The sequence below is a fragment of the Oryzias latipes genome, chromosome 13 (genome assembly GCF_053564925.1).
Source record: "Oryzias latipes strain Hd-rR chromosome 13, Olatipes_Hd-rR_3.1".
In the NCBI taxonomy this organism is placed as follows: Eukaryota; Metazoa; Chordata; class Actinopteri; order Beloniformes; family Adrianichthyidae; genus Oryzias; species Oryzias latipes.
In genome coordinates, this window is record NC_136249.1 from 7,853,490 (window position 1) to 8,975,548 (window position 1,122,059).

At 40.1% G+C, this 1,122,059-nt stretch overlaps 12 protein-coding genes and 448 non-coding genes across 477 annotated transcripts; 455 read left to right on the forward strand and 5 right to left on the reverse strand.

The window, feature by feature from the left end:
• Positions 1 to 8,840: 8,840 nt before the first annotated feature.
• On the forward strand, positions 8,841 to 8,922 carry trnal-aag (transfer RNA leucine (anticodon AAG)). The gene has a single exon. It is a non-coding gene; the product is annotated as a tRNA-Leu (tRNA).
• A 1,326-nt stretch (positions 8,923 to 10,248) lies between these two features.
• Positions 10,249 to 10,330, forward strand: trnal-aag (transfer RNA leucine (anticodon AAG)). The gene has a single exon. It is a non-coding gene; the product is annotated as a tRNA-Leu (tRNA).
• A 1,330-nt stretch (positions 10,331 to 11,660) lies between these two features.
• On the forward strand, positions 11,661 to 11,742 carry trnal-aag (transfer RNA leucine (anticodon AAG)). Its single transcript has one exon. It is a non-coding gene; the product is annotated as a tRNA-Leu (tRNA).
• Positions 11,743 to 13,072: 1,330 nt separating this feature from the next.
• Positions 13,073 to 13,154, forward strand: trnal-aag (transfer RNA leucine (anticodon AAG)). Its single transcript has one exon. It is a non-coding gene; the product is annotated as a tRNA-Leu (tRNA).
• A 1,330-nt stretch (positions 13,155 to 14,484) lies between these two features.
• On the forward strand, positions 14,485 to 14,566 carry trnal-aag (transfer RNA leucine (anticodon AAG)). The gene has a single exon. It is a non-coding gene; the product is annotated as a tRNA-Leu (tRNA).
• Positions 14,567 to 15,893: 1,327 nt separating this feature from the next.
• trnal-aag (transfer RNA leucine (anticodon AAG)) lies at positions 15,894 to 15,975 on the forward strand. The gene has a single exon. It is a non-coding gene; the product is annotated as a tRNA-Leu (tRNA).
• Positions 15,976 to 17,301: 1,326 nt separating this feature from the next.
• Positions 17,302 to 17,383, forward strand: trnal-aag (transfer RNA leucine (anticodon AAG)). Its single transcript has one exon. It is a non-coding gene; the product is annotated as a tRNA-Leu (tRNA).
• Positions 17,384 to 28,108: 10,725 nt separating this feature from the next.
• trnal-aag (transfer RNA leucine (anticodon AAG)) lies at positions 28,109 to 28,190 on the forward strand. Its single transcript has one exon. It is a non-coding gene; the product is annotated as a tRNA-Leu (tRNA).
• Positions 28,191 to 32,336: 4,146 nt separating this feature from the next.
• trnal-aag (transfer RNA leucine (anticodon AAG)) lies at positions 32,337 to 32,418 on the forward strand. The gene has a single exon. It is a non-coding gene; the product is annotated as a tRNA-Leu (tRNA).
• Positions 32,419 to 33,752: 1,334 nt separating this feature from the next.
• On the forward strand, positions 33,753 to 33,834 carry trnal-aag (transfer RNA leucine (anticodon AAG)). Its single transcript has one exon. It is a non-coding gene; the product is annotated as a tRNA-Leu (tRNA).
• Positions 33,835 to 35,161: 1,327 nt separating this feature from the next.
• Positions 35,162 to 35,243, forward strand: trnal-aag (transfer RNA leucine (anticodon AAG)). The gene has a single exon. It is a non-coding gene; the product is annotated as a tRNA-Leu (tRNA).
• A 1,334-nt stretch (positions 35,244 to 36,577) lies between these two features.
• On the forward strand, positions 36,578 to 36,659 carry trnal-aag (transfer RNA leucine (anticodon AAG)). Its single transcript has one exon. It is a non-coding gene; the product is annotated as a tRNA-Leu (tRNA).
• A 1,330-nt stretch (positions 36,660 to 37,989) lies between these two features.
• trnal-aag (transfer RNA leucine (anticodon AAG)) lies at positions 37,990 to 38,071 on the forward strand. Its single transcript has one exon. It is a non-coding gene; the product is annotated as a tRNA-Leu (tRNA).
• Positions 38,072 to 39,397: 1,326 nt separating this feature from the next.
• On the forward strand, positions 39,398 to 39,479 carry trnal-aag (transfer RNA leucine (anticodon AAG)). The gene has a single exon. It is a non-coding gene; the product is annotated as a tRNA-Leu (tRNA).
• A 1,327-nt stretch (positions 39,480 to 40,806) lies between these two features.
• trnal-aag (transfer RNA leucine (anticodon AAG)) lies at positions 40,807 to 40,888 on the forward strand. Its single transcript has one exon. It is a non-coding gene; the product is annotated as a tRNA-Leu (tRNA).
• A 1,328-nt stretch (positions 40,889 to 42,216) lies between these two features.
• Positions 42,217 to 42,298, forward strand: trnal-aag (transfer RNA leucine (anticodon AAG)). Its single transcript has one exon. It is a non-coding gene; the product is annotated as a tRNA-Leu (tRNA).
• Positions 42,299 to 43,633: 1,335 nt separating this feature from the next.
• trnaf-aaa (transfer RNA phenylalanine (anticodon AAA)) lies at positions 43,634 to 43,715 on the forward strand. Its single transcript has one exon. It is a non-coding gene; the product is annotated as a tRNA-Phe (tRNA).
• A 1,327-nt stretch (positions 43,716 to 45,042) lies between these two features.
• On the forward strand, positions 45,043 to 45,124 carry trnal-aag (transfer RNA leucine (anticodon AAG)). Its single transcript has one exon. It is a non-coding gene; the product is annotated as a tRNA-Leu (tRNA).
• Positions 45,125 to 46,454: 1,330 nt separating this feature from the next.
• On the forward strand, positions 46,455 to 46,536 carry trnal-aag (transfer RNA leucine (anticodon AAG)). The gene has a single exon. It is a non-coding gene; the product is annotated as a tRNA-Leu (tRNA).
• A 1,326-nt stretch (positions 46,537 to 47,862) lies between these two features.
• On the forward strand, positions 47,863 to 47,944 carry trnal-aag (transfer RNA leucine (anticodon AAG)). The gene has a single exon. It is a non-coding gene; the product is annotated as a tRNA-Leu (tRNA).
• A 1,329-nt stretch (positions 47,945 to 49,273) lies between these two features.
• trnal-aag (transfer RNA leucine (anticodon AAG)) lies at positions 49,274 to 49,355 on the forward strand. Its single transcript has one exon. It is a non-coding gene; the product is annotated as a tRNA-Leu (tRNA).
• Positions 49,356 to 50,681: 1,326 nt separating this feature from the next.
• trnal-aag (transfer RNA leucine (anticodon AAG)) lies at positions 50,682 to 50,763 on the forward strand. Its single transcript has one exon. It is a non-coding gene; the product is annotated as a tRNA-Leu (tRNA).
• Positions 50,764 to 52,089: 1,326 nt separating this feature from the next.
• trnal-aag (transfer RNA leucine (anticodon AAG)) lies at positions 52,090 to 52,171 on the forward strand. The gene has a single exon. It is a non-coding gene; the product is annotated as a tRNA-Leu (tRNA).
• A 1,327-nt stretch (positions 52,172 to 53,498) lies between these two features.
• Positions 53,499 to 53,580, forward strand: trnal-aag (transfer RNA leucine (anticodon AAG)). The gene has a single exon. It is a non-coding gene; the product is annotated as a tRNA-Leu (tRNA).
• A 1,327-nt stretch (positions 53,581 to 54,907) lies between these two features.
• On the forward strand, positions 54,908 to 54,989 carry trnal-aag (transfer RNA leucine (anticodon AAG)). Its single transcript has one exon. It is a non-coding gene; the product is annotated as a tRNA-Leu (tRNA).
• Positions 54,990 to 56,316: 1,327 nt separating this feature from the next.
• trnal-aag (transfer RNA leucine (anticodon AAG)) lies at positions 56,317 to 56,398 on the forward strand. Its single transcript has one exon. It is a non-coding gene; the product is annotated as a tRNA-Leu (tRNA).
• A 1,323-nt stretch (positions 56,399 to 57,721) lies between these two features.
• On the forward strand, positions 57,722 to 57,803 carry trnal-aag (transfer RNA leucine (anticodon AAG)). Its single transcript has one exon. It is a non-coding gene; the product is annotated as a tRNA-Leu (tRNA).
• Positions 57,804 to 59,133: 1,330 nt separating this feature from the next.
• On the forward strand, positions 59,134 to 59,215 carry trnal-aag (transfer RNA leucine (anticodon AAG)). Its single transcript has one exon. It is a non-coding gene; the product is annotated as a tRNA-Leu (tRNA).
• A 1,331-nt stretch (positions 59,216 to 60,546) lies between these two features.
• trnal-aag (transfer RNA leucine (anticodon AAG)) lies at positions 60,547 to 60,628 on the forward strand. Its single transcript has one exon. It is a non-coding gene; the product is annotated as a tRNA-Leu (tRNA).
• A 1,326-nt stretch (positions 60,629 to 61,954) lies between these two features.
• trnal-aag (transfer RNA leucine (anticodon AAG)) lies at positions 61,955 to 62,036 on the forward strand. The gene has a single exon. It is a non-coding gene; the product is annotated as a tRNA-Leu (tRNA).
• Positions 62,037 to 63,362: 1,326 nt separating this feature from the next.
• On the forward strand, positions 63,363 to 63,444 carry trnal-aag (transfer RNA leucine (anticodon AAG)). Its single transcript has one exon. It is a non-coding gene; the product is annotated as a tRNA-Leu (tRNA).
• A 1,326-nt stretch (positions 63,445 to 64,770) lies between these two features.
• Positions 64,771 to 64,852, forward strand: trnal-aag (transfer RNA leucine (anticodon AAG)). Its single transcript has one exon. It is a non-coding gene; the product is annotated as a tRNA-Leu (tRNA).
• Positions 64,853 to 66,178: 1,326 nt separating this feature from the next.
• Positions 66,179 to 66,260, forward strand: trnal-aag (transfer RNA leucine (anticodon AAG)). Its single transcript has one exon. It is a non-coding gene; the product is annotated as a tRNA-Leu (tRNA).
• Positions 66,261 to 67,586: 1,326 nt separating this feature from the next.
• Positions 67,587 to 67,668, forward strand: trnal-aag (transfer RNA leucine (anticodon AAG)). Its single transcript has one exon. It is a non-coding gene; the product is annotated as a tRNA-Leu (tRNA).
• A 1,323-nt stretch (positions 67,669 to 68,991) lies between these two features.
• trnal-aag (transfer RNA leucine (anticodon AAG)) lies at positions 68,992 to 69,073 on the forward strand. Its single transcript has one exon. It is a non-coding gene; the product is annotated as a tRNA-Leu (tRNA).
• A 1,326-nt stretch (positions 69,074 to 70,399) lies between these two features.
• Positions 70,400 to 70,481, forward strand: trnal-aag (transfer RNA leucine (anticodon AAG)). Its single transcript has one exon. It is a non-coding gene; the product is annotated as a tRNA-Leu (tRNA).
• A 1,323-nt stretch (positions 70,482 to 71,804) lies between these two features.
• trnal-aag (transfer RNA leucine (anticodon AAG)) lies at positions 71,805 to 71,886 on the forward strand. The gene has a single exon. It is a non-coding gene; the product is annotated as a tRNA-Leu (tRNA).
• A 1,326-nt stretch (positions 71,887 to 73,212) lies between these two features.
• On the forward strand, positions 73,213 to 73,294 carry trnal-aag (transfer RNA leucine (anticodon AAG)). Its single transcript has one exon. It is a non-coding gene; the product is annotated as a tRNA-Leu (tRNA).
• A 1,323-nt stretch (positions 73,295 to 74,617) lies between these two features.
• trnal-aag (transfer RNA leucine (anticodon AAG)) lies at positions 74,618 to 74,699 on the forward strand. Its single transcript has one exon. It is a non-coding gene; the product is annotated as a tRNA-Leu (tRNA).
• A 1,330-nt stretch (positions 74,700 to 76,029) lies between these two features.
• trnal-aag (transfer RNA leucine (anticodon AAG)) lies at positions 76,030 to 76,111 on the forward strand. Its single transcript has one exon. It is a non-coding gene; the product is annotated as a tRNA-Leu (tRNA).
• A 1,330-nt stretch (positions 76,112 to 77,441) lies between these two features.
• On the forward strand, positions 77,442 to 77,523 carry trnal-aag (transfer RNA leucine (anticodon AAG)). The gene has a single exon. It is a non-coding gene; the product is annotated as a tRNA-Leu (tRNA).
• Positions 77,524 to 78,849: 1,326 nt separating this feature from the next.
• On the forward strand, positions 78,850 to 78,931 carry trnal-aag (transfer RNA leucine (anticodon AAG)). The gene has a single exon. It is a non-coding gene; the product is annotated as a tRNA-Leu (tRNA).
• Positions 78,932 to 80,261: 1,330 nt separating this feature from the next.
• On the forward strand, positions 80,262 to 80,343 carry trnal-aag (transfer RNA leucine (anticodon AAG)). The gene has a single exon. It is a non-coding gene; the product is annotated as a tRNA-Leu (tRNA).
• A 1,330-nt stretch (positions 80,344 to 81,673) lies between these two features.
• Positions 81,674 to 81,755, forward strand: trnal-aag (transfer RNA leucine (anticodon AAG)). Its single transcript has one exon. It is a non-coding gene; the product is annotated as a tRNA-Leu (tRNA).
• A 1,327-nt stretch (positions 81,756 to 83,082) lies between these two features.
• trnal-aag (transfer RNA leucine (anticodon AAG)) lies at positions 83,083 to 83,164 on the forward strand. The gene has a single exon. It is a non-coding gene; the product is annotated as a tRNA-Leu (tRNA).
• Positions 83,165 to 84,494: 1,330 nt separating this feature from the next.
• On the forward strand, positions 84,495 to 84,576 carry trnal-aag (transfer RNA leucine (anticodon AAG)). Its single transcript has one exon. It is a non-coding gene; the product is annotated as a tRNA-Leu (tRNA).
• Positions 84,577 to 85,899: 1,323 nt separating this feature from the next.
• trnal-aag (transfer RNA leucine (anticodon AAG)) lies at positions 85,900 to 85,981 on the forward strand. Its single transcript has one exon. It is a non-coding gene; the product is annotated as a tRNA-Leu (tRNA).
• A 1,330-nt stretch (positions 85,982 to 87,311) lies between these two features.
• Positions 87,312 to 87,393, forward strand: trnal-aag (transfer RNA leucine (anticodon AAG)). The gene has a single exon. It is a non-coding gene; the product is annotated as a tRNA-Leu (tRNA).
• Positions 87,394 to 88,719: 1,326 nt separating this feature from the next.
• On the forward strand, positions 88,720 to 88,801 carry trnal-aag (transfer RNA leucine (anticodon AAG)). The gene has a single exon. It is a non-coding gene; the product is annotated as a tRNA-Leu (tRNA).
• Positions 88,802 to 90,127: 1,326 nt separating this feature from the next.
• Positions 90,128 to 90,209, forward strand: trnal-aag (transfer RNA leucine (anticodon AAG)). The gene has a single exon. It is a non-coding gene; the product is annotated as a tRNA-Leu (tRNA).
• A 1,326-nt stretch (positions 90,210 to 91,535) lies between these two features.
• Positions 91,536 to 91,617, forward strand: trnal-aag (transfer RNA leucine (anticodon AAG)). The gene has a single exon. It is a non-coding gene; the product is annotated as a tRNA-Leu (tRNA).
• Positions 91,618 to 92,946: 1,329 nt separating this feature from the next.
• On the forward strand, positions 92,947 to 93,028 carry trnal-aag (transfer RNA leucine (anticodon AAG)). The gene has a single exon. It is a non-coding gene; the product is annotated as a tRNA-Leu (tRNA).
• Positions 93,029 to 94,344: 1,316 nt separating this feature from the next.
• On the forward strand, positions 94,345 to 94,426 carry trnal-aag (transfer RNA leucine (anticodon AAG)). The gene has a single exon. It is a non-coding gene; the product is annotated as a tRNA-Leu (tRNA).
• Positions 94,427 to 95,752: 1,326 nt separating this feature from the next.
• trnal-aag (transfer RNA leucine (anticodon AAG)) lies at positions 95,753 to 95,834 on the forward strand. The gene has a single exon. It is a non-coding gene; the product is annotated as a tRNA-Leu (tRNA).
• Positions 95,835 to 97,160: 1,326 nt separating this feature from the next.
• Positions 97,161 to 97,242, forward strand: trnal-aag (transfer RNA leucine (anticodon AAG)). The gene has a single exon. It is a non-coding gene; the product is annotated as a tRNA-Leu (tRNA).
• A 1,326-nt stretch (positions 97,243 to 98,568) lies between these two features.
• On the forward strand, positions 98,569 to 98,650 carry trnal-aag (transfer RNA leucine (anticodon AAG)). Its single transcript has one exon. It is a non-coding gene; the product is annotated as a tRNA-Leu (tRNA).
• A 1,326-nt stretch (positions 98,651 to 99,976) lies between these two features.
• Positions 99,977 to 100,058, forward strand: trnal-aag (transfer RNA leucine (anticodon AAG)). Its single transcript has one exon. It is a non-coding gene; the product is annotated as a tRNA-Leu (tRNA).
• A 1,326-nt stretch (positions 100,059 to 101,384) lies between these two features.
• Positions 101,385 to 101,466, forward strand: trnal-aag (transfer RNA leucine (anticodon AAG)). Its single transcript has one exon. It is a non-coding gene; the product is annotated as a tRNA-Leu (tRNA).
• A 1,327-nt stretch (positions 101,467 to 102,793) lies between these two features.
• trnal-aag (transfer RNA leucine (anticodon AAG)) lies at positions 102,794 to 102,875 on the forward strand. Its single transcript has one exon. It is a non-coding gene; the product is annotated as a tRNA-Leu (tRNA).
• A 1,333-nt stretch (positions 102,876 to 104,208) lies between these two features.
• Positions 104,209 to 104,290, forward strand: trnal-aag (transfer RNA leucine (anticodon AAG)). Its single transcript has one exon. It is a non-coding gene; the product is annotated as a tRNA-Leu (tRNA).
• A 1,322-nt stretch (positions 104,291 to 105,612) lies between these two features.
• On the forward strand, positions 105,613 to 105,694 carry trnal-aag (transfer RNA leucine (anticodon AAG)). The gene has a single exon. It is a non-coding gene; the product is annotated as a tRNA-Leu (tRNA).
• A 1,333-nt stretch (positions 105,695 to 107,027) lies between these two features.
• Positions 107,028 to 107,109, forward strand: trnal-aag (transfer RNA leucine (anticodon AAG)). The gene has a single exon. It is a non-coding gene; the product is annotated as a tRNA-Leu (tRNA).
• Positions 107,110 to 108,432: 1,323 nt separating this feature from the next.
• Positions 108,433 to 108,514, forward strand: trnal-aag (transfer RNA leucine (anticodon AAG)). The gene has a single exon. It is a non-coding gene; the product is annotated as a tRNA-Leu (tRNA).
• A 1,327-nt stretch (positions 108,515 to 109,841) lies between these two features.
• Positions 109,842 to 109,923, forward strand: trnal-aag (transfer RNA leucine (anticodon AAG)). The gene has a single exon. It is a non-coding gene; the product is annotated as a tRNA-Leu (tRNA).
• A 1,326-nt stretch (positions 109,924 to 111,249) lies between these two features.
• Positions 111,250 to 111,331, forward strand: trnal-aag (transfer RNA leucine (anticodon AAG)). The gene has a single exon. It is a non-coding gene; the product is annotated as a tRNA-Leu (tRNA).
• Positions 111,332 to 112,631: 1,300 nt separating this feature from the next.
• On the forward strand, positions 112,632 to 112,713 carry trnal-aag (transfer RNA leucine (anticodon AAG)). Its single transcript has one exon. It is a non-coding gene; the product is annotated as a tRNA-Leu (tRNA).
• A 1,323-nt stretch (positions 112,714 to 114,036) lies between these two features.
• On the forward strand, positions 114,037 to 114,118 carry trnal-aag (transfer RNA leucine (anticodon AAG)). The gene has a single exon. It is a non-coding gene; the product is annotated as a tRNA-Leu (tRNA).
• Positions 114,119 to 115,442: 1,324 nt separating this feature from the next.
• Positions 115,443 to 115,524, forward strand: trnal-aag (transfer RNA leucine (anticodon AAG)). Its single transcript has one exon. It is a non-coding gene; the product is annotated as a tRNA-Leu (tRNA).
• A 1,325-nt stretch (positions 115,525 to 116,849) lies between these two features.
• On the forward strand, positions 116,850 to 116,931 carry trnal-aag (transfer RNA leucine (anticodon AAG)). The gene has a single exon. It is a non-coding gene; the product is annotated as a tRNA-Leu (tRNA).
• A 1,323-nt stretch (positions 116,932 to 118,254) lies between these two features.
• trnal-aag (transfer RNA leucine (anticodon AAG)) lies at positions 118,255 to 118,336 on the forward strand. Its single transcript has one exon. It is a non-coding gene; the product is annotated as a tRNA-Leu (tRNA).
• Positions 118,337 to 119,660: 1,324 nt separating this feature from the next.
• On the forward strand, positions 119,661 to 119,742 carry trnal-aag (transfer RNA leucine (anticodon AAG)). Its single transcript has one exon. It is a non-coding gene; the product is annotated as a tRNA-Leu (tRNA).
• A 1,327-nt stretch (positions 119,743 to 121,069) lies between these two features.
• On the forward strand, positions 121,070 to 121,151 carry trnal-aag (transfer RNA leucine (anticodon AAG)). The gene has a single exon. It is a non-coding gene; the product is annotated as a tRNA-Leu (tRNA).
• A 1,325-nt stretch (positions 121,152 to 122,476) lies between these two features.
• Positions 122,477 to 122,558, forward strand: trnal-aag (transfer RNA leucine (anticodon AAG)). Its single transcript has one exon. It is a non-coding gene; the product is annotated as a tRNA-Leu (tRNA).
• A 1,325-nt stretch (positions 122,559 to 123,883) lies between these two features.
• trnal-aag (transfer RNA leucine (anticodon AAG)) lies at positions 123,884 to 123,965 on the forward strand. Its single transcript has one exon. It is a non-coding gene; the product is annotated as a tRNA-Leu (tRNA).
• Positions 123,966 to 125,292: 1,327 nt separating this feature from the next.
• trnal-aag (transfer RNA leucine (anticodon AAG)) lies at positions 125,293 to 125,374 on the forward strand. Its single transcript has one exon. It is a non-coding gene; the product is annotated as a tRNA-Leu (tRNA).
• Positions 125,375 to 126,701: 1,327 nt separating this feature from the next.
• On the forward strand, positions 126,702 to 126,783 carry trnal-aag (transfer RNA leucine (anticodon AAG)). Its single transcript has one exon. It is a non-coding gene; the product is annotated as a tRNA-Leu (tRNA).
• Positions 126,784 to 128,108: 1,325 nt separating this feature from the next.
• trnal-aag (transfer RNA leucine (anticodon AAG)) lies at positions 128,109 to 128,190 on the forward strand. Its single transcript has one exon. It is a non-coding gene; the product is annotated as a tRNA-Leu (tRNA).
• Positions 128,191 to 129,516: 1,326 nt separating this feature from the next.
• trnal-aag (transfer RNA leucine (anticodon AAG)) lies at positions 129,517 to 129,598 on the forward strand. Its single transcript has one exon. It is a non-coding gene; the product is annotated as a tRNA-Leu (tRNA).
• Positions 129,599 to 130,925: 1,327 nt separating this feature from the next.
• trnal-aag (transfer RNA leucine (anticodon AAG)) lies at positions 130,926 to 131,007 on the forward strand. Its single transcript has one exon. It is a non-coding gene; the product is annotated as a tRNA-Leu (tRNA).
• Positions 131,008 to 132,331: 1,324 nt separating this feature from the next.
• Positions 132,332 to 132,413, forward strand: trnal-aag (transfer RNA leucine (anticodon AAG)). The gene has a single exon. It is a non-coding gene; the product is annotated as a tRNA-Leu (tRNA).
• Positions 132,414 to 133,739: 1,326 nt separating this feature from the next.
• On the forward strand, positions 133,740 to 133,821 carry trnal-aag (transfer RNA leucine (anticodon AAG)). Its single transcript has one exon. It is a non-coding gene; the product is annotated as a tRNA-Leu (tRNA).
• A 1,326-nt stretch (positions 133,822 to 135,147) lies between these two features.
• On the forward strand, positions 135,148 to 135,229 carry trnal-aag (transfer RNA leucine (anticodon AAG)). Its single transcript has one exon. It is a non-coding gene; the product is annotated as a tRNA-Leu (tRNA).
• A 1,324-nt stretch (positions 135,230 to 136,553) lies between these two features.
• On the forward strand, positions 136,554 to 136,635 carry trnal-aag (transfer RNA leucine (anticodon AAG)). The gene has a single exon. It is a non-coding gene; the product is annotated as a tRNA-Leu (tRNA).
• A 1,326-nt stretch (positions 136,636 to 137,961) lies between these two features.
• Positions 137,962 to 138,043, forward strand: trnal-aag (transfer RNA leucine (anticodon AAG)). The gene has a single exon. It is a non-coding gene; the product is annotated as a tRNA-Leu (tRNA).
• A 1,568-nt stretch (positions 138,044 to 139,611) lies between these two features.
• trnal-aag (transfer RNA leucine (anticodon AAG)) lies at positions 139,612 to 139,693 on the forward strand. The gene has a single exon. It is a non-coding gene; the product is annotated as a tRNA-Leu (tRNA).
• A 1,327-nt stretch (positions 139,694 to 141,020) lies between these two features.
• On the forward strand, positions 141,021 to 141,102 carry trnal-aag (transfer RNA leucine (anticodon AAG)). The gene has a single exon. It is a non-coding gene; the product is annotated as a tRNA-Leu (tRNA).
• A 1,326-nt stretch (positions 141,103 to 142,428) lies between these two features.
• Positions 142,429 to 142,510, forward strand: trnal-aag (transfer RNA leucine (anticodon AAG)). Its single transcript has one exon. It is a non-coding gene; the product is annotated as a tRNA-Leu (tRNA).
• A 1,323-nt stretch (positions 142,511 to 143,833) lies between these two features.
• trnal-aag (transfer RNA leucine (anticodon AAG)) lies at positions 143,834 to 143,915 on the forward strand. The gene has a single exon. It is a non-coding gene; the product is annotated as a tRNA-Leu (tRNA).
• Positions 143,916 to 145,238: 1,323 nt separating this feature from the next.
• Positions 145,239 to 145,320, forward strand: trnal-aag (transfer RNA leucine (anticodon AAG)). Its single transcript has one exon. It is a non-coding gene; the product is annotated as a tRNA-Leu (tRNA).
• A 1,328-nt stretch (positions 145,321 to 146,648) lies between these two features.
• Positions 146,649 to 146,730, forward strand: trnal-aag (transfer RNA leucine (anticodon AAG)). Its single transcript has one exon. It is a non-coding gene; the product is annotated as a tRNA-Leu (tRNA).
• A 1,327-nt stretch (positions 146,731 to 148,057) lies between these two features.
• Positions 148,058 to 148,139, forward strand: trnal-aag (transfer RNA leucine (anticodon AAG)). The gene has a single exon. It is a non-coding gene; the product is annotated as a tRNA-Leu (tRNA).
• A 1,327-nt stretch (positions 148,140 to 149,466) lies between these two features.
• trnal-aag (transfer RNA leucine (anticodon AAG)) lies at positions 149,467 to 149,548 on the forward strand. Its single transcript has one exon. It is a non-coding gene; the product is annotated as a tRNA-Leu (tRNA).
• A 1,323-nt stretch (positions 149,549 to 150,871) lies between these two features.
• Positions 150,872 to 150,953, forward strand: trnal-aag (transfer RNA leucine (anticodon AAG)). The gene has a single exon. It is a non-coding gene; the product is annotated as a tRNA-Leu (tRNA).
• A 1,326-nt stretch (positions 150,954 to 152,279) lies between these two features.
• Positions 152,280 to 152,361, forward strand: trnal-aag (transfer RNA leucine (anticodon AAG)). The gene has a single exon. It is a non-coding gene; the product is annotated as a tRNA-Leu (tRNA).
• Positions 152,362 to 153,688: 1,327 nt separating this feature from the next.
• On the forward strand, positions 153,689 to 153,770 carry trnal-aag (transfer RNA leucine (anticodon AAG)). Its single transcript has one exon. It is a non-coding gene; the product is annotated as a tRNA-Leu (tRNA).
• Positions 153,771 to 155,096: 1,326 nt separating this feature from the next.
• trnal-aag (transfer RNA leucine (anticodon AAG)) lies at positions 155,097 to 155,178 on the forward strand. Its single transcript has one exon. It is a non-coding gene; the product is annotated as a tRNA-Leu (tRNA).
• Positions 155,179 to 156,505: 1,327 nt separating this feature from the next.
• On the forward strand, positions 156,506 to 156,587 carry trnal-aag (transfer RNA leucine (anticodon AAG)). The gene has a single exon. It is a non-coding gene; the product is annotated as a tRNA-Leu (tRNA).
• Positions 156,588 to 157,908: 1,321 nt separating this feature from the next.
• On the forward strand, positions 157,909 to 157,990 carry trnal-aag (transfer RNA leucine (anticodon AAG)). The gene has a single exon. It is a non-coding gene; the product is annotated as a tRNA-Leu (tRNA).
• A 1,327-nt stretch (positions 157,991 to 159,317) lies between these two features.
• trnal-aag (transfer RNA leucine (anticodon AAG)) lies at positions 159,318 to 159,399 on the forward strand. The gene has a single exon. It is a non-coding gene; the product is annotated as a tRNA-Leu (tRNA).
• A 1,327-nt stretch (positions 159,400 to 160,726) lies between these two features.
• On the forward strand, positions 160,727 to 160,808 carry trnal-aag (transfer RNA leucine (anticodon AAG)). The gene has a single exon. It is a non-coding gene; the product is annotated as a tRNA-Leu (tRNA).
• Positions 160,809 to 162,136: 1,328 nt separating this feature from the next.
• trnal-aag (transfer RNA leucine (anticodon AAG)) lies at positions 162,137 to 162,218 on the forward strand. The gene has a single exon. It is a non-coding gene; the product is annotated as a tRNA-Leu (tRNA).
• Positions 162,219 to 163,546: 1,328 nt separating this feature from the next.
• On the forward strand, positions 163,547 to 163,628 carry trnal-aag (transfer RNA leucine (anticodon AAG)). Its single transcript has one exon. It is a non-coding gene; the product is annotated as a tRNA-Leu (tRNA).
• A 1,327-nt stretch (positions 163,629 to 164,955) lies between these two features.
• On the forward strand, positions 164,956 to 165,037 carry trnal-aag (transfer RNA leucine (anticodon AAG)). The gene has a single exon. It is a non-coding gene; the product is annotated as a tRNA-Leu (tRNA).
• Positions 165,038 to 166,339: 1,302 nt separating this feature from the next.
• On the forward strand, positions 166,340 to 166,421 carry trnal-aag (transfer RNA leucine (anticodon AAG)). Its single transcript has one exon. It is a non-coding gene; the product is annotated as a tRNA-Leu (tRNA).
• A 1,327-nt stretch (positions 166,422 to 167,748) lies between these two features.
• On the forward strand, positions 167,749 to 167,830 carry trnal-aag (transfer RNA leucine (anticodon AAG)). Its single transcript has one exon. It is a non-coding gene; the product is annotated as a tRNA-Leu (tRNA).
• Positions 167,831 to 169,127: 1,297 nt separating this feature from the next.
• trnal-aag (transfer RNA leucine (anticodon AAG)) lies at positions 169,128 to 169,209 on the forward strand. The gene has a single exon. It is a non-coding gene; the product is annotated as a tRNA-Leu (tRNA).
• Positions 169,210 to 170,533: 1,324 nt separating this feature from the next.
• Positions 170,534 to 170,615, forward strand: trnal-aag (transfer RNA leucine (anticodon AAG)). Its single transcript has one exon. It is a non-coding gene; the product is annotated as a tRNA-Leu (tRNA).
• A 1,327-nt stretch (positions 170,616 to 171,942) lies between these two features.
• Positions 171,943 to 172,024, forward strand: trnal-aag (transfer RNA leucine (anticodon AAG)). Its single transcript has one exon. It is a non-coding gene; the product is annotated as a tRNA-Leu (tRNA).
• A 1,327-nt stretch (positions 172,025 to 173,351) lies between these two features.
• Positions 173,352 to 173,433, forward strand: trnal-aag (transfer RNA leucine (anticodon AAG)). Its single transcript has one exon. It is a non-coding gene; the product is annotated as a tRNA-Leu (tRNA).
• Positions 173,434 to 174,732: 1,299 nt separating this feature from the next.
• On the forward strand, positions 174,733 to 174,814 carry trnal-aag (transfer RNA leucine (anticodon AAG)). The gene has a single exon. It is a non-coding gene; the product is annotated as a tRNA-Leu (tRNA).
• A 1,327-nt stretch (positions 174,815 to 176,141) lies between these two features.
• trnal-aag (transfer RNA leucine (anticodon AAG)) lies at positions 176,142 to 176,223 on the forward strand. The gene has a single exon. It is a non-coding gene; the product is annotated as a tRNA-Leu (tRNA).
• Positions 176,224 to 177,551: 1,328 nt separating this feature from the next.
• Positions 177,552 to 177,633, forward strand: trnal-aag (transfer RNA leucine (anticodon AAG)). The gene has a single exon. It is a non-coding gene; the product is annotated as a tRNA-Leu (tRNA).
• A 1,327-nt stretch (positions 177,634 to 178,960) lies between these two features.
• On the forward strand, positions 178,961 to 179,042 carry trnal-aag (transfer RNA leucine (anticodon AAG)). Its single transcript has one exon. It is a non-coding gene; the product is annotated as a tRNA-Leu (tRNA).
• A 1,327-nt stretch (positions 179,043 to 180,369) lies between these two features.
• trnal-aag (transfer RNA leucine (anticodon AAG)) lies at positions 180,370 to 180,451 on the forward strand. Its single transcript has one exon. It is a non-coding gene; the product is annotated as a tRNA-Leu (tRNA).
• Positions 180,452 to 183,189: 2,738 nt separating this feature from the next.
• trnal-aag (transfer RNA leucine (anticodon AAG)) lies at positions 183,190 to 183,271 on the forward strand. Its single transcript has one exon. It is a non-coding gene; the product is annotated as a tRNA-Leu (tRNA).
• Positions 183,272 to 184,598: 1,327 nt separating this feature from the next.
• trnal-aag (transfer RNA leucine (anticodon AAG)) lies at positions 184,599 to 184,680 on the forward strand. The gene has a single exon. It is a non-coding gene; the product is annotated as a tRNA-Leu (tRNA).
• Positions 184,681 to 186,007: 1,327 nt separating this feature from the next.
• Positions 186,008 to 186,089, forward strand: trnal-aag (transfer RNA leucine (anticodon AAG)). Its single transcript has one exon. It is a non-coding gene; the product is annotated as a tRNA-Leu (tRNA).
• A 2,737-nt stretch (positions 186,090 to 188,826) lies between these two features.
• On the forward strand, positions 188,827 to 188,908 carry trnal-aag (transfer RNA leucine (anticodon AAG)). The gene has a single exon. It is a non-coding gene; the product is annotated as a tRNA-Leu (tRNA).
• Positions 188,909 to 190,235: 1,327 nt separating this feature from the next.
• Positions 190,236 to 190,317, forward strand: trnal-aag (transfer RNA leucine (anticodon AAG)). The gene has a single exon. It is a non-coding gene; the product is annotated as a tRNA-Leu (tRNA).
• Positions 190,318 to 191,643: 1,326 nt separating this feature from the next.
• trnal-aag (transfer RNA leucine (anticodon AAG)) lies at positions 191,644 to 191,725 on the forward strand. Its single transcript has one exon. It is a non-coding gene; the product is annotated as a tRNA-Leu (tRNA).
• A 1,327-nt stretch (positions 191,726 to 193,052) lies between these two features.
• Positions 193,053 to 193,134, forward strand: trnal-aag (transfer RNA leucine (anticodon AAG)). The gene has a single exon. It is a non-coding gene; the product is annotated as a tRNA-Leu (tRNA).
• Positions 193,135 to 194,461: 1,327 nt separating this feature from the next.
• On the forward strand, positions 194,462 to 194,543 carry trnal-aag (transfer RNA leucine (anticodon AAG)). The gene has a single exon. It is a non-coding gene; the product is annotated as a tRNA-Leu (tRNA).
• Positions 194,544 to 195,869: 1,326 nt separating this feature from the next.
• On the forward strand, positions 195,870 to 195,951 carry trnal-aag (transfer RNA leucine (anticodon AAG)). Its single transcript has one exon. It is a non-coding gene; the product is annotated as a tRNA-Leu (tRNA).
• A 1,326-nt stretch (positions 195,952 to 197,277) lies between these two features.
• trnal-aag (transfer RNA leucine (anticodon AAG)) lies at positions 197,278 to 197,359 on the forward strand. The gene has a single exon. It is a non-coding gene; the product is annotated as a tRNA-Leu (tRNA).
• Positions 197,360 to 198,686: 1,327 nt separating this feature from the next.
• trnal-aag (transfer RNA leucine (anticodon AAG)) lies at positions 198,687 to 198,768 on the forward strand. Its single transcript has one exon. It is a non-coding gene; the product is annotated as a tRNA-Leu (tRNA).
• Positions 198,769 to 200,095: 1,327 nt separating this feature from the next.
• Positions 200,096 to 200,177, forward strand: trnal-aag (transfer RNA leucine (anticodon AAG)). Its single transcript has one exon. It is a non-coding gene; the product is annotated as a tRNA-Leu (tRNA).
• Positions 200,178 to 201,503: 1,326 nt separating this feature from the next.
• trnal-aag (transfer RNA leucine (anticodon AAG)) lies at positions 201,504 to 201,585 on the forward strand. The gene has a single exon. It is a non-coding gene; the product is annotated as a tRNA-Leu (tRNA).
• Positions 201,586 to 202,912: 1,327 nt separating this feature from the next.
• Positions 202,913 to 202,994, forward strand: trnal-aag (transfer RNA leucine (anticodon AAG)). The gene has a single exon. It is a non-coding gene; the product is annotated as a tRNA-Leu (tRNA).
• Positions 202,995 to 204,317: 1,323 nt separating this feature from the next.
• On the forward strand, positions 204,318 to 204,399 carry trnal-aag (transfer RNA leucine (anticodon AAG)). Its single transcript has one exon. It is a non-coding gene; the product is annotated as a tRNA-Leu (tRNA).
• Positions 204,400 to 205,726: 1,327 nt separating this feature from the next.
• Positions 205,727 to 205,808, forward strand: trnal-aag (transfer RNA leucine (anticodon AAG)). The gene has a single exon. It is a non-coding gene; the product is annotated as a tRNA-Leu (tRNA).
• A 1,327-nt stretch (positions 205,809 to 207,135) lies between these two features.
• trnal-aag (transfer RNA leucine (anticodon AAG)) lies at positions 207,136 to 207,217 on the forward strand. The gene has a single exon. It is a non-coding gene; the product is annotated as a tRNA-Leu (tRNA).
• Positions 207,218 to 209,947: 2,730 nt separating this feature from the next.
• On the forward strand, positions 209,948 to 210,029 carry trnal-aag (transfer RNA leucine (anticodon AAG)). The gene has a single exon. It is a non-coding gene; the product is annotated as a tRNA-Leu (tRNA).
• A 1,324-nt stretch (positions 210,030 to 211,353) lies between these two features.
• On the forward strand, positions 211,354 to 211,435 carry trnal-aag (transfer RNA leucine (anticodon AAG)). The gene has a single exon. It is a non-coding gene; the product is annotated as a tRNA-Leu (tRNA).
• Positions 211,436 to 212,758: 1,323 nt separating this feature from the next.
• trnal-aag (transfer RNA leucine (anticodon AAG)) lies at positions 212,759 to 212,840 on the forward strand. Its single transcript has one exon. It is a non-coding gene; the product is annotated as a tRNA-Leu (tRNA).
• Positions 212,841 to 214,167: 1,327 nt separating this feature from the next.
• trnal-aag (transfer RNA leucine (anticodon AAG)) lies at positions 214,168 to 214,249 on the forward strand. The gene has a single exon. It is a non-coding gene; the product is annotated as a tRNA-Leu (tRNA).
• Positions 214,250 to 215,574: 1,325 nt separating this feature from the next.
• On the forward strand, positions 215,575 to 215,656 carry trnal-aag (transfer RNA leucine (anticodon AAG)). The gene has a single exon. It is a non-coding gene; the product is annotated as a tRNA-Leu (tRNA).
• A 1,324-nt stretch (positions 215,657 to 216,980) lies between these two features.
• trnal-aag (transfer RNA leucine (anticodon AAG)) lies at positions 216,981 to 217,062 on the forward strand. Its single transcript has one exon. It is a non-coding gene; the product is annotated as a tRNA-Leu (tRNA).
• A 1,323-nt stretch (positions 217,063 to 218,385) lies between these two features.
• Positions 218,386 to 218,467, forward strand: trnal-aag (transfer RNA leucine (anticodon AAG)). Its single transcript has one exon. It is a non-coding gene; the product is annotated as a tRNA-Leu (tRNA).
• Positions 218,468 to 219,794: 1,327 nt separating this feature from the next.
• Positions 219,795 to 219,876, forward strand: trnal-aag (transfer RNA leucine (anticodon AAG)). Its single transcript has one exon. It is a non-coding gene; the product is annotated as a tRNA-Leu (tRNA).
• A 1,324-nt stretch (positions 219,877 to 221,200) lies between these two features.
• trnal-aag (transfer RNA leucine (anticodon AAG)) lies at positions 221,201 to 221,282 on the forward strand. Its single transcript has one exon. It is a non-coding gene; the product is annotated as a tRNA-Leu (tRNA).
• Positions 221,283 to 222,610: 1,328 nt separating this feature from the next.
• On the forward strand, positions 222,611 to 222,692 carry trnal-aag (transfer RNA leucine (anticodon AAG)). The gene has a single exon. It is a non-coding gene; the product is annotated as a tRNA-Leu (tRNA).
• Positions 222,693 to 224,017: 1,325 nt separating this feature from the next.
• Positions 224,018 to 224,099, forward strand: trnal-aag (transfer RNA leucine (anticodon AAG)). The gene has a single exon. It is a non-coding gene; the product is annotated as a tRNA-Leu (tRNA).
• A 1,323-nt stretch (positions 224,100 to 225,422) lies between these two features.
• Positions 225,423 to 225,504, forward strand: trnal-aag (transfer RNA leucine (anticodon AAG)). The gene has a single exon. It is a non-coding gene; the product is annotated as a tRNA-Leu (tRNA).
• Positions 225,505 to 226,830: 1,326 nt separating this feature from the next.
• trnal-aag (transfer RNA leucine (anticodon AAG)) lies at positions 226,831 to 226,912 on the forward strand. The gene has a single exon. It is a non-coding gene; the product is annotated as a tRNA-Leu (tRNA).
• A 1,324-nt stretch (positions 226,913 to 228,236) lies between these two features.
• Positions 228,237 to 228,318, forward strand: trnal-aag (transfer RNA leucine (anticodon AAG)). The gene has a single exon. It is a non-coding gene; the product is annotated as a tRNA-Leu (tRNA).
• A 1,326-nt stretch (positions 228,319 to 229,644) lies between these two features.
• trnal-aag (transfer RNA leucine (anticodon AAG)) lies at positions 229,645 to 229,726 on the forward strand. The gene has a single exon. It is a non-coding gene; the product is annotated as a tRNA-Leu (tRNA).
• Positions 229,727 to 232,461: 2,735 nt separating this feature from the next.
• trnal-aag (transfer RNA leucine (anticodon AAG)) lies at positions 232,462 to 232,543 on the forward strand. The gene has a single exon. It is a non-coding gene; the product is annotated as a tRNA-Leu (tRNA).
• A 1,325-nt stretch (positions 232,544 to 233,868) lies between these two features.
• trnal-aag (transfer RNA leucine (anticodon AAG)) lies at positions 233,869 to 233,950 on the forward strand. Its single transcript has one exon. It is a non-coding gene; the product is annotated as a tRNA-Leu (tRNA).
• A 4,079-nt stretch (positions 233,951 to 238,029) lies between these two features.
• Positions 238,030 to 238,111, forward strand: trnal-aag (transfer RNA leucine (anticodon AAG)). Its single transcript has one exon. It is a non-coding gene; the product is annotated as a tRNA-Leu (tRNA).
• Positions 238,112 to 239,439: 1,328 nt separating this feature from the next.
• On the forward strand, positions 239,440 to 239,521 carry trnal-aag (transfer RNA leucine (anticodon AAG)). Its single transcript has one exon. It is a non-coding gene; the product is annotated as a tRNA-Leu (tRNA).
• A 1,327-nt stretch (positions 239,522 to 240,848) lies between these two features.
• On the forward strand, positions 240,849 to 240,930 carry trnal-aag (transfer RNA leucine (anticodon AAG)). The gene has a single exon. It is a non-coding gene; the product is annotated as a tRNA-Leu (tRNA).
• Positions 240,931 to 242,257: 1,327 nt separating this feature from the next.
• Positions 242,258 to 242,339, forward strand: trnal-aag (transfer RNA leucine (anticodon AAG)). The gene has a single exon. It is a non-coding gene; the product is annotated as a tRNA-Leu (tRNA).
• A 1,325-nt stretch (positions 242,340 to 243,664) lies between these two features.
• Positions 243,665 to 243,746, forward strand: trnal-aag (transfer RNA leucine (anticodon AAG)). Its single transcript has one exon. It is a non-coding gene; the product is annotated as a tRNA-Leu (tRNA).
• Positions 243,747 to 245,069: 1,323 nt separating this feature from the next.
• trnal-aag (transfer RNA leucine (anticodon AAG)) lies at positions 245,070 to 245,151 on the forward strand. Its single transcript has one exon. It is a non-coding gene; the product is annotated as a tRNA-Leu (tRNA).
• A 1,324-nt stretch (positions 245,152 to 246,475) lies between these two features.
• trnal-aag (transfer RNA leucine (anticodon AAG)) lies at positions 246,476 to 246,557 on the forward strand. The gene has a single exon. It is a non-coding gene; the product is annotated as a tRNA-Leu (tRNA).
• A 1,328-nt stretch (positions 246,558 to 247,885) lies between these two features.
• trnal-aag (transfer RNA leucine (anticodon AAG)) lies at positions 247,886 to 247,967 on the forward strand. Its single transcript has one exon. It is a non-coding gene; the product is annotated as a tRNA-Leu (tRNA).
• Positions 247,968 to 249,294: 1,327 nt separating this feature from the next.
• trnal-aag (transfer RNA leucine (anticodon AAG)) lies at positions 249,295 to 249,376 on the forward strand. Its single transcript has one exon. It is a non-coding gene; the product is annotated as a tRNA-Leu (tRNA).
• A 1,325-nt stretch (positions 249,377 to 250,701) lies between these two features.
• Positions 250,702 to 250,783, forward strand: trnal-aag (transfer RNA leucine (anticodon AAG)). The gene has a single exon. It is a non-coding gene; the product is annotated as a tRNA-Leu (tRNA).
• Positions 250,784 to 252,110: 1,327 nt separating this feature from the next.
• On the forward strand, positions 252,111 to 252,192 carry trnal-aag (transfer RNA leucine (anticodon AAG)). Its single transcript has one exon. It is a non-coding gene; the product is annotated as a tRNA-Leu (tRNA).
• A 1,325-nt stretch (positions 252,193 to 253,517) lies between these two features.
• trnal-aag (transfer RNA leucine (anticodon AAG)) lies at positions 253,518 to 253,599 on the forward strand. The gene has a single exon. It is a non-coding gene; the product is annotated as a tRNA-Leu (tRNA).
• Positions 253,600 to 254,924: 1,325 nt separating this feature from the next.
• On the forward strand, positions 254,925 to 255,006 carry trnal-aag (transfer RNA leucine (anticodon AAG)). The gene has a single exon. It is a non-coding gene; the product is annotated as a tRNA-Leu (tRNA).
• Positions 255,007 to 257,018: 2,012 nt separating this feature from the next.
• On the forward strand, positions 257,019 to 257,100 carry trnal-aag (transfer RNA leucine (anticodon AAG)). Its single transcript has one exon. It is a non-coding gene; the product is annotated as a tRNA-Leu (tRNA).
• Positions 257,101 to 258,422: 1,322 nt separating this feature from the next.
• Positions 258,423 to 258,504, forward strand: trnal-aag (transfer RNA leucine (anticodon AAG)). The gene has a single exon. It is a non-coding gene; the product is annotated as a tRNA-Leu (tRNA).
• A 2,733-nt stretch (positions 258,505 to 261,237) lies between these two features.
• On the forward strand, positions 261,238 to 261,319 carry trnal-aag (transfer RNA leucine (anticodon AAG)). The gene has a single exon. It is a non-coding gene; the product is annotated as a tRNA-Leu (tRNA).
• A 2,011-nt stretch (positions 261,320 to 263,330) lies between these two features.
• On the forward strand, positions 263,331 to 263,412 carry trnal-aag (transfer RNA leucine (anticodon AAG)). The gene has a single exon. It is a non-coding gene; the product is annotated as a tRNA-Leu (tRNA).
• A 1,325-nt stretch (positions 263,413 to 264,737) lies between these two features.
• trnal-aag (transfer RNA leucine (anticodon AAG)) lies at positions 264,738 to 264,819 on the forward strand. The gene has a single exon. It is a non-coding gene; the product is annotated as a tRNA-Leu (tRNA).
• A 2,733-nt stretch (positions 264,820 to 267,552) lies between these two features.
• Positions 267,553 to 267,634, forward strand: trnal-aag (transfer RNA leucine (anticodon AAG)). Its single transcript has one exon. It is a non-coding gene; the product is annotated as a tRNA-Leu (tRNA).
• A 2,015-nt stretch (positions 267,635 to 269,649) lies between these two features.
• Positions 269,650 to 269,731, forward strand: trnal-aag (transfer RNA leucine (anticodon AAG)). The gene has a single exon. It is a non-coding gene; the product is annotated as a tRNA-Leu (tRNA).
• Positions 269,732 to 271,057: 1,326 nt separating this feature from the next.
• trnal-aag (transfer RNA leucine (anticodon AAG)) lies at positions 271,058 to 271,139 on the forward strand. The gene has a single exon. It is a non-coding gene; the product is annotated as a tRNA-Leu (tRNA).
• Positions 271,140 to 272,464: 1,325 nt separating this feature from the next.
• trnal-aag (transfer RNA leucine (anticodon AAG)) lies at positions 272,465 to 272,546 on the forward strand. The gene has a single exon. It is a non-coding gene; the product is annotated as a tRNA-Leu (tRNA).
• A 1,327-nt stretch (positions 272,547 to 273,873) lies between these two features.
• Positions 273,874 to 273,955, forward strand: trnal-aag (transfer RNA leucine (anticodon AAG)). The gene has a single exon. It is a non-coding gene; the product is annotated as a tRNA-Leu (tRNA).
• Positions 273,956 to 275,280: 1,325 nt separating this feature from the next.
• On the forward strand, positions 275,281 to 275,362 carry trnal-aag (transfer RNA leucine (anticodon AAG)). Its single transcript has one exon. It is a non-coding gene; the product is annotated as a tRNA-Leu (tRNA).
• A 1,328-nt stretch (positions 275,363 to 276,690) lies between these two features.
• Positions 276,691 to 276,772, forward strand: trnaf-aaa (transfer RNA phenylalanine (anticodon AAA)). Its single transcript has one exon. It is a non-coding gene; the product is annotated as a tRNA-Phe (tRNA).
• A 1,325-nt stretch (positions 276,773 to 278,097) lies between these two features.
• trnal-aag (transfer RNA leucine (anticodon AAG)) lies at positions 278,098 to 278,179 on the forward strand. Its single transcript has one exon. It is a non-coding gene; the product is annotated as a tRNA-Leu (tRNA).
• A 1,324-nt stretch (positions 278,180 to 279,503) lies between these two features.
• trnal-aag (transfer RNA leucine (anticodon AAG)) lies at positions 279,504 to 279,585 on the forward strand. The gene has a single exon. It is a non-coding gene; the product is annotated as a tRNA-Leu (tRNA).
• A 1,323-nt stretch (positions 279,586 to 280,908) lies between these two features.
• On the forward strand, positions 280,909 to 280,990 carry trnal-aag (transfer RNA leucine (anticodon AAG)). Its single transcript has one exon. It is a non-coding gene; the product is annotated as a tRNA-Leu (tRNA).
• A 1,326-nt stretch (positions 280,991 to 282,316) lies between these two features.
• Positions 282,317 to 282,398, forward strand: trnal-aag (transfer RNA leucine (anticodon AAG)). The gene has a single exon. It is a non-coding gene; the product is annotated as a tRNA-Leu (tRNA).
• A 1,327-nt stretch (positions 282,399 to 283,725) lies between these two features.
• On the forward strand, positions 283,726 to 283,807 carry trnal-aag (transfer RNA leucine (anticodon AAG)). The gene has a single exon. It is a non-coding gene; the product is annotated as a tRNA-Leu (tRNA).
• Positions 283,808 to 285,134: 1,327 nt separating this feature from the next.
• trnal-aag (transfer RNA leucine (anticodon AAG)) lies at positions 285,135 to 285,216 on the forward strand. The gene has a single exon. It is a non-coding gene; the product is annotated as a tRNA-Leu (tRNA).
• A 2,018-nt stretch (positions 285,217 to 287,234) lies between these two features.
• trnal-aag (transfer RNA leucine (anticodon AAG)) lies at positions 287,235 to 287,316 on the forward strand. Its single transcript has one exon. It is a non-coding gene; the product is annotated as a tRNA-Leu (tRNA).
• Positions 287,317 to 288,636: 1,320 nt separating this feature from the next.
• trnal-aag (transfer RNA leucine (anticodon AAG)) lies at positions 288,637 to 288,718 on the forward strand. The gene has a single exon. It is a non-coding gene; the product is annotated as a tRNA-Leu (tRNA).
• A 2,735-nt stretch (positions 288,719 to 291,453) lies between these two features.
• On the forward strand, positions 291,454 to 291,535 carry trnal-aag (transfer RNA leucine (anticodon AAG)). The gene has a single exon. It is a non-coding gene; the product is annotated as a tRNA-Leu (tRNA).
• A 1,326-nt stretch (positions 291,536 to 292,861) lies between these two features.
• Positions 292,862 to 292,943, forward strand: trnal-aag (transfer RNA leucine (anticodon AAG)). Its single transcript has one exon. It is a non-coding gene; the product is annotated as a tRNA-Leu (tRNA).
• Positions 292,944 to 294,270: 1,327 nt separating this feature from the next.
• On the forward strand, positions 294,271 to 294,352 carry trnal-aag (transfer RNA leucine (anticodon AAG)). The gene has a single exon. It is a non-coding gene; the product is annotated as a tRNA-Leu (tRNA).
• A 1,326-nt stretch (positions 294,353 to 295,678) lies between these two features.
• Positions 295,679 to 295,760, forward strand: trnal-aag (transfer RNA leucine (anticodon AAG)). Its single transcript has one exon. It is a non-coding gene; the product is annotated as a tRNA-Leu (tRNA).
• A 1,327-nt stretch (positions 295,761 to 297,087) lies between these two features.
• trnal-aag (transfer RNA leucine (anticodon AAG)) lies at positions 297,088 to 297,169 on the forward strand. The gene has a single exon. It is a non-coding gene; the product is annotated as a tRNA-Leu (tRNA).
• A 4,153-nt stretch (positions 297,170 to 301,322) lies between these two features.
• On the forward strand, positions 301,323 to 301,404 carry trnal-aag (transfer RNA leucine (anticodon AAG)). Its single transcript has one exon. It is a non-coding gene; the product is annotated as a tRNA-Leu (tRNA).
• A 1,136-nt stretch (positions 301,405 to 302,540) lies between these two features.
• trnal-cag (transfer RNA leucine (anticodon CAG)) lies at positions 302,541 to 302,622 on the forward strand. Its single transcript has one exon. It is a non-coding gene; the product is annotated as a tRNA-Leu (tRNA).
• Positions 302,623 to 311,485: 8,863 nt separating this feature from the next.
• Positions 311,486 to 311,567, forward strand: trnal-uag (transfer RNA leucine (anticodon UAG)). Its single transcript has one exon. It is a non-coding gene; the product is annotated as a tRNA-Leu (tRNA).
• A 906-nt stretch (positions 311,568 to 312,473) lies between these two features.
• Positions 312,474 to 312,554, forward strand: trnal-uag (transfer RNA leucine (anticodon UAG)). Its single transcript has one exon. It is a non-coding gene; the product is annotated as a tRNA-Leu (tRNA).
• A 920-nt stretch (positions 312,555 to 313,474) lies between these two features.
• On the forward strand, positions 313,475 to 313,556 carry trnal-cag (transfer RNA leucine (anticodon CAG)). Its single transcript has one exon. It is a non-coding gene; the product is annotated as a tRNA-Leu (tRNA).
• A 909-nt stretch (positions 313,557 to 314,465) lies between these two features.
• trnal-cag (transfer RNA leucine (anticodon CAG)) lies at positions 314,466 to 314,547 on the forward strand. The gene has a single exon. It is a non-coding gene; the product is annotated as a tRNA-Leu (tRNA).
• Positions 314,548 to 315,456: 909 nt separating this feature from the next.
• On the forward strand, positions 315,457 to 315,538 carry trnal-cag (transfer RNA leucine (anticodon CAG)). The gene has a single exon. It is a non-coding gene; the product is annotated as a tRNA-Leu (tRNA).
• Positions 315,539 to 316,458: 920 nt separating this feature from the next.
• Positions 316,459 to 316,540, forward strand: trnal-cag (transfer RNA leucine (anticodon CAG)). The gene has a single exon. It is a non-coding gene; the product is annotated as a tRNA-Leu (tRNA).
• Positions 316,541 to 317,449: 909 nt separating this feature from the next.
• Positions 317,450 to 317,531, forward strand: trnal-cag (transfer RNA leucine (anticodon CAG)). Its single transcript has one exon. It is a non-coding gene; the product is annotated as a tRNA-Leu (tRNA).
• A 910-nt stretch (positions 317,532 to 318,441) lies between these two features.
• Positions 318,442 to 318,523, forward strand: trnal-cag (transfer RNA leucine (anticodon CAG)). The gene has a single exon. It is a non-coding gene; the product is annotated as a tRNA-Leu (tRNA).
• Positions 318,524 to 321,420: 2,897 nt separating this feature from the next.
• Positions 321,421 to 321,502, forward strand: trnal-cag (transfer RNA leucine (anticodon CAG)). The gene has a single exon. It is a non-coding gene; the product is annotated as a tRNA-Leu (tRNA).
• A 1,921-nt stretch (positions 321,503 to 323,423) lies between these two features.
• trnal-uag (transfer RNA leucine (anticodon UAG)) lies at positions 323,424 to 323,505 on the forward strand. Its single transcript has one exon. It is a non-coding gene; the product is annotated as a tRNA-Leu (tRNA).
• A 906-nt stretch (positions 323,506 to 324,411) lies between these two features.
• trnal-cag (transfer RNA leucine (anticodon CAG)) lies at positions 324,412 to 324,493 on the forward strand. Its single transcript has one exon. It is a non-coding gene; the product is annotated as a tRNA-Leu (tRNA).
• A 909-nt stretch (positions 324,494 to 325,402) lies between these two features.
• On the forward strand, positions 325,403 to 325,484 carry trnal-cag (transfer RNA leucine (anticodon CAG)). The gene has a single exon. It is a non-coding gene; the product is annotated as a tRNA-Leu (tRNA).
• Positions 325,485 to 326,393: 909 nt separating this feature from the next.
• trnal-cag (transfer RNA leucine (anticodon CAG)) lies at positions 326,394 to 326,475 on the forward strand. The gene has a single exon. It is a non-coding gene; the product is annotated as a tRNA-Leu (tRNA).
• A 910-nt stretch (positions 326,476 to 327,385) lies between these two features.
• trnal-cag (transfer RNA leucine (anticodon CAG)) lies at positions 327,386 to 327,467 on the forward strand. The gene has a single exon. It is a non-coding gene; the product is annotated as a tRNA-Leu (tRNA).
• Positions 327,468 to 328,387: 920 nt separating this feature from the next.
• trnal-cag (transfer RNA leucine (anticodon CAG)) lies at positions 328,388 to 328,469 on the forward strand. The gene has a single exon. It is a non-coding gene; the product is annotated as a tRNA-Leu (tRNA).
• A 909-nt stretch (positions 328,470 to 329,378) lies between these two features.
• On the forward strand, positions 329,379 to 329,460 carry trnal-cag (transfer RNA leucine (anticodon CAG)). The gene has a single exon. It is a non-coding gene; the product is annotated as a tRNA-Leu (tRNA).
• Positions 329,461 to 330,369: 909 nt separating this feature from the next.
• On the forward strand, positions 330,370 to 330,451 carry trnal-cag (transfer RNA leucine (anticodon CAG)). Its single transcript has one exon. It is a non-coding gene; the product is annotated as a tRNA-Leu (tRNA).
• Positions 330,452 to 331,360: 909 nt separating this feature from the next.
• Positions 331,361 to 331,442, forward strand: trnal-cag (transfer RNA leucine (anticodon CAG)). The gene has a single exon. It is a non-coding gene; the product is annotated as a tRNA-Leu (tRNA).
• Positions 331,443 to 332,361: 919 nt separating this feature from the next.
• trnal-cag (transfer RNA leucine (anticodon CAG)) lies at positions 332,362 to 332,443 on the forward strand. Its single transcript has one exon. It is a non-coding gene; the product is annotated as a tRNA-Leu (tRNA).
• Positions 332,444 to 333,353: 910 nt separating this feature from the next.
• trnal-cag (transfer RNA leucine (anticodon CAG)) lies at positions 333,354 to 333,435 on the forward strand. The gene has a single exon. It is a non-coding gene; the product is annotated as a tRNA-Leu (tRNA).
• Positions 333,436 to 334,355: 920 nt separating this feature from the next.
• Positions 334,356 to 334,437, forward strand: trnal-cag (transfer RNA leucine (anticodon CAG)). The gene has a single exon. It is a non-coding gene; the product is annotated as a tRNA-Leu (tRNA).
• Positions 334,438 to 335,344: 907 nt separating this feature from the next.
• trnal-cag (transfer RNA leucine (anticodon CAG)) lies at positions 335,345 to 335,426 on the forward strand. Its single transcript has one exon. It is a non-coding gene; the product is annotated as a tRNA-Leu (tRNA).
• A 1,921-nt stretch (positions 335,427 to 337,347) lies between these two features.
• Positions 337,348 to 337,429, forward strand: trnal-uag (transfer RNA leucine (anticodon UAG)). Its single transcript has one exon. It is a non-coding gene; the product is annotated as a tRNA-Leu (tRNA).
• Positions 337,430 to 338,335: 906 nt separating this feature from the next.
• Positions 338,336 to 338,417, forward strand: trnal-cag (transfer RNA leucine (anticodon CAG)). The gene has a single exon. It is a non-coding gene; the product is annotated as a tRNA-Leu (tRNA).
• Positions 338,418 to 339,326: 909 nt separating this feature from the next.
• trnal-cag (transfer RNA leucine (anticodon CAG)) lies at positions 339,327 to 339,408 on the forward strand. Its single transcript has one exon. It is a non-coding gene; the product is annotated as a tRNA-Leu (tRNA).
• Positions 339,409 to 340,318: 910 nt separating this feature from the next.
• Positions 340,319 to 340,400, forward strand: trnal-cag (transfer RNA leucine (anticodon CAG)). Its single transcript has one exon. It is a non-coding gene; the product is annotated as a tRNA-Leu (tRNA).
• A 920-nt stretch (positions 340,401 to 341,320) lies between these two features.
• trnal-cag (transfer RNA leucine (anticodon CAG)) lies at positions 341,321 to 341,402 on the forward strand. The gene has a single exon. It is a non-coding gene; the product is annotated as a tRNA-Leu (tRNA).
• Positions 341,403 to 342,308: 906 nt separating this feature from the next.
• Positions 342,309 to 342,390, forward strand: trnal-uag (transfer RNA leucine (anticodon UAG)). The gene has a single exon. It is a non-coding gene; the product is annotated as a tRNA-Leu (tRNA).
• Positions 342,391 to 343,298: 908 nt separating this feature from the next.
• trnal-cag (transfer RNA leucine (anticodon CAG)) lies at positions 343,299 to 343,380 on the forward strand. The gene has a single exon. It is a non-coding gene; the product is annotated as a tRNA-Leu (tRNA).
• Positions 343,381 to 344,289: 909 nt separating this feature from the next.
• Positions 344,290 to 344,371, forward strand: trnal-cag (transfer RNA leucine (anticodon CAG)). The gene has a single exon. It is a non-coding gene; the product is annotated as a tRNA-Leu (tRNA).
• Positions 344,372 to 345,281: 910 nt separating this feature from the next.
• On the forward strand, positions 345,282 to 345,363 carry trnal-cag (transfer RNA leucine (anticodon CAG)). The gene has a single exon. It is a non-coding gene; the product is annotated as a tRNA-Leu (tRNA).
• A 920-nt stretch (positions 345,364 to 346,283) lies between these two features.
• trnal-cag (transfer RNA leucine (anticodon CAG)) lies at positions 346,284 to 346,365 on the forward strand. The gene has a single exon. It is a non-coding gene; the product is annotated as a tRNA-Leu (tRNA).
• Positions 346,366 to 347,264: 899 nt separating this feature from the next.
• Positions 347,265 to 347,346, forward strand: trnal-cag (transfer RNA leucine (anticodon CAG)). The gene has a single exon. It is a non-coding gene; the product is annotated as a tRNA-Leu (tRNA).
• A 909-nt stretch (positions 347,347 to 348,255) lies between these two features.
• Positions 348,256 to 348,337, forward strand: trnal-cag (transfer RNA leucine (anticodon CAG)). Its single transcript has one exon. It is a non-coding gene; the product is annotated as a tRNA-Leu (tRNA).
• A 908-nt stretch (positions 348,338 to 349,245) lies between these two features.
• Positions 349,246 to 349,327, forward strand: trnal-cag (transfer RNA leucine (anticodon CAG)). Its single transcript has one exon. It is a non-coding gene; the product is annotated as a tRNA-Leu (tRNA).
• Positions 349,328 to 350,222: 895 nt separating this feature from the next.
• Positions 350,223 to 350,304, forward strand: trnal-cag (transfer RNA leucine (anticodon CAG)). Its single transcript has one exon. It is a non-coding gene; the product is annotated as a tRNA-Leu (tRNA).
• A 909-nt stretch (positions 350,305 to 351,213) lies between these two features.
• trnal-cag (transfer RNA leucine (anticodon CAG)) lies at positions 351,214 to 351,295 on the forward strand. The gene has a single exon. It is a non-coding gene; the product is annotated as a tRNA-Leu (tRNA).
• Positions 351,296 to 352,204: 909 nt separating this feature from the next.
• Positions 352,205 to 352,286, forward strand: trnal-cag (transfer RNA leucine (anticodon CAG)). The gene has a single exon. It is a non-coding gene; the product is annotated as a tRNA-Leu (tRNA).
• Positions 352,287 to 353,194: 908 nt separating this feature from the next.
• trnal-cag (transfer RNA leucine (anticodon CAG)) lies at positions 353,195 to 353,276 on the forward strand. The gene has a single exon. It is a non-coding gene; the product is annotated as a tRNA-Leu (tRNA).
• A 908-nt stretch (positions 353,277 to 354,184) lies between these two features.
• trnal-cag (transfer RNA leucine (anticodon CAG)) lies at positions 354,185 to 354,266 on the forward strand. The gene has a single exon. It is a non-coding gene; the product is annotated as a tRNA-Leu (tRNA).
• A 921-nt stretch (positions 354,267 to 355,187) lies between these two features.
• trnal-uag (transfer RNA leucine (anticodon UAG)) lies at positions 355,188 to 355,269 on the forward strand. The gene has a single exon. It is a non-coding gene; the product is annotated as a tRNA-Leu (tRNA).
• A 906-nt stretch (positions 355,270 to 356,175) lies between these two features.
• trnal-cag (transfer RNA leucine (anticodon CAG)) lies at positions 356,176 to 356,257 on the forward strand. The gene has a single exon. It is a non-coding gene; the product is annotated as a tRNA-Leu (tRNA).
• A 2,925-nt stretch (positions 356,258 to 359,182) lies between these two features.
• trnal-cag (transfer RNA leucine (anticodon CAG)) lies at positions 359,183 to 359,264 on the forward strand. Its single transcript has one exon. It is a non-coding gene; the product is annotated as a tRNA-Leu (tRNA).
• Positions 359,265 to 360,180: 916 nt separating this feature from the next.
• Positions 360,181 to 360,262, forward strand: trnal-uag (transfer RNA leucine (anticodon UAG)). The gene has a single exon. It is a non-coding gene; the product is annotated as a tRNA-Leu (tRNA).
• An 897-nt stretch (positions 360,263 to 361,159) lies between these two features.
• Positions 361,160 to 361,241, forward strand: trnal-cag (transfer RNA leucine (anticodon CAG)). The gene has a single exon. It is a non-coding gene; the product is annotated as a tRNA-Leu (tRNA).
• A 1,924-nt stretch (positions 361,242 to 363,165) lies between these two features.
• On the forward strand, positions 363,166 to 363,247 carry trnal-cag (transfer RNA leucine (anticodon CAG)). Its single transcript has one exon. It is a non-coding gene; the product is annotated as a tRNA-Leu (tRNA).
• A 916-nt stretch (positions 363,248 to 364,163) lies between these two features.
• On the forward strand, positions 364,164 to 364,245 carry trnal-uag (transfer RNA leucine (anticodon UAG)). Its single transcript has one exon. It is a non-coding gene; the product is annotated as a tRNA-Leu (tRNA).
• Positions 364,246 to 365,142: 897 nt separating this feature from the next.
• Positions 365,143 to 365,224, forward strand: trnal-cag (transfer RNA leucine (anticodon CAG)). Its single transcript has one exon. It is a non-coding gene; the product is annotated as a tRNA-Leu (tRNA).
• Positions 365,225 to 366,144: 920 nt separating this feature from the next.
• Positions 366,145 to 366,226, forward strand: trnal-cag (transfer RNA leucine (anticodon CAG)). The gene has a single exon. It is a non-coding gene; the product is annotated as a tRNA-Leu (tRNA).
• Positions 366,227 to 367,148: 922 nt separating this feature from the next.
• Positions 367,149 to 367,230, forward strand: trnal-uag (transfer RNA leucine (anticodon UAG)). Its single transcript has one exon. It is a non-coding gene; the product is annotated as a tRNA-Leu (tRNA).
• Positions 367,231 to 368,132: 902 nt separating this feature from the next.
• On the forward strand, positions 368,133 to 368,214 carry trnal-cag (transfer RNA leucine (anticodon CAG)). Its single transcript has one exon. It is a non-coding gene; the product is annotated as a tRNA-Leu (tRNA).
• Positions 368,215 to 369,134: 920 nt separating this feature from the next.
• Positions 369,135 to 369,216, forward strand: trnal-cag (transfer RNA leucine (anticodon CAG)). Its single transcript has one exon. It is a non-coding gene; the product is annotated as a tRNA-Leu (tRNA).
• Positions 369,217 to 370,111: 895 nt separating this feature from the next.
• On the forward strand, positions 370,112 to 370,193 carry trnal-cag (transfer RNA leucine (anticodon CAG)). Its single transcript has one exon. It is a non-coding gene; the product is annotated as a tRNA-Leu (tRNA).
• An 895-nt stretch (positions 370,194 to 371,088) lies between these two features.
• On the forward strand, positions 371,089 to 371,170 carry trnal-uag (transfer RNA leucine (anticodon UAG)). The gene has a single exon. It is a non-coding gene; the product is annotated as a tRNA-Leu (tRNA).
• A 916-nt stretch (positions 371,171 to 372,086) lies between these two features.
• Positions 372,087 to 372,168, forward strand: trnal-cag (transfer RNA leucine (anticodon CAG)). The gene has a single exon. It is a non-coding gene; the product is annotated as a tRNA-Leu (tRNA).
• A 920-nt stretch (positions 372,169 to 373,088) lies between these two features.
• trnal-cag (transfer RNA leucine (anticodon CAG)) lies at positions 373,089 to 373,170 on the forward strand. Its single transcript has one exon. It is a non-coding gene; the product is annotated as a tRNA-Leu (tRNA).
• A 921-nt stretch (positions 373,171 to 374,091) lies between these two features.
• trnal-cag (transfer RNA leucine (anticodon CAG)) lies at positions 374,092 to 374,173 on the forward strand. Its single transcript has one exon. It is a non-coding gene; the product is annotated as a tRNA-Leu (tRNA).
• Positions 374,174 to 375,081: 908 nt separating this feature from the next.
• On the forward strand, positions 375,082 to 375,163 carry trnal-cag (transfer RNA leucine (anticodon CAG)). Its single transcript has one exon. It is a non-coding gene; the product is annotated as a tRNA-Leu (tRNA).
• A 921-nt stretch (positions 375,164 to 376,084) lies between these two features.
• Positions 376,085 to 376,166, forward strand: trnal-cag (transfer RNA leucine (anticodon CAG)). The gene has a single exon. It is a non-coding gene; the product is annotated as a tRNA-Leu (tRNA).
• Positions 376,167 to 377,086: 920 nt separating this feature from the next.
• On the forward strand, positions 377,087 to 377,168 carry trnal-cag (transfer RNA leucine (anticodon CAG)). The gene has a single exon. It is a non-coding gene; the product is annotated as a tRNA-Leu (tRNA).
• Positions 377,169 to 378,076: 908 nt separating this feature from the next.
• On the forward strand, positions 378,077 to 378,158 carry trnal-cag (transfer RNA leucine (anticodon CAG)). The gene has a single exon. It is a non-coding gene; the product is annotated as a tRNA-Leu (tRNA).
• Positions 378,159 to 379,067: 909 nt separating this feature from the next.
• trnal-cag (transfer RNA leucine (anticodon CAG)) lies at positions 379,068 to 379,149 on the forward strand. Its single transcript has one exon. It is a non-coding gene; the product is annotated as a tRNA-Leu (tRNA).
• A 906-nt stretch (positions 379,150 to 380,055) lies between these two features.
• On the forward strand, positions 380,056 to 380,137 carry trnal-cag (transfer RNA leucine (anticodon CAG)). Its single transcript has one exon. It is a non-coding gene; the product is annotated as a tRNA-Leu (tRNA).
• Positions 380,138 to 381,054: 917 nt separating this feature from the next.
• On the forward strand, positions 381,055 to 381,136 carry trnal-cag (transfer RNA leucine (anticodon CAG)). Its single transcript has one exon. It is a non-coding gene; the product is annotated as a tRNA-Leu (tRNA).
• A 921-nt stretch (positions 381,137 to 382,057) lies between these two features.
• Positions 382,058 to 382,139, forward strand: trnal-cag (transfer RNA leucine (anticodon CAG)). Its single transcript has one exon. It is a non-coding gene; the product is annotated as a tRNA-Leu (tRNA).
• A 910-nt stretch (positions 382,140 to 383,049) lies between these two features.
• On the forward strand, positions 383,050 to 383,131 carry trnal-cag (transfer RNA leucine (anticodon CAG)). The gene has a single exon. It is a non-coding gene; the product is annotated as a tRNA-Leu (tRNA).
• Positions 383,132 to 383,919: 788 nt separating this feature from the next.
• trnal-cag (transfer RNA leucine (anticodon CAG)) lies at positions 383,920 to 384,001 on the forward strand. The gene has a single exon. It is a non-coding gene; the product is annotated as a tRNA-Leu (tRNA).
• Positions 384,002 to 384,921: 920 nt separating this feature from the next.
• Positions 384,922 to 385,003, forward strand: trnal-cag (transfer RNA leucine (anticodon CAG)). Its single transcript has one exon. It is a non-coding gene; the product is annotated as a tRNA-Leu (tRNA).
• Positions 385,004 to 385,913: 910 nt separating this feature from the next.
• Positions 385,914 to 385,995, forward strand: trnal-cag (transfer RNA leucine (anticodon CAG)). Its single transcript has one exon. It is a non-coding gene; the product is annotated as a tRNA-Leu (tRNA).
• A 906-nt stretch (positions 385,996 to 386,901) lies between these two features.
• Positions 386,902 to 386,983, forward strand: trnal-cag (transfer RNA leucine (anticodon CAG)). Its single transcript has one exon. It is a non-coding gene; the product is annotated as a tRNA-Leu (tRNA).
• Positions 386,984 to 387,900: 917 nt separating this feature from the next.
• trnal-cag (transfer RNA leucine (anticodon CAG)) lies at positions 387,901 to 387,982 on the forward strand. Its single transcript has one exon. It is a non-coding gene; the product is annotated as a tRNA-Leu (tRNA).
• Positions 387,983 to 388,903: 921 nt separating this feature from the next.
• On the forward strand, positions 388,904 to 388,985 carry trnal-cag (transfer RNA leucine (anticodon CAG)). Its single transcript has one exon. It is a non-coding gene; the product is annotated as a tRNA-Leu (tRNA).
• Positions 388,986 to 389,895: 910 nt separating this feature from the next.
• trnal-cag (transfer RNA leucine (anticodon CAG)) lies at positions 389,896 to 389,977 on the forward strand. The gene has a single exon. It is a non-coding gene; the product is annotated as a tRNA-Leu (tRNA).
• A 788-nt stretch (positions 389,978 to 390,765) lies between these two features.
• On the forward strand, positions 390,766 to 390,847 carry trnal-cag (transfer RNA leucine (anticodon CAG)). The gene has a single exon. It is a non-coding gene; the product is annotated as a tRNA-Leu (tRNA).
• Positions 390,848 to 391,767: 920 nt separating this feature from the next.
• Positions 391,768 to 391,849, forward strand: trnal-cag (transfer RNA leucine (anticodon CAG)). The gene has a single exon. It is a non-coding gene; the product is annotated as a tRNA-Leu (tRNA).
• A 905-nt stretch (positions 391,850 to 392,754) lies between these two features.
• On the forward strand, positions 392,755 to 392,836 carry trnal-uag (transfer RNA leucine (anticodon UAG)). Its single transcript has one exon. It is a non-coding gene; the product is annotated as a tRNA-Leu (tRNA).
• Positions 392,837 to 393,756: 920 nt separating this feature from the next.
• Positions 393,757 to 393,838, forward strand: trnal-uag (transfer RNA leucine (anticodon UAG)). The gene has a single exon. It is a non-coding gene; the product is annotated as a tRNA-Leu (tRNA).
• Positions 393,839 to 394,759: 921 nt separating this feature from the next.
• Positions 394,760 to 394,841, forward strand: trnal-cag (transfer RNA leucine (anticodon CAG)). Its single transcript has one exon. It is a non-coding gene; the product is annotated as a tRNA-Leu (tRNA).
• A 921-nt stretch (positions 394,842 to 395,762) lies between these two features.
• On the forward strand, positions 395,763 to 395,844 carry trnal-cag (transfer RNA leucine (anticodon CAG)). Its single transcript has one exon. It is a non-coding gene; the product is annotated as a tRNA-Leu (tRNA).
• A 920-nt stretch (positions 395,845 to 396,764) lies between these two features.
• Positions 396,765 to 396,846, forward strand: trnal-cag (transfer RNA leucine (anticodon CAG)). The gene has a single exon. It is a non-coding gene; the product is annotated as a tRNA-Leu (tRNA).
• A 905-nt stretch (positions 396,847 to 397,751) lies between these two features.
• Positions 397,752 to 397,833, forward strand: trnal-cag (transfer RNA leucine (anticodon CAG)). Its single transcript has one exon. It is a non-coding gene; the product is annotated as a tRNA-Leu (tRNA).
• A 920-nt stretch (positions 397,834 to 398,753) lies between these two features.
• On the forward strand, positions 398,754 to 398,835 carry trnal-cag (transfer RNA leucine (anticodon CAG)). The gene has a single exon. It is a non-coding gene; the product is annotated as a tRNA-Leu (tRNA).
• A 908-nt stretch (positions 398,836 to 399,743) lies between these two features.
• trnal-cag (transfer RNA leucine (anticodon CAG)) lies at positions 399,744 to 399,825 on the forward strand. Its single transcript has one exon. It is a non-coding gene; the product is annotated as a tRNA-Leu (tRNA).
• A 1,896-nt stretch (positions 399,826 to 401,721) lies between these two features.
• On the forward strand, positions 401,722 to 401,803 carry trnal-cag (transfer RNA leucine (anticodon CAG)). The gene has a single exon. It is a non-coding gene; the product is annotated as a tRNA-Leu (tRNA).
• A 909-nt stretch (positions 401,804 to 402,712) lies between these two features.
• Positions 402,713 to 402,794, forward strand: trnal-cag (transfer RNA leucine (anticodon CAG)). The gene has a single exon. It is a non-coding gene; the product is annotated as a tRNA-Leu (tRNA).
• A 911-nt stretch (positions 402,795 to 403,705) lies between these two features.
• Positions 403,706 to 403,787, forward strand: trnal-uag (transfer RNA leucine (anticodon UAG)). Its single transcript has one exon. It is a non-coding gene; the product is annotated as a tRNA-Leu (tRNA).
• Positions 403,788 to 404,707: 920 nt separating this feature from the next.
• trnal-cag (transfer RNA leucine (anticodon CAG)) lies at positions 404,708 to 404,789 on the forward strand. Its single transcript has one exon. It is a non-coding gene; the product is annotated as a tRNA-Leu (tRNA).
• A 919-nt stretch (positions 404,790 to 405,708) lies between these two features.
• trnal-cag (transfer RNA leucine (anticodon CAG)) lies at positions 405,709 to 405,790 on the forward strand. Its single transcript has one exon. It is a non-coding gene; the product is annotated as a tRNA-Leu (tRNA).
• Positions 405,791 to 406,700: 910 nt separating this feature from the next.
• Positions 406,701 to 406,782, forward strand: trnal-cag (transfer RNA leucine (anticodon CAG)). The gene has a single exon. It is a non-coding gene; the product is annotated as a tRNA-Leu (tRNA).
• Positions 406,783 to 407,702: 920 nt separating this feature from the next.
• trnal-cag (transfer RNA leucine (anticodon CAG)) lies at positions 407,703 to 407,784 on the forward strand. Its single transcript has one exon. It is a non-coding gene; the product is annotated as a tRNA-Leu (tRNA).
• A 908-nt stretch (positions 407,785 to 408,692) lies between these two features.
• Positions 408,693 to 408,774, forward strand: trnal-cag (transfer RNA leucine (anticodon CAG)). The gene has a single exon. It is a non-coding gene; the product is annotated as a tRNA-Leu (tRNA).
• A 1,896-nt stretch (positions 408,775 to 410,670) lies between these two features.
• trnal-cag (transfer RNA leucine (anticodon CAG)) lies at positions 410,671 to 410,752 on the forward strand. Its single transcript has one exon. It is a non-coding gene; the product is annotated as a tRNA-Leu (tRNA).
• Positions 410,753 to 411,661: 909 nt separating this feature from the next.
• trnal-cag (transfer RNA leucine (anticodon CAG)) lies at positions 411,662 to 411,743 on the forward strand. Its single transcript has one exon. It is a non-coding gene; the product is annotated as a tRNA-Leu (tRNA).
• Positions 411,744 to 412,654: 911 nt separating this feature from the next.
• Positions 412,655 to 412,736, forward strand: trnal-uag (transfer RNA leucine (anticodon UAG)). Its single transcript has one exon. It is a non-coding gene; the product is annotated as a tRNA-Leu (tRNA).
• Positions 412,737 to 413,656: 920 nt separating this feature from the next.
• Positions 413,657 to 413,738, forward strand: trnal-cag (transfer RNA leucine (anticodon CAG)). The gene has a single exon. It is a non-coding gene; the product is annotated as a tRNA-Leu (tRNA).
• A 919-nt stretch (positions 413,739 to 414,657) lies between these two features.
• On the forward strand, positions 414,658 to 414,739 carry trnal-cag (transfer RNA leucine (anticodon CAG)). The gene has a single exon. It is a non-coding gene; the product is annotated as a tRNA-Leu (tRNA).
• Positions 414,740 to 415,649: 910 nt separating this feature from the next.
• On the forward strand, positions 415,650 to 415,731 carry trnal-cag (transfer RNA leucine (anticodon CAG)). Its single transcript has one exon. It is a non-coding gene; the product is annotated as a tRNA-Leu (tRNA).
• Positions 415,732 to 416,651: 920 nt separating this feature from the next.
• On the forward strand, positions 416,652 to 416,733 carry trnal-cag (transfer RNA leucine (anticodon CAG)). Its single transcript has one exon. It is a non-coding gene; the product is annotated as a tRNA-Leu (tRNA).
• A 908-nt stretch (positions 416,734 to 417,641) lies between these two features.
• Positions 417,642 to 417,723, forward strand: trnal-cag (transfer RNA leucine (anticodon CAG)). Its single transcript has one exon. It is a non-coding gene; the product is annotated as a tRNA-Leu (tRNA).
• A 1,895-nt stretch (positions 417,724 to 419,618) lies between these two features.
• On the forward strand, positions 419,619 to 419,700 carry trnal-cag (transfer RNA leucine (anticodon CAG)). Its single transcript has one exon. It is a non-coding gene; the product is annotated as a tRNA-Leu (tRNA).
• A 910-nt stretch (positions 419,701 to 420,610) lies between these two features.
• Positions 420,611 to 420,692, forward strand: trnal-uag (transfer RNA leucine (anticodon UAG)). Its single transcript has one exon. It is a non-coding gene; the product is annotated as a tRNA-Leu (tRNA).
• A 921-nt stretch (positions 420,693 to 421,613) lies between these two features.
• Positions 421,614 to 421,695, forward strand: trnal-cag (transfer RNA leucine (anticodon CAG)). The gene has a single exon. It is a non-coding gene; the product is annotated as a tRNA-Leu (tRNA).
• A 910-nt stretch (positions 421,696 to 422,605) lies between these two features.
• trnal-cag (transfer RNA leucine (anticodon CAG)) lies at positions 422,606 to 422,687 on the forward strand. The gene has a single exon. It is a non-coding gene; the product is annotated as a tRNA-Leu (tRNA).
• A 921-nt stretch (positions 422,688 to 423,608) lies between these two features.
• Positions 423,609 to 423,690, forward strand: trnal-cag (transfer RNA leucine (anticodon CAG)). The gene has a single exon. It is a non-coding gene; the product is annotated as a tRNA-Leu (tRNA).
• Positions 423,691 to 424,598: 908 nt separating this feature from the next.
• Positions 424,599 to 424,680, forward strand: trnal-cag (transfer RNA leucine (anticodon CAG)). Its single transcript has one exon. It is a non-coding gene; the product is annotated as a tRNA-Leu (tRNA).
• Positions 424,681 to 426,576: 1,896 nt separating this feature from the next.
• On the forward strand, positions 426,577 to 426,658 carry trnal-cag (transfer RNA leucine (anticodon CAG)). Its single transcript has one exon. It is a non-coding gene; the product is annotated as a tRNA-Leu (tRNA).
• A 911-nt stretch (positions 426,659 to 427,569) lies between these two features.
• Positions 427,570 to 427,651, forward strand: trnal-uag (transfer RNA leucine (anticodon UAG)). The gene has a single exon. It is a non-coding gene; the product is annotated as a tRNA-Leu (tRNA).
• Positions 427,652 to 428,572: 921 nt separating this feature from the next.
• Positions 428,573 to 428,654, forward strand: trnal-cag (transfer RNA leucine (anticodon CAG)). The gene has a single exon. It is a non-coding gene; the product is annotated as a tRNA-Leu (tRNA).
• Positions 428,655 to 429,574: 920 nt separating this feature from the next.
• Positions 429,575 to 429,656, forward strand: trnal-cag (transfer RNA leucine (anticodon CAG)). The gene has a single exon. It is a non-coding gene; the product is annotated as a tRNA-Leu (tRNA).
• Positions 429,657 to 431,559: 1,903 nt separating this feature from the next.
• Positions 431,560 to 431,641, forward strand: trnal-cag (transfer RNA leucine (anticodon CAG)). Its single transcript has one exon. It is a non-coding gene; the product is annotated as a tRNA-Leu (tRNA).
• Positions 431,642 to 432,561: 920 nt separating this feature from the next.
• trnal-cag (transfer RNA leucine (anticodon CAG)) lies at positions 432,562 to 432,643 on the forward strand. The gene has a single exon. It is a non-coding gene; the product is annotated as a tRNA-Leu (tRNA).
• A 1,911-nt stretch (positions 432,644 to 434,554) lies between these two features.
• Positions 434,555 to 434,636, forward strand: trnal-cag (transfer RNA leucine (anticodon CAG)). Its single transcript has one exon. It is a non-coding gene; the product is annotated as a tRNA-Leu (tRNA).
• A 1,911-nt stretch (positions 434,637 to 436,547) lies between these two features.
• On the forward strand, positions 436,548 to 436,629 carry trnal-cag (transfer RNA leucine (anticodon CAG)). The gene has a single exon. It is a non-coding gene; the product is annotated as a tRNA-Leu (tRNA).
• Positions 436,630 to 437,549: 920 nt separating this feature from the next.
• trnal-cag (transfer RNA leucine (anticodon CAG)) lies at positions 437,550 to 437,631 on the forward strand. Its single transcript has one exon. It is a non-coding gene; the product is annotated as a tRNA-Leu (tRNA).
• A 908-nt stretch (positions 437,632 to 438,539) lies between these two features.
• trnal-cag (transfer RNA leucine (anticodon CAG)) lies at positions 438,540 to 438,621 on the forward strand. Its single transcript has one exon. It is a non-coding gene; the product is annotated as a tRNA-Leu (tRNA).
• Positions 438,622 to 439,526: 905 nt separating this feature from the next.
• trnal-uag (transfer RNA leucine (anticodon UAG)) lies at positions 439,527 to 439,608 on the forward strand. Its single transcript has one exon. It is a non-coding gene; the product is annotated as a tRNA-Leu (tRNA).
• A 919-nt stretch (positions 439,609 to 440,527) lies between these two features.
• On the forward strand, positions 440,528 to 440,609 carry trnal-cag (transfer RNA leucine (anticodon CAG)). Its single transcript has one exon. It is a non-coding gene; the product is annotated as a tRNA-Leu (tRNA).
• Positions 440,610 to 441,529: 920 nt separating this feature from the next.
• On the forward strand, positions 441,530 to 441,611 carry trnal-cag (transfer RNA leucine (anticodon CAG)). The gene has a single exon. It is a non-coding gene; the product is annotated as a tRNA-Leu (tRNA).
• A 909-nt stretch (positions 441,612 to 442,520) lies between these two features.
• On the forward strand, positions 442,521 to 442,602 carry trnal-cag (transfer RNA leucine (anticodon CAG)). Its single transcript has one exon. It is a non-coding gene; the product is annotated as a tRNA-Leu (tRNA).
• A 1,910-nt stretch (positions 442,603 to 444,512) lies between these two features.
• Positions 444,513 to 444,594, forward strand: trnal-cag (transfer RNA leucine (anticodon CAG)). Its single transcript has one exon. It is a non-coding gene; the product is annotated as a tRNA-Leu (tRNA).
• Positions 444,595 to 445,502: 908 nt separating this feature from the next.
• trnal-cag (transfer RNA leucine (anticodon CAG)) lies at positions 445,503 to 445,584 on the forward strand. Its single transcript has one exon. It is a non-coding gene; the product is annotated as a tRNA-Leu (tRNA).
• A 7,775-nt stretch (positions 445,585 to 453,359) lies between these two features.
• trnal-cag (transfer RNA leucine (anticodon CAG)) lies at positions 453,360 to 453,441 on the forward strand. Its single transcript has one exon. It is a non-coding gene; the product is annotated as a tRNA-Leu (tRNA).
• A 920-nt stretch (positions 453,442 to 454,361) lies between these two features.
• trnal-cag (transfer RNA leucine (anticodon CAG)) lies at positions 454,362 to 454,443 on the forward strand. The gene has a single exon. It is a non-coding gene; the product is annotated as a tRNA-Leu (tRNA).
• Positions 454,444 to 455,352: 909 nt separating this feature from the next.
• trnal-uag (transfer RNA leucine (anticodon UAG)) lies at positions 455,353 to 455,434 on the forward strand. The gene has a single exon. It is a non-coding gene; the product is annotated as a tRNA-Leu (tRNA).
• Positions 455,435 to 456,343: 909 nt separating this feature from the next.
• On the forward strand, positions 456,344 to 456,425 carry trnal-cag (transfer RNA leucine (anticodon CAG)). Its single transcript has one exon. It is a non-coding gene; the product is annotated as a tRNA-Leu (tRNA).
• Positions 456,426 to 457,345: 920 nt separating this feature from the next.
• Positions 457,346 to 457,427, forward strand: trnal-cag (transfer RNA leucine (anticodon CAG)). The gene has a single exon. It is a non-coding gene; the product is annotated as a tRNA-Leu (tRNA).
• A 920-nt stretch (positions 457,428 to 458,347) lies between these two features.
• Positions 458,348 to 458,429, forward strand: trnal-cag (transfer RNA leucine (anticodon CAG)). The gene has a single exon. It is a non-coding gene; the product is annotated as a tRNA-Leu (tRNA).
• Positions 458,430 to 459,349: 920 nt separating this feature from the next.
• On the forward strand, positions 459,350 to 459,431 carry trnal-cag (transfer RNA leucine (anticodon CAG)). Its single transcript has one exon. It is a non-coding gene; the product is annotated as a tRNA-Leu (tRNA).
• A 921-nt stretch (positions 459,432 to 460,352) lies between these two features.
• Positions 460,353 to 460,434, forward strand: trnal-uag (transfer RNA leucine (anticodon UAG)). Its single transcript has one exon. It is a non-coding gene; the product is annotated as a tRNA-Leu (tRNA).
• Positions 460,435 to 461,344: 910 nt separating this feature from the next.
• Positions 461,345 to 461,426, forward strand: trnal-uag (transfer RNA leucine (anticodon UAG)). The gene has a single exon. It is a non-coding gene; the product is annotated as a tRNA-Leu (tRNA).
• Positions 461,427 to 462,335: 909 nt separating this feature from the next.
• Positions 462,336 to 462,417, forward strand: trnal-cag (transfer RNA leucine (anticodon CAG)). Its single transcript has one exon. It is a non-coding gene; the product is annotated as a tRNA-Leu (tRNA).
• A 909-nt stretch (positions 462,418 to 463,326) lies between these two features.
• trnal-cag (transfer RNA leucine (anticodon CAG)) lies at positions 463,327 to 463,408 on the forward strand. The gene has a single exon. It is a non-coding gene; the product is annotated as a tRNA-Leu (tRNA).
• Positions 463,409 to 464,324: 916 nt separating this feature from the next.
• On the forward strand, positions 464,325 to 464,406 carry trnal-cag (transfer RNA leucine (anticodon CAG)). Its single transcript has one exon. It is a non-coding gene; the product is annotated as a tRNA-Leu (tRNA).
• Positions 464,407 to 465,326: 920 nt separating this feature from the next.
• trnal-cag (transfer RNA leucine (anticodon CAG)) lies at positions 465,327 to 465,408 on the forward strand. The gene has a single exon. It is a non-coding gene; the product is annotated as a tRNA-Leu (tRNA).
• A 921-nt stretch (positions 465,409 to 466,329) lies between these two features.
• On the forward strand, positions 466,330 to 466,411 carry trnal-uag (transfer RNA leucine (anticodon UAG)). The gene has a single exon. It is a non-coding gene; the product is annotated as a tRNA-Leu (tRNA).
• Positions 466,412 to 467,320: 909 nt separating this feature from the next.
• Positions 467,321 to 467,402, forward strand: trnal-cag (transfer RNA leucine (anticodon CAG)). The gene has a single exon. It is a non-coding gene; the product is annotated as a tRNA-Leu (tRNA).
• Positions 467,403 to 468,322: 920 nt separating this feature from the next.
• trnal-cag (transfer RNA leucine (anticodon CAG)) lies at positions 468,323 to 468,404 on the forward strand. Its single transcript has one exon. It is a non-coding gene; the product is annotated as a tRNA-Leu (tRNA).
• A 921-nt stretch (positions 468,405 to 469,325) lies between these two features.
• trnal-uag (transfer RNA leucine (anticodon UAG)) lies at positions 469,326 to 469,407 on the forward strand. Its single transcript has one exon. It is a non-coding gene; the product is annotated as a tRNA-Leu (tRNA).
• A 909-nt stretch (positions 469,408 to 470,316) lies between these two features.
• trnal-cag (transfer RNA leucine (anticodon CAG)) lies at positions 470,317 to 470,398 on the forward strand. Its single transcript has one exon. It is a non-coding gene; the product is annotated as a tRNA-Leu (tRNA).
• Positions 470,399 to 471,318: 920 nt separating this feature from the next.
• On the forward strand, positions 471,319 to 471,400 carry trnal-cag (transfer RNA leucine (anticodon CAG)). Its single transcript has one exon. It is a non-coding gene; the product is annotated as a tRNA-Leu (tRNA).
• A 919-nt stretch (positions 471,401 to 472,319) lies between these two features.
• Positions 472,320 to 472,401, forward strand: trnal-cag (transfer RNA leucine (anticodon CAG)). Its single transcript has one exon. It is a non-coding gene; the product is annotated as a tRNA-Leu (tRNA).
• An 895-nt stretch (positions 472,402 to 473,296) lies between these two features.
• Positions 473,297 to 473,378, forward strand: trnal-cag (transfer RNA leucine (anticodon CAG)). Its single transcript has one exon. It is a non-coding gene; the product is annotated as a tRNA-Leu (tRNA).
• A 920-nt stretch (positions 473,379 to 474,298) lies between these two features.
• On the forward strand, positions 474,299 to 474,380 carry trnal-cag (transfer RNA leucine (anticodon CAG)). Its single transcript has one exon. It is a non-coding gene; the product is annotated as a tRNA-Leu (tRNA).
• A 909-nt stretch (positions 474,381 to 475,289) lies between these two features.
• trnal-uag (transfer RNA leucine (anticodon UAG)) lies at positions 475,290 to 475,371 on the forward strand. The gene has a single exon. It is a non-coding gene; the product is annotated as a tRNA-Leu (tRNA).
• A 909-nt stretch (positions 475,372 to 476,280) lies between these two features.
• Positions 476,281 to 476,362, forward strand: trnal-cag (transfer RNA leucine (anticodon CAG)). Its single transcript has one exon. It is a non-coding gene; the product is annotated as a tRNA-Leu (tRNA).
• Positions 476,363 to 477,282: 920 nt separating this feature from the next.
• On the forward strand, positions 477,283 to 477,364 carry trnal-cag (transfer RNA leucine (anticodon CAG)). Its single transcript has one exon. It is a non-coding gene; the product is annotated as a tRNA-Leu (tRNA).
• A 921-nt stretch (positions 477,365 to 478,285) lies between these two features.
• Positions 478,286 to 478,367, forward strand: trnal-uag (transfer RNA leucine (anticodon UAG)). Its single transcript has one exon. It is a non-coding gene; the product is annotated as a tRNA-Leu (tRNA).
• Positions 478,368 to 480,268: 1,901 nt separating this feature from the next.
• Positions 480,269 to 480,350, forward strand: trnal-cag (transfer RNA leucine (anticodon CAG)). The gene has a single exon. It is a non-coding gene; the product is annotated as a tRNA-Leu (tRNA).
• A 909-nt stretch (positions 480,351 to 481,259) lies between these two features.
• On the forward strand, positions 481,260 to 481,341 carry trnal-cag (transfer RNA leucine (anticodon CAG)). Its single transcript has one exon. It is a non-coding gene; the product is annotated as a tRNA-Leu (tRNA).
• A 920-nt stretch (positions 481,342 to 482,261) lies between these two features.
• On the forward strand, positions 482,262 to 482,343 carry trnal-cag (transfer RNA leucine (anticodon CAG)). Its single transcript has one exon. It is a non-coding gene; the product is annotated as a tRNA-Leu (tRNA).
• Positions 482,344 to 483,263: 920 nt separating this feature from the next.
• trnal-cag (transfer RNA leucine (anticodon CAG)) lies at positions 483,264 to 483,345 on the forward strand. The gene has a single exon. It is a non-coding gene; the product is annotated as a tRNA-Leu (tRNA).
• A 921-nt stretch (positions 483,346 to 484,266) lies between these two features.
• On the forward strand, positions 484,267 to 484,348 carry trnal-uag (transfer RNA leucine (anticodon UAG)). Its single transcript has one exon. It is a non-coding gene; the product is annotated as a tRNA-Leu (tRNA).
• A 909-nt stretch (positions 484,349 to 485,257) lies between these two features.
• Positions 485,258 to 485,339, forward strand: trnal-cag (transfer RNA leucine (anticodon CAG)). The gene has a single exon. It is a non-coding gene; the product is annotated as a tRNA-Leu (tRNA).
• A 920-nt stretch (positions 485,340 to 486,259) lies between these two features.
• On the forward strand, positions 486,260 to 486,341 carry trnal-cag (transfer RNA leucine (anticodon CAG)). The gene has a single exon. It is a non-coding gene; the product is annotated as a tRNA-Leu (tRNA).
• A 921-nt stretch (positions 486,342 to 487,262) lies between these two features.
• On the forward strand, positions 487,263 to 487,344 carry trnal-uaa (transfer RNA leucine (anticodon UAA)). Its single transcript has one exon. It is a non-coding gene; the product is annotated as a tRNA-Leu (tRNA).
• A 909-nt stretch (positions 487,345 to 488,253) lies between these two features.
• trnal-cag (transfer RNA leucine (anticodon CAG)) lies at positions 488,254 to 488,335 on the forward strand. The gene has a single exon. It is a non-coding gene; the product is annotated as a tRNA-Leu (tRNA).
• Positions 488,336 to 489,251: 916 nt separating this feature from the next.
• Positions 489,252 to 489,333, forward strand: trnal-cag (transfer RNA leucine (anticodon CAG)). The gene has a single exon. It is a non-coding gene; the product is annotated as a tRNA-Leu (tRNA).
• A 920-nt stretch (positions 489,334 to 490,253) lies between these two features.
• Positions 490,254 to 490,335, forward strand: trnal-cag (transfer RNA leucine (anticodon CAG)). The gene has a single exon. It is a non-coding gene; the product is annotated as a tRNA-Leu (tRNA).
• Positions 490,336 to 491,256: 921 nt separating this feature from the next.
• On the forward strand, positions 491,257 to 491,338 carry trnal-uag (transfer RNA leucine (anticodon UAG)). Its single transcript has one exon. It is a non-coding gene; the product is annotated as a tRNA-Leu (tRNA).
• A 910-nt stretch (positions 491,339 to 492,248) lies between these two features.
• On the forward strand, positions 492,249 to 492,330 carry trnal-cag (transfer RNA leucine (anticodon CAG)). Its single transcript has one exon. It is a non-coding gene; the product is annotated as a tRNA-Leu (tRNA).
• Positions 492,331 to 494,242: 1,912 nt separating this feature from the next.
• On the forward strand, positions 494,243 to 494,324 carry trnal-cag (transfer RNA leucine (anticodon CAG)). The gene has a single exon. It is a non-coding gene; the product is annotated as a tRNA-Leu (tRNA).
• Positions 494,325 to 495,244: 920 nt separating this feature from the next.
• On the forward strand, positions 495,245 to 495,326 carry trnal-uag (transfer RNA leucine (anticodon UAG)). Its single transcript has one exon. It is a non-coding gene; the product is annotated as a tRNA-Leu (tRNA).
• Positions 495,327 to 496,235: 909 nt separating this feature from the next.
• Positions 496,236 to 496,317, forward strand: trnal-cag (transfer RNA leucine (anticodon CAG)). Its single transcript has one exon. It is a non-coding gene; the product is annotated as a tRNA-Leu (tRNA).
• Positions 496,318 to 497,238: 921 nt separating this feature from the next.
• Positions 497,239 to 497,320, forward strand: trnal-uag (transfer RNA leucine (anticodon UAG)). Its single transcript has one exon. It is a non-coding gene; the product is annotated as a tRNA-Leu (tRNA).
• A 910-nt stretch (positions 497,321 to 498,230) lies between these two features.
• Positions 498,231 to 498,312, forward strand: trnal-cag (transfer RNA leucine (anticodon CAG)). The gene has a single exon. It is a non-coding gene; the product is annotated as a tRNA-Leu (tRNA).
• Positions 498,313 to 500,224: 1,912 nt separating this feature from the next.
• Positions 500,225 to 500,306, forward strand: trnal-cag (transfer RNA leucine (anticodon CAG)). Its single transcript has one exon. It is a non-coding gene; the product is annotated as a tRNA-Leu (tRNA).
• Positions 500,307 to 501,226: 920 nt separating this feature from the next.
• Positions 501,227 to 501,308, forward strand: trnal-uag (transfer RNA leucine (anticodon UAG)). The gene has a single exon. It is a non-coding gene; the product is annotated as a tRNA-Leu (tRNA).
• A 909-nt stretch (positions 501,309 to 502,217) lies between these two features.
• On the forward strand, positions 502,218 to 502,299 carry trnal-cag (transfer RNA leucine (anticodon CAG)). Its single transcript has one exon. It is a non-coding gene; the product is annotated as a tRNA-Leu (tRNA).
• Positions 502,300 to 503,220: 921 nt separating this feature from the next.
• Positions 503,221 to 503,302, forward strand: trnal-uag (transfer RNA leucine (anticodon UAG)). Its single transcript has one exon. It is a non-coding gene; the product is annotated as a tRNA-Leu (tRNA).
• Positions 503,303 to 504,211: 909 nt separating this feature from the next.
• trnal-cag (transfer RNA leucine (anticodon CAG)) lies at positions 504,212 to 504,293 on the forward strand. The gene has a single exon. It is a non-coding gene; the product is annotated as a tRNA-Leu (tRNA).
• A 921-nt stretch (positions 504,294 to 505,214) lies between these two features.
• trnal-uag (transfer RNA leucine (anticodon UAG)) lies at positions 505,215 to 505,296 on the forward strand. The gene has a single exon. It is a non-coding gene; the product is annotated as a tRNA-Leu (tRNA).
• A 909-nt stretch (positions 505,297 to 506,205) lies between these two features.
• On the forward strand, positions 506,206 to 506,287 carry trnal-cag (transfer RNA leucine (anticodon CAG)). Its single transcript has one exon. It is a non-coding gene; the product is annotated as a tRNA-Leu (tRNA).
• A 909-nt stretch (positions 506,288 to 507,196) lies between these two features.
• Positions 507,197 to 507,278, forward strand: trnal-cag (transfer RNA leucine (anticodon CAG)). Its single transcript has one exon. It is a non-coding gene; the product is annotated as a tRNA-Leu (tRNA).
• Positions 507,279 to 508,199: 921 nt separating this feature from the next.
• trnal-uag (transfer RNA leucine (anticodon UAG)) lies at positions 508,200 to 508,281 on the forward strand. Its single transcript has one exon. It is a non-coding gene; the product is annotated as a tRNA-Leu (tRNA).
• Positions 508,282 to 509,191: 910 nt separating this feature from the next.
• On the forward strand, positions 509,192 to 509,273 carry trnal-uag (transfer RNA leucine (anticodon UAG)). Its single transcript has one exon. It is a non-coding gene; the product is annotated as a tRNA-Leu (tRNA).
• Positions 509,274 to 510,182: 909 nt separating this feature from the next.
• Positions 510,183 to 510,264, forward strand: trnal-cag (transfer RNA leucine (anticodon CAG)). Its single transcript has one exon. It is a non-coding gene; the product is annotated as a tRNA-Leu (tRNA).
• Positions 510,265 to 511,185: 921 nt separating this feature from the next.
• Positions 511,186 to 511,267, forward strand: trnal-uag (transfer RNA leucine (anticodon UAG)). The gene has a single exon. It is a non-coding gene; the product is annotated as a tRNA-Leu (tRNA).
• Positions 511,268 to 512,176: 909 nt separating this feature from the next.
• trnal-cag (transfer RNA leucine (anticodon CAG)) lies at positions 512,177 to 512,258 on the forward strand. Its single transcript has one exon. It is a non-coding gene; the product is annotated as a tRNA-Leu (tRNA).
• A 921-nt stretch (positions 512,259 to 513,179) lies between these two features.
• trnal-uag (transfer RNA leucine (anticodon UAG)) lies at positions 513,180 to 513,261 on the forward strand. The gene has a single exon. It is a non-coding gene; the product is annotated as a tRNA-Leu (tRNA).
• Positions 513,262 to 514,171: 910 nt separating this feature from the next.
• Positions 514,172 to 514,253, forward strand: trnal-uag (transfer RNA leucine (anticodon UAG)). The gene has a single exon. It is a non-coding gene; the product is annotated as a tRNA-Leu (tRNA).
• A 909-nt stretch (positions 514,254 to 515,162) lies between these two features.
• trnal-cag (transfer RNA leucine (anticodon CAG)) lies at positions 515,163 to 515,244 on the forward strand. The gene has a single exon. It is a non-coding gene; the product is annotated as a tRNA-Leu (tRNA).
• A 921-nt stretch (positions 515,245 to 516,165) lies between these two features.
• Positions 516,166 to 516,247, forward strand: trnal-uag (transfer RNA leucine (anticodon UAG)). The gene has a single exon. It is a non-coding gene; the product is annotated as a tRNA-Leu (tRNA).
• Positions 516,248 to 517,157: 910 nt separating this feature from the next.
• trnal-uag (transfer RNA leucine (anticodon UAG)) lies at positions 517,158 to 517,239 on the forward strand. Its single transcript has one exon. It is a non-coding gene; the product is annotated as a tRNA-Leu (tRNA).
• Positions 517,240 to 518,149: 910 nt separating this feature from the next.
• On the forward strand, positions 518,150 to 518,231 carry trnal-uag (transfer RNA leucine (anticodon UAG)). The gene has a single exon. It is a non-coding gene; the product is annotated as a tRNA-Leu (tRNA).
• A 910-nt stretch (positions 518,232 to 519,141) lies between these two features.
• trnal-uag (transfer RNA leucine (anticodon UAG)) lies at positions 519,142 to 519,223 on the forward strand. Its single transcript has one exon. It is a non-coding gene; the product is annotated as a tRNA-Leu (tRNA).
• Positions 519,224 to 520,132: 909 nt separating this feature from the next.
• Positions 520,133 to 520,214, forward strand: trnal-cag (transfer RNA leucine (anticodon CAG)). Its single transcript has one exon. It is a non-coding gene; the product is annotated as a tRNA-Leu (tRNA).
• A 920-nt stretch (positions 520,215 to 521,134) lies between these two features.
• trnal-cag (transfer RNA leucine (anticodon CAG)) lies at positions 521,135 to 521,216 on the forward strand. The gene has a single exon. It is a non-coding gene; the product is annotated as a tRNA-Leu (tRNA).
• A 921-nt stretch (positions 521,217 to 522,137) lies between these two features.
• Positions 522,138 to 522,219, forward strand: trnal-uag (transfer RNA leucine (anticodon UAG)). Its single transcript has one exon. It is a non-coding gene; the product is annotated as a tRNA-Leu (tRNA).
• A 909-nt stretch (positions 522,220 to 523,128) lies between these two features.
• Positions 523,129 to 523,210, forward strand: trnal-cag (transfer RNA leucine (anticodon CAG)). The gene has a single exon. It is a non-coding gene; the product is annotated as a tRNA-Leu (tRNA).
• Positions 523,211 to 524,131: 921 nt separating this feature from the next.
• Positions 524,132 to 524,213, forward strand: trnal-cag (transfer RNA leucine (anticodon CAG)). The gene has a single exon. It is a non-coding gene; the product is annotated as a tRNA-Leu (tRNA).
• A 921-nt stretch (positions 524,214 to 525,134) lies between these two features.
• On the forward strand, positions 525,135 to 525,216 carry trnal-uag (transfer RNA leucine (anticodon UAG)). The gene has a single exon. It is a non-coding gene; the product is annotated as a tRNA-Leu (tRNA).
• A 909-nt stretch (positions 525,217 to 526,125) lies between these two features.
• Positions 526,126 to 526,207, forward strand: trnal-cag (transfer RNA leucine (anticodon CAG)). The gene has a single exon. It is a non-coding gene; the product is annotated as a tRNA-Leu (tRNA).
• A 920-nt stretch (positions 526,208 to 527,127) lies between these two features.
• Positions 527,128 to 527,209, forward strand: trnal-cag (transfer RNA leucine (anticodon CAG)). Its single transcript has one exon. It is a non-coding gene; the product is annotated as a tRNA-Leu (tRNA).
• A 921-nt stretch (positions 527,210 to 528,130) lies between these two features.
• trnal-uag (transfer RNA leucine (anticodon UAG)) lies at positions 528,131 to 528,212 on the forward strand. The gene has a single exon. It is a non-coding gene; the product is annotated as a tRNA-Leu (tRNA).
• A 910-nt stretch (positions 528,213 to 529,122) lies between these two features.
• Positions 529,123 to 529,204, forward strand: trnal-uag (transfer RNA leucine (anticodon UAG)). The gene has a single exon. It is a non-coding gene; the product is annotated as a tRNA-Leu (tRNA).
• Positions 529,205 to 530,113: 909 nt separating this feature from the next.
• On the forward strand, positions 530,114 to 530,195 carry trnal-cag (transfer RNA leucine (anticodon CAG)). The gene has a single exon. It is a non-coding gene; the product is annotated as a tRNA-Leu (tRNA).
• Positions 530,196 to 531,115: 920 nt separating this feature from the next.
• trnal-uag (transfer RNA leucine (anticodon UAG)) lies at positions 531,116 to 531,197 on the forward strand. The gene has a single exon. It is a non-coding gene; the product is annotated as a tRNA-Leu (tRNA).
• Positions 531,198 to 532,106: 909 nt separating this feature from the next.
• trnal-cag (transfer RNA leucine (anticodon CAG)) lies at positions 532,107 to 532,188 on the forward strand. Its single transcript has one exon. It is a non-coding gene; the product is annotated as a tRNA-Leu (tRNA).
• A 921-nt stretch (positions 532,189 to 533,109) lies between these two features.
• On the forward strand, positions 533,110 to 533,191 carry trnal-cag (transfer RNA leucine (anticodon CAG)). Its single transcript has one exon. It is a non-coding gene; the product is annotated as a tRNA-Leu (tRNA).
• A 921-nt stretch (positions 533,192 to 534,112) lies between these two features.
• On the forward strand, positions 534,113 to 534,194 carry trnal-uag (transfer RNA leucine (anticodon UAG)). Its single transcript has one exon. It is a non-coding gene; the product is annotated as a tRNA-Leu (tRNA).
• A 909-nt stretch (positions 534,195 to 535,103) lies between these two features.
• trnal-cag (transfer RNA leucine (anticodon CAG)) lies at positions 535,104 to 535,185 on the forward strand. Its single transcript has one exon. It is a non-coding gene; the product is annotated as a tRNA-Leu (tRNA).
• A 922-nt stretch (positions 535,186 to 536,107) lies between these two features.
• trnal-uag (transfer RNA leucine (anticodon UAG)) lies at positions 536,108 to 536,189 on the forward strand. The gene has a single exon. It is a non-coding gene; the product is annotated as a tRNA-Leu (tRNA).
• A 909-nt stretch (positions 536,190 to 537,098) lies between these two features.
• Positions 537,099 to 537,180, forward strand: trnal-cag (transfer RNA leucine (anticodon CAG)). The gene has a single exon. It is a non-coding gene; the product is annotated as a tRNA-Leu (tRNA).
• Positions 537,181 to 538,102: 922 nt separating this feature from the next.
• trnal-uag (transfer RNA leucine (anticodon UAG)) lies at positions 538,103 to 538,184 on the forward strand. The gene has a single exon. It is a non-coding gene; the product is annotated as a tRNA-Leu (tRNA).
• Positions 538,185 to 539,093: 909 nt separating this feature from the next.
• On the forward strand, positions 539,094 to 539,175 carry trnal-cag (transfer RNA leucine (anticodon CAG)). Its single transcript has one exon. It is a non-coding gene; the product is annotated as a tRNA-Leu (tRNA).
• A 921-nt stretch (positions 539,176 to 540,096) lies between these two features.
• Positions 540,097 to 540,178, forward strand: trnal-uag (transfer RNA leucine (anticodon UAG)). The gene has a single exon. It is a non-coding gene; the product is annotated as a tRNA-Leu (tRNA).
• A 910-nt stretch (positions 540,179 to 541,088) lies between these two features.
• Positions 541,089 to 541,170, forward strand: trnal-uag (transfer RNA leucine (anticodon UAG)). Its single transcript has one exon. It is a non-coding gene; the product is annotated as a tRNA-Leu (tRNA).
• A 909-nt stretch (positions 541,171 to 542,079) lies between these two features.
• Positions 542,080 to 542,161, forward strand: trnal-cag (transfer RNA leucine (anticodon CAG)). The gene has a single exon. It is a non-coding gene; the product is annotated as a tRNA-Leu (tRNA).
• Positions 542,162 to 543,083: 922 nt separating this feature from the next.
• Positions 543,084 to 543,165, forward strand: trnal-uag (transfer RNA leucine (anticodon UAG)). The gene has a single exon. It is a non-coding gene; the product is annotated as a tRNA-Leu (tRNA).
• Positions 543,166 to 544,074: 909 nt separating this feature from the next.
• On the forward strand, positions 544,075 to 544,156 carry trnal-cag (transfer RNA leucine (anticodon CAG)). Its single transcript has one exon. It is a non-coding gene; the product is annotated as a tRNA-Leu (tRNA).
• Positions 544,157 to 545,077: 921 nt separating this feature from the next.
• trnal-uag (transfer RNA leucine (anticodon UAG)) lies at positions 545,078 to 545,159 on the forward strand. The gene has a single exon. It is a non-coding gene; the product is annotated as a tRNA-Leu (tRNA).
• Positions 545,160 to 546,068: 909 nt separating this feature from the next.
• trnal-cag (transfer RNA leucine (anticodon CAG)) lies at positions 546,069 to 546,150 on the forward strand. Its single transcript has one exon. It is a non-coding gene; the product is annotated as a tRNA-Leu (tRNA).
• A 920-nt stretch (positions 546,151 to 547,070) lies between these two features.
• On the forward strand, positions 547,071 to 547,152 carry trnal-cag (transfer RNA leucine (anticodon CAG)). Its single transcript has one exon. It is a non-coding gene; the product is annotated as a tRNA-Leu (tRNA).
• Positions 547,153 to 548,073: 921 nt separating this feature from the next.
• Positions 548,074 to 548,155, forward strand: trnal-uag (transfer RNA leucine (anticodon UAG)). Its single transcript has one exon. It is a non-coding gene; the product is annotated as a tRNA-Leu (tRNA).
• Positions 548,156 to 549,065: 910 nt separating this feature from the next.
• On the forward strand, positions 549,066 to 549,147 carry trnal-uag (transfer RNA leucine (anticodon UAG)). The gene has a single exon. It is a non-coding gene; the product is annotated as a tRNA-Leu (tRNA).
• A 910-nt stretch (positions 549,148 to 550,057) lies between these two features.
• On the forward strand, positions 550,058 to 550,139 carry trnal-uag (transfer RNA leucine (anticodon UAG)). The gene has a single exon. It is a non-coding gene; the product is annotated as a tRNA-Leu (tRNA).
• Positions 550,140 to 551,048: 909 nt separating this feature from the next.
• trnal-cag (transfer RNA leucine (anticodon CAG)) lies at positions 551,049 to 551,130 on the forward strand. The gene has a single exon. It is a non-coding gene; the product is annotated as a tRNA-Leu (tRNA).
• Positions 551,131 to 552,052: 922 nt separating this feature from the next.
• Positions 552,053 to 552,134, forward strand: trnal-uag (transfer RNA leucine (anticodon UAG)). Its single transcript has one exon. It is a non-coding gene; the product is annotated as a tRNA-Leu (tRNA).
• Positions 552,135 to 553,043: 909 nt separating this feature from the next.
• On the forward strand, positions 553,044 to 553,125 carry trnal-cag (transfer RNA leucine (anticodon CAG)). Its single transcript has one exon. It is a non-coding gene; the product is annotated as a tRNA-Leu (tRNA).
• A 920-nt stretch (positions 553,126 to 554,045) lies between these two features.
• On the forward strand, positions 554,046 to 554,127 carry trnal-cag (transfer RNA leucine (anticodon CAG)). Its single transcript has one exon. It is a non-coding gene; the product is annotated as a tRNA-Leu (tRNA).
• A 922-nt stretch (positions 554,128 to 555,049) lies between these two features.
• On the forward strand, positions 555,050 to 555,131 carry trnal-uag (transfer RNA leucine (anticodon UAG)). The gene has a single exon. It is a non-coding gene; the product is annotated as a tRNA-Leu (tRNA).
• A 910-nt stretch (positions 555,132 to 556,041) lies between these two features.
• On the forward strand, positions 556,042 to 556,123 carry trnal-uag (transfer RNA leucine (anticodon UAG)). Its single transcript has one exon. It is a non-coding gene; the product is annotated as a tRNA-Leu (tRNA).
• Positions 556,124 to 557,032: 909 nt separating this feature from the next.
• Positions 557,033 to 557,114, forward strand: trnal-cag (transfer RNA leucine (anticodon CAG)). The gene has a single exon. It is a non-coding gene; the product is annotated as a tRNA-Leu (tRNA).
• A 920-nt stretch (positions 557,115 to 558,034) lies between these two features.
• Positions 558,035 to 558,116, forward strand: trnal-cag (transfer RNA leucine (anticodon CAG)). Its single transcript has one exon. It is a non-coding gene; the product is annotated as a tRNA-Leu (tRNA).
• A 921-nt stretch (positions 558,117 to 559,037) lies between these two features.
• On the forward strand, positions 559,038 to 559,119 carry trnal-uag (transfer RNA leucine (anticodon UAG)). Its single transcript has one exon. It is a non-coding gene; the product is annotated as a tRNA-Leu (tRNA).
• Positions 559,120 to 560,029: 910 nt separating this feature from the next.
• trnal-uag (transfer RNA leucine (anticodon UAG)) lies at positions 560,030 to 560,111 on the forward strand. The gene has a single exon. It is a non-coding gene; the product is annotated as a tRNA-Leu (tRNA).
• A 910-nt stretch (positions 560,112 to 561,021) lies between these two features.
• trnal-uag (transfer RNA leucine (anticodon UAG)) lies at positions 561,022 to 561,103 on the forward strand. The gene has a single exon. It is a non-coding gene; the product is annotated as a tRNA-Leu (tRNA).
• A 909-nt stretch (positions 561,104 to 562,012) lies between these two features.
• On the forward strand, positions 562,013 to 562,094 carry trnal-cag (transfer RNA leucine (anticodon CAG)). Its single transcript has one exon. It is a non-coding gene; the product is annotated as a tRNA-Leu (tRNA).
• A 922-nt stretch (positions 562,095 to 563,016) lies between these two features.
• trnal-uag (transfer RNA leucine (anticodon UAG)) lies at positions 563,017 to 563,098 on the forward strand. Its single transcript has one exon. It is a non-coding gene; the product is annotated as a tRNA-Leu (tRNA).
• A 909-nt stretch (positions 563,099 to 564,007) lies between these two features.
• trnal-cag (transfer RNA leucine (anticodon CAG)) lies at positions 564,008 to 564,089 on the forward strand. The gene has a single exon. It is a non-coding gene; the product is annotated as a tRNA-Leu (tRNA).
• Positions 564,090 to 565,009: 920 nt separating this feature from the next.
• Positions 565,010 to 565,091, forward strand: trnal-cag (transfer RNA leucine (anticodon CAG)). The gene has a single exon. It is a non-coding gene; the product is annotated as a tRNA-Leu (tRNA).
• Positions 565,092 to 566,013: 922 nt separating this feature from the next.
• Positions 566,014 to 566,095, forward strand: trnal-uag (transfer RNA leucine (anticodon UAG)). Its single transcript has one exon. It is a non-coding gene; the product is annotated as a tRNA-Leu (tRNA).
• A 909-nt stretch (positions 566,096 to 567,004) lies between these two features.
• On the forward strand, positions 567,005 to 567,086 carry trnal-cag (transfer RNA leucine (anticodon CAG)). The gene has a single exon. It is a non-coding gene; the product is annotated as a tRNA-Leu (tRNA).
• Positions 567,087 to 568,007: 921 nt separating this feature from the next.
• trnal-uag (transfer RNA leucine (anticodon UAG)) lies at positions 568,008 to 568,089 on the forward strand. Its single transcript has one exon. It is a non-coding gene; the product is annotated as a tRNA-Leu (tRNA).
• Positions 568,090 to 568,998: 909 nt separating this feature from the next.
• Positions 568,999 to 569,080, forward strand: trnal-cag (transfer RNA leucine (anticodon CAG)). The gene has a single exon. It is a non-coding gene; the product is annotated as a tRNA-Leu (tRNA).
• Positions 569,081 to 570,000: 920 nt separating this feature from the next.
• trnal-cag (transfer RNA leucine (anticodon CAG)) lies at positions 570,001 to 570,082 on the forward strand. Its single transcript has one exon. It is a non-coding gene; the product is annotated as a tRNA-Leu (tRNA).
• Positions 570,083 to 572,006: 1,924 nt separating this feature from the next.
• Positions 572,007 to 572,088, forward strand: trnal-uag (transfer RNA leucine (anticodon UAG)). The gene has a single exon. It is a non-coding gene; the product is annotated as a tRNA-Leu (tRNA).
• Positions 572,089 to 572,997: 909 nt separating this feature from the next.
• On the forward strand, positions 572,998 to 573,079 carry trnal-cag (transfer RNA leucine (anticodon CAG)). Its single transcript has one exon. It is a non-coding gene; the product is annotated as a tRNA-Leu (tRNA).
• Positions 573,080 to 574,001: 922 nt separating this feature from the next.
• Positions 574,002 to 574,083, forward strand: trnal-uag (transfer RNA leucine (anticodon UAG)). The gene has a single exon. It is a non-coding gene; the product is annotated as a tRNA-Leu (tRNA).
• Positions 574,084 to 580,277: 6,194 nt separating this feature from the next.
• trnal-cag (transfer RNA leucine (anticodon CAG)) lies at positions 580,278 to 580,359 on the forward strand. Its single transcript has one exon. It is a non-coding gene; the product is annotated as a tRNA-Leu (tRNA).
• A 914-nt stretch (positions 580,360 to 581,273) lies between these two features.
• trnal-cag (transfer RNA leucine (anticodon CAG)) lies at positions 581,274 to 581,355 on the forward strand. Its single transcript has one exon. It is a non-coding gene; the product is annotated as a tRNA-Leu (tRNA).
• A 2,917-nt stretch (positions 581,356 to 584,272) lies between these two features.
• trnal-cag (transfer RNA leucine (anticodon CAG)) lies at positions 584,273 to 584,354 on the forward strand. Its single transcript has one exon. It is a non-coding gene; the product is annotated as a tRNA-Leu (tRNA).
• Positions 584,355 to 586,270: 1,916 nt separating this feature from the next.
• trnal-cag (transfer RNA leucine (anticodon CAG)) lies at positions 586,271 to 586,352 on the forward strand. Its single transcript has one exon. It is a non-coding gene; the product is annotated as a tRNA-Leu (tRNA).
• Positions 586,353 to 588,268: 1,916 nt separating this feature from the next.
• On the forward strand, positions 588,269 to 588,350 carry trnal-uag (transfer RNA leucine (anticodon UAG)). Its single transcript has one exon. It is a non-coding gene; the product is annotated as a tRNA-Leu (tRNA).
• A 1,911-nt stretch (positions 588,351 to 590,261) lies between these two features.
• On the forward strand, positions 590,262 to 590,343 carry trnal-uag (transfer RNA leucine (anticodon UAG)). Its single transcript has one exon. It is a non-coding gene; the product is annotated as a tRNA-Leu (tRNA).
• Positions 590,344 to 591,252: 909 nt separating this feature from the next.
• trnal-cag (transfer RNA leucine (anticodon CAG)) lies at positions 591,253 to 591,334 on the forward strand. The gene has a single exon. It is a non-coding gene; the product is annotated as a tRNA-Leu (tRNA).
• Positions 591,335 to 593,246: 1,912 nt separating this feature from the next.
• On the forward strand, positions 593,247 to 593,328 carry trnal-cag (transfer RNA leucine (anticodon CAG)). Its single transcript has one exon. It is a non-coding gene; the product is annotated as a tRNA-Leu (tRNA).
• Positions 593,329 to 594,248: 920 nt separating this feature from the next.
• Positions 594,249 to 594,330, forward strand: trnal-cag (transfer RNA leucine (anticodon CAG)). The gene has a single exon. It is a non-coding gene; the product is annotated as a tRNA-Leu (tRNA).
• A 920-nt stretch (positions 594,331 to 595,250) lies between these two features.
• Positions 595,251 to 595,332, forward strand: trnal-cag (transfer RNA leucine (anticodon CAG)). The gene has a single exon. It is a non-coding gene; the product is annotated as a tRNA-Leu (tRNA).
• A 920-nt stretch (positions 595,333 to 596,252) lies between these two features.
• trnal-uag (transfer RNA leucine (anticodon UAG)) lies at positions 596,253 to 596,334 on the forward strand. The gene has a single exon. It is a non-coding gene; the product is annotated as a tRNA-Leu (tRNA).
• Positions 596,335 to 597,255: 921 nt separating this feature from the next.
• On the forward strand, positions 597,256 to 597,337 carry trnal-uag (transfer RNA leucine (anticodon UAG)). Its single transcript has one exon. It is a non-coding gene; the product is annotated as a tRNA-Leu (tRNA).
• A 920-nt stretch (positions 597,338 to 598,257) lies between these two features.
• Positions 598,258 to 598,339, forward strand: trnal-uag (transfer RNA leucine (anticodon UAG)). The gene has a single exon. It is a non-coding gene; the product is annotated as a tRNA-Leu (tRNA).
• A 919-nt stretch (positions 598,340 to 599,258) lies between these two features.
• On the forward strand, positions 599,259 to 599,340 carry trnal-uag (transfer RNA leucine (anticodon UAG)). The gene has a single exon. It is a non-coding gene; the product is annotated as a tRNA-Leu (tRNA).
• A 920-nt stretch (positions 599,341 to 600,260) lies between these two features.
• On the forward strand, positions 600,261 to 600,342 carry trnal-cag (transfer RNA leucine (anticodon CAG)). Its single transcript has one exon. It is a non-coding gene; the product is annotated as a tRNA-Leu (tRNA).
• Positions 600,343 to 601,262: 920 nt separating this feature from the next.
• Positions 601,263 to 601,344, forward strand: trnal-cag (transfer RNA leucine (anticodon CAG)). The gene has a single exon. It is a non-coding gene; the product is annotated as a tRNA-Leu (tRNA).
• Positions 601,345 to 618,304: 16,960 nt separating this feature from the next.
• Positions 618,305 to 618,386, forward strand: trnal-cag (transfer RNA leucine (anticodon CAG)). The gene has a single exon. It is a non-coding gene; the product is annotated as a tRNA-Leu (tRNA).
• Positions 618,387 to 620,308: 1,922 nt separating this feature from the next.
• Positions 620,309 to 620,390, forward strand: trnal-cag (transfer RNA leucine (anticodon CAG)). Its single transcript has one exon. It is a non-coding gene; the product is annotated as a tRNA-Leu (tRNA).
• Positions 620,391 to 621,304: 914 nt separating this feature from the next.
• trnal-cag (transfer RNA leucine (anticodon CAG)) lies at positions 621,305 to 621,386 on the forward strand. Its single transcript has one exon. It is a non-coding gene; the product is annotated as a tRNA-Leu (tRNA).
• A 906-nt stretch (positions 621,387 to 622,292) lies between these two features.
• On the forward strand, positions 622,293 to 622,374 carry trnal-cag (transfer RNA leucine (anticodon CAG)). The gene has a single exon. It is a non-coding gene; the product is annotated as a tRNA-Leu (tRNA).
• Positions 622,375 to 625,571: 3,197 nt separating this feature from the next.
• trnal-cag (transfer RNA leucine (anticodon CAG)) lies at positions 625,572 to 625,653 on the forward strand. Its single transcript has one exon. It is a non-coding gene; the product is annotated as a tRNA-Leu (tRNA).
• Positions 625,654 to 642,620: 16,967 nt separating this feature from the next.
• On the forward strand, positions 642,621 to 673,219 carry ssh2a (slingshot protein phosphatase 2a). 3 transcript variants are annotated; one of them, XM_078929534.1, is made up of 16 exons: positions 642,913 to 643,062; positions 643,744 to 643,944; positions 647,242 to 647,285; positions 664,156 to 664,268; positions 664,847 to 664,911; positions 665,388 to 665,509; positions 665,806 to 665,871; positions 665,976 to 666,041; positions 666,327 to 666,521; positions 668,306 to 668,399; positions 668,550 to 668,678; positions 669,238 to 669,284; positions 669,407 to 669,553; positions 669,642 to 669,842; positions 669,926 to 670,841; positions 671,224 to 673,219. In XM_078929534.1, the coding sequence occupies exons 5-16, from the start codon at positions 664,873 to 664,875 to the stop codon at positions 672,733 to 672,735; spliced, it is 3,534 nt and encodes a 1,177-aa protein (XP_078785660.1). In that variant the 5' UTR covers positions 642,913 to 643,062; positions 643,744 to 643,944; positions 647,242 to 647,285; positions 664,156 to 664,268; positions 664,847 to 664,872; the 3' UTR covers positions 672,736 to 673,219. The 3 variants fall into 3 exon arrangements, with proteins under 3 accessions (XP_004075962.1, XP_078785660.1, XP_011481224.1); XM_004075914.5 differs by lacking the exon at positions 643,744 to 643,944 and having other exon boundaries at positions 642,621 to 643,062; XM_011482922.4 differs by lacking the exons at positions 642,913 to 643,062; positions 643,744 to 643,944; positions 647,242 to 647,285 and adding an exon at positions 654,882 to 659,037.
• A 1,569-nt stretch (positions 673,220 to 674,788) lies between these two features.
• Positions 674,789 to 737,666, reverse strand: ankrd13b (ankyrin repeat domain 13B). Its single transcript, XM_011482923.4, has 15 exons — positions 737,241 to 737,666; positions 709,066 to 709,201; positions 702,522 to 702,646; positions 699,893 to 699,938; positions 699,582 to 699,725; positions 698,338 to 698,578; positions 695,917 to 695,983; positions 694,433 to 694,508; positions 684,577 to 684,641; positions 683,378 to 683,514; positions 682,592 to 682,749; positions 682,314 to 682,502; positions 680,562 to 680,725; positions 677,413 to 677,489; positions 674,789 to 676,104 (listed from the first exon to the last, which is right to left on the reverse strand). Exons 1-15 carry the CDS (start codon positions 737,346 to 737,348, stop codon positions 675,903 to 675,905), a joined length of 1,935 nt encoding a protein of 644 aa, XP_011481225.3. The 5' UTR covers positions 737,349 to 737,666; the 3' UTR covers positions 674,789 to 675,902.
• Positions 718,329 to 773,199, forward strand: git1 (G protein-coupled receptor kinase interacting ArfGAP 1). 7 transcript variants are annotated; one of them, XM_078929535.1, is made up of 22 exons: positions 718,329 to 718,449; positions 720,522 to 720,627; positions 748,821 to 748,954; positions 749,081 to 749,193; positions 749,867 to 749,972; positions 753,392 to 753,478; positions 753,584 to 753,714; positions 753,817 to 753,911; positions 754,027 to 754,069; positions 756,867 to 756,893; positions 758,314 to 758,362; positions 759,668 to 759,740; positions 760,237 to 760,334; positions 760,884 to 760,992; positions 761,907 to 762,031; positions 764,381 to 764,533; positions 766,027 to 766,374; positions 767,336 to 767,416; positions 769,262 to 769,338; positions 770,150 to 770,326; positions 770,427 to 770,490; positions 770,600 to 773,199. In XM_078929535.1, exons 4-22 carry the CDS (start codon positions 749,081 to 749,083, stop codon positions 770,813 to 770,815), a joined length of 2,172 nt encoding a protein of 723 aa, XP_078785661.1. In that variant the 5' UTR covers positions 718,329 to 718,449; positions 720,522 to 720,627; positions 748,821 to 748,954; the 3' UTR covers positions 770,816 to 773,199. The 7 variants fall into 7 exon arrangements, with proteins under 7 accessions (XP_078785661.1, XP_078785663.1, XP_004075960.1 ...); XM_078929537.1 differs by lacking the exon at positions 756,867 to 756,893 and having other exon boundaries at positions 718,336 to 718,449; XM_023961594.2 differs by lacking the exons at positions 718,329 to 718,449; positions 720,522 to 720,627 and adding an exon at positions 738,227 to 738,676.
• Positions 773,200 to 775,631: 2,432 nt separating this feature from the next.
• Positions 775,632 to 783,188, reverse strand: tp53i13 (tumor protein p53 inducible protein 13). 2 transcript variants are annotated; one of them, XM_011482925.4, is made up of 9 exons: positions 782,740 to 783,188; positions 782,583 to 782,660; positions 781,486 to 781,521; positions 780,044 to 780,102; positions 779,892 to 779,970; positions 777,500 to 777,628; positions 777,235 to 777,423; positions 776,199 to 777,159; positions 775,632 to 776,118 (listed from the first exon to the last, which is right to left on the reverse strand). In XM_011482925.4, exons 1-9 carry the CDS (start codon positions 782,842 to 782,844, stop codon positions 776,012 to 776,014), a joined length of 1,743 nt encoding a protein of 580 aa, XP_011481227.1. In that variant the 5' UTR covers positions 782,845 to 783,188; the 3' UTR covers positions 775,632 to 776,011. The 2 variants fall into 2 exon arrangements, with proteins under 2 accessions (XP_011481227.1, XP_023817370.1); XM_023961602.2 differs by having other exon boundaries at positions 780,044 to 780,098; positions 782,740 to 783,150.
• Positions 783,189 to 788,109: 4,921 nt separating this feature from the next.
• LOC105353542 (uncharacterized) lies at positions 788,110 to 803,680 on the forward strand. Of its 4 annotated transcripts, none has more exons than XM_078929539.1 (24): positions 788,110 to 789,234; positions 789,772 to 789,896; positions 789,986 to 790,084; positions 790,592 to 790,660; positions 791,474 to 791,569; positions 791,650 to 791,745; positions 791,829 to 791,927; positions 792,891 to 792,992; positions 794,748 to 794,825; positions 794,905 to 794,950; positions 795,038 to 795,096; positions 795,179 to 795,221; positions 797,899 to 798,026; positions 798,126 to 798,191; positions 798,281 to 798,364; positions 798,449 to 798,538; positions 798,633 to 798,722; positions 798,817 to 798,903; positions 799,475 to 799,540; positions 799,623 to 799,676; positions 799,759 to 799,851; positions 799,971 to 800,063; positions 800,214 to 800,282; positions 803,082 to 803,680. In XM_078929539.1, the coding sequence occupies exons 1-24, from the start codon at positions 789,213 to 789,215 to the stop codon at positions 803,424 to 803,426; spliced, it is 2,199 nt and encodes a 732-aa protein (XP_078785665.1). In that variant the 5' UTR covers positions 788,110 to 789,212; the 3' UTR covers positions 803,427 to 803,680. The 4 variants fall into 4 exon arrangements, with proteins under 4 accessions (XP_078785665.1, XP_078785666.1, XP_078785667.1 ...); XM_078929540.1 differs by having other exon boundaries at positions 798,126 to 798,186; positions 798,279 to 798,364; XM_078929541.1 differs by having other exon boundaries at positions 797,902 to 798,026.
• Positions 803,681 to 808,003: 4,323 nt separating this feature from the next.
• On the forward strand, positions 808,004 to 812,013 carry LOC105355509 (uncharacterized). Of its 2 annotated transcripts, XM_011482930.4 has the most exons (5): positions 808,004 to 808,165; positions 808,279 to 808,423; positions 808,576 to 808,685; positions 810,929 to 811,093; positions 811,864 to 812,013. In XM_011482930.4, exons 2-5 carry the CDS (start codon positions 808,408 to 808,410, stop codon positions 811,867 to 811,869), a joined length of 297 nt encoding a protein of 98 aa, XP_011481232.1. In that variant the 5' UTR covers positions 808,004 to 808,165; positions 808,279 to 808,407; the 3' UTR covers positions 811,870 to 812,013. The 2 variants fall into 2 exon arrangements, with proteins under 2 accessions (XP_011481232.1, XP_078785669.1); XM_078929543.1 differs by lacking the exon at positions 808,004 to 808,165 and having other exon boundaries at positions 808,267 to 808,423; positions 810,947 to 811,093.
• A 21,938-nt stretch (positions 812,014 to 833,951) lies between these two features.
• On the forward strand, positions 833,952 to 978,841 carry igsf11 (immunoglobulin superfamily member 11). Of its 2 annotated transcripts, XM_011482931.4 has the most exons (8): positions 833,952 to 834,531; positions 879,612 to 879,641; positions 954,499 to 954,662; positions 970,503 to 970,710; positions 970,965 to 971,120; positions 974,431 to 974,553; positions 975,796 to 975,943; positions 977,231 to 978,841. In XM_011482931.4, the coding sequence occupies exons 1-8, from the start codon at positions 834,471 to 834,473 to the stop codon at positions 977,784 to 977,786; spliced, it is 1,446 nt and encodes a 481-aa protein (XP_011481233.1). In that variant the 5' UTR covers positions 833,952 to 834,470; the 3' UTR covers positions 977,787 to 978,841. The 2 variants fall into 2 exon arrangements, with proteins under 2 accessions (XP_011481233.1, XP_078785670.1); XM_078929544.1 differs by lacking the exon at positions 879,612 to 879,641 and having other exon boundaries at positions 833,996 to 834,531.
• A 10,616-nt stretch (positions 978,842 to 989,457) lies between these two features.
• On the reverse strand, positions 989,458 to 1,011,783 carry wsb1 (WD repeat and SOCS box containing 1). The gene is made up of 9 exons (XM_004075868.5): positions 1,011,380 to 1,011,783; positions 1,007,322 to 1,007,490; positions 1,006,286 to 1,006,569; positions 1,006,046 to 1,006,177; positions 1,003,940 to 1,004,040; positions 995,097 to 995,269; positions 992,677 to 992,790; positions 992,445 to 992,552; positions 989,458 to 992,354 (listed from the first exon to the last, which is right to left on the reverse strand). The coding sequence occupies exons 1-9, from the start codon at positions 1,011,417 to 1,011,419 to the stop codon at positions 992,192 to 992,194; spliced, it is 1,284 nt and encodes a 427-aa protein (XP_004075916.1). The 5' UTR covers positions 1,011,420 to 1,011,783; the 3' UTR covers positions 989,458 to 992,191.
• A 3,767-nt stretch (positions 1,011,784 to 1,015,550) lies between these two features.
• Positions 1,015,551 to 1,032,639, reverse strand: pipox (pipecolic acid oxidase). Its single transcript, XM_004075867.4, has 8 exons — positions 1,032,475 to 1,032,639; positions 1,031,117 to 1,031,265; positions 1,030,400 to 1,030,613; positions 1,026,624 to 1,026,806; positions 1,025,507 to 1,025,659; positions 1,021,877 to 1,022,026; positions 1,019,946 to 1,020,021; positions 1,015,551 to 1,016,865 (listed from the first exon to the last, which is right to left on the reverse strand). The coding sequence occupies exons 1-8, from the start codon at positions 1,032,583 to 1,032,585 to the stop codon at positions 1,016,735 to 1,016,737; spliced, it is 1,167 nt and encodes a 388-aa protein (XP_004075915.1). The 5' UTR covers positions 1,032,586 to 1,032,639; the 3' UTR covers positions 1,015,551 to 1,016,734.
• An 8,452-nt stretch (positions 1,032,640 to 1,041,091) lies between these two features.
• On the forward strand, positions 1,041,092 to 1,059,558 carry phf12b (PHD finger protein 12b). 2 transcript variants are annotated; one of them, XM_023961693.2, is made up of 15 exons: positions 1,041,092 to 1,041,853; positions 1,042,128 to 1,042,309; positions 1,044,051 to 1,044,123; positions 1,047,494 to 1,047,938; positions 1,049,042 to 1,049,162; positions 1,049,238 to 1,049,370; positions 1,049,905 to 1,050,069; positions 1,050,938 to 1,051,081; positions 1,051,189 to 1,051,885; positions 1,055,875 to 1,055,976; positions 1,056,087 to 1,056,218; positions 1,056,969 to 1,057,064; positions 1,057,677 to 1,057,759; positions 1,057,835 to 1,057,973; positions 1,058,335 to 1,059,558. In XM_023961693.2, exons 1-15 carry the CDS (start codon positions 1,041,788 to 1,041,790, stop codon positions 1,058,772 to 1,058,774), a joined length of 3,018 nt encoding a protein of 1,005 aa, XP_023817461.1. In that variant the 5' UTR covers positions 1,041,092 to 1,041,787; the 3' UTR covers positions 1,058,775 to 1,059,558. The 2 variants fall into 2 exon arrangements, with proteins under 2 accessions (XP_023817461.1, XP_078785671.1); XM_078929545.1 differs by having other exon boundaries at positions 1,058,195 to 1,058,335.
• A 5,315-nt stretch (positions 1,059,559 to 1,064,873) lies between these two features.
• dhrs13b.1 (dehydrogenase/reductase (SDR family) member 13b.1) lies at positions 1,064,874 to 1,068,903 on the forward strand. The gene is made up of 5 exons (XM_004075866.4): positions 1,064,874 to 1,065,187; positions 1,065,277 to 1,065,395; positions 1,065,517 to 1,065,640; positions 1,067,370 to 1,067,696; positions 1,067,840 to 1,068,903. Exons 1-5 carry the CDS (start codon positions 1,065,061 to 1,065,063, stop codon positions 1,068,097 to 1,068,099), a joined length of 957 nt encoding a protein of 318 aa, XP_004075914.1. The 5' UTR covers positions 1,064,874 to 1,065,060; the 3' UTR covers positions 1,068,100 to 1,068,903.
• A 21,958-nt stretch (positions 1,068,904 to 1,090,861) lies between these two features.
• piwil2 (piwi-like RNA-mediated gene silencing 2) lies at positions 1,090,862 to 1,115,806 on the reverse strand. Of its 3 annotated transcripts, none has more exons than XM_023961208.2 (24): positions 1,115,668 to 1,115,806; positions 1,114,145 to 1,114,579; positions 1,110,478 to 1,110,580; positions 1,110,275 to 1,110,338; positions 1,110,036 to 1,110,175; positions 1,109,631 to 1,109,721; positions 1,108,602 to 1,108,712; positions 1,108,382 to 1,108,499; positions 1,107,740 to 1,107,864; positions 1,107,520 to 1,107,600; positions 1,107,321 to 1,107,434; positions 1,106,456 to 1,106,644; positions 1,106,230 to 1,106,314; positions 1,103,296 to 1,103,385; positions 1,100,979 to 1,101,119; positions 1,099,620 to 1,099,733; positions 1,099,317 to 1,099,505; positions 1,098,352 to 1,098,453; positions 1,098,157 to 1,098,273; positions 1,094,832 to 1,094,920; positions 1,093,219 to 1,093,324; positions 1,092,732 to 1,092,985; positions 1,091,621 to 1,091,728; positions 1,090,862 to 1,091,239 (listed from the first exon to the last, which is right to left on the reverse strand). In XM_023961208.2, the coding sequence occupies exons 2-24, from the start codon at positions 1,114,556 to 1,114,558 to the stop codon at positions 1,091,083 to 1,091,085; spliced, it is 3,102 nt and encodes a 1,033-aa protein (XP_023816976.1). In that variant the 5' UTR covers positions 1,114,559 to 1,114,579; positions 1,115,668 to 1,115,806; the 3' UTR covers positions 1,090,862 to 1,091,082.
• Positions 1,115,807 to 1,122,059: the final 6,253 nt, after the last annotated feature.

Consider the following 1,122,059-nt stretch of genomic DNA (forward strand, 5'->3'; position numbering starts at 1 on the left):
CAGAGCTGAGAGAAACAGGAACATGTGGTTCTACTGAGCTCTGACTGCGTGTTAATTTAGCAATAGTGCTAAAAAGAAATCTTGGATTATTTCCATTCTCTGATATTAAGGTTGAATAGTACTGGCTTCTAGCTCTACGCAGGGCTTTTTTATAATTTAAAAGGCTATGTTTCCAGATATCCAGAGACTGCTCTGAACCGGAGCGGCGCCATTCTCTTTCCAACTTACGGGTTTCTTGTTTAAGAGAACGTGTTTCAGCGTTAAACCACGGTGCTACTCGGTTTTGTCTAACGAACTTAAGTTTCAGGGGGGCAACAGCATCGATAGTACTCCTGAGGGCTTGTAAGGCATCATTAACAAAGTGGTCATTTATTCTAGGACTGATGCTATGGGAGCTGGTCTCAGAGTATTTTCTCAGAATGTCACTAAGTACTGGCTGAACTGTGTGTTTAAACTCAGACACAGAACAGTCAGTTAAGGTTCTTCTAGGCTGTTTCCTATTCACTGGGGCAGTAGCATGTTCTAAAGTAAACTGGAAGGTAATCATAAAGTGATCAGAAATGATGGGGTTAAGAGGAAGGACACTCAGCTGGCTGATCTCTATCCCATGGGTTAGAACAAGATCCAGGGTGTGCTAATGACAGTGAGTGGGTTCATTCACACTTTGGGTGAAACCAACATCATCTAATAAAGCTGCAAAAGCATTTCCTAGACAGTCACTGGGGTCATCAACATGAACAGTAGTGTACTTGGGCTGGGCTTGGCCTTGTGACCCAGAGGGGCTTTTCTTTTCGCCTCGGTCACCAGCTCCATTTCCTCCCAGTGGCCCTCGTACCAGTCAGCGTTCTTCCGCATCTTCTTCACGTAGGCAGTGATGGCAGAGTTGTACACAGCATCGTGCAGACAGGGCCACTTGGAGTCCATGGCGTCATCTGCTGTCACTCCCTTGCTGAGGGCATCTTCCAGCCTGCTGATGAATTGCTGAGTTTTCACAAGGTTGCTGGCACAACTGATGTTGATGCGCGGGCGACCTGTAATCTTTGACTGGTGCATCCTCTTCGGCGTCATGTGCACCTTGCTTACCACAAGGGCGGATCCGTGTCACAATCTGCGCTATGGTAACTGCAGTTGAGGAGGACGCTCCGAATGTCTGCTCTTCTGGTGAAAAAATTCAGTTTTTATAATCGTAAATCTGACTTCAGATTCAGACTCACCAGCCATTAACCTCACTGAACGTCACTAAGTAGTTGTGTGTGTCAGAGAGAGGCAGAGAAAAGAGTGAGATAGAGAGAGAGTGTGTATGTGTATGAGATGAGAGAGAGATGCCTGTGTGTGGAGGGGGAATCTGACCTCCAGGGTTAAACTCTGGAGTTTAACCCAGTCTGTTGAGACTGCGTTGTGGTCTCTTTCTATCAAGTACCTTTATGGTACTCTTGGCATTCCTAAAAGTTAGGTCAGGTAGATCCAGTCCAGAGAGCTCAATACTGGGATGAGTCCTCGTGATGCTATCATCGGGTGAAGATGGTTCCAGCTCTTTAGCTCTTTAACTCAGGCAAAGCTGCATTTGATGTGTGTATTGAGGGTGGACACTTTCCTTGAAATAAACACAAGTACAGTACTTGCTGTTGTATTGTAGGGGGAGGTGTGTTTTATGGAAAATAATACAGCTTCAATTGCGTGTTTTTGTGTGCACATCTTGGCAGGTCAGTGTGTGGGGTGGCTCTTTGACTCTCACAGGGAGATAATTCGGCTCTTGGTGTCAAACTTGTTCGCCACCCCTGGACTGGAGACTTCCCCTGCAAATAGAAGGTGCAGTTTGCTTCTCTGATGGTGCCGTTGTCAACCAGCTTGGTCTCCTATAAGGCGGCAATATTGACGTTTAGTCGTGTGAGTTCTCTCTCAATGACAGCCATCTTCCTTGCGTCGCCGAACTGCTGGGGGTCTGCGGCAAGTCCAGGACACATGGTCCTGTCATTCCAGCTAGATGAAGAGCTGGGGTTTCTTTCTAATTGTTTTTTTGGAATTGCCTGGTGTGAGTGTTTATGTGTGTGTCGATTCTTCGAGAGGCACCTGTAACCCCTTGCCATCAGACTAAGTGTGAACACCTGGCCCCGCCCTTATTGTGAAAGGGCCAATGGGCATATAACTTCTGGGTCAGCGGGTGCACTTTCTGTTTCCTCCTCTCAGATGTTGCTGTTGCCACACCAGGACGGCAAAAAATCTTTTTTACACAACCATATTTAGGAACCTCAATGTTTCCATTGGGTTTATGTGACTAACGACAAAAAGACCTGCTCATCCTTGAGTCTTCGCGGCCGTGACACTAAAAACAATTGGCACAAAGCTATTTCACAGTCACAGAGCAGCAGGGCTAAGCCAATGATGCACATTAATGGCTTTGTTTTATTTAATTGTTCTTGTTTAACTGTCTTAATGTGGTCGGTCGAATTCAAGCCAAAGCAATTTTGTTTAAGTCGTTTTCTTTTTTTTTCTCTGTTCTTTTCTTTTTTTAACTTGTTCTGTCCAACAACTGAGCAAACAGATTATAGCTGAAGGCCTTTTGTGTTGGACAAGTTTTACTATCACAAAAAGAGGTTATATAACTTCGAAAAACCAGAGTGTAAATTTGTATAAACCCCTTTTTGTTACTTTATTATTTTGTATTTCTTTGTTATATTTAGTGTGTGTGGGGAGGGAGAGGGGAAGAATGTGAGGGGGTGGAAGAGAATAAAAGGAAGAAAGGTGGAGAATGTGGGGGACACAAGCGCTGATTTGAATACGTTATTATTTTAAGCTGTGTAACAATTATACCAGATCTGCTGGTAAGACGAATATTACATCCGAAGGTGACGGGACCCAAGCAGCCTGGGAGAGGGGAGGAGGGGACCGCCCACCCACCCAGCCAGGCGCAAAGGCGCTGAGAAGCATAGGCGAACCTGGCGTCTGGGCCCCCAGGCCATAGGACGGGCGTGCTTGGCCGTACCAGGCAGCAGCCATGGGGGCCACTGGGCGCTGGATACCGAGACGCGGGCCATGGACGAAGCCAGGGCCCCGAGAACCCATGAGCCACCCAGCACCCAGCCAGAGCCCCATCTGCGCAAGCCAGCCTGACCCCAGCAACCCAGAGATCTCTGTGCAACCACAGCTTCACCCCCCCCCCCCCCCCCCACTACTCTATCCACTACAACCCTCCTCACCCGCCATGTTTTCCGACCCTTTCTCCCATACCCCCCCAATGCCCTCCCCACTCTGTGATGGGGAGGGAGAGCCCCAGAGGAACCCGGTGAGCCAGCCCCAAGGTCTGGCCCACCCATGCACTCTTGCACAAATGCTCACAATCTTCTGGATGCCCCCCACCCCCTGTCGCCACGCAGTAACCCCTTCGGGAAGATCAACCCCCCAGTGTCGCACGCCCGACCACCACTGCAGCCGACAGGATACCCAGAAGCCCCGCCGCCCTGAGAGGACCAGGCAGGTGGAGACCGGCCGGCCATCCCCGACCCCACCGATGTATGGTGGTGTGGGTGAACTGTGTGTGTGCTGCAGGTAAAATAGGGGGTCTCCGGTGTGGCGGGCCCCACCGCTTCCGAGCAGTAGAGCCCCCCCACTCCGGGGTCCCTCTGTGATTGGTGTGTATTTGCTGTGTGTGTGCTGCTAACATGCAGTGTGTGTGTCTAAAGTGGAAGTTAAAATTGTGGGGTGGACCAGTGAAAGATGAGCATGGCTGTTTCCCCATGCCCCCCTCCAACAGACCATCCCCTAGATCAGGGGTCACCAACCTTTTTGAGACCGAGGGCTATTTCATTCGCAGTAAGTGGTACGAAGGGCGCCACTAAAAACCTCCTAGCCCCCCCCCCCCCCCCCCCCCAAAAAAAAACAAAAACAAAAACAAAACACAATTTGAGGATTTCCTTTTGTGTGCCCTATTTTTATTTGCTCATTTTACACACAAAAACATGCATGAATTTTTTAGACTCGTATTACAGGGGGGTCAAAGTCAGTTGCAGAGGGGGCCTAAATCCAAAACAGACTTTAAGTTGCAGCCACACAAGATAAATATTTATTGAACACACTAAAGCTAAAGTTTTAAACCTTTAAAAACGTTAACTTAATTTTAACTTTTTAAACATAAATGTGAATAAAAACAGACAGGAATATTAATCCAGAATAATAAATATATTCTGTCAAATTATGCAAATATGAACAAACAAAGCCAGGATATAATAATAATTAGAAATAATAAATCAAATTATTCCGTTTTCTTTGCGCTTTTGTCATTTTCTTAGAGCTCAACTCCTGACATCATTTTTTAGCAATAAGTTCATTTCTGCTTGGTGTATGATAATCTGTGTGTGCCTCTGGTCCTGTGTGTGTGTTTTTGGTCCTGTGTGTGTCTTTGTGAAATGTATCAGAGGGATTTGATTATTTAAAAACCTGTTATTGTGAAAATCATGTTTAGGTCTCATAAAACATTAAAAACTACATCATAGAGCTCATCACTGGGATTACTCCAAAAATTTTTGGCATTTTTCTAATTTTGTGCAACACCAACATTAAAAATCCTCCAAAATCCTCAATACTTTCATAAACAAATTATTTATTGTTTATTCATGGTCTGAAAAAATGCAGCTGTTTTCCAGCCTGCATTACCTGCTGTCTTTATTTATAAGTAACTATCACCAACTAAACAACCGTAAAAATAAATTTATATGGAAAATACAGACAAGTATTGAAAATGTCCGCAATAATTAGTAAAGAATGACATTATTAAAATGAGCTGAGTCATAAGCTACCCCATGATCGAGGTGTAGCGCAATGGTCTCCATGCGACGTTTCACCTCGCAAGCTGCGCCCACTACCCCTCCCCTTCTCCTCCTCACACACACACACGCGCCTTTTTCTCAAAGGCGGGAACGCCGATTCGTAAGTTTCAGGCCGTTCCATACTCTGCCATATATTTCACAATAGCAGAACTAAAGTGCATCAATTACCAATAGCAAGCACTGAATCACTACCCTCTAATATCCAGGCCGGTACCGTTGCGCTCAAGTCTTGATTCACTATCTTCTTACTTAAAAGCAGCTCCACTGGACATGTCCGAATCAGCTACCTGTGCCTCATGCAAAGCACAACCCCCGTTTGTCAAAAATGACACTCACATAAGTTAGCGGACAATCATATCTGTCTGTTTATTTTGAACACCCCCACCACCAGCCAAACAGCATTAACCTCAATTCTGCTCACAGCTCCCTCACTTATGGTGAGAGATTTAACACACCAAGATTCCCCACTTCCCATGAGTCAAGCTGAAGGCGGTGCTAACCCCCAGATCACCACAATATATTGATTTGCTATATGAGCAGTGCTATTTTTGGAGCATTCCCGTTAAATTATATTTAGCCTTCCAATCATTTTTTTACATTCTCGCTTTAACTGGGACAGTGATCTTTGTGTCTTTTGTGGAAATGATCTAGAAACGGTGAAATGGTTGTCTTTTCTTCGAATGTTTGCATGTAAAAAAGTTTTGGTCTTCTTTTCATAATTGGCTTTAAGCCAAAGATATCATCATTAACCCTTTAAATTGGAATATAATTAAAATTTGATTACAATTAATTGACAAAAATCTGGACTTTCTGATTAATGTACTGATTGTAATTTCAAAGCATTTTATTCATACTTGTAAATTCTTAAAGGTAAAACCTCACATTAATGGATGTCTCAACCTAATCTCTAAATCTTTACATTACATGAATCACAAGAACGCCCAGATATTGTGTAATTTATTTGATCTATTTAAACTTTTGTAATAGACCCTTACTTCATTATTTTTTAAGTTATATTTGTTTTTTTTGTCTACCTTTATCTCAGAATTGATATTGTTGTCATTGATAGACATGCCGTGGTTGTTTGTTGAATATTTGCTTCAATTAAAAAAAAAAAAAAAAAAAAAAAAAAATTGGGGTGCATTCCCTGCGGGCGCCACAAGGGGTGCTCGCGGGCGCACTGGCGCCCGCGGGCACAGGGTTGGTGACCCCTGCCCTAGATGAATCAGGGTGTCTAATATGTGAGTAAGCGGACTGAGGGCGGGCACCGACGCTACCCCAGAGAGAGACACCCCCAGTGAGCCCCGCCAGCATAACCCTACCATCTAGTTCCTGGAGCCCTATGTGCCTGTGTGCAACGTTTGTTCGTTTGTTTGGGTGGGAGCGGGGAGGAGCTGGCGAATGGGCACGACTGGGGGAACAAGGTTCCCCAGAGCGACCGCCCCCCAAGCCGGCCGCGGTAAGCACCCCCCCCCCTCCCAGAGCAGCCAGGCAGTAAAGAGACGGCAAGCCAGCCACAGATAGAGCCGCGCGGAGAGACAGTCAGCAAGGAAGGGGCCCGGTGCCAACCCCGATGGGCAGGAGGTCCAGCCCCACCAGTCATGCCCTGAGTTCCCTAATGGAGTAGCACACCGCCCCCCCCCAGGGCGCCCTCCTCCCTCCTAAAAATAAAATAAATAAATGGACAACCAAAAATGGATAAAAATAAATGAATAATAATAATACTAAGTCATTTTCTTTATTTTGTGTTGATTGAACACTTTGAACTGTTTTGGTCAGTTCAATTTTCATGATGCCAAAATGTCCACTGTTTTTGAATTGGCTTGAATTAACATGTTGCGCAACATTTTAAAGTTTGAATGTTTTTTTTTATATAAATATACTGCTTTTGATTATTGATGGGATAAAGTTAATTTGTTTCTTTAGAGTGCATTTTGAATTAAAACTTGTGTCCACTTAGAAACCTTGACGCATTGAATTATTTGACTTGTGTACACCATTTGAATTCTACTTGTAACAGCTGTTTGATTTTGATCAGAATGTTGTTTCTCCTGTTTTTGTTTTCTAAATTGATGATAGCTAATCTGAACTGTTTCAGTACACCCAGTGAAATGACTGTTGTTTGCTTTTGTTCAATTCTGATTTATGCTTTTCTTTTTATGACCCTTTCTAGATCAGATTTTTTCCAGTTTTTTTTTGTGTAATGTCTTTGATCTGCAACTCTATGGTGAGCTACCCAACTAACTACATGATCCTGAGGTCCTGATACTACCACCTTTAATAACGACTCATCAGCTGCAGCAAACATTAACTACATCTCCACCAATAGACCTTTGAATACTACTCAATAGGACTCAGACATCCAACCTCGTTTCTTGTTTTGTAATGTTTAAAAGTATTATTTTGTCAATACAATCTATTGAATTTTACTTTCATCGCTGTCTTGTTTTTTATTTACATACCTTGAGCTCCCTGAGACGAATTCTGAGTATTTCAACTAGCGCCGAGTTCAACACCATTCAATCATTGCCTTCTAAAAAGACAAGCAGTTGTTAAGCACATAAGTCTTTTTTGTATAGCAGTTTCCAAACGATTTGCCTGGAGGATGTCAGGATTGCCGAGCAGTCCAAGGCACTGCGTTAAGGTCGCAGTCTCGAAAGAGGCGTGGGTTCAAATCCCACTTCTGACATTGAGGCACCAGTGATGACTCACTTCCACTGCCTACTGCTGTCCTGTCCATGGAACTCTACTGTTTATCTGCTCTCCAGTAACATCACAAACTTATTTCATTTACTCACAAGGTTCTTGTCACATGTGCTACAAATGAACCAAATGCTAATCCATCCTTTCTCATTATTTGTTAAAAACTTCTTTTGATATTTTGTATTTTTTTCCATAAGCATTCATGAAGGTTGCTGTTTTCAACGTAAAACGATATGGGTAAGATGGCATTTCAAATCATTGACAATTTATCTCAATACCATGGTCATAAATTATCATGTCCATGTGAAACAAATACATTGTATTTGTCCTCAAAAAAACACAGGGAAGTTTAAGGGTTCCCTGCTTCATATTGGATGCTAATGAGAAACGTGTCGAGTCATTGCATTTGAACAAACCACTCTGACAACTAAGCCCTAATGCACAGTCCGGCATCTCGGTCCACTTACAAAATCCTTTCTTGAAACTATATCAAAATGTAGTCTGTCATGCATTCCTTCAAATGCTCAAACTAAAAAGAAGCAGAAATGTTAGTGGTGCCATATAAGACGGAAATACTAATGCTTTAGATCTGCACAAGTGTTGGAAAACAGACAGTCCATTTAACATAAATAAATCAGTCATGAACAAATCTGGTATTTATGAAGTCATTGTTGATTATTGCAAATATGGCTGACGTATTTATGATTACAACACCGAGTAAAGGCAAAAGTGCTTGACTGTTTCGCTAAATCATTAGGAGTTAATAAAGGTTTTCTAGAGGTGACCATTACTCCCATCTTTCATTCAATCAAAGTCTGGATCTCCTATCCAGGCTGCATTATACTTCATTTGCCAACTTGCCAATTACTCTATGCTGTCCTCTGTACTTTGTTCTTTTTATATTCAAATCCAAATCTTTTAACCAAGTCATAAATATGTGAGAATGGACACAAAGAGTGAGACACATGCTTTGGCATTTCAAAGTAAACAAAGAAGTCAAAGAAGCAGCATTTAAGGTGGTATTGAAACACAGCATCCGTACATTTCTATCAAGGCCCAAGTTTTCCTCAATGCCGTAGACTGCAGAACACCCTGGTGCTGCCACCAGATAGAATTCCACAACATTGTAACTGTTGGGTATCATGGTTACTCAACAAAAACAAACAAAAAAAAAACACATCAGTAGTCTAAATTTAGTTAAAAAAAGAACAGGCCGTTTTCACCATTCAATCATTGCCTTCTAAAAAGACAAGCAGTTGTTAAGCACATAAGTCTTTTTTGTATAGCAGTTTTCAAATGACTTGCTTGGAGGATGTCAGGATGGCCGAGCGGTCCAAGGCGCTGCGTTAAGGTCGCAGTCTCGAAAGAGGTGTGGGTTCAAATCCCACTTCTGACATTCAGGCACCAGTGATGACTCTCTTCCACTGCTTACTGCTGTCTTGTCCATGGAACTCTACTGTTTATCTGCTCTCCAGTAACATCACAAACTTATTTCATTTACTCACAAGGTTCTTGTCACATGTGCTACAAATGAACCAAATGCTAATCCATCCTTTCTCATTATTTGTTAAAAACTTATTTTGATATTTTGTATTTTTTTCCATAAGCATTCATGAAGGTTGCTGTTTTCAACGTAAAACGATATGGGTAAGATGGCATTTCAAGTCATTGACAATTTATCTCAATACCATGGTCATAAATGATCATGTCCATGTAAAACAAATACATTGTATTTGTCCTCAAAAAACACAGGGAAGTTTAAGGGTTCCCTGCTTCATATTGGATGCTAATGAGAAACGTGTCAAGTCATTGCATTTGAACAAACCACTCTGACAACTAAGCCCTAATGCACAGTCCGGCATCTCGGTCCACTTACAAAAGCCTTTCTTGAAACTATATCAAACTGTAGTCTGTCATGCATTCCTTCAAATGCTCAAACTAAAAAGAAGCAGAAATGTTAGTGGTGCCATATAAGACGGAAATACTAATGCTTTAGATCTGCACAAACGTTGTAAAACAGACAGTCCATTTAACATAAATAAATCAGTCATGAACAAATCTGGTATTCGTGAAGTCATTGTTGATTATTGCAAATATGGCTGACGTATTTATGATTACAACACCGAGCGAAGGCAAAAGTGCTTGACTGTTTCACTAAATCATTAGGAGTTAATAAAGGTTTTCCAGAGGTGACCATTACTCCCATCTTTCATTCAATCAAAGTCTGGATATCCTATCCAGGCTGCATTATACCTCATTTGCCAACTTGCCAATTACTCTATGCTGTCCTCTGTACTTTGTTCTTTTTATATTCAAATCCAAATCTTTTAACCAAGTCATAAATATGTGAGAATGGACACAAAGAGTGAGACACATGCTTTGGCATTTCAAAGTAAACAAAGAAGTCAAAGAAGCAGCATTTAAGGTGGTATCGAAACACAGCGGCCGTACATTTCTATCAAGGCCCAAGTTTTCCTCAATGCCGTAGACTGCAGAACACCCTGGTGCTGCCACCAGATATAATTCCACAACATTGTAACTGTTGGGTATCATGGCTACTCAACAAAAACAAACAAAAAAAAACACCTCAGTAGTCTAAATTTAGTCAAAAAAAGAACAGGCCGTTTTCACCATTCAATCATTGCCTTCCAAAAAGACAAGCAGTTGTTAAGCACATAAGTCTTTTTTGTATAGCAGTTTCCAAATACTTGTCCTGGAGGATGTCAGGATGGCCGAGCGGTCCAAGTCGCTGCGTTAAGGTTGCAGTCTCGAAAGAGGCGTGGGTTCGAATCCCACTTCTGACATTCATGCACCAGTGATGACTCACTTCCACTGCCTACAGCTGTCCTGTCCTTGGAACTCTACTGTTTATCTGCTCTCCAGTAACATCACAAACCTATTTCATTTACTCACGAGGTTCTTGTCACATGTGCTACAAATGAACCAAATGCTAATCCATCCTTTTTCATTATTTATTAAAAACTTCTTTTGATATTTTGTATTTTTTTTCCATAAGCATTCATGAAGGTTGCTGTTTTCAACGTAAAACGATATGGGTAAGATGGCATTTCAAGTCATTGACAATTTATCTCAATACTATGGTCATAAATGATCATGTCCATGTAAAACAAATACATTGTATTTGTCCTCAAAAAAACACAGGGAAGTTTAAGGGTTCCCTGCTTCATATTGGATGCTAATGAGAAACGTGTCAAGTCATTGCATTTGAACAAATCACTCTGACAGCTAAGCCCTAATGCACAGTCCGGCATCTCGGTCCACTTACAAAATCCTTTCTTGAAACTTCATCAAAATGTAGTCTGTCATGCATTCCTTCAAATGCTCAAACTAAAAAGAAGCAGAAATGTTAGTGGTGCCATATAAGACGGAAATACTAATGCTTTAGATCTGCACAAACGTTGTAAAACAGACAGTCCATTTAACATAAATAAATCAGTCATGAACAAATCTGGTATTCGTGAAGTCATTGTTGATTATTGCAAATATGGCTGACTTATTTATGATTACAACACCGAGCGAAGGCAAAAGTGCTTGAGTGTTTCACTAAATCATTAGGAGTTAATAAAGGTTTTCCAGAGGTGACCATTACTCCCATCTTTCATTCAATCAAAGTCTGGATCTCCTATCCAGGCTGCATTATACCTCATTTGCCAACTTGCCAATTACTCTATGCTGTCCTCTGTACTTTGTTCTTTTTATATTCAAATCCAAATCTTTTAATCAAGTCATAAATATGTGAGAATGGACACAAAGAGTGAGACACATTCTTTGGCATTTCAAAGTAAACAAAGAAGTCAAAGAAGCAGCATTTAAGGTGGTATCGAAACACAGCGGCCGTACATTTCTATCAAGGCCCAAGTTTTCCTCAATGCCGTAGACTGCAGAACACCCTGGTGCTGCCACCAGATATAATTCCACAACATTGTAACTCTTGGGTATCATGGCTACTCAACAAAAACAAAAACAAAAAAAACACCTCAGTAGTCTAAATTTAGTTAAAAAAAAGAACAGGCCGTTTTCACCATTCAATCATTGCCTTCCAAAAAGACAAGCAGTTGTTAAGCACATAAGTCTTTTTTGTATAGCAGTTTCCAAATACTTGGCCTGGAGGATGTCAGGATGGCCGAGCGGTCCAAGGTGCTGCGTTAAGGTCGCAGTCTCGAAAGAGGCGTGGGTTCGAATCCCACTTCTGACATTCATGCACCAGTGATGACTCTCTTCCACTGCCTACAGCTGTCCTGTCCATGGAACTCTACTGTTTATCTGCTCTCCAGTAACATCACAAACCTATTTCATTTACTCACGAGGTTCTTGTCACATGTGCTACAAATGAACCAAATGCTAATCCATCCTTTTTCATTATTTATTAAAAACTTCTTTTGATATTTTGTATTTTTTTTCCATAAGCATTCATGAAGGTTGCTGTTTTCAACGTAAAACGATATGGGTAAGATGGCATTTCAAGTCATTGACAATTTATCTCAATACTATGGTCATAAATGATCATGTCCATGTAAAACAAATACATTGTATTTGTCCTCAAAAAAACACAGGGAAGTTTAAGGGTTCCCTGCTTCATATTGGATGCTAATGAGAAACGTGTCAAGTCATTGCATTTGAACAAATCACTCTGACAGCTAAGCCCTAATGCACAGTCCGGCATCTCGGTCCACTTACAAAATCCTTTCTTGAAACTTCATCAAAATGTAGTCTGTCATGCATTCCTTCAAATGCTCAAACTAAAAAGAAGCAGAAATGTTAGTGGTGCCATATAAGACGGAAATACTAATGCTTTAGATCTGCACAAACGTTGTAAAACAGACAGTCCATTTAACATAAATAAATCAGTCATGAACAAATCTGGTATTCGTGAAGTCATTGTTGATTATTGCAAATATGGCTGACTTATTTATGATTACAACACCGAGCGAAGGCAAAAGTGCTTGAGTGTTTCACTAAATCATTAGGAGTTAATAAAGGTTTTCCAGAGGTGACCATTACTCCCATCTTTCATTCAATCAAAGTCTGGATCTCCTATCCAGGCTGCATTATACCTCATTTGCCAACTTGCCAATTACTCTATGCTGTCCTCTGTACTTTGTTCTTTTTATATTCAAATCCAAATCTTTTAATCAAGTCATAAATATGTGAGAATGGACACAAAGAGTGAGACACATTCTTTGGCATTTCAAAGTAAACAAAGAAGTCAAAGAAGCAGCATTTAAGGTGGTATCGAAACACAGCGGCCGTACATTTCTATCAAGGCCCAAGTTTTCCTCAATGCCGTAGACTGCAGAACACCCTGGTGCTGCCACCAGATATAATTCCACAACATTGTAACTCTTGGGTATCATGGCTACTCAACAAAAACAAAAACAAAAAAAACACCTCAGTAGTCTAAATTTAGTTAAAAAAAAGAACAGGCCGTTTTCACCATTCAATCATTGCCTTCCAAAAAGACAAGCAGTTGTTAAGCACATAAGTCTTTTTTGTATAGCAGTTTCCAAATACTTGGCCTGGAGGATGTCAGGATGGCCGAGCGGTCCAAGGTGCTGCGTTAAGGTCGCAGTCTCGAAAGAGGCGTGGGTTCGAATCCCACTTCTGACATTCATGCACCAGTGATGACTCTCTTCCACTGCCTACAGCTGTCCTGTCCATGGAACTCTACTGTTTATCTGCTCTCCAGTAACATCACAAACTTATTTCATTTACTCACGAGGTTCTTGTCACATGTGCTACTAATGAACCAAATGCTAATCCATCCTTTTTCATTATTTATTAAAAACTTCTTTTGATATTTTGTATTTTTTTTCCATAAGCATTCATGAAGGTTGCTGTTTTCAACGTAAAACGATATGGGTAAGATGGCATTTCAAGTCATTGACAATTTATCTCAATACTATGGTCATAAATTATCATGTCCATGTAAAACAAATACATTGTATTTGTCCTCAAAAAAACACAGGGAAGTTTAAGGGTTCCCTGCTTCATATTGGATGCTAATGAGAAACGTGTCGAGTCATTGCATTTGAACAAATCACTCTGACAGCTAAGCCCTAATGCACAGTCCGGCATCTCGGTCCACTTACAAAAGCCTTTCTTGAAACTATATCAAACTGTAGTCTGTCATGCATTCCTTCAAATGCTCAAACTAAAAAGAAGCAGAAATGTTAGTGGTGCCATATAAGACGGAAATACTAATGCTTTAGATCTGCACAAACGTTGTAAAACAGACAGTCCATTTAACATAAATAAATCAGTCATGAACAAATCTGGTATTCGTGAAGTCATTGTTGATTTTTACAAATATGGCTGACGTATTTATGATTACAACACCGAGCGAAGGCAAAAGTGTTTGACTGTTTCACTAAATCATTAGGAGTTAATAAAGGTTTTCCAGAGGTGACCATTACTCCCATCTTTCATTCAATCAAAGTCTGGATATCCTATCCAGGCTGCATTATACTACATTTGCCAACTTGCCAATTACTCTATGCTGTCCTCTGTACTTTGTTCTTTTTATATTCAAATCCAAATCTTTTAACCAAGTCATAAATATGTGAGAATGGACACAAAGAGTGAGACACATGCTTTGGCATTTCAAAGTAAACAAAGAAGTCAAAGAAGCAGCATTTAAGGTGGTATCGAAACACAGCGGCCGTACATTTCTATCAAGGCCCAAGTTTTCCTCAATGCCGTAGACTGCAGAACACCCTGGTGCTGCCACCAGATAGAATTCCACAACATTGTAACTGTTGGGTATCATGGCTACTCAACAAAAACAAAAACAAAAAAAACACCTCAGTAGTCTAAATTTAGTTAAAAAAAAGAACAGGCCGTTTTCACCATTCAATCATTGCCTTCCAAAAAGACAAGCAGTTGTTAAGCACATAAGTCTTTTTTGTATAGCAGTTTCCAAATACTTGGCCTGGAGGATGTCAGGATGGCCGAGCGGTCCAAGGCGCTGCGTTAAGGTCGCAGTCTCGCAAGAGGCGTGGGTTCAAATCCCACTTCTGACATTCATGCACCAGTGATGACTCTCTTCCACTGCCTAGAGCTGTCCTGTCCATGGAACACTACTGTTTATCTGCTCTCCAGTAACATCACTAACTTATTTCATTTACTCACGAGGTTCTTGTCACATGTGCTACAAATGAACCAAATGCTAATCCATCCTTTCTCATTATTTATTAAAAACTTCTTTTGATATTTTGTATTTTTTTTCCATAAGCATTCATGAAGGTTGCTGTTTTCAACGTAAAACGATATGGGTAAGATGGCATTTCAAGTCATTGACAATTTATCTCAATACTATGGTCATAAATGATCATGTCCATGTAAAACAAATACATTGTATTTGTCCTCAAAAAAACACAGGGAAGTTTAAGGGTTCCCTGCTTCATATTGGATGCTAATGAGAAACGTGTCAAGTCATTGCATTTGAACAAATCACTCTGACAGCTAAGCCCTAATGCACAGTCCGGCATCTCGGTCCACTTACAAAATCCTTTCTTGAAACTTCATCAAAATGTAGTCTGTCATGCATTCCTTCAAATGCTCAAACTAAAAAGAAGCAGAAATGTTAGTGGTGCCATATAAGACGGAAATACTAATGCTTTAGATCTGCACAAACGTTGTAAAACAGACAGTCCATTTAACATAAATAAATCAGTCATGAACAAATCTGGTATTCGTGAAGTCATTGTTGATTATTGCAAATATGGCTGACGTATTTATGATTACAACACCGAGCGAAGGCAAAAGTGCTTGACTGTTTCACTAAATCATTAGGAGTTAATAAAGGTTTTCCAGAGGTGACCATTACTCCCATCTTTCATTCAATCAAAGTCTGGATCTCCTATCCAGGCTGCATTATACCTCATTTGCCAACTTGCCAATTACTCTATGCTGTCCTCTGTACTTTGTTCTTTTTATATTCAAATCCAAATCTTTTAACCAAGTCATAAATATGTGAGAATGGACACAAAGAGTGAGACACATGCTTTGGCATTTCAAAGTAAACAAAGAAGTCAAAGAAGCAGCATTTAAGGTGGTATCGAAACACAGCGGCCGTACATTTCTATCAAGGCCCAAGTTTTCCTCAATGCCGTAGACTGCAGAACACCCTGGTGCTGCCACCAGATATAATTCCACAACATTGTAACTGTTGGGTATCATGGCTACTCAACAAAAACAAACAAAAAAAAACACCTCAGTAGTCTAAATTTAGTCAAAAAAAGAACAGGCCGTTTTCACCATTCAATCATTGCCTTCTAAAAAGACAAGCAGTTGTTAAGCACATAAGTCTTTTTTGTATAGCAGTTTCCAATGATTTGCCTGGAGGATGTCAGGATGGCCGAGCGGTCCAAGGCGCTGCGTTAAGGTCGCAGTCTCGAAAGAGGCGTGGGTTCAAATCCCACTTCTGACATTCAGGCACCAGTGATGACTCACCTCCACTGCCTACTGCTGTCCTGTCCATGGAACTCTACTGTTTATCTGCTCTCCAGTAACATCACAAACTTATTTCATTTACTCACAAGGTTCTTGTCACATGTGCTACAAATGAACCAAATGCTAATCCATCCTTTCTCATTATTTATTAAAAACTTTTGATATTTTGTATTTTTTTTCCATAAGCATTCATGAAGGTTGCTGTTTTCAACGTAAAACGATATGGGTAAGATGGCATTTCAAGTCATTGACAATTTATCTCAATAACATGGTCATAAATTATCATGTCCATGTAAAACAAATACATTGTATTTGTCCTCAAAAAAACACAGGGAAGTTTAAGGGTTCCCTGCTTCATATTGGATGCTAATGAGAAACGTGTCAAGTCATTGCATTTGAACAAACCACTCTGACAACTAAGCCCTAATGCACAGTCCGGCATCTCGGTCCACTTACAAAAGCCTTTCTTGAAACTATATCAAACTGTAGTCTGTCATGCATTCCTTCAAATGCTCAAACTAAAAAGAAGCAGAAATGTTAGTGGTGCCATATAAGACGGAAATACTAATGCTTTAGATCTGCACAAATGTTGGAAAACAGACAGTCCATTTAACATAAATAAATCAGTCATGAACAAATCTGGTATTTATGAAGTCATTGTTGATTATTGCAAATATGGCTGACGTATTTATGATTACAATACCGAGTAAAGGCAAAAGTGTTTGACTGTTTCACTAAATCAATAGGAGTTAATAAAGGTTTTCTAGAGGTGACCATTACTCCCATCTTTCATTCAATCAAAGTCTGGATCTCCTATCCAGGCTGCATTATACTTCATTTGCCAACTTGCCAATTACTCTACGCTGTCCTCTGTACTTTGTTCTTTTTATATTCAAATCCAAATCTTTTAACCAAGTCATAAATATGTGAGAATGGACACAAAGAGTGAGACACATGCCTTGGCATTTCAAAGTAAACAAAGAAGTCAAAGAAGCAGCATTTTAGTTGGTATTGAAACACATCGGCCGTACATTTCTATCAAGGCCCAAGTTTTCCTCAATGCCGTAGACTGCAGAACACCCTGGTGCTGCCACCAGATATAATTCCACAACATTGTAACTGTTGGGTATCATGGCTACTCAATAAAAACCACAAAAAAAAAAACACCTCAGTAGTCTAAATTTAGTTAAAAAAAGAACAGGCCGTTTTCACCATTCAATCATTGCTTTCCAGAAAGACAAGCAGTTGTTAAGCAGATAAGTCTTTTTTGTATAGCAGTTTCCAAATGATCTGCCTGGAAGATGTCAGGATGGCCGAGCGGTCCAAGGTGCTGCGTTAAGGTCGCAGTCTCAATAGAGGCGTGGGTTTGAATCCCACTTCTGACATTCATGCACCAGTGATGACTCACTTCCACTGCCTACAGCTGTCCTGTCCATGGAACTCTACTGTTTATCTGCTCTCCAGTAACATCACAAACTTATTTCATTTACTCACGAGGTTCTTGTCACATGTGCTACAAATGAACCAAATGCTAATGTCAGATAAATGCATCTAAACATTAAAGAAAAACACAATTAGAAATAATAGACCACAGCAAGAATCAAGTTTCTCATGCACGAGGGAGAAGAAGCCAGTGTGACAGAAGACAACCAACACGCTGCTCTTCTCAAAGGTTCTGCCTCTCCCTGTGCACCTTTTATTAAGAACACAAGAAGGAGGTAACAGTTTCAAAACAAAGAGGAAAAGTTCATTAGGGGGTGTTGTATAATGACCCATTTGGTGGATTCTAACTTCAAACAGTATCCCTTATCAGCTCAGGACAGTGTGTCGTAAACCCCCCTCTCTTCCTTGCTGGGATGAGAAGCAGATGAACAAACACACAACTGTTTTGAGAAGAGGTAAAAAGGTCAATCTAAGTTAACATTTAAAGAAATACATTTAAACAATGATAATAATAAAACAAATTCCTTCACATACTCCCACCTGTTTATCATTGATAAATGTCAAAATCTCACATCCAATATCACATCTCTTTTCAGTTTTCTGTGACATCTTCATTTTCATAACACTTTCAATTTACACTCAGATGAGAAGTTTTTTTTTTTTTTTTTCTCAAGTCATTTCAATTTCAAAATCATTACAGTCATCTTGTTCTCCCTTTAATAACAAGTTGTATTCTTGAATCAGAAGAACACTCTGTACTCCACCATTCACTGCTCTGGAAATCATAGATTGAATACAAGGAAAAATGCACATAGTGAACACACAACATATGATCAGTACCATAAGAATAGGTGTCACTATTTTTAACAAAAGTTGCCACCAGGAACCAAAAGCAAACCAGGAGAAGAAATCCCAAGATTGGGGTTTCCTGTCATCCTGCATTGCCTGCTGAACCTTTTCAAGTTGATGTAATGCTTCAGTTACGCTGTGACCTTCATCGGTGTTGTCAGGAATAAATGTACAACAGGTATCATTTAACATTTTACAAACACCTCCCTCCTGAGCAACCAATAAGTCCAAAACCAATCTGTTCTGTAGAACCATAAGTCTCATGCTTGACATTTCTTCACTATAGCCTTTAAATGCTTTAATTGTAGCGTTCAAAAATAAACCTAATCGATAATCAATGGTCTCAATTCTGAGAGCGTTTTTAGCAGTTCCTACCCAGGGAAACAATGCCATAGTTACCTTTTGCCCCGTATTCCAGAGTTTATGGTCTTCAGGTACATCTGATCCCCAAATGGAATCATGTGGCTTGACATCAATAAGGTTATGTCTGTGGCGGAGGTGAGGCTCATGGACTGCAGAAACTATGAAAGTGTGATCTGTGACCTTTACGGGAGCACAAATCCCACTCCAGTCTCTAGGCAGACTGAGGTAGAGGGCCTGCCCACATAACCAAAACATTTGATCAACCACATAAGTACCATTGTTACCTGGCATCAAATCTGGATTAGATCCAACACAACGTCCTCCAGGGCAGGGAACTGCATAACCATGGGAAACTCTGTCATTGATTATCTGGACTGTGAAGGGAACAAGAAGTTCATGACACATCTTTGTCGGCAAAGTTCCTAAAAATTCTGTGCCGTTGTTAGTTACACAATGTGGAAACACAGTTCCTGGTTCCACACTAGCATATGGAGCTAATGATTTTGTCAATTTCAGTTTTTTAAACTGATACAAACTCTTGCAACTCGGTCTTACAAGCGTACCATTTGAAGTGGTGACGGCTCCAGTACTAATATACCCTCTGGTACTATATTCAATAACACAGTCGCTTTTCCACTCAGAAAATTGCTTTGCCTGCAAATTAGGATGTAGGGATGAAGCTGGAATTACAGAACAAACATAGCAATCAGATCTATTCCTTTCTTTAGCCAGTAACATAACATACCTATACCAAGAATTTGTCATATACAGGTGAGTTATGTTCATTTTTGGACTATTCAAAACATCATGTTCATCAATACTCAGCCATCGTCGAGAAACATTTAGTCTTTCCTCGTTGGTGGTTCTTCTTGCAGGTGGATAATGATTCCAAAAGAACCAAATCCATGTGGTTGCTCCTGTCAGGAATGGCAGGAACAGTAAACAAAATAAACTGTCTCTTAGCCCAGTTGGACACGCCATGGTGGATATGTACCTATCTTCGGGAGGGAGAGGTTACTAGCACATCACCTCCTCAAGTCCTCTAACAGTGTAGGATCCGTGTAGTGCAAAAGAGTTCTGGTGTGCTTTCTTCCCTAAGACTAGGTGGATTCCCCTGCTTCGCTGACGTTGAGACAAGCAGCTTCTATACAGCTGCCTCCCTTTGTAGTCAGACTTCCCCACCTAGCAGTTGGAATTAGCCTCACCCAGATGCTTTTTTTTGCAGTGTGACAGGTGGATCCAAGACGTCCTTTCAGCAATCTTGACAGCTGTTGGTGTAGTCAGCAGGACTTGGAATGGCCCTTCCCACCGTGGGCTGGACCAACACTTCCTTTTTATGGCCTTCACAAACACCCAGTCACCAACCTGCACTGGTGAAGTGTCCTGTGGAGATAAAAAGGAATCTGGCACTTGATTTGTCCTTTGCACATCTTTAGTGGTAAACATTTTTCTCAAATAATCCACTAAATTTGCATCATCATCTGGAGAATGTTGCTGTGTAGGATCAAGGTCTGGTAACCTATAAGAACGTCCATACAACATTTCAAAAGGCGTTAAAGGTTGACCTGCTGTGCGTGTGATACGCATGCTTAGTTGAACTAAGTCTATGCAGTCAGGCCACTGTCTGTTTGTCTCTTCCATGCATTTCTTTAACTTTGATTTGATAGTGCCATTAGTTCTCTCAACTAATCCTGCACTCTGTGGGTGATAACTACAATGTCTCTTTAAATCAATACAAAGATGTTGAGCCATTTTGTCTATCACTTGATTTACAAAATGTGTACCATTATCACTTCTTATCACTTGTGGTATGCCAAAAGTTGGGATTATTCTTTTACAAATAGCTTTAGCTACTGTAATAGCATCTTGTGTTGCACATGGAAAAATTTCAACCCATTTGGAAAATGCATCAATAATCACTAAACAATATTTCAATCCCTTGCTTTTATTCAATTCAATAAAATCCATATGGATTGTATGGAAAGGAAAAGGTGGTTCAGGAAATTTTCCTCTCTTAGGTCTAACATTGCCTTGGGGATTATGACGCATACATGTTACACATTGTTTACAAAAATTTTTTGAATAGAGAATAAATCCATAAGTTGTATAATATTTCTCTAATAAGTTCATCATCCCCCCTGTTGAGACATGGCAAGGCCCATGACTCATAATTGCTTCCCATTTGTACATGGATTTTGGTAAAATAGGTTTACCTTCTGTGCTGATATAAAGACCTTGTTCCAACTTTGCTCCCTTTTTCAACCAAAAATCTTTTTCTTGTTTCGGTGCGCTGTGTTGCATTTCCTTTAAAACATCAGCGGTTGCATCTGCAGTCACATCCTCATTTGTGCATATTTCTACATCTTTTGTTGCAGCTTGCTTTGCTGTTGCATCTGCAAAGGCATTTCCTTTAGAAATATCATCTGTTCTTCGTGTGTGTCCCTCGCATTTACATATTGCCACTTTAGATGGTAACATTACAGCAGTCAATAATTCTTTCAGTAAGTCTACATGCGTTACTGGTTTTCCTGTTGACGTTTTAAACCCTCTGTTCTTCCACTGTTGACAAAACAAATGCACTGTAGCAAACGCATATTGGCTATAAGTATAGATCGTAACTGGCTTATCTTTAAACAGTTTGCATGCTTCAGTTAAGGCTGTCAACTCTGCTGATTGTGCTGAGTAATTTCCGGGCAGGGGTCCTGCCTTCAAAACCTTATCTTGAGTTACAACAGCAAAACCCACTTTGTTCCTGCCTGTCTCATCTTTCTTTGCTGACCCATCAACAAAAACTATTTCCCCCTCAGTTAGTGGTACATCTGATAAGTCTGGTCTCGGCTTGTAAACTAAAGTTGTTTCTTGTAAGCAATTGTGAGGTTCTCCATCTTCTGGTGTAGGCATCAGCGTAGCTGGATTCAATGTAGTACACCTTTCAACAGTCAGGTGAGGCTGTGAAACTAATGTAGCTAAACATGATAAGTGTCTTGCTGGTGATAAAAATGTCATTTTAGTTTGTAATAGTAAAACTGAAACTGCATGCGGCACATACAGAGTAAGCTTGTGGAAAAGCACTACTTCAGCTGAGCTTTCCACTGCCATTGCTGCTGCTATCACTGCTTGAACACAAGGAGGTGTTGCTCTTGCTACAGGATCTAATTTTGAAGAATAAAATGCCACAGGTCTCTGTTTATCTCCATATTTTTGTAACAAAACAGACGTCATAAATCCATCTCTACAGTCTACAGTTTGACTGAAAGGTTTACTGTAATCTGGAAGAGCTAACACTGTTGTTCTGGCTAATGCTTGTTTTAATTCACAAAATGCTTTTACACCTTGTTCTGTCCATTTAATTTTATCATAAGCTGCCATAGGTGCTTCATAAATCAATTCTTGTAGTGGGGCTGCTATTTCAGCATAGTTTGGAATCCACATGCGACAGTAATTACATAACCCTAAAAATGACATCATTTGTTTCTTTGTTAAGGGTTGTGGTGCTGATAAAATCGCCACTTTTCTGTCTTCATTTAATTTTCTACCCTGAGATGTTAAAGTATGGCCTAAATATTTAACTTGTGGGGTCCATAGCTGTAATTTATCTTTGTTTACTTTGTTTCCAGTCTCTGCCAAATAAGTCAATAAAGCTATGGTGTCTTTTTTACAAAACTCCTGTGAGGTTGATGCTATGAGAATGTCATCTACATAAGTTATGATTTGACTTTTCATAGGTGGCTCAAATCCCGCTAAACAGTTTGAAATAGCATCAGAAAAAATGGTAGGACTTTCTGCATAGCCCTGAGGTAGTCTTGTATAAGTGTACTTCTTTCCTTCAAAAGTAAATGCAAACCAATATTGACTATCTGGGTGTAAGGGCACTGAGAAAAATGCATTGCTTAGATCGATTACTGAGAACCATTCTGCTCTTGGATCTAAGGTATTTAACAAAGTGTGTGGATCTGGTACATTAGGTGCTCTTTGTACAACTGCATCATTTACTGGTCTCAGATCTTGAACCATCCTCCAAGATGTAGAAGGAGGAGCCTTTTTAACTGGGAAAATTGGTGTGTTACAAGGTGACTCTGGGCACTGTACTAACACTCCTGCTTTGTACAGTTCATCTATCACAGGCCTTATTCCCTCTTTTGCATCATCCTTTAAAGGATATTGTTTTTTCCGTGGAGTATATTCTGTCTTCCCTCTAATGACCACTGGTGGGCATCCTTTAATTAACCCTACATCTGCTGGCCCTTTAGTCCAAAGTGACTGTGGAAGATCTTTAAGAGAATCTTCCTCTTCCTCTGTCAACATAATTTTCACTCAGCTTCTTCTGTCAGTCAGATGCACATTAGCCTGTGTAATCACTACCCAGTTTAATGCAATCCTTTTAAACTTAGTTTCAGGATTGGTAGAGATTCCAGTTTCCGGATCAGTCTGCCAGTCCAAAGTAGAGGTCACTTCCTGCACATGTTCTTTCATTTCTTCCCATTTTTCTCGTGAACCTTTAGTACAAGAAATAAATGGAACTGCATCTGCCATTTGTTTCCAACTTGTCACTCTTTCTGTATACATTAAATTTTTTGCTTCTGGTGTAACCGTCACAGTACAGAAACTAGTTTCATCTTTCCAATAAAAATCATTTATTGTACATTTTTGATAACCTAGTTTACTCACTGCTTCATCATATCTCCTGTCAGGGCCAGGAGACTTTTTGCATCTTAACATGACATACAGATTTTCTGGAGACATAAAATCTGCATGGGGTGACACTCTGGCTTTTGCTTTTTCCATTAAGTTTTTTGCAGTCTGTCCAAGATCAATTTTCGGTAGATCTAAAGTCCAATAAAAGTGTGGTTCACCTCTGCCTTCTAGCACACAGATGTCTGTATCTGGGCAACGTCGTGCTTGCATCCCCCCTTCTCTGGTGGGGTAAATTCCTAACTTTAATCTTATCATGACATCTCTCCCTAAAAGATTAAAAGGACAGTTTGGTGCTAAAACCACAGGAATGCTTGTTGTTTCATTAGTGTCAGGATTTTCAAAACAAACTGGTTTACTCAAATGTTTAGTTTCAATTTGACCATCTGCAGATCTCATTTGTATTGTTTTATTTGACTTAGGAAAATCATTGTAATGACTTTTTATCACAGTTCTACAAGCCCCTGAGTCACAAAGAAAAACAAACGGTTGTCCCTGAACATAAAGAGTTATTTCTGGCTTTTCCATAAGACAAACTTCAGTGAGATCTAAAAATTCATCACAAATTGGTTGAATTTCTGGTTCAGATTCATTGTTAATCTTGACATTACTTCTACCATCTAGTCAATCTGATTTCTTTCTTTCAGGACAATCTCTCAGCCAATGATCTCTCTGTCCACAAATCCAACATCTATCATCAACCTGCTCTGACCCTCTGTTGCTACTTTCTCTAAACCTTCCTCTAAAACTTCCTTTAAAATTTCCTTTTCCACGACCACGCCCTTGGCCACGTCCACGATTTCTTCCTCTGTTCATGTTCCTTCCAAAAAACACATCACTACTTTCCTCCTGCCAAAAGGTATCTACACTTTGATTTCTAAATTTCTTCTTATTCACCATCACTTTTTCTGCATGAACAGCAAAATTCAAAAACTGTTGTAGTGCTCCTGTAGGTAGATCAATGTAATGCTTCCTTATCCAGTCTGCAATCTCTGGTCTCATAGCTTGCAGTAAGGCTTGTTTCAGCTGCTGTCTATAGGCACCATCATCATTATCATCATCTCTGAGTCCACTGTTAGCTTTAAAAACTTCTTCAAATCTGACTCTAAAATCAGACACTAACTCTCCATCTTTTTGTTTAGTTTGACCAATCTTTCCATAGTCAGGTCTCATTGGAAAGGCTTCTCTAATTCTTTGTCCTAAAAGTGTAAGACTTTGAATTAACTCTTGACTGTTATGTGGAAGAGGTCTGGGTGGATCGTCATCATTCATAGGATTCCAATTTCCCTTTACTTTTGCCCAGTCTGCTTTCATAGCAGTCATCCATGCTTGTTGACATTCAATGCCATTCAGATGATAAGCTCTCTGAACTTCCATCATTTGCTCATGAAAATCATGTGGATTTTCCCTGTGAGAGATAACTCCCTCTACTGCCTTCTTAACATCCTCCACTGTCCAGGTCCTAAACACAAGAAGTGTAGGTCTCTGGCCATCTTCTCCAGCTCTAGGATTGGGCACTTCAATCATTGGAAATGTCTCAGCAATTTCAGATGACCCTCCAGCTTCTTCCAAACCAACCCCCATAGTTTTACTCCATTCAAGTTTTTTCCCTTTTCCTCTTAACGTCATTTTTTCTTTTTCTGGTTTATTTAAATCAGTCAGTGGTGGGTAAAGACCCGTCAAGGAAGGAGCAGTTGGCCCCTCATAGGGAGGGGGTGAGAAAACAGCTGGATTCTGTTCCCCCCCTTCTTCATCACGTCCCTGCTCACCCTGCAGCTCAGCTGCAGCCTGCTGCAGGGGTCTTGGTCTTATCACAACTGATTCATCATCCTCTTTTTTAGCAATCAGACATGCTTCCCTAGTGTTACTTTTCTGAATGCCATTCTTTCTTTTTGTTGCTTCATTTAACCACAGTTTAGCACAAATTAATTCTTCACTACTTTTTGTTTCTTTTGTATTTTTTATATTGTTTTTAATTTGTAACCTTTGAACTAATTCAGTACATGCCTGTACTCCAAGATTCCCCTTAAAATTGTAGTTTTTATCCCATTTTCTCAAGAACGTAGTTGAGCCTGGATGAGCTCTTTCCATGTATTTTGAATCCCCTGTTAATTCTACTTTTCTATTTGAATTCCCCATTTGTTTTTTGTTATTTTTATTTTTCTATTATTTACGTTAGTCACAGAGTGTGATCAGAACCAACAGAGAATTTCTCTCAGGACCGAATTTCACTCCCCGTGCAACAAGCTTCTAGGTCAGACCTATTGTCTGATCCGGTCACACGTTTAGGGTCCTCCCAGGAGCAAAACACGTTTTAGACTCTGGGTTCCTTTCACCTAAAGCCAAATGAGATGAAATCTTGTTCTACTTCAACAAGCAGCCTTGTGTTAACACCGCAAGGTTTCCAGCTGCCCACTGTTTCGAACAAGTTCACTCCTTTCACACAGGCACACACATTCACACCAAAAAAAAGTTTTTATTTTTATTTATTTTTAAATTTTAATAGGCCTTTTAGGGACTTGAACCCTCTAACGCGTTTTAGGCTGCAGGACTCGAACCTACACCTTTATACAGAATTCTGGACCTTTAGGGACTTCAAACCCACACGTGTTTCAGGCAACAGGACTTGAACCTGTCCCTCAGAATTCTGGGCCACTTCGGGGACTCGAACCCCTGTAAAAGCGCTTTACTTGCCTTGTTGTTGTGGTCTGACTGGTTTACGGATAACGTCAATCCGGACCCAGGGATCAGACCAGTCGATTGGCCGGCGTAGAATTCACTACGACGGACTTTCCTCCGCAGACCTAGTCTCACGGGCTGTCGACAGACTTCAATCGGCGTGGTCCTCCCCCCAAGGACGCAGATATGTTGTCATCCGGCTCGAATGGACCAAAGAATGTCAGATAAATGCATCTAAACATTAAAGAAAAACACAATTAGAAATAATAGACCACAGCAAGAATCAAGTTTCTCATGCACGAGGGAGAAGAAGCCAGTGTGACAGAAGACAACCAACACGCTGCTCTTCTCAAAGGTTCTGCCTCTCCCTGTGCACCTTTTATTAAGAACACAAGAAGGAGGTAACAGTTTCAAAACAAAGAGGAAAAGTTCATTAGGGGGTGTTGTATAATGACCCATTTGGTGGATTCTAACTTCAAACAGTATCCCTTATCAGCTCAGGACAGTGTGTCGTAAACCCCCCTCTCTTCCTTGCTGGGATGAGAAGCAGATGAACAAACACACAACTGTTTTGAGAAGAGGTAAAAAGGTCTATCTAAGTTAACATTTAAAGAAATACATTTAAACAATAATAATAATAAAACAAATTCCTTCACAGCTAATCCATCCTTTTTCATTCTTCTTCTTCCACTTTCGGCTTCTCCCATCAGGGGTCGCCACAGCGAACAAGTCGCATGGTAAATTTGGCAATATTTTACGCCGGATGCCCTTCCTGACGCAACCTTCTCTAACCGGGCTTGGAACCGGCAGAGGTAGAGAAGGGAACAGGGAGCAGCCTGGAGTCGAACCCGGGTTTCACGAACGGAAGGCGCCGCAAACCAGCACGAGCTAAACTGGCTCCCTAATCCATCCTTTTTCATTATTTATTAAAAACTTCTTTTGATATTTTGTATTTTTTCCCATAAGCATTCATGAAGGTTGCTGTTTTCAACGTAAAACGATATGGGTAAGATGGCATTTCAAGTCATTGACAATTTATCTCAATACTATGGTCATAAATGATCATGTCCATGTAAAACAAATACATTGTATTTGTCCTCAAGAAAACACAGGGAAGTTTAAGGGTTCCCTGCTTCATATTGGATGCTAATGAGAAACGTGTCGAGTCATTGCATTTGAACAAATCACTCTGACAGCTAAGCCCTAATGCACAGTCCGGCATCTCGGTCCACTTACAAAATCCTTTCTTGAAACTTCATCAAAATGTAGTCTGTCATGCATTCCTTCAAATGCTCAAACTAAAAAGAAGCAGAAATGTTAGTGGTGCCATATAAGACGGAAATACTAATGCTTTAGATCTGCACAAACGTTGCAAAACAGACAGTCCATTTAACATAAATAAATCAGTCATGAACAAATCTGGTATTCGTGAAGTCATTGTTGATTATTACAAATATGGCTGACTTATTTATGATTACAACACCGAGCGAAGGCAAAAGTGTTTGACTGTTTCACTAAATCATTAGGAGTTAATAAAGGTTTTCCAGAGGTGACCATTACTCCCATCTTTCATTCAATCAAAGTCTGGATCTCCTATCCAGGCTGCATTATACTACATTTGCCAACTTGCCAATTACTCTATGCTGTCCTCTGTACTTTGTTCTTTTTATATTCAAATCCAAATCTTTTAACCAAGTCATAAATATGTGAGAATGGACACAAAGAGTGAGACACATGCTTTGGCATTTCAAAGTAAACAAAGAAGTCAAAGAAGCAGCATTTAAGGTGGTATCGAAACACAGCGGCCGTACATTTCTATCAAGGCCCAAGTTTTCCTCAATGCCGTAGACTGCAGAACACCCTGGTGCTGCCACCAGATATAATTCCACAACATTGTAACTGTTGGGTATCATGGCTACTCAACAAAAACAAACAAAAAAAACCCACCTCAGTAGTCTAAATTTAGTTAAAAAAAAGAACAGGCCGTTTTCACCATTCAATCATTGCCTTCCAAAAAGACAAGCAGTTGTTAAGCACATAAGTCTTTTTTGTATAGCAGTTTCCAAATACTTGGCCTGGAGGATGTCAGGATGGCCGAGCGGTCCAAGGCGCTGCGTTAAGGTCGCAGTCTTGCAAGAGGTGTGGGTTCAAATCCCACTTCTGACATTCAGGCACCAGTGATGACTCTCTTCCACTGCCTAGAGCTGTCCTGTCCATGGAACACTACTGTTTATCTGCTCTCCAGTAACATCACTAACTTATTTCATTTACTCACGAGGTTCTTGTCACATGTGCTACAAATGAACCAAATGCTAATCCATCCTTTTTCATTATTTATTAAAAACTTCTTTTGATATTTTGTATTTTTTTCCATAAGCATTCATGAAGGTTGCTCTTTTCAACGTAAAACGATATGGGTAAGATGGCATTTCAAGTCATTGACAATTTATCTCAATACTATGGTCATAAATGATCATGTCCATGTAAAACAAATACATTGTATTTGTCCTCAAAAAAACACAGGGAAGTTTAAGGGTTCCCTGCTTCATATTGGATGCTAATGAGAAACGTGTCGAGTCATTGCATTTGAACAAATCACTCTGACAGCTAAGCCCTAATGCACAGTCCGGCATCTCGGTCCACTTACAAAATCCTTTCTTGAAACTTCATCAAAATGTAGTCTGTCATGCATTCCTTCAAATGCTCAAACTAAAAAGAAGCAGAAATGTTAGTGGTGCCATATAAGACGGAAATACTAATGCTTTAGATCTGCACAAACGTTGTAAAACAGACAGTCCATTTAACATAAATAAATCAGTCATGAACAAATCTGGTATTCGTGAAGTCATTGTTGATTATTGCAAATATGGCTGACGTATTTATGATTACAACACCGAGCGAAGGCAAAAGTGCTTGACTGTTTCACTAAATCATTAGGAGTTAATAAAGGTTTTCCAGAGGTGACCATTACTCCCATCTTTCATTCAATCAAAGTCTGGATCTCCTATCCAGGCTGCATTATACCTCATTTGCCAACTTGCCAATTACTCTATGCTGTCCTCTGTACTTAGTTCTTTTTATATTCAAATCCAAATCTTTTAACCAAGTCATAAATATGTGAGAATGGACACAAAGAGTGAGACACATGCCTTGGCATTTCAAAGTAAACAAAGAAGTCAAAGAAGCAGCATTTAAGGTGGTATCGAAACACAGCGGCCGTACATTTCTATCAAGGCCCAAGTTTTCCTCAATGCCGTAGACTGCAGAACACCCTGGTGCTGCCACCAGATAGAATTCCACAACATTGTAACTGTTGGGTATCATGGCTACTCAACAAAAACAAACAAAAAAAAACACCTCAGTAGTCTAAATTTAGTCAAAAAAAGAACAGGCAGTTTTCACCATTCAATCATTGCCTTCCAAAAAGACAAGCAGTTGTTAAGCACATAAGTCTTTTTTGTATAGCAGTTTCCAAATACTTGGCCTGGAGGATGTCAGGATGGCCGAGCGGTCCAAGTCGCTGCGTTAAGTTTGCAGTCTCCAAAGAGGCGTGGGTTCGAATCCCACTTCTGACATTCATGCACCAGTGATGACTCACTTCCACTGCCTACAGCTGTCCTATCCATGGAACTCTACTGTTTATCTGCTCTCCAGTAACATCACAAACCTATTCCATTTACTCACGAGGTTTTTGTCACATGTGCTACAAATGAACCAAATGCTAATCCATCCTTTCTCATTATTTCTTAAAAACTTCTTTTGATATTTTGTATTTTTTTTCCATAAGCATTCATGAAGGTTGCTGTTTTCAACGTAAAACGATATGGGTAAGATGGCATTTCAAGTCATTGACAATTTATCTCAATACTATGGTCATAAATGATCATGTCCATGTAAAACAAATACATTGTATTTGTCCTCAAAAAAACACAGGGAAGTTTAAGGGTTCCCTGCTTCATATTGGATGCTAATGAGAAACGTGTCGAGTCATTGCATTTGAACAAATCACTCTGACAGCTAAGCCCTAATGCACAGTCCGGCATCTCGGTCCACTTACAAAATCCTTTCTTGAAACTTCATCAAAATGTAGTCTGTCATGCATTCCTTCAAATGCTCAAACTAAAAAGAAGCAGAAATTTGAGTGGTGCCATATAAGACGGAAATACTAATGCTTTAGATCTGCACAAACGTTGTAAAACAGACAGTCCATTTAACATAAATAAATCAGTCATGAACAAATCTGGTATTCGTGAAGTCATTGTTGATTATTGCAAATATGGCTGACTTATTTATGATTACAACACCGAGCGAAGGCAAAAGTGCTTGACTGTTTCACTAAATCATTAGGAGTTAATAAAGGTTTTCCAGAGGTGACCATTACTCCCATCTTTCATTCAATCAAAGTCTGGATCTCCTATCCAGGCTGCATTATACCTCATTTACCAACTTGCCAATTACTCTTTGCTGTCCTCTGTACTTTGTTCTTTTTATATTCAAATCCAAATCTTTTAACCAAGTCATAAATATGTGAGAATGGACACAAAGAGTGAGACACATGCTTTGGCATTTCAAAGTAAACAAAGAAGTCAAAGAAGCAGCATTTAAGGTGGTATCGAAACACAGCGGCCGTACATTTCTATCAAGGCCCAAGTTTTCCTCAATGCCGTAGACTGCAGAACACCCTGGTGCTGCCACCAGATAGAATTCCACAACATTGTAACTGTTGGGTATCATGGCTCCTCAACAAAAACAAACAAAAAAAAACACCTCAGTAGTCTAAATTTAGTCAAAAAAAGAACAGGCCGTTTTCACCATTCAATCATTGCCTTCCAAAAAGACAAGCAGTTGTTAAGCACATACGTCTTTTTTGTATAGCAGTTTCCAAATACTTGGCCTGGAGGATGTCAGGATGGCTGAGCGGTCCAAGGCGCTGCGTTAAGGTCGCAGTCTCGCAAGAGGCGTGGGTTTAAATCCGACTTCTGACATTCAGGCACCAGTGATGACTCACTTCCACTGCCTACAGCTGTCCTGTCCATGGAACTCTACTGTTTATCTGCTCTCCAGTAACATCACAAACTTATTTCATTTACTCACGAGGTTCTTGTCACATGTGCTACTAATGAACCAAATGCTAATCCATCCTTTTTCATTATTTATTAAAAACTTCTTTTGATATTTTGTATTTTTTTCCATAAGCATTCATGAAGGTTGCTGTTTTCAACGTAAAACGATATGGGTAAGATGGCATTTCAAGTCATTGACAATTTATCTCAATACTATGGTCATAAATGATCATGTCCATGTAAAACAAATACATTGTATTTGTCCTCAAAAAAACACAGGGAAGTTTAAGGGTTCCCTGCTTTATATTGCATGCTAATGAGAAACGTGTCGAGTCATTGCATTTGAACAAATCACTCTGACAGCTAAGCCCTAATGCACAGTCCGGCATCTCGGTCCACTTACAAAATCCTTTTTTGAAACTTCATCAAAATGTAGTCTGTCATGCATTCCTTCAAATGCTCAAACTAAAAAGAAGCAGAAATGTGAGTGGTGCCATATAAGACGGAAATACTAATGCTTTAGATCTGGACAAACGTTGTAAAACAGACAGTCCATTTAACATAAATAAATCAGTCATGAACAAATCTGGTATTCGTGAAGTCATTGTTGATTATTGCAAATATGGCTGACTTATTTATGATTACAACACCGAGCGAAGGCAAAAGTGCTTGACTGTTTCACTAAATCATTAGGAGTTAATAAAGGTTTTCCAGAGGTGACCATTACTCCCATCTTTCATTCAATCAAAGTCTGGATCTCCTATCCAGGCTGCATTATACCTCATTTGCCAACTTGCCAATTACTCTTTGCTGTCCTCTGTACTTTGTTCTTTTTATATTCAAATCCAAATCTTTTAACCAAGTCATAAATATGTGAGAATTGACACAAAGAGTGAGACACATGCTTTGGCATTTCAAAGTAAACAAAGAAGTCAAAGAAGCTGCATTTAAGGTGTTATCGAAACACAGCGGCCGTACATTTCTATCAAGGCCCAAGTTTTCCTCAATGCCGTAGACTGCAGAACACCCTGGTGCTGCCACCAGATAGAATTCCACAACATTGTAACTGTTGGGTATCATGGCTACTCAACAAAAAATAACAAAAAAAAACACCTCAGTAGTCTAAATTTAGTCAAAAAAAGAACAGGCCGTTTTCACCATTCAATCATTGCCTTGCAAAAAGACAAGCAGTTGTTAAGCACATAAGTCTTTTTTGTATAGCAGTTTCCAAATACTTGGCCTGGAGGATGTCAGGATGGCCGAGCGGTCCAAGGCGCTGCGTCAAGGTCGCAGTCTCGAAAGAGGCGTGGGTTCAAATCCCACTTCTGACATTCATGCACCAGTGATGACTCACTTCCACTGCCTACAGCTGTCCTTTCCATGGAACTCTACTGTTTATCTGCTCTCCAGAAACATCACAAACTTATTTCATTTACTCACGAGGTTCTTGTCACATGTGCTACTAATGAACCAAATGCTAATCCATCCTTTTTCATTATTTGTAAAAAAATTCTTAGGATATTTTGTATTTTTTCCCATAAGCATTCATGAAGGTTGCTGTTTTCAACGTAAAACGATATGGGTAAGATGGCATTTCAAGTCATTGACAATTTATCTCAATACTAAGGTCATAAATTATCATGTCCATGTAAAACAAATACATTGTATTTGTCCTCAAAAAAACACAGGGAAGTTTAAGGGTTCCCTGCTTCATATTGGATGCTAATGAGAAACGTGTCGAGTCATTGCATTTGAACAAATCACTCTGACAGCTAAGCCCTAATGCACAGTCCGGCATCTCGGTCCACTTACAAAATCCTTTCTTGAAACTTCATCAAAATGTAATCTGTCATGCATTCCTTCAAATGCTCAAACTAAAAAGAAGCAGAAATGTTAGTGGTGCCATATAAGACGGAAATACTAATGCTTTAGATCTGCACAAATGTTGTAAAACAGACAGTCCATTTAACATAAATAAATCAGTCATGAACAAATCTGGTATTCGTGAAGTCATTGTTGATTATTGCAAATATGGCTGACTTATTTATGATTACAACACCGAGCGAAGGCAAAAGTGCTTGACTGTTTCACTAAATCATTAGGAGTTAATAAAGGTTTTCCAGAGGTGACCATTACTCCCATCTTTCATTCAATCAAAGTCTGGATCTCCTATCCAGGCTGCATTATACCTCATTTGCCAACTTGCCAATTACTCTATGCTGTCCTCTGTACTTTGTTCTTTTTATATTCAAATCCAAATCTTTTAACCAAGTCATAAATATGTGAGAATGGACACAAAGAGTGAGACACGAGACACATGCTTTGGGATTTCAAAGTAAACAAAGAAGTCAAAGAAGCAGCATTTAAGGTGGTATTGAAACACAGCGGCCGTACATTTCTATCAAGGCCCAAGTTTTCCTCAATGCCGTAGACTGCAGAACACCCTGGTGCTGCCACCAGATATAATTCCACAACATTGTAACTGTTGGGTATCATGGCTACTCAACAAAAACAAACAAAAAAAAACACCTCAGTAGTCTAAATTTAGTCAAAAAAAGAACAGGCCGTTTTCATCATTCAATCATTGCCTTCCAAAAAGACAAGCAGTTGTTAAGCACATAAGTCTTTTTTGTATAGCAGTTTCCAAATACTTGGCCTGGAGGATGTCAGGATGGCCGAGCGGTCCAAGGCGCTGCGTTAAGGTTGCAGTCTCGAAGGAGGCGTGGGTTCGAATCCCACTTCTGACATTCATGCACCAGTGATGACTCACTTCCACTGCCTACAGCTGTCCTGTCCATGGATCTGTACTGTTTATCTGCTCTCCAGTAACATCACTAACTTATTTCATTTACTCACGAGGTTCTTGTCACATGTGCTACTAATGAACCAAATGCTAATCCATCCTTTTTCATTATTTATTAAAAACTTCTTTTGATATTTTGTATTTTTTTAAATAAGCATTCATGAAGGTTGCTGTTTTCAACGTAAAACGATATGGGTAAGATGGCATTTCAAGTCATTGACAATTTATCTCAATACTAAGGTCATAAATTATCATGTCCATGTAAAACAAATACATTGTATTTGTCCTCAAGAAAACACAGGGAAGTTTAAGGGTTCCCTGCTTCATATTGGATGCTAATGAGAAACGTGTCGAGTCATTGCATTTGAACAAATCACTCTGACAGCTAAGCCCTAATGCACAGTCCGGCATCTCGGTCCACTTACAAAATCCTTTCTTGAAACTTCATCAAAATGTAGTCTGTCATGCATTCCTTCAAATGCTCAAACTAAAAAGAAGCAGAAATGTGAGTGGTGCCATATAAGATGGAAATACTAATGCTTTAGATCTGCACAAATGTTGTAAAACAGACAGTCCATTTAACATAAATAAATCAGTCATGAACAAATCTGGTATTCGTGAAGTCATTGTTGATTATTGCAAATATGGCTGACTTATTTATGATTACAACACCGAGCGAAGGCAAAAGTGCTTGACTGTTTCACTAAATCATTAGGAGTTAATAAAGGTTTTCCAGAGGTGACCATTACTCCCATCTTTCATTCAATCAAAGTCTGGATCTCCTATCCAGGCTGCATTATACCTCATTTGCCAACTTGCCAATTACTCTATGCTGTCCTCTGTACTTTGTTCTTTTTATATTCAAATCCAAATCTTTTAACCAAGTCATAAATATGTGAGAATGGACACAAAGAGTGAGACACATGCTTTGGCATTTCAAAGTAAACAAAGAAGTCAAAGAAGCAGCATTTAAGGTGGTATTGAAACACAGCGGCCGTACATTTCTATCAAGGCCCAAGTTTTCCTCAATGCCGTAGACTGCAGAACACCCTGGTGCTGCCACCAGATAGAATTCCACAACATTGTAACTGTTGGGTATCATGGCTACTCAACAAAAACAAACAAAAAAAAACACCTCAGTAGTTTAAATTTAGTCAAAAAAAGAACAGGCCGTTTTCACCATTCAATCATTGCCTTCCAAAAAGACAAGCAGTTGTTAAGCACATAAGTCTTTTTTGTATAGCAGTTTCCAAATACTTGGCCTGGAGGATGTCAGGATGGCCGAGCGGTCCAAGGCGCTGCATTAAGGTCACAGTCTCGAAAGAGGCGTGGGTTCGAATCCCACTTCTGACATTCATGCACCAGTGATGACTCACTTCCACTGCCTACAGCTGTCCTGTCCATGGAACTCTACTGTTTATCTGCTCTCCAGTAACATCACAAACTTATTTCATTTACTCACGAGGTTCTTGTCACATGTGCTACTAATGAACCAAATGCTAATCCATCCTTTTTCATTATTTATTAAAAACTTCTTTTGATATTTTGTATTTTTTTTCCATAAGCATTCATGAAGGTTTCTGTTTTCAACGTAAAACGATATGGGTAAGATGGCATTTCAAGTCATTGACAATTTATCTCAATACTATGGTCATAAATGATCATGTCCATGTAAAACAAATACATTGTATTTGTCATCAAAAAAACACAGGGAAGTTTAAGGATTCCCTGCTTCATATTGGATGCTAATGAGAAACGTGTCGAGTCATTGCATTTGAACAAATCACTCTGACAGCTAAGCCCTAATGCACAGTCCGGCATCTCGGTCCACTTACAAAATCCTTTCTTGAAACTTCATCAAAATGTAGTCTGTCATGCATTCCTTCAAATGCTCAAACTAAAAAGAAGCAGAAATGTTAGTGGTGCCATATAAGACGGAAATACTAATGCTTTAGATCTGCACAAATGTTGTAAAACAGACAGTCCATTTAACATAAATAAATCAGTCATGAACAAATCTGGTATTCGTGAAGTCATTGTTGATTATTGCAAATATGGCTGACTTATTTATGATTACAACACCGAGCGAAGGCAAAAGTGCTTGACTGTTTCACTAAATCATTAGGAGTTAATAAAGGTTTTCCAGAGGTGACCATTACTCCCATCTTTCATTCAATCAAAGTCTGGATCTCCTATCCAGGCTGCATTATACTTCATTTGCCAACTTGCCAATTACTCTATGCTGTCCTCTGTACTTTGTTCTTTTTATATTCAAATCCAAACCTTTTAACCAAGTCATAAATATGTGAGAATGGACACAAAGAGTGAGACACATGCTTTGGCATTTCAAAGTAAACAAAGAGGTCAAAGAAGCAGCATTTAAGGTGGTATTGAAACACAGCGGCCGTACATTTCTATCAAGGCCCAAGTTTTCCTCAATGCCGTAGACTGCAGAACACCCTGGTGCTGCCACCAGATATAATTCCACAACATTGTAACTGATGGGTATCATGGCTACTCAACAAAAACAAACAAAAAAAAAACACAACACCTCAGTAGTCTAAATTTGGTTAAAAAAAGAACAGGCCGTTTTCACCATTCAATCATTGCCTTCCAAAAAGACAAGCAGTTGTTAAGCACATAAGTCTTTTTTGTATAGCAGTTTCCAAATACTTGGCCTGGAGGATGTCAGGATGGCCGAGCGGTCCAAGGCGCTGCGTTAAGGTTGCAGTCTCGAAAGAGGCGTGGGTTCGAATCCCATTTCTGACATTCATGCACCAGTGATGACTCACTTCCACTGCCTACAGCTGTCCTGTCCATGGAACTCTACAGTTTATCTGCTCTCCAGTAACATCACAAACTTATTTCATTTACTCACGAGGTTCTTGTCACATGTGCTACTAATGAACCAAATGCTAATCCATCCTTTTTCATTATTTATTAAAAACTTCTTTTGATATTTTGTATTTTTTTCCATAAGCATTCATGAAGGTTGCTGTTTTCAACGTAAAACGATATGGGTAAGATGGCATTTCAAGTCATTGACAATTTGTCTCAATACTAAGGTCATAAATTATCATGTCCATGTAAAACAAATACATTGTATTTGTCCTCAAAAAAACACAGGGAAGTTTAAGGGTTCCCTGCTTCATATTGGATGCTAATGAGAAACGTGTCGAGTCATTGCATTTGAACAAATCACTCTGACAGCTAAGCCCTAATGCACAGTCCGGCATCTCGGTCCACTTACAAAATCCTTTTTTGAAACTTCATCAAAATGTAGTCTGTCATGCATTCCTTCAAATGCTCAAACTAAAAAGAAGCAGAAATGTTAGTGGTGCCATATAAGACGGAAATACTAATGCTTTAGATCTGCACAAATGTTGTAAAACAGACAGTCCATTTAACATAAATAAATCAGTCATGAACAAATCTGGTATTCGTGAAGTCATTGTTGATTATTGCAAATATGGCTGACTTATTTATGATTACAACACCGAGCGAAGGCAAAAGTGCTTGACTGTTTCACTAAATCATTAGGAGTTAATAAAGGTTTTCCAGAGGTGACCATTACTCCCATCTTTCATTCAATCAAAGTCTGGATCTCCTATCCAGGCTGCATTATACCTCATTTGCCAACTTGCCAATTACTCTATGCTGTCCTCTGTACTTTGTTCTTTTTATATTCAAATCCAAATCTTTTAACCAAGTCATAAATATGTGAGAATGGACACAAAGAGTGAGACACATGCTTTGGCATTTCAAAGTAAACAAAGAGGTCAAAGAAGCAGCATTTAAGGTGGTATTGAAACACAGCGGCCGTACATTTCTATCAAGGCCCAAGTTTTCCTCAATGCTGTAGACTGCAGAACACCCTGGTGCTGCCACCAGATAGAATTCCACAACATTGTAACTGTTGGGTATCATGGCTACTCAACAAAAACAAACAAACAAAAAAAACACCTCAGTAGTCTAAATTTAGTCAAAAAAAGAACAGGCCGTTTTCACCATTCAATCATTGCCTTCCAAAAAGACAAGCAGTTGTTAAGCACATAAGTCTTTTTTGTATAGCAGTTTCCAAATACTTGGCCTGGAGTATGTCAGGATGGCCGAGCGGTCCAAGGCGCTGCGCTAAGGTCGCAGTCTCGAAAGAGGCGTGGGTTCGAATCCCACTTCTGGCTTTCATGCACCAGTGATGACTCTCTTCCACTGCCTACAGCTGTCCTGTCCATGGAACTCTACTGTTTATCTGCTCTCCAGAAACATCACAAACTTATTTCATTTACTCACGAGGTTCTTGTCACATGTGCTACTAATGAACCAAATGCTAATCCATCCTTTTTCATTATTTATTAAAAACTTCTTTTGATATTTTGTATTTTTTTCCATAAGCATTCATGAAGGTTGCTGTTTTCAACGTAAAACGATATGGGTAAGATGGCATTTCAAGTCATTGACAATTTGTCTCAATACTAAGGTCATAAATTATCATGTCCATGTAAAACAAATACATTGTATTTGTCCTCAAAAAAACACAGGGAAGTTTAAGGGTTCCCTGCTTCATATTGGATGCTAATGAGAAACGTGTCGAGTCATTGCATTTGAACAAATCACTCTGACAGCTAAGCCCTAATGCACAGTCCGGCATCTCGGTCCACTTACAAAATCCTTTTTTGAAACTTCATCAAAATGTAGTCTGTCATGCATTCCTTCAAATGCTCAAACTAAAAAGAAGCAGAAATGTTAGTGGTGCCATATAAGACGGAAATACTAATGCTTTAGATCTGGACAAACGTTGTAAAACAGACAGTCCATTTAACATAAATAAATCAGTCATGAACAAATCTGGTATTCGTGAAGTCATTGTTGATTATTGCAAATATGGCTGACTTTTTTATGATTACAACACCGAGCGAAGGCAAAAGTGCTTGACTGTTTCACTAAATCATTAGGAGTTAATAAAGGTTTTCCAGAGGTGACCATTACTCCCATCTTTCATTCAATCAAAGTCTGGATCTCCTATCCAGGCTGCATTATACCTCATTTGCCAACTTGCCAATTACTCTATGCTGTCCTCTGTACTTTGTTCTTTTTATATTCAAATCCAAATCTTTTAACCAAGTCATAAATATGTGAGAATGGACACAAAGAGTGAGACACATGCTTTGGCATTTCAAAGTAAACAAAGAAGTCAAAGAAGCAGCATTTAAGGTGGTATTGAAACACAGCGGCCGTACATTTCTATCAAGGCCCAAGTTTTCCTCAATGCCTTAGACTGCAGAACACCCTGGTGCTGCCACCATATATAATTCCACAACATTGTAACTGTTGGGTATCATGGCTACTCAACAAAAACAAACAAAAAAAACACATCAGTAGTCTAAATTTGGTTAAAAAAAGAACAGGCCGTTTTCACCATTCAATCATTGCCTTCCAAAAAGACAAGCAGTTGTTAAGCACATAAGTCTTTTTTGTATAGCAGTTTCCAAATACTTGGCCTGGAGTATGTCAGGATGGCCGAGCGGTCCAAGGCGCTGCGTTAAGGTCGCAGTCTCGAAAGAGGCGTGGGTTCGAATCCCACTTCTGGCATTCATGCACCAGTGATGACTCTCTTCCACTGCCTACAGCTGTCCTGTCCATGGAACTCTACTGTTTATCTGCTCTCCAGAAACATCACAAACTTATTTCATTTACTCACGAGGTTCTTGTCACATGTGCTACTAATGAACCAAATGCTAATCCATCCTTTTTCATTATTTATTAAAAACTTCTTTTGATATTTTGTATTTTTTTCCATAAGCATTCATGAAGGTTGCTGTTTTCAACGTAAAACGATATGGGTAAGATGGCATTTCAAGTCATTGACAATTTATCTCAATACTAAGGTCATAAATTATCATGTCCATGTAAAACAAATACATTGTATTTGTCCTCAAAAAAACACAGGGAAGTTTAAGAGTTCCCTGCTTCATATTGGATGCTAATGAGAAACGTGTCAAGTCATTGCATTTGAACAAATCACTCTGACAGCTAAGCCCTAATGCACAGTCCGGCATCTCGGTCCACTTACAAAATCCTTTCTTGAAACTTCATCAAAATGTAATCTGTCATGCATTCCTTCAAATGCTCAAACTAAAAAGAAGCAAAAATGTGAGAGGTGCCATATAAGACGGAAATACTAATGCTTTAGATCTGCACAAACGTTGTAAAACAGACAGTCCATTTAACATAAATAAATCAGTCATGAACAAATCTGGTATTCGTGAAGTCATTGTTGATTATTGCAAATATGGCTGACTTATTTATGATTACAACACCGAGCGAAGGCAAAAGTGCTTGACTGTTTCACTAAATCATTAGGAGTTAATAAAGGTTTTCCAGAGGTGACCATTACTCCCATCTTTCATTCAATCAAAGTCTGGATCTCCTATCCAGGCTGCATTATACCTCATTTGCCAACTTGCCAATTACTCTATGCTGTCCTCTGTACTTTGTTCTTTTTATATTCAAATCCAAATCTTTTAACCAAGTCATAAATATGTGAGAATGGACACAAAGAGTGAGACACATGCTTTGGCATTTCAAAGTAAACAAAGAAGTCAAAGAAGCTGCATTTAAGGTGTTATCGAAACACAGCGGCCGTACATTTCTATCAAGGCCCAAGTTTTCCTCAATGCCGTAGACTGCAGAACACCCTGGTGCTGCCACCAGATATAATTCCACAACATTGTAACTGTTGGGTATCATGGCTACTCAACAAAAACAAACAAAAAAAAACACCTCAGTAGTCTAAATTTAGTCAAAAAAAGAACAGGCCGTTTTCACCATTCAATCATTGCCTTGCAAAAAGACAAGCAGTTGTTAAGCACATAAGTCTTTTTTGTATAGCAGTTTCCAAATACTTGGCCTGGAGGATGTCAGGATGGCCGAGCGGTCCAAGGCGCTGCGTCAAGGTCGCAGTCTCGAAAGAGGCGTGGGTTCAAATCCCACTTCTGACATTCATGCACCAGTGATGACTCACTTCCACTGCCTACAGCTGTCCTGTCCATGGAACTCTACTGTTTATCTGCTCTCCAGAAACATCACAAACTTATTTCATTTACTCACGAGGTTCTTGTCACATGTGCTACTAATGAACCAAATGCTAATCCATCCTTTTTCATTATTTGTAAAAAAATTCTTAGGATATTTTGTATTTTTTCCCATAAGCATTCATGAAGGTTGCTGTTTTCAACGTAAAACGATATGGGTAAGATGGCATTTCAAGTCATTGACAATTTATCTCAATACTATGGTCATAAATGATCATGTCCATGTAAAACAAATACATTGTATTTGTCCTCAAAAAAACACAGGGAAGTTTAAGTGGTTCCCTGCTTCATATTGCATGCTAATGAGAAACGTGTCGAGTCATTGCATTTGAACAAATCACTCTGACAGCTAAGCCCTAATGCACAGTCCGGCATCTCGGTCCACTTACAAAATCCTTTTTTGAAACTTCATCAAAATGTAGTCTGTCATGCATTCCTTCAAATGCTCAAACTAAAAAGAAGCAGAAATGTGAGTGGTGCCATATAAGACGGAAATACTAATGCTTTAGATCTGCACAAATGTTGTAAAACAGACAGTCCATTTAACATAAATAAATCAGTCATGAACAAATCTGGTATTCGTGAAGTCATTGTTGATTATTGCAAATATGGCTGACTTATTTATGATTACAACACCGAGCGAAGGCAAAAGTGCTTGACTGTTTCACTAAATCATTAGGAGTTAATAAAAGTTTTCCAGAGGTGACCATTACTCCCATCTTTCATTCAATCAAAGTCTGGATCTCCTATCCAGGCTGCATTATACCTCATTTGCCAACTTGCCAATTACTCTATGCTGTCCTCTGTACTTTGTTCTTTTTATATTCAAATCCAACTCTTTTAACCAAGTCATAAATATGTGAGAATGGACACAAAGAGTGAGACACATGCTTTGGCATTTCAAAGTAAACAAAGAAGTCAAAGAAGCAGCATTTAAGGTGGTATTGAAACACAGCGGCCGTACATTTCTATCAAGGCCCAAGTTTTCCTCAATGCCGTAGACTGCAGAACACCCTGGTGCTGCCACCAGATATAATTCCACAACATTGTAACTGTTGGGTATCATGGCTCCTCAAAAAAAAAAACAAAAAAAAAACACCTCAGTAGTCTAAATTTGGTTAAAAAAAGAACAGGCCGTTTTCACCATTCAATCATTGCCTTCCATAAAGACAAGCAGTTGTTAAGCACATAAGTCTTTTTTGTATAACAGTTTCCAAATACTTGGACTGGAGGATGTCAGGATGGCCGAGCGGTCCAAGGCGCTGCGTTAAGGTCGCAGTCTCGAAGGAGGTGTCGGTTCGAATCCCACTTCTGACATTCTGACATTCAAGTGATGACTCTTTTCCACTGCCTACAGCTGTCCTGTCCATGAATACTACTGTTTATCTGCTCTCCAGTAACATCACAAACTTATTTCATTTACTCACGAGGTTCTTGTCACATGTGCTACTAATGAACCAAATGCTAATCCATCCTTTTTCATTATTTATTAAAAACTTCTTTTGATATTTTGTATTTTTTTCCATAAGCATTCATGAAGGTTGCTGTTTTCAACGTAAAACGATATGGGTAAGATGGCATTTCAAGTCATTGACAATATATCTCAATACTATGGTCATAAATTATCATGTCCATGTAAAACAAATACATTGTATTTGTCCTCAAAAAAACACAGGGAAGTTTAAGGGTTCCCTGCTTCATATTGGATGCTAATGAGAAACGTGTCGAGTCATTGCATTTGAACAAATCACTCTGACAGCTAAGCCCTAATGCACAGTCCGGCATCTCGGTCCACTTACAAAATCCTTTCTTGAAACTTCATCAAAATGTAATCTGTCATGCATTCCTTCAAATGCTCAAACTAAAAAGAAGCAGAAATGTTAGTGGTGCCATATAAGACGGAAATACTAATGCTTTAGATCTGCACAAATGTTGTAAAACAGACAGTCCATTTAACATAAATAAATCAGTCATGAACAAATCTGGTATTCGTGAAGTCATTGTTGATTATTGCAAATATGGCTGACTTATTTATGATTACAACACCGAGCGAAGGCAAAAGTGCTTGACTGTTTCACTAAATCATTAGGAGTTAATAAAGGTTTTCCAGAGGTGACCATTACTCCCATCTTTCATTCAATCAAAGTCTGGATCTCCTATCCAGGCTGCATTATACCTCATTTGCCAACTTGCCAATTACTCTATGCTGTCCTCTGTACTTTGTTCTTTTTATATTCAAATCCAAATCTTTTAACCAAGTCATAAATATGTGAGAATGGACACAAAGAGTGAGACACGAGACACATGCTTTGGGATTTCAAAGTAAACAAAGAAGTCAAAGAAGCAGCATTTAAGGTGGTATTGAAACACAGCGGCCGTACATTTCTATCAAGGGCCAAGTTTTCCTCAATGCCGTAGACTGCAGAACACCCTGGTGCTGCCACCAGATATAATTCCACAACATTGTAACTGTTGGGTATCATGGCTACTCAACAAAAAAATACAAAAAAAAACACCTCAGTAGTCTAAATTTAGTCAAAAAAAGAACAGGCCGTTTTCACCATTCAATCATTGCCTTCCAAAAAGACAAGCAGTTGTTAAGCACATAAGTCTTTTTTGTATAGCAGTTTCCAAATACTTGGCCTGGATGATGTCAGGATGGCCGAGCGGTCCAAGGCGCTGCGTTAAAGTTGCAGTCTCGAAGGAGGCGTGGGTTCGAATCCCACTTCTGACATTCATGCACCAGTGATGACTCAATTCCACTGCCTACAGCTGTCCTGTCCATGGATCTGTACTGTTTATCTGCTCTCCAGTAACATCACTAACTTATTTCATTTACTCACGAGGTTCTTGTCACATGTGCTACTAATGAACCAAATGCTAATCCATCCTTTTTCATTATTTATTAAAAACTTCTTTTGATATTTTGTATTTTTTTAAATAAGCATTCATGAAGGTTGCTGTTTTCAACGTAAAACGATATGGGTAAGATGGCATTTCAAGTCATTGACAATTTATCTCAATACTAAGGTCATAAATTATCATGTCCATGTAAAACAAATACATTGTATTTGTCCTCAAGAAAACACAGGGAAGTTTAAGGGTTCCCTGCTTCATATTGGATGCTAATGAGAAACGTGTCGAGTCATTGCATTTGAACAAATCACTCTGACAGCTAAGCCCTAATGCACAGTCCGGCATCTCGGTCCACTTACAAAATCCTTTCTTGAAACTTCATCAAAATGTAGTCTGTCATGCATTCCTTCAAATGCTCAAACTAAAAAGAAGCAGAAATGTGAGTGGTGCCATATAAGATGGAAATACTAATGCTTTAGATCTGCACAAATGTTGTAAAACAGACAGTCCATTTAACATAAATAAATCAGTCATGAACAAATCTGGTATTCGTGAAGTCATTGTTGATTATTGCAAATATGGCTGACTTATTTATGATTACAACACCGAGCGAAGGCAAAAGTGCTTGACTGTTTCACTAAATCATTAGGAGTTAATAAAGGTTTTCCAGAGGTGACCATTACTCCCATCTTTCATTCAATCAAAGTCTGGATCTCCTATCCAGGCTGCATTATACCTCATTTGCCAACTTGCCAATTACTCTATGCTGTCCTCTGTACTTTGTTCTTTTATATTCAAATCCAAATCTTTTAACCAAGTCATAAATATGTGAGAATGGACACAAAGAGTGAGACACATGCTTTGGCATTTCAAAGTAAACAAAGAAGTCAAAGAAGCAGCATTTAAGGTGGTATTGAAACACAGCGGCCGTACATTTCTATCAAGGCCCAAGTTTTCCTCAATGCCGTAGACTGCAGAACACCCTGGTGCTGCCACCAGATATAATTCCACAACATTGTAACTGTTGGGTATAATGGCTACTCAACAAAAACAAACAAAAAAAAAACACCTCAGTAGTCTAAATTTAGTCAAAAAAAGAACAGGCCGTTTTCACCATTCAATCATTGCCTTCTAAAAAGACAAGCAGTTGTTAAGCACATAAGTCTTTTTTGTATAGCAGTTTCCAAATGATTTTCCTGGAGGATGTCAGGATGGCCGAGCGGTCCAAGGCGCTGCGTTAAGGTCGCAGTCTCGAAAGAGGCGTGGGTTCAAATCCCACTTCTGACATTCATGCACCAGTGATGACTCACTTCCACTGCCTACAGCTGTCCTGTCCATGGAACTCTACTGTTTATCTGCTCTCCAGTAACATCACAAACTTATTTCATTTACTCACGAGGTTCTTGTCACATGTGCTACTAATGAACCAAATGCAAATCCATCCTTTTTCATTATTTATTAAAAACTTCTTTTGATATTTTGTATTTTTTTCCATAAGCATTCATGAAGCTTTCTGTTTTCAACGTAAAACGATATGGGTAAGATGGCATTTCAAGTCATTGACAATTTATCTCAATACTATGGTCATAAATTATCATGTCCATGTAAAACAAATACATTGTATTTGTCATCAAAAAAACACAGGGAAGTTTAAGGGTTCCCTGCTTCATATTGGATGCTAATGAGAAACGTGTCGAGTCATTGCATTTGAACAAATCACTCTGACAGCTAAGCCCTAATGCACAGTCCGGCATCTCGGTCCACTTACAAAATCCTTTTTTGAAACTTCATCAAAATGTAGTCTGTCATGCATTCCTTCAAATGCTCAAACTAAAAAGAAGCAGAAATGTTAGTGGTGCCATATAAGACGGAAATACTAATGCTTTAGATCTGCACAAACGTTGTAAAACAGACAGTCCATTTAACATAAATAAATCAGTCATGAACAAATCTGGTATTCGTGAAGTCATTGTTGATTATTGCAAATATGGCTGACTTATTTATGATTACAACACCGAGCGAAGGCAAAAGTGCTTGACTGTTTCACTAAATCATTAGGAGTTAATAAAGGTTTTCCAGAGGTGACCATTACTCCCATCTTTCATTCAATCAAAGTCTGGATCTCCTATCCAGGCTGCATTATACCTCATTTGCCAACTTGCCAATTACTCTATGCTGTCCTCTGTACTTTGTTCTTTTTATATTCAAATCCAAATCTTTTAACCAAGTCATAAATATGTGAGAATGGACACAAAGAGTGAGACACATGCTTTGGCATTTCAAAGTAAACAAAGAGGTCAAAGAAGCAGCATTTAAGGTGGTATTGAAACACAGCGGCCGTACATTTCTATCAAGGCCCAAGTTTTCCTCAATGCTGTAGACTGCAGAACACCCTGGTGCTGCCACCAGATAGAATTCCACAACATTGTAACTGTTGGGTATCATGGCTACTCAACAAAAACAAACAAACAAAAAAAACACCTCAGTAGTCTAAATTTAGTCAAAAAAAGAACAGGCCGTTTTCACCATTCAATCATTGCCTTCCAAAAAGACAAGCAGTTGTTAAGCACATAAGTCTTTTTTGTATAGCAGTTTCCAAATACTTGGCCTGGAGTATGTCAGGATAGCCGAGCGGTCCGAGGCGCTGCGCTAAGGTCGCAGTCTCGAAAGAGGCGTGGGTTCGAATCCCACTTCTGGCTTTCATGCACCAGTGATGACTCTCTTCCACTGCCTACAGCTGTCCTGTCCATGGAACTCTACTGTTTATCTGCTCTCCAGAAACATCACAAACTTATTTCATTTACTCACGAGGTTCTTGTCACATGTGCTACTAATGAACCAAATGCTAATCCATCCTTTTTCATTATTTATTAAAAACTTCTTTTGATATTTTGTATTTTTTTCCATAAGCATTCATGAAGGTTGCTGTTTTCAACGTAAAACGATATGGGTAAGATGGCATTTCAAGTCATTGACAATTTGTCTCAATACTAAGGTCATAAATTATCATGTCCATGTAAAACAAATACATTGTATTTGTCCTCAAAAAAACACAGGGAAGTTTAAGGGTTCCCTGCTTCATATTGGATGCTAATGAGAAACGTGTCGAGTCATTGCATTTGAACAAATCACTCTGACAGCTAAGCCCTAATGCACAGTCCGGCATCTCGGTCCACTTACAAAATCCTTTTTTGAAACTTCATCAAAATGTAGTCTGTCATGCATTCCTTCAAATGCTCAAACTAAAAAGAAGCAGAAATGTTAGTGGTGCCATATAAGACGGAAATACTAATGCTTTAGATCTGGACAAACGTTGTAAAACAGACAGTCCATTTAACATAAATAAATCAGTCATGAACAAATCTGGTATTCGTGAAGTCATTGTTGATTATTGCAAATATGGCTGACTTATTTATGATTACAACACCGAGCGAAGGCAAAAGTGCTTGACTGTTTCACTAAATCATTAGGAGTTAATAAAGGTTTTCCAGAGGTGACCATTACTCCCATCTTTCATTCAATCAAAGTCTGGATCTCCTATCCAGGCTGCATTATACCTCATTTGCCAACTTGCCAATTACTCTATGCTGTCCTCTGTACTTTGTTCTTTTTATATTCAAATCCAAATCTTTTAACCAAGTCATAAATATGTGAGAATGGACACAAAGAGTGAGACACATGCTTTGGCATTTCAAAGTAAACAAAGAAGTCAAAGAAGCAGCATTTAAGGTGGTATTGAAACACAGCGGCCGTACATTTCTATCAAGGCCCAAGTTTTCCTCAATGCCTTAGACTGCAGAACACCCTGGTGCTGCCACCATATATAATTCCACAACATTGTAACTGTTGGGTATCATGGCTACTCAACAAAAACAAACAAAAAAAACACATCAGTAGTCTAAATTTGGTTAAAAAAAGAACAGGCCGTTTTCACCATTCAATCATTGCCTTCCAAAAAGACAAGCAGTTGTTAAGCACATAAGTCTTTTTTGTATAGCAGTTTCCAAATACTTGGCCTGGAGTATGTCAGGATGGCCGAGCGGTCCAAGGCGCTGCGTTAAGGTCGCAGTCTCGAAAGAGGCGTGGGTTCGAATCCCACTTCTGGCATTCATGCACCAGTGATGACTCTCTTCCACTGCCTACAGCTGTCCTGTCCATGGAACTCTACTGTTTATCTGCTCTCCAGAAACATCACAAACTTATTTCATTTACTCACGAGGTTCTTGTCACATGTGCTACTAATGAACCAAATGCTAATCCATCCTTTTTCATTATTTATTAAAAACTTCTTTTGATATTTTGTATTTTTTTCCATAAGCATTCATGAAGGTTGCTGTTTTCAACGTAAAACGATATGGGTAAGATGGCATTTCAAGTCATTGACAATTTGTCTCAATACTAAGGTCATAAATTATCATGTCCATGTAAAACAAATACATTGTATTTGTCCTCAAAAAAACACAGGGAAGTTTAAGGGTTCCCTGCTTCATATTGGATGCTAATGAGAAACGTGTCGAGTCATTGCATTTGAACAAATCACTCTGACAGCTAAGCCCTAATGCACAGTCCGGCATCTCGGTCCACTTACAAAATCCTTTTTTGAAACTTCATCAAAATGTAGTCTGTCATGCATTCCTTCAAATGCTCAAACTAAAAAGAAGCAGAAATGTTAGTGGTGCCATATAAGACGGAAATACTAATGCTTTAGATCTGCACAAATGTTGTAAAACAGACAGTCCATTTAACATAAATAAATCAGTCATGAACAAATCTGGTATTCGTGAAGTCATTGTTGATTATTGCAAATATGGCTGACTTATTTATGATTACAACACCGAGCGAAGGCAAAAGTGCTTGACTGTTTCACTAAATCATTAGGAGTTAATAAAGGTTTTCCAGAGGTGACCATTACTCCCATCTTTCATTCAATCAAAGTCTGGATCTCCTATCCAGGCTGCATTATACCTCATTTGCCAACTTGCCAATTACTCTATGCTGTCCTCTGTACTTTGTTCTTTTTATATTCAAATCCAAATCTTTTAACCAAGTCATAAATATGTGAGAATGGACACAAAGAGTGAGACACATGCTTTGGCATTTCAAAGTAAACAAAGAGGTCAAAGAAGCAGCATTTAAGGTGGTATTGAAACACAGCGGCCGTACATTTCTATCAAGGCCCAAGTTTTCCTCAATGCTGTAGACTGCAGAACACCCTGGTGCTGCCACCAGATATAATTCCACAACATTGTAACTGTTGGGTATCATGGCTACTCAACAAAAACAAACAAAAAAAAAAACACCTCAGTAGTCTAAATTTGGTTAAAAAAAGAACAGGCCGTTTTCACCATTCAATCATTGCCTTCCAAAAAGACAAGCAGTTGTTAAGCACATAAGTCTTTTTTGTATAGCAGTTTCCAAATACTTGGCCTGGAGTATGTCAGGATGGCCTAGCGGTCCAAGGCGCTGCGCTAAGGTCGCAGTCTCGAAAGAGGCGTGGGTTCGAATCCCACTTCTGGCTTTCATGCACCAGTGATGACTCTCTTCCACTGCCTACAGCTGTCCTGTCCATGGAACTCTACTGTTTATCTGCTCTCCAGAAACATCACAAACTTATTTCATTTACTCACGAGGTTCTTGTCACATGTGCTACTAATGAACCAAATGCTAATCCATCCTTTTTCATTATTTATTAAAAACTTCTTTTGATATTTTGTATTTTTTTCCATAAGCATTCATGAAGGTTGCTGTTTTCAACGTAAAACGATATGGGTAAGATGGCATTTCAAGTCATTGACAATTTGTCTCAATACTAAGGTCATAAATTATCATGTCCATGTAAAACAAATACATTGTATTTGTCCTCAAAAAAACACAGGGAAGTTTAAGGGTTCCCTGCTTCATATTGGATGCTAATGAGAAACGTGTCGAGTCATTGCATTTGAACAAATCACTCTGACAGCTAAGCCCTAATGCACAGTCCGGCATCTCGGTCCACTTACAAAATCCTTTTTTGAAACTTCATCAAAATGTAGTCTGTCATGCATTCCTTCAAATGCTCAAACTAAAAAGAAGCAGAAATGTTAGTGGTGCCATATAAGACGGAAATACTAATGCTTTAGATCTGGACAAACGTTGTAAAACAGACAGTCCATTTAACATAAATAAATCAGTCATGAACAAATCTGGTATTCGTAAAGTCATTGTTGATTATTGCAAATATGGCTGACTTATTTATGATTACAACACCGAGCGAAGGCAAAAGTGCTTGACTGTTTCACTAAATCATTAGGAGTTAATAAAGGTTTTCCAGAGGTGACCATTACTCCCATCTTTCATTCAATCAAAGTCTGGATCTCCTATCCAGGCTGCATTATACCTCATTTGCCAACTTGCCAATTACTCTATGCTGTCCTCTGTACTTTGTTCTTTTTATATTCAAATCCAAATCTTTTAACCAAGTCATAAATATGTGAGAATGGACACAAAGAGTGAGACACATGCTTTGGCATTTCAAAGTAAACAAAGAGGTCAAAGAAGCAGCATTTAAGGTGGTATTGAAACACAGCGGCCGTACATTTCTATCAAGGCCCAAGTTTTCCTCAATGCTGTAGACTGCAGAACACCCTGGTGCTGCCACCAGATATAATTCCACAACATTGTAACTGTTGGGTATCATGGCTACTCAACAAAAACAAACAAAAAAAACACCTCAGTAGTCTAAATTTGGTTAAAAAAAGAACAGGCCGTTTTCACCATTCAATCATTGCCTTCCAAAAAGACAAGCAGTTGTTAAGCACATAAGTCTTTTTTGTATAGCAGTTTCCAAATAATTGGCCTGGAGGATGTCAGGATGGCCGAGCGGTCCAAGGCGCTGCGTTAAGGTCGCAGTCTTGAAAGAGGCGTGGGTTCGAATCCCACTTCTGACATTCATGCACCAGTGATGACTCACTTCCACTGCCTACAGCTGTCCTGTCCATGGAACTCTACTGTTTAACTGATCTCCAGTAACATCACAAACTTATTTCATTTACTCACGAGGTTCTTGTCACATGTGCTACTAATGAACCAAATGCTAATCCATCCTTTTTCATTATTTATTAAAAACTTCTTTTGATATTTTGTATTTTTTTCCATAAGCATTCATGAAAGTTGCTGTTTTCAACGTAAAACGATATGGGTAAGATGGCATTTCAAGTCATTGACAATTTATCTCAATACTATGGTCATAAATTATCATGTCCATGTAAAACAAATACATTGTATTTGTCCTCAAAAAAACACAGGGAAGTTTAAGGGTTCCCTGCTTCATATTGGATGCTAATGAGAAACGTGTCGAGTCATTGCATTTGAACAAATCACTCTGACAGCTAAGCCCTAATGCACAGTCCGGCATCTCGGTCCACTTACAAAATCCTTTCTTGAAACTTCATCAAAATGTAGTCTGTCATGCATTCCTTCAAATGCTCAAACTAAAAAGAAGCAGAAATGTTAGTGGTGCCATATAAGACGGAAATACTAATGCTTTAGATCTGCACAAATGTTGTAAAACAGACAGTCCATTTAACGTAAAAAAATCAGTCATGAACAAATCTGGTATTCGTGAAGTCATTGTTGATTATTGCAAATATGGCTGACTTATTTATGATTACAACACCGAGCGAAGGCAAAAGTGCTTGACTGTTTCACTAAATCATTAGGAGTTAATAAAGGTTTTCCAGAGGTGACCATTACTCCCATCTTTCATTCAATCAAAGTCTGGATCTCCTATCCAGGCTGCATTATACCTCATTTGCCAACTTGCCAATTACTCTATGCTGTCCTCTGTACTTTGTTCTTTTTATATTCAAATCCAAATCTTTTAACCAAGTCATAAATATGTGAGAATGGACACAAAGAGTGAGACACATGCTTTGGCATTTCAAAGTAAACAAAGAAGTCAAAGAAGCAGCATTTAAGGTGGTATTGAAACACAGCGGCCGTACATTTCTATCAAGGCCCAAGTTTTCCTCAATGCTGTAGACTGCAGAACACCCTGGTGCTGCCACCATATATAATTCCACAACATTGTAACTGTTGGGTATCATGGCTACTCAACAAAAACAAACAAAAAAAACACATCAGTAGTCTAAATTTGGTTAAAAAAAGAACAGGCCGTTTTCACCATTCAATCATTGCCTTCCAAAAAGACAAGCAGTTGTTAAGCACATAAGTCTTTTTTGTATAGCAGTTTCCAAATACTTGGCCTGGAGTATGTCAGGATGGCCGAGCGGTCCAAGGCGCTGCGTTAAGGTCGCAGTCTCGAAAGAGGCGTGGGTTCGAATCCCACTTCTGGCATTCATGCACCAGTGATGACTCTCTTCCACTGCCTACAGCTGTCCTGTCCATGGAACTCTACTGTTTATCTGCTCTCCAGAAACATCACAAACTTATTTCATTTACTCACGAGGTTCTTGTCACATGTGCTACTAATGAACCAAATGCTAATCCATCCTTTTTCATTATTTATTAAAAACTTCTTTTGATATTTTGTATTTTTTTCCATAAGCATTCATGAAGGTTGCTGTTTTCAACGTAAAACGATATGGGTAAGATGGCATTTCAAGTCATTGACAATTTATCTCAATACTAAGGTCATAAATTATCATGTCCATGTAAAACAAATACATTGTATTTGTCTTCAAAAAAACACAGGGAAGTTTAAGAGTTCCCTGCTTCATATTGGATGCTAATGAGAAACGTGTCAAGTCATTGCATTTGAACAAATCACTCTGACAGCTAAGCCCTAATGCACAGTCCGGCATCTCGGTCCACTTACAAAATCCTTTCTTGAAACTTCATCAAAATGTAATCTGTCATGCATTCCTTCAAATGCTCAAACTAAAAAGAAGCAGAAATGTGAGAGGTGCCATATAAGACGGAAATACTAATGCTTTAGATCTGCACAAACGTTGTAAAACAGACAGTCCATTTAACATAAATAAATCAGTCATGAACAAATCTGGTATTCGTGAAGTCATTGTTGATTATTGCAAATATGGCTGACTTATTTATGATTACAACACCGAGCGAAGGCAAAAGTGCTTGACTGTTTCACTAAATCATTAGGAGTTAATAAAGGTTTTCCAGAGGTGACCATTACTCCCATCTTTCATTCAATCAAAGTCTGGATCTCCTATCCAGGCTGCATTATACCTCATTTGCCAACTTGCCAATTACTCTATGCTGTCCTCTGTACTTTGTTCTTTTTATATTCAAATCCAAATCTTTTAACCAAGTCATAAATATGTGAGAATGGACACAAAGAGTGAGACACATGCTTTGGCATTTCAAAGTAAACAAAGAAGTCAAAGAAGCAGCATTTAAGGTGGTATTGAAACACAGCGGCCGTACATTTCTATCAAGGCCCAAGTTTTCCTCAATGCCTTAGACTGCAGAACACCCTGGTGCTGCCACCAGATATAATTCCACAACATTGTAACTGTTGGGTATCATGGCTACTCAACAAAAACAAACAAAAAAAAACACCTCAGTAGTTTAAATTTAGTCAAAAAAAGAACAGGCCGTTTTCACCATTCAATCATTGCCTTCCAAAAAGACAAGCAGTTGTTAAGCACATAAGTTTTTTTTGTATAGCAGTTTCCAAATACTTGGCCTGGAGTATGTCAGGATGGCCGAGCGGTCCAAGGCGCTGCGTTAAGGTCGCAGTCTCGAAAGAGGCGTGGGTTCGAATCCCACTTCTGGCATTCATGCACCAGTGATGACTCTCTTCCACTGCCTACAGCTGTCCTGTCCATGGAACTCTACTGTTTATCTGCTCTCCAGAAACATCACAAACTTATTTCATTTACTCACGAGGTTCTTGTCACATGTGCTACTAATGAACCAAATGCTAATCCATCCTTTTTCATTATTTATTAAAAACTTCTTTTGATATTTTGTATTTTTTTCCATAAGCATTCATGAAGGTTGCTGTTTTCAACGTAAAACGATATGGGTAAGATGGCATTTCAAGTCATTGACAATTTATCTCAATACTAAGGTCATAAATTATCATGTCCATGTAAAACAAATACATTGTATTTGTCCTCAAAAAAACACAGGGAAGTTTAAGAGTTCCCTGCTTCATATTGGATGCTAATGAGAAACGTGTCAAGTCATTGCATTTGAACAAATCACTCTGACAGCTAAGCCCTAATGCACAGTCCGGCATCTCGGTCCACTTACAAAATCCTTTCTTGAAACTTCATCAAAATGTAATCTGTCATGCATTCCTTCAAATGCTCAAACTAAAAAGAAGCAGAAGTGTTAGTGGTGCCATATAAGACGGAAATACTAATGCTTTAGATCTGCACAAACGTTGTAAAACAGACAGTCCATTTAACATAAATAAATCAGTCATGAACAAATCTGGTATTCGTGAAGTCATTGTTGATTATTGCAAATATGGCTGACTTATTTATGATTACAACACCGAGCGAAGGCAAAAGTGCTTGACTGTTTCACTAAATCATTAGGAGTTAATAAAGGTTTTCCAGAGGTGACCATTACTCCCATCTTTCATTCAATCAAAGTCTGGATCTCCTATCCAGGCTGCATTATACCTCATTTGCCAACTTGCCAATTACTCTATGCTGTCCTCTGTACTTTGTTCTTTTTATATTCAAATCCAAATCTTTTAACCAAGTCATAAATATGTGAGAATGGACACAAAGAGTGAGACACATGCTTTGGCATTTCAAAGTAAACAAAGAAGTCAAAGAAGCAGCATTTAAGGTGATATTGAAACACAGCGGCCGTACATTTCTATCAAGGCCCAAGTTTTCCTCAATGCCTTAGACTGCAGAACACCCTGGTGCTGCCACCAGATATAATTCCACAACATTGTAACTGTTGGGTATCATGGCTACTCAACAAAAACAAACAAAAAAAAACACCTCAGTAGTCTAAATTTAGTCAAAAAAAGAACAGGCCGTTTTCACCATTCAATCATTGCCTTCCAAAAAGACAAACAGTTGTTAAGCACATAAGTCTTTTTTGTATAGCAGTTTCCAAATAGTTGGCCTGGATGATGTCAGGATGGCCGAGCGGTCCAAGGCGCTGCGTTAAGGTTGCAGTCTCGAAGGAGGCGTGGGTTCGAATCCCACTTCTGACATTCATGCACCAGTGATGACTCAATTCCACTGCCTACAGCTGTCCTGTCCATGGATCTGTACTGTTTATCTGCTCTCCAGTAACATCACTAACTTATTTCATTTACTCACGAGGTTCTTGTCACATGTGCTACTAATGAACCAAATGCTAATCCATCCTTTTTCATTATTTATTAAAAACTTCTTTTGATATTTTGTATTTTTTTAAATAAGCATTCATGAAGGTTGCTGTTTTCAACGTAAAACGATATGGGTAAGATGGCATTTCAAGTCATTGACAATTTATCTCAATACTAAGGTCATAAATTATCATGTCCATGTAAAACAAATACATTGTATTTGTCCTCAAGAAAACACAGGGAAGTTTAAGGGTTCCCTGCTTCATATTGGATGCTAATGAGAAACGTGTCGAGTCATTGCATTTGAACAAATCACTCTGACAGCTAAGCCCTAATGCACAGTCCGGCATCTCGGTCCACTTACAAAATCCTTTCTTGAAACTTCATCAAAATGTAGTCTGTCATGCATTCCTTCAAATGCTCAAACTAAAAAGAAGCAGAAATGTGAGTGGTGCCATATAAGATGGAAATACTAATGCTTTAGATCTGCACAAATGTTGTAAAACAGACAGTCCATTTAACATAAATAAATCAGTCATGAACAAATCTGGTATTCGTGAAGTCATTGTTGATTATTGCAAATATGGCTGACTTATTTATGATTACAACACCGAGCGAAGGCAAAAGTGCTTGACTGTTTCACTAAATCATTAGGAGTTAATAAAGGTTTTCCAGAGGTGACCATTACTCCCATCTTTCATTCAATCAAAGTCTGGATCTCCTATCCAGGCTGCATTATACCTCATTTGCCAACTTGCCAATTACTCTATGCTGTCCTCTGTACTTTGTTCTTTTTATATTCAAATCCAAATCTTTTAACCAAGTCATAAATATGTGAGAATGGACACAAAGAGTGAGACACATGCTTTGGCATTTCAAAGTAAACAAAGAAGTCAAAGAAGCAGCATTTAAGGTGGTATTGAAACACAGCGGCCGTACATTTCTATCAAGGCCCAAGTTTTCCTCAATGCCTTAGACTGCAGAACACCCTGGTGCTGCCACCAGATAGAATTCCACAACATTGTAACTGTTGGGTATCATGGCTACTCAACAAAAACAAACAAAAAAAAACACCTCAGTAGTTTAAATTTAGTCAAAAAAAGAACAGGCCGTTTTCACCATTCAATCATTGCCTTCCAAAAAGACAAGCAGTTGTTAAGCACATAAGTCTTTTTTGTATAGCAGTTTCCAAATACTTGCCCTGGAGGATGTCAGGATGGCCGAGCGGTCCAAGGCGCTGCATTAAGGTCGCAGTCTCGAAAGAGGCGTGGGTTCGAATCCCACTTCTGACATTCATGCACCAGTGATGACTCACTTCCACTGCCTACAGCTGTCCTGTCCATGGAACTCTACTGTTTATCTGCTCTCCAGTAACATCACAAACTTATTTCATTTACTCACGAGGTTCTTGTCACATGTGCTACTAATGAACCAAATGCTAATCCATCCTTTTTCATTATTTATTAAAAACTTCTTTTGATATTTTGTATTTTTTTTCCATAAGCATTCATGAAGGTTTCTGTTTTCAACGTAAAACGATATGGGTAAGATGGCATTTCAAGTCATTGACAATTTATCTCAATACTATGGTCATAAATGATCATGTCCATGTAAAACAAATACATTGTATTTGTCATCAAAAAAACACAGGGAAGTTTAAGGATTCCCTGCTTCATATTGGATGCTAATGAGAAACGTGTCGAGTCATTGCATTTGAACAAATCACTCTGACAGCTAAGCCCTAATGCACAGTCCGGCATCTCGGTCCACTTACAAAATCCTTTCTTGAAACTTCATCAAAATGTAGTCTGTCATGCATTCCTTCAAATGCTCAAACTAAAAAGAAGCAGAAATGTGAGTGGTGCCATATAAGATGGAAATACTAATGCTTTAGATCTGCACAAATGTTGTAAAACAGACAGTCCATTTAACATAAATAAATCAGTCATGAACAAATCTGGTATTCGTGAAGTCATTGTTGATTATTGCAAATATGGCTGACTTATTTATGATTACAACACCGAGCGAAGGCAAAAGTGCTTGACTGTTTCACTAAATCATTAGGAGTTAATAAAGGTTTTCCAGAGGTGACCATTACTCCCATCTTTCATTCAATCAAAGTCTGGATCTCCTATCCAGGCTGCATTATACTTCATTTGCCAACTTGCCAATTACTCTATGCTGTCCTCTGTACTTTGTTCTTTTTATATTCAAATCCAAATCTTTTAACCAAGTCATAAATATGTGAGAATGGACACAAAGAGTGAGACACATGCTTTGGCATTTCAAAGTAAACAAAGAAGTCAAAGAAGCAGCATTTAAGGTGATATTGAAACACAGCGGCCGTACATTTCTATCAAGGCCCAAGTTTTCCTCAATGCCTTAGACTGCAGAACACCCTGGTGCTGCCACCAGATATAATTCCACAACATTGTAACTGTTGGGTATCATGGCTACTCAACAAAAACAAACAAAAAAAACACATCAGTAGTCTAAATTTGGTTAAAAAAAGAACAGGCCGTTTTCACCATTCAATCATTGCCTTCCAAAAAGACAGTTGTTAAGCACATAAGTCTTTTTTGTATAGCAGTTTCCAAATACTTGGCCTGGAGGATGTCAGGATGGCCGAGCGGTCCAAGGCGCTGCGTTAAGGTCGCAGTCTCGAAAGAGGCGTGGGTTCGAATCCCACTTCTGACATTCATGCACCAGTGATGACTCACTTCCACTGCCTACAGCTGTCCTGTCCATGGAACTCTACTGTTTATCTGCTCTCCAGAAACATCACAAACTTATTTCATTTACTCACGAGGTTCTTGTCACATGTGCTACTAATGAACCAAATGCTAATCCATCCTTTTTCATTATTTATTAAAAACTTCTTTTGATATTTTGTATTTTTTTCCATAAGCATTCATGAAGGTTGCTGTTTTCAACGTAAAACGATATGGGTAAGATGGCATTTCAAGTCATTGACAATTTGTCTCAATACTAAGGTCATAAATTATCATGTCCATGTAAAACAAATACATTGTATTTGTCCTCAAAAAAACACAGGGAAGTTTAAGGGTTCCCTGCTTCATATTGGATGCTAATGAGAAACGTGTCGAGTCATTGCATTTGAACAAATCACTCTGACAGCTAAGCCCTAATGCACAGTCCGGCATCTCGGTCCACTTACAAAATCCTTTCTTGAAACTTCATCAAAATGTAGTCTGTCATGCATTCCTTCAAATGCTCAAACTAAAAAGAAGCAGAAATGTTAGTGGTGCCATATAAGACGGAAATACTAATGCTTTAGATCTGCACAAACGTTGTAAAACAGACAGTCCATTTAACATAAATAAATCAGTCATGAACAAATCTGGTATTCGTGAAGTCATTGTTGATTATTGCAAATATGGCTGACTTATTTATGATTACAACACCGAGCGAAGGCAAAAGTGCTTGACTGTTTCACTAAATCATTAGGAGTTAATAAAGGTTTTCCAGAGGTGACCATTACTCCCATCTTTCATTCAATCAAAGTCTGGATCTCCTATCCAGGCTGCATTATACCTCATTTGCCAACTTGCCAATTACTCTATGCTGTCCTCTGTACTTTGTTCTTTTTATATTCAAATCCAAATCTTTTAACCAAGTCATAAATATGTGAGAATGGACACAAAGAGTGAGACACATGCTTTGGCATTTCAAAGTAAACAAAGAGGTCAAAGAAGCAGCATTTAAGGTGGTATTGAAACACAGCGGCCGTACATTTCTATCAAGGCCCAAGTTTTCCTCAATGCTGTAGACTGCAGAACACCCTGGTGCTGCCACCAGATATAATTCCACAACATTGTAACTGTTGGGTATCATGGCTACTCAACAAAAACAAACAAACAAAAAAAACACCTCAGTAGTCTAAATTTAGTCAAAAAAAGAACAGGCCGTTTTCACCATTCAATCATTGCCTTCCAAAAAGACAAGCAGTTGTTAAGCACATAAGTCTTTTTTGTATAGCAGTTTCCAAATACTTGGCCTGGAGTATGTCAGGATGGCCGAGCGGTCCAAGGCGCTGCGTTAAGGTCGCAGTCTCGAAAGAGGCGTGGGTTCAAATCCCACTTCTGGCATTCATGCACCAGTGATGACTCTCTTCCACTGCTTACAGCTGTCCTGTCCATGGAACTCTACTGTTTATCTGCTCTCCAGAAACATCACAAACTTATTTCATTTACTCACGAGGTTCTTGTCACATGTGCTACTAATGAACCAAATGCTAATCCATCCTTTTTCATTATTTATTAAAAACTTCTTTTGATATTTTGTATTTTTTTCCATAAGCATTCATGAAGGTTGCTGTTTTCAACGTAAAACGATATGGGTAAGATGGCATTTCAAGTCATTGACAATTTATCTCAATACTAAGGTCATAAATTATCATGTCCATGTAAAACAAATACATTGTATTTGTCCTCAAAAAAAACACAGGGAAGTTTAAGAGTTCCCTGCTTCATATTGGATGCTAATGAGAAACGTGTCAAGTCATTGCATTTGAACAAATCACTCTGACAGCTAAGCCCTAATGCACAGTCCGGCATCTCGGTCCACTTACAAAATCCTTTTTTGAAACTTCATCAAAATGTAGTCTGTCATGCATTCCTTCAAATGCTCAAACTAAAAAGAAGCAGAAATGTTAGTGGTGCCATATAAGACGGAAATACTAATGCTTTAGATCTGGACAAACGTTGTAAAACAGACAGTCCATTTAACATAAATAAATCAGTCATGAACAAATCTGGTATTCGTGAAGTCATTGTTGATTATTGCAAATATGGCTGACTTATTTATGATTACAACACCGAGCGAAGGCAAAAGTGCTTGACTGTTTCACTAAATCATTAGGAGTTAATAAAGGTTTTCCAGAGGTGACCATTACTCCCATCTTTCATTCAATCAAAGTCTGGATCTCCTATCCAGGCTGCATTATACCTCATTTGCCAACTTGCCAATTACTCTATGCTGTCCTCTGTACTTTGTTCTTTTTATATTCAAATCCAAATCTTTTAACCAAGTCATAAATATGTGAGAATGGACACAAAGAGTGAGACACATGCTTTGGCATTTCAAAGTAAACAAAGAGGTCAAAGAAGCAGCATTTAAGGTGGTATTGAAACACAGCGGCCGTACATTTCTATCAAGGCCCAAGTTTTCCTCAATGCTGTAGACTGCAGAACACCCTGGTGCTGCCACCAGATAGAATTCCACAACATTGTAACTGTTGGGTATCATGGCTACTCAACAAAAACAAACAAACAAAAAAAACACCTCAGTAGTCTAAATTTAGTCAAAAAAAGAACAGGCCGTTTTCACCATTCAATCATTGCCTTCCAAAAAGACAAGCAGTTGTTAAGCACATAAGTCTTTTTTGTATAGCAGTTTCCAAATACTTGGCCTGGAGTATGTCAGGATGGCCGAGCGGTCCAAGGCGCTGCGCTAAGGTCGCAGTCTCGAAAGAGGCGTGGGTTCGAATCCCACTTCTGGCATTCATGCACCAGTGATGACTCTCTTCCACTGCCTACAGTTGTCCTGTCCATGGAACTCTACTGTTTATCTGCTCTCCAGAAACATCACAAACTTATTTCATTTACTCACGAGGTTCTTGTCACATGTGCTACTAATGAACCAAATGCTAATCCATCCTTTTTCATTATTTATTAAAAACTTCTTTTGATATTTTGTATTTTTTTCCATAAGCATTCATGAAGGTTGCTGTTTTCAACGTAAAACGATATGGGTAAGATGGCATTTCAAGTCATTGACAATTTGTCTCAATACTAAGGTCATAAATTATCATGTCCATGTAAAACAAATACATTGTATTTGTCCTCAAAAAAACACAGGGAAGTTTAAGGGTTCCCTGCTTCATATTGGATGCTAATGAGAAACGTGTCGAGTCATTGCATTTGAACAAATCACTCTGACAGCTAAGCCCTAATGCACAGTCCGGCATCTCGGTCCACTTACAAAATCCTTTTTTGAAACTTCATCAAAATGTAGTCTGTCATGCATTCCTTCAAATGCTCAAACTAAAAAGAAGCAGAAATGTTAGTGGTGCCATATAAGACGGAAATACTAATGCTTTAGATCTGGACAAACGTTGTAAAACAGACAGTCCATTTAACATAAATAAATCAGTCATGAACAAATCTGGTATTCGTGAAGTCATTGTTGATTATTGCAAATATGGCTGACTTATTTATGATTACAACACCGAGCGAAGGCAAAAGTGCTTGACTGTTTCACTAAATCATTAGGAGTTAATAAAGGTTTTCCAGAGGTGACCATTACTCCCATCTTTCATTCAATCAAAGTCTGGATCTCCTATCCAGGCTGCATTATACCTCATTTGCCAACTTGCCAATTACTCTATGCTGTCCTCTGTACTTTGTTCTTTTTATATTCAAATCCAAATCTTTTAACCAAGTCATAAATATGTGAGAATGGACACAAAGAGTGAGACACATGCTTTGGCATTTCAAAGTAAACAAAGAGGTCAAAGAAGCAGCATTTAAGGTGGTATTGAAACACAGCGGCCGTACATTTCTATCAAGGCCCAAGTTTTCCTCAATGCTGTAGACTGCAGAACACCCTGGTGCTGCCACCAGATAGAATTCCACAACATTGTAACTGTTGGGTATCATGGCTACTCAACAAAAACAAACAAAAAAAACACCTCAGTAGTCTAAATTTGGTTAAAAAAAGAACAGGCCGTTTTCACCATTCAATCATTGCCTTCCAAAAAGACAAGCAGTTGTTAAGCACATAAGTCTTTTTTGTATAGCAGTTTCCAAATAATTGGCCTGGAGGATGTCAGGATGGCCGAGCGGTCCAAGGCGCTGCGTTAAGGTCGCAGTCTTGAAAGAGGCGTGGGTTCGAATCCCACTTCTGACATTCATGCACCAGTGATGACTCACTTCCACTGCCTACAGCTGTCCTGTCCATGGAACTCTACTGTTTAACTGATCTCCAGTAACATCACAAACTTATTTCATTTACTCACGAGGTTCTTGTCACATGTGCTACTAATGAACCAAATGCTAATCCATCCTTTTTCATTATTTATTAAAAACTTCTTTTGATATTTTGTATTTTTTTCCATAAGCATTCATGAAAGTTGCTGTTTTCAACGTAAAACGATATGGGTAAGATGGCATTTCAAGTCATTGACAATTTATCTCAATACTATGGTCATAAATTATCATGTCCATGTAAAACAAATACATTGTATTTGTCCTCAAAAAAACACAGGGAAGTTTAAGGGTTCCCTGCTTCATATTGGATGCTAATGAGAAACGTGTCGAGTCATTGCATTTGAACAAATCACTCTGACAGCTAAGCCCTAATGCACAGTCCGGCATCTCGGTCCACTTACAAAATCCTTTTTTGAAACTTCATCAAAATGTAGTCTGTCATGCATTCCTTCAAATGCTCAAACTAAAAAGAAGCAGAAATGTTAGTGGTGCCATATAAGACGGAAATACTAATGCTTTAGATCTGCACAAATGTTGTAAAACAGACAGTCCATTTAACGTAAAAAAATCAGTCATGAACAAATCTGGTATTCGTGAAGTCATTGTTGATTATTGCAAATATGGCTGACTTATTTATGATTACAACACCGAGCGAAGGCAAAAGTGCTTGACTGTTTCACTAAATCATTAGGAGTTAATAAAGGTTTTCCAGAGGTGACCATTACTCCCATCTTTCATTCAATCAAAGTCTGGATCTCCTATCCAGGCTGCATTATACCTCATTTGCCAACTTGCCAATTACTCTATGCTGTCCTCTGTACTTTGTTCTTTTTATATTCAAATCCAAATCTTTTAACCAAGTCATAAATATGTGAGAATGGACACAAAGAGTGAGACACATGCTTTGGCATTTCAAAGTAAACAAAGAAGTCAAAGAAGCAGCATTTAAGGTGGTATTGAAACACAGCGGCCGTACATTTCTATCAAGGCCCAAGTTTTCCTCAATGCCTTAGACTGCAGAACACCCTGGTGCTGCCACCAGATATAATTCCACAACATTGTAACTGTTGGGTATCATGGCTACTCAACAAAAACAAACAAAAAAAACACATCAGTAGTCTAAATTTGGTTAAAAAAAGAACAGGCCGTTTTCACCATTCAATCATTGCCTTCCAAAAAGACAAGCAGTTGTTAAGCACATAAGTCTTTTTTGTATAGCAGTTTCCAAATACTTGGCCTGGAGGATGTCAGGATGGCCGAGCGGTCCAAGGCGCTGCGTTAAGGTCGCAGTCTCAAAAGAGGCGTGGGTTCGAATCCCACTTCTGACATTCATGCACCAGTGATGACTCACTTCCACTGCCTACAGCTGTCCTGTCCATGGAACTCTACTGTTTATCTGCTCTCCAGAAACATCACAAACTTATTTCATTTACTCACGAGGTTCTTGTCACATGTGCTACTAATGAACCAAATGCTAATCCATCCTTTTTCATTATTTATTAAAAACTTCTTTTGATATTTTGTATTTTTTTCCATAAGCATTCATGAAGGTTGCTGTTTTCAACGTAAAACGATATGGGTAAGATGGCATTTCAAGTCATTGACAATTTATCTCAATACTAAGGTCATAAATTATCATGTCCATGTAAAACAAATACATTGTATTTGTCCTCAAAAAAACACAGGGAAGTTTAAGGGTTCCCTGCTTCATATTGGATGCTAATGAGAAACGTGTCGAGTCATTGCATTTGAACAAATCACTCTGACAGCTAAGCCCTAATGCACAGTCCGGCATCTCGGTCCACTTACAAAATCCTTTTTTGAAACTTCATCAAAATGTAGTCTGTCATGCATTCCTTCAAATGCTCAAACTAAAAAGAAGCAGAAATGTTAGTGGTGCCATATAAGACGGAAATACTAATGCTTTAGATCTGGACAAACGTTGTAAAACAGACAGTCCATTTAACATAAATAAATCAGTCATGAACAAATCTGGTATTCGTGAAGTCATTGTTGATTATTGCAAATATGGCTGACTTATTTATGATTACAACACCGAGCGAAGGCAAAAGTGCTTGACTGTTTCACTAAATCATTAGGAGTTAATAAAGGTTTTCCAGAGGTGACCATTACTCCCATCTTTCATTCAATCAAAGTCTGGATCTCCTATCCAGGCTGCATTATACCTCATTTGCCAACTTGCCAATTACTCTATGCTGTCCTCTGTACTTTGTTCTTTTTATATTCAAATCCAAATCTTTTAACCAAGTCATAAATATGTGAGAATGGACACAAAGAGTGAGACACATGCTTTGGCATTTCAAAGTAAACAAAGAGGTCAAAGAAGCAGCATTTAAGGTGGTATTGAAACACAGCGGCCGTACATTTCTATCAAGGCCCAAGTTTTCCTCAATGCTGTAGACTGCAGAACACCCTGGTGCTGCCACCAGATAGAATTCCACAACATAGTAACTGTTTGGTATCATGGCTACTCAACAAAAACAAACAAAAAAAACACCTCAGTAGTCTAAATTTGGTTAAAAAAAGAACAGGCCGTTTTCACCATTCAATCATTGCCTTCCAAAAAGACAAGCAGTTGTTAAGCACATAAGTCTTTTTTGTATAGCAGTTTCCAAATAATTGGCCTGGAGGATGTCAGGATGGCCGAGCGGTCCAAGGCGCTGCGTTAAGGTCGCAGTCTTGAAAGAGGCGTGGGTTCGAATCCCACTTCTGACATTCATGCACCAGTGATGACTCACTTCCACTGCCTACAGCTGTCCTGTCCATGGAACTCTACTGTTTAACTGATCTCCAGTAACATCACAAACTTATTTCATTTACTCACGAGGTTCTTGTCACATGTGCTACTAATGAACCAAATGCTAATCCATCCTTTTTCATTATTTATTAAAAACTTCTTTTGATATTTTGTATTTTTTTCCATAAGCATTCATGAAAGTTGCTGTTTTCAACGTAAAACGATATGGGTAAGATGGCATTTCAAGTCATTGACAATTTATCTCAATACTATGGTCATAAATTATCATGTCCATGTAAAACAAATACATTGTATTTGTCCTCAAAAAAACACAGGGAAGTTTAAGGGTTCCCTGCTTCATATTGGATGCTAATGAGAAACGTGTCGAGTCATTGCATTTGAACAAATCACTCTGACAGCTAAGCCCTAATGCACAGTCCGGCATCTCGGTCCACTTACAAAATCCTTTCTTGAAACTTCATCAAAATGTAGTCTGTCATGCATTCCTTCAAATGCTCAAACTAAAAAGAAGCAGAAATGTTAGTGGTGCCATATAAGACGGAAATACTAATGCTTTAGATCTGCACAAATGTTGTAAAACAGACAGTCCATTTAACGTAAAAAAATCAGTCATGAACAAATCTGGTATTCGTGAAGTCATTGTTGATTATTGCAAATATGGCTGACTTATTTATGATTACAACACCGAGCGAAGGCAAAAGTGCTTGACTGTTTCACTAAATCATTAGGAGTTAATAAAGGTTTTCCAGAGGTGACCATTACTCCCATCTTTCATTCAATCAAAGTCTGGATCTCCTATCCAGGCTGCATTATACCTCATTTGCCAACTTGCCAATTACTCTATGCTGTCCTCTGTACTTTGTTCTTTTTATATTCAAATCCAAATCTTTTAACCAAGTCATAAATATGTGAGAATGGACACAAAGAGTGAGACACATGCTTTGGCATTTCAAAGTAAACAAAGAAGTCAAAGAAGCAGCATTTAAGGTGGTATTGAAACATAGCGGCCGTACATTTCTATCAAGGCCCAAGTTTTCCTCAATGCCTTAGACTGCAGAACACCCTGGTGCTGCCACCAGATATAATTCCACAACATTGTAACTGTTGGGTATCATGGCTACTCAACAAAAACAAACAAAAAAAACACATCAGTAGTCTAAATTTGGTTAAAAAAAGAACAGGCCGTTTTCACCATTCAATCATTGCCTTCCAAAAAGACAAGCAGTTGTTAAGCACATAAGTCTTTTTTGTATAGCAGTTTCCAAATACTTGGCCTGGAGGATGTCAGGATGGCCGAGCGGTCCAAGGCGCTGCGTTAAGGTCGCAGTCTCAAAAGAGGCGTGGGTTCGAATCCCACTTCTGACATTCATGCACCAGTGATGACTCACTTCCACTGCCTACAGCTGTCCTGTCCATGGAACTCTACTGTTTATCTGCTCTCCAGAAACATCACAAACTTATTTCATTTACTCACGAAGTTCTTGTCACATGTGCTACTAATGAACCAAATGCTAATCCATCCTTTTTCATTATTTATTAAAAACTTCTTTTGATATTTTGTATTTTTTTCCATAAGCATTCATGAAGGTTGCTGTTTTCAACGTAAAACGATATGGGTAAGATGGCATTTCAAGTCATTGACAATTTGTTTCAATACTAAGGTCATAAATTATCATGTCCATGTAAAACAAATACATTGTATTTGTCCTCAAAAAAACACAGGGAAGTTTAAGGGTTCCCTGCTTCATATTGGATGCTAATGAGAAACGTGTCAAGTCATTGCATTTGAACAAATCACTCTGACAGCTAAGCCCTAATGCACAGTCCGGCATCTCGGTCCACTTACAAAATCCTTTTTTGAAACTTCATCAAAATGTAGTCTGTCATGCATTCCTTCAAATGCTCAAACTAAAAAGAAGCAGAAATGTTAGTGGTGCCATATAAGACGGAAATACTAATGCTTTAGATCTGCACAAACGTTGTAAAACAGACAGTCCATTTAACATAAATAAATCAGTCATGAACAAATCTGGTATTCGTGAAGTCATTGTTGATTATTGCAAATATGGCTGACTTATTTATGATTACAACACCGAGCGAAGGCAAAAGTGCTTGACTGTTTCACTAAATCATTAGGAGTTAATAAAGGTTTTCCAGAGGTGACCATTACTCCCATCTTTCATTCAATCAAAGTCTGGATCTCCTATCCAGGCTGCATTATACCTCATTTGCCAACTTGCCAATTACTCTATGCTGTCCTCTGTACTTTGTTCTTTTTATATTCAAATCCAAATCTTTTAACCAAGTCATAAATATGTGAGAATGGACACAAAGAGTGAGACACATGCTTTGGCATTTCAAAGTAAACAAAGAAGTCAAAGAAGCAGCATTTAAGGTGGTATCGAAACACAGCGGCCGTACATTTCTATCAAGGCCCAAGTTTTCCTCAATGCTGTAGACTGCAGAACACCCTGGTGCTGCCACCAGATAGAATTCCACAACATTGTAACTGTTGGGTATCATGGCTACTCAACAAAAACAAACAAAAAAAACACATCAGTAGTCTAAATTTGGTTAAAAAAAGAACAGGCCGTTTTCACCATTCAATCATTGCCTTCCAAAAAGACAAGCAGTTGTTAAGCACATAAGTCTTTTTTGTATAGCAGTTTCCAAATACTTGGCCTGGAGGATGTCAGGATGGCCGAGCGGTCCAAGGCGCTGCGTTAAGGTCGCAGTCTCGAAAGAGGCGTGGGTTCGAATCCCACTTCTGACATTCATGCACCAGTGATGACTCACTTCCACTGCCTACAGCTGTCCTGTCCATGGAACTCTACTGTTTATCTGCTCTCCAGAAACATCACAAACTTATTTCATTTACTCACGAGGTTCTTGTCACATGTGCTACTAATGAACCAAATGCTAATCCATCCTTTTTCATTATTTATTAAAAACTTCTTTTGATATTTTGTATTTTTTTCCATAAGCATTCATGAAGGTTGCTGTTTTCAACGTAAAACGATATGGGTAAGATGGCATTTCAAGTCATTGACAATTTATCTCAATACTAAGGTCATAAATTATCATGTCCATGTAAAACAAATACATTGTATTTGTCCTCAAAAAAACACAGGGAAGTTTAAGGGTTCCCTGCTTCATATTGGATGCTAATGAGAAACGTGTCGAGTCATTGCATTTGAACAAATCACTCTGACAGCTAAGCCCTAATGCACAGTCCGGCATCTCGGTCCACTTACAAAATCCTTTCTTGAAACTTCATCAAAATGTAATCTGTCATGCATTCCTTCAAATGCTCAAACTAAAAAGAAGCAGAAATGTGAGAGGTGCCATATAAGACGGAAATACTAATGCTTTAGATCTGCACAAATGTTGTAAAACAGACAGTCCATTTCACATAAATAAATCAGTCATGAACAAATCTGGTATTCGTGAAGTCATTGTTGATTATTGCAAATATGGCTGACTTATTTATGATTACAACACCGAGCGAAGGCAAAAGTGCTTGACTGTTTCACTAAATCATTAGGAGTTAATAAAGGTTTTCCAGAGGTGACCATTACTCCCATCTTTCATTCAATCAAAGTCTGGATCTCCTATCCAGGCTGCATTATACCTCATTTGCCAACTTGCCAATTACTCTATGCTGTCCTCTGTACTTTGTTCTTTTTATATTCAAATCCAAATCTTTTAACCAAGTCATAAATATGTGAGAATGGACACAAAGAGTGAGACACATGCTTTGGCATTTCAAAGTAAACAAAGAAGTCAAAGAAGCAGCATTTAAGGTGATATTGAAACACAGCGGCCGTACATTTCTATCAAGGCCCAAGTTTTCCTCAATGCCTTAGACTGCAGAACACCCTGGTGCTGCCACCAGATATAATTCCACAACATTGTAACTGTTGGGTATCATGGCTACTCAACAAAAACAAACAAAAAAAACACATCAGTAGTCTAAATTTGGTTAAAAAAAGAACAGGCCGTTTTCACCATTCAATCATTGCCTTCCAAAAAGACAAGCAGTTAAGCACATAAGTCTTTTTTGTATAGCAGTTTCCAAATACTTGGCCTGGAGGATGTCAGGATGGCCGAGCGGTCCAAGGCGCTGCGTTAAGGTCGCAGTCTCGAAAGAGGCGTGGGTTCGAATCCCACTTCTGACATTCATGCACCAGTGATGACTCACTTCCACTGCCTACAGCTGTCCTGTCCATGGAACTCTACTGTTTATCTGCTCTCCAGAAACATCACAAACTTATTTCATTTACTCACGAGGTTCTTGTCACATGTGCTACTAATGAACCAAATGCTAATCCATCCTTTTTCATTATTTATTAAAAACTTCTTTTGATATTTTGTATTTTTTTCCATAAGCATTCATGAAGGTTGCTGTTTTCAACGTAAAACGATATGGGTAAGATGGCATTTCAAGTCATTGACAATTTGTCTCAATACTAAGGTCATAAATTATCATGTCCATGTAAAACAAATACATTGTATTTGTCCTCAAAAAAACACAGGGAAGTTTAAGGGTTCCCTGCTTCATATTTGATGCTAATGAGAAACGTGTCGAGTCATTGCATTTGAACAAATCACTCTGACAGCTAAGCCCTAATGCACAGTCCGGCATCCCGGTCCACTTACAAAATCCTTTTTTGAAACTTCATCAAAATGTAGTCTGTCATGCATTCCTTCAAATGCTCAAACTAAAAAGAAGCAGAAATGTTAGTGGTGCCATATAAGACGGAAATACTAATGCTTTAGATCTGGACAAACGTTGTAAAACAGACAGTCCATTTAACATAAATAAATCAGTCATGAACAAATCTGGTATTCGTGAAGTCATTGTTGATTATTGCAAATATGGCTGACTTATTTATGATTACAACACCGAGCGAAGGCAAAAGTGCTTGACTGTTTCACTAAATCATTAGGAGTTAATAAAGGTTTTCCAGAGGTGACCATTACTCCCATCTTTCATTCAATCAAAGTCTGGATCTCCTATCCAGGCTGCATTATACCTCATTTGCCAACTTGCCAATTACTCTATGCTGTCCTCTGTACTTTGTTCTTTTTATATTCAAATCCAAATCTTTTAACCAAGTCATAAATATGTGAGAATGGACACAAAGAGTGAGACACATGCTTTGGCATTTCAAAGTAAACAAAGAAGTCAAAGAAGCAGCATTTAAGGTGGTATCGAAACACAGCGGCCGTACATTTCTATCAAGGCCCAAGTTTTCCTCAATGCTGTAGACTGCAGAACACCCTGGTGCTGCCACCAGATATAATTCCACAACATTGTAACTGTTGGGTATCATGGCTACTCAACAAAAACAAACAAAAAAAACACATCAGTAGTCTAAATTTGGTTAAAAAAAGAACAGGCCGTTTTCACCATTCAATCATTGCCTTCCAAAAAGACAAGCAGTTGTTAAGCACATAAGTCTTTTTTGTATAGCAGTTTCCAAATACTTGGCCTGGAGGATGTCAGGATGGCCGAGCGGTCCAAGGCGCTGCGTTAAGGTCGCAGTCTCGAAAGAGGCGTGGGTTCGAATCCCACTTCTGACATTCATGCACCAGTGATGACTCACTTCCACTGCCTACAGCTGTCCTGTCCATGGAACTCTACTGTTTATCTGCTCTCCAGAAACATCACAAACTTATTTCATTTACTCACGAGGTTCTTGTCACATGTGCTACTAATGAACCAAATGCTAATCCATCCTTTTTCATTATTTATTAAAAACTTCTTTTGATATTTTGTATTTTTTTCCATAAGCATTCATGAAGGTTGCTGTTTTCAACGTAAAACGATATGGGTAAGATGGCATTTCAAGTCATTGACAATTTATCTCAATACTAAGGTCATAAATTATCATGTCCATGTAAAACAAATACATTGTATTTGTCCTCAAAAAAACACAGGGAAGTTTAAGGGTTCCCTGCTTCATATTGGATGCTAATGAGAAACGTGTCGAGTCATTGCATTTGAACAAATCACTCTGACAGCTAAGCCCTAATGCACAGTCCGGCATCTCGGTCCACTTACAAAATCCTTTCTTGAAACTTCATCAAAATGTAATCTGTCATGCATTCCTTCAAATGCTCAAACTAAAAAGAAGCAGAAATGTGAGAGGTGCCATATAAGACGGAAATACTAATGCTTTAGATCTGCACAAATGTTGTAAAACAGACAGTCCATTTCACATAAATAAATCAGTCATGAACAAATCTGGTATTCGTGAAGTCATTGTTGATTATTGCAAATATGGCTGACTTATTTATGATTACAACACCGAGCGAAGGCAAAAGTGCTTGACTGTTTCACTAAATCATTAGGAGTTAATAAAGGTTTTCCAGAGGTGACCATTACTCCCATCTTTCATTCAATCAAAGTCTGGATCTCCTATCCAGGCTGCATTATACCTCATTTGCCAACTTGCCAATTACTCTATGCTGTCCTCTGTACTTTGTTCTTTTTATATTCAAATCCAAATCTTTTAACCAAGTCATAAATATGTGAGAATGGACACAAAGAGTGAGACACATGCTTTGGCATTTCAAAGTAAACAAAGAAGTCAAAGAAGCAGCATTTAAGGTGATATTGAAACACAGCGGCCGTACATTTCTATCAAGGCCCAAGTTTTCCTCAATGCCTTAGACTGCAGAACACCCTGGTGCTGCCACCAGATATAATTCCACAACATTGTAACTGTTGGGTATCATGGCTACTCAACAAAAACAAACAAAAAAAACACATCAGTAGTCTAAATTTGGTTAAAAAAAGAACAGGCCGTTTTCACCATTCAATCATTGCCTTCCAAAAAGACAAGCAGTTAAGCACATAAGTCTTTTTTGTATAGCAGTTTCCAAATACTTGGCCTGGAGGATGTCAGGATGGCCGAGCGGTCCAAGGCGCTGCGTTAAGGTCGCAGTCTTGAAAGAGGCGTGGGTTCGAATCCCACTTCTGACATTCATGCACCAGTGATGACTCACTTCCACTGCCTACAGCTGTCCTGTCCATGGAACTCTACTGTTTATCTGCTCTCCAGAAACATCACAAACTTATTTCATTTACTCACGAGGTTCTTGTCACATGTGCTACTAATGAACCAAATGCTAATCCATCCTTTTTCATTATTTATTAAAAACTTCTTTTGATATTTTGTATTTTTTTCCATAAGCATTCATGAAGGTTGCTGTTTTCAACGTAAAACGATATGGGTAAGATGGCATTTCAAGTCATTGACAATTTGTCTCAATACTAAGGTCATAAATTATCATGTCCATGTAAAACAAATACATTGTATTTGTCCTCAAAAAAACACAGGGAAGTTTAAGGGTTCCCTGCTTCATATTTGATGCTAATGAGAAACGTGTCGAGTCATTGCATTTGAACAAATCACTCTGACAGCTAAGCCCTAATGCACAGTCCGGCATCTCGGTCCACTTACAAAATCCTTTTTTGAAACTTCATCAAAATGTAGTCTGTCATGCATTCCTTCAAATGCTCAAACTAAAAAGAAGCAGAAATGTTAGTGGTGCCATATAAGACGGAAATACTAATGCTTTAGATCTGGACAAACGTTGTAAAACAGACAGTCCATTTAACATAAATAAATCAGTCATGAACAAATCTGGTATTCGTGAAGTCATTGTTGATTATTGCAAATATGGCTGACTTATTTATGATTACAACACCGAGCGAAGGCAAAAGTGCTTGACTGTTTCACTAAATCATTAGGAGTTAATAAAGGTTTTCCAGAGGTGACCATTACTCCCATCTTTCATTCAATCAAAGTCTGGATCTCCTATCCAGGCTGCATTATACCTCATTTGCCAACTTGCCAATTACTCTATGCTGTCCTCTGTACTTTGTTCTTTTTATATTCAAATCCAAATCTTTTAACCAAGTCATAAATATGTGAGAATGGACACAAAGAGTGAGACACATGCTTTGGCATTTCAAAGTAAACAAAGAAGTCAAAGAAGCAGCATTTAAGGTGGTATCGAAACACAGCGGCCGTACATTTCTATCAAGGCCCAAGTTTTCCTCAATGCTGTAGACTGCAGAACACCCTGGTGCTGCCACCAGATAGAATTCCACAACATTGTAACTGTTGGGTATCATGGCTACTCAACAAAAACAAACAAAAAAAACACATCAGTAGTCTAAATTTGGTTAAAAAAAGAACAGGCCGTTTTCACCATTCAATCATTGCCTTCCAAAAAGACAAGCAGTTGTTAAGCACATAAGTCTTTTTTGTATAGCAGTTTCCAAATACTTGGCCTGGAGGATGTCAGGATGGCCGAGCGGTCCAAGGCGCTGCGTTAAGGTCGCAGTCTCGAAAGAGGCGTGGGTTCGAATCCCACTTCTGACATTCATGCACCAGTGATGACTCACTTCCACTGCCTACAGCTGTCCTGTCCATGGAACTCTACTGTTTATCTGCTCTCCAGAAACATCACAAACTTATTTCATTTACTCACGAGGTTCTTGTCACATGTGCTACTAATGAACCAAATGCTAATCCATCCTTTTTCATTATTTATTAAAAACTTCTTTTGATATTTTGTATTTTTTTCCATAAGCATTCATGAAGGTTGCTGTTTTCAACGTAAAACGATATGGGTAAGATGGCATTTCAAGTCATTGACAATTTATCTCAATACTAAGGTCATAAATTATCATGTCCATGTAAAACAAATACATTGTATTTGTCCTCAAAAAAACACAGGGAAGTTTAAGGGTTCCCTGCTTCATATTGGATGCTAATGAGAAACGTGTCAAGTCATTGCATTTGAACAAATCACTCTGACAGCTAAGCCCTAATGCACAGTCCGGCATCTCGGTCCACTTACAAAATCCTTTCTTGAAACTTCATCAAAATGTAATCTGTCATGCATTCCTTCAAATGCTCAAACTAAAAAGAAGCAGAAATGTGAGAGGTGCCATATAAGACGGAAATACTAATGCTTTAGATCTGCACAAATGTTGTAAAACAGACAGTCCATTTCACATAAATAAATCAGTCATGAACAAATCTGGTATTCGTGAAGTCATTGTTGATTATTGCAAATATGGCTGACTTATTTATGATTACAACACCGAGCGAAGGCAAAAGTGCTTGACTGTTTCACTAAATCATTAGGAGTTAATAAAGGTTTTCCAGAGGTGACCATTACTCCCATCTTTCATTCAATCAAAGTCTGGATCTCCTATCCAGGCTGCATTATACCTCATTTGCCAACTTGCCAATTACTCTATGCTGTCCTCTGTACTTTGTTCTTTTTATATTCAAATCCAAATCTTTTAACCAAGTCATAAATATGTGAGAATGGACACAAAGAGTGAGACACATGCTTTGGCATTTCAAAGTAAACAAAGAAGTCAAAGAAGCAGCATTTAAGGTGATATTGAAACACAGCGGCCGTACATTTCTATCAAGGCCCAAGTTTTCCTCAATGCCTTAGACTGCAGAACACCCTGGTGCTGCCACCAGATATAATTCCACAACATTGTAACTGTTGGGTATCATGGCTACTCAACAAAAACAAACAAAAAAAACACATCAGTAGTCTAAATTTGGTTAAAAAAAGAACAGGCCGTTTTCACCATTCAATCATTGCCTTCCAAAAAGACAAGCAGTTAAGCACATAAGTCTTTTTTGTATAGCAGTTTCCAAATACTTGGCCTGGAGGATGTCAGGATGGCCGAGCGGTCCAAGGCGCTGCGTTAAGGTCGCAGTCTCGAAAGAGTCGTGAGTTCGAATCCCACTTCTGACATTCATGCACCAGTGATGACTCACTTCCACTGCCTACAGCTGTCCTGTCCATGGAACTCTACTGTTTATCTGCTCTCCAGAAACATCACAAACTTATTTCATTTACTCACGAGGTTCTTGTCACATGTGCTACTAATGAACCAAATGCTAATCCATCCTTTTTCATTATTTATTAAAAACTTCTTTTGATATTTTGTATTTTTTTCCATAAGCATTCATGAAGGTTGCTGTTTTCAACGTAAAACGATATGGGTAAGATGGCATTTCAAGTCATTGACAATTTGTCTCAATACTAAGGTCATAAATTATCATGTCCATGTAAAACAAATACATTGTATTTGTCCTCAAAAAAACACAGGGAAGTTTAAGGGTTCCCTGCTTCATATTGGATGCTAATGAGAAACGTGTCGAGTCATTGCATTTGAACAAATCACTCTGACAGCTAAGCCCTAATGCACAGTCCGGCATCTCGGTCCACTTACAAAATCCTTTTTTGAAACTTCATCAAAATGTAGTCTGTCATGCATTCCTTCAAATGCTCAAACTAAAAAGAAGCAGAAATGTTAGTGGTGCCATATAAGACGGAAATACTAATGCTTTAGATCTGCACAAACGTTGTAAAACAGACAGTCCATTTAACATAAATAAATCAGTCATGAACAAATCTGGTATTCGTGAAGTCATTGTTGATTATTGCAAATATGGCTGACTTATTTATGATTACAACACCGAGCGAAGGCAAAAGTGCTTGACTGTTTCACTAAATCATTAGGAGTTAATAAAGGTTTTCCAGAGGTGACCATTACTCCCATCTTTCATTCAATCAAAGTCTGGATCTCCTATCCAGGCTGCATTATACCTCATTTGCCAACTTGCCAATTACTCTATGCTGTCCTCTGTACTTTGTTCTTTTTATATTCAAATCCAAATCTTTTAACCAAGTCATAAATATGTGAGAATGGACACAAAGAGTGAGACACATGCTTTGGCATTTCAAAGTAAACAAAGAGGTCAAAGAAGCAGCATTTAAGGTGGTATTGAAACACAGCGGCCGTACATTTCTATCAAGGCCCAAGTTTTCCTCAATGCTGTAGACTGCAGAACACCCTGGTGCTGCCACCAGATAGAATTCCACAACATTGTAACTGTTGGGTATCATGGCTACTCAACAAAAACAAACAAACAAAAAAAACACCTCAGTAGTCTAAATTTAGTCAAAAAAAGAACAGGCCGTTTTCACCATTCAATCATTGCCTTCCAAAAAGACAAGCAGTTGTTAAGCACATAAGTCTTTTTTGTATAGCAGTTTCCAAATACTTGGCCTGGAGTATGTCAGGATGGCGGAGCGGTCCAAGGCGCTGCGTTAAGGTCGCAGTCTCGAAAGAGGCGTGGGTTCGAATCCCACTTCTGGCATTCATGCACCAGTGATGACTCTCTTCCACTGCCTACAGCTGTCCTGTCCATGGAACTCTACTGTTTATCTGCTCTCCAGAAACATCACAAACTTATTTCATTTACTCACGAGGTTCTTGTCACATGTGCTACTAATGAACCAAATGCTAATCCATCCTTTTTCATTATTTATTAAAAACTTCTTTTGATATTTTGTATTTTTTTCCATAAGCATTCATGAAGGTTGCTGTTTTCAACGTAAAACGATATGGGTAAGATGGCATTTCAAGTCATTGACAATTTATCTCAATACTAAGGTCATAAATTATCATGTCCATGTAAAACAAATACATTGTATTTGTCCTCAAAAAAACACAGGGAAGTTTAAGGGTTCCCTGCTTCATATTGGATGCTAATGAGAAACGTGTCAAGTCATTGCATTTGAACAAATCACTCTGACAGCTAAGCCCTAATGCACAGTCCGGCATCTCGGTCCACTTACAAAATCCTTTCTTGAAACTTCATCAAAATGTAATCTGTCATGCATTCCTTCAAATGCTCAAACTAAAAAGAAGCAGAAATGTGAGAGGTGCCATATAAGACGGAAATACTAATGCTTTAGATCTGCACAAATGTTGTAAAACAGACAGTCCATTTAACATAAATAAATCAGTCATGAACAAATCTGGTATTCGTGAAGTCATTGTTGATTATTGCAAATATGGCTGACTTATTTATGATTACAACACCGAGCGAAGGCAAAAGTGCTTGACTGTTTCACTAAATCATTAGGAGTTAATAAAGGTTTCCCAGAGGTGACCGTTACTCCCATCTTTCATTCAATCAAAGTCTGGATCTCCTATCCAGGCTGCATTATACCTCATTTGCCAACTTGCCAATTACTCTATGCTGTCCTCTGTACTTTGTTCTTTTTATATTCAAATCCAAATCTTTTAACCAAGTCATAAATATGTGAGAATGGACACAAAGAGTGAGACACATGCTTTGGCATTTCAAAGTAAACAAAGAGGTCAAAGAAGCAGCATTTAAGGTGGTATTGAAACACAGCGGCCGTACATTTCTATCAAGGCCCAAGTTTTCCTCAATGCTGTAGACTGCAGAACACCCTGGTGCTGCCACCAGATAGAATTCCACAACATTGTAACTGTTGGGTATCATGGCTACTCAACAAAAACAAACAAACAAAAAAAACACCTCAGTAGTCTAAATTTAGTCAAAAAAAGAACAGGCCGTTTTCACCATTCAATCATTGCCTTCCAAAAAGACAAGCAGTTGTTAAGCACATAAGTCTTTTTTGTATAGCAGTTTCCAAATACTTGGCCTGGAGTATGTCAGGATGGCCGAGCGGTCCAAGGCGCTGCGTTAAGGTCGCAGTCTCGAAAGAGGCGTGGGTTCAAATCCCACTTCTGGCATTCATGCACCAGTGATGACTCTCTTCCACTGCCTACAGCTGTCCTGTCCATGGAACTCTACTGTTTATCTGCTCTCCAGAAACATCACAAACTTATTTCATTTACTCACGAGGTTCTTGTCACATGTGCTACTAATGAACCAAATGCTAATCCATCCTTTTTCATTATTTATTAAAAACTTCTTTTGATATTTTGTATTTTTTTCCATAAGCATTCATGAAGGTTGCTGTTTTCAACGTAAAACGATATGGGTAAGATGGCATTTCAAGTCATTGACAATTTATCTCAATACTATGGTCATAAATTATCATGTCCATGTAAAACAAATACATTGTATTTGTCCTCAAAAAAACACAGGGAAGTTTAAGGGTTCCCTGCTTCATATTGGATGCTAATGAGAAACGTGTCGAGTCATTGCATTTGAACAAATCACTCTGACAGCTAAGCCCTAATGCACAGTCCGGCATCTCGGTCCACTTACAAAATCCTTTCTTGAAACTTCATCAAAATGTAGTCTGTCATGCATTCCTTCAAATGCTCAAACTAAAAAGAAGCAGAAATGTTAGTGGTGCCATATAAGACGGAAATACTAATGCTTTAGATCTGCACAAATGTTGTAAAACAGACAGTCCATTTAACGTAAAAAAATCAGTCATGAACAAATCTGGTATTCGTGAAGTCATTGTTGATTATTGCAAATATGGCTGACTTATTTATGATTACAACACCGAGCGAAGGCAAAAGTGCTTGACTGTTTCACTAAATCATTAGGAGTTAATAAAGGTTTTCCAGAGGTGACCATTACTCCCATCTTTCATTCAATCAAAGTCTGGATCTCCTATCCAGGCTGCATTATACCTCATTTGCCAACTTGCCAATTACTCTATGCTGTCCTCTGTACTTTGTTCTTTTTATATTCAAATCCAAATCTTTTAACCAAGTCATAAATATGTGAGAATGGACACAAAGAGTGAGACACATGCTTTGGCATTTCAAAGTAAACAAAGAAGTCAAAGAAGCAGCATTTAAGGTGGTATTGAAACACAGCGGCCGTACATTTCTATCAAGGCCCAAGTTTTCCTCAATGCCTTAGACTGCAGAACACCCTGGTGCTGCCACCAGATATAATTCCACAACATTGTAACTGTTGGGTATCATGGCTACTCAACAAAAACAAACAAAAAAAACACATCAGTAGTCTAAATTTGGTTAAAAAAAGAACAGGCCGTTTTCACCATTCAATCATTGCCTTCCAAAAAGACAAGCAGTTGTTAAGCACATAAGTCTTTTTTGTATAGCAGTTTCCAAATACTTGGCCTGGAGGATGTCAGGATGGCCGAGCGGTCCAAGGCGCTGCGTTAAGGTCGCAGTCTCGAAAGAGGCGTGGGTTCGAATCCCACTTCTGACATTCATGCACCAGTGATGACTCACTTCCACTGCCTACAGCTGTCCTGTCCATGGAACTCTACTGTTTATCTGCTCTCCAGAAACATCACAAACTTATTTCATTTACTCACGAGGTTCTTGTCACATGTGCTACTAATGAACCAAATGCTAATCCATCCTTTTTCATTATTTATTAAAAACTTCTTTTGATATTTTGTATTTTTTTCCATAAGCATTCATGAAGGTTGCTGTTTTCAACGTAAAACGATATGGGTAAGATGGCATTTCAAGTCATTGACAATTTGTCTCAATACTAAGGTCATAAATTATCATGTCCATGTAAAACAAATACATTGTATTTGTCCTCAAAAAAACACAGGGAAGTTTAAGGGTTCCCTGCTTCATATTGGATGCTAATGAGAAACGTGTCGAGTCATTGCATTTGAACAAATCACTCTGACAGCTAAGCCCTAATGCACAGTCCGGCATCTCGGTCCACTTACAAAATCCTTTTTTGAAACTTCATCAAAATGTAGTCTGTCATGCATTCCTTCAAATGCTCAAACTAAAAAGAAGCAGAAATGTTAGTGGTGCCATATAAGACGGAAATACTAATGCTTTAGATCTGCACAAATGTTGTAAAACAGACAGTCCATTTAACGTAAAAAAATCAGTCATGAACAAATCTGGTATTCGTGAAGTCATTGTTGATTATTGCAAATATGGCTGACTTATTTATGATTACAACACCGAGCGAAGGCAAAAGTGCTTGACTGTTTCACTAAATCATTAGGAGTTAATAAAGGTTTTCCAGAGGTGACCATTACTCCCATCTTTCATTCAATCAAAGTCTGGATCTCCTATCCAGGCTGCATTATACCTCATTTGCCAACTTGCCAATTACTCTATGCTGTCCTCTGTACTTTGTTCTTTTTATATTCAAATCCAAATCTTTTAACCAAGTCATAAATATGTGAGAATGGACACAAAGAGTGAGACACATGCTTTGGCATTTCAAAGTAAACAAAGAGGTCAAAGAAGCAGCATTTAAGGTGGTATTGAAACACAGCGGCCGTACATTTCTATCAAGGCCCAAGTTTTCCTCAATGCTGTAGACTGCAGAACACCCTGGTGCTGCCACCAGATAGAATTCCACAACATTGTAACTGTTGGGTATCATGGCTACTCAACAAAAACAAACAAACAAAAAAAACACCTCAGTAGTCTAAATTTAGTCAAAAAAAGAACAGGCCGTTTTCACCATTCAATCATTGCCTTCCAAAAAGACAAGCAGTTGTTAAGCACATAAGTCTTTTTTGTATAGCAGTTTCCAAATACTTGGCCTGGAGTATGTCAGGATGGCCGAGCGGTCCAAGGCGCTGCGTTAAGGTCGCAGTCTCGAAAGAGGCGTGGGTTCAAATCCCACTTCTGGCATTCATGCACCAGTGATGACTCTCTTCCACTGCCTACAGCTGTCCTGTCCATGGAACTCTACTGTTTATCTGCTCTCCAGAAACATCACAAACTTATTTCATTTACTCACGAGGTTCTTGTCACATGTGCTACTAATGAACCAAATGCTAATCCATCCTTTTTCATTATTTATTAAAAACTTCTTTTGATATTTTGTATTTTTTTCCATAAGCATTCATGAAGGTTGCTGTTTTCAACGTAAAACGATATGGGTAAGATGGCATTTCAAGTCATTGACAATTTATCTCAATACTAAGGTCATAAATTATCATGTCCATGTAAAACAAATACATTGTATTTGTCCTCAAAAAAACACAGGGAAGTTTAAGGGTTCCCTGCTTCATATTTGATGCTAATGAGAAACGTGTCGAGTCATTGCATTTGAACAAATCACTCTGACAGCTAAGCCCTAATGCACAGTCCGGCATCTCGGTCCACTTACAAAATCCTTTTTTGAAACTTCATCAAAATGTAGTCTGTCATGCATTCCTTCAAATGCTCAAACTAAAAAGAAGCAGAAATGTTAGTGGTGCCATATAAGACGGAAATACTAATGCTTTAGATCTGCACAAACGTTGTAAAACAGACAGTCCATTTAACATAAATAAATCAGTCATGAACAAATCTGGTATTCGTGAAGTCATTGTTGATTATTGCAAATATGGCTGACTTATTTATGATTACAACACCGAGCGAAGGCAAAAGTGCTTGACTGTTTCACTAAATCATTAGGAGTTAATAAAGGTTTTCCAGAGGTGACCATTACTCCCATCTTTCATTCAATCAAAGTCTGGATCTCCTATCCAGGCTGCATTATACCTCATTTGCCAACTTGCCAATTACTCTATGCTGTCCTCTGTACTTTGTTCTTTTTATATTCAAATCCAAATCTTTTAACCAAGTCATAAATATGTGAGAATGGACACAAAGAGTGAGACACATGCTTTGGCATTTCAAAGTAAACAAAGAGGTCAAAGAAGCAGCATTTAAGGTGGTATTGAAACACAGCGGCCGTACATTTCTATCAAGGCCCAAGTTTTCCTCAATGCTGTAGACTGCAGAACACCCTGGTGCTGCCACCAGATAGAATTCCACAACATTGTAACTGTTGGGTATCATGGCTACTCAACAAAAACAAACAAACAAAAAAAACACCTCAGTATTCTAAATTTAGTCAAAAAAAGAACAGGCCGTTTTCACCATTCAATCATTGCCTTCCAAAAAGACAAGCAGTTGTTAAGCACATAAGTCTTTTTTGTATAGCAGTTTCCAAATACTTGGCCTGGAGTATGTCAGGATGGCCGAGCGGTCCAAGGCGCTGCGTTAAGGTCGCAGTCTCGAAAGAGGCGTGGGTTCAAATCCCACTTCTGGCATTCATGCACCAGTGATGACTCTCTTCCACTGCCTACAGCTGTCCTGTCCATGGAACTCTACTGTTTATCTGCTCTCCAGAAACATCACAAACTTATTTCATTTACTCACGAGGTTCTTGTCACATGTGCTACTAATGAACCAAATGCTAATCCATCCTTTTTCATTATTTATTAAAAACTTCTTTTGATATTTTGTATTTTTTTCCATAAGCATTCATGAAGGTTGCTGTTTTCAACGTAAAACGATATGGGTAAGATGGCATTTCAAGTCATTGACAATTTATCTCAATACTAAGGTCATAAATTATCATGTCCATGTAAAACAAATACATTGTATTTGTCCTCAAAAAAACACAGGGAAGTTTAAGGGTTCCCTGCTTCATATTGGATGCTAATGAGAAACGTGTCGAGTCATTGCATTTGAACAAATCACTCTGACAGCTAAGCCCTAATGCACAGTCCGGCATCTCGGTCCACTTACAAAATCTTTTCTTGAAACTTCATCAAAATGTAATCTGTCATGCATTCCTTCAAATGCTCAAACTAAAAAGAAGCAGAAATGTGAGAGGTGCCATATAAGACGGAAATACTAATGCTTTAGATCTGCACAAATGTTGTAAAACAGACAGTCCATTTCACATAAATAAATCAGTCATGAACAAATCTGGTATTCGTGAAGTCATTGTTGATTATTGCAAATATGGCTGACTTATTTATGATTACAACACCGAGCGAAGGCAAAAGTGCTTGACTGTTTCACTAAATCATTAGGAGTTAATAAAGGTTTTCCAGAGGTGACCATTACTCCCATCTTTCATTCAATCAAAGTCTGGATCTCCTATCCAGGCTGCATTATACCTCATTTGCCAACTTGCCAATTACTCTATGCTGTCCTCTGTACTTTGTTCTTTTTATATTCAAATCCAAATCTTTTAACCAAGTCATAAATATGTGAGAATGGACACAAAGAGTGAGACACATGCTTTGGCATTTCAAAGTAAACAAAGAGGTCAAAGAAGCAGCATTTAAGGTGGTATTGAAACACAGCGGCCGTACATTTCTATCAAGGCCCAAGTTTTCCTCAATGCTGTAGACTGCAGAACACCCTGGTGCTGCCACCAGATAGAATTCCACAACATTGTAACTGTTGGGTATCATGGCTACTCAACAAAAACAAACAAACAAAAAAAACACATCAGTAGTATAAATTTGGTTAAAAAAAGAACAGGCCGTTTTCACCATTCAATCATTGCCTTCCAAAAAGACAAGCAGTTAAGCACATAAGTCTTTTTTGTATAGCAGTTTCCAAATACTTGGCCTGGAGGATGTCAGGATGGCCGAGCGGTCCAAGGCGCTGCGTTAAGGTCGCAGTCTCGAAAGAGGCGTGGGTTCGAATCCCACTTCTGACATTCATGCACCAGTGATGACTCACTTCCACTGCCTACAGCTGTCCTGTCCATGGAACTCTACTGTTTATCTGCTCTCCAGAAACATCACAAACTTATTTCATTTACTCACGAGGTTCTTGTCACATGTGCTACTAATGAACCAAATGCTAATCCATCCTTTTTCATTATTTATTAAAAACTTCTTTTGATATTTTGTATTTTTTTCCATAAGCATTCATGAAGGTTGCTGTTTTCAACGTAAAACGATATGGGTAAGATGGCATTTCAAGTCATTGACAATTTGTCTCAATACTAAGGTCATAAATTATCATGTCCATGTAAAACAAATACATTGTATTTGTCCTCAAAAAAACACAGGGAAGTTTAAGGGTTCCCTGCTTCATATTGGATGCTAATGAGAAACGTGTCGAGTCATTGCATTTGAACAAATCACTCTGACAGCTAAGCCCTAATGCACAGTCCGGCATCTCGGTCCACTTACAAAATCCTTTTTTGAAACTTCATCGAAATGTAGTCTGTCATGCATTCCTTCAAATGCTCAAACTAAAAAGAAGCAGAAATGTTAGTGGTGCCATATAAGACGGAAATACTAATGCTTTAGATCTGCACAAACGTTGTAAAACAGACAGTCCATTTAACATAAATAAATCAGTCATGAACAAATCTGGTATTCGTGAAGTCATTGTTGATTATTGCAAATATGGCTGACTTATTTATGATTACAACACCGAGCGAAGGCAAAAGTGCTTGACTGTTTCACTAAATCATTAGGAGTTAATAAAGGTTTTCCAGAGGTGACCATTACTCCCATCTTTCATTCAATCAAAGTCTGGATCTCCTATCCAGGCTGCATTATACCTCATTTGCCAACTTGCCAATTACTCTATGCTGTCCTCTGTACTTTGTTCTTTTTATATTCAAATCCAAATCTTTTAACCAAGTCATAAATATGTGAGAATGGACACAAAGAGTGAGACACATGCTTTGGCATTTCAAAGTAAACAAAGAGGTCAAAGAAGCAGCATTTATGGTGGTATTGAAACACAGCGGCCGTACATTTCTATCAAGGCCCAAGTTTTCCTCAATGCTGTAGACTGCAGAACACCCTGGTGCTGCCACCAGATAGAATTCCACAACATTGTAACTGTTGGGTATCATGGCTACTCAACAAAAACAAACAAACAAAAAAAACACCTCAGTAGTCTAAATTTAGTCAAAAAAAGAACAGGCCGTTTTCACCATTCAATCATTGCCTTCCAAAAAGACAAGCAGTTGTTAAGCACATAAGTCTTTTTTGTATAGCAGTTTCCAAATAATTGGCCTGGAGGATGTCAGGATGGCCGAGCGGTCCAAGGCGCTGCGTTAAGGTCGCAGTCTTGAAAGAGGCGTGGGTTCGAATCCCACTTCTGACATTCATGCACCAGTGATGACTCACTTCCACTGCCTACAGCTGTCCTGTCCATGGAACTCTACTGTTTAACTGATCTCCAGTAACATCACAAACTTATTTCATTTACTCACGAGGTTCTTGTCACATGTGCTACTAATGAACCAAATGCTAATCCATCCTTTTTCATTATTTATTAAAAACTTCTTTTGATATTTTGTATTTTTTTCCATAAGCATTCATGAAGGTTGCTGTTTTCAACGTAAAACGATATGGGTAAGATGGCATTTCAAGTCATTGACAATTTATCTCAATACTAAGGTCATAAATTATCATGTCCATGTAAAACAAATACATTGTATTTGTCCTCAAAAAAACACAGGGAAGTTTAAGGGTTCCCTGCTTCATATTGGATGCTAATGAGAAACGTGTCAAGTCATTGCATTTGAACAAATCACTCTGACAGCTAAGCCCTAATGCACAGTCCGGCATCTCGGTCCACTTACAAAATCCTTTCTTGAAACTTCATCAAAATGTAATCTGTCATGCATTCCTTCAAATGCTCAAACTAAAAAGAAGCAGAAATGTGAGAGGTGCCATATAAGACGGAAATACTAATGCTTTAGATCTGCACAAATGTTGTAAAACAGACAGTCCATTTCACATAAATAAATCAGTCATGAACAAATCTGGTATTCGTGAAGTCATTGTTGATTATTGCAAATATGGCTGACTTATTTATGATTACAACACCGAGCGAAGGCAAAAGTGCTTGACTGTTTCACTAAATCATTAGGAGTTAATAAAGGTTTTCCAGAGGTGACCATTACTCCCATCTTTCATTCAATCAAAGTCTGGATCTCCTATCCAGGCTGCATTATACCTCATTTGCCAACTTGCCAATTACTCTATGCTGTCCTCTGTACTTTGTTCTTTTTATATTCAAATCCAAATCTTTTAACCAAGTCATAAATATGTGAGAATGGACACAAAGAGTGAGACACATGCTTTGGCATTTCAAAGTAAACAAAGAAGTCAAAGAAGCAGCATTTAAGGTGATATTGAAACACAGCGGCCGTACATTTCTATCAAGGCCCAAGTTTTCCTCAATGCCTTAGACTGCAGAACACCCTGGTGCTGCCACCAGATATAATTCCACAACATTGTAACTGTTGGGTATCATGGCTACTCAACAAAAACAAACAAAAAAAACACATCAGTAGTCTAAATTTGGTTAAAAAAAGAACAGGCCGTTTTCACCATTCAATCATTGCCTTCCAAAAAGACAAGCAGTTAAGCACATAAGTCTTTTTTGTATAGCAGTTTCCAAATACTTGGCCTGGAGGATGTCAGGATGGCCGAGCGGTCCAAGGCGCTGCGTTAAGGTCGCAGTCTCGAAAGAGGCGTGGGTTCGAATCCCACTTCTGACATTCATGCACCAGTGATGACTCACTTCCACTGCCTACAGCTGTCCTGTCCATGGAACTCTACTGTTTATCTGCTCTCCAGAAACATCACAAACTTATTTCATTTACTCACGAGGTTCTTGTCACATGTGCTACTAATGAACCAAATGCTAATCCATCCTTTTTCATTATTTATTAAAAACTTCTTTTGATATTTTGTATTTTTTCCCATAAGCATTCATGAAGGTTGCTGTTTTCAACGTAAAACGATATGGGTAAGATGGCATTTCAAGTCATTGACAATTTGTCTCAATACTAAGGTCATAAATTATCATGTCCATGTAAAACAAATACATTGTATTTGTCCTCAAAAAAACACAGGGAAGTTTAAGGGTTCCCTGCTTCATATTGGATGCTAATGAGAAACGTGTCGAGTCATTGCATTTGAACAAATCACTCTGACAGCTAAGCCCTAATGCACAGTCCGGCATCTCGGTCCACTTACAAAATCCTTTTTTGAAACTTCATCAAAATGTAGTCTGTCATGCATTCCTTCAAATGCTCAAACTAAAAAGAAGCAGAAATGTTAGTGGTGCCATATAAGACGGAAATACTAATGCTTTAGATCTGCACAAACGTTGTAAAACAGACAGTCCATTTAACATAAATAAATCAGTCATGAACAAATCTGGTATTCGTGAAGTCATTGTTGATTATTGCAAATATGGCTGACTTATTTATGATTACAACACCGAGCGAAGGCAAAAGTGCTTGACTGTTTCACTAAATCATTAGGAGTTAATAAAGGTTTTCCAGAGGTGACCATTACTCCCATCTTTCATTCAATCAAAGTCTGGATCTCCTATCCAGGCTGCATTATACCTCATTTGCCAACTTGCCAATTACTCTATGCTGTCCTCTGTACTTTGTTCTTTTTATATTCAAATCCAAATCTTTTAACCAAGTCATAAATATGTGAGAATGGACACAAAGAGTGAGACACATGCTTTGGCATTTCAAAGTAAACAAAGAGGTCAAAGAAGCAGCATTTAAGGTGGTATTGAAACACAGCGGCCGTACATTTCTATCAAGGCCCAAGTTTTCCTCAATGCTGTAGACTGCAGAACACCCTGGTGCTGCCACCAGATAGAATTCCACAACATTGTAACTGTTGGGTATCATGGCTACTCAACAAAAACAAACAAACAAAAAAAACACCTCAGTAGTCTAAATTTAGTCAAAAAAAGAACAGGCCGTTTTCACCATTCAATCATTGCCTTCCAAAAAGACAAGCAGTTGTTAAGCACATAAGTCTTTTTTGTATAGCAGTTTCCAAATACTTGGCCTGGAGTATGTCAGGATGGCCGAGCGGTCCAAGGCGCTGCGTTAAGGTCGCAGTCTCGAAAGAGGCGTGGGTTCAAATCCCACTTCTGGCATTCATGCACCAGTGATGACTCTCTTCCACTGCCTACAGCTGTCCTGTCCATGGAACTCTACTGTTTATCTGCTCTCCAGAAACATCACAAACTTATTTCATTTACTCACGAGGTTCTTGTCACATGTGCTACTAATGAACCAAATGCTAATCCATCCTTTTTCATTATTTATTAAAAACTTCTTTTGATATTTTGTATTTTTTTCCATAAGCATTCATGAAGGTTTCTGTTTTCAACGTAAAACGATATGGGTAAGATGGCATTTCAAGTCATTGACAATTTATCTCAATACTAAGGTCATAAATTATCATGTCCATGTAAAACAAATACATTGTATTTGTCCTCAAAAAAACACAGGGAAGTTTAAGGGTTCCCTGCTTCATATTGGATGCTAATGAGAAACGTGTCAAGTCATTGCATTTGAACAAATCACTCTGACAGCTAAGCCCTAATGCACAGTCCGGCATCTCGGTCCACTTACAAAATCCTTTCTTGAAACTTCATCAAAATGTAATCTGTCATGCATTCCTTCAAATGCTCAAACTAAAAAGAAGCAGAAATGTGAGAGGTGCCATATAAGACGGAAATACTAATGCTTTAGATCTGCACAAATGTTGTAAAACAGACAGTCCATTTCACATAAATAAATCAGTCATGAACAAATCTGGTATTCGTGAAGTCATTGTTGATTATTGCAAATATGGCTGACTTATTTATGATTACAACACCGAGCGAAGGCAAAAGTGCTTGACTGTTTCACTAAATCATTAGGAGTTAATAAAGGTTTCCCAGAGGTGACCGTTACTCCCATCTTTCATTCAATCAAAGTCTGGATCTCCTATCCAGGCTGCATTATACCTCATTTGCCAACTTGCCAATTACTCTATGCTGTCCTCTGTACTTTGTTCTTTTTATATTCAAATCCAAATCTTTTAACCAAGTCATAAATATGTGAGAATGGACACAAAGAGTGAGACACATGCTTTGGCATTTCAAAGTAAACAAAGAAGTCAAAGAAGCAGCATTTAAGGTGGTATTGAAACACAGCGGCCGTACATTTCTATCAAGGCCCAAGTTTTCCTCAATGCCTTAGACTGCAGAACACCCTGGTGCTGCCACCAGATATAATTCCACAACATTGTAACTGTTGGGTATCATGGCTACTCAACAAAAACAAACAAAAAAAACACATCAGTAGTCTAAATTTGGTTAAAAAAAGAACAGGCCGTTTTCACCATTCAATCATTGCCTTCCAAAAAGACAAGCAGTTGTTAAGCACATAAGTCTTTTTTGTATAGCAGTTTCCAAATACTTGGCCTGGAGGATGTCAGGATGGCCGAGCGGTCCAAGGCGCTGCGTTAAGGTCGCAGTCTTGAAAGAGGCGTGGGTTCGAATCCCACTTCTGACATTCATGCACCAGTGATGACTCACTTCCACTGCCTACAGCTGTCCTGTCCATGGAACTCTACTGTTTAACTGATCTCCAGTAACATCACAAACTTATTTCATTTACTCACGAGGTTCTTGTCACATGTGCTACTAATGAACCAAATGCTAATCCATCCTTTTTCATTATTTATTAAAAACTTCTTTTGATATTTTGTATTTTTTTCCATAAGCATTCATGAAGGTTGCTGTTTTCAACGTAAAACGATATGGGTAAGATGGCATTTCAAGTCATTGACAATTTGTCTCAATACTAAGGTCATAAATTATCATGTCCATGTAAAACAAATACATTGTATTTGTCCTCAAAAAAACACAGGGAAGTTTAAGGGTTCCCTGCTTCATATTGGATGCTAATGAGAAACGTGTCGAGTCATTGCATTTGAACAAATCACTCTGACAGCTAAGCCCTAATGCACAGTCCGGCATCTCGGTCCACTTACAAAATCCTTTTTTGAAACTTCATCAAAATGTAGTCTGTCATGCATTCCTTCAAATGCTCAAACTAAAAAGAAGCAGAAATGTTAGTGGTGCCATATAAGACGGAAATACTAATGCTTTAGATCTGCACAAACGTTGTAAAACAGACAGTCCATTTAACATAAATAAATCAGTCATGAACAAATCTGGTATTCGTGAAGTCATTGTTGATTATTGCAAATATGGCTGACTTATTTATGATTACAACACCGAGCGAAGGCAAAAGTGCTTGACTGTTTCACTAAATCATTAGGAGTTAATAAAGGTTTTCCAGAGGTGACCATTACTCCCATCTTTCATTCAATCAAAGTCTGGATCTCCTATCCAGGCTGCATTATACTTCATTTGCCAACTTGCCAATTACTCTATGCTGTCCTCTGTACTTTGTTCTTTTTATATTCAAATCCAAATCTTTTAACCAAGTCATAAATATGTGAGAATGGACACAAAGAGTGAGACACATGCTTTGGCATTTCAAAGTAAACAAAGAGGTCAAAGAAGCAGCATTTAAGGTGGTATTGAAACACAGCGGCCGTACATTTCTATCAAGGCCCAAGTTTTCCTCAATGCTGTAGACTGCAGAACACCCTGGTGCTGCCACCAGATAGAATTCCACAACATTGTAACTGTTGGGTATCATGGCTACTCAACAAAAACAAACAAAAAAAACACCTCAGTAGTCTAAATTTGGTTAAAAAAAGAACAGGCCGTTTTCACCATTCAATCATTGCCTTCCAAAAAGACAAGCAGTTGTTAAGCACATAAGTCTTTTTTGTATAGCAGTTTCCAAATAATTGGCCTGGAGGATGTCAGGATGGCCGAGCGGTCCAAGGCGCTGCGTTAAGGTCGCAGTCTTGAAAGAGGCGTGGGTTCGAATCCCACTTCTGACATTCATGCACCAGTGATGACTCACTTCCACTGCCTACAGCTGTCCTGTCCATGGAACTCTACTGTTTAACTGATCTCCAGTAACATCACAAACTTATTTCATTTACTCACGAGGTTCTTGTCACATGTGCTACTAATGAACCAAATGCTAATCCATCCTTTTTCATTATTTATTAAAAACTTCTTTTGATATTTTGTATTTTTTTCCATAAGCATTCATGAAAGTTGCTGTTTTCAACGTAAAACGATATGGGTAAGATGGCATTTCAAGTCATTGACAATTTATCTCAATACTATGGTCATAAATTATCATGTCCATGTAAAACAAATACATTGTATTTGTCCTCAAAAAAACACAGGGAAGTTTAAGGGTTCCCTGCTTCATATTGGATGCTAATGAGAAACGTGTCGAGTCATTGCATTTGAACAAATCACTCTGACAGCTAAGCCCTAATGCACAGTCCGGCATCTCGGTCCACTTACAAAATCCTTTTTTGAAACTTCATCAAAATGTAGTCTGTCATGCATTCCTTCAAATGCTCAAACTAAAAAGAAGCAGAAATGTTAGTGGTGCCATATAAGACGGAAATACTAATGCTTTAGATCTGGACAAACGTTGTAAAACAGACAGTCCATTTAACATAAATAAATCAGTCATGAACAAATCTGGTATTCGTGAAGTCATTGTTGATTATTGCAAATATGGCTGACTTATTTATGATTACAACACCGAGCGAAGGCAAAAGTGCTTGACTGTTTCACTAAATCATTAGGAGTTAATAAAGGTTTTCCAGAGGTGACCATTACTCCCATCTTTCATTCAATCAAAGTCTGGATCTCCTATCCAGGCTGCATTATACCTCATTTGCCAACTTGCCAATTACTCTATGCTGTCCTCTGTACTTTGTTCTTTTTATATTCAAATCCAAATCTTTTAACCAAGTCATAAATATGTGAGAATGGACACAAAGAGTGAGACACATGCTTTGGCATTTCAAAGTAAACAAAGAAGTCAAAGAAGCAGCATTTAAGGTGGTATTGAAACACAGCGGCCGTACATTTCTATCAAGGCCCAAGTTTTCCTCAATGCCTTAGACTGCAGAACACCCTGGTGCTGCCACCAGATATAATTCCACAACATTGTAACTGTTGGGTATCATGGCTACTCAACAAAAACAAACAAAAAAAACACATCAGTAGTCTAAATTTGGTTAAAAAAAGAACAGGCCGTTTTCACCATTCAATCATTGCCTTCCAAAAAGACAAGCAGTTGTTAAGCACATAAGTCTTTTTTGTATAGCAGTTTCCAAATACTTGGCCTGGAGGATGTCAGGATGGCCGAGCGGTCCAAGGCGCTGCGTTAAGGTCGCAGTCTCGAAAGAGGCGTGGGTTCGAATCCCACTTCTGGCATTCATGCACCAGTGATGACTCTCTTCCACTGCCTACAGCTGTCCTGTCCATGGAACTCTACTGTTTATCTGCTCTCCAGAAACATCACAAACTTATTTCATTTACTCACGAGGTTCTTGTCACATGTGCTACTAATGAACCAAATGCTAATCCATCCTTTTTCATTATTTATTAAAAACTTCTTTTGATATTTTGTATTTTTTTCCATAAGCATTCATGAAGGTTGCTGTTTTCAACGTAAAACGATATGGGTAAGATGGCATTTCAAGTCATTGACAATTTATCTCAATACTAAGGTCATAAATTATCATGTCCATGTAAAACAAATACATTGTATTTGTCCTCAAAAAAACACAGGGAAGTTTAAGAGTTCCCTGCTTCATATTGGATGCTAATGAGAAACGTGTCAAGTCATTGCATTTGAACAAATCACTCTGACAGCTAAGCCCTAATGCACAGTCCGGCATCTCGGTCCACTTACAAAATCCTTTCTTGAAACTTCATCAAAATGTAATCTGTCATGCATTCCTTCAAATGCTCAAACTAAAAAGAAGCAGAAATGTTAGTGGTGCCATATAAGACGGAAATACTAATGCTTTAGATCTGGACAAACGTTGTAAAACAGACAGTCCATTTAACATAAATAAATCAGTCATGAACAAATCTGGTATTCGTGAAGTCATTGTTGATTATTGCAAATATGGCTGACTTATTTATGATTACAACACCGAGCGAAGGCAAAAGTGCTTGACTGTTTCACTAAATCATTAGGAGTTAATAAAGGTTTTCCAGAGGTGACCATTACTCCCATCTTTCATTCAATCAAAGTCTGGATCTCCTATCCAGGCTGCATTATACCTCATTTGCCAACTTGCCAATTACTCTATGCTGTCCTCTGTACTTTGTTCTTTTTATATTCAAATCCAAATCTTTTAACCAAGTCATAAATATGTGAGAATGGACACAAAGAGTGAGACACATGCTTTGGCATTTCAAAGTAAACAAAGAGGTCAAAGAAGCAGCATTTAAGGTGGTATTGAAACACAGCGGCCGTACATTTCTATCAAGGCCCAAGTTTTCCTCAATGCTGTAGACTGCAGAACACCCTGGTGCTGCCACCAGATAGAATTCCACAACATTGTAACTGTTGGGTATCATGGCTACTCAACAAAAACAAACAAACAAAAAAACAACTCAGTAGTCTAAATTTAGTCAAAAAAAGAACAGGCCGTTTTCACCATTCAATCATTGCCTTCCAAAAAGACAAGCAGTTGTTAAGCACATAAGTCTTTTTTGTATAGCAGTTTCCAAATACTTGGCCTGGAGTATGTCAGGATGGCCGAGCGGTCCAAGGCGCTGCGTTAAGGTCGCAGTCTCGAAAGAGGCGTGGGTTCGAATCCCACTTCTGACATTCATGCACCAGTGATGACTCACTTCCACTGCCTACAGTTGTCCTGTCCATGGAACTCTACTGTTTAACTGATCTCCAGTAACATCACAAACTTATTTCATTTACTCACGAGGTTCTTGTCACATGTGCTACTAATGAACCAAATGCTAATCCATCCTTTTTCATTATTTATTAAAAACTTCTTTTGATATTTTGTATTTTTTTCCATAAGCATTCATGAAGGTTGCTGTTTTCAACGTAAAACGATATGGGTAAGATGGCATTTCAGGTCATTGACAATTTATCTCAATACTATGGTCATAAATTATCATGTCCATGTAAAACAAATACATTGTATTTGTCCTCAAAAAAACACAGGGAAGTTTAAGGGTTCCCTGCTTCATATTGGATGCTAATGAGAAACGTGTCGAGTCATTGCATTTGAACAAATCACTCTGACAGCTAAGCCCTAATGCACAGTCCGGCATCTCGGTCCACTTACAAAATCCTTTCTTGAAACTTCATCAAAATGTAGTCTGTCATGCATTCCTTCAAATGCTCAAACTAAAAAGAAGCAGAAATGTTAGTGGTGCCATATAAGACGGAAATACTAATGCTTTAGATCTGCACAAATGTTGTAAAACAGACAGTCCATTTAACGTAAAAAAATCAGTCATGAACAAATCTGGTATTCGTGAAGTCATTGTTGATTATTGCAAATATGGCTGACTTATTTATGATTACAACACCGAGCGAAGGCAAAAGTGCTTGACTGTTTCACTAAATCATTAGGAGTTAATAAAGGTTTTCCAGAGGTGACCATTACTCCCATCTTTCATTCAATCAAAGTCTGGATCTCCTATCCAGGCTGCATTATACCTCATTTGCCAACTTGCCAATTACTCTATGCTGTCCTCTGTACTTTGTTCTTTTTATATTCAAATCCAAATCTTTTAACCAAGTCATAAATATGTGAGAATGGACACAAAGAGTGAGACACATGCTTTGGCATTTCAAAGTAAACAAAGAAGTCAAAGAAGCAGCATTTAAGGTGGTATTGAAACACAGCGGCCGTACATTTCTATCAAGGCCCAAGTTTTCCTCAATGCCTTAGACTGCAGAACACCCTGGTGCTGCCACCAGATAGAATTCCACAACATTGTAACTGTTGGGTATCATGGCTACTCAACAAAAAAAACACCTCAGTAGTATAAATTTGGTTAAAAAAAGAACAGGCCGTTTTCACCATTCAATCATTGCCTTCCAAAAAGACAAGCAGTTGTTAAGCACATAAGTCTTTTTTGTATAGCAGTTTCCAAATACTTGGCCTGGAGGATGTCAGGATGGCCGAGCGGTCCAAGGCGCTGCGTTAAGGTCGCAGTCTCGAAAGAGGCGTGGGTTCGAATCCCACTTCTGACATTCATGCACCAGTGATGACTCACTTCCACTGCCTACAGCTGTCCTGTCCATGGAACTCTACTGTTTATCTGCTCTCCAGAAACATCACAAACTTATTTCATTTACTCACGAGGTTCTTGTCACATGTGCTACTAATGAACCAAATGCTAATCCATCCTTTTTCATTATTTATTAAAAACTTCTTTTGATATTTTGTATTTTTTTCCATAAGCATTCATGAAGGTTGCTGTTTTCAACGTAAAACGATATGGGTAAGATGGCATTTCAAGTCATTGACAATTTGTCTCAATACTAAGGTCATAAATTATCATGTCCATGTAAAACAAATACATTGTATTTGTCCTCAAAAAAACACAGGGAAGTTTAAGGGTTCCCTGCTTCATATTGGATGCTAATGAGAAACGTGTCGAGTCATTGCATTTGAACAAATCACTCTGACAGCTAAGCCCTAATGCACAGTCCGGCATCTCGGTCCACTTACAAAATCCTTTTTTGAAACTTCATCAAAATGTAGTCTGTCATGCATTCCTTCAAATGCTCAAACTAAAAAGAAGCAGAAATGTTAGTGGTGCCATATAAGACGGAAATACTAATGCTTTAGATCTGCACAAACGTTGTAAAACAGACAGTCCATTTAACATAAATAAATCAGTCATGAACAAATCTGGTATTCGTGAAGTCATTGTTGATTATTGCAAATATGGCTGACTTATTTATGATTACAACACCGAGCGAAGGCAAAAGTGCTTGACTGTTTCACTAAATCATTAGGAGTTAATAAAGGTTTTCCAGAGGTGACCATTACTCCCATCTTTCATTCAATCAAAGTCTGGATCTCCTATCCAGGCTGCATTATACCTCATTTGCCAACTTGCCAATTACTCTATGCTGTCCTCTGTACTTTGTTCTTTTTATATTCAAATCCAAATCTTTTAACCAAGTCATAAATATGTGAGAATGGACACAAAGAGTGAGACACATGCTTTGGCATTTCAAAGTAAACAAAGAAGTCAAAGAAGCAGCATTTAAGGTGGTATTGAAACACAGCGGCCGTACATTTCTATCAAGGCCCAAGTTTTCCTCAATGCCTTAGACTGCAGAACACCCTGGTGCTGCCACCAGATAGAATTCCACAACATTGTAACTGTTGGGTATCATGGCTACTCAACAAAAACAAACAAAAAAAACACCTCAGTAGTATAAATTTGGTTAAAAAAAGAACAGGCCGTTTTCACCATTCAATCATTGCCTTCCAAAAAGACAAGCAGTTGTTAAGCACATAAGTCTTTTTTGTATAGCAGTTTCCAAATACTTGGCCTGGAGGATGTCAGGATGGCCGAGCGGTCCAAGGCGCTGCGTTAAGGTCGCAGTCTCGAAAGAGGCGTGGGTTCGAATCCCACTTCTGACATTCATGCACCAGTGATGACTCACTTCCACTGCCTACAGCTGTCCTGTCCATGGAACTCTACTGTTTATCTGCTCTCCAGAAACATCACAAACTTATTTCATTTACTCACGAGGTTCTTGTCACATGTGCTACTAATGAACCAAATGCTAATCCATCCTTTTTCATTATTTATTAAAAACTTCTTTTGATATTTTGTATTTTTTTCCATAAGCATTCATGAAGGTTGCTGTTTTCAACGTAAAACGATATGGGTAAGATGGCATTTCAAGTCATTGACAATTTGTCTCAATACTAAGGTCATAAATTATCATGTCCATGTAAAACAAATACATTGTATTTGTCCTCAAAAAAACACAGGGAAGTTTAAGGGTTCCCTGCTTCATATTGGATGCTAATGAGAAACGTGTCGAGTCATTGCATTTGAACAAATCACTCTGACAGCTAAGCCCTAATGCACAGTCCGGCATCTCGGTCCACTTACAAAATCCTTTTTTGAAACTTCATCAAAATGTAGTCTGTCATGCATTCCTTCAAATGCTCAAACTAAAAAGAAGCAGAAATGTTAGTGGTGCCATATAAGACGGAAATACTAATGCTTTAGATCTGCACAAACGTTGTAAAACAGACAGTCCATTTAACATAAATAAATCAGTCATGAACAAATCTGGTATTCGTGAAGTCATTGTTGATTATTGCAAATATGGCTGACTTATTTATGATTACAACACCGAGCGAAGGCAAAAGTGCTTGACTGTTTCACTAAATCATTAGGAGTTAATAAAGGTTTTCCAGAGGTGACCATTACTCCCATCTTTCATTCAATCAAAGTCTGGATCTCCTATCCAGGCTGCATTATACCTCATTTGCCAACTTGCCAATTACTCTATGCTGTCCTCTGTACTTTGTTCTTTTTATATTCAAATCCAAATCTTTTAACCAAGTCATAAATATGTGAGTATGGACACAAAGAGTGAGACACATGCTTTGGCATTTCAAAGTAAACAAAGAAGTCAAAGAAGCAGCATTTAAGGTGGTATTGAAACACAGCGGCCGTACATTTCTATCAAGGCCCAAGTTTTCCTCAATGCCGTAGACTGCAGAACACCCTGGTGCTGCCACCAGATATAATTCCACAACATTGTAACTGTTGGGTATCATGGCTACTCAACAAAAACAAACAAAAAAAACACCTCAGTAGTCTAAATTTGGTTAAAAAAAGAACAGGCCGTTTTCACCATTCAATCATTGCCTTCCAAAAAGACAAGCAGTTGTTAAGCACATAAGTCTTTTTTGTATAGCAGTTTCCAAATACTTGGCCTGGAGGATGTCAGGATGGCCGAGCGGTCCAAGGCGCTGCGTTAAGGTCGCAGTCTCGAAAGAGGCGTGGGTTCAAATCCCACTTCTGACATTCATGCACCAGTGATGACTCACTTCCACTGCCCACAGCTGTCCTGTCCATGGAACTCTACTGTTTATCTGCTCTCCAGTAACATCACAAACTTATTTCATTTACTCAGGAGGTTCTTGTCACATGTGCTACTAATGAACCAAATGCTAATCCATCCTTTTTCATTATTTATTAAAATCTTCTTTTGATATTTTGTATTTTTTTCCATAAGTATTCATGAAGGTTTCTGTTTTCAACGTAAAACGATATGGGTAAGATGGCATTTCAAGTCATTGAAGATTTATCTCAATACCAAGGTCATAAATGATCATGTCCATGTAAAACAAATACATTGTATTTGTCCTCAAAAAAACACAGGGAAGTTTAAGGGTTCCCTGCTTCATATTGGATGCTAATGAGAAACGTGTCGAGTCATTGCATTTGAACAAATCACTCTGACAGCTAAGCCCTAATGCACAGTCCGGCATCTCGGTCCACTTACAAAATCCTTTTTTGAAACTTCATCAAAATGTAGTCTGTCATGCCTTCCTTCAAATGTTCAAACTAAAAAGAAGCAGAAATGTTAGTGGTGCCATATAAGACGGAAATACTAATGCTTTAGATCTGCACAAATGTTGTAAAACAGACAGTCCATTTAACATAAATAAATCAGTCATGAACAAATCTGGTATTCGTGAAGTCATTGTTGATTATTACAAATATGGCTGACGTATTTATGATTACAACACCGAGCGAAGGCAAAAGTGCTTGACTGTTTCACTAAATCATTAGGAGTTAATAAAGGTTTTCCAGAGGTGACCATTACTCCCATCTTTCATTCAATCAAAGTCTGGATCTCCTATCCAGGCTGCATTATACTACATTTGCCAACTTGCCAATTACTCTATGCTGTCCTCTGTACTTTGTTCTTTTTATATTCAAATCCAAATCTTTTAACCAAGTCATAAATATGTGAGAATGGACACAAAGAGTGAGACACATGCTTTGGCATTTCAAAGTAAACAAAGAAGTCAAAGAAGCAGCATTTAAGGTGGTATCGAAACACAGCGGCCGTACATTTCTATCAAGGCCCAAGTTTTCCTCAATGCCGTAGACTGCAGAACACCCTGGTGCTGCCACCAGATATAATTCCACAACATTGTAACTGTTGGGTATCATGGCTACTCAACAAAAACAAACAAAAAAAACACCTCAGTAGTCTAAATTTGGTTAAAAAAAGAACAGGCCGTTTTCACCATTCAATCATTGCCTTCCAAAAAGACAAGCAGTTGTTAAGCACATAAGTCTTTTTTGTATAGCAGTTTCCAAATACTTGGCCTGGAGGATGTCAGGATGGCCGAGCGGTCCAAGGCGCTGCGTTAAGGTCGCAGTCTCGAAAGAGGCGTGGGTTCGAATCCCACTTCTGACATTCATGCACCAGTGATGACTCACTTCCACTGCCTACAGCTGTCCTGTCCATGGAACTCTACTGTTTATCTGCTCTCCAGTAACATCACAAACTTATTTCATTTACTCACGAGGTTCTTGTCACATGTGCTACTAATGAACCAAATGCTAATCCATCCTTTTTCATTATTTATTAAAAACTTCTTTTGATATTTTGTATTTTTTTCCATAAGTATTCATGAAGGTTTCTGTTTTCAACGTAAAACGATATGGGTAAGATGGCATTTCAAGTCATTGACAATTTATCTTAATACCAAGGTCATAAATTATCATGTCCATGTAAAACAAATACATTGTATTTGTCCTCAAAAAAACACAGGGAAGTTTAAGGGTTCCCTGCTTCATATTGCATGCTAATGAGAAACGTGTCGAGTCATTGCATTTGAACAAATCACTCTGACAGCTAAGCCCTAATGCACAGTCCGGCATCTCGGTCCACTTACAAAATCCTTTTTTGAAACTTCATCAAAATGTAGTCTGTCATGCCTTCCTTCAAATGCTCAAACTAAAAAGAAGCAGAAATGTGAGTGGTGCCATATAAGACGGAAATACTAATGCTTTAGATCTGCACAAATGTTGTAAAAATGACAGTCCATTTAACATAAATAAATCAGTCTTGAACAAACCTGGAATTCATGAAGTCATTGTTGATTATTACAAATATGGCTGACGTATTTATGATTACAACACCGAGCGAAGGCAAAAGTGCTTGACTGTTTCACTAAATCATTAGGAGTTAATAAAGGTTTTCCAGAGGTGACCATTACTCCCATCTTTCATTCAATCAAAGTCTGGATCTCCTATCCAGGCTGCATTATACCTCATTTGCCAACTTGCCAATTACTCTATGCTGTCCTCTGTACTTTGTTCTTTTTATATTCAAATCCAAATCTTTTAACCAAGTCATAAATATGTGAGAATGGACACAAAGAGTGAGACACATGCTTTGGCATTTCAAAGTAAACAAAGAAGTCAAAGAAGCAGCATTTAAGGTGGTATTGAAACACAGCGGCCGTACATATCTATCAAGGCCCAAGTTTTCCTCAATGGAGTAGACTGCAGAACACCCTGGTGCTGCCACCAGATATAATTCCACAACATTGTAACTGTTGGGTATCATGGCTACTCAACAAAAACAAACAAAAAAAACACCTCAGTAGTATAAATTTGGTTAAAAAAAGAACAGGCCGTTTTCACCATTCAATCATTGCCTTCCAAAAAGACAAGCAGTTGTTAAGCACATAAGTCTTTTTTGTATAGCAGTTTCCAAATACTTGGCCTGGAGGATGTCAGGATGGCCGAGCGGTCCAAGGCGCTGCGTTAAGGTCGCAGTCTCAAAAGAGGCGTGGGTTCGAATCCCACTTTTGACATTCAGGCACCAGTGATGACTCTCTTCCACTGCCTACAGCTGACCTGTCCATGGAACTCTACTGTTTATCTGCTCTCCAGAAACATCACAAACTTATTTCATTTACTCACGAGGTTCTTGTCACATGTGCTACTAATGAACCAAATGCTAATCCATCCTTTTTCATTATTTATTAAAAACTTCTTTTGATATTTTGTATTTTTTTCCATAAGCATTCATGAAGGTTGCTGTTTTCAACGTAAAACGATATGGGTAAGATGGCATTTCAAGTCATTGACAATTTGTCTCAATACTAAGGTCATAAATTATCATGTCCATGTAAAACAAATACATTGTATTTGTCCTCAAAAAAACACAGGGAAGTTTAAGGGTTCCCTGCTTCATATTGGATGCTAATGAGAAACGTGTCGAGTCATTGCATTTGAACAAATCACTCTGACAGCTAAGCCCTAATGCACAGTCCGGCATCTCGGTCCACTTACAAAATCCTTTCTTGAAACTTCATCAAAATGTAGTCTGTCATGCATTCCTTCAAATGCTCAAACTAAAAAGAAGCAGAAATGTGAGTGGTGCCATATAAGACGGAAATACTAATGCTTTAGATCTGCACAAACGTTGTAAAACAGACAGTCCATTTAACATCAATAAATCAGTCATGAACAAATCTGGTATTCGTGAAGTCATTGTTGATTATTGCAAATATGGCTGACTTATTTATGATTACAACACCGAGCGAAGGCAAAAGTGCTTGACTGTTTCACTAAATCATTAGGAGTTAATAAAGGTTTTCCAGAGGTGACCATTACTCCCATCTTTCATTCAATCAAAGTCTGGATCTCCTATCCAGGCTGCATTATACCTCATTTGCCAACTTGCCAATTACTCTATGCTGTCCTCTGTACTTTGTTCTTTTTATATTCAAATCCAAATCTTTTAACCAAGTCATAAATATGTGAGAATGGACACAAAGAGTGAGACACATGCTTTGGCATTTCAAAGTAAACAAAGAAGTCAAAGAAGCAGCATTTAAGGTGGTATTGAAACACAGCGGCCGTACATTTCTATCAAGGCCCAAGTTTTCCTCAATGGAGTAGACTGCAGAACACCCTGGTGCTGCCACCAGATATAATTCCACAACATTGTAACTGTTGGGTATCATGGCTACTCAACAAAAACAAACAAAAAAAACACCTCAGTAGTCTAAATTTAGTCAAAAAAAGAACAGGCCGTTTTCACCATTCAATCATTGCCTTCCAAAAAGACAAGCAGTTGTTAAGCACATAAGTCTTTTTTGTATAGCAGTTTCCAAATACTTGGCCTGGAGGATGTCAGGATGGCCGAGCGGTCCAAGGCACTGCATTAAGGTCGCAGTCTCGAAACAGGCGTGGGTTCGAATCCCACTTCTGACATTCATGCACCAGTGATGACTCACTTCCACTGCCTACAGCTGTCCTGTCCATGGAACTCTACTGTTTATCTGCTCTCCAGTAACATCACAAACTTATTTCATTTACTCACGAGGTTCTTGTCACATGTGCTACTAATGAACCAAATGCTAATCCATCCTTTTTCATTATTTATTAAAAACTTCTTTTGATATTTTGTATTTTTTTTCCATAAGCATTCATGAAGGTTTCTGTTTTCAACGTAAAACGATATGGGTAAGATGGCATTTCAAGTCATTGACAATTTATCTCAATACTATGGTCATAAATTATCATGTCCATGTAAAACAAATACATTGTATTTGTCATCAAAAAAACACAGGGAAGTTTAAGGATTCCCTGCTTCATATTGGATGCTAATGAGAAACGTGTCGAGTCATTGCATTTGAACAAATCACTCTGACAGCTAAGCCCTAATGCACAGTCCGGCATCTCGGTCCACTTACAAAATCCTTTCTTGAAACTTCATCAAAATGTAGTCTGTCATGCATTCCTTCAAATGCTCAAACTAAAAAGAAGCAGAAATGTTAGTGGTGCCATATAAGACGGAAATACTAATGCTTTAGATCTGCACAAACGTTGTAAAACAGACAGTCCATTTAACATCAATAAATCAGTCATGAACAAATCTGGTATTCGTGAAGTCATTGTTGATTATTGCAAATATGGCTGACTTATTTATGATTACAACACCGAGCGAAGGCAAAAGTGCTTGACTGTTTCACTAAATCATTAGGAGTTAATAAAGGTTTTCCAGAGGTGACCATTACTCCCATCTTTCATTCAATCAAAGTCTGGATCTCCTATCCAGGCTGCATTATACCTCATTTGCCAACTTGCCAATTACTCTATGCTGTCCTCTGTACTTTGTTCTTTTTATATTCAAATCCAAATCTTTTAACCAAGTCATAAATATGTGAGAATGGACACAAAGAGTGAGACACATGCTTTGGCATTTCAAAGTAAACAAAGAAGTCAAAGAATCAGCATTTAAGGTGGTATTGAAACACAGCGGCCGTACATTTCTATCAAGGCCCAAGTTTTCCTCAATGCCTTAGACTGCAGAACACCCTGGTGCTGCCACCAGATAGAATTCCACAACATTGTAACTGTTGGGTATCATGGCTACTCAACAAAAACAAACAAAAAAAACACCTCAGTAGTCTAAATTTGGTTAAAAAAAGAACAGGCCGTTTTCACCATTCAATCATTGCCTTCCAAAAAGACAAGCAGTTGTTAAGCACATAAGTCTTTTTTGTATAGCAGTTTCCAAATACTTGGCCTGGAGGATGTCAGGATGGCCAAGCGGTCCAAGGCGCTGCGTTAAGGTCGCAGTCTCGAAAGAGGCGTGGGTTCGAATCCCACTTCTGACATTCATGCACCAGTGATGACTCACTTCCACTGCCTACAGCTGTCCTGTCCATGGAACTCTACTGTTTATCTGCTCTCCAGTAACATCACAAACTTATTTCATTTACTCACGAGGTTCTTGTCACATGTGCTACTAATGAACCAAATGCTAATCCATCCTTTTTCATTATTTATTAAAAACTTCTTTTGATATTTTGTATTTTTTTCCATAAGCATTCATGAAGGTTGCTGTTTTCAACGTAAAACGATATGGGTAAGATGGCATTTCAAGTCTTGACAATTTATCTCAATACTATGGTCATAAATTATCATGTCCATGTAAAACAAATACATTGTATTTGTCCTCAAAAAAACACAGGGAAGTTTAAGGGTTCCCTGCTTCATATTGGATGCTAATGAGAAACGTGTCGAGTCATTGCATTTGAACAAATCACTCTGACAGCTAAGCCCTAATGCACAGTCCGGCATCTCGGTCCACTTACAAAATCCTTTCTTGAAACTTCATCAAAATGTAGTCTGTCATGCATTCCTTCAAATGCTCAAACTAAAAAGAAGCAGAAATGTGAGTGGTGCCATATAAGACGGAAATACTAATGCTTTAGATCTGCACAAACGTTGTAAAACAGACAGTCCATTTAACATAAATAAATCAGTCATGAACAAATCTGGTATTCGTGAAGTCATTGTTGATTATTGCAAATATGGCTGACTTATTTATGATTACAACACCGAGCGAAGGCAAAAGTGCTTGACTGTTTCACTAAATCATTAGGAGTTAATAAAGGTTTCCCAGAGGTGACCGTTACTCCCATCTTTCATTCAATCAAAGTCTGGATCTCCTATCCAGGCTGCATTATACCTCATTTGCCAACTTGCCAATTACTCTATGCTGTCCTCTGTACTTTGTTCTTTTTATATTCAAATCCAAATCTTTTAACCAAGTCATAAATATGTGAGAATGGACACAAAGAGTGAGACACATGCTTTGGCATTTCAAAGTAAACAAAGAAGTCAAAGAAGCAGCATTTAAGGTGGTATTGAAACACAGCGGCCGTACATTTCTATCAAGGCCCAAGTTTTCCTCAATGTCTTAGACTGCAGAACACCCTGGTGCTGCCACCAGATAGAATTCCACAACATTGTAACTGTTGGGTATCATGGCTACTCAACAAAAACAAACAAAAAAAAAAACACAACACCTCAGTAGTCTAAATTTGGTTAAAAAAAGAACAGGCCGTTTTCACCATTCAATCATTGCCTTCCAAAAAGACAAGCAGTTGTTAAGCACATAAGTCTTTTTTGTATAGCAGTTTCCAAATACTTGGCCTGTAGGATGTCAGGATGGCCGAGCGGTCCAAGCCGCTGCGTTAAGGTCGCAGTCTCGAAAGAGGCGTGGGTTCGAATCCCACTCCTGACATTCATGCACCAGTGATGACTCACTTCCACTGCCTACAGCTGTCCTGTCCATGGAACTCTACTGTTTATCTGCTCTCCAGTAACATCACAAACTTATTTCATTTACTCACGAGGTTCTTGTCACATGTGCTACTAATGAACCAAATGCTAATCCATCCTTTTTCATTATTTATTAAAAACTTCTTTTGATATTTTGTATTTTTTTCCATAAGCATTCATGAAGGTTGCTGTTTTCAACGTAAAACGATATGGGTAAGATGGCATTTCAAGTCTTGACAATTTATCTCAATACTATGGTCATAAATTATCATGTCCATGTAAAACAAATACATTGTATTTGTCCTCAAAAAAACACAGGGAAGTTTAAGGGTTCCCTGCTTCATATTGGATGCTAATGAGAAACGTGTCGAGTCATTGCATTTGAACAAATCACTCTGACAGCTAAGCCCTAATGCACAGTCCGGCATCTCGGTCCACTTACAAAATCCTTTCTTGAAACTTCATCAAAATGTAGTCTGTCATGCATTCCTTCAAATGCTCAAACTAATAAGAAGCAGAAATGTGAATGGTGCCATATAAGACGGAAATACTAATGCTTTAGATCTGCACAAACGTTGTAAAACAGACAGTCCATTTAACATCAATAAATCAGTCATGAACAAATCTGGTATTCGTGAAGTCATTGTTGATTATTGCAAATATGGCTGACTTATTTATGATTACAACACCGAGCGAAGGCAAAAGTGCTTGACTGTTTCACTAAATCATTAGGAGTTAATAAAGGTTTTCCAGAGGTGACCATTACTCCCATCTTTCATTCAATCAAAGTCTGGATCTCCTATCCAGGCTGCATTATACCTCATTTGCCAACTTGCCAATTACTCTATGCTGTCCTCTGTACTTTGTTCTTTTTATATTCAAATCCAAATCTTTTAACCAAGTCATAAATATGTGAGAATGGACACAAAGAGTGAGACACATGCTTTGGCATTTCAAAGTAAACAAAGAAGTCAAAGAATCAGCATTTAAGGTGGTATTGAAACACAGCGGCCGTACATTTCTATCAAGGCCCAAGTTTTCCTCAATGCCGTAGACTGCAGAACACCCTGGTGCTGCCACCAGATATAATTCCACAACATTGTAACTGTTGGGTATCATGGCTACTCAACAAAAACAAACAAAAAAAACACCTCAGTAGTCTAAATTTGGTTAAAAAAAGAACAGGCCGTTTTCACCATTCAATCATTGCCTTCCAAAAAGACAAGCAGTTAAGCCCATAAGTCTTTTTTGTATAGCAGTTTCCAAATACTTGGCCTGGTGGATGTCAGGATGGCCGAGCGGTCCAAGGTGCTGCGTTAAGGTCGCAGTCTCGAAAGAGGCGTGGGTTCGAATCCCACTTCTGACATTCATGCACCAGTGATGACTCACTTCCACTGCCTACAGCTGTCCTGTCCATGGAACTCTACTGTTTAACTGATCTCCAGTAACATCACAAACTTATTTCATTTACTCACGAGGTTCTTGTCACATGTGCTACTAATGAACCAAATGCTAATCCATCCTTTTTCATTATTTATTAAAAACTTCTTTTGATATTTTGTATTTTTTTCCATAAGCATTCATGAAGGTTGCTGTTTTCAACGTAAAACGATATGGGTAAGATGGCATTTCAAGTCATTGACAATTTATCTCAATACTAAGGTCATAAATTATCATGTCCATGTAAAACAAATACATTGTATTTGTCCTCAAAAAAACACAGGGAAGTTTAAGGGTTCCCTGCTTCATATTGGATGCTAATGAGAAACGTGTCGAGTCATTGCATTTGAATAAATCACTCTGACAGCTAAGCCCTAATGCACAGTCCGGCATCTCGGTCCACTTACAAAATCCTTTTTTGAAACTTCATCAAAATGTAGTCTGTCATGCATTCCTTCAAATGCTCAAACTAAAAAGAAGCAGAAATGTGAGTGGTGCCATATAAGACGGAAATACTAATGCTTTAGATCTGCACAAACGTTGTAAAACAGACAGTCCATTTAACATAAATAAATCAGTCATGAACAAATCTGGTATTCGTGAAGTCATTGTTGATTATTGCAAATATGGCTGACTTATTTATGATTACAACACCGAGCGAAGGCAAAAGTGCTTGACTGTTTCACTAAATCATTAGGAGTTAATAAAGGTTTCCCAGAGGTGACCATTACTCCCATCTTTCATTCAATCAAAGTCTGGATGTCCTATCCAGGCTGCATTATACCTCATTTGCCAACTTGCCAATTACTCTATGCTGTCCTCTGTACTTTGTTCTTTTTATATTCAAATCCAAATCTTTTAACCAAGTCATAAATATGTGAGAATGGACACAAAGAGTGAGACACATGCTTTGGCATTTCAAAGTAAACAAAGAGGTCAAAGAAGCAGCATTTAAGGTGGTATTGAAACACAGCGGCCATACATTTCTATCAAGGCCCAAGTTTTCCTCAATGCCTTAGACTGCAGAACACCCTGGTGCTGCCACCAGATATAATTCCACAACATTGTAACTGTTGGGTATCATGGCTACTCAACAAAAACAAACAAAAAAAAAACACAACACCTCAGTAGTCTAAATTTGGTTAAAAAAAGAACAGGCCGTTTTCACCATTCAATCATTGCCTTCCAAAAAGACAAGCAGTTGTTAAGCACATAAGTCTTTTTTGTATAGCAGTTTCCAAATACCTGGCCTGTAGGATGTCAGGATGGCCGAGCGGTCCAAGCCGCTGCGTTAAGGTCGCAGTCTTGAAAGAGGCGTGGGTTCGAATCCCACTCCTGACATTCATGCACCAGTGATGACTCACTTCCACTGCCTACAGCTGTCCTGTCCATGGAACTCTACTGTTTATCTGCTCTCCAGTAACATCACAAACTTATTTCATTTACTCACGAGGTTCTTGTCACATGTGCTACTAATGAACCAAATGCTAATCCATCCTTTTTCATTATTTATTAAAAACTTCTTTTGATATTTTGTATTTTTTTTCCATAAGCATTCATGAAGGTTTCTGTTTTCAACGTAAAACGATATGGGTAAGATGGCATTTCAAGTCTTGACAATTTATCTCAATACTATGGTCATAAATTATCATGTCCATGTAAAACAAATACATTGTATTTGTCCTCAAAAAAACACAGGGAAGTTTAAGGGTTCCCTGCTTCATATTGGATGCTAATGAGAAACGTGTCGAGTCATTGCATTTGAACAAATCACTCTGACAGCTAAGCCCTAATGCACAGTCCGGCATCTCGGTCCACTTACAAAATCCTTTCTTGAAACTTCATCAAAATGTAGTCTGTCATGCATTCCTTCAAATGCTCAAACTAAAAAGAAGCAGAAATGTGAATGGTGCCATATAAGACGGAAATACTAATGCTTTAGATCTGCACAAACGTTGTAAAACAGACAGTCCATTTAACATCAATAAATCAGTCATGAACAAATCTGGTATTCGTGAAGTCATTGTTGATTATTGCAAATATGGCTGACTTATTTATGATTACAACACCGAGCGAAGGCAAAAGTGCTTGACTGTTTCACTAAATCATTAGGAGTTAATAAAGGTTTTCCAGAGGTGACCATTACTCCCATCTTTCATTCAATCAAAGTCTGGATCTCCTATCCAGGCTGCATTATACCTCATTTGCCAACTTGCCAATTACTCTATGCTGTCCTCTGTACTTTGTTCTTTTTATATTGAAATCCAAATCTTTTAACCAAGTCATAAATATGTGAGAATGGACACAAAGAGTGAGACACATGCTTTGGCATTTCAAAGTAAACAAAGAAGTCAAAGAATCAGCATTTAAGGTGGTATTGAAACACAGCGGCCGTACATTTCTATCAAGGCCCAAGTTTTCCTCAATGCCGTAGACTGCAGAACACCCTGGTGCTGCCACCAGATATAATTCCACAACATTGTAACTGTTGGGTATCATGGCTACTCAACAAAAACAAACAAAAAAAACACCTCAGTAGTCTAAATTTGGTTAAAAAAAGAACAGGCCGTTTTCACCATTCAATCATTGCCTTCCAAAAAGACAAGCAGTTAAGCCCATAAGTCTTTTTTGTATAGCAGTTTCCAAATACTTGGCCTGGTGGATGTCAGGATGGCCGAGCGGTCCAAGCCGCTGCGTTAAGGTCGCAGTCTCGAAAGAGGCGTGGGTTCAAATCCCACTTCTGACATTCATGCACCAGTGATGACTCACTTCCACTCCCTACAGCTGTCCTGTCCATGGAACTCTACTGTTTATCTGCTCTCCAGTAACATCACAAACTTATTTCATTTACTCACGAGGTTCTTGTCACATGTGCTACTAATGAACCAAATGCTAATCCATCCTTTTTCATTATTTATTAAAAACTTCTTTTGATATTTTGTATTTTTTTCCATAAGCATTCATGAAGGTTGCTGTTTTCAACGTAAAACGATATGGGTAAGATGGCATTTCAAGTCATTGACAATTTATCTCAATACTAAGGTCATAAATTATCATGTCCATGTAAAACAAATACATTGTATTTGTCCTCAAAAAAACACAGGGAAGTTTAAGGGTTCCCTGCTTCATATTGGATGCTAATGAGAAACGTGTCGAGTCATTGCATTTAAATAAATCACTCTGACAGCTAAGCCCTAATGCACAGTCCGGCATCTCGGTCCACTTACAAAATCCTTTTTTGAAACTTCATCAAAATGTAGTCTGTCATGCATTCCTTCAAATGCTCAAACTAAAAAGAAGCAGAAATGTGAGTGGTGCCATATAAGACGGAAATACTAATGCTTTAGATCTGCACAAACGTTGTAAAACAGACAGTCCATTTAACATAAATAAATCAGTCATGAACAAATCTGGTATTCGTGAAGTCATTGTTGATTATTGCAAATATGGCTGACTTATTTATGATTACAACACCGAGCGAAGGCAAAAGTGCTTGACTGTTTCACTAAATCATTAGGAGTTAATAAAGGTTTTCCAGAGGTGACCATTACTCCCATCTTTCATTCAATCAAAGTCTGGATCTCCTATCCAGGCTGCATTATACCTCATTTGCCAACTTGCCAATTACTCTATGCTGTCCTCTGTACTTTGTTCTTTTTATATTGAAATCCAAATCTTTTAACCAAGTCATAAATATGTGAGAATGGACACAAAGAGTGAGACACATGCTTTGGCATTTCAAAGTAAACAAAGAAGTCAAAGAAGCAGCATTTAAGGTGGTATTGAAACACAGCGGCCGTACATTTCTATCAAAGCCCAGGTTTTCCTCAATGCCGTAGACTGCAAAACACCCTGGTGCTGCCACCAGATATAATTCCACCACATTGTAACTGTTGGGTATCATGGCTACTCAACAAAAACAAACAAAAAAAAACACCTCAGTGGTCTAAATTTGGTTAAAAAAAGAACAGGCCGTTTTCACCAATCAATCATTGCCTTCCAAAAAGACAAGCAGTTGTTAAGCACATAAGTCTTTTTTGTATAGCAGTTTCCAATTACTTGGCCTCGTGGATGTCAGGATGGCCGAGCGGTCCAAGGCGCTGCGTTAAGGTCGCAGTCTCGAAAGAGGCGTGGGTTCGTATCCCACTTCTGACATTCATGCACCAGTGATGACTCACTTCCACTGCCTACAGCTGTCCTGTCCATGGAACTCTACTGTTTATCTGCTCTCCAGAAACATCACAAACTTATTTCATTTACTCACGAGGTTCTTGTCACATGTGCTACTAATGAACCAAATGCTAATCCATCCTTTTTTATTATTTATTAAAAACTTCTTTTGATATTTTGTATTTTTTTCCATAAGCATTCATGAAGGTTGCTGTTTTCAACGTAAAACGATATGGGTAAGATGGCATTTCAAGTCATTGACAATTTATCTCAATACTATGGTCATAAATTATCATGTCCATGTAAAACAAAAACATTGTATTTGTCCTCAAAAAAACACAGGGAATTTTAAGGGTTCCCTGCTTCATATTAGATGCTAATGAGAAACGTGTCAAGTCATTGCATTTGAACAAATCACTCTGACAGCTAAGCCCTAATGCACAGTCCGGCATCTCGGTCCACTTACAAAATCCTTTTTTGAAACTTCATCAAAATGTAGTCTGTCATGCATTCCTTCAAATGCTCAAACTAAAAAGAAGCAGAAATGTGAGTGGTGCCATATAAGACGGAAATACTAATGCTTTAGATCTGCACAAATGTTGTAAAACAGACAGTCCATTTAACATAAATAAATCAGTCATGAACAAATCTGGTATTCATGAAGTCATTGTTGATTATTGCAAATATGGCTGACTTATTTATGATTACAACACCGAGCGAAGGCAAAAGTGCTTGACTGTTTCACTAAATCATTAGGAGTTAATAAAGGTTTTCCAGAGGTGACCATTACTCCCATCTTTCATTCAATCAAAGTCTGGATCTTCTATCCAGGCTGCATTATACTACATTTGCCAACTTGCCAATTACTCTATGCTGTCCTCTGTAATTTGTTCTTTTTATATTCAAATCCAAATCTTTTAACCAAGTCATAAATATGTGAGAATGGACACAAAGAGTGAGACACATGCTTTGGCATTTCAAAGTAAACAAAGAAGTCAAAGAAGCAGCATTTAAGGTGGTATTGAAACACAGCGGCCGTACATTTCTATCAAGGCCCAAGTTTTCCTCAATGCCGTAGACTGCAGAACACCCTGGTGCTGCCACCAGATATAATTCCACAACATTGTAACTGTTGGGTATTATGGCTACTCAACAAAAACAAACAAAAAAAACACCTCAGTAGTCTAAATTTGGTTAAAAAAAGAACAGGCCGTTTTCACCATTCAATCATTGCCTTCCAAAAAGACAAGCAGTTGTTAAGCACATAAGTCTTTTTTGTATAGCAGTTTCCAAATACTTGGCCTGGTGGAAGTCAGGATGGCCGAGCGGTCCAAGCCGCTGCGTTAAGGTCGCAGTCTCGAAAAAGGCGTGGGTTCAAATCCCACTTCTGACATTCATGCACCAGTGATGACTCACTTCCACTGCCTACAGCTGTCCTGTCCATGGAACTCTACTGTTTATCTGCTCTCCAGTAACATCACAAACTTATTTCATTTACTCACGAGGTTCTTGTCACATGTGCTACTAATGAACCAAATGCTAATCCATCCTTTTTCATTATTTATTAAAAACTTCTTTTGATATTTTGTATTTTTTTCCATAAGCATTCATGAAGGTTGCTGTTTTAAACGTAAAACGATATGGGTAAGATGGCATTTCAAGTCATTGACAATTTATCTCAATACTAAGGTCATAAATTATCATGTCCATGTAAAACAAATACATTGTATTTGTCCTCAAAAAAACACAGGGAAGTTTAAGGGTTCCCTGCTTCATATTGGATGCTAATGAGAAACGTGTCGAGTCATTGCATTTGAACAAGTCACTCTGACAGCTAAGCCCTAATGCACAGTCCGGCATCTCGGTCCACTTACAAAATCCTTTTTTGAAACTTCATCAAAATGTAGTCTGTCATGCATTCCTTCAAATGCTCAAACTAAAAAGAAGCAGAAATGTGAGTGGTGCCATATAAGACGGAAATACTAATGCTTTAGATCTGCACAAACGTTGTAAAACAGACATGAACAAATCTGGTATTCGTGAAGTCATTGTTGATTATTGCAAATATGGCTGACTTATTTATGATTACAACACCGAGCGAAGGCAAAAGTGCTTGACTGTTTCACTAAATCATTAGGAGTTAATAAAGGTTTTCCAGAGGTGACCATTACTCCCATCTTTCATTCAATCAAAGTCTGGATCTCCTATCCAGGCTGCATTATACCTCATTTGCCAACTTGCCAATTACTCTATGCTGTCCTCTGTACTTTGTTCTTGTTATATTCAAATCCAAATCTTTTAACCAAGTCATAAATATGTGAGAATGGACACAAAGAGTGAGACACAGGCTTTGGCATTTCAAAGTAAACAAAGAAGTCAAAGAAACAGCATTTAAGGTGGTATTGAAACACAGCGGCCGTACATTTCTATCAAGGCCCAAGTTTTCCTCAATGCCGTAGACTGCAGAACACCCTGGTGCTGCCACCAGATATAATTCCACAACATTGTAACTGTTGGGTATCATGGCTCCTCAACAAAAACAAACAAAAAAAAACACCTCAGTAATCTAAATTTAGTCAAAAAAAGAACAGGCCGTTTTCACCATTCAATCATTGCCTTCCAAAAAGACAAGCAGTTGTTAAGCACATAAGTCTTTTTTGTATAGAGGTTCCCAAATACTTGGCCTGGAGGATGTCAGGATGGCCGAGCGGTCCAAGGCGCTGCGTTAAGGTCGCAGTCTCGAAAGAGGCGTGGGTTCGAATCCCACTTCTGACATTCATGCACCAGTGATGACTCACTTCCACTGCCTACAGCTGTCCTGTCCATGGAACTCTACTGTTTATCTGCTCTCCAGAAACATCACAAACTTATTTCATTTACTCACGAGGTTCTTGTCACATGTGCTACTAATGAACCAAATGCTAATCCATCCTTTTTCATTATTTATTAAAAACTTCTTTTGATATTTTGTATTTTTTTCCATAAGCATTCATGAAGGTTGCTGTTTTCAACGTAAAACGATATGGGTAAGATGGCATTTCAAGTCATTGACAATTTATCTCAATACTATGGTCATAAATTATCATGTCCATGTAAAACAAATACATTGTATTTGTCCTCAAAAAAACACAGGGAAGTTTAAGGGTTCCCTGCTTTATATTGGATGCTAATGAGAAACGTGTCGAGTCATTGCATTTGAACAAATCACTCTGACAGCTAAGCCCTAATGCACAGTCCGGCATCTCGGTCCACTTACAAAATCCTTTTTTGAAACTTCATCAAAATGTAGTCTTTCATGCATTCCTTCAAATGCTCAAACTAAAAAGAAGCAGAAATGTGAGTGGTGCCATATAAGACGGAAATACTAATGCTTTAGATCTGCACAAACGTTGTAAAACAGACAGTCCATTTAACATAAATAAATCAGTCATGAACAAATCTGGTATTCGTGAAGTCATTGTTGATTATTGCAAATATGGCTGACTTATTTATGATTACAACACCGAGCGAAGGCAAAAGTGCTTGACTGTTTCACTAAATCATTAGGAGTTAATAAAGGTTTTCCAGAGGTGACCATTACTCCCATCTTTCATTCAATCAAAGTCTGGATCTCCTATCCAGGTTGCATTATACCTCATTTGCCAACTTGCCAATTACTCTATGCTGTCCTCTGTACTTTGTTCTTTTTATATTGAAATCCAAATCTTTTAACCAAGTCATAAATATGTGAGAATGGACACAAAGAGTAAAACACATGCTTTGGCATTTCAAAGTAAACAAAGAAGTCAAAGAAGCAGCATTTAAGGTGGTATTGAAACACAGCGGCCGTACATTTCTATCAAGGCCCAAGTTTTCCTCAATGCCGTAGACTGCAGAACACCCTGGTGCTGCCACCAGATATAATTCCACAACATTGTAACTGTTGGGTATCATGGCTACTCAACAAAAACAAACAAAAAAAACACCTCAGTAGTCTAAATTTGGTTAAAAAAAGAACAGGCCGTTTTCACCATTCAATCATTGCCTTCCAAAAAGACAAGCAGTTAAGCACATAAGTCTTTTTTGTATAGCAGTTTCCAAATACTTGGCCTGGAGGATGTCAGGATGGCCGAGCGGTCCAAGGCGCTGCGTTAAGGGCGCAGTCTCGAAAGAGGCGTGGGTTCGAATCCCACTTCTGACATTCATGCACCAGTGATGACTCACTTCCACTGCCTACAGCTGTCTTGTCCATGGAGCTCTACTGTTCATCTGCTCTCCAGTAACATCACAAACTTATTTCATTTACTCACGAGGTTCTTGTCACATGTGCTACTAATGAACCAAATGCTAATCCATCATTTTTCATTATTTATTAAAAACTTCTTTTGATATTTTGTATTTTTTTCCATAAGCATTCATGAAGCTTTCTGTTTTCAACGTAAAACGATATGGGTAAGATGGCATTTCAAGTCATTGACAATTTATCTCAATACTATGGTCATAAATTATCATGTCCATGTAAAACAAATACATTGTATTTGTCCTCAAAAAAACACAGGGAAGTTTAAGGGTTCCCTGCTTCATATTGGATGCTAATGAGAAACGTGTCGAGTCATTGCATTTGAACAAATCACTCTGACAGCTAAGCCCTAATGCACAGTCCGGCATCTCGGTCCACTTAAAAAATCCTTTTTTGAAACTTCATCAAAATGTAGTCTGTCATGCATTCCTTCAAATGCTCAAACTAAAAAGAAGCAGAAATGTGAGTGGTGCCATATAAGACGGAAATACTAATGCTTTAGATCTGCACAAACTTTGTAAAACAGACAGTCCATTTAACATAAATAAATCAGTCATGAACAAATCTGGTATTCGTGAAGTCATTGTTGATTATTGCAAATATGGCTGACTTATTTATGATTACAACACCGAGCGAAGGCAAAAGTGCTTGACTGTTTCACTAAATCATTAGGAGTTAATAAAGGTTTTCCAGAGGTGACCATTACTCCCATCTTTCATTCAATCAAAGTCTGGATCTCCTATCCAGGCTGCATTATACCTCATTTGCCAACTTGCCAATTACTCTATGCTGTCCTCTGTACTTTGTTCTTCTTATATTCAAATCCAAATCTTTTAACCAAGTCATAAATATGTGAGAATGGACACAAAGAGTGAGACACATGCTTTGGCATTTCAAAGTAAACAAAGAAGTCAAAGAAGCAGCATTTAAGGTGGTATTGAAACACAGCGGCCGTACATTTCTATCAAAGCCCAGGTTTTCCTCAATGCCGTAGACTGCAGAACACCCTGGTGCTGCCACCAGATATAATTCCACAACATTGTAACTGTTGGGTATCATGGCTACTCAACAAAAACAAACAAAAAAAAACACCTCAGTGGTCTAAATTTGGTTAAAAAAAGAACAGGCCGTTTTCACCATTCAATCATTGCCTTCCAAAAAGACAAGCAGTTAAGCACATAAGTCTTTTTTGTATAGCAGTTTCCAAATACTTGGCCTGGAGGATGTCAGGATGGCCGAGCAGTCCAAGGCGCTGCGTTAAGGTCGCAGTCTCGAAAGAGGCGTGGGTTCGAATCCCACTTCTGACATTCATGCACCAGTGATGTCTCACTTCCACTGCCTACAGCTGTCCTGTCCATGGAACTCTACTGTTTATCTGCTCTCCAGAAACATCACAAACTTATTTCATTTACTCACGAGGTTCTTGTCACATGTGCTACTAATGAACCAAATGCTAATCCATCCATTTTCATTATTTATTAAAAACTTCTTTTGATATTTTGTATTTTTTTCCATAAGCATTCATGAAGGTTTCTGTTTTCAACGTAAAACGATATGGGTAAGATGGCATTTCAAGTCATTGACAATTTATCTCAATACTATGGTCATAAATTATCATGTCCATGTAAAACAAATACATTGTATTTGTCCTCAAAAAAACACAGGGAAGTTTAAGGGTTCCCTGCTTCATATTGGATGCTAATGAGAAACGTGTCGAGTCATTGCATTTGAACAAATCACTCTGACAGCTAAGCCCTAATGCACAGTCCGGCATCTCGGTCCACTTACAAAATCCTTTTTTGAAACTTCATCAAAATGTAGTCTGTCATGCATTCCTTCAAATGCTCAAACTAAAAAGAAGCAGAAATGTGAGTGGTGCCATATAAGACGGAAATACTAATGCTTTAGATCTGCACAAACTTTGTAAAACAGACAGTCCATTTAACATAAATAAATCAGTCATGAACAAATCTGGTATTTGTGAAGTCATTGTTGATTATTGCAAATATGGCTGACTTATTTATGATTACAACACCGAGCGAAGGCAAAAGTGCTTGACTGTTTCACTAAATCATTAGGAGTTAATAAAGGTTTTCCAGAGGTGACCATTACTCCCATCTTTCATTCAATCAAAGTCTGGATCTCCTATCCAGGCTGCATTATACCTCATTTGCCAACTTGCCAATTACTCTATGCTGTCCTCTGTACTTTGTTCTTTTTATATTCAAATCCAAATCTTTTAACCAAGTCATAAATATGTGAGAATGGACACAAAGAGTGAGACACATGCTTTGGCATTTCAAAGTAAACAAAGAAGTCAAAGAAGCAGCATTTAAGGTGGTATTGAAACACAGCGGCCGTACATTTCTATCAAGGCCCAAGTTTTCCTCAATGCCGTAGACTGCAGAACACCCTGGTGCTGCCACCAGATATAATTCCACAACATTGTAACTGTTGGGTATCATGGCTACTCAACAAAGACAAACAAAAAAAAAATACCTCAGTGGTCTAAATTTAGTCAGAAAAAGAACAGGCCGTTTTCACCATTCAATCATTGCCTTCCAAAAAGACAAGCAGTTAAGCACATAAGTCTTTTTTGTATAGCAGTTTCCAAATACTTGGCCTCGTGGATGTCAGGATGGCCGAGCGGTCCAAGGCGCTGCGTTAAGGTCGCAGTCTCGAAAGAGGCGTGGGTTTGAATCCCACTTCTGACATTCATGCACCAGTGATGACTCACTTCCACTGCCTACAGCTGTCCTGTCCATGGAACTCTACTGTTTATCTGCACTCCAGAAACATCACAAACTTATTTCATTTACTCACGAGGTTCTTGTCACATGTGCTACTAATGAACCAAATGCTAATCCATCCTTTTTCATTATTTATTAAAAACTTCTTTTGATATTTTGTATTTTTTTCCATAAGCATTCATGAAGGTTTCTGTTTTCAACGTAAAACGATATGGGTAAGATGGCATTTCAAGTCATTGACAATTTATCTCAATACTATGGTCATAAATTATCATGTCCATGTAAAACAAATACATTGTATTTGTCCTCAAAAAAACACAGGGAAGTTTAAGGGTTCCCTGCTTCATATTGGATGCTAAGAGAAACGTGTCGAGTCATTGCATTTGAACAAATCACTCTGACAGCTAAGCCCTAATGCACAGTCCGGCATCTCGGTCCACTTACAAAATCCTTTTTTGAAACTTCATCAAAATGTAGTCTGTCATGCCTTCCTTCAAATGCTCAAACTAAAAAGAAGCAGAAATGTGAGTGGTGCCATATAAGACGGAAATACTAATGCTTTAGATCTGCACAAACGTTGTAAAACAGACAGTCCATTTAACATAAATAAATCAGTCATGAACAAATCTGGTATTCGTGAAGTCATTGTTGATTATTGCAAATATGGCTGACTTATTTATGATTACAACACCGAGCGAAGGCAAAAGTGCTTGACTGTTTCACTAAATCATTAGGAGTTAATAAAGGTTTTCCAGAGGTGACCATTACTCCCATCTTTCATTCAATCAAAGTCTGGATCTTCTATCCAGGCTGCATTATACCTCATTTGCCAACTTGCCAATTACTCTATGCTGTCCTCTGTACTTTGTTCTTTTTATATTCAAATCCAAATCTTTTAACCAAGTCATAAATATGTGAGAATGGACACAAAGAGTGAGACACATGCTTTGGCATTTCAAAGTAAACAAAGAAGTCAAAGAAGCAGCATTTAAGGTGGTATTGAAACACAGCGGCCGTACATTTCTATCAAAGCCCAGGTTTTCCTCAATGCCGTAGACTGCAGAACACCCTGGTGCTGCCACCAGATATAATTCCACAACATTGTAACTGTTGGGTATCATGGCTACTCAACAAAAACAAACAAAAAAAAACACCTCAGTGGTCTAAATTTGGTTAAAAAAAGAACAGGCCGTTTTCACCATTCAATCATTGCCTTCCAAAAAGACAAGCAGTTAAGCACATAAGTCTTTTTTGTATAGCAGTTTCCAAATACTTGGCCTGGAGGATGTCAGGATGGCCGAGCGGTCCAAGGCACTGCGTTAAGGTCGCAGTCTCGAAAGAGGCGTGGGTTTGAATCCCACTTCTGACATTCATGCACCAGTGATGACTCACTTCCACTGCCTACAGCTGTCCTGTCCATGGAACTCTACTGTTTATCTGCTCTCCAGAAACATCACAAACTTATTTCATTTACTCACGAGGTTCTTGTCACATGTGCTACTAATGAACCAAATGCTAATCCATCCTTTTTCATTATTTATTAAAAACTTCTTTTGATATTTTGTATTTTTTTCCATAAGCATTCATGAAGGTTGCTGTTTTCAACGTAAAACGATATGGGTAAGATGGCATTTCAAGTCATTGACAATTTATCTCAATACTATGGTCATAAATTATCATGTCCATGTAAAACAAAAACATTGTATTTGTCCTCAAAAAAACACAGGGAAGTTTAAGGGTTTCCCTGCTTCATATTAGATGCTAATGAAAAACGTGTCAAGTCATTGCATTTGAACAAATCACTCTGACAGCTAAGCCCTAATGCACAGTCCGGCATCTCGGTCCACTTACAAAATCCTTTTTTGAAACTTCATCAAAATGTAGTCTGTCATGCATTCCTTCAAATGCTCAAACTAAAAAGAAGCAGAAATGTGAGTGGTGCCATATAAGACGGAAATACTAATGCTTTAGATCTGCACAAATGTTGTAAAACAGACAGTCCATTTAACATAAATAAATCAGTCATGAACAAATCTGGTATTCGTGAAGTCATTGTTGATTATTGCAAATATGGCTGACTTATTTATGATTACAACACCGAGCGAAGGCAAAAGTGCTTGACTGTTTCACTAAATCATTAGGAGTTAATAAAGGTTTTCCAGAGGTGACCATTACTCCCATCTTTCATTCAATCAAAGTCTGGATCTCCTATCCAGGCTGCATTATACCTCATTTGCCAACTTGCCAATTACTCTATGCTGTCCTCTGTACTTTGTTCTTTTTATATTCAAATCCAAATCTTTTAACCAAGTCATAAATATGTGAGAATGGACACAAAGAGTGAGACAAATGCTTTGGCATTTCAAAGTAAACAAAGAAGTCAAAGAAGCAGCATTTAAGGTGGTATTGAAACACAGCGGCCGTACATTTCTATCAAGGCCCAAGTTTTCCTCAATGCCGTAGACTGCAGAACACCCTGGTGCTGCCACCAGATATAATTCCACAACATTGTAACTGTTGGGTATCATGGCTACTCAACAAAAACAAACAAAAAAAACACCTCAGTAGTCTAAATTTGGTTAAAAAAAGAACAGGCCGTTTTCACCATTCAATCATTGCCTTCCAAAAAGACAAGCAGTTAAGCACATAAGTCTTTTTTGTATAGCAGTTTCCAAATACTTGGCCTGGTGGATGTCAGGATGGCCGAGCGGTCCAAGGCGCTGCGTTAAGGTCGCAGTCTCGAAAGAGGCATGGGTTCGAATCCCACTTCTGACATTCATGCACCAGTGATGACTCACTTCCACTGCCTACAGCTGTCCTGTCCATGGAACTCTACTGTTTATCTGCTCTCCAGTAACATCACAAACTTATTTCATTTACTCACGAGGTTCTTGTCACATGTGCTACTAATGAACCAAATGCTAATCCATCCTTTTTCATTATTTATTAAAAACTTCTTTTGATATTTTGTATTTTTTTCCATAAGCATTCATGAAGGTTTCTGTTTTCAACGTAAAACGATATGGGTAAGATGGCATTTCAAGTCATTGACAATTTATCTCAATACTATGGTCATAAATTATCATGTCCATGTAAAACAAAAACATTGTATTTGTCCTCAAAAAAACACAGGGAAGTTTAAGGGTTCCCTGCTTCATATTGGATGCTAATGAGAAACGTGTCAAGTCATTGCATTTGAACAAATCACTCTGACAGCTAAGCCCTAATGCACAGTCCGGCATCTCGGTCCACTTACAAAATCCTTTTTTGAAACTTCATCAAAATGTAGTCTGTCATGCATTCCTTCAAATGCTCAAACTAAAAAGAAGCAGAAATGTGAGTGGTGCCATATAAGACGGAAATACTAATGCTTTAGATCTGCACAAACGTTGTAAAACAGACAGTCCATTTAACATAAATAAATCAGTCATGAACAAATCTGGTATTCGTGAAGTCATTGTTGATTATTGCAAATATGGCTGACTTATTTATGATTACAACACCGAGCGAAGGCAAAAGTGCTTGACTGTTTCACTAAATCATTAGGAGTTAATAAAGGTTTTCCAGAGGTGACCATTACTCCCATCTTTAATTCAATCAAAGTCTGGATCTCCTATCCAGGCTGCATTATACCTCATTTGCCAACTTGCCAATTACTCTATGCTGTCCTCTGTACTTTGTTCTTTTTATATTCAAATCCAAATCTTTTAACCAAGTCATAAATATGTGAAAATGGACACAAAGAGTGAGACACATGCTTTGGCTTTTCAAAGTAAACAAAGAGGTCAAAGAAGCAGCATTTAAGGTGGTATTGAAACACAGCGGCCATACATTTCTATCAAGGCCCAAGTTTTCCTCAATGCCTTAGACTGCAGAACACCCTGGTGCTGCCACCAGATATAATTCCACAACATTGTAACTGTTGGGTATCATGGCTACTCAACAAAAACAAACAAAAAAAAACACCTCAGTAGTTTAAATTTAGTCAAAAAAAGAACAGGCCGTTTTCATCATTCAATCATTGCCTTCCAAAAAGACAAGCAGTTGTTAAGCACATAAGTCTTTTTTGTATAGCAGTTTCCAAATACTTGGCCTGGAGGGTGTCAGGATGGCCGAGCGGTCCAAGGCACTGCGTTAAGGTCGCAGTCTCGAAAGAGGCGTGGGTTCGAATCCCACTTCTGACATTCATGCACCAGTGATGACTCACTTCCACTGCCTACAGCTGTCCTGTCCATGGAACTCTACTGTTTATCTGCTCTCCAGTAACATCACAAACTTATTTCATTTACTCACGAGGTTCTTGTCACATGTGCTGCTAATGAACCAAATGTTAATCCATCCTTTTTCATTATTTATTAAAAACTTCTTTTGATATTTTGTATTTTTTTCCATAAGCATTCATGAAGGTTTCTGTTTTCAACGTAAAACGATATGGGTAAGATGGCATTTCAAGTCATTGACAATTTATCTCAATACTATGGTCATAAATTATCATGTCCATGTAAAACAAATAGATTGTATTTGTCCTCAAAAAAACACAGGGAAGTTTAAGGGTTCCCTGCTTCATATTGGCTGCTAATGAGAAACGTGTCGAGTCATTGCATTTGAACAAGTCACTCTGACAGCTAAGCCCTAATGCACAGTCCGGCATCTCGGTCCACTTACAAAATCCTTTTTTGAAACTTCATCAAAATGTAGTCTGTCATGCATTCCTTCAAATGCTCAAACTAAAAAGAAGCAGAAATGTGAGTGGTGCCATATAAGACGGAAATACTAATGCTTTAGATCTGCACAAACGTTGTAAAACAGACAGTCCATTTAACATAAATAAATCAGTCATGAACAAATCTGGTATTCGTGAAGTCATTGTTGATTATTGCAAATATGGCTGACTTATTTATGATTACAACACCGAGCGAAGGCAAAAGTGCTTAACTGTTTCACTAAATCATTAGGAGTTAATAAAGGTTTTCCAGAGGTGACCATTACTCCCATCTTTCATTCACCAAAGTCTGGATCTCCTATCCAGGCTGCATTATACCTCATTTGCCAACTTGCCAATTACTCTATGCTGTCCTCTGTACTTTGTTCTTTTTATATTCAAATCCAAATCTTTTAACCAAGTCATAAATATGTGAGAATGGACACAAAGAGTGAGACACATGCTTTGGCATTTCAAAGTAAACAAAGAAGTCAAAGAAGCAGCATTTAAGGTGGTATTGAAACACAGCGGCCGTACATTTCTATCAAGGCCCAAGTTTTCCTCAATGCCGTAGACTGCAGAACACCCTGGTGCTGCCACCAGATATAATTCCACAACATTGTAACTGTTGGGTATTATGGCTACTCAACAAAAACAAACAAAAAAAACACCTCAGTAGTCTAAATTTGGTTAAAAAAAGAACAGGCCGTTTTCACCATTCAATCATTGCCTTCCAAAAAGACAAGCAGTTGTTAAGCACATAAGTCTTTTTTGTATAGCAGTTTCCAAATACTTGGCCTGGTGGATGTCAGGATGGCCGAGCGGTCCAAGCCGCTGCGTTAAGGTCGCAGTCTCGAAAGAGGCGTGGGTTCAAATCCCACTTCTGACATTCATGCACCAGTGATGACTCACTTCCACTCCCTACAGCTGTCCTGTCCATGGAACTCTACTGTTTATCTGCTCTCCAGTAACATCACAAACTTATTTCATTTACTCACGAGGTTCTTGTCACATGTGCTACTAATGAACCAAATGCTAATCCATCCTTTTTCATTATTTATTAAAAACTTCTTTTGATATTTTGTATTTTTTCCATAAGCATTCATGAAGGTTGCTGTTTTAAACGTAAAACGATATGGGTAAGATGGCATTTCAAGTCATTGACAATTTATCTCAATACTAAGGTCATAAATTATCATGTCCATGTAAAACAAATACATTGTATTTGTCCTCAAAAAAACAAAGGGAAGTTTAAGGGTTCCCTGCTTCATATTGGATGCTAATGAGAAACGTGTCGAGTCATTGCATTTGAACAAGTCACTCTGACAGCTAAGCCCTAATGCACAGTCCGGCATCTCGGTCCACTTACAAAATCCTTTTTTGAAACTTCATCAAAATGTAGTCTGTCATGCATTCCTTCAAATGCTCAAACTAAAAAGAAGCAGAAATGTGAGTGGTGCCATATAAGACGGAAATACTAATGCTTTAGATCTGCACAAACGTTGTAAAACAGACAGTCCATTTAACATAAATAAATCAGTCATGAACAAATCTGGTATTCGTGAAGTCATTGTTGATTATTGCAAATATGGCTGACTTATTTATGATTACAACACAGAGCGAAGGCAAAAGTGCTTGACTGTTTCACTAAATCATTAGGAGTTAATAAAGGTTTTCCAGAGGTGACCATTACTCCCATCTTTCATTCAATCAAAGTCTGGATCTCCTATCCAGGCTGCATTATACCTCATTTGCCAACTTGCCAATTACTCTATGCTGTCCTCTGTACTTTGTTCTTTTTATATTCAAATCCAAATCTTTTAACCAAGTCATAAATATGTGAGAATGGACACAAAGAGTGAGACACATGCTTTGGCATTTCAAAATAAACAAAGAAGTCAAAGAAGCAGCATTTAAGGTGGTATTGAAACACAGCGGCCGTACATTTCTATCAAGGCCCAAGTTTTCCTCAATGCCGTAGACTGGAGAATACCCTGGTGCTGCCACCAGATATAATTCCACAACATTGTAACTGTTGGGTATCATGGCTACTCAACAAAAACAAACAAAAAAAACACCTCAGTAGTCTAAATTTGGTTAAAAAAAGAACAGGCCGTTTTCACCATTCAATCATTGCCTTCCAAAAAGACAAGCAGTTGTTAAGCACATAAGTCTTTTTTGTATAGCAGTTTCCAAATACTTGGCCTGGAGGATGTCAGGATGGCCGAGCGGTCCAAGGCGCTGCGTTAAGGTCGCAGTCTCGAAAGAGGCGTGGGTTCGAATCCCACTTCTGACATTCATGCACCAGTGATGACTCACTTCCACTGCCTACAGCTGTCCTGTCCATGGAACTCTACTGTTTATCTGCTCTCCAGTAACATCACAAACTTATTTCATTTACTCAAGAGGTTCTTGTCACATGTGCTACTAATGAACCAAATGCTAATCCATCCTTTTTCATTATTTATTAAAAACTTCTTTTGATATTTTGTATTTTTTTCCATAAGCATTCATGAAGGTTTCTGTTTTCAACGTAAAACGATATGGGTAAGATGGCATTTCAAGTCATTGACAATTTATCTCAATACTATGGTCATAAATTATCATGTCCATGTAAAACAAATACATTGTATTTGTCCTCAAAAAAACACAGGGAAGTTTAAGGGTTCCCTGCTTCATATTGGATGCTAATGAGAAACGTGTCGAGTCATTGCATTTGAACAAATCACTCTGACAGCTAAGCCCTAATGCACAGTCCGGCATCTCGGTCCACTTACAAAATCCTTTTTTGAAACTTCATCAAAATGTAGTCTGTCATGCATTCCTTCAAATGCTCAAACTAAAAAGAAGCAGAAATGTTAGTGGTGCCATATAAGACGGAAATACTAATGCTTTAGATCTGCACAAACGTTGTAAAACAGACAGTCCATTTAACATAAATAAATCAGTCATGAACAAATCTGGTATTCGTGAAGTCATTGTTGATTATTGCAAATATGGCTGATTTATTTATGATTACAACACCGAGCGAAGGCAAAAGTGCTTGACTGTTTCACTAAATCATTAGGAGTTAATAAAGGTTTTCCAGAGGTGACCATTACTCCCATCTTTCTTTCAATCAAAGTCTGGATCTCCTATCCAGGCTGCATTATACCTCATTTGCCAACTTGCCAATTACTCTATGCTGTCCTCTGTACTTTGTTCTTGTTATATTCAAATCCAAATCTTTTAACCAAGTCATAAATATGTGAGAATGGACACAAAGAGTGAGACACATGCTTTGGCATTTCAAAGTAAACAAAGAAGTCAAAGAAGCAGCATTTAAGGTGGTATTGAAACACAGCGGCCATACATTTCTATCAAGGCCCAAGTTTTCCTCAATGCCGTAGACTGCAGAACACCCTGGTGCTGCCACCAGATATAATTCCACAACATTGTAACTGTTGGGTATCATGGCTACTCAACAAAAACAAACAAAAAAAAACACCTCAGTAGTCTAAATTTAGTCAAAAAAAGAACAGGTCGTTTTCACCATTCAATCATTGCCTTCCAAAAAGACAAGCAGTTGTTAAGCACATAAGTCTTTTTTGTATAACAGTTTCCAAATACTTGGCCTGGAGGATGTCAGGATGGCCGAGCGGTCCAAGGCGCTGCGTTAAGGTCGCAGTCTCGAAAGAGGCGTGGGTTCAAATCCCACTTCTGACATTCATGCACCAGTGATGACTCACTTCCACTGCCTACAGCTGTCCTGTCCATGGAACTCTACTGTTTATCTGCTCTCCAGTAACATCACAAACTTATTTCATTTACTCACGAGGTTCTTGTCACATGTGCTACTAATGAACCAAATGCTAATCCATCCTTTTTCATTATTTATTAAAAACTTCTTTTGATATTTTGTATTTTTTTCCATAAGCATTCATGAAGCTTTCTGTTTTCAACGTAAAACGATATGGGTAAGATGGCATTTCAAGTCATTGACAATTTATCTCAATACTATGGTCATAAATTATCATGTCCATGTAAAACAAAAACATTGTATTTGTCCTCAAAAAAACACAGGGAATTATAAGGGTTCCCTGCTTCATATTGGATGCTAATGAGAAACGTGTCAAGTCATTGCATTTGAACAAATCACTCTGACAGCTAAGCCCTAATGCACAGTCCGGCATCTCGGTCCACTTACAAAATCCTTTTTTGAAACTTCATCAAAATGTAGTCTGTCATGCATTCCTTCAAATGCTCAAACTAAAAAGAAGCAGAAATGTGAGTGGTGCCATATAAGACGGAAATACTAATGCTTTAGATCTGCACAAACGTTGTAAAACAGACAGTCCATTTAACATAAATAAATCAGTCATGAACAAATCTGGTATTCGTGAAGTCATTGTTGATTATTGCAAATATGGCTGACTTATTTATGATTACAACACCGAGCGAAGGCAAAAGTGCTTGACTGTTTCACTAAATCATTAGGAGTTAATAAAGGTTTTCCAGAGGTGACCATTACTCCCATCTTTAATTCAATCAAAGTCTGGATCTCCTATCCAGGCTGCATTATACCTCATTTGCCAACTTGCCAATTACTCTATGCTGTCCTCTGTACTTTGTTCTTTTTATATTCAAATCCAAATCTTTTAACCAAGTCATAAATATGTGAAAATGGACACAAAGAGTGAGACACATGCTTTGGCTTTTCAAAGTAAACAAAGAGGTCAAAGAAGCAGCATTTAAGGTGGTATTGAAACACAGCGGCCATACATTTCTATCAAGGCCCAAGTTTTCCTCAATGCCTTAGACTGCAGAACACCCTGGTGCTGCCACCAGATATAATTCCACAACATTGTAACTGTTGGGTATCATGGCTACTCAACAAAAACAAACAAAAAAAAACACCTCAGTAGTTTAAATTTAGTCAAAAAAAGAACAGGCCGTTTTCATCATTCAATCATTGCCTTCCAAAAAGACAAGCAGTTGTTAAGCACATAAGTCTTTTTTGTATAGCAGTTTCCAAATACTTGGCCTGGAGGGTGTCAGGATGGCCGAGCGGTCCAAGGCACTGCGTTAAGGTCGCAGTCTCGAAAGAGGCGTGGGTTCGAATCCCACTTCTGACATTCATGCACCAGTGATGACTCACTTCCACTGCCTACAGCTGTCCTGTCCATGGAACTCTACTGTTTATCTGCTCTCCAGTAACATCACAAACTTATTTCATTTACTCACGAGGTTCTTGTCACATGTGCTACTAATGAACCAAATGTTAATCCATCCTTTTTCATTATTTATTAAAAACTTCTTTTGATATTTTGTATTTTTTTCCATAAGCATTCATGAAGGTTTCTGTTTTCAACGTAAAACGATATGGGTAAGATGGCATTTCAAGTCATTGACAATTTATCTCAATACTATGGTCATAAATTATCATGTCCATGTAAAACAAATAGATTGTATTTGTCCTCAAAAAAACACAGGGAAGTTTAAGGGTTCCCTGCTTCATATTGGATGCTAATGAGAAACGTGTCGAGTCATTGCATTTGAACAAGTCACTCTGACAGCTAAGCCCTAATGCACAGTCCGGCATCTCGGTCCACTTACAAAATCCTTTTTTGAAACTTCATCAAAATGTAGTCTGTCATGCATTCCTTCAAATGCTCAAACTAAAAAGAAGCAGAAATGTGAGTGGTGCCATATAAGACGGAAATACTAATGCTTTAGATCTGCACAAACGTTGTAAAACAGACAGTCCATTTAACATAAATAAATCAGTCATGAACAAATCTGGTATTCGTGAAGTCATTGTTGATTATTGCAAATATGGCTGACTTATTTATGATTACAACACCGAGCGAAGGCAAAAGTGCTTAACTGTTTCACTAAATCATTAGGAGTTAATAAAGGTTTTCCAGAGGTGACCATTACTCCCATCTTTCATTCACCAAAGTCTGGATCTCCTATCCAGGCTGCATTATACCTCATTTGCCAACTTGCCAATTACTCTATGCTGTCCTCTGTACTTTGTTCTTTTTATATTCAAATCCAAATCTTTTAACCAAGTCATAAATATGTGAGAATGGACACAAAGAGTGAGACACATGCTTTGGCATTTCAAAGTAAACAAAGAAGTCAAAGAAGCAGCATTTAAGGTGGTATTGAAACACAGCGGCCGTACATTTCTATCAAGGCCCAAGTTTTCCTCAATGCCGTAGACTGCAGAACACCCTGGTGCTGCCACCAGATATAATTCCACAACATTGTAACTGTTGGGTATTATGGCTACTCAACAAAAACAAACAAAAAAAACACCTCAGTAGTCTAAATTTGGTTAAAAAAAGAACAGGCTGTTTTCACCATTCAATCATTGCCTTCCAAAAAGACAAGCAGTTGTTAAGCACATAAGTCTTTTTTGTATAGCAGTTTCCAAATACTTGGCCTGGTGGATGTCAGGATGGCCGAGCGGTCCAAGCCGCTGCGTTAAGGTCGCAGTCTCGAAAGAGGCGTGGGTTCAAATCCCACTTCTGACATTCATGCACCAGTGATGACTCACTTCCACTCCCTACAGCTGTCCTGTCCATGGAACTCTACTGTTTATCTGCTCTCCAGTAACATCACAAACTTATTTCATTTACTCACGAGGTTCTTGTCACATGTGCTACTAATGAACCAAATGCTAATCCATCCTTTTTCATTATTTATTAAAAACTTCTTTTGATATTTTGTATTTTTTTCCATAAGCATTCATGAAGGTTGCTGTTTTAAACGTAAAACGATATGGGTAAGATGGCATTTCAAGTCATTGACAATTTATCTCAATACTAAGGTCATAAATTATCATGTCCATGTAAAACAAATACATTGTATTTGTCCTCAAAAAAACACAGGGAAGTTTAAGGGTTCCCTGCTTCATATTGGATGCTAATGAGAAACGTGTCGAGTCATTGCATTTGAACAAGTCACTCTGACAGCTAAGCCCTAATGCACAGTCCGGCATCTCGGTCCACTTACAAAATCCTTTTTTGAAACTTCATCAAAATGTAGTCTGTCATGCATTCCTTCAAATGCTCAAACTAAAAAGAAGCAGAAATGTGAGTGGTGCCATATAAGACGGAAATACTAATGCTTTAGATCTGCACAAACGTTGTAAAACAGACAGTCCATTTAACATAAATAAATCAGTCATGAACAAATCTGGTATTCGTGAAGTCATTGTTGATTATTGCAAATATGGCTGACTTATTTATGATTACAACACAGAGCGAAGGCAAAAGTGCTTGACTGTTTCACTAAATCATTAGGAGTTAATAAAGGTTTTCCAGAGGTGACCATTACTCCCATCTTTCATTCAATCAAAGTCTGGATCTCCTATCCAGGCTGCATTATACCTCATTTGCCAACTTGCCAATTACTCTATGCTGTCCTCTGTACTTTGTTCTTTTTATATTCAAATCCAAATCTTTTAACCAAGTCATAAATATGTGAGAATGGACACAAAGAGTGAGACACATGCTTTGGCATTTCAAAATAAACAAAGAAGTCAAAGAAGCAGCATTTAAGGTGGTATTGAAACACAGCGGCCGTACATTTCTATCAAGGCCCAAGTTTTCCTCAATGCCGTAGACTGGAGAATACCCTGGTGCTGCCACCAGATATAATTCCACAACATTGTAACTGTTGGGTATCATGGCTACTCAACAAAAACAAACAAAAAAAACACCTCAGTAGTCTAAATTTGGTTAAAAAAAGAACAGGCCGTTTTCACCATTCAATCATTGCCTTCCAAAAAGACAAGCAGTTGTTAAGCACATAAGTCTTTTTTGTATAGCAGTTTCCAAATACTTGGCCTGGAGGATGTCAGGATGGCCGAGCGGTCCAAGGCGCTGCGTTAAGGTCGCAGTCTCGAAAGAGGCGTGGGTTCGAATCCCACTTCTGACATTCATGCACCAGTGATGACTCACTTCCACTGCCTACAGCTGTCCTGTCCATGGAACTCTACTGTTTATCTGCTCTCCAGTAACATCACAAACTTATTTCATTTACTCAAGAGGTTCTTGTCACATGTGCTACTAATGAACCAAATGCTAATCCATCCTTTTTCATTATTTATTAAAAACTTCTTTTGATATTTTGTATTTTTTTCCATAAGCATTCATGAAGGTTTCTGTTTTCAACGTAAAACGATATGGGTAAGATGGCATTTCAAGTCATTGACAATTTATCTCAATACTATGGTCATAAATTATCATGTCCATGTAAAACAAATACATTGTATTTGTCCTCAAAAAAACACAGGGAAGTTTAAGGGTTCCCTGCTTCATATTGGATGCTAATGAGAAACGTGTCGAGTCATTGCATTTGAACAAATCACTCTGACAGCTAAGCCCTAATGCACAGTCCGGCATCTCGGTCCACTTACAAAATCCTTTTTTGAAACTTCATCAAAATGTAGTCTGTCATGCATTCCTTCAAATGCTCAAACTAAAAAGAAGCAGAAATGTGAGTGGTGCCATATAAGACGGAAATACTAATGCTTTAGATCTGCACAAACGTTGTAAAACAGACAGTCCATTTAACATAAATAAATCAGTCATGAACAAATCTGGTATTCGTGAAGTCATTGTTGATTATTGCAAATATGGCTGATTTATTTATGATTACAACACCGAGCGAAGGCAAAAGTGCTTGACTGTTTCACTAAATCATTAGGAGTTAATAAAGGTTTTCCAGAGGTGACCATTACTCCCATCTTTCATTCAATCAAAGTCTGGATCTCCTATCCAGGCTGCATTATACCTCATTTGCCAACTTGCCAATTACTCTATGCTGTCCTCTGTACTTTGTTCTTCTTATATTCAAATCCAAATCTTTTAACCAAGTCATAAATATGTGAGAATGGACACAAAGAGTGAGACACATGCTTTGGCATTTCAAAGTAAACAAAGAAGTCAAAGAAGCAGCATTTAAGGTGGTATTGAAACACAGCGGCCATACATTTATATCAAGGCCCAAGTTTTCCTCAATGCCGTAGACTGCAGAACACCCTGGTGCTGCCACCAGATATAATTCCACAACATTGTAACTGTTGGGTATCATGGCTACTCAACAAAAACAAACAAAAAAAAACACCTCAGTAGTCTAAATTTAGTCAAAAAAAGAACAGGTCGTTTTCACCATTCAATCATTGCCTTCCAAAAAGACAAGCAGTTGTTAAGCACATAAGTCTTTTTTGTATAACAGTTTCCAAATACTTGGCCTGGAGGATGTCAGGATGGCCGAGCGGTCCAAGGCGCTGCGTTAAGGTCGCAGTCTCGAAAGAGGCGTGGGTTCAAATCCCACTTCTGACATTCATGCACCAGTGATGACTCACTTCCACTGCCTACAGCTGTCCTGTCCATGGAACTCTACTGTTTATCTGCTCTCCAGTAACATCACAAACTTATTTCATTTACTCACGAGGTTCTTGTCACATGTGCTACTAATGAACCAAATGCTAATCCATCCTTTTTCATTATTTATTAAAAACTTCTTTTGATATTTTGTATTTTTTTCCATAAGCATTCATGAAGCTTTCTGTTTTCAACGTAAAACGATATGGGTAAGATGGCATTTCAAGTCATTGACAATTTATCTCAATACTATGGTCATAAATTATCATGTCCATGTAAAACAAATACATTGTATTTGTCCTCAAAAAAACACAGGGAAGTTTAAGGGTTCCCTGCTTCATATTGGATGCTAATGAGAAACGTGTCGAGTCATTGCATTTGAACAAATCACTCTGACAGCTAAGCCCTAATGCACAGTCCGGCATCTCGGTCCACTTACAAAATCCTTTTTTGAAACTTCATCAAAATGTAGTCTGTCATGCATTCCTTCAAATGCTCAAACTAAAAAGAAGCAGAAATGTGAGTGGTGCCATATAAGACGGAAATACTAATGTTTTAGATCTGCACAAACGTTGTAATACAGACAGTCCATTTAACATAAATCAGTCATGAACAAATCTGGTATTCGTGAAGTCATTGTTGATTATTGCAAATATGGCTGACTTATTTATGATTACAACACCGAGCGAAGGCAAAAGTGCTTGACTGTTTCACTAAATCATTAGGAGTTAATAAAGGTTTTCCAGAGGTGACCATTACTCCCATCTTTCATTCAATCAAAGTCTGGATCTCCTATCCAGGCTGCATTATACCTCATTTGCCAACTTGCCAATTACTCTAAGCTGTCCTCTGTACTTTGTTCTTTTTATATTCAAATCCAAATCTTTTAACCAAGTCATAAATATGTGAGAATGGACACAAAGAGTGAGACACATGCTTTGGCATTTCAAAGTAAACAAAGAAGTCAAAGAAGCAGCATTTAAGGTGGTATTGAAACACAGCGGCCGTACATTTCTATCAAGGCCCAAGTTTTCCTCAATGCCGTAGACTGCAGAACACCCTGGTGCTGCCACCAGATATAATTCCACAACATTGTAACTGTTGGGTATCATGGCTACTCAACAAAAACAAACAAAAAAAAAACACCTCAGTAGTCTAAATTTAGTCAAAAAAAGAACAGGCCGTTTTCACCATTCAATCATTGCCTTCCAAAAAGACAAGCAGTTGTTAAGCACATAAGTCTTTTTTGTATAGCAGTTTCCAAATACTTGGCTTGGAGGATGTCAGGATGGCCGAGCGGTCCAAGGCGCTGCGTTAAGGTCGCAGTCTCGAAAGAGGCGTGGGTTCGAATCCCACTTTTGACATTCAGGCACCAGTGATGACTCTCTTCCACTGCCTAGAGCTGTCCTGTCCATGGAATACTACTGTTTATCTGCTCTCCAGTAACATCACTAACTTATTTCATTTACTCACGAGGTTCTTGTCACATGTGCTACTAATGAACCAAATGCTAATCCATCCTTTTTCATTATTTATAAAAAATTTCTTAGGATATTTTGTATTTTTTCCCATAAGCATTCATGAAGGTTGCCTTTTTCAACGTAAAACGATATGGGTAAGATGGCATTTCAAGTCATTGACAATTTATCTCAATACTATGGTCATAAATTATCATGTCCATGTAAAACAAAGACATTGTATTTGTCCTCAAAAAAACACAGGGAATTTTAAGGGTTCCCTGCTTCATATTAGATGCTAATGAGAAACGTGTCAAGTCATTGCATTTGAACAAATCACTCTGACAGCTAAGCCCTAATGCACAGTCCGGCATCTCGGTCCACTTACAAAATCCTTTTTTGAAACTTCATCAAAATATAGTCTGTCATGCATTCCTTCAAATGCTCAAACTAAAAAGAAGCAGAAATGTGAGTGGTGCCATATAAGACGGAAATACTAATGCTTTAGATCTGCACAAATGTTGTAAAACAGACAGTCCATTTAACATAAATAAATCAGTCATGAACAAATCTGGTATTCGTGAAGTCATTGTTGATTATTGCAAATATGGCTGACTTATTTATGATTACAACACCGAGCGAAGGCAAAAGTGCTTGACTGTTTCACTAAATCATTAGGAGTTAATAAAGGTTTTCCAGAGGTGACCATTACTCCCATCTTTCATTCAATCAAAGTCTGGATCTCCTATCCAGGCTGCATTATACCTCATTTGCCAACTTGCCAATTACTCTATGCTGTCCTCTGTACTTTGTTCTTTTTATATTCAAATCCAAATCTTTTAACCAAGTCATAAATATGTGAGAATGGACACAAAGAGTGAGACACATGCTTTGGCATTTCAAAGTAAACAAAGAAGTCAAAGAAGCAGCATTTAAGGTGGTATTGAAACACAGCGGCTGTACATTTCTATCAAGGCCCAAGTTTTCCTCAATGCCGTAGACTGCAGAACACCCTGGTGCTGCCACCAGATATAATTCCACAACATTGTAACTGTTGGGTATCATGGCTACTCAACAAAAACAAACAAAAAAAAACACCTCAGTAGTCTAAATTTAGTCAAAAAAGAACAGGCCGTTTTCATCATTCAATCATTGCCTTCCAAAAAGACAAGCAGTTGTTAAGCACATAAGTCTTTTTTGTATAGCAGTTTCCAAATACTTGGCCTGGAGGGTGTCAGGATAGCCGAGCGGTCCAAGGCACTGCGTTAAGGTCGCAGTCTCGAAAGAGGCGTGGGTTCAAATCCCACTTCTGACATTCATGCACCAGTGATGACTCACTTCCACTGCCTACAGCTGTCCTGTCCATGGAACTCTACTGTTTATCTGCTCTCCAGTAACATCACAAACTTATTTCATTTACTCACGAGGTTCTTGTCACATGTGCTACTAATGAACCAAATGTTAATCCATCCTTTTTCATTATTTATTAAAAACTTCTTTTGATATTTTGTATTTTTTTCCATAAGCATTCATGAAGGTTTCTGTTTTCAACGTAAAACGATATGGGTAAGATGGCATTTCAAGTCATTGACAATTTATCTCAATACTATGGTCATAAATTATCATGTCCATGTAAAACAAATAGATTGTATTTGTCCTCAAAAAAACACAGGGAAGTTTAAGGGTTCCCTGCTTCATATTGGATGCTAATGAGAAACGTGTCGAGTCATTGCATTTGAACAAGTCACTCTGACAGCTAAGCCCTAATGCACAGTCCGGCATCTCGGTCCACTTACAAAATCCTTTTTTGAAACTTCATCAAAATGTAGTCTGTCATGCATTCCTTCAAATGCTCAAACTAAAAAGAAGCAGAAATGTGAGTGGTGCCATATAAGACGGAAATACTAATGCTTTAGATCTGCACAAACGTTGTAAAACAGACAGTCCATTTAACATAAATAAATCAGTCATGAACAAATCTGGTATTCGTGAAGTCATTGTTGATTATTGCAAATATGGCTGACTTATTTATGATTACAACACCGAGCGAAGGCAAAAGTGCTTGACTGTTTCACTAAATCATTAGGAGTTAATAAAGGTTTTCCAGAGGTGACCATTACTCCCATCTTTCATTCAATCAAAGTCTGGATCTCCTATCCAGGCTGCATTATACCTCATTTGCCAACTTGCCAATTACTCTATGCTGTCCTCTGTACTTTGTTCTTTTTATATTCAAATCCAAATCTTTTAACCAAGTCATAAATATGTGAGAATGGACACAAAGAGTGAGACACATGCTTTGGCATTTCAAAGTAAACAAAGAAGTCAAAGAAGCAGCATTTAAGGTGGTATTGAAACACAGCGGCCGTACATTTCTATCAAGGCCCAAGTTTTCCTCAATGCCGTAGACTGCAGAACACCCTGGTGCTGCCACCAGATATAATTCCACAACATTGTAACTGTTGGGTATCATGGCTACTCAACAAAAAGAAACAAAAAAAACACCTCAGTAGTCTAAATTTGGTTAAAAAAAGAACAGGCCGTTTTCACCATTCAATCATTGCCTTCCAAAAAGACAAGCAGTTGTTAAGCACATAAGTCTTTTTTGTATAGCAGTTTCCAAATACTTGGCCTGGAGGATGTCAGGATGGCCGAGCGGTCCAAGGCGCTGCGTTAAGGTCGCAGTCTCGAAAGAGGCGTGGGTTCGAATCCCACTTCTGACATTCATGCACCAGTGATGACTCACTTCCACTGCCTACAGCTGTCCTGTCCATGGAACTCTACTGTTTATCTGCTCTCCAGTAACATCACAAACTTATTTCATTTACTCACGAGGTTCTTGTCACATGTGCTACTAATGAACCAAATGCTAATCCATCCTTTTTCATTATTTATTAAAAACTTCTTTTGATATTTTGTATTTTTTTCCATAAGCATTCATGAAGGTTGCTGTTTTCAACGTAAAACGATATGGGTAAGATGGCATTTCAAGTCATTGACAATTTATCTCAATACTATGGTCATAAATTATCATGTCCATGTAAAACAAATACATTGTATTTGTCCTCAAAAAAACACAGGGAAGTTTAAGGGTTCCCTGCTTCATATTGGATGCTAATGAGAAACTTGTCGAGTCATTGCATTTGAACAAATCACTCTGACAGCTAAGCCCTAATGCACAGTCCGGCATCTCGGTCCACTTACAAAATCCTTTTTTGAAACTTCATCAAAATGTAGTCTGTCATGCATTCCTTCAAATGCTCAAACTAAAAAGAAGCAGAAATGTGAGTGGTGCCATATAAGACGGAAATACTAATGCTTTAGATCTGCACAAATGTTGTAAAACAGACAGTCCATTTAACATAAATAAATCAGTCATGAACAAATCTGGTATTAGTGAAGTCATTGTTGATTATTGCAAATATGGCTGACTTATTTATGATTACAACACCGAGCGAAGGCAAAAGTGCTTGACTGTTTCACTAAATCATTAGGAGTTAATAAAGGTTTTCCAGAGGTGACCATTACTCCCATCTTTCATTCAATCAAAGTCTGGATCTTCTATCCAGGCTGCATTATACCTCATTTGCCAACTTGCCAATTACTCTATGCTGTCCTCTGTACTTTGTTCTTTTTATATTCAAATCCAAATCTTTTAACCAAGTCATAAATATGTGAGAATGGACACAAAGAGTGAGACACATGCTTTGGCATTTCAAAGTGAACAAAGAAGTCAAAGAAGCAGCATTTAAGGTGGTATTGAAACACAGCGGCCGTACATTTCTATCAAAGCCCAGGTTTTCCTCAATGCCGTAGACTGCAGAACACCCTGGTGCTGCCACCAGATATAATTCCACAACATTGTAACTGTTGGGTATCATGGCTACTCAACAAAAACAAACAAAAAAAAACACCTCAGTGGTCTAAATTTGGTTAAAAAAAGAACAGGCCGTTTTCACCATTCAATCATTGCCTTCCAAAAAGACAAGCAGTTAAGCACATAAGTCTTTTTTGTATAGCAGTTTCCAAATACTTGGCCTGGAGGATGTCAGGATGGCCGAGCGGTCCAAGGCACTGCGTTAAGGTCGCAGTCTCGAAAGAGGCGTGGGTTCGAATCCCACTTCAGACATTCATGCACCAGTGATGACTCACTTCCACTGCCTACAGCTGTCCTGTCCATGGAACTCTACTGTTTATCTGCTCTCCAGAAACATCACAAACTTATTTCATTTACTCACGAGGTTCTTGTCACATGTGCTACTAATGAACCAAATGCTAATCCATCCTTTTTCATTATTTATTAAAAACTTCTTTTGATATTTTGTATTTTTTTCCATAAGCATTCATGAAGGTTGCTGTTTTCAACGTAAAACGATATGGGTAAGATGGCATTTCAAGTCATTGACAATTTATCTCAATACTATGGTCATAAATTATCATGTCCATGTAAAACAAAGACATTGTATTTGTCCTCAAAAAAACACAGGGAAGTTTAAGGGTTCCCTGCTTCATATTAGATGCTAATGAGAAACGTGTCAAGTCATTGCATTTGAACAAATCACTCTGACAGCTAAGCCCTAATGCACAGTCCGGCATCTCGGTCCACTTACAAAATCCTTTTTTGAAACTTCATCAAAATGTAGTCTGTCATGCATTCCTTCAAATGCTCAAACTAAAAAGAAGCAGAAATGTGAGTGGTGCCATATAAGACGGAAATACTAATGCTTTAGATCTGCACAAATGTTGTAAAACAGACAGTCCATTTAACATAAATAAATCAGTCATGAACAAATCTGGTATTCGTGAAGTCATTGTTGATTATTGCAAATATGGCTGACTTATTTATGATTACAACACCGAGCGAAGGCAAAAGTGCTTGACTGTTTCACTAAATCATTAGGAGTTAATAAAGGTTTTCCAGAGGTGACCATTACTCCCATCTTTCATTCAATCAAAGTCTGGATCTCCTATCCAGGCTGCATTATACCTCATTTGCCAACTTGCCAATTACTCTATGCTGTCCTCTGTACTTTGTTCTTTTTATATTCAAATCCAAATCTTTTAACCAAGTCATAAATATGTGAGAATGGACACAAAGAGTGAGACACATGCTTTGGCATTTCAAAGTAAACAAAGAAGTCAAAGAAGCAGCATTTAAGGTGGTATTGAAACACAGCGGCTGTACATTTCTATCAAGGCCCAAGTTTTCCTCAATGCCGTAGACTGCAGAACACCCTGGTGCTGCCACCAGATATAATTCCACAACATTGTAACTGTTGGGTATCATGGCTACTCAACAAAAACAAACAAAAAAAACACCTCAGTAGTCTAAATTTGGTTAAAAAAAGAACAGGCCGTTTTCACCATTCAATCATTGCCTTCCAAAAAGACAAGCAGTTGTTAAGCACATAAGTCTTTTTTGTATAGCAGTTTCCAAATACTTGGCCTGGTGGATGTCAGGATGGCCGAGCGGTCCAAGGCGCTGCGTTAAGGTCGCAGTCTCGAAAGAGGCGTGGGTTCAAATCCCACTTCTGACATTCATGCACCAGTGATGACTCACTTCCACTGCCTACAGCTGTCCTGTCCATGGAACTCTACTGTTTATCTGCTCTCCAGTAACATCACAAACTTATTTCATTTACTCACGAGGTTCTTGTCACATGTGCTACTAATGAACCAAATGCTAATCCATCCTTTTTCATTATTTATTAAAAACTTCTTTTGATATTTTGTATTTTTTTCCATAAGCATTCATGAAGGTTGCTGTCGGGAGCCAGTTTAGCTCGTGCTGGTTTGCGGCGCCTTCCGTCCGTGAAACCCGGGTTCGACTCCGGGCTGCTCCCTGTTCCCTTCTCTACCTCTGCCGGCTCCAAGCCCGGCTTGAGAAGGTTGCGTCAGGAAGGGCATCCGGCCTAAAACATTGCCAAATTTACCATGCGACTTGTTCACTGTGGCAACCCCTGATGGGAGAAGCCGAAAGTGGAAGAAGAATTCATGAAGGTTGCTGTTTTCAACGTAAAACGATATGGGTAAGATGGCATTTCAAGTCATTGACAATTTATCTCAATACTATGGTCATAAATTATCATGTCCATGTAAAACAAAAACATTGTATTTGTCCTCAAAAAAACACAGGGAATTTTAAGGGTTCCCTGCTTCATATTGGATGCTAATGAGAAACGTGTCAAGTCATTGCATTTGAACAAGTCACTCTGACAGCTAAGCCCTAATGCACAGTCCGGCATCTCGGTCCACTTACAAAATCCTTTTTTGAAACTTCATCAAAATGTAGTCTGTCATGCATTCCTTCAAATGCTCAAACTAAAAAGAAGCAGAAATGTGAGTGGTGCCATATAAGACGGAAATACTAATGCTTTAGATCTGCACAAACGTTGTAAAACAGACAGTCCATTTAACATAAATAAATCAGTCATGAACAAATCTGGTATTAGTGAAGTCATTGTTGATTATTGCAAATATGGCTGACTTATTTATGATTACAACACCGAGCGAAGGCAAAAGTGCTTGACTGTTTCACTAAATCATTAGGAGTTAATAAAGGTTTTCCAGAGGTGACCATTACTCCCATCTTTCATTCAATCAAAGTCTGGATCTCCTATCCAGGCTGCATTATACCTCATTTGCCAACTTGCCAATTACTCTATGCTGTCCTCTGTACTTTGTTCTTTTTATATTCAAATCCAAATCTTTTAACCAAGTCATAAATATGTGAAAATGGACACAAAGAGTGAGACACATGCTTTGGCTTTTCAAAGTAAACAAAGAGGTCAAAGAAGCAGCATTTAAGGTGGTATTGAAACACAGCGGCCATACATTTCTATCAAGGCCCAAGTTTTCCTCAATGCCGTAGACTGCAGAACACCCTGGTGCTGCCACCAGATATAATTCCACAACATTGTAACTGTTGGGTATCATGGCTACTCAACAAAAACAAACAAAAAAAAACACCTCAGTAGTCTAAATTTAGTCAAAAAAAGAACAGGCCGTTTTCATCATTCAATCATTGCCTTCCAAAAAGACAAGCAGTTGTTAAGCACATAAGTCTTTTTTGTATAGCAGTTTCCAAATACTTGGCCTGGAGGGTGTCAGGATGGCCGAGCGGTCCAAGGCACTGCGTTAAGTTCGCAGTCTCAAAAGAGGCGTGGGTTCAAATCCCACTTCTGACATTCATGCACCAGTGATGACTCACTTCCACTGCCTACAGCTGTCCTGTCCATGGAACTCTACTGTTTATCTGCTATTCAGAAACATCACAAACTTATTTCATTTACTCACGAGGTTCTTGTCACATGTGCTACTAATGAACCAAATGCTAATCCATCCTTTTTCATTATTTATTAAAAACTTCTTTTGATATTTTGTATTTTTTTCCATAAGCATTCATGAAGGTTTCTGTTTTCAACGTAAAACGATATGGGTAAGATGGCATTTCAAGTCATTGACAATTTATCTCAATACTAAGGTCATAAATTATCATGTCCATGTAAAACAAATACATTGTATTTGTCCTCAAAAAAACACAGGGAAGTTTAAGGGTTCCCTGCTTCATATTGGATGCTAATGAGAAACGTGTCGAGTCATTGCATTTGAACAAATCACTCTGACAGCTAAGCCCTAATGCACAGTCCGGCATCTCGGTCCACTTACAAAATCCTTTTTTGAAACTTCATCAAAATGTAGTCTGTCATGCATTCCTTCAAATGCTCAAACTAAAAAGAAGCAGAAATGTGAGTGGTGCCATATAAGACGGAAATACTAATGCTTTAGATCTGCACAAACGTTGTAAAACACACAGTCCATTTAACATAAATAAATCAGTCATGAACAAATCTGGTATTCGTGAAGTCATTGTTGATTATTGCAAATATGGCTGACTTATTTATGATTACAACACCGAGCGAAGGCAAAAGTGCTTGACTGTTTCACTAAATCATTAGGAGTTAATAAAGGTTTTCCAGAGGTGACCATTACTCCCATCTTTAATTCAATCAAAGTCTGGATCTCCTATCCAGGCTGCATTATACCTCATTTGCCAACTTGCCAATTACTCTATGCTGTCCTCTGTACTTTGTTCTTTTTATATTCAAATCCAAATCTTTTAACCAAGTCATAAATATGTGAGAATGGACACAAAGAGTGAGACACATGCTTTGGCATTTCAAAGTAAACAAAGAAGTCAAAGAAGCAGCATTTAAGGTGGTATTGAAACACAGCGGCCGTACATTTCTATCATCGCCCAAGTTTTCCTCAATGCCGTAGACTGCAGAACACCCTGGTGCTGCCACCAGATATAATTCCACAACATTGTAACTGTTGGGTATCATGGCTCCTCAACAAAAACAAACAAAAAAAAACACCTCAGTAGTCTAAATTTAGTCAAAAAAAGAACAGGCCGTTTTCACCATTCAATCATTGCCTTCCAAAAAGACAAGCAGTTGTTAAGCACATAAGTCTTTTTTGTATAGCAGTTTCCAAATACTTGGCCTGGAGGATGTCAGGATGGCCGAGCGGTCCAAGGCACTGCGTTAAGGTCGCAGTCTCGAAAGAGGCGTGGGTTCGAATCCCACTTCTGACATTCATGCACCAGTGATGACTCTCTTCCACTGCCTACAGCTGTCCTGTCCATGGAACTCTTCTGTTTATCTGCTCTCCAGAAACATCACAAACTTATTTCATTTACTCACGAGGTTCTTGTCACATGTGCTACTAATGAACCAAATGCTAATCCATCCTTTTTCATTATTTATTAAAAACTTCTTTTGATATTTTGTATTTTTTTCCATAAGCATTCATGAAGGTTGCTGTTTTCAACGTAAAACGATATGGGTAAGATGGCATTTCAAGTCATTGACAATTTATCTCAATACTATGGTCATAAATTATCATGTCCATGTAAAACAAAAACATTGTATTTGTCCTCAAAAAAACACAGGGAATTTTAAGGGTTCCCTGCTTCATATTAGATGCTAATGAGAAACGTGTCAAGTCATTGCATTTGAACAAATCACTCTGACAGCTAAGCCCTAATGCACAGTCCGGCATCTCGGTCCACTTACAAAATCCTTTTTTGAAACTTCATCAAAATGTAGTCTGTCATGCATTCCTTCAAATGCTCAAACTAAAAAGAAGCAGAAATGTGAGTGGTGCCATATAAGACGGAAATACTAATGCTTTAGATCTGCACAAATGTTGTAAAACAGACAGTCCATTTAACATAAATAAATCAGTCATGAACAAATCTGGTATTCGTGAAGTCATTGTTGATTATTGCAAATATGGCTGACTTATTTATGATTACAACACCGAGCGAAGGCAAAAGTGCTTGACTGTTTCACTAAATCATTAGGAGTTAATAAAGGTTTTCCAGAGGTGACCATTACTCCCATCTTTCATTCAATCAAAGTCTGGATCTCCTATCCAGGCTGCATTATACCTCATTTGCCAACTTGCCAATTACTCTATGCTGTCCTCTGTACTTTGTTCTTTTTATATTCAAATCCAAATCTTTTAACCAAGTCATAAATATGTGAGAATGGACACAAAGAGTGAGACACATGCTTTGGCATTTCAAAGTAAACAAAGAAGTCAAAGAAGCAGCATTTAAGGTGGTATTGAAACACAGCGGCCGTACATTTCTATCAAGGCCCAAGTTTTCCTCAATGCCGTAGACTGCAGAACACCCTGGTGCTGCCACCAGATATAATTCCACAACATTGTAACTGTTGGGTATCATGGCTACTCAACAAAAACAAACAAAAAAAACACCTCAGTAGTCTAAATTTGGTTAAAAAAAGAACAGGCCGTTTTCACCATTCAATCATTGCCTTCCAAAAAGACAAGCAGTTGTTAAGCACATAAGTCTTTTTTGTATAGCAGTTTCCAAATACTTGGCCTGGAGTATATCAGGATGGCCGAGCGGTCCAAGGCGCTGCGTTAAGGTCGCAGTCTCGAAAGAGGCGTGGGTTCGAATCCCACTTCTGACATTCATGCACCAGTGATGACTCACTTCCACTGCCTACAGCTGTCCTGTCCATGGAACTCTACTGTTTATCTGCTCTCCAGTAACATCACTAACTTATTTCATTTACTCACGAGGTTCTTGTCACATGTGCTACTAATGAACCAAATGCTAATCCATCCTTTTTCATTATTTATTAAAAACTTCTTTTGATATTTTGTATTTTTTTCCATAAGCATTCATGAAGGTTTCTGTTTTCAACGTAAAACGATATGGGTAAGATGGCATTTCAAGTCATTGACAATTTATCTCAATACTATGGTCATAAATTATCATGTCCATGTAAAACAAATACATTGTATTTGTCCTCAAAAAAACACAGGGAAGTTTAAGGGTTCCCTGCTTCATATTGGATGCTAATGAGAAACGTGTCGAGTCATTGCATTTGAACAAATCACTCTGACAGCTAAGCCCTAATGCACAGTCAGGCATCTCGGTCCACTTACAAAATCCTTTTTTGAAACTTCATCAAAATGTAGTCTGTCATGCATTCCTTCAAATGCTCAAACTAAAAAGAAGCAGAAATGTGAGTGGTGCCATATAAGACGGAAATACTAATGCTTTAGATCTGCACAAATGTTGTAAAACAGACAGTCCATTTAACATAAATAAATCAGTCATGAACAAATCTGGTATTAGTGAAGTCATTGTTGATTATTGCAAATATGGCTGACTTATTTATGATTTCAACACCGAGCGAAGGCAAAAGTGCTTGACTGTTTCACTAAATCATTAGGAGTTAATAAAGGTTTTCCAGAGGTGACCATTACTCCCATTTTTCATTCAATCAAAGTCTGGATCTCCTATCCAGGCTGCATTATACCTCATTTGCCAACTTGCCAATTACTCTATGCTGTCCTCTGTACTTTGTTCTTTTTATATTCAAATCCAAATCTTTTAACCAAGTCATAAATATGTGAGAATGGACACAAAGAGTGAGACACATGCTTTGGCATTTCAAAGTAAACAAAGAAGTCAAAGAAGCAGCATTTAAGGTGGTATTGAAACACAGCGGCCGTACATTTCTATCAAAGCCCAGGTTTTCCTCAATGCCGTAGACTGCAGAACACCCTGGTGCTGCCACCAGATATAATTCCACAACATTGTAACTGTTGGGTATCATGGCTACTCAACAAAAACAAACAAAAAAAACACCTCAGTAGTCTAAATTTGGTTAAAAAAAGAACAGGCCGTTTTCACCATTCAATCATTGCCTTCCAAAAAGACAAGCAGTTAAGCACATAAGTCTTTTTTGTATAGCAGTTTCCAAATACTTGGCCTGGAGGATGTCAGGATGGCCGAGCGGTCCAAGGCGCTGCGTTAAGGTCGCAGTCTCGAAAGAGGCGTGGGTTCGAATCCCACTTCTGACATTCATGCACCAGTGATGACTCACTTCCACTGCCTACAGCTGTCCTGTCCATGGAACTCTACTGTTTATCTGCTCTCCAGAAACATCACAAACTTATTTCATTTACTCACGAAGTTCTTGTCACATGTGCTACTAATGAACCAAATGCTAATCCATCCTTTTTCATTATTTATTAAAAACTTCTTTTGATATTTTGTATTTTTTTCCATAAGCATTCATGAAGGTTGCTGTTTTCAACGTAAAACGATATGGGTAAGATGGCATTTCAAGTCATTGACAATTTATCTCAATACTAAGGTCATAAATTATCATGTCCATGTAAAACAAATACATTGTATTTGTCCTCAAAAAAACACAGGGAAGTTTAAGGGTTCCCTGCTTCATATTGGATGCTAATGAGAAACGTGTCGAGTCATTGCATTTGAACAAATCACTCTGACAGCTAAGCCCTAATGCACAGTCCGGCATCTCGGTCCACTTACAAAATCCTTTTTTGAAACTTCATCAAAATGTAGTCTGTCATGCATTCCTTCAAATGCTCAAACTAAAAAGAAGCAGAAATGTGAGTGGTGCCATATAAGACGGAAATACTAATGCTTTAGATCTGCACAAACGTTGTAAAACAGACAGTCCATTTAACATAAATAAATCAGTCATGAACAAATCTGGTATTCGTGAAGTCATTGTTGATTATTGCAAATATGGCTGACTTATTTATGATTACAACACCGAGCGAAGGCAAAAGTGCTTGACTGTTTCACTAAATCATTAGGAGTTAATAAAGGTTTTCCAGAGGTGACCATTACTCCCATCTTTCATTCAATCAAAGTCTGGATCTCCTATCCAGGTTGCATTATACCTCATTTGCCAACTTGCCAATTACTCTATGCTGTCCTCTGTACTTTGTTCTTTTTATATTGAAATCCAAATCTTTTAACCAAGTCATAAATATGTGAGAATGGACACAAAGAGTGAGACACATGCTTTGGCTTTTCAAAGTAAACAAAGAGGTCAAAGAAGCAGCATTTAAGGTGGTATTGAAACACAGCGGCCATACATTTCTATCAAGGCCCAAGTTTTCCTCAATGCCTTAGACTGCAGAACACCCTGGTGCTGCCACCAGATATAATTCCACAACATTGTAACTGTTGGGTATCATGGCTACTCAACAAAAACAAACAAAAAAAACACCTCAGTAGTCTAAATTTGGTTAAAAAAAGAACAGGCCGTTTTCACCATTCAATCATTGCCTTCCAAAAAGACAAGCAGTTAAGCACATAAGTCTTTTTTGTATAGCAGTTTCCAAATACTTGGCCTGGAGGATGTCAGGATGGCCGAGCGGTCCAAGGCGCTGCGTTAAGGTCGCAGTCTCGAAAGAGGTGTGGGTTCGAATCCCACTTCTGACATTCATGCACCAGTGATGACTCACTTCCACTGCCTACAGCTGTCCTGTCCATGGAACTCTACTGTTTATCTGCTCTCCAGAAACATCACAAACTTATTTCATTTACTCACGAAGTTCTTGTCACATGTGCTACTAATGAACCAAATGCTAATCCAGCCTTTTTCATTATTTATTAAAAACTTCTTTTGATATTTTGTATTTTTTTCCATAAGCATTCATGAAGGTTGCTGTTTTCAACGTAAAACGATATGGGTAAGATGGCATTTCAAGTCATTGACAATTTATCTCAATACTAAGGTCATAAATTATCATGTCCATGTAAAACAAATACATTGTATTTGTCCTCAAAAAAACACAGGGAAGTTTAAGGGTTCCCTGCTTCATATTGGATGCTAATGAGAAACGTGTCGAGTCATTGCATTTGAACAAATCACTCTGACAGCTAAGCCCTAATGCACAGTCCGGCATCTCGGTCCACTTACAAAATCCTTTTTTGAAACTTCATCAAAATGTAGTCTGTCATGCATTCCTTCAAATGCTCAAACTAAAAAGAAGCAGAAATGTGAGTGGTGCCATATAAGACGGAAATACTAATGCTTTAGATCTGCACAAACGTTGTAAAACAGACAGTCCATTTAACATAAATAAATCAGTCATGAACAAATCTGGTATTCGTGAAGTCATTGTTGATTATTGCAAATATGGCTGACTTATTTATGATTACAACACCGAGCGAAGGCAAAAGTGTTTGACTGTTTCACTAAATCATTAGGAGTTAATAAAGGTTTTCCAGAGGTGACCATTACTCCCATCTTTCATTCAATCAAAGTCTGGATCTCCTATCCAGGTTGCATTATACCTCATTTGCCAACTTGCCAATTACTCTATGCTGTCCTCTGTACTTTGTTCTTTTTATATTGAAATCCAAATCTTTTAACCAAGTCATAAATATGTGAGAATGGACACAAAGAGTGAGACACATGCTTTGGCTTTTCAAAGTAAACAAAGAGGTCAAAGAAGCAGCATTTAAGGTGGTATTGAAACACAGCGGCCATACATTTCTATCAAGGCCCAAGTTTTCCTCAATGCCTTAGACTGCAGAACACCCTGGTGCTGCCACCAGATATAATTCCACAACATTGTAACTGTTGGGTATCATGGCTACTCAACAAAAACAAACAAAAAAAAAACACTTCAGTAGTCTAAATTTAGTCAAAAAAAGAACAGGCCGTTTTCATCATTCAATCATTGCCTTCCAAAAAGACAAGCAGTTGTTAAGCACATAAGTCTTTTTTGTATAGCAGTTTCCAAATACTTGGCCTGGAGGATGTCAGGATGGCCGAGCGGTCCAAGGCGCTGCATTAAGGTCGCAGTCTCGAAAGAGGCGTGGGTTCAAAACCCACTTCTGACATTCATGCACCAGTGATGACTCACTTCCACTGCCTACAGCTGTCCTGTCCATGGAACTCTACTGTTTATCTGCTCTCCAGAAACATCACAAACTTATTTCATTTACTCACGAAGTTCTTGTCACATGTGCTACTAATGAACCAAATGCTAATCCATCCTTTTTCATTATTTATTAAAAACTTCTTTTGATATTTTGTATTTTTTTCCATAAGCATTCATGAAGGTTGCTGTTTTCAACGTAAAACGATATGGGTAAGATGGCATTTCAAGTCATTGACAATTTATCTCAATACTAAGGTCATAAATTATCATGTCCATGTAAAACAAATACATTGTATTTGTCCTCAAAAAAACACAGGGAAGTTTAAGGGTTCCCTGCTTCATATTGGATGCTAATGAGAAACGTGTCGAGTCATTGCATTTGAACAAATCACTCTGACAGCTAAGCCCTAATGCACAGTCCGGCATCTCGGTCCACTTACAAAATCCTTTTTTGAAACTTCATCAAAATGTAGTCTGTCATGCATTCCTTCAAATGCTCAAACTAAAAAGAAGCAGAAATGTGAGTGGTGCCATATAAGACGGAAATACTAATGCTTTAGATCTGCACAAACGTTGTAAAACAGACAGTCCATTTAACATAAATAAATCAGTCATGAACAAATCTGGTATTCGTGAAGTCATTGTTGATTATTGCAAATATGGCTGACTTATTTATGATTACAACACCGAGCGAAGGCAAAAGTGCTTGACTGTTTCACTAAATCATTAGGAGTTAATAAAGGTTTTCCAGAGGTGACCATTACTCCCATCTTTCATTCAATCAAAGTCTGGATCTCCTATCCAGGTTGCATTATACCTCATTTGCCAACTTGCCAATTACTCTATGCTGTCCTCTGTACTTTGTTCTTTTTATATTCAAATCCAAATCTTTTAACCAAGTCATAAATATGTGAGAATGGACACAAAGAGTGAGACACATGCTTTGGCATTTCAAAGTAAACAAAGAAGTCAAAGCAGCAGCATTTAAGGTGGTATTGAAACACAGCGGCCGTACATTTCTATCAAGGCCCAGGTTTTCCTCAATGCCGTAGACTGCAGAACACCCTGGTGCTGCCACCAGATATAATTCCACAACATTGTAACTGTTGGGTATCATGGCTACTCAACAAAAACAAACAAAAAAAAACACCTCAGTAGTCTAAATTTAGTCAAAAAAAGAACAGGCCGTTTTCATCATTCAATCATTGCCTTCCAAAAAGACAAGCAGTTGTTAAGCACATAAGTCTTTTTTGTATAGCAGTTTCCAAATACTTGGCCTGGAGGATGTCAGGATGGCCGAGCGGTCCAAGGCGCTGCGTTAAGGTCGCAGTCTCGAAAGAGGCGTGGGTTCAAATCCCACTTCTGACATTCATGCACCAGTGATGACTCACTTCCACTGCCTACAGCTGTCCTGTCCATGGAACTCTACTGTTTATTTGCTATTCAGAAACATCACAAACTTATTTCATTTACTCACGAGGTTCTTGTCACATGTGCTACTAATGAACCAAATGCTAATCCATCCTTTTTCATTATTTATTAAAAACTTCTTTTGATATTTTGTATTTTTTTCCATAAGCATTCATGAAGGTTTCTGTTTTCAACGTAAAACGATATGGGTAAGATGGCATTTCAAGTCATTGACAATTTATCTCAATACTAAGGTCATAAATTATCATGTCCATGTAAAACAAATACATTGTATTTGTCCTCAAAAAAACACAGGGAAGTTTAAGGGTTCCCTGCTTCATATTGGATGCTAATGAGAAACGTGTCGAGTCATTGCATTTGAACAAATCACTCTGACAGCTAATCCCTAATGCACAGTCCGGCATCTCGGTCCACTTACAAAATCCTTTTTTGAAACTTCATCAAAATATAGTCTGTCATGCATTCCTTCAAATGCTCAAACTAAAAAGAAGCAGAAATGTGAGTGGTGCCATATAAGACGGAAATACTAATGCTTTAGATCTGCACAAACGTTGTAAAACAGACAGTCCATTTAACATAAATAAATCAGTCATGAACAAATCTGGTATTCGTGAAGTCATTGTTGATTATTGCAAATATGGCTGACTTATTTATGATTACAACACCGAGCGAAGGCAAAAGTGCTTGACTGTTTCACTAAATCATTAGGAGTTAATAAAGGTTTTCCAGAGGTGACCATTACTCCCATCTTTCATTCAATCAAAGTCTGGATCTCCTATCCAGGCTGCATTATACCTCATTTGCCAACTTGCCAATTACTCTATGCTGTCCTCTGTACTTTGTTCTTTTTATATTCAAATCCAAATCTTTTAACCAAGTCATAAATATGTGAGAATGGACACAAAGAGTGAGACACATGCTTTGGCATTTCAAAGTAAACAAAGAAGTCAAAGAAGCAGCATTTAAGGTGGTATTGAAACACAGCGGCCGTACATTTCTATCATCGCCCAAGTTTTCCTCAATGCCGTAGACTGCAGAACACCCTGGTGCTGCCACCAGATATAATTCCACAACATTGTAACTGTTGGGTATCATGGCTCCTCAACAAAAACAAACAAAAAAAAACACCTCAGTAGTCTAAATTTAGTCAAAAAAAGAACAGGCCGTTTTCACCATTCAATCATTGCCTTCCAAAAAGACAAGCAGTTGTTAAGCACATAAGTCTTTTTTGTATAGCAATTTCCAAATACTTGGCCTGGAGGATGTCAGGATGGCCGAGCGGTCCAAGGCGCTGCGTTAAGGTCGCAGTCTCGAAAGAGGCGTGGGTTCGAATCCCACTTCTGACATTCATGCACCAGTGATGACTCACTTCCACTGCCTACAGCTGTCCTGTCCATGGAACTCTACTGTTTATCTGCTCTCCAGAAACATCACAAACTTATTTCATTTACTCACGAGGTTCTTGTCACATGTGCTACTAATGAACCAAATGCTAATCCATCCTTTTTCATTATTTATTAAAAACTTCTTTTGATATTTTGTATTTTTTCCCATAAGCATTCATGAAGGTTGCTGTTTTCAACGTAAAACGATATGGGTAAGATGGCATTTCAAGTCATTGACAATTTGTCTCAATACTAAGGTCATAAATTATCATGTCCATGTAAAACAAATACATTGTATTTGTCCTCAAAAAAACACAGGGAAGTTTAAGGGTTCCCTGCTTCATATTGGATGCTAATGAGAAACGTGTCGAGTCATTGCATTTGAACAAATCACTCTGACAGCTAAGCCCTAATGCACAGTCCGGCATCTCGGTCCACTTACAAAATCCTTTTTTGAAACTTCATCAAAATGTAGTCTGTCATGCATTCCTTCAAATGCTCAAACTAAAAAGAAGCAGAAATGTGAGTGGTGCCATATAAGACGGAAATACTAATGCTTTAGATCTGCACAAACGTTGTAAAACAGACAGTCCATTTAACATAAATAAATCAGTCATGAACAAATCTGGTATTAGTGAAGTCATTGTTGATTATTGCAAATATGGCTGACTTATTTATGATTACAACACCGAGCGAAGGCAAAAGTGCTTGACTGTTTCACTAAATCATTAGGAGTTAATAAAGGTTTTCCAGAGGTGACCATTACTCCCATCTTTCATTCAATCAAAGTCTGGATCTCCTATCCAGGCTGCATTATACCTCATTTGCCAACTTGCCAATTACTCTATGCTGTCCTCTGTACTTTGTTCTTTTTATATTCAAATCCAAATCTTTTAACCAAGTCATAAATATGTGAGAATGGACACAAAGAGTGAGACACATGCTTTGGCATTTCAAAGTAAACAAAGAAGTCAAAGAAGCAGCATTTAAGGTGGTATTGAAACACAGCGGCCGTACATTTCTATCAAGGCCCAAGTTTTCCTCAATGCTGTAGACTGCAGAACACCCTGGTGCTGCCACCAGATATAATTCCACAACATTGTAACTGTTGGGTATCATGGCTACTCAACAAAAACAAACAAAAGAAAACACCTCAGTAGTTTAAATTTAGTCAAAAAAAGAACAGGCCGTTTTCACCATTCAATCATTGCCTTCCAAAAAGACAGTTGTTAAGCACATAAGTATTTTTTGTATAGCAGTTTCCAAATACTTGGCCTGGAGGATGTCAGGATGGCCGAGCGGTCCAAGGCGCTGCGTTAAGGTCGCAGTCTCGAAAGAGGCGTGGGTTCGAATCCCACTTCTGACATTCATGCACCAGTGATGACTCACTTCCACTGCCTACAGCTGTCCTGTCCATGGAACTCTACTGTTTATCTGCTCTCCAGAAACATCACAAACTTATTTCATTTACTCACGAGGTTCTTGTCACATGTGCTACTAATGAACCAAATGCTAATCCATCCTTTTTCATTATTTATTAAAAACTTCTTTTGATATTTTGTATTTTTTTCCATAAGCATTCATGAAGGTTGCTGTTTTCAACGTAAAACGATATGGGTAAGATGGCATTTCAAGTCATTGACAATTTATCTCAATACTATGGTCATAAATTATCATGTCCATGTAAAACAAAAACATTGTATTTGTCCTCAAAAAAACACAGGGAATTTTAAGGGTTCCCTGCTTCATATTAGATGCTAATGAGAAACGTGTCAAGTCATTGCATTTGAACAAATCACTCTGACAGCTAAGCCCTAATGCACAGTCCGGCATCTCGGTCCACTTACAAAATCCTTTTTTGAAACTTCATCAAAATGTAGTCTGTCATGCATTCCTTCAAATGCTCAAACTAAAAAGAAGCAGAAATGTGAGTGGTGCCATATAAGACGGAAATACTAATGCTTTAGATCTGCACAAATGTTGTAAAACAGACAGTCCATTTAACATAAATAAATCAGTCATGAACAAATCTGGTATTCGTGAAGTCATTGTTGATTATTGCAAATATGGCTGACTTATTTATGATTACAACACCGAGCGAAGATAAAAGTGCTTGACTGTTTCACTAAATCATTAGGAGTTAATAAAGGTTTTCCAGAGGTGACCATTACTCCCATCTTTCATTCAATCAAAGTCTGGATCTCCTATCCAGGCTGCATTATACCTCATTTGCCAACTTGCCAATTACTCTATGCTGTCCTCTGTACTTTGTTCTTTTTATATTCAAATCCAAATCTTTTAACCAAGTCATAAATATGTGAGAATGGACACAAAGAGTGAGACACATGCTTTGGCATTTCAAAGTAAACAAAGAAGTCAAAGAAGCAGCATTTAAGGTGGTATTGAAACACAGCGGCCGTACATTTCTATCAAGGCCCAAGTTTTCCTCAATGCCGTAGACTGCAGAACACCCTGGTGCTGCCACCAGATATAATTCCACAACATTGTAACTGTTGGGTATCATGGCTACTCAACAAAAACAAACAAAAAAAACACCTCAGTAGTCTAAATTTGGTTAAAAAAAGAACAGGCCGTTTTCACCATTCAATCATTGCCTTCCAAAAAGACAAGCAGTTGTTAAGCACATAAGTCTTTTTTGTATAGCAGTTTCCAAATACTTGGCCTGGAGGATGTCAGGATGGCCGAGCGGTCCAAGGCACTGCGTTAAGGTCGCAGTGTCGAAAGAGGCGTGGGTTCGAATCCCACTTCTGACATTCATGCACCAGTGATGACTCACTTCCACTGCCTACAGCTGTCCTGTCCATGGAACTCTACTGTTTATCTGCTCTCCAGAAACATCACAAACTTATTTCATTTACTCACGAGGTTCTTGTCACATGTGCTACTAATGAACCAAATGCTAATCCATCCTTTTTCATTATTTATTAAAAACTTCTTTTGATATTTTGTATTTTTTTCCATAAGCATTCATGAAGGTTTCTGTTTTCAACGTAAAACGATATGGGTAAGATGGCATTTCAAGTCATTGACAATTTATCTCGATACTATGGTCATAAATTATCATGTCCATGTAAAACAAATACATTGTATTTGTCCTCAAAAAAACACAGGGAAGTTTAAGGGTTCCCTGCTTCATATTGGATGCTAATGAGAAACGTGTCAAGTCATTGCATTTGAACAAATCACTCTGACAGCTAAGCCCTAATGCACAGTCCGGCATCTCGGTCCACTAACAAAATCCTTTCTTGAAACTTCATCAAAATGTAGTCTGTCATGCATTCCTTCAAATGCTCAAACTAAAAAGAAGCAGAAATGTGAGTGGTGCCATATAAGACGGAAATACTAATGCTTTAGATCTGCACAAACGTTGTAAAACAGACAGTCCATTTAACATAAATAAATCAGTCATGAACAAATCTGGTATTCGTGAAGTCATTGTTGATTATTGCAAATATGGCTGACTTATTTATGATTACAACACCGAGCGAAGGCAAAAGTGCTTGACTGTTTCACTAAATCATTAGGAGTTAATAAAGGTTTTCCAGAGGTGACCATTACTCCCATCTTTCATTCAATCAAAGTCTGGATCTTCTATCCAGGCTGCATTATACCTCATTTGCCAACTTGCCAATTACTCTATGCTGTCCTCTGTACTTTGTTCTTTTTATATTCAAATCCAAATCTTTTAACCAAGTCATAAATATGTGAGAATGGACACAAAGAGTGAGACACATGCTTTGGCATTTCAAAGTAAACAAAGAAGTCAAAGAAGCAGCATTTAAGGTGGTATTGAAACACAGCGGCCGTACATTTCTATCAAAGCCCAGGTTTTCCTCAATGCCGTAGACTGCAGAACACCCTGGTGCTGCCACCAGATATAATTCCACAACATTGTAACTGTTGGGTATCATGGCTACTCAACAAAAACAAACAAAAAAAAACACCTCAGTGGTCTAAATTTGGTTAAAAAAAGAACAGGCCGTTTTCACCATTCAATCATTGCCTTCCAAAAAGACAAGCAGTTGTTAAGCACATAAGTCTTTTTTGTATAGCAGTTTCCAAATACTTGGCCTGTAGGATGTCAGGATGGCCGAGCGGTCCAAGGCGCTGTGTTAAGGTCGCAGTCTCGAAAGAGGCGTGGGTTTGAATCCCACTTCTGACATTCATGCACCAGTGATGACTCACTTCCACTGCCTACAGCTGTCCTGTCCATGGAACTCTACTGTTTATCTGCTCTCCAGAAACATCACAAACTTATTTCATTTACTCACGAGGTTCTTGTCACATGTGCTACTAATGAACCAAATGCTAATCCATCCTTTTTCATTATTTATTAAAAACTTCTTTTGATATTTTGTATTTTTTTCCATAAGCATTCATGAAGGTTGCTGTTTTCAACGTAAAACGATATGGGTAAGATGGCATTTCAAGTCATTGACAATTTATCTCAATACTATGGTCATAAATTATCATGTCCATGTAAAACAAAAACATTGTATTTGTCCTCAAAAAAACACAGGGAATTTTAAGGGTTCCCTGCTTCATATTAGATGCTAATGAGAAACGTGTCAAGTCATTGCATTTGAACAAATCACTCTGACAGCTAAGCCCTAATGCACAGTCCGGCATCTCGGTCCACTTACAAAATCCTTTTTTGAAACTTCATCAAAATGTAGTCTGTCATGCATTCCTTCAAATGCTCAAACTAAAAAGAAGCAGAAATGTGAGTGGTGCCATATAAGACGGAAATACTAATGCTTTAGATCTGCACAAACGTTGTAAAACAGACAGTCCATTTAACATAAATAAATCAGTCATGAACAAATCTGGTATTCGTGAAGTCATTGTTGATTATTGCAAATATGGCTGACTTATTTATGATTACAACACCGAGCGAAGGCAAAAGTGCTTGACTGTTTCACTAAATCATTAGGAGTTAATAAAGGTTTTCCAGAGGTGACCATTACTCCCATCTTTCATTCAATCAAAGTCTGGATCTCCTATCCAGGCTGCATTATACCTCATTTGCCAACTTGCCAATTACTCTATGCTGTCCTCTGTACTTTGTTCTTTTTATATTCAAATCCAAATCTTTTAACCAAGTCATAAATATGTGAGAATGGACACAAAGAGTGAGACACATGCTTTGGCATTTCAAAGTAAACAAAAAGTCAAAGAAGCAGCATTTAAGGTGGTATTGAAACACAGCGGCCGTACATTTCTATCATCGCCCAAGTTTTCCTCAATGCCGTAGACTGCAGAACACCCTGGTGCTGCCACCAGATATAATTCCACAACATTGTAACTGTTGGGTATCATGGCTCCTCAACAAAAACAAACAAAAAAAAACACCTCAGTAGTCTAAATTTAGTCAAAAAAAGAACAGGCCGTTTTCACCATTCAATCATTGCCTTCCAAAAAGACAAGCAGTTGTTAAGCACATAAGTCTTTTTTGTATAGCAGTTTCCAAATACTTGGCCTGGAGGATGTCAGGATGGCCGAGCGGTCCAAGGCGCTGCGTTAAGGTCGCAGTCTCGAAAGAGGCGTGGGTTCGAATCCCACTTCTGACATTCATGCACCAGTGATGACTCGCTTCCACTGCCTACAGCTGTCCTGTCCATGGAACTCTACTGTTTATCTGCTCTCCAGAAACATCACAAACTTATTTAATTTACTCACGAAGTTCTTGTCACATGTGCTACTAATTAACCAAATGCTAATCCATCCTTTTTCATTTTTTATTAAAAACTTCTTTTGATATTTTGTATTTTTTTCCATAAGCATTCATGAAGGTTGCTGTTTTCAACGTAAAACGATATGGGTAAGATGGCATTTCAAGTCATTGACAATTTATCTCAATACTAAGGTCATAAATTATCATGTCCATGTAAAACAAATACATTGTATTTGTCTTCAAAAAAACACAGGGAAGTTTAAGGGTTCCCTGCTTCATATTGGATGCTAATGAGAAACGTGTCGAGTCATTGCATTTGAACAAATCACTCTGACAGCTAAGCCCTAATGCACAGTCCGGCATCTCGGTCCACTTACAAAATCCTTTTTTGAAACTTCATCAAAATGTAGTCTGTCATGCATTCCTTCAAATGCTCAAACTAAAAAGAAGCAGAAATGTGAGTGGTGCCATATAAGACGGAAATACTAATGCTTTAGATCTGCACAAACGTTGTAAAACAGACAGTCCATTTAACATAAATAAATCAGTCATGAACAAATCTGGTATTCGTGAAGTCATTGTTGATTATTGCAAATATGGCTGACTTATTTATGATTACAACACCGAGCGAAGGCAAAAGTGCTTGACTGTTTCACTAAATCATTAGGAGTTAATAAAGGTTTTCCAGAGGTGACCATTACTCCCATCTTTCATTCAATCAAAGTCTGGATCTCCTATCCAGGCTGCATTATACCTCATTTGCCAACTTGCCAATTACTCTATGCTGTCCTCTGTACTTTGTTCTTTTTATATTCAAATCCAAATCTTTTAACCAAGTCATAAATATGTGAGAATGGACACAAAGAGTGAGACACATGCTTTGGCATTTCAAAGTAAACAAAGAAGTCAAAGAAGCAGCATTTAAGGTGGTATTGAAACACAGCGGCCGTACATTTCTATCATCGCCCAAGTTTTCCTCAATGCCGTAGACTGCAGAACACCCTGGTGCTGCCACCAGATATAATTCCACAACATTGTAACTGTTGGGTATCATGGCTCCTCAACAAAAACAAACAAAAAAAAACACCTCAGTAGTCTAAATTTAGTCAAAAAAAGAACAGGCCGTTTTCACCATTCAATCATTGCCTTCCAAAAAGACAAGCAGTTGTTAAGCACATAAGTCTTTTTTGTATAGCAGTTTCCAAATACTTGGCCTGGAGGATGTCAGGATGGCCGAGCGGTCCAAGGCACTGCGTTAAGGTCGCAGTCTCGAAAGAGGCGTGGGTTCGAATCCCACTTCTGACATTCATGCACCAGTGATGACTCACTGCCTACAGCTGTCCTGTCCATGGAACTCTACTGTTTATCTGCTCTCCAGTAACATCACAAACTTATTTCATTTACTCACGAGGTTCTTGTCACATGTGCTACTAATGAACCAAATGCTAATCCATCCTTTTTCATTATTTATTAAAAACTTCTTTTGATATTTTGTATTTTTTTCCATAAGCATTCATGAAGGTTTCTGTTTTCAACGTAAAACGATATGGGTAAGATGGCATTTCAAGTCATTGACAATTTATCTCAATACTATGGTCATAAATTATCATGTCCATGTAAAACAAATACATTGTATTTGTCCTCAAAAAAACACAGGGAAGTTTAATAGTTCCCTGCTTCATATTGGATGCTAATGAGAAACGTGTCGAGTCATTGCATTTGAACAAGTCACTCTGACAGCTAAGCCCTAATGCACAGTCCGGCATCTCGGTCCACTTACAAAATCCTTTTTTGAAACTTCATCAAAATGTAGTCTGTCATGCATTCCTTCAAATGCTCAAACTAAAAAGAAGCAGAAATGTGAGTGGTGCCATATAAGACGGAAATACTAATGCTTTAGATCTGCACAAACGTTGTAAAACAGACAGTCCATTTAACATAAATAAATCAGTCATGAACAAATCTGGTATTAGTGAAGTCATTGTTGATTATTGCAAATATGGCTGACTTATTTATGATTACAACACCGAGCGAAGGCAAAAGTGCTTGACTGTTTCACTAAATCATTAGGAGTTAATAAAGGTTTTCCAGAGGTGACCATTACTCCCATCTTTCATTCAATCAAAGTCTGGATCTCCTATCCAGGCTGCATTATACCTCATTTGCCAACTTGCCAATTACTCTATGCTGTCCTCTGTACTTTGTTCTTTTTATATTCAAATCCAAATCTTTTAACCAAGTCATAAATATGTGAGAATGGACACAAAGAGTGAGACACATGCTTTGGCATTTCAAAGTAAACAAAGAAGTCAAAGAAGCAGCATTTAAGGTGGTATTGAAACACAGCGGCCGTACATTTCTATCAAGGCCCAGGTTTTCCTCAATGCCGTAGACTGCAGAACACCCTGGTGCTGCCACCAGATATAATTCCACAACATTGTAACTGTTGGGTATCATGGCTACTCAACAAAAACAAACAAAAAAAAACACCTCAGTAGTTTAAATTTAGTCAAAAAAAGAACAGGCCGTTTTCACCATTCAATCATTGCCTTCCAAAAAGACAAGCAGTTGTTAAGCACATAAGTCTTTTTTGTATAGCAGTTTCCAAATACTTGCCCTGGAGGATGTCAGGATGGCCGAGCGGTCCAAGGCACTGCGTTAAGGTCGCAGTCTCGAAAGAGGCGTGGGTTCGAATCCCACTTCTGACATTCATGCACCAGTGATGACTCACTTCCACTGCCTACAGCTGTCCTGTCCATGGAACTCTACTGTTTATCTGCTCTCCAGTAACATCACAAACTTATTTCATTTACTCACGAGGTTCTTGTCACATGTGCTACTAATGAACCAAATGCTAATCCATCCTTTTTCATTATTTATTAAAAACTTCTTTTGATATTTTGTATTTTTTTCCATAAGCATTCATGAAGGTTTCTGTTTTCAACGTAAAACGATATGGGTAAGATGGCATTTCAAGTCATTGACAATTTATCTCAATACTATGGTCATAAATTATCATGTCCATGTAAAACAAATACATTGTATTTGTCCTCAAAAAAACACAGGGAAGTTTAATAGTTCCCTGCTTCATATTGGATGCTAATGAGAAACGTGTCGAGTCATTGCATTTGAACAAGTCACTCTGACAGCTAAGCCCTAATGCACAGTCCGGCATCTCGGTCCACTTACAAAATCCTTTTTTGAAACTTCATCAAAATGTAGTCTGTCATGCATTCCTTCAAATGCTCAAACTAAAAAGAAGCAGAAATGTGAGTGGTGCCATATAAGACGGAAATACTAATGCTTTAGATCTGCACAAACGTTGTAAAACAGACAGTCCATTTAACATAAATAAATCAGTCATGAACAAATCTGGTATTAGTGAAGTCATTGTTGATTATTGCAAATATGGCTGACTTATTTATGATTACAACACCGAGCGAAGGCAAAAGTGCTTGACTGTTTCACTAAATCATTAGGAGTTAATAAAGGTTTTCCAGAGGTGACCATTACTCCCATCTTTCATTCAATCAAAGTCTGGATCTCCTATCCAGGCTGCATTATACCTCATTTGCCAACTTGCCAATTACTCTATGCTGTCCTCTGTACTTTGTTCTTTTTATATTCAAATCCAAATCTTTTAACCAAGTCATAAATATGTGAGAATGGACACAAAGAGTGAGACACATGCTTTGGCATTTCAAAGTAAACAAAGAAGTCAAAGAAGCAGCATTTAAGGTGGTATTGAAACACAGCGGCCGTACATTTCTATCAAGGCCCAGGTTTTCCTCAATGCCGTAGACTGCAGAACACCCTGGTGCTGCCACCAGATATAATTCCACAACATTGTAACTGTTGGGTATCATGGCTACTCAACAAAAACAAACAAAAAAAAACACCTCAGTAGTTTAAATTTAGTCAAAAAAAGAACAGGCCGTTTTCACCATTCAATCATTGCCTTCCAAAAAGACAAGCAGTTGTTAAGCACATAAGTCTTTTTTGTATAGCAGTTTCCAAATACTTGCCCTGGAGGATGTCAGGATGGCCGAGCGGTCCAAGGCACTGCGTTAAGGTCGCAGTCTCGAAAGAGGCGTGGGTTCGAATCCCACTTCTGACATTCATGCACCAGTGATGACTCACTTCCACTGCCTACAGCTGTCCTGTCCATGGAACTCTACTGTTTATCTGCTCTCCAGTAACATCACAAACTTATTTCATTTACTCACGAGGTTCTTGTCACATGTGCTACTAATGAACCAAATGCTAATCCATCCTTTTTCATTATTTATTAAAAACTTCTTTTGATATTTTGTATTTTTTTCCATAAGCATTCATGAAGGTTGCTGTTTTCAACGTAAAACGATATGGGTAAGATGGCATTTCAAGTCATTGACAATTTATCTCAATACTATGGTCATAAATTATCATGTCCATGTAAAACAAAAACATTGTATTTGTCCTCAAAAAAACACAGGGAATTTTAAGGGTTCCCTGCTTCATATTGGATGCTAATGAGAAACGTGTCGAGTCATTGCATTTGAACAAATCACTCTGACAGCTAAGCCCTAATGCACAGTCCGGCATCTCGGTCCACTTACAAAATCCTTTTTTGAAACTTCATCAAAATGTAGTCTGTCATGCATTCCTTCAAATGCTCAAACTAAAAAGAAGCAGAAATGTGAGTGGTGCCATATAAGACGGAAATACTAATGCTTTAGATCTGCACAAACGTTGTAAAACAGACAGTCCATTTAACATAAATAAATCAGTCATGAACAAATCTGGTATTCGTGAAGTCATTGTTGATTATTGCAAATATGGCTGATTTATTTATGATTACAACACCGAGCGAAGGCAAAAGTGCTTGACTGTTTCACTAAATCATTAGGAGTTAATAAAGGTTTTCCAGAGGTGACCATTACTCCCATCTTTCATTCAATCAAAGTCTGGATCTCCTATCCAGGCTGCATTATACCTCATTTGCCAACTTGCCAATTACTCTATGCTGTCCTCTGTACTTTGTTCTTTTTATATTCAAATCCAAATCTTTTAACCAAGTCATAAATATGTGAGAATGGACACAAAGAGTGAGACACATGCTTTGGCATTTCAAAGTAAACAAAGAAGTCAAAGAAGCAGCATTTAAGGTGGTATTGAAACACAGCGGCCGTACATTTCTATCAAGGCCCAGGTTTTCCTCAATGCCGTAGACTGCAGAACACCCTGGTGCTGCCACCAGATATAATTCCACAACATTGTAACTGTTGGGTATCATGGCTACTCAACAAAAACAAACAAAAAAAAACACCTCAGTAGTTTAAATTTAGTCAAAAAAAGAACAGGCCGTTTTCACCATTCAATCATTGCCTTCCAAAAAGACAAGCAGTTGTTAAGCACATAAGTCTTTTTTGTATAGCAGTTTCCAAATACTTGCCCTGGAGGATGTCAGGATGGCCGAGCGGTCCAAGGCACTGCGTTAAGGTCGCAGTCTCGAAAGAGGCGTGGGTTCGAATCCCACTTCTGACATTCATGCACCAGTGATGACTCACTTCCACTGCCTACAGCTGTCCTGTCCATGGAACTCTACTGTTTATCTGCTCTCCAGTAACATCACAAACTTATTTCATTTACTCACGAGGTTCTTGTCACATGTGCTACTAATGAACCAAATGCTAATCCATCCTTTTTCATTATTTATTAAAAACTTCTTTTGATATTTTGTATTTTTTTCCATAAGCATTCATGAAGGTTGCTGTTTTCAACGTAAAACGATATGGGTAAGATGGCATTTCAAGTCATTGACAATTTATCTCAATACTATGGTCATAAATTATCATGTCCATGTAAAACAAAAACATTGTATTTGTCCTCAAAAAAACACAGGGAATTTTAAGGGCTCCCTGCTTCATATTGGATGCTAATGAGAAACGTGTCGAGTCATTGCATTTGAACAAATCACTCTGACAGCTAAGCCCTAATGCACAGTCCGGCATCTCGGTCCACTTACAAAATCCTTTTTTGAAACTTCATCAAAATGTAGTCTGTCATGCATTCCTTCAAATGCTCAAACTAAAAAGAAGCAGAAATGTGAGTGGTGCCATATAAGACGGAAATACTAATGCTTTAGATCTGCACAAACGTTGTAAAACAGACAGTCCATTTAACATAAATAAATCAGTCATGAACAAATCTGGTATTCGTGAAGTCATTGTTGATTATTGCAAATATGGCTGATTTATTTATGATTACAACACCGAGCGAAGGCAAAAGTGCTTGACTGTTTCACTAAATCATTAGGAGTTAATAAAGGTTTTCCAGAGGTGACCATTACTCCCATCTTTCATTCAATCAAAGTCTGGATCTCCTATCCAGGCTGCATTATACCTCATTTGCCAACTTGCCAATTACTCTATGCTGTCCTCTGTACTTTGTTCTTTTTATATTCAAATCCAAATCTTTTAACCAAGTCATAAATATGTGAGAATGGACACAAAGAGTGAGACACATGCTTTGGCATTTCAAAGTAAACAAAGAAGTCAAAGAAGCAGCATTTAAGGTGGTATTGAAACACAGCGGCCGTACATTTCTATCAAGGCCCAAGTTTTCCTCAATGCCGTAGACTGCAGAACACCCTGGTGCTGCCACCAGATATAATTCCACAACATTGTAACTGTTGGGTATAATGGCTACTCAACAAAAACAAACAAAAAAAAAACACCTCAGTAGTCTAAATTTAGTCAAAAAAAGAACAGGCCGTTTTCACCATTCAATCATTGCCTTCTAAAAAGACAAGCAGTTGTTAAGCACATAAGTCTTTTTTGTATAGCAGTTTCCAAATGATTTTCCTGGAGGATGTCAGGATGGCCGAGCGGTCCAAGGCGCTGCGTTAAGGTCGCAGTCTCGAAAGAGGCGTGGGTTCAAATCCCACTTCTGACATTCATGCACCAGTGATGACTCACTTCCACTGCCTACAGCTGTCCTGTCCATGGAACTCTACTGTTTATCTGCTCTCCAGTAACATCACAAACTTATTTCATTTACTCACGAGGTTCTTGTCACATGTGCTACTAATGAACCAAATGCAAATCCATCCTTTTTCATTATTTATTAAAAACTTCTTTTGATATTTTGTATTTTTTTCCATAAGCATTCATGAAGCTTTCTGTTTTCAACGTAAAACGATATGGGTAAGATGGCATTTCAAGTCATTGACAATTTATCTCAATACTATGGTCATAAATTATCATGTCCATGTAAAACAAATACATTGTATTTGTCCTCAAAAAAACACAGGGAAGTTTAAGGGTTCCCTGCTTCATATTGGATGCTAATGAGAAACGTGTCGAGTCATTGCATTTGAACAAATCACTCTGACAGCTAAGCCCTAATGCACAGTCCGGCATCTCGGTCCACTTACAAAATCCTTTTTTGAAACTTCATCAAAATGTAGTCTGTCATGCATTCCTTCAAATGCTCAAACTAAAAAGAAGCAGAAATGTTAGTGGTGCCATATAAGACGGAAATACTAATGCTTTAGATCTGCACAAACGTTGTAAAACAGACAGTCCATTTAACATAAATAAATCAGTCATGAACAAATCTGGTATTCGTGAAGTCATTGTTGATTATTGCAAATATGGCTGACTTATTTATGATTACAACACCGAGCGAAGGCAAAAGTGCTTGACTGTTTCACTAAATCATTAGGAGTTAATAAAGGTTTTCCAGAGGTGACCATTACTCCCATCTTTCATTCAATCAAAGTCTGGATCTCCTATCCAGGCTGCATTATACCTCATTTGCCAACTTGCCAATTACTCTATGCTGTCCTCTGTACTTTGTTCTTTTTATATTCAAATCCAAATCTTTTAACCAAGTCATAAATATGTGAGAATGGACACAAAGAGTGAGACACATGCTTTGGCATTTCAAAGTAAACAAAGAAGTCAAAGAAGCAGCATTTAAGGTGGTATTGAAACACAGCGGCCATACATTTCTATAAAGGCCCAAGTTTTCCTCAATGCCTTAGACTGCAGAACACCCTGGTGCTGCCACCAGATATAATTCCACAACATTGTAACTGTTGGGTATCATGGCTACTCAACAAAAACAAACAAAAAAAAAACACCTCAGTAGTCTAAATTTAGTCAAAAAAAGAACAGGCCGTTTTCACCATTCAATCATTGCCTTCCAAAAAGACAAGCAGTTGTTAAGCACATAAGTCTTTTTTGTATAGCAGTTTCCAAATACTTGGCCTGGAGGATGTCAGGATGGCCGAGCGGTCCAAGGCGCTGCGTTAAGGTCGCAGTCTCGAAAGAGGCGTGGGTTCGAATCCCACTTCTGACATTCATGCACCAGTGATGACTCACTTCCACTGCCTACAGCTGTCCTGTCCATGGAACTCTACTGTTTATCTGCTCTCCAGTAACATCACAAACTTATTTCATTTACTCACGAGGTTCTTGTCACATGTGCTACTAATGAACCAAATGCTAATCCATCCTTTTTCATTATTTATTAAAAACTTCTTTTGATATTTTGTATTTTTTTCCATAAGCATTCATGAAGGTTGCTGTTTTCAACGTAAAACGATATGGGTAAGATGGCATTTCAAGTCATTGACAATTTATCTCAATACTATGGTCATAAATTATCATGTCCATGTAAAACAAATACATTGTATTTGTCCTCAAAAAAACACAGGGAATTTTAAGGGTTCCCTGCTTCATATTAGATGCTAATGAGAAACGTGTCGAGTCATTGCATTTGAACAAATCACTCTGACAGCTAAGCCCTAATGCACAGTCCGGCATCTCGGTCCACTTACAAAATCCTTTTTTGAAACTTCATCAAAATGTAGTCTGTCATGCATTCCTTCAAATGCTCAAACTAAAAAGAAGCAGAAATGTTAGTGGTGCCATATAAGACGGAAATACTAATGCTTTAGATCTGCACAAACGTTGTAAAACAGACAGTCCATTTAACATAAATAAATCAGTCATGAACAAATCTGGTATTCGTGAAGTCATTGTTGATTATTGCAAATATGGCTGACTTATTTATGATTACAACACCGAGCGAAGGCAAAAGTGCTTGACTGTTTCACTAAATCATTAGGAGTTAATAAATGTTTTCCAGAGGTGACCATTACTCCCATCTTTCATTCAATCAAAGTCTGGATCTCCTATCCAGGCTGCATTATACCTCATTTGCCAACTTGCCAATTACTCTATGCTGTCCTCTGTACTTTGTTCTTTTTATATTCAAATCCAAATCTTTTAACCAAGTCATAAATATGTGAAAATGGACACAAAGAGTGAGACACATGCTTTGGCATTTCAAAGTAAACAAAAAAGTCAAAGAAGCAGCATTTAAGGTGGTATTGAAACACAGCGGCCGTACATTTCTATCAAGGCCCAAGTTTTCCTCAATGCCTTAGACTGCAGAACACCCTGGTGCTGCCACCAGATATAATTCCACAACATTGTAACTGTTGGGTATCATGGCTACTCAACAAAAACAAACAAAAAAAAACACCTCAGTAGTCTAAATTTAGTCAAAAAAAGAACAGGCCGTTTTCATCATTCAATCATTGCCATCCAAAAAGACAAGCAGTTGTTAAGCACATAAGTCTTTTTTGTATAGCAGTTTCCAAATACTTGGCCTGGAGGATGTCAGGATGGCCGAGCGGTCCAAGGCGCTGCGTTAAGGTCGCAGTCTCGAAAGAGGCGTGGGTTCGAATCCCACTTCTGACATTCATGCACCAGTGATGACTCACTTCCACTGCCTACAGCTGTCTTGTCCATGGAACTCTACTGTTTATCTGCTCTCCAGAAACATCACAAACTTATTTCATTTACTCACGAGGTTCTTGTCACATGTGCTACTAATGAACTAAATGCTAATCCATCCTTTTTCATTATTTATTAAAAACTTCTTTTGATATTTTGTATTTTTTCCCATAAGCATTCATGAAGGTTGCTGTTTTCAACGTAAAACGATATGGGTAAGATGGCATTTCAACTCATTGACAATTTATCTCAATACTATGGTCATAAATTATCATGTCCATGTAAAACAAATACATTGTATTTGTCCTCAAAAAAACACAGGGAAGTTTAAGGGTTCCCTGCTTCATATTGGATGCTAATGAGAAACGTGTCGAGTCATTGCATTTGAACAAATCACTCTGACAGCTAAGCCCTAATGCACAGTCCGGCATCTCGGTCCACTTACAAAATCCTTTTTTGAAACTTCATCAAAATGTAGTCTGTCATGCATTCCTTCAAATGCTCAAACTAAAAAGAAGCAGAAATGTGAGTGGTGCCATATAAGACGGAAATACTAATGTTTTAGATCTGCACAAACGTTGTAAAACAGACATGAACAAATCTGGTATTCGTGAAGTCATTGTTGATTATTGCAAATATGGCTGACTTATTTATGATTACAACACCGAGCGAAGGCAAAAGTGCTTGACTGTTTCACTAAATCATTAGGAGTTAATAAAGGTTTTCCAGAGGTGACCATTACTCCCATCTTTCATTCACCAAAGTCTGGATCTTCTATCCAGGCTGCATTATACCTCATTTGCCAACTTGCCAATTACTCTATGCTGTCCTCTGTTCTTTGTTCTTTTTATATTCAAATCCAAATCCAAATCTTTTAACCAAGTCATAAATATGTGAAAATGGACACAAAGAGTGAGACACATGCTTTGGCTTTTCAAAGTAAACAAAGAGGTCAAAGAAGCAGCATTTAAGGTGGTATTGAAACACAGCGGCCATACATTTCTATCAAGGCCCAAGTTTTCCTCAATGCCTTAGACTGCAGAACACCCTGGTGCCACCAGATATAATTCCACAACATTGTAACTGTTGGGTATCATGGCTACTCAACAAAAACAAACAAAAAAAAACACCTCAGTAGTCTAAATTTAGTCAAAAAAAGAACAGGCCGTTTTCACCATTCAATCATTGCCTTCCAAAAAGACAAGCAGTTGTTAAGCACATAAGTCTTTTTTGTATAGCAGTTTCCAAATACTTGGCCTGGAGGATGTCAGGATGGCCGAGTGGTCCAAGGCGCTGCGTTAAGGTCGCAGTCTCGAAAGAGGCGTGGGTTCGAATCCCACTTCTGACATTCATGCACCAGTGATGACTCACTTCCACTGCCTACAGCTGTCCTGTCCATGGAACTCTACTGTTTATCTGCTCTCCAGAAACATCACAAACTTATTTCATTTACTCACGAGGTTCTTGTCACATGTGCTACTAATGAACCAAATGCTAATCCATCCTTTTTCATTATTTATTAAAAACTTCTTTTGATATTTTGTATTTTTTTCCATAAGCATTCATGAAGGTTGCTGTTTTCAACGTAAAACGATATGGGTAAGATGGCATTTCAAGTCATTGACAATTTATCTCAATACTAAGGTCATAAATTATCATGTCCATGTAAAACAAATGCATTGTATTTGTCCTCAAAAAAACACAGGGAAGTTTAAGGGTTCCCTGCTTCATATTGGATGCTAATGAGAAACGTGTCGAGTCATTGCATTTGAACAAATCACTCTGACAGCTAAGCCCTAATGCACAGTCCGGCATCTCGGTCCACTTACAAAATCCTTTTTTGAAACTTCATCAAAATGTAGTCTGTCATGCATTCCTTCAAATGCTCAAACTAAAAAGAAGCAGAAATGTGAGTGGTGCCATATAAGACGGAAATACTAATGCTTTAGATCTGCACAAACGTTGTAAAACAGACAGTCCATTTAACATAAATAAATCAGTCATAAACAAATCTGGTATTCGTGAAGTCATTGTTGATTATTGCAAATATGGCTGACTTATTTATGATTACAACACCGAGCGAAGGCAAAAGTGCTTGACTGTTTCACTAAATCATTAGGAGTTAATAAAGGTTTTCCAGAGGTGACCATTACTCCCATCTTTCATTCAATCAAAGTCTGGATCTCCTATCCAGGCTGCATTATACCTCATTTGCCAACTTGCCAATTACTCTATGCTGTCCTCTGTACTTTGTTCTTTTTATATTCAAATCCAAATCTTTTAACCAAGTCATAAATATGTGAGAATGGACACAAAGAGTGAGACACATGCTTTGGCATTTCAAAGTAAACAAAGAAGTCAAAGAAGCAGCATTTAAGGTGGTATTGAAACACAGCGGCCATACATTTCTATCAAGGCCCAAGTTTTCCTCAATGCCGTAGACTGCAGAACACCCTGGTGCTGCCACCAAATATAATTCCACAACATTGTAACTGTTGGGTATCATGGCTACTCAACAAAAACAAACAAAAAAAAACACCTCAGTAGTCTAAATTTAGTCAAAAAAAGAACAGGCCGTTTTCACCATTCAATCATTGCCTTCCAAAAAGACAAGCAGTTGTTAAGCACATAAGTCTTTTTTGTATAGCAGTTTCCAAATACTTGGCCTGGAGGATGTCAGGATGGCCGAGCGGTCCAAGGCGCTGCGTTAAGGTCACAGTCTCGAAAGAGGCATGGGTTCGAATCCCACTTCTGACATTCATGCACCAGTGATGACTCACTTCCACTGCCTACAGCTGTCCTGTCCATGGAACTCTACTGTTTATCTGCTCTCCAGAAACATCACAAACTTATTTCATTTACTCACGAGGTTCTTGTCACATGTGCTACTAATGAACCAAATGCCAATCCATCCTTTTTCATTATTTATTAAAAACTTCTTTTGATATTTTGTATTTTTTTCCATAAGCATTCATGAAGGTTGCTGTTTTCAACGTAAAACGATATGGGTAAGATGGCATTTCAAGTCATTGACAATTTATCTCAATACTATGGTCATAAATTATCATGTCCATGTAAAACAAAAACATTGTATTTGTCCTCAAAAAAACACAGGGAATTTTAAGGGTTCCCTGCTTCATATTGGATGCTAATGAGAAACGTGTCAAGTCATTGCATTTGAACAAATCACTCTGACAGCTAAGCCCTAATGCACAGTCCGGCATCTCGGTCCACTTACAAAATCCTTTTTTGAAACTTCATCAAAATGTAGTCTGTCATGCATTCCTTCAAATGCTCAAACTAAAAAGAAGCAGAAATGTGAGTGGTGCCATATAAGACGGAAATACTAATGCTTTAGATCTGCACAAACGTTGTAAAACAGACATGAACAAATCTGGTATTCGTGAAGTCATTGTTGATTATTGCAAATATGGCTGACTTATTTATGATTACAACACCGAGCGAAGGCAAAAGTGCTTGACTGTTTCACTAAATCATTAGGAGTTAATAAAGGTTTTCCAGAGGTGACCATTCCTCCCATCTTTCTTTCAATCAAAGTCTGGATCTCCTATCCAGGCTGCATTATACCTCATTTGCCAACTTGCCAATTACTCTATGCTGTCCTCTGTACTTTGTTCTTTTTATATTCAAATCCAAATCTTTTAACCAAGTCATAAATATGTGAGAATGGACACAAAGAGTGAGACACATGCTATGGCATTTCAAAGTAAACAAAGAAGTCAAAGAAGCAGCATTTAAGGTGGTATTGAAACACAGCGGCCATACATTTCTATCAAGGCCCAAGTTTTCCTCAATGCCTTAGACTGCAGAACACCCTGGTGCCACCAGATATAATTCCACAACATTGTAACTGTTGGGTATCATGGCTACTCAACAAAAACAAAAAAAAAAAAAACACCTCAGTAGTCTAAATTTAGTCAAAAAAGAACAGGCCGTTTTCATCATTCAATCATTGCCTTCCAAAAAGACAAGCAGTTGTTAAGCACATAAGTCTTTTTTGTATAGCAGTTTCCAAATACTTGGCCTGGAGGGTGTCAGGATGGCCGAGCGGTCCAAGGCGCTGCGTTAAGGTCGCAGTCTCGAAAGAGGCGTGGGTTCAAATCCCACTTCTGACATTCATGCACCAGTGATGACTCACTTCCACTGCCTACAGCTGTCCTGTCCATGGAACTCTACTGTTTATCTGCTCTCCAGAAACATCACAAACTTATTTCATTTACTCACGAGGTTCTTGTCACATGTGCTACTAATGAACCAAATGCTAATCCATCCTTTTTCATTATTTATTAAAAACTTCTTTTGATATTTTGTATTTTTTTCCATAAGCATTCATGAAGGTTTCTGTTTTCAACGTAAAACGATATGGGTAAGATGGCATTTCAAGTCATTGACAATTTATCTCAATACTAAGGTCATAAATTATCATGTCCATGTAAAACAAATACATTGTATTTGTCCTCAAAAAAACACAGGGAAGTTTAAGGGTTCCCTGCTTCATATTGGATGCTAATGAGAAACGTGTCGAGTCATTGCATTTGAACAAATCACTCTGACAGCTAAGCCCTAATGCACAGTTCGGCATCTCGGTCCACTTACAAAATCCTTTTTTGAAACTTCATCAAAATGTAGTCTGTCATGCATTCCTTCAAATGCTCAAACTAAAAAGAAGCAGAAATGTGAGTGGTGCCATATAAGACGGAAATACTAATGCTTTAGATCTGCACAAACGTTGTAAAACAGACAGTCCATTTAACATAAATAAATCAGTCATGAACAAATCTGGTATTCGTGAAGTCATTGTTGATTATTGCAAATATGGCTGACTTATTTATGATTACAACACCGAGCGAAGGCAAAAGTGCTTGACTGTTTCACTAAATCATTAGGAGTTAATAAAGGTTTTCCAGAGGTGACCATTCCTCCCATCTTTCTTTCAATCAAAGTCTGGATCTCCTATCCAGGCTGCATTATACCTCATTTGCCAACTTGCCAATTACTCTATGCTGTCCTCTGTACTTTGTTCTTTTTATATTCAAATCCAAATCTTTTAACCAAGTCATAAATATGTGAGAATGGACACAAAGAGTGAGACACATGCTTTGGCATTTCAAAGTAAACAAAGAAGTCAAAGAAGCAGCATTTAAGGTGGTATTGAAACACAGCGGCCATACATTTCTATCAAGGCCCAAGTTTTCCTCAATGCCTTAGACTGCAGAACACCCTGGTGCCACCAGATATAATTCCACAACATTGTAACTGTTGGGTATCATGGCTACTCAACAAAAACAAACAAAAAAAAACACCTCAGTAGTCTAAATTTAGTCAAAAAAAGAACAGGCCGTTTTCACCATTCAATCATTGCCTTCCAAAAAGACAAGCAGTTGTTAAGCACATAAGTCTTTTTTGTATAGCAGTTTCCAAATACTTGGCCTGGAGGATGTCAGGATGGCCGAGCGGTCCAAGGCGCTGCGTTAAGGTCACAGTCTCGAAAGAGGCGTGGGTTCGAATCCCACTTCTGACATTCATGCACCAGTGATGACTCACTTCCACTGCCTACAGCTGTCCTGTCCACGGAACTCTACTGTTTATCTGCTCTCCAGTAACATCACAAACTTATTTCATTTACTCACGAGGTTCTTGTCACATGTGCTACTAATGAACCAAATGCCAATCCATCCTTTTTCATTATTTATTAAAAACTTCTTTTGATATTTTGTATTTTTTTCCATAAGCATTCATGAAGGTTGCTGTTTTCAACGTAAAACGATATGGGTAAGATGGCATTTCAAGTCATTGACAATTTATCTCAATACTATGGTCATAAATTATCATGTCCATGTAAAACAAAAACATTGTATTTGTCCTCAAAAAAACACAGGGAATTTTAAGGGTTCCCTGCTTCATATTGGATGCTAATGAGAAACGTGTCAAGTCATTGCATTTGAACAAATCACTCTGACAGCTAAGCCCTAATGCACAGTCCGGCATCTCGGTCCACTTACAAAATCCTTTTTTGAAACTTCATCAAAATGTAGTCTGTCATGCATTCCTTCAAATGCTCAAACTAAAAAGAAGCAGAAATGTGAGTGGTGCCATATAAGACGGAAATACTAATGCTTTAGATCTGCACAAACGTTGTAAAACAGACAGTCCATTTAACATAAATAAATCAGTCATGAACAAATCTGGTATTCGTGAAGTCATTGTTGATTATTGCAAATATGGCTGACTTATTTATGATTACAACACCGAGCGAAGGCAAAAGTGCTTGACTGTTTCACTAAATCATTAGGAGTTAATAAAGGTTTTCCAGAGGTGACCATTACTCCCATCTTTCATTCAATCAAAGTCTGGATCTCCTATCCAGGCTGCATTATACCTCATTTGCCAACTTGCCAATTACTCTATGCTGTCCTCTGTACTTTGTTCTTTTTATATTCAAATCCAAATCTTTTAACCAAGTCATAAATATGTGAGAATGGACACAAAGAGTGAGACACATGCTTTGGCATTTCAAAGTAAACAAAGAAGTCAAAGAAGCAGCATTTAAGGTGGTATTGAAACACAGCGGCCATACATTTCTATCAAGGCCCAAGTTTTCCTCAATGCCGTAGACTGCAGAACACCCTGGTGCTGCCACCAGATATAATTCCACAACATTGTAACTGTTGGGTATCATGGCTACTCAACAAAAACAAACAAAAAAAAACACCTCAGTAGTCTAAATTTAGTCAAAAAAAGAACAGGCCGTTTTCACCATTCAATCATTGCCTTCCAAAAAGACAAGCAGTTGTTAAGCACATAAGTCTTTTTTGTATAGCAGTTTCCAAATACTTGGCCTGGAGGATGTCAGGATGGCCGAGCGGTCCAAGGCGCTGCGTTAAGGTCACAGTCTCGAAAGAGGCGTGGGTTCGAATCCCACTTCTGACATTCATGCACCAGTGATGACTCACTTCCACTGCCTACAGCTGTCCTGTCCATGGAACTCTACTGTTTATCTGCTCTCCAGTAACATCACAAACTTATTTCATTTACTCACGAGGTTCTTGTCACATGTGCTACTAATGAACCAAATGCTAATCCATCCTTTTTCATTATTTATTAAAAACTTCTTTTGATATTTTGTATTTTTTTCCATAAGCATTCATGAAGGTTTCTGTTTTCAACGTAAAACGATATGGGTAAGATGGCATTTCAAGTCATTGACAATTTATCTCAATACTAAGGTCATAAATTATCATGTCCATGTAAAACAAATGCATTGTATTTGTCCTCAAAAAAACACAGGGAAGTTTAAGGGTTCCCTGCTTCATATTGGATGCTAATGAGAAACGTGTCAAGTCATTGCATTTGAACAAATCACTCTGACAGCTAAGCCCTAATGCACAGTCCGGCATCTCGGTCCACTTACAAAATCCTTTTTTGAAACTTCATCAAAATGTAGTCTGTCATGCATTCCTTCAAATGCTCAAACTAAAAAGAAGCAGAAATGTGAGTGGTGCCATATAAGACGGAAATACTAATGCTTTAGATCTGCACAAACGTTGTAAAACAGACAGTCCATTTAACATAAATAAATCAGTCATGAACAAATCTGGTATTCGTGAAGTCATTGTTGATTATTGCAAATATGGCTGACTTATTTATGATTACAACACCGAGCGAAGGCAAAAGTGCTTGACTGTTTCACTAAATCATTAGGAGTTAATAAAGGTTTTCCAGAGGTGACCATTACTCCCATCTTTCATTCAATCAAAGTCTGGATCTCCTATCCAGGCTGCATTATACCTCATTTGCCAACTTGCCAATTACTCTATGCTGTCCTCTGTACTTTGTTCTTTTTATATTCAAATCCAAATCTTTTAACCAAGTCATTAATATGTGAGAATGGACACAAAGAGTGAGACACATGCTTTGGCATTTCAAAGTAAACAAAGAAGTCAAAGAAGCAGCATTTAAGGTGGTATTGAAACACAGCGGCCATACATTTCTATCAAGGCCCAAGTTTTCCTCAATGCCGTAGACTGCAGAACACCCTGGTGCTGCCACCAGATATAATTCCACAACATTGTAACTGTTGGGTATCATGGCTACTCAACAAAAACAAACAAAAAAAAACACCTCAGTAGTCTAAATTTAGTCAAAAAAAGAACAGGCCGTTTTCACCATTCAATCATTGCCTTCCAAAAAGACAAGCAGTTGTTAAGCACATAAGTCTTTTTTGTATAGCAGTTTCCAAATACTTGGCCTGGAGGATGTCAGGATGGCCGAGCGGTCCAAGGCACTGCGTTAAGTTCACAGTCTCGAAAGAGGCGTGGGTTCGAATCCCACTTCTGACATTCATGCACCAGTGATGACTCACTTCCACTGCCTACAGCTGTCCTGTCCATGGAACTCTACTGTTTATCTGCTCTCCAGTAACATCACAAACTTATTTCATTTACTCACGAGGTTCTTGTCACATGTGCTACTAATGAACCAAATGCCAATCCATCCTTTTTCATTATTTATTAAAAACTTCTTTTGATATTTTGTATTTTTTTCCATAAGCATTCATGAAGGTTGCTGTTTTCAACGTAAAACGATATGGGTAAGATGGCATTTCAAGTCATTGACAATTTATCTCAATACTATGGTCATAAATTATCATGTCCATGTAAAACAAAAACATTGTATTTGTCCTCAAAAAACACAGGGAATTTTAAGGGTTCCCTGCTTCATATTGGATGCTAATGAGAAACGTGTCAAGTCATTGCATTTGAACAAATCACTCTGACAGCTAAGCCCTAATGCACAGTCCGGCATCTCGGTCCACTTACAAAATCCTTTTTTGAAACTTCATCAAAATGTAGTCTGTCATGCATTCCTTCAAATGCTCAAACTAAAAAGAAGCAGAAATGTGAGTGGTGCCATATAAGACGGAAATACTAATGCTTTAGATCTGCACAAACGTTGTAAAACAGACATGAACAAATCTGGTATTCGTGAAGTCATTGTTGATTATTGCAAATATGGCTGACTTATTTATGATTACAACACCGAGCGAAGGCAAAAGTGCTTGACTGTTTCACTAAATCATTAGGAGTTAATAAAGGTTTTCCAGAGGTGACCATTCCTCCCATCTTTCTTTCAATCAAAGTCTGGATCTCCTATCCAGGCTGCATTATACCTCATTTGCCAACTTGCCAATTACTCTATGCTGTCCTCTGTACTTTGTTCTTTTTATATTCAAATCCAAATCTTTTAACCAAGTCATAAATATGTGAGAATGGACACAAAGAGTGAGACACATGCTTTGGCATTTCAAAGTAAACAAAGAAGTCAAAGAAGCAGCTTTTAAGGTGGTATTGAAACACAGCGGCCGTACATTTCTATCAAGGCCCAAGTTTTCCTCAATGCCGTAGACTGCAGAACACCCTGGTGCTGCCACCAGATATAATTCCACAACATTGTAACTGTTGGGTATCATGGCTACTCAACAGAAACAAACAAAAAAAAACACCTCAGTAGTCTAAATTTAGTCAAAAAAAGAACAGGCCGTTTTCATCATTCAATCATTGCCTTCCAAAAAGACAAGCAGTTGTTAAGCACATAAGTCTTTTTTGTATAGCAGTTTCCAAATACTTGGCCTGGAGGGTGTCAGGATGGCCGAGCGGTCCAAGGCGCTGCGTTAAGGTCGCAGTCTCGAAAGAGGCGTGGGTTCAAATCCCACTTCTGACATTCATGCACCAGTGATGACTCACTTCCACTGCCTACAGCTGTCCTGTCCATGGAACTCTACTGTTTATCTGCTCTTCAGAAACATCACAAACTTATTTCATTTACTCACGAGGTTCTTGTCACATGTGCTACTAATGAACCAAATGCTAATCCATCCTTTTTCATTATTTATTAAAAACTTCTTTTGATATTTTGTATTTTTTTCCATAAGCATTCATGAAGGTTTCTGTTTTCAACGTAAAACGATATGGGTAAGATGGCATTTCAGGTCATTGACAATTTATCTCAATACTAAGGTCATAAATTATCATGTCTATGTAAAACAAATACATTGTATTTGTCCTCAAAAAAACACAGGGAAGTTTAAGGGTTCCCTGCTTCATATTGGATGCTAATGAGAAACGTGTCGAGTCATTGCATTTGAACAAATCACTCTGACAGCTAAGCCCTAATGCACAGTCCGGCATCTCGGTCCACTTACAAAATCCTTTTTTGAAACTTCATCAAAATGTAGTCTGTCATGCATTCCTTCAAATGCTCAAACTAAAAAGAAGCAGAAATGTGAGTGGTGCCATATAAGACGGAAATACTAATGCTTTAGATCTGCACAAACGTTGTAAAACAGACAGTCCATTTAACATAAATAAATCAGTCATAAACAAATCTGGTATTAGTGAAGTCATTGTTGATTATTGCAAATATGGCTGACTTATTTATGATTACAACACCGAGCGAAGGCAAAAGTGCTTGACTGTTTCACTAAATCATTAGGAGTTAATAAAGGTTTTCCAGAGGTGACCATTACTCCCATCTTTCATTCAATCAAAGTCTGGATCTCCTATCCAGGCTGCATTATACCTCATTTGCCAACTTGCCAATTACTCTATGCTGTCCTCTGTACTTTGTTCTTTTTATATTCAAATCCAAATCTTTTAACCAAGTCATAAATATGTGAGAATGGACACAAAGAGTGAGACACATGCTTTGGCATTTCAAAGTAAACAAAGAAGTCAAAGAAGCAGCATTTAAGGTGGTATTGAAACACAGCGGCCGTACATTTCTATCAAGGCCCGAGTTTTCCTCAATGCCGTAGACTGCAGAACACCCTGGTGCTGCCACCAGATATAATTCCACAACATTGTAACTGTTGGGTATCATGGCTACTCAACAAAAACAAACAAAAAAAAACACCTCAGTAGTCTAAATTTAGTCAAAAAAAGAACAGGCCGTTTTCATCATTCAATCATTGCCATCCAAAAAGACAAGCAGTTGTTAAGCACATAAGTCTTTTTTGTATAGCAGTTTCCAAATACTTGGCCTGGAGGGTGTCAGGATGGCCGAGCGGTCCAAGGCGCTGCGTTAAGGTCGCAGTCTCGAAAGAGGTGTGGGTTCAAATCCCACTTCTGACATTCATGCACCAGTGATGACTCACTTCCACTGCCTACAGCTGTCCTGTCCATGGAACTCTACTGTTTATCTGCTCTCCAGTAACATCACAAACCTATTTCATTTACTCACGAGGTTCTTGTCACATGTGCTACTAATGAACCAAATGCTAATCCATCCTTTTTCGTTATTTATTAAAAACTTCTTTTGATATTTTGTATTTTTTCCCATAAGCATTCATGAAGGTTGCTGTTTTCAACGTAAAACGATATGGGTAAGATGGCATTTCAAGTCATTGACAATTTGTCTCAATACTAAGGTCATAAATTATCATGTCCATGTAAAACAAATACATTGTATTTGTCCTCAAAAAAACACAGGGAAGTTTAAGGGTTCCCTGCTTCATATTGGATGCTAATGAGAAACGTGTCGAGTCATTGCATTTGAACAAATCACTCTGACAGCTAAGCCCTAATGCACAGTCCGGCATCTCGGTCCACTTACAAAATCCTTTTTTGAAACTTCATCAAAATGTAGTCTGTCATGCATTCCTTCAAATGCTCAAACTAAAAAGAAGCAGAAATGTGAGTGGTGCCATATAAGACGGAAATACTAATGCTTTAGATCTGCACAAACGTTGTAAAACAGACAGTCCATTTAACATAAATAAATCAGTCATGAACAAATCTGGTATTCGTGAAGTCATTGTTGATTATTGCAAATATGGCTGATTTATTTATGATTACAACACCGAGCGAAGGCAAAAGTGCTTGACTGTTTCACTAAATCATTAGGAGTTAATAAAGGTTTTCCAGAGGTGACCATTACTCCCATCTTTCATTCAATCAAAGTCTGGATCTCCTATCCAGGCTGCATTATACCTCATTTGCCAACTTGCCAATTACTCTATGCTGTCCTCTGTACTTTGTTCTTTTTATATTCAAATCCAAATCTTTTAACCAAGTCATAAATATGTGAGAATGGACACAAAGAGTGAGACACATGCTTTGGCATTTCAAAGTAAACAAATAAGTCAAAGAAGCAGCATTTAAGGTGGTATTGAAACACAGCGGCCGTACATTTCTATCAAGGCCCAAGTTTTCCTCAATGCCGTAGACTGCAGAACACCCTGGTGCTGCCACCAGATATAATTCCACAACATTGTAACTGTTGGGTATCATGGCTACTCAACAAAAACAAACAAAAAAAAAACACCTCAGTAGTCTAAATTTAGTCAAAAAAAGAACAGGCCGTTTTCACCATTCAATCATTGCCTTCTAAAAAGACAAGCAGTTGTTAAGCACATAAGTCTTTTTTGTATAGCAGTTTCCAAATGATTTGCCTGGAGGATGTCAGGATGGCCGAGCGGTCCAAGGCACTGCGTTAAGGTCGCAGTCTCGAAAGAGGCGTGGGTTCAAATCCCACTTCTGAAATTCATGCACCAGTGATGACTCACTTCCACTGCCTACAGCTGTCCTGTCCATGGAACTCTACTGTTTATCTGCTCTCCAGTAACATCACAAACTTATTTCATTTACTCACGAGGTTCTTGTCACATGTGCTACTAATGAACCAAATGCAAATCCATCCTTTTTCATTATTTATTAAAAACTTCTTTTGATATTTTGTATTTTTTTCCATAAGCATTCATGAAGCTTTCTGTTTTCAACGTAAAACGATATGGGTAAGATGGCATTTCAAGTCATTGACAATTTATCTCAATACTATGGTCATAAATGATCATGTCCATGTAAAACAAATACATTGTATTTGTCCTCAAAAAAACACAGGGAAGTTTAAGGGTTCCCTGCTTCATATTGGATGCTAATGAGAAACGTGTCGAGTCATTGCATTTGAACAAATCACTCTGACAGCTAAGCCCTAATGCACAGTCCGGCATCTCGGTCCACTTACAAAATCCTTTTTTGAAACTTCATCAAAATGTAGTCTGACATGCATTCCTTCAAATGCTCAAACTAAAAAGAAGCAGAAATGTGAGTGGTGCCATATAAGACGGAAATACTAATGCTTTAGATCTGCACAAACGTTGTAAAACAGACAGTCCATTTAACTTAAATAAATCAGTCATGAACAAATCTGGTATTCGTGAAGTCATTGTTGATTATTGCAAATATGGCTGATTTATTTATGATTACAACACCGAGCGAAGGCAAAAGTGCTTGACTGTTTCACTAAATCATTAGGAGTTAATAAAGGTTTTCCAGAGGTGACCATTACTCCCATCTTTCATTCAATCAAAGTCTGGATCTCCTATCCAGGCTGCATTATACCTCATTTGCCAACTTGCCAATTACTCTATGCTGTCCTCTGTACTTTGTTCTTTTTATATTCAAATCCAAATCTTTTAACCAAGTCATAAATATGTGAGAATGGACACAAAGAGTGAGACACATGCTTTGGCATTTCAAAGTAAACAAAGAAGTCAAAGAAGCAGCATTTAAGGTGGTATTGAAACACAGCGGCCGTACATTTCTATCAAGGCCCGAGTTTTCCTCAATGCCGTAGACTGCAGAACACCCTGGTGCTGCCACCAGATATAATTCCACAACATTGTAACTGTTGGGTATCATGGCTACTCAACAAAAACAAACAAAAAAAAACACCTCAGTAGTCTAAATTTAGTCAAAAAAAGAACAGGCCGTTTTCACCATTCAATCATTGCCTTCCAAAAAGACAAGCAGTTGTTAAGCACATAAGTCTTTTTTGTATAGAGGTTTCCAAATACTTGGCCTGGAGGGTGTCAGGATGGCCGAGCGGTCCAAGGCGCTGCGTTAAGGTCGCAGTCTCGAAAGAGGTGTGGGTTCAAATCCCACTTCTGACATTCATGCACCAGTGATGACTCACTTCCACTGCCTACAGCTGTCCTGTCCATGGAACTCTACTGTTTATCTGCTCTCCAGAAACATCACAAACTTATTTCATTTACTCACGAGGTTCTTGTCACATGTGCTACTAATGAACCAAATGCTAATCCATCCTTTTTCATTATTTATTAAAAACTTCTTTTGATATTTTGTATTTTTTTCCATAAGCATTCATGAAGCTTTCTGTTTTCAACGTAAAACGATATGGGTAAGATGGCATTTCAAGTCATTGACAATTTATCTCAATACTATGGTCATAAATGATCATGTCCATGTAAAACAAATACATTGTATTTGTCCTCAAAAAAACACAGGGAAGTTTAAGGGTTCCCTGCTTCATATTGGATGCTAATGAGAAACGTGTCGAGTCATTGCATTTGAACAAATCACTCTGACAGCTAAGCCCTAATGCACAGTCCGGCATCTCGGTCCACTTACAAAATCCTTTTTTGAAACTTCATCAAAATGTAGTCTGACATGCATTCCTTCAAATGCTCAAACTAAAAAGAAGCAGAAATGTGAGTGGTGCCATATAAGACGGAAATACTAATGCTTTAGATCTGCACAAACGTTGTAAAACAGACAGTCCATTTAACTTAAATAAATCAGTCATGAACAAATCTGGTATTCGTGAAGTCATTGTTGATTATTGCAAATATGGCTGATTTATTTATGATTACAACACCGAGCGAAGGCAAAAGTGCTTGACTGTTTCACTAAATCATTAGGAGTTAATAAAGGTTTTCCAGAGGTGACCATTACTCCCATCTTTCATTCAATCAAAGTCTGGATCTCCTATCCAGGCTGCATTATACCTCATTTGCCAACTTGCCAATTACTCTATGCTGTCCTCTGTACTTTGTTCTTTTTATATTCAAATCCAAATCTTTTAACCAAGTCATAAATATGTGAGAATGGACACAAAGAGTGAGACACATGCTTTGGCATTTCAAAGTAAACAAAGAAGTCAAAGAAGCAGCATTTAAGGTGGTATTGAAACACAGCGGCCGTACATTTCTATCAAGGCCCGAGTTTTCCTCAATGCCGTAGACTGCAGAACACCCTGGTGCTGCCACCAGATATAATTCCACAACATTGTAACTGTTGGGTATCATGGCTACTCAACAAAAACAAACAAAAAAAAACACCTCAGTAGTCTAAATTTAGTCAAAAAAAGAACAGGCCGTTTTCACCATTCAATCATTGCCTTCCAAAAAGACAAGCAGTTGTTAAGCACATAAGTCTTTTTTGTATAGAGGTTTCCAAATACTTGGCCTGGAGGGTGTCAGGATGGCCGAGCGGTCCAAGGCGCTGCGTTAAGGTCGCAGTCTCGAAAGAGGTGTGGGTTCAAATCCCACTTCTGACATTCATGCACCAGTGATGACTCACTTCCACTGCCTACAGCTGTCCTGTCCATGGAACTCTACTGTTTATCTGCTCTCCAGAAACATCACAAACTTATTTCATTTACTCACGAGGTTCTTGTCACATGTGCTACTAATGAACCAAATGCTAATCCATCCTTTTTCATTATTTATTAAAAACTTCTTTTGATATTTTGTATTTTTTCCCATAAGCATTCATGAAGGTTGCTGTTTTCAACGTAAAACGATATGGGTAAGATGGCATTTCAAGTCATTGACAATTTGTCTCAATACTAAGGTCATAAATGATCATGTCCATGTAAAACAAATACATTGTATTTGTCCTCAAAAAAACACAGGGAAGTTTAAGGGTTCCCTGCTTCATATTGGATGCTAATGAGAAACGTGTCGAGTCATTGCATTTGAACAAATCATTCTGACAGCTAAGCCCTAATGCACAGTCCGGCATCTCGGTCCACTTACAAAATCCTTTTTTGAAACTTCATCAAAATGTAGTCTGTCATGCATTCCTTCAAATGCTCAAACTAAAAAGAAGCAGAAATGTGAGTGGTGCCATATAAGACGGAAATACTAATGCTTTAGATCTGCACAAACGTTGTAAAACAGACAGTCCATTTAACATAAATAAATCAGTCATGAACAAATCTGGTATTCGTGAAGTCATTGTTGATTATTGCAAATATGGCTGACTTATTTATGATTACAACACCGAGCGAAGGCAAAAGTGCTTGACTGTTTCACTAAATCATTAGGAGTTAATAAAGGTTTTCCAGAGGTGACCATTACTCCCATCTTTCATTCAATCAAAGTCTGGATCTCCTATCCAGGCTGCATTATACCTCATTTGCCAACTTGCCAATTACTCTATGCTGTCCTCTGTACTTTGTTCTTTTTATATTCAAATCCAAATCTTTTAACCAAGTCATAAATATGTGAGAATGGACACAAAGAGTGAGACACATGCTTTGGCATTTCAAAGTAAACAAAGAAGTCAAAGAAGCAGCATTTAAGGTGGTATTGAAACACAGCGGCCGTACATTTCTATCAAGGCCCAAGTTTTCCTCAATGCCATAGACTGCAGAACACCCTGGTGCTGCCACCAGATATAATTCCACAACATTGTAACTGTTGGGTATCATGGCTACTCAACAAAAACAAACAAAAAAAAAACACCTCAGTAGTCTAAATTTAGTCAAAAAAAGAACAGGCCGTTTTCACCATTCAATCATTGCCTTCTAAAAAGACAAGCAGTTGTTAAGCACATAAGTCTTTTTTGTATAGCAGTTTCCAAATGATTTGCCTGGAGGATGTCAGGATGGCCGAGCGGTCCAAGCCGCTGCGTTAAGGTCGCAGTCTCGAAAGAGGCGTGGGTTCAAATCCCACTTCTGAAATTCATGCACCAGTGATGACTCACTTCCACTGCCTACAGCTGTCCTGTCCATGGAACTCTACTGTTTATCTGCTCTCCAGTAACATCACAAACTTATTTCATTTACTCACGAGGTTCTTGTCACATGTGCTACTAATGAACCAAATGCAAATCCATCCTTTTTCATTATTTATTAAAAACTTCTTTTGATATTTTGTATTATTTTCCATAAGCATTCATGAAGCTTTCTGTTTTCAACGTAAAACGATATGGGTAAGATGGCATTTCAAGTCATTGACAATTTATCTCAATACTATGGTCATAAATGATCATGTCCATGTAAAACAAATACATTGTATTTGTCCTCAAAAAAACACAGGGAAGTTTAAGGGTTCCCTGCTTCATATTGGATGCTAATGAGAAACGTGTCGAGTCATTGCATTTGAACAAATCACTCTGACAGCTAAGCCCTAATGCACAGTCCGGCATCTCGGTCCACTTACAAAATCCTTTTTTGAAACTTCATCAAAATGTAGTCTGTCATGCATTCCTTCAAATGCTCAAACTAAAAAGAAGCAGAAATGTGAGTGGTGCCATATAAGACGGAAATACTAATGCTTTAGATCTGCACAAACGTTGTAAAACAGACAGTCCATTTAACATAAATAAATCAGTCATGAACAAATCTGGTATTCGTGAAGTCATTGTTGATTATTGCAAATATGGCTGATTTATTTATGATTACAACACCGAGCGAAGGCAAAAGTGCTTGACTGTTTCACTAAATCATTAGGAGTTAATAAAGGTTTTCCAGAGGTGACCATTACTCCCATCTTTCATTCAATCAAAGTCTGGATCTCCTATCCAGGCTGCATTATACCTCATTTGCCAACTTGCCAATTACTCTATGCTGTCCTCTGTACTTTGTTCTTTTTATATTCAAATCCAAATCTTTTAACCAAGTCATAAATATGTGAGAATGGACACAAAGAGTGAGACACATGCTTTGGCATTTCAAAGTAAACAAATAAGTCAAAGAAGCAGCATTTAAGGTGGTATTGAAACACAGCGGCCGTACATTTCTATCAAGGCCCAAGTTTTCCTCAATGCCGTAGACTGCAGAACACCCTGGTGCTGCCACCAGATATAATTCCACAACATTGTAACTGTTGGGTATCATGGCTACTCAACAAAAACAAACAAAAAAAAAACACCTCAGTAGTCTAAATTTAGTCAAAAAAAGAACAGGCCGTTTTCACCATTCAATCATTGCCTTCTAAAAAGACAAGCAGTTGTTAAGCACATAAGTCTTTTTTGTATAGCAGTTTCCAAATGATTTGCCTGGAGGATGTCAGGATGGCCGAGCGGTCCAAGGCACTGCGTTAAGGTCGCAGTCTCGAAAGAGGCGTGGGTTCAAATCCCACTTCTGAAATTCATGCACCAGTGATGACTCACTTCCACTGCCTACAGCTGTCCTGTCCATGGAACTCTACTGTTTATCTGCTCTCCAGTAACATCACAAACTTATTTCATTTACTCACGAGGTTCTTGTCACATGTGCTACTAATGAACCAAATGCAAATCCATCCTTTTTCATTATTTATTAAAAACTTCTTTTGATATTTTGTATTTTTTTCCATAAGCATTCATGAAGCTTTCTGTTTTCAACGTAAAACGATATGGGTAAGATGGCATTTCAAGTCATTGACAATTTATCTCAATACTATGGTCATAAATGATCATGTCCATGTAAAACAAATACATTGTATTTGTCCTCAAAAAAACACAGGGAAGTTTAAGGGTTCCCTGCTTCATATTGGATGCTAATGAGAAACGTGTCGAGTCATTGCATTTGAACAAATCACTCTGACAGCTAAGCCCTAATGCACAGTCCGGCATCTCGGTCCACTTACAAAATCCTTTTTTGAAACTTCATCAAAATGTAGTCTGACATGCATTCCTTCAAATGCTCAAACTAAAAAGAAGCAGAAATGTGAGTGGTGCCATATAAGACGGAAATACTAATGCTTTAGATCTGCACAAACGTTGTAAAACAGACAGTCCATTTAACTTAAATAAATCAGTCATGAACAAATCTGGTATTCGTGAAGTCATTGTTGATTATTGCAAATATGGCTGATTTATTTATGATTACAACACCGAGCGAAGGCAAAAGTGCTTGACTGTTTCACTAAATCATTAGGAGTTAATAAAGGTTTTCCAGAGGTGACCATTACTCCCATCTTTCATTCAATCAAAGTCTGGATCTCCTATCCAGGCTGCATTATACCTCATTTGCCAACTTGCCAATTACTCTATGCTGTCCTCTGTACTTTGTTCTTTTTATATTCAAATCCAAATCTTTTAACCAAGTCATAAATATGTGAGAATGGACACAAAGAGTGAGACACATGCTTTGGCATTTCAAAGTAAACAAAGAAGTCAAAGAAGCAGCATTTAAGGTGGTATTGAAACACAGCGGCCGTACATTTCTATCAAGGCCCGAGTTTTCCTCAATGCCGTAGACTGCAGAACACCCTGGTGCTGCCACCAGATATAATTCCACAACATTGTAACTGTTGGGTATCATGGCTACTCAACAAAAACAAACAAAAAAAAACACCTCAGTAGTCTAAATTTAGTCAAAAAAAGAACAGGCCGTTTTCACCATTCAATCATTGCCTTCCAAAAAGACAAGCAGTTGTTAAGCACATAAGTCTTTTTTGTATAGAGGTTTCCAAATACTTGGCCTGGAGGGTGTCAGGATGGCCGAGCGGTCCAAGGCGCTGCGTTAAGGTCGCAGTCTCGAAAGAGGTGTGGGTTCAAATCCCACTTCTGACATTCATGCACCAGTGATGACTCACTTCCACTGCCTACAGCTGTCCTGTCCATGGAACTCTACTGTTTATCTGCTCTCCAGAAACATCACAAACTTATTTCATTTACTCACGAGGTTCTTGTCACATGTGCTACTAATGAACCAAATGCTAATCCATCCTTTTTCATTATTTATTAAAAACTTCTTTTGATATTTTGTATTTTTTTCCATAAGCATTCATGAAGCTTTCTGTTTTCAACGTAAAACGATATGGGTAAGATGGCATTTCAAGTCATTGACAATTTATCTCAATACTATGGTCATAAATGATCATGTCCATGTAAAACAAATACATTGTATTTGTCCTCAAAAAAACACAGGGAAGTTTAAGGGTTCCCTGCTTCATATTGGATGCTAATGAGAAACGTGTCGAGTCATTGCATTTGAACAAATCACTCTGACAGCTAAGCCCTAATGCACAGTCCGGCATCTCGGTCCACTTACAAAATCCTTTTTTGAAACTTCATCAAAATGTAGTCTGACATGCATTCCTTCAAATGCTCAAACTAAAAAGAAGCAGAAATGTGAGTGGTGCCATATAAGACGGAAATACTAATGCTTTAGATCTGCACAAACGTTGTAAAACAGACAGTCCATTTAACTTAAATAAATCAGTCATGAACAAATCTGGTATTCGTGAAGTCATTGTTGATTATTGCAAATATGGCTGATTTATTTATGATTACAACACCGAGCGAAGGCAAAAGTGCTTGACTGTTTCACTAAATCATTAGGAGTTAATAAAGGTTTTCCAGAGGTGACCATTACTCCCATCTTTCATTCAATCAAAGTCTGGATCTCCTATCCAGGCTGCATTATACCTCATTTGCCAACTTGCCAATTACTCTATGCTGTCCTCTGTACTTTGTTCTTTTTATATTCAAATCCAAATCTTTTAACCAAGTCATAAATATGTGAGAATGGACACAAAGAGTGAGACACATGCTTTGGCATTTCAAAGTAAACAAAGAAGTCAAAGAAGCAGCATTTAAGGTGGTATTGAAACACAGCGGCCGTACATTTCTATCAAGGCCCGAGTTTTCCTCAATGCCGTAGACTGCAGAACACCCTGGTGCTGCCACCAGATATAATTCCACAACATTGTAACTGTTGGGTATCATGGCTACTCAACAAAAACAAACAAAAAAAAACACCTCAGTAGTCTAAATTTAGTCAAAAAAAGAACAGGCCGTTTTCACCATTCAATCATTGCCTTCCAAAAAGACAAGCAGTTGTTAAGCACATAAGTCTTTTTTGTATAGAGGTTTCCAAATACTTGGCCTGGAGGGTGTCAGGATGGCCGAGCGGTCCAAGGCGCTGCGTTAAGGTCGCAGTCTCGAAAGAGGTGTGGGTTCAAATCCCACTTCTGACATTCATGCACCAGTGATGACTCACTTCCACTGCCTACAGCTGTCCTGTCCATGGAACTCTACTGTTTATCTGCTCTCCAGAAACATCACAAACTTATTTCATTTACTCACGAGGTTCTTGTCACATGTGCTACTAATGAACCAAATGCTAATCCATCCTTTTTCATTATTTATTAAAAACTTCTTTTGATATTTTGTATTTTTTCCCATAAGCATTCATGAAGGTTGCTGTTTTCAACGTAAAACGATATGGGTAAGATGGCATTTCAAGTCATTGACAATTTGTCTCAATACTAAGGTCATAAATGATCATGTCCATGTAAAACAAATACATTGTATTTGTCCTCAAAAAAACACAGGGAAGTTTAAGGGTTCCCTGCTTCATATTGGATGCTAATGAGAAACGTGTCGAGTCATTGCATTTGAACAAATCATTCTGACAGCTAAGCCCTAATGCACAGTCCGGCATCTCGGTCCACTTACAAAATCCTTTTTTGAAACTTCATCAAAATGTAGTCTGTCATGCATTCCTTCAAATGCTCAAACTAAAAAGAAGCAGAAATGTGAGTGGTGCCATATAAGACGGAAATACTAATGCTTTAGATCTGCACAAACGTTGTAAAACAGACAGTCCATTTAACATAAATAAATCAGTCATGAACAAATCTGGTATTCGTGAAGTCATTGTTGATTATTGCAAATATGGCTGACTTATTTATGATTACAACACCGAGCGAAGGCAAAAGTGCTTGACTGTTTCACTAAATCATTAGGAGTTAATAAAGGTTTTCCAGAGGTGACCATTACTCCCATCTTTCATTCAATCAAAGTCTGGATCTCCTATCCAGGCTGCATTATACCTCATTTGCCAACTTGCCAATTACTCTATGCTGTCCTCTGTACTTTGTTCTTTTTATATTCAAATCCAAATCTTTTAACCAAGTCATAAATATGTGAGAATGGACACAAAGAGTGAGACACATGCTTTGGCATTTCAAAGTAAACAAAGAAGTCAAAGAAGCAGCATTTAAGGTGGTATTGAAACACAGCGGCCGTACATTTCTATCAAGGCCCAAGTTTTCCTCAATGCCATAGACTGCAGAACACCCTGGTGCTGCCACCAGATATAATTCCACAACATTGTAACTGTTGGGTATCATGGCTACTCAACAAAAACAAACAAAAAAAAAACACCTCAGTAGTCTAAATTTAGTCAAAAAAAGAACAGGCCGTTTTCACCATTCAATCATTGCCTTCTAAAAAGACAAGCAGTTGTTAAGCACATAAGTCTTTTTTGTATAGCAGTTTCCAAATGATTTGCCTGGAGGATGTCAGGATGGCCGAGCGGTCCAAGCCGCTGCGTTAAGGTCGCAGTCTCGAAAGAGGCGTGGGTTCAAATCCCACTTCTGAAATTCATGCACCAGTGATGACTCACTTCCACTGCCTACAGCTGTCCTGTCCATGGAACTCTACTGTTTATCTGCTCTCCAGTAACATCACAAACTTATTTCATTTACTCACGAGGTTCTTGTCACATGTGCTACTAATGAACCAAATGCAAATCCATCCTTTTTCATTATTTATTAAAAACTTCTTTTGATATTTTGTATTATTTTCCATAAGCATTCATGAAGCTTTCTGTTTTCAACGTAAAACGATATGGGTAAGATGGCATTTCAAGTCATTGACAATTTATCTCAATACTATGGTCATAAATGATCATGTCCATGTAAAACAAATACATTGTATTTGTCCTCAAAAAAACACAGGGAAGTTTAAGGGTTCCCTGCTTCATATTGGATGCTAATGAGAAACGTGTCGAGTCATTGCATTTGAACAAATCACTCTGACAGCTAAGCCCTAATGCACAGTCCGGCATCTCGGTCCACTTAAAAAATCATTTTTTGTAACTTCATCAAAATGTAGTCTGTCATGCATTCCTTCAAATGCTCAAACTAAAAAGAAGCAGAAATGTGAGTGGTGCCATATAAGACGGAAATACTAATGCTTTAGATCTGCACAAACGTTGTAAAACAGACAGTCCATTTAACATAAATAAATCAGTCATGAACAAATCTGGTATTCGTGAAGTCATTGTTGATTATTGCAAATATGGCTGACTTATTTATGATTACAACACCGAGCGAAGGCAAAAGTGCTTGACTGTTTCACTAAATCATTAGGAGTTAATAAAGGTTTTCCAGAGGTGACCATTACTCCCATCTTTCATTCAATCAAAGTCTGGATCTCCTATCCAGGCTGCATTATACCTCATTTGCCAACTTGCCAATTACTCTATGCTGTCCTCTGTACTTTGTTCTTTTTATATTCAAATCCAAATCTTTTAACCAAGTCATAAATATGTGAGAATGGACACATAGAGTGAGACACATGCTTTGGCATTTCAAAGTAAACAAAGAAGTCAAAGAAGCAGCATTTAAGGTGGTATTGAAACACAGCGGCCGTACATTTCTATCAAGGCCCAAGTTTTCCTCAATGCCTTAGACTGCAGAACACCCTGGTGCTGCCACCAGATATAATTCCACAACATTGTAACTGTTGGGTATCATGGCTACTCAACAAAAACAAACAAAAAAAAACACCTCAGTAGTCTAAATTTAGTCAAAAAAAGAACAGGCCGTTTTCATCATTCAATCATTGCCATCCAAAAAGACAAGCAGTTGTTAAGCACATAAGTCTTTTTTGTATAGCAGTTTCCAAATAATTGCCCTGGAGGATGTCAGGATGGCCGAGCGGTCCAAGGCGCTGCGTTAAGGTCGCAGTCTCGAAAGAGGCGTGGGTTCAAATCCCACTTCTGACATTCATGCACCAGTGATGACTCACTTCCACTGCCTACAGCTGTCCTGTCCATGGAACTCTACTGTTTATCTGCTCTCCAGAAACATCACAAACTTATTTCATTTACTCACGAGGTTCTTGTCACATGTGCTACTAATGAACCAAATGCTAATCCATCCTTTTTCATTATTTATTAAAAACTTCTTTTGATATTTTGTATTTTTTTCCATAAGCATTCATGAAGGTTGCTGTTTTCAACGTAAAACGATATGGGTAAGATGGCATTTCAAGTCATTGACAATTTATCTCAATACTAAGGTCATAAATGATCATGTCCATGTAAAACAAATACATTGTATTTGTCCTCAAAAAAACACAGGGAAGTTTAAGGGTTCCCTGCTTCATATTGGATGCTAATGAGAAACGTGTCGAGTCATTGCATTTGAACAAATCACTCTGACAGCTAAGCCCTAATGCACAGTCCGGCATCTCGGTCCACTTACAAAATCCTTTCTTGAAACTTCATCAAAATGTAGTCTGTCATGCATTCCTTCAAATGCTCAAACTAAAAAGAAGCAGAAATGTGAGTGGTGCCATATAAGACGGAAATACTAATGCTTTAGATCTGCACAAATGTTGTAAAACAGACAGTCCATTTGACATAAATAAATCAGTCATGAACAAATCTGGTATTCGTGAAGTCATTGTTGATTATTGCAAATATGGCTGACTTATTTATGATTACAACACCGAGCGAAGGCAAAAGTGCTTGACTGTTTCACTAAATCATTAGGAGTTAATAAAGGTTTTCCAGAGGTGACCATTACTCCCATCTTTCATTCAATCAAAGTCTGGATCTCCTATCCAGGCTGCATTATACCTCATTTGCCAACTTGCCAATTACTCTATGCTGTCCTCTGTACTTTGTTCTTTTTATATTCAAATCCAAATCTTTTAACCAAGTCATAAATATGTGAGAATGGACACAAAGAGTGAGACACATGCTTTGGCATTTCAAAGTAAACAAAGAAGTCAAAGAAGCAGCATTTAAGGTGGTATTGAAACACAGCGGCCGTACATTTCTATCAAGGCCCGAGTTTTCCTCAATGCCGTAGACTGCAGAACACCCTGGTGCTGCCACCAGATATAATTCCACAACATTGTAACTGTTGGGTATCATGGCTACTCAACAAAAACAAACAAAAAAAAACACCTCAGTAGTCTAAATTTAGTCAAAAAAAGAACAGGCCGTTTTCATCATTCAATCATTGCCATCCAAAAAGACAAGCAGTTGTTAAGCACATAAGTCTTTTTTGTATAGCAGTTTCCAAATACTTGGCCTGGAGGGTGTCAGGATGGCCGAGCGGTCCAAGGCGCTGCGTTAAGGTCGCAGTCTCGAAAGAGGTGTGGGTTCAAATCCCACTTCTGACATTCATGCACCAGTGATGACTCACTTCCACTGCCTACAGCTGTCTTGTCCATGGAACTCTACTGTTTATCTGCTCTCCAGAAACATCACAAACTTATTTCATTTACTCATGAGGTTCTTGTCACATGTGCTACTAATGAACCAAATGCTAATCCATCCTTTTTCATTATTTATTAAAAACTTCTTTTGATATTTTGTATTTTTTCCCATAAGCATTCATGAAGGTTGCTGTTTTCAACGTAAAACGATATGGGTAAGATGGCATTTCAAGTCATTGACAATTTGTCTCAATACTAAGGTCATAAATTATCATGTCCATGTAAAACAAATACATTGTATTTGTCCTCAAAAAAACACAGGGAAGTTTAAGGGTTCCCTGCTTCATATTGGATGCTAATGAGAAACGTGTCGAGTCATTGCATTTGAACAAATCACTCTGACAGCTAAGCCCTAATGCACAGTCCGGCATCTCGGTCCACTTACAAAATCCTTTTTTGTAACTTCATCAAAATGTAGTCTGTCATGCATTCCTTCAAATGCTCAAACTAAAAAGAAGCAGAAATGTGAGTGGTGCCATATAAGACGGAAATACTAATGCTTTAGATCTGCACAAACGTTGTAAAACAGACAGTCCATTTAACATAAATAAATCAGTCATGAACAAATCTGGTATTCGTGAAGTCATTGTTGATTATTGCAAATATGGCTGATTTATTTATGATTACAACACCGAGCGAAAGCAAAAGTGCTTGACTGTTTCACTAAATCATTAGGAGTTAATAAAGGTTTTCCAGAGGTGACCATTACTCCCATCTTTCATTCAATCAAAGTCTGGATCTCCTATCCAGGCTGCATTATACCTCATTTGCCAACTTGCCAATTACTCTATGCTGTCCTCTGTACTTTGTTCTTTTTATATTCAAATCCAAATCTTTTAACCAAGTCATAAATATGTGAGAATGGACACATAGAGTGAGACACATGCTTTGGCATTTCAAAGTAAACAAAGAAGTCAAAGAAGCAGCATTTAAGGTGGTATTGAAACACAGCGGCCGTACATTTCTATCAAGGCCCAAGTTTTCCTCAATGCCGTAGACTGCAGAACACCCTGGTGCTGCCACCAGATATAATTCCACAACATTGTAACTGTTGGGTATCATGGCTACTCAACAAAAACAAACAAAAAAAACACCTCAGTAGTCTAAATTTAGTCAAAAAAAGAACAGGCCGTTTTCATCATTCAATCATTGCCATCCAAAAAGACAAGCAGTTGTTAAGCACATAAGTCTTTTTTGTATAGCAGTTTCCAATTAATTGCCCTGGAGGATGTCAGGATGGCCGAGCGGTCCAAGGCGCTGCGTTAAGGTCGCAGTCTCGAAAGAGGCGTGGGTTCAAATCCCACTTCTGACATTCATGCACCAGTGATGACTCACTTCCACTGCCTACAGCTGTCCTGTCCATGGAACTCTACTGTTTATCTGCTCTCCAGTAACATCACAAACTTATTTCATTTACTTACGAGGTTCTTGTCACATGTGCTACTAACGAACCAAATGCTAATCCATCCTTTTTCATTATTTATTAAAAACTTCTTTTGATATTTTGTATTTTTTTCCATAAGCATTCATGAAGGTTGCTGTTTTCAACGTAAAACGATATGGGTAAGATGGCATTTCAAGTCATTGACAATTTGTCTCAATACTAAGGTCATAAATGATCATGTCCATGTAAAACAAATACATTGTATTTGTCCTCAAAAAAACACAGGGAAGTTTAAGGGTTCCCTGCTTCATATTGGATGCTAATGAGAAACGTGTCAAGTCATTGCATTTGAACAAATCACTCTGACAGCTAAGCCCTAATGCACAGTCCGGCATCTCGGTCCACTTACAAAATCCTTTCTTGAAACTTCATCAAAATGTAGTCTGTCATGCATTCCTTCAAATGCTCAAACTAAAAAGAAGCAGAAATGTGAGTGGTGCCATATAAGACGGAAATACTAATGCTTTAGATCTGCACAAATGTTGTAAAACAGACAGTCCATTTGACATAAATAATTCAGTCATGAACAAATCTGGTATTCGTGAAGTCATTGTTGATTATTGCAAATATGGCTGACTTATTTATGATTACAACACCGAGCGAAGGCAAAAGTGCTTGACTGTTTCACTAAATCATTAGGAGTTAATAAAGGTTTTCCAGAGGTGACCATTACTCCCATCTTTCATTCAATCAAAGTCTGGATCTCCTATCCAGGCTGCATTATACCTCATTTGCCAACTTGCCAATTACTCTATGCTGTCCTCTGTACTTTGTTCTTTTTATATTCAAATCCAAATCTTTTAACCAAGTCATAAATATGTGAGAATGGACACAAAGAGTGAGACACATGCTTTGGCATTTCAAAGTAAACAAAGAAGTCAAAGAAGCAGCATTTAAGGTGGTATTGAAACACAGCGGCCGTACATTTCTATCAAGGCCCGAGTTTTCCTCAATGCCTTAGACTGCAGAACACCCTGGTGCTGCCACCAGATATAATTCCACAACATTGTAACTGTTGGGTATCATGGCTACTCAACAAAAACAAACAAAAAAAAACACCTCAGTAGTCTAAATTTAGTCAAAAAAAGAACAGGCCGTTTTCATCATTCAATCATTGCCATCCAAAAAGACAAGCAGTTGTTAAGCACATAAGTCTTTTTTGTATAGCAGTTTCCAAATACTTGGCCTGGAGGGTGTCAGGATGGCCGAGCGGTCCAAGGCGCTGCGTTAAGGTCGCAGTCTCGAAAGAGGTGTGGGTTCAAATCCCACTTCTGACATTCATGCACCAGTGATGACTCACTTCCACTGCCTACAGCTGTCTTGTCCATGGAACTCTACTGTTTATCTGCTCTCCAGAAACATCACAAACTTATTTCATTTACTCACGAGGTTCTTGTCACATGTGCTACTAATGAACCAAATGCTAATCCATCCTTTATCATTATTTATTAAAAACTTCTTTTGATATTTTGTATTTTTTCCCATAAGCATTCATGAAGGTTGCTGTTTTCAACGTAAAACGATATGGGTAAGATGGCATTTCAAGTCATTGACAATTTGTCTCAATACTAAGGTCATAAATTATCATGTCCATGTAAAACAAATACATTGTATTTGTCCTCAAAAAAACACAGGGAAGTTTAAGGGTTCCCTGCTTCATATTGGATGCTAATGAGAAACGTGTCGAGTCATTGCATTTGAACAAATCACTCTGACAGCTAAGCCCTAATGCACAGTCCGGCATCTCGGTCCACTTACAAAATCCTTTTTTGAAACTTCATCAAAATGTAGTCTGTCATGCATTCCTTCAAATGCTCAAACTAAAAAGAAGCAGAAATGTGAGTGGTGCCATATAAGACGGAAATACTAATGCTTTAGATCTGCACAAACGTTGTAAAACAGACAGTCCATTTTAGATAAATAAATCAGTCATGAACAAATCTGGAATTCGTGAAGTCATTGTTGATTATTGCAAATATGGCTGATTTATTTATGATTACAACACCGAGCGAAGGCAAAAGTGCTTGACTGTTTCACTAAATCATTAGGAGTTAATAAAGGTTTTCCAGAGGTGACCATTACTCCCATCTTTCATTCAATCAAAGTCTGGATCTCCTATCCAGGCTGCATTATACCTCATTTGCCAACTTGCCAATTACTCTATGCTGTCCTCTGTACTTTGTTCTTTTTATATTCAAATCCAAATCTTTTAACCAAGTCATAAATATGTGAGAATGGACACAAAGAGTGAGACACATGCTTTGGCATTTCAAAGTAAACAAAGAAGTCAAAGAAGCAGCATTTAAGGTGGTATTGAAACACAGCGGCCGTACATTTCTATCAAGGCCCAAGTTTTCCTCAATGCCGTAGACTGCAGAACACCCTGGTGCTGCCACCAGATAGAATTCCACAACATTGTAACTGTTGGGTATCATGGCTACTCAACAAAAACAAACAAAAAAAAACACCTCAGTAGTCTAAATTTAGTCAAAAAAAGAACAGGCCGTTTTCACCATTCAATCATTGCCTTCTAAAAAGACAAGCAGTTGTTAAGCACATAAGTCTTTTTTGTATAGCAGTTTCCAAATGATTTGCCTGGAGGATGTCAGGATGGCCGAGCGGTCCAAGGCGCTGCGTTAAGGTCGCAGTCTCGAAAGAGGCGTGGGTTCAAATCCCACTTCTGACATTCATGCACCAGTGATGACTCACTTCCACTGCCTACAGTTGTCCTGTCCATGGAACTCTACTGTTTATCTGCTCTCCAGTAACATCACAAACTTATTTCATTTACTCACGAGGTTCTTGTCACATGTGCTACTAATGAACCAAATGCAAATCCATCCTTTTTCATTATTTATTAAAAACTTCTTTTGATATTTTGTATTTTTTTCCATAAGCATTCATGAAGCTTTCTGTTTTCAACGTAAAACGATATGGGTAAGATGGCATTTCAAGTCATTGACAATTTGTCTCAATACTAAGGTCATAAATTATCATGTCCATGTAAAACAAATACATTGTATTTGTCCTCAAAAAAACACAGGGAAGTTTAAGGGTTCCCTGCTTCATATTGGATGCTAATGAGAAACGTGTCGAGTCATTGCATTTGAACAAATCACTCTGACAGCTAAGCCCTAATGCACAGTCCGGCATCTCGGTCCACTTACAAAATCCTTTTTTGTAACTTCATCAAAATGTAGTCTGTCATGCATTCCTTCAAATGCTCAAACTAAAAAGAAGCAGGAATGTGAGTGGTGCCATATAAGACGGAAATACTAATGCTTTAGATCTGCACAAACGTTGTAAAACAGACAGTCCATTTAACATAAATAAATCAGTCATGAACAAATCTGGTATTCGTGAAGTCATTGTTGATTATTGCAAATATGGCTGATTTATTTATGATTACAACACCGAGCGAAAGCAAAAGTGCTTGACTGTTTCACTAAATCATTAGGAGTTAATAAAGGTTTTCCAGAGGTGACCATTACTCCCATCTTTCATTCAATCAAAGTCTGGATCTCCTATCCAGGCTGCATTATACCTCATTTGCCAACTTGCCAATTACTCTATGCTGTCCTCTGTACTTTGTTCTTTTTATATTCAAATCCAAATCTTTTAACCAAGTCATAAATATGTGAGAATGGACACATAGAGTGAGACACATGCTTTGGCATTTCAAAGTAAACAAAGAAGTCAAAGAAGCAGCATTTAAGGTGGTATTGAAACACAGCGGCCGTACATTTCTATCAAGGCCCAAGTTTTCCTCAATGCCGTAGACTGCAGAACACCCTGGTGCTGCCACCAGATATAATTCCACAACATTGTAACTGTTGGGTATCATGGCTACTCAACAAAAACAAACAAAAAAAACACCTCAGTAGTCTAAATTTAGTCAAAAAAAGAACAGGCCGTTTTCATCATTCAATCATTGCCATCCAAAAAGACAAGCAGTTGTTAAGCACATAAGTCTTTTTTGTATAGCAGTTTCCAAATACTTGGCCTGGAGGGTGTCAGGATGGCCGAGCGGTCCAAGGCGCTGCGTTAAGGTCGCAGTCTCGAAAGAGGTGTGGGTTCAAATCCCACTTCTGACATTCATGCACCAGTGATGACTCACTTCCACTGCCTACAGCTGTCTTGTCCATGGAACTCTACTGTTTATCTGCTCTCCAGAAACATCACAAACTTATTTCATTTACTCATGAGGTTCTTGTCACATGTGCTACTAATGAACCAAATGCTAATCCATCCTTTTTCATTATTTATTAAAAACTTCTTTTGATATTTTGTATTTTTTCCCATAAGCATTCATGAAGGTTGCTGTTTTCAACGTAAAACGATATGGGTAAGATGGCATTTCAAGTCATTGACAATTTGTCTCAATACTAAGGTCATAAATTATCATGTCCATGTAAAACAAATACATTGTATTTGTCCTCAAAAAAACACAGGGAAGTTTAAGGGTTCCCTGCTTCATATTGGATGCTAATGAGAAACGTGTCGAGTCATTGCATTTGAACAAATCACTCTGACAGCTAAGCCCTAATGCACAGTCCGGCATCTCGGTCCACTTACAAAATCCTTTTTTGTAACTTCATCAAAATGTAGTCTGTCATGCATTCCTTCAAATGCTCAAACTAAAAAGAAGCAGAAATGTGAGTGGTGCCATATAAGACGGAAATACTAATGCTTTAGATCTGCACAAACGTTGTAAAACAGACAGTCCATTTAACATAAATAAATCAGTCATGAACAAATCTGGTATTCGTGAAGTCATTGTTGATTATTGCAAATATGGCTGATTTATTTATGATTACAACACCGAGCGAAAGCAAAAGTGCTTGACTGTTTCACTAAATCATTAGGAGTTAATAAAGGTTTTCCAGAGGTGACCATTACTCCCATCTTTCATTCAATCAAAGTCTGGATCTCCTATCCAGGCTGCATTATACCTCATTTGCCAACTTGCCAATTACTCTATGCTGTCCTCTGTACTTTGTTCTTTTTATATTCAAATCCAAATCTTTTAACCAAGTCATAAATATGTGAGAATGGACACATAGAGTGAGACACATGCTTTGGCATTTCAAAGTAAACAAAGAAGTCAAAGAAGCAGCATTTAAGGTGGTATTGAAACACAGCGGCCGTACATTTCTATCAAGGCCCAAGTTTTCCTCAATGCCGTAGACTGCAGAACACCCTGGTGCTGCCACCAGATATAATTCCACAACATTGTAACTGTTGGGTATCATGGCTACTCAACAAAAACAAACAAAAAAAACACCTCAGTAGTCTAAATTTAGTCAAAAAAAGAACAGGCCGTTTTCATCATTCAATCATTGCCATCCAAAAAGACAAGCAGTTGTTAAGCACATAAGTCTTTTTTGTATAGCAGTTTCCAATTAATTGCCCTGGAGGATGTCAGGATGGCCGAGCGGTCCAAGGCGCTGCGTTAAGGTCGCAGTCTCGAAAGAGGCGTGGGTTCAAATCCCACTTCTGACATTCATGCACCAGTGATGACTCACTTCCACTGCCTACAGCTGTCCTGTCCATGGAACTCTACTGTTTATCTGCTCTCCAGTAACATCACAAACTTATTTCATTTACTTACGAGGTTCTTGTCACATGTGCTACTAACGAACCAAATGCTAATCCATCCTTTTTCATTATTTATTAAAAACTTCTTTTGATATTTTGTATTTTTTTCCATAAGCATTCATGAAGGTTGCTGTTTTCAACGTAAAACGATATGGGTAAGATGGCATTTCAAGTCATTGACAATTTGTCTCAATACTAAGGTCATAAATGATCATGTCCATGTAAAACAAATACATTGTATTTGTCCTCAAAAAAACACAGGGAAGTTTAAGGGTTCCCTGCTTCATATTGGATGCTAATGAGAAACGTGTCAAGTCATTGCATTTGAACAAATCACTCTGACAGCTAAGCCCTAATGCACAGTCCGGCATCTCGGTCCACTTACAAAATCCTTTCTTGAAACTTCATCAAAATGTAGTCTGTCATGCATTCCTTCAAATGCTCAAACTAAAAAGAAGCAGAAATGTGAGTGGTGCCATATAAGACGGAAATACTAATGCTTTAGATCTGCACAAATGTTGTAAAACAGACAGTCCATTTGACATAAATAATTCAGTCATGAACAAATCTGGTATTCGTGAAGTCATTGTTGATTATTGCAAATATGGCTGACTTATTTATGATTACAACACCGAGCGAAGGCAAAAGTGCTTGACTGTTTCACTAAATCATTAGGAGTTAATAAAGGTTTTCCAGAGGTGACCATTACTCCCATCTTTCATTCAATCAAAGTCTGGATCTCCTATCCAGGCTGCATTATACCTCATTTGCCAACTTGCCAATTACTCTATGCTGTCCTCTGTACTTTGTTCTTTTTATATTCAAATCCAAATCTTTTAACCAAGTCATAAATATGTGAGAATGGACACAAAGAGTGAGACACATGCTTTGGCATTTCAAAGTAAACAAAGAAGTCAAAGAAGCAGCATTTAAGGTGGTATTGAAACACAGCGGCCGTACATTTCTATCAAGGCCCGAGTTTTCCTCAATGCCTTAGACTGCAGAACACCCTGGTGCTGCCACCAGATATAATTCCACAACATTGTAACTGTTGGGTATCATGGCTACTCAACAAAAACAAACAAAAAAAAACACCTCAGTAGTCTAAATTTAGTCAAAAAAAGAACAGGCCGTTTTCATCATTCAATCATTGCCATCCAAAAAGACAAGCAGTTGTTAAGCACATAAGTCTTTTTTGTATAGCAGTTTCCAAATACTTGGCCTGGAGGGTGTCAGGATGGCCGAGCGGTCCAAGGCGCTGCGTTAAGGTCGCAGTCTCGAAAGAGGTGTGGGTTCAAATCCCACTTCTGACATTCATGCACCAGTGATGACTCACTTCCACTGCCTACAGCTGTCTTGTCCATGGAACTCTACTGTTTATCTGCTCTCCAGAAACATCACAAACTTATTTCATTTACTCACGAGGTTCTTGTCACATGTGCTACTAATGAACCAAATGCTAATCCATCCTTTATCATTATTTATTAAAAACTTCTTTTGATATTTTGTATTTTTTCCCATAAGCATTCATGAAGGTTGCTGTTTTCAACGTAAAACGATATGGGTAAGATGGCATTTCAAGTCATTGACAATTTGTCTCAATACTAAGGTCATAAATTATCATGTCCATGTAAAACAAATACATTGTATTTGTCCTCAAAAAAACACAGGGAAGTTTAAGGGTTCCCTGCTTCATATTGGATGCTAATGAGAAACGTGTCGAGTCATTGCATTTGAACAAATCACTCTGACAGCTAAGCCCTAATGCACAGTCCGGCATCTCGGTCCACTTACAAAATCCTTTTTTGAAACTTCATCAAAATGTAGTCTGTCATGCATTCCTTCAAATGCTCAAACTAAAAAGAAGCAGAAATGTGAGTGGTGCCATATAAGACGGAAATACTAATGCTTTAGATCTGCACAAACGTTGTAAAACAGACAGTCCATTTTAGATAAATAAATCAGTCATGAACAAATCTGGAATTCGTGAAGTCATTGTTGATTATTGCAAATATGGCTGATTTATTTATGATTACAACACCGAGCGAAGGCAAAAGTGCTTGACTGTTTCACTAAATCATTAGGAGTTAATAAAGGTTTTCCAGAGGTGACCATTACTCCCATCTTTCATTCAATCAAAGTCTGGATCTCCTATCCAGGCTGCATTATACCTCATTTGCCAACTTGCCAATTACTCTATGCTGTCCTCTGTACTTTGTTCTTTTTATATTCAAATCCAAATCTTTTAACCAAGTCATAAATATGTGAGAATGGACACAAAGAGTGAGACACATGCTTTGGCATTTCAAAGTAAACAAAGAAGTCAAAGAAGCAGCATTTAAGGTGGTATTGAAACACAGCGGCCGTACATTTCTATCAAGGCCCAAGTTTTCCTCAATGCCGTAGACTGCAGAACACCCTGGTGCTGCCACCAGATAGAATTCCACAACATTGTAACTGTTGGGTATCATGGCTACTCAACAAAAACAAACAAAAAAAAACACCTCAGTAGTCTAAATTTAGTCAAAAAAAGAACAGGCCGTTTTCACCATTCAATCATTGCCTTCTAAAAAGACAAGCAGTTGTTAAGCACATAAGTCTTTTTTGTATAGCAGTTTCCAAATGATTTGCCTGGAGGATGTCAGGATGGCCGAGCGGTCCAAGGCGCTGCGTTAAGGTCGCAGTCTCGAAAGAGGCGTGGGTTCAAATCCCACTTCTGACATTCATGCACCAGTGATGACTCACTTCCACTGCCTACAGTTGTCCTGTCCATGGAACTCTACTGTTTATCTGCTCTCCAGTAACATCACAAACTTATTTCATTTACTCACGAGGTTCTTGTCACATGTGCTACTAATGAACCAAATGCAAATCCATCCTTTTTCATTATTTATTAAAAACTTCTTTTGATATTTTGTATTTTTTTCCATAAGCATTCATGAAGCTTTCTGTTTTCAACGTAAAACGATATGGGTAAGATGGCATTTCAAGTCATTGACAATTTGTCTCAATACTAAGGTCATAAATTATCATGTCCATGTAAAACAAATACATTGTATTTGTCCTCAAAAAAACACAGGGAAGTTTAAGGGTTCCCTGCTTCATATTGGATGCTAATGAGAAACGTGTCGAGTCATTGCATTTGAACAAATCACTCTGACAGCTAAGCCCTAATGCACAGTCCGGCATCTCGGTCCACTTACAAAATCCTTTTTTGTAACTTCATCAAAATGTAGTCTGTCATGCATTCCTTCAAATGCTCAAACTAAAAAGAAGCAGGAATGTGAGTGGTGCCATATAAGACGGAAATACTAATGCTTTAGATCTGCACAAACGTTGTAAAACAGACAGTCCATTTAACATAAATAAATCAGTCATGAACAAATCTGGTATTCGTGAAGTCATTGTTGATTATTGCAAATATGGCTGATTTATTTATGATTACAACACCGAGCGAAAGCAAAAGTGCTTGACTGTTTCACTAAATCATTAGGAGTTAATAAAGGTTTTCCAGAGGTGACCATTACTCCCATCTTTCATTCAATCAAAGTCTGGATCTCCTATCCAGGCTGCATTATACCTCATTTGCCAACTTGCCAATTACTCTATGCTGTCCTCTGTACTTTGTTCTTTTTATATTCAAATCCAAATCTTTTAACCAAGTCATAAATATGTGAGAATGGACACATAGAGTGAGACACATGCTTTGGCATTTCAAAGTAAACAAAGAAGTCAAAGAAGCAGCATTTAAGGTGGTATTGAAACACAGCGGCCGTACATTTCTATCAAGGCCCAAGTTTTCCTCAATGCCGTAGACTGCAGAACACCCTGGTGCTGCCACCAGATATAATTCCACAACATTGTAACTGTTGGGTATCATGGCTACTCAACAAAAACAAACAAAAAAAACACCTCAGTAGTCTAAATTTAGTCAAAAAAAGAACAGGCCGTTTTCATCATTCAATCATTGCCATCCAAAAAGACAAGCAGTTGTTAAGCACATAAGTCTTTTTTGTATAGCAGTTTCCAAATAATTGCCCTGGAGGATGTCAGGATGGCCGAGCGGTCCAAGGCGCTGCGTTAAGGTCGCAGTCTCGAAAGAGGCGTGGGTTCAAATCCCACTTCTGACATTCATGCACCAGTGATGACTCACTTCCACTGCCTACAGCTGTCCTGTCCATGGAACTCTACTGTTTATCTGCTCTCCAGAAACATCACAAACTTATTTCATTTACTTACGAGGTTCTTGTCACATGTGCTACTAATGAACCAAATGCTAATCCATCCTTTTTCATTATTTATTAAAAACTTCTTTTGATATTTTGTATTTTTTTCCATAAGCATTCATGAAGGTTGCTGTTTTCAACGTAAAACGATATGGGTAAGATGGCATTTCAAGTCATTGACAATTTATCTCAATACTAAGGTCATAAATGATCATGTCCATGTAAAACAAATACATTGTATTTGTCCTCAAAAAAACACAGGGAAGTTTAAGGGTTCCCTGCTTCATATTGGATGCTAATGAGAAACGTGTCAAGTCATTGCATTTGAACAAATCACTCTGACAGCTAAGCCCTAATGCACAGTCCGGCATCTCGGTCCACTTACAAAATCCTTTCTTGAAACTTCATCAAAATGTAGTCTGTCATGCATTCCTTCAAATGCTCAAACTAAAAAGAAGCAGAAATGTGAGTGGTGCCATATAAGACGGAAATACTAATGCTTTAGATCTGCACAAATGTTGTAAAACAGACAGTCCATTTGACATAAATAAATCAGTCATGAACAAATCTGGTATTCGTGAAGTCATTGTTGATTATTGCAAATATGGCTGACTTATTTATGATTACAACACCGAGCGAAGGCAAAAGTGCTTGACTGTTTCACTAAATCATTAGGAGTTAATAAAGGTTTTCCAGAGGTGACCATTACTCCCATCTTTCATTCAATCAAAGTCTGGATCTCCTATCCAGGCTGCATTATACCTCATTTGCCAACTTGCCAATTACTCTATGCTGTCCTCTGTACTTTGTTCTTTTTATATTCAAATCCAAATCTTTTAACCAAGTCATAAATATGTGAGAATGGACACAAAGAGTGAGACACATGCTTTGGCATTTCAAAGTAAACAAAGAAGTCAAAGAAGCAGCATTTAAGGTGGTATTGAAACACAGCGGCCGTACATTTCTATCAAGGCCCGAGTTTTCCTCAATGCCTTAGACTGCAGAACACCCTGGTGCTGCCACCAGATATAATTCCACAACATTGTAACTGTTGGGTATCATGGCTACTCAACAAAAACAAACAAAAAAAAACACCTCAGTAGTCTAAATTTAGTCAAAAAAAGAACAGGCCGTTTTCATCATTCAATCATTGCCATCCAAAAAGACAAGCAGTTGTTAAGCACATAAGTCTTTTTTGTATAGCAGTTTCCAAATACTTGGCCTGGAGGGTGTCAGGATGGCCGAGCGGTCCAAGGCGCTGCGTTAAGGTCGCAGTCTCGAAAGAGGTGTGGGTTCAAATCCCACTTCTGACATTCATGCACCAGTGATGACTCACTTCCACTGCCTACAGCTGTCTTGTCCATGGAATTCTACTGTTTATCTGCTCTCCAGAAACATCACAAACTTATTTCATTTACTCACGAGGTTCTTGTCACATGTGCTACTAATGAACCAAATGCTAATCCATCCTTTATCATTATTTATTAAAAACTTCTTTTGATATTTTGTATTTTTTCCCATAAGCATTCATGAAGGTTGCTGTTTTCAACGTAAAACGATATGGGTAAGATGGCATTTCAAGTCATTGACAATTTGTCTCAATACTAAGGTCATAAATTATCATGTCCATGTAAAACAAATACATTGTATTTGTCCTCAAAAAAACACAGGGAAGTTTAAGGGTTCCCTGCTTCATATTGGATGCTAATGAGAAACGTGTCGAGTCATTGCATTTGAACAAATCACTCTGACAGCTAAGCCCTAATGCACAGTCCGGCATCTCGGTCCACTTACAAAATCCTTTTTTGAAACTTCATCAAAATGTAGTCTGTCATGCATTCCTTCAAATGCTCAAACTAAAAAGAAGCAGAAATGTGAGTGGTGCCATATAAGACGGAAATACTAATGCTTTAGATCTGCACAAACGTTGTAAAACAGACAGTCCATTTTAGATAAATAAATCAGTCATGAACAAATCTGGAATTCGTGAAGTCATTGTTGATTATTGCAAATATGGCTGATTTATTTATGATTACAACACCGAGCGAAGGCAAAAGTGCTTGACTGTTTCACTAAATCATTAGGAGTTAATAAAGGTTTTCCAGAGGTGACCATTACTCCCATCTTTCATTCAATCAAAGTCTGGATCTCCTATCCAGGCTGCATTATACCTCATTTGCCAACTTGCCAATTACTCTATGCTGTCCTCTGTACTTTGTTCTTTTTATATTCAAATCCAAATCTTTTAACCAAGTCATAAATATGTGAGAATGGAAACAAAGAGTGAGACACATGCTTTGGCATTTCAAAGTAAACAAAGAAGTCAAAGAAGCAGCATTTAAGGTGGTATTGAAACACAGCGGCCATACATTTCTATCAAGGCCCAAGTTTTCCTCAATGCCGTAGACTGCAGAACACCCTGGTGCTGCCACCAGATATAATTCCACAACATTGTAACTGTTGGGTATCATGGCTACTCAACAAAAACAAACAAAAAAAACACCTCAGTAGTCTAAATTTAGTCAAAAAAAGAACAGGCCGTTTTCACCATTCAATCATTGCCTTCCAAAAAGACAAGCAGTTAAGCACATAAGTCTTTTTTGTATAGCAGTTTCCAAACATTTGGCCGGGAGGATGTCAGGATGGCCGAGCGGTCCAAGGCGCTGCGTTAAGGTCGCAGTCTCGAAAGAGGCGTGGGTTCGAATCCCACTTTTGACATTCAGGCACCAGTGATGACTCACTTCCACTGCTTAGAGCTGTCCTGTCCATGGAATACTACTGTTTATCTGCTCTCCAGTAACATCACTAACTTATTTCATTTACTCACGAGGTTCTTGTCACATGTGCTACTAATGAACCAAATGCTAATCCATCCTTTTTCATTATTTATAAAAAATTTCTTAGGATATTTTGTATTTTTTCCCATAAGCATTCATGAAGGTTGCCTTTTTCAACGTAAAACGATATGGGTAAGATGGCATTTCAAGTCATTGACAATTTATCTCAATACTATGGTCATAAATGATCATGTCCATGTAAAACAAATACATTGTATTTGTCCTCAAAAAAACACAGGGAAGTTTAAGGGTTCCCTGCTTCATATTGGATGCTAATGAGAAACGTGTCGAGTCATTGCATTTGAACAAATCACTCTGACAGCTAAGCCCTAATGCACAGTCCGGCATCTCGGTCCACTTACAAAATCCTTTTTTGAAACTTCATCAAAATGTAGTCTGTCATGCATTCCTTCAAATGCTCAAACTAAAAAGAAGCAGAAATGTGAGTGGTGCCATATAAGACGGAAATACTAATGCTTTAGATCTGCACAAACGTTGTAAAACAGACAGTCCATTTAACATAAATAAATCAGTCATGAACAAATCTGGTATTCGTGAAGTCATTGTTGATTATTGCAAATATGGCTGATTTATTTATGATTACAACACCGAGCGAAGGCAAAAGTGCTTGACTGTTTCACTAAATCATTAGGAGTTAATAAAGGTTTTCCAGAGGTGACCATTACTCCCATCTTTCATTCAATCAAAGTCTGGATCTCCTATCCAGGCTGCATTATACCTCATTTGCCAACTTGCCAATTACTCTATGCTGTCCTCTGTACTTTGTTCTTTTTATATTCAAATCCAAATCTTTTAACCAAGTCATAAATATGTGAGAATGGACACATAGAGTGAGACACATGCTTTGGCATTTCAAAGTAAACAAAGAAGTCAAAGAAGCAGCATTTAAGGTGGTATTGAAACACAGCGGCCGTACATTTCTATCAAGGCCCAAGTTTTCCTCAATGCCGTAGACTGCAGAACACCCTGGTGCTGCCACCAGATATAATTCCACAACATTGTAACTGTTGGGTATCATGGCTACTCAACAAAAACAAACAAAAAAAAACACCTCAGTAGTCTAAATTTAGTCAAAAAAAGAACAGGCCGTTTTCATCATTCAATCATTGCCATCCAAAAAGACAAGCAGTTGTTAAGCACATAAGTCTTTTTTGTATAGCAGTTTCCAAATACTTGGCCTGGAGGATGTCAGGATGGCCGAGCGGTCCAAGGCGCTGCGTTAAGGTCGCAGTCTCGAAAGAGGCGTGGGTTCGAATCCCACTTCTGACATTCATGCACCAGTGATGACTCACTTCCACTGCCTACAGCTGTCCTGTCCATGGAACTCTACTGTTTATCTGCTCTCCAGAAACATCACAAACTTATTTCATTTACTCACGAGGTTCTTGTCACATGTGCTACTAATGAACCAAATGCTAATCCATCCTTTTTCATTATTTATTAAAAACTTCTTTTAATATTTTGTATTTTTTTCCATAAGCATTCATGAAAGTTGCTGTTTTCAACGTAAAACGATATGGGTAAGATGGCATTTCAAGTCATTGACAATTTGTCTCAATACTAAGGTCATAAATTATCATGTCCATGTAAAACAAATACATTGTATTTGTCCTCAAAAAAACACAGGGAAGTTTAAGGGTTCCCTGCTTTATATTGGATGCTAATGAGAAACGTGTCGAGTCATTGCATTTGAACAAATCACTCTGACAGCTAAGCCCTAATGCACAGTCCGGCATCTCGGTCCACTTACAAAATCCTTTTTTGAAACTTCATCAAAATGTAGTCTGTCATGCATTCCTTCAAATGCTCAAACTAAAAAGAAGCAGAAATGTGAGTGGTGCCATATAAGACGGAAATACTAATGCTTTAGATCTGCACAAACGTTGTAAAACAGACAGTCCATTTAACATAAATAAATCAGTCATGAACAAATCTGGTATTCGTGAAGTCATTGTTGATTATTGCAAATATGGCTGACTTATTTATGATTACAACACCGAGCGAAGGCAAAAGTGCTTGACTGTTTCACTAAATCATTAGGAGTTAATAAAGGTTTTCCAGAGGTGACCATTACTCCCATCTTTCATTCAATCAAAGTCTGGATCTCCTATCCAGGCTGCATTATACCTCATTTGCCAACTTGCCAATTACTCTATGCTGTCCTCTGTACTTTGTTCTTTTTATATTCAAATCCAAATCTTTTAACCAAGTCATAAATATGTGAGAATGGACACAAAGAGTGAGACACATGCTTTGGCATTTCAAAGTAAACAAAGAAGTCAAAGAAGCAGCATTTAAGGTGGTATTGAAACACAGCGGCCGTACATTTCTATCAAGGCCCGAGTTTTCCTCAATGCCGTAGACTGCAGAACACCCTGGTGCTGCCACCAGATATAATTCCACAACATTGTAACTGTTGGGTATCATGGCTACTCAACAAAAACAAACAAAAAAAAACACCTCAGTAGTCTAAATTTAGTCAAAAAAAGAACAGGCCGTTTTCATCATTCAATCATTGCCATCCAAAAAGACAAGCAGTTGTTAAGCACATAAGTCTTTTTTGTATAGCAGTTTCCAAATACTTGGCCTGGAGGATGTCAGGATGGCCGAGCGGTCCAAGGCGCTGCGTTAAGGTCGCAGTCTCGAAAGAGGCGTGGGTTCAAATCCCACTTCTGACATTCATGCACCAGTGATGACTCACTTCCACTGCCTACAGCTGTCCTGTCCATGGAACTCTACTGTTTATCTGCTCTCCAGAAACATCACAAACTTATTTCATTTACTCACGAGGTTCTTGTCACATGTGCTACTAATGAACCAAATGCTAATCCATCCTTTTTCATTATTTATTAAAAACTTCTTTTGATATTTTGTATTTTTTTCCACAAGCATTCATGAAGGTTGCTGTTTTCAACGTAAAACGATATGGGTAAGATGGCATTTCAAGTCATTGACAATTTATCTCAATACTATGGTCATAAATGATCATGTCCATGTAAAACAAATACATTGTATTTGTCCTCAAAAAAACACAGGGAAGTTTAAGGGTTCCCTGCTTCATATTGGATGCTAATGAGAAACGTGTCGAGTCATTGCATTTGAACAAATCACTCTGACAGCTAAGCCCTAATGCACAGTCCGGCATCTCGGTCCACTTACAAAATCCTTTTTTGAAACTTCATCAAAATGTAGTCTGTCATGCATTCCTTCAAATGCTCAAACTAAAAAGAAGCAGAAATGTGAGTGGTGCCATATAAGACGGAAATACTAATGCTTTAGATCTGCACAAACGTTGTAAAACAGACAGTCCATTTAACATAAATAAATCAGTCATGAACAAATCTGGTATTCGTGAAGTCATTGTTGATTATTGCAAATATGGCTGACTTATTTATGATTACAACACCGAGCGAAGGCAAAAGTGCTTGACTGTTTCACTAAATCATTAGGAGTTAATAAAGGTTTTCCAGAGGTGACCATTACTCCCATCTTTCATTCAATCAAAGTCTGGATCTCCTATCCAGGCTGCATTATACCTCATTTGCCAACTTGCCAATTACTCTATGCTGTCCTCTGTACTTTGTTCTTCTTATATTCAAATCCAAATCTTTTAACCAAGTCATAAATATGTGAGAATGGACACAAAGAGTGAGACACATGCTTTGGCATTTCAAAGTAAACAAAGAAGTCAAAGAAGCAGCATTTAAGGTGGTATTGAAACACAGCGGCCGTACATTTCTATCAAGGCCCGAGTTTTCCTCAATGCCGTAGACTGCAGAACACCCTGGTGCTGCCACCAGATATAATTCCACAACATTGTAACTGTTGGGTATCATGGCTACTCAACAAAAACAAACAAAAAAAACACCTCAGTAGTCTAAATTTAGTCAAAAAAAGAACAGGCCGTTTTCACCATTCAATCATTGCCTTCCAAAAAGACAAGCAGTTAAGCACATAAGTCTTTTTTGTATAGCAGTTTCCAAATATTTGGCCGGGAGGATGTCAGGATGGCCGAGCAGTCCAATGCGCTGCATTAAGGTCGCAGTCTCGAAAGAGGCGTGGGTTCGAATCCCACTTCTGACATTCATGCACCAGTGATGACTCACTTCCACTGCCTACAGCTGTCCTGTCCATGGAACTCTACTGTTTATCTGCTCTCCAGAAACATCACAAACTTATTTCATTTACTCACGAGGTTCTTGTCACATGTGCTACTAATGAACCAAATGCTAATCCATCCTTTTTCATTATTTATTAAAAACTTCTTTTAATATTTTGTATTTTTTTCCATAAGCATTCATGAAGGTTGCTGTTTTCAACGTAAAACGATATGGGTAAGATGGCATTTCAAGTCATTGACAATTTGTCTCAATACTAAGGTCATAAATTATCATGTCCATGTAAAACAAATACATTGTATTTGTCCTCAAAAAAACACAGGGAAGTTTAAGGGTTCCCTGCTTCATATTGGATGCTAATGAGAAACGTGTCGAGTCATTGCATTTGAACAAATCACTCTGACAGCTAAGCCCTAATGCACAGTCCGGCATCTCGGTCCACTTACAAAATCCTTTTTTGAAACTTCATCAAAATGTAGTCTGTCATGCATTCCTTCAAATGCTCAAACTAAAAAGAAGCAGAAATGTGAGTGGTGCCATATAAGACGGAAATACTAATGCTTTAGATCTGCACAAACGTTGTAAAACAGACAGTCCATTTAACATAAATAAATCAGTCATGAACAAATCTGGTATTCGTGAAGTCATTGTTGATTATTGCAAATATGGCTGACTTATTTATGATTACAACACCGAGCGAAGGCAAAAGTGCTTGACTGTTTCACTAAATCATTAGGAGTTAATAAAGGTTTTCCAGAGGTGACCATTACTCCCATCTTTCATTCAATCAAAGTCTGGATCTCCTATCCAGGCTGCATTATACCTCATTTGCCAACTTGCCAATTACTCTATGCTGTCCTCTGTACTTTGTTCTTCTTATATTCAAATCCAAATCTTTTAACCAAGTCATAAATATGTGAGAATGGACACAAAGAGTGAGACACATGCTTTGGCATTTCAAAGTAAACAAAGAAGTCAAAGAAGCAGCATTTAAGGTGGTATTGAAACACAGCGGCCGTACATTTCTATCAAGGCCCGAGTTTTCCTCAATGCCGTAGACTCCAGAACACCCTGGTGCTGCCACCAGATATAATTCCACAACATTGTAACTGTTGGGTATCATGGCTACTCAACAAAAACAAAACAAAAAACACCTCAGTAGTCTAAATTTAGTCAAAAAAAAAACAGGCCGTTTTCACCATTCAATCATTGCCTTCCAAAAAGACAAGCAGTTGTTAAGCACATAAGTCTTTTTTGTATAACAGTTTCCAAATACTTGGCCTGGAGGATGTCAGGATGGCCGAGCAGTCCAAGGCACTGCGTTAAGGTCGCAGTCTCGAAAGAGGCGTGGGTTCAAATCCCACTTCTGACATTCATGCACCAGTGATGACTCACTTCCACTGCCTACAGCTGTCCTGTCCATGGAACTCTACTGTTTATCTGCTCTCCAGTAACATCACAAACTTATTTCATTTACTCACGAGGTTCTTGTCACATGTGCTACTAATGAACCAAATGCTAATCCATCCTTTTTCATTATTTATTAAAAACTTCTTTTGATATTTTGTATTTTTTTCCATAAGCATTCATGAAGGTTTCTGTTTTCAATGTTTAAAACGATATGGGTAAGATGGCATTTCAAGTCATTGACAATTTATCTCAATACTAAGGTCATAAATTATCATGTCCATGTAAAACAAATACATTGTATTTGTCCTCAAAAAAACACAGGGAAGTTTAAGGGTTCCCTGCTTCATATTGGATGCTAATGAGAAACGTGTCGAGTCATTGCATTTGAACAAATCACTCTGACAGCTAAGCCCTAATGCACAGTCCGGCATCTCGGTCCACTTACAAAATCCTTTTTTGAAACTTCATCAAAATGTTGTCTGTCATGCATTCCTTCAAATGCTCAAACTAAAAAGAAGCAGAAATGTGAGTGGTGCCATATAAGACGGAAATACTAATGCTTTAGATCTGCACAAACGTTGTAAAACAGACAGTCCATTTAACATAAATCAGTCATGAACAAATCTGGTATTCGTGAAGTCATTGTTGATTATTGCAAATATGGCTGACTTATTTATGATTACAACACCGAGCGAAGGCAAAAGTGCTTGACTGTTTCACTAAATCATAAGGAGTTAATAAAGGTTTTCCAGAGGTGACCATTACTCCCATCTTTCATTCAATCAAAGTCTGGATCTCCTATCCAGGCTGCATTATACCTCATTTGCCAACTTGCCAATTACTCTATGCTGTCCTCTGTACTTTGTTCTTTTTATATTCAAATCCAAATCTTTTAACCAAGTCATAAATATGTGAGAATGGACACAAAGAGTGAGACACATGCTTTGGCATTTCAAAGTAAACAAAGAAGTCAAAGAAGCAGCATTTAAGGTGGTATTGAAACACAGCGGCCGTACATTTCTATCAAGGCCCGAGTTTTCCTCAATGCCGTAGACTGCAGAACACCCTGGTGCTGCCACCAGATATAATTCCACAACATTGTAACTGTTGGGTATCATGGCTACTCAACAAAAACAAACAAAAAAAACACCTCAGTAGTCTAAATTTAGTCAAAAAAAAAACAGGCCGTTTTCACCATTCAATCATTGCCTTCCAAAAAGACAAGCAGTTGTTAAGCACATAAGTCTTTTTTGTATAACAGTTTCCAAATACTTGGCCTGGAGGATGTCAGGATGGCCGAGCGGTCCAAGGCGCTGCGTTAAGGTCGCAGTCTCGAAAGAGGCGTGGGTTCAAATCCCACTTCTGACATTCATGCACCAGTGATGACTCACTTCCACTGCCTACAGCTGTCCTGTCCATGGAACTCTACTGTTTATCTGCTCTCCAGAAACATCACAAACTTATTTCATTTACTCACGAGGTTCTTGTCACATGTGCTACTAATGAACCAAATGCTAATCCATCCTTTTTCATTATTTATTAAAAACTTCTTTTGATATTTTGTATTTTTTTCCATAAGCATTCATGAAGGTTTCTGTTTTCAACGTAAAACGATATGGGTAAGATGGCATTTCAAGTCATTGACAATTTATCTCAATACTAAGGTCATAAATTATCATGTCCATGTAAAACAAATACATTGTATTTGTCCTCAAAAAAACACAGGGAAGTTTAAGGGTTCCCTGCTTCATATTGGATGCTAATGAGAAACGTGTCGAGTCATTGCATTTGAACAAATCACTCTGACAGCTAAGCCCTAATGCACAGTCCGGCATCTCGGTCCACTTACAAAATCCTTTTTTGAAACTTCATCAAAATGTAGTCTGTCATGCATTCCTTCAAATGCTCAAACTAAAAAGAAGCAGAAATGTGAGTGGTGCCATATAAGACGGAAATACTAATGCTTTAGATCTGCACAAACGTTGTAAAACAGACAGTCCATTTAACATAAATCAGTCATGAACAATTCTGGTATTCGTGAAGTCATTGTTGATTATTGCAAATATGGCTGACTTATTTATGATTACAACACCGAGCGAAGGCAAAAGTGCTTGACTGTTTCACTAAATCATTAGGAGTTAATAAAGGTTTTCCAGAGGTGACCATTACTCCCATCTTTCATTCAATCAAAGTCTGGATCTCCTATCCAGGCTGCATTATACCTCATTTGCCAACTTGCCAATTACTCTATGCTGTCCTCTGTACTTTGTTCTTTTTATATTCAAATCCAAATCTTTTAACCAAGTCATAAATATGTGAGAATGGACACAAAGAGTGAGACACATGCTTTGGCATTTCAAAGTAAACAAAGAAGTCAAAGAAGCAGCATTTAAGGTGGTATGGAAACACAGCGGCCGTACATTTCTATCAAGGCCCGAGTTTTCCTCAATGCCGTAGACTGCAGAACACCCTGGTGCTGCCACCAGATATAATTCCACAACATTGTAACTGTTGGGTATCATGGCTACTCAACAAAAACAAACAAAAAAAAACACCTCAGTAGTCTAAATTTAGTCAAAAAAAGAACAGGCCGTTTTCACCATTCAATCATTGCCTTCTAAAAAGACAAGCAGTTGTTAAGCACATAAGTCTTTTTTGTATAGCAGTTTCCAAATGATTTGCCTGGAGGATGTCAGGATGGCCGAGCGGTCCAAGGCGCTGCGTTAAGGTTGCAGTCTCGAAAGAGGCGTGGGTTCAAATCCCACTTCTGACATTCATGCACCAGTGATGACTCACTTCCACTGCCTACAGCTGTCCTGTCCATGGAACTCTACTGTTTATCTGCTCTCCAGTAACATCACAAACTTATTTCATTTACTCACGAGGTTCTTGTCACATGTGCTACTAATGAACCAAATGCAAATCCATCCTTTTTCATTATTTATTAAAAACTTCTTTTGATATTTTGTATTTTTTTCCATAAGCATTCATGAAGGTTGCTGTTTTCAACGTAAAACGATATGGGTAAGATGGCATTTCAAGTCATTGACAATTTATCTCAATACTATGGTCATAAATTATCATGTCCATGTAAAACAAATGCATTGTATTTGTCCTCAAAAAAACACAGGGAAGTTTAAGGGTTCCCTGCTTCATATTGGATGCTAATGAGAAACGTGTCGAGTCATTGCATTTGAACAAATCACTCTGACAGCTAAGCCCTAATGCACAGTCCGGCATCTCGGTCCACTTACAAAATCCTTTTTTGAAACTTCATCAAAATGTTGTCTGTCATGCATTCCTTCAAATGCTCAAACTAAAAAGAAGCAGAAATGTGAGTGGTGCCATATAAGACGGAAATACTAATGCTTTAGATCTGCACAAACGTTGTAAAACAGACAGTCCATTTAACATAAATAAATCAGTCATGAACAAATCTGGTATTCGTGAAGTCATTGTTGATTATTGCAAATATGGCTGACTTATTTATGATTACAACACCGAGCGAAGGCAAAAGTGCTTGACTGTTTCACTAAATCATTAGGAGTTAATAAAGGTTTTCCAGAGGTGACCATTACTCCCATCTTTCATTCAATCAAAGTCTGGATCTCCTATCCAGGCTGCATTATACTTCATTTGCCAACTTGCCAATTACTCTATGCTGTCCTCTGTACTTTGTTCTTTTTATATTCAAATCCAAATCTTTTAACCAAGTCATAAATATGTGAGAATGGACACAAAGAGTGAGACACATGCTTTGGCATTTCAAAGTAAACAAAGAAGTCAAAGAAGCAGCATTTAAGGTGGTATTGAAACACAGCGGCCGTACATTTCTATAAAGGCCCAAGTTTTCCTCAATGCCTTAGACTGCAGAACACCCTGGTGCTGCCACCAGATAGAATTCCACAACATTGTAACTGTTGGGTATCATGGCTACTCAACAAAAACAAACAAAAAAAAACACCTCAGTAGTCTAAATTTAGTCAAAAAAAGAACAGGCCGTTTTCACCATTCAATCATTGCCTTCCAAAAAGACAAGCAGTTGTTAAGCACATAAGTCTTTTTTGTATAGCAGTTTCCAAATACTTGGCCTGGAGGATGTCAGGATGGCCGAGCGGTCCAAGGTGCTGCGTTAAGGTCGCAGTCTCGAAAGAGGCGTGGGTTCGAATCCCTCTTTTGACATTCAGGCACCAGTGATGACTCTCTTCCACTGCCTAGAGCTGTCCTGTCCATGGAATACTACTGTTTATCTGCTCTCCAGTAACATCACTAACTTATTTCATTTACTCACGAGGTTCTTGTCACATGTGCTACTAATGAACCAAATGCTAATCCATCCTTTTTCATTATTTATAAAAAATTTCTTAGGATATTTTGTATTTTTTCCCATAAGCATTCATGAAGGTTGCTGTTTTCAACGTAAAACGATATGGGTAAGATGGCATTTCAAGTCATTGACAATTTATCTCAATACTATGGTCATAAATGATCATGTCCATGTAAAACAAATACATTGTATTTGTCCTCAAAAAAACACAGGGAAGTTTAAGGGTTCCCTGCTTCATATTGGATGCTAATGAGAAACGTGTCGAGTCATTGCATTTGAACAAATCACTCTGACAGCTAAGCCCTAATGCACAGTCCGGCATCTCGGTCCACTTACAAAATCCTTTTTTGTAACTTCATCAAAATGTAGTCTGTCATGCATTCCTTCAAATGCTCAAACTAAAAAGAAGCAGAAATGTGAGTGGTGCCATATAAGACGGAAATACTAATGCTTTAGATCTGCACAAACGTTGTAAAACAGACAGTCCATTTAACATAAATAAATCAGTCATGAACAAATCTGGTATTCGTGAAGTCATTGTTGATTATTGCAAATATGGCTGATTTATTTATGATTACAACACCGAGCGAAGGCAAAAGTGCTTGACTGTTTCACTAAATCATTAGGAGTTAATAAAGGTTTTCCAGAGGTGACCATTACTCCCATCTTTCATTCAATCAAAGTCTGGATCTCCTATCCAGGCTGCATTATACCTCATTTGCCAACTTGCCAATTACTCTATGCTGTCCTCTGTACTTTGTTCTTCTTATATTCAAATCCAAATCTTTTAACCAAGTCATAAATATGTGAGAATGGACACAAAGAGTGAGACACATGCTTTGGCATTTCAAAGTAAACAAAGAAGTCAAAGAAGCAGCATTTAAGGTGGTATTGAAACACAGCGGCCGTACATTTCTATCAAGGCCCGAGTTTTCCTCAATGCCGTAGACTCCAGAACACCCTGGTGCTGCCACCAGATATAATTCCACAACATTGTAACTGTTGGGTATCATGGCTACTCAACAAAAACAAAACAAAAAACACCTCAGTAGTCTAAATTTAGTCAAAAAAAAAACAGGCCGTTTTCACCATTCAATCATTGCCTTCCAAAAAGACAAGCAGTTGTTAAGCACATAAGTCTTTTTTGTATAACAGTTTCCAAATACTTGGCCTGGAGGATGTCAGGATGGCCGAGCAGTCCAAGGCACTGCGTTAAGGTCGCAGTCTCGAAAGAGGCGTGGGTTCAAATCCCACTTCTGACATTCATGCACCAGTGATGACTCACTTCCACTGCCTACAGCTGTCCTGTCCATGGAACTCTACTGTTTATCTGCTCTCCAGTAACATCACAAACTTATTTCATTTACTCACGAGGTTCTTGTCACATGTGCTACTAATGAACCAAATGCTAATCCATCCTTTTTCATTATTTATTAAAAACTTCTTTTGATATTTTGTATTTTTTTCCATAAGCATTCATGAAGGTTTCTGTTTTCAATGTTTAAAACGATATGGGTAAGATGGCATTTCAAGTCATTGACAATTTATCTCAATACTAAGGTCATAAATTATCATGTCCATGTAAAACAAATACATTGTATTTGTCCTCAAAAAAACACAGGGAAGTTTAAGGGTTCCCTGCTTCATATTGGATGCTAATGAGAAACGTGTCGAGTCATTGCATTTGAACAAATCACTCTGACAGCTAAGCCCTAATGCACAGTCCGGCATCTCGGTCCACTTACAAAATCCTTTTTTGAAACTTCATCAAAATGTTGTCTGTCATGCATTCCTTCAAATGCTCAAACTAAAAAGAAGCAGAAATGTGAGTGGTGCCATATAAGACGGAAATACTAATGCTTTAGATCTGCACAAACGTTGTAAAACAGACAGTCCATTTAACATAAATCAGTCATGAACAAATCTGGTATTCGTGAAGTCATTGTTGATTATTGCAAATATGGCTGACTTATTTATGATTACAACACCGAGCGAAGGCAAAAGTGCTTGACTGTTTCACTAAATCATAAGGAGTTAATAAAGGTTTTCCAGAGGTGACCATTACTCCCATCTTTCATTCAATCAAAGTCTGGATCTCCTATCCAGGCTGCATTATACCTCATTTGCCAACTTGCCAATTACTCTATGCTGTCCTCTGTACTTTGTTCTTTTTATATTCAAATCCAAATCTTTTAACCAAGTCATAAATATGTGAGAATGGACACAAAGAGTGAGACACATGCTTTGGCATTTCAAAGTAAACAAAGAAGTCAAAGAAGCAGCATTTAAGGTGGTATTGAAACACAGCGGCCGTACATTTCTATCAAGGCCCGAGTTTTCCTCAATGCCGTAGACTGCAGAACACCCTGGTGCTGCCACCAGATATAATTCCACAACATTGTAACTGTTGGGTATCATGGCTACTCAACAAAAACAAACAAAAAAAACACCTCAGTAGTCTAAATTTAGTCAAAAAAAAAACAGGCCGTTTTCACCATTCAATCATTGCCTTCCAAAAAGACAAGCAGTTGTTAAGCACATAAGTCTTTTTTGTATAACAGTTTCCAAATACTTGGCCTGGAGGATGTCAGGATGGCCGAGCGGTCCAAGGCGCTGCGTTAAGGTCGCAGTCTCGAAAGAGGCGTGGGTTCAAATCCCACTTCTGACATTCATGCACCAGTGATGACTCACTTCCACTGCCTACAGCTGTCCTGTCCATGGAACTCTACTGTTTATCTGCTCTCCAGAAACATCACAAACTTATTTCATTTACTCACGAGGTTCTTGTCACATGTGCTACTAATGAACCAAATGCTAATCCATCCTTTTTCATTATTTATTAAAAACTTCTTTTGATATTTTGTATTTTTTTCCATAAGCATTCATGAAGGTTTCTGTTTTCAACGTAAAACGATATGGGTAAGATGGCATTTCAAGTCATTGACAATTTATCTCAATACTAAGGTCATAAATTATCATGTCCATGTAAAACAAATACATTGTATTTGTCCTCAAAAAAACACAGGGAAGTTTAAGGGTTCCCTGCTTCATATTGGATGCTAATGAGAAACGTGTCGAGTCATTGCATTTGAACAAATCACTCTGACAGCTAAGCCCTAATGCACAGTCCGGCATCTCGGTCCACTTACAAAATCCTTTTTTGAAACTTCATCAAAATGTAGTCTGTCATGCATTCCTTCAAATGCTCAAACTAAAAAGAAGCAGAAATGTGAGTGGTGCCATATAAGACGGAAATACTAATGCTTTAGATCTGCACAAACGTTGTAAAACAGACAGTCCATTTAACATAAATCAGTCATGAACAATTCTGGTATTCGTGAAGTCATTGTTGATTATTGCAAATATGGCTGACTTATTTATGATTACAACACCGAGCGAAGGCAAAAGTGCTTGACTGTTTCACTAAATCATTAGGAGTTAATAAAGGTTTTCCAGAGGTGACCATTACTCCCATCTTTCATTCAATCAAAGTCTGGATCTCCTATCCAGGCTGCATTATACCTCATTTGCCAACTTGCCAATTACTCTATGCTGTCCTCTGTACTTTGTTCTTTTTATATTCAAATCCAAATCTTTTAACCAAGTCATAAATATGTGAGAATGGACACAAAGAGTGAGACACATGCTTTGGCATTTCAAAGTAAACAAAGAAGTCAAAGAAGCAGCATTTAAGGTGGTATGGAAACACAGCGGCCGTACATTTCTATCAAGGCCCGAGTTTTCCTCAATGCCGTAGACTGCAGAACACCCTGGTGCTGCCACCAGATATAATTCCACAACATTGTAACTGTTGGGTATCATGGCTACTCAACAAAAACAAACAAAAAAAAACACCTCAGTAGTCTAAATTTAGTCAAAAAAAGAACAGGCCGTTTTCACCATTCAATCATTGCCTTCTAAAAAGACAAGCAGTTGTTAAGCACATAAGTCTTTTTTGTATAGCAGTTTCCAAATGATTTGCCTGGAGGATGTCAGGATGGCCGAGCGGTCCAAGGCGCTGCGTTAAGGTTGCAGTCTCGAAAGAGGCGTGGGTTCAAATCCCACTTCTGACATTCATGCACCAGTGATGACTCACTTCCACTGCCTACAGCTGTCCTGTCCATGGAACTCTACTGTTTATCTGCTCTCCAGTAACATCACAAACTTATTTCATTTACTCACGAGGTTCTTGTCACATGTGCTACTAATGAACCAAATGCAAATCCATCCTTTTTCATTATTTATTAAAAACTTCTTTTGATATTTTGTATTTTTTTCCATAAGCATTCATGAAGGTTGCTGTTTTCAACGTAAAACGATATGGGTAAGATGGCATTTCAAGTCATTGACAATTTATCTCAATACTATGGTCATAAATTATCATGTCCATGTAAAACAAATGCATTGTATTTGTCCTCAAAAAAACACAGGGAAGTTTAAGGGTTCCCTGCTTCATATTGGATGCTAATGAGAAACGTGTCGAGTCATTGCATTTGAACAAATCACTCTGACAGCTAAGCCCTAATGCACAGTCCGGCATCTCGGTCCACTTACAAAATCCTTTTTTGAAACTTCATCAAAATGTTGTCTGTCATGCATTCCTTCAAATGCTCAAACTAAAAAGAAGCAGAAATGTGAGTGGTGCCATATAAGACGGAAATACTAATGCTTTAGATCTGCACAAACGTTGTAAAACAGACAGTCCATTTAACATAAATAAATCAGTCATGAACAAATCTGGTATTCGTGAAGTCATTGTTGATTATTGCAAATATGGCTGACTTATTTATGATTACAACACCGAGCGAAGGCAAAAGTGCTTGACTGTTTCACTAAATCATTAGGAGTTAATAAAGGTTTTCCAGAGGTGACCATTACTCCCATCTTTCATTCAATCAAAGTCTGGATCTCCTATCCAGGCTGCATTATACTTCATTTGCCAACTTGCCAATTACTCTATGCTGTCCTCTGTACTTTGTTCTTTTTATATTCAAATCCAAATCTTTTAACCAAGTCATAAATATGTGAGAATGGACACAAAGAGTGAGACACATGCTTTGGCATTTCAAAGTAAACAAAGAAGTCAAAGAAGCAGCATTTAAGGTGGTATTGAAACACAGCGGCCGTACATTTCTATAAAGGCCCAAGTTTTCCTCAATGCCTTAGACTGCAGAACACCCTGGTGCTGCCACCAGATAGAATTCCACAACATTGTAACTGTTGGGTATCATGGCTACTCAACAAAAACAAACAAAAAAAAACACCTCAGTAGTCTAAATTTAGTCAAAAAAAGAACAGGCCGTTTTCACCATTCAATCATTGCCTTCCAAAAAGACAAGCAGTTGTTAAGCACATAAGTCTTTTTTGTATAGCAGTTTCCAAATACTTGGCCTGGAGGATGTCAGGATGGCCGAGCGGTCCAAGGTGCTGCGTTAAGGTCGCAGTCTCGAAAGAGGCGTGGGTTCGAATCCCTCTTTTGACATTCAGGCACCAGTGATGACTCTCTTCCACTGCCTAGAGCTGTCCTGTCCATGGAATACTACTGTTTATCTGCTCTCCAGTAACATCACTAACTTATTTCATTTACTCACGAGGTTCTTGTCACATGTGCTACTAATGAACCAAATGCTAATCCATCCTTTTTCATTATTTATAAAAAATTTCTTAGGATATTTTGTATTTTTTCCCATAAGCATTCATGAAGGTTGCTGTTTTCAACGTAAAACGATATGGGTAAGATGGCATTTCAAGTCATTGACAATTTATCTCAATACTATGGTCATAAATGATCATGTCCATGTAAAACAAATACATTGTATTTGTCCTCAAAAAAACACAGGGAAGTTTAAGGGTTCCCTGCTTCATATTGGATGCTAATGAGAAACGTGTCGAGTCATTGCATTTGAACAAATCACTCTGACAGCTAAGCCCTAATGCACAGTCCGGCATCTCGGTCCACTTACAAAATCCTTTTTTGTAACTTCATCAAAATGTAGTCTGTCATGCATTCCTTCAAATGCTCAAACTAAAAAGAAGCAGAAATGTGAGTGGTGCCATATAAGACGGAAATACTAATGCTTTAGATCTGCACAAACGTTGTAAAACAGACAGTCCATTTAACATAAATAAATCAGTCATGAACAAATCTGGTATTCGTGAAGTCATTGTTGATTATTGCAAATATGGCTGATTTATTTATGATTACAACACCGAGCGAAGGCAAAAGTGCTTGACTGTTTCACTAAATCATTAGGAGTTAATAAAGGTTTTCCAGAGGTGACCATTACTCCCATCTTTCATTCAATCAAAGTCTGGATCTCCTATCCCGGCTGCATTATACCTCATTTGCCAACTTGCCAATTACTCTATGCTGTCCTCTGTACTTTGTTCTTTTTATATTCAAATCCAAATCTTTTAACCAAGTCATAAATATGTGAGAATGGACACAAAGAGTGAGACACATGCTTTGGCATTTCAAAGTAAACAAAGAAGTCAAAGAAGCAGCATTTAAGGTGGTATTGAAACACAGCGGCCATACATTTCTATCAAGGCCCAAGTTTTCCTCAATGCCGTAGACTGCAGAACACCCTCGTGCTGCCACCAGATATAATTCCACAACATTGTAACTGTTGGGTATCATGGCTACTCAACAAAAACAAACAAAAAAAAACACCTCAGTAGTCTAAATTTAGTCAAAAAAAGAACAGGCCGTTTTCACCATTCAATCATTGCCTTCCAAAAAGACAAGCAGTTAAGCACATAAGTCTTTTTTGTATAGCAGTTTCCAAATATTTGGCCGGGAGGATGTCAGGATGGCCGAGCGGTCCAAGGCGCTGCGTTAAGGTCGCAGTCTCGAAAGAGGCGTGGGTTCGAATCCCACTTCTGACATTCATGCACCAGTGATGACTCACTTCCACTGCCTACAGCTGTCCTGTCCATGGAACTCTACTGTTTATCTGCTCTCCAGAAACATCACAAACTTATTTCATTTACTCACGAGGTTCTTGTCACATGTGCTACTAATGAACCAAATGCTAATCCATCCTTTTTCATTATTTATTAAAAACTTATTTTGATATTTTGTATTTTTTTCCATAAGCATTCATGAAGGTTGCTGTTTTCAACGTAAAACGATATGGGTAAGATGGCATTTCAAGTCATTGACAATTTATCTCAATACTAAGGTCATAAATTATCATGTCCATGTAAAACAAATACATTGTATTTGTCCTCAAAAAAACACAGGGAAGTTTAAGGGTTCCCTGCTTCATATTGGATGCTAATGAGAAACGTGTCGAGTCATTTCATTTGAACAAATCACTCTGACAGCTAAGCCCTAATGCACAGTCCGGCATCTCGGTCCACTTACAAAATCCTTTTTTGAAACTTTATCAAAATGTAGTCTGTCATGCATTCCTTCAAATGCTCAAACTAAAAAGAAGCAGAAATGTGAGTGGTGCCATATAAGACGGAAATACTAATGCTTTAGATGTGCACAAACGTTGTAAAACAGACAGTCCATTTAACATAAATAAATCAGTCATGAACAAATCTGGTATTCGTGAAGTCATTGTTGATTATTGCAAATATGGCTGATTTATTTATGATTACAACACCGAGCGAAGGCAAAAGTGCTTGACTGTTTCACTAAATCATTAGGAGTTAATAAAGGTTTTCCAGAGGTGACCATTACTCCCATCTTTCATTCAATCAAAGTCTGGATCTCCTATCCAGGCTGCATTATACCTCATTTGCCAACTTGCCAATTACTCTATGCTGTCCTCTGTACTTTGTTCTTTTTATATTCAAATCCAAATCTTTTAACCAAGTCATAAATATGTGAGAATGGACACAAAGAGTGAGACACATGCTTTGGCATTTCAAAGTAAACAAAGAAGTCAAAGAAGCAGCATTTAAGGTGGTATTGAAACACAGCGGCCGTACATTTCTATCAAGGCCCAAGTTTTCCTCAATGCCGTAGACTGCAGAACACCCTGGTGCTGCCACCAGATATAATTCCACAACATTGTAACTGTTGGGTATCATGGCTACTCAACAAAAACAAACAAAAAAAAAACACCTCAGTAGTCTAAATTTAGTCAAAAAAAGAACAGGCCGTTTTCACCATTCAATCATTGCCTTCTAAAAAGACAAGCAGTTGTTAAGCACATAAGTCTTTTTTGTATAGCAGTTTCCAAATGATTTGCCTGGAGGATGTCAGGATGGCCGAGCGGTCCAAGGCGCTGCGTTAAGGTCGCAGTCTCGAAAGAGGCTTGGGTTCAAATCCCACTTCTGACATTCATGCACCAGTGATGACTCACTTCCACTGCCTACAGCTGTCCTGTCCATGGAACTCTACTGTTTATCTGCTCTCCAGTAACATCACAAACTTATTTCATTTACTCACGAGGTTCTTGTCACATGTGCTACTAATGAACCAAATGCAAATCCATCCTTTTTCATTATTTATTAAAAACTTCTTTTGATATTTTGTATTTTTTTCCATAAGCATTCATGAAGCTTTCTGTTTTCAACGTAAAACGATATGGGTAAGATGGCATTTCAAGTCATTGACAATTTATCTCAATACTATGGTCATAAATTATCATGTCCATGTAAAACAAATGCATTGTATTTGTCCTCAAAAAAACACAGGGAAGTTTAAGGGTTCCCTGCTTCATATTGGATGCTAATGAGAAACGTGTCGAGTCATTTCATTTGAACAAATCACTCTGACAGCTAAGCCCTAATGCACAGTCCGGCATCTCGGTCCACTTACAAAATCCTTTTTTGAAACTTCATCAAAATGTTGTCTGTCATGCATTCCTTCAAATGCTCAAACTAAAAAGAAGCAGAAATGTGAGTGGTGCCATATAAGACGGAAATACTAATGCTTTAGATCTGCACAAACAAGTGTAAAACAGACAGTCCATTTAACATAAATCAGTCATGAACAAATCTGGTATTCGTGAAGTCATTGTTGATTATTGCAAATATGGCTGACTTATTTATGATTACAACACCGAGCGAAGGCAAAAGTGCTTGACTGTTTCACTAAATCATTAGGAGTTAATAAAGGTTTTCCAGAGGTGACCATTACTCCCATCTTTCATTCAATCAAAGTCTGGATCTCCTATCCAGGCTGCATTATACCTCATTTGCCAACTTGCCAATTACTCTATGCTGTCCTCTGTACTTTGTTCTTTTTATATTCAAATCCAAATCTTTTAACCAAGTCATAAATATGTGAGAATGGACACAAAGAGTGAGACACATGCTTTGGCATTTCAAAGTAAACAAAGAAGTCAAAGAAGCAGCATTTAAGGTGGTATTGAAACACAGCGGCCGTACATTTCTATAAAGGCCCAAGTTTTCCTCAATGCCTTAGACTGCAGAACACCCTGGTGCTGCCACCAGATAGAATTCCACAACATTGTAACTGTTGGGTATCATGGCTACTCAACAAAAACAAACAAAACAAAAACACCTCAGTAGTCTAAATTTAGTCAAAAAAAGAACAGGCCGTTTTCACCATTCAATCATTGCCTTCCAAAAAGACAAGCAGTTGTTAAGCACATAAGTCTTTTTTGTATAGCAGTTTCCAAATACTTGGCCTGGAGGATGTCAGGATGGCCGAGCGGTCCAAGGTGCTGCGTTAAGGTCACAGTCTCGAAAGAGGCGTGGGTTCGAATCTCACTTCTGACATTCATGCACCAGTGATGACTCTCTTCCACTGCCTAGAGCTGTCCTGTCCATGGAATACTACTGTTTATCTGCTCTCCAGTAACATCACTAACTTATTTCATTTACTCACGAGGTTCTTGTCACATGTGCTACTAATGAACCAAATGCTAATCCATCCATTTTCATTATTTATAAAAAATTTCTTAGGATATTTTGTATTTTTTCCCATAAGCATTCATGAAGGTTGCTGTTTTCAACGTAAAACGATATGGGTAAGATGGCATTTCAAGTCATTGACAATTTGTCTCAATACTAAGGTCATAAATGATCATGTCCATGTAAAACAAATACATTGTATTTGTCCTCAAAAAAACACAGGGAAGTTTAAGGGTTCCCTGCTTCATATTGGATGCTAATGAGAAACGTGTCGAGTCATTGCATTTGAACAAATCACTCTGACAGCTAAGCCCTAATGCACAGTCCGGCATCTCGGTCCACTTACAAAATCCTTTTTTGTAACTTCATCAAAATGTAGTCTGTCATGCATTCCTTCAAATGCTCAAACTAAAAAGAAGCAGAAATGTGAGTGGTGCCATATAAGACGGAAATACTAATGCTTTAGATCTGCACAAACGTTGTAAAACAGACAGTCCATTTAACATAAATAAATCAGTCATGAACAAATCTGGTATTCGTGAAGTCATTGTTGATTATTGCAAATATGGCTGATTTATTTATGATTACAACACCGAGCGAAGGCAAAAGTGCTTGACTGTTTCACTAAATCATTAGGAGTTAATAAAGGTTTTCCAGAGGTGACCATTACTCCCATCTTTCATTCAATCAAAGTCTGGATCTCCTATCCCGGCTGCATTATACCTCATTTGCCAACTTGCCAATTACTCTATGCTGTCCTCTGTACTTTGTTCTTTTTATATTCAAATCCAAATCTTTTAACCAAGTCATAAATATGTGAGAATGGACACAAAGAGTGAGACACATGCTTTGGCATTTCAAAGTAAACAAAGAAGTCAAAGAAGCAGCATTTAAGGTGGTATTGAAACACAGCGGCCGTACATTTCTATCAAGGCCCAAGTTTTCCTCAATGCTGTAGACTGCAGAACACCCTGGTGCCACCAGATATAATTCCACAACATTGTAACTGTTGGGTATCATGGCTACTCAACAAAAACAAACAAAAAAAACACCTCAGTAGTCTAAATTTAGTCAAAAAAAGAACAGGCCGTTTTCATCATTCAATCATTGCCATCCAAAAAGACAAGCAGTTGTTAAGCACATAAGTCTTTTTTGTATAGCAGTTTCCAAATACTTGGCCCGGAGAATGTCAGGATGGCCGAGCGGTCCAAGGCGCTGCGTTAAGGTCGCAGTCTCGAAAGAGGCGTGGGTTCGAATCCCACTTCTGACATTCATGCACCAGTGATGACTCACTTCCACTGCCTACAGCTGTCCTGTCCATGGAACTCTACTGTTTATCTGCTCTCCAGTAACATCACTAACTTATTTCATTTACTCACGAGGTTCTTGTCACATGTGCTACTAATGAACCAAATGCTAATCCATCCTTTTTCATTATTTATTAAAAACTTATTTTGATATTTTGTATTTTTTTCCATAAGCATTCATGAAGGTTGCTGTTTTCAACGTAAAACGATATGGGTAAGATGGCATTTCAAGTCATTGACAATTTATCTCAATACTAAGGTCATAAATTATCATGTCCATGTAAAACAAATACATTGTATTTGTCCTCAAAAAAACACAGGGAAGTTTAAGGGTTCCCTGCTTCATATTGGATGCTAATGAGAAACGTGTCGAGTCATTGCATTTGAACAAATCACTCTGACAGCTAAGCCCTAATGCACAGTCCGGCATCTCGGTCCACTTACAAAATCCTTTTTTGAAACTTTATCAAAATGTAGTCTGTCATGCATTCCTTCAAATGCTCAAACTAAAAAGAAGCAGAAATGTGAGTGGTGCCATATAAGACGGAAATACTAATGCTTTAGATGTGCACAAACGTTGTAAAACAGACAGTCCATTTAACATAAATAAATCAGTCATGAACAAATCTGGTATTCGTGAAGTCATTGTTGATTATTGCAAATATGGCTGATTTATTTATGATTACAACACCGAGCGAAGGCAAAAGTGCTTGACTGTTTCACTAAATCATTAGGAGTTAATAAAGGTTTTCCAGAGGTGACCATTACTCCCATCTTTCATTCAATCAAAGTCTGGATCTCCTATCCAGGCTGCATTATACCTCATTTGCCAACTTGCCAATTACTCTATGCTGTCCTCTGTACTTTGTTCTTTTTATATTCAAATCCAAATCTTTTAACCAAGTCATAAATATGTGAGAATGGACACAAAGAGTGAGACACATGCTTTGGCATTTCAAAGTAAACAAAGAAGTCAAAGAAGCAGCATTTAAGGTGGTATTGAAACACAGCGGCCGTACATTTCTATCAAGGCCCAAGTTTTCCTCAATGCCGTAGACTGCAGAACACCCTGGTGCTGCCACCAGATATAATTCCACAACATTGTAACTGTTGGGTATCATGGCTACTCAACAAAAACAAACAAAAAAAACACCTCAGTAGTCTAAATTTAGTCAAAAAAAGAACAGGCTGTTTTCATCATTCAATCATTGCCATCCAAAAAGACAAGCAGTTGTTAAGCACATAAGTCTTTTTTGTATAGCAGTTTCCAAATAATTGCCCTGGAGGATGTCAGGATGGCCGAGCGGTCCAAGGCACTGCGTTAAGGTCGCAGTCTCGAAAGAGGCGTGGGTTCGAATCCCACTTCTGACATTCATGCACCAGTGATGACTCACTTCCACTGCCTACAGCTGTCCTGTCCATGGAACTCTACTGTTTATCTGCTCTCCAGAAACATCACAAACTTATTTCATTTACTCACGAGGTTCTTGTCACATGTGCTACTAATGAACCAAATGCTAATCCATCCTTTTTCATTATTTATTAAAAACTTCTTTTGATATTTTGTATTTTTTTCCATAAGCATTCATGAAGGTTGCTGTTTTCAACGTAAAACGATATGGGTAAGATGGCATTTCAACTCATTGACAATTTATCTCAATACTAAGGTCATAAATTATCATGTCCATGTAAAAAAAATACATTGTATTTGTCCTCAAAAAAACACAGGGAAGTTTAAAGGTTCCCTGCTTCATATTGGATGCTAATGAGAAACGTGTCAAGTCATTGCATTTGAACAAATCACTCTGACAGCTAAGCCCTAATGCACAGTCCGGCATCTCGGTCCACTTACAAAATCCTTTCTTGAAACTTCATCAAAATGTAGTCTGTCATGCATTCCTTCAAATGCTCAAACTAAAAAGAAGCAGAAATGTGAGTGGTGCCATATAAGACGGAAATACTAATGCTTTAGATCTGCACAAATGTTGTAAAACAGACAGTCCATTTGACATAAATAAATCAGTCATGAACAAATCTGGTATTCGTGAAGTCATTGTTGATTATTGCAAATATGGCTGACTTATTTATGATTACAACACCGAGCGAAGGCAAAAGTGCTTGACTGTTTCACTAAATCATTAGGAGTTAATAAAGGTTTTCCAGAGGTGACCATTACTCCCATCTTTCATTCAATCAAAGTCTGGATCTCCTATCCAGGCTGCATTATACCTCATTTGCCAACTTGCCAATTACTCTATGCTGTCCTCTGTACTTTGTTCTTTTTATATTCAAATCCAAATCTTTTAACCAAGTCATAAATATGTGAGAATGGACACAAAGAGTGAGACACATGCTTTGGCATTTCAAAGTAAACAAAGAAGTCAAAGAAGCAGCATTTAAGGTGGTATTGAAACACAGCGGCCATACATTTCTATCAAGGCCCAAGTTTTCCTCAATGCCGTAGACTGCAGAACACCCTGGTGCTGCCACCAGATATAATTCCACAACATTGTAACTGTTGGGTATCATGGCTACTCAACAAAAACAAACAAAAAAAAACACCTCAGTAGTCTAAATTTAGTCAAAAAAAGAACAGGCCGTTTTCACCATTCAATCATTGCCTTCCAAAAAGACAAGCAGTTAAGCACATAAGTCTTTTTTGTATAGCAGTTTCCAAATACTTGGCCCGGAGAATGTCAGGATGGCCGAGCGGTCCAAGGCGCTGCGTTAAGGTCGCAGTCTCGAAAGAAGCGTGGGTTCGAATCCCACTTCTGACATTCATGCACCAGTGATGACTCACTTCCACTGCCTACAGATGTCCTGTCCATGGATCTCTACTGTTTATCTGCTCTCCAGAAACATCACAAACTTATTTCATTTACTCACGAGGTTCTTGTCACATGTGCTACTAATGAACCAAATGCAAATCCATCCTTTTTCATTATTTATTAAAAACTTCTTTTGATATTTTGTATTTTTTTCCATAAGCATTCATGAAGGTTGCTGTTTTCAACGTAAAACGATATGGGTAAGATGGCATTTCAAGTCATTGACAATTTATCTCAATACTAAGGTCATAAATGATCATGTACATGTAAAACAAATACATTGTATTTGTCCTCAAAAAAACACACGGAAGTTTAAGGGTTCCCTGCTTCATATTGGATGCTAATGAGAAACGTGTCAAGTCATTGCATTTGAACAAATCACTCTGACAGCTAAGCCCTAATGCACAGTCCGGCATCTCGGTCCACTTACAAAATCCTTTCTTGAAACTTCATCAAAATGTAGTCTGTCATGCATTCCTTCAAATGCTCAAACTAAAAAGAAGCAGAAATGTGAGTGGTGCCATATAAGACGGAAATACTAATGCTTTAGATCTGCACAAATGTTGTAAAACAGACAGTCCATTTAACATAAATAAATCAGTCATGAACAAATCTGGTATTCGTGAAGTCATTGTTGATTATTGCAAATATGGCTGACTTATTTATGATTACAACACCGAGCGAAGGCAAAAGTGCTTGACTGTTTCACTAAATCATTAGGAGTTAATAAAGGTTTTCCAGAGGTGACCATTACTCCCATCTTTCATTCAATCAAAGTCTGGATCTCCTATCCAGGCTGCATTATACCTCATTTGCCAACTTGCCAATTACTCTATGCTGTCCTCTGTACTTTGTTCTTTTTATATTCAAATCCAAATCTTTTAACCAAGTCATAAATATGTGAGAATGGACACAAAGAGTGAGACACATGCTTTGGCATTTCAAAGTAAACAAAGAAGTCAAAGAAGCAGCATTTAAGGTGGTATTGAAACACAACGGCCGTACATTTCTATCAAGGCCCAAGTTTTCCTCAATGCCGTAGACTGCAGAACACCCTGGTGCTGCCACCAGATATAATTCCACAACATTGTAACTGTTGGGTATCATGGCTACTCAACAAAAACAAACAAAAAAAACACCTCAGTAGTCTAAATTTAGTCAAAAAAAGAACAGGCCGTTTTCATCATTCAATCATTGCCATCCAAAAAGACAAGCAGTTGTTAAGCACATAAGTCTTTTTTGTATAGCAGTTTCCAAATATTTGGCCGGGAGGATGTCAGGATGGCCGAGCGGTCCAAGGCGCTGCGTTAAGGTCGCAGTCTCGAAAGAGGCGTGGGTTCGAATCCCACTTTTGACATTCAGGCACCAGTGATGACTCTCTTCCACTGCCTAGAGCTGTCCTGTCCATGGAATACTACTGTTTATCTGCTCTCCAGTAACATCACTAACTTATTTCATTTACTCACGAGGTTCTTGTCACATGTGCTACTAATGAACCAAATGCTAATCCATCCTTTTTCATTATTTATAAAAAATTTCTAAGGATATTTTGTATTTTTTTCCATAAGCATTCATGAAGGTTGCTGTTTTCAACGTAAAACGATATGGGTAAGATGGCATTTCAAGTCATTGACAATTTATCTCAATACTAAGGTCATAAATGATCATGTCCATGTAAAACAAATACATTGTATTTGTCCTCAAAAAAACACAGGGAAGTTTAAGGGTTCCCTGCTTCATATTGGATGCTAATGAGAAATGTGTCGAGTCATTGCATTTGAACAAATCACTCTGACAGCTAAGCCCTAATGCACAGTCCGGCATCTCGGTCCACTTACAAAATCCTTTCTTGAAATTTCATCAAAATGTAGTCTGTCATGCATTCCTTCAAATGCTCAAACTAAAAAGAAGCAGAAATGTGAGTGGTGCCATATAAGACGGAAATACTAATGCTTTAGATCTGCACAAATGTTGTAAAACAGACAGTCCATTTAACATAAATAAATCAGTCATGAACAAATCTGGTATTCCTGAAGTCATTGTTGATTATTGCAAATATGGCTGACTTATTTATGATTACAACACCGAGCGAAGGCAAAAGTGCTTGACTGTTTCACTAAATCATTAGGAGTTAATAAAGGTTTTCCAAAGGTGACAATTACTCCCATCTTTCATTCAATCAAAGTCTGGATCTCCTATCCAGGCTGCATTATACCTCATGTGCCAACTTGCCAATTACTCTATGGTGTCATCTGTACTTTGTTCTTTTTATATTCAAATCCAAATCTTTTAACCAAGTCATAAATATGTGAGAATGGACACAAAGAGTGAGACACATGCTTTGGCATTTCAAAGTAAACAAATAAGTCAAAGAAGCAGCATTTAAGGTGGTATCGAAACACAGCGGCCGTACATTTCTATCAAGGCCCAAGTTTTCCTCAATGCCGTAGACTGCAGAACACCCTGGTGCTGCCACCAGATATAATTCCACAACATTGTAACTGTTGGGTATCATGGCTACTCAACAAAAACAAACAAAAAAAACACCTCAGTAGTCTAAATTTAGTCAAAAAAAGAACAGGCCGTTTTCACCATTCAATCATTGCCTTCCAAAAAGACAAGCAGTTGTTAAGCACATAAGTCTTTTTTGTATAGCAGTTTCCAAATACTTGGCCTGGAGGATGTCAGGATGGCCGAGCGGTCCAAGGCGCTGCTTTAAGGTCGCAGTCTCGAAAGAGGCGTGGGTTCGAATCTCACTTCTGACATTCATGCACCAGTGATGACTCACTTCCACTGCCTACAGCTGTCCTGTCCATGGAACTCTACTCTTTATCTGCTCTCCAGTAACATCACAAACTTATTTCATTTACTCACGAGGTTCTTGTAACATGTGCTACTAATGAACCAAATGCTAATCCATCCTTTTTCATTATTTATTAAAAACTTCTTTTGATATTTTGTATTTTTTTCCATAAGCATTCATGAAGGTTTCTGTTTTCAACGTAAAACGAAATGGGTAAGATGGCATTTCAAGTCATTGACAATTTATCTCAATACTAAGGTCATAAATTATCATGTCCATGTAAAACAAATACATTGTATTTGTCCTCAAAAAAACAAAGGGAAGTTTAAGGGTTCCCTGCTTCATATTGGATGCTAATGAGAAACGTGTCAAGTCATTGCATTTGAACAAACCACTCTGACAGCTAAGCCCTAATGCACAGTCCGGCATCTCGGTCCACTTACAAAATCCTTTCTTGAAACTATATCAAACTGTAGTCTGTCATGCATTCCTTCAAATGCTCAAACTAAAAAGAAGCAAAAATGTTAGTGGTGCCATATAAGACGGAAATGCTAATGCTTTAGATCTGCACAAATGTTGTAAAAGAGACAGGCCATTTAACATAAATAAATCAGTCATGAACAAATCTGGAAATCATGAAGTCATTGTTGATTATTGCAAATATGGCTGACTTATTTATGATTACAACACCGAGCGAAGGCAAAAGTGCTTGACTGTTTCACTAAATCATTAGGAGTTAATAAAGGTTTTCCAGAGGTGACCATTACTCCCATCTTTAATTCAATCAAAGTCTGGATCTCCTATCCAGGCTGCATTATACCTCATTTGCCAACTTGCCAATTACTCTATGCTGTCCTCTGTACTTTGTTCTTCTTATATTCAAATCCAAATCTTTTAACCAAGTCATAAATATGTGAGAATGGACACAAAGAGTGAGACACATGCTTTGGCATTTCAAAGTAAACAAAGAAGTCAAAGAAGCAGCATTTAAGGTGGTATTGAAACACAGCGGCCGTACATTTCTATCAAGGCCCGAGTTTTCCTCAATGCCGTAGACTCCAGAACACCCTGGTGCTGCCACCAGATATAATTCCACAACATTGTAACTGTTGGGTATCATGGCTACTCAACAAAAACAAACAAAAAAAAACACCTCAGTAGTCTAAATTTAGTCAAAAAAAAAACAGGCCGTTTTCACCATTCAATCATTGCCTTCCAAAAAGACAAGCAGTTGTTAAGCACATAAGTCTTTTTTGTATAACAGTTTCCAAATACTTGGCCTGGAGGATGTCAGGATGGCCGAGCGGTCCAAGGCACTGCGTTAAGGTCGCAGTCTCGAAAGAGGCGTGGGTTCAAATCCCACTTCTGACATTCATGCACCAGTGATGACTCACTTCCACTGCCTACAGCTGTCCTGTCCATGGAACTCTACTGTTTATCTGCTCTCCAGTAACATCACAAACTTATTTCATTTACTCACGAGGTTCTTGTCACATGTGCTACTAATGAACCAAATGCTAATCCATCCTTTTTCATTATTTATTAAAAACTTCTTTTGATATTTTGTATTTTTTTCCATAAGCATTCATGAAGGTTTCTGTTTTCAATGTTTAAAACGATATGGGTAAGATGGCATTTCAAGTCATTGACAATTTATCTCAATACTAAGGTCATAAATTATCATGTCCATGTAAAACAAATACATTGTATTTGTCCTCAAAAAAACACAGGGAAGTTTAAGGGTTCCCTGCTTCATATTGGATGCTAATGAGAAACGTGTCGAGTCATTGCATTTGAACAAATCACTCTGACAGCTAAGCCCTAATGCACAGTCCGGCATCTCGGTCCACTTACAAAATCCTTTTTTGAAACTTCATCAAAATGAAGTCTGTCATGCATTCCTTCAAATGCTCAAACTAAAAAGAAGCAGAAATGTGAGTGGTGCCATATAAGACGGAAATACTAATGCTTTAGATCTGCACAAACGTTGTAAAACAGACAGTCCATTTAACATAAATCAGTCATGAACAAATCTGGAAATCATGAAGTCATTGTTGATTATTGCAAATATGGCTGACTTATTTATGATTACAACACCGAGCGAAGGCAAAAGTGCTTGACTGTTTCACTAAATCATTAGGAGTTAATAAAGGTTTTCCAGAGGTGACCATTAATCCCATCTTTCATTCAATCAAAGTCTGGATCTCCTATCCAGGCTGCATTATACCTCATTTGCCAACTTGCCAATTACTCTATGCTGTCCTCTGTACTTTGTTCTTTTTATATTCAAATCCAAATCTTTTAACCAAGTCATAAATATGTGAGAATGGACACAAAGAGTGAGACACATGCTTTGGCATTTCAAAGTAAACAAAGAAGTCAAAGAAGCAGCATTTAAGGTGGTATTGAAACACAGCGGCCGTACATTTCTATCAAGGCCCGAGTTTTCCTCAATGCCGTAGACTGCAGAACACCCTGGTGCTGCCACCAGATATAATTCCACAACATTGTAACTGTTGGGTATCATGGCTACTCAACAAAAACAAACAAAAAAAACACCTCAGTAGTCTAAATTTAGTCAAAAAAAAAAACAGGCCGTTTTCACCATTCAATCATTGCCTTCCAAAAAGACAAGCAGTTGTTAAGCACATAAGTCTTTTTTGTATAACAGTTTCCAAATACTTGGCCTGGAGGATGTCAGGATGGCCGAGCGGTCCAAGGCGCTGCGTTAAGGTCGCAGTCTCGAAAGAGGCGTGGGTTCAAATCCCACTTCTGACATTCATGCACCAGTGATGACTCACTTCCACTGCCTACAGCTGTCCTGTCCATGGAACTCTACTGTTTATCTGCTCTCCAGAAACATCACAAACTTATTTCATTTACTCACGAGGTTCTTGTCACATGTGCTACTAATGAACCAAATGCTAATCCATCCTTTTTCATTATTTATTAAAAACTTCTTTTGATATTTTGTATTTTTTTCCATAAGCATTCATGAAGGTTTCTGTTTTCAACGTAAAACGATATGGGTAAGATGGCATTTCAAGTCATTGACAATTTATCTCAATACTAAGGTCATAAATTATCATGTCCATGTAAAACAAATACATTGTATTTGTCCTCAAAAAAACACAGGGAAGTTTAAGGGTTCCCTGCTTCATATTGGATGCTAATGAGAAACGTGTCGAGTCATTGCATTTGAACAAATCACTCTGACAGCTAAGCCCTAATGCACAGTCCGGCATCTCGGTCCACTTACAAAATCCTTTTTTGAAACTTCATCAAAATGTAGTCTGTCATGCATTCCTTCAAAGTCAAAGTCAACTTTATTGTCAATTCTTCACATGTGCATCACATACAATGAATCGAAAATCCGTTTCTTACTCTTTCGTGTCTGTTCAGTAGAAGAAAAATAAAAACAAAGTATACGTTTAGAATAAAATAAATAAGTAAAAAGAAAGAAGAAGATACAATTTACAATATACAACATAGGCAATTTGCCATAAAAGTGCGAGTGCACTTAAGGCAGTGTCTCAAGGCAGCGGGGGGGGGGTTCGTTTGAGCACTGTTCATGGGGGGATATGGGTGGTGGGTAGGTGGAGAGGGGAGAGCGTGTTTAGCATCCTGATGGCCTGGTGTGTGAAACTGTTTCTGAGTCTAGTGGTCCGGGAGCAGAGGCTCCTGTACCTCCTCCCTGAGGGCAGAAGGCTGAACAGGTTGTGTGCAGGGTGGTGTGCATCCTTGATTATTGTTAGTGTTTTTCGGGTGAGGCGGGTGATGTATAAGTCCTGCAGGGAGAGGAGTGGTGTTCCAATGATTCTCCTGGCTGTGTTGACTATGCGCTGCAGGGCTTTCCTGTTGCTGTGTGTACAGCTGCCCCCCCACACAGTGATGCAGCTGGAGAGGATGCTCTCGATGGTTCCTCTGTAGAATGTGGTCATGATGGCTGGTGAAGCACCTGATCTTTTTAGTTTCCGCAGTAAGTAGAGACGTTGTTGTCCTTTCTTTGCCAATGATGTGGTGTGGGCGGTCCAGGAGAGGTCCTCACTGATGTGAACCCCCAGGAATTTTGTGCTGCTCACTCTCTCCACAGCAGTACCATCAATGATCAGTGGCAGGTGTTGAGTGTGGCCCCTCTGAAAGTTGACAACAATCTCCTTTGTCTTGCCGACATTTAGCAGGAGGTTATTGTCTCTGCACCATTTTGTCAGCAGATCCACCTCTTCCCTGTAGTTGGTCTCATCGCCCTTGGTGATGAGACCCACCAGGGTTGTGTCGTCTGCAAATTTCACAAGGTGGTTTGTGCTGTGGGTTGTTGTGCAGTCATGTGTCAGCAGGGTGAAGAGCAGCGGACTAAGCACACAGCCTTGGGGTGCCCCGGTGTTGAGAATGATTGTGTTTGAGGTGTTGTTGCCGGCTCGTACTGTTTGTGGTCTTTGGCTGAGGAAGTCCAGTAGCCAGTTGCAGATGGGGGTGTTAACACCCAGCTTGTCCAGTTTGCAAATGAGTTGCTGTGGTATTATTGTGTTAAATGCGGAGCTGAAGTCTATGAACAGCATTCTCACATATGCGTCCTTTTTGTCTAAGTGGGTGAGAGCTGGATGGAGAGCAGAACAAATGGCGTCCTCTGTCGATCGTTTGGGTCGGTATGCAAACTGGAAGGGGTCCAGGGTGGGGGGAAGAGTGGACTTGATGTGTGACATGACTAGCCTTTCAAAGCACTTCATGATGATGGGCGTTAGTGCTATGGGGCGGTAGTCATTGAAGCAGGATGGTGATGGTTTCTTTGGCACAGGGATGATAGTTGTAGCCTTGAAGCATTATGGGACGATGGCTTGCTCCAAGGAGATGTTAAAGATGTCTGTGAAGACATCCTTAAGCTCTTCTGCGCATTCCTTCAGCACACGGCCTGGGATATTGTCTGGACCCGCTGCTTTCCGTGGGTTGATGGTGGAGAGTGTCCTCTTCACGCTGGTAGTTGTCAGGTGCAGAGTTTGATCCTGGGGGGAGGGGGGCGTTTTCTGTGGGTGTGTGCTGTTTAGTCCTTCAAAGCGTGAAAAGAAGCTGTTCAGGTTGTTGAGAAGGGGGGTATTGTTCTCACAGCTCTGCGGTGCAGGCTTGTAGTCTGTGATGGCCTGGATGCCCTGCCACAGGCTCCGTGCATCTCTGCTGTCGTTGAAGTTGGAAGAGACTTTTTGCATATAGTCCTTTTTTGCTTTCCTGATGCCCCGGGACAGGTTGGCTCTTGCTGTTCTTAGGCCAGCTTCATCCCCTGCTCTGAAGGCATTGTCTCTGGCTCTCAGTAGCCCTTTGACTTCCCCTGTCAGCCAGGGCTTCTGGTTGGCTCGAATGATGATGCTTTTTGTGTGTGTCACATCATCGATGCACTTTGTGATGTAGGAGGTTACTGTGTCTGTGTACTCCTCGATGTCTGTCAGGTTGTTGTAGGTGGCAGTTTGTTTAAACATGTCCCAGTCTGTTGTTGCAAAGCAGTCCTGAAGGGCAGAGGATGCTCCCTCTGGCCACACTCTTATTTTCTTCAAGACTGGTTTGGCAAGTTTCACCCTTTGTCTGTATGCAGGCGTTAGCATAACACTGAGGTGGTCTGATGTTCCGATGTGGGGGAGGGGGGTTGCTCTGTAAGCTTTTTTGTGAGGAGTGTAAACAAGGTCCAGTATGTTGTTTCCTCTTGTTGGAAAGTGCACATGCTGATGAAATTTTGGAAGGACTGTTTTGAGATCAGCGTGGTTGAAGTCTCCGGCAAGAATGATGAAGCCATCTGGATGTGCTGTTTGTTGTTCACCAATGGCCTGGAATAGTTCATTTAGCGCTGCATTCCTGTCACTGTTGTTGGTTGTCGGGGGGATGTATACTGCCACTAATAAAATCGCAGTAAACTCCCTCGGCAGGTAGAAAGGACGGCACTTCAGGATCATGAACTCCGCCCGCGGGGAACAGTGTTTGCTCACCAGCTGAGCGTCCCGGCACCACGCGTCACGAATGTAAACACAGACCCCGCCGCCGCGTGTTTTTCCTCCGTTTACGATGTCTCTGTCCGCCCGATTCAAATGCTCAAACTAAAAAGAAGCAGAAATGTGAGTGGTGCCATATAAGACGGAAATACTAATGCTTTAGATCTGCACAAACGTTGTAAAACAGACAGTCCATTTAACATAAATCAGTCATGAACAATTCTGGTATTCGTGAAGTCATTGTTGATTATTGCAAATATGGCTGATTTATTTATGATTACAACACCGAGCGAAGGCAAAAGTGCTTGACTGTTTCACTAAATCATTAGGAGTTAATAAAGGTTTTCCAGAGGTGACCATTACTCCCATCTTTCATTCAATCAAAGTCTGGATCTCCTATCCAGGCTGCATTATACCTCATTTGCCAACTTGCCAATTACTCTATGCTGTCCTCTGTACTTTGTTCTTTTTATATTCAAATCCAAATCTTTTAACCAAGTCATAAATATGTGAGAATGGACACAAAGAGTGAGACACATGCTTTGGCATTTCAAAGTAAACAAAGAAGTCAAAGAAGCAGCATTTAAGGTGGTATGGAAACACAGCGGCCGTACATTTCTATCAAGGCCCGAGTTTTCCTCAATGCCGTAGACTGCAGAACACCCTGGTGCTGCCACCAGATATAATTCCACAACATTGTAACTGTTGGGTATCATGGCTACTCAACAAAAACAAACAAAAAAAAACACCTCAGTAGTCTAAATTTAGTCAAAAAAAGAACAGGCCGTTTTCACCATTCAATCATTGCCTTCTAAAAAGACAAGCAGTTGTTAAGCACATAAGTCTTTTTTGTATAGCAGTTTCCAAATGATTTGCCTGGAGGATGTCAGGATGGCCGAGCGGTCCAAGGCGCTGCGTTAAGGTCGCAGTCTCGAAAGAGGCGTGGGTTCAAATCCCACTTCTGACATTCATGCACCAGTGATGACTCACTTCCACTGCCTACAGCTGTCCTGTCCATGGAACTCTACTGTTTATCTGCTCTCCAGAAACATCACAAACTTATTTCATTTACTCACGAGGTTCTTGTCACATGTGCTACTAATGAACCAAATGCAAATCCATCCTTTTTCATTATTTATTAAAAACTTCTTTTGATATTTTGTATTTTTTTCCATAAGCATTCATGAAGCTTTCTGTTTTCAACGTAAAACGATATGGGTAAGATGGCATTTCAAGTCATTGACAATTTATCTCAATACTAAGGTCATAAATTATCATGTCCATGTAAAACAAATACATTGTATTTGTCCTCAAAAAAACACAGGGAAGTTTAAGGGTTCCCTGCTTCATATTGGATGCTAATGAGAAACGTGTCGAGTCATTGCATTTGAACAAATCACTCTGACAGCTAAGCCCTAATGCACAGTCCGGCATCTCGGTCCACTTACAAAATCCTTTTTTGAAACTTTATCAAAATGTAGTCTGTCATGCATTCCTTCAAATGCTCAAACTAAAAAGAAGCAGAAATGTGAGTGGTGCCATATAAGACGGAAATACTAATGCTTTAGATGTGCACAAACGTTGTAAAACAGACAGTCCATTTAACATAAATAAATCAGTCATGAACAAATCTGGTATTCGTGAAGTCATTGTTGATTATTGCAAATATGGCTGATTTATTTATGATTACAACACCGAGCGAAGGCAAAAGTGCTTGACTGTTTCACTAAATCATTAGGAGTTAATAAAGGTTTTCCAGAGGTGACCATTACTCCCATCTTTCATTCAATCAAAGTCTGGATCTCCTATACAGGCTGCATTATACCTCATTTGCCAACTTGCCAATTACTCTATGCTGTCCTCTGTACTTTGTTCTTTTTATATTCAAATCCAAATCTTTTAACCAAGTCATAAATATGTGAGAATGGACACAAAGAGTGAGACACATGCTTTGGCATTTCAAAGTAAACAAAGAAGTCAAAGAAGCAGCATTTAAGGTGGTATTGAAACACAGCGGCCGTACATTTCTATCAAGGCCCAAGTTTTCCTCAATGCCGTAGACTGCAGAACACCCTGGTGCTGCCACCAGATATAATTCCACAACATTGTAACTGTTGGGTATCATGGCTACTCAACAAAAACAAACAAAAAAAAAACACCTCAGTAGTCTAAATTTAGTCAAAAAAAGAACAGGCCGTTTTCACCATTCAATCATTGCCTTCTAAAAAGACAAGCAGTTGTTAAGCACATAAGTCTTTTTTGTATAGCAGTTTCCAAATGATTTGCCTGGAGGATGTCAGGATGGCCGAGCGGTCCAAGGCGCTGCGTTAAGGTCGCAGTCTCGAAAGAGGCGTGGGTTCAAATCCCACTTCTGACATTCATGCACCAGTGATGACTCACTTCCACTGCCTACAGCTGTCCTGTCCATGGAACTCTACTGTTTATCTGCTCTCCAGTAACATCACAAACTTATTTCATTTACTCACGAGGTTCTTGTCACATGTGCTACTAATGAACCAAATGCTAATCCATCCTTTTTCATTATTTATAAAAAATTTCTTAGGATATTTTGTATTTTTTCCCATAAGCATTCATGAAGGTTGCTGTTTTCAACGTAAAACGATATGGGTAAGATGGCATTTCAAGTCATTGACAATTTATCTCAATACTATGGTCATAAATGATCATGTCCATGTAAAACAAATACATTGTATTTGTCCTCAAAAAAACACAGGGAAGTTTAAGGGTTCCCTGCTTCATATTGGATGCTAATGAGAAACGTGTCGAGTCATTGCATTTGAACAAATCACTCTGACAGCTAAGCCCTAATGCACAGTCCGGCATCTCGGTCCACTTACAAAATCCTTTTTTGTAACTTCATCAAAATGTAGTCTGTCATGCATTCCTTCAAATGCTCAAACTAAAAAGAAGCAGAAATGTGAGTGGTGCCATATAAGACGGAAATACTAATGCTTTAGATCTGCACAAACGTTGTAAAACAGACAGTCCATTTAACATAAATAAATCAGTCATGAACAAATCTGGTATTCGTGAAGTCATTGTTGATTATTGCAAATATGGCTGATTTATTTATGATTACAACACCGAGCGAAGGCAAAAGTGCTTGACTGTTTCACTAAATCATTAGGAGTTAATAAAGGTTTTCCAGAGGTGACCATTACTCCCATCTTTCATTCAATCAAAGTCTGGATCTCCTATCCAGGCTGCATTATACCTCATTTGCCAACTTGCCAATTACTCTATGCTGTCCTCTGTACTTTGTTCTTTTTATATTCAAATCCAAATCTTTTAACCAAGTCATAAATATGTGAGAATGGACACAAAGAGTGAGACACATGCTTTGGCATTTCAAAGTAAACAAAGAAGTCAAAGAAGCAGCATTTAAGGTGGTATTGAAACACAGCGGCCGTACATTTCTATCAAGGCCCAAGTTTTCCTCAATGCCGTAGACTGCAGAACACCCTGGTGCTGCCACCAGATATAATTCCACAACATTGTAACTGTTGGGTATCATGGCTACTCAACAAAAACAAACAAAAAAAAACACCTCAGTAGTCTAAATTTAGTCAAAAAAAGAACAGGCCGTTTTCACCATTCAATCATTGCCTTCTAAAAAGACAAGCAGTTGTTAAGCACATAAGTCTTTTTTGTATAGCAGTTTCCAAATGATTTGCCTGGAGGATGTCAGGATGGCCGAGCGGTCCAAGGCGCTGCGTTAAGGTCGCAGTCTCGAAAGAGGCTTGGGTTCAAATCCCACTTCTGACATTCATGCACCAGTGATGACTCACTTCCACTGCCTACAGCTGTCCTGTCCATGGAACTCTACTGTTTATCTGCTCTCCAGTAACATCACAAACTTATTTCATTTACTCACGAGGTTCTTGTCACATGTGCTACTAATGAACCAAATGCAAATCCATCCTTTTTCATTATTTATTAAAAACTTCTTTTGATATTTTGTATTTTTTTCCATAAGCATTCATGAAGCTTTCTGTTTTCAACGTAAAACGATATGGGTAAGATGGCATTTCAAGTCATTGACAATTTATCTCAATACTATGGTCATAAATTATCATGTCCATGTAAAACAAATGCATTGTATTTGTCCTCAAAAAAACACAGGGAAGTTTAAGGGTTCCCTGCTTCATATTGGATGCTAATGAGAAACGTGTCGAGTCATTTCATTTGAACAAATCACTCTGACAGCTAAGCCCTAATGCACAGTCCGGCATCTCGGTCCACTTACAAAATCCTTTTTTGAAACTTCATCAAAATGTTGTCTGTCATGCATTCCTTCAAATGCTCAAACTAAAAAGAAGCAAAAATGTTAGTGGTGCCATATAAGACGGAAATGCTAATGCTTTAGATCTGCACAAATGTTGTAAAAGAGACAGGCCATTTAACATAAATAAATCAGTCATGAACAAATCTGGAAATCATGAAGTCATTGTTGATTATTGCAAATATGGCTGACTTATTTATGATTACAACACCGAGCGAAGGCAAAAGTGCTTGACTGTTTCACTAAATCATTAGGAGTTAATAAAGGTTTTCCAGAGGTGACCATTACTCCCATCTTTAATTCAATCAAAGTCTGGATCTCCTATCCAGGCTGCATTATACCTCATTTGCCAACTTGCCAATTACTCTATGCTGTCCTCTGTACTTTGTTCTTCTTATATTCAAATCCAAATCTTTTAACCAAGTCATAAATATGTGAGAATGGACACAAAGAGTGAGACACATGCTTTGGCATTTCAAAGTAAACAAAGAAGTCAAAGAAGCAGCATTTAAGGTGGTATTGAAACACAGCGGCCGTACATTTCTATCAAGGCCCGAGTTTTCCTCAATGCCGTAGACTCCAGAACACCCTGGTGCTGCCACCAGATATAATTCCACAACATTGTAACTGTTGGGTATCATGGCTACTCAACAAAAACAAACAAAAAAAAACACCTCAGTAGTCTAAATTTAGTCAAAAAAAAAACAGGCCGTTTTCACCATTCAATCATTGCCTTCCAAAAAGACAAGCAGTTGTTAAGCACATAAGTCTTTTTTGTATAACAGTTTCCAAATACTTGGCCTGGAGGATGTCAGGATGGCCGAGCGGTCCAAGGCACTGCGTTAAGGTCGCAGTCTCGAAAGAGGCGTGGGTTCAAATCCCACTTCTGACATTCATGCACCAGTGATGACTCACTTCCACTGCCTACAGCTGTCCTGTCCATGGAACTCTACTGTTTATCTGCTCTCCAGTAACATCACAAACTTATTTCATTTACTCACGAGGTTCTTGTCACATGTGCTACTAATGAACCAAATGCTAATCCATCCTTTTTCATTATTTATTAAAAACTTCTTTTGATATTTTGTATTTTTTTCCATAAGCATTCATGAAGGTTTCTGTTTTCAATGTTTAAAACGATATGGGTAAGATGGCATTTCAAGTCATTGACAATTTATCTCAATACTAAGGTCATAAATTATCATGTCCATGTAAAACAAATACATTGTATTTGTCCTCAAAAAAACACAGGGAAGTTTAAGGGTTCCCTGCTTCATATTGGATGCTAATGAGAAACGTGTCGAGTCATTGCATTTGAACAAATCACTCTGACAGCTAAGCCCTAATGCACAGTCCGGCATCTCGGTCCACTTACAAAATCCTTTTTTGAAACTTCATCAAAATGAAGTCTGTCATGCATTCCTTCAAATGCTCAAACTAAAAAGAAGCAGAAATGTGAGTGGTGCCATATAAGACGGAAATACTAATGCTTTAGATCTGCACAAACGTTGTAAAACAGACAGTCCATTTAACATAAATCAGTCATGAACAAATCTGGTATTCGTGAAGTCATTGTTGATTATTGCAAATATGGCTGACTTATTTATGATTACAACACCGAGCGAAGGCAAAAGTGCTTGACTGTTTCACTAAATCATTAGGAGTTAATAAAGGTTTTCCAGAGGTGACCATTAATCCCATCTTTCATTCAATCAAAGTCTGGATCTCCTATCCAGGCTGCATTATACCTCATTTGCCAACTTGCCAATTACTCTATGCTGTCCTCTGTACTTTGTTCTTTTTATATTCAAATCCAAATCTTTTAACCAAGTCATAAATATGTGAGAATGGACACAAAGAGTGAGACACATGCTTTGGCATTTCAAAGTAAACAAAGAAGTCAAAGAAGCAGCATTTAAGGTGGTATTGAAACACAGCGGCCGTACATTTCTATCAAGGCCCGAGTTTTCCTCAATGCCGTAGACTGCAGAACACCCTGGTGCTGCCACCAGATATAATTCCACAACATTGTAACTGTTGGGTATCATGGCTACTCAACAAAAACAAACAAAAAAAACACCTCAGTAGTCTAAATTTAGTCAAAAAAAAAAACAGGCCGTTTTCACCATTCAATCATTGCCTTCCAAAAAGACAAGCAGTTGTTAAGCACATAAGTCTTTTTTGTATAACAGTTTCCAAATACTTGGCCTGGAGGATGTCAGGATGGCCGAGCGGTCCAAGGCGCTGCGTTAAGGTCGCAGTCTCGAAAGAGGCGTGGGTTCAAATCCCACTTCTGACATTCATGCACCAGTGATGACTCACTTCCACTGCCTACAGCTGTCCTGTCCATGGAACTCTACTGTTTATCTGCTCTCCAGAAACATCACAAACTTATTTCATTTACTCACGAGGTTCTTGTCACATGTGCTACTAATGAACCAAATGCTAATCCATCCTTTTTCATTATTTATTAAAAACTTCTTTTGATATTTTGTATTTTTTTCCATAAGCATTCATGAAGGTTTCTGTTTTCAACGTAAAACGATATGGGTAAGATGGCATTTCAAGTCATTGACAATTTATCTCAATACTAAGGTCATAAATTATCATGTCCATGTAAAACAAATACATTGTATTTGTCCTCAAAAAAACACAGGGAAGTTTAAGGGTTCCCTGCTTCATATTGGATGCTAATGAGAAACGTGTCGAGTCATTGCATTTGAACAAATCACTCTGACAGCTAAGCCCTAATGCACAGTCCGGCATCTCGGTCCACTTACAAAATCCTTTTTTGAAACTTCATCAAAATGTAGTCTGTCATGCATTCCTTCAAATGCTCAAACTAAAAAGAAGCAGAAATGTGAGTGGTGCCATATAAGACGGAAATACTAATGCTTTAGATCTGCACAAACGTTGTAAAACAGACAGTCCATTTAACATAAATCAGTCATGAACAATTCTGGTATTCGTGAAGTCATTGTTGATTATTGCAAATATGGCTGACTTATTTATGATTAAGACACCGAGCGAAGGCAAAAGTGCTTGACTGTTTCACTAAATCATTAGGAGTTAATAAAGGTTTTCCAGAGGTGACCATTACTCCCATCTTTCATTCAATCAAAGTCTGGATCTCCTATCCAGGCTGCATTATACCTCATTTGCCAACTTGCCAATTACTCTATGCTGTCCTCTGTACTTTGTTCTTTTTATATTCAAATCCAAATCTTTTAACCAAGTCATAAATATGTGAGAATGGACACAAAGAGTGAGACACATGCTTTGGCATTTCAAAGTAAACAAAGAAGTCAAAGAAGCAGCATTTAAGGTGGTATGGAAACACAGCGGCCGTACATTTCTATCAAGGCCCGAGTTTTCCTCAATGCCGTAGACTGCAGAACACCCTGGTGCTGCCACCAGATATAATTCCACAACATTGTAACTGTTGGGTATCATGGCTACTCAACAAAAACAAACAAAAAAAAACACCTCAGTAGTCTAAATTTAGTCAAAAAAAGAACAGGCCGTTTTCACCATTCAATCATTGCCTTCTAAAAAGACAAGCAGTTGTTAAGCACATAAGTCTTTTTTGTATAGCAGTTTCCAAATGATTTGCCTGGAGGATGTCAGGATGGCCGAGCGGTCCAAGGCGCTGCGTTAAGGTCGCAGTCTCGAAAGAGGCGTGGGTTCAAATCCCACTTCTGACATTCATGCACCAGTGATGACTCACTTCCACTGCCTACAGCTGTCCTGTCCATGGAACTCTACTGTTTATCTGCTCTCCAGTAACATCACAAACTTATTTCATTTACTCACGAGGTTCTTGTCACATGTGCTACTAATGAACCAAATGCAAATCCATCCTTTTTCATTATTTATTAAAAACTTCTTTTGATATTTTGTATTTTTTTCCATAAGCATTCATGAAGCTTTCTGTTTTCAACGTAAAACGATATGGGTAAGATGGCATTTCAAGTCATTGACAATTTATCTCAATACTATGGTCATAAATTATCATGTCCATGTAAAACAAATGCATTGTATTTGTCCTCAAAAAAACACAGGGAATTTTAAGGGTTCCCTGCTTCATATTGGATGCTAATGAGAAACGTGTCGAGTCATTGCATTTGAACAAATCACTCTGACAGCTAAGCCCTAATGCACAGTCCGGCATCTCGGTCCACTTACAAAATCCTTTTTTGAAACTTCATCAAAATGTTGTCTGTCATGCATTCCTTCAAATGCTCAAACTAAAAAGAAGCAGAAATGTGAGTGGTGCCATATAAGACGGAAATACTAATGCTTTAGATCTGCACAAATGTTGTAAAACAGACAGTCCATTTGACATAAATAAATCAGTCATGAACAAATCTGGTATTCGTGAAGTCATTGTTGATTATTGCAAATATGGCTGACTTATTTATGATTACAACACCGAGCGAAGGCAAAAGTGCTTGACTGTTTCACTAAATCATTAGGAGTTAATAAAGGTTTTCCAGAGGTGACCATTACTCCCATCTTTCATTCAATCAAAGTCTGGATCTCCTATCCAGGCTGCATTATACCTCATTTGCCAACTTGCCAATTACTCTGTGCTGTCCTCTGTACTTTGTTCTTTTTATATTCAAATCCAAATCTTTTAACCAAGTCATAAATATGTGAGAATGGACACAAAGAGTGAGACACATGCTTTGGCATTTCAAAGTAAACAAAGAAGTCAAAGAAGCAGCATTTAAGGTGGTATTGAAACACAGCGGCCATACATTTCTATCAAGGCCCAAGTTTTCCTCAATGCCGTAGACTGCAGAACACCCTCGTGCTGCCACCAGATATAATTCCACAACATTGTAACTGTTGGGTATCATGGCTACTCAACAAAAACAAACAAAAAAAAACACCTCAGTAGTCTAAATTTAGTCAAAAAAAGAACAGGCCGTTTTCACCATTCAATCATTGCCTTCCAAAAAGACAAGCAGTTAAGCACATAAGTCTTTTTTGTATAGCAGTTTCCAAATATTTGGCCGGGAGGATGTCAGGATGGCCGAGCGGTCCAAGGCGCTGCGTTAAGGTCGCAGTCTCGAAAGAGGCGTGGGTTCGAATCCCACTTCTGACATTCATGCACCAGTGATGACTCACTTCCACTGCCTACAGCTGTCCTGTCCATGGAACTCTACTGTTTATCTGCTCTCCAGAAACATCACAAACTTATTTCATTTACTCACGAGGTTCTTGTCACATGTGCTACTAATGAACCAAATGCTAATCCATCCTTTTTCATTATTTATTAAAAACTTCTTTTGATATTTTGTATTTTTTTCCATAAGCATTCATGAAGGTTGCTGTTTTCAACGTAAAACGATATGGGTAAGATGGCATTTCAAGTCATTGACAATTTATCTCAATACTAAGGTCATAAATTATCATGTCCATGTAAAACAAATACATTGTATTTGTCCTCAAAAAAACACAGGGAAGTTTAAGGGTTCCCTGCTTCATATTGGATGCTAATGAGAAACGTGTCGAGTCATTGCATTTGAACAAATCACTCTGACAGCTAAGCCCTAATGCACAGTCCGGCATCTCGGTCCACTTACAAAATCCTTTTTTGAAACTTTATCAAAATGTAGTCTGTCATGCATTCCTTCAAATGCTCAAACTAAAAAGAAGCAGAAATGTGAGTGGTGCCATATAAGACGGAAATACTAATGCTTTAGATGTGCACAAACGTTGTAAAACAGACAGTCCATTTAACATAAATAAATCAGTCATGAACAAATCTGGTATTCGTGAAGTCATTGTTGATTATTGCAAATATGGCTGATTTATTTATGATTACAACACCGAGCGAAGGCAAAAGTGCTTGACTGTTTCACTAAATCATTAGGAGTTAATAAAGGTTTTCCAGAGGTGACCATTACTCCCATCTTTCATTCAATCAAAGTCTGGATCTCCTATACAGGCTGCATTATACCTCATTTGCCAACTTGCCAATTACTCTATGCTGTCCTCTGTACTTTGTTCTTTTTATATTCAAATCCAAATCTTTTAACCAAGTCATAAATATGTGAGAATGGACACAAAGAGTGAGACACATGCTTTGGCATTTCAAAGTAAACAAAGAAGTCAAAGAAGCAGCATTTAAGGTGGTATTGAAACACAGCGGCCGTACATTTCTATCAAGGCCCAAGTTTTCCTCAATGCCGTAGACTGCAGAACACCCTGGTGCTGCCACCAGATATAATTCCACAACATTGTAACTGTTGGGTATCATGGCTACTCAACAAAAACAAACAAAAAAAAAACACCTCAGTAGTCTAAATTTAGTCAAAAAAAGAACAGGCCGTTTTCACCATTCAATCATTGCCTTCTAAAAAGACAAGCAGTTGTTAAGCACATAAGTCTTTTTTGTATAGCAGTTTCCAAATGATTTGCCTGGAGGATGTCAGGATGGCCGAGCGGTCCAAGGCGCTGCGTTAAGGTCGCAGTCTCGAAAGAGGCGTGGGTTCAAATCCCACTTCTGACATTCATGCACCAGTGATGACTCACTTCCACTGCCTACAGCTGTCCTGTCCATGGAACTCTACTGTTTATCTGCTCTCCAGTAACATCACAAACTTATTTCATTTACTCACGAGGTTCTTGTCACATGTGCTACTAATGAACCAAATGCAAATCCATCCTTTTTCATTATTTATAAAAAATTTCTTAGGATATTTTGTATTTTTTCCCATAAGCATTCATGAAGGTTGCTGTTTTCAACGTAAAACGATATGGGTAAGATGGCATTTCAAGTCATTGACAATTTATCTCAATACTATGGTCATAAATGATCATGTCCATGTAAAACAAATACATTGTATTTGTCCTCAAAAAAACACAGGGAAGTTTAAGGGTTCCCTGCTTCATATTGGATGCTAATGAGAAACGTGTCGAGTCATTGCATTTGAACAAATCACTCTGACAGCTAAGCCCTAATGCACAGTCCGGCATCTCGGTCCACTTACAAAATCCTTTTTTGTAACTTCATCAAAATGTAGTCTGTCATGCATTCCTTCAAATGCTCAAACTAAAAAGAAGCAGAAATGTGAGTGGTGCCATATAAGACGGAAATACTAATGCTTTAGATCTGCACAAACGTTGTAAAACAGACAGTCCATTTAACATAAATAAATCAGTCATGAACAAATCTGGTATTCGTGAAGTCATTGTTGATTATTGCAAATATGGCTGATTTATTTATGATTACAACACCGAGCGAAGGCAAAAGTGCTTGACTGTTTCACTAAATCATTAGGAGTTAATAAAGGTTTTCCAGAGGTGACCATTACTCCCATCTTTCATTCAATCAAAGTCTGGATCTCCTATCCAGGCTGCATTATACCTCATTTGCCAACTTGCCAATTACTCTATGCTGTCCTCTGTACTTTGTTCTTTTTATATTCAAATCCAAATCTTTTAACCAAGTCATAAATATGTGAGAATGGACACAAAGAGTGAGACACATGCTTTGGCATTTCAAAGTAAACAAAGAAGTCAAAGAAGCAGCATTTAAGGTGGTATTGAAACACAGCGGCCGTACATTTCTATCAAGGCCCAAGTTTTCCTCAATGCCGTAGACTGCAGAACACCCTGGTGCTGCCACCAGATATAATTCCACAACATTGTAACTGTTGGGTATCATGGCTACTCAACAAAAACAAACAAAAAAAAACACCTCAGTAGTCTAAATTTAGTCAAAAAAAGAACAGGCCGTTTTCACCATTCAATCATTGCCTTCTAAAAAGACAAGCAGTTGTTAAGCACATAAGTCTTTTTTGTATAGCAGTTTCCAAATGATTTGCCTGGAGGATGTCAGGATGGCCGAGCGGTCCAAGGCGCTGCGTTAAGGTCGCAGTCTCGAAAGAGGCTTGGGTTCAAATCCCACTTCTGACATTCATGCACCAGTGATGACTCACTTCCACTGCCTACAGCTGTCCTGTCCATGGAACTCTACTGTTTATCTGCTCTCCAGTAACATCACAAACTTATTTCATTTACTCACGAGGTTCTTGTCACATGTGCTACTAATGAACCAAATGCAAATCCATCCTTTTTCATTATTTATTAAAAACTTCTTTTGATATTTTGTATTTTTTTCCATAAGCATTCATGAAGCTTTCTGTTTTCAACGTAAAACGATATGGGTAAGATGGCATTTCAAGTCATTGACAATTTATCTCAATACTATGGTCATAAATTATCATGTCCATGTAAAACAAATGCATTGTATTTGTCCTCAAAAAAACACAGGGAAGTTTAAGGGTTCCCTGCTTCATATTGGATGCTAATGAGAAACGTGTCGAGTCATTTCATTTGAACAAATCACTCTGACAGCTAAGCCCTAATGCACAGTCCGGCATCTCGGTCCACTTACAAAATCCTTTTTTGAAACTTCATCAAAATGTTGTCTGTCATGCATTCCTTCAAATGCTCAAACTAAAAAGAAGCAGAAATGTGAGTGGTGCCATATAAGACGGAAATACTAATGCTTTAGATCTGCACAAACAAGTGTAAAACAGACAGTCCATTTAACATAAATCAGTCATGAATAAATCTGGTATTCGTGAAGTCATTGTTGATTATTGCAAATATGGCTGACTTATTTATGATTACAACACCGAGCGAAGGCAAAAGTGCTTGACTGTTTCACTAAATCATTAGGAGTTAATAAAGGTTTTCCAGAGGTGACCATTACTCCCATCTTTCATTCAATCAAAGTCTGGATCTCCTATCCAGGCTGCATTATACCTCATTTGCCAACTTGCCAATTACTCTATGCTGTCCTCTGTACTTTGTTCTTTTTATATTCAAATCCAAATCTTTTAACCAAGTCATAAATATGTGAGAATGGACACAAAGAGTGAGACACATGCTTTGGCATTTCAAAGTAAACAAAGAAGTCAAAGAAGCAGCATTTAAGGTGGTATTGAAACACAGCGGCCGTACATTTCTATAAAGGCCCAAGTTTTCCTCAATGCCTTAGACTGCAGAACACCCTGGTGCTGCCACCAGATAGAATTCCACAACATTGTAACTGTTGGGTATCATGGCTACTCAACAAAAACAAACAAAACAAAAACACCTCAGTAGTCTAAATTTAGTCAAAAAAAGAACAGGCCGTTTTCACCATTCAATCATTGCCTTCTAAAAAGACAAGCAGTTGTTAAGCACATAAGTCTTTTTTGTATAGCAGTTTCCAAATGATTTGCTTGGAGGATGTCAGGATGGCCGAGCGGTCCAAGGCGCTGCGTTAAGGTCGCAGTCTCGAAAGAGGCGTGGGTTCAAATCCCACTTCTGACATTCATGCACCAGTGATGACTCACTTCCACTGCCTACAGCTGTCCTGTCCATGGAACTCTACTGTTTATCTGCTCTCCAGTAACATCACAAACTTATTTCATTTACTCACGAGGTTCTTGTCACATGTGCTACTAATGAACCAAATGCAAATCCATCCTTTTTCATTATTTATAAAAAATTTCTTAGGATATTTTGTATTTTTTCCCATAAGCATTCATGAAGGTTGCTGTTTTCAACGTAAAACGATATGGGTAAGATGGCATTTCAAGTCATTGACAATTTATCTCAATACTATGGTCATAAATGATCATGTCCATGTAAAACAAATACATTGTATTTGTCCTCAAAAAAACACAGGGAAGTTTAAGGGTTCCCTGCTTCATATTGGATGCTAATGAGAAACGTGTCGAGTCATTGCATTTGAACAAATCACTCTGACAGCTAAGCCCTAATGCACAGTCCGGCATCTCGGTCCACTTACAAAATCCTTTTTTGTAACTTCATCAAAATGTAGTCTGTCATGCATTCCTTCAAATGCTCAAACTAAAAAGAAGCAGAAATGTGAGTGGTGCCATATAAGACGGAAATACTAATGCTTTAGATCTGCACAAACGTTGTAAAACAGACAGTCCATTTAACATAAATAAATCAGTCATGAACAAATCTGGTATTCGTGAAGTCATTGTTGATTATTGCAAATATGGCTGATTTATTTATGATTACAACACCGAGCGAAGGCAAAAGTGCTTGACTGTTTCACTAAATCATTAGGAGTTAATAAAGGTTTTCCAGAGGTGACCATTACTCCCATCTTTCATTCAATCAAAGTCTGGATCTCCTATCCAGGCTGCATTATACCTCATTTGCCAACTTGCCAATTACTCTATGCTGTCCTCTGTACTTTGTTCTTTTTATATTCAAATCCAAATCTTTTAACCAAGTCATAAATATGTGAGAATGGACACAAAGAGTGAGACACATGCTTTGGCATTTCAAAGTAAACAAAGAAGTCAAAGAAGCAGCATTTAAGGTGGTATTGAAACACAGCGGCCGTACATTTCTATCAAGGCCCAAGTTTTCCTCAATGCCGTAGACTGCAGAACACCCTGGTGCTGCCACCAGATATAATTCCACAACATTGTAACTGTTGGGTATCATGGCTACTCAACAAAAACAAACAAAAAAAAACACCTCAGTAGTCTAAATTTAGTCAAAAAAAGAACAGGCCGTTTTCACCATTCAATCATTGCCTTCTAAAAAGACAAGCAGTTGTTAAGCACATAAGTCTTTTTTGTATAGCAGTTTCCAAATGATTTGCCTGGAGGATGTCAGGATGGCCGAGCGGTCCAAGGCGCTGCGTTAAGGTCGCAGTCTCGAAAGAGGCTTGGGTTCAAATCCCACTTCTGACATTCATGCACCAGTGATGACTCACTTCCACTGCCTACAGCTGTCCTGTCCATGGAACTCTACTGTTTATCTGCTCTCCAGTAACATCACAAACTTATTTCATTTACTCACGAGGTTCTTGTCACATGTGCTACTAATGAACCAAATGCAAATCCATCCTTTTTCATTATTTATTAAAAACTTCTTTTGATATTTTGTATTTTTTTCCATAAGCATTCATGAAGCTTTCTGTTTTCAACGTAAAACGATATGGGTAAGATGGCATTTCAAGTCATTGACAATTTATCTCAATACTATGGTCATAAATGATCATGTCCATGTAAAACAAATACATTGTATTTGTCCTCAAAAAAACACAGGGAAGTTTAAGGGTTCCCTGCCTCATATTGGATGCTAATGAGAAATGTGTCGAGTCATTGCATTTGAACAAATCACTCTGACAGCTAAGCCCTAATGCACAGTCCGGCATCTCGGTCCACTTACAAAATCCTTTCTTGAAACTTCATCAAAATGTAGTCTGTCATGCATTCCTTCAAATGCTCAAACTAAAAAGAAGCAGAAATGTTAGTGGTGCCATATAAGACGGAAATGCTAATGCTTTAGATCTGCACAAATGTTGTAAAAGAGACAGTCCATTTAACATAAATAAATCAGTCATGAACAAATCTGGAAATCATGAAGTCATTGTTGATTATTACAAATATGGCTGACGTATTTATGATTACAACACCGAGCGAAGGCAAAAGAGCTTGACTGTTTCACTAAATCATTAGGAGTTAATAAAGGTTTTCCAGAGGTGACCATTACTCCCATCTTTCATTCAATCAAAGTCTGGATCTCCTATCCAGGCTGCATTATACCTCATTTGCCAACTTGCCAATTACTCTATGGTGTCATCTGTACTTTGTTCTTTTTATATTCAAATCCAAATCTTTTAACCAAGTCATAAATATGTGAGAATGGACACAAAGAGTGAGACACATGCTTTGGCATTTCAAAGTAAACAAAGAAGTCAAAGAAGCAGCATTTAAGGTGGTATTGAAACACAGCGGCCGTACATTTCTATCAAGGCCCAATTTTTCTTCAATGCCGTAGACTGCAGAACACCCTGGTGCTGCCACCAGATATAATTCCACAACATTGTAACTGTTGGGTATCATGGCTACTCAACAAAAACAAAACAAAAAACACCTCAGTAGTCTAAATTTAGTTAAAAAAAGAACAGGCCGTTTTCACCATTCAATCATTGCCTTCTAAAAAGACAAGCAGTTGTTAAGCACATAAGTCTTTTTTGTATAGCAGTTTCCAAATACTTGGCCTGCAGGATGTCAGGATGGCCAAGTGGTCCAAGGCGCTGCGTTAAGGTCGCAGTCTCGAAAGAGGCGTGGGTTCAAATCCCACTTCTGACATTCATGCACCAGTGATGACTCACTTCCACTGCCTACTGCTGTCCTGTCCATGGAACTCTACTGTTTATCTGCTCTCCAGTAACATCACAAACTTATTTCATTTACTCACGAGGTTCTTGTCACATGTGCTACAAATGAACCAAATGCTAATCCATCCTTTCTCATTATTTATTAAAAACTTCTTTTGATATTTTGTATTTTTTTCCACAAGCATTCATGAAGGTTGCTGTTTTCAACGTAAAACGATATGGGTAAGATGGGATTCCAAGTCATTGACAATTTAACTCAATACTATGGTCATAAATGATCATGTCCATGTAAAACAAATACATTGTATTTGTCCTCAAAAAAACACAGGGAAGTTTAAGGGTTCCCTGCCTCATATTGGATGCTAATGAGAAATGTGTCGAGTCATTGCATTTGAACAAATCACTCTGACAGCTAAGCCCTAATGCACAGTCCGGCATCTCGGTCCACTTACAAAATCCTTTCTTGAAACTTCATCAAAATGTAGTCTGTCATGCATTCCTTCAAATGCTCAAACTAAAAAGAAGCAGAAATGTTAGTGGTGCCATATAAGACGGAAATGCTAATGCTTTAGATCTGCACAAATGTTGTAAAAGAGACAGTCCATTTAACATAAATAAATCAGTCATGAACAAATCTGGAAATCATGAAGTCATTGTTGATTATTACAAATATGGCTGACGTATTTATGATTACAACACCGAGCGAAGGCAAAAGAGCTTGACTGTTTCACTAAATCATTAGGAGTTAATAAAGGTTTTCCAGAGGTGACCATTACTCCCATCTTTCATTCAATCAAAGTCTGGATCTCCTATCCAGGCTGCATTATACCTCATTTGCCAACTTGCCAATTACTCTATGGTGTCATCTGTACTTTGTTCTTTTTATATTCAAATCCAAATCTTTTAACCAAGTCATAAATATGTGAGAATGGACACAAAGAGTGAGACACATGCTTTGGCATTTCAAAGTAAACAAAGAAGTCAAAGAAGCAGCATTTAAGGTGGTATTGAAACACAGCGGCCGTACATTTCTATCAAGGCCCAATTTTTCTTCAATGCCGTAGACTGCAGAACACCCTGGTGCTGCCACCAGATATAATTCCACAACATTGTAACTGTTGGGTATCATGGCTACTCAACAAAAACAAAACAAAAAACACCTCAGTAGTCTAAATTTAGTTAAAAAAAGAACAGGCCGTTTTCACCATTCAATCATTGCCTTCTAAAAAGACAAGCAGTTGTTAAGCACATAAGTCTTTTTTGTATAGCAGTTTCCAAATACTTGGCCTGCAGGATGTCAGGATGGCCAAGTGGTCCAAGGCGCTGCGTTAAGGTCGCAGTCTCGAAAGAGGCGTGGGTTCAAATCCCACTTCTGACATTCATGCACCAGTGATGACTCACTTCCACTGCCTACTGCTGTCCTGTCCATGGAACTCTACTGTTTATCTGCTCTCCAGTAACATCACAAACTTATTTCATTTACTCACGAGGTTCTTGTCACATGTGCTACAAATGAACCAAATGCTAATCCATCCTTTCTCATTATTTATTAAAAACTTCTTTTGATATTTTGTATTTTTTTCCACAAGCATTCATGAAGGTTGCTGTTTTCAACGTAAAACGATATGGGTAAGATGGGATTCCAAGTCATTGACAATTTAACTCAATATCATGGTCATAAATGATTATGTCCATGTAAAACAAATACATTGTATTTGTCCTCAAGAAAACACAGGGAAGTTTAAGGGTTCCCTGCTTCATATTGGATGCTATTGAGAAACGTGTCGAGTCATTGCATTTGAACAAACCACTCTGACAACTAAGCCCTAATGCACAGTCCGGCATCTCGGTCCACTTACAAAATCCTTTCTTGAAACTTCATCAAAATGTAGTCTGTCATGCCTTCCTTTAAATGCTCAAACTGAAAAGAAGCAGTAATGTTAGTGGTGCCATATAAGATGGAAATTCTAATGCTTTAGATCTGCACAAACGTTGTAAAACAGACAGTCCATTTAACATAAATAAATCAGTCTTGAACAAATCTGGTATTCATGAATTAATTGTTGATCATTACAAATATGGCTGACGTATTTATGATTACAACACCGAGCGAAGGCAAAAGTGCTTGATTGTTTCACTAAATCATCAATGCCCGTTCACACCGGGACGAATTTCGCTGGCGATTTTCGCCGACGTTTAGCGCCGCGTGACTAAACAAAGGGCACCAATGAGAGTGTGAACACCGACGCGAAAAAACGCCACGCGTCAAAGCGTCAAAAAAAAAAAAACCGCCTCTGGGTCGTTTTTTTTTTCGACGCGTTGCGTCGAAATCTATTCGACCAATGAGAATGGCGCTTTTGCACGCGTGTCTGGAGCTTCTGAAGTTACAGTAAAACACAACTTGGGGGCGCTCAAACACAAAACTGCCTTGCTGAGCACACATACCAGCGAAGAAGATAGACGCCAAGTAGCGTCTACACTGCCGCAAAGAAATAATGACGGACATTCTAAAATATCCCCGAACCAAGTACCAGTTGGAGCTACTGGTGCTTGAAATATTCATGTTTTCTTTGTATTGTTCTGACAAGCGCGTAAATACTTGCTCTCTTCTTCTGAGTAAAAAGCGACTTTAAGAAGCGTAAAGTTGCGCAGCGCCACCTTGTGTACAGGAGTATTTCTGTTTACATTAAGCGCCATCTAATGCCAGGGAAGGAAATTGCATGTTCGCTCGGCTCATCGTCAGCGAAAATCGCCTGGGTGTGAACACAAAAAACGTGGCGAAAAACGCTGGTGAATAACGCCTGGCGAATATTCGTCCCGGTGTGTACGGGCCTTTAGGAGTTAATAAAGGTTTTCCAGAGGTGACCATTACTCCCATCTTTCATTCAATCAAAGTCTGGATCTCCTATCCAGGCTGCATTATACCTCATTTGCCAACTTGCCAATTACTCTATGCTGTCCTCTGTACTTTGTTCTTTTTATATTCAAATCCAAATCTTTTAACCAAGTCATAAATATGTGAGAATGGACACAAAGAGTGAGACACATGCTTTGGCATTTCAAAGTAAACAAAGAAGTCAAAGAAGCAGCATTTAAGGTGGTATTGAAACACAGCGGCCGTACATTTCTATCAAGGCCCAAGTTTTCCTCAATGCCGTAGACTGCAGAACACCCTGGTGCTGCCACCAGATATAATTCCACAACATTGTAACTGTTGGGTATCATGGCTACTCAACAAAAACAAACAAAAAAAACACCTCAGTAGTCTAAATTTAGTCAAAAAAAGAACAGGCCGTTTTCACCATTCAATCATTGCCTTCCAAAAAGACAAGCAGTTAAGCACATAAGTCTTTTTTGTATAGCAGTTTCCAAATATTTGGCCGGGAGGATGTCAGGATGGCCGAGCGGTCCAAGGCGCTGCGTTAAGGTCGCAGTCTCAAAAGAGGCGTGGGTTCGAATCCCACTTCTGACATTCATGCACCAGTGATGACTCACTTCCACTGCCTACAGCTGTCCTGTCCATGGATCTCTACTGTTTATCTGCTCTCCAGAAACATCACAAACTTATTTCATTTACTCACGAGGTTCTTGTCACATGTGCTACTAATGAACCAAATGCAAATCCATCCTTTTTCATTATTTATTAAAAACTTCTTTTGATATTTTGTATTTTTTTCCATAAGCATTCATGAAGGTTGCTGTTTTCAACGTAAAACGATATGGGTAAGATGGCATTTCAAGTCATTGACAATTTATCTCAATACTAAGGTCATAAATGATCATGTCCATGTAAAACAAATACATTGTATTTGTCCTCAAAAAAAAAAAGGGAAGTTTAAGGGTTCCCTGCTTCATATTGGATGCTAATGAGAAACGTGTCAAGTCATTGCATTTGAACAAATCACTCTGACAGCTAAGCCCTAATGCACAGTCCGGCATCTCGGTCCACTTACAAAATCCTTTCTTGAAACTTCATCAAAATGTAGTCTGTCATGCATTCCTTCAAATGCTCAAACTAAAAAGAAGCAGAAATGTGAGTGGTGCCATATAAGACGGAAATACTAATGCTTTAGATCTGCACAAACAAGTGTAAAATAGACAGTCCATTTAACATAAATCAGTCATGAACAAATCTGGAAATCATGAAGTCATTGTTGATTATTACAAATATGGCTGACGTATTTATGATTACAACACCGAGCGAAGGCAAAAGAGCTTGACTGTTTCACTAAATCATTAGGAGTTAATAAAGGTTTTCCAGAGGTGACCATTACTCCCATCTTTCATTCAATCAAAGTCTGGATCTCCTATCCAGGCTGCATTATACCTCATTTGCCAACTTGCCAATTACTCTATGCTGTCCTCTGTACTTTGTTCTTTTTATATTCAAATCCAAATCTTTTAACCAAGTCATAAATATGTGAGAATGGACACAAAGAGTGAGACACATGCTTTGGCATTTCAAAGTAAACAAAGAAGTCAAAGAAGCAGCATTTAAGGTGGTATTGAAACACAGCGGCCGTACATTTCTATCAAGGCCCAAGTTTTCCTCAATGCCGTAGACTGCAGAACACCCTGGTGCTGCCACCAGATATAATTCCACAACATTGTAACTGTTGGGTATCATGGCTACTCAACAAAAACAAAACAAAAAACACCTCAGTAGTCTAAATTTAGTTAAAAAAAGAACAGGCCGTTTTCACCATTCAATCATTGCCTTCTAAAAAGACAAGCAGTTGTTAAGCACATAAGTCTTTTTTGTATAGCAGTTTCCAAATACTTGGCCTGCAGGATGTCAGGATGGCCAAGTGGTCCAAGGCGCTGCGTTAAGGTCGCAGTCTCGAAAGAGGCGTGGGTTCAAATCCCACTTCTGACATTCATGCACCAGTGATGACTCACTTCCACTGCCTACTGCTGTCCTGTCCATGGAACTCTACTGTTTATCTGCTCTCCAGTAACATCACAAACTTATTTCATTTACTCACGAGGTTCTTGTCACATGTGCTACAAATGAACCAAATGCTAATCCATCCTTTCTCATTATTTATTAAAAACTTCTTTTGATATTTTGTATTTTTTTCCACAAGCATTCATGAAGGTTGCTGTTTTCAACGTAAAACGATATGGGTAAGATGGGATTCCAAGTCATTGACAATTTAACTCAATACTATGGTCATAAATGATCATGTCCATGTAAAACAAATACATTGTATTTGTCCTCAAAAAAACACAGGGAAGTTTAAGGGTTCCCTGCCTCATATTGGATGCTAATGAGAAATGTGTCGAGTCATTGCATTTGAACAAATCACTCTGACAGCTAAGCCCTAATGCACAGTCCGGCATCTCGGTCCACTTACAAAATCCTTTCTTGAAACTTCATCAAAATGTAGTCTGTCATGCATTCCTTCAAATGCTCAAACTAAAAAGAAGCAGAAATGTTAGTGGTGACATATAAGACTGAAATACTAATGCTTTAGATCTGCACAAACGTTGTAAAACAGACAGTCCATTTAACATAAATAAATCAGTCATGAACAAATCTGGTATTCCTGAAGTCATTGTTGATTATTGCAAATATGGCTGACTTATTTATGATTACAACACCGAGCGAAGGCAAAAGTGCTTGACTGTTTCACTAAATCATTAGGAGTTAATAAAGGTTTTCCAAAGGTGACAATTACTCCCATCTTTCATTCAATCAAAGTCTGGATCTCCTATCCAGGCTGCATTATACCTCATTTGCCAACTTGCCAATTACTCTATGGTGTCATCTGTACTTTGTTCTTTTTATATTCAAATCCAAATCTTTTAACCAAGTCATAAATATGTGAGAATGGACACAAAGAGTGAGACACATGCTTTGGCATTTCAAAGTAAACAAATAAGTCAAAGAAGCAGCATTTAAGGTGGTATCGAAACACAGCGGCCGTACATTTCTATCAAGGCCCAAGTTTTCCTCAATGCCGTAGACTGCAGAACACCCTGGTGCTGCCACCAGATATAATTCCACAACATTGTAACTGTTGGGTATCATGGCTACTCAACAAAAACAAACAAAAAAAACACCTCAGTAGTCTAAATTTAGTCAAAAAAAGAACAGGCCGTTTTCACCATTCAATCATTGCCTTCCAAAAAGACAAGCAGTTGTTAAGCACATAAGTCTTTTTTGTATAGCAGTTTCCAAATACTTGGCCTGGAGGATGTCAGGATGGCCGAGCGGTCCAAGGTGCTGCTTTAAGGTCGCAGTCTCGAAAGAGGCGTGGGTTCGAATCTCACTTCTGACATTCATGCACCAGTGATGACTCACTTCCACTGCCTACAGCTGTCCTGTCCATGGAACTCTACTCTTTATCTGCTCTCCAGTAACATCACAAACTTATTTCATTTACTCACGAGGTTCTTGTCACATGTGCTACTAATGAACCAAATGCTAATCCATCCTTTTTCATTATTTATTAAAAACTTCTTTTGATATTTTGTATTTTTTTCCATAAGCATTCATGAAGGTTTCTGTTTTCAACGTAAAACGAAATGGGTAAGATGGCATTTCAAGTCATTGACAATTTATCTCAATACTAAGGTCATAAATTATCATGTCCATGTAAAACAAATACATTGTATTTGTCCTCAAAAAAACAAAGGGAAGTTTAAGGGTTCCCTGCTTCATATTGGATGCTAATGAGAAACGTGTCGAGTCATTGCATTTGAACAAACCACTCTGACAGCTAAGCCCTAATGCACAGTCCGGCATCTCGGTCCACTTACAAAATCCTTTCTTGAAACTATATCAAACTGTAGTCTGTCATGCATTCCTTCAAATGCTCAAACTAAAAAGAAGCAGAAATGTTAGTGGTGCCATATAAGACGGAAATGCTAATGCTTTAGATCTGCACAAATGTTGTAAAAGAGACAGTCCATTTAACATAAATAAATCAGTCATGAACAAATCTGGAAATCATGAAGTCATTGTTGATTATTACAAATATGGCTGACGTATTTATGATTACAACACCGAGCGAAGGCAAAAGAGCTTGACTGTTTCACTAAATCATTAGGAGTTAATAAAGGTTTTCCAGAGGTGACCATTACTCCCATCTTTCATTCAATCAAAGTCTGGATCTCCTATCCAGGCTGCATTATACCTCATTTGCCAACTTGCCAATTACTCTATGCTGTCCTCTGTACTTTGTTCTTTTTATATTCAAATCCAAATCTTTTAACCAAGTCATAAATATGTGAGAATGGACACAAAGAGTGAGACACATGCTTTGGCATTTCAAAGTAAACAAAGAAGTCAAAGAAGCAGCATTTAAGGTGGTATTGAAACACAGCGGCCGTACATTTCTATCAAGGCCCAATTTTTCTTCAATGCCGTAGACTGCAGAACACCCTGGTGCTGCCACCAGATATAATTCCACAACATTGTAACTGTTGGGTATCATGGCTACTCAACAAAAACAAAACAAAAAACACCTCAGTAGTCTAAATTTAGTTAAAAAAAGAACAGGCCGTTTTCACCATTCAATCATTGCCTTCTAAAAAGACAAGCAGTTGTTAAGCACATAAGTCTTTTTTGTATAGCAGTTTCCAAATACTTGGCCTGCAGGATGTCAGGATGGCCAAGTGGTCCAAGGCGCTGCGTTAAGGTCGCAGTCTCGAAAGAGGCGTGGGTTCAAATCCCACTTCTGACATTCATGCACCAGTGATGACTCACTTCCACTGCCTACTGCTGTCCTGTCCATGGAACTCTACTGTTTATCTGCTCTCCAGTAACATCACAAACTTATTTCATTTACTCACGAGGTTCTTGTCACATGTGCTACTAATGAACCAAATGCTAATCCATCCTTTCTCATTATTTATTAAAAACTTCTTTTGATATTTTGTATTTTTTTCCACAAGCATTCATGAAGGTTGCTGTTTTCAACGTAAAACGATATGGGTAAGATGGGATTCCAAGTCATTGACAATTTAACTCAATATCATGGTCATAAATGATTATGTCCATGTAAAACAAATACATTGTATTTGTCCTCAAGAAAACACAGGGAAGTTTAAGGGTTCCCTGCTTCATATTGGATGCTATTGAGAAACGTGTCGAGTCATTGCATTTGAACAAACCACTCTGACAACTAAGCCCTAATGCACAGTCCGGCATCTCGGTCCACTTACAAAATCCTTTCTTGAAACTTCATCAAAATGTAGTCTGTCATGCCTTCCTTTAAATGCTCAAACTGAAAAGAAGCAGTAATGTTAGTGGTGCCATATAAGATGGAAATTCTAATGCTTTAGATCTGCACAAACGTTGTAAAACAGACAGTCCATTTAACATAAATAAATCAGTCTTGAACAAATCTGGTATTCATGAATTAATTGTTGATCATTACAAATATGGCTGACGTATTTATGATTACAACACCGAGCGAAGGCAAAAGTGCTTGATTGTTTCACTAAATCATCAATGCCCGTTCACACCGGGACGAATTTCGCTGGCGATTTTCGCCGACGTTTAGCGCCGCGTGACTAAACAAAGGGCACCAATGAGAGTGTGAACACCGACGCGAAAAAACGCCACGCGTCAAAGCGTCAAAAAAAAAAAAACGCCTCTGGGTCGTTTTTTTTTTCGACGCGTTGCGTCGAAATCTATTCGACCAATGAGAATGGCGCTTTTGCACGCGTGTCTGGAGCTTCTGAAGTTACAGTAAAACACAACTTGGGGGCGCTCAAACACAAAACTGCCTTGCTGAGCACACATACCAGCGAAGAAGATAGACGCCAAGTAGCGTCTACACTGCCGCAAAGAAATAATGACGGACATTCTAAAATATCCCCGAACCAAGTACCAGTTGGAGCTACTGGTGCTTGAAATATTCATGTTTTCTTTGTATTGTTCTGACAAGCGCGTAAATACTTGCTCTCTTCTTCTGAGTAAAAAGCGACTTTAAGAAGCGTAAAGTTGCGCAGCGCCACCTTGTGTACAGGAGTATTTCTGTTTACATTAAGCGCCATCTAATGCCAGGGAAGGAAATTGCATGTTCGCTCGGCTCATCGTCAGCGAAAATCGCCTGGGTGTGAACACAAAAAACGTGGCGAAAAACGCTGGTGAATAACGCCTGGCGAATATTCGTCCCGGTGTGTACGGGCCTTTAGGAGTTAATAAAGGTTTTCCAGAGGTGACCATTACTCCCATCTTTCATTCAATCAAAGTCTGGATCTCCTATCCAGGCTGCATTATACCTCATTTGCCAACTTGCCAATTACTCTATGCTGTCCTCTGTACTTTGTTCTTTTTATATTCAAATCCAAATCTTTTAACCAAGTCATAAATATGTGAGAATGGACACAAAGAGTGAGACACATGCTTTGGCATTTCAAAGTAAACAAAGAAGTCAAAGAAGCAGCATTTAAGGTGGTATTGAAACACAGCGGCCGTACATTTCTATCAAGGCCCAAGTTTTCCTCAATGCCGTAGACTGCAGAACACCCTGGTGCTGCCACCAGATATAATTCCACAACATTGTAACTGTTGGGTATCATGGCTACTCAACAAAAACAAACAAAAAAAACACCTCAGTAGTCTAAATTTAGTCAAAAAAAGAACAGGCCGTTTTCACCATTCAATCATTGCCTTCCAAAAAGACAAGCAGTTAAGCACATAAGTCTTTTTTGTATAGCAGTTTCCAAATATTTGGCCGGGAGGATGTCAGGATGGCCGAGCGGTCCAAGGCGCTGCGTTAAGGTCGCAGTCTCAAAAGAGGCGTGGGTTCGAATCCCACTTCTGACATTCATGCACCAGTGATGACTCACTTCCACTGCCTACAGCTGTCCTGTCCATGGATCTCTACTGTTTATCTGCTCTCCAGAAACATCACAAACTTATTTCATTTACTCACGAGGTTCTTGTCACATGTGCTACTAATGAACCAAATGCAAATCCATCCTTTTTCATTATTTATTAAAAACTTCTTTTGATATTTTGTATTTTTTTCCATAAGCATTCATGAAGGTTGCTGTTTTCAACGTAAAACGATATGGGTAAGATGGCATTTCAAGTCATTGACAATTTATCTCAATACTAAGGTCATAAATGATCATGTCCATGTAAAACAAATACATTGTATTTGTCCTCAAAAAAACACAGGGAAGTTTAAGGGTTCCCTGCTTCATATTGGATGCTAATGAGAAACGTGTCAAGTCATTGCATTTGAACAAATCACTCTGACAGCTAAGCCCTAATGCACAGTCCGGCATCTCGGTCCACTTACAAAATCCTTTCTTGAAACTTCATCAAAATGTAGTCTGTCATGCATTCCTTCAAATGCTCAAACTAAAAAGAAGCAGAAATGTGAGTGGTGCCATATAAGACGGAAATACTAATGCTTTAGATCTGCACAAACAAGTGTAAAATAGACAGTCCATTTAACATAAATCAGTCATGAACAAATCTGGTATTCGTGAAGTCATTGTTGATTATTGCAAATATGGCTGACTTATTTATGATTACAACACCGAGCGAAGGCAAAAGTGCTTGACTGTTTCACTAAATCATTAGGAGTTAATAAAGGTTTTCCAGAGGTGACCATTACTCCCATCTTTCATTCAATCAAAGTCTGGATCTCCTATCCAGGCTGCATTATACCTCATTTGCCAACTTGCCAATTACTCTATGCTGTCCTCTGTACTTTGTTCTTTTTATATTCAAATCCAAATCTTTTAACCAAGTCATAAATATGTGAGAATGGACACAAAGAGTGAGACACATGCTTTGGCATTTCAAAGTAAACAAAGAAGTCAAAGAAGCAGCATTTAAGGTGGTATTGAAACACAGCGGCCGTACATTTCTATAAAGGCCCAAGTTTTCCTCAATGCCTTAGACTGCAGAACACCCTGGTGCTGCCACCAGATAGAATTCCACAACATTGTAACTGTTGGGTATCATGGCTACTCAACAAAAACAAACAAAACAAAAACACCTCAGTAGTCTAAATTTAGTCAAAAAAAGAACAGGCCGTTTTCACCAGTCAATCATTGCCTTCCAAAAAGACAAGCAGTTGTTAAGCACATAAGTCTTTTTTGTATAGCAGTTTCCAAATACTTGGCCTGGAGGATGTCAGGATGGCCGAGCGGTCCAAGGTGCTGCGTTAAGGTCGCAGTCTCGAAAGAGGCGTGGGTTCGAATCCCTCTTTTGACATTCAGGCACCAGTGATGACTCTCTTCCACTGCCTAGAGCTGTCCTGTCCATGGAATACTACTGTTTATCTGCTCTCCAGTAACATCACTAACTTATTTCATTTACTCACGAGGTTCTTGTCACATGTGCTACTAATGAACCAAATGCTAATCCATCCTTTTTCATTATTTATAAAAAATTTCTTAGGATATTTTGTATTTTTTCCCATAAGCATTCATGAAGGTTGCTGTTTTCAACGTAAAACGATATGGGTAAGATGGCATTTCAAGTCATTGACAATTTATCTCAATACTATGGTCATAAATGATCATGTCCATGTAAAACAAATACATTGTATTTGTCCTCAAAAAAACACAGGGAAGTTTAAGGGTTCCCTGCCTCATATTGGATGCTAATGAGAAATGTGTCGAGTCATTGCATTTGAACAAATCACTCTGACAGCTAAGCCCTAATGCACAGTCCGGCATCTCGGTCCACTTACAAAATCATTTCTTGAAACTTCATCAAAATGTAGTCTGTCATGCATTCCTTCAAATGCTCAAACTAAAAAGAAGCAGAAATGTTAGTGGTGACATATAAGACTGAAATACTAATGCTTTAGATCTGCACAAACGTTGTAAAACAGACAGTCCATTTAACATAAATAAATCAGTCATGAACAAATCTGGTATTCCTGAAGTCATTGTTGATTATTGCAAATATGGCTGACTTATTTATGATTACAACACCGAGCGAAGGCAAAAGTGCTTGACTGTTTCACTAAATCATTAGGAGTTAATAAAGGTTTTCCAAAGGTGACAATTACTCCCATCTTTCATTCAATCAAAGTCTGGATCTCCTATCCAGGCTGCATTATACCTCATTTGCCAACTTGCCAATTACTCTATGGTGTCATCTGTACTTTGTTCTTTTTATATTCAAATCCAAATCTTTTAACCAAGTCATAAATATGTGAGAATGGACACAAAGAGTGAGACACATGCTTTGGCATTTCAAAGTAAACAAATAAGTCAAAGAAGCAGCATTTAAGGTGGTATCGAAACACAGCGGCCGTACATTTCTATCAAGGCCCAAGTTTTCCTCAATGCCGTAGACTGCAGAACACCCTGGTGCTGCCACCAGATATAATTCCACAACATTGTAACTGTTGGGTATCATGGCTACTCAACAAAAACAAACAAAAAAAACACCTCAGTAGTCTAAATTTAGTCAAAAAAAGAACAGGCCGTTTTCACCATTCAATCATTGCCTTCCAAAAAGACAAGCAGTTGTTAAGCACATAAGTCTTTTTTGTATAGCAGTTTCCAAATACTTGGCCTGGAGGATGTCAGGATGGCCGAGCGGTCCAAGGCGCTGCTTTAAGGTCGCAGTCTCGAAAGAGGCGTGGGTTCGAATCTCACTTCTGACATTCATGCACCAGTGATGACTCACTTCCACTGCCTACAGCTGTCCTGTCCATGGAACTCTACTCTTTATCTGCTCTCCAGTAACATCACAAACTTATTTCATTTACTCACGAGGTTCTTGTCACATGTGCTACTAATGAACCAAATGCTAATCCATCCTTTTTCATTATTTATTAAAAACTTCTTTTGATATTTTGTATTTTTTTCCATAAGCATTCATGAAGGTTTCTGTTTTCAACGTAAAACGAAATGGGTAAGATGGCATTTCAAGTCATTGACAATTTATCTCAATACTAAGGTCATAAATTATCATGTCCATGTAAAACAAATACATTGTATTTGTCCTCAAAAAAACAAAGGGAAGTTTAAGGGTTCCCTGCTTCATATTGGATGCTAATGAGAAACGTGTCGAGTCATTGCATTTGAACAAACCACTCTGACAGCTAAGCCCTAATGCACAGTCCGGCATCTCGGTCCACTTACAAAATCCTTTCTTGAAACTATATCAAACTGTAGTCTGTCATGCATTCCTTCAAATGCTCAAACTAAAAAGAAGCAGAAATGTTAGTGGTGCCATATAAGACGGAAATGCTAATGCTTTAGATCTGCACAAATGTTGTAAAAGAGACAGTCCATTTAACATAAATAAATCAGTCATGAACAAATCTGGAAATCATGAAGTCATTGTTGATTATTACAAATATGGCTGACGTATTTATGATTACAACACCGAGCGAAGGCAAAAGAGCTTGACTGTTTCACTAAATCATTAGGAGTTAATAAAGGTTTTCCAGAGGTGACCATTACTCCCATCTTTCATTCAATCAAAGTCTGGATCTCCTATCCAGGCTGCATTATACCTCATTTGCCAACTTGCCAATTACTCTATGCTGTCCTCTGTACTTTGTTCTTTTTATATTCAAATCCAAATCTTTTAACCAAGTCATAAATATGTGAGAATGGACACAAAGAGTGAGACACATGCTTTGGCATTTCAAAGTAAACAAAGAAGTCAAAGAAGCAGCATTTAAGGTGGTATTGAAACACAGCGGCCGTACATTTCTATCAAGGCCCAAGTTTTCCTCAATGCCGTAGACTGCAGAACACCCTGGTGCTGCCACCAGATATAATTCCACAACATTGTAACTGTTGGGTATCATGGTTACTCAACAAAAACAAAACAAAAAACACCTCAGTAGTCTAAATTTAGTTAAAAAAAGAACAGGCCGTTTTCACCATTCAATCATTGCCTTCTAAAAAGACAAGCAGTTGTTAAGCACATAAGTCTTTTTTGTATAGCAGTTTCCAAATACTTGGCCTGCAGGATGTCAGGATGGCCAAGTGGTCCAAGGCGCTGCGTTAAGGTCGCAGTCTCGAAAGAGGCGTGGGTTCAAATCCCACTTCTGACATTCATGCACCAGTGATGACTCACTTCCACTGCCTACTGCTGTCCTGTCCATGGAACTCTACTGTTTATCTGCTCTCCAGTAACATCACAAACTTATTTCATTTACTCACGAGGTTCTTGTCACATGTGCTACAAATGAACCAAATGCTAATCCATCCTTTCTCATTATTTATTAAAAACTTCTTTTGATATTTTGTATTTTTTTCCACAAGCATTCATGAAGGTTGCTGTTTTCAACGTAAAACGATATGGGTAAGATGGGATTCCAAGTCATTGACAATTTAACTCAATATCATGGTCATAAATGATTATGTCCATGTAAAACAAATACATTGTATTTGTCCTCAAGAAAACACAGGGAAGTTTAAGGGTTCCCTGCTTCATATTGGATGCTATTGAGAAACGTGTCGAGTCATTGCATTTGAACAAACCACTCTGACAACTAAGCCCTAATGCACAGTCCGGCATCTCGGTCCACTTACAAAATCCTTTCTTGAAACTTCATCAAAATGTAGTCTGTCATGCCTTCCTTTAAATGCTCAAACTGAAAAGAAGCAGTAATGTTAGTGGTGCCATATAAGATGGAAATTCTAATGCTTTAGATCTGCACAAACGTTGTAAAACAGACAGTCCATTTAACATAAATAAATCAGTCTTGAACAAATCTGGTATTCATGAATTAATTGTTGATCATTACAAATATGGCTGACGTATTTATGATTACAACACCGAGCGAAGGCAAAAGTGCTTGATTGTTTCACTAAATCATCAATGCCCGTTCACACCGGGACGAATTTCGCTGGCGATTTTCGCCGACGTTTAGCGCCGCGTGACTAAACAAAGGGCACCAATGAGAGTGTGAACACCGACGCGAAAAAACGCCACGCGTCAAAGCGTCAAAAAAAAAAAAAACGCCTCTGGGTCGTTTTTTTTTTCGACGCGTCGCGTCGAAATCTATTCGACCAATGAGAATGGCGCTTTTGCACGCGTGTCTGGAGCTTCTGAAGTTACAGTAAAACACAACTTGGGGGCGCTCAAACACAAAACTGCCTTGCTGAGCACACATACCAGCGAAGAAGATAGACGCCAAGTAGCGTCTACACTGCCGCAAAGAAATAATGACGGACATTCTAAAATATCCCCGAACCAAGTACCAGTTGGAGCTACTGGTGCTTGAAATATTCATGTTTTCTTTGTATTGTTCTGACAAGCGCGTAAATACTTGCTCTCTTCTTCTGAGTAAAAAGCGACTTTAAGAAGCGTAAAGTTGCGCAGCGCCACCTTGTGTACAGGAGTATTTCTGTTTACATTAAGCGCCATCTAATGCCAGGGAAGGAAATTGCATGTTCGCTCGGCTCATCGTCAGCGAAAATCGCCTGGGTGTGAACACAAAAAACGTGGCGAAAAACGCTGGTGAATAACGCCTGGCGAATATTCGTCCCGGTGTGTACGGGCCTTTAGGAGTTAATAAAGGTTTTCCAGAGGTGACCATTACTCCCATCTTTCATTCAATCAAAGTCTGGATCTCCTATCCAGGCTGCATTATACCTCATTTGCCAACTTGCCAATTACTCTATGCTGTCCTCTGTACTTTGTTCTTTTTATATTCAAATCCAAATCTTTTAACCAAGTCATAAATATGTGAGAATGGACACAAAGAGTGAGACACATGCTTTGGCATTTCAAAGTAAACAAAGAGGTCAAAGAAGCAGCATTTAAGGTGGTATTGAAACACAGCGGCCGTACATTTCTATCAAGGCCCAAGTTTTCCTCAATGCCGTAGACTGCAGAACACCCTGGTGCTGCCACCAGATAGAATTCCACAACATTGTAACTGTTGGGTATCATGGCTACTCAACAAAAACAAACAAAAAAAACACCTCAGTAGTCTAAATTTAGTCAAAAAAAGAACAGGCCGTTTTCATCATTCAATCATTGCCATCCAAAAAGACAAGCAGTTGTTAAGCACATAAGTCTTTTTTGTATAGCAGTTTCCAAATATTTGGCCGGGAGGATGTCAGGATGGCCGAGCGGTCCAAGGCGCTGCGTTAAGGTCGCAGTCTCGAAAGAGGCGTGGGTTCGAATCCCACTTTTGACATTCAGGCACCAGTGATGACTCTCTTCCACTGCCTAGAGCTGTCCTGTCCATGGAATACTACTGTTTATCTGCTCTCCAGTAACATCACTAACTTATTTCATTTACTCACGAGCTTCTTGTCACATGTGCTACTAATGAACCAAATGCAAATCCATCCTTTTTCATTATTTATAAAAAATTTCTAAGGATATTTTGTATTTTTTCCCATAAGCATTCATGAAGGTTGCTGTTTTCAACGTAAAACGATATGGGTAAGATGGCATTTCAAGTCATTGACAATTTATCTCAATACTATGGTCATAAATGATCATGTCCATGTAAAACAAATACATTGTATTTGTCCTCAAAAAAACACAGGGAAGTTTAAGGGTTCCCTGCTTCATATTGGATGCTAATGAGAAACGTGTCGAGTCATTGCATTTGAACAAATCACTCTGACAGCTAAGCCCTAATGCACAGTCCGGCATCTCGGTCCACTTACAAAATCCTTTCTTGAAACTTCATCAAAATGTAGTCTGTCATGCATTCCTTCAAATGCTCAAACTAAAAAGAAGCAGAAATGTTAGTGGTGCCATATAAGACTGAAATACTAATGCTTTAGATCTGCACAAACGTTGTAAAACAGACAGTCCATTTAACATAAATAAATCAGTCATGAACAAATCTGGTATTCCTGAAGTCATTGTTGATTATTGCAAATATGGCTGACTTATTTATGATTACAACACCGAGCGAAGGCAAAAGTGCTTGACTGTTTCACTAAATCATTAGGAGTTAATAAAGGTTTTCCAAAGGTGACAATTACTCCCATCTTTCATTCAATCAAAGTCTGGATCTCCTATCCAGGCTGCATTATACCTCATTTGCCAACTTGCCAATTACTCTATGGTGTCATCTGTACTTTGTTCTTTTTATATTCAAATCCAAATCTTTTAACCAAGTCATAAATATGTGAGAATGGACACAAAGAGTGAGACACATGCTTTGGCATTTCAAAGTAAACAAATAAGTCAAAGAAGCAGCATTTAAGGTGGTATCGAAACACAGCGGCCGTACATTTCTATCAAGGCCCAAGTTTTCCTCAATGCCGTAGACTGCAGAACACCCTGGTGCTGCCACCAGATATAATTCCACAACATTGTAACTGTTGGGTATCATGGCTACTCAACAAAAACAAACAAAAAAAACACCTCAGTAGTCTAAATTTAGTCAAAAAAAGAACAGGCCGTTTTCACCATTCAATCATTGCCTTCCAAAAAGACAAGCAGTTGTTAAGCACATAAGTCTTTTTTGTATAGCAGTTTCCAAATACTTGGCCTGGAGGATGTCAGGATGGCCGAGCGGTCCAAGGCGCTGCGTTAAGGTCGCAGTCTCGAAAGAGGCGTGGGTTCGAATCTCACTTCTGACATTCATGCACCAGTGATGACTCACTTCCACTGCCTACAGCTGTCCTGTCCATGGAACTCTACTCTTCATCTGCTCTCCAGTAACATCACAAACTTATTTCATTTACTCACGAGGTTCTTGTCACATGTGCTACTAATGAACCAAATGCTAATCCATCCTTTTTCATTATTTATTAAAAACTTCTTTTGATATTTTGTATTTTTTTCCATAAGCATTCATGAAGGTTTCTGTTTTCAACGTAAAACGAAATGGGTAAGATGGCATTTCAAGTCATTGACAATTTATCTCAATACTAAGGTCATAAATTATCATGTCCATGTAAAACAAATACATTGTATTTGTCCTCAAAAAAACACAGGGAAGTTTAAGGGTTCCCAGCTTCATATTGGATGCTAATGAGAAACGTGTCGAGTCATTGCATTTGAACAAACCACTCTGACAGCTAAGCCCTAATGCACAGTCCGGCATCTCGGTCCACTTACAAAATCCTTTCTTGAAACTATATCAAACTGTAGTCTGTCATGCATTCCTTCAAATGCTCAACTCAAAAAGAAGCAGAAATGTTAGTGGTGCCATATAAGACGGAAATGCTAATGCTTTAGATCTGCACAAATGTTGTAAAAGAGACAGTCCATTTAACATAAATAAATCAGTCATGAACAAATCTGGAAATCATGAAGTCATTGTTGATTATTACAAATATGGCTGACGTATTTATGATTACAACACCGAGCGAAGGCAAAAGAGCTTGACTGTTTCACTAAATCATTAGGAGTTAATAAAGGTTTTCCAGAGGTGACCATTACTCCCATCTTTCATTCAATCAAAGTCTGGATCTCCTATCCAGGCTGCATTATACCTCATTTGCCAACTTGCCAATTACTCTATGCTGTCCTCTGTACTTTGTTCTTTTTATATTCAAATCCAAATCTTTTAACCAAGTCATAAATATGTGAGAATGGACACAAAGAGTGAGACACATGCTTTGGCATTTCAAAGTAAACAAAGAAGTCAAAGAAGCAGCATTTAAGGTGGTATCGAAACACAGCGGCCGTACATTTCTATCAAGGCCCAAGTTTTCCTCAATGCCGTAGACTGCAGAACACCCTGGTGCTGCCACCAGATATAATTCCACAACATTGTAACTGTTGGGTATCATGGCTACTCAACAAAAACAAAACAAAAAACACCTCAGTAGTCTAAATTTAGTCAAAAAAAGAACAGGCCGTTTTCACCATTCAATCATTGCCTTCCAAAAAGACAAGCAGTTGTTAAGCACATAAGTCTTTTTTGTATAGCAGTTTCCAAATACTTGGCCTGGAGGATGTCAGGATGGCCGAGCGGTCCAAGGCGCTGCGTTAAGGTCGCAGTTTCGAAAGAGGCGTGGGTTCGAATCCAACTTCTGACATTCATGCACCAGTGATGACTCACTTCCACTGCCTACAGCTGTCCTGTCCATGGAACTCTACTGTTTATCTGCTCTCCAGTAACATCACAAACCTATTTCATTTACTCACAAGGTTCTTGTCACATGTGCTACAAATGAACCAAATGCTAATCCATCCTTTCTTATTATTTATTAAAAACTTCTTTTGATATTTTGTATTTTTTTCCCATAAGCAATCATGAAGGTTGCTGTTTTCAACGTAAAATGATATGGGTAAGATGGCATTTCAAGTCATTGACAATTTATCTCAATACTATGGTCATAAATTATCATGTCCATGTAAAACAAATACATTGTATTTGTCCTCAAGAAAACACAGGGAAGTTTAAGGGTTCCCTGCTTCATATTGGATGCTAATGAGAAACGTGTCAAGTCATTGCATTTGAACAAATCACTCTGACAGCTAAGCCCTAATGCACAGTCCGGCATCTCGGTCAACTTACAAAATCCTTTCTTGAAAACTTCATCAAAATGTAGTCTGTCATGCATTCCTTCAAATGCTCAAACTAAATAGAAGCAAAAATGTTAGTGGTGCCATATAAGACGGAAATACTAATGCTTTAGATCTGCACAAACGTTGTAAAACAGACAGTCCATTTAACATAAATAAATCAGTCATGAACAAATCTGGTATTCGTGAAGTCATTGTTGATTATTGCAAATATGGCTGACTTATTTATGATTACAACACCGAGCGAAGGCAAAAGTGCTTGACTGTTTCACTAAATCATTAGGAGTTAATAAAGGTTTTCCAGAGGTGACCATTACTCCCATCTTTCATTCAATCAATGTCTGGATCTCCTATCCAGGCTGCATTATACCTCATTTGCCAACTTGCCAATTACTCTATGCTGTCCTCTGTACTTTGTTCTTTTTATATTCAAATCCAAATCTTTTAACCAAGTCATAAATATGTGAGAATGGACACAAAGAGTGAGACACATTCTTTGGCATTTCAAAGTAAACAAAGAAGTCAAAGAAGCAGCATTTAAGGTGGTATCGAAACACAGCGGCCGTACATTTCTATCAAGGCCCAAGTTTTCCTCAATGCCGTAGACTGCAGAACAAACTGGTGCTGCCACCAGATATAATTCCACAACATTGTAACTGTTGGGTATCATGGCTACTCAACAAAAACAAAACAAAAAACACCTCAGTAGTCTAAATTTAGTTAAAAAAAGAACAGGCCGTTTTCACCATTCAATCATTGCCTTCTAAAAAGACAAGCAGTTGTTAAGCACATAAGTCTTTTTTGTATAGCAGTTTCCAAATACTTGGCCTGCAGGATGTCAGGATGGCCAAGTGGTCCAAGGCGCTGCGTTAAGGTCGCAGTCTCGAAAGAGGCGTGGGTTCAAATCCCACTTCTGACATTCATGCACCAGTGATGACTCACTTCCACTGCCTACTGCTGACCTGTCCATGGAACTCTACTGTTTATCTGCTCTCCAGTAACATAACAAACTTATTTCATTTACTCACGAGGTTCTTGTCACATGTGCTACAAATGAACCAAATGCTAATCCATCCTTTCTCATTATTTATTAAAAACTTCTTTTGATATTTTGTATTTTTTTCCACAAGCATTCATGAAGGTTGCTGTTTTCAACGTAAAACGATATGGGTAAGATGGGATTCCAAGTCATTGACAATTTAACTCAATATCATGGTCATAAATGATTATGTCCATGTAAAACAAATACATTGTATTTGTCCTCAAAAAAACAAAGGGAAGTTTAAGGGTTCCCTGCTTCATATTGGATGCTAATGAGAAACGTGTCGAGTCATTGCATTTGAACAAACCACTCTGACAGCTAAGCCCTAATGCACAGTCCGGCATCTCGGTCCACTTACAAAATCCTTTCTTGAAACTATATCAAACTGTAGTCTGTCATGCATTCCTTCAAATGCTCAAACTAAAAAGAAGCAGAAATGTTAGTGGTGCCATATAAGACGGAAATGCTAATGCTTTAGATCTGCACAAATGTTGTAAAAGAGACAGTCCATTTAACATAAATAAATCAGTCATGAACAAATCTGGAAATCATGAAGTCATTGTTGATTATTACAAATATGGCTGACGTATTTATGATTACAACACCGAGCGAAGGCAAAAGAGCTTGACTGTTTCACTAAATCATTAGGAGTTAATAAAGGTTTTCCAGAGGTGACCATTACTCCCATCTTTCATTCAATCAAAGTCTGGATCTCCTATCCAGGCTGCATTATACCTCATTTGCCAACTTGCCAATTACTCTATGCTGTCCTCTGTACTTTGTTCTTTTTATATTCAAATCCAAATCTTTTAACCAAGTCATAAATATGTGAGAATGGACACAAAGAGTGAGACACATGCTTTGGCATTTCAAAGTAAACAAAGAAGTCAAAGAAGCAGCATTTAAGGTGGTATTGAAACACAGCGGCCGTACATTTCTATCAAGGCCCAAGTTTTCCTCAATGCCGTAGACTGCAGAACACCCTGGTGCTGCCACCAGATATAATTCCACAACATTGTAACTGTTGGGTATCATGGCTACTCAACAAAAACAAAACAAAAAACACCTCAGTAGTCTAAATTTAGTTAAAAAAAGAACAGGCCGTTTTCACCATTCAATCATTGCCTTCTAAAAAGACAAGCAGTTGTTAAGCACATAAGTCTTTTTTGTATAGCAGTTTCCAAATACTTGGCCTGCAGGATGTCAGGATGGCCAAGTGGTCCAAGGCGCTGCGTTAAGGTCGCAGTCTCGAAAGAGGTGTGGGTTCAAATCCCACTTCTGACATTCATGCACCAGTGATGACTCACTTCCACTGCCTACTGCTGTCCTGTCCATGGAACTCTACTGTTTATCTGCTCTCCAGTAACATCACAAACTTATTTCATTTACTCACGAGGTTCTTGTCACATGTGCTACAAATGAACCAAATGCTAATCCATCCTTTCTCATTATTTATTAAAAACTTCTTTTGATATTTTGTATTTTTTTCCACAAGCATTCATGAAGGTTGCTGTTTTCAACGTAAAACGATATGGGTAAGATGGGATTCCAAGTCATTGACAATTTAACTCAATACCAAGGTCATAAATGATCATGTCCATGTAAAACAAATACATTGTATTTGTCCTCAAGAAAACACAGGGAAGTTTAAGGGTTCCCTGCTTCATATTGGATGCTATTGAGAAACGTGTCGAGTCATTGCATTTGAACAAACCACTCTGACAGCTAAGCCCTAATGCACAGTCCGGCATCTCGGTCCACTTACAAAATCCTTTCTTGAAACTTCATCAAATTGTAGTCTGTCATGCCTTCCTTTAAATGCTCAAACTGAAAAGAAGCAGTAATGTTAGTGGTGCCATATAAGATGGAAATTCTAATGCTTTAGATCTGCACAAACGTTGTAAAACAGACAGTCCATTTAACATAAATAAATCAGTCTTGAACAAATCTGGTATTCATGAATTAATTGTTGATCATTACAAATATGGCTGACTTATTTATGATTACAACACCGAGCGAAGGAAAAAGTGCTTGACTGTTTCACTAAATCATTAGGAGTTAATAAAGGTTTTCCAGAGGTGACAATTACTCCAATCTTTCATTCAATCAAAGTCTGGATCTCCTATCCAGGCTGCATTATACCTCATTTGCCAACTTGCCAATTACTCTATGGTGTCATCTGTACTTTGTTCTTTTTATATTCAAATCCAAATCTTTTAACCAAGTCATAAATATGTGAGAATGGACACAAAGAGTGAGACACATGCTTTGGCATTTCAAAGTAAACAAAGAAGTCAAAGAAGCAGCATTTAAGGTGGTATTGAAACACAGCGGCCGTACATTTCTATCAAGGCCCAAGTTTTCCTCAATGCCGTAGACTGCAGAACACCCTGGTGCTGCCACCAGATAGAATTCCACAACATTGTAACTGTTGGGTATCATGGCTACTCAACAAAAACAAACAAAAAAAAAACACCTCAGTAGTCTAAATTTAGTCAAAAAAAGAACAGGCCGTTTTCACCATTCAATCATTGCCTTCCAAAAAGACAAGCAGTTGTTAAGCACATAAGTCTTTTTTGTATAGCAGTTTCCAAATACTTGGCCTGGAGAATGTCAGGATGGCCGAGCGGTCCAAGGCGCTGCGTTAAAGTCACAGTCTCGAAAGAGGCGTGGGTTTGAATCCCACTTCTGACATTCATGCACCAGTGATGACTCACTTCCACTGCCTACAGCTGTCCTGTCCATGGAACTCTACTGTTTATCTGCTCTCCAGTAACATCACAAACTTATTTCATTTACTCACGAGGTTCTTGTCACATGTGCTACTAATGAACCAAATGCTAATCCATCCTTTTTCATTATTTATTAAAAACTTCTTTTGATATTTTGTATTTTTTTCCATAAGCATTCATGAAGGTTGCTGTTTTCAACGTAAAACGATATGGGTAAGATGGCATTTCAAGTCATTGACAATTTATCTCAATACTAAGGTCATAAATTATCATGTCCATGTAAAACAAATACATTGTATTTGTCCTCAAAAAAACACAGGGAAGTTTAAGGGTTCCCTGCTTCATATTGGATGCTAATGAGAAACGTGTCGAGTCATTGCATTTGAACAAATCACTCTGACAGCTAAGCCCTAATGCACAGTCCGGCATCTCGGTCCACTTACAAAATCCTTTTTTGAAACTTCATCAAAATGTAGTCTGTCATGCATTCCTTCAAATGCTCAAACTAAAAAGAAGCAGAAATGTTAGTGGTGCCATATAAGACGGAAATACTAATGCTTTAGATCTGCACAAACGTTGTAAAACAGACAGTCCATTTAACATAAATAAATCAGTCATGAACAAATCTGGTATTCGTGAAGTCATTGTTGATTATTGCAAATATGGCTGACTTATTTATGATTACAACACCGAGCGAAGGCAAAAGTGCTTGACTGTTTCACTAAATCATTAGGAGTTAATAAAGGTTTTCCAGAGGTGACCATTACTCCCATCTTTCATTCAATCAAAGTCTGGATCTCCTATACAGGCTGCATTATACCTCATTTGCCAACTTGCCAATTACTCTATGCTGTCCTCTGTACTTTGTTCTTTTTATATTCAAATCCAAATCTTTTAACCAAGTCATAAATATGTGAGAATGGACACAAAGAGTGAGACACATGCTTTGGCATTTCAAAGTAAACAAAGAAGTCAAAGAAGCAGCATTTAAGGTGGTATTGAAACACAGCGGCCGTACATTTCTATCAAGGCCCAAGTTTTCCTCAATGCCGTAGACTGCAGAACACCCTGGTGCTGCCACCAGATAGAATTCCACAACATTGTAACTGTTGGGTATCATGGCTACTCAACAAAAACAAAAACAAAAAAAACACCTCAGTAGTTTAAATTTAGTTAAAAAAAGAACAGGCCGTTTTCACCATTCAATCATTGCCTTCCAAAAAGACAAGCAGTTAAGCACATAAGTCTTTTTTGTATAGCAGTTTCCAAATATTTGGCCGGGAGGATGTCAGGATGGCCGAGCGGTCCAAGGCGCTGCGTTAAGGTCGCAGTCTCGAAAGAGGCGTGGGTTCGAATCCCACTTCTGACATTCATGCACCAGTGATGACTCACTTCCACTGCCTACAGCTGTCCTGTCCATGGAACTCTACTGTTTATCTGCTCTCCAGAAACATCACAAACTTATTTCATTTACTCACGAGGTTCTTGTCACATGTGCTACTAATGAACCAAATGCTAATCCATCCTTTTTCATTATTTATTAAAAACTTCTTTTGATATTTTGTATTTTTTTCCATAAGCATTCATGAAGGTTGCTGTTTTCAACGTAAAACGATATGGGTAAGATGGCATTTCAAGTCATTGACAATTTATCTCAATACTAAGGTCATAAATGATCATGTCCATGTAAAACAAATACATTGTATTTGTCCTCAAAAAAACACAGGGAAGTTTAAGGGTTCCCTGCTTCATATTGGATGCTAATGAGAAACGTGTCGAGTCATTGCATTTGAACAAATCACTCTGACAGCTAAGCCCTAATGCACAGTCCGGCATCTCGGTCCACTTACAAAATCCTTTCTTGAAACTTCATCAAAATGTAGTCTGTCATGCATTCCTTCAAATGCTCAAACTAAAAAGAAGCAGAAATGTGAGTGGTGCCATATAAGACGGAAATACTAATGCTTTAGATCTGCACAAATGTTGTAAAACAGACAGTCCATTTGACATAAATAAATCAGTCATGAACAAATCTGGTATTCGTGAAGTCATTGTTGATTATTGCAAATATGGCTGACTTATTTATGATTACAACACCGAGCGAAGGCAAAAGTGCTTGACTGTTTCACTAAATCATTAGGAGTTAATAAAGGTTTTCCAGAGGTGACCATTACTCCCATCTTTCATTCAATCAAAGTCTGGATCTCCTATCCAGGCTGCATTATACCTCATTTGCCAACTTGCCAATTACTCTATGCTGTCCTCTGTACTTTGTTCTTTTTATATTCAAATCCAAATCTTTTAACCAAGTCATAAATATGTGAGAATGGACACAAAGAGTGAGACACATGCTTTGGCATTTCAAAGTAAACAAAGAAGTCAAAGAAGCAGCATTTAAGGTGGTATTGAAACACAGCGGCCATACATTTCTATCAAGGCCCAAGTTTTCCTCAATGCCGTAGACTGCAGAACACCCTGGTGCTGCCACCAGATAGAATTCCACAACATTGTAACTGTTGGGTATCATGGCTACTCAACAAAAACAAACAAAAAAAAACACCTCAGTAGTCTAAATTTAGTCAAAAAAAGAACAGGCCGTTTTCACCATTCAATCATTGCCTTCCAAAAAGACAAGCAGTTAAGCACATAAGTCTTTTTTGTATAGCAGTTTCCAAATATTTGGCCGGGAGGATGTCAGGATGGCCGAGCGGTCCAAGGCGCTGCGTTAAGGTCGCAGTCTCGAAAGAAGCGTGGGTTCAAATCCCACTTTTGACATTCATGCACCAGTGATGACTCACTTCCACTGCCTACAGCTGTCCTGTCCATGGAACTCTACTGTTTATCTGCTCTCCAGAAACATCACAAACTTATTTCATTTACTCACGAGGTTCTTGTCACATGTGCTACTAATGAACCAAATGCTAATCCATCCTTTTTCATTATTTATTAAAAACTTCTTTTGATATTTTGTATTTTTTTCCATAAGCATTCATGAAGGTTGCTGTTTTCAACGTAAAACGATATGGGTAAGATGGCATTTCAAGTCATTGACAATTTATCTCAATACTAAGGTCATAAATGATCATGTCCATGTAAAACAAATACATTGTATTTGTCCTCAAAAAAACACAGGGAAGTTTAAGGGTTCCCTGCTTCATATTGGATGCTAATGAGAAACGTGTCAAGTCATTGCATTTGAACAAATCACTCTGACAGCTAAGCCCTAATGCACAGTCCGGGATCTCGGTCCACTTACAAAATCCTTTCTTGAAACTTCATCAAAATGTAGTCTGTCATGCATTCCTTCAAATGCTCAAACTAAAAAGAAGCAGAAATGTGAGTGGTGCCATATAAGACGGAAATACTAATGCTTTAGATCTGCACAAATGTTGTAAAACAGACAGTCCATTTGACATAAATAAATCAGTCATGAACAAATCTGGTATTCGTGAAGTCATTGTTGATTATTGCAAATATGGCTGACTTATTTATGATTACAACACCGAGCGAAGGCAAAAGTGCTTGACTGTTTCACTAAATCATTAGGAGTTAATAAAGGTTTTCCAGAGGTGACCATTACTCCCATCTTTCATTCAATCAAAGTCTGGATCTCCTATCCAGGCTGCATTATACCTCATTTGCCAACTTGCCAATTACTCTATGCTGTCCTCTGTACTTTGTTCTTTTTATATTCAAATCCAAATCTTTTAACCAAGTCATAAATATGTGAGAATGGACACAAAGAGTGAGACACATGCTTTGGCATTTCAAAGTAAACAAAGAAGTCAAAGAAGCAGCATTTAAGGTGGTATTGAAACACAGCGGCCGTACATTTCTATCAAGGCCCAAGTTTTCCTCAATGCCGTAGACTGCAGAACACCCTGGTGCTGCCACCAGATATAATTCCACAACATTGTAACTGTTGGGTATCATGGCTACTCAACAAAAACAAACAAAAAAAACACCTCAGTAGTCTAAATTTAGTCAAAAAAAGAACAGGCCGTTTTCACCATTCAATCATTGCCTTCCAAAAAGACAAGCAGTTAAGCACATAAGTCTTTTTTGTATAGCAGTTTCCAAATATTTGGCCGGGAGGATGTCAGGATGGCCGAGCGGTCCAAGGCGCTGCGTTAAGGTCGCAGTCTCGAAAGAGGCATGGGTTCGAATCCCACTTCTGACATTCATGCACCAGTGATGACTCACTTCCACTGCCTACAGCTGTCCTGTCCATGGATCTCTACTGTTTATCTGCTCTCCAGAAACATCACAAACTTATTTCATTTACTCACGAGGTTCTTGTCACATGTGCTACTAATGAACCAAATGCAAATCCATCCTTTTTCATTATTTATTAAAAACTTCTTTTGATATTTTGTATTTTTTTCCATAAGCATTCATGAAGGTTGCTGTTTTCAACGTAAAACGATATGGGTAAGATGGCATTTCAAGTCATTGACAATTTATCTCAATACTAAGGTCATAAATGATCATGTCCATGTAAAACAAATACATTGTATTTGTCCTCAAAAAAACACAGGGAAGTTTAAGGGTTCCCTGCTTCATATTGGATGCTAATGAGAAACGTGTCAAGTCATTGCATTTGAACAAATCACTCTGACAACTAAGCCCTAATGCACAGTCCGGCATCTCGGTCCACTTACAAAATCCTTTCTTGAAACTTCATCAAAATGTAGTCTGTCATGCATTCCTTCAAATGCTCAAACTAAAAAGAAGCAGAAATGTGAGTGGTGCCATATAAGACGGAAATACTAATGCTTTAGATCTGCACAAATGTTGTAAAACAGACAGTCCATTTGACATAAATAAATCAGTCATGAACAAATCTGGTATTCGTGAAGTCATTGTTGATTATTGCAAATATGGCTGACTTATTTATGATTACAACACCGAGCGAAGGCAAAAGTGCTTGACTGTTTCACTAAATCATTAGGAGTTAATAAAGGTTTTCCAGAGGTGACCATTACTCCCATCTTTCATTCAATCAAAGTCTGGATCTCCTATCCAGGCTGCATTATACCTCATTTGCCAACTTGCCAATTACTCTATGCTGTCCTCTGTACTTTGTTCTTTTTATATTCATATCCAAATCTTTTAACCAAGTCATAAATATGTGAGAATGGACACAAAGAGTGAGACACATGCTTTGGCATTTCAAAGTAAACAAAGAAGTCAAAGAAGCAGCATTTAAGGTGGTATTGAAACACAGCGGCCGTACATTTCTATCAAGGCCCAAGTTTTCCTCAATGCCGTAGACTGCAGAACACCCTGGTGCTGCCACCAGATATAATTCCACAACATTGTAACTGTTGGGTATCATGGCTACTCAACAAAAACAAACAAAAAAAACACCTCAGTAGTCTAAATTTAGTCAAAAAAAGAACAGGCCGTTTTCATCATTCAATCATTGCCATCCAAAAAGACAAGCAGTTGTTAAGCACATAAGTATTTTTTGTATAGCAGTTTCCAAATATTTGGCCGGGAGGATGTCAGGATGGCCGAGCGGTCCAAGGCGCTGCGTTAAGGTCGCAGTCTCGAAAGAGGCGTGGGTTCGAATCCCACTTCTGACATTCATGCACCAGTGATGACTCACTTCCACTGCCTACAGCTGTCCTGTCCATGGAACTCTACTGTTTATCTGCTCTCCAGAAACATCACAAACTTATTTCATTTACTCACGAGGTTCTTGTCACATGTGCTACTAATGAACCAAATGCTAATCCATCCTTTTTCATTATTTATTAAAAACTTCTTTTGATATTTTGTATTTTTTTCCATAAGCATTCATGAAGGTTGCTGTTTTCAACGTAAAACGAAATGGGTAAGATGGCATTTCAAGTCATTGACAATTTATCTCAATACTAAGGTCATAAATTATCATGTCCATGTAAAACAAATACATTGTATTTGTCCTCAAAAAAACACAGGGAAGTTTAAGGGTTCCCTGCTTCATATTGGATGCTAATGAGAAACGTGTCGAGTCATTGCATTTGAACAAACCACTCTGACAGCTAAGCCCTAATGCACAGTCCGGCATCTCGGTCCACTTACAAAATCCTTTCTTGAAACTATATCAAACTGTAGTCTGTCATGCATTCCTTCAAATGCTCGAACTAAAAAGAAGCAGAAATGTTAGTGGTGCCATATAAGACGGAAATACTAATGCTTTAGATCTGCACAAATGTTGTAAAAGAGACAGTCCATTTAACATAAATAAATCAGTCATGAACAAATCTGGAAATCATGAAGTCATTGTTGATTATTACAAATATGGCTGACGTATTTATGATTACAACACCGAGCGAAGGCAAAAGAGCTTGACTGTTTCACTAAATCATTAGGAGTTAATAAAGGTTTTCCAGAGGTGACCATTACTCCCATCTTTCATTCAATCAAAGTCTGGATCTCCTATCCAGGCTGCATTATACCTCATTTGCCAACTTGCCAATTACTCTATGCTGTCCTCTGTACTTTGTTCTTTTTATATTCAAATCCAAATCTTTTAACCAAGTCATAAATATGTGAGAATGGACACAAAGAGTGAGACACATGCTTTGGCATTTCAAAGTAAACAAAGAAGTCAAAAAAGCAGCATTTAAGGTGGTATCGAAACACAGCGGCCGTACATTTCTATCAAGGCCCAAGTTTTCCTCAATGCCGTAGACTGCAGAACACCCTGGTGCTGCCACCAGATATAATTCCACAACATTGTAACTGTTGGGTATCATGGCTACTCAACAAAAACAAACAAAAAAAAACACCTCAGTAGTCTAAATTTAGTCAAAAAAAGAACAGGCCGTTTTCACCATTCAATCATTGCCTTCCAAAAAGACAAGCAGTTGTTAAGCACATAAGTCTTTTTTGTATAGCAGTTTCCAAATACTTGGCCTGGAGGATGTCAGGATGGCCGAGCGGTCCAAGGTGCTGCGTTAAGGTCGCAGTTTCGAAAGAGGCGTGGGTTCGAATCCAACTTCTGACATTCATGCACCAGTGATGACTCACTTCCACTGCCTACAGCTGTCCTGTCCATGGAACTCTACTGTTTATCTGCTCTCCAGTAACATCACAAACCTATTTCATTTACTCACGAGGTTCTTGTCACATGTGCTACAAATGAACCAAATGCTAATCCATCCTTTCTTATTATTTATTAAAAACTTCTTTTGATATTTTGTATTTTTTTCCCATAAGCAATCATGAAGGTTGCTGTTTTCAACGTAAAATGATATGGGTAAGATGGCATTTCAAGTCATTGACAATTTATCTCAATACTATGGTCATAAATTATCATGTCCATGTAAAACAAATACATTGTATTTGTCCTCAAGAAAACACAGGGAAGTTTAAGGGTTCCCTGCTTCATATTGGATGCTAATGAGAAACGTGTCAAGTCATTGCATTTGAACAAATCACTCTGACAGCTAAGCCCTAATGCACAGTCCGGCATCTCGGTCAACTTACAAAATCCTTTCTTGAAAACTTCATCAAAATGTAGTCTGTCATGCATTCCTTCAAATGCTCAAACTAAATAGAAGCAAAAATGTTAGTGGTGCCATAAAAGACGGAAATACTAATGCTTTAGATCTGCACAAACGTTGTAAAACAGACAGTCCATTTAACATAAATAAATCAGTCATGAACAAATCTGGTATTCGTGAAGTCATTCTTGATTATTGCAAATATGGCTGACTTATTTATGATTACAACACCGAGCGAAGGCAAAAGTGCTTGACTGTTTCACTAAATCATTAAGAGTTAATAAAGGTTTTCCAGAGGTGACCATTACTCCCATCTTTCATTCAATCAATGTCTGGATCTCCTATCCAGGCTGCATTATACCTCATTTGCCAACTTGCCAATTACTCTATGCTGTCCTCTGTACTTTGTTCTTTTTATATTCAAATCCAAATCTTTTAACCAAGTCATAAATATGTGAGAATGGACACAAAGAGTGAGACACATTCTTTGGCATTTCAAAGTAAACAAAGAAGTCAAAGAAGCAGCATTTAAGGTGGTATCGAAACACAGCGGCCGTACATTTCTATCAAGGCCCAAGTTTTCCTCAATGCCAGAGACTGCAGAACAAACTGGTGCTGCCACCAGATATAATTCCACAACATTGTAACTGTTGGGTATCATGGCTACTCAACAAAAACAAAACAAAAAACACCTCAGTAGTCTAAATTTAGTTAAAAAAAGAACAGGCCGTTTTCACCATTCAATCATTGCCTTCTAAAAAGACAAGCAGTTGTTAAGCACATAAGTCTTTTTTGTATAGCAGTTTCCAAATACTTGGCCTGCAGGATGTCAGGATGGCCAAGTGGTCCAAGGCGCTGCGTTAAGGTCGCAGTCTCGAAAGAGGCGTGGGTTCGAATCCCACTTCTGACATTCAGGCACCAGTGATGACTCACTTCCACTGCCTACTGCTGTCCTGTCCATGGAACTCTACTGTTTATCTGCTCTCCAGTAACATCACAAACTTATTTCATTTACTCACGAGGTTCTTGTCACATGTGCTACTAATGAACCAAATGCTAATCCATCCTTTCTCATTATTTATTAAAAACTTCTTTTGATATTTTGTATTTTTTTCCACAAGCATTCATGAAGGTTGCTGTTTTCAACGTAAAACGATATGGGTAAGATGGGATTCCAAGTCATTGACAATTTAACTCAATATCATGGTCATAAATGATGATGTCCATGTAAAACAAATACATTGTATTTGTCCTCAAGAAAACACAGGGAAGTTTAAGGGTTCCCTGCTTCATATTGGATGCTATTGAGAAACGTGTCGAGTCATTGCATTTGAACAAATCACTCTGACAGCTAAGCCCTAATGCACAGTCCGGCATCTCGGTCCACTTACAAAATCCTTTCTTGAAACTTCATCAAAATGTAGTCTGTCATGCCTTCCTTTAAATGCTCAAACTGAAAAGAAGCAGTAATGTTAGTGGTGCCATATAAGATGGAAATTCTAATGCTTTAGATCTGCACAAACGTTGTAAAACAGACAGTCCATTTAACATAAATAAATCAGTCTTGAACAAATCTGGTATTCATGAATTAATTGTTGATCATTACAAATATGGCTGACGTATTTATGATTACAACACCGAGCGAAGGCAAAAGTGCTTGATTGTTTCACTAAATCATCAATGCCCGTTCACACCGGGACGAATTTCGCTGGCGATTTTCGCCGACGTTTAGCGCCGCGTGACTAAACAAAGGGCACCAATGAGAGTGTGAACACCGACGCGAAAAAACGCCACGCGTCAAAGCGTCAAAAAAAAAAAAAAAACGCCTCTGGGTCGTTTTTTTTTTTCGACGCGTCGCGTCGAAATCTATTCGACCAATGAGAATGGCGCTTTTGCACGCGTGTCTGGAGCTTCTGAAGTTACAGTAAAACACAACTTGGGGGCGCTCAAACACAAAACTGCCTTGCTGAGCACACATACCAGCGAAGAAGATAGACGCCAAGTAGCGTCTACACTGCCGCAAAGAAATAATGACGGACATTCTAAAATATCCCCGAACCAAGTACCAGTTGGAGCTACTGGTGCTTGAAATATTCATGTTTTCTTTGTATTGTTCTGACAAGCGCGTAAATACTTGCTCTCTTCTTCTGAGTAAAAAGCGACTTTAAGAAGCGTAAAGTTGCGCAGCGCCACCTTGTGTACAGGAGTATTTCTGTTTACATTAAGCGCCATCTAATGCCAGGGAAGGAAATTGCATGTTCGCTCGGCTCATCGTCAGCGAAAATCGCCTGGGTGTGAACACAAAAAACGTGGCGAAAAACGCTAGTGAATAACGCCTGGCGAATATTCGTCCCGGTGTGTACGGGCCTTTAGGAGTTAATAAAGGTTTTCCAGAGGTGACCATTACTCCCATCTTTCATTCAATCAAAGTCTGGATCTCCTATCCAGGCTGCATTATACCTCATTTGCCAACTTGCCAATTACTCTATGCTGTCCTCTGTACTTTGATCTTTTTATATTCAAATCCAAATCTTTTAACCAAGTCATAAATATGTGAGAATGGACACAAAAAGTGAGACACATGCTTTGGCATTTCAAAGTAAACAAAGAAGTCAAAGAAGCAGCATTTAAGGTGGTATTGAAACACAGCGGCCGTACATTTCTATCAAGGCCCAAGTTTTCCTCAATGCCGTAGACTGCAGAACACCCTGGTGCTGCCACCAGATAGAATTCCACAACATTGTAACTGTTGGGTATCATGGATACTCAACAAAAACAAACAAAAAAAACACCTCAGTAGTCTAAATTTAGTCAAAAAAAGAACAGGCCGTTTTCACCATTCAATCATTGCCTTCTAAAAAGACAAGCAGTTGTTAAGCACATAAGTCTTTTTTGTATAGCAGTTTCCAAATGACTTGCTTGGAGGATGTCATGATGGCCGAGCGGTCCAAGGCCCTGCGTTAAGGTCGCAGTCTCGAAAGAGGCGTGGGTTCGAATCCCACTTCTGACATTCAGGCACCAGTGATGACTCTCTTCCACTGCTGTCTTGTCCATGGAACTCTACTGTTTATCTGCTCTCCAGTAACATCACAAACTCCTTTCATTTACTCACAAGGTTCTTGTCACATGTGCTACAAATGAACCAAATGCTAATCCATCCTTTCTCATTATTTATTAAAAACTTCTTTTGATATTTTGTATTTTTTTCCATAAGCATTCATGAAGGTTGCTGTTTTCAACGTAAAACGATATGGGTAAGATGGCATTTCAAGTCATTGACAATTTATCTCAATACTAAGGTCATAAATTATCATGTCCATGTAAAACAAATACATTGTATTTGTCCTCAAAAAAACACAGGGAAGTTTAAGGGTTCCCTGCTTCATATTGGATGCTAATGAGAAACGTGTCGAGTCATTGCATTTGAACAAATCACTCTGACAGCTAAGCCCTAATGCACAGTCCGGCATCTCGGTCCACTTACAAAATCCTTTTTTGAAACTTCATCAAAATGTAGTCTGTCATGCATTCCTTCAAATGCTCAAACTAAAAAGAAGCAGAAATGTTAGTGGTGCCATATAAGACGGAAATACTAATGCTTTAGATCTGCACAAACGTTGTAAAACAGACAGTCCATTTAACATAAATAAATCAGTCATGAACAAATCTGGTATTCGTGAAGTCATTGTTGATTATTGCAAATATGGCTGACTTATTTATGATTACAACACCGAGCGAAGGCAAAAGAGCTTGACTGTTTCACTAAATCATTAGGAGTTAATAAAGGTTTTCCAGAGGTGACCATTACTCCCATCTTTCATTCAATCAAAGTCTGGATCTCCTATACAGGCTGCATTATACCTCATTTGCCAACTTGCCAATTACTCTATGCTGTCCTCTGTACTTTGTTCTTTTTATATTCAAATCCAAATCTTTTAACCAAGTCATAAATATGTGAGAATGGACACAAAGAGTGAGACACATGCTTTGGCATTTCAAAGTAAACAAAGAAGTCAAAGAAGCATCATTTAAGGTGGTATTGAAACACAGTGGCCGTACATTTCTATCAAGGCCCAAGTTTTCCTCAATGCCGTAGACTGCAGAACACCCTGGTGCTGCCACCAGATATAATTCCACAACATTGTAACTGTTGGGTATCATGGCTACTCAACAAAAACAAACAAAAAAAAACACCTCAGTAGTCTAAATTTAGTCAAAAAAAGAAAAGGCCGTTTTCACCATTCAATCATTGCCTTCCAAAAAGACAAGCAGTTGTTAAGCACATAAGTCTTTTTTGTATAGCAGTTTCCAAATACTTGGCCCGGAGGATGTCAGGATGGCCGAGCGGTCCAAGGCGCTGCATTAAGGTCGCAGTCTCGAAAGAGGCGTGGGTTCGAATCCCACTTCTGATATTCATGCACCATTGATGACTCACTTCCGCTGCCTACAGCTGTCCTGTCCATGGAACTCTACTGTTTATCTGCTCTCCAGTAACATCACAAACTTATTTCATTTACTCACGAGGTTCTTGTCACATGTGCTACTAATGAACCAAATGCTAATCCATCCTTTTTCATTATTTATTAAAAACTTCTTTTGATATTTTGTATTTTTTTCCATAAGCATTCATGAAGGTTGCTGTTTTCAACGTAAAACGATATGGGTAAGATGGCATTTCAAGTCATTGACAATTTATCTCAATACTAAGGTCATAAATTATCATGTCCATGTAAAACAAATACATTGTATTTGTCCTCAAAAAAACACCGGGAAGTTTAAGGGTTCCCTGCTTCATATAGGATGCTAATGAGAAACGTGTCGAGTCATTGCATTTGAACAAATCACTCTGACAGCTAAGCCCTGATGCACAGTCCGGCATCTCGGTCCACTTACAAAATCCTTTTTTGAAACTTCATCAAAATGTAGTCTGTCATGCATTCCTTCAAATGCTCAAACTAAAAAGAAGCAGAAATGTTAGTGATGCCATATAAGACGGAAATACTAATGCTTTAGATCTGCACAAACGTTGTAAAACAGACAGTCCATTTAACATAAATAAATCAGTCATGAACAAATCTGGTATTCGTGAAGTCATTGTTGATTATTGCAAATATGGCTGACTTATTTATGATTACAACACCGAGAGAAGGCAAAAGTGCTTGACTGTTTCACTAAATCATTAGGAGTTAATAAAGGTTTTCCAGAGGTGACCATTACTCCCATCTTTCATTCAATCAAAGTCTGGATCTCCTATCCAGGCTGCATTATACCTCATTTGCCAACTTGCCAATTACTCTATGCTGTCCTCTGTACTTTGTTCTTTTTATATTCAAATCCAAATCTTTTAACCAAGTCATAAATATGTGAGAATGGACACAAAGAGTGAGACACATGCTTTGGCATTTCAAAGTAAACAAAGAAGTCAAAGAAGCAGCATTCAAGGTGGTATTGAAACACAGCGGCCGTACATTTCTATCAAGGCCCAAGTTTTCCTCAATGCCGTAGACTGCAGAACACCCTGGTGCTGCCACCAGATATAATTCCACAACATTGTAACTGTTGGGTATCATGGCTACATAACAAAAACAAACAAAAAAAAACACCTCAGTAGTCTAAATTTAGTCAAAAAAAGAACAGGCCGTTTTCACCATTCAATCATTGCCTTCCAAAAAGACAAGCAGTTGTTAAGCACATAAGTCTTTTTTGTATAGCAGTTTCCAAATACTTGGCCCAGAGGATGTCAGGATGGCCGAGCGGTCCAAGGCGCTGCGTTAAGGTCGCAGTGTCGAAAGAGGCGTCGGTTCGAATCCCCCTTCTGACATTCATGCACCAGTGATGACTCACTTCCACTGCCTTCAGCTGTCCTGTCCATGGAACTCTACTGTTTATCTGCTCTCCAGGAACATCACAAACTTATTTCATTTACTCACGAGGTTCTTGTCACATGTGCTACTAATGAACCAAATGCTAATCCATCCTTTTTCATTATTTATTAAAAACTTCTTTTGATATTTTGTATTTTTTTCCATAAGCATTCATGAAGGTTGCTGTTTTCAACGTAAAACGATATGGGTAAGATGGCATTTCAAGTCATTGACAATTTATCTCAATACTAAGGTCATAAATTATCATGTCCATGTAAAACAAATACATTGTATTTGTCCTCAAAAAAACACCGGGAAGTTTAAGGGTTCCCTGCTTCATATTGGATGCTAATGAGAAACGTGTCGAGTCATTGCATTTGAACAAATCACTCTGACAGCTAAGCCCTAATGCACAGTCCGGCATCTCGGTCCACTTACAAAATCCTTTTTTGAAACTTCATCAAAATGTAGTCTGTCATGCATTCCTTCAAATGCTCAAACTAAAAAGAAGCAGAAATGTTAGTGGTGCCATATAAGACGGAAATACTAATGCTTTAGATCTGCACAAACGTTGTAAAACAGACAGTCCATTTAACATAAATAAATCAGTCATGAACAAATCTGGTATTCGTGAAGTCATTGTTGATTATTGCAAATATGGCTGACTTATTTATGATTACAACACCGAGCGAAGGCAAAGGTGCTTGACTGTTTCACTAAATCATTAGGAGTTAATAAAGGTTTTCCAGAGGTGACCATTACTCCCATCTTTCATTCAATCAAAGTCTGGATCTCCTATCCAGGCTGCATTATACCTCATTTGCCAACTTGCCAATTACTCTATGCTGTCCTCTGTACTTTGTTCTTTTTATATTCAAATCCAAATCTTGTAACCAAGTCATAAATATGTGAGAATGGACACAAAGAGTGAGACACATGCTTTGGCATTTCAAAGTAAACAAAGAAGTCAAAGAAGCAGCATTTAAGGTGGTATTGAAACACAGCGGCCGTACATTTCTATCAAGGCCCAAGTTTTCCTCAATGCCGTAGACTGCAGAACACCCTGGTGCTGCCACCAGATATAATTCCACAACATTGTAACTGTTGGGTATCATGGCTACATAACAAAAACAAACAAAAAAAACACCTCAGTAGTCTAAATTTAGTCAAAAAAAGAACAGGCCGTTTTCACCATTCAATCATTGCCTTCCAAAAAGACAAGCAGTTGTTAAGCACATAAGTCTTTTGTGTATAGCAGTTTCCAAATACTTGGCCCGGAGGATGTCAGGATGGCCGAGCGGTCCAAGGCGCTGCGTTAAGGTCGCAGTCTCGAAAGAGGCGTGGGTTCGAATCCCACTTCTGACATTCATGCACCAGTGATGACTCACTTCCACTGCCTACAGCTGTCCTGTCCATGGAACTCTACTGTTTATCTGCTCTCCAGTAACATCACAAACTTATTTCATTTACTCACGAGGTTCTTGTCACATGTGCTACTAATGAACCAAATGCTAATCCATCCTTTTTCATTATTTATTACAAACTTCTTTTGATATTTTGTATTTTTTTCCATAAGCATTCATGAAGGTTGCTGTTTTCAACGTAAAACGATATGGGTAAGATGGCATTTCAAGTCATTGACAATTTATCTCAATACTATGGTCATAAATTATCATGTCCATGTAAAACAAATACATTGTATTTGTCCTCAAAAAAACACAGGGAAGTTTAAGGGTTCCCTGCTTCATATTGGATGCTAATGAGAAACGTGTCGAGTCATTGCATTTGAACAAATCACTCTGACAGCTAAGCCCTAATGCACAGTCCGGCATCTCGGTCCACTTACAAAATCCTTTTTTGAAACTTCATCAAAATGTAGTCTGTCATGCATTCCTTCAAATGCTCAAACTAAAAAGAAGCAGAAATGTTAGTGGTGCCATATAAGACGGAAATACTAATGCTTTAGATCTGCACAAACGTTGTAAAACAGACAGTCCATTTAACATAAATAAATCAGTCATGAACAAATCTGGTATTCGTGAAGTCATTGTTGATTATTGCAAATATGGCTGACTTATTTATGATTACAACACCGAGCGAAGGCAAAAGTGCTTGACTGTTTCATTAAATCATTAGGAGTTAATAAAGGTTTTCCAGAGGTGACCATTACTCCCATCTTTCATTCAATCAAAGTCTGGATCTCCTATACAGGCTGCATTATACCTCATTTGCCAACTTGCCAATTACTCTATGCTGTCCTCTGTACTTTGTTCTTTTTATATTCAAATCCAAATCTTTTAACCAAGTCATAAATATGTGAGAATGGACACAAAGAGTGAGACACATGCTTTGGCATTTCAAAGTAAACAAAGAAGTCAAAGAAGCAGCATTTAAGGTGGTATTGAAACACAGCGGCCGTACATTTCTATCAAGGCCCAAGTTTTCCTCAATGCCGTAGACTGCAGAACACCCTGGTGCTGCCACCAGATATAATTCCACAACATTGTAACTGTTGGGTATCATGGCTACATAACAAAAACAAACAAAAAAAACACCTCAGTAGTCTAAATTTAGTCAAAAAAAGAACAGGCCGTTTTCACCATTCAATCATTGCCTTCCAAAAAGACAAGCAGTTGTTAAGCACATAAGTCTTTTTTGTATAGCAGTTTCCAAATACTTGGCCCGGAGGATGTCAGGATGGCCGAGCGGTCCAAGGCGCTGCGTTAAGGTCGCAGTCTCAAAAGAGGCGTGGGTTCGAATCCCACTTCTGACATTCATGCACCAGTGATGACTCACTTCCACTGCCTACAGCTGTCCTGTCCATGGAACTCTACTGTTTATCTGCTCTCCAGTAACATCACAAACTTATTTCATTTACTCACGAGGTTCTTGTCACATGTGCTACTAATGAACCAAATGCAAATCCATCCTTTTTCATTATTTATTAAAAACTTCTTTTGATATTTTGTATTTTTTTCCATAAGCATTCATGAAGGTTGCTGTTTTCAACGTAAAACGATATGGGTAAGATGGCATTTCAAGTCATTGACAATTTATCTCAATACTAAGGTCATAAATTATCATGTCCATGTAAAACAAATACATTGTATTTGTCCTCAAAAAAACACCGGGAAGTTTAAGGGTTCCCTGCTTCATATTGGATGCTAATGAGAAACGTGTCGAGTCATTGCATTTGAACAAATCACTCTGACAGCTAAGCCCTAATGCACAGTCCGGCATCTCGGTCCACTTACAAAATCCTTTTTTGAAACTTCATCAAAATGTAGTCTGTCATGCATTCCTTCAAATGCTCAAACTAAAAAGAAGCAGAAATGTTAGTGATGCCATATAAGACGGAAATACTAATGCTTTAGATCTGCACAAACGTTGTAAAACAGACAGTCCATTTAACATAAATAAATCAGTCATGAACAAATCTGGTATTCGTGAAGTCATTGTTGATTATTGCAAATATGGCTGACTTATTTATGATTACAACACCGAGAGAAGGCAAAAGTGCTTGACTGTTTCACTAAATCATTAGGAGTTAATAAAGGTTTTCCAGAGGTGACCATTACTCCCATCTTTCATTCAATCAAAGTCTGGATCTCCTATCCAGGCTGCATTATACCTCATTTGCCAACTTGCCAATTACTCTATGCTGTCCTCTGTACTTTGTTCTTTTTATATTCAAATCCAAATCTTTTAACCAAGTCATAAATATGTGAGAATGGACACAAAGAGTGAGACACATGCTTTGGCATTTCAAAGTAAACAAAGAAGTCAAAGAAGCAGCATTCAAGGTGGTATTGAAACACAGCGGCCGTACATTTCTATCAAGGCCCAAGTTTTCCTCAATGCCGTAGACTGCAGAACACCCTGGTGCTGCCACCAGATATAATTCCACAACATTGTAACTGTTGGGTATCATGGCTACATAACAAAAACAAACAAAAAAAAACACCTCAGTAGTCTAAATTTAGTCAAAAAAAGAACAGGCCGTTTTCACCATTCAATCATTGCCTTCCAAAAAGACAAGCAGTTGTTAAGCACATAAGTCTTTTTTGTATAGCAGTTTCCAAATACTTGGCCTGGAGGATGTCAGGATGGCCGAGCGGTCCAAGGCGCTGCGTTAAGGTCGCAGTGTCGAAAGAGGCGTCGGTTCGAATCCCACTTCTGACATTCATGCACCAGTGATGACTCACTTCCACTGCCTACAGCTGTCCTGTCCATGGAACTCTACTGTTTATCTGCTCTCCAGGAACATCACAAACTTATTTCATTTACTCACGAGGTTCTTGTCACATGTGCTACTAATGAACCAAATGCTAATCCATCCTTTTTCATTATTTATTAAAAACTTCTTTTGATATTTTGTATTTTTTTCCATAAGCATTCATGAAGGTTGCTGTTTTCAACGTAAAACGATATGGGTAAGATGGCATTTCAAGTCATTGACAATTTATCTCAATACTAAGGTCATAAATTATCATGTCCATGTAAAACAAATACATTGTATTTGTCCTCAAAAAAACACCGGGAAGTTTAAGGGTTCCCTGCTTCATATTGGATGCTAATGAGAAACGTGTCGAGTCATTGCATTTGAACAAATCACTCTGACAGCTAAGCCCTAATGCACAGTCCGGCATCTCGGTCCACTTACAAAATCCTTTTTTGAAACTTCATCAAAATGTAGTCTGTCATGCATTCCTTCAAATGCTCAAACTAAAAAGAAGCAGAAATGTTAGTGGTGCCATATAAGATGGAAATACTAATGCTTTAGATCTGCACAAACGTTGTAAAACAGATAGTCCATTTAACATAAATAAATCAGTCATGAACAAATCTGGTATTCGTGAAGTCATTGTTGATTATTGCAAATATGGCTGACTTATTTATGATTACAACACCGAGCGAAGGCAAAGGTGCTTGACTGTTTCACTAAATCATTAGGAGTTAATAAAGGTTTTCCAGAGGTGACCATTACTCCCATCTTTCATTCAATCAAAGTCTGGATCTCCTATCCAGGCTGCATTATACCTCATTTGCCAACTTGCCAATTACTCTATGCTGTCCTCTGTACTTTGTTCTTTTTATATTCAAATCCAAATCTTGTAACCAAGTCATAAATATGTGAGAATGGACACAAAGAGTGAGACACATGCTTTGGCATTTCAAAGTAAACAAAGAAGTCAAAGAAGCAGCATTTAAGGTGGTATTGAAACACAGCGGCCGTACATTTCTATCAAGGCCCAAGTTTTCCTCAATGCTGTAGACTGCAGAACACCCTGGTGCTGCCACCAGATATAATTCCACAACATTGTAACTGTTGGGTATCATGGCTACACAACAAAAACAAACAAAAAAAACACCTCAGTAGTCTAAATTTAGTCAAAAAAAGAACAGGCCGTTTTCACCATTCAATCATTGCCTTCCAAAAAGACAAGCAGTTGTTAAGCACATAAGTCTTTTTTGTAAAGCAGTTTCCAAATACTTGGCCGGGAGGATGTCAGGATGGCCGAGCGGTCCAAAGCGCTGCGTTAAGATCACAGTCTCGAAAGAGGCGTGGGTTCGAATCCCACTTCTGACATTCATGCACCAGTGATGACTCACTTCCACTGCCTACAGCTGTCCTGTCCATGGAACTCTACTGTTTATCTGCTCTCCAGAAACATCACAAACTTATTTCATTTACTCACGAGGTTCTTGTCACATGTGCTACTAATGAACCAAATGCTAATCCATCCTTTTTCATTATTTATTAAAAACTTCTTTTGATATTTTGTATTTTTTCCCATAAGCATTCATGAAGGTTGCTGTTTTCAACGTAAAACGATATGGGTAAGATGGCATTTCAAGTCATTGACAATTTATCTCAATACTAAGGTCATAAATTATCATGTCCATGTAAAACAAATACATTGTATTTGTCCTCAAAAAAACACATGGAAGTTTAAGGGTTCCCTGCTTCATATTGGATGCTAATGAGAAACGTGTCGAGTCATTGCATTTGAACAAATCACTCTGACAGCTAAGCCCTAATGCACAGTCCGGCATCTCGGTCCACTTACAAAATCCTTTTTTGAAACTTCATCAAAATGTAGTCTGTCATGCATTCCTTCAAATGCTCAAACTAAAAAGAAGCAGAAATGTTAGTGGTGCCATATAAGACGGAAATACTAATGCTTTAGATCTGCACAAACGTTGTAAAACAGACAGTCCATTTAACATAAATAAATCAGTCATGAACAAATCTGGTATTCGTGAAGTCATTGTTGATTATTGCAAATATGGCTGACTTATTTATGATTACAACACCGAGCGAAGGCAAAAGTGCTTGACTGTTTCACTAAATCATTAGGAGTTAATAAAGGTTTTCCAGAGGTGACCATTACTCCCATCTTTCATTCAATCAAAGTCTGGATCTCCTATCCAGGCTGCATTATACCTCATTTGCCAACTTGCCAATTACTCTATGCTGTCCTCTGTACTTTGTTCTTTTTATATTCAAATCCAAATCTTTTAACCAAGTCATAAATATGTGAGAATGGACACAAAGAGTGAGACACATGCTTTGGCATTTCAAAGTAAACAAAGAAGTCAAAGAAGCAGCATTTAAGGTGGTATTGAAACACAGCGGCCGTACATTTCTATCAAGGCCCAAGTTTTCCTCAATGCCGTAGACTGCAGAACACCCTGGTGCTGCCACCAGATATAATTCCACAACATTGTAACTGTTGGGTATCATGGCTACTCAACAAAAACAAACAAAAAAAAACACCTCAGTAGTCTAAATTTAGTCAAAAAAAGAACAGGCCGTTTTCACCGTTCAATCATTGCCTTCCAAAAAGACAAGCAGTTGTTAAGCACATAAGTCTTTTTTGTATAGCAGTTTCCAAATACTTGGCTGGGAGGATGTCAGGATGGCCGAGCGGTCCAAGGCGCTGCGTTAAGATCACAGTCTCGAAAGAGGCGTGGGTTCGAATCCCACTTCTGACATTCATGCACCAGTGATGACTCACTTCCACTGCCTACAGCTGTCCTGTCCATGGAACTCTACTGTTTATCTGCTCTCCAGAAACATCACAAACTTATTTCATTTACTCACGAGGTTCTTGTCACATGTGCTACTAATGAACCAAATGCTAATCCATCCTTTTTCATTATTTATTAAAAACTTCTTTTGATATTTTGTATTTTTTCCATAAGCATTCATGAAGGTTTCTGTTTTCAACGTAAAACGATATGGGTAAGATGGCATTTCAAGTCATTGACAATTTATCTCAATACTAAGGTCATAAATTATCATGTCCATGTAAAACAAATACATTGTATTTGTCCTCAAAAAAACACAGGGAAGTTTAAGGGTTCCCTGCTTCATATTGGATGCTAATGAGAAACGTGTCGAGTCATTGCATTTGAACAAATCACTCTGACAGCTAAGCCCTAATGCACAGTCCGGCATCTCGGTCCACTTACAAAATCCTTTTTTGAAACTTCATCAAAATGTAGTCTGTCATGCATTCCTTCAAATGCTCAAACTAAAAAGAAGCAGAAATGTGAGTGGTGCCATATAAGACGGAAATACTAATGCTTTAGATCTGCACAAACGTTGTAAAACAGACAGTCCATTTAACATAAATAAATCAGTCATGAACAAATCTGGTATTCGTGAAGTCATTGTTGATTATTGCAAATATGGCTGACTTATTTATGATTACAACACCGAGCGAAGGCAAAAGTGCTTGACTGTTTCACTAAATCATTAGGAGTTAATAAAGGTTTTCCAGAGGTGACCATTACTCCCATCTTTCATTCAATCAAAGTCTGGATCTCCTATCCAGGCTGCATTATACCTCATTTGCCAACTTGCCAATTACTCTATGCTGTCCTCTGTACTTTGTTCTTTTTATATTCAAATCCAAATCTTTTAACCAAGTCATAAATATGTGAGAATGGACACAAAGAGTGAGACACATGCTTTGGCATTTCAAAGTAAACAAAGAAGTCAAAGAAGCAGCATTCAAGGTGGTATTGAAACACAGCGGCCGTACATTTCTATCAAGGCCCAAGTTTTCCTCAATGCCGTAGACTGCAGAACACCCTGGTGCTGCCACCAGATATAATTCCACAACATTGTAACTGTTGGGTATCATGGCTACTCAACAAAAACAAACAAAAAAAAAAAACACCTCAGTAGTCTAAATTTAGTCAAAAAAAGAACAGGACGTTTTCACCATTCAATCATTGCCTTCCAAAAAGACAAGCAGTTGTTAAGCACATAAGTCTTTTTTGTATAGCAGTTTCCAAATACTTGGCCTGGAGGATGTCAGGATGGCCGAGCGGTCCAAGGAGCTGCGTTAAGGGCGCAGTCTCGAAAGAGGCGTGCGTTCAAATCCCACTTCTGACATTCATGCACCAGTGATGACTCACTTCCACTGCCTACAGCTGTCCTGTCCATGGAACTCTACTGTTTATCTGCTCTCCAGTAACATCACAAACTTATTTCATTTACTCACGAGGTTCTTGTTACATGTGCTACTAATGAACCAAATGCTAATCCATCCTTTTTCATTATTTATTAAAAACTTCTTTTGATATTTTGTATTTTTTTCCATAAGCATTCATGAAGGTTTCTGTTTTCAACGTAAAACGATATGGGTAAGATGGCATTTCAAGTCATTGACAATTTATCTCAATACTATGGTCATAAATTATCATGTCCATGTAAAACAAATACATTGTATTTGTCCTCAAAAAAACACAGGGAAGTTTAAGGGTTCCCTGCTTCATATTGGATGCTAATGAGAAACGTGTCAAGTCATTGCATTTGAACAAATCACTCTGACAGCTAAGCCCTAATGCAAAGTCCGGCATCTCGGTCCACTTACAAAATCCTTTCTTGAAACTTCATCAAAATGTAGTCTGTCATGCATTCCTTCAAATGCTCAAACTAAAAAGAAGCAGAAATGTGAGTGGTGCCATATAAGACGGAAATACTAATGCTTTAGATCTGCACAAACGTTGTAAAACAGACAGTCCATTTAACATAAATAAATCAGTCATGAACAAATCTGGTATTCGTGAAGTCATTGTTGATTATTGCAAATATGGCTGACTTATTTATGATTACAACACCGAGCGAAGGCAAAAGTGCTTGACTGTTTCACTAAATCATTAGGAGTTAATAAAGGTTTTCCAGAGGTGACCATTACTCCCATATTTCATTCAATCAAAGTCTGGATCTCCTATCCAGGCTGCATTATACCTCATTTGCCAACTTGCCAATTACTCTATGCTGTCCTCTGTACTTTGTTCTTTTTATATTCAAATCCAAATCTTTTAACCAAGTCATAAATATGTGAGAATGGACACAAAGAGTGAGACACATGCTTTGGCATTTCAAAGTAAACAAAGAAGTCAAAGAAGCAGCATTCAAGGTGGTATTGAAACACAGCGGCCGTACATTTTTATCAAGGCCCAAGTTTTCCTCAATGCCGTAGACTGCAGAACACCCTGGTGCTGCCACCAGATATAATTCCACAACATTGTAACTGTTGGGTATCATGGCTACTCAACAAAAACAAACAAAAAAAAAAAACACCTCAGTAGTCTAAATTTAGTCAAAAAAAGAACAGGACGTTTTCACCATTCAATCATTGCCTTCCAAAAAGACAAGCAGTTGTTAAGCACATAAGTCTTTTTTGTATAGCAGTTTCCAAATACTTGGCCTGGAGGATGTCAGGATGGCCGAGCGGTCCAAGGAGCTGCGTTAAGGGCGAAGTCTCGAAAGAGGCGTGCGTTCAAATCCCACTTCTGACATTCATGCACCAGTGATGACTCACTTCCACTGCCTACAGCTGTACTGTCCATGGAACTCTACTGTTTATCTGCTCTCCAGTAACATCACAAACTTATTTCATTTACTCACGAGGTTCTTGTCACATGTGTTACTAATGAACCAAATGCTAATCCATCCTTTTTCATTATTTATTAAAAACTTCTTTTGATATTTTGTATTTTTTCCCATAAGCATTCATGAAGGTTGTTGTTTTCAACGTAAAACGATATGGGTAAGATGGCATTTCAAGTCATTGACAATTTATCTCAATACTATGGTCATAAATTATCATGTCCATGTAAAACAAATACATTGTATTTGTCCTCAAAAAAACACAGGGAAGTTTAAGGGTTCCCTGCTTCATATTGGATGCTAATGAGAAACGTGTCAAGTCATTCCTTTTGAACAAATCACTCTGACAGCTAAGCCCTAATGCACAGTCCGGCATCTCGGTCCACTTACAAAATCCTTTCTTGAAACTTCATCAAAATGTAGTCTGTCATGCATTCCTTCAAATGCTCAAACTAAAAAGAAACAGAAATGTGAGTGGTGCCATATAAGACGGAAATACTAATGCTTTAGATCTGCACAAACGTTGTAAAACAGACAGTCAATTAAACATAAATAAATCAGTCATGAACAAATCTGGTATTCGTGAAGTCATTGTTGATTATTGCAAATATGGCTGACTTATTTATGATTACAACACCGAGCGAAGGCAAAAGTGCTTGACTGTTTCACTAAATCATTAGGAGTTAATAAAGGTTTTCCAGAGGTGACCATTACTCCCATTTTTTATTCAATCAAAGTCTGGATCTCCTATCCAGGCTGCATTATACCTCATTTGCCAACTTGCCAATTACTCTATGCTGTCCTCTGTACTTTGTTCTTTTTATATTCAAATCCAAATCTTTAAACAAAGTCATAAATATGTGAGAATGGACACAAAGAGTGAGACACATGCTTTGGCATTTCAAAGTAAACAAAGAGGTCAAAGAAGCAGCATTTAAGGTGGTATTGAAACACAACGGCCGTACATTTCTATCAAGGCCCGGGTTTTCCTCAATGCCGTAGACTGCAGAACACCCTGGTGCTGCCACCAGATATAATTCCACAACATTGTAACTGTTGGGTATCATGGCTACTCAACAAAAACAAACAAAAAAAAAAACACCTCAGTAGTCTAAATTTAGTCAAAAAAAGAACAGGCTGTTTTCACCAGTCAATCATTGCCTTCCAAAAAGACAAGCAGTTGTTAAGCACATAAGTCTTCTTTGTTATCGCAGTTTCCAAATACTTGGCCTGCAGGATGTCAGGATGGCTGAGCGGTCCAAGGCACTGCGTTAAGGTCGCAGTCTCGAAAGAGGCGTGGATTCGAATCCCACTTCTGACATTCATGCACCAGTGATGACTCACTTCCACTGCCTACAGCTGTCCTGTCCATGGAACTCTACTGTTTATCTGCTCTCCAGAAACATCACAAACTTATTTCATTTACTCACGAGGTTCTTGTCACATGTGCTACTAATGAACCAAATGCTAATCCATCCTTTTTCATTATTTATTAAAAACTTCTTTTGATATTTTGATATTAAATCCCACTTCTGACATTCAGCCAACAGTCAGGCTACTTCTACACTGGCTATTGGTGTTCTCATCAATGGAACTCTGCTCTGCATTTATTCTCTATTAACATCAACTAATAGCTTGCTTCATTTTAACTTATTCAGACAAAACTTACTTTATTTGCTCTCAACATTGTTGTCACACATGCTACAAATTAACCAAATGCAGATCAATATTTTATCAATCTATTCATTAAAAACTCCTCCTGATATTTTTTCTGTTTTTTTCCATAAGCATTTATGGAAGTTGTTTTCTTCAAATCTGGTATTGCTAAAGTCATTGTTGTCTATTGCATATATGGCTGACATATTTCTGATTACAACACTGAGCGAAGGCTACGAGTTCTTGACTGTTTCACTAAGTCATTAGGAGTTGAAACTGGTTGCCAGATGTGACAATTACTCCCATCTTTCATTCAATCAAAGTCTGGATCTCCCATCCAGGCTGCCTTACACCTCATGTGCCAACTTGCCACTTACTCTATATGTTTCCCTGTACTTTGTTCTATTTACAATCAAATCCAAATCTTCTACCAGAGTCATAAAAATGTAAGAATGGACACAAAGAAGGAGATATGTGCTTTGAAATTGCAAAGCAAACAAAGAAGCAGCATTTAATGTGGAGCTGAAACACAGTGGCTATTCATTTCTATCAACATTCAAGGTTTCCTCAATACCGTAGACTGCGGAACATCCTGGTGCTACCACCAGACAAGAGTTCCACGACATTGTAACTGTTGAGTATCATGGGTCCTTACCAACACAAACATCTCAGTAGTGTAAATTCAGTTAAAAAAGGAAAGGCCGTTTTCACCAATCATTCTTTGCCTTCTGAACAGACAAGCAGTTGTTAAGCACATAGGTCTTCTTTGTATTGCACTCGGCATTGGTTTTTGTAGAGGATGTCAGGATGGCCGAGCGGTCCAAGGCGCTGCGTTCAGGTCGCAGCCTCGTAAGAGACGTGGGTTCAATTCCCACTTCTAACATTCAGCCAACAGTCATGCTACTTCTATACTGGCTCTTGGTGTCCTCATCAATGGAACTCTGCTCTGCATTTATTCTCTATTAACATCAACTAATAGCTTGCTTCATTTTTTTTTTTTTTTTTTTTTTTTTTTTTAACTTGTCCTGTCCAACAGCTAGGCAAACAGATGAGAGCTGAGGGCCTCTTGTGTTGGACATATTTTATTTTAACAAGAGGGGTTATTCATCTTCAGACAAACCAAAGGTATGTCTGAATAAACCCCTTTTGTAATTGAGGCCAAAATTTATTAATTTCAATCATGTTTGAAAATCATTGGTGTTGGACCGGACGGAAAAGGAAAGAGGGGAAGAAGAGAGAGGGACGTTAGAGAGAGGGGGGGGGGTAGGAGGGTGATAATAGGAGGAGAAGGGGGGTAAGACCATGAAGCAGCATAGAGCAGACAGGTTTACTGGTTGTTTATCGTTACGGTACGGTTCAAATGTAGTACAAAAAGGGCGGGGCCTGTTCACACACACTCAAAAATTATCAACACACCTGCTAACCGCAAAAATGTCCACATGTCAACATGCACACAAAACAGATAGTGTTCACGAACGCATACCTATGCCTTTAAACCAACTAGTGTGAAATCTTTCATTCATTCAATCATGCAAACTATTAGTGCAAAGGTGAGCTAACACCTGTGCTCAGGTGAGTGTTTATGTTCTTCTAAAATGGATGGTGGAATGTGAAAAGAAGGAGGAGGAGCGCCCAGCCACCCCCACACCCATACCCCCGCCGCAGCAGCAGCGGCAGCCGGAATTCCCCCAACGCCACACGGGAACAGGCAGGGAACAACCGCCCCCCGGGCGACCAAGACCGCCACCCAGGCCAGGGCCAGCCGGACCGCCGCGAGGCCCCCAGAGCCAGAGAGCAGGGAGGCGCAGAGGGAAAGAGAGCGCCGCCCCAGCCCAGCCAGGAAAGCAGCCCCCCGCCGCGCCGGAAGAGCCCAACGCAGGGCCCCACCGGAGAGGGACGCCCACAGCCCCAGACGAGCACCCCACCACCACCCAGGAGTTCCGGGCATCCCCCCGCCCCGACCCCAGGTACGAGCCAGGACCCCCCAAGGGAGACCCGCTCCGCACTCCAGGCCGCCACCCACCCGGCCCACGGTTGGTCCAGGTAGGAGCAAGGCAGGGGCCCGCCGCCCCCGCCCAGGAGGGGGGAACCCCGGGGAAAAAAGGGCGGCCCACAAGGGATGTTATAAATATGGCCCGACCAGGCTCGGCCATGTTGGAAGTTTGGCGGGGCCCAGCGCCCAGGGGCAAGGACCAGGACCCACCCCCCAGGGACACGAACACCCCCGGCTCAGGTGTAATATGAACCCCCCCACCGTGCGGAGAGAGCACCGCCGGGCCCAGGGAGCCGGCACCCAAGGGACACGGCCGCCATCGCCAAGGGGCCCGCACCCCCCACCAGGGAAGGGGTAGGGGACAGATGGACCCAGGTCCCACCTTCCTTGTAAAATGTGTGTGCGTGTATGGGTGTTTGAGAGGGTGTTTGTGTGCATGTGTGTGTGTTTATGTTTGAATGTATATATTGAAGGGGGAAGGGTGTGTGTACTAAGGGGGGTGCAGTTAAAATTGGCGAGTAGGGCACTAAGGGGACATCTCCTGATTACTCACAGTGATGTCCCCTTACCCTCCACACCAAGGGGCCCTAAATGTCTAAGGTGCGGTTAAAATTGGCGGGTAGGGTGCCAGGAAGACATCTGCTGCTTGCTTGCAGTGATGTCCAAGCACCCCCCCTACCAAGGACCCTACATGTCTAAGGTGCAAATAAAACCGAAAGAGGGGGGGCCCACTCCATACGGCAACCATAGGAGGGGGGCCACTCCCAAGTAGCCCCCCCCCAAGGCGCATCGCAGGCTAGACCCCCCACCCCCTCACCCTAATATGAGGTTATATAAGGAAGGGGGTAAGTTGGGAACAGCTGGTAGACTGTCCCCCGGTGGTCAAACAGCCGTCCCCCAGCCCACCCCCAGCAAAGGGGCCAGGGCCACCCAGCCCAGGGGCCCACCCCCGGAGGCGCCGACACCCCAGGCCCGGCACCACCCACCCCACACAGAGAGAGAAGAGCCAGAAAGCGTCGCCCCCCCCCGGAGCAAGCCCAGGCCCCCACCCCCAGACGCCGGCCCTAGAAGAGCTCTGGTCAGGCCTCGACGGGACCGAGGAGGCCAACCGGCCGAGGCAACCACTGATTGCCTCAGCGGAGACCCCGACCCGCTAGCCCCCCCGACCCGTACTAATAATGGGCCCCCCCTCCCCCCCAGAACGCCCCCCCACAGGACAGGGCCGACAAGCCCCCCACCCCACCCCACCCCAGACCCCGCAGCCGAAGCGGGTGACGCCCAGAGCGACCGGGGGCCCCGAGAGGGTTGTCCCGTCCCGTCCCAGAACCAGGGAAGGGCCGATCCCAGCCCCAGGTACAGATGGGCAGCCCATCCGGCGCCGCTGGGCCCCCCCCACCCGAGCAGGGCCCCCCGCCAACCCCCCCCAGCACAGGCAAAGGGATCACCCCCCCAAGCCAAGCCAGACCACCACCCCACCCCCCCACCACGCACCCCCACACCCAAGCCCAGAGGACCACGCAGCGCCCCAGCCCGCCCCACCCAGGCACCGGACCCGACCCCCCGACCAACGGAGCCCCCCACCGCCCCCGCCAGGCACCGGAAGCCCCGACCCCCACCCCAAACCACGGCAGAAGGGCAAGGAGCAGCGACGACCAAGCCCCCCACCCCCTAAGTCATGGAGTCAACCACAGGAGACCAGAGAGACTGAATTCTTTCAAAGTTACTTGAGCTTTGGGCTGACATTTTTTCCAAGCTGATATGATCAAACAGCAGATTTCTGTGTTGACTTATGTTTATATTTTTCTTGTTTTTCCAATTTATTAAAATAGTTTTTTTGGCAATACAAAGAGTTATGAAAATGATAGATGCTAATCCTTCTTCTATATCGATGGCACTCATGTCACCAAGCACACAAAGTGACGGTGAGGCAGTGATTGAAACCTTAAGCCAGACTGATAAATCGGCACATACCTGCTGCCAGAGAGCCTGGACAGGAGTGCAGAACCACAGTGCGTGCATGTAGCTGTCGGGTAGATTATTATCACAGTGCTCGCAAATGTCTGAGTTACTGAGACCCATCTTGAACATCCTCTGTCCAGTGTAGTAAATTCTGTGAAGAGTTTTGAGATGGATTAGCTGCAGATTTGGACTTTTTGTCAGTTTAAAGGTGTTTAGACAAAGTTTTGACCAGAAGCTTTCATCTGTGCTGATGCTCAAATCTGCATCCCATTTTTTTGTTGGAAGGGCAATATTGTTATCTAAATTACATAAAAGTTTGTATATTTTGGAGAGAGTTCTATTCATTGAAAAATTAATCAGAGTGGTAACTACATCTGGTAGCTTTAAATCGTCGTCTTTAATTTTATACTTTTTAGTAATACTTGATTTAAGTTGCTGATATTCCAAGAAGTTATTTATTCCATGTTTGTCTTGAAGTTCCTGGGGGGTTATGAATCTTCTATCAATAATTACGTGCTCTAGTTGTTTTATGCCCCCTGCTTGCCAAGCTGGGAAGTGAATCATTTTTTTGTTAATAAGGATGTCCGGGTTGTTCCAGATGGGTGTCATTTTGCACGGTTGAATTGATGATTTTGATATTTTGAGAAATTCCCACCAGGCTGTTAAGGTGGCATTTATATTAATGCTTTTGAAACAATCCTGTTTTTTAACTGTTTGGCTAATAAATGGTAGCTGTGACAGGTTGATCTTTCCACATAACGCCTGTTCCAAGTCTAACCATGAGTTGGTTTCTGGATTATTTTTTAACCATTTTAAGATGTATTGTAATCTATTTGCAAGAAAGTATTTGTGGAAGTTAGGTAATTCTAATCCTCCACAGTTTTTTGCAGATTTTAAAGTTTTTAGACTAATTCTTGCAGGTTTGTTGTTCCATAGAAAGCTTGATATGGATGAGTCTAATGTTTTGAACCATTTTAATGGCGGTTGTGTGGGAATCATTGAGAAGAGATAATTAACCTTGGGTAAGATTTTCATTTTAACCGTGGCTACCTTGCCCATAAGGGACAAAGGCAGGTTGGTCCAGCGTGTTAGATCGTCCTGTATGCTTTTCAGTAATGGGGTGTGGTTTAGCTGCACCAGTTCTGATAGTTTGGGGGAAAAGTAGATACCCAGATATTTGATATTTCCTGTTTTAACTGGAATTGTGAGTCTTTGTTCCATATTCCTGTTGAGTGGTAATAAAACAGACTTATTCCAATTAATGGAATAGTCTGATATGGAGGAGAATTCATTTATGATCATTGCTGTTTCATTTACAGAATGTAAATTCCTTAAAAACAGTAATATGTCATCCGCATAAAGACTAATTTTATGATGGCTGTGTTTGGTTTTTATTCCTATAATGCTCTCATTCTGTCTTATTGCTGCAGCTAAAGGCTCAATGAATATAGCAAAAAGAGAAGGAGAGAGTGGGCAGCCCTGTCTGGTTCCTTTTCCAAGAAAAAACCTGTTTGAGGTCTGTTTATTAGTTCTAACTGATGCATTGGGGTTGTGATATAATATTTTGATCCAATTGATGAATGCTTCTCCAAAACCAAACTTCTGGAGGGCAGCAATAAGGAACTTCCAATTAACTCTGTCAAAGGCTTTTTCAGCATCCAGCGATAGTACCGTCATTTCCTGGTTTTTAATGGTGGCAAAGTCTATTATATTAACTAGTCTACGGACATTATCATCCGAGTGTCTGCCTTTGATGAATCCAGTCTGGTCGAAGTGAATTATGTGAGGAGTGATTTTTTCTATTCTCTGTGCTAGTGCTTTGCAGATAATTTTTACATCTGCATTGATTAGAGAAATAGGGCGATAGCTTGAAGGACTAGTGGGATCTTTGTCTGGTTTTAGAAGAAGAATTATGTTGGCTGAGTTCATGTTAGGTGGCATTGATTGGCTCTCATTAATAGATGTGACAGTTTTATAAAATGTTGGTGCCAGTTGTTCCCAGAATTCTTTATAAAACTCAGCAGGAAAGCCGTCAGGCCCTGGTGCTTTACCATTGGGCATAAGTAACAGAGCTTCATGAAGTTCAGACGGCGAGAGCGGAGAATCTAAGTTTGTGATTTGATCCTCATTTAGCCTGGGTAGGTTTACATTATTAAGAAATGAGTCAATACTTTGCTCTGACGGATTGATCTGCGGTGTGTACAGGTTTTTATAAAAGTTTTCAAATGCGTTATTAATTTTGACCGGGTCATGGGTGACATTTCCTGTTTGGTCCATAATAGAGGTGATTGATGATTTTTCTCTGTTAATTTTAAGCTGATTAGCCAGAAATTTGCCAGATTTATTAGAGTTTTCAAATCTTTCAAGTCGTAGCCTTTGTATTTGAAATTGTGTTTGTTTATTAATGATGTCATTTAACTGCAGCTTTAAATTTTTCAGATCTCTCAGAATGTGTTCCTGTGCAGAAGCAGCATAAGCAGTCTCCAGGGTTTTGATTTTATTTTTTAATTCTAATAAATCTGCTTTCTCTTTGCGTTTTTTGTGCGTTGAATAAGAAATGATTTTCCCTCTCATGACTGCCTTTGCTGTTTCCCAAAGAACGCACGGTGGGATGTCTGGAGTATTGTTGAAGTCTAAGAAGGTTGCCCACTCTTTTTTAAAGAAATCAAGAAATTCCTGGTCCTTTAACAGAGACGTATTAAACCTCCAGGTTGTACCAGAGGGTGTGGATTTTTCCCTAGAAATGTTTACAGAGACTGGTGCATGATCACTGATAATAATTGGATGGATATTGGAGCTTTGAATATTTTTTAAAAGAGAGTTACTGATTAATAAATAGTCTAAACGGGAGTGTGAATAGTGAACTGGAGAAAAAAAGGTGAACCCTTTAGTGTTTGGGTGACATGAGCGCCACGCGTCGCAGAGACCCAGATCATTCATGTACTGCTTTAGAATACTTGCAGATCGCCATGTACGCTGATTTGCTGCTGTGCTGAGTCTGTCAAGTTCAGGGTCCAAAACAAGGTTGAAGTCTCCTCCTATAATGATTGTGGAGTCAGAGTGAACTGAGAGTGAGGTGAAGAATCTGTGAAAGAAGGAAGAGTCGTCAACATTAGGACCATAAATACTCACTATACAAAAGTCCTTATTCTGAATGGATATATTAATGATTACAAATCTGCCTTCTGGGTCAGTAACTGTATCCTTATGAGTAAAATTAAGATTTTTATTAATTAAAACAGCAACTCCTCGTTGTTTGGAGTTGTAACTGGCAGAGTATATAACTGGAAATTGTAAGCAGCACATAAGGTGATCCAAAGAATTTGATAAATGGGTCTCCTGCAGTAGAGCTATATCTGCTTTTAGACCATCCAGGTGATTTAACACTTTCAGTCTCTTTGGCTCAGAGCCAAGTCCACGCACATTCCAGCTAACGATGTTAAGACTGTTCATAACTGCTCTGACTGAAAAGGTGTAAAGCTAAGTAGTGCTTGTGTACCAGTCCGTGTGCGCGTGCCCGCATTGAGAAGCGCTGTGCGCGTGAACGTTTTCTGGCTATGTGAGCTGCGTGTCGCGTGCGTCCTATGAGAGCCTGTGTGAGGTGATTGCAGTATGTCGGCGTGTGTGTGCGGGATCGCATGTGCACGCCCCTGTGTGCGCTTGTGTGTGCGCGCGCCCGTTCCGTGCATAAATAAATACTTACCGAGGATGAGTTGCTTCCAGGTGATTTACATATAATGAGGGGGGAGAGGGGGGGGGGAGAGTAAAGGAAAGAAAAAAAGAGATAGAAGGGAAAACGAAAACAACAACAAAACAACAATAGAAACATCAGTGGGACTGAGGTGACGAAGAAAAAAAAAAGACTGTTTTCCTGCGATCGAGGTGTGGATTATTGATGATCCGGTTTTCCATTCATTGAAGTAAGTTTAGCGGGTTTCTTCTGGGCAGCGCAGATGTTCTCAGCGCGGATCTGAAAGCCTTCAGCACAGCCAGGGGGTGATCTCCGGGTCCCGGAACAGCCGGCCGTCCACGTAAAGTTTGTCAACGGCCACAATCGCTCTCGAACCAGCAGCAAGATGCTTCCTCCTCAGCGGGAACAGGATCTTCCTTCTACGGAGGATTTCTGCCGGGAACTGGTCATTCACGCTGTAATGCGTGCCTCTCAGTTCCCGTCCGCGGCCCTTCACCAACTCCTTCTGTTTGAAATGTTCGAATTTAGCCACAATAGGACGCGGGCGCTGGTGGTCGGACCTTCTTCCTCCGAGGCGGTGAACCCTGTGGAAGGAGATCTTCTGCACCTCCTCCTTGGGGAGCTTCAGGTGGACCTGTAAAAAGGATCTGACGGTGGCCTCGGGGTCTTCTCCTACCTCCTCTGGAACCCCCGCGACCACTAGATTGTCCCTCATGCTCCTCGACTGAAGATCCAGGAGGGTTTCCTTTATGGATCGGTTCTCCTCGGAGAGACGGGCGGTGTCATTGCTCAGGGTCTTCACGGTCTCTCTGAGGGCCTGGTTCTCCGCTGCGAGCTCCCGCACCTGCTGCTGGCTGAATTCCAGAGACTCCCGCAGACCTTGAAATTCTTTATGGAGGATCACAAGCAAATTTAGGCGGCCATCAAAGCTGGAGAGCTTTTTGTCAATCGAATCCAGGATATCGCTCATTCCGCTGCCCGGAGAGGACACAGCCCCGGGAGAGTCCTCAGGCCGTTCACGCTTGGCGGAGGGGGTGGTGGTGGCGGTTCTGGGCTTCACCATGTTGCAGGTATTAAAACACTCGTCAATGAAATTCTCCAGGTCCTCCAGGCTGACAGAAGCTTAATACTCTTAACAGGTTGTGTTAGTTAGCAGGAAATATTTTAATATGGCGGAAAAATGAAACAAGATCGAAAATGTTTGTTCAAATGCTTACGCGCCGCCAAGTCGACTCACCACACTCGTCTCGCTGGGTCTCGCGATACTACAGCATCACCCCTAGCTTGCTTCATTTTAACTTATTCAGACAAAACTTACTTTATTTGCTCTCAACATTGTTGTCACACATGCTACAAATTAACCAAAGGCAAATCAATATGTTATCAATCTATTCATTAAAAACTCCTCCTGATATTTTGTCTGTTTTTTTCCATAAGCATTGATGGAAGTTGTTTTCAACAAATCTGGTATTCATAAAGTCATTGTTGATTATTGCAAATATGGCTGACATATTTGTGATTACAACACTGAGCGAAGGCTACGAGTTCTTGACTGTTTCACTTAGTCATTAGGAGTTGAAACTGGTTACCAGAGGTGACAATTACTCCCATCTTTCATTCAATCAAAGTCTGGATCTCCTATCCAGGCTGCCTTACACCTCATGTGCCAACTTGACACTTACTCTATATGTTCCTCTGTACTTTGTTCTATTTACAATCAAATCCAAATCTTCTACCAGAGTCATAAAAATGTAAGAATGGACACAAAGAAGGAGATACGTGCTTTGAAATTGCAAAGCAAACAAAGAAGCAGCAGTTAATGTGGAGCTGAAACACAGTGGCTATTCATTTCTATCAACATTCAAGGTTTCCTCAATACCGTAGACTGCGGAACATCCTGGTGCTACCACCAGACAAGAGTTCCACGACATTGTAACTGTTGAGTATCATGGGTCCTTACCAAGAAATACTTCTCAGTAGTGTAAATTCAGTTTAAAAAGGAAAGGCCGTTTTCACCAATCATTCTTTGCCTTCTGAGCAGACAAGCAGTTAAGCACATAGGTCTTCTTTGTATTGCACTCGGCATTGGTTTTTGTAGAGGATGTCAGGATGGCCGAGCGGTCCAAGGCGCTGCGTTTAGGTCGCAGTCTCGTAAGAGGCGTGGGTTCAAATCCCACTTCTGACATTCAGCCAACAGTCAGGCTACTTCTATACTGGCTATTGGTGTCCTCATCAATGGAACTCTGCTCTGCATTTGTTCTCTATTAACATCACCTACAAGCTTGCTTCATTTTAACTTATTCAGACAAAACTTACTTTATTTGCTCTCAACATTGTTGTCACACATGCTACATATTAACCAAAGGCAAATCAATATGTTATCAGTCTATTCATTAAAAACTCCTCCTGATATTTTGTCTGTTTTTTTCCATAAGCATTTATGGAAGTTGTTTTCAACAAATCTGGTATTCATAAAGTCATTGTTGATTATTGCAAATATGGCTGACATATTTGTGATTACAACACTGAGCGAATGTCTGTTTCACTTAGTCATTAGGAGTTGAAACTGGTTGCCAGAGGTGACAATTACTCCCATCTTTCATTCAATCAAAGTCTGGATCTCATTTCCAGGCTGCCTTACACCTCATGTGCCAACTTGCCACTTACTCTATATGTTCCTCTGTACTTTGTTCTATTTACAATCAAATCCAAATCTTCTACCAGAGTCATAAAAATGTAAGAATGGACACAAAGAAGGAGATACGTGCTTTGAAATTGCAAAGCAAACAAAGAAACAGCATTTAATGTGGAGCTGAAACACAGTGGCTATTCATTTCTATCAACATTCAAGGTTTCCTCAATACCGTAGACTGCGGAACATCCTGGTGCTACCACCAGACAAGAGTTCCACGACATTGTAACTGTTGAGTATCATGGGTCCTTACCAACACAAACATCTCAGTAGTGTAAATTCAGTTAAAAAAGGAAAGGCCGTTTTCACCAATCATTCTTTGCCTTCTGAGCAGACAAGCAGTTGTTAAGCACATAGGTCTTCTTTGTATTGCACTCGGCATTGGTTTTTGTAGAGGATGTCAGGATGGCCGAGCGTCCAAGGTGCTGCGTTTAGGTCGCAGTCTCGTAAGAGGCGTGGGTTCAAATCCCACTTCTGACATTCAGCCAACAGTCAGGCTACTTCTATACTGGCTCTTGGTGTCCTTATCAATGGAACTCTGCTCTGCATTTATTCTCTATTAAAATCAACTAATAGCTTGCTTCATTTTAACTTATTCAGACAAAACTTACTTTATTTGCTCTCAACATTGTTGTCACACATGCTACATATTAACCAAAGGCAAATCAATATGTTATCAATCTATTCATTAAAAACTCCTCCTGATATTTTGTCTGTTTTTTTCCATAAGCATTTATGGAAGTTGTTTTCAACAAATCTGGTATTCATAAAGTCATTGTTGTCTATTGCAGATATGGCTGACATATTTGTGATTACAACACTGAGCGAAGGCTACAAGTTCTTGACTGTTTCACTAAGTCATCAAGAGTTGAAACTGGTTGCCAGAGGTGACAATTACTCCCATCTTTCATTCAATCAAAGTCTGGATCTCCTATCCAGGCTGCCTTACACCTCATGTGCCAACTTGCCACTTACTCTATATGTTCCTCTGTACTTTGTTCTATTTACAATCAAATCCAAATCTTCTACCAGAGTCATAAAAATGTAAGAATGGACACAAAGAAGAGAGAAAGGTGCTTTGAAATTGCAAAGCAAACAAAGAAGCAACATTTAATGTGGAGCTGAAACACAGTGGCTATTCATTTCTATCAACATTCAAGGTTTCCTCAATACCGTAGACTGCGGAACATCCTGGTGCTACCACCAGACAAGAGTTCCACGACATTGTAACTGTTGAGTATCATGGGTCCTTACCAACACAAACATCTCAGTAGTGTAAATTCAGTTAAAAAAAGAAAGGCCGTTTTCACCAATCATTCTTTGCCTTCTGAACAGACAAGCAGTTGTTAAGCACATAGGTCTTCTTTGTATTGCACTCGCCATTGGCTTTTGTAGAGGATGTCAGGATGGCCGAGCGGTCCAAGGCGGTGCGTTCAGGTCGCAGTCTCGTAAGAGGCGTGGGTTCAAATCCCACTTCTGACAGTCAGGCTACTTCTATACTGGCTATTGGTGTCCTCATCAATGGAACTCTGCTCTGCATTTGTTCTCTATTAACATCACCTAAAAGCTTGCTTCCTTTTAACTTATTCAGACAAAACTTACTTTATTTGCTCTCAACGTTGTTGTCACACATGCTACATATTAACCAAAGGCAAATCAATATGTTATCAATCTATTCATTAAAAACTCCTCCTGATATTTTGTCTGTTTTTTTCCATAAGCATTTATGGAAGTTGTTTTCAACAAATCTGGTATTCATAAAGTCATTGTTGTCTATTGCAGATATGGCTGACATATTTGTGATTACAACACTGAGCGAAGGCTACGAGTTCTTGACTGTTTCACTAAGTCATCAAGAGTTGAAACTGGTTGCCAGAGGTGACAATTACTCCCATCTTTCATTCAATCAAAGTCTGGATCTCCTATCCAGGCTGCCTTACACCTCATGTGCCAACTTGCCACTTACTCTATATGTTCCTCTGTACTTTGTTCTATTTACAATCAAATCCAAATCTTCTACCAGAGTCTTAAAAATGTAAGAATGGACACAAAGAAGGAGATACGTGCTTTGAAATTGCAAAGCAAACAAAGAAGCAGCACTTAATGTGGAGCTGAAACACAGTGGCTATTCATTTCTATCAACATTCAAGGTTTCCTCAATACCGTAGACTGCGGAACATCCTGGGGCTACCACCAGACAAGAGTTCCACGACATTGTAACTGTTGAGTATCATGGGTCCTTACCAACACAAACATCTCAGTAGTGTAAATTCAGTTAAAAAAGGCTTTGGCCGTTTTCACCAATCATTCTTTGCCTTCTGAGCAGACAAGCAGTTGTTAAGCACATAGGTCTTCTTTGTATTGCACTCGGCATTGGATTTTGTTGAGGATGTCAGGATGGCCGAGCGGTCCAAGGCGCTGTGTTCAGGTCGCAGTCTCGTAAGAGGCGTGGGTTCAAATCCCACTTCTGACATTCAGCCAACAGTCTGGCTACTTCTATACTGGCTATTGGTGTCTTCATCAATGGAACTCTGCTCTGCATTTATTCTCTATTAACATCAACTAATAGCTTGCTTCATTTTAACTTATTCAGATAAAACTTACTTTATTTGCTCTCAACATTGTTGTCACACATGCTACAAATTAACCAAAGGCAAATCAATATGTTATCAATCTATTCATTAAAAACTCCTCCTGATATTTTGTCTGTTTTTTTTCCATAAGCATTTATGGAAGTTGTTTTCAACAAATCTGGTATTCATAAAGTCATTGTTGATTATTGCAAATATGGCTGACATATTTGTGATTACAACACTGAGCGAATGACTGTTTCACTTAGTCATTAGGAGTTGAAACTGGTTGCCAGAGGTGACAATTACTCCCATCTTTCATTCAATCAAAGTCTGGATCTCCTATCCAGGCTGCCTTACACCTCATGTGCCAACTTGCCACTTACTCTATATGTTCCTCTGTACTTTGTTCTATTTACAATCAAATCCAAATCTTCTACCAGAGTCATAAAAATGTAAGAATGGACACAAAGAAGAGAGAAAAGTGCTTTGAAATTGCAAAACAAACAAAGAAGCAGCACTTAATGTGGAGCTGAAACACAGTGGCTATTCATTTCTATCAACATTCAAGGTTTCCTCAATACCGTAGACTGCGGAACATCCTGGTGCTACCACCAGACAAGAGTTCCACGACATTGTAACTGTTGAGTATCATGGGTCCTTACCAAGAAATACTTCTCAGTAGTGTAAATTCAGTTTAAAAAGGAAAGGCCGTTTTCACCAATCATTCTTTGCCTTCTGAGCAGACAAGCAGTTGTTAAGCACATAGGTCTTCTTTGTATTGCACTCGGCATTGGTTTTTTGTAGAGGATGTCAGGATGGCCGAGCGGTCCAAGGCGCTGCGTTCAGGTCGCAGTCTCGTAAGAGGCGTGGGTTCAAATCCCACTTCTGACATTCAGCCAACAGTCAGGCTACTTCTATACTGGCTCTTGGTGTCCTCATCAATGGAACTCTGCTCTGCATTTATTCTCTATTAACATCAACTAATAGCTTGCTTCATTTTAACTTATTCAGACAAAACTTACTTTATTTGCTCTCAACATTGTTGTCACACATGCTACAAATTAACCAAAGGCAAATCAATATGTTATCAATCTAATCATTAAAAACTCCTCCTGATATTTTGTCTGTTTTTTTCCATAAGCATTTATGGAAGTTGTTTTCAACAAATCTGGTATTCATAAAGTCATTGTTGATTATTGCAAATATGGCTGACATATTTGTGATTACAACACTGAGCGAAGGCTACAAGTTCTTGACTGTTTCACTTAGTCATTAGGAGTTGAAACTGGTTACCAGAGGTGACAATTACTCCCATCCTTCATTCAATCAAAGTCTGGATCTCCTATCCAGGCTTCCTTACACCTCATGTGCCAACTTGCCACTTACTCTATATGTTCCTCTGTACTTTGTTCTATTTACAATCAAATCCAAATCTTCTACCAGAGTCATAAAAATGTAACAATGGACACAAAGAAGAGAGAAAGGTTCTTTGAAATTGCAAAGCAAACAAAGAAGCAGCATTTAATGTGGAGCTGAAACACAGTGGCTATTCATTTCTATCAACATTCAAGGTTTTCTCAATACCGTAGACTGCGAAACATCCTGGTGCTACCACCAGACAAGAGTTCCACGACATTGTAACAGTTGAGTATCATGGGTCCTTACCAACACAAACATCTCAGTAGTGTAAATTCAGTTAAAAAAGGAGAGGCCGTTTTCACCAATCATTCTTTGCCTTCTGAACAGACAAGCAGTTGTTAAGCACATAGGTCTTCTTTGTATTGCACTCGCCATTGGCTTTTGTAGAGGATGTCAGGATGGCCGAGCGGTCCAAGGCGCTGCGTTCAGGTCGCAGTCTCGTAAGAGGCGTGGGTTCAAATCCCACTTCTGACAGTCAGGCTACTTCTACACTGGCTATTGGTGTCCTCATCAATGGAACTCTGCTCTGCATTTGTTGTATATTAACATCACCTAATAGCTTTCTTGATTTGAACTTATTCAGAAAAAACTTACTTTATTTGCTCTCAACATTGTTGTCACACATGCTACAAATTAACCAAAGGCAAATCAATATGTTATCAATCTATTCATTAAAAACTCCTCCTGATATTTTGTCTGTTTTTTTCCATAAGCATTGATGGAAGTTGTTTTCAACAAATCTGGTATTCATAAAGTCATTGTTGATTATTGCAAATATGGCTGACATATTTGTGATTACAACACTGAGCGAAGGCTACAAGTTCTTGACTGTTTCACTTAGTCATTAGGAGTTGAAACTGGTTACCAGAGGTGACAATTACTCCCATCCTTCATTCAATCAAAGTCTGGATCTCCTATCCAGGCTGCCTTACACCTCATGTGCCAACTTGCCACTTACTCTATATGTTCCTCTGTACTTTGTTCTATTTACAATCAAATCCAAATCTTCTACCAGAGTCATAAAAATGTAAGAATGGACACAAAGAAGAGAGAAACGTGCTTTGAAATTGCAAAGCAAACAAAGAAGCAGCATTTAATGTGGAGCTGAAACACAGTGGCTATTCATTTCTATCAACATTCAAAGTTTCCTCAATACCGTAGACTGCGGAACATCCTGGTGCTACCACCAGACAAGAGTTCCACGACATTGTAACTGTTGAGTATCATAGGCCCTTACCAACACAAACATCTCAGTAGTGTAAATTCAGTTAAAAAAGGAAAGGCCGTTTTCACCAATCATTCTTTGCTTTCTGAACAGACAAGCAGTTGTTAAGCACATAGGTCTTCTTTGTATTGCACTCGCCATTGGCTTTTGTAGAGGATGTCAGGATGGCCGAGCGGTCCAAGGCGCTGCGTTCAGGTCGCAGTCTCGTAAGAGGCGTGGGTTCAAATCCCACTTCTGACAGTCAGGCTACTTCTACACTGGCTATTGGTGTCCTCATCAATGGAACTCTGCTCTGCATTTGTTCTCTATTAACATCACCTAATAGCTTGCTTGATTTGAACTTATTCAGACAAAACTTACTTTATTTGCTCTCAACATTGTTGTCACACATGCTACAAATTAACCAAAGGCAAATCAATATGTTATCAATCTATTCATTAAAAACTCCTCCTGATAATTTGTCTGTTTTTTTCCATAAGCATTTATGGAAGTTGTTTTCAACAAATCTGGTATTCATAAAGTCATTTTTGTCTATTGCAGATATGGCTGACATATTTGTGATTACAACACTGAGCGAAGGCTACGAGTTCTTGACTGTTTCACTAAGTCATCAAGAGTTGAAACTGGTTGCCAGAGGTGACAATTACTCCCATCTTTCATTCAATCAAAGTCTGGATCTCCTATCCAGGCTGCCTTACACCTCATGTGCCAACTTGCCACTTACTCTATATGTTCCTCTGTACTTTGTTCTATTTACAATCAAATCCAAATCTTCTACCAGAGTCTTAAAAATGTAAGAATGGACACAAAGAAGGAGATACGTGCTTTGAAATTGCAAAGCAAACAAAGAAGCAGCACTTAATGTGGAGCTGAAACACAGTGGCTATTCATTTCTATCAACATTCAAGGTTTCCTCAATACCGTAGACTGCGGAACATCCTGGTGCTACCACCAGACAAGAGTTCCACGACATTGTAACTGTTGAGTATCATGGGTCCTTACCAAGAAAAACTTCTCAGTAGTGTAAATTCAGTTAAAAAAGGCTTTGGCCGTTTTCACCAATCATTCTTTGCCTTCTGAGCAGACAAGCAGTTGTTAAGCACATAGGTCTTCTTTGTATTGCACTCGGCATTGGTTTTTTGTAGAGGATGTCAGGATGGCCGAGCGGTCCAAGGCGCTGCGTTCAGGTCGCAGTCTCGTAAGAGGCGTGGGTTCAAATCCCACTTCTGACATTCAGCCAACAGTCAGGCTACTTCTATACTGGCTCTTGGTGTCCTCATCAATGGAACTCTGCTCTGCATTTGTTCTCCATTAACATCACCTAAAAGCTTGCTTGATTTGAACTTATTCAGACAAAACTTACTTTATTTGCTCTCAACATTGTTGTCACACATGCTACATATTAACCAAAGGCAAATCAATATGTTATCAATCTATTCATTAAAAACTCCTCCTGATATTTTGTCTGTTTTTTTCCATAAGCATTGATGGAAGTTGTTTTCAACAAATCTGGTATTCATAAAGTCATTGTTGATTATTGCAAATATGGCTGACATATTTGTGATAACAACACTGAGCGAATGACTGTTTCACTTAGTCATTAGGAGTTGAAACTGGTTGCCAGAGGTGAAAATTACTCCCATCTTTCATTCAATCAAAGTCTGGATCTCCTATCCAGGCTGCCTTACACCTCATGTGCCAACTTGCCACTTACTCTATATGTTCCTCTGTACTTTGTTCTATTTACAATCAAATCCAAATCTTCTACCAGAGTCATAAAAATGTAAGAATGGACACAAAGAAGGAGATACGTGCTTTGAAATTGCAAAGCAAACAAAGAAGCAGCATTTAATGTGGAGCTTAAACACAGTGGCTATTCATTTCTATCAACATTCAAGGTTTCCTCAATACCGTAGACTGCGGAACATCCTGGTGCTACCACCAGACAAGAGTTCCACGACATTGTAACTGTTGAGTATCATGGGTCCTTACCAAGAAAAAACTTCTCAGTAGTGTAAATTCAGTTAAAAAAGGAAAGGCCGTTTTCACCAATCAATCTTTGCCTTCTGAACAGACAAGCAGTTGGTAAGCACATAGGTCTTCTTTGTATTGCACTCGCCATTGGCATTTGTAGAGCATGTCAGCATGGCCGAGCGGTCCAAGGCGCTGCGTTCAGGTCGCAGTCTTGTAAGAGGCGTGAGTTCAATTCCCACTTCTAACATTCAGCCAACAGTCAGGCTACTTCTATACTGGCTCTTGGTGTCCTCATCAATGGAACTCTGCTCTGCATTTATTCTCTATTAACATCAACTAATAGCTTGCTTCATTTTAACTTATTCAGACAAAACCTACTTTATTTGCTCTCAACATTGTTGTCACACATGCTACAAATTAACCAAAGGCAAATCAATATGTTATCAATCTTTTCATTAAAAACTCCTCCTGATATTTTGTCTGTTTTTTTCCATAAGCATTGATGGAAGTTGTTTTCAACAAATCTGGTATTCATAAAGTCATTGTTGATTATTGCAAATATGGCTGACATATTTGTGATTACAACACTGAGCGAAGGCTACAAGTTCTTGACTGTTTCACTTAGTCATTAGGAGTTGAAACTGGTTGCCAGAGGTGAAAATTACTCCCATCTTTCATTCAATCAAAGTCTGGATCTCCTATCCAGGCTGCCTTACACCTCATGTGCCAACTTGCCACTTACTCTATATGTTCCTCTGTACTTTGTTCTATTTACAATCAAATCCAAATCTTCTACCAGAGTCATAAAAATGTAAGAATGGACACAAAGAAGGAGATACGTGCTTTGAAATTGCAAAGCAAACAAAGAAGCAGCATTTAATGTGGAGCTGAAACACAGTGGCTATTCATTTCTATCAACATTCAAGGTTTCCTCAATACCGTAGACTGCGGAACATCCTGGTGCTACCACCAGACAAGAGTTCCACGACATTGTAACTGTTGAGTATCATGGGTCCTTACCAAGAAAAAACTTCTCAGTAGTGTAAATTCAGTTAAAAAAGGAAAGGCCGTTTTCACCAATCAATCTTTGCCTTCTGAACAGACAAGCAGTTGGTAAGCACATAGGTCTTCTTTGTATTGCACTCGCCATTGGCATTTGTAGAGCATGTCAGCATGGCCGAGCGGTCCAAGGCGCTGCGTTCAGGTCGCAGTCTTGTAAGAGGCGTGAGTTCAATTCCCACTTCTAACATTCAGCCAACAGTCAGGCTACTTCTATACTGGCTCTTGGTGTCCTCATCAATGGAACTCTGCTCTGCATTTATTCTCTATTAACATCAACTAATAGCTTGCTTCATTTTAACTTATTCAAACAAAACCTACTTTATTTGCTCTCAACATTGTTGTCACACATGCTACAAATTAACCAAAGGCAAATCAATATGTTATCAATCTTTTCATTAAAAACTCCTCCTGATATTTTGTCTGTTTTTTTCCATAAGCATTGATGGAAGTTGTTTTCAACAAATCTGGTATTCATAAAGTCATTGTTGATTATTGCAAATATGGCTGACATATTTGTGATTACAACACTGAGCGAATGTCTGTTTCACTTAGTCATTAGGAGTTGAAACTGGTTGCCAGAGGTGACAATTACTCCCATCTTTCATTCAATCCAAGTTTGGATCTCCTATCCAGGCTGCCTTACACCTCATGTGCCAACTTGCCACTTACTCTATATGTTCCTCTGTACTTTGTTCTATTTACAATCAAATCCAAATCTTCTACCAGAGTCATAAAAATGTAAGAATGGACACAAAGAAGGAGATACGTGCTTTGAAATTGCAAAGCAAACAAAGAAGCAGCAGTTAATGTGGAGCTGAAACACAGTGGCTATTCATTTCTATCAACATTCAAGGTTTCCTCAATACCGTAGACTGCGGAACATCCTGGTGCTACCACCAGACAAGAGTTCCACGACATTGTAACTGTTGAGTATCATGGGTCCTTACCAACACAAACATCTCAGTAGTGTAAATTCAGTTAAAAAAGGAAAGGCCGTTTTCACCAATCATTCTTTGCCTTCTGAACAGACAAGCAGTTGTTAAGCACATAGGTCTTCTTTGTATTGCACTCGGCATTGGTTTTTGTAGAGGATGTCAGGATGGCCGAGCGGTCCAAGGCGCTGCGTTCAGGTCGCAGCCTCGTAAGAGACGTGGGTTCAATTCCCACTTCTAACATTCAGCCAACAGTCAGGCTACTTCTATACTGGCTCTTGGTGTCCTCATCAATGGAACTCTGCTCTGCATTTATTCTCTATTAACATCAACTAATAGCTTGCTTCATTTTAACTTATTCAGACAAAACTTACTTTATTTGCTCTCAACATTGTTGTCACACATGCTACAAATTAACCAAAGGCAAATCAATATGTTATCAATCTATTCATTAAAAACTCCTCCTGATATTTTGTCTGTTTTTTTCCATAAGCATTGATGGAAGTTGTTTTCAACAAATCTGGTATTCATAAAGTCATTGTTGATTATTGCAAATATGGCTGACAAATTTGTGATTACAACACTGAGCGAAGGCTACGAGTTCTTGACTGTTTCACTTAGTCATTAGGAGTTGAAACTGGTTACCAGAGGTGAAAATTACTCCCATCTTTCATTCAATCAAAGTCTGGATCTCCTATCCAGGCTGCCTTACACCTCATGTGCCAACTTGCCACTTACTCTATATGTTCCTCTGTACTTTGTTCTATTTACAATCAAATCCAAATCTTCTACCAGAGTCATAAAAATGTAAGAATGGACACAAAGAAGAGAGAAAGGTGCTTTGAAATTGCAAAGCAAACAAAGAAGCAGCATTTAATGTGGAGCTGAAACACAGTGGCTATTCATTTCTATCAACATTCATGGTTTCCTCAATACCGTAGACTGCGGAACATCCTGGTGCTACCACCAGACAAGAGTTCCACGACATTGTAACTGTTGAGTATCATGGGTCCTTACCAAGAAAAAACTTCTCAGTAGTGTAAATTCAGTTAAAAAAGGAAAGGCCGTTTTCACCAATCAATCTTTGCCTTCTGAACAGACAAGCAGTTGGTAAGCACATAGGTCTTCTTTGTATTGCACTCGCCATTGGCGTTTGTAGAGCATGTCAGCATGGCCGAGCGGTCCAAGGCGCTGCGTTCAGGTCGCAGTCTTGTAAGAGGCGTGAGTTCAATTCCCACTTCTAACATTCAGCCAAGAGTCAGGCTACTTCTATACTGGCTCTTGGTGTCCTCATCAATGGAACTCTGCTCTGCATTTATTCTCTATTAACATCAACTAATAGCTTGCTTGATTTGAACTTATTCAGACAAAACCTACTTTATTTGCTCTCAACATTGTTGTCACACATGCTACAAATTAACCAAAGGCAAATCAATATGTTATCAATCTTTTCATTAAAAACTCCTCCTGATATGTTGTCTGTTTTTTTTCCATAAGCATTGATGGAAGTTGTTTTCAACAAATCTGGTATTCATAAAGTCATTGTTGATTATTGCAAATATGGCTGACATATTTGTGATTACAACACTGAGCGAAGGCTACAAGTTCTTGACTGTTTCACTTAGTCATTAGGAGTTGAAACTGGTTGCCAGAGGTGAAAATTACTCCCATCTTTCATTCAATCAAAGTCTGGATCTCCTATCCAGGCTGCCTTACACCTCATGTGCCAACTTGCCACTTACTCTATATGTTCCTCTGTACTTTGTTCTATTTACAATCAAATCCAAATCTTCTACCAGAGTCATAAAAATGTAAGAATGGACACAAAGAAGGAGATACGTGCTTTGAAATTGCAAAGCAAACAAAGAAGCAGCATTTAATGTGGAGCTGAAACACAGTGGCTATTCATTTCTATCAACATTCAAGGTTTCTTCAATACCGTAGACTGCGGAACATCCTGGTGCTACCACCAGACAAGAGTTCCACGACATTGTAACTGTTGAGTATCATGGGTCCTTACCAAGAAAAAACTTCTCAGTAGTGTAAATTCAGTTTAAAAAGGAAAGGCCGTTTTCACCAATCATTCTTTGCCTTCTGAGCAGACAAGCAGTTAAGCACATAGGTCTTCTTTGTATTGCACTCGGCATTGGTTTTTGTAGAGGATGTCAGGATGGCCGAGCGGTCCAAGGCGCTGCGTTTAGGTCGCAGTCTCGTAAGAGGCGTGGGTTCAAATCCCACTTCTGACATTCAGCCAACAGTCAGGCTACTTCTATACTGGCTATTGGTGTCCTCATCAATGGAACTCTGCTCTGCATTTGTTCTCTATTAACATCACCTAAAAGCTTGCTTCCTTTTAACTTATTCAGACAAAACTTACTTTATTTGCTCTCAACGTTGTTGTCACACATGCTACATATTAACCAAAGGCAAATCAATATGTTATCAATCTATTCATTAAAAACTCCTCCTGATATTTTGTCTGTTTTTTTCCATAAGCATTTATGGAAGTTGTTTTCAACAAATCTGGTATTCATAAAGTCATTGTTGATTATTGCAAATATGGCTGACATATTTGTGATTACAACACTGAGCGAATGTCTGTTTCACTTAGTCATTAGGAGTTGAAACTGGTTGCCAGAGGTGACAATTACTCCCATCTTTCATTCAATCAAAGTCTGGATCTCCTATCCAGGCTGCCTTACACCTCATGTGCCAACTTGCCACTTACTCTATATGTTCCTCTGTACTTTGTTCTATTTACAATCAAATCCAAATCTTCTACCAGAGTCATAAAAATGTAAGAATGGACACAAAGAAGGAGATACGTGCTTTGAAATTGCAAAGCAAACAAAGAAGCAACATTTAATGTGGAGCTGAAACACAATGGCTATTCATTTCTATCAACATTCAAGGTTTCCTCAATACCGTAGACTGCGGAACATCCTGGTGCTACCACCAGACAAGAGTTCCACGACATTGTAACTGTTGAGTATCATGGGTCCTTACCAACACAAACATCTCAGTAGTGTAAATTCAGTTAAAAAAGGAAAGGCCGTTTTCACCAATCATTCTTTGCCTTCTGAGCAGACAAGCAGTTGTTAAGCACATAGGTCTTCTTTGTATTGCACTCGGCATTGGTTTTTGTAGAGGATGTCAGGATGGCCGAGCGGTCCAAGGCGCTGCGTTCAGGTCGCAGCCTCGTAAGAGACGTGGGTTCAATTCCCACTTTTGACAGTCAGGCTACTTCTACACTCGCTATTGGTGTCCTCATCAATGGAACTCTGCTCTGCATTTGTTGTATATTAACATCACCTAATAGCTTGCTTGATTTGAACTTATTCAGACAAAACTTACTTTATTTGCTCTCAACATTGTTGTCACACATGCTACAAATTAACCAAAGGCAAATCAATATGTTATCAATCTATTCATTAAAAACTCCTCCTGATATTTTGTCTGTTTTTTTCCATAAGCATTGATGGAAGTTGTTTTCAACAAATCTGGTATTCATAAAGTCATTGTTGATTATTGCAAATATGGCTGACATATTTGTGATTACAACACTGAGCGAAGGCTACAAGTTCTTGACTGTTTCACTTAGTCATTAGGAGTTGAAACTGGTTACCAGAGGTGACAATTACTCCCATCCTTCATTCAATCAAAGTCTGGATCTCCTATCCAGGCTGCCTTACACCTCATGTGCCAACTTGCCACTTACTCTATATGTTCCTCTGTACTTTGTTCTATTTACAATCAAATCCAAATCTTCTACCAGAGTCATAAAAATGTAAGAATGGACACAAAGAAGAGAGAAACGTGCTTTGAAATTGCAAAGCAAACAAAGAAGCAGCATTTAATGTGGAGCTGAAACACAGTGGCTATTCATTTCTATCAACATTCAAGGTTTCCTCAATACCGTAGACTGCGGAACATCCTGGTGCTACCACCAGACAAGAGTTCCACAATATTGTAACTGTTGAGTATCATAGGCCCTTACCAACACAAACATCTCAGTAGTGTAAATTCAGTTAAAAAAGGAAAGGCCGTTTTCACCAATCATTCTTTGCCTTCTGAACAGACAAGCAGTTGTTAAGCACATAGGTCTTCTTTGTATTGCACTCGCCATTGGCTTTTGTAGAGGATGTCAGGATGGCCGAGCGGTCCAAGGCGCTGCTTTCAGGTCGCAGTCTCGTAAGAGGCGTGGGTTCAAATCCCACTTCTGACAGTCAGGCTACTTCTACACTGGCTATTGGTGTCCTCATCAATGGAACTCTCCTCTGCATTTGTTCTCTATTAACATCACCTAATAGCTTGCTTGATTTGAACTTATTCAGACAAAACTTACTTTATTTGCTCTCAACATTGTTGTCACACATGCTACAAATTAACCAAAGGCAAATCAATATGTTATCAATCTATTCATTAAAAACTCCTCCTGATAATTTGTCTGTTTTTTTCCATAAGCATTTATGGAAGTTGTTTTCAACAAATCTGGTATTCATAAAGTCATTTTTGTCTATTGCAGATATGGCTGACATATTTGTGATTACAACACTGAGCGAAGGCTACGAGTTCTTGACTGTTTCACTAAGTCATCAAGAGTTGAAACTGGTTGCCAGAGGTGACAATTACTCCCATCTTTCATTCAATCAAAGTCTGGATCTCCTATCCAGGCTGCCTTACACCTCATGTGCCAACTTGCCACTTACTCTATATGTTCCTCTGTACTTTGTTCTATTTACAATCAAATCCAAATCTTCTACCAGAGTCTTAAAAATGTAAGAATGGACACAAAGAAGGAGATACGTGCTTTGAAATTGCAAAGCAAACAAAGAAGCAGCACTTAATGTGGAGCTGAAACACAGTGGCTATTCATTTCTATCAACATTCAAGGTTTCCTCAATACCGTAGACTGCGGAACATCCTGGTGCTACCACCAGACAAGAGTTCCACGACATTGTAACTGTTGAGTATCATGGGTCCTTACCAAGAAAAACTTCTCAGTAGTGTAAATTCAGTTAAAAAAGGCTTTGGCCGTTTTCACCAATCATTTTTTGCCTTCTGAGCAGACAAGCAGTTGTTAAGCACATAGGTCTTCTTTGTATTGCACTCGGCATTGGATTTTGTAGAGGATGTCAGGATGGCCGAGCGGTCCAAGGCGCTGTGTTCAGGTCGCAGTCTCGTAAGAGGCGTGGGTTCAAATCCCACTTCTGACATTCAGCCAACAGTCTGGCTACTTCTATACTGGCTATTGGTGTCTTCATCAATGGAACTCTGCTCTGCATTTATTCTCTATTAACATCACCTAATAGCTTGCTTCATTTTAACTTATTCAGACAAAACTTACTTTATTTGCTCTCAACATTGTTGTCACACATGCTACAAATTAACCAAAGGCAAATCAATATGTTATCAATCTATTCATTAAAAACTCCTCCTGATATTTTGTCTGTTTTTTTTCCATAAGCATTTATGGAAGTTGTTTTCAACAAATCTGGTATTCATAAAGTCATTGTTGATTATTGCAAATATGGCTGACATATTTGTGATTACAACACTGAGCGAATGACTGTTTCACTTAGTCATTAGGAGTTGAAACTGGTTGCCAGAGGTGACAATTACTCCCATCTTTCATTCAATCAAAGTCTGGATCTCCTATCCAGGCTGCCTTACACCTCATGTGCCAACTTGCCACTTACTCTATATGTTCCTCTGTACTTTGTTCTATTTACAATCAAATCCAAATCTTCTACCAGAGTCATAAAAATGTAAGAATGGACACAAAGAAGAGAGAAACGTGCTTTGAAATTGCAAAGCAAACAAAGAAGCAGCAGTTAATGTGGAGCTGAAACACAGTGGCTATTCATTTCTATCAACATTCAAGGTTTCCTCAATACCGTAGACTGCGGAACATCCTGGTGCTACCACCAGACAAGAGTTCCACGACATTGTAACTCTTGAGTATCATGGGTCCTTACCAAGAAAAAACTTCTCAGTAGTGTAAATTCAGTTAAAAAAGGGTTTGGCCGTTTTCACCAATCATTCTTTGCCTTCTGAGCAGACAAGCAGTTGTTAAGCACATAGGTCTTCTTTGTATTGCACTCGGCATTGGTTTTTGTAGAGGATGTCAGGATGGCCGAGCGGTCCAAGGCGCTGCGTTCAGGTCGCAGTCTCGTAAGAGGCGTGGGTTCAAATCCCACTTCTGACATTCAGCCAACAGTCAGGCTACTTCTATACCGGCTATTGGTGTCCTCATCAATGGAACTCTGCTCTGCATTTATTCTCTATTAACATCAACTAATAGCTTGCTTCATTTTAACTTATTCAGACAAAACTTACTTTATTTGCTCTCAACATTGTTGTCACACATGCTACAAATTAACCAAAGGCAAATCAATATGTTATCAATCTATTCATTAAAAACTCCTCCTGATATTTTGTCTGTTTTTTTCCATAAGCATTGATGGAAGTTGTTTTCAACAAATCTGGTATTCATAAAGTCATTGTTGATCATTGCAAATATGGCTGACATATTTGTGATTACAACACTGAGCGAAGGCTACAAGTTCTTGACTGTTTCACTTAGTCATTAGGAGTTGAAACTGGTTACCAGAGGTGACAATTACTCCCATCCTTCATTCAATCAAAGTCTGGATCTCCTATCCAGGCTGCCTTACACCTCATGTGCCAACTTGCCACTTACTCTATATGTTCCTCTGTACTTTGTTCTATTTACAATCAAATCCAAATCTTCTACCAGAGTCATAAAAATGTAAGAATGGACACAAAGAAGAGAGAAAGGTGCTTTGAAATTGCAAAGCAAACAAAGAAGCAGCATTTAATGTGGAGCTGAAACACAGTGGCTATTCATTTCTATCAACATTCAAGGTTTCCTCAATACCGTAGACTGCGGAAAATCCTGGTGCTACCACCAGACAAGAGTTCCACGACATTGTAACTGTTGAGTATCATGGGTCCTTACCAACACAAACATCTCAGTAGTGTAAATTCAGTTAAAAAAGGAAAGGCCGTTTTCACCAATCATTCTTTGCCTTCTGAGCAGACAAGCAGTTGTTAAGCACATAGGTCTTCTTTGTATTGCACTCGGCATTGGTTTTTGTAGAGGATGTCAGGATGGCCGAGCGGTCCAAGGCGCTGCGTTCAGGTCGCAGCCTCGTAAGAGACGTGGGTTCAATTCCCACTTTTGACAGTCAGGCTACTTCTACACTGGCTATTGGTGTCCTCATCAATGGAACTCTGCTCTGCATTTATTCTCTATTAACATCAACTAATAGCTTGCTTCATTTTAACTTATTCAGACAAAACTTACTTTATTTGCTCTCAACATTGTTGTCACACATGCTACAAATTAACCAAAGGCAAATCAATATGTTATCAATCTATTCATTAAAAACTCCTCCTGATATTTTGTCTGTTTTTTTCCATAAGCATTGATGGAAGTTGTTTTCAACAAATCTGGTATTCATAAAGTCATTGTTGATTATTGCAAATATGGCTGACATATTTGTGATTACAACACTGAGCGAAGGCTACAAGTTCTTGACTGTTTCACTTAGTCATTAGGAGTTGAAACTGGTTACCAGAGGTGACAATTACTCCCATCCTTCATTCAATCAAAGTCTGGATCTCCTATCCAGGCTGCCTTACACCTCATGTGCCAACTTGCCACTTACTCTATATGTTCCTCTGTACTTTGTTCTATTTACAATCAAATCCAAATCTTCTACCAGAGTCATAAAAATGTAAGAATGGACACAAAGAAGAGAGAAACGTGCTTTGAAATTGCAAAGCAAACAAAGAAGCAGCATTTAATGTGGAGCTGAAACACAGTGGCTATTCATTTCTATCAACATTCAAGGTTTCCTCAATACCGTAGACTGCGGAACATCCTGGTGCTACCACCAGACAAGAGTTCCACGACATTGTAACTGTTGAGTATCATAGGCCCTTACCAACACAAACATCTCAGTAGTGTAAATTCAGTTAAAAAAGGAAAGGCCGTTTTCACCAATCATTCTTTGCCTTCTGAACAGACAAGCAGTTGTTAAGCACATAGGTCTTCTTTGTATTGCACTCGCCATTGGCTTTTGTAGAGGATGTCAGGATGGCCGAGCGGTCCAAGGCGCTGCGTTCAGGTCGCAGTCTCGTAAGAGGCGTGGGTTCAAATCCCACTTCTGACAGTCAGGCTACTTCTACACTGGCTATTGGTGTCCTCATCAATGGAACTCTGCTCTGCATTTGTTCTCTATTAACATCACCTAATAGCTTGCTTGATTTGAACTTATTCAGACAAAACTTACTTTATTTGCTCTCAACATTGTTGTCACACATGCTACAAATTAACCAAAGGCAAATCAATATGTTATCAATCTATTCATTAAAAACTCCTCCTGATAATTTGTCTGTTTTTTTCCATAAGCATTTATGGAAGTTGTTTTCAACAAATCTGGTATTCATAAAGTCATTTTTGTCTATTGCAGATATGGCTGACATATTTGTGATTACAACACTGAGCGAAGGCTACGAGTTCTTGACTGTTTCACTAAGTCATCAAGAGTTGAAACTGGTTGCCAGAGCTGACAATTACTCCCATCTTTCATTCAATCAAAGTCTGGATCTCCTATCCAGGCTGCCTTACACCTCATGTGCCAACTTGCCACTTACTCTATATGTTCCTCTGTACTTTGTTCTATTTACAATCAAATCCAAATCTTCTACCAGAGTCTTAAAAATGTAAGAATGGACACAAAGAAGGAGATACGTGCTTTGAAATTGCAAAGCAAACAAAGAAGCAGCACTTAATGTGGAGCTGAAACACAGTGGCTATTCATTTCTATCAACATTCAAGGTTTCCTCAATACCGTAGACTGCGGAACATCCTGGTGCTACCACCAGACAAGAGTTCCACGACATTGTAACTGTTGAGTATCATGGGTCCTTACCAAGAAAAACTTCTCAGTAGTGTAAATTCAGTTAAAAAAGGCTTTGGCCGTTTTCACCAATCATTCTTTGCCTTCTGAGCAGACAAGCAGTTGTTAAGCACATAGGTCTTCTTTGTATTGCACTCGGCATTGGATTTTGTAGAGGATGTCAGGATGGCCGAGCGGTCCAAGGCGCTGTGTTCAGGTCGCAGTCTCGTAAGAGGCGTGGGTTCAAATCCCACTTCTGACATTCAGCCAACAGTCTGGCTACTTCTATACTGGCTATTGGTGTCTTCATCAATGGAACTCTGCTCTGCATTTATTCTCTATTAACAACAACTAATAGCTTGCTTCATTTTAACTTATTCAGACAAAACTTACTTTATTTGCTCTCAACATTGTTGTCACACATGCTACAAATTAACCAAAGGCAAATCAATATGTTATCAATCTATTCATTAAAAACTCCTCCTGATATTTTGTCTGTTTTTTTTCCATAAGCATTTATGGAAGTTGTTTTCAACAAATCTGGTATTCATAAAGTCATTGTTGATTATTGCAAATATGGCTGACATATTTGTGATTACAACACTGAGCGAATGACTGTTTCACTTAGTCATTAGGAGTTGAAACTGGTTGCCAGAGGTGACAATTACTCCCATCTTTCATTCAATCAAAGTCTGGATCTCCTATCCAGGCTGCCTTACACCTCATGTGCCAACTTGCCACTTACTCTATATGTTCCTCTGTACTTTGTTCTATTTACAATCAAATCCAAATCTTCTACCAGAGTCATAAAAATGTAAGAATGGACACAAAGAAGGAGATACGTGCTTTGAAATTGCAAAGCAAACAAAGAAGCAGCAGTTAATGTGGAGCTGAAACACAGTGGCTATTCATTTCTATCAACATTCAAGGTTTCCTCAATACCGTAGACTGCGGAACATCCTGGTGCTACCACCAGACAAGAGTTCCACGACATTGTAACTGTTGAGTATCATGGGTCCTTACCAAGAAAAAACTTCTCAGTAGTGTAAATTCAGTTAAAAAAGGGTTTGGCCGTTTTCACCAATCATTCTTTGCCTTCTGAGCAGACAAGCAGTTGTTAAGCACATAGGTCTTCTTTGTATTGCACTCGGCATTGGTTTTTGTAGAGGATGTCAGGATGGCCGAGCGGTCCAAGGCGCTGCGTTCAGGTCGCAGTCTCGTAAGAGGCGTGGGTTCAAATCCCACTTCTGACATTCAGCCAACAGTCAGGCTACTTCTATACTGGCTCTTGGTGTCCTCATCAATGGAACTCTGCTCTGCATTTATTCTCTATTAACATCAACTAATAGCTTGCTTCATTTTAACTTATTCAGACAAAACTTACTTTATTTGCTCTCAACATTGTTGTCACACATGCTACAAATTAATCAAAGGCAAATCAATATGCTATCAATCTATTCATTAAAAACTCCTCCTGATATTTTGTCTGTTTTTTTCCATAAGCATTGATGGAAGTTGTTTTCAACAAATCTGGTAATCATAAAGTCATTGTTGATTATTGCAAATATGGCTGACATATTTGTGATTACAACACTGAGTGAAGGCTACAAGTTCTTGACTGTTTCACTTAGTCATTAGGAGTTGAAACTGGTTACCAGAGGTGACAATTACTCCCATCCTTCATTCAATCAAAGTCTGGATCTCCTATCCAGGCTGCCTTACACCTCATGTGCCAACTTGCCACTTACTCTATATGTTCCTCTGTACTTTGTTCTATTTACAATCAAATCCAAATCTTCTACCAGAGTCATAAAAATGTAAGAATGGACACAAAGCAGGAGATACGTGCTTTGAAATTGCAAAGCAAACAAAGAAGCAACATTTAATGTGGAGCTGAAACACAGTGGCTATTCATTTCTATCAACATTCAAGGTTTCCTCAATACCGTAGACTGCGGAACATCCTGGTGCTACCACCAGACAAGAGTTCCACGACATTGTAACTGTTGAGTATCATGGGTCCTTACCAACACAAACATCTCAGTAGTGTAAATTCAGTTAAAAAAGGAAAGGCCGTTTTCACCAATCATTCTTTGCCTTCTGAACAGACAAGCAGTTGTTAAGCACATAGGTCTTCTTTGTATTGCACTCGGCATTGGTTTTTGTAGAGGATGTCAGGATGGCCGAGCGGTCCAAGGCGCTGCGTTCAGGTCGCAGCCTCGTAAGAGGCGTGGGTTCAATTCCCACTTTTGACAGTCAGGCTACTTCTACACTGGCTATTGGTGTCCTCATCAATGGAACTCTGCTCTGCATTTGTTCTCTATTAACATCACCTAATAGCTTGCTTGATTTGAACTTATTCAGACAAAACTTACTTTATTTGCTCCCAACATTGTTGTCACACATGCTACATATTAACCAAAGGCAAATCAATATGTTATCAATCTATTCATTAAAAACTCCTCCTGATATTTTGTCTGTTTTTTTCCATAAGCATTTATGGAAGTTGTTTTCAACAAATCTGGTATCATAAAGTCATTGTTGTCTATTGCAGATATGGCTGACATATTTGTGATTACAACACTGAGCGAAGGCTACGAGTTCTTGACTGTTTCACTAAGTCATCAAGAGTTGAAACTGGTTGCCAGAGGTGACAATTACTCCCATCTTTCATTCAATCAAAGTCTGGATCTCCTATCCAGGCTGCCTTACACCTCATGTGCCAACTTGCCACTTACTCTATATGTTCCTCTGTACTTTGTTCTATTTACAATCAAATCCAAATCTTCTACCAGAGTCTTAAAAATGTAAGAATGGACACAAAGAAGAGAGAAGCGTGCTTTGAAATTGCAAAGCAAACAAAGAAGCAGCAGTTAATGTGGAGCTGAAACACAGTGGCTATTCATTTCTATCAACATTCAAGGTTTCCTCAATACCGTAGACTGCGGAACATCCTGGTGCTACCACCAGACAAGAGTTCCACGACATTGTAACTCTTGAGTATCATGGGTCCTTACCAAGAAAAAACTTCTCAGTAGTGTAAATTCAGTTAAAAAAGGGTTTGGCCGTTTTCACCAATCATTCTTTGCCTTCTGAGCAGACAAGCAGTTGTTAAGCACATAGGTCTTCTTTGTATTGCACTCGGCATTGGTTTTTGTAGAGGATGTCAGGATGGCCGAGCGGTCCAAGGCGCTGCGTTCAGGTCGCAGTCTCGTAAGAGGCATGGGTTCAAATCCCACTTCTGACATTCAGCCAACAGTCAGGCTACTTCTATACCGGCTATTGGTGTCCTCATCAATGGAACTCTGCTCTGCATTTATTCTCTATTAACATCAACTAATAGCTTGCTTCATTTTAACTTATTCAGACAAAACTTACTTTATTTGCTCTCAACATTGTTGTCACACATGCTACAAATTAACCAAAGGCAAATCAATATGTTATCAATCTATTCATTAAAAACTCCTCCTGATATTTTGTCTGTTTTTTTCCATAAGCATTGATGGAAGTTGTTTTCAACAAATCTGGTATTCATAAAGTCATTGTTGATCATTGCAAATATGGCTGACATATTTGTGATTACAACACTGAGCGAAGGCTACAAGTTCTTGACTGTTTCACTTAGTCATTAGGAGTTGAAACTGGTTACCAGAGGTGACAATTACTCCCATCCTTCATTCAATCAAAGTCTGGATCTCCTATCCAGGCTGCCTTACACCTCATGTGCCAACTTGCCACTTACTCTATATGTTCCTCTGTACTTTGTTCTATTTACAATCAAATCCAAATCTTCTACCAGAGTCATAAAAATGTAAGAATGGACACAAAGAAGAGAGAAAGGTGCTTTGAAATTGCAAAGCAAACAAAGAAGCAGCATTTAATGTGGAGCTGAAACACAGTGGCTATTCATTTCTATCAACATTCAAGGTTTCCTCAATACCGTAGACTGCGGAAAATCCTGGTGCTACCACCAGACAAGAGTTCCACGACATTGTAACTGTTGAGTATCATGGGTCCTTACCAACACAAACATCTCAGTAGTGTAAATTCAGTTAAAAAAGGAAAGGCCGTTTTCACCAATCATTCTTTGCCTTCTGAACAGACAAGCAGTTGTTAAGCACATAGGTCTTCTTTGTATTGCACTTGCCATTGGCTTTTGTAGAGGATGTCAGGATGGCCGAGCGGTCCAAGGCGCTGCGTTCAGGTCGCAGTCTCGTAAGAGGCGTGGGTTCAAATCCCACTTTTGACAGTCAGGCTACTTCTGCACTGGCTATTGGTGTCCTCATCAATGGAACTCTGCTCTGCATTTGTTCTCTATTAACATCACCTAATAGCTTGCTTGATTTGAACTTATTCAGACAAAACTTACTTTATTTGCTCCCAACATTGTTGTCACACATGCTACATATTAACCAAAGGCAAATCAATATGTTATCAATCTATTCATTAAAAACTCCTCCTGATATTTTGTCTGTTTTTTTCCATAAGCATTTATGGAAGTTGTTTTCAACAAATCTGGTATCATAAAGTCATTGTTGTCTATTGCAGATATGGCTGACATATTTGTGATTACAACACTGAGCGAAGGCTACGAGTTCTTGACTGTTTCACTAAGTCATCAAGAGTTGAAACTGGTTGCCAGAGGTGACAATTACTCCCATCTTTCATTCAATCAAAGTCTGGATCTCCTATCCAGGCTGCCTTACACCTCATGTGCCAACTTGCCACTTACTCTATATGTTCCTCTGTACTTTGTTCTATTTACAATCAAATCCAAATCTTCTACCAGAGTCATAAAAATGTAAGAATGGACACAAAGAAGGAGATACGTGCTTTGAAATTGCAAAGCAAACAAAGAAGCAGCAGTTAATGTGGAGCTGAAACACAGTGGCTATTCATTTCTATCAACATTCAAGGTTTCCTCAATACCGTAGACTGCGGAACATCCTGGTGCTACCACCAGACAAGAGTTCCACGACATTGTAACTGTTGAGTATCATGGGTCCTTACCAACACAAACATCTCAGTAGTGTAAATTCAGTTAAAAAAGGAAAGGCCGTTTTCACCAATCATTCTTTGCCTTCTGAACAGACAAGCAGTTGTTAAGCACATAGGTCTTCTTTGTATTGCACTCGGCATTGGTTTTTGTAGAGGATGTCAGGATGGCCGAGCGGTCCAAGGCGCTGCGTTCAGGTCGCAGCCTCGTAAGAGACGTGGGTTCAATTCCCACTTCTAACATTCAGCCAACAGTCAGGCTACTTCTATACTGGCTCTTGGTGTCCTCATCAATGGAACTCTGCTCTGCATTTATTCTCTATTAACATCAACTAATAGCTTGCTTCATTTTAACTTATTCAGACAAAACTTACTTTATTTGCTCTCAACATTGTTGTCACACATGCTACAAATTAACCAAAGGCAAATCAATATGTTATCAATCTATTCATTAAAAACTCCTCCTGATATTTTGTCTGTTTTTTTCCATAAGCATTGATGGAAGTTGTTTTCAACAAATCTGGTATTCATAAAGTCATTGTTGATTATTGCAAATATGGCTGACAAATTTGTGATTACAACACTGAGCGAAGGCTACGAGTTCTTGACTGTTTCACTTAGTCATTAGGAGTTGAAACTGGTTACCAGAGGTGAAAATTACTCCCATCTTTCATTCAATCAAAGTCTGGATCTCCTATCCAGGCTGCCTTACACCTCATGTGCCAACTTGCCACTTACTCTATATGTTCCTCTGTACTTTGTTCTATTTACAATCAAATCCAAATCTTCTACCAGAGTCATAAAAATGTAAGAATGGACACAAAGAAGAGAGAAACGTGCTTTGAAATTGCAAAGCAAACAAAGAAGCAGCAGTTAATGTGGAGCTGAAACACAGTGGCTATTCATTTCTATCAACATTCATGGTTTCCTCAATACCGTAGACTGCGGAACATCCTGGTGCTACCACCAGACAAGAGTTCCACGACATTGTAACTGTTGAGTATCATGGGTCCTTACCAAGAAAAAACTTCTCAGTAGTGTAAATTCAGTTAAAAAAGGAAAGGCCGTTTTCACCAATCAATCTTTGCCTTCTGAACAGACAAGCAGTTGGTAAGCACATAGGTCTTCTTTGTATTGCACTCGCCATTGGCGTTTGTAGAGCATGTCAGCATGGCCGAGCGGTCCAAGGCGCTGCGTTCAGGTCGCAGTCTTGTAAGAGGCGTGAGTTCAATTCCCACTTCTAACATTCAGCCAAGAGTCAGGCTACTTCTATACTGGCTCTTGGTGTCCTCATCAATGGAACTCTGCTCTGCATTTATTCTCTATTAACATCAACTAATAGCTTGCTTGATTTGAACTTATTCAGACAAAACCTACTTTATTTGCTCTCAACATTGTTGTCACACATGCTACAAATTAACCAAAGGCAAATCAATATGTTATCAATCTTTTCATTAAAAACTCCTCCTGATATTTTGTCTGTTTTTTTTCCATAAGCATTGATGGAAGTTGTTTTCAACAAATCTGGTATTCATAAAGTCATTGTTGATTATTGCAAATATGGCTGACATATTTGTGATTACAACACTGAGCGAAGGCTACAAGTTCTTGACTGTTTCACTTAGTCATTAGGAGTTGAAACTGGTTGCCAGAGGTGAAAATTACTCCCATCTTTCATTCAATCAAAGTCTGGATCTCCTATCCAGGCTGCCTTACACCTCATGTGCCAACTTGCCACTTACTCTATATGTTCCTCTGTACTTTGTTCTATTTACAATCAAATCCAAATCTTCTACCAGAGTCATAAAAATGTAAGAATGGACACAAAGAAGGAGATACGTGCTTTGAAATTGCAAAGCAAACAAAGAAGCAGCATTTAATGTGGAGCTGAAACACAGTGGCTATTCATTTCTATCAACATTCAAGGTTTCTTCAATACCGTAGACTGCGGAACATCCTGGTGCTACCACCAGACAAGAGTTCCACGACATTGTAACTGTTGAGTATCATGGGTCCTTACCAAGAAAAAACTTCTCAGTAGTGTAAATTCAGTTTAAAAAGGAAAGGCCGTTTTCACCAATCATTCTTTGCCTTCTGAGCAGACAAGCAGTTAAGCACATAGGTCTTCTTTGTATTGCACTCGGCATTGGTTTTTGTAGAGGATGTCAGGATGGCCGAGCGGTCCAAGGCGCTGCGTTTAGGTCGCAGTCTCGTAAGAGGCGTGGGTTCAAATCCCACTTCTGACATTCAGCCAACAGTCAGGCTACTTCTATACTGGCTATTGGTGTCCTCATCAATGGAACTCTGCTCTGCATTTGTTCTCTATTAACATCACCTAAAAGCTTGCTTCCTTTTAACTTATTCAGACAAAACTTACTTTATTTGCTCTCAACGTTGTTGTCACACATGCTACATATTAACCAAAGGCAAATCAATATGTTATCAATCTATTCATTAAAAACTCCTCCTGATATTTTGTCTGTTTTTTTCCATAAGCATTTATGGAAGTTGTTTTCAACAAATCTGGTATTCATAAAGTCATTGTTGATTATTGCAAATATGGCTGACATATTTGTGATTACAACACTGAGCGAATGTCTGTTTCACTTAGTCATTAGGAGTTGAAACTGGTTGCCAGAGGTGACAATTACTCCCATCTTTCATTCAATCAAAGTCTGGATCTCCTATCCAGGCTGCCTTACACCTCATGTGCCAACTTGCCACTTACTCTATATGTTCCTCTGTACTTTGTTCTATTTACAATCAAATCCAAATCTTCTACCAGAGTCATAAAAATGTAAGAATGGACACAAAGAAGGAGATACGTGCTTTGAAATTGCAAAGCAAACAAAGAAGCAACATTTAATGTGGAGCTGAAACACAATGGCTATTCATTTCTATCAACATTCAAGGTTTCCTCAATACCGTAGACTGCGGAACATCCTGGTGCTACCACCAGACAAGAGTTCCACGACATTGTAACTGTTGAGTATCATGGGTCCTTACCAACACAAACATCTCAGTAGTGTAAATTCAGTTAAAAAAGGAAAGGCCGTTTTCACCAATCATTCTTTGCCTTCTGAGCAGACAAGCAGTTGTTAAGCACATAGGTCTTCTTTGTATTGCACTCGGCATTGGTTTTTGTAGAGGATGTCAGGATGGCCGAGCGGTCCAAGGCGCTGCGTTCAGGTCGCAGCCTCGTAAGAGACGTGGGTTCAATTCCCACTTTTGACAGTCAGGCTACTTCTACACTGGCTATTGGTGTCCTCATCAATGGAACTCTGCTCTGCATTTATTCTCTATTAACATCAACTAATAGCTTGCTTCATTTTAACTTATTCAGACAAAACTTACTTTATTTGCTCTCAACATTGTTGTCACACATGCTACAAATTAACCAAAGGCAAATCAATATGTTATCAATCTATTCATTAAAAACTCCTCCTGATATTTTGTCTGTTTTTTTCCATAAGCATTGATGGAAGTTGTTTTCAACAAATCTGGTATTCATAAAGTCATTGTTGATTATTGCAAATATGGCTGACATATTTGTGATTACAACACTGAGCGAAGGCTACAAGTTCTTGACTGTTTCACTTAGTCATTAGGAGTTGAAACTGGTTACCAGAGGTGACAATTACTCCCATCCTTCATTCAATCAAAGTCTGGATCTCCTATCCAGGCTGCCTTACACCTCATGTGCCAACTTGCCACTTACTCTATATGTTCCTCTGTACTTTGTTCTATTTACAATCAAATCCAAATCTTCTACCAGAGTCTTAAAAATGTAAGAATGGACACAAAGAAGGAGATACGTGCTTTGAAATTGCAAAGCAAACAAAGAAGCAGCATTTAATGTGGAGCTGAAACACAGTGGCTATTCATTTCTATCAACATTCAAGGTTTCCTCAATACCGTAGACTGCGGAACATCCTGGTGCTACCACCAGACAAGAGTTCCACGACATTGTAACTGTTGAGTATCATGGGTCCTTACCAAGAAAAACTTCTCAGTAGTGTAAATTCAGTTAAAAAAGGCTTTGGCCGTTTTCACCAATCATTTTTTGCCTTCTGAGCAGACAAGCAGTTGTTAAGCACATAGGTCTTCTTTGTATTGCACTCGGCATTGGATTTTGTAGAGGATGTCAGGATGGCCGAGCGGTCCAAGGCGCTGTGTTCAGGTCGCAGTCTCGTAAGAGGCGTGGGTTCAAATCCCACTTCTGACATTCAGCCAACAGTCTGGCTACTTCTATACTGGCTATTGGTGTCTTCATCAATGGAACTCTGCTCTGCATTTATTCTCTATTAACATCACCTAATAGCTTGCTTCATTTTAACTTATTCAGACAAAACTTACTTTATTTGCTCTCAACATTGTTGTCACACATGCTACAAATTAACCAAAGGCAAATCAATATGTTATCAATCTATTCATTAAAAACTCCTCCTGATATTTTGTCTGTTTTTTTTCCATAAGCATTTATGGAAGTTGTTTTCAACAAATCTGGTATTCATAAAGTCATTGTTGATTATTGCAAATATGGCTGACATATTTGTGATTACAACACTGAGCGAATGACTGTTTCACTTAGTCATTAGGAGTTGAAACTGGTTGCCAGAGGTGACAATTACTCCCATCTTTCATTCAATCAAAGTCTGGATCTCCTATCCAGGCTGCCTTACACCTCATGTGCCAACTTGCCACTTACTCTATATGTTCCTCTGTACTTTGTTCTATTTACAATCAAATCCAAATCTTCTACCAGAGTCATAAAAATGTAAGAATGGACACAAAGAAGAGAGAAACGTGCTTTGAAATTGCAAAGCAAACAAAGAAGCAGCAGTTAATGTGGAGCTGAAACACAGTGGCTATTCATTTCTATCAACATTCAAGGTTTCCTCAATACCGTAGACTGCGGAACATCCTGGTGCTACCACCAGACAAGAGTTCCACGACATTGTAACTCTTGAGTATCATGGGTCCTTACCAAGAAAAAACTTCTCAGTAGTGTAAATTCAGTTAAAAAAGGGTTTGGCCGTTTTCACCAATCATTCTTTGCCTTCTGAGCAGACAAGCAGTTGTTAAGCACATAGGTCTTCTTTGTATTGCACTCGGCATTGGTTTTTGTAGAGGATGTCAGGATGGCCGAGCGGTCCAAGGCGCTGCGTTCAGGTCGCAGTCTCGTAAGAGGCGTGGGTTCAAATCCCACTTCTGACATTCAGCCAACAGTCAGGCTACTTCTATACCGGCTATTGGTGTCCTCATCAATGGAACTCTGCTCTGCATTTATTCTCTATTAACATCAACTAATAGCTTGCTTCATTTTAACTTATTCAGACAAAACTTACTTTATTTGCTCTCAACATTGTTGTCACACATGCTACAAATTAACCAAAGGCAAATCAATATGTTATCAATCTATTCATTAAAAACTCCTCCTGATATTTTGTCTGTTTTTTTCCATAAGCATTGATGGAAGTTGTTTTCAACAAATCTGGTATTCATAAAGTCATTGTTGATCATTGCAAATATGGCTGACATATTTGTGATTACAACACTGAGCGAAGGCTACAAGTTCTTGACTGTTTCACTTAGTCATTAGGAGTTGAAACTGGTTACCAGAGGTGACAATTACTCCCATCCTTCATTCAATCAAAGTCTGGATCTCCTATCCAGGCTGCCTTACACCTCATGTGCCAACTTGCCACTTACTCTATATGTTCCTCTGTACTTTGTTCTATTTACAATCAAATCCAAATCTTCTACCAGAGTCATAAAAATGTAAGAATGGACACAAAGAAGAGAGAAAGGTGCTTTGAAATTGCAAAGCAAACAAAGAAGCAGCATTTAATGTGGAGCTGAAACACAGTGGCTATTCATTTCTATCAACATTCAAGGTTTCCTCAATACCGTAGACTGCGGAAAATCCTGGTGCTACCACCAGACAAGAGTTCCACGACATTGTAACTGTTGAGTATCATGGGTCCTTACCAACACAAACATCTCAGTAGTGTAAATTCAGTTAAAAAAGGAAAGGCCGTTTTCACCAATCATTCTTTGCCTTCTGAGCAGACAAGCAGTTGTTAAGCACATAGGTCTTCTTTGTATTGCACTCGGCATTGGTTTTTGTAGAGGATGTCAGGATGGCCGAGCGGTCCAAGGCGCTGCGTTCAGGTCGCAGCCTCGTAAGAGACGTGGGTTCAATTCCCACTTTTGACAGTCAGGCTACTTCTACACTGGCTATTGGTGTCCTCATCAATGGAACTCTGCTCTGCATTTATTCTCTATTAACATCAACTAATAGCTTGCTTCATTTTAACTTATTCAGACAAAACTTACTTTATTTGCTCTCAACATTGTTGTCACACATGCTACAAATTAACCAAAGGCAAATCAATATGTTATCAATCTATTCATTAAAAACTCCTCCTGATATTTTGTCTGTTTTTTTCCATAAGCATTGATGGAAGTTGTTTTCAACAAATCTGGTATTCATAAAGTCATTGTTGATTATTGCAAATATGGCTGACATATTTGTGATTACAACACTGAGCGAAGGCTACAAGTTCTTGACTGTTTCACTTAGTCATTAGGAGTTGAAACTGGTTGCCAGAGGTGAAAATTACTCCCATCTTTCATTCAATCAAAGTCTGGATCTCCTATCCAGGCTGCCTTACACCTCATGTGCCAACTTGCCACTTACTCTATATGTTCCTCTGTACTTTGTTCTATTTACAATCAAATCCAAATCTTCTACCAGAGTCATAAAAATGTAAGAATGGACACAAAGAAGGAGATACGTGCTTTGAAATTGCAAAGCAAACAAAGAAGCAGCATTTAATGTGGAGCTGAAACACAGTGGCTATTCATTTCTATCAACATTCAAGGTTTCTTCAATACCGTAGACTGCGGAACATCCTGGTGCTACCACCAGACAAGAGTTCCACGACATTGTAACTGTTGAGTATCATGGGTCCTTACCAAGAAAAAACTTCTCAGTAGTGTAAATTCAGTTTAAAAAGGAAAGGCCGTTTTCACCAATCATTCTTTGCCTTCTGAGCAGACAAGCAGTTAAGCACATAGGTCTTCTTTGTATTGCACTCGGCATTGGTTTTTGTAGAGGATGTCAGGATGGCCGAGCGGTCCAAGGCGCTGCGTTTAGGTCGCAGTCTCGTAAGAGGCGTGGGTTCAAATCCCACTTCTGACATTCAGCCAACAGTCAGGCTACTTCTATACTGGCTATTGGTGTCCTCATCAATGGAACTCTGCTCTGCATTTGTTCTCTATTAACATCACCTAAAAGCTTGCTTCCTTTTAACTTATTCAGACAAAACTTACTTTATTTGCTCTCAACGTTGTTGTCACACATGCTACATATTAACCAAAGGCAAATCAATATGTTATCAATCTATTCATTAAAAACTCCTCCTGATATTTTGTCTGTTTTTTTCCATAAGCATTTATGGAAGTTGTTTTCAACAAATCTGGTATTCATAAAGTCATTGTTGATTATTGCAAATATGGCTGACATATTTGTGATTACAACACTGAGCGAATGTCTGTTTCACTTAGTCATTAGGAGTTGAAACTGGTTGCCAGAGGTGACAATTACTCCCATCTTTCATTCAATCAAAGTCTGGATCTCCTATCCAGGCTGCCTTACACCTCATGTGCCAACTTGCCACTTACTCTATATGTTCCTCTGTACTTTGTTCTATTTACAATCAAATCCAAATCTTCTACCAGAGTCATAAAAATGTAAGAATGGACACAAAGAAGGAGATACGTGCTTTGAAATTGCAAAGCAAACAAAGAAGCAACATTTAATGTGGAGCTGAAACACAATGGCTATTCATTTCTATCAACATTCAAGGTTTCCTCAATACCGTAGACTGCGGAACATCCTGGTGCTACCACCAGACAAGAGTTCCACGACATTGTAACTCTTGAGTATCATGGGTCCTTACCAAGAAAAAACTTCTCAGTAGTGTAAATTCAGTTAAAAAAGGGTTTGGCCGTTTTCACCAATCATTCTTTGCCTTCTGAGCAGACAAGCAGTTGTTAAGCACATAGGTCTTCTTTGTATTGCACTCGGCATTGGTTTTTGTAGAGGATGTCAGGATGGCCGAGCGGTCCAAGGCGCTGCGTTCAGGTCGCAGTCTCGTAAGAGGCGTGGGTTCAAATCCCACTTCTGACAGTCAGGCTACTTCTACACTGGCTATTGGTGTCCTCATCAATGGAACTCTGCTCTGCATTTGTTCTCTATTAACATCACCTAATAGCTTGCTTGATTTGAACTTATTCAGACAAAACTTACTTTATTTGCTCTCAACATTGTTGTCACACATGCTACAAATTAACCAAAGGCAAATCAATATGTTATCAATCTATTCATTAAAAACTCCTCCTGATAATTTGTCTGTTTTTTTCCATAAGCATTTATGGAAGTTGTTTTCAACAAATCTGGTATTCATAAAGTCATTTTTGTCTATTGCAGATATGGCTGACATATTTGTGATTACAACACTGAGCGAAGGCTACGAGTTCTTGACTGTTTCACTAAGTCATCAAGAGTTGAAACTGGTTGCCAGAGCTGACAATTACTCCCATCTTTCATTCAATCAAAGTCTGGATCTCCTATCCAGGCTGCCTTACACCTCATGTGCCAACTTGCCACTTACTCTATATGTTCCTCTGTACTTTGTTCTATTTACAATCAAATCCAAATCTTCTACCAGAGTCTTAAAAATGTAAGAATGGACACAAAGAAGGAGATACGTGCTTTGAAATTGCAAAGCAAACAAAGAAGCAGCACTTAATGTGGAGCTGAAACACAGTGGCTATTCATTTCTATCAACATTCAAGGTTTCCTCAATACCGTAGACTGCGGAACATCCTGGTGCTACCACCAGACAAGAGTTCCACGACATTGTAACTGTTGAGTATCATGGGTCCTTACCAAGAAAAACTTCTCAGTAGTGTAAATTCAGTTAAAAAAGGCTTTGGCCGTTTTCACCAATCATTCTTTGCCTTCTGAGCAGACAAGCAGTTGTTAAGCACATAGGTCTTCTTTGTATTGCACTCGGCATTGGATTTTGTAGAGGATGTCAGGATGGCCGAGCGGTCCAAGGCGCTGTGTTCAGGTCGCAGTCTCGTAAGAGGCGTGGGTTCAAATCCCACTTCTGACATTCAGCCAACAGTCTGGCTACTTCTATACTGGCTATTGGTGTCTTCATCAATGGAACTCTGCTCTGCATTTATTCTCTATTAACATCACCTAATAGCTTGCTTCATTTTAACTTATTCAGACAAAACTTACTTTATTTGCTCTCAACATTGTTGTCACACATGCTACAAATTAACCAAAGGCAAATCAATATGTTATCAATCTATTCATTAAAAACTCCTCCTGATATTTTGTCTGTTTTTTTTCCATAAGCATTTATGGAAGTTGTTTTCAACAAATCTGGTATTCATAAAGTCATTGTTGATTATTGCAAATATGGCTGACATATTTGTGATTACAACACTGAGCGAATGACTGTTTCACTTAGTCATTAGGAGTTGAAACTGGTTGCCAGAGGTGACAATTACTCCCATCTTTCATTCAATCAAAGTCTGGATCTCCTATCCAGGCTGCCTTACACCTCATGTGCCAACTTGCCACTTACTCTATATGTTCCTCTGTACTTTGTTCTATTTACAATCAAATCCAAATCTTCTACCAGAGTCATAAAAATGTAAGAATGGACACAAAGAAGAGAGAAACGTGCTTTGAAATTGCAAAGCAAACAAAGAAGCAGCAGTTAATGTGGAGCTGAAACACAGTGGCTATTCATTTCTATCAACATTCAAGGTTTCCTCAATACCGTAGACTGCGGAACATCCTGGTGCTACCACCAGACAAGAGTTCCACGACATTGTAACTCTTGAGTATCATGGGTCCTTACCAAGAAAAAACTTCTCAGTAGTGTAAATTCAGTTAAAAAAGGGTTTGGCCGTTTTCACCAATCATTCTTTGCCTTCTGAGCAGACAAGCAGTTGTTAAGCACATAGGTCTTCTTTGTATTGCACTCGGCATTGGTTTTTGTAGAGGATGTCAGGATGGCCGAGCGGTCCAAGGCGCTGCGTTCAGGTCGCAGTCTCGTAAGAGGCGTGGGTTCAAATCCCACTTCTGACATTCAGCCAACAGTCAGGCTATTTCTATACCGGCTATTGGTGTCCTCATCAATGGAACTCTGCTCTGCATTTATTCTCTATTAACATCAACTAATAGCTTGCTTCATTTTAACTTATTCAGACAAAACTTACTTTATTTGCTCTCAACATTGTTGTCACACATGCTACAAATTAACCAAAGGCAAATCAATATGTTATCAATCTATTCATTAAAAACTCCTCCTGATATTTTGTCTGTTTTTTTCCATAAGCATTGATGGAAGTTGTTTTCAACAAATCTGGTATTCATAAAGTCATTGTTGATCATTGCAAATATGGCTGACATATTTGTGATTACAACACTGAGCGAAGGCTACAAGTTCTTGACTGTTTCACTTAGTCATTAGGAGTTGAAACTGGTTACCAGAGGTGACAATTACTCCCATCCTTCATTCAATCAAAGTCTGGATCTCCTATCCAGGCTGCCTTACACCTCATGTGCCAACTTGCCACTTACTCTATATGTTCCTCTGTACTTTGTTCTATTTACAATCAAATCCAAATCTTCTACCAGAGTCATAAAAATGTAAGAATGGACACAAAGAAGAGAGAAAGGTGCTTTGAAATTGCAAAGCAAACAAAGAAGCAGCATTTAATGTGGAGCTGAAACACAGTGGCTATTCATTTCTATCAACATTCAAGGTTTCCTCAATACCGTAGACTGCGGAAAATCCTGGTGCTACCACCAGACAAGAGTTCCACGACATTGTAACTGTTGAGTATCATGGGTCCTTACCAACACAAACATCTCAGTAGTGTAAATTCAGTTAAAAAAGGAAAGGCCGTTTTCACCAATCATTCTTTGCCTTCTGAGCAGACAAGCAGTTGTTAAGCACATAGGTCTTCTTTGTATTGCACTCGGCATTGGTTTTTGTAGAGGATGTCAGGATGGCCGAGCGGTCCAAGGCGCTGCGTTCAGGTCGCAGCCTCGTAAGAGACGTGGGTTCAATTCCCACTTTTGACAGTCAGGCTACTTCTACACTGGCTATTGGTGTCCTCATCAATGGAACTCTGCTCTGCATTTATTCTCTATTAACATCAACTAATAGCTTGCTTCATTTTAACTTATTCAGACAAAACTTACTTTATTTGCTCTCAACATTGTTGTCACACATGCTACAAATTAACCAAAGGCAAATCAATATGTTATCAATCTATTCATTAAAAACTCCTCCTGATATTTTGTCTGTTTTTTTTCCATAAGCATTTATGGAAGTTGTTTTCAACAAATCTGGTATTCATAAAGTCATTGTTGATTATTGCAAATATGGCTGACATATTTGTGATTACAACACTGAGCGAATGACTGTTTCACTTAGTCATTAGGAGTTGAAACTGGTTGCCAGAGGTGACAATTACTCCCATCTTTCATTCAATCAAAGTCTGGATCTCCTATCCAGGCTGCCTTACACCTCATGTGCCAACTTGCCACTTACTCTATATGTTCCTCTGTACTTTGTTCTATTTACAATCAAATCCAAATCTTCTACCAGAGTCATAAAAATGTAAGAATGGACACAAAGAAGAGAGAAACGTGCTTTGAAATTGCAAAGCAAACAAAGAAGCAGCAGTTAATGTGGAGCTGAAACACAGTGGCTATTCATTTCTATCAACATTCAAGGTTTCCTCAATACCGTAGACTGCGGAACATCCTGGTGCTACCACCAGACAAGAGTTCCACGACATTGTAACTCTTGAGTATCATGGGTCCTTACCAAGAAAAAACTTCTCAGTAGTGTAAATTCAGTTAAAAAAGGGTTTGGCCGTTTTCACCAATCATTCTTTGCCTTCTGAGCAGACAAGCAGTTGTTAAGCACATAGGTCTTCTTTGTATTGCACTCGGCATTGGTTTTTGTAGAGGATGTCAGGATGGCCGAGCGGTCCAAGGCGCTGCGTTCAGGTCGCAGTCTCGTAAGAGGCGTGGGTTCAAATCCCACTTCTGACAGTCAGGCTACTTCTACACTGGCTATTGGTGTCCTCATCAATGGAACTCTGCTCTGCATTTGTTCTCTATTAACATCACCTAATAGCTTGCTTGATTTGAACTTATTCAGACAAAACTTACTTTATTTGCTCTCAACATTGTTGTCACACATGCTACAAATTAACCAAAGGCAAATCAATATGTTATCAATCTATTCATTAAAAACTCCTCCTGATAATTTGTCTGTTTTTTTCCATAAGCATTTATGGAAGTTGTTTTCAACAAATCTGGTATTCATAAAGTCATTTTTGTCTATTGCAGATATGGCTGACATATTTGTGATTACAACACTGAGCGAAGGCTACGAGTTCTTGACTGTTTCACTAAGTCATCAAGAGTTGAAACTGGTTGCCAGAGCTGACAATTACTCCCATCTTTCATTCAATCAAAGTCTGGATCTCCTATCCAGGCTGCCTTACACCTCATGTGCCAACTTGCCACTTACTCTATATGTTCCTCTGTACTTTGTTCTATTTACAATCAAATCCAAATCTTCTACCAGAGTCTTAAAAATGTAAGAATGGACACAAAGAAGGAGATACGTGCTTTGAAATTGCAAAGCAAACAAAGAAGCAGCACTTAATGTGGAGCTGAAACACAGTGGCTATTCATTTCTATCAACATTCAAGGTTTCCTCAATACCGTAGACTGCGGAACATCCTGGTGCTACCACCAGACAAGAGTTCCACGACATTGTAACTGTTGAGTATCATGGGTCCTTACCAAGAAAAACTTCTCAGTAGTGTAAATTCAGTTAAAAAAGGCTTTGGCCGTTTTCACCAATCATTCTTTGCCTTCTGAGCAGACAAGCAGTTGTTAAGCACATAGGTCTTCTTTGTATTGCACTCGGCATTGGATTTTGTAGAGGATGTCAGGATGGCCGAGCGGTCCAAGGCGCTGTGTTCAGGTCGCAGTCTCGTAAGAGGCGTGGGTTCAAATCCCACTTCTGACATTCAGCCAACAGTCTGGCTACTTCTATACTGGCTATTGGTGTCTTCATCAATGGAACTCTGCTCTGCATTTATTCTCTATTAACATCAACTAATAGCTTGCTTCATTTTAACTTATTCAGACAAAACTTACTTTATTTGCTCTCAACATTGTTGTCACACATGCTACAAATTAACCAAAGGCAAATCAATATGTTATCAATCTATTCATTAAAAACTCCTCCTGATATTTTGTCTGTTTTTTTTCCATAAGCATTTATGGAAGTTGTTTTCAACAAATCTGGTATTCATAAAGTCATTGTTGATTATTGCAAATATGGCTGACATATTTGTGATTACAACACTGAGCGAATGACTGTTTCACTTAGTCATTAGGAGTTGAAACTGGTTGCCAGAGGTGACAATTACTCCCATCTTTCATTCAATCAAAGTCTGGATCTCCTATCCAGGCTGCCTTACACCTCATGTGCCAACTTGCCACTTACTCTATATGTTCCTCTGTACTTTGTTCTATTTACAATCAAATCCAAATCTTCTACCAGAGTCATAAAAATGTAAGAATGGACACAAAGAAGAGAGAAAGGTGCTTTGAAATTGCAAAGCAAACAAAGAAGCAGCATTTAATGTGGAGCTGAAACACAGTGGCTATTCATTTCTATCAACATTCAAGGTTTCCTCAATACCATAGACTGCGGAACATCCTGGTGCTACCACCAGACAAGAGTTCCACGACATTGTAACTGTTGAGTATCATGGGTCCTTACCAACACAAACATCTCAGTAGTGTAAATTCAGTTAAAAAAGGAAAGGCCGTTTTCACCAATCATTCTTTGCCTTCTGAACAGACAGGCAGTTGTTAAGCACATAGGTCTTCTTTGTATTGCACTTGCCATTGGCTTTTGTAGAGGATGTCAGGATGGCCGAGCGGTCCAAGGCGCTGCGTTCAGGTCGCAGTCTCGTAAGAGGCGTGGGTTCAAATCCGACTTTTGACAGTCAGGCTACTTCTACACTGGCTATTGGTGTCCTCATCAATGGAACTCTGCTCTGCATTTGTTCTCCATTAACATCACCTAAAAGCTTGCTTCATTTTAACTTATTCAGACAAAACTTACTTTATTTGCTCTCAACATTGTTGTCACACATGCTACATATTAACCAAAGGCAAATCAATATGTTATCAATCTATTCATTAAAAACTCCTCCTGATATTTTGTCTGTTTTTTTCCATAAGCATTTATGGAAGTTGTTTTCAACAAATCTGGTATTCATAAAGTCATTGTTGATTATTGCAAATATGGCTGACATATTTGTGATTACAACACTGAGCGAATGTCTGTTTCACTTAGTCATTAGGAGTTGAAACTGGTTGCCAGAGGTGACAATTACTCCCATCTTTCATTCAATCAAAGTCTGGATCTCCTATCCAGGCTGCCTTACACCTCATGTGCCAACTTGCCACTTACTCTATATGTTCCTCTGTACTTTGTTCTATTTACAATCAAATCCAAATCTTCTACCAGAGTCATAAAAATGTAAGAATGGACACAAAGAAGGAGATACGTGCTTTGAAATTGCAAAGCAAACAAAGAAGCAACATTTAATGTGGAGCTGAAACACAATGGCTATTCATTTCTATCAACATTCAAGGTTTCCTCAATACCGTAGACTGCGGAACATCCTGGTGCTACCACCAGACAAGAGTTCCACGACATTGTAACTGTTGAGTATCATGGGTCCTTACCAACACAAACATCTCAGTAGTGTAAATTCAGTTAAAAAAGGAAAGGCCGTTTTCACCAATCATTCTTTGCCTTCTGAGCAGACAAGCAGTTGTTAAGCACATAGGTCTTCTTTGTATTGCACTCGGCATTGGTTTTTGTAGAGGATGTCAGGATGGCCGAGCGGTCCAAGGCGCTGCGTTCAGGTCGCAGCCTCGTAAGAGACGTGGGTTCAATTCCCACTTTTGACAGTCAGGCTACTTCTACACTGGCTATTGGTGTCCTCATCAATGGAACTCTGCTCTGCATTTATTCTCTATTAACATCAACTAATAGCTTGCTTCATTTTAACTTATTCAGACAAAACTTACTTTATTTGCTCTCAACATTGTTGTCACACATGCTACAAATTAACCAAAGGCAAATCAATATGTTATCAATCTATTCATTAAAAACTCCTCCTGATATTTTGTCTGTTTTTTTCCATAAGCATTGATGGAAGTTGTTTTCAACAAATCTGGTATTCATAAAGTCATTGTTGATTATTGCAAATATGGCTGACATATTTGTGATTACAACACTGAGCGAAGGCTACAAGTTCTTGACTGTTTCACTTAGTCATTAGGAGTTGAAACTGGTTACCAGAGGTGACAATTACTCCCATCCTTCATTCAATCAAAGTCTGGATCTCCTATCCAGGCTGCCTTACACCTCATGTGCCAACTTGCCACTTACTCTATATGTTCCTCTGTACTTTGTTCTATTTACAATCAAATCCAAATCTTCTACCAGAGTCATAAAAATGTAAGAATGGACACAAAGAAGAGAGAAACGTGCTTTGAAATTGCAAAGCAAACAAAGAAGCAGCATTTAATGTGGAGCTGAAACACAGTGGCTATTCATTTCTATCAACATTCAAGGTTTCCTCAATACCGTAGACTGCGGAACATCCTGGTGCTACCACCAGACAAGAGTTCCACGACATTGTAACTGTTGAGTATCATAGGCCCTTACCAACACAAACATCTCAGTAGTGTAAATTCAGTTAAAAAAGGAAAGGCCGTTTTCACCAATCATTCTTTGCCTTCTGAACAGACAAGCAGTTGTTAAGCACATAGGTCTTCTTTGTATTGCACTCGCCATTGGCTTTTGTAGAGGATGTCAGGATGGCCGAGCGGTCCAAGGCGCTGCGTTCAGGTCGCAGTCTCGTAAGAGGCGTGGGTTCAAATCCCACTTCTGACAGTCAGGCTACTTCTACACTGGCTATTGGTGTCCTCATCAATGGAACTCTGCTCTGCATTTGTTCTCTATTAACATCACCTAATAGCTTGCTTGATTTGAACTTATTCAGACAAAACTTACTTTATTTGCTCTCAACATTGTTGTCACACATGCTACAAATTAACCAAAGGCAAATCAATATGTTATCAATCTATTCATTAAAAACTCCTCCTGATAATTTGTCTGTTTTTTTCCATAAGCATTTATGGAAGTTGTTTTCAACAAATCTGGTATTCATAAAGTCATTTTTGTCTATTGCAGATATGGCTGACATATTTGTGATTACAACACTGAGCGAAGGCTACGAGTTCTTGACTGTTTCACTAAGTCATCAAGAGTTGAAACTGGTTGCCAGAGGTGACAATTACTCCCATCTTTCATTCAATCAAAGTCTGGATCTCCTATCCAGGCTGCCTTACACCTCATGTGCCAACTTGCCACTTACTCTATATGTTCCTCTGTACTTTGTTCTATTTACAATCAAATCCAAATCTTCTACCAGAGTCTTAAAAATGTAAGAATGGACACAAAGAAGGAGATACGTGCTTTGAAATTGCAAAGCAAACAAAGAAGCAGCACTTAATGTGGAGCTGAAACACAGTGGCTATTCATTTCTATCAACATTCAAGGTTTCCTCAATACCGTAGACTGCGGAACATCCTGGTGCTACCACCAGACAAGAGTTCCACGACATTGTAACTGTTGAGTATCATGGGTCCTTACCAAGAAAAACTTCTCAGTAGTGTAAATTCAGTTAAAAAAGGGTTTGGCCGTTTTCACCAATCATTCTTTGCCTTCTGAGCAGACAAGCAGTTGTTAAGCACATAGGTCTTCTTTGTATTGCACTCGGCATTGGATTTTGTAGAGGATGTCAGGATGGCCCAGCGGTCCAAGGCGCTGTGTTCAGGTCGCAGTCTCGTAAGAGGCGTGGGTTCAAATCCCACTTCTGACATTCAGCCAACAGTCTGGCTACTTCTATAATCGCTATTGGTGTCCTCATCAATGGAACTCTGCTCTGCATTTATTCTCTATTAACATCAACTAATAGCTTGCTTCATTTTAACTTATTCAGACAAAACTTACTTTATTTGCTCTCAACATTGTTGTCACACATGCTACAAATTAACCAAAGGCAAATCAATATGTTATCAATCTATTCATTAAAAACTCCTCCTGATATTTTGTCTGTTTTTTTTCCATAAGCATTTATGGAAGTTGTTTTCAACAAATCTGGTATTCATAAAGTCATTGTTGATTATTGCAAATATGGCTGACATATTTGTGATTACAACACTGAGGGAATGACTGTTTCACTTAGTCATTAGGAGTTGAAACTGGTTGCCAGAGGTGACAATTACTCCCATCTTTCATTCAATCAAAGTCTGGATCTCCTATCCAGGCTGCCTTACACCTCATGTGCCAACTTGCCACTTACTCTATATGTTCCTCTGTACTTTGTTCTATTTACAATCAAATCCAAATCTTCTACCAGAGTCATAAAAATGTAAGAATGGACACAAAGAAGGAGATACGTGCTTTGAAATTGCAAAGCAAACAAAGAAGCAGCATTTAATGTGGAGCTGAAACACAGTGGCTATTCATTTCTATCAACATTCAAGGTTTCCTCAATACCGTAGACTGCGGAACATCCTGGTGCTACCACCAGACAAGAGTTCCACGACATTGTAACTGTTGAGTATCATGGGTCCTTACCAAGAAATACTTCTCAGTAGTGTAAATTCAGTTAAAAAAGGAAAGGCCGTTTTCACCAATCATTCTTTGCCTTCTGAGCAGACAAGCAGTTGTTAAGCACATAGGTCTTCTTTGTATTGCACTCGGCATTGGTTTTTTGTAGAGGATGTCAGGATGGCCGAGCGGTCCAAGGCGCTGCGTTCAGGTCGCAGTCTCGTAAGAGGCGTGGGTTCAAATCCCACTTCTGACATTCAGCCAACAGTCAGGCTACTTCTATACTGGCTCTTGGTGTCCTCATCAATGGAACTCTGCTCTGCATTTGTTCTCTATTAACATCACCTAAAAGCTTGCTTGATTTGAACTTATTCAGACAAAACTTACTTTATTTGCTCTCAACATTGTTGTCACACATGCTACATATTAACCAAAGGCAAATCAATATGTTATCAATCTATTCATTAAAAACTCCTCCTGATATTTTGTCTGTTTTTTTCCATAAGCATTGATGGAAGTTGTTTTCAACAAATCTGGTATTCATAAAGTCATTGTTGATTATTGCAAATATGGCTGACATATTTGTGATAACAACACTGAGCGAATGACTGTTTCACTTAGTCATTAGGAGTTGAAACTGGTTGCCAGAGGTGACAATTACTCCCATCTTTCATTCAATCAAAGTCTTGATCTCCTATCCAGGCTGCCTTACACCTCATGTGCCAACTTGCCACTTACTCTATATGTTCCTCTGTACTTTGTTCTATTTACAATCAAATCCAAATCTTCTACCAGAGTCATAAAAATGTAAGAATGGACACAAAGAAGGAGATACGTGCTTTGAAATTTCAAAGCAAACAAAGAAGCAGCAGTTAATGTGGAGCTGAAACACAGTGGCTATTCATTTCTATCAACATTCAAGGTTTCCTCAATACCGTAGACTGCGAAACATCCTGGTGCTACCACCAGACAAGAGTTCCACGACATTGTAACTGTTGAGTATCATGGGTCCTTACCAAGAAAAAACTTCTCAGTAGTGTAAATTCAGTTAAAAAAGGAAAGGCCGTTTTCACCAATCATTCTTTGCCTTCTGAACAGACAAGCAGTTGTTAAGCACATAGGTCTTTTTTTGTATTGCACTCGGCATTGGTTTTTGCAGAGGATGTCAGGATGGCCGAGCGGTCCAAGGCGCTGCGTTCAGGTCGCAGTCTCGTAAGAGGCGTGGGTTCAAATCCCACTTCTGACATTCAGCCAACAGTCAGGCTACTTCTATACTGGCTCTTGGTGTCCTCATCAATGGAACTCTGCTCTGCATTTATTCTCTATTAACATCAACTAATAGCTTGCTTCATTTTAACTTATTCAGAAAAAAACTACTTTATTTCCTCTCAACATTGTTGTCACACATGCTACAAATTAACCAAAGGCAAATCAATATGTTATCAATCTATTCATTAAAAACTCCTCCTGATATTTTGTCTGTTTTTTTCCATAAGCATTGATGGAAGTTGTTTTCAACAAATCTGGTATTCATAAAGTCATTGTTGATTATTGCAAATATGGCTGACATATTTGTGATTACAACACTGAGCGAAGGCTACAAGTTCTTGACTGTTTCACTTAGTCATTAGGAGTTGAAACTGGTTACCAGAGGTGACAATTACTCCCATCTTTCATTCAATCAAAGTCTGGATCTCTTATCCAGGCTGCCTTACACCTCATGTGCCAACTTGCCACTTACTCTATATGTTCCTCTGTACTTTGTTCTATTTACAATCAAATCCAAATCTTCTACCAGAGTCATAAAAATGTAAGAATGGACACAAAGAAGGAGATACGTGCTCTGAAATTGCAAAGCAAACAAAGAAGCAGCATTTAATGTGGAGCTGAAACACAGTGGCTATTCATTTCTATCAACATTCAAGGTTTCCTTAATACGTAGACTGCGGAACATCCTGGTGCTACCACCAGACAAGAGTTCCACGACATTGTAACTGTTCAGTATCATGGGTCCTTACCAAAAAAAAACTTCTCAGTAGTGTAAATTCAGTTAAAAAAGGGTTTGGCCGTTTTCACCAATCATTCTTTGCCTATTGAAGCAGACAAGCAGTTGTTAAGCACATAGGTCTTCTTTGTATTGCACTCGGCATTGGTTTTTGTAGAGGATGTCAGGATGTCCGAGCGGTCCAAGGCGCTGCGTTTAGGTCGCAGTCTCGTAAGAGGCGTGGGTTCAAATCCCACTTCTGACATTCAGCCAACAGTCAGGCTACTTCTATACTGGCTATTGGTGTCCTCATCAATGGAACTCTGCTCTGCATTTATTCTCTATTAACATCAACTAATAGCTTGCTTCATTTTAACTTATTCAGACAAAACTTACTTTATTTGCTCTCAACATTGTTGTCACACATCTTACAAATTAACCAAAGGCAAATCAATATGTTATCAATCTATTCATTAAAAACTCCTCCTGATATTTTGTCTGTTTTTTTCCATAAGCATTTATGGAAGTTGTTTTCAACAAATCTGGTATTCATAAAGTCATTGTTGATTATTGCAAATATGGCTGACATATTTGTGATTACAACACTGAGCGAATGACTGTTTCACTTAGTCATTAGGAGTTGAAACTGGTTGCCAGAGGTGACAATTACTCCCATCTTTCATTCAATCAAAGTCTGGATCTCCTATCCAGGCTGCCTTACACCTCATGTGCCAACTTGCCACTTACTCTATATGTTCCTCTGTACTTTGTTCTATTTACAATCAAATCCAAATCTTCTACCAGAGTCATAAAAATGTAAGAATGGACACAAAGAAGGAGATACGTGCTTTGAAATTGCAAAGCAAACAAAGAAGCAGCATTTATTGTGGAGCTGAAACACAGTGGCTATTCATTTCTATCAACATTCAAGGTTTCCTCAATACCGTAGACTGCGGAACATCCTGGTGCTACCACCAGACAAGAGTTCCACGACATTGTAACTGTTGAGTATCATGGGTCCTTACCAACACAAACATTTTAGTAGTGTAAATTCAGTAACAAAAGGAAAGGCCGTTTTCACCAATCATTCTTTGCTTTCTGAACAGACAAGCAGTTGTTAAGCACATAGGTCTTCTTTGTATTGCACTCGCCTTTGGCTTTTGTAGAGCATGTCAGGATGGCCGAGCGGTCCAAGGCGCTGCGTTCAGGTCGCAGTCTTGTAAGAGGCGTGAGTTCAATTCCCACTTCTAACATTCAGCCAACAGTCAGGCTACTTCTATACTGGCTCTTGGTGTCCTCATCAATGGAACTCTGCTCTGCATTTATTCTCTATTAACATCAACTAATAGCTTGCTTGATTTGAACTTATTCAGACAAAACCTACTTTATTTGCTCTCAACATTGTTGTCACACATGCTACAAATTAACCAAAGGCAAATCAATATGTTATCAATCTTTTCATTAAAAACTCCTCCTGATATTTTGTCTGTTTTTTTCCATAAGCATTGATGGAAGTTGTTTTCAACAAATCTGGTATTCATAAAGTCATTGTTGATTATTGCAAATATGGCTGACATATTTGTGATTACAACACTGAGCGAAGGCTACAAGTTCTTGACTGTTTCACTTAGTCATTAGGAGTTGAAACTGGTTGCCAGAGGTGAAAATTACTCCCATCTTTCATTCAATCAAAGTCTGGATCTCCTATCCAGGCTGCCTTACACCTCATGTGCCAACTTGCCACTTACTCTATATGTTCCTCTGTACTTTGTTCTATTTACAATCAAATCCAAATCTTCTACCAGAGTCATAAAAATGTAAGAATGGACACAAAGAAGGAGATACGTGCTTTGAAATTGCAAAGCAAACAAAGAAGCAGCATTTAATGTGGAGCTTAAACACAGTGGCTATTCATTTCTATCAACATTCAAGGTTTCCTCAATACCGTAGACTGCGGAACATCCTGGTGCTACCACCAGACAAGAGTTCCACGACATTGTAACTGTTGAGTATCATGGGTCCTTACCAAGAAAAAACTTCTCAGTAGTGTAAATTCAGTTAAAAAAGGAAAGGCCGTTTTCACCAATCAATCTTTGCCTTCTGAACAGACAAGCAGTTGGTAAGCACATAGGTCTTCTTTGTATTGCACTCGCCATTGGCGTTTGTAGAGCATGTCAGCATGGCCGAGCGGTCCAAGGCGCTGCGTTCAGGTCGCAGTCTTGTAAGAGGCGTGAGTTCAATTCCCACTTCTAACATTCAGCCAACAGTCAGGCTACTTCTATACTGGCTCTTGGTGTCCTCATCAATGGAACTCTGCTCTGCATTTATTCTCTATTAACATCAACTAATAGCTTGCTTGATTTGAACTTATTCAGACAAAACCTACTTTATTTGCTCTCAACATTGTTGTCACACATGCTACAAATTAACCAAAGGCAAATCAATATGTTATCAATCTTTTCATTAAAAACTCCTCCTGATATTTTGTTTGTTTTTTTCCATAAGCATTGATGGAAGTTGTTTTCAACAAATCTGGTATTCATAAAGTCATTGTTGATTATTGTAAATATGGCTGACATATTTGTGATTACAACACTGAGCGAAGGCTACAAGTTCTTGACTGTTTCACTTAGTCATTAGGAGTTGAAACTGGTTGCCAGAGGTGAAAATTACTCCCATCTTTCATTCAATCAAAGTCTGGATCTCCTATCCAGGCTGCCTTACACCTCATGTGCCAACTTGCCACTTACTCTATATGTTCCTCTGTACTTTGTTCTATTTACAATCAAATCCAAATCTTCTACCAGAGTCATAAAAATGTAAGAATGGACACAAAGAAGGAGATACGTGCTTTGAAATTGCAAAGCAAACAAAGAAGCAGCATTTAATGTGGAGCTGAAACACAGTGGCTATTCATTTCTATCAACATTCAAGGTTTCCTCAATACCGTAGACTGCGGAACATCCTGGTGCTACCACCAGACAAGAGTTCCACGACATTGTAACTGTTGAGTATCATGGGTCCTTACCAAGAAAAAACTTCTCAGTAGTGTAAATTCAGTTAAAAAAGGAAAGGCCGTTTTCACCAATCAATCTTTGCCTTCTGAACAGACAAGCAGTTGGTAAGCACATAGGTCTTCTTTGTATTGCACTCGCCATTGGCGTTTGTAGAGCATGTCAGCATGGCCGAGCGGTCCAAGGCGCTGCGTTCAGGTCGCAGTCTTGTAAGAGGCGTGAGTTCAATTCCCACTTCTAACATTCAGCCAACAGTCAGGCTACTTCTATACTGGCTCTTGGTGTCCTCATCAATGGAACTCTGCTCTGCATTTATTCTCTATTAACATCAACTAATAGCTTGCTTGATTTGAACTTATTCAGACAAAACCTACTTTATTTGCTCTCAACATTGTTGTCACACATGCTACAAATTAACCAAAGGCAAATCAATATGTTATCAATCTTTTCATTAAAAACTCCTCCTGATATTTTGTCTGTTTTTTTTCCATAAGCATTGATGGAAGTTGTTTCTAACAAATCTGGTATTCATAAAGTCATTGTTGATTATTGCAAATATGGCTGACATATTTGTGATTACAACACTGAGCGAAGGCTACAAGTTCTTGACTGTTTCACTTAGTCATTAGGAGTTGAAACTGGTTGCCAGAGGTGAAAATTACTCCCATCTTTCATTCAATCAAAGTCTGGATCTCCTATCCAGGCTGCCTTACACCTCATGTGCCAACTTGCCACTTACTCTATATGTTCCTCTGTACTTTGTTCTATTTACAATCAAATCCAAATCTTCTACCAGAGTCATAAAAATGTAAGAATGGACACAAAGAAGGAGATACGTGCTTTGAAATTGCAAAGCAAACAAAGAAGCAGCATTTAATGTGGAGCTGAAACACAGTGGCTATTCATTTCTATCAACATTCAAGGTTTCCTCAATACCGTAGACTGCGGAACATCCTGGTGCTACCACCAGACAAGAGTTCCACGACATTGTAACTGTTGAGTATCATGGGTCCTTACCAAGAAAAAACTTCTCAGTAGTGTAAATTCAGTTAAAAAAGGAAAGGCCGTTTTCACCAATCAATCTTTGCCTTCTGAACAGACAAGCAGTTGGTAAGCACATAGGTCTTCTTTGTATTGCACTCGCCATTGGCGTTTGTAGAGCATGTCAGCATGGCCGAGCGGTCCAAGGCGCTGCGTTCAGGTCGCAGTCTCGTAAGAGGCGTGGGTTCAAATCCCACTTCTGACATTCAGCCAAAAGTCAGGCTACTTCTATACTGGCTCTTGGTGTCCTCATCAATGGAACTCTGCTCTGCATTTGTTCTCCATTAACATCACCTAAAAGCTTGCTTGATTTGAACTTATTCAGACAAAACTTACTTTATTTGCTCTCAACATTGTTGTCACACATGCTACATATTAACCAAAGGCAAATCAATATGTTATCAATCTATTCATTAAAAACTCCTCCTGATATTTTGTCTGTTTTTTTCCATAAGCATTTATGGAAGTGGTTTTCAACAAATCTGGTATTCATAAAGTCATTGTTGATTATTGCAAATATGGCTGACATATTTGTGATTACAACACTGAGCGAAAGCTACGAGTTCTTGACTGTTTCACTTAGTCATTAGGAGTTGAAACTGGTTACCAGAGGTGACAATTACTCCCATCTTTCATTCAATCAAAGTCTGGATCTCCTATCCAGGCTGCCTTACACCTCATGTGCCAACTTGCCACTTACTCTATATGTTCCTCTGTACTTTGTTCTATTTACAATCAAATCCAAATCTTCTACCAGAGTCATAAAAATGTAAGAATGGACACAAAGAAGGAGTTACGTGCTTTGAAATTGCAAAGCAAACAAAGAAGCAGCAGTTAATGTGGAGCTGAAACACAGTGGCTATTCATTTCTATCAACATTCAAGGTTTCCTCAATACCGTAGACTGCGGAACATCCTGGTGCTACCACCAGACAAGAGTTCCACGACATTGTAACTGTTGAGTATCATGGGTCCTTACCAAGAAAAACTTCTCAGTAGTGTAAATTCAGTTTAAAAAGGAAAGGCCGTTTTCACCAATCATTCTTTGCCTTCTGAGCAGACAAGCAGTTAAGCACATAGGTCTTCTTTGTATTGCACTCGGCATTGGTTTTTGTAGAGGATGTCAGGATGGCCGAGCGGTCCAAGGAGCTGCGTTTAGGTCGCAGTCTCGTAAGAGGCGTGGGTTCAAATCCCACTTCTGACAGTCAGGCTACTTCTATACTGGCTATTGGTGTCCTCATCAATGGAACTCTGCTCTGCATTTGTTCTCTATTAACATCACCTAAAAGCTTGCTTCCTTTTAACTTATTCAGACAAAACTTACTTTATTTGCTCTCAACATTGTTGTCACACATGCTACATATTAACCAAAGGCAAATCAATATGTTATCAATCTATTCATTAAAAACTCCTCCTGATATTTTGTCTGTTTTTTTCCATAAGCATTTATGGAAGTTGTTTTCAACAAATTTGGTATTCATAAATTCATTGTTGATTATTGCAAATATGGCAGACATATTTGTGATTACAACACTGAGCGAATGTCTGTTTCACTTAGTCATTAGGAGTTGAACCTGGTTGCCAGAGGTGACAATTACTCCCATCTTTCATTCAATCAAAGTCTGGATCTCCTATCCAGGCTGCCTTACACCTCATGTGCCAACTTGCCACTTACTCTATATGTTCCTCTGTACTTTGTTTTATTTACAATCAAATCCAAATCTTCTACCAGAGTCATAAAAATGTAAGAATGAACACAAAGAAGGAGATACGTGCTTTGAAATTGCAAAGCAAACAAAGAAGCAGCAGTTAATGTGGATCTGAAACACAGTGGCTATTCATTTCTATCAACATTCAAGGTTTCCTCAATACCGTAGACTGCGGAACATCCTGGTGCTACCACCAGACAAGAGTTCCACGACATTGTAACTGTTGAGTATCATGGGTCCTTACCAAGAAAAAACTTCTCAGTAGTGTAAATTCAGTTAAAAAAGGGTTTGGCCGTTTTCACCAATCATTCTTTGCCTTCTGAGCAGACAAGCAGTTGTTAAGCACATAGGTCTTCTTTGTATTGCACTCGGCATTGGTTTTTGTAGAGGATGTCAGGATGGCCGAGCGGTCCAAGGCGCTGCGTTCAGGTCGCAGTCTCGTAAGAGGCGTGGGTTCAAATCCCACTTCTGACATTCAGCCAACAGTCAGGCTACTTCTATACTGGCTCTTGGTGTCCTCATCAATGGAACTCTGCTCTGCATTTATTCTCTATTAACATCAACTAATAGCTTGCTTCATTTTAACTTATTCAGACAAAACTTACTTTATTTGCTCTCAACATTGTTGTCACACATGCTACAAATTAACCAAAGGCAAATCAATATGTTATCAATCTTTTCATTAAAAACTCCTCCTGATATTTTGTCTGTTTTTTTTCCATAAGCATTGATGGAAGTTGTTTCTAACAAATCTGGTATTCATAAAGTCATTGTTGATTATTGTAAATATGGCTGACATATTTGTGATTACAACACTGAGCGAAGGCTACAAGTTCTTGACTGTTTCACTTAGTCATTAGGAGTTGAAACTGGTTGCCAGAGGTGAAAATTACTCCCATCTTTCATTCAATCAAAGTCTGGATCTCCTATCCAGGCTGCCTTACACCTCATGTGCCAACTTGCCACTTACTCTATATGTTCCTCTGTACTTTGTTCTATTTACAATCAAATCCAAATCTTCTACCAGAGTCATAAAAATGTAAGAATGGACACAAAGAAGGAGATACGTGCTTTGAAATTGCAAAGCAAACAAAGAAGCAGCATTTAATGTGGAGCTGAAACACAGTGGCTATTCATTTCTATCAACATTCAAGGTTTCCTCAATACCGTAGACTGCGGAACATCCTGGTGCTACCACCAGACAAGAGTTCCACGACATTGTAACTGTTGAGTATCATGGGTCCTTACCAAGAAAAAACTTCTCAGTAGTGTAAATTCAGTTAAAAAAGGAAAGGCCGTTTTCACCAATCAATCTTTGCCTTCTGAACAGACAAGCAGTTGGTAAGCACATAGGTCTTCTTTGTATTGCACTCGCCATTGGCGTTTGTAGAGCATGTCAGCATGGCCGAGCGGTCCAAGGCGCTGCGTTCAGGTCGCAGTCTTGTAAGAGGCGTGAGTTCAATTCCCACTTCTAACATTCAGCCAACAGTCAGGCTACTTCTATACTGGCTCTTGGTGTCCTCATCAATGGAACTCTGCTCTGCATTTATTCTCTATTAACATCAACTAATAGCTTGCTTGATTTGAACTTATTCAGACAAAACCTACTTTATTTGCTCTCAACATTGTTGTCACACATGCTACAAATTAACCAAAGGCAAATCAATATGTTATCAATCTTTTCATTAAAAACTCCTCCTGATATTTTGTCTGTTTTTTTTCCATAAGCATTGATGGAAGTTGTTTCTAACAAATCTGGTATTCATAAAGTCATTGTTGATTATTGCAAATATGGCTGACATATTTGTGATTACAACACTGAGCGAAGGCTACAAGTTCTTGACTGTTTCACTTAGTCATTAGGAGTTGAAACTGGTTGCCAGAGGTGAAAATTACTCCCATCTTTCATTCAATCAAAGTCTGGATCTCCTATCCAGGCTGCCTTACACCTCATGTGCCAACTTGCCACTTACTCTATATGTTCCTCTGTACTTTGTTCTATTTACAATCAAATCCAAATCTTCTACCAGAGTCATAAAAATGTAAGAATGGACACAAAGAAGGAGATACGTGCTTTGAAATTGCAAAGCAAACAAAGAAGCAGCATTTAATGTGGAGCTGAAACACAGTGGCTATTCATTTCTATCAACATTCAAGGTTTCCTCAATACCGTAGACTGCGGAACATCCTGGTGCTACCACCAGACAAGAGTTCCACGACATTGTAACTGTTGAGTATCATGGGTCCTTACCAAGAAAAAACTTCTCAGTAGTGTAAATTCAGTTAAAAAAGGAAAGGCCGTTTTCACCAATCAATCTTTGCCTTCTGAACAGACAAGCAGTTGGTAAGCACATAGGTCTTCTTTGTATTGCACTCGCCATTGGCGTTTGTAGAGCATGTCAGCATGGCCGAGCGGTCCAAGGCGCTGCGTTCAGGTTGCAGTCTCGTAAGAGGCGTGGGTTCAAATCCCACTTCTGACATTCAGCCAAAAGTCAGGCTACTTCTATACTGGCTCTTGGTGTCCTCATCAATGGAACTCTGCTCTGCATTTGTTCTCCATTAACATCACCTAAAAGCTTGCTTGATTTGAACTTATTCAGACAAAACTTACTTTATTTGCTCTCAACATTGTTGTCACACATGCTACATATTAACCAAAGGCAAATCAATATGTTATCAATCTATTCATTAAAAACTCCTCCTGATATTTTGTCTGTTTTTTTCCATAAGCATTTATGGAAGTGGTTTTCAACAAATCTGGTATTCATAAAGTCATTGTTGATTATTGCAAATATGGCTGACATATTTGTGATTACAACACTGAGCGAAAGCTACGAGTTCTTGACTGTTTCACTTAGTCATTAGGAGTTGAAACTGGTTACCAGAGGTGACAATTACTCCCATCTTTCATTCAATCAAAGTCTGGATCTCCTATCCAGGCTGCCTTACACCTCATGTGCCAACTTGCCACTTACTCTATATGTTCCTCTGTACTTTGTTCTATTTACAATCAAATCCAAATCTTCTACCAGAGTCATAAAAATGTAAGAATGGACACAAAGAAGGAGTTACGTGCTTTGAAATTGCAAAGCAAACAAAGAAGCAGCAGTTAATGTGGAGCTGAAACACAGTGGCTATTCATTTCTATCAACATTCAAGGTTTCCTCAATACCGTAGACTGCGGAACATCCTGGTGCTACCACCAGACAAGAGTTCCACGACATTGTAACTGTTGAGTATCATGGGTCCTTACCAAGAAAAACTTCTCAGTAGTGTAAATTCAGTTTAAAAAGGAAAGGCCGTTTTCACCAATCATTCTTTGCCTTCTGAGCAGACAAGCAGTTAAGCACATAGGTCTTCTTTGTATTGCACTCGGCATTGGTTTTTGTAGAGGATGTCAGGATGGCCGAGCGGTCCAAGGAGCTGCGTTTAGGTCGCAGTCTCGTAAGAGGCGTGGGTTCAAATCCCACTTCTGACAGTCAGGCTACTTCTATACTGGCTATTGGTGTCCTCATCAATGGAACTCTGCTCTGCATTTGTTCTCTATTAACATCACCTAAAAGCTTGCTTCCTTTTAACTTATTCAGACAAAACTTACTTTATTTGCTCTCAACATTGTTGTCACACATGCTACATATTAACCAAAGGCAAATCAATATGTTATCAATCTATTCATTAAAAACTCCTCCTGATATTTTGTCTGTTTTTTTCCATAAGCATTTATGGAAGTTGTTTTCAACAAATTTGGTATTCATAAATTCATTGTTGATTATTGCAAATATGGCAGACATATTTGTGATTACAACACTGAGCGAATGTCTGTTTCACTTAGTCATTAGGAGTTGAACCTGGTTGCCAGAGGTGACAATTACTCCCATCTTTCATTCAATCAAAGTCTGGATCTCCTATCCAGGCTGCCTTACACCTCATGTGCCAACTTGCCACTTACTCTATATGTTCCTCTGTACTTTGTTTTATTTACAATCAAATCCAAATCTTCTACCACAGTCATAAAAATGTAAGAATGAACACAAAGAAGGAGATACGTGCTTTGAAATTGCAAAGCAAACAAAGAAGCAGCAGTTAATGTGGATCTGAAACACAGTGGCTATTCATTTCTATCAACATTCAAGGTTTCCTCAATACCGTAGACTGCGGAACATCCTGGTGCTACCACCAGACAAGAGTTCCACGACATTGTAACTGTTGAGTATCATGGGTCCTTACCAAGAAAAAACTTCTCAGTAGTGTAAATTCAGTTAAAAAAGGGTTTGGCCGTTTTCACCAATCATTCTTTGCCTTCTGAGCAGACAAGCAGTTGTTAAGCACATAGGTCTTCTTTGTATTGCACTCGGCATTGGTTTTTGTAGAGGATGTCAGGATGGCCGAGCGGTCCAAGGCGCTGTGTTCAGGTCGCAGTCTCGTAAGAGGCGTGGGTTCAAATCCCACTTCTGACATTCAGCCAACAGTCAGGCTACTTCTATACTGGCTCTTGGTGTCCTCATCAATGGAACTCTGCTCTGCATTTATTCTCTATTAACATCAACTAATAGCTTGCTTCATTTTAACTTATTCAGACAAAACTTACTTTATTTGCTCTCAACATTGTTGTCACACATGCTACAAATTAACCAAAGGCAAATCAATATGTTATCAATCTATTCATTAAAAACTCCTCCTGATATTTTGTCTGTTTTTTTCCATAAGCATTGATGGAAGTTGTTTTCAACAAATCTGGTATTCATAAAGTCATTGTTGATTATTGCAAATATGGCTGACAAATTTGTGATTACAACACTGAGCGAAGGCTACGAGTTCTTGACTGTTTCACTTAGTCATTAGGAGTTGAAACTGGTTACCAGAGGTGAAAATTACTCCCATCTTTCATTCAATCAAAGTCTGGATCTCCTATCCAGGCTGCCTTACACCTCATGTGCCAACTTGCCACTTACTCTATATGTTCCTCTGTACTTTGTTCTATTTACAATCAAATCCAAATCTTCTACCAGAGTCATAAAAATGTAAGAATGGACACAAAGAAGGAGATACGTGCTTTGAAATTGCAAAGCAAACAAAGAAGCAGCAGTTAATGTGGAGCTGAAACACAGTGGCTATTCATTTCTATCAACATTCAAGGTTTCCTCAATACCGTAGACTGCGGAACATCCTGGTGCTACCACCAGACAAGAGTTCCACGACATTGTAACTGTTGAGTATCATGGGTCCTTACCAAAAAAAAACTTCTCAGTAGTGTAAATTCAGTTAAAAAAGGAAAGGCCGTTTTCACCAATCAATCTTTGCCTTCTGAACAGACAAGCAGTTGGTAAGCACATAGGTCTTCTTTGTATTGCACTCGCCATTGGCTTTTGTAGAGCATGTCAGGATGGCCGAGCGGTCCAAGGCGCTGCGTTCAGGTCGTAGTCTCGTAAGAGGCGTGGGTTCAAATCCCACTTCTGACATTCAGCCAACAGTCAGGCTACTTCTATACTGGCTATTGGTGTCCTCATCAATGGAACTCTGCTCTGCATTTATTCTCTATTAACATCAACTAATAGCTTGCTTCATTTTAACTTATTCAGACAAAACTTACTTTATTTGCTCTCAACATTGTTGTCACACATGCTACAAATTAACCAAAGGCAAATCAATATGTTATCAATCTATTCATTAAAACCTCCTCCTGATATTTTGTCTGTTTTTTTTCCATAAGCATTGATGGAAGTTGTTTTCAACAAATCTGGTATTCATAAAGTCATTGTTGATTATTGCAAATATGGCTGACATATTTGTGATTACAACACTGAGCGAAGGCTACAAGTTCTTGACTGTTTCACTTAGTCATTAGGAGTTGAAACTGGTTACCAGAGGTGACAATTACTCCCATCTTTCATTCAATCAAAGTCTGGATCTCCTATCCAGGCTGCCTTACACCTCATGTGCCAACTTGCCACTTACTCTATATGTTCCTCTGTACTTTGTTCTATTTACAATCAAATCCAAATCTTCTACCAGAGTCATAAAAATGTAAGAATGGACACAAAGAAGAGAGAAAGGTGCTTTGAAATTGCAAAACAAACAAAGAAGCAGCATTTAATGTGGAGCTGAAACACAGTGGCTATTCATTTCTATCAACATTCAAGGTTTCCTCAATACCTTAGACTGCGGAACATCCTGGTGCTACCACCAGACAAGAGTTCCACGACATTGTAACTGTTGAGTATCATGGGTCCTTACCAAAAAAAAACTTCTCAGTAGTGTAAATTCAGTTAAAAAAGGAAAGGCCGTTTTCACCAATCATTCTTTGCCTTCTGAGCAGACAAGCAGTTGTTAAGCACATAGGTCTTCTTTGTATTGCACTCGGCATTGGTTTTTGTAGAGGATGTCAGGATGGCCGAGCGGTCCAAGGCGCTGCGTTTAGGTCGCAGTCTCGTAAGAGGCGTGGGTTCAAATCCCACTTCTGACAGTCAGGCTACTTCTATACTGGCTATTGGTGTCCTCAACAATGGAACTCTGCTCTGCATTTGTTCTCTATTAACATCACCTAATAGCTTGCTTGATTTGAACTTATTCAGACAAAACTTACTTTATTTCCTCTCAACATTGTTGTCACACATGCTACATATTAACCAAAGGCAAATCAATATGTTATCAATCTATTCATTAAAAACTCCTCCTGATATTTTGTCTGTTTTTTCCATAAGCATTTATGGAAGTTGTTTTCAACAAATCTGGTATTCATAAAGTCATTGTTGATTATTGCAAATATGGCTGACATATTTGTGATTACAACACTGAGCGAAGGCTACGAGTTCTTGACTGTTTCACTTAGTCATTAGGAGTTGAAACTGGTTACCAGAGGTGACAATTACTCCCATCTTTCATTCAATCAAAGTCTGGATCTCCTATCCAGGCTGCCTTACACCTCATGTGCCAACTTGCCACTTACTCTATATGTTCCTCTGTACTTTGTTCTATTTACAATCAAATCCAAATCTTCTACCAGAGTCATAAAAATGTAAGAATGGACACAAAGGAGATACGTGCTTTGAAATTGCAAAGCAAACAAAGAAGCAGCAGTTAATGTGGAGCTGAAACACAGTGGCTATTCATTTCTATCAACATTCAAGGTTTCCTCAATACCGTAGACTGCGGAACATCCTGGTGCTACCACCAGACAAGAGTTCCACGACATTGTAACTGTTGAGTATCATGGGTCCTTACCAAGAAAAAACTTCTCAGTAGTGTAAATTCAGTTAAAAAAGGGTTTGGCCGTTTTCACCAATCATTCTTTGCCTTCTGAGCAGACAGTTGTTAAGCACATAGGTCTTCTTTGTATTGCACTCGGCATTGGTTTTTGTAGAGGATGTCAGGATGGCCGAGCGGTCCAAGGCGCTGCGATCAGGTCGCAGTCTCGTAAGAGGCGTGGGTTCAAATCCCACTTCTGACATTCAGCCAACAGTCAGGCTACTTCTATACTGGCTCTTGGTGTCCTCATCAATGGAACTCTGCTCTGCATTTATTCTCTATTAACATCAACTAATAGCTTGCTTCATTTTAACTTATTCAGACAAAACTTACTTTATTTGCTCTCAACATTGTTGTCACACATGCTACAAATTAACCAAAGGCAAATCAATATGTTATCAATCTATTCATTAAAAACTCCTCCTGATATTTTGTCTGTTTTTTTCCATAAGCATTGATGGAAGTTGTTTTCAACAAATCTGGTAATCATAAAGTCATTGTTGATTATTGCAAATATGGCTGACATATTTGTGATTACAACACTGAGTGAAGGCTACAAGTTCTTGACTGTTTCACTTAGTCATTAGGAGTTGAAACTGGTTACCAGAGGTGACAATTACTCCCATCCTTCATTCAATCAAAGTCTGGATCTCCTATCCAGGCTGCCTTACACCTCATGTGCCAACTTGCCACTTACTCTATATGTTCCTCTGTACTTTGTTCTATTTACAATCAAATCCAAATTTTCTACCAGAGTCATAAAAATGTAAGAATGGACACAAAGAAGAGAGAAAGGTGCTTTGAAATTACAAAGCAAACAAAGAAGCAGCATTTAATGTGGAGCTGAAACACAGTGGCTATTCATTTCTATCAACATTCAAGGTTTCCTCAATACCGTAGACTGCGGAACATCCTGGTGCTACCACCAGACAAGAGTTCCACGACATTGTAACTGTTGAGTATCATGGGTCCTTACCAACACAAACATCTCAGTAGTGTAAATTCAGTTAAAAAAGGAAAGGCCGTTTTCACCAATCATTCTTTGCCTTCTGAACAGACAAGCAGTTGTTAAGCACATAGGTCTTCTTTGTATTGCAATTGCCATTGGTTTTTGTAGAGGATGTCAGGATGGCCGAGCGGTCCAAGGCGCTGCGTTCAGGTCGCAGTCTCGTAAGAGGCGTGGGTTCAAATCCCACTTCTGACAGTCAGGCTACTTCTACACTGGCTATTGGTGTCCTCATCAATGGAACTCTGCTCTGCATTTGTTCTCTATTAACATCACCTAATAGCTTGCTTGATTTGAACTTATTCAGACAAAACTTACTTTATTTGCTCTCAACATTGTTGTCACACATGCTACATATTAACCAAAGGCAAATCAATATGTTATCAATCTATTCATTAAAAACTCCTCCTGATATTTTGTCTGTTTTTTTCCATAAGCATTTATGGAAGTTGTTTTCAACAAATCTGGTATTCATAAAGTCATTGTTGTCTATTGCAGATATGGCTGACATATTTGTGATTACAACACTGAGCGAATGTCTGTTTCACTTAGTCATTAGGAGTTGAAACTGGTTGCCAGAGGTGACAATTACTCCCATCTTTCATTCAATCAAAGTCTGGATCTCCTATCCAGGCTGCCTTACACCTCATGTGCCAACTTGCCACTTACTCTATATGTTCCTCTGTACTTTGTTCTATTTACAATCAAATCCAAATCTTCTACCAGAGTCATAAAAATGTAAGAATGGACACAAAGAAGGAGATACGTGCTTTGAAATTGCAAAGCAAAGAAAGGAGCAACATTTAATGTGGAGCTGAAACACAGTGGCTATTCATTTCTATCAACATTCAAGGTTTCCTCAATACCGTAGACTGCGGAACATCCTGGTGCTACCACCAGACAAGAGTTCCACGACATTGTAACTGTTGAGTATCATGGGTCCTTACCAACACAAACATCTCAGTAGTGTAAATTCAGTTAAAAAAGGAAAGGCCGTTTTCACCAATCATTCTTTGCCTTCTGAACAGACAAGCAGTTGTTAAGCACATAGGTCTTCTTTGTATTGCAATTGCCATTGGTTTTTGTAGAGGATGTCAGGATGGCCGAGCGGTCCAAGGCGCTGCGTTCAGGTCGCAGTCTCGTAAGAGGCGTGGGTTCAAATCCCACTTCTGACAGTCAGGCTACTTCTACACTGGCTATTGGTGTCCTCATCAATGGAACTCTGCTCTGCATTTGTTCTCTATTAACATCACCTAATAGCTTGCTTGATTTGAACTTATTCAGACAAAACTTACTTTATTTGCTCTCAACATTGTTGTCACACATGCTACATATTAACCAAAGGCAAATCAATATGTTATCAATCTATTCATTAAAAACTCCTCCTGATATTTTGTCTGTTTTTTTCCATAAGCATTTATGGAAGTTGTTTTCAACAAATCTGGTATTCATAAAGTCATTGTTGTCTATTGCAGATATGGCTGACATATTTGTGATTACAACACTGAGCGAATGTCTGTTTCACTTAGTCATTAGGAGTTGAAACTGGTTGCCAGAGGTGACAATTACTCCCATCTTTCATTCAATCAAAGTCTGGATCTCCTATCCAGGCTGCCTTACACCTCATGTGCCAACTTGCCACTTACTCTATATGTTCCTCTGTACTTTGTTCTATTTACAATCAAATCCAAATCTTCTACCAGAGTCATAAAAATGTAAGAATGGACACAAAGAAGGAGATACGTGCTTTGAAATTGCAAAGCAAAGAAAGGAGCAACATTTAATGTGGAGCTGAAACACAGTGGCTATTCATTTCTATCAACATTCAAGGTTTCCTCAATACCGTAGACTGCGGAACATCCTGGTGCTACCACCAGACAAGAGTTCCACGACATTGTAACTGTTGAGTATCATGGGTCCTTACCAACACAAACATCTCAGTAGTGTAAATTCAGTTAAAAAAGGAAAGGCCGTTTTCACCAATCATTCTTTGCCTTCTGAACAGACAAGCAGTTGTTAAGCACATAGGTCTTCTTTGTATTGCACTCGGCATTGGTTTTTGTAGAGGATGTCAGGATGGCCGAGCGGTCCAAGGCGCTGCGTTTAGGTCGCAGCCTCGTAAGAGACGTGGGTTCAATTCCCACTTCTAACATTCAGCCAACAGTCAGGCTACTTCTATACTGGCTCTTGGTGTCCTCATCAATGGAACTCTGCTCTGCATTTATTCTCTATTAACATCAACTAATAGCTTGCTTCATTTTAACTTATTCAGACAAAACTTACTTTATTTGCTCTCAACATTGTTGTCACACATGCTACAAATTAACCAAAGGCAAATCAATATGTTATCAATCTATTCATTAAAAACTCCTCCTGATATTTTGTCTGTTTTTTTCCATAAGCATTTATGGAAGTTGTTTTCAACAAATCTGGTATTCATAAAGTCATTGTTGATTATTGCATATATGGCTGACATATTTGTGATTACAACACTGAGCGAAGGCTACGAGTTCTTGACTGTTTCACTTAGTCATTAGGAGTTGAAACTGGTTACCAGAGGTGACAATTACTCCCATCTTTCATTCAATCAAAGTCTGGATCTCCTATCCAGGCTGCCTTACACCTCATGTGCCAACTTGCCACTTACTCTATATGTTCCTCTGTACTTTGTTCTATTTACAATCAAATCCAAATCTTCTACCAGAGTCTTAAAAATGTAAGAATGGACACAAAGAAGGAGATACGTGCTTTGAAATTGCAAAGCAAACAAAGAAGCAGCACTTAATGTGGAGCTGAAACACAGTGGCTATTCATTTCTATCTACATTCAAGGTTTCCTCAATACCGTAGACTGCGGAACATCCTGGTGCTACCACCAGACAAGAGTTCCACGACATTGTAACTGTTGAGTATCATGGGTCCTTACCAAGAAATACTTCTCAGTAGTGTAAATTCAGTTTAAAAAGGAAAGGCCGTTTTCACCAATCATTCTTTGCCTTCTGAGCAGATAAGCAGTTAAGCACATAGGTCTTCTTTGTATTGCACTCGGCATTGGTTTTTGTAGAGGATGTCAGGATGGCCGAGCGGTCCATGGCGCTGCGTTCAGGTCGCAGTCTCGTAAGAGGTGTGGGTTCAAATCCCACTTCTGACATTCAGCCAACAGTCAGGTTACTTCTATACTGGCTTTTGGTGTCTTCATCAATGGAACTCTGTTCTGCATTTGTTTTCTATTAACATCATCTAATAGCTTGCTTCATTTTAACTTATTCAGACAAAACTTACTTTATTTGCTCTCAACATTGTTGTCACACATGCTACATATTAACCAAAGGCAAATCAACATGTTATCAATCTATTCATTAAAAACTCCTCCTGATATTTTGTCTGTTTTTTTCCATAAGCATTTATGGAAGTTGTTTTCAACAAATCTGGTATTCATAAAGTCATTGTTTATTATTGCAAATATGGCTGACATATTTGTGATTACAACACTGAGCGAAGGCTACGAGTTCTTGACTGTTTCACTTAGTCATTAGGAGTTGAAACTGGTTACCAGAGGTGACAATTACTCCCATCTTTCATTCAATCAAAGTCTGGATCTCCTATCCAGGCTGCCTTACACCTCATGTGCCAACTTGCCACTTACTCTATATGTTCCTCTGTACTTTGTTCTATTTACAATCAAATCCAAATCTTCTACCAGAGTCATAAAAATGTAAGAATGGACACAAAGAAGGAGATACGTGCTTTGAAATTGCAAAGCAAACAAAGAAGCAGCAGTTAATGTGGAGCTGAAACACAGTGGCTATTCATTTCTATCAACATTCAAGGTTTCCTCAATACCGTAGACTGCGGAACATCCTGGTGCTACCACCAGACAAGAGTTCCACGACATTGTAACTGTTGAGTATCATGGATCCTTACCAAGAAAAAACTTCTCAGTAGTGTAAATTCAGTTAAAAAGGGTTTGGCCGTTTTCACCAATCATTCTTTGCCTTCTGAGCAGACAAGCAGTTGTTAAGCACATAGGTCTTCTTTGTATTGCACTCGGCATTGGTTTTTGTAGAGGATGTCAGGATGGCCGAGCGGTCCAAGGCGCTGCGTTCAGGTCGCAGTCTCGTAAGAGGCGTGGGTTCAAATCCCACTTCTGACATTCAGCCAACAGTCTCTTCTACTTCTATACTGGCTATTGGTGTCTTCATCAATGGAACTCTGTTCTGCATTTGTTCCCTATTAACATCACCTAATAGCTTGCTTCATTTTAACTTATTCAGACAAAACTTACTTTATTTGCTCTCAACATTGTTGTCACACATGCTACATATTAACCAAAGGCAAATCAATATGTTATCAATCTATTCATTAAAAACTCCTCCTGATATTTTGTCTGTTTTTTTCCATAAGCATTTATGGAAGTTGTTTTCAACAAATCTGGTATTCATAAAGTCATTGTTGTCTATTGCAGATATGGCTGACATATTTGTGATTACAACACTGAGCGAAGGCTACGAGTTCTTGACTGTTTCACTAAGTCATCAAGAGTTGAAACTGGTTGCCAGAGGTGACAATTACTCCCATCTTTCATTCAATCAAAGTCTGGATCTCCTATCCAGGCTGCCTTACACCTCATGTGCCAACTTGCCACTTACTCTATATGTTCCTCTGTACTTTGTTCTATTTACAATCAAATCCAAATCTTCTACCAGAGTCATAAAAATGTAAGAATGGACACAAAGAAGAGAGAAAGGTGCTTTGAAATTGCAAAGCAAACAAAGAAGCAGCATTTAATGTGGAGCTGAAACACAGTGGCTATTCATTTCTATCAACATTCAAGGTTTCCTCAATACCGTAGACTGCGGAACATCCTGGTGCTACCACCAGACAAGAGTTCCACGACATTGTAACTGTTGAGTATCATGGGTCCTTACCAACACAAACATCTCAGTAGTGTAAATTCAGTTAAAAAAGGAAAGGCCGTTTTCACCAATCATTCTTTGCCTTCTGAACAGACAAGCAGTTGTTAAGCACATAGGTCTTCTTTGTATTGCACTCGCCATAGGCTTTTGTAGAGGATGTCAGGATGGCCGAGCGGTCCAAGGCGCTGCGTTCAGGTCGCAGTCTCGTAAGAGGCGTGGGTTCAAATCCCACTTCTGACAGTCAGGCTACTTCTATACTGGCTATTGGTGTCCTCATCAATGGAACTCTGCTCTGCATTTGTTTTCTATTAACATCACCTAATAGCTTGCTTGATTTGAACTTATTCAGACAAAACTTACTTTATTTGCTCTCAACATTGTTGTCACACATGCTACATATTAACCAAAGGCAAATCAATATGTTATCAATCTATTCATTAAAAACTCCTCCTGATATTTTGTCTGTTTTTTTCCATAAGCATTTATGGAAGTTGTTTTCAACAAATCTGGTATTCATAAAGTCATTGTTGTCTATTGCAGATATGGCTGACATATTTGTGATTACAACACTGAGCTAAGGCTACGAGTTCTTGACTGTTTCACTAAGTCATCAAGAGTTGAAACTGGTTGCCAGAGGTGACAATTACTCCCATCTTTCATTCAATCAAAGTCTGGATCTCCTATCCAGGCTGCCTTACACCTCGTGTGCCAACTTGCCACTTACTCTATATGTTCCTCTGTACTTTGTTCTATTTACAATCAAATCCAAATCTTCTACCAGAGTCTTAAAAATGTAAGAATGGACACAAAGAAGGAGATACGTGCTTTGAAATTGCAAAGCAAACAAAGAAGCAGCACTTAATGTGGAGCTGAAACACAGTGGCTATTCATTTCTATCTACATTCAAGGTTTCCTCAATACCGTAGACTGCGGAACATCCTGGTGCTACCACCAGACAAGAGTTCCACGACATTGTAACTGTTGAGTATCATGGGTCCTTACCAAGAAATACTTCTCAGTAGTGTAAATTCAGTTTAAAAAGGAAAGGCCGTTTTCACCAATCATTCTTTGCCTTCTGAACAGACAAGCAGTTGTTAAGCACATAGGTCTTCTTTGTATTGCACTCGCCATAGGCTTTTGTAGAGGATGTCAGGATGGCCGAGCGGTCCAAGGCGCTGCGTTCAGGTCGCAGTCTCGTAAGAGGCGTGGGTTCAAATCCCACTTCTGACATTCAGTTAACAGTCAGGCTACTACTATACTGGCTATTGGTGTCTTCATCAATGGAACTCTGTTCTGCATTTGTTCTCTATTAACATCAACTAATAGCTTTCTTGATTTGAACTTATTCAGACAAAACTTACTTTATTTGCTCTCAACATTGTTGTCACACATGCTACATATTAACCAAAGGCAAATCAACATGTTATCAATCTATTCATTAAAAACTCCTCCTGATATTTTGTCTGTTTTTTTCCATAAGCATTTATGGAAGTTGTTTTCAACAAATCTGGTATTCATAAAGTCATTGTTTATTATTGCAAATATGGCTGACATATTTGTGATTACAACACTGAGCGAAGGCTACGAGTTCTTGACTGTTTCACTTAGTCATTAGGAGTTGAAACTGGTTACCAGAGGTGACAATTACTCCCATCTTTCATTCAATCAAAGTCTGGATCTCCTATCCAGGCTGCCTTACACCTCATGTGCCAACTTGCCACTTACTCTATATGTTCCTCTGTACTTTGTTCTATTTACAATCAAATCCAAATCTTCTACCAGAGTCATAAAAATGTAAGAATGGACACAAAGAAGGAGATACGTGCTTTGAAATTGCAAAGCAAACAAAGAAGCAGCAGTTAATGTGGAGCTGAAACACAGTGGCTATTCATTTCTATCAACATTCAAGGTTTCCTCAATACCGTAGACTGCGGAACATCCTGGTGCTACCACCAGACAAGAGTTCCACGACATTGTAACTGTTGAGTATCATGGGTCCTTACCAAGAAAAAACTTCTCAGTAGTGTAAATTCAGTTAAAAAAGGGTTTGGCCGTTTTCACCAATCAATCTTTGCCTTCTCAACAGACAAGCAGTTGTTAAGCACATAGGTCTTCTTTGTATTGCACTCGGCATTGGTTTTTGTAGAGGATGTCAGGATGGCCGAGCGGTCCAAGGCGCTGCGTTCAGGTCGCAGTCTCGTAAGAGGCGTGGGTTCAAATCCCACTTCTGACATTCAGCCAGCAGTTAGGCCACTTCTATACTGGCTCTTGGTGTCCTCATCAATGGAACTCTGCTCTGCATTTATTCTCTATTAACATCAACTAATAGTTTGCTTCATTTTAACTTATTCAGACAAAACTAACTTTATTTGCTCTCAACATTGTTGTCACACATGCTACAAATTAACCAAAGCCAAATCAATATGTTATCAATCTATTCATTAAAAACTCCTCCTGATATTTTGTCTGTTTTTTTCCATAAGCATTGATGGAAGTTGTTTTCAACAAATCTGGTAATCATAAAGTCATTGTTGATTATTGCAAATATGGCTGACATATTTGTGATTACAACACTGAGTGAAGGCTACAAGTTCTTGACTGTTTCACTTAGTCATTAGGAGTTGAAACTGGTTACCAGAGGTGACAATTACTCCCATCCTTCATTCAATCAAAGTCTGGATCTCCTATCCAGGCTGCCTTACACCTCATGTGCCAACTTGCCACTTACTCTATATGTTCCTCTGTACTTTGTTCTATTTACAATCAAATCCAAATCTTCTACCAGAGTCATAAAAATGTAAGAATGGACACAAAGAAGAGAGAAAGGTGCTTTGAAATTACAAAGCAAACAAAGAAGCAGCATTTAATGTGGAGCTGAAACACAGTGGCTATTCATTTCTATCAACATTCAAGGTTTCCTCAATACCGTAGACTGCGGAACATCCTGGTGCTACCACCAGACAAGAGTTCCACGACATTGTAACTGTTGAGTATCATGGGTCCTTACCAACACAAACATCTCAGTAGTGTAAATTCAGTTAAAAAAGGAAAGGCCGTTTTCACCAATCATTCTTTGCCTTTTGAACAGACAAGCAGTTGTTAAGCACATAGGTCTTCTTTGTATTGCACTCGCCATTGGTTTTTGTAGAGGATGTCAGGATGGCCGAGCGGTCCAAGGCGCTGTGTTCAGGTCGCAGTCTCGTAAGAGGCGTGGGTTCAAATCCCACTTCTGACAGTCAGGCTACTTCTACACTGGCTATTGGTGTCCTCATCAATGGAACTCTGCTCTGCATTTGTTCTCTATTAACATCACCTAATAGCTTGCTTGATTTGAACTTATTCAGACAAAACTTACTTTATTTGCTCTCAACATTGTTGTCACACATGCTACAAATTAACCAAAGGCAAATCAATATGTTATCAATCTATTCATTAAAAACTCCTCCTGATATTTTGTCTGTTTTTTTCCATAAGCATTGATGGAAGTTGTTTTCAACAAATCTGGTAATCATAAAGTCATTGTTGATTATTGCAAATATGGCTGACATATTTGTGATTACAACACTGAGTGAAGGCTACAAGTTCTTGACTGTTTCACTTAGTCATTAGGAGTTGAAACTGGTTACCAGAGGTGACAATTACTCCCATCCTTCATTCAATCAAAGTCTGGATCTCCTATCCAGGCTGCCTTACACCTCATGTGCCAACTTGCCACTTACTCTATATGTTCCTCTGTACTTTGTTCTATTTACAATCAAATCCAAATCTTCTACCAGAGTCATAAAAATGTAAGAATGGACACAAAGAAGGAGATACGTGCTTTGAAATTGCAAAGCAAACAAAGAAGCAACATTTAATGTGGAGCTGAAACACAGTGGCTATTCATTTCTATCAACATTCAAGGTTTCCTCAATACCGTAGACTGCGGAACATCCTGGTGCTACCACCAGACAAGAGTTCCACGACATTGTAACTGTTGAGTATCATGGGTCCTTACCAACACAAACATCTCAGTAGTGTAAATTCAGTTAAAAAAGGAAAGGCCGTTTTCACCAATCATTCTTTGCCTTCTGAACAGACAAGCAGTTGTTAAGCACATAGGTCTTCTTTGTATTGCACTCGGCATTGGTTTTTGTAGAGGATGTCAGGATGGCCGAGCGGTCCAAGGCGCTGCGTTCAGGTCGCAGCCTCGTAAGAGACGTGGGTTCAATTCCCACTTTTGACAGTCAGGCTACTTCTACACTGGCTATTGGTGTCCTCATCAATGGAACTCTGCTTTGCATTTGTTCTCTATTAACATCACCTAATAGCTTGCTTGATTTGAACTTATTCAGACAAAACTTACTTTATTTGCTCCCAACATTGTTGTCACACATGCTACATATTAACCAAAGGCAAATCAATATGTTATCAATCTATTCATTAAAAACTCCTCCTGATATTTTGTCTGTTTTTTTCCATAAGCATTTATGGAAGTTGTTTTCAACAAATCTGGTATCATAAAGTCATTGTTGTCTATTGCAGATATGGTTGACATATTTGTGATTACAACACTGAGCGAAGGCTACAAGTTATTGACTGTTTCACTTAGTCATTAGGAGTTGAAACTGGTTACCAGAGGTGACAATTACTCCCATCTTTCATTCAATCAAAGTCTGGATCTCCTATCCAGGCTGCCTTACACCTCATGTGCCAACTTGCCACTTACTCTATATGTTCCTCTGTACTTTGTTCTATTTACAATCAAATCCAAATCTTCTACCAGAGTCATAAAAATGTAAGAATGGACACAAAGAAGGAGATACGTGCTTTGAAATTGCAAAGCAAACAAAGAAGCAGCAGTTAATGTGGAGCTGAAACACAGTGGCTATTCATTTCTATCAACATTCAAGGTTTCCTCAATACCGTAGACTGCGGAACATCCTGGTGCTACCACCAGACAAGAGTTCCACGACATTGTAACTGTTGAGTATCATGGGTCCTTACCAAGAAAAAACTTCTCAGTAGTGTAAATTCAGTTAAAAAAGGGTTTGGCCGTTTTCACCAATCATTCTTTGCCTTCTGAGCAGACAAGCAGTTGTTAAGCACATAGGTCTTCTTTGTATTGCACTCGGCATTGGTTTTTGTAGAGGATGTCAGGATGGCCGAGCGGTCCAAGGCGCTGCGTTCAGGTCGCAGTCTCGTAAGAGGCGTGGGTTCAAATCCCACTTCTGACATTCAGCCAACAGTCAGGCTACTTCTATACTGGCTCTTGGTGTCCTCATCAATGGAACTCTGCTCTGCATTTATTCTCTATTAACATCAACTAATAGCTTGCTTCATTTTAACTTATTCAGACAAAACTTACTTTATTTGCTCTCAACATTGTTGTCACACATGCTACAAATTAACCAAAGGCAAATCAATATGTTATCAATCTATTCATTAAAAACTCCTCCTGATATTTTGTCTGTTTTTTTCCATAAGCATTGATGGAAGTTGTTTTCAACAAATCTGGTATTCATAAAGTCATTGTTTATTATTGCAGATATGGCTGACATATTTGTGATTACAACACTGAGCGAATGTCTGTTTCACTTAGTCATTAGGAGTTGAAACTGGTTGCCAGAGGTGACAATTACTCCCATCTTTCATTCAATCAAAGTCTGGATCTCCTATCCAGGCTGCCTTACACCTCATGTGCCAACTTGCCACTTACTCTATATGTTCCTCTGTACTTTGTTCTATTTACAATCAAATCCAAATCTTCTACCAGAGTCATAAAAATGTAAGAATGGACACAAAGAAGGAGATACGTGCTTTGAAATTGCAAAGCAAACAAAGAAGCAGCATTTAATGTGGAGCTGAAACACAGTGGCTATTCATTTCTATCAACATTCAAGGTTTCCTCAATACCGTAGACTGCGGAACATCCTGGTGCTACCACCAGACAAGAGTTCCACGACATTGTAACTGTTGAGTATCATGGGTCCTTACCAACACAAACATCTCAGTAGTGTAAATTCAGTTAAAAAAGGAAAGGCCGTTTTCACCAATCATTCTTTGCCTTCTGAACAGACAAGCAGTTGTTAAGCACATAGGTCTTCTTTGTATTGCACTCGGCATTGGTTTTTGTAGAGGATGTCAGGATGGCCGAGCGGTCCAAGGCGCTGCGTTCAGGTGGCAGCCTCGTAAGAGACGTGGGTTCAATTCCCACTTCTGACATTCAGCCAACAGTCAGGCTACTTCTATACTGGCTCTTGGTGTCCTCATCAATGGAACTCTGCTCTGCATTTATTCTCTATTAACATCAACTAATAGCTTGCTTCATTTTAACTTATTCAGACAAAACTTACTTTATTTGCTCTCAACATTGTTGTCACACATGCTACAAATTAACCAAAGGCAAATCAATATGTTATCAATCTATTCATTAAAAACTCCTCCTGATATTTTGTCTGTTTTTTTCCATAAGCATTGATGGAAGTTGTTTTCAACAAATCTGGTATTCATAAAGTCATTGTTGATTATTGCAAATATGGCTGACATATTTGTGATTACAACACTGAGCGAAGGCTACGAGTTCTTGACTGTTTCACTTAGTCATTAGGAGTTGAAACTGGTTACCAGAGGTGACAATTACTCCCATCTTTCATTCAATCAAAGTCTGGATCTCCTATCCAGGCTGCCTTACACCTCATGTGCCAACTTGCCACTTACTCTATATGTTCCTCTGTACTTTGTTCTATTTACAATCAAATCCAAATCTTCTACCAGAGTCATAAAAATGTAAGAATGGACACAAAGAAGGAGATACGTGCTTTGAAATTGCAAAGCAAACAAAGAAGCAGCAGTTAATGTGGAGCTGAAACACAGTGGCTATTCATTTCTATCAACATTCAAGGTTTCCTCAATACCGTAGACTGCGGAACATCCTGGTGCTACCACCAGACAAGAGTTCCACGACATTGTAACTGTTGAGTATCATGGGTCCTTACCAAGAAAAAACTTCTCAGTAGTGTAAATTCAGTTAAAAAAGGGTTTGGCCGTTTTCACCAATCATTCTTTGCCTTCTGAGCAGACAGTTGTTAAGCACATAGGTCTTCTTTGTATTGCACTCGGCATTGGTTTTTGTAGAGGATGTCAGGATGGCCGAGCGGTCCAAGGCGCTGCGATCAGGTCGCAGTCTCGTAAGAGGCGTGGGTTCAAATCCCACTTCTGACATTCAGCCAACAGTCAGGCTATTTCTATACTGGCTCTTGGTGTCCTCATCAATGGAACTCTGCTCTGCATTTATTCTCTATTAACATCAACTAATAGCTTGCTTCATTTTAACTTATTCAGACAAAACTTACTTTATTTGCTCTCAACATTGTTGTCACACATGCTACAAATTAACCAAAGGCAAATCAAAATGTTATCAATCTATTCATTAAAAACTCCTCCTGATATTTTGTCTGTTTTTTTCCATAAGCATTGATGGAAGTTGTTTTCAACAAATCTGGTAATCATAAAGTCATTGTTGATTATTGCAAATATGGCTGACATATTTGTGATTACAACACTGAGTGAAGGCTACAAGTTCTTGACTGTTTCACTTAGTCATTAGGAGTTGAAACTGGTTACCAGAGGTGACAATTACTCCCATCCTTCATTCAATCAAAGTCTGGATCTCCTATCCAGGCTGCCTTACACCTCATGTGCCAACTTGCCACTTACTCTATATGTTCCTCTGTACTTTGTTCTATTTACAATCAAATCCAAATCTTCTACCAGAGTCATAAAAATGTAAGAATGGACACAAAGAAGAGAGAAAGGTGCTTTGAAATTACAAAGCAAACAAAGAAGCAGCATTTAATGTGGAGCTGAAACACAGTGGCTATTCATTTCTATCAACATTCAAGGTTTCCTCAATACCGTAGACTGCGGAACATCCTGGTGCTACCACCAGACAAGAGTTCCACGACATTGTAACTGTTGAGTATCATGGGTCCTTACCAACACAAACATCTCAGTAGTGTAAATTCAGTTAAAAAAGGCTTTGGCCGTTTTCACCAATCATTCTTTGCCTTCTGAACAGACAAGCAGTTGTTAAGCACATAGGTCTTCTTTGTATTGCAATTGCCATTGGTTTTTGTAGAGGATGTCAGGATGGCCGAGCGGTCCAAGGCGCTGCGTTCAGGTCGCAGTCTCGTAAGAGGCGTGGGTTCAAATCCCACTTCTGACAGTCAGGCTACTTCTACACTGGCTATTGGTGTCCTCATCAATGGAACTCTGCTCTGCATTTGTTCTCTATTAACATCACCTAATAGCTTGCTTCATTTTAACTTATTCAGACAAAACTTACTTTATTTGCTCTCAACATTGTTGTCACACATGCTACAAATTAACCAAAGGCAAATCAATATGTTATCAATCTATTCATTAAAAACTCCTCCTGATATTTTGTCTGTTTTTTTCCATAAGCATTTATGGAAGTTGTTTTCAACAAATCTGGTATTCATAAAGTCATTGTTGATTATTGCAAATATGGCTGACATATTTGTGATTACAACACTGAGCGAAGGCTACGAGTTCTTGACTGTTTCACTTAGTCATTAGGAGTTGAAACTGGTTACCAGAGGTGACAATTACTCCCATCTTTCATTCAATCAAAGTCTGGATCTCCTATCCAGGCTGCCTTACACCTCATGTGCCAACTTGCCACTTACTCTATATGTTCCTCTGTACTTTGTTCTATTTACAATCAAATCCAAATCTTCTACCAGAGTCATAAAAATGTAAGAATGGACACAAAGAAGGAGATAAGTGCTTTGAAATTGCAAAGCAAACAAAGAAGCAGCAGTTAATGTGGAGCTGAAACACAGTGGCTATTCATTTCTATAAACATTCAAGGTTTCCTCAATACCGTAGACTGCGGAACATCCTGGTGCTACCACCAGACAAGAGTTCCACGACATTGTAACTGTTGAGTATCATGGGTCCTTACCAAGAAAAAACTTCTCAGTAGTGTAAATTCAGTTAAAAAAGGGTTTGGCCGTTTTCACCAATCATTCTTTGCCTTCTGAGCAGACAAGCAGTTGTTAAGCACATAGGTCTTCTTTGTATTGCACTCGGCATTGGTTTTTGTAGAGGATGTCAGGATGGCCGAGCGGTCCAAGGCGCTGCGTTCAGGTCGCAGTCTCGTAAGAGGCGTGGGTTCAAATCCCACTTTTGACAGTCAGGCTACTTCTACACTGGCTATTGGTGTCCTCATCAATGGAACTCTGCTCTGCATTTGTTCTCTATTAACATCACCTAATAGCTTGCTTGATTTGAACTTATTCAGACAAAACTTACTTTATTTGCTCTCAACATTGTTGTCACACATGCTACATATTAACCAAAGGCGAATCAATATGTTATCAATCTATTCATTAAAAACTCCTCCTGATATTTTGTCTGTTTTTTTCCATAAGCATTTATGGAAGTTGTTTTCAACAAATCTGGTATTCATAAAGTCATTGTTGTCTATTGCAGATATGGCTGACATATTTGTGATTACAACACTGAGCGAAGGCTACGAGTTCTTGACTGTTTCACTAAGTCATCAAGAGTTGAAACTGGTTGCCAGAGGTGACAATTACTCCCATCTTTCATTCAATCAAAGTCTGGATCTCCTATCCAGGCTGCCTTACACCTCGTGTGCCAACTTGCCACTTACTCTATATGTTCCTCTGTACTTTGTTCTATTTACAATCAAATCCAAATCTTCTACCAGAGTCTTAAAAATGTAAGAATGGACACAAAGAAGGAGATACGTGCTTTGAAATTGCAAAGCAAACAAAGAAGCAGCACTTAATGTGGAGCTGAAACTTACCAAGAAAAAACTTCTCAGTAGTGTAAATTCAGTTAAAAAAGGGTTTGGCCGTTTTCACCAATCATTCTTTGCCTTCTGAGCAGACAAGCAGTTGTTAAGCACATAGGTCTTCTTTGTATTGCACTCGGCATTGGTTTTTGTAGAGGATGTCAGGATGGCCGAGCGGTCCAAGGCGCTGCGTTCAGGTCGCAGTCTCGTAAGAGGCGTGGGTTCAAATCCCACTTCTGACATTCAGCCAACAGTCAGGCTACTTCTATACTGGCTATTGGTGTCTTCATCAATGGAACTCTGTTCTGCATTTGTTCTCTATTAACATCAACTAATAGCTTGCTTCATTTTAACTTATTCAGACAAAACTTACTTTATTTGCTCTCAACATTGTTGTCACACATGCTACATATTAACCAAAGGCAAATCAACATGTTATCAATCTATTCATTAAAAACTCCTCCTGATATTTTGTCTGTTTTTTTCCATAAGCATTGATGGAAGTTGTTTTCAACAAATCTGGTATTCATAAAGTCATTGTTGATTATTGCAAATATGGCTGACATATTTGTGATTACAACACTGAGCGAAGGCTACAAGTTCTTGACTGTTTCACTTAGTCATTAGGAGTTGAAACTGGTTACCAGAGGTGACAATTACTCCCATCCTTCATTCAATCAAAGTCTGGATCTCCTATCCAGGCTGCCTTACACCTCATGTGCCAACTTGCCACTTACTCTATATGTTCCTCTGTACTTTGTTCTATTTACAATCAAATCCAAATCTTCTACCAGAGTCATAAAAATGTAAGAATGGACACAAAGAAGAAAGAAAGGTGCTTTGAAATTGCAAAGCAAACAAAGAACCAGCATTTAATGTGGAGCTGAAACACAGTGGCTATTCATTTCTATCAACATTCAAGGTTTCCTCAATACCGTAGACTGCGGAACATCCTGGTGCTACCACCAGACAAGAGTTCCACGACATTGTAACTGTTGAGTATCATGGGTCCTTACCAACACAAACATCTCAGTAGTGTAAATTCAGTTAAAAAAGGAAAGGCCGTTTTCACCAATCATTCTTTGCCTTCTGAACAGACAAGCAGTTGTTAAGCACATAGGTCTTCTTTGTATTGCACTCGCCATTGGCTTTTGTAGAGGATGTCAGGATGGCCGAGCGGTCCAAGGCGCTGCGTTCAGGTCGCAGTCTCGTAAGAGGCGTGGGTTCAAATCCCCCTTTTGACAGTCAGGCTACTTCTACACTGGCTATTGGTGTCCTCATCAATGGAACTCTGCTCTGCATTTGTTCTCTATTAACATCACCTAATAGCTTGCTTGATTTGAACTTATTCAGACAAAACTTACTTTATTTGCTCTCAACATTGTTGTCACACATGCTACATATTAACCAAAGGCAAATCAATATGTTATCAATCTATTCATTAAAAACTCCTCCTGATATTTTGTCTGTTTTTTTCCATAAGCATTTATGGAAGTTGTTTTCAACAAATCTGGTATTCATAAAGTCATTGTTTATTATTGCAAATATGGCTGACATATTTGTGATTACAACACTGAGCGAAGGCTACGAGTTCTTGACTGTTTCACTAAGTCATCAAGAGTTGAAACTGGTTGCCAGAGGTGACAATTACTCCCATCTTTCATTCAATCAAAGTCTGGATCTCCTATCCAGGCTGCCTTACACCTCGTGTGCCAACTTGCCACTTACTCTATATGTTCCTCTGTACTTTGTTCTATTTACAATCAAATCCAAATCTTCTACCAGAGTCTTAAAAATGTAAGAATGGACACAAAGAAGGAGATACGTGCTTTGAAATTGCAAAGCAAACAAAGAAGCAGCACTTAATGTGGAGCTGAAACACAGTGGCTATTCATTTCTATCTACATTCAAGGTTTCCTCAATACCGTAGACTGCGGAACATCCTGGTGCTACCACCAGACAAGAGTTCCACGACATTGTAACTGTTGAGTATCATGGGTCCTTACCAAGAAAAAACTTCTCAGTAGTGTAAATTCAGTTAAAAAAGGGTTTGGCCGTTTTCACCAATCATTCTTTGCCTTCTGAGCAGACAAGCAGTTGTTAAGCACATAGGTCTTCTTTGTATTGCACTCGGCATTGGTTTTTGTAGAGGATGTCAGGATGGCCGAGCGGTCCAAGGCGCTGCGTTCAGGTCGCAGTCTCGTAAGAGGCGTGGGTTCAAATCCCACTTCTGACATTCAGCCAACAGTCAGGCTACTTCTATACTGGCTCTTGGTGTCCTCATCAATGGAACTCTGCTCTGCATTTATTCTCTATTAACATCAACTAATAGCTTGCTTCATTTTAACTTATTCAGACAAAACTTACTTTATTTGCTCTCAACATTGTTGTCACACATGCTACAAATTAACCAAAGGCAAATCAATATGTTATCAATCTATTCATTAAAAACTCCTCCTGATATTTTGTCTGTTTTTTTCCATAAGCATTGATGGAAGTTGTTTTCAACAAATCTGGTATTCATAAAGTCATTGTTTATTATTGCAGATATGGCTGACATATTTGTGATTACAACACTGAGCGAATGTCTGTTTCACTTAGTCATTAGGAGTTGAAACTGGTTGCCAGAGGTGACAATTACTCCCATCTTTCATTCAATCAAAGTCTGGATCTCCTATCCAGGCTGCCTTACACCTCATGTGCCAACTTGCCACTTACTCTATATGTTCCTCTGTACTTTGTTCTATTTACAATCAAATCCAAATCTTCTACCAGAGTCATAAAAATGTAAGAATGGACACAAAGAAGGAGATACGTGCTTTGAAATTGCAAAGCAAACAAAGAAGCAGCATTTAATGTGGAGCTGAAACACAGTGGCTATTCATTTCTATCAACATTCAAGGTTTCCTCAATACCGTAGACTGCGGAACATCCTGGTGCTACCACCAGACAAGAGTTCCACGACATTGTAACTGTTGAGTATCATGGGTCCTTACCAACACAAACATCTCAGTAGTGTAAATTCAGTTAAAAAAGGAAAGGCCGTTTTCACCAATCATTCTTTGCCTTCTGAACAGACAAGCAGTTGTTAAGCACATAGGTCTTCTTTGTATTGCACTCGGCATTGGTTTTTGTAGAGGATGTCAGGATGGCCGAGCGGTCCAAGGCGCTGCGTTCAGGTGGCAGCCTCGTAAGAGACGTGGGTTCAATTCCCACTTCTGACATTCAGCCAACAGTCAGGCTACTTCTATACTGGCTCTTGGTGTCCTCATCAATGGAACTCTGCTCTGCATTTATTCTCTATTAACATCAACTAATAGCTTGCTTCATTTTAACTTATTCAGACAAAACTTACTTTATTTGCTCTCAACATTGTTGTCACACATGCTACAAATTAACCAAAGGCAAATCAATATGTTATCAATCTATTCATTAAAAACTCCTCCTGATATTTTGTCTGTTTTTTTCCATAAGCATTGATGGAAGTTGTTTTCAACAAATCTGGTATTCATAAAGTCATTGTTGATTATTGCAAATATGGCTGACATATTTGTGATTACAACACTGAGCGAAGGCTACGAGTTCTTGACTGTTTCACTTAGTCATTAGGAGTTGAAACTGGTTACCAGAGGTGACAATTACTCCCATCTTTCATTCAATCAAAGTCTGGATCTCCTATCCAGGCTGCCTTACACCTCATGTGCCAACTTGCCACTTACTCTATATGTTCCTCTGTACTTTGTTCTATTTACAATCAAATCCAAATCTTCTACCAGAGTCATAAAAATGTAAGAATGGACACAAAGAAGGAGATACGTGCTTTGAAATTGCAAAGCAAACAAAGAAGCAGCAGTTAATGTGGAGCTGAAACACAGTGGCTATTCATTTCTATCAACATTCAAGGTTTCCTCAATACCGTAGACTGCGGAACATCCTGGTGCTACCACCAGACAAGAGTTCCACGACATTGTAACTGTTGAGTATCATGGGTCCTTACCAAGAAAAAACTTCTCAGTAGTGTAAATTCAGTTAAAAAAGGGTTTGGCCGTTTTCACCAATCATTCTTTGCCTTCTGAGCAGACAGTTGTTAAGCACATAGGTCTTCTTTGTATTGCACTCGGCATTGGTTTTTGTAGAGGATGTCAGGATGGCCGAGCGGTCCAAGGCGCTGCGATCAGGTCGCAGTCTCGTAAGAGGCGTGGGTTCAAATCCCACTTCTGACATTCAGCCAACAGTCAGGCTATTTCTATACTGGCTCTTGGTGTCCTCATCAATGGAACTCTGCTCTGCATTTATTCTCTATTAACATCAACTAATAGCTTGCTTCATTTTAACTTATTCAGACAAAACTTACTTTATTTGCTCTCAACATTGTTGTCACACATGCTACAAATTAACCAAAGGCAAATCAAAATGTTATCAATCTATTCATTAAAAACTCCTCCTGATATTTTGTCTGTTTTTTTCCATAAGCATTGATGGAAGTTGTTTTCAACAAATCTGGTAATCATAAAGTCATTGTTGATTATTGCAAATATGGCTGACATATTTGTGATTACAACACTGAGTGAAGGCTACAAGTTCTTGACTGTTTCACTTAGTCATTAGGAGTTGAAACTGGTTACCAGAGGTGACAATTACTCCCATCCTTCATTCAATCAAAGTCTGGATCTCCTATCCAGGCTGCCTTACACCTCATGTGCCAACTTGCCACTTACTCTATATGTTCCTCTGTACTTTGTTCTATTTACAATCAAATCCAAATCTTCTACCAGAGTCATAAAAATGTAAGAATGGACACAAAGAAGAGAGAAAGGTGCTTTGAAATTACAAAGCAAACAAAGAAGCAGCATTTAATGTGGAGCTGAAACACAGTGGCTATTCATTTCTATCAACATTCAAGGTTTCCTCAATACCGTAGACTGCGGAACATCCTGGTGCTACCACCAGACAAGAGTTCCACGACATTGTAACTGTTGAGTATCATGGGTCCTTACCAACACAAACATCTCAGTAGTGTAAATTCAGTTAAAAAAGGCTTTGGCCGTTTTCACCAATCATTCTTTGCCTTCTGAACAGACAAGCAGTTGTTAAGCACATAGGTCTTCTTTGTATTGCAATTGCCATTGGTTTTTGTAGAGGATGTCAGGATGGCCGAGCGGTCCAAGGCGCTGCGTTCAGGTCGCAGTCTCGTAAGAGGCGTGGGTTCAAATCCCACTTCTGACAGTCAGGCTACTTCTACACTGGCTATTGGTGTCCTCATCAATGGAACTCTGCTCTGCATTTGTTCTCTATTAACATCACCTAATAGCTTGCTTCATTTTAACTTATTCAGACAAAACTTACTTTATTTGCTCTCAACATTGTTGTCACACATGCTACAAATTAACCAAAGGCAAATCAATATGTTATCAATCTATTCATTAAAAACTCCTCCTGATATTTTGTCTGTTTTTTTCCATAAGCATTTATGGAAGTTGTTTTCAACAAATCTGGTATTCATAAAGTCATTGTTGATTATTGCAAATATGGCTGACATATTTGTGATTACAACACTGAGCGAAGGCTACGAGTTCTTGACTGTTTCACTTAGTCATTAGGAGTTGAAACTGGTTACCAGAGGTGACAATTACTCCCATCTTTCATTCAATCAAAGTCTGGATCTCCTATCCAGGCTGCCTTACACCTCATGTGCCAACTTGCCACTTACTCTATATGTTCCTCTGTACTTTGTTCTATTTACAATCAAATCCAAATCTTCTACCAGAGTCATAAAAATGTAAGAATGGACACAAAGAAGGAGATAAGTGCTTTGAAATTGCAAAGCAAACAAAGAAGCAGCAGTTAATGTGGAGCTGAAACACAGTGGCTATTCATTTCTATAAACATTCAAGGTTTCCTCAATACCGTAGACTGCGGAACATCCTGGTGCTACCACCAGACAAGAGTTCCACGACATTGTAACTGTTGAGTATCATGGGTCCTTACCAAGAAAAAACTTCTCAGTAGTGTAAATTCAGTTAAAAAAGGGTTTGGCCGTTTTCACCAATCATTCTTTGCCTTCTGAGCAGACAAGCAGTTGTTAAGCACATAGGTCTTCTTTGTATTGCACTCGGCATTGGTTTTTGTAGAGGATGTCAGGATGGCCGAGCGGTCCAAGGCGCTGCGTTCAGGTCGCAGTCTCGTAAGAGGCGTGGGTTCAAATCCCACTTTTGACAGTCAGGCTACTTCTACACTGGCTATTGGTGTCCTCATCAATGGAACTCTGCTCTGCATTTGTTCTCTATTAACATCACCTAATAGCTTGCTTGATTTGAACTTATTCAGACAAAACTTACTTTATTTGCTCTCAACATTGTTGTCACACATGCTACATATTAACCAAAGGCGAATCAATATGTTATCAATCTATTCATTAAAAACTCCTCCTGATATTTTGTCTGTTTTTTTCCATAAGCATTTATGGAAGTTGTTTTCAACAAATCTGGTATTCATAAAGTCATTGTTGTCTATTGCAGATATGGCTGACATATTTGTGATTACAACACTGAGCGAAGGCTACGAGTTCTTGACTGTTTCACTAAGTCATCAAGAGTTGAAACTGGTTGCCAGAGGTGACAATTACTCCCATCTTTCATTCAATCAAAGTCTGGATCTCCTATCCAGGCTGCCTTACACCTCGTGTGCCAACTTGCCACTTACTCTATATGTTCCTCTGTACTTTGTTCTATTTACAATCAAATCCAAATCTTCTACCAGAGTCTTAAAAATGTAAGAATGGACACAAAGAAGGAGATACGTGCTTTGAAATTGCAAAGCAAACAAAGAAGCAGCACTTAATGTGGAGCTGAAACTTACCAAGAAAAAACTTCTCAGTAGTGTAAATTCAGTTAAAAAAGGGTTTGGCCGTTTTCACCAATCATTCTTTGCCTTCTGAGCAGACAAGCAGTTGTTAAGCACATAGGTCTTCTTTGTATTGCACTCGGCATTGGTTTTTGTAGAGGATGTCAGGATGGCCGAGCGGTCCAAGGCGCTGCGTTCAGGTCGCAGTCTCGTAAGAGGCGTGGGTTCAAATCCCACTTCTGACATTCAGCCAACAGTCAGGCTACTTCTATACTGGCTATTGGTGTCTTCATCAATGGAACTCTGTTCTGCATTTGTTCTCTATTAACATCAACTAATAGCTTGCTTCATTTTAACTTATTCAGACAAAACTTACTTTATTTGCTCTCAACATTGTTGTCACACATGCTACATATTAACCAAAGGCAAATCAACATGTTATCAATCTATTCATTAAAAACTCCTCCTGATATTTTGTCTGTTTTTTTCCATAAGCATTGATGGAAGTTGTTTTCAACAAATCTGGTATTCATAAAGTCATTGTTGATTATTGCAAATATGGCTGACATATTTGTGATTACAACACTGAGCGAAGGCTACAAGTTCTTGACTGTTTCACTTAGTCATTAGGAGTTGAAACTGGTTACCAGAGGTGACAATTACTCCCATCCTTCATTCAATCAAAGTCTGGATCTCCTATCCAGGCTGCCTTACACCTCATGTGCCAACTTGCCACTTACTCTATATGTTCCTCTGTACTTTGTTCTATTTACAATCAAATCCAAATCTTCTACCAGAGTCATAAAAATGTAAGAATGGACACAAAGAAGAAAGAAAGGTGCTTTGAAATTGCAAAGCAAACAAAGAACCAGCATTTAATGTGGAGCTGAAACACAGTGGCTATTCATTTCTATCAACATTCAAGGTTTCCTCAATACCGTAGACTGCGGAACATCCTGGTGCTACCACCAGACAAGAGTTCCACGACATTGTAACTGTTGAGTATCATGGGTCCTTACCAACACAAACATCTCAGTAGTGTAAATTCAGTTAAAAAAGGAAAGGCCGTTTTCACCAATCATTCTTTGCCTTCTGAACAGACAAGCAGTTGTTAAGCACATAGGTCTTCTTTGTATTGCACTCGCCATTGGCTTTTGTAGAGGATGTCAGGATGGCCGAGCGGTCCAAGGCGCTGCGTTCAGGTCGCAGTCTCGTAAGAGGCGTGGGTTCAAATCCCCCTTTTGACAGTCAGGCTACTTCTACACTGGCTATTGGTGTCCTCATCAATGGAACTCTGCTCTGCATTTGTTCTCTATTAACATCACCTAATAGCTTGCTTGATTTGAACTTATTCAGACAAAACTTACTTTATTTGCTCTCAACATTGTTGTCACACATGCTACATATTAACCAAAGGCAAATCAATATGTTATCAATCTATTCATTAAAAACTCCTCCTGATATTTTGTCTGTTTTTTTCCATAAGCATTTATGGAAGTTGTTTTCAACAAATCTGGTATTCATAAAGTCATTGTTTATTATTGCAAATATGGCTGACATATTTGTGATTACAACACTGAGCGAAGGCTACGAGTTCTTGACTGTTTCACTAAGTCATCAAGAGTTGAAACTGGTTGCCAGAGGTGACAATTACTCCCATCTTTCATTCAATCAAAGTCTGGATCTCCTATCCAGGCTGCCTTACACCTCGTGTGCCAACTTGCCACTTACTCTATATGTTCCTCTGTACTTTGTTCTATTTACAATCAAATCCAAATCTTCTACCAGAGTCTTAAAAATGTAAGAATGGACACAAAGAAGGAGATACGTGCTTTGAAATTGCAAAGCAAACAAAGAAGCAGCACTTAATGTGGAGCTGAAACACAGTGGCTATTCATTTCTATCTACATTCAAGGTTTCCTCAATACCGTAGACTGCGGAACATCCTGGTGCTACCACCAGACAAGAGTTCCACGACATTGTAACTGTTGAGTATCATGGGTCCTTACCAAGAAATACTTCTCAGTAGTGTAAATTCAGTTTAAAAAGGAAAGGCCGTTTTCACCAATCATTCTTTGCCTTCTGAGCAGACAAGCAGTTAAGCACATAGGTCTTCTTTGTATTGCACTCGGCATTGGTTTTTGTAGAGGATGTCAGGATGGCCGAGCGGTCCATGGCGCTGCGTTTAGGTCGCAGTCTCGTAAGAGGTGTGGGTTCAAATCCCACTTCTGACATTCAGCCAACAGTCAGGCTGCTTCTATACTGGCTATTGGTGTCCTCATCAATGGAACTCTGCTCTGCATTTGTTCTCTATTAACATTACCTAATAGCTTGCTTGATTTGAACTTATTCAGACAAAACTTACTTTATTTCCTCTCAACATTGTTGTCACACATGCTACATATTAACCAAAGTCAAATCAATATGTTATCAATCTATTCATTAAAAACTCCTCCTGATATTTTGTCTGTTTTTTCCATAAGCATTTATGGAAGTTGTTTTCAACAAATCTGGTATTCATAAAGTCATTGTTGATTATTGCAAATATGGCTGACATATTTGTGATTACAACACTGAGCGAAGGCTACGAGTTCTTGACTGTTTCACTTAGTCATTAGGAGTTGAAACTGGTTACCAGAGGTGACAATTACTCCCATCTTTCATTCAATCAAAGTCTGGATCTCCTATCCAGGCTGCCTTACACCTCATGTGCCAACTTGCCACTTACTCTATATGTTCCTCTGTACTTTGTTCTATTTACAAACAAATCAAAATCTTCTACCAGAGTCATAAAAATGTAAGAATGGACACAAAGAAGGAGATACGTGCTTTGAAATTGCAAAGCAAAGAAAGAAGCAGCATTTAATGTGGAGCTGAAACACAGTGGCTTTTCATTTCTATCAACATTCAAGGTTTCCTCAATACCTTAGACTGCGGAACATCCTGGTGCTACCACCAGACAAGAGTTCCACGACATTGTAACTGTTGAGTATCATGGGTCCTTACCAAAAAAAAACTTCTCAGTAGTGTGAATTCAGTTAAAAAAGGCTTTGGCCGTTTTCACCAATCATTCTTTGCCTTCTGAGCAGACAAGCAGTTGTTACGCACATAGGTCTTCTTTGTATTGCACTCGCCATTGGCTTTTGTAGAGGATGTCAGGATGGCCGAGCGGTCCAAGGCGCTGCGTTTAGGTCGCAGTCTCGTAAGAGGCGTGGGTTCAAATCCCACTTCTGACATTCAGCCAACAGTCAGGCTACTTCTATACTGGCTTTTGGTGTCTTCATCAATGGAACTCTGTTCTGCATTTGTTCTCTATTAACATCAACTAATAGCTTGCTTCATTTTAACTTATTCAGACAAAACTTACTTTATTTGCTCTCAACATTGTTGTCACACATGCTACATATTAACCAAAGGCAAATCAACATGTTATCAATCTATTCATTAAAAACTCCTCCTGATATTTTGTCTGTTTTTTTCCATAAGCATTTATGGAAGTTGTTTTCAACAAATCTGGTATTCATAAAGTCATTGTTTATTATTGCAAATATGGCTGACATATTTGTGATTACAACACTGAGCGAAGGCTACGAGTTCTTGACTGTTTCACTTAGTCATTAGGAGTTGAAACTGGTTACCAGAGGTGACAATTACTCCCATCTTTCATTCAATCAAAGTCTGGATCTCCTATCCAGGCTGCCTTACACCTCATGTGCCAACTTGCCACTTACTCTATATGTTCCTCTGTACTTTGTTCTATTTACAATCAAATCCAAATCTTCTACCAGAGTCATAAAAATGTAAGAATGGACACAAAGAAGGAGATACGTGCTTTGAAATTGCAAAGCAAACAAAGAAGCAGCAGTTAATGTGGAGCTGAAACACAGTGGCTATTCATTTCTATCAACATTCAAGGTTTCCTCAATACCGTAGACTGCGGAACATCCTGGTGCTACCACCAGACAAGAGTTCCACGACATTGTAACTGTTGAGTATCATGGGTCCTTACCAAGAAAAAACTTCTCAGTAGTGTAAATTCAGTTAAAAAAGGGTTTGGCCGTTTTCACCAATCATTCTTTGCCTTCTGAGCAGACAAGCAGTTGTTAAGCACATAGGTCTTCTTTGTATTGCACTCGGCATTGGTTTTTATAGAGGATGTCAGGATGGCCGAGCGGTCCAAGGCGCTGCGTTCAGGTCGCAGTCTCGTAAGAGGCGTGGGTTCAAATCCCACTTCTGACATTCAGCCAACAGTCAGGCTACTTCTATACTGTCTATTGGTGTCTTCATCAATGGAACTCTGTTCTGCATTTGTTCTCTATTAACATCAACTAATAGCTTGCTTCATTTTAACTTATTCAGACAAAACTTACTTTATTTGCTCTCAACATTGTTGTCACACATGCTACATATTAACCAAAGGCAAATCAACATGTTATCAATCTATTCATTAAAAACTCCTCCTGATATTTTGTCTGTTTTTTTCCATAAGCATTTATGGAAGTTGTTTTCAACAAATCTGGTATTCATAAAGTCATTGTTTATTATTGCAAATATGGCTGACATATTTGTGATTACAACACTGAGCGAAGGCTACGAGTTCTTGACTGTTTCACTTAGTCATTAGGAGTTGAAACTGGTTACCAGAGGTGACAATTACTCCCATCTTTCATTCAATCAAAGTCTGGATCTCCTATCCAGGCTGCCTTACACCTCATGTGCCAACTTGCCACTTACTCTATATGTTCCTCTGTACTTTGTTCTATTTACAATCAAATCCAAATCTTCTACCAGAGTCATAAAAATGTAAGAATGGACACAAAGAAGGAGATACGTGCTTTGAAATTGCAAAGCAAACAAAGAAGCAGCAGTTAATGTGGAGCTGAAACACAGTGGCTATTCATTTCTATCAACATTCAAGGTTTCCTCAATACCGTAGACTGCGGAACATCCTGGTGCTACCACCAGACAAGAGTTCCACGACATTGTAACTGTTGAGTATCATGGGTCCTTACCAAGAAAAAACTTCTCAGTAGTGTAAATTCAGTTAAAAAAGGGTTTGGCCGTTTTCACCAATCATTCTTTGCCTTCTGAGCAGACAAGCAGTTGTTAAGCACATAGGTCTTCTTTGTATTGCACTCGGCATTGGTTTTTGTAGAGGATGTCAGGATGGCCGAGCGGTCCAAGGCGCTGCATTCAGGTCGCAGTCTCGTAAGAGGCGTGGGTTCAAATCCCACTTCTGACATTCAGCCAACAGTCAGGCTACTTCTATACTGGCTCTTGGTGTCCTCATCAATGGAACTCTGCTCTGCATTTATTCTCTATTAACATCAACTAATAGCTTGCTTCATTTTAACTTATTCAGACAAAACTTACTTTATTTGCTCTCAACATTGTTGTCACACATGCTACAAATTAACCAAAGGCAAATCAATATGTTATCAATCTATTCATTAAAAACTCCTCCTGATATTTTGTCTGTTTTTTTCCATAAGCATTGATGGAAGTTGTTTTCAACAAATCTGGTAATCATAAAGTCATTGTTGATTATTGCAAATATGGCTGACATATTTGTGATTACAACACTGAGTGAAGGCTACAAGTTCTTGACTGTTTCACTTAGTCATTAGGAGTTGAAACTGGTTACCAGAGGTGACAATTACTCCCATCCTTCATTCAATCAAAGTCTGGATCTCCTATCCAGGCTGCCTTACACCTCATGTGCCAACTTGCCACTTACTCTATATGTTCCTCTGTACTTTGTTCTATTTACAATCAAATCCAAATCTTCTACCAGAGTCATAAAAATGTAAGAATGGACACAAAGAAGAAAGAAAGGTGCTTTGAAATTGCAAAGCAAACAAAGAACCAGCATTTAATGTGGAGCTGAAACACAGTGGCTATTCATTTCTATCAACATTCAAGGTTTCCTCAATACCGTAGACTGCGGAACATCCTGGTGCTACCACCAGACAAGAGTTCCACGACATTGTAACTGTTGAGTATCATGGGTCCTTACCAACACAAACATCTCAGTAGTGTAAATTCAGTTAAAAAAGGAAAGGCCGTTTTCACCAATCATTCTTTGCCTTCTGAACAGACAAGCAGTTGTTAAGCACATAGGTCTTCTTTGTATTGCACTCGGCATTGGTTTTTGTAGAGGATGTCAGGATGGCCGAGCGGTCCAAGGCGCTGCGTTCAGGTCGCAGCCTCGTAAGAGACGTGGGTTCAATTCCCACTTTTGACAGTCAGGCTACTTCTACACTGGCTATCGGTGTCCTCATCAATGGAACTCTGCTTTGCATTTGTTCTCTATTAACATCACCTAATAGCTTGCTTGATTTGAACTTATTCAGACAAAACTTACTTTATTTGCTCCCAACATTGTTGTCACACATGCTACATATTAACCAAAGGCAAATCAATATGTTATCAATCTATTCATTAAAAACTCCTCCTGATATTTTGTCTGTTTTTTTCCATAAGCATTTATGGAAGTTGTTTTCAACAAATCTGGTATCATAAAGTCATTGTTGTCTATTGCAGATATGGTTGACATATTTGTGATTACAACACTGAGCGAAGGCTACGAGTTCTTGACTGTTTCACTAAGTCATCAAGAGTTGAAACTGGTTGCCAGAGGTGACAAATACTCCCATCTTTCATTCAATCAAAGTCTGGATCTCCTATCCAGGCTGCCTTACACCTCATGTGCCAACTTGCCACTTTATATGTTCCTCTGTACTTTGTTCTATTTACAATCAAATCCAAATCTTCTACCAGAGTCTTAAAAATGTAAGAATGGACACAAAGAAGGAGATAAGTGCTTTGAAATTGCAAAGCAAACAAAGAAGCAGCAGTTAATGTGGAGCTGAAACACAGTGGCTATTCATTTCTATCAACATTCAAGGTTTCCTCAATACCGTAGACTGCGGAACATCCTGGTGCTACCACCAGACAAGAGTTCCACGACATTGTAACTCTTGAGTATCATGGGTCCTTACCAAGAAAAAACTTCTCAGTAGTGTAAATTCAGTTAAAAAAGGGTTTGGCCGTTTTCACCAATCATTCTTTGCCTTCTGAGCAGACAAGCAGTTGTTAAGCACATAGGTCTTCTTTGTATTGCACTCGGCATTGGTTTTTGTAGAGGATGTCAGGATGGCCGAGCGGTCCAAGGCGCTGCGTTCAGGTCGCAGTCTCGTAAGAGGCGTGGGTTCAAATCCCACTTCTGACATTCAGCCAACAGTCAGGCTACTTCTATACCGGCTATTGGTGTCCTCATCAATGGAACTCTGCTCTGCATTTATTCTCTATTAACATCAACTAATAGCTTGCTTCATTTTAACTTATTCAGACAAAACTTACTTTATTTGCTCTCAACATTGTTGTCACACATGCTACAAATTAACCAAAGGCAAATCAATATGTTATCAATCTATTCATTAAAAACTCCTCCTGATATTTTGTCTGTTTTTTTCCATAAGCATTGATGGAAGTTGTTTTCAACAAATCTGGTATTCATAAAGTCATTGTTGATTATTGCAAATATGGCTGACATATTTGTGATTACAACACTGAGCGAAGGCTACAAGTTCTTGACTGTTTCACTTAGTCATTAGGAGTTGAAACTGGTTACCAGAGGTGACAATTACTCCCATCCTTCATTCAATCAAAGTCTGGATCTCCTATCCAGGCTGCCTTACACCTCATGTGCCAACTTGCCACTTACTCTATATGTTCCTCTGTACTTTGTTCTATTTACAATCAAATCCAAATCTTCTACCAGAGTCATAAAAATGTAAGAATGGACACAAAGAAGAGAGAAAGGTGCTTTGAAATTGCAAAGCAAACAAAGAAGCAGCATTTAATGTGGAGCTGAAACACAGTGGCTATTCATTTCTATCAACATTCAAGGTTTCCTCAATACCGTAGACTGCGGAACATCCTGGTGCTACCACCAGACAAGAGTTCCACGACATTGTAACTGTTGAGTATCATGGGTCCTTACCAACACAAACATCTCAGTAGTGTAAATTCAGTTAAAAAAGGAAAGGCCGTTTTCACCAATCATTCTTTGCCTTCTGAACAGACAAGCAGTTGTTAAGCACATAGGTCTTCTTTGTATTGCACTTGCCATTGGCTTTTGTAGAGGATGTCAGGATGGCCGAGCGGTCCAAGGCGCTGCGTTCAGGTCGCAGTCTCGTAAGAGGCGTGGGTTCAAATCCCACTTTTGACAGTCAGGCTACTTCTGCACTGGCTATTGGTGTCCTCATCAATGGAACTCTGCTCTGCATTTGTTCTCTATTAACAACACCTAATAGCTTGCTTGATTTGAACTTATTCAGACAAAACTTACTTTATTTGCTCCCAACATTGTTGTCACACATGCTACATATTAACCAAAGGCAAATCAATATGTTATCAATCTATTCATTAAAAACTCCTCCTGATATTTTGTCTGTTTTTTTCCATAAGCATTTATGGAAGTTGTTTTCAACAAATCTGGTATCATAAAGTCATTGTTGTCTATTGCAGATATGGCTGACATATTTGTGATTACAACACTGAGCGAAGGCTACGAGTTCTTGACTGTTTCACTAAGTCATCAAGAGTTGAAACTGGTTGCCAGAGGTGACAATTACTCCCATCTTTCATTCAATCAAAGTCTGGATCTCCTATCCAGGCTGCCTTACACCTCATGTGCCAACTTGCCACTTACTCTATATGTTCCTCTGTACTTTGTTCTATTTACAATCAAATCCAAATCTTCTACCAGAGTCATAAAAATGTAAGAATGGACACAAAGAAGAGAGAAAGGTGCTTTGAAATTGCAAAGCAAACAAAGAAGCAGCATTTAATGTGGAGCTGAAACACAGTGGCTATTCATTTCTATCAACATTCAAGGTTTCCTCAATACCATAGACTGCGGAACATCCTGGTGCTACCACCAGACAAGAGTTCCACGACATTGTAACTGTTGAGTATCATGGGTCCTTACCAACACAAACATCTCAGTAGTGTAAATTCAGTTAAAAAAGGAAAGGCCGTTTTCACCAATCATTCTTTGCCTTCTGAACAGACAAGCAGTTGTTAAGCACATAGGTCTTCTTTGTATTGTACTTGCCATTGGCTTTTGTAGAGGATGTCAGGATGGCCGAGCGGTCCAAGGCGCTGCGTTCAGGTCGCAGTCTCGTAAGAGGCCTGGGTTCAAATCCCACTTTTGACAGTCAGGCTACTTCTACACTGGCTATTAGTGTCCTCATCAATGGAACTCTGCTCTGCATTTGTTCTCCATTAACATCACCTAAAAGCTTGCTTCATTTTAACTTATTCAGACAAAACTTACTTTATTTGCTCTCAACATTGTTGTCACACATGCTACATATTAACCAAAGGCAAATCAATATGTTATCAATCTATTCATTAAAAACTCCTCCTGATATTTTGTCTGTTTTTTTCCATAAGCATTTATGGAAGTTGTTTTCAACAAATCTGGTATTCATAAAGTCATTGTTGATTATTGCAAATATGGCTGACATATTTGTGATTACAACACTGAGCGAATGTCTGTTTCACTTAGTCATTAGGAGTTGAAACTGGTTGCCAGAGGTGACAATTACTCCCATCTTTCATTCAATCAAAGTCTGGATCTCCTATCCAGGCTGCCTTACACCTCATGTGCCAACTTGCCACTTACTCTATATGTTCCTCTGTACTTTGTTCTATTTACAATCAAATCCAAATCTTCTACCAGAGTCATAAAAATGTAAGAATGGACACAAAGAAGGAGATACGTGCTTTGAAATTGCAAAGCAAAATAAGAAGCAACATTTAATGTGGAGCTGAAACACAATGGCTATTCATTTCTATCAACATTCAAGGTTTCCTCAATACCGTAGACTGCGGAACATCCTGGTGCTACCACCAGACAAGAGTTCCACGACATTGTAACTGTTGAGTATCATGGGTCCTTACCAACACAAACATCTCAGTAGTGTAAATTCAGTTAAAAAAGGAAAGGCCGTTTTCACCAATCATTCTTTGCCTTCTGAGCAGACAAGCAGTTGTTAAGCACATAGGTCTTCTTTGTATTGCACTCGGCATTGGTTTTTGTAGAGGATGTCAGAATGGCCGAGCGTCCAAGGCGCTGCGTTTAGGTCACAGTCTCGTAAGAGGCGTGGGTTCAAATCCCACTTCTGACATTCAGCCAACAGTCAGGCTACTTCTATACTGGCTCTTGGTGTCCTCATCAATGGAACTCTGCTCTGCATTTATGCTCTATTAACATGAACTAATAGCTTGCTTCATTTTAACTTATTCAGACAAAACTTACTTTATTTGCTCTCAACATTGTTGTCACACATGCTACATATTAACCAAAGGCAAATCAATATGTTATCAATCTATTCATTAAAAACTCCTCCTGATATTTTGTCTGTTTTTTTCCATAAGCATTTATGGAAGTTGTTTTCAACAAATCTGGTATTCATAAAGTCATTGTTGTCTATTGCAGATATGGCTGACATATTTGTGATTACAACACTGAGCGAAGGCTACGAGTTCTTGACTGTTTCACTAAGTCATCAAGAGTTGAAACTGGTTGCCAGAGGTGACAATTACTCCCATCTTTCATTCAATCAAAGTCTGGATCTCCTATCCAGGCTGCCTTACACCTCATGTGCCAACTTGCCACTTACTCTATATGTTCCTCTGTACTTTGTTCTATTTACAATCAAATCCAAATCTTCTACCAGAGTCATAAAAATGTAAGAATGGACACAAAGAAGAGAGAAAGGTGCTTTGAAATTGCAAAGCAAACAAAGAAACAGCATTTAATGTGGAGCTGAAACACAGTGGCTATTCATTTCTATCAACATTCAAGGTTTCCTCAAAACCGTAGACTGCGGAACATCCTGGTGCTACCACCAGACAAGAGTTCCACGACATTGTAACTGTTGAGTATCATGGGTCCTTACCAACACAAACATCTCAGTAGTGTAAATTCAGTTAAAAAAGGAAAGGCCGTTTTCACCAATCATTCTTTGCATTCTGAACAGACAAGCAGTTGTTAAGCACATAGGTCTTCTTTGTATTGCACTCGCCATTGGCTTTTGTAGAGGATGGCAGGATGGCCGAGCGGTCCAAGGCGCTGCGTTCAGGTCGCAGTTTCGTAAGAGGCGTGGGTTCAAATCCCACTTCTGACAGTCAGGCTACTTCTATACTGGCTATTGGTGTCCTCATCAATGGAACTCTGCTCTGCATTTGTTCTCTATTAACATCACCTAATAGCTTGCTTGATTTGAACTTATTCATACAAAACTTACTTTATTTGCTCTCAACATTGTTGTCACACATGCTACATATTAACCAAAGGCAAATCAATATGTTATCAATCTATTCATTAAAAACTCCTCCTGATATTTTGTCTGTTTTTTTCCATAAGCATTTATGGAAGTTGTTTTCAACAAATCTGGTATTCATAAAGTCATTGTTGTCTATTGCAGATATGGCTGACATATTTGTGATTACAACACTGAGCGAAGGCTACGAGTTCTTGACTGTTTCACTAAGTCATCAAGAGTTGAAACTGGTTGCCAGAGGTGACAATTACTCCCATCTTTCATTCAATCAAAGTCTGGATCTCCTATCCAGGCTGCCTTACACCTCGTGTGCCAACTTGCCACTTACTCTATATGTTCCTCTGTACTTTGTTCTATTTACAATCAAATCCAAATCTTCTACCAGAGTCATAAAAATGTAAGAATGGACACAAAGAAGAGAGAAAGGTGCTTTGAAATTGCAAAGCAAACAAAGAAACAGCATTTAATGTGGAGCTGAAACACAGTGGCTATTCATTTCTATCAACATTCAAGGTTTCCTCAATACCGTAGACTGCGGAACATCCTGGTGCTACCACCAGACAAGAGTTCCACGACATTGTAACTGTTGAGTATCATGGGTCCTTACCAACACAAACATCTCAGTAGTGTAAATTCAGTTAAAAAAGGAAAGGCCGTTTTCACCAATCATTCTTTGCATTCTGAACAGACAAGCAGTTGTTAAGCACATAGGTCTTCTTTGTATTGCACTCGCCATTGGCTTTTGTAGAGGATGGCAGGATGGCCGAGCGGTCCAAGGCGCTGCGTTCAGGTCGCAGTTTCGTAAGAGGCGTGGGTTCAAATCCCACTTCTGACAGTCAGGCTACTTCTATACTGGCTATTGGTGTCCTCATCAATGGAACTCTGCTCTGCATTTGTTCTCTATTAACATCACCTAATAGCTTGCTTGATTTGAACTTATTCATACAAAACTTACTTTATTTGCTCTCAACATTGTTGTCACACATGCTACATATTAACCAAAGGCAAATCAATATGTTATCAATCTATTCATTAAAAACTCCTCCTGATATTTTGTCTGTTTTTTTCCATAAGCATTTATGGAAGTTGTTTTCAACAAATCTGGTATTCATAAAGTCATTGTTGTCTATTGCAGATATGGCTGACATATTTGTGATTACAACACTGAGCGAAGGCTACGAGTTCTTGACTGTTTCACTAAGTCATCAAGAGTTGAAACTGGTTGCAAGAGGTGACAATTACTCCCATCTTTCATTCAATCAAAGTCTGGATCTCCTATCCAGGCTGCCTTACACCTCGTGTGCCAACTTGCCACTTACTCTATATGTTCCTCTGTACTTTGTTCTATTTACAATCAAATCCAAATCTTCTACCAGAGTCTTAAAAATGTAAGAATGGACACAAAGAAGGAGATACGTGCTTTGAAATTGCAAAGCAAACAAAGAAGCAGCACTTAATGTGGAGCTGAAACACAGAGACTATTCATTTCTATCAACATTCAAGGTTTCCTCAATACCGTAGACTGCGGAACATCCCTGGTGCTACCACCAGACAAGAGTTCCACGACATTGTAACTGTTGAGTATCATGGGTCCTTACCAAGAAATAACTTCTCAGTAGTGTAAATTCAGTTAAAAAAGGCTTTGGCCGTTTTCACCAATCATTCTTTGCCTTCTGAGCAGACAAGCAGTTGTTAAGCACATAGGTCTTCTTTGTATTGCACTCGCCATTGGCTTTTGTAGAGGATGTCAGGATGGCCGAGCGGTCCAAGGCGCTGCGTTTAGGTCGCAATCTCGTAAGAGGCGTGGGTTCAAATCCCACTTCTGACATTCAGCCAACAGTCAGGCTACTTCTATACTGGCTATTGGTGTCTTCATCAATGGAACTCTGTTCTGCATTTGTTCTCTATTAACATCAACTAATAGCTTGCTTCATTTTAACTTATTCAGACAAAACTTACTTTATTTGCTCTCAACATTGTTGTCACACATGCTACATATTAACCAAAGGCAAATCAACATGTTATCAATCTATTCATTAAAAACTCCTCCTGATATTTTGTCTGTTTTTTTCCATAAGCATTTATGGAAGTTGTTTTCAACAAATCTGGTATTCATAAAGTCATTGTTTATTATTGCAAATATGGCTGACATATTTGTGATTACAACACTGAGCGAAGGCTACAAGTTCTTGACTGTTTCACTTAGTCATTAGGAGTTGAAACTGGTTACCAGAGGTGACAATTACTCCCATCTTTCATTCAATCAAAGTTTGGATCTCCTATCCAGGCTGCCTTACACCTCATGTGCCAACTTGCCACTTACTCTATATGTTCCTCTGTACTTTGTTCTATTTACAATCAAATCCAAATCTTCTACCAGAGTCATAAAAATGTAAGAATGGACACAAAGAAGGAGATACGTGCTTTGAAATTGCAAAGCAAACAAAGAAGCAGCAGTTAATGTGGAGCTGAAACACAGTGGCTATTCATTTCTATCAACATTCAAGGTTTCCTCAATACCGTAGACTGCGGAACATCCTGGTGCTACCACCAGACAAGAGTTCCACGACATTGTAACTGTTGAGTATCATGGGTCCTTACCAACACAAACATCTCAGTAGTGTAAATTCAGTTAAAAAAGGGTTTGGCCGTTTTCACCAATCATTCTTTGCCTTCTGAGCAGACAAGCAGTTGTTAAGCACATAGGTCTTCTTTGTATTGCACTCGGCATTGGTTTTTGTAGAGGATGTCAGGATGGCCGAGCGGTCCAAGGCGCTGCGTTCAGGTCGCAGTCTCGTAAGAGGCGTGGGTTCAAATCCCACTTCTGACATTCAGCCAACAGTCAGGCTACTTCTATACTGGCTAATAGTGTCCTCATCAATGGAACTCTGCTCTGTATTTATTCTCTATTAACATCAACTAATAGCTTGCTTCATTTTAACTTATTCAGACAAAACTTACTTTATTTGCTCTCAACATTGTTGTCACACATGCTACAAATTAACCAAAGGCAAATAAATATGTTATCAATCTATTCATTAAAAACTCTTCCTGATATTTTGTCTGTTTTTTTCCATAAGCATTTATGGAAGTTGTTTTCAACAAATCTGGTATTCATAAAGTCATTGTTGATTATTGCAAATATGGCTGACATATTTGTGATTACAACACTGAGTGAAGGCTACAAGTTCTTGACTGTTTCACTTAGTCATTAGGAGTTGAAACTGGTTACCAGAGGTGACAATTACTCCCATCCTTCATTCAATCAAAGTCTGGATCTCCTATCCAGGCTGCCTTACACCTCATGTGCCAACTTGCCACTTACTCTATATGTTCCTCTGTACTTTGTTCTATTTACAATCAAATCCAAATCTTCTACCAGAGTCATAAAAATGTAAGAAAGGACACAAAGAAGGAGATACGTGCTTTGAAATTGCAAAGCAAACAAAGAAGCAACATTTAATGTGGAGCTGAAACACAGTGGCTATTCATTTCTATCAACATTCAAGGTTTCCTCAATACCGTAGACTGCGGAACATCCTGGTGCTACCACCAGACAAGAGTTCCACGACATTGTAACTGTTGAGTATCATGGGTCCTTACCAACACAAACATCTCAGTAGTGTAAATTCAGTTAAAAAAGGAAAGGCCGTTTTCACCAATCATTCTTTGCCTTCTGAACAGACAAGCAGTTGTTAAGCACATAGGTCTTTTTTGTATTGCACTCGGCATTGGTTTTTGTAGAGGATGTCAGGATGGCCGAGCGGTCCAAGGCGCTGCGTTCAGGTCGCAGCCTCGTAAGAGACGTGGGTTCAATTCCCACTTTTGACAGTCAGGCTACTTCTACACTGGCTATTGGTGTCCTCATCAATGGAACTCTGCTCTGCATTTGTTCTCTATTAACATCACCTAATAGCTTGCTTGATTTGAACTTATTCAGACAAAACTTACTTTATTTGCTCCCAACATTGTTGTCACACATGCTACATATTAACCAAAGGCAAATCAATATGTTATCAATCTATTCATTAAAAACTCCTCCTGATATTTTGTCTGTTTTTTTCCATAAGCATTTATGGAAGTTGTTTTCAACAAATCTGGTATTCATAAAGTCATTGTTGTCTATTGCAGATATGGCTGACATATTTGTGATTACAACACTGAGCGAAGGCTACGAGTTCTTGACTGTTTCACTAAGTCATCAAGAGTTGAAACTGGTTGCCAGAGGTGACAATTACTCCCATCTTTCATTCAATCAAAGTCTGGATCTCCTATCCAGGCTGCCTTACACCTCATGTGCCAACTTGCCACTTACTCTATATGTTCCTCTGTACTTTGTTCTATTTACAATCAAATCCAAATCTTCTACCAGAGTCTTAAAAATGTAAGAATGGACACAAAGAAGGAGATAAGTGCTTTGAAATTGCAAAGCAAACAAAGAAGCAGCAGTTAATGTGGAGCTGAAACACAGTGGCTATTCATTTCTATCAACATTCAAGGTTTCCTCAATACCGTAGACTGCGGAACATCCTGGTGCTACCACCAGACAAGAGTTCCACGACATTGTAACTCTTGAGTATCATGGGTCCTTACCAAGAAAAAACTTCTCAGTAGTGTAAATTCAGTTAAAAAAGGGTTTGGCCGTTTTCACCAATCATTCTTTGCCTTCTGAGCAGACAAGCAGTTGTTAAGCACATAGGTCTTCTTTGTATTGCACTCGGCATTGGTTTTTGTAGAGGATGTCAGGATGGCCGAGCGGTCCAAGGTGCTGCGTTCAGGTCGCAGTCTCGTAAGAGGCGTGGGTTCAAATCCCACTTCTGACATTCAGCCAACAGTCAGGCTACTTCTATACCGGCTATTGGTGTCCTCATCAATGGAACTCTGCTCTGCATTTATTCTCTATTAACATCAACTAATAGCTTGCTTCATTTTAACTTATTCAGACAAAACTTACTTTATTTGCTCTCAACATTGTTGTCACACATGCTACAAATTAACCAAAGGCAAATCAATATGTTATCAATCTATTCATTAAAAACTCCTCCTGATATTTTGTCTGTTTTTTTCCATAAGCATTGATGGAAGTTGTTTTCAACAAATCTGGTATTCATAAAGTCATTGTTGATTATTGCAAATATGGCTGACATATTTGTGATTACAACACTGAGCGAAGGCTACAAGTTCTTGACTGTTTCACTTAGTCATTAGGAGTTGAAACTGGTTACCAGAGGTGACAATTACTCCCATCCTTCATTCAATCAAAGTCTGGATCTCCTATCCAGGCTGCCTTACACCTCATGTGCCAACTTGCCACTTACTCTATATGTTCCTCTGTACTTTGTTCTATTTACAATCAAATCCAAATCTTCTACCAGAGTCATAAAAATGTAAGAATGGACACAAAGAAGAGAGAAAGGTGCTTTGAAATTGCAAAGCAAACAAAGAAGCAGCATTTAATGTGGAGCTGAAACACAGTGGCTATTCATTTCTATCAACATTCAAGGTTTCCTCAATACCGTAGACTGCGGAACATCCTGGTGCTACCACCAGACAAGAGTTCCACGACATTGTAACTGTTGAGTATCATGGGTCCTTACCAACACAAACATCTCAGTAGTGTAAATTCAGTTAAAAAAGGAAAGGCCGTTTTCACCAATCATTCTTTGCCTTCTGAACAGACAAGCAGTTGTTAAGCACATAGGTCTTCTTTGTATTGCACTTGCCATTGGCTTTTGTAGAGGATGTCAGGATGGCCGAGCGGTCCAAGGCGCTGCGTTCAGGTCGCAGTCTCGTAAGAGGCGTGGGTTCAAATCCCACTTTTGACAGTCAGGCTACTTCTGCACTGGCTATTGGTGTCCTCATCAATGGAACTCTGCTCTGCATTTGTTCTCTATTAACATCACCTAATAGCTTGCTTGATTTGAACTTATTCAGACAAAACTTACTTTATTTGCTCCCAACATTGTTGTCACACATGCTACATATTAACCAACGGCAAATCAATATGTTATCAATCTATTCATTAAAAACTCCTCCTGATATTTTGTCTGTTTTTTTCCATAAGCATTTATGGAAGTTGTTTTTAACAAATCTGGTATCATAAAGTCATTGTTGTCTATTGCAGATATGGCTGACATATTTGTGATTACAACACTGAGCGAAGGCTACGAGTTCTTGACTGTTTCACTAAGTCATCAAGAGTTGAAACTGGTTGCCAGAGGTGACAATTACTCCCATCTTTCATTCAATCAAAGTCTGGATCTCCTATCCAGGCTGCCTTACACCTCATGTGCCAACTTGCCACTTACTCTATATGTTCCTCTGTACTTTGTTCTATTTACAATCAAATCCAAATCTTCTACCAGAGTCATAAAAATGTAAGAATGGACACAAAGAAGAGAGAAAGGTGCTTTGAAATTGCAAAGCAAACAAAGAAGCAGCATTTAATGTGGAGCTGAAACACAGTGGCTATTCATTTCTATCAACATTCAAGGTTTCCTCAATACCATAGACTGCGGAACATCCTGGTGCTACCACCAGACAAGAGTTCCACGACATTGTAACTGTTGAGTATCATGGGTCCTTACCAACACAAACATCTCAGTAGTGTAAATTCAGTTAAAAAAGGAAAGGCCGTTTTCACCAATCATTCTTTGCCTTCTGAACAGACAAGCAGTTGTTAAGCACATAGGTCTTCTTTGTATTGCACTTGCCATTGGCTTTTGTAGAGGATGTCAGGATGGCCGAGCGGTCCAAGGCGCTGCGTTCAGGTCGCAGTCTCGTAAGAGGCCTGGGTTCAAATCCCACTTTTGACAGTCAGGCTACTTCTACACTGGCTATTAGTGTCCTCATCAATGGAACTCTGCTCTGCATTTGTTCTCCATTAACATCACCTAAAAGCTTGCTTCATTTTAACTTATTCAGACAAAACTTACTTTATTTGCTCTCAACATTGTTGTCACACATGCTACATATTAACCAAAGGCAAATCAATATGTTATCAATCTATTCATTAAAAACTCCTCCTGATATTTTGTCTGTTTTTTTCCATAAGCATTTATGGAAGTTGTTTTCAACAAATCTGGTATTCATAAAGTCATTGTTGATTATTGCAAATATGGCTGACATATTTGTGATTACAACACTGAGCGAATGTCTGTTTCACTTAGTCATTAGGAGTTGAAACTGGTTGCCAGAGGTGACAATTACTCCCATCTTTCATTCAATCAAAGTCTGGATCTCCTATCCAGGCTGCCTTACACCTCATGTGCCAACTTGCCACTTACTCTATATGTTCCTCTGTACTTTGTTCTATTTACAATCAAATCCAAATCTTCTACCAGAGTCATAAAAATGTAAGAATGGACACAAAGAAGGAGATACGTGCTTTGAAATTGCAAAGCAAAATAAGAAGCAACATTTAATGTGGAGCTGAAACACAATGGCTATTCATTTCTATCAACATTCAAGGTTTCCTCAATACCGTAGACTGCGGAACATCCTGGTGCTACCACCAGACAAGAGTTCCACGACATTGTAACTGTTGAGTATCATGGGTCCTTACCAACACAAACATCTCAGTAGTGTAAATTCAGTTAAAAAAGGAAAGGCCGTTTTCACCAATCATTCTTTGCCTTCTGAGCAGACAAGCAGTTGTTAAGCACATAGGTCTTCTTTGTATTGCACTCGGCATTGGTTTTTGTAGAGGATGTCAGGATGGCCGAGCGTCCAAGGCGCTGCGTTTAGGTCACAGTCTCGTAAGAGGCGTGGGTTCAAATCCCACTTCTGACATTCAGCCAACAGTCAGGCTACTTCTATACTGGCTCTTGGTGTCCTCATCAATGGAACTCTGCTCTGCATTTATGCTCTATTAACATGAACTAATAGCTTGCTTCATTTTAACTTATTCAGACAAAACTTACTTTATTTGCTCTCAACATTGTTGTCACACATGCTACATATTAACCAAAGGCAAATCAATATGTTATCAATCTATTCATTAAAAACTCCTCCTGATATTTTGTCTGTTTTTTTCCATAAGCATTTATGGAAGTTGTTTTCAACAAATCTGGTATTCATAAAGTCATTGTTGTCTATTGCAGATATGGCTGACATATTTGTGATTACAACACTGAGCGAAGGCTACGAGTTCTTGACTGTTTCACTAAGTCATCAAGAGTTGAAACTGGTTGCCAGAGGTGACAATTACTCCCATCTTTCATTCAATCAAAGTCTGGATCTCCTATCCAGGCTGCCTTACACCTCGTGTGCCAACTTGCCACTTACTCTATATGTTCCTCTGTACTTTGTTCTATTTACAATCAAATCCAAATCTTCTACCAGAGTCATAAAAATGTAAGAATGGACACAAAGAAGAGAGAAAGGTGCTTTGAAATTGCAAAGCAAACAAAGAAACAGCATTTAATGTGGAGCTGAAACACAGTGGCTATTCATTTCTATCAACATTCAAGGTTTCCTCAATACCGTAGACTGCGGAACATCCTGGTGCTACCACCAGACAAGAGTTCCACGACATTGTAACTGTTGAGTATCATGGGTCCTTACCAACACAAACATCTCAGTAGTGTAAATTCAGTTAAAAAAGGAAAGGCCGTTTTCACCAATCATTCTTTGCATTCTGAACAGACAAGCAGTTGTTAAGCACATAGGTCTTCTTTGTATTGCACTCGCCATTGGCTTTTGTAGAGGATGGCAGGATGGCCGAGCGGTCCAAGGCGCTGCGTTCAGGTCGCAGTTTCGTAAGAGGCGTGGGTTCAAATCCCACTTCTGACAGTCAGGCTACTTCTATACTGGCTATTGGTGTCCTCATCAATGGAACTCTGCTCTGCATTTGTTCTCTATTAACATCACCTAATAGCTTGCTTGATTTGAACTTATTCATACAAAACTTACTTTATTTGCTCTCAACATTGTTGTCACACATGCTACATATTAACCAAAGGCAAATCAATATGTTATCAATCTATTCATTAAAAACTCCTCCTGATATTTTGTCTGTTTTTTTCCATAAGCATTTATGGAAGTTGTTTTCAACAAATCTGGTATTCATAAAGTCATTGTTGTCTATTGCAGATATGGCTGACATATTTGTGATTACAACACTGAGCGAAGGCTACGAGTTCTTGACTGTTTCACTAAGTCATCAAGAGTTGAAACTGGTTGCCAGAGGTGACAATTACTCCCATCTTTCATTCAATCAAAGTCTGGATCTCCTATCCAGGCTGCCTTACACCTCGTGTGCCAACTTGCCACTTACTCTATATGTTCCTCTGTACTTTGTTCTATTTACAATCAAATCCAAATCTTCTACCAGAGTCATAAAAATGTAAGAATGGACACAAAGAAGAGAGAAAGGTGCTTTGAAATTGCAAAGCAAACAAAGAAACAGCATTTAATGTGGAGCTGAAACACAGTGGCTATTCATTTCTATCAACATTCAAGGTTTCCTCAATACCGTAGACTGCGGAACATCCTGGTGCTACCACCAGACAAGAGTTCCACGACATTGTAACTGTTGAGTATCATGGGTCCTTACCAACACAAACATCTCAGTAGTGTAAATTCAGTTAGAAAAGGAAAGGCCGTTTTCACCAATCATTCTTTGCATTCTGAACAGACAAGCAGTTGTTAAGCACATAGGTCTTCTTTGTATTGCACTCGCCATTGGCTTTTGTAGAGGATGGCAGGATGGCCGAGCGGTCCAAGGCGCTGCGTTCAGGTCGCAGTTTCGTAAGAGGCGTGGGTTCAAATCCCACTTCTGACAGTCAGGCTACTTCTATACTGGCTATTGGTGTCCTCATCAATGGAACTCTGCTCTGCATTTGTTCTCTATTAACATCACCTAATAGCTTGCTTGATTTGAACTTATTCATACAAAACTTACTTTATTTGCTCTCAACATTGTTGTCACACATGCTACATATTAACCAAAGGCAAATCAATATGTTATCAATCTATTCATTAAAAACTCCTCCTGATATTTTGTCTGTTTTTTTCCATAAGCATTTATGGAAGTTGTTTTCAACAAATCTGGTATTCATAAAGTCATTGTTGTCTATTGCAGATATGGCTGACATATTTGTGATTACAACACTGAGCGAAGGCTACGAGTTCTTGACTGTTTCACTAAGTCATCAAGAGTTGAAACTGGTTGCAAGAGGTGACAATTACTCCCATCTTTCATTCAATCAAAGTCTGGATCTCCTATCCAGGCTGCCTTACACCTCGTGTGCCAACTTGCCACTTACTCTATATGTTCCTCTGTACTTTGTTCTATTTACAATCAAATCCAAATCTTCTACCAGAGTCTTAAAAATGTAAGAATGGACACAAAGAAGGAGATACGTGCTTTGAAATTGCAAAGCAAACAAAGAAGCAGCACTTAATGTGGAGCTGAAACACAGAGACTATTCATTTCTATCAACATTCAAGGTTTCCTCAATACCGTAGACTGCGGAACATCCCTGGTGCTACCACCAGACAAGAGTTCCACGACATTGTAACTGTTGAGTATCATGGGTCCTTACCAAGAAATAACTTCTCAGTAGTGTAAATTCAGTTAAAAAAGGCTTTGGCCGTTTTCACCAATCATTCTTTGCCTTCTGAGCAGACAAGCAGTTGTTAAGCACATAGGTCTTCTTTGTATTGCACTCGCCATTGGCTTTTGTAGAGGATGTCAGGATGGCCGAGCGGTCCAAGGCGCTGCGTTTAGGTCGCAATCTCGTAAGAGGCGTGGGTTCAAATCCCACTTCTGACATTCAGCCAACAGTCAGGCTACTTCTATACTGGCTATTGGTGTCTTCATCAATGGAACTCTGTTCTGCATTTGTTCTCTATTAACATCAACTAATAGCTTGCTTCATTTTAACTTATTCAGACAAAACTTACTTTATTTGCTCTCAACATTGTTGTCACACATGCTACATATTAACCAAAGGCAAATCAACATGTTATCAATCTATTCATTAAAAACTCCTCCTGATATTTTGTCTGTTTTTTTCCATAAGCATTTATGGAAGTTGTTTTCAACAAATCTGGTATTCATAAAGTCATTGTTTATTATTGCAAATATGGCTGACATATTTGTGATTACAACACTGAGCGAAGGCTACAAGTTCTTGACTGTTTCACTTAGTCATTAGGAGTTGAAACTGGTTACCAGAGGTGACAATTACTCCCATCTTTCATTCAATCAAAGTTTGGATCTCCTATCCAGGCTGCCTTACACCTCATGTGCCAACTTGCCACTTACTCTATATGTTCCTCTGTACTTTGTTCTATTTACAATCAAATCCAAATCTTCTACCAGAGTCATAAAAATGTAAGAATGGACACAAAGAAGGAGATACGTGCTTTGAAATTGCAAAGCAAACAAAGAAGCAGCAGTTAATGTGGAGCTGAAACACAGTGGCTATTCATTTCTATCAACATTCAAGGTTTCCTCAATACCGTAGACTGCGGAACATCCTGGTGCTACCACCAGACAAGAGTTCCACGACATTGTAACTGTTGAGTATCATGGGTCCTTACCAACACAAACATCTCAGTAGTGTAAATTCAGTTAAAAAAGGGTTTGGCCGTTTTCACCAATCATTCTTTGCCTTCTGAGCAGACAAGCAGTTGTTAAGCACATAGGTCTTCTTTGTATTGCACTCGGCATTGGTTTTTGTAGAGGATGTCAGGGTGGCCGAGCGGTCCAAGGCGCTGCGTTCAGGTCGCAGTCTCGTAAGAGGCGTGGGTTCAAATCCCACTTCTGACATTCAGCCAACAGTCAGGCTACTTCTATACTGGCTAATAGTGTCCTCATCAATGGAACTCTGCTCTGCATTTATTCTCTATTAACATCAACTAATAGCTTGCTTCATTTTAACTTATTCAGACAAAACTTACTTTATTTGCTCTCAACATTGTTGTCACACATGCTACAAATTAACCAAAGGCAAATAAATATGTTATCAATCTATTCATTAAAAACTCTTCCTGATATTTTGTCTGTTTTTTTCCATAAGCATTTATGGAAGTTGTTTTCAACAAATCTGGTATTCATAAAGTCATTGTTGATTATTGCAAATATGGCTGACATATTTGTGATTACAACACTGAGTGAAGGCTACAAGTTCTTGACTGTTTCACTTAGTCATTAGGAGTTGAAACTGGTTACCAGAGGTGACAATTACTCCCATCCTTCATTCAATCAAAGTCTGGATCTCCTATCCAGGCTGCCTTACACCTCATGTGCCAACTTGCCACTTACTCTATATGTTCCTCTGTACTTTGTTCTATTTACAATCAAATCCAAATCTTCTACCAGAGTCATAAAAATGTAAGAAAGGACACAAAGAAGGAGATACGTGCTTTGAAATTGCAAAGCAAACAAAGAAGCAACATTTAATGTGGAGCTGAAACACAGTGGCTATTCATTTCTATCAACATTCAAGGTTTCCTCAATACCGTAGACTGCGGAACATCCTGGTGCTACCACCAGACAAGAGTTCCACGACATTGTAACTGTTGAGTATCATGGGTCCTTACCAACACAAACATCTCAGTAGTGTAAATTCAGTTAAAAAAGGAAAGGCCGTTTTCACCAATCATTCTTTGCCTTCTGAACAGACAAGCAGTTGTTAAGCACATAGGTCTTTTTTGTATTGCACTCGGCATTGGTTTTTGTAGAGGATGTCAGGATGGCCGAGCGGTCCAAGGCGCTGCGTTCAGGTCGCAGCCTCGTAAGAGACGTGGGTTCAATTCCCACTTTTGACAGTCAGGCTACTTCTACACTGGCTATTGGTGTCCTCATCAATGGAACTCTGCTCTGCATTTGTTCTCTATTAACATCACCTAATAGCTTGCTTGATTTGAACTTATTCAGACAAAACTTACTTTATTTGCTCCCAACATTGTTGTCACACATGCTACATATTAACCAAAGGCAAATCAATATGTTATCAATCTATTCATTAAAAACTCCTCCTGATATTTTGTCTGTTTTTTTCCATAAGCATTTATGGAAGTTGTTTTCAACAAATCTGGTATTCATAAAGTCATTGTTGTCTATTGCAGATATGGCTGACATATTTGTGATTACAACACTGAGCGAAGGCTACGAGTTCTTGACTGTTTCACTAAGTCATCAAGAGTTGAAACTGGTTGCCAGAGGTGACAATTACTCCCATCTTTCATTCAATCAAAGTCTGGATCTCCTATCCAGGCTGCCTTACACCTCATGTGCCAACTTGCCACTTACTCTATATGTTCCTCTGTACTTTGTTCTATTTACAATCAAATCCAAATCTTCTACCAGAGTCTTAAAAATGTAAGAATGGACACAAAGAAGGAGATAAGTGCTTTGAAATTGCAAAGCAAACAAAGAAGCAGCAGTTAATGTGGAGCTGAAACACAGTGGCTATTCATTTCTATCAACATTCAAGGTTTCCTCAATACCGTAGACTGCGGAACATCCTGGTGCTACCACCAGACAAGAGTTCCACGACATTGTAACTCTTGAGTATCATGGGTCCTTACCAAGAAAAAACTTCTCAGTAGTGTAAATTCAGTTAAAAAAGGGTTTGGCCGTTTTCACCAATCATTCTTTGCCTTCTGAGCAGACAAGCAGTTGTTAAGCACATAGGTCTTCTTTGTATTGCACTCGGCATTGATTTTTGTAGAGGATGTCAGGATGGCCGAGCGGTCCAAGGTGCTGCGTTCAGGTCGCAGTCTCGTAAGAGGCGTGGGTTCAAATCCCACTTCTGACATTCAGCCAACAGTCAGGCTACTTCTATACCGGCTATTGGTGTCCTCATCAATGGAACTCTGCTCTGCATTTATTCTCTATTAACATCAACTAATAGCTTGCTTCATTTTAACTTATTCAGACAAAACTTACTTTATTTGCTCTCAACATTGTTGTCACACATGCTACAAATTAACCAAAGGCAAATCAATATGTTATCAATCTATTCATTAAAAACTCCTCCTGATATTTTGTCTGTTTTTTTCCATAAGCATTGATGGAAGTTGTTTTCAACAAATCTGGTATTCATAAAGTCATTGTTGATTATTGCAAATATGGCTGACATATTTGTGATTACAACACTGAGCGAAGGCTACAAGTTCTTGACTGTTTCACTTAGTCATTAGGAGTTGAAACTGGTTACCAGAGGTGACAATTACTCCCATCCTTCATTCAATCAAAGTCTGGATCTCCTATCCAGGCTGCCTTACACCTCATGTGCCAACTTGCCACTTACTCTATATGTTCCTCTGTACTTTGTTCTATTTACAATCAAATCCAAATCTTCTACCAGAGTCATAAAAATGTAAGAATGGACACAAAGAAGAGAGAAAGGTGCTTTGAAATTGCAAAGCAAACAAAGAAGCAGCATTTAATGTGGAGCTGAAACACAGTGGCTATTCATTTCTATCAACATTCAAGGTTTCCTCAATACCGTAGACTGCGGAACATCCTGGTGCTACCACCAGACAAGAGTTCCACGACATTGTAACTGTTGAGTATCATGGGTCCTTACCAACACAAACATCTCAGTAGTGTAAATTCAGTTAAAAAAGGAAAGGCCGTTTTCACCAATCATTCTTTGCCTTCTGAACAGACAAGCAGTTGTTAAGCACATAGGTCTTCTTTGTATTGCACTTGCCATTGGCTTTTGTAGAGGATGTCAGGATGGCCGAGCGGTCCAAGGCGCTGCGTCCAGGTCGCAGTCTCGTAAGAGGCGTGGGTTCAAATCCCACTTTTGACAGTCAGGCTACTTCTGCACTGGCTATTGGTGTCCTCATCAATGGAACTCTGCTCTGCATTTGTTCTCTATTAACATCACCTAATAGCTTGCTTGATTTGAACTTATTCAGACAAAACTTACTTTATTTGCTCCCAACATTGTTGTCACACATGCTACATATTAACCAACGGCAAATCAATATGTTATCAATCTATTCATTAAAAACTCCTCCTGATATTTTGTCTGTTTTTTTCCATAAGCATTTATGGAAGTTGTTTTCAACAAATCTGGTATCATAAAGTCATTGTTGTCTATTGCAGATATGGCTGACATATTTGTGATTACAACACTGAGCGAAGGCTACGAGTTCTTGACTGTTTCACTAAGTCATCAAGAGTTGAAACTGGTTGCCAGAGGTGACAATTACTCCCATCTTTCATTCAATCAAAGTCTGGATCTCCTATCCAGGCTGCCTTACACCTCATGTGCCAACTTGCCACTTACTCTATATGTTCCTCTGTACTTTGTTCTATTTACAATCAAATCCAAATCTTCTACCAGAGTCATAAAAATGTAAGAATGGACACAAAGAAGAGAGAAAGGTGCTTTGAAATTGCAAAGCAAACAAAGAAGCAGCATTTAATGTGGAGCTGAAACACAGTGGCTATTCATTTCTATCAACATTCAAGGTTTCCTCAATACCATAGACTGCGGAACATCCTGGTGCTACCACCAGACAAGAGTTCCACGACATTGTAACTGTTGAGTATCATGGGTCCTTACCAACACAAACATCTCAGTAGTGTAAATTCAGTTAAAAAAGGAAAGGCCGTTTTCACCAATCATTCTTTGCCTTCTGAACAGACAAGCAGTTGTTAAGCACATAGGTCTTCTTTGTATTGCACTTGCCATTGGCTTTTGTAGAGGATGTCAGGATGGCCGAGCGGTCCAAGGCGCTGCGTTCAGGTCGCAGTCTCGTAAGAGGCGTGGGTTCAAATCCCACTTTTGACAGTCAGGCTACTTCTATACTGGCTCTTGGTGTCCTCATCAATGGAACTCTGCTCTGCATTTGTTCTCCATTAACATCACCTAAAAGCTTGCTTCATTTTAACTTATTCAGACAAAACTTACTTTATTTGCTCTCAACATTGTTGTCACACATGCTACATATTAACCAAAGGCAAATCAATATGTTATCAATCTATTCATTAAAAACTCCTCCTGATATTTTGTCTGTTTTTTTCCATAAGCATTTATGGAAGTTGTTTTCAACAAATCTGGTATTCATAAAGTCATTGTTGATTATTGCAAATATGGCTGACATATTTATGATTACAACACTGAGCGAATGTCTGTTTCACTTAGTCATTAGGAGTTGAAACTGGTTGCCAGAGGTGACAATTACTCCCATCTTTCATTCAATCAAAGTCTGGATCTCCTATCCAGGCTGCCTTACACCTCATGTGCCAACTTGCCACTTACTCTATATGTTCCTCTGTACTTTGTTCTATTTACAATCAAATCCAAATCTTCTACCAGAGTCATAAAAATGTAAGAATGGACACAAAGAAGGAGATACGTGCTTTGAAATTGCAAAGCAAAATAAGAAGCAACATTTAATGTGGAGCTGAAACACAATGGCTATTCATTTCTATCAACATTCAAGGTTTCCTCAATACCGTAGACTGCGGAACATCCTGGTGCTACCACCAGACAAGAGTTCCACGACATTGTAACTGTTGAGTATCATGGGTCCTTACCAACACAAACATCTCAGTAGTGTAAATTCAGTTAAAAAAGGAAAGGCCGTTTTCACCAATCATTCTTTGCCTTCTGAGCAGACAAGCAGTTGTTAAGCACATAGGTCTTCTTTGTATTGCACTCGGCATTGGTTTTTGTAGAGGATGTCAGGATGGCCGAGCGTCCAAGGCGCTGCGTTTAGGTCACAGTCTCGTAAGAGGCGTGGGTTCAAATCCCACTTCTGACATTCAGCCAACAGTCAGGCTACTTCTATACTGGCTCTTGGTGTCCTCATCAATGGAACTCTGCTCTGCATTTATTCTCTATTAACATGAACTAATAGCTTGCTTCATTTTAACTTATTCAGACAAAACTTACTTTATTTGCTCTCAACATTGTTGTCACACATGCTACATATTAACCAAAGGCAAATCAATATGTTATCAATCTATTCATTAAAAACTCCTCCTGATATTTTGTCTGTTTTTTTCCATAAGCATTTATGGAAGTTGTTTTCAACAAATCTGGTATTCATAAAGTCATTGTTGTCTATTGCAGATATGGCTGACATATTTGTGATTACAACACTGAGCGAAGGCTACGAGTTCTTGACTGTTTCACTAAGTCATCAAGAGTTGAAACTGGTTGCCAGAGGTGACAATTACTCCCATCTTTCATTCAATCAAAGTCTGGATCTCCTATCCAGGCTGCCTTACACCTCATGTGCCAACTTGCCACTTACTCCATATGTTCCTCTGTACTTTGTTCTATTTAAATCAAATCCAAATCTTCTACCAGAGTCATAAAAATGTAAGAATGGACACAAAGAAGAGAGAAAGGTGCTTTGAAATTGCAAAGCAAACAAAGAAACAGCATTTAATGTGGAGCTGAAACACAGTGGCTATTCATTTCTATCAACATTCAAGGTTTCCTCAATACCGTAGACTGCGGAACATCCTGGTGCTACCACCAGACAAGAGTTCCACGACATTGTAACTGTTGAGTATCATGGGTCCTTACCAACACAAACATCTCAGTAGTGTAAATTCAGTTAAAAAAGGAAAGGCCGTTTTCACCAATCATTCTTTGCCTTCTGAACAGACAAGCAGTTGTTAAGCACATAGGTCTTCTTTGTATTGCACTCGCCATTGGCTTTTGTAGAGGGTGGCAGGATGGCCGAGCGGTCCAAGGCGCTGCGTTCAGGTCGCAGTTTCGTAAGAGGCGTGGGTTCAATTCCCACTTTTGACAGTCAGGCTACTTCTATACTGGCTATTGGTGTCCTCATCAATGGAATCTGCTCTGCATTTGTTCTCTATTAACATCACCTAATAGCTTGCTTGATTTGAACTTATTCATACAAAACTTACTTTATTTGCTCTCAACATTGTTGTCACACATGCTACATATTAACCAAAGGCAAATCAATATGTTATCAATCTATTCATTAAAAACTCCTCCTGATATTTTGTCTGTTTTTTTCCATAAGCATTTATGGAAGTTGTTTTCAACAAATCTGGTATTCATAAAGTCATTGTTGTCTATTGCAGATATGGCTGACATATTTGTGATTACAACACTGAGCGAAGGCTACGAGTTCTTGACTGTTTCACTAAGTCATCAAGAGTTGAAACTGGTTGCCAGAGGTGACAATTACTCCCATCTTTCATTCAATCAAAGTCTGGATCTCCTATCCAGGCTGCCTTACACCTCGTGTGCCAACTTGCCACTTACTCTATATGTTCCTCTGTACTTTGTTCTATTTACAATCAAATCCAAATCTTCTACCAGAGTCTTAAAAATGTAAGAATGGACACAAAGAAGGAGATACGTGCTTTGAAATTGCAAAGCAAACAAAGAAGCAGCACTTAATGTGGAGCTGAAACACAGAGACTATTCATTTCTATCAACATTCAAGGTTTCCTCAATACCGTAGACTGCGGAACATCCCTGGTGCTACCACCAGACAAGAGTTCCACGACATTGTAACTGTTGAGTATCATGGGTCCTTACCAAGAAATAACTTCTCAGTAGTGTAAATTCAGTTAAAAAAGGCTTTGGCCGTTTTCACCAATCATTCTTTGCCTTCTGAGCAGACAAGCAGTTGTTAAGCACATAGGTCTTCTTTGTATTGCACTCGCCATTGGCTTTTGTAGAGGATGTCAGGATGGCCGAGCGGTCCAAGGCGCTGCGTTTAGGTCGCAGTCTCGTAAGAGGCGTGGGTTCAAATCCCACTTCTGACATTCAGCCAACAGTCAGGCTACTTCTATACTGGCTATTGGTGTCTTCATCAATGGAACTCTGTTCTGCATTTGTTCTCTATTAACATCAACTAATAGCTTGCTTCATTTTATCTTATTCAGACAAAACTTACTTTATTTGCTCTCAACATTGTTGTCACACATGCTACATATTAACCAAAGGCAAATCAACATGTTATCAATCTATTCATTAAAAACTCCTCCTGATATTTTGTCTGTTTTTTTCCATAAGCATTTATGGAAGTTGTTTTCAACAAATCTGGTATTCATAAAGTCATTGTTTATTATTGCAAATATGGCTGACATATTTGTGATTACAACACTGAGCGAAGGCTACAAGTTCTTGACTGTTTCACTTAGTCATTAGGAGTTGAAACTGGTTACCAGAGGTGACAATTACTCCCATCTTTCATTCAATCAAAGTTTGGATCTCCTATCCAGGCTGCCTTACACCTCATGTGCCAACTTGCCACTTACTCTATATGTTCCTCTGTACTTTGTTCTATTTACAATCAAATCCAAATCTTCTACCAGAGTCATAAAAATGTAAGAATGGACACAAAGAAGGAGATACGTGCTTTGAAATTGCAAAGCAAACAAAGAAGCAGCAGTTAATGTGGAGCTGAAACACAGTGGCTATTCATTTCTATCAACATTCAAGGTTTCCTCAATACCGTAGACTGCGGAACATCCTGGTGCTACCACCAGACAAGAGTTCCACGACATTGTAACTGTTGAGTATCATGGGTCCTTACCAAGAAAAAACTTCTCAGTAGTGTAAATTCAGTTAAAAAAGGGTTTGGCCGTTTTCACCAATCATTCTTTGCCTTCTGAGCAGACAAGCAGTTGTTAAGCACATAGGTCTTCTTTGTATTGCACTCGGCATTGGTTTTTGTAGAGGATGTCAGGATGGCCGAGCGGTCCAAGGCGCTGCGTTCAGGTCGCAGCCTCGTAAGAGACGTGGGTTCAATTCCCACTTTTGACAGTCAGGCTACTTCTACACTGGCTATTGGTGTCCTCATCAATGGAACTCTGCTCTGCATTTGTTCTCTATTAACATCACCTAATAGCTTGCTTGATTTGAACTTATTCAGACAAAACTTACTTTATTTGCTCCCAACATTGTTGTCACACATGCTACATATTAACCAAAGGCAAATCAATATGTTATCAATCTATTCATTAAAAACTCCTCCTGATATTTTGTCTGTTTTTTTCCATAAGCATTTATGGAAGTTGTTTTCAACAAATCTGGTATTCATAAAGTCATTGTTGTCTATTGCAGATATGGCTGACATATTTGTGATTACAACACTGAGCGAAGGCTACGAGTTCTTGACTGTTTCACTAAGTCATCAAGAGTTGAAACTGGTTGCCAGAGGTGACAATTACTCCCATCTTTCATTCAATCAAAGTTTGGATCTCCTATCCAGGCTGCCTTACACCTCATGTGCCAACTTGCCAATTACTCTATATGTTCCTGTGTACTTTGTTCTATTTACAATCAAATCCAAATCTTCTACCAGAGTCTTAAAAATGTAAGAATGGACACAAAGAAGGAGATAAGTGCTTTGAAATTGCAAAGCAAACAAAGAAGCAGTAGTTAATGTGGAGCTGAAACACAGTGGCTATTCATTTCTATCAACATTCAAGGTTTCCTCAATACCGTAGACTGCGGAACATCCTGGTGCTACCACCAGACAAGAGTTCCACTACATTGTAACTCTTGAGTATCATGGGTCCTTACCAAGAAAAAACTTCTCAGTAGTGTAAATTCAGTTAAAAAAGGGTTTGGCCGTTTTCACCAATCATTCTTTGCCTTCTGAGCAGACAAGCAGTTGTTAAGCACATAGGTCTTCTTTGTATTGCACTCGGCATTGGTTTTTGTAGAGGATGTCAGGATGGCCGAGCGGTCCAAGGCGCTGCGTTCAGGTCGCAGTCTCGTAAGAGGCGTGGGTTCAAATCCCACTTCTGACATTCAGCCAACAGTCAGGCTACTTCTATACCGGCTATTGGTGTCCTCATCAATGGAACTCTGCTCTGCATTTATTCTCTATTAACATCAACTAATAGCTTGCTTCATTTTAACTTATTCAGACAAAACTTACTTTATTTGCTCTCAACATTGTTGTCACACATGCTACAAATTAACCAAAGGCAAATCAATATGTTATCAATCTATTCATTAAAAAACTCCTCCTGATATTTTGTCTGTTTTTTTCCATAAGCATTGATGGAAGTTGTTTTCAACAAATCTGGTATTCATAAAGTCATTGTTGATTATTGCAAATATGGCTGACATATTTGTGATTACAACACTGAGCGAAGGCTACAAGTTCTTGACTGTTTCACTTAGTCATTAGGAGTTGAAACTGGTTACCAGAGGTGACAATTACTCCCATCCTTCATTCAATCAAAGTCTGGATCTCCTATCCAGGCTGCCTTACACCTCATGTGCCAACTTGCCACTTACTCTATATGTTCCTCTGTACTTTGTTCTATTTACAATCAAATCCAAATCTTCTACCAGAGTCATAAAAATGTAAGAATGGACACAAAGAAGAGAGAAAGGTGCTTTGAAATTGCAAAGCAAACAAAGAAACAGCATTTAATGTGGAGCTGAAACACAGTGGCTATTCATTTCTATCAACATTCAAGGTTTCCTCAATACCGTAGACTGCGGAACATCCTGGTGCTACCACCAGACAAGAGTTCCACGACATTGTAACTGTTGAGTATCATGGGTCCTTACCAACACAAACATCTCAGTAGTGTAAATTCAGTTAAAAAAGGAAAGGCCGTTTTCACCAATCATTCTTTGCCTTCTGAACAGACAAGCAGTTGTTAAGCACATAGGTCTTCTCTGTATTGCACTTGCCATTGTCTTTTGTAGAGGATGTCAGGATGGCCGAGCGGTCCAAGGCGCTGCGTTCAGGTCGCAGTCTCGTAAGAGGCGTGGGTTCAAATCCCACTTTTGACAGTCAGGCTACTTCTGCACTGGCTATTGGTGTCCTCATCAATGGAACTCTGCTCTGCATTTGTTCTCTATTAACATCACCTAATAGCTTGCTTGATTTGAACTTATTCAGACAAAACTTACTTTATTTGCTCCCAACATTGTTGTCACACATGCTACATATTAACCAACGGCAAATCAATATGTTATCAATCTATTCATTAAAAACTCCTCCTGATATTTTGTCTGTTTTTTTCCATAAGCATTTATGGAAGTTGTTTTCAACAAATCTGGTATCATAAAGTCATTGTTGTCTATTGCAGATATGGCTGACATATTTGTGATTACAACACTGAGCGAAGGCTACGAGTTCTTGACTGTTTCACTAAGTCATCAAGAGTTGAAACTGGTTGCCAGAGGTGACAATTACTCCCATCTTTCATTCAATCAAAGTCTGGATCTCCTATCCAGGCTGCCTTACACCTCATGTGCCAACTTGCCACTTACTCTATATGTTCCTCTGTACTTTGTTCTATTTACAATCAAATCCAAATCTTCTACCAGAGTCATAAAAATGTAAGAATGGACACAAAGAAGAGAGAAAGGTGCTTTGAAATTGCAAAGCAAACAAAGAAGCAGCATTTAATGTGGAGCTGAAACACAGTGGCTATTCATTTCTATCAACATTCAAGGTTTCCTCAATACCATAGACTGCGGAACATCCTGGTGCTACCACCAGACAAGAGTTCCACGACATTGTAACTGTTGAGTATCATGGGTCCTTACCAACACAAACATCTCAGTAGTGTAAATTCAGTTAAAAAAGGAAAGGCCGTTTTCACCAATCATTCTTTGCCTTCTGAACAGACAAGCAGTTGGTAAGCACATAGGTCTTCTTTGTATTGCACTTGCCATTGGCTTTTGTAGAGGATGTCAGGATGGCCGAGCGGTCCAAGGCGCTGCGTTCAGGTCGCAGTCTCGTAAGAGGCGTGGGTTCAACTCCCACTTTTGACAGTCAGGCTACTTCTACACTGGCTATTGGTGTCCTCATCAATGGAACTCTGCTCTGCATTTGTTCTCCATTAACATCACCTAAAAGCTTGCTTCATTTTAACTTATTCAGACAAAACTTACTTTATTTGCTCTCAACATTGTTGTCACACATGCTACATATTAACCAAAGGCAAATCAATATGTTATCAATCTATTCATTAAAAACTCCTCCTGATATTTTGTCTGTTTTTTTCCATAAGCATTTATGGAAGTTGTTTTCAACAAATCTGGTATTCATAAAGTCATTGTTGATTATTGCAAATATGGCTGACATATTTGTGATTACAACACTGAGCGAATGTCTGTTTCACTTAGTCATTAGGAGTTGAAACTGGTTGCCAGAGGTGACAATTACTCCCATCTTTCATTCAATCAAAGTCTGGATCTCCTATCCAGGCTGCCTTACACCTCATGTGCCAACTTGCCACTTACTCTATATGTTCCTCTGTACTTTGTTCTATTTACAATCAAATCCAAATCTTCTACCAGAGTCATAAAAATGTAAGAATGGACACAAAGAAGGAGATACGTGCTTTGAAATTGCAAAGCAAACAAAGAAGCAACATTTAATGTGGAGCTGAAACACAATGGCTATTCATTTCTATCAACATTCAAGGTTTCCTCAATACCGTAGACTGCGGAACATCCTGGTGCTACCACCAGACAAGAGTTCCACGACATTGTAACTGTTGAGTATCATGGGTCCTTACCAACACAAACATCTCAGTAGTGTAAATTCAGTTAAAAAAGGAAAGGCCGTTTTCACCAATCATTCTTTGCCTTCTGAGCAGACAAGCAGTTGTTAAGCACATAGGTCTTCTTTGTATTGCACTCGGCATTGGTTTTTGAAGAGGATGTCAGGATGGCCGAGCGTCCAAGGCGCTGCGTTTAGGTCACAGTCTCGTAAGAGGCGTGGGTTCAAATCCCACTTCTGACATTCAGCCAACAGTCAGGCTACTTCTATACTGGCTCTTGGTGTCCTCATCAATGGAACTCTGCTCTGCATTTATTCTCTATTAACATGAACTAATAGCTTGCTTCATTTTAACTTATTCAGACAAAACTTACTTTATTTGCTCTCAACATTGTTGTCACACATGCTACATATTAACCAAAGGCAAATCAATATGTTATCAATCTATTCATTAAAAACTCCTCCTGATATTTTGTCTGTTTTTTTCCATAAGCATTTATGGAAGTTGTTTTCAACAAATCTGGTATTCATAAAGTCATTGTTGTCTATTGCAGATATGGCTGACATATTTGTGATTACAACACTGAGCGAAGGCTACGAGTTCTTGACTGTTTCACTAAGTCATCAAGAGTTGAAACTGGTTGCCAGAGGTGACAATTACTCCCATCTTTCATTCAATCAAAGTCTGGATCTCCTATCCAGGCTGCCTTACACCTCATGTGCCAACTTGCCACTTACTCTATATGTTCCTCTGTACTTTGTTCTATTTACAATCAAATCCAAATCTTCTACCAGAGTCATAAAAATGTAAGAATGGACACAAAGAAGAGAGAAAGGTGCTTTGAAATTGCAAAGCAAACAAAGAAACAGCATTTAATGTGGAGCTGAAACACAGTGGCTATTCATTTCTATCAACATTCAAGGTTTCCTCAATACCGTAGACTGCGGAACATCCTGGTGCTACCACCAGACAAGAGTTCCACGACATTGTAACTGTTGAGTATCATGGGTCCTTACCAACACAAACATCTCAGTAGTGTAAATTCAGCTAAAAAAGGAAAGGCCGTTTTCACCAATCATTCTTTGCCTTCTGAACAGACAAGCAGTTGTTAAGCACATAGGTCTTCTTTGTATTGCACTCGCCATTGGCTTTTGTAGAGGATGGCAGGATGGCCGAGCGGTCCAAGGCGCTGCGTTCAGGTCGCAGTTTCGTAAGAGGCGTGGGTTCAAATCCCACTTCTGACAGTCAGGCTACTTCTATACTGGCTATTGGTGTCCTCATCAATGGAACTCTGCTCTGCATTTGTTCTCTATTAACATCACCTAATAGCTTGCTTGATTTGAACTTATTCATACAAAACTTACTTTATTTGCTCTCAACATTGTTGTCACACATGCTACATATTAACCAAAGGCAAATCAATATGTTATCAATCTATTCATTAAAAACTCCTCCTGATATTTTGTCTGTTTTTTTCCATAAGCATTTATGGAAGTTGTTTTCAACAAATCTGGTATTCATAAAGTCATTGTTGTCTATTGCAGATATGGCTGACATATTTGTGATTACAACACTGAGCGAAGGCTACGAGTTCTTGACTGTTTCACTAAGTCATCAAGAGTTGAAACTGGTTGCCAGAGGTGACAATTACTCCCATCTTTCATTCAATCAAAGTCTGGATCTCCTATCCAGGCTGCCTTACACCTCGTGTGCCAACTTGCCACTTACTCTATATGTTCCTCTGTACTTTGTTCTATTTACAATCAAATCCAAATCTTCTACCAGAGTCTTAAAAATGTAAGAATGGACACAAAGAAGGAGATACGTGCTTTGAAATTGCAAAGCAAACAAAGAAGCAGCACTTAATGTGGAGCTGAAACACAGAGACTATTCATTTCTATCAACATTCAAGGTTTCCTCAATACCGTAGACTGCGGAACATCCCTGGTGCTACCACCAGACAAGAGTTCCACGACATTGTAACTGTTGAGTATCATGGGTCCTTACCAAGAAATAACTTCTCAGTAGTGTAAATTCAGTTAAAAAAGGCTTTGGCCGTTTTCACCAATCATTCTTTGCCTTCTGAGCAGACAAGCAGTTGTTAAGCACATAGGTCTTCTTTGTATTGCACTCGCCATTGGCTTTTGTAGAGGATGTCAGGATGGCCGAGCGGTCCAAGGCGCTGCGTTTAGGTCGCAGTCTCGTAAGAGGCGTGGGTTCAAATCCCACTTCTGACATTCAGCCAACAGTCAGGCTACTTCTATACTGGCTATTGGTGTCTTCATCAATGGAACTCTGTTCTGCATTTGTTCTCTATTAACATCAACTAATAGCTTGCTTAATTTGAACTTATTCAGACAAAACTTACTTTATTTGCTCTCAACATTGTTGTCACACATGCTACATATTAACCAAAGGCAAATCAACATGTTATCAATCTATTCATTAAAAACTCCTCCTGATATTTTGTCTGTTTTTTTCCATAAGCATTTATGGAAGTTGTTTTCAACAAATCTGGTATTCATAAAGTCATTGTTTATTATTGCAAATATGGCTGACATATTTGTGATTACAACACTGAGCGAAGGCTACGAGTTCTTGACTGTTTCACTTAGTCATTAGGAGTTGAAACTGGTTACCAGAGGTGACAATTACTCCCATCTTTCATTCAATCAAAGTCTGGATCTCCTATCCAGGCTGCCTTACACCTCATGTGCCAACTTGCCACTTACTCTATATGTTCCTCTGTACTTTGTTCTATTTACAATCAAATCCAAATCTTCTACCAGAGTCATAAAAATGTAAGAATGGACACAAAGAAGGAGATACGTGCTTTGAAATTGCAAAGCAAACAAAGAAGCAGCAGTTAATGTGGAGCTGAAACACAGTGGCTATTCATTTCTATCAACATTCAAGGTTTCCTCAATACCGTAGACTGCGGAACATCCTGGTGCTACCACCAGACAAGAGTTCCACGACATTGTAACTGTTGAGTATCATGGGTCCTTACCAAGAAAAAACTTCTCAGTAGTGTAAATTCAGTTAAAAAAGGGTTTGGCCGTTTTCACCAATCATTCTTTGCCTTCTGAGCAGACAAGCAGTTGTTAAGCACATAGGTCTTCTTTGTATTGCACTCGGCATTGGTTTTTGTAGAGGATGTCAGGATGGCCGAGCGGTCCAAGGCGCTGCGTTCAGGTCGCAGTCTCGTAAGAGGTGTGGGTTCAAATCCCACTTCTGACATTCAGCCAACAGTCAGGCTACTTCTATACTGGCTAATAGTGTCCTCATCAATGGAACTCTGCTCTGCATTTGTTCTCTATTAACATCACCTAATAGCTTGCTTAATTTGAACTTATTCAGACAAAACTTACTTTATTTGCTCTCAACATTGTTGTCACACATGCTACAAATTAACCAAAGGCAAATAAATATGTTATCAATCTATTCATTAAAAACTCTTCCTGATATTTTGTCTGTTTTTTTCCATAAGCATTTATGGAAGTTGTTTTCAACAAATCTGGTATTCATAAAGTCATTGTTGTCTATTGCAGATATGGCTGACATATTGGTGATTACAACACTGAGCGAAGGCTACGAGTTCTTGACTGTTTCACTAAGTCATCAAGAGTTGAAACTGGTTGCCAGAGGTGACAATTACTCCCATCTTTCATTCAATCAAAGTCTGGATCTCCTATCCAGGCTACCTTACACCTCATGTGCCAACTTGCCACTTACTCTATATGTTCCTCTGTACTTTATTCTATTTACAATCAAATCCAAATCTTCTACCAGAGTCATAAAAATGTAAGAATGGACACAAAGAAGAGAGAAAGGTGCTTTGAAATTGCAAAGCAAACAAAGAAGCAGCATTTAATGTGGAGCTGAAACACAGTGGCTATTCATTTCTATCAACATTCAAGATTTCCTCAATACCGTAGACTGCGGAACATCCTGGTGCTACCACCAGACAAGAGTTCCACGACATTGTAACTGTTGAGTATCATGGGTCCTTACCAACACAAACATCTCAGTAGTGTAAATTCAGTTAAAAAAGGAAAGGCCGTTTTCACCAATCATTCTTTGCCTTCTGAACAGACAAGCAGTTGTTAAGCACATAGGTCTTCTTTGTATTGCACTCGCCATTGGCTTTTGTAGAGGATGTCAGGATGGCCGAGCGGTCCAAGGCGCTGCGTTCAGGTCGCAGTCTCGTAAGAGGCGTGGGTTCAAATCCCACTTCTGACAGTCAGGCTACTTCTACACTGGCTATTGGTGTCCTCATCAATGGAACTCTGCTCTGCATTTGTTCTCTATTAACATCACCTAATAGCTTGCTTAATTTGAACTTATTCAGACAAAACTTACTTTATTTGCTCTCAACATTGTTGTCACACATGCTACATATTAACCAAAGGCAAATCAATATGTTATCAATCTATTCATTAAAAACTCCTCCTGATATTTTGTCTGTTTTTTTTCCATAAGCATTTATGGAAGTTGTTTTCAACAAATCTGGTATTCATAAAGTCATTGTTGTCTATTGCAGATATGGCTGACATATTTGTGATTACAACACTGAGCGAAGGCTACGAGTTCTTGACTGTTTCACTAAGTCATCAAGAGTTGAAACTGGTTGCCAGAGGTGACAATTACTCCCATCTTTCATTCAATCAAAGTCTGGATCTCCTATCCAGGCTACCTTACACCTCATGTGCCAACTTGCCACTTACTCTATATGTTCCTCTGTACTTTATTCTATTTACAATCAAATCCAAATCTTCTACCAGAGTCATAAAAATGTAAGAATGGACACAAAGAAGAGAGAAAGGTGCTTTGAAATTGCAAAGCAAACAAAGAAGCAGCATTTAATGTGGAGCTGAAACACAGTGGCTATTCATTTCTATCAACATTCAAGATTTCCTCAATACCGTAGACTGCGGAACATCCTGGTGCTACCACCAGACAAGAGTTCCACGACATTGTAACTGTTGAGTATCATGGGTCCTTACCAACACAAACATCTCAGTAGTGTAAATTCAGTTAAAAAAGGAAAGGCCGTTTTCACCAATCATTCTTTGCCTTCTGAACAGACAAGCAGTTGTTAAGCACATAGGTCTTCTTTGTATTGCACTCGGCATTGGCTTTTGTAGAGGATGGCAGGATGGCCGAGCGGTCCAAGGCGCTGCGTTCAGTTCGCAGTCTCGTAAGAGGCGTGGGTTCAAATCCTACTTCTGACAGTCAGGCTACTTCTACACTGGCTATTGGTGTCCTCATCAATGGAACTCTGCTCTGCATTTGTTCTCTATTAACATCACCTAATAGCTTGCTTGATTTGAACTTATTCAGACAAAACTTACTTTATTTGCTCTCAACATTGTTGTCACACATGCTACATATTAACCAAAGGCAAATCAATATGTTATCAATCTATTCATTAAAAACTCCTCCTGATATTTTGTCTGTTTTTTTCCATAAGCATTTATGGAAGTTGTTTTCAACAAATCTGGTATTCATAAAGTCATTGTTGTCTATTGCAGATATGGCTGACATATTTGTGATTACAACACTGAGCGAAGGCTACGAGTTCTTGACTGTTTCACTAAGTCATCAAGAGTTGAAACTGGTTGCCAGAGGTGACAATTACTCCCATCTTTCATTCAATCAAAGTCTGGATCTCCTATCCAGGCTGCCTTACACCTCGTGTGCCAACTTGCCACTTACTCTATATGTTCCTCTGTACTTTGTTCTATTTACAATCAAATCCAAATCTTCTACCAGAGTCTTAAAAATGTAAGAATGGACACAAAGAAGGAGATACGTGCTTTGAAATTGCAAAGCAAACAAAGAAGCAGCACTTAATGTGGAGCTGAAACACAGAGACTATTCATTTCTATCAACATTCAAGGTTTCCTCAATACCGTAGACTGCGGAACATCCCTGGTGCTACCACCAGACAAGAGTTCCACGACATTGTAACTGTTGAGTATCATGGGTCCTTACCAAGAAAAAACTTCTCAGTAGTGTAAATTCAGTTAAAAAAGGGTTTGGCCGTTTTCACCAATCATTCTTTGCCTTCTGAGCAGACAAGCAGTTGTTAAGCACATAGGTCTTCTTTGTATTGCACTCGGCATTGGTTTTTGTAGAGGATGTCAGGATGGCCGAGCGGTCCAAGGCGCTGCGTTCAGGTCGCAGTCTCGTAAGAGGCGTGGGTTCAAATCCCACTTCTGACATTCAGCCAACAGTCAGGCTACTTCTATACTGGCTAATAGTGTCCTCGTCAATGGAACTCTGCTCTGCATTTATTCTCTATTAACATCAACTAATAGCTTGCTTCATTTTAACTTATTCAGACAAAACTTACTTTATTTGCTCTCAACATTGTTGTCACACATGCTACAAATTAACCAAAGGCAAATAAATATGTTATCAATCTATTCATTAAAAACTCTTCCTGATATTTTGTCTGTTTTTTTCCATAAGCATTTATGGAAGTTGTTTTCAACAAATCTGGTATTCATAAAGTCATTGTTGATTATTGCAAATATGGCTGACATATTTGTGATTACAACGCTGAGTGAAGGCTACAAGTTCTTGACTGTTTCACTTAGTCATTAGGAGTTGAAACTGGTTACCAGAGGTGACAATTACTCCCATCCTTCATTCAATCAAAGTCTGGATCTCCTATCCAGGCTGCCTTACACCTCATGTGCCAACTTGCCACTTACTCTATATGTTCCTCTGTACTTTGTTCTATTTACAATCAAATCCAAATCTTCTACCAGAGTCATAAAAATGTAAGAATGGACACAAAGAAGAGAGAAAGGTGCTTTGAAATTACAAAGCAAACAAAGAAGCAGCATTTAATGTGGAGCTGAAACACAGTGGCTATTCATTTCTATCAACATTCAAGGTTTCCTCAATACCGTAGACTGCGGAACATCCTGGTGCTACCACCAGACAAGAGTTCCACGACATTGTAACTGTTGAGTATCATGGGTCCTTACCAACACAAACATCTCAGTAGTGTAAATTCAGTTAAAAAAGGAAAGGCCGTTTTCACCAATCATTCTTTGCCTTCTGAACAGACAAGCAGTTGTTAAGCACATAGGTCTTCTTTGTATTGCACTCGCCATTGGCTTTTGTAGAGGATGTCAGGATGGCCGAGCGGTCCAAGGCGCTGCGTTCAGGTCGCAGTATCGTAAGCGGCGTGGGTTCAAATCCCACTTCTGACAGTCAGGCTACTTCTACACTGGCTATTGGTGTCCTCATCAATGGAACTCTGCTCTGCATTTGTTCTCTATTAACATCACCTAATAGCTTGCTTAATTTGAACTTATTCAGACAAAACTTACTTTATTTGCTCTCAACATTGTTGTCACACATGTTACATATTAACCAAAGGCAAATCAATATGTTATCAATCTATTCATTAAAAACTCCTCCTGATATTTTGTCTGTTTTTTTCCATAAGCATTTATGGAAGTTGTTTTCAACAAATCTGGTATTCATAAAGTCATTGTTGTCTATTGCAGATATGGCTGACATATTTGTGATTACAACACTGAGCGAAAGCTACGAGTTCTTGACTGTTTCACTTAGTCATTAGGAGTTGAAACTGGTTACCAGAGGTGACAATTACTCCCATCTTTCATTCAATCAAAGTCTGGATCTCCTATCCAGGCTGCCTTACACCTCATGTGCCAACTTGCCACTTACTCTATATGTTCCTCTGTACTTTTTTCTATTTACAATCAAATCCAAATCTTCTACCAGAGTCATAAAAATGTAAGAATGGACACAAAGAAGGAGATACGTGCTTTGAAATTGCAAAGCAAACAAAGAAGCAGCAGTTAATGTGGAGCTGAAACACAGTGGCTATTCATTTCTATCAACATTCAAGGTTTCCTCAATACCGTAGACTGCGGAACATCCTGGTGCTACCACCAGACAAGAGTTCCACGACATTGTAACTTTTGAGTATCATGGGTCCTTACCAAGAAATACTTCTCAGTAGTGTAAATTCAGTTTAAAAAGTAAAGGCCGTTTTCACCAATCATTCTTTGCCTTCTGAGCAGACAAGCAGTTTGTTAAGCACATAGGTCTTCTTTGTATTGCACTCGGCATTGGTTTTTGTAAAGGATGTCAGGATGGCCGAGCGGTCCAAGGCATTGCGTTTAGTTCGCAGTCTCGTAAGCGGCGTGAGTTCAAATCCCACTTCTGACATTCAGCCAACAGTCAGGCTACTTCTATACTGGCTATTGGTGTCCTCATCAATGGAACTCTGCTCTGCATTGATTCTCTATTAACATCACCTAATAGCTTGCTTGATTTGAACTTATTCAGACAAAACTTACTTTATTTGCTCTCAACATTGTAGTCACACATGCTACAAATTAACCAAAGGCAAATCAATATGTTATCAATCTATTCATTAAAAACTCCTCCTGATATTTTGTCTGTTTTTTTCCATAAGCATTTATGGAAGTTGTTTTCAACAAATCTGGTATTCATAAAGTCATTGTTGTCTATTGCAGATATGGCTGACATATTTGTGATTACAACACTGAGCGAAGGCTACGAGTTCTTGACTGTTTCACTTAGTCATTAGGAGTTGAAACTGGTTACCAGAGGTGACAATTACTCCCATCTTTCATTCAATCAAAGTCTGGATCTCCTATCCAGGCTGCCTTACACCTCATGTGCCAACTTGCCACTTACTCTATATGTTCCTCTGTACTTTTTTCTATTTACAATCAAATCCAAATCTTCTACCAGAGTCATAAAAATGTAAGAATGGACACAAAGAAGGAGATACGTGCTTTGAAATTGCAAAGCAAACAAAGAAGCAGCAGTTAATGTGGAGCTGAAACACAGTGGCTATTCATTTCTATCAACATTCAAGATTTCCTCAATACCGTAGACTGCGGAACATCCTGGTGCTACCACCAGACAAGAGTTCCACGACATTGTAACTGTTGAGTATCATGGGTCCTTACCAAGAAAAAACTTCTCAGTAGTGTAAATTCAGTTAAAAAAGGAAAGGCCGTTTTCACCAATCAATCTTTGCCTTCTGAACAGACAAGCAGTTGGTAAGCACATAGGTCTTCTTTGTATTGCACTCGCCATTGGCTTTTGTAGAGGATGTCAGGATGGCCGAGCGGTCCAAGGCGCTGCGTTCAGGTCGCAGTCTCATAAGAGGCGTGGGTTCAAATCCCACTTCTGACAGTCAGGCTTCTTCTACACTGGCTGTTGGTGTCCTCATCAATGGAACTCTGCTCTGCATTGGTTCTCTATTGACATCACCTAATAGCTTGCTTGATTTGAACTTATTCATACAAAACTTACTTTATTTACTCTCAACATTGTTGTCACACATGCTACATATTAACCAAAGGCAAATCAATATGTTATCAATCTATTCATTAAAAACTCCTCCTGATATTTTGTCTGTTTTTTTCCATAAGCATTTATGGAAGTTGTTTTCAACAAATCTGGTATTCATAAAGTCATTGTTGTCTATTGCAGATATGGCTGACATATTTGTGATTACAACACTGAGCGAAGGCTACGAGTTCTTGACTGTTTCACTTAGTCATTAGGAGTTGAAACTGGTTACCAGAGGTGACAATTACTCCCATCTTTCATTCAATCAAAGTCTGGATCTCCTATCCAGGCTGCCTTACACCTCATGTGCCAACTTGCCACTTACTCTATATGTTCCTCTGTACTTTTTTCTATTTACAATCAAATCCAAATCTTCTACCAGAGTCATAAAAATGTAAGAATGGACACAAAGAAGGAGATACGTGCTTTGAAATTGCAAAGCAAACAAAGAAGCAGCAGTTAATGTGGAGCTGAAACACAGTGGCTATTCATTTCTATCAACATTCAAGGTTTCCTCAATACCGTAGACTGCGGAACATCCTGGTGCTACCACCAGACAAGAGTTCCACGACATTGTAACTTTTGAGTATCATGGGTCCTTACCAAGAAATACTTCTCAGTAGTGTAAATTCAGTTTAAAAAGTAAAGGCCGTTTTCACCAATCATTCTTTGCCTTCTGAGCAGACAAGCAGTTTGTTAAGCACATAGGTCTTCTTTGTATTGCACTCGGCATTGGTTTTTGTAAAGGATGTCAGGATGGCCTAGCGGTCCAAGGCATTGCGTTTAGTTCGCAGTCTCGTAAGCGGCGTGAGTTCAAATCCCACTTCTGACATTCAGCCAACAGTCAGGCTACTTCTATACTGGCTATTGGTGTCCTCATCAATGGAACTCTGCTCTGCATTGATTCTCTATTAACATCACCTAATAGCTTGCTTGATTTGAACTTATTCAGACAAAACTTACTTTATTTGCTCTCAACATTGTAGTCACACATGCTACAAATTAACCAAAGGCAAATCAATATGTTATCAATCTATTCATTAAAAACTCCTCCTGATATTTTGTCTGTTTTTTTCCATAAGCATTTATGGAAGTTGTTTTCAACAAATCTGGTATTCATAAAGTCATTGTTGTCTATTGCAGATATGGCTGACATATTTGTGATTACAACACTGAGCGAAGGCTACGAGTTCTTGACTGTTTCACTTAGTCATTAGGAGTTGAAACTGGTTACCAGAGGTGACAATTACTCCCATCTTTCATTCAATCAAAGTCTGGATCTCCTATCCAGGCTGCCTTACACCTCATGTGCCAACTTGCCACTTACTCTATATGTTCCTCTGTACTTTTTTCTATTTACAATCAAATCCAAATCTTCTACCAGAGTCATAAAAATGTAAGAATGGACACAAAGAAGGAGATACGTGCTTTGAAATTGCAAAGCAAACAAAGAAGCAGCAGTTAATGTGGAGCTGAAACACAGTGGCTATTCATTTCTATCAACATTCAAGATTTCCTCAATACCGTAGACTGCGGAACATCCTGGTGCTACCACCAGACAAGAGTTCCACGACATTGTAACTGTTGAGTATCATGGGTCCTTACCAAGAAAAAACTTCTCAGTAGTGTAAATTCAGTTAAAAAAGGAAAGGCCGTTTTCACCAATCAATCTTTGCCTTCTGAGCAGACAAGCAGTTGTTAAGCACATAGGTCTTCTTTGTATTGCACTCGGCATTAGTTTTTGTAGAGGATGTCAGGATGGCCGAGCGTTCCAAGGCGCTGTGTTCAGGTCGCAGTCTCGTAAGAGGCGTGGGTTCAAATCCCACTTCTGACATTCAGCCAACAGTCAGGCTACTTCTATACTGGCTATTGGTGTCCTCATCAATGGAACTCTGCTCTGCATTTGTTCTCTATTAACATCACCTAATAGCTTGCTTGATTTGAACTTATTCAGACAAAACTTACTTTATTTGCTCTCAACATTGTTGTCACACATGCTACATATTAACCAAAGGCAAATCAATATGTTATCAATCTATTCATTAAAAACTCTTCCTGATATTTTGTCTGTTTTTTTCCATAAGCATTTATGGAAGTTGTTTTCAACAAATCTGGTATTCATAAAGTCATTGTTGATTATTGCAAATATGGCTGACATATTTGTGATTACAACGCTGAGTGAAGGCTACAAGTTCTTGACTGTTTCACTTAGTCATTAGGAGTTGAAACTGGTTACCAGAGGTGACAATTACTCCCATCCTTCATTCAATCAAAGTCTGGATCTCCTATCCAGGCTTCCTTACACCTCATGTGCCAACTTGCCACTTACTCTATATGTTCCTCTGTACTTTGTTCTATTTACAATCAAATCCAAATCTTCTACCAGAGTCATAAAAATGTAAGAATGGACACAAAGAAGAGAGAAAGGTGCTTTGAAATTACAAAGCAAACAAAGAAGCAGCATTTAATGTGGAGCTGAAACACAGTGGCTATTCATTTCTATCAACATTCAAGGTTTCCTCAATACCGTAGACTGCGGAACATCCTGGTGCTACCACCAGACAAGAGTTCCACGACATTGTAACTGTTGAGTATCATGGGTCCTTACCAAGAAAAACTTCTCAGTAGTGTAAATTCAGTTAAAAAAGGAAAGGCCGTTTTCACCAATCAATCTTTGCCTTCTGAACAGACAAGCAGTTGGTAAGCACATAGGTCTTCTTTGTATTGCACTCGCCATTGGCTTTTGTAGAGGATGTCAGGATGGCCGAGCGGTCCAAGGCACTGCGTTCAGGTCGCAGTCTCATAAGAGGCGTGGGTTCAAATCCCACTTCTGACAGTCAGGCTACTTCTACACTGGCTGTTGGTGTCCTCATCAATGGAACTCTGCTCTGCATTGGTTCTCTATTGACATCACCTAATAGCTTGCTTGATTTGAACTTATTCATACAAAACTTACTTTATTTACTCTCAACATTGTTGTCACACATGCTACATATTAACCAAAGGCAAATCAATATGTTATCAATCTATTCATTAAAAACTCCTCCTGATATTTTGTCTGTTTTTTTCCATAAGCATTTATGGAAGTTGTTTTCAACAAATCTGGTATTCATAAAGTCATTGTTGTCTATTGCAGATATGGCTGACATATTTGTGATTACAACACTGAGCGAAGGCTACGAGTTCTTGACTGTTTCACTTAGTCATTAGGAGTTGAAACTGGTTACCAGAGGTGACAATTACTCCCATCTTTCATTCAATCAAAGTCTGGATCTCCTATCCAGGCTGCCTTACACCTCATGTGCCAACTTGCCACTTACTCTATATGTTCCTCTGTACTTTTTTCTATTTACAATCAAATCCAAATCTTCTACCAGAGTCATAAAAATGTAAGAATGGACACAAAGAAGGAGATACGTGCTTTGAAATTGCAAAGCAAACAAAGAAGCAGCAGTTAATGTGGAGCTGAAACACAGTGGCTATTCATTTCTATCAACATTCAAGCGTTCCTCAATACCGTAGACTGCGGAACATCCTGGTGCTACCACCAGACAAGAGTTCCACGACATTTTAACTGTTGAGTATCATGGGTCCTTACCAAGAAATACTTCTCAGTAGTGTAAATTCAGTTAAAAAAGGAAAGGCCGTTTTCACCAATCAATCTTTGCCTTCTGAACAGACAAGCAGTTGTTAAGCACATAGGTCTTCTTTGTATTGCACTCGCCATTGGCTTTTGTAGAGGATGTCAGGATGGCCGAGCGGTCCAAGGCGCTGCGTTCAGGTCGCAGTCTAGTAAGAGGCGTGGGTTCAAATCCCACTTCTGACAGTCAGGCTACTTCTACACTGGCTGTTGGTGTCCTCATCAATGGAACTCTGCTCTGCATTGGTTCTCTATTAACATCACCTAATAGCTTGCTTGATTTGAACTTATTCATACAAAACTTACTTTATTTGCTCTCAACATTGTTGTCACACATGCTACATATTAACCAAAGGCAAATCAATATGTTATCAATCTATTCATTAAAAACTCCTCCTGATATTTTGTCTGTTTTTTTCCATAAGCATTTATGGAAGTTGTTTTCAACAAATCTGGTATTCATAAAGTCATTGTTGTCTATTGCAGATATGGCTGACATATTTGTGATTACAACACTGAGCGAAGGCTACGAGTTCTTGACTGTTTCACTAAGTCATCAAGAGTTGAAACTGGTTGCCAGAGGTGACAATTACTCCCATCTTTCATTCAAAGTCTGGATCTCCTATCCAGGCTGCCTTACACCTCATGTGCCAACTTGCCACTTACTCTATATGTTCCTCTGTACTTTGTTCTATTTACAATCAAATCCAAATCTTCTACCAGAGTCTTAAAAATGTAAGAATGGACACAAAGAAGGAGATACGTGCTTTGAAATTGCAAAGCAAACAAAGAAGCAGCAGTTAATGTGGAGCTGAAACACAGTGGCTATTCATTTCTATCAACATTCAAGGTTTCCTCAATACCGTAGACTGCGGAACATCCTGGTGCTACCACCAGACAAGAGTTCCACGACATTGTAACTTTTGAGTATCATGGGTCCTTACCAAGAAATACTTCTCAGTAGTGTAAATTCAGTTTAAAAAGTAAAGGCCGTTTTCACCAATCATTCTTTGCCTTCTGAGCAGACAAGCAGTTTGTTAAGCACATAGGTCTTCTTTGTATTGCACTCGGCATTGGTTTTTGTAGAGGATGTCAGGATGGCCGAGCGGTCCAAGGCGCTGTGTTTAGGTCGCAGTCTCGTAAGAGGCGTGGGATCAAATCCCACTTCTGACATTCAGCCAACAGTCAGGCTACTTCTATACTGGCTCTTGGTGTCCTCATTAATGGAACTCTGCTCTGCATTTATTCTCTATTAACATCAACTAATAGCTTGCTTGATTTGAACTTATTCAGACAAAACTTACTTTATTTGCTCTCAACATTGTTGTCACACATGCTACATATTAACCAAAGGCGAATCAATATCTTATCAATCTATTCATTAAAAACTCCTCCTGATATTTTGTCTGTTTTTTTCCATAAGCATTTATGGAAGTTGTTTTCAACAAATCTGGTATTCATAAAGTCATTGTTGATTATTGCAAATATGGCTGACATATTTGTGATTACAACACTGAGCGAAGGCTACGAGTTCTTGACTGTTTCACTTAGTCATTAGGAGTTGAAACTGGTTACCAGAGGTGACAATTACTCCCATCTTTCATTCAATCAAAGTCTGGATCTCCTATCCAGGCTTCCTTACACCTCATGTGCCAACTTGCCACTTACTCTATATGTTCCTCTGTACTTTGTTCTATTTACAATCAAATCCAAACCTTTACCAGAGTCATAAAAATGTAAGAATGGAGACCAAGAAGGAGATACGTGCTTTGAAATTGCAAAGCAAACAAAGAAGCAGCAGTTAATGTGGAGCTGAAACACAGTGGCTATTCATTTCTATCAACATTCAAGGTTTCCTCAATACCGTAGACTGCGGAACATCCTGGTGCTACCACCAGACAAGAGTTCCACGACATTGTAACTGTTGAGTATCATGGGTCCTTACCAACACAAACATATCAGTAGTGTAAATTCAGTTAAAAAAGGGTTTGGCCGTTTTCACCAATCATTCTTTGCCTTCTGAGCAGACAAGCAGTTGTTAAGCACATAGGTCTTCTTTGTATTGCACTCGGCATTGGTTTTTGTAGAGCATGTCAGGATGGCCGAGCGGTCCAAGGCGCTGCGTTCAGGTCGCAGTCTCGTAAGAGGCGTGGGTTCAAATCCCACTTCTCACATTCAGCCAACAGTCAGGCTACTTCTATACTGGCTCTTGGTGTCCTCATCAATGGAACTCTGCTCTGCATTTATTCTCTATTAACATCAACTTATAGCTTGCTTCATTTTAACTTATTCAGACAAAACTTACTTTATTTGCTCTCAACATTGTTGTCACACATGCTACAAATTAACCAAAGGGAAATCAATATGTTATCAATCTATTCATTAAAAACTCCTCCTGATATTTTGTCTGTTTTTTTCCATAAGCATTGATGGAAGTTGTTTTCAACAAATCTGGTATTCATAAAGTCATTGTTGATTATTGCAAATATGGCTGACATATTTGTGATTACAACACTGAGCGAAGGCTACAAGTTATTGACTGTTTCACTTAGTCATTTGGAGTTGAAACTGGTTACCAGAGGTGACAATTACTCCCATCTTTCATTCAATCAAAGTCTGGATCTCATATCCAGGCTTCCTTACACCTCATGTGCCAACTTGCCACTTACTCTATATGTTCCTCTGTACTTTGTTCTATTTACAATCAAATCCAAATCTTCTACCAGAGTCATAAAAATGTAAGAATGGACACAAAGAAGAGAGAAAGGTGCTTTGAAATTGCAAAGCAAACAAAGAAGCAGCATTTAATGTGGAGCTGAAACACAGTGGCTATTCATTTCTATCAACATTCAAGGTTTCCTCAATACCGTAGACTGCGAAACATCCTGGTGCTACCACCAGACAAGAGTTCCACGACATTGTAACTGTTGAGTATCATGGGTCCTTACCAACACAAACATCTCAGTAGTGTAAATTCAGTTAAAAAAGGAAAGGCCGTTTTCACCAATCATTCTTTGCCTTCTGAACAGACAAGCAGTTGTTAAGCACATAGGTCTTCTTTGTATTGCACTCGCCATTGGCTTTTGTAGAGGATGTCAGGATGGCCGAGCGGTCCAAGGCGCTGCGTTCAGGTCGCAGTCTCGTAAGAGGCGTGGGTTCAAATCCCACTTCTGACAGTCAGGCTACTTCTACACTGGCTATTGGTGTCCTCATCAATGGAACTCTGCTTTGCATTTGTTCTCTATTAACATCACCTAATAGCTTGCTTGATTTGAACTTATTCAGACAAAACGTACTTTATTTGCTCTCAACATTGTTGTCACACATGCTACATATTAACCAAAGGCAAATCAATATGTTATCAATCTATTCATTAAAAACTCCTCCTGATATTTTGTCTGTTTTTTTCCATAAGCATTTTTGGAAGTTGTTTTCAACAAATCTGGTATTCATAAAGTCATTGCTGATTATTGCAGATATGGCTGACATATTTGTGATTACAACACTGAGCGAAGGCTACAAGTTCTTGACTGTTTCACTTAGTCATTAGGAGTTGAAACTGGTTACCAGAGGTGACAATTACTCCCATCCTTCATTCAATCAAAGTCTGGATCTCCTATCCAGGCTGCCTTACACCTCATGTGCCAACTTGCCACTTACTCTATATGTTCCTCTGTACTTTGTTCTATTTACAATCAAATCCAAATCTTCTACCAGAGTCTTAAAAATGTAAGAATGGACACAAAGAAGGAGATACGTGCTTTGAAATTGCAAAGCAAACAAAGAAGCAGCACTTAATGTGGAGCTGAAACACAGTGGCTATTCATTTCTATCAACATTCAAGGTTTCCTCAATACCGTAGACTGCGGAACATCCTGGTGCTACCACCAGACAAGAGTTCCACGACATTGTAACTGTTGAGTATCATGGGTCCTTACCAAGAAAAAACTTCTCAGTAGTGTAAATTAAGTTAAAAAAGGAAAGGCCGTTTTCACCAATCAATCTTTGCCTTCTGAACAGACAAGCAGTTGTTAAGCACATAGGTCTTCTTTGTATTGCACTCGGCATTGGATTTTGTAGAGGATGTCAGGATGGCCGAGCGGTCCAAGGCGCTGTGTTCAGGTCGCAGTCTCGTAAGAGGCGTGGGTTCAAATCCCACTTCTGACATTCAGCCAACAGTCTGGCTACTTCTATACTGGCTATTGGTGTCTTCATCAATGGAACTCTGCTCTGCATTTATTCTCTATTAACATCAACTAATAGCTTGCTTCATTTTAACTTATTCAGACAAAACTTACTTTATTTGCTCTCAACATTGTTGTCACACATGCTACAAATTAACCAAAGGCAAATCAATATGTTATCAATCTATTCATTAAAAACTCCTCCTGATATTTTGTCTGTTTTTTTTCCATAAGCATTTATGGAAGTTGTTTTCAACAAATCTGGTATTCATAAAGTCATTGTTGATTATTGCAAATATGTCTGACATATTTGTGATTACAACACTGAGCGAATGACTGTTTCACTTAGTCATTAGGAGTTGAAACTGGTTGCCAGAGGTGACAATTACTCCCATCTTTCATTCAATCAAAGTCTGGATCTCCTATCCAGGCTGCCTTACACCTCATGTGCCAACTTGCCACTTACTCTATATGTTCCTCTGTACTTTGTTCTATTTACAATCAAATCCAAATCTTCTACCAGAGTCATAAAAATGTAAGAATGGACACAAAGAAGGAGATACGTGCTTTAAAATTGCAAAGCAAACAAAGAAGCAACATTTAATGTGGAGCTGAAACACAGTGGCTATTCATTTCTATCAACATTCAAGGTTTCCTCAATACCGTAGACTGCGGAACATCCTGGTGCTACCACCAGACAAGAGTTCCACGACATTGTAACTGTTGAGTATCATGGGTCCTTACCAAGAAATACTTCTCAGTAGTGTAAATTCAGTTTAAAAAGGAAAGGCCGTTTTCACCAATCATTCTTTGCCTTCTGAGCAGACAAGTAGTTGTTAAGCACATAGGTCTTCTTTGTATTGCACTCGGCATTGGTTCTTTGTAGAGGATGTCAGGATGGCCGAGCGGTCCAAGGCGCTGCGTTCAGGTTGCAGTCTTGTAAGAGGTGTGGGTTCAAATGCCACTTCTGACATTCAGCCAACAGTCAGGCTACTACTATACTGGCTCTTGGTGTCCTCATCAATGGAACTCTGCTCTGCATTTATTCTCTATTAACATCAACTAATAGCTTGCTTCATTTTAACTTATTCAGACAAAACTTACTTTATTTGCTCTCAACATTGTTGTCACACATGCTACATATTAACCAAAGGCAAATCAATATGTTATCAATCTATTCATTAAAAACCCCTCCTGATATTTTGTCTGTTTTTTTCCATAAGCATTTTTGGAAGTTGTTTTCAACAAATCTGGTATTCATAAAGTCATTGCTGATTATTGCAGATATGGCTGACATATTTGTGATTACAACACTGAGCGAAGGCTACGAGTTCTTGACTGTTTCACTTAGTCATTAGGAGTTGAAACTGGTTACCAGAGGTGACAATTACTCCCATCTTTCATTCAATCAAAGTCTGGATCTCCTATTCAGGCTGCCTTACACCTCTTGTTCCAACTTGCCATTTACTTTATATGTTCCTCTGTACTTTGTTCTATTTACAATCAAATCCAAATATTCTACCAGAGTCATAAAAATATAAGAATGGACACAAAGAAGGAAATACGTGCTTTGAAATTGCAAAGCAAACAAAGAAGCACCATTTAATGTGGAGCTGAAACACAGTGGCTATTCATTTCTATCAACATTCAAGGTTTCCTCAATACCGTAGACTGCGGAACATCCTGGTGCTACCACCAGACAAGAGTTCCACGACATTGTAACTGTTGAGTATCATGGGTCCTTACCAAGAAATACTTCTCAGTAGTGTAAATTCAGTTTAAAAAGGAAAGGCCGTTTTCACCAATCATTCTTTGCCTTCTGAGCAGACAAGCAGTTGTTAAGCACATAGGTCTTCTTTGTATTGCACTCGGCATTGGTTTTTTGTAGAGGATGTCAGGATGGCCGAGCAGTCCAAGGCGCTGCGTTCAGGTCACAGTCTCGTAAGAGGCGTGGGTTCAAATCCCACTTCTGACAGTCAGGCTACTATTACACTGGCTATTGGTGTCCTCATCAATAGAACTCTGCTTTGCATTTGTTCTCTATTAACATCACCTAATAGCTTGCTTGATTTGAACTTATTCAGACAAAACGTACTTTATTTGCTCTCAACATTGTTGTCACACATGCTACATATTAACCAAAGGCAAATCAATATGTTTTCAATCTATTCATTAAAAACTCCTCCTGATATTTTGTCTGTTTTTTTCCATAAGCATTTATGGAAGTTGTTTTCAACAAATCTGATATTCATAAAGTCATTCTTTTCTATTGCAGATATGGCTGACATATTTGTGATTACAACGTTGAGCGAAGGCTACGAGTTCTTGACTGTTTCACTAAGTCATCAAGAGTTGAAACTGGTTGCCAGAGGTGACAATTACTCCCATCTTTCATTCAATAAAAGTCTGGATCTCCTATCCAGGCTGCCTTACACCTCATGTGCCAACTTGCCACTTACTCTATATGTTCCTCTGTACTTTGTTCTATTTACAATCAAATCCAAATCTTCTACCAGAGTCTTAAAAATGTAAGAATGGACACAAAGAAGGAGATACGTGCTTTGAAATTGCAAAGCAAACAAAGAAGCAGCACTTAATGTGGAGCTGAAACACAGTGGCTATTCATTTCTATCAACATTCAAGGTTTCCTCAATACCGTAGACTGCGGAACATCCTGGTGCTACCACCAGACAAGAGTTCCACGACATTGTAACTGTTGAGTATCATGGGTCCTTACCAAGAAATACTTCTCAGTAGTGTAAATTCAGTTTAAAAAGGAAAGGCCGTTTTCACCAATCATTCTTTGCCTTCTGAGCAGACAAGCAGTTGTTAAGCACATAGGTCTTCTTTGTATTGCACTCGCCATTGGCTTTTGTAGAGGATGTCAGGATGGCCGAGCGGTCCAAGGCGCTGCGTTCAGGTTGCAGTGTCGTAAGAGGCGTGGGTTCAAATCCCACTTCTGACAGTCAGTCTACTTCTATACTGGCTATTGGCGTCCTCATCAATGGAACTCTGCTCTGCATTTATTCTCTGTTAACATTGTTGGAAAAGTATAATCTGTCGCTTTGAGATTACTTTTCCTTGTTGCATGTTCAATAAAGTCGAGAAGGAGAAACCACGGAACTCGGCCGGATTAAAGATTAACACATTTATTTCCCTAACAATATTTCTAAAACAGAGTAAAACAAAATAAAACAGATATCCGGTTTCCCAAAGTTTCAGAGCTTGCACAGCGCCAAATTACAAACGTCTTAACGTGTCAGCCTGTTGGGAACAAAGGAAAGTTCCTCCGTCCAGCTGTTTTAACATCTCGGTTTCAGCCGCCTCCTTCGTAGCACAGCATGGTGTCCAGACTCCTCCTCTGGACGCTCGGATTGGCTGGCAGGGAGCCTGCCTACCTCGTCCGTCCATATTAGGAGTTACAGCATTTGGTCCTGGCTTCCTGCTTCAAACGTCCAGGGGGGTTATTTCAAAGACGGACCACTGTCCGACCACCAACAGTGTCCCCATGGGGGTCCAGCACCGTCGCCCGGATCCTTCTCCGCAGGCAATCAGTCCCAACTCTTTGTCCTTTTCATGTGAGTTGACACCTTCAGGGGGTTCCCATGAATTGAATTGAATCCTGGAGACAATTTAATTCTGGTCCATGTCAGATCTACAGTTAAGGCTTCCAGATGGTCTTAGAAGATCAAAGACTGTTTTCTCCTGAAGGGGGTTGGAGGTTGGAGCTGCATTCCTGAAGCCTCTCACATATGCAACTTAAAGAAACTTCTTCAAGGTTCAAATGATGTTAAAGCACACACTTCAGCAAATGACTTATCTTCAATGTAATAAAATTTAAGACTGAAAACCCTAATGAATTTACCAAAAAATATAAATTCCTTCAGCTTCCCTCTCTTGACCTCACGAAGTGAGGTCACACAAAAAATAAAAACACATCATCACATCATGCAATCTAAACAGCTGTGGTCTCGAGCCCTCACAATCTATTAGCAGAACCAATGTGCCCTTCAAAGGTGTGAATGATTTGTTCATAAGTGTAGGAGCGAAAACCTGTCAGAGCTTGCATTAACCATCTTTAAGAAACGTTCAGTTGGACAGGGAAAATTCTCGCTACGGTCCTGTGCCCCATCAGCGACCATCCCTAAGGATACTTATGTTTGACTGGATCTTTGGCACATTGGCGTTTACAAAGAACAAGACAAAAAATAGTAAATAAAGAAAATGCACAAATAAAAATTCAAATTATTCTAAAAAGTAAAAGATACTAAGACAATAAAATAGCACTTCCTGTAAGGAAAAGGAACACCTGGAATTAAGGGGGGGAATTGAGAAATGTTAAAGCAGAACAAAATTACACAGACGATGAAAAGGAAAAAGAAAATTGTCAAACATAACAGTAAGCAATTTTATAAAATGCAACAAAGTCTAAAAAAGGTCATTCCGGGCCTCGAACACTCGCGTCCTCCTTCTGCATGTCCCACAAGCTCTGGCAAGCTTGGACCTGGCCTCCTATGGACTTCTCAAAAAACCTGTTATTAGAGATGTGACACATGGTGATACAACAGAACGGCTGCAAAAGGACTTGGGGTGTCCACTGCTGTGGTACTGTTCTGCCAAGATGATTCTGCTGTGGGTCTAAGTTTTTGTTAGTGTTAGGGTCAGGAAATTAAATAAAAAACAATAAAACACAAAAGACAATGAGACAAGAATCAATTTACGCATGCGCACTAAGAGAAAATATGATGGAAAATGTCCACCACATTTCTCTTCTCAAAGGTCTGCTTCCCCTCGTGCTGTTTTATGAAGAACACAAGTGGGGAAAATACAAATTCAAGAAAAAGAAAAAAGTTTATTATGGGCTGTTGTCCAATGACCCAGTCGTAGAACCTACTCATCCTTGCTGTGGATGAGAGAAAATCAGATGAACAGACACACAAAGCTTTAAAATTTTAAAAATGGTCAATCTGTGTTACTATTTAAACATTCTTTCTAGACAAATACATTTAAATGATAATGATAAAATAATGTCCTTTTAATCATTAAGACCTCTTTTGTCTACCTCCCTCTCTTGGCCTGGGGCTAAGCTCCAGGACAAACACATAAAACGAATTAAATGTAAAGCAAGAACATAAAAACAATAAACTGTTTGGTGCACCGATAAGGTGAACAGGCGTCCTGTCCACGCTCCTGTAAAAGGCAAGGTCACAAGAAGAAATAATACAACTGCAACAGAAGATCTTTCATTAATTGCAGGCAGATGTCATCAACCTGTATTAGCAAAACACAAACCTCTTATAGCATAATGTTCTGTCAGAGAGACTTTGAACAGTGATCAAAAATGCAAGAAGGATTTTATGAACCCCTCTGTACTATAATGCGAACAATGGTCTGCTATTATTATGTAATGATTCCATTAAAAGAAAACGTGTGCTAAGACAATAGCAACAAACAACACACCTTGTGAGGTTAAAGGTGACAGAATGCAATATGGATCAGGGACGTATAGGTTTTATAATAATGGTGACGTCATCAACTCAAATTAACATTAGCTTAAATCATATGCAATCCATTTACTTTAAAAACCGGTTTCAAAGAAGTACACCATGAAGAATACGAATATTCAATGACACTATAGTTCTACAGCCCAGACTGAGTTTCCTTCCTCCCTTCATCTGCATCAGTCACTCAGCTGCACTGAGATCTAAAAACCTGTGCTCCTGTAGTTACCTGGATCACCACCGGGGGGACGATGAAGAATGAACCAACATCAACTGAACCTGTGGACCATGAAGCATCAGAGAGCGTTTTAACATCACCTCTGCATCTCCATGAGCCGTCTCCTCTCTGCTCAGTTGTTGAACGGCAAAATTAACCTGTACATTTTTATTGAGGGAGGAAAGTGAACACCTGAAAAAACACAACCTAACCAATGTGTTGTTAATGTCCTGTTTAGTCTAATCCTGTGTGAGATACAGCTGTGTCTGACAGCTAGTATCATTGCATTTGTGAGTGTATGAATGCACAATAAGCCGCTCGCCCTCAGGGTTAATATATGTCAGTATAGTTCAAATGCCACGTGTGGTCTTCTACCTGCTGAAATACTTCTTACTGTTAATCATGCTCTCTGTCATAATGGAGTGTACAGGTCAGACCATTCGGAGGCTTCAAACACAGGAGTCCAGGCTTCAAACCTGAAATTAACGAAACCACCTGGCGTGTCAGGGCCCTTTACATGTCTGCAGTGGGGGTCGGCTGTGGTGTCCAGCATGGCATCCAGTCTGCTGTCTCCTGTTTTGACAAGACTGTCCCATCCCAACAGATTCACAGGCGTGTTTGGTGAATGCACGCATGAATGTTCCACCATCTGGTCAAAAGTCAGTCGGATGGTCTTTTGCAGGTTTTGAGGAGTCATCTGTTCATTTGTCAGAGCAGGTAGAGTGTCCAGTAGACTCATCAGTGGTTACCTTTGAGCTTGAAAAAGACAATGGCTCCTGCATCAAGTGGTGTTGTCCGACTTGCCCTGTGGTCCTCGCCACGGTGGAGGAGGGCTTGGAGTGGTCATGGGTACTGTTCATTTTTCCTCCAGACCCTCTGCCTCTTGGTCTGTACATTCTGCTGTTGGGCACCTCGTTGTGGGCTGTCAGGGTTCAGAGCGCCATAGATGCCATTTCCAACTGCTGCTGGGGTCCCCTGGGTGGCCTGCTTCTCCCAGGATTTTTTCCACCCGTCCTCCTGTTTTGGTCTCCGAATGGCTGAGCATGACACGTCACTACTGCTGTCTCTGAGGGCATCAAAAGTCAAAATTCATGTTAGTTTCCTTTTCTTTTTTTAAAACACCTTTTATCCTGTGTGAATTATTTCAGCAAGGTAAAGAATTGTTTTTCTTCAGTTGCTCAACCTCCCCCTCTCTCCTGTCCTGTTTCTTCAAATGTGCTCTGGGGGTCAGTCACTGCTGACTCGGCTCCCTCCTGTGAAGTTAGAGCTGCGGAGGATGGTAAACTTATGCGCCTTTGTCACTCACCCACGTAGCAGAGGGGGGGTTTGAAGCAGAGGGTGGTTTTCTGCGTAAAGATTTATGAGGTCTGCTCTTCATTAAGGACTGTTGTTGCCCTACAAAAATAATTTGGAGAAGTGCTAAAAGCAACAAAATCCCACAATTTAAGCTTTTCCTTATTTAACCAAAAACACAATTCACACTCTAAAACACAGACAATCGATACAAAGACAAGAACTTTTAACCGTTTTTGCAAAAGACATAACACAACAAATTATGTACCTTACACAAACAAAATTAAACCATTTCACTGAAATGAATCGTTCATAACTAGCGTTTTAACATTCATGTTCCCTCTTCTCCTGTTCTACCAGACCCTGCACTTTCATACCACACTTTTCCATGCCCACAGACCCTCCATTTTACTTACAATGCCTTTTAGTTTCTCCTGCTTTTCACCTCACATTTCTTGTCTCTACATTGCCACATCCTTCCAAATCCTCAAAAACCATGTTTCCCTTTCCTTTACCTCGTCCTTTTCCCCATTCTGATAACAATTTTCAAATACTATTGATTATGATTCAAACAAACAAAACCGCCACTCATTCGCTTCTCATTCAAACAGCAGTGCACAAGATCAAAACAAACAGAAAAACGAAATTAAACAAATTAAAAATGTCAATAATACTTCTTCAAACAAAGCTGAACTTAATCGCGGTTATTAGGACATACAAACACAATAAGAAAACGGAAATAATTACAAAATTATTTTACCCCAAATGTATTAGACCCTGCAACCATGCACGTTGATCTCGCCGTTGCGGCAGAGGCTCCCGTCGGAGGCGCTGTGCAACATAAAAACCTTTTTCGGCGAACCGAAAACCCACTGGAAGTTGTTTTTCAACGCTGTCTTACAACCGAGGTCATTACCACGCTCGATAACGACGATCCCCACCATGATTTTACCGCAAATTACATCCCAAACTCTTCAAATGTTCCTCAGGAAAAAGTTCAGCACGTTCCGTCATACTTGGTCGTCAGGGACGCGTCTCGCCGACCACATGGTACAAACAAAGCCAATCACAGCCACCGTCGCCATTTTGGCTAGGACTCCGTCACGCTTACCACGTGGTACAGACAAAACCAATCACAGTCGTCTACACATTCGAAAACAAGTAAAACGTCCCGTCATTGGTCCGTTCGATGTAAACACGATGAACAAGATGGCTGCGTCCGTAGAGCAGACAATACACAGGGAAATGTGGAAAATACAGTTAAAATGCACAAATTTCAAACACTCTCTCATTCCATTCTTTCCAAAATCGCATACATTTCATTCCATTTATCCTCATTCAAGCCATTTTCACCGCTGTTGTCAAGTCAAGTCATTAGCGTCATGTTGTCTGTCGTCAAAACAAAATACACCGGTTTCCTCATATTTTCTTTCTAGTGCACCTTTCATTTTTACTGTGAATCCCTCTGTGGTTTCTCTACGCATTAAAAATAATTTGTGAAGGTTCGCTGCCTTCCTGGTTTTTCCGAAAATCCTAAAACGCGCAAAATTAGTTCCTATATTAACACTGTTTTTCGTGAACGGGTTTCTTCACAGGCTCAATAACAGACGCAAACCTAGTTAATTTTAACGTAATCCAAATATCACACGCTCCCAATTTACTATTTATTCAATTTTGACAGGTTAAACAGACACAAAACTTGCACAATTTGCTCAGCTCTAATTAATTTTCATGAATTTCCTTAGTCCAATTTGCTGTTTCAGGAGGGTGAACCACAAAACTTATACAGGTGCGCTATGCCGTCCACATACTTCACTTCCCCACAATTTGAGTTATTCACTAAAAGAATAACGTAAACAATATGCAGAATTTACGAACAGGTTCCTGCTTTACCTTTTGTTTGTGAGGCCTCGAGGGAAGTCAAGCACGTGGGGGGGAGCGTCACCGACTTTTCGCCGAAAGTCTCAGAAATCTCATAATAAACCACTATCGGTCCTCTTACCCGCGTTGCGCTTCCGCGTTTCTTCCCCACTTTTCACGTTCAGGGGTCACCAATTAATGTTGGAAAAGTATAATCTGTCGCTTTGAGATTACTTTTCCTTGTTGCATGTTCAATAAAGTCGAGAAGGAGAAACCACGGAACTCGGCCGGATTAAAGATTAACACATTTATTTCCCTAACAATATTTCTAAAACAGAGTAAAACAAAATAAAACAGATATCCGGTTTCCCAAAGTTTCAGAGCTTGCACAGCGCCAAATTACAAACGTCTTAACGTGTCAGCCTGTTGGGAACAAAGGAAAGTTCCTCCGTCCAGCTGTTTTAACATCTCGGTTTCAGCCGCCTCCTTCGTAGCACAGCATGGTGTCCAGACTCCTCCTCTGGACGCTCGGATTGGCTGGCAGGGAGCCTGCCTACCTCGTCCGTCCATATTAGGAGTTACAGCATTTGGTCCTGGCTTCCTGCTTCAAACGTCCAGGGGGGTTATTTCAAAGACGGACCACTGTCCGACCACCAACAGTGTCCCCATGGGGGTCCAGCACCGTCGCCCGGATCCTTCTCCGCAGGCAATCAGTCCCAACTCTTTGTCCTTTTCATGTGAGTTGACACCTTCAGGGGGTTCCCATGAATTGAATTGAATCCTGGAGACAATTTAATTCTGGTCCATGTCAGATCTACAGTTAAGGCTTCCAGATGGTCTTAGAAGATCAAAGACTGTTTTCTCCTGAAGGGGGTTGGAGGTTGGAGCTGCATTCCTGAAGCCTCTCACATATGCAACTTAAAGAAACTTCTTCAAGGTTCAAATGATGTTAAAGCACACACTTCAGCAAATGACTTATCTTCAATGTAATAAAATTTAAGACTGAAAACCCTAATGAATTTACCAAAAAATATAAATTCCTTCAACATCAACTAATAGCTTGCTTCATTTTAACTTATTCAGAAAAAACTTACTTTATTTGCTCTCAACATTGTTGTCACACATGCTACAAATTAACCAAAGGCAAATCAATATGTTATCAATCTATTCATTAAAAACTCCTCCTGATATTTTGTCTGTTTTTTTCCATAAGCATTTATGGAAGTTGTTTTCAACAAATCTGGTATTCATAAAGTCATTGTTGATTATTGCAAATATGGCTGACATATTTGTGATTACAACACTGAGCGAATGACTGTTTCACTTAGTCATTAGGAGTTGAAACTGGTTGCCAGAGGTGACAATTACTCCCATCTTTCATTCAATCAAAGTCTGGATCTCCTATCCAGGCTGCCTTACACCTCATGAGCCAACTTGCCACTTACTCTATATGTTCCTCTGTACTTTGTTCTATTTACAATCAAATCCAAATCTTCTACCAGAGTCATAAAAATGTAAGAATGGACACAAAGAAGGAGATACGTGCTTTGAAATTGCAAAGCAAACAAAGAAGCAGCATTTAATGTGGAGCTGAAACACAGTGGCTATTCATTTCTATCAACATTCAAGGTTTCCTCAATACCGTAGACTGCGGAACATCCTGGTGCTACCACCAGACAAGAGTTCCACGACATTGTAACTGTTGAGTATCATGGGTCCTTACCAAGAAATACTTCTCAGTAGTGTAAATTCAGTTTAAAAAGGAAAGGCCGTTTTCACCAATCATTTTTTGCCTTCTGAGCAGACAAGCAGTTGTTAAGCACATAGGTCTTCTTTGTATTGCACTCGCCATTGGCTTTTGTAGAGCATGTCAGGATGGCCGAGCGGTCCAAGGCGCTGCGTTCAGGTCGCAGTCTCGAAAGAGGCGTGGGTTCAAATCCCACTTCTCACATTCAGCCAACAGTCAGGCTACTTCTATACTGGCTCTTGGTGTCCTCATCAATGGAACTCTGCTCTGCATTTATTCTCTATTAACATCAACTAATAGCTTGCTTCATTTTAACTTATTCAGACAAAACTTACTTTATTTGCTCTCAACATTGTTGTCACACATGCTACAAATTAACCAAAGGCAAATCAATATGTTATCAATCTATTCATTAAAAACTCCTCCTGATATTTTGTCTGTTTTTTTCCATAAGCATTGATGGAAGTTGTTTTCAACAAATCTGGTATTCATAAAGTCATTGTTGATTATTGCAAATATGGCTGACATATTTGTGATTACAACACTGAGCGAAGGCTACAAGTTCTTGACTGTTTCACTTAGTCATTAGGAGTTGAAACTGGTTACCAGAGGTGACAATTACTCCCATCCTTCATTCAATCAAAGTATGGATCTCCTATCCAGGCTGCCTTACACCTCATGTGCCAACTTGCCACTTACTCTATATGTTCCTCTGTACTTTGTTCTATTTACAATCAAATCCAAATCTTCTACCAGAGTCATAAAAATGTAAGAATGGACACAAAGAAGAGAGAAAGGTGCTTTGAAATTGCAAAGCAAACAAAGAAGCAGCATTTAATGTGGAGCTGAAACACAGTGGCTATTCATTTCTATCAACATTCAAGGTTTCCTCAATACCGTAGACTGCGGAAAATCCTGGTGCTACCACCAGACAAGAGTTCCACGACATTGTAACTGTTGAGTATCATGGGTCCTTACCAACACAAACATCTCAGTAGTGTAAATTCAGTTAAAAAAGGAAAGGCCGTTTTCACCAATCATTCTTTGCCTTCTGAACAGACAAGCAGTTGTTAAGCACATAGGTCTTGTTTGTATTGCACTCGCCATTGGCTTTTGTAGAGGATGTCAGGATGGCCGAGCTGTCCAAGGCGCTGCGTTCAGGTCGCAGTCTCGTAAGAGGCGTGGGTTCAAATCCCACTTCTGACAGTCAGGCTACTATTACACTGGCTATTGGTGTCCTCATCAATGGAACTCTGCTTTGCATTTGTTCTCTATTAACATCACCTAATAGCTTGCTTGATTTGAACTTATTCAGACAAAACGTACTTTATTTGCTCTCAACATTGTTGTCACACATGCTACATATTAACCAAAGGCAAATCAATATGTTATCAATCTATTCATTAAAAACTCCTCCTGATATTTTGTCTGTTTTTTTCCATAAGCATTTATGGAAGTTGTTTTCAACAAATCTGATATTCATAAAGTCATTCTTGTCTATTGCAGATATGGCTGACATATTTGTGATTACAACACTGAGCGAAGGCTACGAGTTCTTGACTGTTTCACTAAGTCATCAAGAGTTGAAACTGGTTGCCAGAGGTGACAATTACTCCCATCTTTCATTCAATCAAAGTCTGGATCTCCTATCCAGGCTGCCTTACACCTCATGTGCCAACTTGCCACTTACTCTATATGTTCCTCTGTACTTTGTTCTATTTACAATCAAATCCAAATCTTCTACCAGAGTCTTAAAAATGTAAGAATGGACACAAAGAAGGAGATACGTGCTTTGAAATTGCAAAGCAAACAAAGAAGCAGCACTTAATGTGGAGCTGAAACACAGTGGCTATTCATTTCTATCAACATTCAAGGTTTCCTCAATACCGTAGACTGCGGAACATCCTGGTGCTACCACCAGACAAGAGTTCCACGACATTGTAACTGTTGAGTATCATGGGTCCTTACCAAGAAAAACTTCTCAGTAGTGTAAATTCAGTTAAAAAAGGAAAGGCCGTTTTCACCAATCAATCTTTGCCTTCTGAACAGACAAGCAGTTGTTAAGCGCATAGGTCTTCTTTGTATTGCACTCACCATTGGGTTTTTGTAGAGGATGTCAGGATGGCCGAGCGGTCCAAGGCGCTGCGTTTAGGTTGCAGTCTCGTAAGAGGCGTGGGTTCAAATCCCACTTCTGACAGTCAGGTTACTTCTATGCTGGCTATTGGTGTCCTCATCAATGGAACTCTGCGCTGCATTTATTCTCTGTTAACATCAACTAATAGCTTGCTTCATTTTAACTTATTCAGACAAAACTTACTTTACTTGCTCTCAACATTGTTGTCACACATGCTACAAATTAACCAAAGGCAAATCAATATGTTATCAATCTATTCATTAAAAACTCCTCCTGATATTTTGTCGTTTTTTTTCCATAAGCATTTATGGAAGTTGTTTTCAACAAATCTGGTATTCATAAAGTCATTGTTGTCTATTGCAGATATGGCTGACATATTTGTGATTACAACACTGAGCGAAGGCTACGAGTTCTTGGCTTTTTCAATTAGTCATTAGGAGTTGAAACTGGTTACCAGAGGTGACAATTACTCCCATCTTTCATTCAATCAAAGTCTGGATCTCCTATCCAGGCTGCCTTACACCTCATGTGCCAACTTGCCACTTACTTTATATGTTCCTCTGTACTTTGTTCTATTTACAATCAAATCCAAATCTTCTACCAGAGTCATAAAAATGTAAGAATGGACACAAAGAAGGAGATACGTGCTTTGAAATTGCAAAGCAAACAAAGAAGCAGCATTTAATGTGGAGCTGAAACACAGTGGCTATTCATTTCTATCAACATTCAAAGTTTCCTCAATACCGTAGACTGCGGAACATCCTGGTGCTACCACCAGACAAGAGTTCCACGACATTGTAACTGTTGAGTATCATGGGTCCTTACCAAGAAAAAACTTTTCAGTAGTGTAAATTCAGTTAAAAAAGGAAAGGCCGTTTTCACCAATCAATCTTTGCCTTCTGAACAGACAAGCAGTTGGTAAGAACATAGGTCTTCTTTGTATTGCTCTCGCCATTGGCTTTTGTAGAGCATGTCAGGATGGCCGAGCGGTCCAAGGCGCTGCGTTCAGGTCGCAGTCTCGTAAGAGGCGTGGGTTCAAATCCCACTTCTGACATTCAGCCAACAGTCAGGCTACTTCTATACTGGCTAATAGTGTCCTCATCAATGGAACTCTGCTCTGCATTTGTTCTCTATTAACATCACCTAATAGCTTGCTTGATTTGAACTTATTCAGACAAAACTTACTTTATTTGCTCTCAACATTGTTGTCACACATGCTACATATTAACCAAAGGCGAATCAATATCTTATCAATCTATTCATTAAAAACTCCTCCTGATATTTTGTCTGTTTTTTTCCATAAGCATTTATGGAAGTTGTTTTCAACAAATCTGGTATTCATAAAGTCATTGTTGATTATTGCAAATATGGCTGACATATTTGTGATTACAACACTGAGCGAAGGCTACAAGTCCTTGACTGTTTCACTTAGTCATTAGGAGTTGAAACTGGTTACCAGAGGTGACAATTACTCCCATCTTTCATTCAATCAAAGTCTGGATCTCCTATCCAGGCTGCCTTACACCTCATGTGCCAACTTGCCACTTACTTTATATGTTCCTCTGTACTTTGTTCTATTTACAATCAAATCCAAATCTTCTACCAGAGTCATAAAAATGTAAGAATGGACACAAAGAAGGAGATACGTGCTTTGAAATTGCAAAGCAAACAAAGAAGCAGCATTTAATGTGGAGCTGAAACACAGTGGCTATTCATTTCTATCAACATTCAAGGTTTCTTCAATACCGTAGACTGCGGAACATCCTGGTGCTACCACCAGACAAGAGTTCCACGACATTGTAACTGTTGAGTATCATGGGTCCTTACCAAGAAAAAACTTCTCAGTAGTGTAAATTCAGTTAAAAAAGGAAAGGCCGTTTTCACCAATCAATCTTTGCCTTCTGAACAGACAAGCAGTTGGTAAGAACATAGGTCTTCTTTGTATTGCACTCGCCATTGGCTTTTGTAGAGCATGTCAGGATGGCCGAGCGGTCCAAGGCGCTGCGTTCAGGTCGCAGTCTCGTAAGAGGCGTGGGTTCAAATCCCACTTCTGACATTCAGCCAACAGTCAGGCTACTTCTATACTGGCTAATAGTGTCCTGATCAATGGAACTCTGCTCTGCATTTGTTCTCTATTAACATCACCTAATAGCTTGCTTGATTTGAACTTATTCAGACAAAACTTACTTTATTTGCTCTCAACATTGTTATCACACATGCTACATATTAACCAAAGGCGAATCAATATCTTATCAATCTATTCATTAAAAACTCCTCCTGATATTTTGTCTGTTTTTTTCCATAAGCATTTATGGAAGTTGTTTTCAACAAATCTGGTATTCATAAAGTCATTGTTGATTATTGCAAATATGGCTGACATATTTGTGATTACAACACTGAGCGAAGGCTACAAGTCCTTGACTGTTTCACTTAGTCATTAGGAGTTGAAACTGGTTACCAGAGGTGACAATTACTCCCATCTTTCATTCAATCAAAGTCTGGATCTCCTATCCAGGCTGCCTTACACCTCATGTGCCAACTTGCCACTTACTTTATATGTTCCTCTGTACTTTGTTCTATTTACAATCAAATCCAAATCTTCTACCAGAGTCATAAAAATGTAAGAATGGACACAAAGAAGGAGATACGTGCTTTGAAATTGCAAAGCAAACAAAGAAGCAGCATTTAATGTGGAGCTGAAACACAGTGGCTATTCATTTCTATCAACATTCAAGGTTTCTTCAATACCGTAGACTGCGGAACATCCTGGTGCTACCACCAGACAAGAGTTCCACGACATTGTAACTGTTGAGTATCATGGGTCCTTACCAAGAAAAAACTTCTCAGTAGTGTAAATTCAGTTAAAAAAGGAAAGGCCGTTTTCACCAATCAATCTTTGCCTTCTGAACAGACAAGCAGTTGGTAAGAACATAGGTCTTCTTTGTATTGCACTCGCCATTGGCTTTTGTAGAGCATGTCAGGATGGCCGAGCGGTCCAAGGCGCTGCGTTCAGGTCGCAGTCTCGTAAGAGGCGTGGGTTCAAATCCCACTTCTGACATTCAGCCAACAGTCAGGCTACTTCTATACTGGCTAATAGTGTCCTGATCAATGGAACTCTGCTCTGCATTTGTTCTCTATTAACATCACCTAATAGCTTGCTTGATTTGAACTTATTCAGACAAAACTTACTTTATTTGCTCTCAACATTGTTATCACACATGCTACATATTAACCAAAGGCGAATCAATATCTTATCAATCTATTCATTAAAAACTCCTCCTGATATTTTGTCTGTTTTTTTCCATAAGCATTTATGGAAGTTGTTTTCAACAAATCTGGTATTCATAAAGTCATTGTTGATTATTGCAAATATGGCTGACATATTTGTGATTACAACACTGAGCGAAGGCTACAAGTCCTTGACTGTTTCACTTAGTCATTAGGAGTTGAAACTGGTTACCAGAGGTGACAATTACTCCCATCTTTCATTCAATCAAAGTCTGGATCTCCTATCCAGGCTGCCTTACACCTCATGTGCCAACTTGCCACTTACTTTATATGTTCCTCTGTACTTTGTTCTATTTACAATCAAATCCAAATCTTCTACCAGAGTCATAAAAATGTAAGAATGGACACAAAGAAGGAGATACGTGCTTTGAAATTGCAAAGCAAACAAAGAAGCAGCATTTAATGTGGAGCTGAAACACAGTGGCTATTCATTTCTATCAACATTCAAGGTTTCTTCAATACCGTAGACTGCGGAACATCCTGGTGCTACCACCAGACAAGAGTTCCACGACATTGTAACTGTTGAGTATCATGGGTCCTTACCAAGAAAAAACTTCTCAGTAGTGTAAATTCAGTTAAAAAAGGAAAGGCCGTTTTCACCAATCAATCTTTGCCTTCTGAACAGACAAGCAGTTGGTAAGAACATAGGTCTTCTTTGTATTGCACTCGCCATTGGCTTTTGTAGAGCATGTCAGGATGGCCGAGCGGTCCAAGGCGCTGCGTTCAGGTCGCAGTCTCGTAAGAGGCGTGGGTTCAAATCCCACTTCTGACATTCAGCCAACAGTCAGGCTACTTCTATACTGGCTAATAGTGTCCTGATCAATGGAACTCTGCTCTGCATTTGTTCTCTATTAACATCACCTAATAGCTTGCTTGATTTGAACTTATTCAGACAAAACTTACTTTATTTGCTCTCAACATTGTTATCACACATGCTACATATTAACCAAAGGCGAATCAATATCTTATCAATCTATTCATTAAAAACTCCTCCTGATATTTTGTCTGTTTTTTTCCATAAGCATTTATGGAAGTTGTTTTCAACAAATCTGGTATTCATAAAGTCATTGTTGATTATTGCAAATATGGCTGACATATTTGTGATTACAACACTGAGCAAAGGCTACAAGTTCTTGACTGTTTCACTTAGTCATTAGGAGTTGAAACTGGTTACCAGAGGTGACAATTACTCCCATCTTTCATTCAATCAAAGTCTGGATCTCCTATCCAGGCTGCCTTACACCTCATGTGCCAACTTGCCACTTACTTTATATGTTCCTCTGTACTTTGTTCTATTTACAATCAAATCCAAATCTTCTACCAGAGTCATAAAAATGTAAGCATGGACACAAAGAAGGAGATACGTGCTTTGAAATTGCAAAGCAAACAAAGAAGCAGCATTTAATGTGGAGCTGAAATACAGTGGCTATTCATTTCTATCAACATTCAAGGTTTCTTCAATACCGTAGACTGCGGAACATCCTGGTGCTACCACCAGACAAGAGTTCCACGACATTGTAACTGTTGAGTATCATGGGTCCTTACCAAGAAAAAACTTCTCAGTAGTGTAAATTCAGTTAAAAAAGGAAAGGCCGTTTTCAACAATCAATCTTTGCCTTCTGAACAGACAAGCAGTTGTTAAGCGCATAGGTCTTCTTTGTATTGCACTCACCATTGGGTTTTTGTAGAGGATGTCAGGATGGCCGAGCGGTCCAAGGCGCTGCGTTTAGGTCGCAGTCTCGTAAGAGGCGTGGGTTCAAATCCCACTTCTGACAGTCAGGCTACTTCTAAGCTGGCTATTGGTGTCCTCATCAATGGAACTCTGCGCTGCATTTATTCTCTGTTAACATCAACTAATAGCTTGCTTCATTTTAACTTATTCAGACAAAACTTACTTTACTTGCTCTCAACATTGTTGTCACACATGCTACAAATTAACCAAAGGCAAATCAATATGTTATCAATCTATTCATTAAAAACTCCTCCTGATATTTTGTCTGTTTTTTTCCATAAGCATTTATGGAAGTTGTTTTCAACAAATCTGGTATTCATAAAGTCATTGTTGATTATTGCAAATATGGCTGACATATTTGTGATTACAACACTGAGCGAAGGCTACAAGTTCTTGACTGTTTCACTTAGTCATTAGGAGTTGAAACTGGTTACCAGAGGTGACAATTACTCCCATCTTTCATTCAATCAAAGTCTGGATCTCCTATCCAGGCTGCCTTACACCTCATGTGCCAACTTGCCACTTTCTTTATATGTTCCTCTGTACTTTGTTCTATTTACAATCAAATCCAAATCTTCTACCAGAGTCATAAAAATGTAAGAATGGACACAAAGAAGGAGATACGTGCTTTGAAATTGCAAAGCAAACAAAGAAGCAGCATTTAATGTGGAGCTGAAACACAGTGGCTATTCATTTCTATCAACATTCAAGGTTTCTTCAATACCGTAGACTGCGGAACATCCTGGTGCTACCACCAGACAAGAGTTCCACGACATTGTAACTGTTGAGTATCATGGGTCCTTACCAAGAAAAAACTTCTCAGTAGTGTAAATTCAGTTAAAAAAGGAAAGGCCGTTTTCACCAATCAATCTTTGCCTTCTGAACAGACAAGCAGTTGTTAAGCGCATAGGTCTTCTTTGTATTGCACTCACCATTGGGTTTTTGTAGAGGATGTCAGGATGGCCGAGCGGTCCAAGGCGCTGCGTTTAGGTTGCAGTCTCGTAAGAGGCGTGGGTTCAAATCCCACTTCTGACAGTCAGGCTACTTCTATGCTGGCTATTGGTGTCCTCATCAATGGAACTCTGCGCTGCATTTATTCTCTGTTAACATCAACTAATAGCTTTCTTCATTTTAACTTATTCAGACAAAACTTACTTTACTTGCTCTCAACATTGTTGTCACACATGCTACAAATTAACCAAAGGCAAATCAATATGTTATCAATCTATTCATTAAAAACTCCTCCTGATATTTTGTCTGTTTTTTTCCATAAGCATTTATGGAAGTTGTTTTCAACAAATCTGGTATTCATAAAGTCATTGTTGTCTATTGCAGATATGGCTGACATATTTGTGATTACAACACTGAGCGAAGGCTACAATTTCTTGACTGTTTCACTTAGTCATTAGGAGTTGAAACTGGTTACCAGAGGTGACAATTACTCCCATCTTTCATTCAATCAAAGTCTGGATCTCCTGTCCAGGCTGCCTTACACCTCATGTGCCAACTTGACACTAACTTTATATGTTCCTCTGTACTTTGTTCTATTTACAATCAAATCCAAATCTTCTACCAGAGTCATAAAAATGTAAGAATGGACACAAAGAAGGAGATACGTGCTTTGAAATTGCAAAGCAAACAAAGAAGCAGCATTTAATGTGGAGCTGAAACACAGTGGCTATTCATTTCTATCAACATTCAAAGTTTCCTCAATACCGTAGACTGCGGAACATCCTGGTGCTACCACCAGACAAGAGTTCCACGACATTGTAACTGTTGAGTATCATGGGTCCTTACCAAGAAAAAACTTCTCAGTAGTGTAAATTCAGTTAAAAAAGGAAAGGCCGTTTTCACCAATCAATCTTTGCCTTCTGAACAGACAAGCAGTTGGTAAGAACATAGGTCTTCTTTGTATTGCACTCGCCATTGGCTTTTGTAGAGCATGTCAGGATGGCCGAGCGGTCCAAGGCGCTGCGTTCAGGTCGCAGTCTCGTAAGAGGCGTGGGTTCAAATCCCACTTCTGACAGTCAGGCTACTTCTATGCTGGCTATTGGTGTCCTCATCAATGGAACTCTGCGCTGCATTTATTCTCTGTTAACATCAACTAATAGCTTGCTTCATTTTAACTTATTCAGACAAAACTTACTTTACTTGCTCTTAACATTGTTGTCACACATGCTACAAATTAACCAAAGGCAAATCAATATGTTATCAATCTATTCATTAAAAACTCCTCCTGATATTTTGTCTGTTTTTTTCCATAAGCATTTATGGAAGTTGTTTTCAACAAATCTGGTATTCATAAAGTCATTGTTGTCTATTGCAGATATGGCTGACATATTTGTGATTACAACACTGAGCGAAGGCTACAATTTCTTGACTGTTTCACTTAGTCATTAGGAGTTGAAACTGGTTACCAGAGGTGACAATTACTCCCATCTTTCATTCAATCAAAGTCTGGATCTCCTATCCAGGCTGCCTTACACCTCATGTGCCAACTTGCCACTTACTTTATATGTTCCTCTGTACTTTGTTCTATTTACAATCAAATCCAAATCTTCTACCAGAGTCATAAAAATGTAAGAATGGACACAAAGAAGGAGATACGTGCTTTGAAATTGCAAAGCAAACAAAGAAGCAGCATTTAATGTGGAGCTGAAACACAGTGGCTATTCATTTCTATCAACATTCAAAGTTTCCTCAATACCGTAGACTGCGGAACATCCTGGTGCTACCACCAGACAAGAGTTCCACGACATTGTAACTGTTGAGTATCATGGGTCCTTACCAAGAAAAAACTTCTCAGTAGTGTAAATTCAGTTAAAAAAGGAAAGGCCGTTTTCACCAATCAATCTTAGCCTTCTGAACAGACAAGCAGTTGGTAAGAACATAGGTCTTCTTTGTATTGCACTCGCCATTGGCTTTTGTAGAGCATGTCAGGATGGCCGAGCGGTCCAAGGCGCTGCGTTCAGGTCGCAGTCTCGTAAGAGGCGTGGGTTCAAATCCCACTTCTGACATTCAGCCAACAGTCAGGCTACTTCTATACTGGCTATTGGTGTCCTCATCAATGGAACTCTGCTCTGCATTTATTCTCTGTTAACATCAACTAATAGCTTGCTTCATTTTAACTTATTCAGACAAAACTTACTTTACTTGCTCTCAACATTGTTGTCACACATACTACATATTAACCAAAGGCAAATCAATATGTTATCAATCTATTCATTAAAAACTCCTCCTGATATTTTGTCGTTTTTTTTCCATAAGCATTTATGGAAGTTGTTTTCAACAAATCTGGTATTCATAAAGTCATTGTTGTCTATTGCAGATATGGCTGACATATTTGTGATTACAACACTGAGCGAAGGCTACGAGTTCTTGGCTTTTTCAATTAGTCATTAGGAGTTGAAACTGGTTACCAGAGGTGACAATTACTCCCATCTTTCATTCAAAGTCTGGATCTCCTATCCAGGCTGCCTCACACCTCATGTGCCAACTTGCCACTTACTTTATATGTTCCTCTGTACTTTGTTCTATTTACAATCAAATCCAAATCTTCTACCAGAGTCATAAAAATGTAAGAATGGACACAAAGAAGGAGATACGTGCTTTGAAATTGCAAAGCAAACAAAGAAGCAGCATTTAATGTGGAGCTGAAACACAGTGGCTATTCATTTCTATCAACATTCAAAGTTTCCTCAATACCGTAGACTGCGGAACATCCTGGTGCTTCCAACAGACAAGAGTTCCACGACATTGTAACTGTTGAGTATCATGGGTCCTTACCAAGAAAAAACTTCTCAGTAGTGTAAATTCAGTTAAAAAAGGAAAGGCCGTTTTCACCAATCAATCTTTGCCTTCTGAACAGACAAGCAGTTGGTAAGAACATAGGTCTTCTTTGTATTGCTCTCGCCATTGGCTTTTGTAGAGCATGTCAGGATGGCCGAGCGGTCCAAGGCGCTGCGTTCAGGTCGCAGTCTCGTAAGAGGCGTGGGTTCAAATCCCACTTCTGACATTCAGCCAACAGTCAGGCTACTTCTATACTGGCTAATAGTGTCCTCATCAATGGAACTCTGCTCTGCATTTGTTCTCTATTAACATCACCTAATAGCTTGCTTGATTTGAACTTATTCAGACAAAACTTACTTTATTTGCTCTCAACATTGTTGTCACACATGCTACATATTAACCAAAGGCAAATCAATATGTTATCAATCTATTCATTAAAAACTCCTCCTGATATTTTGTCGTTTTTTTTCCATAAGCATTTATGGAAGTTGTTTTCAACAAATCTGGTATTCATAAAGTCATTGTTGTCTATTGCAGATATGGCTGACATATTTGTGATTACAACACTGAGCGAAGGCTACGAGTTCTTGGCTTTTTCAATTAGTCATTAGGAGTTGAAACTGGTTACCAGAGGTGACAATTACTCCCATCTTTCATTCAATCAAAGTCTGGATCTCCTATCCAGGCTGCCTTACACCTCATGTGCCAACTTGCCACTTACTTTATATGTTCCTCTGTACTTTGTTCTATTTACAATCAAATCCAAATCTTCTACCAGAGTCATAAAAATGTAAGAATGGACACAAAGAAGGAGATACGTGCTTTGAAATTGCAAAGCAAACAAAGAAGCAGCATTTAATGTGGAGCTGAAACACAGTGGCTATTCATTTCTATCAACATTCAAAGTTTCCTCAATACCGTAGACTGCGGAACATCCTGGTGCTACCACCAGACAAGAGTTCCACGACATTGTAACTGTTGAGTATCATGGGTCCTTACCAAGAAAAAACTTCTCAGTAGTGTAAATTCAGTTAAAAAAGGAAAGGCCGTTTTCACCAATCAATCTTTGCCTTCTGAACAGACAAGCAGTTGGTAAGAACATAGGTCTTCTTTGTATTGCACTCGCCATTGGCTTTTTTAGAGCATGTCAGGATGGCCGAGCGGTCCAAGGCGCTGCGTTCAGGTCGCAGTCTCGTAAGAGGCGTGGGTTCAAATCCCACTTCTGACATTCAGCCAACAGTCAGGCTACTTCTATACTGGCTAATAGTGTCCTCATCAATGGAACTCTGCTCTGCATTTGTTCTCTATTAACATCACCTAATAGCTTGCTTGATTTGAACTTATTCAGACAAAACTTACTTTATTTGCTCTCAACATTGTTGTCACACATGCTACATATTAACCAAAGGCGAATCAATATCTTATCAATCTATTCATTAAAAACTCCTCCTGATATTTTGTCTGTTTTTTTCCATAAGCATTTATGGAAGTTGTTTTCAACAAATCTGTTATTCATAAAGTCATTGTTGATTATTGCAAATATGGCTGACATATTTGTGATTACAACACTGAGCGAAGGCTACAAGTTCTTGACTGTTTCACTTAGTCATTAGGAGTTGAAACTGGTTACCAGAGGTGACAATTACTCCCATCTTTCATTCAATCAAAGTCTGGATCTCCTATCCAGGCTGCCTTACACCTCATGTGCCAACTTGCCACTTACTTTATATGTTCCTCTGTACTTTGTTCTATTTACAATCAAATCCAAATCTTCTACCAGAGTCATAAAAATGTAAGAATGGACACAAAGAAGGAGATACGTGCTTTGAAATTGCAAAGCAAACAAAGAAGCAGCATTTAATGTGGAGCTGAAACACAGTGGCTATTCATTTCTATCAACATTCAAAGTTTCCTCAATACCGTAGACTGCGGAACATCCTGGTGCTACCACCAGACAAGAGTTCCACGACATTGTAACTGTTGAGTATCATGGGTCCTTACCAAGAAAAAACTTCTCAGTAGTGTAAATTCAGTTAAAAAAGGAAAGGCCGTTTTCACCAATCAATCTTTGCCTTCTGAACAGACAAGCAGTTGTTAAGCGCATAGGTCTTCTTTGTATTGCACTCACCATTGGGTTTTTGTAGAGGATGTCAGGATGGCCGAGCGGTCCAAGGCGCTGCGTTTAGGTCGCAGTCTCGTAAGAGGCGTGTGTTCAAATCCCACTTCTGACAGTCAGGCTACTTCTATGCTGGCTATTGGTGTCCTCATCAATGGAACTCTGCGCTGCATTTATTCTCTGTTAACATCAACTAATAGCTTGCTTCATTTTAACTTATTCAGACAAAACTTACTTTACTTGCTCTCAACATTGTTGTCAGACATGCTACAAATTAACCAAAGGCAAATCAATATGTTATCAATCTATTCATTAAAAACTCCTCCTGATATTTTGTCTGTTTTTTTCCATAAGCATTTATGGAAGTTGTTTTCAACAAATCTGGTATTCATAAAGTCATTGTTGTCTATTGCAGATATGGCTGACATATTTGTGATTACAACACTGAGCGAAGGCTACGAGTTCTTGACTGTTTCACTTAGTCATTAGGAGTTGAAACTGGTTACCAGAGGTGACAATTACTCCCATCTTTCATTCAATCAAAGTCTGGATCTCCTATCCAGGCTGCCTTACACCTCATGTGCCAACTTGCCACTTACTTTATATGTTCCTCTGTACTTTGTTCTATTTACAATCAAATCCAAATCTTCTACCAGAGTCATAAAAATGTAAGAATGGACACAAAGAAGGAGATTCGTGCTTTGAAATTGCAAAGCAAACAAAGAAGCAGCATTTAATGTGGAGCTGAAACACAGTGGCTATTCATTTCTATCAACATTCAAAGTTTCCTCAATACCGTAGACTGCGGAACATCCTGGTGCTACCACCAGACAAGAGTTCCACGACATTGTAACGGTTGAGTATCATGGGTCCTTACCAAGAAAAAACTTCTCAGTAGTGTAAATTCAGTTAAAAAAGGAAAGGCCGTTTTCACCAATCAATCTTTGCCTTCTGAACAGACAAGCAGTTGGTAAGAACATAGGTCTTCTTTGTATTGCTCTCGCCATTGGCTTTTGTAGAGCATGTCAGGATGGCCGAGCGGTCCAAGGCGCTGCGTTCAGGTCGCAGTCTCGTAAGAGGCGTGGGTTCAAATCCCACTTCTGACATTCAGCCAACAGTCAGGCTACTTCTATACTGGCTAATAGTGTCCTCATCAATGGAACTCTGCTCTGCATTTGTTCTCTATTAACATCACCTAATAGCTTGCTTGATTTGAACTTATTCAGACAAAACTTACTTTATTTGCTCTCAACATTGTTGTCACACATGCTACATATTAACCAAAGGCGAATCAATATCTTATCAATCTATTCATTAAAAACTCCTCCTGATATTTTGTCTGTTTTTTTCCATAAGCATTTATGGAAGTTGTTTTCAACAAATCTGTTATTCATAAAGTCATTGTTGATTATTGCAAATATGGCTGACATATTTGTGATTACAACACTGAGCGAAGGCTACAAGTTCTTGACTGTTTCACTTAGTCATTAGGAGTTGAAACTGGTTACCAGAGGTGACAATTACTCCCATCTTTCATTCAATCAAAGTCTGGATCTCCTATCCAGGCTGCCTTACACCTCATGTGCCAACTTGCCACTTACTTTATATGTTCCTCTGTACTTTGTTCTATTTACAATCAAATCCAAATCTTCTACCAGAGTCATAAAAATGTAAGAATGGACACAAAGAAGGAGATACGTGCTTTGAAATTGCAAAGCAAACAAAGAAGCAGCATTTAATGTGGAGCTGAAACACAGTGGCTATTCATTTCTATCAACATTCAAAGTTTCCTCAATACCGTAGACTGCGGAACATCCTGGTGCTACCACCAGACAAGAGTTCCACGACATTGTAACTGTTGAGTATCATGGGTCTTTACCAAGAAAAAACTTCTCAGTAGTGTAAATTCAGTTAAAAAAGGAAAGGCCGTTTTCACCAATCAATCTTTGCCTTCTGAGCAGACAAGCAGTTGTTAAGCACATAGGTCTTCTTTGTATTGCACTCGCCATTGGCTTTTGTAGAGCATGTCAGGATGGCCGAGCGGTCCAAGGCGCTGCGTTCAGGTCGCAGTCTCGTAAGAGCCGTGGGTTCAAATCCCACTTCTGACATTCAGCCAACAGTCAGGCTACTTCTATACTGGCTAATAGTGTCCTCATCAATGGAACTCTGCTCTGCATTTGTTCTCTATTAACATCACCTAATAGCTTGCTTGATTTGAACTTATTCAGACAAAACTTACTTTATTTGCTCTCAACATTGTTGTCACACATGCTACATATTAACCAAAGGCGAATCAATATCTTATCAATCTATTCATTAAAAACTCCTCCTGATATTTTGTCTGTTTTTTTCCATAAGCATTTATGGAAGTTGTTTTCAACAAATCTGTTATTCATAAAGTCATTGTTGATTATTGCAAATATGGCTGACATATTTGTGATTACAACACTGAGCGAAGGCTACAAGTTCTTGACTGTTTCACTTAGTCATTAGGAGTTGAAACTGGTTACCAGAGGTGACAATTACTCCCATCTTTCATTCAATCAAAGTCTGGATCTCCTATCCAGGCTGCCTTACACCTCATGTGCCAACTTGCCACTTACTTTATATGTTCCTCTGTACTTTGTTCTATTTACAATCAAATCCAAATCTTCTACCAGAGTCATAAAAATGTAAGAATGGACACAAAGAAGGAGATACGTGCTTTGAAATTGCAAAGCAAACAAAGAAGCAGCATTTAATGTGGAGCTGAAACACAGTGGCTATTCATTTCTATCAACATTCAAAGTTTCCTCAATACCGTAGACTGCGGAACATCCTGGTGCTACCACCAGACAAGAGTTCCACGACATTGTAACTGTTGAGTATCATGGGTCCTTACCAAGAAAAAACTTCTCAGTAGTGTAAATTCAGTTAAAAAAGGAAAGGCCGTTTTCACCAATCAATCTTTGCCTTCTGAACAGACAAGCTGTTGTTAAGCGCATAGGTCTTCTTTGTATTGCACTCACCATTGGGTTTTTGTAGAGGATGTCAGGATGGCCGAGCGGTCCAAGGCGCTGCGTTTAGGTCGCAGTCTCGTAAGAGGCGTGTGTTCAAATCCCACTTCTGACAGTCAGGCTACTTCTATGCTGGCTATTGGTGTCCTCATCAATGGAACTCTGCGCTGCATTTATTCTCTGTTAACATCAACTAATAGCTTGCTTCATTTTAACTTATTCAGACAAAACTTACTTTACTTGCTCTCAACATTGTTGTCAGACATGCTACAAATTAACCAAAGGCAAATCAATATGTTATCAATCTATTCATTAAAAACTCCTCCTGATATTTTGTCTGTTTTTTTCCATAAGCATTTATGGAAGTTGTTTTCAACAAATCTGGTATTCATAAAGTCATTGTTGTCTATTGCAGATATGGCTGACATATTTGTGATTACAACACTGAGCGAAGGCTACGAGTTCTTGACTGTTTCACTTAGTCATTAGGAGTTGAAACTGGTTACCAGAGGTGACAATTACTCCCATCTTTCATTCAATCAAAGTCTGGATCTCCTATCCAGGCTGCCTTACACCTCATGTGCCAACTTGCCACTTACTTTATATGTTCCTCTGTACTTTGTTCTATTTACAATCAAATCCAAATCTTCTACCAGAGTCATAAAAATGTAAGAATGGACACAAAGAAGGAGATTCGTGCTTTGAAATTGCAAAGCAAACAAAGAAGCAGCATTTAATGTGGAGCTGAAACACAGTGGCTATTCATTTCTATCAACATTCAAAGTTTCCTCAATACCGTAGACTGCGGAACATCCTGGTGCTACCACCAGACAAGAGTTCCACGACATTGTAACTGTTGAGTATCATGGGTCCTTACCAAGAAAAAACTTCTCAGTAGTGTAAATTCAGTTAAAAAAGGAAAGGCCGTTTTCACCAATCAATCTTTGCCTTCTGAACAGACAAGCAGTTGGTAAGAACATAGGTCTTCTTTGTATTGCTCTCGCCATTGGCTTTTGTAGAGCATGTCAGGATGGCCGAGCGGTCCAAGGCGCTGCGTTCAGGTCGCAGTCTCGTAATAGGCGTGGGTTCAAATCCCACTTCTGACATTCAGCCAACAGTCAGGCTACTTCTATACTGGCTAATAGTGTCCTCATCAATGGAACTCTGCTCTGCATTTGTTATCTATTAACATCACCTAATAGCTTGCTTGATTTGAACTTATTCAGACAAAACTTACTTTATTTGCTCTCAACATTGTTGTCACACATGCTACATATTAACCAAAGGCGAATCAATATCTTATCAATCTATTCATTAAAAACTCCTCCTGATATTTTGTCTGTTTTTTTCCATAAGCATTTATGGAAGTTGTTTTCAACAAATCTGTTATTCATAAAGTCATTGTTGATTATTGCAAATATGGCTGACATATTTGTGATTACAACACTGAGCGAAGGCTACAAGTTCTTGACTGTTTCACTTAGTCATTAGGAGTTGAAACTGGTTACCAGAGGTGACAATTACTCCCATCTTTCATTCAATCAAAGTCTGGATCTCCTATCCAGGCTGCCTTACACCTCATGTGCCAACTTGCCACTTACTTTATATGTTCCTCTGTACTTTGTTCTATTTACAATCAAATCCAAATCTTCTACCAGAGTCATAAAAATGTAAGAATGGACACAAAGAAGGAGATACGTGCTTTGAAATTGCAAAGCAAACAAAGAAGCAGCATTTAATGTGGAGCTGAAACACAGTGGCTATTCATTTCTATCAACATTCAAAGTTTCCTCAATACCGTAGACTGCGGAACATCCTGGTGCTACCACCAGACAAGAGTTCCACGACATTGTAACTGTTGAGTATCATGGGTCTTTACCAAGAAAAAACTTCTCAGTAGTGTAAATTCAGTTAAAAAAGGAAAGGCCGTTTTCACCAATCAATCTTTGCCTTCTGAGCAGACAAGCAGTTGTTAAGCACATAGGTCTTCTTTGTATTGCACTCGCCATTGGCTTTTGTAGAGCATGTCAGGATGGCCGAGCGGTCCAAGGCGCTGCGTTCAGGTCGCAGTCTCGTAAGAGGCGTGGGTTCAAATCCCACTTCTGACATTCAGCCAACAGTCAGGCTACTTCTATACTGGCTAATAGTGTCCTCATCAATGGAACTCTGCTCTGCATTTGTTCTCTATTAACATCACCTAATAGCTTGCTTGATTTGAACTTATTCAGACAAAACTTACTTTATTTGCTCTCAACATTGTTGTCACACATGCTACATATTAACCAAAGGCGAATCAATATCTTATCAATCTATTCATTAAAAACTCCTCCTGATATTTTGTCTGTTTTTTTCCATAAGCATTTATGGAAGTTGTTTTCAACAAATCTGGTATTCATAAAGTCATTGTTGATTATTGCAAATATGGCTGACATATTTGTGATTACAACACTGAGCGAAGGCTACAAGTTCTTGACTGTTTCACTTAGTCATTAGGAGTTGAAACTGGTTACCAGAGGTGACAATTACTCCCATCTTTCATTCAATCAAAGTCTGGATCTCCTATCCAGGCTGCCTTACACCTCATGTGCCAACTTGCCACTTACTCTATATGTTCCTCTGTACTTTGTTCTATTTACAATCAAATCCAAATCTTCTACCAGAGTCATAAAAATGTAAGAATGGACACAAAGAAGGAGATACGTGCTTTGAAATTGCAAAGCAAACAAAGAAGCAGCACTTAATGTGGAGCTGAAACACAGTGGCTATTCATTTCTATCAACATTCAAGGTTTCCTCAATACCGTAGACTGCGGAACATCCTGGTGCTACCACCAGACAAGAGTTCCACGACATTGTAACTGTTGAGTATCATGGGTCCTTACCAAGAAATACTTCTCAGTAGTGTAAATTCAGTTTAAAAAGGAAAGGCCGTTTTCACCAATCATTCTTTGCCTTCTGAGCAGACAAGCAGTTGTTAAGCACATAGGTCTTCTTTGTATTGCACTCGCCATTGGCTTTTGTAGAGGATGTCAGGATGGCCGAGCGGTCCAAGGCGCTGCGTTCAGGTTGCAGTGTCGTAAGAGGCGTGGGTTCAAATCCCACTTCTGACAGTCAGTCTACTTCTATACTGGCTATTGGCGTCCTCATCAATGGAACTCTGCTCTGCATTTATTCTCTGTTAACATCAACTAATAGCTTGCTTCATTTTAACTTATTCAGAAAAAACTTACTTTATTTGCTCTCAACATTGTTGTCACACATGCTACAAATTAACCAAAGGCAAATCAATATGTTATCAATCTATTCATTAAAAACTCCTCCTGATATTTTGTCTGTTTTTTTCCATAAGCATTTATGGAAGTTGTTTTCAACAAATCTGGTATTCATAAAGTCATTGTTGATTATTGCAAATATGGCTGACATATTTGTGATTACAACACTGAGCGAATGACTGTTTCACTTAGTCATTAGGAGTTGAAACTGGTTGCCAGAGGTGACAATTACTCCCATCTTTCATTCAATCAAAGTCTGGATCTCCTATCCAGGCTGCCTTACACCTCATGAGCCAACTTGCCACTTACTCTATATGTTCCTCTGTACTTTGTTCTATTTACAATCAAATCCAAATCTTCTACCAGAGTCATAAAAATGTAAGAATGGACACAAAGAAGGAGATACGTGCTTTGAAATTGCAAAGCAAACAAAGAAGCAGCATTTAATGTGGAGCTGAAACACAGTGGCTATTCATTTCTATCAACATTCAAGGTTTCCTCAATACCGTAGACTGCGGAACATCCTGGTGCTACCACCAGACAAGAGTTCCACGACATTGTAACTGTTGAGTATCATGGGTCCTTACCAAGAAATACTTCTCAGTAGTGTAAATTCAGTTTAAAAAGGAAAGGCCGTTTTCACCAATCATTTTTTGCCTTCTGAGCAGACAAGCAGTTGTTAAGCACATAGGTCTTCTTTGTATTGCACTCGCCATTGGCTTTTGTAGAGCATGTCAGGATGGCCGAGCGGTCCAAGGCGCTGCGTTCAGGTCGCAGTCTCGAAAGAGGCGTGGGTTCAAATCCCACTTCTCACATTCAGCCAACAGTCAGGCTACTTCTATACTGGCTCTTGGTGTCCTCATCAATGGAACTCTGCTCTGCATTTATTCTCTATTAACATCAACTAATAGCTTGCTTCATTTTAACTTATTCAGACAAAACTTACTTTATTTGCTCTCAACATTGTTGTCACACATGCTACAAATTAACCAAAGGCAAATCAATATGTTATCAATCTATTCATTAAAAACTCCTCCTGATATTTTGTCTGTTTTTTTCCATAAGCATTGATGGAAGTTGTTTTCAACAAATCTGGTATTCATAAAGTCATTGTTGATTATTGCAAATATGGCTGACATATTTGTGATTACAACACTGAGCGAAGGCTACAAGTTCTTGACTGTTTCACTTAGTCATTAGGAGTTGAAACTGGTTACCAGAGGTGACAATTACTCCCATCCTTCATTCAATCAAAGTATGGATCTCCTATCCAGGCTGCCTTACACCTCATGTGCCAACTTGCCACTTACTCTATATGTTCCTCTGTACTTTGTTCTATTTACAATCAAATCCAAATCTTCTACCAGAGTCATAAAAATGTAAGAATGGACACAAAGAAGAGAGAAAGGTGCTTTGAAATTGCAAAGCAAACAAAGAAGCAGCATTTAATGTGGAGCTGAAACACAGTGGCTATTCATTTCTATCAACATTCAAGGTTTCCTCAATACCGTAGACTGCGGAAAATCCTGGTGCTACCACCAGACAAGAGTTCCACGACATTGTAACTGTTGAGTATCATGGGTCCTTACCAACACAAACATCTCAGTAGTGTAAATTCAGTTAAAAAAGGAAAGGCCGTTTTCACCAATCATTCTTTGCCTTCTGAACAGACAAGCAGTTGTTAAGCACATAGGTCTTGTTTGTATTGCACTCGCCATTGGCTTTTGTAGAGGATGTCAGGATGGCCGAGCTGTCCAAGGCGCTGCGTTCAGGTCGCAGTCTCGTAAGAGGCGTGGGTTCAAATCCCACTTCTGACAGTCAGGCTACTATTACACTGGCTATTGGTGTCCTCATCAATGGAACTCTGCTTTGCATTTGTTCTCTATTAACATCACCTAATAGCTTGCTTGATTTGAACTTATTCAGACAAAACGTACTTTATTTGCTCTCAACATTGTTGTCACACATGCTACATATTAACCAAAGGCAAATCAATATGTTATCAATCTATTCATTAAAAACTCCTCCTGATATTTTGTCTGTTTTTTTCCATAAGCATTTATGGAAGTTGTTTTCAACAAATCTGATATTCATAAAGTCATTCTTGTCTATTGCAGATATGGCTGACATATTTGTGATTACAACACTGAGCGAAGGCTACGAGTTCTTGACTGTTTCACTAAGTCATCAAGAGTTGAAACTGGTTGCCAGAGGTGACAATTACTCCCATCTTTCATTCAATCAAAGTCTGGATCTCCTATCCAGGCTGCCTTACACCTCATGTGCCAACTTGCCACTTACTCTATATGTTCCTCTGTACTTTGTTCTATTTACAATCAAATCCAAATCTTCTACCAGAGTCTTAAAAATGTAAGAATGGACACAAAGAAGGAGATACGTGCTTTGAAATTGCAAAGCAAACAAAGAAGCAGCACTTAATGTGGAGCTGAAACACAGTGGCTATTCATTTCTATCAACATTCAAGGTTTCCTCAATACCGTAGACTGCGGAACATCCTGGTGCTACCACCAGACAAGAGTTCCACGACATTGTAACTGTTGAGTATCATGGGTCCTTACCAAGAAAAACTTCTCAGTAGTGTAAATTCAGTTAAAAAAGGAAAGGCCGTTTTCACCAATCAATCTTTGCCTTCTGAACAGACAAGCAGTTGTTAAGCGCATAGGTCTTCTTTGTATTGCACTCACCATTGGGTTTTTGTAGAGGATGTCAGGATGGCCGAGCGGTCCAAGGCGCTGCGTTTAGGTTGCAGTCTCGTAAGAGGCGTGGGTTCAAATCCCACTTCTGACAGTCAGGTTACTTCTATGCTGGCTATTGGTGTCCTCATCAATGGAACTCTGCGCTGCATTTATTCTCTGTTAACATCAACTAATAGCTTGCTTCATTTTAACTTATTCAGACAAAACTTACTTTACTTGCTCTCAACATTGTTGTCACACATGCTACAAATTAACCAAAGGCAAATCAATATGTTATCAATCTATTCATTAAAAACTCCTCCTGATATTTTGTCGTTTTTTTTCCATAAGCATTTATGGAAGTTGTTTTCAACAAATCTGGTATTCATAAAGTCATTGTTGTCTATTGCAGATATGGCTGACATATTTGTGATTACAACACTGAGCGAAGGCTACGAGTTCTTGGCTTTTTCAATTAGTCATTAGGAGTTGAAACTGGTTACCAGAGGTGACAATTACTCCCATCTTTCATTCAATCAAAGTCTGGATCTCCTATCCAGGCTGCCTTACACCTCATGTGCCAACTTGCCACTTACTTTATATGTTCCTCTGTACTTTGTTCTATTTACAATCAAATCCAAATCTTCTACCAGAGTCATAAAAATGTAAGAATGGACACAAAGAAGGAGATACGTGCTTTGAAATTGCAAAGCAAACAAAGAAGCAGCATTTAATGTGGAGCTGAAACACAGTGGCTATTCATTTCTATCAACATTCAAAGTTTCCTCAATACCGTAGACTGCGGAACATCCTGGTGCTACCACCAGACAAGAGTTCCACGACATTGTAACTGTTGAGTATCATGGGTCCTTACCAAGAAAAAACTTTTCAGTAGTGTAAATTCAGTTAAAAAAGGAAAGGCCGTTTTCACCAATCAATCTTTGCCTTCTGAACAGACAAGCAGTTGGTAAGAACATAGGTCTTCTTTGTATTGCTCTCGCCATTGGCTTTTGTAGAGCATGTCAGGATGGCCGAGCGGTCCAAGGCGCTGCGTTCAGGTCGCAGTCTCGTAAGAGGCGTGGGTTCAAATCCCACTTCTGACATTCAGCCAACAGTCAGGCTACTTCTATACTGGCTAATAGTGTCCTCATCAATGGAACTCTGCTCTGCATTTGTTCTCTATTAACATCACCTAATAGCTTGCTTGATTTGAACTTATTCAGACAAAACTTACTTTATTTGCTCTCAACATTGTTGTCACACATGCTACATATTAACCAAAGGCGAATCAATATCTTATCAATCTATTCATTAAAAACTCCTCCTGATATTTTGTCTGTTTTTTTCCATAAGCATTTATGGAAGTTGTTTTCAACAAATCTGGTATTCATAAAGTCATTGTTGATTATTGCAAATATGGCTGACATATTTGTGATTACAACACTGAGCGAAGGCTACAAGTCCTTGACTGTTTCACTTAGTCATTAGGAGTTGAAACTGGTTACCAGAGGTGACAATTACTCCCATCTTTCATTCAATCAAAGTCTGGATCTCCTATCCAGGCTGCCTTACACCTCATGTGCCAACTTGCCACTTACTTTATATGTTCCTCTGTACTTTGTTCTATTTACAATCAAATCCAAATCTTCTACCAGAGTCATAAAAATGTAAGAATGGACACAAAGAAGGAGATACGTGCTTTGAAATTGCAAAGCAAACAAAGAAGCAGCATTTAATGTGGAGCTGAAACACAGTGGCTATTCATTTCTATCAACATTCAAGGTTTCTTCAATACCGTAGACTGCGGAACATCCTGGTGCTACCACCAGACAAGAGTTCCACGACATTGTAACTGTTGAGTATCATGGGTCCTTACCAAGAAAAAACTTCTCAGTAGTGTAAATTCAGTTAAAAAAGGAAAGGCCGTTTTCACCAATCAATCTTTGCCTTCTGAACAGACAAGCAGTTGGTAAGAACATAGGTCTTCTTTGTATTGCACTCGCCATTGGCTTTTGTAGAGCATGTCAGGATGGCCGAGCGGTCCAAGGCGCTGCGTTCAGGTCGCAGTCTCGTAAGAGGCGTGGGTTCAAATCCCACTTCTGACATTCAGCCAACAGTCAGGCTACTTCTATACTGGCTAATAGTGTCCTGATCAATGGAACTCTGCTCTGCATTTGTTCTCTATTAACATCACCTAATAGCTTGCTTGATTTGAACTTATTCAGACAAAACTTACTTTATTTGCTCTCAACATTGTTATCACACATGCTACATATTAACCAAAGGCGAATCAATATCTTATCAATCTATTCATTAAAAACTCCTCCTGATATTTTGTCTGTTTTTTTCCATAAGCATTTATGGAAGTTGTTTTCAACAAATCTGGTATTCATAAAGTCATTGTTGATTATTGCAAATATGGCTGACATATTTGTGATTACAACACTGAGCGAAGGCTACAAGTTCTTGACTGTTTCACTTAGTCATTAGGAGTTGAAACTGGTTACCAGAGGTGACAATTACTCCCATCTTTCATTCAATCAAAGTCTGGATCTCCTATCCAGGCTGCCTTACACCTCATGTGCCAACTTGCCACTTACTTTATATGTTCCTCTGTACTTTGTTCTATTTACAATCAAATCCAAATCTTCTACCAGAGTCATAAAAATGTAAGCATGGACACAAAGAAGGAGATACGTGCTTTGAAATTGCAAAGCAAACAAAGAAGCAGCATTTAATGTGGAGCTGAAACACAGTGGCTATTCATTTCTATCAACATTCAAGGTTTCTTCAATACCGTAGACTGCGGAACATCCTGGTGCTACCACCAGACAAGAGTTCCACGACATTGTAACTGTTGAGTATCATGGGTCCTTACCAAGAAAAAACTTCTCAGTAGTGTAAATTCAGTTAAAAAAGGAAAGGCCGTTTTCAACAATCAATCTTTGCCTTCTGAACAGACAAGCAGTTGTTAAGCGCATAGGTCTTCTTTGTATTGCACTCACCATTGGGTTTTTGTAGAGGATGTCAGGATGGCCGAGCGGTCCAAGGCGCTGCGTTTAGGTCGCAGTCTCGTAAGAGGCGTGGGTTCAAATCCCACTTCTGACAGTCAGGCTACTTCTAAGCTGGCTATTGGTGTCCTCATCAATGGAACTCTGCGCTGCATTTATTCTCTGTTAACATCAACTAATAGCTTGCTTCATTTTAACTTATTCAGACAAAACTTACTTTACTTGCTCTCAACATTGTTGTCACACATGCTACAAATTAACCAAAGGCAAATCAATATGTTATCAATCTATTCATTAAAAACTCCTCCTGATATTTTGTCTGTTTTTTTCCATAAGCATTTATGGAAGTTGTTTTCAACAAATCTGGTATTCATAAAGTCATTGTTGATTATTGCAAATATGGCTGACATATTTGTGATTACAACACTGAGCGAAGGCTACAAGTTCTTGACTGTTTCACTTAGTCATTAGGAGTTGAAACTGGTTACCAGAGGTGACAATTACTCCCATCTTTCATTCAATCAAAGTCTGGATCTCCTATCCAGGCTGCCTTACACCTCATGTGCCAACTTGCCACTTTCTTTATATGTTCCTCTGTACTTTGTTCTATTTACAATCAAATCCAAATCTTCTACCAGAGTCATAAAAATGTAAGAATGGACACAAAGAAGGAGATACGTGCTTTGAAATTGCAAAGCAAACAAAGAAGCAGCATTTAATGTGGAGCTGAAACACAGTGGCTATTCATTTCTATCAACATTCAAGGTTTCTTCAATACCGTAGACTGCGGAACATCCTGGTGCTACCACCAGACAAGAGTTCCACGACATTGTAACTGTTGAGTATCATGGGTCCTTACCAAGAAAAAACTTCTCAGTAGTGTAAATTCAGTTAAAAAAGGAAAGGCCGTTTTCACCAATCAATCTTTGCCTTCTGAACAGACAAGCAGTTGTTAAGCGCATAGGTCTTCTTTGTATTGCACTCACCATTGGGTTTTTGTAGAGGATGTCAGGATGGCCGAGCGGTCCAAGGCGCTGCGTTTAGGTCGCAGTCTCGTAAGAGGCGTGGGTTCAAATATTACTTCTGACAGTCAGGCTACTTCTATGCTAGCTATTGGTGTCCTCATCAATGGAACTCTGCGCTGCATTTATTCTCTGTTAACATCAACTAATAGCTTGCTTCATTTTAACTTATTCAGACAAAACTTACTTTACTTGCTCTCAACATTGTTGTCACACATGCTACAAATTAACCAAAGGCAAATCAATATGTTATCAATCTATTCATTAAAAACTCCTCCTGATATTTTGTCTGTTTTTTTCCATAAGCATTTATGGAAGTTGTTTTCAACAAATCTGGTATTCATAAAGTCATTGTTGTCTATTGCAGATATGGCTGACATATTTGTGATTACAACACTGAGCGAAGGCTACAATTTCTTGACTGTTTCACTTAGTCATTAGGAGTTGAAACTGGTTACCAGAGGTGACAATTACTCCCATCTTTCATTCAATCAAAGTCTGGATCTCCTGTCCAGGCTGCCTTACACCTCATGTGCCAACTTGACACTAACTTTATATGTTCCTCTGTACTTTGTTCTATTTACAATCAAATCCAAATCTTCTACCAGAGTCATAAAAATGTAAGAATGGACACAAAGAAGGAGATACGTGCTTTGAAATTGCAAAGCAAACAAAGAAGCAGCATTTAATGTGGAGCTGAAACACAGTGGCTATTCATTTCTATCAACATTCAAAGTTTCCTCAATACCGTAGACTGCGGAACATCCTGGTGCTACCACCAGACAAGAGTTCCACGACATTGTAACTGTTGAGTATCATGGGTCCTTACCAAGAAAAAACTTCTCAGTAGTGTAAATTCAGTTAAAAAAGGAAAGGCCGTTTTCACCAATCAATCTTTGCCTTCTGAACAGACAAGCAGTTGGTAAGAACATAGGTCTTCTTTGTATTGCACTCGCCATTGGCTTTTGTAGAGCATGTCAGGATGGCCGAGCGGTCCAAGGCGCTGCGTTCAGGTCGCAGTCTCGTAAGAGGCGTGGGTTCAAATCCCACTTCTGACAGTCAGGCTACTTCTATGCTGGCTATTGGTGTCCTCATCAATGGAACTCTGCGCTGCATTTATTCTCTGTTAACATCAACTAATAGCTTGCTTCATTTTAACTTATTCAGACAAAACTTACTTTACTTGCTCTTAACATTGTTGTCACACATGCTACAAATTAACCAAAGGCAAATCAATATGTTATCAATCTATTCATTAAAAACTCCTCCTGATATTTTGTCTGTTTTTTTCCATAAGCATTTATGGAAGTTGTTTTCAACAAATCTGGTATTCATAAAGTCATTGTTGTCTATTGCAGATATGGCTGACATATTTGTGATTACAACACTGAGCGAAGGCTACAATTTCTTGACTGTTTCACTTAGTCATTAGGAGTTGAAACTGGTTACCAGAGGTGACAATTACTCCCATCTTTCATTCAATCAAAGTCTGGATCTCCTATCCAGGCTGCCTTACACCTCATGTGCCAACTTGCCACTTACTTTATATGTTCCTCTGTACTTTGTTCTATTTACAATCAAATCCAAATCTTCTACCAGAGTCATAAAAATGTAAGAATGGACACAAAGAAGGAGATACGTGCTTTGAAATTGCAAAGCAAACAAAGAAGCAGCATTTAATGTGGAGCTGAAACACAGTGGCTATTCATTTCTATCAACATTCAAAGTTTCCTCAATACCGTAGACTGCGGAACATCCTGGTGCTACCACCAGACAAGAGTTCCACGACATTGTAACTGTTGAGTATCATGGGTCCTTACCAAGAAAAAACTTCTCAGTAGTGTAAATTCAGTTAAAAAAGGAAAGGCCGTTTTCACCAATCAATCTTTGCCTTCTGAACAGACAAGCAGTTGGTAAGAACATAGGTCTTCTTTGTATTGCACTCGCCATTGGCTTTTGTAGAGCATGTCAGGATGGCCGAGCGGTCCAAGGCGCTGCGTTCAGGTCGCAGTCTCGTAAGAGGCGTGGGTTCAAATCCCACTTCTGACATTCAGCCAACAGTCAGGCTACTTCTATACTGGCTATTGGTGTCCTCATCAATGGAACTCTGCTCTGCATTTATTCTCTGTTAACATCAACTAATAGCTTGCTTCATTTTAACTTATTCAGACAAAACTTACTTTACTTGCTCTCAACATTGTTGTCAGACATGCTACAAATTAACCAAAGGCAAATCAATATGTTATCAATCTATTCATTAAAAACTCCTCCTGATATTTTGTCTGTTTTTTTCCATAAGCATTTATGGAAGTTGTTTTCAACAAATCTGGTATTCATAAAGTCATTGTTGTCTATTGCAGATATGGCTGACATATTTGTGATTACAACACTGAGCGAAGGCTACGAGTTCTTGACTGTTTCACTTAGTCATTAGGAGTTGAAACTGGTTACCAGAGGTGACAATTACTCCCATCTTTCATTCAATCAAAGTCTGGATCTCCTATCCAGGCTGCCTTACACCTCATGTGCCAACTTGCCACTTACTTTATATGTTCCTCTGTACTTTGTTCTATTTACAATCAAATCCAAATCTTCTACCAGAGTCATAAAAATGTAAGAATGGACACAAAGAAGGAGATTCGTGCTTTGAAATTGCAAAGCAAACAAAGAAGCAGCATTTAATGTGGAGCTGAAACACAGTGGCTATTCATTTCTATCAACATTCAAAGTTTCCTCAATACCGTAGACTGCGGAACATCCTGGTGCTACCACCAGACAAGAGTTCCACGACATTGTAACTGTTGAGTATCATGGGTCCTTACCAAGAAAAAACTTCTCAGTAGTGTAAATTCAGTTAAAAAAGGAAAGGCCGTTTTCACCAATCAATCTTTGCCTTCTGAACAGACAAGCAGTTGGTAAGAACATAGGTCTTCTTTGTATTGCTCTCGCCATTGGCTTTTGTAGAGCATGTCAGGATGGCCGAGCGGTCCAAGGCGCTGCGTTCAGGTCGCAGTCTCGTAAGAGGCGTGGGTTCAAATCCCACTTCTGACATTCAGCCAACAGTCAGGCTACTTCTATACTGGCTAATAGTGTCCTCATCAATGGAACTCTGCTCTGCATTTGTTCTCTATTAACATCACCTAATAGCTTGCTTGATTTGAACTTATTCAGACAAAACTTACTTTATTTGCTCTCAACATTGTTGTCACACATGCTACATATTAACCAAAGGCGAATCAATATCTTATCAATCTATTCATTAAAAACTCCTCCTGATATTTTGTCTGTTTTTTTCCATAAGCATTTATGGAAGTTGTTTTCAACAAATCTGTTATTCATAAAGTCATTGTTGATTATTGCAAATATGGCTGACATATTTGTGATTACAACACTGAGCGAAGGCTACAAGTTCTTGACTGTTTCACTTAGTCATTAGGAGTTGAAACTGGTTACCAGAGGTGACAATTACTCCCATCTTTCATTCAATCAAAGTCTGGATCTCCTATCCAGGCTGCCTTACACCTCATGTGCCAACTTGCCACTTACTTTATATGTTCCTCTGTACTTTGTTCTATTTACAATCAAATCCAAATCTTCTACCAGAGTCATAAAAATGTAAGAATGGACACAAAGAAGGAGATACGTGCTTTGAAATTGCAAAGCAAACAAAGAAGCAGCATTTAATGTGGAGCTGAAACACAGTGGCTATTCATTTCTATCAACATTCAAAGTTTCCTCAATACCGTAGACTGCGGAACATCCTGGTGCTACCACCAGACAAGAGTTCCACGACATTGTAACTGTTGAGTATCATGGGTCTTTACCAAGAAAAAACTTCTCAGTAGTGTAAATTCAGTTAAAAAAGGAAAGGCCGTTTTCACCAATCAATCTTTGCCTTCTGAGCAGACAAGCAGTTGTTAAGCACATAGGTCTTCTTTGTATTGCACTCGCCATTGGCTTTTGTAGAGCATGTCAGGATGGCCGAGCGGTCCAAGGCGCTGCGTTCAGGTCGCAGTCTCGTAAGAGGCGTGGGTTCAAATCCCACTTCTGACATTCAGCCAACAGTCAGGCTACTTCTATACTGGCTAATAGTGTCCTCATCAATGGAACTCTGCTCTGCATTTGTTCTCTATTAACATCACCTAATAGCTTGCTTGATTTGAACTTATTCAGACAAAACTTACTTTATTTGCTCTCAACATTGTTGTCACACATGCTACATATTAACCAAAGGCGAATCAATATCTTATCAATCTATTCATTAAAAACTCCTCCTGATATTTTGTCTGTTTTTTTCCATAAGCATTTATGGAAGTTGTTTTCAACAAATCTGTTATTCATAAAGTCATTGTTGATTATTGCAAATATGGCTGACATATTTGTGATTACAACACTGAGCGAAGGCTACAAGTTCTTGACTGTTTCACTTAGTCATTAGGAGTTGAAACTGGTTACCAGAGGTGACAATTACTCCCATCTTTCATTCAATCAAAGTCTGGATCTCCTATCCAGGCTGCCTTACACCTCATGTGCCAACTTGCCACTTACTTTATATGTTCCTCTGTACTTTGTTCTATTTACAATCAAATCCAAATCTTCTACCAGAGTCATAAAAATGTAAGAATGGACACAAAGAAGGAGATACGTGCTTTGAAATTGCAAAGCAAACAAAGAAGCAGCATTTAATGTGGAGCTGAAACACAGTGGCTATTCATTTCTATCAACATTCAAAGTTTCCTCAATACCGTAGACTGCGGAACATCCTGGTGCTACCACCAGACAAGAGTTCCACGACATTGTAACTGTTGAGTATCATGGGTCCTTACCAAGAAAAAACTTCTCAGTAGTGTAAATTCAGTTAAAAAAGGAAAGGCCGTTTTCACCAATCAATCTTTGCCTTCTGAACAGACAAGCAGTTGTTAAGCGCATAGGTCTTCTTTGTATTGCACTCACCATTGGGTTTTTGTAGAGGATGTCAGGATGGCCGAGCGGTCCAAGGCGCTGCGTTTAGGTCGCAGTCTCGTAAGAGGCGTGTGTTCAAATCCCACTTCTGACAGTCAGGCTACTTCTATGCTGGCTATTGGTGTCCTCATCAATGGAACTCTGCGCTGCATTTATTCTCTGTTAACATCAACTAATAGCTTGCTTCATTTTAACTTATTCAGACAAAACTTACTTTACTTGCTCTCAACATTGTTGTCAGACATGCTACAAATTAACCAAAGGCAAATAAATATGTTATCAATCTATTCATTAAAAACTCCTCCTGATATTTTGTCTGTTTTTTTCCATAAGCATTTATGGAAGTTGTTTTCAACAAATCTGGTATTCATAAAGTCATTGTTGTCTATTGCAGATATGGCTGACATATTTGTGATTACAACACTGAGCGAAGGCTACGAGTTCTTGACTGTTTCACTTAGTCATTAGGAGTTGAAACTGGTTACCAGAGGTGACAATTACTCCCATCTTTCATTCAATCAAAGTCTGGATCTCCTATCCAGGCTGCCTTACACCTCATGTGCCAACTTGCCACTTACTTTATATGTTCCTCTGTACTTTGTTCTATTTACAATCAAATCCAAATCTTCTACCAGAGTCATAAAAATGTAAGAATGGACACAAAGAAGGAGATTCGTGCTTTGAAATTGCAAAGCAAACAAAGAAGCAGCATTTAATGTGGAGCTGAAACACAGTGGCTATTCATTTCTATCAACATTCAAAGTTTCCTCAATACCGTAGACTGCGGAACATCCTGGTGCTACCACCAGACAAGAGTTCCACGACATTGTAACTGTTGAGTATCATGGGTCCTTACCAAGAAAAAACTTCTCAGTAGTGTAAATTCAGTTAAAAAAGGAAAGGCCGTTTTCACCAATCAATCTTTGCCTTCTGAACAGACAAGCAGTTGGTAAGAACATAGGTCTTCTTTGTATTGCTCTCGCCATTGGCTTTTGTAGAGCATGTCAGGATGGCCGAGCGGTCCAAGGCGCTGCGTTCAGGTCGCAGTCTCGTAAGAGGCGTGGGTTCAAATCCCACTTCTGACATTCAGCCAACAGTCAGGCTACTTCTATACTGGCTAATAGTGTCCTCATCAATGGAACTCTGCTCTGCATTTGTTCTCTATTAACATCACCTAATAGCTTGCTTGATTTGAACTTATTCAGACAAAACTTACTTTATTTGCTCTCAACATTGTTGTCACACATGCTACATATTAACCAAAGGCGAATCAATATCTTATCAATCTATTCATTAAAAACTCCTCCTGATATTTTGTCTGTTTTTTTCCATAAGCATTTATGGAAGTTGTTTTCAACAAATCTGTTATTCATAAAGTCATTGTTGATTATTGCAAATATGGCTGACATATTTGTGATTACAACACTGAGCGAAGGCTACAAGTTCTTGACTGTTTCACTTAGTCATTAGGAGTTGAAACTGGTTACCAGAGGTGACAATTACTCCCATCTTTCATTCAATCAAAGTCTGGATCTCCTATCCAGGCTGCCTTACACCTCATGTGCCAACTTGCCACTTACTTTATATGTTCCTCTGTACTTTGTTCTATTTACAATCAAATCCAAATCTTCTACCAGAGTCATAAAAATGTAAGAATGGACACAAAGAAGGAGATACGTGCTTTGAAATTGCAAAGCAAACAAAGAAGCAGCATTTAATGTGGAGCTGAAACACAGTGGCTATTCATTTCTATCAACATTCAAAGTTTCCTCAATACCGTAGACTGCGGAACATCCTGGTGCTACCACCAGACAAGAGTTCCACGACATTGTAACTGTTGAGTATCATGGGTCTTTACCAAGAAAAAACTTCTCAGTAGTGTAAATTCAGTTAAAAAAGGAAAGGCCGTTTTCACCAATCAATCTTTGCCTTCTGAGCAGACAAGCAGTTGTTAAGCACATAGGTCTTCTTTGTATTGCACTCGCCATTGGCTTTTGTAGAGCATGTCAGGATGGCCGAGCGGTCCAAGGCGCTGCGTTCAGGTCGCAGTCTCGTAAGAGGCGTGGGTTCAAATCCCACTTCTGACATTCAGCCAACAGTCAGGCTACTTCTATACTGGCTAATAGTGTCCTCATCAATGGAACTCTGCTCTGCATTTGTTCTCTATTAACATCACCTAATAGCTTGCTTGATTTGAACTTATTCAGACAAAACTTACTTTATTTGCTCTCAACATTGTTGTCACACATGCTACATATTAACCAAAGGCGAATCAATATCTTATCAATCTATTCATTAAAAACTCCTCCTGATATTTTGTCTGTTTTTTTCCATAAGCATTTATGGAAGTTGTTTTCAACAAATCTGGTATTCATAAAGTCATTGTTGATTATTGCAAATATGGCTGACATATTTGTGATTACAACACTGAGCGAAGGCTACAAGTTCTTGACTGTTTCACTTAGTCATTAGGAGTTGAAACTGGTTACCAGAGGTGACAATTACTCCCATCTTTCATTCAATCAAAGTCTGGATCTCCTATCCAGGCTGCCTTACACCTCATGTGCCAACTTGCCACTTTCTTTATATGTTCCTCTGTACTTTGTTCTATTTACAATCAAATCCAAATCTTCTACCAGAGTCATAAAAATGTAAGAATGGACACAAAGAAGGAGATACGTGCTTTGAAATTGCAAAGCAAACAAAGAAGCAGCATTTAATGTGGAGCTGAAACACAGTGGCTATTCATTTCTATCAACATTCAAGGTTTCTTCAATACCGTAGACTGCGGAACATCCTGGTGCTACCACCAGACAAGAGTTCCACGACATTGTAACTGTTGAGTATCATGGGTCCTTACCAAGAAAAAACTTCTCAGTAGTGTAAATTCAGTTAAAAAAGGAAAGGCCGTTTTCACCAATCAATCTTTGCCTTCTGAACAGACAAGCAGTTGTTAAGCGCATAAGTCTTCTTTGTATTGCACTCACCATTGGGTTTTTGTAGAGGATGTCAGGATGGCCGAGCGGTCCAAGGCGCTGCGTTTAAGTTGCAGTCTCGTAAGAGGCGTGGGTTCAAATCCCACTTCTGACAGTCAGGCTACTTCTATGCTGGCTATTGGTGTCCTCATCAATGGAACTCTGCGCTGCATTTATTCTCTGTTAACATCAACTAATAGCTTGCTTCATTTTAACTTATTCAGACAAAACTTACTTTACTTGCTCTCAACATTGTTGTCACACATGCTACAAATTAACCAAAGGCAAATCAATATGTTATCAATCTATTCATTAAAAACTCCTCCTGATATTTTGTCTGTTTTTTTCCATAAGCATTTATGGAAGTTGTTTTCAACAAATCTGGTCTTCATAAAGTAATTGTTGTCTATTGCAGATATGGCTGACATATTTGTGATTACAACACTGAGCGAAGGCTACAATTTCTTGACAGTTTCACTTAGTCATTAGGAGTTGAAACTGGTTACCAGAGGTGACAATTACTCCCATCTTTCATTCAATCAAAGTCTGGATCTCCTATCCAGGCTGCCTTACACCTCATGTGCCAACTTGCCACTTACTTTATATGTTCCTCTGTACTTTGTTCTATTTACAATCAAATCCAAATCTTCTACCAGAGTCATAAAAATGTAAGAATGGACACAAAGAAGGAGATACGTGCTTTGAAATTGCAAAGCAAACAAAGAAGCAGCATTTAATGTGGAGCTGAAACACAGTGGCTATTCATTTCTATCAACATTCAAAGTTTCCTCAATACCGTAGACTGCGGAACATCCTGGTGCTACCACCAGACAAGAGTTCCACGACATTGTAACTGTTGAGTATCATGGGTCCTTACCAAGAAAAAACTTCTCAGTAGTGTAAATTCAGTTAAAAAAGGAAAGGCCGTTTTCACCAATCAATCTTAGCCTTCTGAACAGACAAGCAGTTGGTAAGAACATAGGTCTTCTTTGTATTGCACTCGCCATTGGCTTTTGTAGAGCATGTCAGGATGGCCGAGCGGTCCAAGGCGCTGCGTTCAGGTCGCAGTCTCGTAAGAGGCGTGGGTTCAAATCCCACTTCTGACATTCAGCCAACAGTCAGGCTACTTCTATACTGGCTATTGGTGTCCTCATCAATGGAACTCTGCTCTGCATTTATTCTCTGTTAACATCAACTAATAGCTTGCTTCATTTTAACTTATTCAGACAAAACTTACTTTACTTGCTCTCAACATTGTTGTCACACATACTACATATTAACCAAAGGCAAATCAATATGTTATCAATCTATTCATTAAAAACTCCTCCTGATATTTTGTCGTTTTTTTTCCATAAGCATTTATGGAAGTTGTTTTCAACAAATCTGGTATTCATAAAGTCATTGTTGTCTATTGCAGATATGGCTGACATATTTGTGATTACAACACTGAGCGAAGGCTACGAGTTCTTGGCTTTTTCAATTAGTCATTAGGAGTTGAAACTGGTTACCAGAGGTGACAATTACTCCCATCTTTCATTCAAAGTCTGGATCTCCTATCCAGGCTGCCTTACACCTCATGTGCCAACTTGCCACTTACTTTATATGTTCCTCTGTACTTTGTTCTATTTACAATCAAATCCAAATCTTCTACCAGAGTCATAAAAATGTAAGAATGGACACAAAGAAGGAGATACGTGCTTTGAAATTGCAAAGCAAACAAAGAAGCAGCATTTAATGTGGAGCTGAAACACAGTGGCTATTCATTTCTATCAACATTCAAAGTTTCCTCAATACCGTAGACTGCGGAACATCCTGGTGCTACCACCAGACAAGAGTTCCACGACATTGTAACTGTTGAGTATCATGGGTCCTTACCAAGAAAAAACTTCTCAGTAGTGTAAATTCAGTTAAAAAAGGAAAGGCCGTTTTCACCAATCAATCTTTGCCTTCTGAACAGACAAGCAGTTGGTAAGAACATAGGTCTTCTTTGTATTGCTCTCGCCATTGGCTTTTGTAGAGCATGTCAGGATGGCCGAGCGTTCCAAGGCGCTGCGTTCAGGTCGCAGTCTCGTAAGAGGCGTGGGTTCAAATCCCACTTCTGACATTCAGCCAACAGTCAGGCTACTTCTATACTGGCTAATAGTGTCCTCATCAATGGAACTCTGCTCTGCGTTTGTTCTCTATTAACATCACCTAATAGCTTGCTTGATTTGAACTTATTCAGACAAAACTTACTTTATTTGCTCTCAACATTGTTGTCACACATGCTACATATTAACCAAAGGCAAATCAATATGTTATCAATCTATTCATTAAAAACTCCTCCTGATATTTTGTCGTTTTTTTTCCATAAGCATTTATGGAAGTTGTTTTCAACAAATCTGGTATTCATAAAGTCATTGTTGTCTATTGCAGATATGGCTGACATATTTGTGATTACAACACTGAGCGAAGGCTACGAGTTCTTGGCTTTTTCAATTAGTCATTAGGAGTTGAAACTGGTTACCAGAGGTGACAATTACTCCCATCTTTCATTCAATCAAAGTCTGGATCTCCTATCCAGGCTGCCTTACACCTCATGTGCCAACTTGCCACTTACTTTATATGTTCCTCTGTACTTTGTTCTATTTACAATCAAATCCAAATCTTCTACCAGAGTCATAAAAATGTAAGAATGGACACAAAGAAGGAGATACGTGCTTTGAAATTGCAAAGCAAACAAAGAAGCAGCATTTAATGTGGAGCTGAAACACAGTGGCTATTCATTTCTATCAACATTCAAAGTTTCCTCAATACCGTAGACTGCGGAACATCCTGGTGCTACCACCAGACAAGAGTTCCACGACATTGTAACTGTTGAGTATCATGGGTCCTTACCAAGAAAAAACTTCTCAGTAGTGTAAATTCAGTTAAAAAAGGAAAGGCCGTTTTCACCAATCAATCTTTGCCTTCTGAACAGACAAGCAGTTGGTAAGAACATAGGTCTTCTTTGTATTGCACTCGCCATTGGCTTTTTTAGAGCATGTCAGGATGGCCGAGCGGTCCAAGGCGCTGCGTTCAGGTCGCAGTCTCGTAAGAGGCGTGGGTTCAAATCCCACTTCTGACATTCAGCCAACAGTCAGGCTACTTCTATACTGGCTAATAGTGTCCTCATCAATGGAACTCTGCTCTGCATTTGTTCTCTATTAACATCACCTAATAGCTTGCTTGATTTGAACTTATTCAGACAAAACTTACTTTATTTGCTCTCAACATTGTTGTCACACATGCTACATATTAACCAAAGGCGAATCAATATCTTATCAATCTATTCATTAAAAACTCCTCCTGATATTTTGTCTGTTTTTTTCCATAAGCATTTATGGAAGTTGTTTTCAACAAATCTGTTATTCATAAAGTCATTGTTGATTATTGCAAATATGGCTGACATATTTGTGATTACAACACTGAGCGAAGGCTACAAGTTCTTGACTGTTTCACTTAGTCATTAGGAGTTGAAACTGGTTACCAGAGGTGACAATTACTCCCATCTTTCATTCAATCAAAGTCTGGATTTCCTATCCAGGCTGCCTTACACCTCATGTGCCAACTTGCCACTTACTTTATATGTTCCTCTGTACTTTGTTCTATTTACAATCAAATCCAAATCTTCTACCAGAGTCATAAAAATGTAAGAATGGACACAAAGAAGGAGATACGTGCTTTGAAATTGCAAAGCAAACAAAGAAGCAGCATTTAATGTGGAGCTGAAACACAGTGGCTATTCATTTCTATCAACATTCAAAGTTTCCTCAATACCGTAGACTGCGGAACATCCTGGTGCTACCACCAGACAAGAGTTCCACGACATTGTAACTGTTGAGTATCATGGGTCCTTACCAAGAAAAAACTTCTCAGTAGTGTAAATTCAGTTAAAAAAGGAAAGGCCGTTTTCACCAATCAATCTTTGCCTTCTGAACAGACAAGCAGTTGTTAAGCGCATAGGTCTTCTTTGTATTGCACTCACCATTGGGTTTTTGTAGAGGATGTCAGGATGGCCGAGCGGTCCAAGGCGCTGCGTTTAGGTCGCAGTCTCGTAAGAGGCGTGGGTTCAAATCCCACTTCTGACAGTCAGGCTACTTCTAAGCTGGCTATTGGTGTCCTCATCAATGGAACTCTGCGCTGCATTTATTCTCTGTTAACATCAACTAATAGCTTGCTTCATTTTAACTTATTCAGACAAAACTTACTTTACTTGCTCTCAACATTGTTGTCAGACATGCTACAAATTAACCAAAGGCAAATCAATATGTTATCAATCTATTCATTAAAAACTCATCCTGATATTTTGTCTGTTTTTTTCCATAAGCATTTATGGAAGTTGTTTTCAACAAATCTGGTATTCATAAAGTCATTGTTGTCTATTGCAGATATGGCTGACATATTTGTGATTACAACACTGAGCGAAGGCTACGAGTTCTTGACTGTTTCACTTAGTCATTAGGAGTTGAAACTGGTTACCAGAGGTGACAATTACTCCCATCTTTCATTCAATCAAAGTCTGGATCTCCTATCCAGGCTGCCTTACACCTCATGTGCCAACTTGCCACTTACTTTATATGTTCCTCTGTACTTTGTTCTATTTACAATCAAATCCAAATCTTCTACCAGAGTCATAAAAATGTAAGAATGGACACAAAGAAGGAGATTCGTGCTTTGAAATTGCAAAGCAAACAAAGAAGCAGCATTTAATGTGGAGCTGAAACACAGTGGCTATTCATTTCTATCAACATTCAAAGTTTCCTCAATACCGTAGACTGCGGAACATCCTGGTGCTACCACCAGACAAGAGTTCCACGACATTGTAACTGTTGAGTATCATGGGTCCTTACCAAGAAAAAACTTCTCAGTAGTGTAAATTCAGTTAAAAAAGGAAAGGCCGTTTTCACCAATCAATCTTTGCCTTCTGAACAGACAAGCAGTTGTTAAGGGCATAGGTCTACTTTGTATTGCACTCACGATTGGGTTTTTGTAGAGGATGTCAGGATGGCCGAGCGGTCCAAGGCGCTGCGTTCAGGTCGCAGTCTCGTAAGAGGCGTGGGTTCAAATCCCACTTCTGACATTCAGCCAACAGTCAGGCTACTTCTATACTGGCTAATAGTGTCCTCATCAATGGAACTCTGCTCTGCATTTGTTCTCTATTAACATCACCTAATAGCTTGCTTGATTTGAACTTATTCAGACAAAACTTACTTTATTTGCTCTCAACATTGTTGTCACACATGCTACATATTAACCAAAGGCGAATCAATATCTTATCAATCTATTCATTAAAAACTCCTCCTGATATTTTATCTGTTTTTTTCCATAAGCATTTATGGAAGTTGTTTTCAACAAATCTGGTATTCATAAAGTCATTGTTGATTATTGCAAATATGGCTGACATATTTGTGATTACAACACTGAGCAAAGGCTACAAGTTCTTGACTGTTTCACTTAGTCATTAGGAGTTGAAACTGGTTACCAGAGGTGACAATTACTCCCATCTTTCATTCAATCAAAGTCTGGATCTCCTATCCAGGCTGCCTTACACCTCATGTGCCAACTTGCCACTTACTTTATATGTTCCTCTGTACTTTGTTCTATTTACAATCAAATCCAAATCTTCTACCAGAGTCATAAAAATGTAAGAATGGACACAAAGAAGGAGATACGTGCTTTGAAATTGCAAAGCAAACAAAGAAGCAGCATTTAATGTGGAGCTGAAACACAGTGGCTATTCATTTCTATCAACATTCAAGGTTTCTTCAATACCGTAGACTGCGGAACATCCTGGTGCTACCACCAGACAAGAGTTCCACGACATTGTAACTGTTGAGTATCATGGGTCCTTACCAAGAAAAAACTTCTCAGTAGTGTAAATTCAGTTAAAAAAGGAAAGGCCGTTTTCACCAATCAATCTTTGCCTTCTGAACAGACAAGCAGTTGTTAAGGGCATAGGTCTACTTTGTATTGCACTCACCATTGGGTTTTTGTAGAGGATGTCAGGATGGCCGAGCGGTCCAAGGCGCTGCGTTTAGGTCGCAGTCTCGTAAGAGGCGTGGGTTCAAATATTACTTCTGACAGTCAGGCTACTTCTATGCTAGCTATTGGTGTCCTCATCAATGGAACTCTGCGCTGCATTTATTCTCTGTTAACATCAACTAATAGCTTGCTTCATTTTAACTTATTCAGACAAAACTTACTTTACTTGCTCTCAACATTGTTGTCACACATGCTACAAATTAACCAAAGGCAAATCAATATGTTATCAATCTATTCATTAAAAACTCCTCCTGATATTTTGTCGTTTTTTTTCCATAAGCATTTATGGAAGTTGTTTTCAACAAATCTGGTATTCATAAAGTCATTGTTGTCTATTGCAGATATGGCTGACATATTTGTGATTACAACACTGAGCGAAGGCTACGAGTTCTTGGCTTTTTCAATTAGTCATTAGGAGTTGAAACTGGTTACCAGAGGTGACAATTACTCCCATCTTTCATTCAATCAAAGTCTGGATCTCCTATCCAGGCTGCCTTACACCTCATGTGCCAACTTGCCACTTACTTTATATGTTCCTCTGTACTTTGTTCTATTTACAATCAAATCCAAATCTTCTACCAGAGTCATAAAAATGTAAGAATGGACACAAAGAAGGAGATACGTGCTTTGAAATTGCAAAGCAAACAAAGAAGCAGCATTTAATGTGGAGCTGAAACACAGTGGCTATTCATTTCTATCAACGTTCAAAGTTTCCTCAATACCGTAGACTGCGGAACATCCTGGTGCTACCACCAGACAAGAGTTCCACGACATTGTAACTGTTGAGTATCATGGGTCCTTACCAAGAAAAAACTTCTCAGTAGTGTAAATTCAGTTAAAAAAGGAAAGGCCGTTTTCACCAATCAATCTTTGCCTTCTGAACAGACAAGCAGTTGGTAAGAAGATAGGTCTTCTTTGTATTGCACTCGCCATTGGCTTTTGTAGAGCATGTCAGGATGGCCGAGCGGTCCAAGGCGCTGCGTTCAGGTCGCAGTCTCGTAAGAGGCGTGGGTTCAAATCCCACTTCTGACATTCAGCCAACAGTCAGGCTACTTCTATACTGGCTAATAGTGTCCTCATCAACGGAACTCTGCTCTGCATTTGTTCTCTATTAACATCACCTAATAGCTTGCTTGATTTGAACTTATTCAGACAAAACTTACTTTATTTGCTCTCAACATTGTTGTCACACATGCTACATATTAACCAAAGGCGAATCAATATCTTATCAATCTATTCATTAAAAACTCCTCGTGATATTTTGTCGTTTTTTTTCCATAAGCATTTATGGAAGTCGTTTTCAACAAATCTGGTATTCATAAAGTCATTGTTGTCTATTGCAGATATGGCTGACATATTTGTGATTACAACACTGAGCGAAGGCTACGAGTTCTTGGCTTTTTCAATTAGTCATTAGGAGTTGAAACTGGTTACCAGAGGTGACAATTACTCCCATCTTTCATTCAATCAAAGTCTGGATCTCCTATCCAGGCTGCCTTACACCTCATGTGCCAACTTGCCACTTACTTTATATGTTCCTCTGTACTTTGTTCTATTTACAATCAAATCCAAATCTTCTACCAGAGTCATAAAAATGTAAGAATGGACACAAAGAAGGAGATACGTGCTTTGAAATTGCAAAGCAAACAAAGAAGCAGCATTTAATGGGGAGCTGAAACACAGTGGCTATTCATTTCTATCAACATTCAAAGTTTCCTCAATACCGTAGACTGCGGAACATCCTGGTGCTACCACCAGACAAGAGTTCCACGACATTGTAACTGTTGAGTATCATGGGTCCTTACCAAGAAAAAACTTCTCAGTAGTGTAAATTCAGTTAAAAAAGGAAAGGCCGTTTTCACCAATCAATCTTTGCCTTCTGAACAGACAAGCAGTTGGTAAGAACATAGGTCTTCTTTGTATTGCACTCGCCATTGGCTTTTGTAGAGCATGTCAGGATGGCCGAGCGGTCCAAGGCGCTGCGTTTAGGTTGCAGTCTCGTAAGAGGCGTGGGTTCAAATCCCACTTCTGACAGTCAGGCTACTTCTATGCTGGCTATTGGTGTCCTCATCAATGGAACTCTGCGCTGCATTTATTCTCTGTTAACATCAACTAATAGCTTGCTTCATTTTAACTTATTCAGACAAAACTTACTTTACTTGCTCTCAACATTGTTGTCACACATGCTACAAATTAACCAAAGGCAAATCAATATGTTATCAATCTATTCATTAAAAACTCCTCCTGATATTTTGTCGTTTTTTTTCCATAAGCATTTATGGAAGTCGTTTTCAACAAATCTGGTATTCATAAAGTCATTGTTGTCTATTGCAGATATGGCTGACATATTTGTGATTACAACACTGAGCGAAGGCTACGAGTTCTTGGCTTTTTCAATTAGTCATTAGGAGTTGAAACTGGTTACCAGAGGTGACAATTACTCCCATCTTTCATTCAATCAAAGTCTGGATCTCCTATCCAGGCTGCCTTACACCTCATGTGCCAACTTGCCACTTACTTTATATGTTCCTCTGTACTTTGTTCTATTTACAATCAAATCCAAATCTTCTACCAGAGTCATAAAAATGTAAGAATGGACACAAAGAAGGAGATACGTGCTTTGAAATTGCAAAGCAAACAAAGAAGCAGCATTTAATGGGGAGCTGAAACACAGTGGCTATTCATTTCTATCAACATTCAAAGTTTCCTCAATACCGTAGACTGCGGAACATCCTGGTGCTACCACCAGACAATAGTTCCACGACATTGTAACTGTTGAGTATCATGGGTCCTTACCAAGAAAAAACTTCTCAGTAGTGTAAATTCAGTTAAAAAAGGAAAGGCCGTTTTCACCAATCAATCTTTGCCTTCTGAACAGACAAGCAGTTGGTAAGAACATAGGTCTTCTTTGTATTGCACTCGCCATTGGCTTTTGTAGAGCATGTCAGGATGGCCGAGCGGTCCAAGGCGCTGCGTTCAGGTCGCAGTCTCGTAAGAGGCGTGGGTTCAAATCCCACTTCTGACATTCAGCCAACAGTCAGGCTACTTCTATACTGGCTAATAGTGTCCTCATCAATGGAACTCTGCTCTGCATTTGTTCTCTATTAACATCACCTAATAGCTTGCTTGATTTGAACTTATTCAGACAAAACTTACTTTATTTGCTCTCAACATTGTTGTCACACATGCTACATATTAACCAAAGGCGAATCAATATCTTATCAATCTATTCATTAAAAACTCCTCCTGATATTTTGTCTGTTTTTTTCCATAAGCATTTATGGAAGTTGTTTTCAACAAATCTGGTATTCATAAAGTCATTGTTGATTATTGCAAATATGGCTGACATATTTGTGATTACAACACTGAGCGAAGGCTACAAGTTCTTGACTGTTTCACTTAGTCATTAGGAGTTGAAACTGGTTACCAGAGGTGACAATTACTCCCATCTTTCATTCAATCAAAGTCTGGATCTCCTATCCAGGCTGCCTTACACCTCATGTGCCAACTTGCCACTTTCTTTATATGTTCCTCTGTACTTTGTTCTATTTACAATCAAATCCAAATCTTCTACCAGAGTCATAAAAATGTAAGAATGGACACAAAGAAGGAGATACAGGCTTTGAAATTGCAAAGCAAACAAAGAAGCAGCATTTAATGTGGAGCTGAAACACAGTGGCTATTCATTTCTATCAACATTCAAGGTTTCTTCAATACCGTAGACTGCGGAACATCCTGGTGCTACCACCAGACAAGAGTTCCACGACATTGTAACTGTTGAGTATCATGGGTCCTTACCAAGAAAAAACTTCTCAGTAGTGTAAATTCAGTTAAAAAAGGAAAGGCCGTTTTCACCAATCAATCTTTGCCTTCTGAACAGACAAGCAGTTGTTAAGCGCATAAGTCTTCTTTGTATTGCACTCACCATTGGGTTTTTGTAGAGGATGTCAGGATGGCCGAGCGGTCCAAGGCGCTGCGTTTAGGTTGCAGTCTCGTAAGAGGCGTGGGTTCAAATCCCACTTCTGACAGTCAGGCTACTTCTATGCTGGCTATTGGTGTCCTCATCAATGGAATTCTGCGCTGCATTTATTCTCTGTTAACATCAACTAATAGCTTGCTTCATTTTAACTTATTCAGACAAAACTTACTTTACTTGCTCTCAACATTGTTGTCACACATGCTACAAATTAACCAAAGGCAAATCAATATGTTATCAATCTATTCATTAAAAACTCCTCCTGATATTTTGTCTGTTTTTTTCCATAAGCATTTATGGAAGTTGTTTTCAACAAATCTGGTATTCATAAAGTCATTGTTGTCTATTGCAGATATGGCTGACATATTTGTGATTACAACACTGAGCGAAGGCTACAATTTCTTGACTGTTTCACTTAGTCATTAGGAGTTGAAACTGGTTACCAGAGGTGACAATTACTCCCATCTTTCATTCAATCAAAGTCTGGATCTCCTATCCAGGCTGCCTTACACCTCATGTGCCAACTTGCCACTTACTTTATATGTTCCTCTGTACTTTGTTCTATTTACAATCAAATCCAAATCTTCTACCAGAGTCATAAAAATGTAAGAATGGACACAAAGAAGGAGATTCGTGCTTTGAAATTGCAAAGCAAACAAAGAAGCAGCATTTAATGTGGAGCTGAAACACAGTGGCTATTCATTTCTATCAACATTCAAAGTTTCCTCAATACCGTAGACTGCGGAACATCCTGGTGCTACCACCAGACAAGAGTTCCACGACATTGTAACTGTTGAGTATCATGGGTCCTTACCAAGAAAAAACTTCTCAGTAGTGTAAATTCAGTTAAAAAAGGAAAGGCCGTTTTCACCAATCAATCTTTGCCTTCTGAACAGACAAGCAGTTGTTAAGGGCATAGGTCTACTTTGTATTGCACTCACGATTGGGTTTTTGTAGAGGATGTCAGGATGGCCGAGCGGTCCAAGGCGCTGCGTTCAGGTCGCAGTCTCGTAAGAGGCGTGGGTTCAAATCCCACTTCTGACATTCAGCCAACAGTCAGGCTACTTCTATACTGGCTAATAGTGTCCTCATCAATGGAACTCTGCTCTGCATTTGTTCTCTATTAACATCACCTAATAGCTTGCTTGATTTGAACTTATTCAGACAAAACTTACTTTATTTGCTCTCAACATTGTTGTCACACATGCTACATATTAACCAAAGGCGAATCAATATCTTATCAATCTATTCATTAAAAACTCCTCCTGATATTTTATCTGTTTTTTTCCATAAGCATTTATGGAAGTTGTTTTCAACAAATCTGGTATTCATAAAGTCATTGTTGATTATTGCAAATATGGCTGACATATTTGTGATTACAACACTGAGCAAAGGCTACAAGTTCTTGACTGTTTCACTTAGTCATTAGGAGTTGAAACTGGTTACCAGAGGTGACAATTACTCCCATCTTTCATTCAATCAAAGTCTGGATCTCCTATCCAGGCTGCCTTACACCTCATGTGCCAACTTGCCACTTACTTTATATGTTCCTCTGTACTTTGTTCTATTTACAATCAAATCCAAATCTTCTACCAGAGTCATAAAAATGTAAGAATGGACACAAAGAAGGAGATACGTGCTTTGAAATTGCAAAGCAAACAAAGAAGCAGCATTTAATGTGGAGCTGAAACACAGTGGCTATTCATTTCTATCAACATTCAAGGTTTCTTCAATACCGTAGACTGCGGAACATCCTGGTGCTACCACCAGACAAGAGTTCCACGACATTGTAACTGTTGAGTATCATGGGTCCTTACCAAGAAAAAACTTCTCAGTAGTGTAAATTCAGTTAAAAAAGGAAAGGCCGTTTTCACCAATCAATCTTTGCCTTCTGAACAGACAAGCAGTTGTTAAGGGCATAGGTCTACTTTGTATTGCACTCACCATTGGGTTTTTGTAGAGGATGTCAGGATGGCCGAGCGGTCCAAGGCGCTGCGTTTAGGTCGCAGTCTCGTAAGAGGCGTGGGTTCAAATATTACTTCTGACAGTCAGGCTACTTCTATGCTAGCTATTGGTGTCCTCATCAATGGAACTCTGCGCTGCATTTATTCTCTGTTAACATCAACTAATAGCTTGCTTCATTTTAACTTATTCAGACAAAACTTACTTTACTTGCTCTCAACATTGTTGTCACACATGCTACAAATTAACCAAAGGCAAATCAATATGTTATCAATCTATTCATTAAAAACTCCTCCTGATATTTTGTCGTTTTTTTTCCATAAGCATTTATGGAAGTTGTTTTCAACAAATCTGGTATTCATAAAGTCATTGTTGTCTATTGCAGATATGGCTGACATATTTGTGATTACAACACTGAGCGAAGGCTACGAGTTCTTGGCTTTTTCAATTAGTCATTAGGAGTTGAAACTGGTTACCAGAGGTGACAATTACTCCCATCTTTCATTCAATCAAAGTCTGGATCTCCTATCCAGGCTGCCTTACACCTCATGTGCCAACTTGCCACTTACTTTATATGTTCCTCTGTACTTTGTTCTATTTACAATCAAATCCAAATCTTCTACCAGAGTCATAAAAATGTAAGAATGGACACAAAGAAGGAGATACGTGCTTTGAAATTGCAAAGCAAACAAAGAAGCAGCATTTAATGTGGAGCTGAAACACAGTGGCTATTCATTTCTATCAACGTTCAAAGTTTCCTCAATACCGTAGACTGCGGAACATCCTGGTGCTACCACCAGACAAGAGTTCCACGACATTGTAACTGTTGAGTATCATGGGTCCTTACCAAGAAAAAACTTCTCAGTAGTGTAAATTCAGTTAAAAAAGGAAAGGCCGTTTTCACCAATCAATCTTTGCCTTCTGAACAGACAAGCAGTTGGTAAGAAGATAGGTCTTCTTTGTATTGCACTCGCCATTGGCTTTTGTAGAGCATGTCAGGATGGCCGAGCGGTCCAAGGCGCTGCGTTCAGGTCGCAGTCTCGTAAGAGGCGTGGGTTCAAATCCCACTTCTGACATTCAGCCAACAGTCAGGCTACTTCTATACTGGCTAATAGTGTCCTCATCAATGGAACTCTGCTCTGCATTTGTTCTCTATTAACATCACCTAATAGCTTGCTTGATTTGAACTTATTCAGACAAAACTTACTTTATTTGCTCTCAACATTGTTGTCACACATGCTACATATTAACCAAAGGCGAATCAATATCTTATCAATCTATTCATTAAAAACTCCTCCTGATATTTTGTCGTTTTTTTTCCATAAGCATTTATGGAAGTCGTTTTCAACAAATCTGGTATTCATAAAGTCATTGTTGTCTATTGCAGATATGGCTGACATATTTGTGATTACAACACTGAGCGAAGGCTACGAGTTCTTGGCTTTTTCAATTAGTCATTAGGAGTTGAAACTGGTTACCAGAGGTGACAATTACTCCCATCTTTCATTCAATCAAAGTCTGGATCTCCTATCCAGGCTGCCTTACACCTCATGTGCCAACTTGCCACTTACTTTATATGTTCCTCTGTACTTTGTTCTATTTACAATCAAATCCAAATCTTCTACCAGAGTCATAAAAATGTAAGAATGGACACAAAGAAGGAGATACGTGCTTTGAAATTGCAAAGCAAACAAAGAAGCAGCATTTAATGGGGAGCTGAAACACAGTGGCTATTCATTTCTATCAACATTCAAAGTTTCCTCAATACCGTAGACTGCGGAACATCCTGGTGCTACCACCAGACAAGAGTTCCACGACATTGTAACTGTTGAGTATCATGGGTCCTTACCAAGAAAAAACTTCTCAGTAGTGTAAATTCAGTTAAAAAAGGAAAGGCCGTTTTCACCAATCAATCTTTGCCTTCTGAACAGACAAGCAGTTGGTAAGAACATAGGTCTTCTTTGTATTGCACTCGCCATTGGCTTTTGTAGAGCATGTCAGGATGGCCGAGCGGTCCAAGGCGCTGCGTTTAGGTTGCAGTCTCGTAAGAGGCGTGGGTTCAAATCCCACTTCTGACAGTCAGGCTACTTCTATGCTGGCTATTGGTGTCCTCATCAATGGAACTCTGCGCTGCATTTATTCTCTGTTAACATCAACTAATAGCTTGCTTCATTTTAACTTATTCAGACAAAACTTACTTTACTTGCTCTCAACATTGTTGTCACACATGCTACAAATTAACCAAAGGCAAATCAATATGTTATCAATCTATTCATTAAAAACTCCTCCTGATATTTTGTCGTTTTTTTTCCATAAGCATTTATGGAAGTCGTTTTCAACAAATCTGGTATTCATAAAGTCATTGTTGTCTATTGCAGATATGGCTGACATATTTGTGATTACAACACTGAGCGAAGGCTACGAGTTCTTGGCTTTTTCAATTAGTCATTAGGAGTTGAAACTGGTTACCAGAGGTGACAATTACTCCCATCTTTCATTCAATCAAAGTCTGGATCTCCTATCCAGGCTGCCTTACACCTCATGTGCCAACTTGCCACTTACTTTATATGTTCCTCTGTACTTTGTTCTATTTACAATCAAATCCAAATCTTCTACCAGAGTCATAAAAATGTAAGAATGGACACAAAGAAGGAGATACGTGCTTTGAAATTGCAAAGCAAACAAAGAAGCAGCATTTAATGGGGAGCTGAAACACAGTGGCTATTCATTTCTATCAACATTCAAAGTTTCCTCAATACCGTAGACTGCGGAACATCCTGGTGCTACCACCAGACAATAGTTCCACGACATTGTAACTGTTGAGTATCATGGGTCCTTACCAAGAAAAAACTTCTCAGTAGTGTAAATTCAGTTAAAAAAGGAAAGGCCGTTTTCACCAATCAATCTTTGCCTTCTGAACAGACAAGCAGTTGGTAAGAACATAGGTCTTCTTTGTATTGCACTCGCCATTGGCTTTTGTAGAGCATGTCAGGATGGCCGAGCGGTCCAAGGCGCTGCGTTCAGGTCGCAGTCTCGTAAGAGGCGTGGGTTCAAATCCCACTTCTGACATTCAGCCAACAGTCAGGCTACTTCTATACTGGCTAATAGTGTCCTCATCAATGGAACTCTGCTCTGCATTTGTTCTCTATTAACATCACCTAATAGCTTGCTTGATTTGAACTTATTCAGACAAAACTTACTTTATTTGCTCTCAACATTGTTGTCACACATGCTACATATTAACCAAAGGCGAATCAATATCTTATCAATCTATTCATTAAAAACTCCTCCTGATATTTTGTCTGTTTTTTTCCATAAGCATTTATGGAAGTTGTTTTCAACAAATCTGGTATTCATAAAGTCATTGTTGATTATTGCAAATATGGCTGACATATTTGTGATTACAACACTGAGCGAAGGCTACAAGTTCTTGACTGTTTCACTTAGTCATTAGGAGTTGAAACTGGTTACCAGAGGTGACAATTACTCCCATCTTTCATTCAATCAAAGTCTGGATCTCCTATCCAGGCTGCCTTACACCTCATGTGCCAACTTGCCACTTTCTTTATATGTTCCTCTGTACTTTGTTCTATTTACAATCAAATCCAAATCTTCTACCAGAGTCATAAAAATGTAAGAATGGACACAAAGAAGGAGATACAGGCTTTGAAATTGCAAAGCAAACAAAGAAGCAGCATTTAATGTGGAGCTGAAACACAGTGGCTATTCATTTCTATCAACATTCAAGGTTTCTTCAATACCGTAGACTGCGGAACATCCTGGTGCTACCACCAGACAAGAGTTCCACGACATTGTAACTGTTGAGTATCATGGGTCCTTACCAAGAAAAAACTTCTCAGTAGTGTAAATTCAGTTAAAAAAGGAAAGGCCGTTTTCACCAATCAATCTTTGCCTTCTGAACAGACAAGCAGTTGTTAAGCGCATAAGTCTTCTTTGTATTGCACTCACCATTGGGTTTTTGTAGAGGATGTCAGGATGGCCGAGCGGTCCAAGGCGCTGCGTTTAGGTTGCAGTCTCGTAAGAGGCGTGGGTTCAAATCCCACTTCTGACAGTCAGGCTACTTCTATGCTGGCTATTGGTGTCCTCATCAATGGAATTCTGCGCTGCATTTATTCTCTGTTAACATCAACTAATAGCTTGCTTCATTTTAACTTATTCAGACAAAACTTACTTTACTTGCTCTCAACATTGTTGTCACACATGCTACAAATTAACCAAAGGCAAATCAATATGTTATCAATCTATTCATTAAAAACTCCTCCTGATATTTTGTCTGTTTTTTTCCATAAGCATTTATGGAAGTTGTTTTCAACAAATCTGGTATTCATAAAGTCATTGTTGTCTATTGCAGATATGGCTGACATATTTGTGATTACAACACTGAGCGAAGGCTACAATTTCTTGACTGTTTCACTTAGTCATTAGGAGTTGAAACTGGTTACCAGAGGTGACAATTACTCCCATCTTTCATTCAATCAAAGTCTGGATCTCCTATCCAGGCTGCCTTACACCTCATGTGCCAACTTGCCACTTACTTTATATGTTCCTCTGTACTTTGTTCTATTTACAATCAAATCCAAATCTTCTACCAGAGTCATAAAAATGTAAGAATGGACACAAAGAAGGAGATACGTGCTTTGAAATTGCAAAGCAAACAAAGAAGCAGCATTTAATGTGGAGCTGAAACACAGTGGCTATTCATTTCTATCAACATTCAAAGTTTCCTCAATACCGTAGACTGCGGAACATCCTGGTGCTACCACCAGACAAGAGTTCCACGACATTGTAACTGTTGAGTATCATGGGTCCTTACCAAGAAAAAACTTCTCAGTAGTGTAAATTCAGTTAAAAAAGGAAAGGCCGTTTTCACCAATCAATCTTTGCCTTCTGAACAGACAAGCAGTTGGTAAGAACATAGGTCTTCTTTGTATTGCACTCGCCATTGGCTTTTGTAGAGCATGTCAGGATGGCCGAGCGGTCCAAGGCGCTGCGTTCAGGTCGCAGTCTCGTAAGAAGCGTGGGTTCAAATCCCACTTCTGACATTCAGCCAACAGTCAGGCTACTTCTATACTGGCTATTGGTGTCCTCATCAATGGAACTCTGCTCTGCATTTATTCTCTGTTAACATCAACTAATAGCTTGCTTCATTTTAACTTATTCAGACAAAACTTACTTTACTTGCTCTCAACATTGTTGTCACACATACTACATATTAACCAAAGGCAAATCAATATGTTATCAATCTATTCATTAAAAACTCCTCCTGATATTTTGTCGTTTTTTTTCCATAAGCATTTATGGAAGTTGTTTTCAACAAATCTGGTATTCATAAAGTCATTGTTGTCTATTGCAGATATGGCTGACATATTTGTGATTACAACACTGAGCGAAGGCTACGAGTTCTTGGCTTTTTCAATTAGTCATTAGGAGTTGAAACTGGTTACCAGAGGTGACAATTACTCCCATCTTTCATTCAATCAAAGTCTGGATCTCCTATCCAGGCTGCCTTACACCTCATGTGCCAACTTGCCACTTACTTTATATGTTCCTCTGTACTTTGTTCTATTTACAATCAAATCCAAATCTTCTACCAGAGTCATAAAAATGTAAGAATGGACACAAAGAAGGAGATACGTGCTTTGAAATTGCAAAGCAAACAAAGAAGCAGCATTTAATGTGGAGCTGAAACACAGTGGCTATTCATTTCTATCAACATTCAAAGTTTCCTCAATACCGTAGACTGCGGAACATCCTGGTGCTACCACCAGACAAGAGTTCCACGACATTGTAACTGTTGAGTATCATGGGTCCTTACCAAGAAAAAACTTCTCAGTAGTGTAAATTCAGTTAAAAAAGGAAAGGCCGTTTTCACCAATCAATCTTTGCCTTCTGAACAGACAAGCAGTTGTTAAGCGCATAGGTCTTCTTTGTATTGCACTCACCATTGGGTTTTTGTAGAGGATGTCAGGATGGCCGAGCGGTCCAAGGCGCTGCGTTTAGGTCGCAGTCTCGTAAGAGGCGTGGGTTCAAATCCCACTTCTGACAGTCAGGCTACTTCTATGCTGGTTATTGGTGTCCTCATCAATGGAACTCTGCGCTGCATTTATTCTCTGTTAACATCAACTAATAGCTTGCTTCATTTTAACTTATTCAGACAAAACTTACTTTACTTGCTCTCAACATTGTTGTCACACATGCTACTAATTAACCAAAGGCAAATCAATATGTTATCAATCTATTCATTAAAAACTCCTCCTGATATTTTGTCTGTTTTTTTCCATAAGCATTTATGGAAGTTGTTTTCAACAAATCTGGTATTCATAAAGTCATTGTTGTCTATTGCAGATATGGCTGACATATTTGTGATTACAACACTGAGCGAAGGCTACGAGTTCTTGACTGTTTCACTTAGTCATTAGGAGTTGAAACTGGTTACCAGAGGTGACAATTACTCCCATCTTTCATTCAATCAAAGTCTGGATCTCCTATCCAGGCTGCCTTACACCTCATGTGCCAACTTGCCACTTACTTTATATGTTCCTCTGTACTTTGTTCTATTTACAATCAAATCCAAATCTTCTACCAGAGTCATAAAAATGTAAGAATGGACACAAAGAAGGAGATACGTGCTTTGAAATTGCAAAGCAAACAAAGAAGCAGCATTTAATGTGGAGCTGAAACACAGTGGCTATTCATTTCTATCAACATTCAAAGTTTCCTCAATACCGTAGATTGCGGAACATCCTGGTGCTACCACCAGACAAGAGTTCCACGACATTGTAACTGTTGAGTATCATGGGTCCTTACCAAGAAAAAACTTCTCAGTAGTGTAAATTCAGTTAAAAAAGGAAAGGCCGTTTTCACCAATCAATCTTTGCCTTCTGAACAGACAAGCAGTTGGTAAGAACATAGGTCTTCTTTGTATTGCACTCGCCATTGGCTTTTGTAGAGCATGTCAGGATGGCCGAGCGGTCCAAGGCGCTGCGTTCAGGTCGCAGTCTCGTAAGAGGCGTGGGTTCAAATCCCACTTCTGACAGACAGGCTACTTCTATGCTGGCTATTGGTGTCCTCATCAATGGAACTCTGCGCTGCATTTATTCTCTGTTAACATCAACTAATAGCTTGCTTCATTTTAACTTATTCAGACAAAACTTACTTTACTTGCTCTCAACATTGTTGTCACACATGCTACAAATTAACCAAAGGCAAATCATTATGTTATCAATCTATTCATTAAAAACTCCTCCTGATATTTTGTCGTTTTTTTTCCATAAGCATTTATGGAAGTTGTTTTCAACAAATCTGGTATTCATAAAGTCATTGTTGTCTATTGCAGATATGGCTGACATATTTGTGATTACAACACTGAGCGAAGGCTACGAGTTCTTGGCTTTTTCAATTAGTCATTAGGAGTTGAAACTGGTTACCAGAGGTGACAATTACTCCCATCTTTCATTCAATCAAAGTCTGGATCTCCTATCCAGGCTGCCTTACACCTCATGTGCCAACTTGCCACTTACTTTATATGTTCCTCTGTACTTTGTTCTATTTACAATCAAATCCAAATCTTCTACCAGAGTCATAAAAATGTAAGAATGGACACAAAGAAGGAGATACGTGCTTTGAAATTGCAAAGCAAACAAAGAAGCAGCATTTAATGGGGAGCTGAAACACAGTGGCTATTCATTTCTATCAACATTCAAAGTTTCCTCAATACCGTAGACTGCGGAACATCCTGGTGCTACCACCAGACAAGAGTTCCACGACATTGTAACTGTTGAGTATCATGGGTCCTTACCAAGAAAAAACTTCTCAGTAGTGTAAATTCAGTTAAAAAAGGAAAGGCCGTTTTCACCAATCAATCTTTGCCTTCTGAACAGACAAGCAGTTGGTAAGAACATAGGTCTTCTTTGTATTGCACTCGCCATTGGCTTTTGTAGAGCATGTCAGGATGGCCGAGCGGTCCAAGGCGCTGCGTTCAGGTCGCAGTCTCGTAAGAGGCGTGGGTTCAAATCCCACTTCTGACATTCAGCCAACAGTCAGGCTACTTCTATACTGGCTATTGGTGTCCTCATCAATGGAACTCTGCTCTGCATTTATTCTCTGTTAACATCAACTAATAGCTTGCTTCATTTTAACTTATTCAGACAAAACTTACTTTACTTGCTCTCAACATTGTTGTCACACATACTACATATTAACCAAAGGCAAATCAATATGTTATCAATCTATTCATTAAAAACTCCTCCTGATATTTTGTCGTTTTTTTTCCATAAGCATTTATGGAAGTTGTTTTCAACAAATCTGTTATTCATAAAGTCATTGTTGATTATTGCAAATATGGCTGACATATTTGTGATTACAACACTGAGCGAAGGCTACAAGTTCTTGACTGTTTCACTTAGTCATTAGGAGTTGAAACTGGTTACCAGAGGTGACAATTACTCCCATCTTTCATTCAATCAAAGTCTGGATCTCCTATCCAGGCTGCCTTACACCTCATGTGCCAACTTGCCACTTACTTTATATGTTCCTCTGTACTTTTTTCTATTTACAATCAAATCCAAATCTTCTACCAGAGTCATAAAAATGTAAGAATGGACACAAAGAAGGAGATACGTGCTTTGAAATTGCAAAGCAAACAAAGAAGCAGCATTTAATGTGGAGCTGAAACACAGTGGCTATTCATTTCTATCAACATTCAAAGTTTCCTCAATACCGTAGACTGCGGAACATCCTGGTGCTACCACCAGACAAGAGTTCCACGACATTGTAACTGTTGAGTATCATGGGTCCTTACCAAGAAAAAACTTCTCAGTAGTGTAAATTCAGTTAAAAAAGGAAAGGCCGTTTTCACCAATCAATCTTTGCCTTCTGAACAGACAAGCAGTTGTTAAGCGCATAGGTCTTCTTTGTATTGCACTCACCATTGGGTTTTTGTAGAGGATGTCAGGATGGCCGAGCGGTCCAAGGCGCTGCGTTTAGGTCGCAGTCTCGTAAGAGGCGTGGGTTCAAATCCCACTTCTGACAGTCAGGCTACTTCTATGCTGGCTATTGGTGTCCTCATCAATGGAACTCTGCGCTGCATTTATTCTCTGTTAACATCAACTAATAGCTTGCTTCATTTTAACTTATTCAGACAAAACTTACTTTACTTGCTCTCAACATTGTTGTCACACATGCTACAAATTAACCAAAGGCAAATCAATATGTTATCAATCTATTCATTAAAAACTCCTCCTGATATTTTGTCTGTTATTTTCCATAAGCATTTATGGAAGTTGTTTTCAACAAATCTGGTATTCATAAAGTCATTGTTGTCTATTGCAGATATGGCTGACATATTTGTGATTACAACACTGAGCGAAGGCTACGAGTTCTTGACTGTTTCACTTAGTCATTAGGAGTTGAAACTGGTTACCAGAGGTGACAATTACTCCCATCTTTCATTCAATCAAAGTCTGGATCTCCTATCCAGGCTGCCTTACACCTCATGTGCCAACTTGCCACTTATTTTATATGTTCCTCTGTACTTTGTTCTATTTACAATCAAATCCAAATCTTCTACCAGAGTCATAAAAATGTAAGAATGGACACAAAGAAGGAGATACGTGCTTTGAAATTGCAAAGCAAACAAAGAAGCAGCATTTAATGTGGAGCTGAAACACAGTGGCTATTCATTTCTATCAACATTCAAGGTTTCTTCAATACCGTAGACTGCGGAACATCCTGGTGCTACCACCAGACAAGAGTTCCACGACATTGTAACTGTTGAGTATCATGGGTCCTTACCAAGAAAAAACTTCTCAGTAGTGTAAATTCAGTTAAAAAAGGAAAGGCCGTTTTCACCAATCAATCTTTGCCTTCTGAACAGACAAGCAGTTGTTAAGCGCATAGGTCTTCTTTGTATTGCACTCACCATTGGGTTTTTGTAGAGGATGTCAAGATGGCCGAGCGGTCCAAGGCGCTGCGTTTAGGTTGCAGTCTCGTAAGAGGCGTGGGTTCAAATCCCACTTCTGACAGTCAGGCTACTTCTATGCTGGCTATTGGTGTCCTCATCAATGGAACTCTGCGCTGCATTTATTCTCTGCTAACATCAACTAATAGCTTGCTTCATTTTAACTTATTCAGACAAAACTTACTTTACTTGCTCTCAACATTGTTGTCACACATGCTACAAATTAACCAAAGGCAAATCAATATGTTATCAATCTATTCATTAAAAACTCCTCCTGATATTTTGTCGTTTTTTTTCCATAAGCATTTATGGAAGTTGTTTTCAACAAATCTGGTATTCATAAAGTCATTGTTGTCTATTGCAGATATGGCTGACATATTTGTGATTACAACACTGAGCGAAGGCTACGAGTTCTTGGCTTTTTCAATTAGTCATTAGGAGTTGAAACTGGTTACCAGAGGTGACAATTACTCCCATCTTTCATTCAATCAAAGTCTGGATCTCCTATCCAGGCTGCCTTACACCTCATGTGCCAACTTGCCACTTACTTTATATGTTCCTCTGTACTTTGTTCTATTTACAATCAAATCCAAATCTTCTACCAGAGTCATAAAAATGTAAGAATGGACACAAAGAAGGAGATACGTGCTTTGAAATTGCAAAGCAAACAAAGAAGCAGCATTTAATGTGGAGCTGAAACACAGTGGCTATTCATTTCTATCAACATTCAAAGTTTCCTCAATACCGTAGACTGCGGAACATCCTGGTGCTACCACCAGACAAGAGTTCCACGACATTGTAACTGTTGAGTATCATGGGTCCTTACCAAGAAAAAACTTCTCAGTAGTGTAAATTCAGTTAAAAAAGGAAAGGCCGTTTTCACCAATCAATCTTTGCCTTCTGAACAGACAAGCAGTTGGTAAGAACATAGGTCTTCTTTGTATTGCACTCGCCATTGGCTTTTGTAGAGCATGTCAGGATGGCCGAGCGGTCCAAGGCGCTGCGTTCAGGTCGCAGTCTCGTAAGAGGCGTGGGTTCAAATCCCACTTCTGACATTCAGCCAACAGTCAGGCTACTTCTATACTGGCTATTGGTGTCCTCATCAATGGAACTCTGCTCTGCATTTATTCTCTGTTAACATCAACTAATAGCTTGCTTCATTTTAACTTATTCAGACAAAACTTACTTTACTTGCTCTCAACATTGTTGTCACACATACTACATATTAACCAAAGGCAAATCAATATGTTATCAATCTATTCATTAAAAACTCCTCCTGATATTTTGTCGTTTTTTTTCCATAAGCATTTATGGAAGTTGTTTTCAACAAATCTGTTATTCATAAAGTCATTGTTGATTATTGCAAATATGGCTGACATATTTGTGATTACAACACTGAGCGAAGGCTACAAGTTCTTGACTGTTTCACTTAGTCATTAGGAGTTGAAACTGGTTACCAGAGGTGACAATTACTCCCATCTTTCATTCAATCAAAGTCTGGATCTCCTATCCAGGCTGCCTTACACCTCATGTGCCAACTTGCCACTTACTTTATATGTTCCTCTGTACTTTTTTCTATTTACAATCAAATCCAAATCTTCTACCAGAGTCATAAAAATGTAAGAATGGACACAAAGAAGGAGATACGTGCTTTGAAATTGCAAAGCAAACAAAGAAGCAGCATTTAATGTGGAGCTGAAACACAGTGGCTATTCATTTCTATCAACATTCAAGGTTTCTTCAATACCGTAGACTGCGGAACATCCTGGTGCTACCACCAGACAAGAGTTCCACGACATTGTAACTGTTGAGTATCATGGGTCCTTACCAAGAAAAAACTTCTCAGTAGTGTAAATTCAGTTAAAAAAGGAAAGGCCGTTTTCACCAATCAATCTTTGCCTTCTGAACAGACAAGCAGTTGTTAAGCGCATAGGTCTTCTTTGTATTGCACTCACCATTGGGTTTTTGTAGAGGATGTCAAGATGGCCGAGCGGTCCAAGGCGCTGCGTTTAGGTTGCAGTCTCGTAAGAGGCGTGGGTTCAAATCCCACTTCTGACAGTCAGGCTACTTCTATGCTGGCTATTGGTGTCCTCATCAATGGAACTCTGCGCTGCATTTATTCTCTGCTAACATCAACTAATAGCTTGCTTCATTTTAACTTATTCAGACAAAACTTACTTTACTTGCTCTCAACATTGTTGTCACACATGCTACAAATTAACCAAAGGCAAATCAATATGTTATCAATCTATTCATTAAAAACTCCTCCTGATATTTTGTCGTTTTTTTTCCATAAGCATTTATGGAAGTTGTTTTCAACAAATCTGGTATTCATAAAGTCATTGTTGTCTATTGCAGATATGGCTGACATATTTGTGATTACAACACTGAGCGAAGGCTACGAGTTCTTGGCTTTTTCAATTAGTCATTAGGAGTTGAAACTGGTTACCAGAGGTGACAATTACTCCCATCTTTCATTCAATCAAAGTCTGGATCTCCTATCCAGGCTGCCTTACACCTCATGTGCCAACTTGCCACTTACTTTATATGTTCCTCTGTACTTTGTTCTATTTACAATCAAATCCAAATCTTCTACCAGAGTCATAAAAATGTAAGAATGGACACAAAGAAGGAGATACGTGCTTTGAAATTGCAAAGCAAACAAAGAAGCAGCATTTAATGTGGAGCTGAAACACAGTGGCTATTCATTTCTATCAACATTCAAAGTTTCCTCAATACCGTAGACTGCGGAACATCCTGGTGCTACCACCAGACAAGAGTTCCACGACATTGTAACTGTTGAGTATCATGGGTCCTTACCAAGAAAAAACTTCTCAGTAGTGTAAATTCAGTTAAAAAAGGAAAGGCCGTTTTCACCAATCAATCTTTGCCTTCTGAACAGACAAGCAGTTGGTAAGAACATAGGTCTTCTTTGTATTGCACTCGCCATTGGCTTTTGTAGAGCATGTCAGGATGGCCGAGCGGTCCAAGGCGCTGCGTTCAGGTCGCAGTCTCGTAAGAGGCGTGGGTTCAAATCCCACTTCTGACATTCAGCCAACAGTCAGGCTACTTCTATACTGGCTATTGGTGTCCTCATCAATGGAACTCTGCTCTGCATTTATTCTCTGTTAACATCAACTAATAGCTTGCTTCATTTTAACTTATTCAGACAAAACTTACTTTACTTGCTCTCAACATTGTTGTCACACATACTACATATTAACCAAAGGCAAATCAATATGTTATCAATCTATTCATTAAAAACTCCTCCTGATATTTTGTCGTTTTTTTTCCATAAGCATTTATGGAAGTTGTTTTCAACAAATCTGTTATTCATAAAGTCATTGTTGATTATTGCAAATATGGCTGACATATTTGTGATTACAACACTGAGCGAAGGCTACAAGTTCTTGACTGTTTCACTTAGTCATTAGGAGTTGAAACTGGTTACCAGAGGTGACAATTACTCCCATCTTTCATTCAATCAAAGTCTGGATCTCCTATCCAGGCTGCCTTACACCTCATGTGCCAACTTGCCACTTACTTTATATGTTCCTCTGTACTTTTTTCTATTTACAATCAAATCCAAATCTTCTACCAGAGTCATAAAAATGTAAGAATGGACACAAAGAAGGAGATACGTGCTTTGAAATTGCAAAGCAAACAAAGAAGCAGCATTTAATGTGGAGCTGAAACACAGTGGCTATTCATTTCTATCAACATTCAAAGTTTCCTCAATACCGTAGACTGCGGAACATCCTGGTGCTACCACCAGACAAGAGTTCCACGACATTGTAACTGTTGAGTATCATGGGTCCTTACCAAGAAAAAACTTCTCAGTAGTGTAAATTCAGTTAAAAAAGGAAAGGCCGTTTTCACCAATCAATCTTTGCCTTCTGAACAGACAAGCAGTTGTTAAGCGCATAGGTCTTCTTTGTATTGCACTCACCATTGGGTTTTTGTAGAGGATGTCAGGATGGCCGAGCGGTCCAAGGCGCTGCGTTTAGGTCGCAGTCTCGTAAGAGGCGTGGGTTCAAATCCCACTTCTGACAGTCAGGCTACTTCTATGCTGGCTATTGGTGTCCTCATCAATGGAACTCTGCGCTGCATTTATTCTCTGTTAACATCAACTAATAGCTTGCTTCATTTTAACTTATTCAGACAAAACTTACTTTACTTGCTCTCAACATTGTTGTCACACATGCTACAAATTAACCAAAGGCAAATCAATATGTTATCAATCTATTCATTAAAAACTCCTCCTGATATTTTGTCTGTTATTTTCCATAAGCATTTATGGAAGTTGTTTTCAACAAATCTGGTATTCATAAAGTCATTGTTGTCTATTGCAGATATGGCTGACATATTTGTGATTACAACACTGAGCGAAGGCTACGAGTTCTTGACTGTTTCACTTAGTCATTAGGAGTTGAAACTGGTTACCAGAGGTGACAATTACTCCCATCTTTCATTCAATCAAAGTCTGGATCTCCTATCCAGGCTGCCTTACACCTCATGTGCCAACTTGCCACTTACTTTATATGTTCCTCTGTACTTTGTTCTATTTACAATCAAATCCAAATCTTCTACCAGAGTCATAAAAATGTAAGAATGGACACAAAGAAGGAGATACGTGCTTTGAAATTGCAAAGCAAACAAAGAAGCAGCATTTAATGTGGAGCTGAAACACAGTGGCTATTCATTTCTATCAACATTCAAGGTTTCCTCAATACCGTAGATTGCGGAACATCCTGGTGCTACCACCAGACAAGAGTTCCACGACATTGTAACTGTTGAGTATCATGGGTCCTTACCAAGAAAAAACTTCTCAGTAGTGTAAATTCAGTTAAAAAAGGAAAGGCCGTTTTCACCAATCAATCTTTGCCTTCTGAACAGACAAGCAGTTGTTAAGCGCATAGGTCTTCTTTGTATTGCACTCACCATTGGGTTTTTGTAGAGGATGTCAGGATGGCCGAGCGGTCCAAGGCGCTGCGTTTAGGTCGCAGTCTCGTAAGAGGCGTGGGTTCAAATCCCACTTCTGACAGTCAAGCTACTTCTATACTGGCTAATAGTGTCCTCATCAATGGAACTCTGCTCTGCATTTGTTCTCTATTAACATCACCTAATAGCTTGCTTGATTTGAACTTATTCAGACAAAACTTACTTTACTTGCTCTCAACATTGTTGTCACACATGCTACATATTAACTAAAGGCAAATCAATATGTTATCAATCTATTCATTAAAAACTCCTCCTGATATTTTGTCGTTTTTTTTCCATAAGCATTTATGGAAGTTGTTTTCAACAAATCTGGTATTCATAAAGTCATTGTTGATTATTGCAGATATGGCTGACATATTTGTGATTACAACACTGAGCGAAGGCTACGAGTTCTTGGCTTTTTCAATTAGTCATTAGGAGTTGAAACTGGTTACCAGAGGTGACAATTACTCCCATCTTTCATTCAATCAAAGTCTGGATCTCCTATCCAGGCTGCCTTACACCTCATGTGCCAACTTGCCACTTACTTTATATGTTCCTCTGTACTTTGTTCTATTTACAATCAAATCCAAATCTTCTACCAGAGTCATAAAAATGTAAGAATGGACACAAAGAAGGAGATACGTGCTTTGAAATTGCAAAGCAAACAAAGAAGCAGCATTTAATGTGGAGCTGAAACACAGTGGCTATTCATTTCTATCAACATTCAAAGTTTCCTCAATACCGTAGACTGCGGAACATCCTGGTGCTACCACCAGACAAGAGTTCCACGACATTGTAACTGTTGAGTATCATGGGTCCTTACCAAGAAAAAACTTCTCAGTAGTGTAAATTCAGTTAAAAAAGGAAAGGCCGTTTTCACCAATCAATCTTTGCCTTCTGAACAGACAAGCAGTTGGTAAGAACATAGGTCTTCTTTGTATTGCACTCGCCATTGGCTTTTTGAGAGCATGTCAGGATGGCCGAGCGGTCCAAGGCGCTGCGTTCAGGTCGCAGTCTCGTAAGAGGCGTGGGTTCAAATCCCACTTCTGACATTCAGCCAACAGTCAGGCTACTTCTATACTGGCTAATAGTGTCCTCATCAATGGAACTCTGCTCTGCATTTGTTCTCTATTAACATCACCTAATAGCTTGCTTGATTTGAACTTATTCAGACAAAACTTACTTTATTTGCTCTCAACATTGTTGTCACACATGCTACATATTAACCAAAGGCGAATCAATATCTTATCAATCTATTCATTAAAAACTCCTCCTGATATTTTGTCTGTTTTTTTCCATAAGCATTTATGGAAGTTGTTTTCAACAAATCTGTTATTCATAAAGTCATTGTTGATTATTGCAAATATGGCTGACATATTTGTGATTACAACACTGGGGGAAGGCTACAAGTTCTTGACTGTTTCACTTAGTCATTAGGAGTTGAAACTGGTTACCAGAGGTGACAATTACTCCCATCTTTCATTCAATCAAAGTCTGGATCTCCTATCCAGGCTGCCTTACACCTCATGTGCCAACTTGCCACTTACTTTATATGTTCCTCTGTACTTTGTTCTATTTACAATCAAATCCAAATCTTCTACCAGAGTCATAAAAATGTAAGAATGGACACAAAGAAGGAGATACGTGCTTTGAAATTGCAAAGCAAACAAAGAAGCAGCATTTAATGTGGAGCTGAAACACAGTGGCTATTCATTTCTATCAACATTCAAAGTTTCCTCAATACCGTAGACTGCGGAACATCCTGGTGCTACCACCAGACAAGAGTTCCACGACATTGTAACTGTTGAGTATCATGGGTCCTTACCAAGAAAAAACTTCTCAGTAGTGTAAATTCAGTTAAAAAAGGAAAGGCCGTTTTCACCAATCAATCTTTGCCTTCTGAACAGACAAGCAGTTGTTAAGCGCATAGGTCTTCTTTGTATTGCACTCACCATTGGGTTTTTGTAGAGGATGTCAGGATGGCCGAGCGGTCCAAGGCGCTGCGTTTAGGTCGCAGTCTCGTAAGAGGCGTGGGTTCAAATCCCACTTCTGACAGTCAGGCTACTTCTATGCTGGCTATTGGTGTCCTCATCAATGGAACTCTGCGCTGCATTTATTCTCTGTTAACATCAACTAATAGCTTGCTTCATTTTAACTTATTCAGACAAAACTTACTTTACTTGCTCTCAACATTGTTGTCACACATGCTACAAATTAACCAAAGGCAAATCAATATGTTATCAATCTATTCATTAAAAACTCCTCCTGATATTTTGTCTGTTTTTTTCCATAAGCATTTATGGAAGTTGTTTTCAACAAATCTGGTATTCATAAAGTCATTGTTGTCTATTGCAGATATGGCTGACATATTTGTGATTACAACACTGAGCGAAGGCTACGAGTTCTTGACTGTTTCACTTAGTCATTAGGAGTTGAAACTGGTTACCAGAGGTGACAATTACTCCCATTTTTCATTCAATCAAAGTCTGGATCTCCTATCCAGGCTGCCTTACACCTCATGTGCCAACTTGCCACTTACTTTATATGTTCCTCTGTACTTTGTTCTATTTACAATCAAATCCAAATCTTCTACCAGAGTCATAAAAATGTAAGAATGGACACAAAGAAGGAGATACGTGCTTTGAAATTGCAAAGCAAACAAAGAAGCAGCATTTAATGTGGAGCTGAAACACAGTGGCTATTCATTTCTATCAACATTCAAAGTTTCCTCAATACCGTAGATTGCGGAACATCCTGGTGCTACCACCAGACAAGAGTTCCACGACATTGTAACTGTTGAGTATCATGGGTCCTTACCAAGAAAAAACTTCTCAGTAGTGTAAATTCAGTTAAAAAAGGAAAGGCCGTTTTCACCAATCAATCTTTGCCTTCTGAACAGACAAGCAGTTGTTAAGCGCATAGGTCTTCTTTGTATTGCACTCACCATTGGGTTTTTGTAGAGGATGTCAGGATGGCCGAGCGGTCCAGGGCGCTGCGTTTAGGTCGCAGTCTCGTAAGAGGCGTGGGTTCAAATCCCACTTCTGACAGTCAGGCTACTTCTATGCTGGCTATTGGTGTCCTCATCAATGGAACTCTGCGCTGCATTTATTCTTTGTTAACATCAACTAATAGCTTGCTTCATTTTAACTTATTCAGACAAAACTTACTTTACTTGCTCTCAACATTGTTGTCACACATGCTACAAATTAACCAAAGGCAAATCAATATGTTATCAATCTATTCATTAAAAACTCCTCCTGATATTTTGTCTGTTTTTTTCCATAAGCATTTATGGAAGTTGTTTTCAACAAATCTGGTATTCATAAAGTCATTGTTGTCTATTGCAGATATGGCTGACATATTTGTGATTACAACACTGAGCGAAGGCTACGAGTTCTTGACTGTTTCACTTAGTCATTAGGAGTTGAAACTGGTTACCAGAGGTGACAATTACTCCCATCTTTCATTCAATCAAAGTCTGGATCTCCTATCCAGGCTGCCTTACACCTCATGTGCCAACTTGCCACTTACTTTATATGTTCCTCTGTACTTTGTTCTATTTACAATCAAATCCAAATCTTCTACCAGAGTCATAAAAATGTAAGAATGGACACAAAGAAGGAGATACGTGCTTTGAAATTGCAAAGCAAACAAAGAAGCAGCATTTAATGTGGAGCTGAAACACAGTGGCTATTCATTTCTATCAACATTCAAAGTTTCCTCAATACCGTAGATTGCGGAACATCCTGGTGCTACCACCACACAAGAGTTCCACGACATTGTAACTGTTGAGTATCATGGGTCCTTACCAAGAAAAAACTTCTCAGTAGTGTAAATTCAGTTAAAAAAGGAAAGGCCGTTTTCACCAATCAATCTTTGCCTTCTGAACAGACAAGCAGTTGTTAAGCGCATAGGTCTTCTTTGTATTGCACTCACCATTGGGTTTTTGTAGAGGATGTCAGGATGGCCGAGCGGTCCAAGGCGCTGCGTTTAGGTCGCAGTCTCGTAAGAGGCGTGGGTTCAAATCCCACTTCTGACAGTCAGGCTACTTCTATGCTGGCTATTGGTGTCCTCATCAATGGAACTCTGCGCTGCATTTATTCTCTGTTAACATCAACTAATAGCTTGCTTCATTTTAACTTATTCAGACAAAACTTACTTTACTTGCTCTCAACATTGTTGTCACACATGCTACAAATTAACCAAAGGCAAATCAATATGTTATCAATCTATTCATTAAAAACTCCTCCTGATATTTTGTCTGTTTTTTTCCATAAGCATTTATGGAAGTTGTTTTCAACAAATCTGGTATTCATAAAGTCATTGTTGTCTATTGCAGATATGGCTGACATATTTGTGATTACAACACTGAGCGAAGGCTACGAGTTCTTGACTGTTTCACTTAGTCATTAGGAGTTGAAACTGGTTACCAGAGGTGACAATTACTCCCATTTTTCATTCAATCAAAGTCTGGATCTCCTATCCAGGCTGCCTTACACCTCATGTGCCAACTTGCCACTTACTTTATATGTTCCTCTGTACTTTGTTCTATTTACAATCAAATCCAAATCTTCTACCAGAGTCATAAAAATGTAAGAATGGACACAAAGAAGGAGATACGTGCTTTGAAATTGCAAAGCAAACAAAGAAGCAGCATTTAATGTGGAGCTGAAACACAGTGGCTATTCATTTCTATCAACATTCAAAGTTTCCTCAATACCGTAGATTGCGGAACATCCTGGTGCTACCACCAGACAAGAGTTCCACGACATTGTAACTGTTGAGTATCATGGGTCCTTACCAAGAAAAAACTTCTCAGTAGTGTAAATTCAGTTAAAAAAGGAAAGGCCGTTTTCACCAATCAATCTTTGCCTTCTGAACAGACAAGCAGTTGTTAAGCGCATAGGTCTTCTTTGTATTGCACTCACCATTGGGTTTTTGTAGAGGATGTCAGGATGGCCGAGCGGTCCAGGGCGCTGCGTTTAGGTCGCAGTCTCGTAAGAGGCGTGGGTTCAAATCCCACTTCTGACAGTCAGGCTACTTCTATGCTGGCTATTGGTGTCCTCATCAATGGAACTCTGCGCTGCATTTATTCTTTGTTAACATCAACTAATAGCTTGCTTCATTTTAACTTATTCAGACAAAACTTACTTTACTTGCTCTCAACATTGTTGTCACACATGCTACAAATTAACCAAAGGCAAATCAATATGTTATCAATCTATTCATTAAAAACTCCTCCTGATATTTTGTCTGTTTTTTTCCATAAGCATTTATGGAAGTTGTTTTCAACAAATCTGGTATTCATAAAGTCATTGTTGTCTATTGCAGATATGGCTGACATATTTGTGATTACAACACTGAGCGAAGGCTACGAGTTCTTGACTGTTTCACTTAGTCATTAGGAGTTGAAACTGGTTACCAGAGGTGACAATTACTCCCATCTTTCATTCAATCAAAGTCTGGATCTCCTATCCAGGCTGCCTTACACCTCATGTGCCAACTTGCCACTTACTTTATATGTTCCTCTGTACTTTGTTCTATTTACAATCAAATCCAAATCTTCTACCAGAGTCATAAAAATGTAAGAATGGACACAAAGAAGGAGATACGTGCTTTGAAATTGCAAAGCAAACAAAGAAGCAGCATTTAATGTGGAGCTGAAACACAGTGGCTATTCATTTCTATCAACATTCAAAGTTTCCTCAATACCGTAGATTGCGGAACATCCTGGTGCTACCACCAGACAAGAGTTCCACGACATTGTAACTGTTGAGTATCATGGGTCCTTACCAAGAAAAAACTTCTCAGTAGTGTAAATTCAGTTAAAAAAGGAAAGGCCGTTTTCACCAATCAATCTTTGCCTTCTGAACAGACAAGCAGTTGGTAAGAACATAGGTCTTCTTTGTATTGCTCTCGCCATTGGCTTTTGTAGAGCATGTCAGGATGGCCGAGCGGTCCAAGGCGCTGCGTTCAGGTCGCAGTCTCGTAAGAGGCGTGGGTTCAAATCCCACTTCTGACATTCAGCCAACAGTCAGGCTACTTCTATACTGGCTAATAGTGTCCTCATCAATGGAACTCTGCTCTGCATTTGTTCTCTATTAACATCACCTAATAGCTTGCTTGATTTGAACTTATTCAGACAAAACTTACTTTATTTGCTCTCAACATTGTTGTCACACATGCTACATATTAACCAAAGGCGAATCAATATCTTATCAATCTATTCATTAAAAACTCCTCCTGATATTTTGTCTGTTTTTTTCCATAAGCATTTATGGAAGTTGTTTTCAACAAATCTGGTATTCATAAAGTCATTGTTGATTATTGCAAATATGGCTGACATATTTGTGATTACAACACTGAGCGAAGGCTACAAGATCTTGACTGTTTCACTTAGTCATTAGGAGTTGAAACTGGTTACCAGAGGTGACAATTACTCCCATCTTTCATTCAATCAAAGTCTGGATCTCCTATCCAGGCTGCCTTACACCTCATGTGCCAACTTGCCACTTACTTTATATGTTCCTCTGTACTTTGTTCTATTTACAATCAAATCCAAATCTTCTACCAGAGTCATAAAAATGTAAGAATGGACACAAAGAAGGAGATACGTGCTTTGAAATTGCAAAGCAAACAAAGAAGCAGCATTTAATGTGGAGCTGAAACACAGTGGCTATTCATTTCTATCAACATTCAAGGTTTCTTCAATACCGTAGACTGCGGAACATCCTGGTGCTACCACCAGACAAGAGTTCCACGACATTGTAACTGTTGAGTATCATGGGTCCTTACCAAGAAAAAACTTCTCAGTAGTGTAAATTCAGTTAAAAAAGGAAAGGCCGTTTTCACCAATCAATCTTTGCCTTCTGAACAGACAAGCAGTTGGTAAGAACATAGGTCTTCTTTGTATTGCACTCGCCATTGGCTTTTGTAGAGCATGTCAGGATGGCCGAGCGGTCCAAGGCGCTGCGTTCAGGTCGCAGTCTCGTAAGAGGCGTGGGTTCAAATCCCACTTCTGACATTCAGCCAACAGTCAGGCTACTTCTATACTGGCTAATAGTGTCCTCATCAATGGAACTCTGCTCTGCATTTGTTCTCTATTAACATCACCTAATAGCTTGCTTGATTTGAACTTATTCAGACAAAACTTACTTTATTTGCTCTCAACATTGTTGTCACACATGCTACATATTAACCAAAGGCGAATCAATATCTTATCAATCTATTCATTAAAAACTCCTCCTGATATTTTGTCTGTTTTTTTCCATAAGCATTTATGGAAGTTGTTTTCAACAAATCTGGTATTCATAAAGTCATTGTTGATTATTGCAAATATGGCTGACATATTTGTGATTACAACACTGAGCGAAGGCTACAAGTTCTTGACTGTTTCACTTAGTCATTAGGAGTTGAAACTGGTTACCAGAGGTGACAATTACTCCCATCTTTCATTCAATCAAAGTCTGGATCTCCTATCCAGGCTGCCTTACACCTCATGTGCCAACTTGCCACTTACTTTATATGTTCCTCTGTACTTTGTTCTATTTACAATCAAATCCAAATCTTCTACCAGAGTCATAAAAATGTAAGAATGGACACAAAGAAGGAGATACATGCTTTGAAATTGCAAAGCAAACAAAGAAGCAGCATTTAATGTGGAGCTGAAACACAGTGGCTATTCATTTCTATCAACATTCAAGGTTTCTTCAATACCGTAGACTGCGGAACATCCTGGTGCTACCACCAGACAAGAGTTCCACGACATTGTAACTGTTGAGTATCATGGGTCCTTACCAAGAAAAAACTTCTCAGTAGTGTAAATTCAGTTAAAAAAGGAAAGGCCGTTTTCACCAATCAATCTTTGCCTTCTGAACAGACAAGCAGTTGTTAAGCGCATAGGTCTTCTTTGTATTGCACTCACCATTGGGTTTTTGTAGAGGATGTCAGGATGGCCGAGCGGTCCAAGGCGCTGCGTTTAGGTTGCAGTCTCGTAAGAGGCGTGGGTTCAAATCCCACTTCTGACAGTCAGGCTACTTCTATGCTGGCTATTGGTGTCCTCATCAATGGAACTCTGCGCTGCATTTATTCTCTGTTAACATCAACTAATAGTTTGCTTCATCTTAACTTATTCAGACAAAACTTACTTTACTTGCTCTCAACATTGTTGTCACACATGCTACAAATTAACCAAAGGAAAATCAATATGTTATCAATCTATTCATTAAAAACTCCTCCTGATATTTTGTCTGTTTTTTTCCATAAGCATTTATGGAAGTTGTTTTCAACAAATCTGGTATTCATAAAGTCATTGTTGTCTATTGCAGATATGGCTGACATATTTGTGATTACAACACTGAGCGAAGGCTACGAGTTCTTGACTGTTTCACTTAGTCATTAGGAGTTGAAACTGGTTACCAGAGGTGACAATTACTCCCATCTTTCATTCAATCAAAGTCTGGATCTCCTATCCAGGCTGCCTTACACCTCATGTGCCAACTTGCCACTTACTTTATATGTTCCTCTGTACTTTGTTCTATTTACAATCAAATCCAAATCTTCTACCAGAGTCATAAAAATGTAAGAATGGACACAAAGAAGGAGATACGTGCTTTGAAATTGCAAAGCAAACAAAGAAGCAGCATTTAATGTGGAGCTGAAACACAGTGGCTATTCATTTCTATCAACATTCAAGGTTTCTTCAATACCGTAGACTGCGGAACATCCTGGTGCTACCACCAGACAAGAGTTCCACGACATTGTAACTGTTGAGTATCATGGGTCCTTACCAAGAAAAAACTTCTCAGTAGTGTAAATTCAGTTAAAAAAGGAAAGGCCGTTTTCACCAATCAATCTTTGCCTTCTGAACAGACAAGCAGTTGGTAAGAACATAGGTCTTCTTTGTATTGCACTCGCCATTGGCTTTTGTAGAGCATGTCAGGATGGCCGAGCGGTCTAAGGCGCTGCGTTCAGGTCGCAGTCTCGTAAGAGGCGTGGGTTCAAATCCCACTTCTGACATTCAGCCAACAGTCAGGCTACTTCTATACTGGCTAATAGTGTCCTCATCAATGGAACTCTGCTCTGCATTTGTTCTCTATTAACATCACCTAATAGCTTGCTTGATTTGAACTTATTCAGACAAAACTTACTTTATTTGCTCTCAACATTGTTGTCACACATGCTACATATTAACCAAAGGCGAATCAATATCTTATCAATCTATTCATTAAAAACTCCTCCTGATATTTTGTCTGTTTTTTTCCATAAGCATTTATGGAAGTTGTTTTCAACAAATCTGTTATTCATAAAGTCATTGTTGATTATTGCAAATATGGCTGACATATTTGTGATTACAACACTGGGGGAAGGCTACAAGTTCTTGACTGTTTCACTTAGTCATTAGGAGTTGAAACTGGTTACCAGAGGTGACAATTACTCCCATCTTTCATTCAATCAAAGTCTGGATCTCCTATCCAGGCTGCCTTACACCTCATGTGCCAACTTGCCACTTACTTTATATGTTCCTCTGTACTTTGTTCTATTTACAATCAAATCCAAATCTTCTACCAGAGTCATAAAAATGTAAGAATGGACACAAAGAAGGAGATACGTGCTTTGAAATTGCAAAGCAAACAAAGAAGCAGCATTTAATGTGGAGCTGAAACACAGTGGCTATTCATTTCTATCAACATTCAAAGTTTCCTCAAATACCGTAGATTGCGGAACATCCTGGTGCTACCACCAGACAAGAGTTCCACGACATTGTAACTGTTGAGTATCATGGGTCCTTACCAAGAAAAAACTTCTCAGTAGTGTAAATTCAGTTAAAAAAGGAAAGGCCGTTTTCACCAATCAATCTTTGCCTTCTGAACAGACAAGCAGTTGGTAAGAACATAGGTCTTCTTTGTATTGCACTCGCCATTGGCTTTTGTAGAGCATGTCAGGATGGCTGAGCGGTCCAAGGCGCTGCGTTCAGGTCGCAGTCTCGTAAGAGGCGTGGGTTCAAATCCCACTTCTGACATTCAGCCAACAGTCAGGCTACTTCTATACTGGATAATAGTGTCCTCATCAATGGAACTCTGCTCTGCATTTGTTCTCTATTAACATCACCTAATAGCTTGCTTGATTTGAACTTATTCAGACAAAACTTACTTTATTTGCTCTCAACATTGTTGTCACACATGCTACATATTAACCAAAGGCAAATCAATATGTTATCAATCTATTCATTAAAAACTCCTCCTGATATTTTGTCTGTTTTTTTCCATAAGCATTTATGGAAGTTGTTTTCAACAAATCTGGTATTCATAAAGTCATTGTTGATTATTGCAAATATGGCTGACATATTTGTGATTACAACACTGAGCGAAGGCTACAAGTTCTTGACTGTTTCACTTAGTCATTAGGAGTTGAAACTGGTTACCAGAGGTGACAATTACTCCCATCTTTCATTCAATCAAAGTCTGGATCTCCTATCCAGGCTGCCTTACACCTCATGTGCCAACTTGCCACTTTCTTTATATGTTCCTCTGTACTTTGTTCTATTTACAATCAAATCCAAATCTTCTACCAGAGTCATAAAAATGTAAGAATGGACACAAAGAAGGAGATACGTGCTTTGAAATTGCAAAGCAAACAAAGAAGCAGCATTTAATGTGGAGCTGAAACACAGTGGCTATTCATTTCTATCAACATTCAAGGTTTCTTCAATACCGTAGACTGCGGAACATCCTGGTGCTACCACCAGACAAGAGTTCCACGACATTGTAACTGTTGAGTATCATGGGTCCTTACCAAGAAAAAACTTCTCAGTAGTGTAAATTCAGTTAAAAAAGGAAAGGCCGTTTTCACCAATCAATCTTTGCCTTCTGAACAGACAAGCAGTTGTTAAGCGCATAAGTCTTCTTTGTATTGCACTCACCATTGGGTTTTTGTAGAGGATGTCAGGATGGCCGAGCGGTCCAAGGCGCTGCGTTTAGGTTGCAGTCTCGTAAGAGGCGTGGGTTCAAATCCCACTTCTGACAGTCAGGCTACTTCTATGCTGGCTATTGGTGTCCTCATCAATGGAACTCTGCGCTGCATTTATTCTCTGTTAACATCAACTAATAGCTTGCTTCATTTTAACTTATTCAGACAAAACTTACTTTACTTGCTCTCAACATTGTTGTCACACATGCTACAAATTAACCAAAGGCAAATCAATATGTTATCAATCTATTCATTAAAAACTCCTCCTGATATTTTGTCTGTTTTTTTCCATAAGCATTTATGGAAGTTGTTTTCAACAAATCTGGTATTCATAAAGTCATTGTTGTCTATTGCAGATATGGCTGACATATTTGTGATTACAACACTGAGCGAAGGCTACAATTTCTTGACTGTTTCACTTAGTCATTAGGAGTTGAAACTGGTTACCAGAGGTGACAATTACTCCCATCTTTCATTCAATCAAAGTCTGGATCTCCTATCCAGGCTGCCTTACACCTCATGTGCCAACTTGCCACTTACTTTATATGTTCCTCTGTACTTTGTTCTATTTACAATCAAATCCAAATCTTCTACCAGAGTCATAAAAATGTAAGAATGGACACAAAGAAGGAGATACGTGCTTTGAAATTGCAAAGCAAACAAAGAAGCAGCATTTAATGTGGAGCTGAAACACAGTGGCTATTCATTTCTATCAACATTCAAAGTTTCCTCAATACCGTAGACTGCGGAACATCCTGGTGCTACCACCAGACAAGAGTTCCACGACATTGTAACTGTTGAGTATCATGGGTCCTTACCAAGAAAAAACTTCTCAGTAGTGTAAATTCAGTTAAAAAAGGAAAGGCCGTTTTCACCAATCAATCTTTGCCTTCTGAACAGACAAGCAGTTGGTAAGAACATAGGTCTTCTTTGTATTGCACTCGCCATTGGCTTTTGTAGAGCATGTCAGGATGGCCGAGCGGTCCAAGGCGCTGCGTTCAGGTCGCAGTCTTGTAAGAGGCGTGGGTTCAAATCCCACTTCTGACATTCAGCCAACAGTCAGGCTACTTCTATACTGGCTAATAGTGTCCTCATCAATGGAACTCTGCTCTGCATTTGTTCTCTATTAACATCACCTAATAGCTTGCTTGATTTGAACTTATTCAGACAAAACTTACTTTACTTGCTCTCAACATTGTTGTCACACATGCTACATATTAACCAAAGGCAAATCAATATGTTATCAATCTATTCATTAAAAACTCCTCCTGATATTTTGTCGTTTTTTTTCCATAAGCATTTATGGAAGTTGTTTTCAACAAATCTGGTATTCATAAAGTCATTGTTGTATATTGCAGATATGGCTGACATATTTGTGATTACAACACTGAGCGAAGGCTACGAGTTCTTGGCTTTTTCAATTAGTCATTAGGAGTTGAAACTGGTTACCAGAGGTGACAATTACTCCCATCTTTCATTCAATCAAAGTCTGGATCTCCTATCCAGGCTGCCTTACACCTCATGTGCCAACTTGCCACTTACTTTATATGTTCCTCTGTACTTTGTTCTATTTACAATCAAATCCAAATCTTCTACCAGAGTCATAAAAATGTAAGAATGGACACAAAGAAGGAGATACGTGCTTTGAAATTGCAAAGCAAACAAAGAAGCAGCATTTAATGTGGAGCTGAAACACAGTGGCTATTCATTTCTATCAACATTCAAAGTTTCCTCAATACCGTAGACTGCGGAACATCCTGGTGCTACCACCAGACAAGAGTTCCACGACATTGTAACTGTTGAGTATCATGGGTCCTTACCAAGAAAAAACTTCTCAGTAGTGTAAATTCAGTTAAAAAAGGAAAGGCCGTTTTCACCAATCAATCTTTGCCTTCTGAACAGACAAGCAGTTGGTAAGAACATAGGTCTTCTTTGTATTGCACTCGCCATTGGCTTTTTTAGAGCATGTCAGGATGGCCGAGCGGTCCAAGGCGCTGCGTTCAGGTCGCAGTCTCGTAAGAGGCGTGGGTTCAAATCCCACTTCTGACATTCAGCCAACAGTCAGGCTACTTCTATACTGGCTAATAGTGTCCTCATCAATGGAACTCTGCTCTGCATTTGTTCTCTATTAACATCACCTAATAGCTTGCTTGATTTGAACTTATTCAGACAAAACTTACTTTATTTGCTCTCAACATTGTTGTCACACATGCTACATATTAACCAAAGGCGAATCAATATCTTATCAATCTATTCATTAAAAACTCCTCCTGATATTTTGTCTGTTTTTTTCCATAAGCATTTATGGAAGTTGTTTTCAACAAATCTGTTATTCATAAAGTCATTGTTGATTATTGCAAATATGGCTGACATATTTGTGATTACAACACTGAGCGAAGGCTACAAGTTCTTGACTGTTTCACTTAGTCATTAGGAGTTGAAACTGGTTACCAGAGGTGACAATTACTCCCATCTTTCATTCAATCAAAGTCTGGATCTCCTATCCAGGCTGCCTTACACCTCATGTGCCAACTTGCCACTTACTTTATATGTTCCTCTGTACTTTGTTCTATTTACAATCAAATCCAAATCTTCTACCAGAGTCATAAAAATGTAAGAATGGACACAAAGAAGGAGATACGTGCTTTGAAATTGCAAAGCAAACAAAGAAGCAGCATTTAATGTGGAGCTGAAACACAGTGGCTATTCATTTCTATCAACATTCAAAGTTTCCTCAATACCGTAGACTGCGGAACATCCTGGTGCTACCACCAGACAAGAGTTCCACGACATTGTAACTGTTGAGTATCATGGGTCCTTACCAAGAAAAAACTTCTCAGTAGTGTAAATTCAGTTAAAAAAGGAAAGGCCGTTTTCACCAATCAATCTTTGCCTTCTGAACAGACAAGCAGTTGTTAAGCGCATAGGTCTTCTTTGTATTGCACTCACCATTGGGTTTTTGTAGAGGATGTCAGGATGGCCGAGCGGTCCAAGGCGCTGCGTTTAGGTCGCAGTCTCGTAAGAGGCGTGGGTTCAAATCCCACTTCTGACAGTCAGGCTACTTCTATGCTGGCTATTGGTGTCCTCATCAATGGAACTCTGCGCTGCATTTATTCTCTGTTAACATCAACTAATAGCTTGCTTCATTTTAACTTATTCAGACAAAACTTACTTTACTTGCTCTCAACATTGTTGTCACACATGCTACAAATTAACCAAAGGCAAATCAATATGTTATCAATCTATTCATTAAAAACTCCTCCTGATATTTTGTCTGTTTTTTTCCATAAGCATTTATGGAAGTTGTTTTCAACAAATCTGGTATTCATAAAGTCATTGTTGTCTATTGCAGATATGGCTGACATATTTGTGATTACAACACTGAGCGAAGGCTACGAGTTCTTGACTGTTTCACTTAGTCATTAGGAGTTGAAACTGGTTACCAGAGGTGACAATTACTCCCATCTTTCATTCAATCAAAGTCTGGATCTCCTATCCAGGCTGCCTTACACCTCATGTGCCAACTTGCCACTTACTTTATATGTTCCTCTGTACTTTGTTCTATTTACAATCAAATCCAAATCTTCTACCAGAGTCATAAAAATGTAAGAATGGACACAAAGAAGGAGATACGTGCTTTGAAATTGCAAAGCAAACAAAGAAGCAGCATTTAATGTGGAGCTGAAACACAGTGGCTATTCATTTCTATCAACATTCAAAGTTTCCTCAATACCGTAGATTGCGGAACATCCTGGTGCTACCACCAGACAAGAGTTCCACGACATTGTAACTGTTGAGTATCATGGGTCCTTACCAAGAAAAAACTTCTCAGTAGTGTAAATTCAGTTAAAAAAGGAAAGGCCGTTTTCACCAATCAATCTTTGCCTTCTGAACAGACAAGCAGTTGTTAAGCGCATAGGTCTTCTTTGTATTGCACTCACCATTGGGTTTTTGTAGAGGATGTCAGGATGGCCGAGCGGTCCAAGGCGCTGCGTTTAGGTCGCAGTCTCGTAAGAGGCGTGGGTTCAAATCCCACTTCTGACAGTCAGGCTACTTCTATACTGGCTAATAGTGTCCTCATCAATGGAACTCTGCTCTGCATTTGTTCTCTATTAACATCACCTAATAGCTTGCTTGATTTGAACTTATTCAGACAAAACTTACTTTACTTGCTCTCAACATTGTTGTCACACATGCTACATATTAACCAAAGGCAAATCAATATGTTATCAATCTATTCATTAAAAACTCCTCCTGATATTTTGTCGTTTTTTTTCCATAAGCATTTATGGAAGTTGTTTTCAACAAATCTGGTATTCATAAAGTCATTGTTGTCTATTGCAGATATGGCTGACATATTTGTGATTACAACACTGAGCGAAGGCTACGAGTTCTTGGCTTTTTCAATTAGTCATTAGGAGTTGAAACTGGTTACCAGAGGTGACAATTACTCCCATCTTTCATTCAATCAAAGTCTGGATCTCCTATCCAGGCTGCCTTACACCTCATGTGCCAACTTGCCACTTACTTTATATGTTCCTCTGTACTTTGTTCTATTTACAATCAAATCCAAATCTTCTACCAGAGTCATAAAAATGTAAGAATGGACACAAAGAAGGAGATACGTGCTTTGAAATTGCAAAGCAAACAAAGAAGCAGCATTTAATGTGGAGCTGAAACACAGTGGCTATTCATTTCTATCAACATTCAAAGTTTCCTCAATACCGTAGACTGCGGAACATCCTGGTGCTACCACCAGACAAGAGTTCCACGACATTGTAACTGTTGAGTATCATGGGTCCTTACCAAGAAAAAACTTCTCAGTAGTGTAAATTCAGTTAAAAAAGGAAAGGCCGTTTTCACCAATCAATCTTTGCCTTCTGAACAGACAAGCAGTTGGTAAGAACATAGGTCTTCTTTGTATTGCACTCGCCATTGGCTTTTTGAGAGCATGTCAGGATGGCCGAGAGGTCCAAGGCGCTGCGTTCAGGTCGCAGTCTCGTAAGAGGCGTGGGTTCAAATCCCACTTCTGACATTCAGCCAACAGTCAGGCTACTTCTATACTGGCTAATAGTGTCCTCATCAATGGAACTCTGCTCTGCATTTGTTCTCTATTAACATCACCTAATAGCTTGCTTGATTTGAACTTATTCAGACAAAACTTACTTTATTTGCTCTCAACATTGTTGTCACACATGCTACATATTAACCAAAGGCGAATCAATATCTTATCAATCTATTCATTAAAAACTCCTCCTGATATTTTGTCTGTTTTTTTCCATAAGCATTTATGGAAGTTGTTTTCAACAAATCTGTTATTCATAAAGTCATTGTTGATTATTGCAAATATGGCTGACATATTTGTGATTACAACACTGGGGGAAGGCTACAAGTTCTTGACTGTTTCACTTAGTCATTAGGAGTTGAAACTGGTTACCAGAGGTGACAATTACTCCCATCTTTCATTCAATCAAAGTCTGGATCTCCTATCCAGGCTGCCTTACACCTCATGTGCCAACTTGCCACTTACTTTATATGTTCCTCTGTACTTTGTTCTATTTACAATCAAATCCAAATCTTCTACCAGAGTCATAAAAATGTAAGAATGGACACAAAGAAGGAGATACGTGCTTTGAAATTGCAAAGCAAACAAAGAAGCAGCATTTAATGTGGAGCTGAAACACAGTGGCTATTCATTTCTATCAACATTCAAAGTTTCCTCAATACCGTAGACTGCGGAACATCCTGGTGCTACCACCAGACAAGAGTTCCACGACATTGTAACTGTTGAGTATCATGGGTCCTTACCAAGAAAAAACTTCTCAGTAGTGTAAATTCAGTTAAAAAAGGAAAGGCCGTTTTCACCAATCAATCTTTGCCTTCTGAACAGACAAGCAGTTGTTAAGCACATAGGTCTTCTTTGTATTGCACTCGCCATTGGCTTTTGTAGAGGATGTCAGGATGGCCGAGCGGTCCAAGGCGCTGCGTTTAGGTCGCAGTCTCGTAAGAGGCGTGGGTTCAAATCCCACTTCTGACAGTCAGGCTACTTCTATGCTGGCTATTGGTGTCCTCATCAATGGAACTCTGCGCTGCATTTATTCTCTGTTAACATCAACTAATAGCTTGCTTCATTTTAACTTATTCAGACAAAACTTACTTTACTTGCTCTCAACATTGTTGTCACACATGCTACAAATTAACCAAAGGCAAATCAATATGTTATCAATCTATTCATTAAAAACTCCTCCTGATATTTTGTCTGTTTTTTTCCATAAGCATTTATGGAAGTTGTTTTCAACAAATCTGGTATTCATAAAGTCATTGTTGTCTATTGCAGATATGGCTGACATATTTGTGATTACAACACTGAGCGAAGGCTACGAGTTCTTGACTGTTTCACTTAGTCATTAGGAGTTGAAACTGGTTACCAGAGGTGACAATTACTCCCATCTTTCATTCAATCAAAGTCTGGATCTCCTATCCAGGCTGCCTTACACCTCATGTGCCAACTTGCCACTTACTTTATATGTTCCTCTGTACTTTGTTCTATTTACAATCAAATCCAAATCTTCTACCAGAGTCATAAAAATGTAAGAATGGACACAAAGAAGGAGATACGTGCTTTGAAATTGCAAAGCAAACAAAGAAGCAGCATTTAATGTGGAGCTGAAACACAGTGGCTATTCATTTCTATCAACATTCAAAGTTTCCTCAATACCGTAGATTGCGGAACATCCTGGTGCTACCACCAGACAAGAGTTCCACGACATTGTAACTGTTGAGTATCATGGGTCCTTACCAAGAAAAAACTTCTCAGTAGTGTAAATTCAGTTAAAAAAGGAAAGGCCGTTTTCACCAATCAATCTTTGCCTTCTGAACAGACAAGCAGTTGGTAAGAACATAGGTCTTCTTTGTATTGCTCTCGCCATTGGCTTTTGTAGAGCATGTCAGGATGGCCGAGCGGTCCAAGGCGCTGCGTTCAGGTCGCAGTCTCGTAAGAGGCGTGGGTTCAAATCCCACTTCTGACATTCAGCCAACAGTCAGGCTACTTCTATACTGGCTAATAGTGTCCTCATCAATGGAACTCTGCTCTGCATTTGTTCTCTATTAACATCACCTAATAGCTTGCTTGATTTGAACTTATTCAGACAAAACTTACTTTATTTGCTCTCAACATTGTTGTCACACATGCTACATATTAACCAAAGGCGAATCAATATCTTATCAATCTATTCATTAAAAACTCCTCCTGATATTTTGTCTGTTTTTTTCCATAAGCATTTATGGAAGTTGTTTTCAACAAATCTGGTATTCATAAAGTCATTGTTGATTATTGCAAATATGGCTGACATATTTGTGATTACAACACTGAGCGAAGGCTACAAGTTCTTGACTGTTTCACTTAGTCATTAGGAGTTGAAACTGGTTACCAGAGGTGACAATTACTCCCATCTTTCATTCAATCAAAGTCTGGATCTCCTATCCAGGCTGCCTTACACCTCATGTGCCAACTTGCCACTTACTTTATATGTTCCTCTGTACTTTGTTCTATTTACAATCAAATCCAAATCTTCTACCAGAGTCATAAAAATGTAAGAATGGACACAAAGAAGGAGATACGTGCTTTGAAATTGCAAAGCAAACAAAGAAGCAGCATTTAATGTGGAGCTGAAACACAGTGGCTATTCATTTCTATCAACATTCAAAGTTTCCTCAATACCGTAGATTGCGGAACATCCTGGTGCTACCACCAGACAAGAGTTCCACGACATTGTAACTGTTGAGTATCATGGGTCCTTACCAAGAAAAAACTTCTCAGTAGTGTAAATTCAGTTAAAAAAGGAAAGGCCGTTTTCACCAATCAATCTTTGCCTTCTGAACAGACAAGCAGTTGTTAAGCGCATAGGTCTTCTTTGTATTGCACTCACCATTGGGTTTTTGTAGAGGATGTCAGGATGGCCGAGCGGTCCAAGGCGCTGCGTTCAGGTCGCAGTCTCGTAAGAGGCTTGGGTTCAAATCCCACTTCTGACATTCAGCCAACAGTCAGGCTACTTCTATACTGGCTATTGGTGTCCTCATCAATGGAACTCTGCGCTGCATTTATTCTCTGTTAACATCAAGTAATAGCTTGCTTCATTTTAACTTATTCAGACAAAACTTACTTTACTTGCTCTCAACATTGTTGTCACACATGCTACAAATTAACCAAAGGCAAATCAATATGTTATCAATCTATTCATTAAAAACTCCTCCTGATATTTTGTCTGTTTTTTTCCATAAGCATTTATGGAAGTTGTTTTCAACAAATCTGGTATTCATAAAGTCATTGTTGATTATTGCAAATATGGCTGACATATTTGTGATTACAACACTGAGCGAAGGCTACAAGTTCTTGACTGTTTCACTTAGTCATTAGGAGTTGAAACTGGTTACCAGAGGTGACAATTACTCCCATCTTTCATTCAATCAAAGTCTGGATCTCCTATCCAGGCTGCCTTACACCTCATGTGCCAACTTGCCACTTTCTTTATATGTTCCTCTGTACTTTGTTCTATTCACAATCAAATCCAAATCTTCTACCAGAGTCATAAAAATGTAAGAATGGACACAAAGAAGGAGATACGTGCTTTGAAATTTCAAAGCAAACAAAGAAGCAGCATTTAATGTGGAGCTGAAACACAGTGGCTATTCATTTCTATCAACATTCAAGGTTTCTTCAATACCGTAGACTGCGGAACATCCTGGTGCTACCACCACACAAGAGTTCCACGACATTGTAACTGTTGAGTATCATGGGTCCTTACCAAGAAAAAACTTCTCAGTAGTGTAAATTCAGTTAAAAAAGGAAAGGCCGTTTTCACCAATCAATCTTTGCCTTCTGAACAGACAAGCAGTTGTTAAGCGCATAGGTCTTCTTTGTATTGCACTCACCATTGGGTTTTTGTAGAGGATGTCAGGATGGCCGAGCGGTCCGAGGCGCTGCGTTTAGGTCGCAGTCTCGTAAGAGGCGTGGGTTCAAATCCCACTTCTGACAGTCAGGCTACTTCTATGCTGGCTATTGGTGTCCTCATCAATGGAACTCTGCGCTGCATTTATTCTCTGTTAACATCAACTAATAGCTTGCTTCATTTTAACTTATTCAGACAAAACTTACTTTACTTGCTCTCAACATTGTTGTCACACATGCTACAAATTAACCAAAGGCAAATCAATATGTTATCAATCTATTCATTAAAAACTCCTCCTGATATTTTGTCTGTTTTTTTCCATAAGCATTTATGGAAGTTGTTTTCAACAAATCTGGTATTCATAAAGTCATTGTTGTCTATTGCAGATATGGCTGACATATTTGTGATTACAACACTGAGCGAAGGCTACGAGTTCTTGACTGTTTCACTTAGTCATTAGGAGTTGAAACTGGTTACCAGAGGTGACAATTACTCCCATCTTTCATTCAATCAAAGTCTGGATCTCCTATCCAGGCTGCCTTACACCTCATGTGCCAACTTGCCACTTACTTTATATGTTCCTCTGTACTTTGTTCTATTTACAATCAAATCCAAATCTTCTACCAGAGTCATAAAAATGTAAGAATGGACACAAAGAAGGAGATACGTGCTTTGAAATTGCAAAGCAAACAAAGAAGCAGCATTTAATGTGGAGCTGAAACACAGTGGCTATTCATTTCTATCAACATTCAAAGTTTCCTCAATACCGTAGACTGTGGAACATCCTGGTGCTACCACCAGACAAGAGTTCCACGACATTGTAACTGTTGAGTATCATGGGTCCTTACCAAGAAAAAACTTCTCAGTAGTGTAAATTCAGTTAAAAAAGGAAAGGCCGTTTTCACCAATCAATCTTTGCCTTCTGAACAGACAAGCAGTTGGTAAGAACATAGGTCTTCTTTGTATTGCACTCGCCATTGGCTTTTGTAGAGCATGTCAGGATGGCCGAGCGGTCCAAGGCGCTGCGTTCAGGTCGCAGTCTCGTAAGAGGCGTGGGTTCAAATCCCACTTCTGACATTCAGCCAACAGTCAGGCTACTTCTATACTGGCTATTGGTGTCCTCATCAATGGAACTCTGCGCTGCATTTATTCTCTGTTAACATCAACTAATAGCTTGCTTCATTTTAACTTATTCAGACAAAACTTACTTTACTTGCTCTCAACATTGTTGTCACACATGCTACAAATTAACCAAAGGCAAATCAATATGTTATCAATCTATTCATTAAAAACTCCTCCTGATATTTTGTCTGTTTTTTTCCATAAGCATTTATGGAAGTTGTTTTCAACAAATCTGGTATTCATAAAGTCATTGTTGATTATTGCAAATATGGCTGACATATTTGTGATTACAACACTGAGCGAAGGCTACAAGTTCTTGACTGTTTCACTTAGTCATTAGGAGTTGAAACTGGTTACCAGAGGTGACAATTACTCCCATCTTTCATTCAATCAAAGTCTGGATCTCCTATCCAGGCTGCCTTACACCTCATGTGCCAACTTGCCACTTTCTTTATATGTTCCTCTGTACTTTGTTCTATTCACAATCAAATCCAAATCTTCTACCAGAGTCATAAAAATGTAAGAATGGACACAAAGAAGAGAGAAAGGTGCTTTGAAATTGCAAAGCAAACAAAGAAGCAGCATTTAATGTGGAGCTGAAACACAGTGGCTATTCATTTCTATCAACATTCAAGGTTTCTTCAATACCGTAGACTGCGGAACATCCTGGTGCTACCACCAGACAAGAGTTCCACGACATTGTAACTGTTGAGTATCATGGGTCCTTACCAAGAAAAAACTTCTCAGTAGTGTAAATTCAGTTAAAAAAGGAAAGGCCGTTTTCACCAATCAATCTTTGCCTTCTGAACAGACAAGCAGTTGTTAAGCGCATAGGTCTTCTTTATATTGCACTCACCATTGGGTTTTTGTAGAGGATGTCAGGATGGCCGAGCGGTCCAAGGCGCTGCGTTTAGGTTGCAGTCTCGTAAGAGGCGTGGGTTCAAATCCCACTTCTGACAGTCAGGCTACTTCTATGCTGGCTATTGGTGTCCTCATCAATGGAACTCTGCGCTGCATTTATTCTCTGTTAACATCAACTAATAGCTTGCTTCATTTTAACTTATTCAGACAAAACTTACTTTACTTGCTCTCAACATTGTTGTCACACATGCTACAAATTAACCAAAGGCAAATCAATATGTTATCAATCTATTCATTAAAAACTCCTCCTGATATTTTGTCGTTTTTTTTCCATAAGCATTTATGGAAGTTGTTTTCAACAAATCTGGTATTCATAAAGTCATTGTTGTCTATTGCAGATATGGCTGACATATTTGTGATTACAACACTGAGCGAAGGCTACGAGTTCTTGGCTTTTTCAATTAGTCATTAGGAGTTGAAACTGGTTACCAGAGGTGACAATTACTCCCATCTTTCATTCAATCAAAGTCTGGATCTCCTATCCAGGCTGCCTTACACCTCATGTGCCAACTTGCCACTTACTTTATATGTTCCTCTGTACTTTGTTCTATTTACAATCAAATCCAAATCTTCTACCAGAGTCATAAAAATGTAAGAATGGACACAAAGAAGGAGATACGTGCTTTGAAATTGCAAAGCAAACAAAGAAGCAGCATTTAATGTGGAGCTGAAACACAGTGGCTATTCATTTCTATCAACATTCAAAGTTTCCTCAATACCGTAGACTGCGGAACATCCTGGTGCTACCACCAGACAAGAGTTCCACGACATTGTGACTGTTGAGTATCATGGGTCCTTACCAAGAAAAAACTTCTCAGTAGTGTAAATTCAGTTAAAAAAGGAAAGGCCGTTTTCACCAATCAATCTTTGCCTTCTGAGCAGACAAGCAGTTGTTAAGCACATAGGTCTTCTTTGTATTGCACTCGCCATTGGCTTTTGTAGAGCATGTCAGGATGGCCGAGCGGTCCAAGGCGCTGCGTTCAGGTCGCAGTCTCGTAAGAGGCGTGGGTTCAAATCCCACTTCTGACATTCAGCCAACAGTCAGGCTACTTCTATACTGGCTAATAGTGTCCTCATCAATGGAACTCTGCTCTGCATTTGTTCTCTATTAACATCACCTAATAGCTTGCTTGATTTGAACTTATTCAGACAAAACTTACTTTATTTGCTCTCAACATTGTTGTCACACATGCTACATATTAACCAAAGGCGAATCAATATCTTATCAATCTATTCATTAAAAACTCCTCCTGATATTTTGTCTGTTTTTTTCCATAAGCATTTATGGAAGTTGTTTTCAACAAATCTGGTATTCATAAAGTCATTGTTGATTATTGCAAATATGGCTGACATATTTGTGATTTCAACACTGAGCGAAGGCTACAAGTTCTTGACTGTTTCACTTAGTCATTAGGAGTTGAAACTGGTTACCAGAGGTGACAATTACTCCCATCTTTCATTCAATCAAAGTCTGGATCTCCTATCCAGGCTGCCTTACACCTCATGTGCCAACTTGCCACTTTCTTTATATGTTCCTCTGTACTTTGTTCTATTCACAATCAAATCCAAATCTTCTACCAGAGTCATAAAAATGTAAGAATGGACACAAAGAAGAGAGAAAGGTGCTTTGAAATTGCAAAGCAAACAAAGAAGCAGCATTTAATGTGGAGCTGAAACACAGTGGCTATTCATTTCTATCAACATTCAAGGTTTCTTCAATACCGTAGACTGCGGAACATCCTGGTGCTACCACCAGACAAGAGTTCCACGACATTGTGACTGTTGAGTATCATGGGTCCTTACCAAGAAAAAACTTCTCAGTAGTGTAAATTCAGTTAAAAAAGGAAAGGCCGTTTTCACCAATCAATCTTTGCCTTCTGAACAGACAAGCAGTTGTTAAGCGCATAGGTCTTCTTTATATTGCACTCACCATTGGGTTTTTTTAGAGGATGTCAGGATGGCCGAGCGGTCCAAGGCGCTGCGTTTAGGTTGCAGTCTCGTAAGAGGCGTGGGTTCAAATCCCACTTCTGACAGTCAGGCTACTTCTATGCTGGCTATTGGTGTCCTCATCAATGGAACTCTGCGCTGCATTTATTCTCTGTTAACATCAACTAATAGCTTGCTTCATTTTAACTTATTCAGACAAAACTTACTTTACTTGCTCTCAACATTGTTGTCACACATGCTACAAATTAACCAAAGGCAAATCAATATGTTATCAATCTATTCATTAAAAACTCCTCCTGATATTTTGTCGTTTTTTTTCCATAAGCATTTATGGAAGTTGTTTTCAACAAATCTGGTATTCATAAAGTCATTGTTGTCTATTGCAAATATGGCTGACATATTTGTGATTACAACACTGAGCGAAGGCTACGAGTTCTTGGCTTTTTCAATTAGTCATTAGGAGTTGAAACTGGTTACCAGAGGTGACAATTACTCCCATCTTTCATTCAATCAAAGTCTGGATCTCCTATCCAGGCTGCCTTACACCTCATGTGCCAACTTGCCACTTACTTTATATGTTCCTCTGTACTTTGTTCTATTTACAATCAAATCCAAATCTTCTACCAGAGTCATAAAAATGTAAGAATGGACACAAAGAAGGAGATACGTGCTTTGAAATTGCAAAGCAAACAAAGAAGCAGCATTTAATGGGGAGCTGAAACACAGTGGCTATTCATTTCTATCAACATTCAAAGTTTCCTCAATACCGTAGACTGCGGAACATCCTGGTGCTACCACCAGACAAGAGTTCCACGACATTGTAACTGTTGAGTATCATGGGTCCTTACCAAGAAAAAACTTCTCAGTAGTGTAAATTCAGTTAAAAAAGGAAAGGCCGTTTTCACCAATCAATCTTTGCCTTCTGAACAGACAAGCAGTTGGTAAGAACATAGGTCTTCTTTGTATTGCACTCGCCATTGGCTTTTGCAGAGCATGTCAGGATGGCCGAGCGGTCCAAGGCGCTGCGTTCAGGTCGCAGTCTCGTAAGAGGCGTGGGTTCAAATCCCACTTCTGACATTCAGCCAACAGTCAGGCTACTTCTATACTGGATAATAGTGTCCTCATCAATGGAACTCTGCTCTGCATTTGTTCTCTATTAACATCACCTAATAGCTTGCTTGATTTGAACTTATTCAGACAAAACTTACTTTATTTGCTCTCAACATTGTTGTCACACATGCTACATATTAACCAAAGGCGAATCAATATCTTATCAATCTATTCATTAAAAACTCCTCCTGATATTTTGTCTGTTTTTTTCCATAAGCATTTATGGAAGTTGTTTTCAACAAATCTGGTATTCATAAAGTCATTGTTGATTATTGCAAATATGGCTGACATATTTGTGATTACAACACTGAGCGAAGGCTACAAGTTCTTGACTGTTTCACTTAGTCATTAGGAGTTGAAACTGGTTACCAGAGGTGACAATTACTCCCATCTTTCATTCAATCAAAGTCTGGATCTCCTATCCAGGGTGCCTTACACCTCATGTGCCAACTTGCCACTTTCTTTATATGTTCCTCTGTACTTTGTTCTATTTACAATCAAATCCAAATCTTCTACCAGAGTCATAAAACTGTAAGAATGGACACAAAGAAGGAGATACGTGCTTTGAAATTGCAAAGCAAACAAAGAAGCAGCATTTAATGTGGAGCTGAAACACAGTGGCTATTCATTTCTATCAACATTCAAGGTTTCTTCAATACCGTAGACTGCGGAACATCCTGGTGCTACCACCAGACAAGAGTTCCACGACATTGTAACTGTTGAGTATCATGGGTCCTTACCAAGAAAAAACTTCTCTGTAGTGTAAATTCAGTTAAAAAAGGAAAGGCCGTTTTCACCAATCAATCTTTGCCTTCTGAACAGACAAGCAGTTGTTAAGCGCATAGGTCTTCTTTGTATTGCACTCACCATTGGGTTTTTGTAGAGGATGTCAGGATGGCCGAGCGGTCCGAGGCGCTGCGTTTAGTTCGCAGTCTCGTAAGAGGCGTGGGTTCAAATCCCACTTCTGACAGTCAGGCTACTTCTATGCTGGCTATTGGTGTCCTCATCAATGGAACTCTGCGCTGCATTTATTCTCTGTTAACATCAACTAATAGCTTGCTTCATTTTAACTTATTCAGACAAAACTTACTTTACTTGCTCTCAACATTGTTGTCACACATGCTACAAATTAACCAAAGCCAAATCAATATGTTATCAATCTATTCATTAAAAACTCCTCCTGATATTTTGTCTGTTTTTTTCCATAAGCATTTATGGAAGTTGTTTTCAACAAATCTGGTATTCATAAAGTCATTGTTGTCTATTGCAGATATGGCTGACATATTTGTGATTACAACACTGAGCGAAGGCTACGAGTTCTTGACTGTTTCACTTAGTCATTAGGAGTTGAAACTGGTTACCAGAGGTGACAATTACTCCCATCTTTCATTCAATCAAAGTCTGGATCTCCTATCCAGGCTGCCTTACACCTCATGTGCCAACTTGCCACTTACTTTATATGTTCCTCTGTACTTTGTTCTATTTACAATCAAATCCAAATCTTCTACCAGAGTCATAAAAATGTAAGAATGGACACAAAGAAGGAGATACGTGCTTTGAAATTGCAAAGCAAACAAAGAAGCAGCATTTAATGTGGAGCTGAAACACAGTGGCTATTCATTTCTATCAACATTCAAAGTTTCCTCAATACCGTAGACTGCGGAACATCCTGGTGCTACCACCAGACAAGAGTTCCACGACATTGTAACTGTTGAGTATCATGGGTCCTTACCAAGAAAAAACTTCTCAGTAGTGTAAATTCAGTTAAAAAAGGAAAGGCCGTTTTCACCAATCAATCTTTGCCTTCTGAACAGACAAGCAGTTGTTAAGCGCATAGGTCTTCTTTGTATTGCACTCACCATTGGGTTTTTGTAGAGGATGTCAAGATGGCCGAGCGGTCCAAGGCGCTGCGTTTAGGTTGCAGTCTCGTAAGAGGCGTGGGTTCAAATCCCACTTCTGACAGTCAGGCTACTGCTATGCTGGCTATTGGTGTCCTCATCAATGGAACTCTGCGCTGCATTTATTCTCTGTTAACATCAACTAATAGCTTGCTTCATTTTAACTTATTCAGACAAAACTTACTTTACTTGCTCTCAACATTGTTGTCACACATGCTACAAATTAACCAAAGGCAAATCAATATGTTATCAATCTATTCATTAAAAACTCCTCCTGATATTTTGTCTGTTTTTTTCCATAAGCATTTATGGAAGTTGTTTTCAACAAATCTGGTATTCATAAAGTCATTGTTGTCTATTGCAGATATGGCTGACATATTTGTGATTACAACACTGAGCGAAGGCTACGAGTTCTTGACTGTTTCACTTAGTCATTAGGAGTTGAAACTGGTTACCAGAGGTGACAATTACTCCCATCTTTCATTCAATCAAAGTCTGGATCTCCTATCCAGGCTGCCTTACACCTCATGTGCCAACTTGCCACTTACTTTATATGTTCCTCTGTACTTTGTTCTATTTACAATCAAATCCAAATCTTCTACCAGAGTCATAAAAATGTAAGAATGGACACAAAGAAGGAGATACGTGCTTTGAAATTGCAAAGCAAACAAAGAAGCAGCATTTAATGTGGAGCTGAAACACAGTGGCTATTCATTTCTATCAACATTCAAAGTTTCCTCAATACCGTAGACTGCGGAACATCCTGGTGCTACCACCAGACAAGAGTTCCACGACATTGTAACTGTTGAGTATCATGGGTCCTTACCAAGAAAAAACTTCTCAGTAGTGTAAATTCAGTTAAAAAAGGAAAGGCCGTTTTCACCAATCAATCTTTGCCTTCTGAACAGACAAGCAGTTGGTAAGAACATAGGTCTTCTTTGTATTGCACTCGCCATTGGCTTTTGTAGAGCATGTCAGGATGGCCGAGCGGTCCAAGGCGCTGCGTTCAGGTCGCAGTCTCGTAAGAGGCGTGGGTTCAAATCCCACTTCTGACATTCAGCCAACAGTCAGGCTACTTCTATACTGGCTATTGGTGTCCTCATCAATGGAACTCTGCGCTGCATTTATTCTCTGTTAACATCAACTAATAGCTTGCTTCATTTTAACTTATTCAGACAAAACTTACTTTACTTGCTCTCAACATTGTTGTCACACATGCTACAAATTAACCAAAGGCAAATCAATATGTTATCAATCTATTCATTAAAAACTCCTCCTGATATTTTGTCTGTTTTTTTCCATAAGCATTTATGGAAGTTGTTTTCAACAAATCTGGTATTCATAAAGTCATTGTTGATTATTGCAAATATGGCTGACATATTTGTGATTACAACACTGAGCGAAGGCTACAAGTTCTTGACTGTTTCACTTAGTCATTAGGAGTTGAAACTGGTTACCAGAGGTGACAATTACTCCCATCTTTCATTCAATCAAAGTCTGGATCTCCTATCCAGGCTGCCTTACACCTCATGTGCCAACTTGCCACTTTCTTTATATGTTCCTCTGTACTTTGTTCTATTCAAAATCAAATCCAAATCTTCTACCAGAGTCATAAAAATGTAAGAATGGACACAAAGAAGAGAGAAAGGTGCTTTGAAATTGCAAAGCAAACAAAGAAGCAGCATTTAATGTGGAGCTGAAACACAGTGGCTATTCATTTCTATCAACATTCAAGGTTTCTTCAATACCGTAGACTGCGGAACATCCTGGTGCTACCACCAGACAAGAGTTCCACGACATTGTAACTGTTGAGTATCATGGGTCCTTACCAAGAAAAAACTTCTCAGTAGTGTAAATTCAGTTAAAAAAGGAAAGGCCGTTTTCACCAATCAATCTTTGCCTTCTGAACAGACAAGCAGTTGTTAAGCGCATAGGTCTTTTTTATATTGCACTCACCATTGGGTTTTTGTAGAGGATGTCAGGATGGCCGAGCGGTCCAAGGCGCTGCGTTTAGGTTGCAGTCTCGTAAGAGGCGTGGGTTCAAATCCCACTTCTGACAGTCAGGCTACTTCTATGCTGGCTATTGGTGTCCTCATCAATGGAACTCTGCGCTGCATTTATTCTCTGTTAACATCAACTAATAGCTTGCTTCATTTTAACTTATTCAGACAAAACTTACTTTACTTGCTCTCAACATTGTTGTCACACATGCTACAAATTAACCAAAGGCAAATCAATATGTTATCAATCTATTCATTAAAAACTCCTCCTGATATTTTGTCGTTTTTTTTCCATAAGCATTTATGGAAGTTGTTTTCAACAAATCTGGTATTCATAAAGTCATTGTTGTCTATTGCAGATATGGCTGACATATTTGTGATTACAACACTGAGCGAAGGCTACGAGTTCTTGGCTTTTTCAATTAGTCATTAGGAGTTGAAACTGGTTACCAGAGGTGACAATTACTCCCATCTTTCATTCAATCAAAGTCTGGATCTCCTATCCAGGCTGCCTTACACCTCATGTGCCAACTTGCCACTTACTTTATATGTTCCTCTGTACTTTGTTCTATTTACAATCAAATCCAAATCTTCTACCAGAGTCATAAAAATGTAAGAATGGACACAAAGAAGGAGATACGTGCTTTGAAATTGCAAAGCAAACAAAGAAGCAGCATTTAATGGGGAGCTGAAACACAGTGGCTATTCATTTCTATCAACATTCAAAGTTTCCTCAATACCGTAGACTGCGGAACATCCTGGTGCTACCACCAGACAAGAGTTCCACGACATTGTAACTGTTGAGTATCATGGGTCCTTACCAAGAAAAAACTTCTCAGTAGTGTAAATTCAGTTAAAAAAGGAAAGGCCGTTTTCACCAATCAATCTTTGCCTTCTGAACAGACAAGCAGTTGGTAAGAACATAGGTCTTCTTTGTATTGCACTCGCCATTGGCTTTTGTAGAGCATGTCAGGATGGCCGAGCGGTCCAAGGCGCTGCGTTCAGGTCGCAGTCTCGTAAGAGGCGTGGGTTCAAATCCCACTTCTGACATTCAGCCAACAGTCAGGCTACTTCTATACTGGCTATTGGTGTCCTCATCAATGGAACTCTGCGCTGCATTTATTCTCTGTTAACATCAACTAATAGCTTGCTTCATTTTAACTTATTCAGACAAAACTTACTTTACTTGCTCTCAACATTGTTGTCACACATGCTACAAATTAACCAAAGGCAAATCAATATGTTATCAATCTATTCATTAAAAACTCCTCCTGATATTTTGTCTGTTTTTTTCCATAAGCATTTATGGAAGTTGTTTTCAACAAATCTGGTATTCATAAAGTCATTGTTGATTATTGCAAATATGGCTGACATATTTGTGATTACAACACTGAGCGAAGGCTACAAGTTCTTGACTGTTTCACTTAGTCATTAGGAGTTGAAACTGGTTACCAGAGGTGACAATTACTCCCATCTTTCATTCAATCAAAGTCTGGATCTCCTATCCAGGCTGCCTTACACCTCATGTGCCAACTTGCCACTTTCTTTATATGTTCCTCTGTACTTTGTTCTATTCACAATCAAATCCAAATCTTCTACCAGAGTCATAAAAATGTAAGAATGGACACAAAGAAGGAGATACGTGCTTTGAAATTTCAAAGCAAACAAAGAAGCAGCATTTAATGTGGAGCTGAAACACAGTGGCTATTCATTTCTATCAACATTCAAGGTTTCTTCAATACCGTAGACTGCGGAACATCCTGGTGCTACCACCACACAAGAGTTCCACGACATTGTAACTGTTGAGTATCATGGGTCCTTACCAAGAAAAAACTTCTCAGTAGTGTAAATTCAGTTAAAAAAGGAAAGGCCGTTTTCACCAATCAATCTTTGCCTTCTGAACAGACAAGCAGTTGTTAAGCGCATAGGTCTTCTTTGTATTGCACTCACCATTGGGTTTTTGTAGAGGATGTCAGGATGGCCGAGCGGTCCGAGGCGCTGCGTTTAGGTCGCAGTCTCGTAAGAGGCGTGGGTTCAAATCCCACTTCTGACAGTCAGGCTACTTCTATGCTGGCTATTGGTGTCCTCATCAATGGAACTCTGCGCTGCATTTATTCTCTGTTAACATCAACTAATAGCTTGCTTCATTTTAACTTATTCAGACAAAACTTACTTTACTTGCTCTTAACATTGTTGTCACACATGCTACAAATTAACCAAAGGCAAATCAATATGTTATCAATCTATTCATTAAAAACTCCTCCTGATATTTTGTCTGTTTTTTTCCATAAGCATTTATGGAAGTTGTTTTCAACAAATCTGGTATTCATAAAGTCATTGTTGTCTATTGCAGATATGGCTGACATATTTGTGATTACAACACTGAGCGAAGGCTACGAGTTCTTGACTGTTTCACTTAGTCATTAGGAGTTGAAACTGGTTACCAGAGGTGACAATTACTCCCATCTTTCATTCAATCAAAGTCTGGATCTCCTATCCAGGCTGCCTTACACCTCATGTGCCAACTTGCCACTTACTTTATATGTTCCTCTGTACTTTGTTCTATTTACAATCAAATCCAAATCTTCTACCAGAGTCATAAAAATGTAAGAATGGACACAAAGAAGGAGATACGTGCTTTGAAATTGCAAAGCAAACAAAGAAGCAGCATTTAATGTGGAGCTGAAACACAGTGGCTATTCATTTCTATCAACATTCAAAGTTTCCTCAATACCGTAGACTGCGGAACATCCTGGTGCTACCACCAGACAAGAGTTCCACGACATTGTAACTGTTGAGTATCATGGGTCCTTACCAAGAAAAAACTTCTCAGTAGTGTAAATTCAGTTAAAAAAGGAAAGGCCGTTTTCACCAATCAATCTTTGCCTTCTGAACAGACAAGCAGTTGGTAAGAACATAGGTCTTCTTTGTATTGCACTCGCCATTGGCTTTTGTAGAGCATGTCAGGATGGCCGAGCGGTCCAAGGCGCTGCGTTCAGGTCGCAGTCTCGTAAGAGGCGTGGGTTCAAATCCCACTTCTGACATTCAGCCAACAGTCAGGCTACTTCTATACTGGCTATTGGTGTCCTCATCAATGGAACTCTGCGCTGCATTTATTCTCTGTTAACATCAACTAATAGCTTGCTTCATTTTAACTTATTCAGACAAAACTTACTTTACTTGCTCTCAACATTGTTGTCACACATGCTACAAATTAACCAAAGGCAAATCAATATGTTATCAATCTATTCATTAAAAACTCCTCCTGATATTTTGTCTGTTTTTTTCCATAAGCATTTATGGAAGTTGTTTTCAACAAATCTGGTATTCATAAAGTCATTGTTGATTATTGCAAATATGGCTGACATATTTGTGATTACAACACTGAGCGAAGGCTACAAGTTCTTGACTGTTTCACTTAGTCATTAGGAGTTGAAACTGGTTACCAGAGGTGACAATTACTCCCATCTTTCATTCAATCAAAGTCTGGATCTCCTATCCAGGCTGCCTTACACCTCATGTGCCAACTTGCCACTTTCTTTATATGTTCCTCTGTACTTTGTTCTATTCACAATCAAATCCAAATCTTCTACCAGAGTCATAAAAATGTAAGAATGGACACAAAGAAGGAGATACGTGCTTTGAAATTGCAAAGCAAACAAAGAAGCAGCATTTAATGTGGAGCTGAAACACAGTGGCTATTCATTTCTATCAACATTCAAGGTTTCTTCAATACCGTAGACTGCGGAACATCCTGGTGCTACCACCAGACAAGAGTTCCACGACATTGTAACTGTTGAGTATCATGGGTCCTTACCAAGAAAAAACTTCTCTGTAGTGTAAATTCAGTTAAAAAAGGAAAGGCCGTTTTCACCAATCAATCTTTGCCTTCTGAACAGACAAGCAGTTGGTAAGAACATAGGTCTTCTTTGTATTGCACTCGCCATTGGCTTTTGCAGAGCATGTCAGGATGGCCGAGCGGTCCAAGGCGCTGCGTTCAGGTCGCAGTCTCGTAAGAGGCGTGGGTTCAAATCCCACTTCTGACATTCAGCCAACAGTCAGGCTACTTCTATACTGGATAATAGTGTCCTCATCAATGGAACTCTGCTCTGCATTTGTTCTCTATTAACATCACCTAATAGCTTGCTTGATTTGAACTTATTCAGACAAAACTTACTTTATTTGCTCTCAACATTGTTGTCACACATGCTACATATTAACCAAAGGCGAATCAATATCTTATCAATCTATTCATTAAAAACTCCTCCTGATATTTTGTCTGTTTTTTTCCATAAGCATTTATGGAAGTTGTTTTCAAAAAATCTGGTATTCATAAAGTCATTGTTGATTATTGCAAATATGGCTGACATATTTGTGATTACAACACTGAGCGAAGGCTACAAGTTCTTGACTGTTTCACTTAGTCATTAGGAGTTGAAACTGGTTACCAGAGGTGACAATTACTCCCATCTTTCATTCAATCAAAGTCTGGATCTCCTATCCAGGGTGCCTTACACCTCATGTGCCAACTTGCCACTTTCTTTATATGTTCCTCTGTACTTTGTTCTATTTACAATCAAATCCAAATCTTCTACCAGAGTCATAAAACTGTAAGAATGGACACAAAGAAGGAGATACGTGCTTTGAAATTGCAAAGCAAACAAAGAAGCAGCATTTAATGTGGAGCTGAAACACAGTGGCTATTCATTTCTATCAACATTCAAGGTTTCTTCAATACCGTAGACTGCGGAACATCCTGGTGCTACCACCAGACAAGAGTTCCACGACATTGTAACTGTTGAGTATCATGGGTCCTTACCAAGAAAAAACTTCTCTGTAGTGTAAATTCAGTTAAAAAAGGAAAGGCCGTTTTCACCAATCAATCTTTGCCTTCTGAACAGACAAGCAGTTGTTAAGCGCATAGGTCTTCTTTGTATTGCACTCACCATTGGGTTTTTGTAGAGGATGTCAGGATGGCCGAGCGGTCCAAGGCGCTGCGTTTAGGTTGCAGTCTCGTAAGAGGCGTGGGTTCAAATCCCACTTCTGACAGTCAGGCTACTTCTATGCTGGCTATTGGTGTCCTCATCAATGGAACTCTGCGCTGCATTTATTCTCTGTTAACATCAACTAATAGCTTGCTTCATTTTAACTTATTCAGACAAAACTTACTTTACTTGCTCTCAACATTGTTGTCACACATGCTACAAATTAACCAAAGGCAAATCAATATGTTATCAATCTATTCATTAAAAACTCCTCCTGATATTTTGTCTGTTTTTTTCCATAAGCATTTATGGAAGTTGTTTTCAACAAATCTGGTATTCATAAAGTCATTGTTGTCTATTGCAGATATGGCTGACATATTTGTGATTACAACACTGAGCGAAGGCTACAATTTCTTGACTGTTTCACTTAGTCATTAGGAGTTGAAACTGGTTACCAGAGGTGACAATTACTCCCATCTTTCATTCAATCAAAGTCTGGATCTCCTATCCAGGCTGCCTTACACCTCATGTGCCAACTTGCCACTTACTTTATATGTTCCTCTGTACTTTGTTCTATTTACAATCAAATCCAAATCTTCTACCAGAGTCATAAAAATGTAAGAATGGACACAAAGAAGGAGATACGTGCTTTGAAATTGCAAAGCAAACAAAGAAGCAGCATTTAATGTGGAGCTGAAACACAGTGGCTATTCATTTCTATCAACATTCAAGGTTTCTTCAATACCGTAGACTGCGGAACATCCTGGTGCTACCACCACACAAGAGTTCCACGACATTGTAACTGTTAAGTATCATGGGTCCTTACCAAGAAAAAACTTCTCAGTAGTGTAAATTCAGTTAAAAAAGGAAAGGCCGTTTTCACCAATCAATCTTTGCCTTCTGAACAGACAAGCAGTTGTTAAGCGCATAGGTCTTCTTTGTATTGCACTCACCATTGGGTTTTTGTAGAGGATGTCAGGATGGCCGAGCGGTCCGAGGCGCTGCGTTTAGTTCGCAGTCTCGTAAGAGACGTGGGTTCAAATCCCACTTCTGACAGTCAGGCTACTTCTATGCTGGCTATTGGTGTCCTCATCAATGGAACTCTGCGCTGCATTTATTCTCTGTTAACATCAACTAATAGCTTGCTTCATTTTAACTTATTCAGACAAAACTTACTTTACTTGCTCTCAACATTGTTGTCACACATGCTACAAATTAACCAAAGCCAAATCAATATGTTATCAATCTATTCATTAAAAACTCCTCCTGATATTTTGTCTGTTTTTTTCCATAAGCATTTATGGAAGTTGTTTTCAACAAATCTGGTATTCATAAAGTCATTGTTGTCTATTGCAGATATGGCTGACATATTTGTGATTACAACACTGAGCGAAGGCTACGAGTTCTTGACTGTTTCACTTAGTCATTAGGAGTTGAAACTGGTTACCAGAGGTGACAATTACTCCCATCTTTCATTCAATCAAAGTCTGGATCTCCTATCCAGGCTGCCTTACACCTCATGTGCCATCTTGCCACTTACTTTATATGTTCCTCTGTACTTTGTTCTATTTACAATCAAATCCAAATCTTCTACCAGAGTCATAAAAATGTAAGAATGGACACAAAGAAGGAGATACGTGCTTTGAAATTGCAAAGCAAACAAAGAAGCAGCATTTAATGTGGAGCTGAAACACAGTGGCTATTCATTTCTATCAACATTCAAAGTTTCCTCAATACCGTAGACTGCGGAACATCCTGGTGCTACCACCAGACAAGAGTTCCACGACATTGTAACTGTTGAGTATCATGGGTCCTTACCAAGAAAAAACTTCTCAGTAGTGTAAATTCAGTTAAAAAAGGAAAGGCCGTTTTCACCAATCAATCTTTGCCTTCTGAACAGACAAGCAGTTGTTAAGCGCATAGGTCTTCTTTGTATTGCACTCACCATTGGGTTTTTGTAGAGGATGTCAAGATGGCCGAGCGGTCCAAGGCGCTGCGTTTAGGTTGCAGTCTCGTAAGAGGCGTGGGTTCAAATCCCACTTCTGACAGTCAGGCTACTTCTATGCTGGCTATTGGTGTCCTCATCAATGGAACTCTGCGCTGCATTTATTCTCTGTTAACATCAACTAATAGCTTGCTTCATTTTAACTTATTCAGACAAAACTTACTTTACTTGCTCTCAACATTGTTGTCACACATGCTACAAATTAACCAAAGGCAAATCAATATGTTATCAATCTATTCATTAAAAACTCCTCCTGATATTTTGTCGTTTTTTTTCCATAAGCATTTATGGAAGTTGTTTTCAACAAATCTGGTATTCATAAAGTCATTGTTGTCTATTGCAGATATGGCTGACATATTTGTGATTACAACACTGAGCGAAGGCTACGAGTTCTTGGCTTTTTCAATTAGTCATTAGGAGTTGAAACTGGTTACCAGAGGTGACAATTACTCCCATCTTTCATTCAATCAAAGTCTGGATCTCCTATCCAGGCTGCCTTACACCTCATGTGCCAACTTGCCACTTACTTTATATGTTCCTCTGTACTTTGTTCTATTTACAATCAAATCCAAATCTTCTACCAGAGTCATAAAAATGTAAGAATGGACACAAAGAAGGAGATACGTGCTTTGAAATTGCAAAGCAAACAAAGAAGCAGCATTTAATGGGGAGCTGAAACACAGTGGCTATTCATTTCTATCAACATTCAAAGTTTCCTCAATACCGTAGACTGCGGAACATCCTGGTGCTACCCCCAGACAAGAGTTCCACGACATTGTAACTGTTGAGTATCATGGGTCCTTACCAAGAAAAAACTTCTCAGTAGTGTAAATTCAGTTAAAAAAGGAAAGGCCGTTTTCACCAATCAATCTTTGCCTTCTGAACAGACAAGCAGTTGGTAAAAACATAGGTCTTCTTTGTATTGCACTCGCCATTGGCTTTTGTAGAGCATGTCAGGATGGCCGAGCGGTCCAAGGCGCTGCGTTCAGGTCGCAGTCTCGTAAGAGGCGTGGGTTCAAATCCCACTTCTGACATTCAGCCAACAGTCAGGCTACTTCTATACTGGCTATTGGTGTCCTCATCAATGGAACTATGCTCTGCATTTATTCTCTGTTAACATCAACTAATAGCTTGCTTCATTTTAACTTATTCAGACAAAACTTACTTTACTTGCTCTCAACATTGTTGTCACACATACTACATATTAACCAAAGGCAAATCAATATGTTATCAATCTATTCATTAAAAACTCCTCCTGATATTTTGTCGTTTTTTTTCCATAAGCATTTATGGAAGTTGTTTTCAACAAATCTGGTATTCATAAAGTCATTGTTGTCTATTGCAGATATGGCTGACATATTTGTGATTACAACACTGAGCGAAGGCTACGAGTTCTTGACTGTTTCACTTAGTCATTAGGAGTTGAAACTGGTTACCAGAGGTGACAATTACTCCCATCTTTCATTCAATCAAAGTCTGGATCTCCTATCCAGGCTGCCTTACACCTCATGTGCCAACTTGCCACTTTCTTTATATGTTCCTCTGTACTTTGTTCTATTCACAATCAAATCCAAATCTTCTACCAGAGTCATAAAAATGTAAGAATGGACACAAAGAAGAGAGAAAGGTGCTTTGAAATTGCAAAGCAAACAAAGAAGCAGCATTTAATGTGGAGCTGAAACACAGTGGCTATTCATTTCTATCAACATTCAAGGTTTCTTCAATACCGTAGACTGCGGAACATCCTGGTGCTACCACCAGACAAGAGTTCCACGACATTGTAACTGTTGAGTATCATGGGTCCTTACCAAGAAAAAACTTCTCAGTAGTGTAAATTCAGTTAAAAAAGGAAAGGCCGTTTTCACCAATCAATCTTTGCCTTCTGAACAGACAAGCAGTTGTTAAGCGCATAGGTCTTTTTTGTATTGCACTCACCATTGGGTTTTTGTAGAGGATGTCAGGATGGCCGAGCGGTCCAAGGCGCTGCGTTTAGGTCGCAGTCTCGTAAGAGGCGTGGGTTCAAATTCCACTTCTGACAGTCAGGTTACTTCTATGCTGGCTATTGGTGTCCTCATCAATGGAACTCTGCGCTGTTTTTATACTCTGTTAACATCAACTAATAGCTTGCTTCATTTTAACTTATTCAGACAAAACTTACTTTACTTGCTCTCAACATTGTTGTCACACATGCTACAAATTAACCAAAGGCAAATCAATATGTTATCAATCTATTCATTAAAAACTCCTCCTGATATTTTGTCTGTTTTTTTCCATAAGCATTTATGGAAGTTGTTTTCAACAAATCTGGTATTCATAAAGTCATTGTTGATTATTGCAAATATGGCTGACATATTTGTGATTACAACACTGAGCGAAGGCTACGAGTTCTTGACTGTTTCACTTAGTCATTAGGAGTTGAAACTGGTTACCAGAGGTGACAATTACTCCCATCTTTCATTCAATCAAAGTCTGGATCTCCTATCCAGGCTGCCTTACACCTCATGTGCCAACTTGCCACTTACTTTATATGTTCCTCTGTACTTTGTTCTATTTACAATCAAATCCAAATCTTCTACCAGAGTCATAAAAATGTAAGAATGGACACAAAGAAGGAGATACGTGCTTTGAAATTGCAAAGCAAACAAAGAAGCAGCATTTAATGTGGAGCTGAAACACAGTGGCTATTCATTTCTATCAACATTCAAAGTTTCCTCAATACCGTAGACTGCGGAACATCCTGGTGCTACCACCAGACAAGAGTTCCACGACATTGTAACTGTTGAGTATCATGGGTCCTTACCAAGAAAAAACTTCTCAGTAGTGTAAATTCAGTTAAAAAAGGAAAGGCCGTTTTCACCAATCAATCTTTGCCTTCTGAACAGACAAGCAGTTGGTAAGAACATAGGTCTTCTTTGTATTGCACTCGCCATTGGCTTTTGTAGAGCATGTCAGGATGGCCGAGCGGTCCAAGGCGCTGCGTTCAGGTCGCAGTCTCGTAAGAGGCGTGGGTTCAAATCCCACTTCTGACATTCAGCCAACAGTCAGGCTACTTCTATGCTGGCTATTGGTGTCCTCATCAATGGAACTCTGCGCTGCATTTATTCTCTGTTAACATCAACTAATAGCTTGCTTCATTTTAACTTATTCAGACAAAACTTACTTTACTTGCTCTCAACATTGTTGTCACACATGCTACAAATTAACCAAAGGCAAATCAATATGTTATCAATCTATTCATTAAAAACTCCTCCTGATATTTTGTCGTTTTTTTTCCATAAGCATTTATGGAAGTTGTTTTCAACAAATCTGGTATTCATAAAGTCATTGTTGTCTATTGCAGATATGGCTGACATATTTGTGATTACAACACTGAGCGAAGGCTACGAGTTCTTGGCTTTTTCAATTAGTCATTAGGAGTTGAAACTGGTTACCAGAGGTGACAATTACTCCCATCTTTCATTCAATCAAAGTCTGGATCTCCTATCCAGGCTGCCTTACACCTCATGTGCCAACTTGCCACTTACTTTATATGTTCCTCTGTACTTTGTTCTATTTACAATCAAATCCAAATCTTCTACCAGAGTCATAAAAATGTAAGAATGGACACAAAGAAGGAGATACGTGCTTTGAAATTGCAAAGCAAACAAAGAAGCAGCATTTAATGGGGAGCTGAAACACAGTGGCTATTCATTTCTATCAACATTCAAAGTTTCCTCAATACCGTAGACTGCGGAACATCCTGGTGCTACCCCCAGACAAGAGTTCCACGACATTGTAACTGTTGAGTATCATGGGTCCTTACCAAGAAAAAACTTCTCAGTAGTGTAAATTCAGTTAAAAAAGGAAAGGCCGTTTTCACCAATCAATCTTTGCCTTCTGAACAGACAAGCAGTTGGTAAAAACATAGGTCTTCTTTGTATTGCACTCGCCATTGGCTTTTGTAGAGCATGTCAGGATGGCCGAGCGGTCCAAGGCGCTGCGTTCAGGTCGCAGTCTCGTAAGAGGCGTGGGTTCAAATCCCACTTCTGACATTCAGCCAACAGTCAGGCTACTTCTATACTGGCTATTGGTGTCCTCATCAATGGAACTATGCTCTGCATTTATTCTCTGTTAACATCAACTAATAGCTTGCTTCATTTTAACTTATTCAGACAAAACTTACTTTACTTGCTCTCAACATTGTTGTCACACATACTACATATTAACCAAAGGCAAATCAATATGTTATCAATCTATTCATTAAAAACTCCTCCTGATATTTTGTCGTTTTTTTTCCATAAGCATTTATGGAAGTTGTTTTCAACAAATCTGGTATTCATAAAGTCATTGTTGTCTATTGCAGATATGGCTGACATATTTGTGATTACAACACTGAGCGAAGGCTACGAGTTCTTGACTGTTTCACTTAGTCATTAGGAGTTGAAACTGGTTACCAGAGGTGACAATTACTCCCATCTTTCATTCAATCAAAGTCTGGATCTCCTATCCAGGCTGCCTTACACCTCATGTGCCAACTTGCCACTTTCTTTATATGTTCCTCTGTACTTTGTTCTATTCACAATCAAATCCAAATCTTCTACCAGAGTCATAAAAATGTAAGAATGGACACAAAGAAGAGAGAAAGGTGCTTTGAAATTGCAAAGCAAACAAAGAAGCAGCATTTAATGTGGAGCTGAAACACAGTGGCTATTCATTTCTATCAACATTCAAGGTTTCTTCAATACCGTAGACTGCGGAACATCCTGGTGCTACCACCAGACAAGAGTTCCACGACATTGTAACTGTTGAGTATCATGGGTCCTTACCAAGAAAAAACTTCTCAGTAGTGTAAATTCAGTTAAAAAAGGAAAGGCCGTTTTCACCAATCAATCTTTGCCTTCTGAACAGACAAGCAGTTGTTAAGCGCATAGGTCTTTTTTGTATTGCACTCACCATTGGGTTTTTGTAGAGGATGTCAGGATGGCCGAGCGGTCCAAGGCGCTGCGTTTAGGTCGCAGTCTCGTAAGAGGCGTGGGTTCAAATTCCACTTCTGACAGTCAGGTTACTTCTATGCTGGCTATTGGTGTCCTCATCAATGGAACTCTGCACTGTTTTTATACTCTGTTAACATCAACTAATAGCTTGCTTCATTTTAACTTATTCAGACAAAACTTACTTTACTTGCTCTCAACATTGTTGTCACACATGCTACAAATTAACCAAAGGCAAATCAATATGTTATCAATCTATTCATTAAAAACTCCTCCTGATATTTTGTCTGTTTTTTTCCATAAGCATTTATGGAAGTTGTTTTCAACAAATCTGGTATTCATAAAGTCATTGTTGATTATTGCAAATATGGCTGACATATTTGTGATTACAACACTGAGCGAAGGCTACGAGTTCTTGACTGTTTCACTTAGTCATTAGGAGTTGAAACTGGTTACCAGAGGTGACAATTACTCCCATCTTTCATTCAATCAAAGTCTGGATCTCCTATCCAGGCTGCCTTACACCTCATGTGCCAACTTGCCACTTACTTTATATGTTCCTCTGTACTTTGTTCTATTTACAATCAAATCCAAATCTTCTACCAGAGTCATAAAAATGTAAGAATGGACACAAAGAAGGAGATACGTGCTTTGAAATTGCAAAGCAAACAAAGAAGCAGCATTTAATGTGGAGCTGAAACACAGTGGCTATTCATTTCTATCAACATTCAAAGTTTCCTCAATACCGTAGACTGCGGAACATCCTGGTGCTACCACCAGACAAGAGTTCCACGACATTGTAACTGTTGAGTATCATGGGTCCTTACCAAGAAAAAACTTCTCAGTAGTGTAAATTCAGTTAAAAAAGGAAAGGCCGTTTTCACCAATCAATCTTTGCCTTCTGAACAGACAAGCAGTTGTTAAGCGCATAGGTCTTCTTTGTATTGCACTCACCATTGGGTTTTTGTAGAGGATGTCAAGATGGCCGAGCGGTCCAAGGCGCTGCGTTTAGGTTGCAGTCTCGTAAGAGGCGTGGGTTCAAATCCCACTTCTGACAGTCAGGCTACTTCTATGCTGGCTATTGGTGTCCTCATCAATGGAACTCTGCGCTGCATTTATTCTCTGTTAACATCAACTAATAGCTTGCTTCATTTTAACTTATTCAGACAAAACTTACTTTACTTGCTCTCAACATTGTTGTCACACATGCTACAAATTAACCAAAGGCAAATCAATATGTTATCAATCTATTCATTAAAAACTCCTCCTGATATTTTGTCGTTTTTTTTCCATAAGCATTTATGGAAGTTGTTTTCAACAAATCTGGTATTCATAAAGTCATTGTTGTCTATTGCAGATATGGCTGACATATTTGTGATTACAACACTGAGCGAAGGCTACGAGTTCTTGGCTTTTTCAATTAGTCATTAGGAGTTGAAACTGGTTACCAGAGGTGACAATTACTCCCATCTTTCATTCAATCAAAGTCTGGATCTCCTATCCAGGCTGCCTTACACCTCATGTGCCAACTTGCCACTTACTTTATATGTTCCTCTGTACTTTGTTCTATTTACAATCAAATCCAAATCTTCTACCAGAGTCATAAAAATGTAAGAATGGACACAAAGAAGGAGATACGTGCTTTGAAATTGCAAAGCAAACAAAGAAGCAGCATTTAATGGGGAGCTGAAACACAGTGGCTATTCATTTCTATCAACATTCAAAGTTTCCTCAATACCGTAGACTGCGGAACATCCTGGTGCTACCCCCAGACAAGAGTTCCACGACATTGTAACTGTTGAGTATCATGGGTCCTTACCAAGAAAAAACTTCTCAGTAGTGTAAATTCAGTTAAAAAAGGAAAGGCCGTTTTCACCAATCAATCTTTGCCTTCTGAACAGACAAGCAGTTGGTAAGAACATAGGTCTTCTTTGTATTGCACTCGCCATTGGCTTTTGTAGAGCATGTCAGGATGGCCGAGCGGTCCAAGGCGCTGCGTTCAGGTCGCAGTCTCGTAAGAGGCGTGGGTTCAAATCCCACTTCTGACATTCAGCCAACAGTCAGGCTACTTCTATACTGGCTATTGGTGTCCTCATCAATGGAACTCTGCTCTGCATTTATTCTCTGTTAACATCAACTAATAGCTTGCTTCATTTTAACTTATTCAGACAAAACTTACTTTACTTGCTCTCAACATTGTTGTCACACATACTACATATTAACCAAAGGCAAATCAATATGTTATCAATCTATTCATTAAAAACTCCTCCTGATATTTTGTCGTTTTTTTTCCATAAGCATTTATGGAAGTTGTTTTCAACAAATCTGGTATTCATAAAGTCATTGTTGTCTATTGCAGATATGGCTGACATATTTGTGATTACAACACTGAGCGAAGGCTACGAGTTCTTGGCTTTTTCAATTAGTCATTAGGAGTTGAAACTGGTTACCAGAGGTGACAATTACTCCCATCTTTCATTCAATCAAAGTCTGGATCTCCTATCCAGGCTGCCTTACACCTCATGTGCCAACTTGCCACTTACTTTATATGTTCCTCTGTACTTTGTTCTATTTACAATCAAATCCAAATCTTCTACCAGAGTCATAAAAATGTAAGAATGGACACAAAGAAGGAGATACGTGCTTTGAAATTGCAAAGCAAACAAAGAAGCAGCATTTAATGGGGAGCTGAAACACAGTGGCTATTCATTTCTATCAACATTCAAAGTTTCCTCAATACCGTAGACTGCGGAACATCCTGGTGCTACCACCAGACAAGAGTTCCACGACATTGTAACTGTTGAGTATCATGGGTCCTTACCAAGAAAAAACTTCTCAGTAGTGTAAATTCAGTTAAAAAAGGAAAGGCCGTTTTCACCAATCAATCTTTGCCTTCTGAACAGACAAGCAGTTGGTAAGAACATAGGTCTTCTTTGTATTGCACTCGCCATTGGCTTTTGTAGAGCATGTCAGGATGGCCGAGCGGTCCAAGGCGCTGCGTTCAGGTCGCAGTCTCGTAAGAGGCGTGGGTTCAAATCCCACTTCTGACATTAAGCCAACAGTCAGGCTACATCTATACTGGCTATTGGTGTCCTCATCAATGGAACTCTGCTCTGCATTTATTCTCTGTTAACATCAACTAATAGCTTGCTTCATTTTAACTTATTCAGACAAAACTTACTTTACTTGCTCTCAACATTGTTGTCACACATACTACATATTAACCAAAGGCAAATCAATATGTTATCAATCTATTCATTAAAAACTCCTCCTGATATTTTGTCGTTTTTTTTCCATAAGCATTTATGGAAGTTGTTTTCAACAAATCTGGTATTCATAAAGTCATTGTTGTCTATTGCAGATATGGCTGACATATTTGTGATAACAACACTGAGCGAAGGCTACAAGTTCTTGGCTTTTTCACTTAGTCATTAGGAGTTGAAACTGGTTACCAGAGGTGACAATTACTCCCATCTTTCATTCAATCAAAGTCTGGATCTCCTATCCAGGCTGCCTTACACCTCATGTGCCAACTTGCCACTTACTCTATATGTTCGTCTGTACTTTGTTCTATTTACAATCAAATCCAAATCTTCTACCAGAGTCATAAAAATGTAAGAATGGACACAAAGAAGGAGATACGTGCTTTGAAATTGCAAAGCAAACAAAGAAGCAGCATTTAATGTGGAGCTGAAACACAGTGGCTATTCATTTCTATCAACATTCAAGGTTTCCTCAATACCGTAGACTGCGGAACATCCTGGTGCTACCACCAGACAAGAGTTCCACGACATTGTAACTGTTGAGTATCATGGGTCCTTACCAAGAAAAAACTTCTCTGTAGTGTAAATTCAGTTAAAAAAGGAAAGGCCGTTTTCACCAATCAATCTTTGCCTTCTGAACAGACAAGCAGTTGTTAAGCGCATAGGTCTTCTTTGTATTGCACTCACCATTGGGTTTTTGTAGAGGATGTCAGGATGGCCGAGCGGTCCAAGGCGCTGCGTTTAGGTTGCAGTCTCGTAAGAGGCGTGGGTTCAAATCCCACTTCTGACAGTCAGGCTACTTCTATGCTGGCTATTGGTGTCCTCATCAATGGAACTCTGCGCTGCATTTATTCTCTGTTAACATCAACTAATAGCTTGCTTCATTTTAACTTATTCAGACAAAACTTACTTTACTTGCTCTCAACATTGTTGTCACACATGCTACAAATTAACCAAAGGCAAATCAATATGTTATCAATCTATTCATTAAAAACTCCTCCTGATATTTTGTCTGTTTTTTTCCATAAGCATTTATGGAAGTTGTTTTCAACAAATCTGGTATTCATAAAGTCATTGTTGTCTATTGCAGATATGGCTGACATATTTGTGATTACAACACTGAGCGAAGGCTACAATTTCTTGACTGTTTCACTTAGTCATTAGGAGTTGAAACTGGTTACCAGAGGTGACAATTACTCCCATCTTTCATTCAATCAAAGTCTGGATCTCCTATCCAGGCTGCCTTACACCTCATGTGCCAACTTGCCACTTACTTTATATGTTCCTCTGTACTTTGTTCTATTTACAATCAAATCCAAATCTTCTACCAGAGTCATAAAAATGTAAGAATGGACACAAAGAAGGAGATACGTGCTTTGAAATTGCAAAGCAAACAAAGAAGCAGCATTTAATGTGGAGCTGAAACACAGTGGCTATTCATTTCTATCAACATTCAAGGTTTCTTCAATACCGTAGACTGCGGAACATCCTGGTGCTACCACCACACAAGAGTTCCACGACATTGTAACTGTTAAGTATCATGGGTCCTTACCAAGAAAAAACTTCTCAGTAGTGTAAATTCAGTTAAAAAAGGAAAGGCCGTTTTCACCAATCAATCTTTGCCTTCTGAACAGACAAGCAGTTGTTAAGCGCATAGGTCTTCTTTGTATTGCACTCACCATTGGGTTTTTGTAGAGGATGTCAGGATGGCCGAGCGGTCCGAGGCGCTGCGTTTAGTTCGCAGTCTCGTAAGAGGCGTGGGTTCAAATCCCACTTCTGACAGTCAGGCTACTTCTATGCTGGCTATTGGTGTCCTCATCAATGGAACTCTGCGCTGCATTTATTCTCTGTTAACATCAACTAATAGCTTGCTTCATTTTAACTTATTCAGACAAAACTTACTTTACTTGCTCTCAACATTGTTGTCACACATGCTACAAATTAACCAAAGCCAAATCAATATGTTATCAATCTATTCATTAAAAACTCCTCCTGATATTTTGTCTGTTTTTTTCCATAAGCATTTATGGAAGTTGTTTTCAACAAATCTGGTATTCATAAAGTCATTGTTGTCTATTGCAGATATGGCTGACATATTTGTGATTACAACACTGAGCGAAGGCTACGAGTTCTTGACTGTTTCACTTAGTCATTAGGAGTTGAAACTGGTTACCAGAGGTGACAATTACTCCCATCTTTCATTCAATCAAAGTCTGGATCTCCTATCCAGGCTGCCTTACACCTCATGTGCCAACTTGCCACTTACTTTATATGTTCCTCTGTACTTTGTTCTATTTACAATCAAATCCAAATCTTCTACCAGAGTCATAAAAATGTAAGAATGGACACAAAGAAGGAGATACGTGCTTTGAAATTGCAAAGCAAACAAAGAAGCAGCATTTAATGTGGAGCTGAAACACAGTGGCTATTCATTTCTATCAACATTCAAAGTTTCCTCAATACCGTAGACTGCGGAACATCCTGGTGCTACCACCAGACAAGAGTTCCACGACATTGTAACTGTTGAGTATCATGGGTCCTTACCAAGAAAAAACTTCTCAGTAGTGTAAATTCAGTTAAAAAAGGAAAGGCCGTTTTCACCAATCAATCTTTGCCTTCTGAACAGACAAGCAGTTGTTAAGCGCATAGGTCTTCTTTGTATTGCACTCACCATTGGGTTTTTGTAGAGGATGTCAAGATGGCCGAGCGGTCCAAGGCGCTGCGTTTAGGTTGCAGTCTCGTAAGAGGCGTGGGTTCAAATCCCACTTCTGACAGTCAGGCTACTTCTATGCTGGCTATTGGTGTCCTCATCAATGGAACTCTGCGCTGCATTTATTCTCTGTTAACATCAACTAATAGCTTGCTTCATTTTAACTTATTCAGACAAAACTTACTTTACTTGCTCTCAACATTGTTGTCACACATGCTACAAATTAACCAAAGGCAAATCAATATGTTATCAATCTATTCATTAAAAACTCCTCCTGATATTTTGTCGTTTTTTTTCCATAAGCATTTATGGAAGTTGTTTTCAACAAATCTGGTATTCATAAAGTCATTGTTGTCTATTGCAGATATGGCTGACATATTTGTGATTACAACACTGAGCGAAGGCTACGAGTTCTTGACTGTTTCACTTAGTCATTAGGAGTTGAAACTGGTTACCAGAGGTGACAATTACTCCCATCTTTCATTCAATCAAAGTCTGGATCTCCTATCCAGGCTGCCTTACACCTCATGTGCCAACTTGCCACTTACTTTATATGTTCCTCTGTACTTTGTTCTATTTACAATCAAATCCAAATCTTCTACCAGAGTCATAAAAATGTAAGAATGGACACAAAGAAGGAGATACGTGCTTTGAAATTGCAAAGCAAACAAAGAAGCAGCATTTAATGGGGAGCTGAAACACAGTGGCTATTCATTTCTATCAACATTCAAAGTTTCCTCAATACCGTAGACTGCGGAACATCCTGGTGCTACCCCCAGACAAGAGTTCCACGACATTGTAACTGTTGAGTATCATGGGTCCTTACCAAGAAAAAACTTCTCAGTAGTGTAAATTCAGTTAAAAAAGGAAAGGCCGTTTTCACCAATCAATCTTTGCCTTCTGAACAGACAAGCAGTTGGTAAGAACATAGGTCTTCTTTGTATTGCACTCGCCATTGGCTTTTGTAGAGCATGTCAGGATGGCCGAGCGGTCCAAGGCGCTGCGTTCAGGTCGCAGTCTCGTAAGAGGCGTGGGTTCAAATCCCACTTCTGACATTCAGCCAACAGTCAGGCTACTTCTATACTGGCTATTGGTGTCCTCATCAATGGAACTATGCTCTGCATTTATTCTCTGTTAACATCAATTAATAGCTTGCTTCATTTTAACTTATTCAGACAAAACTTACTTTACTTGCTCTCAACATTGTTGTCACACATACTACATATTAACCAAAGGCAAATCAATATGTTATCAATCTATTCATTAAAAACTCCTCCTGATATTTTGTCGTTTTTTTTCCATAAGCATTTATGGAAGTTGTTTTCAACAAATCTGGTATTCATAAAGTCATTGTTGTCTATTGCAGATATGGCTGACATATTTGTGATTACAACACTGAGCGAAGGCTACGAGTTCTTGACTGTTTCACTTAGTCATTAGGAGTTGAAACTGGTTACCAGAGGTGACAATTACTCCCATCTTTCATTCAATCAAAGTCTGGATCTCCTATCCAGGCTGCCTTACACCTCATGTGCCAACTTGCCACTTTCTTTATATGTTCCTCTGTACTTTGTTCTATTCACAATCAAATCCAAATCTTCTACCAGAGTCATAAAAATGTAAGAATGGACACAAAGAAGAGAGAAAGGTGCTTTGAAATTGCAAAGCAAACAAAGAAGCAGCATTTAATGTGGAGCTGAAACACAGTGGCTATTCATTTCTATCAACATTCAAGGTTTCTTCAATACCGTAGACTGCGGAACATCCTGGTGCTACCACCAGACAAGAGTTCCACGACATTGTAACTGTTGAGTATCATGGGTCCTTACCAAGAAAAAACTTCTCAGTAGTGTAAATTCAGTTAAAAAAGGAAAGGCCGTTTTCACCAATCAATCTTTGCCTTCTGAACAGACAAGCAGTTGTTAAGCGCATAGGTCTTTTTTGTATTGCACTCACCATTGGGTTTTTGTAGAGGATGTCAGGATGGCCGAGCGGTCCAAGGCGCTGCGTTTAGGTCGCAGTCTCGTAAGAGGCGTGGGTTCAAATTCCACTTCTGACAGTCAGGTTACTTCTATGCTGGCTATTGGTGTCCTCATCAATGGAACTCTGCGCTGTTTTTATACTCTGTTAACATCAACTAATAGCTTGCTTCATTTTAACTTATTCAGACAAAACTTACTTTACTTGCTCTCAACATTGTTGTCACACATGCTACAAATTAACCAAAGGCAAATCAATATGTTATCAATCTATTCATTAAAAACTCCTCCTGATATTTTGTCTGTTTTTTTCCATAAGCATTTATGGAAGTTGTTTTCAACAAATCTGGTATTCATAAAGTCATTGTTGATTATTGCAAATATGGCTGACATATTTGTGATTACAACACTGAGCGAAGGCTACGAGTTCTTGACTGTTTCACTTAGTCATTAGGAGTTGAAACTGGTTACCAGAGGTGACAATTACTCCCATCTTTCATTCAATCAAAGTCTGGATCTCCTATCCAGGCTGCCTTACACCTCATGTGCCAACTTGCCACTTACTTTATATGTTCCTCTGTACTTTGTTCTATTTACAATCAAATCCAAATCTTCTACCAGAGTCATAAAAATGTAAGAATGGACACAAAGAAGGAGATACGTGCTTTGAAATTGCAAAGCAAACAAAGAAGCAGCATTTAATGTGGAGCTGAAACACAGTGGCTATTCATTTCTATCAACATTCAAAGTTTCCTCAATACCGTAGACTGCGGAACATCCTGGTGCTACCACCAGACAAGAGTTCCACGACATTGTAACTGTTGAGTATCATGGGTCCTTACCAAGAAAAAACTTCTCAGTAGTGTAAATTCAGTTAAAAAAGGAAAGGCCGTTTTCACCAATCAATCTTTGCCTTCTGAACAGACAAGCAGTTGGTAAGAACATAGGTCTTCTTTGTATTGCACTCGCCATTGGCTTTTGTAGAGCATGTCAGGATGGCCGAGCGGTCCAAGGCGCTGCGTTCAGGTCGCAGTCTCGTAAGAGGCGTGGGTTCAAATCCCACTTCTGACATTCAGCCAACAGTCAGGCTACTTCTATACTGGCTATTGGTGTCCTCATCAATGGAACTCTGCGCTGCATTTATTCTCTATTAACATCAACTAATAGCTTGCTTCATTTTAACTTATTCAGACAAAACTTACTTTACTTGCTCTCAACATTGTTGTCACACATGCTACAAATTAACCAAAGGCAAATCAATATGTTATCAATCTATTCATTAAAAACTCCTCCTGATATTTTGTCGTTTTTTTTCCATAAGCATTTATGGAAGTTGTTTTCAACAAATCTGGTATTCATAAAGTCATTGTTGTCTATTGCAGATATGGCTGACATATTTGTGATTACAACACTGAGCGAAGGCTACGAGTTCTTGGCTTTTTCAATTAGTCATTAGGAGTTGAAACTGGTTACCAGAGGTGACAATTACTCCCATCTTTCATTCAATCAAAGTCTGGATCTCCTATCCAGGCTGCCTTACACCTCATGTGCCAACTTGCCACTTACTTTATATGTTCCTCTGTACTTTGTTCTATTTACAATCAAATCCAAATCTTCTACCAGAGTCATAAAAATGTAAGAATGGACACAAAGAAGGAGATACGTGCTTTGAAATTGCAAAGCAAACAAAGAAGCAGCATTTAATGTGGAGCTGAAACACAGTGGCTATTCATTTCTATCAACATTCAAAGTTTCCTCAATACCGTAGACTGCGGAACATCCTGGTGCTACCACCAGACAAGAGTTCCACGACATTGTAACTGTTGAGTATCATGGGTCCTTACCAAGAAAAAACTTCTCAGTAGTGTAAATTCAGTTAAAAAAGGAAAGGCCGTTTTCACCAATCAATCTTTGCCTTCTGAACAGACAAGCAGTTGGTAAGAACATAGGTCTTCTTTGTATTGCACTCGCCATTGGCTTTTGTAGAGCATGTCAGGATGGCCGAGCGGTCCAAGGCGCTGCGTTCAGGTCGCAGTCTCGTAAGAGGCGTGGGTTCAAATCCCACTTCTGACATTCAGCCAACAGTCAGGCTACTTCTATACTGGCTATTGGTGTCCTCATCAATGGAACTCTGCGCTGCATTTATTCTCTATTAACATCAACTAATAGCTTGCTTCATTTTAACTTATTCAGACAAAACTTACTTTACTTGCTCTCAACATTGTTGTCACACATGCTACAAATTAACCAAAGCCAAATCAATATGTTATCAATCTATTCATTAAAAACTCCTCCTGATATTTTGTCTGTTTTTTTCCATAAGCATTTATGGAAGTTGTTTTCAACAAATCTGGTATTCATAAAGTCATTGTTGTCTATTGCAGATATGGCTGACATATTTGTGATTACAACACTGAGCGAAGGCTACGAGTTCTTGACTGTTTCACTTAGTCATTAGGAGTTGAAACTGGTTACCAGAGGTGACAATTACTCCCATCTTTCATTCAATCAAAGTCTGGATCTCCTATCCAGGCTGCCTTACACCTCATGTGCCAACTTGCCACTTTCTTTATATGTTCCTCTGTACTTTGTTCTATTCACAATCAAATCCAAATCTTCTACCAGAGTCATAAAAATGTAAGAATGGACACAAAGAAGAGAGAAAGGTGCTTTGAAATTGCAAAGCAAACAAAGAAGCAGCATTTAATGTGGAGCTGAAACACAGTGGCTATTCATTTCTATCAACATTCAAGGTTTCTTCAATACCGTAGACTGCGGAACATCCTGGTGCTACCACCAGACAAGAGTTCCACGACATTGTAACTGTTGAGTATCATGGGTCCTTACCAAGAAAAAACTTCTCAGTAGTGTAAATTCAGTTAAAAAAGGAAAGGCCGTTTTCACCAATCAATCTTTGCCTTCTGAACAGACAAGCAGTTGTTAAGCGCATAGGTCTTTTTTGTATTGCACTCACCATTGGGTTTTTGTAGAGGATGTCAGGATGGCCGAGCGGTCCAAGGCGCTGCGTTTAGGTCGCAGTCTCGTAAGAGGCGTGGGTTCAAATTCCACTTCTGACAGTCAGGTTACTTCTATGCTGGCTATTGGTGTCCTCATCAATGGAACTCTGCGCTGTTTTTATACTCTGTTAACATCAACTAATAGCTTGCTTCATTTTAACTTATTCAGACAAAACTTACTTTACTTGCTCTCAACATTGTTGTCACACATGCTACAAATTAACCAAAGGCAAATCAATATGTTATCAATCTATTCATTAAAAACTCCTCCTGATATTTTGTCTGTTTTTTTCCATAAGCATTTATGGAAGTTGTTTTCAACAAATCTGGTATTCATAAAGTCATTGTTGATTATTGCAAATATGGCTGACATATTTGTGATTACAACACTGAGCGAAGGCTACGAGTTCTTGACTGTTTCACTTAGTCATTAGGAGTTGAAACTGGTTACCAGAGGTGACAATTACTCCCATCTTTCATTCAATCAAAGTCTGGATCTCCTATCCAGGCTGCCTTACACCTCATGTGCCAACTTGCCACTTACTTTATATGTTCCTCTGTACTTTGTTCTATTTACAATCAAATCCAAATCTTCTACCAGAGTCATAAAAATGTAAGAATGGACACAAAGAAGGAGATACGTGCTTTGAAATTGCAAAGCAAACAAAGAAGCAGCATTTAATGTGGAGCTGAAACACAGTGGCTATTCATTTCTATCAACATTCAAAGTTTCCTCAATACCGTAGACTGCGGAACATCCTGGTGCTACCACCAGACAAGAGTTCCACGACATTGTAACTGTTGAGTATCATGGGTCCTTACCAAGAAAAAACTTCTCAGTAGTGTAAATTCAGTTAAAAAAGGAAAGGCCGTTTTCACCAATCAATCTTTGCCTTCTGAACAGACAAGCAGTTGGTAAGAAGATAGGTCTTCTTTGTATTGCACTCGCCATTGGCTTTTGTAGAGCATGTCAGGATGGCCGAGCGGTCCAAGGCGCTGCGTTCAGGTCGCAGTCTCGTAAGAGGCGTGGGTTCAAATCCCACTTCTCACATTCAGCCAACAGTCAGGCTACTTCTATACTGGCTAATAGTGTCCTCATCAATGGAACTCTGCTCTGCATTTGTTCTCTATTGACATCACCTAATAGCTTGCTTGATTTGAACTTATTCAGACAAAACTTACTTTATTTGCTCTCAACATTGTTGTCACACATGCTACATATTAACCAAAGGCGAATCAATATCTTATCAATCTATTCATTAAAAACTCCTCCTGATATTTTGTCTGTTTTTTTCCATAAGCATTTATGGAAGTTGTTTTCAAAAAATCTGGTATTCATAAAGTCATTGTTGATTATTGCAAATATGGCTGACATATTTGTGATTACAACACTGAGCGAAGGCTACAAGTTCTTGACTGTTTCACTTAGTCATTAGGAGTTGAAACTGGTTACCAGAGGTGACAATTACTCCCATCTTTCATTCAATCAAAGTCTGGATCTCCTATCCAGGCTGCCTTACACCTCATGTGCCAACTTGCCACTTACTTTATATGTTCTTCTGTACTTTGTTCTATTTACAATCAAATCCAAATCTTCTACCAGAGTCATAAAAATGTAAGAATGGACACAAAGAAGGAGATACGTGCTTTGAAATTGCAAAGCAAACAAAGAAGCAGCATTTAATGTGGAGCTGAAACACAGTGGCTATTCATTTCTATCAACATTCAAGGTTTCTTCAATACCGTAGACTGCGGAACATCCTGGTGCTACCACCAGACAAGAGTTCCACGACATTGTAACTGTTGAGTATCATGGGTCCTTACCAAGAAAAAACTTCTCAGTAGTGTAAATTCAGTTAAAAAAGGAAAGGCCGTTTTCACCAATCAATCTTTGCCTTCTGAACAGACAAGCAGTTGTTAAGCGCATAGGTCTTCTTTGTATTGCACTCACCATTGGGTTTTTGTAGAGGATGTCAAGATGGCCGAGCGGTCCAAGGCGCTGCGTTTAGGTTGCAGTCTCGTAAGAGGCGTGGGTTCAAATCCCACTTCTGACAGTCAGGCTACTTCTATGCTGGCTATTGGTGTCCTCATCAATGGAACTCTGCGCTGCATTTATTCTCTGTTAACATCAACTAATAGCTTGCTTCATTTTAACTTATTCAGACAAAACTTACTTTACTTGCTCTCAACATTGTTGTCACACATGCTACAAATTAACCAAAGGCAAATCAATATGTTATCAATCTATTCATTAAAAACTCCTCCTGATATTTTGTCGTTTTTTTTCCATAAGCATTTATGGAAGTTGTTTTCAACAAATCTGGTATTCATAAAGTCATTGTTGTCTATTGCAGATATGGCTGACATATTTGTGATTACAACACTGAGCGAAAGCTACGAGTTCTTGGCTTTTTCAATTAGTCATTAGGAGTTGAAACTGGTTACCAGAGGTGACAATTACTCCCATCTTTCATTCAATCAAAGTCTGGATCTCCTATCCAGGCTGCCTTACACCTCATGTGCCAACTTGCCACTTACTTTATATGTTCCTCTGTACTTTGTTCTATTTACAATCAAATCCAAATCTTCTACCAGAGTCATAAAAATGTAAGAATGGACACAAAGAAGGAGATACGTGCTTTGAAATTGCAAAGCAAACAAAGAAGCAGCATTTAATGGGGAGCTGAAACACAGTGGCTATTCATTTCTATCAACATTCAAAGTTTCCTCAATACCGTAGACTGCGGAACATCCTGGTGCTACCCCCAGACAAGAGTTCCACGACATTGTAACTGTTGAGTATCATGGGTCCTTACCAAGAAAAAACTTCTCAGTAGTGTAAATTCAGTTAAAAAAGGAAAGGCCGTTTTCACCAATCAATCTTTGCCTTCTGAACAGACAAGCAGTTGGTAAGAACATAGGTCTTCTTTGTATTGCACTCGCCATTGGCTTTTGTAGAGCATGTCAGGATGGCCGAGCGGTCCAAGGCGCTGCGTTCAGGTCGCAGTCTCGTAAGAGGCGTGGGTTCAAATCCCACTTCTGACATTCAGCCAACAGTCAGGCTACTTCTATACTGGCTATTGGTGTCCTCATCAATGGAACTCTGCTCTGCATTTATTCTCTGTTAACATCAACTAATAGCTTGCTTCATTTTAACTTATTCAGACAAAACTTACTTTACTTGCTCTCAACATTGTTGTCACACATACTACATATTAACCAAAGGCAAATCAATATGTTATCAATCTATTCATTAAAAACTCCTCCTGATATTTTGTCTGTTTTTTTCCATAAGCATTTATGGAAGTTGTTTTCAACAAATCTGGTATTCATAAAGTCATTGTTGTCTATTGCAGATATGGCTGACATATTTGTGATTACAACACTGAGCGAAGGCTACGAGTTCTTGGCTTTTTCAATTAGTCATTAGGAGTTGAAACTGGTTACCAGATGTGACAATTACTCCCATCTTTCATTCAATCAAAGTCTGGATCTCCTATCCAGGCTGCCTTACACCTCATGTGCCAACTTGCCACTTACTTTATATGTTCCTCTGTACTTTGTTCTATTTACAATCAAATCCAAATCTTCTACCAGAGTCATAAAAATGTAAGAATGGACACAAAGAAGGAGATACGTGCTTTGAAATTGCAAAGCAAACAAAGAAGCAGCATTTAATGGGGAGCTGAAACACAGTGGCTATTCATTTCTATCAACATTCAAAGTTTCCTCAATACCGTAGACTGCGGAACATCCTGGTGCTACCACCAGACAAGAGTTCCACGACATTGTAACTGTTGAGTATCATGGGTCCTTACCAAGAAAAAACTTCTCAGTAGTGTAAATTCAGTTAAAAAAGGAAAGGCCGTTTTCACCAATCAATCTTTGCCTTCTGAACAGACAAGCAGTTGGTAAGAACATAGGTCTTCTTTGTATTGCACTCGCCATTGGCTTTTGTAGAGCATGTCAGGATGGCCGAGCGGTCCAAGGCGCTGCATTCAGGTCGCAGTCTCGTAAGAGGCGTGGGTTCAAATCCCACTTCTGACATTAAGCCAACAGTCAGGCTACATCTATACTGGCTATTGGTGTCCTCATCAATGGAACTCTGCTCTGCATTTATTCTCTGTTAACATCAACTAATAGCTTGCTTCATTTTAACTTATTCAGACAAAACTTACTTTACTTGCTCTCAACATTGTTGTCACACATACTACATATTAACCAAAGGCAAATCAATATGTTATCAATCTATTCATTAAAAACTCCTCCTGATATTTTGTCGTTTTTTTTCCATAAGCATTTATGGAAGTTGTTTTCAACAAATCTGGTATTCATAAAGTCATTGTTGTCTATTGCAGATATGGCTGACATATTTGTGATAACAACACTGAGCGAAGGCTACAAGTTCTTGGCTTTTTCACTTAGTCATTAGGAGTTGAAACTGGTTACCAGAGGTGACAATTACTCCCATCTTTCATTCAATCAAAGTCTGGATCTCCTATCCAGGCTGCCTTACACCTCATGTGCCAACTTGCCACTTACTCTATATGTTCGTCTGTACTTTGTTCTATTTACAATCAAATCCAAATCTTCTACCAGAGTCATAAAAATGTAAGAATGGACACAAAGAAGGAGATACGTGCTTTGAAATTGCAAAGCAAACAAAGAAGCAGCATTTAATGTGGAGCTGAAACACAGTGGCTATTCATTTCTATCAACATTCAAGGTTTCCTCAATACCGTAGACTGCGGAACATCCTGGTGCTACCACCAGACAAGAGTTCCACGACATTGTAACTGTTGAGTATCATGGGTCCTTACCAAGAAAAAACTTCTCAGTAGTGTAAATTCAGTTAAAAAAGGAAAGGCCGTTTTCACCAATCAATCTTTGCCTTCTGAACAGACAAGCAGTTGTTAAGCACATAGGTCTTCTTTGTATTGCACTCGGCATTGGTTTTTGTAAAGGATGTCAGGATGGCCGTGCGGTCCAAGGCGGTGCGTTTAGGTCGCAGTCTCGTAAGAGGCGTGGGTTCAAATCCCACTTCTGACATTCAGCCAACAGTCAGGCTACTTCTATACTGGCTATTGGTGTCCTCATCAATGGAACTCTGCGCTGCATTTATTCTCTGTTAACATCAACTAATAGCTTGCTTCATTTTAACTTATTCAGACAAAACTTACTTTACTTGCTCTCAACATTGTTGTCACACATGCTACAAATTAACCAAAGGCAAATCAATATGTTATCAATCTATTCATTAAAAACTCCTCCTGATATTTTGTCTGTTTTTTTCCATAAGCATTTATGGAAGTTGTTTTCAACAAATCTGGTATTCATAAAGTCATTGTTGATTATTGCAAATATGGCTGACATATTTGTGATTACAACACTGAGCGAAGGCTACAAGTTCTTGACTGTTTCACTTAGTCATTAGGAGTTGAAACTGGTTACCAGAGGTGACAATTACTCCCATCTTTCATTCAATCAAAGTCTGGATCTCCTATCCAGGCTGCCTTACACCTCATGTGCCAACTTGCCACTTTCTTTATATGTTCCTCTGTACTTTGTTCTATTCACAATCAAATCCAAATCTTCTACCAGAGTCATAAAAATGTAAGAATGGACACAAAGAAGAGAAAAAGGTGCTTTGAAATTGCAAAGCAAACAAAGAAGCAGCATTTAATGTGGAGCTGAAACACAGTGGCTATTCATTTCTATCAACATTCAAGGTTTCTTCAATACCGTAGACTGCGGAACATCCTGGTGCTACCACCACACAAGAGTTCCACGACATTGTAACTGTTGAGTATCATGGGTCCTTACCAAGAAAAAACTTCTCAGTAGTGTAAATTCAGTTAAAAAAGGAAAGGCCGTTTTCACCAATCAATCTTTGCCTTCTGAACAGACAAGCAGTTGTTAAGCGCATAGGTCTTCTTTGTATTGCACTCACCATTGGGTTTTTGTAGAGGATGTCAGGATGGCCGAGCGGTCCGAGGCGCTGCGTTTAGGTCGCAGTCTCGTAAGAGGCGTGGGTTCAAATCCCACTTCTGACAGTCAGGCTACTTCTATGCTGGCTATTGGTGTCCTCATCAATGGAACTCTGCGCTGCATTTATTCTCTGTTAACATCAACTAATAGCTTGCTTCATTTTAACTTATTCAGACAAAACTTACTTTACTTGCTCTCAACATTGTTGTCACACATGCTACAAATTAACCAAAGGCAAATCAATATGTTATCAATCTATTCATTAAAAACTCCTCCTGATATTTTGTCTGTTTTTTTCCATAAGCATTTATGGAAGTTGTTTTCAACAAATCTGGTATTCATAAAGTCATTGTTGTCTATTGCAGATATGGCTGACATATTTGTGATTACAACACTGAGCGAAGGCTACGAGTTCTTGACTGTTTCACTTAGTCATTAGGAGTTGAAACTGGTTACCAGAGGTGACAATTACTCCCATCTTTCATTCAATCAAAGTCTGGATCTCCTATCCAGGCTGCCTTACACCTCATGTGCCAACTTGCCACTTACTTTATATGTTCCTCTGTACTTTGTTCTATTTACAATCAAATCCAAATCTTCTACCAGAGTCATAAAAATGTAAGAATGGACACAAAGAAGGAGATACGTGCTTTGAAATTGCAAAGCAAACAAAGAAGCAGCATTTAATGGGGAGCTGAAACACAGTGGCTATTCATTTCTATCAACATTCAAAGTTTCCTCAATACCGTAGACTGCGGAACATCCTGGTGCTACCACCAGACAAGAGTTCCACGACATTGTAACTGTTGAGTATCATGGGTCCTTACCAAGAAAAAACTTCTCAGTAGTGTAAATTCAGTTAAAAAAGGAAAGGCCGTTTTCACCAATCAATCTTTGCCTTCTGAACAGACAAGCAGTTGGTAAGAACATAGGTCTTCTTTGTATTGCACTCGCCATTGGCTTTTGTAGAGCATGTCAGGATGGCCGAGCGGTCCAAGGCGCTGCTTTCAGGTCGCAGTCTCGTAAGAGGCGTGGGTTCAAATCCCACTTCTGACATTCAGCCAACAGTCAGGCTACTTCTATACTGGCTAATAGTGTCCTCATCAATGGAACTCTGCGCTGCATTTATTCTCTGTTAACATCAACTAATAGCTTGCTTCATTTTAACTTATTCAGACAAAACTTACTTTACTTGCTCTCAACATTGTTGTCACACATGCTACATATTAACCAAAGGCAAATCAATATGTTATCAATCTATTCATTAAAAACTCCTCCTGATATTTTGTCGTTTTTTTTCCATAAGCATTTATGGAAGTTGTTTTCAACAAATCTGGTATTCATAAAGTCATTGTTGATTATTGCAAATATGGCTGACATATTTGTGATTACAACACTGAGCGAAGGCTACAAGTTCTTGACTGTTTCACTTAGTCATTAGGAGTTGAAACTGGTTACCAGAGGTGACAATTACTCCCATCTTTCATTCAATCAAAGTCTGGATCTCCTATCCAGGCTGCCTTACACCTCATGTGCCAACTTGCCACTTTCTTTATATGTTCCTCTGTACTTTGTTCTATTCACAATCAAATCCAAATCTTCTACCAGAGTCATAAAAATGTAAGAATGGACACAAAGAAGAGAAAAAGGTGCTTTGAAATTGCAAAGCAAACAAAGAAGCAGCATTTAATGTGGAGCTGAAACACAGTGGCTATTCATTTCTATCAACATTCAAGGTTTCTTCAATACCGTAGACTGCGGAACATCCTGGTGCTACCACCAGACAAGAGTTCCACGACATTGTAACTGTTGAGTATCATGGGTCCTTACCAAGAAAAAACTTCTCAGTAGTGTAAATTCAGTTAAAAAAGGAAAGGCCGTTTTCACCAATCAATCTTTGCCTTCTGAACAGACAAGCAGTTGTTAAGCGCATAGGTCTTCTTTATATTGCACTCACCATTGGGTTTTTGTAGAGGATGTCAGGATGGCCGAGCGGTCCAAGGCGCTGCGTTTAGGTTGCAGTCTCGTAAGAGGCGTGGGTTCAAATCCCACTTCTGACAGTCAGGCTACTTCTATGCTGGCTATTGGTGTCCTCATCAATGGAACTCTGCTCTGCATTTGTTCTCTATTAACATCACCTAATAGCTTGCTTGATTTGAACTTATTCAGACAAAACTTTCTTTATTTGCTCTCAACATTGGGGAAAATACAAATTCAAGAAAAAGAAAAAAGTTTATTATGGGCTGTTGTCTAATGACCCAGTCGTAGAACCTACTCATCCTTGCTGTGGATGAGAGAAAATCAGATGAACAGACACACAAAGCTTTAAAATTTTAAAAATGGTCAATCTGTGTTACTATTAAAACATTCTTTCTAGACAAATACATTTAAACGATAATAAAATAATGTCCTTTTCATAATCATTAAGACCTCTTTTGTCTACCTCCCTCTCTTGGCCTGGGGCTAAGCTCCAGGACAAACACATAAAACAAATTAAATGTAAAGCAAGAACATAAAAACAATAAAAAGTTTGGTGCATCGATAAGGTGAACAGGCGTCCTGTCCACGCTCCTGTAAAAGGCAAGGTCACAAGAAGAAATAATACAACTGCAACAGAAGATCTTTCATTAATTCCAGGCAGATGTCATCAACCTGTATTAGCAAAACACAAACCTCTTATAGCATAATGTTCTGTCAGAGAGACTTTGAACAGTGATCAAAAATGCAAGAAGGATTTTATGAACCCCTCTGTACTATAATGCGAACAATGGTCTGCTATTATTATGTAATGATTCCATTAAAAGAAAACGTGTGCTAAGACAATAGCAACAAACAACACACCTTGTGAGGTTAAAGGTGACAGCATGCAATATGGATCAGGGACGTATAGGTTTTATAATAATGGTGACGTCATCAACTCAAATTAACATTAGCTTAAATCATATGCAATCCATCTACTTTTAAAACCGGTTTCAAAGAAGTACACCATGAAGAATACGAATATTCAATGACACCATAGTTCCACAGCCCAGACTGAGTTTCCTTCATCTGCATCTTTCACTCAGCTGCACTGAGATCTAAAAACCTGTGCTCCTGCAGTTACCTGGATCACCACCGGGGGGACGATGAAGAATGAACCAACATCAACTGAACCTGTGGACCATGAAGCATCAGAGAGCGTTTTAACATCACCTCTGCATCTTCATGAGCCGTCTCCTCTCTGCTCAGTTGTTGAACGGCAAAATTAACCTGTACATTTTTATTGAGGGAGGAAAGTGAACACCTGAAAAAACACAACCTAACCAATGTGTTGTTAATGTCCTGTTTAGTCTAATCCTGTGTGAGATACAGCTGTGTCTGACAGCTAGTATCATTGCATTTGTGAGTGTATGAATGCACAATAAGCCGCTCGCCCTCAGGGTTAATATATGTCAGTATAGTTCAAATGCCACGTGTGGTCTTCTACCTGCTGAAATACTTCTTACTGTTAATCATGCTCTCTGTCATAATGGAGTGTACAGGTCAGACCATTCGGAGGCTTCAAACACAGGAGTCCAGGCTTCAAACCTGAAATTAACGAAACCACCTGGCGTTTCAGGGCCCTTTACATGTCTGCAGTGGGGGTCGGCTGTGGTGTCCGGCATGGCATCCAGTCTGTTGTCTCCTGTTTTGACAAGACTGTCTCATCCCAACAGATTCACAGGCGTGTTTGGTGAACGCACGCATGAATCTTCCACCATCTGGTCAAAAGTCAGTCGGATGGTCTTTTGCAGGTTTTGAGGAGTCATCTGTTCATTTGTCAGAGCAGGTAGAGTGTCCAGTAGACTCATCAGTGGTTACCTTTGAGCTTGAAAAAGACAATGGCTCCTGCATCAAGTGGTGTTGTCCGACTTGCCCTGTGGTCCTCGCCACGGTGGAGGAGGGCTTGGAGTGGTCATGGGTACTGTTCATTTTTCCTCCAGACCCTCTGCCTCTTGGTCTGTACATTCTGCTGTTGGGCACCTCGTTGTGGGCTGTCAGGGTTCAGAGCGCCATAGATGCCATTTCCAACTGCTGCTGGGTTCCCCTGGGTGGCCTGCTTCTCCCAGGATTTTTTCCACCCGTCCTCCTGTTTTGGTCTCCGAATGGCTGAGCATGACACGTCATTACTGCTGTCTCTGAGGGCATCAAAAGTCAAAATTCATGTTAGTTTCCTTTTCTTTTTTAAAACACCTTTTATCCTGTGTGAATTATTTCATCAAGGTAAAGAATTGTTTTTCTTCAGTTGCTCAACCTCCCCCTCTCTCCTGTCCTGTTTCTTCAAATGTGCTCTGGGGGTCAGTCACTGCTGACTCGGCTCCCTCCTGTGAAGGTATAGAGCTGCGGAGGATGGTAAACTTATGCGCCTTTGTCACTCACCCACGTAGCAGAGGGGGGGTTTGAAGCAGAGGGTGGTTTTCTGCGTAAAGATTTATGAGGTCTGCTCTTCTGCTTGGAAAGAGATTTAGAAATGTATTAGTCATGTTCAGTCTTCACCGTCTCCAACACCGTCAGTTGATCAGTAATGAAAACCAGCAAAGGGAAAAATCCCTAAAATTTTCTTTGTCCGATATGACGGACCTGGAGCAAAGTCTTTGGAAAATATATTGTATTACATGCATTCTGGCCGCTAATCATTCACTCTTAATCAAAAAATAAAGACAAATTGTTTTGACTTACCCTTAAGGACTGTTTTTGCCCTACAAAAAGAATTTGGAGAAGTACTAAAAGCAACAAAATCCCACAATTTAAGGTTTTCCTTATTTAACCAAAAACACAATTCACACTCTAAAACACAGACAATCAATACAAAGACAAGAACTTTTAACCGTTTTTGCAAAAGACATAACACAACAAATTAGGTACCTTACACAAACAAAATTAAACCATTTCACTGAAATGAATCGTTCATAACTAGCGTTTTAACATTCATGTTCCCTCTTCTCCTGTTCTACCAGACCCTGCACTTTCATACCACACCTTTCCATGCCCACAGACCCTCCATTTTACTTACAATGCCTTTTAATTTCTCCTGCTTGTCACCTTACATTTCTTGTCTCTGCATTGCAACATCCTTCCAAATCCTCAAAAACCATGTTTCCCTTTCCTTTACCTCGTCCTTTTCCCCATTCTGATAACAATTTTCAAATACTATTGATTATGATTCAAACAAACAAAACCGCCACTCATTCGCTTCTCATTCAGTGCACAAGATCAAAACAAACAGAAAAACGAACTTAAACAAATTAAAAATGTCAATAATACTTCTTCGAACAAAGCTGAACTTAATCGCGGTTATTAGGACATACAAACAAATTAGAGACACGTATTCACAATAAGAAAACCGAAATAATTACAAAATTATTTTACCCCAAATGTATTAGACCCTGCAACCATGCACGTTGATCTCGCCGTTGCGGCAGAGGCTCCCGTCGGAGGCGCATTGCAACATAAAAAACCTTTTTCGGCGAACCGAAAACCCACTGAAATTTGTTTTTAAACTACAACCGAGGTCATTACCAAGCTCGATAACGACGATCATGATTTTACCGCAAATTACATCCCAAACTCTTCAAATTTTCATCGTGAAAAAGTTCAGCACGTTCCGTCATATTTGGTCGTCAGGGACGCGTTTCGCCGACCACATGGTACAAACAAAGCCAATCACAGCCACACGTCGCCATTTTGGCTAGGACTCCGTCACGCTTACCACGTGGTACAGACAAACCCAATCACAGTCGTCTACACATTCGAAAACAAGTAAAACGTCCCGTCATTGGTCCGTTCGATGTAAACATGATGAACAAGATGGCTGCGTCCATGGAGCAGACAATACACAGGGAAATGTGGAAAATACAGTTAAAATACACAGATTTTAAACATTTTCATCCCATTCTTTCCAAAATCGCATACATTTCATTCCATTCATTCTCATTCAAGCAATTTTCACCGCTGTTGTCAAGTCAAGTCGTCAGCGTCGTCTGTCGTCAAAAGAAAATTCACCGGTTTCCTCATTTCTTCTGCCTAGTGCACCTTTCATTTTTATTGTGAATCTCTCTGTGGTTTCTCTACGCATTAAAAATAATTTGTGAAGGTTCGCTGCCTTCCTGGTTTTTCCGAAAATCCTAAAACGCGCAAAATTAGTTCCTATAGTAACACTGTTGTTTTCGTACGGGATTTCGTACAGGCTCAAACAGACGCAAAACCTCCTAAATTTTAACGTAATCCAAATATCACCCGCTCCCAATTTAGTGTTTATTCAATTTTTGACAGGCTGAACAGACACAAAACCTGCACAATTTTCTTAGATTCAATTTCATAAATTTCCTAAATCCAATCTGCTGTTTCAGGAGGGTGAACCACAAAACTTATACAGGTGCGCTATGCCGTCCACATACTTCACTTCCCCACAATTTGAGTTATTCACTAAAAGAATAACGTAAACAATATGCAGAATTTACGAACAGGTTCCTGCTTTACCTTTTGTTTGTGAGGCCTCGAGGGAAGTCAAGCACGTGGGGGGAGCGTCACCGACTTTTCGCCGAAAGTCCCAGAAATCTCATCTCATAATAAACCACTATCGGTCCTCTTACCCGCGTTGCGCTTCCGCGTTTCTTCCCCACTTTTCACGTTCAGGGGTCACCAATTAATGTTGGAAAATATAATCTGTCGCTTTGAGATTACTTTCCTTGTTGCATGTTCAATAAAGTCGAGAAGAAGAAAACCACGGGATTCGTCCGGATTAAAGATTAACAAATTTATTCCCTAACAATATTTCTAAAAAACAGAGTAAAAACAGAGCAAAATAAAAACAGATCGATCTGGGTGTCCAAAATCAAGGCCTGCAATACGCAAGAGGTTACATTCCGAATTCACATGCAGCTTGTCTGGAGACACAGGAAAATTCCTTGAGTTCAGACTTTTAAGCATGTGGGCAGAACATCCTCCCCCGGGAGCAAGATGGCCGCCGAATCTCCGCCTCTGGTCGCTAGAGATTGGCTGGCAGGGGAGCCCGCCTACTTCCTTCAGCCCATGTTAGGAGTTACAGCATTTGGTCCTAGCTTCCTGCTTCAAACGTCCAGGGGGGTTATTTCAAAGACGGACCACTGTCCGACCACCAACAGTGTCCCCATGGGGGTCCAGCACCGTCGCCCGTATCCTTCTCCGCAGGCAATCAGTCCCAACTCTTTGTCCTTTTCATGTGAGTTGACACCTCCAGGGTTTCCCAGGATTTAAATTGAATCCTGGAGACAATTTAATTCTGGTCCATGACAGATCTACAGTTAAGGCTTCCAGATGGTCTTAGAAGATCAAAGACTGTTTTCTCCTGAAGGGGGTTGGAGGTTGGAGCTGCATTCCTGAAGCCCCTCACATATGCAACTTAAAGAAACTTCTTCAAGGTTCAAATGATGTTAAAGCACACACTTCAGCAAATGACTTATCTTCAATGTAATAAAATTTAAGACTGAAAACCCTAATGAATTTACCAAAAAATATAAATTCCTTCAGTTATCAATCTATTCATTAAAAACTCCTCCTGATATTTTGTCTGTTTTTTTCCATAAGCATTTATGGAAGTTGTTTTCAACAAATCTGGTATTCATAAAGTCATTGTTGTCTATTGCAGATATGGCTGACATATTTGTGATAACAACACTGAGCGAAGGCTACAAGTTCTTGGCTTTTTCACTTAGTCATTAGGAGTTGAAACTGGTTACCAGAGGTGACAATTACTCCCATCTTTCATTCAATCAAAGTCTGGATCTCCTATCCAGGCTGCCTTACACCTCATGTGCCAACTTGCCACTTACTCTATATGTTCGTCTGTACTTTGTTCTATTTACAATCAAATCCAAATCTTCTACCAGAGTCATAAAAATGTAAGAATGGACACAAAGAAGGAGATACGTGCTTTGAAATTGCAAAGCAAACAAAGAAGCAGCATTTAATGTGGAGCTGAAACACAGTGGCTATTCATTTCTATCAACATTCAAGGTTTCCTCAATACCGTAGACTGCGGAACATCCTGGTGCTACCACCAGACAAGAGTTCCACGACATTGTAACTGTTGAGTATCATGGGTCCTTACCAAGAAAAGACTTCTCAGTAGTGTAAATTCAGTAACAAAAGGAAAGGCCGTTTTCACCAATCAATCTTTGCCTTCTGAACAGACAAGCAGTTGGTAAGCACATAGGTCTTCTTTGTATTGCACTCGCCATTGGCTTTTGTAGAGCATGTCAGGATGGCCGAGCGGTCCAAGGCGCTGCGTTCAGGTCGCAGTCTCGTAAGAGGCGTGGGTTCAAATCCCACTTCTGACATTCAGCCAACAGGCAGGCTACTTCTATACTGGCTATTGGTGTCCTCATCAATGGAACTCTGCTCTGCATTTATTCTCTATTAACATCACTTAATAGCTTGCTTGATTTGAACTTATTCAGACAAAACTTACTTTATTTGCTCCCAACATTGTTGTCACACATGCTACATATTAACCGAAGGCAAATCAATATGTTAGCAATCTATTCATTAAAAACTCCTCCTGATATTTTTTTTTTCCATAAGCATTTATGGAAGTTGTTTTCAACAAATCTGGTATTCATAAAGTCATTGTTGTCTATTGCAGATATGGCTGACATATTTGTGATTACAACACTGAGCGAAGGCTACGAGTTCTTGACTGTTTCACTAAGTCATAAAGAGTTGAAACTGGTTGCCAGAGGTGACAATTACTCCCATCTTTCATTCAATCAAAGTCTGGATCTCCTATCCAGGCTGCCTTACACCTCATGTGCCAACTTGCCACTTACTTTATATGTTCCTCTGTACTTTGTTCTATTTACAATCAAATCCAAATCTTCTACCAGAGTCATAAAAATGTAAGAATGGACACAAAGAAGGAGATACGTGCTTTGAAATTGCAAAGCAAACAAAGAAGCAGCATTTAATGTGGAGCTGAAACACAGTGGCTATTCATTTCTATCAACATTCAAAGTTTCCTCAATACCGTAGACTGCGGAACATCCTGGTGCTACCACCAGACAAGAGTTCCACGACATTGTAACTGTTAAGTTTCATGGGTCCTTACCAAGAAAAAACTTCTCAGTAGTCTAAATTCAGCTAAAAAAGGAAAGGCCGTTTTCACCAATCAATCTTTGCCTTCTGAACAGACAAGCAGTTGGTAAGCACATAGGTCTTCTTTGTATTGCACTCGCCATTGGCTTTTGTAGAGCATGTCAGGATGGCCGAGCGGTCCAAGGCGCTGCGTTCAGGTCGCAGTCTCGTAAGAGGCGTGGGTTCAAATCCCACTTCTGACATTCAGCCAACAGGCAGGCTACTTCTATACTGGCTTTGGTGTCCTCATCAATGGAACTCTGCTCTGCATTTATTCTCTATTAACATCACTTAATAGCTTGCTTGATTTGAACTTATTCAGACAAAACTTACTTTATTTGCTCCCAACATTGTTGTCACACATGCTACATATTAACCGAAGGCAAATCAATATGTTAGCAATCTATTCATTAAAAACTCCTCCTGATATTTTTTTTTTCCATAAGCATTTATGGAAGTTGTTTTCAACAAATCTGGTATTCATAAAGTCATTGTTGTCTATTGCAGATATGGCTGACATATTTGTGATTACAACACTGAGCGAAGGCTACGAGTTCTTGGCTTTTTCACTTAGTCATTAGGAGTTGAAACTGGTTACCAGAGGTGACAATTACTCCCATCTTTCATTCAATCAAAGTCTGGATCTCCTATCCAGGCTGCCTTACACCTCATGTGCCAACTTGCCACTTACTCTATATGTTCCTCTGTACTTTGTTCTATTTACAATCAAATCCAAATCTTCTACCAGAGTCATAAAAATGTAAGAATGGACACAAAGAGGGAGACAAGTGCTTTGAAATTGCAAAGCAAACAAAGAAGCAGCATTTAATGTGGAGCTGAAACACAGTGGCTGTTCATTTCTATCAACACTCAAGGTTTGTTCAATACCGTAGACTGCGGAACATCCTGGTGCTACCACCAGACAAGAGTTCCATGACATTGTAACTGTTAAGTTTCATGGGTCCTTACCAAGAAAAAACTTCTCAGTAGTCTAAATTCAGTTAAAAAAGGAAAGGCCGTTTTCACCAATCAATCTTTGCCTTCTGAACAGACAAGCAGTTGGTAAGCACATAGGTCTTCTTTGTATTGCACTCGCCATTGGCTTTTGCAAAGGATGTCAGGATGGCCGACCGGTCCAAGGCGCTGCGTTCAGGTCGCAGTCTTGAAAGAGGCGTGTGTTCAAATCCCACTTCTGACATTCAGCCAACAGGCAGGCTACTTCTATACTGGCTATTGGTGTCCTCATCAATGGAACTCTGCTCTGCATTTGTTCTCTATTAACATCACCTAATAGCTTGCTTGATTTGAACTTATTCAGACAAAACTTTCTTTATTTGCTCTCAACATTGTTGTCACACATGCTACCAATTAACCAAAGGCAAATCAATATGTTATCAATCTATTCATTAAAAACTCCTCCTGATATTTTGTCTGTTTTTTTCCATAAGCATTTATGGAAGTTGTTTTCAACAAATCTGGTATTCATAAAGTCATTGTTGTCTATTGCAGATATGGCTGACATATTTGTGATAACAACACTGAGCGAAGGCTACAAGTTCTTGGCTTTTTCACTTAGTCATTAGGAGTTGAAACTGGTTACCAGAGGTGACAATTACTCCCATCTTTCATTCAATCAAAGTCTGGATCTCCTATCCAGGCTGCCTTACACCTCATGTGCCAACTTGCCACTTACTCTATATGTTCGTCTGTACTTTGTTCTATTTACAATCAAATCCAAATCTTCTACCAGAGTCATAAAAATGTAAGAATGGACACAAAGAAGGAGATACGTGCTTTGAAATTGCAAAGCAAACAAAGAAGCAGCATTTAATGTGGAGCTGAAACACAGTGGCTATTCATTTCTATCAACATTCAAGGTTTCCTCAATACCGTAGACTGCGGAACATCCTGGTGCTACCACCAGACAAGAGTTCCACGACATTGTAACTGTTGAGTATCATGGGTCCTTACCAAGAAAAAACTTCTCAGTAGTGTAAATTCAGTTAAAAAAGGAAAGGCCGTTTTCACCAATCAATCTTTGCCTTCTGAACAGACAAGCAGTTGTTAAGCACATAGGTCTTCTTTGTATTGCACTCGGCATTGGTTTTTGTAAAGGATGTCAGGATGGCCGTGCGGTCCAAGGCGGTGCGTTTAGGTCGCAGTCTCGTAAGAGGCGTGGGTTCAAATCCCACTTCTGACATTCAGCCAACAGTCAGGCTACTTCTATACTGGCTATTGGTGTTCTCATCAATGGAACTCTGCTCCGCATTTATTCTCTGTTAACATCAACTAATAGCTTGCTTCATTTTAACTTATTCAGACAAAACTTACTTTACTTGCTCTCAACATTGTTGTCACACATGCTACAAATTAACCAAAGGCAAATCAATATGTTATCAATCTATTCATTAAAAACTCCTCCTGATATTTTGTCTGTTTTTTTCCATAAGCATTTATGGAAGTTGTTTTCAACAAATCTGGTATTCTTAAAGTCATTGTTGTCTATTGCAGATATGGCTGACATATTTGTGATTACAACACTGAGCGAAGGCTACCAGTTCTTGGCTTTTTCACTTAGTCATTAGGAGTTGAAACTGGTTACCAGAGGTGACAATTACTCCCATCTTTCATTCAATCAAAGTCTGGATCTCCTATCCAGGCTGCCTTACACCTCATGTGCCAACTTGCCACTTACTCTATATGTTCGTCTGTACTTTGTTCTATTTACAATCAAATCCAAATCTTCTACCAGAGTCATAAAAATGTAAGAATGGACACAAAGAAGGAGATACGTGCTTTGAAATTGCAAAGCAAACAAAGAAGCAGCATTTAATGTGGAGCTGAAACACAGTGGCTATTCATTTCTATCAACATTCAAGGTTTCCTCAATACCGTAGACTGCGGAACATCCTGGTGCTACCACCAGACAAGAGTTCCACGACATTGTAACTGTTGAGTATCATGGGTCCTTACCAAGAAAAGACTTCTCAGTAGTGTAAATTCAGTAACAAAAGGAAAGGCCGTTTTCACCAATCAATCTTTGCCTTCTGAACAGACAAGCAGTTGGTAAGCACATAGGTCTTCTTTGTATTGCACTCGCCATTGGCTTTTGTAGAGCATGTCAGGATGGCCGAGCGGTCCAAGGTGCTGCGTTCAGGTCGCAGTCTCGTAAGAGGCGTGGGTTCAAATCCCACTTCTGACATTCAGCCAACATGCAGGATACTTCTATACTGGCTATTGGTGTCCTCATCAATGGAACTCTGCTCTGCATTTATTCTCTATTAACATCACTTAATAGCTTGCTTGATTTGAACTTATTCAGACAAAACTTACTTTATTTGCTCCCAACATTGTTGTCACACATGCTACATATTAACCGAAGGCAAATCAATATGTTAGCAATCTATTCATTAAAAACTCCTCCTGATATTTTTTTTTTCCATAAGCATTTATGGAAGTTGTTTTCAACAAATCTGGTATTCATAAAGTCATTGTTGTCTATTGCAGATATGGCTGACATATTTGTGATTACAACACTGAGCGAAGGCTACGAGTTCTTGACTGTTTCACTAAGTCATAAAGAGTTGAAACTGGTTGCCAGAGGTGACAATTACTCCCATTTTTCATTCAATCAAAGTCTGGATCTCCTATCCAGGCTGCCTTACACCTCATGTGCCAACTTGCCACTTACTCTATATGTTCCTCTGTACTTTGTTCTATTTACAATCAAATCCAAATCTTCTACCAGAGTCATAAAAATGTAAGAATGGACACAAAGAGGGAGACAAGTGCTTTGAAATTGCAAAGCAAACAAAGAAGCAGCATTTAATGTGGAGCTGAAACACAGTGGCTGTTCATTTCTATCAACACTCAAGGTTTGTTCAATACCGTAGACTGCGGAACATCCTGGTGCTACCACCAGACAAGAGTTCCACGACATTGTAACTGTTAAGTTTCATGGGTCCTTACCAAGAAAAAACTTCTCAGTAGTCTAAATTCAGCTAAAAAAGGAAAGGCCGTTTTCACCAATCAATCTTTGCCTTCTGAACAGACAAGCAGTTGGTAAGCACATAGGTCTTCTTTGTATTGCACTCGCCATTGGCTTTTGTAAAGGATGTCAGGATGGCCGACCGGTCCAAGGCGCTGCGTTCAGGTCGCAGTCTTGAAAGAGGCGTGTGTTCAAATCCCACTTCTGACATTCAGCCAACAGGCAGGCTACTTCTATACTGGCTATTGGTGTCCTCATCAATGGAACTCTGCTCTGCATTTGTTCTCTATTAACATCACCTAATAGCTTGCTTGATTTGAACTTATTCAGACAAAACTTCCTTTATTTGCTCTCAACATTGTTGTCACACATGCTACAAATTAACCAAAGGCAAATCATTATGTTATCAATCTATTCATTAAAAACTCCTCCTGATATTTTGTCTGTTTTTTTCCATAAGCATTTATGGAAGTTGTTTTCAACAAATCTGGTATTCATAAAGTCATTGTTGTCTATTGCAGATATGGCTGACATATTTGTGATTACAACACTGAGCGAAGGCTACGAGTTCTTGGCTTTTTCACTTAGTCATTAGGAGTTGAAACTGGTTACCAGAGGTGACAATTACTCCCATCTTTCATTCAATCAAAGTCTGGATCTCCTATCCAGGCTGCCTTACACCTCATGTGCCAACTTGCCACTTACTCTATATGTTCCTCTGTACTTTGTTCTATTTACAATCAAATCCAAATCTTCTACCAGAGTCATAAAAATGTAAGAATGGACACAAAGAAGGAGATACGTGCTTTGAAATTGCAAAGCAAACAAATAAGCAGCATTTAATGTGGAGCTGAAACACAGTGGCTATTCATTTCTATCAACATTCAAAGTTTCCTCAATACCGTAGACTGCGGAACATCCTGGTGCTACCACCAGACAAGAGTTCCACGACATTGTAACTGTTGAGTATCATGGGTCCTTACCAAGAAAAGACTTCTCAGTAGTGTAAATTCAGTTAAAAAAGGAAAGGCCGTTTTCACCAATCAATCTTTGCCTTCTGAACAGACAAGCAGTTGGTAAGCACATAGGTCTTCTTTGTATTGCACTCGCCATTGGCTTTTGTAGAGCATGTCAGGATGGCCGAGCGGTCCAAGGCGCTGCGTTCAGGTCGCAGTCTCGTAAGAGGCGTGGGTTCAAATCCCACTTCTGACATTCAGCCAACAGGCAGGCTACTTCTATACTGGCTATTGGTGTCCTCATCAATGGAACTCTGCTCTGCATTTATTCTCTATTAACATCACTTAATAGCTTGCTTGATTTGAACTTATTCAGACAAAACTTACTTTATTTGCTCCCAACATTGTTGTCACACATGCTACATATTAACCAAAGGCAAATCAATATGTTAGCAATCTATTCATTAAAAACTCCTCCTGATATTTTTTTTTTCCATAAGCATTTATGGAAGTTGTTTTCAACAAATCTGGTATTCATAAAGTCATTGTTGTCTATTGCAGATATGGCTGACATATTTGTGATTACAACACTGAGCGAAGGCTACGAGTTCTTGACTGTTTCACTAAGTCATAAAGAGTTGAAACTGGTTGCCAGAGGTGACAATTACTCCCATTTTTCATTCAATCAAAGTCTGGATCTCCTATCCAGGCTGCCTTACACCTCATGTGCCAACTTGCCACTTACTCTATATGTTCCTCTGTACTTTGTTCTATTTACAATCAAATCCAAATCTTCTACCAGAGTCATAAAAATGTAAGAATGGACACAAAGAGGGAGACAAGTGCTGTGAAATTGCAAAGCAAACAAAGAAGCAGCATTTAATGTGGAGCTGAAACACAGTGGCTGTTCATTTCTATCAACACTCAAGGTTTGTTCAATACCGTAGACTGCGGAACATCCTGGTGCTACCACCAGACAAGAGTTCCACGACATTGTAACTGTTAAGTTTCATGGGTCCTTACCAAGAAAAAACTTCTCAGTAGTCTAAATTCAGTTAAAAAAGGAAAGGCCGTTTTCACCAATCAATCTTTGCCTTCTGAACAGACAAGCAGTTGGTAAGCACATAGGTCTTCTTTGTATTGCACTCGCCATTGGCTTTTGTAAAGGATGTCAGGATGGCCGACCGGTCCAAGGCGCTGCGTTCAGGTCGCAGTCTTGAAAGAGGCGTTTGTTCAAATCCCACTTCTGACATTCAGCCAACAGGCAGGCTACTTCTATACTGGCTATTGGTGTCCTCATCAATGGAACTCTGCTCTGCATTTGTTCTCTATTAACATCACCTAATAGCTTGCTTGATTTGAACTTATTCAGACAAAACTTCCTTTATTTGCTCTCAACATTGTTGTCACACATGCTACAAATTAACCAAAGGCAAATCAATATCTTATCAATCTATTCATTAAAAACTCCTCCTGATATTTTGTCTGTTTTTTTCCATAAGCATTTATGGAAGTTGTTTTCAACAAATCTGTTATTCATAAAGTCATTGTTGATTATTGCAAATATGGCTGACATATTTGTGATTACAACACTGGGGGAAGGCTACAAGTTCTTGACTGTTTCACTTAGTCATTAGGAGTTGAAACTGGTTACCAGAGGTGACAATTACTCCCATCTTTCATTCAATCAAAGTCTGGATCTCCTATCCAGGCTGCCTTACACCTCATGTGCCAACTTGCCACTTACTTTATATGTTCCTCTGTACTTTGTTCTATTTACAATCAAATCCAAATCTTCTACCAGAGTCATAAAAATGTAAGAATGGACACAAAGAAGGAGATACGTGCTTTGAAATTGCAAAGCAAACAAAGAAGCAGCATTTAATGTGGAGCTGAAACACAGTGGCTATTCATTTCTATCAACATTCAAAGTTTCCTCAATACCGTAGACTGCGGAACATCCTGGTGCTACCACCAGACAAGAGTTCCACGACATTGTAACTGTTGAGTATCATGGGTCCTTACCAAGAAAAAACTTCTCAGTAGTGTAAATTCAGTTAAAAAAGGAAAGGCCGTTTTCACCAATCAATCTTTGCCTTCTGAACAGACAAGCAGTTGTTAAGCACATAGGTCTTCTTTGTATTGCACTCGCCATTGGCTTTTGTAGAGGATGTCAGGATGGCCGAGCGGTCCAAGGCGCTGCGTTTAGGTCGCAGTCTCGTAAGAGGCGTGGGTTCAAATCCCACTTCTGACAGTCAGGCTACTTCTATGCTGGCTATTGGTGTCCTCATCAATGGAACTCTGCGCTGCATTTATTCTCTGTTAACATCAACTAATAGCTTGCTTCATTTTAACTTATTCAGACAAAACTTACTTTACTTGCTCTCAACATTGTTGTCACACATGCTACAAATTAACCAAAGGCAAATCAATATGTTATCAATCTATTCATTAAAAACTCCTCCTGATATTTTGTCTGTTTTTTTCCATAAGCATTTATGGAAGTTGTTTTCAACAAATCTGGTATTCATAAAGTCATTGTTGTCTATTGCAGATATGGCTGACATATTTGTGATTACAACACTGAGCGAAGGCTACGAGTTCTTGACTGTTTCACTAAGTCATAAAGAGTTGAAACTGGTTGCCAGAGGTGACAATTACTCCCATTTTTCATTCAATCAAAGTCTGGATCTCCTATCCAGGCTGCCTTACACCTCATGTGCCAACTTGCCACTTACTCTATATGTTCCTCTGTACTTTGTTCTATTTACAATCAAATCCAAATCTTCTACCAGAGTCATAAAAATGTAAGAATGGACACAAAGAGGGAGACAAGTGCTTTGAAATTGCAAAGCAAACAAAGAAGCAGCATTTAATGTGGAGCTGAAACACAGTGGCTGTTCATTTCTATCAACACTCAAGGTTTGTTCAATACCGTAGACTGCGGAACATCCTGGTGCTACCACCAGACAAGAGTTCCACGACATTGTAACTGTTAAGTTTCATGGGTCCTTACCAAGAAAAAACTTCTCAGTAGTCTAAATTCAGCTAAAAAAGGAAAGGCCGTTTTCACCAATCAATCTTTGCCTTCTGAACAGACAAGCAGTTGGTAAGCACATAGGTCTTCTTTGTATTGCACTCGCCATTGGCTTTTGTAAAGGATGTCAGGATGGCCGACCGGTCCAAGGCGCTGCGTTCAGGTCGCAGTCTTGAAAGAGGCGTGTGTTCAAATCCCACTTCTGACATTCAGCCAACAGGCAGGCTACTTCTATACTGGCTATTGGTGTCCTCATCAATGGAACTCTGCTCTGCATTTGTTCTCTATTAACATCACCTAATAGCTTGCTTGATTTGAACTTATTCAGACAAAACTTCCTTTATTTGCTCTCAACATTGTTGTCACACATGCTACAAATTAACCAAAGGCAAATCATTATGTTATCAATCTATTCATTAAAAACTCCTCCTGATATTTTGTCTGTTTTTTTCCATAAGCATTTATGGAAGTTGTTTTCAACAAATCTGGTATTCATAAAGTCATTGTTGTCTATTGCAGATATGGCTGACATATTTGTGATTACAACACTGAGCGAAGGCTACGAGTTCTTGGCTTTTTCACTTAGTCATTAGGAGTTGAAACTGGTTACCAGAGGTGACAATTACTCCCATCTTTCATTCAATCAAAGTCTGGATCTCCTATCCAGGCTGCCTTACACCTCATGTGCCAACTTGCCACTTACTCTATATGTTCCTCTGTACTTTGTTCTATTTACAATCAAATCCAAATCTTCTACCAGAGTCATAAAAATGTAAGAATGGACACAAAGAAGGAGATACGTGCTTTGAAATTGCAAAGCAAACAAAGAAGCAGCATTTAATGTGGAGCTGAAACACAGTGGCTATTCATTTCTATCAACATTCAAAGTTTCCTCAATACCGTAGACTGCGGAACATCCTGGTGCTACCACCAGACAAGAGTTCCACGACATTGTAACTGTTGAGTATCATGGGTCCTTACCAAGAAAAGACTTCTCAGTAGTGTAAATTCAGTTAAAAAAGGAAAGGCCGTTTTCACCAATCAATCTTTGCCTTCTGAACAGACAAGCAGTTGTTAAGCACATAGGTCTTCTTTGTATTGCACTCGCCATTGGCTTTTGTAGAGGATGTCAGGATGGCCGAGCGGTCCAAGGCGCTGCGTTTAGGTCGCAGTCTCGTAAGAGGCGTGGGTTCAAATCCCACTTCTGACAGTCAGGCTACTTCTATGCTGGCTATTGGTGTCCTCATCAATGGAACTCTGCGCTGCATTTATTCTCTGTTAACATCAACTAATAGCTTGCTTCATTTTAACTTATTCAGACAAAACTTACTTTACTTGCTCTCAACATTGTTGTCACACATGCTACAAATTAACCAAAGGCAAATCAATATGTTATCAATCTATTCATTAAAAACTCCTCCTGATATTTTGTCTGTTTTTTTCCATAAGCATTTATGGAAGTTGTTTTCAACAAATCTGGTATTCATAAAGTCATTGTTGTCTATTGCAGATATGGCTGACATATTTGTGATTACAACACTGAGCGAAGGCTACGAGTTCTTGACTGTTTCACTAAGTCATAAAGAGTTGAAACTGGTTGCCAGAGGTGACAATTACTCCCATTTTTCATTCAATCAAAGTCTGGATCTCCTATCCAGGCTGCCTTACACCTCATGTGCCAACTTGCCACTTACTCTATATGTTCCTCTGTACTTTGTTCTATTTACAATCAAATCCAAATCTTCTACCAGAGTCATAAAAATGTAAGAATGGACACAAAGAGGGAGACAAGTGCTTTGAAATTGCAAAGCAAACAAAGAAGCAGCATTTAATGTGGAGCTGAAACACAGTGGCTGTTCATTTCTATCAACACTCAAGGTTTGTTCAATACCGTAGACTGCGGAACATCCTGGTGCTACCACCAGACAAGAGTTCCACGACATTGTAACTGTTAAGTTTCATGGGTCCTTACCAAGAAAAAACTTCTCAGTAGTCTAAATTCAGCTAAAAAAGGAAAGGCCGTTTTCACCAATCAATCTTTGCCTTCTGAACAGACAAGCAGTTGGTAAGCACATAGGTCTTCTTTGTATTGCACTCGCCATTGGCTTTTGTAGAGCATGTCAGGATGGCCGAGCGGTCCAAGGCGCTGCGTTCAGGTCGCAGTCTCGTAAGAGGCGTGGGTTCAAATCCCACTTCTGACATTCAGCCAACAGGCAGGCTACTTCTATACTGGCTATTGGTGTCCTCATCAATGGAACTCTGCTCTGCATTTATTCTCTATTAACATCACTTAATAGCTTGCTTGATTTGAACTTATTCAGACAAAACTTACTTTATTTGCTCCCAACATTGTTGTCACACATGCTACATATTAACCAAAGGCAAATCAATATGTTAGCAATCTATTCATTAAAAACTCCTCCTGATATTTTTTTTTTCCATAAGCATTTATGGAAGTTGTTTTCAACAAATCTGGTATTCATAAAGTCATTGTTGTCTATTGCAGATATGGCTGACATATTTGTGATTACAACACTGACCGAAGGCTACGAGTTCTTGACTGTTTCACTAAGTCATAAAGAGTTGAAACTGGTTGCCAGAGGTGACAATTACTCCCATTTTTCATTCAATCAAAGTCTGGATCTCCTATCCAGGCTGCCTTACACCTCATGTGCCAACTTGCCACTTACTCTATATGTTCCTCTGTACTTTGTTCTATTTACAATCAAATCCAAATCTTCTACCAGAGTCATAAAAATGTAAGAATGGACACAAAGAGGGAGACAAGTGCTGTGAAATTGCAAAGCAAACAAAGAAGCAGCATTTAATGTGGAGCTGAAACACAGTGGCTGTTCATTTCTATCAACACTCAAGGTTTGTTCAATACCGTAGACTGCGGAACATCCTGGTGCTACCACCAGACAAGAGTTCCACGACATTGTAACTGTTAAGTTTCATGGGTCCTTACCAAGAAAAAACTTCTCAGTAGTCTAAATTCAGTTAAAAAAGGAAAGGCTGTTTTCACCAATCAATCTTTGCCTTCTGAACAGACAGTTGGTAAGCACATAGGTCTTCTTTGTATTGCACTCGCCATTGGCTTTTGTAAAGGATGTCAGGATGGCCGACCGGTCCAAGGCGCTGCGTTCAGGTCGCAGTCTTGAAAGAGGCGTTTGTTCAAATCCCACTTCTGACATTCAGCCAACAGGCAGGCTACTTCTATACTGGCTATTGGTGTCCTCATCAATGGAACTCTGCTCTGCATTTGTTCTCTATTAACATCACCTAATAGCTTGCTTGATTTGAACTTATTCAGACAAAACTTCCTTTATTTGCTCTCAACATTGTTGTCACACATGCTACAAATTAACCAAAGGCAAATCATTATGTTATCAATCTATTCATTAAAAACTCCTCCTGATATTTTGTCTGTTTTTTTCCATAAGCATTTATGGAAGTTGTTTTCAACAAATCTGGTATTCATAAAGTCATTGTTGTCTATTGCAGATATGGCTGACATATTTGTGATTACAACACTGAGCGAAGGCTACAAGTTCTTGGCTTTTTCACTTAGTCATTAGGAGTTGAATCTGGTTACCAGAGGTGACAATTACTCCCATCTTTCATTCAATCAAAGTCTGGATCTCCTATCCAGGCTGCCTTACACCTCATGTGCCAACTTGCCACTTACTCTATATGTTCCTCTGTACTTTGTTCTATTTACAATCAAATCCAAATCTTCTACCAGAGTCATAAAAATGTAAGAATGGACACAAAGAAGGAGATACGTGCTTTGAAATTGCAAAGCAAACAAAGAAGCAGCATTTAATGTGGAGCTGAAACACAGTGGCTATTCATTTCTATCAACATTCAAGGTTTCCTCAATACCGTAGACTGCGGAACATCCTGGTGCTACCACCAGACAAGAGTTCCACAACATTGTAACTGTTGAGTATCATGGGTCCTTACCAAGAAAAGACTTCTCAGTAGTGTAAATTCAGTTAAAAAAGGAAAGGCCGTTTTCACCAATCAATCTTTGCCTTCTGAACAGACAAGCAGTTGTTAAGCACATAGGTCTTCTTTGTATTGCACTCGCCATTGGCTTTTGTAGAGCATGTCAGGATGGCCGAGTGGTCCAAGGCGCTGCGTTCAGGTCGCAGTCTCGTAAGAGGCGTGGGTTCAAATCCCACTTCTGACATTCAGCCAACAGTCAGGCTTCTTCTATACTGGCTATTGGTGTCCTCATCAATGGAACTCTGCTCTGCATTTATTCTCTATTAACATCACTTAATAGCTTGCTTGATTTGAACTTATTCAGACAAAACTTACTTTATTTGCTCCCAACATTGTTGTCACACATGCTACATATTAACCAAAGGCAAATCAATATGTTATCAATCTATTCATTAAAAACTCCTCCTGATATTTTGTCTGTTTTTTTCCATAAGCATTTATGGAAGTTGTTTTCAACAAATCTGGTATTCATAAAGTCATTGTTGTCTATTGCAGATATGGCTGACATATTTGTGATTACAACACTGAGCGAAGGCTACGAGTTCTTGGCTTTTTCAATTAGTCATTAGGAGTTGAAACTGGTTACCAGAGGTGACAATTACTCCCATCTTTCATTCAATCAAAGTCTGGATCTCCTATCCAGGCTGCCTTACACCTCATGTGCCAACTTGCCACTTACTCTATATGTTCCTCTGTACTTTGTTCTATTTACAATCAAATCCAAATCTTCTACCAGAGTCATAAAAATGTAAGAATGGACACAAAGAAGGAGATACGTGCTTTGAAATTGCAAAGCAAACAAAGAAGCAGCATTTAATGTGGAGCTGAAACACAGTGGCTATTCATTTCTATCAACATTCAAGGTTTCCTCAATACCGTAGACTGCGGAACATCCTGGTGCTACCACCAGACAAGAGTTCCACGACATTGTAACTGTTGAGTATCATGGGTCCTTACCAAGAAAAGACTTCTCAGTAGTGTAAATTCAGTAACAAAAGGAAAGGCCGTTTTCACCAATCAATCTTTGCCTTCTGAACAGACAAGCAGTTGGTAAGCACATAGGTCTTCTTTGTATTGCACTCGCCATTGGCTTTTGTAGAGCATGTCAGGATGGCCGAGTGGTCCAAGGCGCTGCGTTCAGGTCGCAGTCTCGTAAGAGGCGTGGGTTCAAATCCCACTTCTGACATTCAGCCAACAGTCAGGCTACTTCTATACTGGCTATTGGTGTCCTCATCAATGGAACTCTGCTCTGCATTTATTCTCTATTAACATCACTTAATAGCTTGCTTGATTTGAACTTATTCAGACAAAACTTACTTTATTTGCTCCCAACATTGTTGTCACACATGCTACATATTAACCAAAGGCAAATCAATATGTTATCAATCTATTCATTAAAAACTCCTCCTGATATTTTGTCTGTTTTTTTCCATAAGCATTTATGGAAGTTGTTTTCAACAAATCTGGTATTCATAAAGTCATTGTTGTCTATTGCAGATATGGCTGACATATTTGTGATTACAACACTGAGCGAAGGCTACGAGTTCTTGGCTTTTTCAATTAGTCATTAGGAGTTGAAACTGGTTACCAGAGGTGACAATTACTCCCATCTTTCATTCAATCAAAGTCTGGATCTCCTATCCAGGCTGCCTTACACCTCATGTGCCAACTTGCCACTTACTCTATATGTTCCTCTGTACTTTGTTCTATTTACAATCAAATCCAAATCTTCTACCAGAGTCATAAAAATGTAAGAATGGACACAAAGAAGGAGATACGTGCTTTGAAATTGCAAAACAAACAAAGAAGCAGCATTTAATGTGGAGCTGAAACACAGTGGCTATTCATTTCTATCAACATTCAAGGTTTCCTCAATACCGTAGACTGCGGAACATCCTGGTGCTACCACCAGACAAGAGTTCCACGACATTGTAACTGTTGAGTATCATGGGTCCTTACCAAGAAAAGACTTCTCAGTAGTTTAAATTCAGTTAAAAAAGGAAAGGCCGTGTTCACCAATCAATCTTTGCCTTCTGAACAGACAAGCAGTTGGTAAGCGCATAGGTCTTCTTTGTATTGCACTCGCCATTGGCTTTTGTAGAGCATGTCAGGATGGCCGAGCGGTCCAAGGCGCTGCGTTCAGGTCGCAGTCTCGTAAGAGGCGTGGGTTCAAATCCCACTTCTGACATTCAGCCAACAGTCAGGCTACTTCTATACTGGCTATTGGTGTCCTCAACAATGGAACTCTGCTCTGCATTTATTCTCTATTAACATCACTTAATAGCTTGCTTGATTTGAACTTATTCAGACAAAACTTACTTTATTTGCTCCCAACATTGTTGTCACACATGCTACATATTAACCAAAGGCAAATCAATATGTTATCAATCTATTCATTAAAAACTCCTCCTGATATTTTGTCTGTTTTTTTCCATAAGCATTTATGGAAGTTGTTTTCAACAAATCTGGTATTCATAAAGTCATTGTTGTCTATTGCAGATATGGCTGACATATTTGTGATTACAACACTGAGCGAAGGCTACAAGTTCTTGGCTTTTTCAATTAGTCATTAGGAGTTGAAACTGGTTACCAGAGGTGACAATTACTCCCATCTTTCATTCAATCAAAGTCTGGATCTCCTATCCAGGCTGCCTTACACCTCATGTGCCAACTTGCCACTTACTCTATATGTTCCTCTGTACTTTGTTCTATTTACAATCAAATCCAAATCTTCTACCAGAGTCATAAAAATGTAAGAATGGACACAAAGAAGGAGATACGTGCTTTGAAATTGCAAAGCAAACAAAGAAGCAGCATTTAATGTGGAGCTGAAACACAGTGGCTATTCATTTCTATCAACATTCAAGGTTTCCTCAATACCGTAAACTGCGGAACATCCTGGTGCTACCACCAGACAAGAGTTCCACGACATTGTAACTGTTGAGTATCATGGGTCCTTACCAAAAAAAAACTTCTCAGTAGTGTAAATTCAGTTAAAAAAGGAAAGGCCGTTTTCACCAATCATTCTTTGCCTTCTGAGCAGACAAGCAGTTGGTAAGCGCATAGGTCTTCTTTGTATTGCACTCGCCATTGGCTTTTGTAGAGGATGTCAGGATGGCCGAGCGGTCCAAGGCGCTGTGTTTAGGTCGCAGTCTCGTAAGAGGCGTGGGTTCAAATCCCACTTCTGACATTCAGCCAACAGTCAGGCTACTTCTATACTGGCTATTGGTGTCCTCATCAATGGAACTCTGCTCTGCATTTGTTCTCTATTAACATCACCTAAAAGCTTGCTTGATTTGAACTTATTCAGACAAAACTTACTTTATTTGCTCTCAACATTGTTGTCACACATGCTACATATTAACCAAAGGCAAATCAATATGTTATCAATCTATTCATTAAAAACTCCTCCTGATATTTTGTCTGTTTTTTTCCATAAGCATTTATGGAAGTTGTTTTCAACAAATCTGGTATTCATAAAGTCATTGTTGTCTATTGCAGATATGGCTGACATATTTGTGATTACAACACTGAGCGATGGCTACGAGTTCTTGACTGTTTCACTTAGTCATTAGGAGTTGAAACTGGTTACCAGAGGTGACAATTACTCCCATCTTTCATTCAATCAAAGTCTGGATCTCCTATCCAGGCTGCCTTACACCTCATGTGCCAACTTGCCACTTACTCTATATGTTCCTCTGTACTTTGTTCTATTTACAATCAAATCCAAATCTTCTACCAGAGTCATAAAAATGTAAGAATGGACACAAAGAAGAGAGAAAGGTGCTTTGAAATTGCAAAGCAAACAAAGAAGCAGCATTTAATGTGGAGCTGAAACACAGTGGCTGTTCATTTCTATCAACACTCAAAGTTTCCTCAATACCGTAGACTGCAGAACATCCTGGTGCTACCACCAGACAAGAGTTCCACGACATTGTAACTGTTGAGTATCATGGGTCCTTACCAAGAAAAGACTTCTCAGTAGTGTAAATTCAGTTAAAAAAGGAAAGGCCGTTTTCACCAATCAATCTTTGCCTTCTGAACAGACAAGCAGTTGGTAAGCGCATAGGTCTTCTTTGTATTGCACTCGCCATTGGCTTTTGTAGAGGATGTCAGGATGGCCGAGCGTTCCAAGGCGCTGTGTTTAGGTCGCAGTCTCGTAAGAGGCGTGGGTTCAAATCCCACTTCTGACATTCAGCCAACAGTCAGGCTACTTCTATACTGGCTCTTGGTGTCCTCATCAATGGAACTCTGCTCTGCATTTATTCTCTGTTAACATCAACTAATAGCTTGCTTCATTTTAACTTATTCAGACAAAACTTACTTTATTTGCTCTCAACATTGTTGTCACACATGCTACAAATTAACCAAAGGCAAATCAATATGTTATCAATCTATTCATTAAAAACTCCTCCTGATATTTTGTCTGTTTTTTTCCATAAGCATTTATGGAAGTTGTATTCAACAAATCTGGTATTCATAAAGTCATTGTTGATTATTGCAAATATGGCTGACATATTTGTGATTACAACACTGAGCGAAGGCTACGAGTTCTTGACTGTTTCACTAAGTCATCAAGAGTTGAAACTGGTTGCCAGAGGTGACAATTACTCCCATCTTTCATTCAATCAAAGTCTGGATCTCCTATCCAGGCTGCCTTACACCTCATGTGCCAACTTGCCACTTACTCTATATGTTCCTCTGTACTTTGTTCTATTTACAATCAAATCCAAATCTTCTACCAGAGTCTTAAAAATGTAAGAATGGACACAAAGAAGGAGATACGTGCTTTGAAATTGCAAAGCAAACAAAGAAGCAGCACTTAATGTGGAGCTGAAACACAGTGGCTATTCATTTCTATCAACATTCAAGGTTTCCTCAATACCGTAGACTGCGGAACATCCTGGTGCTACCACCAGACAAGAGTTCCACGACATTGTAACTGTTGAGTATCATGGGTCCTTACCAAGAAAAAACTTCTCAGTAGTGTAAATTCAGTAACAAAAGGAAAGGCCGTTTTCACCAATCAATCTTTGCCTTCTGAACAGACAAGCAGTTGGTAAGCACATAGGTCTTCTTTGTATTGCACTCGCCATTGGCTTTTGTAGAGGATGTCAGGATGGCCGAGCGGTCCAAGGCGCTGTGTTTAGGTCGCAGTCTCGTAAGAGGCGTGGGTTCAAATCCCACTTCTGACATTCAGCCAACAGTCAGGCTACTTCTATACTGGCTCTTGGTGTCCTCATCAATGGAACTCTGCTCTGCATTTGTTCTCTATTAACATCACCTAAAAGCTTGCTTGATTTGAACTTATTCAGACAAAACTTACTTTATTTGCTCTCAACATTGTTGTCACACATGCTACATATTAACCAAAGGCAAATCAATATGTTATCAATCTATTCATTAAAAACTCTTCGATATTTTGTCTGTTTTTTTCCATAAGCATTTATGGAAGTTGTTTTCAACAAATCTGGTATTCATAAAGTCATTGTTGTCTATTGCAGATATGGCTGACATATTTGTGATTACAACACTGAGCGAAGGCTACGAGTTCTTGACTGTTTCACTTAGTCATTAGGAGTTGAAACTGGTTGCCAGAGGTGACAATTACTCCCATCTTTCATTCAATCAAAGTCTGGATCTCCTATCCAGGCTGCCTTACACCTCATGTGCCAACTTGCCACTTACTCTATATGTTCCTCTATACTTTGTTCTATTTACAATCAAATCCAAATCTTCTACCAGAGTCATAAAAATGTAAGAATGGACACAAAGAAGGAGATACGTGCTTTGAAATTGCAAAGCAAACAAAGAAGCAGCATTTAATGTGGAGCTGAAACACAGTGGCTGTTCATTTCTATCAACACTCAAAGTTTCCTCAATACCGTAGACTGCAGAACATCCTGGTGCTACCACCAGACAAGAGTTCCACGACATTGTAACTGTTGAGTATCATGGGTCCTTACCAAGAAAAAACTTCTCAGTAGTGTAAATTCAGTTAAAAAAGGAAAGGCCGTTTTCACCAATCATTCTTTGCCTTCTGAGCAGACAAGCAGTTGTTAAGCGCATAGGTCTTCTTTGTATTGCACTCACCATTGGGTTTTTGTAGAGGATGTCAGGATGGCCGAGCGTTCCAAGGCGCTGCGTTTAGGTCGCAGTCTCGTAAGAGGCGTGGGTTCAAATCCCACTTCTGACATTCAGCCAACAGTCAGGCTACTTCTATACTGGCTCTTGGTGTCCTCATCAATGGAACTCTGCTCTGCATTTATTCTCTGTTAACATCAACTAATAGCTTGCTTCATTTTAACTTATTCAGACAAAACTTACTTTATTTGCTCTCAACATTGTTGTCACACATGCTACAAATTAACCAAAGGCAAATCAATATGTTATCAATCTATTCATTAAAAACTCCTCCTGATATTTTGTCTGTTTTTTTCCATAAGCATTTATGGAAGTTGTATTCAACAAATCTGGTATTCATAAAGTCATTGTTGATTATTGCAAATATGACTGACATATTTGTGATTACAACACTGAGCGAAGGCTACGAGTTCTTGACTGTTTCACTAAGTCATCAAGAGTTGAAACTGGTTGCCAGAGGTGACAATTACTCCCATCTTTCATTCAATCAAAGTCTGGATCTCCTATCCAGGCTGCCTTACACCTCATGTGCCAACTTGCCACTTACTCTATATGTTCCTCTGTACTTTGTTCTATTTACAATCAAATCCAAATCTTCTACCAGAGTCTTAAAAATGTAAGAATGGACACAAAGAAGGAGATACGTGCTTTGAAATTGCAAAGCAAACAAAGAAGCAGCATTTAATGTGGAGCTGAAACACAGTGGCTATTCATTTCTATCAACATTCAAGGTTTCCTCAATACCGTAGACTGCGGAACATCCTGGTGCTACCACCAGACAAGAGTTCCACGACATTGTAACTGTTGAGTATCATGGGTCCTTACCAAGAAAAAACTTCTCAGTAGTGTAAATTCAGTAACAAAAGGAAAGGCCGTTTTCACCAATCAATCTTTGCCTTCTGAACAGACAAGCAGTTGGTAAGCACATAGGTCTTCTTTGTATTGCACTCGCCATTGGCTTTTGTAGAGGATGTCAGGATGGCCGAGCGGTCCAAGGCGCTGCGTTCAGTTCGCAGTCTCGTAAGAGTGGTGGGTTCAAATCCCACTTCTGACATTCAGCCAACAGGCAGGCTACTTCTATACTGGCTCTTGGTGTCCTCATCAATGGAACTCTCCTCTGCATTTATTCTCTATTAACATCAACTAATACCTTGCTTGATTTGAACTTATTCAGACAAAACTTACTTTATTTGCTCTCAACATTGTTGTCACACATGCTACAAATTAACCAAAGGCAAATCAATATGTTATCAATCTATTCATTAAAAACTCCTCCTGATATTTTGTCTGTTTTTTTCCATAAGCATTTATGGAAGTTGTATTCAACAAATCTGGTATTCATAAAGTCATTGTTGATTATTGCAAATATGGCTGACATATTTGTGATTACAACACTGAGCGAAGGCTACGAGTTCTTGACTGTTTCACTAAGTCATCAAGAGTTGAAACTGGTTGCCAGAGGTGACAATTACTCCCATCTTTCATTCAATCAAAGTCTGGATCTCCTATCCAGGCTGCCTTACACCTCATGTGCCAACTTGCCATTTACTTTATATGTTCCTCTGTACTTTGTTCTATTTACAATCAAATCCAAATCTTCTACCAGAGTCATAAAAATGTAAGAATGGACACAAAGAAGGAGATACGTGCTTTGAAATTGCAAAGCAAACAAAGAAGCAGCATTTAATGTGGAGCTGAAACACAGTGGCTATTCATTTCTATCAACATTCAAGGTTTCCTCAATACCGTAGACTGCGGAACATCCTGGTGCTACCACCAGACAAGAGTTCCACGACATTGTAACTGTTGAGTATCATGGGTCCTTACCAAGAAAAAACTTCTCAGTAGTGTAAATTCAGTTAAAAAAGGAAAGGCCGTTTTCACCAATCAATCTTTGCCTTCTGAACAGACAAGCAGTTGTTAAGCACATAGGTCTTCTTTGTATTGCACTCGCCATTGGCTTTTGTAGAGCATGTCAGGATGGCCGAGCGGTCCAAGGCACTGCGTTCAGGTCGCAGTCTCGTAAGAGGCGTGGGTTCAAATCCCACTTCTGACATTCAGCCAACAGTCAGGCTACTTCTATACTGGCTATTGGTGTCCTCATCAATGGAACTCTGCTCTGCATTTGTTCTCTATTAACATCACCTAAAAGCTTGCTTGATTTGAACTTATTCAGACAAAACTTACTTTATTTGCTCTCAACATTGTTGTCACACATGCTACATATTAACCAAAGGCAAATCAATATGTTATCAATCTATTCATTAAAAACTCCTCCTGATATTTTGTCTGTTTTTTTCCATAAGCATTTATGGAATTTGTTTTCAACAAATCTGGTATTCATAAAGTCATTGTTGATTATTGCAAATATGGCTGACATATTTGTGATTACAACACTGAGCGAAGGCTACGAGTTCTTGACTGTTTCACTTAGTCATTAGGAGTTGAAACTGGTTACCAGAGGTGACAATTACTCCCATCTTTCATTCAATCAAAGTCTGGATCTCCTATCCAGGCTGCCTTACACCTCATGTGCCAACTTGCCACTTACTCTATATGTTCCTCTGTACTTTTTTCTATTTACAATCAAATCCAAATCTTCTACCAGAGTCATAAAAATGTAAGAATGGACACAAAGAAGGAGATACGTGCTTTGAAATTGCAAAGCAAACAAAGAAGCAGCATTTAATGTGGAGCTGAAACACAGTGGCTATTCATTTCTATCAACATTCAAGGTTTCCTCAATACCGTAGACTGCGGAACATCCTGGTGCTACCACCAGACAAGAGTTCCACGACATTGTAACTGTTATTTTTTTTTTTTTTTTACTTGTCCTGTCCAACAGCTAGGCAGGCAGATGAGAGCTGAGGGCCTCTAGTGTTGGACATGTTTTACTTTAACAAGAGGGGTTATTAATCTTCAGACAAACCAAAGGTATGACTGAATAAACCCCTTTTGTAATTGAGGCCAAACTTTATTCATTTCAACCATGATTGAAAATCTTTGGTGTTGGACCGGACGGAAAAGGAAAGAAGGGAAGAAGAGGGAGGGATGTCAGAGGGGGGGAATAGTGAGAGGGGTGGGTAAGAACATGAAGCAGCATAAAGCAGACAGGTTCACTGGTTGTTTATCATTACGGTACGGTTCAAATGTAGTACAAAAAGGGCGGGGCCTGTTCACACACACTCAAATACTATCAACACACCTGCTAGCTGCAAAAAATGTTCACATGTCAACATGTACACAAAACAGATAGTGTTCACGAACGCATACCAATACCTTTAAACCAACTAGTGTGAAATCTTTCATTCATTCAATCATGCAAACTATATGTGCAAAGGTGAGCTAACACCTGTGCTCAGGTGAGTGTTCATGTTCTTCTAAAATGGATGGTGGAATGTGAAAAGAAGGAGGAGGAGCGCCCAGCCACCCCCACACCCAGACCCCCGCCGCAGCAGCAGCGGCAGCCGGAATTCCCCCAACGCCACACGGGAACAGGCAGGGAACAACCGTCCCCCGGGCGACCAAGAGCGCCACCCAGGCCAGGGCCAGCAGGACCACCGCGAGGCCCCCAGAGCCAGAGAGCAGGGAGGCGCGGAGGGAAAGAGAGCGCCGCCCCAGCCCAGCCAGGAAAGCAGCCCCCCCGCCGCGCCGGAATAGCCCAACGCAGGGCCCCACCGGAGAAGGACGCCCACAGCACCAGACAATCACCCCACCACCACCCAGGAGTTCCGGGCATCCCCCCCGCCCCAACCCCGGGTACGAGCCAGGACCCCCCAAGGGAGACCCGCTCATTACTCCAGGCAGCCACCCACCCGGCCCACGGTTGGTCCAGGGAGGAGCAAGGTGGGGGCCCGCCGCCCCCGCCCAGGAGGGGGGAACCCCGGGGAAAAAAGGGCGGCCCACAAGGGGTGTTATAAATATGGCCCGACCAGGCTCGGCCATGTTGGAAGTTTGGCGGGGCCCAGCGCTCAGGGGCAAGGACCAGGACCCACCCCCCAGGGACACGAACACCCCCGGCTCAGGTGTAATATGAACCCTCCCACCGTGCGGAGAAAGCACCGCCGGGCCCAGGGAGCCGGCACCCAAAGGGACACGGCCGCCATCGCCAAGGGGCCTGCAACCCCCACCAGGGAAGGGGTAGGGGACAGATGGACCCAGGTCCCACCTTCCTTGCAAAATGTGTGTGCGTGTATGTGTGTTTGAGAGGGTGTGTGTGTGCATGTGTGTGTGTTTATGTTGGAATGTATATATTGAAGGGGGAGGGGTGTGTGTACTAAGGGGGGTGCAGTTAAAATTGGCGAGTAGGGCACTAAGGGGACATCTCCTGATTACTCACAGTGATGTCCCCTCACCCTTCCCACCAAGGGGCCCTAAATGTCTAAGGTGTGGTTAAAATTGGCGGGTAGGGTGCCAGGAGGACATCTGCTGCTTGCTGGCAGTGATGTCCAAGCACCCCCCCTACCAAGGACCCTACATGTCTAAGGTGCAAATAAAACCGAAAGAGGGGGGGCCCACTCATACGGCAACCATAGGAGGGGGGCCACTGCCATGTAGCCCCCCCCCAAGGCGCATCTCAGGCTGGACCCCCCACCCCCTCACCCTAATATGAGGTTATATGAGGAAGGGGGTAAGTTGGAGACAGCTGGTAGACTGTCCCCCGGTGGTCAAACAGCCGTCCCCCAGCCCCCCCCCCCAGCAAAGGGGCCAGGGCCACCCAGCCCAGGGGCCCCACCCCCGGAGGCGCCGACACCCCAGGCCCGGCACCACCCACCCCACACAGAGAGAGAGGAGCCAGAAAACGTTGCCCCCCCCCCCCCCCCCCCCCCCCCCCGGAGCAAGCCCAGGCCCCCACCCCCAGACGCCGGCCCTAGAGGAGCTCTGGTCAGGCCTTGACGGGACCGAGGAGACCAACCGGCCGAGGCAACCACTGATTGCCTCAGCGGAGACCCCGACCCGCTAGCCCCCCCGACCCGTACCAATAATGGCCCCCCCTCCTCCCCAGAACGCCCCCCCACAGGACAGGGCCGACAAGCCCCCCACCCCACCCCAGACCCCGCAGCCGAAGTGGATGACACCCAGAGTGACCGGGGGCCCCGAGAGGGTTGTCCCGTCCCGTCCCAGAGCCAGGGAAGGGCCGATCCCAGCCCCAGGTGCAGATGGGCGGCAGGTGTCGCTGGCCCCCCCGAGCAGGGCCCCCCGCCAACCCCCCCCAGCACAGGCAAAGGGACCACCCCCCCAAGCCAAGCCAGACCACCAACCCACCCCCCCACCACGCACCCCCACACCCAAGCCCAGAGGACCACGCAGCGCCCCAGCCTGCCCCACCCAGGCACCGGTACCGACCCCCCGACCAACGGAGCCCCCACCGCCCCCGCCAGGCACCGGAAGCCCCGACCCCCACCCCAAATCACGGCAGAAGGGCAAGGAGCAGCGACGACCAAGCCCCCCACCCCCTAAGTCATGGAGTCAACCACAGGAGACCAGAGAGACTGAATTGTTTTAAAGTTACTTGAGCTTTGGGCTGACATTTTTTCCAAGCCGATATGATCAAACAGCAGATTTCTGTGTTGACTTATGTTTATATTTTTCTTGTTTTTCCAATTTATTAAAATAGTTTTTTTGGCAATACAAAGAGTTATGAAAATGATAGATGCTAATCCTTCTTCTATATCGATGGCACTCATGTCACCAAGCACACAAAGTGACGGTGAGGCCGTGATTGAAACCTTAAGCCAGACTGATAAATCGGCACATACCTGCTGCCAGAGAGCCTGGACAGTAGTGCAGAACCACAGTGCGTGCATGTAGCTATCGGATAGATTATTATCACAGTGCTCGCAAATGTCTGAGTTACTGAGACCCATCTTGAATATCCTCTGTCCAGTGTAGTAAAATCTGTGATGAGTTTTGAGATGGATTAGCTGCAGATTTGGGGCCTCATTTATAAACGTTGCGTACGCACAAAAGAAGGCGTACGCCACTCTCTACGCAATAGTTGAGATTTATAAAAAGCAAACTTGACGGGAAAATGTGCGGTCCTTCACGCAAGCTCTGACCCAGGCGTACGCACAAAAACGAGTGAAAGGAGAAACGGCGACGCCGTCGGCAGATGGAAGAAACACGTGAAAGTGAAAATGACAATACTGCCTCTCAGAAATAACATGAAGACTTCACAAAGCAAGTCTTACAATTAACAGCCTACACGAACACCCGTTGGACCGATCAGCAGTGAAACAAACAAAAAAAAAATCAAACGAAAATTACAACAGAAATTCAAATGAACACATATTTGCAAAAAGAAAAGTGAAATATTTTCTGCAATATTGGCATGTTGTGCAATTCATCCTCATAAATAATATATTTAACAGAACGAAATAATGTACAAAACTGATATTCCCGTCAATGTGTCCGTCTGGCGGAGCAGATATAGGTGCAATCAGACAGACAGATGGATAGATAGAGAGAGATGCATTAATTGTCCACTAGGGAAAGTTGTTTTCATAGTAAAACATTTCTTCATAAACTACAGAATTATGGTATTCATGCATATGCCTTTAGTTTGTTTTATTTTTGATAAAACAATGTATGGCGTATGTCTCAACCATTCAGAAAGCAACAAGAAATTACATTTGCGCTGAACAATTTCCCATTTCCACGTCGATTATTCCCGACATCTGTAGCTTGTCAGATGTAATTAAATGGAGGGAAATAAAATGCCCCATCACAATGCGTAATGACGCACAATGGCTGATCTTGCGCTCTTAGAAGATGTGGCAAATGGAAGAATTCGGAGTGAACGCATCTTTAGACAGCAAGGAGACTTGTTGGCAAACGAGGACGAGTGGCTTATGAGCCGGTTCCGACTTCCTCTGCGGGCTTTTGGGGGTGTGTCACCCGGTGCATCTGGCTCGTCGGTGTCCCCCTGCGCCTCAGTCACCACTCCACTTAAAAGGGATTCCCCAATTATTGCCGCCAGTCTCTCATCAGGAGGGGTCAGCTCCGGTGTCCCCCCCCCACACCCGTGGCAGACACGGGTGGGTGGGTGTGTGTGTGTGGAGGTGGGGGTGGGGGGGTCAGCGCTAGACGTTTTTTTGCCTCGACTTTGATGTCCGACCTTTTCTTTTTTATTTCGGCCACGGTCCGAGGATGTGAGCCTACAGCATTTTCGGCGTCTGCCGCCGTCTGCCACTCACGTGCCTTTTTGGCATTAGTAATGCCCACACTGTGCCCTCCAAACAACAGTATTCTCCTCTTTTCCACCTCGCCAACGATAACTTCTACTTCACATTGAGTGAAGTTACGTTTTTTTGATTTTCTCTCCGTGTTTGGCATGGTTTCGCAATCAATGAATATTCATTTGTGGGCGTTTCATGGACTATTTATGGGCAACTATAGGCGTGTCACGAGGCCGCAAAAGCTGCGCAGCATTTAGAATTGGTTGTGATTTATTAAGAGAAAGATGCGTAGGATGTGCGTGCGCACGGTTTTATAACTCCGAATATTTCTGTGCGTACGCACGTCCTATGTTTCATCCGTACGCCACTTCTGACGCAAATCCTACGCAAAGTTTTATAAATGAGGCCCTTGGACTTTTTGTCAGTTTAAAGGTGTTTAGACAGAGTTCTGACCAGAAGCTTTCATCTGTGCTGATGCTCAAATCTGCTTCCCATTTTTTTGTTGGAAGGGCAATATTGTTATCTAAATTACATAAAAGTTTGTATATTTTGGAGAGAGTTCTATTCATTGAAAAATTAATCAGAGTGGTAACTACATCTGGTAGCTTTAAATTGTCGTCTTTAAATTTATACTTTTTAGTAATACTTGATTTAAGTTGCTGATATTCCAAGAAGTTATTTATTCCATGTTTGTCTTGAAGTTCCTGGGGAGTTATGAATCTTCTATCAATAATTACGTGCTCTAGTTGTTTTATGCCCCCTGCTTGCCAAGCTGGGAAGTGAATCATTTTTTTGTTAATAAGGATGTCCGGATTGTTCCAGATGGGTGTCATTTTGCACAGTTGAATTGATGATTTTGATTTTTTGAGAAATTCCCACCAGGCTATTAAAGTGGCATTTATATTAATGCTTTTGAAACAATCCTGTTTTTTAACTGTTTGGCTAATAAATGGTAGCTGTGACAGGTTGATCTTTCCACATAACGCCTGTTCCAAGTCTAACCATGAGTTGGTTTCTGGATTATTTTTAACCATTTTAAGATGTATTGTAATCTATTTGCAAGAAAGTATTTGTGGAAGTTAGGTAATTCTAATCCTCCACAGTTTTTTGCAGATTTTAAAGTTTTTAGACTAATTCTTGCAGGTTTGTTGTTCCATAGAAAGCTTGATATGGATGAGTCTAATGTTTTGAACCATTTTAATGGCGGTTGTGTGGGAATCATTGAGAAGAGAAAATTAACCTTGGGTAAGATTTTCATTTTAACTGTGGCTACCTTGCCATAAGGGACAGAGGCAGGTTGGTCCAGCGTGTTAGATCGTCCTGTATGCTTTTCAGTAATGGGGTGTGGTTTAGCTGCACCAGTTCTGATAGTTTGGGGGAAAAGTAGATACCCAGATATTTGATATTTCCTGTTTTAACTGGAATTGTGGGTCTTTGTTCCATATTCCTGTTGAGTGGTAATAAAACAGACTTATTCCAATTAATGGAATAGTCTGATATGGAGGAGAATTCATTTATGATCATTGCTGTTTCATTTACAGAATGTAAATTCCTTAAAAACAGTAATATGTCATCCGCATAAAGACTAATTTTATGATGGCTGTGTTTGGTTTTTGTTCCTATAATGCTCTTATTCTGTCTTATTGCTGCAGCTAAAGGCTCAATGAATATAGCAAAAAGAGAAGGAGAGAGTGGGCAGCCCTGTCTGGTTCCTCTTCCAAGAAAAAAACCTGTTTGAAGTCTGTTTGTTAGTTCTAACTGATGCATTGGGGTTGTCATATAATATTTTGATCCAATTGATGAATGCTTCTCCAAAACCAAACTTATGGAGGGCGGCAATAAGGAACTTCCAATTTACTCTGTCAAAGGCTTTTTCAGCATCCAGCGATAGTACCGTCATTTCCTGGTTTTCAATGGTGGCAAAGTCTATTATATTAACTAGTCTACGGACATTATCATCCGAGTGTCTGCCTTTGATGAATCCAGTTTGGTCGAAGTGAATTATGTGAGGAGTGATTTTTTCTATTCTCTGTGCTAGTGCTTTGCAGATAATTTTTACATCTGCATTGATTAGAGAAATAGGGCGATAGCTTGAAGGACTAGTGGGATCTTTGTCTGGTTTTAGAAGAAGAATTATGTTGGCTGAGTTCATGTTAGGTGGCATTGATTAGCTCTCATTAATAGATGTGACAGTTTTAAAAAATGTTGGTGCCAGTTGTTCCCAGAATTCCTTTTAAAACTCAGCAGGAAAGCCGTCAGGCCCTGGTGCTTTACCATTGGGCATAAGTAACAGAGCTTCATGAAGTTCAGACGGCGAGAGCGGAGAATCTAAGTTTATGATTTGATCCTCATTTAGCCTGGGTAGGTTTACATTATTAAGAAATGAGTCAATACTTTGCTCTGACGGATTGATCTGCGGTGTGTACAAGTTTTTATAAAAGTTTTCAAATGCTTTATTAATCTTGACCGGGTCATGAGTGACATTTCCTGTTTGGTCCGTAATAGAGGTGATTGATGATTTTTCTCTATTAATTTTAAGCTGATTAGCCAGAAATTTGCCAGATTTATTAGAGTTTTCAAATCTTTCAAGTCGTAGCCTTTGTATTTGAAATTGTGTTTGTTTATTAATGATGTCATTTAACTGCAGCTTTAAATTTTTCAGATCTCCCAGTATGTGTTCCTGTGCAGAAGCAGCATAAGCAGTCTCCAGGGTTTTGATTTTATTTTCTAATTCTAATAAATCTGCTTTCTCTTTGCGTTTTTTGTGCGTTGAATAAGAAATGATTTTCCCTCTCATGACTGCCTTTGCTGTTTCCCAAAGAATGCACGGTGGGATGTCTGGAGTATTGTTGAAGTCTAAGAAGGTTGCCCACTCTTTTTTAAAGAATTCAAGAAATTCCTGGTCCTTTAACAGAGACGTATTAAACCTCCAGGTTGTACCAGAGGGTGTGGATTTTTCCCTAGAAATGTTTACAGAGACTGGTGCATGATCACTGATAATAATTGGATGGATATTGGAGCTTTGAATATTTTTCAAAAGGGAGTTACTGATTAATAAATAGTCTAAACGGGAGTGTGAGTGGTGAACTGGAGAGAAAAAGGTGAACCCCTTAGTGTTTGGGTGACATGAGCGCCACGCGTCGCAGAGACCCAAATCATTCATGTACTGCTTTAGAATACTTGCAGATCGCCATGTACGCTGATTTGCTGCTGTGCTGAGTCTGTCAAGTTCAGGGTCCAAAACAAGGTTGAAGTCTCCTCCTATAATGATTGTGGAGTCAGAGTGAACTGAGAGTGAGGTGAAGAATCTGTGAAAGAAGGAAGAGTCGTCAAAATTAGGGCCGTAAACACTCGCTATACAAAAGTCCTTATTCTGAATGGATATATTAATGATTACAAATCTGCCTTCTGGGTCAGTAACTGTATCCTTATGAGTAAAATTAAGATTTTTATTAATTAAAACAGCAACTCCTTGTTGTTTGGAGTTGTAACTGGCAGAGTATATAACTGGAAATTGTAAGCAGCACAGGAGGTGATTCAATGAATCCGATAAATGGGTCTCCTGCAGTAGAGCTATATCTGCTTTTAGACCACACAGGTGATTTAACACTTTCAATCTCTTTGGCTCAGAGCCAAGTCCACGCACATTCCAGCTAACGATGTTAAGACTGTTCATAACTGCTCTGACTGAAAAGGTGTAAAGCTAAGTAGTGCTTGTGTACCAGTCCGTGTGCGCGTGCCCGCATTGAGAAGCGCTGTGCACGTGAACGTTTTCTGGCTATGTGAGCTGCGTGTCGCGTGCGTCCTATGAGAGCCTGTGTGAGGTGTTTGCAGTATGTCGGCGTGTGTGTGCGGGATCGCATGTGCACGCCCGTATGTGCGCTAGTGTGCGCGCGCGCCCGTTCCGTGCATAAATAAATACTTAGGATGAGTTGCTTCCAGGTGATTTACATATGATGAGGGGGGAGCGGGGGGGGGGGGGAGAGTAAAGGAAAGAAAAAAAGAGATAAAAGGGAAAACGAAAACAACAACAAAACAACAATGGAAACATGAGTGGGACTGAGGTGAAGAAAAAAGACTGTTTTCCTGAGATCGAGGTGTGGATTATTGATGATCCGGTTTTTCATTCATTGAAGTAAGTTTAGCGGGTTTCTTCTGGGCAGCGCAGATGTTCTCAGCGCGGGTCTGAAAGCCTTCAGCACAGCCAGGGGGTGATCTCCGGGTCCCGGAACAGCCGTCCGTCCACATACAGTTTGTCAACGGTCACAATCGCTCTCGAACCAGCAGCAAGATGCTTCCTCCTCAGCGGGAACAGGATCTTCCTTCTAAGGAGGATTTCTGCCGGGAACTGGTCATTAACGCTGTAATGCGTGCCTTTCAGTTCCCGTCCGCGGCCCTTCACCAACTCCTTCTGTTTGAAATGTTCGAATTTAGCCACAATAGGACGCGGGCGCTGGTGGTCGGACCTTCTTCCTCCGAGGCGGTGAACCCTGTGGAAAGAGATCTTCTGCACCTCCTCCTTGGGGAGCTTCAGGTGGACCTCTAAAAAGGACCTCACGGTGGCCTCGGGGTCTTCTCCTGCCTCCTCTGGAACCCCCGCGACCACTAGATTGTCCCTCATGCTCCTCGACTGAAGATCCAGGAGGGTTTCCTTGATGGATCGGTTCTCCTCGGAGAGACGGGCGGTGTCATTGCCCAGAGTCTTGACGGTCTCTCTGAGGGCCTGGTTCTCCGCTGCAAGCTCCCGCACCTGCTGCTGGCTGAATTCCAGAGACTCCCGCAGACCTTGAAATTCTCCATGGAGGATCTCCAGCAAATTGAGGCGGCAATCAAAGCTGGAGAGCTTTTTGTCAATCGAATCCAGGATATCGCTCACTCCGCTGCCTGGAGAGGACACAGCCCCGGGAGAGTCCTCAGGCCGTTCACGCTTGGCGGAGGGGGTGGTGGTGGCGGTTCTGGGCTTCACCATGTTGCAGGTTTTAAAACACTCGTCAATGAAATTCTCCAGGTCCTCCAGGCTGACAGAAGCTTAATACTCTTAACAGGTTATGTTAGTTTGCAGGAAATATTTTAATATGGCGGAAAAATGAAACAAGATCGAAAATGTTTGTTCAAATGCTTGTGCGCCGCCAAGTCGACTCACCACACTCGTCTCGCTGGGTCTCGCGATACTACAGCATCACGTCCCGATCCAAGGCACTGCGTTCAGGTCGCAGTCTCGTGAGAGGCGTGGGTTCAAATCCCACTTCTGACAATCACCCAACAGTCAGGCTACTTCTACACTGGCTATTGGTGTCCTCATGGATCTCCTATCCAGGCTGCCTTACACCTCATGTGCCAACTTGCCACTTACTCTATCTGTTCCTCTGTACTTTGTTCTATTTACAATCAAATCCAAATCTTCTACCAGAGTCATAAAAATGTAAGAATGTTGTAATTGAGAACACGTTGGACTGTGACGTCATTTCCGGGTGAGCTATTCCCAGTGCTAGTCATGTGTGACTGCTGTCCTCTTGTTTGGCATTAGCCTTACTACTATTGCTTACTCTAAGGGTTATCTGGGTTAATATTCACATCTAGTACCTTTTATTAGCGAATTCACCACTGTTAAACCGCTTGCTGTTCACTTTCTCATTTTGCTAAATAGACCACTTCTCTTTACCTAAACACCGCTAGCCTTAGCTTAAAACCTGGCATGGCCACCACTCCTTCCGCCTCTCCTCCTCTCTCCTGCCCCATGTGCCATATGTTTAGTGATGATCCTGCCTCCTTTAGTGAAAATAGCGGTAGTTGTGTTAAGTGTAGTCTTGTGTTAGACTTGGAGGCCAGGCTGGAGCAGTTAGAAGCGCGGCTCCGCACAGTGGAAGCTAAGCCGGCTAGCCAGGTCGTTACTCGTAGCGCGGGCCGCGCTACCAGGGCTAACTTAGCTAGTACCCCAGCGCCCTCCCAACAGCCGGGAGACAGTCAGGGGTTTGTACCGGTTGGGAGGAAACATAGTGCTAAACGCAAAAACTTAGAGCACCCGAGACTCCACGTTAGTAATAGGTTATCCCCCCTCGGCGACACACCCGCTGAACACTCAACTCTGGTTATAGGCTCTTCTGAAGTTAGAAACGTGGAGCTCCCAGCGGCTACAGTCAGGTGTTATCCGGGGGCCAGAGTTGGTGACATCGAGGGGAACCTTATGATGTTAGCTCAGAGTAAGTCCAGGTTCCGTCGAGTCGTGTATCACGCAGGCGGTAATGATGCCCGACAGAGACAGTCAGAGGTGGTTAAGTTAAACGTAACTTCGGTGTGTAAACTGGCTAAGACGATGTCCGACACTGTAATTTTCTCTGGTCCCCTGCCGAACTTAGTCAGTGATGAAATGTACAGCCGCTTTTCATCATTTAACCGCTGGCTTTCTAGATGGTGCCCAGAAAACGGCGTTGGTTTTGTGGATAACTGGAGCGCGTTTTGGGGGAAGCCCGGTCTCATGCGGAGAGACGGCGTCCATCCCACCCGGGACGGTGCCGCTCTTCTTTCTAGAAACATTTCTGCTAGCCTTAGTCTGTTAACCTGACAATCCAGAGACGAGACCCGGGCGCAGAGCAGCAGTGTAAAACGCTCCTCTGAGCCTCCCTTAGGGTTAGTGCCGGTGCAAAACCCATGCAGGGAAAGTCAAGCAGGTCCTAGCTTTAGCTTATGTGCTGAAAGACAAATGAAAGGAGCGCGTCATAGAAACCTTAAAGTGACAGACAGCAGTTCTCACAAGCAGAATTATGATGCAATTAAATGCGGGTTATTAAACATTAGATCCATTTCCTCCAAGTCCCTCTTAGTCAACGAGTTAATTACTGATAAAAACCTTAGTCTTTTAGCCTTAACAGAAACTTGGCTCCATCAGGATGACTATGTTAGTTTGAATGAAGCAACCCCCCCCCACTTATGCTAACTATCAGAAATCCAGGATTTCAGGGAAAGGAGGTGGTTTGGCAGTAATATCACAGTCTAGCTTACTTCTCAGCCCTAAAGTTAAAAATGCTTATAATTCATTTGAAAACATCATATTGTCTTTAAGTCACCCAAACAGGAAAACTCGAAAACCTGTTTTACTCATAATTATTTATCGCCCCCCCGGCCCATATTCAGAATTTTTAACTGAGTTTTCCGACTTCCTATCGACTATTGTCTTAGATTCTGATCAAACTATAATATTAGGGGATTTTAATATTCATGTTGATGACCCCAGTGACTGCCTAGGAAAGGCTTTTGCAACTTTATTAGATGATGCTGGTTTCACCCAAAGTGTGAATGAACCCACTCACTCTCATAAGCACACCCTGGACCTTGTTCTAACCCATGGTATAGAGATCAGCCAGCTGAGTGTCCTTCCTCTTAACCCCATCATTTCTGATCACTTTCTGATTACCTTCCAGTTTACACTGGAACATCCTTCTGTCCCAGTGAATAAGAAACAGCTTAGAAGAACCTTAACTGACCGTTCTGTGTCTGAGTTTAAACACACAGTTCAGCCAGTACTTAGTGATATTCTGAGAAAATACTCTGAGACCAGCTCCCATATTATCAGTCCTAATATAAATGACCACTTTGTTAATGATGCCTTACAAGCCCTCAGGAGTACACTCGATGTTGTTGCCCCCTTGAAACCTAAGTTCGTCAGACAAAACCGAGTAGCACCGTGGTTTAACGCTGAAACTCGTTCTCTTAAACAAGAAACCCGTAAGTTGGAAAGGGAATGGCGCCGCTCCGGTTCAGAGCAGTCTCTGAATACCTGGAAACATAGCCTTTTAAATTATAAAAAAGCCCTGCGTAGAGCTAGAAGCCAGTACTATTCAACCTTAATATCAGAGAATGGAAATAATCCAAGATTTCTTTTTAGCACTATTGCTAAATTAACTCGCAGTCAGAGCTCAGTAGAACCACATGTTCCTGTTTCTCTCAGCTCTGATGATTTTCTTACATTTTTCGACAGTAAAATCTCAAATATTAGACATAAGTTAAATCAAGTTATTCCTACTATCAGCCCAGAGCAGGCTGAAGCGGTAGAAGTGGAGGCATCCATAGAAACCTCTGTAACATTAGACTGCTTCACTGCTGTGGATCAAGCGGAAATAACATCAATTATTACGTCCTCCAAATCCTCAACGTGTCTGTTAGACCCAATTCCCACTAGACTTTTTAAAAAAACTTTTCCCCTAATTAATGATCCCATATTAACAATGATAAATGCCTCTCTGGAAACGGGTTACGTGCCACAGTCTTTTAAATATGCAGTTGTTAAACCTCTTCTGAAAAAGCCCAGTTTGGATCCTAGCATCTTGGCCAACTATAGACCGATATCAAACCTGCCCTTTATTTCTAAAATCCTAGAAAGAGTTGTAGTTAAGCAGCTTTACTGCCACCTACAGGACAACAGCCACTTTGAAGACTTTCAGTCGGGGTTTAGACCTCACCACAGTACGGAAACTGCACTAGTTAGAGTCTCTAATGACTTGTTATTGGCCTCAGAAAAGGGACTACTTTCTATTCTGGTCCTGTTGGACCTCAGTGCAGCCTTTGACACTATCGACCACGGTATTTTACTCCATAGATTAGAGCAGGACATAGAGATCAGAGGATCTGCTCTCCAGTGGTTTAAATCCTATCTGTCCGATAGGTATCAGTTCGTTAATGTAAATGGCCATTCCTCTCAGTGCACTCGAGTCAACTATGGAGTCCCACAGGGCTCAGTCTTGGGACCGATCCTGTTTACGCTTTATATGCTACCCCTAGGAAACATAATCAGGAAACACAGCATTAATTTTCATTGTTATGCCGACGATACGCAGTTGTATTTATCTATGAAGCCTGACCAGAATGACCAGATAGAGAAACTGAACGCCTGCATCAGTGACATCAAGACCTGGATGACAATTAATTACCTCCTCTTGAACCCAGAAAAAACTGAGGTCATTATACTTGGTCCTAAAAACCTCAGAGATACTCTGTCTGCTCAGATAGTCTCCCTGGATGGCATAAGTATAGCCCCCAATTCCACAGTTAGAAACCTTGGGGTTTTACTTGACCAGGATTTATCATTTAAGGCTCACATATCTCAGGCGTGCAGAACTGCCTTTTTTCACCTGCGGAATATTGCTAAGATCAGAAATATACTTTCTAAGAGTGATGCTGAAAAACTCATCCATGCGTTTGTTACGTCGAGGCTGGATTACTGTAACTCCTTGTTAGCAGCGTGTCCTAAGAGTTCCTTAAGAAGTCTCCAGCTTGTTCAGAACGCAACAGCTAGATTGTTAGCTGGAACTAGCAGAAGAGATCACATCACTCCTGTGTTAGTTTCGCTCCATTGGCTCCCAGTTGATTCCAGAATCAAGTTCAAGATTTTCCTGTTAACCTATAAGGCCTTACATGGAATGGCCCCGTCCTATATTAAGGACCTCATAGTCCCTTACCATCCAATGAGAACACTTCGCTCGCAAAATGCAGGACTGCTTGTGGTTCCTAGAATTAGTAAAAGTACGGTTGGAGGTAGAGCGTTTAGTCACCAAGCCCCTGTCTTATGGAATAAACTCCTAGCTCATGTAAGAGAGGCCGACTCAGTTTCTACATTCAAAGCTAGACTGAAAACATTCCTCTTTGGACAGGCTTATTGTCAGACTAGTTAGTATTCAGAGATTATTTAACTTAATGTTAATTTGTTTAAATTAAACTTAATAATAACTATTTCTTTTAAAAGGCTGCTAGAAGTTGAAGCTGGGGTAACTATGGTGCACTGGGGTTCTGTCCTCTTTCCTGTTTTTACTTCTACCCTTCCTCTCCTCTATTCTTGATCATAATTTATCATTTAGTTCTCCATGCCTCTGTTTGGTGCAGTGCGATTCATGTATTGTCCCTCTTTTCCTCTCCCCTCCTGGGGAGTGGGAGTGCTTCCAGACTCCAGTTGGCTCATCCGTGCTCCAGTTCCTGACCGTTTACCTCGCCTTTGCTCCTGCTCCTACACCTGGCTGTGGATCCTGCCTCTGGCTCATCTCTGGCTCGTCTCTGCTCTGTACCTGACCGAGTACCTCGCCTCTGCTCCTGCTCCTACACCTGGCTGTGGTTCCTGTCTCCGGCTCGACTCGCGCCTTTGACTGTCCCCACAACCACGGCTGGATGAAGCTCGTCTGCTGGACTTTTATATATGTAGTTGTAGATTTAGATAAGTTAATTCTTCTCTAAGATTTCTGGTAAATCGCCTGTCCGTCCTGGGGGAGGATCCCTCCTTCATGTGCGCACCCCTGAGGTTTCTTCGTTTTTTCCGGAATCCGTTTTTTTTGGGAGTTTTTCCTTACCGCGAAGGGGGGTCTAAGGGCAGGGATGCCAGTATAGCTTAGTCAGTTTGTTAGTTCATTTTAGTATTTTTCTATTGAACTCTTGTCTTGATTTCATGTTTTACTTCGAAGCCCATCGAGACGACTGTTGTTGTGATTTTGGGCTATACAAATAAAATTGAATTGAATTGAATTGAACACAAAGAGGGAGACACGAGCTTTGAAATTTCAAAGAAAACAAAAAAGCAGCATTTAATGTGGAGCTGAAACACAGTGGCTGTTAATTTCTATCAACATTCAAGGTTTCCTCAATACCGTAGACTGCAGAACATCCTGGTGCTACCACCAGACAAGAGTTCCACAACATTGTAACTGTTGAGTATCATGGGTCATTACCAAGACAAACATCTCAGTTAAAAAAGGAAAGGCCGTTTTCACCAATCAATCTTTGCCTTCTGAACAGACAAGCAATTGTTAAGCACATAGGTCTTCTTTGTATTGCACTCGCCATTGGCTTTTGTAGAGGATGTCAGGATGGCCGAGCGGTCTAAGGCCCTGTGTTCAGGGCGCAGTCTCGTAAGAGGCGTGTGTTCAAATCCCACTTCTGACATTCAGCCAACAGTAAGGCTACTTTTACACTAGGTATTGGTGTTCTCATCAATGGAACTCTGCTGTGCATTTATTCTCTATTAACATCAACTAATAGCTTGCTTCATTTTAACTTATTCAGACTAAACTTACTTTATTTGCTCTCAACATTGTTGTCACACATGCTACAAATTAACCAAAGGCAAATCAATATGTTATCAATCTTTTCATTAAAAACTCCTCCTGATATTTGTCTGTTTTTTTCCATAAGCATTTATGGAAGTTGTTTTCAACAAATCTGGTATTCATAAAGTCATTGTTGATTATTGCAAATATGGCTGACATATTTGTGATTACAACACTGAGCGAAGGCTACAAGTTCTTGGCTTTTTCACTTAGTCATTAGGAGTTGAAACTGGTTGCCAGAGGTGACACTTACTCCCATCTTTCATTCAATCAAAGTCTGGATCTCCCATCCAGGCTGCCTTACACCTCATGTGCCAACTTGCCACTTACTCTATATGTTCCTCTGTACTTTGTTCTATTTAGAATCAAATCCAAATCTTCTACCAGAGTCATAAAAATGTAAGAATGGACACAAAGAGGGAGACACGTGCTTTGAAATTTCAAAGCAAACAAAAAAGCAGCATTTAATGTGGAGCTGAAACACAGTGGCTGTTCATTTCTATCAACATTCAAGGTTTCCTCAATACCGTAGACTGCAGAACATCCTGGTGCTACCACCAGACAAGAGTTCAACGACATTGTAACTGTTGAGTATCATGGGTCATTACCAAGACAAACATCTCAGTAGTGTAAATTGAGTTAAAAAAGTAAAGGCCATTTTCACCAATCAATCTTTGCCTTCTGAACAGACGAGCAGTTGTTAAGCACATAGGTCTTCTTTGTATTGCACTCACCATTGGCTTTTGCAGAGGATGTCAGGATGGACGAGCGGTCCAAGGCGCTGCGTTCAGGTCGCAGTCTCGTAAGAGGCGTGGGTTCAAATCCCACTTCTGACATTCAGCCAACAGTCAGGCTACTTCTACACTACCTATTGGTGTCCTCATCAATGGAACTCTGCTCTGCATTTATTCTCTATTAACATCAACTAATAGCTTGCTTCATTTTAACTTATTCAGACAAAACTTACTTTATTTGCTCTCAACATTGTTGTCACACATGCTACATATTAACCAAAGGCAAATCAATATGTTATCAATCTATTCATTAAAAACTCCTCCTGATATTTTGTCTGTTTTTTTCCATAAGCATTTATGGAAGTTGTTTTCAACAAATCTGGTATTCATAAAGTCATTGTTGTCTATTGCAAATATGGCTGACATATTTGTGATTACAACACTGAGCGAAGGCTACAAGTTCTTGGTTTTTTCACTTAGTCATTAGGAGTTGAAACTGGTTGCCAGAGGTGACAATTACTCCCATCTTTCATTCAATCAAAGTCTGGATCTCCTATCCAGGCTGCCTTACACCTCATGTGCCAACTTGCCACTTACTCTATATGTTCCTCTGTACTTTGTTCTATTTACAATCAAATCCAAATCTTCTACCAGAGTCATAAAAATGTAAGAATGGACACAAAGAGGGAGACACGTGCTTTGAAATTTCAAAGCAAACAAAGAAGCAGCACTTAATGTGGAGCTGAAACACAGTGGCTGTTCATTTCTATCAACACTCAAAGTTTCCTCAATACCGTAGACTGCGGAACATCCTGGTGCTACCACCAGACAAGAGTTCCACGACATTATAACTGTTGAGTATCATGGGTCCTTACCAAAAAAAAACTTCTCAGTAGTGTAAATTCTGTTAAAAAAGGAAAGGCTGTTTTCATCAATCAATCTTTGCCTTCTGAACAGACAAGCAGTTGTTAAGCACATAGGTCTTCTTTGTATTGCACTCGCCATTGGTTTTTGTAGAGGATGTCAGGATGGACGAGCGGTCCAAGGCGCTGCGTTCAGGTCGCAGTCTCGTAAAAGGCATGGGTTCAAATCCCACTTCTGACATTCAGCCAACAGTCAGGCTACTTCTACACTAGCTATTGGCGTTCTCATCAATGGAACTCTGCTCTGCATTTATTCTCTATTAACATTAACTAATAGCTTTTTTCATTTTAACTTATTCAGACAAAACTTACTTTATTTGCTCTCAACATTGTTGTCACACATGCTACAAATTAACCTAATGCAAATCAATATGTTATCAATCTTTTCATTAAAAACTCCTCCTGATATTTTGTCTGTTTTTTTCCATAAGCATTTATGGAAGTTGTTTTCAACAAATCTGGTATTCATAAAGTCATTGTTGTCTATTGCAAATATGGCTGACATATTTGTGATTACAACACTGAGCGAAGGCTACAAGTTCTTGACTGTTTCACTTAGTCATTAGGAGTTGAAACTGGTTGCCAGAGGTGACAATTACTCCCATCTTTCATTCAATCAAAGTCTGGATCTCCTATCCAGGCTGGCTTACACCTCATGTACCAACTTGCCACTTACTCTATATGTTCCTCTGTACTTTGTTCTATTTACAATCAAATCCAAATCTTCTACCAGAGTCATAAAAATGTAAGAATGGACACAAAGAGGGAGACACGTGCTTTGAAATTTCAAAGCAAACAAAGAAGCAGCACTTAATGTGGAGCTGAAACACAGTGGCTGTTCATTTCTATCAACACTCAAAGTTTCCTCAATACCGTAGACTGCGGAACATCCTGGTGCTACCACCAGACAAGAGTTCCACGACATTGTAACTGTTGAGTGTCATGGGTCCTTACCAAGAAAAAACTTCTCAGTAGTGTAAATTCAATTAAAAAAGGAAAGGCCGTTTTCACCAATCAATCTTTGCCTTCTGAACAGACAAGCAGCTGTTAAGCACATAGGTCTTCTTTGTATTGCACTCGCCATTGGCTTCTGTAGAGGATGTCAGGATGGCCGAGCGGTCCAAGGCGCTGCGTTCAGGTCGCAGTCTTGTAAGAGGCGTGGGTTCAAATCCCACCTCTGACATTCGGCCAACAGGCAGGCTACTTCTACACTAGCTATTGGTGTTCTCATCAATGGAACTCTGCTCTGCATTTGTTCTCTATTAACATCAACTGATAGCTTGCTTCATTTTAACTTATTCAGACAAAACTTACTTTATTTGCTCTCAACATTGTTGTCACACATGCTACAAATTAACCAAAGGCAAATCAATATGTTATCAATCTATTCATTAAAAACTCCTCCTGATATTTTGTCTGTTTTTTTCCATAAGCATTTATGGAAGTTGTTTTCAACAAATCTGGTATTCAAAAAGTCATTGTTGATTATTGCAGATATGGCTCACATATTTGTGATTACAACACTGAGCGGAGGCTACAAGTTCTTGGCTTTTTCACTTAGTCGAGTTGAAACTGGTTGCCAGAGGTGACAATTACTCCCATCTTTCATTCAATCAAAGTCTGGATCTCCCTTCCAGGCTGGCTTACACCTCATGTGCCAACTTGCCACTTACTCTATATGTTCCTCTGTACTTTGTTCTATTTACAATCAAATCCAAATCTTCTACCAGAGTCATAAAAATGTAAGAATAGACACAAAGAAGGAGATACGTGCTTTGAAATTTCAAAGCAAACAAAGAAGCAGCATTTAATGTGGAGCTGAAACACAGTGGCTGTTCATTTCTATCAACATTCAAGGTTTCCTCAATACCGTAGACTGCAGAACATCCTGGTGCTACCACCAGACAAGAGTTCCACAACATTGTAACTGTTGAGTATCATGGGTCATTACCAAAACAAACATCTCAGTAGTGTAAATTCAGTTAAAAAAGGAAAGGCCGTTTTCACCAATCAATCTTTGCCTTCTGAGCAGACAAGCAGTTGTTAAGCGCATAGGTCTTCTTTGTATTGCACTCGCCATTGTTTTTTGTAGAGGATGTCAGGATGGCCGAGCGGTCCAAGGCGCTGCGTTCAGGTCGCAGTCTCGTAAGAGGCGTGGGTTCAAATCCCACTTCTGACATTCAACCAACAGGCAAGCTACTTCTACACTAGCTATTGGCGTTCTCATCAATGGAACTCTGCTGTGCATTTACTCTCTATTAACATCACCTAATAGCTTGTTTGATTTGATCTTATTCAGACAAAACTTACTTTATTTGCTCTCAACATTGTTGTCACACATGCTACAAATTAACCAAAGGCAAATCAATATGTTATCAATCTATTCATTAAAAACTCCTCCTTATATTTTGTCTGTTTTTTTCCATAAGCATTTATGGAAGTTGTTTTCAACAAATCTGGTATTCATAAAGTCATTGTTGATTATTGCAAATATGGCTGACATATTTGTGATTACAACACTGAGCGAATGACTGTTTCACTTAGTCATTAGGAGTTGAAACTGGTTGCCAGAGGTGACAATTACTCCCATCTTTCATTCAATCAAAGTCTGGATCTCCCATCCAGACTGCCTTACACCTCATGTGCCAACTTGCCACTTACTCTATATGTTCTTCTGTACTTTGTTCTATTTACAATCTAATCCAAATCTTCTACCAGAGTCATAAAAATGTAAGAATGTACACAAAAAGGGAGACACGTGCTTTTAAATTTCAAAGCAAACAAAGAAGCAGCACTTAATGTGGAGCTGAAACACAGTGGCTGTTCATTTCTATCAACACTCAAAGTTTCCTCAATACCGTAGACTGCGGAACATCCTGGTGCTACCACCAGACAAGAGTTCCACGACATTGTAACTGTTGAGTATCATGGGTCCTTACCAACACAAACATCTCAGTAGTGTAAATTCAGTTAAAAAGGGAAAGGCCGTTTTCACCAATCAATCTTTGCCTTCTGAACAGACAAGCAGTTGTTAAGCACATAGGTCATCTTTGTATTGCACGCCCCATTGGCTTTTGTAGAGGATGTCAGGATGGCCGAGCGGTCCAAGGCGCTGCGTTCAGGTCGCAGTCTCGTAAGAGGCGTGGGTTCAAATCCCACTTCTGACATTCAGCCAACAGTCAGGCTACTTCTACACTAGCTATTGGTGTCTACATCAATGGAACTCTGCTCTGCATTTGTTCTCTATTAACATCAACTAATAGCTTGCTTCATTTTAACTTATTCAGACAAAACTTCCTTTATTTGCTCTCAACATTGTTGTCACACATGCTACATATTAACCAAAGGCAAATCAATATGTTATCAATCTATTCATTAAAAACTCCTCCTGATATTTTTTCTGTTTTTTTCCATAAGCATTTATGGAAGTTGTTTTCAACAAATCTGGTATTCATAAAGTCATTGTTGATTATTGCAAATATGGCTGACATATTTGTGATTACAACACTGAGCGAAGGCTACGAGTTCTTGACTGTTTCACTTAGTCATTAGGAGTTGAAACTGGTTACCAGAGGTGACAATTACTCCCATCTTTCATTCAATCAAAGTCTGGATCTCCTATCCAGGCTGCCTTACACCTCATGTGCCAACTTGCCACTTACTCTATATGTTCCTCTGTACTTTGTTCTATTTACAATCAAATCCAAATCTTCTACCAGAGTCATAAAAATGTAAGAATGGACACAAAGAAGGAGATACGTGCTTTGAAATTGCAAAGCAAACAAAGAAGCAGCATTTAATGTGGAGCTGAAACACAGTGGCTATTCATTTCTATCAACATTCAAGGTTTCCTCAATACCGTAGACTGCGGAACATCCTGGTGCTACCACCAGAAAAGAGTTCCACGACATTGTATACTGGTACAAGTTCTTGGCTTTTTCACTTAGTCATTAGGAGTTGAAACTGGTTGCCAGAGGTGACAATTACTCCCATCTTTCATTTATTTATTTTTTATTATTATTATTATTTTTTTTTTACTATTTTTTTAAACTTGTCCAGTCCAACAACTGGGCAGGCAGATGAGAGCTGATGGACTCTTGTGTTGGACATATTTTACTTTAACAAGAGGGGTTATTAATCTTCAGACAAACCAAAGGTGTGACTGAACAAACCCCTTTTGTAATTGAGGCCAAACTTTATTCATTTCAACCATGATTGAAAATCTTTGGTGTTGGACCGGACGGAAAAGGAAAGAAGGGAAGAAGAGGGAGGGATGTCAGAGGGGGGGGGCTATAGTGAGAGAGGGCGGGTGGGGGTAAGACCATGAAGCAGCATGAAGCAGACAGGTTTACTGGTTGTTTATCATTACGGTACAGTTCAAATGTAGTACAAATAGGGCGGGGCCTGTTCACACACACTCAAATATTATCAACACACCTGCTAGCTTCAAAAAATGTTCACATGTCAACATGTACACAAAACAGATAGTGTTCACGAACGCATACCTATTCCTTTAAACCAACTAGTGTGAAATCTTTCATTCATTCAATCATGCAAACTATAAGTGCAAAGGTGAGCTAACACCTGTGCTCAGGTGAGTGTTTATGTTCTTCTAAAATGGATGGTGGAATGTGAAAAGAAGGAGGAGGAGCGCCTAGCCACCCCCACACCCAGACCCCCGCCGCAGCAGCAGCCGGAAATCCCCCAACGCCACACGGGAACAGGCAGGGAACAACCGCCCCCCGGGCGACCAAGACCGCCACCCAGGCCAGGGCCAGCAGGACCGCCGCAAGGCCCCCAGAGCCTGAGAGCAGGGAGGCACGGAGGGAAAGAGAGCGCCGCCCCAGCCCAACCATGAAAGCAGCCCCCCCGCCGCGCCGGAAGAGCCCAACGCAGGGCCCCACCGGAGAAGGACGCCCACAGCCCCAGACGAGCACCCCACCACCACCCAGGAGTTCCGGGCATCCCCCCGCCCCAACCCCAGGTACGAGCCAGGACCCCCCAAGGGAGACCCGCTCCGCACTCCAGGCAGCCACCCACCCGGCCCACGGTTGGTCCAGGGAGGAGCAAGGCAGGGGCCCGCCGCCCCCGCCCAGGAGGGGGGAACCCCGGGGAAAAAAGGGTGGCCCACAAGGGGTGTTATAAATACGGCCCGACCAGGCTCGGCCATGTTGGAAGTTTGGCGGGGCCCAGCGCTCAGGGCCAAGGACCAGGACCCACCCCCCAGGGACACGAACACCCCCCGGCTCAGGTGTAATATGAACCCCCCCACCATGCGGAGAGAGCACCGCCGGGCCCAGGGAGCCGGCACCCAAGGGACACGGCCGCCATCGCCAAGGGGCCCGCACCCCCCACCAGGGAAGGGGTAGGGGACAGATGGACCCAGGTCCCACCTTCCTTGCAAAATGTGTGTGCGTGTATGTGTTTTTGAGAGGGTGTGTGTGTGCATGTGTGTGTGTTTATGTTGGAATGTATATATTGAAGGGGGAGGGGTGTGTGTACTAAGGGGGGTGCAGTTAAAATTGGCAAGTAGGGCACTGAGGGGACATCTCCTGATTACTCACAGTGATGTCCCCTCACCCTCCCCACCAAGGGGCCCTAAATGTCTAAGGTGCGGTTAAAATTGGCGGGTAGGGTGCCAGGAGGACATCTGCTGCTTGCTGGCAGTGATGTCCAAGCACCCCCCCTACCAAGGACCCTACATGTCTAAGGTGCAAATAAAACCGAAAGAGGGGGAGCCCACTCCATACGGCAACCATAGGAGGGGGGCCACTGCCAAGTAGCCCCCCCCCAAGGCGCATCGCAGGCTAGACCCCCCACCCCCTCACCCTAATATGAGGTTATATGAGGAAGGGGGTAAGTTGGGGACAACTGGTAGACTTAGGCTTTTTCAGCATCCAGCGATAGTACCGTCATTTCCTGGTTTTCAATGGTAGCAAAGTCTATTATATTAACTAGTCTACGGACATTATCATCCGAGTGTCTGCCTTTGATGAATCCAGTTTGGTGAATTATGTGAGGAGTGATTTTTTCTATTCTCTGTGCTAGTGCTTTGCAGATGATTTTTACATCTGCATTGATTAGAGAAATAGGGCGATACCTTGAAGGGCTAGTGGGATCTTTGTCTGGTTTTAGAAGAAGAATTATGTTGGCTGAGTTCATGTTAGGTGGCATTGGTTGGCTCTCATTAATAGATGTGACCGTTTTATAAAATGTTGGTGCCAGTTGTTCCCAGAATTCTTTATAAAACTCAGCAGGAAAGCCGTCAGGCCCTGGTGCTTTACCATTGGGCATAACAGACAAGTAGTTGTTAAGCACATAGGTCTTCTTTGTATTGCACTCGCCATTGTTTTTTGTAGAGGTTGTCAGGATGGCCGAGCGGTTCAAGGCGCTGCGTTCAGGTCGCAGTCTGGTAAGAGGCGTGGGTTCAAATCCCACTTCTGAAATTCAGCTAACAGTCAGGCACCTTCTACACTGGCTATTGGTGTCCTCATTAATGGACTTTTGCTCTGCATTTGTTCTTCACTAACATCACCTAATAGCTTGTTTGATTTCAACTTATTCTGACAAATTTCCCTTTATTTGCTCTCAGCGTTGTTGTCACACATGCCTCAAGTTAACCAAAGCCAAATCAATATGTTATCAATCTATTCATTAAAAACTCCTACTGATATTTTATCTGTTTTTTCCATAAGCATTTATGGAAGTTGTTTTCAACGTATCTGGATATGTAAGATGGGATTCCATGCCACTGACAATTTATCTCAAGACCAAGGTCATAAATTATCAGGTCAATGTAACACAAATACATTGTATTTGTCCTCAAACCAAGGCAGCGGAGATTAATGGTTACCTGCTTACCATTGCATGCTATCGAGAAACGTGTCAAGTCATTGCATTTGAAAAAATCACTCTGACAACTTAGCCCTAATGCAAAGTCGGGCATCTTGGTCCACTTACAAAATCCTTTCTTGAAACTCCATCAAAATCTAGTCTGTCATGCCTTCCTTTCAATGCTGCTACACAAAAGAAGCACAATTGTTAGTGGTGCCATATAAGACACAAGCACTGATGGTTTACATCTGCACATATATTGTAAAACAGACAGTCTATTTAACATAAATAGTTCAGTCATAAACAAATCTGGTATTCATAAAGTCATTGTTGATTATTGCAAATATGGCTGACATTGTCAGGGTTCTGACTTTTCCTTAATAAAGAGAAGAACCACACAGGAGATGTCACAGAGGAGTTCTGCCTTCCCAGTGTATCCAGTCTGGTTTTATTGGTGGCCAGGGTTGATAACATAAAAGTAGGTCATTCAATCAAGCAGTACAGGAAAATCATATTCTTGTATAATCAGAACTTTTCAAGTCATTGTTTTCTTACTGAAAGATAGAACTTAGACAACCATATCATGGTGATAATAGCGTGTAAGCAAATGATAATTACATAACCCTAACAGACATTTGTGATTACAACACTGAGCGAAGGCTACAAGTGCTTGACTGTTTCACTAAGTCATTAGGAGTTGAAACACGTTGCCAGAAGCGACTTTTACTTGCACAGAGAATGTCCGGATGGCCGAGCGGTCCAAGGCACTGCGTTTAGGTTGTATTCTTGTAAGAGGTGTGGGTTCAAATTCTACTTCTGACATTCTGATTACTATAATTCCTACTGCTGTCCTCTTCAAATAAAGTCTGCCATATATCTGCTGACCAGTAACAAAACTTGCTTTATTAGCTCTTGATGTTTTTGTCAGATTTTCAACAAATCAACCAAAGGCTAAGCAGTCTATTTTCACTCTATTGATCTAAAACTACTGAGATCTTGTATATTTTTTCCATAAGTAATGCTGTCCTGACCCTGTTTTATGGCTCATATAAGAGAGGCAGAAACAGTTTCCATATTCAAAGTTAGACTGAAAAAATTTCTCTTTGGACAGGCTTTTTGTCAGACTGGCTAGTGTTCAGATAATATTTACCTTTAATTACCTTTAATTTGTTTAAATTAAACTTAACAATAAGAATTGGTTATTAGTAGGCTACTTGAAGATCGAAGCTGGGGAAACTATGGTACACTGGGATTCTGTCCTCTATTCTTGCCTATTTGTACTCTCCTTCTCTCCTCTATTCTTGATCATTACTTATCATTTAGTTCTCCATGCCTCTGTTTGGTGCAGTGCGAGTCATGTAATGTCCCTCTTTCCTACTTTCCTCCTTGTTGGCTCATCCGTGCTCCTGTACCTGACCGTGTACCTCGTTTCTGGCTCGCCTCTATTACTGCTTCTACACCTGGTTGTGGATCCTGTCTCCGGCTCGACTCGCGCCCCCAGCCGCCCCCAAATTCATCTGGATGAAGATCATTTGCTGGACTTTAAATATGTAGTTGTAGAGTTAGCTAAGTTAATTTTTCTCTATGAGTTCTGGTAAATCGCCTGTCCATCCTGGGGGAGGATCCCTCCTTCATGTGGGCACCCCTGAGGTTTCTTCATTTTTTCCCGAATCTGATTTTTTTAGGAGTTTTTCCTTACCACGAAGAAGGCTCCACTGGCAGGGATGTCCAGTTAAGTTTAGTCTGTTTAGTTAAAGTTTAGTATTATCCTATTGAATTCTATGCATTTCTGATCCTTTTTGATTGTATTTTTACATTACAATTACCGGTACGAAGCCCATTGAGATAACTGTTGTTGTGAATTTGGGCTATACAAATAAAATTGAATGAATTGAATTGAACTGAATTGAATCAAAATAACGTTCTCTTTATTCTATGTCCAGTAACATTACCTACAAACTTGGTTAATTAAGTCATTCAAACAAAACTTAAAACATTTGCTTCCCGGATTCTCTTAATTGAAAATTCCTACTGAGGTTTTTTTTTTCTTCATAAGCATACATGGAAGTTGTTTTAAACATATATGGATATGGCTAAGATGGGACTCCATGCCAGTGGAAATTTATCACAATAACAATATAAGAAATGATCAGGTCCTTGTAAAACAAATAAATGGTATTTTTTTAAATGGCCTAGTCTATAACATGCTTTTCTTAAGCCTTTCAGAGTAAAATATATCCATGTATATCATAATATATTACCTTTGGTACACTAAAGAACACATTATTTTTTTAATAAAATATAAGTAATTTCGACATCTCATTTTCCTACCTAAAAGTAAGATGACTTGAACTATGAACACTGCCTTTCTCTCCTTGTGGGTGCTGCCCATTTCATGACGTCAGCCTAAACGTGTTTGCGTTTTGCCCATGAAAACATCAGAACTTTTGCAAAGATACATGTGCATATTGTAAACTGCCCTGCTGAGAATGTTGGTATGTGTTAACCTGGGCTCGGTGCTGGCAGCGCAGACTCTACCTGGAAGGGGTTGTTACTCTTTTTTGTATGTCAAAAATGGGGAACCCACTAGTTTTTCTGGATTGGCTGAGGCTGGTGCTCAGAGTCCAGGTTTTTCATCTGTATTTTCAAAGTGGTCTTCTAATTATTATAATGTAGATTTTAGCCAAAATAATAAAAGTTGTGTGGTTTTCTTAGATATAATTCTGCAGAGCGGCAGGAGTTAATTCAAAATTCACCTTTACATTTTGGGGGGGACCATTGGGGCAGAGTAAAGCCACCCCATTTCTCATCATTTGTTTTACAAGCTCTCCTGCTAGCTTACAGCCTCTCACAACCCCAACCTAACATTAGCGGCGCAACAAAATGGCGAGCAATATTGGAGCTATCCAGCATGACAGTTTGGGCCAGATTCCAGTTCAGACGAGGAAAACTTAGATGTTCTGTATATGGATCTATTTGTCTACATTTTGATTTTTGATTGATTTATTTAAGTGTCATGCACTAATCTGCCCAGCCCACATGGGCTTATATGACACTGAAAGACATAATACATAATACATAAAGGCCCATCACAAAAATCCAATAACCCCCCTAAACAGAGTATAACAGAATACAAAGTGTCCTTTCTTATTCTCCATGCCTTTGACACAAAATTTGCCAAACAAAAGATTTAATTTTCAAAAAGCCAACGTAAAATCTTATCTTCATATAACCAAAACAAATCAGGACATTTCTTTTCTATCACCTCATACAGACAAAGTCTCTGTTTTTCATACAAATGACAATAAAACAAAAAATGAAATTCATCCTCCACCACTTGCAGCTCACAGGCCTCACAGAGTCTTTCCTCCTCAGGAGGGCCTTTAAAACACCCTACTTCCACCTGTACGGGGAGCACTCCTGCTCTAAGTTGAGAACTTAAGGATCTTTGTCCTCTTTTTAAGTTATACATAACATATGGCTCAGCAGAAAATGTGTCCTTAATTTGCGAATAAGTTTCGTAATTTTGGTTTTTGAAGCAGTTTCATGTTATATTCTTTTTCATAATAACCAACTAAAGTTTCCTTAACATTATCTATCTTAATCCAAGATGGCGCTGCAGGAGCAGCAGCTAGTTACAGCAGCTCTCTCTTTTCTTCTCTTTTCTATTGTTTTTTGGCCCACTCTACGGCTTTTCTTTTATGTGGTCAATGCCTTTTGCAAGTCTGCACATAAGGAGACCAATTCTATTATTTTTGCATTCTGTTTTTCGATGTTTTTTAACTTGTTTGGGAGTGTGTCGGCGGACCCCCTCAGCTTCGCACATGGCTCCATTGTTTACTCCAGGGATCAGCTGTTAGCTCTGCGCGGCTCTGCACCTTTCTACACCGAAAGACCTGAAGTTCCACCTGAAATTCGGAGGAAACGGAGAGGCTGCAGAGCAGGACGTAGGCTTCGGGAGAGGAGATGGAGGTACAAACCATACGTTCCATCCATCATTATGGGAAACGTCCGTTCCCTCTCCAACAAGATGGACGAGCTGACGGCGCTGACCCGGTTACAGCAGGAGTACAGGGAGTGTAGCCTCATGTGTTTCACTGAGACGTGGCTGAATGAATCGACACCGGACTCCGTGGTCGCACTGGATGGATTCAAACTGGTTCGGGCGGACAGGAGTTTGAGAGACAGTGGTAAGAAGAAGGGAGGAGGACTGGCGGTGTTTATTAACGAGAGATGGTGCAACCCGGCGCACGTCTCTGTGAAGGAACAGTTTTGCTCCCGTGACATCGAGCTGTGGGCATTCGGCCGTATTACATCCCGAGGGAGTTTTGTCATGTTATAATTCTTAACGTGTACATCCCTCCATCGGCCGATGCGGAGGCAGCCTGCGAGCGATTGCACGGAGCGGTGACGCGCATGCAGACCCGGCACCCGCAGGCGCTGCTTCTCATCAGCGGGGACTTCAACCATGCCTCGCTCTCCTCCATTCTCCCCACTTTCACTCAGTATGTTAAGTGCCACACTAGGGAGAACAAGACGCTGGACTTAATGTATGCTAACGTTAAGGACGCATATGACTCCAACCCCCTCCCCCCACTCGGCCGCTCTGATCACAACCTGGTGCATCTGCTCCCTGACTACAAACCCAGGGCAAAAAGAGAGCCACCCCAGAAGAAGAAGTCAGTGAGAGCGTGGACTGATGAGGCCAGGGAGAGACTGAGAGACTGTTTCCAGACCACGGACTGGGAGACACTCTGCAGCTCTCATGGAGATGACATCGACAGCCTGACCCACTGCATCACTGACTTCATCAGCTTCTGTGTAGAGAACACTGTACCAACTCAGAGGGTGCGGTGTTTCTCCAACAGCAAGCCCTGGGTGACCCCTGAGCTGAGAGCCCTACTGAAGGAGAAGAGGAGGGCTTTTATTTCAGGGGACAGAGAGGAGCAGAGGAAGGTTCAGCATGAACTCAAATACAAGATCAGACAGGCCAAGAACAGCTACAGGAGGAAGCTGGAGGAGCGGCTGGAGAACAACAACGTTCGAGGTGTGTGGAGAGGTCTAAAGACCATCAGTGGTCACGGACAGAGAGCAGACACGGTGGCATCTGATGAAGACCAGGGCTTGGCCAACGAGTTAAATCTGTTCTTCAACAGGTTTGACTCCAGCCCTCCCCCCTCCACTTCACACATCTCCAGCCCAGCAGCTAAACCAACCCCCACCCCCAATCACACTCATCACTGCACACCACCCCCATCCACAGCCGTACCATCTCTGCCCCACACCTCCACCCCCCTTTGCCTCACTTCTGATCAGGTGAGGAGGGAACTGAGGCGACTTAAGACCAGGAAAGCTGCAGGTCCAGACGGCATCGGACCTGGACTGCTCAGGGACTGTGCTGACCAGCTCTGTGAGGTGGTCACTTACATCTTCAACCTGAGCCTGAGTCTGGAGACGGTCCCAGTCCTGTGGAAGACCTCCTGTGTGGTTCCGGTTCCTAAGATGGCGCACGCTAAGGAACCAAACCACTACAGACCAGTAGCCCTGACCTCCCACCTGATGAAGACCATGGAGAGGCTCATCCTCAGCCACCTTCGCTCAGTGGTCAGCACCGCAACGGACCCGCTGCAGTTTGCCTACAGGCCGAACATCGGGGTGGATGACGCTGTCATCTACCTGCTGCACCGGGCGTTGACTCATCTGGAGGACGCTGGAACCGCTGTGAGGGTCATGTTCTTTGACTTGTCCAGCGCCTTCAACACCATCCGGCCAGCTCTGCTGAGAGAGAAGCTGGAAGGGGCTGGAGTGGACAGACGACTGACTGCATGGACGACCGACTACCTCACCAACAGACCACAGTATGTGAGGCTACACAACTGTGTGTCGGAGGTGGTGGTCTCCAGCACTGGTGCTCCTCAGGGGACGGTGCTCTCACCGTTCCTCTTCACCCTCTATACCTCGGATTTTACATACAACACTGGCAGTTGTCACCTCCAGAAGTTCTCTGACGACTCGGCCATTGTCGGCTGTGTGTCGGGGGGGACGAGCCGGAGTACAGGTCAGTCATCAAGGACTTTGTGGACTGGTGTGAGCGTAATCACCTGTGCTAGAACACCAGTAAAACAAAGGAGATGGTGATTGATTTCCGGAGGAGAACACCACAATACACACCGGTGAGCATCCAGGGCTCGGACATTGAGGTAGTGGACAGTTTTAAGTACCTGGGTGTTCACCTTAACAAGAAATTGGACTGGACTCAAAACACCGATGCCCTGTATAAGAAGGGCCAAAGTCGCCTCCACCTTCTGAGGAGACTGAGGTCCTTTGGAGTGTGCAGGCCTCTCTTATGGACATTTTATGACTCTGTGGTAGCCACTGTTATATACGCCGTGGCCTGTTGGGGAGCAGGCAGCACAGACCGGGACAGGAAGAGACTGAACAAGCTAGTCAGGAGGGCCAGTTCTGTCCTGGGGCTGCCCACTGGACTTTGTGGAGGAAGTGGGTGAAAGGAGGATGTTGACCAAGTTAACATCCATCATGGACAACACCTCTCACCCACTACATCAGACAGTGGAGGCACTGAACAGCTCCTTCAGTGGCAGACTGTTACACCCCCCATGCAGAAGGAACGGTTCAGGGGGTCATTCATCCCAACAGCTGTAAGACTGTACAATGCCACAGTTTAAAAATGCATGTACAAACCGGTTTTTCATACATCCATAGCTAATCTGTATATTCTGTGTCTTTACTTTATTTATTTAATTTTATTATTAGGCATAACATGTGTTATGTTGTTATAGTGTACATAATTTATTACTTACTTACTTTTTTCTATTTTTGCACATTTTTTTTTTTTTTTTTGTATTTGAATACTTGCACATTTGGGAACACCCCTCACTTTTGCACATTGCTGTCACTTTTCTTTTCTCTTCTCTTTGGAACTGCTGTGACAATTGAATTTCCCCAATGTGGGATCAATAAAGAATATCTACCTATCTTACATTTCAAACAATTAAAAAAAAATGATTGTAGGTTCACAGAGGACAGAATGCTCAACACATCTTTACACCAGGGATAAATATGAGCTCTATCCCAATCAAATATTTGACGTGCAAGTCTCTCTGCAGGTAAAGTCACCAGCCGGTTCCATAATCTGAGAACTTCTGTTCTCTGTTTGATCACACAAGGTTTCCACCCCATGTCCCCCTCTATGGCGGTTTTAGTGGTGAACCTGTGTACACCCAGAAAATATCTCATTGCCCTGTTTTGAACCTTATCACACTCAGGAGCGTCTGCATAACCCCAGACTCCTGCAGAATAAAATAAGACAGATCCCACCATGGCATCATACAATTTACTAAACGTGTCAAAACTCAACTCAGGACAGACCTTCATCTTATTTATCACTGCGCCAAGTGCCCTCCCAGCAGAATCTGATAACAGCTGCTTTCCTTCTGAGAACATCATATTTTTATGAAAAACAAAACCAAAATATTTATAGGTATCAGTTTACATAAGAGTAGTTTTACCAAAATAAAACAGAAAATTACTTTGAGGTACAAAAGGCTTTCTAAAATGAACTATCTGTGTTTTATCACCATTGATAGTGAGTCTCCATTTGTTACACCATTCAGTCATTGTATTTAACATTCCTTGTCATTTTATTTCCTCATCAGTTATCAAAACAATATCATCAGCATAAAGTAATATGCTCAAGTTCAAATTGTTGATATCAATACCCAAGTTAGTTTTCTTAATTTCTTGAGCCAAATCATTGACATAGATAGCAAAAAGAGTTGGTGCGAGAACATCTCCTTGTTTAACTCCAAATGGTGTGGAAAACCATCCTGTTTTTAGGTCATTCACCTGAACACAGGCTAATGGAGCCTTGTACAGAGCTTTAATTGCTTTATAAAATTGACCATTAATACCATACATAAGTAATTTATATTCAAGAAGATCTCCATCTATCGTGTCAAATGCTTTTTTAAAATCCACAAAACAAACAAAGGTATTTTTACTTTCTTGCAGTCTAGCTCTCACCACCGAGGACAGAACATAAATATTGTCAATACACGCTCTACTGTATTTCTCCTGAATCCATTCTGCTCCTCTACAAGGACTTGGTTTGTTTCTAGATATTCAGATAACCGATTATTTAGAATACTAGAAAACTCTTTATACACGGTACTTAGAAGGCTAATGCCTCTATAATTCAGAGGGACTCTACAAGTGGAGGCATCAATATGGAACGGAGCAGGGAGCTTGCGTCCCGCCCAACGTATTTTTTATGTCACAGTTTGAATAAAGGACAACTCAGAAATGCAATTGTACGCTTGGTTTTTATATTTCATTCCTCTATTTAAAAACAAGAACATGAACATGTTAAAAACGCCAAACACACAATTTTTTATCAGAGTGGGTCTTGAAGTAGATCAAAGATAAAGTTTGAGCTTCTTTAAAGTCTGGTTGTCTTAACCTGTCAGGTCAGTCAAAGTATCTTTGCTAAAAAGTGTGCAACATGACAGCTTTTTGTCATGTATCCTGCAGTAAAATCAGCAATCAGCAGCTCCGCTAACCAGACAGGACAAAACTGTGGGGCGAGGCTTTGGTCCACAACCTGCAACAATAACCTACAGTGCATAATTTGTAGTCTTGAAAATTACAAAAAGGAAAAGCATTGAATTGGCTGTTGCTCTAGTTGTTTGGTCTGCCATAAAATTTCAAATGTGCATCTTAGGGTTGGATTTTATGTCACCAAGCTGTGTGTCAGTGGTACTTTATGGCATTATGGCAATGTCCTCTAAAGTCTTCTTCCTTGACTGGTGATCCTGTGTTTTCTGTGTGTGTGTGTGTTCTTATCTATGCAGATCTATATTAAACAGCGTGGCACAGCCAGCAAATCCTTCCACCTCTGGTGTACCTGTCATCTTCACATCTGCTCAACTATTTGTCTGCCAGCCTCTCTTCCTATCAGCTTCCTTCTTATATTCATCTGGGTGAACTAGATTCGCTCTGTTAGTGTGGGCCTGCTCCTTTCCCTCAAACGTGTGCCTGCTGTCACTCCGAGGAGTCCCACATGGGATCAAAATAGCACTTGAGCTAAGATAAAGGCCACATTTCCACAACTTTTCTTTTTTCAGAGAGCAGCTGGCTTGACATATCTTTCAACTCTGGTTCTGTCTCACTTCTGTCAGTACTTCTAAATGTTTTTGTGACAGCTAGCCGGAGGGTCAGCTGTTTCATTCTGACAGTAAAAAAAAAAAAAAAAATCCTGGCATTTACCTTTCCAGCTTGCTTTCTTACTCTCCTTACCCTGCCTCTCCTTTTTCTCCCCGTATCCAGTCTCTACTGATTTTCTGATATCACCGGTGCCTCTGAAGAACAGGAAATGAAACTCTTTTTTTCTCATATTTTCAATCTGTAGCTCCAACCCCTTTATCGCACCGAAACCTCCATTCTGTTACTCCCCCCTCCCCCCGATGAACTTATTTTCCACGGAGGAAAAATATTGTCTTATCTCTGCAGGGTAGGTTTCCCTCCACTCTCTTTGAGACCATCTTTTCTCCATTACTGCCTCCTGCCGTCTTCTTGATTCACATAGGTGTTGCCAAGATACGCAAAGAGCTCCTTGATCTGTTGTTTTCATATGCTGGAGAGGGGATGATGGCGATTGGGAAAAGCCAAAGCCAATAGTGGCCAGTGTAAACTCTGAAAAGCACCAGCTCTATAACTAATGGATTAAAAAGAAAATTGATTGGAACGTCCTGAAAGAAAAAATATATTTTATTTCTCTGCCTATGTACCAACAAGAGAAAGACAGCATTTACAAAAGGCCACATTAAGATCATTGAGATACTTCATGTTTTTGGCACCTTTTGTTTTTGTTTTTCCATTACATGATTATTTAATTTGAGAAAGTACAAATCAGAAACAAAAGAGAGATAACAATGAGTGCTTTAGCCTATACACCAATAAGGGGGGTTGACCCGTACACATGCTGTAGGTTTTTGGGTAACCAACTAAAAAAGGAACGCGGAGAGGAGCGACTGCATCTTAGGCCTTAGTCCCAACTGCCCTTCTGGGTGGAAAATGGGCAAATCTGCACGTAGCATGCAGGTGGCCTGCATGGACTTTAAAGATTATAGATCTCCCAGTGGGGCTACACAGTGGCGTAGTGGTTAGTGCTCTCGCCTCACAGCAAGAAGGCTGTGATTCAAGTCCCAGCTGTGTCCCCTCTCTGTGGAGATTGCATGTTCTCCCCGTGCACGTCTGGGGTTTTTTCTGGGGTCTCCAGCTTCCTCTCACAGTCCAAAAACATTGTTTTTCCCCCCTACCTATCCTTGCACAGAGTGTAAGTGTTCCCTACAACCTGTAGCCGGAAGCACGCCTTTAGAAAAAAAATCTGCACAAACATTTTCACTCAGGCTCACAAAGCGGTCTACTACCTTGATTCTTCACGAGAGACACATACGTGCCCCGTTTGCCAATTTTTCACTCAGACAGCCCACCTGTAAGGGCAGCTGTGACGAATGTTTTTCTTCGTGATGTTTTTCAGATGGGTAGATATTTTCTGGTCTTTCAGCCATTGGGAGCTTCTGCAAGAGAACTTGGACAACTTAAATGAGACTAACAGGACTAATGGACTCAACATTCAGGGTTTTAGATGGTTGACAGCTTTGGGGATTCAGAATTGCAAGTTGCTGAAGGTTTACCATACTTACATATTCTGGTTGAAGTTTATACTTTTGGGATATTCTGTCAGGGATCACCACAGCAAATGAGCTTTCACTGATTTGGCAGCGACTGGGGTCTGCCACAGGGAGACCAAGAGAGGCCCCCCTGTGGCTACATAGTTAGGCAGTAGCCTTTAGGGTCTTACCCAAGGACCAACACCTGAATCAAATGCTGGTTTCCTATGTGCAAGTGACAAGTCCTATACACAGCCAAGTGAACCATCTGTGTGTCCACCAATAGAATCTGACTGACACATGGTAATGACCAAGTATTCTCATTTTATTGACTTGGGACCCATTGATGACCTTTTCAGTTGTATTTTAGAACTTGAAACGTGGATGGGAGAGAACTTTTTAAAGCTCAATCAAGACAGAGATCATTAAGCTGTGAGAGAAAGGGTCCAATCCTATCAACTTTTAAACTGACTGTTTACAGTAAAGTCAGAAACCTCTGTGATTTTAGATGGAAATCTTATCTTCGCAGCGCACAAACCAACTTACAAAGACTGCATTTTATCATCTCAGAAATATTGCTCAAGTGAGACCCTTTTTTCGCCAAAGCCAGTGCTGAAATATTAATCCATGCTTTTATAACATCTAGAATCGATTGTAATGCTGTTCTGGTATTAAGAAAAATACTTTCAATAAGCTGCACCTTGTTAAACTTGGCTGCATGCCTTTTAACTAGAACCAGAAAGAAGGAGCACATTGCTCCAATTATGAGATCTTTGTCTCATGATACTGCAGGTGGGTGGGGCCCAGATGCTGTAACCCAGAACAAAGACAGGTGAGTTTTGAGGTAAGAGTTTTGTTTCTCCGGAGATGAGGTTGATCGAGGCAGGAAGCGGTCCGGACGTGGTCGTGACAGATGGCGTGGCTGGAGGGCTTAATTGCGGTTAGCGATTGCCGTAGTGTCTTTCGGGTTCCTGGGTGGCTGAGCGGATGAGCCACGCTGACTTCACTCGTGGTAGGTTGATGATCCTGGGACAAGGAGCATAAAGTTAGTGCGAGAACAACGCAAGGCATAGAGTAACTGAGCATAACTTTGACCAGGGCCAGTCACCATAAAGGGCAACGAAGTGGCATTGAACTGTGGCCATGGGTCTCCTTTTAAGCAGCAGAGCAGATGATGAGAGTGGAGTCAGCTGGTGGTAATCAGGAGGAGCAGCAGGCAGAGCTGGAGAGGGAGGAGTCTGACAGGGACTATGACACTTTGCACTGGATTTCAAGATTCTTTTATTAGTTTACAAAAGTTTTAATATGCTCAACAGACAATGCAGGTTAAATGGGGAAACCAGGTGTCAGAAACTTTTAAATCCACCAATGGGGTGAGACAAGGGGGCATTCTCTCTCCTATTCTGTTTAATTTATATTTGGATAAATTGTCTCTTAAACTTAACGTCTGTCACACTGGTTGTGTGGCTGGAGATCTCATTATGAACGATTTGATGACGATCTAGTTGTGTTGAGTCCAAGTACTGCTGGTCTTCAACAATTGCTTAACATCTGTTCAGCTTATGGGCTTGATAATGACATCATATTTAATGCACAAAAAAGTCTGATTATGATTTATCGGACAAAAGAAGACAAACACCAAAAATTCCCTGATTTTTACTTATCAAATGCTGTGCTTGTGTGTATAAATAAGATCAAGTGTCTTGGGCATGCTATTTCAGAAGACTTGTCAGATGACGCACACATCTACAGGCAGTGTCATGTGGTACATGGCCAAGCCAACACTCTTTCTCGAAAGTTTGGTATGTGTACAGAAGGAGTCAAGGTGACATTATTTTAAGCATTTTGCACTCCTCTGTCTACAGCTCATCTTTGGGCGAACTATAAAAGTGCCAGTATGAGAAAGGTTTTGCTCTAAGAGTGCTTTTAAATAAGCCAAAGAGGACGAGTACTAGTGAGCTTTTGGTTTCTCTCAGAATTAACACTCTCTGGGCTTGCATGCGCTCGCTTATGTTCAAATTTATCTGGAGATTAAACGCTTCAGAGAATTTTTTCTCATCTTGGCTATAAGTAACATTAGATTTAGTGCCACACGTTTCCAGTCAAATTTATGGAAACACTGGAGGGACTGTCTTTTTATTTGTCTTTGTAATTAATGTTTTTATGGTGTGGTATGTATATGTAATCTTTTTATCTTGGTATTTATTCTTATCCTTTATAATTAATTTATTTTTATTAAGTATTTGTTATTAACTTTTTTATTAACTGTAACTATAGACTACCTCAACTTGTGTATTCTTGACACTGTGTTTTTTTTCAATGTAGTGGGGCCGTGCACTCCTTTTTACTGATTGGACCATGAGTCTGGAATAAATTCTATCTATCTATCTATCTATCTATCTATCTATCTATCTATCTATCTATCTATCTATCTATCTATCTATCTATCTATCTATCTATCTATCTATCTATCTATCTATCTATCTATCTATCTATCTATCTATCTATCTATCTATCTATCTATCTGTCTGTCTGTCTGTCTGTCTGTCTGTCTGTCTGTCTGTCTGTCTGTCTGTCTGTCTGTCTGTCTGTCTGTCTGTCTATCTATCTATCTGTTTATCTATCTATCTATCTATCTATCTATCTATCTATCTATCTATCTATCTATCTATCTATCTATCTATCTATCTATCTATCTATCTATCTATCTATCTATCTATCTATCTATCTATCTATCTATCTATCTATCTAATAGAACTGGCCCTCCATTTTTATCAGATTTACTTTTAGTTCATGACCCTCCCAGAGTTCTCAGGTCCACAGGTGCAGGTCTGCTGGTGGTCCCAAAGGTCAGAACTAAAACCCAGGCCACATTTCAGCACCGTGGGCCTCGTCTGTGGAACAGCCTGCCTGAGGACGTGAGGGGTTCATTCACTGTGGAGGTTTTTAAGAAAAAACTCAACACTCATCTTTTTAGTAAAGCCTTTATGTAGTTTTTTTTGTCTACATGTTTTCATTTGATTTTATCAAAAATTTTTTTACAATTAATTTGATTTATTTTGATTGTACTTGTGGGATGTTTTTTTTTCTATGTTTGCTTTTTTAACTATAATTTTTTTATCTTACTGTTATCTATTTTACTTTGGAAAGCACTTTGAGATGCTTTGTAGCGGGAGAAGGGCTATACAAATAAAATAAAAATTGAATTTCTAAGAATGTTGTTTTTGTTAAAAAGACACTATGCATTTCTTTGAAGACTGAGGACTTTTTTTTTTACTTTAGAAGTAATTTTAATCTGTTGAAGAAAATGGCTTATATCTATTTGAAATCATCTGTTTTTGGAAATAAAATAAAAAAAACATGTTTGGGGGCCAGATTTTTTTTTTGAATTCTCCTGAATTATGCTTTCAACTTAAGTTTTTACAAATTTAATCATTTCTTAACTACCCTTCAAAGTAAAATAAACAAATAAATGAATAATTGTTGACTGTGATTCTAATTTTAGACCACTGACTTCATCATTGAGGACTAAATTTATTAGTTATATATTAGTTGACAGTTCGGATGCAAATGATAAAATACAAACTCTTTAGGTCAGAGAAAAATTAAGATAAACAGTTTAAATATTTGAATCAAAAGGAAGAAAATTAGGATAATTTGGTATGGACAAAATCATTTGCCAAAACTAAATGTGAACTATCTTTATTATACTATATATTATTGATAAGTTTAAAAATCAAAATGTGTCCAAAATCAATCAATAAATATTAAATTCAATTCAATTCAATTTAAAAATAAATAAATGAATGTATTTTTGTGTGTGTTTACATTGTCATTTTTTTTTGGTAGGGGGATTTGCACTCAAGGTGACTATTAAGTCCATCATCAGCTGTCACTCAAAACTCCCTGAGTTTTCAGTGAGGTCATATCACCCCCTATTGGTTTCAGAGAGTATCACGATTGAAGATCTGATCTGCAACGTCTGCAGGTGGACTCCTTCTCAACTCAGAGGAGTGACGGGAGTGACGCCAGCTTCATAATCATCAGAGGACATTTCTCTGGTGTGTTTGATTCAATCAGATCAGAATAACTAGCAATAATTAAATGCATGTGTGGCGCCTGGTAATATTCTTGCTCTTATCGGTTCCCACCAAGACTCATTGGTGCTTGATACCATCTCTGTAACAGAGCTTTAAATGATTAAAGGATTGTCTTTAGTCTAAACACCTCCGTCTTGAGTGAGTCTTTGAATAAAGCTCTCCTCTCTGCTCTGATCCATATCTAGTGTTCTTCCAGACATTTTTTCTCTATTACCTCTATCCATTCTCTCTTTCATTTTTCCCCCTCCTATCTCCAAGAAACAATTTTTTTTCCACGAGTCCATTGGATAATATTCTGCTTTTTAACCTCATTTGTCTCCACTCTCAGGGTGGTATTAGCATATAATCCAAAACAGATAAAGGGTTGTTTCGAGTTTCGAGTTGTGGTTTGCCTGCTTTTGCAGTGGTTTTTGGTTTCCTTAGTTTAAGTTATTAAAGCTCCTGTTTCCCAGCAACCTCCTGCCTCCTCTCCTCTCTGCGCCTGGGTACTCCCCCATCCGCTCCCCGTAACACCTTTTCAGTCCCTAAAAATGGATAGAAACTCATGCTATCATCATATCAGTTCATCTATCCATGAAGCCATCCTCTCCTTTGATCTATTTGGATTGTCTTGTGCTTTCTATGTTGAATGCTGTTCCTGACACTTATCTCTGCATTTACGGGGCTGGGACCAGCACAAGTGGAACACTGGTGTGTGTCCTGTTAAGGGCCCTGTCAAGGTGACAAGCCAGGGTCAGGGTATTTTTTTACTATGTATTTCTATTTACCCATCTGTCCATCCATTCATTTTTTCAGTCTTTTATTTTATTTTTTGCATTTTGTTGTTTGTGACTTTTTTGTTAATTAATTTAGGATTTTTGAGAGTAGTCACTGCATTTGGGGGGCATTGCCCCCCTTTGCCCATGCCTACATCTGGCCATGCAAGTCATGCTTTTCAAGCTCCTCCAGAGATGGGGTTGTTATCCCCTCCTCACATCTTTTCACCTCGTCCTGTCTCCTGTCCTTTCACAGTAATCCTTCACTTGCACCTCCTTTCCTTTCTCACCTCCGCCACATCTCTTCCCCCAAAGGAGAACTGAAGGCTGGAGGAAATGAATGTCAGGTCAGGTCATATTCTGCTGCAGATCCCGTGTAAGAACACACCCATTCATTATTTATCACTTTTAAGTCGATTTATTGAGCTTCAAAGACAGTCGCGCTTTAACATCTAAGTGGAGTTCTTACTATGGCTTCCGGCTCCACTGTGCTTTGTTATCTTATTTTAATCTGGTGATGCACGGTGTCCTCACGATAAATGATTTTTTAATTTTAATTTTTTTATTGAACTTCAAACAAACGCATACACATAGCTACAACAGAAAGAAAGAAAAAAGAATAAAATTCAAATAAATAAATATATATAGATATATAAAAAAAATAAAAAATAACATTAGAATTGTAGTTTACAATACTACGGATTATCATACAACATGTGATCTTCAATGAAAATAGACAGTTTTATTGCATTTTTGTTTTCATTAATTTCAGAGATTTAAAATATAAACTGATCTCTTTATGAAATGTATTGAATAATGGTTAGGTTTTTGAAAATCTGCTCTTATGAATAATTTTTTTCCAGAAATTAATAAAGTATTGAATGTCAAATCAAATAGATTATCACCAGACACGATAAACGAGAGTGTGAAGATTGATCAACTACTAGCAACTATTAGCGTTTGACAGCCGGTTGAGAGTGCGCATGCGCCGAATACGGGCGCTTTGAACTAAAACGTGAAGTTTTGGTTGTTAGGAAACACAATAATAATTACCTATCAGAATAAAAGCCAACCCTGAAAAAAATCATGCAAAATAAACGTTTGCATGTTTACCGTAGGAGAAAAATATTGTTTTTTTAGATACATTTAAATATTTATTAAAACGATAACCCTGAAAATGTATCATCTCTTAAGTTTTAGTAAGCACTTCTTTGATAAACAATTTAATTTGAAATGACACGCCGGATACTGAAAACGGTTGCATGCTAATTGACGTTAGCATCTCACCAACCTCTTGGGGAAACAATCTCAATGGGACCTCTTCCTACTGTAGTTCCTGCCTAAAATAATGTCCGGTTTCCCGGAGCTTCTCTCCCGGAGGTGACCAGAGAGTCGGAGGAGCCGCCGCCAGGATGGCGCTGGTCACCGTCCAGCGTTCGCCAACACAGAGCACCACATCCAGCCCCTGCGTGTCTGTAAGTAGACATGAACTGCTTTATCATTCTGTCTGTTTGTCCCAGGAAGACCCACCATTAGCCCCAGTTTTTTGGTCCATGTAAATGGGTGGCTAGCTTAACTAGCTACTAGCATTGCATTGTAACCCTGTGTTTAACCTCTTGAAAGTACTTTGTTGACGAAAACTTTTCTCCCCAGCATGTCAGCTTTGAGCAGCACTCCGACTTTCACACAGTAAAAGTTTAAACTTTAAAACGTTTTCTAATAAAATTGATCTCATAGCTTGCTGATAACACAACCTCCTTCCGAAACCTGCCAAAACTTTTCTTCTTCTTCTTGTAAACCAGCTTATATCCGTCCAATTTGTACTCATGTTTGACCCATGAGAGCCACCACCCTTAGACTTAACTTTATGTTCGCATTAAAGCTATGTTATGAAGGGACTCTTAAAGTTAGTGTGACAGACCAGGGTTAGCTGGGATAGCTGTCAGAGGTGATATTAAGAAAAATCTGCTATGGTTTTCCAAAAACATTAGGTCACGTGCAGCTTAATATACACTATCTCTACAGTTTGACTATTGTCACAATTGCAAAGGAAACCATACCCCAAAAAAGTAATGCATTTAAAGTAAGCAGAAACTACCCTTGTTGCTGGGTAAACAATAACAACTATAACCCTCAAATCTTTTCTCTTTTTTTAGTGGCAGCGGTTAAAACATTAGCTGCTCTGGTTGAACTTGGACCACTGTGGGCCAAAATCAACACACAACACTTGCCATTGTTTAAGCTGATTCTGCAAATTCTGCAGCTCTAAAGTCAGGGCTTGTGGCTGCGAGGCTGGATCCCAGGCTGAGGTTACCGGCTGCTTGTCATGAGACCTGTTTCTGATTGGAAGCAGACATGTGAGTCCTCTTGTGAGTTGTGTGATGCTGGAGTGGAGAGCAGGGTAAAAAAAGACTGCATAACAAAGCAGCATACAGAGAAGAACAATATACATTTACAAAAAAAAAAAAAAAAACACACCCTAAGAGGATAGTTTGGTTTATTTTAAATCAGCTTTTGTCTGTACTTTTGGGATTGTTGTCATGGATCTCCAGCATTCGTTCCTGTCTGCAGTAGCGCTTCTTTATCAGCGTTCGCTTATAGTGATCTACCTAGCAGCAGTCTGAGTAGTCTGTTTTTATTGGCTCTACCGCCACTCCCTAGAAATGCATCCAGCCGCATGGTAACCATGGAGATCAGCATATACTGAGGTAAATCCTGGTTGTTGTAATGGAACAAGTGACATCTACACCACTACAACAAAATGTCTTGGGGGGGCAGCTTTGTGTAGATATCCCAGCTCAACCTAAGGTGTTGAAATCTGGTGAAGATGCTTTTTTGTTGAGCTTTCAAAGCATAGACTCCAGTTTCTCCTGAGAGAAATGATTCTTTTTCCTCAAATCTGTGTTCTGCTGCTCAGAGCATCAGTCATCCAGCTTCCTCTCGGGTTCAGATCGCCTGTCGGTTCATTCTAAATGACACTGTCTGGAGCAGTGAGCAAAGGTGATGATGGCATTTGAGAAAATAGTGAAACATGTTAGACTTTTATGGCCTTATTCCTTCTCTTTGCATTGAATAGAATTGAACAACACTTTGATTTCACAAAGGGGAAATTACCTTCTAATAATAACTCTAATAAAAACAGCAGATGGATCATAAAAATCTAAAAATACAATTAAAGTCCCCCCTATGACAAATGTTTAAAATAAACACCTTTCCAGTGCTGTTTTAATTATGATTATAAAGTTTTTAAGCAAAATTCCACAAACTAAATGACTTAAAAAGCTATATTTCACATTTAACTGAAGCCTCGGTTTTCAAAATCTCTACATGGCCACACCCATGTAGAGGATCCCTCCTTTCTGATGATGATAGCTGTGTCCTGCATGAGTGAAGAGCTTGACACGGGGGGGGGGGGGGGGGGGGGGGGGGGGGGGGGGGGTTGAAAAGTGACACATTTTTGGTTCCAAATGGATTTTTGAAGAATGTGCGGAATGACAAAATGAATGTGTGTACTGGACCCTGCTGTTTAATAAAATTACACACCAAAAAGAACCGCTGTGGGATGGGGAGCCAGCCTGCTCGGGCCTCATGAACTCTATGATTTTTTTTTTTTTAATTTTCATCGAGGCAATGCTAACAAAAAGGTCCACTGATTTTATCCCTGTTTCTATTTTTACCCTCTCTGGTTTAATGCCAGACAGCAAGCCTTCAAAGTCGGTCAGAGAGAAAACACAAATGCAGAAAACACATTTGGAGCTTTAACTTTAATTTGAAAACATGTGCGGCCAAAGAACAAAATCCAGCCTTGGCCGCACTTATAATACATGCGGGGAATGCAGTGATGTGCTGTCTTCTCTTGTCCTGCACCTGAGCTGATGTGCACGCTGGATGGAGCACATCAGGGAGCTCGCACAATGCGCATGTGCTACTGGGCCGTTGTGACATCACAACAACTAGTTAATTCAAACCCACCGTCTTCGTGACAGTTTGATTGGAGGAGAAAATGATCGGAAATGCAAAAACAAAATAATTTTTTATTACATTTGTTCATGTATGTCTGGAAAAATGCCAGACGTATATGTCAAAACTCAAAAAACATGATTTCCATCGGAGGGGGACTTCCAAAAATTATTAAGTTATTGAGCATTAAGCACCACCCGAAACACCTCCTGCTAACCGGTTTAATGACCCACTCAGATGATAATCATGTTTTTGGTGTTTTTAATATGTTCTTGTGGCATTTTTATGAGGACAGAGGATATAAATTAGAAAATAAATTAAGATAATGAGGCCTAAAATTGAATTTCTGAGTTTTTCTCCATTCATATCAATGTGAACCAGGAGCAGACAAAAAAAATGCCGTTCGAAAAAGCCTGTAGGTGTGATGTAGAATCTACTTTTTTTATTTCTCTGTTTTTCATTTTCTCTTAAGTTTTAAAACTCAAATTTTAACTTTCAAATGTTTTTTTTTTTTACTTTCAACTTTTTTTCCCCAGTTTTAATATTTGGCCCCCTTCTGGCACGTGGGGGCGGTGCTTAAATGAAGGACCAATCACAACGATGAGGCTGGGAGCTTCCAGCTGGGTGCATTCACTGACAAGTAAAAACTTGGGCATTTACTACCAAAATATGAAAACATGAACTATTCCAGTGATCATGAACACATAGACACATATTCATTATTTACATGTAATTCAAACAGTATTTTGCATTATTAACTGCTCAAATCTTTGAATGAGCCGCCCCAAATGACAAAAATTGGAAGATAACGTTTCCTATTGATTATTGAATGTGGTATTTCATAAGAAAAGCACGCTACTCTGCCCTAAAAAGATAAATTAAATAACTATGAATAAAAATATATAATAAGATCAGTTCCCTGTAGCATTTCCTGACAGCTCGGCTTCCTTTACGACTGTTGGAGCCTTTTAAACAGCGGATAACTCTGTGTTCACATGAATTTGTGTTTTTCTCAACAGAGAGCTTCCCCCGACTGGATTACAGCACAGAAAAATAAAAGAACACTTAAATGCAACACTGTATATTATTGTTTCTGTTACACACAATGAAAATAGACTGAAAACAACACTGTATGATTGTTTTTATTTTTCAAATGTTGGCAACAGGAAAAGAGAAGTGAGCGCATTTTACTGTGAGGAGATGTGGCGGCTTCCTGCAGGCACTTTAGCTGTCAATATTTCAGGCACCAGTTTGTAACCAGATAGATCCATGAGCGTCTCTTTGTTTTCCTCGTCTGAGCTGGAATCTGGATCTAAACTGTACGGCTGGATAGCTCTGATACTGCTCTCCATTTTTGTTGCACCGCTAATGTTAGATTGAGGGTAGTAGGGGCTGTAAGCTAGCGGGAGAGGGTGTGAACAAAGGGATCATTGGAAGTGAGGGCAGGCGCACTCTGCGCTAATGGTTCTGCCGACAGCTCAAAGGCAAATTTTTAATGATCTCCTGGCGCTCTGCAGAAACTATGTCCTAGAAAATGACACAGGGTTTTTGATGTTTCCTTAAAAAACAGCAAAATCACAATTAAAAGACCAACTGTTGAGGACATGTCAAACGTGATTCAAATGTATTCATTTAGAAGGAATAGGTGATGGTATCGACTAAATACATCTGCAACTGTGTCTGTGTCCCCACAGGAGTCGGGCTGCGGTGAGGATGAACGCCGCTCTCAGCCCTGGAGGTGAGACCACTGCTTCATCTTTACACTGATGATGATCTGTAATTATGAACAAAGGCCACTAGGGGGAGCTTAGACATCACTGTGCGTATGGAAAGTATTGTGTTGATACTTAGTTGTGAGAATTTTTTCTCTTGGGGACAATATTTCCTTTAATTTAATAAGGTGTTACTTAATTAAGAAAATAACAATTTGTAAGCAAATATTAAACTGCTTATGTCTTGTAAATTTGGCATAAAGAAATGATCCTTGCCTGGGAGTTTAGAGAAATGGTCACTCTGGCGCCCTTTTTTTCTTCTAAAACATTTTTTTTAAGTCTTTACAACATTTTTTAAAATATTTAAAATCTAAAGCTCAGTCAACTTAATATCCTATAATGAATGTCAGACCTAATGGTAGCAGAATATAGTCAAATGTCAGTCTAACAGTGCTCCGTTCTTTGCTTTTGCTTTTCTGATATTTTCATCTGCAACGCCTATATTTTTTTTCCAAGGACTGTATAGACGTTAGTTGGCACGGTAACATGTTTTGAATACTTTTTTCACTGCTGACGGAGTAAACACATTGTCTCTTTGTTTCAGTTTTGGTAAATATTTGTTTGGCCTCATGATGTCAACCTCTGTGGTTGATTTGCATGATACAATTTGACGGCTGTGGTCGAGTTGATTTGCTTTTGACGTGCACGTCTGGACGTTTCATAAAAGATTGTCCTTTTGTTTTGATCACTTGGACGACAGTGTGGGGCCAGAGCCCCCTGCAGCTCACATGACATACCCAGACAGTTTGTCTGCCCTTTTTTTTTTCTTTGTTTATTTAGGAAGGCCAAAACATTGTGTTTTCTGAGCACATTTAATTTACGGTGTGCTCCTGGGGAGGCCCAAACCCAGGCGCTGCAGAGGGAGTGCTACATCAAAGCCTTTGCAGGCTGTCCATCATAAATGGACTTTGTAAAGGGGAGGGCTTTGTAAACTAATCCATCCTTTGAAGAGTAGACGAAGTTTGTCATATAATTGTCTTTGTGATGCTTTTATCAGGTATTGCTCATTTTTATATCAACCCCTTTCATTACAATACGTACTGTTTAACACTTCGGATAATAAGGTATAACATTAAAGATGAATGTGTTACCAAGATTTCAGGACATGTGAGGTTTCACATGGGAGAACTGGTTGGTTGAGTTGATGTTTAACAACAAGAGGGAAACATGGTTTGAAAACAAAAAATAGATTTTTACAATCTTAGCTCTTCTTGAGAGAATTTTAACTTTGTTTTTACCACAAGGATTTGGTCTAGAATCACTTTTTCTTTAATGCTAATTGGATCTCATTTACATTACATTAGCTGGCTGATATGGGCGGTTAGCATTTAGTTATACATACAGTGCTATCAGGAAGTGGGTTGACAGTTGCTTATTTATTTTGGCAATTTCATTTAGTCTGTGTAAATAAGCAAAGGTATTCACACGGATCCCTGGTTTTGGTCACAACAACAATTTACAGGGAGAGATTTATTGCAATGAAGATTTGCCTTACTGTGTTTTTAACATGTTCTTGTGGCATTTCTCTCGTAATTGAGGACATATATAAAGAAAATTAAGATTAAAATTGTATTTCTGAGTATTTCTGTATTCAAATCATCGTGAATCAGCAGCAGACAAAAAAATACAGTTTGGAAAAGCTTTTGTTGTGACGTACAAATGAAAATCCGAAAGCTAAAAGTTCCCTGCTCCGCCCCCTTCCGATGCATCCATCTGTAAACAAACATTAGCGTCTTAGTTTTCCTCGTCTCAGCTGGCATCTGGATCTAAACTGTACCACTGGATAGTTTTTGTTGCACTGCTAATGTTAGGTTGGGGTTGTAGGGGGCTGTAAGCTAGTGAGATGATAGACAGAGGGATGATATGAAGGGGGTGGGCTTACTCTGATCCAACAACTCAGAGGTGAATTACTGCCACTCTTCAGAAATTGTCCTAGAAAACGGCGCCGTTTTTTTTATTTTGGCTAACAACTGCATCATCATAATTAAAAGACCACTGGGAGTGCTTTTACAATGGATCAAAAGACAATTGGAGGGGAACTGTAGGGACTTCATTAGGACAATGCATTGAAAAAATGCTTCTAAAACATTGGCTGCATATGAGAACTGGACTGAATGAACCCTCCCCTATCATGTTCCAAATAGGAAGTGCCCGCTGGTTTCAAAACCCCAAAGACTTCTTCAGCTAAATAAACGGCTATTACTGATTTGTCAGAGTAACCATTCTTGACCTGAAGTTGTTCAAGTTATAAACTGGCCAATCAGACAATCTAACTTCTGAAAGTGGTTGCCATAGAAGCAATGGTGCAGCCCAACTCAGACCAATCGCTGCTCAATGATGTCATCTGGCTCCAACATGGCAGCATCTGTATTGCAAAAAAATGGTGATTGATTTGACCTCATTTGGTTGGAGCTGGAAGTAAAGTAAGGGTGTTGCTTGCATAGAGTCCCGCTGAAATCATAAAACTTTCTCTCAGGGAGTCACAATCCGAAAGTAAAATTCCTCTCGAGTTGTACTTTTTTTTTTGTGGTGAATTATAAAGTTATGTATATCATACTCGTTTAACTCTCTATGGAACCTGCTGGAAAGGATTGAAGGTTGCGTCACATGCTTGATTTTTGAAACATGAGTACCCGGTACATCACCCCTGCCCTCCAATGCAGCCCAATAGTGATTACAGAGCCATGTGGTCCCCATTATCTGTTGAAGTCATACTCATGGATGAGTGCCTGCAAACACACATACTTATAACAGCTCATAGCTTCCCCCTCCTTATTGAAAAATGTGTTACCTTTTGGCACAGTCACCAAGTTCTCAATTTCACCCTGACCTAACTGAAACGTAGGGTGTAGCCGAAGGGGGGGCTGGCTGGGTGACCTTTGATGTGGGTTATATAAGGGGCCTGAACCAGATAACTGAGAACAGCTCCCAACAATTTAGGGGCAGCAGGTCTAGGATCTTGTTGGAACTGCAGAGTGTGTAGGCAGGTTTTACTGCAGTGCTTTGTTTTCCTCTCCTCATACAGCTGTGCAAGCCTGCAGCTCCCTAGCACTGAAGTAAAGCGGTGCAATAATGAATCTCTGCCACACACCGCTGCTTCAGTGCTGACAATGGCTGTCAAGGACAGAGGCATAAAGGATTTTTTTTTGCGCTAATAGCTAGAAAATGTTTCCCCTCTTTCAGTTTCTCAACACATTGAGAGAGGTCTGACTGTTTTACTGAAGTCTCTCTTATAACCAAATACGCTGTTTGCCGTCCGAATGGAACCACCTTTTTTTTCAAACACATTAGTTAGCATGCTTATAATTTTGTTGTCTGTGCTTCTAATTGTCATTGGCGTGTGTAGGAAAATGAGTTTGTGAAAAAAAACTCATATTTCATTTAAAAATTGCTCTTTAGTGCGCCAAAGATAATATATGATAATTATTTATATAGATATAGTTTACTCTGAAAGGCTTAAGAAAAGCATGAAGTAGGCCCTTTACCTTCAAACTACATGTTCCCCAAACTGCAAACCATGTTTTGTTGAAAATTGTATTATTTTAATATCCAAATGTTTGAACATGAGGACAAACTTTTGTAAACAGAAACTGGCGCCTTGTTTGACAGATTGTCTTCAATGACTGTCCTACAATTTGATTGGCTAGATGGTGTTGGATTTGATAGGTATTGCCCCAAGTGCACACACAGATTCACATATACAAATAGAGACAGAGGGGTCTATGTCAACGTACTTTTTCACCTTTGGGTATTGGGGAAAGTAGCAAGTCTTTTTAGTCAAAAGCTACTGTGATGTCAATGGAAAGTCCAACTCAACTATCTAATCTGGTCCAAGTCAAGTTTTTACATTTTGTCGAGTCTAAAGTCATCAAATTTGTTCAGCCCACACTTCTAGCAGAAACCCATTAGCCTTGTGCAGCTACATTCAAAATATACCGGTACATGTTTGCTCAGGATTTCATTGATATCCAGATTCAGCAGCACTATTTCTCCCATTTGTGTGCAAAGACTGAGGAAGAAAGAGGCTCTTTGAGTTTGTGTGTGCTTTTGCCTTGTCACTCTGTGAAGTATGTCCTGTTACCTAATACACTTCATGTCAAGGTATTGTTGGGTTGGAGCTGATTTATGCTGGGCATTTAATCAAACTTTGTCAGTGTGTAGTACAAAAACATCTTACGTCAGTTATAGGAGGTAAATCTGACTTTTTGTCTTCGTTGGGGTTGCCTAACCACACAATGCTTTGATCTGTTTATATCCCTCCTTCAAAATCTTTGCTCCAACTGCTGAGGCTTACAAGCAAAACAGGTTCATCCAGCCAAGTATTTAGAAAAGTCTGGAACAAGAAGGGCAAGATGATGTGACAAATGCTAAACCAAAGAAAATGTTTCTGACATGCTCTTCTCATGCAAAGGCATGGCCCTTTTTCAGTTAGCTGTCATTCATACTTTAGGTTTGATGACTGAACTGGTCTTACTTTACATATAGAACCGCATACATATGGCTCTGTTGTTTCTGTGCATGTCTTTCTTTAGATTTGATAACTGGGCTGTACGTACCACTTGCAAAAGCTGTCACCTTATCATTGTACAGGCATACAATGACAAGGTGATGCATGCATGCCTGATTTGCAATCCCATTTTTAGCTATGAATAGATGCAGACATTACTCTACTTAGCATTTGCATCAATAAACATTGTTTGTACCACTGAAAAAAAACTGGGGAATACAGGCGACATCAAAGAAGCACAATTTTACATTTTACCTATCTAATCTGGTAAAATAAAAGAAAGGACGTCTTCACTAAAGGGCTACAGAAGAAAAAAACAAGAAAACAACAACCTAATCTTAGCAAAAACGTTAAAATCTCCAGATGAAACTTCTGGTTTTTTTGGACTTTAAGAAGAAGTATATCGCAGAATACTTACCCGTAAAGTGAAATGAGCAAGCTCCATACAGACGGCCCAAAAACTAGGAGTCGAACCAGAACTTAAGGTAACTTTTTTGGACATTTTTTATTCCTTATTTTATAAATACAAAGAACTGTTTATATATTAAGTTTATAAAATAAAAGTCTTTAACCCTTTAACACTGGAGATGTTGCTGGCGACACTTAAATAACACACGATCTTTACGTGTTGTAACACTTCAACCATTTATGCAGTTAATGTAATTCCAATGGATTCTGAGGTGGAAGATGGCAGGTTTGAAGATTGGCTTTGGGCGGGTATGCAACCCTTTACATTAGTGACTTTACATTAGTAAAGTGTTGCATAATGGCATAAAGCCGCTTTTCTCCACAACAGAATCTGTTGGAATGATGTTAGTTGTGTAAACGGTCAAAGAGTTACGGTAGTCCAAAGGATGCCAATGTTGGAGCTAAAGCTCTGGTGTTAAAGAATTAACATAACAATCCTCTTAAAAATGTAATTATTGTTGTTATTCAGGACATTCTATGAGACTAAAGCAGGCTTCTATATTTTTTTTTTTTTTTGGAAGCACAGTAGTGTAAGATTTTACCAAATGAGAAAGTACAAGGTTGGTACTGTTATGAAGGAAAACCGATTCTTTGTCTAAATTCCTTTCTTTTTTCAAACAAGTAATTGAAAACAAGGAAAAAGTACTAACAGTTTTAGTGTACATCATTTGCTCAAATAGGAAGTACGGTATATAAAGCATAACATTTTTGTAAATATAAAATGTAGTATATGTTGTTGAAGATATTGAATACATACAGTCAGGACCATAAATATTTGGACAGAGACACATTCTTTCTAATTTACTTTCTGAACATTACCACGGTGAATATTAAATAAAACAACTCAGATGCCATTGAAGTGCAGACTTTCAGCTTTTATTCCATGGGTTGAACTAAAAGATTGCATAAAAATGTGAAAAACTAAAGCATTTTTTAAACACAATCCCTTCATTTCATGGAGTCGTAAGTAATTGGACAATTGCTTTCCATGCTATTGCATGGGCAGGTGTGGGCAGTTCCCTTATGTCATTATGAGTGAAGCAGATAAAAGGTGTTGATTATAGGACTCGTCCTTGCATTTGGAAGATTTTGCTGTGAACAGACAACATGCGGTCAAAAGAAATCTCCATGAAGGTGAAAAGAGCCATCATTAAGGCCCGTACACACCGGGACGAATATTCGCCAGCGTTTTTCACCATGTTTTTTGTGTTCACACCCAGGCGATTTTCGCCGACGATGAGCCGAGCGAACATGCAATTTCATTCCCTGACATTAGATGGCGCTTAATGTAAACAGAAATACTCCTGTACACAAGGTGGCGCTGCGCAACTTTACGCTTCTTAAACTCGCTTTTCACTCAGAAGAAGAGAGCAAGTATTTACGCGCTTGTCAGAATCAAACAAAGAAAACCTGAATATTTCAAGCACCAGTAGCTCCAACTGGTGCTTGGTTCGGGGATATTTTAGAATGTCCGTCATTATTACTTCGCGGCAGTGTAGACGCTACTTGGCGTCTATCTTCTTTGCTGGTATGTGTGCTCAGAAAGGCAGTTTTGTGTTTGAGCGCCCCCAAGTTGTGTTTTAGGGTAACTTCAGAGGCTCCAGACACGTGTGCAAAAGCGCCGTTCTCATTGGTCGAATAGATTTCGACGCGACGCGTCAAAAAAAAAACGAACCAGAGGCGTTTTTGTTTTTTTTGACGTTTTGACGCGTGTCGTTTTTTCGCGTCGGTGTGCACACTCTCATTGGTGCCCTTTGTTTAGTCACGAGGCGTTAAACGTCGGCGAAAATCACGCGCGAAATTCGTCCCGGTGTGTACGGGCGTTTAGGCTGAGAAAACAGAAAAAAACCATGCCAGAAATTGCTACAGTATTAGAGGTGGCAAAATCAACAGTGTGGTACATCCTGAGACAGAAAGAAAGCACTGGTGAACTCAGCAACGCTAAAAGACCTGGACGTCCATGGAAGACAACAGTGGTGGATGATGGCAGGATCATTTCGATTGAATGGCCAAGTCAGTCACCTGATCTTAACCCAATTGGGCTGCATTTCACTTGTTGAAGACTAAACTTCAGACAGAAAGGCCCACAAACCAATAGCAACTGAAAGCCGCTGCAGTAAAGGCATGGCAGAGCATTCAGAAGGAGAAAACCAAGCATCTGTTGATGTCCATGAGTTCAAGACTTCAGGCTGTCATTGCCAACAAAGGCTTTTCAACCAAATATTAGTAATGACCATTTTGTTTTCAGTTATTTAATTTGTCCAATTACTTACGAGCCCATGAAATGAAGTGAAGGGATTGTGTTTAAAAAATGCTTTAGTTTTTCACATTTTTATGCAATCTTTTTGTTCAACCCATGGAATAAAAGCTGAAAGTCTGCACTTCAATGGCATCTGAGTTGTTTTATTTAAAATTCACAATTATGTAATGTAAAAGGTAATGTAAATTAGAAAAAATGTCCAAATATTTATGGTCCTGACTGTACATGTGCCTTATTTATGTAGGAGGTTTAACAAATCACAAGTTCTGGAAAAACTTTAAATATGTGGATGTAGAGAAAAAAAATCCTAAATCGAGTTTTTCATAAAAAAATTGATTTAATTTAGTGTATTGACATACGTCTTACAAACACTTAGAATGGTGTCAGGTATAATTTAAATGTGGCTAAAATGGGAAATAGACATGAAGGTGTTAAAGGTTACAGGTAAACTGCCCTCAACATGTTCACAGAAACATATTTAGCTGGTGTATCTTTTGAACAGGTGGCTCCCTCTTATCTTGCTGTTAAGATGGTTCCTTGTTTCTTCTTGGTAAGTGCTTCTGCTTAGGTTAAGTGAGCCATGTTGTCAGCAAACATTTGAACTGAAAGCAAGATGTTGCTCACTTGCTTTATTTTCATATTTGAACATATAACACAGGTTATTGCCTCCCCTGTTGTTGCTTTCATTTATGGAAGGGGCCTGGTACAGTAAAACTTTATGGATCTTAGATATGAATTTGTCTAACATATGCATGTTGTGTTTGTGTGCATTTCTTACCTTAAAAGACAATGTCAAGAGTAACCCATTTCCAGCTCAACAGCTGGCATTATTTACTTATTTAAGAGGGTAGTAGGATGACTAGACTCTTTTTCTCTCTCACGCGCACAAGCACATGCGTATGCGCAGACGGGCATAAATATTCCACCTAAATATTTACGCCCATACCCTTCGAGTGGTAACGGAAAACAGGTTGTGGAAGGCAACTGTGTGAGTTGTACACACCACCACATTCCTCTCAAGTTTCCCTGTCGACAAATCATAAGTCCCCTCCAAGCTGTAAACATGATGACACTAAACACCTGACTGGAGCACCTGAGTATCTGTGTTTGTGTTCCAAACGCGCAGGAAAAAGTTATCGACAGAACTCACTAGACGGCCTTCTGCGGGACGCAGGTTTTGCATAAAGTTACAGTTAGACAAAGCGTTGGAGCGCTCCCGGCAGAAAGCATTCATAGTTTCGAGTTTAAACACGCAATCTAGCGCTGTTGTAGAATAAAAAAAACTTCTTGAAATGTCAAGCATTTTCTAACAGCAGTAGCCCATAGCGGGTTCAAAGTGATTAATTAGTGGGAGTATTTACATATGGAAGCTGCTAGATCTTAGATATTAGGTTTTGGTTAAAAATGCAGATTAATTTTAAAAAGTGAAAATGCTTTGGCTTTCAATTTTAGTAGTGACTTTTTCCTTTGTTTTGCTTTTCTAAAGAAAATCAAACTTAAACTTAACCAAACTTGGATTGCATTGACTACATGCTACTACTACATGACTACTACTACTTGACATTATTTTTGACACTTTTAAAAAAATAAATCACCAGCACTGCCAGAAAAACAAATGGTGATCATGCTTGTTGGAGAAGATATACTGACGTTAAATTTTTTTTTAAACTTTCATTAATAATTATTATCAGGAAGAAGAAGGTACAATAAAATGTTTGTTTCAAGGAAGTCTATAATCATCAAAGGCTCACAAATGTCTTAGATCCCAACCTCACAAGAGACGGTGAGTAAGCGTGAACTGGAATGTCCTTGTTTATTTAGCCAAACTTTTGTTGCATAACACAACTTCTCAGTCAGAAATGCTATTGATGATTCCAGTGTTTTGGAAAACTGTTCAAACACTCAAATGAGCCCTTCTTGAGAAACATAAGGCAAAAGCGGCTGTGCTCTGAGTCGCAAGTCGTCTGCAGCAGATGTTTTGGTTCACAATTTACTGCACTTGGTGCACACTGGTGTCGGTATATGATGAGGAGGGCTGCAGTTTTTATTGTGTTTTCAAATTGTTGCAGGCTCACACACAACCAGGGCTCGTTGGCACGCCCCCTAGAATGTAAAATCTTTATTGACTATAAAACGAATCAAAACAGTGTTGCCATCACAGAGTTTGAAGAATCTGTACTTGATGCCTTCATTTGAGCCTCACTGATAAAATCATTTAGGTGTTTTTAACCTGTTCTTGTGGGATTTTTCTGATGATTGAAGACATATAAATATATATAATCATTAAAATTGCATATTGAGTATTGCTTTATTCAAATGGTTGTAAATCAGGAGCAGACGATAAAGTGCTGTTTGAAAAAGAGCTTATTTGTGACGTAGAAAATACCACGAGCTACCTGATCTGCTCCCTTCGTATGCATCCACTTGTATACGACTAGATCCATGTACGTCTTTGTTTTCTTCGTCTGTGCTGCCATCTTTTCCCTTGTGCTATCTTATGGGGTCCAGATGACCCTACCCTTACACAGACATGTTATCCATACCATGACATAGGTGGATAAAGGTGAAGAGGATTTTATGTAATCCATGGACACCATAGAAGATCAAGAATCATTGAAAAAAAAAAGGGGCAGCGCACTGTCTTGTGGGGTCCAGATGACCCCACTCCCAACTTAACGTGCCTTGGCTAGCACAAGGGTTACAACTGTACAGCTAGAGAGCTCCGAAATTACTCGCCATTTTTGTTGCACCTGTATTGTTAGCATTGGGGTGTGAATGCGCTTTCAAGCTACCACTTCCAGTGACATTAATAATTGCACTTTGTTCCCGGCCAGGAATCTATGTCACCAAGTTTTTCATATATCAGAATAGAGCTGTGACAGAAAAAGCCTGGAACAAGATTTACAAGACTTCTTGGTTCTTTTGTTATCAGACGCGGGTTCCGTTTTTCTCATACCTGACATGTTACAGCGGACGTCTTCCATCTACGTCAGAGTTGACAACTCTGACGAAGACGTCCGTCGAAACATGTCAGTTAACAATACAGACACTGTGAACTTTATTGCACAAGATTCGCGAGATTTGCACTGCTTTGATATTTCGCGCCAACCCTCTTCCAACTGTTGGTGGTAGACATGCGCTCGTAAACAGTAGAAAAGTGTAAACACCACGGTCTAAAGAGTTCTAATGAGGGGCTGTAAGCTAGCAGAGAGTGCATAAACGGAGAGCTCTGAGCATCGGAAAAAGGAAGGGGGCAGGGTTGCTCTTCACCAATGGTTCTGCCCACAGACGAAGTTTTAATGATCTACTGCCACTCTGCAGAAACTTTGTCCAGGAAAATGACACAGGCTTTTTTAAAATTTTCTTATTGAGGCTAAAAATTGTGTAATCATAATTAAAAGACCACTAGGAACTATTTGAAAACGGATCAAAAGATGGTTGGAAGTGGATTTTTAATGTGATAAACTTCCCCCAGCATTGCTGCAGCATCTCAATCTGCCTGTTTTATATCATTTCTTTGTTGTTATTTATTTATTTGTGTAACCACAGCCACGGAGTTTGTGTGCCAGACACGTGGGAGCAGACACAGAGTCTGATTGCCAAACTCAAATCCCATATGGGTTTAATTGACCTGGTTACATTAGCTTCAAGGATAATAATAATAACATTCACACCCTTTTGGGCTCTAGGATAGAGTTTGACTGCTGTGGGCCAACAGGCAGGAATTCATGAAAGCATTTACCCGGCGGGCATGCTCCCTGTTAGCACGCGGTCATCAATGGGGAGGGGCTAATGAAATGCTGGCCAGTGTTGGGGGGGAAGCAAAGCCGCTGGACGCTTCAGCTGAGAGGAGCTGCTGGCCTGGGCGGCCCTTCTTCCAAGCTCCTCCCCCTCCCAGGGTCCCTACTGTTTTTTTCCCGAAAGCACATGTCAGCAGGCTCCTCCCCTCCGTCCTCCGTCCCTTCCCCGGGACGGAGTCGGCTAAAGTCGTTAGTGTCGGTACCGCACGCGGGGAAGGCTCACCGAGGCTTCGGCAGCGATGAATAATGTCGAGTGAACGCTTTAGAAGCGGCTCTAACATGAGCTCTTCGGTCGCTTTCTTGAGGAGCCACACTTTGCTGTCGGAAGCAGAAACTTCCAAAACCCGCCCTGCTGAACTTCAAGTTACGGAGAGCTAGCTCCTTCAATTTGAGGATTATTTAGCTTCTAACCGACCCCAAAGCTCCAAGAAAGACGGGACTAGTCTCTCTTCGTGTCCCGCCGGAGCACATGATCTTGTTGTAGGAGAAGGAAAAGTTCTCCCAGGGGGGGGAGCACCTGACACCCCTCTCTCGCTCCTCGGAATCCCTGCCGGCATGACCCTTGGCTCGGTTACCGGCTCCGACGACAGGTCGGCGGTCAGCTTTTGCTCGTGCTGCGGAGCCAAGATGGTGCCGGACCTCGGCGACGACGCGGTGGTGTCCAAAAATCAGATCAACCAGCTGTAAGTTTCAAAGTTAAACTATAATTGTAAACTCCGCTTTTGTGTTGTGATCTGACCTGTTTTCAACGAGAAACCAGAGGAAATCTAGTGTAAAACAGCTTTAACACGGTGCCTGGATAGTTGCACTTTAGTTAGTTGTCAGCCATAAAAAAAAGACTGACTGTATCCGTTTGTGTCCGGTGACGCAGCAGGGATTTTCTCCTCAGTCCTGAAAAACCCATTTGCTCCAAATTTCCTGTGAGTCACCATACCTGTCACGCAGGTTCAGAAACACAGGTGATAAAGTTCTACCTCCATGACTAATGCTCCACTCAAACACATTACTTTCTTCCTCAACCAAGAGGTGATGCCAGTGATGTTTGATCCAACTCTTAAGTTATTTTTATTTTTTTGGTGCTATAGCTTTGGATAATCATGGCTCTTCTGTTGCCAGGCAAAGGTGGGTAAAGCAGAACCGAGCAGCTTGTTTGCACTTTGAATTAATGTAACTAATCACCACCAGTGAGACTGCAATCTAAATATGTAAATAAAAGATAACATATCTTGTTTTGGTTTTTTAGCTGGTATTGTAACGTTTGTGGCGCATCTCAAACCAAAGCGAAGATCTGTTGTGGGAATGCATTCTGTTGTCTTATCTGTCATCTCTGCGTCTGCAGACTCCTAAGAAAAGTGCCTCCTTTTTGTTTGTGAATGGGCTAGGGCTTTATTGACTTGTACATGTGGTCTGCCCTCAAGCACAGATCAAAGGCTAGTCTGTTCTTGCATTTCTTAGTACTCATACATCTCTATTTTTTAAAGAAGACAAAAGAAATCAATATCATGTACGGATTAAACAAATTTTGCTTCAATCACAATCAATTTATGTGGAATATTCATCTTTGCCTTTTCCAGTGAAGTGCAGTATGGGTGATTTGGGTTTTTCTGTGGAGCAGAGGAAGGTGATTGTTCCAGTCGCATTGTTTTTTTTAAACTATTTTGCATATGATGTTCTGGTGAAGCTATTGAATATGCTTGTCTTTCAGTTTTTTTTAGGGTGTACCCAAGTTAGATATTTTGTTTGTTTGTTAAATATTCGTTTAAGACCATGTTCTAATGGTAAAGAAAGCAGAAATGAGTTGGAACATTTTGAGGTTCAGGTCTGTAATGCTGTGCACGGGTGTGCACACATGCATTCTTGGAAATTCAGGGCTTATGCACACTTGTTTATAAAATATTTTTTATGGACCCATGTTTTTTCCACCCTCTCTCTGGATAATGACAAACCTTGCAACTACTGCTAGACTTAAGTGTTACCTGTGGCAACTGGAACACTGTGATGACACCAGTTCTGGAAATGCTGGTCAACTCTCTTCCGCTCTGCATGTTTGTGTTTTCCAAAGAACACTGATGAAGACGCAATGAGGAAGTGAGCATAGGGGGAAATGTGGAAGTAGTATATAATATTTTTGTGTTGTTACTCTTTAGCGGTGAAATCAGGCGTGCCAAACTGTTATCTTTGTCAGTACGGCTGATTAGAAGACAGTAAATGTCAATAACGTTGGCGACATAATTGAAGACCTTGTCTGCTCCAGGAACTATTGATGCCCGTAAAGTACATGTAGAATTATGTTTTATTTAACTTTTTATCACTAGGGATGTTGCAGGCGGCACCTAAATAACATGCACTATGACTAGGGCACAATATAAGGATAAATTGTGAGGTACAATAAAAGTGATTCATATTGCGATGACGATATGACTTGCGAAACGTGAGTAAATAGCAAAACAAAAACGGCAAATACATTATTTTCATGACACCGCAACAGTTTTATTTAAATAAAAGTTGATATAACCTACATTATACACTCAAAATGTGTTGGAGGCTAACATAAAAGGGGGTACTACCATTGGATTGGTCAACGATGGGAAGGGCTCTGTCTAATTGGGCACTAACATAAAGAGGCTCTGTTTAATTCTTTAAATACATCAAACTGCCCTGTAGCTTTTTAGACCTTTATGCAATCAATGCGAATCAGTTAAAAGGTTTAGGTAGTTGACAGACTTTCAAGTCTGGAGCTAAAGCTCTGGTGTGAATGTCGTTTTAGAATTTGTGGAGAGTGGAATCCACAAGTTTGAATACTCTGCTCTCTTTTGTCCATTTATTGTCTTCTGATATAGGCGTCATCCAATTCTTCTAACTTACTAATCAAATCAGTGGGCTGATTTTCCTTTAAAGCAGATTCTACCAATATTTCTAACTACAAACTGGTTCTTTCATCTAAATTTTGGCAATGTAAATGTAAGAGCTAATACATTTTATGAAAGTCTCAGATTTCTTCAATTAAAATGAATAGTTGGCTAAATCCAGGTATTCGTAACTCGATTATTGGTTCAGCTATGACAGTTTGGATACAAATTTAGATCTATGACTGAATTTATTATAATTCAGTCATGAAGAGAACCAGATGGGGGGGGGGGGGGGGGTCAGAACCAAAACTCATTAGATTTGGTATGTTTGCATTGAACTCCAGCTCAGACGCTCACAGCAGGTCGACCGACTCCTTCCCATATGTGCGTTTCTGACACGATGGCAAACTCTTCTGGCCTTTAGCGCAATCCCAGTTTGGAGCCAGCTTTATATTTAGCCCACTCTCCTCTCTGCAGACTGACTAATATGGAGAGGGGCTGAAGGAGGGGGTCACCCTGGTCATCTGCCCACAGTGAAGACTGGTCCTTACATAGTGATGATTGTGTCTGTCATGATGCCCGCTCTTTTCAGTTCAAAAACCGGATTGTGTTCTTGTGGAAAGACCAGCCTCCCACCTGACACCCCCCCCCCCCCATCTGCCACAGTCCAACCCCTCCCTCTCACACTGTATCAATAGGACTTAAAGTGAACTTGTTGCCCTATTTTGCTTCTTCCAGCTTGTTTCATCGTTCTATTTGTTTGCTTTATTTTCAGATAGTTGTTTTTATTAAGCTGTCCTCACTTTTTTCTTTTTATTATCTTCAGCTGTATTCATTTTGAAGATATTTAGCTCGTTTTTACAATGATTAGTAATCATTAGTACTGCTTTTATCATACTTCCTAAACCAGCTATATTTGACTTAATTTATAATTCAACATTTTATATTCATAAAATGCATGAAGGTTACACAAAATCTGACTTATTGCCTTTTTATAGCATGTGGAGAAATTCTGTGTCAGAATAACTGAATTTGTGAATCCTCAGCTGTTTTAGCACTTTTTCATCATGAAGAGACGTAATGACTTTATTTTGGATTGCTTAGAATTAATATTCCTTCCTGGTCTTCCCGGGGTTTGTTTCCCGTTTGGGGACCCAGCTGAGCCCGCATAATTTCCTCTGCTGGGGGGCCTGACAGCAGTCTCATCAGAGGTCTTCCAGGTAGTCCACTCTGCTGTCAGTACAGTAAGCCGTCTGTGTTCTCATGTATGCGCTCTATCAATAGCTTCAACTTTTAAAGGACTTGGTGTATTTTTAGCAGCTTTTTTTGTCTTTGGCAGCCCCCGGCCTTCTCACCGTCAGGCTCAGATTTGTGTGCGTCCTGCCTGCAGGTGTGTGCATGCACGCTCTCCATGAAGGATTTTCAGAGAGAGCGGCAGTGTTGCTTTACATGGTCACTGCGGAGGGCAGTATGTCGGGGTGAGGGGTGGAAGCAGAGGACGGCATGACACAGCAGGGGGTGGAGGAGAATGTCAGGAGCTGAAAGTGGGACGGAGCTCCGAGAAGTACAGACAAAGGCCAAACTGAGGGGAGGAGCAGGAGGAAACAGCTGGGTCCAGGGGGGGTGGATGATGGGAAATGAGGTCCGCGCAAAGCAGGGGGGGGGGGGGGGGGGGTTGTTTTTACTCTGATCCAGCATTTCTTTGGGAAGTCAGCTAGATGGAGGATCAGATGGAAGAGGGAAATGACAGGAAAACCATGTGACTGAGAACACCAAAGGCCTCTGCGTATAAAGATGCTCTTCATGAGCTTTTATTAGCTTTCCTGTGTGATGTGTATTTAAATTGAGTGTCCAAAACCTCAGATGTTTGCATAATCCAGAAAGATGTGCGTGGTGTCGACGTCATCCCCTTGCCAGAGGCTATGAAACTAACCTTTTGTTTAGGCCTGAACAGGTTGGCTTACGGTGAATCAGTGATTCCTCTTGTAACAGTAGTGCCAATTGTTCCATTTTGCTTTGGACACATCACTGTTGGGGTGGCATAACTTTACATTTGACCTTCTCTACCATTAGCCTTTATTATGTTTTTAAACGGAGAAGTAAAAAAATCAAAGTAGCTAAAAGTGGTTTTCTATTTAATAAAGAGTCGCATTTGGAAGAATATTAACATTTCTTTCAGTTGTGTCACCACCTGAAAGCCTTGTATTGTTGTTATTCTGTAGGATATCCGCTCGTCTCTGCTGGATTCCTAATATTGGTTGCGGTTTTTGTCTTCTGACTCATGAGTTCAGCTCCAGATAATTGTATTTTTTTATTAATCCCATATTTTCACAACTGGTTACGCAATAAGGTCTTCCAACTAGTTTTGTAAGTTGTGTGTGTGAGTCATGTAGTCGCAACGCACCTTTTTTTTTTTTTTTTTGCTATGTGGTTAAAACACTGACCTCAATTCCTTGGGTGTCCTCTACAGCCTCAGTCACACCTTCTGAGATTGAGCGTTCTAGAAAGGAACAGACCCCCCAGTTATTACTAGCCCCTTAATTGTGGAGCCCTGTTTGCTTGCCAGCTCTTATCTTTGCTGAAACATTTTGGAAAGGAGGTGGGGGTTCAGCTTCGACTTCCCTCTTGCTCCCCTGGCCTCCTCCCATGCATCCCTCCCTGCTGGCAGCTGTTGCTGTGAGTTTGTGCGTGCAGTCCAGCTGTGTGGAGGAGCAGAGAACATTGTGTTCCCAGTTCACATCCAGGCCCGGGTCGTGTTTTCAGCTCCAGTCAGCTCAAAGGAGCATTGTGACACTGACAAAGTCGCCTTGTTGTTCATGAGTGGAGGACAGTCCGTCCAAGAAAGCCACCATGAATGTGCGTTATTCAAAATCAAATCTTCAAACCCGAATCATAAGATTTTATTTTTACTGCACACGTCTCATTTCTCCTTCCCCTCTTTTCCCTCTTCAGCATCAGTGAGAGTTTCCTCACTGTGAAAGGCGCGGCCCTCTTCCTCCCCCGGGGTAAAAGCCCCGCGCCGAACTCTGGGCCTCGCAGCAGCCAGCGCAGGAACAAACACACTGGTAAAAGCATGTTGGCACGACGCACACCACACGCAACACAACATGCTTATGATAAAACAGCGTTTCTGAGGTTCAGGAGAAATGACGCAGTGTCCCCTCATTCATCATGATTCACCTTTCACAGTCGCGCTGCTATGCAGACTTTTTTCAGAACAATTTTGCATACTTTTTTATTTTTAAGGCGCACTGTGATCTACAAGCTGTAGACCTTGTCAATCAATCTCCGCCGTGTCTCCTTTAATGCTTTCAGTTTGCCAAATCTACATAGATTGTCGATTGTGATCAGAACTTTGTTTTCATTCTGTAAAACAATATATTTTTCAACAATGGTTTGAACTTTAAGAGTTTAAACAAGAAAGAAAAGTGTAAAAATGTTTTAAAAAAAAAGAATATTAAGTGTGTCATGAGGGGTTTTATGGTCTTAACATCCATAGTCCTACTTCACAATTTTCCCCCTATTACAGACTTTAGAACGTAACCCCTGAGGTACACAAGGGAACGCTGTGCGTTTGTCTTATTGAGACTCTTTTGCTCCTGTGTTGATTCTAAAATGGAGTTTGGGGATCCTTTTTATCCAGGCGACCTTCAGAAGCATCTTCAGACCATGTTCACTGTGCTGCGTCCTGAAGACAACATCCGTCTGGTGAGTGTCCCACAGGCTGCGTGTGTTCATGGTAGTTAGGCCGCAGGGTGGTGGTGCAGTCTGGGAGCTCGCCCTCTAGAGTGTCTGGTTTCAGTTCTTTGCTCAGAAACCGAAATAACTGAAACTTGGCCTGTTTTCAAAAAAAAAAGAAGAAAAAAAGAACTCCAGTTTCATCTGCACAGACACCAATAAAAACATTAATACTCCTAGAAGTACAAACTATTTTTGATATACCGCCAAAGCTGTCTGCCCTCTTCGAGAAACCACAAAATTTTTGGAAATAAAAGTGAAAGTGGCTCAGTTACAGTCGGATGCTTTGAACCCGACCAGTTTAGTGTATAAATTCTGGATATTTCCAATCCGAGGCAGCACCTTCTTGACAGCAGAAATACTTAAAGGTTTTATTTTTAAATTGAGGAAGACTTTGACTTGCTGTCTGCCTTTTCATTTCAGTCTTTGTGCTCCTGTTCCCACAGGCTGTGCGTCTGGAGAGTGCGTATCCTCAGGTAACCCGCTACATGGTGGTGGTCTCCACCAACGGCAGACAGGACACAGAGGAGAGCGTTGTGCTGGGCATCGACTTTGTCTCCTCTGATAGGTGGGTGCCGCAGGAACCCTGTTGTGCCATCAAGACGGCAGAAATCTTATTCTGGAAGCACACGTTTATTGATAGTAGTTGGGTTTTTTTTGTGTGTTTTAGCTTAAATTTGTGTTTAGTTGTGGTTGTTGGAGTGAAAATGCTATGGAGTCGCATTAATGGTCAGATGTAGAGCACATCCATATGTTTAGTCAAAGTTTCTGAGGCTAAACTCTACATGTGGGCCTCTCTTATGCCGTCTCTTTTATCATGCTCAGCCAGGCTCTGATTGTTTCTTTCTTGATGCTGCCCTCCAGCTGCTGCACGGTGGGGATGGTTCTACCTCTGTGGAGTGACACCATGATCCACTTGGACGGAGACGGGTGAGGCGGCGCTCTCCTCCACCTTCCTCTTGGGCCGGTCTTGTTTAAAGCTTTGTTGTTTACGGCCGCCGTCTCTAATCTGTCCCTGTGCTCCCCCCCCGCAGCGGCTTCAGCGTGTCCACCGTCAACAGAGTTCATGTCTTTAAGCCGGTGTCGGTCCAGGCCATGTGGTGAGCGGTGGTTTCAATCTTCAGAGAAAGTTTTAGCCTCCTTCCCTTCCCTCTTCCTGTGAATTATCTTTGAGCTCACCCTCCATTCTTCCTAATCTCACATGCCGATGCTGTGTTCACATTTCCTCATCCCTCCATTCTTCTGCCTTTCCTCTGACCCCCCCCTTACTTCCTCTGAATCCTCTGCAGTTGTGCTGCATTAGCTTATCTCGGCTGACGTTCAAAATGGATCCTGTCTGATCCAGAGAACAGCAGAGTGTGAATCTTCTCTCTCGCGGTCCCCAGGTCCGCCCTGCAGTCGCTCCACAAAGCCTGCGAGGTGGCTCGTTGCCATAACTACTACCCAGGCAGCCTGTTCCTGACCTGGGTCAGCTACTACCAGAGCAGAGTGTCCTCCAGCCAGTTCTGCATCAACGAATGGAACGCCATGCAGGATGTGGAGTCATATCGTGCCAATTCCCCCATCCTCTTCACAGACCTGTGAGTGGAAAAGAAGCATAGCCGCCGCACACTCAAGCATCTGAACAGTTTGATGGTTGTGGAGCAGGGACTTGAATCCAAAGGCTCAGTATGTCTCCGTACTGGGGCGTCAAATTCCTGCAGCATAAATGCTCTGCCCTAAATAGTTTCAATTGAAAGAAAACTCGTAAATTATCCTGCACATACTTTACACCTTTATGTTAAACAGATTCACATTAGTGGGGCTCCAAAAGCCCCACTAATGTGTGGAGCACATGAATCCGGCAGTGTTTAGATCCGGCTTCTGATTGGTTCTGTAAAAGCTTTTTTTTTTTTTTTTTGAGTGTGAACGCTGCACCTGTCAGGTGTGAACGGGCCTCAGAGGCGTTCCAGCTGCAGTGCAGGCTTACATCAAAGATTCAGAGAAAGTGCAAGGTGTTTCACTGGAGCTGCATGCACACAAGGTCAGAAATGACGGGCCGTCGCCCAACTGCTACTCCTGGGGGAAGTGTTGCCTTTCTTTGAAGCAGACCAGTGGGCTTCAGCTCGGATAAGCTGATGTCTCAGATGTTCCGGTTTAACCACAACGAGTAAGAACATGTCCAGATGTTTAGAAAACTTAAGCTTTAACTTCAAGAAATGGGAATTCTAGGGCTTCTAGATCTGTCTTTAATGTCAACCCAGCCCTTACTGCTGCTTGAGTCACATGCTTCACTATATATTTGGAGCGTCTCCTTAACACACACTCTTCTCTTCAGAGATCCTGGAGTGTCCAAAATAGCTTAGGTCTCAATTTACTTTTGGAAAAATTGAAATGCTGGAGCGAAGCGGCAAACGGACTGAAACAGGTGGCGAGCATCTCTGCACCTGATTTCTCTGAATCGAAAGAATGTGGAAGAATTGGAGTGGAGCTGGACAGAAAAAAGAGGTTTGACATCTGTCATCCCTCATAGAAACATGGCCTCTTAAGCCATTGTTAGGAGGCTTTATGAGCTTCCTTCTGTCTTCCCGTACAGTGTGGCTGCCAGAGCTTCAAGACCTGTCTGTTGACATATCAGACTGTTTCCCTGTAAACCTGATAAGAGCTTGTTTTTCTGCTTGATGAATTGTTATGACTGTAAATAGCCACCTTTTATTGGCGTTTCAAAGAAGTGTCATAAACATTATCATCGGCACGATTCCCTTTATTCTGGTGTCCGTATGAACAGTTCCTCCCATTGGGGTTTTCTTTATCCATAACTTATTACACTCACAGTTTGGATGTGTTTTATGTTGTATAGGAACCCCTGACTGATGGTAACTAACCTGCTTTTAATTTGTGATGGTAAAAGCCTTTTTACCCTCCCAACTTTAAAACTGGTTCTCCCAAGTTCAGAGCAGAACTTTTAGCATTTAGATAAACAGGCTTTTATTGTTTTTCAAGTCTATCTGTGCTCCTCTCCTGAGAGGTAATTAAAGCAGTTGTTGGTATGATCCGTGTGACGTCCAAAGGCTAAATGCGTCTCCCAGCAGTGAGGGTATAAACAAAGCCAGGCGGCACAACAGAGATTTTCTCCAGGAGGACTTTGTTGAAGATGGCAGAAAGGCCGCACACGCAGATTTTTCTGTTCTGAGAATCCTGACAAAGTGTCAATTCTCCACTTGAAAAAGGCTTTTCGTTGAGTCTACGGATAGGAATCAACAGGAGGCGAGGGTCGAGGCAGGAAGTGTGACGGGGTTGTTTTCTGTCCCTGGGGTTTGGGCCTATAGGGAGTCAGCATATTAAAGGTGTGTGTGTGTGTGTGTGTGTGTGTGTGTGTTTGTAGGCCCACAGAACGGGAACGCACAGAGAGACTCATCAGGATGCGTCTCAGAGAGATCATGATGCAGAAAGACCTGGAAAATGTCACATGCAAAGAGGTAAAGTTCTGGGCATCTCCGTTTTTTAACCCTTTACACCAGTGCAGCAGGCAGCATGCAACCGAAAGTGACCTTTGAACTCGACCGTTTTTGCTACTTTAAATGTTTCCAAAAAATTCCATCAAGTGATTTAGTTTCATTGTTTCTTAGATCCGAACAGAGCTGGAGATACAGATGGTCTGTAATCTGAGGGAGTTTAAGGAGTTCATCGACAACGAAATGATCATCATCCTGGGACAGATGGACAGCCCCACGGAAATATTTGACCACGTCTTTCTGGTAAGAATTAGGAAGGTCTGGCAACGAATCAGTTTCTGGAGGCATGGGAACCGTAGTTCGTCATTCATGATGTCGGCCTTATTCGAGAGGATCGAACTCAGGTCGCTGAATTGGAAGATTTTGCTGTGAAGTTCAGCCAAAGTTTCTCTTGTTTTGCCTTCGGCAGTTTGACCCTCAAGGTCTCACCCATTCTTATATGAGCCCGCCCACAATCACCGGAAAGGTGAAATGATTGGCTAGAATTGCACGCCAATACTAAGTAGAGAACAGGTGATTAACAAGTCCAAAATGAAGCACAGATACCCATGCTTTATGTAGTACTAGTAGTACTGCACAGGTCAATACCGGTAGTACTTCATATGCTGTACAGCAAAACTAAATATTTCCGAAATGAAGCGAGGAACATCTATGTTTTATACAGTGCTGGTAGTACCGTGTACATCGGTACCGGTACCAACTTAGTTTCTGTACCCATTCCTAGGCAACATTTATCCTTAATTGGTTGCCCCTCATTCGATGAAGTTGCACATAGATTGATCAACGCTTGTTTGGGTTGCAGGGCTCAGAGTGGAATGCCTCCAACCTGGAGGAGCTTCAGAGCAGCGGGTAAGAGAAGCAACTCAGCGTACACGTCTGATCAACAACAAGTGGAGAGATGATGCTGTGTGTTTTATCGTCATAGTTACGTGTGAGGGTATAAACGCTCCCCTCTGTTTCTCTTTATATAGAGTGCGTTACATCCTCAACGTCACCAGAGAAATAGACAACTTTTTCCCGGGAATGTTTGAGTACCACAACATCCGGGTTTATGACGAGGAGGCCACCAACCTGCTGGAGTATTGGAACGAAACGTACAAGTTCATCACTAAAGCCAAGTAAGCAACGCCGCACTCGGAGCGCACGCAAATCCCTCAGCTTTGCAGTGATGCGGTAAGAGCGTCCGTCTTTCTGCTCCGCCTTCAGGAAAGCCGGCGTGAAGGTTCTAGTCCACTGTAAGATGGGAGTGAGCCGCTCTGCCTCCACCGTGATCGCTTACGCCATGAAAGAGTACGGCTGGGATCTGGACACGGCCTTCGACTATGTGAAGGAGAGGCGCGCCGTCACCAAGCCCAACCCGTCCTTCATGAAACAGCTGGAGGAGTATCAGGGAATTCTGCTGGCAAGGTGGGCGGGGGGACACCAGTGTGTGAGTGACACTCGGCAGGGCTGTGTCACCAACCCAATTTTGTTTTTCCTTTTCTCCGCAGTAAACAAAGGCACAATAAGCTATGGCGCTCCCACTCCGACAGTGAGCTGTCAGACCGCCCAGGATCCATCTGCAAAGCTCCGTGTCCGTCTTTGGTCCGCGCCGACTCCCACAACAACAATACCTCCACATCATTGCATCACTTCCTGGGTGTGGCCGTGCTGCAAGCCCTTGGTGCTGAATCTGAAGAATCCGGCAAGTCTGATGACGCGCACATCAGCGACTCGCACACGCTCTCCGCTGGTAGCTGCGAGTCGCTGCTCCAAGGGGAGCTGCTGTCAGAGTCCGGAAAGCCCGTCGTCCTGCCCCTCCCCCGACCCCGCGCCGCCACCGTCATCCCAGAGGAAAGGCTGGACTGTTCTGCCAGCGTGGCCGTCACCGTGCCCGTTGCTCTGCCGCATCCCCCTCCGGCCCTGCTAATCCTGCCGCCGACGCCTCAACTGCAGCGAGTTCGCCGCAGTCCTCCCTCACATCTGCCCCTTTCAGGGCCCAAACGCAAACCCACAGAGCTGCTGCTGAATTTACCCAACGGCGCCGCCCCGGAGGACATTTGCTCTCTGTCTCTGGGATCCGGCGACTCGGACTCAGCATCTCCTTCCGTTTCAGACAAATCTAGTGAAACGTACACGCCCCTCAGCCCTGACAGCCCCACAACACTGCCCGCCAGCGACGACAACAACAATCTCAGCGAGCTGCACACCGGCAGTTCCTCCGAAAGCCGCGGCGAGGCGGACGGCTCGTCCAACCACAGCGCAGACAGCATCGACTTCTTTACAGCGCGGGAAAAGTTCCTGGGCCTGGCGCAAGACGGGCAGATTCAGACACCTTCAGAGCAGCTACAACAGAAAACGCCGCCATCATCTGACGGAGAGGAAGAAGCCAGTGAGGAAGACGAGCAGGGAAATGGGAAGAATCAGGTAAAGATGGCTTCTTGCTTTTACCAATCAAAGTTTTTGAAATTGGTAAAAGAAATCTGGCTATTTGAAGCGTCATATTCTGTCTAATATCGTCCTGTGACAGGAAGTAATTAACAATATATATATATATGTGCATATTTATTTTTTAAGTCAAATGAGATCCCTTCCTGTTAACTTTTTGTGTTATCAGAGAATCGTGTGACAGCAGATGTTGGTTGTTATAGATGTTAGCAGCTCTAAAATTCAGCAGAAGCATCAGTGTTTATGAGACTGACACCTAGTGGAATAGAAGAGTAACCACAGAGTTTTTTAGCCAGTTATGTGATTCTGATGTTTGTGTGTGTACTTTATGTTTTTTTTTTTTTTTTGCTTCAATCCTCAGGATGAAGTCAGCGACCATAAAATCATTGTTGACCAGTCTGCTCCCAATCACCATGACAACGGAATATCAGTCCGCCATATTGTCACAGAGATCGAAGCCATATCCAACCCCTCGACTTCCCCCCACATCACTACCTCATCCTCTTCGTCGTTATCTGTGTCATCTCAGAGCTCCCAGCTCCTGCGACTGGATCTCGTAGAGGAGGTGGAGCCTCCTAAAGCTATGCACATCATTTCATCTTCTCCGCTTGTCTCCACGGTGCCTCGCGACAGGCCGGCCGGCTCGGTGCGGCGAGCCACCGAGCAACTGGAGCAAAAGATTAAGCAGGAGCGGTCTCCGCTGCAGTCTCCCAGCGCTGAGCACGCTCCCGTCAGACTGTCCCCGAGCCCTCGAAGCCCAGAACCGCCTCCTGTCCGGTCAGCCCCACCTCCAGAGCTAAGGACTACTCGGGGAGAGACCACGGCGGTTTGTGCCGCCGCTAAATCCAAAGATGTTGTGGAGCAGACAGCATCTCACTCTGAGCTGAACCCCACCCAACGTTCACGCCCCTCCAGCCCACCATCCAGCCAAGTCCCAGGTGCTGAACCCAAAACAGTGCACACATCCAAAGAAAGCTGTGTGGGGGCGCCATCCCTGACCCCCACCAGTCCTTTAAAAGAGTCCCTACAAGATACCTCAACCCATTCCCAAAGACGAGCCTTTCAAGCTCTGCAGTGTCCCGCTGCCTCCCAGGCTGTTTCACACAAAGTATCTGTGCATGGAGTTACTCTGCAGGAATCGCACACGGATGAAAGGTCGGACTCTGGCCCACAGGGCCGCGGCGCTGGGTGTGAGGCCTTAAGCAGCCTGGCTCGCAGCACGCAGGAGTTGGAGTGCATCCAGCAGACGCTGCAGGAGCTGCAGGCCTTCCTGCACGAGGGGGTCAGTACAGAGCAAGAGCCGGAGCAGCCGCAGAGACTCCGAGACGCGATGGACACGGAACCAGAGGGTTCTAAAGGACAGAGTTCTGAAGCGAGCCCTTCAAGACACACAGGAGAAAGGCGGGGTCATGTTGAGCAGATGGCGTGGCCCAGGGCCTTGGAGCTCGAGGCTCGGATCCGCCAGGCAGGCCTCACCACCCCTTCTCTCATGAAGCGATCCGCCTCCTTAGCTAAACTGGACTTCCTTGAGCTGTCGGCTAACGACCTCAGCGACTTGGACCTGAGGCCACACGCCAGGACCCGGTCGCACCCCCAGAACTCCCACCTCGTCTCCCAGTCTCACCCCGACGACGCCTGGAAGAAGCAGAAGGTGCTGTCTCAAAGCACCGCCTCGTCCAACTGTGACACGCCCTCACCACCGCCGCCGCGCCTCTCCGCCCACGACAACTCAAAAGACGACAAAGGCGAGGCGGACGAGGCAGATGGGAGATGCAGCCCTGCATCCCGCCAGCAGGGCAGAGGTCACGCCAGACGTTCCCGCAGAGCCGCAGAGAAGAAACGAGCGGCCGCTCTCATGTACAACACTATGTAACTTCCGTGCAATGGACCGGATGCACCCGGAGCCGAGCACACGTGTGAGCGAGACGGCATGATGTGTGTGAACGGGAGACATAAATGGTGAACTCAATGTTTGCATGTAAACCACTGGATATGTGTGTGAGCTGTGGACAGGTCTGCCTGCACAGCCGTGTCCTGGAAACTGAACTGACTGACGGTGCATATCAGGCCCCCTGTTGACTCTGTCTTGTTTTTGTTTTTCATGAAAGCGTGTTTGTTTGTTCTCGTGTGACCCTCGCTGCCTCTTCAGAGTCTCCAGAACTTCAACCAGACGGGGCTTTTTTCTCAGAAAACGCACTTTACTGATTGAATGAGTTGTCTTTTATTTTGAAATGTTTCTGCGTGGGGAGGATTCTTTTGCACTGTTTTCTCAATAAACTCGTCTCTGTGGTTTTGTTTCCTACGTGCACAGACATGTCTTTATTCAGATTTTTTATTAAACCATAACAAAGATTTCATCTTGTTTCTCTTTTTTTATTTTTTTGAAACACTTTCCATAAAAGTCCATTTAAAAAAAGAAGTTACAGGAAGCTGCATATACTGCCACCTGCTGGCTAAGTTGAGTATTTTTCCGCATTTTTGTCTGCAGAGCTCTATTCAGGCTGGAGTTACTCTTTAGCGGTCAGATCTGCAGGTAAAAATCACCTTTAATTTTGTCAGATTAAGTTAATCTCCATCTGGATGATAGAAAATCAGTTTAGGTTGGTATTTTAATCAACTTTATCTAAGAGCACATCCCAGCTGCCCCTGTGGGAAAAGCCTCCAGTGGATTTCATTTCGGGCTGGCATTTTACCTACTGTTTCATGTGGGTAATTAAACCCTGGGATGTAGGGCGCTGGAAGCCCTGCTGCGACAGAAAAAGTCTTTTCTAAAGGTTTGTATGGAAACTGGAGGTTTGATCCTAACAAACAAATGCTGCATGGCATTCTTGTTTAATCTTTGTATTTGTAACATTTTGAAAAATGAGAGAGATCTGAGTTTAAAAGCTTCAACTCTGCACAAAGTTACTGGAAAAAGGAAAACCAATAATGGACAATAGTTGCTGTAAAGGACATTAAATGTCTCGGCTTCTCTTTTTTTCTCTGATGAGCATCTGATTTTCTGTCACTGGCTCTGTAGGAATTCATTTCACATACTTTCAGCCCAGCATGTGCACACACTCCAGATGGTCTACAGGTGGCCCCTCATTCACAAGATTTTGCAGCATTTTTCTTATTTTACTGTCCATATTATATTTTTTAGAATTTACAGTCTTTTTGTTCCATTTTTCCCCTCCTCATCCTCTGCTGTCAATGCAAACAGACCTGCATGACTCAGACAGAGACGCCGGGAATCCGTGTCACAGGGAAGATGGTGGAGGTTGCAAATGCTAAAATAAAAAACCTGCTCCGCTTGGGAACGCTGCCTTCTCTGTAGATGACAGGAAAAAATCTATTACTAGTACTGGGTTGGACCCCCTTGCCTTCAGAACTGCCATGATCCTTGGTGGCATAGATTTAACAAGGTACTGGAAACATTTCTCAGAGAGTTTGGTCCATATTGACATGACAGCATCATGCAGTTGCTGCAGATTTGTCGGCTGCTCATCCATGATGCCAATCTCCTGTTCAGCCACATCCAAAAGGTGATCTACTGGGTTCAGATCTGGTGACTATGGAGGCCATTTGAGTCCAGTGACTCATTTTCATGTTCAAGAAACCAGAGATGACTCCAGCTTTATGACATGGCACCTTATCCTGCTGGAAATAGCCATCAGAAGATACAAATATATAGATATTAACCCTTGTGCCATGGGGTCCAGATGACCCGATCCTTACATTGACGTGTTCTCCCTACCATGACAAAGGTGGATAAAGGTGGAAAGATTTCATGTAATCCATGGACACCAGTGAAGATCACAAATCATTGAAGAAAAAAGGTTCAGAGCACTTTCTAGTGGGTCTAGATGACCCAACTCCCAACGTTAAAGTGCCTAGGATAGCACAAGGGTTATAGACATCCCATAAATTGGACAAAACAAAACAGCTTTTCCAAAAGATTCTTCTTTATTTGATTAATTGAAATCCACTTCTCAGCGTACATCGAGAAACATCGTAACACATCCGTCCTTCTGAGAGATTTTTTAAAAAGTAAAAAAAAAAAAAGTTTATAAACCAGTTAAGTTTTTTTGGGAAAAACCCACTGAGGCAGAGCTGGATCACCTCAGATTGTGCTCATCTTAAAATGACCAATAAAAGGAAAAACAAGGGAAAAGTCCTCCTTTTCATGGCTTCAGTAGCCTGAAGCTCCTTTAAAATAAATGTCTGGGTCACTTTAAACCCTATTGGTTAAGTGAGTGGAACCGTGAATCAGAGTGGATGCACATCATGCAGAAACATCGTTCAGGTGATGTGGCGTGAAGAAATGAGCGTCTGTGGTTCCTGCGTCTCAGCGCTGTGAAAACACCGGCCCTGTCCCTCAATTCAACTCACAACACGCAGGGTTTGGGACAAATTCATTGGCATACAGTAAAGTTAGTGCACCCTGTGTTGGCTAAAACTGTCCTGACTTTGTGCTCAAACTCATCAACATCCATTAACAGTCATATATGTGATAAACCCACCAGCTAAGTACAGTACATCTGGATTTTGTGCGAACCCAAAATCAATCAAGTTGAAGCAGACTTTTCAAAATTTTATAAAAAAACCCCCAGAGAAGTCTGATTTTGTTTTATACATTTATTTTGTCTCTGCTTTTAGGAAGAGTGCCGGCCCCTGAATGGATCCAGTGTAAACTGGAGGAACCTCTCAGTGGAAATGGGCTCCCTGGTTGTGTTTGTTTGGGGGCCTTCGGTGCAGAGTCACAAACCTGCAAACCCACAGAAGTGTTCCACTAAACTTGTTCTGGATGTGTTGGTTGTAAACTGGCGCTGGTCCATGAAGTACCATGTGGCACCATAGAGGGGAACCTGGTGTTCCTTTGTTAGCTGTCTGAATTCAGCCGCATGGCTTCAGGGGGAAGATCTGGTGGAGGTGATGGGAGAACAATATCGGACAGAACCACTGGTTCCGAAGCTTCTATGGTGGCCGGTTCTGCCCTTCTCTCCCAAGCACCCCAGCTCCAGACCTTCTCCCCTCGTCCTCCTCTCCAGGTGAGCCGTCTCATTTCTCCATGAGTGACAGCTGAATGATGCGCTGCAGGTCCTCCTCCTCTCGCCGCCGCCTGAGATCCGCCTCCTCTTGCTCGCGGGCTGAGATCTCCATGGCGATGCGCAGCTGCCTGTCGTAGCTGCAGGCGGGCGGCTGCTTCTTGGCGGGTGTGGAGTGTAGGCTGGTTGGGGGGCGGGGCTTGTGCTGCGGGGTCCTGGTCAGAGATGCAGCAGCACAGGGAAGAACAGCGGTTGAAGACAAATTTGTGTTTCAGAGAAAATAAAACCGACTAATGATAAATAATCCAGTTCAACCTGAACCTCAATGTAATAGAAGGAAGTGCTTAAAAAAATCCCAAAAAAACGTTCACGATATTTTTCTGTAGTCTTAGTTATTCAAGTTATAAACTGACCAATCAGATTCCTCAATAAAAGCAGGTGGCCCAATGTTGAACATTCAAAAAATCATTTGACTGGGAGATTCTTTCGAGCCCCCCTTCCAGTGGTAGGGATGTGAACTCCCAACAAACTCACGCCTGATTGGTAAGAGTGGTTACCATAGCAACAAGGACTCAAACCAACCACTACTAACTGACGACATCTGCATCCCAATAAAAAGGCAACAGAATAGGCTTCATCTTGTTGGAACTCTTGACTGGATGAGAGACCTGGAGTGAGAGAGCGAGGGTGACGTCAGCCCCAGAAAATGGTTCACTTCTGGACTTCAACCAAATGAGGTCAATTCCGTCGCCATTTTCTCTCGATACAGATGCCATCGTGTGGAGCAGTGATCATTCTGAGTCATCGTTCCTCTTGGAAGCTTTCCACCAATCAGGGGTGAGGTTGTTGGAAGACCACACCCCTACCACTTAGAGGTTGGCGTGAGAGAATATGTTAAACGTTTGACGTAAGACCAGATACTTGAATTGAGGCCTCTGGTTGCTCAGGTTATGACTTGAATAACTACAGAGAAAAATATCATGAAAGAAGTCAAAAATATGGAGAGAGAAAAAAGATATTAGAGCAAAAATGCTCATTGTGACCATTAGAATGACTGAGTAATGGCTGTTTTTTTCTCTATTGAAGTCTATGGGATTTTGGTTTCTTGGAGCCAGCTGGTACTTCCTGTTTGGAACGCCAGGATGGAAGGATCACTTAGTCCAGTTTTCCTGTACAGTCATTGTTACAAACCCAGAGAAAAAGCAGCTTCTGAAAAGATCTGCCCACTGCGGCAACAGGAAACAAGCATCTTCCTCTCCTCACACACACAGAGCTGATAGGAGATGAGAGAAGAAAAGCAGGATGGATGAGATAATGGAGGCGAGGAGGAAAGGACAGAGATCCAGGAAGTGAGTCAGGGATGGAAGGAAAGTGCAGCAGAAGGGTTTGAAAGGAACACAGTGGAGGATCTGAAGGAGAGTTAACGCCGCAGCCCAGAGGAAGTCACAGAGGGACGTCCATCTGTCTGAGCTGAAAATCCCACTGAAACGTTATCTGTTCGGAGTGAAACATGCACCGCCCACCTCTCCACGCGACTGGGGTCACAGGAGAGGGGGTGCGCTCCTGGCTTGCTGTTGGTCAGCGCCTCCCAGATGGTCACCTAAACACAAAGGAAGAGGAAGTTAGAGGGCGGGCACAGGAAGACAGACTCAGCATCTTCCTTCCCAGTGGAAATTGTCTTCCTTTAACACAGACAATATTAGCCATTTGAAATAAATGAACTTTTCTGCACAAATGTCTTAATCGCTCGTTTCCTCCAGTTCATTTGGAAATAAACTGGAGGAAACGAGTGATTAAGACATTTTTTGGCTTTTGTTTTGGTTTGTTTTAAGGATAAGTAGAGTACGGTAGTCCTGAAGTTCAAACCACACCAACCAATCACTCAAATACATATTAAACGTCACAACCATGAGTAAAAAAGCAAACAAGAAAAAAAAAAACGTTTCAGAAATAAATATACGATTCCAAAAAATGAAATGATATAAAAATGAAACGTTTCAGAAAACAAAAGTGATTTCCAGGAATTAAAAAGAAATCTAATGACGTTTGTCGATCATTTCAACTAAAAGTTATTTTGCATGAAATAAAAATGGATGGATTATACAAATTCTACCATTTTCATCAGTATGCGGACATTGAAGAGGCATTTGAAAAAAGATTACCTTTTTCAGCTTCTTCATGTGTTTTTTCTATATATATATATATATATATATATATATATATATATATATATATATATATATATATATATATATATATATATATATATATATATATATATATATATATATATTTTTTTTTTTTTTCATTTCAGGAAATGACTTTTGTTTTCCAAACATTTTTATTTCGTTTAATTTTGGGGGAATTTTGTTTTGATTTTGATACTATTGTTTTGTTTTGATTTTTTCAATTATCATTGTGATTTTTAACATGTTTTTGTGTTGAGTGGTTTGTCGGTGTGATTTGGACATCAGGGCCACCGTAGAGTTTCTCAAGGTTACTCCTTTGTAGTATTGCCTTTCTACATGAAGACTTTTAGAAGCTATTTTTAAAAAATGTAATCTACCAATGAAAATAAAATATGCATCAAAATCGATCTAAGAGAAATTGTTATTTAAAAAAAAAACAACAACACATTTTTAAATAAAAATGTCAAAGATTTCCATAAAAAATAACTAGATACCCGATCAAGATTTAGCTTTTTGGAAAATGTTTAAAGGGTTTGAGAAGTTGTGCCAAAAGGATAATGATGGGCAAAAACCCTAAATAAATGAAAAACCAAAAAATAGAAAATCTTTTGAGGATGTTTGTTTACCAACAAGGTTGAACATTTGTCCAAAAACTGCACAAATTTGACAAAAAAGTGAAAATTGGAAAGGAAAGTACATGGCTTAGGAGGATGAGGGTTGAACCAGGGTTTAACGCCATCAAAAAGTCACATTTTTAAAAGAAGAAATGACATTTCAGGCCACGTTTTTTGCAACAAAAGTTGAGGAAAACTTTTAAAGGGCTTATATCATGCTTTTCCTAAGCCTTTCAGAGTAAACTATATCCATATATATGATCGTATTTTACCTTTAGCACACTAAAGAACACATTTTTCAATGAAATTAATTTTTTGGCAGCTCATTTTCATACTGAGAAGTAAGACGACTAGATCTCTGAGGCTCCGCCTTTCTCTCCTGGTGGGTGCCGCCCATTTCATGACGCCAACCTATAGCCAGCCTTGGCAGCGTGTCTGCATTTATTTCTATGAAAACAAACAACATCCAAACGTTTGCAATGATGGATGACGTTCTCTATGCATGTTGTGCATAAAAAATGAAAGTGTTTTTGTTGATCACCGCTAGCTTAGCAGAGAAAGTGTGTGTGTGGGGGGGGGCTGTGTGTGTGTTAGCATGGGGCGGTTCTTCACTCATATGTCACGATGCGAGAACCCCGCTCGTTTTCATGGATTGGGAGGGGCTGGTGCTCAGAGCGCAGGGTTTTAGAGAAATAATCAGAAATGCGTGAATGGATCAAAATACCACTTTGGGGTTGTTTTTTGTGAGTAACAAACCTTATAATACAGTTAAAAGCTCAAAAAGTTGATTTTGCTTGATATAGGCCCTTTAAGATACAAGATTTATTTTGAAAATCCCATAATTGATTTGATTGGTTTGGTGAGGTCTTGGTCTGACCGCACAGTCAGACCGGTCTGGTGAGAAATTCCACAGACCGTCAGCATCTCCAGGATTTGCCGTCGTGTCCTGAGGAGCTGGCAGATAACGTGGCTCCGGGCTCCACACATCAGAAGCGATTCATTCAACTTATCGTCTTAACTTCACTATTGATCTGTTTTTGTTCTGCTTTTTCCCTACTTCAGCACGTTTGCTCTTGTTTGACTTATTGAATCTATTCCAATAATTATTTGTGGGATAAGCAGCGACTGATGGCGCCAGACATTCGTAAGTCGTGTAAACGGAATATTTGATCCGTCGGGGTCCAACAATCCAAAGGGAACTGTTCAGTCAAGAAGTTTTCTCAAATTTCATTGATTATTTTCAGACAGATGGAACATCTGCAGCCAAAATCTCCAGATAACAGAATTGATCATGTTTACTAACTACATGGTCTGCAGGAGGAACGTTTTCCACCATCCAGCTTTTCTTTAACCCTTGTTCTATCTTAGATGACCCCACCCTTACATTGACGTGTTCTCCCTACCATGACAAAGGTGGATAAAGGTGAAAAGATTTCATGTAATCCATGGACACCAGTGAAGATCACAAATCATTGAAGAAAAAAGGTTCAGAGCACTGTGTAGTGGGTCTAGATGACCCAACTCCCAATGTTAAAGTGCTTAGGATAGCACAAGGGTTACGCTCAGGCTTTCTGCTGTGTAGCGCTTGTTTTCCTATTTCCTCCGGCTGTTCCAGCTTTATTTTCTGTCTAATATTGTGAAAATTCTTCTGCCCATCACGTTTGACACATCAGGTAATCTCCATCATTTCAGGCGGCAAACGTTTTTTTAACGTTTATTGTTTATTTATGTATAATTTTCTAATAATAAACAGGAATCTGTGGACCACTGTGACCCAACACGCCTCGGCTGGACGTTATTTGTGGAGTCGTCATGCTGACCCCGTGCTGCTGCTGCTTTAAGTTTCGCCGCGTCTGCACCGCCTTTCACCTGATCGTATTCAGATCCGGCCTCCAGCAGGCTCTGCTGGATGGCAAACTGCAGCAGGTCTTCCTCCTCCTCCCGCATGCTGTCTCTCGGTTTGCCCGCGAGCATGGTGTATCCTGGCGGGGGCTCGAACACGCACGGGGGAATGTCTCCGGCTCGGCATGACGCTGTGTCACAGGGGGGCAGGGATGGAGCGGGGGGGAAAAGGGCAAAAGATGGGAGGGAGCGTTAACTGACAGTTAGGGGAAAGAAAAGAGAAGAATGGAAGAGGGAAAGCAGAGGAATACATTTTTCATAAAACAGTGAAGAATTCGAAAGGGGAAGACGCTTTACGCCCTCATTTTCAGGGACGGATCCTTTCGCTCCACTCTGAGGGCTTTCAGAGACATTTCTGAGGGCTTTCCTTTAAAGATTTTGATGGGGATTCAAACCCAGCAGATGGGGAGGGAACAGTACGATAATGGGCCAAAGGTGGGGGCTGTCTTTAAAGTCCCAATCCGGTCGTCTTTTGATCTATTGTTTTAATTATTATTATGTTGTTTTCAGATAACAGCAAAAAAAACAGTGTCGATGTTTTTTCCGGACAAAGTTTCTGCAGAGTGGCAAAAGTTCATTAGAAATTCACCTCTGAGTTGTGGTGCGGAGCAACCCCGCCCCCCTTCCCTCCTTGATGCTGGGAGCTTCAAGCCCAGTAGCCTCTTTTTCAAACAGCATTTTTCAGATGATTCAGGACAATTTTAATAAAGACATACTCAGAAATGTAATTTTGAGCTTCATTTCTGTTACCCAAGTCCTCCATCATCAGAAAATGACGCAATCAAAACACAGAAAATGTGATTTTTATTGGAATGGGTGTATAAGTGGGACGACTTGCAGAATCGATGACTGACAGAACATGTTCCTTGCAGCATTTTTGTCAAGACAGAGGAGATCTACAAAGAAAATGAAGCTTCTGAGAATGTCTTTATTCACACAGTTGTGACTCAGAAGCAGCCAAAAAAAAAAATGCTGTTTGTAAAAACTACATTCCACAAACTTCCTGCTCCACCCCAGTCTGATGCATTCACTTACAGACATATAGATCCATGAACGTCTCTGTTTTCCTCGTCTGGAATCTGGATCTAAACTGTACAGCTGGATAGCTTTAGACGTCTGTCCGTCCTGGGGGAGGATCCCTCTTCATGTGGACACCCCCAAGGTTTCTTCGTTTTTCCAGAATCCGTTTTTTCAGGAGTTTTTCCGTACAGAGAAGGAGGGTCTAAGGCCAGGGATGCGCAGTTAATTTAGTCTGTTTATTTCAAGTTTAGTATTATCCTCTTGAATTATATGCATTTTGGATTTCTTTGATTTTATGTTTACTTTACAATTACCGGTACGAAGCCCATCGAGTCGACTGTTGTTGTGAATTTGGGCAGTACAAAAAAAATTGAATTGAAATAATTTTGCTCAACCTTTTTGTCGCACCAGTGATGTTAGGGTGGGGTTTTAAAGGGCTGTAAGCTAGTGGGAAAGCGTGTAAACAAAGGGTTAATGGGAAGTGACGGCATGGCTCACTCCATGGCAACAGTCCTGCCTACAACTTAGAGATGAATTTCTAATGAATTCTTGCTGCTCTGTAGAAACTAGGTTCACGAAAACGAGACAGATAGACGTTTGGGTGAAAATGACATCACCACAATGAAACGACCTCTGAGAAAGCATTGAAAATAGAACAAAAGATGACTGGAGTGGGACTTTAACACGTGTTCATCTTACTGGTGGAGCTGGAGCTGGAAACGCTGGAGGAGTCGCTGCTGGGTGAAGGCGTGTCTATCGTCGGCGCGTCCCTCTGTCCGTCTCTGTCCACCCCCATCTCGCCGTCAGAGCGGACGTTGGCTCCCGCCTCGCAACCGTTCAGGTTGCTGAAGGTGATCCTGGCGTTCAGGATGTGGTACAGGGGGATTTCTGCAGAGAGAGCATCAAGGGATGTAGAACGTCACTTAACCGCCATTTCCTCTCGGTTCCTCTTTGGTTCTCGCTCCTGCGGCGCTCACCGATCTTGACAGGAAATCCAGGAGGCAACCGCAGGGTGATGAAGTCACGCAGCTTGGCGAAGAGAGCGTTGGAAATGGCCATGAGGTCGATGATGGGCACTACTTGCTCAGCCAGGGACAGCGGATGCGACTCGCACAGCCAAATCTTGGCTTTAAACCTGAAAATCAGGAGAATTCTTAATGATGCAGCCGAACAAAAGGGGCCTGTTGAGGAACATCTCAGAGGAACGCTAAGGCCGTACTTTGGTCAGCAGGAGGCTGATAGCATCTCTATGAGTTGATGACTGGCGCTAAGAGGCGGCCAATCAATTTTTTCTCTAATTTGCGCGATAATGAACGCTGGATTGAGAGGCAGCTCGTGCTTCTCAAACAATTAATCCTCATCGTGTCCTGCCACTTTTCATTTAACGGGAAAGAAGGATGGAGCTGTCAGCTGAACACGACCCAGCGGTCTGACAGGGAGCCGCGCATCCCAGTATTTTTCAGTTTCTTCTTTTTAACCCAAATTTCGTCACTGCATCTTTCATTTTTGTGTCTTTTTAATAAAAAAGAAGGGAAGAGGATGTGCCGTGAGTTATCATCACCGTAGGGAGACACTAATTGTCCGGCTCTCCACATGTATGAGTATGTGTGACAGGTTTGCACCGTTATGTGTGTTTTGCCTCAGGATCATGGTGGTGGGCCCCCATGCAGGGCTCTTTTTAGTCCATCATTTTGCCTCTGCCATGAATTCAGAGTGCCTGTGGCGCCGCCTGCCTGCCTGCGTCCCCCGCCTACCCGCCTCACCTCTGGGTCTTGGTAGTGAGGTGGCACGGGTGGCCTATGTCCCTCAAAGTGGGGGTGGAGCCCGGGTTAAAGTATTCTTCAACCGTCAGCGCCGCAGGGTTTGTCACCGCAGGAGACGACATCTGGGTCACCAGTGCCTGGAAAAAATAAACATCTGAATAATTCATGTTTGAGAGAAACCAAAAGACGGGAAATAAATTGAGTGGGGGGGGGGGAAAGGGAAACTTGAGAAGTTCAAAGACTTAACCTAATAGAAAATATGTTTTTAAGTTCCTTAAATTAGCAAAGGTTTGTACATAATCACAAGCTTGTAAAAGGAGCTACTACTTGGAAAGAAAGACTTACTTTAGTTTAAACACTCAGAATGAGCAGAGGACAGCTTTAAAGTTACATAAAGAAAAAAACTGCTAATCTAGTGGAAAGGGGAGGGGGGGCTGTCTGAGTGGCATTAAAGGAGGGCGCAAAAGCGTGGAGGAGCAAAGGCTGGAATGAGTGGGAGCGAGTGAAGAGATGGACTGCTGGGAGCATAAGGACGGAGCTGTGAGTCAGAGCTCTTCTCAGACTCACACAAACCAACCAACCGGTTCAACCAAACTACCAAGACCAATGTAGCAAGGTTCACTGTGGAACTTTAATCAACTATTATGGGATGCAGCGTAAGTTCACACACTATAATCATGTTGAACACGGAATAACCAAGAAAAAGAGATTTAGGGGTCAACATTAAAGAGTCAAGGGTTGGACTGGTTCAATGTTGGCCCGAACAAACATCTACAAAAAATCCGTTATTTTGGTAAATGGCGTATACTTATATAGCGCCTTTCTTCCTACAAGGACAAAGCGCTTTACAGTCACGGACCCATTCACCCAGTCACACACACAGTCACACACACATTCACACACTGATGGCGGCTGATGATAGCTCTGATATTGCTTATTTTTGTTGCACTTGTAATGCTAGCTTGGGGTAGTGAAGGGCTGTTAGCTATTGGGAGAGTGTGTTAACACATTGGTGACAGGAAGTGGGGCGGGGTTGTGGGAAGTGGGGAATTGTTTTTTTCCCCCTTTGGGGGTCATTTCGGGAACTACAACATTTATTACTTCCTGGTTTGGGACAAATTCAGAAATGGACAGTGGGCATTTTAAAAAAGCCAACAAACTGCAAAAGAAAAAATGAGCCGCGGAGCACATTTACTCACCCCATTGTTGGGTCCCATGTGTTGCTCAGCGATCCCGAGGAAGTTCTGCAGCGGAGTCTTCCCGCCTAAGACCACACAACATCAATGAGTCACAACTAATACACACAAGTTCATGCAGATGGATGAAGTGCACAGAGTTTTTAACTTGCAACCGTTCTACAATTTGAATGTATTTTTTCAAGTTACGAATACCTCCAAAAAGTATGTGCAAGCATTAAAATATCATCATCTAGACCAGGGGTCGGTAACCGGTGGCTCCGGAGCCGCATGCGGCTCGTCCCTCCCTGTGCTGCGGCTCTCTGTGTTTTTATAAAATAACTATCATGTTTTCAGAATGTCTTGGTGCCTTTAACACTGTCAGGTAGTGCGAGCTGGCAGGAGGAAGAGAGCAGATTAAGCACGTGGAGGGGGCGTGTCTGCAGCTATGAATGCCGACCAGAGGTTTTTCTGGAAAGACAGTCAGTTAGGCGACACGTGAACGCCCCAAAAAAAGCTTTTTTTCCCCCTAGACTAAAACCACCCATTTCCGCGTAAAATTAATTAAAATTGAGTCAGGGTGCCCCTACTATCATGTCACCTTGCTGCTACGATGACCGTATGTTGCGCTGTCTGTGTATAACACAGTTGATGCGTGCACGCAGGGGGGAAACAACGAACAGGTAGAGAGGCGGGGGCGGGGCTTAGACTCATTCCAGACAAACTAACAGCTGCTTCCTAAGAAAAAATAGTTGTCATCCATAATTTAATATAATTTATTGGGTTTACTGGATTTAAAGAAAAAGAAAATAGAAACGAGTCTGAATCAAAGTGAATTTGTTTTGAAAGATGGAAAAGTCTATTCACGGTTGTGGAAAATGGACAAAAGATCAAAGTAATCATCACGCTAATAAAGATAAAAAAATAATTAAAAAAAAAAATTAAATAAATATCCTGACAACTTTTTGGATCAATACAATTATTGCCAAATGAACTATTGCGACATATCGGCAAAAACATTTTTTCTAACACATCTAGTGTTGCGGCTCCCTGTGCTTTCCCCTCAGTGGGAAACTGATCCAAATGGCTCCTTGAGAGGTTCAGGTCGCTGACCCCTGATCTAAACAAAAAGCTTAAAGGAAAACTAGCAGCAAAGGTATAGATGAATGTGGGGTCAGACCATTGACTGTATATGAGAACTGGACTGAGTGGCCCCTCCCCCCTGGGGTCCCAAACAGGACCCACACCAAGAAGCCAAGATCCCTTAGATCCCATAGACTTCTATTGGGAAATAAACGGTTATTAATAATCCGTCATTGGACAGAATAACCATTCTTGCTCCTATACTTTTGTTTAGCAAATGCTTTTTTAAATTATTCTTTTTCTTTATTTTAAGTTATTCAAGTTAGCAGTGGCTGCATGGCTCTGTTTGTTGGGTATTGGACTGGTGTGCAGGAAGCCTGGGTTCGTTTCGCAATGAGCTTCAGTCTGGATCTTCGGGCTGCTGCCTGTCTGGGTCTCCCTGTGCCTTGAAAGTACAGGGTTGTGTCAGGAATCGCCTCTGGGAATCACTGAAAGCTACTCCGCTGTGGCCACCCCTAACAACGTGTTCCGAAAAGTGGACAAAAACATTAGTCAAGTTACAAACAGACCAATCGGATGTCTCATTAAAACTATGTCAGAGTTCAAAACATTTGATTGACAGGTGTGGACTTCTAACAAGCGAGAAACTGTGGCTCAGTCGTGTGGCTCCAACATGGAGGCAAAAGATTTGTTGACTGTTGGAGCCAGAAGAAAGTCATTTTCTTTAGGTGATGTCACTCTCATTGGTCCAGTTCTCATAAACAGTCAGTGGGTTAGACCATGGGTCCACAAATACTTTCACGCAACATCTTTCTTCTCTGATGTGGGGCCGGGGTCATTTTGAAGGTTAACAGAAAAAGTGTAACAATCACAGGGTGTTTCTAAACATAACCGACTATGAATAACTGACTTTGGGATCTTCACAGAACAAATAGTCAGGAAATAAATACAATTTCTTTTAATTAAAGAAACAAAACTATTTATGAAATAAAATAACAGTAACTAAATAACTTTCTCTGTGGTCGTCAAAGGAAAAAAGCCCCGGTGTCTATTATTTTTAGGGGGGGTTTCAGTTATTTGTATGTTCTTGTTCCATATATTGAATTATTTATCCATTCTATTCTGAAACTTATCAACTCATTTCATGAAATAAGTGTGACTATTCATAAAAAAGTCACAATTTATATTTTTGCATAAGAAAAAAAAACCAGATCAAACAACTGAGACATTCTTCATTTATCCAATAAGCATCATTTTTCACAAACCTTATGTTAATCTGCACAGTCTTTTATTTTGTTGTTACCTTTTTAGTAAAGTGTATTTAGTAGAAAATTGTAATTTATCCGCTTTTATGAATCTTTTATCTCTATCTCTCTGAACGTATCCATGAAGGTGGAGAAAACCAACACAATTTTACAAAGAAAGGCCATTTATCTTTAATATTTTCCAAAGATCTTGATGTGTTTGAAATGTAAATAGTAGACTGGTTTGCAGAATTCCTTTTTTGTCCTTTTTTTATGTATTTAATTATGGCCCGCAGCAGTCACAGACTGCAAGGACCATATTGTAACTGCTACGAGGGTCGAACACTCAAAAAGGTCCAAAACGTCAAAAAAACGCGTCAAAACGCCAAAAAATGGGGTCAAAAGTCGCCCAAAGCACAAAACGACACGACAATTGTGTAACTCAACAAAAATACACACACACACGCACAACACCAACGCAAAAACGACAAAATTGTAGTCGCAAAAATGACGACAAAAACACAAAAAAGCCCCAAAAAGCCCTCAAAAGACAGGTTTAAAGCCAAAAAGACATGCCCAGCCTATAGAAAAAGACAGGCCGCATTGAAATACATAGGAAATCCTAACCGCAAAAACTTCTATATTGTTTCTGCTTTGTTTCATTATTATTCCGCTTTCTTATCGCGCCTTTGAGCTCAAATTTGACCCCCGCCACATACCCGAAAACTCACCAAAATTGGCACACACCTGGGATAAATTGAAAATGAATTTTCGGCAAAGAGAACGTCACCCCCCCCACGACGATGACATCACGGCGAGCGTTCCCGTAAAAAAAGATGAATGGGCCGAAAATCGCTTATGGGGCCAAAAAAAAATATTTTGAAATACAGGTACGAAACCAAAACACGCGTGTTGGAGATATCCCAAAGAAGTTCTGAAATCATTATGGGATGGCCACACGACCTACGGCTTGGCGGCCATTTTGTGGCGAACTCAGAGAAATGGCGAATTTCGTGTTTTTTGACAATATGGGAAAACGAGACTTTTGTTTAAGCGATTTTCACGAAATTGCACACACATGCCAAGACCATGATTCTACAATAAACAAAGAAGTTTCGTTGACCTTTGACCTTGGCAAGGGGCGGCCATCTTGAATTTTCAAAAAAAAGCACCTTTAGTAACGGATACAAACGAAAACTCGTCCTAGGGATTTTTATCGATCTTTTTGAAATTTCTCGGGCATCAATGGCAAGCTACTGTAGACAAAATGTTGGAATTAGAAGTTGTAGAATTTGAAACGCGTGCGCGTGGCGAATTCGCAACCGTCGCCATTTTAGCTAGCTCGCACATATTTTATCGGAATAGCCTGAAACTGAAATATGCGATACCCTGGCCCACACTGAACAAAACGATGTCACATACGACAAAATCCATATAGGAATGTGGCCGTGGTAACCAAAAAACGGTCGCAAAAAAAAGTGCTGACTCGGCAAAAAAAATTTTTTTCGGATTTTTTTTTTTTTTTTAACTTGTCCTGTCCAACAGCTAGGCAAACAGATGAGAGCTGAGGGCCTCTTGTGTTGGACATATTTTATTCTAACAAGAGGGGTTATTCATCTTCAGACAAACCAAAGGTATGTCTGAATAAACCCCTTTTGTAATTGAGGCCAAACTTTATTAATTTCAATCATGTTTGAAAATCTTTGGTGTTGGACCGGACGGAAAAGGAAAGAGTGGAACAAGAGAGAGGGACGTTAGAGAGAGGGGGGGGTAGGAGGGTGATAATAGGAGGGGAAGGGGGGTAAGACCATGAAGCAGCATAGAGCAGACAGGTTTACTGGTTGTTTATCGTTACGGTACGGTTCAAATGTAGTACAAAAAGGGCGGGGCCTGTTCACACACACTCAAATATTATCAACACACCTGCTAGCCGCAGAAATGTCCACATGTCAACATGCACACAAAACAGATAGTGTTCACGAACGCATACCTATGCCTTTAAACCAACTAGTGTGAAATCTTTCATTCATTCAATCATGCAAACTATTAGTGCAAAGGTGAGCTAACACCTGTGCTCAGGTGAGTGTTTATGTTCTTCTAAAATGGATGGTGGAATGTGAAAAGAAGGAGGAGGAGCGCCCAGCCACCCCCACACCCATACCCCCGCCGCAGCAGCAGCGGCAGCCGGAATTCCCCCAGCGCCACACGGGAACAGGCAGGGAACAACCGCCCCCCGGGCGACCAAGACCGCCACCCAGGCCAGGGCCAGCAGGACCGCCGCGAGGCCCCCAGAGCCAGAGAGCAGGGAGGCGCAGAGGGAAAGAGAGCGCCGCCCCAGCCCAGCCAGGAAAGCAGCCCCCCGCCGCGCCGGAAGAGCCCAACGCAGGGCCCCACCGGAGAGGGACGCCCACAGCCCCAGACGAGCACCCCACCACCACCCAGGAGTTCCGGGCATCCCCCCGCCCCGACCCCAGGTACGAGCCAGGACCCCCCAAGGGAGACCCGCTCCGCACTCCAGGCAGCCACCCACCCGGCCCACGGTTGGTCCAGGTAGGAGCAAGGCAGGGGCCCGCCGCCCCCGCCCAGGAGGGGGGAACCCCGGGGAAAAAAGGGCGGCCCATAAGGGATGTTATAAATATGGCCCGACCAGGCTCGGCCATGTTGGAAGTTTGGCGGGGCCCAGCGCCCAGGGGCAAGGACCAGGACCCACCCCCCAGGGACACGAACACCCCCGGCTCAGGTGTAATATGAACCCCCCCACCGCGCGGAGAGAGCACCGCCGGGCCCAGGGAGCCGGCACCCAAGGGACACGGCCGCCATCGCCAAGAGGCCCGCACCCCCCACCAGGGACGGGGTAGGGGACAGATGGACCCAGGTCCCACCTTCCTTGTAAAATGTGTGTGCGTGTATGGGTGTTTGAGAGGGTGTTTGTGTGCATGTGTGTGTGTTTATGTTTGAATGTATATATTGAAGGGGGAGGGGTGTGTGTACTAAGGGGGGTGCAGTTAAAATTGGCGAGTAGGGCACTAAGGGGACATCTCCTGATTACTCACAGTGATGTCCCCTCACCCTCCACACCAAGGGGCCCTAAATGTCTAAGGTGCGGTTAAAATTGGCGGGTAGGGTGCCAGGAGGACATCTGCTGCTTGCTTGCAGTGATGTCCAAGCACCCCCCCTACCAAGGACCCTACGTGTCTAAGGTGCAAATAAAACCGAAAGAGGGGGGGCCCACTCCATACGGCAACCATAGGAGGGGGGCCACTCCCAAGTAGCCCCCCCCCAAGGCGCATCGCAGGCTAAACCCCCCACCCCCTCACCCTAATATGAGGTTATATAAGGAAGGGGGTAAGTTGGGGACAGCTGGTAGACTGTCCCCCGGTGGTCAAACAGCCGTCCCCCAGCCCACCCCCAGCAAAGGGGCCAGGGCCACCCAGCCCAGGGGCCCACCCCCGGAGGCGCCGACACCCCAGGCCCGGCACCACCCACCCCACACAGAGAGAGAGGAGCCAGAAAGCGTCGCCCCCCCCCGGAGCAAGCCCAGGCCCCCACCCCCAGACGCCGGCCCTAGAAGAGCTCTGGTCAGGCCTCGACGGGACCGAGGAGGCCAACCGGCCGAGGCAACCACTGATTGCCTCAGCGGAGACCCCGACCCGCTAGCCCCCCCGACCCGTACTAATAATGGGCCCCCCCTCCCCCCCAGAACGCCCCCCCACAGGACAGGGCCGACAAGCCCCCCATCCCACCCCACCCCAGACCCCGCAGCCGAAGCGGGTGATACCCAGAGCGACCGGGGGCCCCGACGGATTTTATTTTTAAGAATCGGCTAACGAAACCCAGATAACTTTGTCGGGTATATCGAAAGAAAGCTTTGAAATCATTACGTGATGGCGACACGACCTACGGTTTGGCGGCCATTTTGTGCCAAAATCTGCCATTTTGAGTTTTTCGCGTTTTTACACAATATGGAAAAATGAACTTTTTTTTGAGCGATTTTCACGAAATTTGACGCGCATGTCCCTAGCGTAAGTCCACAATCACCTCTGGAGTTTCGTCGACCTTTGACCTCGGGAAAAGGCGGCCATCTTGAATTTTCTATAAAAAACACCTTTACCACCGGATTCAAACGTAAACTTGTCGTTGGAATTTTCATCGATCGTCTCAAAACTTTTTGGGCATCAACGGCAAGCTACTGTGGAAAAAATGTTGGAATTAGAAGTTGTAGATTTTGAACGGCGTGCGCGTGGCAAGCTAGCAAAGTGGCGCCCTGTTATAACTCCCATGTCTTTCAATACAATACAGTGAAAATTGAATGCATGCATTCATGCCTGAAACTGAATACATTGAAAAACACTGGATATGGACATATAAGGAAAGTGGGCGTGGTTAGCATAAAACCACTGTTGCTAAGGACGACAAAAACTTTACTTTTACCGATTTGTCCGAAACTGACGTCAATCTGTTCGTCTTCTCAAGGGGACCAAAACATAAAATGGTTGCTATGGAGAAAAAATAAATAAAAAAGCCGCCATTTTGGAAAAAGTGTTTTTTTTTTATCAACTTATGGCATATAGCTCTCACCAATGGAGGAATGTGTTTTTCTGAGTCAGTTGATGATGCTGATCGCTATGCTAGCACTTTTAGCTATGTTAGCATATTTAGCATATTTAGCATAGTTAGCATAATTAGCATTTTAGGTAATGTGTTTTTCTGAGTCAGTTGATGATGCTGATTGCTATGCTAGCACTTTTAGCCACATTAGCATAGCTAGCATAGTTAGCAGAATTAGCATTTTAGGTAATGTGTTTTTCTGAGTCAGTTGATGATGCTGATCGCTATGCTAGCACTTTTAGCCACATTAGCATAGCTAGCATAGCTAACATAATAAGCATTTTAGGTAATGTGTTTTTCTGAGTCAGTTGATGATGCTGATCGCTATGCTAGCACTTTTAGCCACATTAGCATAGCTAACATCGTTAGCATAATTAGCATTTTAGGTAATGTGTTTTTCTGAGTCAGTTGATGATGCTGATCGCTATGCTAGCAATTTTAGCCACATTAGCTTAGCTAGCATAGTTAGCATAATTAGCATTTTAGGTAATGTGTTTTTCTGAGTCAGTTGATGATGCTGATCGCTATGCTAGCACTTTTAGCCACATTAGCATAGCTAGCATAGTTAGCAGAATTAGCATTTTAGGTAATGTGTTTTTCTGAGTCAGTTGATGATGCTGATCGCTATGCTAGCACTTTTAGCCACATTAGCATAGTTAGCATAATTAGCATTTTAGGTAATGTGTTTTTCTGAGTCAGTTGATGATGCTGATCGCTATGCTAGCAATTTTAGCCACATTAGCATAGCTAGCATAGTTAGCATAATTAGCATTTTAGATAATGTGTTTTTCTGAGTCAGTTGATGATGCTGATCGCTATGCTAGCACTTTTAGCCACATTAGCATAGTTAGCATAATTAGCATTTTAGGTAATGTGTTTTTGTGAGTCAGTTGATGATGCTGATCGCAATGCTAGCACTTTTAGCCACATTAGCATAGATAGCATAGTTAGCATAATTAGCATATGCAGTTTTGACTAGCCATTATCAAAAGTGAGCGGTGAGGGCGGTGGTGCGTAGAGTTGGGCGTGGAGGGCGGGTTGCGTCTGCGGGCCATACAACGCCGCTTGCGGCTTTAATTTATTATTATTATTATTATTTTTCCGACAAATCAGAGAATGATTTATCCAAAAGAGGTTTTTAATGGGTGTCTAAGTTTTTTTAACAGTTTTTTTCTGTTGGATTGGCTCATTTCTTGAAACTGAAATGACATTCTCAAACTTTCATGGACAAATCTCCAAACACAACAGAATGTCATTTCTCATTGCTTCCATCTAAGTTCAATCAGAAGTTAGCACAGTGAACCCAGCTTTAGGACATTTTACAAGATCTGAACCGATTACCCTATTCTCAGTCTAATAGCCATTCTCTTCAAAACATGTCAGCAGGATTTTAATGTGGGAGCCGTCATTTGCACAATCATTTGTTCGATTTTAAAAAATTCATCAAGAAACTGTTGTGACCAACATGCGTACATTTGTTGGAACAATTGTTGAATTCGAGTGAATTGTTGGCGCTTATGTGAAATGAAAACTTCACTAGTAAATAAAGAGTTTTCCACATTTTAGCCAGCTAACTGTTACCTCTCAGGTGCTGTCTATGATTGTGAATGCTGGCAAATATGTTTAAGTAGGCCAGGGCCAGTACCATTTGTAGTACGAACATGGAGGTACCTCACCAACAAAATGAGCACGGTCAACTTCCTACTGGAAGAAGAAGAAGAGGAGCAGGAGGAGTGAGGATGGAATAAGAGGTCCCTAATGACCTTTTAGTTTGGAGAATGTCATTCAGTTTCAAGAAATGAGCCAAACCAAGGGAGAAAAACTGCCAGAGGTTTTGCCTGTTGACGAGTGTTCTGTCAACTCCTTTGTGTCAGTAACCGGAGCCTCCAGGAGGAGCTCATTCAACTCGGGTCAAGGAATTGCTCATCTTTGGTTTCGCCATCACTAGAGGGAGGTCGAGACGCCATCAACTTAACTCAAGTAGGAGTGCAGTCATGTAAGTATCAGCAGTTTTGAACCTGTGTGGTTTACATTTGCAAAAAAAAAAAAAACATCAAACCAAGTCATTATTGTCAGCATATGAAGTACTGTATATTTACTAAAGTGAATGCAAGTGGAGAAAAGAAAAACACAGCCCCTGAGACAACAAAAAACCCCTGAAGGATTCAAAATAGATCATAGGCTTAGTCCCATCCAGCCGTACGGCAGTTGATCCGTACAGGTCCTGCAGGTTTTTGGATTGTCCTGGCCCCTGGAGGGTCATAGAGGGGAATGTCAGAATGTCTAGGTGTTCGCAGGTGTCTTGCAGTTCCCTTGTGGCTTGGTTGGCCACCTAAAGGGACGTCATGAGAAAGGAACGTACCATTGTCATGCGTTTGGTAAGTGTATCGTAAAGGATTCGTAAGGCTAATGGAAATTGCACGCACTTAGGACGTGCGGTTGACCGCATCATTGCTCTTGATCCTTATTGACAGAGAGCGAATGCCAAAAACACATGGGGTGTGCAGGTGACGTGCAAGTACCTGTAAGATGCCAGTAGGATGCTTACACAAACTACACTCTGTCTAATTTGAGTCAGTCGGGCTGCAGTGCATTCCCATGACCAGCACTAACGCCTCGCTCCTTGCAGTCTGCAGGATTTGGGATGAAAAATCCGTACAACACGTCGGCATCTCACCAACTTCTCCCTCATTTACCCCCCCCCCCCCCCCCTCCATCTTTGTTACCAACTAATGCCCACGGTTGAAATTAATGTGCCTAAACACTTTGGTTCTGCAGGCCCACCATGTGGTCTATGTTAAAATTTCGTGTTGGCCCCCCCGCTTGCCCCTACAGGTTTTTTTGCTTGCAGACAGCCCATATCAACCCGTGAGGGCAGTTGTGACAAAGGCATAACTTGTTAGTACCCAGCTTTTGGGTACAGCCTTCCCAATGAAGACGATCACCTTTTGTCTTGTTCTTGTCCGTCAGATGGTCACTTCTGGTTCTGGTGATCAGCTCAACATTTGATGCTGCATACACCTGAAAGGACAAGTTGCACTCCTAACTTGTGCCAAAATAGATTTTTAATAATATAATGGAGTTTCCTGGATACTTTCTTTTTATTTTTACATTCAGTCCCACACAGTTGAATTGTATCCATGATAACCATTACAGACCAAACTCCAAACTTTTTTTGCCCAGCTATTTATACAAATGTGCTCATAAGTTTACAAACCTGGAAGAAAGTATGATTTCTTGATTATTTTTCAGAGAATAAGAAAATGGTAAATACTTGTTTAGCGCTTTTCTATCTTCTTCGAAGGCTCAAAGCGCTTTACAGTCACTGTCCCATTCACACAATGATGCTGAACACTGGCGCCAACCTCCCACCAGAGGCAAGGTGGGGTTCAGTGCCTTGCCCAAGGACACTTCGACACATGGGCGGACAAGGCCAGAATCTAACCTGCAATCTTCTGATCAGAGGTCGACTGCCCTACCGCTGCACCACGGCCGCCCGTGGCCAACAGAACCTTCAATGGGAACGCAGCTTAAGACATTTTGTGCACACACCTTTAGCTGTCAGTCAAACCCTTTTATATCAGCTTGTCTGCATGTTTTCAGAACAAAGTCATCAAACTTTTGAACAGGGTCATTTGGGAAGTTTCTGTTGTCATTATGATTTAAAAAGGGTTAAACAGATTTTTTTTGACAAAAACTGGCTTCACCCAACCACTAACTGAGAGTGGAAAAAAACGTTTTTGTGTTTTCATTCGTATTCTCTGAAAATCAACCAAGACATTTCTTCCAGGTGTGTAAACTTCTGAGCACAACTGTAGATAACATCAGAAATGTTCTAAAGCATTCTAGACAGAGAGTATGAATTTGAGTACCACATAAACAATTATACCATGGTCCAGGTGAATACTGGATTCCGATTGGCTGCTGGGTGTGCTTAAAAAAGTGGTAACCGCACGTCCCAAAAAGAAGTTCTGGTCATCTTATCTTAAATGTTTTGTATCACTGCGCCGGCTTCTTTAAAACAACCTTTTGCTTCATCATTTGGACAAAAACAAGCGGTAAGAAGTGAACTTTCTCTCTGAGTTGATGCTTTATTTAATCCATTGTGATGATCAGCATATTTATACTGCTGAATCTTGACTGCAGCAGTGGTGTGGCGCCTTGTCACGTTACCATGACAAGGCGCTGCACCACGTAACAAATAGTCCACTTTTTGTGAGAAAAGCGATCCAAATCGGAAAAAAAACCCAAGAATTAAGGACTAAAAACTGGTTAAAATTTATTTCTTTTATAAGTGACCATGGCAGAAGCGGGTTACTGGCCTTCGAAGTATGCATTATCAGCTTTTTCCACTTCGTGGAAGCACTTTGTCGGCCATTAACCCTTACATAAAGTTTCTGGACATTGTTGAAGGCTGTTGGAGTTCTACCTTAGCTTCGTATCCATTCACCATCTCAGTCTTCTCACTCCTCCAACCAAGGATGCCCGTCTTATTCCTGCAACAGCATATTCATATTTCCCAGATTATTCATCTGACAATTTGAAAGCCTTAAGTAGGATCAAAGTGGACTTTGATGAGGCGGGTGCTCTTTCTTCAAGTTGTTTCTAGTTCCTGTTAGTAAAACCAGGAGACCTGTCCATGAGATGCATGTCAAATCATCATCCATTCAACACATGTGGAAAAGTTCAGGGCTTTCATAAACGTTTTTTTCCTAATTTACTGCCCCATATATGTTTGAGTGATATTGTAATAAAAAAAAATCATGACATACAGAATAAATTCTAAAGATGATCATAGTTTGTGGAGATTAAATTATTTATGCAGCAGTTGTGCTCCACATACTCAAAAAACAAAAAAAATGTCACAAAACACGGATGTTGTACAAAACATAGTTTGAGAGCAATTCTTAAGACAAGGTACCATGAATTTAACAAATGTATGTATGTATTCCTGCTGTGGAAAAAGGTGGTTGCCTGTTTTTTTAACATGGAAATTACTCTTTAAAAGAAAAAGAAACAAAACTAAACAATTGGGGAACTTCATCAAAAGACTACAAGAGGGTGGTGACGAGACTGCGAGAGGCCATGCCAGAGATCTCAGATTCAACGCTGGTGAGATCAAACCATTTTTTGTAGTTACTGGTATACCAGAGCACAGCGATTGCTTTAGGGATGTCTTTCTTTTTATTGAGTCTCCTATTTTTTTGGAATAACGTTCTGAGTTCATTCTGAACCATCTTAGACTGAATTGAAACTGAGCACGCCTCATCTCAAATGTTTTTCTCATGAACTGACCTATTCAATGATCTTTTAATTTGAACTCTCTAATTTTATTTAAGGTATGGAATGATGCACGGATTGTGTCTGAAAATGTCAGTTGTTGTGTTTATCTGCAAATTGTTTCTCCACATTAAGACACTCTTTTGTGTTTAATCCATTTTCTGGTTTATTCTTTAGTAACAGGACTAGTTATCCTGGTGAATTGTTACACAAGTACAAGGTGAAAATGAATTTTGGACTCCAGATTCTGGAGTGGGAAAAAATGAACTCCAAAGATGGATGTCCTGTCAGAGGTGCCTGACAAAGTGGTTTGCTCCAAAGCATCATAAATAGATTATTGGCATGTATACAGGAGTGCTGAGCAGGGAGAAACGCACAGGGGTGACACTGTGGCGGAAGTCTGACAGGGAGATGATTATGCTTGGAGCACCCCTCCCTGCTCTCCTTAACTGAACTGCTCTCCTCTCCATCTTCTTCCTGCTCGTCTCTCAGAGGGTTTTTTTATACACAGTTGATTTTTTTTCCCTGTTTTATCTTTCCTGCCTGGAAAACTATAATTACTCCCAGATTTTGTGCTTCTGTGTGGAGCAGCTTCTTGCCAACAGGCAGGGTGGGAAAATGCTGTGAACCAGAAAGGAACCCCTGAGTCTGAGCCACTTTAAACAATTCTGTTGTCAAATTTCAAAGGAAAATGAAAGCATGTTGGACTGATATGTACAGTAATTATAGATTTGATCTATTTTTGTTATATTCTATAATGCTCATTTAAAAGTACATCTGACACCAAAGCTAAAACTCTATTGCAGAGCCCCTGTTTCAGTTGTATTGATGAATCTCATTTCATATTGCATGTTCTCCTTCAAATTATATTTTGGTTACACTTATTTTTATACTTTTTCTTTGTATCCTCTGAAAGTCCATGCATCTCTGCATTTCCTTGTTTGGCCATATCTCTGCGTTGACTGACATGTCATTATGTTCCCGTCAAGACTAACCTTTAGCACAAAGTGTTCTAACAGAACAAACTATTTAAATGAAAATGTTGCATTCTACCAAGGACGTATAGTACAGCAACCGAATCCCGACTGCAGTCAAACAGCCCGGCCTAAACGCCATCCGTCACAATAGCAGAAGTGGTTTTCCCTTTAAAGCTACGACAGAGCCTGAAAATCCGCTTCAGCTCTGATGTCCTCACAGTGGTGCTGCTTCTGATTGTGTTTTCATGCCGGCTGTCAAAAGCATCTTGACAGCCATCAGAAAACCCGCCTGAACCCGTTCCCCTTAGCTGCAGCGTCAGGGAATAGAGGAACGATGATGGAAGTTCAGCTAGTGAGGAGAAAACGGTTTTCCTCCTTTGTGCTGGCAAGAAATTTCAAAAATGAAACACATTCAGTCCTGTGGCTGACCTCCTTTTTTCATTTTATTGAGTCAAGTTATCGCTGAATTATATTTCTTTTTCTTGAAAAAGGAGTCAATGTCTGCTGGTGGTCTGAGGCTGCAGGTTTACAAACAGTAGAAGTTAGATTTTTTTGCATTGAGATCCCTGATTAGATCAGGTGTGCATAAGTACCTCTCAAAAGTGATGTTGCGTGTGTCCAGCTGAGTGGTCACCACCGGGGCAGACAGCCGGGCTGCAACCTGCTCGTTGGTGGGCTTCATCGCTCCCAGAAGACCCAACCCGGCCACGGTGCTGCAGCTGGCCCCGCCTCTTCCCCGGCCAGGTGAGAGCGCTGCGAGCGAAGAGACGCACAAGGTCTCGCAGAACACCAGCTGCCTGTCATGGTCAACCTCCATCACCTCTGCACTGGAGTCTGGAGGAAGGGGAGCCAGAGGAAACAAGGAGCATCCTCAGGGTAGCGGACAAATGGAGGAGAAACTGAGATTTCACATCGCTAGAAAGCTCTGTTAGTTTAAGAATTAATGTCAAGACACTGCAGATGGGTGAAGGCAGGGCAAAACCAGTTAGGTTCCATATGGGCCGTTTAAAGTACAAAGGAACAGGGAGAGTGGGAAGGGCAAAAGGTCAAAGAGAGGGACAATAAAGATTAAACATGAAAGACAGGCTGGAAAAAGTACCAGGACAAAGAAAAGAGATGTGTAGTATAACTAAAAGTAAAGCCTTCTTTCATAAGGGTGCAGTGTCTCGACATTACATTTTTCCTGAAGCCTATGTGAAGGTTAAAGACCCACTCATACGAAAATGATGTTTTTGACATTTTCAGCATGTTCTTGAGATATTTTTCTAACGATAGGGGACATGAATAAGAAAAATTGAATACAAATGGCATTTCTGAGTATTTCTTATCTAAATTGTTGTTAACCAGAAACAGATGGAAAAATGCAGACTGAAAAAACTTGTAGAAATCTTCAATCGGCGGGCCACAAGCTCCCTCCGCTTCATTCTGATGCATCCACTTGTTTTCCTCGTCTGAGCTGGAATCTGGATCTAAATTGTACGGCTAAATAGCTCCGACATTGCTCGCCATTTCTGTTGCACTGCTGATGTTAGAAAGGAGTTGTGAAGAGGTGTAAGCTAGAAGGAGAGAGTGTAAAAAGGTGGATGATGGGAAGGGCGGTGGGATTGCTCCGTAAGTCGGCGGTGAATTTCTAATGAACTCCTGCTGCTCTGCAGAAACTACGTCCTTGAAAACGTCACACGTTTTTGATTTTGGCTAAAAATAGCAAATATTTTTTAATATTAATAATAATAATAATATTTCTTATCTCACACCATCATGGTCTAAAAAAATCTAAGAAGTAACTTGGCATTTGTTTATCTAGAAAAGAGGAGGTTCAAGTTGGACTTTTTTGTACCTCGTCCTCTGAAAATGAAGCTTCGGTTTCCTCTTTGCCAAGTCATCTGTTCAAATCCCATGAGGGTTGTGTCCACACGCAGACACTGACCGCTCTTCCACACTCTGTAGGTGTCGCTGGGGCAGATCCGCGACACCAGAGGCACTGCGGGCAAATGCGGAAACTGTTGAACTCAAAGTGTACACAAAAACATATTGCTGTTCAGTCTAAGAGAAAGAAAGGGACATCCATAATCTCAAAAGAAGAATGAAATCTAGATTATCTGAGGAGGAGCAGCCTATAATCTGAAAGGATGCGGGGACTGGACTCACCCCAGCTGGTGAACTCCCATTTCATCTCCACATAGAAGTCTTCCGCCTGGACGAGAACAGGAAATGGAGAGCGTGAGACAGATGAGAGAGCACGGAGTAGTGATGAAGAGGAAGATAGAGGAAACACAGCTGAGGAGATGAAGAGAGATGAGCATGTGGTTGAGGAAACTGGTCTTGCAGAAAAGAAATAAGGAGAAGAAACCAAAAAGAAAAGAGGTAGAGTCTGGCTGTGTCATCGTTTGAGCTGAAGGTGGTGGTGGGTGGTTGGCACAGAGATGCTTGCGTGGGCTGTGATGTGGAGGAGTCACAGCTGATGGATGGAGGGACAGAGAGGGCGATGATTGCTCTGGATCCATTTTTCTTAAAGCTGGATGCGCACATAATTGCATCACCAATCACATATCTTTTTAACCTTTCGTTGCAGACGTGTGAATTTCCCCTTTAGTGGAAAATCAGCAGCTGTCCCCCCTCTCTGTGTGGCTGTTTGTCGACTTGGCAAAAGCCTTGTGCTATCCTAGATGACCCCACCCTTACATTGACGTGTTCTCCCTACCATGACAAAGGTGGATAAAGGTGGAAAGATTTCATGTAATCCATGGACACCAGTGAAGATCACAAATCATTGAAGAAAAAAGGTTCAGAGCACTGTCTAGTGGGTCTAGATGACCCAACTCCCAATGTTAAAGTGCCTACGATTGCACAAGGGTTAAGTGGATCCATCATATAGGTCTCTCACTGGATTGTGCTGCTTGGTTCAAAAGTAAGATCACTGACTGCGTACAAGTTATGTGTACGGTTGGCTACCAATCTTCTCCACTCCCGGTAACCATGGGGGACCCTCAGGGGTCTATCTTGGGACCAACTTTGTTGGATATCTATATAAACAATATAGATCATGCTGCTGGAAATTCCTTCATTCATTTTTACGCTGATGACACCGTTTTGTATACACATCCAGCCCTTCCGTAGAGACTGCCATGTCATCTCTTCAAAATAGTTTCTAATGATTTGCAGCATACCTTCTCCAGTCTACGCCTTCGAATCAATACTAACAAAACTAAATATATGATTCACAATCATCAGTCAGCTCAGACACCTTGTGAGGGCAGTATTTCAACCTTCAACGACACAACAATGCAACATGACTGTTCATAAAAATATTTGGGTGTATGGCTTCACAGTTTGACTCTAATATTAACACAATAGCAGCTAAGATTAAATCAAGAACTGGCTTTCTTTACCGAAATAAATCACCATTCACTCATTCTGCAAAGTATAATCTGGTAAAAATGACAGTCCATCCTATCTTAGATTATGGTGAAGTTATCTACAGATCAGCTTCCCAAACTTTCCTTCATAAATTGGATCTCCTTTATCACGCTTGTTTTCATTTTGTCACTGCTGTTCTCTTTAATACCCATCCCTGCGATTCAATGGTCTTGTCAAATGGTCGTTGCTCACTCTTGCAGGCGGTTGCATTGGTATCATTTCATTTACAAGACTCTAACTGGTAAAACTCAATTTTACCGTCTTACCCTTCTTAACATCTCTATCAGTACTTGTAGTTTGCGTTCTATTGATTTTCTCCCTACGGTTGTACCCAGGGTTCGTACCCCCCTGGGATGCTCATCATTCCTTTTTTTTTTTCCCCTATGACTGGAATGAAGTTGCGTGTACCTTGGTCTCCTTAGCTGCATCTAAAACCTATTTAATAGATAAGGTTTAAAATGAATGCAGATGTTTTTTCCATGTTTTTATGAGTCTACTTCTGTCTTTTTATCATAAACATTAACTTAGTAGCTCCCGTAGACTTTTTAGCCCACTCCACTCTACCGTTGGGAGTGGGGTCATCTAGACCCACTAGACAGTGCGCTGAACCTTTTTTCTTCAATGATATGTGATCTTCACTGGTGTCCATGGATTACATGAAATCTTTCCACCTTTATCCACCTTTGTCATGGTAGGGAGAACACGTCAATGTAAGGGTGGGGTCATCTGGACCCCACAAGATAGCACAAGGGTTATTGTAAATATTGATGTGTGAATATGTCATGTTTTATTTGTATGTCACTTATATTACATTATCATTCTGTTGTATTGTGGCTGCAAACTCAGGTCCTTGTTGTAAATGAGACACTGTTCTCAATAGACTTACCTGGATAAATAAAGGCTTAACAGATTAAAAGCAGCCAGTGAAAAACAGTTTGATCTTTCTTGTAATGTTTTTTTTTTTTTTTTTTGGTTGCATCTCTGCTACTGTGAGCAACATTAGCTCAGGATTTGAACCACACACTCCAGGGCTTTCCGCTATACTGCAGCACCTTTAATGGTTGCAATCATTGCCCCTTAAGGGGTTAGGTATGACTCACGATTACCCAGAATGCCACATCCTTTTGATGCGTTTTCCTTCTTGAACAGTAAACGAAGTTATAAATACCATCAAAGAAATTGATTTATGCCGAAATAACGATTTATCTTCAGCTCAAATGAAAGCCCAGATCAACTCCCTTTGATGTCCACCTGCTTGGAAATGTCGTCTAACTCAGATGTACACTTTGAGTCTGTGTGCTTTGTTTTTGTGTGTGGGGTCTTTGGGGATTAGTTGTTGTAGCTGTGTGTGAAATCCCACTTGGCGCAATCGTTCCAGAAGGACAGGGATGCCCGCCAGCCTCTTGGCAGTCCTTTGGTAGTCACGGTAACGAAGCACAAGCCGCACCAGCTCCGGGTCTCTGGTGCTCACCGCCTCCTGCAGAACTGGAGGAGAAGAAGGAACGGACGGTTGAAAAAAAAAAATCTGCTCGGCTTCATCCAAAATTGATGCCAATAAGCAATTGAGGGCGGCAGCGGGAACTGCCAAAAGTGAAGTAGGCCAGATGAAAGCTGGACGGATTAATCACTGAAACCCGTCCATCATTCATCAAATAGCTGCTCTGAATGTAATCTTCCAAGCTGTTTCACACTGGAAAGCTTGATCCTTTATTGTTTGTAGGTTAAGTCCAATACAGTCTGTACATAAATCTAACTAACGCCTGGAATTAAAAACACAATTAGGAAAAACTAAAGTGAGTCAGGTCTGCACTGACAAACAAGAAAAAAAAACTGACTAAAGAATAAAGATCAATTCTGATTAAAAAAATCATCTTTTTGGTGTTTGTAACATGTGCCTGTAGCACATTTCTGATGATGGAGGACATATATAAAGAAAATTAAGCTTAAAATTACACCTCAGAGTATTTTTTTTATTCAAATTGTTGTGAATCAGGAGCAAATGAAAAAATAATGTCGTATTTGTTACGTAAAAAATGTGCTGGGCGGGACACAAGCTCACCGCTGTAAACTGTACGGCTGGAAAGCTCTGATATCGCTCACCATTTTTGTTCACCAGTAATGGAACTTGGGGGTGTGAGCGGCTGTAAGCCAGCAGGGAAATGTAAATGTGGAGCTCTGCAATGGGGAAGCGGGGGCACAGTTGTATTGGGCCAACGTTCATGCTTACAACTCAAGAGATACATTTCTGCATCCAAAAATCCTCCATATGAAACGATGTCCTAGTTTCTGCAGAGCACAGCATTTTTGTCTTTATTCTTCATTTAATTATTATTAAATTATTCAAAAATATTTTTAAGAATAAAAAAAGGATGGCAGAAAATTTAACTGGAAGTCAATCCCACACATTTTCTAAAATGAAGCCAACCAGGAAGCGTCAAATGTTGCACTGAACAAAAACATGAACACAATTTTGTTTTTGCTCTGTTTATCATGCGATGACCTCAAAGATCTGAAACATTTTCTCCAAACACACACAAAAAAAACATTTCTCTCAAATATGGTTCACAAATCTGTGATAGTGAGCACTGTAATCCATGTTCTGAAATGTGCTGGAAAATGGCCGGCATCAGGCAAATGATGGTCACGGCAAATGCTGACCGGTTTTCTGAGTCCCCGAACACCCCAGTAAAACAAAACGGCACGTTTCAGAGGGGCCAGTCTAAGGCACACCTGTGCAATAATCCTGTTTTCTAACCAGCTTGGCACACCTGTGAGGTGGGGTGGATTATCTCAGCAAAGGAGAAGTGCCCACTGTCACAAATTGTGAGCAATATTTGAGATAAATGGTTATTTTGTGTTTGTAGAAAATGGTTCATCTCATGACAAATGGGAGCAAAAACTAAAGCTTTTATTCAGTATAGTTTCTACAGCAGCCACCTGAAGCTGGTTTCAGAAGGATGCAATTTAGAATTTAGCTGTTAAGATTTTATTGAAGCATATAATTTTGCATATAATGAGTCGCTTGAACGGCATTCTCACTTTATTCTCTCTTTATTACTTGATGATGTTTACCCATTCTTAGGGGGCTAGAGCAGATCATTGTGGTTTCACAGCATTGAAACATTTTTCCTTCATGGTCAAGCGTTTTCCTCCATATGAAATGATCATATTTCCACACAAAAAATGAAGAAGAAGTGTTAGAAATCGTGTGGTTCAATATTTTTGAACAAGTATGAATTATTGTTTCACTCTAGAGCCACATCCACAACAAGTGTTTGTGTCCAAAAACGTTCCAGTCAGCTTTTTAGGTTGTGGAAACAAGTCCCAGACTCTTATTTAAAGCAGTAAGTAAAGGTAGATGAATCCTGCTTTGATTTTGTGTTTCACCAAAGCCCCATTAGGTGCTTTTCACTGTAAAAGGAAGCAAATATTTAATTAAATACAAGAAAACGTTGCCATAAAAAGACTTAAAAATCCAGTGCAAAAAGATAACACTAACAGTTGGATGTCCGTGCACACTATCTCTTCTTTATAACATTTAAACTGTTGATAACACAAATAAATCAAGCTTGAAATATGTTATTTTTCACACCCACTTCCTCCCTTTACCAGAGGTTCACACTACAGTTGCACAGCCAAAAGAGAAACATTGTCTGGCAGAGCCTGACTATAATGTGTTAGAAAGAACTGACGGGATTTTTAGCAAAAAAGAAGGGAAACAAAAAAAGACAGTTTTTGACTATTCAGAGGCTGTAAAAACAATTGTAAATCTAGATCATAAAGATATTGTTGACTTATAGAACTATTGAAGTTTCTGGTAAATAACTGATTTACAATGTTTCTGCCATCATAATAGTAAAAAGGGCATGGCTTGGTCTTATTTGGACCTGATCACCTAACCCTTGTGCTATCCTAGGCACTTTAACATTGGGAGTTGGGTCATCTAGACCCACTAGACAGTGCTCTGAACCTTTTTTCTTCAATGATTTGTGATCTTCACTGGTGTCCATGGATTACATGAAATCTTTCCACCTTTATCCACCTTTGTCATGGTAGGGAGAACACGTCAATGTAAAGGTGGGGTCATCTAAGATAGCACAAGGGTTAAACATGCTCTCAAATGACTGAATGACCTGAAAGGCCTTTGATTAACAGATATTTTTAAAAATATGAGCAAATCTTTGCAGAAGAGGATGTCCAAACAGCTGCAGATCAGAGACGCATTAGCAAAAATAAATAAAAAGAAGAGCTTCATCTCTTCTTCATCCTATCATTTGAAATGCCTAAGTTTGTAATACAGAAGTAAGAATGTAGCAGAGAGCGGGATAAAGCATCAATTCTTAAAGACGGACTCTGATGGAAATGGTGTTTTTGATGTTTTTGACATGTAGCATTTTTCTCATGATGGAGGACATATATATAAAGAATATTCAGCTTAGAATTCAGCTTCTGAGCCTTTCTTTACACAATTAGTTGTAAATCAGGAAAAAATTGAAAATTTTACGTAGAAAATTCGCTAGGCTCCCTGCTCCGCTCCATTCTGATCATCCACTTATAGAAATAGATCCATGAACGTCTTTGTTTTTCTCTTCTGAGCTGGAATCTGGATCTAAACTGCACGGATGGATAGCTCTGATATTGCTCATTGTAACATTAGTATAAACAGAGAGCTCTCAGTAAGAGGGGAAGAGGGGCGGGATTGCTCCGTGCCAACAGTTCACAACTCAGAGACAAATTTCTAATGAACTGCTGCCGCTCTGCAGAAAATATGTCCCAGAAAACGACACAGGCCTTTTTTTCCCCCCAAAACCATCATCATCATAGTCAAAAGACCACTGGGAACACTTTTAAAATAGATCAAAAGATGATTGCATTAAGACTTTCAAAAACCTGCTGATATAAAATGCCTTCCCTGAACAAAAAACAAGATTTCTGGAAAAAGCTCTCATGGCTAAAAGACCATACCCACACTAAAAGTGTCTTTGCTGGTCAAAACATTCATTCCGTTTCCATAAGCAGACTCTGAGGAAAGGTTCACTCTCTGTTCCAGCTCTAAATGAGGCCCAGAATGAGGCTCTGACTGAAGCCTCATTCACAACTTCCAAAGTATTTTTCATGAAACAATTCAAATACATTTGCATGAAAAATTGGAATCGCAGCTGAACTTTGCAGTAGATGCAGCAGCACAGAGGGAATTGAATTTGCAAATATAAAAACTTAATTAGAATAATTTCGTGAGGAGCACGCATGGATCAAAACTAAACCTAACAAGCTAAAAATTAATAAAACTTAAAACATGAATCTATTGCTAATGGGAATGTACAACGATACAGTGATTTTGGAGGATTGTATGTCTACATATTAGATATATGATTAAAAAAACGAGAGTTCCTTTGAGTGCTAGACTTAGTGTGTAAAGTATTTTATTTTTATTGTGTCGCATAACCAAGCACGAATACACCTTCTATTGATAAAAGAAGTCAGGACATGTCTAGCTCTGGAGAGACTGACATGTATTGTGAAACAGATGTAGCACCTCTCTGGAATCCTTATGTTAGATTTTTAAAAACACATTCCATGTTTTGGTGTTGGGGCCAACAGTTCTGTAGGAATATTACCAGGACTGTGGGTTGTTATTTAGGTGTCGACCCGACTCCATTCACGAATCAAGCTCACTGATTCACAGATAGAACCACGATTCTTACTTTTTAATAGAAAATGTTCGTACAGTTGCTACATGTCTGTCTTTTTAGTATGAAAACTAAAAAAATAAATATCAAATTACCATCATTTATACTTTTATTTAGAGCAGAAGATCAGAATCAACCAAACAAAACACAAAGATTTAGGCAGACAGACATTTTCTAAACCGTCAAGCTTCTGGTTAGGTTCAGCAGTAACACAAACAACATAGAACACATAACCATTGCTGTTGTTTTGGATCATCTAACAACAGATCTTGGAAATGTTCTCCACAGTTTTCAATCCTCAAAGTTCTGCAACACTTCATGTTTCTAAAACCTTGCATATCGGTGCAAAGCCGGTAAGAAAAGCCGCTTTACTCCACTGCAGAATCAGCTGGTTCACGGTGATCACGCAAGCCTGCCCGAGGTATTTTCTACATCTCTTTTTCAAATGCCAGTTTCTGAGTCAGACTGATTTAAATAAAGAAATACTCAGAAATGCAATTTTAAGTTTAATTTTCCTTATATTTGTCCTCCATCATCAGAAAAATGCCACAAGAACATGTTAAAAACACCAAAAACACAAATTATATTGGAGTAGGTCTTTAAATAGTTTTATATACTGTTTTTTCTGCAGTATAGGGCTTAATCAAATAAAAAAGACTCATGTTACATCAGTAGCGGACCGTGGATTACACACCTGGGCCTTCAGTAGTGCTACGTCTTTCCTCATAAACAGTTCCATCCCCCTGTCATGTAGATTATCGTCTTCAGTTCCATCATGAAGTCCTTTTCTATTCCATCAAGGCCAGTGTTGAGAGCCCAGTCTGTCCAGTTGTGTTTCTGGGTAGGTTTTAAATCGCTTTAGAGACGAAAATGTCCGCTCGACACACACAGTGGACGCAGGGATGGTCAGCGCCAAACACACAAATCTGTACGGCTGCTTCATGATCTCACTCAGATTTTTCTGATGAAAGAAGTCAAGGAGATCAGTGGGAGATTTTCCTGCTAAATCATCCATGGCGTACATTACAGTCAGCTCGGTTTTTAACTGAGACGGATCGAAAAGTGCTCCACGGCTCTGTGTCAAACTGGACAAGGCTGCATGTGACTTCCTGAAACTTCTGTCCAATCAGAAGGTCTGACTACTGTGATGTCAGCTTGTTAGACAGCCCTGCTGACACCAACTCAAAACCTGATTGGTTGAAAGAAATGAATAACCGACATTGATTTTGCATTAGGAGGCCTTCACAACTCATGGTGAAGGCCCTTATCCTGCCTGGCAACAAATTACAGCTGAAATGTGATTGGTTAAATGCTCCAATTTCAAAATACGTCTGTCTGGATGCACCATAACCATCATAAACACAATAAAAGAGAACGGACAGACCATATGCATAGACAGAATATAATTAAGACATGATTCATATATGTTTTGGGGCTTCAGCGAAGGGCACTATAAAAACAAAATTAAGCTTAGATTTGCATTTCTGAGTTCTACTAATTGCTGTGAATCAGAAAAAGATGAAAAAATGTCCTTTGAAATATCTGTGATGTAGAAAATACGCTGAGCCGGCCACAAGTTCCCTGCTCCGCTCCATTCTGATGCTTCCACATGTGAACCAATAGATCCGTGAACGTCTTTGTTTTCCTCGTCTGAGCTGGAGTCTGGATCTAAACTGTACATCTGTAACATTTTTATTACAACAGTAATGTGAGGTTGGGGGTGTGAGGCGCTGCAAGCTAGCAGTAGAGCGTGTAAACAGAGAGCTCTCAGCAACGGGAAGGAGAAGGGGAGCGGGGGTGCTATGTGCCAACAGTCCCGCTCACTATTCAGAGGTGAACTTCTAATGAACTACTTTCGCTCAGCAGAAACTATTTCCTAGAAAAGGATGCAGGTTTTGCTTTTTGGCTAAAAATGGCATAATAATAATTAAAAGACCACTGGGAACCTTTTGGCAATAGATCAAAAGATGATTGGAGTGGATCTTTAAAATAAAACCCCAAAACACATTTCTAAAATGTATTTTTTTACTATTGTTTGAATAAAAAAAATATAGGGTTTTTGATCCAATCTTTAACTGTAATTCAGGGTTGCACTTGCACTGACTATGACAGATTAGACTATTAAATGCTCCTCATAACATATTTATCATGAAACGTATCCCATTTCCTTTCAGATCCATCACTGCAGAGTTACCTGCGCACAAACACACTCACCGGTCCATCCGTTGCGGTTCTCTTTGCTAACATCAGCTCCATGCTGAAGCAGAACCTTGGCACAGTCCAGGTGGTCTAGAGTGACAGCCAGGTGGAGAGGCGTCCGGCCACGGGGGTCCACTGTCTCTATGTCGGTCTGTAGACGATCAGACACAACAAAACAAAATGAGAGAGAGTCTAGGACAACCTGTATTGTGATTATTTAAAGGTATGTGCAAGTTATGTATGTCAGAAAGTAGTACGTTTATATCACAAGATCACATGTATGTCAATTTATATTCTCATTGATCCAGTTGAGTCATGGCCAAATGTTTTAAGAAGAGAAGGCAATAGGTCGAGATGCAATAAGAAAGGGTCCCATTCAGATAAACAAAAAAAACGTTTTATTTTGGCGGGTTATCTCCATCTCCTCCATGTTTACCTACCAGACATTTTTGGAGGTTTATGTTTATTCTTATTCTGTTGGTGGCCTGTGTTTACTGCTTCTAATGTGAATTTACTGTCCTTGGTTCACTTTTTTTCTTTGAGCCACACAATTTTTCTTTTAACCATTCAGCCTAAAGTGAAGCCCACCAAAGCCAGTTTACACATCATTGTAGACCCTCGTTCTGAAGCTGTGTTCACACCGCCCTCAGAAATTAAATTTATGTTAACACATTTTGGGCTTCTGCGTTCAAAACTTTCGGCTTCACTCGTAGCTACGCAAGTTTTTACGACTGCCCACGGCATGCGTGTCCGTTGAACCCGGTTGTCCGGTGCAAACACCATATGCTAGACTCTTAGCGCGTCTCATGATTGGTGTGAACGTGCCTTAAGGTGGACCATCTTTGCTTATTTGATCTGCACCAGAGTTCAGCCAAGTTTACACACCTGCCGAATGAGGCGTACTATTCACGGCCACAGTTAGAAACCATCCTGTCAATGGAAGTGTGCACCTAGAGACAACGGCAGCTTCAGCCCAACTTTCTATTGAAAACTGCAGTGCAGGTGGTGAGGCCAGCAGGATAGCAGATAGATAGCAAGGACAATGACTCATATCTTATGCTCCACAAATTTACATGATAGAGACCTGAAACACAACGGGGGGAAAAAACCCTGCAAGAAAAAGAATTGACCTCAAGGACCAAGCCAGCAGCTGAGAGGAGTGAGGATCCCTGATGAATTAAAAGATGAGAGCTGGATGGAAACTCTTTACCTGGATGAGGTGAAACAAAGCAGCTTGAATAGAGAAGAACCTAGCATTCACCAAGTTAGTTGAAAATGCTAACTTGAACATATTCCCAGACTAAATAACTTAGTTAAATCCAGCAGGCAACTCCACAACATAGATGGTACCCCCTCCAAAAAGTAAAATACGTCTTTGTGTCTGAAGAAAAAAAATCACATTCAGACTCCTAGGAAATAACAATGCAGCAAACAGACAAACAACCCCAATTTTTCCCAGGGAAAGAAAAAGAAAAGAAAAAAGGGAATTACCTAAACCCAACCAATAGTATACAGGTGCTTTCCAGTGCATTGTTTTTACTGCCTAAAGAGAACTCTCATCACTTCTTCCTGATATCAATAAACACGGAAGAGCAGATGAAAAATACTCAAAGCACTGACTGTCCTACTGATCCAGTTATAACGCCATTAGAAAGCACTGGATTTCCTACTCTGACCAAACGCATTAAAAGGAAGAATAATAACTGACCAACATTAGAGGAAACGTTTTCTAGGATGTCTGTAGGCTTTGCCCCTAAAGAAGCATCAGGTTTCCCTTCCTGCCATTTCAAATCTCTGTGCTTCAGAAAAAGAAACCCATCTGAGAGCTTTCCGTCAAGAACATTGAAGAACATTGCAAACTTTTGGCAGGTTTAGTTAGTAAAAACACCTCAGTTTAGAAACACATTGTCCCAGGATGAGATCTGCTGACAGGAAAAAGCAGGTGAGCTTCGATCATCCATAGGGATGTTCTCCTTTTCTGACTGCAGTGTGTGTGATTCACAGACAGACATGGCTGTCTCAACAAAAAGGTTGCGGTTTAAACCAAGAAGGTGTTCTACAAATAAACGGCAACAGCTGCTCATCAGTTTTTCAATAATACTGGAGAAGGAAAGATGGAAAACTCTGGTATGGACAACTGAGAGGAAGTTTCCCAAGGGGCTGTTTAAGCAAGGAGGATTTCTTACAAGTCACAAACTGTAACTCTGCTAATATCCAAACACTGAAAACAAAGCCAGAGTATTACTCCAAAAAAAATGTAGTTACTGGCAAAAGCAACAACAACAAAAAATGCTAATTATTTGTCAAGCAGCGCCTTAAAAACAGAGACAACAATGTTGCTAACCCTGTATAACCACGGGTATCATATTTCTGAGACCCCTATCTCATTAGCACGGTCAACACTTTCCTCACAAACCCACTGCTGTCCATTTTGTCTGCCCTGTAGTTCATCGTCATTCCACTAGGGGCAGTCAAAGGGGCTTTTCCTGCTCAATTCAAAAACTCTATTACCGGGAAAAGTTTTGCTAAATTTCAAAACTTAATGCTGAGAATAACTTATCTATTGTTATTAAGTTTTTTAAATGACCACTTTGGATTTGGAAAAAATGCAAAAACTGTTGAGAGTGAAGTCTTTATAATACAGTGACACCATCTTAAAAATATGTGGATTAAATTTAAGACGGTCGGTAGGATAAATATTTTTCCTGAAAACTCAAGTCAATATTTCAATAAAAACATTGTTGTGAGCAGAAATTTCCCAAATCTCCCAGCCTATCACAATTGATATAATCTACATAAAAAATTAAATATTTTGTGGAATTCCTAAAACTATTTTATACCAACTCTTTGATGTGGTGAGTCTTACAGGGTCAATCCAGTGACTTGGTACTGGCCCGTTTTACAGCAATATTTACTCAATATTAACTTTAGTATTATATAAATAATTGACGCTCATCTACATCCAGAGCAAATATAAGTTGATTTAAGGTTAGTCCATGTCTGTCACTAGCAACAAAAAAACAATCCCAGTCCAATCCTCTTTTGATCAGTTGTAAAAGCAGGCTTGGTTCCAATGAAAGATTCTTCACTGAGGCAAACATGTCATCAGATTTTAGAGTTTTACATTTCTAGATTGTATTTTTTCTTCTAATTATATTCCATTTATGTTTTCTTGTTCTTGTAACCTCTTTCCTTCATCAGGCCACCGTTGTAAAGAAGAATATTGTTCTTAATCTGTCCTGTCAGGATCAATGAAGGTTAAATTAAAAATAAATAAATAAAATGAACAGGTTACTGCAGCTTTTCATAAGGGATACATAAAAAAACAATCCAGAGAGCACGGTAAATAAAATATGTGCTGTTGCTAAAATTATTTCACCTACAGTTACTGGAGCGATCGGTATTTGCAAGGGAAATGAGGAAAGCAACACGGAAGACACATAAACGAGAACACAACCCAAAACATGAATAACAAAAATAATTGTGGCTACTGTAAAAAGCATAACTCAATCAAATCGACCATCATTCTACGGTTATACTGTGTGCTAATGCAGGCACTTTCTCTGCTCTATTGCTAAATCTTTAGATAACAAATCTTCCACAGCTCTCCCAGAGCTCAAGGAAAGAAAGGGAGCTGTTTGTGGTAAAACAAAGGCGCTGTACTGGATAGGGTGTGGGAAGACGAAAGACAATGGATGAGAGTCTGATAAAAAAGAGATGAGGAACTCAGCAGTATGGGGGGAATCCCTGAGGAGCTGTGCAGGCAGGGGAACAGAGGGAGGGACCAAGTGGGGAGCACTGTAGCAACCAACACCTTCCAAATGTTGGCCTTGGTTCTTGTTTTGCTGGAGACAAACAGAGGCAAGAACCGACACGCAGACACTGTCACTCTCCATGCTGAGTGTTTTTGTGGGTTTAAAAAGGGCAGTCTCTAAGAGTGTCGCAGGACACTGCAATGAGTCTGTTTACACTCACATTATCTGATTTCTTGAATCATACGATTTTTCAATAGGATGATTTGATGATGGCACTTGATGAGTAATAAGATGTCGGATTAAAACCTTGTGCTATCCGAGGCACTTTGACATTGGTAGTTGGGTCATCTAGACCCACTAGACAATGCTCTGAACCTTTTTTCTTCAATGATTTGTGATCTTCACTGGTGTCCATGGATTACATGAAATCTTTCCACCTTTATCCACCTTTGTCATGGTAGGGAGAACACGTCAATATAAGGGTGGGGTCATCTGGACCCCACAAGATAGCACAAGGGTGAGCACCTAGATTTCTGGCCAAAAAAGCTAACACTTCCCTGCAAATATCCAACTTCATTTTCAAAATATTTTGTAGGGAGGGACAGGTCATGGTGAAGTCTTAAAGAACAAATAATGGCAAGTTAGGGTGAAGTAGGTTAGACGCTAGCATTTCATACTGATTATTCATTTTTTTCAGTCCCCCCCAAACCCTACGCACTGTGCAGGGAGCCTGTTAGTCCAGTTCAAGTAAAAAGTGTGCCCCCCTTTGCACCCAGGCTGACTGTTAGAAATGAGGAAATTAGATAATCAGAGTGTAGTTTGTTTGGACATCCTACTGGCACTTACATATGACCTACGCTGTACGAGAGCATCACTTGTACTTCATAAGATGCACGATAATTTTAAGGTCCGTTTATATGACGTCCCTTAAGGTGGCCACACAAGCCTCACGGGACCACAAGACAAGACACAATTTTAAGCTGTTAGATTTTACAATGCCACAGTTTAAATATGCATGTACAAACCGGTTATCGTGCATCCATAACCCGTCCGAATATTCTGTTTTTTTACTTTATTTATTTAATTTTATTATTCCGCATAACATACGTTATGTCGTAATAGTGTACATAAGTATTACTTTTTGTTTTTGTTTTTGCACATTTTGTTTTTGTCTTTTTGCACATTTTGAACACCCTTCATTCTTTTGCACATTGCTGTTGTTCTCTTCTTTTCTCTTTCTCTTTTTTGCACTAAACTGCTGTAGCAATTGAATTTCCCCAACGTGGGATCAATAAAGAATATCTTATCTTATCTTTTCTTATCTTATCTTAAGATGCAGATGGACCCTGCACAGGCCCAGACTACTCAAAAACCTGCAACAACCCCACAGGTCCACTCCAGTATGGGATCATGTGACTAAGGCTTCAAGGGTAGCACAGGTGTGTCTTGGAGTTCTCTTGAGGCTTGTGCGGTGACCATGGGGCGGCCGTGGTGCAGAGGTAGAGCGATTGTCCTTTGTGTAGAGGATCGCAGGCTCGACTCCTGCTCTGCCCGCCCATGTGTCGAAGTGTCCTTGGCCAAGACACTTCACCCCGCACTGCTCCTGGTGATTATAGTTTAGCACCTGCGTGTGAATGGGACTGTGACTGTAAAGCGCACGTTCAGTGTATCATGAAGTATTTGTAAGGATAACGTTAGTTGCACACACTTATGACGGTGCCCTTACACTACACTCTCATCGTTAGTAAGGTGTGAGTACTGGTTCCCTGCTGATCGCACACAAATGCCGCCCCCAGGGGATGTCCAGGTGATACATAAGAGCCTGTAGGATATCCACACACACTACACTCTGATTGTCTAATTTCCTGATTTTTTACTGTCAGGCTGCAAAAAAAGGACCGTGGATTTATCACGTCCATACTTTGCGCTGTCCACAGGATTTGGGGGGGGTCGAAAAAAGAACAAATCCACATGACACGCCTGCGTCTCACCTACTTTTACTCTTACTGTATGTGTTGCATTAGAGTTCACTACAACCCGTTGCCTGCAGAAAGAAATGGCTTGATTTGCCCATTTTTGGCCCCAAGACAGTTAATATCATGTTTACTAAAAACAAACCAGCTGAAGGTCTGAAAAGTACCAGGGAGTGTGAGGTTAGGTCATGACATTCTCTGGCGTTCTCTGAAATAAATCAGCTAAAAGACCAAAATTTCTCTAAAGATTTGATTTATACAGCCAATTTGAAAAAAATATGATTACTCCCAGTTTTCCATCTTTTGGTGGAAATGTCAATTCTGGCTCGCCCAGGGGAAGAGAAAGAAAACTATTGATCAATACACCCAAAGAGAAATGTATAGAGAAAACTACAACTGACCAAAGAATAATCAATTCTTATCATTTCAGTCAGTTCCAGCTGTAGCTTACTGACTGTATTTTCTAACTGCTCTCAGTTTCAGCTAACGGTCTCTTACCTCACACCTTTCTTTGGTACTTTTTTCATAGCCAGACCATCTGAGATGCTTGTTCAGAGGTTTCCTGGTGCCGTCACTGTTATCTTTGGACTTGATGCTACCTTATTAACAAAGGCAAACAGTTAACATTGATTTTCATTGTACTGTATGTATAGTCCCTCAATTACCAGCTGTTCTTAGAAGCAAAAGCTTAAAACCGACTGCAAAGAGTTCATCAAATCTTCAAGCTGGCATGAGTCCGCATGTGATAAATTAGCTGTGATGACACATTCAAGTCGTTCCAGTAAACTGTGTCAGTCTCAGCTTTAGTGAGGAGCGGCACAGAGGAGGCCAAGACATGAAGAAACTGTGGCTGCCATTGAAACTCAATGTAATCAGCAGAGAACAAAGACATGTTCTGATTAGAACTGTGAACTCGGAAGAAAAAGCTTATGCAGAACAGACTTTACCCACAGAAGGAAGACCAACCTGTTACGCACAGTGATACAAACAGCTTACTCAGCTTAACTAGCCATGTAGTTAACATGAAACAGAAATTTGAAAATTTCAAATTCCTTGATCAAATTGCCAATTAAATTGTCAATCCGGGGTGAAAGGGTTTATCATTTTCATGTTTTCATCTTTTATTAATACTATGTAGAGCCACATTTGGCCAAACCTCCCAAACATGCTTTGCGGTTGCGTTGTGGAGGGATTTTCACTTTATCATCAGTGCACAGAGGTGATGGTTTGAATTCCAGCTCAAGCATATTTGTGTACAGTTTGCAACGTCATTCAGTGAATTGAACTGTTTTCCCCCCGCATGTATGAACTGCATGAATGTATTCCCAAAGTAGTGTAACTTATTTTTCTGCTTTGTGCACAGAAATTGGGGCCAAATATCAGCAGGTCAGGACGTGTCACTCTCTTCAGAGTAACAGAAAGTATTGTAACAGGAAGTATAGTATCAAACTTTGGGAGAGCATTCTCACTACTGTACGCCACATCAGAGGAGTGATGAAACAGGCAGCGCCAACAACAGACGCTGTTCTGGAGCAGAATGGCGTCACTTTAACTTCTGTTGCATTGTCAATCAGTCATCGTCATTCTTTGGAATACCATAACTCTTCAACCGTTTACAGAATTAACGTAAGTCCAGTGGATTCTGAAGCGAAGAAAAGCAGCCTTGCGTTGACATGCCACACTTTACAGCAGTGACGTGTTTACGCGATCAACGTAACGGATTCTGTTGCGGTGGAAAGCAGCTTTGTGCCGCAATGCAACACTTAATGTTGGTGATGTGTTGCTGAAATGAAAATCCGCTTTTCTCTGCGTCAGAATCAGCTGATTCACGTTGTTTGAGAAGTCAACAGTATATTATGATATATGTAGAAGAGCTTTTGTTATTTTGAGATGACCCCATACAGTTTATTCACAGTCAACATCTCCATTTTAGAGGTATCTCCAAGTGATCAATTAAGGATTTTCTAAATGTAGGGTTTTTCTTGGTGGATTTCTGTGTTGGTAGTGCAAACCTGGCAAACACTCTAGAGCGCCTCAACAGTCCTTTGGGAGCAACCCTCCACTTAGTACCTGCAGACGTACTGCAGACGTCCCGTCTTAATAACTCAGTCCAATGTAAACAAAGTTCAGTTGAGAATCAAAGCACACAAACATCATTAGAATTTCATCATAATGAATGCGTCTCTACATCTCGCATGAACCAAACAGGATCTCTCAGGAGAAAATACAGTTTACTACTAATGGGCAACCAACTACTATCTACCTCACACATATGAGCACTGGAAGGTCTCACAGGACTGATTGGTGCTCATGTCTAAGGCTTTGTGCACATGAAAACTAGTATTTTGACCAAATAGGTTTTTCCATCCATTTAAAAAAACAAAACCTTGACCACTTGGAACCATATATTACAAGTTTGAAACTCTCCACAGAGGCTGAGCATGGAAACGCAACAACTAAACAGGACAATAAAAGCCTGGTCCTCTCTTAGCTGCACAAAATGCAGAAAAAATACAACAGCGCACACAAAAAGACATTTCTGGGTTGTTGCTAAATTCTGAGACATTATATAACATTGTAGCTGCTGGAGGAGCATTTTGTGGAGCTCTGGAAACCTGAAGTGTAATTTCTGTTTTGCATGTGTCTCAGAGCGTTCAGCTCTTACTTTTAAAAGCAGATCATTTAGAACATGTGTGCTGAGCTTAATCTCTTTAACAAACCATTTCCAGCACTCTCCCACAAGTCTGGAGTGGCAAAGGTTTAAGACAGTGCTTTTTGACCCTTTTGAGCCAAGGTTCACTGTTTCCTTGACAAAAAAACCAACAGGCACACCAGCAGCCGAAAATGTAAAAAACAGAAACTCTGTAGTCTATTGATGTAGAATTTTTTGCAACAATTGAGGCAAAAAAAGCTGGAAGTTGCAGCTGTTTTTCCTAAAAGTTGCAATAGTTTTGTATAATAATTTTCAACTAAACTAGTTTTAATTTCGCCCAGGTATTTATTTTTCCGTCCAGTTTAAATTATATGTAACCTAAAACAATAATAATTATAATAATGTCATGCATTAAAGTCACTGCTCGACGCTTGTCTGAAAGTATAGAAAAATAATGCTCCTTGTGGGAGGAGCTACCGTCAAAAGTTTTTCTCGCCGCCCTTCTGAAAGGCATTGAAAATGATGAGAGATCCATGTATTTATATTGTACTATATTGATTGATATTTAATCAGTGTGAAACCTGGACATTTTTTGATGAACACAGAGCTGATATTCTGGGGATGGTAAAGGTTTTTAGATCAGTGAAAAGAAGTCATTTCCTACGGCACACCTGACCATCAATCCCCGTAGTCTAGTGTTCCGCAGCACACATGATTGAAAAACACTGGTTTAACAGGTGCTGACACTGTCATGGTTTGGGTTTCTTTGTATTACTTTTTTGCTTCCATTATGTCACTGTCATGATTTAGGTTCTGCTTCCTGTTTTATTTTGAAAGGTTTCCTGTTTTGTCATGCTTTTGAGTTTTACTTCCTTGGTCCCAATCTCTCCTGATCATGTTCACCTGTGTCTTGTCAGTCCTGTCTGTATATTAGTCTTGTCTCTGCCTTCCTCTTGTGCTGGTCCATTAACGTCTCTTCCCTGACTCCCTTCTGCCATGTTTTCATGCTCTGCCCACAGTAAGTAACGTTTAGTTTTGTTTTCCTGCTCTGCAGCGCTTTTTGTTAGTTGAATAAACCCCTTGCCCTGGAACCGTGTGCCTCCCGTCTCTGCATTTTGGGCCCTTCACGCTCATCAGCCCTCCACTACCTGACAGACTCCTGAAACAGTCTTCAGGCCTGTTTTTGTTTCTTTTTTTTTTTTTTTCGCTCTTCCTCCAAGTCTGCTGCTGGAATTCTTTGTTTTGGTTTTTTTTTTTTTTTTTGCACTCCACAACTGCTTGTACTGCATTCAGAAGCGTAGGACAGATCAAGCAGTAGGTTAGTATATTCCATGTAGAACTCAGCTTTCAGATTGTAGCAGTACTTCACAAAGCTCCTCATCATCTTTCTATCACATCGTTAGACAGACGTTCCAAGACAGTCAGAGAAATCATTAGGTTGCAACCAGTTGACGGCATCATTTTCGAGTAATCTAGTGAAGCAAAATCTAAAACATTATAAATTTATTTTCTCATTCAGGGTGTCTTAAAATCATTAAGCAACCTCTCTTAACACTCCTGACCCAGATCCCTCTTATTGACCTGGACTTTGGTGCCCTGATATCAAAGTGACCGTCCAGGGTTGGTGTGATAGCTGGGACTGTTATTGTCAACAAGTAATCCAAAGTCCTCCATTATCCCTCGTCCAAAGAAGCCATTAGTGGATGCAACACGAACATGGAATACACCAAAGAACCACTCTTTTGATGTATTCTAAACGTGTTCCTAGTAGTCTTTTGATTATGATTATACAGTTTTTAGCCAGAAAACATGGTGAAGTTTTTTACATTTCCTGCTGGTTTCTAACCGATTAAAAAAAAAAAAAAAAAATTATATTGAAACGGACATCAGAAACGATTGTAAGTTGGGGTATTTTTGAGTCTTTGAATCCAATTTGTGAATCTGTTGGTGGGCAACACTAAAAAAACGTCTTACCTGTCAGTTTGTTGATATCTATAAATCTCAATTTTCAGGCTTTATTTGGACATTTTGAAAAAAAGGGTTCTCCTGTGACTGTAATCTCATGAATCTTGCAAGAATCAAGTTGCATGACAAAAAGAAAAAAAAAATGACAAAGAACACTTCAGCAGGGCTGACTGGCTTTGTAACTCCCTCTTTGCAGCAAGAGGCACAGAGAGTGCATGTGGGTATTTTCTTCTTACATCTGCAGCAAAGTGCAGGCTGGCTGCTGAGGGAAGGATCATTTGTGAAGATTTCTCCAAAAAAGAATAGCCAGTTAGGTAAAATTAAGCATTTTTTCTGAAGAAAAGAAGATAAATAACATGAATCAATCGTAACATTTATGCAATTAGGTCCTTTTTAGGTCAGCGGCGACTTTTGTGTGAGCCCACTGCCTTGCTACTAACATGCTACTAACCCACTTGAGGGCTTTTCAACCCAAAATAGGGACATTTGTTTTTACTATAGTGAGTGTAATGCTGCCAGTGCTGAAGAGGCTATTCTCAGATAGTCCCACAGTGACTGCAAACCTCCTCAGCACTTGCTGAAACCAAAAGAACGACAGCATCCTGGAGTAATTCTTGTTTAGTCCTGTTTGTGTATGGAATAATCCACAGACAACGGCGTGCCATAATCTAGACCAGGGGGGCCCACAATTTTTGGCATGTGAGCAACTTTTGAGACAACCAGCTCCAAAAGATCCACCTACCTACCTGTATAAGTGATGGCAATATGCCTTGTGATACATGAAGACTTGGCAAAACAAACAACTAATGTCAGTTCCATTCTGCAGCAACAATTGAAAAAAAATAAAAGTCAACTTGAATTTGACTGCGACTAATCTCAATAGGAGACAGTTAACAGCTTGTATGTCAGGAAAAGACCACATTAAACAATTATCCACCGTTCTAGCTAAAACTGACATGGACTACAATTAAGAATAATGTTTGTGTGCTTGGATTTGTTCTCCGTCTATGTATGGGTGTAAATGTATAAGATAAGCATTTATCGCGGTGTACGCCGTCTTTTGCGATACACGGATTGCACAACCTGATATCACGATGACGATCAAATTTGAATCTATTTGTGCAGGCCTTGACCCAACAACAGACATGGTCATAAATCTTCCACAAAGTCCACAAAACACATCAAGACTGCTAGGGAAACTCAAACCCAGCCACCAGCATCTTCATCAGAGGTAAGAGAGGGTCTGGAGTTCCATGTTTATCATGTAGCCCTTGTGCTATCCTAGGTACTTAACCATTGGGAGTTGGGTCATCTAGACCCACTAGACAGTGCTCTGAACCTTTTTTCTTCAATGATTTGTGATCTTCACTGGTGTCCATGGATTACATGAAATCTTTCCACCTTTATCCACCTTTGTCATGGTAGGGAGAACACGTCAATGGAAGGGTGGGGTCATCTAAGATAGCACAAGGGTTAAAAACAGCATTGTTTCACTCAAGCTGAATCCACATAAAGTTCAAATTTTTGTTTTAATCTGATTCAACAGATCTGATTCCATAACTGCATCCTAATTTCAAGTCTTTCCAAGCCTCATCAACTGTGTGGAGAAAGACAAAAGTATCTTGTTCAGAGAGGGGTCAGACAAAGACCATGGTTTTAGGAAGCCTTAGGGAACCTAGACCCGAGCCCTGCCCTTGGAAAGTTTTTGTTTTTACGGCTAACCTGTCGGAAATAAAACAAGAACCAGTAGCAGGCAAAACCTCTTGGGATTCTCAAAATGTACTTTGTTTTTTCTATACTGGCTCAATCAGCCTGCTTATCTCTTCTGCTCTTTCATAAAACCTGTTTCTCTCAAATCTGACACCATTTCAAAAAAAAAATATATTGTATCTTTCAATGATTATGAGGAGGCCAGGGTGGTTGTTGCTCAAGTGGGAATTGCTCAACATTAAAACATCTTTTTAGAGTCATTTGTGTGTTACATTAGAGCTCTGGGTTTAAAATGAGTAACTCTTTCTGTTTAGTAAGTTGTATTAAAGAGTTATTAGACAGCAAAACACTGGTACATTGTGACAAAGTGAAGGATTGGCTTTCCCCACTGTTTTCAGTGCTTCTGTAAAAAATAAATGAAGTTTAAATCAAACAACTTAAGTTATTACAATGATTACTGTTATTATTGTTAATAAAACATAGTTTACCAATGGCTGTCTAAAACTAAATCACAATGTTCAGGCTTTGAAATGTTTTCAAAGCTATCAAGTTTCTTCTAAGGGACTACCCCTTTCTGTCTGAATGTATTCCACATCAAAAGCTCTATTTTCATCAAAAACAGTATTAGCTGTGTGTGGATCCAGCAAAAACCTTGTCTCTTGGCATCACAACCAATCCCTGTGGCTGTGAGACTACCAGACCCCATATATTCAGAAGGGAGGGGATAGCTTTTATTTTAAAGCTCAAATTCAGAACTTTTTTGTTGGATCATTGAATTTTGATGAATAAGAAACATGCAGGTTTATATTACAAAAACAACACGAACCCAGGAACGTTCCTGGACCTGTGAAGTGGACAAAATTGATTGATTGACTAATTCATGAATAGATTACGATCGATCCAACCGGAACGATCTGTCTGAGGCAAATTGTTAATCAAAGTGACTTCTATTACATTGTAAATTCGTGTCAAAATAAACTAAATTGATTTATATTGGTTTTTGTAAATGCCATATAGAATGAGACATGGTAGATTTATTTTACTTTAACGTAAAAACAACCACATGCATCACAGCGGACAAAAGACACGTGATGTCAGGAAAAACGGATCCGTCCATCATTCCAGTCCAATGTGTGGAAACACTGAATTTAGCAAGTCATGTGACCTTAAAGTGTGCTAGAATGTTCTAAGAATGTTCCCTTTGGATTATTTGGATGTGGAAAAACAACAGTGGGCTGAACTTTAGGAAACTAAAATGTGAATGGATTTGACATTCATTCTTGTTTACGTGTTTGTACACATATTTAATTTACACTTGATTATCTTGAAGAAATACAAGAAATGTGGAAAATTTCACTGTTCAGTACCAGGAATCTCTGTCTGAGCCACACTGGTGGAAGATAAAGATGTTCTGGATCCATTTTAGGTCAGTGAATCGGACCAGCAACAAAAAACTATTATATGAATCGAATCATTGTGAAAATGAATCTACAAAACAGCGGCAAACAAACAGCCAAGTTTTGTGCTTGCTAAAAACCTTTTTCACGTCGTTTCCATGGCAACACATCTTCAGCTTATAAATATTTGATAAAAAACTCATCACAATGCAATGCAAATGTCCCCCTTTGATTACTCTTCTAATTTATTTTGTTTCTTAAAGACCCAGCATGGATCTTAAATAACAAAACCCTGCCCCCTTCTCTTTCAACACCCCACCCAGAATCCAAAAAGGTTAACCATTGAATCCGTTCCAACCTTTACTCCTCCTTTCATCCCTTTCTCCCACTCAACACTGGGAAGCCATTCCTTGTCATGAAAAGCAGTTCTGCTATTATTTCACATGTGCTGCGTCTCTCTGTGCCATTTCTTCCTATCCCTCCACAGTAGTGAGGTCAGCGAAGGTTGCATTATTGATAGGCATCTCTATCTGTGGCATCTGCTGCCTCTCCCACTCCCCCCTTCTCTTCTTCTTCGTTATCTTCTCCCCCTTCCTCGCTCAGCATGCGCGTGGCCTGATGCAGCTTGGCAGGTACTTAAACCACCATCAATCTTTCATACAAACACAACAGACACACACAAAGCTGCGCTATAGCACACACAACAGCCTCCACAAAATGTTTGTGCACGGGGTGCATAGGCACAGACGGGGGGCCATAGAAGGGGTGGCTGTAAAAATAACTCCCACCCCCCCCCCCTCCTCCTGCCTGCCTTCTCGCCTCTTTAATTCTCGCATCAAGAGCAGAAAGACAAATGCTGGAACAGTGTAAAACCCCAATCTCCTTCCACTGTGAAAGCTTTCAGAATTAAAGAACAGCACATAATCTGCGTGTCAAGAGGCACAGGGAGCAGAGCAAATTTTGATGATAAACTACATAAAGAACAAAACCCCTATTAAAGGTCTGACATCCATCTCAACTCGACTGTGATGCCTTTCCATTCGCGCAGAGGTATTCAAGACCTGTGATCTCAAACCAACAGAAAAAGGCCACTATGGAGAAATGCTGACCTAAATTCCAGCGTATTTCATCTTTTTCTGTTTTGATGCACTTTGCCTGTTTACAGCTGACAACCTTTTGAACAGACAGATAAAAAGATGCAGAACAAAAATAAAATCCAATGATCGGGTAACTTTTGGGACTAAAGAAAACACTGATGGGGCCACGGTTATCCTTCTTTTTCAGCACTTCTTAAGTTTTGCTGTTATAATTTATTTTAATGGCTACAATTGTGACTCATAATCATAAGTTATTGTTAATTTTAAAAAGACACAACTGAATGATACGAAAATAAGAAGAAAAGGAAAGAAAATACACAATAAAACTGTAAACAATAAAACAGAAAAAGAGTTTCACACATTGACTGTTTATGAGAACTGGACCAAGTAAGTGTGACGCCACCCCTAGACAATGACTCACATCCAGTTCCAATGAAATGAAATCAATTCAGTCCTGGTTTTATTCTATATGAATACCATTATGTTGGAACCAGACGATGCTAGTAAACAGTAATTACTCCAAGTCAACGTTTCTGTGGCAACCACTTTCGCCAGTCAGGAGTGAGCTTGTTGGAAGTCATCACCTCCACCACTTGAACATGGGCTTTTGGAGAATCTACCACTGGTCACAGACACATCTATTAGACATGTAAATCCTGGCTATTTCAAAGATCACAGCTATAGATATGCATTATGCATCTGATAGACATCGATTCATAGAGGTCTATTGCACATCGCAGTTTCAATCTCTAGAAGACTTTACTACACCTAATAGTGTCGGTGTCCCATCATGCCCATCATAACTTATGGACATCTACAGCAGATGTCTACTGGACTTCTCAGACAACTCTATTTTGTCACTCTATGTCTAACAACAGGGTTCTGTATATAGAGCTCTCCTACACATCTACCTGTAGACATGATATCTAGCGATATTTTTAAATTAGAGAACTTGTTTAAACATTTACTATTTGTGAAATAGAAAAGCCAAGTCAAACTTATTTCTATCATGGCAATATGTGTTTCATCCTTTTTCTCCTTTTACTATGAAATATAAACCTGACAACAGTGGTGGAGAATACACTTGTTTTCCTGAACTATGTGTGTTTGTGTGGCCCTGTAACGAACTGGTGACCTGTTTAGGGTGTACTCCCCCCTTCAACAGTAGCTGGGTTGGAACCAGCAAACCTGTGAGCTCAAAAGGGATTCAGTGGGTCCTGAAGATGAACGGAAAAATGTAAAATTGTAGTGTTTCTTTTTTTAACTAGTAAATGTTTTTTAAAAGTCATCTAATAGACATCTCAAAATATCCAAATATCACATGTCTACACAGGTAGATGTCTAGTAGACCGCCATTTGTAGAACAATATTGGTAGAGATCCAATCGAATAACAAAATAAAGTTGTTGTTTTTTCTCGTTTTTGTTTTAGTTGATAGTTTAATTTAGTTGAGTTTTCAACAATGTGTCACAAACAAAAAAATCACCTTTCAATACAAATATGGAAAAAATGGACACCCCCGAACCAGATGCTTATTATCAGGGGTCCATCATTTTAGCCAATCATAAAAGAATGAAAATGAGTGGCAGAAAACTCAAAATATAATAATTAAATAAATAAAATAGTAACATAAGAAATGTGATGGTGATATTAGTGGAAAGTGTTGGTATATAAGTCAATAAGCTTGAAGAACGTAAACTCAGATGCGTATCCATGTACACGTCACAAACAGAGAGAAATAACAGGCATATTAATAAGTGGTTTCGGTAACATTATATAAAATAAGTTGACAATAATTGCAATTTTAGTTTCCTTTTAAATATGTACAGTATATTGTAGCAGACTGTTTGACATCATTGTCTAAATTATTCCAAATATTGTCCTGTAGACATCAACAGTAGATGTATATTTGGTTTCTAATAGATATCCTGTGCCTAATGGGCTGTCAATCAAACATTTTGACCACATGCTTTTACTGAGGCATCTGATTGGTCAGTTTATAACTTGAATGATTAGCAACCCCTGTTGATCACACATTTTTTAATAAAATACTGTGAGAATTGAATACATGAGTTGTTGGCTCAAGCTGAACAAAACAATCTAAGAGGATATGAACATATTAGGAATGTGGGCGTGGTGAACAAAAAACCTCCATCGCTAAGCAAATCTACAAATTTGCTTTTGCCAATTCTTCTAAAATTTACATCGATCTGTTCGTCAGTCCCAGGCAACCAAAAAATATTCGGTGTCAATGGAGTTTAAGCCAACAGAAAAGCTGCCTTTTTTAAAGAAGTGAGTTTTTATATGAATTTGACACATGATGCTTTGACCAGGGTGGTAAGGGCAGAGGGGGGAGTGAGGGGCGTGTAGCTGCCGCTCAGGCAATGAGGGAGGGTCAAAAGGGGCCTGGAGGCCATACAGCGCTGCTCATAGCTTTACTAGCTGTTTATTTCTCAATAGAAGTCTGTGGGAGAGGGGTCACTCAGTCCAGTTTTCATTATATAGTCAATGGTCTTACAGCAAGCTAATGTTTAAAAATAATACCAAAATACATTTTATAAGTTTGACTGGGGGGTTCTCCAACTTAAAGCCTTCAGTGACCTTTGTGTAACCCTTGTGCTATCCTAGGCACTTTAACATTGGGAGTGGGGTCATCTAGACCCACTAGACCAGGGGTCGGGAACCTATGGCTCGCGAGCCATATATGGCTCTTTTGATGGTCACATGTGGCTCGCAGACAAATCTTTAATTATACTTTTTTTTTCATTAGACCAGTCCTTCTCGGGCGCTGGGCGAAGCCAGATGCGCGCAGTAGTAGCGGTGCTTAGAGAGAAAACTATCAGTTTACTATTATCTATTATTTCACAGAGTTTGTACCACCCGGAAACCTGTGAATTGCCGTGCCTAAAACGGCGCGCTCCCGTCTCTGAGAAAGAGCGCGCAGTTGCGGGGACGGGATGTGTGAGGGAGAAGGGGGGGGGGGGGGGGGGGGCAGCAGGTGAATCGCGCAGGGATGGCAAAAACGTAAACCCCGCTGCCCGTCACTCACTGCAGCGTGTGAGTGTGTGTTTGGCTCCAGGTCTGCATGTGATCAGTCTGTCTCACATCTACAGAACATTCAGACCTAAGATCACGTTTAAAGTCTCAACGCCTGCATGAAGCAGAAACTCACCACGTATCAACCGGACAAGACCATCAGCAAAACTACCACGAATCATTTATTAGCAACAGCATAACGATGACTTATTGTACTTTAAAAGTGTTAAAATTACATCAAATGCACACATTCATTTGTATTTTTAGTTTTAAAAATATTGTCGCGGACTGAGTTTAACTTGGCTGTTGGGCCTCGTTAAAAGTTCTGGAGTTCATGGAACGCATCGATCAAGCAGTGATCTGATTGGCCCTTTGTTCTGTCGCTCAGCCTGTTGTTAGGGAGTTTGGACCAATGGGGTTCAGCAATGGGCCGAATAAGGGAAATGGGAGGGCTGGAGCAGGGGAATAAAAAGTTGAGAGAAGCGCTCTCGTCTCGTCTCGGCGGGCGAGAATAAGGAGTTGCTGAATTAATTGTACGGCGTTTGTTAGGGGTCTGCAGTAACCAGAACAAAGAACCTTAAAAGAGGTTAAGTCTCCGTGCCTCAGTGTGGGAAAGGGACGCTACATTATTGTATGGCTCTTTCAAAATTACATTTAAAAATATGTGGCGTTTATGGCTCTCTTGGTCAAAAAGGTTCCCGACCCCTGCACTAGACAGTGCTCTGAACCTTTTTTCATCAATGATTTGTGATCTTCACTGGTGTCCATGGATTACATGAAATCTTTCCACCTTTATCCACCTTTGTCATGGTAGGGAGAACACGTCAATGCAAGGGTGGGGTCATCTAAGATGGCACAGGGGCTAAAAGTAATGTCTGCCTTAGCTCCCATTGATCTGTGAGAATGAAAGCAGTGGGAAGGAGAAAGCGAATGATGATCTAATGAACATGACACATATTTCATGCACTCGGCAGACAAAGCACATCAAAACACCAGAAAGACCTTGCACGCAGACTCCCAATGAGCATAGGAGTTACCAGACTGGCAGAACAAATTACTTGAATCGAGCAGGTATGCAAGACAAAAGGTTAATCACATAATGTAACTTGCGGAGGAAAAACACCCCTGTTTTTGAGTGTGTCTTGTGATGTTATATAGAGATCCCAGGTAAAACCCCAAGCATGTGACAGAAAGCTTTGGCCGATAATCTTTTTTTCCCCTAATATGTTTCGTATCTTTATTGTCAGGTTCAAGTGTCTTTTTGTGCTCAAGCGGGGAATAAAACACAATTAGCATTTCTCCTTGAAAACTAAAGAGAAGGCGGCTCAGCAAATGCATACATTTAAAATGTCAGAGTATTGATTTTGTTTTGTTCTCCACTTCAAATTTGATAACTGCTTGCTCATTAGTATGAGAGCGAAGGTGTGCAACTTCAGATCGTGGTTGATTTCAAAGTAAAAACAGCTTCACAGGCGTGCCACAATGCACACACACACACACACACACACACATATGTATATATTTTTATATACACATAGAGAGAGAGAGAGAGAGAGAGAGAGAGAGAGAGAGAACCTATCACAACTTGAGATTGAAGCGGTACAATCCAATTGCAATACCACCACGGGAGAGCCAGAATAGCAGGTCAGGAAGGAGGCAATACCACACTCCCACCCTGAGCTTGGGTACACAGCCCCAACAACTACAGATTTGCTGAGCGAGGCAGCAACTGACCTGAAAGACAAGATCATGTCTAGAATGAACACTAGGCAACCCCGACACCAGCTACAACGGTTAAGTGATGTACCCCCTGAAAGTCTCCTGGAAGCTGTGAATAAAGCATTGTGGGCAATTCCTACCACAACAATCACAGAAAGGAAGGAGGCTGAGGACTAGTGATCATTGAAGCCACTATCCTGGATGAAACCTCCAAGATGCATGAGTACATCAAGCTCAACTGACAGTGTGCTCAGTGAATGTCTCAGGCAATGGAGAGCAGAGGATGCAGTGCTGAAAGACAGATCCTCATGGGAGGACAAATCCCTGCATGGGATGTACCACCGGACCATAACAAAACTGAAGTGGCTAATATCAAGAATTCCTACCAATGGCTAGAAAGGGCTGGCCTACAAGACAGCACTGAAGCACTCATCCTGGCAGCTCAGGAACAAGCCCTGAGCATCAGAGCCATAGAGGCTCAGATCTACCACACCAGACAAGATGTAGACTGTGCATAGAGGCGCCTGAATCAATCCAGCACATAACTCCTGTTGCTGGCAGGGAGAGCATACCGTATTTTCACGACTGAGGCGCACTTGAAAGTCTAAAATTTTCTCCAAACTTTGGGGGGTGCCCTATGACGCGGTGCGCCTAATGTGTAGTTGTGGGGCGTAGAAGAAGGTGGGAAGGGGGAGAGAAGTATGGACCAGTTGGAGCATCATTCTTGGCACGGTGGTGAAAGTGAAACTGCCATTTAATTGACTGTAATAGCAAGCTGTCTGTGCTCTGCACATGTCACAACCCTTGACAGGTTAAGTAAGGGGGGGTCAAATTTGTTTGTACCACTAAAGTCCATTTCTTTTTTACATACACAAAAACTGTAACAACGTGAGCATCACTTCTCTTCACAGCTCCTTAACTCATGGTGTGGGAATTAACACTTCCCATGAGTCTTAGTGGCCATGGGCCTGAAGCCCTGTTTAAACTGCAGCCATCAGCTACGTGGATTGATGGATCTTTAGATGCTGTTTTATGACTGAAAAAATAAAAAATCAAAAATAAAAACTCAGATTTGCTCCTGCTGCATTTTTTAAACTCACACTAGTCGCAGTTACATGGGCAAAATATCTTGATCGGATCAATGGTCGGATTAGAATTCAACTGTGTACATGGGCCCAGAAAAAACGTTTTCAGATTATAACAAACGTTCACATGGTCACACTTTCGGTCGGAATGAATCATTTGGGCATGCGCAGTAGTGTTGAAAATATCGGAAGAGGAAATTAGTCCATATACATTTATGCAGCAGCTCTGTAATATACAAGATCTTCTAAAAGTGCTTTTAATAATGTAATGATTATTATGAAGCGCCCGTTCGCTCATCATTTTATTTTAAATCTGTGTGGTCAGTGCTTTTTTTTTGTGAAAGAACGGAGCTGGAAGAAGCCAGGGTTATGAGAAGGCTAACACACGTTAACAACATTAGCCTTGTTTGATGAACACAAAATCCATGCAGGAAATGCTGCAATCTGCATCTTGGCAGTACGTAAATATGTGGGAATAAAATCAGCCTTTATGTAGTCGGGTAACGACCGGAAACACAAATCCACGTGATTGTTTGAACAGTTTCTAAGGAATGAGCTGCATTCCTGCTTTGCTCACACACCGCCCCAAAGCCACTGTGTGTGCTGGCGGCCGGAGCTCTGGGAGACACAGTTCTCCTGAGTCCGGCAGCCGCTAACCCAGAGCGGCGGGTCGGAAGCCTCCCCCCGGAGCGCACATGTAACAAAGCAGCACCCCCCTGTCCGCAAACACAAAGCTATAAGTCCGGCTGCTCTGCTCACAGACACGATTCACTCGTGCGGAGCAGCCGGCCGGTCCAGTGTGCGCTCCAAAGCTTTCTCTGAAGCACCGCACCTACTATGCGTGATGTAAACCAGAGCAGTAGTGACACACGATCAGAATAAACTGTTTACATGCAACACGAATGGATAATCAATCGGCATAACCCACCTATCTCGATCAGAAAGAAATTTTGATCCGAATGAGTCTGATCGGGACAGAGTATTCTGAACGGCGTGTTTACATGACGCATATTTCTTCCGATCAGGCGTTCTTTCCGATTACTTTTCTCCATGTAAACGCAGCTACTGAGTGTATGTGTGTGTGCTTAAGCTGCGTATTGGCTAGCATGTGTGTCGGAAGGAGGAAAGCAGACGCACCCGCATGAAGAACAAGGAGGGGGTTCATGCGTTGAACACAAGCGAGTCTGTGATCGCACATTCAGTTTGTGTTACTCAGTTAGGGAGAATAGTAACAAAAAAAAGAAAGAACAGAGACTGGTTCTTTTATTAACCCACTCTAGAGGCTCTGAGGGTCCGAACAGGGTAGAGAATGAGAGAGCAAAGATCGTGTGGGACTTCCAGATCCAGACTGACAGGATGGTAATGGCGAACCAACCAGACATTGTAGTGGTGGATAAAGAGCACAAGAAAGCCATTGTGGTGGATGTGGCAGTGCCAAGCGATGGAAACATCAGGAAGAAGTAACATGAGAAACTGGAGAAATAGCAGGGACTCAGAGAAGAACTGGAGAAAGCCTGGAAAGTGAAGGTGACAGTGGTGCCTGTGGTAATTGGGGGACTCGGGGTAAGTAACCTCCAAGCTGGAGGAGTGGCTACAACAGATACCTGGAAAGACCTCAGACCTCTCAGTCCAGAAAAGCGCAGTGCTAGGAACAGCTAAGATACTGCAGGACCCTCAAGCTCCCAGACCTCTGGTAGAGGACCCGAGCTTGGAGGAGAAACCACCCGGGGGGCAGGTGAGAGGGGCGTTTTTTTTTTTTGTTTTGTTTTTTTTAATGTATACAAACATTTTTGCATGTGCCATACACACCTTCATATGCTTTTTATGTATGTAGCTGTGCAAATATTAAAAAATTAAACAGTACATGAAAAATAAATAGTTAATAAAGTTATTCATATGGCAAATTGGCCCTGTGATCGACTGGCAACCTGTCCAGGGTGCACTGTGCCTTTGCCTAACAGTAGGTGGGATAGGCTCCAGCAGTCCAGTGACCTTGAAAGGAATTGAGTTGGTTTAAAATGATAGATGGATGGATGGGACAAGTTACAAAAATTAGTATGGGACAGAACATTTATCATTAAAATTTTTCTATACTATCACTTTTTGTCAAATATATAATTTTATATTATTATTATATAATTATCATATAATTATTGTTCAACTTTGCCCGACACACCTGATGACTCTTCATAACAAAAAAAAAAAAGAAAGCATGGAAATACTGAATTAGTGTGTATTTTGGGGGACTTAAGTAAATTCAAAGTGTTATTTGCCTCAAGAAATAATGGACAAATTATCGGCCTTAAACAAATTTTTTTTGTTTTTTTAGCACTAACCCCATCCTGCACACTGACAGCCAAGGTCAAGGAACAGCTGCTCTCTCTGGAGATGTTAACTTTTCCACCAGGCACAAATGCTAACCCCCTGATTTTAATGGACCAAGTTGTCCTATCCTTTTCCCATGAGGAAAAGCAGGTCTAGTATATAGGAGAACACTTATCTTACTTGCTGCAGCTCAAACTCATCAACACCCAGACAGGCGAATGCGGCACAGAGGAGAATAGAGTTTTATTTCCCTTGTAGGATTTGGTCACAGTGTATCAGCTGCACAAAGGAAACCACAATCCCATGGTACCTTTTTTTGGGGGGTAACTAACTTTAACACATGTAGACAATTTTAAAAATGTTTTCAGAGAGGGAATGAGGAAGAAACATGATAGTACTATTAGAAATTGTGAATTGTTTGCTTTCTCCCTCTCATGGAAGGTATTGTGAGCCGCAGCAGGGCACAAAGATTTGAACAGCAGCTCACAAACCCTTAACTAAGTCAAAGTGGTGCCCGCGTTTTGTCATCGCCTGATGAATGACAATAACAGTACACAAAAAAGATGCTCTTAGGCGCAATCAAAATGTGTGAAAATCTGTCTTTGCACCCCATGTGATGTTTGAGGATTGTGGGCTGAGAGCAGGAGGGCTTAAAGACCCACTCTAATGAAAATAGTGCTTTCAACATGTTCTTGTGGCATTTTTCCAATGTTGTGGGAATAGATAAAGAAGTTTGAAATAGCATTTTGTATTTCTTTATTCAAATCATTGTGAATCAGGAGCAGACAACACAAATGCTGTTTGAAAAAGATTGTTTGTTAAATAGAGACTCTGCTGGGCGGGCCAGGAGCTCCCTGCTCCGCTCCATTCTGATGCATCCACTTGCAGACGACTAGATCCGTGTACGTCTTTGTTTTCAATGCACCAGTAATGTTAACTTGAGAGTTTGACGGACTGTGCATGTAAACAGAGATCTCTCAGCAGCGGGGAAGAGCAGGGGTCTGGGTTGCTCCACACCAACAGGCCTGCCTACAACTCAGAGGCAAATTCCAAATGAACTACTGCTGCTCCTAGACAACGACACAGGGCTTTTGTGGCTAAAAACGGCAGAATCAACATCTAAATGCCACTGGGAACACTTTTAAAATGAATCAAAAGAGGGATGAAGAACCAACTTAGTAGGAGGAAAAGGCTGATGGATGTGCAGGTGTGGGCCGATAACAGACCGTTGGAGAACGAATTTAAGCTCAAAATGAGGGCAATTAACCATCAACTCTTAAGTTTATGGTGTTGTTCCCAGCAGCCAGCAGCGCCGCTTTAGATGTAGAATGCTGATCTAACATTTGCCTCTAGCTGCAGGCATCATAATCAAACAGCAGAGCTTTTCCGACACACACGGAGAAGAAACAGACAAACTTTTTCTCATTTCCTGCCTTGGTCCCGACATGCCACTTCACTCCTCTCACTGCCCTGTTCTTTGTCAATTATACTGTTCTTTTACATCCATTTGCAACCAGACAGACTCTGCTTATGCTCAAAGTCTGTCTGCTTGATTCTTCCCCACCATCAGTGCTCTTATAGCTGCTTTCATTTCTCCTCCTTCTTTCCATCTGAGCCTCTGTTGTTGTCTCTTTCCCCTGAGTCATGAGTGACAGAAGCCCAGGAGTCCAAACATTTGCACACATACAGCATGTCAAAGGCAGACCATTCATTTTCAGGGCACGGCACTTCATTTTCATTGCTGGGCTGTGACAGCGTGGGATGTTATAAACCCCGGCGAAACCCTCTGTACTGTTAAAATAAACACACACACACATCGGATGTACCTGTTTTTTCCTCTCCAGAGTCTGCCTGATTTCATGGATCACAAACTCACATGGCGGTCAAATGATGTTAACTGTTCAGGTAAACACGAATGAGGAGAACATGCACCAAAACAAAGACTTTCCGAGTGTATTATCAGAGGATCAGAATCCATATAGGGCAGAAAAAGTATTGAAAAGATTTTAAAAAGCAACAAAAATATTTTAGGAAACAAAATAATCACTAAATGTTCCGTGTTTGGTGGGTTTTTTTCCGCTTCATTATACAAGAACATGATAAGATTACTATTTAAACTGTTTTTACAAAGTGACAGACAGGATATACCATCAGTTTTCACTGGCTGACGCTCAAAAATAGTACAACTACTCCTACAGCTACCCACATCCAAATACCTTGTGCATTTGGAACCAGTCTTCACTGTTTATTTGTGGCTTTAGGGCGGTCTCTTTCACTGAGTTGATCAAACTGGGCATTGTGACAGTAGGCCAGTGAGAAATGTAGGTCGAAGCCTGATTTTTATGCATAAACTTTTCCAATTCTAAAGATGGCCATGTAAGTCTGGGTCGCTTCTGTCCTGGTTCTGCATGGCACAGATGCCAAGCGGGTGTTTGACATACTTACCACGGTGATCTCAGTTTCCTGATGTGGTCACCGTTTTTCCAAACACAAAAAATTATATATATTTTTTTTAATTGTTTTTTTTTATATCTGTTAATGTAGCTGACAGATTTTGGAGCTAAAACATCAACTGCAACAACAACGGTAATTTTTCCTCGTCTCATACCTGTGGACAGCCGGGGGGGGGGGGGGGGGGGGGGTCATTTTTCAAAGTTCCGCAGTGGCAAGACTGTGTCCACGAATGCTGTATAAAGTTTGAATATGCAAAAATATATAGAGAGTTGTGCAAGTTGTGTAGTCCGGTGATGCAAATGAGCTCATATGGGAACAAAAGACTCACCAGCATAGGCAGAAGAGAGTGTGAAGAAGGGTAATTTTGCTTCTCTCCATTGCCCGTTTCCTTTTAAATTACTCTGCTCTGTCATCAAACAGAGATCTTTGGTAAATGAGGCTTGCAATCTCACAATATCCCAAGTTCTGACTTGAAACAATCAAGGAGCTCAAATTCATAAAAAGTCAAAAACTAACCGTTTCACATTTTTATATTGGGGCTCATTGTAGATGCATACAAGTACATTTTGCTAGCATTAAGTGGATGATGCCATAGATTACTTTTAGGTGTAAGAGGCATTTCTTGGAGAGTCCCAGCATTTAGCAAATAAATTGGGATGGAAATACCAAATTTGCGTGATGTCAACCAGGGCTTTTATTGTGAAAGGACTGAGACATTTCTTGAAAAAACAAGAGTGTGTGGCATAAACTCATTAAATCGCCTTTCATGGTTAATGTGACAGGTTGGTTTTGCAAGATCTTCTCAAATACAGTGAACCACCACTTGACAGCGTAAGGTCTTAGTCACATGACCCCTTACGAGGGCTGACCGTTTGGGTGATGCAGGTTTTTGGGTTGTCCGGACCCGTGGAGGGTCCTAGACAGGAGTGGCGGCATCTGAAAGAGAGCGCAGGTGTGTCTTGCAGTTCCCCTTTCTATTGTGCCACCACCTCAAGGTATTTCACAAAAATGGAATGTAACACTGTTGTGTGAGTGGTAAGTGTGTCGTGATGTAACTGTAAGAATAATGTTATTTACACACACAAAGTTACACGTACAAGTGATGCTGTCGTACAGTGCCCTAGTCATTAGTGAAGTCTGCACACTGGCTCCTTACTGACTGTGGGCGAATGCTGCATGCATGGGTGTGAAGGTGATACGAAAGTGCCCGTAGGACACCTGTATGTAGAAGGTCCACACAAACTACACTCTGATTGTCTCTTCTTTCTCTTCCCATCAGGGGTCACCACAGCAAAACAACCTCGCTTTTGAGGATGAGTCCCATGGTTATCTTGGCAATGTTTTACGCCGGATGCCATTACTGACACAACCCTCTTAATTTATCTGGGCTTGGGACCGGCACAGAAGCAGAGAAGGGAATAGGGAGCAGCCTGGATTCGAACCCTGGTTTCACGGACGGAAGGCGCAGCAAACCAGCACGAGCTAAACTGGCTCCCTACACTCTGATTGTCTAATTTTCTCATTTCTAACGATACATTGATATCGGGCAAGTGACGCACATTCAAGAACACACTAAACGCACATTCTTGAAACCGTGTTCAGCCCATAGTGTTCACACTGGACAAGCAGGGAGGGGCTTCTTCTTCCTTTTCTTTTACTACTGTTTACTAGTGCATGTCCACCATCTATGATTGGAAGAGGTTTAGTGCCAAATGTCGAAAATGTGCAAATCTAGCAAATCTTGCTGCAGGTTTTTTTCTTTCACGGCTCTATTCTGACATATGAAACACTTAATGCCATAGAATCCGTCCAGATGAATACCGCTGTGATTACTTTCTCCTCTGTGATCAATTTTAATACTTAAGTGACATCACTCCTGATCGGTTTAATTTGAAAAGTGCGTCCAATGGCCATGTGTTTCGTACGTTGTGTAGCTACGTGAGAATGTTGAACGTGCGTTTACGTGTGTTTACATAGAATTGTCATTGGAAGTGGTCGCTTGAATGCGCGTCGCAGAGGGCAGTATGAATGTAGTTTCCCGTGTTGTTCAGGTGTTTGCCATAAGTCTTTGTCTTGTATCTTTTTTTCCATGTTGCACAAATGTCAGTAAAAAGTGACTGTTGTGCACTATTTGTTGGCTCCAGACTGCTTCAATGCCAACTACTAATTTTTTTATCCACTGAAACGTCTTCCAAGGCTTTTGATTTTTAAAAACAGAAAAAAAAATGTTGTACTTGCTCTTGTCTTCCTATGGAACAGTCTACCAAAAACAGAATTAGCAACTTAAATATCTGCAAAAAAAAGTGTTAATTTATTTGCAGTAAATAAACATATTAAACAAGCTATAAGGAATTTGTCGCTGTCTGTTTAAACTCACAGACAAATTCCATTTATATAATTTGATCCTTCGCTCAGGGCCAAAGGACTCAGGTTTTACCACTGCAGATTAATAATTACCCACATTACTGTTTACTGCACATGGAGTGGGAGAATTTCAGCAGACGATTCTGTTCCCTTCCATTGCAGTTTTCTTTTTTTTGGTTTGTGGAGCTTTTGTTTCTCACCCACACCATAGCTAGTGGATCTGCATTGTCTCACCCACTCACAAATGGCTGTGGATGCAGGTGAGGTATTTTGGGGTGGATGGGGAAATAAAGGAATGAAACATGTTGAAGTACAGTCCAGATCCAGGAAAGGAAATAAAAAAAGAAAGAAAAAAAACTGACAAAACTCCCCATGCAGCATGAAACTGCTAGCAGGATAGCAGCTTCAAACAGCTTCACAATGTATATTAGCTGGGCATGTCATTTATTTTTGGAATACTTCAATGAATGAATAAATGAGTCCAGTCCGATTGAACTGCGGTATCATTGTCCAGGTTGTTGATGGAGGGGAATCTCCATGCGTCTGGCACCATGATCCACATCATTTGGAGACTCACACACCCATGACAGCCACCAGGAATAAAAAATATAAAAAACAGAACAGATTCCCCCCCCATAGGTGCACGTCTTTGCCTCACCTGCTTGCTCGTTTCCAGCTCCTTCTCCAGCTGACGGTGCTTATTGTGCCACACCAGATAGTGGATAGGATACCGACTCTCCTCCGGAGTTTTCTTTGCAGAAATCATCCTCGTATCATAGTTTGCCACGTCCCCGCTCTTCACTTTGGGCTTTGGACGAATACTTTGGTCGTCAATTTGCTCTATTTGATCGATCCTCGCATCCTTCACCCGGCGGTGATGCCCAAAGGCGTGTGTTAGGCTGCCGCGTAAATGAGCCACTCTGCCCCTCCGTTCAGGATAAAGTGCATCCAAACACCCCCCCCCCCCCCCTCCTCCTCCCCCCTTTGATTGTTTCGGAGAATGAAGCTACACCTTTCTGTCTGTCTGTCTTTCTTCCTCCACCATCCCTTCCTCCACCCAAAAGCTTTTCTGTCTTTCTCCTCTTCCTACTCCAACACATCCACCCTCCTCCTCTTCCTCCTCCCATCGGGTGGTGACTGAGAAAGATGCGCTGACAAGATGCAATGAAATGTGCGCGCAATCAGCCAATCCGCAGTCAGGGATGGGGAGATTAAACCTGAGATTAAACATGTCCCATGAAATAAATAAATAATAATAATATTTGTAATTATTACAACAAATCACGTGATCCCAAACAGCAGCAACAATGCTGGAAAAAAAACAACTACTGGACTTTAACGAATTAGTAGCTGTGACCAAACACATTTTTTAATTGATGTAAAGAAGACATCAAGTAGATATACGAGCAGGAACACATTCAGACTGGAAATACAGAAAAACACAACAGTTAAAAATAAAATTAAAAAAGGTAGAAAATAACATCCGTATTTTTTGTTTGATATTTATTTAGCCTCATATCTAAAAAATTAGCCTTCTCTCGTGAAATTATTGTTTTTTTTTATTTAAATCAAACATAACACACTCTTCCGGTCAACTTTTTGTTGTTTTCTTCCTACTGAATTGTCGTTCGACCCGCCCCGGTTCTCGGTAGGTGGGCTGCGGGGCTGAAGGGTGTGTGCGCGCGCGCAGACTGGCAGGTAGAGAGCCGCCGTCTCTCGGCGACTTGATGGCAACGCAGGGACCGGATTTTAATGAAGCGGTCCCGTGGCACGCGCTGCGTGTGTGCAGATTCATGCACAACTTTAATCTAGATCTGCTCCTCCGGAGGGAACGTGGCCGAGGAGACTATTGAGCGGAGAGACAAAAAAAAAAGAAAAATCAGTCCTCAGCTGGCCGGGAAAGCCGAACACACCACCCGGCTTCCGGGGATTCCGGGGCCGCTGCGGTTGACGGCAGACGTCGGTCGCTCGCTCGCTCAGGGGGGAGAATACCCAACATCGGCGGAGGCATCCACCTCTCGATCTCCGCAGCCTCTTTCGAGATGTCAAGAAAGCTACAAAGGACAGAAGTCTGCGCTGACTGCAGTGCGCCAGGTAGGGAGGAGGGGGGTAAATACGTAGAAATAGACCACTGTGGCGAAACAATACATGGGAACGGCTGTACGGTGGGCTAACGGAGCCGAAGATGCTGTCACTGTCCGCGGGTCTCCAGAGCAGGAAAGCGGCCAGGGCTCCTGAGCCTGGGTTAGGCCCAAAATAAACAGCGAAAAATAGGCGTGTTAAACCACGGAGAGTGCCTTTAGCCACCAGCTGATAAAGTTGATTTCATAGAAGGAACAGCGGTGATTTAGACTTTATGTGCCCCTCCTCTGCGTGCTGAAGTTACCGATGCTCCAAAGCAGGAGCCAGTCTAAGGAAAAAAGCGTTTGTTTTGATTTTCGTGACTGGGACAGACTTCTTAGCGTAGCATGGAGGTTAGCAAGGTACCAAATTATTTGACTTTCGTTCTAGCATTCTGTTTTAACACGATCTAGATGGAGTAAGTTTTAATATGTTGCCTTTGCACAGCTATCACCGTGTTAATATTCCTTTTTTAAAATCTTCTATAAGGTTGAAGTTTTCGTGACCAGGCTAGCTAGGCTAGCGCCGGACGCTAGCTACTCCAGCTAACTTTTGCTACGACAAGTTCCCACCAAGCTAGCTCCGCGCGAGGATTTTTGATGGCTAACGGTCATCTATTATTACACCAAACTCTTTTAAAAAATGTTCTTTTAGTTGATATTTATCTTATCGGCCATTTTAAACTAGACTTATGGACTTGACACTAGTTAAGTAACTCAAAAGTAAGACTAAATTCATCAAACTTAAACTGAATTCATGAAAATAAGTTCATGCTTTAACTTAAGTGTCGTATCTTTCTTTTCAAATTTTTGTTACTCAGAAAGCTGTCATGTTATAAGTTTATTTAGGAAAAAGCAGGATCTTTATTCACGGTATTGGTCAGTGTATAACATGGTTTGACCTTATATTAGCCATGACGTATTGATGTTTTTTTGTATGACACCTTGAAGTTTCAGAATTCAAAGTTATGCTCCCTTTTTTCACAACTCTTATCTCATATTTGTGGGTTTACTGCTTTGAAGATGTTGATATAATGTGACAGATTTGGAATTTTAATGTAACATTTTTTTGCAAAGCTTGCATTCAAATTTGGAATTTTTATTTAGAATGATGTTTTTCAACCATTTCTTTTTTAGCCAAGCTCCAGATTTTCCTTGTCAAAAACCACAAGGAAAACCAGCGCCCAAAAATGTAAAAAAGAGAAACTCTGTAGTCTGTATTGATGTACAGTCCCTCCACGATCTCACATGCGTTTTTTGTAACAATTGAAGCACAAAAAGCTGGAAGTTGCAGCTGTTTTTCCTAAAAGTCGCAATAGGTTTAAATAATTTTCAACGTAACTAGTTATAACTTTACCCAGGTATTTGTTTTTCCCTCCAGTTTAAATTATATGTAACCCAAAAATAAAAAACAAAAGTATAATCTTTTAGAACAGTGATTTAAAAAAATGTCTTTGTTGTCATGAGTGCAACTGTAGTTTTTGAACAAATATAATAATCACAACACGAGTGACACATTTTACACAAAAGAGATCAACATTATATTCATGAACATGCTGAAGGTTTATTTGTTTTGCTTTTGTCTAAATCAAAAATGTAACTTTAACAAAAAAAATTGAATCAATTTTGGGTGAATAAGTTTCTTTTTAGATTAAATTGGTCTGTTGGTCACTTCACCTTAAATCGGTTTCTTTATGTTGTTATTAGTTTTATTTAAACTCAACTTTCAATTTTTCAGAAGTGACTGAAGTCTGAAACAGAATTTGTCCTTCAAAGACATTAGAAAGCAGCTGTTTCCTTTAGAAAGAAGACTTTGACCAAACACTGGAATCTTTGACTCTTAATGATTTTTTTCTTCAGCACAAACCTTGAAGGAGAAATAAACAGTTTTTGTCTGATTTCATCAGGAAGATTTACAAGCTTTTAAAAACAGATGTTTGCATTAGTTGCGCTTCATGGCAGTTAACAGCAGCACAGAAAGAGACGGCGTCTCAATTATCCAATGCATCATGGGAGATGTAGTGAAAAGCGGTGGTGTTGGGTAGATTCAAATCTCCTAGCTTCATTATTTTTTTCACTTTTTACAAGGTCTAACACCGGATCCCACAGGAAGCTACTGTCCAATACGGATCACTAGCCACAGTTCATTTCAATCAATTGTCCGTTCACACCAAACGCGATTCATGCATCAAATTTGCTTCCTCTGCTTCTGTTTTAACTCGCGTCAAAGTCACTGTTGGACGTTTGCCTGAAAGTGTTTTATAAATCTGACGCTCCCACCATGTGTGGGCGGAGCTACTTTCAAAAGTTTTTCTTGCATTCTTTATGAAAAACACTGACAATGTTGAAAGATTCGGTGAATTTATATTGAAGAGCTCCACAAAGGCGTCGGCAAACTACCCGGTGTGAAACCGGGACGTGTGTTTATGAACACTGAGGTGATGTTCTGGTGATGGTAAATGTTTTTAGACCAGTGAAAGTGAGTCATTTCCCATGACGCACCAGACCATCTCTCATGGCACACCTTTGCTTTAATAGATATCCCCTTCTTTTTAGATTTGCCATCTTTTTTTTTACTTGCTCAGTTTTATCTGAGCTTTATGCGTCAGACAGATCAATTCACCAGAATCTGAAATATTGTGTTGTGCTGGTTTTATCATCTGCAAAATTTCTAAAGTTCTGTATTTGCTGTAAAGAAAGTCCAAACTCTTATTCTTCACCGCCAAGCTTGACTATTGATGTAATAATTCTGTGCTAAAATGCTGTTGGTATTTAGCTCTTTAAGCATTGAATATTGTTATTCAGATACAATGAATTGAGCTCTATCAAAGGACAAAAGGTTTATTCAATGCTTTTGAAAATGTAAGGTTGCAAACTAATAATAAAATGAACTGAAAGAAAATCAAAAACTAATGGATGGGTGAATGTAAATAAATGGCAGAGGAAATGCATCTTGGGTGGTAAACAAGACCAAAACAGTCCTACCAGGTGTCTCCAAACCTTAATCAGATTTTCTTTAAATACAAATCAAACTGTTTTTCTAGAACACTCTAATCACAAAGTTCTACGCTCATATTCTATAGGCGCATAGTACACCCACAAATCCACCTGTGGCCACCTATAGACAGGAATGGCATCAAGAAAGGCAGTTGGCTTGTATTGGCCCTTTTTGTTCATTTGATTTGTAACCTTTTCACCTACAGTTGTTTACTGTATATCAATAACTAAGAACCACATTGTTTGCTGGAGCACGACTGTAAAAGTAAAAAAAGAAGTGCAAATATTTCACTATTATGATGCGTTTGTGCCCTTGTACTTATAAGCAGCTGCTTATTGTATGTAACCTTTCTTTGCAATGACACCTACTTCATCTTCAAAAATGCTGACCTGGCTTCTAGTGACAGGCCACCTCCCCACTACCCAGCTTTGTGTCATGGGGAGGAGGGGGTTATCTTGCTGCCATGGTTACAAATCACAGCTGACACTATTCATTCATTCTCTTTGAGACTTGCTCCACCACTTGTCACAATGCCAAGGTTTTCTACAATCAGGAACTAAGCCGTTGTCTGAGAGTTTGAGTTTTGTGCGGAGTGTCAAAATTATTTTTAAATGTTGAAGTTCTAACTAAATATTGAGAATTCTTTTTGGTGATATTTTATAACAAAAAATAAGAAGTGAAAACAAGTATATTTCAGTTTTTTTTTCAGAAGGCTGACTATTATTCTTGTGTTGAATGTTAGAACAGTCATTCAAAACTAAACAATTGCTATTAAAACCAATTGGCAATAGGATTTTGTCTATTAAGTTGTTTTTGATTTGGAAGTGATTAATTTCAAGCAATAAAATGAATAGTAAAGACAAAAAAAGAGAGATACAGCTGGACATATAGAATACTCTTGATGAATGTGACTATTGGAATATTAAGACATCCATATATATATATATATATATATATATATATATATATATATATATATAAATGTAAATGATGCCTTTAGAGTGACTCTAATCAAAAATGGACAGATTTGCATCACTTATTGATTCTTTAAAAAGACTTTGTTTAATTGCTTGAAAAGGAGTGGGAGGAAACTCTGACTTGTTCGTTAAGCTCCAGAAGCTGCTTCGGTTGAATTTTGATGATGTCTCAACGATTATTTCTGTGGTCGCTTAGTCAAAGATTATTGTTTATAAAAGATGATTGGCAGTTTTTTTCCCACAAAAGGTGGTGGTGCTGTTACTCAGTCTGTGGAGGTTCGCATCATGTATGGTACTGCTTACGCTCAGCGATGGTGTGTTCACAGAAATGGAAATTTTACATGAACAGTTCAAGTATTTCAAAATCACCTTATAAAAGATAAAAAGTTTAAGGTCCCAGGTAAGCTATATGCTTGCACAAAAAAAGCCATAATTGGCTCGCAAGCTGTATGGTTCCTGATCTATGCACTAAATCGTTGTCTAAACTTCCCATAGAAATGATAAGAAATGTTTTTGTGATCAAGGGTTTTACTTTATTGCTATTAGTGAACAGTGAAATATTCTACAATAATTTTTCCTCCATTAGTTTGCAAATGTGACTCAGGTGGTATCCATGCTGCAGCACCCCAATCATTCTTTAAATCCATCCCCTTCAACCATTGACAGAAGTCTCATTCCTTTTAGAAACATGTTAAGTATGCTTTGTGTTAAGTGTTGCAGCCATCTCTAGTGTGCACTTACTTCTCTCCAGTCTGAAGTCGATGGCACAGACCAGAATTTCGAGCTTCCGCATCCAGAAGACCCATGATCGCACGTCGCTATCAGGTTTTTAAGTCCGGTTGCGAGCTCTACGAACATAGGGGCAATCATTGATCGCTCGCTGACAGTTCAACCAGTTGAACTTTTTCTTGTTGAATTGCAGCAACACAACACTGTGACCAATAGGGGACTCGGATTTAGTAGTGATGTGTAGGTGGCATGCGGTTCAAGATACGGAAGTACCAGCAATTGTAAACATGATCATTAAGACATGTTTATTGCGGTTTGTGTCTGGTTGAATCAATGGGACTCCAAGATGGACATTTATAGGAACAGCTCTGTGAAGACAAAAGATCTGGAGCAAGATTTGCATCGCTTTCACTTTAACTGTACACCGAGCCTCTTCCTGTTGTAGATGGCAGGTGAGCGCTAATAAACGGTAAATACACAAAAGAAGAAGAATCTTCTTTCTGTTCATACCTGCGTGTCTGTCGCTTATGCGATGTGAACACATTCGGCTGGATGCGTGTTTATAAAACCGAAATTACAAAGAAAACGCGTCGACAATACCAAATTACTGTAGTGTTGACAGCTATCGATTAGTCAACATTGACAGCTGTTACATGTCACACTCTCAGCCAAGTTTTGAGGTCTTCGATAGTCACTGGGCTTCTCTTCAGGGCCGTAGTCGGCTTATTTTCAGCAATAATCTTTTTAAATAAATTGACTTTTGAGGCAGTGCTAACTGCTGAGCACTGCAAGCGCTTGATTGTTGGCGTTAACCCGGAACTGGAAGTGATCTGTAAATGTCTGTAATTCTGCATGTGACATTTCACCACTAATAAACACTGTTACGCATTTTGTGGGGGGTTAAGTGACATAAAAAAACACCCATCAATACTTTATTGACATATCAGACCAACTTTGGGCAAAATGATGTTGTGCTGAAGGTTGGGCCATTAAAACTCTGCTAATAGTCTATCCAAGTCTAATGGTGTCCCATCATATCAATCTGGGGGGGCCAAGCAGATGGCCCAGATTTTTTAGATGCATCCCACAAATTAAGGAATTGAATGGCAGTAAAAGACTGGGCAGTGGCACTCGTCAAAGCCGTTTTGTATTTATTTATTCTGCTGGCGAAAAGTCACAAAGCCTCTCCGTTCATCAGATGATGGACTCTTTTAGCTCATTAATACTCTAAGCGGAGACAGTTTTATCTGCACCTGGGACTGACTTATGCCTATGGTGGCCACACACATGCCTGTGCATAATTCATCCTGTGCATATATTTTCTGTAATATTGCAGAGATTGGAGGAAGGTGTAAGCTACTTATCACATCAGTAAAGTTTTAAGTTTCAGTTTAGCCCTGGAATAATCTATTAATCCTTACGGTAGGATGTCCGCAGATCCTTAAAAAGTTCCAAATATTTTCAACGTGTACTTTATAAGAGCCCCCTCCTTTGAGTGCTGTCGTCATTTTTTTCTAAAAATAACTTAACTGAAACCAATTTGAAAACAAGATTCTTTACGTTACAAATAAAAAGTTCCTGTCGTACTGCCAGATGAAAATGTGAGTTATTAAAGTTGTAGAACATTATTAGCATTAAGATGCGGAAGAGGCGTGATGTTTTTACTTATTTTAAAGTATGTTTATTTTTGTAGTTTGTTGTAGATAAATTTCAATTGCAGGAGTGAAACCGACAAAATTCAATAACATTAAAAAAAGGCCAAGAATGTCAAATTAGAAAATTCATATGCTGTGGTGGCATATACAATATGTAAAGTCACATTCTGAATGGCTTGAGGGAAGAAGCTCCTCCTCATTTTCTCTGTGTCTGCCTACAGGGAGGGAAAGCTCTTTTTTAAACGCAACTGACCGAAGAGTCCATTGTTTGAGGGCTGAAGTCCTTCACAATCTTCTGCTTGTTGTAGATACCCTACAGGTCAAGGAGCTCAATTTGGATGGTATGTTCAGCTGGACCTTCCACTCTCTCAGGGCTCTACTGTCCTGCATGGTGCTGTTCTCATACCAGGAAGTGATGCTGCTTGTCTGTTGTGAAGGTATAAAAGGTTTTTAGCCCCTGAGGGGGAAGTCTAATGCCTAGTTTTCACTGAACGTATGGTACGGTCTGGTTGGTTTAGGATGGTCTAGGCAGTTCAGGTGAGTGTTGGACCGTCACGGAGCATGTGGGTGTAGACTGATTGCATAGCGTTGTGTCATAGTAGTGCGACTACTTATTCATTTGCTTGGCTTTTGGTTCTTTGTAAATACAAACCATTTAATGTTGTTTGAGAGAAGATGGCGGAGGAATACAGCCTAAAAAGATTGGTGCTAGTTTGTGTTTTCTATTGTTGTAATGACCTTCCGCCAATCAACGGGTTTCATCGTGTGACAATGTTAGCTCCGCCCTAACCAGTCCATTTCATTTTTCTACGGACCTAGAACCAACTGTGGTCCCAAAATGGTGCGGATCTGTCCGGCTTAATAAGTCCATTTAATAATAGAAACGCTCAAACAACACTGAACTGGACTGGTCCGGACCGTACCACTCAGTGGAAACGAAGCTGATTTCCCTCAGGCATCTCAGGTGGTGCAGTCGTTGGTCTTTCTACACCAGGGCTTTGTTGTGGGAGGACCAAAAGAAGTCTTGCGTCACCTGAATACATAGGATTGGCATTGTCAACTCTCCATTAGATTCCTGCTGATAGTGGTCGTTGGTATGACCACTCCTGCTTTACTATGTGGACTTTAGCGAAATATTTATAATAAATAATCATTTTCTTGACTATAGAACAACAAAAAATCCAAATACACTCCAACTAATGGCCCTGATATGTAAATCTCTGTATAAATACTTAAATAAAATGGTTCAGTTTTTCTTTTACTAGAGAACCTTACTGTTTTTTGAAGTGTCTTCCAGGTATATTTAGGGAGAAAAGGCATAACTTCTTCTTCATGACACCACAGCAGTGTTCTTACTTGTCATATCTCTTTTGTTCATCATATAGCCTTTACTTTTGTGAAGAGACCGTCTGTGTGGACAGTAGACACACCTAGAGCGTGCTAGTAAAGAGAACGAAACCTCTGTTACGGCTGAGGCCGTAATTTAGCTTTTTTGTGTGCATTTGGACTGTTTTCTTTTGTTGTCTGCTGTAGTGGGAGGTTCTTTCTGTCTTTTCTTTTTTTCCCTCCTGTGTTTGCTTGCAGATTGGTGCACAAATTGTTACTTTGTTTGGTTGTTAGAGGCTTTGGTCCTTGTATTTTGGTTGTTTTTGCGTAGTTTTGAGTGTTTCTGTAAATAAATTTCCAGCTTATTTTCCACCTGGGGTTGTTTGTGAGACGTTTTGAGTCGTTGTGGTATTTCATTTTTAGTTCCTTTTACCTTTATGTTACATCCTTTTACAAGCCCCTAAACAGGGGTGTAACAACCTCAAAACACATTGAATTGTCTTAAATGCAGACTAAATGATTTCTCTAATTTTCTGTCTTGTAGGTGAATATAATCTGCAATCTTTTCCAAAGCAAATTAAAAATATTTAGGATACATTGACTACATGTTTTGGAAGTGGTCATATAGAATTTCTCACCAGCTAGCCCATCAATTAATGTGACTGGAAATGAATTGGTGCATTAAAGATGTTTTAACATGAAACAGCTGGAAAATGATTATTAGTAGGGTTAAAACTTTTAAAGAAAGTCCTCTGGAGCAAAAAGCACTATTTCAATATTTTTTTCCCCTGATAACACTTCTAATCCGGTTCCGGTTCCAGGTTCCAGCTCGGACGTGCATGGCTCACGGCGGCTACACAACGATCTTCAAGTGACTTAAAAGTTAATTTTCTTAATTCTGTCTGATAAAGTTATAAACCAGATAATGATAAGTCATGTAATAAAATGGTTACAGTAGAACCGGGGTGGGATTATGTAAATTTGCTTCCTTCCACTCCCTTTCAAGCAATATTTATTAATATGTCTAATAATCCTAAATTTGATGCGTCATTGTATTTGATTGCTTGAAATAAACTATTTCAAATCAAATCAAATCAAATATAAATTTTCAGGACATCACTGATTATATCTTTAAACTTGTTTAAAGTTTGAACTTGGGATAGTTCAGTTCTCTTAAAATATGATTTATTAGGGTTATGGACACAAATAATGCTAATCTAGACGTAAACAAGATTTCCTATATACACGCTGTTTCAAATTTGAATTGAAGTGGTCCCTAAAAAAAAGTATGAGAAATTAATCCACATTTTTGCACAGCTTTATTAAATGATTCTGTTGCTTGCATAACATGAGCCTTTATTGTTTCCATTGCTGCCAACACCTATCATGCTATGTACACACCAGGCATGTGATGCTCGTTCCAGAATGTAGTAAACACACTTTTTATATAGATGGTGTTCACACTGCACTGTCGCCCCATACTAGCGCATATACGTCCAGTTGGAAGAGGCTTGGTGTGAAGTGTCGGAAGTGGTGCCAATCTTGTGAATCTATCTCCAGGCTTTTTCTTTCACAGCTCTATTCCCAAACTTCCATGGATTGAAAAGCACGCTACCCACATGTCCCTACCAAATCCCTGATTGATCAAACTTCAACTGGTTCAGCCTTTCAACCCTTGTTTAATGGCTGTGCGTTTAATACAAAGAGCCCGAAAACAGAACTAAAAACCTGCTTGATGCATGAATGCGAGAGTTTTGAATGCAGAATCCCAAAACGCACTTATAACCGCGTTTACATAGACTTTTGATTAGAAGTGAATGTGTTTCTTAACATAACAATAAAAAAAAGATTCCAAACTTCTTTTATTTTTCATAAATCTGACTTCTCCTGTTACAATGACATGTTCTCATTAACCCGTCCTCTTATTCCTACTGTTTGATGGCACCCCTGGCCTGATCCTATTTACTACCTATTTGCAGCTCCATAAAATGTCAAATTTAGTGCCGTTCAGCCACAGCTATGGCTACCGACACACATGAAGCTGTTTTGCCTCAAGCACCAGTGTTTACTTTCACTTGATTGCAAAACCAACATTTAATAAGCGGGACGGACCTTTTGGTGTTTCTGGAAAAGAATAAGGTCAAAGTTGATACTGTTCTTAACCTCAATAAAAGCTTTCCACACATCCAGGACTTTAACAAAAGGTGTATGACTGTTGTCATGCTTACCAAATAGTTCTGGAACCATTCTCCATAATGGTGCCAAAGCAAACCCTTTTAACAGTTCTAGCATCACATTATAAAAGACACTGATAGTTGTTGCTTTTATTTGTACGAGAATCCCAAATTCCTGTGTTGTCACGGCGATTAAGTCACTAGCAGAGTCGTTAGATCGTCTCAAGATCTTTCTGTGTTTTTTTGTTTTTGTTTTTAGACCCGGGGTGGACGAGCATAAACAGAGGGGTCCTGATATGTGACGAGTGCTGTTCGGTACACCGCAGCTTAGGCCGCCATATCTCAATAGTCAAACACTTAAGGCACAGCGGATGGCCTCCCACATTACTGCAGGTAAGGTGGTGTGACACAAGAAGAAACAATCCAACATTCACAAGCCTGTATGCATTTTTTTGCTTGGCTTTGTGAATTCTCGTTTGAATGAACTATCACTGATAAAAGGCTTTGCTTGTGCCTCAGATGGTTCAAACCCTGGCGAGTAACGGGGCCAACTCCATATGGGAGCACAGTCTCCTCGACCCGGCACAGGTGCAGAGCGGCCGTAGGAAACCAAACCCTCAGGACAAGGTCCAGTAAGTGAAGCCCCAATAATTCACACAAAAGCAAACAATAAAGTAGTCCTCTGAAGAGTATTGATTCACTCTGTAGTAAACAGCAAAAGCAAACTGTTCAGACCTAACATAGTTCTGCCCTGCGCTACCTATCAATGCTCTGCTATGATAGCTTCTTCTGTTATCAGTTACTTTCTTTTTTTTTTTTTTTTTTTTTTGTGGTTGGCAACAAAATTAATGTCATTTATTTTTGATTCCACAAATTTAGAAGCGCTGTATGTTCAGCCTCTTCAGAGTTTGTCAATTTGCATCTAAAACAAGCTGGACCTCATAAGTGTCCCTTCAGTGAGCGGAGATCTGCTCCACAACTAAGCTGACATGTGAAATGGTCCCTTTTATTTCATGCTCAATAGAAACAAGACTTGTGGCTGGCATTTAAACTCTAATTTAGATTCAAAATTTAGCAACAATTATTTTAAAAAGTGCTCATTCTCAACTATAAATTACCTAGATGTCTTTTAGTATAGACGGTATGAGCTCTCGTGCTTAACCAAGTTTCCTTTTCTTTTTAGACTCATGTTTCTTTGGAACTTTTCTTTTAAGCCCTTTTGGTTTCCCCAAAAATCTGTACATGATCTGTCCGAGTTGTGGCTTAGCTGCTTTACTTTGCTTATCATCTTCTGCTTTTTTTCAGTCCCACTAAGTCAGAGTTCATCAGAGCTAAGTACCAGATGCTGGCATTTGTGCACAAGCTTCCCTGTCGTGATGATGATGGCGTCACTACCAAGGATCTCAGTAAGGTAAGGGCCCCTCTGTTGGATTTCTGCACAAAAATGGAAGTTTGTCCGCGCAGTTTGACACAAATCCTAGGAAGAGAAATGTTAGCATTTGAAATAGAATAAATCGTAGGGCTGGGCAATTATTCAATTTTATTGATTATTTCAATTTTTTTGTTTTTAGTCGTTTGTTGTTGTTTTTTTGTGATTTTATTTTCCCAGCTCTCCCCTCTCTTGTGCTTCCGTTGTTCAGAGTAAAGTCAGTCCCCCGGTCTGTCCCAGTGTGCAGATGTGAAAACAGCAGCAAGCAAAGAGGAGATACTTCTGCGAGGCTGAGATAAAACAAAGCGGTGTCGTTACACGCTGATGCTACGATGCTATGACGCTATGCTAACGTGCTGTTCCGTGTGGCGCCTACATTTGATTACGGTTTAAAGTCAGACTATATTTTCACGGAGCAGACTTTAAGTCATGGCGGATTAATACAACTAAATTAATTCATAGAACATTTATAAAAACTGTATTTTATAAATATAATAAGAGGCACTTTGTATAAAACTTTATTAGTAGTGCCTTTGTAACATTACAGAGCTGATGTTGAGCTGAAAAAGCCCTCCTCCCCCCATGAGAGTCCTGCATCTTTACTGTCAATGACAAGAATCCAAAACATGATCATGTTTTTGTTATGATTTCATGTAAAAATGAATCAACCGGAGGTATAATTAGGGAAAAAAAGTGTTTTTCTGTCAATCTGCTGCCCTTTACAGCTGGTTCAGACTACAGGTGACTGACTGAAAGCCCTTTTCTCATGGGCCGTTTTTCAGGAAGAAGACAGAAACGACGGATTTCTGATTGAAAATTAAACATTTCATAGACGCCGTGAAAACAGCAAAAGCAAAGAAAAAAATCAATCCAGGAGTTCCTTAGATTAAAAAAACAGTTTTTATCTGATGTTTTCATGATGTTGTGACTTCTTCTCTGTTTGCATTTAACTTAATATTCTTTTGTAAAATAACACCTATAGTTTGTCTTTGTAAAATAATTGAATCATTCGGTTGGTAGATTTTTTTTTTTAATCTACCAGTCTATTTGTCTGGTCAGTCAAAAATGAGATTTTGGTCTCTGGGGTTGTGACTTCAAAGCATCAAACCACAAACAGCAAAATCTGTTTCAAAGCTGCTTCTACCAAAAAACTCTGCCCAGTGCGTTCTAGTATTTCTCTTTATGAGATGATCAAGCTAGCGGTAGCTCCAAAACATCTGCTGCATTGATCTGCAAACATTTTTACAGCTTCTATTTAAATAAACTTTAAGTTAGAGACAATTTCTAAAGGAGATGTTAGAATAAAATAGTTTTTGTTAAACATATTCCATCATTTGTAGTTCGTGTTGAAGAAAGTAAAAGCCAGGACCAGATCTATTTTCTGTCTACCTTTGGGTTTAATTAGTATGAGTCGCCATTAAAAAGGTAAGCAGACATTTAAGCTCTGTCTGAATTCCCTTCCTAGCCCCTAACTACTAAAATCTACATTGTGCAGCACTACGTAGTGCCCTGAATTTTAAAAGCAATTCGGACACTGTGCTCACTACTTTTTTTTTGTTTTTTTAAACGGCGGATATGACGTCGTCGATTTCACGAAGTGAAAATCTCATTAATGTGACCGTTTTGGGACAATTATTTATGGGTCCACTGTGTTCTGAAGGTAAAAATCTTGATGATTTATTAAAAAAATACATTTAAATACATTTTTATTTTGGCAAAAATTGTTCCGATGCATTGTGGTCTATATTCGCCGATCTAGTGAGCATCGATGCACACTGGTTTTTTGCAGAGACTTCTGGGAAATTTCCTGGGCACTCAATTTTGAAATTGTAGATCCAGCACTACAAAATGGCGAAGGGCACTATGTAGGGGGTAGGGTAGGAATTGGGACACGGGGTAAGTGTTCCTATTTACTCAGTCATTCAGGAACCATAATGTCAGGGGTTGTCGGGACAAAAGCAACTGTTTGCACAACCTTTTTCATGCATACTTTCGCTTCTGCACACATAAAATCCTGTTATTAGACATAACAGCGGTACATTGTTTACAGATGGTGTTATTTTTAGAGCCAAAAAAACATAAACTGCTACCTCCTCTCAGTCATTTTTTTACTAAATGTATTGAGTGCATAGCAATAAGCAGAAATTTCAGTTTTAATGACCCACTCTGATCATCTTTTAATCTATTTTCAAAGATCTATTTTCACTTTTAATTCTTATTATGCTATTTTTAGCCCAAAAAAATAAAATTAAAAAGCTGTCGTTTTCTAGGACCTAGTTTCTGCACAGCGGCAGCAGTATAAGAAATTCCCCTGTGAGTTGTAGGAAGGACTTTTGGCGCAGAGTAACCCTGCCCCCACTTCCTCTCCTCATTGCTCAGAGCTGTCTATGTTCTCCTTCTAGCTTACAGCCCCTCACACTCTAACATCAGCAGTGCTACAAAAATGGCAAGCAATATCCGAGCTGTCCAGCCGTACAGTTTAGATCCAGATTCCAGCTCAGATGAGGAAAACAAAGACGTTCATGGATCTATTTGTCTGCAAGTGGATGATCAGAGTGGAGCGTCACGGGGAGCATGAGGCCCACCCAGTGTATTTTCTATGCCACTACCATGCTTTTTTTCAAACCGGCATTTTTTTCATCTGCTCCTGATTAAAAGGATTTGAATAAAGACATATTCAGAAATGTAATTTGCAGCTTAATATTAAGTTAAAGTCCCAGTAGTCGTCCCACACCCAGGTGTGTGACATTTGCTCTCTGCACTCGACCCTTCCCCTGGAGGAGCGGTTAGCCGCAGACACAGCCGCACTCAGGAACCATTTGTTGATTTAACTCCCCAATCCAACCCTCAATGCTGAGTGTCAAGACATTGGGCCCATCTTTTAGTCTTTGCTAGTAGTACTCAGTCATGGATTTGAACTCACAACCTTCCAGTCTCAGGGCAGACACTCTATCACAAGGCCAAATTTCCTTTATATCTGTCCTCTATTGTCAGAAAAATGCCACAAGAACATGTTAAAAGCACAAAAAACACAGTTTTCATCAGAGAGGGTTTGTAATGTCTTTTATTCAACTTAAGGGATATTTTAGAGACTTTCAATCGTTCACATGGAAACCACCATGAAATTGCTGTAAGGCTTCATCTTCAGGATTTGCTTGTAGGTATTTGGGATTTTTGTGTCCACACACGGAGACAGATTGTTTTTCTTGCAGGTTTGACATTAAATCAAATTTGAGTCCTCATAAACAGAGAACGCCCACATGAATTCTGACAGGAAGTTATCTGGATGATGCAGCTCTGCAGTCTTCTGGGATTAGCCAGACTTGTCTATTTCTATCCACTCTGGCTTTTTTTTTTTTAATTGACTTCCCTTATTTCTTGTGCTTTTTTTTTCATGTTAGCAACTTCATTCGAGTGTGCGGACTGGGAGCTTAGAGACCTGTCTTCGCCTTTTGTCCCTCGGTGCTCAGGCAAACTTCTTCCATCCGGTAGGGAAAAATCTCCTCGCTTGACGCTCTTATCTAAGCCATTAAAAATGCTGTGGAGTTATTCTTTTCATATGCTTTGCTCACTGACCTTTTATGATTCTGCAGGAGAAAGGCACTACCCCACTCCACGTGGCAGCCAAAGCTGGGCAAATCCTGCAAGCGGAGTTGCTTGTTGTGTACGGTGCAGATCCTGGAGCACCTGACATCAATGGGCGCACGCCAATGGACTACGCTAGGTACAAGTGAAAAAGACGTCTACAGATTTAAACCAGAGGAAATGGCTCTGAAATGGACTAATGAAGAACATATGTCAATACGATGACTTCTGTGTGTTGCAGGCAGGCGGGCCACATAGAATTAGCAGAACGTCTGGTAGAGTGTCAGTATGAACTGACCGACAGGCTAGCTTTCTACCTGTGTGGCCGGCGTCCAGGTAACCCTTTGTGTCAGTCGGAGCCCCCCTTGGGTGAATACCGGGGAACTCCACTAACCAAGTCTTGTTGCTTTTGTCGAGTCTTTGAGACAACGTTTCTCTGATCTCTCCCCAGATCACAAAAATGGCCATTATATCATTCCTCAGATGGCAGACAGGTAGGAAAAGTTTTTTTTTTCTGTCTATGGATTCAAAACATCTGTTGCTTGCAGTCGCCTTGTTCGCTAAAGCCTTAGTCCCATGCACCCATACGGGGGGGATGACATGCACAGTGGAGGGTTGTAGAGAGGAGTGGCCCCAACTGAAGTGGAACACAGGTGTGTCTTGCAGTTCCCTTGAGAAGTATACAAGCACCTTAAGGGACATTATGTATATGGAATGTCAGATTGTTGCGCGTGTGCTAAGTGTATAGTGAGGTATTTTGAAGGTTAGTGTTAGTTACATGCAAGTCACACACACCCTTGTGTTCGAGTACGAGTGATGCTGTCATACGATGGCCTTACGCCACACTGTAGTCATTGGTAAGGTGCAAGTACTGACCCTTTACTACTGCAACTACAAGGTGCGCACAAGATACGCAAGTGTCTGAAGGATGCCTGTAGAATGCCCACGCAAACTATGCTCTGATTGTCTGACCTACATTCACGCCGGGCTGGAAAACGCACCTTCTAGTGACAACTTATAACAAAAAGTCTATGTAAATGCGCAGAAATGTGTGTTTCAGGCTTCCGTGTTTAAGACTCTTGCGTTCAAGTGTTGCTACACAAGTTTTTAAAAGGCTTATATCATGCAAAATCAACTTTTTGAGCTTTTAAGTGGATCAAAATGTTCATTCCTCTCTATAAACAACCCCAAAGCAGTATTTTGATCCATTCACGCATCTGAGTATTTCTCTAAAAACCTGTGCTCTGAGCACCAGCCCTTTCCAATCTGCAAACACGAGCAGGTTCTCACATTGTGACATCACAAAGTGAGGAACTGCCCCTTCCAGGAAGAGTCTGTGCTGCCGGCACCGCCCCCAGGCTAACACACACACCCACTTTCTCCACGGAGCTAGCAGTGATCAGCTCAACGTTTTCCTTTTATATAAAAAATCTGCACATCCATCAGAAGTTCGGATGTTGTTTGTTTTCGTGGGAGAAACGCTGCTGAGGCCAACTTCAGGTTTATGACACGAAATGGGCGGCATCAACATAGAGCGAAAGGGGGCGCCTCAGAGATCAAGTCGTCTTACTTCTCAGTAGGAAAATGAACGGCTAAAGTAACTCATTTCTTTACAAAAAATGTCTTTGTGCCAAATGTAATATATGGTCATAAATATGGATATAGTTTATTTTGAAGGCCTTTAGAAAAGCATGATATAGGCCTTAAAGACTGTTTCAGGGCTCTCCTTACAAACTTGTGGCCGTTGAAGGTGTGTTAAAAAAATAAACCAGTGGAAGTTTGACCAATCAGGATCTCTGATTTGGTAGTGATGTATGGGTAGCGTTAGCGGTAGTGTTAATGAAGGAGAAAGTAGATGCGGTTTCTGTCAGAGTGGAGTTCTATGACACCAAGTCTTTCGTATATTGGAATAGAGCTGTGAAAGACGAAGCCTGGAGCCAGAGTTGCACCGCTTTGACATTTCACACCAAGCCTCTTCAAGCTGTGAGTCTGTGAGCTAGTATCTGGTAGCACAGGTACAGTGTGAACACCATATGCTAAAAGCGTGTTGAAGAATGCCTGGTTAGGGCTTTGAAAGGGCATCACATGTCCTTTCAGTGTGTATGTAGCGTAACAGTCAGGCTACATGCAAGGAGCCCGCACTTATTACATGAGCAGCACTTGTGCAGTCTGCAGAATATGGGAGGTTGAAAAAATGTCAAATTTGAATGACATGCCTGCTTCTCACCTCCTTCACAGTGACTTTACCCTTGAGTGTTGATAAGAGTTCACTTACGACATGCATGCATGAACATTTTCTCTGTGTGGGCTCACCCAGGCATAGTTCATGACCTTGATATTTCACCTGGTGCGGGTCACCTGCACGCCTCGTACAAGTGTGGCTATACCCGGATTAGGCCTGCACAGTAAATCCCACATTTATCGTTATTGTGATGTCAAGCTGTGCAATCTGCATTTTGCAAAAGTTGGCAAAAATTGCAATAAATGGTTTCTTTAATGGGCAGAAAACAATCTTATGTCAGCTTGAAATATTTAACGAAATAAATAAATCCATTTATCCATTTGACCAACCAGATGGACGCCTTCACGTTGTTGACCAATCGGATGAAGCTCTTTCATGTTAGACGTCGGCCTCCTATGTAGACGAGGGTTAACTCTTATTTAAATTAAACTGTTGCAGTAAAATGGAAATTCTGTTTTTTATTGTTTTGCTATTTGTTGATGTATCACAAGTTATATTGTTATTGCGATATTGATCACTAATATCACAAATGGCGAGTTTTTTCTCACATCGTGCATGCCTAACCCGGATCCACCCGTAATGGTCATTGTGACTAAGGCATAAGCTTTTTTCTATTGCTTGTTATGATGATGATATTTGCAGTTTGGGGGGGGGGGGGGGGTTCGGTCAGGGAGACGCTGGTGTTCAGTCAAACTGCTGTTTAGCATGAAAGCAGAATCCAACCTTTGGATCTTTTTAAGGTTGGGAATGATTCTACTTGATCATGACTTGGAAAAGGCAGAATCCTGTTTAGTTTTCCGTTGAGGAGAGTTAATAAAAGAATCCCAGAAAGCCTGGATTCTTGCAGCTGGAGCAGCTGTGACCTGCAGTGGGTCTTCCCTCTCTGCCTGCGTCTGTTCTGATCTGGTGACCGGTTCCTTTGTGAAGACTGTTTTGATGTTGCTTTTCTGTCCTGTCTTGCAGTAGGTTATTTTTCCTTTCCATCAGTTTCTCCTCCTTTTCTCACTCGTCTTCTGTTCTCTCCATTTTGCTGCGCTTGGCGGAGCCAGAGCTCGTCCTAAGTGCCCCACACAGAGGTATCTTCACTTTCTTTTTTCCTAAAAGTAGCACTCTGTATTTGAACTTCCCCCCCCACTGTGCTGGATTCTTTTTTTATTTATTTAGAGTAAAATATACATTTGTATCATCTACATATGAATGGGATCTCTTGATAAACCTGATAAGGGAGAAGAGCTATTATATCTTTCTTCTGGCATCTAAAAGTTTCTGAAACTTGTGGTTATTAAAAGGTTTTTTTCACCTGTGTGGCATTAAAAAAAAAAGTAATATTTCAGAGGAATATTTACTTCAAAAGCTATTATTGACTGCTGGATAAAGCCTCTCAGGTCTGCTTCATGACTGAAATCTGTCCCTCCTTTCTGGTTCCAATACAAAAGCCCAGAGTTTGATTCATGTATATTTCATTGAAATACTTGTCTTAAGCCACGGTGGTCACACCGCCCTCAGCAGTGGTCATTCAAAAAGTGCATAGATGCTGGTTTCGGGCCAAAACTCCAACTTTTTTAAAGACTTTTTGGGTTCTTCCTACAAAACATGCGGCCCCTGAACACACGTTAAGCCAGGTTGAACTTTGACCAATCAGGGACTCTGATTTGGTAGTGATGCTTTGGATGGCGTCTCTTTTAATACACAGCAGTGAAAACCGTTTGAAAATCGATCATGGAGGAGAAAATGAATGATTGGAATTGGAATTGGAATTTTACGACACCAGGTCTTTCATAGATCAGAAAAAAGTCTGGAGCGAGATTTATCAGATTTGCACCGCTTCAACATTTCACAGCAAAGCTCTTCCAGCCATCGGTGGCGGACACCCGCGAGTATTGGGTAGCGTCCATCCAGTGTGAACACCATGGGTTAAAGGCGCGAATACACCTTTAACGTGGCACTTTTAGCATTCTGGAGCTCTAGACCTCATCAGAGTGCTCTCCTTTATTATCCTTAGCTTGGAGCCAATTTAAGATGATCCAGCCAGACAAAAAAGGAATCGGAAATGATTCCCAAATCCTAATGTTCTCTTTTTTCTTAGTTTAGATTGCTTTAGATGGCTTTTATTTTTCTCATCTACCTTGAGGGGGGGGGGGCAGTTCATGCTGCATCCACAGGTTTATTTCATTTAAGCCTCCAAAAGGCCTTTAGGGATCAAGATGATGCAGAGATTCAGCCCAAATGCTCAAATTTGTTTTTTAAGCGGTTTCTAAAATTTGCCTATTTCATATTTTTTGCTTCCTACCTGCTCCATCAGTAGCCCCCCCCCTCTCAGGATCCAGCACCTCTGCCCTCTCCATGGTAGCAGACTTCCTTCCCCCTTTCCTGTCCCTCGTCCCGCTTTGAGTCGCCGTCTTCCCGCTTTTCTCCCGCTCTCCCCGCCCCCGACAGCACTCGTCCTTTTGCTTCGATGCTGCTCATGGTTCTGTGTTTTCTGCTTTCCTCCTGAAGTTTGGACCTCTCAGAGCTAGCAAAGGCCGCCAAGAAGAAGCTTCAAGCGGTGAGCTACATTTTTGAAATGACTAGATTAAAGGATCATTGGGAAGATTAAGATGGATTAGGATTAAATTACTTTCAAGAACGGTTTTAGACAATCAAGTTTGTTCATCATCATAATTTCTTTACAGCACACAAACCTTTTTGTGGCAATAAAAGGGAAACTGAAAGAAGAGAACGTATTATTTCTGCCCCTTTTACTAAATTAATAAAGCTGTTGGTAAAGTTCATTTCTGTCTCTGAAAAAAGAGAAAAAACAAAACAAAAGATGGAGAACAGCAACAAATTAGACATGTAATACAACTTCAAAATAACCAACATGTACTATTGTTCTTATTTCTGGAATATTGCATTTTTAGCATTTTATTTCAACCTGATGCCCTTTATTAAAACATCTTTCTTTAACTTTAGTTGGAAGTTAAGGTTACCAGAAAAATTCATGCCCTCTTAAATTGTAATTATTGTCTCTTTTCAAATGTATTTCCTATACTAAATAAACAATTATGATGCATTTTATTCATTAATTCTAAAATACTATATTTTCCTAAATCTGTGGGGGGAAAAATCAAATCTTTTATTTAAAAAAATAATAAAGTAGATGAGTCTCTATAGTTACTTCCTGTCATCTAAAATTATACATAAACATATATTATAATATATTTTTATGTATATATACTATCGTTTTCTTGCTGCATCGTGGATCACCTTTCACAGTCTCACAGATTTTTTCTTTCTGTTCAGTTTGCCTTTTAAATATATTGATTTATTTTTAAAGCGCCTTGTGTTCTGTGCCCTGATTGGCTGTAGACCTTGTTATTCCGTGTGCTGTGGCGTGTTTCCTGCACACAACGTGTTCAGCTAGCCAGGGTTCCGTAAAGCTTTGGAATCTGTTTTCCTACAATGTCAATGTCTGTCTGAGAAAAGTGAATAAATTGAGGGATTTTGCAGACTTAAACATCGTGGATCACACCTATCCCGGGTTATATTTAGAACCGGACGCCTGTCATGAACGAGGGAACACTGTAGCTTCTGTTCCTGTTTGGAGTCATGTTTGGTTTCTAAAGGGAGCTTCTGCTAATCTTCACTTCATGATCATCTGGTTGTAATTCATCAATCTAAATCTAGTTAACGCCTAAATTTTCCCAACACAGTTTATCTGAAAACCAAAAGACAACTGTGAAAGGCTTCACATGTATTGAAAACATCTCATCTTCTGTATTTATGTATTATCTGTCATAAATCTGAAATAAGAAGTGCATATGTAGAGCCCAGGTCTGATGATGTGCTGAGCTCATGTTTCTGTGTTCAGCTGAACAACCGTTTGTTCGAGGAGCTAGCCATGGACGTCTACGATGAGGTGGACCGCAGAGAAAACGATGCCGGTGAGCCACAGCTCCTCCGTTATGGCAGTGCTTTAGTTTAACGGTGGAAACTCCTCCACACCAGGAGACGCTTTGACAAAACACTCCAAAGTGAGCCGGAGAGGGAAGACGGAGTGGAGAAGGAGGAGAGTCGGAGCAAGGAAGGGCCACACAAGCTCCAGTCTCTCCTCCTCTGCTCTCTTTTTCTTCTCCGTCTGTCCTTCGGTAACAACTGCTGGTAGATTTGTGCTTTTTGACTGAACGCCACAGGTAAGTGGGAAGGATACACACACACACACACACACACCCACACACACTCCAGCTGTGTGCTGTGTGATTAGCTAAGAGCAAAACTATGATCTGGATTCAGATTTGACTTCCTGGATGTGGTCGTGTACGCGTGAGTGGAAAGAGGGGGAAGTGTGGATGCTTGTTGGGACAAAATGACCCTCATTTGTGTTTTTAAAGAGCCGTGTTTAGTCTTGTGTATTTTTGCCCTCTGTCTGTCTGTCTGCAGTGTGGTTGACGACACAGAACCACAGCACTCTGGTAACAGAACGAAGCGCCGTTCCTTTCCTGCCAGTCAACCCCGAATACTCCGCCACACGCAACCAGGTCAGTGCTCTGCTCAGACTCACGTCTCTGTGGCGGCGCGTTTGTTTGTGTAGACTGAGCCAACCTGCAGAAGGACTGATTGATGTCGACGTGTTTTGTTTTAAAACTGGAAGGGCGAGGGGGGGGGGGGGGGAACAATGAGGCTGCAAAGTATTTATGACGGCGGGGCGAGAAGGAGTGCTGGATGGGCTTCAGCTGTTCGACAGCGATTTCCCACAATCCCCCTCCTCTCCTCCTGCCTCTGTGCTGGGGAGTAAAAAATGCCACATGGCCACTTGCACAGCTCCTCCACATGTGTGCAGCTCTTGGCGTAAACACGGACTCTGAAATTGAGCATGCACACCCGGAAACGCGTCGCCGCGGTTTCTTTGGCCCACGTTGGGTCGGCCGCTGCGGTTGGGAGATACCAGCTATTCGTGCTGGAATCACAGCTGGGAAGAATGAAACGCCTCTTTTTCTTTGCTAGCTGCTGACTGTGTGCAGACTTTGTTTTAGCATCCTCGTGTGAATCCACTTAAACATTAAGTGCTGGTTTTGTTTGTGGCTCAGGGACGCCAGAAACTGGCCCGGTTCAACGCCCGGGAGTTTGCCACGCTCATCATCGACATTCTGAGCGACGCCAAACGGAGGCAGCAGGGGAAGGGCCTGAGCCCTACTGGTGAGACTCACTGACTGACTGACTGACTGACTGACTGACTGACTGACTGACTGACTGACTGCTGTAAGCTTGTTCTGGTGAGGTCACGTGACTGAAAGCTGTAATGCCAGAGAAATGACACACGCTCTATGAAGCACCATAATCCTTCAGTCATTTGTGCAATGAACTTATTTCCATCAGGAGAAAAGCAGCGTTGAGGCGTCAATATTGGCGTAAATCTTCTCTGTTCTGCGTCAAAATGTTACTGCTGGGAAGTAAGCCGCTTTTTCCCCGCGTCAGAAACCGTCGCTTTAGGCTAATTGTGGAAACACTTTCCTGCTGTGAAATGTTGTTTTGTTTTTTTGAGTCAGAATCAGTCGGTTAACGTTAATTGCGTAAAGTTCTTTCCTATTGAAAAGTTTTGTTCATCAGCATAGAATTGCTCTTTTCTGTGTCCAAATCAGTTGGCTCATGCTAATGACGTGTAAAATGCAGCCCTGTAAAGTGTTGCATATCAGCACAAAGCTGCTCTTGTTTCAGTGGCTCTCCATTCATTGCGTAAACTCTTTGGTAGTGTAAAATATTGCATGTTAGCACCGTTTTATGAAACAATTGGAATTCAATTGTTTAAGTAAAGGATTGAAAAGTTTGGTTAATTCAGAGAACGGCAGCACTGGAGCTGAAGTTTCTGTGTTAACCTGATTACAGACCTGCAGTTTACACAACATAAGAAGACATCAAACAGGAAGTCTCTCCTAATGATATCTGCTAACTGCCAGATAATAAACCAGAGCAGGCGGTTTCATCAGAAAAAGGAAAAGCTTTTAGTGTCTGATTGAAAATCTGTTGTCTTTTTTTCGTTTTAGTTCTGATCATCCACACTAGAGACAAGTGGAGAGACCTCTAAAGGTTCTAAAGCTTTTTTTCTTTTTCAGACCCGTTGGACCTGGCTATTGATGATGATCAGCACGACTACGACAGCGTAGCATCTGATGAAGATACAGACAGCGAGCTCGCCACCCACAACAACAACAACACGCAACGCAGCAACCGTGCAAAGGTGCAAAACCCCGTTTTCTGTTTAAATGTTGCCCCCATTTATACTTCTCTTTGTTTTTCTTAGCTGATGCTAACTTGAGCATTTCCCGCTTGTCTGTTAGTTCTCCAGTGTTGATGCAGCAATTTAGAAAGTCATGAGAAAACCTACCTCGTTTTTTCATTACAAATTTGATTTTTGAGTTTAATCCGGGGTTTTTTCTCCCTCCTTTTTATTTTCTTTAACAAAAATCCCAAATGACAGAATCTTTTTAACCAAACTATTTTCAGTTGAACATTTCCTTTGGAAATTGGATGAAAGATACAAAATTCTGCTAAATACAAGCTGTAAACGTGTTGGCAGAACAAAGGAGCTGGTGCTTTGTGATGTCATTGACAGTAAAGACGCAGCGCTGTCATGAGGGGAAAAGTTCATACCAAGGTTATGATAGTTAACGAAAACGAACGAAAAAACTCAAACTAGAACTGAAAAAACATTTTCGTTAACTGAAATAAAAATAAAAACGAGAGTTTTAAAAAAAAACGAAAACTAACTAAAACTGTTTGTGTGAATAAAACGAACTGAAACTAACTAATATTAACCCCAAAAAATCCTTCGTTTTCGTCTTTGTTAATACATAAGTCTTTTGGGTTGAAATAAAATCTATTTACTTCACGCTGCTAGTTTTACTGTGTATCTTCTGAACCTTACGGCATCACGTTGTCTGTGACGTCACATGATGTCTGTCAGACACTGCCGGCTAGCGTGGTCATAGACATTTACATGAGCGTGATGGCTGCATTAAAAGTTGGGAGAAAGCGGGAGAGTCCTATTTGGGACTGTTTTGAATATAACAGCGTCGAAAACAAAAGTAAGTGCCTTGTAGTCGAAGCAGGAGACAAAGTTTGTGGAACGCTCCTCAAAGGGAAAAACCCTACGAATCTAAAAGTACATTTAAAAAGCGCACACTAAAACGCAAATCAACAGTACCTAGACAAGCTAGCCTGTCGCCCGCCCTCCCCCGAAAAAGAAGCGAGAGCAGGTAACGTAATGCTGTCATCGGCTGTTGTATTTTCATTTAAGGATGGTTGTCCTTGAGTCCTCTGAATAATAAATGTTTCAAAATGTATCTTTGATTGAGTTTTTATTATAAAATACTTACTCTGGTGATTTTGAATCATGCACCTGACAAATATCCTAATTTACAAAAAAAAAAGGAAAAAACTAAAACTAACACTAAAACTAATACAAACTAAACTAAAACGAAGCAATTTCAAAAAATAAAAACTAGTAAAGCTGCCTCTAAAAACTAATTAAAACTAAATAAATTTAAAAACAAAAATTCAAAACGAAATAAAAACTAAAACTAATAAAAAATTTGAAACTATTATAACCTTGTTTCATACACAGTTTTTATAAATGTTCTTAGAAATCATTTACCGTAGTTACATTTATCCGCCGCGTCTTAAAGTTCCCTCCCTCCCCGGAAAGTTCCCTTTCCCTCCTGAAAAGATAGTCTGACTTCAAATGTGGTTAAATGTAGGCGACAAACAGAGCAGCTGATTAGCATAGCATGACAGGATTCAGCATGGTAGCATCAGTGTTTTAACGTCACCGCTGTCCCAGAATCAACACTTTTTATTCAACTTTCTGTTGATGCTGTAAGTCCAACAGCTTCATCATCCACTTCTGTCTGGATCCTGTTAAAAATCCTCACATGTTGCTGCTTCAGCAGCTTCAACTAAAAGCTAAACGGAGGCATTCATACATTTTGTGTAACGTTCTCCTGAGAGACTACCTTTCCCAGAATGCTTTGTGGGAAGTGGCCACAGTCGGGGACTGCCACATAGCTCCTGACTGACATCATCAGCTATTCCGAGTCCTCCTCAAAGAGGCTTTGTTCCTTCAGCGTGAGTTTGTGTCATTTGGAGTGCGAGGGGGGAAAAAAAGAAGAGATGGAGGGTTAGAAAAGAAAAGAGTTCTGTTCAGAGGCAAACAAGCTAACTGAGGGATCATCCTTTGCTGTTCAGACACAGCATTTTCACTGGAAGGGCCTTAAAAAGTCAAGACTGCAGTGATTGGGTTGTAAACAGTGGAGCTGAACCATTTAGAAAAACTAGTCTATGAAAGACATTTCAGTGGTTTGGCCCTGGAGTCTGAGCGTCCTTCAGACACAGGAAGCGGGGGAGGATGGGGCTCTGAGAGCCAGAACTGAGGCTCTACTATCTCCCTGTGACTCCAGCTGAGGACTAACCCTCTGCCTCGTACACAGCCTGAGGCTCAGTTTCCCCATAACTTCATGCAGCATGGACTTCCCTGTTGTCGTGTCCACCTGTCTGTCCTCTCACTCGCTCGTCCTCTGGTCCTTTGCAGAGTATGGACTCGTCAGACTTGTCCGATGGTCCCATAACCCTGCAGGAGTACCTGGAGGTGAAGAAAGCTCTGGCCTCCTCAGAAGCCAAGGTGCAACAGCTGATGAAGGTCAACAACAACTTGAGTGAGGAGCTCCGGCGCCTCCAGAAGGAGGTACGAGGAGGCAGTGGAGTCACGGAGTTACAGGAAACCAAATGATCTGATTATCCGTTTTCATTTAAAGCTGTTTGTTTGTATTTGTTTTAGGTTATAAAAGTCGTATTTTTAAGCCCAAGGGTTCAACAATTTTACGCCACTTTTTGTTCATTTTAAAGCAATAATGATGTGAAATTGATTCTCAAAAATGGATGTTTTCATACGTCTTTGTTGTTCATTAGTGAAAAGATGTCACGTAACCCTTGTGCTATCCTAGGCACTTCAACATTGGGAGTTGGGTCATCTAGTCCAGTGTTTTTCAATCAGAGACCAGAGATGGTCAAGTGTGCCGTGGGAAATTGCCCTCATTAACTGATCTAAAAACATTTCCCATCTCCAGGATTCAGCTCTGTGTTCATCCAAACAGGCCCTGATAAAACACTGAGTAGTTAGGAATATAAAAGATCATAAAATTATTTTTTCTTTGTGTTCATTTTATTCAATTAAAGACATTTTGATAAGAATGACGGTACCGCGATTTAGCTGCAGCTAAAGCCGCTTGCGGCAAAGTCCCGCCCCTCTGACTGTCTACGCCAATCATTCTTGACGGCTTAATCACATGTCATCAGTCTGACCAATCACAAGTGGTTAAAGTCTCCACTTCCTTGTTCCGATTTAGCTCATAAAGTCTCTCCGTTCTAAAGGAAAATACCAGCCAAAGCTCGTCTTTAGCGGTGTAGCTTTCCACAGAATCCGGTATCAGACCGTGGAACAAGTGAACAAAACATTGAATCGATCAATACAGACTTATTTTTTTTTTTTTTTTGGATGCTGGTGTGCCGCGGGGTCTTTGTCAGGGTTAAAGTGTGCCGTGGCTCAAAAAAGGTTGAAAAACACTGATCTAGACCCAATAGACAGTGCTCTGAACCTTTTTTCTTCAATGATTTGTGACCTTCACTGGTGTCCATGGATTACATGAAATCTTTCCACCTTTATCCACCTTTGTCATGGTAGGGAGAACAGGTCAACGTAAGGGTGGGGTCATCTAAGATAGCACAAGGGTTAAGCGCCCTTTTTGGGGGGAGATTGATTTGCAGGGCAGCTTTTCGAAACCTCCAGTGTTCTTGCTGAGAGGCTGCAGACAACGTCCCACATTTTGGTTGAGTTTTGACGCGCCTCATTCGTCTGTCATCTTTTATTTGGACTTTTCACTGAGTGTTGAGAACAAAAGCTCAGAAGCAAACATTCAACTATCAGACCATCCAGCAGCAGCGCTCTGCAAACGAGCCGTTCCTTCATCAGGCTCAGGCAGGTCCCCAATACAAATGAGAGAAATATACTGTAGAACTGATGTTACTGTGTGAAACCCCCTGTTTTTTAATGATTGTGAGCTTTTTCCAGCATGTTTTTCACCATTCAGTTTATGCCCCCCCCTTCCATTCCTACACCCTCCCCATGTTCCTCCCTCCATCCTGTCATCCCCCCCTTGCTCCCTTCCTTGCCTCTTATAGATTACCCGGATGCAGACAGAGAACAGCGTGCTGCGGGGGTGCCAGCAGGCTGGGGGGGCAGCTGGCCATGGGTTAGGAGGGCCTGGTGGAGGAGGAGGAGGAGGAGGAGGAGGAGGACACTGGCCAGGGGGAGGAAATCAAGTAGACGGAGGAGGCTCAGCTGGACCAGGAATGGTCTCCCCATCGCTCTTTGTGCCCTCCTCAACCGCCTCTCACTCCCACCCCCACTGGAGGGAGCGCCAGGCTTTTTCAATGTACGTGCCCGGAGCCGTTCCTGGCCCCATAGCCCATGGCCCCCCAGCCCTGGACTCCCTGGCAGCTCGCCTGCAGCCCCTCAACACACCTAGCGTAAGTTAGAACCCCGCCCCCTCCGGAACTTTTTCCACTTCCCGGTTTTCTTCCCGATCGACCGCCGTCGGCCGAGGCGATGTGGGAAAATCCTTCCCCCCCCCCCCCCCCCCCGTTCCTCCTGCTCTGTCACTCCGTTACCGCTGCTTCCATTGAAAGGTCATGATGTGCACATCACCCAGTCTACTCTAGAAAAGGGATCCGGGCTTTTTAGCTGCATAAAGGGTGAAGTGCACAAACATGAGCAGAGATGGGGGGGGGCAGGGGGGGGGGGGGGGGACTGGACTTTTCTCTGCTCTCTTCCCTGCACCTTTTCCAGCCCTTTCATAACCTCTGACATGGCTCCCTGACTGCTGCTTCACCTGAACGTCTCCCACTCATCTAAGGAGCATGTCCTCATCTCTACTTCACTATTGAATCTCTAGCAAAAAGTCTGAAAATGATGGTTTTTGGTTAGGTTTCTGATCAGTATTTGGGTAGAGAAGCGACTCACTGGAGGCCACTGTGTTGCTAATCCAGTTTTCTACTGACCGTCTTCTGACACTTTCTTTCTGTCTTTGGTTTTGTCTGTTTTGGCCCGTCTCTCCTTTGCTCACTGCGGTGCGACCGTGCATCCTCTGGATGGAAGCATTCTGTCTGCCACTGCTTTGTTCACCACTTCATCTAAGGAGGTTGAGTTCATCTGCTCATCTCAGAGCTTGAAATCAACTCAAGTGATCTGGTTTTGTAGATGTTTGTAGTGAAATAATGGCCAGTATAGTTAGAGCTGGTTTGTTAGACGATCAGTGCCGCTCATGATGAGGTGATGTCAGAGCTGCTCTTATGATCCGGTGCTTCCTCATCCTGTTTCTTGCCGTCTTTGGTCCTTTCCTTAGTCCCAATTAGAATTCTGGCTTGTTAGTCACGTCTGTTCTATGTCAACATGTCAACTCTTCATGCGTGTGTTCCTTCATCTTCCCAGGTGAGAAAAGGTGGCACGGGGGGTGCAGTGACCTACGGAGGCCAGCCTCTGTCCGGCTCCACAGAGGTGGGCAGATACATGGTGAGTCTATAGCTGCGTTTATCTGTTGGAGCCATAGACCGTCTACTAGAACTGGATAGAAACAGGAAATAGTTTAGTCTCCATGTTTTGTGTGAAATGGAAGCTGCCATGTTGGGGCCACATTTTTGTTTTTAACCCCAAATATAATGTCACCAATTTTGCCGAAGTAAAAGCCAAATTTCATGAACACTTTACACAGACTAATCCACAAATCCACCATTTTTTGTTGATGAGAACTTGGATCATTTATTTTGTAGGCTGCACAATAAATCTCAAATTGATCGTTCTGGTGATGTCAAGCTGTGCTAAACGCATACCGCAAAAGTCGGAGAAAACTGCAATAAATGGTTACTTAAATGTGCCAAAACAATCTTATGGCAGCTTGAAGTATTTAATCCATTTATGCGTTTGACCAATGGGATGTTGTTGACCAATCACAGCTTTGATGTCAGACTGGGTAAATTGGAGTCTGATTTAAGTTATTTGGACTCGTATTTAAATTAAACTGTCGCAGTGAAATGGAAATGATGACTTTGGTTGTTTTAATATTTATTCATGTATCGCAAGTTAAATGGTCATCGCAATATTGATCACTAAAATGGCAAGTTTTTCTCATTTCGTGCAGCCCTAATCAATAACAAATGAATTGGAATACTTTTTTCAGATAAAAAATATTAAAATGCAATGCATTGTGGTCTATATTTACCAGTCTATCGAGCCTTGATGCACACTAGCTTCTCTGCAGAGACGTGGGAATTTTTTTAGGGGACTGGATTTTGGAATCGTAGATTGGGACAGTTACAAAATGACTGACGAGTGCACTATGCAGTGAGTAGTGAAGGAATGTGGGCACAACCATTGTGATTGGTCTGAGTCATCATTTCTACGGCAACCAGAAGTAAGCTTGTTGGAAGTCCACACCCCTTCCACTGAACGTGGGCTTAAGTGAACCAGAAACATAGAATCAGCGGGAATATGGAAAAAAAAGAAGGTATCAGATCAAGAAGGGTTATTCTGACTAATAGAATGACTGAGTAGCAGCTGTTTATTTCTCTATAGACGTTTTTAAGATCTTGTATTCTTGGAGACAGCAGGTACTTCCTGTTTAGAATGTGACGGGGGAGGGGTCACTGTTCTGAAGTCATCTCTTCTTGTTTATTGATGGCCGCCGGGCTTTTATTTTGTAAAACCGTCTGAAGCACAGCTGTTATACAACAAACCTGGCCAATAGGCAGCTTCCTGTTGGCAAAACACACCTGATGCAGGTAATCAGTAGGAGGATGCTGGAGTTCAACAACCCGCCCCAAAAAATAAGATAACACTATCAAGTTTCAGCTCAGCAATGAAGAAAATGGGGGCGGCTGTGGTGCAGTGGTAGGGCGGTCGAGACATGAGCGTAAGATTGTAGGTTCGATTCCCGCCTTGCACACCCATGCCTCGATGTGTCCTTGGGCAAGACACTGAACCCCACCTTGCCTCTGGTGGAAGGTTGGTGCCCAGTGTTCGGCAGCGGAGCCGCCACCAGTGTGTGAATGTGTGAGTGACTGTAAAGCGCTTTGGGCCTTGTAGGTAGAAAAGCTCTATACAAGTACACGCCATTTACCAAAATCTTCTTGGAAACCCATAGAAGTGGTGGGCGGATAAGCATGACTGTGCAGTTTCTTGTCCTGTAAAAGGATGAGTGAGAGGCACTAAAGGTCAGGTGTACGGCTCTTCCTGTGGATGATCTTCAGCCTCTGAGCTTCTCTGGATACTTGGGTTTGAACTGAAGGAAAACCCTGTTTCTGCTGGGATTGTGCATTAGGCTGGATGGCCTCTGATCTCTTCTAATGATTCTATTTGCAGGTGCCTAAACCAGAGAAGCACGGCAGTGGCACAGACAGCGACTATGACAACACGCACATGTATGACCCTTCACTGAGGTCAGTTTTTGAAGCCACTTTCCCACCGAACGCGATTGGCGCGGCGTTCCATTTCAATGTTAAGTCACCCAATCAGGAAGTCGGTTTGGCCCGTGGCATGCTGATGATGTAATCAGTGGGAGGAGCCATGACACTAACAAGGAGAAAAAGCGGATCACTGTGTTTATTTGTAGAGATGTCCCTCCCGATCGGGTTTTTTGGCACAGATCTGACTCTGAGTGCTTTTATTTTGAGTCTTGATCCGATACTTTTGTGAAACATTAATTAAAAATAGACAAATGTAATCAATTTTCTAGATTTTTTTTCCAGTCTGCAATTTTTATTTTATTATTTTATTTTATCATTTAACTTTTAAACAGAGCATTTCTATGAAGTAGCGTAAATAATCAAGGCCCAGTGTCATTTTTGGGGTGATCTCAGTTATTTTGTACATTCTTATTAATTATTTATCCACTTTATTCTGAAACAGAACTTATCAACTTCAGAAAGTTTGGCTGTTCATCAAGAAGTGATGATTGCTGATGCTTTTTAAATAACCCTGATCTCTCAGCATCATCCATGCCTTCCACAATGGAGCAATGGAGCTCAAATGTTTAGCTCCTCCCACACGCCGCGGCATGTTTACAGACGAGCAGCAAATTCCACACTGGTCAAAACAGAGGTGCAGGACGCCGGCACGCTGCCCAAGTAGCATTTGGTGTGAACGTAGCATTTGACAGGGTTCTACTGGCATCTCTGAAGGGTTTAAGGAACCCCAACCATGACTCTGAAAGGGTTTTGAATGGAAAACTGCTTTGGGGTTTTTTTAAAGTGTGGGTCGCAGCAGTGAGGAAGAAAGTCGCGGCGAGTCTGAGGACGGAGGAGGCGGGGAGGGGGGAGAGCCGGACCCCACCCTACCCTGCACCGAGGACGTCATATTGAAGACGGAGCAGGTGACCAAGAACATTCAGGAGCTCCTCAGAGCGGCGCAGGAGTTCAAACACGACAGGTAGGTGGCTGAACCCCCCCCCCACGGATTAGCAGCTATTTTAGATTAGATTAGCTCTCCAGAAACTACATGAGACTAAAGACGGCAAATGTCTCTCCAGCTTTGTCCCTTGTTCTGAGAAGATCCACTCTGCAGTCACTGAGATGGCTTCCCTCTTTCCTAAAGTAGGTGTTGTTCCCTTTCAAGCCCTTCATCTGTCTGTTCACTGTGGTCTTTTCTGGAAGTGGGAGGAGCTGACGTGTCACCTGTGTGTGTGTGCGTGCGTGTGTGCAGCGGCCGGCCCTGGACGCGGTCCACTGCTCCCTGCGCCTGCTGGCCTCCAGCGCCTCGCGGCTGCAGGTGGAGTGTCGCAAGGCGGTGCCGTCGGAGTCCGGGGCGCCGGCGGTGGACTACCAGCTCCTCACGCAGCAGGTCATCCAGTGCGCCTACGACATAGCCAAGGCCGCCAAGCAGCTGGTCACCATCACCACTCGGGAGAAGAAGCAGTGACGCAGCAGATGGAAAGATGGCGAGAAGGGATCCGTGGAGGAGAGGGACGTCGTAATCGCACAGTAGCTGGGAGGACGGAGGAGGCGGAGCCGATGGTGGCATCGTGGACGGGCCAAAGACACGATGCATGAGAAATAACCCCATACAAGCCACAGAACACTACAATGGACTGGAAGGGAGAGTGGGATTGTGGGAGTTATAGCCTGCAGCGACCTCAGAGTGGGAATGTATGAATAGCCGCTGAACCTGAGGAGCGTACAGGAAGAACCACGCTGGGAGGTGTACAGTGACCCGGATCCTGCAAAGTTACCGCTTTATTTATTCTCTGTCCCCTCTCCTCTGGCAGTTTGAGCCCCGCGGCAGAGGAGGACCCGTGTAGCTCCGCCCCCCGCCCCCCGCCCCGACAGCTTCTCGACCTCTGGTGGTACCCAGCATGATCTGGCATGTTTCCCCTCCTTCCTCTCCTTTCATTTGCAGATCGGTTCGATTTGCACCTTCGAAGTCAAACTTTGTTGTTTTCTTTTGTACTGACTCAAACAACACTTAACACTGGAATCATTGTGAATTATTGTTCATGTCTGTCATTTTTTTCTTTTTGTATTGATCATTTTACTGACTGTCTCTTTGAGTTCATTGTTAATATTGGTTCCGATGCAGAGCAGGGGGGGGAGGGACGTTGCAGACGCTAAAGAACCTGGGAACCAGGCGCTCCTTCCACACCCACTCTGATTTCTTAACCCCTCATGGTGTGGAAGGGGGACGGCAGAGGCCGTTCATGTTGTCCCTCAACACTCTTTTGTTTGTTTATTTTGTACTTGATTACTCTTAAAAATGTGTCTCACTTAAGAGAGCCAGTGGAATCATCTCAGGATCTGGCGATCGGTGCCAAGTAGGAGAACGACGGTCCAGTTTTTCGCATGAGGATGAAACCTGTGCCCTTTTGCTGGCTCCGCCCCTCCATTTACACAGCCGCCATCCTTTTGCGTGCATGTTAGTTAACAGTGGCAGACAGTTGCAGGTACGTTTTTTATTAAAGTAACTCCTGGGAAGTGAAAGATCTGGCATAAAAACTGCAAACCTTTTTTTCTTGGGAAAAAAAGAGTTTTGCTTTAAGGCTGTTTGGTGGTCGAACCCGCAAACAGTCCACAGACACTCGAAGCTCCAGGTGACTGAACTCTGCCAGCAGGGGGCATCATTAGGAACAGATCTCATCTCATGCTTTGACCCACATGTCAGCGTTTCCAGCTGGTTGTGCTCTGCCAAACCAATATGGCGGTTTGGTCCAAGATGCCTTTTTGTTTTTGTTTTCCAGCTTCCGCGATTGTCTTCCTCCACTGCAGATTCGACTTGAACCCGTTTTCCAAGTGCTCGTGCTTTCAGGACCTCGAACCAAAACACTGATGGGATCACAGCAGCTGCGCCTCAGAATGCGCCGCCTTTTAGCAAGGCACCGTTACTGGATTTTAGCCGTGTTTGATTTACAGATCCCTTCCCCGATGTTTTAATGGTTTCCTGCCGTGGCTTCATGCTCGTTTCTGTGGGGACTTTAGTTTTGTTTGTTTTTTTAAGCCGTTTGAACTTCATCTCCTGACTGAAAAGTCTCAAACAAAGCCTGAACTCGCAAAGGCCAATAGTTCAAATTAGAGCCATATCAAATGTTTGTTTTTTCTTGGCCTCAAAGCGGGGAGGGGGGATACAACGTAGTACCTGAAATCTCCCAAGTTGACGTACCTGTAGACGTTTCAGGTACCACGCCGTGGTGTCCACCCCCCTCCTGTGTGGTCATACAGTACATGTTCAGTCCTACTGGAATCCACAGGAAGCTAGGAGGAGGAGCCAAAGGACGGACCCATGAGCGCCGAGCGTTGTGGTCTTTGTTGCACTACTTTTCAAACACTAGCCGATTTAAAGTGTGCGGTTCCAAGTACACACAGCATCAGATTTTGGGAAAAGACCTGCAGCACACTTAAGCTCAGGACTAGAGTCATCTCAAGAACGCACACGGCCTAGACACTACGCAGGGCGCTCGTCAAGCGGGAACGGCGCCCATCTGCCTGGACCTTCTACGCTCTCATGCCCAGAAATTTAGCACATACTGTTCAGCGTTTAGACACACCCGAAGCTCATCAGTTTGACCAATCCACATGCAAGTTAGTAACTCTCCAAAAATGCTGCCAGACCTCCCAAACCCCTGTGAAGGGGGCGTGGCCTGTGCTGGCGGGTGTTCGTTTTTCACAGCTCTACGCTTTGGGAGATGGGGAGTGGCAGAGAGATCTTTTAACAGAAGACTTATAAAGAATGACTGACTTTAAAAAAAGGTCACTTGTAATGGAAACTCATAAGCTGTACATTTGTAATAAAATAAAACAATTTAATTGTCATAAGGCTCCGTTTTGTTCTTCTGATGAACTTGATTCTGCTTTGAAGGTGAACAGAAGCTGCCACTTCAGTCCAGCTGCTTTGGCTTTTTGACCTTTGCAGCTTCCCGTCGTGTTTAGCCACTAGTTTGAATCGATTTTTTACTCATTTATAAACACTTGTGCTATCTAAGGCACGTTAATGATGGGTGTGGGGTCATCTGGACCCCAAAAGACAGTGCGCTAAACCTTTTTTCTTCACTGGTGGATGACAGGAAACCGTCTCCACCTTTGTCATGGTAGGTTTTAACCTGGCTCTTGCTGAATTATTTGTTTTGTTTTCCCTATTTAGTACATTTTTACTTATATAAGGATTATTATAATATACTACCCTTTTGATGACTATATTCATGATTTTTAAGGTTATGTTTGAATCATTTCTAAAACTTGAATGTTCTCTTTAACCCTTGTGCCATCTTAGATGACCCCACCCTTACACTTACGTGTTCTCCCTACCATGACAAAGGTGGAAAGATTTCATGTAATCCATGGACACCAGTGAAGATCACAAATCATTGAAGAAAAAAGGTTCAGCGCACTGTCTAGTGGGTCTAGATGACCCAACTCACAACGTTAAAGTGCCTAGGATAACACAATGGTTAAAGAGACAGTGGTTTCAAAAATGTCTGGATCAAACATGACTCATATATAGGGTTTTGTTAGTTGTAATGTTTTTTCCTTTTGTTGCCATTTCAGTGAAATGTTCATCTTACAAAATCAAAGCAGTAATAAGAGCCTTAAATAAAAGCTATGGAGAAGCGTTTTGACCTTCGGTTGGAGCTGAACCCCTTTCTCTTAGCTTTTTAGATTCTGTTTGCAAACCACCACAAACTGGAGGCTCTGGACATCAGGGGCCTGTTTCAGAAAGGAGGTTCAACCAACAATGAGGTTAAACTTGAACTCTGAGTTGGTCAATCGAGAGATTAACAACTCTGAGTTTTGTTTCAGAGAAGCTGATCCGAGTTTGATCAATCAACTCTGAGTGGACTGATTCGGAGGTGAGCGTGTGCACCGCGACTATAAGAAGCCATTATCAATGGAGCGCAGATATTACGAGTCACCATGGCAACCGTGAAAAAAAGAGGTCTGCATATTTTTCACCAGCTGAACTTGACGTGCTGCTGCAGAGTTACAGTGAATATGAGCACATATTCCAGAAGAAAAGCAACACCGCTGCATCTGCAAAACAGAGACAGTTAGCGTGGAAAAACATAGCTGCTCAAGTTAATGCGTAAGTTTGCATTTAAATATTGTTATAAAATATTGGCTTTAATAACTTTTTAAATAGCGTAAGGTGTGAAATAAAAAATGGCGAAATTTAGGTGTACTTTTGAAGCGTTATTCCTGGTGTAATTGCATGAAATTCTGCATAGTGTACAGAACCAATCGGGGGGAAAATGCATTTAACGTCGGTAATGTTTAGAGGACTTTTTGTTAACCTTCCCCTCTTGCAAACGTTGGTCAGTTTAATATTAATACATGCAATTGTGTTTTTAAAAGTGAACTTTTGTCTACCCTTGTATTGATCGAGTGGTATAGGTTTATATGGGATTAAGAAAGTAAGCAGTTTTAGCAAATTGTGTTTCCAAAAAGTAATTGTTACATTAATCTAATTCAATGTCCCTGATTTCATTTTCATGTAGATGCAATCCTGCAGGAATTAAAAGAACATGGCAGCAGCTAAAAATGAAGTATAAAAACATAATTCAATCAGGTCAAATGTGAGCATGTCATGGATGTAGGCTTTGTTGACAATATTTGACATATGAAACATCTACATAGCAATAACTAATGTTGTTTTCATTGCATATATGTAATTGACTGCAACGAAAAACAGTAACGCTCAAACAAAAACGTATGGAGAAATGACAAAAAATCGAGTCTAGGTCTCAAAATCCTCACACAACGTAAATGTAATTCTCTACGAATGAATGCAGCCTCCTCGTCTATTGGGTCCACCAAAAAAGGACAAGCCATTCTTGTCACTTGTCTCTGTGTGACGGAAATGTGGGCAATGAAGGTTAAAGTAAAAAATACCGCTTCGTCTTTAAAAAGGGGAGGGGACCGGCAGAAACCTTGAGTTTAGAGAATAAAACCTGCTCCCGACCAGGTTAGGTTCACAGCATAAGTAACCATGGATACGGACTCCGAGTAGAAGTTACCTCTCTTTCAGAAACGGGTTTGACTTACTCTGCTTTCTCTGGTTTAACAAACCTCCCATTCTGAAACGGAAAACCCAGGGTTTCCCTGATTTCAGGGTTAACGCACTCAGAGTTTACACTTAACCTCCTTTCTGAAACAGGCCCCAGGAACCACACCTTACCTGCAGCAAGAACATGAGCCGTGCTCCGCTGCACTGACAAAGCAGAAACCCCTTCTTTAAACAAGAAACGCGGCAGTTTTGGAGAGATTTTCTTTAAAAATGGAGGTCAAATAAAAATCCAGCAGTGCATTGCTTACAACAGCAATGTGTTACGCTGTAGCCCCATACAGATATAAAAACAACAGATTTGGCCTAAAAGGGTTTTGGAGTTTGGAAACAACGATGGCTGCTCCACCTGCAGCACATGGAGGCAAAGCTCTGGCTGTGTTTTCCTTTGTTGTCATTCTAACACGGTAAACACAAAGGCATTGGAAGCTTCCTAATCCTCTCTAAGAACACATCAGGCTCAATAAACTCGGCACTGTTGTCCCATTTTGCAGTCAAGTCACAGTAAATATCCAGACAGGTATCAGACAGAGGCAGGTGCAGAACACTGTCCTTCTGGACCGTCCGGTTCTACGGCTCTTCATCTGAGCTGGAGGAGCTCGGAAGCAGAACGCATTCCTGCCTTCTTCCTCTTTTCCGTCTTGGTTTCACATTCCTCAGCCTCCTGCGGATCACATCTGCAGGAAAGAAGACGGAACGCTTTGAGGGAAGGAGAAAGGGCGATGGCGTCGTGTGGTCAATCACTGGGCGCACCCACCTGCCACGGTGTCATAGTCCCTCTGCGGGTCGTGCCAGTAGAGGCTCGCCGAGGTCCTCCAGTGGCGGTACAGGCGAGTGTGAAGAACCGACAGCGTGAGAAGGACCAGCAGGAAGCCCAAGGCTCCTGCGGCCCACACGGCCTCGTCCGTCCTCGGGGTCCTGGGTAGCCCTCTATTCACAGCTGCGGGACGTTTGCTGCCGCCTGAGGTGCAGGCGCAGGGTTTGTCTTTCTCACAGACGCCGCAGTCCAAGTTATGGGGGCGGCTGTGATCCACCTGCTGCAGGTCTTGCTGCTTGGGAGATTCTGACTGGGATTTGGAGGCAGACTCCACCCTGTCCGTTCCACTTATGTGGCGAGAATGTGTGGGGCTGAGTCTTTGCCTTTCCCCCCCTTCAAATGCTTTGTTGATCTTCATCGGCCGACTTAACTTCTTCTCCTCTGCTTTCTGTTTTGCGGTCTCCACGGTTTTCAAAATGGCTGCATTTGCACTTTGCTCACTATCGGCAGAACGATGTTTTCCAGCAGCAACGTCTGCTGGTCTAAGATCATCGTCACTGCGAGCGTGCTTCTCTGCTTCCGGCTCGCTTTTCTGAAACCGAAGACCCCCCAAACCCAACGAGTTGGCTCCCGGTGTACTCCTCATGAAGGGTAGGGGTGTAGAGGCCTTGGTTTGTGTGAGGTCTTCAGAATCATGACCTCGTCTTGGGAAAGAAGTAGTTAGAAGGGAATCCACGGATGATCCATATGAGCTGCTCCCACCTCTGGAATCTCGGAGCATTCTCTGGGTTGGATTGGTTAAAAAGCTGGAGGCTTTCCCCCATGTGTCCGGGTTGCTCTCCAGGGCACTTCTTCTCTTCCTGGCATTGATCTGCGTGGACTGCACCTCCTTCGTGTTGACCTCTGCAGCTCCTTCCAGCAAAGAGGAGATGGTCTGGACACAGCACTGCTTCAGAGAACCCTGAGGAGCCGTTAGTCATTATTTCTTTAAGCTTTCTAAGGTAACTGTGACATTTAATCAAATCAGGATTCCAACCTTCGTCTTGTTTAGTCGCTGCTGGTGCGACGCTGCAGGTCTAGTCAGCAGGAGATCATATTTCTGGGTCGGAATCCCACGGTCCGACTCCCGTCTTCTGCCGTTTGTGCTTTCCAGCCAATCGCAGACGTCCAGAGAGGCGGCACTGATCAGTTCCAAAGTGTGACCCCACGACACCACGGCTATGGGCTGAGATTAGAACAAACGGTGAACCCGGGCGTCACAGCTTCAGGTTCTGAAGGGTGCTGATCCATGCACGTCTCACCCTGTGTCTGCTGAGCTGTGGGTGGGACGTGATGATGTAGTCTCGCAGACAGGAGTGCGCCAGTCCAGACAGGAGATGACGCTCGCCGGGCTCTGCACAAGGATGGTAAAGCAAAACAGCAGCTCCGTGCTGCAGAAGAACAGAAAGGATGTTTAAACTCAGCTTTTCTCCTTGCAGAACTAAAGTCTGCTTTCCTCTATGTAGAAAAGTACAACAAAAGATCTGGTGGGGTTCACAGTAGATTTTGATTCTACTAGCTTTTTTCCTCAGCGGACAGATTTCGTGAAACTCTGTTCGTAGTAGCAAAGCAATGGCTAGAAATGTTGGTTTGACACTGAAATGAATTTCTGACCTGAGTTTAGGCGAATAAGGTTTCTGACCGAATCTGATGCACAAGTCCAAGTCAAGTATCGAGTCTTTGGGTTGAAGGACAACTAGAGTCTAAAATATTAAACCTTACAATGAAATGGATGTGGTCCTGTCACAAATTGTCAGTTTTAAACCAAGGAAGATGCAGTAACATTCAGTTACTGAATGAATCAGCATGAATAGGTTGGTAAACATAGTCCCATGCACCCGTGTGGGGGGTTGCCCCGTGTACGGATGGGTGCTGTGGGGTTTTAGGGTGTCCGGGCCCGTGGAGGGTCATAGAGAGGAGCGGCTTCATCTTAAGGGGAGCATGTGTGTCTTGTCGTTCCTTTGAGGCTCATGCGGCCTCCTTAAGGGACGTCATGAAAATGGAACGTCCCATTGTCGTGAGTGTGGTAAATGTATCAGGAAATCTTTGTGAGGATAATGGAAGTTACACTCACTTGCCTTAAAGCTGCACTCTAGTCATTAGTAAGGTGTCCTTACGGCAAACCCACAGGATGTGCGAATGATGTGGAACTGCCCTTTGGACACCCGGAGGCCGCCGCCCACACCAACTATGCTTTGATTGTCTTATTTCCTAAATTCTAACAGCACTTGAACAGTGCGGTGCACAGGAATCGGGAAGGTTGAAAAAATGATAAATTCACGCGAAGTGCCTGCATCTCACCCTTACATGTAGTTTCATTGTTGGCTATGACCGGTTGCTTGCAGCACCGGCAACCTTCAGATTTCATACACGCGTGTCTCATAAAGGTTTGCCCTATTGACCTGCAGACAGCCCGGATCCACCCGCAAGGGCAGTTGTTACTAAGGCATTAAAGAGGTGAAGAGGCGTGTCCGAGCAGGTTAGAATGGACGGAGGAAGGTGTGACGTGTGACTAAAGACTGTCAGCAAGAATGAAGGGAAAGGAATGTGAGGCTGGTGAGAGCAGCCATGTTGTTGGTGTAGAGACTGATGCAGAGACAGGAAGCAGAGCTGGAGGTAGCAGAAATGAGGGCGTTGAGGTTCTTGTTAGGAATGACGAGCACGGAGCATCAGAGAAAAAGCTCATGGTAGAGGTTTTTGGAGATCAATGCAGGGAAGCAGGTGGTTTGGACACGTTGGTAAAAGATGCTGAGTTTGGAGCTACCGGGAAGGTAGACCAAAGAGGAGGTTCATGGATGTAGCCAAAGAGGACATGAGGGTGGATGGTGTGAGCGAGGAGGATACTGAAGATAGGATTAGATGGAAACAGGTGAATTGCTGTGGACACCCCTGAAGGGAGCAGCCAAAAGCCAAAGAAAACACAAGAGAAGAATCCAGAAAAGGTTGGATGCAGAAATCTGTGAACTGCGGAGGCTCATCCAGCTGAGTTGAAGTAAAACCTGAGACCTCAGGCAGAGACATCCATGCTGCAGGTCAGCATCTCTATCCAACCCATCACATATTTACATTATAGTCGTAACATTTATGGGTCAATATTTGACTGTTACAGCTGACATGATTGCGATCCGGCTTTAACTTTAATGACAGAACCTCTCCCACCCTTTGTGCACAGACAAAAAAAACTATCGGGCAGAATCCAAATTCTTCTTCTCCCCCTCCGGCTTCTCCCTATCCCTCCTATCTTATGGGGCATTTGGAGGGATGGGGTGTCTGAAATCTTTTATTGAAGGGGAAACCCTCGCGGCGGAGGGATACGCTGTGCCGAGGAGAAGAAGCACATTTCTTCACGTGGGTGTGCTCTGATGCACAGTTTACATGTAAATATAAGCAATGACTTTTTTGCTTTAGCATGACTTTTTAAAGTGATAAAACTGATGCTTTTGTGCATGTTCTAAGCGCTAGCAGCTACTCGCTAACGCAGATGACCTTCGACTGTGGATGACGTCATGGAGTGGGAGTGAGACTATTTTTCATAGCTCTATCTAAAGGGTTAAATGTGGGGGAAGATAGAAGTCGTCGGGGAGGAGTTCAGATTCGGCCTAGGTGTTTGCCGTCTGCTGTCCCAACCTGTTCTGAGCATAAGGAGACACTTACATATAGGTTATTGAGCCAGCGTTGAGGGGGGCAGTACACATACTCTCCACTCTGTGCGCCAACGGGTCTGAACGCTCCGCTGCAAGAAAAGGTACTACATGTAACGTGTGATCTCATCCTCAGGCTTCAGAACTACCAGTTACAGGATTTACCTGCTAGGGATGGCGTGACTGTAGGATATAGACTCATCCATGCAGATTTTCCTGGCTGGCTAAAAGAACAAACAAATGAATAAATAATCGCAATGATCTAATAAATATGATGTTTGAATTGTTTGGCGAAAAAGGGGGACACAAAGACGCAGAGGAAGTCAAATAAATAAGTACTTTTCACGACCATGAGGCGCACTTAAAGGTCTTACATTTTCTCCAAACTGTAGGGGGCGTTCTATGAGACGGCCGCCTAAGGTGTTGTTGTGGTACGTAGAAGAAGACGGCATGAGAGCGGGGGAGGGAAGCGTGGGCGTGCACAACAGAACACTGAGGCAGTTGAAACTGCAAGCTATCAGCTACGCGGAGGACCATGGGAATAGAGCAGCTGCCAGAGGATTCAAGATGAATGAATCCATGGTTTACAAGTGGAGGAAGCTGGAAAACGAACTCCGACAGTCAAGAAGGCGCAGCGGAGTTTCTGCGGAAAAAAAGGCGACTGGAGTGATGGATTAACGATCTCTGCAGTCACCATTCGACTGATGGCAGTAACGCTTACAGAGGAAGCTTTTGTCTTTCATTTTATGAAGCGCCGTCATCTTTCCATCTGGGCGAGGATTACGGTGCCGCAGTGACTTCCAGCGCATCACAATGAAAAGATGTTCATCTTCTGCTCATACTGCAGTAAAAAGAATGCCGACAAACACCTCCAATCCAGCCACATCACCAACATGGACGAGGCGTCGCTCACTTTCAACATCCCGGTGAGTCACAATGTCGAGATGAACGGGAGGAGGACGGTGGGACACGCACAACGGGGCACGGCTTTTGTTGTTGTGGGAGGCAGCGCCGGGCGAGTTATGCCACAGTTTGTGAATGGATTGTAGAAGCTTGGGCTAACGTGTCTGCTTGCACTGCTGTCAAAGTGCCGAAAATCCGGCCTCATTCGTGAGGAACCGCACGGCAACAACACGGACTCACCCGCGTCGCCGCAACACGCAACAAATGGACCGCTTTCTGTGATAAAAACCATCCAAAAAAGAAAAAATAACAAGAATAAAGTACTAAAAACTGGTTCAGATCCAGAAGATGAAGACTTTGATGGATTTCTGGATGCTGATTGACGACGGAAAAAATGAAAAATAAATCACAACCAACTCAGTTTTGCTCCCGCTGCCTTTTTTAAACACACACTAGCAAGCATGTTTTACCTGACTGTCTTAACGTTCCTGCGCCTTAAAGCCCGGTGTGCCTTTTAAACATGTTAAATACAGAAAAAGCACCCTTAACTGCGCCCAATAACCCAGTGCGCCCCATGGTCGTGAAAATACGAGTCTGTCAAAAGGTCTACACATTTTTGTATTATTGTATACTCTAGCAATCTCATCTATTTCTTAGAGTTTACTATCAGGTTTGAGTGTTCAGAAGTAAAAATGTTAACTTACCTCGGGGTCATATACATTTTCAATACTTGGGAGTGTCTAAAGACAAAGAAAAAAAAAACACAAACCATTTTAAGCATCAACAGTTGGCAACTTTTAGCCCTAATAAGGAATAAGCTGAGGTGAATGTGGAAAACTTCATCTGCGCTGTTCAGTTCCAGGTATTCCTCTCTGAGTCAGACTGGTGGAAGTTTTGGATAAAGATGTCCTGGATCCGTTTTAGGTCAGTGAATCGGATTGTTCAAAATGAACTAAGTCTAAATGAACTGTTGTTAGTCATTACAGCCCTACTTACTACCTTTTTAGAAGTCTTTAGCCACCAATGTAAGAGTAAAGATTGACCCAGATCCCAGTCGTCACGAACAGATAACTACAGTTGTGAAATCAGGCCAACATTGAAGATCTTGTAAACTCTTGAACTCATTCGTCACAGCTCACTTTGCGATGCATTTTTATGGTCGAGTCTGCGATTGTAGCTTCAAACGCAGCCATAAAGGACGGCACTGTCCAGAACTGGCATTTCCTCACTGGCTTCCTATATACTTTAACCCTTGTGCTGTCTTGTGGGGTCAGCCGGACCCCACAAGACAGTGCACTGAACCTTTTTTCTTCATTGATTTGTGATCTTCACTGGTGTCCATGGATTACATGAAATCCTCTCCACCTTTATCCACCTTTGTCATGGTAGGGAGAACACATCAATGTAAGGGTGGGGTCATCTGGACCCCACAAGATAGCACAAGGGTTAAGAGCCGCTGTCTACATCCCCGGCCGCTCCTTCACCTTTCTGATCTGCTCCACCCATCACATCTGCACATTCCTCAAAATCAAGTTCTTCAAGTTTCACCCCAAACTGACAAAAGGTTGAAGAGTTTCTCTGCTGCAAACCTTCCAACTGTCTTCCTGCGATTTATTTAAGTTGGCAGTTGCCTCACTTTGGCTTTTTTTTATGTGTTTTGATTGTATTTTTGGTAAATATTGTTTTTACAGTTTTTGGTTATTGTTTGGCATAACTTTTTAAAGAACTATGACTGTAGTGGTTCCAAAAGGATTTGAAAATTGCACCAGTTTGGGACCCATCCTTCTTAATTTTTGTTTACCTGAGTGGAATCTGGCCAGGTGAGAAGCCCACAGTCCTCAGTAGCTGCAGCCGGAGGCAGGTCTCTGTCCACAAAGAGCTACACAAAGCACGTCTTCATGAACGAGAGCACAGAAAAGGACGGAACGTGGCTCTCCCTCATCTTCTGCGTCCATTACCTTTCCAGTATCACAGAATGCAGCCGCCGCGGAGGAGCGCGCGCGCGGCCCCAAACACACCCACAGCGCGGCCAGCACACCCACGGCCACGGCTCGGGCTGCCATGGCGGAGGTTCCCGGTCACTCAGACGAAGGGAGAACGCCAACTTTCCCCCAAATGCCCGTCATAGCCGCCCACTCTCGCTCGCTTATATCCAGGAAACGAACGTGAGCCCGAAAGACGCAACATTTCCCAAAACATGGCTGCAGTGCAAAGCAATAAAAGCGTCACATGATCCTCGCGCCGCACAAACGTTATAAGAAACTCCTTTTTCACCCAGCTACGCTCTGTTTTCTATGGGAAAACACCCTAAACTCATTAAATGACACCAACACTGAGTGAATAAACTACAAAATAAGAGTCGAGACGGTGCAGATGACTTTGTCTGGAAGATACTACTTCCGGGGGCATTTCAAAATAAAGCGGACAATGGAATATCAAGCAATCAAAATAATAAAAGCACAAAAGAAGACCAAGGACAGAGATTCATCGATACGTGTCGAACTTAAGGTGACTAGTCATTATTTGATTGGAAAACAACAATTTGAAAGGAAAATAAATACGTATCCACACACATGTAACTTATAGCCATTGGCTGAGTCATACATATTTGTACATACAATAAAAAAACATTACAACAACTGGATATTAAGAAACCACTGCCTTGCTTTTCTAAAATCACACCTGAAAATACATTTTAAAACAAGAAATTACCATTTTTCCTGTATGGCAACAGTTATTTCTCTCTGTATATTTGTGTCTTCTTCCAACCCGGCAGGAAAAACAACTTTTTTTTATTATTTTTTTAGAGCTTTAAAATGTCTTAAAAGGGAAGCACACAGTACAGTTTTCATCTAGATTATTTTGGCCTTTTAGTCAGTTTTGGTAGAAACTTCAACCCCACGTTCAGGAGTTCCATCGACATGAAAACAGTCTCTATCAAAACTGGAACAGAAGCGACAGAAGAACTCCACAGCCAATCAGAACGCATGGGCCAGGGGTCTGCAACCCGTGGCCCCCCAGCCACATCTGAGTCCTTTACCTCTTTCCACTGTGGCTCTCTAGTAAAGGAAAACGTTTTTTTTTCATTACAAAAAACAAATGCAAATGAAAATGTAAGTAATTAGTTCAGTACAAAAAAGTACAGTTACTTAAACTTCATTCGAGTCCTACGCTAAGTACCCCAGAAATCAACTAAAGGGTAAAGAAGCACAACTAGAATGAAGGCACACATAATTATAAGGCTCATTTCCTATTTTTCAACAGATTCCACGATTTAAAGAGGACCTTATGGTTACAGAATTCAGTAAGGTTCACTGAATTAGCTCTGATTTAATTTTGGTTGGTCAGATTGACTATGTTTTCACTGAGCGACATCACAGTTGGTAAAATAAACTGTTTTTTTTTTGTTTGTTTTATAAAATCCCTGCTGACATCACAAAAGCCATGAACGTTTTTATATCTTGAAAAAAGGCTACCTTCTCTTTATAATTATGTTAGATTTATGCCGAAAAAACAAACAGTTCTTTCATATTTGTCATTATAGTCACAAAAACGTACAAATCAGTGTCCTGTTAGGATGTAAAGTAAGACTTTCTCACTCCCTCTGGGTTGTTGTTAGTGAAAAATGGACCTTTAAGTGTTGCATAGCCTCAGAGCGTGTGTATTTGTGAAACAGGTTGTGTGCATTTCTGATTATTGAGACTTGAATTAGTTGATAGATTTTGGTTCAAAACTTCAGAATCATAATTTTAAAAAAAAAACACTGTGAAAAAAAATGTCATGGGGGACTTTAAACCTATTTGTTTGTTGTTTTGAGGAATAAAGTTGTCTCAAATTGAATCCAGTGCATGTTAAAACTACGGAAAAATAGCAATCCAAGCTGTCACAGGTACGTGAGTGAAGGAAGTTAAGGTTTTGTTGTTGCTAACGGACATAAACTAACTTGTGTAACCGGATGTCTCCCAATGAAACCCATTAATTGCTGAGCAGCTTAGCTGAGAGCGTGGAATGTTCCTACGGACATTTTACATTTTATAATAATAATAATAATACATTAGATTTAAAAGAGCCTTTTTAAAATCCTAAAGGACACTGTAGAGATTCAAAAGTAAAAAACAACAAAATCACTTCAAAATGGGCATCTTAATAAAATCAGATAACAGATGAAGAAAAATTGGGATTTGGAAGAGCAAATTTAAACAGACAGGTTTTGAGTCTGGATTTAAAAATTGAAAATAAGTCATCGTTACGGAGGTCAGGGGGGAGAGAGTTCAGGAATTGGGGAGCCTAGCAGCATAAGGTACAGCTCACCATGGGACGGAAAGGTGAAGGGAGGAAGAAGACCGGAGAGAGATGGAGTGTTAATATGTAGGAGATTAGAAAGATCAGAAGGAGTCAGGTTATGGAGGGCTTTGGAAGTTTAGAGAAGACGTTTGAATTGAGTACTGAAATCTACTTGAGGCCAGTGCAGCTGCTGGAGTACTGGAGTGATGGAATGGAAGGAAGACCCTCCTTCCCTCCACGAAGGAGGGTCTAAGGGCAGGGATGCCAGTTTAGTTTAGTCTGTTTAGTTAAAGTTTAGTATTATCCTATTGAATTTGATGCATTTATCATCCTTTTTGATTGTATGTTTACCTTACAATTACCGAAACAAAGCCCCTTGAGACGACTGTTGATGTGAATTTGGGCTATACAATTAAAATTGAATTGAATTTAATTGAATTGATAATCCGGGCAGCTGAAGAAGTTTTTCAGAGGAGACGATTCATTTTGCGTAACTGAAAGTAGGCAGACTGAGTAATGCTATTGATGTGGGATTGAAAGGATAGTGTACTGTCAAGGATGATACCCAGACTCTTAACTTGAGGGGAAGAAAAACTGAAGAGGAATCAATGGAAAGTGTATAATTGGAAACTTTGGAAATGGTGGATTTGGAACCTACAAGGAGTAATTTGGTTTCATCGTTGTTAAGTTTGAGGAAGTTCAATGTGAAACAGGTTTGTATTACAGATAGGCAGGAGGAAAGGGAGGCAGGTGGTAGAGAAGAGTTGGGTCTACTGGACATATAGAGCTGAGTCTCATCCACAGAACAATGATAATCAATGTCAACAAGTCCCAAATTATTAAAGCTCCTCAAAAGACGGATTTCAGAAGGGAGCATTTTTCTCTGGACTTCCTCATATTGGTGAAGGTTCTCACTTGTCTAGATGACAATTTCTTGAGTCATGACATCCAGACCTCAAGGGCCTTCATCAGGGGTCACTAACTAGGGGACTGCGGTCCGGATCCAAACCCAAATACTGAGTCATGCGAACCCAGACCCGGACCTAGATCCTAACTTGATGCAAAAGTATTACGATGGGTGCCTCTAATTATATGTTGCAGCTCTTGTTGTCATTGAAATCAAACATTCTCAATCCCAACTTGTCATGTATTTTTGGAGCCCCCTCTGGGTCACTTTTTGACATTTTTGGTGTGTCCAACTCGTCGTTTTTCAATGTCCTGCCCTCTCCCATTAAATCAGGGGTCCCCAACCCCTGTACTGCGGTCTGCTTGGTACCGGGCCACAGACAAGGAAAAAATGCGAACGCTAACTTTAATTCTTTCTGGTTTTCTCCTTTTGGATTCAGAGGGGAGTTTTATTTCAGAAAACTATTGGATTCTGTTCACCACATCCTTCTGTCTTGCCGCGTTGTGAATGGAGCAAAATACCAAATTGTGGTTGTTTATAGTGAGGAATTAATGTTTTAATACACTTAAAATCTCAAAAAGTTGATTTAGCGTGGTATGAGCCCTTTAAAATCTTTCTTGAAACATTCCCCTACTCATCCAAGAGGCTTCATCAGTCTGACTCCCATTAGCTACTTTGATTTTATTTAGGTTCAAATTATTAGGGTCTTTTTTATGATTGACCGGCAGGTGCAGCGAAGAAAGAACTCAATAAAAAGATTTGACTTTGCTTTGTCTCACTCAATCACACATTGTTGGAACATTGTTGAAATGGACAGAATAAATATCAGTTATTGTGCCCCACTCTTTGTGGGCTGCGATTTTGCTGATCAGAATCCCTTTGAGTGATTCCACGGATGATCTGCCTAGTGACTGTCAAGGAGAACTGGACTTGTTTAACCTTTCCCCATGGTGTTCCAAACAGGAAGTACCTGCTGGCTCCAAGAATCTAAAATCCCATAAACTTCTATAGACAAATAAACAGCTGTTACTCAGTCATTCTATTAGTCAGAATTGCCATACCTTTTTTCATATTTCTCTATAGTCCAAGCTATTCATGGTATAAACTGGCCAATCAGATACCTCAATAAAAGTACGTGGTCTCATGTCTCACATTCAAAACATTTGATTGATTCTCCCGATTGCATTTTTAAGTATGGTGTGGACTTCCAACAAGCTCATTTCTGACTAGCCAGAGTGGTTGCCATGGAAACAATGACTCAGACAAACTTGAACCAACCTATGTACTATGTACTGAGTTGTGCACTTTTGGTTAATGTCTGTCACCTGTGTTGGCTTGTGTTGCACTTCCAGTTTTATTTTGAAACACTAACGCTCCTCTTGTTTCAGGCCTTGTTACTTCTTCTTGACTCTCTAATCCTCCCTGATTGTTTCCACTTATGATTCCCTCCCTCATGTCTTAACCCTTGTACTATGTTAGATGACCCCACCCTTACATTGACATGTTATTCCTACCATGACAAAGGTGGATAAAGTTGGATAGATTTCATGTAATCCATGGACATCAGTGAGGTTAAACAATTCATTGAAGAAAAAAGGTTCAGCGCACTGTCTAGTGGGTCTAGATGACCCAACTCCCAATGTTAAAGTGTCTAGGATAGCACAAGGGTTACTAGCCTGAATTTCCCTTTGTCCTGTTCCAGTGTAGTTGGTCTTATTCCTTTTTACAGCAAAAGCCCAGTCCTGAGATTAAAAGTTCTCAACTCTGCATCTGTGTTCTGTCCTGACACAATCTGCTCATTGAGAGCATCCATCTCTCGAAAAAAATTGACTGGAGTCACTTTGTTTCGTTGTAGCTGGAATTAAGCCATTTTCAATGGGCGACGTCACACTCATTTGTTCCAGTTCTCTTATACAGTCAGTGCATCTGTCCAATGTAGCTTAATGTGTTATTCCAAAACCTCGCTGAATACTTAGGGAACCAGCTAGGGAGGGCTTTTACGGTGCAGTCTGTAACATAACCGTGCTTGCTGACTTGCAACGAATCTTGGTTGAAGAGTGCGACGCCATTGCACAGCAGTGGTGGTGAGCCTGAGGTGTCAGGCTGGCTGCCCTGGCAGTATTTGGTTGTGCCACATGCTGATCAGGATCCTTACTGTCCAAAAAAGTAACTAATATTTGAAACATTTCTTGGTTTCTTCAAGTTTATCTAAACACCACACAAGAGTCAACAGATAAAGCAGAAGAGTCAATGTTGCATGCTCCAAAGATAATTCTCTTCATGGCTCTAAACAATACGGTAAACCAACTTTTGAATCTTTTCTTGTCTTTGTCATGTCTCGTCAATCTTATCCTATGTCCTGAGTTGTGATCTTTTGGTCTGTGTCTGTCACCTGTGTTGTCTCGTGTTGCACTACCTGTTTTATTTTGATACACTAACTCTCCTCTCGTTTCAGGCCTTGCTTCTTCCTGCCCTTGTCTGGTCCCTACAGGTGTGACTGTGTAATCTTTCCTGTTTCCACCTGTGTTTCCCTTCGTCATGTCTTAAATAGTCTGAGTCTCCCTTTGTCCTGTGCCAGTTTGTTTGGTTAATTCATGAGCCATAGCTAAAGCTTTTTCAGAGATTAAAATCCCTTAAAACTCTGCATCTGAGTCCAGCCCTGTGTTCTGCCGTGACTGTCTTTTTATAAACACAGGAAGGATGGAAATTTTGATTAAAAAAAAGTACAATCTTCTGCTTCTCTTAGAAGGTCATTTGAAATCAAATTTCCACCAAGCGTACCTAATTTTGCTTCAAGAAAGTGTGAACCTGTTTGACCTAAACGCCTGCAGCTCTTCCATCTGAACCACAGAATGAGGATGGAGTGAGTGAACATTACGACAGGCACTACCTGTTTGCACAGGATCTACAAGCCACACCGTAAACATCTGCGTCACACACACAAGCCTTTTTCAAAGTAAAATCAACTTTAGTCCACATTAGACAAATATGTAACCAAAATCATTGTATGCTGGAAAAACTAATGCTAAAGGTAAACAAAAGAAAAAGAAAAAGAATTCTGCTGACATTCTTTTATAAAAAAGCTTGGTTGGTCTTTTCAATGAGGATTTATTTTGAAACTCTGCTTTGGTTCCCACCCACCTCAGTTTTCCACCGTCTTGCACTCCACAGTCTTGCATCCGAGCACACAGGTCTCACAGGAGACCCAGCCCTACTGGATAGAGGACTGGACCGGGCCGGATGGCGTCCACACCCCCCAAAGGTCTGCAGACTGTGTTTTATTGCAATATGTTGTATTTTGTAAAATGCCCTTTTAAAATGTGAAACTGTTACTCTAAGGTTGACTTGAGGACTTTTTGGATGAGAAAAAAAAACCAGTAAAATGAATACAGAAAATTGTTTTTTTTAGGTTTTCCTATTCTATTTGTTAATAATGATAATAGCTAAGAACAAAAAAAATGTTGATTCCAGTTTTAAAAGTGGAAAGAGCAAGTTAAATACATTCAACTCATAGGTTGCAAACAGGATTTGTGGAGAAGAGCCGCAAAAAAAAAATGAAATAGCTGACTTGTATTTCTTTGCGCTTTAATCCCATCCTTTAAGGTAGTTGGAGAACAAGGAAGTTGAATGTTGTCTCTGGCTTTGTGCTATCACAGTATCTGAATTTCCTTTAGTTCCCTCTAAATTCTGACCATCTTATTTGACCCTCAGGAGTTAAAAATGAAATAAACTATGAAGAACTGTTGGGCTTAATGCTGTCCGTCGTCTTTACACGTCCTATTTCTTCTTATAAATAAAGCTCCAGATGGAGCCAACCTCCAGTCAGCAGAGGTTTCCTCAGGTGACTTTCCGGAGCTGGCGGGCCAAGAAAAGGCGGAGAAGAAGAAGGATCTGGATGGTAGCTCCAACGTAGACGATGGAGTGGTGAGTTCAAATGAATCGTTTGGACGTGATCTCAAAAACATATTGCAAACGGAGGACTTAAGAAAGTATGTCATTTTCTTTTTCTACAGGACATGTATTCATGTGATAGCTCCCCCGACAGTGATGATGAGAATATATGCGGAAAAGAAAAGAAGAAGGAAAAGAAGCTGAAGAAAAAGAAGAAGAAAGTAAGTTCATTCTTTCTTTCACTCATTCATCTCCTAAGCCCGTTTTGACCCTGTCAGGGTCACGGGGCCGCCGGGGCCAATCCCGGAGCCAATCCCGGAGCCAAATCTAATTCAGGTTCAAGTGGTGTTGCTTAATATCTACACTCTGCTCATGATCATGTCATGTCAGGACTGGATGGCCTTGTCAGTTTAAGGCGTGGCCTCTTTTCATGTATGTAGAAAATGCCACTCCTGCCGACAGGAGTGACAGGTAACGAGCGGTTGCTTTTGCAACAATGGTTTACTGCTTCTTTCCAGTGGGTGAGTGCATTGTGATTTTCCTTTAGTGTGTAACTAGGTGTTTGAGGTGCTCCACCCTCATGCTGGTGACTGACATCCCTCCTCCCTTAGGGTCCTGTTTCACAGTTCAGTGACTCATCTGTTTTGAATTCTTGTGTTCCACAACAGCGGAGCAGATGTCAGCGATTTCAGAGTTTCGAATGACAACTAATTAACCTCTCTTGTCAGGACTCCAGCTCATCATCTTCATCCTCTTCCTCTTCTTCATCCAGTAGCTCCTCTGACAGTGATAGTGGGGTGAGTCACAGCAGATCACATAAAAAGGACATCCTCATAAGTTGAATTTGTCAAAAAAAAAGTCAAAATACTATGATTTCAAATGTATCTATTTAATGTTAAACAAAAATTTGAATAAACCGCAAAGTCAGTAACCACATCTGTCTCCTCTGGCATTCCTCAACCTCATTGGGTCTTTTTCTTACATTTGTTTTGTTTGCAGTTTCACTTTTTAAAACGATGTAGGGTTTTCCGAAAACGAATTTCTCTCCAAACATGGCCGCTTGTCTACCTTCAAGTGATACTTTCCATGAGACGATCTAGAAAATACGGAGACAAAGACGCATCGAAACATTGATCTAGTTTTGCAAGTCACAGCAGTATCTGTTGAAAACCACAGATGTGAACAAGATTACATGTATGTGGGTAAAATCAGAATAAATGATGCGTAAACTTTGTCATTTTATCTTGCTGTTGTTAGCTCGGTTGGTAAGGCGAGAAGCTACCATGCAGTAAGCCAGGGTTCGATTCCCGGAGGGGGATAAACAATGGTACTGAGTTAATTACCATATCAATGGCGAGCAATTAACGTCACCTAGTGATGGTCCTTAGGCTAGATCCTTAACGCTACTGCCTCCTGAGCGCAGTTAGACTGCAGTTCACTGCTCCCCCAGGGGATGGATCAAATGCGGAGAAGAATTTCCCCATTGTGGGATCGATAAAGTACCAATTATTATTATTATTTCTTTACTGTCTGACTTTTTACATACAAGTGATGCAAACAAACGCCCAATCAGAAGCTTCCACAAAAATGGCCTGCTTTATCCGTCACAGGAGGCATCCTCTGATAGTTCATCTTCTGACAGCGAAGATGAAAAGAAGAAGAAAAAGAAGAAGAAAAAAAAGACAACTAAAAAGAAAAAGAAGAAGGTAGTCCACCTTTCAATATGCAAATAGACGAAAAACGTTCTGGGAAGATAAACTTAATGTACGTCTGAATTGTTTTGCAGGACTCCAGCAGTTCTTCAGACAGTTCTTCTGATAGTGAGGATGATAAGAAGAAGAAAAAGAAGAAGAAAAAAACATCCAAAAAGAAAAAGAAGAAGGTACTCCACCTTTCAATATGCTAAAAAACGTTTATGGAAGTTACACGAGGATAAACTTAATTTATTTCTAAATTGTTTTGCAGGACTCCAGCAGCTCTTCAGACAGTTCTTCTTCTTCTTCTTCCTCTTCTTCTGATAGTGAGGATGACAAAAAGAAGAAAAAGAAGAAGAAGCAAAAGAAGGTGTGAAAATGGAAGGAGCCAAACTTGTTTTTGGTTTGGATTATAACTTGGTTCAGTTCTTTTTTGTCGGTATTTCTATACAGTATTTTACATTTTATTACACCATGATGTAGATTTTTAGTCTACCACTGGGGGCACTGTGGAGTCCATTAAATTGTACAGGTGGTATTGTATCACAGGTGATTTTTGAATGACTGGGTTTATTTTGTTACATTACAACCATTGACTGTATATGAGAGCTGGACTGAGGGACCCTCTCCCCCCTCCGTGTTCCAAACAGGAAGTACCTGCTGATCCCAAAAAGCCAAAACCATACAGACCTCTATAGAGAAATAAACAGCTTTTACTCATATTTGTCAGAATAACAATTCTTGCTCTTTAACATGTTCATGCCAATCCCGTTATTTCCATATTTTTTCTTTATTGCAAGTTATTCCAGTTATAAACTGACTAGTCAGATGCCTCACTAAAAGTATGTGGTCTGACATCAAATGTTCAAATCCTTGGAGTGACAGATTCTCCCAAGTGGAGCGGGGACTTCCAACAAGCTGCGTCCTGATTGGTGAGAGTGGTTGCCATGGAAGTGTTGATTCAGATCGGCTGAGGCCAATCACAGCTTACTTGCGATGTCTGGCTCCAACATGGGGACGTCGGTCCCACGGAAAAATGGCAGCTGAATTCACATCATTTTCCTGGAACCTGAAGCCATTCATTTTTGTTAATGGATGACATCACACTTATTCAGTCCAGTTCTCTTCTACAGTCAATGATTACAGTCAAATGTTTTACGGTTATTATTGCATCATTTTAACAACGTCACACAATAAACACCAATTGTTTTACCTGCACAATATCTTGAAAGCGTCACTGCATTTACTGATTTACTTGTCATTTCTCCACTTGTGTGTCTGTTCAAACCAATCGGATTCACGATGTGACATCTCATTTCATTTTTTCACCTAGGACTCCAGCTCTTCTTCCTCTTCATCATCATCTTCTGACAGCGAGGATGACAAGAAGAAGAAAAAGAAGAAGAAAGACAAGAAAAAGAAAGACAAAAAGAAGGTAACAGACAGAAAAGTGTTTTGTTACTCAGCACTGTTTCATTTCTAAAGCAAAACAACCTTTCAAGTGAATTTGAATGGAATAATTTTACTGAATCTGGTGGGAAACTCTTCCTTTTTCTTACTTCTGTTTGGAGAGCTGGTCAGGAGTTGTTGGTGGGACTTTTTTCTGATGAAAATGGTGAAACACTTTGGTAAATTTAAACAAAAAGAAATCCATTAGTGGATGATAGAAGATGAGGTGACTACGGTTTGGTAAATTGAAGAAAATGTATGTTTTAGGTGAAGAATTTATAGTTTCTGAAGTGTCTGAAACCTCTATCTTTTCTACTTTACTGTGTCATATATTGATACTGAAGCCCTTGCTTAGTAACTGATCTGCATCTGTGGTCAGTGAGGCTCTGTAGTGACTTGGCAAAGCTCTGAAACTCAACACAGCCTGTGGTGAAACCTGAGGATGCTGGACACAGAAAAGGAGCCAGGAGTCATTCATGTATATACAACACTTTTCTGCTGGAAACAGGTGTTCACCGGAGCTCCATGAGGGCAGAGGCTACATTTTCCTTTAGTGGGCCATATGTAAAAAAAATGCAAGATTATTTTGTGTTTAGTTTTTATCATTACAGACCGTCAAAATGGTGTTTTCTGAGTTTTTTTTTTTTTTTAACTTGTCCTGTCCAACAGCTAGGCAGACAGATGAGAACTGAAGGCCTCTTGTGTTGGACATATTTTACTTTAACAAGAGGGGTTATTAATCTTCAGACAAACCAAAGGCATGTCTGAATAAACCCCTTTTGTAATTGAGGCCAAACTTTATTAATTTCAATCATGTTTGAAAATCTTTGGTGTTGGACCGGACGGAAAAGGAAAGAAGGGAAGAAGAGAGAGGGATGTTAGAGGGGGGGGGGGGGGGGGGTGATAGTGAGGGGGGGGGTAAGACCATGAAGCAGCATAGAGCAGACAGGTTTACTGGTTGTTTATCGTTACGGTACGGTTCAAATGTAGTACAAAAAGGGCGGGGCCTGTTCACACACACTCAAATATTATCAACACACCTGCTAGCTGCAAAAAATGTTCACATGTCAACATGTACACAAAACAGATAGTGTTCACACACGCATACCTATGCCTTTAAACCAACTAGTGTGAAATATTTCAGTCATTCAATCATGCAAACTATTAGTGCAATTTTTTTCAGTTTTCTGAGTTTTTAACATGTCTTTGTAGCATTTTTCTCAGTGTGAAAAACAAATCAAAAGCAGTCGTCATTTAAGAGGCAAAAAACCCTTTAACAAAGAGCATATTTGTGACGTAGAAGCTTCAATTGGTGAGCATCAAGCTTCCTGCTCTGCTCCATTCTGATCATCCACTTGCAGACAAACAGATCCATGAGCGTCTTTGTTGTCCTGACTGAGCTGGAATCTGGATCTAAACTGTACGGCTGGACAGCTCTGATATTGCTGCCATTTGTTGCAGAGGCATTATTAGCTTGGGTTTTTGAGAGGCTGTGAGGTAGTGGGAGAGCGTGTGAACAGATGGGTGATGGGAAGAGGAGCAGGCTTGCTCCCTGCCAACGGTCCCGCCCACAATTCAGAGGTGAATTTCTACTGAACTCCTGCTGCTCTGCTCTGTTATTTTCTACTTAATGTAATGAATTGAGTCTGTTCAGAAGGGTTTTTCAGGATTTAGTTTTTAGGGGTGAAAAATCATGAAAGTGCCATCATTTCTAAATAAATAGTATTTGTTTTTGATGCAGGATTCCAGCTCTTCTTCTGATAGTGAGAAAAAGAAGAAGAAAGACAAGAAAGAGAAGAAAAAGAAGGACAAGAAAAAGGTGAGGATTTTTTTCCACGAGTATTTAATAAAAGTGTAACGAGCCTTACAAAAACGTTACCGCATGTCTTCTGATGCAGGATGAGGGGAAGGAACCCTGTAGTTCTTCTGGCCTTTCAGCAGCAAGTAAGCGTTGTGTTTAAGACTCAAACAGGAAGATTGAAAAGTCACTTTAATGCAGCTTACAGTGTTCATGCAAAATGTTCTCTCCAGGTGGGGACAAAGCAGAACAAGGCCATGATGGAGATGAGAAAAAAGACAAGGAAGACCAGGTGAACTGTTGACGCACACGTACAAATCACACGCTATTTAAACGTGTAGACAGGAAGTGACTGCTGTCTTTCTTTCTGTCAGGCCATGGAAGTTGAGGAGGGACAGCTCTTCTCCACATTGCCCGGTAAGGACTCTGAATGCGGACTGTGCACAGTTTGCAGAGAAAATATCATCAAAATGAGCAAAACAACAAGACATCTTTTATTCAGGCAAATAGATGTCAGAACTACAAATACTGGAGAAGACGACAAACTGGAATTTCAATCAAAACAAATCTTTTGTGATTAAGAACTAGTTTTTGCCAGAAGAAGGAAACTTTATAAGATGCTGAACCAAATCAGTGAGCATGACAAAACGTTTATCAATGACAAGACAGGGTCCAACTCATACCTTTATCAAGCAGATTTAAGGACAGATCTGAAGAATGTGAATAAAATAAAAGATAGATCTGTGATACAAAAGATGCGCATGAAGTAAGTTAGGCTCTGGGCCGTTGGCGTCCTGCATGCACGTGGTATAAGCTCAGTTCAAAGATGAATGAACCCCAGAAGCTGACTGCAAAAATGTCTAGACTGTAGACAAATAAATGTCCAAGAATTGAAAGCAAAAATCTAATCGTGATTGAATGAGAAGAAAAGGCGGCGGAACTTAGCTGTTGGTCTGGAGCAGGGGTCTGCAACCTGAGGCCCTGGAACCACATGTGGCTCTTTTACTGTGATTCTTTGGCTTTGTAGAGAAATTCTAATGAGTTAAATAGGTATTAAATAAATGTATAACCAGCTCAGTGGCCTTGTGGTTAGAGTGTCTGCCCTGTAACTGTAAGGTTGTGGGTTCAAACCCAGTCATACCAAAGACTTTAGAAATGGGACTCAGACTCCCAGCTGACTCGACAAATTAGCCTTGTGCTATCCTAGGCACTTTACCATTGGGAGTTGGGTCATCTAGACCCACTAGACAGTGCTCTGAACCTTTTTTCTTCAATGATTTGTGATCTTCACTGGTGTCCATGGATTACATGAAATCTTTCCACCTTTATCCACCTTTGTCATGGTAGGGAGAACACGTCAATGGAAGGGTGGGCTCATCTAAGAAAGCACAAGGGTTAAGGGGTTTGATGGGGGGTTAAATCCACCAAATGTGTGGCTTGCCTGCAGCGCACTGCTCCCCAGAGGATGGGTCAAATGCAGAGAACAAATTTCCCCATTGTGGGATAAACAGTCAACTTTAAAAAAAAAAAAATGTTTTAATGAGGTCTTGGCTAATTGGCAGTTTAGTGTTTACAATTTCAAAATGTCCGATGATCAAAATGACTGTAAAAGATTTAATTTATTGTCAGATTGTTTTATCATTAGAATATTCTTATCTTCTGCTGCCCAATATTGTGAAGATGCTTTTCAGAGGCAAAGTTCTTAAACTACACAAATGAATTTTAATTTATAGTTTTGTTAATTGGAATTAACACCAATGTTGTCATGTTTATTACAATAGTAAAAGAAGAGAAAGGATGAAGGCGGGCTAAAGTCTTTAAGGGCCTATATCATGCTGTTCTTAAGTATTTCAAAGTAAATTATATCTATATATATGATCATATGTTACCTTTGGAACACGACAGAACGATTTTTGAATGAAATATGAGTTATTTTCACAGCACATTTTTCAACCCAGAAGTAGGATAAGTCGATCCCTTTATTATTTCTCTCCTTGTGGGTCCGCCCATTTCATGACATCATCCTAGAGTCGGCAGCGGTAGTGCGTCTGCCTTTCGCCCACGAAAAAAACATCTGAACTTTTGCAAAGATGGATCTGCATATTGTGCACATTAAAGGAAAGCGTTTTGCCAAACACCGCTAGCTCAGTGTTTGTGTGAGTTAGCCTGGGGGCGGGGCTGGCATTGCAGAATCTCCCTGGAAGGGGCGGTTCCTCCCTTTGTGATGTCACAATGTGAGAACCCACAGCTTTTTGTGGATTGGGAGGGGCTGGTGCTCAGAGCTCAGGTTTTTAGAGGAATATTCAGAAATGCGGGAACAGATCAAAATGCTGCTTTGGGGTTCTTCATCATGAGTAATGAACATTATAATACACTTAGAAGCTCAAAAAGTCGATTTTGCATCATATAGACACATTAAAGATGATATAAAAGGCTATGTTTGGCTCGGCTTTTTTGCTATTTTAAGTCCAAAGAATCTGCTGCAGCAGGAGGATCTTGTTTGAAACAGGATGTATTTATTTTGACTTGTCAAAACTAACAGAAGTAAAACATGTATAAAACAAAATGTAACACTTGTAATTCAATTATTGCAATTGTTAAAAATGTCATTACATTTGTGAAAGTGACTATTAAGGCAGAAACGTGTACTTTTCTAGACGATGAAGAGGGATTTTGTGGCTCCTGGTAGGTTTTAGTCAGTGGGAAACTGGCTCTTTTAGCATGAAAGGTTGCAGACCGCCGGTTTAGAGCTAAGGTTAATTGATGAGAGGTAGAGCTTCCTTATGTGAAACTTAAAAAGCACAGATAAATTTATTATGAAATTTAATTGTGGTGGTACTTACGTTTAATTCCTTTGATGAAAGGTTTGATTTACTTATCAGAATTCTTATCAGAAAAATCTGCAATCTTATCTTCCTCATTTGGGCATCAAAGTCTGCCCAGAAACACCCTAAAAGTCAACATTTGAATACACACTAAAGGCTGCTACAGAATGTTTTATTATTTCTGCAAACATACGTTTCCTGCAGTGTCATCCCGCTGAGATTACGACACTCTTTGCAGAGTTTCAGGTGTGGTAATGTTTCCTGTCCAGCAGGGGGGATGAAGGCGTCCACTGATTGCAATGAAGAGGGCCACCTGAGTGACGATGAGGGGGAAGGAGAGAAGGACGAGAAAGAAAAGAAGAAGAAGAAAAAGCTGAAGAAGAAAAAGGACAAGAAGGTGATCATGCGTTAGAAGAGAGCTGGTCATCCTCCGGATGTCTTTCTCTAGCTGCTGGGTCGCACTCTTCATTGTGTTCTCGACACTCTTCTTTTTCAGGATTCAAGCTCTTCTTCAGACAGTGAAGATGACAAGAAAAAGAAAAAAAAGAAAAAGAAGAAGAAGGTCAAACCTCATATTTGCTTTGGTCTTTTCTTTTGTTTGTATTTGACTGAAACTCAAAAATGTTTGTTGTGGACTCCTCTGTTTGACAGGATTCCAGCTCCTCTTCCTCCTCTGATAGTGAAGATGACAAGAAGAAGAAGAAGAAGAAAAAGGCAAAGAAGAAGAAGGATAAGGTTCGCCTCTGTCTGAACCTTATGATAATTATTTTTTATGTCATTGCAATCCACTTTAAACACTCTTCTGCTCTCTTTTTGAAGGACTCGAGCTCCTCTTCTTCTTCTGATAGTGAAAGTGAGGATGACAAGAAGAAGAAGAAGAAGAAAAAGGCAAAGAAGAAGAAGGATAAGGTTTGCCTTTGTCTGAACATTTAATTAAGGAACTTTTACATTCTTTTATGTCATTGCGATCCACTCTAAACACTCTTCTGCTCTCTTTTTGAAGGACTCAAGCTCCTCTTCTGATAGTGAGGATGACAAGAAGAAGAAGAAGAAGAAGGGGAAAAAAAAGAAGGGAAAAAAGAAGAAGGACAAGGTTTGCATCTGATTGTTTTTGTTCGTAAAGAAGGCCTTTATGGTTGGATATTTCACTGAAATCTGAATAAACCTCATCTGCTCTTTTTTTGAAGGACTCAAGCTCCTCTTCTTCTGGTAGTGATAGTGAGGATGACAAGAAGAAGAAGAAGAAGAAAAAGGCAAAGAAGAAGAAGGACAAGGTTTGCATTTTTTTTATTTTGTAATAAAGTTCTTCAAAGTCTCACTCCAATCATCTTTTGATCCATTTTCAAAGTGTTCCCAGTGGTTTTTATATGAAACTATTTTTAACCACAATAAAAAAAAACCGTTTTCGAGCACAGAGAGGCAGTAGATCATTAGTTGAGTTGTAGGTGGGGTCATTGGTGTGGCGCAACTCCCCCTTCCTGTCACCCATAACCGAGAGCTCTTTGTTTACACTCTTTGCCGTTAGCTCACAGCCCCTCACCCCACCAACCACTAAATGATGAGCAAAATTGACTGTGGAGAAGACCATTGCCTCAGTGCAACCCCATCCCCCCTTCCCTTCACTGTTGCTGAGGGTTCGGGGCCCGCCCAGTGTTTTTTCTACGTCGCAAATTTGTTATCTGCTCCTGATTCACAACAATTTGAGCAAAAAAAAAATACTCAGAAATGCATTCTTTCCATATGTCTTCCATCATCAGAAAAATGCAAAAGGAATGAAAATACCAGAATAATGGTTGCATATTTCACTGAAATTCACAATAACCTTCCTCTGCTGTCTTTTTAAAGGACTCAAGCTCCTCCTCCTCTGATAGTGACGATGACAAGAAAAAGAAGAAGAAAAAGAAGAAGAAGGTAAACTTAAGATACACGAGTGTTTTCAAAAAGCAGTGGTTTGATCACAGCCGTGTCTCTAATGGACTGAATTGTGTTTTAGAGCTGCAGCTCCTCTGAGGAAAGCTCTTCATCTTCCTCTGATAGTGATCATGAGGTGAGACACGCCAGTGCCATCTCCAGCGCGGCGTGACCGCTACGTAAACAAACCATCTGTAAATCCTGCCTTCAATTTACAGAAAAAGAAGAAAAAGAAGATGAAAGACAAGAAGAAGAAGAAAAAGAAGGATGATAAGAAGAAGAAAAAGAAGGATAAGAAGAAGAAGAAGAAGGCGGGGCCTTTTTTTAATTGTTTTATTGCATCTTTTTGGTTGAATTTGTGAATATGAAATGTGTGGGTCACTAAAACACAAATGAACAATGAGAATGAAATGATGTTTCTTCCGTTCAGGATTCATCTTCTTCCAGCGATTCTTCTGGTGAGGACAAGAAGAAAAAGAAGAAAAAGGATAAAAAGAAGAAGAAAAAGAAAGACAAGAAAAAAGTAAAGATTTTCTGATGCTGTGTTAGGGTTTAAACTCTTCAGTAACACCAAAGACTTTGAGTGTTCTGGGAGTGATGATGACGAGAAAAAGAAAGATGAAGCAAGTTTCTGCAAAAGCTAACTGATGGATCTTTGCTTGTGTGTGAGCAGGAAGCCTCTGATTCAAATGACAGCGGCAAGGAAAACAAAGAAAAGAAGGACGAGGGAGACAAGGAAAAGGTAAAAAAACAAACTCCAAGAAACAGGAATAACGCTTGTTTTTCTCACTACACTGTAAAAACAGAAATGATTCCAAAAAAATTGTGACCACACAGCAAAAACACAAAATATCAAAGTATTTTTGTCTAACTATATTATTACACCTAAAACACTTAGAACTACCCTACTAGGAACTTGGATGGAGTAATTTGAAATCTTAAATATCCCCTTTTGATTTCTAAAACATGCTATTTTAGGTTAAATCTCTGATAAAACTTTTTTCCTCATTATTTACGTATAAATGTGACAATTCTATCTTAAAATATGTAATTATAGTCCTACTTTGATTTGGAAAGGATGGACTGACTGTTGTAATGCTCAAAATAGGGTTAAAGTACAAGGAGAGACATAAATATACTCATATACTGTATATGTCCAGTTTAATACTTTCATATTTCCAATCACCAGACCTTGGGCATTTTTCACTTTTACCAAGGAAAATATTTTGCATTTATTACTTTTTTAACTTGTTAGAAACATCTTTTTTCCAACAACATTAACATATTTTCTTTATAACAAGCAAAGAAGTCTGTAAAAAATAATAAGTCTTACTGAGATTTCTTATTTTAAGAAAAAGATTTTAGTCACTTATACATGTTTTCTCAAACTAAGATTATTTTGCTGTTGAAAATTTTTCTTAACAAGATTATATTCTTGCACGACAGAAAAACAAGACAATTTCTTTGTGAAACAATTTTTTTCAGAAATGCGTGAAAAGAACACTAATGTTAAAGGGCCTACATGATGCAAAATCAAACGTGTTAAAATATTCATTCCACACAATAAACGACCCCAAAGTGGTATTTTCCATCCATTCACACATATTTGAGTATTCCTCTAAAAACCTGCAGTTTGAGCACCAGCTCCTCCCAATCCGCAAAAACGAGCAGGTTCTCACATTGTGACATCACAAAGTGGGGAACCGCCCCTTCCAGGAAGAATCTGTGCTGCCAGCCCCGCCCCCAGGCTAACACACACTCACACTTTCAGATAAATGCTTTCAATTTATTTGGACAATACGCAGATCCATCCTTACAAAAGTTTGTATGTTGCTTGCTTTTATGGGAGAAGCAGTAGCTGCAAACACAAAAGTAATCGGAACAAACGCCTGATCAGAATAAAATTGCGTCATGTAAACACGCCGTTCCGAATACTCTGCCCCAATCAGACATATTCGGATCAAAATTTCTTTCTGTTCGAGATAGGCTAGTTATGCCGATTGTTGATCCGATCGTGGTTCAAATAAACAGTTTATTCCGATCGTGGGTCATTACTGCGCTGGCTTTGCGCCACGGATAGACTTTGTGGCAGTGGCGGCTACTGGTCTGTCAGAGAGGGGAAGCTCATTTTCGGCCTACATCATAAAATTTTCTATTTATTTAAAAGTAAAAAATCAAGCAATTTCTCCAAGCAAATATCAAAGAAACGGATTGCAGCAGTTTTTATTTCGACTGAACTTGAGGAATCCACAATGGGACTGAGCGCGAATAACTTCAGTGATTCCTCATAGTACAGAATCGCTGTCAGTCAAGAGGAGATGCAGTCTTTCGACAGACCCTCCAATCATCACGCAGAAGCTCGGAGTCCGGGCCAGCCCACTCCCCATTGTCTCACCCCCAGAGACGCTCAGCGTCTTTGGGGGTGAAAAACTAGTGTAATAAGTGGAAATGACTCATTTTAGAACTAAATATGAACAAAATGTGAATACCATTTTAGCACCAGTTGATCCATCCTAATAAATCCTCATAAAATCTAAACTACAACTTAGATAGAAGATAAACTAGGGCTGCACGATTTTAGTGATCAGTATTGAGATGACAATATAACTTGAGCAAACAGCAAAACAACTAAAAACGTAATTTCCATTTCACTGCAACAGTTTAATTTAAATAAGAGTCAACATAACTTAAATAATAATGGATTGGATTTATCTGCGTTTTTTCCAAACGCTCAAAGTAGCTACTGTTGTAGCCACAGCTGCCCTGGGGCAGACTGACAGAGGCGTGGCTGCCAGTTTGCGCCTACGGCCCCTCTGACCATCACCGGGACACTCATGCACATTCACACACCAGTGGAGCCACACTGGAGGCAGGAAGTGTCTGGCTCAAGGACACAACGACAGTTGGCTGGGGGGATTGAACCGCCGACACTTTGATCAATGGCTCAACCGCCTGAGCCACTGGCACCACTCCAAATGACCCTCTTCATTGGAGGCGTGAATCTAACATGATAGGGTCCATGTGATTGGTCAAATGCATAAATGGATTTATTTGATCCGTTAAATTCTTCAAGCTGCTGTAGGATTGTTTTAGCACATTTAAGTAACCACTGATTGCAATCTTCGCCATCTTTTGCAATATGCGTATTGCACATCTTGAAATCGAGATAACGATGAATTTGTGATTTATTGTGCAGGCCTAACATAAATCCAAAAATTTGTTTCCAAAATTCAACATTTATTGAACTTAAAAAGTAAAGCAAAGGTTACAGTCCAGTTTGAGTTATTTTGAGTCTTGGAGCAAAGGCATTTTGATTCATTTTAATCATAATTTCCTTATTTCTAGATCTTAGCTCTTTATGAGACAAAAAATCTCAACTGTCCTGATTTATTAGAAAAGCTTGCAAAGGTTTAGAGCAAACAGAATTCAAACCTGGTCAAACATCCTGAGTGTCTGAGAATAAGGTCTGAAATCTTTCAAAGTATTATATAGATTTCAGTGAGTGTTTTCTGTGAACATCTCCTGTTTTATCACCTTCCAGGAAGTCCCTGATGGTCAGCAGAGCGGGGATCCAAAGACGGAGGCGTCCGGTTCAACCAGCGGCGGGCCGTCTGCATCCAGTGATGGAAGCTCCAAGCCGAGCGGCGCTCCGAGCCTCTCCGGCACGTCCGTTCCTCCCAAACGTGAAGGCCAGCTGGATCCTGGGAAGCCGTCCGAGTCCTCTGGAGTCCAAACCTCCGCCAGCAGCCCCATGGAGCCTCTGATGGGGGGCACGAGGGTCAGGGATGGAACCACCCGCACCTCCACCCCCCTCAGCGCATCTGAATTTCTCAGAGGCCCCAGAGTTTATAGATCAGTAGATTCCAGTTATAAAAAACCATTCTGATTAAAGAAAAAGAAATGCAAAAACATAAAGTTTGAGGCATAAGAGGGTTTTGGGTTTTGGTTTGGATTCAAATATTGTTATTCACCATATGTGCTTGCTTTACCAGGGTTAAGAGGCTGAGAAAAACATGATTTCTGTTCCACATGTGGTTCATTTGAGGGAAAAACACAATTAAAGTTGGAATCATAAAATAACATAAAAATAAATCATAAAATAACAGTTTTTTGTGTGTGAAATAAAGCTGTTAGATTTTATTGTGGCTGGCTTTCTTTGTTTACATTTCTTTGTCCGAAAATTCAAAATAATAATTTGATAAGTCATGAAGTGGTTTTTGAAGAGAGTTTGACAAAAGACAAAAAAAAGACAGTTCTGAGAAAAAAAAACAAATTGAGATTAATTTAGCATTTTTCTAACAAGAAGTAAAACATTTTAGGAAAGTAGACAGAGTTCAAAATAAAACCTTTTCTATTAAAATTGGGTCTCAACATTTTGGATAACAGCTAGTAAAAGAAAAGCCTGTAATATGATCAATTGTTAGATATCAACATGTCAGAATAAGTAAAATTGAGTGATGCGTGGGATTAACCCTTGAGCTATCCTAGGCACTTTAACATTGGGAGTTGGGTCATCTAGACCCACTAGACAGTGCTCTGAACCTTTTTTCTTCAATGATTTGTGATCTTCACTGGTGTCCATGGATTACATGAAATCTTTCCACCTTTATCCACCTTTGTCAAGGTAGAGAGAACACGTCAATGCAAGGGTGGGGTCATCTAAGATAGCACAAGGGTTAAAGTCAGAAATCATGAGATTAGAATTCCAATTTAGATTATAAAGTCAGAATTCTGAGAAATGGTCCAAATTTTTTAGAATATAATAATGACGATAATTATTACAATAAGAGAACTTTGCATTATTTGATTTTATCCAAACTCTACTGTAGACTTCCAGCAAGAAAAATGTTTCATAACTTTAAAGGTGTATAACAAATATTTTGCTTTTTAAAATCATTACAACACATTATTAAGGGGCTTGTATCATGCTGAATCAACTTTTTGAGCTTTTAATTATTTTATAATGTTCATTCGTTGCTAAAAACACAACCCCAAACTGGTATTTTGATCCATTCATGCATTTCTGACTGTTCCTCTAAAATCCACCAGCCCCTCCCAAACCACAAAAACTAGTGGGTTCTCACATTATGACATCACAAAGTGAGGAACCGCCCCTTCCAGGAAGAGTCCGTGCTGCCAGCACCGCCTCCCAGACGAACACACCCACTTTTTCAGCTGAGCTAGAGGTGATCGGCTAAACCATTTCCTTTTCTATGCACAATATGCACATCCATCTTTGCAAAAGTTGGGATGTGGTTTGTTTTCATGGGAGAAACGCAGATGCACTGCAGAGGCCGTCTTACCTCCAGGTAAGACAATGAGCTGTGAAAATAACTCATATTTCATTTAAGAATTCATGATTTTGTGTGTCAAAGGTTACATACTATCATATACATGGATATTGTTTACTAATAAAGGCCTAATAGCATGGTATGGGCCATTTAAAACGTAAATATTAGCTTATGGTAGCAATCCCTTAGGAAAAAGCTAAAGTGAATGCTAATACACGTAGTGTATATGTTACGGGTCCTGAAGGAATTGTGTCTGTGAAAATTTAAAACGAGTCTCAGAGCAGAAACAACACGAAAACTATCTGTCATTGTCCAAATCCATTCAATTTAACTGTTTCAACACATTAACAATTTTATTTCAGTGCATGTTATCGTCCAACGTACAATTTGACCTCTAAATTAAATATCTGACGGATGTCTCACATCAGTAATTACTCTCTATTTTCAAATAAATTACATTTCAATTTCAAACTGACTTTTAGTTAGCCCGTTTGCAGATGACATAGTTTTTTTTTCTAAAAGACAAAAACGTGGTAAGGAAAGCCCTGCAAATTATTTCCATTTTCTCAAAAGCTTCTGGTCTTCGACTAAACTTACAAAAATGTGAATTACTCCCCCTGTACTCTTGTCTGGAAAAAGAAATGTTTTCAATCCCAGTAAAACACGAAGTGAAATATTTAGGAATTAAATTAATTAGATATGAAAAAGAAGAAGAAAAAAACATGATGGAAAAAATTAAGCAAATGCAGAAATCATTGGTTAATAAAAGATTTAACGATTTTTGGAAGAAATTTGTCATCCAAATCAGAAGGAATTTCAAAATTAATATATCCATGCCAATGTCTCTACATTAACTCAAAGAATGTAAAAAAATTAACTCAGTTATATATAAATTTATTTGGAGAAATAAGAACCATTACATCATAAAATCTTGGGAGGTATAAAGACGACTGATTTTGAATCAATGGTTGGAACCTTTAGAATAAAATGGTTTAAAGACTTTATGGCCAACCCTGACTCAATATGGTTTCATATTGCCAAAAACATCTTCAAAAAAAAGTCGGTCTATTAGATTTTTTGCTGAGATGCGACTTTGAAATTTCAAAACTTCCTATAAAGATTTCAGAATTTCACAAACAAGTACTTTTCCACTGGAAAATGATATATGGAGAAATTCTTCAGTTAAGAGACTTTAGTAAATATGATAATGAATTGTCACAACGAGCAATTGTTACATTAAAGAAACAGGCAGAGACGGTTATAAGTTTAACGCAACTAAAGTTAAGCAGCAGCAGCAAAGTTCTTCTAGGTCAGGAGCACCTGTGAAAGCACATAGATTTAAATATTAAGCTTTTACAGCAGCTGCATGTCTGTGTATGCCTAGTCTGATTGTGGTGACTCACCTCTTTTTCCTATGGCAGGAATGGTCCGCCAGCAAAAGAGGTCCCTAAGGGTACAAGAACCTTATATTTTTTTCCGGGAAGGGAACCAAAATCATAGTAAAGTTAACAGGGGAGATTTAGAGTATTAATTTTATTATTTGAGTGAATTTTTTAAATGGTTTAGGAACAGTTAGTGAGTTCTATTTTTGTAGGGGGAATTTATCTTTTTTATAGAGGTTGGGGAAACTTTGAATGTACATATTTTAATATTTTGTGTAAATAATTATCTGTGGGAACCGGGGTGGATGGTAGCTCCCAAAGGAGAAATCCTATAAAGGTGGGAGTTGTAACCATTTGGAGGGTTGTTGTTGGTTAGAGCTTGGGGCATGACTGTGAAATGCCAACAGAAGAAATTGGAAAATAAAGTTAGAGCTAAACCCAAATCCTGAGACGCCGCCTGTGCTTCTACCATGATGATGGACTCCGAGACTACGAGTTGAATGTGACAGAATACTTAACCAAGGAATTTCAGAAAACCTGCAGAGCAATTCCAATTGCTTTAATACAGTTAATAAAAAATACAATATTGTCTACCAAATTTAGTAATAGGAGAAATAAAACTTAATGAAAAAAAGTGACAATAAATACCTGAACAAATTACTTAAAGGTAAATTATACCATGACTTAAATAGAAAAGTGAAATATAAATTAACTGAGACACTTTTGTCATAAAATGGCCAGTGGTCCCCAAAATTAAAGAAATGCAGTTCAAAATTATAAACAATTACTACCCACTACAGATATTGAGAGTAGATTTGGCTTTGAGGTTGATCCATTTGATTTCTGTCATACAGCCCCAGAAACACGCAGACACCTGTTTTTTTCATGTCCAGTGATCCAAAGATTCTGGCAAGATTTTTATAATTGGCTTAATCAAAAAATTAAAAACATACAATTCACAGAAAAATATATTTTGATTTATAACAGTAAGTTGGCAAAAGAGACAACAAAATTAGTGAACATCCTCCTAATTTGGGGAAAATACATTCATGAGAAAAAGTGAAAAAAGGATCGAACGAATTTCCTGTGTTTTAAAAATGAAGTCAGATTGTATTTATCCTCATTGAAATGTATTCACAACTCAAGTCCTTTCAGTGATGACATTTGTAAATCTGCTACAGAATGGTTACAAATCTAGGATCCAGATTGTTAATTGCCTTGTATTTTAATTTATGCTGAAAGTTTTTAATATTTCTTATATCTGTATACATTCTTGTTTTTGTTTTGTCTTTGTTTTTGTGAAGAGTTGTGCCTTGCATCATTGTGTGGTTGTGTCTGCGAGAGTTTTGTAATGATTTTATTTCAATTTTTTTTTAAATCACTTCTAACGGAAACAGGAAGTTGATCCGTCTTCAGCCACTTGGAGGCGCTGCCAGAGCGCCGAAGGTTCCGCCCACCAGACTCATAATATAGTTCCTTTTTATTTCCTTTTTTCCCCCACAGAATAATTTTAATAAATGCATTCAAAAATGATTATTTTAATCACTACAAAATAATGGCTTTCGATTTAGTCTGAAGAAGTATTCGGTTAGTATCCATCCCACACTACTTACTTGCTATACTTATGCTCAGGTATACTTTCTAAAATACACTCCAAGTGTTTTTATGTTTTGCTAAGCAACAGTATGAGCAAAAACAGAACCAGGGTGTGACTGAATGTAAAAGTGTTACTGATAGCAGGAATCCTAAAAATCTGTGCTGAAGGTGAGCACAGTCATTGTTTTGGCTGCAGGACCCGCCCACCCCGCCTTTAACTGGGGAGGGGTTCCACTAAAGTATCCAACTTTGTTCAACTTCATAGCTTTGACAATAAGTAAAATATGTGTATTCCTCCCCCTTGTTTTTTTAAACCTCTATGTTTAATGTGTAGAAATTCCTGAGAAAGTTTTACGGTCAGTGGGTGAATGTGACGCTGACATTTCCCAATTCCAGTGAACGCATCATTTCAAACGGCTGAGAAGGATCAGGTGATGACTTCATGGGTTTGTTTTTTTTGTTGTTTTAGAGGTGTTGTTCTGGTTATGCTTTTTCCTCTCCGGCGTTTTGGGTGTGGCCACATTTCCTGGCACTTTAAAGGGGTTGAAAGTCAGTCGCACGCAGGTACTTCAGGAAAAACACTCCAGACTAGCTCATCATGGACCTCAAAGACGGTAAGGAACTTTTCCTCAGAGTTGCTTTTTCCCCCGACATGTTTGACAATCAAAAACTAAAATATGACGCAATTTTTATCTGCGAGCTTTTGTTTATGCACAGTTTTTGCACAATCTGTCAAGAATCTCCACTCTTCCTGGTTTGTTTGCAGCTGTTGGTGAGGAGCAGGTGAAGAAGAAGGATGCACAGAAGGATGAGCTAAGCTTACCTTGGAGCAAAAAGAAGGACCAGGATAAGGGCAAGGGCAAGGATAAGGGCAAGGTAAGGAATTTTTAAAACAGTTTTACTGTCAACTTTGAAATTTCAAGAAATCCCTTGACAAAAAGAAGTCCATTGAGTGAGGTGAGGCAGTATTATAGAAGCTTTTGCTTTATAGTACCTATAAATTGTAAATTTCCTCTAAAAAAATTATTCCCCCTACATCTACATGTTCTAAAGCAGTGTTTTTCAAACCAGTGTCGTGAGAAATTATCCATTTTCACTCATCTAAAACATTTACAATCTCCAGGATATCAGCTTTGTCTTCATCCAAACAGGCCCTGATAAAAGACCGAGTAGTTAGGATTATTAAAGATCGTAAGATCCGTTTTTCTTCGTGTTTATTTTATTCTATTAAAGATACTTATATAAGAATGACGGCACCGCGATTCAGCCGCAGCTACAGCTCTGTTTCAGGAAAAGTCCCGCCCCTTTAACTCCACCAATCATTCTTGCAGGCGTCATACTCCCTACGTCATCGGTCTGACCAATCAGAAGTGGTTAAAGTCTTCACTTCCTTGTTTCAATTTTGCTCCTAAAGTCTCTCAGTTCCAACAAAAATACCAGCTAAAGCTCTTCTTTAGCAGTGTAACTTTCCACAGAATCCGGTATCAGACCGTTGAACAAGTGACCAAAATAATAAACCTCTGAGACGCGAGTCTGTCGGTCTTCACTACATCTCCCATGATGCATTGGGTTAAAGTGACAGCGTCTTGGCGTAAAACAAGTCTTCCCTGTTAAACGTCTTGAAACCACAACTAAGACACATCAAACAGTTTTTAATTCTTTTTGATGAAATCACAGGTCAACAGTTTAGTTCTCCTTCGAGGTTTGTGTTTATAAACCGCCAAACATCCCAGAGTTTGGTCCAAGTCAACTTTCTAACTGAAACACTTTTCTAACTAGAAGGAGCTGCATTTCCAGAAGAAAATGCAGGGTTGAATGCTGTATTGCTGAAAGAAAGCTTAATTTGTAAAAGGAATGGCTGAACTGAGCTGAAAGAGCTTAACATTTTAAAAGTAAAATGGTTAAAATAGGTGAAAACCTGTAAAAGAGGTTAAGCACAAGAATTCCCTATGTAATTTAATAGAGCAAAAATCCTGGAAAATCCTGGAATATCTTGAAAAGTTCAAAGATTTGAAAGACCAAAAGTAATAACTGTAATAAGTTGAAAGAGCTCAACATTTTAAAAGTAAAATGGTAAAAAAAAATTTAAGGGTCCGAACCGGGTGTCGAACCCAGAACCTCATGTACCATAACTTCCCAATGCATTTTAATAGGGCAAAAATTCCCGGAAAAACTGGAATATCTTAAAAAGTACAAGGATTAGAAAAACCAAAAGTCATAGCTGGAATAAGTTAAAGGAGCTGAAGAGTTTAAAAGTTGAATGGTTAAAATAGGTTAAAAATTGTAGAAGTAGTTAAGTGTCAAAAAACGGCGGAAGATAGTATAAATAATAATAAAGAAATAAAGAGAAACAGGAAAACAAAGGGTTGAATGCTTTACAGCATTCAACCAATAATGTCTGGATTATTTTATGTTAAATTTAGGAAGTAATAACATTTAAGAAACAGGATTAAGGTGAAGTGGCCAACAGACACAATTGAACTAAATTGAAAACATTTAATCATCTAAAAAGAAATAAAACATTTTTGTTAAAGTTTTAAAATACTTCATCTTTGATTAAGACAAACGAAAAACTAATAAAACTTCATGTTCGCTTTTTGTGTAACTACAGAAAACATGAATATTATTTTTGTGTAAATTTTATCATATTTTGATTATATTATAATTTTTTAATAAAATATATATATCAGTTCGAAAAAATACATTTGCATTTGCACTATTATTGATATAGATGGATATAGAGATATAATCACTATTCAAATAATTTAGTTGAAAATTATTACTGAAAACTAACAAATTTATAATAACTTTTAGAAAAAAAACAGCTGCAAGTTCCAGCTTTTTCTGCCACAATTATCACAAAAATGCCTGTAAGATTATGGAGGGACTGTAGATCAATACAGACTATAGAGTTTCTCCTTTTTATAACTTTTGGATGCTGTTCTGCCACAGGATTTTTGTCAAGATGCAGTGTGCCTTGGCTCAAAAAAGGTTGAAAGACACTGGTCTAAAGTATACTTGTACTCAAATGTACAAATTTTGCTAATGGAAGTTTGCTTTCAAGACACTTCTGTCCCACACACTTTGATGTGTTGCAATGCACTTTGTGTTGTATGTAGAGTGATGACAAACACAAGTCTGACCACAAGGACAAGTCTGACCACAAGGACAAGTCTGACCACAAGGACAAAGACAAACATGGAGGTGATAAGAAAAAGAAGGACAAGAAAGAGAAGAAAAAGGGTGAAGGAGGAAAAAAACATGGATCCTCCAGCAGTGATGAGGTAAAGCAGCTCTCTGTTTAATTTGGGGAATTATTGACATGAGGAACTATCTCAGATTTCTTGTCTGTATGGTTCAGGACAACCTTTTTTGTCTAAATATCCTGTTTTTTTTAGGACCTCAAATGATTCAAACAGTGAAACCTTGTGCTATCTTAGATGACCCCACCCTTACAATGCCCTGTTGTTCCTACCATGACAAAAGTGGATAAGGGTGGAAAGATTTCATGTTATCCATGGACACCAGTGAAGATCACAAATCATTGAAGAAAAAAGGTTTAGCGTACTGTCTAGTGGGTCTAGATGACCCAATTCCCAACGTTAAAGTGCCTAGGATAGCACAAGGGTTACGAAACATACCAGTCGCACCTTAGTTCAATAGATAACATCCAAACTTTTTTTTTTCCAAACTGTCTTTTGTCTGAACGTTGGAGAACCTGATCAACCAGGGATGCTGGTTTTGAAATGAACCTGACACGAAACACCCACCTGCATAATTGACGGCTCAAACTGTTGCATGGTTTTGGGTTTCCTCCTAAATCCTTTTCTTCCGACTGACTGTCTCAGGTCATCACGTTTCTTCAAATTTCTAACTTCTCAGCTTTTTAGACAAATTGCTAGCTTTCATGCAACTTGATAAAGATCAACTCCCAAAGGGAAAGTAGGAAGTAGCTGGTTGGAGACATAATGATGTTGTTCTACAGGTTTTGTGAAAGGGCTGTATAGGGTTTTATTTCACTCAATTTACTTATTTATTTTTTTTGTAATTTCAGGACTGATCCCTGCTGCAGTTTTATTGTTTTGCATTTTGGCGGAGCGAGCGATGACATCTTTGTTGCCAGTTTTGTTTTTTGTCCATTCATAGAAACGTGAAGAAGGAAAAATGATGCAGATTTCTCTAAAATAAAGTCTTTTAAATCTTTTTTTCTCTTTTGACTTTTATCGTTTTATAATTGCGGTTGTCTATAATTGCCACAAGATGGCAGTGCCTCACAACTTTCAAAAGACAACCAAGGTTCAGAAAATGTCAAAACTTTCAAACTAAAGATGTGATTGAGCAAATATGAACTGATTTGGGGGGTTATTCATTTTTGAAGTTTTTTGGTGAGCAATGTTGAAGCTATCCAGCCGTACAGTTTGGATCCAGATTCCAGTTCAGAAGAGGAAAACAAAGACGTTCATTGATCTATTTGCTGGTGCAGGTACCATAACCATTTGGCCTGCAACAACCGTTCAGGGTCCTTGGACTAGTGCTGACATCACATTATGTGATTGGCTGCCCTTCGGTCTGATGACGTGTCAGTGATTAGTCTGGACAAATTATGATCCTACCAAAGAAGATATTATGAAGTCCGTTGTAAACAAACAGAGCTCCGATGCAGAGCGAGATTATCTTCTAAATGTGCTTTTATAATTATTATCATTGAGTGCATTTACAGCCTAACGGACTTCGGTCTTTGTTATAGTGTCCGGACAGCACACTATAACAAAATACCTTCCCTGTCTGCCAACACTAAGCTACGATACTCCATCTGCTCTGATCAGAGAGACGGTTCGCTCGTGTAGAGCAGCAGGTTCATTCTAACAGCCACAGATCTTTTTTTTTTTTTTAATTCTATTTTATTTTTTACTTTTCCTGTCCAACAGCTGGGCAGGCAGATGAGAGCTGAGGGCCTCTTGTGTTGGACATATTTTACTTTAACAAGAGGGGTTATTAATCTTCAGACAAACCAAAGGTATGTCTGAATAAACCCCTTTTGTAATTGAGGCCAAACTTTATTAATTTCAACCATGTTTGAAAATCTTGGGTGTTGGACCGGACGGAAAAGGAAAGAAGGGAAGAAGAGAGGGGGACGTTAGAGAGGGGGGGGGGGGTAGGAGGGTGATAATAGGAAGCAGCATAAAGCAACAAGTTTACTGGTTGTTTATCATTACGGTAAGGTTCAAATGTAGTACAAAAAGGGCGGGGCCTGTCCACACACACACTTAAATGTTATCAACACACCTGCTAGCTGCAAAAATGTTGACATGTACACAAAACAGTGTTCACATGCATACTTATGCCTTAAAACCAACTAGTGTGAAATATTTCAGTCATTCAATCAAGCAAACTGTTAGTGCAAAGGTGAGCTAACACCTGTGCTCAGGTGAGTGTTTGTGTTCTTCTAAAATGGATGGTGGAATGTGAAAAGAAGGAGGGAGAGTGCCCAGCCATCCCCACCCCAAGACCCCCGCAGCAGCGGCAGCCGGAATCCCCCCAATTCCACACGGGAGCAGGCAGGGAACAACCGCCCCCCGGGCGACCAAGCCCGCCACCCAGGCCATGGCCAGCAGGACCGCCGCGAGGCCCCCAGAGCCAGAGAGCAGGGAGGCACGGAGGGAAAGAGAGCTCCACCCCAGCCCAACCAGGAGAGCAGCCCCCCCGCCGCGTCGGGAGAGCCCAACGCAGGGCCCCACCGGAGAAGGACGCCCACAGCCCCAGACGAGTACCCCATCACCACCCAGGAGTTCCGGGCATCCCCCCGCCCCAACCCCAGGTACGAGCCAGGACCCCCCAAGCGAGACCCGTTCCGCACTCCAGGCAGCCACCCACCCGGCCCACGGTTGGTCCAGGGAGGAGCAAGCCAGGGGCCAGCCGCCACCGCCCAGGAGGGGGGAACCCCGGGGAAAAAAGGGCGCCCACAAGGGGTGTTGTAAATATGGCCCGACCAGGCTCGGCCACAGTTGGAAAATTAGCGGGGTCCAGCGATCAGGGGCAAGGACCAGAACCCACCCCCCAGGGACATGAACACCCCTGGCTCAGGTGTAATGTGAACCCCCTCCCCGCGCGGAGAGAGCACCATCGGGCCCAGGAAGCCGGCACCCGGCTTCAAAAGTCAAAAGGGACACGGCCGTCGTTGCCAAGGGGCCCGTACCCCCCACCAGGGAAGGGGTAGGGGACAGATGGTCCTAGGTCCCACCTTCCTTGCAAAATGTGTGTGCGTGTATGTGTGTTTGAGAGGGTGTGTGTGTGCATGTGTGTGTGTTTATGTTGGAATGTATATATATATGTATATAGGGGGGAGGGGTGTGTGTACTAAGGGTTGTGCGGTGGTTAAAATTGGCAGGTAGGGTGTTAGGAGGACATCTGCTGCTTGCTGGCAGTGATGTCCAAGCACCCCCCCCCTACCAAGGGCCCTACATGTCTAAGGTGCAAATAAAACCAAAAGAGGGGGGGCCCACTCCATACGGCAACCATAGGAGGGGGGCCACTGCCAAGTAGTGGTGGACTGTCCCCTGGTGGTCAAACAGCTGTCCCCCAGCCCCCCCCCCCCAGCAAAGGGGCCAGGCCCACCCAGCCCAGGGGCCCCACCCCCGGAGGCGCCGACACCCCAATTAATGGAATAGTCTGATATGGAAGAGAATTCATTAATGATTGTTGCTGTTTCATTTACAGAATGTAAATTACTTAAAAACAGTAATATGTCATCTGCATAGAGACTAATTTTATGATGGCTGTGTTTGGTTTTAATTCCTTTAATGCTCTCATTCTGTCTTATTGCTGCAGCTAGAGGCTCAATAAATATAGCAAAAAGAGAAGGAGAGAGTGGGCAACCCTGTCTGGTTCCTCTTCCAAGAAAAAACCTGTTGGAAGTCTGTTTATTAGTTCTAAATGATGCATTGGGGTTGTGATATAATATTTTGATTCATTTGATGAATGATTCTCCAAAACCAAACTTATGGAGGGCAGCAATAAGGAACTTCCAGTTTACTCTGTCAAAAGCTTTTTCAGCATCCAGCGATAGTACCGTCATTTCCTGGTTTTTAATGGTGGCAAAGTCTATTATATTAACAAGTCTTCGGACATTATCATCCGAGTGTCTGCCTTTGATGAATCCAGTTTGGTCGAAGTCAATTATGTGATGAGTGATTTTTTCTATTCTCTGTGCTAGTGCTTTGCAGATAATTTTTACATCTGCATTGATTAGAGAAATAGGGCGATAGCTTGAAGGGCTAATGGGATCTTTGTCTGGTTTTAGAAGAATAATTATGTTGGCTGAGTTCATGTTAGGTGGCATTGATTGGCTCTCATTGATAGATATGACCGTTTTATAAAATGTTGGTGCCAGCTGTTCCCAGAATTCTTTATAAAACTCAGCAGGAAAGCCGTCAGGCCCTGGTGCTTTATCATTGGGCTTAAGTGACAGAGCTTCATGAAGTTCAGACAGCGAAAGCGGAGAGTCTAAGTTTGTGATTTGATCCTCATTTAGCCTGGGTAGGTTTACATTATTAAGAAATGAGTCAATACTTTGCTCTGACGGATTGATCTGTGATGTGTACAAGTTTTTATAAAAGTTTTCAAATGCGTTATTAATTATGTGAGTGACATTTCCTGTTTGTTCCATAATAGAAGTGATTGTTGATTTTTCTCTATTAATTTTAAGCTGATTAGCCAGAAATTTGCCAGATTTATTAGAGTTTTCAAAATTTTCAAGTCGGAGTCTTTGTATTTGAAATTGTGTTTTTTTATTAATGATGTAATTTAACTGCAGCTTTAAATTTTTCAGATCTCCCAGAATGTGTTCCTGTGCAGAAGCAGCATAAGTAGTCTCCAGGGTTTTGATTTTATTTTCTAATTCTAATAAATCTGCTTTCTCTTTGCGTTTTTTATGCATTGAATAAGAAATGATTTTCCCTCTCATCACTGCTTTTGCTGTTTCCCAAAGAAGACACTGTGAAATATCGGGAGTATTGTTGAATCCAAGGAAGGTTGCCCACTCTTTTTTAAAGAATTCAATAAATTCCTGGTCCTTTAACAGAGACGTATTAAACCTCCAGGTTGTACCTGAGGGTGTGGATATTTCCCTAGAAATATTCACAGAGACTGGTGCATGATCACTGATAATAATCGGATGAATGTTGGAACTTTTAATTTCTTTCAAAAGAGATTTACTGATTAATAAATAGTCTAAACGGGAGTGTGAGTGGTGAACTGGAGAAAAAAAGGTGAACCCCTTAGTGTTTGGATGACATGAGCGCCAAGCCACAGATCTTTTTACAAAGTGGGCTTTAGCAAAATCTCTCTATAAACACTACAAAGAATAATGTCAGACACAACTTGAGAGGGAAAAGAACTTTATGTTACAAAAGGAAATGTGAACTGAAAATATGTAGAACCCAAGCAGATCTCCACGCTACGTAGTTTGTCCAAGTGGGGCTACCGTAGTGTGACGTTATCCTCAGTCGAAAGGACTCCGAACGGTTATTGCAGGCCGAATGGTTATGGTACCTACAACGGTACCAGAATGGAGCCGAGCAGGGGGCTTTCTAAATCACAAATACAATCTTTTTCCAACAGCATTTTGTCGACTGCTCCTAATTTACAACTATTTAAATAAACAAATACTCAAAAATGAAATTTTGAGCAAATTTTTCTTAATATGTCTTCCATCATCAGAAAAATGCCACAAGAACATGTTAATAACGCCCCGGACAGCATTTTAACCCTCCTGAATGTCTATCAGAGTCCATCTTAGGGTAAAGGTTTTCTCATGACATTGAAAGAATTGAAAGTTGCCTGATCTCTTATTGCTATTTCAAAAAAGTTGATTCAAAACTGCAGGACGCATTTTCACATCATGAGGTGAGAGCTAACATATTTTAAATTAATTGTAATAAATATGTGTTTGGGTTTAGCCATGAATACATTCTTGAAGGTTTTTTGTTTTGATTCAGTGAACACACTCCATGACCTTTGTGCTAAGCTGCTAGGCTACGTTGTACACACCGTCCTGGGAACGAGCGTTCAAGCAGCCACTTCTCATGAAAAGTCTACGTAAACGTGCGTAAAGGCCCACTTTGGGCTTCAAACCTCTGGTGTCCACGCATCAATATGCACGTTACGATTTCTGTGACCGTTTTACAGGTGCTACATGCAAATGTAGCACCTGTAAAACACACAATGAAAGTCAAACCAGATTAAACTTGGGCAGTGACATCTGCCCAGACGTTTGAAAATTGATCATCGAGGAGAATTAATGATTGCGATTTGTGCCTGGCCGGAATACTGTGACATCAAGTCTTTGAAAACTTTAACAAAAATATTTTATTTCTTTTTAGATGATTAAATTGTTTCAATTTAGTTTAATTGTGTCTGTTGGCCACTGCACCTTCATCCTGTTTCTTAAATGTTGTTATTACTTCCTAAATTTAACATAAAATAATCCAGACATTATTAGAAAAGTGTTTCAGTTAGAAAGATGACTTGGACCAAACTCTGGGATGTTTGGCTGTTTATAAGGACAAAACTTTAAGAAGAACTAAACTGTTGACCTATGATTTCATCAACAAGATTTAAAAACTGTTTGTGTGTTTGTTGTGGTTTCAAGACGTTTAACAGGGAAGACTCATTTTACGCTGAGACGCTGTCACTTGACCCAATGCATCATGGGAGATGTAGTGATGCCAGACAGACTCGCGTCTCAGAGCTTTATTATTGTGATCAATTTTCCACGGTCTGACACCTGTGGAAAGCTACACCGCTAAAACGAGCTCTAGCTGGTATTTTTGTTGGAACTGAGAGACTTTACTAGCAAAATCTGAACAAGGAAGTGAGGACTTTAACCACTTCTGATTGGTCAGACTGAAGACGTATGATTAAGCCTGAAAGAATGATTGTGGAGACAGTTAAAGGGACGGGACTTATCCTGAAACAGAGCTGTAGCTGCGGCTAAATTGCGGTGCCATCATTCTTATCAAAGTGACTTTAATAGAATCAAATAAACACAAAGAAAAAAGTATTTAATGATCTTTCATATTCCTAACTACTCAGTGTTTTATCAGGGCCTGTTTGGATGAACACAGAGCTGATATCCTGGAAATGGTAAATGTTTTTAGATCAGTGAAAATGAGTAATTTCTCACGGCAAACCGGTTGAAAAACACTGATGTATCGGAATAGACAGAAAGGAAAAGCCTGGAACAAGATTCGCTAGATTTGCACTGCTTTGACATTTCACGCCAAGTATCGGGTCGGGACAGTCCAGTGTGAAAACCATGGACTAAATGGTCTTTCAAGAACCAGCGCTTAGCGGGTTCAGTAACATGCGTCACACGCCTGGTGTGAACGATCTTTATTAGATCGTCTACAACCCAGAGGCCAAATTCAGAAAACTGCATCAGACTACAGTCAACTAAAACCTGTCTGTCCTGCACCTTCCTGAGGTTTTCTGCACTCATGCATAATTTTAGATTTTTGAATGTAGATGAACAAACCTGCCTGCCTATCATCTCAAACAGTTCAGCAGAAAGGCTGCTGCTCGGGAAAAGGTCAGTGCTCTGTTGCCAACAAATGAAAGAGTATATGATGCAGCACTAAAACAGAGGCTCGTTCGTTTACTCGGCATCAATATTAAAGTTGCTGAACTTTAGGACTGAGAGTCGAGGACACATAGAACATTTAGCGTTGAAGATCTCCTTCAGGTCTTTGTAAATCTTTTATGGAGATGCAGACAAAAAAAGGAAGAATGGAGCAGAATTCAGCGAAGAATCAATAATAAATCAAGCATGCATCTTTCTGGGGCTGCTGGGAAAGCAACGCATCTATCATGTTGACCCATCTATCATGCTGTGTTTTAATCTGCAAGGTAGAACTGAAAACAGAGATTGTTGGATGATTTCCAGAAGCATTTTTCTACAGGAGCTGCGCCGGTTCAACAATGGATGTACAACAGACTGTTCAACACTGGATCTCATCAGAGTGTTTTTGTTTATGTTTCCCAATAGATTGTTTGTGCCTTTGGTGTTAGTTCTGTGACATGTTATTGGGGTGATAACAGTTGGACATCCAATAAGTGATGCAAGGACGGAAACATATGTAGTTGTTTTTGCAAAAATCTACCGGTAACCAAAACAATTTTCAGATCATAAACCCTTTTGTCTATCTTTTGAATTTCTTTACTTTCAAGTATTTTTCCAGATTTATTTAGTCTTCGTATAATAATAATGGATTGGATTTATCTGTACTTTTCCATACGCTCAAAGCGCCTACAATGAGACCATTATTCATTCACTCCTCATTCATACTTGGTGATAGTAACTACTGTTGTAGCCACAGCTAGCTGCCCTGGGGCAGACTGACAGAGGCGTGGCTGGCTGCCTACGGCCCCTCTGACCATTACCGGGACATTCATACACATCCACACACCAGTGGAGCCACACTGGAGGCAGGGAAGGTGAAGTGTCTTGACAATCCTAATCCAATCTCAACAATACAACAACGAGAGCGAGGATTGAATCGCCAACCCTTTGATCATTGGCCAACCTCCTCAACCGCCTGGGCCACTGCTCCCAGATGTGTGTCCGATACATTCTTTTTGCCCATTCAGCAAAAAGACGTCAGCGTATTTTAAACAACTTTTGGGGATGGGTTAATTTCTATAAAACTGACCTGACACTGTGAATATGACACATTTTTGAATATATATAAAAAAACAAAAAAGCTGTTTTTAGATTTGAGGTCAACATCATCATCCATCCATCCATCCATCTATCCATCCATCCATCCATCCATCTTCTTCTTCCTCTTATCTGGGACCGGGTTGCGGGGGCACAAGTCTAAGCAAAGGTGTCCAGACTTCACTCTCCACAGCCACTTCCTCCTGCTCCTCGGGGGGGACCTCGGGTATTTCCAGGTCAGCTGGCCTAGGTTCTTCCTGGGGCCTCTGCCAAGTTGGACATGCCCAGAACACCTCCCCAGGGAGTGTTCAGGAGGCATCCAGACTTGATGCCCAAGCCACCACTCCAGGAGCATCGTCTCTACTCCATGCTCTCTTCATCTGACCGAGCTTCTTACCCTATCTCTAAGGGAGTGCCCAGCCACCCTACAGAGGAAGCTGATTTCTGTTGTTTGTCTTCTAGACCTCATTCTGACCCAGTAATGAACCAGAGTTCATAACAACGGACACTGCTCCAATCCGCCTGTCATTCTCTGTCAGTCTCATGCTCTGATCTTCCCTCTTTCGTAAACAAGACCTCAAGATGTTTGAACTTCTCCACCTTGGGCAGGAGCACTCCATTCTAGGGGTGTAAGAAAAAATCGATTCGGCAATATATCGCAATACGTCATTTGGCAATACTTGTATCGATTCAAAATGCTGCCAGATCGATATTTATTTAATTATTTCTGAGCGTCCTTCAGTGTCTGACTCTTGTTGTCCACTTCACCCTCCGACCACTAGTTGGCAGCAGAGCACACGGAGCCTCTTTGAGCAGCTCTACTCTGCACAAGACACCAGGAAGACTGCAGCCAGAGGCAGCTTGTTCTGTTGTTATAAGACATGAACCAATGAGTTATATCGCTAGAGGAGACACGCCCGCTTGGGAAGCCTGGCCGACGGTGGCGGAGCGCGACGCCATCTTGGTGAGGTCGACAACGCCCACATGACAATGATTTCTATAGACTTTGGTAGCATCTAAGTAGCTTTTATATCATTTAGATTTATTCATATTTCTATTTATTTATACATATAAATAAATATATAATATATGTATATAATTTTTATATATATGTACATCAGTTTTTGCTGTTAAATAAGAGAAACAGTCAGCCTTATAAGCTCAAACTTTAATGAAAAATGCATAGTTGCAGGACTTCTTATAAATAAGCAAATTACAAAGAATATTTAAAAATAATTTTTAAACATTTCGAAGTTTTAGACCACTTTGACATGTAATTTAAATTATTTGGTTTTTCTTTAATAAATGTGTCATTCATTTCTTAAAATTGGAAATAAATTATTTATTTATTATTTGATAAATAAATTATTTATTAGTCAATAATAATAATACACAAATAATAAGTCATTAATATTAATAATAATAATAACAACAATGATGAATCAATAATAAATAATAATAATAAATCAATAGTAAGTCAATAATAATAATAAATGATAATAATAAATCAATAATAAGTCAACAATAAGTCCTAAAGTCAACAACAGATTTTCCCCTTTAAAAAAAACAAAAAACAAAGAAAAACAATATATCTACACTACTGGTTTGTGAGTGATTAATTTGTGTAACACAGATGGTCTGGTGCCGGGTTTCAAAATCTTTTGAACATAGCCAGACTGTATTATTAGTTGGTACCACAGTGATCCATCTGGGTTAGCTCTTTTGATAGCTAAGCATCACTTTTTCCTTAAGTCTGAGTCCATTGGAAACCTGCAAGAAAAGTTCAGTCACTGAGTCAGAAATGAATAAATCTATATTACTCTAATAGCCTAGTCCTAGGCTATTATAGTAATAGCCTAGGACTATATGTAAGAGAAACATGTAAACATTTTGAACATCAATTTTCATGAAAGGAACAAATAAATAAATAAATAAATAAATAAATAAATAAATAAATAAATAAATAAATAAATAGTATACTGTATATAGGTTTAACACAATAAAGTTTACATTTATGTCGACAGCAAATTATACGTACATCATGCCTACATGTTGATAATTGCCCTGCAGCATCATGCATGTCCACATGTGTACGATTAATGAAGCCCCTGCAGCATTAAAAGAAAAACATTATAATACTTACCTGTCAAATGTTCTGCCTTCCTCCTTCGTGGACTCATATCTTTGATTTTGGCAGTTGAAACCCACACAATGAACTGGAATTTGGCAAAAAATGTGTTCACATGCATTCACTGCAACAGTAACTTGACCTCACCAAGATGGCGGTGCTCTCCTCCCATGAGGAATCACGTGATGTCTCCTCTAGTGATATAACTCATTGACATGAACTACTTAGTTTTTACTTGGAATGGATACCAAACAGAAACTCTGAGCCATGTTGCTGCCAGTAAGATATGAAAACGTGGATTGTGGTGCTTTTTAGCGGCTCAGATAAATAAGATAGACAATGAAGCACGGCAGCAGCTAATAGGCTAATCATGCGCTTAGCATCTGCTAACATGCTAGCAAAGTGGGCTAAAGTTCTGCAGAACCTCAAAGCAATGGATTCTAGTTTAGGGACCTGATGGATCAGAGGGATGTGTACAATGCTCTGAAAAAGGCTGACATTGTGGTGATCAGCGTAACCAGTTTACTTCCGTGTGTGAGAAGTATGGCTGCAGGTGCAACAGAGCAGATATGTAAACAAAGCCCCTTATTTGTCACATTAAAGCAACTTTCCTTTGTTCTGTCATGCTGCCTCATCATCACACTTTATTCTTTCTGGAAAGAATCAGTGTGTGTCCCCCACCCTTTATTTTTAAAGCACCATTCAGGCTCCTGAACTGTTTAAAAGCACTAGAGAAGCTACATTAATGCTGAAAATAAACAGCATTTTATTTCCCCAATAGAAACTTATTGTGAGGTTCAGGGGCCAGGGTGGGTTAGTTTGTTTCGCTTTCTAGATTGGTTGTGGGGTTTCCGGGTTCTTTGGGCCTTTATTTTGGTTACTTCCGGTTTCTCCCGTTTGTGTTGCCTCCACCTTTACTTCTGTTTATGAATTGCACCTGTTCGCACACCTGTTGTTCATCATTGCTGTGTATTTTAGTTCCTCCACCCAGTGTCTGTCACGGGATCGTTTTGCATTCTTTGTACTTCGAGATTAAAGGAAAGATAGAGAAACCTTGATTCAACGTACCTCTGTGTTCCTGCTTTTGCATCCACGCGTCGAGCCTGACATAACGATCCCGTCAATCATGGATGCAGCGGGAGCAGAGGGTCCGCTTTCTGATTCCAACGCCCAGGAGTGGGTCATCCGCCAGCAAGATGAACAGCTAAACTTCCTTCGGAGGGGTATGCTGGAGATGTCCGCCCGTCAAGAGCAACAATGGTCTGCGATCGGGGATCGGCTTGATCAGCTGGCAGGAGAGATCCGATCGTCTTCGCCATCCCATCCGCCTCAGCCGTCTTCCTCGGCGTCCATACCTTTGGCTCCGGCGCTCCTCACTCCTGCGGTTCCGCTGGCCCGACCTGAGAGGTTTTCCGGTGCTTCGGGGGACTGTCGGGCATTCATTACGCAATGCGAACTGCATTTTGAGCTCCAGGCAGCCACGTACCCTACGGATCGCGCCAAGGTGGCGTTCATCATCTCCCACCTTACGGACAGGGCCGGAGCGTGGGCTACGGCAGAATGGCAACGTGGGGCCGCCACCTGTGATTCCCTCCCGGTTTTCCTAGAAGCCTTTACACAGGTCTTCCAGCATACGAGACCAGGCCGGGAGGCTGCTCGAGCGCTGATGCGGCTGCGTCAGGGAGGACGCCGAGTGGCGGATTACGCAATCGACTTCCGGACTCTCGCCTCAGAGAGCGCATGGAACCCCGCAGCGCTTACAGATGCCTTCCTGGAGGGCCTGTCAGATGAGCTGAAGGACCAGCTGGCGCCGCTGGATTTGCCGTCATCCCTAGATGCCCTCATCGCGCTGGCAATCCGAATTGATAACCGGCTGCAGGATCGCCGGCGAGAGCGACGCGTGGGCTCATTCTCCCCAGCAGGAGGAGTAGCGCCACAATCTCCTCATGACTATCCTGTTTCCACAGACACCCCAGCTCCTTCTACTGAGGAACCGATGTTATTGGGTCGAGGGTCTCTCACCACCTCCGAACGCAGACGACGGATGACGGCTGGTGAGTGCCTTTACTGCGGGAAGCGGGGTCATTTCTGCCGGGACTGCCCAAAAGCCACCGCTCGTCACTAAGAGTGGGCACACTGACGAGCGGCGGAGAAACGCCCACTAGAGCTATTACCAATGCTTGCTTTTTGGAGGGGCACCTAGTTTTTCAGAAAGGGGGGGTACCCATCAGGGCTTTGTTAGACTCAGGTTCTGAGCAGAATCTCATGGATGCCGAGCTGGCCACACAGGCCGGGTTTGTAACCAGGTTGCTTCCCCGTCCATTACAGGTTGTTTCGCTTAACGGCGAGGTCATTGCAACCATTTCCAAGGTGACTGACCCCGTCCACCTCATTTTATCTGGTAACCATCATGAGTACACCCGTTTTTTTCTGTTTTCATCTCCGCAGAACCCGGTGGTGTTGGGGTTCCCCTGGTTATTGAAACATAATCCGGTCATTGATTGGTCCGCTAGTAGTATTACTAGTTGGAGTAACCATTGCCATGAGACCTGTTTGCGCTCAGCTCGACATCCAGAGCCTGGCCCCGCAGCCTCAGTTGGGCAGCCGCCCTTACCAGACCTCTCCGCGGTGCCACCGGAGTACCATGACTTGGGGGAGGTCTTTTCAAAGTCTCAGGCTCTTTCTCTGCCACCCCACAGACCTTATGACTGTTCCATTAACTTGCAGCCCGGAGCTCCATTACCTAAGAGCCACCTGTATAATCTGTCTAGGTCGGAGAGAGAGGCTATGGAACAGTACGTTGCTGATTCACTGAGGGCCGGCCTCATTAGACCCTCCTCGTCTCCTTTGGGGGCTGGCTTCTTTTTTGTTGGGAAGAAGGATGGTTCCTTACGGCCATGTATAGACTATCGGGGTTTGAACGCCATCACTGTAAAGAACCGGTATCCTCTTCCCCTAATGAACTCTGCGTTTGAGTCATTGCAGGAAGCTAGAATCTTCACCAAGCTGGACCTGCGGAACGCTTATCATCTGGTGCGCATCAAGGCTGGGGACGAGTGGAAGACGGCGTTCAACACGCCGCTCGGACATTACGAGTACTTGGTCATGCCTTTTGGCTTGGCTAATGCTCCTGCGGTTTTTCAGGGGTTAATCAATGATGTACTCCGGGATTTCCTCCAGCATTTTGTTTTTGTGTACTTGGATGATATCCTTATTTTTTCCAGGGATCCCAGCGAACATAGGCGGCATGTTCGTCTGGTCCTCCAGCGCTTGTTGGAGAACAGATTATTTGTTAAAGCGGAGAAATGTGTGTTTCATTCTCCTTGTGTTTCCTTTTTGGGGTTTGTTATCGCAGGGGGGGAGTTGCGGCCTGATCCGGCCAAGGTGAGTGCAGTGGTTAATTGGCCTGCCCCTAACAACAGAAAACAGCTCCAGCGTTTTCTGGGGTTTGCCAATTTTCTGCGGCGTTTCATCCGTAACTACAGCTCCGTCGCTGCGCCCCTCACAGGTCTAACCTCCACCTCCACGCCCTTTTGTTGGACAGAGGCGGCTGACTCGGCGTTTAAGAAGCTCAAGCGGTTGTTCACCACTGCTCCTGTCTTGGCTCAACCTGATCCTTCCAATCAGTTTGTGGTAGAAGTTGATGCTTCTGATACGGGGGTGGGAGCGGTGCTGTCTCAACGGTCTGGTGAAGGTAATAAGCTTCATCCCTGCGCTTTTTTTTCGAGAAGGCTTACACCAGCTGAGGCCAGGTATGACGTGGGGGATAAGGAACTCCTGGCTATAAAACTAGCTCTGGAGGAATGGAGGCACTGGTTAGAGGGGGCGGTTCAGCCGTTTGTGGTTTGGACTGACCACAAGAACCTGTCATATATCCGGACCGCTAAACGGCTGAACCCAAGACAAGCAAGGTGGTCTTTATTCTTTAATCGTTTCGATTTTGTCGTCTCGTACCGCCCTGGCTCCAAGAACACCAAGCCAGATGCGCTCTCTCGGCAACACGATCCGGTCATGGGGGACCAGACACCCACGACGGTAATTCCTGTGTCTCGTGTCCTGGGTGCCCTCACCTGGAGGCTGGAGAAGGACATCAGGGAGGCCCAGGTCCAGGAGCCGGACCCGGGAGGGGGTCCGCCCAACAGACTTTTTGTTCCTAGGACCTGTAGGAGTCAGGTTCTTCAGTGGGCCCATGCCACACGTCTGACCTGCCACCCCGGTGTTCGCAGGACTATCACCTTCCTGCGGCGGCGGTTCTGGTGGCCCAGTCTGGCGCGGGACGCTCAGGAGTTTGTCGCTGCCTGTTCTGTCTGTGCCCAGAACAAGGTCAGTAACCAACCGCCTGCTGGGCTCCTGCATCCTCTGCCAGTTCCGAGTCGTCCTTGGTCCCACATCGCCTTAGATTTTGTGACCGGCCTGCCTCTCTCCGCCGGCAAGACCGTGATCATGACCGTGGTGGACAGGTTTTCCAAGGCCGCTCACTTTGTGGCCCTCAAGAAACTGCCTTCTGCCGCTGAGACGGCTCAGCTAGTAATAGAACACATTTTTAGGCTGCACGGGATACCAGTGGACCTAGTTTCTGATCGGGGACCACAATTCGTCTCCCAGGTGTGGAGGGCTTTCTGTGCGGCTTTCGGTGCTTCAGCTAGTCTCTCCTCAGGGTTCCATCCCCAGTCCAACGGGCAGGCCGAGAGGACTAACCTGGACCTGGAAGCAGCTCTCCGGTGTGTCTGCTCCCGTAATCAGAACACTTGGAGCTCCATGTTACCCTGGGTTGAGTACGCCCACAACACCATGACCTCCTCTGCTTCGGGTATGTCCCCATTCGAGTGTTCTCTGGGTTAGCAACCTCCATTGTTTCCCGAGCAGGAGAGAGAGGCAGCGGTTCCGTCCGTCCAGCACCTGTTCCGCCGCTGTAGACGTATCTGGAGGGAGGCACGGGCCGCGCTTCAACGCTCGTCCGCTGGCAACAAGAGACTGGCTGACCGGCATCGCCGTCCGGCTCCCACCTATGCGCCAGGTCAGTCGGTTCTGCTCTCTACAACCAACATCAAGCTGCGGACAGAGTCTAGGAAGCTCTCCCCCAGGTTCATTGGCCCCTTCGTGGTGGAGAGGGTGATCAACCCCGTTGCTGTCAGGCTACGCCTACCTCGGACGATGCGTGTCCACCCGGTCTTCCACGTTTCCCAACTGAAGCCTCATGTCACGAGTCCCCTTCACCCATCTCCCTCACCACCTCCGCCGCCTCGCATCATTGACGGAAAACCTGCGTGGACCGTGCGGCGCATCATGGACAGCAGACGGCGGGGACGAGGTTTTCAGTATCTGGTTGATTGGCGGGGTCATGGCCCTGAGGAGCGGTCCTGGGAACCTTCTTCCCGGATCCTGGATAAGGACATGATCAGGGAGTACCATCGGCGGCACCCTCACCTGCCCGGCGGTGCGCCCAGAGGCGCCCCTTGAGGGGAGGGTACTGTGAGGTTCAGGGGCCAGGGTGGGTTAGTTTGTTTCGCTTTCTAGATTGTTTGTGGGGTTTCCGGGTTCTTTGGGCCTTTATTTTGGTTACTTCCGGTTTCTCCCGTTTGTGTTGCCTCCACCTTTACTTCTGTTTATGAATTGCACCTGTTCGCACACCTGTTGTTCATCATTGCTGTGTATTTTAGTTCCTCCACCCAGTGTCTGTCACGGGATCGTTTTGCATTCTTTGTACTTCGAGATTAAAGGAAAGATAGAGAAACCTTGATTCAACGTACCTCTGTGTTCCTGCTTTTGCATCCACGCGTCGAGCCTGACACTTATTGGTTAAGGCTCATTCATTCTTTGTTTTTTCTTACACTGAAAAAAATATATATATTTTTTAAATCAGACAATGTTGACTGTTCCCTTTCTATGTTTTAACTTACCAAAATAAAAGCACTATGAATTTGCTTTAGTAAACGCAACTTATATATGAGATACAATTGCAGTGCTTAACATTGTGATCACTAAACCGAATTTGACCATTTTATTACAGTGGAAGACATTAAAATTCAAGTTGAGTTTTTTCAAAGTCATATTTAAAAAAACAGAAAGAAAACATGTTTCGGTAAAATATCGGGATACGTATCGTATCGCCAGACTCTTGCCAATACACATCCCTACTCCATTCCCCCAGAGAAGACGAACTTCCCTTCTCTGGTCAGGAATCTTGGCAACAGACTTAGCGGTGCTGACCCTCATCCCAGCTGCAAACTGCCCCAAGGCATGCTGGAGGTCCTGGCTCGATTGAGTCAACAGGACAATATCATCTGCAAAGAGCAGAGTGGAAGTCAAGTGGTCCCCAAACCAGACGCCCTTCTTCCCTGTCTATACCTAGAAATTCTTTCTATAAAGATTATGAACAGAACAAGTGATAAAAGCCAGCCCTGGTGGGGCCTAACATGCACCGCGAACAGGTCAGATTAACTGCAGGTTTGACTTTCCCATGAAGGCTGAAGAGTGTGAAGAGGAGTGTGAAGAGTGTTGGAACACACTCTACGGTCCCCCTTCTTGAAAAGGGTAACCCCAACTCTGTCGACAACTCTAGTGGTACAGTTCCCGACTCCCACGCAATGCTGCAGAGATGTGTCAGCCAAGACAGTCCTGCAGCCTCCAGAGACTTTAGGTACCCAGGACGGACTTCATCCACTCCTGGTGCCTTGCCACTGAGGAGCTCATCGACTACCTCAGTGACTTCAGCCTCGGTGATTAACAGCCCCACCCCAAAGCCTTTGGGTCCTGATGTATCAGCAGGATTGAGGAGATCCTTGAAGCATTTCTTCCACGGCCCAACAATATCCCCAGTAGAAGTCAACAGCTCCACACCCGCACTGAAAATGGTGCCTGCAGAAAACTGCTTTCCCCTCCTGAGATTTTAAGGCGTCAGACGGTTTGCCAGAATCTTTTCGAGGCCAAACAATAGTCTTCTCCATGGCCTCACCAAACTCCTCCTAGGACCGAGTTTTTGTCTCCACAACAGTCTGGGTCGCTGCTTGCTTAGACTGCTGGTACCTATCACCTGCCTTTGGAGTCCAACAAGCCAGCCAGGCCTGGTAAACTCCTTTATCAGCTTGACAGCATCCCTTGCTTCTGGTGTTGATGACGTGGTTCAGAGAACTTGTGACCACAGTTTTAAACAGCAGCAGAGACAACAGAGGTGGAAAACATGGTCCACTCGGACTCAAAGTCCTAGCCTCCCTCAGTACCTGTTTAAAGGTCTCCCGGATGTCGGATTTAAAGAATCCTCTTACTAAGGGCTCAGACAGATGTTCCCAGGCGACCTTCACAGGGCGTTTGGGTCTGTCACTTCACAAATACAACTCATCACCAGGTAGAGATCAGTGAACAGCTTTGCCCGTCTTTACCTAAGTGTCTAAGACACATGGTCAAAAACGAATACAAACGGCTACAAAGTCAATCATCAAACTACTGCCGAGTGTGTCTTGATGCCACATAAATGCCGTGAATGGCATATACTAACATAGCACTATTCTACCTATTCTACCTCTTCAAGGCCCAAAGCGCTTTACAGTCACAGACCCATTCACCCAGGCACACACACATTCACACACTGGTGGCGGCTCCGCTGCCGAAAGCTGGTGCCAACCTCCCACTAGAGGCAAGGTGGGGTTCAGTGTCTTGCCCAAGGACACTTTGACTCATGGGCATGCAAGGCGGGAATTGAACCTGCAATCTTATGATCATGGGTCGACCGCCCTACCGCTGCACCACGGCCACATGTATTGATGGACACTATTGTACTTGAAATTGGTGTTTGTTATGGACAAACTATGACGAGCACAGATGTCCAACAACAAAACACCATCTTGGGTTCAGATCGGGGAGGACATTCCTACTAATCACGCTCCTCCAGGTGCCACTGTTGTTGCTCACATGGGCAGTGAAGTCCCTCAGGAAGACAAGGGAGTCCCCTGTTGGGGCACTTTCTAGTATCCTTACGAGAAACATCAAGGCGGCTGGGTACTCCAAACTGCGGTTCGGATCCGAAGGTGTAGGGACATGACCCTCTCATCCACTGAGGTGAACTTCGACCCTTGAACGCTGAGCTGGAGACTCACGAGTTAGCCTACACCAGCCCACCGCCTCTCACCATGCGCAACTCTTGAATAGTAGAGCTAAACCCCACTCAAGGGACAGAATTTCAGAGCCCAGGCTATGCGTAGTGGTGATCCCAACTAAATCTAACTACAGTCACATGTGGTTAGGTTCACGGCTGGTGAGGCACTGATGTCAACAGTCAAATTGACAAACAATTGAACCCTACAAAGTAGCTTATTCATTTTTTTCATTGGTGACAATTAAGATGTGATGTTAAAATTATCATTTCAACATTTTTCATCTGTTTACAAACTGTAGAACGAAAATAATCTTCAAAATTTTTATCGACTCACTTTTACTTCTAAAAGAAATCTATGGGTCGCTCCTTTTGAAAAAACACATAACCTGTTTGTAGAAGTGTTCCTTTTCTTTCTGCAGTTTTGAAAGTCTCTCTGTCTCTTGGAGATCACTGCCAGTGACGTGTCTCCACACATTTGTGAGTTTAGACATGTAATCCTCCATTTGTAAAATTTTGCTAAACAATATTAAAGAATAACTTGACTGCACTTGTCTTGCTACCACTAATTCTATTAAGTAAGTAAGTTTTATTTATATAGCCCCTTTCAGACAGGTGTACTGCAGGCCTCACTCAGTGTATTTTCTAATGCACATTTTTAGCAGTAAAAAAAGACCAAATGAGTCACAAGCTGGCACAAAAGTAATCAGACAGTTAGCGAGAAATAGAAAAATGAAGTAATTAAAAATAAAGCGTCTTTTATGATAGAAAAACAGAAATAGTAAAGCGCATGTGTCTGCTGGAGCATTGTGTGCAGCGCAGTCTGGGTGCAGTGTAGGCAAGGGCTGCCGGGACCTCATCTGCTGATGTTTCTTATGTTTGAACAGGTAATTCATTAATTCTCTACTTTTTTTTAATTTTAAAAAGTATATTCATCCTATTTCATTAATGTATTTTTAATCAATATTTTTATGGTAAGCCACACCCTCTTACCCAAGAGCACAAGCTCATGCTCCTTTTCTCCCAGAGAGGTGACATTCCATGTTCCAAAAGCCAAGTTCAAAGACCAGGGTATGGGCACCCACCTTCGACTGCCACCTAAACTGCATTGTACAGACCCTTTCTGAGCTCTCCTACAGGTGGTGGGCTCACGGGAGAAGGATCTCACGTCTTTCTCCAGTGACGCCAACGTGGGCGATGTAACGGAGTCAAGATTTTTGTAGCTCATTGAGGGATTTCTGACTTGTTACCCAGGACCTGTATGCCATGGAGACTCTACCAGGGGCAAAAGCCCTTGACAGCTTAGCTTCTGGGATCACTCAAGGTCTCAAACCCCTCCACTGTGTGAAGGGGGTGGTTCATGGAGAGGAACATAATCATTGGATCAAATTGATTACCCACAAAATTTTCATTTTTCCCTTTCTTAATATCTTTCAATATTTACCAGAGATGGTTTTCTTTAAGCCATTTAGATCTCACCTGAGTTAAACTCGCTAAAGACTGCGTGTTTCAGTCCCAGCGTGCTGTTATTTACATTCCAAATGAGGAAAACGACTACTGTACAGGCCTAAAATAGACACACTGATCAAAGGAGCTGCTGAGTTCTTTCATTAGAGCAGGAAGGAAGTTGTTGAACAAATGCAGCCTTGAGATTTATTACAGTTTATTTTTAATTTAGCTTTTTATAGCTGCAGTCAATTTAGTCTGCGGAAGTTTTAGGCCATATGGATACCACAAAATGTATAACCGCAATTACTCTGTACTATTCTATTCTATTCTATTCTATTCTATTCTATTCTATTCTATTCTATTCTATTAGCCCTGGTTGGGGGTGTAGAGAGAATATCAGGATGGGCACATTTTGGTATACTGAGAGGTTGGGTGTCAATAGTCTTCCAAGCCCCTAAAATGCATAAAAAACACACTAACTGTATTTTAACTATTGTCTCATGTGATCCACTTAATTTGTCTTCAAGGTTTTGTGTAGGACGCCATTCCTGACACCACCCTCTGCATTTATCCGGGCTTGGGACCACCACACATCTTTTTCATGAAACTTGGGGTCAGTTTTAGTTTGATTTTTAAGAAATCAAAGAACTTCTCATCATTTGAGATGTCCACACTGCCACTAAGTAGAAGTTTATTTACTGCAAGGAACTGAACTTGTTTTTTTGATATAATATTTATTTTTTTCATCTATAGTGGACCCTAATAGATTGCTGAATGTTTCCCCTGTGGCCTCTCTTTGGGACATTTCAAACCAGGTTTTTGTGTTTTTGACTTGATGCCCGCTTTGTGAGTCCCTTTTCTGTTTCCAGTGCAGTTTTCCAATTCTTGAATTTTGTTTTGTGAAAATCAAATCCCTGTCATTGTTTCCTTCTAATTTACGACACGAGAACCAAAAGCATGCATCAAGCTTTGCTGAGTATTCCAGCCGTAGTCTTCCACTTTACCAGCCTGGGAAGAACAAGCCTGCGTTATTACCAAGGTTACGCTTGGAGAAAACCAGAGCTGTGGGTTGTGCTACAGTGTTCAGGCATAAATCTACATCATCCACAGTGGCCACCGCAGAGCTGAGATAAACTGGGACAGCAGGGGCTGTGCTTGTGCCTCTAGACAAACTAGATCTACTGGGCTGGGCACGGGGATTCACGTTTGCTTGGGCCTGCTGCTCAACGGGTCGGCAATGCCACGGCAATGGCAGCTTTGCTGCAACTGCTAGTGCTAGGTTTAGCAACCAGAAGCCTGCGCATGGTCAACTAGTTTCTCAGTTTACTCTCAACTATAGCAAAGAGAGCGATAGATAGAAGACGGAGTTAAAAGAGTGAGACGAGGAGCAGGAAGCGTGTGAAGCGAGTGGCCACTTCCTCCCTTGGATCTACCAATCAGCCGCTACATTGAATGGGAGCCCGAAAAAGCAGAGAACACTCTATTTTTCTTCAAAAATTTTGGAAATTCTTAATGTTTACGTGCCATCATGTTTGGGGGGGGGGGAATCCATGCCTAGGTCTGGCCTTAAGGCCTATATCATGAAAAATCCCAACTTTTTGAGCTTTAAGTGTATGCTAATGTTAATTCCTCGCAAAAAACAACCCTAAAGCGGCCTTTTGATCCACTTATGCATATTTGAGTATTCCTCCAAAACCTCCTGTCTGAGCACCAGCCCCTCCCAAACCACAAATAAAAGCAGGTTCTAACATTGTGATGTCACAAAGTGAGGAACCACCCCTTCCAGGAAGTGTCTGCAGCTGCTAGCACCGCCCCTTGACTAACACACCCACTTTCTCTGTGGAGCTAGCGATTATCGGCTAAACGTTTTCCTTTTCTTTGCACAATATGTACATCCATCTTTGCTAAAGTTTGCACGACACGCTGCCGAGGTCGATTCTAGGTTGACGTCATGAAATGGGGGGCACCCACAAGGATCAAAAGGCGGAGCCTCAGAGATTCAGTCATCTTACTTCCAAGTAGGAAAATTAACTGAACAAATAATTAATATTTAATTTTAAAAATCAATCTTTAGAGTGCCAAAGGTAGTATATAATCATAAAATAGACATAGTTTACTCTGAAAGACTCTCTGAAAAGCATGATATAGACCCTTTAACCACAGGAGGGCACGCGCGGCTCTGTCTCGTCTGGCGTCAGCGGTTTCCCAGCAACAGCTCATCCTCATCATCTTCAGCTGAGCGCGGTCAAGCTGCGCAGACTCAGTCAGGCTGAAGTGAGTAAAGGGGACCGATTCTTTTATAAAATAAAAGCCCCAGTCATTTTTCATACTGTTAGTAAGTGAACCTTTTATCAGTGATTGGAGTCAGTGGATAAACATTTATTAGGCAGAATTAAGAAAGAAAAAGCTGAAGATGCAAATCTCACTTTAACATTTTTAAAACTATGTTATGACAAATATTATGACCAGAGGAGCTGGAGGAAGTGACTGGGGCGAGGGAAGTCTGGGCATCTCTACCTAGACTGCTGCCCCCGCGACCCGGTCCCGGATAAGAGGAGGAAGATGGATGGATGGATGGATGGATGGATGTTATGTCAAATAAAGTTTTGTTTTCTTCGATTTTTAAATTGACTCGATGGGACTGATAATCAGATAAAAACAAAAATAGAAAATAAAAACAAAATACCAAGAGTATTTGGGCCTCTGGTAATGTCTGAGGGTTTTATTCTGGAAAGGCTCCAGCGGAAGTGGCGCCTCGCTGTCCGGCTTTGCTCTCGGCTCTGCTCGGCAGCAGCGGAGCCGACTAGAAACCATGAAGCGCAACAAGACGCGCTGGAGGGACTCGAACAGCGGACGGGAGGAGCGCCAATGCCAGATCTGTCTTTAAGTCTCTTCCGGGGACACTGGGCAGATTTGGGGACGCCAGCAGGTGGACACCGAGTTTAGTCCGCGCGTGCGTAAACTGAGCGGAGGGTCCCGAGCGGGGATACAAAAAATAGTCTTGGAGTTGCCAGCAAAGCACCAAACAAGTGGAGACGAGATCTGGGTGAAGAGAAGTGAATCAGTGGCAGTTTCTTCCTCACATTTGGACATATTTTAGGAGATTTCCGAGAAGAACTGCTGCCGGCGTGTCCTGCGTAAAAAACAGATGTCTCGCATCTCAAAAGCCATTTTAAGGAACCGTTACTTTTCCCTTAAGAGCCCGGGAGCGCAGCTGTGACTTTATAATTGAACAGATACTGGACGTAAAGTGAGAGGCAGACAGTTCAGCGCGAAACCATGGTAAAGTTTCAAAACTCCGACCTGTGGATAGCCTGGATGGTTGTTTTCTGCATGGAAGGTAAGTTATTCAATGTGCCCAGAACTACCTTACCAAAACGATACTAAAAGGACAGCAAAAGTGTTTAAAGCGGCTTACAGATGTTTTATAACCAGGATAAACGATTGTTGCAGCCGTATCTATCTGTTTCCCTGCAAAAACAGATGCCTCTGGAATTAAATTGTGCCAATGGTCCAGCCTCTCCAAGAGCGCGTGCCACGGTCTTTGATCCCACTCTTCTTCCCTACAGTATGTTTGGATCAGAAGGGCAAATCCCCAGCAGTCACAGAAACACTAAAGCACCATTTCAATGACTTTACCCCCCTCCTGCCTGCTTCTCCGACATGTCTGTCCAAAGCGCTTTTTGGTCACGCGCATCGCATCCATCCATGCGCGCTTTGTCTCACAATCGAGTTGAGCTGCTTTTACTCCACAAGACGGGCAGGAAGGAGTCCGTTGGAGGGCACCCCTGTCTCTGTTGGACTTGGAAACGTGGTGCGGTTGTAGTAGTAGTGTGTTTTGACATAGAAGCAGAGCAGAAGGTGGAGGGCTGCGCTGCTAATCCGCCCGATTAACGAGAAGTGGGCTATGTGGAGCGCGGTAACCCCGCAGGAAAAAACAGCAAAAGGAGGCGCGCGCGCACAAAAAATATTATTTATTTGATTTGATTCATTTGTTTATTTAAAAGCATGAATCCTGTAACATCTGAATTTCACTTCACATCTGTAAGGTCTAAATATTTTGCTTAAAAAAATCTAAAACAAACACAGATTTCTGAAAGAAAGAAAAAAAAATCAAAACCCTTCTTCAAGCTAAACTTGAGAATCTAATTAGTGGCATTTTTTTTATTTTAGTTCTTAATCCATCCAATTTAAAGCTGGGTAGAGTTTTTTAACTAATCACTATTTTACTGATGAATTGGGAATTAGAAATTGATTTGGCTTTATTACCTCTTCCCAATTTATTGAGCAGCAACAGTCAGCTGTTTGTCATTTTTGCTCCGGCTTTCTTTTCTTCTGGTTGTTTAGGTTCTGGAGTTAAACTTTTATAGCATCCAGTCAAGCTTTTGCGTTTATAAAAGCCATTCAAGAAGGGACAGACGTACACACTCTGTGGATTTTAGGATACATTTATTAGTTTGTTCACATGAATCTGTTCATTTTTTTGATTAAAAAAACCTCGATCTCCACTTAAGCTCTTCTTCACTTTCCTATAGAAAGGGAGACTTTTTAAAACATTAAAAATCTATTCACAACTCAAAACTAATAGCAAGTGTGTTTGTTGTTATCTAATAAATAACATTAACTGGAAAAAATAACATTACTAATAAATGATTGACAAATATTTGTGTCAGAAGGGAAGAAGAAATGCTTGACGGAAAACTGGAAATGTCCAAATGCTGAATTGATTTAGCTGCTGGTTGGCTGGTAGTTTACTGTCTTATAGCTGCAGTTCTGTGGTCTCGGCATGGATCGCTGCTTGTCAGCTGTACTCAAGGTTACATGAACCACACACACATCCATTCACAAACTGTGCTGCAGCATCACGGTCAGATTTTCACCCTCGTCTTGGTCAAGTTAAAGACCCGCTCAGATCAAAATGGACTTTTTGCTGTTTTTGTGGCATTTTTCTGATCGAGGACACATATAAAGAAAATTAAAGCTTAAAATTGCATTTCTGATTATGTCTTTATTCAAATTGTTGTTAATCCATGTCTGAGCTGGCTCCAAACCATCCGGCTGGATGGCTCCGATATTGCTGGCCTTTTTCTTTTGTAGCGGCAATTTTTGGTTGGAGGCGTGAGGGGCTGTAAGCTAGCAGGAGAACATGGTAACCCTTGTGCTATCCTAGGCACTTTAACGTTGGGAGTTGGGTCATCTAGACCCACTAGACAGTGCTCTGAACCTTTTTTCTTCAATGATTTGTGATCTTCACTGGTGTCCATGGATTACATGAAATCTTTCCACCTTTATCCACCTTTGTCATGGTAGGGAGAACACGTCAATGTAAGGGGGGGTCATCTAAGATAGCACAAGGGTTAACAGAAAGCTCTCAGTTGTGGGTGACATGAAGGGGGGACGGGGTTGCTCTGCACCAACAGTCCCGCCCACCGCTCTGCAGAAACTATGTCCAAGAGAACAGCAGCTTTTTGATTTAGGCTAAAAATCATAAATAAAAGACCACTGGGAACACTTTGAAAATTGATTTAAAAGAGGACTGAGACGTTAAATGGTTTAAGATGAAAGAAGGAGTTGCAGTCCTTTCCCGTTTCTTCCATCCTCTCAATGGAGGCCGTCTGTCTTGTTCATGAGTGCGCAGAGTGAAGGACTCAGCAGTTGTGCTAACTCCTGAAGTGGCTCGGTTGCTGGACAGCGCTCCCCTCGCCTCCTCTGGCTCTTGGCGTGGGGAGCTGCTCGTGTTGCTATAAATAAGCTCTGATGCAGCAAAGCCACGATCGATCACGGATGCTTGTTTTGGACTCACGTACCGACCTCATGTCAGACACGACACTTGAACGGTCAGATCAATGCGAGTGGACCGCTTAGAGCTCTCAGACGGCGGCTCAGCAGAACCTTTGCTTTCACAGATCTGATGTACGCTTTAAGGAGCTCACTTTCTTGCAGCAGTTTTTTTTTTGGAAAACCTGAAGGTGAAAGTTTGAAAAAGCAAAAAAAAAAACAGACAAACTTTGAACTCAGGAAGGATCCAAAGCTCCTAAGTGACTTGCTGGGTGCAGCACAGGACATCTCAGACTCTCAGCATCAGGATAGAGGACGTGCCATGTCCTCCTCAGCTGTCATCGCTCGGCAGATATTCATTAATATTGTATCCCTGCCTTCTAGGGAATGCTGAGTCACTCAGATATGCAGCGCTTAATCTGGGGAAAGTGTTCATGGTTTTGGTAAAGCGAAGGCTTGCACACTGATTGATTCAGCTGTTGTCACAACAAAACAGCTCTCAAACGCCACCAGCTCTGTCCATGATGTACAGCCCCCCCAAAAAAACCCTAAAGCGTGTTTCAGGGACCGATCTGGACATTCAATCAATTCAGCAAATTAAATTCAAGCGGGTTTGTGGGTCTGAACTTTTCAACTGCGGCGTTTGGCCACATACAGTGCAGGTTTGTCTTCACACCAGCCTCCAAACTGGAATCCTGCTTTCCACATTTTTATATGAGGGGATAAAAGGACCCAAAAAGTTGGGTGAAAAACTGTTTTGGTTCCCCCCCAGTGCATTTCTCTACAAATCAAAGGAGAACTTAGGCCAAATCTCCTCCCTGTTCCCACTGTAAGCCTGTTAACCTTTGAAACTGTGCTTAACGTCCCAGCATGAAATTACACGGCAAGCTGGGATTGTCTGTTGTTTGCAATCTTGTTTTGTTTACTGATTACATTTCTCATAGTGAATCCTTAAAGTATACTTTACTGCAATGTTTTTTTTTCATTAAGACGATTTTAAGGGATTTTATGATCAGACATGCAGTTTGTCAGGATAAAAAACCTCTTTGTTTTACACTAAAAAAACAAAATCTTGAGAAGGTTGTTCCAAGAAAAAATGTCTTTTTTTATGTCTTGAAAGACAAACAATCTTATTTAAAAAAAATATAATAATAGGAAAATAATTTATTTCCAGCTGTAAAAAAATCAATTTCCTTTGCTTTAAATTAAGGTACATTTGGAGCAATTTGTCTTAGTGAGTACTATGTCTTGTTTTAAAATAAGAATTCATGGCAGATTTGTTGTTTATTTAATTAATGCAGTGTAGGCAGTGTAGGTGAAATAAAATCTTAGTTGTACAATAGAAAAAAGTCTTAAGAAAGTAAAAAAGACTAATGTTTCAAGAAAAATGAACTGTTTCTTGAATGCTAGAAATCAATTTTTTTAGTACAACCCCAGGTTCTTTTTTACAGATATATTTTTGATCATATTACACAATATTACACTCAAATGTGCAGTGGCAAATTTTGTCATTTTCTTTCTGCAAAATTCACAAAAATTAAGATCAAATAGTTTTTGTGTTTCATATGAAAAGATCAAACATGTAGAGACAAAATAAAAATGGATATACAGTACAGACCAAAGGTTTGGACACACCTTCTCATTCAAATGAATGGGAAGGTGTGTCCATGTCTATCCATAAAGAAAGCAAAGACAAGGTCAAAACAACGTGAAAAATGTCTAAAAAACAGGCGAGGCTCCATTAAACTATTGACAAAGCTCCAAGGATTTATTCCAAGGAAAATTGTATGTCACATTTCTTCCAATGTTTGTTTGCAACCGAAACCTTCAAAGCCAAATTTTTTAAAAACAGTTATGTTACATTTTTAATAAAAAAAAATGCTAATTGTTTTTGGGGGGGGGGGGGGGGGGGGGGTCATTCTGAAGACTTTAGGAATTAGTGAGGATCTTAGTGACCAGAGTTTCTCTGTCTTTTGGTTATTTATCATTTGCAGGATCTTTGACTTATTTCAGGCTTTTTAGCAGTGTTCTGGTTCATTATTTCCTTTCTTGTTATTATTTTGTTTATATTCATCTTTTTTTGTGATGAGTCAAAAAAAAACTGAGCAGATTGAGGAAGGATTTAAAACGGAAACTACCTCTAAGAGGTGGCGCAGCTCAGCTCCCACTTTACTCTCTTATTTTTGTAGAGAATTGCACCTAACAGTTTCTGCTGAACCAAAAATGTGATTAAAAAAAGCCAGTCTGTGTCATTTCCATCTAATAAGTAATGCCCCCCCCCCCCCCCCCCCCTTCTCATTCTGCCTGCTACTAAAAAGGAGCAGCTGGAACAAGAGTGTTGGACAGATGGAACTTTCCACCTCGATTATTTTGCTTACTAAAAATAGCCTCTCAAAAAATTAAAAGACCTCTGGGACCGCTGGCAAAGTGCATGCTTGTGCGCGCGCATGTTTGAGCGACGGAGGACTTCAGACGACGCGGCCCTGGGATGATGGCAGCGGCGGCCGTCCTAGGAGTGTAAATGAATAAATGATGGGCAGATATTTGGAGGAGAGAGCAGCACCGTCCCACCGCCTCTTAAGCACACAAACCAGACCTCGAAGAGTCCGGGGGCTGCTCTGCTGCACGGCCAAACATCGGATGTGGCCGCCTTTACAGGGGTCTGGGGGGCTGGGGGCTTTGAGGTTTTGGGGTTAGTTGTAACTTAACGAGAGGGATAAATCATGGGAGCAGCCTGATGCCAATTCTCTGTAATCAGATTTTTTTCTTTTCTGGATGTGAGGAGGAAAAACAGCTGGGGGACTCAGGGTGTCACTTTCCTGCAGGCTCTGCTTTGAGGTGTGTTATTTCCAACCGCTTTAAATTTTGATAAGAATCAGATAAGGGGGTGGGGGGTGGGGGGCTTGTAACTTTTCCAATTTGGCACTTAGACATTAAAGACATTCCATTAGGGAGTGAAAAGCTGCCAGTGCCAGTTTTTTATCTCAGTTTGCTGGAGCCCAGAGCTCCTTTTCTTAGTGGATTAAGTGTGATAAAAGTGGGATTCTAAGCATTCGTGTTGATTAAGAAACAACAAAGGGAAACTTTCGACATGTGATTGAGTCCTGCAGGAGGGTTTCCTTACAATTACAATAAATCCACATGTTTTTGTGGAAAGCTCCATTCACACGGAGCACATGACGCGCGTTCTTGAACACGCTTTCAGCACACGCTGTTCACACTGAACGAGCAGGGAGGAGATTTTTCTGTTTCTTTTTCTACTGTTTACAAGCGCATGTCCTCCATCTACAGTTGCAAGAGGCTTGGTGTGAAATGGCAAAGTGGTGCAAATCCGGCTCCAGGTTCTTCTTCCTCAGCTCTATTTGGCAATATGAAACAGCTGGTGTCATCCAGCCGGACACAAACTCCAATTATTAATGTTTCTCCATGACTAATGTTCAAATAGTTGACCCGTCTGTTAATGAAAAGGGGCGCCATCCATACGTCACTACCAAATCAAAGTCCTTGATTGGTCAAAGTTGAGCTGTTTCACTGTCACTACGCGTTTAGTGGACGTTTGTACGTAGAGCCTGAAAACGGTTGCGGAAACTTGCACAGAACACATCAACGTGAAAGTTTTGAACATGAAAGTCTGAAAGGCACATGTGGCCAGGCCCATATTTCGCCCCTATGGAGGGCAGGCAGGGGTGAAAGTAGATTTTGCTTATGATAGTGCTATGAAAAACGACGTTAACATAAAAAATTTTTATTTATTATTTTAGTAAATGCAGATCAGGGCTGTGCCAATTAATGGATGAATTGATAAATCCAACCAGGTAAATCTGTCTGAAGCACGTTGTTAATCAAATCAATTTACCGATACCATTAAAAATCATTTAAAAAAATTGAATTTATCAACATCGGAAAATACCATTTGGTTTGAGGTGCGGTAGGTTTATTTTACTATAAGGTAAAAACGACCAAGTGACATCACAGCAGACAACATACATGTCCATCATTCCAGTCCAATGTGTGGAAACACTTTGAGTGTAGCAGAGTCATGTGACCATAAAGTGTGCTAGAATGTTCTAAGAATGTTCCCTTTGGATTATTTGGATGTGGAAAAGCAACAGTGAGCTGAACTTTAGGAAACTAAAATTCATTCTTGTTTACTTGTTTGTTTGAACACGTATTTAATTTACACTTGATGATCTTGAAGAAATCCAAGGAATGTGGAAAACTTCACTGTTCAGCTCCAGGAATTTCTCTCTGAGTCACACTGGGGAAGTTTTGGATAAAGATGTTCTGGATCCATTTGAGGTCAGAGAAACGGATCGTTCAAAATGAACAAATATCGACTATAAATCGGATCAATCGGATTAATATGAATCGTTACAACACTAATATATATAAATGGATTTGAGAATAAATCTAAAATATAGACGAGGCTTTGTGGAAAAGTTTGAATCGTACTAAAGGACTTAAATGCAGAAAATGCACCTCCTTCTTTCTCATTTTCTTTTTCTCTACTAATTTTAGCTTGTACATCTCCATCCTAACTTGTGATTTCCTCTTAACCATTGTTACTTTTTTCAATAACCTTTTCAAACATAAATTCATTTCTTTGCTGCATGTCTCAGTTCTACCATTGCATTAGGTTTTATCTTGAACTATCAATCGCAGAAAACTGTAGGATTAATTTGCAATCATTGCAAACTAACCAACCTCCAACTTGCACAAACATTTGCATACTTGAGTCCATGGATCCTGGCTGTAAGACGCGCATGCTCAGTGTGTTTGTTTGGGGAAGCAACGGAATTATTGGACAAGGTGAGGGGAGAGAGGGACGTAAATCACAGTTTGTAGTGATAAGACACTAAAACCACAGATGAGATAAAGCGCTGCCTGCTTCCCAGTTTCAGTGGCATCAGCCTACAGATACTTTAGTATGAGTGTTAAAGCAGTAAAGAAGGAGGGTCTCAGGGCAGAGATGCCCAGTTTAGTTTAGTCTTTTTGGTTTAGCAATCAGCTATTGAATTCTATGATTTATGTTCGTTATGATTAATGTTTATTACACAATCACCGGCATGAAGCCCATTGAGACGACTATTGTTTTTAATATTGGGCTATATAGATACAAAATATTGAATTGAATTGAAAGAGCGGCCACACAGCTGATCTTCCAGCCGGTGCGCCGTACCTCTGCCAGGTCTTATACCGGTACCAGTACCGGAGCGTACCCACTTACTTTCAGCCCTGGGTGCAGGTAAAATATCAGCAGGATCAAGTCTGGGATGGCTTGTTTTTTGGGGAGTCATTTCCCTCCGAATGCATAGAAAACTGTTCCATCATCATATTAATTCAACTATTCAAAACGTCCATATCTTCTTCTTTGATCTATTTGGTGTGTCTTATCACTATTATGTTGAATGCTCTTCCTGACACTACTCTCTGCATTTACCGGGCTTGGGACAGGCACAAGCAGGACACTGTCATGTGTTGAGGCTGCGCTTCTCTTTTTCTTTTTTTCTTTTTTCCCGTCTGTCTTTTTTTCCATCGGTTAGTCCATCCTTTAGTGTTTTGTATTTTATTTTATTTGTTTTTCCCCCCTATATCCGGCCTTGCAGAGGGCGGTGTGAACCCAGATGACAGTTTATCCATTAAAAAGGGGAGTGACAGGTTGTAGATCTCAAATTAGAGCATCTTTTTGCTTGATTTTCCTCTCTAGCTTCTGATGTGTGTGTGTCTCTGTGAGTCAGGGCCTTATGCATTTTTAAAGTGGATGTCTTCGTCATGTCAAAGCATCCTGAAGACGCCACCTTTGAAATGGAAGTTTTTGCTTTGCTGGCTGCTGGAGTTTGACACGGCTTTTGCTGTCAGCACTTGCCTATCGCATCAGTAACTCCGGAGATGTTTGCTCCAGTCAGGTGCAACATCAGGCTGATCACCCTGATTCCTCAGGTCTCCTGGAGTTTGCAGAAGCTGTCAGATGGTAATATGTTTCCTTTGCACCCAAAATAATCCAGCATTGTAGCTGCAGGTTTTTGTTTTTGTTTTCTTTGCTTTACACAGACAAAAAAGTAAAAAAAAGTGTCTTTAAAACATCTCAATGATCAGATAAAAACGTAGAATTAAATGGCTGAAATGCATGAAAACCTTGTTTAAAAAGTTGGATCCAACGAGGCGTTTCAGTAGTTCCTCTCAAAGTCTTCCCTCTGCAGTTGAATTGAGGTCTTTCTGGACCTTATTAATCCTCCTAAACCTGACAAAAATAGTGCGGTTCACTCCTCCTGCAGGGCATCCACTCAAGCCTTGGTGTCCGTAACAATCCATGTTAATTGACTTAGAATTCACAAAAGCTCTGCACCAGCCACATTCTTGTGTGTGTGTGTGTGTGTGTGTGTGTGTGTGTGTGCGTGTGTGTGTGTGTGTGTGTGAGTGATATATTGCGCCTCTCCGTCAACGACTGCCAGAGGGCTGTTAAGTCGTTCTCCGGCGTTACCAGGAATAGTCGCCGCGTTTGTCATTGTAAGACTGTGTGAGCTCAGATCGATAACGGCGTGCATGTGATTCCCACAGGTGTGTGCTCACAGTCGGGGGTGTCTGTGCTGACGGGATTCCCACGTGGCACAGGATTAAAAAAGAGTCTCTCCTCCCAAAGGATGCCGGTCTCTCTCAGACGGTAGTGACTTCATCCGGCTGATGCACCCGTTCCAAATGTTTAGTTCACACAGTCAGATGACCTCAGAGAAATCTGCTTCATTTTGTGTTTTGAGTCGTTTCAGAAAGACGCACAATTAGATTCACTTGTAAAACTTAAATAGGCAAATGAAACACACAGTTCTGCTAAATAATCCAATAAAGGGAAGGTATCGTGGTCTAATCTTTGTGCTTTAGCCATTGCATTTCTTAATCTGCCCTGATTTGATATGAATAATGCATAACAATGATGCAGTCTAAACAATGCCCTCAGAAAAAAAAAAAACGAACTAAAATAAACAAAACGTGGCTACAGCTCACATTTGCATCTGACAGTACGCTTTCAAAGTTAACTGGGATAAATAAGTGGAAACTCCAAATGAGGTAAATATGTATTTGATTGATTCATTCATTAACTGACTGATTAATAGATTAACTGATTGATTGATTTTAGGAAAGACCATATACCAGGGGTGTCTAACTTATTTTCATCGAGGGCCACATCAGCATAGTGTCTGTCCTTGAAGGGCCAGATATCACTTATACATATAACTAAATGTAATGAAAAGTAAATGTACCTACTCCTAATGTTAAATAACTCATTATTTATTATACATTTTTAAAGTGACAATTATGGAGCCCTATGTTGTTCATAATTAAATAAATTGCAAATAAAACATATTTTCTTGTTACTTTAGCATAAATCCTTTTACATTTGATTCTGTCAGGTTAGCTTATATGGACAGTGTTTATGTCCTAATTTATAGTTGGCAATTCCAGTATTTCAAGTCTGATTCCCTCTAGATATGAATAAATACACACCAATTGTTATTTATTATTTTAAGAAATGAAAAACTTTTTTGCTCTCGCGGGCCACATAAAATGACATGGAGGGCCACATTTGGCCCACAGGCCTTGAGTTTGGCACGTGTGCCATATAGGTTTGTGTCTGGAGTGTTTTGAAGCAGGATGCTATCAACCGAGGTGTAGAAAGGAAAGAGGGTATCATGTTCTTTTTTTATTTGGTGTTTTTGAAGTGGCTATTTTAAAAGTCCACTCCAGTCATCTTTCGATCTACTGTCAAAGTGTTCCCAGTTGTCTTTTAACTATGATTATGCCGTTTTTAACCAAAATCACTTCATTTCTGCAGAGCGGCAGGAGTTCATCAGGAATTCCCCTCAGAGTTGTGAATAGGACCAATGGCTCAGAGTAAGCCTCCTACGCTTTCCGTAATCCATGTGTTTACACTCTCTCCCACTAGCTTGCAGCCTCACAACCCCAATCTAACATTAGCGGTTCAACAATTGTGGTGAGCAATATCAGAGCTATCCAGCTGTACAGTTTAGACTCCAGCTCAGATGAGGAAAACAAAGACGCTCATCGATCAGTTTTTCTGAAAGAAGATGCATCGGAATGGAGCAGAGCAGGGAGCTTGTGGTCCATCCAGCCTATTTTCTGTCATAAATAAGCTCTTTGAAACGACATATTTGTCTGCTCCTGATTCACAACCATTTGAATATGAAATTTTAAGTCTAATTTTTTTTATGTATGTCCTTCATCATCAGAAAAATCCCACAAGAGCACATCAAAAACTCCAAAACCACAGGTTTTATCGGACTGAGTCTGTAAAGTTACATTAAAAGACCTTAACCAAACAGCACAGGACTCTCAGTTTCCTGACAGACTGTTACATGGGAGCTGCTTCCGCTCAAAGCAGGGAGGAAGGATGCAGATTCAGCCCCCGGCTGCTTCCAGGACAACGCTCACTGACACCAGTTTGTCCTTAGGCAAGGACTGTGAATTGGAATTTTTTTCTTACTTAGCCTCTGGAGTACATTGGCTTTACAGCACTAATTTGAAATTGATCGTTAGTCAATCAACACAATGACCTCAACGCCATTGATGAACCCAGAGCCTGAACTTGTGTTCCAGCGTGTGGCAAACACTTTCAGGTTTTTCCAGACTCCATAAAGACATGTTTCACATGGATGCAATGTTGGATGGGTTGTTTGTGCTCATGTGTAATGACTAAAATGACCCCTCCTTTGAGTTTTAAGCAGCCTCTGAGGGTCTGGAGTAGCACAATGCCACTTCTTAAAGGGTGGAAAATGAGGCACCACGAAGAAGCTTTATGCTCCCGCATCTACAGTCTCTCTTTGTGCTTAAGGAAATTTCCTGAATCATGTTTTTATCCCTTTGACGGCAGCATGAGATTGAGAAATCCTTTGTTGTGCCTTTCAAGATGAAGTAATCCTGCTCTTTGGGAGCTGTGTGGTCAGAGTGCAGATGAGCTAAGCTCCAAACCCCTTGTCTGTTGCCGTGACGCTCACTGATGCCGAGCCACTAATGAAGTAAAAAAAAAGCTGAATACTGCAAAGAGAAGGAGAACAGAGATGAACAAAGGGAAAAAAGGACAGATTCTCCTGCATTAAATATGCTCGGGGCTTTTCACCGCCATTGGTAATTCATAAAGTGGCTGCCGGGGCAACGCACGGTTGTTTTATTTCCTTTCCTTATGTGCCTCAGTGCATCTGCTCTCTGTATTAGCATCGAGTCTGTCACCTCAATCAAAAGGAAATCATTTCGAAAGGCAGAAGGGAGTTATAAAAAAACAATTTCATTTATTGGGTATTTATTTGTAAGATCTAGAAATATGTCACTTTAGTCAGCTTTACAGAAAACATAACATAAGAGGAAAACAACAATCATTAAGCAAAAGTGAGATGATTTCTACACAGCAGCTCTTCCAGCAAACTACTGTGTATACTGTGTATTTATGGCGGGTTTACGTGTCGTAAACAGACAAATTAGACGAGACGAACTGAATTCCTCAATCGCTCTCAGCTTTTCCATAGTGCCTCTATTCAAAGAGGAGGACGCTGACTTTAGCCGAGGCGAGAGTGAACTTTCAAACAGATTTTCTGGGTGTCTTTACATGCCCTTAAGTAACCTGGTATTTTAAATGTCATGTAAACTGGAATCTAGATTTTGGTAATCAGCCGGCAAGTTTAGAGAAATCTGGTAGTCCCTTTCGAGAGTTCTCACTGAGACAATGGTTTTCCTCCAGGAGTAATGCCTTAGTCACGTACAGTGGTATGGGGGGTTGACCTGTACGGTTTTTGGTTTGTCCGGACCCATGGAGAGTCGTAGAGCTGCATCTTAAGGGGGAACACATATGTGCCTTGCGGTTCTTTTGTGGCTCATGTGGCCTCCTTAACCCTTGTGCTATCTTAGATGACCCCACCCTTACGTTGACGTGTTCTCCCTAACATGACAAAGGTGGATAAAGGTGGAAAGAATTCATGTAATCCATGGACACCAGTGAAGATCACAAATCATTGAAGAAAAAAGGTTCAGAGCACTGTCTAGTGGGTCTAGATCAGGGGTGCTCATTACGTCGATCGCGATCGACCGGTCGATCTTCAAGGACATGAGGGTAGATCACAGGCCAGCAAAGATAAAAAAAAAAAAGTACTTCTGAAAAATCCACCAGCCAATCAAAATCGTCACCGAGAACCGGGACATGATTGACATGCAGAACGGCCAATCGGACATCCTCTGATACATACGTCACTGCAGATGGGTGTTTAAATGCACTGAGCGCAAATTCTGTCAGTCATCAGAAAGTCGCTCTCTGCCCCGCGGCACGTCAAGTCCCCGGCAGAAAACCACTCCGGAAAACCGGAGTGTTTATTGGTGTGTCTTCCTGCTATCGGCTCTACAGTTCTCGCCCGATAAATACGAGCTCATTAAGGAAGCTGTTTTTGTCCGTAGCAAGAAGCTGTTTTTGTCCGTAGCAAGCGCTTCGTACGCAGCCATCAGCGCCTTTGGAATGCCATGCTCCCCGCATTGCATGGTTTACAACAGAGCATGACTAATGATAGTTGCTGCTTTCTGTCTTAAAACGCCTCATATGTTAATACAAAAGTATCTTTGTGTAATCCTACTGTGTAGTTTTTAATCATCACTACATAAACAATAATGTTCAAATAAACATGTAACTAATAAACATATATAGACAGACAGACATATATATATATATATATATATATATATATATATATATATATATATATATATATATAGGTAGATCTTCAAGACATTGTTGATTCAAAAGTAGCTCACACACCAAAAAAGTGTGAGCACCCCTGGTCTAGATGACCCAACTCCCAATGTTAAAGTGCCTAGGATAGCTCAAGAGTTATGGGAAGTCATTGAAATGGAAAATACCATTGGTGTGCGGGTGGTAAACGTTTTGTAAGTATTTGTAAGGATAGTGTAAGTTACGCATGTCCTATGGTGGCTAACGCTGCACTCTGTCATTAGTGAGGTGCGTGTACAGACTCCTTACTGAGCGAGCACAAATGCTGCATGCATGAGATGTGATACGCAAGTGCCAGTAAGACGGCCACACAAACTACACTCTGGTTTCCTCATTTCTAATAGGGATGTCCCTATTAACTGGGACCAGTTCCGAGTCGTTTGATTTTGTACTTTTGGAACACATTTAAAAAATTAACAAATGCAATGAACAGATATAGGTCATTTTTCTGTTATTAACCTTCTTTTATCATTTTACACTTAGGCAGAACACTTCTGTAAGGTAGCTAAACTACCACCTAGTAAAGATCTGTAATTAGTAACTAGTATAAATAGGTAATAATTAGTCATGTGAGAAAGTTTGGGGACTTTATAATTTGTAATTCCATCAGTTGCTTCTATATGATGCAAAATCAACTTTTTGAGCTTCAAAGTGTATCATAATGTACATTCCTCACAAAAACAACCCCAAAGGTGTATTTTGATCCATTCATGTATTTCTGAGTATTACTCTGAGCACCAGCCCCTCCCAAACCACAGAAACTAGTGGGTTCTCACATTGTGACATCACAAAGTGAGGCACAGGGGCTGCCGGCACCGCCCCCAGGCTAACACACCCACACCAGATTTTCTCTGTGGAGCTAGCAGTGATCGTGAAAAAACGCTTTCCTTTTATATACACAATATGCACACCCATCTTTGCAAAAGTTTGGAGGTTGTTTGTTTTCGTGGGACAAATGCAGAAACACTGTGCAGGCCGACTCTAGGTTGACGTCATGAAATGGGCGGCACCCACAAGTAGCAAAAGGCGGAGCCTCAGAGATCAAGTCGTCTTACTGCCGGGTAGAAAAATGAGCTGTGAAAATAACTCATATTTCATAAAACAACTGTTCTTTCGTGAGCCAAAGGTCATATATTTTTATATATATGGACTTTATATATGTGATTGTAGCATTAGATAAGTTAATTCTTCTCTAAGTGTTCTGGTAAATCACCTGTCCGTCCTGGGGGAGGATCCCTCCTTCATGTGGGCACCCCTGAGGTTTCTTCGTTTTTTCCGGAATCCGTTTTTTTTAGGAGTTTTTCCTTACCGCGAAGGGGGGTCTAAGGGCAGGGATGCCAGTATAGCTTAGTCAGTTTGTTAGTTCATTTTAGTATTTTCCTATTGAACTCTTTGTATTCATGATCCTTTTGAGTTCATGTTTAACTTCGAAGGCCATCGAGACGACTGTTGTTGTGATTTTGGGCTATACAAATAAATTGAATTGAATTGAATTGCTATAGTTTACTCTGAAATACTTGAGCAAAGCATGACAGACCCTTTAAATACATATGATGACTTAATTTTCAAATCCTTGTTGTAGCATGCATGCAAATGTCTAGTAGAGCATTTATTTGAAATTATTAGCTTGAAATACACAGCATTGACCAAAAATAATTTGAAAAACAAACATCCGATCCCTGATGGGGATACAACATCCGATTCCGATTGAGTCTGACAGTACGGACCTGACTTCTGATCAAGGGACATCCTTAGGCACGGACACGCAACATGTTGTGGAGGAAGCACGCACAGATGGCCTCCTTGCGCAGTGTGCGGTTTTCAAGGGGGATTGAAAAAAATCAAAAACCGGTCTCACCTACCACCTACCCCTTATTTCCCCAAACGTCCAAAGTGTTCACCGCGACCTGTCGCCTGCAGCATGTCCGTAGAAAAACATGCACATGTTTTCACCAACTGGTTTGTAATTGATATTTCCTGTGGGCCACCTGTGTGCCCATTTTCATCCTCAGACAGCCTGTATTCACTAGTTAGGGCAGTTGTGGCTGAGACTTAACAAAAAGACTTCTGACAATCAACTTTCTAAAAGAAGAGGCAACTGGATGAAAGAAAAGATAATCTACATGTGGCATAGTGAAGGGTGCTCATTCAAACCTGTATCCTAAGTTTTCTGGTTTACCAGGTTTCCTTTATAAACCAGGTTATTGGGTACATGTAGCCTGACCCTCTTTATGGTGGAAATGCTCCACCGGCTGAGCCCCAAGAGGAAGGAAGTGCAGGGCAACAGCTATGCAAGCCCAGATGGTCAGTGCAGACTCAGACGGCTTTCTTGTTTTCAAAAATCAAAGCATTCCATTTTGTGTAATTGCTTTGAAGAGAAGTGAAATAATTCAGTGAACCCTGATGATGTGTGATGTAAACAACGCTGCATACTTCTGATTTCCTCTGAAATATTAGCCTTGCTTTATATAGCTGGTACACTATACTAGCATGAAAACACATTTTTTAAACTATAACTGTAACATTTTAACTATTCAAAAAAGATACAATTGTTAGTTGGACACACAAATAGCTGATATTTGGATGACAAATCCCCTACTGTGATACATTTTTGCTGTTACTTAATGAACTGCACCTGCTAGTTTTATTTTCAAACGTGTTTCACTCTGGATGTTGCAGAGTCAAAAAGCTGGTGTCCATAGCTACAGTTCTGGCTTTTAGGTCTTGAAATTTGATAGAACTTTTATTTGTTGATTTGTTTATTTTTGGACAGTTCATGTATAGGCTGTAAGGGTGCATACAGACTGGAGACGTTTGATTTGCTTTAAGTGAACCAGAGTTTGTTTCTCTTGATAATCCTGAACAAATCTTTCAGTCTAAATACACCCAAGCGGATCCTGGACTGGGACCAGGTTCCTGGTCAGAGAGCGGTTCCTGGTCGGGGAACCGCTCTCTGACCCATTTTTGGAGGTGGGACTGAGCTTCGGTTTGCTCTGAGATTCCTCAGTCTGGACACAATCCAACCTCGGACTGGAACAACTGAACCAAAACGGCACTCGTTATTCCTGACCAATGATTAAACAGATCTTTAGTCACATGGTTTTGTTTACAAGCTTTGGTCCAAAACAGAAGTCAGTCTAAATACCGACCAAACATAAGGTTCAGGACTCGATCCGGACCAAATTAAGCAGACTCAGTCCGGACCAACAGATTTTCCCAGTGTGAATACACCCTAAATCTAAAACTGCATGCTCTTTTCTTGTCTTCTAAATTATGTAGGACAGTGTTGCACCTCCACACCACTGCATGCATGGAGTGTTTAGTGAGCACATCAAATGCCACATAAATATTCTATTTTACTTTTAATTAAGAATTTTGACACCACCTTTTGTGGTTCTTTTTGTAACTTTTATGCACTTTTTTTTGCTCCCATTTGTCTTTCCGCTTTTGCTTCTCCTGTTTTCCAGTGTCACTATTTTTCTTTTTCACCCTCGATTTCACTTTGTGCCTCCTGTTCTCACAGTGGAAATCCATCGCTGCCTGCCTCCGCTGCCCCGTCCTCCCACACACTCCGTGGACGGACAAATCACTTCCCAGGGAGGAGAAGGAGACTGAAAAGTGGTCCTTGGTTGTTCTGGCCTCGCAGACAGCAAATAGCCATGTCAAATCTGATGCATGTGAACAGCCAGGAAGAGTGGCGGATCACCGCAGGCACACAATGAGAGGGAAAGCGAGGGGAGATCCCATCTGTGCATGTTACAGCAGACTTCACAGTGGCATTGTCTCGGCTGCCTCCAAAAGATCAGGAGGGGGCACCAGGTGGGACTGTGACAGAGCAGGGAACATGCGCTCTCCACACACATGCGAGTTGATCTCACTGACGGGCATTGGCAGAGCCTACACGTGCCTATCCAAGCATTCACAGAAACACTTTCCGCTCCTAATACGTGTGCGTGCAGGGATGGTCATGCGGATGCATGCAAAGCAACACCTGAGGCCTTCAACAACTTTCAACAGAATTAACTTGATTTTTTTTTTACATCATATTGTTGGGTGTTTTAATCTTTATTTGTAAAGTCTGCCTTTGCATTGGAGCTATTTGACAGGCTGCCCAACTGTAGATTTACTACTCTAAAAAAATAATTTTGGTCTGTATGTTTGTAATTTTTTTATTTTCTTCAATGATAATTTTAAACTCAAAAAGCAAATTTTAAAAGGTTTTTGCAATTTTTTTCACTAAATTCAAAGAAATTGTTAACAGAGCTTGCACCATTACCGTGGAAGCAAAGTACCAATTACTAGATTGTCTGTCCTCATTATCTGATTAGACAAACAGTGATCGAGGAAAAAAATAAAATTTGTAATTTATCGAAAAATAAATAATGCTTACAAATATTTCCAACTGTTGTACACAGGAAGGAAATTTTGTCTTATGTGAGGCTTTAAATTTCCAATCAACGCCAGAGATTTTTGATTGCAGCAAAGAGACTCTTCAGTCAGCTGCGGTGCTTCAATCAGAGCACTAAAAATACTTGCTAAGGCAAAGCTGCAAGATCTCTGGATCAAAAATACAAAGCTGATGGGAAGCATTGCCAAAACAGGATTTTACACTTTGTCTTTACACTCGGAAGAACTTTAAATTTGTTTAAAGATCCACTCTAATGGAAATGGTGTTTTTGCCGTTTTTAAACATGTCCTTAGAATATTGCGTTTCTAAGGATTTCTTTATTTAAATCTTTGTGAATCAGCAGCAGATGAAGAAATGCAGTTTGAAAAAGTTTGTAGGTAACGTAGAAAATACTCTGGGCTGTCCACAAGTTCCCTGCTCTGCTTCAGTATGATGCATCCACTTGCAGACAAATAGATCCATCCATCTTCCTCCACTTATCCGGGTCGTGGGGGCAGCAGTTTCAGTAAAGATCCCCAGACTTCCCTCGACCCAACCACTTCCTCCAGCTCCTCTGGGGGGACCACAAGGCGTTCCCAAGCCAGCTGAGAGACGTAGTCCCTCCAGCATGTCCTGGGTCTTCCATGGGGTCTCTGCCCAGTGGGACATGCCCGGAACACCTCCCCAGGGAGGCGTCCAAGAGCCCCGAGCCACCTTAACCCTTGTGCTATCTTAGATGACCCCACCCTTACATTGACGTGTTCTCCCTACCATGACAAAGGTGGATAAAGATGGAAAGATTTCATGTAATCCATGGACACCAGTTGGGTTCACAAATCATTGAAGAAAAAAGGTTCAGAGCACTGTATAGTGGGTCTAGATGACCCAACTCCCAATGTTAAAGTGCCTAGGATAGCACAAGGGTTAAGGGAGCACCCAGCCACCCTATGGAAGAAGCTGATTTCAGCCACTTGTATTCGGGACCTTGCTCTTTCGGTCATGACCCATAGCTCATGACCATAGGTGGTAATTGGAACGAAGATCGACCGGTAAATTGAGAGCTTTGTTTTTTGGCTCAGCCCACTATTCACCACAATGGACGGACATAGAGGCCGCATAACTACTGATGCTGCTCCGATCCGCCTGTCAATCTCACGCTCCGGTCTTCCCTCATGCTTGAACAAGACCCCCCAGATATTTAAACTCTCTACGATCGATGGCAAACTACCTTTCTTCCGTCGAGATTCATGGCCTCAGATTTAGCGGTGCTAGAGATCCACGTACGTCTTTGTTTTCCTCGTCTGAGCTTGAATCTGGATCCAAACTGTACAGCTGGATAGCTCTGATATTGCTCACCATTTTTGTGAGTAAATAGATGGATGATGTGAATTGTGGGATTTCTTGGTCTACACCAACCGTCCCGCCCAGAACTTAGATTTCAGAGTGTGGCGAACCCAGATGCTGGAACCCAGAAATACAACAGGTAAGTGGCAGGTAAGAAATGATTTATTTATTTCCAGAATGATTTGGCTTCGTGTTAGCGGAGGTCCGGGCAGGACAGAGACTTGTGGCGTGGCTGGAGCGCTTGGCTGTGGCGTGGCTGGAGCGCTTGGCTGTGGCGTGGCTGGAGGTGTTGGCGCGGTCAGCGTGGGCCGAGAGATCTTCAGGTTCTCCAGGAGCTTGATGGAGGATCCAATTGACGTCACTCGTGAAATGATTTTCCTGAGGTCGGACAACAGAGTTAGTGCAAGACAAAACTAGACTTAGCAAGAACATGAACGAGAAAATGACCAGGCGTAGTCACCATAAGGGGCAACGAACTGCCGTTGAATGATGGAGTTGGGTCTCCTTAAGAGCAGAAGAGGTTGATGAGTTGAGTGACGACAGCTGGTGGAAGTCAGGAGCAGAGTGGAGCAGAGCTGGAGAGGGAGGATTCTGACAGAGGCACCATGACACTGGGAATGCTTTTACAATAGATCACCAATGTCATGGATATTTTAAAAAAAAGTTATAAACAAATGGACATCATTCACAAGTCCCGAGCCTCCATTCTAAAATCTTAGATGTTGAGTCTCAAGTCTCTGCAGAATTGAATTCGGGACCCCATCTTAGACAAATTCTTTATTTCCAAGAATGCAACCTATAAATGGCTATACATTCAAAGACCAAATAATATAAATGAATTTAGATGTTTTTAAGTTTCCTTAAAAAATGTTACTATCCTAAAGTGGATAGTTGCGTGTAGGTGGGTTTTTATGTCGTGACAGCCCTAACACAAGCAGTTAGTGAGAAGCCAAATCCACGATCATTCATTTAAGCCTAAACAAAAACATCATAACTCTTTAAGGCCTGTCATCTTTCTTAAAGGTTAACATCCAACCGCTCACAAATGTAGCTCATAATAACACAGAAAAGGAATAACACGTTGATTCGACATGCGTTTAGCCACATTGGTCCACTGAAAGTATCTTTACAATTCCCAGTCTTGGAGCATAAAACGAGCATAACAGAAATGGAATATTGTCTTGAATAGACTTGTCTGTGCAGAAACACAAATTCTGTTACAACGCCCTGAAAAGGGATAATAGCTTTGCGATTAAAGTCTCCCACTCAAAGAGTCATCTTGAATGAACACTGACGTGGTGCTAATGAGAACACGTTAGTAGACAGTGTGTGGCCAAATTATTAGCTGTCGGCTGCCACACATGCAGCACTTTGAAAACCAGTTGGTGCACCTCAAGGCTAAATCACGTGCCACATTAAATACATAGTGATGTTTGCTGTCAAAGATGTCAGAGATGGCGCTCTCTTCATCCCTGTTTATGACTGAGATAACTGCAATTAGTTTGTAAAGCTTCTGTATCTGAAAACATCTTGCAATTAAGTAGAAGAAAGATAAACATCAAGTATTAATGGTTAATTAAACAGGATGTAATAATTGCACGCCTTCTTACTTTGTTAGCTGGATTTGAATCTATCCTGCGATTGAACAGACAAAAGTAAAAGTAAGGCTTTATTTAGACTGGACACATTTGGTTCGACTAAAGTGAACCAGCCCCCCCCCCCCCAATAATCCAGACCAAATTTTCAGTCTGAAGACACCCAAGTGGACCCTGGTCCGGGTCCAGGAACCGCTCTCTGACCCATCTTTCAAGGTGGTCTTGGTTTGTTTCCAATCAGACTGAGCTCCAGTTCAGTCTGAGTTTCCTCAGTCTGAGCATGCTCTGTGCTCGGAGCGGAACAACTGGACCAAAATGTTCACCGTAGCCGGGTGTTAGGGAAAGGACACAACATAGGAATATAGGAACATAGCAACCATGATTATAAGACATAGCAACTCATTGAAATGTGGTTGGATGAATGCTGGCTCATAAAAACAACTTTTAAAAGTGCTTCTAACTGTTTCACCAACAATCTAAATGTCATAAACACGTATCAGCGTGCCTTCTTAGCCATCATCTCCTCAGTATCTGCCTTGCATACCAAAAAGTGTTCTACCAGAACTTGATCTAGACATTCTAAAATGGTCAGCATAATATAAGTTTTGAAAGAGTGAACTATCCCAACAAGGACTGTAAAAGAATTTCATTATTGTCTCTCTTGTGGCTTTGCCCCGCACTCGTAATTCCTGGCCAATGATGAAGCAGATCTTAAGTCACATGGTTATGTTTAAAAGCTTTAGTTCATAACAGAACAGTCTGTTTGATTGGCGGTCTGAATACAGACCAAATTCAAGGTTCAGGACTCGGTCCAGACCAATGGACCTTTCCAGTCTGAACACACCCTCAATGTTGCAAGATATAATTACTCGAAAATCTTTTAAATCCCACTCCAATCACCTTTGGATCTATTTTCCAAGCGTTCCCAGTGGTCTTTTAATTATGATTGTGTAGTTTTTAGCCGAAATCTTAAAACCTACTTTGTTTTCTAGGACATAGTTTCTGCAGAGCAACAAGAGTTCATTAGAAATTCACCTGCAGCTACCCCACCCCCACTTCCCCTCCCCGTTTCTGAGAGCTCTGGGCTCTCGGGATCAGCATTTTTTCATCCGCTCCTGAAATAAAATTTGAATCATAATTTTCCTTTTCTATGTTCTCTATCATGAGAAAAAAATACAAGAAGAATATGTTAAAACACAGTTTTGATCAGATTGGGTCTTTAAAGAATAAACAGAACGATGAAGCAAATTGACTTGGTTTAATCAAAAATCTAAAAAATGAGTTGTCAGACAACAGTACAGTTTTGCCACAATGATTTCCTGTTTTCCTTCATTTCACGCTGATGGGTCCCTGTCTAATGGGATATTCCCACCTCTTTTCCCTGTAGCCGTATCACTAAAATAACCCCCTTTTTTGGTTTTCTGAGGAGGCTTGGTCTGCTCTCATCCTGATGAGCTGCAGCTGCTGATCCATATCCAGTGTGCCTGCCAAGAGATGATTTGTGAACATGGTAACATGTGTAACCTATTGAGCAAAGGCCTGAATATTCTGCCAAGATGGGCATTGCTACAGATTACGTTTGTCAATTGCTCTGTGACCTCGTTTCATGGAGATTATAGGTGGCTTTGGTTTCATTTTATCAGATCAGTAGCAGATAAGCATTATATCAAATATGAGTACTCATGCGTGCACAGTTGTCCAGCAGTGAAGTAAAGGAAAACTGTACCATAGAAAGGTTATAGGCTAGATTCATTCAATTGACTTGACCTTTGTTAGGTTAATTAACTTTAAGGTTTTCTTACAAAAAAGTTGTGGATGTTCCACAATATCAGTGTTTATCTCGCTGACCTGTTAGGCATATGACCACCTAACAGCAGACATAGTTCACGTGTTTTCGGACTCCAACACCACTAGGAAGCCATTTTAGCCAGGTCACTCTGCAGTGTAGCATTGATTTGTTGAAGTTTGCACATTTTAGCTGTGGTGCTTATGTCCCATGTCAGGTTGTGTTACTCCCACATTGCAGTCTTGGAGTGCAAAGATGGGAATACCAGGCACTGCAGTTCCAGGAATATCTGGTGTTAAAAGAGAGAAAATTTAGAGTTTTTACTTTTAAATAAATGCTTCTTGATTTTGATTTCTAGAGGCCAGATTTATGGATTATAGGGTGTGTGTTTCTTTAATTGTAAGGGAAGTGGACCCAAGTGTGGACTCAACGAAACGCCCACCTTCCTTCCTTCACCCTTAATGTTAAGTCAATGCTTCCCTCCCATTCATGGTTTTGTTTTTGCTGTTCAGAGTCCTATTGGTGGGGTCAGAGATTATTGGTCCAGTGTGTGACCCAATTTCAGCCAGGCTTTGTTTGCTGGACAGATGGCCCCAAATTTAACTCTGAAACATCAAATCAATGGCTCTAAAGTTCTCAGCTCTTGTGACCACAAACCAAGCCTTAGCACCTCCACTAGGAGTAAAGGTTTTTCACACTGGGGTTCAAAACGTGTTTGTTGATGGACACATATTTGCGATATGGCCTTAATTGCTCATTTTAGCCTACTATCCCATAGGACCTATGGCATAGGTCATCGTCCTGAAATGGTGCATTAAAACATATCTTTGCAAATTATTGTACCCTTAAAGAAAGTGGGCTTGTTTGCTTAGTAACTTTTCCAAAGAACACATACTTCTGTGTTTCTTTAATTGAAAAAAGGATAACATTTCTTGAGAATTGTGTCTCCTATACTATTTTAGTCGAATAGATTCCAATATTTGCTACTCTAAAATAATCAATATTGTCTTTTCTCTCATCTAGACCATTCAAAATTTGGTATATGTAACTTTGTAAAGGCTGTCAACCATCACACACAGTTGATCAGCAGTCATTGACTCCTACTTCTCCTTGTATTTTCAGCACAAAAAGTTGAAAAAAAGCAGTCATTAGGTTTTGTACGTCAGTATTGGTGGATAAGAACCTTTGTCATTCAGAACCCCAGAAATGCCTCTAGAATCTACAAGAGCATTGTTTCATAGTGGCAAAAAAGAATCACTGAAACAGACCTGCTTTCCCAGAAAACCATACAGGAAAAGCTGTGACCCCATAGCCACAGTGAGATGGCTATTAATGGGGTCCTAAACTAGGGTTTATGTAACAGCACCTTTTAGTAGTAGTGTGATAAGCACTGGATTGGATCAGAGCATATCACGGGTTTTATCTTCCAGAGTGGCTCCTAAAGGACACGTGTGCTCCACTGCCTGCTAATTTCCTCCTGATTGTTGGTGACCGTCTGCCGGCCAGCTCCCTGTGATTGTAAATCATGACAGGATACATAAGGGATGATGAGATCAGATAAATATGATTTTGCAAGCTTGTTTACTATTTCTGTGCTTGCAGAGGGGATTGGAAATCAGATCTGGGGCAAACTGGAAGCCAGTGGAAGGGTATCTGCTGGGGGATCATGCCCTCATAAAGCAGTATTTGATGTGATGGACATTAAATCTTGTAATTTGGTAGTCTAACAAACAAGACATAGATACACTTGAGCAATAGCAAACATTTCACAAGACAAATAATAAAAGGGGGGACAATTAAGCATGCCAAGAAACCTGCTAAACTTATTGTTCTAGAATTGTAGCAACAAATACCTTTTTCCAAGTTTTGAAGGCTTACAACTTGATTTTTGTTTCTTTATTGCTGTATTAACTAAACATGTACAATTGAGTTCATCCCAAGGAGATACACAACGAATAAAGACAAACCCGTCAAAGCAAGCAAACCTTTTTTATTGGTTTTATCCCAATAGATTCTCAACCATTGAAATTTCTTCCACCCATACTAGTCCAAAATTATTCTAAACAGGCCAAATTATGAATACTGTTTGCTGGAACTTCAATGTTAACTGTTAATTTTTTAACATTTTTTTTGCCTTAACCAATGTGGAAACATCAAAGGGGCTGCAGGACGATGTAGATGTTGTAGAGCGCTCTCATCTTACATAGAGAAGGCCCTGGATCAAATTCCGGCTAGGACCTTTTTTTGCAGAATTTGCACACATCTCTGGGCTCTCCTGCTTCGTCCAACAGTCCAAAACCCTGCTTCAAAGGTTGACTAATGATTCCCTAGGAATGATTCCAAAAGGGATTCGGCAGATTCTGAAGATGGATGGATGGATCAAAACATCAAACAATTTCAACAAAAAGTATACATTTGAAATTTTGTTTTTATTCATCACTTAACTAAATGTTTGGGTTTCCTTCGTTGGTTCTTTGGTTTATATACATTTTCACAGGTACATAAAACAAATATAAGCATTTTCCCAAGAATGCATATGGACCAATCACGTCCTGGAACTATAGGCTTCTCTCATCAAACTGTTTGTGTTTATTAAAAATGTACAGAGTAGATTTTTCTAAAAGGATTAGCAGGATAAGCATGAATGTTGTTAAAGTTAGGAACCACTTGTAAAAGTTGATTACATTCTCATGTTGTGCTATAAACATCAATCGTATTGCCAAGCGAGTCACATACACATACCAACGTGCACCCATGTGCGCATCCACACAACGTCAAACAATCCAATTAACCACCATCCAGCCAATTGGGGTAATTACCCAAAGACTATTAAGTCGTTTTCTCCCCGTGCACTATCACAGCAGTAATTATGGCAAAGCAACAATGGTGTGCGATCACAGCTCGCTGTCATCTTTTCCACCGTGATGTCAGTGAGGATGATATAGCTGCTGGCCCGAAGAAGCCTCGATCTATGAAGTACTCGCTCAGATAGGGACAGTTCGGTGGAACCGAGGAGAGCCGAGTCGCAGACAGCTGCGTGTTCTGGCTGGGGCCTGCGAGCCGCCGTCTTCTCAGCATCATATCTCATGGTCAATGGCAGAATATCAAGCGATTCATCTTACCACGCCTGTAAACGGTTGACATTTTCCTTTTATTAAGGCAGTGAGATGAAACGTGGGGCTTTAACGATGACTTGAGATGATCAATGAAGCCATTGTGCTCAGCTGAAGGGGGCTGAAAAAACACAGGCCACACTCCCTTTCTAGAACTATATCTACGTATTTAGAGGATAATTTTGCTTTGGAATTTGGGTCTCCGTCGGCTATTGTGACACGAGGGGCTCTTCCTCTTTTGTGCTTTGTTAGAAACATAAAGCCTGATGCCTGGGTAGTGAATACGGGGCAGAGGCAGAAAGAGATATTGCTTGTCTTTATTACTGCAGCGCCGGGTGATGAGAACGACATGGAGATGTGTGCCCCGTATTAGAGCACAATGGAGGAAAAAATACTCTTTGTTTAACTGGGGGTATGGTGTAGAATGGCTGTGCCCAATGACACTGCCATCAGTGTGCTTTCGCAGCCACCCGGGATGCTCGTCCCCATTGTTACAGCAGAGCAGATAAGAGCTCATGAATGCATGTTGCAAAGGCAGAATGAAAGCAGAGACAGATTACGGCACCGGCAGTCAGAGCAAGGAGGAAAAATGATTATAATTACAGCTTTTTCATGTTAGGAGGAGAAATGGAAGTTATGAGAGAGAGTGTGAGCAGGCTGTGCAGATGAGGTGAGGCAGACTGGGTTTAATAGCTGGTTATCAAAACGCCACAGACACTTGGAGGATGGGGGGGCTTCATTCTCAAGGAGTGTTAGTGAGACAAAAAATGGTGGGGGCTGCAGATGAGAAGGCCAAAATGAGGCTGAGACAGCCGACAAGCAACTTGTATGATCGGCAGAGACTTCGCTCCAGACCAGTAGAGAACGTCATCATAATCCCCGTCAGGCTTTCTGAGAGGAAGATAAGAAGCAAAGTTAAGGATTAGTGTTGTTTTTTCCAGTTTAATGGAGTGCCAGATGCGACTTAACACTTACAGCCTGAAAAAATCACACTGAACTAACTTTGTGTTGATCATGAAATACTGGACGCTGTTATTGGGAAAACAAAAGGTTTCTTTTAGCAAATAATAAAAAAAAAAAGTATTCTGATAATATTTCCTCAGGTTTCCAAAAATTAGAGGCTCTTTTTGCATGGGACCCATTCGTATTGATGCAGTTTTCAGGTAAACCAACAATACCACATTGAAATGTTTGTGTAGCTGACGATACAAAAAGTGGCAGGCCGCCATCAGCTGACTGGATGAACAATCAGCTGTTTTCCTTCAGGGTGTTCTGTCACAGCCTTCATCCACCCAGCCCTTCCTCGTTTTTGACCTGACCCTCATCGATGCTGCTCTGTCTTGTATTCTGGGGGCTCTTGACTGCAGCCTCAAACAGTTTGGGGACATCCCGCAACTGTGTAATAGGTCTAAATATCAAATGGATACGTTACTTTCTTGTTTCCTATAAAGGTCATTTCGGGTGAAAAAGGACTGAAACTACACAAAGCTTTCCTTATGTCCTCTATTGTCCTTCTTTATATTAGATTAAATTCATATCAAACAGCGGTGGGCAAACTACGGCCCGTGGGCCGGATGCGGGTCGCCTCCACATTCGGTTTGGCCCGCTGATCAATATCAGAGAGACATGATTATGTTCAATCTGGCCATGTGATGGAGACCTGCATAGAACCTGACATTTATTCCACCCTTCTGCAGTCTGTGTCCCGACCTGAAACCCCTAAAGATCCCTGTCAAATAGAACAGAACAGTGTTCCCTTTCTACGTTGCAGTTCATATATCGCAGTTTCACTCATTATTTTAGAGCGATTATGCTGTCTATCTTTTTCAAACACTGTACTGGTGAAAAGGTAAAGCAGATCTACTGTAGGTCCAGCTGCAGCAGAAGACATATATATTTGACTTTTTTCATTTTAACTGGATGAGAAACAGAGGAGCAGGACACAGCGCAGCTGCTCAGTTTATTGGTGAGGTTTAGGACAAACTGTAAGAGGAACTGCAGCCCTCCACAGTTGCAAAGGGACTATGATGGGAGGGGGCAGACTATTTATTGGTCATATTTCTGAAACTTATCATTATTATTTTCCTGAGTTTTTTCCTTGAAAATCACAGAGAGAGTTATTATGGTTATTTTTTTATTAAGTGTTGTTTATTTTTTTAAAAGGGTAATGAATGAATGAATGAATGAATGAATCATCAATGAATGAATGAAACTTTATTCATAAAGCCCTTTACAACTCCTTCAGGGAAACCAAAGTGCTTCACAAAAAAAAAGAAAAAAGAAAGTCCAAGTAGGTTTAAAATTAGATCCATCAGAGAGAAAAAAGTTGTGTGGCCCTAGCTAACAAACTGCTTTAGCATCCATGTGGAGTTAGACGATTTGTTGTTTTTTATTCTTTATCATTCAAACACTACTTTAAAGCAGCTCGTCTCTAAGTTTGGGTTTAACACCAGGTACATCAAATGGTGCAAATGCCTGTAAAATGAGAACAAAGGCCACTGTTTTGAGATAAAAGCTAAAATATGTTCTGTTTTTAGATATATAATAATTTTTTATCAAAATGTTTTCGTCCAGATTCCATGTTGGGTTTTTTTCTTTTGTAAGGTCGGTTACTAAACCACTCCTTGCCTCTGCTCCTGGTCCTTCAATCGAATATTAGAGTCCTCTGTGGCCCACAAGTGGAGAAGTTTGTCCACCCACGAGCTAAAGTATATCCATTTTAGTAAACTGCTATGCAGAGCTGATTGGGCTGAACAAATCAGTAAAACTTATTGTTTATTTTCAACTAAAAATGAAATATATATCCGTAACATTGCTGTTGTTTGTTTTCTGCTTTTGAAAACAGTTTTATGAGGAATTTGTTTGCCATTTGACCCAGTTGTTTTTAATAAATAAGACATTGCATTCTAATGACCTCCTAAAATGTGAGCTATTTTATCTTTACCTCTTCTCTTCTCTTGATCTCTATTTTTCTCTGCAATGCATGTTGGGAATTTTCCCAAAAGAGCATCAGCGATGGCTGGTGGGGCTTTGTGGGTGTTCAGTGGTTTTGTAACTTCAGCTTGTTCTGCTTTATCATCTTTTTTTTAAAATAATTTAAAAAAAAGACCTACTGTCTATCCCAAAAAGGAAATCAATTTAATGTTGCTTTGTACTAAAAAACACAAAAAAGTGTTTTTCTGTATTAAGTTGAAATTAACCACAAAGGTGCTTTTGTAAATCCAACCAAAAAAGAAGACATAACAGTTTTTTTTATCCAATTTGCAGATCAAACTCGGCCAGCACAAACCATTTTTTAAAATTTTTATGTTAAGATATAGAAATGTGCTCAAAGTCCAACTATTGATGTTGTCACTGGAAGTTGCAAAAATTCTCAGTTCAAATTAATTTCACATCTAAAATAATTGCAGAGCAACTTTATTCTTTAAACTACTGTTTTATGAACCAGTATTGATTGCAGCTCAACGCAGACGGAGAACAAAAGGCAAGTCAATTCAGTTATAGGAGATGTCAGAATCATTTAATAAGACTGGTATTTTCAAAAAGAACAAATGAAAGCAAAAGAAAAATAATAGTGAAAGGAATTTAACATTCTAAAGGATGGAGCCCAGAGCAGCACTGTAGTTACTTTGGGGTTTTTCAGGCCCAAAAGAAGCGTTTTCAGGATCAGTTTTGACTCACTTTATAAAACTTTTAGGCGATCTAGAGTGTTTTCTTTGTTTATCATGTTGTGGCTATGTGAGTACTCTCCTCTCTGCTGCAGTCTTGTGACTATAGAGAGTAAATTAGCTCTCATATTCTTTTTTATAAATAACTTTGCCATGTGATCCACCGTCACACTGCTGGAACATCTTAGAAAACGTTTATTTCCCTGCAAGATGGATCTATCCTTGTTGTAAAAAAATATTTAATTTGCCTTGCAGCCGGAAATAGAGTCCTTAGAATTTTTTTACTTAAAATTTGAAAAGCAGAATAATCAAATTGTAAAAAAAGTTTAGGACAGCTTCCTGAAATGCTTCACCATCTGTCATAAGTCTGGCACGAAGGAGCAGCTGTTCTTTGCTTAGCCATAAAAGTCGACACAGCAGACCAACTTTTAGCATGAATAATTTTGAAAATTTGTACAACAGATGCAAAGTTGTCTTTAGTTTTATTTATTTACTGTAATGATTTATTAATTTTAACCAAAAACAGAGCTAGTTTGAAGATAAACTTTGATGTGTAATAGTGTGCGTTATGAAAAATAAAGAAACACAACAGTTTCTATGTTTTGCTGATAAATTTCTTTTACTCGTTTTATTTAAATTTTAACAGTTCTTTATATATTTTACTGCCCTTTGTGATTTTATGCTTTTATTTTGAAGTTTTGTTCTTGATTTGCTCAATTTATTAATTTTCTCCTTTTAACTATTCCTAATGTAAAGCACCTTGGTGCCCTGATGATGTTGTAAAGTGCTTAAAAATAAAGAGTCATTCAATTTGCTTGGAATTTGTAACATGGGTTGTGTCCAAATTCCCATCCTAACCCCAAACTACTAAAAAACTGTATAGTGCAGCACTATGCAGTGACCTGAATTTTAAAAGCAATTCGGACACCACGCTAGGGGTATGACGATAACTACATCACCGCACGTTATTTTTTTTAAAGTTCAGCATAAGGTGCCTGATTGGAACTACAATAAACACATTCATCTTTGCTGATAATTTACGTTTTCTGCTAGTCCTGTGTTCAGACATCAAGGTTTTCTGGGGAAAACCTTTTACTAATGTTCTCCTTCACTCCCTGTTGCCGGCGGGCGGCTCTTACCTCTACGCTGCACGCGCTCCCTCTGATTACACACTAGTGCGCGCTTTCAGCAGCACATACACATCCTCATTTTACAACAGAAGTTTCCGTCTCGTGAGGAAATACGACAAATTTACTGCGTTCTACTTATACATTTTCATTGTATTCATTTTCATTACAAGCTGTGTGCGTTCTTGAGTGGGCGACACGGCCGCCCGCCAGAGGATTTTGTGTTGGGGGGGTTTATTACTGTACTCTGTCACTCTGTAACACCAGACAGGAAAGCCCACTGTTAGGTTTCGATGAATTTCACTACATGTTTTTTTTTGGGAACTATTTTGTGCAGCACAAAGTTACGTGTCTGTATAAACAAAGGCAGAGCCTCCTGCCCCGCGTTCTTCATGGGTGTCAGGCTTCATGGCTACCAGAAAGGTGACAAAGTGTCTGCAGTCTGTTTATTACTGGGCAATATATAATATTCTGCGAAGATTTCTGTACCAGAGAGCACAGGTGAAGCCTTGCATGCAGCTCCAGAGCGGTCCACTGCAGAAGAATCAACACGCACCCCCAACACACGTGTGCGCTACTTCCTCCTACACACGCAGTGCGTGTTTTTAAACGGCGGATATGACATCATCGATTTCACAAATTTAATGGGTATGTCCGAATTCCCACCCTAACCCCTACATAGTATGGAAGCGATTCTGTAGCATAATTAAAAGTAAAGGTAAATACCAGAAAGACTTTTTCATTTTCAAAATGAAGCTGCATTTGTTGACTCCAAATTAAAATGAAAAAGCAATCCGCCAAAATGCTTTTTTTCTTCTTCAACACTGCTTATTCTGTCACTTAATGAAAATGATAAAGAAAATAGAATTTGACATTTCATTTTCAAACAGTTCTCTGCTAAATGTGTAGCAAAATTCATTTAGAAATGTCTAATTTGACAAATAAAATGGATTAACAGAAATGCTTTTTAATTTTCTAAATGTAACTGCATCAAATGACTCATAATTAAAATGAAAAATCAATACTTCTAGATGCTTTGTCATTTTCTACTTAAAAAACGCTAATTATGTGTCATAATTGAAAAGAAAATGCAAAGATAGGATTGCATTTTCATTTTCACATCCACCCTGCGAATAGTGTCGCATTATGCAATTGGACTCATTTGTCAGTAAAGATTGAAGAAAACTTGTTTTGGACAGATTCACAATTTAAAAAAATACTGCTATTGTATCTACAACTAGTTATATAAATTCTATAGAAAAACCATGGAGGTAAAAAAAAAAGTCAAAGAAACATTTGTCCCTCCCTGGAAAGATAAATAGAATGGGTTTGTTGCTTTACTTCAGGTCAAAACATTGATGTTCCAACAGGTGACATGCAGGGCAATTGATGCTAATCGGACTGCAGGTGTTTCTGTTTTCATGCCACCTGGACTTAATTAACACATCTGCATTAGACCACAACGGCGTGCAGGTAATATGTTCTATAATTAGAGGATGACATGTTTCTTCTTCATGACTGTCTGTCCTCATAATGTAGCAGCTGATTGTTCTGGGAAACACTGTATGGGTGTTTCATTAGTCAGTGGGGGATTTTTTTGTCACACTATCCTGAGTTAACAAAGAAGCAGCAAAGCTTTTTCCCTGATCAGCATCTCCTTTGTCTCGGGCTCTTGTGTAAATGATTTGCCTCATGTTTGATGAAGCTTCATTCAGCTGTCAGACACGATAAATGCATGAAAGTCAGCGGGGACAACGTAAAGGCGGCAAACCAAGATAAGAAGATAGAAATCAAAGTTGCAACATCAGGCTAATTAAAGCAACAACATTTTTTAGGTATGTTTCAGCTTTGATAAGCCTTTCCCTGTAGCACTGCTTAGCTCGGGATGGATCTTATCTGTCCATCTGCACATGGAAGGTTTTTATCCAATAAGATGTTTGGTTTGCAAGCTCATTTCCTCTGACAGCTCACGTCATTTGACGAGCTTGAACCGAGTAATAGTGTGACTTTTTACCAAAGACTTAACCAAAACGAGAGGTGATGTACAGCAGGGACGCCACAACTCTTGTTTCAAAACCGAACCAAATGTTACACCAGCATAGAACCATACCATGGAGAAAGGTAATCGTTGCTTTTCTACTGCATACCAGTTTTTAAATTCTAGAAGGATTTTGTATTTATTGTTTTATGACATAACAACATGCTTAGTATGAGCCAACTGAAGGGGTTTTCTTCATTCTTACTTGATTATTATCATAAAAATAAAAAAAGGAATTTTTAGAATTTTTTAGTTTTTGTTGTTGTTTTGTAAAACACAAATCATTTATCAATCTGAAACAAAACTGTGGCCCAAAAGTTTTGGGGAAAGTGAATCATTGCATCCCTCTACACACAACACTAAGCGAGACAAAAGAGTCAGAGATGGTCTCTTCGTCAATCAGACTTTATCAACTGCCTTCACAGTAACTCTAGAACTTCCTTGTTGCATGTTACAAGTTAGCCATGTTAAAAGCCTTTGCCGTAGCACACCACCTTGTTTGCACTTAAGCTGCTAAAACAAATGTGACGGTGACTACGCTAACTTGCAACCTTGTTGTAGAAAAGGACTAGGTGGTGCAATCCCTAACATTTTACCACTTTAACTTCAGAAAATCTTGAGGTTCTTGGACTTTCACCTGCGAGACACATCGTCAGTTGTGTACCTCAGCATCTTAGGGTTTTTGGCCTTTTATCACAATACACCCTCCGCTGAGGTAGGCCCACCACAGGTTGATCAAGGCCGTGCGTATCTCGCTGTTATTTGGTCATTGTTGTCTGTGTGATGTCACCTCTCCTCAGCCACAGCCAATGGCTCGTCCTCTCATCCGTGTTGGTCCGACAACGCTGCACGTTAGCTGGGTTACTGTAAATAGAAAAGCCCCCATCCAAACATTTTGACAGAGCGCTGCGTATCTCTCAAAATCAGCAGTCAAACTAGACTTAATCGCTATGTAAGGTGCACTGTTATTATTTTGATAAAAAGGTGGGCGATCGCCTGGGGCCCCCAACTCTCTAGAGACCCAGAGCTGAACATTTAATAAAAGTGTAAAATACATTTTACGTCCATCATTTTTTAACTCTGTAAATGAACACCCTAAATCACTGAACTGGCATAGGATTGGTCATGTAAAAGTTTTTGGTTGACCGGAAAAAGTTTTTTTTCGACAGTTTTTATTCAGACTTTGTGGGCAAAATGAGCTCTAGGTGGATGGACATAAATTGGGATGGGCTCGGGAGCTTTTAGTTCCTGGTTGAAACACGTTTCAATCAGGGATGTGCGGTCTGGGGAGAGGCAGGTGACAGGCAGTGCTTCACCTTCCTCACCTGCCTTCATGAGATGTAAAGTCTACTGATAATAAAATAAATATGTGATCACACCAACCTGTTCAATAAATGCAATTTGTTTGATTCTCATCATTTTTATCCCTCAAATTTTCTGAATTTAGCATATTTCCTGTTTAATTTCAGACCAGGCTGTAAGATCTGCAGCTTGAGAGATTTTGCAATCTTGAGTCGGGTTGATTGTCCGTTTAGTTTATTCATCACCATCATCTTCTTTCTGTGTTTACGGGGCTGCTGGAGCCTTTCCCGCCCACTAACAAGGTGAAGGCAGGAGACGCCCTGGACATGTCGCCAGTCTGTCACAGGGCCACAAATCACACACCCATGCACACTCACATTCACACCTTTAGAGTAACCAGTGGACCTATGAAGCATGTTTTTGGGCGGTGGGAGGAAGCAAGAGTCCCCGGAGAAAACCCACGCATGCACAGGGAGAACATGCAAACTCCACACAGAAAGCTCCCCCATTGGTGTTCTGGGGCCTTCTTGTGAGGCAAGAGCGCTAACCACTGCGCCACCGTGCAGCCCTAGTGTATTCAGTGTATGATAATAATGTAAGCTAATTTTATTTTACATTCTATACATTTTTATTCCATGTCCTCTCTTTTTATATGAAACTAAACCAATAAACTGTCACTACTACTGTGTATTCTGTAAACATAATCTATATATTACCAAGGGAGACTGGTTAAAAACGGTTCATTTCCTGTGTGATGCTGCAGACTGCTGCACTGCTGTTATCATGTATGTCAGAGGGGACTCAAGGGCTGAATAGCCTTTGAAGTCGCATTGCAGCTTCTGGTTTTGGGACCAATTTATTCTGCAGCTAAGTGCAGAAATATGTGGTTAATTTTTTAATAGGTCACGCTGAAAGGAACATCTGGCTCAGGAGGAAAAAAAAAAAAAACCTGGTTGAGCGGGATCTCAAATGGCTTAACTTGTGTTCAAATCTTTGGTGCCTTTCTGGAATAGCGAGAGTTGACCTAGGTTGGAGAATTTTTCATTTAAGGGACTTTGAACTCTCGGTTTTTCCTGAGAAGAGTAGTTCTAGTTGTTTTTCAGTATTATTTAGTCGCTCTCGTTTTATTTTTACGCTCTTACAAAGCTCTGCTCTGTAAAACACCCAGAGCTTGACACAGAACCAGCTCTTTGTCACATTTTAACACTTGCTTTAAATGCTCCTGCTTTCTGAGCAAAGGCCTCTTTTTTACTTGATTCTCCCCGTTTATTTCCTTCCCAGCCCGGGGAGCTGTGAATGAAAACGACTACAAGAAAAGCTTTCTATTTCGTGGCTCATTTGCACTGCATTTCCCTCCTCAGCCTGGTGGAGACTCAGGTGGGCATAAGTATTATTAGCTCCCCTCGTCGCTGACGTCAGCTGAGTTCACACATGCGCCTCTTAACGCTCTCGTGGTGTTTTATGATAGTTAGGAGCTCAGCTGTTATTTAGTCAGCGCTGTAAAGCACTTGTCGGTATAAAACGGGGCGAAAAAAAATCTTTTGGTTCCGCTTGCATCGCTTCCTGCCTCTTTTCCATAATTACTTTTTTTGTGTCATTGCTTTTTTTTTTTAAGCTACTCCAATTTGATTTCCCCTCTGGAGGGACGTTTATCCCTTCTACCTGCTTTTTGCTTCCTATTTTCCCTCCTCTACACCATTCTGCTTTTTTAATGTGATTGTCAGACATCATTTCTCTTTTCTCTCCATTTCTCTGCATGTTGTCCATGTGACTCTCTCTGTCGTCTCATTGAAAAGGGCCTTCTTGCTTTGCCTGAAAGCTTTATGGGGTCCTCGATGCTAAATGCCAGTCTGTCTCTGCCAGGCGCTCGCTTAATGCTGGTCTCCTTGGTGATGAGACCAGCAATCAGCCTGTTCTGCACCCGGCATGGAGGGGTCTGGGAGGCAGCATGCTTGCTGCGACTGTGCGGATGTGTGTGCGTCACTGTAAAGTAGATTTGTGTGCTTGTTTTGCCCTTGCCTTCATAGAGACTCGTACAGCAAGTATGGGAGATAAGCAGAGCGAGATGAGCCCAATGCATTTCCTTTCTCATTATCATGTGAATGCATTATGTTTCCAGTTAACGGGCCTCTGCCAAACAAGGGGCCCCTCTGTTCTCTCTGCCAGGGCTGGAGCGCCGCACGGTCCAGAGCTCGACTTGGTGCAGTTCTTCGCTGGCACGATTCACAGAGAGTTTAGCTCCACAGACACTGCTGCTGGCCTCGTCTTGTTCGTTCATTCCATCTGTACGGGCATCTCAGCCGCCAGCGAGGAATCAGTCGGCGGGAATAAACTGGAAGGACTCCATTCAGAGAATACATGAACAAAAAAAACCTCAAGGACGAGCTAGTCATGACAAAACAGTGCTTCTGTGTTTTAATGTCACTGTTTAGTTTTGAATTCCTCATAACAACAAAATGATCATAATTAACTGACTTCATCGATGAATGGATTTATATTTTTACAATTCAACCAGATCAATCTGTCTGAAGCAAGTTGTTATTTGAATTGATTCGAATTGACCTAAACCATTATAAAATCATTTCAAAATGAAATAAATCAATTTTAATCTTTGTTGGAAATATCATTTGGATTGAGACACGGTAGGTTTATTTTACTTTAACGTAAAAACAACCAAGTGCATCACAGCAGACAACACACACGTGACGTAATCAAAAACCGATCAACCATCATTCCAGTCCAATGTCCAGTCATGTGACCATACAGTGTGCTAGAATGTTCTAAGAATGTTCCCTTTGGATTATTTGGATGTGGAAAAACAACAGTGGGCTGAACTTTAGGAAACTAAAATGTGAATGGATTTGACATTCATTCTTGTTTGTACACATATTTAATTTACACTTGATGATCCTGAACAAATCCAAGTAATCTGGAAAACTTCATCTGCTCTGTTCAGTTCCAGGTATTTCTCTCTGAGTCACACTGATTGACGTTTTGGATAAAGATGTTCTGGATCTGTTATAGGTCAGTGAATCGGAGGATTGAACCAAAATCAACTATGAATCGTGTCGACAATCACAAATAAGGATATGAATTGAAGCGTTGTTAAAATGAATCATGACGCCCCTAGTTAACATATTTTCTCTCATTTGCATTATTTAAATTAATAATTAGTAAATAATTTGAATATTTAACTGTTCTTTAAGACATGCAAAGGAAAAAAAAAAGTATATGATCCTGCTTGGTTATGAGAGATGCCTGCAGGTCACAAAATGCTGTAACCAAGTCTCTCTTTAACTGGTAGGACACTGTATCAATCCTAATGTAGACACAGTGTGGAAGCATCAGTCATGTTGTCATGAAATTTACCCAAAGTCATTCCTCAGTGTCAACCAGTTTGAGGCATTCAAAGTCCCACGCCGATCGTCTTTAATCTTATGTAAAAGTGCTTCCAGTGGTCTCTTGGTTAAGATTAAGTCAATTTTAGCTCAAATTATACAAAAAAATGTGTTCTCTAGGACATAGTTTCTGCAGAGCAGCAGTAGTTCAGCAGCAATGCAGCTCTAAGTTGTGGGCAGGACCATTGATGTGGACTAGCCCCACCCCCCTTCATCGTGCTGACTTCCTTTGCAGGACACTTGATCTCCGCAGTGAGTTAATGCTGTGGAGTGTTCAGCACTTTTGTCACGACAAACCTGCGATTGTCTAACACAGTGGTCCCCAACCTTTTTAACGCTGCGGACCGGTATGACGTCAACAACGTTTTCACGGACATGTATTTTTTATGATGAAGGAGGAACAGACACATGATGAGACGAACTCTTAGCTGAGCTTTTATTTTGAAAGGCATGTCATTGTACATCGCACAGGTGTCATCATCCTCTCCCCTTCCCACACTCATGGTGCAAAAACGTAGTACTGTCTATTAAATGTAGCTTTCTTTTTTTTTTTTGGGAGTGGAAGGCTCCTCTTCTGTCTCCTGGCTGGGCTTTTTCCCCTTGACAAAGAAACGTTCCAAAGACGTTTGTTTTTTACTCAATTTGCTAGCTCCTGGGTTTTATTTTAGCGGTAACCTGTCATGTGACCGAGAAGAGCACCTTGGCCTGCGTCAAAAGTGACAGACAGATGTAACAGAGAACCTGGCAATTTTTTAAAAATAAAACATCTTTCACATTCCAAAATAAATAAAATGGAAGTAATGTAAGTTATTTACTCTTTCTGTTCGGCCCGGTTCCAAATGAGTCTAACAGACCATCCTACGTGTACCTCGCCTTTGCCCAAAGGATGAAGAAGCTGGGATAGACTCCGTGACCAGGAACAGGAGCGCCATGACCTCTGCATTTACCTGTAGGGCTGGGTGTCACTACCAAAACACTGAAACAATTCGATTCACAAGTTTAAAATTCATTCTAACTTACGATTTGACCCTTTTACCCTTTAATATATATGTTTTTATTTTTTATCTTGGATGGTTAATTAAAGGGTTAATTTGATTATAAAGCTAATTTTGTTTTTCACTTCCATTTTAATCTAAGAAATACAATTTTTTTTGTCACATGCAGAGTTCGACATGCAGTGAAGTGTATTGTACAAAAAGGGGGCAGTCATGATGGCAGCCAACCTCACCTGTGCTGGTGGAACTTGATGTAAATTCAAAGATAAATTCTTACATCAAAGCAGTTTTTCACCTAAAAATACTTTAGAATGGAATAGAATAGAATAAGCTTTATTGTTGTGACATGTTACATGCACAGGTGAAATTACCATTTCAGTTGTGTATTGAGAAAAAAGTAAATAACATAAAAATGTTATAGTCAATTTAAAGCAAGTTCAAACACAACACAGAAAAAAGAATGCTACCTTCATACTGGTAAACCTTTGGCACAATTAGTCTCTAGAGGAAAATGATAGATTTGATGAATAAATGTTCATTTTAAAGATCAATTTTGTTATAAAATATTGGATTAATTTTAGACACATCTCTAGATACCTGTTGAGTTTTAACAATTTACCTACAAGAACAACAAACAACCTTAATACCAAACATTTTAAGCTGATTTTTCCGTTTCCTAATTGGTTCCTTAAAAGATTTCACTATAAAGAGCCAGAAGGGAACAGTCCTTCAAAATCATTCGTCTGCTTCAAAGAAAACCACCAAGCAAGTGGCCTTTGCCATTAGCGTCATCATCTGCTCTCTAATACTCTTTAATAGTCTCTGTCCAGGCTTCTCTCGCTGCAGAGCAGTGCTCTGGGCTCACAGGGTTTAATTCAATGATGCAGAGGCGTAGAGTTAGAGGTCAGCCCTGTGGCCTGCGCTCTCACATCTCACTGGGACCAATTTAAAGGCCCAAGTAGCCGAAGGTCTTAACAGCACGACCCGTTTCGCACATGCAGAAGCCAAGGTGTTGTCGAGCTGTTTTTGCAGGGCGATGTGGGCTGCAGGTATACCCGTCTGTGTGTGGATAAGGATGTTTTCTACGCCTGCTTTTCCATCCATTCCGCTCTGCAGTGCTTGCGCCAGCGACTCAGGGATGCTCGGAGTTGCATCTGCGAGCAGCTTGCACACTCGTCGAGGATGAATGTGTGGTTGCATTACACCTAAGAACTCTGCGTGAATGAGCATGTTCTTGACAGATGCAGTAACGCAGAAAATGACTGCAGAGTGGCAAAGGCTTCATGCATTATGGAGACCCAAAGATACCCTCTACGGTCTGATCAGATAGAAGAGATGAGGTGAGCTTTAAGGAGCTAAACCTCTCCAGGAAGCAGCAAAAAAGGAATTTATTATTAGCCTCTGGGCCATGGCTATGTAGTTAAATTAGTAATTTCCTTCCTTTCTATTGATATTATACTTTACCATAATAACATAAATTATACAAACTTGTTTTTCTAAGCATTTCCACCAATCTTTTCTTTATTTGACAGTTGAAAGGTAAATCGCTTGGGTTCCGACAATGCGGTTCTAATTAGGAGTGATGCAAACATGATTTGCTACCGCTGACTGCCTCTTAGAATAAAACCTCTTCCAATCTCGAGAGTTGTCTCCAGGTATCTGAAGTGCCAAAGTCAATTTTTGCCAGATGGAGGCACCCCGACTTCTACTTTCCTCACACTTTCTATTAAAACATGACTTGTGATTACAGGACAGCAATGTGCTTGGCTGTGTGTGGTGGATGTGTGTGCAGCAGGTTGGAGCCATTGCTTCTTTTTGCTCTTTATCATCTTAGTGTGGATTATCTTTGGCCGGCCTTTGCTTGAGCATCTGTGCTTCGTGGATCTGTGTTATCTCGGCTTTTGGGACTCCTCAGTTCACACAGCAGGTTAATTGAGCCCCAGAGACATTTCTTCTGCAGAGTTATGGGGATTGGTTGGATTAACTGATCCCTCTGGATTCTCTTTAGATGTGAAATTTACGAGGGATGGAGTTCAGAAAATAATCATTTTAATACACCATCTTTCACATCTCAAATCTGACTAAACACAGGGGGTGAAATTAAAGACAACAATAAATTATATAAGGGAAAAAAATCTAGGTATCTGATTTCTGAATGCTTAATTCATTTTTATTCATGTGTATACATTATATATGATTAATATTAAAAGGGCTTATCATCAAAGATTAATAGATGTTGTGCTGTAATGTAGGTTATGTCCTGAGAGACTGGGGAGCTGGAATATAAAGCAAACAAATCATTGTCCATAAAGGCAAACATATTTAACACCTCCTCCTTTGCAGCCTGCATTTCTAATGACACCTGCTGTTGATCAAACAGCCGACTGTGAATGAAACAGGATTGATTTTTGGGTTTCTTTTGTTTTAATTAGAGCTGGGCGACATGGCCAAAAAATGTCCCTCCAAATTCGAATTTCAATTTTAATCAATTTTTTTTCTCCCTCTTTTACTTTATTTAACGGAAATTACAATTGTTGCACTATTCTATTTTAACATCTCCTTTGGAAACCCAAAAGCCCGCAGCACCCCTTTGGGTCGACCCTCGTACTGGTGCGTGTGACTAAGATTTGAACTTACTCGTAGCATAAATGTAAAATGTACAGATGATTTTATTTTATGTGTATGTAGGATGAACACGTTCCAGAAAATGTTGCTGTGGAGTTTATGAATACAAACGGCGCTAGACACGTGAAGAGGCAGCAGCTACAGTGTGGAACTGAAAGAGAACTCAGCTGATATTAATTATTTCAACTAGCAGCATCACCATGCAATTAAAGTAGAAAAGTGGAAGAACTTGTTTGATCCCTTTGGATTATTTCTTGTTATAGCTGACACCTTTGGATTATTAATGGTGAACCGTCACTATGCAAGCAGAAAGGAACCCGGAAACTGGAGTCGGAGCTTTTTAAAGTGCTGTTCACAGGCTTTCTACATAAATCTGCTGGGAATGATAACATACATGTTTACCACAACATGTGTGAAAACAGAGATCCACCGCTACAGTGAAGACTGTGAAATAAATAAACTTTGATAAACAACTTAGCCCCATTCAAGACCTCTCCTTCACTCTGTGACACTGCCATGTCACTCTTGACGATGTTTCCAAAAAATATACATTTTTTTACCTCTTTGAAGCACCGGTTCAAGAACAGTTTAGGCACCAGAAGCAGCAGCAGTCCGGCACAGACACTGGACAAAATCCAAAATGTACCCATCTCTCCACTACAGTTTCCCTACATCACCAACATGAGGCATTTATGATACTTTACATTGAGTCTTATAGGCACTCAACTTTAACCCTTATCTGTTATGCTGTAATTTCATCAATATTCAAATAGTTTAATAGCCTACGTTGGGCCTGTTTGGAACAATAGGTCCCATTTTATTGGCTGAAATTGTCTTAATTGACAACAGAATTTGTTCTTTCATGTTTTCCACCCACAGCAAGTCAATAATTCATAATGAAATTACATTACATAATCAAGGAATTTCATACATTGTACTATTTAGCCATGTTTGTTTTTTTGAATCTTTGGCATTTGGAATAAGTTAAAAGACTATGAATATGCTATATATTAATGTCATCTTTATTCCAAACTCTTGAAATAATTTATGTATTTTTAGTGTGGAAGTGGAAGAATAGTCTTTACCTCCATGAAGACTAAGACTAAGAGCACAAGTGTAACGTGCTAATGCTAGGTCAAGTATTTGAAGCCCAACAATGATCATTAAAAGCAGTGAAGCGTACTTTGGGGTCAAATGCACTCTGCATGAAGCAAATAGTTTGCTGTGAGTCGACTCTTGGAGAGGCCGTTTCATTCTGGGAAGGAGGACTGTGGCAGACATCTTCAGCCATCGTCAAAGTTTTTCAGATTTTCTGGATAACTCTTGTTTTCCCAAACTTTCAAGCTTCGTCCTTAATTTGTACTCGGAGCCTGTCTTTTAAGGTTGCAGAGTGTTTCTTTCACTGCAGGGAAATCCTTTGAGAGTCCAGTAAGAGAAGCCGAAAAAGCCAGCAACACATAAGAGCATTGTTTAGCGGCTCAAAGGCTGAAATAAAGTCCTGCCTGCTTCAGGTGCACTGAGGCAGTGACTAATCACACCATTTACTAGAGCTTAATGGCATTCTGACAGTGGAAGTACTTTTAAGCCTGTAGCTGTCATTCCCCACTTTCTCTGCTGGTTTTCTTCCGCGCGCTTGACAGCCAGTCTATCTGTGAAATATCACTTTTAGTTCAATGAAAAGCCACTTCTTGCTTTGACGGTCTCTGACGGCTGTTTCTTGTTAAGGGGGTTTGTTGAAATGTCATGTGATTATACTTTTGGGTTGTGCTTGTGCGCACTTTCTGTTTCCATAAAAATATACTCAGAGGCAGGGATGTGGCCATTCAGGCTGTCAAAGCTTATGAAATGAACACGGCCCAAAGTATTTGAACTTTTCATCCTGCAGCTCGACCGCCGGTTCCATGAACCATCATGGTCAGCCACAGAAGAGCAGATGAAAAAGGGCTTCCTTCTTTCTGTGGACCACTTAAGCAAAACAGCCTTAGCCACATCTTCCCTTATGGGTGGAAACGGGCAACATGTAGGTGGTAGAGATTATACAGTGAAAGATCAACCTGTCAGATCTACCGTTTATTAGCCAAACAGTTAAAAAACAGGAATGTTTTCAAAGCATTGGGTATATAGGTGGAAAGATTTCATGTAATCCATGGACACCAGCGAGGTTCACAAATCATTGTAGAAAAAAGGTTCAACGCACTGTCTAGTGGGTCTAGATGACCCAACTCCCAACGTTAAAGTGCCTCGGATAGCACAAGGGTTAAAAAAAAACTGCCTTGATCTTGTCATGCAGCAGAGTGCAAATTGTGTTAATAGTTGAAAAATTGCTTTGCTTGAAGTTTTGTAATGTGACCTACATTTGGGCAATAAACATGCATGAAAAAAACAACTTCCACAGAACGGACAAAGGCTTTTGTTTTCAGATGCTTTGTAGTCTGGGTGGTCGGTCAGTTTTCAGCCGGAAGGAATCAAAGGCTTTTGAAGAAGAAAGACCAAAGCTGTCCGTCTCCTCTTTTCAGCCCACAGTCAAAGGAGTCGTGGTGTTGGACAATAAAACAGTCTTTTGCAAGAACATTAACCAAAAGCAAAACAAAAATGAAAAATCATCAAAATGTTCTTGACTGAGTGATTTAGCACATCAGAAGTCCAGAGTAGAGACTCTTATTTAGGAGGAACAAAAAGCCCAACTACATGCATTCTTCTGCTGGAAAAAAAGCTTTCCTCTGATTATATCCACACTTGACCTTACTGACATCAATACTGCCTTCAAATTCAGTGGAATATGCAGCATCTGTTGCACAAACCAACCAGGCACTAGTTAGCCTGCTTTCAAAGAAAAAATATGAGGTCAGCAAACTGAAACAATTGCCCTGCTTTAGGGAAACAATAAGGATTTAAGCTTTCTTCACTAGCTTTGGTTTGACTACACCTATCAGGTCAAAGACATTTTCTGTGTCCTCGCATGGCAGAACATCTGTAGCAAACTTAAGTTGAATGCTGCCTCCATTCAGCTTTCAGCAGAAGTTAGATCGCTGCCAATTGCATTGACGAGAGCGGGAAAGTTGACATTGGCTGTTTGTCGCATGCAAGTCAACGCAGGCACACTCAGTTGCCATCTGTTTTTATTTTGCCTGGCAGGGTGCATGTGCTTATACAAACTGTTTTTTTCTTCTTCTTTCTCCCCTTAAATAACCAAACGGAAGCTTTATGACGCAAAAATGTGATGGCAGCTTGCAATCTGACAGCAGTTGGAAATAGGTGCGCTTACAGGCTCATTGCAGCTGTGCGCACATGTATTTAGCACACGAGGTTTACGACTTGTTTTTAATAGACACTCAACCATGCACAATAATTACTTCATGCTTTCTGCCAGGGAAGGGATTTAATTAACCGTCCACTGTCAGGGCAGATAATTAGTCAATAACACATATGCACACAGAATAAGTCAATACAACAGAGAAACTCTGGAATTGAAAAGCAGTGGGACTAGAGGGAAATGGGACTTCAAGACTGGTGTTTGAATGGGAAGTCATATAAAAACTGGATTATTATCCATCTCAACTCTTCATAAAACCCAGAAATTGAGCCTTTCTTGCCTTTGATTTCCTGCAGTCTAGGTTGTTATTGGACGACGTACAGGAGAAAAAAAACAGAGATGTTCTCAACTGGAGTTGAAAATGGATTGATTTTCGTATTTATTAACAAATTACTCTTTTTTTTTAAAACGTGATTTCAATTTTAAGCAGGTGCTAATTAAAAGACCACTGGGACCGCTTTAAAGTCCCACTCCAAGCATAATTTCTCTATTACAAAAGCGTTCTTAGTGGTCTTTTAATTAAGTTTATGTCGCTTTTAGCCAAAATCAAAAAGCGGGTGTCGTTTTTTCAAGACATATTTTCTACAAAGCAGTACTAGTTCATTAATTCGTTTCTAAGTTGCGGGCTGGACTGTTGACATCAAAGTTAGCCTCCCGCTAATTTCCCATCAGCCCTTTGTTTCCACTCTCTCCTGCTAGCCTTTAGCACCTCCCAAGTCCACGCTAAAATTAAAGGCGAGCAATATCTGAGCTATCCATCAGTTTTGAGTCAGATACCAGCTTAGATGAGGAAAATTAGGACGTTAATGGATTTATTTGTCTCATAGCGCAGAAGGGAGACTTTGGCCGCTCATGGCAGTTGCTGCGTCACAAACCTACAATTTTTTAAACTGTTCCTGATCCATTAGGATTTGAATAAAGAAGTACTCAGAAACACAGTTTTGATCCTATATTAGATTACAAATGTCCTTCATCACTAGAATAAAGCTACACGAACACGTTAAAAACATCCAAAACACCATTTTCATTGGAGTGGGTGTTTAGCAATGGCTCATAAGAGGATGGGAGTTGGTCTTTAAGTGGCTCTGTCACTAAAGAAACTTGCTGAATCAGGTATGATAATAATAATAATAATAATAATAATAATAATGTTTCTTTTTTCATTTTGCAGGTTGGAGGTTTGATCTGCACACAGGGAAAGGTAAAGCCTGAAACTTTTCTGCATTTTTGCCATCTTATGTTGTCTGTGAGGTTGTGTGTGTGTGTGCGTGTGTGTGTGTGTGTGTGTGGCTGTATTTCTGATTTTTCTTATCACCTTCATTGTTCGCAGTTATTTGACGCACTATTTGGGCATCAGTTCTGCTTATTGATATGAATTTTCCTCATAAAATGCATTCATGGTGTGTTTTTGCTTTTATGGATGATGCAGTTAAATAATTCTTCGTTGTGCTCATCAACAGCCGCAGAATTTGATCTTTCGTTTCATCTGTTATAAAAAAGGCAATTTTAGGTCTTCGTGTGTTTGATCATCATGTTGATGGTTGCCTACAACTTCTTTAGGTCTGTTTCTGGCAGATGGGTTCTGTAACAGTTTATGTGTGCGGCCTTCCCTCTCCGTGGATCCCTGAGCATTTTAGTCTGGAATAATCCGCACCATCTGGTGTCTCCTCTACTTTTATGTGAGCTTTGCATTTCCCAAGCCATCTCGTAGTCCAGTTCAGCTGAACATTCTTGGGTTTTTGTCTGATAATCTACCACTTTCACGATGTCAAAGTAATGCTCCTCATTCTCTCCTCTACAAAATTGCTCTTCAACGCACAACTTAATCCTAATCTCTCAGTTTCTTCTCTCTTTTGTGGTAGCCTTAGTTTACTGATGGTCTGTAGTTCAATTCCCAGGCTTGGCTGTCATTGTGTCCCTGCTTAGCCCCACTTTTCTTGCAAATGTAATAAACTGGTTAGTGACTTTGGAAACAAGCATTAGCCAAAAGTAAAAGTTTTACTTTTTTGGTCATTCTCATTAGCTGTGTTTCCATAACGCGTATGCGCAAAACTTTATCGAAATTCTAGAAATGTCTAAAAAACAAAATTTTGCCATTACACTGTTTCAATTATATCGTTATTATGTGAATAAACACAAATGAGGCGATAAGTCATTACGAAACTTGACGACAGATATGAACTTTGATTTACGGCAGAGACTAGTGCTCATCACTAGAGCTCCTGACACGTGAGAGTGGCTACAGATGAAGCCATTTTGGGAAATGGTGGTTGGTCGTTTTACAGAGGAGCTGTGCATTCAACAATTCTGCACGACTCGCTCAACTTTTGATGAGCCGTGTGACGATGTGGGACGTGTTATAGCGCCCGCTGTGCAGCGCCCAAGTCAGCACGTTTCTACCAACAAGTGCATTGCCATCGCTATCTACAAACTGTCTACCTGTGCAGAGTTGTTGGTCACATGACTCATTTAATTTGAAGTATTTCCATTGCAGTTGGGTTATTTTGACACGCCTCAAAAACCACCTCCTCCAAGCACAAAAACCTTTTTTCAATAAATGGGAATTTTTCTTTAAATTGATTTGTTTCCATTAGGCAAGTTTATATCACAAAACCAATTTGATCCAGTGGAAACACAGCTACTGGTGGGCTCTTTTCATCAGTCCTTTTTCCTTATTGGAGCGGCTGTGGTGCAGAGTTGATCTCTGAGAGGAAGACCGCAGGTTCATTTCCCACCCATTTGTGGAAGGGCCCTTGGCCAAACGCTGAACCCCACGTTGCTCCTGGTGGTTACAAGTTGGCGCCAGCATTCGACAGCAGAGCTGCTCTCAGTGAGTGCATGGGTGAATGGGACTGTGACCTTCTAAGGTTGTAAAGCACTATATAAGACATTTACTCTGTTCATCTACATTCCATGATCCCTTCTTCATGCTTCCCTTTAGTGTTTGTCCCATATCGGTTAATATAGTTTTGTGTGTTTGAACATTCAATACTTTTCTTGTTTTCCTCTTTTGCCCTCACACCCAGTGCCAAGTCGGTATCTGATTCCCTCCATAGAGTCAAGCTATGCTCAAAATTATGATCTGATTTACATAAAGTCCCACTATAATCTTCTTTTAATCTATTGTGAAAGCGTTCCCTTTTTTTTTTTAACTATGATGATGCCATTTTTAGCCCAAATCAAAACTTGTGTCGTTTACTAGGGCATAGTTTCTGCAGAGCAGCAATGGTTCATTAGAAACTCACCTCTGAGTTGTGGGCGGGACTATTGGCACAGAGCAACCCCACTCCCCTTCCCCTCCCCATTGCTGAGAGCTTGTAGTAGGGATGTTGTGGCTCGCCCATCTTATTTTCTACATCAAACATGGTCTTCTGCTCCTGATTCCCAACAATTTGAATAGAGAAATACTCAGAAATGCATGTTTTAGCTTAATTGTATTTATACATGTCCTTCACCATGAGACAAATGCCACAAAAACATTAAAAAACGTTAAAAAAACCACAAACACATTTTTTTTCTTTTATCATTGAGTGAGTCTTTAAAACAAAAAAGAGGCACCAGATTTGAACCAAATCCACTGAAAGATAGTGGTAGAAATAACTATGTCACTTTTGTCAATTAGTCGAATTGCCATGTATGAAAAAAGAGTGTGAGCAAAGAGAAGCCAGTGAAAGCTGCTTTCCAATACCCTGCCTGACCGGGGGGGGGGTTGAAATTCCAGATATCTGCAGCAAGTTTGGCAGAAGATGAATCACCGCTCTAATACCTTTGCTTGCATCTTCTTTGTGCTGCAGTTAAACAATCTCTACTTCAATACTGTACAGCTGGATTCCCCAAATAACAGAGATAATTTTATCTGATATCACTGCTGTATGTAGGGTGCAAATGTAACGATTACACTTTAATTAGATGAGTACTCACAATATTCCTGTAGACTAGGAGTCTTTTGTCCCACTACTTCACCAACCTATTGCTACATATTTTGGGGGTAAACCCTGAAAATGGTGCAGGAATATGAGAAGACAGTTGGGGGAAATGGCAGACTAGTGGAATCACCTGAGGTTTAATCTAAGATGCAGACAACAAGGCCTTCTCCCAGTGAGTCTAGGCCTCCGTTCCACAGTAAAGAGCCCCAGAGAGGACAAGATCCTCCGAAAAGCACAAGAACAGCTGCTCATTGAAAGAATTCAACAAGTCAGACTCATCTTAGACCAGAAGTTGGACAGTTTTTACCAGGAACCACATCCGGATGCTGATGCAAACTTTGCCCAGAACTAATGAATGAGAACCTTCACCAACTACGTCCTCAAACAAATTTGAATTAAACGTTTTTTATGACAATGCACACTCAGAACAAATGGAACATTAAAAACACAAACTAATATTATCTGACTTTTTACAAAGACACATAGACTTTTGTCCAGATGCATCTGTGAGGCCTCCTGCAAAAAGGCCCACCTCACCTGTTGTGAGAAATGCTATGCAGCAGAAATCCACGATCGTCTGCCTGATTGATTCTGATTCCTGACTGATGCCGTGCTCTCTGCCTGCCTGTCTGGTCGTCCAAGATTGACACAACCAAGAACATGACAACAACGTGTCGCGCAGACCCACACGTTTGTGACACCCGTAATCTCTGCAGAGGTAAATTTAGTGCGCTGCATGCAGAGCCGATCCGGAGTTTGCATCAACTGCAGTGACAAGCAATGACAAGCAAAGACACAGACAGGTGTGACAGCAGCACTTTTGGCTTGGTTTCCAGCCATGGATGACACGTCTCTGCTTCAGGATTAACAGCTGAATGGATTAATGGGCAGATGTGTGTGTGTGCGTCTGAAAATGATAGTCACACAGAGACAGAATGAGAGGACACTGGTGACTCCTACGTCAACTGGATATTTGGTAAAGCCTCATACCTTAGACTCTGATAAATCCCCAGATTATCATACTTTGCTAACAAAAGAAATAATAAAAAGCATGCAGTAGGACAAGTCATATCCTTTGATCTAAACACTGGCAGTCATAACCTCCTCTGCCAGCTCTCTTATCCTTCACTTTTACTTTTTCTCTGCCATTCTTTCAAGTTCATGGTTGCAATCTTATCCTTTCCAAAATATGTCTAACAGAGGAAACACATTGGTTTGTAAAACTCTGTGGGCAGCTGTTCAGCCTTAGAGTTCCCTCTATCCACTCACATGGCTTTACTCCTGGTTGAAATGTGATGTCTTGTTATTTTCCCAAGTTGTTTGTCCAGAAACTGATGTTTTAAATGCAACCGTTTACCTGCAGTTCTAGACAATTATCCTCTGTTTGGATAATCTGTTCTGTCTATCTATCGATCTATCTCGGAAATGTTTTTTCTTTTTGCTGCCCAAGTCATGTTGCTCTCCAAAATTCCTTTTCTTGAGGTGCTCAAACTAATTTGCATGGACTCTCGTCTGTATCACTTTTGTTAAGCAGTCTGGACAAATTCGATTTATTTAAATTACTGTTCTGCTGTGTTAAAACTGCCATATATTTTCCAATGCTTTTTCATCCATGTTGCCATAATATGCTTTTAGGATTACTGTATTTAAAGCACTGCCTGAGACGCTGAAGAAAAATAGGAATATGAGCAACGCCACCTCCCCGACTGCACAAAATGCTACTAATTGAAACACTGAGCAGACAGCTTTGGCTAATCAGCTTAGAGATGTAGTCCACAGCTGACGGTTAATAAAGAGGATCTTAGTGCTGAGGAGTCTATTACCACTCTCTACAGTATGGAGTTCATGTAATATCATCTGGGAACAGAAGAGGGATGGCTCAGTCTGGGGAAAGGATGAGGAGCAAAGAGTGAAGGAAGTCGGCATGAGGACAAAGACGTGTTCAAAAGCACAAACGCTGACTGTGCAGGTATGGGGGAAAAAAAGTTCATCCGATAAGCACAGCTGTCAATTTTCACCTTTTTAATAGACTGTTTTCTTTGTTTTTACAGGTTTAGTATTTAGCATTGTTGAGTTAAGTTTGGATAGCAGATGAGCCTAAATTAGAGATACTTTATTGTCGTTTGATACTTCATCATTCGTTAAAAATAAAGAAAACCAATAAAAAGAGGGCTCTTTTTGAAAACATTTCTTAGACAACAAAAAAGTACAAATAGATTCACCTACCTGATAAATAAACCAGAAAACATCTCATTTAGTGACTCTTTCCCAGTGTTTCTAGTAGGGGTGTATTGATTCATTTCAACAATAGTTTGATTTATATCATCATTTGTTGTTTATGATATGATTCATTGTTGATATTTATTCCTTTTGAATGATCCGATTCTTTGACCTAAAATGGATCCAGAACTTTTTTAGCCAAAACTTCCTCCAGTGCGACTCAGAAATACCTGGAACTGAACAGTGAAGTTTTCCAGATTCCTTGGATTTCTTCAAGATAATCAAGTGTAAATTAAATATGTGGACAAAGAAACAAGTAAACAAGAATGAATGTCAAATCCGTTCATATTTAGTTTCCTAAAGTTCTGCCCACTCTTGTTTTTCCACATCCAAATAATCCAAAGGGAATATTTTTAGAACATTCTAGCACACTGGATGGTCACATGACTTTACTGAATTCAAAGTCTTTTAAAATATTGGACTGGAATCATGGTTGATCGGTTTTTGATGACATCACATGTGTGTTGTCTGCTGTGATGCAGTACACTACTGTGTCTAAGATCGATAATTACAATGCATTTGTTTCATTTTGAAAATGATTTTAAATTGATTTTATCGGTCCATTCAATTAATACTGTGCCTCAGACAGACTGTTCGGGTTGGACTGTTGGTTCATCGTTTGAGTCGATTTATGGACTTCTAGACTTTTAGGAAGATTTCTCTTGTGTAAATCATGCTGGGAATTACTTTTGGAACGTGGTATTGAAAGAGCTCAAACTGAGGTCAACTGGCGTAAAAATTGGAAGTTCTTGAAGAGCTTCCGGCTGTTCAAGTTTTAAACCATCTTCAAGAGTGTGGAAATCTTCAGTCCAGCAGATCTTTCCCTCACCTGGATGTCCTAGTAATCTAGTCCATGTTTTGAACATCACTGTGAAACAGAACCTGGTGTTTTCTTAAACGCCGCTGATGTGCTGCCAGGTGAAGCAGAAAGAACGCTGCTCTCAACCTGTTGTTGAGTAGACACAGCATGGTGGTGTGATGCCATGACCTCCCCCCAGTGTCAACTCATCTATTTCTCACTTTCACTCACTGATCTTCCAGTCCCGCCTCAGGAAAGCCATGTTTACGAGGCAGACACAGGTCAGAGCATTTGCACCTTTTGAAATAGCTCAAGTCTGTGGAGGGAGACTTGGAATCGTCTCTCCGTGTCCTAAATAACCCCGCACTCCTCACCTTTTTTTCTGTCCATTCCCAAGCTTGCATCTGATAATCCTATTAAAATGAAAATCAACACTGCCATGAATTAACAGCGCCTGTGTCTTTGTTGGGTGAACGATCAGATGTCCAGTATTAACTATCCTGTCCTTGTGCTGTCTCTTTGTGCAAGCTTCCAAAAACATTCCTTTCATTTACTTGGGTATGTGTCTGGATAAAAAAAAAAAAACATGTCCACGGGCAGCCACAGAAAACTTCGTTTGACATTTTGAGCAATCCTATTCCTATTATTTGCTGTCCTTCTGAGAGTTTGATGAGATCAATGATGTTATATTTAATAGCTGCCAATCAATATCAGCAGGTCGTTAGCTCAGAGGCTCCATTACATCTGCCAGTGATTGTCGTTTTTCGCTGCAGAGGAAATGAAACACAAAGATATCGCTTGTGAAAAAAAAGAGAAGTGTAAATGTTTGTGGAGACATTAGATGGGAAGTCGACGGCCGAATCCATGAAAAGAGAGCTGTAACACCGAGGTGAAGAAGCTGGAGGGAACTCTCAGCAGGCTGTTAGTCCAATTAATCTGTGTGAGCTGCCTCTCCTCTGCCCTGCAGCCACCACACAGGACAGCTTTCTCTCCACATGTGAAAGTGGCCAGATGCCAGCTGCTGGCATGGAAGAATGGAAGAGAGCTTGCTCATTATCGCCAGCAACACCCGCATTAATCACTGCACCTTGAAGTCTCTGAAACCTACAGGATACAAACTGAACTGGGGTTCAGAAGTGACAACAAACCTCCAGTGTTCCTTCGTTTTTTCTGGAATTTTAACTTGTTGGGTTCTTAAAGAGACAATTTTAGGTTTTTGTCACATAAAGCCTGGGAGTCATATGCACTCAGGCGGGGTTCTGCAGGTTTTTGGGTTGTCCGGGCCGGTGGAGGGTCGTACACAGGAGCAGCTACATCTCAAAAGGAGCACAGTCCTGCAGTTCCCTGTGGCTCCTGTGGCCACCCTAAGAGACGTCACGGAACGTTCCATTGTCATTGGTGTGGTATATGTAGAGGAAGCATTTGTAAGGATAAAGTAAATTAAAAGCACTTGTGACGTACAGGTGATGATGTCGTACCATGCACTCACACTAGTCATTAGTGAGGAACACGCGTCGACTCCCTACTGACCGTGCAAATGCTGCATGCAGGGGTGTGTGTGATGATTCGTAGGGGCCTGTGGGCTGCCCACACAAACTCTGCTTCGATTGTCTACTTTTGTCATTTCTAACAGTCCGGCTGCAAACACAGAGCGCGCAAAGTGTGCGGAAGTAGTGTACACTTATCACTTTAACACACACAAATTGGCCCCTTGCACGATGCACAGGTTTTGGGGAGTTGAATTAAAGAAAAATCCATATTACCTGCCCGTGTCTTACCTATTTCACCCTTACTCACCCTCCTGTGTTGTTTTCACTGTTTGGTACAATCTGCTGCATGCAGCAAGAGGAAAAAAAATAGTGTATGAATCTTTTGGCTCTGCGGGCCGGTTCACTATCCTAAAATCTTGTGTGGGCCACCTGCCTGCCCTGTACACGTTTGCCCATTTTAGCGCAGCTGTGTTTTCCAGTTCCCTTGAGGCTTGTATGACCAGCGACATCATGGAAATGGAACGTACCATTGTTGTGTGTGTGGGGTAAGACGTATTTTGTAAGAATAATGTTGTTGTCGTACGGCGTAAGGCGTTCGTACTGCTGCACAAGTGTGTAAGCGATGCGTAAGACGCTATAGTGGCTGTGTACAGTACTGACCACCCTTCACCACAATTTGTCTAGTTTCCTAGATTATGACTACGCAATAACAGAAAAGTAAAGCACTTATCAATTGAATAGCACTAACGGGCCCTTTCTTGAACAAGGACAAATCTGTACTGTACCCTGGCTTACCCTTGTGTGTTGTTTAAGTGTTCATCTGGCATTTTGTGTGGACCACCTGCGTGTCCTGTACAGGTTTCACCCACAGACAGCCCGTTTCCACCCCATAAGGGCAGGCGTGACTCAGGCCTAGGGTATGAGGGACTTTCTCTACAACCACAAGATGAAGCACCAAAGCTAAGACAGTTGTTAGTGTCAAGCAGCTAATTTAGAAAGTGTTGTGTCAGAGAAAAATGAGCTGAGAGGGAGTCACTCACAGACTGCCTGCCCATTTGACAGGCTGATACCGGCACCAAACATTTTTCTCAATGGAAAAAAGTGCTCGGTGTACAGGAAGAAGATATATTTAAAAAAAAAAAGGAGTCCCAAGAACTTTTGGTGCTCCTTGACAACAGATGAAGAGGAAATGAAGATGAGGTGGTAGGGCTGAGGAAGTGAAGTTAGAAAGTTGTTCCATGTTTGACAGCGAGGGGACTTCAAGAGAAGGAGGGAGGGACGGACGGAGGCGAAAGGAAGTGCAGCTGTCCTCAGATGTCAGCCTCAGAGGGCTCAACCAGGAGGCATCTTTTAAGTTTCTCCTCGGCATTTTCACACCAAGAGGAGTGCAAAGAGACGAAGACAGAATCGAGAAATGAAACGTTGTCCACACTGACTTTCTTACAGCTTTGTCTTTCTGAATGAACATATCACGATGAATAATGTGAAGAAAACAACATTTTTAGATCAGTGCTTGAAACTTTAAGACACACTGTAATGTAAACAGTGTTTAGGGTGTTTTTAACGTGTCCTTGTAACATTTTTCTCATGACGGAGGACATCAGTAAAAGAAAAAACAAGATTAAAATAGCATTTTAGAGTATTTCTTTTTTCAAATCATTGTGAACAGATAAATAGATCCATGTGCGTCTTTTGTTTTCCTCGCCTGAGCTGGAATCTGGATCAAAACTGTACGTCTGGATAGATCTGATATTGCTCGCCAATTTTGTTAGCTTGGGATTGTGAGGGGCTGTAAGCTAGTGGGAGAGAGAGTCAACAAAGACAATGATGGGAAATGGGGAAGGCTTATGTCACTCTGTCACAAGAACAGGCAGACGGCTGGATCAAAATGCAGCAGGGTCAGGCAGGCAGGGGTTGATAACAGGCATGGGATCATAGAGGAGAGACGGGGTAGTCAGGATCCAGGCGAGAGTCGGAGGCAGGTGGAAGGCAGACAGGGTCAGGGTGAGGAGACAGAGGATCAGGTCCAGATAAAACGCTCGGTAAGGAAGGCAGAGTGGCACAAACGACACAAACGCAGTGTTTAAGAATGCTGTGGTTGATTCAGGTGTGCAGCATCCAGGAAGTGTGCGCTGGGGTTGCTGGGAGATGTGATATGACTAGAACTCAGCTTCCGCCGGTGACCAGAGGGGGAGACAGTGCTCCCTTCTTCTGACAGACGCCAACAGTCCCGCCCACAATCCAGAGGTGCATTTCTAATGAAATACTGCCGCTCTGCAGAAACTGTGTCTTACAAAACAACTCATCTTTTGATTTGGGCTAAAAACATCAAAATCCTGATTAAAAGACCACTGGGAACCCTTTGAAAACAGATGAAAGTTTGGAGTGGAACTTTAAGGTTAGTCCCCACAGTTCTTCCTAAATTAGATGCTTACTTGTCCTCACAGTTGGTACAAAGAGTTTTGCATCTCACCGCACCTTCAAAAACACAACACATTTTAGTTAGTTATTCATTTATTGGAAATGAAACAGCTTTGTGAGGCAGACGCTGCACCCTTGATCCAGCAAAGGGATACAATCAACACCCCGGTCACCTGCGGTGATGGTCAGAATCCCCGGCGCCACTGTGAGGAATTGACTAGAGGGCATCATTGATTTCTGCTCATCCTTAATTGTAGTTTTGGCACGTGGGATGACGACTACATCACCGCAGTGTGTGATCACTGTAGCACCATAGGGACACAGAAAACCCTTGTGGGTCCCATTCATCTTCTCTTGACATGTGCCTTGATTTTTCTTCTTTTTTTTGTCCTTGTTCGTCCCTCGCCCCTCGGTGACAGTGTTTTGTGGCACTGGGAAAACGTTTATGAAACATCTACCTCTCATTACTTATGGGACTGTTTGTCTTTGGGATATTTTGTCGCAATTTTACAGCATGAAGGCATTATGCAGAAAATATTGCACTCTCTGTTGAAGGGAAAAGCAGTGAGTGTTGTTTCAGGTGAATTAAAGGATGGCATTTGATGGATATCTTTGTTTCCCCCTCGTTGCTTTTTGTTTTCCTTTGCTTCTGATAATGGCACCTCTGAGCAGCACTGCAATCACTCCTGTTATGACTCTCATTGAGGCTGGCTGCGATTCCTCCTTTTAGTTTCATTAAAATAATCAGATGTACAGATAAAATATTCAGCTTGGAATAAACCAGTCTTCTATCCATCTTTAACATCAGGGAGAATAATTGCATTTCTAGGTAAGATTTTCCTTTTTCAAGTATTTCTGCCTGTCCCATGCTGTCTGAATTCATTCACTACAGGGAAACTCATTACTCAGCAAAGCAGCTATCATGTTTTAATTTTTTTTAGGTGCAGGCCTTTACAGATATTTTATTTACAACCTTCTAAATTATTCACAGAGAGAGTTTTTAGTGTGTGTTAGAGCGGCTTTGCTCTGGCTAAGTGTGTAAAATCTTTCTGATCTGAGCTTTGCTTCTTTGGTCAAGTCTAAAAGTCCAGACATACCAAGCACACCTGTGGTGCATAGTGTACATACAGTGGGAAATAAAACATTTAGTTATTCGCCACTTGTGAAAATACTATCATTGAAAAGGATGAGAGGGCTGTAATTTTCATATTAGGTACATTTCATTTATGAGAGACAGAATAAGAGGAAGAATCTTGGAAATCACATAGGATTTTTACTGAAATTATTGGTAAAATCCTTGGATTTTTAGGATTTGGTCACCTTCAAACAAGCATAAATCTGCCTCTCACTGACTTATGTTCACACCAGGCATGTGAGTTTCAAAAACACATACTCTTGAACGCGCTTTTAGCCCACTGTGTTCATACTGGACTGTTCCTATCCGATTCTAACCGCTACAGTTGGAAGACGCCTGGTGCGAAATGTTAAAGTGGTGCAAATCTGGCTCCAGGCTTTTCCTTTCACACCTCTGTTCTGATACATGAAAGACTTGGTGTTATAGAATCCCAGCCGGGAACAAACTGCAATTATTAATTTGTCCTCCGTGATCAATATTCAAGCAGTTAGCACTGTTGGTAATAATGCCATCCATACGTCCAAATCTGTGACACTGATTGGTCAAAGTTCAACCTGGTTTACTATGAACACGTGTTCAATGGATGAATGTTTTGTACGAAAACCTAGAAAATAGTCCTAAAATGTTTTTAAAACTGAAACATGAGCATACACGTGTTTACATAGACTTTTCATGGGAAGTCATCTCTTGAATGCGTATTCCCTAGGGCAGTGAATGTTGTTTCAAAGGTTCCTCTCTCCGCCACTTATTGCCTTTACTCATGGCACCTGTTTAAACTCATCACTAAAAAAGACACACCCTTAATCGTGTAATGCCCCATACAGACAAGAATTGACGGAATACTTTTTGTTTCCTATTACAATGTTTTTAAAAACCTTTGATGTTATACACAAACACAAAAAATAGCCATATCATTATTTTATGCCATACACATTATATAAATGATGATACGTAGGGTGATTTGGTCAATTTTCCCTCACAACGTTAGTTTAAAATGCAAAAATATTGACATGACTGTTCAGGAAAAAAGCACCTTCAGTCAGACAACTCATGTAGTATAATAATATTTATTTTCACATCTTTTTGTTTTGCTTTCACATACTTTATTTTGCTTTCCCATACCTTTAAGTTAGCATTTCGCATTCCTTTAAGTTAGCATTTCAGATTCCTTTAAGTTAACATTTCACATTCCTTTAAGTTAGCATCTCACATTCCTTTAAGTTAGCATCTCACATTCCTTTAAGTTAGCATTTCACATTCCTTTAAGTTAGCATTTCACATTCCTTTAAGTTAGCATTTCACATTCCTTTAGTCGGCATAAGACTTCGTGCAATTCCATGAGACAAATTTCCATAAACTTTTGGGTAATAATTACCCCTAACGGAGCTCACAGGTGGAAGCCGGGAAGGAGGGTGGGGTGACAAACGCAGGGCTTCAGTAAAGAAGGATGAACAGCTTACACATCTGGACTTAAATAGGATGCTGAACAGGTGAGTTGATTAACTGAGGGGAGTAACCGAAGTAAACGCACCGCTAGAGTTGCCTGCCCTGAAATGCTCACTTATTTACCCACTGTCTCTGTAACATGGTGGACATGTATTATAAAAAATATTTATCAACACAATAGCGTTCTTTCAACACAGCAGGCTGTCGTTTAAAACAATGAATAACAATAGATGAATTGTTCTCACATTAAAGTTTTTAAAATTAGCTCAACCTTTCCTACCAAGAGTGTTTTTGAGATTTAATGAAAGCAGCCATTTTGAAATGAGCAGGAAAAGCCCCTCTACTGCCCCTAGTGGAACAACGATGAACTACAGAGCAGAAAATACCAACCATGTTCTATCTGGGTTAAAAAAAAATGGGTTAAAAAGTCCCACTCAAACTATTTATTTCTTCTGTTGTTAAATTGTTCCCACTAGTCTTTTCATTATGATAATGCAGTTTTTAGCTAAAATCTAAAAACCTGTGTCCTTTCGTTTTCTGCAGAGCAGCAGAAGCTTATTATAAACTCGCTTTCAGGTTGTCGACGGGACTTTTGGAGGGGAGGTTAGCCTAGCAAATTTCCCAGAATGCCTTTGTTGACATTCTACCACAATACCTCACAAGGCAAAGCTAACATTGGCATAGCAAAAAAACAGAGAGAAATAGCGGAGGCATCCAAACATTTATCACTGTTTTGTGGATGTTTCATTGCAATCAGTTTCATTCTGTATCACCTCCGTCCACTAGCTTTTCATGTTTTTCACTGCATTGCCTCTTTTACTTGATCTACTCTATCTTTTCTATCAACGTGATCAACACGAGCCTCATGAAACCTTTACAGATTTCTCCTTTGGAGGGTTTTCTTGCAGGTTCTGGGTTCTAATGATGAGTTAGTAATGTTGTCAACAAACAGCCAGAGAAAAAATCCTGCCAAGGGTGCAAGTCATTTAAAGTCCCACCCCGATCATCTTTTCTTCTATTGTAAAAGTGTTCCCACTGGCCTTTTAGTTATGATTATGCCGTTTTTAGCCAAGATAAAAAAATCTGTGTTGTTTTCTTGGACATAGTTTCTGCAGAACAGCAGTAGTTTATCAGAAATTCACCTCTGATTTGTGAGCAGGACTATTGGTGCAGAGTAAGCCAGCCCTCATTTCCCATCATCCCTGTTTACAATATCTCTCGCTAGCTTGCAGCCCAGGATCCTTAAAAGTCACTGATTTCAGAGTTGTAGCTTTTGCATATTAATAATAATAAAAAGAGTTACAGAACTCAATTGAATTTTCTTTCCTTCTCCATATACTGGTGAAAATGCGCTAGTGGTCTTACACACAACTACGCTGGATCTGGGTCTCCAGAAACGTCAGACATCGATCTCTCTACTGAGACTTCTTTCCTTCTTTGGGCGTGCACACACACACACACACACCCACACACCCACACACATGGACACACACAAACACACATGCACTGGACCTACTTACTCTCCTCTCACCAAGCCTCTGTGATCCCCCCACACCCTCTTTTACTTTCTCTGATCTTCTGAACATCAATCCCTCATTCCTCAAAGCAAAAACAAGGGGGAAGGGAGATGACAAAAAATGAGATGACAGATTACTTGCTATATATAGAGCCAGTCTTGTGCCAGTTCCCCTATTCATCTTCTCCTTGCACCCTCAAGTCACTGAATACACCTTTTGGTTTCCATCTAGTTCTAATAGACTCGCCGGGCTGCCACGCAGCTTGCAAAATTTCAGAGGTTCCAGTCGCATCACTTTTATAAATGGAACTGGACCAATAGTGAGAAACAGGTGAGCAGTAAAATAATGTAACACGTTTGCAGCTTGACTATTTCTGTGGGTAACATTTTTATATTTCCTTTCTTTGATTTGAATAAATCAATGCTGGGATTCTTTTTTTTTTTTTTTTTACAATGAATTGTATCACTTTAGGTCGCATTTCACATTTCAAAGAATTGCCCTCATACATATTTTCACATCATAGTAACCTCATACGCTTAGAGTATGAAAGAGACAGATTAACATGTCCTGCAGTGCAATATGCTGTTATGTTCTTTCCATTTATCTAAGTGGCCAGAATGTCATACAGACGACTTGCGATTCCTTGGCTCAGGGCAACAAAATGGTAAAATATAGAATACAAGAAGCACAGAAGAAGACCACCAATAACCTGAGTAGTTTTTTTATGTTGTCGGTCTCCCTCTCCAATTTAGTGAAGAGTAGAGGGTAGAGTGGTGGGTTTTGAAGGGAGCATTTGTTATAAATTGAATGGCAGAATGGTAAAAGGAGTCCAGATTTTTCGGCAAATGGTTTTTAGGTGATCTGTAAATGAGTTTGCCATAATCAAACCAGGGAAGGATGTTCATTTTGACCAATGTTTTTCTTGGGGAGTAGGTGAGATAGGAACACATTCTATAAAAAATACTAATTTAGACCAAACCTTTGACTGCAAATCGTCAATGTGGACTGAAAAAGATAATGTGCCGTTTATTTAGACTTTCAAGATATTTATACTCTGTAACCCTATCCAGAAGAGTGGAGATATTGGGATGATTTGAAGGAACATTTCTGTTATTTAAAGTTGATCCAACTTAAATGAATGACTTCAATTGGTAACATGTAATTTATTTAAGTTTATTCAATTTAATTTAATATGTTGATCTAACTTGAGTTTTTTTGTTTATACAACTCAAATTAACACATTTTTTTTAACTTAATATCATACATTTATCCTACTCAATACAGCGTATTTCTTGCTTTGGTTTTTATTTATTTATATTTCACTATGATTTTGCTGATTTAACATACGTCAAAGTTTTGGCCAGGGCTGCTCAGTCCTTGTCCTCGAGATCTACCACCCTGACTGTTTTCCAGATCTCAAGAAGTCCTGCTAGCTGCTGATTGGCTCAATCAGATGTCCCCACATTCTGACTGAATGAACACACCTGGTCCAGGTAATCAGCAGTAAGCAGTGCAGGGAGAGCTGGAAAACAGGCAGGGTGGTAGATCACGAGCACCAGGAATGAGCAACCCTGGTGTAGGCCAATAGTCTTTGTAGTTTCCACATCTAAGACATTAGTGACGCAGCAGTATCTCACACTACAGGACAGGAAGTCAGATGTCGAGGACTCTTTGGATGATATAGAGACATATGGCTTCTTTCTGCACATGGGGGTTGGTCATCATCCTCTTCCACACTCTAACTCATGGTGCAGAAAGAAATAAACATAACAGTTTAAATTACTAGTTAAAACAGAGTAAAACAGTTAGACAACAAAACACATGGACAAAAGCTCACATTTAAACCATAATCTGCCCAGCAGTGGCGGTTGTACACTAACGTACTCCCCGGGCGAGTGACCCCACCAGCGCACCCCCCTCCCCATAGAAATTTGACGACATCCTTTTGTCTCTATCTTCATTTATTTATTCTTTTTATTTATTTATTTATTCATAAATATGAATGAAAACAGAGAACAGAATAAATCAATTTAAACTTTAAATAACATATAACATTTTGCTCTCCATAATAATACAGTCTGTCAAAATTATACAAATTTGAACACCCTGCAGAACAAAACAAACAAAGCCTGGAAATATTAATAATAAAAAAACACATCAAATCATTCAGTTTTCTTTGCTCTTTTGTCATTTTTTTAGCGCTGGTCTCCTGGCATCATTTTTATTAATAAGTTCATTTCTTGGGGTGTGAAATCCTGTGTTTGTTTTTGTGAAATGGATCAGAGGGAATTGATTTTTTTAACAACCTGTTATTGTGAATATATATTTTTAAGACTTATAAAACATTAAAAACTAAATCTTAGAACTTATCAGTGGGATTACTCCAAAATTATTTTGCATTTTTCTAATTTTTTGCAACACCAACAGTAGAAATCCTCCAAAAATCCTTAAAACAATAAACAAATGATCTATAGTTTATTTATGATCTCAAAAAGTGCAGCTGTTTTCCTGCATTACCTGCTGTCTTTATGTCAAATACTGACACCATCTAAACGACAGAAAAGACGCGTAATGAAAATATCTACACTAGTTAGTAAATAATTTTATTATTAACAAGAGCTGAGTGATCCAACGGCACTCGATGATCCAGGTATTGCATTGTCGAGGCTGCGCTCCTCGCAACCTGCGCCCACTATCCCTCCCCTTTCCTTTTCTGAGACAGGAGCATGTGCAGCTGCGGGGACGCCAATTCGCTGGTTTAGGCCGTTCCAAAGTCTGTGAAATAATAAATAACAGAAAACCGATAGTGGCGCAATTTTCCTTTTCTCCCAACCACGACGATGCCGTCCCCCATTGAAATTTGCGCCCCGGGCAATTGCCCGTGCCTAAAACAGCTACTGCTGCCCAGACAGGCAAATAAAATGGTAACCCACAATTACTTGCACTACATTACGTTATGATGTCATGACGCATTGACAGCTTCACACCAAAGTAACACCAACTTAATTAAATTAAGTTGATTGAAAGTAAAATAACTATGTCAGACAACTATGTGTTATTTTTAAGTTGACTGAACTAAAAAAAAAGATTTATTTTCACCAAACTAAATAATTAAGTTAGATCAATGTAAAAATGTTTATCTTTCCAACCACAGCCCAAAAACTTTTTTTGGAGAGTGGAAACATTTAAGTTCAAGGTGTAGTTAATTGAAACTACACTGCAATGTTTTGCTCACCATATCTGGGAAGGGGGCGGCGGAATAGAGGACTGTGTCATCAGCATAGAGGAACTGTCATTTAGAACTTTAAGAGTTGCTGTTGCACACCCCTTTCTGAAACTGTGTTAGACAGGAGATAAGAAATTGTGACAACCCAAGTAATATAAGTTCATTATTTTCAAGTCTTTCTAAAATCAGTTAGGGTCAGACCGATCCCCACCCTTAAAGAGGGGGTGCACCACAGAAGATTTCCACGTGTGAGGTGGATTACAGTCGTACAAAGCGATTGAAAATATTTGTAATGAGGGCCGCAATTGTAGGGGCTGCAATTTTGAAAAAGAAAGGGAGCTAATCTGTACCCGAAGGCCTTTTAAGATCCAACTTTTGCATATACTCCAAGATCTAACATTCCACAATTGGTTCCAAATCAAAACCATTAGTAGAAGGGGATGGGGATTCTGGGAAAAGTGGATGATGATAATGATGATTATTGTGATACGTTTGTCAAATGTATATTAAAAATTCCATTTGCATTGATAGTATATATATTTCATAAAGAAATATATATCGCAAAGAAATTTTGTGGATTTCATCAAAGGGTTTGAAAAATCTTGATCCCCCCAAAAATCCAGAATTTTCGGTCTACTCTTTGATGTACCGGGCTTTACAGGGTTAGAAGTAAAAGTTTTGTTTTGTAGTCAGAGGAATGTCAGCGCCGTCACATTTACTGCAGTACACATGCCTCAGTGAATGTTTATGGATTGAAAATGTTTCTCTCTGATTTAAATCTGAAGAACCTTTTATTACATTTCTTGTCCAGTCGTCTTCTTTTATGTATTCATATCTGTAGCTCATCTTCAAATGATCAGCTGCGTTTTCAACTGTCGCTTTAAAGTATCACTTTTTCTTCATGTTTATTGTATTTTAATCTTCAGAGGGAGAAGCAAGAAAGGAAAAATAGGAAAGGAAAATGAAAACTGAGGTACAGGTGCAGTTTCCACCTTGAGATTTCATTTGTTTCACAGCCATATATTTGTGTCAAACCCAAAGGCTGGGCCTTGTTCTATATGCAACCAATCTACCTACAGTATGTCTCTCCAAAAAAAAAAAAAAAAAAAAGAGAGAGCGAAATCAATGCATATTCTACATTTTCAATAGATTTTTCCATCTTTTCTTCTTCTCATTTCTTTGCCTGTGGCATAATTTTTTCATTTTTCCTCTAGATGAAATGCAAAAATATGTGCGAGCGAGGGCAGGGGAAGACAAATTGGAGCCATGAAGTTATTCCTTTTCATGCTGAGGGGAGAAGGAGAGCTCTGTTAGCCTAGCTGACAATCCACTTAATTTGATTCATTACTGCGTGGTGACGCTTTTGTCGCCACATGCAAGGAAGTGGGCCAGTTGTGGAGCTTTGAAACCCCTCCATAGAGGACAGTTTCAGCCAACACAGTGTAACAAAATATGAATCAAGCTCGAGCTCGGCATCTTCTTCCAGTCTCAGTTGGAACTCCAAATTGCTTCTGCTACAATTTCTCACTGTATTTGTTAAGCAGTGGCAAGAGCAAATTGTCACAACAAATTGTTAGAAGCCATACATTCCAATCAGAACTAAGCCGCCAGGGTTCAGAACAGTTCATCTAAGCCAGTAGAATGGAAAGTCGTTTTTTTGGTGGTCGAGTATAACTGGGGCAACTCTTTACACTACTTCTACCTGTATGCCTACATTTGTAAAGCCTAGTTTTCATTAACCCTTTCACACCAAAGTTTTAGCTTAAGTGTCAATGCTCTTTGAATTACTGTGATTTTCCAAGCCTTTTTGCAATTAACTCAAAGAAGCTGTGCATTGACATACGGCACTTTAAAGTACATGAGTGTTTCCAAAACTATTGTAAAAAACTGATTCTGATGCATGTTAAGTGTCTTAAAGTCCCACTCCAACTATATTTTTTTCTATTATAAATATCTTTTATTTATGATTATACAGTTTTTAGCCCAAAATCAAAAGGCCTATGCTGTTTTTTTAAGGCGTATTTTCTGCAGAAGTAGACCTACGTTAAAATCCCAGCATTCCTTTCTCTACACTCTCGCCCGCTAGCTTACAGCTCCTTACAACCTCAAGCTAACATTAGCATAGAAGCGAAACAGCGAGCAATGTTGGAGCCGAACAATTTTAAGCCGGATGGCAGTTCAGACGAGGAAAACAAAGACGTTAATGGATCTATGTGTCCACAAGTGGATGCATCAGAAAGGAGCAGAGCTGGGAGACTTTGGCCCGCCATCGCAGTTGCTGCGTCACAAACCTGAGCGTTTTCAAACGCTGGGTTTTCATCTGCTCATGAGCCATGACAATTTGAATAAATTTGTATTCATAAATATTATCGTTCATGAAAAAATGCTACAAAAACATCTTAAAAACACAAAAAACATGATTTTCATTGAAATGGGCCTTTAAGTGTTTCTTATTAGCACAGAGCTGCTTTTCTCCACTTCAGAATAAGTTGGAATTACGGAAATTATGTAATTCTAGAGTTATGGTAGTTTGAAGAGCACCTGTTCTTCGTTTACCCAGCGACATATGTAAAGATTGTGGTCCTGGATTTGGTTTTACCAGGGTATGTTTCTTGGCTTTGGTCATGTTCAATTTTGAGTTATCTCCTGTCAAACTAAGATGGCGGCGCGCAGTAGTGCAGCGGCTTCTCGTGCTCCCAGCACCAACATGGTTTCTAGAAATATCTTGGCAGACTATGCCTTGTTAGCAGACTCTGTGGTCAGACTCACAGATACCGCCAGCGTTGAGTTAGGGTTAATGGCCAACGAAGTGTGCGTTATTACTTTTTAACGCACGCCGTGGAAGCTTCCGCGAGAAAGAAAAATCAAAACACAAAGAAAAGCAGTTTGACTTAAATAACACAATTTAAAAACCAAAAAAATAAGATCAAGACAAAGGAATTAGACATTCACAAATGTTGACGTTGACCCACAGCTGTTTTCATCACTGTTGATGACTCTCAGTGTATTTAAGTATCTGGTTTTAAGTTCCTCATTGTTTTTTCATCAGCTTTGTCACCTTTGTGCTTCTCCGTGGGTTTAGTCCTGTTTAAGTTTATTTGAATGTTTGAATGTTTACTGTTCTGCCACCAAACCTGGTCACCTGCATAATGGGATCGACTCCACTTATTCCCGACAGCATCTCCAGTACTAAAGGATTCAAAAATATGTGTATTTATTCATTTATTAGTTTGTGTTTAATAATTCAATCAACCACACCTCCAATGTCAACCTAGAAGATGTTTGGCTGCCTATTTTAGTTTAAACAGCTGGTTGGGGGACATTCCACATATGTCAACACTCTCCTGCTCTGATTAAATGATTTATATCACTTTGATCATTCTCACTAACATGTTTATATACGTGTTTTTTGTTTTGTTTTAAGTTTTGCTTTACAACCTAGATACAATATGCCCAATCCAAGAGGCCATGCTTTGACTTCCTGTTTGACAGCAGGTTAGTCAACAAAAGTCAATGGAGGTCAGTTTACCTGGTGATGTATTGGCGTTGTCACACAAGCAAGGCAGGCCCTGTTCACTCTAATGTACAACACCAATAGGCATACTTACTGTCTAGTTTTAAACCTTTTTAGCTTTGTTTAGATGTATTATCCATTGCAATAGTACTTGTTACGGAACTCATTTCTTACATTTGACATCAAAACTGCCCTAAAACCAAAGGGCATGACACACTACCATCGTAAATCCTTAGCTTCAGAATTGTTCTGCTGTGTTTCAACAACTTCTTAGCCCCTCCTTGAGCCCTTTATGGGAACAGTTTAGTGACGTCACATACAGCCAATTACGTCTGCAGTGCTGAAAAAACTGGCTTCACATTATGTCAACAAAAGATTTGATTGGTGATGTCCTTCTATATATGTAGGGTTTCCATGTTTTGGTCTAAGCGCACACACAAATGGGAAGTCAGCCACTTGTGCCAAAATTATATCAGAACGTACACTGAGACAGCTAATGGATGAACAACCTCATGTATCTTCTAGTTTATCTCAAAAAACACATTTCAAAAAAGCCAACTTACTGTAAAAATGTGGTTTCTGGGAAAACGATATAGTTAAATGGAAAAACAATGATATTTTTGGAAATGATTTCCTCTCATGGGATGCAGAAAAACACTTTTGATTTAGTAGGGCATTTGTGCCTGGCACTGGCATCCACAAAGGAATTTTATAAATTTCATTATGTGACTACAAGAATGTGCTGGAAATCCTGTAGTCTGAGCAACACTGTTGACACCGCTTTTACCCAAAGTATGGATATGGTCATCTACATGAAAAGCAAGCCCGCTATCTCAACCAACCATCACAGAACACACAAAGGCTTTTTTATAAGCCTCATATGGTAGTGCAATTTAGTAGTTTTTAATGTTTTGACAATTAACTGTATTTATTATAAGCAGACAAATGTCTAATTTTTTCCATTTTCTTGTATTTTTAGAGACAGTAGTAATGTTCGATATCTTAAATATTTCAGCTTGTTGTATTTTGCTTTGATAATAAAACAATAAATAATTCTTTTCATGAAGGCAGTTTGGTGTGACAGACAATATGCCCACTGGAAGATGACAGCACACAATAACAATATGTGGCTGGGATTTCTCTCACATATGAAAGGACTCAGATGGAAAGCTGAGTCCAATCTGTCTGTGTGACTCGCTCTTGTATGAGTCATGGCATATGCATACAGTATGGACCGTGAGTCACTGGGTGGTATCGGCCAATGCGAGTAACTTACCCAACACATTGGTGATGTGGATTCAACTCCAAACAACTCAATGAAAAACAAATTCCTCTTTGCAAAAGATACTGTGTATATTAGCAACATTGTACAAGAAGAAGATTTAAAGACATTTTGCAGAGAAACTGAATGAGTAGAATCTAAATGTAGTTAAATGAACTGTGTTCTTAAATTATTTTTTCTCTGACACGGTTTGTTTTTGTCAAACGTACTTTACATGTTTCGGCGGAACTTGTAGACACTAGGAAACCTAATTGAATTAGTAGTTAAATGAATTCAAGTTCAATACCAGTTTGTTACATTTGGTCCAGTTATGTCACCATTTGCTTACCAGAGCAAAAGCAGGACACAGCAGAATGATTACTAACTCCAACAAATGTCTTCAGAGAGTAATAAAACTGAGGCTCTACATGTGTGGAGAAGATGTTTTTACCACCATAACGCTACATTCAGACCAGGCATGTGACATGCTTTGGGTTTCCGTGTTCAAAATTTTTACGTTCACATGTCGCTACGCACATTTTTAAGACCGTTATCGGGGTCTAGGTACAAAACGTGCAGCCATTGAAAGCATGTTGTAAGTTAAACCAGGTCAAACTTTGTCCAGTTAGGGACTGCTTTGGTAGTAACAAATGGATGATATTCCCTTTAATTCACGGAATTACATGATCACAGTTTGAAAAGTGATCATGTAATTGCGGTTTGTACTCGACTGAAATTCTATGACATCAAGTCCTTCGTATATGGGAATGGAGCTGTGAAAGAAAAAGTCTGAAGCAAGATTAAACCAGATTTGCACCACTCTTACATTTTGCACCAAGCTTCTTCCAACTGTAGGTGGTGGACATGGGGTAGGAAACAGAGGAAAAAGGAAGACGCCCCTCCCTGCTTGTCCAGTGTGAACACATTGTGCTAAACATGGTGCTCACACTGGACTATTGCTACCCAATACTAGCTGATGCCCGCCACCTGCGATTGGAGGCTGCTTGGTGTGAAATGTCAAAGCAGTGTAAATCTCGTGAATCTGGCTCCAGGCTTTTTTCTTTCACAGCTCTATTCTGATATCTATTCTGAGACTTGGTGTCATAGAATTCCGGCAAGGCACAAAATGAAATGATTAAATTCTCCTTCATGATCAATTTTAAGTCACTACCAAATCCAACATTGAACAAAACTTGCATAGCAACGCGTGAATGCTAGAATTTCGGACACGGAATCCTGAAACGTGCATTTACATACGTTTACATGGACTTTAGATTGAAAGTGGTTGTGTGAAAGTGCATTGCCGAGGATGGAGTGAATGTAGTCACTGAACAGTGCTTCATCAAAAATTCTCAACTCTTTATTGATTTCTCTACAGTGGGCTTTTCTTGACAGCTGAAAAGCTGTATCCAGGGAGGCATTAAAGCAGAGATGCATTTGTTTTTCCAACACATTTTAAGGATGTGCTCAAGGTTTTCTCCTGCAACACACCATCATTCCTCATTCTAATCCACAAAGTCAGAAGACAAAGCTCTCCACAGCCCATCGCTGGATCTTAAACCTATTTTATGTTGGAAGTAAATCATCTTGAATGGCCTGCATAGACGCCATTCTTTCACGCCACGCTTTCATACGCCGCCACAAGTGAAGCCGCCTCCTGATCAGCCACAAGTGATTTTTAAAAATGGCCGTCCACGAGCTTCATCTCCCAAGCTCCTGCTCACCTCTGCCATAAATCATCATCTAGCCACAGGCCAGTGGGCACAGAGCAAGGTGACACTCCACCCTCCTCTAACACCACCGGAGGTGGGAAGCAGAGGGGAGAAATAGCAGTGAAGACGGACGGGAATGGCAATTATTGCAGAACAGGCAGGAAGGATGGAGGGAGAGGGGGAAAAGTCTGTATCCATCTACTCTGCTGTCACAGCAGGAGGGAAATCTTTGATGTAAACTCTATTAGGATTTGGCATGTACAGACACAGCTCAGACTTGAAGCCCAGGTTTCCTTACATCACCTCAGAAGTGGGTTCACCAAGACAGAAAATAGAGACCGAGAAACCTCTCTCTAAAGCACAGTTTCTTCTAAATTACTTTAGGAAGGGTGAAAATTAGCAATTCTTCCCACCAAATCCTCCTTTTGCATTTTGATTGGTCAATGAACTGACAATAAAAGCTGAAGAAATCTTTGCATTAGCCCTTATGCTATCCTAGGCACTATAACGTTGGGAGTTGGGTCATCTAGACCCACTAGACAGTGCTCTGAACCTTTTTTCTTCAATGATTTGTGATCTTCACTGGTGTCCATGGATTACATGAAATCTTTCCACCTTTATCCACCTTTGTCATGGTAGGGAGAACACGTCAATGTAAGGGTGGGGTCATCTAAGACAGCACAAGGGTTAACTGCTAGAGGATTTCTTTGTTTTAAAGCCTAAATAAAGAAATAAAAAATGCTACTTTGTTTGACTGACTGAAAAATGTATAGAAACAACTCAATATTATGTAACAATAAAACATTTATAGACTGCTATAGTATAGTTGTTCTTTTTGCGCCGACTTTCCAAAATGGCAACATGTTTCCGATATTAAAAATGAAAGCCTGTGAAATGATGGGATCCCAACTGCTGGTCTGGCCTAAGAGCTGGAGAGCACTTAATGGAGCAGGAGATGGTGAAAGCTTTGAAAAGGACTTTGAACTTCTATTGCAACATTTTTCAAAATTCAATTTTAAAGTAACAGAGATCAAAAGTGGAAAATGAAAATCAACAAGATGAAGAAAGTTTTTTATTTTTATTTTGCTGTTGGTAGTTTTTTTCAGTGTTTTTTTTTAAATTAGGTTTTAGTTCCTAGAATTTTGTTTTGACTTTCTAAACACAAATTTGTGTTTTGTTTTGATTATTAAAAAGTTGTGATGTTAAATACGTTTTTGCATAGAGTGAGTTGTTATCATAATTTACACCTCAGGGCCACCGTTCTTTTGTGTTTTGAGTAAATAAATCTCCAATCCATACTTCTTTGCTGCTTTAGCTACACAATAATGCCCACACAACACTGTCAGTCAAACAAGAAAACGTAATGTGTATAACTTCTCAATGGAAGTGGAATTGAGCCAGCAGCATGAGTTTGACCCAGCAGACTGTGTGGGGATGATGAGCACCAGCAAAACCCCATTCCCTGGTTTGTGACGGAGTAGCTTAAGAAGTTGCCCTCAGGTGTTTATCACCGAACGACAGATACAGCTCCGTTATGAGAGTCGCAGCAGGAGAGATAAAAGAAAGGCATCACAGGTATTCTACGGGTGCAGATGCTCATTTCATTTACAGGAGTAATGGTTTGTGAATTCTGCTGGGTCCCATCTATGCTGTAAGAAGTGTTTATGCACCCCCAGAAAGAGACACAAGTAAAGAAGATAGTCAAAGTAATAGTTTTACGATTTATTTATCAGAGAACAAGCAGTCAATACAAATTTCTATTACACACCTATAGTTGAATGGCTGAAAATATACTGTATATTGTAATAATATAGGTGATAAATAAACAAAATTGTTTGTGCTGTCAGTAATATTTCCCTATGGGTGACAGTACAGTGGCCCTGAAGTGCAAATCCCATTAAAAAATCACTTATTGAAATCCAAGATTATTTTTTTCAGAGGGGGTCCTGGTCAAGAGGCAACAGTTACACACACCCAAAAAATTTGATAGAATTAAAATACGGTAAAAATAAATAAAATTAATTGAATAAAACAAATGAATTAAAAATAGCTACAGGTCAGTGCTTTCATTTCCAGTTCCTTCATAAGAACATCAAACTGTGGCAAAGTTATGAGCTTTGAAAGTTGAAATGTTTTTTGCAGAAAGTCCCAGTCTGTAGGTGCCTTACACTGAAAAGCCATCTATTCTTTTTCTGTTCGAACTCTCGGGGCTCACAGCCTCCCTGAGAACGGAGAGAATAAGGTCCATCAAATCTGCGCTGCAGAGCCACAATCAAATATGAAGGGAGCAGTCTGATGAGTGCCTTGTATATAAATGTGTGCCAGTGTGTAACCCCTACGAACAGCTAAGGCAAGCCAACCTACTCACAAATACAATTCACAGTGATGAGTTTGTGCGCCACAATTCAAGTCTTTTTCTTGAATGAAAAGAAAACATAGCTTGTTTCTGAAGTAGAAATTCAGTTTTAGGTGCAGCTTTTTCACAATGGAATCGACAAAACCAAGAATGTAAAAAAACAAACAAAAAAACTTTTCGGAAAACAAAAGCAATTCCCAGAAAACCAAATAAAATGTTAGAAAAAAATAGCACAATGTGAAACCAGACAAGGAAGGTACTATGGGACATCACTGAATGGATGTTTGTCCATCATTTCAACTGACAGTTATTTGACATGAACACCTTAGTTCCGGGGTGACCAGGGTTTGGGCCGCCGAGGCACCAGCCTTCGACTGCCACCCAAATACATTGCACCGGCCCATTTTAAGCTCTCCAACAGATCGTGGGCCCACAGGAGAGTGATCCCAAGTCACACCTTCGGGCTGTATCCATGGGATTGGGATCTCGAATACAAGCGGCTGAAACCAGCTTCCTCCATAGGGTGGCTGGGCGCTCCCTTAGAGATAGGAGGAGGAGCTCGGTCACCCGGAGAGAGCCTGGAGTAGAGCCGCTGATCTTCCACATCCAGAGGAACCAGTTGAGGTGGCTCGGACATCTGGTCCAGATGCCTCATGGACGCCTCCCTGGGTAGGTGTTGTAGCCATGTCCCACTGGGCGGAGGGCTCAGGGAGGACCCAGGATACGCTGGAGGGACAATGTCTTTCAGCTCCCTGGCCTAGGAACGCCTCAGGATCCCTCCAGAGGAACTGGAGGAAGTGGTCAGGGTGAGGGAAATCTGAGCATGTTTGCTTGGCATAATCTGTAAAAGGTTTTTGCGTTGATAGATTTGTTGATGATTTACACTTCAGGGCCACCGTGGTAACAGTGAAACAACCACATTCAGCAGCACAGAGCCTTCAACTGCTATTGCTACCTTTACCCTATACTTCAGGGACAGACACCTTGGGTCCATCATCTTTGTTTAACCAATGCTGTTTTTTGACAGAGTCTCTATTAAAGATCCTGCACACAGCTGGTTCTCTAAAAAGCAGAAGACTTTCTCTTTTTTTTTTTTGGTAGTTTGACCAAAGCATTTTTGTGGTTCACGGGGAAAGAACTGATTGTAACAAATGGAAGTTAGTGAACCACATCCAACGCACTCCCTGCAGCACTTCTGAGACAGACCAATGCAGACGGCATGTGAGCAGTGATGTCCTGATGTCAGCTACAGATGGCCTGTGCCATGTCAGATTAATGATGACAACCGAGGGGAGGGTGAATTAAAAAAAAAAGTCAGACACCAAAATTATGCATTGCAGCTTTTACGCATTTAATGTGTGAGAATTGTTTTTAATCAGTTATAATTGTGACACATAGTCTCTGATTTTTTAAGGGATTTTAAATCAATTTCAATGTTTGTAATTTACTGATCATGACATCCTGAAATAATATTAAGAGTATTTGAAGAAATCAGAATCTGAGTGGTGTTGAGTATCTGTTGCAAAGAAAAAAGGAAAGAGACAGAGAAAGAAAAACACTAGAACATCAACTGTTAGATAATCAAGAGACAAGCAATGCAGCCATAACGACAATCACAAACCACTGGAACAACTGTTTCATGACTAACAAGAGAAAACTTCCAGCACTCTACACAGTACTTCAATTGACTTTTCGTTTGGTCAAGTAGTATTACCCATGGGTCGTTGCAATTCTACAATCTAGTGGATACTCTTTGAAATAGTTTGAAAGGATCCAGTCTTAAATAGTATTTTTTTGGCATTTTTTCAGATACTGGAGGACATGTACAAAGAAAATTAGGCGTAATTAAGATGTGAATCAGGAGCAGACGAAGAAAAGACGTTTGAAATTTTTTTAGAACTTTTCATTTTATCAGCAACATGTTGCTCCTGACCGAGTTCATCTATGTTTTCTGTAAGAGCTGTATGTGACTTTATCAGCTCACTATTGCTCTTAGAGCATCTTTTGTGATTTATTACTTTTTTAGAATCTTTGCTTTATTCGCTCAGTTTCTATTAAACACTTTTTGCTTACATTTCACCATCACAGCCAGAACTCTTTGGCCAAATCCGAATTCTGCCCCGAATTCTCTTTACCCCTACATTTATCCCTCAAAATGGAGAGTTGTGGAAAAATAGTGTCTTCTAATTTGGACATCACTCCCACTGGTGACATCACCAATAGTTGATGGTCATTCGCGTTAGTGCGTTTGGCTGCCAGCACTCAGAAAATGCACATCAGTTTTATAACTGGAAAAAGTCACGCTGAAACAAAAAGCCATTGTAAACGTCTGTGCTTCAGAGGACACCCACATGAAGATATGCGCTTCTCTTCCAGAGCACAGTGCGATGCTTGACACCCTCACAGCTAAGAAATAAAGAGCCCTCCACCGCAAGGGTTTCCCCTTCAATAAACTATTTCGGACACCCCTAACCCTCCAAATGCCCCTACAATTGGAGGTACAGGTAGAAGCCAGAGGGGTAGGGGAAGAATTCGGATTTGGCCATAGTCTCTATAACAAGACCACAAGAACAACGTTTTGGTCAATTGTCTCTTTACTGTTTGTGGTTACTTTGCTTTTTTTTTTTTTTTTCATTCATTCTATGCTTGTGTTCAGAAGCATGTTTGGATGTGACCTCATTGGGCTACTGCCACACACAGAAAGACAGTCTCACACACAAGCACAGTGTTTTGCCTCCTGCTTGGGGCAGTTCTTCCGCTTGGTTTGCAGTGCTTGTCCTCTCACTAAATGGATAGCCACTCCATTTCCTATCATGAGAGCAACACCTAACTGTGCCTAAAGGAGCCCAGACATCAGTTATTGTTCTAACATCCTTCTTGGTCCAGCAAACGTCATTAAGAAGGTCACTTTCTCCGGTTGTGAAGACAGCTTTGTAGATGTCTAAATGTGTGGTTTTCATTTATCATGTTTTTTTATACTATAGGGCGCACTGGATTATATAGCACACAGTCAATGAGCGGTCTATTTTTAAACATACGTATGTCGCATATAAGGCGAATTGGAGATAAGCCTTTATTAACTGTGTTCACGGCAATTCTAGAACTTGTTCAAAACTAAGGTTGGGTGATAAAAGAATAGTAAAATATATTGTGGTATGGCTTTTTCTCGATATAAGAATGAGTCTAAAGTGATAGACTTTAATTTTGAAGGGTCCGAAATTAACACTCGCTAGTTGCAACATTTTCTACTCTGTATAAACATGCGGAGTCAAAATAGAGGATTAGTCGCCACATGGCAAGTAAATGTTTAACTTTAACTTTATTCATGTTTATTAGCCCTCCTTTTTGGGGAATTTCTTTAGTCCTCTCCTCCTCCACCGTCTGCACGCAAATGAAACAAACGCACGCCGCACGAGACATCCATGTGGTCATTTCACTTCTGTGTAGCGTTTCGTTTAAGTTGATGAAACAACGGAACATGCTGCGATTTTTAACAGTAAAGTCAGAACTGGAGGGTAAAGCTGCTTCACTTACAGCAGCAACAGACAGATGAATAAAATGTGTTGATTTGGAGACAGCTCTGTTTTTAGCCGCTAATGCTATGATGCTAATGATGCTAATTTCATTTTCTTAAAAAAAAAGATTGAAAAAAGTTTTAAAAAACTAAAATGTCAAAGTCATTTTTGTGTAAAATAGTGTTATAATTGGTTATTAATAGATATGATAACTTGATGAAATGAGTTGGTTACATCATTACTATGTTCAGTTGAAAGCAGCCCAGCCTCAGCTGATGGTCCTATTGACTCTATAGGTGAATTGGAGTGTGATGTCACCCATGGGAAATGACTTACTTCTGGCTCCTATGATGTGAAGTCAATTCGGTTTTGTGGTACGTAGGTCATAATGTTAAAACCAGATCATGTCAGTAGGCTGTGATTGGTCCAAGTCAACATTTCTAAGGCAATTGCTCTCACCAATCAGGGGCAACTTGTTGGAGGTTCACTTATCTGTTATCTGTTCTGATGATGAAAACGTAGATTATTTATAAAGAAAAATCATTAAAATACTTTTTTTCCACAAAAAATATTCATATACAATGCATTGTGGTCTATATTCGCCAGTCTAAAGAGCATTGATGCACACTGGTTTTTCACAGAGACTTCTGGGAAATTTCCAGGGCACTCGGGTTTTGAAATTGTAGATTCGGACAGCACTACAAAATGGCAAACACAGTATACTGTATAGTGCACCATGTAGTGAGTAGTGGAGGAATTAGAACACAACCTAAATCAATGTTTGGAACATTTAAACGTGAGACCACATGTGGTCTCACGTTTAAATGTATGTAGACTTTTATGAAGGCATGTGATTGGTCAGTTTATACTGTAAGTTGAAGAACTTGCACTACAGAAAAACACAAGAAAACTACTAATGTTAGCAAGAACATTTTAAAAGTTAGCGGAGCAAGAATGGTTATTCTGAAAAATAGAGTGGGTGACTAAAAGCTTATTTCTCCACAGTAGTCTGTGGGATTTTGGCTTCTTGGGACCAGCAGGTACGTCTCATTTGGAAAGCATGGGGGGAGGGTTCACTCAGTCCAGTTCTCATATACAGTCAATGCCCTATACCCTTTTTCTAAGTTGTGCATAATTAATTTGCTCCTTGTCTTCTCTCTTCCATAATGTTCTGTGGACATTCAAGCCCTAAAGGTCCTTCCCAGGCTCAACCTTTTTCTGGCTCCGCCCTATTGTTGTGCTCTAAGACATATTGTGCTCAAAATAATGACAGAATCACTGCCAGTAGAGGATCCCTCCTTTGCCCTCAAATGCACTAAATCACTGCGGGCTCCTCGTGTGTCCTGCTCCTCTTCGGACTTTGTTTTTATGAATTGTCTTCTATTTTTGCTTTTCTTTTTGTTTGTTCTTTCTTTAGCGGCTGATGGAGTGCACAAGCCAAAATCTGCATTCTATTCCTGCAGAGGATACATTTGTTATTTAACAAAAGACTAAAAGAAACCAAAAAATTAACAAAGGAAGTGCAATGCAATGGCAGTGAAAAAACAACAACACATATTTGTCAAAAACTGGAACAGCTAAAAAAGTCCATCGGCACTGCTCTTGAAATAGTTTTCCTTTTAACTCATTCTTTAACTTTTTGTCATTTTCTTCTACACAAAGAGCTGCACCGTCACCTAATATCTTCAAATGTTGTTTGTTCCCTCATTTTTATTTAAACTAAATTAAAATACATTTTAAATACATATCTTACAAATTAGTTAGCTTTGTATTAAAAAAAACTGATGTCAAGTTGTATTTTCTGCAACCATTTAAATAATGTTTTTGTTTATTTTTTTTTTTTTAGATGTTAAAATGTACGGTTACTTGAGTAAAGAAAGTATGTACTTCCAAAATGTCAGATGTAGACGTTACTGATTAGTTGTAGTCATCTAATTAGTCATTAACACTTGTTCTATCTGTGTAGTTCAATCCAAAAATCCAACAGTAACAGATTTTATCTTTTTTTAAAAGACAGTTTTTGATGATATGTGTGTTTCCCTAAACAATATGTGCTGCTTCAGGCTTAAAGAAGCAGATGAAATAAAAGAGTTATAAAAATCTATTTAAAAAAAAACTTTAAATTTGAAATTAAAGTAAAGTTTCACCTGTCATCACCCCCGTAAAGATATTATCCCGTCTTCTCAAATCTTTGCATGTCAACGGAGTGTAATTTACCAGACATTTTCCAATGGCATCAAGCCTTATCCCCTATCAGCACCTTACAACGGACTTAATGATTTCTTTCAGGACACCTCAAGAGATGTTGCTATTTTTAACACCACAGCAGCTGAGGCTTTTAAATGGTGGATGAAATGGTGTCTGTGGTTATTTTGAGTTAGTCCATGCCATAGAAACTAACTTGTTTGCATGCAATTAAGACAGACATTCTTGATTTAGAACAAAAAAAAGAGCAAGAAGTTTCTTGTGAAAGTGAGCAGATCAAGTTACTAGTGGAACTAACAGAGACATCTGTTCCAAGAAGTCATCTAGAGTCCCATAGTTGCCATGCTGGAATACCAGTCTTGGGGTTGGGTCTTCCATGTCTTTCAAAGACTGTGCTAATTCTAAACCGTCTTTCAGACGCCTCTGCATGCCAGAGGATCTATGTGTCCAAAAGTCTCAAGCTGAGTCCTCACAGCGATGAGAAAGGCTTTTGTGAATGTTGGTATTTCCTGTAAGTGGCATGAAGATCTTCCAATATGACAAACTGGAATTCCTTTATCCGCACAGATCTGCACTTTTCTATCATAATTAGTAGAGTTATTTAGTCCAGCTTTAACTGGACACAAAATGTTAAATACAAGATCTGTTCTATTTTAACCCTTTAATGCTACGTTCACACCGGCCTCAGCAACACACCTTCAAGTGACCGCTTCCAATGACAAGTCCATGTAATTGCATGTATACAAGTATTTTGGGCTTCCGCGTTCAAATCTATCACAATCACGTATCGCACGTTTTAAGTCTGTTTTCTGGCTCTACGTGCAAAACACAAGGCCAATGAACGGTAGTTGATCGCAAAACGACTTGAACTTTGACCATTCAGGGGCTCTGAATTGGTAGTGACGTCTGGATGGCCTTCTATTTCATTCATGGAAGTGGCATCCTAAAGGATCACTTTTCGAATGCTTTCATCTATCGAAGTAGAGCTGTGAAAGAAAAAGTCTGGAACAAGATTCGTACCGCTTCCACATTTTAAACCAAGCTGCTTCCAATTGTGAGTACATGGGCTAGTATTGCGTAGCGACAGTCCAGTGTGAACGCCATGGCCTGAATGCGTGTTCATGAACGCGTTATCTGCGTGTTTTTGATTGAACGTAAAGTGTTGCAAAATGGCGCAAAGATACTTTTTTTTCCACAACAGAATCAGCTGATTTATGTTGATTTGGTAAACACTCTATTACTGTAAAATATTGCATATCAACGCTAACTACATTTTTCCACATCTGAATTCACTAGAATTACATCTCTTGTGTCAACAGCTGAAGGTTTATGGGAGGCAAAACATCGTCAACACAGGAGTTAAAGCTCCTGTGTAAAAGGGTTTGATTCAAAGATGACACAAAAAAGGCCTCAAATTACTGTCGTCTTATGTTTTCCTTGAGCACAGGTTGGCAAAGTCTTTTTGGAGACATCCTATGTCAAACTTTTGTTTTGATTTGGAGCAAAATTCTTAAATCCATTTAAATTTCAAAACTGGGGCATTGCTCAAAAATTGAGCATGCTTTACAAATTAAAAGCACCAGCACCTGGGCACATAGTCCTAGTGACTGTGTCTAATGAGCAAGAAAGAAAAGTAAAAAAAAAAAAATTAGTCTTAACCAGTGATCACCGCACTCGTTAATCAGCTTAGAGTCAACCGTGAATGCACAAATAGGTTTCATACTAGTCCTAAATCCACAGAACATTACAAGTATGTAATTGCCAGCTGGATTACAGCAAATATGTCATTGCTAACCACACTGTCAGGCAGAACCCTTTCCTACTGCACCCATTTAGATCTTGAACAGGATTGTATGTGGCCTCCTAAAGGGACATGACATTAAGGGATGATAATTACAGTTCTCACCAACATACCCAGTCTGATGAATATTGAGCTTATCGCACCATGTGTTCTCCCCCCAAAGTTAATTATTAAAACACGGAAAACAAATGAACAAACAACTACGTTAGTTATTCAGGAAGAACAGCAGTCTCTAAAATGTATGATCGTTGATGGCCAAAAATGTTTTCCTGTGTTACATGCTCAGTGTGATTCATGAAGAAGTTGACTTGCTCATTACTGCTCAGCTCCAATCCAGTTAGCACACACAAGACCCCTCTCTCTCCCTTCCTCTCCCACTCTCAGCTGGTGAAAGGTGTGAAATAATACATTTGCATGATTTGCTCATCCATTTTAAAAGCTTCTCTCGTTTCATGAAGATCCACAGATCAGATGGGATCTTTTCACATATGTGTGCACCCAATGATTGTGTGTCAGTCATTTGTGTTATGTCTTTAAAATAGATAGTCCGCTATTATGCATCTCACGTCACAGCCAATTAAGCGTCTGCCTACTGGAAACCCTTTGAGTGTGAATTTTCACAGGAGTGAGTGTGAAAAAAATCTCAAGAATTGCATAGAAGCTACAGCAACAAATTTTCAAAGTTCTGTAAACCTGCTCTTTTTATAGTGCAGACTTATCACATGACAAAAATAAATGAAATCTAAGTACAAACGGGCAAGGCCCTGTTGACACTCAGCATTCACACAATGCAGCTCCGGCTACCGTCGACTGTAAATAAAGATGGATGAGGCGGTGACATCACCATAGAAAAAATGCCCTGCTGCCGGCTCCAGCAAAATGAAGCCCATTCATTTTTTTCTAACATCAACCCAATGGATTCTGACGCGGAGAAAAGCAGCTTTGTGCCAAATTTCCATTAAAATTTCAGAAACTTAATTAACGTTAATTGCATCAATTGTCAAAAGGTTATTGAAGAGCAAGTTAGTTTAAGTTGCTGAGAACACGTTTAGTATTAAAGGTTTAAGTATGGGGCACAAGAACTGTCAATGAGAAACGTATGCATAAATACTAAATTATGCACAAATTGATACTTTGTGCTCAACTTGAAATAAAAATATGAATACTACATTTAGTTTTACGTTTTGAATGAGACTTTTCTTTGTTTTGAATATGACTCTTGCTTGTCTTGAATACAAAATTTCCCCGGTTAACAAACCGTCAAAAATACGTCACGGGGTCACAGGAAAGTCCTGAAACATCGATTCTACTGAGTGAGCATGCGCTTCGAGCCTCATTCATAAAACTAAAACAGATTCCTCACATGTGTAACAGTGTAAAAAAGTCAATGCTCATCAAAAAATAGATGGTTACAAGAGAATGATATGACACACTAAATAAACCTGAGCAGGCAGCGGAGGGATCCCCGCTTTCCTGCTGCCACTACTCTCCCGTCTGTCCGCCGGCCAAAGGCGGCAGCGACAGGGAAGCGGGGTGCGCAATCCCTGATAAATGGCGTAAAAGACGTATACTTTTATAGCGCTTTTGTAGCTTCTTCAAAGGCCCAAAGCGCTTTACAGTCACTGTCCCATTCACCCATTCACACACTGCTGGCGCCAACCTTCCACCAGAGGCAAGGTGGTTCAGGGTCTTGCCCAAGGACACTTCGACACATGGGCAGACAAGGCGGAATTCAAACCTGCAATCCTGCGATTAAAGGTCAACCGTCATACCCACTCGCTCCTGCACCTGGACCTGTCCAGGTATACCCCACCCTAGCCCAACAGTAGCTGGGACAGGCCATGACAGCACCGTGACCCCGAAGGGGATATGGTGGGTTAACAAAAGGGATGGAAAAATATTCAAATCAAGAAAACTAACTGAGCTAAAGTAAGCTAACTGGGAGCCGACCGTAGCGATAGTAAAAAACAAAAAAATAAATAAAATTCATTAAAAAAATAGAAAGTTTGGTATTCTGATCCTACTGACATTTTCAAATGTATTTATTTAATTTTATATTTTTTATTGCGGCTACGGTCGGCTGCCAGTTAGCCTACTTTAGCTTAGAGATAGCTTAGCTGTTTTACTTTTGGTTTCCTCTTGATATCAAACAATTTTGACGGACATGCACTTTTTTTTTTTTACATCTAATGAGTAGAGTGGCGTGTCTGCTGCCGCCTTTTTGGCTGTTTTCCATCCGTTCTGGGTCTAAAACGATCCGCTGGTTCATTGTTTACAAGATAAGCCTTTGACATTTGGCACAGACAAAAGGCTGCAGGACATTAATGTATTATCATCTGTTTCAATCAATTTTCAACAGAGTTCTGGTAACAAGATCATTTGCCTGTTATAGGATCACAACTTTGGAAAAAGTTCTGTTTTATTTTAGTTTAATAAATAGACTTCAATAGGCATACCCAAAATTGAACAAACAAAAAAAAAAAAGCTGTATTCAAAACCCAGACAAGTTGTACTCAAAATAGACACGCTAAATGTAAAACTAAATGTTGCATTCATATTTTTGGCACAGATTATTAATTTGTGCACAACTTTATGAATACGTTTCTCATTGATCGATTTCTTACCCCATAGTTAGGTGACAGAACACTGTTCCACTGATTCGGCCTTGTTGACGTGGCAGCACATGGGTCCTTTAAGCTTCAGAGCAGACATAGCTATAAGCACTGACAGCATTGAGCGGTCAGTAGAACCTTCTAGGGTCACTAAGGCCTTTCAGTGATCACGCTGGATCTGTGCTGTCCACCTATTTATACCCTGTAAACAAAAAGAGCTTTTTCTTTTCATAAACTGCGCCGTAATGCTCTTCTTATGTTGTTCCTTTGAGCTGAACCATGTTTTGTGGTTCCTGAGTTTGCTTCTTTGATCTGCACCTTACTTCAATTACCCTCTTTGCAGAATCCGGCCTTTGAGAGCAGATTAGAAAGAGGCTGGTGAGGCTTTTAGGGCAATAGTTAGTTTTTTGTTTCTGGTAATTTTTGTAGAATGTGATCATGTAAAATATGCAATTGGAGAGTTTTAATTTTTAATTACTCCTATACTGTTTGATTTTTTTTTTTTTTTTTAGTAAATAGTTTATACGAATAAATTTTCTAATGTATCAACAAGAAACATGAGTTGCAGTGCATTCTGGATTTTAAAACTACTGATTACAAAGGAAATTTTAAATTTTTCATGAGAGCTTTTAAAAATACTGTGATTAAAATTACCTGTGAACCTCCGTTATTTAAAAGAAGAAATTACTTTTTTTTCTCGTTGCTTGTATGAAATGGTCTCCATGTCCACTTCTTTGTGCGCTGCAGGCCTGAATATATAAATAAATGATTTTTATTTTTTCTTGCATTTTTGTCACCAAACAGGCAGACGGCTGATTCCAATTGCAGCAGGTTTATTAGAAAAGCTATTTCTAATTAAGGTTTATTAGCTAAAAGACCAAAAACTAAATCAGGGTCAGGCAGGTAGGGGTCAATAACGGGCATAGCAGCATCAGAGAAACAATGAGAATAGTCAGGATCCAGACAAGAGCCGGGCCAGACGGCAGGCAAACAGTCAGAGATAAAACAGGGTCAGGAAATCAGAAGATCAGGTCCAGATAAAACGGTCAGTAATGCAGGCAGAATGGCACAAACAATACTTCTCACTGAGTGAGGCTCAGTGCAGTGCTTAAGTGTGCTGTGACTGATTGCTAATGAGTCAGGTGTGTGGCATTCAAAAACTGGAGTTGCTGGGAGATTAAGTACATTCAGAATTACGGAGATGGTGACCAGAGGGGAGACAGAGCCCCCCTGACTTCTGACAGTTTTTTCTTCCGTCCCAGATTTTTCTGATTGAGGGTTATAAAAGGATGCAATCAGCTTTTAGACCTTCGGTCAAATGCATCTGCCGTAATCATCCATGAAAACAGCGCCCATGCTTGACTCTGTTCTGAGCTATACTTCAATCAAAAAAAGCTACTGTGGAATTAATAACGTCTGTTATCTCCAATTTGCAATTTCTATGACTTTTTGTCATGGTTACAGATTTAGTCGTGATTTAGTATGTCACTTTTTGAAGCTTCTCTCTTTGTGAGCCACGTGTCTCAGGCTCAACATCTGTCAGGTGATCATCTTTTCCTGTGTATCTCTTCAGATTTCATTGTTTCCATTTATTATTTTACTTATTGAGCAAACTTTAAATACATTTACATTTGCCTGATCATTAATGTGTCAATCAGTGCATCTTGCCTCTTTTTGGAAAAATGAATAAAGAGACACCGTATTTTCCACTCTATTGTGCTCACCCGATTTTACGGTGGCCCGTCAATGACTGGTCTATTTTTGAACTTATGTTAAGGCGCATCGAACTGTAAGCTGCATTAAGCAAGACAAGAGAGTCAGAGATAAGTCTGTCAGTCAGTCAGTCAGACTTTATTGACTACATTCACAGTAATTCTAGAACTATTTTGTAATTTGCTACACGTTAGAAGCCATAGCTATGTTAGAGGCGTTAGCTGAGTTTGTGTATTTACAATATCTGTAACTCCTGAACTTGTTTGTGACACATGAAAACCAGACTAAAACCAGTAAAACAAACTGAGAATATGCTAACTCTCAACTTTTTTAATAACACATAAAAAAACCAGTCTGGCACCGCCACACGTTAGCTGCATTAGCGTATTCACAACAACACCCAACCTTGTTTGCAACTCATAAAAACTCGTAAAAACTGACATTTTGACTGAGTGCAGTGGACCTCTTAAAGTCACTTTGATCTCAGGAAGTAGGACTTGAATTTTTTCAAATATAAAGCGCACCACATTTGTTTTTTTTCTTCCATTTTTTTAACAAGGCTTTTAGGTGAGCCTTAGTGCAGAAAAAGGGGAAAATTATGATCAAAATCCCCCAGTATTAGTACGAAAAAACAGTTCTCTTTTTATTTCTTAACAATGAAAAAAAAGCCAAATATGTTGCATTACATCAACTGTATTGGAGGAAAATATGTCCCCTCAATTATCTTTTTTTCTATGAATGCTTATGAAATAATAATGAGCATTTCTTCAACTAAATGAATAAAGAAGTTGTTGTGCTTGTGTTCATGTGTGAATCTGTGTGTTCAGACACGTGTTTCGTGTTAACATTGTGTAAGTGCATGTCTGTAAGCAGACCTATCATGTTGTCATATCTGGCCTAGAATCGGACGCTGCGTTTATCGAATCTAGGTGTTTACGATCCCTTCAGGGATCCATCGAGGACTGTGTTTGAAGCTGTGTATCATCTGAATCTGCCCCTTCACAGAGGCTTTTGGCTGAATCCAAGCCTCCGCGGAATTCAAGTGTGAAAACGGGTGTCTGTCGGAAGGAGAGCTGCAAAGTGGAGCTTAATGTCACTTTATGTTTTTAGAAGGCAAATGTGTTACCAATCTCCTCTCTGTGTCTCTCAATCTCCTGGATCTGGTTTCCCTGGTTTGCAGATCTAACATCCCAGAAGGGACGTGTTTTTTGCAAGAGACTTGAAATAATATGAGCTGCAGTTTTCTGTTTTACATCCTCTGCGCAATAGTTCAAAAATAGTTGAGATTTTCAAGTACTTTCCTTTTATGAAAAAGATTTTTTTTTCTTCTTACAAAGCACCTTTTCCGGTCAAAACACTGGGATGCTACTCCGCAGTGTCCGAGTCTTTCAGCTCATGTAGCAGATTTGGCTCCAGAGTTGTTGTCTAGACATGAAATATCATCCAGCTGTGCCCGTCGACCCAGAAAAGCGTGTCTATATATGTTTGTGAGCTGTTTGCCCCTCCGTCCGTGGATTCCGGAGCTTGTATGAATCTGTGTGTGTGTTTTCCTGATTCTACAAAGCACAACCTTGTCGAATAGGGCAAGATCATGTGCTGATCATTCCCCCCCCTTGTCTGTCCCAGAAATAAATGTCTCCTCTCTTTTGGACTTTGTAAAGCCTCTCTGTCTTCATGGCTAATTGGGTTTAGCTTGGCGTCTTTGGATCTCTGTAGTGTTTTAGGAGCTCCATGGAGCTGCTGCACATCAAAAGATAGGTTGGCAAAAGTAAATTACATTCCACTGTCCCATCAGTCACTTTGAGTAAGATTTGACGTAGAAAGGGATCTTAGTCATTTGTTTTATTTAAATTTGAAATTTAAACCTTTTAGAGGAGTCAAACATAACGCACTGAATTGTAACTTTCTTCACCTTCTAAAGCTAGATTCTCGCTTTTCGTTCTTTGTATGAGGAAAAAAAAAATCAACAGAACAGAATTTCAGAGCACTGTTCTAATTAATAATCTAAAACTTGCTCGTCCACCCCTGAGGCAGGCCGTGTCCATTTAACAGTACAAAATAACCAACGATGTTCTTTTCTGTTGATCTAAGCAAAATGAATCCATCATCATGGAGAGAATTGGACCGGACCGTATACGACAAAATGGAATTTATTTTGACTGTTTATACATTGTTTATGTGAGGTACTTGGAAGACCTTGGAAGAAGATAACCACCGTTTCCTGTGCTCTGACTTTGTTGTCTTTTATGTTGTGTTCACACTGGGCATGTTCACACTCGCACCCTTAACCCTTGTGCTATCCTAGGCACTTTAACATCGGGAGTTGGGTCATCTAGACCCACTAGACAGTGCTCTGAACCTTTTTTCTTCAATGATTTGTGATCTTCACTGGTGTCCATGGATTACATGAAATCTTTCCACCTTTATCCACCTTTGTCATGGTAGGGAGAACACGTCAATGTAAGGGTGGGGTCATCTAAGATAGCACAAGGGTTAAAACACGTGTTTAGCCCATGGGGTTAACTCTGGAATGTCGATTGCCAAGACTAGCGTGTGTCCACCACCTACAGCTGGAAGAGGCTTGGTGTGAAATGTTAAATCTGGTGAATTTCCTGCCAGGCTTTTTCTGTCACACCTCTATTCTCATATATAAAAAGAAATTATAATTTCAGCTGGGCACAAACTGCAGTTATTAATGTCTCCTCCATGAACAATTTTACGTCACTTCTGTGAATTAAAAGGATGGCTTATCCATACGCCACTACCAAATTTGAGTCCCTGATTGGTCAAAGTTTGATCTGGTTTAACTTTCAACCTGCATCCAATGGCTGCACATTTTGTACATTGAGCCCTAAAACAATCTTAAAAAATATGTGCAGCTATAATTAAATACAAGTTTTTTCTTAACGCAGATTCCCAAAACATTGGCTTACAGAGACTTTTTATCGAAATTGGTCACTTCAATGCGCGTTGCCGAGGGCGGTGTGAATGCAGCTTCAGTCATTTAACAACCATTTTGTCCATGAAGATTTCTACAGACTCGTGATTTTCACACTTTGTTTTCAATTATCTTTCATGCCTTTCTGTTGTGATTAACAGGGTCATATCCTTACACTAAAGAAGCATTCTTGTTATCTGCGCTGGTAACCAAAACATTTCATTTCTTGATGCCATTCGATGACTACAGTGAGTCTTCAAAGGTGTGTAAAAGTACATCCAACTGTCTTTCTAGGACTATCCCCAAGATGTTGGTACGAGTTCCAACCAAGGTCACCCATTAATTTTCCAGCATGTGACAGTTCTGTGGTACAGATGTGGGTCAAAGCTTTCAGAATGGAGTCGAACTCCATTTTTTCCTTTTCATGACCCAGCGCTCAAGGCTGTTGGAGGACTGGGATGTAGGGGGTGGGGCGCTTAAGGTATTGTGCATACATCCACATATCTTCAGTGTCCCAGCGGAGTTTCAGTTTAATTTTCAAAGTCTTGTGCTAGTCACTAATATAGTCTCCAATGATCTTCCATTGATTCTTCTGCGGCTCATGGGCGCCTTTTAAATTAAGTGTGGCGACAGAAACAGAAGTGACAGCATGTAGATCTCCTCTGTATCCAAAAAATTGGTACTTTCCAGGTGAATGGAGACATATTTCACTAAGACTGATCGGTTTTCTCGTTACTTCCTAATTGTTTAGCCCAACGTGGAAAGTGGGCAATCATGATTTCATTACATGCAGCCCACTCATGGGACTAATCTGCCAAGAAACGGAAAGACACCACAAAACATGAGGCCTATATCTGTCTTCATGGTGACAGCTCCATGTGGAGCTTGTCCTCATAGCCAAGATGCATTTATTCTCCTCTGTTCAGGATGCTTGATGGTCATTATGCCATCCATTGAATCCCATACTGTCCTGGTTGCATTCCCGTGCTTTCACTTATAATGAACTGCACAATAGCCAGCACAGACTGTGTTTTTATCAGCCTGGGTCTCCCCACAACAATGAATGGAGTTCATTGTTTAACAAAGGAGCATTATCTCTGCCGTTCAAAGTCGTGCACCGATTCCCCCACGACCACCGTTCTTTTTCACCCCCTAATAAAGTGATCCCATTCAGTTATGCTTAAGCAAAGGCCTCACTCAAAACTTTGCACGTGACATTTTCTTGCTCATTTGCAAGGTAAGCTGCAAAAGGGACATCTGAGGCTGTGAAATGTATGTCAAGAAAGAAAGAATAAATTAAGCTTTTATTAAAATATGTCTGGAACAGGAAAAGACATCTCTCGCTCCTGAAGGAAATATCAACCGGTGAAGTGGAAATTGAGGAGCTGACGAATGATCCATTTTAGAAATCGAAAGTTGTTCAAATATTATTAAAGATGAATGCATGAATCATTCATAACACAATCTTCTCTTAGTATGATGGCTCCCTCATCTCTCCATCTCTTCTGGTACTTTTAGTCTCTAATTCATTTTGTACACACACACACACACACACACACACACACACATTTCATTTGCCTCGTCGTCCAAAACCTGCCAACACTCTTCTCCGAGAAATATCAATTTCCACTGTTTTTCACTTTCTAGAACCATTTTTATGTTCAGAATATTGACAAAATGTCAGCAGACAGAAGTAGTTCCCAGTCAAGGAACCACAGAAGCAGTACTTTCTAATTACATTACAAAAAAAGGACAATTTTTGGAAAAATATGCCTCATTTGGAGCCACTTTGGATATTCTGACTATTCATTCCTGACTGTGAGATCCTGTCAAAAGGATTTTGTCTCGTGTTTATCAATTGTGTGTTAAAGTGTACTTGGTGCACATTTTGAGGTTGTCACTCTGAATAATCACGCCAACCTGGTTATACATGAGAAACAAATGCAAACACATTTTCACACTTTTAGACTGTGTGGTTTGCCATGCAGTTACAACTAAGGATGTCCTGCTCTGTTATTTTTGTGCCTGATCCGGTTCTTAGTCCTTTGACTTTGAGTATCTGCCGATACCGAGTCCCGAACTCCCGATCCAATACTTAAATAAAATTTAATAAGCAGATCCAGATTTTTTCCCTATTTTTATTTTATGAACCCTCTTTTGTCATTCAACACTTAAACAGATCACTTCTCTGAAGCAGCTTTAACAATCAAGTACAAATAACGCAAATATTAGTAAGATATGTTAACTTTAAACTAGTATAATCTGGTCATAATTAGCCATGTGGAGAAAGTTTGGTGACCTCAGTGTTAATGTCTTCAGAACTGTTGAAAATAATTGATTAGATGTGATTCATATCTTTATTAAAAATTCTAAGAAATAAATGATGATTTTCTTTTAAATCGTCAAATATGAGAATGAATATTCATGACTAGCTCATATCTGTGGAAATATTTATCAGTTTTGGTTGTTGTTTTTTTTAGAGAATATGGAATTTTATTTTAACCTCTTCAGACCTGGCATCCACGTGCATGGACATCACATTTAGGGTTTTATTACCACTTTAGGTAATTCTGCTTAACTGTCAAAGAGAAACAAAAAAGCATCTATGTTTAAACCAGTTCTTCTAATTGGTTGTTGGCTTTCTTTGCATCTCCACCAGGAAATTGTTTGCTCTTTTTTTTGCAGCCGTCTTCTCAAAATCACCCATCTGCTTGCAACATTGTCGGATACGTTTATGATCTACCCCAAACTTTTCGTGCAGACACAAATGGAAGTTATATTATGGTATTGAGCATTTATAAAAAAAAGCCTTTTGCCGATATAGGTCGCAGAGAAAGTTGGTGTGTGTGTTAGTCTGGGGGTGGTGCTGGCAGCTGCAGACTCTTCCTGGAAGGGGCTGTTCTTCACTTTGTGACATCACAATGTGTGAACCCGCTCATTTCATGGGTTGGGAGGAATTGATGCTCAGAGAGCAGGTTTTTAGATGAATACTCAGAAATGCATGAATGGAGCAAAATACCAAGATATGTCCAAGACTAACACGATTATATATTCTGAAACTGCGAAAAACTTTAAACCAGCAGGAAGAAGTGATGGAAAACAACATAGAGCATTTGGTGTAGTTTGATGATTTTCTTTAACAAAGGAGGGCCTTGTCTGCAGTTAATTGTAACTTACTGGACATTTGTTCTCCAGTCATTTGGTTAACTTGAGACATCTAAATTTGTTCAACAATTTTTCCATTGAATATCAATTTGAGGCAAGGTAAAAAGATAAATACAAAAAAGCATGATTTTTTCCAAGGAGCAGGAGAATAATGGTTTGTTGACATTTCTCAAGTGAGACCTTTGCTTTTTAGGGATGTGTAAAAACCTGTTATCTTGCAAAAACATCTTGCTCTTTGATTTATTAACCTGAATTTCTCAAGAGATGTTTCATATGTAAAGACTACAAGAGTTAGCTGCAAACACATCAGGTTAGCACATGCAATGTAATTTATCGAACGTGGAATTTGGATTGCAACATCTGTTTATCATCTGTGTTCTTATTTAGCATGTTAAAAAGGCAAATGTTAACTTGTCAAATGACTGCACAAATGGCTGTAATGCTTCATGTAAGGAGGAAATATAAAAATCAAGTAAGGCGAAGGAAAGACTACATCTTTTCTGCTCTTCTAAATACTTTTGAAATGCCAGGGTTAAAGATTGTTCAGCCGTGTCATCTTTTAAGTCTTGCGGTTTTGGAACTTTGGGATAAGTCAGGGGCTAATATGGAACCGGGTATTACTCCTCTCCTTCAGCGCACATCTCTCCCCTGTTGTTCCTCTCCAAGCCCCAGCTGTTGCTCTCTAGGGCAGTTGACATAGAGAACCTCCTCTATGCCTCCTGTTTCCCATCTTCCATCTCTTTTGGCAGGGCATTAGTGGTCATTGGCATCCAGACACAAGCTGACCAGCTGCAGAGTTTGCACCTGAGCATCCCGATTGCTGTTTTGTTTTTAATACAGTAGAAGTGTGTGTCTACTCTGTTCTCCACTGCATTGAATGCATTGCATGGATGCGGTTTGAAAACCACACACACTAAAGCCTTAAGTACATGCTGCTTTTTGATAATACTATCAGAAACAAATGACCTTTCTCTTAGACGACTTTTGCAAAATGGTACAAAGACAAATTCCTAAACAAACAGAACAATGTGTCTGTATCTGTGTGTGTTAGAGAGGTTATTAATTCAATTATTTTGTGAACCAAGTGTAGTTTTTTAAATGACAGACTACTTAAAACTAAGATGACAACTGTGTAGCCCTTGTGCTATCCTAGGCACTTTAACATTGGGAGTTGGGTCATCTAGACCCACTAGACAGTACGCTGAACCTTTTTTCTTCAATGATTTGTGATCTTCACTGGTGTCCATGGATTACATGAAATCTTTCCACCTTTATCCACCTTTGTCATGGTAGGGAGAACACGTCAATGCAAGGGTGGGGTCATCTAAGATAGCACAAGGGTTAAAGCTAAATTCATACTACCCCTCGGCTTTGCGCGTTCAAGTAGCCACTTTCAATGAAAAGTCTGTATAAACGTGTGTACATTTGCATTTTGGGCTTTTGCGTTCAAAACGTGGCTTCACGCATAGCTTTGCACATTTTTTATTCTGTCTTCATGCTCTACGTAGAAATTGCGCAGACAGAGAACATGACATAAAATCTAAACCAGGTCAAACTTTGACTAATCCGGGATTGGGATTTGGTAGTTACGTATGTATGACGTCCCCATTGGGACCGTTTGAAGAAATAGAAAAAAAGGCTGGCGCAAGATTCACCAGATTTGCACCAATTTTACATTTCCCACCAAATCTCTTCCAACTGTAGGTGGCGGACATGCGCTAGTAAACAATAGAAACAGAAGAAGAAGCCTCCTCCGGCTCGTGACATGCCCGTGTGTTTGTATCTTAACGCTTCCTGTGTTGATCAACCTAAAAATAATGCATCAATTTGGAAAATACCCATTGTATTTCTGTGACAGTGCAATTTATCAATACAACTACAACTGCCAACTCTACTTTTTTTTATAAAAATTCAAAATAATGTGTTCTAGTGTCTTTGCAGTCGAGGTGCTACAGTTTTTGAAAAGTGTGTTTGATCTCGCCCCCGTTCCTTTTTAAAACGACTTCTGCACATCGAATAAAGAACATCTTTATTATCTTTGAACAGCGAATTCAAACACCATGTTACCTCCTGCACATTGACAATGTTCGAGGGATCTATCCATCCCTCTCAGTATGATCTCCTGGTCATTAGGCTGCAGCGCTGCATCAGTGCAGCATGACGTATTATATAGCCAAACTCAATCCCTTTTTATCCATGTTAAAGGGCTAAAGCAAGAAACCGTATACTGTCATCACAATCTGCTCATTTTTGTGTGCTGGGAGCGCTGCATGCAAGGTAAAATAGCTTAAAAAAAAAGAAACGAGATTACACAATGCAATATTCAATATCTTAATATACAGGCAGGAGAAGTATTTTTCTTATGAAAGTGATTTCACTGAAAGATACAGTTGCGTGTTATCCCAACGTTAATTATTTGTGTGTAACTGAAGTCAACTCTGCCATTTGGGTTTATGTAACCAGTAACCAGCTCCGTCATATCTGGTCTTATAGTGAAAATTTAATTTATTATGTAAAAAATGTATTATGGAGAAAGCTAGGGCACAGGGAGCACCATGAAATAATGCATGTGTGCGATCTGTAAAGGCTGTCCCAGCATGGATGGTGTTGGGATCATGGCTGCTGAGAATTCATCCTCTCTGTTTGTTTGTTTTGCTGTTATGTGAGAGCTTCATTGTACTAAAGCATTTCTGGGATTTATTTGCTTCTGGAACCACAAAAAGGCAAATACAGTAGTCAGGTCATATTGCATAGCAATAAATTCTCAAAGAAATGTGTTATGTTTTTTTCTAGGTAGAAATTAGGACAGGTATCTGTCAATTAAGCCTTATGGTTTTAATAAAACTAATCGATTGATTTCCTTTAAATAAACTTGCTTTTTTTGTTTTTTTAACTAACGTTGGGATGCTTTCTCCAAGATTGCCAACACTTTTTACAATTTTTGTGCATAAAATTGGGTGCACAAAAAGTTTTTCTGACTTGTGTGTCCACATTTTTCTTTCAAACTCGTAACAGCATGTGCATGTGACATTTGTATATTGAAACTATTAATCTAACGGTTTCAGGATTTTGTTCCCAAATAATCTATAGCTGAGGTGTCCCAGAACTGCAGCCTCCTCCTTTATGGTGGAACCAAAAAGCTGCAAAGCATGATGTCGCCCAAGAGATCCGGACTTGGAATGTTGCAGTTCAAATTTATACTGTAACAAAAAAAAAAAAGATTTTGACTTTCATTATTGCTTTGGATAATTTGTAAAGTAAAGAATGTCTTTCAACATGACAACGATCCCAAACACACAAAGGAGGGGCTTTGTATGAAGCATTTAAAGGTCCTGGAATGGCCTAGCCATCAGATTTCAACCACATAAAAAATCTTTGGAGGGAGTTTAAAGTTGCATAGCAACAGCCCCAAAACATCACTGCTCTACAGGAGATCTGCATGGAGGAATGGGCCAAAATACCAGCACCTTGTGAAGACTTACAGAAAACGTCTGACTGCTGTCCTTGCCAATAAGAGGTATATAACAAAATATTGAGTTGGACTTTTGTTATTGACCAAATAGTTATTTTCCACCATAATTTACAAATAAATTCTTTAAAAATCAGAGAATGTGATTTTCTGGATTTATTGTTTCTCATTTTGTCTCTCATAGTTGAGGTTTACCGATGATGAAAATTACAGGCCTCTCTCATTTGTTTAAGTTGGAGAACTTTGATTTAGGACACATAAAATGAAGAAAATTTACAGATGGCGTTGCATTTTTTTCTCCGTTCATATCTTGTTCGGCATGACATATGTGTGTGTTTTGGTGGCGACATGGGAAAGCGGGAAGGGTCAAAGCAGCCTGCACGTGGATTAAGCGCTAACTTCCATATGTGTGCCTCTAGACATCAATCTATACTTACTATGTGTATTAGCATGAGGAACTTTGGCCTGTGCGTGTGCGCATTTCCTCCCACACGGACCAGGTGGCACAGGGAGGCATCCCTTCCGGCTTCCACCACAAACGCACTCCCGAGCTTGCTCCTGCGGATGACTGCACGTTTCTATGGATGATTAGATTACGTAAGAAAACACAGCCGGGCCCTAATAGTTGGTAAACCCAGATTACGTGGGATTATGGCTTCTTTCGCTCCGCCTCCATTTTCCCTCTCGACATTGGAGCGCAAGGAGGGAGCACGTAGAAGGGAGAAGCGTGAGGATGGGGGGAAAGGGGTGAGGTGTTTGGGGTGGAGAGGGAGGTGAATGGTTCTGTAAACAGCAGAGCCAGATGGGACAGAACCCCTAAGCAGCTTAGAGTCACAGTAATCATGCAGGCCATGTTGCCATCAATGGTTTGGGTTTGTATACTTGTAGATGTGCGTCAATGCATGAGTCACTCATTTGACTTGTGTACAGTGGGATGCTAATGCACAAATGCTGATGTCAGAATATCCATCCATCTATCCATCTATGTTTTTTTTACTATATCCTCTGCAGGATGACAAAAAGATGGAGTTTGTCTTTCCTGCTATTTTTAGCTACGTTCACAATAGAGCTGGGCGATATGGCCGAAAAATTGAAATCTCAGATATTTTCATTCCAAATTCGATTTTCAATTTTAATGATGGAATATATTTAACAAAAACTATTTCATTTTAACCTCTTCTTTGTAAATTGTCTCTAACACAAAGTTCGATCTAGAAGTGTGATGCAAGTTTTATCGTCACAACCCAAGAGACCAAAATCTCATTTTTGACTCACCAGACAAACGGGCTGGTAGATAAAAAAAAATCTCCCAATCAAACGATTCCATTATTTTGCAAAAAAAAACTATAGGTGTTACTTCTGCTTCTGCTTTTTAGAACTCGCGCATTGATGCACAGCTACATACATTTTTAGGACCGCTTTTGGGCTCTACATACAAAAAATTTGAAACCAGGTTGAAATTGGATCAATCAAGTGATCACTTTCAAGAGAAAGTCTATGTAAACTAGTGGATATGTAAGGTTTAGGCTTCCATGCTCAAAGTGGGAATGTAGCTTTGGGGTCAAGATGCAGCCTGGACAACTTAACCTACTTTGACCCGGACTAAAAAGTTCATCTCACACTGTTGCTTTTTCTAGTTTTGGAAAGAAAATTGAAATGCCACTAAATGGTAAAAAAGCATGAAGCCTTTTTTTTAAATACATATTGTGACCGTGCAACAACTACACGACAATGAGACTTTGCCTGAGAAAAAGTGAATTTGAGTAAACCATCTCATGCCGCTGCTAGATTAAAGAGGACAGGGGAGGATTCAGGAGCTGCATCAATGCGCCAAGTAAAGGAAAAGTCGGAAAGAAAGGAGGCTTTGTTTTGTCCCTTTTTCAAAGAATGTTACAGAAAAAGCAGAGTGAGAAAAATGTCTTTGGACATCTGTATGCAGAGTGTAAAACGCTACACTGGTTTCACATGTAAACTTAGAAAACATTCTCGACACAAAGAAATATTCTGCTTTGTCAAATCTGATACAAAAACACATTCAAATGAATCAAGTTATTTTGTTATTTTGTTCCAAGCTTGAAAAAAAAACATACCGTATTTTCTGCACTTTAGGGAAGATGATGATCTGTTAAAGATTTTTGTTGGATAACTGCCACAGCAATATACTATAAGTGAGACGAAAAAGTCAGATAAGTCTGTCAATCAGTTATTTATTAACTGAATAACGGTAACTTATTGATAGGAGGAAACGCTACATGTTAGCCACGTTAGCATTTTCACAATAACACCTGACGTGGAAGAAAAACCACAAATGTTTCGATGACTATGATCACTCCCAACCTTGATTTGAGTTCAAATATTTTAACTTTGGTGATGTCGCCACGTCGCGTCAACCAATCAGGGCCAATCAGGGACAGGGCACATGGCGCTTTTTAGTGGCTCGGTCAGCGGGTCGAACACACATCCAAAATGCCCCCCCAGGGAGCTGGCTGGTGGGCAGCAGCTGTGGCATGGGGATGCAGCTCCACGGGTTTCCTGAACTGTACAATATTTGACTTCATTCTTCAATTCTTGTTTTTCCCTTGTGGGGTTAATGCGGGGCAGTAAGTCATCAGACTGGGTCACAGAGACATGGAAACACAGCGGAAGCGCCGTCATTCAGACGCCGCTCCTGCTGCAGACGTGAAGCTCACCGTTAGCGGGAGAGTCTCTGAATGATCTCATGAACCCAGACATGGAGACCTGTATTACTGATGTTGTTCTTGGAGAGCTTTGAAAATAAATAAATCTGATCTTTCAACATCCTCAACACAGACGCCGCTCCATGTAGCCATCAAGCCAAAAACATCTGCCTGTAGCTCCTCCCACACGCGTCTGGGGCGTCAAGTTTACAGATACGAAACAGCGAATTTCCCATGTGGCGAAGGAGAGAGGGCCGACAAGAATCGGACGTGCAGATTTCAGCGACTTTTGTTCCGTTTCTCCTCATTCTATCCACGGTAAATTACAATTATGTATTAAAGATGTTCCAATATGGATGCACATTAACAAAAAGGTGTCCTAACACAGCGCATACCCCGCAGCCAACTTGAGCATCCCCTCCCTCACCAGCGGGTAAACCAAAACCCACCACAAATGATTCATTCATTCATTCACCTTTTAAGCCGTTTTGTTCCCTTTCGGGGTCACTGGGGTGCTGGAGCCTATCCTGGCCACTTGTGTGTGAAGGCAGGGGACGTCCTGGACAGGTCACCAGTCTGTCGCAGGACCACACATGATGTTAAACCAAACAGAGACTCACAGTTAGTTAATGACTCAATATCAGTGCCAGGAACTTAAGAACTATAACTGATCTGTCAACACCTTCAACGCTTCTTCAACTCAACCGAGATGAGATCAGGAACTAATCTGACCAATCAAAACGCAGATTACAGGAATGCACAGCGTTGCATCTCATTCTTCCCTGAAGACGGGCTAAACCTTTCCAACCTGCCATGTACCTCTGAAAGTCGCTTCGACATCAGAAAGCACAACCAGACTTAATCTATACACAAGGCCCTCCGGATTATAAAATACACCGTTTTTGTTTTGTTTTTAAAAAAAAAAGGTTTTCAGGTTTTATAGTGCGGAAAACAGGCTCAACCCCTTGAGTGGAGTCTGTTTAGAGGTTTTGGCCTTTTTAAAATGCCAACTCATCACCGACCTGTTTTTATTTTTGACATGCAGTGTCATTGTGCCACACCTGGCAATCTTCTGGGCAGCTCTTTGGGGTCCTTGAAAGGCTTTCTGTGTGGCTCTGGTTGACTTCAAAGCAGTAATATTGATTGCAGTGGTTCAATAATGATAGTTGCTGTGGCACACGAGAAATGACAGTGATCATTAAATGATGGATGAGTCAAAATCTATATTTACTGTTTGTGCACATTTGCTTTTTAAACCAACATCTCAAAGCAATCAATCAATTTCCATTCCATTTTCCTCACTGAATTCCCTCCTTCTGTTATTGTGTCGTCAGTTTTTTCCTCGTCTCTCCATTCTTATCAAAGGAAGAGGGTGACGACAGCGAGTTCCACTCTTGCCTCACTTCAAATTCCACTTTGCGTTTGATGGAATTAATTAGAATGTAAATGATACAGTGATGGGAAAGCTTTTTCTTGGCCTCAACACATTTCACATTTCCCAGCGATACTGATGTTTGAGCCAACCCACGGGGGGGGGGGGGGGGGGGGGGGGGGGAGTGAGGCGCCCCCTTCCCCTGAAGACACGTGAAGCCGCAGAATGCTATAAAGTGATGTCGTCACTCGCTGGGTTTGATCAATGGTTCCACCAATCCATCTCTTACAGTCATTTCTTAATTTGTGTTTAACATCAGCGAGTACATTTATGAGACAAATCATTCGCTCAAACACACAATGTTCCACAGACTCACACAGCTCAGTTTTTGAACAACAGTTTGAATAAGTTATTCTCTGAGGGGAAATAAGACCCTCAGAGAATAACTAAACTGTTTATGTCTAACAACTCCGGAGTTTATGACGGTATATTTTAATAAATTAAAGGTTGTTTCTTTAGTGCGACGGAGGTTTAGGGCCAGGGTGAGAACAAAAATTCTGGAAGATAATTTTTTTCCCCTTCTCACTTACAGGAAATACAAGTCGAAATGGGGAGATTAAAGTCGAAATAAAGTTTCGAGAAAAAAGTAATTTTGAAAAGAAGTCTTTAGGAATGCTTCAGTCTCCACAAAACAGAATGGTTCGGTGTCGGTAAAGCGGAGTTTCATCTGTAAAATAAGGAGCTCAGAGACACGGTTGGGTGTAAAGGTCCAATACTTTATTTTCTTTTTCATTCACATCCCCAGGAGTCCATTTGTCTCATTACGTCATGAACCTGTCATGAGCAGAACACCAATGGAGGAGGGGGGGGGGGGGGGTAACACTGTTTACCTTCCGCAAATGTCCCGTTTCAACATAAAACAACAAAGATGAATGAAAATAGTCTGTTATATCAGGAAGCATAACACAGACTTAGAGATCTTGTCTTTGGTGGATGAAGAGCGAATTGAAGTGGACTGATGTCTTCATCAACGGGCTGCAGATCCTGCAAGCAACCCATCAATAAATAATACATTAATAAATCCCAAATATAGACTTGGCTTTATTTCTCTTCTTTATTTCTTTCGAGCAACATTTTGACTTTTTTCTGGAAACTTTATTTCGACTTTAATCTCCCCATTTCGACTTTTTTTTCCTCTAAGTGAGGAGAAAAAACGAATTATCCTCCAGAATTTTTAATTTCTGCCACTCTGCAGAAACTATCTACTAGAAAACAACAGGTTTTGGATTTTAGGTAAGAATGGCAGAATCCTAACTACACTTAGAACCACACTTCATCCATATTTACTTCTTAGGTTTTTCATTCTTGACTCTTGATTGGACACTGTTTGTTTCATATAAGTATAATTGATTAAATGAGTGGAGCTTATTTGGGAGTTTTATTAAGATGATGGAGCACAATTGGTTTTCCAATTAAACATTTTCTTGTTTTGTTTTTTTATATTATCGCCAAAAATGAAATGCCTCTGGAAAATTTGTATTTATTTATTTATTCCTTTATTATTTAGAAAAATTGAGAGCATCTCCTTTCAAATATGTTGCTGCGATCGGATTTTGAATCTTTGTTTTGTGGAAACAAAGGTAGATTGGTGAAAATAGCAGCAGTGATATACTCTGAAACTTAGTGAATGGTGGCCTCAGTCAGTCATAGCTTCTTTTTCTGAATACAATCACTCCATCTTTATTACAACTCTCCCAGTGAGGAGTCATGCAGTGTAATCACATGAGAGAATACCTCTGTCCTCACTTTGATCTGTCTCACTTGTCATTCTACTCTGCACTGCTTCTGTCATGTCAGCGTGTCATCTCCATCCACTTTTCCTGTCCAGTTTCTTCTTCACTTGTGTCACCTTTTGGTTTTTCTCCCCGATGGCATTTATTTTAGAGAAACAGCCTCCCCTATTTCATTATTCTTACCGTGTGGATGAAATAAGTATGACCAGCTCCCCTCAAACAACCGTTTCCGCTTTTTTAGATTCAATTAGAACAAAAGTTGAGCTTTTTGTTTACTTCTGGAGCCATATTTTCCGTTCTATAGGGGTTCTAGGAGACGGTAGATTATAACACCAGAACCTTTCTGTCGCTGCTTTGTGTGAGGTGTCATGTTCGGAGGCGTCAGCACGACCGATGCTTTCCATCCTCCTTCTGTTGCATGTCCTCGGTCAGCTGAGCCAAAATGCCACACATCACCCCGCATTAACACTCTGCCCCTTCTATGGCTCCCTTTAAATCATCTCATCCCATTCAGACACCATTACATCTCCCAGCTGCTCTGACTTTAGACTTTACCGAGCTCATCTCCGACTTTTCTAGGCCAAGGAGAAAGTTGTGTTTTTCTTTGCAAAGCAGAGATTTTTCAACCAATCCAACATCTGCCTTCTGTAAATGCCCTTCTTATAACCGGATGTGGAGATGGGGCTTTGGTGCTTCCGAAAGCCTGTTTCTCCCGCTTGACTCTCCTTGGATGGAGGTATTAGAATCCCACAATATCTTTGGAAATCGTACGCGCTCGCTGTTCTCTCCGGGGTTGTTTCAGACAGAAATAGACTGATGAAGTGTGTGACTGCCTCCGCCGTAATTACGTGATGAATGCGTTCATTTTGTGTGTATAGCCCCAAGCGGTGAATAGCTCAGCTGATTATTGGGGGGGGGTGTGTGTCTGCATATGTGTGTGTGTTGGGAGCAATAAGCTCCACTAAAAGGGGGATCTCAGCGACTGAAGTTGGATTTGTTCTTACTTTCTAAAAAGATGCTTTTGTCGCGTGCCACGCCCCAGCCCCTCTCTGATTTGCAGCTATATGTAACACGCAAAAATGACTGAGTCAGCCATAAAGACACCTTTCTCTCAGCGCTGAGCAAAACGTTACAGCAGGCTTTAGCTTTTGAAATCCCTATGAAATGAACGTTAAGCTTCATTAATGCTTCAGTTCTGCTGTGCAGCTCATACGGATATTTCTTCAGGGATACAACAGGAGGGAAGAGATGGGAGCGGTGGATCATTGTGGGATAATGTACATGTGAGGGCCGCCATTCAGCCTTTCACGTGGCTCTTGAGGATTTACTGTCATTTGCTAATTTATTCTTGAATCTAGTTAAATTGTAGAGATTTCTAGCAATCATATGAAGAAAAACAGTTTTGTTTTTTGGGAGCTATTTGGATTTGCCAGCGTGTTTGATAATGACACAGCCATGAGACTAAATTTGCCCAATAATGGACATATTCATTCTCCTGGAGGATTTTTGTAAGGATGCAGAATTCCTAGTTTAACCAAAAAGTTAACCAATGCTCTGAAGCTACACTTCAGGCTTAAAATACTACCATCATAATCTGCGTTGACGTGATGTTAAGATATTTAAAGCCCCACTACAATAAATAAAATGCTGTTTCGGGTGTTTTTCACATCCTCTTGTGGCATTTTTCTGCTGATGGAGGACATAAAAAGTAAAATTCACTTCTTTATTCAAAACGTTGTGAATCACATGCAGAGAAACAACCTGCAGCAGTGACGTAGAAGCTACAATCGCCAGAGCACGAGCTCCCTGCTCCACTCCATTCTGATCATCCACTTGCAGACAAATAGATCCATGAACGTCTCTGTTGTCCTCGACTGAGCTGGAATCTGGATCTAAACCGTACGACTGGATAGCTTCGTTGTGTTGGGGTTGTGAGGGCTGTAAGCTAGCAGGAGAGAGTGGAAACAAAGGGATCATTGGAAGTGAGGGCAGGCTTACGCCATTCCAACACCAAAACTAAGAGGCAAACTTCTAATGAACTCAAAGTGGTCTTTTCATTATGATGATGTCATTTTTAGCCAAAATTCAAAAACCTGTGTCGTTTTCTATGTCATAGTTTCTGCAGAGCGGCAGGAGTTCATAAGAAGCCTCGCTGCCTCTTCCTACTGCAGACAGAGCAGGTTACCTGTAGGGCATGCACTGTATTTTCTACATTACAAATATGATCTGTTTCCAACTGCAGTTCTTTGTTTGCTCCGTTTTATCAACAGTTTGAATAAAAAAATACTCAGAAATGCAAGTTTGAGCTTCCTTTCCTTCTAATATGTCCTCCATCATCAGAAAAATGCAATAAGAACATGTGAAAATCACCAAAAACAGGATTGTCATCAGAGTGGGTCTTTAAATCGGCTCTATGCTAAAATATTTGTCAATCAAAGTTGACACCGGCTTTGTGTTTTCTTTCATCTGCCGTGTCTCCCTCCTCTAAACTCTCCCACGGATCTGTTTTTGTGCAGTCTCCATTTTTCTCTTAAATCCCAGGCCTGCAGTTCTTTACTTATTGTTCTGTGTTTTTTATGACCAGCTGGATGCGTCATTGTCGTTCTCTTAAAGTCATTTTGTTCCAGGAAAGAGTCACCACTGTTTCAAATCTCCATTTATGGGTAGTGGCTCTCACCAGAATTCCTTTGCGTCCTAAACTCATTTTTGACTTTCTTCCTCACTGGTTCTTGAATTTCTCTGTATTGCGGCGTGCGGCGATGGTGCGTGTTGTCCTTTCCCATGCTTCTCTTTATCAGACTGCTTCTACTGAAGTGATTTCGGTCCAAAACATGTCTGTGGCTAATTAAATCTGGGTGTGGCGAGTTAAACTGCTCTTCCGAGAAGTGTGGACTGGATGAGATATTTGTGTCCTAAATGATTGAAATCAAGATCTCAGAGCTGCATGGGGTTTTTAAATTTTGTGTGTGTAGTCAGATGACTTTTTTAAGCTTAAGAAAAAGTCTAACTGATAGAAATTCAGAGGGAATCCCAAAAGTAAAAGGATAAATGTAAAGTGATGTTGCTCTTCAGAGCTTGCGTGCTGTCCAGAAGAGTTTGGTATTAATGCAGCACGGAAACAGTGCATTTGGAGGCGGCCCCTTCCTGCAGCTCCCTCCCTGACTCCGCCCCTCCACGTGATCCACTCGCCTGTCGCATGACATGCTGCAGCCATCAAGTGTGAACGTTTGAATGAGAGGATAAAATGGGATCAAATGTTTTCCATAATCCAGTCGATTTTCCTTCCCATCTATATGAGTTTTATTTACTCTACTTTGAAACTCTACTGGATTAAACATGCGGTGTCGAGAGTCTTTAAAAAGGGTTTGCTAAATATGATGTCATCAATATTGCACATACATTTTGTTAGCTTGTCCATAGAAATTACAATCTTTAGTTAAAAAAAGAAAAAAAAACAGAGAAGTGCAGCAAAACGCACTTATTCTTTCATATGAAATAATCCAAACAAAATGTTGTTTGGATGCATTAACTGCTGAAAATACAGTGATTTAAATTTTAAACAGTGATCAATTTATTGAAATTGCAGATTCATTTAATATTTTTGTCACTTTTTTCCTCCAAAACCAAATAAAAGGACTTTACACGCAACTTTAAATTGACTAAATCAAAAATGGAAATTTCTCGGCTCTTTGCTGAAATAGCTGTCAGTCAAAGTTGACCCCCCCCCGTAATATATGATTTAGTTGAGTGAAACTGAAAGGCGAGCAGAAATCTTAAGTTTGAGGTTCGGACGGTGGCCCTGAAGGTCAAATGATGCCATCAAATCACTATTGAAGATCAAAACTACAAATAAACAAAGAATAGAAAACAAAACTACAGTTTAAAAAAGAGTATTTTACAGTCATTTCTGGACTGAAATGTTAAAAACATGAAACAAAGAAGAAAAAACTGGAAAAAGTAGGTCCTATGTGACATCACTGCTTGGATGATGACATCCAGTGTCGCTTTGTGCCAAACAACTTTTGCCTGAAATGGTGGACAAACATCATTATCCAATCAGCGACATTCTTCACCTTTTTCAGTTTATTTTTGTGTTTCATTTTTTAACATTTAAATTAGATTCTTTGAAACTTTTAATTTGTAGTAGGTTCTATGTTTTTGGAATAGTGTCTTGGTTCCTGAAATGTTATACGAGTTTTTTTAATTTTTTGTCTTGGTTTATAAATTGTCGTTGTGATCTTTATGTTATTTGAGTGATTTGTTGGTGTGATTTGTCCTTCAGGCCCACCGTAGATTATAAAAATCCTGGAAGCCACGAAGATATTGAAGTGGTCTGTGTTTATTGGGCGTCAGAGGTAACGGTGACGATTCATCTGACCTTTCTTGCTACAGCTTAGGATCTACTGGTACATTTCTGATAGCAGAGGTCACTGCTGCTTTCAGCCAGAGTCTGTTTTTCACTCTGCTTGCTTGTGTGGCGGCGGGCCACCTGTCCGTCAAGCCTGAAGAAGCCTCGGTGGGCCCTCCCACTCCAAAAGAGAGGTGGAAAAGGAAAGATCAACCTGCCTGCGCTTATCGAACAACGCGCCTCCAATGCTCAGGCACAAACACCCAGCGCGCCGTGATCTCCATCTCTGACCGCTCTCTCGGCAGCCGTCGCCGTGAAGCAATTGATTTCCTCCTATCAATTCCCCCTTCACCAATCGCCGTCAGCAGCAGAGAGGAGAGAACAAAGAGGAGGAAGATAGGGAGTGAAGGAAGAGGGTGCAGTAAAATAGAAAAATCCAAAATGAAACGTTGCTGTGAAGAACAGCTACAGCCACAGAGTATAGATAAAAATAACAGCAAAAGAAAACAGGTGATCACTCAACCAGGACCACAAACTCCCTCTCCAAACTGAGAATGAACTGTTTAAAGACTAGAGGACATGGAGAGGAGGTGGGGGGGTGGGCTGGAGCAATGACTTGTAACGCATCGTTTGATGTCTGTAGTAGTTCACATCATCATCATCATCTGATGAGATGCAGGCCACGCTCTGCACGGCCTTTGGAGTGGTAAAACGCAGGAGTTTTTCTGTGGTTTACAGTTTTTAGTCCCATGATCAGCATTCTACCTCCTACTGTAACCCACATCCAGACTTCCTCGGCTGTTTTGTTTTTTTCCACAGAGCTGAAAGGGCTTCTACACGTGTTCTGCAGCAGTCATTCATCTCAGCCTGCAGACGTGCATCGTGCCCGCAGGTCCTACATCCCCCCTCTAATCTTTCAATCATCCGAATTTACAGAGTTTTAGAGAAGTCCTATTAAAAATGGAAGAGCAGAAGCTCGCTTTTCCTGTCATTTACCTCTCTAGTCAAGAAGTAAGGCTTTTTTTCAAACAACTAATCTGGAAAGTCATAAATTGATGGATGGAGTAACATGAAGGGTTTAAAGTTCCACTCCAAACCTTTTTTTTTGACTAACCACTGCACAGTGGGGCTGTGGTTATCGCTCTTGCCTCACAGCAAGAAGGCTTCCGGCTGGGGGAACATGAAAAACAACATCAATGGGGACCTTTCTGTGTGGAGTTTGCATGTTCTCCCCGTGTATGTGTGGGTTTTCTCCGGGATCTCCGGCTTCCTCCCACTGTCCAAAAACATGCTTCATAGGTTAATTGGCAACTCTAAATTGTCCCTAGGTGTGAATGTGAGAATGAATTGGTGTGTGTTTGTGGACATTCTACCCTGCGACAGACTGGCGACCTGTCCAAGTTGTCCCCTGCCTTCGCCCACAAGTGGCTGGGATAGGCTCCAGCAGCCCCGTGACCCCAAAAGGGAAAAACGGTTAAGAAAATGAATGATGAATGAATGCATTTGTTTTGGCTGCTCCTGGTTCATGATGTGAATAAAGAAGTTCAATTTTCTTTATATTTGTCCTCCATCATCAGAAAAATGTCACCTGAACACGTTAAAGACAGCAAACACCAGCTTTTCATTGGAGTGAATCTTTGAAAACTTCCGACTGTTAGATAAAGGGCGTGTGATAGGAAGCACGTGCAGCTTCTCACTCATCAGCTGAGAGTCTACTTTGCCTTCCTTCAGTCGTGCGGTTTCTCACACACTTTTTTTCCAACACACACACACACACACACACACACACACACACACATTTCACTCATTTCCCCTTTTAAATTTTTAAGCTCCTCTCTTTGTGGAGGAGGAGTCGGAGGCGTTTTTGCCAGCCATATGGCTGCGCCAGAGGCGTCCGGAGCAGATGTGATAGCATTGAGGCTCTGCTCTATCAAGCACATGCATGCTTACATAGACACACACACACACACACACACACACACACACAGTGTTGTGAGGGAATGTTACAGAGGAAGAGGTCACTGACTGACAACAGTATTATCTAACTCCCAAATGCAGCCATGCTGGCTGTAAGAGCGACTTTAGACGGGCCTCAATAAGTTTTCTTCACAACATGAAACTGTTTTAGTGTTATTTAGTATCATAGTGATGTACTTGGATTTAAGTTATGCTAAATGACCAAAACTAAAGAGATTTAGCAAGCCTTGCCCAACAAAATGCCATCTGACAATTTTCTTTGGTTTACACCGTGATCGCCAAAATAAAACCCCACCTATAGCTCCTTGTTTTTCTCTCTTTTGACACACATTGAAGGATTGATTTTGAGGTTTGGATTGAGGTTTTGCTACCTTTGGGTGTACTTAGTTCAACTCCGAAGGGTACTTGTGAATTTCCCAAATGAGCAGAAGAAGATGGATGGATATTAAGATTTCCCCTCTAAGAAGTTAATAAACTGTTTTTTTATTTAGATGACTACCACTTATTCCAAAAGCTACATTTCCTTAGTCTCCTCTACAACATATGGTAGAAGGCAAAAACTCAAATATTTAACCCTTTATCTTTGCACAAAAAATTAACAAAAGTGGAACAAATATGTGTTTTTTTTAGTAGTATATTATTTCTATTTTCTCCATCCAAGATTTTAATTTTCATGTTTTTTCCTTATTTTTATTATTAATTTTCTTCATCTATTTAAAATTATCCATATTTTTGTCAACATCTGAGATGTTAGTGTGTCTAAGCAAGTATTGGCCAACAACGGTACCAATATAGAACATCTATAGACATTTACATTACTGAAGGTACAGCAGATTTGAAAAAAAAAAAAAAAAAAAAAAACATTCACTTTGCAATTGACCAGAAAATCACGTTCAGAACTTGGCAAAACAAGAAAACAAGAGGCTGGTTTAGTGACAGAAGAACTAAACGCATAATAATCTGTCAGACAGAGACCGGTGGATGAAGAAATGATGAAGACAGCTGTAGATGATTATCAACCTGAATTTGGTGTGACTGTGACAGGAGGATGACTTAAAATAAAATGTGACCATATCCAAGAAATAGGACTGAAAAACAAACCAAAGTGCTCAATCCTCACACACGCATCTACCAACAAACTTTCCCCTAATGGAATCATTCAAAGAAGTCTTTATTCACTCCCAAGTTTTTCTTTTTCGTTTTTGCTGTTTGGAAATTCAGTCCTTTCTAAAAATGTCTCTCTTATTAACGGTTGTGAAAAGCCGGTTTTATCTTTGTTTCTCACGTTTTGACCTTCAATCATTGTTTTCTCGTACAAACATTAAGCTCAGGTTTTGTGCTTTAGCTGTGCGTCTTACTGCTGAAGGTGTAATTCTTTTAAAAGACGCGTGGAACTCAGCAAAACGCTGGAAGCTGCGAGGGATTGTCAGCTTTTCTGCACCTCAGTTGGCAGTATTCTGGACCTTGAAAGAGTAGAATTTATTGTTATGCAGGTTTTAACGCTTAGTTATCGTTACCAAAGTCTGACAAAAATGAAAAGCTGGTATTTAATCCTGCACGTGGAAAGTAGTTGCAGTGTGACCCTTGTGCTATCCTAGGCACTTTAACATTGGGAGTTGGGTCATCTAGACCCACTAGACAGTGCGCTGAACCTTTTTTCTTCAATGATTTGTGATCTTCACTGGTGTCCATGGATCACATGAAATCTTTCCACCTTTATCCACCTTTGTCATGGTAGGGAGAACACGTCAATGCAAGGGTGGGGTCATCTAAGATAGCACAAGGGTTAAGTATGCTGTTGATGGAATGAATGAGCATCAGGTGTGCAACGTCCAAGTGAGGGCTGAGGGTTGCTGGGAGTTGTAGTGTGGTTAGAACTCTTGGGACGGAGCTCTTACTTCTAACACCCATAGGCCTACATAAGATTTTAATATTGACAGTGCGCCTTATAGTGCAGAAAATGTGATAACTGCTCCAGTGCGAGTAAAACCACCTTTGCTGGTTACGGGTTACTTTCATTTTCTAACAGGGAGCTGAAGAACGATGACTCCTTTAGGGCCCAGCGATATCTAGCAGTCGAAATCTACACATACGGGCCTTCACATGTAATTCACATGGTATTGCAGTATGTCATTCTGTGATTGGCAGGCCATAAGCATTTCTATTTATAGCAGAGCTTAATGTCCTCCTGGTCTGCTTTTTTTCCCACCAAAACATGGGTTCATGTGTAAATACGGCCCGCTTAAACCCTCATCACTTCAAACCTTCAATATGAAAAGAAATAAATGTCAGAGCAGAAACGAAAAGTCCGTCAGCTTTTTTTGTGCTTCTGATCTTTTGTAGTGGCACAAACTAGCTGTAAAACTGAAGTACATTTACAATTATAATTTGAAAGCCCTCAATGGTCCCTTTTTGTGGAGAGTTCAATTTTTTGTTTTAATTCAGCTTCTTTGATGTGTGCCTGTGCTGAGGTGCTGACCAGCATAGCAATGCTTTCTTCCACTTTTGGATGTTTGATGTAGGTCAAATGCTGGCTCAGCAAACAGTGAAGCCGCCGCCTATGTTGTTCTCATTCTGCACACTGGTCAAATTTACATCCTATTAGATTCAGAGGAAAACTTTACTGTGCTGAAACACACTCTTACACACTGAGAGGCACAAAACTCCATGCCGTTTTTACGATTCAGCAAAAAATAAAAAATAAAAAAAAAATCACAAACATGCTGAGTGGGCAATCTTCAGCATGTAAGGGCTTTTCTTAGAAACAGGGAAAGATGGCAAAGAATCAAGAGCATCGAACTTTGATGCCTGGAGTGGATTTCTAAAAACCTGATCAGCTGAAATCACTTTGTCTGTCCTCAAACTCAGAGGTGTCAAACGCCACTCTTGGAGCGCTGGTGTCCCACTGGAGTTTCAGATGCCCCATAGCTGAGTATCTGGATCAGGTGTTTTATGATGGGGTTGCAAGGGCTGAAACAGGAAGCAGGACACAAGCCCTTAAGGACAAAAGTTTTTTTTTTACCACAAGTTGTCAATGTAGTCCATGGAAAATGTTTTCAATCAAAGACATTATGTTGATTCATGTCTTCCTCTGGATTATTCAAGTTGACAGTTAAAAAAGATCTGTGAGTTTTCTTTAAAACTTCTTTGCTGAAACAACACCAACTTTTTCGTCAAATCCTCTTAGCTTGCAGGATCTGATTGGCTGGACGTATCAGCTAATTTGTGTGTGGGCAAAGTATGTTTATGTACATAAACTAGATGGATAGGCCCTGATATCATTTATACATTTCAGAATAGCAATAATAAAACCTGAATAGGCTGAGTACAGTGACCATAGTTAGCTCCTCCCATAGAAAAATATGCAGATTATTAATTGCAAATTAGATAGGACAAAGTAACTTTTTTACTTATTAATGTTTGTCTTAATTTGGCACAAGTTAATGTTTGTGATGTTCTGTTTCAATTTATATTCATTAACCAATTTCCATAGAAAAGAATTAAAACAATTTTAAAGTAGCACATTTTTGATTCATATAAGATTCTTGGGTTTAAAGTTTACTGTTTTGATTATAGGAATCAAAATTCACTTACTCATAAATAATGCAAATTTCAGCCAAAAATCACTTACATTCATTTAGCCCACCAGTGGATATAACTAGTAAGACTAAAGTAAATTGTCTTATCTGGAAAAATCGGGTAAGGTATGCTCATTTTGTTCTAAAAATATTAGCAAGCAAACACTTTTTTTTGCAATAATGCACAACCAAAAAGTAGCAGACACACAGCTTTATAACTATCAAAAGCAGACTTACAAAAAGTGTCTTTATCCTGTAAATGTCCTTAATTTTATGAACTTTTATACAAATGTTACACCTCTAGCACTGACAAACAAAATACATATTACTAAAGTGTACAGTGTACCTTCATAGTCGGCGTCTCCTCAGTAACGGTCTAGCAGCATGACTCCACCGTAGCAAAGAAAAAGTGTTGCACCTGACGTTGATATAGACGTTTGAAATTGGTCAGTGAAAAATAAAGTTTATCCCAACAAGGAATGCAAAATGCAGGACTCCTATAATTTCTGGCTCTCGTTGTTTTGGCCCGCCCTCGTAATTCCTGACCAATGACTGAAGAGATCTTTAGTTAGGTGGTTTTGTTTACAAGCTTCGGTTCAAATCAGAGATGTCCTGTAAACACCAATCTTAATACAGATCAAACACAAAGTTCAAGATTTGATCCGGACCAAATTAAGTGGACTCGGTCTGGACCAACGAACCTTTCCGGTCTGAATAGACCCTATCATTTCATTAAGAAACAGTTGGCTGTAACAGAAACCGTATTTAGATGAACAAATCTTAGCTTGACCAGACGTAATAATGACAAAGATGAAACCAAACAAATTGAATCCAGAAGGGGGATGAGGAGGATTTTAAAAACTGAAGTCAACTAGGCAAAACGACTAGAAAAAATGTTTTTATAAAGAGCTAAAACTCCCGTCATTTTTTACACCTAAATATTTTTATTTCTCCCTCTTTGATGAGTTTTTGTGCCCTTTTTTTTTAAGATTGTTATACAGTTTATTTAGGTTTACATTTCTGAAATTGTTAAATACCATTTTCGTTGAATAACTTTGGATTCTGAGTATTATTTAAGTAAAAAACAAAGGTAAACTCATGCTACCCTTTCAAAACTATCAAACTAAATAGAGGATAAGTTTACCTTTTTTGTGCTGCATGGCTGTAATTTCAGTTCATTTCACTGTATGCGCGTATGATGCAGATTTTACATGTGTATAGTGACAATAATAAAGGCATTCTAAGTGGGAATTCCTGTTGTTTTTAAAAAAAAAAGTGTCTCATTTTATTCATGCAAACCGAGTTATCACTATAATCATTAACCTCTCTGTTCTACTTCCATGCCATCAAAACACAGCTGTTTATGCTCTCCACCGAGTCTCTGGCTGATACAGAAGCCCCGCACTGAGCCACTTCCCGGTTTCTGTAAAAAAGGCACCATCAGCATGCAGGTTCACAGAAAAGGTGAGCCATGCAGGGACTGGAACAGATGATAAATCAAATAAAACCCCTTATTGCTTCAGAAGTGCTCTGACCAACTCTCTGGCAGAAAAGCTACTCTCCGAAGCGGCTTGGCGGCTTTAAAATCACTGTTCTCATTCGGAAAGCTACCAAAGGAGAGGAAGACATTAGCGATGAAGGCACAGCGAGATCCAATCAGAGAGAATTAGTGGGAATGGCAGCAGAGGCATCAGAGATTTAAAAAAAATGGAGCAACCCCAAACTGTAAGCTAATTAATAACTACACAGCATCAGACTAGGTTACCATGGGCTAAATGCTAGTTCCAGGAATAGTTTTATCTGTTGGCTCTGGCTTGATAAGCTTAGAGAAAGTCGGGTTTCACCTGATGACAAAAGGGAAACGCACTATACCAACAAGTGGAGTCATTTAATGCTTTAGCAAAAAAAAAAACAATAATCTTTGCAAATTTTTACTCAGATAAATGTGTGAGGTGCATCTCTATGAGCTTATCAAAGGAGAGGAAAACTCTTGGGGGTGCTTTAGTTTTCTCAAAAATTGCGTTCTCTTGCTGCCATCTACACAATTCTTTCCTTGGAACCGACTTAAGTCTTAAGTTAGTGCTTTATTCTGTGACATTTTTTTTTCTTTTGCAGAAGCAGGCTGTTAAAAAAGTAGTTTAAAGAGACTCGAGGATAGCAGCTGCTTTATAGAAAAACACAGCCTCTTGCCAATCATGTCATCTAGTTGACAGACTTGTGTGCTTGCCAGGATGTAGATTTACAAGCAGACTCCGGGACAGGTTTGCCAAGCATCCACGTCTGCTGGAACTTGAAGGAACTCCACACAGAAGGTATGCGGGATGTGACAAAGAAGAAAGAGTGCTTCTTCGGGAAAACAGCGGTCTGGTTTTTCAGCTGTCATTCCAGGCAGCCTTCATGGCAGCATGTAGCTTGCACAGAGGTTTTTCATTTTCTAAAAGCGGCGCACTGAGTGGATGTGTGAAGGATGTTTCAGATTAAAGCCACATATTGATGATCAGTATCCTCCGCCGAAGTTGGAACTTGATGTGATGTGTTGTGTGTGCATGTGTGTGTGTGTGTGTGTGTGTGAGGTGCAGTCTGGGACTGCATGTGCAGAGCCATCTGTGGGCTGCTTTAGCAGTAGTCTTCCAGTGCCCAGGCTTATCTGTGCACGAGGGCCATGACCTACTTTAACCCTCTGCTTCATCAGTGCAGGCGTCTGAGCACGATAGTCCGTTTGATCGTCAGCCGCCTTGATTGTCGCAGCCTTTCTGAGTTTGTTTGCAGAAGCAGGCACTTTGGATCTTTGGGGTTGTCCTAAAACAAGTTTCTTCCTTTTTTTGCTTTCATTTTTGGAGCAACAGGCATTTTCAGTTGAAATTTTCTGACTCGAAAAAATTGCCTCTTTCGTGAAAATCCAGGTGTTTGAGCGTGCTCAGCAGATTTGGTTTTAGGTGTTGGATGTTATGCTGATGATGCAGCTTTTATTTCCAATTTACTTGGTACATACTCCAACCACGACCTCACTTATAACCAAGATCTGTGATCAGAGGGTTCATGCTTAAGGTTGTGCAACAGCAGTACATTAGGCACTACAATAAGCTGTGCTAGTGAGACGCGGTAAGGTTAAGAGAAGAGTATTAAATCTATGTAGGCTAGTCAGTAGGCCCTGTTCAGAGGTTGGCTTTTGTGGCTAATAGGTCAGCTGGGAAGGGCGGGGCAGGGGATGAGGGAGAGGATGAGCAAGAGGTTTTAAAGCTATTTCGCCGGGTGTGTGCTCGCTGGATCGGCTGGAGTGGGAAAAATGGAGAAAAATAATGCTGGAAAAGGGAAAATATGTGAATTTTTATGTTGTTGGCACAACAATGAAGCTTACTGATTTAGTTTTTCTAATACAAACACAGGGAAGTTGTAAAAGAGGCAACCATGAAGGATCATAAGGATAAACCTGATTTTATTACTCCTTTCCAGCCTTTTCCAGGTCCATCAAACACACCCTCAGTGGTTAGACTGAACTCCCAGAGTTCAAATTTGGGGGTGAAACGACCAAAAATCCTTCTTAAGCAGCTGTGACTGTAGCTCGTCGCTACAATTGGTCAAATGTCAGAAATAAATTTCCCAGATATCTTATCAACAAGAGAACATGGAATTCAGATATTTATTTTTACATAAATGATCTTCACAGTTTGTGGAGAGTTTATGTGTGTGCAAAGATTTCATGCAACAAATATGGTCAGTTCTATGCCACGCGTTCAACAACACCTGTTTAGCATGTTTAGCCTATGGCGTTCAAACTGGATGTGCAGGGATGGGCTTCTTCTTCTTCTACTTGTTCTTTTGCCATTGTTTGCTAGCGCATGTCCATCACCGACAGCTGGAAGAGGCTTGGTGTGAAACACTGGTGAATCTTACTCCAGGCTTTTTCTTTCACTGCTTTATTCCGATAAATAAAAGACTTCCAGCCGGGAGCAAACCGCAATTATTCATTTTTCCTTTATGATCAATGTTCAACCGCTTGGTACTGCCGTGTTTTGAAAAGGAACTTTACCCATTTGTCACTATCAAATCCAAGTCAAAGTTGGTCAAGTTCGACCTAGTTTAACTTTTAATGACCACAACTTTTGTGCTTAGAGCCCGAAAACGAAAGCTTTAGACTTTGACAACACAATCCCTGTTTTGTTGTAGTGTTTGTGTGGATAAAACACTGCTTTCACACAAAAAAGGAGCTTTAGACATGTCATTTTACTCTAGATGAAGTTATTCATTAATAAAAACAATTGTCTACCACTGTAGACTATTGTCAATTCCTCTGATGATGAAGGATTCTGGAGGCAACGAGAATCTGCCATAAGGCCCAACTCAAAAATTCATGCAGTGCATCAAAGGGGCTCCATTTACTTGCTGTAAGCTCTTGTGCCAAACTATTTGTAGGAATTTATAGGATCCATAGTTCTGAAATGTGGTCATTTTGCCTCTTTTTTTAGTTGGCATTCCTCATTTGAAAGTTTATGTGGGTTTTTTTTCTTGCAGAAATGCTCAGCAAACAGAGTGTGTGCAGAATGCATGTAAAAAATTCGGCCTCTAAATGTGCTCTCTCATCCACTGTGCCGGAGCATCGGCTCAGGAACCCCCACCTGTGGAGGGCCACCGTTAGCATTCTTCAAAATAAAAGAAAAGAAAAGCTGCAAAAAGCACACTTTGTGTTCCTGCCTAGAGGTGTAAGCAGCACAAACAGCCCCGCTCAAATGAGTTTTGCAATTTAGTAGCCAAAGGTGAGAAACTGCTGGGGGCAGGAGCAGATATTCTTTCTCACATTTTTCAATATAGTCACTTAACTTGATTAACCATTAGTCATAAAACAACCTGTTTTTGTATAATGTGATTAAAATGGACTTGAAGAGCATCCCTAACAGTGGGGCTGCACAATATGAGCAAAACTTGCGATATTAATGATCAATATTGCGATAACGATATAATTTGCGGTATATAAACAAATAGCAAAACAACCAAAAACATCATTACCATTTCATTTCAACAGGTTAAAAATTTGACTCCAAATGACCCTCGTTGACATAGGAGGAAAACATCTAACATAAAAGGGCTCATCTGATTGGTCAACAACGTGAAAGGGTCCATCCAATTGGTCAAATGCATAAATAGATTTATTTGATTCGTTAAATGCTTTAAGCTGCCATAGGATTGTTTTAGCACCTTGAAGGTAACCATTTATTGCGATTTTTGCTGACTTTTGCGATATGCATATTGCACTGCTTGATATTGCGATAACGATAAATTTGCAGTATATTGTGCAGGCCTACCTAACAGGGAAATGGCCTCAAAGAATGTTTCTTCATTTGCTTTTCTTTTTTTTGTTTTGGGTCACACTTTAAACGACATCTCAATAGCAAAACTCATATGTCAGAGCGTCCTTGAATGAACCATTCATGTATCATTTGTGATGTGAATAAACTTTGAGTCCTTTACATGTGCCAAACCTGTGCCCATATCTGGTCCCCGCTGAAATAAATTCTAGAGGTTCTGCTGTTATCAGAAAGATTTTCCACATGATTTTGTGCATTTTTGTGACCTTAACAGTGCTTTGAGCCAACAACATTCATGCTGCAGCTGGGTACACAATTCTACCACCTGAGTTTCGCGGCCATGTCTTTGCTCGCTTGTTGGTTCACCCTGGTGCCCCACAAGCAGTGGCAGCTACACAAGGTCCACTTCCACGCCAACACAACGCACCACAAAGGCCCCTGGAGTTTTGGGAGAGAACAGAACACAAAGCTTTGTTTGTGGGATGGCACAGGTGCATTCATGTGTTCATGGCTCGGCTTTAAATCTATGGTTTCGATATTTTAGGAATTATTTCTGCTCTTCGCATCGTTTTATGGTTTGTAAGTTTGAAGAAAGAATCCATTCAACTAATTTTACTAAATCAAAAAGGATTGTCCTTGAAATGGCGCATCAAAATGAGGCGCATTAAGTGAGACAAAAGAGTCAGAGATAAGTCTGTTGGTCAGTCAGACTCTATTAACTGCATTCACTCTCAAACTGGTTTATAACCTCCTACAAGTTACTGTGACTACGCTAAAAACAGTCTGATCAGATAGATAGATAGATAGATAGATAGATAGATAGATAGATAGATAGATAGATAGATAGATAGATAGATAGATAGATAGATAGATAGATAGATAGATAGATAGATAGATAGATAGATAGATAGATAGATAGATAGATAGATAGATAGATAGATAGATAGATAGATAGATAGATAGATAGATAGATAGATAGATAGATAGATAGATAAAATATAAGAGCAAAAAAAACAAAATAGAAGAAGTAAAAGCAAAACCATAAAAGTGGTAAAAAGTAGATGCCTGTTTAGTGACTCCTCCTCATGCCCCCTCCCCTCCCAGCAGCATTGAACAGTCTAATTGCACTCGGTGCAAAGGACTTCCTGAGTCTTTCTGTGGAGCATGGCAGAGAGCGAAGGCGGTCGCTGAATGCGCTCCTCTGGTCACTAAAGAGTCCATGTAAGGGATGACCAGTGTTCTTCATGATGCTGTCCAGTTTGGACAGCATCCTCCGCTCTGCCACCACCTCCACTGTCTCCAAGCTCCGCCCCACCACACAGCCTGCCCTCCTGACCAGACGATTCAGTTTTTTTATGTCCTTTTTGTTCGCGCACCCCCCCCAACACACCACCGCATAGGACAGGCGAGTCTTTTTACAAAGAGGCGAGTCTTTTTACAAAGTACAACCTGCTCTGCCCCTTCCTGTGTATGGAGTCCATGTTTACCGACCAGTTCAGCTTCTTGTCCAGGAGGACTCCAAGATATTTGTAGTTATCCACTACCTCCACCTCTGCTCCACCAATGAGGATGGGCTGAACCTCAGCAGGTGTTCGTCGGAAGTCCAGCACCATTTCCCTTGTCTTGGATTTGTTCAGGTGGAGGCAGTTTCGTTGGCTCCAGTGCACAAAGTCCTCCACCAGCTGTCTGTACTCCCCCTCCTCACGCTCTTTGAAACATGCCACAATTGCTGTGTCATCCGAGAACTTCTGAAGGTTGCAAGCATCAGAGTTGTAGTGGAAGTCGGTGGTGTAGAGGGTAAAGAGGAGAGGTGATAGGACTGTGCCCTGTGGAGCCCCCGTGCTGCCAGTCAGCATGGAGGAACTGCAACTCCCCATTTTGACAAATTGTGGCCTGTTGGTCAGATAGTTCGTTATCCATGACACCAGATGGAAGTTCTGTTCATGCTACATATTTGCAGCGTTAGCGTATTCACAACACACAACCACACATTTTGACAGACCGCCATGCACTTCTTAAACTCACCTCCACCTCAGTAAGAACAACCAGAATGAATCCATATATAAGGCGCTCCAGGTTATAAGACGCACTCTCCGTTTTTTAAATTAAAAAAAAAAGTGCGTCGCGTTCAAGCGTAACTTCCAAGAAAAAGTTTATGTTTGTGCGTTTCGACTTCCATGCTCAAAACTTAGGCGCTTATGCCTCGCTGCACAAATGTCTACCAACTTTTTTAGGCTCCTCAGACAAAGCGAGGAAATTGACTGCATATTGAAAGTTGAACCAATTGCACTATGACCAACTAGGGACTCAGATTTGGTGGTGACGTATGGGTTGCGTCCTTTTTAAAAACAGCAACGTACCAACCATTTGAAAATTGATTATGGAGGACAAATTAGTAATTGCGGTTTTTGCCCGGCCAAAATGCTATGACTTCAAGTCTTTTATTTATGGGAATATAGATGTGAAAGAAAAAGCCTGGAGCAAGATTCATGTTTCCACCACTTTGACATTTCACACTACGCCTTTTTAGACTGTAGATAAATGTGCCAGTATCAGTTAATGACAGTCCAGTGTGAACTCCATGAAAGGTTTTTTCAAAAAACGCTCATTTAGCAAGTTCTTGAAGGCGCATCCCATGCTCGGTGTGTACGGATCTTTATAGTGCGGTAAATGACGGTTTTTGAAACCATTGTAAATGTTTGGCCTTGTCTTGCTCCTTTTATCAGTTTTCTACATCAAGATGTGAGCTATTATAGCATAAACCTATTGTTTCGGGGAAGTATTTCAATGTTTTTTCTCCTCTGAAAAATCAGATTAAATCCCCTTAAAGTCTTGTAGACAATGATGAAGAATAGTTAGCATTCTTTGTTACTTTGAAAAGCGATAACAATGAGAGTGTTAACGTTTTTTTAACAGGGGAATAAAAGTTTTTGCCGTTCTTTAATTGTTTTACTGCACTGCCATCAATCATTCTGCTACATCTACCAGAGGTTCATCTCATCCCAGCTGCAGGGCATCTGTTTGAACCCAACATAAAAGTAAAGCCAGTGAATAAAGCGGCTGCATGAATAAAAGCGCTGAATGCAAATGATTTTCAAAGCGGAAACCGCATGCGTGCGTGTGTGTGCGTGTGGTCTGTGTCTGTGCGAGTGAAAAACCAGAAGTGCTGATTTCACCCTGCGTTTGTTCCTCAACCCCATCATGGCTTCACCTCAGCTTGACTGAATGAGTGAGCGCACTTTCTCGCACGCACACACATGCACACACACACACACACACATGCAGCGGCCTCTCTGAGGTGTGCGCTTTTCTCATGCATTAATCAACAGGAGGCTTGACACTTGGGGCCCTGAAAGCGGGGAAAGTGCTGTTTAACAGAGCTGTTGTGTTGATCCTCTCTTTCACAAACGTAGCAAGCGCTGCCTCAGGTGACTTTATCAATTAGGCCTCAACCAGCATCTTTTCTCTTCCTTCTTTCCCACAGCTCCTGTTATTCTTTCTTTTCTTTCTCTTAATCTATTCACCTGTCAGAATGTTTTCTTTCCTACTTTCCTTACTTTTGCTGTTTTTCTGGCCTGATTTTTCTTGTCATAGAAAGTGCTGAATATAAATTTGTTTCATTATAAGATAAAATATTACTTCTAAAAATATGTCATGAAGGCTTTAATTTAGCAAATAGTGCTCATGTGGCTGTCTTTTTAACGATATGTTAGGTATGTTTCCTTCTCCTTTGAAGGCTTTCAACTACATGCAAAAAAAAAAAAAAAAAAATCAAGATGACGTGACTGAATTATTCAAAAGAAAGTATAAAACATGTAGCAGTTTACAGCAAAGTACCACACAGGTAACACTGGCATTGGCAGATTTCTGAATAACATTTGCACCCTGGCAGAAACCTGCTTAAAAACCAAGAGTAAAGTGGGCAGTAGATTCTCACATGAGAGATTAGTTATTTGCCAGTCAGGCTCGTCTACGTCCTGCTGAGCAGTGGGCCCTAGATGCTTCAACCTGGATGTGTAAAATAATGCAAAAGTTAGATTACCGGGTATATTTTAGCTCTGATCACGTCTTTACATTGACTTAACATTGAAACTGGATGTCACTTAGCGACCAATAGTCAATTAAGAAAGTGCAACATTTGGTACTAGGAATTGGCATCAAAAGCAGGACTGGCATGGAGGGGCTTAACTTTTATTGGATACGTTTTGCCTTTGCATGCCAGCTTTGAAAAATTGAGTGGATGTCAAGAACACACTTATTACTTTTCACATGGTTGTTTCTATTGTTAACAAAGTGAGACAGTAGTATGGCGTGTGTTCATATATGGAAAACTAGGTGGTTGATGGTTGATGCCCCGTTCCTCACCTATCAAAGATTTTCCACAGTGGACTCTCGAGGAGCGGCTGTCTTGTCAGGCATGTGAAGTTGAAGAGCTGGCATTATTTGTTGGCAAATGTTTGTGCAATAATAAGGCAATAGCCTGCAATGCGGCTGCTACAATCTCCTGGAGTCGTACCCCAAAGGACCTTGATATGAAATGGACTGAAATGGTGGAAGCTAGTGTGTAGTGTGCCTCCAGAGTTGGGATGACACAGTACAGTAGACTTGCTGAGTGTGTGGAAGTAAGTTGTTTTTGTGGTTTTGATTGTGTTCTTTGGTCGTGGGAGCTTACGGGCTTTGGGCAAAGAGGTTCTCTAATCCAGTGTTTTGAAATGAGCCCTCCAGCTGGTGAAGGCTTGAGAGACTACAGCCTTGAAGGAGGCTCAGAGATAATAAGATGCTTCTCCCATTTTCACTCTTCTTTCCATACGTTTAATCTTTCTCTATTTCTCATCGTCATTCTTAAATCCTGGCACATACTTTTTACATAAAGCAGTTAGTGTACTAATACATAATGGCAGCACAACTGTTTTAAGGTCATATATTTTGTCCATCTTTGATGTTAATCCTCCATTGATGACATAGATTGGTTCTGTCCGGAAAGTGAACACTGTGTACACCAAGAATGTAAGAGGATCAGAATAAAGGAATGACCTAAGAGTGTATCATCCAAAACAAGGGTGGCCTCCAACTGTAAATGTCATAGGAGATCAATAGCTGCACGCTAGCAAACCGTCCCGCTTTATGTGCACCATTTCAAGCATTTGAGTTACAGCCGAGAACCTTGCTGCTGTAAATGATACATATTGACATTACAAGGGAATATAATGCCTCTAAGTGAAATTGTCTGCATAATTTATGAGAAATCTTTTGAGCATGTGAGTTTGCCAAAAACCTGTTCAGGGCAGTAGGAGTGCAATATTTTTTTTTTGCGGTAGCCCAGCAGTGGGGCTCGTCGTATCTGCCAGCAGAAGAGTGGGATGCCCAGCAGTTTGAGACAGACCGGGAAAGTCTGAGAAAATACTTGCCTTCTATGTTGAAAAATTGTAATGATAAAGTATGTATTTCTCAGACAAAGTGCTTAAAGGCCTGACATCCCTTGTAAGCAGGCCGTACAAAGAATAAGCTTAGGTACCTTGCAAGAGTTCTGACAACAGTCCTAGAAACTGGCGGTATCTTCTGATGACCCATACCAGGGTCACAATCTTACATTATGAGTTGCAAGGACTATTCACAGGATGTGATCAATAATCTGTAATCAAATCAGTGCATCATCCTCCTCATCATGTTTAGATACAATTACTTCCCATCAGGGTTTTTGGACACGGATCCATGCTTGTGGGGGAGGTCTAACTCAATTTGGGTTCTAATGTCTTTAGCTGGTCCAGAAATAGATGCAGCACATATACACATTTGTTTCCAGAGTCCAGATGAGGAAGGCATATCCCAAGTTACTCTCTCTCTCTCTCTCGTTGCAAAAGAAAACCAGTTATCATGTTTAGTCTGCTGTATGCCCGCAGGAAACAGTTAACAGAATAGAAGATAACCACTAGCCTCCCACTTGTCTTGTTCATTTACCATGTATTGACAGCAACCGTAATCCCATTGTGAAGGAAGCGTTTTTATAAGGATAAAGCAGAAAAAGCAAAAAAACTTGGAAGACATACTATCATGTTTCTCTATATAACTTCATACATGTTTCATGTGATCCTCCACAGCGTGATCTTCGTGTCTGTTTTAAGGGCTTTTTTCAAAAAGAGCAGCTCAGACTTCCATTTTGATGTTAATTGTAAATATTAAAATGTATTCAAAAGTAAATGCATTCAGAGATAAACAATTTGATTTTGCTATTGCAAGATATACATGCAATCTGCCCTTGCTGTTTCGCAATTCTCATACTCACTCCAGCTTAGTCTTCAAGGCACACTTTGATCTAGACAAACCTGAACAAACTACAGGTATGCTGTTATTTCCACAAAGTTGTTCTTACAGTCCACAAAGTTTATTTCTTTTTTACCTTGCAATAGTTTTATCCTTCAGTTGACTCAGCAATCGGTGGGTTTTTCTTGTGAAATTTGACAAATTGTGTTGAACAAGACTACATCATCTTTTTTTTTCCCTTCCTCAGTGTGTGTTCGGGCCCTTGATGTGACAGTGTCCCAGAGCAGCATCCAGGTGGCCCGTGGCCAGGCGGCCATCCTGCCGTGCTCCTTCACCACCAGCGCTGCCCTCAACAACCTCAACATCATCTGGATGGTGATACCCCTATCTAATGCAAACCAGCCAGAACAGGTATGAACAAGCTCCGTTCATCCACTGTACTTTCTGAAGTACAAGTCGCATTGGCGTATATGTCGCATCGGCCTATAAGTTGCATCGGAGTATATGTCGCCTCATCGGCGTATAAGTTGCATCGGAGTATATGTCGCCTCATCGGCGTATAAGTTGCATCGGAGTATATGTCGCCGCATCGGCGTATAAGTTGCATCGGAGTATAAGTCGCATCGGAGTAAAAGTCACAGCAATGCATGATTCGCATCGGAGTATAAGTCGGACCGGAGCATGAGTCGCACCAGAGTACAAGTCAAATCGTAGTATATATCGCATCGGCGTATATGTCGCATCGGCGTATAAGTTGCATTGGAGTATGAGTCGCGTCATAGTACAAGTCGCATTAGAGTATGATTTGCATTGGAGTATAAATCGCACCGGAGTATAAGTCGCATTAGAGTAAAAGTCTCTTCAAAGCATGATTGGCATCGGAGTATAAGTCGGACCGGAGCATGAGTCGCACATGCTCCGGTCCAGTCGCTTGCAGTTGCAAGTCAAATCGTAGTTTACGATTTGACATGGACGTGTGAGAAACTACCGTCAACTTTTTAGCCTCATTGCCTCATGGAAACATTGACTGTATATCTCATTTAAATGCATAGAAGACACCTTGAGAGATCAGGTTCATCTGTTTTAAAGAGCTTTACAAAAGCATAGGTAAACACGTCTCCGTGTTGTTGTTTTTTTATGACGATCTTTACCTTCTACCTTTACGTTCTACCTTTACCATCCTTATCTTTGCAACCCTGTTTGATGACTTGCTGTCCTGCATTAGTCAGAAGAAGGAAGAAATAAAAACAGCAAAAATGTACCGACTCAAATAAGAAAAATATAAAAATCAGGAGGAGAACAATCAGATTCTCCTCCGTGTTTGTTTTGGGCAACGCTTCTTCTTCTTTGGTGTTGCTGTTAGCCCCAAATACTGATATACACACATCCACAGTGCCCTCTAGTGGTTGTTAGCCGGAAGTAACCATTAAAGAGCAACCAGTTGCTAATTAACAAATACATGAGCCTATCATACATATAAGTCGCTCCTGAGTATTAATCACAGTAAAAGAAAACACAACTTGTACTCCGAAAGATACGGTAGTTATCTGTTACTGTTATGTGTTGGCAGAATCAATGCTGTGATTTTGCTAAGTGCTCCAGTTTGCCGTTTTGAAAAAAAACCACACACAATGAAAGTCTTTATAAATGCACCTAACTCTTTTGCAATATTACTTTATGTGCATCACATGGATGGCCTCTGCTTCCTCTGCAACATTGCAGTCAAAGCAGGTACATGAGAGTGAATCTGCTTAAAGGTGTTCTCAGACACAGCACAAAGAAAACTTCAGAGGTGGACACAGACAGAGCTTTAAAATCGGCTAAATTTGGCTCCCTGACAATCATATCTATTGAGCAAAAGTGCACTTTTGGGGAAAACCCCACAAAATCACATTTGTTGTTCTTTTTTCTATTATTGTTTGGGGGATTCATGCTAAGCCTCATCTATCACACTACCCCCTGGAGACCGCATGTTTGTGTTTGCTGGTTAAGCGTAGCGGGTGCACTCTTGCTGTTTTCTGTTGTACCCCCACATTGAATATCACCAGCATTTAATTGGCTATTGAAGAAAAAATATGGACACCAAAGCTAAAATATTATCAGACCGATAAGTGCAATTAGACACAGACACAAATATCTTTTTTCTGTGCAACTGAGCACCTTAGTAGTTCCTGCGTTAATGATAGCATGTGTCATAGAATAAAGTAGATGCTCAGTAGTCTTGAATGTTTTGAATCTCTTGAGTTTGACCTTCAGGTCAAGTGGAAATCTGAGCCTGGTTAATTGAATGACAGCATGTTCCAGACCACAAAAATCACTTTGAGTAACTTCAGGAAGACAAGTGCCTTTTATGTTTCTCACACCGGGAAAACAGGAATGTTTTGTACAAGGCAAAATGCTAATGACCTTCAAAATGGACGCGTTGAGGAAAGTAACTGAACCAAAGTTAAATCTGTTGTTTTAGACAAAAGATGAACCTTTTCACCTTTTTCTTTTTTTTTACTTATTTCAAACACGAAATGAAATTTAACACAAGAGTTAAAAATTTTAAAAAGAGAGAGAAAGGAGTGGGTTGAAGAAAATATCTTGTATGTTCCCACCCCTTTTTACAACACCTTGTATTGTCCATATTTCTATTTAAAGGTCTTGGTTTTTCCTTAAAACCTTCAAATTACGTCAAGTAGCACCTATGCAAACTAGGGTTGGGCGATGTCCCCTAAATTGGCAGTTGACGATGTTTGCAGTCAACCATCGGGATGGACGATGATATCGTCGGGGGGGGGGCTATTTTTAATTTTTCGTTCATATATATAATTGCTATTCGTTATTTTACTTTATTTATTTTATTTACCAAATAATGACTCATCCGCGATGATCCAGTCTAAACTGAGGGAAGTGACTTTAAAAAAAATAAAATAAACAAAATAGAAAAGAAGTAGTCCGGTCCTGCGTTTGATTGGACCGGTGGAGCGAGCGACCGTGTCTCTAGCAGAACAGACGGACTTACAGTTTAGTGTTTGAGGGGAAGTAAGGATGCTTTGTTACGTGTGGGAGACTTAGGACTGTGATCCGTCCCGCAGCTCTACGTGAATGAGCAACCGGAATTTAGGAGAAGCGGGTCTCGCGGTAAAAGTGTGTGTCGGGGCAGAGCTCGGAGCGCTAGCTAACGCAGTGTGTAAGCTTCGAAGCAGAAAGGCCGCTCAGTCCTTAGAAACCGTTCCAATATTTGTGTTTCCAATCGTGTCCCGACAAAATAAAGGCTGGTGTTATTCCCACATATTTACGTTCAGCCAAGATGCAGATTGCAGCGTTTCACGCATGGATTTATGTTCATGCTAATGTTGTTAGCCCGTGTTAGCATACTGCTAATCCTGGTTTCCGGCTTCGTTTTTCAACAGAAAAAGCACTGACCACACGGATTAAAATTAAAATGATGAGCAAACAGGCGCTTCATAATAACCTTAACATTAATAAAAGCACGTTTAGGAGATCATCTTGTATAATACCGAGCTGACGTATCTATGTATGTAGCCGCTCGGCGGAACTCAGTTTCGCTTCCGGTTTTTAAAAACACTATTGCGCATGTGCGAATGATTTATTCCGACCGAAAGTGTGACCCATGTGAATGTTTTTTATACTCTGAAAAAGTTTTTCTGGGCCCATACACGGTTGGATTCTAATCCGACCAATAATCCTTATCAAGATATTTTGCACATGTAACTGCATTTTATGGTGTCCACTCGCAGCGTGGCGGGGGCGTGGCATCACGATGGTGTCTCTCCATCGTGATGTCAGTCACCCATCACGATGGACGATGGTATCGTCCATCGGCACAACCCTAATGCAAACGTATCATTTTTTTTATTGATCATTTCTGGCCTTATAAAGTCACATCAGTGACATGTAGGCTTTTTTTGAACACATGTAAACTTTTATTCTTTGTTTTAAACCTTCATCCAACCCGTTCTATAAATCCACACCAAAAATTTAGAAGCACATTTTCTTTTTTGTAATGCGAATGCTCTGCTTTTTGAAGTTCAGCTGATTTCTTAACCCCGTCTCTGTCCAAGAACATTTATTGTATGTTTACTAGAAGTTAGTTGTTTCTGGCTTTTAACATGATGAGTGCTGTTTTAAGTTTTACTAGTTTCCATAATTTCAATAAACCCGACTTTACAATCAGGTGCATTTGAATGTGTCCCATAATCCACTTCTGCAAATCACTATGGTGCAGTGGTCTGATCTCTCCTTTGATCGTGTAAAAGTTTCCATGTTTAAAGTAAACAAGTAGATTTTGGAGTGAACTGTTTCTGATCCTATTCATTAAAACAAAAAAGGAAAAGGTGTCAGACTTTAAACCCTGCTGTGTTACAAACAGGCGTGTGTGCTTGTAGTCCACTGCTTCATCTCAATTCCACCCCTGAGCCCCACCTTTGATCCTGCCGCTTTGATTATCTCTCATTTTGGGGCGTTAAAGGGAGAGGCGAAGGTATCCAGCTGGAAAATGAAAACTCCACTTCACTTCGGGAATACTGTTTGATTTTCAAACCTGGAATGAGTTTGCCTTTAGGTCATCCCTGGTGTCCCTGATAAATTTAAAGCATACGTTGGTTAACATAGCAGGATGGAAAAAATAAGAAAAAAAGATTCTTTTATGTCTTCTGTCATGTCTGTCTTTTATAAGATGCACAATTAGATTGCATTGGAATTTCAACTAATCAAAGCAAAAACAAAACAACAAAAGAAACCAACAAACAAAGAAATGACATATATACAGTATATACTGTATTTCCACATATGTATTATATATATATATATATATATATACACATTAAGCGAGAATAGGTCCATCGGTCAGGCAGACACTAATAGCTGCATTCACAGTAACTTTATAACTTGTTTGTAACACGTTAGCCACGTCAGAATTGTTAGCGTATTAACATTACTACTAACTCCCAGCCTTGTTTGTAACACATAATAAACAGACTGATACCGCTCCGTTATTGTGACTACGTTAACTCCCAGCCGTGTTAGTAACATGTAAAAAAACTCAGTCTGAGACGTTAGCCATGTTAGCGTATTTACGATAAAACCCAATTTTGTTTGGAACTAATAAAGGAAACAGAAAAGTGCAGTGTATCCCTCAAAATTGCCTGCTCATAAGAAAACACAACCAAAATGAATCCACACAAAAGGCCCTCTGGATTGAAAGGTGCACTGACATTTAAAAAAAGGCTTTTAAATGTGCCTCATTGTGCAGAAAATAAATATATTTCACAAGCACAGTTAGGATATTTGGTGGTGAATTGATTGCAAAATAAAATTAAGAGGTCATTTTAAAAAAGTAGAAGGTGAAAATGCACACACATGCATATCCATATGTACAGTACACATCTGCACATCTAGATGATGCCATTATATTTACCTTTACTCATAAATTGATACATTTGCCATACAGTATGCGAAACATTGAATTCATTCTGTTTGTCAAATTGAATTTGATTAATTCCCTGAAAGGGAGTGGGAGAACTATTGGCATCTTTATTTTATCCCTCCATTAGCCCTTTTTTGTCAAATTTCCGCTAAACAAAGGGGCTGTGTGGCTCACAGTCAGTTTGTCTAAAAACAATGAAAATACCCTGTTACTGCTTTGAGAAAGATGTGGCTAAGAGAAACATTTGAGATTTAAATTTAGCGTTGATGTTTAATTTTACTGAATCGTTCCTAAAGGTGTTGAATGTGGTGTTTTAATTAGGTTTGTGGAAGGATTTAATATTTTAGAAGTGTTTTTGCTGTGGCAGAATACAATTCCATTTTTCCAAAATAAAACTTTCTTCAGTATCAGAAAAGAAACAAAACAGAAATAACAGAAGTTAGTGTATCCATCTTTGGTCTGTCTGCGGCCCGGTACCAAGCGGACCAGTACCGGTCCGCGGGCCGACGGTTGAACCACTTTCCAAAACATTGCATCAACTATTTAGAAAAACTGCATGTTTTGCTACTAGATTAGCTAATCTGGCATCTCTCTCTGGTTGGTTTTTTTTTTCTGATCTAGTTTTCTCACCTTCCTTCAACTTTCAATCAGTCCTGCCCCCCATGCAGTCCCTCACTGATTCCATTTGAGTTGTTTAACATGCAGCTGCAGGCCATACAAGCTCACCTGCCTCCCTTCACTTTGAACCCCAGTGCTGGTCGGCCGTCCAAATAACACAATCATCTTCTGCACTAATTAACTCACGCCCACGACTGGCTGTGCACGGCAGCTGTTCCCACCACACACACAAAAAACTAGCAAACACAAATACCCACGAACTGGCCTTGAACAGACTGTTGTTCCTGTGGCGGAGATATGCTCCAGACTTGTGTACAGTATGCTTGTAAACTGTTTCTATACTAACTTTGTGCTATATTGCAATACCAGCATCCTTAATATTCAGAGCGTTTAGAAATATATTTACAAGTCAGTAGTACTTTCAGCTGGATAAAAGATTTAGCCAGTAAGTTTGGAGGATTTTTTTTTAAAACAGTTTTTGACATAAAAAAAAAAAAACGTTTTGAAAAAAACAATTTGCCCACTGTTTCAAATTTGATCTACACATGTTTAACATGGTGTAACTATATTATAAAGAATTAATTATCAACAAAAGTTGCATTCCGTCAATACTGCAAGTAGTTATCTTTAATATGATTAACAGAAGAGTTATTCTCCCCATAAAGTTTAGAAAATTACCGAAACCTTTTCCGTCAAAGGTTTTTTAGATTTCATGGAAGCAGCCATTCTAAATTGAGGAGGAAAAGCCCTTCTACTGCCCCTAGTGGAATAATGACAAACTACATGGATCATATACAACTGGTTTTAAGGAAAGTTTGGATCGTGCTAGTAGGAGTCTCAGAAATGTGTGCATCAAATATGATACAAATGGTAAAAAACGCAAAACAAGGTTGACAAAATTCTATACAAGCTTGTACCTTTTGATGGATATGACTTCAAAATGCAAGACTAATGTATTGGTTAAATCTAAAATAAATCGAAAGCTCTATTCCACTCACTTATCTACAACTTTTTGCTTTCATTATCACTAAATGTCAGATGCATGAAGCCTAAATTCTTCCATAAAGGCCATGACATCACCTGAGTTTGTATTGTTACTAAGGGGAACGATTACCAATCTGTGTACTTAAAGCATAGAAGTTCTAATCAGGTTTTACCGTCACGTCGTATACATCGAATGGGTGAGTTGTGGAGCATAATGGCATACAGAATAGTGCAGGGTGACAGAACAAGCCCAAGGTCGTTTTAGGGGGATCCTGAGTGTCGTGGATGATTACAGTTGATGGTAAAAGCCATTAACAATTGCTGAACGGAGCAACTGCACAACTCACATTAGCACTTTGGAGAGCACACTCAAGCCACTTAGATCTCTCTGTGCTCAAATTTGAACGTTCAGATAGGTCTGTCGAAAAGGATGCGTCGTTACACGAGGAGCCAAAAGCACGAGATCGTTAGCTGTTTTTCTTTTTTTTGGCTGTGCAATTATGGATGTTTGTTGCCCCCCCACTTAATCCTGCTAATCCTTGATGCTTATAGTGGCATGCTGTTTAAGGCCTCGCCTTATGCCATGCTGCCTAAAGCCTTCTCCATTGACTTTAAATTACAGCGTGTGACTTAATGATTCACGTCTAAATGTGACAGCCAGGTGGTTTTGCTGCAGATGTTAGATCTGTAAAATAATTAACGCAAATGAGGCAAATGTTCATCACCAACATTAAATAAGGAGCAGACATTTTCCTGCACCAAAAGAACTGTTTTGAAAAATAATTATTGCTTTAAAGCTACAGAAGGCTTAAAATGTGCCAGTAATGTGCGATCACACAGTTAAGAGAAAGTTTTACTATTGTAAATTATAATTGCTGCACTTTTCATTTTCTTGTATCTTTTAGAATTTGTAGCACATTTTCCCTCCCCAGCACTTGTGTATTTTAAAGGTACTACATCAGATATAGTCAATGCTACATTTCTTTATTAAATTTGTGTTATGTGTGTTTATTTTATGTTTGCAGGGTGTGGACTTAGTGTAAATGCATGATACAGAATAATTTACTTTGTAACCTCACCAAAAATTGCAATAACTTTGGTGTTAATCATAAAAAGCCTGTAATATATTTCACCAAGAAATCTCTCACAGACATTACATTGCTAATGCTTTAGTCACAACTGCCCTAACGGGTGGATACAGGCTGTCTGCCAGCAGAAAATGGGCAACAGGGAACGGAGGTGGCCCACGTGACATATTACGGCCTTATGGTCACAACTACAACAGCCACCGCGTGATGGGGAGGCATCGGCAAAATATTCAAGATTAGCTTCCATGGTCATGAATGCAGTCAGTCAGTCGGGGATATTGTTATCATAAAATCGGGCGACAGCTAGGCGGCCAAAGAGCTCTGGCTGCCGGATCGCCGGGCAGCAGCACCTCTTAATAAACAATGTGAAAATGTTTCCGTCCATAGAAAGTACCACTGGCTGCCAGCCACCCGGTAGCCCTGGGGTATATAAAAAGTGGGCTACTCTGCACCACTGGTCAATTACAGCTCAGATTTTGAGCTCACATTATAATTATGCCAATGTACACATTTTTAAACAACATGCCTCCCAAGAAGCCACAATGTTCTGTCTTCTTCGTGTTCTTCTCAGTGTCACCCACAATTCGTCAATGTGGAGGTCTCAGAGTCACTGTGACGCTGTCAACGCCATGATGAGTTTTCTTCAACATCAATGCCGTCTCCCCCCCACGGTGGCTGGGACTGCCAGATTGACGTCTGGTCATCCACAGGCCCCCTGGCCCATGTTTACAGCCCTCATCAATTGCTTGCGCTACCACCGTGCAATTTCTAAGAATTGTACAGTGGCAGTGCGACGGCAACATGGGGGCAGGGGCTGGCTGGAGGATGGCGGTTTGAGATCGGCCGATCATCAGACGATTTTGGGGACCTTGGAGACCCTCCTATCTGTCAATTATCGCTCTGCTGCCTTCCCGCCTGTCACTGGACTGCCAACGGGAGACCTCCAGATGTTCATGAGCGGCCACTGTCCTGTGTCAAAAAATGGCCACTCCCTTTTTTAATTCTACCTTTTTCTTAAAACCTCAGCATCCGCCCTACGTAAAAATGTGTGACTGATTACAAATGCCGCCATGCCATGCAGCCATTTGCGAACTTTGCTGAAAATCTTTTATGTAGGTTTCCTCACTGTGGCATTTTTGGGACATGTGACCACAGTCTTAGACTGCTTGCCGATCCCATTGAGCAAAAATGTTCATGCACCTTTTTTTTCTACGAGCATGCTGCTAGCAACAGGTCATAGTGAACACACTGTGAAATGTAAAGGTAAGTAAGGGTGAAATAGGTGAAAAACAGGATTTTACCGCTGGAATTGAGGATATTAGACAATGGGGGCATTGTTTGTGTGAGCCTGCACTAGCGTATCACCTGCACGCCCTGTGCATGCAGTGGTCAGTAGGGAGCCAGTACACACATCTTACGAATGACTAGAATGTGCCATAAGGTCATCGCATGACAGCATCACGCGCATGTCAAAAGTGTAAACAACTTACACCATCCTTACAAACACCTCACAATACACTTACCACACAAATGACAATGATACATTTAATTGTCACGACGTTCCTTAAGGGGGCACAGAACTGTAAGACACATCTCTGGTTCCTTTAAGTTTCGGCCGCTTCTCTCTACGACCCTCTACGGGCCAGACAACCCAAAAACCTGCAGCACCCATCCCCCCACACAAATGCATGAAATTAAGACTTGATTGTGGTTTCTGAATTTACTTCAGATTACACTCTGTTACTGTTACGCCCCCTTGTGTGTCTAGGGGTGCTAGGGGGGGCATAACATAAAAAAGTAACGGGTCAGCTACTAAAGTGAAATTAACACACCAAACGAATGTCTCCAAACAATATAAAACAAATTTATTTACACATAAATAAACCACCAATAAGAACTAAAAGTGAAGCTAAAAGGCTTCAGGGTGAACCCAGGCCAAAATAACAAACAAAACCCCAACTAATTGAAACATGTAATTTTACCTGCAAATGAAAGAAAAGGAAAATCAAAGACAAAACACTAACCTCCCTAACCTAACAAAAACAGGAGAAAACATGTACTAAACCAAATGGCGGTTCACCCCTACAGCATCACTTAAACAGAATCATAAACCAAAGGACTAAACAGAGTGGGCACAAAACTACAAACTACGAAACAAACTGCAACACAAACTAAAACAAGTGGAGAAGACAAAAACTAAATGCAGACGACAAAAACAAAGTGGAGAAGAGGGCCAAGCTGCATTGGAGACTTGTTGCGACCAAGCTCCCTTCTCACCAGCTGGAGGTTCAAGTGGTGGCTTTAAAGGCTGCCCCCACCAGCCCTGGTCCAATAAGAGGCCACACCTTCATGAACCACACCTGCAAATAATCACACACTAGCAGACACAAAGATGCACAAAAACACAAAGTCCCACTCTCATAAAGAAATAATACATAAAACACAGAACAGAACCAAACAAAACCAAATACGGCCACAGCCGTAACAGTACTTGGGAGTGTACCTTTTTTGGAGTATGTGGGTCCTTTTGAGTGTCGTTAAATGTGTTTATAATCTGTCCATCGTGCTGCTGTCGGGATCAAATGTCCAGGCCTCCTCCCTCTGGCCCAGTAGGTGTGAGATAATCCAGATAAACACGAGCATCTAAACAATGGGTTGTAGCTCTTAAACTGCTTAGTGAATATTACAGTTATTTATACTCCTAATAAAAAATTCTAAGTTTACTCTCCACCTCCAGCACCCGTAAAATAAATCCCTGAAGCGTAGCAACGATCAAAACAGCACATCTATTCAAAGTTTGGGATAGATTTTATGTGGTGGGCCATGCAGGGTTATAAATATCCCCAAATCCCTGCATTTACTGTTGTCTGCTCTACCTTCAGGTAGAGCAATATGGAAAGACACAAAAGGAGATTTCATCATCTCTGAGCTGATTAAACATAACAAAATGAAGTTAATTAAGGTCACAGTGAGTATGTGATGGAGAAATTCTGTTCATCGCTTCTTCCATTTTTTTAGATAAATGTAATTTAAACTTGCATTTATGAATGTGTCAAAAATTTTACCTTGATGTTTTACAACCACCTTAACAAAAAAGATGAAAATTTTTAATTTTTTTTGTTGAAGAAAAGGACAAACTATGTTACATAGCAATGACTTTCAGGACAACCATCAAAATGTCTCATAAATGGTCATTTGTGATTCCTAAATGGGGGAATTGATTATGCAAAAACATTTCACATATTTAACGGACAATCCTGTGGTGTGTTTATTTAGTAATTCTGACCATGAAATGTTTTTACGTACTCAAACCATTGAGGAAGTATGTCCTTAGACTACTTTGCCTTTGCCTAAGTCATTTATTTAGACTAATTACATCTGCATAAGAGAAGACACCTAGTGTCTTAGTCACATGCACCTGTATGGCGGTTGACCCGTACAGATTTTTGGTCTGGGCCCCTATGGGATCGTAGACAATAGGGGCTGTGTTGTAAGAGGAGCACAGGTGTGTCTTGCACTTCCAATGAGGCTTGACCGTCCACCTCAAGGAACATCATGAAAATGGAACATACTATTTTCATGGTTGTGGTCAGTGTAGTTGAAGTATTTGTACAGATTGTCTAAGTTCCACGCACTCATGACGTACCAGTGATGTTGCCATATGCCCTTATGCAACACTCATGGAGTGTGCAGGTGCTTGTAGGACACTAGTAGGATGCCGACAGAAACAATGCTCTGATTATCGGATTCCTTCATTTCTAACAATCTGTTCAGCCTGCATCTCACCTACTTCACCCATGCCCATAGAAAAATTGTGCATAAACATTCTGTTCCTACGGGCTCACACAGCGGTCTACGAGCTGAAAGTTTCCTGCGGGCCACCCTTCACAGACATGCTGCAGACAGCCCGTATCCACCCGTGAGGGCAGGTGTGACTTACGTTTTCTCTTGCAGTGTTTTGTGTGCCCTCAGTCTATTAGTTACTGTATATGTGGCATAACCAAAGCAAAGTAAGTGGGTGTTCTGGACACCTTCCATGCAGTCAAAACACAACAAAAATGCACTTTTGCACCATTGTTTATTCTAAAAATGATGAATATTGGTGAAATGTGTCCATATTGTTTTGACATGTCTCGGAGGATAAAAAGAGATAACACCAGCAGCTTTCAGGCAGAAAATTGAAAAGAGCTACGGGGGGCTAAGAGATTTATTCAAGCTTAACTTGGCTATAGCATATATGGCAGTATCTCTTGTGTCTATATGCCAAAAGAGTTCTTATGAGGTCAACTGATGTGGAAACAGGGTATAATCATGCAGCTGCTGTGTGATGGAGAACATCTAAAGGTTTTTATGTTAGCATCCAGGATTGTAAGAGCACATGGAAAGTTAGGATGTAGGGCAATGTGTGCAGAAGCTTGTTCTGTGTCTGTGTGCAGGATTTTCAGAGAGAAAGGATGAAACAGGGGTTTACTGCTGGGCCAACAGTGGGGCACCCAGCTAGTCCAGCTAGAGTTCTCAGGGCCCTGTGCCATCTGAAGGCCGGCCATGGCCTCTTTTTCTGTCTGTGCACGGCCACCAAGCCAACCAGGTCATGTGAGCAAACAAGGTGGTTCATACATGCACATGTATGTGACTGGGACAAAAGCAGGCGACAGAAAGCGGAAGAATCGACGTGTTGACATTTCGATCCTAAGTTTCGAGGTGCACTTTCACCTACAGGCACACAGACGGATGTGTGTGAGGACAATTGATTGGATCAGTTACAGCGAGCATGCAGATTATACTGTTAGATCGTTAGGAATGGGGAGCCAGGTCGTACCAGGTATCTGAGGTGAACAAAGAGGCAGATCAAAAGGGGGATAGACTGGAAAGGCAAAATGTCCAACTGTTGAGGTACTTACACACCGGGCATGTGTGGTGCGTTGAAGAACGTGCTGAATGGGGGATTTTATACAAGCTTTTAGCACATGGTCTTTACAAAGGTCTGACGCGACCCAATACCAGCTCATGTACTCACATTTGGAAGAGGTTAGTCAGAGCAATGCAAATCTCACAAATCATGCTCAGGCTTTTCCTATAGACCATTTTCACTGAGAAGTCAGACAAAATGGGACTTCCAAGTTAACGGCAGCAATACTGACAACTGGAAGTAACATTACACAGTCGCGGAGATGTCGCCATTTTGTCTGACCCCACTGTGAAAAAGGGTCTATTCCAATATACAAAAGAGTTGGTGTCAAATATTTTCAGTCGGGCACAGACCACAATTATTAATTTCTCCTCCACGATCGAATTTCAGCTTCACACTCCTCATTTGTCGCTATCAAATCTGAGTCTGTGATTGGTCAAAGTTCAGCCTGGTTTAACTTCAGCGTGCAGAAGCCCGAAATGCGCATCTGCGCTCGACTTTTCACTGGTAGCGCTCGGTTGAACTTGTGTTTCCGAGCCCTCTGTGAACGCAGCATCAGGCAGAGCTGCAGGTTGTGTGGTTGGGTCACCACACACCCTGGTACATACTTTAAAACAGGTGTGGGTAAATTATTCTACTCTGAGACTTACTTGTGGACGGGATGCAGTTGCAGACTCTGATCACAGCTGAGGAGACGTCTATTCATCTGCACAGGAGCGTACAAAGCCAGCGCACTGCACTCAGGAAATTGCAGTCGTTCAATTTACAATTGTTGGGCAGTGACTGCGGACACAGTCACACACACACACACACATGCCTGTACTTTTATCAGAGCCATCACTCCGGTGGACGCACACACACGAGGGACACACTGGTGCTGGTTGTTGCTCTGGCTGCGCCTTTGAACAGTTCACTGAGGACTTTGAATAACCCCTCTGATTCCACTCCATGCCGCTGTGCCAGCGAGAGTTATTCCGTGCGTGTACATGGGTTTGCGTAGCTCCTTCATCTTTTGTGTGGGCCCAACTGAGGGGTGAGAGCTGCTTTGCATGTGGCTCGCCCTCACAAGAGAGCTGTTCAGGCTGAGCGTGAATCTGGAGAGAAGCTTTCAAACAAGCCCGTTCTTCATTGCTGCCTGCTTGACTAGGACCCGACACAGGATTATCTCAACCAGAAGTAGCAGAGCTTTATCTGCACAAGTGGTTTGTGAAGCTACGTTCATGTCGCCCTCGGCAACGTGTGCTCAGGCAACCACTTTCAATCAAAACTCAACGGAACCGCGTGTGAATGCATGTTACGGGCTTTCAAATCTCTCACATTTAAAGGCAGTGTTGAGAGTAGCGGCTTTGCTAACGGCGTTATAAGTTAGGTTATGCAGTAATCTCACTAGTTATTTTTATCCCTGCTACAACATCGGTATAGTTACTTTGTATAATTGTGGTTTAATCTGCCTCAAGTGACCCCCCCTGAATGCTTCACATCCACAAGACTGTCTTCTGTGTGACGCGGGGAGAGGGGGGTGGGTAGTCCCATTTGAGATTAGGATTGGCTAGGGAGTCAAGTGGGCGGGGTCATGCTCACGCTCTCCAGCGCAGCCTCCATGATCCAAACAACAGGAAGTGTCAGCAGCAAAGGTCGCATTTTCGGGCTAGAAATATCGACACTATTTTACAGCCCAGTAAGCAGTAACTCACACAGAACGGAGCAGAATTATTGTAAACTACGTCGTGGAAAACATGCTCCCGCTGTTCACTGTTGAGTCGGAGTCATTCAAAGCTCCAGCAGAGCTGAACTTTCCCCTCCGTGCTCTAAAACATTGATAACACAGACATGAATATGCAGCTAAAGACGCCATTTCATAGGATACTTGAAATCTGTGTTGATACTAGAAACTTTGATTGTTTTTCTCCTCATGTTATGTGAATCTTGTTTATATTTGTTTTGGTGCAGTTTTGCAGTTGGATCATTCTTAATGACTGAATGTTAAAGTTCAGGTTAAGACGAGTGAAGTATTGAATTGCAGTAGAGATATTATTTTATTCTTGCTAATGATTCTTGATGGTTTTTAGATTTTCATTGTCCTCTGTAAAAACTATGTTGTTTATTTAAACAAAAGTTAGGAAAACTAAAAAAAGTGAATACCTAAAACATTTACGCTTCATTATGTGAAGTTTATATAATAATAATAATAATCTAATAATCTTTATCTATTGCTTTTTGGAGTTTTTGTTGTGTGATAATCCTGATAAATACATTTCTACACTTCCATCCCCTCTTCTCTGTTATAATTAAACAACATCATTTCATGTGTAGAACTATACCAGAATACTAGAAGTGTCACTTTAATTGAATTATTGCAGTTAAATTATTTGCTATGTGTGCCGTATTTTAACCGTAAGTAATTAGAGTTTCTTTTCTGACTAAATAATTGATTTTTAAATGCAGTAACTGAGTTAATAACTAAGTTACTTTTTGGCCGATGTAACTAGAAACTATAACTAATTTCTTTTATAAGTAATTAGTTATAGTGGCTGACATGTGCTAGTAAACTGTAAAAACGAAAATGAAGAAGCCCTTCCCTGCTTGTCCAGTGTGAACGCCAAATGCTAAGTGCGCGTTCCTGCATGTGCGTCACATGCCAGGCGTGTGTGTAGCATTACTTGCGCTGCTTCACTGGTGGAATACATAAGGTCCAGGTTGGCCTTTAAGATCCTGCCTGCACTCCTACTCAGATTTGTAGTTCATGTGTTTTCAATTCAAAATGTTTTCAATTATGCATTCCATTTAGGAGATGCTTTTATCTAAAAAGCCTCATCCTAAAAGCTTCGTTTTAGATGGGACTTTTCCCCTTGAAATCAAGCCACTAAAGAAAAATCACCTAAAAAGGTTTTTTTAGTTTTGCTGTCTGTCTTTTTCTTCTTTGGAAATAAAAGTCACTTTGTTCCATTAGTAACCCTGTACCAGGTATTTCCTGCATCCCAGTAGAGACATGTCTCCCTCTAGTGACCACATTTGTGCAACAGATTATCAAGCAAGAGGTCCAAGAAGCCCATTTTCATTCATTATCAGAAATGAATGTTTGATTTTAAAAAATGATGCAATTTGATTAACATACTTGATCTTTTTCCTTCCTTCTTTTCATCATCTTCTCTTTAATCTGACATCTTTTTCTCTGATCTATCCATCACCCGTTCCATCTTGACTTCGTCTGGAATCAGGTGATCATTTACCAGGGTGGCCAGGTGTTTAGTCTCGCCACCCGCCTCAACGGTCGTGTGGGCTTTGTGACCACGATGCCAAGCACAAGTGCCTCCATCTTCATAAACAACACTCAGCTGTCCGACACCGGGACGTACCAGTGCCTGGTCAACAACTTCCCGGACAGAGGGGGGCGCAACATCGGCGTCATTGGGCTTACAGTGTTGGGTAACCAGCCACACATCACCACTCAGCTTTGATTTCTTTTCCAATTTTGCCTTAATTTGTTCTGATTGTTTTGTTCAGAAGTAGACTCATGTCATCTCCAGCTGTGATAGTTCTGTATTGATTTCCCTTTGTCTCATAAAATTGTCCCTTCTTTTTAACTTATGCAATTGTCCTTTTCCTGCAAAAATATAAAATGTTCATTTTCCCTTTGTGAAGTGGTTAACACGACACCCTCCACTCTCCCCATCTGCCAGTGCCCCCCTCTGTGCCAGCATGTCGAATCCAGGGCACTCTGGATGTAGGCAGCGACATCATGCTGTTCTGCAGCTCAGAGGAAGGCATTCCCACGCCGACCTACTCCTGGGAGAAGCTCGACGCCCTTCCCAGGCTTCCACACAACGCCATGCAAGGTATTACAAACAAGCTGGCCGTCGGAGTTCCTTTTTGCCCCACCTTTGCTGGTAAATCTCACACACATAGTGGATCAGACCCCAGCTCCTCCATCACTGCCACCCACATTGTGCCAGACCGCCTGAAGGCTTTCCTCCACTGATCCTGCTGAGTGCTGACGGACGGAGGGATGGACGGATGGATGGATTGATCAATGGATGGATGGATGGATGGATGGATGGATGGATTGATCAATGGATGGATGGATGGATGGATGGATGGATGGATGGATTGATCAATGGATGGATGGATGGATGGATGGATGGATGGATGGATGGATGGATGGATGGATGGATGGATGGATGGACGGACGGATGGACGGACAGATGGACGGACGGACGGACGGATGGATGGATGGATGGACGGACGGATGGACGGATGGATGGATGGACGGACGGACGGACGGACGGATGGATGGATTGATCAATGGATGGATGGATGGATGGATGGATGGATTGATCAATGGATGGATGGATGGATGGATGGATGGATGGATGGATTGATCAATGGATGGATGGATGGATGGATGGATGGATGGATGGATGGACGGACGGACGGATGGACGGACAGATGGACGGACGGACGGATGGATGGATGGACGGACGAATGGACGGATGGATGGACGGACGGACGGACGGATGGATGGATGGACGGACGGATGGACGGACGGATGGATGGACGGATGGATGGAGGGATGGATGGATGGATGGATGGACGGACGGAGGGATGGATGGATGGATGGATTGATCAATGGATGGATGGATGGATGGATGGATGGATGGATGGATGGATGGATGGATTGATCAATGGATGGATGGATGGATGGATGGATGGATGGATTGATCAATGGACGGATGGATGGATGGATGGATGGATGGATGGATGGATGGATGGATGGATGGATGGATGGATGGATGGATGGACGGACGGACGGACGGACAGATGGACGGACGGACGGACGGATGGATGGATGGATGGACGGACGGATGGACGGATGGATGGATGGACGGACGGACGGACGGATGGACGGATGGATGGATGGATTGATCAATGGATGGATGGATGGATTGATCAATGGATGGATGGATGGATGGATGGATGGATGGATGGATGGATTGATCAATGGATGGATGGATGGATGGATGGATGGATGGATGGACGGACGGACGGATGGACGGACAGATGGACGGACGGATGGATGGATGGACGGACGGATGGACGGATGGATGGATGGACGGACGGACGGCGGACGGATGGATGGATGGACGGACGGATGGACGGACGGATGGATGGATGGACGGACGGATGGAGGGATGGATGGATGGATGGATGGACGGACGGAGGGATGGATGGATGGACGGACGGATGGACGGACGGATGGATGGACGGATGGATGGATGGAGGGATGGATGGACGGATGGACGGATGGACGGTTGGACGGACAGATGGACGGACGGACGGACGGATGGATGGATGGACGGACGGATGGACGGACGGATGGATGGATGGATGGATGGATGGACGGATGGATGGATGGATGGATGGACGGATGGATGGATGGAGGGATGGATGGATGGATGGACAGACGGACGGATGGATGGATGGATGGATGGATGGATGGACGGATGGATGGATGGAGGGATGGACAGATGGATGGATGGATGGACGGACGGATGGATGGATGGATGGATGGATGGATGGATGGACGGATGAGTTTACTTGTTTGTTTTAAGATGTGAGACGGGATGCATCGCCGTTGTGGAGCTTTTATTCCACCTTTCCTTCCTCATGCTGAACACCAACTCTGCAACAGTTGCAGCTTTTAAAAAACTGTTTGGCAATTTGAGAATGAACAAAAACAATTACGTTTCAAGTTGCATTTGGTTTTCAGCATCAGTCTTTAGTGGACTGTCCCTGTTATTTTCCAGTAGTGTCCTTCAGTGAGACAATTTCCATCACTTCTCTGTACACTACTGCCCTGGGATTACATTGACGGATTACAGATTACCACCACGTCCAAAGAGGGTTTCTCCTACAAACCCTTGTAATCCAGTAAAATCAAGTTTACTCAAAGACAAAAAAAAATGCAAATTTGATGTGCAGAAAGTAAATTATAATTGCAAATGCTTCTCCAAAGGTGGATCTTATTTGGTTGGATACTAATAAATGATATGCACATGTTAAAAGCTCATTTGCATCTTTTGCAAGCAGTCCTTTTGAATAAAAACAGTTAAGCATATTCAAAGACGGATTCCTGCAAAACTGAAATGTCATTGGACTAAATGAACAGACCAAAGCAAGAGGAGATAGAAGATGAAAAACACTTTTAGTCTGATGTCATTTCAAGCAATTTTGATGAATTATTTTCAAATACAGTACGTATTTAATCTCTGCTGTTTTGATTCAAATAAAGTTGAAATGGAATCTGCCAATTACTCAGTCTTACTGCATTCATGGTGTTAGTCAATCTATACATGAGTCCTCATTGAATGTTAAAATGACAGTAGTGTGCAGTTTTGTGAACCCAAGTTTTCATTCATCATCTGTTTTTAACCCTTTCTTTACAACAAACCTTTGTGCCTTTTCTTAGTAGGTTTATAGCGCCCTCTGGTGGCGACTTTACAGCATGTTTCTTAATTCCATAGCCATGACTTTTTCTGTTTGCAGTTATAAACTAGGGACGCCACAATTCTCAGTTTAAAACCGAACAGCACGGTGCTCCACTGAATCGAGTGAATCACTGCACCTCTGCTGCATACCAGTATGTTTACGTTGAAAGCGTCGAACACGTGGGCTACATTTAAGAAGGATTTACTGTTTTATTACGTCACACCAGGCTTAGTGAGAGCTAATGTGAAAGATTTGTCTAATTGGTGATTGAAAGATATAAAAAAAATATACGTTGTTGTTGTTTTGTTAACAAATCATACATCAAAATAAAACAAAACTTTCCTCAAAAACAGAGGTTTGAACCGGATTGTGGGGAAAGTCAGTTGTTGCATCCCTAGTCACAATGTGCCTTCCATGCATGTTTGTCCATGCACTCTGTCCTTCTGCAGTGGTGTGTGTGTGTGTGTGTGTGTTTTTAAATAAACCTAGGAGTGAGTGCCAGCATGCATGTTTGTTTATTGTGATGGGCACTGCAAGGAACCAGCAAACTGTCCAAATCAGGGTGAACCTGGATCAGCCAATCAACTGACTCTCAAACGAGTTCTGTTCGCTTTGAACGGCCAATGTCACTGACTTTGTGGCTCTGTCCGTCTCCTTCAGACCAAATGCAGGGCACGGTTACTCTGAGGAACATCAGCACCAGCACATCAGGACTTTACCAGTGCACCTCCAGCAACACTATCGGCAAGAGCACCTGTGTACTCAACCTGCAGGTTGTGGCACGTAAGTCAACTGAGAACAAGGTTGTTCCCGTCTGCCTCAGAGGGGACATCCTGGAGAGGAATAGAAGAGCTACTCTGTCACAGCACTGAAAAGTGAAAGGTTCACTTCTCAATCTCTATGTTTTAGTCTCCTTAGAAACAAACAAATAGAAAAAGAATGACACTGGACATCTTTCAAATAGCAGCCCTCTTCACATCTAACAGACAAGAAGACAGAGGGCACCTTTAGGTCAAGCTCTGTCAGTTAGGTCGCATAGCTTGACAAGAAGTATCTACACACAAAGACACACACACAAACATATATATATATATATATTTGTCAGTTTTGTTTTGCCTTCTAACAGCTCATGACAAGCCAGTATGAGAATGGAAGGTTGTCAGAATCATAGTGCGGCTGTGAATCTTTGAGAAAAGTGAACTGCAGACATTAGAGAGATGGAAGCAGGCCTTCTATTCCTGGTTCTGCTTTACCTGAGTATTTTCGGAGCATAAGACTCAGAATCCTTGAAAGCTACCAAAACTCCAAACACACTATACTGTGATTAATTGTATAGTATTTAAAAAATTTGGGTTTTGGTACAGCTCCTGCATTAAAGCATTTCCCTCATTTGATGCCACAAAAGCCCTGATCATAACAAAGCTGTTAGGATTGCGTTCTCATGCCCACATTCACACCGGGCTCGGCAGCGTGTGTTCAAGCGACCACTTCCATTGAAAAGTCAATGTAAACGTGGGTCTATGCCTCCGCCATCAAGACTCTTGTGTTCACGTAGCTATGCATGTTTTTGAGACCGTTTTGGGGCTTTTCGTTCAAATTTCACGGCCTTGGAATGCGCATTGACAGTTGAACAAATTCAACTTTGACCAGTCAGGGACGAGGAATGGTATGGATGGCGTTACTCTTCAACTCATGGAAGTACTAACCATGTGAGGAGAAATAAACAATGCAGTTTGTGCCCAGATGGAACACCAAGTCGTTGGTATATCAGAAGAGATCTGTGAAAGAAAAACCCTGAAGAAAGGTTCGCACAGCTTCGACATTTCGCACCAACAGTCCAGTCTGAACAAAAGGCTAAATGCTCGCGTTCAGTGTGTTTGGGAACACACACATCACATATCCGGTGTGTGCGTAGCATTAGTCGTTTCAACACGTGATTCATAAACGTTTCTTTTCTTTTGGAGCAGGTTTCTGAGCATGATCTATACATGTTTGTGTCTAAATGGATGTCTCTCTGCCCCATAGCTCAGCCACAGAGTGTGGGTCTAATAGCGGGAACCATTGCCACAGGAGTCCTGGCTGTCATTATCTGTGCCCTGCTGGTGGTGGTGACACTGTTCTACTGGAGGAACAAGAACAAATATGAAGAGGAGGAGATCCCCAATGAAATCAGGTTGGTTTTACTTTTTCTTCTTCTTCAGTAACAGTATCAAAGTAAAGGCTTGTGCAAGCGTGAAAGGAAAACACACGACTAGTGACGAGCAATGTAGTTTCATTTACGTGTTTCTAAAAGGTTCTAATTAAAATAAATTGACATGGATTTGAACCTTGGAGTGTCTTAATTTACAATCTAAAACTAAAATTCAGTTTTCAACTGTGTTTTGGATAAATAACTTAATATTGGAATCATTTTCTTTTTAAAGTCCCACTTCGATTATGTACTTTTAAAGTATTCCCAATGGTCTTTTCTTTATGATTACCGGTTTGCTGTCTTTAGCAAAACTTAAAAAAACAAAAAAAAATGTAATTTTGTAGGACATCATTTCTGCAGAGCAGCACATCATAAATTTGCCCTCAGTTATGGGTGGGACTGTTCCCCCCCTTCCCCCTTCCCTTAGCTGAGAGCTCTCTGTTTACACTCTCTCCCACTAGCTTACGGCCCCTCACATCCCCCCAGACTGTTTATTCGTACAGTTTTCATCCAGATTCCAGCTCAGACGAGGAAAACAAAGATAAAAAAAATAAATAAAGGATCTATTTGTCTGCAACAAATAAACAACAAAGAAACAATTACATAATAATAGGAATAAAAGCATCATCCTGTCGAAATCTTCTAACTGTGAGGCAGCAATACTCGCACGCACACGCACACACACACCCACACACACACACACACACACACACACACACACACAAAGATCGTATTTGTTAGGTGGAAAATATGCTGAGCAGGACTCAAGCTTCCTGCTCCACTCCATTCTGATGCATAGATCCACGAGCGTCTTTGTGTTCCTCGTCTGAGCTGGAATCTGGATCTGAAATGTGGGGCTGGATAACTTCAATACTGCTCTCCGTTTTTGTTGCACAGTAATGTTAGGTTGGGGGTGTGAGGGGCTGTAAGCTGGTGGAAGAGCGCTTCCCAAAAGGAAGTTGCTGTTTCTCTATGCCAACTGTCCTGCTTACAACTCAGAGGTGAAATTCCAATGAACTCCCGCTGCGCTGTAGAAACTACTGTAGGTCCTAGAAAACAAGACCGGTTTTTGATTTTGGCGATTAAAATTCCACTGGGAACGCTTCAAAAATGGATCAAAAGATGATCTGAGTGGGACTTTCAGCAGGTTCAGGTGGCAGTGTCACAGATTTCCTTTAGATGTTTGTAGAAGCTGTGGCACAGAGATGCTTCAGTCGTCATGTTTTTAAAGTTTCTGAAAATGACCAACTTGTCATTTCTCTTCATCAGAGAAGATGATCTTCCACCCAAGCGCTCATCATCAGTGAAAGCTTTCCACGCAGACGCCTCATCCTCCGAAAATGACACCCTGACATCCACCAACACTTACAACAGCCGCTACTGGCACAACCCGAAAACCAACTATGACACCAACTCCTACACCCGCTACAACGGAGACACTCGCCAGACCTTCTCCATGGCTGCACCTCATGGTGTGCAAGGACACGTGCAAACCCAGAACGTTGCCCACGCCCACGGCACGGCGGTCACCGCCCCAGGCTCCACCCCGCTGACCCGCCATCCCCCGCCCACGACCACGACGGCGTCATTTGCCAACGGCAGCCACACTCTCCCTCCACCCAAGACTCTGGTGGTTACCTCAAACTCTGCCCCCTCTCCTCCCACAATGGTGCGCAGCAACGGCTCTGTGAGCCTCAAACCGGCTGTGACGTCCACGCACGGGCAGCACACACACTCCTACGCCGTGAGCCAAGCCACCCTGGAGCGGATGGGGGCGGTGCCGGTCATGGTGCCCGCCCAGAGCAGAGCAGGCTCACTCGTTTGAGACGTGTCTCGATTCATAAAACAACTAAACTTTGATAACAAGACTAAATGAGCGTGCGCTTGAGATGTTTTAAAAAAAAAAAACACTATACTGAACGAATTCGGGCTGAAGCAGCCCGCCGCCCTTTACAGCTGTGTCTTTCTCTATGTCTTTACCTTTTTACGTCAAAACAAACTGGGCTTTTACAGTTTTACAGAGTTCATTCAATGCCAACTCCTTTGTGGATGGGATCTTGCATTTCAGAAACGCCGGAATCCCCACGATGGGGTTTTTCTCCCCCGGGACGCAGCAGGAGCGACGCTTCTTTAAACCCCTTGAATGATTTCGCAGAGTTAAAAAAAAAGTCTGCCCCACCATTGATTTCTTTAGGGCTGGATCATTGCAACAATTGTGTGTTTATTTTTTATTTTTTTCCTGAAGCAGCCATTGTTAGCTCAGCGCGTCCACTTGCATCGTCAGACAGAAGCAAGCTCGCATTTTCACATTATTGTTCTTTTTATTAGGTATGACAGACATGTTTCACCCATTTTGATTTTCCCCTTTCCGTCTCAGTGATTGAGTGAAAAGGTAGAAACAAAAGAATGTTGATATATGGGCTCGAAGTAACCAAAAGCACGAGTGTGTAAGGATGAAATGATTTACAATGGCCTTAGAAGTGTGGAATGAAACGGGAATTACCGAGTGCAATACACTGCAAATCAGACGTCGAAGAAAAGAATGGATCGTTTTTGGCACTTTTCAGAGCAACATCAAATCTGCTGTCTTATACAAAAAGAGTCTTACTAATAAAATGCTTCACAACCTACTTTTTATGCACAATTTATACTGCTGTTGGATCAAGATGAAAAGAGCTGGGTTTTTGGAAAAAAATACTTTAACTAGAACCATTTCCCCACATCCAGGTGTGAATCCAAACCTGCTGCTGGATATTGTCTTTGTCGTTTTTCATCCTTGCTGTTGTTTAAATCTGATTTATGTCCCATTTGTGCTGCTTTAAAAGGATGTCTTATTAAAAAAAAATGCTTGTAGAGATACAAAGACGCCATACAAACCTACATATTTTTTTGTGTTTTTCTTTTTTATACGTCACAGGAGACTAGATTTACCAGAAAACTTATGACACGACAAAAAACAAATGTTCGATTTTTCAGTCTTACATTCAAAGCTGTTTTTGTTCGATTAGACATTGAGCTGGAGTTATAATTATAATCATTTATGTCCAGTATTGTCATTTCATTTACAACTCTTATGTATATACATTGGGCCCATAGGTTTTACTATGTTTTTTTTTTTGTTATCTAAAGAAAGCAAAAAGCAAATCCTCAGACATGATGAGATGGGACTGATGCTACGTTCACAAACCACGTTCAAGAATGCAGCGAGGGGCCTCTTCATTTTCTGTTTACCGATGCATGTCTGCCACTTACAGTCTGAAGTAACCCTTGTGCTATCCTAGGCACTTTAACATTGGGAGTTGGGTCATCTAGACCCACTAGACAGTGCGCTGAACCTTTTTTCTTCAATGATTTGTGATCTTCACTGGTGTCCATGGATTACATGAAATCTTTCCACCTTCATCCACCTTTGTCATGGTAGGGAGAACACGTCAATGTAAGGGGGGGGTCATCTAAGATAGTACAAGGGGTATAAAAGACTTGGTGTCATAGAATTCCAGCCGGGCACAAACCTCAATCATTAATTTGTCCTTGTGATCAATTTTCAAACAGTTTGCACTTGCGTGAAGTAAAAGAGACACCATCCATATGTCACTAAAAATGGTCGCGGAAACTTCCGTAGCTACAGCACGTTCCAAATTATGATGCAAATTTAAATTTTTTTGTATAGATTCCAAAGAATTGAAAATGGTTATTTGTTGCATTTTCTGCATTAGGAGGTCATATTTACTGAAATTAAAAAAGCTATTCCAATCCAAAAAATACCAATAGGTCAAGTTACATTTGAACATTGAACCCCTCATTTGGTTGCAGCTATATACGTCTTGCATCCATTGAACTTGTGAGTCTTTGGACAGTTTCTGCTTGAATTTCTTCACAGGATGTCAGAATAGCCTCCCAGAGCTGTTTGGATGGGAACTGCCCCCCCCCCCTCAGACATATTTGGCCTGAGGATGCTCCAAAGGTTCTTACTAAGGTGGAGGTCAGGGGAGGATGGGGGCCACACCATCAGTTTATCTCCTTTTATGTCCATAGCAGCCAATGACGAAGTGGTATTCCTTGCAGTAGGAGATGGTGCATTGTTATACATGAAGATGATTTAGTTACAGAGAGCACGGCTCTTTTTTTATTTTATTTATTTTTTTGTACCACTGAAGAAAGTGGTCAGTCAGAAACTCCACATACATTTCAGAGATCATTTTCACACCTTCAGGGACCCTAAAGGGCCTGACCAGCTCTCTGTCCATGATTCCAGCCCAATACATCACTCCACCATCTCCTTGGTGATGCCAAGCTTTGTTGTGACATGGTGGCCATCCAGCAACCGGCCATCTGGGCCATCCAGGATTGCACGACACTCATCAGTGAACCAGAGTGTTTTAAAATGAGTTTTCATGAATTTCTGGGCCCACTGCAACCGTTGCTACTTCTGAGTGTTGTTTAGGAGGGGGGGGAATAGAAGGTTTACGTAGAACTGCAAGCCTCTGGAGGATCCTACACCGTAATGTTGGTGGTTTTCCAGAGATATCAGAAACTTTAAATATGTGCTTGCTGATTTGTTATGGTATTTTAGCAGCTGCTCCCTTAATCGGATGTATTTTTTACAGAAGCAGAAACCTTCCTTATTCTACCTTTATCTGCACTTACCTGCGTGTGTCTGAAACAACCACAAATCTCTTAATGGTAAGATGATCATGCATAGGTTTTTGTGAGATATACAAAGTTTTCAAACTTTGCCCGCGGCATTTAACTATTTCATGCTTTTTAGCAGCAGAGATCCTTTTTCTTTCTGATATTGCTTGAAAATGTTGGTCTGCTTATGAATGGGGTACATCCTTTTTTAGTAGTTATTCCGTTAATTGAACTCACCTGACAAACAAAGTATCACAGGTGTCTAACATTGATGTCAGTGATCCAAAGAGCCCAGAGACACAATATCATCCGTGAGTTTAATTGAAGAAGAAGAAGAATTTTATTTTTGACACTTAAATGCAGCTTGCATAATAATATGGAACACAATGTAGGCGTGAACCCAGACCTTTAAGCAAAGAAGCCTGAAACGTACATTGACGCGCATTTAGATAGACTTTTCATTGGAAGTGACCACTTGAACGTGCGTTGCCGAGGGCGAGGTGAACGTAGCTTCACATTAAAGTGTATGCATGACAAATGTGCTTTTGAAATTTAAGTTTCTATTTTGATCAAATCTCACCATAAAATTACAGTCTGAATGATATTATTCCCAAATTTATCCACTTTCATTTTTGTGTCTGTGTGTTTGTGTGGACCTGAGATAGCAATAATTAATGGTTTTTAGCACTTTCTTTACTCACAGAACTACTTGTATTTCAAAAAATATAAAGCTAAATTATTTTCATCTAAAGTTTCACTAATGTCTTTTAATGGGTGCGTCTATTTAACATTATCTTGGTAACTTCAGGAAAAACATTTGGAAAACTGCAAATAATATATTTGCTATCAATTCTAAATAAATAAGTACCTTAAAGTCCCACTCCAATCATCTTCTGATCTATTTTCAAAGTGTTCCCAGTGGTATTCTGATTATTCTGTTTTTAGGCAAAATCAAAATACTTTTTGAGTAGTTTCTGCAGTATTTTCTTAAAAATTCACTTCTGAGTTGTGGGCGGGACTGTTAATGTTAATGCTCTCAACCGCTAGCTTACAGCCTCTCACACCCCCAAGCTAACATTAGCAGTGCAACGAAAGTGGTGCGCAATATGATGCCAGCTTGAAAGAAGAAATCAAAGACCTTCATGGATCTATTCGTCTGCAAGTGGAGGCATTGGAATGTAGCGGAGCAGGGAGCTGGTGGCCCGCCGATAACAGTTTGAACGTAACAATTACAAGCTTTTACAAGCAGCATTTTTTTCTTCTGCTCCTGATAAACAACAATTTGACAAAACATTGTTTTGCTTACTTCGAAGCCCATCGAGACGACTGTTGTTGTGATTTTGGGCTATACAAATAAAATTGAATTGAATTGAATTGAATTAATAGTTTTAGTTTTCTTTATAAATGTCCATCATGAGAAAATTGCAACAAGAATGTGTTAAAAACACTAAAAAACGGTTTTCATTGGAGTGGCTCTTTAAGACACATGCTGAAGTCTTTGCACTCCTCCAACTTTTTCTTTAGCGACATCATTCATAGCTACCTATTGACTGCACATGCTTAGATTTAGAAAAAAAAATACCTGGAGAAACGTAACTAAGGGAAAATGAAAAACGACAAAAGCAATTTGAAATGACACCTAAAAATTTGTGATGTAAAAGTTGTTCTGTAAAGGTCTTACATGCATTATTTCCTCTACAATAGGAAATTGGTCAAAATCTCTAGTTTTACCTGCACGAACATCAGAATAAAAACACCATTGTTTTCTTTTTTTGCTTTTTGATATATAAAAAAAACCTAGTTAAACACATTTTAAATGTGTAAAAGAATTACTAATTTACATTTTAATCTGCCAAGAAAAGGAAGAATGAGTCATGGGTAGAAAACACTGAACTGATTCCACGAGTTATTAACACATTAGCAACTTCTTACAAAATCAAGAAAAAGGAAAAAATAGGAAAAGTAATATAAAATATTTTTGCATTTTTATAAAAATAAGAAGCCTTTAAAATATACTAACATGTAATGACAACAGGGTAAGTGGTAGGAAAAAATTAATACTGGTGTGAACTTTTTCATCTTTAGGAAGAATTCTATACATATCATGTCATGCTAAGGAAAATTGTAAGAGTTACATAAAAAATGTAAAATGAGCCAGTTTGTTCTTTTAGCATAGTATCTTTTACATGTTAGATGAATGCATCAGTGTATTGCCAAAAAACACAACTTTTCAAATTGGTAAAACTGCAATGAATGACTTCTGTAAGATTCATTTTGAATAAATACGACAAATATTCTGTTGGCAGGACAGCAGGAGCCAATGCTGGTTTTCTGTGGATGTCACTGATCCAGATCTTGATCAAGTAGAAGTTTAATATTTCCTTCAAATGTCTTTTGATTTGCAGTCTGATACACAAAGCAAAAACAGCTATGTGCCTGCTCAGGTGGAATTTAAGCATTTTTTAACATCTAAATGTGAACAGGCACAGACTGCAGCTGCAGTCCTGTTTAATTAAAAAATAATGACATATATATTTTCTTTCTCTTGCACTGTGAGAACAAGAGACTTTATTTGCAAAGACATTTTCTGTGACACAGGAAAGCGGATGAAGTGATAAGATCATCATCTGATTCTGGCAGTATTGTTGGGAGTGTCTCTGTGACTTTCAACAACCATGTCTCTGTGTCCCTGGCCTAGACACTAGTCCTCAGCTTTTAACAGAAAGGACTCCTTCATCAAATTCTTTTTTTCTTTCCGGCAAGAATGGCAGACTTCACAAACTGGACTGATTTTACTTTTGGCTCCCACTCTGCCCTCAGTCCTCAGGAGAAATGGAGGAAGGAGAGCACAACCAGCTGAGATCTACTGAGCCTTTAATTTATTTAATAATCATCTCATTTTCTACTCTGGCGAGCTTAGCGAATGGTTTCTACAGTGGTCTATGGATGTGTAGACACATAAATGGTAAATATATTGCCAATGGTAAATAACCAACCTGTAAATATGTACAGAGAAAAAAGCAAAAATGTACATTTTGTTCTTACTATATGACTGAAATAGTAAAAATAACTCTGGACTTGTAGTGAATAAAAAATATTAATACATTTGTTTGTGTGAGTGTGAGTACATAAATAAACGTCGGCTTCAATTGCAAAAAGGGTTTACATTAACTCCTCTTTCGAGTATTGAACAACCCCATTTGTAAAAGCAAAACGTGTCCATCATAAGAGGCACTCGACAGGACCCAAAAAAGGAGTGTTGTGGAGGTAAAAAGAGTGTTAGAAGAGGGATGAGTCTGAAAGGTGAGATGCTTAATCTTGTTAGTGGGTATGCCCCACAGGTAGGATGTGAGCTGGAGGAGAAGGAGAAACTCTGGTTGGACCTTGATGATGAGCATCCCTAGAAGTGAGAGTTGTCATTGGTTCAGATTTCAGTGGACATGTTGGTGCAGGAAACAGAGGTGATGAGGAGGTGATGGGCAGGTTTGGTATCCAGGAGAGGAACGCAGAAGGACGGATGGTGGTTACTTTTTCTAAAAGAGATGGAGGTGGCTGTAGTGAATTAGTGATGAAATGAGGAGGTACAGGAGTGTATACAGAGCAAGAGGCTAGCTATGAAGAAGTGGGATACTGAGAAGCCTGAGGATAGTAGACAGGAGTACAGGGAGATGCAGCAGAAGGTGAAAGTAGAAGTTTCAAAGGTCAAACAAGGGGCTTATCATGACTTTTATGCTAGGTTGGGTAGTAAAGAGGGATAGACTAACCTTCACAGATTAGGAAGCCAGAAAGACAGAGATGGGAAGGACATGCAGCACGTTAGGGTGATTACGGATAGGGATGGTAATGTATTGTCAGGTGACAGTAGTGTAATGGAAAGAAGGGCGGGGTTGATGAATGAAGAAAATGTGAGAGAACAAAGAATGGTAGAGGTGACTATTGGGGAGCAGGAAGTAACAAAGATTAGTAAGAGGGAAGTGAGAGGGGCATTGAAGAAGATGAAGAGTGAAAAGGCACTTGGTCCTGATGATAAACCTGTGGAGGTATGGAAGGGTCAAGGAGAGATGGCAGCGGGAGTTTTGACTGGGTTGTTCAACAGTATCTTAGGTGGTGAGAAGATGCCTGAGAAATGGAGGGGAAGTGTGATGGTGCCCATTTTTAAGAATAAGGAAGATGAGTTGTGGCAGCTACAGATGAATAAAGCTGATGGGCCATACAATGAAGTTAAAGAGTAGTTGAAGCTATAGCTTCAACTACTAACAACTAAGGGCAGAAGTGAACATCTGTGAGCAGCAGTATGGTTTCATGCCAGGAAAGAGGACTACATATGCAATGTTTGCTTTTAGGATGCTGATAGAAAAGTAGAGAGAGGGTTTATTTATTTAAAACAAGGGGCAATGAACAAAGAACATTGCTCACATGAAATGTGAAAACGTGTGTTGTACCGCGTTATAGCAATTTCTGCCTGTAGACCCTACGAAAGTAAGAACACAAAAATAAGAACAGGTAAAAGCAAAATTAAATAAATAAAAATTCATAATAACAACAATAATAATGGATTGGATTTATCTGTGCTTTTCCAGATACTCAAAGCGCTTACAATGTGTCCATTATTCATTCACTTCTCATTCATACCGGGTGATGGTATCTACTGATGTAGCCACACCTCTGTCAGTCTGGGGCAGATTGACAGAGGTGTGGCTGCCAGTACACGCCTACGACCCCTCTGACCATCACCGGGACATTCAGACACATTCACAAAAAAATAAACATTACCAATAGAAATGGTCATCATTCTGAATATAGCCATGTACCTCGAGAGTTTTTCCTGTCCAAGTAACTTGTCAATACTCTTCCAAAATTTCTTACAGTTTCCTTTTTTATCATTAATGATTAAGAAAAAATGTTTGCTCTAGCCTTTCTGAGTTAGTATGGAGAAGACAAAGCTACACTGTGACTTTGTAGATCTTGAGAAAGTCTATAGTGACAGAGAAGTATGTTAGAGCAGTGCAGGTATGAGACCTGTAGGACAGTGGTTAGGTGTGCTGTAGGGGTAACAGAGGAGTTTACGGTGGAGATGGGATTACATCCGGGATCAGCACTTTGCCTCTTCCAGTTTGCAATGGTGATGGACAGGCTGACAGATGAGGTTAGACAGGAATCACCATGGACTATGATGTTTCCAGACGATACTGTGATTTGCAGTGAGAGCATGGAACAGGTGGAGAAGAAGCTAGAAAGGTGGAGAAGAAGCTAGAGAGGTGAGGGTTTGCCCCTGGAAATCAGAGGTATGAAGGTTAGCAACAAGACAGAATACATGAGTGTGAATGAGAGGGACCCAATTGGAAGACTGAGGATACCGGGAGAAGAGATAAAGAAGGTGGAAGATTTGAAGTATCTATGGTCAACAGTCCAGAAGAATGGAGAGTGTGGAAAAGAAGTGAAGAAGCGAGTGCAGTCAGGTTGGAATATGTGGAGAAAAGTGTCAAATATGATGAAGAGTTTCAGCGCAACTGAAAGCAAAGGTGTCAAAAACCTGTGATGAGACCAGCCATGTTGTTCCTGCGGACACAGCCATGCTTGGGAACCATTTGGTGGTTTAACCCCCCCCTAATCCAACTCCTTTATGCTGAGTGTCAAGCAGAGGCATTGGGTCCCAATTTTAGACTCCTCGGTGTGACTCGGCCTGGATTTGAACTCTCATCGGTGTAGGGGACTTTTTGGTCCACTAGAGGTAGTAGAAGGGCCTTTCTTGGTCACTTCAAAAACGCTGCTTTCATGAAATCACAAAAAAAAGTTTGACCTAGCAGAGTTTTGCTCTATTTTTCAAACTTATCTTGGCTAAGTTGGTCAGTACAAAAAGGATATGACAAGAGTGGAAAACGAGTCTCTTTTATTTTGCATTTTTACCATCGTCGCTTGTTAAGAACCAGGGGTCTGTAACCTGAGGCTCTGCAGCCACATGTGGCTCTGTGGCTTTGAAGAAAAATGCTAACAATTTGAATAAATGTTAAGTTTGTTGGTTAAATTAAGCACATACTCTAATCTATGCTGCACCACAGAGTCTGGTTGTTGCTCAGAGGCAATGTTCCTAAAGCATATAATTGTGTTTACATGTGTAGATTAAATAAAAAAAATTGACTCTACACCATTGCTGAAATGTTTATTTTTGAAAGTAAAGGGAGAAAAAGGATACCAGCTCACGACAGGTATAATGATAGATAATCTCATATTTGCCTTGTTTTCTTGCATTTTTAATTTAAGTAAGTCTGCTGCAACAGGAGGATGTTATTTGTGGTCAAATACTGAAATGGTCAAAGTTGTTATTTATTGAAAAAACATAACACTTATATTTCAATTATGGTAAGTATTTATAAATGAATTTCGTAATGGCCACATTAACATAAATAAAGTGTATTTTTCCCAAAATGTTCAGTTGTATTTTGCCACTCTAGCTGGATTTTTGTCTATGGGAAACTGAACCAAATGGCTCTTTTAGTGATAAAAGTCGCAGACCCCTGCCCTAAACCATTGCAGTCACTCAGGAAATAAGCAGGACAGGAAGAGCCACAACATCAACTGCAGGGTTTCCTGTTCATTTGTCCAGCATCCAAAGAAAATGTTCAAATTGGGCCTGAAATGCTCCCCAGTTGGTGTTACTGTCTTATCTTGGTGTCGTCATTGAAGGGAGAACAGAGTCATACGGCTCAACTGGCGCCCTTACCGTTCCCACCTCTGGGCAAGTGTATTGAAGCTCTTTGTAGGCGTTGAGCATTCAGCAGGCTGCAGCCAGGAGTAGTTGACCTGGTCCGGCATCAGCGGTCAGGCTTGGAGCTACCCCCGTCACACGCTCATGTTCTGTCCATCATTCTGTGAGCTCCTCTCACCTCGTCTTGCTCCTCACGCTTGGATCCATGGGAAATAAGGCGTAGCGTTTCCACAGCCGAGAGTGAGTGGCCCTGGTTGTGTGAGTGTCTCTCTTCCCCATCTGAGACACAGAGATGGGATCCAGCTCATGTTTTATTCATTTTGTGGTTACTATAGTCTGTAACCAATGCTGCACCGTTTACACCAACACACTTTCACTTCCAAAGGTCACAATTCCCTGAACAATGACCAGCCCTAAAAGTCGGAACCGTGGATAACAGGCTATATGACAGGCCCCGGGGCCAGAAAATCCCTCTGCCTGGTGTGTTCACTGCAATTCTGGAACATATTCTAGAACACTTTAGCAGAACCTCAACCGTCACCTGGTCTATCTCAGCTACAACATCTTGTAAACAATGAAAAATCAAAAAAAAAAAAAACTAAAAGAGATTCTCTTTCTCAAATACAGTCAATGGTTAAAATTGCTTAATCTCTGTTTTTAAAAGAACCAAAAGGAAACTTAAAAGCGTATACAAGAATGGCCTATTACCATCAAAACAGATTTCATATTATATGACGCAGAAGCAGTGTTTGATGAGTATTATCACAGTCCCTCAGAGTACAACGTCATGGAATACACTTGGGTTGAAAAAGTTACTCCCAGTTAGGCCAATGCTAAATTACCCACCGGGATTTTTTCTTAGATGGTCATTGAAGTTCTTCGTTTTTTTTAACTACTAAACTTTAACTTCATTTGTAGGCTAAAATGCACATGCCCACTCTTACACCGAGTTTAAATAATGTTTACGTTTAAAAAAACAATCAAATTCTTGGTGTCTGTTGTCTGTGAATGGGTGGTTTTGTGCCACATTTGGAACACTGAGCTCAGAGTTTAGAAAACAAAAATTAGAGAAAGCGAGATTTCAGGTAGGTTTGTGTTTTTGACAGGTCAGGATTTTAAAATTAAAATGAAGTTTGAAAGGTACATCAGTTTGTTCTCTGAAGAAAGCTGGAAATATCACACTGACTTTTTTTAAATCACAAATCCAAGGACAAATTGTACAGATTGGTGTAATCTCAGTGGCCTATTTTTAATGGGTATGTAAATGGGCTCAATGAAGCCTAAAGTGGGTCACATTTACCCATGAGTCCACCCAATTTCAATCATAGCAGCACACCACTAAATATGGACAATATTCAGTGTTGGGTGGTGGGGTGTGGGGTAATGGATTGTAAAGTAGTGAATTAGTTTAATTACTTTTGTCATAATAGAGTAACAAAACAAATTACGTTTCAAATGTTGGTAATTAGATTGGAATTACTAGACAACAGAAAACCTCATCACTTCATCGCTCTCATTTTGCTGCAGTGAAACTAATCAAACAATTACATTTGTGTAAATAGTTGCCTCTGATGTTGTCTCTTGAATCATTCGGCAACTACATGTTTGGATTGTTTCCAATTTGCTGTAACCTAAAGCAAAAATATTTCATTTCAGTGCAAGTTTTGTCCTAAAGAACTGCTTTCCACTGCCCTAGTATCAAAGAGCAATCTATACACTTTGTTGGCTACTATACAATGTACATCGTTTCATGTTCATATGGTGAAATTAATCAGGTGGTGCTAAAATACATGATTGGCCTTGTGGAAACTATGTAAGGTATCTTGTTTGTGCTAGCTATTTTCCCCGTGAGAATATGTATGCGAGTTGAAAAAAAGTAAAGTAGTGAATTACTTTTTAAACTAGGTAATAAGTAAAGTAATTTAATTACAATGTCATTCAGTATTTACCCAACACCGAGGTATTAAATGATATAAAATGATTTACTGTATCAGTAAACACTCCAACTACTGTCCATTACCACCTTAAAATGACTGGTCTGTAAACAGAAAACCACTGTGGGCTCTGATCATGATCTTTGATTCAATAAGTACAACTGGTTTTCCAAAAAAAGGATCAGCACCGAACAATATGTTGAAAAGGGAGTTTGGAAACCACATTTTCCATGTAAAAGGCCTTTATTAAAATATTAAAACCAAAAAAGATTGTAGAAGCTTTATTACATTCATACACTGGATATTTTACAGGTTCACTGATTGCTCCATCTTGCTGATGGTTTTCTTTTCAATCAAAATGTGAACAATCCTTAATGTACACCATGTTAAGTACAGTAAGCATTAGTCTGTAGCCAAATTTCCTCCACATATCCCAGTAAAAGTGGTGTCCATGCATCTGCATAAACCATTTAAAATGTGTTTTTGGGTTCTAGCAAATATCCAATGAAAGCAGACTATTGTTTAGATCCTTCTACTCTTGTCTTGATATGTTGGATTTTAAAATGATTTATTGGCATCAAAGAGTTGAGTGAAGTGTTTATAACCTAAGTTAACAGGGAAAATGTTGATGATTACAGATCTGAAATGACGTATGCAATGCAACTATGGGGGTTATCCACAAGTCATGTATTTGTCTATCTTTTTTTTTAAAATGCATAAAAGTATCTATAACGTGTAGGGTTTGTCTCACTATGAAAAATGATTCACACTTTTGTGTTGAAGGCCGTGGTTTTTTTTTTAAATGTACATGTAAAATGGATGTCTCCAAAAATAGGTTTTTAGTGAGGACAGCTTCATGAAAAAAAATTCTAAAATTAATTACAGAAAGAGCATAACAGAGAATACGGTCAGACTTCTTGGAGAGCATTTGCTATAACGCTTAATTACATTAGTGTTAGTAACTTTATTGGTTGACCTTGCAATCTTTAGGACAGTGAAGGAAATAAATGGAAAATGCTTGCATGAATAATGCATCTAACAGTTGTTCCCAAAAAATGTTCTAGGTGTGACAGCTTGGCACAATAATCTTTCACAAGAGACTGTCAAGAGAAAAACCCCAAAAGATTAAATCAAGGAAGTAAACTTCATTTATTTACGTTTTACATTGGTTGTTTTACTTACTTGGTGATTATAGCTGTATTTACGCCGATAAACGTGAAAACTGCACGAGGTTAAGACAGAAAAACACTTGAACGACCTCAAAGTGAAAAGGCTAACATAAGATGACTTATGGTATCCTCTGCCCACAGTAGCTTTCAAACTAAAGAATAAAAAAAATAGAAGCACACACTTGTATCTATATACGATAAAGTCTTGTATTTGTTTGATAAAGCAAAGGCTGTGTGACTGTGACAGAGAATACAGAGATAAATGAGACATTGCATTGCATGGCTTTAGGCTTCCTTCCTGTTTAGGCTTGTTGGCGTCTGTGCGATGTTGCACGTGATAGTGTAATGGTCTGTCCCCCTCCTGCAGAAGGCACTCATGTGGAGCAGAGTACTGCATGTGGACAGGGTTCTGCTGTTGCTGCTATGGATGTTAATATGATGACAGCTGATAGATCTGAAGGTGTAGGTTGGGATTTGGATGTTGGTTGTAGTCAGGGTGGTATGAGTGGACGTGATCAGTATGATGCCGAATCCAATACCTCCTCTATAGAAGAGAATCCTTCAAGGTGATGATGTTTACACATTTATCCTCTTGTTTTTGGATGAAGTTTTTGGGTGACCACTTTCTTGTCATTAAAATTTGGAAGAGGCTTAAGAAACATGACAAAATGAGAAAGGAGATCAGACTGTAGTACCCTGATAACCAATAATCTCGTGGCCTTGATGCTTTGGTACACCATACGGTTTCCATTCCCTCCCTGGGATCTACTTGCAAAGGTGCAGCACTTCCATAGCGATTTCTTTTGGATTGGTAAGCACTGGATTTGTCACACCTCCCTTTTTAGTTGATGTCACATCCAGACCAGTGGCTTTCATGCCTGGGGTGGTTCGAAGTCCATGTGGGGTTGATGGAGAACTTCGGACGATGGCTAAAAAGACTCTGTACAGCAGATGTGTGAAAGTCAGACATCTTAAGTCGCTGAAGGACATGAGAGCATCTGAGTGGTTTGAGGATTTTAGCGCAGACTGTACTCTGAAAGGACACTACTGGTCTCTGTACAACTGTTGAGAGCGCACAGCTGATCTCCTGGGGAGAATTGGTCACTGTGCTGTAACTACAGATAACAGAACACACGCTGTTCCAACTCAAGCAGAGAATTTTTATTTTTGCGAGGCATTGGAACCTCTTGCACATTTAGTTACTCGGTGTGACAGGTGAAGGGGTTTGTTTGGTATTCTGGCAGGCTGGTGTCGCAGGCTTGGGGAGGTGTTTTCTTTCCCATCGTTTATTTTTGGTTCAAGATAGACAGTGCAGAGGAAACATGTTAGTACGATTCTTAATTTCCTTTTTGCAAATTCTTAACGTCTTAACTTGGTTGACAAGGAAGAATCGTTAACCGTCCGTTGGTTGCATGGACTTCCTTTTCATGTTTTGTTCTCTTCTCAGAAGCCGTCTGAATGTTGAGTTGACTTACTTTCAGATGATTGGCGACCTTCAAAAGTTAAACTGTGTATGGGCTCTAGAGGGAGTTTTGTTTGGCCTTGGGGGTGACCTTCCATTGAGTTTTCTTTTTCAATGGCTTCATTGGTGTAAATTGTTTTGTTGGGGTTTTTGCCCAGGTTTGTAGCTTACCTTTTCCTGTCTCTCTGCAATGGAGTGTAATTTATTTCAATGTGAAGTGAGGCCAATTTTTTCTTTTGCTATTATTTAATAATAAAGGACTTTGGAAAATCAAAAACAGTTTGTTTTTCCACATAATTAAGTGCATAAGTCAGTTGTAGCAGACAGTTAAACCATTCGGTAGGTGAGATAGTCTTGGAGTGGTGTTGGAATTGCCAAAGCCTCCACCTGCTGAGTTGTCATGATCCTACGAAGAGCCATCCTACACACATGCTGCAGACTAGCAATGCTTCGGGGACACTCCCAGAAGTGCACGCTCCCATCACGAGTCCTAAAACATTTCCACAGACTAAATTAGTAATACAGAAGACCAAAAAAAAACCTGACAGTGTGTTTGAATTCTGTGTTTCTGTCGTCGTACCCAGCAGCTAGGACTTTCCCATCGGTTGAAAAGGAGCAGCAGAGTCCATTAGAAAGAAAAGCAATAGCCTGAGGAGCCTTTTCCTCAATACTCCAAAAACGAATCAGTCTAAAAATATATATATGCACATATATTAATCAAAGTATGAAATAGTAACTAAGTAGAATAAGAAGAAACACATTTTCAACACAAACATTTATTTGAACATGACGGCTGTCAATCAGTTTCTTACCGGTCATCAGTAATGCTAGCAATGTGGCGACCATCAGGGCTGAAACTCACAGAACGAACCCAACGGTCATTTGCCCCTCCAGCAAAAATGGGTGAGGGAGGAGGGAAGAGGTGGCTGGAGAGAAGTGGCAAATGCTCAGTAGTTAGTAGAAGTTATAGTTAAATTCTGACAAACAAATATTAGATTTTAGTATATTTGAAGTTTTGCAGCTACACTTTAGCATGCCTAGTCACAACTTTGGTGTGATTACCTTCTCCACCTGGGGCTCATCATTCTATTCTAATAAATCAGCATAGATTCAGCAGCTCTTCTTGAGGGCCAGACCTAATAAATCATTATGTCCAATAATGCGGTTATTTCCTCAACCTCTCAATTTATGACACTCTGTCTTCCTCCCTTGGACTGTAAGCGACAATTACAAAATGCTGCTAATCTGGGCTCATCATCACATTCCAACATTCCTCAGGAACTGTTGGTTAAAGTCACAGGACTGCACTGTCTTTTTGGATGTCAAAAATGGAAAACAAAGACGCATGAAGGACACCTAAAAAGGATCTGTGCTTTCCTTTAGCCCACATAAGACTGTAATCTAATTAGACACATTTCCTGCAAGAATATTTCACATCATTTAACTTTTTGCTTTTGAAGAAAATAAGTTCAGCTCAATAACAGTCCTGACCAGTTATCTTAGTTTGTAAGTTTGATTTATCAATTTTGAGTTTCCATTGTTAAATGGTCTTAGTTATTTACATGTTTACTTTAAAAGTGAACAAAATTTTTCTCTTATAATAAATATGGAAGGTTGTTTACAATTTCATGTCAATTTTACTTAATTTACTTGTGAAAGTGATTTTAAAAAACATCTTAAATCGGCCGATCATCAGACGATTTTGAGCTCCTTGGAGACTCTCTGTCAGTCAATTATCGCGTTGCTGCCTTCCTGCCACCCGCCTGTCACTGGACCGCCACTGCGTGACCTCTAAATGTGCCCAGGCACCCACTCACCAACGTCCAAAAATATTTTAGTGACTATTTCATTCAAATTTTTCTTAGAACCTCCACGGCCGCTGCGCGGCGTGTAAAAATGAAACTGCTAATTACATGTGATGGAATTGTTGAATTATAGGATAAGAACTCAAGAAGATGTTTGTCAAAAAAGATGGGAGAAATGGACTAACTACAAAATGACATTATAAGGACTTGGATAATTTTATAAAAAAACCTATAGAGCCAAGCAACCCAAGGCATTTCATATTTTTTTTTTTTTTTTTTTTTGCTTTGCAAATCTTTTTTTACTGTTCCTTCTGCTTTTTCTTGTATATTTAAACTGTGTGTTTAAAAGGAAATAAAAAGAAAGTAAGAAAAAAAATGAAACGGCCTCCTGGTTATAAATGCCACTACGGTGTGGCATTTTGAGATATATGACCTAGGTTTTATTGAGGTTGTGATAATTTTGTTGAATATTTATAAATGTATAAAATGATAAATGTTTTTACAGATGCACTACTGTCTTAGTATGTTACTTTAAATCTTTATACATATTTTTTGGCATTTTAGTTTGATTTACTCTATGAAAGTAAACTTGTGTAATTTCAAATACTAGTTATAAGTGGTTATTGTTTACGTTTTGAGAATTGTGTTTTTGTTTTCTGTGTTTAAATACATTTATCCAGTTAGCTATGTTGTTCCTGTTCTGGGCAGTAGGGGGTGCCAAAACCCCTTTTCACAGTGGGTGCCATCCAGCTCAGGGCCAGCCCTGCTGACTCAAAGACATGCAAAACATGTTTTGTGCCACATTTGTAACTCTGAGCTCAGAGTTTAGAACACAAAAATGAGAGAAAGCGAGATTTCAAAGAATAAATCTGATAAGAGTTGGGTGAAACGGGATGAAATTCAACAGGTTTATGAAGACTGCAAATGGAAAATAGAAGTCATCACCAGACACAGATTTTGACAACACATAAGATTTTGCAAGCAAAAATTTACTATTTTTATTTACAACTTAGAAAGTTGTGTTTTTGTGTTTTTTTTAAAAGAGACATTTTCTTTTAATTATAACTTATGATCTCATTTTAATGGCCCACATATTTGTTTATATTTCTTTCCCAGAACAAAAGAATAGCTGTGTTGATTATTCTGCAGGCATATTAGCTGCTAAAAGGGCAAGGTCCTTCGCACTACTGTCTAACTATGTAGCCACAAGGGGGCACAAGTCTGTGTCCCCCTGTGGCAGTCCCCAGCCCGGGGACAACCCCAGAGTTGCGTCAGGAAGGGCATCCGGCATAAAACTCTGCCCACCCACCTGTGTAAACCAGTGAAAGCTGATTCGCACCTTGCAGTCAGTGACTGCTGCGGACCATAATAATCATTGTAATGTACCCAAAGCTTTTAAAATAGTGTTAATGTAAATATTTTCTTACCCCAATTCTAGAAGAATGGTGGCGTTGTGGTGGTCCCATACTATGACCCTAGTGTCATAAGAGGCAGTGGCCAACAATGCACCATCTGGTGAAAACTCACAGGACACCACATCATTGTGGTGTCCCTCCAGCTTCTGAATCAACGTGTACTTATCCATGTTCCACAGGAACACCTGCAAGTTAAAGAAAAGATCGCTGTAGCTTATGAAATGACTTAACAAATAATAAATATTAAGAACATTACAACTTTGTTACTTATCTCACTAATTAGGAGCTCAGATTTAAATTGATATGCACAAAGTATGCTGCAGTACAGTCATGTACCTCTATAGAGGGTAACCACTGCCTTACGGCTCTTAAATCACATGGTCTCACCTTCACAGATGGAAAACAAGCTGGGTTGAATTATGAAACTTAACAGCTAAAATCTTAAAATAGGTTAGCTATCTGAAACATGAAACCAAGAGTTGCTACATTCATTTGAACTCCGTAATTATTATTTACAACCAAAGTTAATGTTAAAATCAGTAATTCAATACAAAAACAATAATAGGACAATAACTTTAAAGAATTTATTTAAATTGAGTAGCATTTCATTGAATTTTATGAGTAATTGAACTGTCTTGCTGAAAAGATCTGGTACTTTGTTGCAAAGCAGCACAAAGGTCATAGTTTCTTGTAGTTGATGAGCAGGTTTCTCCATATATCAGGAGGAATTTTGGTCCACTCTTTTTTTTTTTACAAATGACTCATTCAGATTTGATGGCTGTCACTGGGCAACTCTGAGCTTCAGCTCTCTCCTGGGTTTTCTATAGGATTGAGGTACAGAGACTGGGTGGACCACTCCATGACCTTGATGATGTTCTTCAGCCATTCCTTGGTTGCCTTGGCTGCATGTTCTGGGTCATAATCTTGTTGGAAGACCCATCCACCATTTTTTCATTACGTGGCTCCTCCCATCCATACGGTGAAGTAGCCCTGTGCAGAAAAACAACCCCAAAGCATATACTGTAGAATCCTCCTCGATGCTTGACAGTGGAGATGGTGTTCTTGGGGATCACAAGCTTCCTCCAAACATGACAGGTTGAGTTAATACCAAAGAGCCCAGTTTTGGTTTGAACTGACTACAGCACCTTCACCCAATCACTGTCTAAATCATGAAAGTGTTCATTATTAAACTTCAGGCGGGTCTGCACATGTGTCTTCATAAGTGGGAGTACTTTTTTAATTTCATTGTACTTGTGACGATGACAGATAAAGATTTTTCTTCTCTACCACCACTGCAAAATGTTTCAACCAGTGCAGCGTAAAGTATTCCCAATGGTTTTCTCTGTGACTGTGGTTCCAGCTGCTTTGAGATCATCAACTAACTCCTGCTGTGGTGTCTTAGGCCGATTTCCCTCTGTTCTCATGATCATGGAGACCCCACCAGGTCAGATCTGGTTTGGAGCCCCAGACCCATAGGTGGATTGAAGGTCATGTTGCACCAACAGTTGCCACCTTAACCCCCAGCTTCTTGTTGATGGTCTTGTAGTCCATTCTGGTGCAGGTCTACAATCTTTCTTTCTTAAATCCACTGAAAGCTCTTTAGTCTTTCCCATGTTGGAGAGTTTGGAGTCTGACCAATTGACTGATTCTGTGGACAGGTGTCTTTTCTACAGGTGATTAGTTCAAACAGGCGTCTTCAGTTCAGGTGACAGGTTGATTAGGAGAGTCTAACTCGTCTGCATGAACCAGAACCAATCAAATACTTTTTTCCCTCAATGAAATGCAAATACATTTATTTAAATTCTTTAAAGTCAATTTCGTTTTATTTTAGTGATTTTCTATCTATCAGTGTTTAAATGAACCTACTGTTAAGATGACAAACTGTTGATTTCTTTTTAAGTGGGCAAATCTGCAAAACCAGCAAAGGATTAAGTACTTATTACCTCCACAGTGAACAGTGGTCCCTTTCTATATTGTTAGTTAACTTTTCACACCCACACTGCTTTGCAGAATTTTTTGGTGACACTTTGATTGTTTATTTCCTCCACAGTGCACCATGCTCTGTGATTGGCTGTAGACCACTGTCAATCACTTGCCTCTGTCCCATATTTTCATTCCCGAGCAGTTGTTTGTTTTCATATGGGACAAATCTTTTGATGAAAGTTTAAACTTTCAGAGTTTTTCGAGGTCTAGCTGATAAAAGTGTGCAGTGAGATGTTTTACAGTTTTAAAACATCTACAATCCTAATTTGTAGATTTCAGCTATTGCAGATTTTTATTTTATTTTTACAAATGAGGGAAAGGTACTGTACTTTAGAGCTATCATAGTCCTACACAAATATTGCTCTGAACCTGGATCACGTGTTGATTTCCTTTTGCTTGTGTAGTTCACATGTTCTCACATGTTGCTTCACTTGAGACATTCTAAAATGTAACCAAACTTAACCTCTGTTTCCATTTGTTTCCTTCAACTCCCTTTCATGTTTCCATCCAATCAGGCCAGTAACTACAGGCCTGTGATGTCACATGATTTCACTCTTATCAAAAGTGGAGGAAGTATGTGATAGATAAGCAGTAGAACCATTTTTAGGAAATTTGTTAAACAACTTTCTTCAAATAAATCTACAATTATTTATTAACACAAATCTTTTGTCACAAAAAATTGCACTTTTAACTACAGTAAGTCTTATGGTATACCTCAGCATTCACACACACTTGCATAAAGATACGAGTTTTTATACACTAGTCCGAGTCTGGAAGTCTTTAACTAGTAACTAGTAGGACTAGCAAATATTTAAAGTAAAAAAAAAGTCCTTTTTTCCCTGCCACTAACGTAAACCTGAATTATTGATGCTCATTTTTGTGAAAGAAAACACTGTCTTAGGTGGTAGAGCAGGTAGTCCAATGACCGAAGGGTCTGCAGTTCGAACCCCGCTCCCCCAAGCCAGCTGTCGTTCTGTCACCCTTCTTGCCTCCAGTGTGGCTCCACTGTATGACTGTCCCGGTGATGGTCAGAGGGGTCGTAGACGCAAACTGGCAGCCACGCCTCTGTCAGTCTGCCCCAGGTTAGCTGAGGCTACATCAGTAGTTGCCATCACCAAATATGAATGAGGAGTAAATAAATAATAGACACATTGTAAGCGCTTTGAGCAACAAGAAAAAGCGCAGATAAATCTAACCCATTATTATTATTATTATTATTATGTTTTAATCACTCTTTGGAATGCAGACTCCAGGGGGGTATTCCAGAAAGCATGTTTAAACTAGCCTGACTTTAAGCCTGAACTCTGGCTGAAATCCACCTGAACTTGCTTACTCTGGGTATGTTGGTTCCAAAAGACCGGATATGAGTTGGCGTAATTACGCTCGACTTGGTAACCCTGACTTAATGCGCGTGCACAGCAGGAACATAAAGACATTCTCAATAGATCGCCGATTTCCAGAGTCACCATGGAAACGCGTGGAGATAAAAAGAGAGCGCTTCAGTGAGACGGAGTCTGAGATCTTAATGATGGCATATGAAGATTATACGTCGATAAAAAAAGGAATTTGGCTCCATCAGCAAAAGAAAGAGTTTCTGCTTGGAGAAAAAGAATGGACAAAGTAAACGCATGAGTTTCTATCTCATTTCTGTTTTCATCGTGATGCTTACATATATAACTTATCCAACTTAAATGAATTACTTCAATTGGTAACAAGTAATTGAGTTAAATGTATTCACCTTAATTTCTTATGTCTATCCAACTCAATGACATATTTATCAAACTAAATGTCATATTACTACACTTCAATTAAATGTTTTTCCATCTTAATTTATTGTACTTCTTGAACTGTCATTTAAGTTTGAGCCTGTAGATATACTCATTTTAATAACAATAAAATGATTTACACAAAATGGATTTGCAAAATGACATCATTTAACCATTTCGCTGACTTTAGCCTTACACCACATAGCAGTAGTGTTGCTAAATAATCTCACCATCCTCTCCCTCCCTCTCACTCATGGTGCAGAAAGAATTAAAAATAACAGGACAAATAACTAGACAATACACAGTAAAACAGCTAAACAACTAAACACATTTGGTCAAAAACCCACACTTAAACCCAAATCCGTCCAGACAGGCAAAGGGAATGGTATCCCACATTTCCTTGCGCTGCCAATCCAACAGCAGCACCAAAGTTACACCTACTTAATTGAATTAATTTGAATTAAGGTAAAATAACTATCTGATAACTACGTGTTATTTTTAAGTTGACTGAACTCAAAAAAATTATTTCTCTTAACTGAAACAAATAATTAAGTTAGATCAATGTAAAAAGTTTATACTTCCAACATCCATACATGGTCTTATCACCCTCTCACAGTGGAAAAAGTATTATCTGAGCTTCTTCATCCACTAAATCATCTTCAAATGGACACGCCATGCTGCTTCACCTCTCTGAAAACAAACTAACCGTCAACTAAACCTGCTCCAGACCAGGTTATGTTCAGAGTATGAATTGCTATGGCAACTTGACCTACCCTGAAACATTCTTTCGTTTTTGCAACTGAAAGCTGAGGTTATCCGCTTCCTTAGCCTCAAACTTACTGCGATAACTCACATAACCTGCTTTTTATAATACCCCCCTGGCCAATAACTTGTCCCACCTATGCTTTTAATTGTAATTTGGCAGAAATAATATGCAACAAACATGCATTTATGTACGGTATGTATGGGTGTATATTTATACATACTATATATAGCATGTAAATCACGTTTGTGGCCAAAAATCTCTAATTTTGCCTAATCTAACCAATGGACAAGCCTCCAGTCTGTGTGATCTTTCTTCAGATTGTCCTTAGCAAACTTTAGTCTGGCTTGAAGGTGTCTGCAACCTTGCAGTTTATTCCTCTGCAGAAATCTAGTCATGGTCTTCTTGAGACTACAATTCCTAATTTGGTGTTCTGGGGTCTTCAGACTCATCTCTCACTAGTTTCTTTCCAGAGTCTTTGAAATGTGTCACGTCCTACCTCTGCCAGGCTTGTTCTGACCTGTATGGTCTCATTGAATTGATACTTCTCACTCCAGTTCTTGACACTTTAAAACGCTTTGATAACTTTGCTTATCCTTCTCCTGCTTTGAGAGCATCAATAGTCCTTTTTCTTCAGTTTAAACTGATTTATTTTATTTTAAGCATGATGCTTGCTCAAGTGACAGCTTGTAGAGCAGAGTAGAGTAGAGTAGAGTAGAGTAGAGTAGAGTAGAGTAGAGTAGAGCAGAATAGCTTTATTACTATAGCACTTCTCACAGACAGAATCACAAAGAGACACCATAAAATCAAACCAAACACAGTTTGGCCTACTAAAAGTAAAAACATATGGTAAGTAAAAAACAGACTAAAAGGTCTCCTGAAAAAAAACCTTCTTGACCTGGGATTTACAAGACTCAAGAGTCAATCTGACGCAGCAACTATAAAGGGCGTTCCAAAGACGGGGAGGAACAGCTTGAAAGGAGAGATCCCCTCTAGTCTTAAAGCAGATTTTTTAAATGATTTAAAGATGTTGGTTGGAAGACCTCAAGGGCAGAGTTGAAAAGTATGGAGTTAAAAGGTTAGAGATGTACGTTGGGGGATGACCTTGCAAGGCTCTCAAAAGTAACATTTAAAATCAATTAGCAATGTAACAGGCAACCAATGTAAAGCAGACAGAGGAGTGATGTGGGTCTGTTTACTGGTTCCGGTTAAAAGCCTTGCTGCAGAGTTTTGGACGAACTGAAGGCAATTTAGTGACAATTTGTTATAACAGGTAAAAATAGAGTTGCAGAAATCTAAACAAGAAATAAAAATAAAAGCATAAATAATTGTTTCCAGGTCAGATCGAGATAAAATACTTTTTCATTCCACTATGTTTCTCAGATAATAAAACCTGTTTTTTATAATACGTTTTGAGTGAACTTTCAGGGAGATAGACTTGTCAAACAACACCCAGAAGTTTCTGAGACTCAACTCGACTCCGTCTTCTGAGTGTTTAAGAGTAAATGAATGTTGCACAGCCATGTTTTAATGCTCGTTAAACAATCCAATAGATTTTGTAGTTTGTTTTAAGGATTTTCCAGAAGAGAACAGTAAAGCTGTATATCTTCCGCATAGAATTGATATGAAATGTGGCTGAACTGATTAATAAGTCTCCCAAGAGGAATCATATACAAGATAAATAAAATAGGGCCAAGTACAGAACGCTGGAGGACGCCCCTTGATATTGTTTCCATTGTAGAAATTAAGGACCCAACACTGAAAGTTCTTCCGCTACGGTACAAGATAAACCAATTTAAAACTGAACCAGAGAGACCACAGTTATCATGAAATCATTCAATTAAAATGCTCGATATACACTGGCCCGAGTCTGTAGTCATGAGCACATCATTAGAAACTCCTAAGAGAGCTGTCTCAGTGTAATGATTTCTCTTAAAGCCTGATTGAAAAGTATCTGAAATATTGTGTTCTTCCTGGTACAAATTTGGTTGGCGAGCGACCAAGTGTGGAGCAGTCCAGGGGCACAGTTCATTCTGGTGGATATAATCCATCTCCCGCAACCATGTCTCCGTCAGACACAGGAAGTCCAAACGTTCTGAGGTGTCACTCAAATACAAAGATTTCTTTGCAATGGATAGTGCGTTTAGAAGCCCAAACCAGAGCGTGTTCATAGTGTTTTTCGATGGTCCAGACCGCTGGGATACACAGATTTCCCAGCACAGAGGTAGAGTGCGGGGGTTTACCCCTCTGCGACACAGGCAGGCCAAGCAGGGCCGGCGGGCGCTTAACAGCTCCTTGCCTTGGTGTGTCCAGTAAAACGACCTAAACAAGTCTTTAGGTACATGATTTTGCTGCTTCTTTTTCCACAGCGACGGTGGTCTTTTACACAAGGGAAGGTACCCCGGAAGGGCGGCGGAGGAACACTGGACTTTCTTTCAGGTGGTTAAGATTTTTGACCACCACAGTGATGTGATTCCGAGATGTTCATTAAAAATTGAAGATCCAAAAGCGGCTGTCAGTCATACAACAGTAGGCCGGTTGTCTTATGTGTGATACTTGTCAATAACCACAAAACCATTCAAATACTGAGCAGGGAGAGACGGCAGGTCACATACACCCTTGTCTTGTCAACAACCTAAAATTGTGCCCAGGTTTTTATAGTGTGTATACTGGTAACCCTCTGTTTTACCTTGATTTTAAGAGTTTGGGGCTTTACAAAGTTAAAACAAACAATAGCACAACAGTTGTATGTCCTAAAAGGAAATAAATAAATAAAAAGAGAAGAGTTGTCTTTTTACCTCATCTCAAAAGACAGTACATAGAAACACTGTTTATGGTATACATGTTACACTTGATAGCTTAAAAACATACACACAACACAAAGGTTTTTGAAGTACAAAAAGGCTTCATTAAGAAATGCTTTAACAATTAGGTATAGATGAACTGTAAAAGCATACAAGTAATTGATATACTATAATAAATACTCCAAATTAAATAGACAAAAAGTAATTATATTAAATAATAATAATATCACAAGCCTTATTGGCTCTAACTGGCCATCAAGTAAAGGCAATTTAGCTGCAAAGCTATCTAAACTGTTTTCCAATACCTTAACAACTGAGGTTTGAGGTTTAGCAATAACATTTAAAATGACCAACATAAAAAAACAAAAAAAAAACAATGGCCAACTGTGGAGATGATAAATGAGGCTACTTGGGGAGAGAAAATGGGAATGGGGTAGTGGAAGGGGGAAGTTAGGGGTTTTCAGTTAAGAGGTGGGGTGAGGGCTGAGAAAGAAGTATTAAACCACCAATTTAATGACATGTGTAAACTAAAATGTACAAAAGAACTGCAACAGCAGAGGTAGACAGACAGAGCCGCACCTACGTACAGATTGACCTTGTGGGTCAGGTGCCAGGCTGTCCCTGACCACGCCTTTGGGCATTGCGAACTTTGCGTCCAAGGTTTTTACCGGCTGCTCAAAATATCAGCGCGGCGCTCCTTTCAAATTCAATCACACACTGAGCTCTGCCACCACCTGTGACAGGGAGAGCAAGAAACACAGTGTAGGGACAAAAAGAGCCTAATAATACTACCACCATTAAAAATATTTGAACTAAACTACTAAACTAGATCTAAGAAAAACAAAAAAATTAGGGCAAGTAGAATCAGTGGTGGTAAGACTACTGAACTGAAACCTAAAAACATGTATGTGCAGCAGAAAATAGACTGACAAATAGTTTTCCATGATATACAAAATACGTGCAATATGATTTTCTCATTAGAATACTGCACTTGTGGAACAAGTGGAAAATATTTTCAAAGAAAACATGGAAACGTGCAGAGTATTGATATCTATAAAATCAATGGCCGTATTTAGGACCAACACCAAGAAGTGCAATAAAATCGTTATCTGTGTTTATATACATGTTGATGTTGGGATAATAATCCATTTGAAATACAACCCTATATAGTAAATTCATTGTTGTTTATTTACTAAATATATATTTCTAAAGACTGAAAATTTTTTTGCTTTAGTCCTTCACATCTGCATGGTAATGCAAATGTTATGTTTTACGTCAGCCATGCCTGTTTTGCATGTGAAAACAACAATGTTCCCATCCACAACAAACTCTAATCAGAAATACGACCAAAATCACTCAACTTAAGTCACAAAAAGCTTTGCTTTAGCGGTGATAAATCAAGGGCAAGAAAGGTGTCAACTTTTGCAATTCAATAATAACCAGCCATAATGTTCACAACCATTTGCACATGGAATAGCCAACAATTTTTTTAGCTAATCAAAACAAAGAAACAGAAACAAATTTGAAACAAATACGTACTGCTTTTCCTGCACCCACGGAGCATAAGATGGATGAGTCAGGGGAAAAGGCGCTGGAATACACCCAATTCTGATGCCCACGCAAAACCTTTACCATGTTGCCTATGGGAGACAAGTGAGTAGTTAAGTTAAATCAAGTTTAGAAGTAGTTGCAACAACTAATTTTATGAAATAATAACTTTCCTAGTTTATTTTTTAAAAGATTTGTGACAAATTACAAAGACTAATGTCACAGCTGTAAAAGTATTTAGACTTTTAGTTTAAAAAAGTTCTTAAATTAGGCTTTTCTACCAAAACAGCCATTAAACTACAAACATCTTAGGGTCAGGTTAGTCCTATGCATAGTCTAAAATCAAAACAAATGGGTGACATCTGTTAGATGTTTAAAAATCTTAATTGACTTTTCCAAATGTAATGTGTCTTCAGTACTAGTTGTCTGTATAATAATCCAGAGGTAGGTATAGCAAAATTAATGTTCATTAAGCAATGTGATGTTCTGCTTCGAGGCTTCGAGGCGGGGGCCGAGTAGTGGAGGAGAGGTTTCCACGAAGCGCGTATCGAGGCTTGCTTCGTTTAGGGGAGGAGCTGAAAATGATGAGGTCCGAAGCTTCACTGCCGGGCTGTACCATGTGACTGTTACATGAAGTGGTTGGATTGTGCCGCGGGTTTTGACAGCTAGATGAATCCATCAGGCTCTATTCAAAATGTGACTGTTTGATGTGTGAGTTACGGTCAGTGAGAGTTTGGAGACACTTTGTGCAGAGGAAGAGAAAGGTAAGAGATTTTTTTTATATAAAAAAGCAATAATGTGTACCTTAAACAATCACTGAACTGAAACTCAGTGCCAACTCAGTACAAAAACGCAGATTTTGGGTCTTTGTTTTGGACATGTCAATCACTTGTTTTCTATTCTTTGCAATTCTAGCCAATCACTTTCCCTTTCCAGCTATTGTGGGCGGGCTCATATAAGAATGAGGGTGCACAGAGCTTCAGTCGAAATGCAGAAGTTGAAGCGAATTTGGTCATCAAGTAAGGAGAGTGCTATATAAATGAAGACTGATTATTGATTAAAAGACAGAGATGCAGAGCTACAGTGACTTTTTTTCAGAAAGAATGAAATAAAACACAGCAGGCACATTTATGTGCCTACAGTGCTTTGACAAAAAAGTTCTATACGACTAGAACAGACCAGACCAGATGGTTTGTGGCTGGCTGGAAGTTATGACATTTCTTGTTGTCTTTTGTTGTAATTTCTTGTTGCCCAAGTCTTTCAAATATCAGAACAGAGTTGAGAAACAAAAAGCACAAAAAGCAAGGTTCATGAGAACAGCTTTCATCGAACCAGCACTGAACTGCTGCTATGCGGATTTGTTTTTGTTTTTTTTGTTTTTTACACAGGATATTTTTACTCTGGTAGTTTCCCCCATTGGCACATCAGAGAGAGAGGAGATTCCATCAATTACATTTTTCCCCCATTTAAGCAGTTTTTGCAATTATCTTTGCCACTACCTAGTCTAAAATGAGGTATTAATATTAAAGTTGTATTATTTAATCATTTTTGATTTCACGCCAAGTGAAATTTAAAATGGAATAGTTAAAAATATATGCCGTTCACTGCTAAGTGATGCCTTTTTTAGGTGTTTTTAGAACCGACTCGAGCATCTCATGTGGTTCTTGAAGGCAACTAAGTGTTCAGGGGCATTACGTTAGTGGCCCCCGCTCTAGAGGCTCCAGAGGAGTACCTAGAACAGGGGAGAACCCCAACAGGGGACTGCAAAGGTAGCCCCACTCTCCACAGCAGACTTGCGATGTTGCAAACTATTTTAGTCGTCTGATCTTTATAAATTTGTGGAACTCTAGAACTTGATAAACATTTTCTTAATGTAACTGTTGTGTATAATTGCAGTGTGGCTTAAGTAATTTAATCAAAATTGATTTTTGAACTGACCATCTATGTAACAAGTCTCACATCTAGCTTGGTAATAACAGAAATCTTTATAAAATTCAAACTAAAACATTACCAGTGATACAAATATTAAGCCAAGAAACTCCCTGACACCTCAAATGTCAGCTTTGAATCACGATGTGCATAAAAACTTGTAATTACCATCATCTTTAAGGTCCCAAACGCGAAGACTTTTGTCTCTTGATGCTGACACCAACATCAGGCTGCCATCAGGAGCAAACGTCAGGTCTCGCACAACATCAGTATGATCCATCAGATTCAGCAAAAGTTTCCCTAATAGAAGTGATAATAATTAACATAATAGGAGTTTTAATGAGTTTTTGAACTTGCCAAACAAAGCAGTATAGATGAAGACAGTGTTATTGTGTAGAAAGTCCTTACCAGTGTAAACATCCCAAATCTTGATCCGACCATTATTAAGGCCCGTTGCTAGAAGTAAATGATTCTGACCAAACTTGAAGTGGTGCCACTCAATGTTGACACAGCGACTTTCTTTTTCAGGCACAGAGGAGCCGAAGGCAAGGCTCCAAACGATGTCACCACAGTCTAAGGTATGTTCACGGGGATCATCATCCACAGTAATGGTTTGACTTCTGTCACTGTTATGTCGGGACAAATTCCAAGGATTTAAAGCAACAGTTTCTTCGTCACCATGGTTCATAGAGCTTAAACAAAGGAAAATGGAAAAAGTAAGCTTGACTGACCATTTGATTTAAATGTAAATAAGACATAAATGAATTGTATTTTTTTTCTCTTTGATCTTTGTTTTTCTACCCTTGCCACAAAGTCCTTTGTACAATTATCCACAATTGATGCCCGTTTTCTTGCAACCAGATCATGTCTGGGCCTAAAATTGACCCAGTTGACCTGCTGATTACAAACCCTCATACCGTCAATACCAGATTCTTTATCTTGCAACGTAAAACAATATTCTGGTTTTTTTTATTTCAACTCAGAATGAACACACGCACACAAACGCACACACACATACATACGCACATACATATATATATAAGCTAAAAGAAGGGCTTTTCAATAATACCAAATATGAAGATGATCTGACAACTTTTTTTTACAAACATTATTTATTAGTGCAATAAACAAAAAAACACTGTTGATGTGATTTTTTTTAAATTAATAATAAACACCTTCCCTTAAGCCTTGCATTTTGTGTTTAATCCTTCCTTATTACTGCATTTGTTTGATAATCAAACATTTACCACCATCAAACTAGTATCGAGTTAGAAAGGGGCAAATATTTTTTCTATGACAGTATTTAGTACAAAAAAGATCTTACATTTTCACTGAACGTTTTTTTACTTTACTTAAGTTCATAAAGGACTTTGATACACTGACAGTATCATGAAGTGCTTCAAAAATGCATTCGGCCATAAGTCATTTATTTAATCATACTCACAAGCTCTTTAGGCATTTTGTCCATGGAATGAGTCTGACTATTCGATGCCCCTGAGACCAAGCAAAGTAAGAACCATTGGGTGAAAAAGCAACACTCCAAGCCTCACGCCCAGACTTCTGATCGAAGGGAGCAGTAGGTACAAGGAGTTCACCAATGAACTTAGCTTGACCTAAAATGAAGAAACAAATACATACAATTTAACGAAATTAGTAATACTTAAGGGACATACATTCAATATTCTTAGATGATGGGAGTAGTCAGGCCCGCATGAGTTGAATACTTAGACAAAGCATTCTCCTATGCCTCAAAGGATAGAGTATGGCAAGTGGTTTGACCAAATAGAAAACAGTGTGGAAATTCTCTCATTTTAATAATGTAATGCTCGTCTTGGGTACACTGCAACTGTGAGAGGCAGCATGTGAAAAAAAAAGTCTCCGGAAAATCCCATTTTATGATTTTTGAATAAGAGCGTTTGTTTGGATCTCAATCCAAGAGAAAATCTAAGGAAGAAACAAAAGCAACATCACGGCTTCCGAGAACATGACATGGAGGAATAGGCCATCTACAGGTGTGTGCAAAACTAGCGAAGACTTCCAAGAAATGTTTGACTTACTGCCAAATAGGGTTACATTGAAAAGTATTGGGGCAAATTTTAGTTACTGTCCAAATACTTCTTTTCTGAACCGGCATTCAAATCAATTCTTACTTCTGGACTTTCTTTCACTGAGAACATTGTTATGGCACAACCAACAATCAGCATTTGAACTAATGCAAACATGGCATCAGTTATGCAATGAAGAGAATTCTGAATCAGTGGGCAAAGCTCAAAAAGTATCAGCCTAATTCAGGCTTTGAATAAAGAAATACTCCGAAAGGCAGTTTTATTCTTAAATTCTTTTATATATCCTGAAAAAAATTCTACAAAAACATATCAAAAACACCAAAAGCATGAATTTTATTGGAGTGGGTCTTTAAACACCAACTTTTTCGTGTAATTTGTCATTATGGTAGAACTTTTTTTCAAATAAAGGATGTTTTGTTTATCTGTTTGAAAGTTAATCATTTTCAAGTCTAAATGCCAATATTGACAGCAAATAAAAAGGAATGTGACCATGGAAAATATCCCAGTTGAATGCGACGTAGTAGAGGAGGTGGGTGCACCAAACTTTCGTGCTGGTGCGCATAATAAAAACAGTTAGGCACACTGGTACAATCAGTGCAAAAATGTAATCTAGAGACCTGAAATAAATAGTGTAGCTCCAAGAATTTCAATGAGTAACAGGCCCAGCAGCATCTTTTCTTAGTTTCCTTTTTTAAGTTTAATAAATAGTTCCTTAAGAGTTTTCATATTAAAAAAGTAAAATTTCAACATAAGTTAAATGACTTATATTTGTGATATGTCAAAAAAAAGTACTGTAGCATGTCTTATAAGGTCAAATAAAAATGTAAATAAATAAATAGCTCCCTGAAGTTTTATAAATGACTGTTTCATTAAATAAATGAAACAAAGTCAAAGTGTTAAATGACAAAATAAGTTTGATAAAATAAAAACAGGGGACAACCTGGACACCTTTTATTAAATGTGTTCATTTTTTAAATGTGTTACTGAAGTATCTGAATGGGTCTAGATATTGGGCAAATATTCACAATCAAATTATTCTGAATCGAGTTGGGGACAAAACAACTGGATCAGGAAATGCTGAGAAATTTTGCCAACAACAAAATTAAACATTAACAATGCCTCATACCTTTTTGGTAATGTCATACCTAAAAAAAAATGTTAGATAAAGATAGACGCAAATAACGTATGGCTTTGCTAAAATATTTTTCAGCTGAACAAACAGTGACATCATAAGCATGATCTGATCTGTGCAAACAGAACTATGCATACTTGTAACACATAAGTGCAGACTATCTTTAAGGTGTTTATTTAGATCTTGGTTAAAAAAAAAAACTTCTATGGCCATTTAGTAGTGTAGGCCCTGCTCATATCTATGGTTCTCTGATGCAGTTGAGCTCCAAACAACTTGCCTTAAATGTGTAAACCCAGAATGACTGGCTTCCTGTCTTTATCTTTTACCGTTCCGGCTAAAACACATCTGTCTTTCATTAGCACATTAACCTGTACAACCTGTAATTTATACAGCTGACACCAATGAATACTTTTTCATTTGTCTTGTCCATTTTTCCAAAACAAAACAAATTTTCCATTGCAGCAAGGCAGATGCAGAGAACACCTGATGTCAAAAAGCCATGTGGTCTTCTACAGTTCATGAAGAAACATGATGGTGAAAGCAAGCTGGTAGGCAGGTACAACTTATACACTAATTCTGCCCAAGTAAACCGGTTGTTCCAGTTAAACTTGGTGGAAGCCAAGAAAGACAGCACCTCTTCTCCTATCTACACCCACCCTGAGCAAGGACTGCCTTTTACGGCTGCTCTTCTCAGACAACTTCTTAATATTAATACCACAATAAAGACATGTTACTTTACAGTAACATGAAGCAGAATAACATTATTTAGTCTGAAGCTGCTTTAACTTTCTCAACCTTTTTCCATGCATAAATCCACTCTAAGAAATTGACGTATTTGTGGTTACACTGAATTGTCGACCAATCATGACAGCCAGGTCTGGTTTTCGTCATATCATCCTTCAATTTGGTTGTTTTAAGCTTTTGTACATAAGAGCAGTCAAAACAACAAACATCAAACCAAGATTACATAACATTAAAAAAACTGTTATAATCCAATGCAAATGAAAAGATTAAGAATTTTTTACTCAAATTCAGGTCCGTTCATTTCAATAGGGAAGTCAGGATCATAGGGTTGTTAAAGTAGTCCCTAATACCGATCAAGACCCTGATACCGATTTACCGATCGATCAAGCTAGACAGACAGACAGACAGACGGACGCACGGACGGACAGACGGACGGACGGATGGACGGATAGATGGATAGATAGATGGATAGATGGATAGATAGTTAGTAAAAAAACTAATCTATTTCTAATTTTTTTAAGCAAGAATGTACCAGCATCAGAAAAAATATTCTTTATTCCTGGTTATCAACACCTTTTTCTGTATATCCAATAGTGTTTGATTTTCTTCATAAGAATGGTAGTGTATCAGTTTGAAATAGCCATGTTTGAATGTGATGATCAATAATTAGCACAGTGTCATCGATAAATGGCTGCATGTGTTATCCGACTTTTAGGTCTATGTTATTGCGGTACAGAGTATAAAGTTGTTTACCTTTCGCATCTCAACAAAATGAAAGGAAGTACAATAATTTGAAATAACTATCGGGAAACAAATTATTTTGGTATGGGTGCAAACACTACTATAGTATAATGAAAAGCTTATTATTGTTCATGTTTATCCATTTACCCACTACAACAAGATGCAACCATGCAGAACATCTCTGTCTGTCTGTCTGCACATGATTAAATGTTCCGAAAGTCTGGCATGATCGCGCAGAGACTGACGACAACAAATACCAGAGGACATCAAACCGCAGAGCTGCAGGCAGCACGCAGTCAGTCACGTCAGCCACCACCAATGCGTTTGGGTAAACGGCGAGGCTATCAGCAGCACTGGAAACACTATTTCCTCACAGCCAAGTGTGAAGAATTTAAAACAACATAAAAATGTTCGTCTGTGAACAGATGAAGGACAGACAATCAATGAATGTGCTGCGAGTGGAGATATTTATTTTTCTACTGATCATTTAATTTACCAGCAGAAAATACAACCACCTCGTTTTAAAGTACAATATACGCATGCCAATTTTTGACATACTCAGAAAGAAAGAAAGAAAGAAAGAAAGAAAGAAAGAAAGAAAGAAAGAAAGAAAGAAAGAAAGAAAGAAAGAAAGAAAGAAAGAAAGAAAGAAAGAACCGTTAAGGCCTTATAACATAAAAAGTAACGTTTTTAAACTCGTATTATTTAAAGATCAGGTTTCCAACCGGGTTTGCCCAAATGTCTCAGTCGGAGAAACAACGTTCCCAGAAAAATAGGGCTGCGCGGACATACACACGTTGCATAAACACACGTACTCACCTAAATCCTTTTCGTTCACAGTGTCCGGGAAGCTTGCCATCTAAATTAGGGCCAACACTAAAACAAAAGGCCAAATGGCAACAGTTCACAAATACAAAGAAGACGAGCGGCCCGAAAGTCGGCAGCGCTTTTTAAAAAGAAACTGTGTAGAAGCTAGTCGAATCCTTCCGCCTAGCTTTTCGGAGTTCCGGCTAGGGAAAAAGGAAATAAAACAACGTCATCTCAACGGAGTAAAGAAGAAGAAAAAAAAACTTAAGGAGTGAAGCTTCTATTATCCTTTCTGTTTTCTCTTTGCTGTGTTGATAAATACTGTAGGTCAAATATTAACCAATCTTTATGTGGCTTGATTTAGAGATGTCCAGCACGACACGATATTTTAACCGGAAGTGACGCCCATGGCTTATGTGTGCACACCGAGGCGCGCCTCAAGGTGGGCGGAGTTAACCGCGTTGAGGCACGAGTTTTTCTCAGAATTAAGTATATTAATTCTTAAATTTAAAATACTGGATTTTTTGAAAAGTAAAAGAGAAAAAAAAAATAGAAAGTAGTCTGCATCAAAGTGAATTTGTTGTTATCATCTCACTCATGTTAACTCTGGGTATTTGACAGATGGAAAAGTCAATTCAAGGTTGTGGAAAATGGTGATTTTTAACGTACATGTTGATGATCCTTCGGAAATGTATGTCCGTGATTTTAAGAACATTTTAACAGCTATGGATTTTGTTCAGCATGTGAACGTGCCCACCCACAACAGAGGTCACACTCTGGATATCATCATAACTCACGGCCTGAAGGCCTCAGTGACCTCTGTTGTGGATGTGGGCATTTCTGATCATTCACGTTTGTTTTTTAAAGTTCAAGACTGCATAATTGAGAAGCTCCCTGAGAGAATCATTAGAAGGCGCCGTCTAAATCCTGAAGTGGCTGCAAACTTTATCCCACATTCGGAAAACCAGCAACTAACTCTTTCATATCCATCTATGGATTGATCGATTCAACATTTTAATAATAAACTCACCACAATTCTGGACAAAGTTGTCCCACTAAAACCACAAACTGTTAAAGAGAAAGCTCCACCTGCTTGGAGAACAGAAGATACCAAGAAATGTAAGAGAATGACAAGAAAGGCAGAACGATATTGGCGGAAAACAAAACTCACAATACATTATCAAATTTTTAGAAACACGCTAATGCATTACAATAACTCCATTAAAAAGACAAGACAGGAATATTTCTCAAAGTTCATTGCAGAAAATCAGTCAAAGCCAAAAATCCTCTTTGCCACAATTGATAAAATAATGAACCCAATCTTTGGCCCACCCTCCACCTTTAGCAGTAAAACCTGTGAGGAGTTTGCAGTCCACTTTACCACTAAGATAGATGACAGATCATCCATCTTACAGGGGAGGGATCAATAATCCCGTGTTGACCTTTACACTGCCAGTCCTCCTATCAATGAGAAAAAACTCGATAGTTTTGTCTTGATTAATGCTGCAGAACTCCGACAAGTGATGTCCCAAATGAATACCAAGACCTGTTCTCTTGATCTCATCCCCACCTCACTTTTTAAGTCAGTTTTCACATCCTGTGAGGAAGAGCTCTTAAACATCTTGAACTGCTCTCTTCAGACTGGAGTCTTCCCTGCATCCCTAAAGACTGCCATGGTGAGACCCATTCTGAAGAAGAGTGGTTTAGACGTGTCCAATTTCAATAACTACCGGCCGGTATCCAACCTGTCATTTTGAAGTAAAATTTTAGAAAAGCTTGTTTTTACCCAACTAAATGGTTTTATTAATGAAAATAATATTTTAGAAAAGTTTCAGTCTGGTTTTAGATCTCATCATTCAACAGAGATGGCACTTGTCAGGGTCTTAAATGATCTCAGGTCCAATGCTGACATGAAGAAAGTATCTGTTTTAGTCTTACTGGACCTGAGTGCAGCCTTCGACACAGTTGACCACTCTATCCCTTTAAACAGACTTCACGACATGGTTGGAATTACTGGGACAGCTTTTAATTGGTTTAAATCCTACCTCACAGATAGAGATCTTATTGTTAATTTAACTGACTTTTCCTTTGAAAGGCACAAACTGACATGTGGGGTGCCCAAAGGCTCCATCCTGGGACCTGCACTTTTTAATCTTTACATGCTTCCGCTTGGTGATGTCATCAGTAGACACGGCATTAACTTTCATAGCTATGCTGATGACACTCAACTGTATGTTGCTGTGTCTCCTGCTGACACCGGACCCATGGACAGCCTTTGATGCTGTATTTTAGATATCAAAATGTGGATGGGAGAGAACTTTTTGCAGCTCAACCAAGACAAAACTGAAGTCTTGGTAATTGGTTCTAAAGCTGAGAGAGATTAGATTACTGTAATGCCCTCCTTTCTGGGGTATTTATTCTATGTTTTAACATCTTAAGTTTTTTATATTTCAGGTGTTTTAGGCTTTTTATGCATTAACTTGTCTGAATTTTTTATATTTTAGCTGTTTTTTTATATTTTAACTTTTCTATTTATCACTTTTACATTTTAGACGGTTTATGAGTGTTTTCTCACCCTTGGCTGGGGTGTTTGTGTCTATGCTGACACCCAGGCCAACAGGACAGAGCAGACAGCGCCTTCTTGGTTCTCTCTTCTTAAGTTTTTTTTTTCTTTTTTTCTTTTTTTCTTCTTAAGCAATTTCTCTTTTACTTGTGCTTGTCTTTGTGTATTTTATTATGACAGGCTTATGTATTTATTTATTTTTTGCATTGGTGTTTGTGCATCCTTGTTTGTTTTTATGTACAGCACTTTGAGCTGTTTTCTTAACATGAAAGGTGCTATAGAAATAAAATTAATTTGAATTTGTAGCTTCCTATTTGTTATACTTTATATTTTAAAATACACTTTAATAGAAAATGTATGTCACCAAGAATATTGAACAAAAGTGATGGAAATGTGTTCCAGATGCTGTCCGGTTCTTCGAGAGTTCTATTATCCATGTCATTTTAATTATGGTATTAAAATCCAGCGCCTCCAGACCACCTTGACTTTTGCTATCTGTGAGAACATCTTTTTTTTTTAGATAATAAGTGTTTTCTGCAAAATATAATCATATAGTATTTTATTGAATTCCTCAATAAAATTTTGGGGGTTATAGAGATAAAGCAACATATAAAGAATGTGATTTTCCTTCTCCCTTTGATATTAAGACACTACCATATAAAGAGGTCTTTCATTAAACATGAATTTATTTCAGATGAAGTTTTTTTTAAATATGATCATAGTTTAACTTATGACGTTCCTGTTTTTTTACAAATGACAATTCCTAAATCTGTCTTTTTTTGTACTACCGATATTTTCAGAGGAGAAAAAAATTGATTTATTAACATTCATTTTAAATTCTGACACATCACTAAATATTTTAATTCAAGTCACTGTAGTGCTAATTTGATTTTGATTTTTAAAAATGATACCTAGGAAAAGAAGTCATTTTACAGATATGGCCGTTGTCTGTATAAGAGAACTGGACTGAGCGGGTATGTCACCCATGGAAAATGCCTTACCTCCGGCTCCAGCCAAATGAGGCCAATTCAGTCGCCATTTGGAGGCAGACGGCAGTGATTGGTCTGAGGCAACCCTTCTATGACAACAACTGTTGTCAATCATTAGTAAGCTTGTTGGAAGTCCACACCCCTTCAACTGAAACCGGCTCAGGAGAATCTGTCAATTGAACATTTGAGGGGGGGGGGGGGGGGGGGGGGACCAGTGGGCACCACATGCTTTTACTGACGCATCCGATTGGTCAGATTAAGACTCGAATAACCTGTGATTAACAAAAAGTATCATAAAAAAGTACACATTAGTTAAACACTGTTAATCAAAGATTTGTAGTCCTTTGGCTTTCAGGCCAGCCTCTAAAATCTACATCAAAACTGAAGCTAAGAATTGATACGTTTGATTTATCTGATATATCGAGGAAAGATTTTTTGATAAGAGAGAGTGTCCTATACATGGAATAATAAAAGTAGATCCAGACAATCAGAAAATTAGAATTTTGGCTTCTTTCAAAAGAAAAAGAATGTTTATGTCGACATTTAACAACACAACTAACTGACCGCAAAGCTTTAACAATATTTCTTTTCCTTGGTGAAAATGAGTTCATAAATATTTGGTACTGGAAAATGAACAATACATTATTAAGAGTTTATTTATTTAAAACAAGGGAAAATCCACAACAGAACATTGATCGTTTCATATGTGAAAAGATGTGCCGTGCCAGGTTAGAGTGGAATTTACCAATAAAAGTAAGAATAGAAAATTAAGAACAGGAATAAAAGAAAAGGTAAAAGCAAAAACAAATTAAACCCAAATGAGTTCAATCAGAGGTTAAGAAAATCATTAAACTATTGAGATAAAGTCCAAACACCGTTTGTCACAGAGTTACACATTTTTCAGCAAAACGCAGGAAAATGTCTTTAGATTCATAAAATCCCACTCTCAACCATGTGGGGCAAACACTTTTGCCCCCTGAGCCCCAGGTCTGAGACAAGCTTCACCCGACTTTCCTATTTCCAGCTATTATACCCCCTGGTCTTTACTTTATCCCTGGTCTTTTCTTTACCCCCTGGTCTTTTCTTTACCCCCTGGTCTTTACTTTACCCCCTGGTCTTTACTTTATCCCTGGTCTTTACTTTTTCCCTGGTCTTTACTTTATCCCTGGTCTTTACTTTATCCCTGGTTTTTACTTTATCCCTGGTCTTTACTTTCCCCCTTGTCTTTACTTTATCCCTGGTCTTTACTTTCCCCCTGGTCTTTACTTTATCCCTGGTCTTTACTTTCCCCTTGGTCTTTACTTTATCCCTGGTCTTTACTTTCCCCATGGTCTTTACTTTATCCCTGGTCTTTACTTTCCCCCTGGTCTTTACTTTATCCCTGGTCTTTACTTTCCCCCTGGTCTTTACTTTAGCTCCTGCACCCCCTGGTCTACTTTACCAGCTGGTCTTTTGCCACAGCACCCTCCCCTGGCCCTTGGATCTTTGTTATCACATAGGCATGTAAAAGTGCTTTCTAAGTAGAGTTAAGTTTCATTTAGTTATATTTTTGTATTGTGTAGTTTTTATTGCTAGAGTCATTTTCAGCTTTGAGAGACTGACTGGCCTACATCTTGCCAAAAATGAACTAAGTAAGTCATGTCACAAGAAAAACAATGAACAGAATCAATCTTGGTTCGGCTGGAAAATCCTAAATCATAATATTTTCTTCTTTAATTTTTTTTTACTAATGTTAAAAACACTTATGTCTGATTATTATTTTTACAACCTAGAATCATGCATGAAAAAAGGCTTCTAAGACATACATTTGTCAGTCTATAAAGATGATTTGTTTTTTGCTTGGAAACGTGTAATTCTAAAAGGTGAGAGGTCAAAGGAGGGCACTTCTCCAAGACTAAGGTCACAAAGAATCTGGCCAACAATTGGTCCAAACTTGAAGCCATGACCTAGAGAAAAAAGACATCTTGGTCAGATGGAATGCATTATAAATGTCACATGGATGCAACATGTACTGTCTCTGTAGAATTTATAATTCATGACATCAATCAACCACATAAGTTTCTTTCAAAAGAGTCGTATCTTTATTTTCTTATTCCTCAAGGTGAAATAAGTCTTGTAAACAGAACTTACGGGGCCCTTGCACAGGAGCCCCTAAGTCATGGAACAGTCACTCTTCCCAATCATGAAGTGACTTTGAAAAAGCAGAAAAAGCAATGTCATTTTCTGTCTTTTCTAATACATTCTTTAAAAAATAACTGGATAGAAGAGCTGAGGCAGACTGGCGACCTGTCCAGGGTGTCCCCTGCATTCCCCCACAGTGGCCAGGATAGGCTCCAGCAGCCCCGTGACCCCGAAAAGGACAAAACGGGTTTAGAAGATGAATGAATGAATTGTTTTTTTTAGGACTAAACACTAACCAGATGTCAAGGTTAAAATGAAGCTTAAACATGTTTGGGTTATAATGTCAGACATATTAGTATTACTTAAGTTTAATAATAGTTTAATAACAAAAACATACATTATTGGGGGGGGGGGCAAAAAAATTTCAGTTTACTGTAGTTTTAGTTCAGGGGTCGGGAACCACCTAATAACAGGCTGAGAGCCAGAACTGAGAGCCAATCAGATCTCTAAGTCTCTCAGTTCAATGAACTCCAGAACTTTTAACGCGGCCCAACAGCCACCCAACTCAGTCCGCAACAATATGTTTAAAACTAAATATACAAATGAATGTGTGCATTTGATGTAATTTCAACACTTTTAAAGTGCAATAAGTCTGTGGATTCTTTTTAATAACATTGTTATGCTGTTGCTGATAAATGATGAGTATTTCTCGTGGTAGTTTTGCTGATGGTCTAGTCTGGTTGATACGTGGTGAGTTTCTGCTTCATGCAGACGTTGAGACTTTAAACGTGATCGTAGGTCTGACTGTTCTGTAGATGTGACACAGACTGCTCACATGCAGACGCGGAGCCAAACACACACTCACACGCTGCAGTGAGTGACGGGCAGCGGGTTTTACGTTTTTACAATCCCTGCGCGATTCACCGGCTGCCTGTCCCCACAACACCTCACCCCCCCCCTCTGCTTTCTCCCTCTAACATCCCGTCCCCGCATCTGCGCGCTCTTTCTCAGAGACGGGAGCGCGCAGTTTTAGGCACGGCGATTCACAGGTTTCAGGCTGGTACAAACTATCTGAAAAAATAGATAATTGTAAACTTATAGTTTTCTCTCCAAGCACCGCTACTACTGCGCGCATCTGGCTTCGCCCAGCGCCCGAGAAGGACTGGACTAATGAAGAAAAAAAAGTATAATTAAAGATTTGTCTGCGAGCCACATGTGACCATCAAAAGAGCCATATATGGCTCGCGAGCCATAGGTTCCCGACCCCTGGTTTAGTTCAATGTGTCTGTCGTCCACCTTAATCCCGTTACTTTTATTTTGCATTGAACTTGACTCCAAAGTCCTGATATTGAATTTGTCAACCAATACAGACATTATATGAATGCAGATGCTTGAGTGTTTATAGCCACCACGATCATGTCTATTTATAATTCTCCTTTGTCGAGCGATAAGTAGAGACGGCTCCTGTTGTAGCTGGGGATTTTTGGTTTGGTGCAGAGGGTGCACCTATTTTTGTCAACTCTTTGCTTTTGATCGTTTGCATCTTATGTGTCAATGATGAAGTGCAATAAACCAAATGCAGCCAGTGGACTTTTTCGTCATAGTTTTTGCAAGGACCTGCTGGCCGCAGCCTCTCTACTTTCATCAGGAAGATCTGAAAACTGTCAGAACAAACTGTTTCAGATTTGCATTTGTTGCGCTTTGTACAGTATCACAGGGGGTCAAATCTAATTAACCTAAAGTGAATGAAAAACCAGATTCAACATTTGAAAAAAATATCTGTATTAAGAACATTTGAAAAAAGTTTTAAACTTGAAAGAACTATTTTAAACTTAAAAGAACCATTGAAAATGTGTGGGGGGGGGGAATTGTTAATTAGAAAGTTGATTATAAAAAAAAAAAAGTATACCGTGCTGGTAGCCCAGTGGCTCAAAGCCCCACCTTGACGTGAAATTAGACTCAGCAGCAAATACCTGTAGAGTCTGAATTGAAATTGTAAATTGAGGACTGAAAGCGAAGAAGCCAAGAAACAAAAACTAAAAATTTAGTTGAAAATACCAAACAGCAGCTGTTACAAATAGCCATTATTTTTCACATGGTGACAATTTTAGGTTTAAAGTTTGTTTTTTTCAACTCAAGTTTCAAACTTACTTTTTTTAAATGTTTTAATGATTTTTTTTTTTAAGATTAAAATATATTCATTTTAAATTTGCAATTTTACTTTTTCAAATTTGCAGTAATTCCTTCAAGTTTACAGTATGTGCTTCAGAGTTGAAAGCTGCCTTCAATTATTTAATAGATGTTTTTCTGTTTTTCATTTACTTTAAGCCGGTCCTTCCAAAATGAGAGCAATTGGCCAAAGTTGCAATAAAATCAAGTCTTGAGTAGAAATATAAAAAACACAAAGAAAAAAGTATTTTATGAACTTTTATGTTTTTAATTACTCAGTGAGAAATCCTGACCTGTTTAGATATTGGGCAAGGGTAATTGTTTTTTCAGACCAGTTTAGTACATTTGAATAATTGCCTGTGGTGGATATTTTTTTTTCTTTTTCCTGAGGTGGATATTTTGTGGTTAAAAAATGAATTGTGGCCAGAGTTGAACATTTTGTGCTCAGTTTTGAACAGCTTTCTGAACTCTGCTACAAAAACAAATGTTTGAAATGAGGTTTCATGTTTTTGTACAGGAACTGTTCCACTTAAGATGATGTCCACCTCTAAAAAGTAGAGTTATTGCATACTGAACTCATAGAGATAAACAAAATGACACTCTTACAACCCCTTTTTGTAGTAGTTTTTTCTGTGTTATAATTATTCATAGGACCAACCCACTAGCGGCAAACACACACCGTTCAAATTTACCTTCCTTCCTTTCCGCTGATGTTTTGTGCAGTTTACTAGTTTACCTGAGAATCCTGCTCCGATGACAATATTGCGATAAGCAGGATGATAGTCCAGCACAAAATGGTTGTCAGGAGTAACCTGCAATTACAACAAAAATTCGATGTAAACACATAATATGCATTTATGAGATTTGTTTTAGAGCTGTTTAGATTTTAGAGCTGAGCAAAAATAACATTTATGTACAGTAGGTACGGAAAGTACACAGACCACTTACAACAAATTTTCACTCCTTGTGTCAATGCAGCCATTTGTCAAAATCAGGACTGATCATTTCATTTCTCATTAATGTACACTGAGAAAAAAACAGGTGTAGAAATATCTGCAAATTTACAAGAAAAGAAACAAAAAGAACAAAACATTTTTTAAGCTAAACGGCCATTATTCTTCTTGGGAAGGATGCAACTAGTTTGTCACTCCTGGATTTGAAGATCCTCTGCCATTCTAGCTTGTAGAACCTCTTCAGCTCCGTCAGATTACAGCACATTCCACATTATTCTGCAAATGATATTTTTCTCTGCTTTTTCTAAATACTCAATGCAAATGTCAGTCAGATATGGTAGGTTTATCTTATTACAACGTAAAACTGACCAACTGCATCTAAACACACACGTGATGTCATCAAAAACTGATGAGTCCATCATTCCAGTCCAATGTTTTGACCATCCAGTGTGCTAGAATGTTCTAAAAATGTTCCCTTTGGATTCTTTGGATGTGGAAAAACAACAGTGGGCTGAACTTTAGGAAACTAAAATGTGAATGGATTTGACATTCATTCTAGTTTACTTGTTTGTTTGGAATTTACAGTTAATTATCTTGAGGAAATCTGGAAACCTGCACCTGCACTGTTCAGTACTCAGGTATTTCTCTCTGAGTCACACTGGCTGACGTTTTTGCTATAAATTTCCCGGATCCATCTTAGGTCAAAGAATCTGATCGTTTAAAATGAATTAATATCGACTATAAATCGTATCGGCCACCACAGTTTATGATATGACTGGAATCATTGTTAAAACAGATTGTTTCACATTTAAAAATGTTTAAGTTCATGTTAGACCACATTCAATGTTTCTCCTTTCCGCCTGTTTGTTATTATTGTTTGAAATTCTCTACTGTTAAGCATCATTCAGTTCTTTTTTATCATCTAAGTTGGAGCTTTGAGCTTTTTCTTTGTCCTTTCAAGTGCTTTTAATACCTCAGCAAAGTTCAACTTCTTTGCGTATTTTAACATTAAGCAAATTGCTCAATTATTTGTTTTAGCAATGAGCTTCCATATCTTTAGCAACCACAATCAACTTAGAGGACAGGCGTCAAACTCCAGGCCACAGGAAGCCACTGTCCTTCATGTTTTCCAATTAACCTGCCAGTGAGGCTTCTCAACGACAAAACACACCTGATCCAGGTAATCAGCAGAGGATAAGGATCGTTTTTTGGAAAACCAGCAGCATGTCATCTAGACCAGGACTCTGTATTATGTTTAGCAGTGCAAATTCTTTTAATTCTGTGTGTTGGGCTGATGAAGTTCTGCTAAAACTGGGTGGACAGGTGGATTTTAAGCCCAGACAAATGAGTTTGATTTGACCTGGGCTTGAGTTTACGTTTTGTGCCTTCTAACATGACTACAGCAGGCCTGAAAGGTCCAAAGACTTCAAATAAGTTGCAACATCACTAATGTAAAATAAAATGTACAAGTCTTGAAGTGTGACAGCAGTAGCAAACAGAATATTTTTATCCTTTAGTAAAAGCCTAAGCACCATTTATGCCAGGAGCACGGACAAATCGTAAATTAGTTTTCAGGTAGTAAATGTTATCAATCATTCGACCTAATAAATGCAGGGCTTTGAAAGTATGAAAATACATCTTTTTCACTTTTGATTTCATGTGCATGCATGGTAAGAATTTCTTTAAATCCAAACCTTTTTTATTGCCTGCTTACCGTGTACAAGCAGCTTTCCACAACAGCCGGCTCAGGGACGAGACCAGGGAAGCGGCGGCTGACAAAACGCTGCAAGGTTTCGATGTCAGACCTGTCTTTTTGTTGGTCTCTTTGGTCCGGATCAGCAGGGCTGCCTGCATGGAGGCATATCTGTGTGTAGATGGAAATACTCATTAATCTAACCGAGGTCTGAAACAAAATAAAAAAGGAACAAATAATGCACATGAACACACTATTCTTTTTTTTGTTTTGATTTTTTTCCTGCAAATTAGACTCTCAGTTTTTTGATGTTATTGTGAGCTTTGAATGTGATTTTTATTCAACCATAATTTAACAAAGCAAAACAAATTCGCAATATGCTCATAGTACAACAGACCTCTGGAGAAAAAAAGTCGAAGGAAAAAAGGGGTTTGAAAGGAAAGCAAGATTCCAATTTAAACACATAAAAGAACACAATCACAGAAAAACACATCAGTGAAAAATATACACACAAAAAAACAACAAAGGAAAGATATAGAATGACAGCAGCATTTTTCTGGAAAATGATTGGTAGAAAGTGCTTTCAAACCTGCCTGAGAGCTGGAAGTGTCTAAATGGTGTTTCATACAAAGCCATAGTCACATGCAGGCAGTCGGGTGAGTTGACCCGCAGGAGTGGTGCAGATTTTTAGATTATTCAGGTCTGTGAAGAGTCGTACAGAGGAGCGGCTGCATCTTAAGGGAGGCGCAGGTGTGTCCTGCAGTTCCCCTTAGGCTCGAAAGGCCAACTCAAGGAACGTCAGTGTGTATCATGAGGTATCAGAAGGCAACACTGTCACTCGGAACTTTGCATACTGTCATTCATGATTTATGATGTTTTCTTTCTATTTAATCAGTTTGAAATAAAGACATAGAGTAAAAGACTAAGAAAATGTGGGGGATGCTGTCATACGGTGTCCTTATACCACAGTCTAAACTGATCCTGCTCATATGCTGTATGCACAGCAAGGGCATGTGATATGTAGGATGCCCACAGAAACTACGCTGTGTCTAATCTCCTTAGATCTAACAATAAGTTGGCACTGCAAGCAGCCCACACTTCTCACATGAACACAGCAGTGTGCAGGATTAGAGGGAATGGAAAATCCATTCGACACGCCTGCATCTCACATGCAGTACTTCACTCTTCCTTCGCTACGACTTGTCACCCACAGCATGCCCGTAGCAAAAACGTGCATGAACAAATTTGTTCATTGAGTGGTCTACGACCTTGATATTTTGTGTGGGTCGACTGCGTGCCCGTGTACAGATTTACCCGTTTTTCGCCCACAGACAGCTCAGATCCGCCCATAAAGGCAGTTGTGACAGACCTAAGAGTGGTCTACGTCTACGAAAAGATTGAACAAACATTTGGCTTGCCCATCAGGGTGATGAGGAGCTGACGATGAGTCAGATGTTGGGGTTTTTGAGGAAAATCTTTAAAACTCCTTTCAGTATATTGGCTTCCATTGTCACTCACCAATTCCTGAGGCAGGTCAGTGCCAGCGAACGGTGTCTGAATGACTGTAATGATGTCTGCAGCAACAAGGAACAAGCGGTCTATTATGAGTAGCCTAGCAAAGTATGAATGGATGTGTTGCCATGAGATAGCAGACCACTTTACTTCATCACTCTTCAGTGTCTCTACCAATGGGAGGCGACTGAACATAACTTCTAGCAACTTCACGCTTACACGAAGCTTTGGTGGTATGACCGCTCAGCTGCACCACATCCCACCGCCATAACAAACAGTGCGTATAAATGAGGTTCAATGACCATCCACATCCTTGGTCTAGCCGTAAAGGCTAAATATTGGACTTTACTTATTGTTGCACTCATGACCGGCAGTGTCTCTACTTGTGTAATGTGAAACAGAGCTGCGTGATCAGCTGTTTCCTCTGTTATATAAGGTTGTACGCAGCCCTATAATCCATCTTCATTTGTTCACAAAGGATTCAAGCCTATTTTTCCAGTTTGCAAAGAGTATGTTGCCAGTGATGAGGGTAAGGTGTCTGTCATATGAATACTGATTAAAATTTTCACTATCAATACAAAGCTTTTCTGTATTAATTGCTCAGCCGCAATTAAATACAGGAAAACCTATGTGTTCAGATAGAAAGGGAGAATGACTAGCACATTGGGAGCAGAGTTCACAGTGTAATTTCCAGATGAGAGGCATGGAAAGACTTCCCATCTCAGTCTAGGGCAAGGCTCTGCAGCCTGAGGCTCCAGAGCCTTGCCCATGCCACTCTTTTATTCTGCTGTTGTGGCTCTTTGGTTTTGAAGACAAATGCTAACAAATTGAATAAGTAACAGGTTTGCAGTATTGGTTCATCTGTTTTCAGTTTATAAAGTAGTCATTTAACCTGTCAGACAGCTGAACAAAAATGATGTTAAAGGGTTAATCTACTGTGGGAGGGTTTTAGAATTATATTAGCATGATCTTATTGCAGTTACATTTATAGACTGACAAATATAATTGGATTCTACACCGGTCATGTTTATAATCAACAGTAGGAAAAAAAGGATGAAGGAACACCAAAGTCATGACAGAATATTCCATGTTTGACTTGATTTCCTTGTATTGTTTATTCAAGTAAATCTGCTGCAGCAGGAGGATCTTATTTGACCCAGGGTTTATTTTATTTCTAAAGGAACTTGGATCTGCTGATGTTAAAAGTAAAAAGTTACAATTTTTATATATAGAAAAGCACAATGCCAGTATAATTCAACTGCAGAAAATATATACAAGCTGTATTTAATAAATGAATGGATCAATAGCCGCTAAAACATGAAAAAAGGGAATTTTCTAAGCGTAGAGTGGGACTTTCCAGCTATCTGCCGTTTCTTGTCAATAAGAAACCGGCCAGAGCGTCTTTTTATCATAAAGATTGCAGACCTGTGGTCTAGTGGAACAACCACAAGGGGGCCATAACACATGAGGAATAGACCCCAAAAGAACAAGGAAGACATTTCATTGAAAAATAAGAAGGGAACTCTGTTCTGCAAGAGAGAACTGTGCTGGTTCAAACACAAAGAGGCCAAAATAATAAAGAGATTAAAACCTTGACCAAACATAAAATATACAGGGATGCAATTTTGTCATTATTCATGCTTGTTCTGCGTGTTCTGCTTTCTGATTAGCTATAGAACTTGTCAATCAATCTTCAATGGCAATCAGATCTTCGTTTTCATTTTACAATACAGGACTTATTTTTCTATGAAGGTTTGAACCTTGAGAGTTTAATCAAGAGACAAAAGTGGGAAAATGTTCATGTCTGTCTGCGAAAAGTGAATAAAGTGTGTAGTGAGGAGTTTTAGAGGCTTAAAACATTCCTCCCCCATGAGCGCATATATACCAGCTCTTTTACCAGCTAATTCAGAATTAACAAAGAGGTGAAACGTCTTCTAACTTTAAAAACTACGTCCAGATGACAGCTCCTAAACCTAATACTATGGCTTAAAACATTTTTAATTCTGTTTGCAGATTTTACTTTTTTTTTAGAAAGTAACCCCTGCGATAAATGAGGGACCACTGTCCCTTGACCCATATTGGTGGTTTCTTGCAAGGCTATTAGACAAATAGATTGGATAGTCTTTTTCGTAGTCGTACCTTCACCATCCCAGGATACTCATTAGCTGGCAGGCCGTAGATGTGCTCTTTGGACTTCTCACCTTCAATTTGTAGAAAGCAAGGAAATTTCTGTTTTACATCATATGAGCCATCAACCTTCTCCCTCCAGTAGCATACGTTGATCTTCATCACCTGAAACCATTAAATCATTATGATCATTCAAACCAGAACATCTGTTGAGTATTTCTGACTTTATCACCTCCATTGATTATGCAATTTCTGTCATTTTCTTGTTTCCTAAAAATATTTTTAATGGTCTTTTTGTCATCAGCCTCTGAGGTTAACATTTGTAATCAATACAGTGCTTCATGTGACGACCCCGTGACCAACACAATGCTGGGGTTGTACCAGGAAGGGCATCCGAAAATAAAACCAAAGCCAAATCAACTCCGAAAATCAGGAAGAGATTTTTTATACTAGATCGGTTTTGGCTTAGGTTACCACAACTGACACTGGGGCTGATGACCTACAATGTGTCTGTAGAAACTGGATGCAGAAAAAGAAAAATGTAGAAAGACATCTTTGTAAGAAAAGACCAAAAAAAATGAGGAGACTAAGAGTATAACCTTTGAATGTAGAGATAAAAGAATAATGATGGATCTTCTGGGAATTCCGGAAACCAGAAAGAACCTACAGATTTGGAGCAGGGTTCGAACTGCTCTTTCAAGGAACAAAGTAGGTATAGAGAGTGGGATTGGTTGATTAGTCTGAAGCTGGAGGTTGAAAAGACGTATTGAACTGTCACGAGTGTGACAGTGAATGATGTCAGTGGTTCCTCCCACAGCAGGAGGAGGAATTCTGAGAAGAAGAGAGTTGTGATTGGTACTGACTTCTACAGACGTGTAGACTCGGGGAAAAAGAGATGACAAATTATTGGCAAGTATGAATTAAACATAAATAGATGGAGTTATGAGGAAATAACCCTAGATGAATTATAAATGCTTTGAAGAATATGAAGGTGGTTGGTGTGAGTGAGGGAGAGTTACATTAAGGTGGATGATTCGCTGTGGAAGAGGTTTATTATTTTAAAATGTCTTAGAGAAACAGACAGAACTTGGCCTATACATCAATGTTTTTTCCTACGAAGTTTGATTACCTCAAGTGGCAGCTCTATTCCAGTCTTCACAAGCAGTCTATTAGTCCAGGGTCCGGCTGTTATGACCAGTCTTTTGGTTCTATAAACACCAGTAGAGGTTAAAATTGTGACAAGTGAGCCAGGCTTAATGTCTGTCACTTTTTCATTGTCTCTAATGACTCCACCTAACTTCTGAAACTGCCCCTGAAAAAAAGAATAAAAAAATAAGTAAAACATATGTTATAAGCGGAAAGTTGTGAAATCCTTTTGTTCCTTTTCAGTCTAAATTAAGCTTTGTAAGGAAGCAAAGTTCATGGATAATTCCACAAAGCTTGCAGCAACCACGGAAGGGAACAGCTGGAAGACAAAGAAGGAGGCTTGGTTTGTCGATCTGACATGGTTACTTAGATTTAGCTCTTGTCTGGGGGCTGCAAAGGAGGCTGCAATTTTCTGAAATCTTTATTTACTTACAAAGCTTCCTTCATTTCTCACTCAAACCATCCATTTTTTGCCTAAGATCCAGACCTCTCCGTCGTCAAAGGAATAGTTTGTGGCCTTCAGGTTGAGGTTTATACCAGACTCTGGTCTAACCCCTGTGGACCAGAGTCTGAAAAGCACAAAGGACACTATTGGAGGATCAGAATGCAGACATTTTGAACAAAGAAGACAGATGGCTTGAGAGATTGAAATAAAGGAATCAATCAATCGCTGGACTCAAACATAATCTGTTTCTAATTCGCAATGTCAATCTCATCAGTCAAACCATTTTGCATGTACCATTGTTATATGTGTCGCAGGAACTCGTGTTTCAGAGGAACTAGTGTGTAGGAGGAACTAGTGTTTCTCTTAGGAGTAGAGCTACAAAGAAAAGTGTCAACTGGCTCCTCTGTCTGGATGTGGAGGAGAAGCGATTCTACTCCGAGTTCCTCCTCCTATCTCTAAGGAAGCTCCTTTCAGACGCTTGCATTCGGGACTTCGTTCTTTCGGTCGTGACCCATGACCATAGGTGAGTATTGGAATCAAGATCGAGCTTTGCTTTTTGGCTCAGCTCTCTCTTAACCACAACGGACTGACACAGTGACCACATAACAGCAGACGCCTATCGTTACAATCGTGAACAAGATCCCAAGATATTAAAACTCCTCCATCTGGGGCAGGGACACTCCACCCACCAAGAGATGGCTAACTACCTTTCTCCGGTCGAGAACCATGGCCTCAGATTTAGCGGTGCTGACTCTCATCCCAACCAGATGACACTCTGCCATAAACCGCCCCAACAACTCAGTGAACTCAATGGAGTAAAGCCATATGACAGCTAGAACCCTTGCCTCCTTACCAACCTTAGTTCAGACTGAAAAAAGCTTCTAGGATAAAAAACATCAACAAAATGTGTCAGTTGATATGACTAAGATCTCCAATTTGGCTTTCAAGTGCAATTTTAAGTTATCAGAAGTGTTTGATAAGAATGTGAAAAACTTTGGAACATTTTTCTTTTAAGGTATGAAAAGTTGTTTTTTTATATATACAGCCGGAAAAATAAATATTTGATATCTCAGTAATTTTCTCAGTAGTGGGATTTCTCTAATGTGATTTCCACCAAATGTTGCCATTAGGCCTAAAATTAAAACAGTACAAAGAAATTAGAACATTTAAGTTCAGAAGTTGAGCCAAAATAAATACAGTAAAATGACACAGGGAGTGATGGGGGGACTGTTCTCTGGCTGGGCTAGGGGCTTGTGCTTGTGCTGGTGTTTGGAGCTCTTTTGGTAAGGATCTACATGTGACAGCTGTTACCAATTAATGCTTACTGCAAGATCCTCCCCCTTTCTATGTTTCCTTAATCACTCTCCAACTTCTTTATTCCTTTGTCAGGAAATGCACCTTCCCTCACCTGCAGGCAGCCCTTCAAGGTAAATTGGTTGATCCGTCTCAGCCTCTAAAGCAGTTTTCCCCAACATTTACCGCGGCCCAGCAGAAAGGGGTGGGGATTGCCGGGGATGCTTAATTTTGGTCTGATTAAAAAAAAAAAACTCTGATCTTCACAAAAGATCATTTTAAAAAAATAATAATAATAATAACAAATAACACCAGTGGAACATCAATCTCTAGTAGCATTTTATGCCAATGAATGTTGTGAGTACTGTGTAAACAGGCTCCATGTGGGAAATCACCTGTTGCAATAAATCCATATTTTGAGCAGGACTCCTGGTGGCCTACTGTTAATTTTTTTTTGGTCTTGAAGTCGTGGCCGTTTCTTCCATCTGTTCTTCTGCCCCTGCACTAATCCCTGCACTAATAAAGATTGTCGAAATTTAAAAGGAAAAAACTAATAAAACAGTCGTAATTAATTATTTCTTCTGCGGCCCGGTGCCAATTGATCCACAGACCGGTGGTTGGAGACCACTGCTTTAAAGCAAGCATTGCCAGGCTGATCAGTGCCAGAAAGTCTCCAAAATTGACTCTCTGGCCAGTGTGGGGATCCTCTGACTTGTAGGACTCAAGCATTGCTGTCATTTGGATCACCTGTTCTATTTTGTTTTCTCAGTGGTGAGACTGTGCCTACTTGGTTATCTTCATTTGGCTTTGGGGTATGAGCTGTTTGGATTTTCTTTATTTATGATCAAGTTTCAATTGGATGGCCTGGCTGTGCCTCCCTCTCTCCATCTTCTCCTCTTTTGGATGTTTATAATGCACATTCCTGGATCCACAAGATTCCCTCTAATAACAGAATGTACCTGACACCTCCTTTTGGACTAGGAGCAACTGTGTCAAACACCACAAAGAATCTTCCTTTCCGACCAATGAAGATTTCTGCTTCTTTAGTTTTGGGGAGTGTGAATCTCTACCCTTGTCCCCCATCGTTGTGCCCCTCCCACTCTTACTGTTTTTTCTGTCTTCTCTCCAGTCCAAAACGGAATACACACAAATATAGGAACACTGGTAATAAAGTTCAGCCCCTAATACAAAAGGAGTGTATACACATATACACCCTGTGTGTAAGAAGATTTGTTTCTGTCCAACACAACAGGCCTTCAGCTCCGGTCTGTTTGCTCAGCTGCTGGACAGGACAAGTACAATTAAAAATGCAGATTTCCTGCCTTTCTTTTACATTTTACACTCTTCATCTATGTGTGTTCAACACTTATCATTTTTCCTTATTTATTATGACTCAACTTGTATGCTTAAATGTCTGATTTCTTTGTATGAGCTCGTTCTTTTGGCTTGATTGATTTGAGTTTGGACAGCTGGAGGCAAAGTCATTTCATTTGGATTTCCTTTTTGGTGGTTTGGTTAATAGCTATTCTTGCAAATTAAAGGGCAGAAATGCTGTATTTAACCCAAACAAGAGTCCAAGAAGTTGCTCAAAATACTCTTGTGTTTCTGTTTCTTTGCTAAGTTTAACCATAAAACCCTGATTTTCCTTCCAACAGTTGCTGGCAGGAAATGGTGTGAGAGTTTTTCAACCTTCCCATGTGCAGCTCTTACCCTTCTGTTTCTGAACAACCTTTTGAAATACTATAGGTTTATATAACGCAAGTACAAAAAAGATCAGATCTTTATAACCAAGTTAGATGGTTAAGTTGAGGCAAATTGCCAACTCTTATTGGTTTATGATAGAAGGTATGTAACACGCCAGATAAAAAGCTTTTGTTCAAACCTGTTATGAAACTAAACTTTATTACTAGATTTTTGTCTGTTTTGCTATTAAACTGCAGTAATATTGTTTAATAATGTAGTAATATGTCATTGTGTTTAAAATGTGACGATAGTAGTAAGACATGTTGGAGGAGCTGTACCTGTACAGCTTTGAGTGTGCGGTCAGCATACAGCACTCCAGCAGTTAGTTCCACAAACGCTGCATGACCTTCAGCCAGGCTGACGTTTGGAATGTGCAGACCAAAGTTTTCCCGCGTCAGTTGCACCATTGGAACATTGTTCTTCAGCATTGTATTCTTACACAGTTGGTAACTCTCATTCTTCTCTGGTCCCATTACCAGGAGTCCTGTTTGTCTGAAAGGATATAATGGATACAAATGTGAAATTTTAGAAACGAATAGAAATGGTTACCAAGAAAAATCGCCATCCCTCTTAACCTTTTAATTAGTATGTGTACATAAAAAAAATCTATTGTATATTTGCAGTCAGTGAGATGCTACACTAACACACAGAGGCATGTGGATAATGAAACATGTGAACTTTATTGCAGTGGCTTTCATTCTTCTTTCTTTCCAGTTCCCAGTCTGCAGAAAACCAGACTAATTCCTAAATCACCATATCTCACATCTCACGTCCGATAAATTAAATAGCTTTTACATTCTGTCCTCCTGTGTACCCTAATGTTTTTATTCAAGTGTGTGAGGGAAAAAAATGAGTAGCTCATAGTAATTGGTCTCCAAAGAAGAACACATTTTCTCAAGCCCTCCCTGACAGAATGACTATTGGACCAGTTAGCATTTATAGTCTTAAGCAAACATGGCTATGGAGAACCTAAACAAAGTGACAAATGTTATCACCTGTACAACTTGACACCTGCCTCCTTCTCCATTTGACTCCACAGCTTGTAGCATTCCTCCATCATCCTAATGTAGAAGTCCTCCTCATAGGCTTTGCGGATAATACGAGTTTGGCCATGGGAGCTGCCTCTGGTATGGGGAAGAACAAACTACAAAAAAATGACCAACGAGTTTGACTCAGAAATATGCACCCATGTTAAGTCAGAGTCAAACTGTTGGTTATGTTTAAAGAGGAAGTCATAATGGTCCCACGGAAATAACAGACTACATTTCTTATGATCTCAATTCACTGTACAATGTTTAGACTGAAGATCCACAAATGAAAACCAGACATTGTTTTGGTTTTCAAAAGAATTTTCTTTTTTAAATGGTTAAAAAAATGCCCCCCAATTGAGAAAAATTGCACAACTTTCAGAAGCAATCGTTGCATTAAAGCAATTTTTGTACTTGTCAAAACAAATGACCGTGCTAACCATGTTTACACTCTCTCCCTTGTGTGAGAGACTATAAACAAAAGGATCATGGGAAATGAGCAGAGGCTTACTTCCGTTCCATTTTTCAAGCACTACTAGCAATAGGTTGGGGGCTCACAGCCTCTCACAATCCCAACCAAACATTAGTGGTGCAACAAAAACGGCAAGCAATATTGCAATACAACAAAGAAAAGAAACATTGCAAAAAATTTCACTTCCACAATCAATCCTTCCAGCAACATTGGAGCTATCCAGCCGTACAGTTTTGAGCCAGATGTCAATCAACTTACTTTTTCTAAATCCAAATGGTATTTTTCCCGATCCATTCATCTCATATGGAAACAATTATTAATGGTATAGGTTGATTCGAATCAGCCTCAGATCCATCTGATTGGATCGTAGAAATGAAATGGATTCATTAATTGATAAATTATTAGTTACAGTTAAGTGAATTTCCTAGCTGGACCTATCTTGAGTAGCTTTTCTGGCTTTGCTCAGCCAGTAAAAATCTGGTTGTGAGTGATTTATTACAGCTAATATCGTTTTCTGAAATAAAAATACTTATCTATACAATTGTACTTAAATGGCATTGATGAGAGCTTCTGTTTTTTATCTTTTTATATTCTCTCATGTAACATGCAGAAACGTAAAACTTTGTGCAGTAAATACAAGTATTGTTGGCTATACCTTAAAATGTATTTAGGAAAAAAAAAGACATTATAGATGAGACATAAGAAATGAAAATGAAAATAGAATGGTTGTGGGCTACAAATAGGTAGACCATAACGGTAACCACAGTAGAAAAGAATTGCAAACATACTATGAAGTCTCTCTGCAGGTGTGTGCGTGCGTGTGTGAGTCAGTGTAATGTTGTGGTTGACACACCTGTTCCAGCAGAAGAGTTTTCTTGTTCCTTCTTGCCAGCTGGTATGCTGTGAAGGAGCCCTGCACACCAGCTCCAATAACCACACAGTCAAACTCCCTGTTACTAGTCATCTCTGCTCAGTTCAGTGGCTGTCCACGACTGCTACCTGTAGGTCACAGGTTTTGTAGAAGCTCTTATAGCTCCGCCCATTTTTGCCCTGATAATGTCTTGTCAGGTAACCCTGATAAGGTTAGTTTATTTTATCCTCAGTAGTGTCTGACAGGCGTCCATGAAAAGTCTCACACTGGAACTGAAATTTATAATGCACCTTATTTGTAATATTTAAGTAAAATTTCAGTAAGGATTTATGACATATCTATGTTTGCAGAAGGCAAAGTTAAACCCATAAGAGGGTGTCAGTCCAAAAGAAGACCTAAATGTTTGGTTTTTCCTTTGGTCTTTGGCCATTATGTGTTCCTTCTTATATCTCATTTAAAAATGTCAAATCTACTGAAACCTAAATCTGACTTTAATGTTCTTTAAGAAGACCAAAACTCCACAACTGCACGTTGCCCCTATATTGTTTATTAACATGACAAAAACATTTTATTACATAAATTACATCACCAAAGCATGACAAATGTAGAATGAGGCTTCTATTGATTGCGTTTACAGCTACAGCATGTAGTTCCAGCACACAATTCAATTCAATTCAATTCACATTTATTTGTATAGCCCAAAATCACAACAACAGTCGTCTCGATGGGCTTCGAAGTAAAACATGAACTTAAAAGGATCACGAATACAAAGAGTTCAATAGGAAAATACTAAAATGAACTAACAAACTGACTATGCTATACTGGCATCCCTGCCCTTAGACCCCCCTTCGCGGTAAGGAAAAACTCCTAAAAAAACGGATTCCGGAAAAACGAAGAAACCTCAGGGGTGCGCACATGAAGGAGGGATCCTCCCCCAGGACGGACAGGCGATTTACCAGAACTCTTAGAGAAGAATTAACTTATTTAAGTCTACAACTACATATTTAAAGTCCAGCAGACGAGCTTCATCTAGCCGTGGTTGTGGGGACAGTCAAAGGCGCGAGTCGAGCCGGAGACAGGAACCACAGCCAGGTGTAGGAGCAGGAGCAGAGACGAGGTACTCGGTCAGGTACAGAGCAGTGACGAGCCAGAGATGAGCCAGAGGCAGGATCCACAGCCAGGTGTAGGAGCGGGAGCAAAGGCGAGGTACTCGGTCAGGAACTGGAGCACGGATGAACCAACTGGAGTCTGGAAGCACTCCCACTCCCCAGGAGGGGAGAGGAAAAGAGGGACAATACATGAATCGCACTGTACCAGACAGAGGCATGGAGAACTAAATGATGAATTATGATAGAGGAGAGGAAGCGTAGAAGTAGAAAAGGAAAGAGGACAGAACCCCAGTGCACCATAGTTACCCCAGCTTCAACTTCTAGCAGCCTTTTAAAAGAAATAGTTATTATTAAGTTTAATTTAAACAAATTAACATTAAGTTAAATAATCTCTAAATACTAACTAGTCTGATAATAATCCTGTCCAAAGAGGAATGTTTTCAGTCTAACTTGAATGTAGAAACTGAGTCGGCCTCTCTTACATTAGCTGGGAGTTTATTCCATAAGACAGGGGCTTGTCAGAAAAAAAGACAGAAAAAATAGTAGTGCCGAGAATGGCTTGTAAAAAAACAAGAAATCGTTCTTTTCTCCATGCAGAGTTGCCCTTTAGATTTTGTGCTGACACTGCAGAGCATTACTTAGATCACATGTGTCAAACTCAAGGCCCGGGGGCCAAATGTGGCCCCCCATGTTATTTTATGTGGCCCGCAAGAGCATAAAAGTTTTTAATTTCTTAAAATACAATTTTTCTTTAGTTGATTACATATTCTTTATGTGTAGCTGCTGTTGTAATTATTCAATGTTTGCAGGTCTTTTGTGTGTATGCAGAGTACCTGTTGTCATCAAACCATCAGTTGGATGCAAAGCTGTGTGCAGCCCCTTTTTGTCAAATGTAACACGTGGTAATACATGTTCTTTGCAGCTCAGTTTTATGTTATTTTTCTTTGGACAGTTTGATCGTGGGTTTTAATAACCGAGAAAATTTAAAAGGATTTATGCTAGAGTAAAGAGCAAACATGTGTTTTCTCTGCAACTGTAAATGTCACTTTGAAAAGCTCTAATAAATAAATGACGAGTTATTTAACATTAAGAAGTAGTTACATTTATTTTTCATTACATTTAGTTACATGTATAAGTTCTATCTGGCCCTTTGAGGACAACCACTATGCTGATGTGGCCCTCGGTGAAAATGAGTTTGACACCCCCTGACTTAGATGATACTGTTTTAGCCCCATCTGGTCTTTTCCTGCACATCGGTCATTAAATAACCAAGCAGACCAAAGTACACTTGTGAAACGTGGACTTTAGTCTTTCTGTGAAGCATTCAAATGGTAATTCATTTACAGTGCACAAAGAAAACTGTACTCCAACAGATTTATTGCTTTTGGTCAATATTCTCACACATGCACACTGGGAAAAACTTTACTGAGATTTTTTTGTGTGTATTTCTGGGTCTGTTTTTTCTACACCTACACTCAGCCTTGATGATAGCAGAGTGCAGATGTATGCTGTTTTGTGCCACCACTGTCTCCTATCGCCCCTTATCTGTAAAGTACCAGTGATATTGGCTGCCGTCACAACTGATCTTTAAGTCGGACAACACGTGTCACTGCATATCGTACCATGTATGTTTATGTATGAAAGAAAACGCTGATAAAATCTGCTGATAGTGCATTAAAAGCAGTGCTACCCACAAGCAATAATTCAACTACTTTCAATGATCAGCTCCGTCTTGGCCGGTTCAGGCAATTCTCTGTGTTATGTTAAATGAACGGTAAATTCAGGCTCAGATTAGCCTTCAAGGCAAAAAGATTATTTAATTGTATTTTGTTCATTAATCCTTTCCTGTAGGAAATTGTTGGTAACACCTTGTAATTAAGGGTCCCTCTAAAAACGATTTATTATGGTCTGGATGAATACTCAATTCTGATTGGCTGCTGGGTGTGCATTAAAAAGTGATAACGCACACCTAAAAATGAACTTCCGGTCACACAGTTTAAATTTTCTGTATCACTGCTCTGGCTTCTCTGAAACAAACTTTAGCTTCATCATCTGGACAAAAACAAGCGGTAAGAGGAGAACTTTCTCTCTGAACTGATGCTTTATGTAATCCATGGTGATGATCAGCATATATGTATGTCGCCTTCCTTTGTCGACGCGTTGTCACGGTAACATGACAAGACGCCGCACCATCTAAATCAAACAAATGACAAGAATTAAGGACTAAAAACTGATTGGATATTTATTTATTTTGTAAGTGACCATGGTATAAGCGGGTACAACAGAGTTATTTTCTGTTGCCACGGACAGTTGCAGTTGCCACAGAATTATTTTCTGTTGCGGTTGCGTCCCTCGCTTCACGTGGATGGTTCAGGCTGCCATGGCGTGCGTTAATTTCAGATATTGGACAGTAATGAGCTTCTAGATCTAATCAGGGAGGACATGAGGCTACAGAGAAGGAGGGAGACATTTGACCGACTTTTTAGTCTTTTGGACAAAATGTTCAACAAATGAAATAAACCAATAACTCAATTTTTTCTGGGGAAAAATGAATCAATGAAGTTAATATTTGATATGTTAAAAACATTTGAGGTTTTCTGAATTGTAATAAAGGAATAAATCTAAAACAGCAACTGTCATGAATTCACTTTAACGCTTTTCTTTCAAACTATTTACAAAGTTGGTCAACATAGAGGGAGCTCTGCAACTGAGACCCAGGGCTGGAACTTTCTGGTTGGTGATTGGAACATCTGCAGGGTGGTCAGCTCAGAGTTTTGGGATGCGGCTTCCTTTACAAAAAAAAAAGAAAAGTAAAATCATGACATTTAAAGTTTCTTTATTTTCTAGTAAATTAAAGTGGAAGTGATCATACACAGAGCAGCAGGTGAACGCCATGCAGCAGCAGAGCAGACTGACTAAATTATTGAACAGGTGAGCTGAATGTTTATTGATAACATTTCAAACGTTTGGAAGCTCATTTGTTTGACTTATGATTTATTAATGTTTTATTTATTGATGGGTGGCTTACAGTATCTCTGCAGCCGTTGATGAAGACGTCGGTATCCCTGCAGCTGTCCACTTCAATCCTTTCTTCCTCCAAAGACAAAATCTCTAAGTCTATGCGACGCTTCTGTCTGAGGAGCCACACATTTGACGTTCTTATGCTAATATAACAGACCATTTTCATTTTATTTCATTTTATGTTGAAACAGGACATTTCATCAGAAGGAGGGGGCGTATGTAACCATGTTTACCTTCAGCTTTGGTCTTCTGCACATGACAGGTTCATGATGTTCAGTGACAAATGGACTTCTGGGTTTGTGAATGAAAGGGCAGAACAAAGTAGTGGTCCTCTTCACCCAAAAGTGTCTCTGAGCTCCTTATTTTATATTTGAAACTCCGCTTTACTGACACCAAACCCTGGAAAGCCGGCTTTGAGTCACCAAAAGTTTCAGAATTTCTTTGTTTTTGAAACCTTTCCAGAAATAAAGCTTCACAAAATGCTCCACCTCTTTCATCTTCAAGCTAAGCTACGATAAACAGACAACTTTGGGGTTTTTTCTTTTAAATTTATGACTTTTTTCTCTTAAATTTATGACTTTATTCTCATAATTTTACAGTTATGACTTTTTTTCTCGTAAATTTACAACTTAAAAGTCGTAATAAAAAAAAAATATTGTTTGTAAACTGGCCCTAAAACTCCATCGTAGTACCTGTTATGTCTCAGCTGGAAATACAACATGTGCCTTCGACCGGGATACACATGATTCAACTCCTCCAAGATAAAAGGTTGGATCAAAAAAGCCAAGAAAATATGGAGCTCCATGCCCGGTTCACTACTCCTCTCTGACTCACGCGACACGTCACTACGCGACAGGTCAGTCGTCGAGGTAACGGCTGGAATTATCTAAAGGCTAGACTCGTCCAAATTCACAGACGTTAGCATCCGGCCCACCGGCTCGACGAAGGACCCGGCCATTGAAGGCCGCGGCCCTCGAATTAGGACACACCCTAAGTCTGCTATTATTCCTTACTTATCTATTATTTATTTATCTATTAAATAACATGTTAAGTGCCTTATGGGGGCGGCTGTGGTGCAGCGGTAGGGCGGTTGACCCATGATCGTAATATTGCAGGTTAGATTCCCGCCTTGCACGCCTATGAGTTGAAGTGTCCTTGGGCAAGACACTGAACCCCACCCTGCCTCTGGTGGAAGGTTGGTGCCCAGTGTTCGGCAGCGGAGCCGCCACCAGTGTGTGAATTGGGGGAATGGGACTGTGACTGTTTGGGCCTTGTAGGTAGAAAAGCGCTGCATAAGTATACGTTATTTATTTAACACAGTATTATTCAACAGTAATTAATGCAGAGCAAAACAATGATAAAGTTTTCCTATGCAGTTGCTCACTGTAATGTATGCATCAACAGCACGTTAGTTAGTATACATTTAAAGTTTTAATAATGTCTGACGGAATCGTTTACTGAGGTTGTTCGTTCAGAGTTTAGAAGCAAAAGGTAAGTAAGGTTTTATTTAACATTTTAGCCTGACCTAACCCTTTATAGTTGCTGTAAAAACCACATAGGCATTGCCTAACCATTACTTCACCATGGTAATAATTATGAAATGATCATTAGAAGCCTATTAAAAACTCTCACCTTTAGGCATTGCTACACAAGTTTTCAAGTCTGTTTTCGGGTTCTATGCAGAAACAGGGTGTTTACTCAATGTACGCTGAAAGTTCAACCAGTTGAACTTTTGACTGTTTGAATGTCAACCAGCTGAACTTTGACCAGTTTGACTGCTTGAATGTCAACCAGCTGAACTTTGACCAATTTGACTGCTTGAATGTCAACCAGCTGAACTTCGACAATAAGGGACTCAGATTTGGTAGTCACATATGTGGCTTTATCTTTTTTCTTTTTTTCCCAACTTTATTGAACAGAGTCCAAGTATACAACAAGGGAACAAATGTGTAAAAAATACATTGAAAACAACTGTATTGTGGGCTGAATGGACATACATGAAATCCTGCTTAGTGCATTCTTAAAAGAGCAACACATGCCCAGTGTTAATGTGGCGTTAGGTCTTCACATAGCTCTGCTGCTACCTGATGATAGTGCACATACTCACATTTAAAAAGGATGCTAACCATACATCACTTTTACAAGAGAAATTTGCTGATCGCCGAGCAAAATAATGAAAATACAAATATCCAATCCCTGATAGGGACACAACATCTGATACCAATCGACTCTGAAACAACGTGATCAGGCTCAAATTTCCAATCACATGAACGGATCAGGAGATCCCTACTAAAAAGGACCTTAGCATATTTAACTTTAACTTTTTTTCAGAATCAATGTTTCTACACCAACAGCATGGCAGGTCTCTCTCCCCATGTTGGTCTCTGTACTTGTACCCCAGGAGGGAATAGTAGCTGTTTGGTTCATAAAACATGTATCAAACAATCAGTCCGTGTGCCTGCTGTATTATGCAAATTAGCTAAGACTGATAAACAGGAAATGACTACTCAACGAGTCTAACGATCTTCAACCTTTTTATGAGGTTAATTGTCCTTTCTGATTTTTTCTTAATTACTAATGTCGCTGGTACCTGATTATTTTATTCATGCATTTATTTTGATTTATTTTCTTGGCTTTTGTTACACTTGCTGTTGATGGATACTGTTCTGTGTGCTGCACTGCAGCTGTACACATATGAGGCATGTGGTTTGTACAGGTGTGTTCAGACTGTACAGGTGTGCTCTGACTAAACATACATCTCACATTAGATCATGTTTTCTTTTGTTTCCCCTACCTCCAAAAGTGAAAGAGGTCCATTTAAAAACAATGAATGACATATTTCCATGTAAGGACTTGTTAAATGTCACATTTAATATACAAGATAAGTTATGCCCCATATGAACAAAAGATATTGAAACTGAAAAGCACCTGTTTCATGATTGCAATGTTGTTACATTTTTCTGCAATGATTTATATAATTGGCTTTCATCAAAGACCTCAATCCCTACATTTTCATACTTTAACATTCAATTTGGGTATATCAAAGAAGAAAAGAATATTCAGTTTAATAATTTTGTTATTTTGTGTAATTCTTTTATTCATAAATGTCGTTTTATGAAAGACAGGCCCATTTCAAAAAAAGATCTGCTTTTTTATGAATCCCTTCAAAAAATAGATAATAAAAAAGCTGTAAAACTAGTCAACTGCTAATCGTTTTATCTGGATTAATGCCTTTGTTTCTATATAATTTATTTCAATATTTTTTGTGTATTTCTTCTTTTTGTTTGGTTTTATATGTCTATGTATTATTTTTATTTTTTTTATTATGTATTACACTATTTTATTATGTTATTATATTGTTTTCATGTGCTGCTTAGACTTTGTTTTAGTTTTCTATTTGTAAAATCCTATACTGCCTTATGTTTTTGGATTTAAATGTTCCAAATGGTAAAAAGACTGTAGCTTTGAATTTAGTCAATAAAAAAACATAACTATTTCTACAAGGCAGTGTCTCCCTCTGCTGGTGAAAGTCATGAATGACATGTTTTATTTCAATTTGAAGCTTTGGCTCTGAGGCAAAAATCGTTCCGTCCCAAGGCCAGCAGGTGGTGTCTGTTTGGTGTTTTCTCTCAATTATTTTGTTACTTTCCTTTAATTTTTTTAGTCTACCCAACTTAAGATCAAAGTTGAGTAATAGGTTATCAGTCAATCAACAAAACAACATGTCCACATTGATTTTCCACACTTATTACATTCGGTGAAGCACTGCTTTCCCATCCAATGTGCCTGACATTTTCAGAATGTTCAAGGTTTAGACTCAACAAACTGAGTTTTAACTATTGTGACAGTAAAGAGCAGAATAAGCTGAGTCTGTCTGTCCCTTTACAGTTTGACCTTTCAGTCAAAACCTGTGGGCCACTTTCTGTCAGCTTGATTGGTCGTTGGTTTAGGTTTTTACCTCTTTTTTTAACCTTAAATTCAACAGATTACATAATACAGACAAAAGATGATTTTAAAGGATAAGAGAAATTCTACAAATGTCTTAATATTCAAAGGTTTTAATTCACATGTATAGAACATATTTCAAGAAATTCAATATGGAACTTTGAGTGCAAAAAGGAAACCAAATGGATCATTGTATTAAGCTGATTCATAAACTAGTGTGCATTTGCAATTTTGTTTTCATTAAAAACTGAGGCCAACAACAAGGCTTTTAATATGTTAAATTTAAATGTGCAGGATTATTTTAGCACTCATTTGGGAAATGCACAGCTGTGTTAGATGACATTTATTAGCCTACAAACATCTGCAAGATTACATTTAAATAATTGCAATTTCAGAAACAAGATTTCATATCAGCCAAATCAAAAGTTTGAAAGCTCCGCCTAAAGTTAGCAGTTCCCCTCGTTAGGCAGCAGTGTAAGTAATCTAGTACCGTGATAAATGACCCCATTGCCTCCATGCTTAGCAGCCGGATGCAGGTTTAAACGATGCTCGCTAGCTACATCCGCTCTGCTGCGCATGCGCACTCGACGGTTCGCGGTTGCGCCAGAGGATGTTGCTGGCAGCCAGCGCTGTAGATGGTTTTGTCTACAACAATAACATCACCATCCTTTTCTTTTTTTTTTGGTCTCCAAATTCCGAACCGAGGATTCCACGTTCCAGACGTGAATGAAAGCCTCTGAGCTCCGGCGTTCTTCACCTGCTGCTGCCCGCAATGGGATCGGACTGGTTTGCAGATTTGCAGAGCTTCTGTCTGCAGGAGGAGAAACGACAATCATGGCTGGCCAGCTAGGCCGCTAATTGATTCCCGAAGCGGCGAACAAGAGTCTTGTTGACGCGGGAGAAGCCCGGACGTTTAGTGTGCGTTGATTAGAAAGCGGTTTGTCACAGGACCCGCGTTTCAGAGCGATTCTCCCGTGTTTACAGGCTATTTTTTTCTTTTCTTTTTGGAGCAGCGGCAGCAGCCTCGGAGCCGCTAGCGTCACCACCTTGGCTGGCTGACGTCCTGCCTCTGCCGTTAGCCTCGGTGCTAGCTAACGCTAGTTAGCATCGATCGCCCAGGAAAGCGGTGGACTACTTTTTCTAGAACGTTTAAAATCAAGACTTGTGTATCCGAGGATACTTGTACTCGTTGCTTTATTACAGCAGCTTCTCCTGGATGAATGTGGGACAAAATGGAGACCCCGACGATTGTGTACGATTTGGATACCTCCGGGGGCTTAATGGAGGTGAACTTTTCATTTCTTCAATTATTAAACGTGTGATCGCGGACGCTTTCCCCTGTGTTTTGATCTGCCGTCTTTCCACTCGTGTCGCAAACGTGGATCTTTTGCAGTAACTAGTTTAGCTTGTAACTGGAATCCAGCGGATGACGTCTGTGTCCGTGCAGTTGCAACTAGCGGTTCTGCGGGCGCGAGGCCCTAATCCCGCAGACAAAACGCGCGTAAAATGTCGGGCATTGTGGGTCTGATCGCATTCTAAACCAGAGCGTTGCGTTTGCAGCAAATCCAGTCCCTGCTGGCGCCTCCGAAGTCCGAAGAGGTGGAAAAACGGAGTCGGAAGTTGGTGAGAGACGTCCGGAGGAGCGGGAGGGCCACCAACCATGACACCTGCGATAGCTGCCGGGAGGGAGGCGATCTGCTGTGCTGCGACCACTGTCCCGCCGCCTTTCACCTCCAGTGCTGGTGAGCAACGACGGCCGCAAACTCTGCGGGTTTAACGCATTCAGTGCGGGATCATCATGGCGCCACTGACGCTCTGTGTTTATATGGATGGAGCAGCGCTGGATGCTTAGCTAGCTAACCCTTTTTTTCGTTGTTGCGCTTCTAATTTCGGTACAAAATCTCGTGTTTTATCAGTGTTTAGTCTCCAAAACACAACTATAAAGCTACTATTGTCACATTCTTTGTGTATAGCATAATAATTTAATGTTATTCTTTGGTTTGGAGATTTGTGAACCCGTTAACATCGTCCACATTCAGACAAAAGGCCTCTATATCATTTTGGGTTTCAGTCGTCAAAGCTCTAAAATGCCTCCAACTTGACTGAGGTTTAACTTTAGGAGCATTTGGAGGACTAAAGACGCACATTGGCTTTGAAATGAGGGGCAGTGACGGACCGGAGCCGCTGGCGCTCGATCCCGTCCTGCTCCTGCAGCTGCTGCAGCCGCTAGTGCTAAAAATGGAGTCCGGCCTGCTTCTGTTTACAATATGGCGACCTCCCTTCCAGCCTCTCTACACTCTTCCAGCGCCATTTTCCCAGGCTTTCTATTAAAACCAAACGAGCTTTATCTGGACTCGTGGCTAAACAGAGACTGTTCTTTCTTTGGAGACTGTAACGACTCTGTTCTGTCATTAAGTCTGGTTCTGATCCACACAGATGCTTTTTTCCCCCCCACTATCAGGACTATCATTGGTATTCTGCCTTTACACAAGAAGTAGCTGTTTAATCTATGGTCAACTTTGATGAGAGAACTACGGCTACATCATGCTTTAATGGTTAACATGCATGTTAAATGAAAAGGCTTTAGGGGATAAGCTGTACATGATCCAGTTTTTGATTCCTTCAGCTGAGCTATGAGCTGAATACTTTCACTACTTCTCTTTCAGCAGCATGAATATCTTGACATTTGACGCCGTGGTGCAGGCGCCATTGGCAGTTGAAGATCCACTCCAATGAAGACTGTGTTCTTGTAGCATTTTTGTCATGATGGAGGACACTTATAAAGAAAATTAAAACTGCCTTTCTGAGTATTGTTTTTTCAAATTGTGATGCATCAAGACCAGATTTAAAAAAAAAAAAAATAAAAACGCAGTTTGAAAAAAGCTGTCTGTTGTGACGCACAAACGGAAATGGGTCACCAGCACTCCGCTCCATTCTGATCATCCACTTGTAGACAAACAGATCCATGAGCGTCTTTGTTTTCCTCGTCTGAGCTGGAATCTGGATCTAAACTGTACGGATGGACAGCCAGAATACTGCTCGCCGTTTTTGTTGCACTGCTGAGGTTAGGTTGGTTTTGTGCAGGGCTGCAAGCTAATGCAGCCTTATTCCCCAACACAACTTGGAGACAAATTTCTGATGAACTACTGACGCTCTGCAGAAACTATGTCCTAGAAAACGACACAGTCTTTGCCCAAAAAAACATAAGAATAATTTAAAGACCACTGGGAACATTTACAAATGATGTGAAGATAATTCCAGTGGGACTATATGAACACATGAGATTCAAATGCAATGTTTTGAACAAGAGTCAGAGAGAATGTACTTGTCTTGGCCTTTGTGTTTCACATGAACGGGAAAAAAATATTTTTATTTTTTTTTTAGTAAAATGAAATGTGTGCAGTTACATCTTAGAGATTAAACAGATTCCCTGTCCTGTCACATGAACGTCATATTTGTGTGTTTTTCTTTGTCTCATTGTAGCAACCCTCCTCTGAGTGAAGAAATGCTTCCTCCTGGAGAGTGGATGTGCCATCGATGTAATGTCAAAAAAAGAGTGAGTGTCGAATGCTGTACAGTCCTGCTCCCCATTATTGCCACCCCTTCTTTTTTGTTGCATAACTGACTGAATGTCTTCAGAAATGAACGGAAACGTAGCACTTTTATATCAGCAGGATCTTTTACATTGGAGGAAATTTAACAAAGAGAGTTGTTAACTTTTGATTTTTTTTTTATTTGAAAAGGTTTATTTCAATCAATCAAATTAGAATAATACACAAAACATTCCAATCATCAGTTATACATTCATACAATGAGGAATTAATCTTAGGATAACCATTTTATTACATGATTTATCATTATCCGGTTCATAACTTTTATCAGACAGAATTAAGAATCCTTGGGTATCAATAAAGCTCTTGACAAAGATGAATTACTTAAAATATTACGGAAAATATAACTTTTAGAAATCAACGTGGCAAATGCAGATGAGTTATCCAAAATGAAGACAGATTATGTTAACTATAAAATCCTGCATATGATTTTTATAATAAGGAAATGCTGTGAAATAAAATAAAAATAGGGTCCATAGTCTGTCAAAAGTCCAAGGTTGGTGTTCCTCCTTCTGCTGATAACAGCCGTTCTTCTGGGTTAACTTCAACAGAGATTTTGTGATTCTAAAAGAAGAATAAAAACAGAACAGAAAACTAGCATGTTCACTAACTAATATTGGGACCCCTCCTTAATGTGTTTGCACACCCTTTGGTAGCAACAACGTTTCTTAAATGTATCTACAAGCTTCTTGTACGTCCTGGGTGGTGTTTCCTCACAGACTTCCTTTGCAATGTGCTTAAGCTCTTGAACGTTTGGAGGGTTCCTTTCTCCAGTGGCCTATTACAGCCCCTCCCAAAGGTTTTCTATTGGATGCTGATCAGGACTTATTGGCGGTTTTAAATCGGTTCTTGTTTCCCTTTCATCCATTCCTGTGTGCTTTTGGAGGTTCGCTTTTTGTCGTTAGCTTGCTGTAGGACCCAGGATCCTCGCCTCAAACCAAGTTTCCTCATTCTGGGTCTGACGTTTTGCTCTAGAATGTCTGCGGCGGCTGTGGTGTTGAGGTAAAACAGTCGACCTCTGATAGGAAGATCCCAGCTTTGGTTCCCACCCCGCCTGTCCAAGTGTCCTTGGGCAAGACGCCGGACCCCACATTGCTCCTGTTGGTTATAAGTTGGAGCCAGTGTTTGGCAGCAGAGTTCATCAGTGTGTGGATGAGTGAATGAGGCTGACTGTAAAGCGCTTTGAGTCTTCTAAGAAGGTACAGCAGTAAAGCGCTATAAGCATACGCCATTAACCATTTAGAATAACTTGATAATCTTCTGATTTCATGATGCCTGTGATATGGTCAAGGCCTCCATTACCAGATGCAGCAAAGCAGCCCATAGCATTATGGATCCTCCACCATGCTTGAATGGTGGCATGGCGTTCTTTCCTTAAGGAACGTCTGTAAACATACTGTTTGTGTGCCTCACCACCAGGCTTGAGGTTTGGCCAGGTTTCATTTTTGCGGTTGTTCAGCAATGGGGGCTTCCTTGGCCTCCACCTATGTAGCCTCACTTTGGTCTTCAGGTCTTGAGATGTTTGACCGGTCCTAGTGTTTTTTTTTTTTCACTATTCACAATAACCTTTGAAGACATCCATCATTAACCCCCCACACCGCCCCCATCCAGAGAGGTTCTTGACAGTTCCATGCCTGGAAAACGTCTTAATAACATTACACAGTTGAATCAGGGATGCCATGGGGTTTAGAGATGGCCTTGTACCCTTTGATGGCGGTAGTTTCAGATGCACTGCTGACAATAGTTGGATATCATTGACATGAGTGTTTTTCCTATGGTCTGACGGAGCTGCTTGCCCATCAAGCGACGCCGTGTGTTCATGGCTGTTTGAGTCATGAACGTGGACTGACTTGCTGGCTAAATTAGTTTTTATACCCACAGAATGTTGACATTGATGCCACATTGAAAAGGTTTTGGTTTGGCCCAATAAGGCCGACGCACTGACTGAACACAGTGAGACCATCACGTGGAAGACAATACTATTGTCTCAGTATCTCGAAGAGTGAAACATCTACTGAGTTTTTCACGATGGAAGTAGTGTAATAGCATTTCTGGTGCCCTCAGGCACCTAGTTTGTCTTTACCACAGGAAATAACAGGTGACTTTTTTTAAAACACCAAAATGATTATTCATTGGCTAATTTGTGTCACATGGGTGGAGGCAATTCCTCACATGATCCACATTTGTGACTTGCTACAGGTTAGCCAAATTGGGTTTCCATGCCGATTTTTGCAGCGAATGATGCTAAATAACATCGACACAGCGAACATATGTTGTTCTACGTATGTGAATCTTTTTAGCTGTGCTTTATCATTTGCTATCTATAGTAAAATGTTGTTTTACTTGATCAATTCTCTCAGTAGATATTCCACAATAAATACATACAACTTCACGAGTACCAATAATGGGGAGTTCCTGTCTTTGGTTTGCATCCGCTGCAGTTTTAGTGTGAACACGTAAATGCTTACTGACTCATCTGAGTCAATCAGGATTTAGATACATTCTCATATGCAACACTGCAAAAGCCATATGACTCCAAATTGCACAGAACTAGTTGCACTCCAACTGTCTATAATTAAATCAGTTTTCTTTTTCTTTTAAATCAAGTATATATTTAAACCTTTTTATGAACCCACAGGCATTTTTTAGAAATATTTATAATTAAAAATGCATGCCTGTCAATCAGCAGATTGTATTTGTATGACATAAAATGTCAGCTTAAATATGACTTCTATATATCAAAACTTCTAAATGAGCAGAAAAAGTTGAAACAGAACAAAGAACTAAATTAAACCATGAAGCTAATAAAAGCAACATTTTACATAAATGGTGTATACACACTGGCAGTTTTATCAATTTTATAACATTTAATTATGTATGAAATACTGGTAAAGATATAACGTGATATAATGCACTGAAAGCAGGACTGAAAATATCAAATTGTGTGTACCATTGACTCCACTAGAACCTTTTTCTAAATTACCAGTAGGGCTGATGTGACGGTGAGATCCATACAGCCTCGTTTGGACGTTTTGTGGCTTGAAGTGGTTCCGTTCCCGTCAGTGTGTCAGAGTTTTCCTGTTTCGCTGCATAGGAACACAAAAGGGTTTTAGGGAAGTTTCACTAAAAAGCTTCACATTTGATGGTGGAGAGTTTTACAGCTGTTCAGTCAATTGTTGAGCTTGTACAGGTTAGTGTTGTATTTGTGATTTAAAACATGAGGAGCGTTAATTATCCATGTCTCATCCTAATGAATGAACCCAGAAAGCATCCATGAGCCTCTGCTGATGGTTTGTTTTTGTTTGTTTTTGGCAGAAGCGGGACCAGAAGTCTGAGCAGACTAACGGCCTGCCGGAAAAGTCTCTGTCTAAATGCTCTTCGTCTCCCGCTGTGGAGCTGGAGCTCAGTGCTGGCCCACTGCGGCTTGACGGACTTCCCCCAGGAGCTGGTGCTGCGGGCCCCGGGTTGAGGGTGGCCCAGGTCCGCCTTCTGGACCGTAAGACTTGCAGCAGGCCTGGCACTCCTACATCAAACACCTCATCTACCCCGACTCTCTCCGAGGATCAGAATGATGGGGAGGACGAGACGGTCGAGCCTGAGGAGGATTTCCAGGGAGCAGAGTTTGAAGCTGCCCCTGTATTAGCCCCAACGCCGCGCCTCCTCAAGAGGCCCTTCCAGCTCCTAATAGCTGCTGCTATGGAGCGAAATCCCACGCAGTTTCAGTTGCCAAGTGAGCTCACTTGCACCACTGCTCTTCCAGGTGAGTCATAACATCACAGTTAGATCTGACACTTGCTTGTCTGATTGCTGAAAGAACTAATGATTGCATCTGATTGCTTAACCAAAATGTCATTGTTCAGACGTATTACATTTGTCTGAAGCAATCTGTGTTATCCAGGGGTCTCCAGCACTTGTCTGACTAAAGTTTCTTCCATTTATGGCATCTTTTCAACAACAAACAAATATTTTCTGAATTGAATGTCGTGCCTTTTTGAACACAATGGTGACACCAAACTACTTTAAAGTGGTACAGTGTTCCTGGAAGGCCTGTAGTTCTTTAGTGTAGCCAGTAGATGGAGCCATAACAGAATTTATTTGAGATTAAATTAGTGTTCTCTTGACATGTATTTGTTTGGGTTTAAGTGTGTATGTGCGCGTGCGTACGTGCGTGTGCATAAAATACAACAGTTTAGAACGACATGCAGGTCCTAAGCTCCACGTGGGGCCAAAGGCTCCCGATGTTCAGTGGAACAGCAGTTTACAAAGCAGCTATGGTGAAAGCAGCAACGGCTGCAGAATACTTTAAAAACGACGATCACTCATTTTTTACAGAAATTGTAAATCATAATTATTTTTCTTTCTTGTTTGTGTTTCTGATCAAATGAAAATGAACTGTTATTGAAAAAAACCCAATGAGAAGCCAGAAAAGGTGGTTATTATGGGACATGGCTGGCTGGATGATGATGATGATGTCCATTATCACTTCATGTCTAATAACTTTGACTGTTAAATATGGACAAACGTCAGTATCTAACCAGCGATGTCCCATAGTACCTACCTTTTCCAATTTCTCATTCCGTTTCGTTTTTCTCACTTTTTTTTGTTTGTTTTTTGGTTTTCTGGAAATTACTTTAGTTTTCTCCGTTTTTCTATTTTCCGTTTCTGGAATTTTGTTTTGCTTTCTAAAATGTAAAGCTGTTTTCTTTAATATTTGTTTTTTGTGGTTGTGATCTTTCAAATGTTTTTGCATCCAGTGAATTAGTTGAAGTGACTTGCACTTCAGGGCCACCGTACAGATCGACGGCTTCGGTCTTCAGTCAACATCTTCTTACATTACTTTTCACCTTTCAAACTGCTTTCCAGGCAGCAGTAAACGGAGGAGAAAAGAGGAGCTTCTGGGAAAGCCCTTCCGGAGGCCTCAACACGAGCTGGATACTAACGGCCTCGTCCCTCTTCCGGTGAAAGTCTGCTTTTTATGCAACAAGTGAGTTTCCAGTTCATGTGAGGACAAAACTGCTCTGGGTTGTTTGTACTAATAGTGCTGTATTTTCTGCCATAGGAGTTGCAGGTTAGCTCCACTGATCCAGTGTGATTATTGCCCACTTCTCTTTCATATGGACTGCCTTGACCCCCCACTTACAGGCTTACCTGCTGGCAGGTGGATGTGTCCAAATCATGTTGAGAATATAGCGGTAAGATTCCCCGGTCTCTTTCCTTTTGTCTCTAAATAGGATTTGGACAAATTTAATGATCAAATGAGATTGAAGGGGCCTTTATCATGCAAAACCAACTTTTTAAGTGTATTAAAATGTTCACTCCTCACAAAAAACACTTTGATCCAGTCACGCATTCGGGAGTTTTCATCTAAAATCCTGCTCTCTGAGCACCAGCCTCTCCCGGTCCACGGAAACGAGCAGCTTCTCACATTGTGACATCACAACGTGAAGAACCGCCCTTTCCAGGAAGAGTCTGCGCTGCCAGCACCACCCCCAGGCTAACACACACACACACACACACACACACACACTGACCGGCTAAATACTTTCCAGTCATCTGCTTTATATGAACATCCATCTTTGCAAAAGTTCCCGTGTTCTCTTTCGTTCTTTAGTGTGCCAAAGGGAATATATTATTATATAGTTTATTCTGAAAAGCATGATAAAGGCCCTTTAAGCCTATAGTAAACGTATATCAATTTAATATGAAGTCTTCTGTTTACTAAACAGCTCAATCAGAGGAGCCTGAGTCTGTCCAGGCGCTGTCAGCTCTTTGACCAATTCCAGGACAGGATGTCCCAACATGCAGTCAAGTTGGACTTCCTTCGTAGAATCCATCGGCAGAACGCACCAAATCGACGCGCTTTTTCCCAGCTGATCAAGAAAACCATCAAGGTAAGTGAGAGTCGATGGGAACGATTGGAGATTCCCAAACGTGGAGCTTTCTTTTCTTTGGACCGATATTTTCCTACACACAATATCCAACATTTGTTTTTCATTTAAAAAAATTTTTTTAACTCACAGCAGCTCACAAAAACTTGTAAGTCAGGATTTTACTAAAAACGAATTCAGAAAGAGGAAAGCGGTTCAGGCCCAGAGAGAAAAAATACTTACGTTTTTGCTCAACTTAAAGCAATTGTTGGAGGCACGAATAAAGGAATTCATTTTGTACCTCAACTTTTTCTGGTGTTGTAGTCTGGTCAATTAAAAGCATTGGGACTCGTCAACTGTCGTGATTGGCTAGCATACAAAGCCCAAAAGTTTAAAAAATAAACGGAATGGAGGCGGTAACTTTGACGTCGAGTGGTGTTCTTGAACAAAAAGATGACTAGCAAACCTGTGATGCCTCTTTGTTCCTGCTGTTCACCTTTAGTTAACTGGGAGGTCTTTTAAAGTTGTCTGCTAGGAACTGTGAGGAAACATTTATGCTTACATGTCACTTTCCAGTAGTGAGGAGAAAAGAGGAGCATTCATCTTTTTGGTGTAAATGTAAAGGTAAACTGTCAAAACACTGTTGCCTTTACAGTCATAGCAGAACTATAGACTTGTAAACATGTAACGTGATGCTCATGAATGTTTTTTGTCAACAAATTCATACTAAAAATGTGTCAGTGTTGTTATGCTAAACAATGTAAGTGCACGGACCGTACCATCGTCATGGACCAAGCATTGACATCCTATGTTGGCTCTTAATGTGAGCGTTTTTCTTACTCTGTCAAAGCTTAGTAATAAAATGACAAATGATGGGTTTTTTTTGTACCAGGTCCCCGATGCCATTAAGTCGCAGTACCAGAATCCTCCTCCCATGCTGCTCCCTGCAGGGATGCGACAGTTGGAACTGGTTTGCAGCAGCATTTCTGATCACGCATCTTCAGATCAGCTAGCAACAGAAGCTGAGCAGCAAGAGGTACGCCTCACCACTGGGCCTGTCATTGGTCCTGCTTTGTTTCTTTATAAGCATCATAATAGGATGTTTCAAATAATTGTTTTTTGATCTTTATTTCTTGTGAGCAGTGGCTCCAGGATGTCATCGCTCTCCAATGCAGCATCATGCGGCATCTTTCAATAAAACAAACGCCTGGATCCACATCAGCTGCAGAGTTTGATTCTGAGCAGAAGAGCTGCATAAAATCCTGCATCTTATCGGAAGAAAAGAAGACTCCAGCTTCTTTTGGAAGGACTCCTTCACCTTTACCCTGTCCTAAAGCCTCTACAGGTAGTTTATCCAAAAGCTCTCTAGAGGCCTCGTTTTCCAAGGATTGTCCGGCAAAGCTTGCTCTCTGTCAGTGTGACACCACGTCATGCCAGAGCTGCCATAAAGCCAATGGATCTGTGGCAAAGCTTCAGCCTCCCAGCCCTTGCACGGATCTAGACTGTAAGAGCACGTTGGCCTCCTCCAGGCACGCTGAGCTGCAACACAGGTTGAAAGCCGGCTCCGAATCGGAGCCTGTTGCAGGACTAGGGAACCATGTCCAAACGGAAGCTTTCAAAAAGGAGCAGGAGGGCGCCACAGAGACCTGTGCTCTGAAAAACTGCCCCACCGCTCTCACGACTCGGCCCAACAGTGGCGGGCTGAACAACAAGAGCCACGGCAAGCTTCAGGAGGAGGAACCGCGTCACTGTTCCATCACAAGCAGCTCGCTCTCCCATGCATCAAAAGACGAGCAGAAGCAAGGCACGGGAGAACCCAAGCTGTTCCCACCACCAATGGGTAAAAGCAGCACTCATGAACCAGCACAGATAAACACATTCAATACATTTTAATTAGCAGCTTCTATGTACAGCGTTCCAAATTATTCTGCAAATGCTGTTTTTTTGAATGATTTTTCTCAATACTCGATGCAAATGAAAGTCGGCAGGATTTGTCTAGTCACTAACCATTTTGATGTCATTTTATTAAACAAACCTACTAAAGACGCATATTTTATTCATAAATAAAAGCCTTGAAAGTTTACTGTTCCACATTAGTAAACAGAACATTTCATAGATTCTGAAGAACTAAAAATGGTCATTTGTTGACTTTGCTGCATTAATAGATCATATTTACTGAAGTTTCATTCCAAATTCTACAGTTTCTTCGTCAGCCTCGTAGAAGAAGTCCCTCTTTGCTTCCAGCTGTTTTCATATCTGCGTTTGAGATCGATGGGCGGGCTGAGCTTACTCCGATCAGCGGAAGCCCGGTGGATTCTTTATGTTTGTCTGGGCCCACTGCAGCTGTTTCAGCCCACTTTCCTTTCACCAGAAAACAGGACCCTGGACCACTGGCCCACAGTCCAGTTCTTCTTCTCCGTTTCCCCCGTTGGTCCAGGCTCAGACGTGTCTTGACCCGAAGAACCCGACAGTTGTAGCCCGTCTCCAGAATGGGCCTGAATGTGGTGGTTTTGGAAGCTGTTCCTCCACCTCATTCCACTCTTTCTGGAGGTCTGCAGCTTTTTGGATCTTGTCCTTTTGATGATCCGCTGAAGCCCACAGTCGTCTCTTTTGCTGCTGCTTCTTCTCCTGATACATTTTGACCTTCCTATAGACTTTCCATTGATCTGCTTGGACACAGCGCTCTGTGAACAGACAGCCTCCTGAGCTACTTTTGAACTTTGGTGGCTCACCCAGAGGTCAACGATGGTCTTTTGGGAAGTTGGAAAGCCTGAAGTCTTCCTTATATTTAACCAAACTGAACCAACGTCTGGGGAACCTGTGCAGTTACTTTATGCAGTAGATCAGGGGTCGGGAACCTATGGCTCGCGAGCCATATATGGCTCTTTTGATGGTCACTTGTGGCTCACAGACAAATCTTTAATTATACTTTTTTATTTTTTATTAGACCAGTCCTTCTCGGGCGCGATGCGATGCCAGAGGCGTGGTGCTTGGAGAGAAAAATCTGCGCCAGCATTATCAGTTTACTATTATCTACTATTTCACAGAGTTTGTACCAACCGTAAACCTGTGAATTGACGTCCCTAAAACTGCACGCTCCCGTCTCCGAGAAAGAGCGCGCAGTTGCGGGGACGGGATGTGTGAGGAAGAAAGCAGAGGGTGGGGGTGAGGTGTTGTGGGGACAGGCAGCAGGTGAATCGCGCAGGGATTGTAATAACGTAAAACCTGCTGCCCGTCACTCACTGCAGCGTGTGAGTGTGTGTTTGGCTCCCCGTCTGCATGTGATCAGTCTGTCTCACATCTACAGAACATTCAGACCTAAGATCACGTTTAAAGTCTCAACGCCTGAACGAAGCAGAAACTCACCACGTATCAACCAGACTAGACCACCAGCAGAACTACCACGAGAAATACTCATCATTTATTACCAACAGAATAACAATGTTATTAAAAAGAATCCACAGACTTATTGTACTTTAAAAATGTTGAAATTAAATCAAATGCACACATTCATTTATATATTTAGTTTTAAACAAATTGTCGCGGACTGAGTTGGATGGCTGTTGGGCCGCGTTAAAAGTTCTGGAGTTCATTGAACGCGTCAAGCAGAGATCTGATTGGCCCTCAGTTCTGTCGCTCAGCCTGTTGTTAGGTAGTTTGGACCAATGGTGTTCAGCTATGGGCCGAATAAGGGAAATGGGAGGGCTGCAGCGGGAGCAGGGGAATATATAGTTGGGAGAAGCGCTCTCGTGTCGGCGGGAGAGATTCAGGAGTTGCTGAATGAATTGAACGGCGTTTGTTGCGGTCTGCAGTAACCAGAATAAAGAACTTTAAAAGAGGTTAAGTCTCCGTGCCTCAGTGTGGGGAAGGGACACTACATTATTGTATGGCTCTTTCGAAATTACATTTCAAAATATGTGGCATTTATGGCTCTCTTGGCCAAAAAGGTTCCCGACCCCTGCCGTAGATGATTAGTTGGTGACACTCCGTTTCAAACATTCACGGCCTGCAGAATTTGGGCCGATTTCTCCACGGCATTCTAATTTTAGGAAATCTTGTTGTCATAGGCTTCTTGAGCTGGAACGCCAATTTATTTCAAATAAGCAAATACTTGAAATCAATTAAAAAGCGGGCCCTGAATCTGTATTCCATGAAAGTACAATGTTTTGAATGGAATTATGGAAATGGATCCACTTTTCCATGACACTCAAATGGTTGTGGAAAGGGTCCGTATACGTCTTCCACACCCGCCTCTCCTACTTTCACATGGAACAAGGTTTTCTTCCAAGCTGTCTTAAAACTTACCAACACATCTTAAACCCAAGTGACTATTTATTTTTAAAGTATTCTTCTGACTATTACATTAAACAGAGAGGAGCAGGCCTCTAAAGACGGAACAGTTATTTCATCGGTTTCATAAAGTAAATATTTAACAATAGAAGTAGCAGCATGCTTATTTTGACTTGTAAAAACAGCCCAAAACATCGTTATATCATCAAAGTTTACCATTAAAAGTAAAAAAAAAAGACCCACCCCAACGAGGACATTTTTTCTGTTTTTCTCACCATGCATGAAAAAAATTAAGATTAAAACTGCAGTTTTCAGTATTTCTTTGTTCAAACTGTGGTGAGGCAGGAGCAGAGTGAAAAAAATGCTGTTTTGAAAAAGCTTGTGATTAGTCGGCAGGCCACAAGCTCCGCCCCTTTCTGATCATCCACTAACAAACATATCCATGAGCGTCTTTGTTTTCCTCCTCTGAGCTGGAATCTGGATCAGAACTGTACGGATGGACAGCTCTGACACTGCTCCCAGTTTTTGTCGCACTGCGGATGTTCGGTTGGGTTTGTGAGGGGATGGAAGATACGAGGACAGAATGTACCGTAATTTCCGGACTATAGTGCACCTGGTTATAAGCCGCACCCCATTACATTTTTAAAGGATAAACCATATTGTACATGCATAAGCCGCATGTGCCCACATTGAAACATGTGTTGTAGAATGAGGATGTGTATGTGTGTGGGTGTGGGTGTGTGTAAGAAAGAGGAGGGAGCGAGAGCGCGCAGCAGAAGTGTGTTTGGGGTGTGAAACATATGAGAGCTTTCTTCATCTTCCTCCTGTGCACTGAAACATGGAAGTCTTCCTCAGTGTTGGATTGGAATAGCGTCAGATATTCTTCACCACACTCTGTCTCTTCTTCATTGTAGTTGTCAGTGTCACTCTCATCCTGAGGCAAATTCCCTCCTGAGCTTGCGCTGTCCTCTCGCAGCAGACCGGCTTTTCCAAACACACTGCCTTTAACAATGGCTTTTAACTTGAAAGTTGAAAGCTGCATCATATGCATTTCTTCTTTTATTTTATTCTCATATTTTTATTATAATGAGGTTGTGTTCGTGCCATTCATTCACAAAGCGGGAATTTACATTAAACGTGCGTCTTCCTCGACACATACACCGTCTCACTCTAACCCTTTCTGCTGGGTCGCCCCTAGTGGCCGTTATTAGAAATGCATTAAAAAAATTCATAAAATAGCGCAGCATGGAATAAGCAGCAGGATTGAAAACGTGTGACAAAAGTAGCGGCTTATAATCTGGAAATTACGGTAAACAAAGCCGTCACTTTAGAGGCAAATTTCTGATGAACTCTTGTTGCTCTGGAGATACTATGTCCTTGAAAATGACAGCTTTTTCGATTTTGGATAAAAATGGCATAACCATAATTAAAAGTTCACTTCATCCCTTTCTAGATCAAGTTTATATGTGAATTAGTGTTTGCTGAACTTGTTTATGTGCCTCAGTGATCCAGTTTAAAGCCGTTTTGTTTGTCCCACAGATATGAAAGCCCCTCCCGGCCTGATGGACATGCTGCTGCCAGGCACACCTTCGTCTGTCGCCAACCTGTCCTCGTGTACGAAGGATGGAAAGGAGGATGGAGGTAAAGGTGTCCCCGCCTGATGACGAGCGACCCAGCTGAATTGCTGCTGTTTGTGGCTTGAAGGCTGACATGCACGTCTTGTTTTCTGTCTGTGTGCTCATGGGTAACAGACATTCAGCTTGATAAACTGGATGCAGAGATGATCAAGATGCTGGCATATCAGAGGATCCAGCAGCTATTTCCCCCTAAGATACCCAGCACTCCACCCTGCACAGGTTCCTCTAAATCCCCCCAACCCGACAGTAAGTCTTACCCCTGACACTAGCCGTGTTATCATGAATAGGACGTTGCTCAAATTGGATTTGGGATATTACATTTGCCTAATGGAAAAATGTCAACTCCCAAAAATAACTTGCATTTATTGGGGGGAAAAAGATGGTTTTTGAGGCGTATTTCACAAAACTGCAATGGAAAGACTTGTTTTTGAATTAAATGAGTCATGTGACCAACAACACTCCACAGGTAGACAGTTTTAGATGGAGAGAGTGACTCGCTTTTTGGTAGGAACTTGTGCGCTGCACAGCGGGCGCCATATCACGCCACACAGCTCATCAAAAGTTGAGCGTGTCGTGCAGAATTATTGGATTGTTTGCAGCTCCTCTGTAAAATCACCAACAACAGTTTCCCAAAATGGTTGAATCCGTAGCCACTCCCACGTGTCAGGAGCTCGCCGCTCCACAGCCTGAATAAGACGCCGACGTCTCCTTTGAAAGATGACGATGAGCGCTAGTATCTGCTGTAAATCAAAGTTCACGTTTCTGAATGACTTATGATGTGAGTTGGTTTGTGTTCATTCACATAATTAGGATTAAATGGAAACGGTGTAATTGCAAACATTTCTAGAATTTTGACAGTGTTCCGCATCTGGGAGTCATGGAAACGCAGCTACTCTCTCGTCTTGTGTGACTTCTGAATTTCTACTGTCAGAATAGAAAACAAACGTGTATCACACTTTTTTGGTGAGGTTGTTTGTAACTCCACCTTTTCTTCAGGTCAGAAGAAAGTCCAAGCCCGAGCTGTTTTCTATCCTCTGATAGGAAAAGGTCACGCTGTAAGCATGTGCTACAGGACGCTATACATAGGATCCGGTAAGAGACTCTGACATTCACTGCAGGTTTTGTTTGCATTTGAAATCGGCACATCAATTACTAAAGATATTAAAGAACATCAAAAATACAGTGCTCCCGCCGTCCTGCATGCTTAGTTTTTTTTTATCTACAGCACACTACGTTCTGTGTCCTGATTGGCTGTAGACCTTGTCAATCAATCTTCCATGCTGTGCCTTCAGTACAGATTGTGTACAGTTTGCCAGAGTTGTATATATCACAGATCTTTGTTTTCATTCTGTAATAGTGGACTTTTTTAAAAAGAAAGGTGTGAAAATGTTCATGTGAGTCTGAGAAAAGTGTAGGAAGTGTGTAGTGAGGAGTTTTACAGCCCTAAAGCATCTATATTGTATCCAAGAAAAAACTTACGATATTTGTTTAAAAACCAGTCGTTATAATATTTTGTTGCTCTATTATATGAATATTATTTTAAAAAAGCAAAGATCTTTTTGGGAGAAACTGTGTTTTATTGATGGATAAAAGATTCAGAAAATGTGTGGAGCACATGAAGCCCACATAAAAGCTACATCATGAGGATATTGATATGCCACAGTCTGAAAAGGGGTTTCTAACCTGCAACCTTTTTCTGTGAAGGAGCCGACATGGACGTTTGCCTTTCAAATTACGGTCACTGCAACTTTGTTTCCGGGAAACACGCGTGCATTTTCTATGACGAGGTATGGCTTTGTGGACACGCTTTGCCCTGAAGCGTGGCTCCGTCATGGAAGGACTTTGTCCAACTCTTTCCCCAGAACACCAAGCATTACGAGCTCCTAAACTACAGCGAGCACGGCACCACGGTGGACAACGTCCTCTACTCCTGTGACTTCTCCGAAAAGGCCTCGCCATCCCCACCCTGCGGCCTGGTGTCCAGAGTGCAAAGCATTATCCGTGGGTATCTGCTCAAAAGAAAGACGTCTTCACTGGTTTCTACTCATATTCTGCCTTATAAAAGTTAATTCAAAGAAATGTTCTGATTTTTCTTACTTTCTGCACAAAGACTAGCCGTCCTCAGCGTATACAAATCTAAAATATGATTGGCACACATGTCTGGTTATGAGACAATGGCTGTCTCAGTGTGAGTTTGATACAATTCCATTTTATGTGTGTAGCCCGATATTACAACAAGAGCCGTCTCAGTGGGCTTCATACCAGTGATTCTGTAGAAGACATGAAGTCGGTAGGTCATTTTTCCATCTCGCCTCACTTGTGATTGTGTTACAGTTTGTTTTCCACTCCGTCGTCTGTGCAGGACACAACAGGAAGCAGGAGAGCGAGGGTTCGGGCCCCGGGGCGTCCGTGCTGCCGGCGGGCGGGGTGATGAGCAGCCAGCCCCAGTGTGGCGCGGGGCCGCCATGCGGCTGCAAGTCCAGCAGCTCCAGCCTGATCGGAGGCAGCGGTGCGGGCTGGGAGGGCACGGCTCTCCTTCACCACGGCAGCTACATCAAACTGGGCTGCCTCCAGTTCGTGTTCAGCATTGCCGAGTTTGCCAGTAAACTGCCAAAAGAAGAGCCTGCCGCCAGTTCCACGAGCAGCTCCCCCAGCACCGGCGTGTCCGGCTCCGCACAGTTACCCGCCTCCACACCGCCCAGCACCGCCACGTTGAGCAGCCCGTCCAGCCAGGACGAGGCGGACCCTGACGTGGTCTGCGCCCACCAAGTGCCCGTTCTGCGCTCCAACTTTGTCTCTTAAACCGCACAAGACGCCCACCCTCTACTTTAGTTTGCACCTTCCAAGTCACAATGAAGGGAAAGCTGCACAGCTGCTTGGTCAGCAGGGAAACATTGGTTTGTTTTAAATGCTTTTTTTTTTTTTGGTTTTTTTTTTTTTTTTTTTTTGCATGAACTTGAAGTAATGTTGACAATCTTTTATTTTTATTTTTTTTTTGAAAATGACTGACGGTAAACCTGAGTTCACTTCAGACCATCAGGACTTGAGCGAACCTTATTTACCTGCGCTCAGTATTTCTATTGCCTGTGTATTAGTTCTATATATATATATATATATATATATATATATATATGATGTAACCTTATTATGTCAGTCAACCCATTTAGCACAACTCTTATTTTGTTGTATTACATAGTCTGATTTATTTTTTAAAATTTTTTCCCTCTGCTCCTTTTGCACCACAGGTAGCTATAAATGTATGAGTACATACATGCCTACACACTATATGTGTACATAACTATTGTAAATATTTATAATTCAGTCTTTCTCTTTTTGAGAAACATTGGATTTCATGTAGATTTACCTTTTGGGGTTTTTAATTGTACAGTCCATGGAAATTGTGATACAGTGTAGAGTACCAAATGTTTTGTGATAAAACTTGTTCTTAGTCTGTATTTTCCATTGTAGTCCATCTGTTAATACTGTAGTGTTTTAGCACTCATTTTGACATCATGCAGCTTTGTATATAAGCAGTACCAGCTTGTCTGTTAAACATGTAAATACAGAAAGATTTTTTAATAACAAACTCTGTGCATCTTTGTCCCGGCATCAGCCCTCACTGTCAGGAAGGAGAGCGTTAGATTTGTGGTAAATGGCATTCTGTATCCATTTGTCTTGAAAGCTTTTTACAATGAATTCTACATTTCTTTAGTCTTGCCTCTATAGACTCCAGAAAGTCATTGTTCCTGAGTGGGGCAAAAAAGTATTGTCAGCTGCCAATTCTGCAAGATCTCCCACTTCAAAAGATGAGAGGCCTGTAATTGTTTTCATGGGAATACCTCAACTATGAGAGACAAAATGAGAAAAAAGAAAATCCTAGTAACATTGCCCCTAGGCATGAATGCAAGTGTGCATGGGTGACCTGCTGAGGGTAAACCCCGCCTTCGCCCACGAGCGGCCAGGATAGGCTCCAGGGACAAAAAAGGGTTTAGAAAAAGAATGAGTGAGTTTTTTAGGAAACATGTTATCAGAAGTATGTCATTTTAGGTTAAATAAGTTCAGTTTTTAAAGAACACCAGTTATAACCAGAGTTGTCTCAAAGCAAAAGCAAATCACATCCTTATCAAAACCTTGTCCCTTATAAAATTCCACCTTAACGTTCACAGGGAAAAAAAGCCAAAGTCTAAAGTCGTTGGTGTTTCAGGAGGTACAGTTTTTCCGCTTTTTTGAAGAAGTTACTATTACTATTGGTAATGTGCCGTCTCAAAACAAGTCAATCCTTAACCCTTGTGCTATCCAAGCACTTTAACATTGGGAGTTGGGTCATCTAGACCCACTAGACAGTGCTCTGAACCTTTTTTCTTCAATGATTTGTGATCTTCACTGGTGTCCATTGATTACATGAAATCTGTCCACCTTTATCCACCTTTGTCATGGTAGGGAGAACACGTCAATGTAAAGGTGGGGTCATCATCATGCTGGAAGATCCAGCCAATTTTCATCCTCAATACTGTCACTGATGGAAGGAGATTTTTGCCCAAAGACTCATCACACATGGCCCAATTAACCCTTGTGCTATCTTAGATGACCCCACCCTTGCATTGACGTGTTCTCCCTATTGCCCAACATTGGGAGTTGGGTCATCTAGACCCACTAGGCAGTGCACTGAACCTTTTTTCCTTTAGTGATTTGTGATCTTCACTGGTGTCCATGGATTACATGAAATCCTCTCCACCTTTTTCATGGTAGGGATACCACGTCAATGTAAGGGTGGGGTCATAGGATAGCACGTGTCAGTCACCTGTGGGTTTGAACCATACAGGTGCTGTAGTATTTGGGATGTCTGAGTCCATGGGGGGTTGTAGAGAGAAGCAAATGCATCTTAATTGGCGCACAGGTAAGTCTTATGGTTCCCTTGAGACTCGTGGCCACCCCAGCGGACGTCGTGATAGTAGAATAAGTGATTGTAATGCCTCAGTGTATTTTTAAAGTATATGTACTGTAAGTTGCACACGACATGCAGGTGTTGCTGTTGTACAATAAAACTGTAGTCGCTAGTAAGGTGCAAGTATTGGCCTAACTGAGCCCTCGCGAATGCCGCACGCACAGTTTGTGTGGTTGATCCGTAAGTCACCGTAGGAGGCCTGTGGGGTGTTTACTCAATTTACACTGATTGTCTGATTTCCTCATTCTAACAAGAGCCGACAAGGAGCCTGCATTTATCTTATGAACACCACTCATGAGCCCCCGTTCACATGATGCCAGTAGAAAAATGCATTCCACAACCTTGCTATTTCCTGCTCACCCTGTATGGGTTTGCTCATTTTCAGCCCACATACATTCTTTATCTATCTGCCTGTAAGCCCAGTTGTGACTAAGGTTTTAATTCTGATAAGTTGTCCTGTTCCATTTGCAGAAAAGCAGCCCTGAAGCATGATGTTTCCACCTCCATGCTTCACAGAGGGTATTGTGTTCTTGAAATGTGACTCAGCACTCTTCCCATACTAGATTGAAGGTTATGCCGGAGTTCCATTTTAATGTCATCAGACCACACAGGATTCATCCAAACGTCAGGGTCATCCAGATGCAGTCTTTTTTACTGTAACCCTTGTGCTATCTTAGATGACCCCACCCTTAAGGCCCATACACACCGGGACGAATATTCGCCAGGCGTTATTCGCCAGCGTTTTTCAACACGTTTTTTGTGTTCACACCCAGGCGATTTTCGCTGACGATGAGCCGAGCGAACATGCAATTTCATTCCCTGACATTAGATGGCGCTTAATGTAAAACAGAAATACCCCCTGTACACAAGGTGGCGCTGCACAACTTTACGCTTCTCAAAGTCACTTTTCACTCAGAAGAAGAGAGCAAGTATTTACGCGCTTGTCAGAATCATACAAAGAAAACATGAATATTTCTAGCACCAGTAGCTCCAGTTCCAGCGATGAAGAAATTATTGTTCTGTTGAATGATGAAAGACGCCGGAAAAGACGTCGATTTTGGGTACATCCCATAGTTACGAGAAGAAAAGAACATGGGGAGTTTTATCGACTGGTACAAGAGCTGAAAATGTATCATGTGCGTTTTCGGGGATATTTTAGAATGTCCGTCAGTGAGTGCATCTTCTTCGTCTTATTTCTTCGCGGCAGTGTAGACGTACTTGGCGTATATCTTCTTCGCCGTAACGTATGTTTGCTCAGCAAGACAGTTTTGTGTTTGAGCGCCCTCAAGTTGTGTTTTACTGTAACTTCAGAAGCTCCAGACACGTGTGCAAAAGCGCCATTCTCATTGGTCGTATAGTTTTTATAGTTTATAGTTTTTCCCGTCGGTGTGCACACTCACGTTGGTGCCCTTTGTTTAGTCACGAGGCATTAAACGTCGGCGAATATGGCACGCGAAATTCGTCCCAGTGTGTACGGACCTTTACATTGAGTGTTCTCCCTACCATGACAAAGGTGGATAAAGGTGGAAAGATTTCATGTAATCCATGGACACCAGTGAAGATCACAAATCTTTGAAGAAAAAAGGTTCAGCGCACTGTCTAGTGGGTCTAGATGACCCAACTCCCAATGTTAAAGTGCCTAGGATAGCACAAGGGTCAAATGGGCCCTGACATGTGCTGGCAGAACCAGAGGGACCTTTAGAGCACTCCAGGATTTGAACTCAAGACAGCACGATGTGTTACTAAAGCACACCTTACTATGGTCTAACCTCTCGCCAGGCCTTTGATCAGTTCTCCCATATGAGGCAGTTTCACCTGTCTGAAACTCCACACAGGAACTCAAACACACACATCATATGCTCAGGGACCAAGCTAATTGGGTGGGGTGGGTGCACACACACAACTATTAAAAAATCAGAGCGAGTTCCCTGCTGAGAATGATGACGGACACTGACATATACTCTGTCAACTCCTTCATTGTGTTGGGTGGTTTGTTTGGGTGTATTGTGTTTATGTATTACGTTAGAATGTTTTGCTGACTTTTCTGCTTACCTTTTCAGTTTCACTTCATGGGTCAAAGGACCCGCTCTCTGGGTAGGCTTTGTAGTGCCTGACCAAATTTAAGTGATTAGGCTAAAGTGGAACAACATGGCCCAGGGGAGGGAACATGTCTGATAAAAGATCATGTGTATTGTGTTTTAGGATGTTCAGAGGGTCTGTGTTTTAGAGCTTGTTTGGAAGTCAATGCTGGTCACCTGCTGTAAAAATTAAAATCACAAGCATTTTCCTTCCACACAAACCTCTGGAGAGGTTTTTGTTGTTTTTGCCTTGGACCTGGCGGTCACACTCCGGACCGGAGCGTGACACCCATTTAGTTTTGGAGTGTTTCCTCACTGTCCTCAAGATACTTTGTAACTCATGCGGTGAGGTCTTGCACGGAACCCCAGACCATTTTCTAACAATTGCCCTGGTAGTTGATCTCTTTCACCAAGCTGCTGCTTGTTGCTGATTGGTTCATCCCAGTCTTGTTCAGGTGTACTTGTTGTCTCTGGTGTCCTTTGACAGCTCTTTGGCCTTGAACATAGTGGAGAGGTTGTAGTCTGACTTTAGAAGGGTGTGGACAGGTGACTTTATACAGGAAATTTGATCAACAGTTGGCATTAAAACAGAGATGGAGGATAGAAGGGCTTCTTAAAGTCCCACTCCAATCAGCCTTTGATCTGTTTTCAAAGCGTTCCCAGTTGATTTTAATGATGAAGGTGCCGTTTTTAGGCTAAATTTAAAAAACCTGTGTCGTTTTTCTAGGACATCGTTTCTGCAGAGCGGCAGGAGTTCATCAGAAACTCAACTCTGAGTTGTGGACGGGGACTGGTGGCATGGAAGTGAGCCGCCACTGATATCCCATCATTGGTTTGTTTAGACTGTCTGCCACTAGCTTACAGCCCCTCAGGACCCCAAGTTAACATTAGCAGAGCAACAAAAATGGCAAGACATATCTTAGTTATCCAGCCGTACCGTTTAGATTCAGTTTCCAGCTCAGATGAGGAAAACAAAGACGTTTGTGGATTTATTTGTCCGCAAGTGGATGATCAGAATGGAGCGGAGCAGGGAGACTGTAGCCAGCTGATTGTTGTTCATACATAACTACAAGCTTTTTCCAATAGTAATTTTTCGTCTGCTTCGGATTCACCACAATTTGAATAAAGAAAATACTCAGAAATGCAGTTTAATCCTCAAATTATTTTATAAATGTCCTCCACCATGAGAAAAATGCTCCAAGAACTTGTTAAAAAACACCAGACAATTTTCATTGGAGTGGGTCTTTGCAGAAGTAACAGGGTTGTGACGGACACAATTCTTGCATGTTTGTACTTTTACATTTTGTACGAAAATACAAAGAAAAAGTTTAAACTCGTTCACATGCTTTCAGCGGTCACTGAATTCACCGACAGGTGCTTTTAATTGACGGTATAATCTGGAGGTTGCAACAAACTTTTGCCTTATTTTCTCAGTCACACCCTTTTTTTTACTGACATGGGTTACACCCTGACCAATCTGGTTTTGAACAATACAAATTCCCAAAAGTTTTCCAGTTCCCATTGCCTTTAGACAGATATACCATTTTCTAGGACTTACTGCTCAGAATCTCTTTTGTCCTCATTTTCTTTAGGAGTTTAAATGTTCCCTATCTGTACACCTAAAGGAGAAACTTCAGCAGATGGTGATGTTACCATGGTATAACTTTATCAAAATCAGTCTAAAGTATCAGTACACACTCATTAAATCACAATTTAAATGAGATTTTTAGCTGTCAACTGTATGGTGTAAAATACCTTCTTTGTCCATAACTTCTGACTTTAGTTTAGTTTAATGAAATGTTGACCACAGTTTATGCACTAAATTCTTTTCTATTCCACTTCCCTTTAAAATATAGGGCAAAGTTGAACAGCTCCTTCCTAGTTGTGTAATAACCGGAGCTGCAGCCTGAGTCTCTGGCGAACCTTAAAGCCTTTAGAAAATTCCAGTTTTTCTGCCTGATTAAAAAAGGGAGTGTAGTCCCTCCCATTCAGGAAGGAGGCAAGTCAATGGGTTTAAATCGAGCCACAACTGAGTTGGCGAGCCACTAGCTAATAGGTAGGAATCATGTGTGGCTTCATACTGATCGTTTTTGCTCTCGCAGCAGTAGCTTACATGTTTCATGACATTGTAGTTAAGGGAAAGAGATGCAAAAGCAATGCAAACCTGAATGGGAAAACTGCCATTGTGACTGGTGAGTGAAGATTTCTGATTCTAGCTTTTCCTGTTGTGGTGTAGATTTACATCTGAAGGCTTTTCAGAGTAAAAGGTTTTCTTTCACAGGAAGCAACACAGGGATTGGGAAAGCCACAGCTATAGAGCTGGCTAAAAGAGGAGCCAGAGTGATTCTGGCCTGCCGCTCTAAGCAACGAGGAGAAGCAGCTCTTGAGGACGTTAGGAGGGTGAGAAACAGCACACATTTGGTTTCTTAAGCAGAGAACAGAGCCTGGATCAGCTGGAGTCTCAAGGATCAAAGACGTCTTTTAGTGAGTTTCATCTCCAGTTTTATCCTTCATTTCGCAGGTGACAGGCAGCACTCAGGTTCTGTTTATGCAGCTGGATCTTGGCTCCCTCAAGTCTGTTCGCAACTTTGCTGAGACCTTTCTAAAGACTGAATCAAGACTGGACATCCTCATCAACAACGCAGGTTTTGCAACTTTATTCTAAATTTTGAAGTGGGGTTCTAGAGAGCCCAGAGCAAATGACTAGGCCAAAGCATTGTATTTGGCAAATGAAATTAAAATGTTGGATAATTGAGTGTCATGGTTTGGGTGTCTTTGCCTTAGTTTTTGCTTGCTTTTGTTTTTGTCATGTTTGAGTTCTGTTTCCTGTTTTATTTTGGAAGGTTTCCTGTTTTGTCATGCTTTTGAGTTTTACTTCCTTGGTCCCAATCTCTCCTGATCATGTTCACCTGTGTCTTGTCAGTCCTGTCTGTATATAAGTCTTGTCTCTGCCTTCCTCTTGTGCTGGTCCATACCGTCTCTTCCCTGTCTGTCTTCTTCCATGTTTTCATGTTAACCCGCAGTAAGTTTAGTTTTGTTTCCCTGCTCTGCAGCGCTTTTGTTTAAGGATAAACCCCTTGCCCTGGAACCGTGTGCCTCCCATCTCTGCATTTTGGGTCCTTCATGGTCACCAGCCCTCCCTACCTGACATTGAGTTCCATATACATGTCTGTTAAAACTTAACCATTGGTAATTACATACTTCTGTGCTCTGCAAACATGCAGCACAGCAGCAACTTGCTAAACACGTCTGAGGAAACAGCAGAAGGTTAAAAGTGTTTAGTGATTATAAAGGATTCTGTAGTGTTAGTATCACGTAATAGCATGACAGTTAAAAACTGCTCATTTGTGTCAAAGTTAGTCATGTGACTTAATAGTTTTGACTGTCTCGTCTAGAGGCTATTTTCTTATTAGAACACAACAGTGTTAAGTAGTTGCAAAATGGAAAACATTTTTTTGTTTTTCTGACAGTTTTAGGATTTTTTTCCCGTAAAAATTGAAAGGCAACACACAGTTGCTTTATCAGGAAAATCAACTAAGTATGTGAACAGAAAATATATATTGTAATTTTGTGCTAGGATGAACGTGTGCAAAAAGGAACAGATTTAATGCGAGGGGGGGTTATTATTAAATAAGATGTGCGCGCTGTGGCGGTTCCACGTTTGTCTGTCAGATGCCTTTTGGTATCAACAGACCAAGAAAACAGAATTTTAATTTAATGTTTAGGTTTCGTTATGTTGCTGTTCAATGAACCCTAAGAAATGACCTTAAATTGATTATTTATAAAAAACACATTTGAAATCGGCACACTCAGCACACTCAATACATTCATGTTTATCTCTTTTGAAGTCACAAATTAAAAGGATACAGATTTTTACTGTTAATTAGAAACATTTTAAAACTGTGGAACGGAATTTTCTATTTTATCATTTAATTTAGTAATTGTAAAATTATCTGAATAGTATGCTGAGATTTAGGCCAACCCCGCCATCTGTGGTTGTGGGGTAAATGCCACTTTCAGTTGTTGGTTAGTGCAGAGACGGGATCACACTGACGACCCAGTGATTAAGCAATTCATATTGAATCAGGCAGGGGGGGGGGTAAAGAATAGGTTCAAGGATGAGAGAATCTGCGTATATTTTGAAATGGAAATGCCACGTGCCGCTCCAGAACTTGTAATCCTACTATTGATGCTTGGAGGTCACGGTCCGGTTACGTTCAGACTTGCCCATGAAGTAGAGGGCCGTGTGTCTAGTGGAACCTTACGAGATGTGAGAAAGTGAAAACGATGCCTCTGTGTTTGAGGTTGAAGCTCTACTGTTTGTTGTCGACTTTTCACTGGGAGACAATTAAGCTTTTCAACGTTTGCTTCCAGGACTTTACATGCAGGGTCGCACAGAGGATGGATTCGGGATGATGTTTGGTGTCAACCACCTTGGGCATTTTCTGCTGACAAACCTGTTGTTGGACCGACTCAAAGAGTGTGGACCCAGCAGGATAGTGAACGTGTCATCCTCCGCTCACAATGTTGGAAACGTCAACTTTGACTGTCTGAACACCCACAAGGATTTGGGAGTGGCGACATCAACTCGGGATGCCCTCCAGATGTACTGTGACAGCAAACTGTGCAACGTTCTCTTTACGCATGAACTGGCCAAAAGACTAGAGGGAACTAAGGTCACCTGTTACTCCCTTCACCCAGGTCAGTGGTCACCGCTCAGCCCATGACCAGAAACAAGGGCAGCACATTTTGTCTTCCAGTCTGTTTGATCAATTTTGGATGACAATAACGGTTCTTTGTTTTTACTGTGTTATCTAAAAAAATCTGCTTTGTCTTTTTTGTAGGAGCCATCAGCACGGAGCTCAAAAGAAATGCAGGCTCCATCCTGCAGTTCAGCCTGACGTTCGCAAGTGTTTTTTTCTTCAAGGATGCTGAGCAGGGAAGCCAGACCACTCTGCACTGTGCTCTCCAGGAAGGCATTGAGCATCTCTCTGGGCGTTACTTCTCTAACTGCACCGTGAGGGATGTCTTCGCCAGAGCCAAGGATGATGCCACAGCCAAGAAACTGTGGGAGCTCAGTGAGAGAATGAGTGGGCTCGCCTAAAAATAGCTAATAATTGAATCCATAGCATTGACTTCTGGTCTATGTTGCGAGGTTTTCTGGTCTATGTTGCGAGGTTTTGACCACAGAAAAAAAATCTATTCTATAAGACTTTTTTACAGAGTACAAGTGAAAAATGAAACATAAAACATTCATCACCCGCTGATCAAACCTACGCAACATTAGAAACAAAATTGTGTGGACATAGTCTCTAAAACAAAATTCCATCGTAATAATCAAGTCTGTTTTCTTTCTTCTTCTTATACCCATAGTTGAATTCATACCTTTTTTTAAAAGTGTTCTCAGTTTAATCTCCTGCTTTTTAACACCCAAAACCTCAATTTTTAAACCTCAATTAAATTCTCAAATAGAGAATTTCCCCATTTTGGGATGAATTAAGTTTACCTGATCTCATAAAGTTTATCTAACCGTTGGTTTGGTTTAGAGACTTTTGTGTTGTGTTTGGTTGTTTTTTTATTTTCCGTTCTGCCTTGTAAGTTCTGCATTTTAGGTAGTATAGCACTGCCAAGAGAACCACGGCACAGAAAGTAATGTCGGCTTTGATGAATAAAACAATCTGTCGGAGAAAAGGTCTTATCGTGCTTCTTATCTAATATGTGGACTATATATATCACCCGGCCAATGGCTGCCAGAGGCTGATGTCTGCAATAGTCAGAGCAACAAAACCAGAATTATATGTTACGATTATTGAAAAATGGTTATAAAAAAGTAAATGAGTTAAACATGTGGCTTTGTGTAATGTATTTTTATTGTAAATTGAGGTAAAATAAAATAATACAAACCAAACTTAAAGTGTCGTTGTGTAAATCCAGAGTGTGTGAAATACATTGAAGGGAAGACACAAACTGTTCTCTTTGGGTTTCCGACAAGATGGCGGACGTGATGCCTGTGTAATTTGCTGCTCCCAACAAAATAGCAAATGGAATCCTCAAAATTCATTATTAGCAAACGGAGCGAAACAATGAAAGGTGTCGAAACCAGAGGAAAAATTAAAAAACAAGATCAGATGAAAGGACGAGATGTGGATAAAACCAAAGAAGACGGAGACGAACTCTCTGGAGTTAACCAGCTAGCTGAATCCATGCGCTGTGGACTCGACTCCGTTAGCAAGGAAATCCGTGACCCAAGAGCTGACGTGAAAAAGGACATGAACTCCTTGAAGGAGCAAATTACAGAAGATGTCAAGATGGAAATCAAGGAATTAAACAAGAAATATACCAACAACTAGTGACAAACAATAAGACTCTTCAAACACACGGAGCCCAGATTGCTAATTGACCTGCAGAACTGCATGTAGCACTTATGGGAGAGTGGAACGCCACAGAACAGCAGGGTGAGGAGCGTGAGACGTCTCCGTCCAGCTGTCACTGCAGAAATACCTGCTATTGTTGTGTGGGGCTTTCTTTACTGTTGGCTTAGTTTTTGGGGTCATGAATATCAAACTAATGAAAATAATGTTTCTTCTCATTCATCAAGAGTAATATCAAAGGGAACCTTTTGAGCCAAGGTCCACATTTTCCAAAAATGTAAAAAATACCACTTTGGGGTTGTTTTTCACTTAAAAGGTCAAAAAGTTAATTTAGTATAATATAAGTCATGTTAACCCTTGTGCTATCTTAGATGACCCCACCCTTACATTGACGTGTTCTCCCTACCATGACAAAGGTGGATAAAGGTGGAAAGATTTCATGTAATCCATGGACACCAGTGAAGATCCCAAATCATTGAAGAAAAAAGGTTCAGAGCACTGTCTAGTGGGTCTAAATGACCCAACTCCCAATGTTAAAGTGCTTGGATAGCACAAGGGTTAAGGATTGACTTGTTTTGAGACGGCACATTACCAATAGTAGTGGGAACTTCTTCAAAAAAGCGGAAAAATTGTACCTCCTGAAACAGCAACGACTTTAGACTTTGGCTTTTTTCCCTGTGAACGTTAAGGCGGAATTTTATAAAGGACAAGGTTTTGATGAAGATGTGATTTGCTTTTGCTTTGAGACAACTCTGGTTATAACTGGTGTTCTTTAAAAACTGAACTTATTTAACCCAAAATGACATACTTGACATGCAAGTTCTGGAGCGGCACGTGGCATTTCCATTTCACAATATACGCAGATTCTCTCATCCTTGAACCTATTCTTTACCCCCCCCCTGCCTGATTCAATATGAATTGCTTAATCAATGGGTCGTCAGTGTGATCCCGTCTCTGCACTAACCAACAACTGAAAGTGGCATTCAGAGCACTGTCTAGTGGGTCTAGATGACCCAACTCCCAATGGTAAAGTGCCTAGGGTAGCACAAGGGTGTTAAATAATCTAATACGTTTTTTAGGATTGAAGTAGACTGTAGAATTTCAACAAATAAAGAATCCTGGCAGCTGTAGAATATGGAACAGTAGGATTGCAATATACTTTCAAGTCCCTGCAACATTTTATCAAAAACAAATGAATCTCTAACAGTCAGAGATTCCAGCGTTTGGTCCAAGTCCTCTTTCTAAAAGAAACAGTTGCTTTCTAATAATTAAACGTTGACTTTAAATAAAACCAATAACAACATAAAGAAACCGAAGGTGAAGTGACCAACAGACTAATTCAAACTAAAATAAATTTATTCACCCAAAAATGATTAATTTTTTTTTGTTAAAGTTACATTTTTGATTTAGACAAAAGAAAAACAAATAAACCTTCAGCATAAACATGAATATAATGTTGATCTTTTTTGTGTAAAATGTGTCACTCGTGTTGTGATCATTATATTTGTTCAAAAACTACAGTTGCACTCATGACAACAAAGACATTTTTTTAAATCACTGTTCTAAAAGATTATACTTTTGTTTTTTATTTTTGGGTTACATATAATTTAAACTGGAGGGAAAAACAAATACCTGGGCAAAGTTTTAACTAGTTACGTTGAAAATTATTTAAAACTTTTGCAACTTTTAGGAAAAACAGTTGCAAATCAAAGATCGAGTTGTTTATTTCTGGGTAGGAAAATGCTCTGTGAAAATAACTGTTTTCATAAAGTAAATCGTTCTTTAGTGTACCAATGTTAATATATTATCATTAATATTACTCTGAAAGGCTTAAGAAAAGCATAATATAGCCCCTTTAAGCTTATCTAACACAGTTTTTAGGTTTGACATTTGGGTTTTTCTTGTTAAGACAAGTTTAGATGGTCAACAAAATTGTTAAATTAGTTCAGTTTGTGTATTTCAGAGCAGATTTCCAAGGCAATCTAAAATCCATTTGGCATTTTCACATTTCCTCTCGCCACACCTTATTTTACTTGTTGAACTCCTCAGCAAGCAAGAAATGCAGGCAGCAGAACCTGATTGAGTTGTGATGACTAAACGTCTTTCACCATTCAGGTTACACAACATGAGGCCATTATATCTGATCTGTTTGCACTACCAGATGACTGAGAGTTGATAACAAAGCAATATCCTGTGTGTGTGTGTGTGTGTGTTTGTGCATGCAGGTGTGTGTTGTGTATGGCCGTGCATTGGAACTGTCAAGGGTGTACTTCGCCTTAACCCTGAAGCAGCTGGGATAAGCTCCAACAACGCCCATGATCCTTCACAGGACAAAGCAGTAATGGAGATGGATGTTGATAGATTCAGCGGAATTTGTGGAATGCTATGTGTATCATAGTTCATAACGGCCATAACACAGATATACTACTACAAGTCATTGTGCTAGCAGTGGTAACAATTATATTATTATTCATAAACTAGACTGTGGGGACACTTTTTACATGGAAAAGGGAAATAATGTTTTAAATGATCAGGAATGACAGTTTTATTTTAGGTTAGAGGTTGGCCTTTGGGTGCCAAAGCTTTTCTGCCTCAAGTGTTTAGATAGTTCCAACTTATAAGATATAGCTTTCAGCATTGACTTAGAAGGATGTCTTCCTATCAAGGCCACAAATGGAGCAGGTTTTACAGTCGAAAAGTTGATGTGTTTCCTACTACCATGACAAAGGTGGAAAGATTTCATGTAATCCATGGACACCAGTGAAGATCACAAATCATTGAAGAAAAAAGGTTCAGTGCACTGTCTAGTGGGTCTAGATGACCCAACTCCCAATGTTAAAGTGCCTAGGATAGCAGGAGGGTTAAACTGAAAAAGAGGGAACAGGAAAGTACAAGACACAAGACGGAACTTGGCCTTGAAGTCTAAACATGAATAGTGAGATGCAAAAGGACTAATCTGCTCGAACCACGAGCAGCAGGTTCTGTTAGTGTCTATAGTACATCAAAAACACAGACTTCTTATGTGTTTGGAAATGCATTTGGGAAATCTGTGAACACCTCACTCGTTCCTCTGTGTTGTGTTCAGTTATGGAGGGATGAGATGCATTCTATTTATTCAGACATGATTGGAAAAGAACTAGTTCGTGATTACAGGTCTTCAGAACATTAATACCTTTTTCAACAGAAGAAGGCGTGAACTGAGGGTGCGGAGAACCCCATACAAACCAAAACAACAGGGTGGTAAACCTCTTTATAACCTGGAAGTCAGGATTTTGGTAGATTTTTATTACAAACAAAAACTAATTTTTTCTGGGTGACATACACCTCGCCTGCAGTTGACCAACATCCTGAGAAGAAAATACACAAAGAAATGACACATATGAAGCCTTGGACACCACAAAAAATAGTAAGGAAAAGAAGGAAGAAGAAAATAAATATGGAAAAGAGATCAGAACAGATTAGACATGATGCCACACAACACATTTATTTTCGCCTTCCCAGTATTCAACCCCCAAAATAATGACAAGTAGAAAAATCCAAAATGCCCTTCAGCAGTTTGATGCGTTCTCTGGATCACAGATTGAATCAGTCTGTTCACCAACCTAACCAATCTCCCAGCACGTGGCCACCTGACATGGCCTTCAAATCTGGAGTTGGCCGGCAAACCTCTGTACAAGTATTACTCTGAGAATACTCTCAGAGTAATACCCTAGATAGATCTAGAGAAAGCTTAGAGCAGTACAGGTCATGCATGAGGGCTGTAAGACAGTGGTGTGGTGTGCTATAGGGAGGACAGAGGATTTTAAGGTGGAGGCAGGATTACATCAGGGATCAGCTCTCAGCCCATTCCAGTTTGCAATGGTGATGGACAGGCTGACAGATGAGGTTAGACAGGAATCACCATGGACTATGATGTTTGCAGATGATACAGAGATTTGTAGTGAGAGCAGGGAACAGTTGGAGGAGAAGCTACAGAGACAGAGGGAGTCCAGTCCAAGTCCTTGAAAGCAAGTGTCTGTTTTTTAGTATATTCTCCTACATACTACTAATTGCTTGGATCAGGCTTTCTACCAATGAGAAGCAACCAGTGTAGGAGTAAATAGAAAAGAAGCACGACATTGGCCTTTGACGGGTTGCACCGCTGTCATATAGAGACTCAACAGCATTCATCTGCGGTTACCTTTGTAAGCAGAAGGGAAACTTATAGCACAACAACTGAAAGCTTTTATCATGTATAGGTCCAAGTTCACACATCTCTAATAACTCAAAGTTCTAACAATAATTAACAAGGACATTTCTCAAGTTTTCATTCTTCTGACTTCTGCCCTGCTCATTGCCATCAGCCTTTTCATTGTGCTAAGTAATCACTTTAAAAAAATCTCTACATAGTATATATAGACTGATTATTTCTATGCCCTTTTTATTTCTTTGTCCATGAGTCTAATCCTCTTCCGTAGGGTGTCATAGGTAACTTACATTACAAGCATTAATGCTCATACACACACGTATACACATGCAGCATCCACACAACTGTTTAGTCTTAAGCATTTCTATAAATTTACAGTATCTATAGTAGACTTCATGCCACACATCACTCCAACCAGCACTTCCTTCTGCAAACAGACATGAAAATATGGCGTTAGGTGTCCAACAAATAAAACACCCACCATGCCTGTCTTAAACCAGAAGGAATAAGCATGTAAATTGAATAACTGTTTGTTTGCTGATATGCACTTGTTCACATTGAATGCTTCAGTGAGAGCAGTTATCCCACCATACCCCCTAGAGCCAGAGCAGACAGAGCAGCCGTCCGGTCCGGCAGGCACCCAGGTCTCCCTCCCGACAGACAGATGCCCAGGAGCGACCACCCACAAGTGTACTAGACCCCACCACGGGAACGGAGAGGGAGGTCACCCACCCACAGCCCTCGGCGAGCCACCGTTACCCACACTGCACCCTCGATAGCCTGCCCGTCAGCCCCACGAAGACCGACAGGGGGAAGAGGCCGAACAAGAGGACAGGGCTCCTGTTGCTATAAGCAACAATGGAAATATTTGGGGTAGCCTGGTGCCCTGATGTCTGGAACCCCGCCCAAACCCCCAGAATACAGGCCCCCCATCTCAGATGTTTTGGACTCCCCCACCACACAGAAAGTGAGCCGCCAGATTTGGAGCTCAGGAGCCCCCCTGGATACCCCAGCCGGCCCTGCACCAGCCACCGGGTCGGACAGGGCCCGATGTGACCATCCTCCTGGTGTGTACATGTGTGTTAATATGCTAAAGGGGGGGGGGGGGGGGGGGGGGGGGGGGGCAATTAAAATTGGTGAAGTGGGGCAAATCCGATGCCTCCGTCCTTCCAACAGCAGCTTCCAATCCCCCATACACTCCCTCCAGAGGGCCCTGCACGTGTGAAATGTGCATCTTGGGGATCAATCTGTAGTATATGTGCTAAAAAGAGGCACATTTAAAACTGGTGGTTACCTTCACCAATGATCCCTATGAGTCTAAAGCAATTAAAATCTGGGGAGAGGGAATGTTCATTTGTCTCAGAAAAAAGCATAAAGTGTGTAGTGAGGACTTTTAAAACCGTAGAGCACAGTTTTTTAAACGACTCATTCCTACTTTCCATCATATGGTATCTTTGAACACATTTCTGTCACTGTCCTTGGTCCCCCTAACCTGCTGCACATTCCTCCAATCTCTAGCTCTCTCCCAGGCCAACCTGTCCAAATCCACCTCCCCCCCTTCTGCATTCCTGTTATGAACACCAGACTTACCCATCACTTACTCATCACCTCTGTTTTACTTATCCACATTTCTGTTCACATGTGCCCCATTTACCGCTCTCTCCTCTAGGAAATCCCATCTCCTTTCAGAATTTCTGCATCCTCTCTCGCTCGGGTCCTACTTATCTAACACCCTTCACCTACAAAAGGTTTTTTATCTAACTTTTCTTTCAGTATCACACCTACTGCATTCCTCCATCCACACCACGATAAAATGGTTTGAACCCTGTTCCTATTCTACAATCCTTGCTCTCTTTCAACCTTGTTTCCTGAACACACTAAATGTTGACCCTATTTTCCCATTGTGTTGGTCAGCTCCCTAGCCTTCCTTTCGTTTTACCTTACCCCTTCCTCTAGGAAACAGTGGGGTATTTTCCACCAGCACACCCCGTAGGTCAACACGCTGGAACCGGTGTGGGTACCGGATGTTCTCGGGTTGCCGGATGTTCTCGGGGTCCTTCGGGGTCCTTCGACCAATGATGACGTCACACTATTTGATTGGATGTAAGTTGCCACGACCAATGAGTTAACGTCGCTACGTTTTTTTTAAAAACTTTATTGACAATTGCGGTATCATACATTAACAATGACATTAACGTTAACAACGAACAATAACGATGTAATCAATATTGCCTCGAAGATCAGTCACCATTGCCAAATATAACATATTGACATAGAAAATAAAGAATAGAGGGGAAAAAAGAAACGATGAACATAACACACAAATAAATAAAAACATAAGTAAAATAAGTAAACATAAGTAAAATAAAATAAAGGAACATAGAAAAAATCTAAGTAGTCTAATACTAGTTAAGTTATGGGTACTCGTGAAGTTTGTATTTCTGAACAAAACTAAGCAATTTCAAGCCATTCTTCTTTTTCATATAATGAAGTGATTGAAAGCAAAAACAGAGCTCTTTATTAAATGTTACAAAAGTGGTTTGGTCTTCAAAACTTGACCTCACCAAGATGGCGGTGCTCTCCTCCCATGAGGAACCACGTGATGTCTCCTCTAGTGATATAACTCATTTGAAGGACCCCGAAGGACCCCGAGAACATCCGGCAACCCGAGAACATCCGGTACCTACACCGGCTTTGGTTTAATGAGGGATGATCTTACTGGCACAACCTGTATTTATCTGGACTTGGGACCAGCAGGGCCGGCCAGGCCCTAACCAATTTGGTGCCCTAGGCAAGATTAAGATTAAGATTAAGTTGGTATTAATTGTGGCGGCCGTGGGGCAGAGTTAGGCTGTCGGAACTTGGATTGGAAGCTCGCTGGCCTGATGCCTGCCTGGCCCACCCATGCGTCCTTGGGCTAGACACTGATTCCCACATTGCTCCTGTGGTTATAGGTTGGTGCCAGTAGCTGCAGTTACATGGACAAAAGTAATTGGAATGAACGCCTGATCAGAATAAAAATGTGTCATGTAAACACCCCATTCGGAATAATCTGATTCATTCCAATCAAAGATATTTTGCACATGTAACCGAAGCTAGTGTTCGGCAGTGTGGGAATGTCTGTGTGAATGGGACTGTGACTGTGAAGCACTTTGGGCCTTGGAGTGCGGTAGAAAAGCGATGTACAAGTACGCCATTTACCATTAATTTTTAAATTAATGTAATTATATTTCAGTATAGCATAGTAACGTGAGAAAACACCTGAAAACCCTGAAGCAGCGGACCTTTTGGAAATGAATGTGTCATTCTCAAAACCTTTGACCATGGTTCATGGTCGCATCAGGTTTCCAAAAGCCAGTCCTATTAGTTTGTCAGAAATTCTGCCTTAATGACTTGTTTGTTCACAGATTCTATCTCAATCCCAGACTCCACCTTAGTTCCGCCAGCCTTCCTTAAGCAACACCCCATTTAGTCAGTATTTTTATAAATCCTGCCTTTTTCACGGCAGCTTTTCACAGGCCCTGCCTCCATTACAACATGTTATCACAGGTGTTGAAGATGTCACAAAAGCTTGTTGTGGGCGCAGCCTTTGATTTTGGCACCTGTGTTTGACCAGTTAGCCAAAGTTTCCTCTTTTGCCAAAAAAGGTTTTTACAGGCCAGACCCTTGTCAAACCAGTTTACCATGACAGCACCACTGTTGAGAGGTTTCTACAAAACAGGTTTATCATAGTCAGCCCCCGCCCCTGTCACATTACAGCTGGTTATCCCAGACCTCAGCACTATTATATCCAAATTTGCCAGACAGTACAGAATAATGCAGTTCCTCATAAGACTACCGATGGCTGTGTCAGAAGGAAGCAAGTTAGATTTACCACTGAAAATAAACTTATGTTTAGACAATCGTGATTTTTTCCAGCATAAAGTAACATTTTATATCAAGGAAAACTCTTCAGAGGGAATTCTTTTTAATTGGTTGATTGATTTTTTTGAAATTAGAGATCACATTTTATCATTATTAATATTGAGGTTCTTACTGACCACAACCACGTCACATCATGTCGTCACAGACTTTCCTCTTTTGCAAAAAATTGTCCCACCCCCTGTCTTTGTCTTTACACACAGACATCTCTGTAAAGGGTCTGCTGGGAACTTCTGGCTGAGCCCTTCATCAGGAAAGTCGGGAGAGTTTCAAACTGGTACCGAGGGGGGCCGGGGACATTGAGTCAGAGTGGAACCATGTTTTCCACATCCATTGTCTCTGCTGTCATTCTGAGCTGTGGTCGCGTGGTCTCTGGTGTCTGTCGGGGTGCAATCAGTAAACCTCGAAGTAAAGGATGCCATCAAGCTGAAGAAGAAGTCTTACCAAGCCTAACTAGCTTGTGGGACTCCAGAAGCAGCTGACAGGATCCGGCAGTCTAAGCAAGCTGCTGTTGTGAAGGCAAAAACTCAGTCCTGGAAGGAGTTCGTTGAGCCCATGGAGGACTATTGGTTGGCCTTGATTCTGGAAAAACATCCTGCACCTAAGGAGAGGAAAGCAGTTTTCTGCAAGCACTGTTTTGGGTGCAGGTGGGGAGCTGTTGACTTTGACTGAGTGATAGGCTGATTGGTGCAGTGCCCACCATTGCGGTTGCTGTGGCGGTCTGTTGTGGTAAAGCTCTCAATTTACCATTCGATCTCAGTTTCAATACTCAACTATGGTCATAAGCTCTTGGACATGACCGCAGGAACGAGGTCCTAAATATGAGCGGCTGAAATGAGCTTCCTCCGTAGGGTGGCTGGACGCTTCCTCAGCGATGGGGTGAGAAGGTCGGTCACCCAGCGAGATCTGAATAGAGCCGCTGCTTCTCCACATCAAAGGAGCCAGTTGAGGTGGCTCGGGCATCTGGTCCAGATGCCTCCTTGACATCTGGACCAGGGAGGACCTTGGGGAGGTGTTCTGGGAATGTCAAACTGAGCGAAGGGCCTGGGGAAGACCCAGGACACTCTGGAGAGACTGTTTCTCTGGGCTGTCCTGGGAATGTCTGGGGGTCCCTGCAGAGGAGCTGGAGGAAGTGGCTGGGGAGAGGGAAGTCTAGACAGTCTGGATGGATTCGAATTTTTTAATGAGCCATTACGTTATCAACATATGCTGAGTAAGCTAATGCATGAGATTGTGCAATCTAATGTGAGGTAGAGCTTGATGCTACCTCAAAGCCTATGCTGTAATTGAACAGGAAACACGCAAAATCATGTTTTAATCAACAAATTAGATTTAAAAAAATGATTAAAACTATTTAATTCACAAATATAAATTAAATTTACTACACATATTAGAAGACACATACTTATTTTATTATATGCATCTTATGATGGTGTCCCCTGATTCCATGTTACTGTTGTATATTTGGTTTGTTTAATTAAGACTACAAAGTTGAACGTAATCTTAATTAAAATGTTTAATTCTGCTAAATACAAAACATTTGGAATTACAAGTTTTTAACTTTTCTAGTTCACTCTTTGTGTTAGGGGACATCATGGACAGACACCACCCTGCCCACGCACTGATGCAGTGTGTGGACTCAGGCCACAACCTCAGACTCCCTTTGGCCTGGAAGAAGCATCCACGCACACAGGGCACGCTTACACAATAACTTCCTCCCAGCTGCAGTCAGAATGCTTGCACATGACATAAGAGAGGGGAGACTGAACCACACAACACGCTAAATAGCCGGAACACTAAGGACAATGAGCAATTAACAATCACAATATGTCACAAATATGACAAAAAGTGCAATATTGAAACGGTTGAGACACTGCAATAATGTGGTTATGACTACATTATGTCTCTCTGCAAGTTGTTCAGATTTTTTTTCTCTCAGATTTCGTTCCTCATCTTTATTTATGAACCTCGTTAGTTTTTGTTGTCCTGTCATTCGCCCTGACTTGAGAGCTGCTAAAGAAAAAATTCCAATGCATTTGTTTTACGTGTATAAATGGCAATAAACAATTAATCTTCAGTCTTCTTCATGTCAGTTAAACACGCTTTATAGTCTTAAACTGTTTAATGTTGTTAAGGGTATTACTTAAAGTGCAGGATTAAAATTTTGCTGTTTGTTGATTCTCTGTGTTTATCAAAGTATATTTCCTTTCTGGCCACATCTGTCCATCTGCTTGTTAACACAAATTTCTAATCAGCCAATCACATGGCAGCAATCTGATGCATTCAGGCATGTAGACATGGTCCAGATGGTCTGCTGCAGTTCAAACCGAGCATCAGAATGGGGAAGAAAGGTGATTGAAGTGACTTTGAACGCAGCATGGATGTTGGTGCCAGACAGTATTTCAGAAACTGCTGATCTACTGGGAAGAAGACCACACCAGGGGCCCTTTCTGTCAACTAAGAACAGGAAACTGAGGCTACAATTCACACAGTATCACCAAACTGGACAAAGGAAGATAAGAAAAATTTCGTCTAGTTTAATGAGTTTCATTTGTGATGCCAAATTTGGACAATAGGGTCAGAATTTCGCATCAACAACATGAAAGTATGACTCCATCCTGTCTTGCAGCAATGATTCAGGCTGGTGGTGGTAGTGTCATGGTGTGGGGAACATTTTCTCAACACATTGAGCACTGAGTATTGTTGCTGACCATGTCCATCCTTGTGATGCTGCTCATTTTACTTTCTCTAGTTTCTGTGCAGGGAGGCTGTGACTCCGCCCATTCTCCTGGTGCTAGTTAGCTTGAAGTGCATTTAAGGAACTCTCTCTGAGCCCTCTGTGTGGTTTACAATCTCCTGAGTCTGTTACCCGTCATTATCCTTGTAAATAAAGCCTTGGGACTTTGCTTAAAATATGCTTGTGGTTCCTCCCTGCATCTAGGTTTCCTCCTGCTTGCCAAAAACTTATAGATGTTTAGCACCTATGACCCACTGTAACAAAGTTTCTGGATGCCACACACCTAAAATTCATTTGCAATCACTCACAGCACACTTTAAGCACAGCATTAGGCCTCACTCAGTGAGAAGTATTCTTTGTGCCAGCCTACCTGCATTACTGACCGTTTTATCTGGACCTGATTTCCTGACCCTGTTTTGTATCTGACTCTGTTTGCCTGCCCTGAATTCCTCCTTGATCCTGACTATTCTCATTGTTTCTCTGATGCTGCTATCCCCTTTATTGATCCCTACCTGCCTGACCCTGATTTAGCTTAATGGTCTTTTAGCTGAGCTAATTAACCTGCTGCAATTGGAATCAGCTGTCTGCTTGTTTTGTGACAACCTGTTTGTACACTTCTCATCAATCTGGCTAATCTCCCCAATTAAAATCACATTTTGAGTTCAATTTAAATCGACAGAGATTGTCAAAAAGCATTTAATAGATTGCTTGAAAGGGAGTGGGAGGAAGCTAATTTCAATAATTGCTTTATTTTTTTTACTTTTATATTTATTATTACTGTTATTTTTTAATTTGATTAAAGTCAGTGCCCTTGTCACAGACATGGATATGACGTGAAATAAAACGGTCCATGTTATGTTAACTGTCCATGGTTAGTCTCTTATCAACGAGATTATATGGGAAAATGTTCCATATAAAGTCTGTAAAGGTCAAATCACCCAAACCTCCATCAGCTAAAGAATTTGGGAAGGGGTTTTTCTGACTGTGAGTTTTACTTTTCCAGAGAACTTAATAAAATCTCGTCCAAGTTGGAACATTGAGTTTGGTGACATCTAGTGACGAAAAAACATAAGAAGCTCCAGACATGCCTGGCTATCCTAAACATCCACACGTGCACACATATTACGTCACTTCCTCCTTGTGGATTAATGAGAAAGGGACAATGTATATTAATGAACATTAATAAATGTAAATAGGACAGATTACACTAAGGCCTTTGAAAACTGAAAATGAAGAGACAAATGCCATTGTATCCATTAAACTATAACATTTTTATTAACAGGATGCTCCTAAACTTAAAATGTATCTCTGGAACATTAACACAAAATTTAAAAAAATCCCTCAAGACTTGCTTTTCTGGAAAGCAGAAAAGAAATAAATATGATTAACATTTTTCAACTCTCATTATAATTCAGATTTTTTTAAATGCCGAGATGCAATTTGATCTTTGGGCCTCTTTTCTCCAGTATTCTTTTACCAGCATTGCCATACACATATTTCTGAAGATACTCAATTTTCAAATTGTTTGTATAAGCTTGAAAAAGAAGAAATAAAAAGAATAAAGAAACGATGCTGCGCTACCTATAATAATTAGGCAAAACCAAAAGTGGGGGATGGGATTATCCCAGACTCCATTTTATCCACAAAACCAGAGTACCTGGAGTGCAAAGGCAGATGTAGGGAAACATCCCGTGTGTTCTCTCGAAAATTCTTGGAAACCCTTCCTGATGAATGAATGTAAGCGTTGGGTGACTGGAGAATCCCAGTGGCGGAATGGTGTCCGGTCCTGAAGCGAACACAACAATCTACCCAAGAGTCACCAGCCGGTTTCCCTCTAAATGCAAAAAACACAGATGTAGAATGTATTTGCATTGCAAGCAATAAAAAAGAATCATAACGTTCTTTTTAATACCATTTGACAGAGACAATGTTTAAAAAAAAAAAAATCTCTGACAAGAGTAGCATTGTAGTGCCCGTTGGCGCTACCCACACTTGCTGCCCGCCTCTAGGCGCCACCGTCGCCCTTGCCGCCTGGATCTAAGCCCCACTGCTACTCTCACCAACCAACTTTGAGCCAACCTCACTTTCTGGGACGCAACTACGCACCTCTAACTCCCCCTTCTCTTTCTGTAAGACTGTCTGACCTGCATGTGGTTAAAAGTGCATTACTATCACTACTGTCTTAGAAAAAAAACATCACAGCGAGAGCGCAATAGCCATGCTGTTCCCCGTCTCCCACCCCCCAGACTGGGTGGGGTGGAATTGTGTCTGCTGCCAAGGCATTGGGGGTGCCCACAGGGGTTCCTGCACCCCTGACCTTGCAGCTCTTTCCCACACGGTGAGGGAATCCATCCAACATCTGAACAGGGGTGGACCGTATCCCCTGAGAAGCAGGTGGGGCCCCTTTGTTTCAGGCACACCAGGGTACCTCAATTTTTCCATCATTGCTCACAGCAACTAGAGCCAGGTCTTCAGGCTCACCGATCCGTCTGCTGGTCGTTTCTGTCCGCTTTCCCAGTTGGTTTCTGCAGATTCCCCTGGTTTGTCCTTGGAAGGGCTGGCGGGCATGTTGTATGAGTGTGCAGTGCGGGCTGACCATGGGTTGTCCTGACCTGCCTTGGGATGGGGTGGCTCCCTGCCCCGGCAGAAGCTCCGGCTTTATGCGTTCCCTGTTCCTCCTGCTCCTCAGCTGGGGGGCCGCCGGGTCTTGGCATCTGACTCTTTGGTGGGGGTCCGGTGCACGTGAGGGTGGTTGCTCCCAGGTCTTTGACGGCGCTCTTGAATGCATTCATTGTAAAGGTACACTCTAAGAAGCTCACATTCATTCAACCCACCTGCTTATTCACTTTTGAACAAATATGGACATGGGTACCGTTTTAATACCCCTCTAATGTGAATCTTGTGTGTACCGGTCTGTGTGCATTGCCTTGTGAGATCAATCTTCCGTCATTAATGTATGAATATACTCAAAGGCTGTAAATACCTTTGCGCAGACTATTTGTTGGTGTCTATTGTATTTTATGTGAGAACTAAGTCATACAATTTACTGATGACACCTTTATGTTATGACTCTGTATTAGCGACTGGCCCCCGCCCCCCATCTCTACCCCTTATCCCAAATCTCTTAAATCCCACTCTCTCTCTCTTCTTTTTTTTCTTTCATCCGGTCCAACAAGGAATGCATATAAATATAATAATTAATGAAGCATAGCCTCAAATACAAAAGGGGTTTATACAAATATACTTAGTCTGAAGGTCCACAAACCTGTAATGCAACAGTAAAATCTGTCCATCACAAAAGGCCTTCAGCTGTCATCTGCTTGCTTAGTTGTTGGACAGGGCAAGTTAAAAATAAATAAATAAAAATCCTCCGTTTTCATGCAGATCTTTTTCCTGGAGACACGACACTTTTCTATATGCTCTATAATCCATGTTAAAAGCAGTTCTTCCAATTCGTTACTCGGTTTCTTTGCAGACTCAGCAGGAAATAGTTTAATTGAAGATCGAGGACTTTAAGGAGACCAGCCACTATTGGAACATATAAGGTATTCATATTATGCTATATCTTTTCATGTTCATGTAGTAAAATTAATGAGGTGGTGCTTTAAAAATACCCAAACCAAATGTTGACAGATGTCCCACCCAGATAAATTTAACGAGTTTGGTATAAATTTAATATGAATTTAATATCAAAAACCAAAAAAAGAAATGGTACGCACAAGTACACGGAGAAAATCACCCTGTGACATCCTCCCACAGTTGAATATTGGCAGTCCCTGCCATACCAAACAAGAAGATGTGAGAAATTTGACGGACGACTGTTGACGTCCCCTTTCAGCCTGTTTACACATTCATAGTTGGTTGCAACTATGGAGTTTCGTCTTGGGGTTTAACCAGTTTAACATCTTAATTTGGAATCTACACTCCAGGCCACAGAGGGAGGAATCAAAAATCCCTTTAACTCTGAGTGGCTGTGAACACTAAAGCCTCTTGCAGCTCAGAAGGGAAACCCAAAACACCCAGCTGCCTGGCAACCATGCATTTATCAGCCACACTCCAGACCCCTGAAGGAGATATCCATAAACTGGCCAACCTGCACAAATATAATCACTCTACGTGGTGCAAAGATTACATTTGACATTTTAATTAAAGTTTTGTAGTTTTCACTGACAATGTATGTGTAACACCGTCACTGGCTTTATCTTTTACTTCAAAGTAGGAAAAAATAGTTTAAAAAAAAGTAAATTGTTGTTTATGATTAAAAAAAACAGAAACAAACAAGTGAAGAGAAGAACAATTTTAAAATTTTTAAGGTACAATTCTGCAACTCATCAGTGGCCACAGCCTAAAATGATCCAGAGTGGGAGTGCAAACACGAATGCCCTTCTTTTTGCTCCCAGCTTAACCCTTTAACTACCCCACCAAGAAAAAAGCTTTCAAAAAATTATTTGTTTGCATTTCTTATTGCTTTAGGTAAGTAATGACCACTATCTGTTTATTTATTTTTTTAACTGACCTTTTAGTTTTATAAATAATGACCTCTACCAAACGGTTGAGATGTCCTTTAATGGTAAAAGTGCAAAATTTCATACAGATACAACAAATATTTGAAAAAATCATGTAAACCAATTTATTTAGACATTAGTAACACTCAATATTAAGGGCATTTGTCTCCATTCTTTTTATCATGCCTCAAACATTGAACTTTTTTAAAACAAAGCAAATTTTGACCTATATTTCCTGGAAGTTGTTTGACACTACACCTCTGACTCACTTTTGATGGTATTTCATAAAGCATTCTTGGTTTGGATTGAAACACAGAAAAACATATTTCTGACATCTTGACCTATTTGGACCGAGGTTTCATCGTCCCAGCTTGTCAGAATGAAGAGGCGCCGTACCATGTTGTCGTAGTGCACACTGTTGTTTTGGTTGTGATGGTCTTGGTGTGTGGCCTTTCCACATCTGTGGTAGAGAGCTCAATGATAGTCAGCCAACTTTGGTTGCTTGCTTGTTGATCTTATTTAAACTGTGTGCAACAGCCAGGCGGAACCTTTTGAGTAACACTGGTTTTTGCTTCAGTAGGTCCCTCTTGTAAACCAGCCAGGAATTAGTGATACACAAGTCAATGATGTATCCAAACAGGGGACTGTACCGTCACCTAAATTTAGCTGTACAGGTCTTGTACAGGTGCACCAGCATATCAAAGAGATCTATTTAGCAGGGATCAGTTATTGGCATGTGATGAACTCTTTTGACTTTTTACTCCACCGCCTGACTGTTGAAAGAGGCATGATCCCAAAAGCATTGCTAAGCATGTTGAATCATTTGCTGTCAAATTTTGTGAAATTGGTCTGTACTATTGTTGATGTGCTACTTATCACAAAAATCTATATATCTGTGCCAGTTGTCCGCCTGCGATAGGAAGGTGAAAACACCCAAATATAGAAGAATTGCTAAGAAATCCTCAATTTCTTCAGAACTTGTCTTTGTAGGATCTCCCAACATCTGAGCAGAATAAAGATTTGTATGATAGGCAATATGCTCAATCATTTCATCACTGAAAAGCATTTTGAAGTATTGGAAGGGTGTGTGTACATCCTCAGGAGGCTCAAATCTTGATTCTGGAACCTTGAATTCTTCAATGTCCTCATGCTTCCATATTCTTCTTGTGGTTTTGCTTGGGTTGGAGGGGTATATTGAGTCAGGAGAATAGCCTGTCTCCTCCAACAAAATTGGAGGAGACAGGCTATTCTTAGTGGGGTAGAATGGCATGTTTTTGCGTTTTCAGTTCTTCTTATGAGGTGGCAGTGTAGATGATCTGCTTGTTGAAAGAGATTCTTCTACATCCAGGGATTCAAAAGAACCGTCACCAATGCCCTTTGCATGTGTGGATTGATAATCAGGATCTGTTAGGTCATCATCACTGTCATACAGATCTGCATCTGAGTCATGTGGACTTTGTCGTGGTCTAGCACTGTAGAATGTTTTAGTATCTATCTACTAGTTGTAAAACAAAAGAAAATGATAGAAAACTTTTGTAAATGTTGGTAATATTATTATTGCAGCTTTTTTTGTTTAGTTTTAAGTGAATTGGGTGTAATAATCTTGATATTTTATTTATTTACACACCAGCTGATATAAACTCAAAAATAGACAAAACTTAACAGTAGTATGCATTTTAAATTATTTATGATAATGAGTATTTCTTTAGTAATGGATGATTTAGAAGGTTGTTTTAACTGATTTTATGACAAACAGTCCCTTTATTTAACATTGGCTTGATTTTGCTACTTATACCATAAAGTGACAAATCAACCATTTGGTAGAGCATGTTTTAAAAAAATTATCACAAACAGAAATTTGTTTATTTTTGTTTATCTAGGAACATATATCAGTTGATTAACACCTTTACTAGTAATACCAAGTAAGAAAAATATTCCTACCTTTCAAATTTTCATAAAAGGTAAGAAAGTGTGTATGATCATTTTCAAGTTGTGACTTGCTTGTCAGTCAAAGAAGTCAGGCAAGCAACTACTGACTGACACAGTGCCATCTGTTGGTTTTCTTTAGCTTTGCATGCTTCTACCAATTGGTTGAGATGGCTAAATCAGTTTGAGTTAAGTTAGAAACTTCTCTAATAAAAATATGGTGAGTCAAAGTTTGCTCAACCGTTTGGTTGAGCAGGCAGTTAAAGAGGTTAAACATCACATTTTCATTTAAGCCATCAATATGCTATTCTTTTTCTATTCTGGGTTCTGCCGGTGTACTTAACCACATTCTGTGTTTTCTGAGCTACTTTTGTCCAAACAATTTCTCACACCAAACCATTGTGGATGTACTAACCCATTTTGTCCACAAGAGTTCAGGAGAGGACAAGAGGTTTCCTTTTTGTGGATGTCACACAAACAATATGGTCATAAGATCAGAGGACATGCAGTCAATTACAAACAAAATCATAATTTAAGGCTTGACACTAGAAAATATTAACTACGTGGATTTTAAAATATGTCTGTCACGGTTGTGGCCGTAATGTTTTTTTTTTTTATACTTTTGAGTGTTTTCTGTTCGTTTTGTTTTCTGCTGCAGCGAGAGGTAATATAAGATAGGAATAAATAACCATAACTAAATAAAATTGCAACAGTAGTTCAAAACCCGGACAGAAACTGTAGCTCCGGTGTGACAGTTTCTATGATTTAGTTCGGTGATCTTGAGTGGTCAGGAGTTCATTAGAGTGACAGCTCGGGGGAAGAAGCTGTCTTTGTGGCCTCTAGTTTGACGGACATTGTCCATAAACGCCGCCCTGACGGGAGGAGGCAGAAAAATCAATGTCCGGGATGAGAGGGGTCTTTTGCGATTCTGCCAGCCTGCTTCCTGACCCTGGATCGGTATAGGTCCTGAATGGACGGAAGGCTGGAACCAATAATCCTCCCAGCAGATCTGATGATTCTTTGTAGTCTGTTCCTGTCGTGTCTGGTTGCTGATCCAAACCAGACCGAGATGGATGTGGTCAGGACAGACTGGATTATTGCAGTATAGAAGATGGTCAGCAGCTCCTGAGGCAGGTTGAACTTCTTGAGTTGTCACACAAGTACAACCTCTGCTGAGCCTTTTTCTGAAGTAAGTCAATCTGAGAGGTCCACTTAGGGCCCCGTGACATGGTGGACCCTAGGAACCTGAAGTCCACTGTCATCTCCACCGTTTTAAGTGGGTTCAACTCCAATTGGTTCTGGCTGCACCAGAGGACTAGCCGCTCCACTTCTCTGTATGCAGTCTCATCACCGGTAGTTGGTGATGGTCTGCAGGTCTTTACAAACTGCAGCAGCTGTTGGCAGATAACTGGTCTGTCAACTTTGCAGTTTAGGTCCTCTTTGAAGCCTTGATCTACACTGTCAGCTTCTTCCTGGCCTGCATGTACCGGTCCCGATCACCACTCCTGTAGGCCTCTTCCTTGTCCTGATGTAGTTGCCTCAGCTTAGCAGTGAACCATGGTTTTTTGTTGAATGCGTAGGCTTTGGTCGCACACACACACGTCCTCACAAAAGCTGATTTAGGATGTCAGTGTCTGTGAGTTCATCCAAATCTGAGGCAGCAGCCTTGAAGACGCTCCAATCAGTGCAGTCAAAGCAGGCCTGCAGTTGCATCTTTGACTTATCCGACCATCTCTTCACAGTCCTCACTATGGACTTCGCTGATTTCAGCTTTTGCCTAGAGGTTGGGATGAGATAGACTAGGCAGTGGTCAGAGTCCCAAACAGTGATATGCGTCCTTTATTGTCGTGTAGCAGTGGTCAAAAAATGTTCGAGCCTCTGGTGGGACAAGTCACAGGCTGTTTGTATTTGGGTATTTCCACCTTAAGGTTAGCTCTGTGTTAAAATCCTTGAGACTGATCAGTAGACAGTTGTTTTTTTTCCCCCAACGTCTGTAATCTGGTCAGCGAGTTGGTGTAACGCCTCCATTACACACGCCTGTAGTGGAATGTAAACACTAAGCCTCCACAATATACCGCAAATTTATCGTTATCGCAACATCAAGCTGTGCAATATGCATACCGCAAAAGATGTCAAAAATCGCAATAAATGGTTACCTTAAATGTGCTAAAACAAACTCATGGCAGCTTGAAATATTGAACAAATTAAATAAATCCCTTTACCCATTTAACCAATCGGAAGGGGACCCGTTTACGTTGTTGATCAATCAGATGAGCCCATTTATGTTTGACGTTTGCCTCCTACGTCGACAAGGGTCATTTGGAGTATAATTTTTAAACTGTTGCAGTGAAATGGAAATGATATTTTTGGTTGTTTTGCTATTTGTTTATATACCGCAAATTATATCGTTATCGCAATATTAATCACCACGATCGCATATCGCGAATTTTCCTCATATCGTGCAGCCCTAGTAAACACCAACCACCGATCAATATATAGCACTTTATTCTTGTTTTTTTTTGTTTGGATCGCTTTTTTTCACAAAAAGCGGACCATTTTTCATGTGGTGAAACGCGTCATGTTATGACAACGCCGCATAGCTGGCGTGGACCTCAACTACAGCAACAAAGGAAAGGTATATTTATATATGCTGATCGTCCCGATGGGTTGAATGAAGCATCAGTTCACCTCTTACTGCTTGTTTTTGTCCAGATGAAACTAAAGTTTGTTTTAAAGCAGCAGCGCTGTGATACAGAACATTTAAGCTATGTGACCGGAACTACTTTAAGGCGTGTTTATCACTGCGGTATAGCACTTTTGAATCCACACCAGCAGCCAATCAGAATCGAGTATTCACCCAGACCATGGTATATTGCAGGGGTCGGGAACCTTTTTGGCCAAGAGAGACATAAACGCCACATATTTTGAAATGTAATTTCGAAAGAGCCATACATTAATGTAGTGTCCCTTTCCCACACTGAGGCACGGAGACTTAACCTCTTTTAAGGTTCTTTATTCTGGTTACTGCAGACCACAACAAACGCCGTATGATTAATTCAGCAACTCATGAATCTCTCCCGCCGAGACGAGAGAGAGCGCTTCTCCCAACTATATATTCCCCCCCTCCCGCTCCAGCCCTCCCATTTCCCTTATTTGGCCCATAGCTGAACCCCATTGGTCCAGATTACCTAACAACAGGCTGAGCGACAGAACTGAGGGCCAATCAGATCTCTGCTTGATGCGTTCAATGAACTCCAGAACTTATAAGTCGTCCCAACAGCCACCCAACTCAGTCCGGGACAATATGTTTAAAACTAAATATACAAGTGAATGTGTGCATTTGTTGTAATTTCAACATTTTTAAAGTACAATAAGTCTGTGGATTCTTTTTAATAACGTTGTTATGCTGTTGCTGATAAATGATGAGTATTTCTCGTAGTAGTTTTGCTGATGGTCTAGTCTGGTTGATCCGTGGTGAGTTTCAGCTTCATGCAGGCGTTGAGACTTTAAACGTCATCGTAGGTCTGAATGTTCTGTAGATGTGAGAAAGACTGCTCACATGCAGACGGGGAGCCAAACACACACTCACACGCTGCAGTGAGTGACGGGCAGCGGGTTTTAGGTTTTTACAATCCCTGCGCGATTCACCTGCTGCCTGTCCCCACAACCCCCTCACCCCCACCCTCTGCTTTCTTCCTCACACATCCCGTGCCTAAAACTGCGCGCTCTTTCTCAGAGACGGGAGCGTGCAGTTTTAGGGACGTCAATTCACAGGTTTACGGTTGGTACAAACTCTGTGAAATAGTAGATAATAGTAAACTGATAATGCTGGCGCAGATTTTTCTCTCCAAGCACCACGCCTCTGGCATCGCATCGCGCCCGAGAAGGACTGGTCTAATAAAAAATAAAAAAGTATAATTAAAGATTTGTCTGCGAGCCACATGTGACCATCAAAAGAGCCATATATGGCTCGCGAGCCATAGGTTCCCGACCCCTGGTATAGTGACTTAATAAGCTTGGATCAATTTTGATTGGTTCATTGATTTTTTGAACCCAGCTCTAGTCCTAAGTCACTATGGCTACCCCTTAAAAAAAAACAAGTTTGGACCCCACTACAGCTCCAAATGCCCCTACAATTGGAGGGGTAGGGAGAAGCCTCAGACTTGCCTTAAAGTCTCTTTTGTCAGTCCCCCCCCCCCGCTCTTAAAAGAAAAAGGGGAAAAGCAGAAACATCTTTTATTTTTTGATCCAAAATGATCCATGTTTCACAACAGACAACCTGCTGGACCCTCAAAAGAACAATTTTTTTCTTAAAACATTTTGAGGAATACTTTCCAAACTCAGAACAAGTTCAGTTTGAAAAAAAACTTTACATATTCATCCAATAAATTTTTTTTTCTTTCAGAAAATAAATGAACCGCTCAAATGAAGAAAAAACAGCTCACAAGAAAAAGAGCTTGTCTGAGAGCTGGATGGCTGGCTCAGAGTGCAGGAACTGACCCGACAGGAATGCCAGTTTGTGTGCATACTTGCATGGTGCTGGAACTCTGATGGTGCCGGGCCAGTTCCAGTACAGGTGGCACATTTTAAAAGTCAATCTGGAAAAAATTCAGAAATGAAAGAAAAAGCAAATGTAAGAAAAAAACAAAAAGGTCAAAGTGAATAGTGGAAGATGCAAAACACATTTACTCTTTTAGGTAAAATCTAAAAGCAGGAAATAATCATTTAAGATTCAAGATAAAATTATGTTTGTTCCCATCACTTGCAGCACAAACCTTGAGTTATGTTTATTATGAAATTGTTTAATGATTTTATGTTAAACACTTTGGTTGCCTCTGCTTTTATAAGTGCTATACAAATAATACATTGATTACGTTTCTTAAAATATGATTAATACAAACAGGTTTCACTAACAAAGATAAAAAATAGATAAGAATCAACTACTCTTTACAGGTGTCAGAATAATGGCAAGACCATACCTTTGCAAGTGGTCTGGAGTGAGGTTGGCTGTGTTGTACAGTGTGACATAATGAGTGGGGAGTCCGACGCCTTGTCTGATGTCGTGTGCCGTCAGATAGAAGTCCACCCTTAATGTCAGAGGGGAAAAAAATGTAAGCAGTGTGCAGTTATTTTGACCTTAAAGTGTGCATATTTACAGCATTTATTTATTTAATGCAGTGGTCCCCAACCTTTTCCAGGACACGGACTACTGTAAAGTCAGTCTGTAATGGGCTGAAGTGGGTGTTTGATCATTTTATGTTTAGCATTCTGTCCCTTTTAACTTTTGAGAGCAAAGTTTACCTCCATCCTGTGTAAAATATCTGCAGCCAGTTTAAATTATTTACCCTACCCATAACAGGCAGAGGGGAAGCAAAAAAAAGAAAATATCTGACTTTTAAGGTGCGACAAAACAAAACAAAAACGCAGGCCACTAAAACTGGTATTTTCTGAATATAATAAATGCAAATCCACCATTTGGTAAGCTTTTTTAGCAGCATCATTGCAAGAATTACACAGCTGGTTGTTGAATATTCTACATTATTATGCTGTGTGGGAACAACTGTAGCAATAAATTCATAGTTGAAATAAAGACTCCTGGTTTTTGTCTGTTAAATGCAACTTTCTTTTTATTTTAAAGTCTTTATTTCCTCACTGGCTCTTTTATGTGAAAAGAAACTTTCCAAATATGTTTGTTTTCTTCGCTAGCTTGAGAGCTACAATTTAGCGGTCAGCACAGGCGCTTTAAGAAAGTAGTGGGTGGATTTTCCACACATGACAAAGCGATTGAAGCGCAATATGGTAGGGAGAATCCAGCAGTTTTTCAAAATAAAACCTCCTTCAGAATCTAATTATATATAAAACAGAAAAAAAACTGTTTTTCCTCTGCTGCTTGGTACAGGTTCACTTGGGGACCACTGATTTAATGCCAACTTTTTTTTATATGAATTTTAATTATATTAATGCAACATGGATTCAAAGTAGTTAAAAGAGGAACTGGCCCCGGAAAATACAAAAAAAGCTACAAGTAAATTTGATCAACTGTGTACTTCCTGTGTTTCCCAACAATAGAGAATAACTAGTCAGACAGACCAGTCTTTGTTGGTGAGGGTGTGATCGAGAACTGTTCCCGCTGGGACAGAGCTGAAGCCATTCGCAGAAGATGAATAAAGGATGGTGTTGATGCGCTTTTGGACCACGATGAAGACCAGCTTGGGCTCATAGTTGGGGAAGGTCTCAAAGCACTTGATCAGCTGTGGTATCTCGTAAAGCTCCACCATCTTCAGCTGACCGTCAGACACGCCATCTCGGTAAACCACAATCTTCTGTGGCAAGTCATGATTTAGCTGCAAAGAAAAAACATACAGGTTAAATCAACATACAGCAGTTAAAATCAATTTGTACATTTGATTTATCATCTAATAGCTATTTCGACTCATACTTGGGGAAAACTCTAATAAGACTTAAGAGGAAAAAGTTGCAACAGGAGCTTCTGAGTCATCCGTCACTGATGATTGGGTTAGATAAGGGTTATGCAGGGTTAAATGGGTTCAATATTCAGAATGCATGCTGGTTTTACCTCATAATACTTCTGCAAAGTGGACAGGAAGCAGGCTCTGAAGCCACTGATCAGTTCCTCAGTGGGCGTCTGGAAAGTCACTCTGGAATACCAGTGGGTCAGTGAACTACACACAAAAGGGATTTGGAAATGTTCACTGATATTTGTCACAAGGTTTCAAATCAAACACATTTACATAAAACGATTTAGTGTTTGAATGATCTTGTTCATTATATAAAGTATATATAAACAAAAAAACACAGGCTGTGTGTCATAAAGTGATTCCCTTTCTTCCCTGTCTCATTGTTGTGGTGTTATTGCATTGTTTTAAGATAATTCTGTTAAGGAAACCACATAGGTAGCTTTTAGGGTGAGGTCACAGCAACGTTTGTTGCGTAACGAAACACTGAAAAGGGAGTAAGAAGCGTTTTCAGCTGTATTAAAATAAACTTTCTAGCCAGTAAGCAGTTGGAGTCTTTTCTCTGATAACACGATAATCGTTACTTTACATTTGTCCACGGCTCATCTGATGCTTCAGGCATGGACAGCATGGACAAGGAGGGGCAATGCCCCCCCCCAACGTGACGCCATGCAAACGGTTCAAATCTCAAAATTGTTTAAAGAAATATAGAGCGCTCACTGCTGTCTCTCTGGCTCTCAGGTGGCTGCAGGTGCTGATTGGTTGATAAAAAGGGAGGGCGTGGCCTCTCGCTTCAACCCACTCCTCTTCTCGCTCGGTCGCTCACAGTCCCAGCAGAGCTCAGTTGCTGTCCTGAGTTTCCGTCTGCTTTTTAATCGCTGAAATTATTTCATCACCTTTTTATTTCTACTCATTCTTGTCCTCTATCGCTTTCTTTGATCTGGTTTGGAGTAAACCGAAAAACAAGTTTACTATGCGCAGGTTTCTGGTTGCTTAAGCTAGCGCTAGCAGTAGCAGGAAGCTACCAGTGCAGGGGCATTAGCAGCGGCAGCAGAGATGACCGGACGACTTACACCCCAACCTGTCAGTCTACCCAAACTAAATAAACAAAAATCCACCGTGTCTGCAACTACATTACCTGCCTGTGTGAAACATTCAAAAGTTGGTCGCGCTTATCCGGCAGAGCGAACAGCTTCTGGTACGTAGAAACAACTGTCTGGTTTTGTCTGTAAATAGCAGTTTTACTTTTCTTGAAGTTGAAGCTTCTTCTCTGGTTTCTTCACAGACTCTCCCCGAGGAAACTTTCCAAATAAGTTTGTCTGGTTTTTATTAGCTTTTAAGCGTTAAGCTGGCAACTTTGCGGTCCGAGCAGCTGCTTAAAGTCATGTGATGCGTCAAGACAGACAGATGCGGTGAACAAGATCCAGCAGTCTTTTAGAAATAAAACTTCCTTTTATATCAGAACATGAACACATTGCTGCAGCCCAGTATCAAGCGGCACATGGACTGGCACAGGTCCACGGCCTGGGTGTTGGGGACCACTGTGCTAAAGCACTTAAATGAATATGTTAAAATCTTTGGTGATTTAAGTTATTCATCTGTGTCAAATGTGTCTTTCAAATGTTCACCTGAACTGCACACCAACTCAGGATTAGAGATGGTAAACTATTCATAAAGCAAACGAACCAAATTAAGAAAGGAAAAAACTTTGTACCTGTTCACACTTGCAACAAATCCCATGACAGACTGATGCTTTTTGCTGGTGTCATGGTGGACATCAACTCCAACCACCATCAAGCTTTTCTATCGAGTTGAAACAAGAAGCAAACTGTTAGCAGATATGCACAGAACGTCTGCACAGTCAAATGACTTGTGCTTATTTGAATACTATAAAACTGTAAAGACTTGGAACACCAAAAAAAAATGTTCAACCCACAAAGTTGCACATGTTTTTTGTAGGCTGTTCAAATCATTAGAGATGCACCAATACTAGTTTTCTTGGTCAATTACTCAACGGATTTGGTGAGATCTGTTGATAATTTTACCAGATCTGGTTTTTGTCTTAAAAGATATACCGTAAATTCCGGACTATAAGCCGCAACTTTATTCCTGCGCTTGCAGCCCTGCGGCTTATTCAGTGACGCGGCTAATTTGTGGATTTATTTGGCGGCCACCATGAACGTACTTTTGATCTCGGAGCTGGGGTTGAATGGGTAATCCAACTCCAAGCATCAAGGCATATAGTTTTCAACACACCTCTAAGCAGCCAAACAGCATGGACCTCACTTCAGGTCTTAGACATTTCAGTCATTGTTCAACAAAAAGAAACACGCATGCCCAGCCGCATCCCAGAATCCTTTGGTGCCATTAGACCCAACGTGCACGTGATCGCCACTAAAATATGATGCAGCTTTCAAGTTAAAAGCAGCGTGAAAAAAATCCACCATCACCAACGGGTTTGGAAAAGCCGGTCAGCTGCGTGACTGAGAGAACAGCGCATGCTCAGGAGTGAATTTACCTCAGAGTCACAGTGACACTAGTCCATCTATTAGCAGCTCCGTAATACACGAGATCATCTTTCAAACGTACGTTTATTATAGTTATGTTATGGTTATTATGAAGCGCCTGTTCGCTCATTTTATTTTTAATCTGTGTGGTCAGTGCTCTTTAGAGGCAGAACGAAGCCAGAAGAATGGTTAGGTGAAGGCTAACATGCACTAACAACATTTAGCCTGGATGAACGTGAATTGATGCGGGAAAAGCTGCAATCTGCAGCTTGGCTGAACGTAAATATGTGGGAATAACATCAGCCTTTATTTTGTCGGGACACGACTGGAAACACAAATCCACGTGATTGTTTGAACAGTTTCTAAGGACTGAGCGGAATTTTACTTTGAAAAGCTCACACCGCCCCACAGCCGCCGTGTGAGCTGGAGAGATGCTTTCCTGCTGCTCGTTCACATAGAGCTGCGGGACCAATGGCAGTCTGAAGGCTCCCACACGTAACAACGGATCCTCTCTCGGCCCTCATCCACAAAACGTATAGTATTAAGTCCGATTGCTCTGCACAGACACGATTCGCTCCGTCCACCAGCAGCCGTGCGTAGCAACCGGGTGCCGCGCAGAGGCGCGCGTATCGCGCTGAGGCGCGCGCTTTTCAGTCGCCGCTGCTTTATTTTACTGGTGTGTTTTTTTTAACCAGCCCTGTTACTACCATAATGCTGCCGCGACACAAGTGGAAGGAGAGATGCTCTCCCGTTCGCCCCTCCCACCACCGCTGCTCCTTGCTCATTCTTTAAACACTGACAACAGTGTGGTGACCCAGGGAATAGCCCCGCCTTAAGCCCCTAAGACTCATGGGAAATGGGGAATCGCGGGTGTAAATTTCCTCATAACTGAAGGATGTAATGTTGATTATATGGTTACTGTTTGTAATTTTTATGTATGATACCTCAATTTTCAATAAGTAAAAAAAAACTAAACACACACACAAAAAAAAAAACATAACTGAGGAACTTGTGAACAGGAGTTACGTACATGCTGTTTGTCAGATGTGGGTATCTTCAAATACATGAGCTGACGCTATGCTGACACCTCACGCAGTGAGGTTAAAAGCGTCATTCAGTCTTGGAGTCAGGACATGCTTTGACAGGCTGGCCGCGTTGCTTATTGCATACGGCTTGTACAATGATGCGGCTTATGTATATATGAAGGAAGCTCGACACGTGAAATTGAGTGGGTGCGGCTTGTAATCGGGTGCGCCCTATAACCCGGAATTTACGGTAAATAGATAAAGTAAATGCACAAAAACCAATAAAATTCCAATAATCCATCCATTTTCCAAACCCACTTAATCTCTTTCTGGAGTCACCTGTTGCTGGAGTCTATCCCAGCCACTGTTGGGGGAAGAAGGTCAATCAAAGTTCAGTGTTCCTTTCTTTCAAAATTAACAGTTTGAAATGCTACACTTCAGATTGCTGCAGGTTGTTTACACTTCCCGTGGACCAAACCAAATCAATATTTGCAGGAGAGTGAGGTTGTTTGATTACTTGTGGATGGACTAGAGCGAAGAACAGAAGTGAGCATCATGAGAGAGAGAAAAAAATAACTCAGTTTGAAAGTGATGAAATGCTGGAAAACACAGAACAGGAACTTTTTCCGCCTAATACAAATTCTACAGAATCCTGGTGTAGGGCCAAATGCTCCAGAGACCATCAAAGTAAGGCTATGGGATTTGTTTTAATGACAGCATTTATATTTCTGTGTTGAACTTTGACTTAACTATTCGACTTACAAAAACGAAACACACTAAAATCTGTCTAAATTTTGACAGGAAAGATTAAAAGAGCAGTGAGCAGCATTGCTGCTAATGTTTGTGAACATAAAGCATAATGGCATAAAGTTATTGGTAGGCAGAAGTCTTTATAACCCCAGAAAGTGAGCAAAAATCTGCATAAGCAGATTTTTATTCTGCACCCACAGGGTTTAGTGTTCTGTGTGCTGGTCTTTTAAATAGCAGACTCCATGGAGTTGGCCAAGTTAATGGCCAGAGATTTAAGGATATTGCATTTTTCGTGCAGTGGGGAAATAACTTAGCTCATTAGCTGCGGAAGGTCTTTTAAAAAGCTGAGCAGACTGTTTCCACAGTGCTGCAGCTGCTCACCTGCCCCTACCCATCAGCCAGCCTCCAGGGTTGGCGTGGCTGATCCTAAGAGCTGACTGAATCACTGAACACGTCACGTGACCAAAGAGGAGTGAGTGATTGGTAGATGTGTTCAGGCAACCCGCCAAAGCCATATATTTGAACTCTGGCTGCAATGCTGAAATTGTGCTGCTGCCGCACTGACATGCCATCTGACGCTCAAAAAATAATAATAATAATTTATATCAATCCAGGAAATCTTTAGTCTGAAACTATGATAGAATTTGCTATATTTGGTGCAGTAAAGATATATCTTTGTGCACTTTGTTACATTTTTCTTTAAATTGCCAACAGACAAAAAAAACATGCAGTCAAAGTTGAAGAAGAAAATTCTCACTAGTGGAATGCCGACAGTCCACAACTCTCCACCCAACTTAGAGTTCAACTGGAGAAGGATCTTCTGGGCAATGCCTCTCAACTTTTGTTGTTGAGATATTGTCCGAACATTGATGACCTGCAGACAAACGCGCAGTTATTTTGGAAAATAAAAAAATACCATCCTTTAATTCTGCAAAACCTCAACATGACAAACCTGGGAAGGGACGGGGCATTTGAGGCAGCACAACTTCTTGATGGCACTGTAGAGATCGTCCCTGTTGCCTTCAATGACGCACACTACAAGCTGAAGGTGAGGCTACACACAACTGGGAAATTAAACTCTTGCACATATGTGGTTTAAGCAACTTTCATGCAGACCAAGTCTCTGTACGTGAAAATACTTTATGAATCATAAACAACTGACAATGCAAGATTTCTAAAGGTTTTATCTGGACATATTTGAAAAATATAGTGTTCTGGTACAGACAAATATCAGCTTAGAATCAAGAAAGCATATTGGTTAAAGGCCCGTTCACACCGGGACGAATTTAACGCCTAGTGACTAAACAAAGGGCACCAATGTGAGTGTGCACACCGACGCGAAAAAACGCCACGCGTCAAAAAAAAACCCGCCTCGGGTTTGTTTATTTTTTTTGACGCCTCGCGTCGAAATCTATTCGACCAATGAGAATGGCGCTTTTGCACACGTGTCTGGAGCTTCTGAAGTTACAGTAAAACACAACTTGGGGGCGCTCAAACACAAAACTGCCTTGCTGAGCACACATACCAGCGAAGAAGATAAGACGCCAAGTAGAGTCTACACTGCCGCGAAGAAATAATGACGGACATTCTAAAATATCCCCGAACCAAGCACCAGTTGGAGCAACTGGTGCTTGAAATATTCATGTATTCTTTGTATAATTCTGACAAGCGTGTAAATACTTGCTCTCTTCTTCTGAGGGAAAAGCGACTTTAAGAAGCGTAAAGTTGCGCAGCGCTACCTTGTGTACAGGAGTATTTCTGTTTACATTAAGCGCCATCTAATGTCAGGGAATGAAATTGCATGTTGCACGCTCGGCTCATCGTCAGCGAAAATCGCCTGGGTGTGAACACAAAAAACGCTGGCGAATAACGGCTGGCGAATATTCGTCCCGGTGTGTACGGGCCTTAACACTGTACCTCACTGGTGAGTTGAGAATGGATGCTCTTGACATAAGTTTCGGTCCGATCGTCTCGCAGCTCCACCGTGATTGGTCGCTGCAGCCGCAGTCCGATAGGACCAGCCACTTTGTGAAAGGTAGAAATGAGCTCGACTGCCTGTTCAGCACTTCGGCGAGGGTAGAAAACTACCCAGATGTTCAAAGGGATCTAAAGGAAAAATATTTACACCAACACAATACTAAAAACGTCAAGGCTGGAAAATCTGGGGCTGCTATGACAATAGTTTCCGACTTTATATACAGTGGTTTTTCACACACTCACAGAGCTGATTGAAGCACCATTTACAACCTCTCTTGACCAGGACACATTGGCACCAGTAGCAAAGGAGGAGGACTTAAGACAGATGGTTTCAAAAGGGAGCATTCTACCTGTGATCTGCAGGAGACACAACAAACGTGAATAAATTTAAACTAAATCGTTAAAAAAAAAGTCCTCACAATCACAGCACCATTTGATGTGTGTAAATATCCTTTTTTTGTGTATAGTCTTCATGTATGCAAGACTTGAAACCAAATGCCATGAACACAATTTTAGATATATTTTTAAATAAGCAAACATGTTTGTTGAATTAAAATTTTAATCATTGCTAATTGTTACCTTAAATGTGCCAAAACAATCTTATGGCAGCTTAAAATATTTCACAAATCAAATAAATTCCTTTATGAAGTTGACCAATTGGATGGACGCCTTCAGATCGTTGACCAATCACATGGACCCTTTTATGTTAGATGTTCGCCTCCTATGTAGATGAGGGTCATTTGGAGTGTAATTTAAGCTATTTTGACCCTTACTTAAATTAAACTGTTGCAATGAAATGGAAATTATGTTTTTTGTTGTTTTGCTATTTGTTCATGTATCGCAAGTTATAACATCATCGCAGTCTGAGACCAACGACTCACTCGCTGTTTGCAAAATGTGTTCGACAGAAGTGTCACAAAGAGGGAAAAAAAAGGTCAAGATTTAACACCACAAATCTCACAAGCTATTTAAAAATTCACCACCGCGATGTGTGGAAAGAATATGAAGCTGCCGTAAAAAAAAAAAAAAAGAACTGTGGGGCTTGCATGGAAATAGCTGTCAGCGTCTTGCACTAGCATTGATAGTTTTTTCTCCTGCTGCAAATATGCTGGATGAAAAATTCAACAGCTAACCTGTCAGAAAGCAGAGATGCTATTTGTTCTGACCATTGAAATGCACTCTATTATCTCATCTGACATCTGAATAAAGAGTTTGTACAATCTGTTCTGTTTATTTGCAGGTAAAACTAGTTCTGCAAATTTGTTGAATACATTAGGGCCATTCGCTCTTACTTTGTACTTACTAACATTTTTTTCTTAAGTATTTAAAAAAAATATTGATTGAGTATTGGTATCGCTACAAGAGGCAGGAAAATATCAGGCATCGGTTGGAAAAAGTCATTATCACGCATCAATAGTTTTAGCCTCAAAACATCTATAGTCCACTCTACGATTTCACCCATTGGGGCCTATTTTTAGAATTTAAACCCTGACAAGTTCCGTTGTCTATCGCAGTGCAGGGATTAGTGCAGCCAGCAAAAAAAATAAAATAAAGGTCTATGAATTCAAACCTGCAAGTTATACTGGAGAAACAGATGCTTACCATCATAACATCTGAGCCGAGCTCCAGTCCCCATCCTTCCAGCGCTTTCGTACAGTCCTCTTTGGATGAAATGTTCTTCAGAAGCTGCTTGATTGCATGGGTGTGCTGATCACTACTCACATTGATGTGAATTTTTAAGTCCTGAAAATAGTAGTGGGTGTGTTGGGACAAAATATCTCAAAGAAGTCTACATTATAGTTTAAAGAAAAAAAACAAAAAAGACAGAAAAAAAAAGGCAAAAACTTGCTTTCTCCAGCATTTACTGCAGAAGTCTGACTGCAAATGAAACACCTGACTCACCAAAGTCCCACTTCTAGTTTCGTTTGATCCATTGTAAAAGCGTTCCAAGTGGTCTTTTAACCATGACTGTGCTGTTTTCAGCCAAAATCCCATCAACCATTACAGAGCTCTCCGTTTATGTGATCTCCTGCCAGCTTACAGCCCCTTAAAACCCCAACCTAACATTAACGGTGCAACAAAAATGGCAAGCAATATTGAAGTTTTTTCCTCATCCCAGCTCGGATGAGGAAAATGAGGACGTACATGGATCTAGTCAGCGATTAGTGAATGCATCAGAATGGAGCGGAGCAGGGAGCTTGTAAGCTGCCCAGCATATTTTGTCACAAATTAGTTTTTTTTCCCTTCAAAACAGCATTTTTTCGTCTGCTCCTAAATTACAGTTTGTATAAAGAAATGCTCAGAAATGCAACTTTAAACTCCATATTCTTAATATATATCCTCCATCAGAAATTGGCCACAAGAAAATGTTAAAAAACACAATTTTACTCTGAGTGAGTAAAGAACATAGAGCTGTGCTATATGTAAAAAAATAAAGGTGATTTTTCATTCCAATTTCAATTGTTGATTTTAATCTGTTTTTCTCTCTCCCCTTTTACTTTCTTTACCAAAAACTACAAATGACATAATATTTAACAAAAACTATTTTACTTTAACATCTTGGAAATATGCTCATCCCTCATCTCTGGCCTGGCGTCTGCATTAGCCACATGTTGACATGCTAACTGTCAGTCACCTAATAGAGTCTCGGAGGAAACTCACGGCTAACATTACTTCTGCCTCGGCGCAAAGTTAATACTGTGGCGACTTGGGGGTTAGCCCCGCCCATAGCCACTAAGAATCATGGGAAGTGTGAAATCTTGTGTGTTGAATCCTTCACCATCACTTAAGAGCTGTGAAGAGAAGTGACGTTCATGTTACGACGTTCACGTGTGTTCATAATTAATGAGTTTTAATATCAGAAAGGAGAATGAGCATCTATTTCTCTCTCTCTCTCAGAGACTGTTTGAGGGCGTGTGAAATATGAGGCAAGGACGTTAAACACAGCTAGTTCATAAGCAGCTCGGCTCTTGTTTCCCCGATGGGACTGACACACCAGCTGGGTCGCTACAATGCATATTCGGGAAAAAAAAAAACAAAACTAACCGAAACGGTAAAGAAGTGAACCGAACCGAAACTGTCGTACTGAAACGATTTGGTTCAACTACGTGTATCGTTACACCCCTAGTGTGAATGGGACTGTGACTGAAGCACTTAGGGCCTTTGAAGAAGGTAGAAAGCACTTTCGAAGTATAGGCCTTTTATCTTTTATATACAAGCAGAGAGGACGTCACAACATAACGAAAACATAGGATAAAAACAACTGCTTTGGAGTGACTTTGATATCTATTCCGTCTTTGCTTTTGGCATTTTTACACGGTCATTGAAGAGTTTTCTTTTTTGTTATCACAAATGAGTTGTTTCTTATTTTTAGTACAGCTAAAAAGCCCCCCTGTACCCCATGGAGGAGAGGGGAGTCAGTAAGGCATCTGTAGTCTGAATTAGCTGGAGAGAAGGAAAAGTAATTTCTTTTTTCGTTTGAAGAAAATTAAATTACATTCAAGTAATAAATAAATGCTGTGAACATATCTTTAATGTAATCTAGCTGTAAACTTGCTAAGAAAAAAAAAGGACAGATTTACTAAAGATGAACAGATTGACAGAAAATTGACTTTTTCCCCCAATTCTGCCTCCAGGTGATTCATTTTTAAATGAAATTACAACAAAAACGGCCTAAAAACCTTATACACCAACTTCTTTGCTAAAGCCTAAAAAAGGAAGACTTTCTCCCTGTTCAGCTGTTTCCAAGTGATCCAGTTTAGAAATACTTGATGTCACCTCATTTAAGGCGAGGTAAAAAAATAATAAAATTTAAAAAAAGAATACAGTTTTTAGATCCAAAACAGACAGATCTTTGTTAAAACAAGAAAGCAGGGGGAAAAAAAACAGTGAGGCCTGTGTTATTCAACATCCAACTTACTTTCATTGCCCTATAGTCGTTTTTCATTTTTTCTGGGATTCCCGTCAGGAAGGACAGCTCCGGCACTAGGAGGATGTGGCCAGAAATGACCTGCGAGAAAACGGGGATTTAAATGACAACAATCATGGGGAAAAAGCGTAAAGCTGCGATGATAAATACTAATGTTCAAACAAATCCAATTATTGAGAAGGCTGGTGATTAAAACTAATTCACTGCAAGGAACCATCCTTATAAACTCAGTTTAATCTTGATGCTTTGAAAAGAATCACTTTAAATAGAAATGATAGAAAATGTAAAAATAAGTTTAGTTAGCCAAATAATCTAATAAATAATCTGATGTCTACAGTTTAAAATATGAAAAAACCCTTAGCATAGACTCCTGTGAATATTAAAAAACAAAACAAAAAAAAGCAATATTTTTGAAACTCTTTATTTCACTGGTTACGAGGTCACTTGTGGAGTTGTCAGTAGCGGTTTTAGGCACAGGCAATACGGGCAATGACCCGGGGCGGAAAATGAAGGGGGCGGCACCGGCGGCTCAGCGCTTGTAAAAAAAAACATATGCACTTCTATTGCTTTACTTATATCACAGAGTTTGCAACAGCCTGAAACCTGGCGTGCCCCCGCCCCGCAGCTCTCTCCTGTCTTTGATAAAAAGATGCAAATGTGTGTGAACGGTGGGGGGGGGGGGGGGGGGGGGGGGGGGGGGGGGGGGTGAAGGGCGCACGGAGCACCACCGCGATTGCGCATGCGCAAAACCTGGCTGGATCATCTTCAAGGGGGGCGACGTCCGCTGCTTGATGAAAAAATAAAAACTGCGACTGCACCGCCATGTAGCGAATTGGCGCCCCTAGGTGCAGCTGCACGCACTCCTGCTGGAAATGTGTGAGGGGGGGGGGGGCTGCGGGGAATCAGTTCAACTGTGGGTTGGTTCCAAATGAAGTGGCAAGGTGGGGGACAAGGGCAGGGGGTGGAATCTACTTTATAAAACTTTTTTAAAAGTCAGTCATACAGTGACATTCTATAACCTACATTTTAAGGGTATAAAAAAAAAATCATGCTTTTTGGGTTATTTTTGTGTTAAATGCCCAAATAAAAAATGGGAACACAAAACGATGTTGTCACTAAGGTGACAGTTGGTTTAGTCGATAGTTTTCATGCCTTCGTGAGGACATTTATTGCTAAATGGCAAAAACATCTGACATATGGAGAAAAAAAAAAGAAAAGAAGATGAGAAAAGAGATAAAGAAAAGGGTATGTTCTCACAGTTAAATGCACGTTTTCTAATGCTACCTGGCCCTGCAACAACAATGTTGCAGAGGAAAGCTTTTTTTTGGTCGATGACCAAAACGGAAGTAGGCCCAAATGTTGCAAATATCATCATTAAATTTTCAGATTTTCTTCTTAAACGTTTGCTCTGCCTTAACTTGTAACATTATTTATGAATCGTGTGTCAGCTCTGCTGTAACACAAAGGTTTTGTTTTGTTTTATTGTATAATTAGTTCATAAATGTTAAATGAGCTGTGATGGTAGCGTGCTGCTAATGCTATAACATGCTAATGGGGCAAATAGGCCATTACTTTAATAATCATTTGTGGCAGCCTAAACGTTTTCACAATGTTTTTTTTTTAACAGGTAACTCAGGATTTAGGGGTTAATTTTGAGCCTGCATGTATGAAGTTTATTTTTTATTTATTTACAAATGTTGGGTTGTATAAGTCAAAAGAATTTTCATAAATCTGTTGGTAGTTTTAAAGATGAATATTTACCATTTACTACAACTCTATGGTGACAAAACATAATTTAAAAGGTCATAATTAAAAAAAATGTGCCAAAGGATTGAAGACAGCAAACATGAGCTAATTTTGTTTCTCTGAAGTAGAGATTGATATAGAGCATGACAACTTAAATTTCCAATTCATAAATGTTTTTTACAAGGCCAATATTACAGATGAGGAGCTGACGGAGCAATGCGAGACACTAGACGATACTGCATTTTGAAAGGAACAGTGATTTGGACAGTAGAGCGCTTGTTCAGGAATCAAGAACTTGCCTAACTTGCCATCAACGACTCCAAGTCTCCTTGAGCTTTTGACTTTCATGTCTGATATGGATCTATCAGAAATATATCCCAACTTGTGGACTGCTCTCAGGATTGCACTCACCTTGCCAGTCACTGTGGCTCAAGCAGAGAGGAGCTTTTCAAACTCAAGTTGATCAAGTCATACCTAAAGTCAACAATGTCTCAAGAGCGACTCACTAACCTTGCCGTTGTTGGTATCAATCATTCAATAGAGGAGCAGATTTCATTTGATGAAGTTATTGACGAGTTTGCATCAAGGAAGGCTAGAAAGGTTAGTTTTAGTTAGTGTCTTCTGTTCTTAGTGCAATGGTGCTGCAGTTATATTTATTTAAGCATGTTATTTGTGTGATAAAAGATTTGTGCTTTATAATATTTATTTTATATTATTTATTCAATATTGTATTTGATTAGATATTTTCCTACCCAACTGTATTTTTGCCATGCTTATAGTCTTATTTTCATGTTCTGATAACTGTTATAATGCGGTGCAGAATTCTGATAAACGTCTTTTGTATCAATTTCTTAATTTCAATGACAATAAAACATGTCAGTTGACATGGACAAAGTGACTCGGAGGGGGGGGGGGGGGGGGGGGGGGGGGGGTCTCGCCCAGGGAGTAATTAAGGGTAGAACCGCCACTGTGAGTGGTTGCCCAGTGGCTGGGAAATGTGGATTTCAACCCACAGTCAGGTAAAACCTATTTTCCATGCCTGGCTCTCTGCCCGAATGATTGGGGTGGTGCTAAATCCTATTTAAGGAGCACAGCTGTGACTCCACAGTACTTCACACCCTTAGTTGTGCATTTCAGCCTTTACAGTCATGTTGAGGTAACACTGCAAGAAGCTTTTACCTTGCCTCCAGGGTTGGATCTCTCCTTTGGTCGATGCACGAGTAACGGCTGGTTTGTCTCTTGAACTGTGATTCCATAGTTCTTGCTGTTAAAACACGAAAGGCCCAACAATGACGACAAAAGACGAGCACAGTTTGGACTTTCATCACTAATGTGAAAACAATTTCAATTTGGAATCAACTTGCTGGAATTCTTGACCATGTGTAAGTAAACATCACAATTTCACCTGTAGTACTCCAAAAACGTGGTCTCTGTGCCGTCCATTAATGTGAAACTATCCTTGGGTGACTTGTCCCACTCAATGTCATCAATGCGGTACGTGCGATTGTTGTATCGGGTGATGGCGATGCTACCGATGAGCTCTTTAGTGCACGCGTCTTTGAAGTTCTCTTTTGTCTGTTGATACAAGGTGTTCCTAAATAAACAAAACAGAGATCATCAAACTTCATGACCTACCATGACAATGGTGGATAAAGGTGGAGAGGATTTCATGCAATCAGTGAAGATCACAAATCATTGAAGAAAAAAGGTTCAGCGCACCGTCTTGTGGGGTCCAGATGACCCCCACTCCCAACATTAACGTGCCTTGGATAGCACAAGGAATAAAGTGCATATTATAATGTGAGCTCCCCCTAGTTTCCAAAGTGAAACGCTCTCCAGGAGAGGTAGAACATAATGATCTGCACATTTTTTTTCAGAGCCTCGCCTTTTGAGACTCATGTAACTTAGCATGGTGTTAATCTAATTTGTTTATTATTTCATTATTATTTACATTATGTGAACTTCATCAGATTCATATAAATATTTTCAAAACTAAAATGGATTAATAATGTACATCTATTCAAATATGTCTAAATGTGCAAACCGTGCAAATTCAAAATTGAACTGAGTCGAGTGAATCAAAAGAATAATAAAAAAAAAAGAATCCATTCAGGCTCTGGTGAATCGAATCGATTCTGGAAATTAAGAAGAGGATTCCTGTTTCTTCAACACAAGTAAAAAAAATGATCCAGGATAGGTCAGATTATTCTGAGCATTTTAAATTAATTGTTGTAATTGAGAGTCTCGTTTTTGGTGATTTCAAAACTCACATGAGGTCAAGAACCGAGTCATTCCGCAGCACCTTGTGGGACACGTCCACAGCGAGGTACAGACCTCCATCCATACGCTTAATGGCGGTCGAATAGCCAGGCCACACTTGAAGTCTTTAAAAGCAAAAAAGAATCATGTAGAAAGAGCGGGACATAAACGTATAAATCAACTATGGTGTTTAAAAATAAAGGTGCTAACCGTTGTTTTCCAAGAATGACTGCATTCTCTGGATCATAATGATTCCGTCCCACCAGCCTCAGGCCAATGACTTTCATTACCCTTAAAACACAGATGAGGTCTTATTAGTCAAGGAATTTGGACAAGGTGCAGTGGGATTACTTGTGATGTGCAGATAAAATCCCAAATTCCTTTCATGAATATTCAAGACTTAAAAACTAGAACAGGAAAATGCTTTTACCTCCTGAAAACCACATTGTAGAATGGAATGCAAAGATCTGAGTTGGGAGGCAACACCTTCGTCATCTTGATTGTGATTTCTATTTCCTCATCATCAGTCCGTCTCACACTTTTGAGATTGACCACCTGCATGTCATTTCAATATCATCTTTAAAACATGCGGTTGAAAGGGAAATTACAGCAGAATGTATGATGCAAAGTAAAAATGTTACCATCTAGGCTAGAATTTATTCCAACTTTCTTTTTGTCTTGTGAGATATTTTAACAGTCATGCTGACAATCTAATGCAACACAGTTTAATTTCTATTCAAATGTATGTAATAATGTTTTAGTTTACAGAAAAACCAAGTTAGAAAAATAATTTACCGATAGCCATTTAGCAGGTTCTGGAAATACAGAGTTGTTATTACAAATCCTATTATGATAATAAACATTTTCTCAAGAAAACTTAAATCCTGACAGACTAAAAAGCAGACACCAGTCCAACGTGCTAGCGTACAGCCCCCACCCAAAAAATGAGAAAAAGAATCACATTGGAAAAATTACCATTTGAAGAATACTCCTGCATTGAACAAATCAAACACATAAGATGCAGAAAAAGCCCAAATGTAAAACAGTAACTGCCTTTTATATTTTTACTCACGTCGCAGAGTTGAACTGGCAGATACAGAATGGAGCCATCAAAAGCAATCACTTCTCCTGTGGTGGAGCGGTGATCTCTCATCATGCCAAACCTCATGCTCATCGATTCCACATTTGGACTGAAAGTACAGACATAAAAACTTCAATCTCCCCGACATCAAGACAGTGATATTGCTCCCCACATTTGGCCTTTGACAGATGAATTGAGCCCCAGCACTTACTTGAATGTTACATGATACTGATAGACAGCTTGATTCTTGCAGCTGATCGGAATGTGGTTGGAGCCAATAGTTATGGAGGCTCCTTTGACCCCAGCTTTATTAAGGGGCTTACTAAGAAGAAAAGAGAACATCAACGCTGAAAAATGAGAGTTTACTGCAAACAGTGGTATAAGAAAGTTAGGTCAGCCGTGACAATTTTCAAGATTTTTTCTTCATAAATCATTGGTTGTTTGGATCATCAATTTCAGTTAAATGTATCATATAGCAGATGAACAGTGATATTTGAGTAGTGAAATGAAGTTTATTGGATTTAAAGAAACTGTGCAATAATTACTTAAACAAAAATAGGCAGGTGTGTAAATTTGGGCACCCCTGAAGAATGTCAACATGGGAACCTCAAAACAGCTGTCGGATGAGCTGAAAACAAAGATTGTTCAACATCATAGTTTAGGTGAAGGATAAAAAAAGCTTGCCAAGAGATTTCAGCTGTTAGTTTCCACTGTGAGGAATATCGTGAGAAAATGGAAGACCATTTGTTTGAACAAATTCATATTTCGAGGGAACAATTTAATTATTCTGTGGGAATTAAATCCTAATTTATGGGAATGATTTAATTCTTTTTATTTAATTATGTCCGGTCACGGTAAGAGTGTAACTCAATTTGGCAGATTTTATATTTTTTCACGTTTGACATAAAGAGGAAAGACAAGAAAAATGAATTGATAATCTAAAACATTAAGCAGGCAATTATTTAAAATGAGAAGGCATACATAAAAATATAAATCATAAAGAGAATTTAAACGATGACTTTAATTTACTGTTCTTTTTATTTAGTTATCTAAAGATTTCATGTAATTCATGGAGACCAGTGAAGATCACAAATCATTAAAGAAAAAAAGCTTCAGGGCACTGTCTAGTGGGTCTAGATGACCCCACTCCCAATGTTAACGTGCCTAGGATAGCACAAGGGTTAAGAGTATTGCCTGTATAAAATACTGGTGCCGTTTAATTTCTGTCAGAGGGACTTACCTCTCTGTTTCCACTGTCGGCTCAGCTTTCATTGGCTCCTCAGATGAGGTCACAGTGGCCTCTTGACGAGTGGGCACAGACGATGAAGCTCCTTAAGAGCATGTTAGGTTTTATTAGAAGATTCATTTTTTATTTCATTCAAACAGAGTCATGAGACGCACCTTTGCAGGTAGGCAAGTTACTAAATTCTTCAGAACATTTGTGAATTTTTGAGGGACATTAACCCCTTAATAGCCAAACCACACCGATTAACATAAAACAATGAAAAAGATTGTTTTTAAACTGATTATTGTATTGGGAGGGTAACGTTTTTAAAAACGTGCTGCACCATTTGGCTCAGCCGACAGTTAAAGGATTCAAATGTAATGGCGCTCAGATGGTTGAAAACCTTCACGCTTTCATTACCTGTCAGAGGCGGCTGTGACATCACGTCTGTTGGTGTTTCAGATACTGGCGAAACTGGCAAACTGGGAGGGCTAGAATGACTTCTGTCCATCCCAAGCTGCGGCGATGCTGCTCTTCCACGCCCCACAATGGGGGACAAACTTTGAGCAAACAAAGATAAACCAACAAAATTACCATGTCAAATAAAACATATTTTTTTGTGTGTGAAGTAAAAATCTCTGGACAGGCCGATTTCTTACATGCTGCCTCTCTCCATCGAGTCATGGACACCCTGTGGTTTCATGTCCCCCATGCCTCCAGCTGCTTCTGGAATACAAGTAACGCATCACTAAATAATCGTGATGCACAAACTGACTAAACATGCCGCAGAACCCTGCTACAAAAATAAAACAGCCTCTCAGCAGCTTCTAAACTGGGTAAACACTTTTTTAAAAGCACGCACCAACTGCTTGTGATCCTCTTCCACGAGGTGCCAATGGCTCAATTCCCATTCCTCTAAACATGGACACGAGTGTGGACCCTTGAGCAAGACCTGGCATACCAATCTGAAAGATAGAACAAATATGTAATAATAATGACAATAGTTACAGATATTCAGATTTGCTTACCTATTTTTAATGTCTTTGTTAAGCTGCAGCGAGACTGAAGGAGAACAGGAAGTTGTCCTTAACATTCAATTTAGTTTTAATATGCCTCTCCCCCTTAGTATGATCTGTTATAATATCTTTTATATTGATTTTAATGTTTTGTAATGTATGCAGCCTTTTTTTAATCAATTGGTATTTTAAATTATTTTAATTGATCACTTAACTACACAAACCATCAGGACACATGTCCCACAATGCACTGTTTTGTAGTCATCAGGGCAGCTTTCAGTCAGTGCAGTACTAAATTTCCAGCTGCGTTCGCTTAGGTTTGCCCCTTGCTCCGCCCCTTTCCTCATGATATTTTTGTGATGATTGACAGGTGATGTTTTTGCAAAAACAAAAACATACGTCACACACCAGGTGATCTGCGCAGCGTTTCGTCCACCTGGGCGATCTCAAACACGCTTATTGTGCTTCTTGGCTGCACATGTTTGTTGTCACCAACATACATTTCCATCCTTTTTTTGAGCTTTTTTCTGATCTCAGGTATCTATTGATTGTTCTGATCTCCAGTGAAAAACGCCCGTTATTTTATGAATTCAGTATAAAAATATAGGAGTGGCTGACCGGCTGCTCTACAATAACTTGTGACCAGAGTTTAAATGTGCAAAATGTCATAAAGAAAATCCTAAAATGGTTTCTGAATTTTGTTTCTCCTTTACTGATTTGTGGTTTAAAGAGTAAACTTACAAAAAAATTACAACACAGACTCAGAATTGGGAGCACACACTCAACTTCTCCACCTTAAATTTCAATAAGTCCAAGTACAGTCCAGATTTTCTGACAATCATCTTCAATCACACTGAGGGTCTCAGCTGTTTGGGAGGAGGTGCTGCCAAGTGTCCAGCAGTAAGAAGATGATAAGAGAAGCCGTGTTCAGAAGAACCATTGATGGATTTACAAAACTGTAAAATGTAAGTCTTCTTTAGTGTTTAACAGTTATAATTCAACAGTGTTAACTGAACTGTGTTAATAGGGGCATTTAAATTAGAAAATAGCAGATATAGAAGACTAAATAAACAGAAATGTATTACTACTTTATTTACTTATTGATTTTTTTTGTTTACGTTTATTTTATTGAACGAGAATTTTATAAGTAAATGATCTACAGAAAACAGTTACTGATAGAGTATAGTTAATAGTTCAGTATAGTATATGTTCCATACAAATCTACTGGCTCTCAGGAACTCACAAGTTATGTGTGTGCATTGAAGTTACAGCCCTCCCTCAGCTAGACCCCGTCTTCAGTGGCCCCCAGGTAAATTGAGTTTGAGACCCCTGGTCTATATCATCCAAAAATCAACTTTTTGAGCTTTTACTGTATTATAATTTTAATTCTAAATATAAAAAACAACCCCAAAGCAGTAATTTGATCCATTCACGCATTTCTGAGTATTCCTCTATAAAACCTCTGAGGCTAACACACACAAACACACTCTCAACCTCCGGAGCTAGCAGCGATCGGCAAAAACCTACAGCCATCTTTGCAATAGTTATGATGTTTTTTTTGCAGGCGCTGCCCGCCGAAGCTGGCTCTAGGTTGGCGTCATGTAATTGTCAGCACCCACAAGGAGCGAAAGCTGGTGCCTCCGATCAGGTTGTCTTACATCCAGGTAAGAAAATTAGCTGCGAGAAAAACTAACATTTCATTGAAAAATTGCTCTTTTGGGTGCTAAAAGTAATATATTATCATATATATGTATACATCTTACTCTGAACGGCTTAAAAAAAGCAAGATATAGGCCTTTTAAAGAATATAATTGTATTCAGAGTATACACCATTGAAGTTTAAAATTTTATAGCTATGCTTATGACTGTATGTTGCCGTGTCTCCTGCTGACACTTGACCCATGGACAGCCTTTTAAAATTGTATTTTAGATATTAAAATGTGGATGGGAGAGAACTTTTTGCAGCTCAACCAAGACAAAACTGAAGTCTTGGTAATTGGTTCTGAAGCTGAGAGAGATAGGGTCCAATTTTATCTGTCAAGCAAATTTATGACCATATGTGATACAGTACGGAACCTCTGTGTGATTCTAGATGCAGATCTTAGCTTTGACCAACATGTGAATCAAGTACCTAAAACTGCATTTTACCATCTAAGGAATTTCGCCTGAGTGAGACCCTTTCTCTCTAGAGCTAGTGCTGAAATCTCAATTCATGCTTTTATTACCACAAGATTAGATTACTGTAATGCCCTCCTTTCTGGGGTAAAGAAAACCACTCTTAATCGCTAGTCCAGAACTCTGCTGCACGCCTTTTAACGAGAACCAGGAAGAGGGAACACATTACACGGATCTTAAAATCTCTGCACTGGCTCCCTGTCTGCTTCAGGATTAATTTTAAGATTCTTTTACAAGAGTGTTCATGGTATTGGTCCTCCTTTTATATCAGATTTGCTTTTAACTTATGAACCTCGCAGAGCCCTTAGATCCTCAGGCTCGGGCCTGCTAAAGGTCCCCAGGGTCAGGACAAAAAACCCACGACGAGGCCTCGTTTAGATACTACGGGCCTCGTCTGTGGAACAGCCTGCCTGAGGATGTGAGGGCCTCATCCAGTGTGGAGGTATTTAAAAAGAAACTAAAGACCCATCTATTTAATTCAGCTCTTAATTAGATCTCCTATGATATAAAATATTTACCGTTTAATGTGTGTTTTTTATTATTATTTTTTGTCTTAACATCTTAACTTATTCTTATTTATATTTCAGGTGTTTTAGAATTTTTATGCATGAATTTATTTTAATTTTTTTATATTTTAACTTGTCTATTTGTCACTTTTACATTTTAGATGGTTTTTCTCCCCCTTGGCTGGGGTGTTTGTGTCTATGCTGACAACCAGGCCAACAGGACAGAGCAGACGGCGCCTTCTTGGTTCTCTCTTCTTAAGTCATTTCTCATTTACTTGTGCTTATTTATTATGACGCCCTTATTTATGTTTTGCGTTGGTGTTTTTGCATTCTTGTTTGTTTTTACGTGCAGCACATCGAGCTGTTTTTTCACATGAAAGGTGCTATAGAGATAAAATTAATTTGAATTTAAAATTGAAATTAAAATGAAAAGAAAGGGTGAAGGTGCACCAAAATCATGAGCACATGAAAAGGTAAGTTTGATTTTCTTGCACGTTTAGATAAAGTAAATCTGCAGCAGGGTGGCATTTTATTTGACAGTGTATTTTATTATAAAAGAATGTGTATGCTCCCTCAAAAATAAAAAGGATTTATAACTGTTGTATATACAAAAAAATTACAATTTTTTTTATTGAATAATTTTAAAACTACATTTTATAAATGAATAGTTTACAAGCTATAACAATTTAAATAAAGCGTTTTTCTATAAACGGTAAAGTGAGACTTCACTGGGTTTATGTCAGGAAGAATGGCTCTTTTTAAAGGCTGCAGACCCCTGAACTAGACAGTGGTGCTCCTCACATAAGCAGTGTTCAAAAATCCACAGACTTACCACTCCTGTAGTGGAAGCTGAGGTGTCTCCTGATGGAATCAGCAGTGTTTCAGGAGGAGAGGCGCCTTCATCCTGTAGTTGTAGACTTGACAGAACAGATCCTCTGGCCACACCCACTTTTGGCTCAACCTTTTGTAGAAGAACCCCTCTGGCCCGACCCAATACCAAACTCTCGGGCTGTGCCAACACTCCTCTACCTTGCACAGGTACAGTTGTGGGCAGAGACGGAGCTGGTCCTGGAACAGTCTCCCCTGGGGTGAACACTCCCCGGGCTCGTCCTACACTGGGCGTCTCAGCAGCGAGCGGTAATCCTCTACTGCGTCCCAAAACCGTCTCAAGCTGTAGTCCTCTGCCAAACGCAGGAAGACCAGCGACTTTCATCCCACTGATGTCAGGAGGCTTGCTTGGCTCCATGTGATCAACTTCTGATATAATCTGCTGACAACAAAAGAGGTTAACTGAAGCATGGTATTTGTATGTATCAAGAGGCATCCTTAGCATTTACAGCAGAGGCAAGTCAAATAAATGTCAAAGGACTGACTGTAGAAAAACATCAGTTATATAGAGACCCAACTTGAATAGTGTACAGGAACATGTATATGGAAAATGGCCTGAAAACCCCAGGGTCAAAATGGGAAACGCCTTCAAAAGTAGAGAATGAGAGAGCAAAGATCTAGACTGACAGGATGGTAATGGTGAACCAACCAGACATTGTAGTGGTGGATAAAGAACAGAGGAAAGCCGTTGTGGTGAATATGGCAGTCCCAAGCGATGGGAACATCAGGAAGAAGGAATATGAGAAACTGGAGAAATACCAGAGACTAAGAGAAGAACTGGAGAAAGCCTGGAAAGTGAAGGTGACACAGTGGTGCCCCTGGTGAGCAGTCGGGGCAGAAACGCAGTAAATTGAAGGAGTGTCTACAACAGATCTCTGGAAAAACCTCAGACATCTCAGTCCAGAAAGGTTCTAATGTTGGAACAGCAGAAAGACACTGCAAACCACCCTCTGCACACGACCCTAAGCCCCCCGTTCTCTGTCTGAAGACCCAAGCTTGGAGGAGAAAACCCACCCGCGCTGAAGGAACGATGTGACTCCCAGACTTTTCAGCTTCTTAAACGTGGTTACGGTTACCATTATTTTATATACATGAACTTTAAATTAACTTGTTTAAGCCAGTTGTCTTTTTTGAAGAAAAAATAAATTACAGCAGACAGGACACAACCGATAACACACGACACGGCTGTACCTTGATATTCATTAGCAATTGTCACCATTACACACAACATTACACACACAAAAATGTCCAAAAAGGCAACAACATAACAGACTTAGAACAACAAGTTACTCAATGTTGTGTCAGAGTGAAAAAAAAATTACGTTTGGGTTGCTAGCTAAAACACGTGGAGGGAAAATATCAAGACAAACGCGCGGTAAACCAGACTAATACTAAAATACTGACGTAATTCTGGCTGATATGTATATAAATATCTGAACAATTCCGTACATTTGTTTGACAACTTACATGAAATTAAAAGCTTTGTGCAACTCCGTCGTCGAAATAAAACCTCCAACGTTCAAATTCGAACTGAACTCTTTGATCAAAGGTATCCGCCCTCCGGTGTTTTAATTGGATAATCAACTTCCTCGGCGGGAAGCTATTGGTGCATCGATACGTCAATTTTCTTCAAAGCGCAACAACTCATATAAATTCTTGTGCTGCCCTCTTCCGGCCGAACTATGTAATAGACCAGTGTTTTTCAACCTTTTTTGAGCCACGGCACACTTCAACCTTGACAAAAATCCCGCGGCACACCAGTATTCAAAAAAAAAAGAGGAAAAAAAGGATAAAAACAGTCTGTATTGATCCACAGTCCCTCCATGATCTCACATGCATTTTTGTGATAATTGTGGCACTAAAAGCTGTAAGTTTCTAATAAATGTAATAAAAGCTAAGTTAGAAGATTTAAAAACTTTTTGATTTGTGTTCGCTGTTTCAAGACGTTAAGACGCTCACGCTGTCATTTTTAACCCAATGCATCATGGGAGATGTAGTTAATTATCCGCCGAACGCAGAAAGACCAGCGTCTCCGAGCTTCATGGTTTTGTTCACTTGTTCCACGGTCTGACACCGGATTCTGTGGAAAGTTACACCGCTAAATACGAGCTTTAGCTGGTATTTTTGTTAGAACTGAGCGACTTTATCAGCAGAATTCAGAGCAAGGAAGTGAAGAGGTTAACCACTTCTGATTGGTCAGACTGATGACATGTGATTAAGAATCCAAGAATGATTGGCGGAGACAGTTAAAGGGGCGGGACTTTGCCGCAAACGGCTTTAGCTGCAGCCAAATCGCGGTACCAGTCATTCTTATCAAAATGTTTTTAATAGAATCAAATAAACACAAAGAAAAAAAAATTATTTTATGATCTTTCATATAGCTAATTTCTAAGTGTTTTATCAGGGCCTGTTTGGATGAACAAAGAGCTGAAATCCTGGCGATGGAAAATGTTGTTAAATCAGGTAATGAGGGCAATTTCCCACGGCACACTTGACCACCTCCCACGGCACACTGGTGTGCCGCGGCACACTGGTTGAAAAACACTGTAATAGACTACCTTGGCTTTTTGCTTGTCTTTTTCCCCCTCGTTTTGCTTTTATCGACTATCACATTTACAGAATATGTAAACAATTGCATAAAAAAATAGCAATGGCCATAAAAATTGTAACACAAAATAATTACAGGAAGGGACATGTGAATACGAAATATAATTTTAAAAATGTTAAACAGAGAATAAGAAATATTAAACAAGAGAAAAAGAAATAATCAAACAAAGTTCAAAGTTTGACCGATTGTATGCTTTGGTAATACTATTATTTTTGAAAGTGTTATAAAATTCATGAAATTCAGTAATAAAACCAAAAGATAATTTAGGTCAACTCTTTCTTACTCTGCATTTATGTATAAAATTCGTTTTGAAAAAGTAATAAATCAATATAGTATTTTTATTTTTTTTTACCATCAAAACTGAAATTGGTTATTATGTAACTAAAGTACAGTACAGACCAAAAGTTTGGACTGTACTGTGAAAGATGATATTTGCAAAACGTCTTTTCTTTGGTTATCCGATGCGATTTCAGGAGCTCGAATGAGCATTGTCACGTGTGGCATGTGGTTTTTTTCAATTAGCTACAGTTGTTTTGGTTGCTAGAACTGGCGAATAAGCTGTATTTACTCAATTTGGGATTTAAAAAATGCGAGGCCTATTTCCAAAAGGAATGTTGTACCCCACCTGCAATAAATTTGCCACAAACAACTGCCCCCTTTCTCCGCAAAACGAGGGTAAAAATTGAAGAAAGATACAAATTTCTTGGGGACCTTGAACACCTTCATTCAGTCACTCATAAACCGCCCTAAACCAACTTCTTACTCTACATAGTTCTGAACGTCCGCAATTGTTGGCTTTCAAACATACTTTGGCCCTTCTTTTCTCTAAAGTCACCGATAAGGTATGTTATTTTATTTCTATAAAGATTCAGGTTTCTGTAGTGGTTATCACGTTCGCCTTACAGCGGTTGGCCAGCCGTAAATACCTGTAACACGGAACAGCCAATCAAATTGTAGCTGCAGCAACACAGACAGCCAATCAAAATGTTACTTGTGTAACGCTGTCCAAGGTGATGAAATCCTTTGGTACCGAATTCGAACCACGGTTAGAGTGATGTCAGTCAGAAGTTATGGAAAATGCATAATAAATGTTATTTTTGTTAAGCTGAAAGTGACATTTCATAATCATAGTTTTCTAATTCTATCCTGTCTTTGCCTGTGCCAAACAGTCATGATCTGTTTCTCATTTTAATTTCAACCATGCTTTATTAATCAGGAATCAGGAATCAGGAAAACTTTATTGTCATTTTATCATGATAAAACGAAATTAGGCTCTCTGGTCCCGGGCCAGCCGTTTACATTCAGACATAAATAATATATATCAATAATAATGTCAGTAAAATATCAGTCTGTTATGGTGTGGTTCCTGATGAGTATTGCACAGAAGTATTTTTCAAATTGCACAGTATTTTATGTTAAGTATTGCACAGCCCTGTGATATTGCACTTGGGAATTAGCTTGTTGTCCATAGAGGGGGGGGGGGGGGGGTGCAGTGATCAACCGGAGTTAAGCAGTCTGACTGCTTCAGGAAAGAAACTGTTCCTCAGTCTGGTGGTCCTGCTCTTTATGCTCCTCAGCCTCCTGCCTGAGGGGAGCAGGGAGAACAGAGGGTGTGAGGGGTGGGTGGGGTCTTTCAGGATGCGAGAGGCCCGTTTCCTGCATCTGGTCGTATAGATGTCAGTGGTGGACGGCAGGCTGCAGCCCACAGTCCTCTGTGCAGCTTTGGTCACTCGTTGCAGAGCTTTCCTCTCTGCCGCAGAGCAGCTGCCGTGCCACACCGTGATGCAGGAGGTCATGACGCTCTCCACCACACACCTGTAGAAGGAGGTCAGGACTGGGATCCCCATCCCAGCTCGCTTGAGCCTCCTCAGGAAATAAAGGCGCTGGTGTGCCTTCTTGACCAGGCAGGAGGTGTTGGTGCTCCAGGTGAGGTCGCTGGAGATGTGCACGCCCAGATACCTGAAGCTGGAAACCACTTCCACCGCGTCCCCTCCGATGTGAATGGGGGGAGGGGGGCATCTGTCCTTCCTAAAATCCACGATCATCTCCTTGGTCTTCTTCCCATTGATGCAGAGGTTGTTGTCTCTGCACCAGCTCTCCAGATGTTCCACCTCCTGCCTGTAGTCAGACTCATCGTTGTTGGAGATGCGTCCAACCACAGCTGTGTCATCCGCAAACTTCACGATCAGACAGCTGGGGTGACTCGCTGTGCAGTCGTGCGTGAGCAGGGTGAACAGGAGGGGGCTCAGCACACAGCCCTGGGGGGAGCCCGTGCTGAGGGTGATCGGGGAGGAGGAGACGTTGCGGATTTTTACAGACTGCGGTCTGTCTGTCAGGAAGTCCAAGACCCAGTTGCACAGAGTGGGGTTCAGTCCAAGTGTGTGTAGTTTCTGGGTGAGGGTCTGCGGGATGATGGTGTTAAAAGCTGATGTGAAGTCCACGAAGAGCAGTCGAACGTACGCGTTCTTGTTCTCTAGGTGGGTGAGGGTTGTGTGGACCACAGAGGAGATGGCGTCCTCTGTGGATCGGTTTGACCTGTATGCGTATTGGTGCAGGTCCTTGGTGATGTCGATGGATTCTGTGATGCGGGTCATGACCAGTTTTTCGAAACATTTCATGACTATCGGTGTCAGGGCAACCGGCCGATAGTCATTCAGACTTGTCACTGTGGATGATTTGGGTATTGGAATGATGGTGGCGGTTTTCAGGCAGGTGGGGACCACTGCCTGCATCAGGGAGGTGTTGAAGATGTCTGTCAGCACCTCTGTGAGCTGGTGTGCACAGTCCTTCAGCACCCGTCCAGGGATGTTGTCGGGTCCAGCGGCTTTGTGAGGGTTGATCCTCTGGAGGGTCCTCCTCACCTCAGCGGGCGTCACACTGAAAGGCTCTTCGCCAGGTGGGATGGTGAGTTTGGTGCTGGGAGGGGCGGTGTTGGAGTCCTCAAAGCGGGAGTAGAAGAGGTTGAGTGCGTCTGGTAGAGAGGGGTCCTCAGGACATTGTGCATCTCTGGTGTTGTAATCTGTGATGCACTTAATGCCCTTCCACATACTCCGAGGGTCATTCGACGTAAAGTGTCCCTGAATCCTCTGAGCATAGGCGGCCTTGGCCCTCCTCACCCCAGCATGCAGCTCCCTTCTTGCTGCTCTGAGTGCCACCTTGTCACCTGACTGGAACGCAGCATTCCTGTGTTTCAGCAGAGCCCGCACCTCTGTGTTCAGCCAGGGTTTCTGGTTGGGGTAGTCCGTTACAGTCCTGGTGCTGGTGACATCCTCCGTGCACTTACTGATGTACCCGAGGACTCCTGATGCATAATCCTCCAGGTCCACCTCCCCCTCATGCGAAGCTGCCTCCCTGAAGATCTGCCAGTCTGTGTGCTGGAAACAGTCTTGCAGAGCTGATGCAGCCTCACTAGGCCACACTGTGATGGTCCGCTGTGTTGGTGCTTGTCGTCTGAGGAGAGGGTGGTAAACAGGGGCCAGCATGATGGCTATGTGGTCTGAAAAGCCCAAATGAGGATGGGGGACAGCTCTGTATGCGTCTTTTTTGTTGGTGTAGACACAGTCCAGAATATTATTTCCGCGTGTTGGAAAGTTGATGTGCTGGTGGAACTTGGGCAGAGTGTCTGTCAGGTTTACATGGTTGAAGTCCCCTGCAATCACGTAAAAAGCCTCCGGGTGCCTGTGCTGGAGCGAGCTGATGTTATTGTGTAGCTCCGTTAGCGCTTCGTTAGCATTAGCGTTAGCGCCCGGCGGGATGTAAACAGCCATGATAAACACCGCCGTAAACTCACGAGGCAGATAGTGTGGCCGGCATTTAACAGTCATATGCTCTATCGCCTCGGAGCAGTGGCTGTTCACCACTGTGCAGTTCGTACACCAGCCTTTGTGGATGTAGATACACAGTCCACCCCCGCGGGTTTTCCCCGACTGCTGGTTGCGGTCCGCCCGGAACAGAAGCCGTCCGTCGAGCTGAAAGGCTGGGTCCGGCATGTTGTCTTTCAGCCAGGTCTCCGTTAGACAAATAACTGCAGAGTTCTTCATCTCACTGGAAGCCCCCAGCCTCAGTCGAAGCATGTCCATCTTGTTGTCCAGGGAGCGGACGTTGGCCAGGAACAAAGACGGGATCGGCGGCCTGCCGGCGTTAGCCTTTAGCCTGGCTAGCACTCCGGCTCGTTTGCCCCTCTTACGTGTCCGTGCACACCGCTTCCTCTTGCTCTCTGTTCGGCCAATATCCTTGCGCCACTTCGGTGTCCTCAGGAGATGCAGCCTGCCCAGTAAGGCCTTGAGTCCAGGGCCCGCTGTTGTTGTGTTTGAGTCCAGACTGTCCGTTATGGTCGTTATTTCGGTCCGGCTGTATTTTATGCGCTTCTTAGCGCTGGTAGTATCGGTGAGACTGACCATAGAATCTGTTAACAAAGCATAGTCATCGAAACCAGTCCTGTAAACGGTGTTGGTACCGGGAGCATGAGAGGCTGCTGCACTCATGCGCGCCGCCATTGCTTGGACCTTTAACCTTTAAGATATTAACAAGAAAAAACACTTGCTTGGTGTGCCTTTGAAATTTGTTCAGAGTAGAGAAAAGGGGGACCAGAAAACCAGATGCTTGCCTGCAGCTCAGAGACTCGAACAGATCGGGTCGCTTGGTCGGCTGGATTTAATGCAGTTGGAACGTACTGCCATTGATTTGGCTTTGTGGATACTCTGATCCTAGTGACACGGTTGCCACATACATGTAGAATCTTCTTGAGGTATTGTGTATATAGCCTAACACAATCCTGCTGTCAGTGAAAAATCTAACACAGTCCACTTCCATGTCCAGAAGGTCTCTGATCAGTTCAAACATTTCAACTGCAAGGACAGCGGCACACAGTTCTAGGCGTGGTACAGTGTATGCAGGCCGGGGTGCAAGTTTTGACTTCCCCATCACAAACCCAACATGATGTTTGCCATCAGTGTCAACTAAATGAAGGTAAGCCGCTGCTCCTATAGCAACAACTGAAGAATCAGAAAAAATGCAGAGTTCTCTTCTTTTCATTTTTCCTGGAGAAACTGCACAGTAACACTTTGGAATCTGGAGATTTCCAGGAGCCTTTAAAGAGTTTCTCCAAGAAATCCACATTTCTTCTTTCCCAGTCTCTCTCTTCTGATGACAAATCACGAACGAGTGCCATGCATGATTATGGGGGCCACAAAACCCAGTGGGTCATATAAACAGTTGACCGTTGATAGCACGCCTCTTCTTGTGAAGGGTT

What these genes read in the sequence shown, in the direction of transcription:
- tp53i13 (XM_011482925.4), bottom strand. Translation starts at nt 782,844, where the DNA reads ATGGCAGCCCGAGCCGTGGCCGTGGGTGTGCTGGCCGCGCTGTGGGTG. An exon ending in CCTGGCCAGATTCCACTCAG is followed by an intron (nt 781,522 to 782,582) that starts GTAAACAAAAAT and finishes CTTTGTCTTTAG; the next exon opens with ACACTCCCAAGTATTGAAAA. An exon ending in GCTGGCTCAATAACCTATAT is followed by an intron (nt 777,629 to 779,891) that starts GTAAGTGTCTCC and finishes GTTCTTCTGCAG; the next exon opens with CACGGAGCTGCTGTTTTGCT.
- wsb1 (XM_004075868.5), bottom strand. Translation starts at nt 1,011,419, where the DNA reads ATGGCAAGCTTCCCGGACACTGTGAACGAAAAGGATTTAG. An exon ending in TGTGAACGAAAAGGATTTAG is followed by an intron (nt 1,007,491 to 1,011,379) that starts GTGAGTACGTGT and finishes TCTTCATTTTAG; the next exon opens with GTCAAGCTAAGTTCATTGGT. An exon ending in ACCATTCTTCTAGAATTGGG is followed by an intron (nt 992,791 to 995,096) that starts GTAAGAAAATAT and finishes ACTTCTCTCCAG; the next exon opens with CCACCTCTTCCCTCCTCCCT.
- phf12b (XM_023961693.2), top strand. Translation starts at nt 1,041,788, where the DNA reads ATGTGGGACAAAATGGAGACCCCGACGATTGTGTACGATTTGGATACC. An exon ending in GTCTGCTTTTTATGCAACAA is followed by an intron (nt 1,049,163 to 1,049,237) that starts GTGAGTTTCCAG and finishes TTTCTGCCATAG; the next exon opens with GAGTTGCAGGTTAGCTCCAC. An exon ending in CAGAAGCTGAGCAGCAAGAG is followed by an intron (nt 1,051,082 to 1,051,188) that starts GTACGCCTCACC and finishes TCTTGTGAGCAG; the next exon opens with TGGCTCCAGGATGTCATCGC.
- git1 (XM_023961594.2), top strand. Translation starts at nt 738,625, where the DNA reads ATGTCAAGAAAGCTACAAAGGACAGAAGTCTGCGCTGACTGCAGTGCG. An exon ending in AACCCTCAGGACAAGGTCCA is followed by an intron (nt 749,194 to 749,866) that starts GTAAGTGAAGCC and finishes GCTTTTTTTCAG; the next exon opens with TCCCACTAAGTCAGAGTTCA. An exon ending in CCTAAGTGCCCCACACAGAG is followed by an intron (nt 756,894 to 758,313) that starts GTATCTTCACTT and finishes TTCCTCCTGAAG; the next exon opens with TTTGGACCTCTCAGAGCTAG.
- ssh2a (XM_011482922.4), top strand. Translation starts at nt 658,910, where the DNA reads ATGACCCTTGGCTCGGTTACCGGCTCCGACGACAGGTCGGCGGTCAGC. An exon ending in ATCCACTTGGACGGAGACGG is followed by an intron (nt 665,872 to 665,975) that starts GTGAGGCGGCGC and finishes CCCCCCCCGCAG; the next exon opens with CGGCTTCAGCGTGTCCACCG. An exon ending in CAGGGAATTCTGCTGGCAAG is followed by an intron (nt 669,843 to 669,925) that starts GTGGGCGGGGGG and finishes TTTTCTCCGCAG; the next exon opens with TAAACAAAGGCACAATAAGC.
- piwil2 (XM_078956456.1), bottom strand. Translation starts at nt 1,114,558, where the DNA reads ATGGAGCCAAGCAAGCCTCCTGACATCAGTGGGATGAAAGTCGCTGGT. An exon ending in TACAATGTGGTTTTCAGGAG is followed by an intron (nt 1,107,601 to 1,107,739) that starts GTAAAAGCATTT and finishes CTGTGTTTTAAG; the next exon opens with GGTAATGAAAGTCATTGGCC. An exon ending in TTTGTTGCAAGTGTGAACAG is followed by an intron (nt 1,093,325 to 1,094,831) that starts GTACAAAGTTTT and finishes TTTTGTGTGTAG; the next exon opens with TTCACTGACCCACTGGTATT.
- dhrs13b.1 (XM_004075866.4), top strand. Translation starts at nt 1,065,061, where the DNA reads ATGTGTGGCTTCATACTGATCGTTTTTGCTCTCGCAGCAGTAGCTTAC. An exon ending in GAAAACTGCCATTGTGACTG is followed by an intron (nt 1,065,188 to 1,065,276) that starts GTGAGTGAAGAT and finishes TTTCTTTCACAG; the next exon opens with GAAGCAACACAGGGATTGGG. An exon ending in CATCCTCATCAACAACGCAG is followed by an intron (nt 1,065,641 to 1,067,369) that starts GTTTTGCAACTT and finishes GTTTGCTTCCAG; the next exon opens with GACTTTACATGCAGGGTCGC.
- igsf11 (XM_011482931.4), top strand. Translation starts at nt 834,471, where the DNA reads ATGGTAAAGTTTCAAAACTCCGACCTGTGGATAGCCTGGATGGTTGTT. An exon ending in TGATCTGCACACAGGGAAAG is followed by an intron (nt 879,642 to 954,498) that starts GTAAAGCCTGAA and finishes TCCCTTCCTCAG; the next exon opens with TGTGTGTTCGGGCCCTTGAT. An exon ending in CATTGGGCTTACAGTGTTGG is followed by an intron (nt 970,711 to 970,964) that starts GTAACCAGCCAC and finishes CCCATCTGCCAG; the next exon opens with TGCCCCCCTCTGTGCCAGCA.
- LOC105353542 (XM_078929539.1), top strand. Translation starts at nt 789,213, where the DNA reads ATGGCGTCCACACCCCCCAAAG. An exon ending in AGAAGAAAAAGAAGAAGAAG is followed by an intron (nt 799,541 to 799,622) that starts GTAAACTTAAGA and finishes ATTGTGTTTTAG; the next exon opens with AGCTGCAGCTCCTCTGAGGA. An exon ending in ATAAGAAGAAGAAGAAGAAG is followed by an intron (nt 799,852 to 799,970) that starts GCGGGGCCTTTT and finishes TCTTCCGTTCAG; the next exon opens with GATTCATCTTCTTCCAGCGA.
- pipox (XM_004075867.4), bottom strand. Translation starts at nt 1,032,585, where the DNA reads ATGACTAGTAACAGGGAGTTTGACTGTGTGGTTATTGGAGCTGGTGTG. An exon ending in AAACTCTTCTGCTGGAACAG is followed by an intron (nt 1,031,266 to 1,032,474) that starts GTGTGTCAACCA and finishes ATTTTTTTGTAG; the next exon opens with TTTGTTCTTCCCCATACCAG. An exon ending in TGGAAAGCTGCTTGTACACG is followed by an intron (nt 1,020,022 to 1,021,876) that starts GTAAGCAGGCAA and finishes TTGTAATTGCAG; the next exon opens with GTTACTCCTGACAACCATTT.
- ankrd13b (XM_011482923.4), bottom strand. Translation starts at nt 737,348, where the DNA reads ATGATTTCTGCAAAGAAAACTCCGGAGGAGAGTCGGTATCCTATCCAC. An exon ending in CGCAACATCACTTTTGAGAG is followed by an intron (nt 695,984 to 698,337) that starts GTACTTATGCAC and finishes ATGCTGTTGCAG; the next exon opens with GAATAAGACGGGCATCCTTG. An exon ending in TGAATGGATACGAAGCTAAG is followed by an intron (nt 694,509 to 695,916) that starts GTAGAACTCCAA and finishes TTGTCCTTTCAG; the next exon opens with GTGTATGCAGCATCAAATGT.
- LOC105355509 (XM_011482930.4), top strand. An exon ending in AGGGCAAGGATAAGGGCAAG is followed by an intron (nt 808,686 to 810,928) that starts GTAAGGAATTTT and finishes TGTTGTATGTAG; the next exon opens with AGTGATGACAAACACAAGTC.